Source organism: Hemitrygon akajei, chromosome 13 (assembly GCF_048418815.1).
Source record: "Hemitrygon akajei chromosome 13, sHemAka1.3, whole genome shotgun sequence".
Lineage (NCBI taxonomy): Eukaryota > Metazoa > Chordata > Chondrichthyes > Myliobatiformes > Dasyatidae > Hemitrygon > Hemitrygon akajei.
In genome coordinates this window covers 58,358,518-59,418,730 of record NC_133136.1, presented here as the reverse complement: position 1 = coordinate 59,418,730, position 1,060,213 = coordinate 58,358,518, and the positions used below count along the sequence as shown (strand labels likewise).

Genomic DNA, 1,060,213 nt, shown 5'->3' with positions numbered 1-1,060,213 from the left:
CTTTTTTATGCAAGATCTCACTTCAACCGACTGCCGTGTTTTATTTTAATTGAAATGCAATGTGTGTGTTTAGCATGAAGCATGTTGATGTGCTTCCCCTAACTGATCCCTACTTGCGCCGCTCCTCATCCGCAAACTCACAACGGGTACCCGTATCTTAGTTCAATTCCGAATTGATAGTCTAGGGGACCTAAAATTGTCGTTACTGCAACAGCTGCTGCTTAGAATTACATTTTTATCCTCGCGTTTAAATAAACTGATAGGCAATTGTGTATCTTTTAATTCGGATGTTGTTCACTAATCGAATAAACACGACTGTGACCAATATATTGCTGCACACGTGTTTGTGTACCTTTTGGCGGCTTATAATTCGAATTTAATACGTATTTTTGGTTACTGTCGTGACCGTACATTCCGTATTTATTCTCCGTTTGCTTTTATCTGGTGTGGAAAGCAGAAGTGACAATAAAGTAACTCAACAATTAAGAGCAGAAAATGAGTAACCTGAGACAAAATGTATTAACGGTTTCTTTTTAAGCTTCCCTTTGCATCTGATTTACAACATTTATCGCTGGTATAAAGCACTTCAAGTTATAGAGATCAGTCATTTATATTCTGCCTATGTACACTATCCATGAATAATTAAATGCTTGTATTTTCACAGCCTCCCTTGACAAGACAGATAAAGAAACTGCGGGAGGAAAAGAGCACGGAAATGTTGAATGCGTTGACTGTTGTTACAGCATTTATAAACTCCGCGTCTATTTCTTGCTCTTTATTCCTAGGATTGATTCCAGTGCTGGATAGATACTAGATAAACATAAGTATTTTCAATTCATTGAATACTGATTAACTTTTGTACTGGCAGTTCGATATTTGTTGTTGCAATAAGTCTAAACTGTAGAGAAGCACAGATTTTATGAAATGGAATTATAGTTGATGTGACTTTTAAAACTAAATTTTGACATTTTGATACAGTCCTATATTCCTTTTAACTAATTTATTCCAGTCAACAAAAATAAAATTATACAGCCATAGAGTCATACAACATTACAGCACAGAGCCGGCCCTTCAGTCCATCTACTTTGCACCAAACCATTAATCCGCCTAGTTCCATCGATCTGCACCCAGACCATAGCCTTCCATGCCCCTTTTAACTATGTACTATCCAAATTTCTCTTATTGTTGAAATCAACCCCACATTCACCACTTGTTCTAGCAGCCTGTTCCACATTTTCACCACGCTCTGAGTGAAGAAGTTCCGCTTCATATTCTCCTTAAAGAATTCACCTTTCACACTTAACCCATGACCTCTAGTTATCATCTCACCCAACCTCAGTGGAAAAAGCCCCATCGATACCTATCTATCAAATCTCCCCTCAATTTTCTACATTCTAGGGAATCAAGTCCTAACCTATTTAACCTTTCTGTATATCTCAGATCCTCAAGTCCCAGCAACATCCTTGTAAGTTTTCTTTGCACTCTTTCAGTTTTATTTACATCTCTCCTGTAGGTAGGTGACCAAATATGACACCATCAGCCTGTGGCACCACTTTCAAGCCCATTCTTCCAGCTGGTCCAGATCCCAATTCAAGCTTTGCTAGCTTCCTCGCTATCCACTGCACCCACTATCTTGCTGATATCCACAAACTTGCTGATCCAGTTTACCATATTATCATCCAGATATTGATATAGATGACAAATAACAATGGACGCAGCACCAATCCCTGCAGCACACCACTAGTCACAGGCCTCCAGTCAGAGTGACAACCATCTATAACCACTTTCTTGGTTCTTCTGCAAAGCCAATATCTAATCCAGTTTACGACCTCATCTTGAATGCCAAGTGAATAAACCTTTTTGACCAGCCTCCCATGTAGGACCTTGTCAAAGGCCTTGGTAAAGTTCATATAGACAACATTCACTACCTTGCCTTCAACATTTTTCCGAGTAACTTCCTCGAAAAACTCTATAAGATTGGTTAGATATGATTTACCATGCACAACGCCATGCTGACTATCCTTAATTAGTACATGTCTCTCCTATTCTGTCCCTTAAAATACCTTCCAATAGTTCTCCCACTACTGATGTCAGGCTCACTGGCCTATAATTGCCTGGCTTATTCTTAAAGGCTTTCTTAAACAAAGGAACAACGTTAGCTATCATTCTCCAACTTCTGGTAATTCTCTCCCTCTCCCTTCACCCATCCCAGTTTCACTCTGCCTCCTCCTCCAGCTGCCTATCACCTCTCTCATGATTCTGCCTTCTTCTACTACACAGTGCTTTCACCTTACATTCCTCCTTCACCTCTCCTGTCTATCCCCTCCCTGCTTCCCCTCCCTCACCCCTTGATCTTTCTTCTGATTGGTTTTTAACCTGACACCTACCAGCCTTCTCCTTCCCACCCCCCCCCCACCTTCTTTATAGGGCCCCTGCCCCCTCCCTCTTCAGTCCTGATGAAGGGTCTCAGCCTGAAACGTTGACTGCTCATTTCCATGGATGCTGCCCGACCTGCTGAGTTCCTCCAGCGTGTTGCTTTGACCAACGCATTTGCAATGTACTTTGTGTTAGCTATCATTCATCCTCTGGAGCCTCACCCTTGACTAAGGATGTTTTAAATATCTCTGCTAGGGTCTCTGCATTTTCTGCACTAGCCTCCCATAGGATCCGTGGAAACACCTTGTCAGGCCTTGGGGATTTATCCACTCTAATTTGCCTCAAGACATCAAACACCTCCTCCTCCTCTGTAATCTGTATGGAGTCCATGACCTCACTGCTGCATTTCCTCACATCTATAGTGTCTGCGTCCATTTTCCAAATAAATACAGCTGGAAAAAAACACATTTAAGATCTCCCCCGTCTCTTCTGGTTACTGTGAATTATCCCATTAAACAATTTCCTGAAACTTTTCATTTTAAATTTAAAGGTGGTGAAAATAAACTTTATGCAGTGTTCAGATCTGTTTGCTTTGCTACGTTTTGGAGACATGACAAACATCTTGCAGCAGCCTTACAGAGCATGGGTGTCCATGGCAACTATGAAAAATCTGAGCTTTAAACATGACAAACGTCACAATAAATAGGCAAATATCAATTCACTGACGTACGGTGAATATGTTTTTATATTTTGATAACTACAGTACAATGAATATGCAAAATATTTTTCTTTTGTTATTTAGAAAGCTTTATGAGAATTTTAATACTCCATTGTGATACATCACAGTGCTCACAGATTCAGGTTCCAATATAAATAATCACAGGGTCTCTAATTTCTGATTTCTTTTAGGAATAAGATTTCTCTTTTTGAATCAGTTTTCAGACTTTCAAGATTTCTGGTAGCTTACTATAATTTAATATTACTTTCTATACATTAACAGTTTGAGACATAATCTTAAAATTAATTAAATATCATGATAATTTCATAATTACTGTTTGGAACTATATTTCTAACTTGTATATCTAAAAGTGTTTTTTTCCTAACTGAAGTGTTAATTTCTTATGAAGTTTTTTTTTGTGTGTTGTCTTTATCACTGGATATTTATTTTCTGCAGCCAAGAGAAAACCCAGAGAATTTGTTCACAACAATGACCTGTGATCTGTATTGAGATTAATGATAATGATACCATTAAACCTGATATGTATCCCTGGAGTACACCTGTGTTCACTGGCAAATAAGGAAGTTCTGAAATGAATATTGCAAACCCTTCTGCAACTTTTGAGTTTTTTTGACAGACTTCCACTCCAATACCAGAAATGTGGGTTTATTTATTACATTACATAATATTGTACAATTTAAAAACATAAATCAGTTATTTTAAAGTTAAAAGTAAATTTGTAATCAGAGTACATATATGTCACCATATCCAACCCTGAGATTCATTTTCTTGTGGGCATACTAGCGATAATGGAATCAGTGAAAGACCACACAAGCAGAGCAACCAGTGTGCAAAAGACAACAAATTGTGCAATTACAAAACGAAAGTAAGTAAATAAATAAATAAATATGCAGAAATGATCAAGAATGTGAGATAACGTGTCATTGAAAATGAGCCTGTAGATTAGGAGAACGGTTCAGTGATGGGTCCAGTGAAGTTGAGTGAAATTATCCCCTCTGGTTCAGGAGCCTGATGGTTGAAGGGTAATAACTCTTCCTAAACCTGTTGGTGTGAGTCCTGAGACTCCTGTACCTTCTTCCTGATGGCAGCAGTGAGAAGAGAGCATGACCTAGGTGGTGGGAGTCCCTGGTGATGAATGTTGCTTTCCTGCAACATTTCATGTAGATGTGCTCAACGGTGGGCGAGGCTGTATCCATTACAGATTGTAGGATATTCTGTTCAATGGCATTAGGTTTCCATATCAGGTAGTGATGCAGCCAGTCAACATACTCTCCACCACACATCAATGGAAGTTTGTCATGTTTAATCTTTGCAAACTTCTAAGGAAGTGGAGGTGCTGCCATGCTTTCTTCATAATTGTACTTACATGCTGGGCTCAGGACAGGTTCTCTGAAATGGTAACACTGATGAAGTTAAGTTGTTGGCCCTCTCCATCTCTGATCCCCTGATGAGGACTGGTTCATGGACCTTCAGTTTCCTCCTCCTGAAGTCAATAATCAGCTCCTCGGTCTTGCACCATTGAGTGAGAGGTTGTTGTTGTGGCATCACTCAGCCAGAGTTTCAATCTCCATCTGGTGATTTGTCATCACCTTTAAATCGGCCTACAGTAGTGCCGTCATCAGTCAACTTAAATATGCCACTGGAGCTGTGCTTAGTCACACAGTAATAAGAAGAAAGCAAGTAGAGCAGAGGGCTAAGTTCACAGCCTTGTGGTTCTCCTGTGCTGTTGAGATTGTGCAAGAGAAGTTTTTGCCAATCTGAACAGACTGGGGTCTGCCAATGAGGAAATCAAGGACCCAATTGCACAAGGAGGTATTGAGGCCAAGGTCTTGAAGCTTGTTGATTAGTTTTGAGGGGACGATGGTATTGAATGCCAAGCTGTAGTTGATAAAGAGCATCTTGATATATGCACCTTTGCTGTCCAGATGTTCCATGTTTCAGTGAAGAGCCAATGAAATGGCATGTGCTGTGGACTTGCTGTGCCAGTAGGCAAATTGCTTCTTGGATTCAATTTGCTTCTCAGGCAGGAACTGATATGTTTCATCATCAACCTCTCAAAACAGTTCATCACTCTGGATGTAAGTGCTACTGTACGATAGTCAATGAGGCAGGTTACCATGTGCTTCTTAGGCACTCCCAGTATAATTGAAACCTGCTTGAAGCAGGCAGCTACCTGAGACTGCCAAAGCAAGAGTATAAAGATATCAGTAAACACTGCAACCAATTGATCAGCCCAGGTCTTTAGTACTCAGCCAGGTACCCCATCTGGGCTGGATGCTTTCCGTGGGTTCACCCTCCTGAAGGATATTTTCACATCAACCTCAGAAACTGAAATCGCATGGTCATTAGGGGCTGTGGATGTTCGTGATGGCTCCTCCATGTTTTGAAGGTCAAAGCGAGCATAGAAGGCATTGAGCTCGTCCGGAAGTGAAGCCCTGTTGTCACCTAGGTCGCTTGAGTTCACCTTGTAAGAGGTGATAGCATCCAAGCCCTGCTATAGCTGTCAAGCATTCTTCGATGATTCAAGTTTAGTCCGCAATTGCCACTTTGCCCATGAGGTGGCTTTCTGGAGATTTCGTTGCTGGCACTCTTGCAACTTTCTGGGTCGCCAGACTTGAATACATTGGTACCTAATTGTGATCTATCATATAATCACTTTCAGATATTAATCTGGTTACTTTTTAAGTCCCTGGTTTCTATCATCAAAGATTCTACATTGTAGTAATTTGACTCATTTGATAAGACAAAAAGCATCAAATGTTGTTGGTGGTTACTTTCCCTGTGTAAGATTTGAAGAGTTAGGTTCAATTTTATTCATAGGTATTATTGGTATGTTGCCAGTGAAGAACAAAACTCTTCCAACATTAAGGCCCTAAGGCATGGGAGCAAAAATAGACCAATTAGCCCATGAAGTCTACTCCAGCATTCATTCAAGGCTAAATCATTCTTCCCTCTCAACCCATTCTCCTGAATTCTTCTCATAACATTTGATACTCTTAGTAACTAAGAACCTATTAACTTCCACTTTAAATATACTTGGCCTCCACCACCATCCAGGTCAATGAATTCCACAGAATCACTATCCTCTGCCTAAAGAAATTTTTCCTCATCTCTGTGATTATTCTGAGGCTATGCCCTCTGGTCCTATACACTCCCTCTATTGGCAAAGTCTGCATGTCCACTGGATTCAGGCTTTTCAATACTTGGTAGGTTTCAATGAGATCCCCACCCCACCCCCCACTCATCCTTCTAAACTCCAATGAGTACAGGCCCAGAGCTGTGAAACATTCCTCAACCGTTAACCCTTTCATCCCTAGGATCATTTGTGTACCTCCTCTGGACCCTCTCCAATCACAGCACATCCTTACTCAGCATGGGGCTCAAAGCTGCTCACAACTCCAAATGTGGTCTCACCAATACTTCATAAAACCTTTGCATTACATCTTTGTTTTTATATCCTAGTCCTCTCAAAATAAATTCCAGCATTTTCCTTCTTACTATTGACACAGCCTGCAGGTTAACCTTTAGAGAATCCTACACTAGGTCTTTCAAGTCCCTTTGCATCTCTGATTTCTGAATACTCTCACCATTTATAAAATAGGCTATGCCTTTATTCCTTCTACCAAAGTACATGACCATACATTTTCCTATGCAGTATAGCATCTACCACTTATTTGTCCATTCTCCTAATCTGTTCTTGTTCTTCTGCAAATCTGCTTCCTCAACAGTACCTTTTCCTCCACCTATCTTTGTATAATCCACAAGCTTGGCCAGAAAGCCATCAATTCTGTCACCCAGATCATTAACATGAAAAGTTGGGGACCCAAAACCAACACTTTAAGAACATCACTAGTCACCAGCAGCCAACCGGAAAAAGGACCCCTTGTTGCCAGTCTTTGCTTTCTGCCAGTCAGTCAATTTTCTATCCATACCAGTATCTTTCCTGTAATACTGGGTATTTTATCTTGTTCATTAGGCTCATATGCTGCACCTTATCAAAGGCCTTCTGAAAATCAAAGTTAGCGCTGATTCTCCTTTGTCTTTCTTGCTTGTTACTTCCTCAAAGAATTCTAACATTTTTTAAAGACAAGATCTCTCTTAAGAAAACCATGCTGAATTCTATCAGGGTATTATGTGCCTCCAAATACCCTGAAACCTTCTCCTTAAGAATGGACTCTAATGTCTAACCAACCAGTGAAATCAGGCTAATTTACATTTAATTTCCTGTCTGTGGCCTCCCTCCCTTCCTAAAGAATAGAGTAACATTTGCAATTTACCAGTCCTCTCGAATCAGCCTTGATTCTAGTGGTTCTTGGAAGATTACTAGGTCACTTCTAATGACTCTACAATCTTTTCAGCTACCTCTTTCAGAAATCTGGACTAATTTATCTAGTCCAAGTATCTTCTTCACCTCCAGACATTTCAGCCTCCCAAGCACATTTTCTGTAGTAATAGCAACTACACTCACTACTGCCTCTGAGTCTCTTTGAATTTCTGGTATCTTGCTGGTGTCTTCCACAGTGAAGAGTGATGCTAAATACTTACTCAGTTCATTCACCATTTCTTTGTATCCCATTACTACTTTCCATCCTCATTTTCTTGTGGTCCAATGCCCAATTTTTTTATACAGTATGTCTGAAAAAGCTTTTGGCATTGTCTTCTATATTTCTGGCCAGTTACTTTCATATTCTGTCTTTTCTCCCTTTATTGCTTTTTCAGTCACATTCTCTTTTTTTTTATAGATTCCCAATCCTCTATCTTTCCATTAATTTTTGCAATATTGTATGGAGCGGTGGAAGATGGTGCCAGAGAACAACACGATCAGTAGCAACATCCCTCAGTTGGTCCACAAACTATTTCTTTTACCTCTTCCATGTATGATTCTACTAGCAAACTTTGTATGATTGGAACCTGTGATTTACAATGTGATGGTGTTTTTCAGGCCAATGGAGCGATCTGGCAGTTTGCTGTCTCCAAGGGAGTTTGGTGAGGTTTGAAATGGAGTGCGCGGCCTGGAGGCCAAGAAGCCTGAACGTGGAACATGAGCCCATGATCAATTCCATTTCTTGCTGATCTCATCAATTAAAGCATCAAGCAAGATCAGAATCAGAATCAGGTTTATTATCACTGGCATGTGACGTGAAATTTGTTAACAGCAGCAGCAGTTCAATGCAATATATAATCTAGCAGACAGAGAGAAAAAATAAATAAAATAAAACATAATAATAAATAAACAAGCAAATCAATTACGTATATTGAATAGATTTTTTTTTAATGTGCAAAAACAGAAATACTGTATATTAAAAAAAGTGAGGTAGTGTACAAAGCTTCAATGTCCATTTAGGAATCAGATAGCAGAGGGGAAGAAGCTATTCCTGAATTGCTAAGTGTGTGCCTTCAGGCTTCTGTATCTCCTACCTAGTGGTAACAGTGAGAAGAGGGTATGCACTGGGTGCTGGAGATCCTTAATAATGGATGCTGCCTTTATGAGATACCACTGCCAAAAGATGTCCTGGATACTTTGTAGGCTGGTGCCCAAGATGGATCTGACTAGATTTACAACCTTCTGCAGCTTCTTTCGGTCCTGTGTAGTAGCCCCTCCATACCAGACAGCGATGCAGCCTGTCAGAATGCTCTCCACAGTACAACTATAGAAGTTTTTGAGTGTATTTGTTGACATGCCAAATCTCTTCAAACTCCTAATAAAGTATAGCCGCTGTCTTGCCTTCTTCATGGTTACATTAATATGTTGGGACCAGTTTAGATCCTCAGAGATCTTGACACCGAGGAACTTGAAGCTGCTCACTCTCTCCACTTCTGATCCTTCTATGAGGATTGGTATGTGCTCCTTCGTCTTATCCTTCCTGAAGTCCACAATCAGCTCTTTCGTCTTACCGACATTGGGTGCCAGGTTGAGTGTGGCACCACTGCACTAGTTGGCATATCTCACTCTTGTATGCCCCTTCATCACCACCTGGGATTCTACCAATAATGGTTGTACCGTCAGCAAATTTGTAGATGGTATTTGAGCTATGCCTAGCCACACAGTCATGTGTATTCAGAGAGTAGAGCAGTGGACACACCCCTGAGGTGCGCCAGTGTTGATCGTCAGCGAGGAGGAGGTGTTATCACCAGTCCACACAGACTGTGGTCTTCCGGTTAGGAAGTTGAGGATCCGATTGTAGAGGGAGGTACAGAGGCCCAGGCTCTGCAACTTCTCAATCAGGATTGTTGGAATGATGGTATTAAATGCTGAGCTATGGTCGATGAAGAGCATCCTGACATTGGTGTTTGTGTTGTCTAGGTGGTCTAAGGCCATGTGAAGAGCCATTGAGATTGCATCTGCTGTTGACCTATTGTAGCGATAGGCAAAGTGTAATGGGTCCAAGTCCCTGCTGAGGCAAGAGTTCAGTCTAGTCATGACTAACCTCTCAAAGCATTTCATCACTGTCAATATGAGTGCTACCGGGCGATAATCATGAAGGCAAACATATTAATCTTTTTAAGGACTGATATAAAATTGTTGCCTTTTTGAAGCAAGTGGGAACTTCTGCCCATAGCAGTGAGAGGTTGAAAATGTCCTTGAATATTTCCGCTAGTTGGTCGACACAGGTATTCAGAGCCTTACCAGGTACTCCATTGGGACCTTCCGCCTTGCGAGGGTTCACTCTCTTTAAAGACAGCTTAACATCAGCCTCTGAGACAGAGATCACAGAGTCATCAGGTGCAGCAGGGATCTTCACAGTTGTAGTTGTAGTCTCCCTTTCAAAGCGTGCATAGAAGGCGTTGAGTTCATCTGGTAGTGAAGCATTGCCTCCATTCATACTATTGGGTTTCGCTTGGTAGGAAGTAATGTCTAATGTAGGAAGCGCTGCCAGAGTTGCCGTGCATCTGATATTGCCTACGACCTCGTTCAAAATTGTTTCTTCGCCTTTGAAATAGCCCTCCACAAATCATACCTGGTTTTCTGGTACAGGCCTGGGTTGCCGGACTTGAAAGCCACACTTCTAGCCTTCAGCAGACAACTTACCTCCTGGTTCATCTTCGACTTTTGGTTTGAGAATGTACAGTAAGTCTTTGTGGGCACATAGGTTTTAATGAAGTCGGTAACAACTGCTGCATACTCATCCAGATTCAAAGATGAGTCCCTGAATACAGTCCAGTCCACCGATTCAAGGCAGTCCTGTCGGCGCTCCTGTTCTTCCCTTGTCCAAACCTTCTTGGTCCTCACTGCTGGTGCTGCAGTCTTCAGTCTCTGCCTATACTCAGGGAGTAGAAGTACAGCCAGGTGATCAAACTTCCCAAAGTGAGGGTGTGGAATAGCACAATAGGCATTCTGGATGGTGGTGTGTCCAGTGTGTTATTTCCTTTGGTGTTGCAAGTGATCTGTTGATGGTAATTGCTCAGTGATATTTTCAGACTGACCTTGTTAAAATCTCCCAAAACAATGGCAAAGGCATTAGAGTGAACTGTTTTGTGCATGTTGATCCCATTGCTCAGATCATCTAAAGCCTGCTTGACATTGGCCTGAGCTGGAATGTAAACTGCTACCAGAATGACCCCAGCGAACTCCCGTGGTAGGTAAAAAGGATGACACTATACTGCTAGATACTCTCGATCTGGTGAGCAGAATTGGGACAGCACTGATATAGTTGTGCACCAAGAGGAGTTGATCATGAGGCATACTCCTCCACCTTTGCTTTTGAGAGACTCTATAGATCTATCCTGATGGGGTATAGTAAACCTGCTGATCTGCATCCGGTATGGAAGTAGTTAACCAGGGTTCCGTGAAACAGAGGACACATGTGGTCCTAATGAAGACAATAACGGAAAATTGAAATTAACAAAGACGAGAACAAAAGGCGAGTGGGTGTTCAGTGGCATCGGCTGTGTTTGACCAGTCTCTCTCACCCTCTCGTTTACTGCTGCCAGAGTCTTGGGTCTTGGGCAAGCTTTGCAGACTGGACTCTGGAGTTCATATTATGTGTTTCTGATTACAGGTTACTCCTTTTTTACTGCTTTCTTGTGCAATTTTGAACAAGATGGACAGGCTTTATGGTGTGCAATCAACAAACGATACAACGCTAAACTGAGATAAACTAGGCTGAACATTCCTGGACTGTTTCAAAGACTCTGTGGTTTGATGTTTTATATTCTGTGTGTGTGCATTTTATTTTACTAATTTTTTGCCTTTTGCGTAAGTTTTTCTATTTTTTTGCACGTTCAGCTTTGATGTTTTCCTGGGAAATAATTTTTTTGGAACCCAAATCATAACTAAAGTTCTTGAAAGTCTAATATATGATGAACCTAAGATAATATTTGAACTAATAGTTGTATATTAGTTCCTCCTATGCTAAGCCAATCATGGTGGGTTCTATCTCAAAATACATGAAATTCTTCCAACATGAGTTTTCAAAGTGGGGACTTTTATATGTGGGAATCAAAACCCACAGATAATAGTCATCTTTTGTATTATTTATTGTGTCTTTGAATTGCTGCAGATATTTCAATTGCAGTTTGAAATAAATAGCATGGTAGTTCTAAGTAACAAAAATTTATGTGTTAAGGTATGACTTACAGGGTCAACATTTTTTATGACTTATGAAACATAGTTGGTTCTGTGTGCTGTCATGTGGCATTCCATAAATTTAGAATTTCCATTCTCTGCACTCATCCAACCCTAGCTTTCTCCAAAATTACTGTGCTCTTCAACTTCTAGTGTCATGGTGATCCTCGATTTCTTTCCTTAAACGTTGTTGGTTGTCATGACACAACTTCTGAAAATAGCTCCCAAGCACTATCAGCTCTTTACATCCCTTTCCTCCAAAATAGCACCTTTTAATGCTCCATTGATACTCGTTTTGTTTAGGTGTCAAATTTTGTTCAGTAATTGGTTACATGATGGATTTTTGGACATTGGTCATGTTGACTGTTCTATTATTATATATAATACATATATTATAATATGCAAATTGTTGTACAAACGTGGTAATGCCATTTCTAATGGGCTTCTGATTACAGACTCAAGCATTGTTGAACAAATAAATGAATTATAATAAAATTAACAGTCCCAGTCTGAGGTTAATTTTAGTTAGATCAATTTAAGTCAATGAGATTCACAGGAAGATGTTGTTTCCCAATGGCATCACTGCCTGCCACACCTCCAACAATGCCCTTAGGTCAGGTGCAGGGTCATCAGCCAGGGACCACTGCTCATTGATTTTTCACTCCCTTAGCCCTGGTCCATCTCCCGGTGACAGAGACAACTCCCTGCCACCCCCTGCAGCTTCCATTGAGGCTAGTTAGTTCCCCAATTTCTGTCCTTCCTCCTCAGTCACAGCGAAAAGCTGTCCCTTTCTGTTTCTTATATAGTTAGTAATAAACTCTGCAGCACAGCATTTATCCCCATGTGACTGGGTTAAATTCCATCACAGTATTATACAGACAACATAGAAAATGTTAAATGTAAGTACATATCTCAAAGAATAAGATGGAATAAAGTTGACTTTAATATCAGTGAAGATTTACAACTTAACATTGACTTACTATAGTTTACAATTTACAACCTGAATATCGTTCCTTTGTGGTTGAAGAACTTCAAGTTCTATAACAGCATTTTTTTTTAAATTATTCTATTAGTTTAGATGAAATTTAGGAATTGGATTAGTTTTATATATTTTTACAATTTATGGCCCTGGCAGCTGCCAATGATTGAGGAAATAAAATCAAGAAAACTACAAGGTAAGAACTGGAAGAACACAGAGGTCTAGAGAAGGATATTGCTGGGGGGAGTAACAGAGCTTAGAAAGTTCAAAGCTATGGAATGAGTTGGAAACATGGACAAGAATTTTAACTGCAGCAACAAACAATCTGTTGGAGGAACTCAGTGGGAGTAAAAGCTGAAATGGAGTTGTTGCAAATTAAAATGTGGTGGCATTCAAATACTGTAGAATAAATATTTACAATTTATTTTTGTTCTACAGTATTTGTTTAACAAGAATTTAGGAATGAGATCAATGTGAGATTAGTGAGCGCTTGATGCATCAGACGAGCAGCCTCAACATTCGCCAGGCTGACAAAAAGAGTCTGGAAGAACAGAAAGCTGACGATGCACACCAAGGTTGCAGTCTACAGAGTGGTGAGCCCTTAGCACACCGCTTTACGACAGCGAGACCTGGAGCCTCTACTCCAGACAAGAGCAGCGTCTCAGTGCCTTCCACCTTCACAGCCTGAGACGCATCCTGAACATCAAGTGATCGAGTCACCAACAATGAGGTCCTGGCCCGTGCCCAGATCCCCAGCCTCTTCACCCTGCTCCAACAACGCTGTGTCTGCTGGCTGGGCCACGTACACTGCATGTCAGGCAGGAGGATCCCGAAAGACCTGTTGTACAGGAAACTGGCCTCCAGCAAGAGAGCACAAGGGCAGCCTCACCTTCATTTCAAAGATGTCTGCAAGAGAGACATGAAGTCACTGAACATGAACGTCAAGAGGTGGGAGGACATTGCAAGCGATTGCCCTTGCTGGAGGCTGGAGCTATGCAGAGGGCTAAAAAGAGGAGCAGAGAAGCTGAGGCTGCTGCTGAATAAAAGCGCACTCACCGATAAAACAGCACCAAGACAACACCGGAGGACAACGCCTTCAAGTGCAGTTGCTGCAGCCAAGACTGTCACTCCCATGTGGGCCTGTACAGCCACAACAGACGCTGCTCCACCAACACAGACTGAAGAAAGACTTTCCAGGCGCAGATCCATGGTCTCGTGAGACTAATGGATGTTACCAAGGATGGCCATGTACAGTGGCTGAAGACCCTGTTTCCTTGCTTTATGACTTCGTCATTCTAAGATGCAAAGGCCACCACAACATAACCTCTTGTATAACAAAGAACATTGTCTTTTGGATTTTGATTGACTAATAATATATGGATCTGTGTATAAACACTATTGTTGCAAACAGAAACTTTGAATATTTTAACCTGAGACAGGAAAGCATCAGAATGGGGAAGAAACTGCAGTTAGTTTTCTCAAATATTTCAAAAAATGTAACATTCAGTTTGTTAGGGTGCTAAAGCAGAATACAAGTGATTGATAGGTTGTTTGAACATCAGCTTGTAGCTGCACTGTGGAAGGGAGGACGAGTACGGTTTCTTATGAATAAACTTTGTTCTAAGGTAATGATAGATATGTTAAAGCAAGTCAATTAACCATGGTCTGATAATCTGCTATCTGAGCCTAGTATATTAAACAACTACACAACTAATGGTGCTTAGCCATCTGCCAAGCTTCATTTATAATGTTGTAAGGGATAAAATGGAGATTGGATTTTCTCCAAATTGTCTCTTAGTAACCATGGAATGCATGCCTTAATGAAAATTATTCCTAAACAAACAGTGGGAAGTTTCTCTATTTTTTTACTCATATGATCCATAGTTTCAGCTGGTTAAATTCCAGGAGAATCTCCACACATATTTCAGAAGCCCAAGATTTTGCCCATACTAGATCTCTTGTATCTGATGAAATGAGGTCCAAGGAAAATGAGATCTTAAGAAGAAGTGCACTTATAACTTAATTTGACACAATTAAACATTTTAATGGTTTCTATAGATGCCAACTATTCTGTTACTATAATGTGCAGAACCCCTCCATACTGACTGCAAAAAACTGCTTAACTCCACATTTTAAATATTGTATTACATACATACTTTTGGTATGTTGGTATTGTCATAAAGGAGCTCCATACCAAGATTGAATTTAGAGAATGATCCTTGCAAAAGATAGTTCAGTGCTCAATAATTAGCAAGATGAAAGAAGGAGTGAATATACAGAGAGCAGAGGAGATTTAAAAAATTAACAAATGAAGATCTTTTGATAAGCATTTTGTTCTAGAAAGGTAACAAATTTTGGTGTAAATTCACAGAAAGATCTGTCTCCAAATCAGTTTAACATTCTGGTGTCAGGAGAGCGGAGGATGTATAAAAAACATACAGATTGAGACTACTACTCAATCACAACACACCAAATCCATAAGACCCTAATTATTATCATTATTATTACTTTATTGTCACCAAACAATTGATACTGAAGTGTACAATCATCACAGTGATATTTGATTCTGCGCTTCACGTTCCCTGGAGTACAAATCGATGGTAAATATAATAAAAATTTAAATTATAAATCATAAATAGAAACTAGAAAAGAGAAAGTAAGGCAGTGTAAGAAAAACCGAGAGACAGGTCCAGATATTTGGAAGGTACAGCCCAGATCCAGGTCAGGATCCGTTCAGCAGTCTTATCACAGTTGGAAAGAAGCTGTTCCCAAATCTGGCTGTATGAGTCTTCAAGCTCCTGAACCTTCTCCCGGAGGGAAGAGGGACAAAAAGTGTGTTGGCTGGGTGGGTTGTGTCCTTGATTATCCTGGCAGCACTGCTCCGACAGCGTGAGGTGTGAAGTGAGTCCAAGGATGGAAGATTGGTTTGTGTGATGTGCTGGGCTATGTTCACGATCTTCTGCAGCTTCTTCCGGTCTTGGACACAACAACTTCCATACCAGGTTGTGATGCACCCTAGAAGAATGCTTTCTACGGTGCATCTATAAAAATTAGTAAGGGTTTTAGGGGATAGGCCAAATTTCTTCAGCTTTCTCAGGAAATAAAGGCGCTGGTGGGCCTTCTTGGCAGTGGACTCTGCTTGGTTAGACCAAGTCAGATCATTTGTGATATTCACCCTGAGAAACTTAAAGCTTTTGACCTGTCCCACCTGTGCACCACCGATGTAGATGGGGTTGTGTGGTCCGCTACTCCTTCTGAAGTCAACAACCAATTCCTTCATCTTACTGACGTTGAGGGATGGGTTATTGTCTTTGCACCATGCCACCAGTTCTTAATTTCCTCTCTGTACTCAGACTCATCATTACCCGAGTTATAGGTTAGTTATAGGAGCAGTCTTAAACGATTTGGCCCATCGAATCTGCTCTGCCATTTCATCACGATGGATCCAGTTTCCCTCTCAGCCCTAATTTCCTGCCTTCTCCCCATATCCCTTCATGCCCTGACCAACCTATCAACCTCTGCCTGAGATATTCATAAAGACTTGGCCTCCACAGCTGCCTATGACAAAGAATTCCACAGATTCACCACTCTCTGTGAGAGAAACTGCTCCTCATCACCATTCTAAAAGAATGCCCCTCTATTCTGAAGTGTTGTGAAAGGAATGAAAAATAAAGAGAAAAGACTTCACTTAGGGAGAAAATTCTCAAGATACTTAGCAGGTCAGGCATCATCTCCAGAGAAAGAAACTTAAGAGTTAATGTTGCAGCTTGATAAATTTTCATCAGAAATTATCACTTCTGTTGAATGTCCGTCCAGTTCTGATGTTTAACTTCCTTGTTCTAATGAAAGGATGTTGATCTGAAATGTTGACTCTGTTCCTTTTCTCCACAGATGAAGCCCAACCTGCTGGCAACTTCTGACGTTCTGTAAGTTTTCCATTCCAAAATTGAACCTATTTGGAATTCTAATCATTCAGGTGAAGCAAACTCGAAAGAGGTTTCAGTTGCCAAGAAGTAGGAGTATAAGCATCCAATGCTTCAGAACTGAAAGGAGGCAGTCTTGACAAAGTCATGGAAGTTAAATTCAGACTCAGCTTGGAAATGAACAGAATGCAGAACTTGCTTACTTCTATTTAATTCTGTCAAAGTTGGCAAGGAGGCTGATGGATAAAGAACTAGCAGGTAACAGCCCTCTCCCCCACCGCCCCCCCACCGCCCCAGATGCCTGACCTGACAAGCTCCTCCAGAATTTTGTGTGTACATGGGTAGTTTTAAGTTTTGTCAATATTAATAAAAAGAACCTTTGAAATACCCAGAGCCCAAAATCAGAGATGGAAATAGGAATATAATATTTCACTTACCATAGAATAGTGAAGACACACAGACACAGCTGTAGGGGTTGAACCTATGCTTACAGATGAAAATATAAAGTAAGACTACACTAATGGAGTTAATGCATCTTGTCTGATAATGTAAGAAGCAACATTGTGAGTAACCTTCTAGGCTTGGAAACACAAGCAACTCTAGATACTGTTGTCTGGAGCTACTGTTGGAGGAACACAGCAGTTTAGGTAGTATCTATGGGAGGGAAAGGAACTGTCAACTTTCAGGTCAAAATATTTGACTCGAAACATCAATCATCATCAGCATGAGCAACTTTCTCACCAGCAATGGTAGTCTCACTGGATGGGAGCAGCCAATGATAGCCATCAGCTTCTTTTGTTGTTCATCTCTTCAATGGTCCAGATGTGTCTGCCTCTACCCCATCAATGCGATTCATGCACTTACTACTCTCTATGTAAAAAACATTCCTATGACATTCTGCCTTTACTTTCCCCCAATCACCTTAACACTATGTTGTTTCATATTAACTATTGTCACCCTGGGAAAAAGTTTCTGGCTGCCCACTCTACCAATGCCTCTTATATTGCCTCTCTTTCTCCTTTGCTCCAAAGAGAAAAGCCCTAGCTTGCTCAACCTTTCCTCATAAGACCTGCTCTCCAATACATGCAGCATCCTAGTAAATTTCCTTTATGAAGCTTCCACATACTTCCTATAAAGAGGTAACCAGCACTGAACACAATACACCTAGTAGGACTTAACCAATTTTTTATAGATGTACTTTGCAGCTTTTGAACTAAATGCACTGAGTAATGAAGGACATCACACCAAACATCTTATTAACCACACTATCAGCTTGCACAGAACCTTTGAGGGATCTATTGAAATGGACCACAAGATCCCTCTGTTCCTCCATACTGCTAAGAATCCTGCCATTAATGCTGCACTCCACTCTGCGGAGAAGATCATTGGCTGTGAGCTACCGACATAGAAAAATCTGTTCATTGCCAGAGCAGAAAAGAGCTGAAAAAAAATTACTGCTGCTCCATCTACCCTAGCAGTCACCTATTCACCAAATTGCCATCAGGGTGGTGCTACAAGTCCATCGCTTCTCCCTATAGCTGCTGCCTGGCCTGCTGTGTTCCACCAGCATTTTGTGTGTGTTGCTTGAATTTCCAGCATCTGCAGATTTCCTCGTGTTTGACGTTATCTCTGAAGCTTCTTTCCTATAGCTATTCACCTTCTCAACAAAACTCACTCAGGTATAATAACCTAACTGCCCCTTTAACATCCATTAAATGCTCTTGCCTGCTCTCCTTGTTCTGTTGAAGATTATTGAGTCTGTTCATACATTCACATTTATTTAAGTTAGATTACTGTATTGACATTTGTGCATGTGACCGTTCTGCTAATTGTTGATTGCTCATTTGTTGCACTATTGTCTTGTAAGTTATTGGCTGCTATTGAGTCATCTGTTACGGTATTGTCCGGTGTTTTATGATTGGCATTACTGGCAATAAAGTGAATTTGATGCTGATACAAGTTCATCCCTCCAAATGGTATCATTTCTTTTTTTTTCCAGATTGAGCTTCATCTGCCACGCCTTATCCCAGCTCTGCCTCCTGTCACTGTCTAGTTGTAACCTATGACAAGTCTCTACACCATCTACAACACCAACAACCTTTGTATCCTTTGCAAATGTACTAGTGCACCCTTACACTTCCTCACCAAAATCATTTACTGTATAAAAATTACAAAAAGCCTGATTCACAGAACAGAATCCCACTGAACACCAATAGTCACAGACCTGCAGTCAAAATATGCTATGTCTTCTACCACCTCTCTCTACCTTCTGTGGACAAGTCAATTCTTAATCCACATACCCAGGTTTCTCTGGATCCCATGTCTCCTGACTCTACCATGGAGAACTTTGTCAAATGCTGTTCTAAAATTCAGTCAGTCTCATGAGGTCTGACCAGTCCTATCAAAGCCATGCCGACTATTCCTAATCAGACTACCTTTCTCCAAATGATTGTAAATTCTGTCTCTAAGAATCCTTTCCAATAGTTTACATACCACTGATATAAGACTCGCTAGTCTATAATTCCCAGAGTTATCCCTATTATCTTTGGTGAACAAGAGAATAACATTTGCATCCTTCAGTTTGAAATTACTCCTGTGGCCAGTGAGGATGCAAAGATCATGGCAAAGGACAGAGCAATCTCTTCCCTCACTTCCTATGGCATATCCTGGAATATATCCCACGGGGTCCAGGGGACTTACCTACTAGAGCTCTGTCTGAATTTTGCTTCCAAAATTGTAAGTATGCTTCCTTCTTCCTCTTTGACTAAATGATTTTTCTCTCTTGGTAACTAGGGTTTCTTTGCCTTAACATCCTTTCCCTGCCTTAATAGCATAAACTTATCCAGAACCCTGTGCAAGGATTTCCTCATGCAAAATGTCAAAAAAAGATTAACCTCAACAGCAATCCAACTTTAATGTCAAAAGTCAGAATACATTCAGAATGTATTTAGCAGATAAATCGTGGGCTATTTGATACAATAGCTCTAATTATTATTTTTCCTTGTCGATAAACTGGTGCATGCAGGTTAAATGGGAACAACAAAGGGATAAAATATGTTCTGTCAATGAATGTGCTATTTGCATACTGCATCCACTTTCAGCACCATTGTACAGTGAAACAGGCACAGCCTTAATTAAAAAACAAAAATTAAGTGGACCACAACATTTCCTGCTGGTTGCTACTTTTTTCAGTAGCTAAGTGTAAGTATGCCAGATGCGAAAACACTTATAAATAATGACCATCCGTGGTCACTGGGGAAATCAGCCAAAAACATGAATTAATTGAAAAGGCATATTTTAAAACCATTTTTATAGGGAAAAAATCTTCTGCCCACGTAGACCTTGGTGATAATTCTGATGCATTATTGCTACACAATGTTTTATGAGGAATCACTGAATGTCTCAGATAAAATCTCTATTTTCCTGAGCACTTTGGAAAAGGAAAATAGAGTCAATAGAAGGATTCAAGCCAAGTCGAGTGAGTTTGGACTCTTAAACGTTCTGATGTTGTCCCTCCAATGCACGTACACAGATTAAAGTGCAGAGATATCAGTTTGATAGTGAATTAGTGAATATTTCAAATAACAAGTGCAGAGGCAAACATAACACTGAAAAAATAAAAGGGTAATTTCATTTGACAGTGAAAATGTGCAAATTGGTCATCCATTTGTTTGCCTACAAGTTTGGAAGCACTTTATTATAATATGGCATGTCTACATTAGAGGTGTATAACAGAAAGTGGAGAAAATTTGAAGCCCAGAGACCAAGTAGATTTGGGAGCAAATGGTGGGCTGACATTAAACTGGGAGTGTCTCAGAAACTTAAGACTGATTTTCACACTTAACCAGAGTGGATTAATGTGTAAGTCACTTTGGAGAAACAGGCTGAGAATTCAACATGATCACCACTCAATAAGAGTAACATTCACAGGAGTTTAGAGTTACAGCTCAGTACCCACTTGCATCCTAGAACCTGTGCATGAAATAAAGGTAAGAACACAGCAGAAATGGATGAAGACTAAAGGGTTGACATATCAACTATTAATAAGTAATACAACAACATAGCTGCTTCTTGTTCTAACTCATTTGAAGTCAACACTTATAACAACTCAACTTGAAGGTTGTTCAATAAAACTAGAGAGCATTTTCTTTCATCTTGAGCTAGGCTTGTAAGCTTCATTGTTCTTTTTTTAATTTGAGAAGTGCCAAGCTTTTAAATTGTTCTTTACAGCTCTCCATCACCATTTCCTCAGGTACAGTTTGAACTGCAGGAAGATATTTCCATATCTGTAGGCTATATTGATAAGGCCTATCATGTGAGGTTAGGAAAGGCAGTGAGATAGGCTTCTATGAAAGTCCTTAATGATAGTTTTGAAGTAAAATGTCAGGGAAATAATGAGCTGACTACAACCATGTCCCTACAAATAGAAATAGTTTAGTCAAATTAGAGAATGGAGAAGAATGTTATGTCAATAGTTCATGACATGATGAGAGTAAATAATACATCCATGGCCACAGGGTTTGGATAGGAAATTTTGGGATACAGAACATGAAACTTGGTTGGAAGTTTTTAAATAGGAAATGCAGGAGCAAAGAATAGGGTAAAGAGTTTGGGAGATGGCTCCCTTAAATATCCTGTAGCCAGAGCAGGTCTGGGAAATATGACACAGAGGCTTGAAAACCTTTTAATATATACAAAGTATGTTAGAGGAGAGGAGAGGGTATTTTATATGCAATGGGTTAGATGATTTAAGAGAAATGAAGAAATGGCTGGTAGTGATTAGCAGAAAAAGCTGTTAACAAATTGTCTTTATTTCTGATAAAGCAGTGACTTAGTCTGAGTTAGCTCCCCAATATAAAATGCCAGGAACACTTTTTAAAGCGAATAAGAATAGAATAGTCTTACTGCTAACATAAATAGCTATACGATGAGAAGTTTAAAGCTGTTAATTAGTGAATAGGGAATATATTTTGGATTGTGCTGATGGAATTTGACAGGTGAATTCTGATAAATAAGCAATCTGTGATACAATATATCATGCATTAGCGATGAAAATTTGGGGGTCAGCTATTATATATATAGATATAGATACACACACCTATATTTATCCCCAATGTCAACATGATAACAGAATGAATTACTTGCAAGCTGCATCTGTCACTACTTGCATGATTAATATTAATTTATTAGATTTAAACCCTGCTAAACTACATAAGGCATGCAAAGATGGTTGGTTTATCTGGTTGGTGTTGTGACTCCAAGAGGAAAGATTGAAAACTTTCATTATGCATCTTTTGCTCACTGGAAACTGCCTAGCAATCTGTCCAAGGCTGGTAGCTAAAATGGAGCATTGGACTTGGAGCCTGCCACTCAGCTAGTCACCAAGGATCACTAAAGATCACTGGGAACCGGAGTCACCCCAACCACAAACTGTTCCAGCTGCTACCATCTGGGAAACGGTACCACAGCATAAAAGCCAGGACCAAAAGGCCATCAGACTGATTAATTTATTCTGATACAATTGTATTTCTATGCTATATTGACTGTCCTGTTGTACATACTAGTTATTACCAATTGCTATAAATTGTACATTGCACATTCAGATGGGGATGTAACATAAATATTTTTACTCCTCATGTATGTGAAGGATGTAAGTAATAAAGTCAATTCAATTGAATTCAATGATATGAAAAGAACCCCTTGATTTCAGCTTTAAAGCTGCCCTTAATCATGACAACTATTAACTGAATGTTGTTGAAAGCCATAATCAGATCATCTTTTTGAAAACCATTTATTTTTACTTTTAGCATTAAGTTTATTTGTTGCTGTAGCCAGCTATAAGATTGGAAAAGATAATAGAGAATGTTGATGGACTTGGCCCTAGGCAAATATTGCAGGTTACAGCAATGAAACTGTGCAATGGGAGAGAAAAATGTTTAAGGTAGATGTTTACCTGGGAATTCCCTACATAGTGGAGAAGCATGTGAGCTCATTCAACATAGTGAGTTCTTTGTCCTTATAAAGCCTGTAGTGTTTCATTTATAAAGGTAGCTTGATGACTGGATTCTGATTCAACTTTGGCAAAATTTCAATTATTATGAAGTAAACATTATCTGCCTTTGAGTAAACAATTGTGGATGCAGTGATAAATAATTATTTTACCTTTAGCTTGCATCATCTGTTAATAGCTTCTGTTCTTGCCTGATGATGTTGTATATAGAAGATGGGATTAAAATTAGATCCACTTCAATTAGAAGCAGTAAACAGGGTGCAATAACATAGTGGTTAAGTTATTGAACTAATATTCAACGCCTAGATTACTGATCCAGAGCGTGAGTTTGAATACTGCCATGACAACTTGGGAATTTAAACTGTGGTGATCAAACTGGAATAAAAAGCTGGTGTTGATAATGGAGGTCCAGAAACTACTAGGAAGTTATGAAGAACCATTTATTTCATAAACAGCCCTCAGGAAAGGTTAGCTGCCTAATCTGGACTCTGTCTCCAGATCCACCAATAGATTTGATTCAAAACTACTGTTTAAAATTACCTATTAAAGCAATCAAGGATTGACACTAAATGCAATCACAAACAAGAGAAAATCTGCAGAGGTTGGAAATCCAAGCAACACGCACACAAAATGCTGGTGGAAAAGAGTACAGTCTACATTTCGGGCCGAGATCCTTCACCAGTCTCATTGCTGAACCATTGATCACTATAGCAGTGTATTCATAGAGGATATGAAGCAATGGTTGAATCAAAAATGCTTCATTGAAGGTCAAGTGAATATGTGTCTCACATTCCATCAGACAATGTTTCACAAATTCCAAAGCGTGTTTTAACTGCACACAAAGCAGGTGACCCACAGGATGACATGAATCCAAGCAACTGTATGCCTAATTTCAGTGCTCCAAGTCCCAATGCAGGAAGAAAATCTTCTGTATCTGCTACCTCTTCTGCACTTATTAAAACAGAGGCTAACTTAGCTATGTTAATCAAATGTCATTGATTACTGAAGGACAAATACACACTAGAAGAGCAAGAGGATTAGATAGAGAGCAAAAGGAGCATCAACAGGAAAGGAAGAAGCAGCTATGGAAAAGGAAAGAACAGTTTAAGTTGGAGGAAGAAATTGCCGCACATATGGTTAAAGTTAATATGCTAAGGGCTTCAAGTATGGTGAGTAATATAAGTGCTCCAGCAGGACAGGCCTATGGTGTGAGTACCTGTATTGAAAAGGCACAAAGAAAAACAAAACAAACCAATGTCAATCCTGATTTATTTGTTCCTCAAGTGTCTGTGAAACATGAATAACATCCCCAAAAGGTAATTCAGGTAACTTACTCACAGCCTCCCTGAATGAGGCACTCCGAAACTCTGAACCCGTGTCATACTCCACGGCTTAAAGTGCTCATGGGAAAATTAATTTACAGCATGGAAGCACTTGTTTTAGATAATAGAGGTCAAAATAGCACTATCAATATTATGAAGAAGCAAAATGAAATAGCAATCTTATTGTTACAACAGCAACACATTTCATCTTTGCCTGAAAGAAAGTTTCAAATCTTCTTCAATGGTGATCCATTTCTGTATGCAGCACTCATGAGGGCTTTTAAAAACAGTGTTGAAGGCAAGACTGACAGCTATATTTACCACCTTTATTTCCTTGAACAGTGCACTAAAGGACATTCTAGAGAATTTGTCTGAAGCTGCTGGCATGTTAACCCTCAGAAAAGATATCTAAAAGCTATGCCTTTACCACTGGAACATTTTGGTATTGAACTGAAAATTACATCTGCCTACGTATAAAAGGCTCTTTCTTGGGTAGCTATCAAATCTCCAGATGTGAAAGCTCTTCAGGACCACAGTTTATTTCTTAGTGGCTGTGGCAATGCCATGGAATAAGTCCAGTAGATGCATGTCGATTTTCATAAAGAAATTACCTTATATGCTTAGGGATAAATGGACAATGATGGCCCGTAAACTGCAAAAAAAGGCACAGCCAGAGGACTGCTTTCATTGACATTGCTAATTTTGTTGAGAGGCAAGTAAAGATTGCAACACACTCAGTGTTTGGGAATATACAGGATGCCACATTGCCTGCAATAAGCAAAGGTGTGAACAAAGCTAAGTCACAATTTCATTCGAAGGCTAAAGGAAGCCGCTTTGCCACGACTGTAACAACTGTGAGAAGTAAAACTAAAACTGAGTGTGAACCTGGAACGAATGGAGGGGAAAGAGTATCGTCAGCCAGAAAGGTTTGTGTGATCTGCGAGGGTGAATGTATTTTATGTCTGTCCTCTCATCTGGAGAAAAAGGCTCATAGTGAGAAAATTGCCTTCCTGAAAGAAAATGGTATCAGAATCAGAATCAGGTTTATTATCAATGACACGTGACATGAAATTTGTTAACTTAGCAGCAGCAATTCAATGCAATACATAATCTTGAAGACAAAAAAAAAGTTGAATTACTAATAAATGAAGAAGTAAATCAATTACAGGAGATATATATATATATATATTGCATAGATTAAAACAACTTGCAAAAAAAACTGTATATTAAAAAAAGGGAGGTAGTTTCCAAGGGTTCAATGTCCATTTAGGAATCGGATGACAGAGGGGAAGAAGCTGTTCCTGAATTGCTGGGTGTGTGCCTTCAGGCTTCTGTACCTGCTACCTGATGGCAACAGTGAGAAAAGAGCATGCTCTGGGTGCTGGAGGTCCTCAGTAATGGACACTGCCTTTCTGAGACACCACTCTCTGAAGATGTCCTGGTTACTTTGTAGGCTGGTACCCAAGATGGAACTGACTAGATTTACAACCTTCTGCAGCTCCTTTCAGTCCTGAGCAGTAGCCCCTCCATACCAGACAGTGATGCAGCCTGTCAGAATGCTCTCCATGGTATAACTATAGAAGTTTTTGAGTGTATTTGTTGACATGCTAAATCTCTTCAAACTCCTAATGAAGTACAGCCGCTGTCTTGCCTTCTTTATGACTACATCGATATGTTAGGACCAGGTTAGATCCTCAAAGATCTTGACACCCAGGGAGCTTGAAACTGCTCACTCCTTCCACTTCTGATCCCTCTATGAGGATTGGTATGTGTTCTTTCGTCTTACCCTTCCTGAAGTCCACCATCAGCTCTTTCGACTTACTGACATTGAGTGCCAGGTTGTTGCTGTAGCACCATAGCACCACTCCACCAGTTGGTATATCTCACACCTGTATGGCCACTTGTCACCACCTGGGATTCTACCAACAATGGTTGTATCATCAGCAAATTTATAGAATGTACTTGAGTTATGTCTAGCCACACAGTCATGTGTATATAGAGAGTAGAGCAGTGGGCTAAGTACACACCACTAAGGTGCTCAAGTGTTGATAATCAGTGAGGAGGATATGTTTTCACCAATCCGCGCGGATTATGGTCTCCTGGATAGGAAGTCGAGGATCTAATTGTAAAGGGAGGTACAGAGGCCCAGGTTCTGCAACTGCTCAGTCAGGATTGTGGGAATGATGGTATTAAATGCTGAGCTATAGTCGATGAACAACATCCTGACATAGGTGTTTGTGTTGTCCAGGTGGTCTAAATCCGCGTAGAGAGCCATTGAGATTGTATCTGCCATTGACCTATTGTGGCTATAGGCAAATAGCAATGGGTACAGGTCCTTGCTGAGGCAGGAGTTCAGTCTAGTCATGACCAATGTTATGCCGTTGGCCCCCTCCTTTGTGAAAATCGCAAGAACTCTAGATAAGGGGGGTCAACTGACCCAAGAGAGAGAGACGTGCGGAAGACCACGTTCTCCCAAGAAGCAGAATAAAGGTGACTTTGACTATTGTCTCATGGAGACCACGTGAAAAGCCCTCGGGCAAAGTGGGCTGGTTGAGAGAAAGATCGCATTACCTGCAACTTGATTGATACCTGCGATCCCGTGAAGAAGTATAAAGGCGGGTCTGAGGGAAGGACCCTCAGACGCACCCAGCAGACGCACCCAGTAGACGTGAGATCGATTCCCGTGGGAGCGGGACGCCATTTTGAAGGAAGCCACGTGCGCTAGATTCCGAATTTGAATCTGTGGCTAAAACCAACGAAAGACTGCTTTTAAATAACAACGGGGAAGTCTGCTCCCCTGATTCCAAGGATTTGCTCTGCCAAGACGACGGGCAAGTGTGCATCTTTTCTAAATTATAAAGGAAAAAGCCTGCAAACTTCTGAGTGACTCTTTAGACTTCCGTTGGACTCAGTATTACCCCCTAGACAACTGTAGAGCTTATTTCTGATTGATTATGGTTACACCGGTGTTTTAGATTGAGTTTTGACGATCTGAATGTTTTGTATTAACCATACGTTTGTGCCCTTGTTGAATAAAACGTTTGAAAATAGTAGCATCCGACTCAGCTGATCCATCTATCTTTGCTGGTAAGTTACCTGGTTACGGGACGACATTCTTGACTTAGCCCATAAGGGACCTTTAGGCGGGCATTTAGGAATAAAGAAGACCGTGGAGCGGGTTCAGAGAGAATTCTATTGGCCCAATCTGAGAAAAGATGTTACTGAGTATTGTAAAAGATGTCATACCTGCCAGGTGGTGGGTAAGCCGAATCAAGTTATCCCTAAGGCCCCCCTCCGACCTATTCCCGCATGTGAGGAGCCTTTCTCCCGAGTCATTGTGGATTTTGTGGGACCCTTACCTAAAACTGCGAGTGGGCGGCAGTATATCATGACCCTGATGTGTGCCGCTACACGATTTCCCGAGGCCGTGCCTCTGGGTAGTATTAGGACCTCTGCGGTGGTGAAGGCCCTTATCAAATTCTTTACCACCGTGGGGCTACCCAAGGAGATACAATCAGACCAGGGAAGTACATTCACGTCGAGCGCATTTCGGCAGATGATGACCCAGCTCGGGGTGAAGCAGATTATGGCCTCTGCGTACCACCCGGAGTCACAGGGAGCGTTGGAAAGGTTCCACGCTACCCTAAAGACCATGCTTAAAGCTTATTGCCAGGAGAACGTTCGAGACTGGGATGAGGCTTTACCCCTTTTGTTATTTGCCGTACGAGATACAGTGCAGTGCTCCCTGGGGTTCAGTCCGTTCGAGCTGGTTTTCGGTCACAGGCCCAGGGGACCCCTAACCCTACTGAAAGAAAAATGGTCTAACCCGACCGCCCAAGTCAGTGTGGTCGACTATGTGCTGAAATTCCGGGAAAGGCTGCGTCAAGTATGCGCCTTGGCAAACGAAAACCTTAAAGCCTCTCAGGAAAAAATGGGTCAGTGGTATAACAAGAGAGCGAGAGAACGAGAGTTTCACGTGGGCGACCGGGTCCTGGTCCTATTCCTGGTAGCTACTCACCCCCTGGGGGCGAGGTTTCAAGGACCATATACAGTGCGTAAGAAAATAGACTCGCTGAATTACGTGATCGAAACCCCCGACCGACGAAAGCCGACCCAGTTAGTTCACGTGAACATGATAAAAGGGTATCACGAACCCACCCCCACGGTTGTTGGCGCAGCCATGAAAGCCGATGAGGTAGAGGGGGATGGTAAGGAGGAACCAGAACGGTTCGACAAGATAGGTATAGTCCCTACCAGATTAGAGAACTCTGTCGTATTGGCGAATCTTGCGGGTAAAGTTGGCCACTTAAAGCCTGAACAGCGGGAGCAGGTAATACAGCTCGTTAACCGGCATGCAGACTTATGCCCAGATGTTCCCCGAAGGTGTAATGGGACGCAACATGATGTGATAGCTACCTCAACCCAACCTATTAAACAAGCCCCTTATCGGATGAATCCTGAAAAGAGCCAGCTAGTAGAGAAGGAGATTGAACATATGCTAGCTGCTGGGATAATCCGCGAATCCTCTTCCGCATGGGCTTCTCCTTGCGTGGTTGTCCCAAAGCCGGACGGGACCATAAGATTCTGTACCGATTATCGGAAGGTCAACGCGGTTACCCAGACCGATGCTTACCCTCTTCCCCGGGTGGATGATTGCATTGATCAACTGGGGAAGGCAAGGTACATCACAAAAATTGACTTGCTAAAGGGGTACTGGTGCGTTCCTTTAACGGACAGGGCTCGAGAGATTTCAGCCTTTGTCACCCCGTCCGGGTTGTACGAGTACAACGTTATGCCGTTTGGGATGAAAAATGCCCCAGGGACATTTCAGCGGATGATAGACGCTGTGATAAAGGGGTTAACCCACACCAAGGCTTATCTTGACGATGTGGTAGTTTGGAATGACACCTGGGAGGAGCATCTGGGGGCTGTAGAAGGTTTGTTTACCCGAATGTCGGCAGCCCACCTTACAGTAAACCTCGCCAAGAGTGAGTTTGGTCATGCCACGATCACCTATCTGGGGTGTGGTGGGAGACGGGCAGTTGGCCCCTGTGCAGGCGAAGGTCCGGGCTATTTCCGAGGTCCCGGTACCCTCCAATAAAAGGGCCCTGAGGAGGTTTCTGGGCATGGTGGGATACTATCGGAAATTCTGTAAAAATTTTGCGGACATTGCGCTCCCCCTTACAAAATTACTGCAGAAGGAGGAAAAATTTGAGTGGGGTCATTCTTGTCAGAATGCCTTTGAAAAGTTAAAAGCCGTATTGTGCCATGACCCGGTGTTAAAAGCGCCCGATCTGTTAACCCCCTTCTCCTTGGCCATGGACGCCAGCGATGAGGCGGCAGGAGCAGTCCTATTGCAGCAAGCGGGGGATGGAGTGGAGCACCCGGTAGCATATTTCTCTCGGAAGTTCAATAGACACCAGAGGAATTACTCTACCGTGGAAAAGGAATTGTTAGCGCTTGTGTTAGCGATACAACATTTCGAAGTGTACATTTGTCCGGCGCAAAGACCCCTAGTGGTCTATACCGATCACAACCCGCTGGTATTCTTGGACAATATGAAAAATAAAAACAGAAGGTTATTAAGCTGGAGTCTGATGCTACAAGAATTTGATATTAAGATCCAGCACATAAAGGGGAGTGATAATGTGCTAGCGGATTGTTTATCCAGGTGCTGAATTAAGTATACGATGTATGGCACGGTAGGGTAAGGTATTAAAGAAAAGGGGCACTGTACTTGTTACCTGTTTAGATACTGACTTGAATGTATAACAGTAGTACTCTGTGAAGAGAAAAGCTTGTGTAGTATGTAGATTCAAAAAAAAAGAGAAAAAAAAAAAATCCTGTGTCAACCTGTTTTTAACCGCTGGTTAAAAACCCATTATGGGGGGAGGTGTTATGCCGTTGGCCCCCTCCTTTGTGAAAATCGCAAGAACTCTAGTTAAGGGGGGTCAACTGACCCAAGAGAGAGAGACGTGCGGAAGACCACGTTCTCCCAAGAAGCAGAATAAAGGTGACTTTGACTATTGTCTCATGGAGACCACGTGAAAAGCCCTCGGGCAAAGTGGGCTGGTTGAGAGAAAGATCGCATTACCTGCAACTTGATTGATACCTGCGATCCCGTGAAGAAGTATAAAGGCGGGTCTGAGGGAAGGACCCTCAGACGCACCCAGCAGACGCACCCAGTAGACGCGAGATCGATTCCCGTGGGAGCGGGACGCCATTTTGAAGGAAGCCACGTGCGCTAGATTCCGAATTTGAATCTGTGGCTAAAACCAACGAAAGACTGCTTTTAAATAACAACGGGGAAGTCTGCTCCCCTGATTCCAAGGATTTGCTCTGCCAAGACAACGGGCAAGTGTGCATCTTTTCTAAATTATAAAGGAAAAAGCCTGCAAACTTCTGAGTGACTCTTTAGACTTCCGTTGGACTCAGTATTACCCCCTAGACAACTGTAGAGCTTATTTCTGATTGATTATGGTTACACCGGTGTTTTAGATTGAGTTTTGACGATCTGAATGTTTTGTATTAACCATACGTTTGTGCCCTTGTTGAATAAAACGTTTGAAAATAGTAGCATCCGACTCAGCTGATCCATCTATCTTTGCTGGTAAGTTACCTGGTTACGGGGTTTTCGTAACACCAACCTCTCAAAGCATTTCATCACTGTTGATGTGAGTGCTACCAGGAGATGGTTATTAAGGCAGCTCACATTATTCTTCTTAGGCACTGGTATAATTGTTACCTTTTTGAAACAAGTGGGAACTTCCGCCCATAGCAGTGAAAGGTTGAAAATGTCCTTGAATACTTCCGCTAGTTGGTCGACACAGGTATTTGGAGCCTTACCAGTTACTCCATCGGGACCTTCCGCCTTGCGATAATTCGCTGTCTTTAAAGACAGCTTAACATCGGCCTCTGAGATGGAGGTCACAAGGTCATCAGGTGCAGCAGGGATCTTCACAACTGTAGTTGTGTTCTCCCTTTCAAAGTGGGCATAGAAGGCATTGAGTTCATCTGCTTTGGCTGTTAGCACACAGGACACTTCAGTAAGGATTGCGGGAAGTGTTTTTTATGGAAGGCATGCAGTGGCAAGCATCCCTCCATACTCCATATTCACTCTGATGAAAAGCGTGCAGAATCTAAACAAGCCGTGAAAGAATCAGACACGGCAGTGAGTAGTGCCCTGGTGTCTAATGGCTTTACTGGGGCTGGTGATCATGATCGAAAACTTCTCAGAATTCCAGTACAAGTGAAGTCTAAGAAAGGTAACAAGTCAGTGGTTACTGTACTTTACTAAATCAAGAGAGTACAGCAGTGTTTTGCACAGTGGGCCTAATGAACAAGCTCAACTTCACAGGAAAAAGGACACACATTCTCCTATGTACCACAGGTCGAGAAGATCGTGAGTAGCCTCATTGTTTCAGGACTGGAAGTAACTGGCTTAGATGGTGAAAACTGTTGTGAACTACCTACTATCTATAGGTAGTATGCGTGTGCATAAAGAGAACATTCCACAACAGAGGGATCTCCAGGGGAGTTCTCACCTGAAACATGTCCATTTGCCAGAGATTGATCCAGAAATTGAACTGCTGATCCGGACAAATGTGCCTAAAGTACTGGAGTTATTTCCAGTGTTAATTATGGACCTTATCCAATCAGAACAATATTGGTTTGGATTGTGAAGGAACCACTCAAAGGAGACAATGGTGATGGAAGAGACTATGCACAGCCTGAGCTGGCAATTAACAGGATTTCAGTTTTGAACTTGGATGAGCTTTGACAGTGGCAGTTCAAGGCACAGTTCCCTGAATGCAGTTAAGAAAAACAACCTGGTTTGTCAAGGGATGTTTACAAATTCATGGAGCTGGTTACAAATTCTGTAAAACTGGTGGATGCTCACCAGCAGATTAGTCTACCTTTGAGAAAGGAAGAGGTTAAAATGCTAAATAATAGGAAGATTGCTAAACAGTGTGTTCTAAATCTAAGGAAGTGATTTAAGAAGGATTTGTCATTTCACACTGACTTCACAGCTTTCATGCAGGATGTCATCTCCAAAAGTTATGCTGAAAGATTGTCAGCAGAGCATCTGGAACACAGTGATGGGAAAATCTGGTATATTCCACGTCATGGTGTTTATCCCACCATCCTAGAAAAGGAAAGCTTTGTGTTGTATTTGACTGTAGAGTGACTTTTCAGGAATATACTTCATGCTCAGTTTTTACAGGGACCAGATTTCACTAGCTCACTGCTTAAGTCATAACCAGATTTAGGGAAGAATCAGTGGTGATCATGGCCAGTATTGAATGAATGTTTCATCAGGCTGAAGTACCAGTGGAAGATGTAGATCTCCTGAGGTTTCGCTGGTAGACTGATGGTGACCTCAACCAAGATATGGTGGACTTCAGAATAGTGGTACATCTCTTTGGAGTAATTTCATCACTGAGCTGTGCCAACTTTGCTCTTAGGAAATGCACAGAAGACAATGTAAAACAGTTCATCTGCAAGACGGTGGATAAGGATTTGCATTGTTTCTATGTTGATAACTGCCTGGTGTCAATGTCCCAATGAAGAAACTATGTTACTCTATAATGACCCCATATCCATTTGTGCTAGAGGCGACTTTTGACTCACAAAGTGGATAAGCAACAGACTGTGATACCAGAGAAGCAAAGAGCAAAAAACATGAAGGATTAGGATTTGGATTAAGATATACCTTTAGTGGAGAGAGTACAATGGTGTATTCAGTCTGATACTTTCAACTTTAAAATCAGGATCCATGATAGACCACTCACTAGAAGGGGAATCCTCTCAACAGTTACTTCCATCTATGATCCTTAATGAATCTTGAGTCCGGTGGTGCTAACTGCTAAGAAGATCCTACAAAATCTACATAGGTGAGGGCTTGGCTGGGATGACACAATACCAACATCAGTTGCTCATGAGTGGACAAGATGGATGGAAGAACTCTGCCAGTTGGAAGACTTCAAGGTTGTTAAATGTTTGAAATTCCTAGATTTTGGAGAAGTTACTGCTGCATAGTTACATCACTTTACAGATATAAGCAAAGTTGGCTCTGGAGCAGTGATCTACCTATCACACAACACCTGCTCTCAGGTGCACAGTGATGGGAAAATCTAGTCGGTTTCCATCCCTCATATGGGCTGCTCAACGCTGCTATGATGGCAAGCTGTATGGACACACTGTGGAGGAAGGAGTTGCACATGCAGCTTCAGGACTCTATTTTAGTCTGATAACATTTCTGTGCTGAAGTATATCAAGAATGAACCTTCGTTGCAAGCAAAGTTTCAGAAAATCTTAAGGCCTCACAAGAATCGCAATAGAGGTATGGAAACACTTCAAGCAATATAGCATATGTGGCGTCTAGACGGGTGAAAATGAAAACATTTCTGTAGAATGAGACATAAGTGTAAGAGCTGTGTATCTTCTTCAGACTGTAAGTGAATGGCCTGTGAATCCCAATTGTTCTGGAGACCTTCTGCTAGATGATTTAAATGTCAAGAGGAGTAATGCAGATTGAAAAGGAGCTGGATGCGGTAACATGTATAATCCATCACTTCTCGACTTGGACTTAATTGAGGAAAACAGTGGCCTGGATTCTTAGATTTAAGAACCTGCACTTGTTTCATAGCTGGAAGAGAAAACAAGTGGCCATCTCTCTTGCTAAGTCTGAATTGGATGATTAACAACAAATATATTCTTTGGAGAGAGAGATAGAGAGAGAGAAGGCCAAAGGTCAGATCAGCTGAGACTGTGTCTCTGTGGATGAGCTGCAAAAGGCTGAAATGGAGATCACTGGGTTATGCCAGAGGAATTCTCAAGTTGACAAAGAGGTGAACATGTGAAAAGGAACAGACATATTTTCATGCTCAATCCAGTACTTGAAGATGGTGTCCTGGGAGTTAGTGGAAGGCTTAGTAGGGCAGCCAGTTGCATTGGTGCTGCTTCCTGCACCCATGCTGAGTTCGTCAATTTCATCAACTTTGCTTCTAACTTTCACCCAGTCCTCAAATTAATTTGGTCCATCTCGGACACTTCTCTCCCCTTTCTCGATCTCTCAGTCTCCACCTCTGGAGACAGACTGTCCACTGACATATTCTATAAACCCACTGACCCTCATAATTACCTCGACTATACCTCTTCCCATCCTGCCAAATGTAAAAATGCTATTCCCTATTCCCAGTTCCTCCGTCTCCACCGCATCTGCTCCCAGGATGAAGCTTTCCATTCCAGGACATCTCAAATGTCCTCTTTCTTTAAGAATTGTGGTTTCCCTTCTGCTGTCATCAATGATGCACTCACCCGCATCTCCTCCATTTCCCGCACTTCAGCCCTCTCCCCATCCTCCCGTCACCACAACAGGGACTGTGTTCCTCTTGTCCTCACCTACCACACCACCAGCCTCCAGATCCAGCATATCATCCTCCGCAAATTCCGCCACCTTCAACAGGACCCCATCACTAAGCACGTCTTTCCCTCTCTACCCCCTCTACTTTTCGCAGGGATCGTTCCCTCCGCGACCGCCTGGTCCACACGTCCCTCCCCACAGATCTCTCACCTGGTACTTATCGCTGCAAGCGTAAGTGCTACACCTGTCCCTACACCTCCTCTCTTACCACCAAACAGACTTTCCAGGTGAGGCAACACTTCACTTGTGAGTCTGTTGGTGTAATCTATTGCATCCGGTGCTCCCGGTGTGACCTCCTCTACATCAGTGAGACCCGACACAGATTGGGGGACCGCTTCGTCAAGCACCTCCGCTCCATCTGCCACAACAGACAGGATCTCCCGGTTGCCACCCACTTCAACTCTGCTTCACATTCCCATTTGGATATGTCCATACATGGCCTCCTCTGCTGCCATGATGAGGCCAAACTCAGGTTGGAGGAGCAACACCTCATATACTGTCTGGGTAGTCTCCAGCCCCTTGGTATGAACATCAAATTCTCCAACTTCCAGTAATTCCCTCCCTCTCCCTTCCACCATCCCACTTTCACTCTGCCTCCTCTTCTAGCTGCCTATCACCTCTCTCATGATTCGGCCTTCTTCTACTACCCATAGTGCTTTCCCCTTACATTCCTTCTTCACCTTTCCTGCCTATCCCCTCCCTACTTCCCCTCCCCCACCCTTTGATCTTTCCTCTGATTGGTTTTTCACCTGGCACCTTCTCCCCTCCCCCCACCTTCTTTATAGGGCCCCTGCCCCCTCCTTCTTCAGTCCTGACGAAGGGTCTCGGCCCGAAACGTTGACTGCTCATTTCAACGGATGCTGTCCGATCTGCTGAGTTCCTCCAGCGTGTTTGTACATGCTGATTTGACCACAGTATCTGCAGTGGCAGCCATGCCTGACGAGTCTAAATATCCTGTATTACTACAAAAGGATCTTAACAGCCAACACACTTTTTGCCCCTCTTCCCTCCGGGAGAAGGTTCAGGAGCTTGAAGATTCGTACGGCCAGATTTGGGAACAGCTTCTTTCCAACTGTGATAAGACTGCTGAACGGATCCTGACCTGGATCTGGGCCGTACCTTCCAAATATCAGGACCTGACTTGCACTACCTTACTTTCCCTTTTCTATTTTTCTAATTATGATTTATAATTTAAATTATTTTTTAAAAAATATTATTTATTTATTAAATTTTAGAAATTACAAAGAATAAATGTGGTGATAAAATAGTAAGAAAAATAATATTAACCCTCCCCCCTCCCCTAAACCTTCCCCCCCCCTTAACCCTTATCTAAAGAAAGAAAAAAAAAGAAAGAAAAGAAAGATTGCCTGGATATCGGAGGATCCCCACATGCTCCATGGAGTTCAAAATAATTTTGATATTTATTTTTACTTTCCCCAATTACTATAATTTTATCTTCTAAGGACCTATGTATTTAATCCTATCTTTTGTAAGTATGGGAACCAAATTTTCAAAACTATATCATATTCATTTCTTAGATTATACGTAATTTTTTCAAGTGGAATACAACTATGTATTTCATTATTCCAACGATCCATAGTTAAATTTAAATCAGATTTCCAAGTAACTGCAATAACTTTTTTGGCTACTGCCAATGTAATTTTTATAAATTTTTTCTGATACTTGTTCAATTTAAGTTTCGTTATTGTCCCTTCAATGTCTCCTAATAAAAATAATAGTGGACTATGTGGGAGTTGTACTCCAATAATTTGTTCCAAAAAAAGTCTTAAATTAATCCAAAATGGTTGAATTTTAAAACAAGACCAAGTAGAATGTAAAAAAGTACCAATTTCTTGATTACATCGAAAACATTGGTCAGACATATTTGAATTTAATCTATTTATTTTCTGTGGTGTTATATATAATTGATGTAAAAATTATATTGTATTAATCTAAGTTGAACATTTATTGTATTTCTCATACTATCAGAACATAATCTTGACCAGTTTTTTCCATCAATTTTAACATTCAGATCAGATTCCCATTTTTGTCTTGATTTATGAATTCCTAATTTAATTGTCTGCTTTTGAATCAAATTATACATACAAGATGTAAATTTTTTAATTTTTCCTTTCTGAATTAATATTTCTATTTCACTAGGATTGTGAAATTCACTAGAATTGTATGCAAAATTCATACAAGAAGTTTTTTTGAAATTGGCTGATGCACATGATAAAATATTAATAGGTGGAGATTTTAATTTTTGTTTGGATCCAGTTTTGGATAGGTCAACTAAAGTTGCTACAAAATCAAAAGTAACAAAACTAACTTTATCATTAATGAAAGATTTAAACCTGATTGATATATGGAGAAAAATTAATCCAAGAGAAAGAGATTATTCATTTTATTCAAATAGACATAAAACTTACTCAAGGATTGATTTTTTTTTATTATCAAAAAATATTCAAGATAGAGTGAAAAGTGTGGAATATAAAGCAAGAATATTGTCAGATCATTCCCCCTTGATAATGACAATGATAATGATGGATAAGGAGGAATCGATCTATAGATGGAGATTTAATTTAAATTTTTATTATACTTACTTTGATTTGTACTTCAGGGAGCGCGAAGTGCAGAATCAAATATCGCTGTGATTATTGTATCAATTGTTTGGTGACAATAAAGTAAAGTAAAGTAAAAGTAATATCTCAGACATCATTCTGAGCCATCTACATCAAAAGGTGGGACATGGTTGCCATAACCACATGCAATCCAGGTTGCTCCAAAGATATGGATTCCCAGTGCTAGTACCGCTATAGGAAGAATCGTAAGTGTGTTGTATGTCAGTGGTTGCACATTGCAGATCGATCTCTGGTCAAGGTCTGTTCAGATAAACCTCCTTTTACACATGTAGGAGTGGACTACTTTGGACCTTTAGATGTGAAGAGCAAAAGGAGTTGTCACGTACTCCGTGACCGGGTTACCAAACCAGCAGAAATGGAGTAATACGTTGGAGTCTGGTATTACTGTAACTAAAAGTGTTTATTAGTAAACTAAGTAATACAGGACTATAAACATGCAAATATATAAAACAGGTTAGCAATGGTATATACAGTGTAGAAATAGGAATCAAAACCAAGCTCTATCAAAGTCTAGGGGTAAATGAATAGTCTTATGATGGTGCAGAGTTCAGATCAGTTTAGTTTAGGTCGAGGTAGTTGCTGTTGTACCGTTGGTGGGGGAAGGAGGGGGGGAGAGAGAGAGAGAGAGATGATGCAGTTGCAGGCAAACCTTCCATTGTCTTCTTGTCCTGTTGTGGTCACCGACTGTGACCCCTCCGTACCAGGCCAAACCGTTCTTCAGTGGTGAGCCTGTTACCCAGGCGAGGGTGGACACACACACAAGCCCCCACCGCTCTGCCTTCACACACTGTGAGCCTCTGATTGATTCCCCTGAATCGATCCTCCAAACCCCACCTTCCTGTGGGTGCACAACTCTCTTTCAGTGTCCCGTGGTGAGTCTGCTTGTGTCTCAGCAGACTTGCTTTTCATCTCCCCTGCTGGGGTACCAGCCATCCATCAACTGTCCATGTCCATCACCTGGTACTGCCTTGCTGTCTCAGCAGGAATGCACGCAAGCAGGCAAAGTGTCCTTGGAGCAAAAGTAAATAATCAGCCATGGAGCCATAACTTTAAGTCTTTGTCTCTCTCTCTCTCTCTCACATCTGCAGCAGGATGCCTCCCCCCTCTTCTTCTCTCTCTCTCTCTCTCTCTCTCTCTCTCTCTCTCTCTCTCTCTCTTTAGCAGCATAGTTCACGGGGGGTCAACTCTGGACCCCATCTCATCACAGATCACAGAGTACACTGAAGAGGTATAAGGTCATACTTACCTGTCTAGCTAATTGAACTGTTGACATTAAAGAGGCACCTTCTTTAGACTCAGATTCCTTTGTTAAAGCCCTTTGACTCTTTACAGCAAGACAAGGACAGGTTTGTAAACTGCACTCTGATAATGTGACAAACTTTTGTGGAGCTGAGCGTAAGTTGCGAGAAGCTATTGAGAAGTGGAGTCAATCACAGATCAGCGATGACCTTCTTCAAAAAAAGAATTAAGTAGGAATTAACCCCACAGCTGGTTCTCATCATGAACAAACATGGGAGAGATTGAACAGGGCTGTGCAAAAGGTCCTCAATTCCATCATGAAGGTACAGAATCTTGATTAAGAGAGCTTCCACACTGTCCTATGTGAAGTAGAGGCTAATATCAATGGTTGTCCAATTACTAAACCATCATCTGATCTTAATGATTTGGAAGCACTAACACCCAACCATCTGCTGCTTCTGAAGACCTCACCATCCTTACCATCAGGAGAACTCCAAAAGGAGGACATTTATGTTCATCATAGATGGAAGCAGGTACAGTACAGGCCAGACTTCTTTGGAAGCGGTGGATCAAGGAGACTTACCACAGTCACAGGAACACCACAAACGAGCAGGTATAAGATGCAATTTCATCCCAGGGAACATTGTGCTTACAGTTGTCAACATACTACCTTAAAGCTCATGGATTGTGGGAAGAGGCATTCAAATCTTTCCAGACAGAAGAGGATTTGCCCAGCAAATGCGTACCAAGACCAAGACCAGCTGTCTGGACAAGCCTATAACCAAGATCTGTCTTTTGCGGGAGACAGAGGTTTGTGGAGCTACAGTCCAGAAGTTTCACGACTTTGAATTGACTTATGGACTTGACAGAGAGTGGTGGTAAAGATAACTCTGTACTGGGCTAAGTGCTGGTAACCTCTGGCCTAGGTGACTGTTACATGACTTGACTGGAAGAAGAAAGAAGAAAGAGGACATTGCATAAATGTTACGATGTTTGTCCTTGAAAATTTCATGTCTCCTATTTTAGTAGTATGTAGTTGTAATTATTATAGTGTAATAATTAAGGGCTGGGATGTAGGAGCCATGTGGGGGGTTATATGGGAGGCAGGGTTTAAGGGTCAGCACAACTTTGTGGGCTGAAGGCTCTGTACTGTGCTGTATTATTATGTTCTATGTTCTATTTTTTGGCTGTATTGTATTTTGTGGCACATTTATTACAGTAATTTGTCACGTTGGTTGGGGTATGGTAAATGCAAATAAGTATAGTTACGTATTCACACTTTGTCTTAGTTAACTAAGTTAGCTAACCTCTAGTAGACAGGGTTTGAGCCACGGTGAATGATATATTTTTGTTGTAAACACAAAGTATACTGCAGATGCTGTGGTCAAATCAGGACGTACAAACAAGCTGGATGAACTCAGCAGGTCAGATGCTGCCCAACCTGCTGAGTTCATCCAGCTTGTTAGTACGTCTTGATATTTTTGTTGACCACTTAAATATGCTAATTAGTTACACTAATTAGATCGCTATAACAATGCTTAGTTACACTATTTGAATGTGAATATTGCTTTAACACCACAAGTTAGACTGTTATATCACTAATTTAGTTTTGTTATTTTTTTATTGCTACAATTATTCATCTTTGCTGGTTCATAATAAATGATTGATTTTTGGAAATTCATTATTCGGAAGCACATCATGCAGTGTAAAGTACCCTGGCTCAGCAGTTTTAGTTTGTTTTCAAGTAACCACTACAATGATGTTTCCTATCATTTTTTAGTCTCCCCTCCATAGACTCTGTCTACACTTACTGTGCCTTGGGAAAGCAACTGGCATAATCAAAGATCCCTTGCACCCTTCTCCATTGGGCAGAAGATACAAAAGCTTGAAAATATGCACATGAGGCTTAAGGATAGCTTCTATTTTGCTGTTGTAAGATTCATGAATGGACCTCTTATATGATAAATCTTGATCTCTCAATGATCTTGTCATGGCCCTCATACTTCATTTGTCTATCTGCGCTGCACTTCCCTATGCCTGTAATACTTACGTGCTGTATTCTGTTACTACATTTCCCTTTGTTCTACTGGCATGTACTTATGTTTGGAATGACCTGAATGAATGGCATGCAAAACAATTTTTATTTTGGTACATGTGTCAATATCAAACCGATTACCAATTATCCAGTTGATGGCTGAGCCATGTAAATTAGCTTCTCCACTTCATGAACTGTACTGGGTCTTCAATTTTATCCGATTCTATATATTTACTCAATTAGATGTGGATAAAATGTAACAACCTAAAATTTCTGAAAACACCACTAGCAATTTTAGAGGTAATACCATTGGTTTCAATGCTTCTTGGTTATCTTGTCCTACAAAGCATTTACATCACTTAATCAAACCATTCCTTTATTCAAGTGTTACTGAGGTTTCTGTTTCTTGAGGACCACATCTTCCCCACAAACTTTTTCTTCAAACCTCATTAACATACTCAATTGCAACTTCTTTCATTTACAGGTCTTTGTCCAAAATCCATCTCTGCTAGTCAGAACAATTATTCCTCATTGGACAGTATTCTAGCCACTCTCTTGATAAAGAGATCTCTCACAGCTTTCCTATTGTAGCTACTTTCTAATAATTGCCCTTAATTCTGGACACCTCCAATGTGAATACTAAGGGCCCCAATCAAATTAACCCTAGAAATTCTCATTTCTGGAGGATTAAACTACAGCGTGCTCATTCTTTTCAGACGTACAATGATTTCGATCTGGCATCTCCACAGTGAATATTTTCTGTATCTGATCGGTGTGTCTGCTTCCTTAAATGATATGGAAACCAAATCTGTCGCATATTCAGTTTAGGAGAATAAAGCTAACCAGGTACCCGAACTCCTGGAAGTGCTTATTTAGCGTTAATAACTCAGGTCAGGATTGGTTCAACTGATCAATATTCTACAGTAGAGCAAGCTACCAGTATTAAGCCTCATGTGAAATATAGCATATTACCAGATGGCACCAGGTTTATATCATGATATCAATGTCAAGTGTGAACAGGGAAGATAAAATATTAAAAGAATGTGAAGGGGAAGTAATAATATAAAATGTATATGATAGATGTTCTTATTGTTTTCATTATTATGGGCTTGACACATCTTTACTTGACTTTTATTCTCAGTCTTCAGCTATATAAAGCAATGCTTAAAATGACAAGAGAATATTAAAGTACCTAAAAGCCCAAGACAACTTCCATTTAAGAAAACAAGCCAATACATTTCAATGACTTCTACATTTCCAACTATAGTCTTGATCTCAATAAATTGCAGGCACCAAAACATCTCCAGACAACAGCGGTATTTAATGGCCATTTATTTCATTCATTATGTCCTTGAACATGCAGCATGCAATCAATCACTGTAGCTGAATTAGCAAACATTCAGTTTCTTAACATTTATTTTGGTTTTCTTTAGTGAAGTTATTTTTCTCTGAAATAGTATATTTGGAAAGAGCTACGATCTTATAACATAATATAAGGAGAGGGAAACATAGAGGTGTTCAAGTAAATTGCAGTTTTGAATCAATTTGAGAGAGCATCAAGTACACAGACAATGGGGTACATTTTGTACTTCCGGTAAGAATAGAACTATTTTAACAAAGGGATATTTTCCAGTTTTCATTACCTTTGTTAAATTTTAAAAAATTATGGTATAATACAGCAATTTTAAAAAGGCAATAAATGATTATTATTCCACATATAGTTTCTTTATTTCAACCAAATGAAAATTATCATTTCATAACTTAGAAACAATGTCACATTCATTTTCAGAAAGATGTTTCTACACATACATACAGAATAGTTTTCAACACCATTCTTTAAAGAATATAAATAATAACATTAGGCTAACTGTATAATAGAGTACAGGTAGACATTATAAATCACCTGTGAAAATTATCTTCCATAGAAATACAGAGAGCCATCTTGGTCAACCAAGTTGGAAAATTTAAAATAATTTAAATTAAAATGGCCTCAGCATTTCTGCAAGTTGTAATTGAAGTCTAAACAAGTAAACTGAAGTAACTTGAAATGAAAAAGTGAAAAAGTGAAAAAAGCAAATGGTATGTTGGCATTCATAGCAAAAGGATTTGAGTACAGGAGCAGGGAGGTTCTACTGCAGTTGTACAAGGCCTTGGTGAGACCGCACCTAGAATACTGTGTGCAGTTTTGGTCCCCTAATCTGAGGAAAGACATTCTTGCCTTAGAGGGAGTACAGAGAAGGTTCACCAGATTGATTCCTGGGATGGCAGGACTTTCATATGAAGAAAGACTGGATCGACTAGGCTTATACTCACTGGAATTTAGAAGATTGAGAGGGGATCTTATTGAAACGTATAAAATTCTAAAGGGATTGGACAGGCTAGATGCAGGAAGATTGTTTCCGATGTTGGGGAAGTCCAGAACGAGGGGTCACAGTTTAAGGATAAAGGGGAAGCCTTTTAGGACTGAGATGAGGAAAAACTTCTTCACACAGAGAGTGGTGAATCTGTGGAATGCTCTGCCACAGGAGACAGTTGAGGCTGGTTCATTGGCTATATTTAAGAGGAAGTTATTTATGGCCCTTTTGGCTAAAGGGATCAGGGGGTATGGAGAGAAAGCAGGTACAGGGTTCTGAGTTGGATGATCAGCCATGATCATACTGAATGGCGGTGCAGGCTCAAAGGGCCGAATGGCCTACTCCTGCACCTATTTCCTATGTTTCTATGTTTCTAACTTCTGCTGAAGTAAGAGGATCAAGATGAGTAGCACAGGTCTTCAGTACTCAGCCAGCTACACTGTCTGGGCCAGGTGCTTTCCATGGGTTAACCCGCCTGCAGGGTGCCCTCATGTCATCCTCAGAGACTGAAATCACAAGTCATCAGGAGAAATTAAAATTAATCATGGGATCCTGGATTATTGGATGATTCAATTTATGATCATACTTCATTGATGTCTTCTACTGAGACCCATCCAATTCCAAGGTTGGACTTTGTATTACAAGTTATTGCTATCACCAATAATAGAAACAATAATTATTCATACGGTGCCAAAAAATTTGGTAAAATTGTTCTTATTCATTATAAATAAGAATAGTCATACAAAAGTAATATATGCTGACCCAATTCTACATATTAGGATACATATCACACAATTTAGCCAAACCAGTAGGTTTTCATAGTTGCTTTAAAGGTACCGTAGATTCCGGACTACAGAGCGCACCTGATTAAAAGCCGCTGGCTCTAATTTTAGAAATAAAATCAATTTTTTACTTGTAAAGGCAGCACCGGATTTTAGGCCGCACCGGATTTTCGGCCGCAGGTGTCCCACGTTGTAATATGAGATATTTACACAGAAAGATATTACACGTGAGGATTTTTTAACTTTTAATTAAATCCATATGGTAACAAAAACAAATACATATTGCAAATGCTTTTTTTCGAACCGTGCCCGTAACGCGGCTACTTTTAAATATACGTTGCGTATACTTCTTTACTGAACAACATTCCAATATCTCCTAACGACTGGTAAAAAATATATATACTGCAGCCTACCAGGAAAAGTTATTGATCGCCTTTAACTTAAAAGCAGCGTTTTCGCTCCGCCGCTCGACCCCCTCCTTTCCGTTTATCGCAAACGGCATTTTTCCCACAAGACGCGGCAAAACCGGGTGTGACGTCATAGCATCCCGCGATGTAGTACAGAAAACAAATATAGTTAAAACTCTTCTAACTTTAACTAGAAAATGAATTACTAAGCGAAAATATTATAAACTAAATAACTGCCATAAAGGCAGCACAATGCTTTTCTTCGAGTGTTTTCCATGTTGATGAGGGTGAGTACAAATGACTGATTTACAATAATTTAATTGTGAAAGTGCGCTTGATTTATCGTACAATTTCATTGGACCTCTGTGAACTACTCATCAATTTTATTGGTCTACTGTTACGAGGCAAAATGTTTACGGCGGCATGAAAAAAAATAATGCATTAGCCGCTCCGTATTAAAGGCCGCAAAGTTCAAAGCTGTTCAAAATGTGGGAAAAAAGTAGCGGCTTAAAATCCGGAATCTACGGTAAATCATGTTGGGAAGAAATTATCTGAGACAAGGCTGATGTGAAAAGTGAAAATAAGCAGCACTGGATTTAGCATTGGTATAAGGTTTGAAACTCTGCCTAGAGTCAAAGATAACACGAATATTAACAAAAAGAACATAAGAAATAGGAGATCAGAATCAGAATCAGGTTCATTTTATCACTGGCCTGTGACATGAAATTTGTTAACTTAGCAGCAGCAGTTCAATGCAGTACATAATCTAGCAGAGAGAGAAATAATAATAATAATAAATACAATAAAACAATAATAAATAAACAAGTAAAACAATTATGTGTATGGAATAGATTTCTAAAAATATGAAAAAACAGAAATGCCGTATATTAAAAAAAAGTGAGGTAGTGTCCAAAGCTTCAATGTCCATTTAGGAATCGAATGACAGGGGGGAAAAGCTGTTCCTGAATCACTGAATAGGAGCAGGAGTCAGCCATCTGGCCCATTGAGCCTGCTTCGCCATTCAATCAGGTCATGGCTGATCTGGCCATGGACTCATCTCCACCTATCTGCATTTTCCCAATAACCTTTAATTCCCCTACTATGCAAAAATCTATCCAACCTTGTCTTAAATATATTTATTGAGGTAACCTCAACTGCTTCATTAAGCAGAGAATTCCACTGATGCACCACTCTTTGGGAAAAGCAGTTTCTCCTCATCTCCGTCCTAAATGTATTCCCCCGAATCTTGAGGCTATGTCTAGTTCTAGCCCCCTCGTTCTAGTCTGACCTACAGTGGAAACAACTTTCCTGTTTCTATCTTACCTATCCCTTTCATAATTTTAATTGTTTCTGTAAAATCTCCTCTCATTCTTCTGAATTCCAGCGAGTACAGACGCAGGTGACTCAATCTCTCCTCAAAGTCTAACCTCCTCATCGCTGAAATCAACCCGGTGAACCTCCTCTGCACCACCTCCAAAGCCAGTACATCCTTCCTCAAGTAAGGAAACCATGCAGTACTCCAGGTGTGGCCTCATCAGTACCCTGTACAGTTGCAGCATAACCTCCCTGGTCTTAAATTCACTCCCTCTAGCAATGAAGGCCAACGTTCCATTTGCTTTCTTGACAGCCTGCTGCACCTGCAAACCAACCTTTTGTGATTCGTGAACAAGCACCCTCAAGTCCCTCTGCACAGCAAGATGCTGCAATTTTTACCATTTAAGTAATAATCTGCTCTTTCATTTTTCCTTCCCAAGTGGATGACCTCACATTTACCAACATTGCCAGACCCTTACCCATTCACTTAACCTATCTATATTTCTCTGCGGGCTCTCTGTGTCTTCTGCACAATTTCCTTTTCCACTCAATTTAATATCATCAGCAATCTTAGATACACTACACTCGGCCCCCTTTTCTAGATTGTTAATGTATATGGTGAACAGTTGCAGGCCCAGCACCGACCCCCGCGGCACACCACTCACCACTGATTGCCAACCAGAGTAACAACTATGTATCATAACTCTCTGCTTTCTATTGGTTACCCAATACTCTATCCATGATAATACATCACCTTATGCATCCTTATATTATGGATAAGTCTTTTATGTGGCACCTTATCAAACACCTTCTGGAAATACAAGTAAATAACGTCCATCTGTTCCCATCTATTCAATGCACTTGGTATATCCTCAAAGAACTCTAGTAAGTTTGTCAACCAGGACCTGCTTTTGCTGAATCCATGCTGCATCTTGCCTGATGTATTCATTTCTTTCTAGATGCCTCACTATTTCTTCTTTAATGATAGTTTGAAGCTTTTTCCCAACTACAGATGTTAAACTAACTGGTCTATAGTTACCTCCCTGTTGCCTACATCTTTTTTTGAACAGTAGCGTGACATTCACTATCTTCCAAACCGTTGGGACCTGTCCAGAGTCCAGAGAATTTTGGTAAATTATCACCAAAGCCTCTACTATAACTTCTGCCATTTCTTTCAGTATCTTGGGATGCATTCCATTAAGACCAGGGGACTTATCTATTTTCAGGCCCACAAGTTTGCTCAGCACTACCTCTTTAGTGATAACTATTGTATCAAGGTCCTCACCTCTCAATACATCCATAAAATCTCCCTTTGCCATGTTAGGTGTGTCCTCCACCATGAAGACCTACACAAAATAGTCATTCAAAGCCTCAGCCATTTCCTCATTATGCAATATTAATTTCCCCTTCTTGTTCTCCAAGGAACCTACATTCACTTTAGCCACTTTTTCCGCTTTATATAATTATAAAAACTTTTACTATCTGTTTTTATATTTTGCGCTAGTTTATTTTCATAATCCAGCTTCCCTTTCTTTACTGCTTGCTCAGTGATACTTTGTTGCTTTTTAAAGTTTTCCTAATCTTCCACTTTCTCACTACTCTTGGCATCTTTGTGTGCACGAGCTTTTAGTTTAATGCCTTCTTTTATCTCCTTAATTATCCAAGGCTGGCTTTACCTACCCTTACTGTCCTTGCTTTTAACTGGAATATACTTTTATCGAGCACCTTGAAAAATCTCTTTGAAAGTCTTCCGCTGTTCCTCAACTGTCCCACCATATAGCCCGTGTTCCCAGTCTACACTAGCCAAATCCTCACTCATCCCATTGTAGCTTCCATTGTTTAGGCATAATACACTGGTTTTAGATTCAGCTATTGCACCCTCCATTTGTATGAGAAATTCAATCAATTCAATTTCTCTGTTTATTGCCTGTGCCACTGTAATGTTAATATTCGGTGGCCAATAGACAACTCCCATCAGTAACATGAGTGAATCTGCAGATGCTGGAAATAAATAAAAACACAAAATACTGGCAGAACTCAGCAGGCCAGACAGCATCAATGGGAGGAGGTAATGACGATGTTTCGGCCCAAAATGTCGTCACTACCTCCTCCCATGGATGCTGTCTGGCCTGCTGAGTTCTGCCAGCATTTTGTGTTTTTATTTAACTCCCATCGGTGATTTTTTTTCCCTTCACTATTCCTAATCTCTACCCAGATGGATTCAACACCAACATTGAAAGCACTCTGACTGACTCAGATTCAAAAAGATGTCAGGGCGAAGGATGAAGTTATTGATTTGGGATCACAGTTTGAGATGGTGATTAAAGAATACTGTATTCACAATGTTTAATTACAGGATATTCCTACTCAACTAACCCTGAATGTCCTGGAAATGATGTAGAGCAATAGAGAAGGTAATGGTAAGGAAAGACTGGGTGTCTTCAGTATGCATTAAAAAAAACAGAAGCCATGTTTTTTGTTGCTACAACTAAGGTGCAATATGGATATGAGAGGAAGCAAGCATCCAAGGGACACTAGAAATAAGATTAAGAGCACAGCATGAGAAGGCACTTCTAGTGATTTATTGGTGATAACTAGATAGATTAGGGCAGAAGCTGGTTTGAGAATTACCATTCTAAATAGAAAATGGTGGAGAACATTTGATAGAGGGTTGTATGATCAGCCTATATCAAAGTCTGCACATAGTTTGGAAGGACTAAGTGGGGTAGATTTTTTTGTTTAGTTATGTAAAATGTTTCGTGACTTTATGACAGCTCCAGGAACCTGATTGGAGGAATTTGAGCAAAAACTTACAAATAAGATGTACTTAAGAGGGCTTTGAGACTTGTGCAGGAAAAGAGTCATAGGAGTAGAGATGTTAGCAGATGATTTGAATTTGTTAATAATATGAAATTTTAAAAATGAAGATGCTATTAATCTGAAGTCAGAAAAATGCTGGAAATACCCAGCAGGTCAGGAAATATCAGTGAAGAATGAAACGAATTTACATTTTTATGTTACGACCTTTTATTAGAAATGGCTGTAAGTTTTGAATTAATTGAGCTGCAGCATTTGAGCAGGCCGTGTAAATCTCTACAAGAAATTATTGACACCCTCTTCATTAACCTTTAACATTAAGTCTCATCGCTCCATCTTTTTTCATATAATTGAATTTGGCATGTTTCACCGTGCTTTAATATTAACTAATTCCTAAACAGATTCAATGTAAAGGTTTGAATAAGCTTCTGTGAAAGTAGTAATGTTGCTTAAAGAAAACCCATTATGATGTTGTTGCACTCTTTCTTATGATGCTTACCAAGCACAAGAACCTAACGTCATAACAGTCATAAATTGTTAACAAGAGGTTACATATTACTGACATTTAAATATCAAGATCCCAGAAGTGTTTGCAATGTTTTCAATGTTTTACTTGCCAGTTTCCAAAATTTATGAGCTCATTCCTAAGTGACTCTAAAAAAGTTAATTTCAGTTATTTCTGCATAATTCGTACATAAATTTTGATTTGCTCTCCTTAACAGAGTCATGTTTCTTTAAGGTACCTTTAATTTAATAATACCTAAATGGCCATACCCAAAGTAACAAGTTCACATGTAAAATTTTGAAGTGGTGATGTTCAGAAGTGTTCCAGAAACTTTCCCACGTTTCAAAAGCACTTGTTAAATTTGTGGTTTTCAATCGTGTAAACATGTGCATAGTTTATCATCTAATTAGTAGCCTGCTAGTCTTCTTACTTTGCCCATGATAGTGGAATTCCAAAAAAGAACTTAAATTTATTCTGTTATATAATTGACAATAGACAATTTAATACAGTGGATTCTGTTAAATTGAGCTATTGGTTAATCAGGGCAGCCGCTTAATTGGAACAAGGAAGAAATCAAGAAAATAACCAGGATTCCCTTCATTTTTAGGGACACTATGTCGCTTAACTGGGACAGGAGACCGTTGCTGGACAGTTTCTAACTAGTGTTAGACATGTGTGGCCTTTTAGACACTGCTCTACACCATGATTAGAGGGAACGGTTTTTAAATAGTATCAGATGCATGTGTTTGTGTTCAAAAAGCAGTGATTTGTGTCACTGAAAGTTGGCAAGAAATCTGCAGTAAAAGAGTTTCAGTAAGCAGTTTCATGCATTCAGGCTTAGAGATGCCAGAAACAGCTGGGAGTAAAAATGAAATAACTTCACTACTTCAACAAGTTAGGAACTGTGAAGAACTTCAAGATATCAATAATCATTTTGAATGTTACAATGAAAATGAAGATTTGGAGGATGCAATTGTTGATGGCATTGTATAAAGAAAGTCTACTATCTGCACTAGGGTGGTCTGTGTTAATTTTTTTTTCATTTACAATCAATCAAAAGAACAAGACAGAAGAATTCCTCCATTGATAACCATTCGGAACTAATAAACAGTTTTATAGTTTTGTAATAATATTGATTATGTTCTAATTCGTTCTGCATTTTATTTAAATGCATAAATTTTTACTCAATTAAATGGTAGTTTGTCTTTTTATACCTTTCTAACCATTTCCGTGAAATTTCAGTTAATTAATACAACTGCTTAATTGCATCAAAATGTACTGGTCCCAATGTATCCCAATTAACCAGAATCTACTGTACTTGATAAAGTCAAAAATCATCTTCATCAAAATCTAATGGCTTCATTCTCTCCATGGTACTATAATCAATATAAACAGATATTCACTCCTATCAGCCCCCACCTCACCCCAACATGGTTTTATCCTAACAGAACTATTTTCATTCTTCAGAAAAATTGCATAGAAAGAGGTTAAATTTGTAAATTCATTTCCCACTGTATTAAAAGCAATATAGAAGTTATATGTAGCACTGAATATTTTAAATGTATTTCCAAAGGGTGACTGGTCATTCTAATGTGAATCTGGGATAATTGGTTCTGTTCATTATTTTAACAGAGGCATTGAGTTTATTAAAGTGTAGATCAGAGCAGGGGGTCCAAACCTTTTCAATACCATGGACCCCTATCATTAATCAAGGAATCCATGTACCCCAGTTTGAAACCCCTGGATTAGAGGAATGTTCCTGCAAAGTATAAAACATTGTTCTGATCGTAACATTTATGATAATTGTTATTGGAAATTGTTGATTTAATTAGAAAGCATGATTATCTATTTAAATAAGTAGTTTAATACACTCAGTGGCCATTTTATTAGGTATGGCTGCACACCAGCTCATTATTACAAATATCTTATCAGCCAATCATTTGGGAGCAATTCAATGGATAAAACCATGCAGAAATGGTCAAGAGGTTCAGTTGTTGTTCAGATGAAACATTAGAATGGGGGATAACTTTGATCTAAGTGACTTTAATGACAGAATGATAGCTGGTGCCAGACAGGGTGGTTTGTGTATCTCAGAAACTGCTGATCTCCTGGGATTTTCATATACAACAGTCTTGAGAGTTTACAGAGAGTGCCAAAAGCCAAAAACAATATCCAGTGAGTGACACTTCTGTTGGTGAAAATGCCTCATTAATGAGAAAGATCAAAGGAGAATGGCCAGACTGGTTCAAGCTGACAGGAAGGTGACAATAACTCAAATAACCATGCATTACAACAGTTGGTGTGCAGAGGAGCATCTCTAAATGCACAACACATTGAACCTTGAAGTGGATGGGTTACAACAGCAGAAGACCACACACGTTCAGTCAATGACCACTTTATTAGGTACAGGAAGTACTTAATAAAGTGGCATCTGATTGCATTTAATTGAGTGGAAAGATTGACCATTTAATCACCGCTCTGAAGTGTTTGCATTCATCTCACCTTCTGTTCCAATAACTCATTTATTTATAAAGAATTAAATCTTGCAACAAGGTATGAATAAGGAGTACCAGATGGTGGTTCTGACAGTTTGGAATATTTTCTAGATCAAGTTCCAACAACAGATGCTCCAGTGTTCTTATGCAAACTAAAATCCAAATGTAAAGGGAATTAGAAAATAAAGAGCCAGATATTGTTGCAAGGTAAATATCCAAATGGTAAAATTCATGTGACATGGAAGTGTCATTTAATAATGAAGTTTATGTTTGATTTGTTGTTCAATATTTGTTTCATAACAAAGTGACACTTTTATGATTTGCTACTCATGGCTTCAATAAAATCATTGTGTGCCCCAAGTATAGTACCAGTAATATCTTTTCCTAACTAGAGTAACAGTATTGTGATGACTTATAACATTGAAAGTCATCTTCTTTATCAGAACATATTTCCAATTATTGTCAATTGGCAATTGACTTTTCCTGTTGATATATTACTGCCCAGACCTTAAACACTGGCTGCATTAATTTGCTGGAATTCTTAAAGAACCAATAGGGAGTTTTTAATCTTTATCACCAAGTGAAGAAGACACAAATAGTTCTTTAAATCATTACCTCCCCCACCTCTGGAACTGGCAGGGTAATGATGGGCATGGTTTTAATTTGCTCTACTGAATAGGCAGCACAGTTACCCAGCAAAGCCATTGTTCGTTTTTTATTCCAATGATCTCAATATGACTCAGATACAGTTTTGTGCTGAACCCCACAGTCTTTCTCTCTATACCAGCCAAAAATTTTGGCAGTGATATCTAAATATTATCCATAAAAATAGCTAAATCTTACTCTACAGTTAAATATCTTATCCGTCAGGCAGTTAATTTCTGAGCTTACAATTGTAGGAACCCAGAATTCTTACAGAACCAATAAAATAAGCATAAACCATATAGTGTGCTGACCTTACCAATTTATTATTTGGAGTTACAGATTGATATTGCTGTAATTTCATCAGACCTGTGCTAGGGAATTATATATACATTATTTATTAGACTTTTGATTCAGACTGTGGAGATTAGTGAAAGATAAAATGAAATTCAAAACAAAGAAACCAAGAATTAACAGTTGACAATTCGGGCCGAGAACCTTCTTCAGGAAGAATAAACAACTGTTTATTATGTCAATGCATTTATTTATTTATTTATTTGTTTGTTTGTTTGTTTGTTTGTTTGTTTGTTTGTTTATTTATTTTATTGAGATACAGCATGGAATAGGCCCTTCAATTTGTTGAAGCCACCAAACCCATCCCCTTCAGATTTAATCCTAGCCTAATTACAGGACAATTTACAATGACCAATAAACCCACGGACCGGTACATCTTTGGTCCGTGGGAGGAAATCTGAGTACCCAGAGGAAACCCATGCATTCACGGGGAGAATGTGCAAACTCATTCCGGGCAGTGGTGGGTAACTAACCTGGGTCACTGATACAGTAAAGCACTTTGCTAAACACTATGCTACCATGCCACCCTAGTATGCTTTCCTATATGGTTCTGAAATTATAAGAATTTAAAGCAGACGATAATCAGTTTATTTGCCATTTGTCAAGATCATGTCTGGCCTATTTTAGTCACCCTGTCCTACCCTTTTCAATATCTCAATTCACTCAATATCCAGGCATCTAACAATCTCTGGTTAAAATAACTGAGCCTTCACAGTCCCCAAGATGGGGAATTCCAAGAATTCACCAATTTCTGAGTCAAGACATTTCCCTTCCTTTCAGTCCCAATGTGCTTATCCCCTATTCTGAGACTGTGAGCCCTTGCTCTTGGCTATTGAGTTGAGGAAGCATCTTCTCCGAATCAACTTTGATGAGCCCCCTGTAAGTATGTTGTAGATTTTAATTTTGAACTCTTCTCAGGTGATGTTCAAACATCAAGAAAATAAGCCACTGGAGAAGTGGGAGGAAAATGATGAAATTAATAAAGTAATACAAATGTAGAAGGCTTTGATTGAAGAGCTTTTTTTCTTTGGGTCATTACAATGAGAATCAGTAGATATTGAAGTTAGAAGCAGCCGTGTTTTACAAGGCATTAAAATAATGTTGGCTTCTGCGACAACAAGAACATACACTTTGTGCTTTTATTTCTCATACAAAAACAGATGTTGAAGAATATTAATAGGGATGTAACTGAAGGCACCCATTAACAAAGCTTTTGAGTATGAGAAAAGGGCAGTAAGGTTTTGACATTAACAGTAACATTTTGAGAGAGATCCAAGTTGACTCCATCTGCTCTGCTGATGGAATCCAAAGCTATCTAGGGAGCTCTGAACTGATTGCTCTTTGGACCATTGCTGATTTTCACCTTAATTAATGGTCTGGGTAAACCTGAAAAAAATTACCAACAACCTTTTTGATAAAATAATATTGGGTTTAAGGACTAGAAGAAACAGACATATACAACTACACACTCAGTTGCCACTTTATTATGTATCTCTTATATCTAATAAAGTGGCCACTGAGTGTATGCTCAGGATCTTCTGCTGCTGAAGCCCATCCTCTTCAAGGTGCGACATATTGTGCATTCAGTGATGCTCTTCTGCACGCCACTGTTTTAATGCATGGTATTTGATCTACTGTCACCTACTTGTCAGCTTGAACCAGTATGCCATTCTCCTCTGACCTCTCTGATTTAAAAGGTGTTTTCTTTTCCCCACAGAACTCCACTCAAAAGATATTTTCCCATTTTTTGTACTGTTCTCTGTCAAACCCTAGAGACTGTTGTGCATGAAAATCCCAGGAGATCAGCAGTTCCTGAGATACACAAACCACCCTGTCTGGCATCAACAATCATTCTATGGTTAAAGTCACGTAGATCACATTTCTTCCCCATTCTGATGTTTGGTCTGAACAAAAACTGAACCTCTTGACCATGTCTGCATGCTTTTATGCTTTGAGCTGTTGCTACATGATTAGCCAATTAAATATTTGCATTAACGAGCAGGTATACAGGTGTACCTAATAAAGTGGCCACTGAGTGTATGGTGCAGGAAGAGCCAACGCAATTAGAGATAAAGGTAGTGTTACATACTTGTGAATAGTTAGTGTCAAGGATGTATGCTAGGTAGGATATATGCCAACGGCTGTTGATTGGAGAAAGGACATTACTGTATGTGAAACTTGATGATTTGAGACTGGTAAGTGCAACTTCAAAAAGCAAATAAAGTTTTTGCTGGTCCAGTTAAATGCTAAACAAAATAAAACAACTATATTAAAACTACTAATATAAAGCTATAAAATATCATACTGCATGTAGGCATGGATTCTTCATTTAGCTGAGTAGCCGGAATTGAGCACAATGTAAATGTCAGTGAAAATTCCCTTCACTGACATCATTATGGAACAAAAGTAATTGATGAAGCAGATGAAGATTATTGGGCCTGGGATACCATCCTGAGGGTCTCCAGTAGTAATGTTCTGGGTCTTGGATCACTGAATTTTACAACTATCTTTCCTTGTGTGAGATAATAACCTGAGATATTGGAGTGTGTTGCCTTTATGTCCATCGACATCAGTTTTACCAGAGTTATTTTATACCCCTTGGTCAACTGATATCTTGATGTCAAACCCATTACTCTCAAGTTAAGTCAAGTTGAGTTTATAGCCATGTGCAGAAGTATGGTGCGGTGCAGGTACAATGAAAAACTTGCTTGCTGCATCATCAGAGGCTCACAGGTACAGACAACACACAAAAGATAAATTATATATGTTATACATAAATTATACAAGATAGTAAAGAGAGAGAGTGAGTAAAAGATTGCAAAAAGAAAATCTCAATGCAGAGCAAACACCAATCAGAGACAAGTCCATAGTGGTGCAAGCAGTGGCCCATATTCAGTTATGAATTGTGCATGGCGATTCAAGAAACTGATGTTTATAGATAAGCAGATGTGCCTGAACCTGGTGCTGTGAAGCTTCACCTCTAGTAGAGAGTGCTTTAGACCTTGCTCAGACTATAGCAGTGATGAAGTCAGTATCTGGAGGGTCCCAGCAAAATCCATACTGAACAATGTTGAGAAGGTTGTTGGTGAGTAAACACTACATTAACTATGATACCTTCCATCACTTTGCTGGTGATTTAGAGTCTATTGCTTAAGTGTCAATTTGCCAGAACAGATGTGTCCTGCTTTGTAATCAGGGCAAACTTGGGCACTTTTCCACATTGTTGTGAAGGTGTCTTTGTTATGACTGTACTGAAGAAGCTTAGCTAGAGGTGTGCTAGTTCTGATAAATGGTTTAGAGCTGATATATTGCCTGCCTCCATAGTGTTTGCTGCATCTAGTGTTACCAGCCATTTTTTGATATCTTGTGGAATGTATTAAATTGTCTGAAGATTGGCCTTTGTGATGGTGGAGATCTCAGGAGAAAGCCAGGATGTAAGCCAAGAATGAAACTGGGAACACTCAATAATAAAGAATAGAGTACATTTAGACAGCAAGGTAATTCAATTTCAACTAAATAAATATATACTTTAGCAATAGAACAATAAAAAATAATGGAATTATTTGATGGGGATATATTAAAATAATTATCTTCTTACAACCAATTGCTAAGCAAAAATCTTCCATAACTGATATAGAATGGTAACTTTAATTATTAATTTTTAAACAGACTTTTTACGTTACCCACATGAGTAGATTCTTATTAAACCTCTCTCATTAAAAAAGGATATTTTCAGTATATTTTGAGAGGAAGTTGAATTCAACTTGTTTCCTCTCTCCTCCACAAAAGGCTTTGCATTGCCATTGCAGATCAAAGAACTGATAATTGATGGTGAAATCAAGCATGCCCAACTGCCTGTCCTATGACAAGCTGCAGACTAAATTTTCCACTACTTATTTCCAAAAATATGTATCAGATTGACCTTAAAAGGAACAATCCCTACAGTACAACATTTCTGCTTTGCAGGGATACAACAGTAGATCCTCACTAAGATACACAGTCATGTCATCCATATACTTAAGGCACTACTTAACAGAAAAGAAAATGAGACCCTCTGCTTTAAATATTTTGTCGGCAACAAACTAAGTGCTAAAGTAGTGATGCCTGAGGATCTATGTCAGCTTGCACTGTTGCACTGACATCTACATGAAATATTCATCTGTGTACCTTGCGTAGTGATTTGTGCATTTAGAAGGCACCAACCATAGGATTGTTAACGTTATTATAAGCTATTGGAATGATTTCAGGCATCTCGTGCTCCGAGAACTACACAAGCTGGTTTTATCCATATGCCAGCATCTCTGCTGCACTCCACATAAGGAGGAGATGTATTTCCCTTTCCTTGATCAGAGAGCCTGCGGCAGCAGTGGGCTACGTACATAGGGGCAGAGGATGAGGGGGTCAAGAGCACCTTGACTTTGCCCTCATCTGGCAGAGGTGTCTACATGGTTCTGTCACTGGATATCTGTCAGCAGAAGGTGTTACTTAACCATTTGTTTTAAGAATCTGAGATTATTAGGGAAGTTCCTCCTAACCAAAAGCCTTCTCACTCTCACCTTTTGGTCTCCCAGAAAGCTGGTTTTTCTGTTGATGGCCATGCTAGAGGGCCACTATGAATGCAATTACTTTCAACCAAGTGCTCAGAAGACCACCCTATTAATGAGACAAGAAGAATCTGTAATCCTTTAGCTTAGCACCATCTGGAGAGTGAGTACTGCCCAAAAACAGAAGTCACCATATAATTAGGAATTTCTTTAAATAACCACTGTGTTTAATTTTCCTGCTGTTCAAACTTGGTTTGGTCCATGTGGTCTAGTATGCTCAGTAAGCAATACACATCACCTCCAGTCTTCCATATACCTTGAGCCTGTCAGATACATAATACATAGGTATCAAACAATTCAATCTTGGTAGCCAAACACTACCATCATAACTCATAATCAAAATTGTGAACATCCAGACAACATGTATTGTAAAATTGCTCACTGTCTATGCCCGTCATGTAAACCTTAGCAAATGTTCTGTATTCCTTACACTTTAAATTTTCAGACTTGTTGCTATAAATATAAGACCATAAGATATAGGAGAAGAATAAGGCCATTTGGCCCATCAAGTCTGCTCCACCACTCAATCATGGGTGATCCATTTTCCCTCTTAGTGCCAATCTCCCTTCATGCTCTGACTAATCAAGAATCTATCAACCACTGCCATAAATATACCCAATGACCAGGCCTCTAGAGCTACCTCCGGCAATGAATTCCACAGATTCACCATGCTCTAGCTGAAGAAATTTCTCCTCATCTCCATTCCAAAATGACACCCCTCTATTCTGAGACTGTGTCCTCTGGTCCTAGGCTCTCCCACCATAGGAAGCGTCCTCTCCACATCCACTCTGCTGAGGCCTTTCAACATTCGATAGCTTTCAATTTGGTCACCCTTCATTCTTTTGAATTCCAGTGTATAGAGGCCCAGAACCATCAAATGCTCTTCATATGACAAGCTGTTCAATCCTAGAATAATTTTCGTGAACCTTCTTTGAACACTTTCCATCTTTTCTAAGATGAGGGGCCCAAAACTGTTCACACTACTCCAAATGAAGCCTCGCCAAGACTTTATAAAGTCTCAATATTACATCCTTGATTTTGTATTCTAGTTCTCTTGAACTGACTGCCAACATCACATTTGCCTTCCTGCAAATTAACCTTTAGGAAATCCTGCACAAGGATTCCCTTTGAATTTTCTCTCCACTTAGAAAATAGTCTATCCTTTTATTTATTCTACCAAATTGCATAACCATACACTTTCCGATGCTGTATTCCATCTGCCACTTCTTTGCTCTTTCTCCTAATCTGTCTGTCTTTCTGTACCCTCTCTACTTCCTGAAAACTACCTTCCCCTCTACTTATCTCCATATCATATGCAGACTTTGCAACAAAGCAATCAATTCCATCATCCAAGTCAATGAAATATAACGTAAAAAGAGGCAGTCCCAACACAGACCCCTATGGAACACCACTGGCAGAAAGGGCTTCCTTTATTCCCACTCTTTACCTCCTTCCAATCAGCTACTACTTTATCCATGCTAGAATATTTCCTGTAATACCATGGGCTCTCAATTTGTTTAGCAGCCTCAAGTGTGGCCTTTTCAAGGGCCTTCTGAAAATCCAAGTACACACCATCAACCAATTCTCCTTTGTCTATACAGCTTATTAGCTCTTCAAGTAACTCCAACAGATTTCTCAAGCAAAGTTTTCCCTTGAGGAAACTATGCTGATTATGATCCATTTTATCATGTGCCTCCAAGTACCCCAAAACCGACTACAACATCTTCCCAACCACTGAAGTCAGATTAACTGGCCTATAATTTTCTTTCTTCTGCCTCCCTCCCTTCGTGAAGAGTGAAGTGACATTTGCTATTTTTCAGTCTTCAAGAAGTATTCCAGAATCTCCTGAGTCTTGAAAGATCATTACTAAGGCCCCACGATATCTTCATCCACCTCTTTCAGAACCCTGGGGTGTACACCATCTGGTCCAGGTGACTTATCTACCTTCAAACCTTTAGTTTCCCAAGAACCTTCACCCTAGTAATGGCAACTTCAGGCATGTCTGACCCCTGACACTCTCAAAATTCCACCATACTGACCGTATCTACCTCAGTGAAGACTGATGCAACATACTTATTCTGCCATTTCCTTGTCCCCTATAACTACACCTCTAGAATCATTTTCCAGAAGTCCGATATCCACTCTCACTTCTCTTTTACACTTCGTGTATCTGACAAAATGTTAGGTATCCCCTTTAGTATAATTGGATAGCTTAATTTCATATTTCATATTTCAGTGACTTTTTTAGTTACCTTCTGTTGGTTTTTAAAAGCTTCCTAGTCCTCTAACCTCCCATGATTTATTTCCTCTATTATATGCCCTCTCTTTGGCTTTTATGTTGGCTTGGACTTCTCTTGTTGACCATGGTTTTGTCATCTAGCCTTTAGAATATCTTTTCCTCTTTGGGATGTATATATCCTGTGCCTTCCAAATTGCTTCCAGAAATTCCAGCCATTGCTGCTCTGCCGTCATCCCTGCCAGTGTTTTTTTCCCCCAATCAATTTTGCCAACTCCTCTCTCATGCCCCTGTAATTCCTGTTACTCCACTGTAATACTGATACATCTGACTTTAGCTTCTCCTTCTCAAATTTCAGGGTGAATTCAATCATATTACGATCACTTTCCCTGCATGATTCTTTTACCTTTACCTCTCTATTCAATTCTGGTTCATTGTACAACACCCGGTCCAGAATAGCTCATCCCCTAGTGGGCTCAACCACAAGCTGCACTAAAAAGCCATCTCATAGGCATGCTAGAAATTTCCCCTCTTGGAATCTAGCACCAACCTGATTTTCCTAATCTACCTGCATATTGAAATACCCTTGACTGTTGTAACATTACCCTTTTGGCAAGCATTTTCTATCTCCCATTGTAATTTGTAGACCACATCCTTACTACTGTTTGGGGTCTGTATATAACTCCTATCAGGGTATTTTTACTCTTGCAGTTCCTTAGTTCTACTCATAATGATTATACACCTTCTGGCTCTATGTCACCACTTTCTAATGATTTGATTTCATTTTTCACCAACAGAGCAAATCCAATCCCTCAGGCTGCCTCCCTGTCCTTTCAAAAAAAATGTGTATCCTTGGACATTAAGTCCCAGCTATAATCTTCTTTCAGCCCACAACATCAAACATACCAATCTTTACCTGTACTACAAGTTAATTTACCTTCTTATATACTGCACACCTTCAAACGTAACACCTTTTAGTTCTGTATTCACCCTTTTCAATTTTGTCTGCCTTTTACGTTGCAACTCATCCTGGTGTCTGCAATTTTGACCTATCATCAGCCTCTCTTTGCTAGGAGTCTCACTACACACTCCATCTGTTTGTCGACCAACTACCTCCTCCCCATCCCCCTGCCAAATTAGCTTAAACCCTCCTGAACAACTCTAGTAAAACTCCCCACAAGGGTATTGGTCCCCCTCAGGTTCAGGTGTAATTCATCTCTTTTTTACAGGTTGTAGCTTCCACAAAAGAGATTCCAATGATCCATAAATCTGAAGCCCTGCCCCTTGCACCAGTTCCTCAGCCACGCATACATCTGCCAAGTCATCCTATAGTCACCCTCACTGGCATGTGGCACAGGCAGCAATCCAGAGATTACTAATCTGGAAGTCCTGCTTTTCATCTTGCTATACAGCTCCCTAAAATCTCTCTTCAGGACCGACTTACCTTGTCTACCTAGTCATTGCTGCCAACAGATACCAAGACTTCTGGCTGCTTATTCTCCTCTTGAGCATGCAGTGCATCTGATCTGAGACATCTCTGACCCTGGCACCTGGGAGGCAACATACCATCTCTAGCACACCTACAGAAACTCATCTCTGTTCCTCTGACTATGGAATCCCCTATCAACTCTGCAGTCCTCTTCACTTCTCTGGTCTTCTGAGCCACAACACTACACAGTGCCAGAGACCTGGTCACCATGGCTCCTCACACAACCCCCACCCCGCCGTAGGGGTGTCCATGGGTGTCCACTTAGGCAGTCCATGGTAGAACATTCCACAGATTCACTACTCTCTGGCTTAAAAAAACTCCTACTTACCACTGTTCTAAAATAGCAACACATTTAGATAGCAGCAACAGGATCGGTCCAAGTCAGCATGGGTTTATGAAGGGGAAATCATGCTTGACTAATCTTCTGGAATTTTTTGAGGATGTAACTGTGAAAATGGACAAGGGAGAGCCAGTGGATGTAGTGTACCTGGACTTTCAGAAAGCCTTTGATAAGGTCCCACATAGGAGATTAGTGGGCAAAATTAGAGCACATGGTATTGGGGTTCAGGTACTAACATGGATAGAAAATTGGTTGGCAGTCAGGAAACAAAAAGTAGGGATTAACAGGTCCTTTTCAGAATGGCAGGCAGTGACTAGTGGGGTACCGCAAGGCTCGGTGCTGGGACCGCAGCTATTTACAATATACATTAATGATTTAGATGAAGGAATTAAGAGTAACATTAGCAAATTTGCAGATGACACAAAGCTGGGTGGCAGTGTGAAATATGAGGAGGATGTTAGGAGAATGCAGGGTGACTTGGACAGGTTGGGTGAGTGGGCAGATGCATGGCAGATGCAGTTTAATATGGATAAATGTGAGGTTATCCACCTTGGTGGCAAGAACAGGAAGGCAGATTACGATCTGAATGGTGTCAAGTTAGGAAAAGGGGAAGTACAATGAGATCTAGGTGTCCTTGTTCATCAGTCACTGAACGTAAGCATGCAGGTACAGCAGGCAGTGAAGAAAGCTAACAGCATGTTGGCCTTCATAACAAGGGAAGTTGAGTATAGGAGCAAAAAGGTCCTTCTGCAGTTGTACAGGGCCCTGGTGAGACCACACCTGGAGTATTGTGTTCAGTTTTGGTCTCCAAATTTGAGGAAGGACATTCTTGCTATTGAGGGAGTGCAGCATAGGTTCACGAGGTTGATTCCCGGGATGGCAAGACTGTCGTGTGTTGAAAGATTGCAGCAATAGGGCTTGTATACACCAGCATTTAGAAGGATGGAAGGGGATCTGATTGAAACATATAAGATTATTAAGAGATTGGACACGCTAGAGGCAGGAAACATGTTCCCGATGTTGGGGGAGTCCAGAACCAGAGGCCACAGTTTAAGAATAAAGGGTAGGCCATTTAGAACGGAGTTGAGGAAAAACTTTTTCACCCAGAGAGTTGTGGATCGATGGAATGCTCTGCCTCAGAAGGCAGTGGAGGCCAATTCTCTGGATGCTTTCAAGAAAGAGTTAGATAGAGCTCTTAAAGACAGCGGAGTCAAGGGATGTGGGGAGAAGGCAGGAACGGGGTACTGATTGTGGATGATCAGCCATGATCACAGTGAATGGCGGTGCGGGGTCGAAGGGCCGAATGGCCTACTCCTGCGCCTATTGTCTATTGTCTAAAAGGTCACCCCTCAATTTTGAGGCTGTGCCCTGTAGTTCTGGATACCCCTACCATAGGAAACATCCTCTCCACATCCACTCTATCTAGTCCTTTCAACATTCGGTAGGCTTCAGTGAGATCCCCCCACATTCTTCTAAATTCCAGTGAGTACAGACCCAAAGCTGTCAAACCCTCCTCATATGTTAACCCTTTCATTCCCAGAATCATCCTTGTAAACCTCCTCTGGACTCACCAATGCCAACACGTCCTTTCTGAGATATGGGGGCCAAAAGTGTTGACAATACTTCAAGTGCAGCCTGACTAGTGTCTTATAAAGGCTCAGCAGTATCTCCTTGCTTTTATCTTCTATTCCCCTTGAAATAAATGCCAGCATTGCATTTGCCCTCTTTACCACAGATTCAGCCTGTAAATTAACCTTCTGGGAGTCTTGCACGAGGACTCCTAAGTCCCTCTCCACTTCTGATGTTTCAACCTTCTCCCCATTTAGATAATATTCCGCATTATTGTTTCGTTTTACCAAAATGCATTATCGTATATTTCCCAACACTGTATTCCATCTGTCACTTTTTTGCTCATTCTTCCAATTTGTCTAAGTCCTTCTGCAATTGCATTGCTTGCTCAGCACTTCCTACCCCTCCACCTATCTTCATATCATCTGCAAACTTTGCTACAATGCCATCAATTCCATTATCTAAATCTCTGCCACACAATATGAAAAGTAGCGGTCCCAATACTGACCTCTAAGGAACACCACTAGTCAATGGCAGCTAACCACAAACAGCCCCCTTTATTCCCACTCACTGCCTCCTGCCTGTCAGCCATTCCTCTATTCATGCCAGTATCCTTCCTGTAATGCCATGTCCAATGGCTTCTGAAAGTCCAATGGCTTCCAGTCCTCTGGGACCCTGCCAGAATCAAGTGTTCCTGAAAGATCATGATCAATACATTTGCTATGTCTTCAGCAGCCTCTCAGGATTCTGGGATGTAGTCTTTCTGGTCCAGGTAACTTATCCATCTTAAGACTCTCCAGTTTGCCTAGCACTTCTTCCTTTGTAATAGCAATGGCACTCACTCCTGCTCCTGGACATTCACAGACCTCTGGCACACTGCTAGTGTCTTCCACAGTGAAGACTGATGCAAAGTACATCTGATCCGATGTCACGTCATTCTAAAGATCTGATTTCATTTTTTACTAACACAGCCTCACCAGCCTCTCTGCCTACCTGCCTGTCCTTTTGATACAATGTGTATCCTTGGAAGTTATCTCCCTACTATAATCATCTTTCAGTGATGACTCAGTGATTCCCACAACATCATATTTGCTAATCTCTAACTACACTGCACAATCATCTACCTTATTCCATATACTGCGTGCATTGAAATATAACACCTTCAGTCCTGTATTCATCACCCTTTTTGATCTTGTCACCATGTTACACTGCAACTCATCCCAATGGTTAAAATGTTGCCTTATCTTCTGCTTGTCCTTCCTGACAGTCTCACTACACATTGCATCTTCGTGTATCCTAACTGTCGTACCCTCAGCCCTTACACTCTGGATCCCACCCCCCCTCCCAAATTAGTTTAAACCCTCTCCAACAGCTCTAAAAAACCTGCCCACCAGGATTTTGGTCCCACGAGTTCAGGTGTAACCCACCCATTTTGTACAGGCCATACCTTCCTCAGAAGAGATCACAACAGTCGGGAAGTATGAAGCCCTGCCCCCCACACCAGTTCCTCAACTTTACATTCATCTGCCAAATCATTCTATCTGTACCCTCACTGGCAGGTGGCATAAGCAGAAATTCAAGATTACTACCTCGGAGACCCTGCTTTGCAGCTTTCTACCTAACTCCTTATATTCTGAAAAGGGACCTCCTCCCTTTCCCTTTGTCATTGGTGCCAAAGCATTCCAAGACTTCTAGCTGCTCTCCCTCCCCCTTTAGAATGCCATGGTGCCTAGGATGCAACATAACATCTGGGTGCCCCTTTCATATCCGTAGAATCTCCTCCGACTATGGAACTGCCTGTCACTGCTGTAGTCCTTTTGTCTTCACTTCCTTTCTGAGTCATAGCACCAGACTCAATGCCAGAGACTCAGTCACTTCAGCTCGCCCCAATAGGTCATCCTCCTCAACCATGTCCAAAGCAGTATACTTATTATGGAGTGTAACAGCCACAGGGGTACTCTGTATTGTCTACCTATGTCCTTTCCCCCTTGTACAGTCCCCCAGGTACCTGCCTCCTACAACTTAGGGATGGTGACCTCCCTGAAGCTCCTCTCTATCACTCCTCACTTTCCCGTATGTGCTAAAGGTCATCGAGCTGCAGATCCATTTCCTTAACATGTTCTCTGAGGAGCTGCAGCTCAGTGCACCTGGTGCAGATGTGTTTGTCCCTGGAGCCATCCACACTGAATTAACTGTGCACCAACAGACAAAGAATGAAGAAGAAACCTACTAGAAACTTACCTCACCAAGCCTGTTCAGTCAAAGCCTCCCCACTCTAACACTGGTACATTCCAACAATGGCCACTCTGCTTGTCCCTAACTTATTTTTATTTGTTCTTGCTAATGAATTGAGGTTCAATTGGACCACCAGAAAGAAAGGAAGGTGGACAGAGGAACCAGATAAGTGTGTGTGTGTGTGTGTGTGTGGGAGTAATACTGGGCACCTTGGAACAGTGGAGGGTGGTATAAGAGTCAGAGCTGGTTAAGTATTTGGGTGATAAGCAGATGAAGCATGGTGTGGAAAGTGAGAGAAACTATGTAACGGGGGTGGATTTTATCTGGTATTCGCTCCATTTCCCACATCAGCAGTCTCTTATGACTCCAAACGGCAGTAAGAGGTCAGCATTTAAGAAATTGTGAGTCCCTTTGACCTCACATCTCCAAACGTCTTGTTATACTAATGATAACAATGCCAACATAAAACAGGAAATTGCTTTTCTTTGTGTGAGTCTGAAATTGGAACAAATACCATAGCCTTCAGTGTAATAAAAATGAAATCCTAATGGTATGTCATTTGCAACCATTACCATCAATCCCGGGTATCATGTCACGCTCAACTAGAAGGGTAGGGATGTCTTCTAGGAGCAGCAGAAGACAGTCATAAAAATGAACCTGAAACAATGTACCTAAAAACAAATGAAAAACTGTGTGCTAAAGTCCTGATTGGGTGTTCAATCCTTACTTCCTCCCGTGCTCCACAACATCACAGTAAGACATTTTCAGGCAATTCAGGTCACCACATGTGGCGTCAAGATATGGCTGAGAACACTGGTTCTAGCAAAGGCTGTGGACTTATCTCCGATGTAATTCTGATGATTTAAGCTACAGAACAAACTGCATTCTGGTCAAGCAATTGGTGTGCTGCAGCAACACTGACTTTCAGCTGTTGATGTTGAAAACTGCCTGGTGAGTAGGCACTGAACTCAGAAAGAAAATCTATCAAGTCCCGTCAAATGCCACTCACAAGCACTCTCTCAACCTCAGCTTTAGGAGGCAATAAATAAAAGGAAGAATGGTCTTTCTCTGCTTATCCAATAAAATTAAGGGCTAATACTCCATATCCCTCAAATCCCTTAATATTTAAAATGTTATTGATTTCGTGTTTTGAATATATCCATCCAGGGACTGAGCCCCTTCAACCTTCTTGGTTAGAGATTTCCAAAGAATCACAACCCCTCAGGTGAAGACATTTCTTTTCATTTCAGCTCTGAATGGCTGACTCCTTACATTGAGAGTAATTTCAAATGATAGACACCCTAACCAGGGAAATCATTATCCTGCATCTACTAGAACAGGTGCTGTAAGAATGTTGTTTGTTTCAGTGCGATCATCTCTTGTTGAACTATCAAGTATATAGGCTAGGTTTGCTTCATGCCTCTTCATAGGAATATCTGCACCTCCCTCCCCTTGTCAACACCCTTCCCTCTATCAAATCTGGTGAATCTTCATTGGACTCCACCAGTTGCATGTAGACGTCTCTTTAGACAGAGAAAACAGATCAGCAATCTATTTACCAAATAGAGCATTCCCAGTTTCCTCTCTGTTCAAATCGATGCAATAAAGGCCAACTTACTATTGTCTGTTGTACCTACGTGTTACTTTAGTTATCACTGTAGATTAATCCACAGGTCCCTCTTATCTCACTTACACCAACCATAAGACCATAAGATATAGGAGAAGAATTAGGCTTTTTGGCCGATCGAGTCTGCTCTGCCATTTCATCATGGTTGATTCAATCTTCCCCTCAGCCCCAATCTCCTGCCTTCTCCCCGTATCCCTTCATGCCCTGACCAATCAAGAATCTATCAACCTCTACCTTAAATAAACATAATGACGGTCTCCACATCTGCCTGTAGCAAAGAATTTCATAAATTCACCACTCTCTGGCTAAAGAAATTCCTCCTCATCTCCATTCTAAAAGGATAGCCCTTGTTCTGAGTCTATGTTCTCTGACCTTAGACACCCCACATCCACTCTATCAAGGCCTTTCACCATTCGATAGGTCTCAGTGAGGTCACTCCTCATTCTTCTGAATTTCAGAGAATACAGGCCCAGAGCCATCAAACACTCTACATATGCCAAGCCGTTCAATCCTAGAATCATTTCTGTGAACTTCCTTTGATCCTTCTCCAGTTTCAACACATCCTTTCTAAGTTAAAAGGCAGAAGAATTCCCTCAATACTCCAAGTGAGACCTCACCAGTGCTTTATAAAGTTTCAACATTACATCCCTACTTTTATCTTCTCATTGTCTTGAAATGAATGCTAACATTGCATTTGCCTTCCTCACTACAGACTCTACCTGCAAATTAACCTTTAAAGAATCCTGCACAAGCACTCCCAAGACCCGTTGTGCCTCTGTTTTTGTACTTTATCTCCATTTAGAAAATAGTCAACCCTTTATTTCTTCTACCAAAGTGCATGACCATACACTTCTTGACACTGTATTCCATCTTTTGTTTCTTTGCCCATTCCCCTAATCTGTCTACGTCCTCCTGTAGCCTCTCTATGGTTACAGTTACGGTACAGATCCTGCAACTTTCCTGTACAGATGAGCGCTGCACCAGTTCCCTCCATCTCTCACGGTTGTGGTGAGTGCCTGGGTGGCGGCAAAGCCCTCTCCGCTCCACTCTGCAACGTTGTCTGTCCATTTCATCCTCTCTCTTTACCCTTTTTCTTTTCCCCTGCAATATTCCCTGAAGTAGTTCTCTACTTCCTCAAAACTACCTGCACTTCCACCTATCTTCATATTGTCTGCAAACTTGGCAGCAAGCCTCCAATTCCATCAACCAAATTATTCAAGACAAATGCTTTAGTCTTTATTTCTACCAAAACAGATTACCTCAAAACTTTCCATCTGGTGAATCCTGTTTATCATTTGTGATCCTGGGACTGGAGTGAACTGCTACCAGGATTATGATAAGATCTGGAAAGGACTGTGCTAGTTAAATCAAAAATAGCCATCTGATTCACTGAACTGGCTTTTGTTGAGTAATCAACACTTAGAAGTTTAGCCAATGACAGCTTCCTTTCTTTTGCTGATGATTGAAAGTATGGAAATTGGGTAGTAATCAGACAAATTGAATTTGTCCTGATTTTATGAACAGAATGTGGCTGGGCAATCTTGCACATTGCCAGATAGATGCCAATGTTGGAGCAGTACAAGAGCAATTTGGCTGGAGGCATGGCTGAAGTAGAGCATTGATGTTCAGTGCTGCAGCTGTTGTCTAATCCCACAGACTCTACTTTAACCAGAGCTCACAGACATTTTTACATATTGCTTGGTGTGAGCTGAAGTGACTGGAAACTAGCTTCTGTAATGCTAAGCATCTCTGAAGACTGTCAAGGTGGATTATCCACTTGGAATGTGGTAATCACATTGTGGGCCTTGCCATGTAGAGGATGGACTTGTTTCTCATATCTCCTCCTTTTGTTAACTGTTTAATTGTCCACCACCATTCACAGCTACTTGCAGCAGGACTACAGAACTTAGATTTGACCTGCCGATTGCAGGATCATTTAGAACTAATTTGTGCAGGCTGCTTGCCACACATGTAATCGATTGATAGCCTATTTTTAGGCTAGTCAGATGTTGTTCCCGGTATACTATCCTTCATGCCTCATTCAACTTGCGATGGATATTCACTTTCCAGGATGCAAGAGGCTTATTGCTCACCTCAGCTTTCTAGCACAGCAGCATGACCTTTCCAAAGAGTTAGAGTTGTTTTTAACAAAGTTAAACCTAATACAAATATTAACCAATATTCCTCCCTTGGCTTCATATCGTAAACAATTAAACAGTGAAGTCTTGTAGGGCTATGTTTAATCAATGTAAAACAATGGAGTTATGCTAAGTGGCCTGCATCAAACCAGACGACATTGCCTATGTTGTTTGCACCATTGTGGCTGAGTTCAAGGAGGTGTACAGACCACACTAACTTTGTCACTTAGCATGTCAAACATGGTCACAGCTTTAGCTGATCAATCAATGATTGGGATATTAGGCCAGCATTAATGTTGGGTGTCTGGAATCTCTGTCCCCAAGAGCTTTTAGACCATCTCTGTAAATCAATTACTTGTCCCAGCAATTGTGTTTGAAAAATATCACATGCAGATAATGTCAACTAGTAGCACAGGAGTATAAATATTATACTGTTCATGAGCCTAATGGTTATAGGGTAATAAAAGTTCCTGAACTTGAAGGGCAAGACCTAATATTCCAGTACCTCCTACACCATGGTAGTAGTGAGACGAGAGCTTGGCCTGGATGGTGGGGCTTCTTGATGATGGCTGCTGCCTTTCTGTGACAGCAGTCCTTTTAAATGTGCTTAATTGTGGGAAGGGTTTTGTTTGTGATAGATTAGGCTGTATCCACCGCAGAATTTTCTATCCCTGTGTATTGGTGTTTCCATACCAGGCCATGATGCAACCAGTTTGGGTTCTCCCCACCGTGCAACTATAGAAGTTTGTCAAGGCTTTAGGTAACGTCCAACTTACGCAAACTTCTAGTAAAGTAGAAACACCGTTGTGCCTTCTTTGTGACACCACTTACATGCTGGTCCCAAGACAGATATTCTGATATAATAGAGCTAAGTAATTTAAAGTTACTGAACCTCTCCATCTCCAATCCCTTAATGAGGACTGGCTTCTCCCTGTAATCGATAATCAGCTCTGTGGTTTTGCTAACACTGAGTGAGGGGTTTTTTTCTCAGAGATACACACAGTAACAGGCATTTCTGTCCCAATGAGCCTGTACAGCCCATTCACACCCATGTTACCAATGAACCTATTAACTCTTACATCTTTAGACTGTGGGAGAAAACTGGAGCTCCCAGAGGAAACCCACGCGGTCATAAGGAGAACGTACAAACTCCTTACAGACCACAGCAGGAATCGAACCCAGGTCATTGGTGCTTTAAAAGAATTGCACTAATCTCTACACTACCTCTGCCCCATTGCTATGTCACCATTCAATCAGATTATCAAACTCCTTCCCATATGCCAATTCATCACCAACTTTGAATTGACTGACGAGCAAATTTATTTATGACATTGGAGTTGTAGTTAAGCACAAACATAGGTATAATACAAGTAACCAGGGGGCTAAACACACAGCCTTATGGTGTATCTGTGCCAATGGTGATTCTGGAGAAGATTTTGTTGCCTATTACTACCAGCTGGGGTCTTTAAGGGACAAAATTAAGAATCTAATTACACAGGGATGAATCAAGGCCTAGGTCCTGGAGCTTTATGATGAGGATTGAGGGGATGTTAGCATTGAATGCAGAACTTTAGTCCATGAAGAGCATCCTAATTAAGCATTCTTTGGTGTTCACATAATTCATTACGGCCTATATGTAAAAGTACGTGAATAGCATACGGCATTATGCTACTGTGTCACATTTGAGCACCTCTCTAAAGTAAAACAAAGTAGACACATTTTCCCAGGCTTCTGTGGTTTGCTCTCAACTAACTTTTGGAGAAATAAAGTATAACAATCCTCATCAACAATTTGCTGTCGCATGAAACTTGATTTCTGTCTACCTTCTAAGAAGCAATTCATGCCATCTTCAGGCAGGAAACTCGTTTGAACTACTGCATTTCTCTGGGCTGCACAGAATAGAATGCCCATCCACAGAAATTAGAACAGGGGAGTTTGATTTGATTTAAGCAATATCCACAAAATGCTGCAGGAACAGCAGGCTTGGCAGCATCTATGGAAAAGAGTAAACAGTTGACATTTCAGGCTGAAAACCTTCATTGGGACTGGAGAAAAAAGATGAGGTCAGAGTAAGAAGTTGGAGGGAGGGGAGGAAGAAAGAGCTGAGAAGGTGATAGGTGGAACTAAGAAAGGGGGAGGGGAGAAGTAAAGAGCTAGGGAAGCTGATTGGTGAAAGAGATAAAGGGCTGGAGAAGGGGGTATCTGATGGGAGAGGACAGAAGACCATGGAAGAAAAGGAAAGGGGGAGGAGCACCAGAGGGAGGTGATGGGCAGGTAAGAAGAGAAGATGTGAGAGGGAAACGAGAAATGGAGAATGGTGAAAGAGAGTGGGGTGGGCAATTACCAGAAGTTCGAGAAATTGATGTTCATGCCATCAGGTTGGGAGGCTAGCCAGACGGAATATAAGGTATTACTTCTTCAACCTGATTGTGGACTCATCGTGGCAATAGGAGAGGCCACGGACTGACAATTTGGAATGGGAATGGGAAGAGGAATTGAAATGGGTGGCCTCCATTATTATTTCAGACAGAGTGAAGGTGCTTGACAAAGAGTCTCCTAATGTACATCGGATTTCATCGATATACAGGAGGCCACACCAGGAGCACCGGATATAATAGATGACCCCAACAGAATCACAGGTGAAGTGTTGCCTCATCTGGAAGGACTGTTTGGGGCCCTGAATGGTAGTGAGGGAGGAGGTGTAGGGACAGGTGTGGCACTTGTTCTGCTTGCAAGGATAAGTGCCAGGGGGGAGATCAATGGAGAAAGTCAAGTTTTCAAGGGAGTCGCATAGGGAAGGAACCCTGCGGAAAGAGGAAAGTGGAAGCAGCGACAGATGAGCTTGGTGGTGGGATCCCATTGGAGATGGTGGAAGTAACAGAGAATTATGTACTGGATGTGGAGGCTTGTGGGCTGGTAGTCGAGGACAAAAGGTGATGAAATTGATGAGCTAAGCATGGGTGCAGGAAGCAGCACCAATGCAGTTGTCAATGTAGCATAGGAAGATCTGGGAAGCAATGTTGGTCTAGGCTTGGAACATGGAATGTTCCACATAGCCAACGAAAAGACGGGCATAGCTGGGACCCATGCGACTTCCCATGGCTGCACCTTGGGTTTGAAGGAAGTGGGAGGAGTCAAAGGAGAAATTGTTGAGGGTGGGGACCAGTTCTGCCAGACTCAGGTTGGAGGAGCAACACCTCATATTCCTTCTGGGTAGTCTTCAACCTGATGGCATGAGCAGTGATTTCTCGAGCTTCTGGTAATATTCCCCCCCCCCCAACCTCTCCTTCACCATTCCCTATTCTTGTTTCCCTCTCACACCTTCTCTTCATACCTGACCATCACCTCCCTTTGGGCTCCTCCCCCTTCCTTTCTTCCATGGTCTTCCGCCCTCTCCTATCAGATTTCCCCTTCTCCTGCCCTTTATCTCTTTCACCAATCAGCTTCTCAGCTTTCTACTTCACCCCTCCCCTTCTCCCAGTCTCACCCACCACCAGCCACCTTGTACTCTTCCTCCCCTTCTCCCTCCTTCTTATTCTGACTCGTTCCCCCTTCATTTCGAGTCCTGTTGAAGGGTCTTGGCTTGAAACATCTACTGTTAACTTTTTTCCATAGTTGCTGCCTGGCCTGTTGTGTGTGTTTTTTGTGTGTGTTGCTTTGGATTTCCAGCATCTGCAGATTTTTTCTTGTTTGTGATCCAGTATAACATCCATGTATGAAAGTATAGGCCCCTGAAGTAGGCAGGTTTCTCAGTTGTTAAGTTAGAGATAATTATGAGAATTTAATAAAAATAAATGTTTTTCAGCTACGGACGTCCATTGTATTAACCTCAAGATGAAAAGCAAATGCTCCTTCACTGCCTTGAATTCAAAGCTTCGCAGCTCAACCTGCATATTAATATCATTGATTTACAAATGGACAATACAAAAATGTTTGGACAAAGAAAGATTAATGTTGGCAGTATCTATGTTTTTGATTTTTGTCCAGCTAATATTGTCAATATATATTTCGACTTGGTGTTTCAGTTTATCAAAGACCAACCACGTCCCAGACATTCAGTGTTCCCAATTCTGAACCCCATTTTATTTCCAACTACATACAAACTATTGATATTTTAGTACTGCCTGCATAAGATAACAAATGCAACCTGTCCTTTGGCAAACAAGATTTACTGGATATCAAAGCGGAGGGCTGGGGGAACATGCAGCATTTGCACTAACTTTGCTGGCCTCGGAAATATGTGGATCTGAGGTCTTGGTGTACACCCCTTGATGTTCCTAGTTAATCATGTTAGGAGAGAAAGCCAGACTGGTGAAGAATGTCAAGCTCTTCTCCCTGAAGAGCATCAGTGGATCGGAAATCTTTACAACAATCCAGCAGTTTTGTGTTTACAAATAATGAGACTAGCCTTCTGTTTCAGATTTATGCGATTCCTTGATTTTCAATTCCTGAGCTGTTGTGGTGGAATTCAAACCTACTTTTTAAAACAGATCCAGTTGAAGATTAAATGTGAGGTCGACACCCTACATAGCAGTGGGGTGATTCCAAGCATTATACTGCTTGTGTCGGTTCAACATTTGCAGGTTGTCTGTTCCTCGTGAGTTGTACTGGTGGTGCATGTAAATGTGACATGAAGGATCTGTTCGATCTTCTTTACAAATCCTTGCACTATTTTAAAGACGGCTAGGCCTAGTCTGTTCAGTCTTTACACTACAATTAGGTTTTAGTATTTACGGGTACATCTGAAAGGAGTGTCAGTATCAGAAGACCTGGAAGTACTGTAAGGTTCAGAGGCAATGCTCAATATAACAGCAGGACTCCTTTTCTCATTTGCGCTCACTTTCCCAGCTTGTCAAATTGCAGAGCTGGGAGGTTGCCACGAGGCAAACACACTTGGTCACAAAAGGGACTGCAGAGGAGGGAGAAAGGATGGCATCAATCTTGGGAGCCTGAGATGTGTGATACTGAAGGTTCACTTGGAGGGGCCCAGGGTGATATGGATATGGAATGGGGAGGTCGAATGAACAATGAGAAGATATATCATGGGAATCCAAAGATCAAAGGGGCTGATGATTGGATTGAAAGGATGAGGAGAAAGGACCCCGGGGTAGGGGAGTAATTGGAACATCATGCTACAAGAGGTTGAAAGTTAACTGCAAAGTCTTGGAAATCTGATAGCAGGGGCCTGGTGACAGGATCATGATGTTAAATCTCATTTATTGGGGCCCTGAAGGTTGAATGGAGCAGAAGATGTGATGAAAAATGCTGATAATCAGATGGTTAGGAATGGAATTTGGAACACTAGGTTGATGGAGCTGGTTGTGCGGGAAGAGGGTAGGTGACCTGAAAAGTCAGAGCAAAGAGGCTGAAAGTCAGATCATTGGGGCCAAAATCTGGATTATGAGGCTGAAGGTCTGATCTGAGGGATATGATTCCTGGGTATGAAAATCTCATTTCAGAGGCTTAAGATCAAATTTCATGGGAATTTTGGATTAATTTTTAGAAGCTGATGGTAAAATTACAGAAGGGACTACATTATGTGAGGACAATAGATCACAGAGAAGGAGCCAGATGATCATAAACCCATGTAATCTTATAGCCACGGGGAGGTATTACAGCACCTTAACTTGGACAAAAGTAGGGAATTATGTGGAGACAATCTGGCTCAGAAATAATACTGGAAAATCAACTATGTACTAGATCCATAAACTCTAACCTTGCCTCAAGATGTTGCATTTCATAAAATGCAACCCATAGCATTTATATCCAAATGATTGCTAAAATATGACACATGACAAAATAACATGAAACAGTTGTCCTATCTCCTGTATGTTTGACCCTCAAATTCCATGAGTTAAACCATGATGCCCAAAATGACAGTGAACTGGTTTTCAATTTTTTATCAAGTTCTCCAGCCCACATTAGTAGTCCTGGAGTTCAACTCATCTTTCCATCAGACCTTGTCAATTTAAGCATCTCTGCTTTAGGGTCTGAACCCATTGCCTAGACACTGGCTAAATGAGGAAGCAATGCATACTCTTTTATTCCATTTAAGATGAAGAGTTATATCCATTCTCTGAAAATTATCTCTCTATTTCCCTGTTGGAATTTGCCAACTGACCTGGTGACCGTTCTTTCTTTCAGCTAACCAGTCATTTATCTCATTGTTATTCTTGAGAGTTCCTACATGCAGATTGGCTACATGCCAAATAAACAACAACGTCTACACTTCATAACTAATGAATTGGTTGTGAAGAGCTCTGAGATAGCCAGAGGGCAATGAGAATCACTACATAATTCCAAGTCTACCTTCCTTGATGTCAAAGATGAAAGGGCTACAATTGAGAAGAGACCAACTGCACTTCCATTATTTGAGTGTTAAGGATTTTGATTCTCAGGATTGATTCAAACTAAATTAAACAAAGAAGAAGTTTTTATGTGTGTGTTCAGGGCAGAAAATCACGAACCACACATTAAGCTTAATAAGGTCATTTATATAAATTAATCAAATACACAGAAGATATCACCACCCATTCCACTTCCAATCATGCACCCACCCTATCGCAACCTCCAGCTTTGGTCTTCTTAGTTGTCTTGTCTTCATAAATGAGGAAGAATTTCCTTTCTAATAACAGCTAAGTTAGAAAAGTATAAGCACAACCAGCATGGCAACAGAGAGAAGAAATAACCATTTACTTCTAATAAAAGGGAAGAGTTGGATATGATTTGAAAAAAAAATGAGGAAAACAAAATGAAAGGAGAATGTTGTTTGACTAATACTTAGAGCAGGAGTTCCCAATCTGGGGTCCGTGGACCACTCGGTTAATGGTAAGGGTCCACGGCATATAAAAGGTTGGAAACCCCTGACTTAGAGGGTACAAAATACAAGGGGTATTAAGTAGAAAGAAGTATATGTCTGAGATCATCTCCACTAGATGGTGCTTGATCAAGATTGCATTGTGAAATCTCGTTTGGGTGTGGTGCTCTTTGATTAATATTTATTCATTCTTCATGGCTCAACTGACAGCAAAAGTGAACAACATTCTATTACCAGCTGCCTGTATTTATTAAAAGTAAGCATTCATTAGATACTGAAAGTAAAGCATGTAAATTATGAAAGCAATTCAATTCTATCAAACTACAAGAGGTGGATCATAAACTATTTCCTCCTGTTGTTGGCAGCTGACAAAGCTCTTTTACTCACGTTCTAATTCTATTACTTAAAACACAGGACCATTTGGCCATTTGTATTTATGACCATTGCATATAAGTGAATAATTAGTGACTTAGAAAAACAAATCAGTCTGCTATTGAATTGCAACTAATGGGCTAGAAATTTACTCATACAGGTAGTGATTAGAGGCACCAGTGTCAGTTTGTCCAAGCGGCATGTGCATATCTCATGCAAAAAAATTAAGAACTTAACTGTTGGTGAATGCATAGCTTTTTTTCTTTAGCTGGAAATAAACATTAATAATATTAGGAATCCTAAATGCCCGCTGAAACTAGCATATACTGTATTGGTAAATGTTATGTTTGCACTTATCAAATGCACTTGAGTTTTCCACTTTGCAACTGCTCTGTTATTTCTACTTTCCAGCATTTTCTGGGGTCTCGAGAGCCATCTGTTCTCCATTTAAAATGTGGCATGTATTGAAGGCTGTAGAGAGGGAAAGTCATGTAATTATCCTAGTGATAATGTGTTGGCCAGAGGGATCTTTTCTCACTGTGGTCACCTATCATTTGCATGTGCAAAGAATTTTATCCTCTGTGGAAATGTATTTCCAGATTAACCTGTGATACCTTTGGGGCACAGTCTATCACTCCCAGAATCTGTGATCTCGACAAATATACATGTATCTGTTACCTGGTGTCCTCTACTCAAGGAAAATAACATCTATGCTTTTCAGAATAGAGATTTCTACCTCACTTCAGATTCAATGGTGTGCTGCAAACTGCAAGATTTGGCAGAATACTAACTGTTGGCTCCTGAAGATGATCAAAAGCATAAGAAATTTCTTCTCTACTATTATGAGTCTTGCCAAAGGATCTCGGCCCAAAACGTCGACTGTACTCTGCTCCATAGATGCTCCCTGGCCTGCTGAGATCCTTCAGCATTTTGTATGTGATGCTTGGATTTCCAGCATCTACAGATTTTCTCTTATTTGTGACTTTTCTATTATTGTTAGCTTAGAATATCATCACCATTTGATCTTTTCTTCCTTGGTTAATTGATCCCTGAAGTCTCTTGGATTATACGTTTTAGAATTGTGTGCATCAGGTGCAGTTGTTAGTTGAGTGTTATTAACACTTGATAAGTTGAGTTTGTTTTGAGTCTTGTCACTTGTCTTAATGGAGGGCAATACAGAGAACTGTATAGACCCTACAAACATGTTGAACTCTTTTCCCAAACAACATTCAATAAACAGGCAAGCAAGTATCTTTCTCTTTAAATACTGGGTTTCTTCTTTCTTCTCATCCCTAGTTTACTATTGATGGCTTACATTACTTGTTTATCTGTGATGTAATTTACAGGACAGGTTTCAAATGCGTATAATGACTGACATCACCACTATGTTTTAGCTGCATGCTGAACACAGGGTTATAATGTTAGTGGAAACATGAAAGTGAGCTTTCAGTATATGCTATGTGCACTATTATCCAGTAAATGTGAGTCATGATAGATTTTGCGCACATTTTGACAACTCCAGCACATGAAAATCAACCAGGACAATGTTCAAAATTATGCATACCATGATTCACAACATCTTTTTAAAAACTATTCTTTAAATAAAGTTGTGGAATGCTTGTGTTTGAAATTGAATTTCTTCTCTACTTCATGCACCCAATGCTGGGTTTATTTATTTTATTGATTTGGTGATACAGAGCAGAGTAGGCCTTTCGAGCCACACTGCCTCAGAAACCCCTGATAAACCTAATTAATACTGACCTAAACATGGGACAACTTACAATCACTAATTAACCTACCCAGTACACTTTTGAACTGTGGTAGGAAACTGGAATATGCAAGGAAAACCCATGCATTCTACAGGGAGGACGTATAGATTCCTGACAAGAATGCTGTTCATGGAAGGATACTGCAGAGGAAACCACTGCTCTCCAAAAAAAAAATTACTGCACATCTCAAGTTTGCAAAAGTCCACATGCTATGGATGTTCTACTATGCTTCTGGGATAATGTTCTGAGGACAGATGAGATAAACATTGAACTTCTTGTAAGGAATGCACATTGCTATATTTGGTGGAAAAAGGGCACCACACACTGACATCAAAACCTCATCCCAACTGTGAAGCATGCTGGAAGGAGTATTAGGGCCTGGACAGCTGAAATCGTTGAGGGAACAATGAATTCAAAATTGTATCACAATATTTTACAGGAGAATGTCATAGTAGTGGTCTGTCTCATGAAGCTTAATAGAAGTTGGATAATGCAACAAGACAATGATCCAATAGACAAACGTAAATCAACAACAGAATGGTGTAAAAAGAAGAAAATTTGTATTTTGGAATGGCTGAGTCAAAGTCCTGACCTTTATCCTATAGAAATATTGTGGATGGATCTGAAACAAGCAGTTCATGCAAGGAAGCCCACCAGCATCCCAGAGTTGAAGCAGTTTTGTAATGAAGAATGGCCTAGAATTCCTCCAAGCCAATGTGCAAGACTGATCAACAGTTACTAGAAATGTTTGATTGAAGTTATTACTGTACAAGGGGGTCATACCAGTTACTAAAAGCAAAGATTCACATTCTTTTTCTAACAAATACATATAATATTGGATTACTTTTCTCAATAAGTAAATGAACAAGTATAATGCTTTTGTGTTATTTATTTAATTGGGTTCCCTTTATCTAGTTTTAGGATAGGTGAACATCTGTTTATACTTTAGGTCATACTTATCCAGAAATAGAGAATTTCTGTAGTGTTCACCAACTTTCTAGGACCACTGTAATAGCTTATGGGTGAATACATCTAGAACTTCTTTTCAGTTTTGTTATTCCATGCTAGTAACATCCACAAAACTATTACTTTTTATGATGTACAGTAAAGAAGAAATGGAAACCAGCCAACTAGCAAAATTGCTTTTTTCCTGAATATTTCTATGAAATCCTTGAATCAGTATAAAAAGCTTTAAAATTTCTCTCTGGAAGAAGTACAATTCCTTCCATTCCTCCCTTTAAGTTCAGCATGCTTATTGAATTACTAAGAAACAGGGTTATCTAACTATTGGGTGATGGGGGTTGATGTTCTAACAATATAACTTTATGTTAATAATTAATCCAGTAAGTAGAACAAAGTAGTCCTGGTACAGCCCGACCTGCCAAGCTATTCCAGCTCTCTGGTTTGTTTATTTCAGATTTCTACAGTTGTTTTTGATTTTACCAATAACTATTTGCTGATAGATCAAAACCAAAACAAAGCTAATTTGTCTCTCCGTTGCTTGTATTAATATCCAAAGTTAATATAATGCACAGAATCATCATGTCTATTCTTTTGCTCGAGTGTACTCTTCTATTATGCTGCAGCTTCTCTGGCTGAGAAAGTGCAGCAATATATATTAAATGAAAATGACTATCAGAAGGCTTAGGCTCTATCTTGGCAGCCATATCTTTATAACAAACCCCTACTCACTAATTAAGGAGGATGGTGGTTTTCAGTGTAGATTCAATTTAATGTAGGGTCCCAACCTGTAAACTTGCCATTTTTGGTCATAAATCCTGTTCGCCTATATAACAACGGAGTCAACTTCAAGGAATAGGATATATGACACAAGGTGGCAGGTTGGGACCCAATACTGAATTAAAGGTACCCTAAACCACCAGCCCACTTAATTAGCAGAGGGTAAGGTGGTGAAGCTTAAGTCAGTGTCATTGCTTCAACTCTCTCCCAATCTCAGTTTCCCACAGGTTCTTAAGGTATTCATATCTTTGCCTATTTTCCTTCATCCTCAAGCTAACCCTCTTATCGGTTGAGAGGAGGGACTTATTGCAACAGAAGGAAGCATAGAAGGTGCTAAACTAGAAGAGCCTGTAGCATACACAGGCAGCTCAATCCATTAATTGAAATATTTATTTTTTCAAGCACTATTTTTTCTGGCCATTGAGCCATGTGATAAAGTCATCACCTAGCTAACAAGTTAACTCCATATGGCTAGGTCTGTCCTCAACAGACATATGGAAGTGTATATAACTGAAGAAAGTTTCAGATCAACTCAAACTCCCTCCATCAAAGCATATATTTCTTATTGTAATTAACAGTACTTTTATGTATTGCACTGTGCTGCTGCAAAACAACAAATTTCATGATATACAGTATGTCAGCGGTAATAAAACCTAATTCTGATTCTAAATAGACATGGGACTAGATAAATAAGCTGTCAGTTTAATTTAGCATCCTATTCAACGGGACATGTATCGAAATGACAACAAAATAGGAGCAGCTTTTTTTTCAAACCAGGTATCTATTATGCATCTAGTATCTGTTTTAGTTTAGTCAGGTTTGATGAGAGGCTCATGAATGGGCCCTAATGTGTCTATGTTTGCCGCGGTACCACTGTGACTGCTGAGTAAGGTTGGCCCTTGTGTTCTCGTTTTCCCATCAGTTGGAGTAATTCTACATTAAAGCTTTTATATTTTCAACTGGCACTTAGCCCACTAATGAATGGAATATTTTAACTTGGTGAAAAAAGAAAAGCTGGCAAATAATCTACACCTGTAACCTGGAATAAAAGCCATTTACTGTAATTGGAAAACCTATCTCCTTTACTTATGTTTCAGTGGTCAGAATCTATTATTCTCTGGAGCTGCTGTCAGATGATGCACTCTATTGCCAGGGCTCTATCTCTGACTGTTAGTCTGTCCACGCATTGTTACTTAGTTTTCTCTCTTATCATTTAGTGCTGTAAGTGTTATGAGGTCTCGCTAAAACCTTTTTTTGATTTGCTTTTGGTATACAGGTGACCTTACAAGGCAGCCGGGATAATTTCAGAGGGCACTAAGAGTTAGTCACATATGTGATACTAGTTCACAATTGACATATCTATTTTTCTCGATGATGTTAGTGATAAAGCAGCATTCACAGAATTTCCAGCGTTAGTTCACCAATTTCCTGTTTATCAGGTTCAATAAAAATAATATTCATTTATGAAGTTGGAACATCCCAGAACATTTTACAGGCATGCTCCACAAACATGAGAAAATCTGCAAGTGCTGGAAATCCGAAGCAACACACACAAAATGCTGGAGGAACTCAGCAGACCAGGCAGCATCTCTGGAAAAGAGTGAACAGTCGACATTTCAGGCCGACACCCTTCTTCAGGACTCAGGGTCTTGATCCAAAACATCGACTGTTTCCTCTTTTCTATAGATGCTGCCTGGCCTGTTGTGTTCTTCCAGCATTTTGTGTGTGTTGCTTCTGAAGTTTAGTGAACTACCACATTAAGGAATTGCATCATGCGAAATGCAGTTGTAAACTGTGTCAAACCATTTGGTTACAGCTCCAGATTTTTGGTGTAAGGATTATTTATTTCTGTAGTTACGCAAATTAGAGGCTGAGAAATATAAATGAAAGACTAAAACAACAAAAAAGTATCTTTTGTTCAGTGAAAAGATTATTTTCCTTCTTTGTCAACTAACACGTCCCCTCCACCATAGTTGACAAGGTTGTCTACTGCCCAGAACCAGAATTATCCATGTCCTCTACACTCAGACTTCCTTATTTAAGAGATCATTCTCCACATTATCCCACATCTATACTGCACTACCATCATCAACTCTCTTTCATTTTCAACAGCGACAGGTTCCTTTGCAACACTTCACTGGGCCCCCAGATCCTAAGAACTTTCTACAGCGGCACAACTGAGAGCATCCTGACTGGCTGCATCACTGCCTGGTATGGGAACTGTACTTCCCTCAATCGCAGGATCCTAGAGACAGTGGTGCAGACAGCCCAGTGCATCTGCAGTTGTGAACTTCCCATGATTCAGGACATTTACATCCCAATCACAGTCTATTCCAGCTGCTACCATCCAGGAAGCAATACCGCAGCATAAAAGCCAGGACCAAGAGGCTCCGGGATGGCTTCTTCCACCAGGCCATCAGACTGATGAACTCACACTGATTTGAGTGATTTCTATGTTACATTGATTGTTGTCTTTATGATAAATTATTAAAAATTACTATGATTGCATGTTGCACATTCAGTATAGATATAACATAAAGATTTTTACTCCTCAGGTATGTGAAGGATGCTAGAAATAAAGTCAATCCATTTCAATTCAATGCATTTCACGTTTCTATCACCAATAATGCACGTTTCCCTTCCCAAAGCTCCTAGCAGTGCAATCTCAGGGGATGCAATATCTTCCCTTTTCGCCTTCTCCTTTGTCATTGTCAAGAGGCTCACATGCTGCTTCCAGGAGCAACAGGGATTTACATGGACTTCTTTAATTTAATCTACTGTGTTTCCTGCATCTTCTCTGCACTGGAGAAACTCTTTTTCTAGCCTACAAGTGTAACTCCAAGCTTTTAGTCACCCATTACCCTTTCATTCTGATCAACATTTTTGCAGAGCACCTCAGTCGCTCAAAGGGGTGGGTGGCCTTGATAAGTTGTGCCTTTTCAGGTCGGCAGAAGTGCGGTTTGCACTCTGCGCAGACTTGGCAGTCCCTGGTCATCGCCCAGATCTCCTCAAGGGAGTAAGGCAGGTTCCGGGCTTTCACGAAGTGGAAAAGCCAGGTGACCCCCGGGTGGCAAAGATCTGCATGTAGGGCGTATAGCCAGTCGATCTGTGTGCTGGCACACATGTTCCCCGGGATAGGGCATCAGAGGGCTCATGTAGGGCGTATAGCCGGTCGATCTGCGCGCTGGCACACGTTCCCCGGGATAGGGCATCAGAGGGCTCATGGAGGGCGTATAGCCGGTCAATCTGCGCGCTGGCACACGTTCCCCGGGATAGGGCATCAGAGGGCTCATGGAGGGCGTATAGCCGGTCGATCTGCGCGCTGGCACACGTTCCCTGGGATAGCACATCGGAGGGCTCATGGAGGGCGTATAGCCGGTCAATCTGCGCGCTGGCACACATGTTCCCCGGGATAGGGCATCGGAGGGCTCATGGAGGGCGTATAGCCGGTCGATCTGCGCGCTGGCACACGTTCCCTGGGATAGGGCATCAGAGGGCTCATGGAGGGCGTATAGCCGGTCAATCTGCGCGCTGGCACACGTTCCCCGGGATAGGGCATCAGAGGGCTCATGGAGGGCATATAGCCGGTCAATCTGCGCGCTGGCACACGTTCCCCGGGATAGGGCATCAGAGGGCTCATGGAGGGCGTATAGCCGGTCAATCTGCGCGCTGGCACACACGTTCCCCGGGATAGGGCATCAGAGGGCTCATGGAGGGCATATAGCCGGTCGATCTGCGCGCTGGCACACGTTCCCCGGGATAGCACATCAGAGGGCTCATGTAGGGCGTATAGCCGGTCGATCTGTGCGCTGGCACACATGTTCCCCGGGATAGGGCATCAGAGGGCTCATGTAGGGCGTATAGCCGGTCAATCTGCGTGCTGGCACACATGTTCCCCGGGATAGGGCATCAGAGGGCTCATGGAGGGCGTATAGCCGGTCAATCTGCGCGCTGGCACACGTTCCCTGGGATAGGGCATCAGAGGGCTCATGGAGGGCATATAGCCGGTCAATCTGCGCGCTGGCACACATGTTCCCCGGGATAGGGCATCAGAGGGCTCATGGAGGGCGTATAGCCGGTCGATCTGCGCGCTGGCACACATGTTCCCCGGGATAGCACATCAGAGGGCTCATGGAGGGCGTATAGCCGGTCGATCTGCGCGCTGGCACACATGTTCCCCGGGATAGGGCATCAGAGGGCTCATGGAGGGCGTATAGCCGGTCGATCTGCGCGCTGGCACACGTTCCCTGGGATAGGGCATCAGGGGGCTCATGTAGGGCGTATAGCCGGTTGATCTGCGTGCTGGCACACATGTTCCCCGGGATAGGGCATCAGAGGGCTCATGTAGGGCGTATAGCCGGTCGATCTGTGCGCTGGCACACATTCCCCGGGATAGGGCATCAGGGGGCTCATTGAGCCTTCCAGGCTGGTACAGGATATCATAGTTGTAGGTGGAGAGTTCGATTCTCCACCGCAAAATTCTATCATTTTTGATTTTGCCCCGCTGTTGGTTGCTGAACATGAACGCAACTGAGCGCTGGTCGGTCAGCAAGGTGAACCTTTTGCCGGCGAGATAGTGCCTCCAGTGCCTAATAGCTTCCACTATGGCCTGGGCTTCTTTCTCCACCATGGAGTGCCGAATTTCAGGGCCTTGAAGGGTACGGGAGAAGAACGTCACCGGTCTTCCCACCTGATTGAGGGTAGCAGCCAGCGCGAAGTCGGAGGCGTCACTCTCTACTTGGAAGGGAATGGTCTCATCCACCGCATGCATCGTTGCTTTGGCAATGTCCCCTTTAATGCGGCTGAAGGCCGCGCAGGCCTCAGCAGAGAGGGGAAATGTGGTGGACCAGGGGGCAGGACTTGTCTGCGTGGTTAGGGACCCATTGGGCGTAATAGGAAAAGAAGACCAGGCACTGTCTGAGGGCTCTGAGGGTGGTGGGACGAGGGAGTTCTAACAGGGGGCGCAAACGGTCTTGGTCAGGGCCAATGACTCTGTTCTCCACGACATACCCAAGGATAGCAAGTCGGGTGGTTCCGAACACACACTAGCCCCTGTTATAGGTAAGGTTAAAAGCTTTGGCTGCTTGGAAACATTTTTGGAGGTTGTTGTCATGATCCTGCCGGTCGTGACTGCAGATGGTGATGTTATCCAGATATGGGAACGTGGCCTTCAGTTGGCACTGGTCCACCATCCGGTCCATTTCCCTTTGGAAGACAGAGACACCATTTGTGACACCAAAGGGGACACGCAGGAAGTGATAAAGCCTGCCGCCTGCCTCGAAGACGGTGTAGGGGCGGTCCTCCAGGTGGATGGGGAGCTGATGGTAAGTGGATTTTAGGTCTATGGTCGAGTACACCTTATACTGAGCTTTCTGAGTGACTATATCCGCGATGCGGGGTAGGGGGTACGCGTCAAGCTGCGTGAACCTATTGATGGTCTGGGTATAGTCCACGATCATCCTATTTTTCTCCCCATTCCGAAGAACGACCACCTGGGCCCTCCAAGGACTTGTGTTTGCCTCAATGATCCCCTCCCTGAGCAGCCGCTGCACCTCCGACTTAATGAAGGCTCTGTCCCCCACGCTGTACCTCCTGCTTTTAGTTGTCACAGGTTTACAGTCGGGGGTCAGGTTGGCGAACAGCGGTGGGGGAGGGATCTTGAGGGTGGAGAAGCTGCAAGTGGTGTTCGTAATGCGGCTGTTGGCATGGTGCTGGGTGGGATTTGTGGGTGTGTGTGTGTGTATGGTCAGTAGCGGGTATGTGACGAATTCCCGCAGAACTGGGGATTTCTGACAGTGATTGGTGGGAGGGGCCCATCATACTTCATTGTCCCACTTTTCAGGTGGCTCTGGAAGTCCAGCCCCAATAGCACAGGGGCACACAGTTGAGGCATGACCAGTGATATAAAGTCGATATTCTGTGCACTGCACCACTAGTATCGCTACACAACCCCCCGGATGTCTGTGGAATGCGATCCAGAAGCCATGGTGACCCTTTGGCTTACCGGCCATGTCACGAGTCCGCAGCGTTGCACTGTGTCCGCGTGGATAAAACTCTCCATGCTGCCCGTGTCAAACAGGCAGCTTGTCCTGCGCCCCTCACCAGGATGTCCATCATTGACCTTGCGAGCTGGTGGGGAGCACTTTGGTCGAGGGTCACGGAGGCCAGAGTTGAATCGCTGTCTTGGTCTCATTCAACTAATAGCACATCCCCATTCCAACCCCAACCCCAGCGTTAAAACAATACACACAAATGCTGGAGTAACTCAGCAGGCCAGGCAGCATCTACGGAAAGGAGTAAACAGTTGATGTTTCGGGCTGAGACCCTTTGTCAGGACTGGTTAAACTTCACCCCCATCACCATCTCTGTCTAATTTTACAATGCTGCATACTGGCTGAGAGGACTGATAGCTTCGAGTTGCTAGGAGCGAACATCTGTCACGGTCCAAACACATTGATGTTACAGCCAGGAAAGCTCACCAAACACATCTAGTTCTCCAGAACTTTGGCATGTCCCTGTCAAACCTTTCCAGTCTGTAAACACAATGGACTGATATGGCAACTTCTCTGCTCATGACTGCGGGAGTTGTGGACAGACTTCAGCACATCGCAGAAACCAGCCTCCCCTCCATGGTCTCTGTCGATAGAGCTGGCCTCAGTAAAGCAACCAGCATATAATCACAGACCCCATCCACCTTGGATATTCTCTCTTCACTCATCTCCCATCGGGAAGAGGACACAAAATCCTGAAAGCAAAGACCACCAGGCTCAAGGACAGTTTCTGTCTGCTGTTATCAGACATTTGAATCGACCTCTTGTACAACGAGATGGATTCTTTCTGACCTCATAATCTACTTCACTCCGATCTTGCACTTTGTGTTTACCTGCTCTGTAGCTGTTATACTTCATTCTGCATTGTTATGCTTTTGCCTTGCTCTACTTCAATGCACTGTGTAATTAATTGATAGGTATGAACAATATGCAAGACAAGTTTTTCACTGTATTTCAGTACATGTGACAATAATAAACCTATATCAATACCAAAGTGGCCCCACCTTCTGTAAATAACAGAGATATGCTAGAGGAATCAGTGCTGAAGGCTCAACTTCCTACGGTTTGTGTAAATGGATGAAGGTTGCTAAATCTGTTGATGCAAGGTTAGGTAGGAATACAATTTCTGAAGAAGACATAAGGAGGTTGCGAAGGGATGTAGGTAGATTAAATCAGTGAACAAAGATCTGGCAAATGGCGCACAGTGCAGGAAAACAGGAAACTGTCCATTCTGGCAAAGAAATATAAAATAAAAGCACTGTTTTCCAATGCTGACAAATCGCTGAGCTCTGAGACACAGAGGAATCTTTATGTCCCAGTCCTTGAGTCATAAAAGGCTAGTATGCTGTTAATGCAAATAATTAGGAGAGTCACAGAATGCTGTTGTTAATTGCCATGGGAACTGAATACAAAAATCAGGGGACATGCTACATGTATGTATATACACTCAGGGGCTACTTTATTAGGTACCCCTTTCTACGACTGGATAGTTCTATTCTGCTGTAGCCCATCCACTTCAAGATTCGACATGTTGTGCATTCAGAGATGCTCTTCTGCACACCACTGATGTAATATGTGGTTACTTGAGTTGTTGTCGTCTTCCTGTCAGATTGAACCAGTCTATCTATTCTCCTCTGATCCACTAATTAAAAAAGACATTTTCACCCACAGAACTGCCACTCACTGGATGCTTTTCTTTTGTTATTCACACTAGTCTCTGTAAACTCTAGAGACTGTTGTGTGTGAAAATCCCAGGAGATCAGCAGCTCTGAGATACTTAAACCACCCCATCTGGCACCAGCAATCATTCCACAGCCAATGACACATGTCTTCCACATTCTGATGTTTGGTCTTAACAGCAGCTGAACCTCTTGCCCATTTCTACATGCTTTTATGCATTAAATTGGCTACTTAGATACTTGCATTAATAAGCAGGTGTACAGGTGTACCTAATAAAGAGGCTATTGAGTGTATATAGGTCATTGCTGAGATTACATTTGGAATACAGTGTAGATAGATAGATAGATAGATACTTTATTCATCCCCATGGGGAAATTCAACTTTTTTTCCAATGTCCCATACACTTGTTGTAGCAAAACTAATTACATACAATACTTAACTCAGTAAAAAATATGATATGCATCTAAATCACTATCTCAAAAAAGCATTAATAATAGCTTTTAAAAAGTTCTTAAGTCCTGGCGGTTGAATTGTAAAGCCTAATGGCATTGGGGAGTATTAACCTCTTCATCCTGTCTGAGGAGCATTGCATCGATAGTAACCTGCCGCTGAAACTGCTTCTCTGTCTCTGGATGGTGCTATGTAGAGGATGTTCAGAGTTTTCCATAATTGACCGTAGCCTACTCAGCGCCCTTCACTCAGCTACCGATGTTAAACTCTCCAGTACTTTGCCCACGACAGAGCCCGCCTTCCTTACCAGCTTATTAAGACGTGAGGCGTCCCTCTTCTTAATGCTTCCTCCCCAACACGCCACCACAAAGAAGAGGGCGCTCTCCACAACTGACCTATAGAACATCTTCAGCATCTCACTACAGACATTGAATGACGCCAACCTTCTAAGGAAGTACAGTCGACTCTGTGCCTTCCTGCACAAGGCATCTGTGTTGGCAGTCCAGTCTAGCTTCTCGTCTAACTGTACTCCCAGATACTTGTAGGTCTTAACCTGCTCCACACATTCTCCATTAATGATCACTGGCTCCATATGAGGCCTAGATCTCCTAAAGTCCACCACCATCTCCTTGGTCTTGGTGATATTGAGACGCATTTAATGTTTAATTGTAAACATTAAGTGTCAGGAAGGAGGTTATAACTTTGAAAGTAGCTTACAGAAGGTTTGTTAGATTGAATGGGCTGCTTGTCCTATGCAAAAATGTGCAGAAGGCAAAGAGCTTAGAAGATGGAGAGGAGACTTGATTGAAAGAGTTAAGATCCTGAGGGATCTTAACTGGGTGGATATGAAGAGGAGGTTTACACTTGTGGGGGAATCTAGATCTAGAGACCACTGTTTAAAAACATGGTGTTACTACTGAAGACAGAGATAAGGTGATTCTTTATTTCTCTTAGAGGATTGTGAATTTTTAGAACTCTTCCTCAGAGGGCATGGAAAATGAATTTTTGAATATTTTAATATACAGATTGAAGCATACTTAATAAATAAGGGTGAAAGGTTATTGGACTTTAACAGGAATATAGAACTGGGGTTACGATCAAATTGGCCTTAATCTCATTGAAGATTGAGTGGTTTTCAGGTGCCTATAGTATTCTTCCACTCCTAAACAGCATGTTCCCACATCACTGTAATTTAGAATAATCCCTCTAGTTACTGCAAAACTGATCAGGTGTCCAAGAAACGTTTTGTGCCCACAGGACAGCTCTTACAGACTTTATTCTTATTACTTAGACCATAAGATATATAAGAGCTGAATTAGGCCATTTGGCCCATTGTACCTGTTCCGCCATTCATGACTGATCCAATTTTCCTCGCAGTCTTAATTCTCCCCGTATCCCTTCATGTCCTGACTAATCAATCTCTGCCTTAAATATACATAAAGACTTGCCTCCATAGCTGTCTGTGGCAAATAATTCCACAGATTCACCACTCTCTGGCTAAAGAAATTCCTTCTCACCTCCTCATTTAGAGCAATTGTTACTAACAATATGCCTATGTCATTTTTTTGTGATCTTTCATTTGCAATTAATTATGAGTCTTGCATGTACTGCATTATATTCATCTTCATTAGAGTCTTCATCACTATCCTTCAGCAAGCCACCTTAAACACTCATTTAAACTAACAGTTTCCATCCATACCTCCCTCAGTCAACAGCTAATGGAAAATTCAAGATTTGAATGTCAATGCTATACTCATGATATTTTGAATTACATTTCTTCTCCATGTCATTAGCTTTTTTCATCACAGTTGCCATCAACTGATGAGGATATCTGATATTGTTACCTAAGTTTTATCCCCAGTTATTATCAGGAAATAAGAATTACAAGATTTTAATTTGTCTAACAGCCATCAGTGAGTGATGGTATGTGTGTTACTTTCTGAATTCTCTCATTATAAGTTTGTAATTGAATGTGCATACTTCCAAGACAAATTCTTACACTATGTTCTTAGCACATCCTAATGTGTTTCATTTCAATTAATCACTTTTGAAGAGTAGTTTTTGCTGATATGTAGTTGAATGTTCAGTTAATACGTATATATCAAAATCTGTCACAACATGTAAAAGCCTATTTAATCTATTTTGGTATCATTCAATAAGAGAAGAATTTTATGAGGATGTAAGGGATCTGAAATCTTTGAAGTCAACTTCAACAGGCAGACAGACCTCCACATGTAGGTGACCCCTATCATGTAACTCAGAAGGATCAAAGTGGAGAGACTGAGCAATTTCATATTCCTGGGTGCCAATATCTCTGACATCTAATCTGGTACCAACATATATAGCTATAAAGAAGGCAAGACAGCAGCTATATTTCAATAGGAGCTTGAGATGTTTGTCACCTGAAACACTCGAAAACTTCTGCAGATTAATCACGGAGAGCATTCTGACAGGCTGCATCACTGTCTGGTATGGGGTGGGGGACAAATGCACAGAATCGAAAGAAGCTACAGAAAGTTGTAAAATTATGGGTACCACACCACCAACGCAGGCACTAACTTCCACAGTATCCAAAACATCTTCAAGGAGAATGCTTTGAAAGGCATTATTAAGGACCCTATCACCCAGGACATTCCCTCATCTCATTGTTACTGACAGGAAGGAGGTACAGAAGCCTAAAGGAACACACTCAGCGATTCAGGAACAGCTTTTTCCCCTCTGCCATCTGATTTCTAAATAAACATTCAACCCATGAACATTACTTCATTTTTTTATTATTTCTGTTTTTGCACTACTATTTTTAGTTTAACTATTTAATATACATATATACTCACTGTAATTTACTTAATTTTTTATTTATCCTATATTTATCGTGTACTGCTACTGCTAAGGTAACAACTTTCATAACATATGCCGGTGATATTAAATCTGATTCTGATTTTGTCTCAGATCCAATAACTCAGGTTCAATTCTGATCTTTTGTGCTGTCTGTGTGTATTTTGCATGTTCTCCCCATGACTGTGTTCCCCCCTTGGGTGTCTGGGTTCCCTCCCATATCACAAAGATATGCTGGTGAGGCTGTTAAGGTAATCGGTGACTGTAGCACTATAAATTACCCTTGGAATAGATGGATCATGAATACTTGAATGGAGGGTGCTGTGGTGGTGCTTATAGACACTGAAATGAGAATGGATTACAGAGAAAATAATTAGGGGATGGGAATGATGAGATTTTTCTGAAAAATGATTTGTATCAGTGGGCAATATGGCCTCTTGCTGTGTTGTAGCATATTATAAATTTTATAACACTTCTTCAGAACTGCATTAAGCTGTCAGCCCAGATGATATGCACTTGTTTTATATGGAGCATGAACTTACAGTTGTCACATTGGAAGTCAGTAACAGAAGTAACCCAAGAGGCCAAGTAGATGGATTAGCATGACGGGGATGAAGAATAAGAAACATTTGTGAATTTGCTTCAGAGTTATAAATGTCAGGTTAGACATAATCTGACACAGCAGTGAAGATGACCCAGGAGTACAAATTGCCAGACAGCCTTGGAAGGATCTATAGACAGTCAAACCAGCATATGATGGGAGTTGAAATGGCATTTAGAGTCATTATTTTTGAGTTAGGGAAATGCCTGTGTATTCAAGAGCTTGTCACACAATGAGTCAGGAAGTATCAATGAAGTTTCCATTGAAATAGAGGTGGAGTTGGAGTCATACCTATTAATATAGAGGATAATGTTCTGCCCCTAAGGGGCCACAGCATTATGAATTCACTAAATAACAGGCAGAAAGTTATATTTAGGGGGACAGGAAAAAATATGGTGAATAAATGTGGAAAATGTAAAAACTTCAACTTAAGAGCCTGCCAAATACTGTAAGTATTTCAGCAGAAATACAAGTGTGAGAATCAAATGATCGAATGATGAAAACTTGTGAACTCTCTGATGAAGTCAAATGTGCTCAATGAGGTGAGGTTGTGAAAAGTTGCTTTCCTGTCAATCGAACAAATCTTCCCATGTTCAGCCTTTTGGGGGAATAAAATCCAACAGCTAATGAGAAATATTGGTGTACCAGTGAATTATCTTTAATTTCATGGTGACAGAAAAAAGCGATTCAGATTTATAGCTTTGGTTTACTGCAGATAAAACTGCAACCAGTTTCACAGCTTTGCTGAATTCCAACCCCGTGTATCATGTACTGCAATGGCATTACAGGTGTATCGTGTACTGCAATGGCATTACAGGTGTATCGTGTACTGCAATGGCATTACAGGTGAACATTTTATGAGTGGGAGATTACATATTCTGTCATGCACAAACAGATTATGACTAATCACCTACTTCAGCAGCAAGTCAGATGGCTGTTTGCTCTTGATGGAAGTGAACAATCAGGAAACAAGGAAAATGAACGGTATGGTGGAGAAAAGATTGTATATAGAAGGAATTGCATGATATTTCATAGTTTTATCTGGCTTTGAATAATATATTTCCAGTGGAATTTCCAAAGAAAGCACAAGCTGTCTGGATTTTGTATGCCAGCAGGGAGTTTTCTGTCACTGCACCCCACAGTGATTTTGGCTGACCTTTCTGTGATTGTTCATTTCAATGTTGGCAACAATGAGGAAATATTATTGGAAATGGAATCGATTTATTATTTATATAATCGATTTATATATCACATATACCAAGATACAGTGAAAAGTTTGTCTTGCATGCTGTTCATACCTAGAGCATTGCCTTAGCATAAAGTAAAACATTAACAATGTGGAATAAAATGCAACAGTATTAGAGAAAGCATAATGCAGGTAGACATTAAGTTCCAAGATCGTGCAAGTTAGATTGTGAGGGCAAAAGTCCATCTCATTGCACTGGGAAACCAATCAATAGTCTTATAACAGCAGGGTAAAAGTTGTCCTTGAGCCTGATGGCACATGCTTTCAGATTTTTGTAGCTTCTGCCCTATGGAAGAAGGAAGCAGTGAGAATATTCAGGATTGGTGAATTTTTGATTATGTAGGCTGTGTTACTGAGGCACCAAGAAGCATAGACAGAGTCTATAGAGAGAGGCTCAAAGTTCAAAGTAGATATATTATCAAAGTATATACCTGTCACCACATACTACCTTGGGAATAATATTCTTGCAGCATTACACAAAGAAACACAATAGAATCAGTGACACACTGCACACAACAAAGATGGGAAAACAACCAACATGCAAAATTCAACAAATTGTGGAAATACAAAAAAAAGAAAAGAAAAACAATATAATAATTAATAAATGAGCATTAAATATCGAGAACATGAGCTGTAGAGTCCTTGAAAGTGAGTCCATATATTGTGGAATCAGTTCAATGTTGGGATGAAAGAAGTTGTCCTCTCTGGTTCAAGACCCTGATGGTTGAGGGGTAATAACTGGTTTCTGTATTGCACTGAGCTGTGTCTAGAACTTTCTACAGTTTCTTCCTGTCACATACAGAGCAGGAAGCACAAGAGTGACATTCTGTAATAATCAATCTAAGGAATCGTTTGGAATCAAATGACCTTGCCTGGTGTCTGCATCCACGCCACTCCCCCTCCCACCGTCCCTGGCACTCCTTCTCTGCCACTTTTCCCACACCCATCCCAAGCTGTTCCACCTTTGCCACTCCCAGCATCCTCTGCTCCAACCAGATTTACAAACACACTGACAAATGCAGTACTGTGCAAAGTCTTAGGCACCCTAGCTATATATTTGTGCCTAAGATTTACACAGTACTGTAAATTACAAAAGGAAATATATATAAAAATTAAATAATTAGTGTAAAAAGAGAGCAAAAAAAAAGAAAAAAGTGACATAGTGTACATGAGTTAATTGTCCATTCAGAAATCAGATGGCGGAAAGAATGAAGCTGTTCCTGAAACATTGAGTGTGTCTCTTCAGGCTCCTGTACCTTCTCCCTGAGGGTAACAATGGGGAGAGAGCATGTCCTAGGTAATAGACATCCTTAAAAAAATGGTGCCACTTTTTTGAGGCATTGCTTTTTGAAGACGTCTTAGATGCTGGGGAGGCTAGTGCCCATGACAGCTGCCTGACTTTGCAACTTCCTACAGCTTTTTCTGATCCTGTGCAGTGGCCCCTCCATACCAGATGGTGACGCAACCAGTTAGAATGCTCTCCACCATACATAAGTAGAAACTTGCTAGAGTCTTTGGTGACATACTAAATCTCTTCAAACTCCTAATGAAATATTGCTGATGTTGTACTTTCTTTGTAATTACATCAATATGTGTATGTTGGGCCCAGGAAAGATCTTCAGAGATGTTATCACCCAGGAACTTGAAACTGCTCACCCTTTCCACTGCTGATTCCTCAATGAGGACTAGTGTGTGTTTCCTCAACTTCCCTTTCTTGAAGTCCACAATAATTCCTTAACTTTACTGACTTTGAGTGCAAGGTTGGTGTTATAACACCACTCAACCAGCTGAACTATGTCACTCTTTTACGCCTCCTTGTTGCCATCTGAAATTCTGCTAGCAATAGTTCTGTCATCGGCAAAGTTATAAATGGCGCTTGAGCTGTGCCTAGCCGCACAGATATGGGTGTAGAGAGAGCAGAGCAGTGGGCTAAGCACACACCCCTGAGGTGTGCCTGCGTCGATTGTCAGCAAGGAGGAGATATTATTTCTGATCCGTACTGACTGTGGTCTCCCAGTGACAAAGTCAAGGATCCAGTTGCAGAGGAAGGTTCAGAGACCCACACTCTGGAGCTTGTTGATTAGAACTGAGGGTATGATTGTGTTGAATGCTAAGGCTGTAGTTAATAAACAGCAGCCTGACGGAGGTATTGCTATGGTCCAGGTGATCCAAGGCCGAGAGGAGATCCAGTGAGTTTGCATCTGCTGTAGACCTATTGTGGCTCTAGGCAAATTGCAGCAGGTCCAGGTCCTTGATTAGACAGGAGCTGATTCTCGCCATGACCAACATCTCAATACTCATAGCAGAACTGGGTTATAGTCAGTCAGTCAGCTCACCCTGCTTTTCAGAGTTCAAAAGTTCAAAGTACATTTATTATCAATGTATGTATACATTATACAACTTTCAGATTTGTCTCCTTACAGACTGCCACAGAACAAGAAACCTCAAAAAAATCCTTTTAAAAAAGTCAAGTCAAACATCCAATATGCAGAGAGAGAGAAAGAAAAACAGATTGTGCTAACAATAGAAGTAAGCAAATAGTATTGAGAACCGAAGTTTTACAAAAGACGTGAAGCCAGACATCACTGCAGCTGGAGAAAGCAACAACTACTGTTCATTGCAAAACCGAGTAAATATTGTGAGGCCACAGACACGAGTTGAGGCATCACTACAGTCCAGTGTAGATCTGAACAAATGTCAGCGAGCGAAACCAGCCTTCGCCTCTGGTCCCGACACCCTGACCTTTTCAATCTGGCCTGGTGCTTAAACCGTTCAAACATCGGATTTTTTCTCACTCTCGGACCACTCTGGAGTTTAGGCCCTGCCACTACAATTCAGCACATACCTGACCTTTCCAATTTAGCCCAGCTTAAATCAATCAGACATTGGGACTTTTCTTGCTCATGAGGATGCCAGGACTCTGCCTTGACTCTGTTTCGACCCTGACTCTACTTGCCATGACCATGTCTCATCTACATCTCCACCATTGCTCATCTCCAATTACCGTGACCAGCATCATCTACATCTCCACCATTGCTCATCCCCACTTACCATGACCAGCATCATCTGCATCTCCACCACTGCTCATCTCCACCTGCCAAGACCACGTCTCATCTTCATCTTCACCACTGCTCGTCTTCACTGACCATGACCATGTCTCATCTTCATCTCCACCACTGCTCGTCTCCACTTACCATGACCAGCATCATCTGCATCTCCACCACTGCTCGTTTTGGCTTGCCATGACCATGCCACATCTGCACCTATGCATCTGCCTCCACTTTCCTCAACCACCCTCTGCTCATTTTTCCATTGTTAGCAATGTTAGTGTTGATCATTTTTAAATAAAGTGTTATTAATAAGGTATATAGCAGTTTCCTTTGTTTGTTTTTTTTTGGCTGCCAGTAAGAAGTCACTGGGCATCACCAGCACCATATTAAACCTGGCACTGGTACGATGGTCACCCTTTTGAAGCAGGTGAGAACCTTTCATTGCAGCAAAGAGGGATTGAAGATATCCGTGAACACTCCCACCAGTTGTGTGGCACAAATATTCAGTGCCTGACTAGGTATACCACTCCAAGAGGCTTACATGCCTCAATGACTCAGAGAGCAATGTTGGCTGGAGTCAGGGCCTTGTGCTTTGCCTCTTGGTAGGGTCACCCATACTAAATAGGTCAAAGGGTAGAGGTTGTTCAGTTGGGGTTGTTAGACTAAGGGTTTTTTACCAGACCTCCAGGTTCAGGGATTCAGCTCAGGGCTAACAACCCCAACTGGTCAAAAAGTGATTGTTACAGAAACAGCAATGAAGAAAACCTTCATTGCTGCCCTAACTAAGTACTAGGTGCACCAGCAGGCCTCAGCAGACTACAAATATCCTGGTTCATCCATGGTTTTTGGTGTGGGTATGTCTGGTATGTTCTCGTAAGGAGATAATTATCCACACAGGTGTTAAAGAAGTTGATGAAAACTGTGACATATTAATTCAGATGTAAAGATGAATTCCTGAATACAGACTCAAATTAATCCTGTTCAGGCTTCTCCACCTCCCTTAACCATACCTTCTTGGTCCTCACCATTGGTGCTGTAGTCCTTAGTCTTTGCCTGCATGCCCAGAGTAGAAGTACGGCCAGGTGATTGGACTTTGCAAAGTGAGGGCATATGATGGCATGGTAACTGTTCTTGCTGGTGGTATAACAGCAGTCAAGTGCATTACCACCTCTAGTTCCACAGGTGATATGTTGGTGGTAGTTGGTCAGAGTTTCATCAAACTGGCCTGGTTGAAATTCCCTGCAATGATAGGGAAAGCATCAGGGTACACTGTTTCATGACTGCTGATCAGGGTGCTCAATTTCTGTAGTGCATGCATGGCATTGGCCAAGGGTGGAATGTACACCACTACCAGAGTGACAGTGGAAAACTCCCTCCACAAATAAATGGATGACATTTGACCTCGAGGTGTTTTAGGCTGGGTGATCAGGACTGAGCAAGAGCCGCTTTGTCTGTGCATCGCAGTGAGTTAATCATGAAACATACGCTGCTTCCTCTATCTTTAAGGAATTCAGCTGTCCTGTCTTTGCAGTGGATGGTGAACCCCCGGGGCTGCAGCACTATATCCAAAATAGTGAGGGTGAGCCATGTTTCCATGAAGCAGAGTACACAGCAGTCCCTGATCTCCCTCTTGTACTGCAATCTTGCTCAGAGGTCTTCAGTTTTATTTTCCAGAGACTGTACATTTGCCAGCAGGATAGTAGGGAATGGGGGACTAAAACTCTTCATTTCAATCTTAATAGCAGGCTTACATGCTTTCCTTGTTTCTTCTTAAAGGGGACTGCACTTGAGACATGATTTTTTTAAGGTTCTGAAAAAGATGTTGCTTACTGAAGTGCCCATGACTATGACTGTGGATTTCAACCGTGTAGTACTAATGGGAATATTTGATGATTCCCTTCACAGCTGCACACAAAGTGTCGCCACTTGTCGACACCATATTTAATCTGTTACAATAAAAATAAATATATAAATAGTGCAAATCTACTGACTCTGGATCTTCAGGTGCTTGTAACTCCTCCCTGAAGATACCACTGAGAAGAAAGCATGTCCTGGATGGAGAGTGTCCTTAATGATGGATGAGGCCTATTAGAGGCAACACATTTGGAACATGTCCCTGATGGTGGGGAGGCTTGTGCACATAATGAAACTGGCTGAGTCAACAACCTTCTGACACCTCCTTCGACCCTGTGCGTTGCCACCTCCATACCAGACGGTCATGGAACCAATCAGAATGCTCTCTATGGTACATCTGTCGAAATTTACGGGAGTCTTTGGTAACATAACAAATCTCCTCAAACTCCTAATAAAGAATAGCTATTGGCATTCTTTCATCATGATTACATTTATATGATGGGCAAAGGATAGATCTGAGATGTTGAAGCCCAGGAACCTGAAACTGCTCACCTTTTCCAAAGCTCACACCTCAATGAAGATTCACACGTTCTCTTGACTTCTCCTTTGTGAAGTCTGCAATCAATTCCTTCATCTTGTTGACGTTGATTACAGGATTGTTGTTTCAACAACACTCAACAAATCAAATTATTTTGCTCATGTACAGTGCGCCTCCTTGTTGCCATCTGAGATTCTGCTAACAGCAGCGATGTCATCAGCACATTAATAGATGGAGTTTGAGCTGTGCCTAGCTATGCAGTCACGAATGCAGAGAGAGTAAAGCAGTGGCCAGTGCTATCATGTTTGCTGTTGTGTGCTGGGGCAGCAGGCTGAGGGTAGCAGACACCAACAGAAGCAACAAACTCATTCGTAAGGTCAGTGATGTTGTGGGGGTGGAACTGGACTCTCTGACCGTGGAGTCTGAAAAGAGGATGCTGTCCAAGTTGCATGCCATCTTGGACAATGACTCCCATCCACTCCATAATGTACTGGTTAGGCACAGGAGTACATTCAGCCAGAGACTCATTCCACTGAGATGTAACACTGAGTGTCATAGGAAGTCATTCCTGCCTGTGGCCATCAAACTTTACAACTCCTCTCTCGGAGTGCCAGACACCCTGAGCCAATAGGCTGGTCCTGGACTTAATTCCACTTAGCATGATTAACTTAATATTATTTAATTATTTATGGTTTTATATTGCTATATTTCTACACTATTCTTGGTTGGTGTGACTGTAACGAAACCCAATTTCCCTCAGGATCATAAAGTATGCTTATCTGTCTGTCTGTAAGCAGAAATCTTTAACCTGCACTTGTGTTGATTCTTAACAAGGAAGAGATGTTATCACCAACTCTGCTGTCTGTGGTCTTCTGATCCAAGGTGGTTCAAGGCCCAGTGGAGAGCCAGTAAAATGCATGCACTGTAGATTTGTTGTGGTAGGCAAATTACTGCGAGTTCAGTTCCTTACTCAGGCAGGAGTTAATTCTAGCAATCAACAAAGCACTTCATCACTATAGAAGTGAATGCTACCTGGTGATAGTTATTGAGGCACTTCACCATGATCTTCTTGTGCATTGGTATGAGTGATAACCTTGTGAAGCAGGTGTGAACCTCTGATTGCATCAGCGAGAGGTTGAAAATGTTTGTGAACACTTTAGTAGTTGCCACACCAGGCCATAATGCATCCAGATAGGGTGCTTTCTATGGTGCATCATTAAAAATTGGCAGGAACCGATGGGGACTTTCCATATTTCTTTAGTCTCCTGAGGAAGTAGAGCTGTTGTTCGTGCCTTTGATGTGGTTAGATTGGGAATGGCTATTAGTGATGTTCGCTTCTAAGAACTTGACGCTCTCAATCACAACATTGTCAACAAACTCAGGAGCCAATGACCAGCTCTTTTCTTTCGGTGACATGGAGGGAAATGTCGTTGTCATGACACCATGTTACTAAGCATTCTAACTCTTTACTGTTCTCTGACTCATTGTTATTTGAGATGCAGCTCACATTGGTGGTATCATCTGCAAACTCGCAGATGGAGTTAGAGCAGATCTAGCCACGTTGTCATGCGTATACAGGGATTAAAGTAGGAGGCTGAGGATGCAACCCTGTGGAGCATCAGTATTTAGAATAATCAAAACTGAGGTGTTGCTGCCTCTCTTTACTGATTGCAGTCTGTTGGCCAGAAAGTTGGGGATCCAGTTGCCAAGGGGGGCATTTTGTGATGAGTTTGCCTGGAATTATAGCACTGAAGGTAAAGCTGTAGCCAATAAATAATCTGACCAGGTATGGTAAATGTCAGAGCCACTGGGTTGAGATTGTTAAGACTCATTATCTTACTTTTCTTTGGGACCGGAAAGATAGTGGGCTTCTTAAAGCAGGTGGTAACCGTAGACTGTATCAGGGAAAGATTAAAAATGTCAGCAGATACCCCACCAGCTAATCTGTACGGGATCTAAGGACACATCCAGGAACGCTATCTGGACCAGATAGTTTCTGCAGGTTCACTCTTTAGAAGACTGATAACTGTAGATTAAGGTGTACTGGAGGTTATTAAGGTAGATAAGACCATAAGACAGAGGAGCAGTATTAGGCCATTTGGCCCATTGATGTCTGCTCTGCCATTCCATCATTTATTATACCTCTGCACCCCGTTTTTCTGCCTTCTCCTGTAACCTTTGATGCCCTGATTAATTAAGATCTTTATCAACTTCCTCCTTAAACATATCTAATAACTTGATCTGCACAGCTGTCTGTGGCAATGAGTTCCACAGATTCACTACCTTCTGGCCTAACAAGTTCCTCCTCTTCTGTGTTCCTCTATTTTGAGGCTGTACCCTCTGGTTCTTGACTCCCCCACTATAGGAAACTCCTCTCCACATCCATTATATCTAGGCCTTTCAATATTTGATAGGTTTCAATAAGATCCCCACCCATTATTCTAAACACCACTGAGTACAGGCCCTGGGCCATTGAACACTCCTCATGTGTTAACCTTTTCATTTTTGGGATCATTCTTGTGAACGTCCTCTGGACCCTCCTCGATTTCATAGATAAGGTGCCCAAAACTGATCACATACTTCAAATGTGGTCTGATCAATGCCTTATAAAACCTCAGCATTACATCCTTGCTTTTATATTCTAGTCATCCAAGTCATTGACATATAATGTGAAAAGAAGCAAGCCCAATACCGACCCCTGTGGAACACCACTAGTCACCAGAAGCCACCAGAAAAGGCCCCCTTTATTCTCACTCTTTGCCTCCTCCATATTTTATATTCATACTGGTATCTTTTTCTGTAATACCATGGGCTCTTATCTTGTTAAGTAGCCTCATGTGTGGCACCTTGTCAAAGGCCTTCTGAAATCCTAATAAACAAAAACCACCGACTCCTTTGTCAAATCCATTGTCAAGCAACATTTCCTCTTAAGGAAACCATGCTGACTTTAGCCAATTTTGTCACGTGCCTCCAAATACCCCAAATTGTCATTCTTAATAATGGAGTCCAACATCTTTCCAACCATTGAAATCAGGCTAATTAGAATATAATATTTTTTTGCCTCCCTCTCTTCTTGGAAAGTGGAGTGACATTTGCAATTTTCCCATTCTCCAGAACCATTCCAAAATCTAATGATTATTGAAAGATCATTGCTAATACTTCCACCTCTCTTTAGCTACTGCCTTCAGAACCCTGTGGTGTAATCCATCTGGTGCAGGTGACTTGTCTACCCTCAGACTTCTCAGCTTCCCAAGCACCTTCTCCATAGTAACAGAAATGTCACTCCCATCTGCCCCTGACACTCTCACATTTCCAGCATTCTGCTCACGTCCTCCACAGTGAAGACGGATGGGAAATGCAACATGCTCATTTCCTTCCGTACAAAATATTCATAGGATGCTCTAGGCTCACCAGGAAGGAAATTGCGTTCAACTCCTGGTGAAAGAGAGTAGGTGGCATCGATCGTACCAGAGGGAAGAGAGAAAGTCAGAGCTATACAGCATGGAAAAAGGCCCTTAGGCCTGCTGAGTCCAAGCTGATCGTCAACCACCTCCCTTCACTCCCTTTACCCTTCACACTATTCCAACATTAATTTTATCTCTATTCACATTGGTTTTGCTCAGATTCTACCATTCACCAACATCAGGAGCAATTTGCCATGGCCAATTAACCTACAAACATGCACTTTTATGAGATGCAGGAAGAAATGAGAGCAGTCAGAGTAAACCCACAGAGTAATAGGGAGAATGTACAAACACTACTCAGCCAGCATGTGAGGTCAGGGTTGAACTGTTCTGTGAAGCAGCAGCACTGTTAGATGTACCATTGTGTTGCCCATTGAGAGACAGAAAAGATCCGTACATTGTTATCTCAACTGAATTTACATCTGCTGCACTTTGAGTACAATATAACTGAAAATGCTGGCAATACTCAACAGGTCTGGCAGCATCTATGAACAATCAAGCACAGTTAGTGTATCAGGTCAATGGACTTTCATTTCAGCACATTATGAAAAGTCATCAACCTGAAATGGAAAATCAATTTATCTGCTCTGGAATCTAATATTAGGATTATATGGAGAATATGCAAGTTAAACTTTGCTCATATCTTTAGGGATTACTGTTTCAAATGGTAAAGGTTACAAGCTTCATACATATATTAAAACTTAAACATGATATCATACAACTAAATGACTTAACAATTCAGTCAATTCATTGCTTTTGTGAAAACTGGCCTCCTGTTTGGTCTAAATTCTTCACAGAAAGTGCTTAAGCACATTCCACAACTCTTTATAACCATTATCATTAGTTATAATAGCTCAATACATTGCTTAATTAGAGCTGCTGGGGAACATTTAAAATACTAAGAATATTGGGAATCATTAAGCTTTTACCTTTTTTCTCAGATGCAGCAGGTTTTTTGCTAAAGTGACTCATGTGCTGATCTTGCAAGGACAAACCCTGACTTTCTCTTTCTGATCTATGTGGCTTCCGGACTTCCATAGGATGTTCTGAAAGACTGTTATTGCTCCATCAGTTCTTTGCTGTTGCTGGCTTCTTCAGTCATTCTTGCACCTTCAGCTCCGGCCACAAAGATGGTTGGGGAACTGACGCACCATCAATAACTCTCGGAGACAGGAGGTGAACGATAGGCTTTTATTAGCAGCAGAAGGGAGCACGGCATCTCGGAGACTGAGGGAGGAGCAGTGCCTCCAATCGCCTTTATACAGGGGTCTGTGGGAGGAGCCACAGGAGCAGTCAGCAGAGGGGCGTGTCCAGACAGGTATACATAGTTTACCACAGGAACACCTAGAAATAAGAACACACTACAGTAGGATTTGTGCATTCACATTTATTCAGGTCCTAGCCCAGAATGAGAGTTGGTAGTCTTTTAGCTTAATGCTCCAAAAAACTTTGTCACTTACCAAACTTGATGGAGGCTGAAGGTGCCTATAATGAATGGCTTATTAGAGTCATAGAGTCATAGAGAAGTACAGAACCAAAACAGATCCTTCAACCCACCTAGTCCATGCAGAAACCATTTAAACTGTCTACTCCCATTGACCTGCACCAGGACAATAGACCTTCATACCACAACCATCGATGTATCTATCCAAACTTCTTTCAAAATTGAAATTGAGCTCACATGCACCACTTGTACTGGCAACTCATTCTCCACTCTTACAACCCTCTAAGTGAAGAAGTTTTCCCTCATGTTCCCCTTAAACTTTTTATCTTTCACCCTTAACCCATGGCCTCTGGTTGAAGTCCCACAAAACCTCAGTGAAAAAAGCCTACTTGCATTAACCATATCTAAATCCCTCTGTCACGTCTAAATTAACTGAACTCCAGAACATTGAGCTGCTAGTCCTGCCTCTCTTGCAAACCAGTCTCACTAATGGCTACAATATCATAATGCCATATGTTGATCCATGTCCCGAGTTCATCCTCCTTTTCTACAATACCTCTTGCATTAAAATATACGCATCTCAAGGCATGAGTCGTATCATGTTCAAACTTTTGATTCCTGACTTTTTCTGATGTCTTACCAACATCTGCCTCTACAACCTCGCCACTATCTGTTCTAGTACTCTGCTTCCCATTCCTCTGCAACTGTAGTTTAAACCCCACCGTGCAGCATTAGCAAACCTTCCCACTTTTCCAAGCATCTACATTCCATCTGCCAGAACAAGCAGGATCTCCCAGTGGCCGCCCTTTTTAATTCCACCTACCATTCCCATTCCGATATGTTCATCAACAGCCCCCTCCACTGTTAGGATAAGGCTCCATTTAGGTTGGAGGAACAACACCTTATATTCCGTTTGGGTAGCCTCCAACCTGATGGCATAAACATTGATTTCTTAAACTTTCAGTAATGCCTCTCCCCCTTCACCATTTCCCATCCCTTTGTCCCTCTCTCATGTTATCTCTTTGTCCCCCCCACTTTCTTCCATGGTCTTCTGTCTCTTTCACCAATCAATTTCTTAGCTCTTAGCTTCATCCTTCCTCCTCCAAGTTTCACCTATCACCTGTCGTTTCTCTCTCCCCTCCCCTCATCTTTCAAATCTACTCCTCAGCTCTTTTGCTCCAGTCCTGCCGAAGGGTTTCGGCCTGAAACGTCGACTATGCTTTTTTCCATAGATGCTGCCTGGCCTGCTGAGTTCCTCCAGCATTTTGTGTGTATTGCACTGGAATAATAGTCCCCCTCCTGCTCAGGTTCAAACTGTCCCTTCTGTATAGGTACCACCTTTCTTGGAAGAGAGTCCAATGATCCAAAAATCTTATGCTGTCCCTCCTACACCAAATCCTTAGCCACGTATTAAACTTTATAATCTTCCTAGTTCTGGCCTCATTAGCACATGGCACGGGTAGCAGTCCTGAGATCAGAACGCTGGAGACCCTGCCCTTTAATTCAGCACCTAACTCCCCGAACTCTCTACACAGAGATTGTCACTCGCCCTACCCTTGTCATTGGTATCTACATGGACTACGACATCTGACTGTTTGCCTCCCACTTGAGCATGCTGAGGACTTGATCGGAGGTGTCATGGACGCTGGCATCCAGGAATTTCGTTCTCACCTATAGAACCTTCTTTCTGTTTCCCTAACTAACAAGTACCCTATCACCACAGCGCGCCTCTTCTCCCCTGTTCCTTTCCGAATCGCAGAGCCAGACTCAGTGCCAGAGATTCAACCGCTGTGACTTTCCTCTGCTAGGTCATTCCCACACCCACAGTATCCAGAGCGTTGTTGAGGAAGATGTCCACAGGGGTACTCTGCATTGGTTCCTTAACCCTTTCCCCCTTCCTGACTTTACCTACCTATCTATATGTCCTATCCATTATGCTTTCGGCCACCCGAATGACCTAGAGTTCATCCAGTTACAGCTCCATCTCCTTAATGTGAATTGTTAGAAGCTGCAGCTGGAGGCACTTCTCACAGTTGTAGTCGACAGTGACACTGGAGGTCCCCCTGCCTTTCCACATTCTGCAAGAGGAGCATTCAGCTAACCTCCGTGACATCCCTACTGTCCTGTCTGGGATCCCTACTGTCCTGTCTGGGATCCCTACTGTCCTGTCTGGGATTGCTACTGTCTTGTCTGGGATCCTTACTGTCCTGTCTGGCATCGCTACTGTCTTGTCTGGGATCCCTACTGTCCTGCCTGGGATCCCTACTGTCCTGTCTGGGATTGCTACTGTCTTGTCTGGGATCCTTACTGTCCTGTCTGGCATCGCTACTGTCTTGTCTGGGATCCCTACTGTCCTGTCTGGGATCCTTACTGTCCTGTCTGGCATCGCTACTGTCTTGTCTGGGATCCCTACTGTCCTGTCTGGCATCGCTACTGTCTTGTCTGGGATCCCTACTGTCCCATCTGGTATCGCTACTGTCCTGTCTGGGATTGCTACTGTCCTGTCTGGGATCCCTACTGTCCTGCCTGGGATCCCTACTGTCCTGTCTGGGATTGCTACTGTCTTGTCTGGGATCCTTACTGTCCTGTCTGGCATCGCTACTGTCTTGTCTGGGATCCCTACTGTCCTGTCTGGGATCCTTACTGTCCTGTCTGGCATCGCTACTGTCTTGTCTGGGATCCCTACTGTCCCATCTGGTATCGCTACTGTCCTGTCTGGCATCGCTACTGTCCTGTCTGGCATCGCTACTGTCCTGTCTGGGATCCCCACTGTCCTGCCTGGGATCTCTACTGTCTTGCCTAGCATCCCTGCTGACCTAGGATGACCTAGAAAGGAGGGGGGGAAAACTCCAACTGGAACTTCTCTTTTTTGACTTCTCTGACGGAAGCCTCTTTTTGGTGAACCCTCGAGGAGCTAAAGCCCCAGAATCACCACTCTGACTCTGCCCACTACAACTATGGCCGCTGAGCTTGGCCCCATCTCCCTTCAATTTGTTCCTGTACTTCAATCCCAAATGCCAGTTGGTCGCTGGCCAGAGCTCCAAAAAAATCTGCCACAACCAGCTGCTGCCTTTTTCTACTCCGTCAGTGAGCCCTCCCGTCAAGCTTCTGATCTCCCAAATGGTTTCTGGTCAGAACTCCAAGAAGAGGAAACTGCTTTGAGTCGATGCTTTTTCTACTGAGTCAGCAGTCCTGAGTGGAATTCCTCCTTTCAAGCTTCTGATCTCGTGATCGGTCACTGGTCAAAGCTCAAAGAGAGAAAAAAGTATATTGTCAATCTTTCTCAGCTCAGCGAGGCTGGACTGGGGAGCTGCAAATTGAATCCCCTGTTGTGAGACCACTTAGTCACTGGTCAATTGCCCTTGGTGTTTGATCTTTAAGCACTCGTGTAACGTTTGCATTTCATTTTAGTATACAGTAAGTGATGCTCACTTGTTGGCTTTGGTGGCAGGGTGAGGATCTGCCAGACCATAAGGTTACAGACTCTGGTGCCTTGCAGTTACACTGCTGTGTTAACTCACTGCTCACCTTGGCTACTCATTCTGCGTCTCCTACGTCTGGTCCTTAATCGGTTGCGCTGATCTCAGTTATGGCCCAAATGCGTGGCAACTATAACTTTTACCATTGCATATGATTTCTAACTTTTTGGACTATGATGGAAAAATGTCGAATACCAGCCTGCATGACAATTTAATTGATCTGGACATCTGCTACCAAATATTAGCGAGGAACACTGGAATCAGATTACTTGAATCTTATTCTGATTGATTGCAACAAGACGTTAGTATTTTTGTAAGGAGTCATTTTAGAAGGCATTAGAAGTTAATTGTGTAGTATGAAATTAAAAATTAAATCATACGTTAGACAGTTTATACTATTAATTGAATAGAATTTATGGAAAATGGATTGATATGATATGTAACTTCTAACATAAAACTAATTGGAAGGAAAACAAGGGAGTCTGGGATATGAGTCTTAATTCATTTTTACTTTAAGCGAGACATCCACAGCATAGCAAGTTTTAAATTGTCCCATTCAGGTATACAGATTTAATCACTGTGGAGGCTTTCTCACCCTTGTGGGATAATGTTTTTCCTGACTAGGTGGATCACTCTGCTTGACAGGTGAGACTTATGGCTGTGAAACAACCTTGAGTTGGTTGTAGGAGTTGATTCTGGAACTGCAGGAAGTTGCTCTGCCAGCTCTGGCTATCTTTCTGCTCTAACAATTGACTCTGCTCTCCTCAACTGATTGATGTGTCATCTCCAGATGATATTACATGCAATCTCCTCTGTGTAGGAGAGTGATCCAGTTCTGTCCTTAATTATTCCAAGAACCCAATTTAATCATCTGTGTAGTCCCTTACCAGGACTGCTTGTCCAGGAAGGAAACACTGAACCTTCATGTCTGAGAAGCCCTTAATTTGTCTCAGCTGTTGGTCCTGCGAACTCCTGAGATTGGGTTTGAGCAGATCCAAGCGTGATTGCAAGGGACGACCCAGGAACAGCATTGCTGCTGAATTATTGATTCTGGAGTATGCTGCACTGCGATATGCAAAGAGGAGATTGGTGAGCTTCTGATTTTGCTGGCGTTGCTCCCGGTGAGAGGCAGGGTGCTAGGGTAATATGTCTTATTTCAATGTGGAATGACTGAAACTGTACCCCAACAAACTGTGATCCATTATCATTGAGTAAGTGTTCTGGGACATCAGTCCTTGAGAAGAGGATCCTCAGCACTTTAACAGTGTGCAAGGCTGTAGTAGAGACATTTGGGAGCACTTCTGGTCACTTTGTAGCTACATTCACATCCAGCAAGAAATGTGTGCCCATGAATGGTCTGGCAAAATCCACAAGAATCCACTGCAAGCCAGGGATGGACAGGCACTGCTCTTGACATCTTCTGGATGTGTTAACATCCTGAACCGTGTATGACCAGGTTCTAGACCTGCTGACCATCAGACAAAGCTTCAAGGCAAAATTTTCATTTTGACTACACCGAGATGACCAGAATATAGCCCCTCCAACACTTTAGCTCTCACCTTGGATAGTACAACAATTGTCAGTCCTCACCTAAGACAACCCTCATAAAGGGTAAGTTCAACTCAATGCTGTGAAAAATGGTGGAACACAGATCCTGCTGTATATTCCAGCCACTTACTGTAGCCATGTAGACCTGAAATAGTGTAAGGTCATTTCTGGTTTCCCTGTGGATCATTTAGAAACATAGAAATGTAGAAAACCTACAACACAATACAGGCCCTTTGGCCCACAAAGCTGTGCCAAGCATGTCCTTACCTGAAAAATTACCTAGGGTTACCCATAGCCCTCTATTTTTCTGAGCTCCATATACCTGTCCAGTAGACTCTTAAAGGACCCTATTGTATCCGCCTCCACCACCATCACCGGCAGCCCATTCCACACACTCACCACTCTCTGCATGAAAATCTTACCCCTGATATCTCCTCCGTACCTACTTCCAAGCACCTTAAAGCTGTGCCATCTTGTACTAGCCATTTCATCCCTGGGGAAAAAAGTCTCTGACTATCCACACAATCAATGCTTCTCATCATCTTATACATCTCTCATCTCTATCAGGTCACTTCTCATCCTCCAAGGAAAAAAGGCCGAATTCACTCAACCTACCGGTATTCTCATATAGATAGGAGTAGACTCTCACATGGTGGATTGGATAGTGGACTACTTGACAGATAGACCTCAGTATGTGCGGTTGGGAGACTGTAGGTCTGACACGGTGGTCAGCAGCACAGGAGCGCCGCAGGGAACCGTACTCTATCCGGTCCTGTTCACCCTGTACACATCAGACTTCCAATATAACTCGGAGTCCTGCCATGTGCAGAAGTTCGCTGATGACACGGCCATAGTGGGGTGTGTCAGGAATGGACAGGAGGAGGAGTATAAGAAACTGATACAGGACTTTGTGATATGGTGCAACTCAAACTACCTGCGTCTCAATATCACCAAGACCAAGGAGATGGTGGTGGACTTTAGGAGATCTAGGCCTCATATGGAGCCAGTGATCATTAATGGAGAATGTGTGGAGCAGGTTAAGACCTACAAATATCTGGGAGTACAGTTAGATGAGAAGCTAGACTGGACTGCCAACACAGATGCCTTGTGCAGGAAGGCACAGAGTCGACTGTACTTCCTTAGAAGGTTGGTGTCATTCAATGTCTGTAGTGAGATGCTGAAGATGTTCTATAGGTCAGTTGTGGAGAGCGCCCTCTTCTTTGTGGTGGTGTGTTGGGGAGGAAGCATTAAGAAGAGGGACGCCTCACATCTTAATAAGCTGGTAAGGAAGGCGGGCTCTGTCGTGGGCAAAGTACTGGAGAGTTTAACATCGGTAGCTGAGCGAAGGGCGCTGAGTAGGCTACGGTCAATTATGGAAAACTCTGAACATCCTCTACATAGCACCATCCAGAGACAGAGAAGTAGTTTCAGCGACAGGTTACTATCGATGCAATGCTCCTCAGACAGGATGAAGAGGTCAATTCTCCCCAATGCCATTAGGCTTTACAATTCAACCGCCAGGACTTAAGAACTTTTTAAAAGCTATTATTAATGCTTTTTGAGATAGTGATTTAGATGCATATCATATTTTTTTACTGAGTTAAGTATTGTATGTAATTAGTTTTGCTACAACAAGTGTATGGGACATTGGAAAAAAAGTTGAATTTCCCCATGGGGATGAATAAAGTATCTATCTATCTATCTATCTATCTATCTATCATAAGGCCTGCTCCCCAATCCAGGCAACCTCCTTGTAAATCCTTTGCACCGTTTCTATGGTTTCCACATCCTTCCTATTGTGAGGCAACCAGAACTGAGCACAATACTCCAAGTGGGGTCTGACCAGTTTCCTATATACCTGCAATACTACCTCTCAGCTCCTAAACTCAATCCCACGATTGATGAAGGCCAATGCACCGTACACCTTCTTAACCACACAGTCAACCTGCACAGCAGCTTTGAGTGTCCTATGGATTCGGACCCCAAGGTCCCTCTGATCCTCCACACTGCCAAGAGTCTTACCATTAATACTATATTCTGCCATCATATTAGATCTACCAAAATGAACCACATCATACTTATCTGGGGCGAGCTCCATCTGCCATTTCTCAGTCCGGTTGTGCATCCTATCAATGTCCCACTGTAACCTCTGACAGCCCTCCACACTATCCACAACATCCTCAACCTTTGTGTCATCAGCAAATTTACTAACCCATCCCTCCACTTCCTCATCCAGGTCATTTATAAAAATCACAAAGAGTAGGGGTCCCAGAACAGATCCCTGAGGCACTCCACTGGTCACCGACCTTCATGCAGAATATGACCCATCTACAAACACTCTTTGCCTTCTGTGGCAAGCCAGTTCTGGATCCACAAAGCAATGTCCCCTTGGATCCCATGCCTCCTTACTTTCTCAATAAGCCTTGCATGGGGTACCTTATCAAATGCCTTGCTGAAATCCATACACACTACATCTACTGCTCTACCTTCATCAATGTGTTTAGTCACATCCTCAAAAAATTCAATCAGGCTCGTAAAGCACGACCTGCCTTTCACAAAGCCGTGCTGGCTATTCCTAATCATATTATGCCTCTCCAAATGTCCATAAATCCTGCCTCTCAGGATCTTCTCCATCAACTTACCAACCACTGAAGTAAGACTCACTGGCCTATAATTTCCTAGGCTAGCTCTGCTCCCTTTCTTGAATAATGGAACAACATCCGCAACCTTCCAAACCTCCAGAACCATTGATGATGCAAGGGTCATTGCCAGAGGTTTAGAAATCTCCTCCCTCGCCTCCCACAGTAGCCTGGGGTATATCTCGTCCGGTCCCAGTGACTTATCCAACTTGATGCTTTCCAAAAGCTCCTGCACATCCTCCTTCTTAATATCTACATGCTCAAGCATTTCAGTCCACTGTAAGTCATCCCTACAGTCACCAAGATCAATTCCGTAGTGAATACTGAAGCAAAGTGTTGCAGAGAACGGATCGAATCCAAACACAGGACACTGACACAGAGATTGAGTTAAGATGCGGACAAGGGTGTGGGCAGCAGGAGCTGAACGGCAAACAGAAAAGCAGCAGGCAGGCAGAACTTATCTTGACACAGAGCTTAGAAAGGCAAGTGGTAGACAAAACTTTTCTTGACACAGAGAGACGGAATTAACATGTAAACCTCAGTACTGAAGTAAAACTTAGAATACTTACCTTGGCATGGAGAGACAGAGTTTCACAGGTAAACCTCGGTACTGAAGTAAAACGTAGAATACACAATCCTAAGCGGCCAGGAACATTAATGACCAAACTGGCTAAAACAATGATCTGGCCATGAGTGGATGCAAAGCTGAGGTTTTTATGCTGCAGGTCTTGATGAGAACCAGGTGTGCTGCCATCAAAGGGAATTTGGAGAAAATGGGGAATTAACGGTCGGGACCGTGACAAAAAGTACTCATTAAGTACCTCTGCTACCTCCTCTGGTTCCATACACACATTTCCACTGTCACACTTGATTGGCCCTATTCCCTCACGTCTTATCCTCTGGCTGTTCACATACTTGTAGAATGCTTTGGGGTTTTCCTTAATCCTGTCCACCAAGGCCTTCTCATGGCCTCTTCTGGCTCTCCTAATTTTGTTCTTAAAGCTCTTTCCTGCCAGCCTTATAATCTTCTAGATTTCTATCATTACCTAGATTTTTGCACCTTTCGTAAGCTCTTCTTTTCTTCTTGACTAGATTTACAATGGCCTTTGTACACTACGGTTCCTGTACCCTACCATCCTTTTCCTGTCTCATTGGAACGTACCTTTGCAGAACTCCATGCAAATATCCCTTGACCATTTGCCACATTTCCCTTAGAACATCTGTTCCCAATTAATGCTTCCAAGTTCCTGCCTGATAGCCTCATATTTCCCCTTACTTCAGTTAAGCACTTTCCTAATTTGCCTGTTCTTATCCCTCTCCAAAGCTATGGTAAAGGGGATAGAATTATCATCACTATCTCTAAAGTGCTCTCCCACTGAGAGATCTGACACCTGACCAGGTTCATTTCCCAATACCAGATCAAGTACAGCCTCTTCTCTTGTAGGCTTATCTACATGTTGTGTCAAGACACATTCCTGAACACATCTAACAAACTCCACCCCATCTAAACCCCTCACCCTAGGGACATGCCAATCGATATTTGGGAAATTAAAATCTCCCACCACAACAACCCTGTTATCATTACACCTTTCCAGAACTTGCCTCCCTATCTGCTCCTCAATGTCCCTGTTACTATTGGGTGATGTATAAAAAACACTCAGTAGGGTTATTGACCCCTTCCTCTTTCTAACTTCCTCCCTCAGAAACTCCGTAGACAATCCCTCAGTATCTTCCTCCTTTTCTGCAGATGTGACACTATCTCTGATCAACAGTGCCACGCCCCCACCTCTTTTGCATCCCTCCCTGTCCTTTCTGAAACATCTAAAGCCTGGCACTCGAAGTAACTATTCCTGACTGACCCTGAGCCATCCAAGTCTCTGTAATGGCCACAACATCATAGCTCCAATTACTGAGACATGATCTAAGCTCATCCGCTTTGTTCATGATACTCCTTGCATTAAAATAGACACATCTCAAACCATTGGTCTGAGTACATCCCTTCTCTATCACCTGTCTATCCTTCCTTTTGCACTGTCTCCAAGCTTTCTCTATTTGTGAGTCAACTGCCTCTTCCTCTGTCTCTTCAGTTTGGTTCCCATCCCCCAGCAATCCTAGTTTAAACTCTCCCCAATAGCCTTAGCAAACCTCCCCACCAGGATATTTGTCCCCCTGGGATTCAAGTGCAACCCATCCTTTTTGTACAGGTCACTCCTGCCCCAAAAGAGATCCCAATGATCCAGAAATCTGAATCACTCTCTTGCTCCAATCCCTCAACCATGCATTTATCCTCCACCTCCCTCTATTCCTATACTCACTGTCATGTGGCACAGGCAGTAATCCCGAGATGACTACCTTTGTGGTCCTGCTTCTCAACTTCCTTCCTAACTCCCTGTACTCTTTTTTTAAAGGACCTCCTCCCTTTTCCTGCCTATGTTGTTGGTACCAATATGTACCATGTCCTCTGGCTGTTCTCCTTCCCACTTCAGGATCTCTTAGACACAATGAGAAACATCCCAGACCCTGGCACCTGGGAGGCAAACGACCATCAATGCTTCTTTCCTGTGTCCACAGAATCACCTGTCTGATCCCCTAACTATAGACTCCACTATAACTGCTGTCACCCTCTTCCTTTCCCTACCCTTCTGAGCCACAGGGCCAGATTCTGTGCCAGAAGTGCGGCCACTGTTGCTTCCCCCAGGTAGGTTGCTCCCCCCCTCCCAACAGTACTCAAACAGGAGAACTTATTGTCAAGGGGTACAACCACAGGGGTGCTCTCTAGCCTCTGACTCCTGCCCTTCTATCTCCTGACTGTTGCCCACTTACCTGTCTCCCCGGGTGCCGGTGTGACTACTTGCCTTTAGCTCCTCTCTATCACCTCCTCACTTTCCCTGATCCGACGAGGGTCATCGAGCTGCATCTCCAGTTCCTAACACAGTCCCTAAGGAGCTGCAGCTGGACACACCTGGTGCAGGTGTAACTATCTGAGAGGCGGGGAATCTTCCGGACTTCCCACATCTGACTCCTAGCACAGAACACCGGCCTCACACACGTTCTTCCTGTCTGTATTCTATACAGTTAACCGACCTCACCTTGACCTGTTATCGCCAAAGCACCGTTGAGCCAAAGCCTTCCTACTCTGTCTCCCTCTACTCTAATGCCCGCTCTATAAGGTGTCTTCTTTTAAACTCTTTTCACTGTTCTCACTGGCTGACGTCCACACGGTTGCGCAGTCCTGCCATGTTCAAACCGCTGAAGAAATAACCATCTCCTTTTAAACTCTTCTCGCTTTTAAACTGCTGTAAGCTGAAGACTTTCAATTTTCATTAGGGAGAATACGTCAAGAGGAATATCCTCTTTTGCAAATGTTTCAGGTATTTCCTTTTCCAAGAGTAAATGGGACAATCAATCAGCATTTCCATGATTTAATGTCCTCTTGAATTCAATCTTGTAATTGTGTCCTCCAAGAAACAGAGCCCATCTCCACATTCGTGCTGTTGCTGTTAGTGGATTTTGTAAAACTTGGGTGTGGCATTTTCATTTAAAACTATTTTACTCTTCATATGTTTGAGTTTTCCAATGCCATCCATGGACACCACTATGGCAACATCCAGTGCCTTCATTAATTCACATTCAGTTGTCTCTGTTGCAGGGCATGTAGCATTCAAATGGTGGATGGATTTCATCTGCTTCCTGCCATTTATTAAACCCAAAGGTCTCCTTTTGTGAAGATAGGATGCTCTGCACTAAGTCAAATGTCTCACTGTGCTGTTTTTAACACGAATATCTCACTGCACTTAAATAGACTACTCATCTTCATTTTAAAACTTTATCATCACCACTGTTATGTTTTGTAACTCCAAAACATAAAATTAATTCGAAGTCAGGAATCCTTCATTGTTACTTTAAGCGAGGCATGTACGTATGATGTGGCAGAGTAAGGATATACAGTATGTTATTTATGTACTTTTACATATGACCCACAATGCATTATGTAAACAACCAGGAATGCTTAATCAAACAAAGTATTTACAATATTAATTAAATATTACTGAAATATTAAATACAAAACCTGTTCCTCTGGATTTCCACTAAACTACGCAATGTATCTAGAGACTGGGTTAGTGTGCTGGATCCTCAAAACTTATGAGGATTTTGGTATCTAACCAAAGGAAACAAAGAAAATCAACTAATGTTGTTAGCACTGATTACAGAAATATTGACTGCAGGTACAAAACACTTTTGTTGTGCTCATGGATTATTTTTAATGAGTTTACTTCTCTTTTTTTATTAAAATAATTTTTAATAATTTTAACATAATAACATAGATGCATCAGTCAAAAATTCAATCATTTTAAATAAATAGAAACAAAATGAAAAATGTACATCATTAGGATACAAAACACATCATTAATGCTCTTTCGAAAGAAGTTCTTAGTAAATTACCATGAATATTTACCAACTATGGCACGTATTTGAGGACTCCATAACTCAATTTAAGTCCAATCAACATAGTTTATTAAAATATTCTTGTAAGGAACTGAACATCTGTGAAACATACAGCTTTTCTGTCTTGATATTGTTAGTATTTCATCAAGGGCACGAAACTTAATAAACTTTCAGCAGGGCTTGATGAAGTTCTGTCTTGGTGCTTGTTATCTTGTCCAGGAATTCCGGAGATTCTCCAGAAATGCCGACCAGTCCTGGCCCTGGGTGAGAGCCACCTTGAAATCGAAATTGAAGGAAGGTTTCTCACCTCAGCCTCATAGATTGATGGAATCATGGAGTTACACAGCACAGAGGAGGGTACTTTAGCTCACCATATCCATACTAACCAGCGTACCCATCTATAACTTTGTCACGAACCAGCATTTGCCTAAGACAAACACACTAGAGTGGTTGTTCAGATGTTTCATTAATGCTGTCAAAATCTCCCACACAGTGTTTTCCAAATTTCAGCCTCTCCCTTTGTGAAATAAACTCTTCAAAATTACCTCCTAAAATTAGCTCCTAATACTCATCTTGTGTCCATCCCTTCTTGTTCTAGATCTCCCCACAAAGAGAAAAAAGTTGGTAAATAGGTGAAATTATTTATTATTGTCACATGCATCAGGGTACAGTGAAAAACATGTCTTGCATAATATCCATACAGATAATTTCCTTTCAATTACATTGAGGTGGTACAAGGTAAAACAATAATAGAGTACAGAATAAAGTGTGACAGTACAGACGAAGTACAATGTAGTTAGACAGTAAGGTGCGATGTCACATTGTGAGTTTAAGAGTGTCATGTGCTATGTCTACAGCTCTGCAATTTTTTTGTGGACTTGGCAGAGCAGTTGCTACATCAAGTGGCGATGCAACTGGATAGGACGGTACATCAATAAAAATTGGTGAGGGTCAGAAGTGACATGCCTACTTCCTTTGGTCTCCTGAAGAAGCAAACGTGCTGTTGAGCTTTCTGGGCCATAGCATCAACATGGCTGGACAAGGATATGCTATTAATGATTCTTACAGTCTTACAATCTTACACTCCTAAGATTCTTACAATCTGCCCTATGTATCACCTTCATAATTTTGCATGTTTCTAACAGGTCACTTCTCAGCAGCTAAGGGGTTTGCTCCACAGAAAACAAACACAACCTATCCCATTTCTTCTTAAAACTGAACTACTGCAATCCAGGTAACATCCTGATAAATCTCCTCTGCACTCTCTCCAGAGTAATCACATTGTCCCTACAATGTGGCAAACAGAACCACACACAATACTCCTACTGTGGCCTAACCCATGTTTTATAAAATATACTCGGAGAAATACCATTCCTTGATTTTGCAATAGGGGTGCTATCAATGTGAAATTTCTACAGACACCAGGATAGTTTCAGAAGTTGAGTTTATCTGCTTTGACAATGCTTCCACAAGCATCTTTGCTGGAGAGTCTCCAAGGTGCTACTGCTGTTCACCAGGATCTAGGAGATGAGATGGTGTGAATCTACCTGACAGCTCCTTTTCACGTTCTACTCGTTGGTTGATTTGAGACTTGGGAAGGAAGGAAAACTATGGAAGTCTATTCCTAACCTGTGATTAGCCAAATGGACTTTATTTAGTTCATCTTTGTTTCTATTTATGTTCTTATAAACAGAAAAGGAAAATACATAAAATACAAAGCGGCTTATTGGGTTTATTTCCAGCCTGGTGACCTATGGAAACAAAACATGGTAAAACCTCGATTAACAGCCATACTTGAAGTACCATAACTGTGACTCAACCCTTCAAATATTGAGCATGAATGATGTTTATGGTATCTCTTTGATGGCGCAAGACGTTCATTGCTCCCTTATGAGAAGTATACAGAGTTTCAGGGTCAACGTATCTGAGAACAGTGAAAAATATTGAGCAGTCTTATAAAGATTTCAGTAGAAAAAAAGTCGTAATTTAGTGGTTTAATATTTATAGATGCATTATTGTTGGCTTATTGTCATGAAGCAATGTCAAAAGTTCAGCAGCATCAAATGTATTTTCAACTGAATATGCAACAACCAAAAACCATAGGAGAATCAGATCTACAAAATCACAACACTGTCTGGCTGCTACTTACTGTGTACAGGCAATGCCATAGCATAAAACTAACAGGAGCAGGGTTGAGACGGCACTTACAACACTTTGAAGCACATTACTAATTATCACTTACGCTTCTTGGTATCATCTGGTGCTGCAGCATTCAGAAAGGGCAGTGGTGATGTCTTTACTAATTACTCCCTTAATGAGATACATTCATAGGCAGCTAATTGGGCTAGTCCTATGGGAAGCAATCATTATGTGAAAGGAACAAAATAGTGACAGACTTTTATCACAGCATGACACAATCTCTGGTATTATGGGGAAAGTCAACTTTTAGTTCCACAGATGAACCCATTGAACAGGAGGGGGAAAAAATGACAAACAATAAACATGAAGGAAAAAAACAGAGATAATAATAAAAATTTGATTTGGCTTTTTACTTGCTTAGCTTAACCTCCTTGCAATTATAAAATCGGTGTGCATGTTGCATGACTTTAAAATGCAGTTACAAAGTAAATAATATGCATTTGCTGTTTAATTATTAAGAATGACAAGAAAACTATTTCACTTTTCTAATGGATAAATTACAGATATTTGACAATTTGAAACAGTTTTCACTGATATAATTTGAACAAATCCATTCACAAAAAACAATACAGAACAAGACAATACAATCATGGAGTCATACAGTGCGGAACTAAAGCCTTCAATTCAAGCAGTCTGTGTAGACCATTCAATAATCATATACACTAATCCTATTTTTCTTCTCTCAAGATTTCTTCACCTTCCTCTAGACCCTGCCACTCCCCCTCACGCTAGGAGAAATAGCACTGCCAGGCTGCAAATCTTTGGAATGTGGGGAGCCAGGAAGCAGAGCAGCTGGAGAAAATCCCTGCGATCACAGGGTGAAAGTTCAAACTCCACGCAGACAGCGCCCACAATCAAGGTTGAAACTAAATGTTTCAAACTGCAAGGTAGCAGCTTTTCTAGTAGTGCAACTGCACTATGGAATCAACCCGATTAATTATTTGGCCACAACAAATGTAGGAGGAAGATGCACTTAAAGAATAAGAAGGGAAACAAATTGTTCTGAACTGTACTTGATCTTTACAAGGTGGAAAGGTGAAATTTACAAGGTGGAAACAGATTAAAATGTAACTTCATGGTGTAAGCAACCTGATAGCTTTATTCAAAGAAATAAATCAGATAGGAGAATTATACAGCATGGCAATCTTGCTTTGGTATTTTTTTCCTGATTTAAGAGGCAAGGAGAGACTACTTGTGAACAGAATTCTTTCATTTCAAGGCCAGGCAGGTCTTTGATGGTGCAGCGGTCTGAAATTAATTCTCCGGAAAATTAGTCCACTTTTGATGGTCTTACTTTTGATGGAATTTATAATTCCTTCTTTTAATTTGTGGACTTAGGCTGCACTCTATCCAAGGCCAGACATATTTTATAGCTTCTGGCATTCTTTAAGTTATTGACTTCTTTTAGAAATTGATAAAACTCATTTTTGCATTTCCTGTCCATCTAATATTATAATTAACTATTATGTGCATAGCTAGATTATATTTGTTGAATAGTTTGTTGTGATCTGGATTGCTTAGTGATGGATTGAGTATCAAGAGGGTTCACTTTAGCTGTGTTGTCAGTAGTGTATAAGCAGGCAAGCTATATTGCCCCTAGCAAAAATAAATGCCCAAGGGCTAAATTTAATAAACATTTTAATAATCATCATTGAAAGGAATACAGAATAAATTGTTGTAAAACACTGCAGTAAGTCAATTTAGAATCAATTTTAAATTGACTACTACTCAACTTGCTTGTTATCTTTTTCATTCTCCCAGTTGTGTCCTCTTCACACCAGTCTAAAGTGTCAGTTAGGACTGCATGGTACAGTTCCCAAGAAAACATCATGGGTTTTACAGAGAGTATTTTTAAATAAATAGGTGGAAAGTTGGGAGCAATCCACTGCCAGTTATCTGAAATGGTACTTGTCATGAACAAAATTGTACCAGAGCTGAGTATTTTTAGTTTTAATATTGCACTTCCTGTTGTGCATTCACGTGCAAGTGTATGTATGTGTTTTATGCCATTTCTTTTCCTAATTGCATTGTATGAGAAGTCTCAACTACTTAAGGCTACTACTAATTTAATAAATCCTAGGTAAACTGCAACAGGTTGCACTGTGACTAGTGGTGTGCCACAGGGATCAGTGCTGGGTCCATTGTTATTTGTCATCTATATCAACAATCTGGGTGATAATGTGGTAAATTGGATCAGTAAATTTGCTGATGATACAAAGACTGGAGGTGTAGTGGACAGTGAGGAAGGTTTTCAAAGCTTGCAGAGAGAACTGGACCAGCTGGAAAAATGGGTTAAAAATGGCAGATGCAGTTTAATACAGACAAGTGTGAGGTATTGCACTTTGGAAGGAAAAACAAAGGTAGAACATACAAGGAAAATGGTAAGACACTGAGGAGTGCAGTAGAACTGAGGGATCTAGGAATATAGATACAAAATTCCCTAAGAGTGGTGTCACAGGTAGATAGGGTAGTAAAGAGAACTTTTGGAACATTGGCCTTTCTAAATCTAAGTATTGAGTATAAGAGTTAGAATGTTATGGTGAGGTTGTATAAGGCATTGGTGAGGCCGAATTTGGAGTATTGTGTTCAGTTTTGGTCACCGAATTACAGGAAGAATATTAATAAGGTTGAAAGAGTGCAGAGAAGGTTCACAAGGCTGTTGCCGGGACTTGAGAAACTGAGTTACCGAGAAAGGTTGAATAGGTTAGGACCTTATTCCTTGGAGCGTAGAAGAATGAGGGGAGACTTGATAGAGGTATATAAAATTATGATGGGTATAGATAGAGTGAATGCAAGCTGGCTTCTTCCACTGAGCCTAGGGGAGAAAAAAACCAGAGGACATGGGTTAAGGGTGAAGGGGAAAAAGTTTAAAGGGAACATGGGGGGGGGGGTTTCTTCACACAGAGAGTGGTGGGAGTGTGGAATGAGCTGCCAGATGAAGTGGTAAATGCGTGCTCACTTTTAACATTTAAGAAAAACTTGGACAGGATGAGAGGTGTATGGAGGGATATGGGCCAGGTGCAGGTCAGTGGGACTAGGCAGAAGAACGGTTCGGCATAGCCAAGAAAGGCCAGACGGCCTGTTTCTGTGCTGTAATGTTCTATGGTTCCATGGTTCATCCAGTCATCATGTGCCCTTGACTCCAATGTTTTAATCAGAGTTTTGCAATGGTTCAACCGAAGTCTTCACAGGTAGAGAACCAGAGGAAGTGTAGGCCAGCTCTCCCTGCGTGTATTTTGGAGAATCTTGTTGAGGATGAAATGATGGAAAACCAATCCTCATGTCAGCAACAATTATTCAAGATTTGAGATTCACTTCAAGATTAACTAATGTCATTTCCTGTACACAAGTGTAAAGGAGAATGAAATAATTGTTACTCCAGATCCAATGCAGCACAAAAAAACCACACTAAGATAAAGAACACAATAATTATAAAAAAACACAATAAATTGACAATATATACATAAGATAGCTTATGTTGATTAACTACATGTACATAAAATGACGCTGGTTACGTAAGTATCTGTACATATGGAGACTCTGACAGGAAGTGATAAGGTAGTGGTGGTGGGATGGGTTGGTGGCTGGATGTGTTGATCAGTCTTACTACTTAAGGAAAGTAATGTTTTTGACCCTAGATGTTGCTGGCCTTGTTCTGGCACCTTTCTGTATATATGACCTTGATGGCACATAGGCCGGTGCCGATGATGCATTGGGCAGAGTTGCCTACCAGTTGCAGAGCCTTCCTGACCGCCAGAGTGCTCTTTCCATGCCATACAGTGATACAACTTGTTAGGATGCTGTCTACTATACATGTGTAGAAGGTCATGGGTACTAATGCATAGCCTAGGTCACTTCACCCTCCTCAGAAAGTAGAAGCATTGGTGAGCTTTCTTGACCGTGCAGAATGTGCCCTGGGACAATCAGAGATTGTGCGGGATGTGCACTTGCAGGAGTCTGAAGCTGCTTGCAGTTTCCGCTACTCTGCTGCAGATTGAGAGGGGACTGTAAGCGGTGCGAGATCATCAGAAGTCGATAACCATTTCCTTTGTCCTGTTGACATTGATGAAGCAGTTTTTGTCCGGTACTAGGCCTCAGGCTCCTCCACCTCATCTCTGTAGGCCGTCTCATCGTATTTAGTGATGAACCCCCCACCACTGTCATGTCATCAGCCAACTTGACAATGTGATTACTCGGGCGTTTGGTTGTGCAGTCACGTGTGCGCAGAGTGTACAGAAGCGGGCTCAGCACCCCCACCCCCATGTTGAGGATGATGGGCAGGGAGGAGTGGTTGGGCAACCTTACTATCTGGGGTCTGTTGGTTAGGAAGTCAACACCCAGTTGCACAGTGGTGTACTTAGACCAAGGATTAGGAGTTTCTTCACCACGGTCTGTGGGACAATAGTGTTGAGTGCCGAACTGAGGTCCAGAAACAGCATTCTGACATAAGTATTCTTGTTTTCTAGGTGTGGTAGGGCCAGGTGCATGGCAGACGCTGAGACATCTGATGTAGAGCAGTTCTGTCGGAGAGCGTCTAGTGTGGAAGGAGTGGAGTTTTGGATGTGTGCCATCACCAACCGTTCAAAGCACTTCATGATGATTGCCATCAGTGCCACAGGGCTGTAGTCACTTAGTTCTGAAGCTGTAGAGTTCTTTGGTACAGGGATGATGGTGGCATTGGGAGCCAGAGAAGCCACTGGGTCTCTGCATATCATCATGTTTTGAAATTGTGAAATCACTGCAATGATACTGCCTCATGAACTGAGGTCAAAAGCACAGTGGAACAATAAAATATTAAGACCTTGTCTGCCAGAGGCAATTGACATTATGTTGTGCGTAAGTATTCGTAACTAAGCTTGCCTTGTTATTTGTCCATGTGCTGTGTTAAGAGGAACTAATAGCACAATGGTTGTCTTTGGCAAAACATTTAAATACACATTGATATAATTTGGCTTTTCTGATCCTGTCAGTTTCATGGCAGCCAGGCTAGCTGAGAATTACCCAGCTTGAACTGATACTGAAAATGGCATGTAATTACTACTTTGCCAATCTTTCATCCTTTGAAACACTAGCCTGTTTGTGATATCAGTGGAAAACATACTTAGTACTTGAAAGATTGAGGTCCTGCAAATCAGTCTAATCAGGCAGCAGTTTATTGCAATAGCCACATTTGACATAATCTGTGCGTGGTCATCCATTTTCCTTATTTGTTATATTAGGCTGCACGTCGGAAACGTTTTTTTATGTAAAGCAGGGGCTCTCAATCTGGTGTCCACAGACCCTTTGCTTAGTGGTGTTGGTCCATGGCATAAGAAAGGTTGGGAACCCCTGGTTTAGAGGTACTGTATAGCCTAAGCAAGTCATTCTGGTCCATGAGCTGCACTGCTCAGCAACCCTCACAGGACAATTTCCAGTCACCAATTAACCTACTAAGCAGTACGCCTTCGGACTGTGGGAGGAAACTGGAGCACCTGGAGGAACCCATGCAGTCATGGGGAGAACATGCAAACTCCTGACAGACAGCACCAGAATCGAACTCTGAAATTGGATGCCTCAAGCATTGCACTAACCTCAGCGCTGGAGTCGAACCCCCAAATGAATGACATGATGATGACTGCTTGCTGTTTGTTCCTCTGGCTCTTGTCCAAAGACAACAAATGGAAATCCTCTAACTTATTGATGTTGTTGGCTCATGAGGTACCACTTAACTCCTGTGTCAGCCTCCTCTCCAAGTGTCCAGTTTGAAGATATTGAAAGAAAAGCGTAAGTATGCACTGCAATGACTGAATACCCAACAAGGCAATAATATAGAAGACACTCGGATGCTTTTTTAAAAGCTTTGCTCTCTGTAGAGTGGAACTAATTGGGTATTGATTTCAAAAAGCCTGTATATGTACAGTGGAGTGAACTGCCTCTCTCAGTGCCGTAAGATTCTATGTTACTACTCATGAGTGATTTATAGTTGATCAAAAAGGCCTGTGTATTTCAAGTTAGGCCACTGGTCCCACGAAGGGAGTGATGAGCAGAGAGCAAGCTTAATTGGGCCTACAGTCTATTTGCTTCTACTTTGGACAGCGAGAGAAGTGCCATCTTAGGGCAATCCAATGCAATTTTGCACCTTTGTGTTTCCATTTTTTTATAGAATGACATTCCAATTTGCTAGGGATAGCTTTTCAAGTGAAAACTCCGACATCGCAAGCCATTTCTGCAGAAGGTAACAAAGAGGCGAGGTGTGCTGTTATGTACAGTAATTTTCAATTTTTGATGCTGAAATTGGCAAAAGAACTGGGGACGACGAGAGCTGACGTTTGACCTGCCGGATCCTTTCTATGATTCTGCAGTGACTCGGTTTATAACAGTTGGATGAACTTTCTCTATTTCATAGCTGAAGATGACCACACTTGGATTTGAGGGTCAAGTTTCAGGCACTTATATCTATCTGCGCTCATTCAAAGGCATAAAAGTCCTCAAGAAGGAGGTGACAACCATAAAATCGATTTCTAGTCCTTTAGCAAATCACCTGCAAGCATTTGGACCAGACACAAAATTGTCCTGCCTAATACAATCCGACATTTGCATCAAAATAATATAATGATACAGATTTTTATGGTAGTTTCTGCAATTTTCCCAGTTAGTTCTGCTGATGCAATACTGTATCAAATATTATTCAGAAATTTAAATTTAGTAGTTGGAAACCTGCTGCTTTAAGCAACAGCTGTCCTAGTGCTAATTAGTTTGATGTGAAAATTCAAGGTAGATATGTGCAACTGCAGTGGGTTGAAATTCCTTACCTAATGTTGCTGTGGGAACACATTCAGTACAATGGTTTCAACTGGTCTTGTTTTTAAAATTTAAAGTTCGGAGATCAAAGTTAATTTATTAACAAAGTACATATATGTCACCATATACAATCCTGAGATTCAGTTTCTTGCAGGAATTCATAGTAAACACAAGAAACACAATAGAATCAACAAAAAGCCACTCCCAACAGGACAGACAAACAACCAATGTGCAAAAGACAATTTAATAGCTTTGCAAGTTGCCCACTGCACGATGTCATGGTTTACCAGCACCATCTTAATCCTATTTTTTAGCTTCACCCAAGCTGAGACCAGCTGTTAAAGGATATTAGTAGGACCTCAGCACAGAAGGCACTGTCTGAGAACTAATTATAAAAGAAGAATATGAAGCTATTCAGTCCAGGTTCATCTCCGATCCACCACTGAGAAAATAGTGTTTCAACTTGGATGAAATTGACTATACACAGTCTTCTAAGTAAGCGTAATATAAAAATATTATAGTCTGATACAGTGCTCCTTCTGCATTGTTGAAATCATAATTTATTTTGCCAGAGGTCAAGAACCATCATTCCAACACTTCCCGAAAAGGAGTTTGGAATGGCACCCTGAATAAAACCAGAATTAATCACCACCCTAAATAACACTGCAGCTAAAAGAAACTAATCATCTCTCTACACAGTTTACAACCACTAGAACAGCACAAGTGGTGGGTGTAAAGCATCAGAGACTGTTACCACTAATGAGTATTTCACTAAAATGGGAACCGAGATTTAATCTAAGTTTCTTATTAGGTTGAAAATCTCATTGTATGGTTCAAATATCATAGAAATCAAAACCTGAAAATACGTTTTTATTTAAGTTATGATTAACCCAGGATATATATCCTTCTAAATCTCCCTCTACATTTACCCTTATATGTAATTTTCTTCACTTGGTTTACTTCTCCCTATACACCTATCACTTGCTATGCTTCTCACAAAATATTATTCCTCCCTGCAACTCAGCTGGGACACTTAACACTCTCTCCGCCTACTCTGATCTATTCTCCTCCTCCTATCTATTCTACCCATTTCTTCAGTTCTGTTTATGTGTATAACCTTGATCCAATTCTCCTCATCCAATTGGAATTCCTCCTTTACATTGATCAGTAATTCCAGTTCACTCTGTTTCTCCAGCTTTGTTTATCATGGATTGCAATTCTCCCTGTGCTTTACTACTTTTGGTCCATTAATCCCTTTCTCAGTTCTCCTGGTATATTGTCCCTCAACTACAGCTCACGCCCTTTCTCCCAGTTCCAGCCCCCAGAGGGAAACAGATTATAAGGGTGGATTTCCTGCTGTAGCAGAATGCAATCCACTGGATGTTAAACATGGAGCAGAAGCGGATGTGGAAAAAGTGGCCCAGATAATTTATGCTCAGCATCTGCCTGGTATGGAGAAGTGCTAAGGGTGGGGAGGTGGGGTGTTGAGTTGTTCAATTCACTGTCCATTTCTTCCACTATCTAAGCAACTCCCAGTAGGAGACAGCAGGACAATAAAGAGTCACAGGGGTACTCTCTGATTCTACGAATCTATGTTGTTTCTTGGAGATATTAATAATTTGGATGGGAATGTTGGTGGCATGATTAGAAATGCTTGGAGATGAAATCAAAATTGAGCGCAATATTAAATATGCTGATAATTCTCCATCATTGTACATAAGATGAATTTCATGCACGTTTGCTCCACAGAGGTGCAAAAACAATCGAAGGTGAGTTACCGTCCCCCTACCATCTATACAAAAAGCCTACTTGCCTAACCTATTCAATCTTTCATTGTAACTCAGGTCAAGGATATTGCCAGGACTGAGTTATAATGAAAAATGTAATAGTTTAGGCCTTTATTCCTTGGAATGTAGAATAATAAGGGGAGTTTTGTATGCAAAATTATGAAGGGTATAGATAGGGTAAGTGCAAGCAGGCTTTTTCCATTGAAGTTGGGTCGACCTACAACTAGAGGTCATGGGTTATGGGTGAATGGAGAAAAGTTTAACGGGAACATGAGGGGAAACCTCTTTACACAGAGGGCCATGATAGTGTGGAATGAGCTACCAGCGCAAGTGGTGTATCAAGCTTGATTTCAAAGTTTATGAAAAGTTTGGACAAATACATGGATGGTAAGGGTATGAAGGGCTATGGTACTGGTACAGGTGGATGGGAGTAGGCAGATTAAATGGTTTAGTATGGACTAGATGGGCTGAAAGGGCTGTTTCTCTGCTGTACTTTTTTATGACTCTATGATTCTATGACTCCATGTTCTTTGTTGGAAATATTAATAACTTGGAATGGGAATGTTGGCAGCATGATTAGAAATGCTGGGAGATGAAACCAAAATTGAGTGCAATATTAAATATGCTGATAATTCTCCATCGCTGTACCCAAGATAAATTTCATGCATGTTTGCTCCAATCAGCATGATTATTGTCAGGCAGAGTGAATCCACTCCCCAGAAAGAAAATTAGTGTGCTTTATCATGAAAATCACTTTTGTCCAAGTTGGTAATATAACCAGTTACCTGTACGTTGCGCTTTTATATTTATATTTATTGTCAGTTTTGTTTATTTTTTCATTGTGCCCTTTATGCTTATTATGTTTTTATGCTGTATCAGATCTGGAGTAACAAACATTTCATTCGCTTTTACAGAAAAGGTAATCTGAGTCTGTTTCCCATGGCTGGGGTGTCTAAAATTAGAGAGTATAGGTTGAGGGCGAGAGGGAGGAAGTTTAAAGAGAAACAGTGGGGTAAATCTTACAAATAAATAGCAGTTGGTATCTGGAATGAGCTGCTAGAGGATGTGGTGGAGGCAAGAACAGTGACAATATTTAAGAGGCACCTGAATGAGCAAGGAAGGCAAGAGGGATATGGAATCAGTGCAGACATATGCGATTTGGATAGATAGATATGATAGATTGCATAGAGTCTGTCTCTGTGCTATACCACTTGCTGACTTTCTGACTGCTTTGGGCTCCAGTGACTTGTGCACAAGCACATTCAATCCTTTTGGAATGTTAACACTACTCAATCTTTCACTACCGAAAATAATTCTCTCCTCTTCTGTTTAGTACCCCAACTTACTGATTACAAACTTTTCCACTTTCTGTTCTATCTGCTGTATTCTCATTTATTCCCTCAGCTTGCTGTTCCGCCTGGAAGCCTTCTCACATCCTCCTCTACCTTCACAATCTCATCTCATTTAGTTTCATCAGCGAATGAGGAAGTATGATATTTTATCCCTTTAGCTAAATCATTAATATAGGCTGTGAATAACTGAGCACCAAACACTTTTCTTCTGTTATGTCTCACTTGTGACAGCTCAAGATCCTGGGAGGGATCTATTTATTCTCATTCTATGTTTTCTGTTTCACAAAAGATGGTTTTTCAGACACGGTTGTGACAAGGAACTGACTGAATAATATGATGGGCCTTCTGCTTTTGGAAATTGGGTTTAAAATGGGCCCACTTCATCTGTGCTCATTTTTAAGAATGAAAGCTTGTCCCAGGATTTACTCAAAGCTCAGCATCTAAATGCATTGGATAATGCAATACTGAAGGTCAGGCAGATTAAGATAGTTCTAGATGTTAATCTTTTGTTAGTGAAGGTGTACCAGAGGAAGAGGGAGGGGGAGCAGGGGTGACTGGTATGCTGACAACAAAGTGCATTAGGCATTTAGCAATAACCATCAATCTTGCTTGGGATGCATTAGGTTTAAAGAACATGCTGACTTCATGAGCTGAATTAGTATTTAAAGAATGACCAGCTGATTGAGATATCTAAAGATGAGAGTATTTATGATATTTTCAGGAGAGGAACAAAGGGATAAATTGGAAAAATTACAGTAAAATCTACATGACACATTCCCCATTTCAATGGAAAGAACAAAGGTGCCATCAATCATTAACTTATGAGTGCCAAAATAGCAGATCTGCTTGTTTATTGCATTCACTTCTGAGTAATTGGCAAAATTGCTATTAGTACATCTTCAAAATCTATAATGGGAAAAACACTGGAGATGCATTTTGTGGTAATTTGACAGTACAATGTAAGAGAGATGCACAATGCCTAGCTGACGTTCTAACCCCTGTTCAATGCCAGCTAACAAAAGCAAATTTCTACACTCCCACGCAATCTCTTCCCTTCATCAGCAGGTCAGACAGAGTATGTTACTTATAGTTGTGCAAGACAAACTTGGAAATAACAAGTTTTCAAATTTCCCAAAATCTTTATATATTACACACTCCTATTGCATTTTCTCAATTGTTAAAGTCTAGATAGAGTGAACAATGGAAACCTGGCCATGTATAAAAACAAATCAATAAATAGACTTTGAACAAATAAAGGAAACAATCAAACAGACAAATCAAATGGCGGCCTTTATACTCAATAGAATGGAATACTAGAGGATGATGTTATTTCATAGTAATTTAAGTCTCTGGTTATACCACGCATGGAGAACTGTGAGCAATTCTGGGTACGTCATCTTAGGGAAAATATTTGCCAATGTAGAAATAAAGGATAGCGCCTAAAATGAAAGAGTGACTTTCCAGTAATAGATGCTAGGAAAAATCGATGTGTGCAGAAGTCTGAAGATTTTTTTCACAAACTGCAAACTATTCTGGGTCACTTGTTAGCTATGAATCTGGGGTTGATAAATGTTTGTTTAACAATGGTGTAACCAAAGAGAAAATGGAAGTGTATCAAACTAAGTCACAATTCACTTACAAACTTCATAGAGATTCATAAAGCACAGCATGGAAATAGGCTTTTTAACCCAACTCATGCATGCAAAAAATGCAGATCCATACTAATCCCATTTGCCTGCATTTGAACCAAATCCCTATAAAAAAGTTCCATCCACGTATCTGTCCAAAGGTTTTTACATTATAATTGTACCTGTTTCTACCACACCCTCTAACAACATGTTCCATATACCCACTACCCTCTATATAAAAAACTTATAGAGCGGCTAGACGGGCTCAAGGAACCGTTAAGGTCTCATTTCTTACTTTCATAGATTAGTTAATACTGTGGCGACCCACTTCCCAGCGCACTCGAACCGGCTCACAAAGTGGTGCGCGCCGGCATTGAGGCCGGTCCCAAAGAGGGCACCAAGTCTGCTTCACCAGCAAGGGGAAAAGCCCGCACGCGGGACGGGACTGTGAATACGCGCCCCCTACAGCATTCCCGCCCGGGGAGGGCGGGATCAGGAAGGCTTTAAAGCGAGGCCGCGAAGTTCGAATAAATCTCTTTTGCAACTGCAGCTCATCGACTACGTGTCGTTATTTCAGCGCTGCAATTGGTGACCCCAACGGCCCAAATGATATTTGGGCCAAAGATGAACGACGCCGCATCTGTTCATGCAGTTTCGTTAAAACTGCCAAGCTTCTGGACACTGCAACCTCACCTGTGGTTCCAGCAAGCAAAAGCCCAATTCCACATTCGGCAGATAATCTCAGAGGACACACGTTACTACTACGTGGTGAGCTCCCTCGACTAGGAAACAGCGGCCCAGGTTGAGGAGTTCATACAGTCTCCCCCAGCGGACGGCAAATACACGGAATTCAAAGCCTTGCTCATAAGGACTTTCGGACTCTCACGGCGCAAGCGAGCTGCCCGTTTACTGCACCTGGATGGTTTGGGAGACAGGCCGCCATCGGCTTTAATGAATGAGATGTTGTCTCTGGCCAGAGGACACAAGCCCTGCCTCATGTTTGAGCAGGCATTCCTGGAGCAGCTGCCTGAGGACATAGGCCTGCTGCTGTCCAATGTGGATTTCAGCGACCCCCCGGAAGGTGGCAGCCTGGGCGGACTTGCTGTGGAAAGCCAAGAAGGAGAGTGGGGCATCCGTCCCACAGATCACCAGGCCACGTTCCCGGCAGCAGACCAGACTAGGCCTGGCTGCAGAGCCTACTAACCCCAGAGGCAGGGGTGAGGAAACCAATGAACAATGGTGCTTCTACCACCAGCGGTGGGGCGCAGAAGCCCACTGCTGTAGCCCGCCCTGCCAGTTCCCGGGAAATGCCAGCGCCAGCCGCCGCTGATGGCTACGGCAGCTGGCCATCGGGATAGCCTTCTGTATGTCTGGGACAAGCAGTCGGGACGCCGCTTTTTGGTCGACACTGGAGCCGAGATCAGCGTCTTACCTCCGACGAGTTACGACACCCGCAACAGAGCACCGGGTCCCACCCTGAGGGCCGCAAACGGTAGCACAGTAAGGACCTACGGCACCCGTACGGTACAGCTACAGTTCGGCTCCAGCCAGTTCATGTGGGACTTCGCACTGGCCGCCGTAGCCCAACCGCTCCTGGGCGCAGATTTTTTGCGGGCTCACAGCCTACTGGTCGACCTGCCAAGGAAGAGACTGGTCCACGCCGAGACCTTTCAAACGTTCTCCCTGGGTGAAGCCCAGTTGCTGGCTCCACACCTAGACTCCATCACCTTGTCCGACAACGACTTCACCAGAGTCCTGGCAGATTTCCCATCAGTTCTGTCACCGCAGTTCACGGCAGCCATGCCCAGACACGGCGTACAGCACCACATCCCGACACAAGGACCACCCCTCCATGCCCGTGCTCGAAGGCTTCCCCCGGACAAGCTCCGACTGGCGAAGGAGGAGTTCAAGAGGATGGAGGAATTGGGGATCATACGGCGGTCCGACAGCCCATGGGCCTCCCCCCTGCACATGGTGCCCAAAGCATCAGGGGGCTGGAGACCATGCGGCGACTACCGCAGGCTGAATGAGGCTACAACACCGGACCGCTACCCTGTGCCACACATTCAGGACTTTGCAGCAAACCTTCACGGCGCACGGATCTTCTCCAAGGTGGACCTCGTCTGGGGATACCATCAAATCCCGATGCATCCGGACAACGTCCCCAAAACGGCACTCATCACCCCTTTCGGCCTTTTCGAGTTCCTCCGCATGCCGTTCGGCCTAAAGAATGCCGCACAGATGTTTCAGCGGTTAATGGATGCGGTGGGACGCGACCTGGACTTCGCTTTCATCTATTTGGACAACATCCTCATAGCCAGCAGCAGTCGTCAGGAGCATCTGTCCCACCTCCGTCAACTCTACGCCCGACTGAGTGAATACGGCCTGACAATCAACCCGGCCAAATGCCAGTTCGGGCTCAACACCATCGACTTCCTGGGCCACAGGATTACTAAAGACGGGGCAACCCCTCTGCCCGCTAAGATAGACGCAGTCCGCCATTTCCCCCGACCCAACATAATCAAAGGCCTTCAGGAATTCGTGGGTATGGTAAATTTCTACCACCGCTTCCTCCCTTCAGCTGCCCGAATCATGCACCCCCTGTTCGCCCTGATGTCGGGTCCGGGCAAGGACATTACCTGGGATGAGAAGTCCACCGCCGCTTTCATTAAAACGAAAGAAGCCTTGGCCAACTTGGGATGCTAGTGCACCCCAGAACGGACGTCCCTACCGCCCTCACAGTGGACACATCTAACACGGCAGTCGGTGGGGTGCTGGAACAACTCATTGAGGGTTGCTGGCAACCCCTGGCGTTTTTCAGCAAACACCTGCGACCACCCGAGCTCAAATACAGTGCTTTCGACTGGGAGCTGTTGGCGCTATACCTGGCAATCCGGCATTTCAGGTACTTCTTGGAAGGTAGGCCCTTCACCGCGTTCACGGACCACAAACCGCTTACCTTTGCGTTCATGAAGGTGTCCGATCCCTGGTCGTCCCACCAGCAGCAACATCTGTCCTATATCTCTGAAAACATGACGGATGTCCGGTATGTCTCGGGAAAGGACAATGTCATGGCGGACGCTCTCTCTCGCCCTAACATCCAAGCCCTGTCCCAAGGGGTAGACTAGAAAGCACTGGCGGAGGCGCAGCAGGCAGACGAGGAGATCCCTAGCTACAGGACTGCAGTCTCCGGTTTGCAGCTCCAGGACCTCCCCGTAGGCCCTGGTGAGAGGACCCTACTCTGTGACGTCACCACCGGCCAATCCCGTCCCATCGTCCCGGCAGCCTGGCGGCAGCGAGTTTTCAACTCCATTCACAACTTAGCGCACCCCTCCATCAGGACAACCGTCCGGATGGTCTCCAACAGGTTCGTTTGGCACGGACTCCGCAAGCAGGTCAGTGAATGGGCCAAAACGTGCATGCACTGCCAAACTGCCAAGGTGCAGCGGCACACCAAAGCTCTGCCGCAGCAGTTCCACGCCACCCACCGGCGTTTCGACCACATTCATGTGGATATCGTGGGCCCCCTGCCAGTGCCGCGTGGAGCGCGGCACCTCCTGACTATCGTGGACAGGTTCACAAGATGGCCAGAGGCGGTCCCGCTCACCGACACCACCTCCGAATCTTGCGCCGAGGCACTGATCGCCACCTGGGTGTCCCGCTTTGGTGTACCGGCCCACATTACCTCCGACAGAGGCGCCCAGTTCACCTCCAGCCTCTGGTCAGCGATGGCCAGCCTGTTGGGGATGAATACACTCATGAGATTACAATGTGAGCTGAAATGTCTAAAAAACTTTTAAGAAGGTTGTAATGTGAAGGTTCTTAATGTAATTAAGAAGGTGGGTGTTCCTACCACCCACAGTCGAACGGACTGGTGGAGCTTTTCCACCGTCACCTGAAGTCGGCTCTCATGGCCCGCCTGAGAGGACCTAACTGGGTGGACAAGCTTCCCTGGGTCCTGCTCGGAATCCGCATGGCGCCCAAAGAAGTTCTGCACACCTCGTCGGCCGAGTTGGTGTACGGCGCACCCCTGGTCGTTCCCGGGGAGTTCATACCAGCCCCAAGGGGGCACGAGGAAGAACCCGCAGCAGTCCTGGGCAGACTATGCGAGAGGCTCGGTAACCTGGCCCCATACCCACTTTGCAGCATGGGCAGCACCCGACCTGCGTACCCAAAGACCTGCAGAACTGTAAGTTTGTGTTTGTACGACGGGGCGGGCATCGGCCACCTCTGCAACGGCCCTACGAGGGGCTGTTTACGGTGATCAGGAGCAACAGGTCCACGTTCGTGCTGGACGTTGGGGGGAGAGAGGAGGTTTTCATGGTGGACCGACTCAAACTGGCCCATGTGGACTTGGCGCAGCCGTTCGAGATTCCGGCACCGCGGCACAGAGGCAGACCTCCCAAACAGGGTCCGACCCAGGCTGAGGACATTGGGGGGTGTATCGTCGGTTCTGGGGGCGTTTATGTAGTGATCCACTTCCCAGTGCACTTGAACCGGCTCACAAAGCGGCGCGCGCCGGCATGAGGCCGGACCCAAAAAGGGCACCAAGTCTGCTTCACCAGCAAGGGGAAAAGCCCGCGCGCGGGACGTGACTGTGAATGCACGCCCCCTACAGCATTCCCGCCCGGGGAGGGCGGGATCAGGAAGGCTTTAAAGCGAGGCCGTGAAGTTCGAATAAATCTCTTTTGCAACTGCAGCTCATCGACTACGTGTCGTTATTTCAGCGCTGCGTGTAGCACACCGCTACAATACATTGTGATATTAATGATAACAAAACATTAATATTTGTATTCATTACACAAGGATCTCATCCTGAAACATTGAATGTCCATTTTCTCTATAGATGCTGCCTGACTTGCTGAATTCTGCCATTATCTCTCATGTGTTGTTTTACTACTACTGTCTTTTTCCTGTCATTTAGCCAATTTTCTATTTAGAAAATTTATTCCATGCCCTTCATGAATAAAAGGGGGCAGAACCTGCATCAATATGTGGTTCTTAATCATGCCATTTAGAAGTCCATAAATAATAACAATTGCAATTTCACTTTTGATGCTTTCTGCAACTTCATCAACATAGTCTACCTGGTTGGTTAGACACAATTTGCTTTTAATTGATGCATGCTAATAATAATAATAATCATCATCATCATCATCATCATCATCATCATCTCTAATAATAATGTACATATCCAAGTTGCTAACCCCATCCCTAAGAAAGGATATCCTGAAGAAGGGCCTCGGCCCAAAATGTCGACTGTGGTTCATTTCCATGGATGCTGCCTGACCTATTGAGTTCCTCCAGCGTTTGTATGTGTGGCCCTAATTAATAGTTCTTAATTTGTCCCCACCACTGAAGTTAAACTGACTAGTATTGTATAGTACTGACTATTGGTTTATCCAGGCAATCTGTTTTGAACAATAACATAACGCTTACACTTTCCTCACCGTTAGGCGTTATCCTCTTAAGTTTATAGCCAGTTGCGCAGAAGTTTCCTCCATTAGTTTTCTCTGGAACCTAAGATGCATCCTATTCTGAACAGATAATGTATTCATTTTAAAATACAGATAGCTTTTCTAATGTCTCCTTTTAAACATCAGAATCTCAATACATCTTTCTTGGCTGGAACTCCAGCACGGTCTTCTTTCTTGGTGAAGGTTGATGTCAATTACTCATTTATCATCTGATACACATCTTCTGCTTCTAGCAGTAAATTTCCTCTTTATCCCTGATTCAGTTACTACTATTTTCTTTTTCACATATTTTTACAATATTTTCACTGTATTTTTAAAGTTTGTAATTGTCTTTTCTTTGTCTTTCTTTTTCTCACTAATATTTATTTTCCTTCTTCCATCCTGTTTTCCTTCCACAATGAGCTACTCACTTGTGTTGACACAGTAGGTGGCACAGTGGTGCAGCTAGTAGAGTCACTGCCTCACAGTGCCGGATAGCCAAGTTCAATTCTGACCATAAGTGCTGTCTCTATGCAACTTGCACATTTCCCTAAGACCACGTGGATTTCATCTTGGTGAACTGATCTACTCCCACATTGCTCCAGATGTGAAGGTGAGATGTAGAATCTCAGAGGAGCTGATGAGAACGTAGGAGAAGGAAAACTGAACTAATGCAGGATTAGTGTAAATAGGTGGTTGATGTTTGGGTGATTCTCCGAGGAACATCACCTTGTCACTGCAGTGTAGGCAGAGGAAGGCTCCCAGTCATCTTCTACTCCGTGCCACTGGACACTGAATCCGATCTGTCAGGGGCCATGTGGTGGCTGTCAGAGTGTCAGCCTCCCCACATAAAGCAAAGTCACACACAGGCATTCTCTATTAAATCGTATGTGGATCCCCATTCAGCCACCAATAGACAATCCCTTAGGAAGACATCATACTCGACTTGTGTGATAACAATGCTTCTACTAGATAGGGTGGGCCAAATGTCTTATTTTTAGGCTGTATTTCTATGACTGTATGTCTCTATAACCTAATTTGCCTTCTTTTCTGCTCTGCTTTCCTCTCTAGCTTTTTGGTTATTCATGGAGCTTTGGCTTTAACTTCTCTACCCTTCTCCCCATGGGGACTTACCTACACTGTAACTAAAACATCTCTATTTTAAAGACCTCCCAATGTTCAGTTACATTTTAGCCTCCAGAGAAAAGTGAACTGAAGCTTCCTGTATTTAGAATTGCCATTAATACTCACTGTGAAAAAAATCGCATGAAAATTACGATTCCCTTTGTGAAGTGCCATCGGGATTTTATATGTGCATGAAACCAATGTTAATGGGAAACAATGACTCTAGCCCTAAAATTACTAATTATGAATGTGTGGATTGTCGTTTATTGAGATAAATGTCAAAATGTATTATACTTTAAATAAAACATTACAACCTTCTTAAAAGTTTTTTAGACATTTCAGCTCACATTGTAATCTCATGAGTGTATTCAGATCTTTATTTTGTTTCTGTAGATGCTTAAAACGTTATTTAAAACTGTGGTTTTTTTTTAATTTCCTGTGCCCTGTCTACAGAAATTCTTCAAAAGAGTTAACTGCACAGCTAGTTGGATGATTTTACTGTTAGTGGGCATCAGGGATCCATTGAATTGATAACATTTGATATTGAGAAAGATCAAATCCATACCAGAGAGATTGCCACTTTATTTTCTCTCTGAGCAGTTTTGTTTTAGTTCAGTCGTAGAAGACATTGCTTATCCACTGACCCCAAAGTAGAGGGTTACTATGTTTAAAACACTTTGCTTAACACACTCAGCATACAAAAAAAGGGGTGAAAATTCACAATAAGTCAACTTGAATCTGTAGAGAGATTAAAAAAGGGCTAATAGATCAGGCCTTTGAAATTATATATCCTTTTCCTTTGTGAAATATTATCAACAGAGATCTTTATCATCCAAAGAATCCAAAACCACCAAACTGTATCTCAGTCCTTTTAGTTGAACACTAAATATAAAAACTTTATATGTGAGGAGAAACTTTTTCACATGTGTTTCCACGGATATAAATTTTGGCATTTCAGTAAGTGACTCCACACTTCACAGAAGTGCACATAGATTAATTTCAGCAGCATTCAGAAAAGAGTATCAACATATTTCTGCCCAAAACTACGGATACAGAACATGACAGAATTTCATCTTCTTATAAGAAGTGCCCAGTGTTCCACAGTCACAATCTGGCATTGCTTCAGTCTGAACAGAACAAGTGTGTTGATGATCGATTGATTTTTCTGCTAATAGTTTGGGTCTAAATAAGATGTACGGTCACCCTGTGGCACAGAGAATAGAAGGGGTTTGTGTAATTGGTGTTGAGTGGCATGCAGAAGCTGAAAGCCTAACTCTGAAGTAGAAGTCTAAGTGATTAGTGTGAAGCAAGCAGAGTGGGAGGAAATACATATCAGTTCAGAGCAGTTACTGTCATTACTGTGTAGCTGACAGAGGAGGAATTGAACTGTAAAGGTGGATTTGTTGGAGCAATGTCACAGAGTGCTGATCAAACTGAACTGTAAATCTTAGAATTAAAGAAGAAATGGATTTTACCATGCAGTGTTCAGAGGAATAAGAAATGAATAAGTTTAATAATTGGGACCAACATAGCAAAAGGTAATAAAATTTGGTTAGAGCTCAGTGCACATCATTTTCTTTATTGTTGAAATTGTAATTTAAATCTATAATCAAATTGATTCATAATGATGGCTTCAAACTAGGATAGTTGCATTTTAATGTGCACCTTTAGTAGAGTCCCTCGTCTTTTGTGGAAAGATGTTATATACTCAAGATTCCCTCCTGAAAATTTGCTCATGAGGTACAGATAAAGTCAAGGACCCAACAGAACGTATTAGATAAAAGAGTCAAGCTAATCTTGACTGCCTTTCTCATCCCTGTTGCTTCACTCACTGCAGACTCTATGAACTTTGCCCGGTGACCAGTTATCTTCATCCTGTTCCACATCATCCTCTATTTCACTTGCAAAACAGACTCCAGTCATCCATGCTTAATGTAGATAATCTGAGTGACTTTGTGCTCTAATGGAAACCTATCAGAGGAGTGATGACACTCCCTTTAAATAAAGCCTCCTACCTGACCCCGTCTTCCTTTTAATAAGTAGGTTCACTTTTAACTACTATGTTTGCATTAACGCCATTTTGCTGTTAATTTCCGGCACCTACCTATCTGCTTAGCTACAGCTTCAACTCAATACTTGATGTCTTGGCCTCTATTAAACCACAGATATTGTCTCACCCTAACCAATTCCCTGGCACTTCTCTCATCTACTTTCCCTGACCAAGGGCTTGACTATATATTATGTTAGCCTTTCAGCACTCCATCTGTGTGGAGCAAGGGTCACCAAACACTGTCGTCAGCTGCTAAAACTTCTGTAACATGCTGTAAGATTTCACTGATAATGTAACGGTTTCTCTGTAGTAGCAATGTTTGGGTTACAACTAGAGATAATGGGGTTTGGAATGCTGTTGTTCTTTCTTGTGAGTCTGGGAGAGAGATTTTAGCAGTTTTTTGCTGGGGAGAGATGAGGATCGAAGACGCGAATGGATGAAGACCGCCGGATGGCGTGAACTCGGAGTGAGGGTCTGAAGGGCAACGACGATCGGAGGAGGTCGATGGTGGATAATCGGCTTATCAGTGAGCTCCAACATTGAGCAATAGACTGCTTCATAATAATGGGCCCTTTATCTTTCTTTTCATTTTCTTTACTAAACATATAGTCAAAGTAAGAATTATAAAGCTTAATCGTTTAATCCCATTTTGTGCACTATTTGTTATTTCGTGGTACTGATTTTTAACAGGGGACACATCATGCAGCATCCACCCAAACAAGATTCCTTAAGTTTGGCTGGGCCGGGGGCTATCACTCCCTATATTAAGCCGCTAGTCAAAGGGAGAGTTACACTTCCAAGAATCATCCTGAAAAATAAAGATAACTCGGAGTGAGCTTCTTGATTTTACAACAATCTGTCTTTCTTAAGCCTCCTGTATATGCTCCACCATTACCTGAGGAGAAAGAACCATTAAATTAACCATCTGAGGCCCAGGAAGTTAGCAGAGTAGTGGAAATGAAGAGTAGTGCGTCTTATGGACAAGATGAATTTGGAGAAGGCACCAGTTAAAATAGAAAATAAATATAATGAGGCCATGGACTTTATCTTTCTTCTTTGAAGAGCTTTATTAAAAACCATCAGGCACCGAACAGCAGGTCTTCAGTCTTTGGGTACTGTACATGCGTACCCGACATTGTTACAGAAATCCACCATTACAGCAGTCGACTTGCAAGCTGAAGAATATGTTCTCCCTGTTATTAACTACTTTCCAGAGAGCCTGTGTTAGCTTCTGCAGTAGTTTAGGGTACACTATTAACGCTGATGACGGGTGTCAGCCCGAAACGTCAGCCGATTATCTCCCTCCATAGATGCTGCATGACCTGCTGAGTTCCTTCAGAATTCTGTACGTGTTGCTCAAATTTCCCAGCATCTGCATAATCTCTTGTGTGTTTGTTTTTGATGCTTAAAACTCTAGCCTGGAAGGTCCCTTCCAAATATGACTATCACAGGGACAATTGCAGACAAATACATTGTGCGCTGAACTAGATACTTCTGGAGTGCTAGTAGGTTCTACATAGAGAAACCACAACAAATGGGACCTCACATAAGCCTGACACTTGGTATAGCATGAATTTCGGAATCAACTGCAGTGCGAGACAACAGAGCCAAAGACCTCAAATGCTGTAATCTGAAACAGAAAACAAACTGCTGGATGAAGCCTCTGAGGAGACAAAGGAGTGATTGTATTTTCGAGCTTGGAATGTCAACTATCCCTTTCCCTTCACAGATGCTGCTGACCTGCTGAGTTTCTCTTTAATTTTGTTTATTTTCTGCTTCAGCTAAGGGTGCTTACGTTTTTACCTCTACGCTAACGATTGCATCTCCAAGTCCTCTGATGCATAATATTTGCTTAACTATATGCAAGCACACAATATTATTTTCTCATTTTAGATAGATAGATAGATAGATAGATAGATAGATAGATAGATAGATAGATAGATAGATACTTTATTCATCCCCATGGGGAAATTCAACTTTTTTTCCAATGTCCCATACACTTGTTGTAGCAAAACTAATTACATACAATACTTAACTCAGTAAAAAATATGATATGCATCTAAATCACTATCTCAAAAAGCATTAATAATAGCTTTTAAAAAGTTCTTAAGTCCTGGCGGTTGAATTGTAAAGCCTAATGGCATTGGGGAGTATTGACCTCTTCATCCTGTCTGAGGAGCATTGCATCGATAGTAACCTGTCGCTGAAACTGCTTCTCTGTCTCTGGATGGTGCTATGTAGAGGATGTTCAGAGTTTTCCATAAATGACCGTAGCCTACTCAGCGCCCTTCGCTCAGCTACCGATGTTATACTCTCCAGTACTTTGCCCACGACAGAGCCCGCCTTCCTTACCAGCTTATTAAGACGTGAGGCGTCCCTCTTCTTAATGCTTCCTCCCCAACACGCTACCACGAAGAAGAGGGCGCTCTCCACAACTGACCTATAGAACATCTTCAGCATCTCACTACAGACATTGAATGACGCCAACCTTCTAAGGAAGTACAGTCGACTCTGCCTTCCTGCACAAGGCATCTGTGTTGGCAGTCCAGTCTAGCTTCTCGTCTAACTGTACTCCCAGATACTTGTACGTCTTAACCTGCTCCACACATTCTCCATTAATGATCACTGGCTCCATATGAGGCCTAGATCTCCTAAAGTCCACCACCATCTCCTTGGTCTTGGTGATATTGAGACGCAGGTAGTTTGAGTTGCACCATATCACAAAGTCCTGTATCAGTTTCCTATACTCCTCCTCCTGTCCATTCCTGACACACCCCACTATGGCCGTGTCATCAGCGAACTTCTGCACATGGCAGGACTCCGAGTTATATTGGAAGTCCGATGTGTACAGGGTGAACAGGACCGGAGAGAGCACGGTCCCCTGTGGCGCTCCTGTGCTGCTGACCATGTGTCAGACCTACAGTCTCCCAACCGCACATACTGAGGTCTATCTGTCAAGTAGTCCACTATCCAATCCACCATGTGAGAGTCTACTCCCATCTCCGTTAGTTTGTGCCTTAAGATCTTGGGCTGGATGGTGTTAAAGGCACTAGAGAAGTCCAGGAATGTAATCCTCACAGCACCACTGACCCCATCTAGGTGAGAGAGGGATTTGTGCAGCAAATACGTGATAGCATCCTCCACTCCCACCTTCTCCTTATACGCAAACTGAAGAGGATCCCGGGCGTGCCTGGTTTGTGGCCTCAGATTCTGTATTATCAGCCGCTCCATGGTCTTCATCACGTGCGACGTCAAGGCAACAGGTCTGAAGTCATTCAACTCCTTTGGTTGTGGTTTTGTGGGCAATTATGCATAACCAATAGATTTGGTCTGTTGATCAGCTTTTTTAGTTGGTTCAACCTTCTCAATTGTGTGTTGGCATTTCACTCATCCCTAGCACTGAAGAACTTGCACCCTCTTGACTCTACTCTATTCTGCAACTCTTAAACAACGGTTTAATCTAAATCAAATCAGGAATAGATTCATCATTGTACGCAACTTCAGAATCTTCCAATAAATTTGTTTCTGTGATTGTTTGATCTACATTGATGTTTCTGCCAGGAACTTAATAAATGGTCAGACTACGCTGTTACTGCACCAACAACCTGGGATCAACTCTGCCAATGTCTGTAAGGAATCTGTGTGCTCTCCCCATGACTACATGGGTTTCCTCTGGGTGCTCTGCTTTCTTCCCACATTCCAAAGACATATAGGTCAGTATGTTAATTGGTCATATGCATGGACATGTTGGTTCTGAAGGGCCTGTTACTGAGCCCTATCTCTAAATAAAATAAAAATTTGGACTGCTGCACAATAGCCTCATGGCTGAATCTCATGCCCACTCATGAACTTAAACATTTCCTTCATTGTAATGCCGCCTTAGGTGGTACTCGTCTGCATTGTTGGCACCCTAGACATGAGGACTCAGCTGGCTTCATCACTGTCAGTGTTTAGTCACTACACAAAATTCATGCCAACAGCCTTCATATTGATGACTCCAGCCTCCTTGGCAAGTAGTTCATCTCTAATCCTTTTCTATAGAAAACTTGGAATGATCATTAATGTCTCTATTTCAAACATTCATAGTTGCTAATTTAAAGTTTCATTTGGATATCGTCAGGGTAGTTAATGTTCTTAAAGCATATTCAGAGACGTGGCTTTAGTACCATATCTTGTCAAGTCACCTAACCAGGTTCATTGGTAGTTATTGGAAAATCTTCATCTATGTCTCCATGTGAAACTGAACTTTTCCTATCAATATCTGACAATTTATGTGATAAGCTGGACAATGCACAGCTTCAGCCAGAAATGCCCTCATCCTGACCTTTTCTCAATGTCAGTTCAAGTTTTCCAGATAAGTTTAAGACTGATTCACCCCTTAAAATGGTAGATAATTGAATTGATGAATTGATTGAGGATTGAATTTTTTGTTTCTTTCCCCACAATGGACCAATCTGTGGCCTTCTGGTTCTATTGTTTCATACTATAGTTGCCTGCAGTATTCATACTGCAATAAGCAAGTTCTCCAGCATTTTCTGCAGTTATCAAATTGTATAGGCTCTTTTTTTACTTTCTGTGATAAATTCACTTTCTCTGTGCTCATTTAAGACAAAGTGCACTCTGCTGTGTTCAATTTTAGGAGCTCCTGCTGGATATTCTTTCCTCTGAAATAAGTAGCACAATGCCTCTTTGAAACAGCATTTACTAGGGTTCTGACTACCCTGTTTCTGGATCAAAGCTTTGGCAGGTGTCCTTTGACTGTAGTCACCATTACACATGGACTTACCTGATGTTCTAGTTCCCTCCACCCCAGAGTGTGCAATCCTAAACATCAAATCAAATGTAAAGCATATCTGAGAACAGTTTAAAAAATTAGAAAATAAATAAAACAGAAATGAGGCCTGAAGATTTACTCGTCTAATTTCAGGTTCAGCATGGGTGGGTGCTGTAGGGAGGCTGAAAGGAAGTAAAGAAGAGCTCCAGGCACCATATAGGAAGTGGTCTCTGAGTGTATAATCTCCAGGTCCAATATGTCATGATGTAATTTCTCCCAACTTCTGATTTATAACTCATTGCCACCTCAAATGATTGTGGGCTGAAGTGTTTTACTCAATCTCTGGATGACCCAAAACAAGATACACATGACTTCCTGCCAAGCTGCTAAGTTGGGATGTTTATGCAACGCACTCTATAGTCAATCTCAGTTATGCTGGCTCCCCAGGTTCCCTCACTGCAACACTCAATGCCTCTGGTTTTCTTTTTAGCACACCTTCTAACCAAAGAATATTATTGGCTTTGATAAACATCTCCGTTTTGCTGTAGATTGTGAACAGTTTCACATGATTGTGAACAGTTTTACTTGTGCTTGTGTCATCATTTTCTCTGCCAGAACTGAGCACAGTGCTCAAGCTTCCTGTACAGTGGTATTCTCACTCTCAGCTTGTTCATTGTGATACGGATATTGATTATCACATCTTAAGCAATGAGAAGACTTAAAACATCTTCCTTGCTTTCATTTTTACTTCAAACTTGGTTGTCACAAATGTAAGAACAACTACTGCAGTCCTACACTGAAATGTAGCTGCCTGGAATTTTCTCTTATTCCATTTGATTTGACCCACAGGACCCATGCAAGATGTAGTGACTGAAGCTGGGAGTTAGGAGACGGCACACTCAGGTCCAATTTTGCTTGTGTGTGTCATTGTGAAAAACTGGCTGGTATAAACATATGAAATTCTGGATTTCACAAACAGAAGCATAAAACACTCATTTGAATACAAACTGGTGTATTGAACCCTATCATGAGTTCCACACTTCAGGTGATAAGAAGACCCTAAAGTGAAATCCAAAAAGATTTATTTGGGTCGTTCCAGGACCTATGAGTTTCAATCATAATGTTGGACTGGAAAAGCTGAGGGTTGTCCTCACTGGAGCAGAGAAGGTTGCGGAAAAATTTGATGGAGTTCACAAGATCTTGTTGGGTTTTGCTGGAATCAAAAGAGGAAATCTGTACCCATCAGCAGAGGGATTACCTCTACAATTAAGTGAATGACAAAAGATCCAGGAGATTCATGAGGGAAAGCTTTCTAATGCAGCAAGTAGTTACAACCTGAAATATATTGTATGGAATATAGAGAATACCGACTCCGATGAGCATTCAAAAAAGAAATTGGATAAGGTTTTCCAGGCACCATGAAGCAGTGGTCTGTGGAAAGCTTGGGGATTTAGGAATGACTGGATGAGACAGCACAGAGTCAATAGTCTGAGTGGTCTTAATCTGTGTAGTAATGAATCATCTTTTCTACAAGGTAAGATCATGTAGAATGATACTTAACAGCTTTTAATTACACTGCATAGTTGAGGAAAGAAGGAACATTAAGAATGAGTGAGCAATTCCACATTTTTTTGAAAACCTGATAATTAATGAGGAGCAGACAAGAATAAGCCACAATTTGAAATGGGCTGGTTACACACTAGTGTGTTTTATATACTCTGTCAGCAGAATGCCAGTAATTTAGCAAGCTCACTTGAGCAGATCCTGTGACCTGACCAAACACGTTTCTAACCTTCCAGGAAATAGACATGGTGCAGGTGCACATACCAAGGAGAAAAGTGATGATATTGACTGAAGAAGTACAGGATTAGTGATGCTAAGAGAGAAAAGAACACTGGATTGTACACCAGCCTTTCACCTTTATTGAAATAAAAACAGAGCATTATGTTAATATACTGGAAAATGAAAAATGAAAGGTCAAGATAATTTATCAAATGGAGACCTTGTCATAGTTGTGGATCACATTCAATAACAATGCAGCAGATGGCCCCCAAACAGTTAAATAGACGCAGTTATTCAATGCTAGTCCTTTTAATGTAAAATATAAAAACAAATCATCAAATAGCAATGACTTCATAATTATTATAATTAAACTCAGATGAAATTGGCAGGCCGTAGTGGTACTTATAAGGTTTTTTTTTGTGAAAACTTCGTGCAAATTGTGAATCCCTTGATTAAAATTCAGCACAACATGCTCAGTTCAGAGTCTGCAAAGAATCATCATGAAAACAACTTTACAAACCACCCACTAAATGCCAAAATTAGCAGGTGCAATTAGCAGATAGACAGAGCTGCCTCTAAACTCTCTACAGAAGCCACATTCTGGCATTTTCAAACGAGTCGTGTAAGAAAATGTGCTATTATTCACAGTTTTATTTTTTACAGTGATGCACAAAATATTAACCCTTTCATGCATGAGTTTATCCATGAATTAATTCTTCAGAAAATCCACCCACATCAATGAACAAAATTAGCACACTGGTAAGAATAATGAAACCTATCTGCTTAGGCATTGATTTAGTAATCTTTGTTGTAATCTTTGTTTTTTATTGTGTTATTGTCCTTTTCTATTTTTCAGAAGCAAAGTAGATTTAGGTAGTAGAAAAAACCTTTATCTTTCAGTAAGACTTTGAATAATTTATTTTCCTTCATTCATAGAATATGGGCTTCAGTAAGAAAATATTACTCATACTTAATTGCTCCTGATTCCTATCTCCTACATAGCATAGCTTTGGGATTCAAGAATTGAACTACCCGCTTTCAAATAGCTGACATCCAATGGAGAATAATGACCACTGTAAGGTACATTTATATGCAGGTAACTTCCAAAGGCAAAATAGAGGGGAGGTCACTGCATGTGGGGAAAAATAAGCTGCAGAGTTACAGGAGAAAAGAGAAGAGCAATAGGACCAATGCGATTCTTTAAAGCTGGCCTTCTTGTAAACAATGTGCAGTTAACTGGTCCAGTTAATTTTCTGTCTAATAGTGAGCCCCAGATTATTAATGGTTGGACATTCAATAATGTTTTATGCCCCTTACTAAGATGCTTGTTGCTGGGCATATAAGTTATGTACAATAAATGTTTCTCGAGATTTGACAAAATAAAGGTGGTATCTGAATGAGGCATAATCTCCAAAGCGTGAATCTGATTTCACCAGCTAGCGAAATGTACACTGAGATCTAATCATTTTTTTCACTTACCGAGTGAGGTGGGGACATCTGACAACCACTGGCCAGCGGGGGATCCTTTCAGTAGCCAATTTGGAGAGAATACATCAGACCACAAACACAGGGCACTGCACTTAGTGGGAGAGGGGCTTATAGGAAGGGAAATCACCAATCAGGCTGCCAAACTGAAGAGGGAAAATGGCCAGATCTGGGAGCCAGCATCACAAGTGAAGAACACTAGTGGCCAGTAACTGGTAATAGAGTTAGAAAGGAGGAAGAGGATAGAAGAAGAGTGGGTATAAGAGAGGAAAAGGAAAGGGGAATGTGGCGAGGGTTGAAAGGTTGGTGGTGACTGAAGGAAGAAAAGGATTGAGAGGGAAGGAGCATTGAGGCAGGGAGGGAGTGATGTATGTGTCAAGGGGAAGGGCACTGAAGAGGATGGGGTCAGGGGAAGGGGAATCTGAAAGTGGGGATAAGGGTAGGACAATGAAGCAGGGGCTGTGTGGGCAAGAGCATGTGTGTTTGTATCCATATGGGAATGAATAGTCAGTGCAGACACATAGAATGTGCCTAGGCATCTGTTTATGTACTTCCATATATGTTTGCACACTAAATACATGCAATATGATAACCCTTTCATTCCTGGAATCATCCTTGTGTATCTCCTCTGAACCCTCTCCAGCACGTTTTCCTAGATGAGGAACCTTAAACTGTTCATAATACTCAAGGTGAGGCCTCACCAGTGCCTTATAAAGCCTCAGCATCACATCCCTGCTCTTGCATTTTAGACTTCTTGAAATTAATTCTAATCTTGCCATTGCCTTCCTCACCACTGACTATACCTTCAAGATTACCTTTAGGGTGTTCTGCACAAGGACTCCCAAGTCCCTTTGCATCTCAGAGTTTTGGATTTTCTCCCCATTTAGAAAATAGTCTGCCCATTTATTTCTACTACGAAAGTGCATGACCATGCACTTTCCAACATTGTATTTCATTTGCCACTCTCTTGCCCATTCTCCTAATCTGTCTTAGTCCTTCTGCATCCTACCTGTTTCCTCAAAACTACCTGTCCCTCTACCAATCTTCGTATCATCTGCAAACTTGGCAACAAAGCCATCTAAATCCATCAGCTAGATCACTGAAATACAGCATAAAAATAAGTAATCCCAACAACGATCCCTGCGGAACACCACTAGTCACTGGCAGCCAACCAGAAAAGGATCCTTTTATTCTCACTCACTACCTCCTACCAGTCATCCATGGCTTTTAACTTGGTAAGCAGCCTCATGTGTGACACCTTGTCAAAGGCCTTTCGATACTCCAGATATACAACACCCACTACATCACCTTTATCTATCCTACTTGTAATCTCCTCAAGGAATTCTGAGTGGTTTGTCAGGCAAGATTTTCCCTTAAGAAAACCATGCTGACTTTGTCCTGTCATGTCCATAACCAAGTGCTCCATAACCTCATCCTTAATAAATGAATTCAACATCTTCCCAGCCACCGAGGTCAGGCTAACTGCTCTATAATTTCCTTTCTGCTGCTTTCCTCCTTTCTTAAAGAGTGGTGTGACATTTGCAATTTTTCATTGCTCTTCCACCATGCCAGAGTCCAATGATTTTTGAAAGATCATTACTAGTGCCTTCAAAAGCTCTAATGCTACCTCTTTCAGCACTCTAGGGTGCAGTTCATCTGGTCTGGGACACTTATGTACCCTTAGGTCTTTAAGCTCTTTGAACACCTTCTCCCTTGTAATAGTAACTGCACTCACTTCTCTTCCCTCACACACTTCAACACCTGGCACACTGCTAGTGTCTTCCACAGTGAAGACCGATGCAAAATACTCATTTAGTTCATCTGCATTCTCCCTGTCCCCCATCGTGATTTCTCCGGCCTCATTTTCTAGCAGTCCTACATGCACTCTCATTTCTCTTTTTTTTTACATATTTGAAGAAACTTTTACTATCCACTTTGATATTGTTTGCTAGCTTGCTTTCATATTTCATCTCTTCCCTCCGAATGATTCTTTTAGTTATATCAAGTAGTTGTAATTTGGAGGGTTATCTCCAGATTGGCAGTTTGTGACCAGTGGTCTGCCACAACATTCAGTGCTGAATCCATTATTGTTTGTCATATATATTGATGCTTTGGATGAGAATGTAGGTGGCATGGTTAGTACTATAAGCATGCATACAGCACCAGATTTGGTGCTATAGACAACGGTGAAGATGATTGCCGAAGGTTGCAGATAAAAGAAACTGCAGATGCTTAAAATCTGGAGCATAAGGCCCTTCTCTCTGAGATCTCTGCTGCTCTTGGTCTCTTCAATCACGTGCTTTCCCAGACTGACTATGCCCACTTCCTGGGCAATTGTCTCCGCTATGGTCTACTGTCCTGTCTTATCAAATTCCTTCTTCTTCTGCTTTTTGTCTCTTTCTCCTATCACTTCCCTCTTTCCACATTATTCCCTTGTTTTTCCCCCTCCCCATCTTCTTACCTGCAAGATTATGGCCCTCCTCCTCTCTCCTACCACCCCTCCACCAACCCCTTTATTCTGGATTCTGCCTCTTTTCTTTCCAGGCCTGGAAAGGATGGCCTGAATTTTAAAGAGTGATTGGATAGGTTTGGTCTATTTTCCCTGGAGCGAAGGATGCTGAGAAGTGACATGATGGAGGCAATATAAAATTATAAGAAGCATAGACAGGGAGGACAGTCACAGTCCATTTCTCATGATGGGTTCAGCGCTTCTCTTGAATTTAAAACGATGCACCATTTACTTTTGAGCTTTCTTGTTGTGTTGTGTTCTATGACCCTGTGACTCTACAAATCTAAGCCTGAATTCAGCCCCAATCTAAAGAATGCTTATAATTTACATTTACCCAAATCCCAAATTAAATAACTTCCCCCAACTGCTAAAAAAGAACAAGGTCACAAAATAGAAACTAGATAAAATCTGCAGATGCTGAAAATCCAAGCAACAAACACAAAACACTGGAGAAACTCCAGCATCTGTGAAAACAAGTAAACAGTTGGTGTTTTGGGCTGAGATCCTTCACCAGGACTTGAAAAAAATGTTGAGAAGTTAGAGCAAGAAGGTGGAGGGAGGGGAGGAAGAAGTACAAGGTGGTAGGTGATAGGTGAAACTGAATGGGGGAGGGGTGAAGTAAAGAGCTGGAATTTGATAGGTGAAAAAGATAAAGGGCTGGAGAAGAGGGAATCTGATAGCAGAGGGTAGAAGACCATGGTTGAAAGGGAAGAGGGAGGAGCACCAGAGGGAGGTGATGGGTAAATAAAGAGTTAAGGTGAAAGGAGGAAACGGAAATGGGAATGATAAAGGTGGAGAGGCAATTACCAGAAGTTTGAGAAATCAATGTTCATGCCATCATATTGGCGGCTACAAAGACGAAATATAAGGTGTTTCACTTGAAGTAATATGTGCAACGATAAGAAGTCAAAGGTGTGCTGCAGCCCACTGATTCTCAAAGCTACCTGGACTATACCTCTTCCCATCCCGTCACTTGTAAAAATGCCATAGACTTCTCTCAGTTTCTCCGTCTCTGCCGCATCTGCTCTCAGGAAGAGACTTTCCATTCCTCCTTCTTCAAAGAAAGAGGTTTTCCTTACTCCACCATCAATGCTGCCCACACCCACATCTCTTCCATTTCACACACATCTACCACACCCCAGCCTCTCACCATCCCACCAGGGATAGGGTTCCTCTTGTCCTCACCTACCACCCTTCTAGCCTCCGCATCCAGCAAATAATTCTCCATAACTTCTGCCATCTCCAATGGGATCCTACCACCAAACACATCTCTCCCTCCACCCCACTTTCCACTTACCACAGGGACCGCTCCCTATGCGACTCCCTTGTCTATTCATCGCTCCCCACTGATCTCCCTCCTGGTAGTTATCCTTGCAAGCAAAACAAATACCACACCTGTCATTACACCTCCTTCCTCACTACCATTCAGGGCCACAAACAGTCCTTCCAGGTGAGCCGACACTTCACCTGTGGGTCTGTTGGGGTCATCTACTGTACTGCCAGTGTAGCCTCCTGTATATTGGTGAGACCTGGCGTAGATTGGGAGATTGATTCACTGAGCACCCGTGCTTCATCTACCAGAAAAAGAAGGATCTTGTGATGGCCACCCATTTCAAATCTACTTCCAATTCCCATGTTAGTCCATGGCCACCACTACTGCCATGAAGAGAACACACTCAGGTTGGAGGAGCAACACCTTATATTCCGTCGGGGTAGCCTCCAAACAGATGGCATGAACATCAATTTCTCAAATTTCTGGTAATTGGCCCTACCTTCATCACTCACATTCCTGTTTCTTTCTCTCACCGTAACTCCTTTTTTTTATTAACATTTTTTTATTGAATTTTCAAATAGGTTACAGAAAGAAAAAAAAATTGTCAACCCTTCCCCCCTCCCCTTAACCCCTCCTCCCAAACATATCCTTATAGAAAAAAAAAGAAGAAAAAAGAAAGAAAGAAAGAAAGCCTGGATATCGGAAGATCCCCACATGCTCCATGGAGTTCATAATAGCTTTAATATGTATATTTAATTCTTTCCCCAGATAACCAATAATTTTATCTTCAGAGCACCTATATATTTAATCCTATCTTTTGTAAATAAGGGCACCAAATTTTCAGAAATATTTCATATTTATCTCTTAAATTATAAGTAATTTTTTCAAGTGGAATGCAGCTAAAAATTTCATTCTTCCAACGATCTATACTTAAGTATGAATCCGATTTCCAAGTAACTGCAATAGCCTTTTTGGCTACTGCCAATGCAATTTTTATGAATTCTTTCTGATATTTATTCAATTTGGATTTCGAATTTATCCCTTCAATATCGCCTAGTATAAATAATGTTGGATTATGTGGAAGTTGTATTCCAATAATTTGTTCCAGTAAAACTCTTAAATTTGTCCAAAAAGGTTGAATTTTAAAACAAGACCAAGTAGAGTGTAAAAAAGTACCAATTTCTTGATTACATCGAAAACATTGATCAGATAAATTTGAGTTTAATCTATTTATTTTTTGTGGTGTAATATATATTTGATGTAAAAAGTTATATTGTACTAATCTTAGTCGAACATTTATTGTATTTGTCATACTGTCAAGACATAATCTTGACCAACTTGTTTCATCAATTTTAATATTCAAATCAGTTTCCCATTTTTGTCTTGATTTATGAATTCTTTGTTTAATTGCCTGTTTTTGAATCAAGCTATACATACAAGAAATAAATTTTTTAATCTTTCCTTTTTGAATTAAAGTTTCTATTTCATTAGGTTTCGGCAATAACATTGTTTGACCCAGTTTATCTCTTAAATAAGCCCTTAATTGGAAATAACAGAAAAGAGTGTTATTTGATATTTTATATTTATTCTTTAATTGGTCAAATGACATTAATATACCTCCTTCAAAACAGTCTCCTATATATCTATAAATATATATATCTATATATATCTCCTATAAAACCCGGCCCCGGTAGTCGATCTCAGCTGCCTCAGCGACCCAGGGCATATTGAAAACCCGGACTCCAGTGCCAACACTGCATGTTCCAACGGCCATGGATTGGCCTCGGCCGTCGATCTCGGCTGCCCCAGCGACCCAGGGGATTTTGAAACCTTTCGCCAATCACCTTTCCAGCTCTTAGCTTCATCCCACCCCTTCCGGTCTACTCCTGTCATTTCGCATTTCCCCCTCCCCCCTCTACTTTCAAATCTCTTACTATCTTTCCTTTTGGTTAGGCCTGACGAAGGGTCTCGGCCCGAAACGTCAACATCGTTTCTCCCTATAGATGCTGCCTAGCCTGCTGTGTTCTACCAGCATTTTGTGTGTGTTGTTGTTTGAATTTCCAGCATCTGCAGATTTCCTCGTGTTTGCTCCTATATATCTAATCCCTTTGTGAAACCAGTTATATATAAGTTGATTATCCATTGTAAATGGGATAAGTTTATTTTGAATTAAAGGTTACTTTGCTAATAAAGATTTCTTCATCTCATCATCAACATTTATCTTATTCCATAAATCAAATGTTTTAGTATAGGAGTTTCTTTCTTTTCCCGTATCCACTTAGATTCCCATTTATATATAAAATCTTCTGGTATATTTTCTCCTATTTTATCTAATTCTATTCTAATCCATGTCGGTTTATCTTCATCAAAAAAAGATGCAATAAATCTAAGTTGATTTGCTTTGTAATAATTCTTAAAATTTGGTAATTGTAACCCTCCTAGGTCAAATTTCCATGTCAATTTTTCCAACGATATTCTTGACATCTTACCTTTCCAAAGGAACTTTCTCACATACTTATTTAACTCTTGAAAAAACTTCTGCGGTAATTGTATTGGTAGTGTTTGGAATAAATATTGTAATCTAGGGAATATATTCATTTTTACAGCATTGACTCTACCTATCAATGTTATTGGTAACATTATCCATTTATCAAGATCCTGTTGAATTTTTTTCAATAATGGCAAATAATTTAGTTTATATAAATTCTTTATATCATTATCAACTCTTATACCTAAATACTTTATACCATTTATCGGCCATCTAAATTGAGTTATTAATCAACATTGACTATAATCTCCTTTAGTAAGGGGTAAAATTTCACTTTTATCCCAATTTATTTTGTACCCTGATATTTTTCCATATTCTTCCAGTCTAGGAGATAATTTACGCAATGAATGCAATGGGTTAGTTAGATAAATCAGAATATCATCAGCAAATAAGTTAATCTTATATTCCTCCTGATTAACTCTGAAACCCATAATATCTGAATCAGTTCTAATTAATTCAGCACAAACTAACGGAGATGGGAGTAGACTCTCACATGGTGGATTGGATAGTGGACTACTTGACAGATAGACCTCAGTATGTGCGGTTGGGAGACTGTAGGTCTGACACAGTGGTCAGCAGCACAGGAGCGCCACAGGGAACCGTACTCTCTCCGGTCCTGTTCACCCTGTACACATCTGACTTCCAATATAACTCGGAGTCCTGCCATGTGCAGAAGTTCGCTGATGACACGGCCATAGTGGGGTGTGTCAGGAATGGACAGGAGGAGGAGTATAGGAAACTGATACAGGACTTTGTGATATGGTGCAACTCAAACTACCTGCGTCTCAATGTCACCAAGACCAAGGAGATGGTGGTGGACTTTAGGAGATCTAGGCCTCATATGGAGCCAGTGATCATTAATGGAGAATGTGTGGAGCAGGTTAAGACCTACAAGTATCTGGGAGTACAGTTGGACGAGAAGCTAGACTGGACTGCCAACACAGATGCCTTGTGCAGGAAGGCACAGAGTCGACTGTACTTCCTTAGAAGGTTGGCGTCATTCAATGTCTGCAGTGAGATGCTGAAGATGTTCTATAGGTCAGTTGTTGAGAGCGCCCTCTTCTTTGTGGTGGCGTGTTGGGGAGGAAGCATTAAGAAGAAGGACGCCTCACGTCTTAATAAGCTGATAAGGAAGGCGGGCTCTGTCGTGGGCAAAGTACTGGAGAGTTTAACATCGGTAGCTGAGCGAAGGGCGCTGAGTAGGCTACGGTCAATTATGGAAAACCCTGAACATCCTCTACATAGCACCATCCAGAGACAGAGAAGCAGTTTCAGCGACAGGTTACTGTCGATGCAATGCTCCTCAGACAGGATGAAGAGGTCAATACTCCCCAATGCCATTAGGCTTTACAATTCAACTGCCAGGACTTAAGAACTTTTTTTAAAGCTATTATTAATGCTTTTTGAGTTAGTGATTTAGATGCATATCATATTATTACTGAGTTAAGTATTGTATGTAATGAGTTTTTGCTACAACAAGTGTATGGGACATTGGAAAAAATGTTGAATTTCCCCATGGGGATGAATAAAGTATCTATCTATCTATCTATCTATCTATCTAATGGTTCTATCGCCAATACAAATAAAGCAGGTGATGATGGACAACCTTGTCTAGTTGACCTTGTTAACTGAAATGATGTTGAAATCTGGCCATTTGTCACCACTTTAGCTTTGGGGTTAGTATTTAAGGTTTTAATCCATTTTATAAAAGATACTCCTAATCAATATTTCTCCAATACCTTAAATAAAAAATCCCATTCTAATCTATCAAATGCTTTTTCTGCATCCAAAGCAACTGCCACACTCATTTCTTCCCACTTTTGTGCCAAATGAATTATGCTAAGTAACCGAGTTACATTATCTGCCAATTGTCTATTTTTAATAAATCCTGTTTGGTCCATGTGTATTAATTTTGGTATTTAGATAATCTATTAGATAAAATCTTTGTTATTATTTTATAGTCTGTGTTCAACAAAGAAATAGGTCTATATGATGTTGGCTTTAAAAGATCTCTGTCTTTTTTTTGGCAATACTATTAAAATAGTTGTCGAAAAAGATTCTGGAAGTTTATGCATTCTTTCTGCTTGGTGTATTAGCTCCATAAAAGGAAGAATTAATAAATCTTTAAACTTTTTGTAAAATTCAGGTGGAAAACCATCTTCTCCTGGAGATTTATTACTCTGAAGTGATCCTAGAGCTTCTTCGACCTCTTTTAATGTAAAAGGCACATCTAATCCCTTCTGTTCTTCCGAATTCAATTTTGGGAGAGTTGTTTGTGATAAAAAAAACTTTCTATCTCAACAATATCATTTTGTGATTCTGATTGATACAGTTCAGAATAAAAATTTTTTAAAGTTTCATTGATTTCTAAAGGTTTATAAGTAATTTTATTTACACGTGTTCTAATTGCATTTATCATTTTGGAAGCCTGGTCTGTTTTCAACTGCCAAGCAAGAATCTTGTGTGATCTTTCACCTAGTTCATAATATCTCTGTTTAGTTCTCATAATTGCTTTTTCTGTTCGGTATGTCTGAAGTGTATTATATTGTAGCTTCTTATTAACAAGTTGTCTTTGTTTTTCTTCTGTCATATATCTTTGAGATTCTTTTCCTAATTTTGTAATCTCTTTTTCCAATTGATCTATTTCTACCATATATTCCTTCTTAATTTTAGTATAACTTATTATCTGGCCTCTCAAATATGTCTTCATCGCTTCCCATAATATAAATTTATCATCAATTGAATGTGAGTTTGTATCTAAAAAAAACTGAATCTGTTTTTTCATAAAATCACAAAAATCTTGATGTTTTATTAATATTGAATTGAATCTCCATCTGTAAATCGATTCCTCCTTATCCATCATTATCATTGTCATTATCAAGGGGGAATGATCTGACAAAATTCTTGCTTTATATTCCATATTTTTCACTCTGTCTTGAATATTCGCTGATAGTAGGAAAAAAATCTATCCTTGAATAAGTTTTATGTCTATTTGAATAAAATGAATAATCTCTTTCTCTTGGGTTAATTTTTCTCCATATATCAATCAAATTTAAATCTTTCATCAATGATAAAGTTAATTTTGCTACTTTTGGTTTTGTAACAACCTTTGTTGACCTATCTAAAACTGGGTCTAGTTTAAGTTAAAGTCTCCACCTATTAATATTTTATCGTGTGCGTCAGCCAAATTCAAAAAAAGCCTCTTGTATAAATTTTATGTCGTTTTCATTTGGTGCATAAATATTCATAAGTCCATAGGTCTGAAAAGATTTGACAATGTATAATTACATTTCTTCCCACAGAATCAATTAATACATTTTGTATTTTAATTGGTAAAGTTTTGTTGACCAAAATTACAACTCCCCTCGCTTTTGAATTAAATGAAGCTGCTATAACATTTCTGACCCAGTTTCTCTTTAATTTCTGATGTTCTATCTCTGTTAAATGTGTTTCCTGTATAAAAGCTATATCTATTTTCATTTTCTTAATGTATGTTAAAATTCTTTTTCTTTTCACCAGTCCATTAAGCCCATTAACTTTAAAAATTCAATAAATTAGTCATTATTTTTAATGGGGTTACTCCAGTCTATAATGATACATAATATTTCAACTCTCATAGTACCTTGGGGAATTATTTTAAAATTCTCCATGTTGCTATATGTCTCCCCTCTGATCATCCAGGCAAAGAAAGAAAGATAAAAGAAAAATAGATTATAAAGAAAAAAAAAACAAACCCCCTCCCCCCGCTAATGTTGTGAATGAAAAAAAACTCAACATTACCCCTCTCTGTTGTGCGGGTCATGGCAAATGCCATGATTACACACGTGAATCCCGTAGTGATCGATCGGAAGTTCCCCCAGCTACCCCGTAACATGAAAAAAGTATATATAAGAGAAGAAAAGATAATATCACTACACTAAAATTTTTACCTTTCTCCCCCTGTATCATATAATTAAAAGTATATTTAAATATTCTTCTGTCCTTAATGTCCATCAATTCACTTCAATGTCCCCGTCTTCATCTTTAATCTGTTTCACTTTTAAATCTTTACTGTGTCTAGCGAATATTTGGGAGTTCTTGTGCAAACTCCTCTGCATCCCGATGATCAGTAAAAAATCATCTTTTTCCATCATCCAAAAAAATTATCAGTGTTGCTGGGTGGCGCAATATAAATTTATAACCCTTTTCCCATAAAACTTTTTTCACTGGATTAAATTCCTTCTTTCTCTTCAAAAGGTCATAACTTATATCAGGATAGAAAAGAACTGCTTTCCCTTCTATCATCAATGGCTCATTTCTCTTTCTGGCATATTGGGCAGCCGCCTTCAGGATCTTTTCTTTATCTTGATATCTTAAGCATTTTATCAAGATTGGTCGTGGGTTTTGATCAGGTTGAGGTTTTGGTCTTAAGGCTCTGTGGACCCTTTCGATTTCAATCAACTGGGTTCCCTCTTCCATTTCCAAATTTTCCGGGATCCATTTTTGAAGAAGTTTTATTGAATCCTCTCCCTCTATCCCTTCTTTAAGACCAACAATTTTAATATTATTTCATCTACTAAAATTTTCAAGCACGTCTATTTTTTCCAACAATCGTTTTCTTTCTGATGTCCAGGCAAGAATATTATCTTCCATTTTATTCACTCTATCAATAGTGTCTCCCATTATTTCTTCCAGCTTTTTAACTTTCTTGTCCATTTTCTCCTGTTTTTTCACCATTTTATCAAACATAGTCTTCATATTTTTAATATCTTCTTTTATTATTTTTAATGTTTTTAATTCTTTTAATTCATGCATTATTTGCACCAAAGCTTCTCTTATGTCTCCAGAATATCTTCCACCTCCAACCTCTTCCTGTTGTTCTTCTTTTACCTCCTCATCTTCATCTGTATGTTCCAGAGAATCCGAATCCACCTCGGGTTCATTTTCACTTCCACTTCCAATCGTAGCTGTGATTTGTAGTTCAAATTGCTCGTGTTTGCGCATGCCCTTTCCTTCGCGCACGCGCAATTCCTGTTGTTTCTTCTTGGAGACTGTTGATGTTGCCGCCGATTCCTGTTCTGTATCGCCGGAGGTGAGATGCACTTGAGTCCGAGGCTTCTTCATGGCGGCCGGCCCAGCTTGTACTGTCTTCAAAGTAGTAGTTTTCTTCTTTGTCTGTTTAGGAGGCATATCTAAGGAAAATTCTGAGTAGTTTAGATGTAGTTTTTAGAAAATACTTACTAACTTTTCTTCACTTAAACATTAATTTATTAGTTTTTTGCGGGAGAGCTGGATTTCCATGTCTCGATCCTACGTCATCACGTGACATCCCCCTCACCGTAACTCCTTATTTGCCCATCACCTCCTTCTGGTGCTCATCCCCCATCCCTTTCTTCCATGGTCTTCTACCCTCTCCTATCAGATTCCCCCTTCTCCAGCTCTTTATCTTTTTCACTTATCAACTTCCCAACTCTTTACATCACCCCTCCCTTTCTCCCAACTTAATCTATTACCTACCGCCTTGTATTTCATCTTACCTTCCCCCCACCTTCTTGCTCTAGCTTCTCATCTCTCTTTTCCAGTGCTGATGAAGGGTCTCAGTCCGAAACATCAACTGTTTACTCTTTTCCACAGATGCTGCCAGGCCTGCTGAGTTGATCCAGCATTTTATGTGCATTTCAGGAACACCTTCTAGTTTTATGTTGCTTGAATGAGAAATAATAATATTGCTGAATTATTTAATTATAATCAGCTTACTACTTGGAACACAAAACTCAGGCTTGAGGAAGAACTCCAATGCTAAGCTGGAGAAATTGACAATGTACATTTACAAACATTGGTATCTTCTTCTTCTTCTTCTTCTTCTGGCTATCCATCCCATAGGATGATGATGGTTCCTTTCAGTCAGTTAATGGGGTATACTCAGAAAGGAACAGCGTGTGCGTGAATGGATTTTAGGTGAGTAGGGGGTTGCACAGGTCCAGACCCACCCTATCGACATCCCCTCCCGGATCCAGCAGCATGATGGGGTCCGAGACGGCCGGGGGAAGTTCTGTTGCAGTGAATGGCCAGACCAAGCTTCGATGCAATGGATGCCCTTTCCGCGCTTCACAGCACGTGTCTGCTAGCTGGCCATTGACCCTATGAGAGGGTTCATCTGCCCTTTGAAAGGTCTTGTTTTTCATCCTGCAGGGTGTCTAGCCAACCTCCTCACCAGGCAATCCTGGGGGCGGAGACGTATTTGTTGCTGACCACCCAACCTTGCGACAAGTAGTACTGGGTTACATGGTGCCAGTAGCACTCAGACGAGTGGCCTGACCATTGGTACACTGGTATAGTCTAATTTGGACTGAGCTGAATTTTTCCCTAATGTGCATTTAATATTTTCTCTTTATTAGCTCTCCTCTTTGAGGGGCAAGCAGGCCTGTGGCAATGGTGAAGAACAGTTTCCCTGGAGTTCTGATCATTTGGAGCTTTGTCCTGTTTTCTGTGCAGACACGGGGCCAGCATCAAAAGTCTTAACAGCCCTAATGATGATGTGTGTTGTGGTTAGTGCAATGCTATTACACCTTGGGGTGTTCCAGAGTTCAGAGTTCATTTCTGGTGTCATCTGTAAGGGGTTTGTACTTTCTCCCTGTGAGTGCATGGATGTCCACCAGGAGCTTCAGTTTCCTCCCACAATCCAAAGAAGAATTGGTTAATAGATTATTGGTTATTGTAAATTCTACTGTGATTAAGCTACTGTTAAATCGGTGGGTTGCTAAGTGTTAGAGCTTTCTGGGCCAGAGGCCTGTTCAACGTTGTATCTCTAAATTAAATTGAATAAATAAGGCAGTTACCCTACTTACTGGGTGAGAGGAGCTGAACACAGTTCTCATCTTCTCAGGATCATGTAGAAATTATTTAAAAGAATTTAAGACTTCAAAACAAAATGGCACAGTGTGCAGTTAATGAAGCCACTGCGCCACAGCTCTAACAAGCTGGGTTTATTCTTGAATTCAGGTCAGGTCCGTGTGGAGTTTACTCATTCTCCATGTGACCATGCGATTTTCCTTCAGGCTCACGAATTTCCTCCTGTATCCCAAAGCTGTGTGGGTCAATATGGTGACTGACCTCTATAAGCTGTCCTTCGGGTGTAGGGGAGTGGTAGAACCTTGGGGGGAAGTTGATGGGAAATTGGGGAAATTATCATGGATTGGTGTAGGGTTTGGTACTCAGTAGTAAACATGGATTTGATGGTTTTTTCACATTAGGGGGAGAAAGCTAGTGACAGCTACTAAGAAACAACACAGTCAATTAGCCTTGCCTTTGTTACCAATAGAAAGACACTTTGAGTAGAATATACAATAGGTGGTTTGTCAGCTGCAATCTACAAATGCCCCTGACAGGACTGAAAATTGCCCTCTCTGATTAGTGGTGAGGAATCCTGGAGTGCATTGTTTGGAGTGAGGTGGAGCGATTGAAGGAGGCAAGGAATTGTGCCACAGGACTGGAGGGACAAGAGATTGCAGATGCTGGAACTTGGAGCAACAATAATTTGCCAGAGAAACTCGGAGAGGGCTGAGCAGCATCTGTGGTGGGGGTGGGTGGGGGAGAAACAAACGCAAGCTTTCAAACCAAAATTATCAATGAGTTCTGCTCGACCTGCTGAGTTCCTCCAGCAGCTTTATGGTTAAACCAGAAGAAATTTCTGAAGTTCCCCAAATCAGCTGCACGTAGCTATTTTGATGGTATTACTTGGAGAAAGGCCTCGTATGATATTCAAAAGCCAATGCTGTCAACTTGACAGTGTCATCTTAAGTGCTACCAACAATTTCTTCAGGCCTTAGTACAACTACCTGTGAATGAGATGCTGCTCTGTTTTCCCATGTTCAGAAGGCGAGTCAGCAGAAAGTTAAACCTATGTACATCTGCTGCTGCAAAGGACTTGCACTGGGGAGGTGAGGGCCTCTGTCGGTCAGAGCTAACCTTGTACGCTGCATCCAAGCTGTCTAGCTACACAAGCCTGGGCAGCAGGACATGGAAAGGGTTTCTCCCGAAGCCTTCCCCATGAGGTGGTTACACCCGCAAGGCAGCGGAGGTTTCGAATCAGAGTTTTCCTTCTCCTAGATGAGCTGCTAACCACGGCTGATGAGCCACATCTGTCCAAAGCGACTGGTTTTAAGGCGCCAGTAACTTGCCCTTGCCCCTCCTCCTGTTTGGAGAAACGGTTCCGCCGGGCTTAGTAGCTAAGCTGCACATTAAGCCAGGAGCTAGACTTGGTTGTCAGAGGCTATTTGAGGTGCACACCATTGGGAGCATTTAATAGGTAGTGGGAGCTTATTCCCATTACCATCCCTGGCTATAACAACCTTAAGTGTTAAATATTGTCAGTCATGACCTGAAATTTATTTGCAAATAACACTGTAACTTGGTTTCAGATCAGCTTCAAAATATGAATAAATCTTCCAGTGTTGCCTCATACCTGAGCATGAAAACTGGTCCCATCACATTAAGAGTTCAGGGGCAGTTGAGCAACTATGTGCTCACTTAACCTGACATCAGAAAATGTGACAACAAATTAATATGTTTCATAATGGTGTACTTCCTGGAGTACCGAAAGAAAATATCTCATCATCTGTGATGATGCTCTTTATTTAATTGGGCAGTTTTAATATTATCTGCCTGCAGAGACAGAGGAGGTGATTGTATTATGTCTGAGGAGGCTACAAACAATTAACAAATGCTTCCAGTGAAACTGCATGACAGGAGATAGCAGAGGCTCAGTTCAAGAATGTGATTGAGGTACACTGAAAATATTCTGCAGATGTGCTCTGTTGGCAAACTCTATCCCAACCATGATCAATGCTTTAAATATAAAAATCAATTCAGCTGGCTCATTCGAAAGAACATGAAAAATAAAATGGAAGCATCAGCCATCATTTTGCAATTCTACTCACAACTGCAATAGCCCATTTGGAAAGATATGGTTATTCATAAAATCACATCTTGAACATCTCTTCACAGAAGTAAAATACTAACTTGAAAGTTGCTACATTCAATGGACTCCATGAGGAATCTTTCCCCATGTTTCAGAATGAAGAATTGTATTTTTGCTCTTGCAAAATGGGGTGTGTTTGTGAGCAGGAGATTAGGGAAAGTGTACTGTTAAACTTTGTTTTCTGCGGGCATAGGCGCTTCACAATTTACGAAGTCTGTGTGACACTTTCCTGCCATACATGGCAGAATATTCCATTTCTTTATTAATAGGGATATAGAAATGTGTATATGCTGCTTATATTCTGTATTTAATATGATGGTAACTACATTGTGCAGTGCATCATATTGGACTTCAGGTGTAGTCAAAAGTTAATTTTTTTGGTTATTAAATCTCATTGCCCTCAGTATGAGAGAGAAATAGGGGCTGCCAAGAGTTCATACTGGACAAGAATCAGTGCGAAGCTATTATTGTGTTTTCTTGTAGATAACTTTCTGGAACCATTGGCATTTTTCTTTTTACTATTTTCACTAAATTTTGTAAGTTTGATTTTTTGACGCACCTAAGAAACACCCTTGCACTAAAGTGCTAAGCAACTCCAGCTATTTTTTCTTTGGTCATAACCCACGTTTCTAACAACCTGTTTTATGTACCTACAGCCAGACGGGTACAATCTGGGAGATTGAAAGGAGAAATTTACTGGCTGCTGTGGGGCTGCATGCACCTTTTGCCAAGTGGAATCTCAGTTAACAGCCTTATTCCTGACTAGCAAACTGTTTGTGTTATAAATAGTTCAGGGGAACAGAATTATGTCACAACCTGGGGAGGACCTGTGCTAAAGTTCTCAGGATATTTTGCACCAATTGTTCCATCTTATGTGCCAGTAAATCTCTCAATATGAATCTGGAGGAGGAAGATCAGGAGAAAAATAGCTCAGATTGCACAAGATGTCATCAGTAGCTGCAGATGAACATTTTGGTGTGAAATGTTAAGTCAAATTCCTTCTTCAGAAATATTGCTTGGTTTTATGGATAATTCTACCATTTAGTATTTTTATATTTCCTATAGAGCCACAGAGACATAGAGCACTATAGCACAGGAACAGGCTCTTTAGCCCATCTAGTCTGTGCCGAACTATTAATCAGCCTAGTCCAATTGACCTGCCCCCAGACCATAACTCTCCATTCTCTTTCCATCCACGGACCTATCCAAACTATTCTTAAATGTTGAAATCAAACCTTCATTCACCACTCCCATTGGTAGGTTGTTCCATATTCTTACCACTCTCTGAGTGAAGTCGTTCCCCCTCATGCTCCCCTATATCCACAGAACTTTTCTTGTCTACATGCTTTCTCTGTATTGGACAATTTCTGGTGTAAGAGATTTCTATTCCTATTACAAAGCTAACCAGTAAACTAAACAGTGGGAAAGACTCCAAAGGAAACTAGAAAGTCTAAGCAAATGGGTGAGAAGATGGGATAGGAGGTAAATGTGGAAAAATGTGCAGTTATACTTTAGTAGAAAAAGTAAGAAAATCAAAAATATTTTTTAAACAGCAAGAAACCAGTAAATATTGGCACTTGGATATTATGGTGCTTGGTCATAAGACTTTGAAAGTAAATATACAGGCACAGCAAACAACTAGGAACAAATGAGATCAAATGAGACCAATAGAGGGTTTGGTGTCTACTGCACAGGACTTGTAAAATGAAAGTATAATTGAGGCTGCAAAACTAAAAAAACTGATTGTTAATGTTAGGAAAGGGAAGGAGATCAAAAATGTCTACATTGGGGGATTGGCAATGGAGAGATTTAGCAGTATGAAATTCCTAGACCTTTACATTTTGAGTGACCTGCCTTGGGCCTAGCTCAGAGAAGCAATCACAAGAAAAGCATGGCGACATTTAATTTCTTACGAGGTTAAGGAGGTTCTGCTTGTCACTGTAAAATTTAATAAACTTCTACAGATGTACTGATGAAAGTATACTGACTGATTGCATCACAGTCTGGAACTGGAACTTAAATGCACAGGAATGTAAAAAGTTGCAGAGAGTAGTGGATCTCATCGGCATATCCCTCCCCACCATTGGTAGTATCCATGTAAGGTGCCGCTTCAAAGAAGGCATCACCCATCGTCAAAGATCCCCAACAGCTGGCTTATATCATCAAGCAGGAGGTACAGAAGTCTCACACCACAAGGGTCAAGACCAGTTACTTCCCTTCAACTATTCAGTTCTTGAACCAACTGACACAACCCTAATCACTACCATTTAGAAACACCGTGTCCACTTTGATCGCTTCAATATAAAATGGACTATGTTTTTATTTTGCTGTAATTGTGTTGCTTCTTCTAAAAACTGTGTAAATTTATGTTGAATTAAGCTTTTTTTTGTGAAGGCTCCTTATCTGATGCTATGTGCCTGTGATGCTGCTGCAGTAAGTTTTTCATTGCACTTGTGCAGGTGACAATAATATCAACTTTGATAGTTAGGGCTCTGGTGAAGGCTTTTTTTGGAGAACTGTGCACACTTTTGGTTTTCTTCCCTAATAAGCGTGTACTTGTACAGTTGTTATGTAGATTCACAAGTTTGATTGTTGGGATGGAAAGATGTGGAGTGGTCCTATGAGGAGAGATTGAATAAAATTGGCCTTTATTCTATATTGGTCTAAATTGGAGCTTAGAAGTAGGATAGGTAACCTCATTAAGACATAAATGATTCTGAGAGGATAACATGTCAGAATCCAAGAGGTTGAAGTGTCTAGAGTTAAAGGGCATGCATAGTTTTAAGATAAAAATAAGCCACTTAAGGCTGAGTTGAGGAGAAATTTCTTCAAACAGATAGCTTTATTAGTTAAGTGCAGTTTAAAAGAGCACACAGCCCAAGACTTAGGAGCAATTAAGTTAAGGATAGTGGGAAACACTAATTTTCTGATTTAGACTACCAGACTATTACATCATAGTGAATCAGATAGGAGATCGGTAATTATTTTTCTTTTATTTTCAGTGTCCTCTGAAAGGTCGGGAGATTTAAATCAAGGCACATTAGTGAGGGTAAGAAGTGCACCTTTAAAATGGTGAAATCTTCTCCAAACTAACAAAACTATATAATCAAACTAATTATTTAGGACGGAGATGCTGGGCTTGTACTGTGTTGTAATTGCAATGAATATCCCATAGTGGTTAACAGTAACCGGGTGAAGTTGAAGCAGGGATTTAGATCTGATCTTACTAAATAGAACAACAGACTTGAGGGCCAAATGCCTGTCCCTGCTCCTATTTCTAATGTGCTTGTGCTGTTATGATTGGATTTTAATACTTGACTTAGATGCTAATGTATTAGAGATTCTGCTCATCCCTGATATTGGTGTTTAGTAGTTGTCCTCAGTCAGATTTGGCTATCCTTTGTTGGGTTTATATTTGAAAATGGCTTGAGAAGAAGAAAGGCAAGAACTATGCTGAAAATATTGAATGGATGCTTTTTTGTGTTTCTTCATGAACTTATTCTGACAATTGTAAACAATGTTGAGGGGCCAGGTCTGACCACCAAGAAGGAGAAGATCAGGGAGAAAGGCAAGACAAAGGTTTGAATATACATACAGTGGCACTTTATTCGGTACAACTGCAGACCTGCTCATTATTGCAAATATCTAATCAGCCAATCATGTGACAGCAATTCAATGCATTAAAGCATAAAGACATGGTCAAGATGTTCAGATGTTGTTCAAACCAAATATTACAATGGAGAAGAAATATGACCTATGTGATTTTGACTGTAGAATGATTATTGGTGCCAGATGGAGTGACTTGAGAATCTCAGAAACTGCTGATCTCCTGGGGTTTTCATGCACAACAGTCTCTATAATTTACAGAGAATAGTTTAGAAAACAAAAAAAAAATCCAGTGAGCAGCAATTCTGTGGGCAAAAATGCCTTGTTAATGGCAGAGTTTAGAAGTGAATGGCCAGACGGGTTCAACCTGACAGGAAGGCAATGGTAACTCAAATAACCAGCTGGTACAATAGTGGTGTGCAAAAGTGCATGTCTAAATGCACAACACATTAAACCTTGAGATGGATGGACTACAAAAGCAGAAGACCACAAACATACATTCAGTGGCTATGTTATTAGGCCCAGGAGCTATCTATTAAAGTGGCCACTGAGATCTCTAGATGGAAAGTAAACCTGGAGAAGAAATTAGAACTACCATTTTTCCAATCCTGGAAATATACAGAGAAGAAATTTGAGTTTAGTTGTCAGTGCATGAGGTAGTCCCAGATATGCTTACCATTATTCATTGGGTTCTATTGTGGAACTGAAATCTGAAGTATGTTGTGCAGGGATTATACCAGTTAATAATACTCTCATATGTGATCAAAGACAAATTTCGCCCCTGGAGTGCATGGATTAGAAAGTGATACTTTTGTCTGTTTTTATGTATTATTTCTGTTCTAGTTTGGAGGATAGTTACAATTTTCTGAAAGTGATGTATAAAACATAAAGGGAAGTAACATGCAATAGAATATAAAATAAATTCAAAAAAAGTGACTTGCATCAGAAAATAGTGATCTGAGTATTTAGGGAGTAAGTCCAAATTGTTATGGAAAAATTTGAAAGATATCCAGAGGTCTGAATACATCGGATGCTGAGGACACCACTGCCTGGAGAGAAACAACAAACAATACAAATATAAATCATTGTTTATGAGTTAGAAGACATGATGTTTAAACTATTGAATGACACATATCAAGTATTGTTTTGGCCAATGTCACTTGTGCTGGGGATATCTATATCGGCTCGTCATATTAGGAAGCTTACGTATATGATGGTTACACAGTTTGCTGGGCACTGGAAGGTAAGTGGCTGCTGCATCTCACAGACAATAGGTGAGAGAGCAGGAAATACCAAAATTGTTTCAAAGTTGGGAGTTTTCTGACAGGATGGAGTTAGTTTCAAGTCGAACTACACACTAGGTTAGGATATTAATAGGGAAAAGAAAAGGACAGAAGAACTCACAGGGCTCAGAGGATTGGAGAGATTATATATAAGAAAATAGCCTGATTATGAGGAGTGGATAGGAAAGGGTGAGAATGGAGGGTCAGGGGCCCTGGGGGATGTCTTGTGGAAAGCAGTTCATGAAAAGAGATCAAAGAAATTACAAGGGTTTAAAAATCTGTTATAATGGAATGTATGCTAGAAGATCTAATTGAACTAAAGAGAGAAAAACAGACACTGGCAGAGGAATTGTGTAAGGAAGAGATAGACAGAGAAAGAAATGAGCTGGAGGGAGAGGGGAAGGAAATGAAATTCTGAGGGAGCAGGATCAGGCAAATTTGATACACAAGTAGGCCAGTTAGAAGAGTGGGCTGAACAATGGCAGATGGAGTTTAATGCTGATAAGTGTGAGGTGCTACATTTTGGTAGGAATAATCCAAATAGGACATACGTGGTAAATGGTAGGGCATTGAAGAATGCAGTAGAACAGAGTGATCTAGGAATAATGGTGCATAGTTCCCTGAAGGTGGAACCTCATGTGGATTGGGTGGTGAAGAAAGCTTTTGGTATGCTGGCCTTTATAAATCAGAGCACTAAGTATAGGAGTTGGGATGTAATGTTAAAATTGTACAAGGCATTGGTAAGGCCAAATTTGGAGTATTGTGTACTGTTCTGGTCACCGAATTATAGGAAAGATATCAACAAAATAGAGAGAGTACAGAGAAGATTTACTAGAATGTTACCTGGGTTTCAGCACCTAAGTTACAGGGAAAGGTTGAACAAGTTAGGTCTTTATTCTTTGGAGCATAGAAGGTTGAAGGGGGACTTGATAAAGGTACTTAAAATTATGAGGGGGATAGATAGAGTTGACGTGGATATGCTTTTTCCATTGAGAGTGTGGGAGATTCAAACAAGTGGACATGAATTGAGAGTTAGGGGGCAAAAGTTTAAGGGTAACACGAGGGGGAATTTCTTTACTCAGAGAGTGGTAGCTGTGTGGAACGAGCTTCCAGTAGAAGTGGTAGAGGAAGGTTCAGCATTGTCATTTAAAGTAAAATTGGATAGGTATATGGACAGGAAAGGAATGGAGGGTTATGGGCTGAGTGCGGGCCAGTGAGACTAGGTGAGAGTAAGCGTTCGGCACAGACTAGAAGGGCCGAGATGGCCTGTTTCAGTGCTGTAATTGTTATATGGTTATAAGTCACTTTCAGACCCAGTGCTAACATGTGACAGGAGAAAAGGAGAAAAGTGAAGAGGAGTGTAAAAAGGTGAATACAGAAGTAGTGAAATGGAAAAGTCAGTGTCAGGATTTACGGACTGCTATGAATGTCATTGCAGAAATTGGCAGCTGAGAAGAAAGGCAGCGCTGATCACTCCAAGTGTTTAAAACAGATCGAAAAGCTGCAAAGTCAACTCACAGCTTGGGTAGGAGTGATATAAATGCATTTGGTGGGAGGACTGATGATGACGGTGATGTAGATTGGGTGATCCAGCATCTGAGGTGACACACTACAATAGTGAGGATGATTGGGGAAGAGGCCACCTTCCTATGGACTTTTCCCAGAGGGGATGGACCTTCAAAGCCCACTGGCCTAATGGTGTCCATGGTACCGGATAGAGTTCAGGAGACACCAGAGCCTGGGAAACAGGTTGGTGTTCTAGCCCCTTTTGATGTAGCTCAGTTGAGTGCTATAGCTGTGAATATACCGTGTGGGCTGGGAGAAGCTCCTCGAGAACTTCTCCCACACATTCAGCAGCACAGGATAACACATGGTTTAGATGAAGCAGAGGAGCAGAAGCTAACCATTCCGTGTCTAACTTCAGTGTTACACAGCCACCCTACCGGAGGAACAGACACAAGGCCAGGGGACACTGGATGATTTACAGAAGGCTATATCAGAAGCTGTAGAGACTAATCAAGATGATTCGGTAAAGGCTTTACACAAGAGCAGAAAGCGGAAAGGGGAGCACCCCTCTGCATTTGTGACATGGTTGTGGCCGGTTTTCTCAAGTGTTTATGTTCCTACATTGGATAGACAAAATTTAACTCACAACAGAGTAGTAACTGTCTGAGGACACTGCCCTGAGGAGAGAAAAAGAGTGCGTAATGTTTGATCCTACAGGCCCAACACATACTGAAGCATGGTTTCTCAGAAGGATGATACGAGTATGGGAAAAGTAAGGCAGGAAGGTACTAAGGCAGATAAGGGAAAATAGAGTTCTAAAATGGCCCCTATAAGAGAACACAGTGTGCAGTGGCAGAGTGAAGGGAGACAGGGTGCCCATCAGGGTTTGCCACCATCATGCTAGGCAGTGCCACCTAGGAAGTAGTCAATGACACGGTTGGAATGCCTACATTCCAACTTTTATGAATACCGGATCCCGAGGGAAATGTCTCAATTGCCAACACGAAAGTCATTTTGCCAGGGATTACCCATGACACAGGTGGGTTGGGAACGGTCAGGGTGTAACAAGGGCTCCATTGCCCCTGGAAGGTTAAACACATTATCCACAATGTAGTGTCCAGGGTGCCGATGAAAAGCCACAACTGTACCCAGAGCTACCTATGGGGACTCCAGCTGTCAGGCCTCAGTTACAGGGGTGTGCCCCACATCCTGGCATGGTGCGGGTAGGCCCATTGGGTAGGGTAGGAGAGCTCAGTATAAAACTTATTTGACATACAGGAGGCACCATGCTAAACACAGCCACATTCAATGCACCAAGCTGAGAAATACAAGATACTATCATTTTAACTGGATTTACTGGACATTTACAAGTAGGGGAGTTGATTACTTCTCTGAACTAACAGTTGGGACAACTTAATGTGCTCCATTCAGTTGTGCTCATCGACTTGCCAACTGCTCAACAACATATCCTGGTAAGTGATCTTATTAAGAAAGCAGGTTTAATGTTTGATCTGATTAATTGTATAATTTGGCATTCTAACGGTGGTAGAGAGCAAGTCCTGACTGACATTCCAGTAGGACAATGTGAGAACAGGATATATCCTGTTGAGGAGATGTGGGTGAAAGCAGAAGATACGAAAAAGAACTTACAGGCCAGACAAATTGTTTTAGATTGCCAGGCAGTATGTGCTAAATATAAACATGACTGTGGCAGGATGCAAGGAGAGGTGTGTAGACAAGGCCCTGATCCAAAACCCCACTAGCAATGCAGATTTCCAAAGTAAGCAGAGGCTGATGTCGAGAAAATTATTCAGTGTTGGTTAACACAGTGAGTTTAGCAAGAAATAGCATCTAAAAAATTAATGGATTGATATGGCCAGTTCAAAAATCTGATGGGAGTTGGAGACTCACCGTAGATTACTGGGAATTGAATAAAGTTACCCCTTTAACTGTCTCTGCTGTAGCCACAGGTCCTGAGACAGTGATTAAGCAGTATACTATAGCAAAATAGTTCACAGTACTGGATATAAGTAATGGATTTTGATCTGTTCCATTGAACAGAGAGTGTCAATATAAATTTGCTTTCAGTTGGAAAGGACAATGTTCACTTGGACAGTTTTGCCACAAAGATTTCATAATTCACCAGTCATTTTCCATCAATGGTTGGCGAATGTGTTGTAAGTTTTTAGCTCCCCAATGTTTAATTCAATAATTAGATGATCTACTCTTACTGACAAAGACCGAAGAGGAGCATTATGTGTTACTTAAAGAACTACTGCAACTATTACAGGAGATGGGTTTGAAGGTCAACCCTAAAAAGACTCTAATCATGAGACAGCAGGTTAGTGGCTTGGGAGTGGTCATAACCCCTGGGAGACAAGAAACTGATAAACAGCGAGTACATATAGTGGCAAAACTACCACTACCCACTGATATGAGGGGATTGGTGGGGTATTATGGAGACCACATAGATGGCTTTGCCACAAAAGCTTTTATGGAGGTCGTGAAGAAATGTGTTTCATGGGAATGGAAACCAGAACACACTAAGGCCGTTTCAGATCTTAAAACTAGCCTTGCAGAAACACCTGGCTCTTAAGACCCCAAACCCTTCCATACCATTCTATTTGGTCATCACTGCCACCAGTAACATGATGTCAGCTGCTTTACTCCAGGACACATGTGGTCAACACATGTTGACCTGTGGTATAGGCAACTTGAATGCTTATTGCAGTAGAACAAGGATGTACAAGCAGAGTGTCATCTGTTAGCAGTGATTTGGGCAGTTAAGCATTTTGCTTGTATTGTGGTTCTCAATCCACTAACACAGCTTTTCAGCTTTTGCTGGATGGACCTATCAAGGATGGAACAGTCAATCAAACTGATGGGCATTGCTATTACAGGGTTAAAATGTTGCTGTTACAAGAGTTTACAGTACAAACATACTAACTGACAAATTAACTTATCGGGGTGAACCTCATGAGGGTCAGGTGACAGTAGTAAAAGTACAGAATGGACCTTTCATTCCCATGTTAAAATCAGGAGAGGAAAATAAAGCCATGCAATCGGAAAGTTTCTCTTTAAGGATCTTTGTTGATGGATCGTCATCAGTTCAGGATGGAGAGAGACCTACAAGATGTGGTTTGTATGTAGAGGACAAGGAAGGAGTAGAGATCAAAAATGTTGCAATCAAGTTACCTAAAACAATGAGTACACAAATGACTGAGCTTGCTGCTTTAGCTTTTGTTGTCAGCGATCCAGACAGATATCCTTCAGAAGCAATCATATACTCTGAGAGTGTGTATAAAAATAATAGCATGTATAAATATAACAGTTTATTCAAGATAGTATGTAACAGTTTTTGACCGAATATTTACTATTTTGGGATGCAGGATGAAAATGGAATTCAGAATTAGAAGAGGTGATGATACAGAAACCAGCAAACAGTATACCTATAGACTTAGTCAAGGTACAACAACTGGATTGGGACTTAGTAAAGGTACAGAGAGGAGAGAATTCAGATGAGTATGGGAAATATCCAAGAATAAATACAGGTATGGAATTGGATTGAACTTAATAATGGTAGGTTTGTGATGCCGGAAGGTGAAAGAAACCATTTGATGTATTGGCACCATGACATTTTAGAGCATCAAGGAGCAGCTAGAACAGTGGAACAGTTAAAGAATCTGTGTTGGTGGCCAAAAATGCAGTGAGATGTAGAAAATTATTGTAAGAATTGTTTGATTTGTGTCCAGTCTAACCCAGATAAATCGGCTAGAAAAGCAGTTTTAAGACACACACACCCTGTAGAAGGATCATAGGTGAACTTGCAGATTGATTTTGTAGGACCTTTACCTCCATGCCCTGGAAGACTGAAATATATGCCAGTGACAGTGGGTACTTTCACCAAATGGGTAGATGCTTTCTCAGCTACAAATTACACCACTAAGATTACAACCAGGATTTTGTTCAATAGAGTTTTTACTCAGTGGAAATAGCCAAGGAGTCTACAATCAGATCATGGTCCCCACTCCATCATACAAGTGATACAAAATCTGATGAAACTGTTTGGGGTAAAACAGAGATTGCATATCCCTTATCGACCCCAATCCAGTGGAATTGTTGAAAGGATGAACAGGACTTTAAAGACAACGTTAGATAAAATGGCTAAACAGCATAGGACCACATGGGTCAAGTAACACAGTCAAAATGCTGGAAGAAGTCAGCAGGCCAGTCGATGTTTGGGGCTGAGACCCTTCATCAAAATTAGAGAAAAAAGATGAGTAGTCAGAGTAAAAGGTGAGGGGAGGGGAGGGGAGGAAGAAATACGAGGTTGTAGATGATGGGTGAAAACAGAATAGTGGTACAGGTAAAGTAGAGAGCTGGGAAGTTGATTGGTAAAAGAGATAAAGGACTGGAGAAGCAGGAATCTGATAGGAGAGGACAGAAGGCCTCCTATCCTAGTGGGGTAGGAAGTGCTGAGGAAATAATGCAATTGTAGAAGGAATTGGACAAATTGGAAGTATGGGCAAAAAAAGTGGCAGATGGAATACAGTGTTGGGAAATGTATTATAATACATTTTAGTAAAAGGAACAATAGTTAGAATTAGAATCAGGTTTATTATCACTGGCATGTGACGTGACATTTGTTAACTTAGCAGCAGCAGTTCAATGCAATACGTAATCTAGCAGAGAGAGAAAAATAACAATAATAATAAATAAAATAAAACATAATAATAAATAAACAAGTAAATCAATTGTGTATATTGAATAGATTATTAAAAACTTGCAAAAACGGACTTCCGGTAAGATGGCAATTGCTTAGCTGCTCCGAACTTTTGTTCCGTTATGGTCGCTATCTTTGCACTAAATGTCTCCATTTTTTAAACCTTAATTAGGAACTTTTTCGGTATCTCTTACTTGCCTGTGAACACATCTAACTTACAATGTCTAGCAAGAGTTCTAAATCGGGGAGAAAGGAAGCTACGGCTCCCTCAGACAAGACCCGGGCTGTGTTCGGTCAGCTCCGAGACGAAATCTTAAAGGAATTCAAAACCGTTTTCAAACCGTTGGAAGACAAACTGGATCGGATCAACGATAAAGTGGACAAACATGCTGAACACTTATCTCACATCGATTCAACTTCTGAAGATTTAGAAAGCCGTGTTCGATACTTGGAGACTCTCTGTTCCAGCTTAGAGGGAAAATGTAACAAACTCCTTTCCAAAATGGTGGATCTCGAAAATCGCAGCAGACGCTGCAATCTTAGAATTCTTGGATTACCAGAGACCACCGAACAGGGATCAAAAGTGAAGTTTTTTGCCAAGTTTCTCTGTGAGATGTTCGAGAAAGATTTGCTTCCGAACCCGCCCGAGCTCGAACGGGCACACAGAGTTTATGTTCCCCCCGGAATTCTGGGCTCCCGCCTGCGACCAGTAATCTTGTGCTTCCATCAATAACAGGTAAAACACAGTCTGATTGTGGAGGCACGTCGCAGAGGTTCTTTCTTTCCAGGATACAACCATTCACTTTGTGGAAGATTTTGCACCCCAGACCTTAAAGATGCGCGCTGAGTTTAAAGGCGCAATGAAAGTGCTTTTTGATCGTGGTTTTAAACCCTCTCTTCGTACTCCTGCTGATCTACGAATCAAGCTTAATACTGGAAAATACAAGTGGTTTAAATCAGCAAAGGAGGCTGAAGCATTTGTGGCAAGTCTTCCGGCTATCCAGTCATCTTTGGAACCCGATCGGACCTCCTAAAACGGTGGATAAGTACTTCTCGTAGTAAAATTACTTTTTCTGGACTCAGACTTTATGTGAATCATTCAGACATTATTCATTGAAACTCTAAGGGCTGTCGACAATCTCTCCCTGGATTTGGTGTGTGTGTAATCTATTTTATTCTTGTATAACTTTATCTACAGAGTTCTACAACTGACTCTAACTTGTTTTGTAGGTTTGAAGTCTTTAGTGAAGGCCTCCCTGTTTGTTGGTTCACAGTTTAATTGCTGATTTATTTTTCCTTTTTTTATATTTATATTTTTTCTTTCTTTTCTTCACCCTTTTTTCTAATCTCTGAATTTTTTTTCTCTCCTCTCTGTAAATGGTTGATAAATACTGGTCTTGAATTTATAATTTTCCCTTTCTTTTTTTTAACCTTTTTTTTGTTTCCCTTTCTCTTACTTTATTCTTCTATAATTTTTCACGGGTAGGTTAGTTTTGGTCTCCCGATTTTCTCTGTATTAAGTTTTATATTTCTGCAGAAGGTGTTCTAATCTGTAGTTATGTTTTCTAGTGCATAAACTAGTTACTATTTGTTATAGTATTTATACGGAACTGCTGTTAATGACACAGATCTGGAAGTTGTATTTGGGTTAATTTTTTTGGTAGAGCTAGCTACTTGTTTTGGTAGCCGTCTAGTTTTGGGTTGTGTGGATGGGGTGGATTTTCCAGTTCCAACATCACTCACTGTATTTATTGTTTCTCTTTATTGCTCAGGACACGTATATGTTTTGATTTTACGAATCTATGTTTACATCTCTGCTCCCAGACTGCTATTGTACTGCTTGATTTTTTATATGCCTGCTGCCTTTTATGCATTAGTAATTGATAATGGCTAGTGCACTTAAATTCGTGAGCTGGAATGTAAAGGGATTGAATCACCCTGTTAAAAGGAGGAAGGTATTCTCACATATCAAACAACTCAAAGCTGACATTGCTTTCCTTCAAGAAACCCATATTCGGTGTGTTGATAACTCCCGGCTTCTGTCAAAGTGGGCGGGCCGGCATTTTCATTCATCCTTTGCCGCTAAAGCTAGGGGAATCTCCATTCTTATTAACTCAAATATTCCTTTTGAACTCCATAATAAAACTTCTGATACAAATGGCCGTTTTATTATTGTTTCTGGTAAACTATATAACACTAAAGTTGCACTAGCAAACCTGTATGCCCCCAACTTTGATGATGTTAACTTTTTTGAACGGTTTTTTTCCTCACTACCAGACTTAAACTCATACTCTCTTATACTGGGTGGTGACTTCAACTGTTGGTTGGATCCTAATCTGGATCGATCGTCCTCTGTTACCAGATCACCTACTAAATCTGCCTTAGCTATCCAATCGTTTCTCTCTAATTTTGGTATCTCTGATATATGGCGTTTCCTTCATCCTACCGAGAGAGATTATTCTTTTTTCTCACATGTTCACCATACCTTCACTAGAATTGACTATTTCTTACTCGATAACCAACTTATTCCATTTGCCCACTCTTGTGACTATCAGAGTATACTGATTTCTGACCATGCCCCAATTACTCTCTCTCTGAACTTTCCTGGTCTCCCTCAGAGGAATAAACACTAGCGGTTTGATTCAACTTTATTATCAGATGATGATTTATTAAAATTCATTAAGGATCAGATAACCTTTTATTTTAACACTAATACATCACCTGAAATGCCATCCCAGATTGTCTGGGATGCCATGAAAGCATATCTGAGGGGTCAAATAATCTCTTACACAGAAAATCTCAACAGAAGATCCTATGCAGATCGACTAGACCTCATTAACCAGATTAAAGAATTGGATCAAATATATGCCCAAACTAAGAACCCTGAATTATACAAGAAGTGCGTTGAACTCCAAACTAAATTTAACCTTCTGTCCACTCAACCTATCGAACGCCAACTTCTCGAAAGCAAGAGCCGCTTTTACATTCATGGGGATAAGTCTGGTAAACTCCTAGCCAATCAGCTGAGGCGTTCCAAACAACATATTACAAAGATCCGGAAGGAGAATGGAGACTTTACATCGGATCATTTAGAAATTAATGACGCATTTAAAAATTTCTATTCTCGGCTTTATTCCTCTGAATCTCTGAATGACAATATCTCTGTTGATCAATTTTTACAGAATCTGAATATCTCCTCACTTTCATCTGATTTCAAAGCCAAACTCAATGCGCCTATATCATCAGAAGAAATATCTTTTGCAATTTCTGCACTGTCCTCAGGGAAATCTCCTGGACCTGATGGGTTCCCTGTAGAATTTTATAAATCATTCTCTTCACTTCTTTCTCCTCAGTTTCAGTATCATCTGACTCGTTTAATTACGGCAAATTGTCACCCTCTTTCAATGAGGCATCTATTATTCCTCTTTTAAAAAAGGGCAAAGACCCAACAGAGTGTTCCTCGTATAGGCCGATCTCTCTGCTCAATGTTGATGTAAAGATCTTAGCTAAAGTTTTGGCTCATAGACTAGAAACCATTATTTCCTCCATTATCTCTGATGACCAAACAGGCTTTATTAAAAACCGTCTCCCTTTTTTTAACATCCGGCATTTATTCAATATCTTATACTCACCTCCAACTGGGATTCCTGAATGTGTTATTTCCCTCAATGTGGAGAAAGCATTTGACCGTATAGAGTGGAACTACCTTTTTGCAGTCTTTGAAAAATTTGACCTCGGACAAAGTTTCATCTCCTGGATCCAATTACTGTACCTGTGTCCTACTGCTTCTGTTTTAACTAATTTTCAGAAATCCCAAGTATTTAATCTCAAACATGGCACCCGTCAGGGATGCCCCTTAAGTCCCTTTCTCTTTGATTTGGCTATAGAACCTCTGGCGATAGCATTTCGAAACTGTCCTGAATTGACCGGGATTTGGAGAGGGGGTGTTGAGCATAAAGTTTCTCTCTATGCTGATGACTTATTACTCTTTCTCTCAAATCCATCTACGTCCTTACCTCTAATGTTTTCACTTCTTGACCAGTTTAGCCAGATCTCTGGCTATAAACTTAATTTACATAAGAGTGAACTTTTCCCAATTAATAAAGAAGCACAAGAACTAACATTTCGTGATCTCCCTTTTAAAGTAGTCCATAATCAATTTACTTATCTTGGAATTACAGTCACAAGGAAGTTTAAAAATCTCTTTCGTGAAAACTTTGCCAATCTTTCATATGCTATAAAACAGAATCTGGTACAATGGTCACCCCTATCTATGTCTTTGGTAGGTCGTATTAATGTTGTTAAAATGTATGTTCTCCCCAAATTTTTATACTTATTTCAATCTATCCCAATTTTTATTCTTAAACCCTTTTTTGATTCCTTAGACTCTATTATTTTGTCATATTTGTGGCAGAATAAGCGTTCTAGAATTAATAAAATACATCTCCAAAAATCTAAAAAAGAGGGTGGCATGGCTTTACCTAACTTTCGTTTATATTATTGGGCAGCTAATATACGTTGTGCTGCTTTCTGGTCTTTCTTCCACGGTCAACCCGAGTGCCCTAACTGGGTGGCAATGGAGTTGAGCTCCACTAAAGAATTATCTATCTCTGCACTTCTTGGCTCTGCACTCTCTAGTAGTCTGCTCAGATCAATAGCTAATCCTCTTGTTAGACACACTTTGCGTATATGGGCTCAGTTCAGGAAATGCTATGGTTTCCAGGGGTTCTCCGTTTCCAGCCCTGTCGCACATAATCACCTTTTTTTACCTACTACATACGATTCAGCATTCCATGTTTGGTATAGGAAGGGCATTAGACATTTTGAAGATCTTTTCATTGATAATCGCTTCGCCTCTTTTCAGCAGCTCTCTGTTAAGTTCAATCTGCCTAACGCTCATTTTTTCAGATATCTCCAAATCCAACACTTTATTGCTCCTTTAATTCCTAACTTTCCTGAAATGCCTGCGAAAAATGCTATGGACCTATTTCTTTCCATCAATCCACTAGGTAAATGTTTAATATCAATTATCTGAGATAAACTAGCAGCCTTACGACGGGCCCCTGTGGATAAAATTAAAATGGCCTGGGAGCAGGATTTAAATATCTCCTTATCCGAGGACAGCTGGGACTCAGTTCTCAAATCGGTTAACTCAACCTCTCTTTGTGCTCGCCATTACCTTTTACAGTTTAAGATTGTTCATAGAGCCCATATGTCTAAATCTAAACTATCTCAATTCTACCCTAGCATTAGTCCGCTCTGTGATAAATGCAAGAGGGGCGTGGCTTCTCTCATCCATATGTACTGGTTCTGTCCTAGTTTGGAGAAATTCTGGAAAGATGTCTTCACTACGTTATCGTGTATTCTGAATCAGTGCCTAGAACCAAACCCCTTAATTGCTCTGTTCGGTTTTTGGGGCGAGACAGATTTATGTCTGGGTCCGACCAAATGCCAAATATTATCCTTTGCCTCTCTCCTGGCTAGACGCTTGATCCTCCTTAGATGGAGAGATGTTGCCCCGCCCACTCATGCGCAATGGCTTAACAACATTATGGCCTGCTTGGACCTCGAAAAAATTCATTATTCAGTTCTGAATTTGGATCTAAAGTTCCATAAGGTCTGGGGACCTTTTATCGAGTACTTTCATAACGTTCCTCTTGACTAGGGGTTTTGTTTTTTTTCTTCTTCTTTTCAGTCCCTTGCTTTCAGCTCCCTTTTTTTTCTGGTAGTAGGCATTATTATCCTCTGTTGCTAAGTGTATTCACAGTCTGGGAGTTTGACTGTTCTGACTTATACTCTCTATATTGAGTTGCAGTTGGTCTGGAGTTGTTTTTTCTTGTGTTGTGGGGCTTGGGGAGGATACTAAGCTTACGTCTTTAATTTAGGTGCTTTTTTGTTAATTCTCTTCCTTTGTAGCATATTGTTATTGTATGCTTAATTTTGCACTGTATTAATGTTCCTCATTGGGATTTGGGGTTTTTAATTTGTAAAATGTTTTGAAAAACTAATAAAAAAACTAATTAAAAAAAAACTTGCAAAAACAGAAATACTGTATATTAAAAAAAAGTGAGGTAGTGTCCAAAGCTTCAAAGTCCATTTAGGAATTGAATGGCTGAGGGGAAGAAGCTGTTCCTGAATCGCTGAGTGTGTGCTTTCAGGCTTCTGTATCTCCTACCTGATGGTAACAGTGAGAAAAGGGCATGTCCTGGGTGCTGGATGTCTTTAATAATGGACGCTGCCTTTCTGAGACACTGCTCCCTAAGGATATCCTGGGTACTTTGTAGGCTAGTGGCCATGATGGAGCTGACTAGATTTACAACCTTCTGCAGCTTCTTTCGGTCCTGTGCAGTAGCCCCTCCATACCAGACTGTGATGCAGCCTGTCAGAATGCTCTCCATGGTACAACTATAAATGGGGAGGAAATTCAAGCATCAAAGGGACTTAGGAGTCCACCTGCAGAACTCCCAGAAGGTTAATTTACAAGTTGAGTCTATGGTAAAGAAGGCAAATACAATGTTGACATTCATTTTAAGGAGACCAGAATCTAAATGCAAAGCGATAATGTTGAAGCTTTTTAAGACACTAGTCAGGCCACACTTGAAGTATTGTCAACCGTTTTGGGCCCCATATCTCAGAAAAGATGAGTTGTTATTGGAGAAAGTCCAGATAAGATTCATGAGGATGATTCCAGGAATGAAGGGGTTAACATATGAGGAGCATTTGGCAGCTTTGGACCTGTACTCACTGAATTTAGAAGAATGTGGAGGGATCTCACTGAAACCTACCGAATGTTGAAAGGAGTAGATAAGGTGGATGTGGAGAGGATGTTTCCTATGGTGGGGATGTCCGGAACCAGAGGATACAGCCTCAAAATTGATGGGCGACCCTCCAAAATAGAGGTAAGGAGGAATTTTTTTTATAGCCAGAGAGAAGTGGCGCTGCGGAATGCACTGCCACAGACAGCTGTGGGGGCTGACTGTGGGTACATTTAAAGGACAAATTGATATTTTCCTGACTGGTCACAGCATCAAAAGTTATAGAAAGAAGGCAGGTGTATGGGGTTGAGTGGGATCTGGAATCAGCCTCGATGGGCTGAATGGCCTAATTCTGCTCCTATGGCTTATAATCTTATGGTCTTATAAGGCCATGGAATAAATGGAAAGGGGAGGAGCACCAGTTGAAGGTGATGGGCATTTAAGGAGATAAGCTGGGAGAGGGAAATGGGAATGGGGAATTGTGAAGGGGGGGCATTACAGGAAGTTTGAGAAATCAATGTTCATGCCATCAAGTTGGAGCTACCCAGACGGAATATAAGGTGTTGCTTCTTCAACCTGAGTGTGGCCTCATCTCGGCAGTAAAGGAGGCCATGGACTGACATGTCAAAATGGGAATGGGAAGTAGAATTAAAATGGTGGCCACTGGGAGATCCCACTTTTCTGGTGGATGGAGCGTAGATGCTCAGCATCGCGGTCTCTCAATCATCGTCGGGTCTCACTGACATACAGGAAGCCACATCGGGTGCACCAGATAGAGTAGATGTCCCCAACAGACTCACCTGGAAGGACTATTTCGGGCCCTAAATAGTAGTGAGTGAGGAGGTGTAGCACTTGTTCCGCTTGCAAGGATAAGTGCCACGAGGGACAAATGGACAAGGGAGTCACGTAGGGAGTGATCCCTGCAGTAAGTGGAAAGTGGGAGGTGGTGGTGGTGGGATCCTGTTGGAGATGGTGGAGGCTATGGAGAATTATGTGCTGGATGTGGGGGCTGGTGGGGTGGTAGATGAGGGTCAAGAGGAACCCTATCCCTGGTGGAGTGACAGGAGGATGGGGTAAGGGTAAATGTGCGTGAAATGGAAGAGATGAGGGTGAGGGCAACATTGATGGTGGAGGAAGGGAAGCCTTTGAAGAAGGAGGACATTTTGTGATAGGATATCCGAACAAATACTAGGGAGTTGGAAGTAGGACAGAAGGTTATAATCTGAGTATATCAGCCCTCTTACATCTGCAAAATTTGTACAGCCATATAATGTCATTGGCAGAGCCAGACCATGAGTCTATCAATAGACAATAGACAATAGGCAGTAGGTGCAGGAGTAGGCCATTCGGCCCTTCTAGCCAGCACTGCCATTCACTGTGACCATGGCTGATCATACACAATCAGGACCCCGTTCCTGCCCTCTCCCCATATCCCTTGACCCCGCTATCTATAAGAGCTCTATCTAACTCTCCCTTGAATGCATCCAGAGACTTAGCCTCCACTGCCTTCTGGGGCAGAGCATTCCACATATCCACCACTCTCTGGGTGAAAAAGTTTTTCCGCATCTCTGTTCTAAATGGCCTACCCCTTATTCTTAAACTGTGGCCTCTAGTTCTGGACTCACCCATCAGCGGGAACATGCTTCCTGTCTCCAGTGTGTCCAATCCCTTAATAATCTTATATGTTTCAATCAGATCCCCTCTCATCCTTCTAAATTCCAGTGTATACAAGCCCAGTCGCTCCAATCTTTCAACATATGACAGTCCCGCCATTCCGGGAATTAACCTTGTGAACCTATGCTGCACTCCCTCAATAGCAAGAATGTCCTTCCTCAAATTTGGAGACCAAAACTGCACACAATACTCCAGATGGGGTCTCACCAGGGCCCTGTACAGCTGCAGAAGGACATCTTTACTCCTATACTCAATTCCTCTTGTTATAAAAGCCAGCATGCCATTAGCTTTCTTCACTGCCTGCTGTACCTACATGCTTGCTTTCATTGACTAATGTACAAGAACACCTAGATCTTGTTGTACTTCCCCTTTTCCTAACTTGACTCCATTTAGATAGTAATCTGCCTTCCTGTTCTTGCCACCAAAGTGGATAACCTCACATTTATCCACATTAAACTGCATCTGCCATACATTTGCCCACTCACCCAACCTGTCCAAGTCACCCTGCATTCTCATAACATCCTCCTGACATTTCACACTGCCACCCAGCTTTGTGTCATCAACAAATTTGCTAATGTTACTTTTAATCCCTTCATCTGAATCATTAATGTATATCGTAAACAGCTGCGGTCCCAGCACTGAACCTTGCAGTACCCCACTGGTCACAGCCTGCCATTCCGAAATCTAGACTGAATCTAGACTAAATCGAATCTAGACTGCTACAACCAAGTTCTGCTGGTATCATATTAACCTGCTTAAACTCTTTAGAGAAAGTCAATGTCCTCTAGTAGCTGAGGTACATAAGGCACATTGTCAATGGAATGCGCTGGACAGAGATGATAATACACTTCAATTTATGTTTCAGGCAGTCAACGATGATGAGGATGAAGGAGCAGTTGCCCCACCTCACCAGTGAATTGGGCAACAACTTCCAGTTTGTACCCAAAGGTTAAGAAAAGTTCACTTCATAATCATCATCAAGATGGAAGGATTAAGGCAAGGCAATATTTGCAATTGCCTTCGCCAAAGCAGAAACAGTGGAAGAGAGAACCAGTTGGGAGCTTGTGTTCATCACCAGATGTTCTGGAAATAAAGCGCGGGATAGAAGAGTTGAATTTAGAGGAGGTATCAGATAATTAAATAAGTATAGAAACTGCTCTTGTTGTTTTTCAGAAATGATTGGTTTTGGAATACTAATACAGATGAGTCACCTCATAATGGTCGAAGGCTCTTCTGAAGGTTACATGTTCTGCAATAAAGTGTATTATTGGCCAATTGTATATTCACTTGGACAGGTGCAAGATATGAAAATTAGGCTGGCAGCAGATGGACTATTCACAACATTCATGGTGCAGTATATATGGATTCTATCAAACACCATGGTAATAGTAGACTGTATGTATGAGGGAGGTGAAATAGTAATATGCACTTATGAAGAACTGAAACAAGATTTTCTTAGGGAAATGAGGCCGATGTATGTTTATAATCATGGTAGAGTAATGGTAATATGGGGAAAAGATGGGAGTACTAGGATGCTTTTTTTAGGCCCTGCTTCAGGGAAGAAAGGGTTTATAACTCAATTGCAACTTTATTGTGAATGTAATGGTACTGTTGACGTGGACACAAATCAGAAACAAGAACATCAGTTAGCATGTCCACCAATTGCCGCTGCTCTGGTGCTGTAAGATCTTCTGTATATATTTTATCACATGGTGGAGTCAGCAACAATTGATTCCACAGCTAATATCACAGTGCTGACTGTTACTAGTCTTTGTAGTGTGATGAGGTTCAGACAGAAACAAAGGGAGGAAAACTTGTACTAGAAGAACAGAAGAACAAATTATTCTGGTACCAGGTATAGACATGTGTAAGTGTGGTTCAATTTACTGTCACTCCAAATTCCCAGCTGGTGTGGAATAAACCTCCAGGAGCTTTTCTAATATTTATTATTTGAACAGGTTGTTTCATAAGATTGAAAAGGTCAGCATGTTGAGGCCTGAGGCGAGGTAGGGGCCGGTTCAGATCACTGCTCAAAATAGCAGAAGCCAATGTTTGGATGGAGAGTTAAGCACTAGCCCAGATGGAAAAGGTCAGGGTGTTGGGGCTCAAGGCGAGGTAGGGGTTGGTTCAGATCGCTGCTCCACACTGCATACTCGGCTCTGTGCTGAACTATGGGACTCTCTTGCTGACTTCAGTTCAGAAACGCTATTTGCTTGCGGTTACTGTTTGCATGAAACTGTTTTCATTGTGCATTGGGTGTTCGACAGTCTTTTTTATGGGTTTTTTATTCTTTTATTTTTTATGGGTTCTTTTTCATGAGAATGATGTGGTGTAATGTAAACATACTTTGATAATAAATGTACTTTGAACTTTGAAATATTGAATGAGTTTGGAATTCACTTACTAATCCACCTACTTGTGCCATTAAAAGGCAAGGATCTACAGAGGGAGTAAATTTAGCTTCCTGTAATCAAAAAGAAAAATATTGGGTTTGTCCAGAGGATTTAGTTAAGAATGGGTTAACAGATTGTGAGTTTGTTTCCTATGATAATTGTTCTCTATCTATTTTGCCTGTCAATAGCAGGATATTCCTTAAATATTCTTTGGATGATACTAATTACTGTACTTTGCTACTTCAAGCACATACTACAAGAAGGGATCTTCAATTTGCAGTGGATTGACTCTCGTGCTACGGTTTCCAATGTTTCAAGGGACTGGGCAAACATTACCCAAACTTGCTGTAAAACCATCTATTCACCTGAATACGTACTGCTTTTCCACCAATCCCTCATTTTACTGCACTGTGGGATAGAGTTATTTACCACAATTAAGTTATTATTATACAAAGGGTTGAATTATCCATGACTATTAAAGATTATGCAGATTTAGCTAATAATGTTTTGCAGAATCCACCCTTCTGGAATAATGTTTGGAACTAGGGTATGAGTATTAATGTACATCCTTGGATTCATATTATTTCACATGTTATTATTGTTCTGCTCTTTGTTCTCATGATTATCTAATGTTTTTTCCTCAGTGACTTTGATGGCAATTTAAATGCTTGCATGCGTAATACCATTCCAAAACTCATTTTGGTGATTTTATTTGACTTTATACCATGATGTTGTCTTTGAGTAGCATGTACCTCTCCCTTGTTACATTTTGTTAAATGCCCCAATATATGGTATGAAATCAGGTGTATTTTCTTCTGGTTTTATATTTATTGTTTATAGTTTTTGTACTTACTGCTCATTGCACCACTGGCATTTAGGTCAGCAAGGAAGGTTGCCCATCTCTAGCAGTGTTCATCATGTCAGTAGCTTCCTCTCAGTTTTCACCACTGTCAGTCATGAAGCTCCCAGGAATACCATCACACACAGATGAAGAAGAATTCTTCATTGCTGTTTCATAAGAACATAAGAGATAGGAGCAGGAGTAGGCCAATCGGCCCCTCAAGCCTGCTCCGCCATTCAACAAGATCATGGCTGATCCAATCTTAACTCTAGTTTTCACCGAATCCCACAAGGCAACAGTGCCAACCAACAGGGCACCATGCCACCCATTTTATTTTATTATTCATCCCGCCCAAACCCATGTGATCACCCGGGGAAAAAAACCGAGTTGCCAATTGAGGAGAAAAAATCTGGAAAATTCCTCTCCAACCCATCCAGGCTATCGAAAACTGGTCCAGGAGATCACATGGTTGATCTAAACCTAGCCTCATGTCCACTTACCTGCTCGCTCACCGTATCCCCTAATGCCATTTTTATCCAGGAAAATGTCTATCTCTGTTTTGAATTTATTGAGTGTAGTAGCTTCCACAGCTCTCTGGGGCAGTAAATTCCACAGCCCCACTACCCTCTGAGTGAAGAAATTTCTCCGCATCTCAGTCCTGGAACGGCACCCCCTTATTTTAAGATTATGCCCCCTAGTCCTAGTTTCACCCATCATTGGGAACATTCTCCCCGCATCCACCCAATCAAGTCCCTTCACAATCTTATATGTTTCAATAAGATCGCCTCTCATTCTTCGGAACTCCAATGAGTAGAGTCCCAATCTACTCAACCTCTCATCATACATCAACCCACCCATCCCCGGAATTAACCTAGTGAACCTTCTCTGCACTGCCTCGAGAGCCAGTATGTCCTTTCTTAAATATGGACACCAGAACTGCACGCAGTACTCCAGGTGTGGTCTCACCAATACCCGGTACAACTGCAGTAAGACCTCCCTGTTCTTATACTCCATCCCCCTAGCAATAAAAGCCAGCATTCCATTGGCCTTCTTGACCACCTGCTGCACTTGCATACTAACTTTTTGTGTTTCCTGCACCAGGACCCCCAGATCCCTTTGCACAGAAGCACTTCCCAGTTTCTCTCCATTTAGATAATAACTTGCTCTATTATTTTTCCTGCCAAAGTGCAAGACCTCACACTTGTCAGTATTATATTTCATCTGCCAAATGTCTGCCCAATCACTCAGTCTATCTATGTCCCCCTGCAGGGTTTCAATGTCCTCCGCACTCATTACACTCCCTCCCATCTTTGTGTCATCAGCAAACTTCGATACGTTGCACTTAGTCCCTTTCTCCAAATCATTAATATAGATTGTAAAGAGTTGGGGTCCCAACACCGACCCCTGCGGAACACCACTAGTCACCAACTGCCAGTCTGAGAATAAACCATTTATCCCAATTCTCTGTTTTCTGTTAGAAAGCCTATCCTCCACCCATGCCAGAATATTATCCCCAATCCCATGATTTTTTACTTTAAGTAATAATCTTTGGTGTGGCACCTTGTCAAATGCCTTTTGGAAGTCCAAATACACCACATCCACTGGTTCCCCTTTATCTACCCTATACGTTATGTCCTCAAAGAACTCCAACAAACTTGTCAAACATGACTTCCCTTTTGTAAAGCCATGCTGACTTTGTCCTATTAAGCTATGTTTATCCAAATGCCCTGTTACTGTTTCCTTAATTATCGATTCCAACATTTTGCCAACCACAGATGTTAGGCTAACTGGCCTATAATTCCCAGCCTTCTGTCTATTGCCCTTTTTAAATAAAGGAGTTACATTAGCATTTTTCCAATCTGCCGGGACCATTGCCGAGTCCAGCGAGTTTTGAAAAATTATCACTAATGCATCCACAATCCCGACCGCCACTTCCCATAAGACCCTAGGATGTAAGCCATCCGGTCCAGGGGATTTATCCACCTTCAGTCCCATTAATTTATCAAGTACCATTTCCTTGGTGATTTGAATCATAGTTAGCTTCTCTCCCCCTAGAGCCCCCTGTTTATCCAGTGTTGGGATATTTTGAGTGTCCTCTACTGTAAAAACTGATACAAAATATTTGTTCAGCGTTTCTGCCATCTCCATGTCCCCTACCATTAATTTCCCGGTCTCATCTTCTAGGGGACCAACATTTACTTTAGCCACCCTTTTTCTTTTTATGTAACTATAAAAACTCTTACTATCTGCTTTTATGTTTTTCGCCAATTTACTTTCATAATCTATCTTCCCCTTCTTAATCAATCTTTTTGTTATTTGCTGCTGATCTTTAAAAGCTTCTCGATCTTCAATCTTCCCACTAGATTTAGCTACCTTTTATAACTTTCTTTTTAGTCGTATACTTTGCTTTATTTCTTTACTTAGCCACGGATAACTATTTTTTCTTTTACACCCTTTTTTCTTCAGTGGAATATATTTTTCTTGATAGTTGTAAAATAACTCCTTAAATATACACCACTGATCAAGTACCGATCTACCCTTTAATCTATTTTCCCAATCCATCTTAAGCAATTCCGCTCTCATACCATCATAGTCTCCTTTATTTAAGCTCAGTACGCTTGTTTGAGATCCAACCCTCTCATCCTCTAATTGAATATGGAATTCGACCATGTTATGATCACTCATTCCAAGGGGATCCTTTACTAGGACATTTTTTATTAGTCCTCCATTAGTCCTTTTACTGTTTCAATAACAATTTTGTTTTACAATTTAGGTTTGTTAGCCCTGAGCTGAACCCCCAAACCTGGAGGACCAGTGGGCCACACTTAGTCTGGCCTCTACCGTTTGGCATGGGTGATCCTACCAAGAGTCAAAGCACAAAGCCCTGACTCCAACTGACGTAGCTCTCTGGGTCTTTGAAACATGCAAGCCTCCAAACCACAACAAGGTCGTGATCATCTTAATGGTATATGCTGGTAATATTTGTAAATATGACAGTATTTCAATATAACTTTTATGTAACTGTTACCCTGTCAATGATATTTTGTTAGAATCTTTATCAGTATTTTATCAGTGGGTGTTCTTTTTCTACTGTATTCACTCAGGACATATAAACAGTAGCGTGATCTCCAGAATTTTCTGTGGGTCAAAAGAGTAGGAGATGTTGGCCATAAAGGAATTAAAATATGGTAGGAAACACTGAACTCAGATAGGTCAAGGACAATGAAAGCAGACAAACTAGATGTTTTTGTTCTTGCTATGTTCTTGAAGGAATGGAGGTTGACATTTTTGAAGCTGCTCTGTAACCTCCATTTTGTGAATTTTTTGATGAACTGAGTCCTGATCTGGGATAACTTAATCAGAGCAATTGAATAAGCTTCTGCTTTTGATCTGCTAATCCTGAGATCATTTTCAGATATGCTGTTTATTGTGTGCAAGAGCAGGTTTGCAGAAGTAATCTCATCACCTCAGACCAGTCTCTGGGTTATCCAGCTTGACTGGCTTGAACCACAGTTAAATGGAACAAAAGAAGTCACCTAAGGCACGAAGTTGTGTCACCCTTGGCTACATCTAATAGAAACCTGACACGGGTCAGTCAGGTGACCTGCAGCCAACAAGATTGAAATGCAATACTTGAACTGATAAGGAAAGTGTATAAGAATGAGAGGCTTCAAATGCTAAGTGGTGAGAACTCTGGAGACTCACTACCTCTATAGAAGAAACTCATGCCAGGAGCTGGGGGATCAATCATTTGGCCAATGGGAGATCCTCTACTTTAGTGTTATAAATTGGACATGGTTTGAGTGAGTATTGATACAGAAGGATCAGTAGAATTCATGTTTTAAGTTGCCGGCCTGCAGTCAAGATGGTTACATGTTTGTGCAGATAATGAAGTGCATGCTTTGATTAGTTAAGAGATGTGTACTCAATTGGCTAACCTAGGTAGTTGATCATTGGTCAACATCTCATCAGGACTGCTTGTCCAGGAATGAACTTCCTTGTTTGAGGAGCCCTTAGTTTGTCCCAGCTGTGTCTCTTGCATTCTCCTTCTGAGATTGGGTTTGAGGAAATCTAGTGTAACCCACGAATAGCTGGGTGAGTTGTTAGCTGTGGGTTGTGCTGCATTGTAATATGCAAGAAGGAAATTAGCAAGCTTCTGGTTCAGTATTAGTATAGTGTGTTCTGCTGATGGTGGATAGATCTTAAATCAAGTTGTAGTTGACTCAGCCAATCATGTCCTCACAATGTTGGCCTTCCTGTTTTTATCACATACAAGCCTAATGTGGCTTGTCGGTTGTTATATTTCACTGTTACAAAAGTTATTCCCACAGGAGTTATTTTTTCTCCAGTATAATTCCTTAGATGGATATCTGTAGGATTCAGGTCAGTATATTTGAAATGCCTTTCAAACTCCTTTTGAGAGATGACTGAAACAACTGAGACAGTGTCCAATTCCATTTTAATTAGCAAACATGAGGAAATCTGCAGATGCTGGAAATTCAAACAACAACACACACAAAATGCTGGTGGAACACAGCAGGCCAGGCAGCATCTATAAGGAGAAGCACTGTGGACGTTTCAGGCCGAGACCCTTCGTTTCTAGTCCTGACGAAGGGTCTTGGCCCGAAACATCAACAGTGCTTCTCCCTATAGATGCTGCCTGGCCTGCTGTGTTCCATTAGCATTTTGTGTGTGTTGCTTCCATTTTAATTAATTTGCTGTTCATTTCTGGTATAAGCAATATTGCTTGTCTATTGTTAGTTTTCTCATTTTTAATCTGAAGGCTACTCAGTCCTATGTCACTTCTCAATTTTATCAGATTTTTCATTAAAAACTTGCAGATTAGTGCTCTTTTTGGAACTGGAACTTGACTTTTATCTTTACCTCTTCCTTCCCTGTGTTGTCCATTATTTTTGTCTGCCTGAAATGCTCTTTGTATGAGTCCTACTTTGTTGCGTTTTGTGCAAGTATCGTTTTTAAAACTACATTGGTCTGGTGTATATGAGGCCCTGCCACAATAGTAACACAATTGGTTTGGCCAGCCAGATTTCTGTTTAGATGTTGCAATTGCATGCATGCTCACTTTCATTCCTAACTGCAACTGAATGGTGTCCCTGTCTGCTGTTTCCATTGATACAGCAATTTCAACTGCTCTTTTAAATGTGAGTTGTGCTTTAGGTAGGAGCTGTTTTTGAATGCTTTCGTGTAAGATTCCACAAACTAATCGATCTCTCAGTGCATCATTAAATCCATATAGAACTGCTCAGACAATTTCATCAATTCAGCCATGCAAGCTGAAATGGACTTCCCTTCCATTTGATTCCATTTATGAAACCTAAGTGTTCCGCAGTCAACAATACATTTGGTTCTATATGTTCTTGCATTACATTCATGATATCAACAAAGCTCATTTTAGCTGGTTTGATTGGAGCAGTCAAACTGCTAAGAAATTATGTGCTCTTCCATCAATAACACTCAGCAAAACTGGCACTCATTTTTCATTGGCTATTTCATATGCTTCAAAATACTGCTCAATTTGCTCAGTATACAACACCTGTATATTTTGTGCAATCAATGTAGCCAGCCAGTCCTGCTTTTATTTCTATTGTTATTATCACCCGGAACTCACTGTTTATGAAGCCGTGGATTTCATCAGTTTTCTGCCTTTCTTTTTCACTTTGCTGCCTTTCTCCCCCTGCAAAGAAAAAAACAGCATGCTGCACTTTTAAAAAAAAACTCGACTGCTTCCCTTCTCTTGCAAAAAAAAGCTTGCTGTGCTTTTTTTAAAAAAAAAACTCAGTCATCTCACTGTGCTCAACAGTCTCGTTGGGTTCAGTTTAAAGCTTCCTCATCACCATTATTATGGCATCTTCAGAATTTCATAGAAAGAAAGGCACAGAGCCAGAATGATGCATATGTACTTCCCTCTGTACTTCAGTGAGACGTGCGCATAAGATGTGGTTGTGCAATAACGTATGCCATTCGCATACTTCTACATATAGCCCATAATGGATTATATAAACAACAAAGAATGGTTAATCAAACAATCTATTTACAATATTCCTCAAATTTTATTTAAATATTAAATACACAATAGCCACAACAGGTCTACAGTGGATGTAATCTCATTGGATCTCTGCTGAATATTAGCAATACCTCTGTCAGGCTGCTGTTTCTTGATTACAGCTCAGCATTCAACACAACCATAACCCCAGTTCTAATCAACATGCTCCAAAACCTGAGCCTCCGTACCTTCCTCTGCAACTGGACTCACTGGGAGACCACGGTCAGTGCAGATCATAAGTAACATCTTCTCAACAACAACCATGCACTCAACGTCTTTATCTCGGAAGATCTATCTTGGCCCAACATATTGATGCAATTACAAAGAAGGCATGACAGTGGATATATTTCATTAGGAGTTTGAGGAGACTTGCCATGTCACCAAAGACTCCTGCAAATTTCTACAGATGTGCCATGGAGAGCATTCTAACTGGTTGCTTCACTGTCTGGTATGAAGGGGCCACTGCACAGGATCAGAAAAAGCTGCAGAAAGTTTAATCTTAGCCAGTTCCACCATGGGCACTAGCCTCACCAGCATCAAGGACACTTTCAAAAGGTGATGCATCAAAAAGACGACATTCATCATTCAAAACCCCATCACCCAGAATATGCCTTTCATATCAGAAAAATGGTGGCAGAGAGGAAGACACACACCAAATGTTTTGGAAACAGCTTCTTCCCCTCTGCCATCAGATTTCTGAATGGACAATGTACGCTTTTTTTTTGCTTTCTTTTTGCACCATTTATTTAATTTAATTATCCAAATTATGTTTTATTTTATTGTTATGTATTGTAATGTACTGCTGCCACAAAACAACAAATTTCATAACATATGCCAGTGACATTAAAGCTGATTCTGATTCAATACAGTCGATCACCTACCACCCATACAGAAGCTGAAAATCCTCCACAATCCTATCTTCTCCATTAAGTGTTGTATTCCTCAGGGAACAAAAGATCCAGTGGTATTGTTAGTACTGTCCTTCAATTCTCTGCATCCCTAGTAAGATTGGCCCACACATGTCCATGTTCAGATACCACGAAGAGTAGATTCATGGTGATGGTGGAACCCTGAACAACGGAGAATACTGTACATTCATGCTGGCCTGCTGAGCTCCTTGTGTGTAATACATTCATGCTTAAGCCTTAGAAGGAAAGACTGCTTCCAACATTATGGAGAGAACTATCAATGGCAAAGGTCCTAGAAATCTCTCTACTTAGTCACTGAAAGATCGTGTTTGAAACCTGTTGGAGAAGGGTGGAGTAGTAAAATAATCAGAGAGATGAGAACAATGGAAGCAAGGTGCCTTTAGGAAACCTAAAATATTAGCATTGTTAAAGATCCCCATTTGTCTGGCTGCTGGTCATACAGAGCCCAGACCAACATCACCACGGGAAGAACAGAGTTACAAAGGCAGGAGAATCGTATTAATAGAGTGAGACATTCACTTGGATTTTATCTTTGCATCATTGACCTCAGTGGCATCCAGAAGTTATTTATGCATGAGCACAGAGGTGCCTATTGAGGGCTTAGTACTAGATCTGGTGTGAGAGTGAAAATGCAGCATTTTCCCAGAATTAGAAATACTTCCCACAAACAAGTTTATTATTGTCATGCCATCCTTAGCTGAAGACCCAGGCTGGAGAGGTCCTGGTCTGAAAAGGCTTAGGCTAACCAGGAAAACAGGCAGCTGAAATGCGATTGAAAAAGCGACTTGACTTGAAATGTGTGCAGCAGATGGTGGCTCTGACATGCTCTTTTGAGGGAGATTATTAGCCATATCTGTAGCAGCATGATTGACATTTTAAAAACAATGTAGTCTGGCAAATATATAAGATGTCCCATTAAAGTATGTATAATCAATCATGTTTTCTAGAGTTGAAGCTAAGACAGTTGCTTGAGGATCCATAGAGGAGAATTGGACACAATTATATCAAGATAGACAACACAAGAAAGGACCACTTGATCCAGAAGACCTATCGTCATGGTGCTTTATATAAATTCTTCAAATCCTTCTTTAACTCAACATATCAACAAATTCTTTATCTGTCCACATGCTTGTCTAGCTTTCCCTTGAATTTATCTGCTAATCCTTCAACAATACCGTAGCAAGTTCTACAGTCTCATCAATCTCTGACTAAACGTTTCTCTTGAATTCCTATCAGAATTATTGGCCTATTGAAATCCTTATCAATTTTAGTATTTCAGTCAGGTTATCAATCATCTCTTTCCTGAAATGCCTGGTAGAAAACTTCTTTTTGAACTTTTAATCAATACTTCAATATTTACATTTATCGGAGAAATGTATGCAATATACGTACATACAAGTTCTTTTTCTTTGTAGACATCTACAGAAACAGAAGAGTACCCCAAAGAATGAGTGACGGTAAAAACGTTAGAAATCTAAAGCACTCCCCCCCCCCCAACCATCCATATTACCTCTCCCTACTCCCCTCCTCTCTCTCCCCCCCTTTCACAGCAAGAGGGGAGACATAACAAAACAGCTCACTGATTTACAGGGTTAAAAGTCTGTTGCACTATTTTTTATGAATTCTCTGGCCCAGGAATTGGGGGGGGGCGGGGAGGAGAGGAGAGGAGAGAGAGGAATTTGCCACATACAGAGCCTCCGACAGTTGATCCACTGTTCCAAATGTTCCATTTTCTCCCACGATGCTTCAGTCAGTGGCATCAGCTTAGAATCAACCTGTCCACTGGGCCGTGAAATTGCGTAACCCCAAAGGCACGCTCGTCTCCTAGGTCGCGTCATCAAGATATCGAAATGCAGTCGGCCGTGAACCCCTGGGAGTGGGTCCTATCACCTCAAAGAACTGAAGTTTGAATGTAATTCCAGGTCAAGGTCTTCAACAAACTCCATCCACCCTGAAAAGGAAGAGGAGTGACATCAAAGGTAGAAATAAAGCTGTTTTCGTAGATGAACATGAAAGAGTTGCAATTTAGCACAATCATAACTCCACCTCCAGTAAAATACTTTACTGATGTTTCTGAATTCTTGTTATTGTAAAGCAGAGCCCAGAAGAGTGACCAATTATCTAACCAATATTCTATATAGCTGACATAGTTTTATCTGGCTGGAAAGGTTTTTCATTCTTTCAAGGCTTTGTTTGCAGGTCAGTGCCGCAACATAGATTGGTGGACTGCTTCGTCAAACACTTTTGCTCTGTCCACTATAAAAGGTGAGTTTTCATGGTGGCCACCAATTTCATGTCCACTTTCCATTTCCATGGCGCATGTCAATCTATGGCCTCCTCTGCTGCCACAGTGAGGCTACTCTCAGGTTGAAGGAGCAACACCTCATACTCCATCTGTGTAGTCTCCAATCTGATGACTTGACCATCAATTTCTCTAACTTCAGATAATTTCTCCTCCTTCCCCTTCTCCCTATTTCCATTCCTCATTCTGGTTCCACTCTTAACCCTTCTCTTCTCCTCACCTGCCCATCAACTCACTCTGGTGCGCCTCTGCCTTCACTTTCACCATGCTGCACCCTGCACTCCTGTCAGATCCCTTCTTCTGCAGCCTTTACTTCCATCTACTGTCTCCCAACTTTTCACTTCATCTCTTCTTCCTCTTCACCTAGTTTCACCTATCTCTTGCCAGATTATACTCTGTCCCCTCTCCCCACCTTCTTATTTTGGTTTCACCCCCTTTCTTATGCAATCATGATGACGGGTCATGACCTGAAACATTGGTTGACCACTCCTCTCCAGAGCTTCTGCCTTACATGCTGAGTTAATCCACCATGCTGTGTTTGTTTCTATTAATGACTGTGAAACAAACATCCCTGCTCCTCTGCACCACTCAGATGCAGTGCATCTTGCTTGTACAGTGTTAATGCTCTGTCATGTACTCCACAAAAATTTGTAAAACTGGGCAAAAAACAGTCTTTAAAATCAATACTATGAGAGTTTACCTGCAGCGTTCACAGAATGATAATAAAGGATTGAGCATTTAAGAATGACAGAGAAAGTCCATCAATTAAATGGTGGTGGAAATTCTGAATGCCTTACCATGGAGTGCAATGGGCACTCAGTCACAGAGACCATGCAAAAGAGAGATCTGATTTTTCAGCGAAAGAAGGGAAATGGTATCTAGGTAGAAGATGAGCTTTGAGTTGATGATGGCAGATCAGGCCAAATTCCCTGCTCCTGCTTCTATACCTAACGTGTGTGTTTATAAAGGGACCTCTGCCCTATGGCATTCTCATTAGAAACTGCACTGAAGAATCAAAACCAATCCTTCATTATCTTCAATGGTAACCACATGAGTAGCCAATAAACCCACACATTTTTGAAATGTGGGAGGAAACTATGCAGTCACAGGGAGAATGTATTTCCCTCTGTATGAGATGTTTTGAACTATTTTACCTTCCTCCACAGGTAATGAAGATCTGGATCAAAGAGAAAAAAAGGTTCGAAGGGTTGACTTATATTCTGCAAAGAAAGATGGCTGGGCATGAACCAAAGCTCAAAGCAAACCATCTGATCATTTTCAAACTGAGGTTCCATTCCGTCATTTTTCCTGGTAATCCAGACTCCAAAGGAATAATTGATGGCTACTGATTTTAGCTATTGATTTCTCTACAATTGTTTCTTTCCATCAATGCCACAGAAGAAGACGGCTGTGGCCATGTTGACTCTGTTGAAATGATCAATATAATAGATGATCAGGTATTTACATACTGAAGTGATGCTTTTTTTCAGGTTTGCTGGTGTCTTGCAGCATTGTCCATACCGTTTTGTATCTACCTGTGAATATAGACCTACTGGAAGGTGGACATAGAGCTTTTGCCAGCCATCTCTAAGTTCTCCAAGGCAAACATATTGATTGCAGTCATGAAAGATAACAAAAGTTAATTCACAGCAATTGATAGAAAACTTAATAAAACAAGTTCTGAGACTAAAACAAGTTCTGTTCAAGTAAATATTCACTTGCCTTCTCAATATAGCAGAACAGACTTGAAGGGCTGAATGGCCTAATTCTGCTCCTATGTCATTGCTCTAATATTGTGTTGCTTCCTTTAAAAAGTTCCTTGTTTCCAAACAACCGAACACAATCAAACCAGATAAAGAAATCCAGGACAACACGAGTGAATCTGCAGATGCTGCAAATAAATAAAAACACAAAATGCTGGAAACCCTCCTGATGAAGGGTTTCAGCCCAAAACGTCGTCACTACCTCCTCCCATAGATGCTGTCTGGCCTGCTGAGTTCTGCCAGCGTTTTGTGTTTTTAAAGAAATCCAGGATTACGGCAGATCATCTAATTGAATGATAGGGCAAGCTTGAGGGACCAAGTAGCCTCCTCCTTCAATATTTTCTTATTTTAAGACAGGGGATGAGCATCATTCAGGTTACACAGGCCACAAATTGGGTGAAGTCCTGGCAGTTTAATAAACCCAGTGCGTAATTTCTGTCACCCATATTTTGAATAAACCGCATCTGTTGGTACTGTAGTATAATCCAGCATACAAACAAATGGTGGTAACCAATTGTAACAGAGATTTAAATGAGCAGCTGTGATAATGCATTCAAATGAGGCACTTCTTAATCCAAAAAAGTCTCCTGTAACAACATAATATTGGCTTGCAATGCAAACAAGCAGCTGTGATACTGAAGCAAAGGTTATTTGAACACACAGAGAAAAAAACTGCAACTTGGCAAAAGGGTTAATGGCTTCAGTCTTTGTCTGAGTCTGTAGTGCTTATGCACCAATTAGATTTTTTAACAATTCCAGAAGAAGAATATTCTGGAAGAAATACTGAGAAATATATAGCGTAGGAGTCGGGCTTCTCTGCTTCCTTTCCATCCTCAGAGTGTGTCTAAATGCTGATACTGCACTTTTTGAATAAAAAGTCCTGACGAAGGGTCTCGGCCCGAAATGTTGACTGCTCGTTTCCACGGATGCTGCCCCACCTGCTGAGTTCTTCCAGCTTGTTGTACCTGTTGCTTTGACCCCAGCACCTGCAGTGTTTTTGTGTTTTGAAAATGTAGTTACGTAGTACAGTCTGGAACTGCAATAATTATTTTAAACAAAGCATGATCCTGCAAGTAGCAATAACTCCCATCATCAGGTTGAATGGTGGATAATAATGGGAAGGAACTCAGAGAATTCAAGATATTCCACAGGACCTTGCCTGTCTGTAAGATTATATCTGCCTCTCTGTCTGTCTATTCTAACTACTCATTTGTTTGTTTGTGAGGTCCTGGTTTAGTATCCCATGTGAAAGATGGCAGCTCCAAAAAATTTGCAATGGAAAGTCAACATAAATTAGACATCCCCATTTTCTGAGTGAAATTTGAACCCATAATCATCTGACTCAAAGCCAAGAGCGTGTCCAAAGCTAACTCCAATGACCTTGTGGCAATTATTGAAGCAGTGCTGGCATTTCAACTAATTGTTTTATCTTAAGGAGCTAGCACTTAAAACTCCAGTTTTAATTAAGTCTTAACATTATAGTGATCTATGGATTCAGCAAGCTGTGTAACTACTTTTTTTGTGTTAATGATAGGACTTTCTGGCCAACTTTCCTTGCACATTTGATGTTGAATTCGTGAGTCATTTTCTAACTTTAAAAACAGCTTCACACATTGATCAAGTTATCATTTAACTAATGCTGAGAAAAGATTTAGAAACCTGAGGGAGCTCATCAACCCAAAAATCAGTAAAAGCTCTGTAAAAAGATATGAGCTCAAGGGCCAACACAACAACAATGAAGTCCCATTTGTACCAAAACCATTTGTGGACCAGGAAAAGTGTATAATACAATAATCAAGTTAGTATACCACCTGTAGCTTGAATTTTGAGTTACAGTATACTCTCACTTTCCATGGATGTGGTTAAACAAGAATGCAATAAATTTGTTCACGTAACCGCTTTACAAATCGTTCATCAGTAGAGTTTAACAACACTATGACCACCATGAACACTAAAATGGCCTCTTGTCTTTAAAGGAGGTAAGGTTATAATGAAGTAACTCAAAATATTAATGAATAAGACTATATGGGACAATTTCATTCCTTAAGTGTTTAATACTTTTCCAATGAAGTGTAGTTCTGCTTTTATTTATTCACCCAATTTCTGAAATGCTACATAATTTAGCTACCTTATTTTTGGATAAAGTTCATTGTTTCTGTTAGCAGTACTCTTGCAATTGGAGAGTAACAATGATTTATAGATGAGAAAGAGCATTAACCTAGCATTCAAGACCTTTAATCAAACCAGATCTTTGTTTTTTTTTATTATTTATGATCTGGAATGTTTCTTTTTAATATTTGTTACTTAAAAAATACTTTTGAAAGTCTGTTTCTATTGTTACAATGCACCATTCATTGTGTCTATCATACAATGAAACCTGAAATTAACTTTTTAAATGGTAAACTGTTAATTACAGTAACAGCTATCTATTAGGCAATTCAGTAATGTATATGATGATGAAGTCCAAAAGTTGAATGACTCAGAACAAATCAATAATGGTATAAAAAGTATGCATTATTTGTGAACTGGGGTCACTTTGAAAGTTTTTACACCCTCACAATGCCACTTCTCTGCCCCCTCTCCTGCAGTAGTGGAGCTATTCCAATGAATTGTTTAGTGGTTATGATACTTGACCAGTAAGCTAAAGAGCTATTTTTTAAAAATACATTCATCAGATATGTGTCAGCCATTTCCCCTTGAAGTCCATAAATTGAATGACTCAGAAGGCATTTAAGAATCAAACATTTGAAGAATCAACCTTTTGAGAACAGAGATGAGGAGGAATTTCTTTAGCCAGGGGGTAATGAATCTGTGAAATCCATTGACACAGATGGTTCTGGAGGCCAAGTCATTGGGTATATTTAAAGTGCAGGTGGATAGGTTCTTGATTATTAAGGGTGTCAAAGATTTCGGGGAGAAGGTTAGGTGGATATTAAATCAGCTATGATAGGATGACAGAGCAGACTCCCTGGTCCAAATGGCCTAATTGAAAGTAAATTTATTATCAAAATACATACCTGCCACTATATACTACCCTGAAATTCATTTTTGTGTAGGGATTCAGAGTAAACACAAAGAAACAAAATAGAATCAATGAAAAATACCACACAACAAATAACCAATGTGCAAAAGATGACAAAATGTGCAAATTCAAAAAAGAAAACAAAAGCAAATAATAATAAATGAATTAGCAATAACTATCAAGAACATGATTTGAAAAATCCATGAAATTTAATCCATAGGTTGTGGAATCAGTTCAGTGTTGGAGTGAGTGAAGTTTTCCCATCTGGTTCAAGAGACTGATGGCAGAGGGGTTATATCTCCTCCTGAAGAAGGTGGTGTGAGACCTGAGGCTTCTGTACTTCCTTCCTGATGGTAGCAGTAAGGAGAGAACATGGCCTCAATGGTAAATGCTTCCTTCTTGCTCCTTATAAATGTGCTCAGTGGTGGGGAGAGTTTTGGACTGGGCTTTTCCATTCCTGGGCATTAGTGTTTCCATAATAGGCTGTGATGCAGAGTCAGTATGCTCACCACTCATTTATAAAAGTTTGTCAAAGGTTTAGATGATGAGCTGAATCTTCACAAATTTCTAAGAAAGTAGAGACACTGTTGTGCCTTCTTTATAATGGCAGTTATGTGCTGGACTTGGGACAGTTCCTCTAAAATGATAAGACCGAGGAATTTAAAGTTGCTGAACCTCTCCTCTCCTGATCCGCTGTTGAGAACTAGCTCATGAACCTTCAGTTTCCTCCTCCTATAGTCAATAATCAGCTCTTTGGTTTTTCTGACATAGAGTGAGAGGTTGTTGATGTGGCACCATTCTGCCAGATTTTCAGTCCAGCTCCTATATGCTGATTTGTCATCACCTGTGATTCGGCCAACAACAGTGGTTTTGTCAGTAAACAATATGATATTGCAGCTCTACTTGGACTCAGACATAATTATAAAGTGAGTAGAGCAGGGACTAAGCACACAGCCTTGTGGTGCACCTGTGTGAAGGAGATTGTGGAGGAGGTATTGTTACCAATCCAAACAAACTGAGATTTGCAATTCTGCTCCTATGTCTTATAGCCTTAAGGACTTATAATGTTGTTGGCCAGTATTCTCAGGAAACCAAACCCATACACTGATGACTGATTTCATACCCTATATGAACCAGATGGGTTTTCACATTGATCCAATGTCTCATTATCATCATTACTGATACGAGTTGTTTGGTGAAAAGGATTGAAGAATTAATTGCTTGGGATCCAGATCTATTACAAATGTCAAAATTTTCTTACTAATCACCAGTGGAAAATGTGTGTGTGTGTGTGTGTGTGTGTGTGTGTGTGTGTGTGTGTGTGTGTGTGTGTGTGTGTGTGTGTGTGTGTGTGTGTGTGTGTGTGTGTGTGTGTGTGTGTGTGTGTGTGTGTGTGTGTAATAACCTCTCCAGAGAACATTTATCATTATTATATTTTTTGTAGTTCATACATAGCTGACTATACACCAGTAATCTTACAATTGATAGCATGCATTACATATACACCCAAATGGGTGTCTATTGAAGTATCAGGGGACAGTGTAGCCATCTTCTGGACAGATGATAGACTCACTCTCAAATGAATATGGTTGATTCTTAGGGTATTGAAATAAATGATGGTTTTGCCCAGTGTGATTTATACTACTCCTTCACACAGGTGCACCACAAGGCTGTGTGCTTAGCCTCCTGCTCTACTCACTTTATAATTATGTCTGAGTCCAAGTAGAGCTGCAATATCATATTGTTTACTGACAAAACTGATGCACCATCAATAACTCACGCTGAGACTTAGGAAACGAGATATCGGCTTTTATTGACTGGAAGAATAAACAACACTACATCCTGGGGAAAATGAGGGAGAGCAGCAGCCCACAGTCGCCTTTATACAGGGGTCTGTGGGAGGAGCCACAGGAGCAGTCAGACAGGTATATCTAGTTCACCACAAAAACCACTGTTGTTGGCTGAATCACAGGTGATGACGAATCAGCATATAGGAGCTGGACTGAAAATCTGGCAGAATGGTGCCACATCAGCAACCTCTCACTTTATGTCAGAAAAACCAAAGAGCTGATTATTGACTATTATCCAAGTGCCTTCTGCACCCTTTTAGGCCATGAGGTCCAGGTCCCTAATACCCTCTAGGTGAGTTTCCTTTCCTTGTCCCTTCCAAACCCTCTACAAAGTACCTCAAATCTATGCTTTTCAGTTTTTGCCCCTCTTCTGAAATATAAATTCAGATATAAATTCTTTCTATTTGCTCTGCATAAGCCACTCAATGTTTTGCACTTCAACCTTTCCTGTTCCAAAATAAATAACCACACCTTAGAGGATCACTTCGGCTAACTATAATTTGCCAGCCCTAATAACAAGCTCCTGAATCTCTTCTTTATCCTTTTTATTGCAGATAACATTTGCTCTGTCATATGATAACCTGTTGTCAAAAAAATGATCTAACTTCTTGATTTCTATGCATCAGCAGAATTATAAAGGATGTATATGCCATGCTCAAATAGCCACTTTACTGATCTGTCCTCCTGCACTTAAAGATCCATGATCATACACTCCATTACATTTTGCAAACGTCTCCCATTTATTGTGTACTCCCTTGCCTTCTTGCACTCCCTCAGATACTTTACATCACACTTCTCAGAATTTCATTTGATATTTTTCTGCCTAATGTTCTCATTTCTCACTATGCTGTCATTTTGCAAGCAGTCAATTCCACTGGAAATAGAAGTCTTCTATTGTGACATCTGCAGTCCCAAATTTCCATCGTCGTCATTAATCGCATGGCAACTTTTATATACCATTTGCAAACTTCTTAATTATACTTCGTACATTTAAATCCAAATTATTCATATTTAATTCAAACCAAAAATGACCATGTATCCCTTTGGGGCACTATTTCAAACATTCCCTGCTATCACTTATCAGCCATAACCCTTTGTTTTCTGACACTGAAGTAATCTTAGATTAAATTTTTGGGTCATGTGGATTTTACTTCCTTAATTAGCACTGCTAAATCATAGGCTACATCAAACATAGTGTCCTATAACTAACTTCCTACTGGAACCTTCAGAGATTCTCAAGGAGCCCTTGAATAAACTATACACACTTTGTCTGAGTCCCTAATGTCTCCAGTATATATCCTACAAGTTTGATGTTAGGATTCTGCTGACCACACATGTACTACATCCACAGTAATATCATTGAAATGAAGTCCTGTCTCACAAATCACTACAACCTAGAAACTTTTCTGGGCAATGTTCAAACAAAACAGCATTACACTGTTGAATTTCACACAGATACATAAATTATGCTCTTATTCTGCAAGCAGTCAGTTCCACTGGTTAATAGAGGTATTCTGTTATGTCACAAATTTCATGCACTCTAACACCATTTTTCTTCCATTCCTGGTGCTCAAATGGCATCACTGACAATGCAATACCCAGTCCTTATTCCTCCTGAGACTTTCCACCTCAATTACATAAACAAGGTTGGCACTGTTCACTCAGAGAAAGAATACAGTAGCTTTCACTAATATATTTCAGAACATATTGTCGGGGCAGAATGCTGCATAGCGCTCCATCAAACAAGTCTGAAGTAAACTGATCCAAACTGTGATCCCAATCTTCACAAGCCTGGGTGGGTTTGAAATGTTGCTCCTCATATGACAGTAGCTAGATTTTCCAAATGTTCTACTTTTTTTCAGGTCAGAACACAGGTTTAGGATACGAAGTATGAGGTTTAGAGGGGGCCTGAAGAAGATATATTTTTTTTCGGCTAGAGGTGCACTGCATTAACAGGTTGCAGGGGCAGGTACCCTCAGATCATTTTATATAAATATTTGAATGAGAACTTGAATCACCAACAGATAGAAACCAAAGTTACAAGTGCTGGTAAATAGGCTTACTGTAGATCAGATGTTCCCAAAGTGGGAAATATCAGCCCCTGGGGGAGGTGGAGTTTCTAAGGAAGTGATAGAGATAATGGGGGCAGTAGGGGCCAACTGGAGGCAAGAGGGGAAGCTGAGGGATTACAGGCTTAATTTAAGAAATTAATTACTTATTATAAGCAATTGATGATCCTCAGTGGCTCGTTATTGATTACAATGATCACGTAATCACCTCATGCCTTGCTAACTTACCGTTCTCTCAAACTTGGCTTAAAGCACAATGTAGATGGGGAAAAGCAATGTAACACTTATGTATTTGACATATTATGAGAAATCCGGGCTGCAGAAATCTTGTTATTTCCGAGCCCAGCCCACACATTATTTCCATTCACTACAGTGTTAGCTGGTACAATTCCCATAAAATTCCTAATCATGCAGTGACATAATTCCTGTGAATTAGGTTCAGGTGTTCAATGAGGCAAAGCTCAGAATCTGCCCTTTCGAATGGTCTTGATCACATTTCTCTAGCTCACGGCCCAACCAAGATTTTGCTGCCCCACTTTATGTACCTTTGGGTCAAGTTTTGGCTTGAGCAATGATGACATCATAATTTTCCCCTTTATTGATCAGAATAATTTCCCCTTTATAGCACCTGAGGTTGACTTAAACAATAGGTGATTGACCGAGGTTGTTAATCCATAATGAAAATGACAGGCACAGAGCAAATAAGAAGCGTGGACAGTATAGTGTGGAATATCTGAAAAATGGATTTATACCAGCACTAAGAAAACAGCGGCAGTCAACTTGTCTGTTGTGTAAAAAGTTTTTCTTTCAAATGAGACAATGAAACCGCTGAGGTTCCTTGAACATTTGATGAGAATACACTCTGATAAGGCAAACAAGAACTAATTTTCAGTCACTTAGTAAAAAAATCTTTAAGAAACTGAAAGCACTTCAAAACGTTTGCCAGCACTTCACAACAAAACAGTGATGGTCTCTGTGTGTCATACCGCATTTTGTTTTCATTGCTAAATCTGGACAGCTTCATACAATTGGAGAACTGATTCTGCCAGCAGTAAGGGATGTTCTGAGTATGGGTTTGCATAAGTCACCAGACCAAATAATTAAAGCTGTTCAAAGACAAATAGATGAAATGTCTGTGAATGTGGAAGATACGTTGTGCAACATACTGGGGACATCAGAATTTGCTTTGTAGTTGGGTGAGTCAGCTTTGCCAGGCAAGGAATGTTTGCTTCATAAAAGATGAAAGCATGGTTCAAGAATTGCTATTTGTAAGGGGACTAGAAACAGATATAAAGAGAGAGTCAAAATTTTGAGTTGTTGAGCGAGTTTTCAAAGAAAAGGACATCCTGCTCACCAAAATGTTTGCTTATGCGACCAATGGGGCACCATTAATGACAGAACACTATGAAGGGTTATTACTTGCTTTAAAAAAGCTGTACTTAATGGAGAGAAAATACAGGAATCTGAGTGCAGAGGGACTTGGGAGTCCCTGTGCAGAGCACCCTGAAGGTTAACTTTCAGGTTAAGTCAGTGGTGAGGAAAACAAATACCATATTAGCATTCATTTCAAGACGTCTAGAATACGAGAGCAAGGGTGTGATGCTGAGGCTTTATAAGGCAGTAGTGAGGCCTCACCTTGAGTATTATCAACAGCTTTGGGCCCCTCATCTTAGAAAAGATGTGCTGGCATTGGAAAGGGTCTAGAGGAGGTTCACAAGGATGGTTCCAGGAATGAAAGGATTATCATACAGGGAACGTTTGATGGCTCTGGGTCTGTACTCACTGGAATTCAGAAGGATGAGGGGCGGATCTTATTGAAACCTTTCGAATGTTAAGAGGCCTAGAGAGAGTAGATGTGGAAAGGATGTTTCCCATGGTGGGAGAGTCTAGGACAAGAAGGCAAAGCCTCAGGATAGAGGGGCACCCTTTCAAGACAGAGATGCAGAGAAATTTCTTTAGCCTAAGTGTTGTGTATTTGTGGAATTTGTTGCCACTTGCAGCTGCGGAGGCCAGGTTGTTGGGTGTATTTAAGGCAGAGATTGATAGGTTCTTGACTGGACATGGCATCAAAGGTTACGGAGAGAAGGCTGGGAACTGGGATTGAGGAAGAGATAGAGAGAAAGGATCAGCCATGATTGAATGGCCGAGCAGACTCAGTAGATCAGATGGCCTCATTCTGCTCCTGTGTGTTATGGTCTTAACTTATTTACCACTAACTGACAACATCTTGTTGCAACAAAACTAAGTGATTTATTGTCGCAACAAATTATTAATGACTGTTATCATAGCAGTAAATAAAATCCAGTCCCATGCTCTCAATTCTCAACTATCTTAAGTGCTTTGTTTTGAAAATGATAAACAATTTTTAATGCTTGCTCTTACACATAGAAGTCAGATGGCTCTCAGAAGGAAACTGCATAAGATGATTTTATGTGCTTCCTGAAACTGGGATAAAATTCTTTGAAGACTCAAATGCTTCGTTCAGTAATCAACTCGAGAATATTAGGCGTGGCATTGCTTATTTGTCAGAATTATTTGCAAAGCTTAATGAAATAAATCTTTAATTGCAAGGGAATGTTGTGAATCTTATCAAATTTAAATCAGTTGTCTCCACAATTCTGTCAAAGTTAACTCTATTTAAGTGCAACATTGGTCGCCATGACCTTTTCCAATTTCCAAGCCTCTCTAAACCTGGAAGAGAAAGAAAAATTACCATGCGATGATCTTCTCATCCTCTGTCACTTCTGCATTGTTTGACTTTATACTTAATGATCTTATGATAATAAAACTGAATACAAAATCAGAGGAGAAAGACAACTGACAAGAAGTAGCATCAAGAATCTTCTCTGCCATGTTTAACAGGGAGTTATCCCTGCATCAACTCTTCCTGCAGGAGCAATGTTATTGTATATTTACCCTTCCATGAGAAGATTGACCTTTCTCACATTTATGGTGCTAAGACCAAGGGAGATGGGAGCAGAAATAGGCCAATAAATTGATCATGGCCGAAAAATTTTTCAACCTATTCTCTTGCCTTCTTCCCATAACCATTAACCTACTTACCAATCAAGAACCTATCAATCTTTGCTTTAAATACACCAAATTTCTTGGTCTCTGCCACCCTCTGTGGCAATGAATTCCACAGATTTACTCCTTTGGCTGAAGGAGTTCCTCCTCATCCCTGTTTTATCCTGAGTCTCTATCCCTCAATTCTTAGACTGTCATGATAATGGAAAAATTTTTTCCATGTCTATTCAGTCCAGGCCTCTTAGTACTCAGTAGGTTTCAGTGACAATCCCATTAAGTATAGCCCAAGAGCCATCATGGGCTTCTCATGTGTTAAGCCTTTCATTCCTGGGATTATTCCTGTCAACCTCTTCTGGACCCTCTCCACAGCCAGTGCATTCCTCCTCAGTTATGGGACTCAAAAATTGCTCACAATATTCCAAATGCAGTCTGACCAATGCTTTATAAAGTCTCAGTGTGGCTTTTGTCCAGCCAGAAGAACATCTGACATGATATTTACAGCACGTCAGTTACAGGAGAAAGCCCAGGAACAAAACTTCCCACTTTATATCATCTTCATAGACCTTTACAAAAGCATTTGAGTCTGTAAATCGTCCTGTCCTTTGGCAGGTACTGTGCAAAATCAGGTACCCAGAGAAATACCTCAAGATCCTGCAGCTCTTACACAATGATATGAGTTCAGCAGTCATCTAAAAAAGCACCTTTTAAGGCTATGACTGGGGTCAAAATGGGGTGCATCATTGCCACAACTCTGTTTGCCATTTTCATTGCAACCATTCTTCACCTAACAGGCCAAGACCTTCCACAAGGAGTCCAGATGCTCTATAGGACAGATTGGAAGGCACGTTAACCTTAACAGGTTCAGGGCAAAAAGCAAGTCGTCAACTACTCCCATCATGGAACTACAGTATGCAGATGACAGCACCATCATAGTTCACTCAGAGGAGGATCTGCAATGCATTATGGATGCTTTTGCAAGAGCACACCAGCTCCTAGGACTTGATCTAAACATCAGGAAACCCAAGCCCTGCACCACCTGCTCCAGATCAAGCTCCTAAACCTCCAACCATTCGTTGGCAAGAAGCCTCTGCAGAATACTGATCATATCCCATATATGGCAGCCTTCTTTCTTCAAGAGCCAACGTTGACCTTGAAATAAATCACAGACTAGGCTGTACGAGTGAAGTTTTTGCCAGGCTGAGAAAGAGGGTTTTTGGAGATCAGGATATCCACACCAACCCTAGGCTTCTGTTCTGTAAAGCTATTGTCCTCCCCTTCTTGCTATATGGAGTGGAGTCATAGACAACATACAGCAGACACATAAAATCTCCAGAAGCTTACCCTCAAAGATAACACCAAAAGATTCTGAGTGTTAGCTGGAAGAACGAGCATACTAACTCCAGCATCCTGGAGGAAACTGACATTAACTCCATAGCCACAATCGTGACTCAACACCAATTGTGATTGGTCGGCCGCATGCCTGACTCTCGCCTCTTTAAACAGCTCCTGTTCGGACAACTCAAGGATGCAAAGCACACTCCTGGAGGGCAGAAAAAGCTTTTCTAGGACAATATCAAGACCCACCTGAGGAAGTGCCACATCAATTTGAATGGATGGGAGAAATTAGCACAGGATAGGGAAATCTTTAGAAGGACAGTCTATGTGGGGACAGCACAGCTCAAAGGATACCTCCACTGTGCCACTGAGACTAAGTGGCTTCAACGTAAGGAGAGACTGGGAAAGGTCCAACCAGCAACATCCACCACCACCTCAATGACCTACACCTGCCAACACTGCCATAGGACTTGTGGATCACAAATCGATCTCTTCAGTCATCTCAAGACCCACAAGTGATCAGATCAGCCACCAGGAGAAGAATCCTCCTCAACTACGAGCGATCACTGATGAAGACTCAGCAGTTAAATCTCACTTTTAAATGGCCTCTGAATACCATATGCATAGGTTCACATATCTGCCTGCATCATTTTCTCTGAGGAATTAGGACAGGCCTCATTCTCAAAAATCTTGCCCCAGAATCCTGGCAGATTGTCTCCCCTGTCAATGCTTTTGTCGTTCATTGGTGCAAGAGTCGATAAAGAGCTCAGCCATAGAAGTGGATTGCATTTTTTTTGCATTCACTTCTGATTGAATTGCTTCTAAAATATATAACACATTAGAACAGTACAGCACAATAACATGCTCTTCAGCCCAAAATGTGCAGAATTCATTAAATTAGTAATCAAATTCCCAACTAAATTAGTCCCTTCTGCCTACACATCCTTCCCTTTCCTGCACATTCATTGCACACCAGGCACCTGCCACCTTCTGGGTAAAAAACCTGTCCCACACATCTCCCTGGAATTGCCCTCTCTCGCCTTAAATGTATGCCCCTTTGGTATTAAACACACACACACACACACACACACACACACACACACACACACACACACACACACACACACACACACACACACACACACACACACACACACACACACACACACACACACACACACACACACACACACACACACACACACACCCTACTGTATCCATGTTTCTTATAATCTTATACACCTGTATCAGAAATCACCTAATCCTCTGCCATTCCAGAGAAAACAACTTAGGCTTGTCCAACTTCTCCTTGTAGCACTCTCCTGACTCTCCTATATCCTCCAATTCATATAGTATTCTGATAAACCTCTTCCACATCCTCTCAAAAGTCTCAACATCTTCCCTATAATGGGGTGACCAGAACTCCAGATGCAGCTTAAAGTTCAGTCATTCACAAAGACCATTATTGCCCAACTTACTTCTGCAAGGCCGTTTGCACCATTCTGAAGAGGAGTGCCTGCTCAGCACTTGTTTAGAGGTTTGCACGTATCCCTCTGGCATCCTGCTGCAATCACTGGAGTTTACAACCATTCTCTGGCAACACTACTGGGAGTTAGAACAGTACTGCTTGTTTATGCTCTGACTGCTTTCTGAGCTCAAATCTATGCAGAGGCAGGTTAATGATATCAGAAGACAAATGTCATGGAATGCACTGACAGACAACTGAACCCTGGTGCAGAGGCATGGCAGACTCCCATGTAGAGAAGAAAACAAGAGGTTATTCAAAGGAATTCCAACTGAACATCGGTGGCTTCATCGAGCAACACTGCGAGATGAATCATTCTCAAAAGACAAAGACCTCATGATACGTGCTAAATGGGAGTCCACTTTAAATAATCACAGTACATGAAAACCTGTGCTAGTCAAAATAAACTTGACAAGATTAAACAAAAAGCACAGGGGCTTAACGACTCTAGATAAGACACCAATTAACAAACACAGGCGCACAGGGCTCATGACAATAATGCTTATTCTAAACACAAAGTCAGCTTCTGAATGGGTTTAAACAAATTTCACCATTTGTTTTGAGCTTTTCAAACTGGATTACTGAAGTGTTGTTGGGGTTGCTTTGGCAAGCATCTGCAGTGCATTTTGAAGAAGGTACACGCTGCAAAACACTATGTGTCCTGATTTTGGGATTTTGATGGGGTTAATAATCAGGCAAGCTTTTATTCGTCCTGAATGATGTCAGACTTTTGCGAGCTGTTGATGCTGCACTCATCCAGGGTATCACACACAAAGTGCTAGAGGAACTCAGCAGGAGTATTCCATCCTGCTTTTTGAATTGTGTCTGAGAGACGGCAGATGGGGCGTCAGGAGATGAGTCACTCACACAGCACTCACATTTTCTGAGTTGTTTTTACAAGCATAGTATTAATGTGGCCAGTCCAGATGGACTTCTGGTCAATGGTGACTTCCAGGACATTGATGGCATCTTATATATCAAGTGTATCAAGCTTAGATTCACAATTCGAGATTGTTTGTTATCATTCTTCGGTACATTAGTATAATAGAGAATGAAATGATTGTTACTCCATTGCTGATGCAGAATAAAATAAAACACAATAAGCATAAAAACACAATAAATATAAATATAATAGCAACCCTAAAAACACACTGTCTGTAGAATAACTGTTTATTATGGCCGTAAGATTAGCTTATATACTACATGCGTAGACTGATTGTATGTACATAAAGTGATACTAAGTGAGGAGTATCTGAACATAAGGAGTCTGCCAGGAAATGATTAAGAGACAAAGTGACGTGAAGCAAGCGGAACTCTTCTCAGTGCAGCAGGGCATATGAAAACACCGTAGGACATTGACTGTGTCAGTATAGGTAAGAGGTGTGGATTGTAAGCGCAAAATGGCAGTGCATGAGGGTGAAGGATACTGAAAGGCTGTTGTTGTTGTTGAAGCTCTGTTGTTGGAGATGGCTATTGCCTGACATTTTTTTGTGGTGTGAATTTTGCTTACCACTCATCGGCCAATTCCCTGAATGCTGTCTAGGGCTTTCCCAGTTGCAAAGATAGGTTGCTTCATTTGCTGAAGATTATGAATAGAACTGAACATCCTTCAACATCTGCAAACAGCTCCACTTCTGATGCTATAGTGGAAGGAAGGTAATTGATGAAGCAGCTGATGATGGTTGGAGCGAGATATCGCCTTGAGGAGCTCCTGCATTGATGTCCTCTGACTGAGATGATGGACCTCTGACAACTGCAATGATTTTCCTTAATGTTATGTCTGCATCTAAACATTGGAGTGTTTTTATCTTGATGTCTATTGATTTCAGTTTTCCCGGAGCTCTGTAATGCCATTCTCAGTCATCTGATGCTGTGGTGATTTTATAGTTTTCTTAGTGGGAAATTTGAAATATCCATGATCTGGGAGAAAATATCTCTACATCCCAGACTTAAGTGCCTATCCACTTTTCTGAAAGACCATGTCCCCAAGGTTTAGATTCCCCCATCAGGAAGAATATCAATGCTGTGAAATACAATGTCTCAATAAGATTACCTCTCATTCTTCTAAACTGCAGTGGATTTGATCTAATCTGCAAAAAACCCATCCTTATATGATAAAGGCCTTGTGCAAGGAATCAGTCAGAGAACCTTTGCCGCACTATCCCCCTTGAATATCATTAATATGTATTATTAAGTAAGACCAAAATTGCTTATGGTACACCAGGTGTAATTTCATCGAAGCCCAGCACACCTGTAGCAAAATTTCCATATTCACCTTGCTGTAAGCTTCTGCATCCAAAAGACCTTTATAACTACTCGCTGTCCATGTAAGCTAACTTTCTGTGGTTCATGTACAAGGACACCCAGAGCTTTATGAATGCTAATATTTAATTATATTTTGCTTATCTGATTTTCTAACCTCATCATGCTCCACCTTCTAATCTTTGCCCACTCATTTAACCTATTTACAGTATATTGCTTTGCAGATTCCTTGCAGCCTCATGAGTAACTTTCCCATTTATTTTTTTTGTATTGTAACAAACTTGCATGCATTGTAACATGAATCTATCATTTAAAGCCAGTTTTAAGTACCTGGCACCATAACAATGACTCTCCCTGAGACATCCCGATTGTCAGTGTACCAACCTGAAAATTATTCCAAATCTTTACTTTCTGTCAGTTAGTTAGTTCTCTATCAACTCTAATATATCAATGCAAACAGCCTTGTTTTGCACAGTTACAGCTTATGTAGCACCTTATCAAATGCTTTAAGCAAATCCAAATGTGCTACATTCGCTAGAACTCCACTATCCATACAGCTTGTGTATATTCAAAGAACTGCTATATTTGCCAAACACAATTTCCCATTCATCATACTGTACTGAACATGTGTGATTAGATTATGATTTTCTGAGCAGTCACAGCTTCTTTATTGAAGCTTTCAAGCACTTTTCTAATGGCGGCAGTTGGGCTAACTGGCCAATAGTTTTCTCCTTTCTGAATAGTGTTGTTACATTTGCTGCCTTCCAATCCAGTGGGAGCCTTGTAGAAATGGAGAGAACTACATATGAAATAAAACTAGTTGTTGGAAACTTGGTCCTCATGCCTGCTTCAAATATGAATTCAACTGATATTTAAACCTAGCACCAACTTTCATCAATCCCAAATCTTCTGATCCCCCTAATATCCAAAAAAATTCCGCTTTCTACCTTGAATATCCTCAGTGACTAAGCAATGTGTAGCAGGCTGGTTGGAAGATGTTTTCCTCACTTCCCTTTCAATTCTTCTACTTATATAACCTTGTGCCCCTTCAATATTTTCCTCTGTGCTTAGGGAATTATTTCACTCTATCTACTCTGGCTCAGCTTTGCATGCTGGTAGGCAATGTCATCCAGCAATCACAGGTACTTGCAATGTTCAGTCAGCACACAGATTCAGGGTGGTTGCTTAGAGACCTGAGCAGCAGACATTACTGTCTACACCACTGAGTTATTCAGTGTCCAAGGACTACAACATGCTCAAAAAAGCCTTTAACACTGCATTTATCACTATTCCCTGATTTTTCGACTTTGAAATCGAGTTTGATTGCTTAAAGGCATTGAATACCACCCTGCAGCATTATCCAGGATCTCAAGAGTCTGGAAATGCTGCAGAAATATTCTAGTTCAGAAAGGATTAAATCTTTCATCAATTGAGATGAAGAGAAGGAGCCAATGTCATTAACCATCGTATCACAAAGGAAAAAGAGGATTGGGATAGGATAAACCATATGATGTATAAGATGTATGATAGACATTTGCTGATTAAAAACTGTGTTTAACATTATTTCCCATTGAAGGTACTACAAAGGATGTTTCCCAATTTGATGACAATAATGTTATTATATTAGTAATGCTAACAATGATTAACATTTACAGTCCTTAAATTTCACCCCTTTTCAGAAAACTGACACAATTGTTCATGCAAGTTTAAGAAAATAATTCAACACTCCATAAAATATACATTTACATGCATAACAAACTACAACTTTGATAAATTGAAAGATCCACTCCTTCAAATGCAAGAACTCTGTATTCACAGATACAAAAATATCCATGGATATAGCCATGACCCTACAAATCAAAGTTATGAATCATCTCTGAGTAGTGTTAGAAAATGCTTCATTACCCATACAATACTGAACATAAATTTGCTGAAAATTCACTGTCTATGTATGTAGAATGCATGTACAATAGCAAATGGAATAACTTAAGGTCTGAAAAGTCTTTCATTCTAAATATTTTTTTTCCATTTCCTCTCTGGCATTCACTTGTAATGTACAAGGACTATATAATGATGCTGCCTAATAAACTAAACAGCATTAATTTCAATGTTGACTCAGATTTCAACTGCCTGAAGACCATTGGTTTTTATTTTAGCCAAAGGGTTTAATGCAGGTGAGGTGGTCTCATCTACTTTTAACATAAATGAGGACAGTCAGAAAGGAAAACTGGGATGATTAAGTCACAAGGTATAAAAAAGTTTGAATGAATATCAAATATATTTAACTATTGATACAGTTCTTCATAGCTTGATTCCAACAGAAAAACAAAACTGGTATATTTTGACCTTCAAGTGCTGGAGGAACTCATTGACATGGACCACGACCCCTGGCTGCTCACCCTCCTACTTCAGAGTGTTGTGGACTCGATCCAACGTGTTCCTGACACTGGCAGCTGGAAGCAACAGACCATCTGGGAATCTTGTTCATGTCCACAGAAACTTCTATCAAATTCCCTACCACCACAGATCACCTCTTCTCCCCCTTTCTTTCTGAATCACAGAGCCAGACTCAGTTCCAGAGACCTTCTTGCTGTGGCTTCTCCTTGGTAAGTTGCCCCACCCTCTCACAACAGTATCAAAAGTGGTATACTTATTATTGAGGGCAATGGCTACAGGAATACTCTGCACTGGCTGCCCATTCCATTTCCCTTTCCTGACAGTCACTCAAGAACTTGCCTCCTGCAACTTAGGGGTGACTATCTTCTTGTAGCTTCTATCTATCACCTCTTCATTCCCCCATGTGATCCAAAGATCGTCAAGCAGCAGCTCCAGTTGCTTAACACGGTCTCTAGGGACTTGCAGCTCAGAGCAATTTGTGCGAATGTAGTTATCAGAGAAACTGGAGGTCTCACAAATTTCCCACATCTCATGCAAGAAGCATACCACTAACTCTGGACCCATTCTCAGTGCACTTACTATATATTTTTAGAAAAAAAAAGGTTACTAGAGGTTTTCTTGGAGCCTGCAGCTGTGCTTGCCCAAGCCTACTGAGCCAAAGCTGGACCATTCCAACACTGCCCCACTTACACAATGGCCACTCTGCTCACTCCTCCTTTCTTTGTGTTGGCTCGTGATTTCAAGCAGCAACCCACTCCCGATGAGACTTACAGTTTACAAATGGTTGCCTCCTTGCAAGATGTCACTCTCTCATTCATTCACTACTTCTAACAATGACTCACTCCCGACAAAACTTACAGTTTTCAAATGCCTCCCGTCCTGCAAGATGCCACATTCTCACTCACTACTTCAAACATTGTGATTATCAAAACATTTATTCAAACATTGTGATTCATCAAAATCTGCATCTATATATCTGATAAATTGACAGGCAAATTAGTTTCTTATTTGTTCAATGGTGATATTGTTTTTGCATACCCCATCATTCCTGTATTGAATACCTACTTTTTAAGATCTTTGCTTTATAGTTTAGTGTTTAAAATTCACATTGTTCACAGTACTGACTATTCTGTAATTTTCACAGAATCTGCATTAAAACAGGACAATAACAGGGTGATACAGTGCCATTTTACTCTTTAGATCCAACCAAAGTGCAAAGTTCAAAATAGATTTATAATTGTAATATTTAAATGTTAGTCATATGCTATCTCGACGTTTATTTTCTTGCAGGAATTTACAGGAAAAATAAAGAAATACAATAGAATCTATGAAAAGCCATACATAAAGACTGACAAACAACCAATGTGCAGAAGAAGGCAAGCTGTGCAGATAAAAAACTAATACTGAGAACATGACTTGTCAGATCATTGAAAGTGAGTCCTTAGGTCATAAAATCAGCTCAGAGTAGTGCACACAGTGATGTTACCCACCCTAGTTCAGGAGCCTGTTGGTTATAGGGTATAACTATTCATGAACCAGGTGGTCTGGGCCTTAAGCCTTCTTTACCTCCTGCCTAAAGGCAGTAGAGAGAAGAGAGCGTGACCTGGATGGTGGGGGTTTTGATGATGGATGCTGCTTTCCTATGGTAGTGCTCTATGTAAATGTACTCAGTTGTGGGATGGCTTTGCCTGTGATGGGCCGGATCGTATCCACTATTTTTCATCCAAGGGCCTCATGTTCCTGCACTGGGCCATGATGTTCCAGTTAGGAAACTGCAGCCCGTGTCACAGAGGAAGAACAGTCATCATTCAATCATCACATGTTCAAGATTAGAAGAACAAGTGTGAACTAAGACTCCTACTCTGAGCACCACAATGAGTTTATGATGCAGCAGATGCCGTCACTTCAGCCCTATCTTGATGCTGCTGCCCATTCCATTTGGTGAACTGAAAACCCCTCAGGCTAGAACATGGTGTCCGAAATGTGGGGGAGTAAGCTATGTCCTTGTGAAACAGAGAATACAACAATCTCCCTTTTCCCTCTGATACAGCAATTTTGCCCTTAAATCATCTATCTTGCTTTGCAATGATTGTACTTTGGCCTGGAGAATGCTAGTAAACATTTCTGACATCCTATAGTTCTGCTACAAACAGGCAAGAATGTTCTGTGTCAATTGGAAAACTGTTTCTATCTGTGCTGCCTGATTGACAACAGTTCCTGCTGTTGGTATGGTCAAAAATGGGCAGCAACCAACTTGAAGGAGGTGGTCACTTTGCTCCAAGAAGATGCAAAAGTCTGTTACTGGCTGCCGCAACATTCTTGAAATACAAGTGTACTAATACTGTACATCATTATTTGACCATGTTTGCCCATGCTGCATGGCAGGTGGGCTCTATTCTACTCGTGCTTTCCCTCCTGAGCAGCCTCATCTTAACAAGGAACACCATACTGTTCCTGAAATGCTTGTTTGCCTCTTCTCCACCCCATGGTATTGCACCTCCCCTTGAGCAAATGGTAGCTACAAGTGCTTATCTCTAAATTTTATATCCAGATCCCAGTTTTTAGAAACTTGTTTTCTGAGCAACCACCCACCATAAATACTGCTAAGAAAATCTTGCAAACTAGCTCAACAAAGCAGCCAGAAATTGTTGCACTTACTGATGGAATCCCTGCCATTTCAGCATGCCTTGCTTTTACAGGTATGTCCCAGGAAGCTTAGGGAAACCTATGCTGTATTCCTGAATCTACTGAATTGAACTAAATTGATAATGTTAATCTTAATGAGAAATTGGCAAACTGAGATTGAGATTCTGCCTCTCCTGGATGATTTATAGCGTAAAACCATTAGGGTATAAGAAAGGGAGGCAGGAAAGAGATTTAGACAGGATCATTTGAATTACATGGAGAAATTGGGTAGGGCGGGGTTGCCTTCCCTGGTGCAAAGGAGGCTGAAGGGTGACCTGATAGAAGTGTATAAAACTTCGAAGAGGGTAGACTGAGTAGGCGGCAAGAATATTTTTTTTTCTTCTGGTGGGATGTATAAAACAAGAGGGCAAAGATGCAAATGGTAAGTAGAGGATTTAAAGGGGATCTGAGAGTGTATTATTTCACACAAGGAGTGCTTGGAATGTGGAATTTGCCGTCTAAGGCAGTGCTGGATGAAAGTACTCTGACAAAGTTTAAGAAGCACCTGGACAAGCACATTAATTGCCAAAGTATGAAAAGCTAAGGAACAATGATGATAAGTGGGACAATATAAACAGACACAATGGTTGGCCTGGCATGATGGGTTGGAAGGTGTTTTCCTGTACTGCATGATTCTATGACTCTCTTTGACCTGCTCTTTCATAAATAGCTGAGCTATTACCTTATTACCACTTTTTGCAACATGAACTCCATACCCTTTAGTTCTCTGAATATTCAAAAATTTTACCCATTTCTCTTGAAACATACATAGTGACTGAACTTCCAAAACCACCTTGAGAGAGAATTCCAAAGACTTCCAAAACCCCAGTTCTGACAGACTCATTTTCTGTTTTTCTTCCAAGGATTTGCTACCATTTGGGGAAAAGAAATTTCTTCTGATTTCTATTCTAAATGACTGACCAGTTATTTTGAGGGTGCAATCCTTGATTCTAGACCACCTAACTAAGGGAAACATCAACTCCACATCTACACTGCAATGACCTCCTAAGAATTTTTCACATTTCATAAACACAAGAGATTCTGCAGATGCTGGAAATCCAGAGCAAAACACAAAATGCTTGAGGTAGTCTGCAGGTCAGGCAACAGAATAAACAGTTGATGCTTCGGGCAAAAATGTCGACTGTTTATTTCCCTCCATTGGTGTGGCCTGACCTGAGTTCCTCCAGCATTTCATGTGTTGCTCAAGATCATCTCCTATTCTTCTAAATTTGATAAAAGTATAATCCTGTCCTGCTTAATAGCTCTTATAGAACTAACTCACCAGTGTGGGAACCAACTTGATAAACTTTCTCTGCACTCTCTTTAACACAAGTGGGTAAAGAAAAGTAGAAAATCTAGATCTGTACACAATATTCTAAACCTGATTCCAGACTGGAACCAGACATCTGTGTGGAATTTCTGCTTTATCTTTGTGACTTCATGAGTTTCCTCCTACTCACTGTTGGCTGCTGATTGGTGTCTTATTTGTAAGTTCCTCTCATGTAGGTGGCTGGACAGAGAAATAGAGGGGAAGTGAATTGGTGTAAATAAGTATGTCAACAGAATAGTGTGTAGCTAATAAGTGAGGGAATGGGACTGCTCTGAAAAATAGCTTAGACCCAATAGGATGAAGAATTTGCTCATTCAATTATGAAATAAGAAAATATATATGACACATGGATACACCTGAACACAAACACTTTTCAAACTCTATTTGCTTAAAAATACTGTTTCTATTTTCTTTCAACTGAATTGGATGACCTCAGATTTTTTCCACATCGTATTCTGTCTGCTGTGTCCTTGTCTATTCATTTAACCAACATTGTTGGGAAGTTGCCCAGCTGGAGACAGCTCATGAAGCAGTGTCACTTTCAACATTTTTAAGCTTTGTCTCAAATCCACCCACTCACAAATATTACAATCCAAGTCAATATTAGCAATTCTATTGCTGAGCAACTTGTAAAATTTGTTTAAGTTAGAATAAAGCAATTTCTTTCGCTCAGCAGAATGTTTTGTTCTCAATTATTTGTATCAAGATCTAATTACCTTTTCCTCTTCCAACAGGGAATTAATGCTGGGAATGCGCATCAGATCAGACAATGTCTGTAAATAATATAGAGACTAATTAGCATTTCAGGTGTAACTCTTTACCACAACTGCAAAGTAAAAGGTTGATTAAGTGAGAGGAGAGCAATATTTCACTTACGCATAACTTTTCACAGTCCCAACACATCCCATAGCACCTTACAGATAATCAGATATACTTGAATGGAAAGTAGAGCTTGAAATAAGCCATGGATGGGAGTAAGAGTTTACTGTAATTTATCATACTGTCATCATCAGCATTTTGTCCATAAATACCATGGGGTATCACCAGTATCCTTTGCTGTCTATCAGATCCTATGCCTGACTGTTGTTATTATTCCTTGATCCAGATCATTTTCTAAATCATTGCAGTATCTCAGCTTTTCATTCTATCAACATCTATTCAAAATTCATCCTTAGACCATGTTGTATTCGTTATTGAGAGACAATGAAGAGCACACCAGGATGCCAACATGCAGGATACTTAACTGAACTTTATTGACAACCCTGCTTGTACATTATGTGAACTCCTCCCATGTGGAAGTGGCTAACTGAATGGCAGATGAATAATATTTTTAACTACCACTATATCTCCCCTTCTTGCAAAAAAAATGCTGGGTATGTACTTATTGTCCATAGAACTGCACTAAAATTATAGTCACTGAAATTGAGCTATTCAGTTCACTTTACCCATGACACATATCTTAAGCTCCTTACATAAACATAAATAAAGAATTGCCAATATCATTACTGTCTTTCTCCTTGTTTTTAAGTCTCTCACTCTCTTTGTATAAAAAGAATTGCCAACATTATAACTGTCTTCCTCTTTATTTTAACACTCTCTCTCTCTCCTTATTTTCATCAATTCCTTTTTTTAAAAAAACAGTCACATTTTGTGAAATGTTTTCAACATTAGAACTTATTTTAAAAGACACTAAATCTAATGGAGGTCAGGGTAGAACACTCCAGGAAAGTGAAAGGATTATTCTGCCTCTTCAGTCACTTGCCGTAAGCTATTAGGCTACAGAATATCTCTGTAGTGGGACAAGTAAATGACCAGATTTGGTAGAGGTTCTTGGAAGTATTGGAGCATATGAAGATTCTTAAACAGGTGTGTTCAACTTAGGTGTTTGTCATATGGATCAAACCATTCTATTAATTTATCTGTTTTTCGTGGACTTTGAAAGCACACAAGTGCACGCCTGTTCTGTTCTGCCTGATTTCACCTTGTGATGTTCTGATCACATTCAATCATGGTGCACACTGCTGGACTTTCGTTCCTTTGGTGAATTGGTCTGAAAGCCAAACAGTTTCCCCACTCCAGAGCGGTGACAAAGATTTTGCTCTGTGTCTGAGATCATGCACGTTTTTTATTTCCTCACTTCGTGTTATCTCAAAGTTTCTCACTTTGTCTAAGTCCAGTAAGTGAAGTTGGAGAAGGGAAGGAAGAACAGGCAGGCTTGTTCTCAATCCCAGGCCCACTGACAGCTCTGATGGGCTATAGTCATTCACAAGGGGTGTGGAGAAATAAGCTAGCAATGCTTTGTAGGAGTATTTTGCCTTCAGCAGGAGACTTCTAACAGATTGCACTGTTCTTTCTGCTTCTCCATTTGTCTCTGGGTAATGTGAACTACTTGTCTGGTGTTTGCACTCATAGTCCCTAGCAAAAGCTTTGAATTCTGAGTAGCAGACTCGTGGACCGTTGTCTGGAATAAGTGTTTCTGGTCTTCCATGGTGAGTGAACACAGCTTTCAGGTGCTGTCTAACTGCTGCTGGCGATGTAGAGAACAGTTTGGACACCTCAACGTTCCATGAATAGTAATCCACAGTGAGAAGATTTTTGTCTTTCTTCAGCTGGAAAATGTTTGTGCCTACAATTTGCCATGGGAAGTCTGGGAACTCGGTGGGACAGAGGATCAGCGTGAATTTTGGGCAGTTTTCAGCATGCTTCACGTTGATTTACATAATCTCCCACATATGTGCTCAGACAGGGCTGGGAGATTGAATTGTCTCACTTTTAGGCAACATATTTCGATGCTTTGATGTCCTTGGTGGATTTGACTGATGATTTTGGCATGCATAGAAGCAGCAGTGATGAATCTTGAGCCCTTTAGCAGCAAACCATCAAGAAAGGTGAGTGTGTCTCTTTCAAGTGAATAGGGTCTGAGTTTTATGAGCTCCTTTTGGAATAGCTGTCCATCGACGGTATGACCATGCTGCAGATTTGGTCCTTCTTCAACTCAGCATGAATTTCTTCCTGTTTACTCTGTGATGCAGGAAAACTTACATGTACCTGAGTTATATGGATGCTGGCCTCTTCCACGAGGGTGGAGTCAGCTTCCGTCCATTCACTTTTGCGAGGTATCCTTGACAAAGTGCCTGATGTGAAAGATTTGCCGAGGACACGTTCAATGCCATAACAGAATCTTTGCAGACATGGAGGTAAGTCATCCGAGCTGAGGAAGCTGACAAGTGGCTGATGCACCATCAATAACTCACTCTGAGACGTAAGAAGCGAGATATCGGCTTTTATTGACTGGAAGAATGAACAACACTACAGCCTGGAGAATGAGGCCGGGCTCAGGCCTCAATCGCCTTTATACAGGGGTCTGTGGGAGGAGCCACAGGAGCAGTCCAGACAGGTATATGTAGTTCACCACAGTGGCTTGTAATTTGTTTCAAGTAAGAACGTAGTGCCTATGAAGCATGATTCAGGGATGAAGGGGTTATCATATGAGGAATGTTTGATGGCTCTGGGTCTGTACACGCTGGAATTCAGAATGATGAGCGGAGATCTTATTGAAACCTTTCAAATGTTGAAAGGCCTAGACAGAGTAGATGTGGAAAGGATGTTTCCCATGGTGGGGGAGTCGAGGTCAAGAGGGCACAGCCTCAGGATAGAGGGGTGCCCTTTCACATCAGAGATGTGGAGAAACTTCTTGAGCAAAAGGGTGGTGAATTTGTCGAATTTTTTTGCCACATGCAGCTGTGGAGGCTAGGTTGTTGGGTGTATTAAGGGCAAAGATTGATAGGTTCTTAATTGGACATGGCATTAAAGGTTATGGGGAGAAGCCCAGAAACTGGGGTTGAAGAAGAGAAAAAAAAAGGATCAGCCATGATTGAATGGTGGAGCAAACTCAATGGCCAAATGGCCTATTTCTGCTCCTATGTCTTATGGTCTAAGTAGCAGCTGATGCGCTCACAAGCCCACATGAGATCCAATGTCTCCTTTTCAATTTGGATGTAATGCTGTATGGTACGAGTCAGTTCTCTTGATACATATGTCACCAGTTTCCATATACCACCAGTTTCCATACACCACTTGAGTTTTGCATGAGCACTACCCTGGGCTAAAGGAAAAGCTGCTTCTGAGTCCACAGTTGTTTCTTTTTGGATCAAAGAATGCCGATGTGGGTGAAGAGATAAGCTCGGATTTAAGTGATGAGAATGACTGTGCATCCCAGGTCCAAACGTTTCTCTGAAAGAGGAGGTCATGTAGCGACTTTGCTTTCACTGCCAAATCTGGAATGAACTGTCCCAACTGCTTTACCAAACCAAGGAATCTTCAGATCTCTAATACATTCGTAGTTTGTTTCATGTTTCACATGCCTGCCAGTTTGTCTGAATCTGGTTGCACTCCCTCTGAGGACAGTTGGTGGCCTAAGAACTTCATCTCTAATTTTGGAAACTTACACTACTTTTTGTTCAGGGTGATTGCAGCCTGCTTCAGTTTCTTCAAGGCAGCTTCCAATCTTCTGTCATATTCCTCACTTGAGCCTCTGAAAATGAGTATATCATCCATGTAGCAAACTATTCCTTCCAGTCCTCCAAAATTTGGTTTATCCTCACCTGAAAGAATTCAGGAGCTGATGAGATGCCAATGGGAGTCTGTGGAAGACGTAGCACCCATAATGGTGTGATAAAAATTATGAACTTCTGTGATTCAGGAGCTAAACAGAACTGCCAGTACCCTGATTTTACATTTAGTTTGGTGAAGAACTTTGCTCCACCCAGCATACCCAATGTGTGCTCAACAGAGGGACGAATAAACGTCTCCAATCTCACTGCATTATTCAATTTTGTTAGATCAATACAGATCCTCAATGTGCCTTCTGGCTTGGGAGAAGGAACAACGTCCGCACTCCAGCCAATAGGTCTATTCACTTTAGTTATGATGTCAAGCGCCCCATTCTCTCAAGTTCAGCTTTGACTTTGTTCATCAATGCGACTGGTATACCCCTCACTGTGGTCAAAGAGTAGGGCATCACATCTGGCCTCAGCTGGATGAGGTACTCTTCTTTCAATATCCCCAAGCCTGTGAACAACACTTCTCCTGCCACTGAACATTGTTTAGTGAATCCAACCTTGCAAAGAGGTTCAGCTTCTCGATGGCATGTCATCCCAGTAGTGGTGAGGAAAGATTCTGAACAACATAGATGTCTTCTTTTAACTGTTGCTCACTTTTACAGATGAAAATAGTGACAATTCTTTTCACACTGAGCTTATGTTTCTTGGCTCCGTGAGCATCTTTTTTTGTTGGTTTATCATAATGCCTTTTTTCTTTGCCAGTTTTGTGAACAGACATTCGGTGATGGCTGTGACATCATCCAGCTGTCTACTTTGCAAATCACTGCCTCATTTTGCAACTGAACTTAGTACTCCAGCCTTGTCTATTTGAATCTAGACCCCCTAAGGAAAGCTGTCTCTTCATCTGAATCATGGTTTTATTTGACCACCTGAAGAACTGTTTTTGAATGATACTGGCTTTTATAATGGCTAACTCTATTTCCTTGCTGACATTTTGACACGGAATGGAGATTTGCTGCATCTCCTGCATTTAGACAATTTACCTGCTCTTTGTTTCATTTGTCTGTTTTGTTTGAGCTGATCTCTACTGTTACCTGTTTCTGTAGTCCTACTGACTGCACCTTTTTTAGACCCTTTTTTGTACAGTTTCTAGCTTTACCTCAGCATCAGTTTCCTGCCCGAGTTCCTCCTGTTGCTGAGGAACATTCTCACTCTGCCTGACCACAGTAATAGCTTTCACTGGTGAGATATTTGTCTGCAACGGAAGTATCTCTGACAAATTGGTGTCTAGTAGCCCACACTAATCCTGCCTCTAATGAGCTCATCTCTCAGATTTGCATATGCACTGTTGTCTGATAGGACATACAATGCTGTGATGAAGACACCTACATTTTCATCTGGCTCGGTTTTCTGGAGAACATAGAACATAGAAAATTACAGCACATTACAGGCCCTTTGTCCCACAATGTTGTGCCAACCATGTAACCTACTCTGGAGACTGCTTAGAATTTCCCTAGTGCATAGCCTTCTATTTTTCTAAGCTCCGTGTACATATCTAAGAGGCTCTATTATATCAGATTTACCACCGCCACCAGCAGTGCATTCCACGCACCCACCACTCTCTGTGTGAAAAACTTACCCCTGACATCCCCTTGGTACCTATTTCCAAGCACCTGAAAACTATGCCTTACATGTTAGCCATTTCAGCCCTGGATAAAGCCTCTAGCTATCCACATGACCAATGCCACTCATCATCTTGTACACCTCTGTCAGGTCACCTCTCATCCTCCACTTCTCCAAGGAGAAAAGGGCAAGTACACTTAACCTATTTTCATAAGGTACACCCTCCAATGCAGACAACGTCCTTGTAAATCTCCTCTGTGCCTTCTCTATAGTATCCACATCCTTCCTGAAGTGAGGTGACCAGAACTGAACACGGTACTCCAAGTGGGGTCTGACCAGAGTCCTATATAGCTGCAACATTACCTCATGGATCTTGAAATCAGTCCCATGGTTGATGAATACCAACACCCCATACGCCTTCTTAACAACACTGTCAACCTGCGCAGACGCTTTGAGTGTCCTATTGACACCGACTCCTAGATCTCTGAGATCTTTCACACTGCCAAGAGTCTTACCATTTATATTATATTCTGTCTTCAAATTGGATCTACCAAAATGAACTACTTCACACTTATATGGGTTGAAGTCCATCTGCCACTTCTCAGCCCAGTTCTGCATCCTGTCAATGTCCTGCTGTAACCTTTGACGACCCTCCAGGCTATCCATAACACCCCCAACCTTTGTGTCATCAGCAAACGTACTAACCCACCCTTCTACTTCTTCATCCAGGTCATTTATAAAAATCACGAAGAGGAGGGGTCCCAGAACAGATCCCTGTGGAACACCACTGGTCACCAGCCTCCATGCAGAATACAAACCATCTACAACCACTCTTTGCCTTCTGTGGGCAAGCCAAGTCTGGATCCACAAAGCAAGGTCTCTATGGATCCCATGCCTCCTTACTTTCTGAAGGAGACTCACCTGGGGAACCTTATCAAATGCCTTACTGAAATCCACATACACTACATCCACAAACACGAGGAAATCTGCAGATGCTGAAAGTTCAAGCAATGCACACAAAATGCTGGTGGAACGCAGCAGGCCAGGCAGCATCTATAAGAACGAGAATTGTCGACATTTCTGACCGAGACCCTTTGTCCTGATCCAAAGGGTCTCGGCCAAAAACGTTGACAGTGCTTCTTCCTATAGATGCTGCCTGGTCTGCTGCGTTCCACCAGTATTTTGTGTGTGACACTAAATCCACTGCTTACCTTCATCAATGTGTTTTGTTACATGAAGGTTGAACTTTGCTCCCTGTGAAAATTTATTTGAATTTGTCCTGCACTGTTTTGTACTCTTTTTTTCTGGGCATCTGTCAGTCCTAATCCACCCATGATGTCATCTGCTTTGTCACCAAATGCAGTATATCAGTGTGCTTACTTGATGCTCTTCTGAAGCCTGAGTGAGATTGCTAGCAACCCTAAATCTCTCAAAGCAGCTGAGCCATCTCTCAAAATCCCCTGGTTTAGATAAATGAAATGTCTCAGGGTCTTTATTAGGTATGGAGATGTAAATATGGCAGGTATTTGCTCCATTTTCCTGTTGATTATTTATTTGGTCTACAAAAGTCTTCTTTTCTCTCTCTGAGAGTTTGAGTGACTTCTCTGCTGTGTTTGCATTTCTGTGCACTTTCCCAGGCTAATGGCCCACAGTTTATTACAATATATCCACTTTCTGGTGTAGCCTGAAGGTGTTGCCTAGAAATCCTGGCTCTTTCTCAGCTTATTGCTCATGGAGCAATCTACAATAGGCAGTTTAGCTTAATAAGTCACTGGATATTTTTCATAAATTTATGCGAACAAGGACAGTCTTACTGTAAATTCTTTCTTTTTGGGGATCTCACTTGGTCTGTAATACTTAGTCATCAATGATCAACCTCTTCTGACTCCATGTTGTGTTCTTTATTGAGGGATAGTGCAGAGCCCAGCAGGGCACCAGCATGCAAGATACTCAACTGAACTTTATTGACAACTCTGCTTGTACAGTATGTGAACTCCTCCCATGTAGGAGTAGATGAGTGGCACAGGAATAACACCATTAACTACTGCTACTGGGTACATGCACCCTGTTCATCAAAGCTTGTCAATGAAAAATGCCTATTCAGCATATTAATAATATATTCCCACTAATCCATTGCTAAGCTAACTCTCAGCCGGTACTCAAGTCAAATTGCTAAATATGCGAGTACATTGGGGCACAGGTACAATGAAACGTGTTTGCAACAGCATCACAGGCCGTAGATTCAGACAATAAACAACGATACAAAAAACATACACAGTAAGTGCAAGTGGTGTTGCTGTAGTTTATTTTCTAATATTCTCTGAATGAGCAACAGCAGGACCAGAAGAAGAAGGAAATAGCAAGTGCAAATTTTATTGTAGGTAGTCTCTGTCAAATCCAGCTCCCAGCTAACTCATCTTTCATCTGTACATAAGCTCCAGCAGGCCTTACTTATTAGCAGTCAAAAGATGCATCTTCATTTGACCTTCCCAAGCCTGGGATGCTGAGGCAAATTGAAGCACTTCCAAACGATCTACCTGATATTAATGAATGCAATGTGAATCAGAATTTGAGAATGTACATGAAACACTATGTATGTGCAGTTCTAGTCAGCTTCTGAGGGAAAGCACAATAGTGCAGCTGGTAGTTCTGATGCCTCACATACTAGTGAATCAAGATCCATCCTGACCTGCGGTGTCGATCGTGTAGAGTTTGCACTTTCTCCCTGGGACTCCGATTGCTTCCCACATACGAATGTGTTGCAGGTCAGAATGTTGGCCACCATAATGCAGGTGGGTGGTTGATTTTATTATGGAAAATTAGTGAGGGAATGAGATTGCTCTTTGAATTTGCATAGACTCTGAGAGACCTTTGGCCTTCTATTTATCGAAAATATGGACATATTTATGATAGATGAAAAGTTATGAGGTTTATTCAGATCAATTCCTGATATAGCAGGTTAGTTATATGAAGAGAGATTAAACTGACTAGGTTTATATTGCTTTAAGCTTAGAAGAATGAAATCATCTCACTGAAACTTACTAAATTCTGACTGGCTTGATTGGGTAGATGTAGGGAGGATATTTCTCTTGCCTGGGGCAGCTGGAACCAAAGGCCACAGTCTAAACAGAAGAAGTCAGTCAATCAGGATAGAGTTGAGAACAACTTTCTTCAAGCAGTGAAGAGTCAGTATTTGGAATTTTCGCCCTAAGTCTGATCTGCAGAAGTAGGTGAGTGAGATAAAGTCAGAAGTCAGTAAATTTTGTATCAGGAGATGTGCGGGTAGTATTGGAAAGTGGTGCTGATGCAGGAGGTGAGGTGTGATCTCATTGGATGTCAGGCTACTATTGCTTCTTTTATATTTATAGATAACATAGCAAAATGCCAAAGAAATTGAGTACAAAGAGTCATTGAACTCACCATTTGTAACATTACTAAATGAAAAAATGTAAATTAAATCTGAACTATCTTAAAATGAAAATTAAAGCTAAAAATATGCATAGAAATAATAGGCATAGAACTTGATAAATAAGTGACAGGGTTAAGGATCACATGCAACATTATCAACAGAGTCAAATAAAATTAGTAAATTTAGAATTCATCTCTTGGAATTGGCATGGCAGTCTGGTGCATTTCTTTCAGCAACAGCACCTTGAAAATAAGACTGTGGCAAAACAACAATATGGCAACAATATATAATAGTTATTGATCTACCTACATTTAGAATTGACCTTGAGTTGATTTTAGCAACTAATTCATAGTCATCTATAAAATTTTAATAGCACTTTGCAAACACAGTGGATTCTACTTAATTGGGACACAACAGAAACTGTGCATTTTGGCCCAAACTGCTCCAATTAGCAAAAATTTGGATATTATTAAAAAGTTAAAATTAAATCAGTAGAGCAGAAAGAGAGCAAAAATAGTAATATGGTATACATGGGTTCATTGTCTATTTGGAAATCTGATGGCAGTGGGGTTGAAGCTGTTTCTAAAATGTTATGTGTGTGATTTTAGGCTCCTGCACCTCTGTTACGTTAGCAATGAGAAGAGGACCTATCCTAGGTGATGGGAATCCTTCATAATGAATGCCACCTTTTTGAGGCATCTCCTTATGAAGATATCCATGATGCTCGATAGGCAAGTGCCAATGATGCAGTTGGCTGAGATTTTGACTTTCTCCAGCTTATTCGGATTCAGTGCATTACTCCTCGATTCCAGACGGCGTTGCACCCAGTTGGAACGAGCTCCACAGTATATCTATTGAAATTTGCGAGAGTCTTTGGGGATGCACCAACACCCTGCAAACCCCTAATGAAATATAGCTGCTGTGGCGCCTTCTTTGTAACTGCATCAATATGTTGCTACCGGGATAGATCTTCAGAGATGTTGACACCCAAGAACTTGAAATTGCTCGTCCTTCCCTCTGCTGATCCCTCTATGAGGACTGGTGCATGTTCCCTCAACTTCCCCTGCGATAATATAGCAATTGCTATTTTGGACCACCTCCATAAGGTATAAAATGGTTCCTTTACACTGCCCATTAGGATGACTAAAATGCTTAATTACAACTGTAATTTTTTTGTATAAAGCCATTAGATTTAGTGTCCTAGATAACTGTAATTCCAATACAAGAGTATGGTTTAACATTCTACTGTATATTTATGGTCAATTTAAATTATTTTATGGCCAAATGTAAATTAATTATCAGTTTTTACAGCATTATTAAACAGAATTACTAACTATCACTGTGAATTTTGTGTGTCTGTGAATTTAACTTTTAATTCTCTTCATAATTGTGGCAATTCTATTTAAGTAGATTTCCAAATTGTTTTGTACTGCACGTGTGCTGCAAGATTTCCTTTGCAAAATGTATTTGCATTCTGTTTTCCATCACCTGCCTGGGGAATTGGAAAGCAGAGTGTGCCAGGCCCCACAGCTGCTTTAGCTGTTGCCAGTGAAGCTTGAGCAATTGGTCCAGGATCACACACTCTTCAATTCGCCTTCCCGCTGTGCAACTGCATTCTTCCACTCTTCAAGGGAAATGGACTGAAGCTGACACTCACACACAAACATCACTTATTTTCTAGCTGTAAGTCACAGCCCATTGCGGCATTAATTTCAGAGATACCAATTGTTCCTCTGTGCAGATAAATTACTGCCCAGTCTCCAAGCTGGCTTATGTACATGCACCCTGTCAGCTCACACATATTGAGATGCCTAATACCATACTTGCAATGCCATAACCTTAATTATCCTCGTTTAGCAGAAGGAAGACATATAATCTCTTTATGATACAACAGATGCATGATAAAATTTCATTGTTCAGAGATTTATTTGAATATCAGTATTTGAATTCCTGTCTGTCTTCATGAACTGCTGCAGACCATGAACCCATGATACACTTCGAGAGGGAGTTTCAGGATTTTGACCAGTTGACAGTGAAAGAATGGTGATAGATTTCCAAGTCAGAATGGTGCCTAGCCTGGCAGGAAACTTCCACAGCGGGGATGCTTTTTCTGCCTTTGTTCTTCTAGCTGGTAGTGGTCATGGGTTTGAAATGTGTTGCCTGGGCAGTTTGGTAAGTTGCTGCATTGCAGCCCGTAGATGGTACAAGTAGCTATTACTACGTGCCAGGGATGGAGGGAGTGAATGGCTGTGAATGGGGTACTGATCAAGCCAGCTGGTTTGTCCTGGTAAATGGGGGGTATTCTATCACCACTCCTGACTTAGGCATACATTATAGACAGGTTTTTGAGAGCTAGGATGTGAGTTACTCACTGGCCTCTAACCTGCTCTTTTAGCCACATTGTGGATATGGCTAATCCAGCTCAGTCTCTGATCACCAAGATATTGATTGTGGAGATTCAGTGATGATAATGCTACTGAATATCAGGGGGTGTGACAGTTGGATTTTCTCATGTTGAATAACTTCAATGCCAAGCAACTGTGTGGTACAAATTTTATTTTCCATCTATCAGCCCAGGCCTGGACTTTAGAGCTGTAATGATCCCAATGACTCTGACATTTAGGCAGCCTTCCATATGATTCCTTGCAAAAGGCCATACTGAAGTTTATGTAAACTATATCAGCCACACAGCCTTCATCAATGTATTTTATTAACTCCTCAAAAATTTCAAATTAGTCAGACTAACCCCAGACAAGACCTTCCACAACAAATCCACGCTGACAGTCCCTGATCAATCCCTGCCCTTCCAAGTGCATGTTAATCCTGCCCGTCCAAGAACTGACATTAGACTAACTGACCTATCATTCCCTTACCCTTCAGGCCATAAAACCAGAAGACACAGGAAAAGAATTGGACCATTTGGCCCATTGAGTCTGTTCCACATTTGATTTATTTTCCCTCTCAACCCTAGTCTTCTGCTTCCTCCCCATAACCCTTGATGTCCTGACTAATTAAAAACCTATCCGTTATGTTTTCCAACTCCAAAACGTAAAACTAACCAGAAGGAAAACAAGGGGGCTAGGAGATAATGTGACTAGTTTAATTTTTACCTCTATCAGGGCGTGCACGTATGATGTGATGGCGTGATAATGAATGTAATTCATGTACTTTTACATTTAATCTATAATGAATTATCTAATCAAGCACAAATGCTTAATCAAATAACATATTTACAAAGCACTCAAATATTTCAGAAATATTAAATACACAAAACCATCAACATCCACTTTAAACATAAATTGGCCTCCACTATGGAACACCGCTAGTTACCAGAAGCCAACCAGAAAAAGCCCCCTCTATTCCCAGGCTTTGCCTTCTGCTAGTTAGCCAATCTTACATCTGTACTAGTATCTTTCCTGTAATGCCATGCGTTCTTATCTTGTTTAGCAGCCTCAATATCATTCCCCCTGCCTTTCCTGAACAAATGCACTACCTTTGCAATCTTCACGTTATCTGGCACATCATCTGTGACCAGAAAAATTTAAAAATATCCATCATATCCCCTTGCTTGCTTCCTGTAGCAGTCGGGTTACACTTCATCGAGTCCTAAGGATTTAACCACCTTTATACCTACGAAGACTTCTAATATTTCTATTTTAATCTTAACTTGCTCTGTAATTATACCATTTTAATTGAAATACGTATTCAACAAAGGTTTCCGAACAACCTCAACGCTGGTGTTCATCCCAACAATATGAAACTTCGCCCCGATTATGCCCTGCACACAAAAATTCAAACCAGCTAAATACTGTCCTGTCAATCTGCTCTCAGTCATCAGCAAGGTGATGGAAAGTGCTTTCAATTGTGCTATAGAGTGGCACATTTAATAGTAACCTGATTACCAATGCCCAGTTTGGGTTTCACCTGAACCACTCGGCTCCAGACATCATTGCAGGAGTGGGTCAAACATGGATGGAAAACCAAATTCCAGTGTCAAAATAAGATTGACTGCACTTGACATCAATGAAGCTTTTGACAAAGTGTGGAGTCAAAACACCCTGGTAAAATTGAAGTTAATGTTATCAAAGTGAAAACACTACAGTGGTTGGAGACATGCATTGTGCAAAGGAAAACGGAGGCTAATTATCTCAGGAACAGGACATCACTGTAGGAGTTGCTCATGACATTATCCTGGGCTTAAACACCTTCAGATGACTCATCCATTACCTTTCCTCCATCATAGGACAGGTACAAGGTTGGTAGAGGAATATTAGCCAGATGAGATTAGCTTAGATGGGTATCTTGTTTGGCATGGACAGTTGCAACAAAAGACACGTTTCTGTGCGGTATTAATCTATGACACTCTAACTCTATTAAGTTAGAAATCGGGGTGTTTACTGATAACTGCACAACTTTCAATCCCATTTCAGACTCCTCAGCAAATAAAGCAAGCCATATGTGCATGCAGTAAAACTTCAGACATGTGCTGATAAATGACAACAGCGAAGACAAAATTACCCTGGGCAAAAAAACTACAGCCAACACAAAAGATTACAATCACCCTGCCTTGGCATTCCATGTACAAGTATGACTCCACACACTGGAATACTTTTCCTTTGATGACATTGACTTTACTTTTACCAGGGTATCTTGGTGCCGTACCATTGACCAGCAGCACAACTGGACCAGTGTAGTCACAAGGTTGGAGCTAGGTTTCTTGTGGGTGAGTGAAACCTGTCATCCCAAACCTCTACAAGGCAACCCAGGAGCCTAATGGAGTATCTTCAACTTGCCTGAATGAGTCGAGCTCCAAGAAGCTTGGTACCATTCCAGACTAAGAAGCCCACTTAACTGGAAGTACATTCCCTGGAGTAAACATTCATACCCTACCCCACCAGTGTACCATCTGCAGAAAGTACTGTGGTTAATCATCTCAGCTACACAGATCGTATCTTCCGCAAATCTGTGATCTCTCCCCTTTCAAGAAGAACAAAGGCAGGAGGTGCATGAGCACACCACCAACTGCAAGTTCCCCTCTAAATTAGACGGCATTCTGACTTAAAACCAACTTACTATTGCTTCAGTATTGCCAAACCCTGGAAATCCCTTCCCAATAGTACTGTGGGAGTACTGTCCACAGAAGGAATGTTCGATTCAGGAAAGCAAACCTATCACCATCTTTCCAAGAGTAATAAACATTTACTTTGTCTGTGACACCTACAGCTAGAAAAAAGAATTAAAACTGCTAGTTGGCACATTTAATGTTCATAGGCCTTACGTTGCCCAATATCTCAACAATGTGAAACACGTAACAATTATTAATTACAGCATATGTTAATCAGCAAAAATTTGACTTCAGTTACACCTTGGAGAATGAAGCCAAATGGTGCAATTTCTTGGCCAATGCCTTTTCAAACATGCTGCAGTTAATATTTCAATGATTTCTTTGAAAGGTTAATGATTTGAGTTAATTTCCTTATATAGTGTACCTCTAACTTCTTAACTTTTTAATTTCAGTGTAACTAGTTGTCAGGACTGAATTCACAAATAAAGATTAGGTGAGGTGAAATGTTATCTGATATTTCCTTATATTATGCTGCAATAAATAAAATTCTGTGTTGAATTATGAGTGTACGATCCTCTCTATCAAATTTCCCTCCTCACTTGGTACTAAGGTAAATTTTTTATGCTCAGGTTCAAAAGAAGAATGACTGTTGCTGTGTTAATGCTGATAATTTCAGTTCTGAGAACTACCTTGTTTAATCTTTATTTTGGAATTTGGGATTCATCAGTCTAGTCTATGTATTAAGATTTTTTTTGTGGGATTCTCAGATGTTCATTTTTCATGTTGAACCTGACAAATATGAGCTATACCGAAGTGACCAGAAAGATAAGCACCATATTCTGTAAGTGCCAGTAACTGATTTAGTCAGATTACAAGACTGGTCAACCCTCCAAACTGTGACAACATTCACACGTACATAGAGAAGTACACTAAATTCAGAATATTGCTTTAATAAACCATCAGCATTTTAAGTCAGAACCCAAAATTTAAATAACATGGATGTTGAATGATTTTTTTTTGCTTCTTAATTAACATTGGACTAGGGCCTGCAGTTATTGACCATCTAAAAAGTTACTAAATCAAAGATATATCCAGTATCATTTTTAAAAACACAATTAAGTCATGAAAATATGTATGTTCACATTACATTCTCTCCCATTGTAACTATCCAAACAGTAATTACTGTTATACAAAATCTACAAAATGTCATTTTACAGTCAATCAAATAAAAAATAAGGGGGCTGACATTGTTAGCTATATGAACATAAGCATTTTAAATACTTTATTCACACATTAATCTTTTATTTTTTGCAGGGGCTCCATTAGAAGGTAGATAACAGTGAGGCACGCATTTATTTAACATATATGAAACTTCAGATTGTAAACAGAAGAAATGCAAAAGAGATCACAGAAAATACTTTTTTAATGACTGAAATTAAATAAATAAACTTGCAGAGAATGACCAGGAAAACATCCATATGTGGTCAGTAATGTTACATATATATTTATGTTATAATGTTTTTATTTAAAATATCTATATATTGTATGTACAATCAAATATCACATTTACACAAAACATCAATCAATAGCACAACCTAATTTAGTACTGAACTTTACTTTGCAACATAGTATGCATTCGTCAAGGGACATACAATACATAAGCTAGAATTGGATGTTTCATTGAAATACAGACATGGCTTTAGACTTCTTTATCTTTTCACAGGTTCTCAACCTAATGTTTGTAATCTTGAATTCTGTCAAAGTGTAGATTCAAGATTATGTTCCATTATTCTTTCAGTCACTTTCCCTTTTTTTGCAGTACCTAATAATTCGAGCAGAAACCAAACATATGCCAGTATTGAGATAATAGGCTGTTAACAAAATATCAATGCATATCCACTGTACAAAGTGACCTAATAAAATATCTTTGCCCCTCCTTTAGCTCTCTCAAAGTTGAATGATTAGTGCTTTTTAATAATTTAAGCTATTCCACAATTGTTTAACAATGTTCATCTACTCAGAGTATTAGAACATATTGCATCTCTTTGTCCTAAAGTACCAACACTATGACTGCATTTACCTATTTATATATAGACAATGCAGAAGTATGTGTAAGTGAAATTGGAACTTACTCTTAAATTTTATCTTTAAGTTTAGCATTTATTTCAGTAGCTGCACTCTTTGGTTTGACACAAATCATGTTTATTGAAAATATACTGAGATTTTAAAAACTATGTCAGACATCTTAAATAATGTTAAATATCCTGATAGATTTTTTTATGTTCAAATGAGAGATGATGCTGAGAGGAACCGTCTTTAAAAAATCATTGATGAGCAAAAAAATGACAAATCAACAATATTCAAGAAAAAGAAATGCAACAATAAAATAGAAATAATCAACAAAATAATATACAAAGTATGAAACTAGTTCAATTTATTGTAATAAGCTAAAGTCATGAGTAGGCTTCAAAATACAATTATTTGGAGATGAAACTAAAAGGTCTGAAACATCTGTTAAAATAGATATTAGCAGAGGAAATGTCATCATTGACAAGTCTTAATACAATGGTTAACAAAAGAATACATAATGTAGGAGGTGGAAGCAGGATTAATCCAAATACTAAGAAGCACAGGATAAATAAATCAATTCCAAGTGCTTTAGTACTGCAGCAGAGTTGAAGTTATCACATCAAAGGGGACAAGGCAAGGGACAAAACACCAACAATCCAGAAAAAGATAGTAAGGCACAGACTTACACTTTTGTAGCTTGGAACATATTTTCAAGCATGTCACATAAATGGATGCTCAAATATGGTCAATTATCTGGCCTCAAGTTGATGAACACTTGATGGTTGGGATCTGCAAAGTGTACCACACCAAGTAAGGTGGTAACTCAAGGTATCAAAGTGTTAAATAATGGATTTATTTTAAAAAGGCATTTTAAGGTGATTCTCTAGATTGTTTTAAGATTAAGAATGGAACTGACAATAATAGACCTATCAATTATTGCAGTGAAAGGACTCAGTGCCAAAAAATGAATATTCCTTTGCCACAAATTCAAAGCAGAAAAACTCTTGCATTGACACCATCTTTCTTGGAATTCTGTAACTCTTCCATGATACAGCAATGGATAAAAGAATGTGAAAATTCAAACACTCTTTGTTCCAGCTCTCACTTCAGATACCTACCAAATGACATCTGATGCACGTGCAGCTGTGAACCAGCTAAATGTCAACATATCATGAGAAGGAGAAAAGGAAGGAGAAAATCAGTAGATAAGGAAGGAAGAGCAAGCAAACTATTTTCACACCAAGATTAACAATGTGGTGTAAGATTATAATGGAAGGTTGTTGCAGCAAGCAACATCAGTAAGGAGAGAAAAGAAACAATAAGAAATTGGGTTTTATAATTAACTTAGAAAAACTGCTCAGTCAAGTAGAAATGAGCTTCAAACCAGAAGACAGTGTTGGTGCTACAATGAATAAATATTACTGCACGCAAAAAACTGGAACTCAGCAGGTCAGGCAGCATCTAAGAAAATGAATAAGCAGTCAATGTTTCAGGACTGAAAAGGAAGGGGGAAGATGCCAGAATAAAAAGGTGGGGAGGAGGCAAAGAGGCTTGCTAGAAGGTGGTAGGTGAAGCCACTTTGGTGGGAAATATCTGTGGTGGTGGGTCTGAGTGAGTACATGGTTGAAGAGTTGGAGGGCAGCAGAAATCACAGAGGGGGAGCAGCGAGAGTAGGATTCACTGAACTCCACTGAACGGGAGATTTAAACTTCTTCAGCATATTTATCCCCCAAAGAGACTTCACAGTGTTTCATTGGCAATCATTGCTCACTCCACCACAGCCACTAAAAAATTCTGGAGTGGGATATGCCTAATCACTTCCTAAAATTTATTCCAACAGAAGACCTAAAGCAAGGCCAATTAATTAGATATGCAATGAGTCAAGCACCTATTTTAGCTGACTGATTGCAAAAGGCAAAACAAAGAGCCAAAAATATTGGAGGAATTTTTTTTCAGGTTTCTACAGGCTTCAGACATTTGTTCCTCTGAAGTGAGCTTCATAACACCTATTTTATTTATATTTAATGAGTGCAACAACAATCAATTTCCACCTCATTGTGTTTAAAGAGATCTCTAAACACATTGCGGCTTGAATAAAAGTTTGTTAAAAATAGCTCTGCAAATAGCCTACTTGAAGTGAGGAGGTGGATCTCCTGTCAGAAAAATTTGCATGGCCTGCCCTCCAAGCTGTTGGTGTAAGCAGGCATATGCCATTGATTAGCTCAAGCACACTTTCATCATTATTAGAAATGTGCGTCCAATTCACATTGGCAATAGAAATTTACATTATGGATGTGATTATCAATCAAAAATACCTGGATGACATCAACAGGATTTATTTAATATACATCACTGTACTACTTGTCAATTTTTTTTTGGTAACTCTACTTTTAGAAATGGATGAAGTTTCAGATATTTGTGCATTGTATGGATAGACTTAGTAAGTCGTAAAGAAAGTGAACCTGTTTTCTATGTAGACAGCCATCATAAAAGGGACAAAATGACTCAGATCCTTAAAGGATTGTAAGGCACAAGGAAAAAGATAAGGTTCATTTATTTCATTTGCTTTTATAGCTTTAAAGGAAATATGAAAATAAATATTAAAATAAATGTAGATTACTAACACCCTTTATTTTAAAATAAATGGTTATTTTTAAAATTTAATTACTGCAGGAAAATTTAACCTTGGGAAAGTAAACTTGATGCAGAACCAGAGAAAACAAATAACATGAAAAAATAACCAGAAAAACTGGGTTTTTCTTTCTCTTTAAGGTTTTGCAAAATATCATCAGAGTTATCTTCAGAGACATATCACTTTCATATTCAGCTTTCCAAATTAAAATCCATGGGTTATGCATTGCTATTTTAACTCATCCTATCATATATATTCACCCCCCCCCACATTCGCCTTCTCTTCCCCAAAAGTTACCTTGCATTTCTTCCTCCCAGCTCTAATGAAGGAGTGCTAATCCTTACCATTGACTGCTTCTGCAGAGATGCTGATTGATCTGCTGAATCTATCTAACACTTCTTGATTTTTATTTCAGATTTCTAGCATCAGCTTTTTTATTGTCATGCTCTTTCCTTCTTTTTTATTTTACAAAATCCAGAAAGAGAAAAATGAATTCAGTTGTGCAAAAATATATGTTGTGCAAAGTAATTATTTGAATATATGTCATTCACAAGGCATTTTGGGTAACCTAAAATCAAAGGGGTTCAGATCATATACATAAGCCATAAATTTTTTTTACTTATTATTTTTGTCTATCTATTTCCAAATTGGTTAATTGTTACTTGCTTGAAACTTGTGTCTTTTACCTGGTGCTTATAGTGAACATTGGTTCACTATCACTGGCCATATCTTACTTTAACTCTATTACATTTCCATTGAGAATTCATAGGCACTTTTCTGACCATTAGAAACATACCCATTCTTAAAAATTTTCTTCAAAAAAATCTTAAAACAAAATATAATTTGAAAATGGTGATTGTTACAAAAATACCATAAAAGGTAAATTATTTCTCTTCTTTATATTGTAGACAATATAGAAAAGAGGCCAGCAGTTGTGTTTCACAGACACAAGGAGTATAATATATACTGAACAGAAGCTGCAGAAACTATTAACTCTCTTTTATAGACCAGACAGGATAGCAGAAATCAGTAACACATTTCTGATGAAGGGGTCCAGTCCCTGCTAATAATATTAATTTGTCATTTCTACTTCAGAAATAGCTGTGTATTTCTGGAATTTCTTAAATACAGATTTGTCTCTGCTTTTATCCTTCACACTTCTTCTATCACTGTTATTGCTGATCATCTTCAAGTATACAACTTCTATTTCTTTATACCAGGGAGGAGGATACTAGCAGCAACACAAACAGCAGTTAAGCAAGTTATGGCGAGAAAGAGAGAGAGAGTTTGTTTGTGTGCGTGTGTGTATGTGTGTTAGAGAGAGAGTAAGAGAGCACTGTTTATTTAAACAGTGCTGAGAACCTTGCTATTCATACATTAGAGTAATAAACCTTAAATGAAACCCCTGCATTATTTTATGGATTACGAACTTTTCTAACAGTTAACAACATTTTTCTGCTGCAATGACATTACAAATCACTTTCTGCTTTCTCCATGGTGTCTTTTGAGAGGTAGACCACCCAGTAGACCATGTTAAATGCACCAAATGTTACTGGAAAAAGTATTCGAGCATACTTATCAATTTTGCTGGTTCCAACACCAGTGGGTGCTGCTGGGGGCGGGGCTGGGGCAGCCATGGTAGAGGCGGATGAAGAATTCTTGGGGGCTGATCCAAATAATCTTGATGCAGGCAAGCTCTGTTCAAGTGTTGCTCCACATTGACGGTGAATAGGCGTTGGCCTCAATGAAGCAATGGTCGGGGTGCAAGGTGGAGGTGGTGGAGTGCTTCTCATCGGAGGTATAGTAGGGGATGTATGGATGGGCCTAAGTGTACTGGGACTTGGCGCAGGCGAAGAAGGTGCCATAGTCGAGGGGGGTACCTGTCCAATTATAGTCGGTTTCGGTTTCACGTTCTTGTTATCATTCCCCAGGTAATCTCTTTTACTGATCAGAGCATCTGATTGTGCCAAGAAGTTCATTCTCTTCCTTAAATTGCCATTTGAATCGGGGTGCTGTGAATGAAGACCAAAAAAAAAACAATTCAGTAGCTGAAAGTAAGAAGTCGCATTGGAATTATGGCAAAAAAAATAAACATGTGCAATTGATTTTGTGAACAAAGCAGCAATAACGTTCAGAGGCTGAATTTCCTCCTTTGCTGGTTGTTCATTCAGGATATCCAAACAAATCAATCATAAAAATTCTGATGGTTCTGGATTCTCAGTCACAATCTCTGAAGAACCACATGCATTATTACCTGATTTTTTTTTAGAAAATAACTAAAATTCCATAGATGTGAGAATATAGACTTTTTATGGCATTGTTCCTTTAAGCAAATCTCACTTGCAATTATTGCAACAGATCTGTGTCATTTCACAACACAGAACACCAACTCAGCACTGACTATTTCATCCAGGAACCATGCAGAACAGGGACATTTATCCACAGGAAAACTTGGGAGTATCTCATTTTGCACTGGTTTTGAATACATGATGTCCAGATCCAAATTAATAATATAAGAGGATTGACTATATAATGCTGAATCTAAAATTGGCTAGGATTCATCACATTTGGAGAAAGAAAATTACTTATAAGTATAAAAAAATGCCTATTTATTTAGTAAGTACCTGGAGGTTACACATCATGACTCTCCAAAGTCAAACCCACAGTGATTTACTGATCTAATTCATCTCAGCCAGAGGGAGGTGCAAATATTGGCCAAATATTCTGCATCTGATTATTATCAAAAATACAAAAATGTTTCATGCTTGAAATTACAAGTAAGTGACATTTCTTTAGGAAGGATTTTGTAAAACCATTGCAAACATTTTTCTCACCATTATCTTTTTCGGACAAGTAGTACCTAATGTTTGGGGATGTGCAAACAGAAGCCAACATTTTCACACTTGTTTAGTGCTAACTTACAAATGGGAATTTCCCTCTTCATGAATTGATCTATTCTACCACAGTTTGTGTGTAGTGCTACTAATAACATTTGTTGAGATACCATGAAAATAACATTACAGTACTTTAAAAATGGATTCCCGAGACCCAAGGGGGACCGAAGGCAAATAAAAGCACAGGAGATGCTGGAAATCCTGAACAGCACACACTAAATGCTGGAGGGACTCATCCTGACTTGCTGGGTTCCTCTAGAATTTTGTGTCTGTTGATCAGGAGAAAAATATTTTGTTTTAAAGACATTCAGAAGAGCAGAAAGGTGACAAGTAAAGACAGCCGATCTCCATGAAGATGACTGTCGTAGTTCTTCCCTTAGTTTATAAGGGTGCAGTGTTTCTATTCATTAAATCACACCTTTGGAATTGTTCCTAGAAATACTGGTAGTTTATGATCCTTTGTTAAAACCATAAAACCATAGAACATTACAGCACAGAAACAGGCCTTTTGGCCCTTCTTGGCTGTGCCGAACCATTTTTCTGCCTAGTCCCACTGACCTGCACCTGAACCATATCCCTCCATACACCTCTCATCCAGGTACCTGTCCAAGCTTTTCTTAAATGTTAAAAGTGAGCCCGCATTTACCACTTCATCTGGCAGCTCATTCCACACTCCCACCACTCTCTGTGTGAAGAAGCCCCCCCTCCCAATGTTCCCTTTAAACTTTTCCCCTTTCACCCTTAACCCATGTCCTCTGGTTTCTTTCTCCCCTAGCCTCAGTGGAAAAAGCCTGCTTGCATTCACTCTATCTATACCCATCATAATTTTATTTACAATACAGGCCCTTCGGCCCAAAAGGTTGTACCAAAAAATGTCCCTACCTTACAAATTACTAGGCTTACCAAGAGCCCTCTATTTTACTAAGCTCCATGTACCTATCTAAAAGCCTCTTAAAAGACCCTATCGTATCTGCCTCCGTTCTTCAAAATTATTTGATGGAATCTAGAAAGAAAACTTCAAAAGCTTTTTATCAATCAACATTAATAGTGATTGCTTTAAACCTGATACCCGATGTCCACGCAGAGTGTAATTTTTGATTTTGTCAATCATGAAGAGATTGGAATGGGCAGAAATTGCAGATTCAACTGAATTTACACTCCATTGAAAACAACGGTACATTTCCGAGTGAGTGTTACAGCACTCTCATTCACATTTCCAGCTAAAGTAAAAAACTCTGCACAGGAGTGACTGGAGTTTGCTGAAATTGGACTTAATATGGTTAACAGAGAAGTTCCGTGAGGCTGTTGGAAATCCAGAGCAACACACACAAAATGCTGGAGGAACTCAGCAGGTCAGGTGGCATCGATGGAAATCAATAAACAATTGATGCCACACGCAGGTCGATGGAGCAATACCTTATCTCCCGCCTAAGTAGCCTCCTTCCTGCCGGCATGAACATCCAACTCACTGACCTCCATTGATACCCCTGCCCCCCCCACCCTCACCCCCATCCCTATCTATTATTTTAGTCTGGTTCTCTTTCTCTCTCTTTTCCCTCCCTCACTATAATCTCTCCCCCCAGCCCTACCTTTCTTTCTCTTTTATTTCCCATAATTCTCCACCTTCCCCTAGCCCATTTCCCTTCAGCCTATCACGTCCCAGCTCTCTACTTCATCCCTCCCCCCACTTCTTATCCCCCCTCGACCATCCCATGTTACTTCACTCCTGATGAAGGGTTTCGGCCCGAAACGTCGTTATTACCTCCTCCCATAGATGCTGTCTGGCCTGCTGAGTTCTGCCAGCATTTCATGTTTTTTATTTATTTCCAGCATCTGCAGATTCACTCGTGTTGCCAAACAATTGATGTTTTTGGCTGAGACCCTTCTTCAGGACTGGAAAGGAAGGTGAAAGATACCAGAATAAGAAGGTGGAGGGAGGGACAGGAGTACAAATTAGAAAGTGATAGGTGAAGTGATTTGGGTGAGGGAGGGATGATGAAGTAAGAAGCTGAGAGCTGATAGGTGGGAAAGGCAAAGGGCTAGAGAAAAAGGAATCTGATAGAACAGGATAGTGGACCGTGGGAGAAAGGAAAGGAGGAGGGTCACCGGGGGAAGTGATAGGCAGATGAGGAGAAGAGGTAAGAAGGGGGCTAGAATGGGGAATTGAAGAAGAGGGAAGGGATTGCAGGAAAAATTGCTGGAAGTTGAAGAAATCAATGTACATGCCATCAGGTTTGAGGATACCCAATAGGAACATGAGTTGGTGCACAAGAATGTTGCCTGAATTGGAGAGACTGGATAACCTGGGTCTGATTTCCCTCAAGCGAAGGAGGCTGAGAGGTGAGATGACAGAGGTATATAAGATTATGAGAGGTATGTAAGATTACAAGAGGCACTGACTGTGTAGATAGGCATTGTTTTGCTTCCCATGGTAGAGGTGTTTAAAGCTAGACAGCACAGGTTGAAGATGAAAGGGAGAAGGCCTAAAGAACATCTGAGGGGTAAAATTTTCACACCAGCAATAGTTTGTATCTGGAACGAGGTGGTGGAGGCAGGACCACAACAACATTTCAGAAGCATCTAAAGTGGGACATAAATGAGCAGTGTAAAAAGGAGTATGGACTTAACAGAAGCAAGTGGGATTAATATAGTTATTCATGATGGTTAGCAAGATGCAGTGGGTAAAGGGTCTGCTTCTGTGCTACACAACTCTATGATTCTACAAGTCAAAAGATGTTAAGATAATGTTACTGGCTTAATTTTACCAACAGCTGCCTTCTATCACCTACGTGTGACCTACTATTGGGTGGTAAAAGCCTCAGCTTATCTCGAGCCTTTTTAACATATAAGTTGTCTTTCCATGAACACGGAACACTTTCTGTCACTTGTTGTGAAGGAGGTCTTTCTAACAAGATGTAAAATATCAGCCCAGAGATCTTCCTCAGTAACGATCAGAACCTTTTGTTGGATTGATCCTACTGCCCACCTCCATGGCTTCCAGAATGTACAGTGTTTGGCCTGGAATTGGTAAATTCCACCAGGATCTGCTTAGTGAAAGCTGTGTCTCAAAATGGTTTTGGCTTCATTGCTGTTGCAGTGACAGGCTGTTATGTCTTCAAAAGCCATTCATAAGTACAAGTGTGTGTGTGTGTGTGTGTGTGTGTGTGTGTGTGTGTGTGTGTGTGTGTGTGTGTGTGTGTGTGTGTGTGTGTGTGTGTGTGTGTGTGTGTGTGTGTGTGTGTGTGTGTGTGTGTGTGTGTGTGTGTGTGTGTGTGTGTGTGTCTGGAGACACAACAGACTCCAGATGCTGGAGGAACTCAACAGCATCAGAAAAGGTAGGTTCACAACATGAAATGTCAACTGTCCTGCTACCTCCACAGATGCTGAAGTTTTCAAGCAATTTGTTTTTATTTTTGTAATATAATTATGCCCTAAATGATCTTGTATTTCATTCAATGAACTTCAAAAATGTATTAAGGTAAGAGAGTCTGCAGAAAAATATTGGCCCCTTCCCAGACTGCACTTATCAACTACACACTGGGAGGATTTCTGGCAAGATTAAACAGCAATAACATTCACCAATTAAGCATGAGTTGGTTTGGAAATTATTGTTATTATTATTGTATGAGAAAATAGTCGTCACCATTCTGCATTATTATAATAGCAAATGATTACCTGAAGTACATTCTCTGACACTGACACTGTCTTTATTGGAGAAGGCGGAGATGTAGCAGGAGGCTTGGCTGCCCTTTTTTTGGCTTTTTCAGCTTGTACATTAGTGAAGTAGTTAACGGCAGCAAATTCAATCAGAGCAGAGAACACAAACGCAAAGCAAACGGCAATAAACCAGTCCATGGCTGTGGCATAGGAAACCTTTGGCAAAGAGTGTCGGGCGCTGATGCTCAGCGTTGTCATGGTTAGAACTGTTGTTATACCTTTAATTGAGAACATAAGTTATTTCCTTCAAAGAGAAATATCAGTAAGTATAATATATTCAGACACAGCAAAATTATTCAGGTACATTTTTCAATAATGAGCATATAATCTATTCTTTTGAATCAAGTATTTGGAACCCCAGATTACATAAAGGTTCATTCCAGAGAACTGTCTTTAAGCCAGTTTTTCCAAATATCAGAAATGAACAATTTCAAAGAAGGTCATTTTCAACCATGTATAGTTCCAATGGTACAGTATCAGAACGTCTCACTTCCGATAGCTGTTTTTGATGGCCTTAAGATATCAATGGATGTCACATCAGTTGATAAAGTATTTTACAAAGGATTTGTTTCCAAAACAAACCTCTTAAGTGATTTCTGACTGTGAATTGGCAATGCATTTGCTTGATTACTGTGGAAAGGTAGAATTTTTTTAATGCTTAATTTTGAATTAATAGCTGCCAGCCCCTACTCCTTATCTTCAGAAGATGTTGCTTTTCTGCAACTCACTTTCCTGTTTTGAAATTTTATTAAGTTTGGGAAAATTTGCTTGAATCCAGATTTCTTTAACTCAGGTCTTCCATAACATGAGGAGCCGTGTATGGAAAACTTTCACATGATAAACATACTTTTGGTGTAGAACATTACAAGTTGAAGAATATTCAGAGGATGTGGAGAGTCTGCAGCGGGATATAGATAGGTTAAGTGAGTGGGCCAAGGTCTGGCAGATGGAATACAACGTTGGTAAATGCGAGATTATTCACTTTGGAAGGAATAATAGAAGAGCAGATTATTATGCAAATGGTGAAAGATTGCAGCATGCTGTTGTGCAGAGGGACTTGGGAGTGCTTGTTCATGAATCGCAAAAAAGTTGCCTTGCAGCTACAACAGGTTATTAAGAAGGCAATTGGAATGTTGGCCTTCATTGCTAGAGGGATTGAATTCAAGAGCAGGGAGGTCATGCTGCGACTATACAGGGTACTGGTGACACCGCATCTGGAATACTGAGTGCAGTTCTGGTCTCCACACTTGAGGAGGGATATACTGGCCTTGGAGGCGGTGCAGAGGAGGTTCACCAGGTTGATTCCAGGGATGAAGGGGTTAACCTATGAGGAGAGATTGAGTCGCCGGGGACTATACTCTCTGGGAGTCAGAAGAATGAGAGGGGATCTTAAAGAATCATACAAAATTTTCAAAGGGATTGATAAGATAGAAGTAGGAAAGTTGTTTCCATTGGTAGGTGAGACTAGGACTAGGCGACATTGCCTCAAGATTCGGGGGGAAGATTTAGGATGGAGATGAGGAGAACCTGTTTTTCCCAGACAGTGATGATTCTGTGGAATTCTTTGCCCAGGGAAGCAGTTGAGGCTTCTTCACTAAATATATTTAAGATACAGTTAGATAGATTTTTACATAGTAGGGGAATTAAGGGTTATGGGGAAAAGGCAGGTAGATGGAGCTGAGTTTACGGACAGATCAGCCATGATCTTATTGAATGGCGGGACAAGCTCAATGGGCCGGATGGCCTACTCCTGCTCCTATTTCTTATGTTCTTGTTATGTTCTTAGTTTACTTATTCAAAGTTGCTGTAGTTGGATTACATGAAGGTTTGGTGATTTTTAAAATTCATTTTATATAATTACACCTTTAAAATGAAACTGCTCTTTGAAGCCACACTTTCATGTCACATTCGATTTATTGCTTCCTTGATTTCAACAACAATTCCTCTCACCTCACCTCTGGATTTCATCTTAGTACTATGTTTGGACCAAGTGGTCTGAGCAAATCCTGAAAGGGATTGTGAACAGCAGTTCAACCATCCCACCTGACGCTAATCATCTTCCCAAGGTGAAGCAAAGACCATGGAATTAAAATGAATAACTTTTGTAAGAGCTATAACTAAGTAAAATGTGAACTTAAGAGTATCTCAAAAGATCTTAATTGGGTCTCAGTGAAGGGAAGACCACTCTTTATAGTGGTTTGGGAGGATCTATTAGCATACTCGCAGGCCCACACATGATGCTGGGGAAGGTAGCCACACCTCAATGCCTAGCACATGACAAGCACTTTCTGTGATAGTGAGAGAAAAAGGTAATTCAGATTCAGATTCGGGTTCAATGAATCTGAATATAATAAGCAACGAGTATAAGGAAGGAGACATAATTGATAAATGGAGAATTGGTTTGCAGTTATTGGAGTTTCAAATTAGATCCTCAGGTAGTAGGAGAGAAAAGGACTTCCTTGCCGAAAATCAGAAAAAAACTCAGATGCTAGAAATCTGAAATAAACAAGCATGACTTTGCGGATGTTCTTCAAAGCAGACTCCCAATCTCCTTCTGGTTTCTCCAGTATAGAGAAGACTACATCATGAGCATCAACTGCAATATTCTAGAAAAATTCTGGAAATTCCAATATTCTGGAAAAGTACATCTGAATAGACTGCTGTTCCTTCCTCATTTTTATCATCATCATGCTCCAACAACTTATCTTCCTGCTTGAAAGATGCTGCCAAAGATTCTGTATGCATGAGGATGAGGTTTTGCGGCATCACAAATCTTTACACCTACTGAGGCCACAGTAGAGCAGGGAGCAAAAAGAGATCACTGGGCACGCCAGGAGCTAAGAATAGCAGAACAAAAAGAAATTGAATTTGAACCCTTTTAATGGAGACTTTCTAGGTCCTCAAGAAAACATATTCTTTAAACTGAAATCCACACCCTATGACAATCATGTGTAACTTGAAAAACATAATAGGAAAAGTAATGATAGAAGTTTGCAGTTTACACACAGCTCAAGCTGCCTTTGGGAACTATATTGTACCATGTGGCATGACTTAAAACCGTTACTGTATCAGCGCTTGCTCTTTAGTTAAAAGTTACAGCCGCTAATAACAAATATTCTCTTAACAGCATTAATTAGTTGTTTACGCAAACAATGACAGAAAGACTCCTACAGAAATTACATATGCACTTTTGCAAATGTCGCTGCTAAAGGTGATAACAATATAGTGACCGAGTCTGAGGGAAAACGAGAATAATATTTTCTCAGTAGGACAGTGATGATTGTCTGGCATAACATGCTACATTTATCAGGGAGCCCTAGAAGAATGAAAACTCTCAGCCTTTCACCATATAGAAATTACCGTATTCAGATATTCATCAAGTTAGGGACAGAGAACAGGAAGCTCAGACTTGAGAAAAGGGAGACAACATTGTTGCTGGTGGTAGGGCTGTGGACATTGATGTGTCTTCTTTTGACGGCAGCTACTAACCAGGTCTCGAATTGGAATAGAGACAACATCACACAGCAAAAGGCTATGAAAGCTTGCTGCAGGACCTGGTCCAGCTTGAAAAATGGGCTGAAAAATAGCAGATAGAATTTAATGCAGGCGAGTGTGAGGTGTGTTTGATGGGAGATCAAACACAGTGAATGGTAGGGCACTGACGAGTATGGCAGAACAGAAGATCCGGGAATCCAGATCCATAATTCCTTGAAGATGGCGTCACAGGTTGGTAGCGACATAAAAAGAGCTTTTGATACATTGGCCTTTATAAATCGGGGAACTGAGAAGAGTTGGGATGTTATGTTTGAGTTGGATTTGGTCAGATTTGGAGTATTATATGCAGTTATGGTCACCTACCTACAGGAAAGATACCAACGAAATTGAAAGAGTACAGAGAAAATTTACGAGTACTTAAGGATCTAAGTTATAAGGAAAAGTTGAATAGGTTAGGGTTTTTGTTTCCTGGAGTATAAGGGAATGAGAGGAGACTGGACAGAGGTATACAAAATTATGAGTGATATAGACGGAAAATGCAAGTAGGATTTTCACTCTGAGGTAGGGTGAGACTAGAACTGGAGATCAGGGGTTAAGGATATAAGGTGAAATATTTAAGGGGATCTTCTTTGCAAGAAGGTGGTGTGAGTGTAGAATGGTGGATGCAGGTTCAATTGCAACACTTGAGAAAAGTTTGCAGAAGTACAGTAATGGGAGGGGTATAGAGGATTGTGGTCCATTTGCAGGCTGATGGGTTTTGGCAGGATAACAGCTTAGCACAGACTAGATGAGCTGAAGAACTGGTTTCTGTGCAGTAGTGCTTCTTGACTCTATGACTCTCTCAAAGGCCATCCTAATCAAACACCAGAAGAGATTTTCAAAAGACATGGGTCACATACATGAACAAATAATTCCAGTACAGTCTGTTGACCCAGTGGTCAGCGTAACAGTAACATGTCAGCCACAGAAAGTGAATTCCACATGTTCGTCTCCCATAGTTTCCTCATAGCTCTCACTTCCACAGCTTTGCTGTCAACAAATATGTACTCTGTTACTTCATCTGGGTCATTAACATAGACAATTGAAATTTTGAACTCTCTCTGTGGAGTTACCAGCTGTGGTCCTATGATTTACAAAACACAGAATCCCTGCATTCACTACAATGAACATTTATACAACTTATGCTCAGAATCCTCCGAGCAATTCAAGCAAATGAAGCCCATCCTGTGGAAGGGAACCTCCAATACACATGAAGTTTCTGAAAATTGCCACCATGAGGTACAGATTGGAGAATGTGGCTACAGGTATATGTAATTTGTTGACATACAGTGAATTTTAATCATTCTAAGCTTCACAGCTGCAATTTTTCACGAGTGATGGGCAACTTACGTTTAATTTAAGCTATTATTATGAGGTAAGCTCTTCTTATTTAATCTATTATAAGTGCAACAGATTACTACCTTTAAATATATAAATGCTTTTCTATCTAACAGAAAAATATTACATTCTAAAATGGCAACAAATAGTTCTAAGTCTTACATTTGTATTAACAAATGAGTTTCACAGAAATTTGAACCATAACAATAACAGAAACTTGAACCATAAAATAAATCTGGTGTGTGTGTGTGTGTGTGTGTGTGTGTGTGTGTGTGTGTGTGTGTGTGTGTGTGTGTGTGTGTGTGTGTGTGTGTGTGTGTGTGTGTGTGTGTGTGTGTGTGTGTGTGTGTGTGTGTGTGTGTGTGTGTGTGTTCATAAGTGTAATGCAGAGTGAGGAAACTCTACCAAAGTCATTGTTTTGCAGTAATTGACATAGAAAAATTAAATTCTCATTCAAATATTCTCTACCTGTTTTCTTTAAATAGGTTCAAGAGCATTGACGGTAATGGATTTCAATCCAAACAGTGTAGAGTTTAGAACATATATTCTAACCTCGATATATATTTAATAGATTTGCCTCAACTTAGTTCTTAACATTTTGGTGTATGAGGAAATTCAAGGTTATATGTGTAAGGGGAAGGGGGTGGCACAATAGTGTAGCACCATTACACTGCTAGCTGTGAGATCTGGGTTCAGTTCCTCTACTGTCAGCACAGAGTTTGTACATTCTCCACATGTCCTCTGGGTGCTCCAGCTTTCCCTACGTTCCAGTTCCCGGTAGGGTTAGTGAGCTGTGGTCATGCTACGATGGTGCCAAAAGTGTGGCGACACTTACACAAATGTGTATGTTTCAATGTACACGTGACAAATAACACTAATATCTAAATCCTTATAAGTTATTAAATTTCAGAATTAGGTAATAATTTGCAATAAACTGACGCAAGCTGATCCTGCATATATCCTATTTTGTCATTCAAAGCATTTACATTCAAAACAATAAATAGTGAAAGAGCTTCCATTTAAATTTGCCTTCTCGCCATGAGCAGTATTTAAATGTCGCTCTCTGGAACTATCAGCTACATTGGAGACAGGTGTGATACCTATAATACAAATCCGGAATTTAATGGTGTATCTGTGAATTCAGAGTTGAAAGGTAAAGCACAGTAAAGTAAGTGCATTGGAAGTATGGTGTGAAGAACTCATCAAGTACGCATTCTTTGGAGGAATTTAATGCTGGATCTTTAGAGCATGTAGGGTATGTAGCAAAGGGGAAATGCTGATGAATCTGTTGTTGGCTTCTTTTTATCACATCAACAAAAAAGCACCTGTCCTCACCCAAGAATATCACTTTGTTTGCTTCAGAAAACAGCAGTCCCAAAATATGCGTGTTAGTTCTGCTTCAAATACCTAAAAAAAAATCCTTGCCAATATTTTCAATAGAAGAATCTTGTAAGCTTTTGCACGGCTGCTTTTAAAACTTCTCGGAGTTTAGAGGGTACATAAATAAATCTCATTCATGTAAATGTAAAATACTTTTCAGCCCGACTTACTCAAATTATATATTCTGATTGAAGCCATCAGAGATGGATAAGGCAGAACTAATGGCTCTACTCCAGTTTTTATTGAGGTTTACCACAGGAGACTGGTTGTTTGGTATGTTAGATCTGGAGTATTGTCCAGAAGGTGCTCTGGAAGTCAGGAATAAGGTACAAATCATATGGTTACAGCCATTTTATTAGATGTACATCTTAGTACGTACATGGTCAGACAGGGTCAGCCTGCACCAGCGAGCAAGACAGGGAAGTAACAATGGAGCTGCAAATGCTGAGGACTTTCTACAGGAGCACAATTGAGAGCATCCTGCTGGCTGCATTACTGCCTGGTTTGGAACTGTACTTTCCTCAACTGCAGGACTCTGCAGAGAGTGGTGCGGATCTGTAGATGTGAGCTTCCCACTATACAAGACGTTTACAGAGACAGGTCTGTAAAAAGGGCCTGAAGGATCATTGGGGACCCGAGTCACCCCAATCACAAACCGTTCCAGCAGCTACCATCCAGGAAACGGTACCACAGCATAAAAGCCAGGACCAACAGGCTCTGGGACAGCTTCCTCCATCAGGCCATCAGACCAATTAATTCACGCTGATACAATTGTATTTCTACGCTATATTAACTGTCCTGTTGTACATACTAGTTATTACAAATTACTATAAATTGCACATTGCATATTCAGACAGAGACGTAACAAAGATTTTTACTCCTCATTTATGTGAAGGATGTAAGAAATAAAGTCAATTCAAATTCAAATTCAAAATATAACAAACTGCAGCAAGCTGTAACTGTGCTGGATGTAAAAAGCTGAAACTAACTGGCTTTAACAAAGGAATGTGAGCACTAGGCTTCCTTTTATACTCCAGACTGGTTTGGTCCAGCTTTGATAAGAAACCTGTTTAGCAGGTGCAGTATTTCAGTTCTGAAGACAAAGGAACTACTGAAATATAGAACCAATGTACTACAGGTTATAAAGGTTTACAGACTAACAGTTGATTATACAAACTTATAAAGATGCTAAAACTACGTTAAAAAAAAACACAATAAAAATAAACAATCTGAACCCTAGTCCAACATTTCCTCTGAAGGTAGGTTAGACAGGTGTGTGCATGGGGGAACACATTTTGCTTGCTAGGAATTTCAGTCGTGCGTAAAGCTCACATCTTCACATATCACTGAGCAGGCTACATGCAATGAAGTCTTTCCTTCTCGTGCTCTGCCATTGACAGAAGACAAACAAACTGTGTAGATAAAGAATATTTGTTGCTCAAGAGGATTTCTTGTCTGGGAACTTGCACTACAGAGCTGTACTCATTTATCTTTTATCACATGAGTCAACGCGACTGATCATTCTCTGCTTTGTCACTTGATTCTCTGAACAGGAGGAACGCTCAGGCAGGGGAGCAGAATGCTCTCCACTTCCACGCATTCACTGTCAGTATTAGGCATTTTCAGGTCAAACGCAGCCCTGTTAACTTGCAAGAAGAAGCTTTCTAATTGCCTTTCTGATGAAAGCATCCAGAGCTGCGCTGGACTGGAAAAGCTTTCTCCAAAATAATGACAGTCCAAACTTATTTTGCACATGTGCCTAAGGCCAACATCCATTATCCTCCATTAGCCTGGATTAGAGTTGAGCCTGGGGTACCGAGGTGAACAACCACTCTCTAAACCATTGAACCTTTCTTCAAATTCCAAGCTTGAAGTACCACAGTATCAAGAAGAAGGAATCAATTTGCTCCCTACTTATGCAAATGTACCCAGACAACCTAAAGATCAATTAAAAAAACACCTTGAAGAACACAGAACGTAGAATTGCACGTCACATGAATACACTAATTAAACTAGTAATTAAATGCCACTTAAGGTACTGTAAAAATAAAATCTCAGCTAAATGTTGTGTTTTTTTATTTATAGATGGTACAAAGATAGTGGGTAGAAAATCTAGGTTTCAAGAAATGTATCATCATGATTAGATTAGGCCACAGTGAGAAACCAACATAAAATTTGCCAAGGAAACCAAAATAAAATGCAAGGCTGAATACTGCTGCTCTGGTCAATGGTTCTGTTCAAGCCTCTGGCATTCAGCCATTCCAACTAAAATAAGTCTGAGAGTTATACAAAGGGATACAGCATGGAACAGGCCCTTCAGCCCACTGAATCCATGCTGTTCTTCAGGCACGCAATTTTACGCAATTTGTTTATTGATTCTAGTGTACTTGTTTGCTCTACTGTGAATGTCTACAAGAAAATAAATTGCAAGCTAGTATGTGGTGACATATACACACTTTGCTAATGAATTTAATGTGAACTTTGAACCTCCCAGTGTTGTCCAATGCTGGACGGCTGCGGCAGTACCCAATTTTGCTGGGATTCCACAGCATTTTTCAAGGGAAGATGTAACACCATGACAGGAATCCAAAACTCTAATGATTCCAATTGGAATTGTAAATGTGAAAATAAGGAGGCAAAGTTGAAGTCAGAAACATGAGAGATACTGGAAATTCTGAAATCCCATTCTGACATGTCAGTCCATTGTCTCCTCTACTGCCATGATGAGGCCAAACTCAGTTTGGAGGAGCAACACCTCATATTCTGTGTGGGAAGCTTTCAACCTGATGGCTTGAACATTGATTACTCTTGCTTCCAGTAATTTATTTCCCCTCCTTCCTTCTCTCCTTTTTCATTTGCATTCTAGTTGCTCTCTCATCTCTTCTCTTCTCCTCACCTGCTCATCACCTCCTTATTTTCCTCTCCCCTTTCTTTTTCTTTCATGGTCCACTGTCCTCGCCTATTAGATTCCTTCTTCTTCAGCTACTTACCTCTTCCACCTATCACTGCCCAGCTTCTTACTTCATATCAACTCTCTCATGCACATGTCTCCCCCCCCCCACTTGCCAGCTTGCACTTGCCCCCTCCCCTCTTCTTTTCCAGTGCTGATAAACGATCGTGGCCTGAAGTGCTCACTGTCTGTTCCCCTCCATAAATGAGTGCTTAACCTGCTGAGTTCCTCCAGCATTTTGTGTGTATTGCAAAGGTGAAGTCATTCTTTGTTTTATTTTAATATTTTAATTATTTCTAATTGTTCAATATGGTTTGAATTAATTTAATTTCTTAGTTTTAAATAGATGCATTTTTCTTGGTAATTATTTGCTTCACTTGAAATATTTTTTTAAATCTCTGCATATCAAAGACATTAAACTTCTGTTGATTTCAATGACAGCTTTGACAGAAGACATATCTAGGACTGGACCCCGCCCCCCACCCCAGCTTTCTGTCAAAGTCTTTCATGTATGTTTCAGAGTGAGATCTCAGTTTTACCTCACTGTAGCCTAGTACAAGAATGTGGAGGGGCAGTGGGATCACCTCTCGGCACTTGACTTTAGTAAATGTGTGCAAACAGGGTTGGAAAACCCAAGAGGTGGGTCGTATTTACTAAGATCTGCACCAAGATGGATGTGGTTTTCTCCTCTGCTTCAATTATGTGAATTTCTGATGCATAACATCAACAATTAGAGATGCTTTGCTTGGGAAGGGGTGGCAATGGTGCACAGCATGATGGAGCTAGAGATGTTGCTGCCAACACCAACTGACTATGGTCTTTCTACTAAGAAGTCCAAGATCTAGTTACAAAGAGAGGTCTCAATATTGAGACCCAACGAGGACAGCTTACTCACCAGCTTCAGAGGGATAATTGTATTAAATGCTAAACTGGTCGATAAACAGCACCTTGGCATACGTGGCACCGTTCTCCAGGTGAACAAGGTGGATTAGATGCAGAGGCTATGACATTGCTGTAACCTTATACAAATCCTATTTATCACCCTGCATTTATGCATACTGAAATCCATTTCCCACTTCTTGACCTGCTTCCTAAACTAACTTCCTGTAATCTACAGTAACCTTCTTCCCAATAAACACACATGAGCTCAACACCTTCTATGACTGCTTTGAAAGGGATAATAGAACTACAGCTGTGAGGATCCCTGCTGCATCTGATGACCCTGTGGTCTCTGTCTCACAGGCCAATGTCAGGCTGCCCGTAAGGAAGGTGAACCCTCGCAAGGTGGAAGGCCCTGATGGAGTATCTGGTAAGAATCTTAAAACTTGTGCCAACCAACTGGCAGGATTATTCAAGGTCACTTTTAACCTCTCACTGCAACAGTCAGAAATTCACACCTGTTTCAAAAGGCAACAATTATACCAGTGTCCAAGAAGAGTAGAGCGAGCTGCCTTAATGACTATCGCCCAGTAGCACTCATATCTAAGGTAATGAAATGCTTTGAGAGGTTGGTCAAGGATAGAATGAACTCCTGCCTCAGCAAGGACCTGGACCCACTGCAATTTGCCAATTGCCACAATAGGCCTATGGCAGACACAATCTCAATGGCTCTTCACATGGCCTTAGATCACCTGGAAAATACAAATACCTATGTCAGGAAACTGTTCATTAACTATAGCTCAGCATTTAGCACCATTATTCCCACAGTCCTGATCGATAATCCACAGAACCTGGGCTTCTGTATCTCCCTCTGCAATTGAAAACTTGACTTCCTAACCAGAAGACCACAATCTGTGTGAATTGGTAATAATACCTCTTCCTCGCTGACAATCAACACTGCTGCACCTCAGAGGTGCGTGTTTAGTCCACTCTTCCACTTTCTCTATACCCATGACTGTGTGGCTAGGAATAGCTCAAACACCATCTATAAATTTGCTAATGATACAACCATTGTTGGTAGATTCTCGAACGGAGATAAGTGGGGGTGTACAGGAGCGGGATATACCAGCTGGTTGAGTGGTGTTGCAGTAACACCTTGCACTCAGTATTAGTAAGATGAAAGAGTTGATTGTGGACTTTAAGAAGGATAAGATGAGGGAGCATGAACTAATGCTCATAGAGGAATCAGAAGTGGCAAAAGTGAGCAATTTCAAGTACCTGGGTGTCAAGATCTCTGAGAGTCTAACCCGGTCCTAACATATCAATGCAGCTATAAAGAAAACAAGACAGCGGCTATATTTCATTCGGAGTTTGAAGAGATTTGGTTTGTCACCTAAAACACTCGAAAACTTCTTCAGATGTACCGTGGAGGGCATTCTGACAGGCCACATCACTGTCTGGTTTGGGGAAGGGGGATTGGAGGGGATATGGCACAGGACCAAAAGGAGCTACAAGAAGATATAAAATTAGTCAGCTCCATCTTGTGTACTAGCCTCCGAAGTATCTAAAATACCTTCAAAAAGCAGTGCCTCAGAAAGGCAATGACCATTATTAAGGACCCCCATCGCCCAGGGCATGCCCTCTTCTCACTGTTACCATCAGAAAGGTACAGAAGCCTGAAGGCACACACTCAGTGATTCAAGAACAACTTCTTCCCTTCTGTAAGACAATTCCTAAATGGACATTGAACCTGTGAACACTAACTCACTTTTTTAATATATATTGTTTCTGTTTTTGCACTACTTTTAATCTATTTAACATACATGTATATCTTACTGCAATTGATTTACTTTTTTTTCTTTCTATATTATCCTGTATTGCATTGTACTGCTGCTGCTAAGTTAACAAATTTCACAACACTTACCAGTGATAATAAACCTAATTCTGTTTCTGATTCTGAACTTTTTATCATTATCAAGGACTTCACTCATCCACGACCCCCTACACCCAATGTTTGCTTCCTTCTTTTTCTTGACCAATGCTTCAATATCTCAGTAGCCAGGATTTCCCAAACTTGCAAGGTTGACCCTAACCAGGTGTACCTAACAGGGGCATGCTGCCCTTGGGATTCCGATATCACACTTGTAACAGCCTCCCCTTTGCCATTCATTTCATTCTCTTCGAACAGGCTCACCCATTCAACCTCTGCTAGTTCCTCCCTAATTCCTCCAAAATCAGCACTGGTCCAGTGTAGGACCCTAACCTGTGGATCTGACCCATCTTTTTCATTCACTGTCTTCAAACATTATGGTCACCAGAGCAAAAGTATTCCCTAACTGCCACTTCAGTAACTTGTCCTGTCTTGTCCTTAAGAAGAGGTCCAGTATTGCACCCTCCTGTGCAAGACCTCCATATACTGATTCATCGTTTAAGATCCGATATAAATTGACTCATTCCAGTAATGCCAATCACTGCACCCACACTAGATTACTTATTATCAAAAATTCAATTCTCCAGCTGCCGTGGTGAGATTTGACCTTGCTTTTTTTCAGATTATCAGTCTAAGCCTCGACATTTCTTGCCCAGTAGACAAGAGCTTCATTAGTGAGTCAGTTTTTAGCAGCTTCATTGTTAATGTTTCTTGCTGTATATATTCATTTGTTCAGTATAACATTCCAATCTTTTTAACTTTTCATTTTGTCCAGGACTTCATCAGGGAATATAGAATCTGACTGCCTGCTTATGCTTGTTTAAAGCCAAAATCATAGCTTTGATTTAGAACATAAAACATAGAACATTGAGAACCTACAGCATAATACAGGCCCTTCGGCCCACAAAGTTTTACCAAAGTTGTCCCTACCTTAGAAATTACTAGGCTTACCTATAGCCTACTATCTTACTAACCTCCATGTACCTATCCAAAAGTCTCTTAAAAGACCCTATCGTATCTGCAGAATATTTTAGCCTACAGCTCCTGGTATTCCCAGATGGTCTCCCATCCAAGTACTGACCAGGCCTGAGCCTGCTTACCTTCCAAGATCAGACGAGATCGGGCATTTTCAGGCTAGTATAGCTAGTATCCATCTCCACGCTCTATTTTACTAAGCACCATGTACCTATCCAAAGGTCTCTTAAAAGACCCTATTGTATCCACCTCCACCACCATTGCCGGCAGCCCATTCCATGCACTCACCACTCTCTGAGTAAAAAACTTAGCCCTGACATCTCCTCTGTACCTACTCCCCAGCACCTTAAACCTGTGTCCTCTTGTGGCAGCCATTTCAGCACTGGGAAAAAGCCTCTGACTATCCACACGATCAATGCCTCTCATAATTTATACACCTCTATCAGGTCACCGCTCATCCTCCATTGCCCAAGGAGAAAAGGCCGAGTTCACTCAACCTGTTCTCATAAGGCATACTCCCCAATCCAAGCAACACCTTTGTAAATCTCCTCTGCACCCTTTCAATGGCTTCCACATCCTTCCTGTAGTGAGGCGACCAGAACTGAGCACAGTACTCCAAGTGAGTCTAACCAGGGTCCTATATAGCTGCAACATTACCTCTCGGCTCCTAAATTCAATTCCACGATTGATGAAGGCCAATACACCATACGCCTTCTTAACCACTGAGTCAACCTGCGCAGCTGCTTTGAGCATCCTATGGACTCGGACCCCAAGATCCCTCTGATCCTCCACATTGCCAAGAATCTTACCATTTATACTATATTCTGCCATCATATTTAACCTACCAAAATGAACCATTTCACACTTATCTGGGTTGAACTCCATCTGCCACTTCTCAGCCCAGTTTTGCATCCTATCAATGTCGGGCTGTAACCTCTGACAGCCCTCCACACTATCCACAACACCGCCAACCTTTGTGTCATCAGAAAACTTACTAAACCATCCCTGCAGTTCATCATCCAGGCCATTTATAAAAATCACGAAGAGTAAGGGTCCCAGAACAGATCCCTGAGGCACACCACTGGTCACCGGCCTCCATGCAGAATATGACCCGTCTACAACCACTCTTTGCCTTCTGTGGGCAAGCCAATTCTGGATCCACAAAGCAATGTCCCCCTGGATCCCATGCCTCCTTTCTCAATAAGTCTTGCATGGGGTACCTTATCAAATGTCTTGTTGAAATCCATATACACTATATCTACTGCTCTTCCTTCATCAATCCTCAAAAAATTCAATCAGGATTGTAAGGCACGACCTGCCCTTGACAAAGCCATGCTGAATATTCCTAATCATATTATACCTTTCCAAATGTTCATAAATCCTGCCTCTCAGGATCTTCTCCATCAACTTACTAACCACTGAGGTAAGACTTATTGGACTATAATTTCCTGGGCTATCTCTACTCCCTTTCTTGAATAAAGGAACAACATCTGCAACCCTCCAATCCTCTGGAACCTCTCCCCTCCCCATTGATAATGCAAAGATCATCGCCAGAGACTCAGCAATCTCCTCCCTTGCTTCGCACAGTAGCCTGAGATATATCTCATCTGGTCCCGGTGACTTATCCAACTTGTTGCTTTCCAAAAGCTCCAGCACCTCCCCTTTCTTAATATCTACATGCTCAAGCTTTCCAGTCTGCTGCAAGTCATCACTACAATCACCAAGATCCTTTTCCATAGTGAATACTGAAGTAAAGTATTCATTAAATACCTCTGCTATTTCCTCCAGTTCCATACACACTTTTCCACTGTCACACTTGATAGGTCCTATTCTTTCATGTCTTATCCTCCTGCTCTTCACATACTTGTAGAATGCCTTGGGGTTTTCCTTAATCCTGCCCACCAAGGCCTTCTCATGGCCCCTTCTGGCTCTCCTAATTTCTTTCATAAGCTCCTTCCTATTAGCATAACCTTCTAGATCTCTAATATTACCTAGCTCTCTGAACCTTTTGTAAGCTTTTCTTTTCTTCTTGACTAGATTTATTACAGCCTTTGTACACCACGGTTTCTGTACCCTACCATAACTTCCCTGTCTCATTGTAACGTACCTATGCAGAACTCCACAGAAATATCCCCGAACAATTGCCACATTTCTTCCGTACTTTTCCCTGAGAACATCTGTTTTCAATTTAAGTTTCCAATTTCCTGCCTGATAGCCTCAAAATTCCCCTTACTCCAATTAAACACTTTTCTAACTTGTCTGATCCTATCTCTTTCCCATGCTATTGTAAAGGAGATAGAATTATGATCACTATCTCCAAAATGCTCTCCCACTGAGAGATCTGACACCTGACCAGGTTCATTTCCCAATACCAAATCAAGTACAGCCTCTCCTCTTGTAGGCTTATGTACATATTGTGTCAAGAAAACTTCCTGAACACACCTAACAAACTCCACCCCATCTAAACTCCTTGCTCTAGGGAGATGGCAATAGATATTTGGGAAATTAAGATGTCCCATCATGACAACTCTGTTATTATTACACCTTTCCAGAATCTGTTTCCCTATCTGCTTCTCGATATCCCTGTTACTATTGGGCGGCCTATGAAAAACACCCAGTAAAGTTATTGACCCCTTCCTGTTCCTAACCTCCACCCACAGAGACTCCGTAGACAATCCCTCCATGGCGTCCACCTGTTCTGCAGCCATGACACTATCTCTGATCAACAGTGCCACGCCCCCACCTCTTTTGCCTCCTCCCTGTCCTTTCTGAAACGTCTAAAACCCGGCACTTGAAGTAACCATTCCTGTCCCTGAGCCATCCAAGTCTCTGTAATGTCCACCACATCATATCTACAACTACTGATCCACGCTCTAAGCTCATCCGCTTTGTTCACAACACTCCTTTCATTAAAATAGACACATCTCAAACGTTCGGTCTGAGCACGTCCCTTCTCTATCACCTACCTATCCTCCCTCTCGCACTGTCTACAAGCTTTCTCTATTTGTGAGCCAACCTCCTCTTCCCCAATCCCCTGGGATTCAAGTGCAACCTGTCCTTTTTGTACAGGTCACACCTGCCCCAAAAGAGGTCCCAGTGATCCAGAAATCTGAATCCCTCAGCCACACATTTTTCCTCCACCTCATTCTATTCCTATTCTCATTATCGCGTGGCACAGGCAGTAATCCCGAAATTACTACCTTTGTGGTCCTGCTTCTCAACTTCTTTCCCAACTCCCTGTAGTCTTTTTTCAGGACCTCTTCCCTTTTCCTACCTATGTCATTGGTACCAATATGTACCACGACCTCTGGCTGTTCTCCCTCCCACCACAGGATATCTTGGACACGATCTGAAACATCCTGGACCCTGGCACCTGGGAGGCAAACTACCATCCGACTTTCTTTCCTGCGTCCACAGAATCACCTGTCTGACCCCCTAACTATAGAGTTCCCTATCACTACTGCCTTCCTCTTCCTTTCCCTACCCTTCTGAGCCACAGGGTCAGACTCTGTGCCAGAGGCATGGCCACTGTTGCTTCCCCCAGGTAGGCTGATCCTCCCCCCCCCCCCCCAACAGTACTCAAATAGGAGGAATTATTGTCAAGGGGTACAGCCACAGGCGTACTCTCTAGTACCTGACTCTTCCCCTTCCCTCTCCTGACTGTGACCCACTTGTCTGTCTCCCATGGCCTCGGTGTGACCAGCTGCCTGTAACTCCTCTCTATCACCTGCTCGCTCTCCCTGACCAGGCGAAGGTCACTGAGCTGCATCACCAGTTCCCTAACTCAGTTAAGGCTTTTAAATGCAGGGGAACAAGAACCACCTTAAGAAGTGAGCCAAAATTTTTTTTTTGTTCTAATTACATTCTTTTTTGTATAATTTATGTTAAATTTATATGGTTTTGTTATATATCTGATGTTATGCACCTCTGAAGCTACTTCAAGATTTTTATTGCACCTGTGTGTATGCGTACCTGTGTATATGAAAATAGATGTACCTTTGATGTTCAACTTCTTGACATTCCCAAATCTGAGAATTTCCTTGGTATTTCATGAGAAAAACAGGTATATTCACCGGGCAATTACGTTGTGAGTGCTAAACAGATGGATTGGTTGGAAGACGGGACTGTAAGCATTCAACAGCAAATGTGGAAGCATGGTAAAACAGAGCAGATCATCCGGAAACAGAAACTGTGTCAGAACCAGCTGATCAATTGTTCCTTTCTCTAACTGTTGAATGTACAGATATGTGAGGCGGAAACGCTTCAAAATGACATGTGAAAGCTATCATTACAAGCACTTATTTAGCTATTCCTCAAGCTGGTTAGGATAGTAAGGGAACTAATAAATTATCTCTATAAAATTTTTCACTTTCACCAAAAGAAATCTTGGGACCATGTTTAAATGTCGAGTAAAGTGAAGATCTATTTACTGCTATTTCCAGGCTTTTGCATTTCCATCCTTAGTGTCACAGAGAGATTTCCAAAATTTGGAAACCAGAAGAAGATGCTTAACTTTGGAAGCATATTAAGATCTCCACTGCAAAAATTAAACTGGAGTGCATGGTGATGAATGTTATGAGGGTAATCATGCAAGTGCACTTGAAAATATGTCGTAACATGGACAGCTATTTTCAGTCTGCTTGTGCTCAGTAAAATTCCTGTGGCTGTTGGTAAGGTTGTTCAGATGCAGCATTGAAACAAATCTCAAGCTATTTTAGTCAATATTGGGTCTAAGATTTAATTTTGAACATATTGACACTCCTGATCAAAATTGCAAAAAGCAGTGCACCAAGTTAGCATGCTGCTAATTACTATATCCCGATTAGATAGATCAACATTCCCACAATCTCAGTTAACTTCAGTTGCTGAGGTATCACGATCATGGTCAAAATTAGATAGAATCATGGATCACAAAAACAAAAACATGTCTGGTGGTAAATACTTCAAGTCGCAAAATAATTTAATCTATCTGGTAATCAAATACTCTGTATAATACATACTCAAAACTGTTGAAATGTAATTCCAATAACCGCCATTTTTATTTTCATTACCTGTAATTTCCAGGGTGAGAATCTAAAACTTTTATTTTTGTGGAAGCATGAAATGAGTTATTGAACATCCACAAAATGTCCCAGTCTTTAAAACTTTTGTGCATGTTTGCTGACTGGTGTCACATATAAAAAAATTGTAAATTAGGTTAAAATGCTTATTTATTGTAATAAACCTCTAGCAATCAAACAGTTAGCAATCTTAAGAATACCAGTGAATATTTTTAAAAGAATTGTTTAAATTACTTTTTTAAAACCTTGACTAATTGCACTGGTCGGTAGCTGATTTTACATTTAGCAATTTGGGAATTAATTTAAATGAATCTCAAAGGAAAGGCATTTCTCAGAACAGGGGGAACTTCAGTTAAATAGAAACTCTACCTATTGTAATTAACAAACACATACTCCTTCAGCAACTTCTAAATATTTCAATCTTCATATCTATGCTTCGTGAACACCTTTTGAATATAGCGGTTAAGCATTTCATACACTTGCTTCTTGAATTGAGTGAAACTTGTTCCTGCTACATTTTCAACATAGCTTTTGTTTCTATAATTAAAGAACAATACATAGGGCTTCCTGCATCAATGAAGCTGTTGATTACCTTTCACCTTTTTGCTGAATTGTTGTGTTTCCATCCCATTAGCAATGCATTGTTAGATTAGATTAGATTAGTTTCAACTTTATTGTCATTGTGCCGAGTACAGATACAAAGCCAATGAAATGCAGTTAGCATCTAACCAGAAATGCAAAGAATAGTGTTATTTACAAAATAACTGTGAATAAAAAGTAAGTGCTATAGCACACAAATATAAAAGTACTGAGACAGTACAATATGGGTGTAATACTGCTTAGCGCTGTGATGTGAGGTTCAGCAGGGTCACAACCTCAGGGAAGAAGCTCTTCCTGTGCCTGCTGGTGCGGGAGCGGAGGCTTCTGACGTGCCTACCAGATGGGAGTGTGGCAACCCAGTTTCTGCACAGGTGAACTGGCTCACAAATAGCCAGCGCGCAGGGGGAGACTTTGATAATGCACCTCTGATGTCATTTCCGCCCGGAGAGGGCGGGCGCTAGGGATTAAATGCCAGCGCCGCGAAGTTTGAATAAACTAGTCTTGAAACGACTTACCGACTGCGTGTCGTTATTTCAGCGCTGTGTGTAGCACATCACTAAATTGGTGACCCCGACGGTCCAAACGGGATTTGGACCAAAGATGACCGACTCTTCATCTGTTCACGCAGTTTCGCTAAAACTGCCGACTTTCTGGACGCTGCGACCACGCGTGTGGTTTAGCCAAGCAGAAGCCCAGTTCCTGATTCGGCAGATATCCTCTGATTCCACGCGTTACTACCACGTGGTGAGCGCCCTTGACCAGGAGACGGCCGCCCAGGTTGCGGATTTCATACAGTCGCCCCCGGAAGAAGGCAAATATGAAGCATTCAAAGCGCTGCTCATTGGGACCTTTGGCCTCTCACGGCATGAGCGGGGTGCCCGCCTGCTTCACCTGGATGGTTTGGAGACAGACTGCCGTCAGCATTGATGAACGAGATGCTGGCCCTGGCTGACGGACACAAGCCCTGCCTCATGTTTGAGCAAGCGTTCCTAGAGCAACTGCCCGAGGACATACATCTGCTGCTGGCCGACGCAGATTTCAGCGACCCCCGGAAGGTGGCGGCCAGGGCAGACGTGCTGTGGAAAGCCAAGAGGGAGAGCGTGGCGTCCGTTGGTCAGATTACCAGGCAATGCGCCCAACAGTGGACCAGACCAGGCCCGGCAGGGGGGCGCACAAAACACAGAGGCAGGAGTGAGGAGGCCAGTAAACAGTGGTGTTTCTACCACCAGCGGTGGAGCACAGAAGCCCGCCGTTGTCGCCCGCCCTGCAAGGGCCAGGGCCAGGGCCAGCTGCCGCTAATGACTGTGGCGGCAGGCCACCAGGACAGCCTCTTGTACAAATGGGACAAACAGTCGGGACGCCGCTTCTTGGTCAACACCGGAGCAGAAATCAGCGTTTTGCCCCCGACGGGGTACGACACCCGCAACAGGAAGCCAGGACCCACCCTGAGGGCCGCAAATGGCAGCACGATATGGACCTACGGCACCCGCACAGTGCAGCTGCAGTTCGGCACCAGCCAGTTCACGTGGGACTTCACACTGGCCACCGTGGCCCAACCACTCCTGGGAGCGGACTTCTTGCGAGCTCACAGCCTGCTGGTCGACTTGCAAGGGAAAAGACTGGTACATGCCGAGACTTTCCAGATGTTTCTCCCTGGGTGAAGCCAAGTTGCCGGCCCCACACCTGTACTCCATCATGCTGTCGGACAACGAATTCACCAGAATCCTGGCAGACTTTCCATCGATTCTGGCACCGCAGTTCATGGCAGCCATGCCCAGACACGGGGTACAGCACCACATCCTGACCCACGGACCACCCCTCCACGCCCGCGCATGAAGGCTCCCCCCGGAAAAGCTCCGCATGGTGAAGGAGGAGTTCAAGAGGATGGAGGAATTGGGGATCGTACGGAGGTCCGACAGTCCATGGGCCTCCCCCCTGCACATGGTGCCCAAAGCAGCGGGGGGTTGGAGACCATGCGGCGACTACCGCAGACTGAACGAGGCTACCACTCCAGACTGCTACCCCATGCCACACATACAGGACTTTGCAGCAAACCTGCACGGGGCAAGAATCTTTTCCAAAGTAGACCCTGTCCGGGGATACCATTAAATCCCGGTGCACCCTGAAGACATCCCCAAAACAGCACTCATCACCCTGTTCGGCCTGCTCGAGTTCCTCAGAATGCCGTTCAGCCTGAAGAATGCCGCACAGACGTTCCAGCGGCTAATGGATGCAGTGGGACGCGACCTGGACTTTGCGTTCATCTATTTGGACGACATCCTTATAGCCAGCAGTAGTCGCCAGGAGCATCTGTCCCATCTCCGCCAGCTCTACTCCCACCTGAGTGATTTCAGCCTCACGATCAACCCGGCCAAATGCCAGTTCAGTCTCGATACCATCGACTTCCTGGGCCACAGGATTACCAAAGACGGGGCAACACCTCTGCCCGCCAAGGTAGACGCGATCCGCCACTTTGCCCGGCCCAACACGGTCAAAGGCCTGCAGGAGTTTGTTGGTATGGTGAACTTCTACCACCATTTCCTCCCCTCAACAGCCCGTATCATGTGCCCTTTGTACACCTTGATGTCGGGTAAAGGCAAGGACATTACTTGGGACGAGGAGGCCGCGGCCGCTTTCGTTAAAGCCAAGGAAGCCTTGGCAGATGCCGCGATGCTGGTGCACCCCAGAACGGACGTTCCGACCGCCCTCACGGTGGACGCATCCGACACAGCAGTCGGTGGGGTGCTGGAGCAGCTCATCGAGGGGCGCTGGCAACCCCTGGCGTTCTTCAGCAAGCACCTACAACCACCCAAACTCAAGTACAGTGCTTTCAACCGGGAGCAGTTGGCACTGTATCTGGCAATCCGGCATTTCAGGTACTTCTTAGAAGGCAGGCCGTTCGCCGCGTTCAGGGACCACAAGCCATTGACCTTCGCGTTCACGAAGGTGTCTGATCCCTGGTTGGCTCGCCAGCAGTGACATCTGTCCTACATCACAGAGTACACGACGCACATCCAGCATGTCTCGGGAAAGAACAACGTCGTGGCGGAAGCACTCTCCAGACCAGCTGTCCAGGCCCTGACCCTGGGGGTGGACTCAGCACTGGCGGAGGTGCAGCAGGCAGACGACGAGATGCCCAGCTACAGGACCGCAGTCTCGGGTTTGCAGCTGCAGGATTTTCTCGTAGGCCCAGGTGAGAGGACCCTCCTGTGCGACGTGGCTACTGGCCAACCTTGCCCCATCGTCCCGGCAGCCTGGAGGCGGTGAGTTTTCGACTCCATACACGGTTTGGCGCACCCATCTATCAGGACAACCGTCCGGCTGGTCTCCAGCAAGTTCGTGTGGCACAGACTTTGCAAGCAGGTCAGTGAATGGGCCAGAACGTGCACGCAATGCCAAACAGCCAAGGTGCAGCGGCACACTAAAGCCCCACCGCAGCAGTTCGAACCCACCCACTGGAGGGTCGACCACATTCATGTGGATATCGTGGGCCCCCTACCAGTGTCCCGAGGAGCGCGGTACCTCCTAACTATGGTAGACCGGTTCACGAGGTGGCCAGAGGTGGTTCCGCTCACCGACACATCTGCCGATTCCTGCGCCCGAGCACTGATCGCAACCTGGGTAGCACGCTGCGGGGTACCGGCCCACATTACCTCCAACAGAGGCGCCCAGTTCACCTCCAGCCTGTTGGGATCGCAGCTACACCACACAACTGTCTACCACCCACAGTCGAACGGACTGGTGGAATGCTTCCACCGTCACTTGAAGTCGGTTCTCATGGCCCGCCTGAGAGGACCTAACTGGGTGGACGAGCTTCCCTGGGTCCTGCTTGGAATTCGCACAGCGCCCAAAGAGGATCGTCGGCCGAGTTGGTGTACGGCGCACCCCTGGCCGTCCCGGGAGAGTTCGTACCAGCCCCAAGGGGGCAAGAGGAAGAACCCGCAGCAGTCCTGGACAGACTACGCGAAAGGCTCGGCAACCTGGCCCCCATACCAACTTCACAGCACGGACGGACCCCGACCCATGTACCCAAAGACCTGCAGGACTGTAAGTTTGTGTTTGTACGAAGAGGCAGACACGGGGCACCGCTACAGCGGCCGTACGAGGGGCCGTTCAAGGTGATCAACAACAATGGGTCCACGTACATTCTGGACATTGGGGGGAAAGAGGAGGTTTTCACGGTGGACCAACTCAAACCGGCCCATGTGGACTTGGTGCAGCCGGTCAAGGTTCAGGCACTGCGGCGCAGAGGCAGACCTCCCAAACAGAGGCTGATCCAGACTGTGGACATTGGGGAGTGTATCACCAGTTCTGTGGGGGGGGGGGGGGTTATGTGGCGACCCACTTTCTGCGCAGGCGAACCGGCTCACAAATAGCCAGCGTGCGGGGGGAGACTTTGGTAATGTACCTCTGATGTAATTTCCGCCCGGAGAGGGCAGGCGCTAGGGATTAAATGCCAGCGCCGCGAAGTTTGAATAAACTAGTCTCGAAACGACTTACCGACTGCGTGTCGTTATTTCAGCGCTGTGTGTAGCACATCGCTACAGGAGGAGAGTAAAAAGTCCATGGTTAGGGTGAGATGCATCCTTGATAATGCTTTTCGCCCTGCCCAGGATTTGCAAAATATTGTCACATACCTACAGGGCTATAAATTCTAAAATTGCGGTAAGATCAAGAGGGAAATTTCTTTCCATTAGAAAATCCCTTCAATTTAATCTTTATATTCCTTTTGAAAAAAATATGGACCAAATACAGGCACATAGGACTAGCTTGGCGCCACTGTGGTTGGCATAGATGAGTTGGACCTTAGGACCTGTTTCCATGCTGTAATGCACTAATTGTTTATATGTTTTAATATTGGTAACATTTTATTATGTTTAGTTTGTTTTGGTAAGTGAAGTCTAAATTGCTCTAGATATATGCAATTAATAATCTCATTGATAGAGTATACCTGATTATTAAGGTCATCTTTTTACACTCCTTACGATGATCATGAAATTAGTATAATCTTTTCTGGATTTCTACCTCTGCCACCCAATCCTGTCATTTTTCAACATACATTATTTACAAATTCTCAAGCAATAGTTAAATCTAGTGTCCATTTTCAACATTGCGACAGGCAGCAAGCCACAGAGTCATCCCAAAATGCTGTCCTGTGTGGCATGGTAGTGCTGTGGTTAGCACAACGCTCACAGTACAGGCGACCGGGTTCAGTCCCTGCTACTGCCCCTAAGAAGTCTGTACATTCTCACCGTGACCACATGGGTTTCCTCTGGGTGCTCCAGTTTCTTCCTACAATCCAAATACATACTGGTCGGTAGGTTAATTGGTCATTGTAAATTGTCCCATGATCAAGTTGGATGTAAACGCGGGGATTGCTGAGTGTATGTGGCTCAAAGGGCTGAAAGGTCCTGTTCCACGATGTACCTCAATAAGTAACAACTGTGGAGCTGCCTCAATACTTATTACCAATCCACTGCCATAATATATTCATTCTGATCTGCTACTGCTATATGCTGCTAGATGTAAATTCTTTTTTTCGTAATTTTTTTTTATTGAAGTTCATCATCAGACAAACATTTCCATAAGATGGGAGTTTCTTTTTAAATTGAGTCTGCAATTCCTAAGAAGCAAGATGTTTCAAATTGTTTATACTCTGATTCATTTTAAAAAGTACAAATCTTTTCTGTCTCTTCCATAGTTCAAAAAAATAAATCAAAATTGATCAGATCTCAAATACTTAGAAAGTATATTTTATAAAAATGCATGTAAAGATTTACAGAAAGGTATAAGACTGTAGCATTCTTCAAATAATCAAATATAACCTGGACATTCTTGTTCATTAATTGGGTGCCCAAATTCTACACAATGATCGCAACAAATTATTTTTGCTCTGTTCAGCTACAGAGTAAAATAAACTTGAAACCAACCAACCTCCATTTTCAGTAATCACGTTGAGCAGTGCACCCAGATGGATTACTGTCACTGCCATTTTAATGCCAATGCTTTAAGTGTATTTCTGACATATCACATTAAAAGAAAGATGGTAAAAATCAAAAATCCCATTTTAGAGGAAATTAAAAAGTGAACAAGTTTTATTGGCTGGATGAATAAATATGAATAACCAACACTGAAATTAAGTCAGCCTTCTGAAATCAAAATCAAAATCATCTGCAGAAACATATGATCATTTTTGTGAAAGAACATAACTTAGACCTCCAACATGACTTAGTGCAAGAACAGTCCATATTTAACAAGTCATTTTGATTCGCCAAAATGAAGTAACCAGGACATATCTTAAATGTGACTATCTATTATTTCATAATAAGCCCTAGAGCTTATACAATTTACACCAAAATGGTTGGAGGAATGTGAAATGTGAGTAGACAATGTGCCAGTTTGTATGGGTGTCAAATGAGACATACATCAGAGACAGGGTGGACTGAAGCATGTTTATACTATCCCCTCACACCCTCATCTTAGACCGACAAAGTTCTCCCTCACTAGGAAAGGCTGGAGCAATGGAATTATATTTCAATATTGTAATGAGAAAAATATTCTTCTGACAGTGCTTTGTGGATTATTGGAGTTCTCTACCCCTCAGAGCTAGGAAAGCTGAGTCAGTAAGCACAGTTGATGGAGGCAGACTGTTTCTGGTAAACAAGTGGAACAGTGGAATTGAGGCCAGGGTCTTACTGATTGGCTCAAGAGACGGTGTGGTCTTCTCTCCGCTTCTTATTGCTTATATACTTATGTTTGCAAAGTAAGTTGGTCCTGAAGGCAGCTAGTTGTCGGCAGGCTACAAATGAACAGCCTACATCCAAGTGCAGTCTATTGGTCCTCCATGAGTCAGCTGCGGGTTGCTACCAATAAGAAGTTTCTTCAAACAAAAAAAATGCTAACAGAGATAGAATCCAGTAGAAAAGAATGTATTTCTACCAGCCCTACCTTAAAATCATTATTGCTGAGAGCCACCACATGCCCCACCCCTTTTGGTGAGATCTGCCACTAATCCAACATATTCCACTTTCTTGCCACTTCCTTCCCGATCACCACTTCCCTCACTCCTCATTCCCCATTACAATTATTTCCTCCACTCCTCTTCCTGTCAACCTCCGACTGTATTTACAACTCCACTCCCAATAGTCCTCAGTGCAAACCCATCGACCTGCATGTCCCATTCATAAAAAGGGTAATGTTGTTGCTGTTGATGGTGAAAATCAAATGGTCCTTGTTGCATGGGAAATCCAGAAAATACTAATTTAAGAGTATAGGCTTGTGGTGGGATTGGGAAGTGGGGATAGTCAAAGGTTATCGATTCCTCAGGATGCACACTGCACTGAAGAGCTCATTTTATTAATATTGAGAATAAGACCCTTACTAAATTCCTGTTCAGAATCAGGCTGCCATGCTCTTTGAAAGGGACAGAGGATTATATAGCCAAACAATTGACCTCTATCAAGCAATAAACCTTTCTATGCATTGTTCAACCTTTATGAAGCTACAGTAGCTGAGCTAGAATATGCATATGTGATGACAGATGGCAAAAGTTGTGTACACTGTTCACTTCTAGGCATGTTTTACATTATTCATGTGGCTCTTGGAAGCTTGGGATCCTGTCCAAGTCCTATATCCAAACTGAAAAAAGCATAAGAAAAGCCGATTTATGTGAATTATAATGTGGAAATTATTTGTACCTGTTTTGTGACATTGTTGTGCTATTACATGTTACTTTCAAATGCTCTGATGTCCTGGAAGGTTTTCAGCTGCATATGTAAGTAGTTTGACTAAATCACAGGCCCAGAGTCAAAAATGTATGGTCTACATCCAGTTACATGGCCACAATTGGGAATATAAATTGGTCAGATATCCCAGGTCTTTGAAAAGAAAGCAAGATTCTCTTGGTTCATGACAGCATGAACAGAAACCAGAATGATAGGGCTCTGAAGGAAACCACCAGCTACCAAGCGTTTGTACCTCTGAGTATCTCAGATTTCTACACAGCTGTGGCCAGAAGTGGAAGTTCATGATTTGCTGGAGGTCAGATGCTGGTACGTACATTGGAATCCAGTAAAAAGGCAGGCTTTGCTGAATAGGAATGTCCATCTACATCACATCCAACTGTCAGCTCTACAGAAGGAAAGGATGGGACATAAAGGCTATTTGAATCAAACAAAGGTATTTCAAATGGGGTCATTGGCCATGGTAGAAAAAGGGAAGGCAGACATATGCACTCCCTATTTTTCTTTCATTTACAGTACCTCTTGTTAATTATTTGTGCCTTTAATTAAGTGTCACCGATATGAAAATTGTTAAAAGCTTTAGACACCTAGCAAGTAGTAAAAACAAACATCAAGAATTCAGATTGCAATACTTCAGGATGCACGGCCTGAGGCCCGCTTACCACTCAGAGCCTGCTCCACCTCTCCTGAATCTGCCAGATGCAGACTGGCCCAATCTAGAAAACGTTCAAGCAGACGAGGACCAAGTCCAAAATGATCTAGCTCAAGATGTTTCATCTGACTGATGTGACTGCACCTTCTAGCAGACTCCAGGAGTGGGACTGGTAAAAGGAGAATCCATTTGCCAGGAAGCCGCTACCCCATTTTATCCATTCTTAACACTTAGTCACCACAAAATTTTGAACAAGTAAATTTGTTGCAAGAACTTACTTTCCTCCACTGTTAAGATTCTGCTCAAAACTTCAATGAAAAATTGATTCATTGATTTTAATAAATAAAAGTGCTTTTATGTTTCATCAAAAACTATTTCAGACAGTCATATCTTCAGTAATCAGAATTAATGTCAAAAATCAAATACATAGACTTAGCTTCCAGAAAAGTCAATATTTAATTTTTAATTCATCCATTCTACTCCACAGTATTAACAAACAGCCAATCAGTAAAGTACTACCTTGTAAGAGCTAAAAAGGCCTTTGAAAAATGAGACAGCTCCAATATAGATTAAAAGTTTAAAGTGGCAGAAAGACATTTAATAGCATAACTGGAAAATTTATAGAAGTGGAATGTGTAGCAGTATTAGCATATGGGAGGATAAAAACCAGAGCAAACTGGTTAGATCAATTGTACACTTCCTACACTTATACTGCAGTTGTTTCAAACATAGAGGAGAAATCCAAACATGAGAAAATCCTCTCCTTTACATTTCTCCATTCCATTTTCCTCCCTCACCTTTTCTCCTTACATGCCTATCACCTCCTTCTGGTGCCCCTCCCCTCTCTTCCATGGTCTTCTGTCCTCTCCTGTCAGATTTCTCCCTTTCCAATCCTTTATCTCTTCCACCAATCTACTTCCCAGTTCTTTACTTCATCCCTCCACCTCTCCCAGTTTCACCTACCACCTTCCAACTTGTATTTCTTCTTCCCCTCCCTCCACCTTCTTGCTCTACCTTCTCTTTTTTTTTCCAGTCCTGATGAAGGGTCTTAGCGCAAAACATCAACTGTTTACTCTTTTCCATAGATGCTGCCTGACTTGCTGAGTTCCTGCTACATTTTGTGTGTGTTGATAGCAAGGAAATATTGGGAGTACTGTTTGGAGTTCTGATCTACATGCTACAAGAATAATAATAAAATTTCAGGAGACCTACCATAACTGAGAGGAACTGGCATAACAATAAGAAAAGATTGGAGGACTAGATTACTCTTCCCAAAAGAGGAAACTGATACTCTTGCTCCCAAGTGTGGTAATCTGATAGTTGTTTAGATTCATAACCAGAATTAAAAGGATAGATATAGAAGAAATATTTTCTTTGTTGAGAAGAGAATTAGGAGCTATTAGAACATAAGACCATATGATATAAAAGCAGAATTAGGATATTTGGCCCTTCAACTCTGCTCTGCCATTTCATCATGGCTGATCCATTTCCCTCTCAGCCCCAACCTGCTGCCTTCTCCCCATACCCCTTCATGATCTGACTAATCCAGAATCTATCAACCTCTGTCTTAAATATACCCAATGACTTGGCCTCCACAGCTGCCTGTGGCAATGAAATCCATACATCTACCACTCTCTGGCTAAAGAAATTCCTCTGCTTCTCCATTTTAAATGGATATCCGTCTATTTTGAGGCTGTGCCCTCTGGTCTTAGACTCCCATCATAGGAAACTTCCTCTCCACATCCACTTTATCAAGGCATTTCAACTTTCAGTAGGTTTCAATGAGACTTCCCTCCCCCATTCTTCTGAATTCCAGTGAGTACAAGCCCAAAGCCATCAAACACTCTTCATGTGATCATCCTTTCAATCCCAGAATCATTTCTGTGAACCTCCTTTGAACCCTCTCCAATGTCAGTACACCCTTCCTTATACAAGAGGCTCAAAACATCTCACAATTCTCCAAGTGAGGCCTCACTAGTGCCTTTTAAAAGCCTCAACATTGCGTCCTTGGTTTTACATTCTAGTTCTCTCGAAATGAATCTGTCTTCCTCACCACTGCCTCAACCTGCAAATTAACCTTTTGGGAAACCTACACAAGGACTCCCAAGTCCCTTTTCATCTCAGATTTTTGAATTTTCTGACCATTTAGAAAATAGTCTACCCTTTTATTTCTTCTACCAAAGTACAAGACTATACAATTCCCTACACTATATTCCTTCTGCCATTTCTTTGCCCACTCTTCTAATCTGTCTAAGTCCTTCGGTAGCCTCTCTGCTTCTTCAACACTACCTGCCCCTCTTTGTACCTATCTTTGTATCTTCCATAAGCTTGGCTACAAAGCCATCAATTCCATCATCCAAATCATTGACAATATAACATAAAAAGAAGTGTTCCCAACACAGACCCCTGTGAAACACACCAAGTCACTGGAACCAACCAGAAAAGCTTCCATTTATTCCCACACTTTGCATCTTGCCAATCAGCCAATTCTCTATCCATGCTAGAATCTTTCCTGTAATACTATGGGCTCTTAACTTATTAAGCAACCTCATGTGTGGCACCTTGTCAAAGGTCCTCTGAAATCCAATTACACAACATCCACCAATTCTCTTTTGTCTAACCTGCTTGTTATATCTTCAAAGATTTTTAAAAGATTTGTCAGGCTAAATTTCTCTTGAAGAAACCATGCTGACTGTGGCCTATTTTACATTGTGCCTCCAAGAACATTGAAATCACATCCTTAAAAATCGACTCCAAGATTTTCCCAGTCACTGAGGTTAGACTAACTACTGCATATTTTTTTCTTCTTCTGCCTCTCTCCCTTCTTGAAGAGTGGAGTGACTTTTGCAATTTCCAGTCCTCTGGAACCATGCCAGCATTCATTGATTTTTGAAAGATGGTTATTAATGTCTCCACAATCTCTTCAGCCACCTCTTTCAGAACACTTGGGTGTACACCATCTGGTCCAGGTGACTTATCTACCTTCAGACCTTTCTCCCTAGAAATGGCTTCACTTACTTCTGCCCCCTGACAATCTCACACTTCCAGCAGCATGCTAGTTAAGAATGGTGCAGAATACTTATTCAGTTCATCCACCATTTACTTGTCCCTCATTACTACCTCTCCAGCATCATTTTCCAGTGCTCTGATATCCACTCTTGCTTCTCTTTGACACTTTATATATCTGAAGAAACTTTTGGTACCCTCTTTAATATAATTGGCCAGTTTACTTTCATATTCCATCTTCACCTTCTTTATGGCTTTTTTTAGTTGCCATCTTTTGGTTTTTAAAAGCTTCACATTCCTCTAACATTCAACTAATTTTTGTTCTATTACATGCCCTCTCTTTGACTTTTATGTTGGCTTTGATTTCTCTCAGCTACAGTTGCACAACCTGTCTTTAGAATACTTTTTCTTCCTTAGGATATATTTATTTGGCACCTTCCAAATTGCTCCTAGAAACCCCAGCCATGCTACTCAACTATCATCCCTGCTAGTATTCACTTCCAACATATTTTGGCCAGCTCCTCTCTCATGCCTCTGTAATTCACTTCACTTCACTATGAGGATGATGCATCTGACTTTACTTCTCCTTCTTGTAGGCATTCCACAAACATTCCCTCTTGGGATCCAGCACCAGCCCAATTTTCCCAATCTATCTGCATGTTGAAATTCTCCAAGACTATTGTAACATTGCAGTTTTGACATGCATTTTTTATCTTCCGTTGTAATTTGAAGACCAAATCTTTGCTACAGTTTAGGGGCCTGTATATAACTTCCATCAGGGTCTTTTTATCCTTGCAGTTTCTTAGCTCTACCCACAATGATTCTACACCTTCTGATCCTATGTCACCTCTTTCGAATGATTTGGTTTAATTTTTTACCAGCAGGGCTACACCACCCCTCTGCTGACCTGCCTGTCCTTTATATGCAATATGTATCCTTGGACGTTAAGTTCCCAGCTATAATCTTTTTTTGGCCACAATTCAGTGATGCCCACAACATCATATGTGCCAAACAGTAATTGTACTACAAGTTCATCTTCCTTATTCCGTATACTATGTGCATTTAAATATAACTCCTTCAGTCCTGTTTTCATCACACTTTTTTATTTGGACCCCCTTTTACACTGTAATTCATCCTGTTGACTGCAATTTTGCCCTATCATCAGCCTGTCTTTCCTCAGAGTCGCAGTGCACACTGCCTCTGTTTGTAAATCAACTACCCCATCCTCATCCCTATCACTTCAGTTCCCATCCCCCTGACAAATTAGTTTAAACTCTCCTGAATAGCTCTAGCGAACTTGCACCAAGGATATTGGCTCCCCCTTGAGTGTGAGTGGAACCTGTCTCTTTTGTACAGATCTTACAAAATGTATATTAATTTCAGGTGCAACTCATAATCCAACAAGCAACTCAAAAGTAACTTAATTTCCCAGAAAGTAATTAGAATGTGGAATGCATAGATTCATGGAGTAATACAGCACAGATAAAGCTCCTTTGGGCCACTGAGTCAATGCTGTCAGGCACCCATTTTACACAAATTCTAGACTACTCCCATTTTATTTTCCCCATATTTCCATTAAGTGTCTCCCCCTCCCAAACCTCTATCAGTCACCTGGGATGAGAATTTTGCAACAATTTACAGTGGCCAATTAAACTGCCAAGCCCCGCATTTTCGGAACGTGGCAGAAAACTGAAGCACCCGGGGGAGACCCACACAGTCACAGGGAAAACATGCAAACACATCACAGCATGACAGGTCAGGGTTAAATCTGGGTCTCTGGCACTGTAAAACAGCAGATGGACTGGTTGCACTGCTGTAAGAGTTTCCTAATTATATAAGGAAATGTAAAGAGGCTTATATGCATCAAAATCAATGCATTACATGTCAAATGAACGTAGTGTGAAAATTATTTAATTCTTTATTATTGTAGAAAAGTATCTAAAGCGTGAGAAACTGACATCAAATTGCTGCTGGTTGGAATTCACTTTTTGATCAGTTTATTAATTTGCTTGTAGTTCTCCTTCTGACAGTTGCTGTCTCTGCCACTGAGGACAATGTTATAGAGCAAAGGAAGAGAAGCAACAGAATAGTTTTATCTAAGAAATCCATGAATTCATTCAGTAAAAGAGTAGCCCAACATAGTCTGTATGGGTTTAAGATAACAGTCCTTTCTTTTGTCATCTGCGGTCTAACGGATTGATTTTCTGTAGAACTCAATAACTTACAGTAATACATGCACACAGCAAATTTATATATTATTTGCGGTTAAAATTTTTCAATTTCCAAAGCAAAATTAATGCAATGCTTGCAGGAAAATGAATATTTATTTCTGATAGTTCAGTATTGAAAGCATTGCAAGATCAAATGCTGTTCTATTTTGAATTTACAGATTTGAACTGTGATCCATTCTGTGTCTACAAATGACATCATAGGCTGTAGCTAAAATGAGAAGATTCAGCTACATTTCTCTCCATTGACTGCTTTTAAATAATTACTCAAACATGTTATTATGAGTGTGTGTGTGTGTGTGTATGTGTGTGTGTGCCTTTAGATGTTAAGTCGGAGGAAATGAAAGCAGAGGTGTCACGTTAAAAGTCGATTACATTCAAAGTAAGTCTTTTTCCACAATCAAACAGCCCAGTGTAAATGAAGAACTTTTGTTACTTAAGAGTATTTAAGTAGCTGCTGGAATAACAGAGCAAAATATGAACTAAAGTATACTTTGACATATTAAGGTTGTTGCTGACTATATATGTAGATAATTTGTCCATTTTTGCTAAAGCTGTAGTAGAATGCTGTTTATCTTATGAAATGTCTGCACTTTTTTTGTCCATTTGTCAATTTTATAGCTGATGGATTTTCTAAAACCCTCTTTGAACCCAGAGCTAATATGATCCACATAACTAAATGGAGAGAAGTAGTAACAAGGAGAAGTTTCGAGAAATATTAAAATATTAAAGTTACACTACTGAAAATAAAAGAGAGAAACAAAATCAAATGCAACTGCTTGGTTTTATGTATTAGAAGTACATACCAAAAACTGTCCGTGCTGGAACAGATTCCTTATTAATCCAAAAAGACACTTGCGAGAGTATGACCGTCATAATGCATGGTATGTAAGTCTGGATCATAAAATAACCCATTTTTCTTCTCAAATGAAAGTAGACTGTCATCACCACATATTCTCCTATAACAGAGAAACATATAGAATTATTTTTCATAACTTTTAGCTTGTATTAATGATTTTTTAAAATTAACAGGTAGTAATAAAGGATTCTTAATAATTTTGCAATTTTATGCACAAAGACATTGCAAATGGTAATCAGAAATTGGAAACTGTGTTATATATAAGGAAGTTCAGAAACTGTGGTGTAAATAAGAAAGCCTATGTGCCTTTACCTGTAATGGATTTAATAGTGCCACTACTAACTGTTTGTCCTACAAGGTCATACTGAACCAAGCTAGAAGACTCCTCGGGCACCTCCACCGATTGGTCAGGTCCCTTTGTCCATGTGTATATCATCTCACTTTTAGGATATGCATCTGAAATGAATGCAAACACCAACTTTTAACAATTAATATCACCAAAATGATCTTTAATTTTATTACAGATTGTCTGAACAATTTATTATCTTAGTTCTTCATTAATTGGTTGGAAAAGTAATTTGTTACTCATTTGACTGCTGTGAATTTTACAATACAATAAAATTTGGTATTTTTCTTAACATTTTATAACTAGCTGCTAAAATATGTGAAATATATAATTAGATGCATGTGATATACTATTTTGATATTGCACTCATTTTAATAAGTTAGAGCGGCAACTCAACAATAATATAATTACAATAAGTGATCCTGCTTTCAAAACTATGGGCATTCATTAACCAACTCATTAATTTACAATATGTATAACAATCATTTTATATGCATTATACACTTTTAAAACATTCAGGTCATGCAATAATATTTCAAAATGATTTATTTTGTGTTTTAAATAAATTAATCTCTCATTACACATATATCAAGCACATATTTATTTTCCATAAAGGTCAAAGTAACGACTGGCTTTACATTATTAAAATGCACACAATATTTCCACAATAGTTTCAAGTAAGAACAAAATTAAACACTACTAGTTAAAGTTTCCTACCTATATGCAAAGAAAAGCAAGATCAAGTTACTCACAACTTCCAAATTTAAGCGGACAAGCATGGCCATCCATTGGGAAATCAACCAGCTTCATGGGACACTCTGCATTAATGGTAAGTCTGAAATGAAATATGAAAAACATTTAGGAAATTTAGTAAATGATTCTTATAAAATTAATTTTAAAGTAAGATATGTATTTCTCATTGAATCAGCAATGGCCTCAGATTCCTGGCATTATGAGACTGGCAAACATACCTCATGGTATATAGAATTGTGCCATTTTGCATGATTCGGAACAGCTTGTTTGGAGCGGTCATATTGTGTGAAATTGATTTCTTCCCGTTCCTAAAGAACGTGTCAGGCGTCCAGACTTTGGTGACCATCAAGTTGTTAAGACGAAGTATTTTAGTGGGGCCGTCATACTTGAGCCTGTTGTCGACCCAAGTTTGGCGGAAAAACACGTCCATTGTATACTCCTTGGAAGGAAATTGGGAAGAAGCGCCAATCATTATCCGAACTATTAAAACAGCGTACGTGGTGCAGTGCATTGTGCAACGTGTGATGTTAGCTTCTTGATTTCCCATTCAGAGTGCCGCGTTGTCAAACCGATACCGGTTCATTTTCTGAGAGGAAGCACTACATGGTTTGCAGTTAATGTTGATGTGGAACCAAGAATCGTACTGCTGAACGCATAAATAATTGCTAAAATTCGTATGATCAACCAATCGATAGTTCTCATTGGACCATAATGAATGGTAATGCAATGAATGTATTTTAAAGATAAATATACATTGTTACAACTAGAATTTCAACTTAATTGGAGCGTACATCTCTCCAAAATGTAAAACGTGTGGTTCTTCCGTCCTCAGATTTACTTTAGGTAGTTTTAAATAATATCCAGGCAGTGAAAATTAATAGATTACTGCAAATGAAAAGCCAGCGGAACGTCCGCCTTTAATAGCAAGCAGAAATCCTACCATTTCAACATCAGACACTGGTCCAAAGCTTGTAACGTAGATATCTGTTTTGACTTCAGTAACAGCTCCTATAGGACAGGAAATACATTGCTTAATAACAATCGGAAGGAGCTAACCTATTAGTACGGTGACATATTTGCTCACACTTAATCCTTATGGACCAAGACCAACACTAGGAAGAAAAGGGCAACTGTTTTTGATGCATTCCCGTTATTTTTTTTCACTGATTTCCCAAGTCCCAAGGATAGCCTTCAGCAAGTTACTGTACCTGCTTTTGGATTTCAAAGACTCAAAGGGCGAGCACACCTTGATCTGTGCAGCAAATGTGCACGACTTCCACTTGTGGCACGCTTTCACGGATTTAATTAAAAAATGTTCTAGGTCTTCAGACGTTAAATCAAGGATGCAAGCTATCGGACTGCAGCTCAAACACTGGTATCAATCAATCTGCTTAGAAAAATACACCACACTATATTACAATTACTCGTATCTTGATTCTCGTCAACAGATCCCTCACAGAATAGTGTCTATTAAATCTGCCTTTCTATTTTATCTACCTGAGCAGCTTTGCGCGACTCCACTCCCCTCCAGTACAGATTAAACCCCTTATGTGTAACAATTGACTAGACGAAAAGCCACACTATTGGCATCAATGATCCCATGACATACAGAACCAACTCTTGTAAACATAACTACCGAAGACAATAAATGTGCCCGTACCGCCGAATCCGGGTCGCAGTCTGTTGTCATACCCGTCCAAGAGTCTATCAAGGATCCGCGTAAAATTTTCTGGAAACAATTTCTCCTGCTTTTTGATCTCTCCAGAGATTTCTCGTATACTGCACAGAGAATAAGTAAAACCGACATGAGCACACAATGGCAAGCTCTGGAGGTGGTTTCCGTACACCTGATAATGATTTTTCGGACCGTAGCGCCGTACAAAGACAGTCAAAGCAAGTACATCTGATAAACAATGCGAAATAAGAAGGAAGCACTTTCCTTCCATTACTTACCACGTTGTCACGCAGATAAAGTACAAGAGCGTGGAAATGTAACTGGAGTACATTCTGATCACCGTCTGCCTGGCAGAACCCATCTTTGCATGCCATACTTTATGTCTCTTCCCGGTCCCGTTGCCAATTGCCTTATCCTGGCGAGAGATCGCAGCCGTGAACACACACGCGCGCACACACGCACACACACACACACACACACACTTGTAACTGTGGAATGTTTCTCTTCCCTCCTGCCAGAAAAGGTACTTGCTCTCGTATCAGACCGATCCACTTCCCTAGATCTTTGCCAGCCAGCCAGGAGTCAAATGCATTTTAAATATGACATCGCTATCATCACAAACTATTCCGCTCACCCTCTTCTATCATCTGCTGCATGTCAGGGGGTGGAGTTGGGGCTTGTGTGCAAGGAAGTTAGGAGGGGGAAGAACGCCGATTAGATCTACTGGTAATTATAGAGGAAACATCTTTGGTTTGAGGTGCATACGTAAAAAATGGAGCCGTTGCCGTGTTATTGCACAGGCGTTGTGCAATGGCTTTGCCGACGAATGCGTGGAAAGACTGGACGGATTATGCCCGGTATCCTCACGATCTATTCAACTGCTGGTACAGATCTGATCAGTGCCGACATTGACGCTTGCCTCTTGCCCCGAGTCTATTCCATTCCCAGCTGCCGACGAGCGATACTCCTAGGGAACAGAAATTAACAGCTCCACTTGTTTCAGAATCAGAACAGAAAGAAGAACAACAGAACAAGAGGAAAGGAAACTAAACTCTTTATCCCTGGTCAATTACTACGACCCGGGGCTTTGTGTTCCCGTTGAATCGATTCACAGAGACTCGGACCACCAGAAGTCCGTTTTTCTAAATAAAATCCCCACTTACTTCACAATCAACTCGTTCCTCTAAGTGATCGGCTCTAGAAACTAACGGATAGTAATTTATATAACAAGGAACACCCTAACGCTGATAAACAATTGCCTTCCGTTTCATTAATTCAGATATCGCGCGGTGGCAGTTATTTTCTAGCCCTCCTTGTGTAATGTCGATTCAAAGCAATGTGGGATACATTCTCTCCAATGAGACACGATGAAGCAGAAAATATCGCAATTGTAATTAATTATAGCATGGTTTCACTCAAGATGCGCTTCACAGTCTGGCTTCCTTGCCTTCATCTTTGGGTTTTAAATAAAGCCTCAATGACTTGCTAAAAATTACCCTGCACTTTCAAAGAGGAAATTAACCCCCTGAACTCTCCACATGTGTTCTCTCGCCTCGTCGTCATTTTACTGGGAGCTCCATAAAATCTCGGCTCTTTGATTTGAATTGTGCTGCACTTCTCCAGAATGAAGTGGCATTGAAACATCCTGTAATGTTTATCCTTTTAGGGGATTGAACAAAAGCTGAGCGGTGCGGCTCGGAGTTTGAAGCGGTCTTTGCAAGCAACGGCTAAATCTGCTGCACGATGTCTTCGAGTAGCAGGCTGACTTCGGAAAAGGTTCACTACGTTTAGCCAAGGCACTGTTTTGAGTGACACTACACCTTCCGATCCAAGCACATCACCTTAATGCAAATCCGAGCTACGCTGTCGATCCCGCTCAGGGAAATCGGCTAAAAGCGATTTGAGTCCTTGTGATCAATTAGCATAATAGCAACCCTGTAATCATTTGAGAGGGGGAGAGAAAAAAAATACCTTTAAGGATCTGATCATTTGACTATTTTGCAAGGGAAGTTGTTTCCACAGCAAACAGTCTATTTGATGTTGTGGAAGCTGCGCGCATGCGTTGCGCCTCGGAATTATTGCACTGCCTTGGACTAAGTTGCATTCCTTGAATCTTCGCTCAAAGCCTTTTCTATATTCAAAGTTAGGAATGTGGAGAGTTCAAGACAGAGGATGCTTCGGGATTTTGTCGTTCCCTATGTTGGTGGCCATGGTTTGCTATGCCCAGAGGTGAGCTCCGATCTCTTACCATTCTTTGCCGTTGTTTTATTTTTTTCTCTCTCTCTGATTCACAATTGGTATGATCCTGAATGAAATGCACATTTTTCCTTCAGAGTTAATGAGTCCAGCAACATGTCATATGTGAAAGAAACCGTGGATAACTTGCTGAGAGGATATGACATTCGGCTGAGACCGGATTTCGGAGGTAAATGATCTCCTTTTGCTATAGTTGCATGGATCTATGTGCAGCCTTTATTTTCCACCAGTCAGTAGCTAACTAAACAAGGCTTACTGTATATACATAATAAAGAATAACTACAGCGGTACAACATCTCCTGCCTGTGGCGATATGCAACAATGTTGTTTTTAAAAGTGGGTTGCAAATATCCCAAACAGATAATGTGTTGTTTCCCTCAAGGTCTGCCCGTGGACGTCGGTATGAGCATAGACATTGCCAGCATAGACATGGTCTCTGAAGTCAACATGGTGAGTGCACTCTTTAAATACCGGTCTGTGCAAATGATCACTACACCCGTACGTTTGCTTAAAGCTACTTGTCTATTCTAAATGCGTGATACTGTACCGCATAAAGAATAACTCGATATTGGCAGTACAAGTGATTTGTATCGCAGTTTCCCGGTGACTTCGTCTGTTTATTTTTGGAACGGAGGGGGCTGTCACATGAGTTTGTTACTACAACGCGAACAATAGCCGTATCGATAAATGTTCCTCCAGTGTAGGTGTTCCTTCCCCGCCTGAAGTCTACTTAAATTGCGAATAATTGTGATAAGCGTTTAATTTCCAATAATGTATAATACCGCCATCTGCTGATTGTAATAACTTACTACGTATCAATGCCGTTGACAGATCTTCTCATAATACGATTATTATACAAGAGATTTCAATGTTAAGCTTAGATCGTGATTCTGATTCTAATTACCAATTGCCTTGAAGCGACAACAGCGCTGTTTGAGATATCCCTGAGATATCGTACACACCAGTTACAAAGTGGATCTGATGCACGCTGATAATTTTTCTGTTTCCAAAATGAAAGTCTGCGTTGACAATTTAGTTGCCAGTAAATTGAATCCATTTCCGCACGCGTTAAGTGTTCCAACTGTGTCTTAAAGCGCTTTTTTTTTTACCGAAGACAGGTCACCATAGGAGCACTTTGCGATTACATCATAACTATTGTCAAGTTGGGTCAGAGACTTCTGAGCATGATTCCCTTTAGCAAGGCTGACGTTTGCCCGGTATTAGTCGCGCACAAAATGATGTGGAAGGTTGTGAAGGGCCTTTCCCCTCCTCTGCCAGTAGAATTGGATGCAACCCGGGTCCAGTGAGCATGATGGGAAATGGTGCACTGGTGCTTCTTTGCTCAAATCACTACTGCCCTCTGAACAGTCCTTGCATGATGGTGGCGAGACATTACTCATGGCAGTAAATCTGATCTGGTCAAGTTAGAGGGGTGTAGGGGAGCGGATGGCAGAGATGCTCGGAGACACAGGAGAGTGCTGTAATGCCACCCCGCCATCCTCAGTTCATTACAGCCTGTCCAGCAGCAGGAACTGTGGCCACCTTGGAGAGGTTTCCTTATTTCCAACTTGGCTCCCAGTGGTCAGCAGAAAAGGAGTGATCTGCCCCATTTCAGGGCATGGTGTACTTTCCAATCGGAATTTTGCCTAGTCCACCTGGCTGCAAGATCCTACAAAAGATTGTGAGGACTGCTGAGAGGGTCATTGAGGTCTCTCTTCCACCCATCAGAGATACTTGCCAAGAGCACTGTGTATGCATTATCAACCGTCCCTCCCATCCACCCAGCAATTTCATTGACCACCCAACATCAGGACATAGCATTAGGACAAGGGCTGTTAGTATGGGAAGCAGTTTCTTCCCCCAGGCCATAAGACTACGGTACTGAACTTACTTGCCATCACACGGGTCCCACCACGTATGAAGCAACAGTAGCATTATACTGTTTACGTTTTCACTTGTGACATAAATGCACCTTATTAGTTGTTAATTTATTTGTGGTAATATCACTCTATGGGCTGTGTGTGCATTATGCGTACTGCGTTATGCACCTTGGTCTGGAGGAATGTCGTTTCGTTTGGCGATATACGTGTATACGTTTGAAATAATAATAAATTTGAACTTGAAATTTGCCTGGAATATCCAAGTGTGAGTCAGTGCTAAACACAGTATGTGTTTACTGTACTGGGTGAACTCCAATTTCCAGCCATGCATTCCTTTTTAAACAATCAAATATTTCTTCAGAAAGCAGGGAAAGACACACAATCCAGAGTTCTGCTTGAACATGAAGTGGTAATTAAAAGAAAATGGAAGCAACAAAGGAATTGCACAATACTCAACGTGAATATTAAATCCTGGAGATTTCATAAAAAGAAGAGGAAGAAGCTGAGTTGGCAAGGCAAAGCATTGGTGAGAAGTTTGTGCATAGAGTGGGGGGCAGTACTTCTAGGAACTTTGGGATGAATTGAAGTAGGTGACTAAGTTTTGATTCTTCATCACAAGGCGATGAGGATACATTGTGGCTGGAACTTGTGTAATGTTGTTGTTCCTTCCTGCGCCTTGTGGCGCATCAGGCAGCAGCCTTGCCATTTCTTCAGCATTTGTATGTTTTTTAGCAAGGCCGAGTTGCTAGCTCAATGCTCAACGTAGCACGGATGGAAAGCGTACAAGTTGCCAGCTGGATTCAAACCCAGGACCATTCTCTTCAAAGTCCGGTGCTGATGCCACTACACCACCAGCCAGTGAACTTGAGTAATGTAAGCTTAAAATAAGGAAAAAGGAGAAGTTCTGGGAGACTGACATAGAGTTTCAAAAAGTATAAGGCATTTGGGCAGATATTTGGTAGGGAAAGTCACAGATGGATGTGCCTAATGTGGACAAATGGGATTAGTGTGGTGAACATGGATGAACTGGGCTGAAAAAAACATATTTCTATGCTGTATGATTCCATGTTTCTCTGATCCATAGATCACAGTATGACGGGGTTTCTGATACAAATGGAGGATCTAAAACCGGGGTATTATGCCTAAACAAGGGAGACTACAACAGGATGAGGGAGGAGTCAAATAAGGTAGACTTGGAACACAGGCTATATGGTGGGACGGTGTAGGAACAGTGGAAGATTTTCAAAGTGATTTTTCACAGTGCTCAACAAAAACATACTCCAGTTAAAAGCAAGGACAGTAAGGCTGGGGAGAAGCAGCCATGGATAACTAAGGAAATAAAGCAAAGCATCAAACTGAAAGCTCATGTATAGAAAGTCACCAAGAGTAGTGGGAAACTGGATGATTGGGAAAACTTTAAAAGCAACAAAGAACCACTAATTGAGCAATAAAGAAAGGAAAGATAGATTATGAAAATAAACTAGCACATAATATAAAAATGGATAGTAAAAGTTTTTATAATCATATTAAGTGGAATAGGGTGTCCAAAGTGAACGTAGATCCCTTGGAGGATGAGAAGGGGGAATTGATTTTGGACAATGAGGAAATGGCCGAGGCTTTGAATTTTGTGTCGGTCTTCATGATGGAGGACACATCTAGCATGCCAAGGAGAGATGATATGGATGTGAATAGGAAGTGAGGACCTTGACACAATAGCTATCTCTAAAGATGTTATGCTGAGCAAATTTATGAGCCTAAAGATAAATAAGTTCCCTGGTCTTGATGGAATGCATCTCAGGGTACTGAAAGAAAAGGCAGAGGTTATAGTGGAGGCTTTGGAGATAATTTTCCAAAATTCTCTGGGCTCTGGCAGGTCCCAGTGGATTGGAAGAAGGCGAATGTCACGCCACTGTTCAAAAAGGGATGTAGGCAAAAAGCAGGTAATTATAGGCCAAACACGAGGAAATCTGCAGATGCTGGAAATTCAAACAACACACACAAAATGCTGGTGGAACACAGCAGGCCAGGCAGCATCTATAGGGAGAAGCGCTGTGGATGTTTCAGGCCGAGACCCTTCATCAGGACTAACTGAAAGGAAAGATAGTAAGAGATTTGAAAGTAGTGGGGGGAGGGGGAAATGCGAAATGATAGGAGAAGACCGGAGGGGGTGGGATGAAACTAAGAGCTGGAAAGGTGATTGGCGAAAGTGATACAGAGCTGGAGAAGGGAAAGGATCATGGGACGGGAGGCCTCGGGAGAAAGAAAGGGGGGGGGGGGAAGCACCAGAGGGAGATTAATTATAGGCCAGTTAGTTTAACATCTGTACTTGGGAAAATGCTCAGAGCTATCATTAAAGAAGAAATAGTGAGGCATCTGGAAAAAAATTGATCCATCATGCAGACACAGCATGGATTCAGCAAAGGCAGGTCCGGTTTGATAAACTTATTGGAGTTCTTTGAGGATATAACAAGATAAAGGGGAACAGATGGATGTTATTTACCTGGATTTCCAGAAGGTGCTGCATAAAAGACTTATCCATAACACAAGGATGCAAGAGGTGGGGTGATGTATTAGCATAGATAGAGGACTGGTTTCTGACAGGAAGCAGAGAGTTGGGATACATGTGTGTTTCTCTGGTTGGCAATCAGTGGTGAGCGGTATGTCACAGGGGTTGGTGCTGGGCCTGAATCTGTTCATGATATACATTAACGATCTGGAAGAGGAGATTATGTGTCGTGTATCAATGTTTGCTGAAGACACTAAATTGAGTGGAAAAGCAAATTGTGCAGAGGATACGGAGAGTCTGCAGGGATATATAGATAGGTTAAGTGAGTGGGCAAGGGTCTGACAGATAGAGTACAATGTTGGTAAAAGCGAAGTCCTCCATTTTGGAAGGAAAAATGGAAGATCAGATTATTATTTAAATGGTAAAAGATTGCAGCATGCTGCTGTGCAGACAGACTTGGGAGTGCTTGTACATGAATCGCAAAAGGTTAGTTTGCAGTTAAAGCAGGCTATCAAGAAGGCAAATGGAATGTTGGCCTTCATCGCTAGAGGGATTGAATTTAAGAGCAGGGTGAGGCCGCACCTGGAGTACTGTGTGCAGTTCTGGTCTCCATACTTGAGGAGGGATAGACTGGCTTTGGAGGTGATGCAGAGGAGGCTCACCAGGTTTTTTCCAGAGATGAGAGGATTAGATTATGAGGAGAGATTGAGTCATCTGGGATTTTACTCACTGATATTCAGAAGGATAAGAGGAGATCTTATAGAAACATATGAAGTTATGAAAGGAATAGATAAGGTAGAGGCAGGTAAGTTGTTTTCACTGGCAGCTGAGACTAGAACTAGGGGGCATAGCCTCAAGATTAGGGGGAGTAAATTTAGGACCAGAGATAAAGAGGGACTGATTGCTTTTCCCAAAGAGTGGTAAATCTGTGGAATTCTCTGCCCAATGAAGCAGTTTAGGCTACCTCAGTAAATATATTTCAAACAAAGTTGGATAGATTTTTGCATAGTAGGGGAATTAAGGGTTATGGGGAAAAGGCAGGTAGGTGGAGATACGTCCGTGGTCAGATCAGCCATGATCTTATTGAATGGCAGAGCAGGCTTAACAGGCCAGATGGCCAACTCCTGCGCCTATTTCTTATGTTCTTATGTAAAGAAAAGAATGACTAAACTTGAGGTAAAGACTAGATGTAAATGAGGTAAGGGATATCTCCTATCAAGGTAGTTGATTTTTCTTGTACTTTGTCTAGTCCTATGAACGGGTTCTGAAAGAACACTGGGGCCCAAGGTAAACCTCTGACATACAGGTTTATTTTTTGTAAAATGTAAAGATACCGAAAATAGAAATAAAAACAGAAAATGCTGGAAACCAAGTTAACATATGAGCTGAAGAGATTTTCATAAATCTTATGTTACCTGCTGAATGTTTCCAGCATTTTCAGTTTTCATTTCAGATTTCAGTAAACACGGTCTTGTGATTTACTATTGCTATTGAAAATTACACGTTAACTGCTTTAGTGTGAATAAAGTTACATAAAGGAATAATTTTTAATACAAGGAAAGCATTGCTTCATCCATAAGAAATACGTACTTGAAGAGGTTGTTAGGTAAATTCACCATTGGGATGATTTCTGTGCCTTAAATCAGTTAACTATAGGCAAGATGTGAATATTTACTAATTCCTTCCCATTCCTTACATCTTTGATTTGTAAACACTTATGTATAATATGGTTTTGTTATGAGATCCATATTATTATTATATGTACTGAAATTTTATTTTTTATCATCTAAACGATCATAATTCAAGAGATATTGAGGCCCTGGTTAACAGAATAAAGGAGCTGCATAGCAGGTATAGGGTGCTTATAGAGCATAAGAAATGCAAGAGAACACTTAAGAAAGAAATCAGGGGAGGTAAAAGAAGGCACAAAATCGTTCTAGCAGGAATTGTGATGGACAATCCTAAGGGATTCTACAAATAGGATTAAAAGGGACTAAACTGGTTCTCTGGAAGACCAGAATGATATTCCGTGTGTGGACCCAAAACGGATGAGGGACATCTAAAACATTTTTTTGCATCTGTATTTACTCAGCAGATGGACACAGAGTCTATAAAAGTGAGGCAGAGCAACAACAAACTCATGGACCCTGTACAGATGACAGAAAAGGAGCTGTTTTGCTATCCTGAGGCAAATCAGGATGAATAAATCCCCAGAGCTTGACAAGGTGTTCCCTTGAACCCTGCAGGATGCAAGTGCAGAAATTGCTGGGGGCCTAATAGAGATATTTATATCATCCTTAGCAACTGGAGAGGTACCAGAGGACTGGAGGATAGCCAATGTTCTCCCATTGTTTAAAAAAGCCTTCAAACATAAACCAGGAAATTATAAGCTGGTGAATCTAACATCAGTTGTTAAAAGTCGGCCCTCCTTATCCATGGGGGATTGCTTCCCGGACCCCCCACAGATACCAAAAAATGCAGATGCTCAAGTCCCTTATTTAACCTGTCTCAGTGCAGTGGACTTTAGGACCCAGCAGAGCTCCAGACCTTACTTAACCTGTCTCAATGCAGTGGACTTTAGGACCCGGCGGAGCTCAGACCTGCGCGCCCACAGCTGTTTTCTGTTCCGTTGATGGAAAACGATCATGAATGAAAATAAAATGGAAATAATAAAGCGATCAGAAAGAGGTGACATGCCATCAATCATTGGAAAAGCATTAGGCTACAGTTGGTCAATGATTGAAACAACTTTAAAGGATAAAGTGAGAATAATGGAGCATGTGGAGGCCCTGCCCCAATGAAAGCTACAATTATTACTAAGCAACGCAGTGGTTTAATTATTGAAATACATATGTTTCTTAAGTGTTTTCTATGGATAGAAAGGTCAAATATATACTATATACTAAGACAAACGTTTGATTAACTGACACTAAATAATACCGGATGTACCTGTTACGACTTAGAGGACTAACGTTTATTTTTCGATTCCCGATTAAGGATAGTCAGCATGGCTTTGTGTGTGATAGGTCTTGTAGAGATTTTAATGAAGGCAGGACAGTGGATGTTGTCTACATAGACTATTCCTCCTCCCACCCTGTCTCCTGCAAAAATGCTATCCCTTTCTCTCAATTCCTCCGCCTCCGCCGCATCTGCTCTCAGGATGAGGCCTTTCATTCTAGGACAAAGGAGATGTCTTCCTTTTTTAAAGAAAAGGGCTTCCCTTCATCCACTATCAACTCTGCCCTCCATCGCGTCTCCCGTATTTCACACACCTCTGCCCTCACCCCATCCCTCTGCCAGCCCACCAGGGATAGAGTCCCCCTGGTCCTCACCTATCACCCTACCAGCCTACAGATCCAACGTATAATCCTCCGTAACTTCCGCCACCTCCTACAGGATCCCATCACCAGCCACATCTTCCCCTCCCCCCCATCTCTCGGCTTTCCACAGGGATCGCTCCCTATGCAACTCCCTTGTCCATTCATCCCCCCCATCCCTCCCCACTGACCTCCCTCCAGGCACTTATCCCTGCAAATGGAAGAAGTGCTACACCTGCCCCCACACTTCTTCCCTCACCACCATCCTAGGCCCCAGACAGTCCTTCCAGGTGAGGCACCACTTCACCTGCGAGTTAACTGGGGTGATATACTGTATCCAGTGCTCCCGATGTGGCCATTTATACATTGGGGAGACCCGGCGCAGACTGGGAGACCGTTTCACCGGTGCTCAGTCCTCCAGCAGTGGCGGGATCTCCCTGTGGCCACACACTTCAATTCCACAGACCACTCCTACTCCGATATGTCTGTCCATGGCCTCCCCTACCGTCAAAATGAGGCCACACGCAGGTTGATGGAGCAATACCTTATCTCCCGCCTAGGTAGCCTCCTACCTGCCGGCATGAACATTCAACTCACAGACCTCTGTTGATACCCCTGCCCCCCCCTTTACCCCATGCCTATCTATAATTTTAGTCTGGTTCTCTTTCTCTCTCTTTTCCCCCCTCACTATAATCTCCCCCCAGCTCTACCTTTCTTTCTCTTTTATTTCCCATAATTCTCCACCTTCCCCCAGCCCATTCCCCTCCAGCCTATCACTTCCCAGCTCTCTACTTCATCCTTCCCCCCACTTCTTATCCCCCATCGACCATCCCATGTTACTTCACTCCTGATGAAGGGTTTCGGCCCGAAATGTCGTCACTACCTCCTCTCATAGATGCTGTCTGGCCTGCTGAGTTCTGCCAGCATTTTGTGTTTTTATTTATTTCCAGCATCTGCAGATTCACTCGTGTTCCCACATGAAAGGTTGGTCAAAAAGATTCAGTCACTTGGCATTCAAGATGAGGTAGTAAATTGGATTAGACATTAGCTTTGTGGAAGAAGCCGTAGAGTGGTAGTAGATGGTAGCATCTCTGACTGGAGGCCTGTGACTGGTAGTGTGTTGCAGGGTTCGGTGCTGGGGCCCTAGTTGTTTGTCATCTATATCAATGATCTGGATGATAATGTGGTCAACTGGATCAGCAAATTTGTGGATGACACTAAGATTGAGGTTGTGCTGGATAGTGAGGAAGGCTATGATGGCTTGCAGAGGGATCTGTATCAGCTGGAAAAGTGGGCTGAAAAATGGCAGATGGAATTTAATGTAGGCAAGTGTGAGGTTTTGCACTTCAGTAGGACCAACCAGGGTAGGTCATACACTGTGAACAGCAGGGCACTGAAGAGTGTGGTAGAACGAAGGGATCTGGGAATACGTCTATATAATTCATTGACAGTATTGTCGCAGGTAGATAGGGTCATAAAGAAAGCTTTTGCACATTAGCCTTCAAAATTCAATGTTTTGAGTACCGGAGATGGGATATAATGTTGAAGTCATATGAAGCGTTGCCGAGGCCTAATTTGGAGTATTGTCTGCAGTTTTGGTTGCCTTCCAACAGGAAAGATGTATAAGAAGTTGAAAGAGTACAGGGAAAATTTACAAGAATGTTGCTGAGTCTGGAGGATCTGGTTTATAAGGAAAGATGAAATAGGTTAAGACTGTATTCCTTAGAACATAGAAGATAGAGAAATTTCATAGTGGTATACAAAATTATGAGGGGTATGCATAGAGTTAATACAAGCAGGATTTTCTCACTGAGGTTGGATGGGACTACAACCAGAGGCTATTGGTTAAGGGTGAAAGGTGAAAAGTTTAGGGGACCATGAGGGGAAACTTCTTCACTCAGAGGATCATGAGAGTGTGGAATGAGCTGCCAGCACAAGTGGTGCATGCAAGCTCGATTTCAATGTTTAAGAGAAGTTTGGATAGGTAGATGGATGGTAGGGGTATGGAGGGCTGTGGTCCCAGAGAGGGTCGGTGGGAGTAGGCAGTTTAAATAGTTCAGTATAGACTAGATGGGCTGAAGGGTCTGTGTCTGTACTGTACTTCTCTATGGCTCTATGAACCTATGTTAATCTTATAAATTCATAAAGCCATATGTAATAAAAGTATTCCAACTTGAGGATAAAAAAATTATTTTTAAATTTCAAAATGTAGATTGAATGACATTTGGACTCGAGGCACATAACAACAAATAGATATAATCACATTGTGCCACTCATGCTCACAAGCAACTTATGTTAAGACTATGATAGCTTTCAGTTATCACATTTTAGAAATGTACATTTTATCCTTAATCATTGCGTGGACAACTTTGTTCAATGCAACAGTAAGGCTGCTATGCTACTTAAAAAATGTTCAATTATGCAGATAAATACAAGAGATTTCGAAGGTGCTGTAAATCCAGAGCAAATCCAGACCTGATGAAGAGACTCGGTCTGAAATGGTGACTGTTAATTCCTGACCTGCTAAGTTCCTCCAGTATTTTGTGTGTGTTATTCAATTATGCTGATAGAATGATAGGGCATTGTAGAATTATTTACAGAATATGACATTCCATCAGTAATCTGTTTGCTGTAAGATTGGATAAAATTGACATTTTTTATTAACAAAATTAGCAATTAAACATTTGACTTTTAATAATTCAACCAGTTTAGGAAACAAATGTGTTGGGGAAATTATTCTGAATTCAAATGATTATGAATTCAGCACATCATCATAAATTAATGGTAGAAAACACAGAAATCCAGAAATGTAGTTTCAATCATGCTTCTAACAAGAACAATTTTGTAGAGGAGCCAAAAAAGAAATATGGTTAAAGTTTTCCATTTCTTTATTATGAGATAGTAATCTTATTTGCATATGTTATCATATTAAATAGTGCTGAATTTAATACTACATGCTAGAAAAGGCAAATTTAAACAATATTTTAAATTCTTAAATAACACTAAAGATTCATTCATGTGGGTGAACCTTAAAAGAATTCAAGGAATTTGTTTGTTGTATGCACCAATTTATCTTAAATATGAAGTATTCCGGTACTTAAAATATGTTTGACAATTTTGATATTCCTTGAGTTACAATTTTTTTGCAATAAGTTAATTGACACTTTGAGGTATGAGTCTTTAGTTTAAAGATTTTGCCATGTAAAGTACGTATCATTCAAGAATTCTTCCCTTTTGTAAAATGATGAATGACTCTAAGCAAATACCATTATATGGCCACTGTACATCCAACAATCAAATCTAATAGTTATTTACATTTGCACATCTTACATTGTGCAAATTTTGTAATTGAAATATTTCTGCTGTTTTCAAGGTGCTTTTCAGACGTTAAGTCTATACTTGCATAGCAGAACATGTTCACAATCTGATTCTGATCATTGACTTCATATTTCCTCGAGTTTATTCAAAAATATTGAAACAAGGGTAATCCATAGGAGTTAGGTTCTTGGTCTTACTGTGATCACTAGTTGTTGATGTAAATAGGCAGCAATTCAGGTTTAACATATTCCAGTTAGGAAATGAAATACAGTATGTTAGTTCTAAGAACAATACCAATTTTGGTGAATATCCCTGTGGCAGAGGTTATATTGCTTGAGTGTAATTTTGAATCAAACTTGCTGATTTATACCACTATTGTCATACGGAGTGTGCATTGAACACATAAGCTGTTTGCTTGTTTTCATGATTTATAACTATTTGATATTGTGATTTTTTTTAATTTCCTCTGTTTGAAAAGCATATTGTCACTTTTCTGAACTTAGCTTGTGGTGCCTTCACTCCTGTGTAAAAATGTCTTATTTTTGATGGGAATCCTTTGGATTTGTTTTTAACATAGATGCAAAAGAAAGAAAGATTTCTATTCATATTTTATGTTATCACACACAAAATAAAAATATTCAAATTGTTATGAATACACTTAGTAAAGTTCTTTTGAGAGTTGGTTATGGAAGGAAATGAGAGAGCTAACATACAAGCAAAGCTCTATAAGCAACTAGAGTGAAAGACCAGTTGGTGGTTTTGGTTACGAGATTAAAGTTGACAAAGAAAATGTCAAATAGCATCAAGAGTTTTTAGCATTCTCCTTAACGTCTTAGCAACTGGATTCTCAGTTCTACAACTCAGTGTCAGTTCAAATCATGGTCTCTACTCTTGGGCTTGATGGCATAACTATTTATGTCAGACTAAGGATGCTATGAACTGAACCATGAACCACACTGATAAATATTAGCGTTGGTTGATACATGTATAAACTGTAGTTACAATTCAAACCAATCTGTTAATGGAGTTGGGTTATTGGCCAAGCTGAAATAAATGGACCTGTAGTAAATATTGTGTTATTTTCTGATATTTACTATATTTTTCACTCATTCCATTAGAACTGTATTTTCCTAACAAGACTAAGAGTACTTCCTTTAAAGTTTCTTTTATGTAGAGTTTAGAGGGCAAGTATTAAATACACGTTAAACGTTTACTCATAGCTAGTTTTCAAGAGGCCTCCATTTGTTATGCACTACTTTTATCAGCAATCATGTTTGTGCTTGCTATACAACTAATGGGAGACTGCTAGAGCTCAAAGTTTGCATTTATGCATCCAGACTTTATACTGATGCCCAAGGGTGTGAGGTGATCAAATTAGAGCCATTCAAGTTAGCATGTGGATTTATCCCAACTTCAGAGTCTCATGATGCTCTTTTTTTTTTCAAATTGAAGTGTGCCTTATGTTTTTCTCATGTGTAATAACCTAAGGGTTGAATGAAAACCATCAAGACTATTGCCATCTGCTCAGGCGGTCCAGAACCATAGACAATCTACTCTATGATTATTGTGTAACATATTTGTTGTAACACCTGAAAGTAAATGGGAAGCAAACAGTCTCAACTACACTGGTAAATTATACCAATATACATAATACGTAATATTTCCTCTTAACAAATGGATATTAACAATGAGTTAAAATTCCTGGACCAAATGTTGAAATAAACATGACACGACATATTGAATTTAATGTGTCAGTCTTAGTCCCAATCTATTTTCCACTGCAAACCTACTCCAAGTTATACCAATATGAATCCCGTGATTGATAACATTGAGCAGGCCATTTTATTTACTATAAATTATGTTTGATTTTACTTGACCTGCATAAAAAAATATTTGTTGCTTTGGAGGTCCTGCAACCTTTGCTTGTTTTTCATCTGATTTTAAAAATAACAGCTTGTCCACTAGGGCTAATGTATGAAGAGATCCTTGCAGCCTCATTGGTTATACTTTAAATAGCTTTCTCCTGTAACAAGGTTGAGAAAATTAATTAATTAATTAACAGTTTGAGAATGTTTCTTCAAAGGTATTTAACAAGTTAAAGTGCACAATATGTCTGTTAGTATTAACATGAAAATATTTGTTATTAAGGAAAATAGTAACATAAGTTGTATAAGCATAAGTTATTGGTTTCTTTAGAGTCATAGTCATAGAAATATACAGTACAGAAACAGGCCCTTCAGCCCATCTAGTCTGTGCCAAACCATTTAAACTGCCTACTCCTGTCAACTTGCTTTAGTATCATGTAAAAGGTAACATATTGAATTATATGGAATTATATAGGTATCAGGAAAAGGTTGTTAATCCTTACAAATCTTGGTCTTTGCTTTACCTGTGCTCCTCCCAACCATTTCACCATACCAATATACACCTCTCTATATTTCTTCCTTATGTAGTTATCCAAGTACTCATTAGGTACATTATAGATAAGCTAGGCAATGCCCAGGCTGGCTAGAGAACCAAAGAGAGAGTACCTGATCCATTACATTTATTTGTTCATTGGTTTATTAAACCCATCCTTGAACTGCTCTACAGCTGTGTCAATAACAGAAACTGCTATCAATGACATTGTAAATTTCCATCAATGTTTATGTTTCCTATAGCATATGTTGTTTGTCTTTCATATAAATATTCTTTATTGAAAATGTTCCTTCTTTCTTCCTGTATATATGTTGCATTATCTTTTCAGACTTCTACCAGGTCTTCTAATTGAAGTCAATCTCATGGGTTATCTTTGTACATGGCCCTGACATCTCAGATTTGTGAAATAATTGTACTTTGGCTGCTGTTGCTTTGAAGTCTACAACCATTGCAAGACTTTTAAAGAAACAAACATAGAATTTTCATTTCTTTTCCCGTCATCTATTTGCTCCACCATATCCTAACCAAAGCACAGTTGTAGCATTACATGGGAGTTACTATTATAGAGAGTCAAATGAATTTGCTAATTGGAAAGAAGTCTACCAGGGGTTCACATGGATTTTCAAATATTTGTTCTCTATTATCTGACACTTCACTTAACCAATATTTAAGATTTTATTTACAAAATCTTTTGTTAATCCACACATTTTATTGTCATCTCACATTGAAGGAGAAATTAAATAATCAGTACAACATGAATTATCTGCTATGACGGATGTTCAGATATTTAAAATAATTGAAAAGCACGAAAGCTGACAAATGGTGCAAAATTTATCTGTGCAACTGGCCAGCAATCAGCAGAAAATCACATCATTTCAGAGATGAAGTTAATGAAATGGTTCCAGAATTCTCATCATTTTTGAAGGTATTCTTAGTATCTAGTTGCTTAATTATTTATAATAATCAAATAATATTCCTTTCTCTTGTCTTTGGTCACTGCAAAATTTAAAAGACATAAACGTAGAGCTACATTACAAATATTAGGGTTTCTTATCCTCTACTGCACTCTTCACTGTAAACAGCAAACAGTGTTATTTCAAAACAGATAAGCTTTTCTAATTAATAGTAATTCATCCAACTTCATAGAGCGTATAATCAAAACCAACCCTAGGTAATGCAACAGCTGTTGTCATTCTATATTGTATTTGTTAAAATAATTAAGTTGAATAACATCTTTAAAGAGATGTAATTAGTTAGGATTCTTCACTGCATGTTTCAGAAGGTTGGTTTAATTAGTTGCTCTAAAAATGCTCACCGCACAACATAGTAAATATTTTGTCTTATCATTTTCCCAACTCATTCCTCGTACCAATGCTGCTGTTTAATTTGTTCTGATCAACATGAAAAAGCAACTGGAGCAACTGAAGTTTTGAGACCTGGCATAAAGCATAATGGTCTGGTTTATCATCCACTTTAGTAAGAATAATGGGAAATATTCAAAAGACCCAAGGAATTTTCTTTCTTTTGATAAAATGCATGCACTTGTCCTCATTCTGATGTCTTGCATTCTAGTTGACCTCAAATGCTTTGTGCAGTAACTGTCCAGCCAAATTTTATAAAAAAGCTGTATTATTTTCTACTGTCCTAAATGCCACAGATAAACTTTAAGCTTTCAGCAAGTAGGGAAGCTTGTTGCTTTTTGAGCTTGACTAAGAGGGATAGCACACATGGTAATTTAGTGCTAGAGATCTCGCTTGCTAAACTGACGACTCGGGTTAAATATGCAAAATCACAAGTAGAATTTTGATGGATATAGGATCAAGATGGGGAAGTGTGATTGGTTAAAGGGTTGTTTCCAAATTGTTACATGGCATCATGTGGCTGGCATCACAAGGTGATAGATTTGCAGCTTTCAATCTTTAAAGCATTGATACCTAAGTAATGTGTTTCTGAAAAGACAGACCCTGTTTTTATATACTCTGTACTTTATACTATATGAAGTATAAATTTAGTGCGGCATGACAATTTAGGATTCAAGATGATAAGAATCTGACTTCAGGTGTTTGAAGCTTGCAAATGATATTGAGGCATAAGCAAATAGAATGGTAAGCACAACTAAGCTGTGGGGTTTTGTTTTTAGTGACCCCCCCCCCCACACCCTCCCAGGCTGAGTAGGTTCCAGTGATCCAGAAACGTTGTGGATATTGACAGAGGGTAATATTATGTTTCTCAAGGTAAAATAGTCTCCAGTCATGATTGAAATGCATGCCTAAAATCAATGCAAGTAAAAATCATGAGAGATGAAATATGTCCAGCAACCCTAAAGTAAAATTAGCCAATTATTGTAAATGTAGAATAGCTTAGTAAAATATTGAAAAAATAGTATTTTTATAGTTTGTAGTATATTTTTGGTATATCATAAGTGCAGAGGAGATTTGTGAAATTGCTGCCAGGACTGAAAAACTGTAGCTATGAAGAAAGATTCAATGGGCTAAGATTTTTTTTTTTTGGAACAGAGAAGGTTGAAGAGAAGTTTCATTGAGATATATAACATTATGATATCCATCAGAAAAAGTGTGGATGCTGCTGAGAACAAGCTCATAGAGGCAACAGGGGAAAGGCACAGCAAGCCCAACAGTGCTTCTACCCCTGTTGTCCCTCCAGGCCTCACCTGCCAAGTATGTGGCAAGCAGTGCCTGTCAGGGATCGGCCTGTACAGCCACTCCAGGACACACATATCAAACCCCACTGACTGACTGAAAGGAACCATCATCATCCTATGGGATGGATAGCCAGAGAGGGAGACCTAGAAAGAGGAAATAGAAATGATCGGTTTCTTTTAGATCAGGAGTCAGTAAACAAGGACCATAGATTTAATCTAGTTGGTAGAAGGATTAGAGAAGTACAAATATATTTCCACTTGAGAATGGTACAGGTCAGGAGGTCGCTATGTGAAAGGGCGGTAGAGACAGAAGCCCTCGATGCATTTGAAGAGCAAGATGGAAAGTTGACATGAGGCAGACTGAGGAGCTGTGTGGCTTCCTCCTGTTTCTTTTACCTATAATCTTATGTATTAAGCCCATAGACAAATAGTCCAGATAAAGAGTCCAGCTTCTAAAACTTAGTACATAAATTTTGTGTTCAGGGTTCAGCAGAAGCTAAGTCTGAAAGTAACAAGCTTCTTATTCATTTCGTGCATTGTACCACTATGCACATATATTAGACCATGAGCGATACATTCGAAGCCACAAGAAGAGCCAGGGGTGAGTTGTCTGCACTTGCAGTTTTCATACCCAGGCACAGCAGCCTGATGATGACTGACAATGAAAAGCTTTGGTTCAGTTGGAGGGTGTGTGTCAACTGGAGTCACTGATCAACATCCACTCCCTTCGAGCTGTGCTGTGCAATTTACAGCCCGTGACCCGCACCTGCTAGACCATATTTTAATTTCCAGTCACCCTGGAGCTTTCGACAGAAGTGAACAGCAGGTATTACTGGTCAGCTTGGCTTCCTTCCATGTGGATGTCAAACTTTTAACAGGAGAAAATAACTACCTAAGATATAACAGCTCTTTTATGGAATTTGACAGCCCTCTATAACATAGATATATAGCACATCTTACAATTAATTAGACCCATCAATCGCCAGCTTGCATCCAGCACATTGATGGTGTTGATTTGGAAGCAGTAAATATCCTGAAGAACTTTGAGCTTTTCCTTCCTGAGTGATGTTTGTTGCACGTCTCTAGTTGTCTGAAATTGGCACTGATAGGTTAGTTGCAAGTAACCTGCCACTACAACAGACCAGCACGTTGTAGATGGGCTGGCCAACTCTCTATTTCTGGTGTTCCCACAGCCGCTGGTCTCACTTTAAGGATTCTTTATCTTGTTATTTGAAGATGTGGGAATCCAGATGAGACAGCAGCAGAATAATTCACGATTGGTATCTATCAGTTGGAAGGGGTGAAAGTTGCCCCTCCGAGTATAGCAGATCCTTTTTTTCACACTTCAAATATCAATCATCATCCATTTTAATTGTGCATTATTCATGAGAACACATTACAATGGGGCTCTTCCTACTGACAAATCCCTGACCCACTGAAGATTTACACACCAGACTGCTCCTCGTAATCTTGAGGAAATTTTGTTCTTCAATACAAAATGTTTTACCAACTAGGACTTTACTTCTTGGCATTTTGACTTTGAGTTCACCTGATAGCATTGTTTCAAATCCTAAGGAGACATAAAAGGGTTAAAGCACATTTTCCCAGTGATAGGGTACCAGTAACTAGAGAGCATAGATTTAAGGAGCTAGGGAATAGGGTATCTGATGGGTAACATCTTCATGCAGAGGATGGTGCATAGATGGAACAAGCTGTCAAAACAAGTTTAAAATAATAATTTTTAAAAGCCCCTTGGACGTGTACACGGACAGGAAAGCTCTAGAGGGGTATGGGCCAGTATGAGCAAATATAGACAAGCCTGTTTTAATACTGTAGGACTATATGACTTTCTGACAATATGACATTAGAGTGCAACTTTATTTAAATGCAGCTTTACCGTCAATTAACCATTTGCTATTTCCCATACTCCCATTTTTTAAAATCCCACCATGAATAACCTGGCAAGTAAGATATTGTTATCAATTCTCTAAGCAATAAGTAAGTGAGCTATGGCAGGTCTAGCATTGGAAATGTGGGGGCTGGGGGTGGATTGGGAAACTGTTCCCTGCACATTGCAGATGGCCCACTATTTCACTGTGTTCACTGGCAGAGGCAGTCAGCTTATTGTTCGCTTTGCTTCTCTATTCCACTGCCTGAAATAAAGGCAGTAACAGCAGGATTAGGAGACTAACTTCCTCACTGTCTTGAAATAATTCTAAAATGTTTACTTTTCCTGTGAATTACCAGCTAAATTAATAATCTCTACTTTGAGAACACTTATCTGCCTTGTCAATTTATCTAGTGGGGTAGATGCCATGGAAATCAGTGCTCCTCTTTTAAGGTGTGGTTGATGTTTTCTCACAATGAATTGGTGCTAAGTACAAAGCTTTTCAAAACTTATCCTTATATCTGAAATGTCATTTGAATCCTGAACAGATTGTTTCAGAGTTGCTGTCAAATGCAATCACATCTTGGAAATGCATTAGAACAATGGATACCATCTAACAGAAAACATTGTATAATTTGTCACTCTTTTAGGCAGTTGGTGGGAAACTCTTTACTTTTTGGAATAGAAACCAAGACCTAGACGTTTGATTTGCTGAGGTTCATTCTGACACCAGATCACTCAGCAGAAGAGAAATGAGGTCGACAATTTGAACCTTGTGTGAAAAGAGGGGAGTTTCATTCACGCCAAGTCCTGTAAATAATTATATCCTTCAAGAAACTTAGACCAGTGCCCTAGCTTTATCATGACAGCCCACAACCTACCCACTCCAACTCCCCATCCCACACCCCTAACATTGGGCATGTAGTGAAGCTAAGTGTTGGATAAATGGAAAATTTTAAAGTACTGTATTAATGTATCCTAAACATAACCTACCCAGAACCAAAGTCCAGAAACTTGAAAGCGAAGAGAGACCTAGAAAGGCAGGCTTGTTTTCACAAGAGGTTATCGACAAAAGATCTAATTTAAAATATTAAGTAGTTTTAATTGTATAGATTTGAGCGCTGTCTATGAGGATGGGGAATCTGATACAAACCATGTCAAAACTTACTGAGGCATGGATTTATAGGAGTCAAATTTTAATAACATTATAACAAGATAAAAAGACTAATATCTCTATGGATGTGGCAGAAATAGAAGTTTTAGGCAAAGACTTCAATTGTGGAGTCAATAAAGCCTTCCTGCTTATTTTCAGTATCATATAAGTGTAAAAATTTCACAGGATTTGTCCTAGTTCATTTGATAACTACAGCAACTAAGCCATGGAATAGTTTAGGAAAATGTCTTGTGGACTGAAGAAGTCCCTTTCAGGAGTTAGCTAGTCTGCTGTTTGAGTCAGTGGGAAATTGACAGAATCCATGATAATTTTACCTGAGTAAGGACCTGGACTCACTGCCATTTAGCCACTGCCACAATAGATCTAAAGCTGACACAATCTCACTGATTCTCCACTCTGCTTTGGAGCACCTGGACAACAACAAAACATAGATCAGGCTGCTATTTATCGATTACAGCTTGGCATTCAGCACCATCATCTCCTAACTACTAATCAATAAGCTTCAAAACCTGGACTTCCATTCCTCCCTTGGCAACTGGATCCTCAACTTCTTTATCAGGAGTGCACAGTCAGGCAACAATTATCAGGAATAACAACTCTTCTCTGATAAGCAACACAGATACACCACAAGGATGTGCACTTAGCCCACTGATCTACTCTGTCCACACTTACGTCTAAAGGTTATACACAGCTCAAATGCCTCTATAAATTTAGTGATGATACTGCTGCTGTGGTAGAATTTCAGGTGGTGATGAAGAGGCAGGGTGAGTGGTGTCACAACAACAACCTCATACTCAATTTCAGCAAGACGAGGGAATTGATTGTGGACTTTAATAAGGGGAACCTGGAAGAACACGCACCCGTCCACATTGAAGGGTCAGCGATGGAAAGCTTCAAGTTCCTGGGCATGAGCATCTCGGAGGATCAGCGTATCCTGGACCTAACACAATTATGCAATCATAAAGCGCCTCTACTTCATTTGGAATTTGAGGAGATTTGGCAGGTCACCAAAGATTTGTGTGAATCTCTACAGATGTACTGTGAAGAGCATTCTGACTGCATCGCAGCCTGTTATGGAGGCTCCAATTCACAGGATCGCAAGAAGCTTCAAAGGACTGAAACTCAGCCAGTTCCATCACATTCACCACTGCGGACATCTTAAAAAGATACCATCACAAAAAGGCGACGTCCATCACCAACCAGGACATGTTCTTTTCACATTACTACCATTGCGGAGGAGATCCAGGAGCCTAAAGACCCACACTCAATGTTTTAAAACAGATTCTACCCCTTCGCCATCAGATTTCTGACCCGTCCATCAACCATGAATGTTACCTTATTATTTGTCTTTTTCATTAATAATAATAATAATAATAAAATCAATAAGTGAAAGACACCAGAAATTGGCTAAATTAAAAGAGAAAATTAAAAGACATTGGAACATGAACAAGGTATATTGTCCCGATAATAATATCTACAACTGGTGTCATCCCAAAGGCATTGAATGATTAGGGTTACACAGTAACATCTACTGTATGTAAATCTTCAGAAAGATACAATACTAAACACCACTGGAATAGTCCGTAAGGTCCTAGCAATTGAGAAATGAGTGTGCTTGACTATGTCCGTACCTCAGGTTTTACCAGCTCGAGGTGAGAAAAAAATATTGAAAATATAAATAACAATAACTTCATTTATATAGTACATTTCATACATTAAGATGCAGGCTTAAAGTGCTTTACATAGATTGAAAAGATAAATCAATATAGTCTTAAAAATACAAGACCAAATGAAAATTCATAAATAAAGACAGACATTATATAGAATAAAACCTAAAACCAAATATACCAAATTAGATAAATATAATCAACGTCAAAAGGCATTAAGTAATCTGATAAGTAGGTCAAATTTAAAAGGTAGGTTTTTAGAAGTGTTATGAAATGTTCCACAGCATTAGCCTGGTATATCTCAGTCAGTAGAGTATTCCAGAATTCTGGTGCATAAAAGCAAAAGGCCACATCACCAGTTCCTGGATGCTTGGCTCTAGGAACACTAAACAAACCAGTATTCGTAGATTTAGGATTCCAATTAGGGATGTAAGGGGAATAGACACTCTAAATATGCAAAGGAGCTAGATTACTAGAACCTTATATACAATTAAGAGTATTTTGAAATTGATCCTGAAGGACACAGGCAGCCAGTGTATTGATGCCAAAACCAGTGAAATGTGTTCTATTTATTTTTGTAACTTATAGTAACTTCATGTCCTTGCTCTGTACTGCTGCTGTAGAACAGCAAATTTCCTGACATACGTCAGTGATAATAAACCTGATTCCGATTCTGAAATGTCAGAACCTGGAGCAGAAATTATAAACAGTTTACAGGGATGATGCGCAGTGTTGGCCTGAGTTCTTAAAACAGCCATCACAACTAGAACTGCTGCTGGGAGCAACAGGGCAGCTTTTGGGATGAACTACCATGAGGAGTGTCCAGATAACACAAGACTGGGTAGTTTGTCCTTCAGCTCTGGAGTGGAATACCAACCCTAGAGGTGGAAACATGGAATAAGGATGGAAGCAGACAGAAGCATCAGCGCATTCCCACTCCAACCACGAGTCCCAGAAATGCAACAGACACACAGAGAGATGTGCATGCAAACACAAATATACACACACAAACATACAAGTCATCCTCCCCACTCTTTCCACATATCTCAAGGGTGTAGAAACTTTTACCTCCTAAAAAATCAGAAATCTGATCCTCCTTTACATCTGAGGTGAATAATCTTTGATTTCTGTGGCCGGCTCCTCGAACACGATGGTAGTTTGGCATTGTATGATTTTACACGATGTGGCTTCCTGTTTAGGAATGTTTTCTGTTCCATGGCAAGCACTGTTCATTTGTCAAGTGTTTGTGGAAAATGTAATTGCAACAACAACTATAGAAAGAGAAACAGTTAACATTTCAGGTCCAGAGCACTTCATCTGGAAAATGGGCTGGTCCTGATGAAGGGTCCCAAATCTAAAACTTGATCTGAGTCGTTTAGTGTTTCCTGCATTTTCCTTTTTACTTCACAATTACAGCATCTGCACTTCTTGATTTCCAATGTCAATTATGTCCCATTTTGTACTAATATGACTGCAGTGTCCTAGCAAACTTCACTGGCAGATACATAACCAACAAGGAGGTGCAGAGACCAAATGTTTAATGTTTAACATGAAGTCCTAATTGCATTCATAAATTATTTTATTCTAGCATTAAATAGCATGGCTCCATGAAGATATGGCATTTGAGTTCTCTGTACATGCAGAAGAAATTGGATTTCTAAAGTTCTTTTCTCAATATCCTGCTCAATAGCATTTGAACTATGTCAGCACCCCATATTAGTAACGCACAGAGCCGTCACTTCAGTTCCATATGACGTGCATTGATGCTATCAACATAGTATGAAACCAGATCTTAAATGCGGCATATCTGAGTAAAGGCTTGCTCCATGTTTATAATACCTAAAAAGTGCCCCAAGTGCACAGAGAACCAATGCAAGCCTAAGCTGAAATCTCTACTGCAACTTCTTCAACATGGCTTAGAAATAATTTTCTGTTGTTTCCTTTAATTTGTTCCCTTGTTAGTAATTCAGCACAAGGCAGTTGTTGTAGAACCCGTTATTCTGAACTGAGCTAGAAGGGAACTCACACCTGTGCGTAACTCTTTCTTAAAGCTGCACTCTCTTAGCCCAAGTAGGTTGGTTACTGTGTGGTATATACAGACATTCTCTTTGCATCTGCTCCAGCTTTGTAACTTTTGGTAAAGGATCAGAGAAGACATGCCAGATAAGCTGTGTTGACATATTCAGAGCTTAATAGAAGTCATCTTCGCAGGTCCAAACCGTAAAGCTTTTGTGAGAATTACATGCAGAGATATTGATCTTGTACAGAAGCTGTCAAAATAAAAGACACAAGCCTTCAACCAGCCCAGTAAACCACTTCCATGAAGGTACAACTCTTTAGGTAACTGCTACCTTTCGAGTTGGCACCTCAGAAGTAATTTCTTTGTACAGGCTACCTCATTACTCTCTTTTTTCCGAGAGAAAAAGTTATGCAAATTCAATGTGCATAGTCAGCAAGAAAAATACAGAGGAAAGATCCAGATCGAGAGGCTGAAAGCATTCTTGCCACTATTACATAATTCTAGCAATAGTGCAAAGGCAGTTTTTAATGGATGAAACTGACATAAAGGTGCACAAAAATACAATGCAAGCTAGCCTTCTGTTGCCTGTCCCCAACCCTTGCAGCCACAGTCTTCAGGAAGCCACAAATAGAAAGCTTTTGTCCCTTAAAGCACTACGTCAAAGCTTCAAACTTTGTTTCATTTCTAATCCAGAGATCTTTTTTCAGTTGTGTGGCAGAGATAAGCAGTTTTTGTTTCATGTTTTCTTCCTTTGTAGATGCATCTTCTATTTTGTAATCATTGCTTCTACAGATATTTCCAGAGGGTTCAGAAGCTGGGTTGGGTAGTTGCTGTCCATTAGTTGCTCTTCTTAACTGAGAGCCCAATATCACAGCATTAAAATAAGCTTGCACCTCTAATGGTACCTTTAAAGGGGAGGTGCAAAGAGGCAGATTTTCTACAAGCATAATACAAGCAACAGGCTCCTGGATTTTAGATGCTACCGTGAAGGTTTTGATGAAGCAATGAACAGCAGGAGCAAAGTGGCCCTTCAGATGGCTCTCAGAAGGCAGGAGGCAGCAGGTAGCGATTAAAGAAGTCACGCCCTCAGGATACAAATAAAGTGCTATGAATGGTCAATGGATCCTAATGTCAGTGCATGTGACTTCAAATGTTATTTGATGCTAAATGCACCACTAATATAACTCACTGCTCAATACACCTCATCCCCAATGCCCACCTTACAACAATCTCACTCAGAATACGCCCTCATTCAGCAACAGGTCAAAAATCATATTAGCATTTAACAACTGCGCAGACTTTGTTATTAGACTGTGACATACTTATCAGCCAAATACATTGGGTGACTGTCACTGATACACCATCCTCTTTCTTCAAAGACAGAATAGTACATAATTGGAGGAAAGTAACTGGTATGTAGGATCATACACTCATAGAGAAGAGATTGGCTGTCATAACCAGAGATGCCATCCTGACTTAGTTGTGGGATTGAAATGTAGAAGCTAAATGTCTCCCCGTGCCTTTTCCTTTTTCTCACATTCCACCCACTCCCTAATCCAAAATGTTGTCTGATTTGCAACCAGAAGATGGTGTAAACAGTTATTTTCCCTTTGCAACATCCCCAACACTTGTTCCTTTTTCTTTTCAGATAGCCAATAACTGCAGCTGGCAAGGCAGCGATAGACTATAGAGAATAGAGTGAAGATGAAGATCTTCAACTAATTCAATACTTCCACCCAATATTTAAATTCCTGGCACTGCATACAATTTAGAGATTAGTTTTCCGATAAGATTGGCATACACTTATTTAATCACTGACCAAGAGTGGTTGCAACTAGGGCAGAAGAGAATAGCGTTGCATCCTGACTTTGTTGCAGAGGGTTTACACAGGACATCAGTGGGGGGAGCCTACAATGGGAGGATAAGGGGTATGCAGTTTAAAAATCCTGGTCCATTGGCAAGCGTGGCAGGAAGCCTGGGAACTTTGATAAGAGACCTGATTGGCTCTTGCACAACCTCACACAGCCTTTACAAAAAGCTTATTGCCCTAATTTCTTGCTTGGTTCCATATTTCCTTAGCGCCCAAATATTTGTCAATCCCAGTACTAAATATACTCATTAAGCTCTTTCCAGTACAGGAGAGGAAGCTTGCTTTGGAAAATTTGGAGATCTCCCATGTTTAGTAGAAATATTTGCAGCTCCAGGAAACAGAACATTTTGGTGCTGGAGGGGTCACATTCCAACATTGCTCTTCAGCTAGCTCACCACCCTCTGCATTTCAAAACATTGGTTGGGTGATGCATATGAATTTCCATGAAATATGATCAAATGGTTGGTGAATTACAATTCTATTCTGTGCTAGTAGTGAGGTAAGATACCTAACAAGAAATTGTATTCCTACATTGGCAACAGTTAATCCCAGATCAATGACAGCTGGAGACTCCATTACACATGGTACAACTTGGGCAAAGAGTTAGAGTCATAGAGAAGTACAGTGCAGAAGTAGGCCCTTTGGCCCATTTAGTCCATTCTGAAACCATTTAAACTGCCTACTCCCACCGATCTGCACTGGGACTAGAGCCCTCCATGTCCCTACCATCCATATATCTATATAAACTTCTCTTAAATGTTGAAATCAAGCTCAAATGCACCACTTGTGTTGGCAGCTCATTTCACACTGTCACGACTTCCTGAGAGAAGACATTTCCCTCCATGCTCCCCTCAAACTTTTCAGCTTTCACCCTTAATCTATGATCTCTGGTTATAGTCCCATCCAACTTCAGTGGAAAAAGCCCAATTGCATTTACCCTATCTATACCCCTCATAATTTTGTATACCTCCATCAAATCTCCTCTGAATCTCAAACAAGAGAAAATCTACAGATGCTGGAAATCCAAGCAGCACACACAAAATACTGGAGGAACTCAGCAGGCCAGGCAGTTTCTAGGAAAAGAGTACAGTCGACATTTTGGGCCGAGAACACTCAGCAGGGCTGACGTCCTGCTGAAGGGTCTTGGCCAAAACATCAACTGTTCTCTTCTCCATAGATGCTGCCTGACCTGCTGAGTTCCTCCAGCATTTTGTGTGTGTTACTCCTCTCAGTCTTCTGCATTCTAAGGAATATAGTCCTAACCTTTTCAATCTTTCCTTCTAACTCAGGTCTTCTATACCTGGCAACATCCTTGTAAAATTTCTCTGTACTCTTTCAACCTTATTTACATGGATTATCATACTAACAACAAAATATCTCTTGTGTGCTAAATCATGTTAGATTCCTGAAGCTAGCTCTCCTTGACCCTCTGTAATAATGAATACTGAGACATTTGCTCAATTGAAGAGTTGAAACATATCTATTGGGAAGCATAATGAGCCTGGCCAAATTCATTTCAGTTGAGGTCATGATAATTAGCAGCAAGAAGGTTACCTCACCCCATTAGTCAGATTCAGTTCTAAAAAGAGCTGAACCCAACTCATTTTCTCCTTGATTCTACTTTCATTCATGTAGAAATTAGGCAACGGCAGCCTGCAGGAGAAAGATAGAATTTGCTGCAGTTTCTGCAGTCACTGCCCAAAGGCTCACAAATGTAGCTGAGAAGATGTGCAATTTATGCATTTATTTGCATTTTCAAGAATGGCATTCTGCTCATTATCTCAGTCTGACTGCACAAAGCAGAAGTGCTTACGGCAAAAACAACATAACCTCAAATAGAAATGGGTAGAATAAAAGAAAGGAAAAGGAACAAAAGAGAGAAAATAATTGAAATAAGTATTACCATATAACGCAAATGCAAGTTTTGTAAACTGATTCATTGTTTTCTTTTGACTTCAATTAGTGCTTCTGCAATTTGTATTTACAGAAGTATATAAAAATTGAACGTTTGACTAGATATCATTAAGTCAGAAAAGTAAATTACTTAGCAATATTAATTAACTAGTTAGGTAAGGTACTTCTAAGCAATATACTGTATAATGATACTAGTCTCTATAACAACCTATAAACATTCCATCAATGTCAAAAATTCCAGCAACAAAGCATTTTCTTTAGACATTCTGAGAAAATGTTTGTCATCATCTAGTGAAAACCTACATTTGCCCAAACTTAGAGAATATAGAGAGGAGGGAAAAAGAGGAGGAGTTGCACTACTAATCAGGACTAACATCATAGCTGCACTCAGAGGGGACATAATGGAAGGCTTGTTCACTGAGTCTTTATGGGTAGAGTAGGAAGGGTACAATCACTTTGCTGGGATTTTACTTCAGACCCTAAAATAGCCACCGGGACATAGAGGAACAAATATGCAGGCAGATTAGGGAATTAAAAACAATAGGCTGGTTGTAATGGGGGACTTCAACTTCTCTAATATAAAATGGCACTTTCTGAGTGCAAGTAGTTCAGGTTATGCAGAATTTGTTAGGTGCATCCAGTCGTGGGACAGTGACCACGACTCCTTTAGTTTAAAGATAGCTATAGATAAGGATAAGCATGGACCTTGCGGGTGAGTATTAAATTGGAGCAGGGCAAATTACATGAGCATTATGCAGGAACTGTGGACAATTAATGGGGCAAGATTTGTTTTTGGACACTTCCACATCCAACATGTGGAGGGTGTTTAAAGAACAACTGCTCAAAGAACAGGACAGAGAACAGAAAGAAGAGCAAGGTAAAAGAACCTTGGACATTGATGGAGGTGATGAATTTTGTCAAGAAGAAAATGTAAAAGAATGTAATACTTAGGAAGCTAGACTTAAACAGAGCCTTGGAGGATGAAAAAGAAGCCAGTAAGGAACTAAACAAGAGAATTAGGAAAGGCAGGTGGGACTATGAAAAGTCCTTGGCAAGTAGGTTTAAAGAAAATCCCAAGGCATTCTATACATCTGTCAGGAGGAAAAGGTCAACTAGAGAGAGGTGGGACCATTCAAGGATAAAGAGGGAATATTTGCCTGCATGCGAAGAATGTGGGTGATGTCTTTATTGAGTACATCCATATTTACCAAGGAAAGGGCCATGGAGGATATAGAGATCAGTGCCAACAGTATTAATATGCTAGGCATTTCAAAGTAAGGAAGAGGAGGTGGTGTTGGGTCTTTTAAAGAGCTTTACAATGGCTGAGCCTCCCTGATGGGATATACCGCAGGTTATTGAGAGAGGCAAGAGAAGAGATTGGTGCGGTCTTTGTGTCCTCTCCAGCCACAGGCAAGGTCCAGGAAGACCTGCAAGAAGCTTACATTGTTCCATTATTCAAGAAGGGAACCAGTGATCATCTTGGAAACTACAGTTCAGTGCATCTCACATCAGTGGTAGGGAGGTTACTGAAGAGAATTCTTAGTGTTAGAATTTATGAGGATTTGGAAAACTGTCACCTAATTAAGGGGAGCCAGCATGGTTTTGTGTGCTGCAAATTGTGTCTTAGTTGATTGAGTTTTTTGATGAGGTGACGAGGGTGATTCATGAAGGTAGAGCTATGGATGTTGTCTACTTAGATTTAATAAGGTTTTTGATAAGCTCGCTCACAGGAGGCTCATCCAGAAGATTTAGATGCTTGGGATCCATGGTGAATTGGCTTTTTGGATTCAGAACTGACGCCAACAGAAGACAGAGGGTGGTGGTTGAAGAGATTTATTCTAGCAGGAGGTCTGCGATTAGTGGTGTCCCACAGGGATCTGTATTAGACCTCCGCTGTCTGTGACGTACGTATATAGAAGAGCTGAATGAAAATGCTGATGGGTGAATTAGTAAGTTTGCAGATGATATGACGATTAGTGGTGTTGTGCATAGCATAAATGACTGGCAAAGAATACAGCAGGATCAATTGCAGATATGGGCAAACAAACGACAGACGGCCAAATGTGAAGTGTTGCCCCTTGGTAGATAAAGAGACAATGCACTGGCAAGGGCAAGACCCTTAACAGTTTTGATGAGCAGAGGGATGTTGGGGTCCAAGCTTGTAGCTCCTCAAAAATGGCTACATAGGTTGATAGAGTGGTTAAGAAGAGAGATGGCATGCTTGCCTTTAATTAGTCGAGACATTGAGTTCAAAAGTCAGGAAGTTATGTTGCAGCTTTATAAAACCCTGGTTAGACCACATCTGGAATATTGCATAAGTTGTGGTCACCCCTTTATAGAAAGGAAATCGAGAGTTTGGAGAAGGTGCAGAAGAGGTTTTCCAGGATGCTGCCTGGATTAGAGAGGTTAGACAAACCTGGGTTACTTCACTGATATCTGCCTCCTATTGCTGAGGATGATCTGATAGGGGTTTATAAGATTATGAGAGGCATTGATGGAGTGGACAGATGGTAGCTTTTTCCAAGGGTTGAAATGTCTGATACCAGAGGGCATGCATTTAAGGTGTGAGAGAGTAATTTCAAAGGAGATATGATGGGCATGCCTTTTACACAGAGAGTTGTGGGTGCCTAGAATGCACTGCCAGGGGTGGTGGTACAGGCAGGTATATCTGGGATTTTTAAGGGATGTTTAGATAGGCACATGAATGCGAGGAGAATGGAGAGATAGGGGCATTGTATAGGCATAAGAGGTTAGTTGGCCATCCGATTACTCAGTTCACTCCACACTGGATTTTGATGCTTCCTTGCACATTTGTGGTGAATGTCATGCTGGATAACACCTCAGCTTGCAACTGATATGTAAACAATCACAGCTTGCCTAAAACGTGCCATGTAGGCAGATCCTGACATTGTTTCCACTTTGCTAAATCCAGATGAACATGCTGAGCTTACTTGGGAGACAATTACACAACTTGAAGTGACTAGAGAAAGCCAATTGGAAGAAATTAGCTGACTTCTGTGCTCTAATCTCTCTCTGTAGTACAAAGATCACCCATCAGTACTACTTAAAAGGATCATTAACTGTTTGCAGGTGAGTTGCGGATTGATTGCTAATCGCTGGAGCTTCCATTGTATAATTGTGTTAGGGTTTATTAAACTCTATAGGGTGTGGCTGACTCTGAGGACATTTTGATTTGCTTCTCGATTTCTGCCTTAACTTTTTTTGCTTTTAGGCATGAGCGCAAAGAACATATTAGCGTATTCCCTTGCAAATACAGCATGAGAAAAGACACACATTTTTTCATGTTTTCTTAAAACAAAGAAGGAGATAATTTGGCCACTGGGGGCATGCAGCCAATGCCACTTAAAGTAATTCATCAAGTCCGTACCGTATTTTATTTCCCCTGTAACCTTTTCTCTCTTCATGCCCATTAACAACCTTTCTGCTTCTCCTACTATCTGATGACACTAAGGGCAATTCGCAGTCGCCCATGGAGCACATACAGACATTGCAAGAACATGCAAATTCCACAAAAAAAGCACAGGAGGTCAGAATTGCATCTGGACTTCACTACCTGCAGCAGAACAAAATCCTACTAGAGGGAGGAATTAACAACCTGAATGGTCACTCCAGTGAGTAACAGTATGTGAGTTCCTCATTGACATGATGTCTTCACTGATATTTGCCACTTATTACTGTCAGCTTCAGAGTAATGCAAGGACAAACTCCAAAAATAGAGATGATCATTTCTTTTGTTTACAACCTTGCGGGCTAGACACAGAAGATATTTGCAACATTTTACATAATACCACCCACTGTTGCTCTCTGTTAACCAATGATATAACTGGTTATGATTTTCTCTTATACATACTATCAGAGGAGAAAAAGGGCTCTGTGCAGCAGGAACCCTGCAAGAAATTTCTTCCTAAAAGGACTACATTTTAAAAAAATTAATTTCATTATATTAGTAATAAAATTGTAGAAAACACAGCAGGTTAGACAACTGGGACAGAATTGTCACTTTGGTAGGATAACGGCTTCATTATCCTCTCTCTTATCAATCCTTCCCTCCAAATAAAATCTGGTCTATTTACATTAGTGGTGCATTTACGAGATAGATAGGCACGTTACCTCTTTCTCATCCTGTGGAACAACCATGTGGTTTTGCACAGGCTGTGGGTGTAGTGTGCCTTCAACTGAATGCAGGTCTCTTGACAGCTACCGGTGTCACCTCTGCACTCTATGGGAATCAAAACAACCAGATAGTAAACAATATTAGGTCGGCATGGTCGCATTGTGGTTAGCTCAGTGCTGTTACTGCTCAGGGCGCAAGAATTCAGAGTTCAATTACAGCAGCATCGGTAAGGAGTCTGTGCATTCTCCCCATGACTGCATGAGTTAAGAAACAGAAACAGAAAGCCTACAGCACCATACAGGCCTTTCGGCCCACAATACTGTGTTGAACATGTACTTCCTTTAGAAATTACCTAGGGTTACCCATAGCCCTCTATGGTTTCCTCCGGGTGCTCCAGTTTCCTCCCACAGGCCAAAGACACTCCAGTTATTAGGTTACTTGGTCATTGTAAATAGTCCTGTGATTAGGCTAGGGTTAACTAGGTGAATTGCTTGGATGTTTATTTGGGCCAGAAGGGCCTGTTCGGCACTGTATCTCTAAATAAATAAATAGATAAAGAAAGAGGGCCCATGCACAGTATTCCAGCAGCAGTTGTGAACCCTTCATTCAGTGATTGCCCACTGTGCTATTTGCATTTCAGCCACCACCGTGTATCATGGGCTGGCTACAGTGTGATATCCATCCATTCTCAGCATTTATGTTGAAAGCCATACTGTTAACAGAAGTACACAGGGTGGGTCATCGGCACGCTGAAACAATGACTTTGCTGCCTTCCCTGGAGTATTCAGCAGAGTGATTAGTGACATTTGTGCTGATCTACATATGAAATGATTTTTCCTTTAAGGGGTGTAGTAGCCAAGCAGGCTTGCAGCGCAGGACGTGACATGTCGTTTATCCTTCTGTCTCTCATAACCTTTGTCACCAGGGTCACAAAGAACACCTGAGGAGGAAGGGAAAAAGCAGTAGATATCCAATATCAGTCTGGGCTGTAGAAGATGAACTCATCTAAGTACTATGCCGTAAAACCTCCCAATTCCCCTTTCACTATCAGCCATAACTTGTTTTTCCCTTCATCATTCTTGCTTAACAATCTGTTCGGCAAATTGTTGCAACAATAAAAATTTCTTGCCAAATACATTTTATTTCATCGAGATGTGAAAAATCCCCTTTATCATTTGATGCCCTTCTATTGAGTGCCTTTGCCTGCTCTGGCTATGCACAGAGCCATCCTAATGGTTTTAGCAAAGCTGCAGGAAGCCTGCTGGCTCTTTGCAGGAGACTGAAGATGGCCTGAAACAACATCTAGTCTGAATGGCCCTACTCCGAAATACTATGTCCTGGCATGGTCTGAGCTGTTGGGAAACAGCTCGGACACAGAAGGATGAATGATGCCATTCTGAGGTGGGGGGGAGGGGCAGGTTCACACACCATGGAGCTGCACAGCTCTGAAGCAGAACCCTAGTGTGCTGAAGATGTGATTCAGCTCATTCCTGCTCTCAAGCTTTGAAGCAAAACATATGAATTGTAAGCTCATAAATGACATTTATAACCAGATATTAATTGCCCTCATCTTTTTAGTCACTAGTGGTAATCATGGAAACACTACCTCGAGGATGAAAGTCTGCAATCCACCTTACAACTCCAGGCCTTTCAACATTGAAATCAAATTCTCCAATAAGTGTTGACAGGGCTCCCATTGGGGTTCTTGTGCTGGTAGTTTGGAAGACATACCATATAGGACTCATGGTTCAGTTACAATCCATTCATCTCAATGAGAGCTAGTGTATTTTACTTAATTGTTCTTCCCTACTTTTCTTCCTCTTTCCACAGTATCTTCATCTCCTCATGACGTCGTAAATTGCTTCTATATTACACATAGTAACTGATTATTCTTTTTGCATTATAGCTATCCAACAATAGACAATCTGCAGACATTAGACTATCACATCCCCAGCTACAACATGAAGAGTATCTTCCATCAAGCTCTGTCAATAAATGGATGGTCACTTACATTGTTTATACTGAAACCACTTGTATTTCCAATAGTTAAAGTGCATTCAAATACTTCTCAAGTTCATTGAGTTTATGTACAAGCAATACAAGCATGGTCCTCCGAGAAACATTTCTTCGATGTGTGACAAAGAGGAATAGATTTTCTACAAGAGTAACTCAATGAAGACAGAAAAGACAGAACTGTTCCAAGCCTTCACTGAGTCTCTCTCTCTCTCTCTCTCTTCCCCTCCCTCTCTCCATTACTCTCTGTTTTTTTTGTGAATTTATCTCAGTTTTGCTGATACATTTCTCTCTTTTTTCATTCTCTCTCTTGGGAGTGATACATGTCAAATGCTGTAGGTTTTGAAGAATCTGAGGATTGACTAAGATCCAATGCAATTTGAGGGCATGTTTCATGTCAACCATAAACTGGACTAACTTAAGTTTAAATAACTGAAGCTCAAGCTATGAGATGATTACTCATTGGTTGAACAACACTTAAGAACCCGTGTGTGCATCAACTCATTCCCCCACTTAACAATATATACAGGATTGCTGAAAACCTCAAAAGTCTTTTAAAGGGATGCTCACCATAGCAAAATAGAATTTCATCACTTTGTGATGCAAAGAGGATCCACTTAACACATGGACTGATTTTTAGAAAGCTTTATCAAGACTTTATTAACTTTTGAATAACATTAGTTATAGAAAGCCTCCAACAATTCTATCTAAAAGAATAATTAAAGTGTTTCTCTGTCTTATCAGACACGTTTAAAGAGTCTCTACAAAAATGATGCTTGTCAGAAGGCATTTTGTGATTTGTCACCCTAAGACTGAGAAGGACTGGAAGGAAGACCAGAGAATGGGTAGAAGCACTGGAGATGAAGCAGAAACTTGGTCTTATGCAAAATCAAGAAATTGTTCAGTTTGGGAGCTCTTCTACCAGGACCTCTAATGCTACATCCATGAAAAAACATGACATTGCCTTTGATCTCAATGCCCTACAACTGCTCCAACCAATGTACCCCATACGTTTTGTAGAGGTGTATATGAGGTCCCCACATACACAGCTCCATAAGACTAGTGTCATATCAGCATTTCCACATTAAACCCACGGGTTTCTGGTTTGTTGTTCAGATTTCCAAGTTTAAGTCCCAGCAAACTGATATAATGAGCAAAAATGTGTGCTAAATATAGTTTCTATACAAGTTGCATAATAATATCATTTATCATAAAATAGCTCCCTTTCTTTTGTTATTAGGATTTCATTGGATTTGCAATAGTAGATCAGAAGAATTTATGGGCAAATTCCAAATATATAGATTTTCGGAACCTCCCACACATAGCAGATTCTGCACAAGTTCCGTACATTGGTTTCATTTGTTGCAATTGGCTAAAGTTCAAATAATCAAGATGGTTATGATTCAGAATGTGGTAGGGATAGCTAAAGCAAAAACAAAAATCGCATAGCTAATTCCCTTTCTCTTGTAATGCAGTTATCTTTTACATATAAAATATACTTAAATAATTTCAAACAAGCTCAAACAACCAATGTAAACACAAGCACAACAGGCACAATCCATGCATTTATAGGCCAGTGAGTCTTGCGTTAGTGCTAGGAAAAATCTTGGAGAAGAGATTAAGGGATAGGATTTATGAACACTTGGAATAGCCTGGCCTGCTTGGGCTTTGTGCAAGGTAAGTAATTCTTTGCAAACTTGATTGAGCTGTTTGAGGAGGTGTCAAAGGTGCTTGATGAAGGTAAGGCAGTGGACATTAAAGCATTTGATAAGGTCCTTTGTGGTAGGTTGATTCAGAAGATAAAGATGTATGGGATCCAGGATAAACTGCAAGTTTTGATTCAGAACTGGCTTGCCCATAGAACACAGAGAGTAGAGGCAGAAGGTAGTTGTTCTGGCTGGAGGGCCATGACCCTCTGATCCACAAAGATCAGCATTGGGACCTCTTTTGTTTGTGATGTACATTTCAATAATTTGCATGAAAATGTAGATAGATGGATTAGCAAGTTTATAGATGATACCAAGATTGAGAAGAGTGTAAAGAACTATCAAAGGATACAATGGGATATAGATCAATTTCATTCGTAGGCAGAGAAGTGGCAGATCAAGTTTAATCTGGGCAAATAGATAAGGTGGAAAAGAAGGCATATAGAATGCATGCCTTCAATGGTAGGAGTATAAAAGTTGGGAAATCATGCTGGAAACATTTGTCAGGCTTGGAGTATTGTGTGTAATTCTGGTCAGCCCATTAAAAAAAGGATGTGGAGTTTGTGGAAAATGTGCAGTAGAGATTTAGCCGGCTGGATTGAAGAGTATACACAATAAGGACAGGTCAGACAGACTCGGATTGTTCTCCTTAGAGCATTAAATGTTGAGGGGATCAAGGTCTTTACAGTTATGAAAGGCAAAACTAGGGTAGGCAATCAAATCTGCTTCCCAGGATAGATATGCCAAACACTTGTGGATATGCTTTTAAGGCTAGAGAGGGGGAAGTTTCATTGCAACGTGAGGGGCAAATTTCTTTTGGAGCGAGCAGTAGGTAGCTGAAATGGTTAGTAGGGGTAGTAGTTGAGTCAGGAAATTTGGTGGAATCAGTAGGTTTATCGATAGACATATCAATATTAAGGGACTCGAAGGATATGGATGATACACAGGAGGAGGACATTTAGTACAAATTGGCATCAAGACCAGACAGTTATCATGGGCTAAGTGGCCTGTCTAATGCTGGATTGTTGTATGTTCTAAGTTCTTCCAGAATGACACAGAATGGAAAATCACACTCGGCTAAGAGTACTTTCACATTTAATTAACAGATTGATTGGCAATCAAACAGCCCAGTTATCAGTAAAGCAAAGTAAATACATGATCATACTGAAGTCATCTCATTAGGTCTAGCTCAGGTCAGGTCGCTGTGGCACTTTTCTAGTGCCACCTTTGTTCTCTGTACAACAGCATTAATACAAATAGTGTTTGATTAACACACACAAAATGTTGCAGGAACTCAGCAAATCAGACAGCATTTATGAAGGGGAATAAACAGTTGACATTTCAGGCAGAGACCTTTCTTTGGCACTGGGAAGGAAGAGAACAGAAGCCAGAATGTGGGGGCTGGGGAAGTTGGATGCGTGAGGGAGAAAGGGCAAAGTGAGAAACTGGGAGCTGATAGGTGGAAAAGGAGAAGGCTGAAAAGGAGGAATCTGATAGGAGAGGTTGTGGTAGAAAGGGAAGGAAGAGCACCAGAGGGAGGTGATGAGCAGATGAGGAGAAGAGAAGGGGTGGGAGAGGAACTAGAATTGGGAATAGAAAAAGTGAGAAGGAAAAGGGGTAGAAATGACCAGAAGTTAAAGAATGTTTTTTGGTCACCTGGTCACCAATTCTGGTCACCGAATTATAGGAAAGATATCAACAAAATAGAGAGAGTACAGAGAAGATTTACGAGAATGTTGTCTGGGTTTCAGCACCTAAGTTACAGGGAAAGGTTGAACAAGTTAGGTCTTTATTCTTTGGAGCGTAGAAGGTTGAGGGGGGACTTGATAGAGGTATTTAAAATAATGAGGGGGATAGATAGAGTTGATGTGGATAGGCTTTTTCCATTGAGAGTAGGGGAGATTCAAACAAGAGGACATGATTTGAGAGTTAGGGGGCAAAAGTTTAAGGGTAACACAAGGGGGAATTTCTTTACTCAGAGAGTGGTAGCTGTGTGGAATGAGCTTCCAGTAGAAGTGGTAGAGGCAGGTTCGGTATTGTCATTTAAAGTAAAATTGGATAGGTATATGGATAGGAAAGGAATGGAGGGTTATGGGCTGAGTGCGGGCCAGTGGGACTAGGTTAGTGTAAGCGTTGGCACGGACTAGAAGGGCTGAGATGGCCTGTTTCCGTGTTGTAATTGTTATATGGTTATATGGTTTGTGCCATCTGGTTGGAAGCTATTCAAATGACATATGAGGTGTTTGATTATTAGTATCATCAACAGTAGTTTCCAGTTGACAGAGTTATAGTTAGGGAGGTCGATCAGTGTACCGTATGTCAATAATGTGCAATTCAAAGTATTCAAAGTACATTTATTATCGACATATGTATACAATATACAACCCTGAGGTTCATCTTCCCCACAGACAGCCACAAAACAAAGAAGAATCACAGAACTCGTTCAAAGAAAAAATCATCAAATGTTCCCTCCCCCCCACATGCAAAAACAAAAATGAGTGAAAAACACAGAATATAAAACACAATGTCAAAAGGCATATTTCCATCCAGCACAGTGTTTGCTATCTGCAGGCCACCCTGAGTCAAAATTGCCCAAAGTAGCAACAAAAAGAGGAACGATTAGAAAACTAGAAGCACTTTATAACTGAATTAGTCCAATCCACAAACCGTGTCGATTAAACCTTGCTCAGGTAGCATCCTCCATCAGCATCAAAGCAGAGAGAGAGAGACCGACCACACTCAGCCACCTCCTTCCAGTAGCAGTGAGCGAAAGGCTGGTAGATGCCACTGAACACATGCCTCGATGATTTCAATCTTCCTTAGCACTTTAATTGGTGAGGTCAGTGAGAGCTGGAGTCGATCATAGGCTCACGCCCCATCTCCAGGCTTCCTGGTTTTCCATGCCACACCCTTCTTTCACAGCTTCGTGGAACACTCTTAGAGACACCAAAGTGCCAGATTACTCGATCGGCCCAAAAACGCACCTGCTGAACAGGAGATTACAGGCTCCAACAGTAGCAGAACCATACCTAAGATTAAAAAAGAAATTGTAAAAGAAGTGAAAAGAGTAGCTTTGTAAACTGTCTTAAGGACACCACCCTTGGGGTAGCGTTGTTTGCTGTCACCATCTTCTTCTGGAAGATGGTAATATGCAATGTATAAACAGCTTAATTTCTTTTCTTTTGATAAAACAATCAAATAGATGAGGATAAAATTGTTTGGTAGCCTTTTTTTCCCCAGCGATCAGACTCAGTGGTTTTGTATTTCACTCTAATAATTAAAGAACAAACCACTGACATGCAGAGCATGATGTTAAAATTAGCCTCAGCGAGGGTGTTGACAGGGAACAGCAAAACTCATTAATAAATTCTTTCTACTGGAAATATGAACACAAATTAACACAATCCCTACTACCAGCAAGTTACTTATGAAATAAATAAATTCAAATGGTTAAGCATTACCCTGTCATGCTAGAATTCAAAGAATAATCAAGTTAAATTAAACTCTGCTAAAGTAGAAAATTACAAGTTTAGATCCGTAGATTTTGGTAAACTCCTGACCAGAACATGAACATGCAGAGTGGAAAAGAACACATTGGGACTTGGAAACCCATTTTATCCATAGACTAAGTGACATCTGCTTTCACCACTTAATCGCCAGAGAACAATATATACCTGTGAAATTATTCCATAATCCACCTACACCACCCCATTCCCACCAACAGACGCTGCGTAACCCACCAAATTCTGCCAGAAGATTGTTTGTTTTTTAAGTTTGGAAAATGTCATAATTTACATGCATAAGAAAAACTTAATTATAAGGAAAAGTATGTATATTTGTCCATAAAGAATAGTTCCACATAACAACTGCAACTCCTGTTAAAACTAGAAGATGATGAGCACACCATCATGCTCAGAATCCATTATCCGGCATCTGATTAATTAGAGCCATGGATGAGTCACACAATGACTGGATTGTGCTCTATAAAGCATTTGATCAGAAGTTGTTCTTCTTTGTACTGCAACAAAGTAATTACCTCGTTCAACCTAGTTCAGAAATAATTGACATAGTGATCAGTACTCTCCAGGTCCTGATGATCAGTATGTACTTCAGGTTTTTTTATATGTTGAGTAAATCCTTTATTTTCGGTTATTATTTCAGTTTTCCAGTATTTATATCTTTACACAGGAGAAACATGAGGTTGCAAATATTGGAACCTGGAGCAAGGCACAAAACACATGAGGATCTGAGCTGAACAGGCAGGGTCTATAAAAAGAAATGGACAGTTATCAATTTATGCCAGATGAAAGGTCTCAACTCAAAACCTAGTCTGCCCATTTCCCTCCACAGGTGCTGCCAGACCTGCTCAGTTCTTCTGGCTTTGTGTGTTAGATCACCTCATTAATGTTAGATCATTAAATCTTACTTTTAGTTAGTTATTTGTTCCAAGGTCTGAAAATTCTGACACCTAATATGGAATTTAATAATCAAGAAATGGGTCATTCAATGCAAATGATCCATGCTGGGGCTTATAAGCTTCCTCTCAATTTATTTCATTTCCCTTTATTAATTTATCCTTCTTATCTGTTCCCTCCCATGTACTTATCAAATTCGCCTGAAGGAACATGTCAGTTGACATTTTGTTACACCCAGCCAAAAAAAAGGAGTTTTCTACAGCCTAATTTAACCAAGTATACTTGTTATAAGTCAAGTCAAATCAAGTCAAGTTGATTGTCAGTTAGCTAGATACATGTATATAACATATATACTGTATTTAGAAATGAGATAATGTTTCTTCGAACCAGAGTATAAAGCACAAAACACATGATAACTTATGAAGCAAAGGATAAAATCTACAGATAAATCGCACTTAAATAACGAGCTAAAATGCATTAATATCAAATATTGAAAGGTACGGAACAGATTAACTAACCAGTGACATTTTACATATATGTGGCCGGGAGTTCAGAAGCCTAACGGCCTAGGGGAAGAAACTGTTTTTCATCCTGACTGTTCTTGTTTGTGTGCATTGTAGTCTCCTGCTGATGGTAGAACATCAAAGAGGATGCTGGATGGACGGACGGGATTCTCAGTAATACTAAGGGCCCTGCGTATGCAGTGCTCCTGATGAACATCCCCGAAGGATAGTAGGGAGACCCCTATGATCCTCTCAGCTGTTCTCACAGTCCTTCGTAGGAACTTCTAGTCCAATGTTCTGCTACTCTTATACCAGACGGAGGTGCAACTTGTCAGGACGTTCTCAATGGTGCACCTGTAAAATGCAGTTAAGGGGGAGGGATGATGGTAGGAGCCTTGCTTGCATCAATTTTCTTAGGAAGTGGAGGTGCTGCTGTGCCTTCTTGTTCAGGGAGGTGATATAAAGGGACCAGGTGAGGTCATCCATGATGTGAACTCCCAGGAACTTAGAACATAGAAAACCTACAGCACAATACAGGCCCTTTGGCCCACAAAGCTGTGCCAAACATGTCCTTACCTTAGAAATTACCCATAGCAATCTATTTTTTTGAGCTCCATGTACCTGTCCAGGAGACTCTTAAAAGACCCTATCATATCTGCCTCCACCACCATTGCTGGCAGCCCATTCCACACACTCACCACTCAGTGTAAAAAAACTTACCCCTGACATCTCCTCTGTACCTATTTCCAAGCACCTTAAAATGGTCCCCTCTCCTGCTAGCCATTTCAGCCTTGGGGAAAAAAGTCTCTCATCATCGTATACACCTCTATCAGGTCACCTCTCATCCTCCTTCACTCCAAGGAAAAAAGGCTAAGTTCACTCAGTCTATTCTCATAAGGTATGCTCCCCGATCCAGCCAACATCCTTGTAAATCTCCTCTGCACTCTTTCTATGGTTTCCACATCCTTCCTGTAGTGAGTTGACCAGAACTGAGCACAGTACTCCATGTGGGGTCTGACCAGGGCTCTATATAGCTGTGACGTTACCTCTCTGTGGAGGAGGCGTGTATTCGCAGAGGGGGGGTGGTTGTTTGCACCTTCCTGAAGTCTACAATGATTTCCTTTGTCTTCTCCACGTTTCGGCTTTGATAGTTCTTTTCACACCAATCCACCAACTGCTCTACCTCCTCTCTATATTCCGTCTCATCATTGTTCTTGATGTGTCATCCGCAAACTTGATGACACAGTTTGAGCTGGATCCTGCGACACGATACGTCAGCAGTGTGAACAGCAGCTGCCTTGGGATGTGCCAGTGCTCGGCGTAACGGGACGAGAGACATTGCTCCCCACACGGACCGTCTGTGGCCTAACTGTTAAGAGGTGCACTATCCAATTGCAGAGGGAGGTGTTGAGACCTAGTGAGGACAGTTTCTGCAGTATGATGGAATGGAACACCGAGCTGAAGTCTATAAACAGCAGTGTGGCATATGAGATCCCATTTTTCAGGCGGGAGTGTAGGGCAGAAGATATTGCATCATCAGTAGATTGAATTGAGTGAAAAGGGTTCAGTGTTGCTGGGAGAAAGGCTTTAATGTGCTCCATGCCCAGCCACTCAAAGCATTTCACAACGGCTGATGTTAATGCCACCAGACGATTGTCATTTAGGCAGGTTACTGTCACCATCCGTGGCTCTAGAATGATGGTTGGTTGCCATCTTGAAAACTGAAGGGACAATGGATTGTTCCAGAGAGATGGTGAATATATCTATCAGCTAGGGTTGTGCAGTCTTTCAGAACCCAGCTCGGTATATTTTTGGGCTCCACAGCTTTGCGTGGGTTGACTCTGGCCAGGGTCTTCCTCACCTCAGCTTCAGCCAGACGGTGTGTCTGCTCCCCTGGGTGGAGGAGTGCCTTCCTTGCCAGCACTTTGTTCTGCTCATCAAACCATGCATAGAAGACATTCAGCCTCTCAGGGAGTGAAGTATCCTGACGCAAGGTAGACTTGTAATCTGTAATCCTCTCAATTCCCTGCCACATGTGCCTTGTGTCTCTGGTATTGCAGAAGTGACTGTAAGTTCCCTCGGAATGCTCCCATTTTGCCTTCCTGATGGGTGGGAAAGCACGGTTTCTTGCTTCCCTGAGAGCTGTCACATCTCCTGATCTAAAAGCAGCATAATGATCTCTCAGCCTGGCACAGGCCCCTGCAGTAGGTCATGGCTTCTGACTTGCCCTCATCTGGATGCGTTTCGTGATGGTAGCATCCTCAGTACACTTGTCTATGTAGCTGGTCACAGATTCCACATATTCTGCGATGTTAATATGTTTGGCATAGATCACAGCCTCCCTGAACAAAAATATCTTAGTTATCTTGTAACCTTCAATCAAATCAATCTGCAATCTTTCAAATTCCAGAGAATAAAAGCACTAATTCCTGTAATCTCTTAGAACCATAGAACATTACAGTACAGAAACAGGCCTTTTGGCCCTTCTTGGCTGTGCTGAACCATTTATTTGCCTAGTCCCACTGACCTGCACCTGGACCATATCCCTCCATACACCTCTCATCCATGTACCTGTCCAAGTTTTTCATAAATTTTAAAAGTCGGCTCTTACAGTTTTACCCTGGAGTGCCAGTACAATTCTGCTAAATCCTTAATAAATACGTAATTTGTACCGATATCAATGTCCTTTCTTAACCATACTTCCCACAACTTCTTGTTTGCTCTAAACAGGGATGTATATAGACGTGGCATAATTTCTTTTCCTCCTGTATTTCAATCCTCTATTTAAAGACAAAATATCCACTGATCTTGTGTGTTTTATCTTCTTCAGAGCATGAACAGTTGTGTAGGGGTTCAGGTGGTAGCACTCATTTTAATTCAGAGATAGTAGTTACAAGTACTACTCCAGATACCAAGCATTCAAAAATCTTCATATGCTCAATTTTGCCTTTGAAACACTAAGTCATGCTGTTGGGTGAGATGTTAAGAAGTATTTGCTCTGTCAGATGGACTTATGCGATCCCAATAGAATTTTCAAAGAAGGGCGGGGGACCTGTCCATGAGGTCCTTTACAATATTTCTTCATCAAGCAAAGATACTCAAAAATATATCACGTTGTTGATATCACACTGTTGTTTGATAACACATTGTTGGAGCATTGTGTGTGTGATTCGACCACTGTGTTTCCTACAATCAAACCATTTTGACAGTTTAAGAAGTATTATATGACAGGAGGGCACATAATAGCACCCTGTGGGTGTAAAAGGTGATATATAAGTAACACTTTGATTTCTAACTATTGCACAGAGATTTCCAGAATGAGGGAGAGAAACAGAATCATTTATTGGCAGGAACTTAGGGTTCAAAAGCTTCCAGCATTCTATAAAATACTGTGATCAATGGAAATGCAACTGAACATTATGAGTTGTGGCACAGTTTTGTGGTTTGTGGGGCTGATGAAAGTGGAATTGACAAATGTGATTGCAGCTGATTAATGCCAGTAAAAATCTAATTGGATTTTTGCAAACAGGAATTCGTGGACTAACATTTTGATGAATATACACATGTCTCCAAATATATAATGGTCCACTTGGAAGCCTTACAAATATGCAAATAGTTTTTTTAAATTGCTATTAGTTTTTTCATCATCTTACTTTACATTAATGTACCAATAGCTTGATAACATTGCCAATGTAATTGGACCCTAATCTGCTGACAATGAATATTCCTGTGTTGTAGATTCAGGGATTCTCAAATTGATCGTTCTATTTGTGTGACTTAGAGCACTGATTTCTGATCATTAGGAAGGGCAATCATGTATAATTACTCCTTGCCTTCTTTCAAAGCTTTGCAGTAAATGCATCTTCCTGTAATTGGCATTTGCAATGGAATGCTTGCAAAATAGCCTTAGTGATTACATAAATATCTTTTCTTTAATGCACATTAATTGGTATCAGCTTAGTGAGATAATTGATAGAAATAATGTGATGTAATTTATAATGGTGAAAAATAACATTAATATCAAAATTGAAATAAGTTTGGTTCATGGACACTAATTTTTTACACTGTAAACTGTTTTATAGCACATTTCTACAAATGAAGTGAATACAGAGGGAAACTTCTCAGTGATGACAGTATAAGTTCATTAGCTTCTTCACATTCCGTGTTCAATTCACATTAGGAAGGTGATGCTTCCTACAAGTTCCTTAACTTGCTTCCAACATTGAATACATAATTTAGAAAAAGACTCAGGAGATGATGGTTAGGGAAAATCAAAAATGAAGAATATTGGGGCCAGTTTTTTTTCTGATTTCGGACAATTCCATTCAGATCTATTCAGCTGTAGTTGATAATTTGATTAAAAATAAGGAAATAAAACTTCTGCACTTTCAGTACAACTATGGCAATATAGGTTTGCAAAATCAGATACCATTTGGGCAAATGAGAGTGGTTTTCGCAAACTTTCTCTCTTTATTTAATTAAGAACAATTACAATATACTAACCAACTGCATGAACTTGCTCATCACTAACTGTCCATTTGGGTTCGGCTATAAAAGAATAACTGAAGTATTTTCAGTTATGTCGTTGTTAATGGTGAACCATTAATGTTCTCAACACTGATCACCCGGATCACAGTATCTACAGTAACTTTGCAGGAGCTACCCAAAACTAATTGCAGAGTTACTTTTTTGTTTTGTTTCATTTCATAGGTTCTGTATACTCCTTTACTTTCACATATTGGGTTATGGTATTATGCCTCTTGTCTTTGTATCTTCCTCTCCCTAGAGCATGGCATGATCACTGAGGGGTTCAGACTTCATTGTGCACTTCTACTCAAAAATGGCACAATTTAGGAAAGGCTAATCAAAAAACAGGTGTGGAGTAATGGCTTTCGGAGACATACACATGAAGAATGAACCACTATGAACACAAAGTCTCATGTTAATTATCAGCAAGGCCTTTGTGACTAATGTACCATATCCACTAATAATATTTGGCAGTGCTGGATTGTGAGATTAACATTCCAATTTGGATAGCATTAAAGTCTTGGAAATAATTATAGAATTGTTTAGAGATAATATGCAAACAATATTTCCATGGTTATTTTTATTGCAATTAAAACACCAGGCAGCAAAAACTAGATGTGGCTTCAGCCTGGCTTTAAAGGATGTCTAAACATTGAAATGATTAATTGTGAATGGAATAATGGAATCATTAAAGAGATCTAGTGATTATAGCATTGGCTCAGCAGTATGTATAAAGCGGTCTAGCAGTTATTTATGTATTAATTTGCCTGTGTCAATGTGCACACTGTCATCTTTTTCTAGTGCTATCATCTTAGCTGTTTTACCCAAAGGAGGAAATGATGATATTTCTGAAGTAGCAGTGGTTCCAGTTATGATTAACTCGGCGCCAAAAGAAGGCAGTTATCTTTTTGTTTATTTCTAAACAGGCACTTCACTATGTCTGTTATGCTGAAGCAATGGCCATCTCTTCTCATAGGGTTTGTACTCATTTATTCAGTAAAAGATACTGAATGCACTAAATACAGGGGTTTGTGAACCAGGCAGATGGAGAGCGTATATGGACTGATTAGTAGCTTAGGCCCCTTCTAGCTCTTCTGAGAGTTCAGTTTGAGTAAGGGTGCTTTTCCATGGTCTTCCTGCATCTTCTCTGGTGAGCTGATTCATAATCTCTCCCTTCTTTCCATAAGAGATGCAGTAGATGTGGTGTACTTGGATTTTCAGAAGGCTTTTTATAAGTGCCGCACATGAGGCTGCTTAGCAAGATAAGAGCCCGTGGAATTACAAGCAAGTTACTAACATGGGTGGAGCATTGGCTGATCAGCAGAAAACAGAGAGTGGAAATAAAGGGATCCTATTCTGGCTGGCTGCCGGTAACCAGTAGAGTTCCACAGGGGTCGGTGTTGGGATCTCTTCTTTTTAAGATGTATGTCAATGATTTCGACTATGGGATTAATAGATTTGTGGCTAAGTTTGCCGATGATACAAAGGTAAGTGGAGGAGTGGGTAGTGTTGAGGAAACAGAGAGCCTGCAAAAAGACTGAGATAGTTTAGAGGAATGGGCAAAGATGTGGCAAATGAAATACAATGTTGGAAAGTGTATGGTCATGCACTTCGGTGGAAGAAATAAACGGGCAGACTATTATTTAGATGGGGAGAGAATTCAAAATGCAGAGATGCAAAGGGACTTGGGAGTCCTTGTGCAGGATACCCTAAAGATTAACCCCCAGGTTGAGTCAGTGGTGAAGAAGGCAAGTGCAATGATGGCATTCATTTCTAGAGCTATAGAATATATGAGCAGGGATGTGATGTTGAGGCTCTATAAGGCACACACAAGACCACTTTTGGAGTATTGCATGCAGTTTTGGGCTCCTTATTTTAGAAAATATATACTGACATTGGAGAAGGTTCAGAGAAGATTCATGAAAATGATTCCAGGAATGAAAGGGTTACTATATGAGGAAAGTCTGGCATCTCTTGGGCTGTATTCCCTGGAGTTCAGGAGAATGAGAGGGGATCTCATAGAAACATTCCAAATTTTAAAAGGCCTGAACAGATTAGATATGGCAATGTTATTTCCCATGGTAGGGGATTCTAGGACAGGAGGGCACGACTTCAAGATTGAAGGACGTCCATTTAGAATAGAGATGTGGAGAAATTACTTTAGTCAGAGGGTGGTAAATCTGTGGAATTTGTTGCCAATAGCAGCTGTGGAAGCCAAGTCATTGGGTGTATTTAAGGCAGAGATAGATAGGTTCTTGATTAGCCAGGACATCAAAGGGTATGGGGAGAAGGCAGGGGAGTAGGGATGACTGTGAGAATTGGATCAGCCCATGATTGAATGGCAGAACAGACGCAATGGGCTGAATGGCCTACTTCTGCTCCTTTATCTTATGGTTTTATGGCTTTCTGATCTCTCACAGACCTTCCTGATTTCCCCTCAGAGACAACTATGTTGGTGGTCTCTGTTAGTTTTACATAGTATTACATATCTCAGATCATCACCTCCTGTTGATTATGAATCAGAGAAAGAAAACATTAGACCTGGTTTACACCAACAGTTGTGGTGTTTACAAAGCTGCTCCCCATCCCCACCTTAGATAGTCTGACCACTTATCTATTATCCTAATTCCTGCTTATAGACCATTGATGAAACTAGTCAAACCAGTTCAAAGGAAGATCAGGCCAGAAGGAGCAACCTCAGCGTTACAGGACCATTTCGAAAACACAGACTGGAGCATGTTCAGGGAAGCCACTACCTTTGATGATCACATAAACATCAGTGAATATGGGGGATCTGTGACTGGCTACATGGAGAAGTGCATTGAGGACATCACCATTATTAAACATGCCTCTGTGAGGGCAAAACAGAAGCTTTGGTTGACAGCAGAGTTAGAAACATAGAAAACTTGCAGCACAATACAGGACCTTTGGACCAAAATGCTGTGCTGAAAATGTGCCTACTTTCAAAATTACCCAGGGTTACACATAGCTCGCTATTTTTTTAAGCTCCATGTACCTATCCAAGAGTCTCTTAAAATACCCTATCGTATCTGCCTCCACCACCGTTGTCAGCAACCCATTCCATGCACTCACCACTCTCTGTGTAAAAAACTTACCCCTGACATCTCCTCTGTACCTACTTCCAAGTACCTTAAAATAGTGCCCTCTTGTGTTAGCCATTTCAGACCTGGGAAAAAGCCTCTGAGTATCCACACAATCAATGCCTCTCATCATCTTATACACATCTGTCAGGTCACCTCTCATCTGCCATTGCTCCAAGGAGAAAAGGCCAAGTTCACTCAACCTATTCTCATAAGGCATGCTCCCCAATCCAGGAAACATCCTTGTAAATCTCCTCTGCACTCTTTCTATGGTTTCCACATCCTTCCTGTAGTGAGGTGACCAGAACTGAGCACAGTACTCCAAGTGAGGTCTGACCAGGGTCCTGTATAGCTGTAACATAACCTTTCGGTTCTTGAATTCAATCCCACAGTAGATGAAGGTCAATACACCATATGCCTTCTTAACCACAGAGTCTACCTGCGCAGCAGATTTGTGTGTCCTATGGACTCAGACCCCAAGATCCCTCTGATCCTCCACACTGCCAAGAGTCTTACCATTAGTACTATATTCTGCCATCATATTTGACCTACCAAAATGAACCACCAAACACTTATCTGGTTGACCTCCATCTGCCACTTCTCAGCCCAGTTTTGCATCCTATCAATGTCCTGCTGTAACGTCTGACAGTCCTCCACACTATCCACAATATCCGCAACATTTGTGTCATCATCAAATTTACTATTCCATCCATCCACTTCCTCATTCAGGTCATTTATAAAAATCACAAAGAGTAAGGGTCCCAGAACAGATCCCTGAGGCACACCACTGGTCACCAACCTCCATGCAGAATATGACCCGTCTACAACCACTCTTTGCCTTCTGTGGGCAAGCCAGTTCTGGATCCATGAAGCAAGGTCCCTTGGATCCCATGCCTCCTTTCTTTCTCAATAAGCCTTGCATGGGGTACCTTATCAAATGCCTTGCTGAAATCCATATACACTACATCTTCTGCTCTACCTTCATCAATGTGTTTAGTCACATCCTCAAAAAATTCAATCAGTCTCGTAAGGCACGACCTACCCTTGACAAAGCCATGCTGACTATTCCTAATCATATTATACCTCCCCAAATGTTCATAAATCCTGCCTCTCAGGATCTCCTCCATCAACTTACCGAACAGTAAAGTAAGACTCACTGGTCTATAATTTCCTGGGCTATCTCTACTCCCTTTCTTGAATAAGGGAACAACATCTGCAACCCTCCAATTCTCCGGAACCTCTCCCGTCCCCATTGTTGATGCAAAGATCATCGCCAGAGGCTAGGCAATCTCCTCCCTCGCCTCCCACAGTAGCCTGGGGTACATCCCGTCTGGTCCCGGTGATGTATCTAACTTGATGCTTTCCAAAAGTTCCAGCACATCTTCTTTCTTAAAGTCTATATGCTCAAACTTTTCAGTCTGCTGTATGTCACTCCTACAATCACCAAGATCCTTTTCCATAGTGAATACTGAAAAAAGTATTCATTAAGTACCTCCGCTACTTCCTCTGGTTCCATACACTGTCCACTGTCACACTTGATTGGTCCTATTCTCTCACATCTTATCCTTTTGCTCTTCATATATTTGTAGAATGCCTTGGGGTTTTCCTTAATCCTGCCTGCCAAGGCCTTCTCATGGCACCTTCTGGCTCTCCTAATTTCATTCTTAAGCTCCTTCCTGCTAGCCTTATAATTTTCTAGATCTCTATCATTACCTAGTTTCTTGAATCTTTTATAAGCTTTTCTATTTTCAACAGCCTTTGTACACCATGGTCCCTGTATCCTACCACCCTTTCCCTGTCTCACTGCAATGTACCTATGCAAAACGCCACGCAAATATCCCCTGAACATTTGCCACATTCCTGCCATACAATTCCCTGAGAACATCTGCTCCCAATTTATACTTCCAATTTCCTGCCTGATAGCTTCATATTTCCCCTTACTCCAATTAAATGTTTTCCCAACATCTGCTCCTATCCCTCTCCAATGCTATGGTAAAGATGATAGAATCGTGATCACTATCTCTAAAATGCTCTCCCATTGAGAGATCTGACACCTCTCCTCTTGTAGGCTTATCTACATATTGTGTCAGGAAACCTTCATGAACACACCTAATAAACTCCACCCCATCTAAACCCCTTGCTCTAGGGACATGCCAATCAATATTGGGGATATTAAAATCTCGCATCATGACAACCCTATTGTTATTGCACCTTTCCAGAATCTGTCTCCCTATCTGCTCCTTGATGTCCCTGTTACTATAGGGTGGTCTATAAAAAACACCCAGTAGAGTTATTGACCCCTTCCTGTTCTAACTTCCACCCACAGAGACTCTGTAGACAATCCCTCCATGACTTTCTCCTTTTCTGCAGCCGTGACACTATCTCTGATCAACAGTGCCACATCCCCACCTCTTTTGCCTCCCCCACTGTCCTTTCTGAAACATCTAAAATCTGGCACTTGAAGTAACCAATCCTGTCCCTGAGCCATCCAAGTCTCTGTAATGGCCACCACATCATATCTCTAAGTACTGATCCACGCTTTAAGCTCATCTGCTTTGTTCACAACACTCCTTGCATTAAAATAGACACATCTCAAACCATCGGTTTGAGTGCATCCCTTCTCTATCACCTGCCTATCCTCCCTCTCACACTGCCTGCAAGCTTTCTCTATTTGTGAGCCAACCTCCTCTTCCCCAGTTTCTTCAGTTTGGTTCCCAGCCCCCGGCAATTCTAGTTTAAATTTTCCCCAGTAGCCTTTGCAAACCTCCCTGCCAGGATATTGGTCCCCCTGGGATTCAAGTGCAAACCATCCTTTTTGTACAGGTCACACCCGCCCCAAAAGAGGTCTCAATGATCCAGAAATCTGAATCCCTGCCCCCTGCTCCAATCCCTCAGCCACGCATTTATCCCCCACCTCATTCTATTCCTATACTCACTGTCACGTGGCACAGGCAGTAATCCCAAGGTTACTGCCCTTGTGGTCCTGCTTCTCAGGTCTTTCCTAATTCCCTGTAGTCTGTTTTCAGAACCTCCTTCCTTTTCCTAACTTTGTCATTGGTACCATGACCTCTGGCTGTTCACCTTCCCACTTCAGGATATCTTAGGTGCAATCAGAAACATCCCGGACCCTAGCACCTGGGAGGCAAACAACCATTAATGCTTCTTTCCTGAATCCACAGAATCGCCTGTCTGACCCCCTAACTATAGAGTCCCCTATCACTTCTGCCATCCTCTTCCTTTCCCTACCCTTCTGAGCCACAGGGCCAGACTCTGTGCCAGAGGCTCAGCCACTGTTGCTTCCCCCAGGTAGGTCATCTCCCCCCAATAGTACTCAAACAGGAGTACCTATTCTTAAGGGGGACAGCCACAGGGGTACTCTCTAGTATCTGACTCTTGCCCTTCCCTCTCCTGACTGTTACCCACTTATCTGTCTTCCGAGACTTGCCTATAGCTCCTATCTATCACCCCCTCACTTTCCCTGACCAGATGAAGGTCATTGAGCTGCATCTCCAGTTCCCTAACCCGGTCCCTAATGAGCTGCAACTCGTAACGGAGGCTGGGAGTCTCCCGGACATCCCGCATCCGACACCCAGTACAGAACACCAGCCTCACAGACATACTTCCTGTTTCTAATCCTCACAGGTAACTTACCTCGCCTTGACCCGTTATCACCGAAACCCCGTTGAGCCAAAGCCCTCCTACTTTGACTCCCTCTACTCTGAGTCCCACTCTATAAAGCTGTCTTCTTTTTAAATTCTTCCCGCCAGTCTAACTCACTGACAGTCATGCGTCAGTCAAACCTCTGCTGTTCCGAGCATGGCTGAGAGACTGGGATGCTGCCTTCAGATCAGGGGATAAGAAGACTCTCAGGTCAGCAAGAGCTGCACTTTCCCAGGCTATCAGGAAGGTAAAATGGGATTATCTGCAAGGAATATACAGCCATTTCTGTGACACCAGAAACATGAGGTGCATGAAGCACGGCATTCAAAATGGGATGGACTACAAGCCCACTGCACACCAATGACAGTGCGTCTCTCTTCCAGATAAACTGAATGTCTATTATGCCCAGTTTGATGCACGGAATGAATTGCCAGCAAGGATGGCCCCACAATCCCCCCAGGGAGCAGACACTCTGTCTGGCTCCAGCCGATGTGAAGAAGAGCCCAGTCGTGGTCAACCCACATAAAGCTGCAGGGCCTGATCACATACCTGGTCAGCCCAGTTATTGGGTTCTAACAGACATCTTCAACATCTCCCTGGAGCAGTCCACTGTCCCCTTGTGCTTCAAAGTGGCCATTTTTATCCTAGTGCCCAGGACAATGACAGTAACCTGCCTCAAGGGCTACCATACAACGATACGGACCTTGACAACAATGAAGTGCTTTGAGCAGCTGGTTATGGATTCCATTAAATCCCATCTTCCCGCTACATTGGTCCCTTTCCAGTTCACCTACTGCTTACATTGGTCCACTGGCGATGCCATACCCTCTGCACTCCATTCCACCCTGTCCCACCTGGAAAATGGTGCCTCGTGCTTTTTATTGACTTCAGCTCGGTGCTTAATACGATCATCCCTCAGAAGCTGGTGGGTAAGTTATCCTCGTTGGATCTCAACACCTCTCTCTGTAACTGGATCCTGGACTTCTTGACAGAAAGACCTTAGTCAGTTCATATTGACAGAAACATCATGAACATCACTGGCAATCCCCAGGGCTACATGGTCAGCTCACTGCTGTTCGTGGTGCTAATACTAGATCCAGTTCAAACAGAATCGCCAGGTTTGCAGATGACACAGCAGTGGCTGTCCTCATCTACAGTGACAACAAGACAGCGTAGTGAGGAGGCAGAGCAGCTGGTAGAGTGGTACAAGTACAACAAATTGAGTCTTAACGTGGACAAGACCAAAGAGTTTATTGTGGACTTTAGGAAGGTGCAGGCTACCCAGTTCCTCCATGGAGAGAATTAGGAGCACCAGGTTTCTGGGAGTGCACATAACAGACACTCTCACCTGGTCTCCTGGCAGCATCTCCACTTCCTGAGGAGGTTGAGATGATTGTGCCTTCCCCCCACCTCCTGCCCCTCCCTATTTTAACCAATTTTTTTACTGGATCTCCATTGAGAGTACCCTGACCAGCTGCATCACCATCTGGTATGGGAATTTTAAGGCATCTGACCACGTCCTTACAAAGAATTGCAAGGACTACTGAGAAGATCATTGAGTCTTTCTTCCACCCTTTCAAGATATTATCAGGAGCACTGCATATGCAGGGCCCTAAGCAGTGCTAGTGATCCCTCCCAACTGACCAGCAACCTCTTTTACCCCCAGCCATCAGGCAGGCAATACCATAGCATTAGGACACAAACTGTTTGGATGGTAAACAGCTTCTTCCCCCAGACCGTGAGAATACGTAACTCCCTGCCACCATCCAGGTCTCATCATGGAAGAAGTGCCATTAGCATTATACTGTTTACTTTTTAACTTGTATTGTATAGGCACTTTATTATTTGTGGCAATATTAGTTCATGTGTTGCGTGAGTTTTATATACTGTGTTGTGCACCTTGGTCTAGAGCAACGTTGATTCATTTGGCAGTATACATGCGTATGAATGAATAACAGTAGACTGAATTCGAACCTAAACTTGAGATCTCAGCTACATGCTGATATCACTGCTCAGATAAGCTTCCCACTCCAGCAATTCTGATTCAGCAGCCATAGACCATTGCCATTTCCCACAAGACATGCAGATTAAGATTCTCTTTTATGTGAGCCACAATATTTTTGACTCAGGACCTCCATTATCTTTCTACCCAATGCTGCTCTCTGCTTTCTCATTTTAATGCAGAGTCCCTCAATTTTGTTGGCTCCTGGATAGAAAATGGAGAATAAGAACATTAAAACAAAATCCTCCCGCTAAATTTGGCTTGACACCAAGCTACACTTTTTTCTACATTTCTTAAATGTAAAAAGATCTTCCCATCCCCTCCCCCCACACGGCCCCCTTAAGCGATCAGCACAATCATTTTATGCCTGAAGACCTAATATCCAAGTGCACCACAGATTTTCCTGCTGTATGTCATCTGTCCAGCTACAAACAATTGTCCGACGAAAGATTCAATTATTTTACATCAGTTCTTTGTCCTTAATTAATGGTTTATTGTTGAATGTATGTGCCAAATGGTGAATAAATGATAAGAAATTAAAATAGATTATTGTTATCTCCTCATTTTAAAAGGTTATCTGCAATGAGGTTTCTCAGGTTTGAAAATGACTGTATAACTAAAGCAGTGCAGCAAAGTGACAAGATGTTGTCATGGAGAGAGTTGCACATGTGATTCCATCAGACCGCAGAAGTGATCAAAAATAGTAGAACAGAACCTCTGCAGTAAACATGCAGTTTTAGTTGCCATGGAGTTTAGACCTCTGTCAGTCCGTTAATGTTACTGCTACCATAAATGGATATTTTGAAAGCAGTAGCTGCCATGTAGACAATGTTTTGTGCACTAACTGTATTGCATGTTTGTCCACTATTCATTATAAAAACCAAGGTTTAGTGTGTTGAACATTTGTCACTGAGATAATGATTTATAGTCAACACAAGTGTTACATTATTAAAGTCTGATATTATGTAATAGAAAAACAAGTCTTCATCATGTCTGACTGTGTAGGGTGATGTACCGTGTCTGTTGCAGAATATTTGCTTTTATGTTAAATTATGGAAGTTGGACACATTGACTCTTGAAGCACTGATCATATTCGCTTTGTTTTGAGTGATATTTTGAACATCCAGCAAAGAGGGCAACCTATGTACTCCTGTTAAATGGTAACTGCCTACAAAGCTCACTCAGCAACAAACACAAAATGCTGGAGGAACTCAGCAGGTCAGGAAACATCTATGAAGAGGAATAAATAGTCAATATTTTGGGCCGAGGCCCTTCATTAGGACATCATGAAACTCCGATGAAGGGTCTTGGCCCAAAATGTCAACTCTTCATTCCCCTCCATATCACTGCCGAACCTGCTGGGTTCCTCCAGCATTTTGTGTTTGTTGCATTGTATTTCCAGCTTCTACAGACTCTCTTGTGTATTTGAAAAGCTCACTTACACCAAAGATAGGCTTGACACTCAAAGATCATACATCACACCTGTAATTACACTACTGCAAACTCTAATATTTAAAAAGAAGACTTACATGCCTCCTGATTTATAATATTGAATTCCACTGCCATGATTAGTAGAACAGTTCTCCAAGTGTTCTTGGGCCAAAATGTTTTAACTATTTTAACCAACATTGTTATAAACCCCTGAGTAGTGGGGTGGAAATTTGCCTTACCAAAGGAGGTGTAAGGTGCTTCTTCCCTCCATTAGCTTGCAGGTCACCCTTGGGCACCTGCTCATACAACCCTCCCCACCCTGATCAGCGTCATGTCAAGCCATGGGAGCAGGTGGATGGTCATATGAGCAGCTGGTGAATATCACAAGTCCTGGTTATGCAACCACTGACACCAGGCAGATAATTTCAGAAGAGTGTTGATAATGGCTGGGGTCAGCCATCTTGTAGAGACACTGCCCAGAAGAAGGCAATGGCAAACCACTTCTGTAGAAAAATTTGCCAAGAACAATCATGGTCATTGATAGAGTAAAAACTAAGAACAACAAATGGAAAGACAGGTTAAAAACAAATGGAAGGCCATGATCACCCATGTCATTGAACATACCACATTATGATGAATGATGATGATTATAAATAAAACATTCTGATTATTAACTTATTGTTGTTTTTGTGACATGACTATGTGAAAATTGGCTCTATTGTGTCTACATTTAATGTGAAATACTACCTGTCTGCCTACATTCTTTCATTCCCTCTCCCGTATTGTTCCTTGCTTCTTCCATCTTCCTTATTCTGGGATTCTTTCTATTGCCCTTGTTTTATTTATTATATTGCCCATAATAAATGTTGAACGTTCCTATTCATTGTTCAAAAGATGAGGTGTATCAATAGGATTGGGAATTCAAGGGCTTCTCATAATTGGCGATTATCACATTATTTGGTTACCAGTAGAAGGGAAGGCCCCACTCTGGACAGTTAGTTGATTCTACTAGAAAGCAGATAGATTCTCTTTAAAATCATTGTTGATAGGTTAATCAAACAGAATTTCTTATCTCAAATCCAGGACAAATGAAGTTCAACTGTACAGATGTGACAAAAGGTCGACAAGAGGAAGTCTGCAGAACAATTATAGCTCAGGGTCAGTTGAGCTTTTCAGGGCTATGATTAATACTCTTTGTGATCTAACCATGACATAAGGGTGTAAAGTAAGTGAGATGGAAGGAGAAATGTTGGAACTGCTGAGCATGTCAGCTTGATCGGTGGGAAGAGAATTCAAGTAAAAGATTCAGGATGAAGATTCTCTGGGAAGGAGAGAAACTAAGCTTGATAAACCACAGGGACGATGGCAGAGCGAGCTGAATGATGTTGGGATGCGAATTAGTCATCATCTGACTGGAAAATTAAAACAGATTCAAGGGGCTGAATAGCCTTCTCCTGTTCCTGTCATCAATGGGTGTCACAGGGAAGAAGGCCAGTATGAACATTTTAACACTGGAATGTACATAGGGAGTGTTTAGATACAGTATTGAAATGGATGTAATACGCTTAACATATCCTAGATAATTAAATGTACAAATAAAATTCCGTTTTGGCATTGTCTTGTCTCCTCCACATTATCCTCAAACCCAGGTGGCATTCACATTGACAATAATCTTTTGCAATCTGCTGCCCATGAGAGCACACCACAGTGAGTTATTACCAAGGCTAAACAGAACCATCTGTAATAACCAATTTATAGAAAACCCAATTGATTTTTCTCTCATGAAAAGGCATTTTGTGGTGCACTGGTGGCAGTATTTATCTGCATTTTTGTAATTTTGACTTGTCATGAAAAGTAATATGTCTTTGGTTGATGAAGCAATGTCAGACATGATACATTACTCTCTCTTGCATTATTATTTTAGTGCACTCAAATGCAGTTAGGAGCTGCCTGACTTATGACACATCAAGGCACTCAAACATAGTATTGCTTTTTCCAATTGTAAACTTATTGAATATGATGGGGACTGTGAAGTCTCCACATGCAACATAACATTTAATACAAGATTGAGTTATATGAAGAAGTTTGCCCACAGAGAAAATACACTTACCCCTTTGTAATATTTCCCTTATTAATAAGAAAAAGGTGTTAAGTTTGCCTTGATGCAGCATCACCAACATTATTTGTGTTGGTTTGCTGTACTATTCAATCCCTTGGTGCCTAGACTGTTTGTGCAGTACAGACCACGTTATCACATTTCAGTTCCCTGCCTCTTATTTTACACTGACTATCCCTAATGGAATACATTAATTAAGCTGTGAAAAGTATTGACATGGCTGTAGTTTCTGACAGTGCATTGCAAACAATTTACAGATCTACAGCAGCTGTATACCCCTGAAGACAGTAAAACTGAAATTATTTTGGTGTTAATAGTTGCCAATATAATCATTTAAAGATTTCTTGTTATTTTATGTTAGATGGGTTAATGTGTGCAGCCAGCAAATATTAAAGATTGAAGATGAAAGGTTAGCTTTATTTGCACATGTCCATAGAAACATTAAAAAAAAATAGAGTGACATGCATCATTTTCATCAACTCAAATCAGCAAGGATTTTGCTGGGCAACCTGTAAATGTCACCGTGCGTCGGGCACCAACACAGCATACCTACAGCTCACTAAATTTGGAATGTGGGAGGAAACCCGAGCACCCGGAGGATATGCAGGTAATGGCTAGTATTGAACCCCGATCAGTGATCGCTGGTGATGCATGAACCGTAATCCTTGAGGAGTTTAACATAAGATGACCATATTTTCTACACTGCATCCAGTGTGTACAAGCTGGGAATTCAGGGCAAGTGGTCAGGACAAGAAGCTTTGATTGCATTGTATTGTGAAGGGGGGCAGCTTATATTCTAACAGTTGCACATTAATTGCAAAACCAATGTTCAGAAATACGCCATGGATTTTGTTTAATTAAGTGCATTGATATACTATTTATCAATAATGCAGTAACATTCTGCATTCTGCTTGCAGCTTTGAGTTCATGCCCCACCCCGCAAAATTCCTATACTCTCCTACCTCCAATCTCCCATTCTCTCCTATCCTCTGCTTCAGTCTAAATAAATGGAAGACAGGAATATTAGTCAGTGAAAGATCTGGATTGCAAAATGGTCGTGCTGTAGTGTGGTGCATGAAGAGCCACTGTGCTCCCAGGGAAACCATCGATACAGGCACATGAAACCTGTTGACCTCACATGAGTGATCAAAGTAAGTGGTGCTTAGAGTTTCAAATGGTTTATTTCACCATCTGCACTCAGGCCCTGAAAGCGACTGGATCACTGCACACGGCAGCTCATTTCCTAACCATCACTGTCAATGAAGACAAAATGTATCTACATAGAACTAGCACATTTGCAAGCCATGTGCCCACATTTCATGTGTTACATACAATGGCAAGAACATTATCAGAGTATATTGAATGGCACTCGCTGATAAACTTGCCTCCTGTGGAAGGAGCCGGTGCTGCACATTTAGCAAGCATGACCAAGAGGAAGTGCTACATTTGGAAGTTAAAAATACATGCTGAAAAATATACGGAATCATAGTATATACTAATCAAATGACAATCATAATGATAATAAAAATATTTATACAGTATCTTTCATATGTTAAGATACAGACTCAAAGTGCTTTACATAGATTATAAAGATAAATCAATATAGTCATAAAATACAAGAGAAAATTAGAAATCATTAGGAGAAGCAGATGTTATATAGAATAAAATGTAATTGAATATACCAAATTATATAAATGTAATCAGCATCAACAGGCATTAAGTAATCCTATAATTAGACTGAAGTAAAAACTAGGTTTTCAGAAGTGTTTTGGAATGTTCTATGGTACTAGCCTGGCCTACCTCAGTCGGTAGAGTATCCACATTTTTGGTGCCTAACAGCAAAAGGCCATGTCACCAGTTCTTGTACACTTGTCTCTAGTAAACCAGTATTCACAGATTTAAGATTACAATTAGAAGTAACAACTTTGGTTGAGACCTTATTAAAACTATTAGATGGTATTGCTTCTGCATAAAGACCTCATTTGCCTAGAAAACATTAGATCCAGTCTTGGTTCATGTGAAATTAGATGTATCATTAGCAAAACATTGCAATTTCATAGAGAAAAAAAAACAGAAGGCTGTCAGGGCTGCACAGGCACCTCTCAGTCTCCATGTAGCTAACAGTAGTCACATGCCACTCAATTCCAACATATTATCCTATTGAAATCGAGCTCTCATCCACAATCTTTGTTCACCCATTGAACCATCCAGCATTAGCCAGTTGCTTCTAGCCTTCAGTTACCTTATTGCCTGCGGTGTTTAGTATCTGTTCTCTCTCGTGCTGTGGCTTGTTATTCTTGCAGTCTATTATTAAAGTTACCATTCATTGCTGAATCTTCTCCATTGATCTGCTTTTGAGTCAAGCCTCCTCAACATTTCATGACAGGATTGGTGAACCTATGACTGACCCAGCAGAAAATGCTCACTTAAGGAAGTCATTCATCAACATGACGATTCGGAAGCAGCCGGAGACCATTGACCATCAGCTGGCCACTCTCTTCCAACTCTCTGCCTCAATACAGGAACCCTGTTCCAGTCAACCTCCTCCCCTGGAGCCCGGATGCATCGTCAGATCCCCGACCTGATGCTGGAACTTCTTGTCCCAGTGCATCTTCTACTCGGACCTCCAGCCATCTCTGCATTCTATGGACCATGCCAAGATCGCCTTTCTCACCTCTCTTGACTGGACAAGCTCTAATCTGAGCCACCGCTAACTGGGACAATAAGACCACCATTTGCAACCAATATGAGGATTTCACCACTTAGAGGTGCTGGGTTTTCGGCCATCCAGGAAGTGAACGTGAGGCAGCGGATCAGATACTTCACCTGCATCGAGGCTCATGCTTGGTGCTGAATTACACCATGGAATTCAGGACCCTTATGGTGGAGTGCAGCGAGGGTACTGAAGCACTCCTGGCCCAATACCACCATGGCCTCTCGAAGCACTTGAAAGATGAGCTGTCTACCCGGGACATACCTACCCACCTCAAAAGCCTCATCACTCTAGCCCTCCGTATTGACAAGCCAGGGCTCCAGTTCCATTCCTAGAACCATTTCAGGCTGCAGGAACCTCATCGGTAGCACCTTCAGAACCCATATGCGACTTAAGCTTCCTTAACCCCCCAAGAGCATGAGCATTGGTGGAGGAGCAACTTGTGCAGCAGCTAATCACGCAAGCATCAGATGCCCACTGCATCTGGCACCACCAGGTAGAAACGAAGAGCCTTGTATCTGGTAAGTTCTGCCCAGCCGCTTGTTTCGGCACCATAGCCCGACCCACTCTCTCTGTTGTCCTCCACACGCTAATGGTGTTAAATGCACAGGAGGCTCTGGTGGATTCCAGCACAGCAGGCAACGTTCTGGACTGTGTGTGCACTGAACTCCCTGCTGGGCCTACCCCTCGCCCTCTGCATCATAGCCATTGACTAACAGCCCTCGGAGTCTGAGATGGTCAGAGCACAGGAGCTTTGGAGAACATCCCAAGTCCATCCAATTGCTCATTATCAACTCATCCAACACTGCTGTCAACATAGTCTACCCCTGGCTCTCTACTCACGACCTCCACCTTGCCTCATCACCTGGTTTTCTGCTGAGTTGGGGACCCACCTGCTGGATCACCTGTCTGCAACCTCAGTTGACTGCATCCTGTAAATCTGTGGAGACAGAGGAAACCCTTGACCTCTCTGAATTCCCACAGCAATACCATCACATTCAGTAAAAAGAGGGCCAGCACCTGCTGCCTCATAGACCACATGACTGCACAGTCGACTTCCTCATGAGCACCACCCCTCCCTGAGGTTGAATGTTCTCCCTCTCCCCTCCTGAGACCAAAGGCATTAATGACTGCATTGCTGAAGTGCTACAGCACAGCTTCATTCAACCATCCCAGTCTCCAGCCGGTGCAGGATTCTTCTTTGTCAATAAGAAAGATGGGGGTCTTCATCCTTGCATAGACTATTGTGGACTCAACAGTATCACTATTAAGAAGCACTACCCTTTTCCCTTGATGGATAGCACATTCTAAAGCAAATTCTTCAGCAATTGTATGTGTTCATTTTCCTCAATGACATCCCCCTCTTCTCCAAGGACACCAAAGACCACATCTGTCACATTCATTCAGTACTTCAGCATCTCCTTGAAAACCAGCTGTACCTCAAGTTAGGAAAATGCCAGTTCCATGCCCCAGTCATTTCCTTCCAGGATTGTGTCTTTTCACCCCAAGGCATAGCCATGACCCAGTGAAAGTGTTCAGCATTGTTGAATGGCCTAATTGTGCTTCCTCAAATGGCTACAGCATTTCTTGGTAGAAGTCTACAACCTCTGCTGCTGTTTTGTCAGAAAATGCAGCCAATTTGCTGCTCCTCTCATCACACCAAGACAGCTTCATCCTGGATAACTTGGTGTGCTGCCATGGACAATGCTTTAAGAGGCCTCAAGAGACTCTTCACCACCACTCCCATTCTCTGCCAGCCCAACCCCTCCAGACTTTTTGTGGTAGAGGTGATGCATCTGACACGTGTGTCAAGGCCTTCCTCTCCCATCGAGGACCAGGTGGGAAGACAACCCTTGTGGCTTCTTCATGCATAAGTTCAACTTAACATACTGTTTGGGAGTAGGAGACAGGGATCTACTCATCATTAAATGGGCCTTGGAGGAATAGAGACATTGGCCGATGGGAAGAAACGAGCCCTTCCTGATCTGGACTGACCACCAGAATGTCATATTCATACAACATATCCAGTTGTGTCCATTCACGTTTTGTGCTTTTTCTTGAAGGTTATCAGTTAGACTGCCAAAAGTCACTGCCATTGTGACAAATAGACACCAAGTGGAATTGTCATTTTAACTTAATTTTGAAATAGTTTGTAAAATTCTTCATTTAGTGTGAAGTAATATCATGAAAACATCCCTTTTTGGATTCAATCTGATACACCAAAAATGATTGATGCATTTGCTCATTGAAACATTAAATGATATTCCAGTGCTCGCTCATCTTAAAGGCCTGCGTGCCTGTGTGACATTATTCCCAATACCTCAATCAGTGATCAAAATACACAGCAGGTTTGAGAGGAAAAAAGTCAGTTGTAGTTGATCACCCCAGTAGCACAAATGTTTTTTAGATGGAAAAAGTGGTTTCTACTAATGATCATTTGACAATCATTTCCTTTCATGGTTCGGACAGACTGTACTGCCTGGAGTAGGTCTGATGGTGTTAATGCATTTTGACTGCTCTGCATGTTGCATGGTTAAGGAGACTGACAAATACTATTGAACAAGACTGTATGCTTGAACCATAGTTACTTAAACAGTGCCTGCTAAAAGCAATAACATATACTTACATTGAAAATTTAAGCATAGTGAATATTGCACTCTTCAATGTTCAGGAGGCCGGTGCCATAAATTGGGTTATTGTCCATTTTTTATTGTGGTATATACAATGACATGCAGCATCCTCCTATTGTACTTTGACCCCAGTGATAGCACTAGGCTATATTTGTATACTGACTGTAAGATAAGTGAGTGGATTTCTATGGTCATCATTATCATCAGAAGCATTATATTTCAGGTTATTTAATTAACTATATTTAAATTTCTCCAGCTACCATAGGATTAATACTCCAAGCTCCTGGATTATTAGATCAGTGAAACATCCATGTTGTTACCATGGCCTAGAGGCAGTAGAATAGAAGTACTTAAAGGGATAGGGTATCAATTGTTAACTGCTTTAAGGTTATTTAAGTTATGGCTAATATATCAGACCTGACATCATTGAATCAACAATTATTCCATTGTATGCTTGGCAAAATCTGGCTACCTTTCTGGACTTTTCCATGTTTGGGTCTACATTAAGGCACGGACTAGAAAGCGAGTTTCAGTTGGATTACCTGACTCTCCTTGTTATCCCAATGTAAAACCATAAGGTATAGGAGCAGAATTAGGCCATTTGGCTCATTGACTCTGTTCTGCCATTTCATCATGGCTGATCCAATTTTCCTCTCAGCCCCACTCTCCTGCCTTTTCCTTGTATCCCTTCATGCCCTGACCAATCAAAAATCTTTCAACCTCTGCCTTAAATATACATAAAGACAACCTCCACAGCTGCCTGTGGCAAAGAATTCCACAGATTCACCACTTTCTGGCTAAAGTAATTCCTCCTCACCTCCGTTCTTAAAGGACGTCCCTATATTTTGAGGCTGTGTCCTCTAGTCTTAGACTTTCCCACCACAGGAAACATCCTTTCCACATCCACTCTATCAAGACCTTTCACCATTTGATAGGTTTCAATGAGGTCATGCCTCAGTCTTCTGAATTCTGGTGGATACAGGCCCAGAGCCATCAAATGTTCTTCCTGTTGATTCCTATTCATGGCTCCCTCCCATGCTTTTTGAATTTACTTTGCACTTACACCCGTTCTCTACCAGATAGAGTGTTTGATGACATAATTGAGAAAAATCCTCCTCCTCTGAACCATCTGGTGCAATAACAGTCTCCATTTCATCCACAAATCTTCATCAGCATTTTGACTGCCACAATTATGTGTTTTCCTGAGACAACAGTGGAGTAGTTATTATATTAACAAATACCCCAAAAAATTAATTGTAATTGTTTCTTTATTTTACATTTGTTGGTAGTCCTTCAATTTTGAAGGTGTGGTTGCAATAGGCAATGTAGAAAAATACTGGTTTATTTCTCCTGGGGGCAAGCTGGAAATATTCACAAAAGAGGGGTCAACTAAGATGGAGATAAAGAGTATTTTCTTTTCTTGGAAGCGTGTGAATTGTATTGGTATGGAGAAATGTTTAGAAGTTCTAAATGACTGCCAGTTTGTGTTAGTGATTTAAATATGTGGTGGACACTACATATCATTATGTGGCAACAGCACAGTGCAGTTTTGGGAACTCATTGTCCTTACAGTGAAATGCAAGTTCCAGGCCTGGTGTTATGCCTGCAATAACTTGACTACTTCAGTTCAAACTAAAATGTGACCATCACGAAAACATCAAATGGATGTTAATGTTATTCATGGAGCTATTTGTCGACTGATGATAGATGAAGGATTAGTATGGAAAGGTTTTATGTGGAGAATATAAATTCATGTGTGTATTTTCAGAGTCAGATGGAATACAATTTGAACATAAATCTAAGTTATGTGTTGGAGACCACACAATTGCAGGTGACGTACTAACCCAGAATAATGTAATCACACCAATAGTATTGATTGTTTCTGTGCCTGACTTTCTTAAAAAAAAATTTCCTGTGATTCATCTTTTGTATTTTTTTTCCTTTTCACTTCAATTTTGGAATCCTTTAAAATAATACTTTCAGAATTGTAAAAAAACAGGGGAAAACACGAACATATTAACTTTACCAGTATCAGAGATGTATTTGTATTATCCTGTCCTTTTTTATATTCCTCTCAGTACATCTCCATTTGCACTTGCTTTATACACAAAATAAATAAGATGTTGTGAAAGTAGACAGTGAAATTGGTATGTTGGATCAGAGCAAGGGCGGGTAAAGAGAGAGGCTAAACAGAACATAGATCCCACGTCCCCTCCCCCCCATCCCTTCCCCACCACTAATCATTAAGCATATGAATTACATTGGTATGTCTCTGGCCGCTCTTTAATGTACTGTGTGCATCAAACAAGCAACTCAATTGCTGCTGACCAGTTATCGGGTGGGCAGATTGAAAATTGGGTTGAGACCTTTCATCTGCACTGAAAAGCCGAGGGAGGAATGCAGTTTAAAAAGATGTGAGGAAGGGGTGGAGCAAGAACTGGTAGGTAATAGGTGGATCCCCGTGAAGAGGGTTGGGGAGGGGAGGGAGTGGGAATTGCAGAAGAAGTTCTGAGGTGAATGGTGGAGGTGATAAAGGGGCAACAGCAATAGAATCTGATTGGCCAGGAAGGTGGATCATGGAATATAGGGAGGGAGGGGGAGAGGGGAACCAGTGAGGGGATGGTGTGAATGATGGGCAGATGGAGGGGGATGAGAAAGAGATACCATATTGGATGCAGTACAGCATGTGTGCAGTGTTCTGAGAACCAGCCTTTAACCTGGATCTAAAATTAATAAAACAGACAAAGGAGTGATTAATGCACAGAAATGTACCCAAGGGTCTAGTGAGCTGTTTTATAAACCATATAGGCACCTCTAGCTTATTTGGAATAAATTAGCTTAATCATGTCATGGCAGTTCTATTAAGTCTATTAGTAGATTTGGATGAAGGAGTTCATTCCAACTTAGAATTTCCCATTGTGCCGAAGGCTGATCTTATGTAAACAACTGATATTTTTAGTCTTAAAGAGACGGAAAAAAATAGTTAACAAGGTCCTGCAGCTTGCCAACATTAGAAGCTTAACCACTGTGGGTGGTGTTCAACCTTTCTGTTCCGGTGCATGGTCACAGTCATAAAACCCCCAGTCAGCATGGGACTGACTGAGCATTCATGTAATTGGCCATAGGGTCTGCTTACATTAATTCTGATTGTTGTGCATGTTTCAGTGAGAAGCTTATTCTTATAAATGGGTGGGAGAATTAAATAGCTGGTGGATAAAGGATCATCCTTAGAATAGGCTGGTGGAGGTAGTGGGGGACGGTTCATTCTTTGAAAGCTGGAGCAGAGAATTTCAACTACTGTTAGTCACCAATACACACAAAATGTTGGAAGAACTCAACAGGTCAGGCAAGCATTTATGGAGGGAAATAAAAAATCGACATTTCAGGCCAGGACCCTTCATTAAATTATCAGTCACCAATATGACTACACAATATGCTTAGATAACTTGATGCAGCATAAACGTGTGAGTTTTCATCTGATGTCATACCAGATCAGATTTGGCACCAGTGGCATCTACTGTATAATATTCCCATGGAGTAGGATTCTGCAGGCTGTGAATTGGATAAGGTAGATGTAGAGAGGGAAAAAAACATGAACAGGACATATTAACAAAATGCAACTCAACTCTAATGTAAAATTGCACAATAATCAAAAGCTAACTTGAAAATTTTGTTACAAGGCTGAATACTAGTACAGTTCAAATAATTCCAGTTAAAAAGAATGTGCTTATATGAAATCAAATGAAAACTGTTTCTCTAGATTATAATTGGCTTTGATTCAGAATGGCAAATAAATATCATCTTTAACATAAATACCTTCTAGCTGTGAGAAGGTACCTGCATTTTCCTCTCTTGCATTGGCCTAAATTTTTAATTGAAGCCTTGCTCTCAATGTCAGTAAGACCAAGGAGTTGATTATGGACTTCAGGAAGGGGAAGTTGAGGGAACACACACCAGTCCTCATTGAGGGATCAACAGAGCAGGTTCAAGTTCCTGGGTGTCAACATCTCTGAAGATCTGTCCTGGGCCCAACATATTGATGCAGTTACTAAGAAGGTGTGACAGCAGCAATATTTCATTCAGAGTTTGAAGAGACTTGGTATGTCACCAAAGACTTGCAAATTTCTACAGATATTCCATGCAGAGCATCCTCAAAGAGGTTGCATCTCCATCTGGTATGGAGGTCACAGGATTGGAAAAAGATGCAGCAAGTTGCAAACTCAGTCACCTCCATTGTGGGTATTCCCTAGCATCAAGGATATCTTCAAAAGGTGATGCCTCGAAAAGGCGACATCCTTCAATACGGACCCTTTACCCAGGACAAGCACTCTTCTCATTGCTGCCATTAAGGAGGAGGTAGGGGAGCCAATGGTTTGAGGACAGCTTCTTCCCCTCTGCCATCAGATTTCTGAATGGACAATAAGCCCAAGAGCACCACCTCACTTTGTTTTGCTTCACTTTTGGCACTATTTATTTAATCATTTTTTAATATATACTTCTTATGTATTTCATAGCTTTTTAATAAGTTATCATGCATTGCAATGTACTGCTGCTACAAAGTAACATGTACCAAATTCATGACATATGGCAGAAATATTAAACCTGATTCTGATTCGGAAGTATTCACATCCATCAATACAGTGAAATATTCTCCTGTGCTCATCTGGCTCCATGTTTCCGTTATTGGTATATTTCCATTACCTGTCAATGATCACAGGTTTTATGAAAACTATGTTGGTTAACTTGTGCTTGCAAGCAAACAGGTCATAAAGACAGCTCAGAGTTAACAAACAAATTTCAACATGCCAATTAAATTCAAAATATATTATCTACTGGAACAAATGTACTGTATGTCCTGGAATAGAAACAACTTCGAAAGGGAACTGATGCTTCATTTCAATAAAATGAATAGATGAAATAGAACATCATGTTACAAAGTACAGAATACTTATTAGTTTCTGTCAGCACAAAGGCAGCAACAATGCAGGCTTCTATACATGTTTGTGGTGCGATCATATAAATGTCACTGTCACTTCTTTTTTTTATTGACTCCATTGTCATTTATATCAATTACATTAAACTACTTGGTCTATAGCAACCAGCTTGAAATATGAAATAAAAGCAGAAACTGCTGGGAACAATCCCCAGGGCCAGCAAACATCTGTGGAAAAAGAAACAGGTTAAACATTGTTAAATGATGAAAAAGGATCTAGTGTTTTTCTGGCGTATATAACAAATAAACTCTTCTCGGGCTTCAAGATGGGTAGAGGTATTGATTATAACCGATGTCTCGATGACAAACTCTGCCAACTTCTTTGGGGATAATGTCCTGCTGATTCCAGGTTCATCCCTGAAGAAGACGACAAAGTTTGTCATCAAAATGTCGGTTATAATTGAAACCTGTACCTGGCTTGAAGCCCAAGAAGAGTTAAATAATCTTTGTGCAATTTCCTTAGAAACAGTTTTAATCAGGAAAAGATGCCATTGGCAATATTCCCGTCGAAATCACTGGCGTCAATATTAAATTGTATTACTGTTAATGTGAGGGACTGCAAAGGTGTTCTCATCTCTGATGCCTTTACAGGTAGTAATGACTTCCAGACTGATCACAACCTAATCCACTCCTTTTATTCTATCCACCTAGTTCCAAAACATCAGTGCTGATAGAAGCACTGTCACAAAAAGTTTTCAAAGACCCCACTGCTTTAAATGTGATTTACAGTCAACCTGCCAACTCCCACTTTACAGGAGCCACGAAGTCTCTACACCTTATGGGTTGCCATGAAGTCCACTATAATTTACCCATAGGCAACATCTCTCCCAAGAAGAACCGGGACCAGTTTACAAAAATTATTTAGAGACCAAGGATTATAAATACAAGAAAATCTGCAGATGCTGGAAATCCAAAGCAGTGAACAGAAAATGCTGGAGAGCTAAGCAGTTCAGGCAGTATCTATGGAAATGAATCGATAGTTGATGATTTGGGTCAAGACCCTTCTTCAGGACTGAAGGAAGGGGGAAGGGGGGAAGGGGAGGGAGGCCAGCTGAAAGGTGATGGAGAAGCCAGGAGGATGGGAAAGGTACAGGGCTGGAGAGAAGAGATCTGATAGCAGAGGAGAAGGGCAAGGAGGAGAGGATGGAGGAGGGATCCAGGAGGAAGTAACAAGCTGGTAAGACAAGGTAAAAGTTAGAATGGGGAACAATGGAAGAGGGGAAAAGAAATTTGTTTAGTGGAAGGAAAAATTGATGTTCATGCAATCAGGTTGGAGGCTACCCAGACAGAATATAAGGTGCTGCTTCTCCAAGCTGAGATTGCAACAGAAGAGAAGGCCCTGGACTGACATGTCCGAATGGGAATGGGAATGGGAATTAAAACGTTTGGCCACTGGGAAGTCCCACGTATAGCAGATAGTCCTGAGGCGCAGGACCAAGCAGTCCCCCAATTTGCACAGGTCTCACCAGTGTAGAGGAGGCCGCATCAGGAGCACTGGACACAATAGAGACGACCCCAGTCGATTCGTAGGTGAAGTGTTGCCTCGCCTGGAAGGAATGCCTGGGGCCCTGAGTGGAGGTGAGGGAAGAGCAGGTGTAGCACTTAGATGCTTGCAGGGTTAAATGCCTGGAGGGAGCTTTGTCGGGAGGGATAAGTGGACAAGGGAATTGCAGAGGGAGTGATTGCTGCAGAAAGCGGAGATGGGAGAGAGGTGAAGATGTATTTAGTGGCAGGATCCCTTGGAGATGGCAGAAGTTGTGGAGGATAATGTGTTGGATGCTGAGGCTGGTGGGGTGGTAGGTAAGGACAAGAGGAATTCTATCACTATTAAGGAGGTGGGAAGATGTGAGTGTGGATGTTCAGGAATGGAGGAGGGGCGGGTGATGGCAGCTTCAATAATGGAGCAAAGGAAACCACGTTCTTTAAAGAAGGAGGACGTCTCTGATGTCCTGGAAAGGAAAGCTGTGTCTTGGGAATTAATTAATGGGTTGGGAAACAGAAAATATATGAAAATATTAATTTTTTTTAACTTGAAGGTTTGTCCCCCCTTCGCCGGACCTCAGTGAGTTTCACGCCTGGATTACATCGAGCTCTTCTTCCTTCAGCTCCATCTCCAGGCCCACTGCTTTGAGAAGGATTCCAAAACCTATGCTGAAGAACCCTCCTCCTCTTCTTGAACACCCCACCCTGTTCCTCGGTCTGCTCTAGATCTTTTCATCTCAAATTGCTGATGGGACATCAACCGTCTTGACTTCAGCACTCCTCTCTCCTCCTCCAAATTTACCCCCTCCGAACGCACTGCCCTCTACTTTCCCTGCATCAATCCCAACCTTACCATCAAGCCCACAGATAAAAGGTGTGCTGTTGTAGTGTGGCAGACTGACCACAACCTTGCAGAGGCCAGGCGACATCTCACTAATCTCCTCAGCTCTGGAGAACTTACAGCCACTGCCACCAAACTCATAGTTCCCTTACCTTGAACTACACACTTCTACCTCCTACACAAAATCCACAAACCGGACTGTTTGGGCAGGCCTATTGTATCTGCCTGCTTCTTCCCTATTAAACCCATGCCTTCATATCTCGATTCCATTCTATCCTCCGCTTGGTTTAGTCCCTTTCCACCTACATCTGTGACATTTCTCATGCCCTCAATAACTTTTAATTCCCTGACCCTGATTGCCTCACCTTCACCATCAATATTCAACCCTATACACTTCCATCCCCCATCAGCAAGGCCTCAAAGCCCTCCACTTCTTTCTTGACCAACGAGCCAACAAATCTCTATCACTACCCACCTCTGTCTGACTGGTCCTCACCCTGAACAATTTCCTTCCTTCGGCTCCTTCCACTTTCTCCAAACTCAATGTGTAGCCACAGACACTCATGTGGGCCCCAACTATGCCTGGCTCTTTGTCGGACATGTAGAACAGTCCATGTTCGAGGCCTTCCTCGGTTGTACTCCCCATCTTTTCCTCTGCTACATTATTGACTGTATTGGTGCTGCTTCATGCACCCATGCTGAGCTTGTCAATTTTATCAAATTTTGCTCTCATTTCCACCCTTCCCTTAATTACTCTTGTTCCATCTCAGACACCTCCGTCCCCGTTCTCAAGTTCTCTGTCTCCATCTCTGGGGACAAACTGTCAAACGAACATTTTTTATAAACCTACTGATTCCCACCGTTATCTCGACTCTACCTCTTTCCGCCTGATCTCCTGTAAAAATGCTGTTTCCTTTTCTCAGTTTCTTCGCCTCTGCCACATCTATTTCCAGGACATGGCTTTCCATTCCAGGACATCAGAGATGTCTTCCTTCTTTAAAGAATGAGGTTTCCCTCCCTCTACTATTGACGCTGCCCTCACCTGCATCTCTTCCACTTCCCGTACATCTGTGCCCACCATCTTAATAGGGAGAGAGTCCTTCCTGTCCTTACCTACCACCCTATTATGATTCGCATCCAACACATTATTCTTTGCAACTTTCACCATCTCCAAAGGATCCTCCCACTAAACACAAATTAGCAATCCCACCCACACCCCGCTGCTTTCTGTGCAATTCCCTTGTTCATTCGTCCCTCCCGACTAAGCTCCTTCCTGGCACTTAACCCTGCAAACAGCCTAAGAGCTACATTTGTCCATTCACCTCCTCCCTCACCTCCATTCAGGGCCCCAGACAGTCCTTCCAGGTGAAGCAACGTTTCACCCATGAATCTGCTGGGGTTGTCTCTATTGTATCCAGTGCTCCTGATGCGGTCTCCCCTACATTGGTGAGGCCCGTCGTAAATTGCCTCTTGTGCCAAGATGGGTAGCCCCCAACCTGATGGCCAGGATACCAATTTGTTCTGGTAAACAAATCTCCGCACTCCCTCTTTCTTTTTTTCTCATTCTGACCTTTTACTTCCTCTCACCTGCCTATTACATCCCCTCTGGATCCCTTCCTCCTTCCCTTTCTCCTCAGATCCACTCTCCTCCTATCAGATTCTTTCTTCTCTAGACTTTGAACTTCCCAACCCACCTGCTTTCACCTATCACCTTCCAGCTAGCCTCTTTCCCCTCACCCCACCCTTTAATTCCAGCACCTTCTCCCTTTCTTCTCAGTCCTGGTGAAGGGTCTCGGCCAGAAACATCAACTGTTTATTCTTTTCCATAGATGCTGTCTGACCTGCTGAGTTCCTTCAGCACTCTGCGTGTGTTGCTTGGCATTTCCAGCATCTGCAGACTTTCTTGTGTGCGTGAGAATCCTGATATTTCTTCATTCAAGTTGAAAGGCTTTTGTACAGCTGAAAACTACAGGTGTTGTTCTCATCCCAGCTGTGCAGTGTCTTTGATTTCCAGTCACACACTGAAGTAATTTGACATACTCAGGACAGCTTAATATGGCAAAACAGGTGGCAAGTTTGAGATTTTGCTGCAGGCAACAGCGGGTCAGCTTGTGGGTTCAAACACAATATATTGATGTTTTTATTATGACAAATGTCCTTCTGTTCCTCTGCATTGTATTCGGGGTATACAATGCCCAGTGGAAAATACAAAATGGGAGAGTAGCTTTCGTGAAGAGGCCTCTGTGAACCTTGGCTTCGACATTCACATATGTTGCTATGGTTGCTTGTTGCTTTATTGATCATTGAACTAATACATGCTCACTCTTTAGATTATTGAAATCACAAAGGGAGCACATTTGTGACTTTATTGACAGTTCCTCCACCATCTTTGTTCTGAGCGTGAAGATCTGAAGCTGCAGATGCCCTAACACTTGCACTGTCTATGATTGGTATCTTGGCAACTTATTTATAGTCATAGAGCATTACAGCACAGAACAGGCCCTTCAGCACACCAGGTCTAAGTACCTATCTACTATAGGTATGATATTTACCAACCCCTGTCCATAGACTTCTATGCCAAAACAATTCATTTACTAATCTAGGTGCTTTTAAAATGTTGTGCAATGACCTGTCTCCATTAATGCTTTGATAACCATGTCGCTGCTAATTTTTTCTTGGTGTTTGGAAAATGTAGCTTCTAACAAAAACAGTTTGAATGAGACAAGATCTCTGGACTGAATGAGTTTCGTTGGAGAATTTTAAGGAAATCTTGTATCTTTAAAGAATTAATTATAAATGCCTGCAGAATTCCATTTACTGAAATCAGGATATGGGGTAGTTGAGAATTGAAGGCATGTGGGGACATAGGCATTGATGACTGAAAAGCTTTAGCAAGCGAAAAGAATAGTGACAATGAATTGTACAAAACAAGTTCAGTGCTTTCACAGATCACATAAATTAGCTTCTCTATAAAGAATTATCTTTGAGCATTTTTATTAGTTTCACATCCTTACTGCTACTTCCAATGTCAAATTTGAATTGAAATTCACTTTGTTTTGCAATGTAGAACTGAAATCTTCCAATTGCTAAATGCAGGCAGAAGTTTGAAATAACTTCCGACATCATAAAATGATAAATCTAAGATTGTAATTGATAATGTTTTATGAACATACATTGCATTTAAAGAGAAAGGGAAAATTGGAGGGAAGCCGTTCCCTTAAATAGTTTCTACTAGGGTGAGCTCTTTATGTATATAGATTGAATAGTTTGTCCTTAAGACTACACCTGTACTGTAAAAAATACAATGAAAACATATAGTGTTTGTTGATGTTTCCTCACTCTGTCTGAAAACAGGTCCAATGAGACCAGATGCAAATCAGTGAAGTGATTATAACCACGGAATTGTTCCTTTAAAGGTGCTTGGTTTTTCAGCTGGATATTTTTTGCTGGTATATTTGTCTCAATTGATCCCATATTTCTTGGAATGTATGCCATTCAAATGTGTACCTTGCATCTGGTCTTTTTTATACCAGAATCACATATCTCATTATAGCATAGAAATTGGATCACCTAACCCCCATCAGAATCAGAATCAGGCATTTACAGTACAGTATATATCACTAACATATGTCATGAAATTTGTTGTTTTGTAGCAGTAGTGCAGTGCAATACCTAAAAAATACAATAAATTACAATTATATAAAATAATTAAATAGTGCAAAAAGAGAACAAAATACTGAGGTAGGGGTGAAGAAGCTTTCCTTCATATATCTGTAGAAATTTGAAATTTGCCACAGTCTTCAGTGACATATCAATTCTCCTAAATCTCTAAATGAAATAATAGCTGTGGGCGTGACTTCTTCATAATTGCATCAGTATGCTGGGTCCGGGATAGATCTTCAGAGATACTGACACCCAGAAACTTGAAGCTGTTCACCCTTGTCACTGCTGATCTCTCGACGAAGGTTGTAAACTCAGTTTCTCCCAGTTTCCCCTACCAGCAGTCCACAAACAATGCTTTGGTCTTAATGATGCTGAGTGCAAGGTTGTTGTTTCAACACAATTCATTTTAACTCACATTTTGATTTTACCCAAAGCAGGTCATACCCAAGCACTTTGGCTGAAATGGTTCCAACTGCAAAGTTAGACAGAGTGTTTCTGTGTCTGAATCCATGTTAGTGCACCTACTGATGTCAGTTTGTGCACAACGTACCATCAAACATTTCCACTCCCTCAATTTTCAGCTGGTTGTGGACTGCTAGGGTATCATCCTTTTGACTTCCATATTCTTTCTTATTGAAATACTCCACAGTAGTGGACATTTGCAGTGGCCAGCACTGAGGGGTGGTTTCTGTACTTCCCTAGAAAATGTGTTCTCAAACTGCAGCAACTGAGCACAATTATAGTGGGAACCATGCAGACAAATAGCATGCAGACACTATTACTCTCCTGAAGCTGGAGTTCTGTTGCCTGCATCACCCTGTAAGTATCTGGCACTACACGACAAGCAAAAATATTGACGTTGTCTGCGTGCTACAAAACCTCACCAATTACAAACATCAGCTGTTGCACGAGCAGGAAGGGCAAGGGGAGCCTAAGCCTGACATCCATGAGATGGAACTTAAAAAGCAGCAGGAAAAAGAAGCCACTGACCAGGTGGGTGTCTCTTACCCAGAGTCCAGATTTCATCTCCCAGGTGAGCAGTGGAAGATGGTATAAGCTGTTGTGGATATAAAGGGTTTCCCTATAGAAAATATGATTTAATAAGGACCCTGCAAAGGAAATTCCCCAGTAGAAAATAAGTCTTCACCTCCACAAAACAATTTTTAATATCAATTTGCAAGCAATGAGAGACTAGTTGATACATGAAACCCCCTCACATCCAAGTTTGCTTTGAAAGTTTCCAGGAAGATTCTGGGAAGTGAACACATACTCGGACAGCTTCGAAGTGAAGAAACTCTGAGACGGGGGCGCAAGCTGATGTTCAACTCCACTTTGCCGATTAAAGCACTCATCAATTAGTGGTTAAAGCATCAAGGAAGATTGAGACATCAAGGTGAATGCAGAAGGCAAGTGAGAGTTCAACACAGACCGCCTCCCTTTTGATTTCTGCCGAAGAAGGAATCTGGGAGAGGCCTCTCACTGTGGCAAGCAGGTAGGCCTCTGTGCTTGTGTGGTGTCTCTCTCTTTCGACGATGAAGCAGGATGTTACCATGGCTCTGCATTATGGATTGCACTATTGCACTTATGGATTGTGGACTTTCTGTAGGCTTACGGTTTTTATATTCTGTCTCTTTCACCTGTACCTTTCTGTTTTGTTGTGCTGGGTGGGGCAGTGGTTTGCATTCAGTTAGATTTTTTGTGCAGGGGAGTGATTTTCTTGTTGTATTTTGTGCGGGGGGAGGGTTTTGGGGTCAATGTTCCTGTTTGGGGGCTGATGATCAGGATACCATTCTGTTTGTGTGGGGAGTCGGTATGATGTTTCTCTCCAAACAACATTCATGTTCTTTCTTTGTTTCGTTGCTGTCTGGAGAAGACAAATCTCCGAGTTGTATATGGATACATTCTTTGATAATAAATAAACCTTTGAACCTTTGAATGTAGCACAACAGTGAGTGATACCCTGATCCTACAATATCGATGCTTTGGAATTGGTTTATTATTGCCAAAAGTACCAAGATACAGTGAAAAGCTTGTCTTGTATGCAAATCCTACACTACATAGTGCATTGAGGTAGTACAAGCTAAAACAATAACAGATACAGAATAAAGTGGAACAGCTTCAGAGAAAGTGCAGTGCAGGCAAACAATAGGTACAGAGATCATAACGAGGTCGAATTTGAGGTCACTTGTCTATTTTATTATGTAGGGACCCATTCAGTAGTCATGGAGCAGGGTGGTAGAAGCTGTCCTTAAGCCAGGTGGAACATGATTTCAGGCTTTCGTATCTTCTTCCTGATGGAAAGGGGAAATGAGAAATGTCAAGGTGGGTGGAGTCTTGAATTATGCTGGCTGTTTTGCTGAGGCAACAAGAAGTGCAGACAGAGTCCGCGGAGGGAAGGCTGGTTTCCGTCATGTGCTGAGCTGTGTCCACAACCCTGCAGCCACAGGCAGAGCAGTTGCCGTACCTCCTCGCGATGCATCCAAATAGGATGTGTTCTACGGTGCATCAGCGAAAGTCAGTAACGATCCAAGTTTGCTACAATTTCCTGATGAGTGGCACAGAATATCCTTCCCTCAGATCATCTCTGCCATACATGCTTACATATCAGTCAAGATCTTGAACTCAAGGCATTATATTTACCTTAATCATTAATTTGAGTACTTAGCAAAAACTATCACTACATCGACCCATTTTTGCCATTGAATAATTCATCTTTTATGTAAAAACAAGAAATGAAGTAAGAGTAACTTAACTCTTGGTTAACTGTTCTATTTGGTAAAAATGAAGCTGAACAATATTGTAAGTGGCTCACTTATCACAATCAATTTCAGAAAGAAAGAAAAGCAATGTTTTGAAATATCTTGTAAATTCAGCTCCCTAACATTAATAGGGAGGAATTAAGCCTCTGCTGTGGAAGTGGTAGTCCCCACTTCTTAATGCCAGGGCTGTGAGGGCAGCTGGACAAGCAAAACTGAAGGAACTCAGTGTTCAGAACAGCACCCACTTATTTATTTAATGAGCTAGGCCTCTGCCCTACCCGGCAAATCCGATTTAACGTTAGCCTAGTCACAGGATGCATTAAGCGAGGAAAGAGGAACTGTCAATGTTCGGGTGGAAACCCTGCATAAGGACTGGTGCAACCTCACCAGAGCCACTGCTGGGGCTTTTAACTGTGAAAGCTGAGTCCTAATGGAGTATAAACAAAATGTAATTGCACTAACATCAGTCACTGCACAGCTGATAATAAAAACTGTCTGTCTTATTTAAATACAGTCAAAAATGAAATACAAGCTGCACCTTATCTCTGATGGTTTGAGAACTTGCGTAGACTCAGGAAAGCCGCCGATGTAAAATAACTGCTGATAAGCATTAGACTTGACAGATAGAATCGCACATGCATTAATCATAAATAGCAGGGAAAGATGTCTTGGAAAATAAAATGTGCATTAGTCTAGAATTCAGTTCACGTAGCTAATACAGTAATGATATTTGGTTTCTTTGTGTCCCTTCTTCTCCATCAACATAAATCAATATAAAGCAACCTTTTTATAGGCTGTCAGCCATTGAAATGGTGTGATTGAAGTCTTGATGTTTGCTCAGCTGTTTTGCTTCCATTCTCTAAAGCAGCAGCAATAAAACTAGGAGACAAATCCTGAAAGTATTCTCCTAATCTAAAATTTACTTACCAGCACTATATCTCAAGAAGCTTTTTTGCTCCCCACTAGATTTTTTAGTGCTACATTAAGTGCAGCGTTTTCCACAAACAATGCACAGCTCTCTTCTTTAAGTATCCAGCAAAGAAAATATTAATTAAGAGCAAGAAACGAAGTGCTGGTCAGGCAGCAGCTTAAGAGTTTCGGGTCAAGACTCTCCACCTGTCCATATTCCTCTCAGATGCTGGCTGGCACATTCACTTTGTGGAACTCTTAGCATGACACTTTGTTGTGTCGGTCACCTTGGAGAGTCATGGCCGTGGTGCCCTGAGTGAGTATTTTGCTTACTCTGGTCTTCCAAACTTCAAAATCAGAAAAGAATCAGAGAAGGTCTGAGAGGAGGGATGTCAGGCATCTGTCAAGGCTTTAAAATCTGGAATGTGAATCCCTGCACAACGTGGCTTGGCAAGCTCTACCATTCCAGTTGCCAAGGCAACATGCTGCTAGATTGCTGGTAATTGGTAACGTCTTCTCTTCAGAATAAAGATACAGTGAAAAATCAATACAGAAAGGCCACTCTGCCTAGCACTTCAGGTAGCTATGTCAAAAGCAAGGTGGGACATGAGAGGACCTAAATTAGGGCCGGCTGGTGGTGTAGTGGCATCTGCACTGGACTTCGACGCAGATGGTCTTGAGTTCAAATCAAGAGCTCTCAACCTGGGCAATGCAAGATAAGAATGAGAATTTCTCAAAGCATGTCTCTACAGAAGGATCCATCAACATACGTTTCAGCATAGAACCCTTACGGAGAAAAGAGGAACAACGAGATCTGGTCAGTGAAACACTTACAATGGACGTTCCAATTAACTGCGTTGCCTTCGAATTGGGATCTTAGGATCCCATTGTTCCTGAGAAAGTTCAGGACTGGTGTGGCTGGCTGGTGTACACCTCTTAGGTTCTCTGTAATTACACAGTTACTGGGGTACACGAGATCCCTTCTCTCCCTGTGGGGGCAACAAGAAGGTGAGTCGTATGGTTTAACCTGAGTTTCCACTGGCTGTCTCTCCGGGTCTACAGACAGACACAAGTCTATCCATCTGGGGGCAAAACCTGCTCTTTCAGGCAGCACCCGTACCTGTATGAGGACTATCTCCTTTCCCTCCAGCTCTCTCTCAGCAATGTCCTGTTGTTCTTGTATTACTTTTAGAAGCATAGAAAAACCTACAGCACAATACAGGCTCTTCGGCCCACAATGCCGTGCCGAACATGTACTTACTTTAGAAATTACCTCGGGTTACCCTTAGCTCTCTATTTTTCTAAGCTCCACGTACCTACCCAGGAGTCTCTTAAAACTGTCACTGACAACTCGTTCCACACACTCACCACTCTCTGCATAAAAAGCCTACCCCTGACATCTCCTCAACATTTTAAGTTGGTGACAAAGGATTTTCACGTACTGTGTAATCTTAATAAACTGGCAATTGTTGTTTCTTTCTGTACATTTATAACCTCTGTTGCTTCTTGTTCTTCCTTCCTCACACTGATCTCTGCCCACTTGTTCCCTTTCTGCTCCTTACTATCCCCTGTCTGGGGAGTCTTTACAGTAATCACCTCAGGCAGCTGAACTACTTGGAACAGCTTCTGACCCCTCCCCTTGAGACCTCCTGACATGATTCCCACACATCATCCAGTCTCTCCTCCCTGCTTGGGGCTGCTGTCTCTCTGTGGGCCACGTAAGCTGCTTTGCAGGTCACACATGTTCACTGTCACTGTCTTGTCCACGTTATTTCTCCCTTTCCTGAATCTGTCATGGCTCCTGCTTCCCTTTGGATGTCTGTTCCAAAGGTGGTACTCTCACTGTTTGGACAGAGCCAGAAATATACTGGAAGCTGCACTCCGACAACTTTGAATAACTGGGGCTGACTTCTCTACACTCACTGTTTCACCTCCTGCACTGGTAATGTAAATTGCCTCTCCAGTCGTGGGCAAGGGTAATTTAGTTATTGATACTGATGACTCTGTGTCCACTAAGATTTTGCATTTCTGGCCCCCTATTAAACTTTCTGTGTACATCCGTGGTTGACCAATACTAGCAACAGGGGCGGCTGGCGGCCATTTCTTTGACCTCACTGGCTCTATAATCCGGTCAGCAGCCAAATCAGAAAGAGTAGGTGCTGTTACAGACTCTGCCTGCTTTAGTCAGTGAGTTTTACACTTCCCTCATTTTCCAGAGCACTGCCTCCAACCATGACCTGAGGAGCCACAGCTGTAACAAATTATCTCCTTTACCCTCCCAGTCACTGCCTCACTTCTCCTTTAAAAGACCTTTGTCTTTCTTCATTGCTGATATTCCTGGTAGTTGCCCATTTACCATCCCGCACCCCTGGGCCATACTGTCCCGCATATTCCTTGAGCACTTTGCTTTTACCAGCACATGTATATCCTTAGGGTGCATCTGGTGAATTTCAACCATTTCCCCGAGCTTGCACCAGAATTCCAAATTCCCACAAGTCACTTTAAGTGAGGGCAACTCTGACAAAATGCTCTGTTTCTCCCCAGGGGTGAAGGGCTTTTGAATGTTTGTAATCAGGGTCAAGGGCTGGCTCAGCTGATCAGGGTTCTCGACCTGACATTCCCTGACCTCAATAAGTGCCATCCTGACAGATATATCAGGGTAAAAGCTCTTCCTGAAACATCTCTACACTAATTCACACTCTTTGCAAAATATTAATGACAGGTACCAGTTAAACAGTGGATACTTAAAGCCATAGCGTATGTACTCTGCAATCTGCCGTTTTTTTGCATCTGAGTTCATGATGCCAGCTACATTCCTTTACATCTAACTGTTACACCACACACACACACGCACGCACGCACGCACGCACGCACGCACGCACACACACACACACACACACACACACACACACACACACATCTAATATCCACATAGCTTGTTTGCAAAGCTATTCTATAGATAGAACTTGTTTTAACCATGTTGATTAATGCTTTCTATTTACATTTTAAGAATTAAGACTGTCTTCCATTTTCAACCGGAAGTCAAACAACTGTAGGTGGAAGTTAACAATTATTGGTGATCTTATAGGTGACAGATACTGTATTGAGAAAGCAAGATTAACAAACAACCAAGAGATCTACTAGCCAGGAGCGAATATCCATCACACATAGGAAATCAAAGTGCTGTTACAGACTTTGTGGTGTAACTGTAATTTTTTTTCTTGAATTCCTTTTGCTTTCTGTCATCCAATACAAAAACATAAAATGGTGCATGGTAAATTTAATATCCAGATCTTCATTATCAAGTTTAGCTTGTGGTATTCATCCAGAGAGGGTCTAAAAAAATGGCACACATTTACATGGAGAAGCTCCGAAAAGCAGGATTGATTGCCAAAGGGATCCCAGGTTTATCAATGTACCAATTGGTATGCTCGAGGAATACCTCAAATTTCAAAACAGGCCATTTCTCCATTTTCCCTCCAGATGTTATATTTTCTCTGATACAACAATGATAACTGGCCTATGAGCTTGTTGTCTTAGAGACGTCCCTTGGCTGGAGGGAAGAGTGCTCATTGCCAAATTCAGGCATGATCCAATTTCAGGACTTATATCTAATGCTGTGAACTGTACATTGAATATTAATCTGCTTATAATATTTACTAAAATCTCTGCATTCTACTTCTGAGGATTTACAAATTGTATGGTCTCTGAAAACAGAGGAAATGGAAGGACAAGGAAATATGCTAACATTCATATATTAACTTCCACAGCTCATCTTCAGGACATAATGTAGTCGCTGTTGTGATAAGCATTCAGAGACCACTTTATTAGGTACACTTGTACACCTGCTTGCTAATACAAATATCTAATCAGCTAATCATGTGGCAGCAACTCAATGCATATAATAATGCTGACATGGTCAGGAGGTTCAGTTGTTGTTCAGACCAAACATCAGAATGGGGAAGAAATGTGATCTGTGGAATGATTGTTGGTGCCAGAAGGGTTGGTTGAATATCTCAGAAACTGCTGATCTCCTGGAATTTTCATACACTGCAGTCCCTAGCGTTTACAGACAATGTTGTGAAAAACAAAACAAAATCCGGTGAGCAGCAGTTCTGTCATAAAAATGCCTTGATAATGAGAGAGGTCAGAAGAGAATGGCCAGACTGGTTCAAACTGACAGGAAGGTGACAGCCACTGTTACAACAGTGGTGTGCACAAGACCTTCTCTAAATGTACACGCATCAAACCTTGAAAAGGATAGACTACAACTGCAGAAGACCACGATCGTACACCTAGTAGCCACTTTTTTAAGTACAGGAGGTACCAGATAAGTGGCTACTGTGTCTAGAATACCTAGAAGTTTCTACATGGGTCTCTCTGTCCAAAGTAAAGTGGTAATGAGAGAGACACAAAAAAAACATTCTATACAAGCCAAGTAATTTTGCTTCTATGCTTTATTTTTTCAAATAAATCACCCTAATTCAGTGCAGCCTGTATTCTCTCTGTGGGTTCTGAAATAAACTGCCAACTGCCAGAGCATAGAGCAGCATCAACAAACATAAACAACATTTCCTATAGCCCATGGAAATGTAGGCTTAAAGAAAATACATACCATATATTTGGGCTACTAGTTGTTAACCTCTATTGTCCAGGAACCAGATCAATCAAAAAGAAAGTTAGAATCTGAATAACCTATTGCTGAAACAGAACATTCAGCCCAGGATTTATGCCACATCCTTAGCAGGGCCATCCAGTTAATCTCATTGCTGTTTACCAAGACCTGCAGCATCTTTATTGCAAGTATTTGCCCGATACCCTTCTGAGATTGAAAAAACAAAATCTGTGGATGCCAGAAGTTTGAGAAAAAATAGTGCAACTGCCGGAGCTACTCAGCAGGTCTGGCAGCATTTATCAACATCCTGAAGTATTGATCCTATTTCTCTATCCATATATGTTGCCCGATCCACTGAACATTTCCGACGTTTTCTGGTTATATTTCCTTTTTGAAACTTACTATAAAGCGACCTTCCATTTTCATCTCAAATACATTATTTCACAACACAACTGTGTAAAATAAAAGCTGAAACTGAACTGTCTAATACTCTTTATCATCTGTAAATCATGCAGAAAAGTCTTTGAACTCAGGTTGGAATATTATTTCCAAGTGGAAGTATAGCCATTGGGAATTTGGACCTTGCACGACTTGTATTAGTACTCCTGATGTTCTCCCTGTGTCAAGTATACACCAAGTAATGTCATAATTCATATAGGGACTATTCCTATCACTACCCCAATATAGAGTTCAACAATTCAAACAATGAATTGTTGAACTGTCAGAAAAAAAGCAAAGGCCTTATCAGGCCAAAATTCACAATGAAATGTAAATTACAAGTCCTCCACTCTGATGATTATACTTTGGTCAAAGTACCGGCTAAGCTGATATTCCATTTGCCAAAATGATTTCCCAATCATATTTTTTTGCTGCCTCACTATGAGCAGCCTTTTGCCTTCATGCACTTCAATGCATTATGTTTTGATCTGTGTTGCACTGGTCATAGTGTAGCGGTGTGCTACGCACAGCACTGGAATAACGACACGCAGTCGGTGAGATGCAGTTGCGTTAAAGCTTTATTCAAACTTCGCGGCCTCGCTTTTAAGCCTTCCCGTTTCCGCCCTCCCCGGGCAGGAATGCTGTAGGGGGCACATATTCACAGTCCCGTCCCGTGCGCGGGCTTTTCCCCTTGCTGGTGAAGAAGGCCTGCCGCCCTTTTTGGGACCGGCCTCCCTGCTGGCGCGCACCGTTTTGTGAGCCGGTTCGAGTGCGCTGGGAAGTGAGTCGCAACGTAACCTCCCCCCCCCCCCCCGAACCGGCGACACACCCCCCAATGTCCTCAGTCTGGGTCGGTCTCTGTTTGGGAGGTCTGCCTCTGCGCCGCGGTGCCGGAGCCCCGACCGGCTGCGCCAAGTCCACATGGGCTGGTTTGAGTCGGTCCACCGTGAAAACCTCCTCTCTCCCCCCAATATCCAGTACGAACGTGGACCCGTTGTTCCTGATCATCTTAAACGGCCCCTCGTAGGGACGCTGTAGCAGTGCCCGATGTCTGCCCCAGCGTACAAAAACAAACTTATAGTTCTGCAGGTCTTTGGGTATGCAGGTCGGGATCTGTCTGTGCTGTGAAGTGGGTACGGGGGCCAGGTTACCGAGCCTCTCACGTAGTCTGTCCAGGACCGCTGCGGGTTCTTCCTCCTGCCCCCTTGGGGCCGGTATGAACTCTCCCGGGACAACAAGGGGTGCGCCGTACACCAACTTGGCCGACGAGGTGTGCAGATCCTCTTTGGGCGCCGTGCAGATTCCGAGCAGGACTCATCCTTAATAATGGACTCCAACACTTTCCCAGTTAGATTAAGCTAAATGGCCTAAAATTTCCAATCTTTTGCCTTCATCCCTTCGTAAAGAGTGGAGTCAAATTTGTAATCTTCCACTCCTCCGAGACATGCCAGAATCAAGAGATTCTTGAACGAAGATGACCAATAAACCCATTATCTCTGCAGCAGCTTCTTTCACATCTCTTGGATGTTATCAATCTGTCCTAGGAGATTGATAACGGTGTGGAGGGAGCTTCACTCTGTGTCTGACCCCGGGAGTGTGTGATGGGACGGTGTGGAGGGAGCTTCACTCTGTGTCTGATCCCGGGAGTGTGTGATGGGACGGTGTGGAGGGAGCTTCACTCTGTGTCTGATCCTGGGAGTGTGTGATGGGACGGTGTGGAGGGATCTTCACTCTGTGTCTGATCCCGGGAGTGTGTGATGGGACGGTGTGGAGGGAGCTTCACTCTGTGTCTGATCCCGGGAGTGTGTGATGGGACGGTGTGGAGGGAGCTTCACTCTGTGTCTGATCCCGGGAGTGTGTGATGGGACGGTGTGGAGGGATCTTCACTCTGTGTCTGATCCCGGGAGTGTGTGATGGGACAGTGTGGAGGGAGCGCCACTCTGTGTCTGACCCCGGGAGTGTGTGATGGGACGGTGTGGAGGGAGTGCCACTCTGTATCTGATCCCGGGAGTGTGTGATGGGACGGTGTGGAGGGAGCTTCACTCTGTGTCTGACCCCGAGAGTGTGTGATGGGACGGTGTGGAGGGAGCTTCACTCTGTGTCTGACCCTGGGAGTGTGTGATGTGACAGTGTGGAGGGAGCTTCACTCTGTGTCTGACCCCGAGAGTGTGTGATGGGACGGTGTGGAGGGAGCTTCACTCTGTGTCTGACCCCGGGAGTGTGTGATGGGACGGTGTACAGCCAAGTTCGTCCGCCCAGTTAGGCCCTTTGAGGCGGGCCATTAGAGCCGACTTTAGGTGACGGTGGAAACGCTCCACCAGGCCGTTCGACTGTGGGTGGTAGGCAGTGGTGTGGTGCAGCTGTGTCCCCAAAAGGCTGGCCATAGCTGACCACAGGCTGGAGGTGAACTGGGTGCCTCTGTCGGAGGTAATGTGGGCCGGTACACCAAAGCGAGATACCCAGGTGGCAATCAATGCCCGGGCGCAAGATTCGGAGGTGGTGTAGGTGAGCGGGACCGTCTCTGGCCATCTTGTGAACTGGTCCACGATAGTCAGGAGGTGCCGCGCTCCTCGTGACACTGGCAGGGGGCCCACGATATCCACATGAATGTGGTCGAAACGCCAGTGGGTGGCGTGGAACTGCTGCGGCAGAGCTTTGGTGTGCCGCTGCACCTTGGCCGTCTGGCAGTGCATGCACGTTTTGGCCCATTCACTGACCTGCTTGCAGAGTCCGTGCCAAACGAACCTGTTGGAGACCATCCGGACGGTTGTCCTGATGGAGGGGTGCGCTAAGTTGTGAATAGAGTCGAAAACTCACCACCGCCAGGCTGCCGGGATGATGGGGCGAAGTTGGCCGGTGGCTACGTCACACAGTAGGGTCCTCTCACCTGGGCCTACGGGGAAGTCTTGGAGCTGCAAACCGGAGACTGAAGTCCTGTAACTAGGGATCTCATCGTCTGCCTGCTGCGCCTCCGCCAGCGCTGCATAGTCCACCCCCTGAGACAGGGCCTGGATGGTAGGTCTGGATAGTGCGCCCGCCACGATGTTTTCCTTTCCCAAGACATGCCGGATGTCTGTCGTGTATTCGGAGATGTAGGACAGATGTCGCTGCTGGCAGGACGACCAGGGATCGGACACCTTCATGAATGCAAAGGTAAGCGGTTTGTGGTCCGTGAACTCGGTGAAGGGCCTACCTTCTAAGAAGTACCTGAAATGCCGGATTGCCAAGTATAGCGCCAACAGTTCCCGGTCGAAAGCACTGTATTTGAGTTCAGGTGGTCGTAGGTGTTTGCTGAAGAACGCCAGGGGTTGCCAGCGACCCTCAATAAGTTGTTCCAGCACCCCACTGACTGCTGTGTTGGATGTGTTCACTGTGAGGGCTGTAGGGACGTCCATTCTGGGGTGCACTAGCATCGCGGTGTTTGCCAAGGATTCTTTGGTTTTAACGAAAGCGGCTGCAGCCTCCTCGTCCCAGGTAATGTCCTTGCCCTTACTCAACATCAGGGTGAACAGGGGGCGCATGATTCGGGCTGCTGAGGGGAGGAAGTGGTGGTAGAAATTTACCATACCCACGAATTCCTGAAGGCCTTTGATAGTGTTGGGTCGGGGAAAATGGCGGACCGCGTCTACCTTGGTGGGCAGAGGGGTTGCCCCGCCTTTAGTAATCCTGTGGCCCAGGAAGTCGATGGCGTCGAGTCCGAACTGGCATTTTACCAGGTTGATTGTTAGGCCGTATTCACTCAGTCGGGCGTAGAGTTGACGGAGATGGGACAGATGCTCCTGACGACTGCTGCTGGCTATGAGGATGTTGTCCAAATAGATGAATGCGAAGTCCAGGTCGCATCCCACCGCATCCATGAGCCATTGGAACATCTGTCCGGCATTCTTTAGGCCGATTGGCATTTGGAGGAATTCGAAAAGGCCTGCTGCTGGGATCGTGGTTTGGTGATCTGCGCGACGGACGCCCCACTCTCCTTCTTGGCTTTCCACAGCACATCTGCCCGGGCCGCCACCTTCCGGGGGTCGCTGAAATCCACATCGGACAGCAGCAGGCATATGTCCTCAGGCAGCTGCTCTAGGAACGCCTGCTCAAACATGAGGCAGGGCTTGTGTCCTTCAGCCAGGGCCAGCATCTCGTTCATCAAATCCAATGGCGGCCTGTCCCCTAAACCATCCAGGTGCAGTAAGTGGGCAGCTCGCTCGCGCCGTGAGAGTCCAAACGTCCTTATGAGCAGGGCTTTGAATTCTGTGTATTTGCCGTCCTCCGGGGGCAACTGTATGAACTCCTCAACCTGGGCGGCTGTCTCCTGGTCGAGGGAGCTCACCACGTAGTAGTAACATGTGGAATCCATGGTTATCTGCCGAATGTGGAATTGGGCTTCTGCTTGCTGGAACCATAGGTGAGGTCGCAGCATCCAGAAGCTTGGCAGTTTTAACGAAACTGCATGAACAGATACGGCGTCGTTCATCTTTGGTCCAAATATCGTTTGGGCCGTCAGGGTCACCAATTGTAGCGGTGTGCTACACACAGCACTGGAATAACGACACGCAGTCGGTGAGTTGCAATTGCTTTAAAGCTTTATTCAAACTTCGCGGCCTCGCTTTTAAGCCTTCCTGTTTCTGCCCTCCCCGGGCGGGAATGCTGTAGGGGGCGCATATTCACAGTCCCGTCCCGCGCGCGGGCTTTTCCCCTTGCTGGTGAAGAAGGCCTGCCGCCCTTTTTGGGGCCGGCCTCCCTGCTGGCGCGCACCGTTTTGTGAGCCGGTTCGAGTGCGCTGGAAAGTGGGTCGTCACAATAGCATGTTTTGCGACCATTTCAGTGGATCACAGCAAACACCATGATCCTGTCAACTGCATTTCCCCACAATCCTACGCCAGCCTTCTCATCAGCTGAGCCCTGGCTGCTGTAGGGTTGGTATTGGTATTGACATAAGTGAAGTATTGTCACATGTGGCAAGATACAGTTAAAAGCTTGTCTTGTATACTGTTCATACAGATCAAATCACTAAGGTGCATTGAGGTAGAATAACATAAAACAATAACAATGCAGAAAAATGTGTAAAAGCTACCAAAAAAGTGCAGTGCAGGTAAACAATAAAGTGCAGGGTCAGATTAATGGAAGTTGCAACATCAAGATTCCATCTTGTTATACAAGAGGACTGCTCAAGTGCCTGATAACAATGGGATAAAGACTCTCCTTGAGCCGACTGGTATGTGCTTTCAAGCTTTTGTATCTTCTTCCCAATAGGAGAGGGAACAAGAGAGAATATCCAGTATGAGTTGGGTGTATTGGATCCTCTAAAGTGTGCCAAACTTTCCTGGACACAGCTCAACAAGAATATATCAATAGCAAAGGATCTCTGCAGCTTCTGTCTTAGATTCGGATTTATTTAACATGTGTATATCGAAACATACATTGTTTCATCATACAACGTCATCTGCGTTAACAGCCAACGCGCAGAACGTTATGCTGGGGGCAGCCCACAAGAGTCACCACACACTTTGGCACCAACATAGCATGCCCACAATGCTTGGCAGAACAATACAGAATTTCAAGTCCTATTTCAATTTGTAAACTACAGTATCACAGTGCTATTTTACCCTTTTATCCAATTTCTCCATCTACTGTCGGGAAGAATGAGGAAAAAGAAGTTTTCTCATGCTGTCTTTGTTGATTTAATCAACTTAGTCCTCTGGTTATGAAAGCTCTTACTAATGAAAACAATTTCTCCTCATTTCATCAAAACCAATAGTAGACGTGAATAACACTAACAAACATTCATCAAATCTCTTTCTGTTGCTCTCCATTTTCCTTCTGTATCTATCCCACTTACTCTCTCTCTAGGCTTTGGCATTCTATCAAACGGGGTGGGAAGAAGTGAACACAATGCTCTGGTTGTAGCCTAATGTTGTTCTAAGTATCGCCCTTCCTTTGTGCTCTAGACCTACATTAACAATGCCAGCAACACATGGGATTATTAGAAGCAGCATTCTCAATTTCTCCTATTACTTTCAAATATTCATGTTTTCCAAGGACTTTTCTTGTATCTCCTCAAAAGCTGTATTATTCAGGTCATTTTTTCTTTTCCCACAAGTATGACTTCACCAAAGTGACAAGGATTTCACACCTATGCGGGGCGCAGAATACCTAAGATTAATGATTGTCCTCACTTCAATATTATTTGGGTGATTTTAATTCTGAAGCTCTATATTTTAGTTTTAGAATCCCCTTCCAACTGAAAATTCATCACAGTACCTTCCTGTCTGTCACGGTCCCGACCATTAATTCCTCATTTCCCCCATGTTCTCCCAGGCTGCTTGATTGCAGCATCTGATTCTCATCTCAACCTGCAGCACAAATACCCTGGCTTTGCATCCGCTCATCGCCAGATCGTTGTTTCAGCCAGTGTGGTCATTCACAGTCCTGGCCACTTGGGATTCTGTATTCTAAGTTTTACTTCAGTACCGAGGTTTGCCTGTGTAACTCTGTCTCTCTGTGTCAAGTTAAGTATTGCTGGCCACTTGCCTTTCTGTTTGCCGTTCAGCTCCATCAACGCTCCGTGTCAGGATAAAGGGTTGCCAGCCGCCTGCATTTCTGCTCATTCTCCTGTTTGCCGTTCAGCTCCATCAATGCTCCGTGTCAGGATAAAGGGTTGCCAGCCGCCTGCATTTCTGCTCATCCTCCTGTTTTCCGTTCAACTCCAGCCACGCTCATGCCCTCACCCGCATCCCAACTCTGTCTCCATGCCAGTGTCCTGCGTTTGGGTTCACCCGTTCTCTGCAACACATTCAGTCCCTCAGAATGTTCTTTCAAAGACATCATCTCTCATTCTGTTAAACTCCAGAGAGCATTGACCCATCCTACTCAAAAGTAAATTCTAGTGAACCTTTACCACACCATCTTGGAGGCAAGTATTCCATTTTAAACAATCCATAACTACACAATATTTCAAGCCTCAACTTGGAATCAGCATAGTTTGGAGGGGCTGCTTACCTTAACATCACTCTGATTTTGTAAGTTAAAAAAGCTCCTTAATATCTAGCTCCTTGACAATACTTTTGGACCTTAGTTTATATAACTTTCTACATGACTTTATTTGCCAGCGCTCTCATGAACTGCTTTACCACGTAATTGGGTTTCGCAAGAACATAGAACACTACAGCACAGTACAGACTCTTTGCCACATGATGTTGTGTTGACCTTTTAACCTACACTAAGATCAATCCAACCCTTCCTTCCTACGTAGCCCTCCATTTTTCTATCATCCATGTGCCTATCTAAGAGTTTATTAAATGCCCCTAATGTATCTGCATCTCCTACCAAGGTTGGCAGGTCATTCCATGCACTCACCACATTCTATGTAAAAAAAACCCTATGTCTGACATCCCCTCTCTACTTCAATCACCTTAAGATTATGCCCCGTCTTATTATCCGTTTCCTGGGAAGAAGTATCTGGCTATCCCTCGATCTGTGCCCATTATCATAATGAACACCTCTATCAAGTCGCTTCTCACTCTAAAGAGAAAAGCCCTAGCTTGTTGAACCTATCGTTATAAGACATGCTCTCTAATCCAGGTAGCATCCTGGCAAATCTCATCAGCGCCTTCTCTAAAGCCTCTACATCCTTTTCACATCTTCCACATGGAAGACAATTGGAGTGGAGTAGGTCACCTGGCCCCTTAAGCCTGTCCTATCATTAAGTATGACCATAACTGATCTGCCTCAGGGTTCCTTCCCTATGTCGATACCACTCCATTACGAATATTCTTAATTATGGTTCAGCCACTATTCATTGTTATGGAACTATTATGCAAGATATCAATACTTTGGAACAACTTGAGGTCATATTATTTCCCCAAGAAAATGCCCATTTCAAAAGACTTGGTTTATTGAACTTTGCTGCTCAAAGTAGCAGCCTGACCTTGATGACCCCACCCATGTGACTGAGTAAACTCTGTTGTGTAATATTTCCTCTTTTATTTCTTCCAGTGCTCAGCTTCACTCAGCAGAAGTATACTTGGGGAATTTGGGGATTGCTGAAATGTGTCTGAAAGTTCTTGAAGCTCTCCACCAGCAAAAATAAAGGCATTGTTCTGCTGTTTTAGCCATATTCCAATGCCCCGGAGTGATATGTCTCTGCAGCAAGAAACTGAAAGTATTAAATTGGTGTAGAATCGCTGCATAGCTCAGTGAAAGCATAGCTTCCCTGAGGGATATTGACATTGGTTTAAAATGCCACAACAATAACTCATAATTCAGAAATGTTCTAATGTCCACCCTAGCACAGTGTCCACATATATATATATATATATAAACCACAACTCCATTCAGATCTCCATCTCACACATATTTTATTGTTTTTATTCCAGTTTCACTTATGATGACCTAGCTGCCATATTTATTAAGTTTCTAATCCTAGGTCTGTAATTATTCTGTAGTTTCTACACTATCACCTGGAAACTCCCTGGTATAAGATCAGAATCAGTTTTATTATCTCTGACATATAATTTGGTGACTCGATGACAGAGACCAGCTCATGAAAATGAACATTAGTATCTTCAGTTTCCCCTCTAAGTCACATGGAGAAATGATGCTAGGAGTCAGGGTTCCTAGTATCATCTTGAATGCTCCCTCTCTACTTTGAGTGATTTGAGTCAATGATTCTCAAAGGTCGGTGAGACTGTTACATCCCCTCATCTGGACACACCTTTGATGTACTATGTTTGCCAACTTCAGAAAGGTAGACACCACCCAGGACAAAGCAGCCTAATTAATAGGCATCCATTCTCTCCACCACCAGCACATAGTGATGCAGAGTGTGCCACCCGGAAAATGCCCCAAGGCTGCACCTCCAAACATAAAATCCCACATGATGAGACAGGATGATGTGAACATTGGTAGTGTTGTAGATAGCAAGGGTGGTTGATTTAGGGCACAGCATAATATAGAGCCAATAGAAAGTAGGAAGGAGCAACACCAAATGGAATTTAGTCCTGACAATGCAAGGTGATACATGTTGGGAAGCTAAACAAGGCTAGGCTGTACACTGTAAATGGTAGGGCTCTACTAACAGTTCGTGAGCAGATAGCTCCAGTCCAGTTATCTGTGAAAGTAGAAGCACAGGTGGGTAATGGGGTGAAAAGGACCATCATTGCCTGTGAAATAAAATAGAAGAATTAGGATGCCATATTCCAACTTTATAAACATTATCCTAAGATTGGTGTATGCAGTTCTGGTTGCCACACTATAGGAAGGATGTGACTACACTGGAGAGGTTTACCAGGATGTTACCTGGTTGGGGCATTTCCATTATTAGGACAGACTAGATAGGTGGAGGCTGTTTTCCATGGGGAATGTAGGAGACATAGTGACCTGTTAGGAACATAAAATAATAAAACCGATAGACAATAAATAGTAAAATAATCTTTTCTCCCCATGGTTGGGTGGGCGTGGAAATCAAAAAACACAAATGGCATAGATATAAGATTTGGAAGGTATCCGAGAAATAGTTGTTCACAGTGTTTAGAGTTTAGATTGCACTACTTGAGAAAATGATGGAGACTGATGCCTTCATAATGCTAAGAAATGTTCAAACAAGTACTAAATCAGAATCAGGTGTTGTTTTGTGGCAGCAGTACATTAAATTGACAAGGAACAGAAACGTATAGACTTAATGTGGGTAAATGAGATACGCACAATGGACAACGTGGACATGGTGGTCCGAAGATCTCCTTCTGTATGATACTACAACTCTATGACAAAGACAGATGCTCCTGCAGTTTCCTCTTTGGATCACCTGTCACTCCTAACTTGGAAATATATTGTGCTTTCTTGCTTGTCATTGGGTCTGAATCCTATGGAATGCATTCATCCAAGGAGATGAAGCATTTGTAGAAGTATCTGATGACCACCTTCTCGAGGCAATTAAAATGAGCAATAAATGTAGATTTTCTCAATCCCAGTAACACAAACAAATGAACAGAAATACTTGGACTGTGATGAGATATGGATGCCATATACGCAGGATTGAACATCCTGGTGCTGATCTTTCCACAATATGACTCCAGCAGAACTGTGCAGAAATATGGCAAACTTATCCCCTCAGATTTACTGCCTGTCAAAGTTTTGGAATGCTTCTGAAATCCTGATATCCTGGTCCGATTGCAGCAACCCATGGGACACCATTGTACATGTTCAGGTCCCTCTGTACATTGGTATCTCTCATAGTCACTGTGCACTGGAAGCAAACTTTGTTGAAGTTTCTATCACATTTGGAAAATGATATTCCTGCTGTGTTCCATCATATACTGTAGTACTGGTAATTCGTATCACAGTAACAATCTAGGTGGTGCATTTTGTGTTCTGTGTAGTTTAAATATTTAACCTGGCTAATAAAGGCTCTTCAGTCTGTGAGGTGTTACTTGGGTTTGCAGTGAAGTTTTCAATTACTAAAATTGTATTTAAGAATTTTTAGGCAATTTCCACAATGGTTTATATTAAATCGCAATTTTATTTGTAGTGGATTTTAGATAGACTCATATGTACCATGGGGAGCATTCTAACTGGTTGCATCAGTGTCTGGTATGGAAGGACCAATGCATAGGATTGAAAGAAGCTGCAGAAGTTGTAAACACAGCCAGTTCCATCCATCACCCAGCATGAGGACACCTTACAAAAGACAAAGCCTGAAAAAGGTAGTATCCATCCTAAAGGACCCCCATCGCCCAGGACGTGCCCTCTTCTCATTGCTATCATCAAGGAGGAGGGAGAGATAGATAGATAATTTATTGATCCCAAAGGAAATTACAGTGTCACAGTAGCTTTACAAGTGCACAGATATACAAATATTAGAAGAGAAGTAAGAAAGAATAAAAAATAAGCTACATCAAACAGTCTATCAGGAGGGGGTCATCATTTTCCCGGTTATAGGTTGACTCATTATAGAGCCTAATGGATGAGGGCAAGAACGACCTCATATTGCACTCTTTGGAGCAGCACAGTTGTCTTAGTCTATTACTAAAAGTGCTCCTCTGTTCAGCCAAGGTGGCATGCAGAGAGTGAGAAATATTGTCCAGAATTGCTAGGATTCTCCACAGCCTCCAGTGTGTCCAGTTTGACTCCTATAAAAGAGCCAGCCTTTCTAATCAGTTTATTGAGCCTGTTGGCATCACCGTGTTGCTATTGCCCCAGCAAACCACTTCATAGAAGATTGTACTGGCAATAACAGACTGGTAGAACATGTGAAGGAGAGGCCTGCATACTCCAAAGGACCTCAGTCTTCTCAGGAACTAGAGGCGACTCTGGCCCTTCTTGTACACAGCCTCTGTGTTGGTGCCCCACTCAAGTCTGTCATCCGGGTGCACCCCCAGGTACTTGTAGGTCCTCAACACACCCACGACTTCACTATCAATAGTAGCAGGGGGCAGGGCAGGCTTAGTCTTCATAAAGTCCATCACCATCTCCCTTGCCTTACTGATGCTGAGCTGCAGACGATTCAGCTTGTAACATTTGACAAAGTCCTCCACCAGGGCCCTGTATTCATCCTCCCATCCTCCCTTCATACACCCAACTGTTGCTGAGTCATTGCAGATGACATGACTTAGTGTTGTATTTAAAGTCTGAGGTATACAGGGGTAACAGGAAGAGAGCCTGTGGAGTCTGAAGACACACACTTAGTGTTCCAGGAACAGTTCCTTCCCCTCTGCCATCGGATCTCTGAACCCACGTACACTACCTCACTATTTTATTTTTACCCTCTTTTAGCACTACTTATTTAATTTCATTTTGTATATATTTCTTAATCTAATTGATAAATTTTTATTATTATGTGTTGCAATGTACTACTGCCACAAAACAACATATTTCATGACATTTGCCAGTGATATTAAACCTGATTCTGATTATAATTCTGATTCCAATTCTCTTAGAGAAGTCAAAAGCAGTCCGAAGGCTTTGACATGTTTGATGGACGCCTAAGATAGGGGCATAGCTTTGCCATCAGTCAGTTTTTCCTCAGCAGTTCTGTCAGCAGGGATTATTCAAGGTGAGTCACATGACCAATTATGTCAAAAGGCTGTGGTTCCACACATCACCAATAACTACTATAAACACTGCTTTCATCTCCATACTCCAACCAAGCCAATGGAAAACTCTTGTACAAAGATATTATCACTATTGAAAGTGACTTACTTTCATTAAAATGTGATTTTTTAAAAAGTATCCTTTCAGGCTACTGTGCGTCTTTGATTGTGGGCCAAGTCTCTCAGGACATCAAATAATAAATGAGGATGACAGCCATTTCTAATCTTCAAGTGATTAAAGGGAGAAACATAAAGTAAGATACTTTAAATGCTGAAAATCTGAAATTAAAAACAGAAAATGCTGGAGAACTCCAAGGTCACACAGCATCAATGGGAGATGGAGGAACGTTTCACCTTTTGTGTTGTTGATCTTCCGCCTGCAGCTTCCAGGACAATTCACGTTCCAGGATGGGTCCAACAGCAGGTGTCAGACACATTATTAAAATATTGTAAGAGTTAAAAAAAACCCTTTCAGGTAATGTTCAGGGATTTTTTTTTACAATACCTGCTCAAAGAAGTTATCAAAGTTATTGATGACACAGTAATACTCAAGCTGGGGAGGCTGCATTATCTATAGCAGACACTCTTATATCCATTTAGCATGTTAAATTTCAATTTCACTTCAAATGTGTACAAAGAAAAAACTGGCTGCTAGGATTAACTGAACCTACCAGTAAGATACTGGTGCACATCTAAGTTAAATGTATAAAATCTTTAAATAACTTTAAAGACTTTAAATGACTTTAAAATCTTAAAAGACTTAAAGTTAAATGAGCAATAATGAGATCAAAATATGGCGCTTTGTTGTAATTACTGTAACTTCCTGGACTTCTAGCTAAAAGTAAAGTCAAATGTGCCCTATAAAAATGCATGCACAGCTTATTTGTTACTACAAGATCAAGTCTCGTAGATTATAGATTGCAGTCAGCACAGCTATTTCCAATGGCTTGATAACTGTCCTATTATTACTGTTCAGTAGCTGTTCTTCCTCTGAAGAAGGGGAGCTATTTGGTTATTCTTTTCAGATGTTTGACATTCTCTTCACCCATTCTGCACCTGGGAAAATATGCCTCTCTACTGTGGCAAGTCAAACTTGAGTTTTTCCTGAAATTGAATCATGTTTCTTTTAAAAGAAATCAACCAAAGCACAATGCTGAAAATGCTAGGGAGTGACTTACAGAAATCTGATTTTATGCAAATTCTCCCACACGTTTTTAAGAATTTTTCAAACAAGCAGCAATAATAATAATAATAATAATAATAAAATGTTTTATGGTATTCAGCAATGATTGGACTCAGTATCTATTCAGTATCTATTAGTTCATATTAGGGTAGTGTTAGGGTGATCGTTCAATGCAATTAAAGAATTATAGCAAGTGTATCTAGAACAGCTACTGTAGAAAATGAATGTTTCTGACTTACGGAGAATTTGACAGAGGCAGTTCTCAAGAACAGAATCCTAATGTAACCTGAGAACTGCCTGTATAGTTGTTAGACCATTAACATTTTTAGATTTGCTCCAAATCACAAAATTCTTCAGGAGGATGATATTGACACATATCTCACTCTACTTGGACTGAAATATTAAAGCCAAATGTATTTACATTTACCTTACAACATAATTCTATCTGCCTTTAAGAGAGCATCAAGGTAGAGGAGAGATAAATGAAATCAAGGTAGAAACAGTGGTACAACAGGAGGTAGCATCTAAAGATACCCAGCTACAGCTGCCCTCACAGGGATAAACCAGGTTAAGTTCCCCAAATAATTTAGAAAATGTAGTGCAGCAACAGAAGTCCAGAACGCTCATTATCAGAATCAGGTTTAATCTCGCCAGTATAAGTTGTGAAATTATTTAACTTAACAGCAGCAGTACAATGCAATACATGACAATATAGAAAAAACAACCACATTGCATGTATCTCAAACAGTTAAACTAAATAAGTAGTGCACAAACAGAAGTTAAAATGTAGTGAGGTAGTGTTCATGGGTTCAATGTCCATTCAGAAATTGAATGGCAGAGGGAAAGAAGCCGTTCCTGAATCATTGAGCGTGTGCCTTCAGACTCCTGTGCCTCGTTCCTGATGATAACAGTGAGAAGAGGGAACATCTTGAGTGGCGGGAGTCCTTAATGACAGACACCACCTTTCTGAGGTACCGATCCTTGAAAATGTCTTAGTTCTGGAGTTCCAGTGATGTCATCGTCAAGAATGGCAGCTTAAGCACTAGCTCCTCCGGAAAAACGCGTATTAGGCCCCATTAACCCGTCAAATATAATATTTTTCAAAAAATATTTGAACTGAAAGGGGCAAGAATGGGGAAAAAGAATGGAAATAAAAAAAGCGACACTGCGGAGCTCTTGCGAGCGAGGCGGACGCTGGGCCTCGTTCAGACAAAGCGGCGAATATGTTCGAAATCCTGAAAGAAATAATGGAGGTCCAGAAAGATATAAAGCAGCAGCTCCATGATATTAAGGCAGAGCTCGCCAGCGTTAATCAAAAAATAGCGGTGGCAGAGACTCGCATTGAGAAGAAGAAGAAGATTAAAACGTGGAACGTGGAACAGATACTGAGCAAGACAATAAAAATCATACATCACCAAGAAGGTAATTGGATGCTAGATTTAAGGACTGGACAGCTAAAGGAATAACAGTTCTTTGCAACATAATGAAAGAAGGAACACTATTCAGTTTTGAAATGCTTAAAGAGAAACACTTATTAGAAAAACAAGATTTTTATCGGTATTTACAGATGCAACAGTATGTTAATAAGACGCTTAAAAATGTAACCAAGGCAAATACATGCTTGATAGAGCTCTTTAGAAAAGCATATAATTCAGATAATGGTAGTAGAATCATTTCAAGCATGTATGAGGGGTTGTCAAATCTTAAAACACATTTGACTTCATACATTAAAACAAAATAAGAGAAGGAAGGAGGGATAATTATATCTGAGGAAGAATGGACAACAATATGGAGATATCAATGGAAGTGCACCAATTCACAGAAATGGAGGGAGTTTGGATGGAAAAACTTGATAAGATATTTTATTACACCCTCTCAGAAATCCCATTATGATAGTAACCTCCCTGTTTGCTGGAGAAATTGTGGAAATCAAAATGTGAATCATTATCATATTTTTTGGGACTGCCCTGTTATCAAAAACTATTGGAGGGGGATACACAATGCCCTACAAGACATCTTTAAATGTGAAATTAAGAGAGTACTAAAATTAAGAGAGAAATTAAGTGAAATTACTTGGAGAGTAAGACCATATATTTTGGATATATACCTCAAGAATGGTTGAAAAGAGATAAATATTTAATGAATATACTGCTGGTGGCTGGTAAAAAGACTCTTACTAGGAAATGGTTATCACAGGAGAGCCCAACTTTAAATACATGGATGGAAATTACAATAGACATTTACAAAATGGAGAAGATAACAGCTTCTGTTAATTTTGAGCTGGAACAATTTGATTCATACTGGGAAAAATTGTTTAACTACATAATGCCTTATAGGCCTGATTTTATTCTCACAAATCAATGAATCTGTTGTAAAAAAAAAGATCACTCCCTACTTGTACATAGTTCTTTCCTTTTGCTTGTTTTTTCTTTCCACTCTTTTCTATAAGTGTATACCTCAGATAAATACTTTGTGGAGATTTGTGATATATATGATTATATGATGTATATGTACAATGTCTGAAATACATCTTATGGAAATGTTTGTTTGATGAACTTCAATAAAAAAATAAATTACAAAAAGATGTCTTAGTTCTACAGAGGGTAGCACTCAAGATGGAGCTGAGTAAAGCTGAAGAAATTTGGCCTGTCCCCTAAAACCCTCACTCATTTTTATAGATGCACCGTAGAAAGCATTCTTCTAGGGTGCATCACAACCTGGTATGGAAGTTGTCCTGTCCAAGACCGGAAGAAGCTGCAGAAGATCGTGAACACAGCCCAGCACATCACACAAACCAATCTTCCATCCTTGGACTCACTTTACACCGCACACTGTCGGAGCAGTGCTGCCAGGATAATCAAGGATACGACCCACCCAGCCAACACACTTTTTGACCCTCATCCCTCCGGGAGAAGGTTCAGGAGCTTGAAGATTCGTACGGCCAGATTTGAGAACAGCTTCTTTCCAACTGTGATAAGACTGCTGAACAGATCCTGATCCGGATCTGGGTTGTACCTTCCAAATATCCGGACCTGACTTGCACTACCTTACTTTCCTTTTTCTATTTTCTAATTATGATTTATAATTTAAATTTTTATTATATTTACTTCGATTTGTACTCCAGGGAGCACAAAGTGCAGAATCAAATATCGCTGTGATGATTGTACACTCTAGTTTGGTGACAATAAAGTAAAGTAATTTTACATTTCTTTGCAGCTAACCTTGCTCCTGTGCAATAGCCACCCCATGCCCCCCCACCATACCAAGTGGCGATGCAGCCAGTCAGAATCCTCTGCACAGCACACCTGTAGAATTCTGAGTATTTTAGGTGATGTTCCAAATCTCCTCAAACTCCTAGTGAAACATAACCACTGTCTTGCCGCCTTTATAGTTGCATCAATATGCTGGGACCAGGTTAAGTCCTCAGAGATATTAACACCAAGGAACTTGAAAATGCTCACTCTCTCCACTTCTGTTTCCTCTATAAGGATTGGTGTGTGTTCCCTCATCTTACCCTTTATGAAATCCACAATCAGCTCTTTGCTCTTACTGACGTGGAGTGCAAGCTTGCTGTGGCACCGCTCAACTAGCTGATATATCTCGCTCCTGAATGCTCTCTCATCACCATCTGAGATCCTGCCAATAATGGTTGTATCATCAAGGAATTTATAGATGGCATTTGAGCTGTGCCTAGACTCACAGTCGTGGGTGTAGAGAGAGTACAGCAGTTGGCTAAACACACATCCCTGAGGTGCACTAGTGTTAACTGTCAGTGAGGTGGAGATGTTTTTACCAATCTGCACAGATTGTGGTCCTCTAGTTAGGAAGTTGAGGATCCAATTACAGATGGAGTTACAGAGGCCCAGGATCTGTAACTTTTTGGTCAGACTTTAGGAATGATGGTGTTAAACGCTGAACTATAATCGATAAACAGCAACCTGACATAGGTATTTGTATTGTCCAGGTGATCCAAGGCCACATGGAGAGCCAATGACATTGTGTTCACTGTAGACCTATTGTGACAAAAGGTGAACGGCAAAGGGTCCAGGTCCTTGTTGAGACAGTTGGTTCCAGCCATAACCAATCTCGCAAAGTCCTTTATCACCATAGATGTGAGTGCTACTGGCCGATAGTTATTGAGGCAGCTCACACTGTTCTTCTTGGGCACTGGTATGATTGTTGCCCTTTTGAAGCAGGTGGGAACCTCTGACTACAGCAATGTGAGACCGAAAATGTCTTTGAACACACTTGCCAGTTGGTTGGCTCAGGTTTAGCCATTAGCCATAGAATTAGCTTCCACTGAAGGCAGTATGTCTGCTGTAGAAAGCAGATTTCCTTTTACCTAAAATACGCAAAGAAAACATCTGTGCTGGTAGTATCTCATCCATAGATCTGATTTCAGAGAATGGAAAAATTATCCCTTCTTCTGGAACCAGGCAAGCTGTGAAGCATTGGGTTAATAGCAGCAGTGACAATACAATGGTGCAAATTCCTTCCAGGTGACTATAGTCCTGGGATCAAGTAGTTGTGAATACAATTATGCAACCAAGGTAATAGATCCTACATGTTTTCCAGAACACTGATTTCAGCACAGCATACTGAATTTAATGTCGCCTGGAATCTGCAGGTTCATGAAAGATGCAGCTTTTCTGGTATTTGCTTTGCTTTCCCTGCACACATTTGATCACTCAAACTTTTGTCTAATATTCCTTCTTGGTAAAGTGCAGGGAATGATAACACTCCAAGAAAACTAATTGTCTGTGACAGAAGTCAAAGAATTTTGCAAATCGATATATGGTTTCAAGTAGAGCAGTTAAGTTCTCCATTTTCATACAATGTTTTCCACCTTTTCTGTAAAAGACCAAATGCTTTAGTCCCTGAGAATTCTCAGTTCTGATTCATTCTTTCTTGTGCCCTCAGAGTACCTACTCCCCCTGCACATTCTGGTCCTAATTGCCACTGCCTTCTGACATTTCTGCTTTGCAGAGCAAGTCTTAGCCAAAGATTGAATAAATTAGGTCTTTATTCTTTGGAGCGTAGAAGGTTGAGGGGGGACTTGATAGAGGTATTTAAAATTATGAGGGTGATAGATAGAGTTGACGTGGATAGACTTTTTCCATTGAGAGTAGGGGAGATTCAAACAATAGGACATGAGTTGAGACTAAGGGGCAAAAGTTTAAGGGTAACATGAGGGGGAATTTCTTTACTCAGAGAGTGGTAGCTGGGTGGAATGAGCTTCCAGTAGAAGTGGTCGAGGCAGGTTCAGTATTGTCATTTAAAGCAAAATTGGATAGGTATATGGACAGGAAAGGAATGGAGGGTTATGGGCTGAGTGCAGGTAGATGGGACAAGGTGAGAGTAAGCGTTCAGCATGGACTAGAAGGGCTGAGATGGCTTGTTTCCGTGCTGTAATTGTTATATGGTTATAAAGTGGGAAAGGATAATGTTTGGTTAATTAAAATACCAGTCCAGTGATTTGTTACCGTTCTTTCACAGTGAGCACAGAGCATCTCCAAATGGCTCTTGGTGCAGGAGGAAAGGAAGAGACAAATTAGTCTTGTGTCTTTCTCAGACTAAACTGCGAAACCCTGATATCTACATGAAACTACAGTACTCTTTTAGAACAATGCAGCACAGATATGGGTGTTTTGGCCTAACGAATTCATGCCGATCACAGTGTTCTGTTCCAGTTTCCTGTTTTCAGCCCTTATCTCACTAAGCCCCAGCCCTGCATGTTCCTATCCAGGTGCTTCTTAAAACTAAGTACTTGCCTCAACCACTTCCTCTAGCAGCTTGTTCCATATATTCACCACCCTCTGCACGGAAAAGATGCCCCACGAGTCTCTTTTAAAGTTTTTCCCCTCCAATTCTAAAACTATGCCCTGAGCTTTGGACTCCCCTATACTAGGGAAATGACGGTTACTATCCACTTTATTTATCCTTCTTCAAATTTCCATAAGGTCACCCCTAATTCTCTTACATTCCAAGGAATAAAGAACTAGCCTGGCCAACCTCTTCCTATAACTCAAGCCTTCTAGTCCTGGCAGTATCTTCATGAATGACCAAACGTTTACTTGCCTTAGGTAGCACCAAAGTTTCTTACAAACTGCACTGAAGAGAAAAAGCATAATGGTTTTGGTTAACAGCTTGCACACAATGTAGCAGTGGAGTATGGCTGTCTGTGGGGATGCAGCCTGTTTGTGGGCAATTAGCAAGCGCGGTACACTAGAGGAAGGAAGAGGAAGAGATAAAGAAACATTAATGCAAGTGAAGCTGCTCCTTCAAGAAACAGCGTGGGGTTGGCTTTCTAAGTTGCATGAAGGAATTACTTCAAGATCTGTTTGAATGTTTTATTAGATGCTCTTAACAAGTCTTCACTAGTTCTGAGCCTAATTAGGTAAATACTGAATATTAAATTTAAGGCTGTGATCTGCATCTTCAATATTAATATTAATATACTGAAAGCTTTCTTTACCATGATGTGCCACTGAGCTCCTTGTACTACACATAACAGCAGCATACTTTTTCTGCTGGACATTTCTAAATAACAGGACTCAAAGTAGTGGGCACTTCCAAAGATTTTCCTCTGATTTAAATTTATCCCCATTTTCTGCATATTTCAGATCCTATTATCTGTCTACAGGTTCATTCTTGCTTTCAGAGGCAGCTTCAATGGTCAACATTAAAGTTACTTGCCCACTCGTGTATATTTACTCCAATGTAGGAAACACCTCTACGTGCGCTGTCACGATGCCTCTATAACATCAGAGGAATCTCACATCTGTACATCCCATCTTTATGCTTGAGATCCTTCTTGTACAGCTAAATAATGTGTTCAGCTTAATGAAAGTTTGCAGCAGATGAACATTGCTGGCCAAGATTGGATACAACAAACTGGAGAGAGGTAAGAAATGAGCCCGACATTTGTGCTCATGATGCATAATGGCAGTGCCAGGCTTATCCTCAATGGTGCATAGTTTTGTTGTTTCACATAGCATGGCCCAGGAGGGGCAGATGCGAGTCTGTCTGTTCGGGAGCCAGAATTGGATCAATCTTCATCTGGCATCTTGTCCACTGAGCTGGCATTGCCTGATGGAGTCCTTGAAGCACGCAAGCCTCCACACAACGTCAACGTGTTGATCCAGGTGGTGAAGGATGGTGCATAGTAACTCAGAGACAATTCCCTTCACTCATCCCTCCCAGCCGTGCTAACCAGTAAACACCTTTATTTACAATTCTCATTTCTTCATTGAAATCCATGGTAGCCCTTGACCCTTCCTATACTATTTCCAGTACTATCCCTTTTCAGGAACCCTCTGTACCGTTGAACAGTACCACTAACATCTTAAATAACAAAGAGTAATCTATGCAAATAAAGTTCTATCTCAAACATAGGCAAGGAAATCTTGTACTATCTCTGTGAGCTGGTGAATCAGTGCTCCTTCATTTGTTCACACATGGAAGGAGTGCTTCTTCCAACTCCACTAACCTCCCGTCCCCTCTTTGTGACACCTGCCCATGCAGTTACAGATGTATAACTTCTCTTTTACCCTCGTCCCGTTCTGTCGAATCCTCATACCTGTGATTCACTCGTACATTTTTTTCTAATTGGTGTTCGGTATTTGGTGCCACATTGAGGACTTCACTACATTAGAGAAATAAAACACAAATTTGATGACTGCTTTGCAGGACATTGCTTTTCAATCTGCAAGGTTGAATCTAGGATTTCAGCTGTCTGTCACTCTAACTTTCCTTCCCACTGCCTCTCCAACCTCCCTTATACTGTTTCATTGAAGATCATTATAAGCTCAAGGAAAAGCAGTTTATCTTCCATCTTTGCACGCTATGGGCCCAAGAGCTCAACATTTATTTCAATTATTTCAAATAGACATCGTAGCTGAGCAGATCTGGGTGTTGGAGCAGTGAATGCTGAGGGTGCTGGAGTGTCAGATGGCATCTGCAGACTGGGTGTGCTTGAAGATTCAGATCAACTACCTCACTTGGTAGAGAATCATCAACCGGTGTAACTGAAACTTTCTGTGGATGCTGACTGGCCCCCAAAGGGTTTCCTGTAATTTCAGGTTTTTCATTTATGTTTCCAGCACCTGCCAGTTCTTCGGTTTTCAACTCCTAACCAGCTCAGATATAATAGAGATTCCCTTTACACAGTTGCTGATGGCTTTGCTCAGTGCTCTTGGCATTCTCCTTCATTTCAAATCTCCAACAACTCTATGTTGTGAATCTCACAGCTCCGGCACATACTGCTGTTTCATTCTCCTGTTCTCCCACTACTTACACCTCCAGACGAATTAGCTCTCATTAACTGGCTCCACAGGCATCTCTGAGTCTACAGCAATCTATGATTTTGTGTTAGAATATAGAACAATACAGAACAGTACAAACTCTTTGACCCATGATGCTATGTCGACCTTCTAACCTACTCCAAGATCAATTTAACCTTCTGTCTCACAGCCCACCAGTTTTCTTTCATCCATGTGCGTAAGTGTCTCTTAAATGTCACTAATGTATCTGCCTGTACCTCCAGCAATGCATTCATGCGCTTACCACTCTCTGTAAAAAAAAATCTATCTCTGACACCCCCCCCCCCTAAATTTCACTCCAATCACTTTAAACTTATGCCTTTCTGTATTAGCCATTGCTGCTCTGAGAGAAAAGGTGCTGGCTGTCCACATTTGACAGATTGACAGGAGTTCAGTGATGGCCCAAGTGCAGAGGGAGAGACACAGATTCTGAGGTTGGAAGAAACATAGCAGCACAGGGTTTTCTCCAGCTCCTGATTCACTTCTCGGTCCGATTGTTAGATTGGGGGTGGAAACCTGATAAGAGGCTGGCTGTGGCTCTGACAAGTGAACAGAAAGCTTTCCAGAAATGTGGCTTGAATGGTGGAACTCGATCAGACACCATGTCCTAAGGGAAGTTGTGCAGCCTGAACTCATGGTGAACCATGTGGGTGGCAATCTCACAAGCTGAGGGAAGAGCAATGAAGTGGGCTGCTTTAGAGAACCGGTCTATGACGATTAGACAGAGGCAGACCGGTGATGAAATCCACCAAGACATGGACCAGGGGCAGTGAGGCACGAGCAGCAGACTATCAGGGAACTGACATGATATCTTGTCCTGGACACAAGTGGGACAGGCAGAGGTGAAGTTAGTTCAAGAAGATCTTGGGACATCTACCAAAATAGACTCCTTATAAATTCCAGGGTCCATTGAATACCTTGACATCCAGCTGGTCGGGAAGAGTGACCCCACTCCGACACTCTGACGTGCACAGTGGCAGGGACAAACAGCCGGTTGGGAGATGCCCCCACCCGGGCAGCTTCCACCTCTGTTTCTTTTCCCCAAATCGTCGGAGCATGTGAGGGGAAAGATGGGCTCTGGATTGGTGGTGTTCTCAGAGGTGACGAACTGGCAGGAGGAGAGCATTGGCCTTGGTATTCTTGCTGCCAGAATGGTAAGTGAGGGTGAAATTAAAATGGGTGAAAAAAGGGCTTGATGAGAGGTGAGTCTCTCGGAATCACAAATGTAGGAGAGGTTTTTGTGAGCTGTCCATACCAGAAAAGAGTGCCCTGCTCCCTCCAGCCAGGGTCACCATGCCTCCAGGGCCTCCTTGACAGCTAAAAGTTCTCTGTTCCCAACATCAGAGTTACGCTCTGCTGAAGTCAAATGACAGGAAAGAAAAGAACAGGGATGCAGCTAATTATCAGCTGAAGAGTGTTGAGAGAGTACAGCTCCGATTATGACATCAGATGCATCAACCTCAACAATGAATGGACCAGACGTGTCTAGATTTTGCAGCACTGGGGCAGTGGTGAAGCATTGCTTTGGCTATGCGAAAGCTTGGTCTGCGTCATCTGTCCTGTGGAATCCTACAGAGATCTTCTTGGTGAGTGCATTTATGGGAGCCATGGTGGAACTGAAGTTTCTGATGAAGCAGTGATGAAAATTTGCAAGCCCCATAAAGCAGCTCACCTGTTTGACTGTAGATGGTTGAGGCCGCTGCCTGGTCCATTTGAACACTGTAAGAAGTGAGGATAGAGCTCAGGAGTGGTACTTCTCTGCTTTGGCATAAATGTTGCTCCCGAGGAACCATCTGAGAACCTTCTGGATATGCTGGATATGTTCCTGGTGAGAGCAGAAATTGATAAGAATGTCATCCAAATACAAAAACAAACTGATCCATCATTTCCTGAAGCACACATTGACCAGGGCCTGAGAAACAGCAGGGGTGTGGCCAGACTAAATAGCTTCTCAAGGTACTCTTAGTGGGCAGTGGTGCTGTTGAATGTTGTCTTCCGCTCATCCCCTTCCCGGATGTGAACCAAGAGGTTGTAAGCACTGTGCAGATCTGCCTTAGAGGATATGCTTGCTCCCTAGAGATGTTCAAATGTAGAGACAAGCAGGGGAAGAGGGCAACGGGTCTTCACCACGATGTTCCTGAGGTGCCAATAATCAATGCAGAGAAAGAGCATGCCATCCTTCTTGCTCACAGAAAAGCAGCCCATCCCTCCTGGTGAGGTATCAATATTCCCTCTGAATTGTTGACTGGGAATTCCCCATCTCTGAACCTGAGAGATATCCATGACGTTCCTGGCTGCCCCAGAGTCAATAAATGCTAGAAGCTCATGGCTTTAGATCCTCACAACAGGGAAGCTGGGAGCATTACTCACTTAGGAGAGCTGACCTGTCAGAATTCCCCTTCTTACTGATGGATCTTCCTTTTTTACTGAACACTTGGGACATACTGCCTGAACAGACAACCTAGAGGCAGCAATCTATTCTTCTGCCTTTCTCCTGAGACAGCTGCATGTCCCGCATCTGGATGGGCTCCTCCACAGACTGAAGACAACCCTTGATGTGATGAGTAGGAGACTTGGAGCATTCTCTCTCTGTGCCACTCACCAGTGCAGCTGTCTGTTCGAATGGCCAGGTTTATCCGGCCATCTGGGCTGTCCTGTTCAACACGCACTGCAATCTCAGGCTGAAACTCTGTGCTCAGCCTATACTGGAGGCCAGTGACGTCAGATCTCTCATTCCACCGCATCTCAACCACAAGAGTGTGGAGCTTTCGTGTGAAGTCTCTCACTGACCCTCTTCCTTGGCGCAGGTCCAGGAGCCGATGGGCAGCCTCCTGACCCCGTACTGGAAGGTCAAACACTCTCTTGTACTCAACTTCAAATTGCTGAAAAGACTGGGCTGCAGGACAACTTTGTTCTCATAGGGTGCCAAGCAAGCCGAGTGGGGGACCGCCTTAAGAGATTCACCAGTTTACATGCGTCGTCATTGAACTCACCTGGCAGGGCTTGAAAGGTCAGATCGCGCTGGGTAGTAACATCTCTGCATCTGGCACGATCACTGGAGTATCGGCCTGGTGGAGGAATGCTCAGTTCTGGTCAAACTGCCAACGGAATTGGGGCATTAGTGGCTGAGGAGGATGAGGGTGGTGCCAGTGCTGGAACTGGGGCTGTCCTGTCCGAGAGCTGCTGAGTAGCAGTATCAGCTGCCACCTGATTCTGGCTGTCTGTGGAGAGTTGCTGAACTGTTGTTGCGAGCTCTGACATCTGGTCTTCCAGCTTGGACTGGCTTGCTGCTTCAAGAGTAGTTTTGCACTGCAGCAGCCAACTTCTGCCAACCCAGCCTCCACTGACTTAATCCACGAAATTCAGGACTGATTTCACAAGTTCTCTCTCTCCCCTGGGTCAATTTTGATTGTCAAGTCTTGTTGACAGTAGTTCAGTGATAGTCCTAGTGCAGAGAGAGAGACTTAGACATGGGTTGAACAGCTCATTGGGGTTTAATAAGAGCAGTACTGAACTAAGGAAAATAATAAATGCTAAGCTAACAGAGCTGCTAACAAAAACCACCACCGTCACTGCAGCTCAAAAGCGGCAACCTAGAAATAGATTAAAATCGCTCCCTTAAATGCATCCATCAAAATCACCAGTTTTCCTTCCTGCATTGAGGACTGAGGTAGACAGGGAGCATTGTTGTCACTGTGCTTTGATCAAGACTTGACAAGACTGAACTGAAAGGAAGAGAGTTAACTAGAGTTACAAAGATTGGCTGGGATGTGTGCATTCTCGCATGCATGATTGCCATTCTCTTTCAGCTGTCTACCTGCGACTCCCCCGGACTCCGCAGCAGTAACCGCAGTTGTGACACCTCTTATCATGTTATGCACCTCTATCAAGTCACCTCTCATCTTCCTTCAGTCAAAGAAGTAAGCCCTTTCTTGCTCATCCTTTCCTCATAAGACGTGTTCTCTTGGCAGTGTCCTGGTAATTTTTTTCTGCACCCTCTCTGAAGCTTTCTCATCCTTCCTATCCTTCCATTATCCTTCCTATAATGAATGCATTACTCTAAGTACCAGAGTTTTATTGAGCCTCAACACTACCTCGTGGCTCTTGAACTCAATCCCCTGACTAATCAAGGCCAAAACACCATATGCCTTCTTAACTTGATCCTATCAACTTGCAGTTTCATGTTTCCACCAATGTCTTGCCAAAATTGGCAATACATATTGAACCAACCATTCTAGTTGGGCATAGAACCATGTTCAGCCGATTCTGGCCATCTTGATCAAACATACAGCTAAATAGCTTATTCCCAATTCCCAATTCTTGTAGGTTTTGACTAACAATAAAATTATTCCCTTACCTGAACCCTTAATCATACCAGAAGAATTTCCAAAAAATAACTCAACTCTCTATTCTTTTCCTAACTCAGCTCATTGTGAAAGGCTATTTTCTGATATCTCTATCACTGTATTTACCTCTATCATTGTACTACAAAAATCTGAATGTTTTGACAAATTGGGTAAGAGGAAAATGTTAGCATCGCATCCAAAATGCTGGAGGAACTCAGCAAGCCAGGCAGCAGCTATAGAAAAGAATAAACAGCTAACATTTTGGGCTGAGACGTTGACAGGACTTTTTCCCACAGATGCTGTCTGACCTGTTGAGTTCCTTCAGCATTTTGTGTATGTTGCTTGGATATCCAGCATCTGCAGATTTTCTCTTGTTTGTAAGAAGAGAATGAGTATCACATCACCAAAGATCATCGTTATAAGACAGTCACCAAGAAATCCATTCGGAAATTCAATGGACACTTCTTCACTCAAAGAGTGAAAGTGTGTGGACCTCACTAATATTGGGAGTAGTTGAAACACAGAGAGTAGATACACTTAAGAGGAGACTAGGCATTATAAGATAGGAAAGGCAATATAGAGTTATGCAGACAGAGTTAGATGGGAAAAGATGAGAGTCATAAGTGGAGACTGACTACAAGCTGTTTTCTATACTAAATATCCAACAAAAATCATTATTGCTGACATGAACTTCATGAAGATAGAGAGGAAGAATTAAAAAGACTTGTAAACTGAAGGCTAGCTTATCAAAATATGTAGTTACAATATGCAAGCATTTTGCTAATTACTACAGATTTATGGAACTGTAATGTGCCTGGGCACAGAAATCGCACAGTACAGGGAAAGGCCATTGGGCCCACCATGTTCATGTCAGCCATCAAGTACTCACCTATATTAATGCTACTTTCCAGTACGTAGTCCATAGCCTGCTAAGTCTTTGCAATTCCAGTACTCATCTTGATATTCCTCGAATGAATTGCAATGTCATGGTCCGGATCGGTTCCGCTTTAAATTTAGTTAGCTTGCGTTATGATCCGGACCATTGACTCCTTGTTCCCTTCTAATTCCGTTTCACATGTCCCTTGAGCTTAGCCATTAAGGTGATCTACTCTCGATCCGAACCGGCAGCTTATAAGCCCCTGGCTTTAGCCGTTCGGGGCGAGAGTGTTAGGAAGCATTAGCAAGTCGCCGTCACTACCACAAGCCAGAGTTATCTAGCTCGCATCGGAGTGCCGGCAATTCGCCTTCCTTCGCCAGAGTGGGTCCGGGCAAGGTCAAACTGCCGGCGGTGAGCTGAAGGCGGAGTCCTGGCTCGACCTTCATGTCCAGTGTCCGTGTCTGTCCCTCGAAGAAGAGTCCCGGCTCGGTGCCTGAGTTGAAGGCGGAATCCTGGCTCAACATTCCTGTCCTGTGTTTGAGTGTCCGAGTTCTGGCTGCGGCGATCCATAGTGTCCACGTTCTGGCTGGGGTGAACCATGGTGTCCACGTTCTGGCTGCGGTGATCCATGGTGTCCACGTTCTGACTGCGGCGATCCTTGGTGTCCACGTTTCTGGCTGCGGTGATCCATGGTGTCCACGTTCTGACTGTGGTGATCCATGGTGTCCACGTTTCTGGCTGCGGTGATCCATGGTGTCCACGTTCTGGCTGCGGTGATCCATGGTGTCCACGTTCTGACTGCGGCGATCCTTGGTGTCCACGTTTCTGGCTGCGGTGATCCATGGTGTCCACGTTCTGGCTGCGATGATCCATGGTGTCCACGTTCTGGCTGCGGTGATCCTTGGTGTCCACGTTTCTGGCTGCTGTGATCCATGGTGTCCACGTTCTGGTCGCGGTGATCCAAGTTCCCAGTCTCCAAGTTCAAGGTCCATGGTGGTCCATGATCCAAGTGTCTAAGTCATGGCCACAACGATCCAAGTTCCCAATGTCCAAGTCCAAGGTCCACGGCGATCCAAGTTCCCAATGTCCAAGTCCAAGGTCCGTGGTGGTCCATGATCCAAGTGTCTAAGTCATGGCCGCAACGATCCACGTTCCCAATGTCCAAGTCCAAGGTCCGCGGCGATCCAAGTTCCCAATGTCCAAGTCCAAGGTCCGCGGTGGTCCATGATCCCAGTGTCTAAGTCATGGCCGCGGCGATCCAAGTTCCCAGTCTCCAGGTCCAAGGTCTGCGGCGATCCAAGTCCCTAGTCTCCTAGTCCGAGGTTCGTGTTCCTCTTTGTCCTCCTTGATTCCCCAGTTCTCTGTGTAGCGAGTAATAAACGCTATTTTATTGAACCTAAGAAAGACGTGTTTGTGTCCTGCTTGTGGGTCCTCTCCCAGCACCCTTGCCCCCACCTTGTAACATGTGAGTCTCTAGCTCCACCACTCACTCAGACAGTTTATTCCAGATTCGAACCACACTCTGGGTTAAATCATTCTTTATAATATCCCTTTACACATCATTCTCATTGGCTTAGGCCTATCCCCTCTTGTTTTAATTATGTTTGATGTAGAGAAATGTTTCTTACCATAATTTTGTAAGCCTCAATCAGAGTCTTTTCTTACTACCTCCCATGCTGTGAATCTTTATTATACTTTCTTGCGTTTATGATGTGCTGTGCACTGCAAAGTCTCTTCGAGGATGCCAACCCTGAAGACGTTTAAATCTTCTCTTCGATAAGACATCTTCCTCCTTCCTTTCCAGTCTTGAGGAAGTGTCTCGGAATGAAATGTCAACTGTTTATTCATTTCCATAGATGCTGCCTGACCTGCTAAATTGCCTGACCTCCACCATTTTGTCTGTGTTACTAACATTTATTATATACTTTAGTCAGGTGCCCCTTATTGTGATAGTCTCCATCATGGCCAAGTAAGCTTCAACACAATCAATTCTATTCTGAACTGGATAAAGAAAGTCCAAAAAGGTGGAGTGGGGGTGCTGGAGTGTGTTATAACTGGTAGGTTAGCATTAGTCATTCATTAAATATTCTGTACTTTCTAAAGGATTCACATTGACTGACAACATGCTTTCACCCTGTAGATAACTTGAAATAGACAAAGCCTATTGTTATCCAATAATGGTTTTATTTCTCTGTGAATTTTGTTTCAAACGATTGCCCACATGCAACAATCCTCTTAAAGCCCACACAGAGCTCTGTTTGCCTACTGCCTGAGTGGATCGAGTAGCATTGGAAATGCATTACATATCAAACTTGGTCATTCTGGTTCCATTTGTTATGCTTTTTTTCACACAAATAAACCTCCCTTTGCTAAGCCATTATTGAAATTCAACTGCAATTTTTCACACTTTGCGAATGACAAAATTCTCAGTTTGTCTACAAGAACCAATTTGCTGCCTTAGCATTTGAAGATTTATGAGTCAAGCACATGTATTTTGAGTCAGCGATCCACTGAGGCCAGGAATGGGAAAACCGTGTTCACATTTTGAGTGTGTGAGTCAACAAAGTAAATTGATTTTTGTATACTTTAAGGAGTTCTGACTGGTTTCCATTTTAGGATTGGTAATCTGATGATACACTGGTAACACAGAAATGAACTCTGAAAAGTGGATAGAGTGTGCCTGAGCTTCTTCTTTCAAAATTTCATCAAGTCTTGCATTTCCTGAGCAGATTTTTTTTTGTAGCTTTGCAAAAGCAATAACTGTCAACAACATAGAAACAGCCCATTAGACTTACCGTGTCATCCTGAGCAATCTCTTTGTTGGAACAATCCAAAACTAAGCTTAGTCCCTTCTGTCTCTCTAGCTTGCAACTTTGCCTCTGAATGTATACCTCTATTTCGCTTTTTCTCCTCCCTTTAAAAACTCTTGCACTGTGTGACTCAATCCGCTTTAGAAAATCATTCATCATGGTAAAATCTCTCCAGTTCTCTCTTTCCACTCTGCAAATCTTTGGATGCTTCACCTCTCTGATGTGGGCTACCTCAGTTACCTATAACAGACACAAGGTAAAACCAACTGCAGGGACAAGTGCCGTACCCAGATTTATTTTGGGTCAATCCAATGGCTAGGCAAAGCTACAGGAAAACAATTTGTCTCACAGTTGTTGGATCTTAATGCTTTTGCAATACAAATGTTCTTTGGTGTTCAATAATGTGGCAAAAAACTTGTTGCTCATGATCATTTTAATAAGTGCTACAAGAGCAAAGAAGATGGAAAGCAAAGCATAGAAAGAGTCAAAGGAAATAGTCTGGTCTCATACCAGATTACTGATAACAAACAATCCATTGATACCAATTAGCCAATAAAATAAACAGATTCAAGTATGTGATACCTGCACTGAAACCAAGAAATTTCCAGAAAAATACAGAGGCAACTGTAATCACTGGAGAATTCACTGAACATACGTAGGTGATTTTATAAAATACCGAACAAGCTTAAGAAAGTTAAACTAAAAGAAAAATATCAATTCCACGCTCCAATCTAACATCACTTAGCCTTTTAATATAGCTGCTGAAAATGGCTGCCAGTTCTCCTGGAAGAGTGTGGAACATTTGTTGCCAAAGCTTCATGCAATCAAAGCCAAGTAAAATACAGTCGACCTTCACGAATCCATCTACCTGTAGTCTGGTTCCTTCGATAATCCGGCACTGATTTCAAATTTTCCGTGCAACTCTAATTTCAAATTTCCAGGGCCACCGTACTAATCCGCCGCACATTGTTTTGGTTGCACTAGATCTTTCTACATGTTGGTGCGCTCTTGTAAGCACAGACAGGTGATTCCTGCTTGTTTTCCTGCATTTATTAATATCATTTGCGTGAGGCATGGCCGCCCAGCAGCTGCCAGCAGCGGGGGTCAGTCTGCCTTCTCACCCACCTGCCGGCAGTTGCGCCCTGCCCTCTGGCGTCGCCCGACCAGTGCTCCGTTCTCTTCTACCTACAATCTCAGATCAGACGTGGCGACCCGCTGAATTTAAGCATATTACTAAGCGGAGGAAAAGAAACTAACGAGGATTCCCTCAGTAACTGTGAGTGAAGAGGGAAGAGCCCAGCACCGAATCCCCAGCCGCCTGGTGGTCAGGTGAAATGTGGCGTATAGAAGACCTCCTTTTTCCGACTTCTGCTTCTGCTCACCCAGATGTGCTGCCATCAACAGTTTGTGAAGAAACTGTTGTGCCAGTTTCAGCACCGGTTCCTGATGCTTCACTCATTTTTCAAGATGAAGATGTTGATGATCCTGACAACCCCACACTTGCAGACATGTAACTTTGCCTGAGGGTTTATTAAACGTCTCACTTTAGAAGCGGAAGTGCTCAACTGTTCTGTATAAGTTAATTCCTGTACATTTACCTGTACCCTTTATTTTATCTGTGCCTGTACCGTGTATTACTTTATTAAAATTTCACTTGCTACTCATTTAATATTTGTTTCATTATTTTCTAACTTTTACTGATTGACATCATATTTTAAAGGTATGTTGAGGTGGTTAACTATTGCTTAATGTGATCCTTCTGTAATTCGGAATTTTCACTAACCTGGCACTCCGCAGGTCCCAATGATGCCGGATTAGTGAAGGTCAACCTGTATTGTTTGCTTAGCAAGAGTCTCAGGTTGGTGAAATGTAATGCAAGCAGACTGGGTGCTGTCATACTGGACAGAAAGTGATGCTATTAAGAGGATGTCATGCCTAAGGACAGATTTCTGGGTGAACATCAGACATTATGTGAGATATTTCCTCTGACTCACTACCGTCTTTTTCCTGACATCCGCTAACTATAAAATATAGCTTTGGAAATGCATTCATTTGACAAATGGACTACATATCCAACTGTGCCCACATAAGCATGATATTGATGCAATTTTGGCAGTAGGCAGCATGTCAGTGTTCTTTTCTCTGCCTTACCACTTAATTATAATGACCGATTGCATTTGCTTTTGATGGAATCTTTCCAGCTGTTTCATGTGCTGATTGAATAGTCTCCAGGAATTGCACTACATGAATGTAAATGAAGATTACTGCTAAACAATTTAACATCTGTATCTTTTAAGTTCACATCATGTCAGTTGGAAACATGTTGATGCTGATTTTGTGCATCTTGCCTTAGACATTAGTTGTGGCTATTAAAGTCAAAGAGTCATACTGCATAGAAGTGTGTCCTTTGGTCTTTCAAGCTCTTCTGGGGCTAGGCAGTTTAAATGGTTCAGCACATATCAGATGGGCTGAGAGGTCTGTTTGTGTGCTGTAATTTTCTATGAATTTATGATGCTAAATTCACACCAAAGTTGTTTCCCATTCAAAAGTAGCATATGAGTGGATGGGGCTTTCATGTGCAGCATGCCCAGCACTGACACTCTAGTTCGTCAGAATGGGCACACAATGTCATTGGCATGTCTGATTCCAGGCTCCCAAAATAAATGCTCATGCCAAGTTTGGTCGTGGAATGGGGTTACTTGGTGGACAAAGGAAAATGGTGAAGATACTTGAAGATGTGCCACAGCCCTCCTGTCTCCTGGCTGCTCCAAATGGAGAAAGATCATGTGGAATGGTATTGAGAACCCTAAAACCATACACTGGGGTGACTCGGAGGCCCTGTTCAAACAGCAGAAGAAATGCACCCCCCTTGAAAATTGCTCTTTTGCACACCGTATCTCATCAATGTCCAAGAGGATCTATCCTAGGCCCAACATATTGATGCAAATGACACGCCAGTTTCAAATTCAAGTTCAAGTTTAAGCTTCATTTTCATTCATTCATATGTGAATACCCATGAATACAGCCAAACGAAATAGCATTCCTTTGAGAGCAAGGTGCAAAACACAGTACCAACAGTCGTGCACAGCACAAGGCATGTATAGCATATACAAGAAAGCAGTGAAAATATAATCACACAAAAAGTATAATATAGCCCAACTCCTTAAGTAACACATCCCATAGATTGATGGAGCATGAATGTTCTCTGCAGGAACAAGCCCTGAGCAACCTGCTGATGGACGCCACATGCATGCAATCCAGCTTGTCTTCCATTGAGCAAACACTGGAGAGCAGCACCAAGGGGAGGCACCTGCTCCCAATCCAGCATGGGCACATCCCACACCACCCTGTCGTCTCCCATCCGACCGGCTGCAACAGTTGACTCCGCACATGAGGCCGTCGGTCACACCAATAAAGCAGTAAAGTGGACTTGCAGTATTGTACATTACCAATGTTCCACAGGCTCTTGCAGTCACAAGAAAAACATCTAAGACACTCACTCACAGTTAGACTGCACACCACCTTTGCACATCAACTCCGATGCCTTTCTGAAGCAGGCACCAAGACCAGCTCTTCCACTAATCAGCAACTCACTGGTAGGGTAGCTCCGAACTTGAAGATCTTAATGTCCAGCACAGCTTTGCAGTCATGAAAATGATTTTTAAAAAATACAGGAACACCCTTGTTTGACCCCGGAGAGGCCGCTGCATCTGAGTGTGCAGCAATCTTAACAGAAGCTTGAGGAGATTTGGAATGTCACCACAGAGTAACAAGTTTCTACAGATGTACCAGCCTTCTGACTAATTTCATTGCCACCTGGTATGGAAGCTTCAGTGTATCAAAAAAAGATACAGAAGACTGTAGCTCCACCAGATCCATCATGGACACCTGCCTCCATGCCAGCAGGGGCATTTTGCAAAGGCAGTGCATGAAAAAGGCTTCATCAATCATTAAGGACTCATAGCATCTGGGGCATGCCCTCTTCTCTTTACTACCATCAGGGAGGAGATACAGAAGCTTTAAGGTGCACTCTCAACATTTTAGGAACAGCTTCTTCCCATCCGCCATCAGATTTCTGAATGGTCCATGACCAATGAACACTATTTTCCTTTTTTTCTCTCTTCTTTCACTATTTACTTAAAGAGTAAGTGATTGCCTGGCTTCTACTAGGTAAGTTAGAAGAGAAGCAAGTACATTCTTAACCAACAGGACAAGAGCAAAAAGACAATAATGGTATGAAGAATCATGTTAAAAGATGCTGTCCAAGTCAAAAAAAAATGAGGAGAAACAATGCTCTACCATCACAGTCACGTAGGATGCCATCAATGTTGAATTGATGTCATATGTTGAAAGATTGGAGCGACTGGGCTTGTATACACTGGAATTTAGAAGGATGAGAGGGGATCTGATTGAAACATATAAGATTATTAAGGAATTGGACACACTGGAGGCAGGAAGCATGTTCCCGCTGATGGGTGAATCCAGAACTAGAGGCCACAGTTTAAGAATAAGGGGTAGGCCATTTAGAACAGAGATGCGGAAAAACTTTTTCACCCAGAGAGTGGTGGATATGTGGAATGCTCTGCCCCAGAAGGCAGTGGAGGCCAAGCCTCTGGATGCATTCAAGAGAGAGTTCGATAGAGCTCTTATAGATAGTGGGGTCAAAGGATATGGGGAGAGGGCAGGAACGGGGTACTGATTGTGTATGATCAGCCATGATCACAGTGAATGGTGGTGCTGGCTAGAAGGGCCAAATGGCCTACTCCTGCACCTACTGTCTATTGTCTATTGTCTATAATGCCTTTGATAATACCCATTTCCCTGCTGTTGTGTAGGGGAGGCAGGGTGATGAAAATCTGGTTATAGGGATTTGCGTGGAACTACGCAGTTCCTCTGTGCTGCTTGATCATTTTAATTAGTTTTAATAGTCTGAACTCAGCAGATCATGATGCTGTGCTGACTACATCAGCATTATCAACATTAATTATTGTGCCCAATGTACTAAATTTTGCTGTTCCCATGAAAATCACAAATGTATTTGACTGCATTTAAATTCTATGTAAATGTGGGTTGTTATTGTATCATTTGAAACACTTTCACACCTGTCTGATTCTAGATATCATATTGACTGTATGAATTTTATATGATGCTCTTAAACTGTATGTCATGTAAAGTGTTTATGACAAGCATTTTGCATATCAATAGAAGTGTATCTATTAGGCAACTCACATTTTCCATTCAGGCCAGCATGGATAGAATCCTGTGGGTTATACTGGTGTAAAGCAGAGGGGCTAGACACAAAGGGAATCCATCACTCAACTCGGCACAAATGAGTTCCACTCCACGACTTAATGATAGACTGGGATGTTTTAAGTGTGATCATGTCCATTATATACACTCTAACTGCAAGACAGACAAAGTCAGTTTGTACCTTTTCCCTTTTTCTGTAAATTTTCTCAATGCAACTGGTTTGTCACAGCTCAACACAACAAACTCAGCAATAAGTTAATTGCTGTGCTAAAGTGACTGCAATCATTTTACCAGCGGAATTAAATGGATGTAAAATAAACAAAATGATTTCTTATTGCTGACAAGCACAAAGTTTATCTAATAAGGTTTCAAGACTCTTGACAATGAGGTGGAAGACTGCAGATCCATTTGGTATCAGTCATTTAGGCTCTTTAAAAACTCTATTAAACAACCAGTAATTGCTGCTTTCTTTCAGTTAAGTACAAATACTAGAATATTGAGTATAAAGTGCAGTGAGAAAGAGAAAGAAAGAACATAGGATGCTAAGTAATTACTTGCTTCCATATCAAGGAGTAAGTTTGCTTACCTTTCACTCCCTCCAAATTACCACAATATGTACAAATACCTGGATGCAGATCTACCTTTCTTGGCTTTCATAAGTGTGGCCTATCTTTTGTTCCCTTTCAACATTTTTATTCCAAAAGACCACAAGACATAAGAAAGAGTTAGGCCATTTGGCCCATTGAGACTGCTCCGCATTCCATCATGGCTGATTTATTATCCCTTTCAACCTCATTCTCCAGCCTTCTCCCAGTAACTTTTGGCACTCTTACTAAACAAGAATCTATCAGCCTCCACTTTAAATATGCCCAATGGCTTGACCTCCACAGCCATCTGTGGCAATGAATTCCACAGATTCACCACCCTCTGTATAAGGATCAGGAAGGTGATATAAATACATCGGTTAAACAACAGACAAGTGGTCAAGTGAAGTTTATTGTCATTTAACTGCATGTACATATATAGTGTATATAATATGTATAGAAATGAGACGTTTCTTTGAACTAGGGTGTAATGCATATAATACACATTAAACACGGCGACTTATGAAGGTAAAGGTAAAATCTACAGATGAATCACACATAAATAACAAACAAAAGTGCATTAATATTAAATATTGTATGATATGAAACTGATTAACCTGGAGTTGAAAAGCCTATTGGCCTGGGGGGTGAAGCTGTTTCTCATCCTGACCGATACTTTAATACTAAAGGCTGCTGATAAACGTCCCCGATGGATGGTAAGAAGACCCCTATGATCCTCTCAGCTGTGTAGGGCTTCTGATCCGATGCTCGACTGCTCCCATACCAGGTGGAGATGCAACTTGTCAGGATGCTCTCAATGGTGCTGCTGTAAAACACAGTTAAGATGGAGGTTGGGAGCCTTGTTTGCCTCAATCTTCTTGGGAAGTGGAGGCGCTGCTCTGCCTTCTTGTTCAGGGAGGCGATATTAAGGGCCAGATGAGGCTATCCTGTGATGTGAACTCCCAGGAATTTGGTACACCTAACACTATCTACGGAGGAGGCGTGTATTCACAGAGGGGGATGGTTTGTTTGCACCTTCCTGAAATCTCCAGTGATTTCCTTTGTCTTCTCCAAGTTCAGGCTTAGGTTGTTCTTCTCACCCGAATCCATCAACTGCTCCACCTCCTCTCTATACTCCGTCTTGACATCGTTCTTGATAAGGCCAATCACTGCTGTGTCATCCACAAACTTGATGACACAGTTTGAGCTGAATCCTGTGACACAATGATATGTCAGCAGTGTGAGCAGCAGCGAGCTGAGCACACAGCCTTGGGGAGTGCCGGTGCTCAGCGTAATGGGACTAGAGATGTTGCTGCCCACATGGACTGACTGTGGCCTTCCTGTTAGGAGGTCCACTATGCAATTGCAGAGTGTTAAGACCCAGTGAGGATAGTTTCACCACCAGTTTCATGGGTATGATGGGAATTATGGTACTATTTCACCTTCTTGATGGAGTGGGAACGTATGTTTCTTGCTTCACTGAGAGCTGTCTCAACTCCCGATGTAAAAGCAGCATCACGATCCCTCAGCCTGCCGCAGGCCACTGCAGTAAGCCATGGCTTCTGATATTAGTACCACAAGGTCTGGGCATTAGTACATATGGGAAAATAATGTTGCTGAATAATGGTGAGGGTTTGCAAGGAGAGGCGTCAGCAATAATCCCTATGGATTAAGATAAAGGAACCTGGGGTTTTGAGCTATAGAGGATGGCTGAAAGGACGCCTGCAATCAGCACTTTAGAGATATCAAAAAGAACATTTGGGTTGGAAGAGATACAGAAAGTGCCAAAATCTCCAAATGTAAGTCCAATTCATCTTGACCTAATTTTAACATAGGAGGGACAGAGAGCAGCAAATCACCATTCAGGATACAGATAGGACATTTAAGTATTTTTAATCGGTTGTGTATGAAAGAGGTTACCTACCTTCCTGGTTTAACCCCAACCAGCAAAAATCCTTATGCCTCAGCTGGGTGGAAATATAGGTGCCCTTTAGTGGTCAGGATGAAGAAGACTGTATTTTATCAATACTTCTCCATTTGACATTGAACACTGTTTAACAGCAAAGGAGTCAATCCATTGTGATCACCAACTACTCTCCAAGGAATTCAACTATTATAACAAAAATATTAATTAAATAGATATAAAAAATCAAACCTCATACCCTTTTAGCAAAGATTTCAGCCCTATTTGAATGGATGTGACTACTCCCATACTGGATGCTCTAGGTGGAACGCAGTGTATCTGACCTCCAAGTTCAGGACTGAGGAGAACACCCCTGGAATCAGCAGAACAGGATATCAGACATGGCCACGGACCCACACATTGCAGTTAGCCAATGGATCTCCACAGACTGCTTGCTAGCCATCATTGTGATCTGTCCTACACTGAATTCCTGACTGACTATAAATGGAAACAGAATAAAGATGCTGAGTGTTTTATTTGAAATGTGGCCACATCATCTCCGAATCACTCTTTGAATACCAGATCCATTTAGTATCAGTCAATTACCCTATTCAAAATCTACATTTCAACAATCAATAATTGCTGCTTTCATTCAAGTAGGTACAAATATAGATTATAAAGTTCTGAGAGAGGAAAAAGAGAAAGAACATAAGATGCTGATTAATTCCTCGTCTTCATAAAATGGAGTAGGTGAAAAAAAAACACATTACCTAACCTTTCTCTCAAGAAAAATGTAATGACTTGTTTAGCAGAAGTTGTCAATGCTGGCCTAGAGTCATAGACTAATATATTGTAGGGTGTCAGTCTTTGACACAGCCCTCCAGTTGGTTTCATCTGCCTTTTCCAGTGCTGCAAATTCTTTTTCTTCAAATATTTATCCATCTCCCTTTCAAAAGTTAATTCAATTCAAGGTTTTATCATTCAACCAAACATGAGTACTCATAAATGCAGCCAAATGAGATGTCGTTACTCTGGGGTCAAGGTGCAAAACGTAGTACCAACTGTCACACACAGCAAGTATAAGATAGAAAGCTACTTACAAGCATAAAGCATTAACATTATGTAAACTAAACAAAACCAGAATTGTTTATTATTACTGTCATATATGACATGGAATCTGTTGTTCTGCTGCTGTAGTACAGTGCAAAGATGTAATTTTACTATAAGTTACAAAATAAATAAACAGCACAGCAAGAACAGTACAATGATCTCAGACGACCTATCCTGGACCCATCATATAATTGCAAAGAAAGCACGATGGAACCTCTACTTCCTCAGGAGTCTGCCGAGATTCGGCACATCGTCAAAAGCCTTGGCAAACTTCTATCAATATTGATGGAAAGTGTATTGACATTATGGCCTGGTATAGGAATACCAATGCCTTTGAGTGGAAAATCCTACTAAAGGTAGTGGATTCGGCCCAGTACATCATGGGTAAAGCCCTCCCAACCATTGAGCAAATCTACATGAAACATTGCCATAGAAATGCAGCATCCATTCAACAAAGGTGCTCACCACCCAGGCCATGCTCTTTTCTCACTGCTGCCATCAGGTAGAAGGTACAAGTGCCTCAGGATGCACACCACCAGATAGGAACTACAAGATAGTTACTATCCCTCAATCACCAGGCTCTTGAACAAAAGGGATAACTACACTCTTTCTATTTCTGGTGTTCCTACAACCAATAATCTCACTTTAAGGACTCTTTGTCTTGTTATTTCATACTTGTTATTTATTGCCCTTTATTTATATTTGCATTTGCACAGTTTATTGTTCATTGATCCTGTTCACAGTTACTGTTCTATAGATTTGCTAAGTTTGCCCGCAGAAAAAAGAATCTCAGGGTTGTATGTGGTGACATGTATATACTCTGATATAAATTTTACCTTGAACTTTTGAACTTTGAAGAAGGTAGTGTTCACAGACCATTCAGAAATCTGGTGGCAGAGAGGAACAAGCTGTTTCCGAATCGTTGAATGTATGCCTTCAGGCCTCCTTCCTGAAGGCAGTAATGAGGAGATGGCACATCCTGGATGGTGAGGGTCCTTAATGATGGATTGAGGCACCGCCTCTTAAAGCTGTCCTTGATAGCAGGGAGGATTGTGCCCATGATGGAGATGGAGATGGCTAAGTCTACAAACCTCTGCAAATTCTTGCAACCCAATACATTAGAGCTTCCAGTCTGAATGCTCTCCATTATACACCTACAGGAGTTTGCAAGAGTCCTTGGTGACAGACCAAATCTCCTCAAACTCCTAATGAAGTAGAGCTGCTGGCATGCCATCTTTGTGATTGCATCAATGTGTTGGGCCCAGGATAGATCCTCTGAGATGTTGATGCCACTTGTGTCACCACTTAAAATATTCAGTCAGATTTATCAGGCATGACCAATTCTTTACAAATGCAAGTTGACTGTCTGAACAGCTTAAATTTTCAGGGCAGTCAGTCACTTTATTTTTAACGAATGACCTCAGATTTTAAGCTAACTAGTCTACAATTATATGCTTTCCTCTTATCTTTCTGAAATATTTCAATAACACTCAATGTTTTAATCCAGTGGAGGAGAACCAGAGAAAATTGTAAAACCGTAGTTAGAACATAATGTGTGCATAGTTCTCTCCTGCATTAAAAAAATAAAGGATGGAATCAATCTGGCAGCAGAGATATGTTGCTATCTAGTACAATTGTTTTTGTTCATTACTGTGATTTAGTTTACATTCATTCTGTGCACTGTGGAAGATAACAAGAAGAAGAATATAAAATTATGAGGGTATAGAAATACAGAAAAGATTAGGTTTATTTGTTACATGTACATAGATATATTGAAATATACAGTGAAATGTGCCATTTACATCAAATCACATCAGTGACGATTGTGTGACAAATGTCGCCACATTTTTAACACAACATGCCCACAACTTACTAATCCTAACCATGCATCCTTAGGATGTGCGAGGAAATCCAAGCACCCAGAGAAAACACACACAGTCATGAGGAAATATACGGACTCCTTACAGGCAGTGCTGGAAATTGAATCCTGACTGGTGATTGCTGCACTGTAAGACTATAAACAATAGGAGCTGAATTGAGCCATTCGTCCCTTTGAGTCTGCTCTGCCATTCCATCTTGGCAGATTTATTATCCCTCTAAACTTGGTCTCCTGCCTTCTTCCCATATTAATCAAGAACCGATCAACCTCTGCTTTAAATATACCCAATATCTCAGCTTCCGCTGCTGTCTGCGGCAATGAATTCCACATATGGACCACCCTCTGGCTGAAGAATTTCCTCCTTATCTCTATTCTAAAAGGAGGCCTTGCATTTGAGACTGTGTCCCCTGGTCCTCCCTATAGGAAGCATCCTCTCCACATCCATTCTATTCAGGCCTTCCAATATTCAACAGACTTCAAAGAAATCCCCTTCATTCTTCTAAACTCCAGCAAGTACAGACCAAGAGCTATCAAATGCTTCTCATGTAAAGGAGTGATTTAGCTGTAAAGCGATATGCTAGCCACCACGTTACCATGCTGCAGTTATAGATAACGTAGAGTGCAGAGAACATTTCCACATATCAGATAGGTAATACTAAAGAACATAAATTTAGGATAAAGCAGAAGAGATTTAGAGGAGATATGAGAGACAGTTTCTTCAAGCAAGTTAAGTACCTAGAATGCATTGCCTAAAGGAAAGGTTGAAACTAGGTGTCTGAAAGCACTTAAGAAATGTCATGATGAACACCTAAATCATTTATGCACAGAAGGCTCAGGAGCAAATGCTGGGAGATGGCGCATCACATTAGTACATTAGTGTGCATCACAAATTCATTTCTCTTGCCACAGAATATATCTCTTCCTGTTAACCATTCAAAACTAAATCAGATTGTTTGCAAGCTTTGGTGTCATAACTTCCACCTTGGTGTTCTTTTAAATATCTGCACTGTTAGTTATAAAGCGCCTTAAAATATAGTGCTGAGTTTGTTCTTACCTCAGAAGAGTACACTTGCCAAAGATGGAATGAGTCCGCCCATGTTATTTCTTCAATGGTGGGCCTGCTGTATACAGAGAGATCCATTGACCTGGTTTGTGTCCACAAGCGTTTACAAGAGAGAGGGGAGAGGGATCTACTTGAAATTTACAAAATTCTGCAGGATTAGTAGATTGGATGTGAATATGTTTAAGGAGATAGATAAACTTGTAAACGGTGAGGCATTGGGGGATTCGGAGAGAGATTAGGTAAATGGGATTGAGATTGATGATTAGCCACTGAATGTCGAAAAAAGGTTCAATGGACTAAATGGCCTACTGCATTTAATTTGTATGCTTCAGTAAGAATGTCTGTTTCCTTTTTCTTAACATGGCCCTGATTCTGCCCCACTTCAGCTTTATAACCTCATTCTTGCCCTTTGTTACCTTAAGACTATATTTCATTGAACTCATGATTTTACTTTCTATAAACTCAGGATCATCTAATACTGTGCAGTCTATACCCCAATTCTCACTGAGATCAATTTACCAATCAGCAAATGCTTTGTAATAGATTGCTCCTGGATAAGTAAACTTGACACTAAGGTGAGTCCTGCCGAAGGGTCTCGACCTGAAATGTCGACTGTACTTTTTTCTATAGATGCTGCCTGGCCTGTTAAGTTCCTCCAGCTTTTCATGTGTGTTGATCAGATTTCCAGCATCTGCAGATTTTCTCTTGTTTGACCCTAAAATGGTCATCTTCAAATCCCTCCATCACCTTGCCATCCCTGTCTCTATAAAGTCCTCCAGCCTGCTACACCTCCAGCTGTTGTCAGTGCTCTTCAGTATGGCCTCTTCCTTTTTCCAGAATTTATTTCCCCTGCTCATGGCAACTATACTTTTAGCTACCAAAACACTCAACTTTGGAATTTATTTTCCCAATCTTTCTACTTAAGTACCTCGTTCATCTTTTAAGACTTCCTGAAATGGATTTCTTTGCTTTTAATCAGCTCTCCTAATATCTTTTTCTATGGCTTGATGCCCAATTAACACTACCATGAAATACTGAGGGACATGTAAATACAATTATGTAAACATGATTTATTACTGTTGTTATTATTCAGGAATTAAGAATAAGAAGGAAACTCTTGGGGTTTATTATAAATAGCTAAAAATGATAAGGTCAAAGAAAGATAAATGTAGAAAATGTAGACAAAAATAGTCAGAGAACAGAGCCAGATAGTGAATGACTTCAATTCCTTTTGGTATTCCTTTTCTTGACTTCTGAAGGAAATGTAAACTTTCTTGACAACTTGTACTTTCTGGTGCTGTTTCACCACACAAGCTGCTTCCCCTAGCTTAGTGAGCCACTGAATCCATCGAATTAGCGCTGCTTCCATGCAACATGGATTCACTAACTAGCAACTTAGAAGTCAAGCAAAGACCAAGGTATGATTTTTGCCCTTATTAGCCTTGGAATATTGAGACTTGATGAGGAGCTTCATTAATATTTATATAATACCTGAAATGAAAACAATGATAATATCTCCTCGAGGTCCAAATGAATAAAACGTATGTCGTAATGACTACTGTGGTAAGTTACTATGGATCCCAAGATACAAGTGTTCTGCCATGCATTAGGAATTAAGAGAGTATTCTGCTACATTGTATGTTTTAATTTCAAATGTGAAAATGCATCTTAGAACAACTGTGATCGGCATGTTACAATCTAATTATACAGCAGCAGTGAATATTCAGGAGTGACACTAGATTGCTCATGATTCTGATCGAGGTAATATCAAATTGACCTTTATAGGTAGTTTTTTATTTTACACCTGCATGCTATAAGGGTCTTGTGATGATGAGAAAGGTGAAAGAAAAAAAGAAGTTCCTGTGTAAGAGTTGAAAATTGTCTTTGTTTGATTGACAGGATTACACTCTGACAATGTACTTCCAGCAGTCCTGGAGAGACAAAAGGCTATCGTACTCTGGAATACCTCTGAACCTCACATTGGACAACAGGGTGGCTGATCAGCTTTGGGTTCCTGACACCTATTTCATTAATGACAAGAAGTCATTTGTACACGGCGTTACAGTGAAGAATCGTATGATTCGCCTACATCCAGATGGCACAGTCCTCTATAGCTTGAGGTTTGTATTAACCATACTTTACACCAATGTATATCACAGACAGAAACTGAGCGGAGGCCTCATACTTATACACTTCAACAGCAAGACGGTTAAATAACTGATGCTTCAGCTTCTATTCTTCCTTTTCTTGCATTTGCTGAATCTGATTTTCCAGGTCATACTTTCAATGATTCTTTGAAAGTGAATATAAATGGCCATTCTTGAGCCCGTGCTAATCCATTCTTTAGCTGGTATTGGAATTAAATCAACTAGTAAAGCAGTCTCCGATCTTGGGAAAGCATCTGATCTTCATAAATGTCACAACCATTTGAGTATCTGAGTCATGGAGGCAGATCTTTTGCTTCATTTTATTCAGTTTCTATTAACCGTTATAGACTTTATAAATTAGGTCAATTTATGTATATAAGTCAGTATTGTAAATATGTATGAATTGCATATACAGTTATACAAGAAATTAAAGTTGATGTGTACATTAGTGATTTACGGATCACTTTGATAATTTTATGTATATGAGACTGAGTGTAAAGATTTAGCTGGGAGGGTTATATAGGCATTTGTGCAAAGAGAGTGCCAAAATCTCGCTCGTTTGCAGAATTGAGTCACTCCTGTGGTAACACTGATACCACCTAGTCTCTTGGCCTCAGACTAAATATTCAATTTTTTCAACTGCTTTTCCAGGATCTATCAGGGAGTCCAGAAATTCTGCTAGATTGTTTACTAAGCCATGTCAACAATATTTCCCTCCTTTGATCCCTGTTATAATGTATTTTTGTACTATTGAATAGAACAGTTGGATTGCAAGATTCAAAATAATTGAGAAGATATGGCTTACAAAATTAAGCCAAGGTTATTTGGATCCTTTATCTTTGAAGAAGCTTCTTTTTTATGATTTATGGTCGATCATTCCTATTATAGCCTAGTTTAAGTAGATTGATTTTCTTAGCAATTTCATCTGTACCTAACTACACAAAAAGATGTAGGTTTCAAGAAGATAATTCATAGTGACTTTATAAAATCTTTGAAAACCCAAGGGCTTCAGTTTGCAATGGTTAATCTTAATAAATGAAATTGCAAAGCAACAATGATGAAGTCTAGAGAGATCCTCATAACTGAACTCTGCTCTGTGATTTCTTGGCAGTTGGTAGTGAATATGTTACATTAACATCTGCGTTCATCTCAAGTTTTATTCATATAATGTGGGGGGAGGTATGGAAAGAAATTAAAGACTAATGTGATCTAGTGATTTCAATTTCAGAATGTGGCTATAATAATTTGAATCACCGTTTGACCTCATGGAACGGTGCAAGGTGAATGATGAAGTATGATTTTGGGAAAACCTTTAATCACCACTTTGCCCTGAATGAAGAGTCTGTGGTTCAGGCAATTTGATAATAGGAAGTGGGAAGGAAGATCTAACCCTTGCCTCTAGGACTGGTTTATTTTAATAGGCTGCTTCTGATCACCATGTTGTCAGATATTCTGGTTAAAAATATTATTTGAGGAACTGATTTCAGTCATTACAAACAGAACTAAGACTAATTCAGATGCTGCAGTTTGCACAGATATTCCCTCCTAATTATCTATACTAATTTTTATGACAACCCATCACAAGATCATAGGTCTTTTGAGGTTTTAAGAATCAATTAACTAGTACTAAAGCCTATTTTAACAATTTCAATCAATTAGTTGTTGAACTGTAATGTTGATTTTCATGAAAAGAAACAATGATTATTATATCATTTGCAATAAGTCTACTCCTTTAAATGAACAATGTGCATTTAGTAGAAATGACCAAATTTATTAAGATGTTAATCTGGAGCATTCATTCTTTTCAAAGCTATAAAAATGCACAATTTCTAAACCTGTGAACGTGTAAAATGTCAAAGACCAACAGTAATAATTCTCCTTGTCAGAATGATAAGTTGCACCTTCAAAGCAGCTATATTCTTCAAGTAGATAGGCCATAATAATTTCATTTATTAAAGCCTAGAATAACCATTAACCTACTGTAAGAACTTATTGGTAGAGAAGTACTCAGCCACCAATCTGACAGCATGCCCAAACTGTAACACCACTTAATGAGGCCTTTCACTTCTGTTGATAGCTGGCTCTTCCCCTTCCTTCATACGATGTCCCAACTGGCAGGGCTTATGTTTCATTTCCTGCTGGGTGCTCTTGTTGATGGGTTTGATTCATTTCTACACAGTTGATTGAATTAAGTACTAAGATTACTCAGAATTATTTTGGAGTACAGCATCAAAATCCCCAGAAGGTAACTTAGCAGTTTGAAGACTTTGCATAAAAATAGTGGAAGTGTAATTACCAGTGGATAGTTTTAAATTATAGAATTTAAAACTGTTTCATTTCCTGCTGTTCCGTTCAATCCACAGTTCTTCAATAAATACAATGTGCATGTAGAAACATTGGATGATAATTAATCTCCCAATTAATTAGGAGATTAAGTTAGTCCAAGAACTAATTCATAGTACAGTCCACAAAAAAAAAATCTGATAGATTGAGTAGTTGATTTATTTGGCAAAAAGTTGCTGTGTCCAGCAGTTTATCATGTCAAGGTTACTAGAAACTGGAATGATCCAATAAATGGGAGCAATGTTTGTAAAATATTTAACACCTCCTAATAATGGTTTAATTTGTCCCACACAAGTGCTACTTACTTTAAAGCTGGAAGTGATCAGGCAGCTCAAAGATACAGCTGATCAAACTGCTATTTCATAATTCCAGAAGCTAGACTCGATCCTGCCCTCTCGTGTTGTCTCTCTGGAGTTTGCATATTCTCCCCATGACCATGTTTTCTCTAGGTCTTCTGGTTTCCTCACACATTTCAAAAATGTGCATGTTTGTAGGTTAATTAGCCGCTGTAAGTTGACCATTGGTGTGTAGGTGAATGGTAGAGCTTGAGGCAAGTTGATGGGAATCTGGGGAGGTTAACAAGGCTTAGGATAGAACTATTGCAAATATGGCTGTTTGGTGGTCAATGCAGACTCGGTAGGCTGAAGAACTCATTTCTCCGATATAATTTTTGGTAATTCTACATATGACTCTTTTGAGTTTGAGATTTTTTATGTTTTAGAAACCCATATGAGCGTAACCATGTGCATCTTGAAGCCATAATTCCTCCTATCTGAAGAGCCTTAATATGTAACATCACCAGTCAACTTGTAGACTGGTCAATAAACAAATATATTCAAGGTCGTTGAGCATGCAAATATTGACATTTCAATTTACATTTGCAATGTCAATGGAAATGCATCCAAAAATGCTAAGGAATTCATCCACCAAACACAACTGGAACACATAACTCACTGTCAGAAAGCTGTAGCAAAATCCAAGGCTAAAACAGCATTTGATGAAAGCATGAAAAGTTATCAAATGAAGTTCCAATAGAACAAATACATCTCCTTGCAATGGATACATTTTGGCTTGAAGGTTGATATCATTATGATGAGAAAATAGAAGCCTTTACCATTATGGTACAGCTTGAAAATGTTGCAAAGCTAAGGTGGTTCCCTGGGATGATATAGCAATACAATGGGCAAATTGAAGTTGGCATTTGACGTATTATATATCGCGGTGTGGGTGTAGTGACAAGCCATGTGATAGAAGATGGGCAAGAAAAAACACCATATTCCTCACAATCTTATTCAGTTCAGAAAACCCAAACATTTCAATCATTAAAAGAAAGGTTGCATTTTTGATGGCCTGCCAATCCAAGACGAAGACAAGCAATAAAATCAATTTTACCAACAATTTGAAATGTAATTGGAAGCGAAGAGATCATCAATTGGAACTTCATTCAGATGGAGAGGAAATTGAGCTTTACCAATCTCTGCCACATACAGTATAGTAGCAAATGAACAGATATTTAAGGTATTGAATAATAACCAATGCATTGGCATGTGAATTGATGCTGCGTAAACTTGTCATGAGCTTTAGTGACAAAGGATTGGCTGAGGCAACTCAAGCTAATTGGAAGACTGTTTTCAGCACTGACTCTTCAATGTCACAGCTTGGCATATTGTTGAATGGTCATGATGACATATTTAAACACTTTTGCATGGTACATTCTCACAAAAATGCAAACAGAACATACTGGAGACACTCTACAGGTCAGGAAGCATATGAAGAAAGAAAATCAGAATAAACGTTTGGGATCAAGGACACCATCCATGTGCTTCCTGGCATCTGTAGTGTGTTAAGTTTCTTTTTATTTATTTATTAAATTTTAGAAAATTACAAGAATAAATGAGATGATAAAATAGTAAGAAAAATAATATTAACCCTCCCCCCTCCCCTTAACCCTCCCCCCCTTAACCCTTATCTAAAGGAAAAAAAATGAAAGAAGAGAAAGATTGCCTGGATATCGGAGGATCCCCACATGCTCCATGAAGTTCAAAATAATTTTAATATTTATTTTTTTCTTTCCCCGATTACTTTATAATTTTATCTTTAAAGGACCTATGTATTTAATCCTATCTTTTGTAAGTATGGGAACCAAATTTTCAAAAATATATCATATTCATTTCTTAGATTGAATGTAATTTTTTCAAGTGGAATACAACTATGTATTTCATTATTCCAACGATCCATAGTTAAATATAAATCAGATTTCCAAGTAACTGCGATAACTTTTTTGGCTACTGCCAATGCAATTTTTATAAATTTTTTCTGATACTTATTCAATTTAAGTTTCGGTATTATCCTTTCAATGTTTCCTAATAAAAATAGTACTGGACTATGTGGAAGTTGTACTCCTTGTGTGTTAAGTTTTTAATGCAAATTGGGTCTGTTGTAAGCCCAGACCAGAACTAAATACTTAAGGAGTGAAGTTGAGAAAGAACTAGATTGACTGGGGCAAAACTGCATGTTTGTGAGTGTGCCACATCAATAGAGAAAATCATGATGAAGCTGCTGTTGTCAAGGTAAAAAAGTCACACTAAACCAAGCTACAGCAGTGGACTAGGTAACTGGAATGCTTTCCCTACAAGCCTTGTAGGGAGAGATAGCAATCTGCAGGGAATGGGTCATGGTTTGTGTGATCAAGATGACCTATTGATTGTGAGGCGTACAGGTATGTTTTGAAATTGGGGGTTATATGAGCGTAATGTGAAATTGAAATGAAATAATGCAATGAGAAGTAGTGTACCTTAGTTTGAAGTTTGAAGCCAATGGCCTACAAACATTGAAAGACATCAACACTAAAACACAAAAGCCTGAAAATATAGCAGGCCTTTGGTTGTTCCCAGATCTGTAGCATGATTCCTTCCAGATCTCGCCATGATATGACAATGCTTCAGTTGTTGAAAAACTATTAGGAATGGATGAGGGACAAGCACAGCATGAACATATGGTTGATGCTTGAAAATCTTATCTCGCAGATATATAGCAAAGCAAGTGTGCATGTTTGAAATGGGAAGTAGTGTGCCTGGGTTTGTAATTTGAAAGCAATAGCCTACAAGCAGTAAGGAAAAAAATAGAGGCTACCTCCAGAGTGGAAAAGCCTGAAAATGTGGTAGAGCTGAGGTTAAGGGTGAGTGAAGCACACCCTTTTAATTACCTACAATACCATGGATAAGTTGAATTGGGCATTGGATACATCAAATAATACTGTGGGTGCAGTGATAGGTCATGTAATTGACAATAGATCAGAGGGAAAAACACTTTTCCTACTTTCATTTTCATAAGGATCAAAATGATATACAAATCAAGAAGGAATATTTTGGAATTAAGAAATTTCATCTATTTACCCTCTACATGAGAAGGTCTGGAAGTGTTATTACATTCCAAATCAGTAATACCCATTATGGATATAAAGAATTCAAAGGCAGACAATCTTTCTTTTGCGATGCAATTATACAAATGAGCAGAGGAGTCCCTCTGTTCTGTTGTGGATGCTCGGCCATGTTACTGCAGGAGAATGCTTATGCTGCAAGTAAATATTATTAATTAGGATGCAATAAACACTGTCAATGAGGACGTCCCAAAGACTGTATCTGAAAAAGCAGCCAAGACGGGGTCAAGATGCAAAGACACACTCCCAACAGTCACACACAGTAAGCACAGACAAGATCACAATCAGGTAATAAGAGTCCCAAGGCCACAGCTTGATGCAGACAAGTCAACAAACACATGTAGAAAATCAGTAAAAACACGACACAACAGTGAAAAATATGCATATGTGGCGACCCACTTTCTGCGCAGGCGAACCAGCTCACAAATAGCCAGCGCGCGGGGGAAGACTTTGGTAATGCACCTCTGATGTCATTTCAAGGGATTAAATGCCAGCGCCGTGAAGTTTGAATAAACTAGTCTCCAAACGACTTACCGACTGCGTGTCGTTATTTCAGCGCTGTGTGTAGCACATCACTACATTGGTGACCCCAACGGTCCAAACGGGATTTGGACCAAAGATGACCGACTCTTCATCTGTTCACGCAGTTTCGCTAAAACTGCCGACTTTCTGGACGCTGCGACCACGCGTGTGGTTTAGCCAAGCAGAAGCCCAGTTCCAGATTCGGCAGATATCCTCTGATTCCACGCGTTACTACCACGTGGTGAGCGCCCTTGACCAGGAGATGGCCGCTCAGGTTGTGGATTTCATACAGTCACCCCCAGAAGAAGGCAAATATGAAGCATTCAAAGCACTGCTCATTGGGACCTTTGGCCTCTCACGGTGTGAGTGGGGTGCCCGCCTGCTTCACCAGGATGGTTTGGGAGACAGACTGCCATCAGCATTGATGAACGAGATGCTGGCCCTGGCTGACGGACACAAGCCCTGCCTCATGTTCGAGCAAGCGTTCCTAGAGCAACTGCCCGAGGACATACATCTGCTGCTGGCCGACGCAGATTTCAGCGAACCCCAGAAGGTGGTGGCCCAGGCAGACACGCTGTGGAAAGCCAAGAGGGAGAGCGTGGCGTCTGTCGGTCAGATTACCAGACCAGGCCCGGCAGGGGGGCGCACACAATGCAGAGGCAGGAGTAAGGAGGCCAGTCAACAGTGGTGTTTCTACCAACAGCGGTGGGGCACAAAAGCCCGCCGTTGTCGCCCGCCCTGCATGGGCCAGCTGCCGCTAATGACTATGGCGGCTGGCCACCAGGACAGCCTCTTGTACATCTGGGACAAACAGTCAGGACGCCGCTTCTTGGTTGACACCGGAGTGGAAATCAGCGTTTTGCCTCTGACGGGGTACGACACCCGCAACAGGAAGCCAGGACCCACCCTGAGGGCCGCAAACGGCAGCATGATACGGACCTGCGGCACCCGCACAGTGCAGCTGCAGTTCGGCACCAGCCGGTTCACGTGGGACTTCACACTGGCCGCCGTGGCCCAACCACTCCTGGGGGTGGACTTCTTGCGAGCTCACAGCCTGCTGGTCGACTTGCAAGGGAAAAGACTGGTACATGCCGAGACTTTCCAGACGTTCTCCATGGGTGAAGCCAAGTTGCCGGCCCCACACCTGGACTCCATCACGCTGTCGGACAACAAATTCACCAGAATCCTGGCGGACTTTCCATCGATTCTGGCACCGCAGTTCACAGCAGCCATGCCCAGACACGGGGTACAGCACCACATTCCAACCCAGGGACCACCCCTCCACGCCCGCGCATGAAGGCTTCCCCCGGAAAAGCTCTGCCTGGCGAAGGAGGAGTTCAAGAGGATGGAGGAATTGGGTTAGGGGTTGGAGACCATGCGGCGACTACCGCAGACTGAACGAGGCTACCACTCCGGACCGCTACCCCATGCCACACATACAGGACTTTGCAGCAAACCTGCACAGGGCAAGAATATTTTCCAAAGTAGACCTCGTCCGGGGATACCATCAAATCCCGGTGCACCCTGAAGACATCCCCAAAACAGCACTCATCTCCCCGTTCGGCCTGTTCGAGTTCCTCCGAATGCCGTTCGGCCTGAAGAATGCCGCACCGATGTTCCAGCGGCTAATGGATGTGGTGGGACGCGACCTGGACTTTGCGTTCATCTATTTGGATGACATCCTTATATCCAGCAGTAGTCGTCAGGAGCATCTGTCCCACCTCCGCCAGCTCTACTCCCATCTGAGTGATTTCGGCCTCACGATCAACCTGGCCAAATGCCAGTTCGGTCTCAATACCATCGACTTCCTGGGCCACAGGATTACCAAAGACAGGGAAACACCTCTGCCCGCCAAGGTAGACGTGATCTGCCACTTTGCCCGGCCCAACACGGTCAAAGGCCTGCAGGAGTTCATTGGTATGGTGAACTTCTACCACCGTTTCCTCCCCTCAGCAGCCCGTATCATGCGCCCTTTGTACACTCTGATGTCGGGTAAAGGCAAGGACATTACTTGGGATGAGAAGGCCGTGGCCTCTTTCGTTAAAGCCAAGGAAGCCTTGGCAGATGTCGCGATGCTGGTGCACCCCAGAACGGACGTTCCAACTGCCCTCACAGTGGACGCATCCGACACGGCAGTCGGTGGGGTGCTGGAGCAGCTCATCGAGGGGCGCTGGCAACCCCTGGCGTTCATCAGCAAGCACCTACGACCACCTGATCTCAAGTACAGTGCCTTTGACCGGGAGCTGTTGGCACTGTATCTGGTAATCCGGCATTTCAGGTACTTCTTAGAAGGCAGGCCGTTCACCGCGTTCACGGACCACAAACACATCTGCCAATTCCTGCGCCCGAGTACTGATCACAACCTGGGTAGCACGCTTCAGGGTACCGGCCCACATTACCTCCGACAGAGGTGCCCAGTTCACCTCCAGCCTGTGGTCAGCTGTGTCCAGCCTGTTGGGAACGCAGCTACACCACACAACTGCCTACCACCCACAGTCGAACGGACTGGTGGAACGCTTCCACCGTCACTTGAAGTCGGCTCTCATGGCCCACCTGAGAGGACCTAACTGGGTGGACGAGCTTCCCTGGGTCCTGCTTGGAATTCGCACAGCGCCCAAAGAGGATCTGCACGCCTCGTCAGCCAAGTTGGTGTACGGCGCACCCCTGGCCATCCCGGGAGAGTTCATACCAGGCAGAACCCGCATCAGTCCTGGACAGACTACACGAGAGGCTCGGCAACCTGGCCCTCGTACCGACTTCACAGCACGGACGGACCCTGACCCATGTACCCAAAGACCTGCAGAACTGTAAGTTTGTGTTTGTACGAAGGGGCGGACACCAGGCACCGCTACAGCGGACGTACGAGGGGCCGTTCAGGGTGATCAACAAAAACGGGTCCACGTACGTTCTGGACACGGTGGACCGGCTCAAACCAGCCCATGTGGACTTGGCGCAGCCGGTCGAGGTTCAGGCACCGCGGCGCAGAGGCAGACCTCCCAAACAGAGGCTGATCCAGACTGTGGACATTGGGGGGTGTATCGCCGGTTCTGGGGGGGGGGGGGGGTTATGTGGCGACCCACTTTCTGCGCAGGCGAATCGGCTCACAAATAGGGCACTAGGGATTAAATGCCAGCGCTGCGAAGTTTGAATAAACTAGTCTCGAAACGACTTACTGGCTGCATGTCGTTATTTCAGCGCTGTGTGAAGCACATCACTACACATAGTCCAGACCCCCTCCCCGCCACAGCCAACCAATATCATCTGCCAACTGGCCCCCCAATAGCCGCTAGGCAACAATGTGGCCTAGAGACTCAATTCTCGCATATACACAGTGTTGAAAAGGATCTACCAATAGATATTGAAAGGATGGACAGACTTGTCTAGGGTTCTGTGGGGAAAGTAAAAAAAAATCAGCAGATATGGGTTATGCAAATAACTGTGAAGTTAGGGAATGTCACGGTGGGAAGTATATCTAGGCTCGTGTCCTGACAGAGCAGGCCAAGGAACTGGAACTGAATTGACTTTATTACTTACATCTCATATGCATGAGGGGTAGAAATCTTTATGTTACATCTCCGTCTAAATGTGCAATGTGCAATTATAGTAATTTATAGTAAATATTATGTACAGCAGTGTAGTCAATATAACATAGAAATATAGTTGTGTCAGCATGAATTAAGTAGTCTGATGGCCTGATGGAAGAGGCTGTCCTGGAGCCTGTTGGTCCTGGCTTTTATGCCAGGTATCATACCAGCTTTTATGCTGGTATCATTTCACAACGGTAGCAGCTGGAACAGATTATGGTTGGGGTGACTCGGCTCTCCAATGATCCTTCGGGCCCTTTTTTCATACCTCTCTTTGTAAATGCCTTGAATAGTGGGAAGTTCACATTTATAGATGTGCTGGGCTGTCCGCCCCACTCTCTGCAGCGTCCTGCAATTGAGGGAAGTACAGTTCCCATACCACACAGTGATGTAGCCAGTCAGGATGCTCTCAGTTGTGCCCCTGTAGAAAGTTCTTTGAATTTGGGGGGCTATACCAAACTTTTTCAATCACCTGTGAAAGAGGTGTTGTTGTGCCTTTTTCACCACACAGCCAGTATGTACAGACTACGTGAGATCCTCAGTGATGTTTATTCCAAGGAGCTTAAAGCTGTTCACTCTCTCAACCCCCAATCCATTGATGTCAATAGGGGTCAGCCTGTCTCCATTCCTCCTGTAGTCCACAACCAGCTTCTTTGTTTTTGCGACATTGAGGGAGAGGTTGTTTTCTTCACAGCACTGTGTCAGAGTAATAACTTCTTCACTGTAGGCTACCTCATTATTATTTGAGATAAGGCCAATCAATGTAGTGTCATCAGCAAATTTAATTAGCAGATGGGACAGTGGGTGGTGACACAGTCGTGGGTAGGAAGGAGGGTGCTTAGTACACAGCCTTGAGGGACACCTGTGTTGAGGGTCAGGGGGGTAGAGGTGAGGGAGCCCGCTCTTACCCCGGCCAGCGATCTGACAGGAAGTTCAGAATCCAGCTACACAAGGCAGGGTGAAGGTCATGGTCTCTGAGCTTCTTGTCGAGCCTGGAGTTGAATGCTGAACTGTAGTCTAAGAACAGCATTGTCACATAAGCATCCCTCTTCTCCAGATGTGTAAGGACGGTGTGTAGAGCTGTGGCTATTGCGTCGTCTGTGGATCAGTTGATTTAAGACAACATTTAAGAGAAGTTTGATCAAGTACATGGGATGAGAAAAGTATGGAGGACTATGGAGCAGATATGAGTCAATGGGACCAAGCAGAATAACAGTTTGGCATGTACTAGATAAGCCAAATGGTGCTGTAACGCTCTTTGAATCTATAATTCAACAGAGGAAATTGTGGAGGCCCATGCAGAAATAATTGCTTCATCATTAGCCACTGGTGAAAGTCCTAAAGACTGGATGGTGACTAATGTTTAAGAGGGTAACAAGGACAAGGACAGAAGGGACGACAGGAAAGTCAGCCTGATATCAGTCATGCGGGAGTTACTGGAGGGAATTCTGAGAAACAGGATATACAACGTTTGAATGGATAGAATCTATTTAAGATGAGTCAGCATGGCTTTCTGCATGGAGGTTGTGCTTCATGTGCTTTTTAAAGTTTTTTGAGGGGTAATCAAAAAGGTAGATGAGGGTGGGGAGATGGATGGTGTCTATTTGGACAAACAAAGCTGTCAACAAGATCCCACATGGTACACTGGTCTGGAAGGTTAGCTCCCATGGAATCCAGGCGGATTTAGTTAGATGGAGCCAAAACTGTCACAGAGGAAGGAAGCAGAGGGTGATTGGAGGTTGTTTCTCAGAATGGAGGCCAGTAACTAGTGGCATGCTGCATGGTCAAAGTTGAGGCCCTTGCTGTTTGCTATGTATATAAATGATTTGGATGCAAATGCACAAGACTTGAGCAGTAAGTTTGATAATGACACAAAATTAGGAGGTATTGTTGATAATGAGGAAGGTCTTTTCAAGATTACAGTGGGATCTTTATCGGTTAGGAAAGTGGGCCGGGAAGTAGCAAATGAATTTCAATACAACTAAGTGTGAGTTGATGTATTTTGGAAAGTCAAATCAGTGTGGAGGTATGGTAGGACACTAGAGAATGTAATGGAACCAAAGGGACTTAGGAGTACATGAAGTTCATTGAAAACAATACCAATGGTGGTAAAAAAGACACTTAACACATTGGCCTTCATTAGTCATGGCTAATATTATTGAATATCATTAGATAGTAATATTATTGAATATCATGCGTAAATAAATTGTGAAATGCAATAGCAGTAAACATATGCTTGTTTCTTCTTATTATCTGGATTCACATGGAGCAGCCAAGAGATCAGAATTGTTAAGGAGGCTCAAAAGAAACAAGTGTAACAGAAATATTTAAACCTCAGCAGGAACCATTGCTTGGCCAATTACTTGCTAAGGAGCAGAACACTCCCAGGGGTGTCACCAGCACAATTTTCAATAAAAAGAAACTTTTTAGCCTTTAACAACTAAATTTGGAGAACAGATTTGATCAGAAGCTGTTGGGTCAAAAACATCACTGTACATGAATTAGAAGGAATATATCTTCAGTATTTTTGGTCCTCTTGAAAGTCAGGATCATGCGAATGGAAGTAGCACATGTTTGCAGAGGCAAGAGATACGTTGTTAACACTGGCAGAAAAAATGCAGAGTTCATGTAGATAAAATTACCTCTGATAGTCTGAAAGGTGAACCACTCCATCAGAAAATTGTGTCCAAGTTAGATCCAATGTAGAGCTCAGTAAGGGAACTATGAAATCCAAGAACATTTTCACATAAAATCCAGAATAAAACAGCACTAAAATCAATTCAACATCAAAACCCATAAGAGATAAAAAGGGACAAAAAAGATACACAAACACCTCATCCAACACATTATGCTCCGCAACTTCCGAAATTTCCAAAGGGATCCTACCAAGAGAAATATCTTTACCTCCCCCCCGCCCCCCAGCCTGCTTTCTACAGGAATGGCTTCCTCCACAGTTCCCTTGCCTATTTGTCCGTCCCCACTAATCTCCCTCCTGGTACTTGTACCATAAGACCATAAGACAAAGGAGCAGAATTAGGCCATCAGGCTCATCGAATCTGCTCCGCCATTCAATCATGGCTGATCCTTTTTTTTCATCTCCTCCTCAACCCCATTTCCCAGCCTTCTCCCCATAACCTTTGATGCCATGTCCAATCAAGAACCTATCAATCTCTGTCTTAAGTACACCTAATGACCTGGCCTTCACAGCTGCATGTGGCAACAAATTCCATAAATTCACCACTCTTTGGCTAATGGAATTTCTCGGCATCTCTGTTTACAAAGGGTGCTCTTCTATCCTGAGGCTCTGCCCTTTTGTCCTAGATTCCTCCACCATGGAAACATCCTTTCCACATCTATTCTGTCTAGGCCTTTCAACATTAAAAAGGTTTCAATGAGATCCCCCCTCATCCTTCTGAATTCCTGCGAGTACAGACCCAGAGCCATCAAACATTCCTCGTATGATTCCTGGAATCATCCATGTGAACCTCCTCTGTACCCTCTCCAATGCCAGCACATCTTTTCTAAGATGAGGGGCCCAAAACTGTTCACAATACTCAAGACTTGCCCCTGGATCCCCTCCTCCTTCCCTTTCTCTTGTGGTTCACTTTCCTCTCATATCAGATTCCTCCTTCTCCAGGCCCTGACCTTTCTTGCCCACCTGGCTTTACCTATCACCCTCCAGCTAGCCTCCTTTCCCTCCCTCCACCTTTTTATTCTGGCATCTTCCCCCTTCCTTCTCAGTCCTAAAGAAGGGTCTCAGCCTAAAATTTCTGTTTACTCTTTTCTATAGGTGCTGCCTGGCCATCTGAGTTTCTCCAGCATTTTGTGTGGATTTCCAGCATCTGCAGACTTGCTTGTGTTTATTCAGGAGATTTAGTTGGTGTTGGTTTAAAAGAGAACAATGAAATTGCTTTGATGAATTACATGTACCTCACTTCTGAAACTGTAAAATAGAGGCAGACTAAAGTACCTTTCTTTTAAATAAAGGCAAGTTGTATCTAAATAGTGGACATGACCCACCATCCAAGCCATCTCCTCTTCTTGATATGCAGGAGTTTCAGGAGCTTGAAGACCAACACGTAAAGGTTCAATAGCAGCTTCTTCCCCACAGCTATCTGGTTTTTTAACTGACCTGAGAAAGTCTAACACTATCTCAGACTAATTTTCCTTCCCTCTAGCCTTTCTTCTAGTGATGTTATATTTATTTTGTTGTTTGTTTTATGCACATGTAATTTCAATATAATTAATTTATGTTTATTATAACTTATGCTTGTCACATTCATAATGTACTCTGCCGCTATTGCAAAAAGCTAATTTTCATGCCATTTACACCCTGTGTATGTATGCCTATGAGAACCATAAACTTGAACTTGAACATGAGTGATAAAGTGTTTCTACGTGCAACAGGACATAAAGTGTAACTATTGGGCAGGAGAGTTTTGGTACCAGTAACATCGACACTGGGTCCGATGGGAACAGTGTAATGAGTTATTGATGGTTGCTGTCAGCTCAGTGGACCAAAGGACTGTTTTTGTGCTGTGTCTCAATAGCACTGATTGGAATAATTTATAAGTAGCAGAACTTAACATATAAGTAGCAATATATTGCATTGGCGAAAATATTTGCAAACATTTTAATTAGATGACCTCTGACAGTCTGACAGGTGAACCACTTCATCAGGAAGTTGGTCCAACTCGTATCCAGTGCAAATTTCAGTCCAAGAAGTCCAAGGTTTGATAAAGAAAGGCAGCCTTCTTTAACGTCAAATCCAGTATAGAACAGTTCAAAAGTCGAATCAATCACAAAGCCCATAAGAGATTGAGAAGACTCCAAAAACAGTAGATACGCAAGTAGATTTTGTTGGTGTTGATTTAAAAGAGAACTACAAAATTGTTTTGATCAGTTACTTGTATCTCATTCTAAAACTGTAAAATAATTCTGAAACTGTTTATTACAAGCACCTACTGAGATTCTTCCATCATAAGGAGATAGGAAGTTTGAATAAGGAACAACCAAACAGAGCTGGATGTTCCTTTCTACAGGACCAGCTCATGTTTTTCCTCAGCTGTATTGAGGTGTCAGGCTGTCTAAGTTTAGGGAAAGGATAGTATGTGGGATTCAGTTATTTGAAAATTTACAGAACACTCTGTGAACTAATGTGAAATATTTTCCTCATTAAGCACAGTTGCAAGGTGGTGTTTTGTCAGGTCATGGCAAATTGCATTGTCATAGAATCACAGAGCCCAGACACAGGCCCTTCGGCCCAAACTCTCCATTGCACACTGGTATTCTTCCTTGTCTTACAAACCTGCACACGGAATCTAGCCGTGGAATCTAGCCATCTAGCCATCAACCCTTCCCATCCATATACTTCTCCAAACTTCTCCTAAAATTTAAAATCATTTCCAGTGACAGCATGTTCCAGGCTTCCACCAGCCTCTGAGTGAAGAAGTTCCCCACAGGTTCCCGGTAAACATTTCACCTTTCACCCTTAACCTATGACCCCTTGTTCTACTTTCATCCAACCTCAGTGAAAGCTTAGCTAAAAAAAAGCTCAAAGATTCATAGTGATGGAGTATCAACAAATAATCAGATCCTCATACATAGTTTTGTCATGGCAATATATTTCAAGTTGATTGATGATTAACTAGTGCAACATGTGGGATGACAAATGATTTACAGTTCAGTGCCGTAGTTCAGCTCAGTAACAAACCAGGTGAGCTAAGACTGATCAGTTTATAACTGTCAGAAGAACCAAAATTGATTTGTGACTGTAGTTCAACTGGATTGCAATTACTAACAGTTATTTCCTTATTTAGAACAAAATGGAAATCTTTTTTAAGGGGCAAGGTTGATATATTAAAGAGCTTGCAGGCATTTCGTGAATATATCTTTTGTTTGTGTTTACCTATTCCCTGCATTCTGGGAGATATTTTAGTGAGAGCATAGAGATGATCACAAAATCATCAATAACAGCACATAAGGGGGTATTGGCCTACCATATCTACACTAGATCCTTGAAAAAAGCTATCTAATTAGTCCCACTGTGTCCCTGCTCACAGCACAATGCTCTTACAAGTATTTCTCCAATTCTCTTTTGAATGTTATTTATGAATCAGATTCTACCATCCCTCGTGCATTCTAGATCATGAACAACTACTTCTTAAAACAAGCTTGTCTCCCCTTTCGTTCTTTTGTTTTTGAGGCTCTGTTCCTCTTGGCTGGGTTGTTCTGCTTGCACTTTCCATTCAAATTGCTCATTGCCCTGCATCTCCCTATCCCGATCTATCAAAATCAACGTTAAAGTTGAGTTTATTGACATATGCACAAGTATATGTATGCACAGGGTCCAGGAAACACTTGCTCTTGTAGCAGCAACATCGCAGACCCACAAATTAAAAAAAAAATATTCACCAGAAAAAAAATCAACAAAAATTATGCACAATTTTTATAAAAACAGACAGACATACTTTATTGATCCCGAGAGAAATTGGGTTTCGTTACAGTCACACCAACCAAGAATAGTGTATAAGTATAGCAATATAAAACCATAAATAATTAAATAATAATAAGTAAATTATGCCAAGTGGAAATAAGTCCAGGACCAGCCTATTGGCTCAGGGTGTCTGACACTCTGAGGAAGGAGTTGTAAAGTTTGATGGCCACAGGCAGGAATGACTTCCTATGATGCTCAGTGTTACATCTCGGTGGAATGAGTCTCTGGCTGAATATACTCCTGTGCCTAACCAGTACATTATGGAGTAAAACACTATTAGAACAAAGTAATACAAAGAAATTAAAGTGAGCAGAGTGTTGCCATACTGAGGTAGTGATTAGGGTTGTCCAGGTTGGTTCAGGAGTCCAATGGTTAAAGGGTAGCTCCTGTTCTTGAACATGGTGAGGCAGAACATCAGGATTCTGTACTTCCTGCCTGATGGTAGTTCTGAGAAAATGGTATGATCTGGATGGTGGGGATTCTTGATAATAGAATGTGCCTTCTTGAGGCAGTGCCATATTGCCATGGGTAGCTGGATACATTTGTGAAGATGCACAATGATAAGGATGGTTAGGAAATGGTGAAGGCGTCAGCTGAGGAAGAGTGGGAGGAGAGTAACTTGGAACATAAACAAAAGCAGAAAGACTCTCAGCACTGTGAGCACTGGGGAATGATAAACTAGCTAGATTCATTCATTAACAAAGCTACAAGGGCTCAGTTATCAATCATCCCAAAGCCCCAAGTGCACATTTTTTTCAGAATTGCCAGAAAGGAATATACAAAAAGCAACAAGCAGATCATGAATTATTTCTCCAAATTGTTCCTTACACTGGTCACATACTTTGATTCAGATACTTACATTTCAGCTGGTTTTTACATGAAGAACAGCCCCTGTGGCCAAGGAACTTCCACGCTACAACATCGACATGGCAGCAGTAAGTGAAACCAGGCTTGCGGAGGAAGGATCCCTGACTGAAACCACCGGCGGCTACACTTTCTTTTGGAAAGGAAACGTGCAAGATGAAGAGAGGATTCATGGAGTTGGATTTGCAGTCAAGTCCAGCTTCCTGAAACAACTCTCCGAACTGCCCGTGGGAATCAATGAAAGGCTTACGTGACTACGTCTGCCCCTCAGCCACAAATGTCACGCAACAATCACCAGCACTTATTCCCCTACCATGACCAGCAAATACAAGGCCATTGAACAGTTCTACGCCAACCTTAGCTCTGTTCTGTGCTCAGTCCCTGCCAACGACAGACTAATCCTGCTCGGTGACTTCAATGCCCGAGTAGGCTGCGATCGCATTCGCTGGGAAGGGGTTCTAGGCAAACATGGTATCGGCAATATGAACGGCAACAGCCTCTTGCTCCTCAGCAAATGTGAAGAATATGACCCCCTCATCACAAACACAGTGTTCAGGATGGCGAACAAGTACAAGACAACATGGATACACCCAAGATCCAAACATTGGCACGTGATCGACTATGTTACAGGCGGTCCCCAGGTTACATACGAGTTACGTTCCTGAGTCCGTCTTTAAGTCAGATTTGTATGGAAGTCGGAACGAGTACATCGGTATTATTTAACGTTAGTTCATCAAACGTTTGTCTTAGTATATAGTATATATTTTACCTTTCTATGCATGTAAAGCACTTAAGAAACGTATGTATTCCAATAATTAAACCACCCACTGCGTTGCTTAGTAATAATTGTAGCTTTCATCGGGGCAGGGCCTTTCACAAGCTCTATTATTTTCACTTTATCCGTTATCCTTTAAAATTGTTCCGATCATTTACTGCCTGTAGCCTAACGCTTTTCCAATGACCGATGACGTTTCACCTCTTTCCAAACACTTTATTATTTCCACTTTATTTTCAATCACGATCGCTTCCCATCAATGGAACAGGAACACTGCGGGCGGCGGGTCCCGAGCTCCGCCGGCTCCCGAGGTCCGTTGGGTCTTAAGGACCACCGCACTGAGACGGGTTAAATGGGACAAGTGGGGGCTGTGCTTGGTTTGGGTATTTGATCCTCCACAATATTCCGCGTGGGAATTTAAACTGGAGGTGGCAGTGTTTTTTTTTACGAGGTCGAGTTGTGAGCTCGATATCAACCTGGCACAGATGGTACAGGAGTCACTGGATCGACATCAACCCGGCACGGGAGCAGTCTGTCACTGGATCGAACTCGGAAACCCCGGCACTGATCTCACTGCGCCACCAGCCGACCGGAACGGGGGGTGGGGAGGGTGGGGTCAGGGTGAATTTTACTAAAAAAAAGTTTAAGCCAAATACAAAGTTAAACACTCAACACAGTGTCAACGGCAACAATTATAATGGCGGACAGCGTCGCAATCTGACTTAAAATGGCGGACGGCGTCGCGATCTGACTTAAAATGCAGGATGGCGTTCTCCTTCCTCGGTTCGTAAGTATGAGTTTTCTGTAAATCAGACATTCATAACTCGTGGACTACCTGTATAGTACACCGCCAAGACATCTGGGATGTCCTCATCACCAGAGCCCTGCGAGGAGCCGAGTGCTGGACTGACCACAGGCTTGTCCGCACCACATTGAAGCTACATATTGCTCCCCACCATCCCAAGTGCCCTAAGTTCATCAGAACAGCTTTTAACACCGCCAGACTCCAGGAACCGCTGTATCTTCGCAAGTTCCAGACCGCCCTTGATGAGTAGCTTTCTGGCAACGGACCACTAACTGGTGGGCCAACCCAGAAGTGGAATCATAGAAAGATGGTGATGGAGACAGCAAAATCAGTCATCGGCCCCAAGGACCAGAACCACCAAGACTGGTGCGACGAGAATGACAGTGCTATCAAAGATCTCCTGGCCAAGAAGAACAAAGCATTCAAGGAGTGGCAAAATGACCCAAGCTCCATTCCCAAAAGAGAGCAGTTCAAATCCCTTCAGGCCCATGCCCAACGGGAAATTCGCAAGATGCACGACCTGTGGTGGGATAGGAAAGCTGAAGAGGTACAACGCTTCGCCAACCCAAAGCTGCTCCAACTCCATCAAAATGATCTTCGGCCCCTCAAGATCTGGCTCATCTCCACTATTGTCCACTGATGGAACCACACTGCTAAAGGACAAAGAGAGCATCCAACACAGATGGGAAGAGCATTTCAGCCAGCTCCTGAACCACCCTTCATCGGTCGACCAGTCTGGTCTGGATCAAGACCCCAACAGCCTATTCACGAGGAACTAGACGATCCTCCCTCGATAGATGAAGTCAAGGAGGCTATCACGCAGATGAGCAGTGGCAAGGCGCCCAGCAAGGATGGAATACCTGCTGAACTGTACAAGGCACTCAGCAAGGAATCACTTGAGGCTTTCCACAGCATCCTGACTAGCATTTGAGAAGAAGAAGAGATGCCCCCTGACCGCAGAGATGCAACGATAATCACCCTCTACAAAAATAAAGGTTCAAGGACCAACTGCAGGAACTGCAGAGGCATCTCACCACTTTCCATTGCCGGAAAAATCCTCACTCACATCATCCTCAACAGACTGTAATTCCAACAGTGTCAGAAGAGAACCTTCCAGAGTCGCAATGCGGCTTCCGTCCCGAACGCAGCACAGTCGACATGATCTTCGCAGTGAGACAGATACAAGAGAAGTATTCCCAGTGTCTATTGGCTACGTTCTCCACTGAGTCTTTGGACACCCACAAGCAAAACTGGGTGGATTACTGGACAAGTCACTCTTTAGAAAGGCCTTTAAATTAGCTGATGACACTCCGCATAATATAGCTTTACGATCCTGACTGCATTTCTCATGGAAACAAAGAGCTTGCACATTTCCTCCAAGTTTTGCAAGTGCTGAAGTAGAATGTACATTAAGAATATTTTCCATCCCAATTAAAACTGGCAAAGATCCCAAATGACTGATTATACCCACGTCAGCTAATTTATGGAGCCTGGTTTGCAGCAGAGAAGGCACTGACGTAGTTTGGAGATTGCAGTTTTCATTATGTTTGTCTTGGATTATTTAATAAGACATTCCTGATGAATTTGCAAACCATTAAGCACCAGGTAGTGTTTTCAGTTGAACAATCATGTTGCTTTGGTTTTAGAAAAGTTCCAGTTTGCTCCATTATCTGTTCATAAGGAAATATTTATTTTTCAAAGGAAGGGTGCAGACGTTGAGACAGAAAGGCATGCAATATTATTAAAACCAGTTTCTGATTTTTCCATTGTCTGCATTGATTGAGATACTAAGGGACCACACTTATTTCACTGGGCTAGATTATTATGACTTTAGTTGCAGTACAATAGTGATGTTGCTTCAGTCAAGAATGGTGGTTGTCTCTCGGGGTCTGAGGAAGACTAAACACTGTGCAGTCATCTGTGGATACACATGTGGTTTTGGAGGCCTAAGGTCGAAGCACATGTGCGGTTGCAGGTTGGACATGGAATGGCGGTTGTTGGAACAGGTGCATACACAGCTTTGCGGCGTTGGTCTCGTGCTGCTGCAAGGCGCTGATTTCGGTCATCCTCAAAGTCAGACGCAGCGTTTCTGGTCAGAGCGCGCCACGCAGTCCTGTCGGCTGCGGAATCCTCAAGTTGTCGAGATTGGAGGTCTGCCCATTTGATGTACAATTTCTTTGAATTTCTTTTTGGGACGGCCCTGATTGCAACTGCCATGCACAAGCTCACTGTAGAGCAACTGCCTGGGGATTTGTGTTTCACCTGTGCAGATTACATGGCCAGTCCAGTGTAGCTGGGCCTGGAGGATCCTTGCCTCAATGCTTGTGCTGTTGGCTCTGTCAAGGACTTGCTGGTAGGTGATTCGGTCCTGCCATCCAATCCTCATGATTGACCGCAGACAGCACATGTGAAACTGCTCCAACTGTTTGATGTGCCTGCGGTACAGAGTCCAGGTTTCGCAGCCATACAGGAAGGAGGTGAGGACCACGGCCTTGTACACCTTGAGCTTGGTTGAAAGCTGAATGCCCTTCTGCTCTAGAACTTTGACACTGAGTTTCCCGAGTGCCTGGCTGGCTCTCTGGATCCTTGCTATGACCTCTTTGTCAAGGGATCCATCACTGGAGATGGTGCTTCCTAGATACTTGAAGCTCTCCACGTTCTTCAGCACAGTGCTGTCCATGGTGATGCATGGCTGAGGAGGGGTGACTGTTTGGTGCAGGTTGTAGGAGAACTTCTGTCTTACCGAGGCTGATTGTCAGGCCGAACAGCTTTGAGGCTGCAGAGAACTTGTCGACAATCGTCTGCAGGTGGTTCTCCTGGTGGGCCATGAGGGCACAGTCATCAGCTTCAGTGATGAGCCTCCTCAACGTTTCGGTCTTTGCAGCAAGGAGTCTCAGGTCAAATATCGATTTGTCTAGGCGATATCTTATGTAAATACCCAGGATGGTAAATACCCAGGATATCTTATGTAAATACCCAGGATGAATCCATGGTAAATACCCATGGATTCAAACCGAGACAAGCGTTAACTGGTACCGAAAGATCATGACCTCCGCAGTAGACACTGTTATATCTGCCTCAGACTAGCTGGTCTTCTAGTGTCCACAAGCAAGTTCTGCATGCTACATACAGCATTACGTGCTGAAAGATGCATTAAAGGCTGATGCAGCCACTGCGAACACTCTATGGGGTAAGGTCACAATTTAGTTTCCTCCCATGATTGGACACCAAAGGCCTGAGCTATGTGTGTTAACCTCTCAAACATAGTTATGATCCGTTGCTTGAAACTGAAAAACTGATTCTGTGTGGAAACAATGTAAATATTTTAAGGAGATGCTCTTTGCATGGCCATTCAAGAACATTATCTACTGTAATAATTGCAAACAGAGTATATATTGGGAAAAAGAAAATTAGGCAACTGACAAACAGAACTTCCCAAAAGAGGTTCACACCAGATGCACACTTTTAGTGCACCACTAAATGCTCACAATTTATTAATGAGTTTAGAAATGGAGGCACAAAAACAGACTCTTTGTCTTAGCAAATCTTTGACAACCATCAAGCACACATTTATCTTAATCTTATCCTAACCCATTTTACTCGCCCCCGTATTCCCTTTAACCCCCCTCTCCCCCACCAGATTCTATCACTCACCTACATACCAGGGGTAATTTACAGTGACCAACTGGAAGGCAACTGAAACCCAAGAGAGCACGCAAACTCCACATCGACAGCATCTGAGACAGGACTGAACCAAAGACTGAACCATGTAACTATGAGACAGCGTCTGCATTAGCTGTGCACTCATCCGCTGTTTGGAGGATGCTTGGGGGTGGGATGGCAAGAGAAGAAAACATCATAGGTAAGCCCAGTTGTAACCTGTCTGTATCTGCCTACAATACGCACTCATTGCTTTGCAGAACAGCATTTCTGAATGAATAGCATTGGTGATTTTTCCTTCGCTCATACAGGGATGCTGCATTCAGTTGTGAATCCATTGAGAACATGACTTGGGATCAGTTAACACCTGTATAACACCACAATCACAATCCACTGTGTCTAACTCAGTTCCACAAGATATCATTTGAAGAAGAGAAGACCTTGCTTATTTTCTGAACATTTGCACAATTGTGTGGTCATTTTTACACTTAAGTATCCCATATGCAGTTAAATATAAGAATGTACTTGGTAATATGGAAAACTTTCTATGAAAATTATTCAGTTGTGCTTTATACTATGTAACCTTCTCACTGGAATCATATACAAATTTGGCTCGCTAGCTAGTTCTGCTAACGGCTTCATGACTCTACAGTGAGAAAGCCACCTTTCACAAACAATATATGTCCAGGGCCTGTACGATTAAGGGTTCAACCAAACAGGAATATAGTGGTTCCAATTTAAAAAAACCTCGATTTGAGGGAAGGGCCCCACTGCAGTTAAACTGGTCTAATGTGCACAAGGCCATTGGAGCTCATACAGGAGTCGTCTTTTATTCACGTGCTGGACTCCCAGTCTGTGTGAAAGCATACACGGTAGTCCAACTCGAACAGATTGGCTCTCTCTCAGGAGTATCAGTCCTTCCTCCTTGAAGCCATTCATCTGCACAAAGCACTTAGTGCAATGGGGCTCTCCTCCCAACAGCGTTCTGCGGTATCTTCCCATCTATCCCACACCGCAGCTCCCACCAAAAGCCCCCGAACTAGACTACTGTCCTTCGGAAAAATCTGACTCACATTCCTAAGTTGGACAAGTGTCCTTATCTTAGCCGAAGCCAAAAACACACTTTCCAGAAAACTGCTAATATAAACTACCTCACAGCATAGCTTAAATCGTAAATCTTAACCAGGGCATTACAATTATTTCCAGGGAATCCTTTTCTGGGGATCAATTGTTCATATTCTGATTTCAGTATTTGCCCTTGGAGTGGTATTTATTTGATTCCATTGTTCTCTAAATCAATTACAGTAATTTAGTTTCCTTTATATTACATTGAATTACATTGAGGTTTTAAATCCAAAATGTCTTCTTCATGCGTGAAAACTTAATTTTGTGTATATATTAGAACTAGCCAATCCATCTGTGATATTAGCTTGGTTAGAATTGCCAAGTCCTACAGCTCTGTATTCCATGACCTCTGCTATCCTTTGCTGTGTTTTCACTAATGGCCCTAATTTCACATTTTTTAACCTGTTGGTCAAATTAACTTTATCTCCTTGACACTCCTGAGCACATCCTGTCAGGGATTCCTATCTCTCCCCTACTGTCACTATAACATAAAACCAACATGTTTTTTCTCTTTCTGAGAGTGAAATGTTGTCTCTGCTTCTGTTATGCCTGATCTGCCAACTGTTTCCAGCATTCTCTGCTTTTATTTACATATATGTCAGTGATGCTGGTGACATGCTGATGACAAAGTACGCAGCAAAGATTTCATCTCTGAGGCAGCATAAATACTGTATAATGTAGTGCTGTCAATCAAACCAGAAGAGAGAAGTCAAACGGACGTAATCTAGCCAAGTTATTTGTTTTGCCTTATTCTGTTTATTGTTAACACTGATTCAGAATGTAAGTTTCTTTCATTGTGACTGAATCCCAGGTAAATTCAAGTTCATTTCTGAAGCAGAAGATTTAATGTGGGACAATATTAAGTCGTATAATTGGAAAATTAGAGGGCATGACTGGAAGTGGAAGTCGATTACAAAATAATTTAAGTACTTCATTGGTCATTCAATTGAAAAAAATATGCATTTGGGGTGGGTTCCTGAGAAAGGAGACTGATGCCTCCATTCCCATTGTATTCCCTGATCACCCATTTCCTAACTGATTGTGCTGTCAACCATTTTACAGGCACAGTGATTCATTGATTACATATTCTTAAAATTCTCAACTATTTCCTTAATATTTATACAAATCTTTACATTTGGATTGATAATTCCTGGTACATGGTCTCCCAAATCTGGTTGTGAATATCACCTTGATAAAATATAGTTATTCAATTTGAGAAGCTTCTGCTTTTAAAAATATTTACACTTAGAAATATGGAATATTGATTGATCTTAGATTAATTACATTTTACTTGATTTGTCTTGCTTAAACTGGCAGTGAACCAATTAGTGACAACATGCATCTTCATCATTCATTGTGACAGTTTATTACTATGTACTTACTAAATAACATGGAAGAAAATTATTATATTCAGACAGGATGTGCAATGAGTTAGAATATCCTCCCATATGCATCCTGGCAGCTGTAGCAGCATAATATTGATTTCTATGAATGCTGTACTTTTCTCCCCTCGTGATGTGCTCTTTGGCAAAATTGTTACCCAAAGTAGTCAAAGGGAGATATTGTGGAACCATGGTAGAAAATGCAGAGCATTTCCATTTCTGAGTGTGTAAAGTGCTGAGTGCAGGAGGCTGTAATATGCCTGGTACAGATGATCTGTTGTACCTTGTCCTTATATTGAACTTAAATGCAACAATAAATGGGGGTCAAAAACAAGACAAATTCCATATTTTGTCTATCTAATCTACAACTGGTTTCCAAGATGTAGAAGAGACCTCATCATGTGTAGAGACGTAACTGAATCATGTAAATTGCTTCTTCACCTGGAAAATCATGTTGTGACCTTGGATCATTGTAGGAAGGAGGCAAAAGGGTCATGTTTGCATTTCCTGCAGTTGCATGGGAAGGTTCTATTGGAAGGGGAGGAAGTATTTGTGGAAAAGGGAGATTGTATCGAGGTGTCCTACAGGTGGAAATAGAGGAATTAATCTGTCGGTCAGTAATAGTCACATCAAAATCTTGAAAGGAATGAAGAGTCCAAGGTGATGAATTTACTAAGTTGAAGATGCTGGAAATTGCAGAGGAAAATCCACATTGAATGTGGAGGCAGGGATTGCTGGCATTGTGGAAATGGCAATGAAGGGAAAGAATGAAAGCAAAAATATATAAAAGGTAAAACCCAGAGCCACAGGTTACGTCCCCAATAGTGGAACGAAAGAAAAAAGGGAAGATATATCAGGAGACCAATTGCATCCAAAATGGGAACATAGGAGTCTTGAATAGAACACTTTCAAGCAGCTCAGTAGGAAGAAGTATAGTCAATGTCACAGTGAGAGTTTAAAGGCACCTGAGTGGTGTTCTCCTACAAAAAGCATGTGAACAGGTAGTGTTGGGTGGAAAAGGTGCAGAGAAGGCTAGCATTTCAGTGGTTGCCTTGCCATGTGTGGATTTTTCAATGAGGTCAATACCATCTACCATCCAAAGAGCCAATGCCCCATATAACTGAGAACCAAAAACTGGAGGTGAAATGATCAAGGACAGTAAGGCTGTCATTGCCTGCTGGAAAAAGATACTTATGGGACCTCCTCAACCATGACTCTATACTGGAGGTGAGTATTCATGCCTCCATTCCACAACAGACTATTTGGTCCAGCTTCACAGAAAAGGGAAAATCTGCAGATGATGGAAATCTGAGCAACAGACACAAAATTCTGGAGGAACTCAGAGTGCTGGCAGCATCTATGGAAAAAAGTACAGTCGACGATTCGGGCCAAGACCCTTCGGCAGCATTGCTTTGGTCTAGCGTTGCTGTTGGTCATTATCGATAAGGAGCAGGAAGGCTAAATACCAAATAAAACACAACAAGGCCTCAGGAGCAGGTGGTAACCCTGGTGACGTTCTTTAAAATGGCAGTTAGAAGCATTTAGTCACAAGTCCCTAATTGTCCACATATTGTAAGAGAACGATATGTCAAGGAATTTCAAAGATTCCGCAACAGTAACCAAGAAAGGAGCTGTCAAAGGAGAGTAACTCTCTCTCTCAGCTACAAGAAGGCTCATCTTCAGAGTCTGCCTCACACCACTATGTAATGGCTAAGAGAATCTTCCTGACTCACCATACGGGTTCTCTATATTTAAAGGCAAAATCAACACGTTCTTCGGTATATTATCATTAGAAAAGGATGCAGGAAATAGCACCAACTACTTCATATGCACTTTCTCAGCCTCACTAAAGCCCGTAACTCTCTCAGCTGTGAGAGACTCTGGAGGACTCTCCCCAAATTTTAGTGCCTACTACTGAAATTCATCTCCATTTTATGCCTTCTGCAAGTCACAATACCAGCCAATAGGCCTTCAACACAGCGACAAATCAGAGCAGGCCAGTGTCAAGCAAGGCTACTTCATTGCACTGACACATTACTCAAACATTTTTGCTGCAATGCTGCACTTCACCTTCATCAGACTTACCCACTGGACATAATCATTGAAGTGTACAAGAGGATAGGTCTCCACGAAGATCCTCAGCCAACCCAACCATGCTCCACCACCCTGCCTTCCAGCAATCATGATTCCCAACCAGACAATGGAAAACATGGACTACCTTCCTTTCGGCAAGAGTGAAGTTCACCATCAAAACTTCAAATTTGACACAAAGCTAGTCATCTACAAAGTAGCAGGCATCACTGCCTACCACTAAGGCCTGGTAGCAGATGCCACCCAGAGATGTTCCCACAAAACTCTCCAAATACATGGAAAGAAAAGCAAACTAATGCTTGTTTCCTCTCCAAGACCAACATCTTTAGCCTTATGGCACTAATTACACACATTCATCTGCACTCAGCAGTCTTCATTGATGCCCTACAACAATTTCCTGAAACAGACACTCTCTTTCAACTGCTGAATTAGAAAGGGATGCTCAGGTCAATATGGATAATTCAAAGATTTTCCAAAAGCTTCCTTGAAAAATGCATCATCCCACTGTCTTCAGGGAATCCTTGATGACGACTACTTAAATGGAAAAGGAGCAATGGTAGCAAATAAAAGCCTGGGATGATTGGGAGGAGTGTGGCACCTCACAACTATGCATCTACCTGCCTAGTCAAACACCTCTGATGCACCTGTAGAAGAGACTGCAGTTCCCATATTGGTGTCATTAGTCACCTCAAAACCCACAAATTGGAAAGAAAGCAAATAAATATCATTCTCTAGAAGGTGCCTATGAAAAAGAGGGAAAGATGATGAGTTTGCAGTAGATCACTTATCTGTGATGAGGAATGTGGGGAAAGCAATTGGCAGCAAGTTGATGGTGAGGACCAGAGGCAGCACTTAATGCAATCATCAATGCACCAGGAAAACTGATGGAGGAAAATTCCTGTGTAGGGCTGAAATAAAGAATGGCCCTCATGTCCCATAAGAGATAGGCATAGATTGTCTCCCTTTGGAGAGGGGAATCAGACAAGAAATTGTCGAGGAACTCAGCGGGCTATGGAAAAAGTACAGTTGATGTTTCGGGCTGAAACCCTTCAGCAGGACTGTCGAATGTAAGAACAGGTTCAGTTAATTAAATAAAGGTGTGGATGGAAAGAAGCTAATGTTAAAGGAAAAATCAAAGGTCCAGCAAGGAATCCCAATGAGGGTTAGACATAGACAAGGAATTACACATCCAGGGTGAAAATGAGATGATTGGAGCCAAAAAAAGTAGTAATGGACTTTAGAAATAATGCAAACAGACTGAGGAAGAAAAGGTAATCAAGACAAGAAGAAATAGGTTTTACGGGGTAAGGATAGGCTAAAGTGAAAGGTCCAGCTTATGGATTTACAAAGAAAGCAAAAGCTAGTTGTACTTATTGGGAGACAATGAATTGGAGGCTGTGAAATAAGTGGAAATATAAGTTGTGTAATAATGATTCCAATAAATGATGCCACAGCAAAATATATTTATTTTGTCTGTTCTGATCTTTAAAAGTCAACATTTTTATGCTTGCATTTAAAATATCATCTTTATTCCAAAATGAGTCAACACTGCATTTGTTCTATCTCGCAAGTGCTGGTTGCTTGGCAGTAAAGCAAGTGTCAAACTATGTTAATGTATCAAGGTGACAAAACTGTCTCCATGACAACAGTTAGGAATTGTGCAACTTGATCTTCAATCTTGGAAAATAACCTTTAATTGGAATCCAGAACTGCTTGCAGACAAAGTGAGACTGATCATCCAACAGCTCTTAGTCAGTGCCGATGTAATCGTGACTCAAAATCCTTCAGACTGAAAAACATCACCTGGAAAAGTTCATGCAGATTTTTAATGTTAAGACAGCAGCTTTACTTGTCGAATATGTTGATCCACTAGAAGCAACATTCAACAACTTCACTTTCTCTCTGGTTGCAGGCATCTTTAAATGTAACACCTCAGGTGACTTTAACCAGTATTAACAATAATCGGGAAGATTTTTTTGTCATTTTAAGCAGATTTACATGAAAATCTTTCATAAAGAAAATCAATTCAGAATATCAAAGATAAATTTTCATTTTCAATCCCTGAAAAATGTTATGACTACTCCTCCCAAAAAAAGTTATTTCTTATCTCTCAAAAATAAAGAAGTTTAACTACTACTTAAGAAGCCTGAGTAATTATGCATGGATTATAAAGATATCTATCCTTCTCATAGAGGTTAATGGCATTAAAGAACACCTGAATGTAGGGTATTTTGACTGGGGACAAAGAACCACCTGGAGTAGATAGCCAAGAGCTAATGCACAACTGTCAGCTCTTCACCTGGATCCAATATTAGCGCCATCACCAGCCACTGTGACTTAATATGTTTCTCTGTGCTAGGTGAACGTCTCAATCCAAGTTCTCATATTTATCGATTAAGCAAAGAGACAACCAGCTGGCCTCCTTCCTCTCCCCCCCCCCCACCTTTTTTATTCTGACATTCCCCCCCCCACTTCCTTTCCAGTCCTAAAGAAAGGTCTTGACCTGAAATGTTGACCATTCATTTATTTCCATAGACGCTGACTGACTTGCAGAGATTCCCCAGCATTTTGTGTGTTGCTTAAGACACATAATATCTGGAACCTTAAATAATCCAGAAATGAAGCTCACAAATAAAAAATGAAAGTGTGTCCTCCATTTCAGTCTCATTTAGGAAACATCCCAGCCACATGTATTTGAATTAGGGCAGCCAGGGGAAATGTGAATATCTTCTTCTATAAAACAGTCTTAGAGAAACAACTACCCGTTAGAACGTTTGTTGCTACTCGATTTGTCTATGGAGAAGTCACTTGCATTCTTAACATCTCTGAATCTTATGTTTCAGAGGGCAGGGTATTTCTGCTTGCTTTAAAGCAAGGATCACAGTCAGACACTGAAATGATGGACCTCCTGGATTTAAATCACAAACAATATAAAAACATGTCAGACAAGATTCTTTGAAGAGATGCATTGTCGCAATCTACTGTATATTCAGTTGTGAGGCTCAAGAATAGTAGCCCAGAAATCACATGGCTATGTGCTAAAATACAGGATCCTGATTATATAATGAAACCTGAATATTGATATGTCTCAACATCACAGGTTCTTATCTCTGTTTGGGGTGTTTCTGGAAAAAACCTGAAGTTAACTTTGATCACCTATCTCAGAAATATAAATACTTACACAAATAAGAAATCCCTGAAACTCTCAACACAAGGAAGTAAGCCATTTTGGGAAAGGAGCCTTTTTGGTGTTGTGTCTGAAATATTCACACGCACACCTGGTCCTTTTAATCCTACAGATCTGCAGACTCAGTTGAGTTCTTGCACCAATGTTTCTCTCTTTTTCACTTTTCTTGTGCCTGCAGTATTTGTCTCTTGTTCTTAAAAAATGCTTCTTTGGTGTACACAAGGGCCCTTCATAGCAGGTTATATATGTTAAGTGTAGTAATTGGCTAAATGGAAACAGATAGTTATCAACAGAAGTGGGTAGCAGATGAGCAGAGGATGCCTTTTTTGTGGTGCTGGGAAGATCAAGTCAATAGATCTGTCACACTAATTTGCTATCCAGTTTGTTGCTGAAAAGGTACTATATATTCTTTAGTTACAGATCCCTGCTTCTGCAATGCAGTAATTGCATCAGAGGTACACCAGGGAAAACACAGAGGTGGACGGATTAATAGAAGTGTGTGGATTTGTGAACAAGTCCAATTCTTTGTGTTACAATCAGCAGCATCAACTGCTCATGAAAGACAGTTAGATCACTGCACTGGATTCGTTTCATCTACAGACAGGTAACTAAGCTGCCTAATCTCCACAAGATCATGGCCACTTCCACAAGAAAGATTATTGGCACTTACACTAGGTCTCTGCATTAATGCTAGAAATGGAAAAGCTGCTAAAGTAGATTAGTGGACTAGCCCACCAGGTCTCTGCAGAAAGTCAATGTCAATTCCTCAAGCTATGATGGTTCATTGTGAAAACACAATATTTATGGTTTCCTGTTTATACTAAGTCTCAAAGATGAACAGCTGTGAATATTGTGCATTATTTCCATTATCTTCATAATATATGCTTCATAACCTACAAAAATGATAGATACTGTCCAGTCCTTTGCAGTTAAAGCCCTCCCTACCATGAGCACATCTACAAGGATTGCTGCCACAAGAAAGCAGCCCCCATCATCAGGTACCTCCACCATCCAGGCCAAGCTGTCTTCTCACTGCTGCATTCGGGAAGGAGATACAGGAGCTGTACACAGCCAGGTTGAGGAACAGTTATTCCCTCCAACCATCAGGCTCCTGAACCAGCCTGAATACCATTAACCCTGAACTGATTCCACAAACTATGGACTCATTTTCAAGGACTCTACAACTCATGTTCTTAGTATTATTTATTGACTTATGTATTTATAGTTCTGTGTATTTGTCTATTTTTGCACTTTAGTTGTTTGTCAGTGTTTGTGTGCATTGATTATATTGTGTTTCTTTGTTCTACTGTGAATGTCTGCAAGAAAATGAATCACATATGGATCCATATGTGAATTTTCATAATAAATTTAATTTGTGCTTTGTATAAACACACTGATGTTGTGAGTTCTTTTATGTCATTAGTTCTGTAAATATATTATGATCTTGCTTTTCTCCCACGGTGATGATAAGCTTTCTCTTCACAGAGGCACTAGCTGAATGTTATTAGCAATATAGCGATCATTTGTATTATTTCCATTAAACTTCAAATTGGTAAATGCTTATTATCAATATTTAGTGAGTAAGTAATCTAACAGTTCTATACAATTACTCTTTCTTCTTACAAATCTCATAAAATGGAACATGTTGTTCAGATAGTGACAAAACATTCATAATAATATTATAGGAAAATAAAGAATTGTCTTAGCATGAATGGGAAGTCAGGGAGGAAGTGAAGATCCTGTTGTTTTAACTTGGACCCTAGCTGCCACTCAGATGGTGGAGATTAAAACAATTATTAAATCTGTGTGAGCAATAAACATGAGTGCATATTTAGTGTATCATCCACTACTAGTAAAGGAACTACATTGCGTTATTGCCAGGATAATCAAGGATAAGTCCCACCCAGCCAACACATTTTTTGTCCCGCTTCCCTCCAGGAGAAGGTTCAGGAGCTTCATACGGCCAGATCTGGGAACAGCTTCTTTCCAACTGTGATAAGACTGCTGAACGGATCGTGACCCGGATCTGGGCCGTACCTTCCAAATATCTGGACCTGACTTGTTCTACCGTACTTTCCCTTTTCTATTTTCTAATTATGATTTATAATTTAAATTTTTATTATATTCACTTCAATTTGTACTCCAGGGAGCACGAAGCGCAGAAACAAATATCACTGTGATGATTATACGCTCTAGTATCAATTGTTTGGTGACAATAAAGTATTTGTATTTGTATTTGTATTCTTCAAGTACGATAGAATCTTTTGACCTCAGCTGGTTTACCAATAATACATGTGGAAGAAAGCATTTATCAGAGAGTAAATGAAGTTAAGGTGCAGTTGTTTTATATTCAGCCAGACTGTCTTTTCCTATTATTCCACTCATGTAGAACAACCTCTGAACTAGAATGCATTTGGGTTACCTCACATAAATCTTTCATAACATGATCAAACAAGACAACAAAAAAATGAAAAGGGTCAGATTACAAATGAGATTATTGGAAGGGTTTTCAGATATAGTTAGAAACATCTTCCATTCTTCTATTACAGAATCACAACCACCGCAGCATGTATGATGGACCTGAGGAGATATCCCTTAGATGAGCAGAACTGCACACTTGAAATAGAGAGCTGTAAGTTCTACTCTGTTTACTGTCCTATTATAAAGTAGTCATAATTGAGGTAATTGATGTTCTGAGCAATCAGTGAGTGGAAAATGACATAGTAATCAGCATTTTTGCCTTAGTCTGATTCTAACTTGTCTGAGAATTTAGTCATTAATGGGATGACTTTCACTCAGGATTACTGCAGACCATTCTTACCAGCCTCATTACTGAGCGTTTGTGAAGTTCTCTGCTGATGCAACGGGCACTAACTGACTGGAGCATGATTGTACCCCATCACACCACAGCAGCTTTTGCCAGCCAAGGAGACCCACAAAAAAATGAAATAGTTCGGTTTCATTAGCAGCATTTTTTAACCTTGCTTTTCTGTAGCCGAGTATTTGCCATTGAACACAACACTTCAGAATATAGTGTGGACTGTCTGCTTTATGAACAGGCACATCATTACTGGAAATACTTAGCAGGTCAGGAAGTTGGTGAAGAGAGAAGTTCAAAACATTTCCAATTGTTGACCTTTTATAAGAATCAGAAAAAGTTCAGAAAGAAACAAATTTTTAATTGCAGTGAAAGATGATGAAAGAAAAATATGAAAGGTCTGCAATTGGTTAGAGAACAGGAGAGATTGAATGTTACAAGTTGTGGCGATGCCAGCTGAGGACAGCTGGTAAGGGGGAGTGAATACTAAAAGTATCTCAGAGGAAACTATTAATAGAAAGAGATGAATGAAATCTGAAATTGCTATGAGTGTGCATAAGAATTGAATACTGCAGATGTGCGATACAAAGCTAGCATATTGAATTTATAATTAAGCCCATGTAATGTTTCTAATTGGAAGGTGATGCTCTGTTTCTTGAGATTACATTGAATTATGTCAGAGGAGGGATGAAGCTGGTTACCTAGTCTAATAGGATATATCCTAGGTTGCTGATGGAAATAAGGGAGGAAATTGCAGAATCATGGTCTATAATTTTCCAAACATCTGTGGATTCAGGAGTTTTGCCAAGGACTAGGAAAATGCAAAAGTTAAACCCTTGCTCAAAACATGGCGCAGGGATAAATCCAATAGCTGTGGACATGTCAATTTAACAATTTAGGAAGATATTTAAGAATTGGGGACAGAATTAGTTATCACTCCAACTGATTAGAAAAAGCCAGTGTGGATTTGTAAGGCAAAATGTAACTAATTAATGATAGACCAAAGGACCATGAGACTCTGCCCTGACATTCATCACAGCTGATCCATTTACCTTTCAGCCCCAATCTTCTGCCGACCTCCTGTATCCCTTCATGGCCTGATTGATCAAGAATCTATCCATCCCAAAGTGGCCTCCTGCGTATCAGTGAGATCCGACGTAGATTGGGAGACCGCTTCACCAAGCTCCTTCACTCTGTCCACTGCAAAAATTAATGGGATCTCCCGGTGGCCACCCATTTCCATTCCACTTCCCCTTCACATTACAACACGTTAGTCTGTGCCCTGCTATACTGCCACAATGAGGGTAGAAGGAGATGAGTTATTAACTTCAAACTTTCTGCATAGTCACCCAAAGAGTTGAACTGCACGTGCATGTAACGAGAGCTGGATAATTCATCTCCTTCTACCCCAGGCCACGAATTTATCAATCACCCCTGCTGTGGACACTTTCTGGAGGTCCAAGATCCGTATGCTCCATGACCGCTGGCCTAAGTGTGTAAATGTAGGAGGGGACTATGTTGAAAAATAAATGTGCTAGGTTTTCTAAAATTGATTCCTTCTACCTTAGGCCACCAACTTATCAATCACCCCTCGTACCTGCATATTGAAATCCCCAATGACGATCATAACATTGACCTTGCGACTTGCATCTCCTATTGTAATTGTAGACCTCATCTTTGCTAATGTTCGGAGGTCTGTATATAACTCCCATCGGGGTCTTTTTTACCCTTCAGTTTCTTAGCCTTACTCACAATGATTCTACACCTTCCAATCCTATATCATCTCTTTCTAATGACTTAATTTCATTTTTTGTATCTCTCCTCTCTGCTTTCCTGCCTGTCCTTTTGATACAACGTGTATCCTTGGATGTTAAACTCATAGCAATAATCTACTTTGAGACATCACAATTCAGTGATGTCCATAATGTCATTCATGCCAATCTGTAACTGTGCTACAAGCTTATCTATCTAATTCTGTATGCTGTGCTTATTCAAATATAATATCTTCAGTCCTGTGTTCATCACCCTTTTCAATTTTGTCCCCCTTTTACACTGCAACTCATCCCATTGACTGTGGCCACACATTTTAATTCCACGTCCCATTCCCATTCTGATATGTCTATCCATGGCCTCCTCTACTGTCAAGATGAAGCCACACTCAGGTTGGAGGAACAACACCTTATATACCGGCTGGGTAGCCTCCAACCTGATGGCATGAACATTGATTTCTCTAACTTCCGTTAATATCCCCTCCCCTTCTTACCCCATCCCTTATTTATTTATTTATTGATTTTTTTTCCCCACCCCCATCTTTTTTTCTTTTCTCTCTTTTTTCTCTCTCTGTCCCTCTCACAATCACTCCTTGCCTGCTGTCCATCTCCGTCTGGTGCTCCCCTCCCCCTTTCTTTCTCCCTAGGCCTCCTGTCCCATGATGCTTTCCCTTTTCCAGCTGTGTATCACTTTTTCCAATCAACTTTCCAGCTTTTAGCTTCATCCCTCCCCCTCCTGTCTTCTCCTATCATTTCAGATCTCCCCTCCCCCTCCTACTTTTAAATCTGTTACTATCTCTTCTTTCAGTTAGTCCCAATGAAGGGTCTCAGCCTAAAATGTCGACTGTACTTCTTCCTATAAATACTGCCTGGCCTGCTGCGTTCCACCAGTGTTTTGTGTGTGTTGCTTGAATCTCCAGCATCTGCAGATTTCCTTGTATTTGCATAATTTAAAGTTGTTGAACTTCTTCACCTCTGAACCCCCCGATGAGGATTAGGTCATGGACCTTTGATTTCCTTCTCCTGAAGTCAATAATCAGCTCTCTGGTTTTGCTGATGTTGAGTGAGAGGTTGTTGTTGTGGCACCACTCAGCCAGCTTCTCAGTCTCCCTCCTTGTCACCGCTTTTCATTCAGACTATGACAGTGATGTTGTCAACAAAGTTAAATATGGCTTTGAGGTTCTGCTTTGCCTCATAGTCGTAAGTATAAAGTGATTAGAGCACTACAAAGAGTTTATCATGAAACACAGACCTTCCCACCTTTTACCTTCTACAAATCAGCAGTCCTGTCCATCAAAAAGTCCTCAGGTCTTACCGATATATCTCGTGTATCCAAGATCAACCATGTCTCCATGGAACTCAGAATGCAGCAATCCCTCATTTCCCACCAATACATCAATACTTGTCAACAGTTTTGGGCCTCTTATCTCAGAAAGGATGTGTTGTCATTGGAGAGAGTACAGAGGAGGTTCACGAGGATGATTCCAGGAATGGAAGAGGTTAACATATGAGGAGAGTTTGGCATCTTTAGGTCTGTACTCACCTTAATTTAGAAGAATGCGAGGGAATTTCATGAAAAGCTACCAAATTTTGAAATGTCTAGATAGGGTGGATATGGAAAGGATGTTTCCTGTGGTGGGGGTATCCAGAACTGGAGGGGTGAACAAGGAAGATTTTGTTAACAGAGAGTAGTCAATCTGTGGAATGCTCTGCCACAGGCTGCAATGGAGGCCAAGTCTGTGTATACCTTTAAGACAAAGTTGATCATTTCCTGATCGGTTAGGGCATCAAAGGATATGGCAACAAGGCAGGTGAATGGGGTTGAGTAGAATCTGGGATCAGCTATGATGGAATGCCAGAGCAGTCTGATGGGCTGAATGGCCTAATTCTACTCCTATATCTTATTGTCTTTTGGTCTTATGGTCTTGACCTTAGATTCTCATCCTTGTTCTCCAATGACTGTACATTTACTACAAGATAATAGGTAGAGGAATTTTCATACCCAGGCATTTTAGTCTGCATTGTCTGCCTCCCTCTCTTATGGTCATGGCGATGTAGATTCACTGTTAAAATGTGCCGCACCTGCATTCTTACGAGTCCCCTAAGTCTTTCAGAAGATGGTGATTGCTAGTTCGTTAATGCAGCTCAAAAGTATGTTACTTAAAAGGAAATTACAGGCTGCAGATTACAGTGACAGTGGTTCACAAGAAGTTTATTTAGAAGTTTCGTGCATCTGGAATCTGAAGTAAAAACAGAAATGCTGGATGAACTCAACTCAGCTAGCAGCATCAAAGGAAAGAGAAATTGGTTAACTGTTTCATGTCAAAGACGCTTCATCAGAACTAATAAAGAGAGATGGCCAGTTATTCTAAGTGGCAGAGAAGATGGGGGTGAAACAAAGCAAACACCTGCAATAGGATGAAAGGACTGTTAGGCTCACTGATCTAAGTATCGTGTGCCTATGGTGTGAAGCGTAGCCTACCGGGACTTGCTGAATAGGCTAAAATATACAAATTACACCAAAAAAAGGAGAGGTGAATGGCAAGAACAAATGGCAAGTCCTGATCCAAACAGAAGTACAGAGCAAGCTAGCAAACTGTCTGAAGTGGGAGAATTCACAAACTAAGTTGTGCATGCTGCAACATGCCCAGACAAAAAGCAAGCAGTGTTCTTCCTCAAACTTACATTGAGCCTTATTATATCAGTGCAAGAACCCAGAAAGTGAGAGAACAGAGTGAGAATGGGAGAATTAAAATGACAGGGAACTAGAAGCTCAAGATCCTTCCTGCGGACTGAACACAGCTGCTACACAAAGTGATCACTTTTCATTAATCTCAATGACGCAATATAAACTCGGGCTTGCAATTACATATAGTACAACATAGAGCAAAGTCTTACCTGATGCTGCCATCCCTAATCCTTGTTTGCACATTCTACCAAGACCATGGTTCTCCATCATTCATTTAGGTTCACTTTGCTGCAATCAGTTCCAGTTCTTTTAATAATGCTACATACGGTGTTATTATTAAAATATAAATGAGGTGCACAATCTTGGCTGTTCTGTCTCAGTCATGCTCACCTGACCTGGAACATCAGGTGGTCAAATGTCACCCATTTTATCTGCCAAGAGAGTTTTCCACTGTCATTGTAGTAGCAGTGTATATTCCACCTCAAGCCAACATCAGTCAGGCACTGGAGGAGCTGAGCAACATAATCAGCAAGCACGAAACAGCGCTCCCTGAAACCTTCCCTATTATTGCAAGGGATTTCAACCCAGGCCAGCTTGAAGAAGTCTCTGAACGTCTCCCACCAACATATCACCTGTCAAACCAGAGGAACCAACACCTCTGATCACTTTTATACCACCATCAAGAACACTTACCATGCCATTTCACACCCCGACTCTGGGAAGTCCGATCAGAAACTAAAGAGGCAGTGCCAGTGGTGAGGAGCGAAAAGGTATGGTCAAAGGGGCAGAGGAGCATTTATAGGACTGCTTAGAGTTAGTAGACTGGACAATGTTCAGGGAATCATCTTTGAGTCTGAATGAACATGCCACAGTTGTCACTAATTTCATCAAAACCTATGTGGATGAGTATGTGCCTTTGAGAACATACTGGACATATCCAAACCAAAAGTTGTGGATGAGCCAGGAGATTCATAATCTCCTGTGGCATTCAAGACTGGAGATCCAGAACTATAGAAGAAGTCCAGGTACAACCTACATAAGGCCATTTTAAGGCCAAAAAACAATTCTGATTAAAGTTAGAGACGGAATCTGATGCACGTCAGCTCTGGTAGGGTTTGCAGGCCATTACTTCCTACAAAGCAAAACCTAACATCATAAATGGCTGTGATACCTCACTCCCAGTTGAGCTCAATGCTTTTTATGTATGCTTTGAAAGAAGAAAACTACAGCTGTGCAAATTCCTGCGGCATCTGTCGACCCTGTGATCTTTGTCTCGAAGGCCGACATCAGAACATCTTTTAACAGGGTCATCTCTCACAGGGCATTAGGTGATGTAGCTGGTAGGGCTTTGAAAAACTGTGCCAATCAACAGGCAATAGTGTTTCAATCTGTCACTGCTACGTTCAGAGGTTCCCACCTGCTTCAAATGGGTAACAGTTATACCAGTGCCCAAGAGGAGTAGGATGAGCTGCCTCAATGACTATCGTCCAGTGGCACTCACATCTATTGTGATAAAGTGTGTGAGATGTTGGTCATGACTAGAATCAACTGCTACCTAAGCAGGAACCTGGACTCACTACAATTTGCCTTTTGCCACATCTTGTCTACAGCGGACTCAATCTCACTGGCTCTCCACTCAGCCTTGGATCACCGGGACAGTAGCAATATCTACATCAGGCTGCTGTTTAATGACTACAGTTGAGTGTTCAACATAATTGTACCCTCCATTCTAATCAACGAGCTCCAAAAGCTGAGCCTCTGTATCTCCCTCTGCAAATGGATACCATAGTCTGTGCAGTCCAGAAATAACATCTCCTCCTTGCTGACAGTCAACACTGGCACACCTCAAGGATACAAATTTAGCCTACTGCTCTACTCTCACTATACCCACAATTGTGTGGATAGGCACAGCTCAAAGACTTTGTATGAACTTGCTAATGACCCAACTATTGTTGGCAGAATTTTGGATGTGCCAAGGAGGTGTACAGGAGTGAAATAGGTCAGCTGGTGGAGTTGTGTCACAGTAACAACCTTGCACTCTAGGTCAGTAAGATCAAGGAATTGATTGTGGATTTCAGGAAGGGGAAGTCGAGGGAACATGCACCAATCCTCATCGAGGGATCAGAAGTGGAAAGGGTGAACAGTTTCAAGTCCCTGCGTATCTACATCTCTGACAACCTATCGTGGGCTCAACATATTGATTTAATTACAAAGAAGGCACAACAGCAGCTACATATCATTTGGAGTTTAAGAAGAATTGGTATGTCATCAAAGTCACTCACAAATGTCTACAGATGTACTATGAAGAGTATTGTAATTGTCTGGTATGGAGGGGCCACTGCACAGGATCAGAAAAAGCTGCAGGAAGTTGTAAACTCTGGCAGCTCCATCATGGGCACTAGTCTCTCCAGCATCCAGGACACCTTCAAACGGCAATGTTGCCAAAAGGTCCCATCACCCAGGATATGCAGTCTTATTGCTATCATCAGGGAGGAGGTACAGGAGCCTGAAGGTACACACTCAACATTTCAGAAACAGCTTCAAATCTCTGAATGGATAATGAACCCATGAACACTAACTTAATATATTTTCCCCCTCACTTTTTGCAATACTTATTTAATTTATATATATATAATTTTATATAGATATATTAAAGTGTTTCTATTATGTACTGCTGCTGCAAAGCAACAAATTTCACCACATATGCCAGTGATATTAAACCTGATTCTGAACGGTATGAATTAAACTCAAATAAAAAACAAGGATTCTCTCTCTCACATCCTCCTTTCCATCATTCCCAGATGGTAACAGCTAGGATCACTTTCTCACAGTTATAAATAATTATCATTTGTCTTTTCTGTCAACAAATCGAAGTGGAGATAATTAGGTCACAGTTGGCTTCACTGGTTATATTTGTACCTCATCACCACCCTCTGCTACTTGAACAAACTTGTTAACCCCCTTTCAAGTAAATGGTCAATGTCAATATTAAATAAATGGAGTAAAAATCTTCAAACTTATTAATCATGCCACATGCATTCTCATCCAAATCATTAATATATGCAACAAAGGCTTCCAATTTGGAAAACAACCTTCCATTTCCACCCTCTCCTTTCTACCTTGGATCCTATCTGTTTTAACCTTCTGGATGAGCCTACCATGTGGGATTTAGTCACAGGTTTTGTTAAAGTCCATATAAACAAAGTCCGTATAAAGCCCTGTCTTCCTCCTTCACAAAACTCAAACAAGTTCATGAGGCACGATTTCCCATGTTGACCATCCCTAATCCATGGCTCTACACATGGATTACCAAATTGATCCACACATAGATTAGCACATTGATCCTTAAGGGAAGCATCTACCTCTCTGACTACCCTTTTAATATAGATAGGATTTTATCTTATCTGCCAAGGATATCTCATGGCCCCCTTTTGTCCTCCTAATTTCCTTCTTGTAGGTACTCCTATCTCATTCATACTCTTCAATGGACTCATTTAATCTTTGTTGTTTATGCCTGATATATGCCTCCTCCTTTTTCCTGATCAGACTCTCAATGTCCCATGCCAAAAAAGGTGTCCTAATTTTTCCAGCTTTGGCATTGCCCTTCACTCTAACGGTTACGTGCTGATACTCAACACCTCCAGTTAATTCTAACAAATCAATTGCCACTGCCAGCAACCCCCATGGATTGTTATAATTGTACGATATCACTCCAATAATAATGGTCCATAGAGTTGAAACAATCTATTTGATCCTTTATTAGCAACTAGCAAAACACACAATCTTGAAGTGATGTAACTTAAATGATCAAATTAGGCATAACTAAGTGCAATTAAGCATAACCAAGCAGTCAACAAAAGATATGACATCCGTCGGTCCACAGCTCCTACCTACCCAGAACAATAACTTATTCCTTAACTGCCCAGTAGCGTATTCCTTTTGCTTTTACCACGCTCCCATCTCACGTGACTAGTTACCATGATACACAGAAAAAATGCACTTAACAAGTGTCCCCGATATTTCCATGCATCGGGTGTGTGGAAATCCTCACTTGTTTTACAATAAACTCAACAAGGCTGGTGAAAGCAGCTTCAATGTTGTGATTATCTAGGAGCTCACAGGCAAAACAGCCCCATTTATGATCCTTACAAGAGAGTTCTAAATTGGAGTAGGACAAATTACAAGGGCATTAGGCAGGAATTAAGAAGAATTAATTGGGAACGCCTTTTTTTTCTGGCAATTCTACATCAGACATTTGGAGGGTGTTTGAAGATCAATTGCACATAGTACAGGAAAGGTACATTCCTGTTAGAAGGAAAGATAAGAGAACCTTGGATGTCCAGAGAGGTGATGAATTTAGTCAAAAAGGAAAAGAAGAAGTATTTAAAGCTTTGGAAGTTAGAATCAAACGGAGCACATGAGGAGTATAAAGAAGCCAGAAAGGAACTAAAGAAGGGAATTAAGAAAGCCAGTAGGGGTCATGAAAAGTCCCTGGCAGACATCAGGAGCAAGAAGATAACTAGGGAGAGGGTGGAACTTGGGAATTCTTGCGAATAGGAAATATGAGCATTTGGAAGCCCATGGCCCAATTAGGGAGAGTCAGCATGGCTTTGTGTGGGGTAGGTCATGTCTTACCAACTTGATTGAGTTTTTTTATGAGGTGACGAAAGAGATTGATGAGGTTAGGGCAGTGGATGTTGTCCACCTGGATTTTATTAAGGCATTTGATGAAGTCCCTCATGGAAGGCTAATCCAGAAGTTTAAGATGCATTGGGTCCACGGCAAATTGACTACTTGGATCAGAACTGTCTTGCACATAGAAGTCAGGGTAGTGGTTGAAGGGACTTGTTCGAGCTGGAGGTCTGAATTTAGTAGAGTTTCACAGGGATCTGTGTGAGGATCTCTGTTGTCTGTGATGTATATAAACAACCTGGATGAAAATGTGGATGGGTAGGTTAGTAAGCTTGCAGTTGATACCAAGATTGGTGGAGTTGTGGATAGTGTATAAGACTGGCAAAGAATACAGTGCGTTGTAGCTCAGTTGCAGGTATGTGCAATGAAATGGCAGATGGAGTTTAACTCAGATAAATGTGAGGTATTGCACCTTGGTAGGGCAAATGCAAGGAGACAGTACAAAATTAAGGGCAACATTCTGAACAATATTGCTGAGCAGAGATATCTTGGGATCTAAGTTCATAGCTCCTTGAAAATGACTACACATGTTGATAAGGTGGTTAAGCGGATTATAGAATGCTTGTTTTTATTAGTTGAGGCATTAAGTTCAAATGTCAGGAAGTTATGATGTAACTTTATAAAATACTGGGTAGGTCACATCTGGAGTATTGCATACAGTTCTGGTCACACACTATTGGAAGGATGTTGAGGATGTAGAGGGTGCAGAAGGGGTTTACCAGGAATCTGCCTGGTTTAAAGGGCATGTGTTATCATAAGAGGCTGGATAAAATTGGGTTGATTGCTCTGGAGCAGCAGAGGCCGCAGGGAGATCTGATAGAGGTTTATAAGATTATGAGAGGCATAGAGAGAGTAGACAGGGAGTATCTGTTTCCCAAGGTTAAAATATATAATAACAAAGGGTATGCATTGAAGGTGAATGGGGGGATGTTCAAAGGAGATGTGAGGGGTAAGTTATTTACTTGGAGAGCTGTGGATGCCTGGAAGGTGCTGTCTAGTATGACGGTAGAGGCAAATATTCTAGCGAGTTCTAGGACATGTTCAGATAGGCACATGCATGTAAGGAAGATGGAGGGATATGGACGTTGTGCAGGTAGGAGGGATTAGTGTTTGGATGCTTTTTGTTTGCTTTTTAGCTGGTTCAGCACAACACTGTGGGTCAAATGGCCTGTTCCTATATCGTACATTCTATGTTCTATTTATCCCTAAACATGTAAAGGCAACTTCTCTACATGGGCCTGTCCAACTCTTGGATATACCAACATCTCCATTATATTACAACAGCCTCTAAGAAAAAGACAGGCAACACACACAAAATGCTGGAGGAACTCAGCAGGCCAGGCAGCATCTATGGAAAAGAATAAGCAGTCGTCCTTTTGGGCTGAGATCCTTCATCAGCACTGGGAAAGACAGGGGAGAATTCAGAGCAAGAAGGTGGGCGGGAGGGTAGAAAGAAGTACCAGGTGGTAAATGATAGATGAAACCGGGAGGACAGAAGGGATGAAGTAAAGAGTTGGAAAGTTGACTGGTAAAAGAGCTATAGGGCTGGAGAAGAGGGAATCTGATAGGAGAGGCTAGAAGACCATATAAGAAAGGAAAAGAGGAGGAGCACCAGAGGGAGGTGATGGGCAGGTAAATGTGAGAGAGGGGAAAGGGAATGAGTAACGGAGAAGGTGGGGGGGGGGTGGAATTACTGGAAGTTCAAGAAACCAATGTTCATGCCATCAGGTTGGAGGTTACCCAGATGGAATATAAAGTGTTGCTCCTCCAACCTGAGTGTGGGCTGTTTGGGGTCCTGAATGGTAGTGAGGGAGGAGGTGTAAGGGCAGGAATGGCACTTGATTCACTTGCAAGGATAAGTACCAGGAGGGAGATCAGAGAGGAGGGATGAATGGATAAGGGAGTCACATAGGGAACTATCCCTGTGGAAAGCAGAAATTGGGGGGGGGGGGGTTGCTGGGTTACAGAATCCTTTTGTAAATGATGGAAGTTATGGAGAATTATGTGCTGGATGCAGAGGCTGTTGGGGTGTAGGTAAGGACAAGATGAACCCTATCCCTGGTGGGAGGATGGAGTGAGGGCAGAAATGTGCAAAATGGAAGAGATGCAGGTCAGGGCAGCATTGATGGTGGAGGAAGAAAAGCCCCTTTCTTTGATGAAGGAGGACATCTCATTAGTTCTGAAATGAAAAGCATCATCTTGAGAGCAGGTGCAGCAGGGATGAAGGAACTGAGAGAAGGGATGGAATTTTTATAAGTGGCAGGGTGGGAGGAGGTATAGTCCAGGTAGCTGTGGGAATCAGTGCATTTATAAAAGATATCAGTAGATAAACTATCTCCAGAGATAGAGACAGAGAGATCGAGAAAGGAGAGGGAGGTGTCAGAAATGCACCAGCTAAATTTGAGAGCAGGGTGAAAGTTGGAGACAAAGTTGATGAAGTCAGTCTCAGAGTGGGTGCAGGAAGCAGCACCAGTGCAGTCATCGATGGAGTGTAGGAAAAGGTGGGGAGTGGTACTGGTGTAGGCTTGGAACTTAGACTGTTCCACATAGCCGACAAAAAGACAGGGATAGCTGGGACCATTGTGAGTACCCATGGCTACACCTTTAGTTTGAAGGAAGTGGGAGGAGCCAAAGGAGAAATTATTGAGAGTGATGATCAGTTCTGCCAGATGGAGGAGAGGAGTGGTGGAGGGGGCAGGTTGGGCCTGTTGTCTAGAAAGAAATGAAGAGCTTTAAGGCCCTCCTGATTGGAGATGGAGGTATATGGGGACTGGACATCCATGGTGAAAAAGTGATGATCGTATCCAAAGAACCTGAAGTCATTGAAAAGATCCAGAGCGGGTGTAGACTATAGTCCTAAAGAGCTTTCATCTCTTCTGATTTGATAGATAGCTAAGAAAGAGTCTTTTACATGTAAGCTGATGCAATTTTGCGCTCATTACCAAAATGTTCCTGTAGTAAAGCTTTTAACTTTGGCCATCTGTGCTGCAATTTCTTCCTGCAACTTCAGCTGCTCCTTCCTTTTCCAAAGCTGTTCTTCGTGCTCTTCCAATACATGGTTATCTTTCAATAATTGTTGCCATGTGAATAATGTAAGTAAATTAGCTTCCACTTTAATGCGTACAGAGGAGGTATCCGATGCACAGGATGCTCGGCTAGCAATAGAACCTGCTGCATGCACATTAGATGCACTGTTATGTTGCTTAGCAATGTCTTCACGAAGATTTTTCAAATCACCCAAATGAGACTGCTCTCGCAAAACATCATGTTCCTCTTCAAGGAAAGTTTTAATTGATAGTATTAAATCATTAATCTTCTTAACTATTATATTATAGTCCTTCCAAACATTGTCAATTCTAGTCACTTTCCCAGTAAGTTTAATTTCTCATTTCATCTTGGCTTCAAAGTCACTGCTCCGAGCTTGACTAATGTTGTTTTTGAAATGTGTGAACCAGACTAAATAATGGCATTCACTTCAGATGTCAATAATCAAAATATTTCAGTTTTTCAACAGAACCAAGTGCCAAACTCTTGAGCAAACACCACACCATAGAGCTTACGGTCAGCGAAGACCATTCCAAACTTTGCTCCAAACCCAAACGCATAGCATGAATCAACAAAAGGTCACTACTGCCACAAGCTTCTCCTGGCTATGCCGGTTCTCATTTCACAGACAGGTCTGAATGCTGATGTTCGTTCGGTATATTTTTGACAGAATGTAGCAGCCAATTCTAGCAACCCATTGATTGCCACTGTTGGCGACCCCTGCTGATTGTTATCCTTGTAAGATGCATCTTCCAGTCACCCTAATAATAAGGTTACTAATAATTGAAGCAATGTATTCAATCCTTTATTAGCCCCAGCAAAACATACAATCTTGAAGCGATGTACCTTAAGTGATGTAATTAAGTGTAACTAAGTGTACTTGAGTGTAACTAAGAGGTCAACAAAAGATTTGACATCTATCTGTTCCTAGCTCCAAACTGACCAGAACAAAGCACGAATTTGTAACTTATTCCCTTTGCTTTTATCATGCCCCCACTCACGTGACTAGTTACCATAATACACATAATAAATACGCAACACAGAGTACCATGCAGATAGAAAACAGATGCATGGCTCTTACACTCACTTTTAATTTTTCGGCTTGCCAGGTGACCCTTTGCTGCAAACAGCCTCGTCCAATCAAATTTTGAGAATACCTGTTTGATGCCAACCAAATTTGGGTTCCCTCAACTTAAGCTCTATCTCTTTCAATTACTATTTTGAAACTAATAAATACATGTCCACTGGTCAAAAATGCTCCCCCAGTAACACATCAATCACTTGTACAGCTTCATTTCCTAAGAGGAGGTTGAGTTTATCCCCGTCCTAGTACAGCCATCTACATATTTCTTTGGAAAGCATTCCTGGACACACTTAACCATTTCTGACCCCTCTAATTCTAATCTTTAGCACAAAGGCAGTCCAGATCAATATTAAGGAAGTTAAATAATCTGTTATTATACCCCTATTATTGCTGTGATCCAGGTCAATATTAAGGCAGTTAAATAATCTATTATTATACCCCTATTATTGCTGCGTTCGGCTTCTTGCAGTTTGGTCTTTCATCCCTCCACACTCCCTGTCCTGTCCCTACCTTGTCTCCTATGGGGCTTGTTAGCTTTAACTTTCATATTTGCCTCGGCTTTCTCACATAATACACTTTGGGTCCAACCACCCCTTTCAAGCTAATTGAAACCCTCCCAAGTGGAACCAGCAAGCTTTCCGGTAGGGGTATTGGTCCTCCTCACTTCAGATACACCCATTCTTCTCATACAGGTCATTTCGTTCCCCAAAGGAAATCCCAGTACTTGTGAAATTAAAGCACTCTCACCTACACCAACTTTTCACGTACACATTCATTCCCCTATTCTTATCCTCCCCGGTGTGGGCTGCAGACAGTAATCCTGGCATTACAACCCTAGACCTCTTGCTCTTTCATCCTTTGCCTAACTCATTACATTCACTCTGCAGAACCTCATTCCTCTTACTGCCTGTGTTGTGGGTATCAATTTGGACCATAACATCTGGCAGCTCACCCTCCCTTTTCAGAATGTCCTGCGACCACTCTGATACACCTTTGATGCTGCATCAGGGAGTCAATACTCCATCCTGAGCCTTGCTGCCATTGACAGAAATGCCTCTCTGTACCCTTGAGTATAGAATCCACTTACACTACCATTGGCCAAAACTTTGACCCACCCTCTGTAAGTAGGAGTCAGTCTTGATCTGACTGCTGCTGCTTTCCTCTAAGAGGCCAGCCTTTTCCAGAGCATCGAATATGATTGACTTATTAGAGAGGGAACAGCCACAGGGTCCTCCAGCACTCCCTGCCTTCCTGTCCTAGGAGAGATTCTGCTAGAATGATGCATTGTAGGGACATATGTGCAAGGCTAATTCATTACATTTTCCTTTACCTGTCTAATTTGTTCCTCAATTTCCCCCTTCTTGAAAGCATTGCTCCATGGATGACAACTGTCTAATGCATTGTAGCGTATGGACGCATCTAAACTGCTGGCAGAAGAGGCAGCTGAATCCTGAGCTCAGGTCATAGCACACACAGGATGGATATCTAGAAATAATGTACGTGAACCTTAGCCATTTATTCCCCCTTACTGCAGCCATTGAGGCCGATATCCAGCATCCAATAGGATCTGGTTACACATGTATAAGCAACCAGAATGTATCTTTCTGTAACAAAATAGACGTGCTTCTGAGACCTGGACTACCTTCAGTTTCCTCCCATATCCCTGCTTTGAGAAGCTACGTTCAACGGATTCAAAGTACATTTATTATCAAAGTATGTATTCAATCCTGAGATTCGTCTTCCCCACAGACAGCCACGAAACAAAGAAACTCATGGAACCCGTTCAAAGAAAAACATCAATCCTCCCTCCCCCATGTCCAAAAAACAAATTGCACAAATGGCACTAAGAACATCAACTACCCCACACGGGCAGAAAAAACAAAGACAAGACAGCAACAGGAAAGAATGAGCAATAACACAGAATGTAAAACACATTTTTAGTTCAGCTCAGTGTTCATTAAATACCACCAATGCTGTCTCTGCAAAATCCTTCACATCCACTGGATGGATAAGCAAACATCAGTGTCTTCCCCCTAGCAAACATCCCCACAATTGAGGTGAAGTTCCTCACTGTTAGCCATGTTCACATGCCCAACACTTCAGTACAGAAGTCACCAGTCACCTCACTGAAACTGACCAGAGAAGTTGATTGGATAAATTGAGTAAATAATTTTCTTTGGTGGAGGTGTCCATTCATCTAAAATTAGTCAAGTCCTGAAGAATTGATTGCTCAGTATTTTATCGTGCAAGGCTGATTGGGATGTAGAATGTTCTAAACAAAAAGCCTTTGGGAAAAACTTCAATTTCTTCTAAAATGATAATAATAGATCCTTGTTTAGCATGGGTATTAAAGATTATGGAACCAGAGTACGTGGGGATGACAGGGATTGGAAAAGGGCTTGTTTTGCTGGTGTCGTGCTGCGACACTTACAGCTGCCCCCAACACAGCCTTGGGTGTGCTGGTGTGTTGGTTGTTCAAAGTGCTTTTACTACTATCAAAATATGTATACATTATGCAACCTTGAGATTCCTCTCCTAACAAGCAACCATGAAACCCAAAACATCTAAAAAGAAGACCGTCGAACACGCAGTGTGCAGTGAAAGATAAACGCCAGCAAATAGCATTCTGAACTGAAGTCCACAAGACAATCCCATAGTTGAGCGCAGAGCCAAGTAGACCTCGTGGAGTGGTGATCCAAACCAGCCCGCCCCTTGCCTTGGGGCCCAATACCCTGACCTTTATCATCTGAGACAGCGCCTAAATCGACGACCACACATAGGGCTCAATCACCTCAATATGCTCAAGGGCTTGAACCTCACCTCCTCAATTTGGCCAGTAACCAATCTTTTAAATTTGGCAGCGCGCTTAACTCTCCATGCAAACATCGAGTTCAGTGAAATTGGTACACTCTGTTGCCTGAACCTCGCCACCTCAATTTGGCCTTCAGCATGGCGCTTAAGTTGATCAAACCTTGTGTCCTCCTCGCTCTCGCTGCCTTACCTCACCTCAGTACTGCCTTCAAGTCCAAAGGGAAGTTACAAACTATTACTTGCGATAATCATTTGCCAGAAATAGTGTGAATAATGAAGTAGTTAGTTGTTGACACGAAAGACAGATTTCACTGTATGTTTTAATGGACAGTACATGTGGCAAATGAATCTGAGTTTGATTCTGAAGGTGGACAGATGCAGTTTATTTCATACAGATCAGCCAGTGTGCAGTTTGCATATTCTACCTGCGCTATATGGATTTCTGCTGGGTGCACTGATTTACTTCCATTATCTCTGGTTAGTATGCTAATTGACAATTGTAATTTATTCCGGATGTGTGGGTGGTTGGAGAATCATGGTGAAGTGTGTATCCTAGAAAATAAGTTGCAAAGAAATAAATGTGGGAATAGTTAAATGAGGTTTCCTGAGAGCTGGCATAGATTTAATGTGATGAATGGCCTACTCTGTCATATGAGTAATGGTTGAATAACAGAACATCTTGGAGAGAATGAATAGCCATCTGCTATATTACATTCCAGTGCTTGATCTGTGTTTATCCATTCAAATCAAACATACTTGTTAAAATTACAGAACAGCTCAGCCAGCACCTTTGGGGAAAGAACCAATGTTTACTGTTCAGGTCAGTGACCTTTCACTGCATCTGGGAAAAGTTGGAGATTTTTAAAAAAGTTTTGTTGCAGAGGAAATGGGGACGGGTGAAGAGTGAAGAGGCTAGTCTAATGACAGAAATGCTGGTGGAGGTGGCTAAAAGACAATAGAAGTAGAAAAACACGCTGTGTATTTTTATCATATACCATTTTATTTCACACTTCCAACAACTGCAGTATTTTACTTCTGTATCTGTCAGTGCATTTATTCATTAAATCTTTGGGGCGAAACTGACAGCTTTTAATACTGTAAGAAGTTCTTTCACTCTTATGCTGTCATGGAAGCTACCTGCTGCCAGACAGTTGAGTAAACACTATGTTCTTGAAAATAACCAGCGTCACTGCCACACGACAGCTATCTATCAAGACATTATTTACAACTGCATCAGCTGGCATTATGTTTCCTTTGCCTTGCCAAAAATAAGGCCGATATATTTCTATCTGCATTGAGTGCAGCAAAAATAGGTTCACTTATTTTCAGTAGTGGCGTAAGTGAATTTCAGCTGTGAGATGAACCATAAATCTCAGCACCAGAAACAGTCACCAGTGCCTTAAGTAATTTTCAACAAGATAGAAACTCAACTATTCTTGCACTCTTCCCCTAAATTGTTTCAACAACATAATCCAACTATAAGTAATTGATTAAGCAATAAAATATCTGTATTAGGACTAAAATTCAATACTCATTGATAACACATGAATGAAGATTTGTGCGTATACAGATTTTTATTTCCTAGCACAATTACATACAGTATTGGCCTTGCCACTAGAATTCAGTCACTAAACACTTGTCTCCCTCTTTTTCTCTCAAGTCTTCCTTCAAGGTCCAATTTCTGACTCACTCATAGGGATTGCATTTTTATCTTATATTTCTCCCATGAAAAGTCTTGCAAGCATTATTTGATAACAATGCAAGCCCTATGAGTGATCAGAATTTTTTTAACTAGATCAGAGGTGTTGCTATAATTTGAGTTGTTATTGTTGCAGCTTTCAGTTTGATAGTCAATAAAAGTCAGCAAATATTGGACCTCGAGTGGAAAAGGATAAAAGGCAGAATGGAAAAGATCAGTGAAGCATGAAGAGATGAGAATAACAGATGCAAAATAAGGGTGAAAGTAAGGAGTGAAAATAATAAGGAAGAGGGAAAAGGGGTGAAAGATGCTATTGTCTTTGATATTTTTGTTTTATGCTTTGGTATTTCAGTCTATTTATCAGTGGTGAATGTGCCAATGAATTTGGTATTCTGTTCTGATTATGATGTTAATTTAATCAATAATGCAAAGGAGAAAAAAGTAAATGTATATGATACAATGCAATTTATCAACATAACGACAGTGAAGAATGTGCCGCAATTAACATGGATTGATTTTTACTTCCTTACAGACTGTGAATGATAGGATCTATTCTTCTAATTAACAGTAAAAATTAAAGTGTCATAGAGCCATACAGCACAGAAATCGATCCTTCTGCCCATCATTTTCATGCCTGACTTTTTGTCCATTTAAACTAATGCTATTTGCCTACATTAGGACCATACTCTACCATCCATGCTTAAATATGGTAATTGCATCTGACTACACTACCTCTTCAGTTTGTTCCAGATATCAACCACACTTTGTGTAAAAGAAGGGGAGATGTTTGCATGAAAAATGAAACCAGCCCCTCAATGTCCCAATATCTTGTCGAATGTCAGGGAGAGATTGGCTGGATCCCTGGATCCCAGGATCCCAGCAGTTCAAAGTTTAGACCTGACCCTGTCTGCTGTGAAAATTATAGATAGAATAAATAACTGTAGATTTGAACACTATTCTAATCTCCTCACCCAGAATCACAACAAACACTCACAGCTGAAAACTAATAAGATGCAAAGTTCCCTCTACTCTGTAATCCAACCTTTGGCAATCATTAACTTTGAAAACAGATTCATTGTTTTGCTCACACACTCTTAACTATTACAGAACCCACAGAACCCATTTACAGAATCCCCCTCAGTAGTTTAAGCCCTCAGACACATCAACAGGATAATATCTCCTACATTGATTTCCATTTGGATTCAACCCTTCTAGACACACACATGCCCCAGAAGACTTCCACAAAATACAGTGTATCAGCTGTCTAAATTTCTATAAAGACCAATGCACTGAGTGCACTGGGGAGTGGGAAGGGATGTGTAGATCGGGGACAAGGTAGGTAGGGAAGGATTGTTCAAGGAGAAAGGATTAAAGGGATGAGCATATATCATTTTGAACATGTTGTGATCTCATCAAAGCATATATAATTATTGGTCAGATGTAAGGATGATGTTTAGCATGGATAGATATCTATAATCAGAGAATGAATTCTCAAAAGATACTTCTTCAACCTGGTGAATTCTTCAAACTGTTTACTCCCATGAGACATAGATGCTGAATATTTGAGTATTTTCAAGATAGAGATCTTTTTTATATATTAAAGGAATTTAGGAATATTGTGTTAATGCAAGAAACTGGTACTGAAGTAAATAATTGACCATGGTCTTTCTTACTGAAAGCTGGAGTGGGCACTGGATAAATGACCACTTCCTGTTTCTATAGTTTACATCTTTATGAAGCACGTTGCAGATGTAGTGTGAATAAAGCCTGGTAAATATTACTTAGGCATACACATCTGGGAAAAGAAGAAGTTAATGGAAATAACTAGATTGCTCTTTGAAAGAGCTGGTGGAGGCTTGATGGCCCAAAAACCCTTAATGTTTTTCCTACACTTTTCTTTCATTCCAGAATTATATAAAATTTCAATCTAGCAAGGGGTAATATACATTTAATACATTTTTCAGAAATTTCCATGTCTTTTACACCACATAACCTGCAATTAAACAAAAACCCATCAACAATATATAAAAAATATTGTAGAATATATTTCCTTGCAGAATATATATTGCAAAAGACATTTCCTTGCTGCCCCTCACTGACACTCAAAAACATATATAAAATTAATAATACCTAACCCACTTCCTAAATAATTCCTAAATTGCAACCTTCAAAATTCTATAAAAATCACCCAATTACCCAAAAACACAATCTTGGTCTATACCATCATCTCTCTTCAATGTGAATTTCTTTTCTGAATACTGACATTTTTGATTACATTCAGGACAGATGGTTAAATGCACAATTATTAATAAAGTAAATGTCTCCTTGCATTTGGAAAACAGATTTGGGACTTGTTTGATTTTACCTTGGTGAAGCCAAATATTACCTCATTTGGAATTAAAAAATAATAGGCTGAGCTGACTCTAGAGCACTGGACTATTCAATCAAAATGGGACTTAAGTTACAAATATATTCTTGGTTTTCCTGGAGGAAAATTTATTCATTTGGACTAGGTTGTTGAGTGTGAAAAGAGAAAAATTAACATGGGATGTGTCTGTACCTTCACTTTCCTTTCCTGACTGAAATGCATCCCCAGGCAAATCACTGTGAACTGTTCTTAACTGTTCCTGCATAATCTTTCTGTCACGTTCAAACTAAGGGCAACAGCCTTGGGAGAGAAAGAACTACAAGGAAAGTACTAAGGATGTGTGATTTAAAACATCACAATTATTGTTGTTTTTTGTCTTTATTAAACCACCTGTATACATTCAATCAAAAGAAAAGCAAATTGCACATAAAATTAATAACAATTTCCTCAAGGCTTGTTTGCATCAAGTTCACTTGTAATGCTAGCAGTGTTAGATTTACCATGGTAACAGATCTATAAGAGCCAGCAAGTCACTCACTGAGAAACCAAATAATTTATTTTGCTATTTTAAAGCAATATTGAACCAAACATGATAGTACTTGTCCATTACAGAAATTAATGGAATTACTACTAAAACAACTATTTTAGAGCTTTGTCAATAAAACTATATTTGCAAATAATATAGAAATTCAGCCCAAACTAAATACACCAATAAAAATGTTACAATTGACTCTAAATAACAGGATATGAATTCTCAACCTTGAACTAAAAATCATAATGGTAAAAAGTATCATTAAAGATTAGAAATCATACCAGGTATCATTTGTTGATGGGTGGGCTATGCCCCCCTTCAATATTCAGTACATCTTCCACTTCCTGCGTACCTCAATACAAAAGTCGCTTCAATGTCCTGACGCCTGACCTCCTGCTCAGCCACTGGGATCAGGATCCAGTGGCATCTCCAAAATGTGCTGAGCAAAGACTTTACAAATGTCCCCTCAGCTTTACCCCAGCCATGGTACTGATCCCATTCATTCATTGACCTTCAGTAAGAAGTTAAATTAAGGTTAGTTATTTTGTTTAATTTTTCTTTATTTTACTCAATATTTATGTTTTAATTGGTTTATCTGTGAATATTGTATTTCAACTGTGCTTTATGTCAGACTTTTAAAAATTTCCACTTTTTGTTTAATTTTAAATAAACTTTATCTTTTAAATGTCTGGATATCGAAGTAATTAAAAGTGAAACATGCCATTGACAGTAGCATCAAAGACTGGGCAATCCTGGAGTTGAGAACTCAGGTTCTGGTACCCAAGTTCTTCTCCAATTTTGACCCTGAAGATTTTTGAATCTTTTATTCACCAATTGCTGCACTGCAGGCTCAGTTGCCTAGGCCCCAATCTCTGGAAACTGCTTCTGAATTATCTTAATACCTCTATATTTATAAGCGCTGAATGGTGCAGACCATAGTGATCTGTCAAGGCCGTGGAAAATGAGTTTAGCCACAGGGATCAGATGGAGGGTCTATGCAAGGGCCCAGGCAGGACTAAACAGAACCAGCCCCAGATAAGAAGCAGGCTATTACATTTTTCTTTTATTAAAGTACTGGTGCCTGTTTTTCAGGGAGCTTAGCTGTACAACCCACAGCTCTCCATCTATTTGTTTTTAATAGATAAAAGATCACACGCTGTATGCTCAATATCTGCCAAAATGTATTCCCTTTGAGAATTTTCCACACAAAATCCGCAGCAAATGTTTCATTTGTGAAAGCCTATTATCTCTGCCAGCCATGACAAAATTTACAATAGGAAAAATTCCCAACATGTGGATTGAGGAGGCAGAGGATCCTTTACAGAGAGGTCAATATATCGATCTCCATTTCTGAGTGTCTGCATTGTCAATACTGACTTATTATCAACTGCAAAATGCTACCCTCAAAAATAATAAGTAATTCTACCATCTTGTTTAGCAACTGAAGATATTCTCTTTAAGAATGTGCAGGTCATCAATGAGATAACAGTCTCTCAGGCCAAACTCTCAAAATCTAGCTTCCAACTGAGTGTACAGATTTGATGGATTAAAGCTTAATTTTGTGTGGTGTCTATTCAATATTGCAAGTTTGTCTTTTAATTTTGACCAGAGAATAAACACTTGATAATTCTTTAACTAAAACCATCATTCGAAAAAGTACAAAATGCACATTGACTGTGTTTTGGTTTTGACTATATCAGAACTTTAAGTCATATTTTTCATAAGCACCACTGTTCTGTTTTAAAATTTGAAGCTGAAAATAGACAAGAGAAACATTATTTTGTTTAAATTCATTGTGGCAGAGAAAGACAAATTAAAGTAACAAAGAATCAATGAAGTGATTATAACTGCAGGAATAAATGCATATGATCACCATTAAACTTTGTAGATTTCATAGAGGAAAAGTCAAAGAATGTTTAATTATGGATGGCATAAGTGAAGGTGTTGCGTTAGTTGTTGGATTTGATTTGGATTGCAATTGCCTGTGGATGTTTACTGCAAAATATGTACCTGAGAATGGGGAGATGGTGAAGATTATTCCAGTCTTCAAAAAAGAGCGGAAGCATAAACTCAAAACTTTATGAACATTAGTGGTGAGGACAGGGAATTTGATGCATGATCCCTTTGACATCCTTCTGAAGTGTCATCTGGTGCAATCAATAATTTATTCAGAACAACCACAAGAACATTGTTATTTGACAGACAATTAATTTCAGTTGGTAAGAACAATCAATTGACTAAATAATTTTCCAAAATTCCTTGGAAGGCTTCACATCTACCCACGCAGCCACTGTTGATTTTTTGATCCTTCACTACTTGTCATTAATAGCTGTACCTCTGAAGTGAAATTCCTTGTTGGTTCGGGCATCTTTCTTTGTGGTTTATTCCTATTGCTTCCCGATTGGGAAACATGGTTAGCAATCGCAGAGTATTGGCAGATCAGCTGGTGTTCGACCTGTGCATTAGAAGGTGAAAATCAGGGACAATCATGTCTGAGCTCTCACCACTGTTAGTAGCACAACCCATTCACTGAATGGGGTCTCCACCGCTGATTAAAATGGTACATTGTACAGATTAAATTGGGTCGATTTGTGTTCAATACAGCATACCAGAGCCTTTGTTCTCTATACGTATCTGCACTTATCTCTCACTACTCCATGGGGTAGATTGACATGGAGCTCAGGAGTCTCATGAAACAGAGCAATCTACAAACAGTGGCCAGGACTCAGGAAGAGGCCCTGAAGCATCTTCCCCATTCTAACTCACCACCCTACATCCCTAGAGAATCCAGATGACTTTTTGATTGGTTGCTACTGTAAAGCCTTTGATCTATTTTTAAATGCTTTAAATTCTCAGCGGCCTTTAAAGCAATTCAATTAGTTCTATTAATGTTGAATTAAATCACTAAAACAGAATTTAAGAGCAATAATTTTACTTATGGCTATCTAGGAACAGTAGAAATTAATTATAAATGTTAAAATAAAGTAAATTACAGACTAATAACCACAACACTCAATTCAATGAAGGCTGGGTGTCTATACAAATTAATAAGGCCATGCTACCATCCATGTTAGTATGCAGGTTCTGTTCTGTCTCTGATCTCAGTGGTGAGTTCAGAGGTGAATGGGAGCTCAGATGTGCCAGGATTTTATCTTCTCAACGTTTCGAACTTTGGCATTTTCACGCCTAGGCACTGAAGGGAGGGGCAAACTGTCCTGCTGACTGCATCGACAGTCAGTCGTGTTTTCAACATAAGAACAGGAAGAAAACGCAAAGGATGAGTGAGCAAGAACATAACAAATTGGTCCAGGAATGGGAAACATAAAGTAAATTTAATACTGCATGGGGCTGCCATAAGCGGGCAAATGAAGGGTAAAAATTACAGAGGAAGGCTAAACCAAAAAGATATGAAATGAATTGGAATTGGCATATTAATTTCACATCACCAAGAAACAGTAAAAAGCATGTCTTGCAGATCAAATCATTACACATTGCAGTGAGGTAGAACAATAACAATGCAGAATGAAATGTAAAGCTGCAGAGAAAGTGCAGCACAGGTAAACAATAAGGTGCAATATCTTAATGAGGCAGATTGTAAGGTCAAGAGTCCATCTTATCGTATGAAGGAATCTTTTAATAGTTGGGGTAGAAGCTGTCCTTGAACTTGGCAGTACCTGTTTTCAGTCTTCTGCCTGATAGGGGAGGGGAGAACAGAGGACGTCCAGGGTGGGTGGGGTTTTTGATTATGCTGGCTGCTTTTCTGAGGCAGTGAGATGTGTAGACAGAGTCCACGGAGGGATGGCTATATTTTGTGATGTTAGCTTTACTCAAACAATCTATTGGTTTTGTACTGAGCAACCTTATGTACAAATTATGCTGGAGGGAATGCATTGCAGATTTTCAAAATAACAAAACCACATAGAAATGAAAACGACAGAGGAATGGGGCCCCATCACAATGAGTAGAGAATAGACTGGACTGGTCCAGTCTGATAGTTCTAAGCAGGGAATAATATTCTTCCTGTTTTCATGGCACAAGGCAAATGGTAAAGAGGAGGGGGTAGAGAACTGTATTGTGCATTTATTTTCTTTCCCAATTGCTGATTAAGTGGTCAGTGAGCCTGTAAACCTAATCTCAAACCAGAAATATGGCAGAGTATTTGAAGACAGAAGACAGCCTCCCTTCAAGCGTTTAGGCAGTGTGGGTGGGTTGAGGAAGATGAATCACCTACTGAGTTGGCCTAACAAAATATGAAGTGAGGTAAAAGTGGGGTTTGTAGTTTTTGATAGATTATTTTAATTAATATAACTAAACTTCTGTTCCACAATGATCCCTCAAAGGTCTTTATTCTCTCTTAAAGCAAGCTAAATAGCTCTTGACTTAGTATTGACAGTGTGGCAAATGATATCTGGAGATGTTAACAGGCTAATACTCTGTAGTATGCAGGCTCACCTAATGGTGACCAACTAATGTCGCTTTTGCTGTGAGAAGAGAACCCAACAGCATTACAGTTGATGACACTACCGCAGGACTTCTGTGAATGGAAAGAAGAACTGAACTGAAATACAGCAGCACAGCCACACCTCTGTGAATTCCAACAAGGATGATACCCATACAAGAGCCAAGGCTGATGAGTTAGCAAGTGCCTTTAGCCTATGCACAATGGGCAAACTTCCTTGGCCGTCTCTCAAGACACCTATCATCATGGATGCCCCCAGCCATCCATTCATTTCTGTCTCCATTTGACATTAAGAAGTGGCTGAATAAAAGATGCCACAGGGACGTTGTGTCTTTATCACCTAGCTAAAAGTACTGTACTAGGTCAGGACAGCTGTCAATGTGTTGTTAATAATCTGAATAAGAAGGAAGCTGCTTTCAATGATGTCATATAAATAAAATTAAAATCAATCACAATCCTCTCAAACCTAAATCAGATAACCCTCAACTTACTTCTATTTCTGTGGCTGGAACATCAGGACTGTACGTGCTGGTTGGGCCTTCTAGAACCGGGAATAATGCTGCACCTACCGTCTGGTAGTTTCTGTTAAGATGCAGTGATTTGATTTTTCGACTTCTTGGTGAGGAAGGGTGAGTCAGTTTGGAAGTGAAGGAAGGGCATGTCCAGACTGGTCGATAATGACAGGGTTGATTTCACGTGGACTTGGGAAGACAAGGCAGCATATTACGATGGGCAGATGATACCAAACTCATTTAAAATTATGCTAATTCATCAGATTTTGAATTCAATCTGTACTCCCAGATTTTAAGTTTATAATTTAAATTATGAACACAATTAAGAGAATGTTTTATCTGAAAGATAAAACATTCAATGAAAGTTTGCCAAAACAGACATACGTTTCTTCTTAACCCTCTTCAGAAAGTTCTGATTAACTGGTGGTTCATTTATATCCTGTTTATGCCTCGTGCTATGACAGCTTGATTGCATCGCGTGCCCATGTAAACACTGACTGCCATTCAGAATTAATTAACTGATTGTATAATACATTGAATTATTCAGATGTAATGGCAGTTGATAAGTGCTATTGTTAAGGGAATATAGAGGCTGATCTTTGAATTCTGTGCAGGGCTCAACTAATTTGTAGAAATCAGCACCTTTGTATCTAAATGTGATGCATTAGGTGCATTGAGCAATCATGGTTGAGGTTACCCACCATGAGCATTAAAATTTTAGAATTTATCTGCACCCGAGCAGGAGAGAAATGTTGGGAAAAATGTCTGAAAGTACTTTCAAGAAGCAGTTTTGGAAACTGAAGACAGTCCTGCAAATAAAAACTAACCATTCTGAAAATTACAAGCCACCCTTCAATGAAGAGTATTGCTCGTGTACAGTCTGGATGAAGGAACAGAAATAATTGATAACATTCCACTGCCTCAATTTTAGAAGCAGAATACTTGCTTTTCTCAGAAACAAGATGCAGTTCTGAACAAATTCGAAAATGTTTCTTCCTTGCCCATGAGGGCAACACAGTAGCATAGCAGTTAGAGCACTGCTGTTACAGTGGCAGCCACCTGGGTTTAATTCTACAGCTGTCTGTAAGGAAGTAGTACATTCTCCCCATGACCGCATGTGTTTTGTCCGGGTGTTCCTGTTGCCTCCCACATTTCGAAGATGTACGGTTAGGGTTGGTGAGTTGTAGCACGCTACGTTGGACCAGGAAGCATGGCAACACTTGCAGGCTGTCTAGCTCAGTCCTTGCCGACTTGATTTGACACAAACAATGCATGGTGGCGCGCTTGGTCACAGCAGCTTCTCCGGGTCCAATCAGTGGTGGAATTGCTTGTCCTTTGCGTCTTTCTTACAATCGCAAGACTAAGTGCTTCAGGTCAACCCCACTAAAGAGAGTAGCTGGATAGCAGTGGAACTTAACATGGGCTTGATGCAAACCACACCACTGCCTCCAGGATAACATCCCATGCACAGTCAACCTTCAGGCCATTGCCACTCAGGCACCTGGACAAGATTACTTGTTTTTGTTTTTCTACTCTCAGAAATCAATGTGAGCAGTGTACTGTGTGTGACTGGTGTTGGTACTGTGTTTTACACCTTGGCCCTGAAGCAGCCCTGCTTTGTCCTGCTGTATGTATGTGTATGGTTGAACGGCAATGCAGCTTGAACTTGAATTTGAGCTTGAACTGACAAATAACAGTAATTGTTATCTTTAGTCATTTTTAATCTGGATTCATTGTGGAATACTCAATGGACTTGTAGTTCTTCATAAAGTTACCAAATGCCCTAGACTGACCATGTTTGAGCTGGATTCTGTTTTGCTGTTGTGACAATGCATTTGCTCTGTGCAAGTGACATAATACTTTAAATATGCGCGCCTTCAATTCAAGATACTGGCACATTGCTAATTCGCAGACTGACATTGCATGGCTGCTGGCTTGGGTGCTTGGATATTTTTCCATTTTTTTCCTGCTGATATTTGTTTTGTTATGAGCCATAATCAAACACACTGGAGAAAGAAAAACATCAAATTCATTTCTGTTTGACAACCTGCTGCAGGGTTTGCTTTAGCCTGAATGCGAATTAAAAGATAAGCCACAACCTTTAGATTTAATTTATATTGGAATTACATCAGCCTGGAACTCTCTGCTGGAGGAGTGTGGTGTAATCAGATACAATTACTATATTTAAGAGTCACTTAGATGGGCACTTAAATAAGCAAGACTTAGAAGGATATGCCTAGCCTTTTGAAGGTCCCATCTAAATGCCTCTTATAAGTGTCTGTCCAAAGCAGGCAAGTAAAATTAATACAGTTGGACCAAAGGATCAGCATAAATCTGGTGGGCTGAAAGGTCTGTTTCTGTGTCTCTCCTGTCACTTTCCATTTCTGCCATAGCGTTTACCAAAGTCATGTCTTCCAATTATGAACCTTTTCCAACTGTAAAGTGAGCATTATTTAATAAACATCTTCCAGATGCCTTTCATTTGATGCAGAATATGGTCAACTAGACATTGGCTTGTACTTTCTGCTGTTCCATACACAGCTTTCAGATCCAGGATATCATAGGTGCAACATACATCACCTGGGCAGGAGATGAAAGTAGTTTTATTTTTCCTCAGGCTTGATAGGGTTGGTTTGTAGTGGGATAGATCCCTAGATATCCATTGTACTCCAGAACAATTTGTCTGTTCTTCTACTCATTTTCATTATGTTGCCTGCCATCAGGAAATTCCCAGGCTAGCTCAGGTAAGGACATGTTCAGCACAGCTTTGTGGGCCGAAGGGCCTGTATTGTGCTGTAGGTTTTCTATGTTTCTATGTTTCTAATTCCACATAAAGCACTGTGCCTGAAAGTAAGTTTCCTTCTGTGCAAAGTGAGGATTTTAACTCAGAAATGGAACCAATTGTTTTATAGCCTAAGTGTTACCTAAGGAAGTTTCAAAAATGTTGTTACCTCTGAATTCATCGCAGAGCAGGCGGCAAGTTTTCACTCTCCTATTCACAGCCACTCCAAATCGAACAGAAAATTCTATCGACAGTTCCTCTACTTTCTTAGAAGTTTGTGTAGATTTGATATGTCATCTAAAACTTTGACAGGCTTCTATAGATGTACAGTGGAGAGTTTAATCACAGCCTGATATGGTAATTCCAATGCCCAAGAATGGAAAAGCCTACAAAAATTGGTGGACACAGCCCAATCCATCACAGGTAAAGCCTTCCCATTACTGAGCACATTTACATGGATAGCTGCCACAAGAAAGCATCCAGGCCACAATGTCTACCCACTACTACCATTATGGCAAGAGGTAGAGGAGCGGTTACAGGAACACCATCAGTTTCAGGAACAGTTGTTACCCTTCAGCCATCAGATTTCTGAACTAGCTTGGATAACTTCACTCATCTAAACGCTGAACTGATTCCACAACCTGCATACTCTTTTTCAAGGACTCTACTGTTGACTCAGTATTCTTTATTTATTATTTACATAAGTTGCCCTCTTGCACATCGGTTGTTTGTCAGTCTTTTTTTTGTATGGCTTTTCATAAATTCTGGTGTATTTCTTTATTTCCCTGCAAAAACCTGCAAGAGAAGTAATCCCAAGGGAGCATGGTGACATATATTGTACGTAATTTGATAATAAATTTACTTTGACTTTGATCCTCCAATATCTAAATAACATTGGGGACAAAACCTCTGCAAGGTAAAAGTGGGAGACAGAAATTCACTCTGTCATATTTCCACCGGAACACTGCCCTGTTCCCTGATTCTGTATTTTCATACCTCATTTGATATGAAATGCACATTTGCTTTTCTGTCAATGCCATTATGAAATTTCCGATTCCCATCTTCACAATGCATCATTTGTTTTGATGGATAGTATTTGCTTCTCCAAGGACCATTTATATTATGGGTAACAGCGTGGCACGTTTTCTTTTAAAAGTCTCTGGGACATGGGTAGCTGCATACATTCCTATTCCTAACTAATGATGGAAAATTTCTCTCAAACTTTCACTGCCTTTGTGCTGACGCTGCTGGTTTTGATGGTAGTGGTCTGAAAGCTCAGGGGATGTCATTCAATGGCAGTGAAAGAGTCAGCAATTTATTCCCAGATCAGGATGGTATGTGACTCGGTATCGAACATGGGAGTAATTGGCAACCCACTTCATTGCTGCTATTGTCCTTCTTGAAAGGAGGGTTCTCAGCAGTGACGGATGGCATTGGAACAAACATGCTGCAGTGCAACTCATAGGAAGTAAGCGCCACAGTACCAAGCAGGCTACATATTCAGCTAGTGCCCAGCAGCCAAAATGTTCTCCTGAAAGGCATGAAAATCCTTTAAGTGTTACTGTGGCTGCATGCAGGCAGGAATGTCATTAATATCACCCGCATTTCCTCCATTTCCTGCACTTCGGCCCTCAACCCATCCTCCCGTCACCACAACAGGGACCTTGTTCCTCTTGTCCTCACCTACCACCCCACCAGCCTCCAGATCCAGCATATTATCCTCCACAGCTTCCGTCACCTTCAACAGGACCCCACCACTAAGCACATCTTTCCCTCTCTACCTCTCTCTGCTTTTCGCAAGGATCATTCCCTCCGCGACGGCCTGGTCCACACGTCCCTCCCCATAGATCTCCCACCTGGTACTTATCCCTGCAAGCGTAAGTGCTACACCTGTCCCCACACCTCCTCTCTTACCACCATTCAGGGCCCCAAACAGTCCTTCCAGGTGAGGCAACACTTCACTTGTGAGTCTGTTGGTGTAATCTATTGCATCCGGTGCTCCCGGTGCGGCCTCCTCTACATCGGCGAGACCCGACGCAGATTGGGGGACCGCTTCGTTGAGCACCTCACAACAGCCACAACAGACAGGTTCTCCCGGTTGCCACCCACTTCAACTCTGCTTCACGTTCCCATTCGGATACGTCCATACATGGCCTCCTCTACTGCCATGATGACACTAAACTCAGGTTGGAGGAGCAACACCTCATATACCGTCTGGGTAGTCTCCAGCCCCTTGGCATGAACATCGAATTCTCCAACTTCCAGTAATTCCCTCCCTCTCCCTTCCCTCATCCCACCTTCACTCTGCCTCCTCTTCCAGCTGCCTATCACCTCTCTCATGATCCAGCCTTCCCTTTTCCCCTTTAGTGCTTTCCCCTTTCATTCCTTCTTCACCTTTCCTGCCTATCCCCTCTCTGCTTCCCCTCCCCCACCCCTTGATCTTTCCTCTGATTGGTTTTTCACCTGGCACCTTCCACCCTCCCCCCACCTTCTTTATAGGGCCCCTGCCCCCTCCTTCTTCAGTCCTGACGAAGGGTCTCGGCCCAAAACGTTGACTGCTCGTTTCCATGGATGCTGCCCGACCTGCTGAGTTCCTCCAGCTTGCTTGTACGTGTTGATTTGACCCCAGCACCTGCAGTGTACTTTGTGTTTACTTTTGTTAATATCCCTGCAGGTGCCTGACATGTGCTTTATAAATGGTGTTGAGGCTTTTAAGTGTCAGGGGATGTGTTGCATTTGGTGCCCTGTTTGCAGCCTAAGTTTTGTAAAAATTGGGCCAGTTTAGTTTTAATTAAGGTTGATCTCCATAAGGTTGACAGTGAAACATTAATTGATTGGGGTGCCATTCCAGGGGTGATGTTTGGGTTCCTTCTGTTGAAAATGGTTATTTTCTACCAGTTACTCATTGTAAATATTTCCTCCCATTTGCTCATCAAGGCATGCCTGGCATTTAAGACCTTGTGTAAGCTGCAATGACCTGTTCTATTATTATTATGTCTCTGAATAAAATTGCATATTGAGGAATATACAATAAATCATCCCAATTCTGACCTTCTGATAAAAGATTGTTGATGAAGCAAATAAATTCTGTCCAGCTAAACCTGTACAAGTTGTGCTTTCTCTCTTAAGACAGGCTCATTGAAGGATCAAACTAATGAGTTGGCTTTTATTGCTGACAGCAAAGCTTATTTAATTTTGCCTTATTGGCTAACTCAGTTTCCATTTTGAATATTAAATTATTTCTTGTAGTTGTAACAACCAGATTTTCCATTGCACAACAACACCTTCATTGACCTGTGGTATTTACATTACGTATCAGAACTGAACAATCAAAGATTAGAATATCCAGCTTTTTGGAGAACCAGTACAAATGTTCTGCACTTGACAGCCATTGTAAAACTTCTACCAGGATTGATGACTAATGATACCATATTATTGAACTGAAAAAAAAACAAAAAAAAATTTCAGTGTACATAGATTTAAATATTTTAAAAGATTCAACAAGGAGGATTGAGAATCTTGGGAGCCAAAGGAAGGAATATATTAGCTGGTGAAAACATCTGACTGGAGAATTTAATACATGGATATTGGAAATGGTGGTTAGAGGCTGCAACAAATTTCTAATTTGAATGACAGAATCTTTTAAAAGAGGCTGGAGGGAAAGCTATAAGAGAAGGGGTAACCAACCCTCCAAATATAAATTGGGAATCCCAAGTGCCCCAGTCAGAATTAGTGAAATAATTATTTCACTGCCTAATATCCTGCAAATACTCAATAGTTCTCTTGCTTTGCTAGAGTCATTGTGACCACTTGACCCCTCAGAGAAATGGTGCATGGCACACTATTTCACTGAGATTCCAACCAAATTCCTCTTGGAAACCCTCAGAATTAATAGACCCATTTCCCAAGAAGCCACGAGAAAATTATTATCAATTGGCAACAGTAAGTAATCCTGTTAGCAGTGGACAGTATCAGTGGTGGGTCTGAATAGTGGTGACCAATGTTCCATAATGTTCCGCAGAGTAAGGTTAGCTCTGCTGAAGACCAACGTGCAAGTATATCACTCTTGTTTCTGATTCGCAATGCTGTGGCATAAGGTTAAAGGGATTTCAGCATATGATAGTGGGCATATTTGTAGGTAAGTAGAAGAATGAAGCCAAATAACTGATGGAAGTATTACTTTCTAGTGCCAGCCCGCACGTATCATTCTTGCTACTGCGTTCTAGTGCTGTGCTATAAAGTCAAACTTCAGGGATTCCAGCACATAATATAGTGGACAAATTGATGCAGAATGGCTCTAGATGGGTGGAAGTTTAACATTGGAAATACACAGCAAACAAAGCCCTTATCTGGGAATTTAATAGAGGAATGCCACAGAGAGCAGGTCACAGGCACTGATCATGGGTCCATGGTGCAGAAGGGAAAGAGGGAGAAGAGGGGAGCAGTAGTGATAGGGAACTCAATAGTCAAGGGAACAGACAGGAGATTCTGTGACATGATCAGGACACCCGCATTGTATGTTGCCTCCCAGGTGCCAGGGTCAGGGATGTCTCAGGTCATATCCACATTTTGGAGAGGGAGAGAGTCTTGGTGCATATTGGTACTAATGAGGCCCAGAAGAGAGAGTTGAGAGATCTAGGCAGAAAGCTGAGAAGCAGGCCCGCCAAGGTAGTAATTTCTGGATTGCTCCCTGTGCTATGTGCCATTGGGGGTAGAAACCAGATGATTTGGCAGATAAATTTGTGGCTGAGAAGCTGGTACAGGAGACAGAGCTTCTTAGATTATTGGGATCTTTTCTGGGGGATATCTGACCTGTACAAAAGGGATGGGTTACACCTGAACCCAAGGGAGCCAATATTCTCGCAGGCAGGTTTGTTAGAGCTGTTGGGGAGGGTTTAAACTAATTTGGCAGGGGGATGGGAAACAGAGTGAAGTGACTCAGGAAAGGACAGATGGTAGCGTGCAGTCAGACTGTAAAGAAGAGCAGGCAGATGATAGGATAAAATTGTAGCCAGCAAAGTGAGTTTCAGTGCATTAGGGATACAGAATCAAAAAAGGTAGCAAATACCATATTCAAAGGATTATATCTCAATGCACAGAGTGTAAGAAATAAGGTGGATGATCTTGTTGCACTTTTGCAGATTGCCGGGTATGATGTTGTGGCCATCGCTGAATTGTGGCTGAAAGATGGTTGTAGTTGGGAGCTGAATGTCCAAGGTTACATGTTGTATCGGAGAAATAGGGAGGTAGGGGGTAGTGTGGTACTGCTGGTAAAGAATGACATCAGATCATTAGAAAGATTGGTTCAGAAGATGTTGAATCCTTCTGGGTTGAGTCAAAAAACTGCAAAGGTAAATGGACCCTGATGGCAATTATATACAGGTCTCCAAACAGTAGGTGGGATGTGGACTACAGATTACAATGGGAAATAGAAAACGTGTGTCAAAAGGGCAATGTTATGATAGTCACGGGAGATTTTAACCTGCAGGTAGAATGGGAAAATTAGGTTGGTAATGGATCCCAAGAGAGTGAAGTTGTTGAATGCTTACGAGATGGCTTTTCAGAGCAGGTTGTTGCTGAGCCTTCTAGGGGATCAGTTATACCGGATTGGGTATTATGTAATGAACCTTAAGCTCCCTAATCTCCCAGAGGCGACTAAGGAGCTTAATGTAAAAGAACCCTGAGGAGGCAGTGATCTCAATATGATTGAGTTCAACTTGAAATATGATAGGGAGAGAGTAAAGTCTGATGTTGCAGTATTTCAGTGCAGTAAAGGAAATTACAGTGGTATGAGAGAGGAGCTGGCCAAAGTAGGATGCTGGCAGGGATGACAGCAGAATAGAAAAGACGGGAGTTTCTGGGGGAAATGGGGAAGGTGCAGGATAGATATATCCCAAAAACAAAGAAGTACTCAAATGGCTAAATAGTACAACTGTGGCTGAAAGAGAAATCAAAACTACTGGAAAAGCAAAAGAGAGGGCATACAACAAAACAAAAATTAGCCAGACGATAGAGTGTTGGGAAGCTTTTAAAAATCTACAGAGAGCAACTGAGAGAATCTGTCTATGAAGGTTCTCAGACATCCTGGTCATTGCATATCAAGCAGTAGTTGTGGGGTGTTTAAAGGTATAGCAATGAATGGAGGTGTGAACTGTTATGGAGATGCCGGGGTAAAGATGTTAGGACTACATTGTCAATAGCTGATAGGTGGTTTTGTACCCCACTCCCTCTGCTCAGGGATGAAGGATTATCAACAAACACCAAATCCTTGTATTTTTCAAAACTACAAACACACTTAGACAGAAGCTCATCTACCCCAAGGATCCTACACCCAAACATAAATAGAGTAATATTCTTTAAGCTATCTAGTGCAACAAGAACTGCACAGGAAAAAGTAAAGTCTAGCATTGCAGCATTTCAGTGGAGTAAGGGAAATTACAGTGGTATGAGAGAGGAGCTGGCCAAAGTAAATTGGAAGGAGATGCTGGCAGGGATGACAGCAGAACAGCAATGGCTTGAGTTTCTGGGAAAAATAAGCAAGGTGCAGGATAGATATATTCCAAAAACAAAGAAATACTCAAAATAGTATAACTGTGCCTGACAAGGGAAGCCAACGCTAATGTAAAAGCAAAAGAGAGGGCATACGACAAAGTAAAAATTAGCGGGAAGATAGAAGATTGGGAAGCTTTTAAAAACCTACATAAAGCAACTAAGAGAATCAATAGAAGGAAAATATGAAATATGAAAGCAAGCTAGCAAACAATATCAAGGTGGATAGAAAACGTTTTTTCAAGTATATAAGAATAAAAGAGAGATGAGAGTAGATACAGGACCGGTAGAAAATGAGGACGGAGAAATACTAACGGGAGAAAAGAGATGGCAGATGAACTAAATGAGTATTTTGCATCAGTCTTCACTGTGGAAGACACTAGCAGTGTGCCAGGTGTTGAGGGTTTGAGGAAAGAGTAGTGAGTGCAGTTACTTACAAGGGAGTGTTCAAAAAGCTGAAAGGCCTAAGGATACATAAGTCACCCGGACCAGATGAACTACACCATAGGATTCTGAAAGAGGTAGTGGTAGAGATCGTGGAAGCATTATTAATGATCTTTCAAAACTCATTGGACCCTGGAATGGTTCTGGAGGACTGGAAAATTGCAATTTCACTCCACTCTTTAAGAAAAGAGGGAGGAGCCAGAAGGGAAATTATAGATCAGTTAGCCTGACCTCAGAGGTTGGGACAATGTTGGAATCAATAATTAAGTATGAGGTTATGGAGTACTTGGTGACACAAGACAAGATAGGACAAAGTCAGCATGCTTTCCTCAAGGGAAAATCTTGCCTGACGAACCTGTTGGAATTCTTTAAGGAGACTACAAGTAGGACAGATAAAAGGGATGCAGTGGATATTGTATACTTGGATTTTCAAAAGGCCTTTGACAAGGTGCCACACATGATGCTGCTTAGACAGTTAAGAGTTCACGGTATTGCAGGAAAGTTACTATCATGGTTTAAACATTTGCTTATTGGTAGGAGACAGTGACTGGGACTAAAACGATCCTTTTATGATTGGTTGCCAGTGACTAGTGGTGTTCCGCAGGGGTCGGTGTTGGGACCAGTTCTTTTTATGCTGTATATCAATGATTTAGGTGATAGATGGATTTAGAAGGCTTTGTTGCCAAGTTTGCAGATGGTATGAAGACTGGTGGAGGGGCAGGAAGTGTTGAGGAAACAGGAAGGCTGCAGAAGGACCTAGACAGATTAGGAGAATGGGTAAGAAAGTGGCAAATGAAATACAATGTTGGAAAATGCATGTTCATGCACTTTGATAGAAGAAATGAATGTGAAGACTAATTTCTAAACAGGGAGAAAATCTGAGATGCAAAGTGACTTGGGAGTCCATGTGCAGGACACCCTAAAAGTTAACTTGCTGTTTGAGTCAATAGTGAGGAAGGCAAATGCAATGTTAGCATTCATTTCAAGGGGTCTAGAATATAAGAGCAGGGATGTGATGCTAAGGATTTATAAGGCACTGGTGAGGCCTCACCTTGAGTACTGTGAACAGTTTTGGGCTCCTTATCTAAGAAAAGATGTGCTGGCATTGGAGAAGGTTCAGAGGAGGTTCACAGGGATGATTCCAGGAATGAAAAGGTTATCATATGAGGAACATTTAATAGCTCTGGGCCTGTACTCATTGGAACTTAGAAGAATGTGGGGGGATCTCATTGAAACCTTTTGAATATTTAAAGGCCTAGACAGAGTAGATGTGGAAAGGATGTTTCCCATGGTGGGAGAGTCTAGGACAAAAGGGCACAACCTCTGGATAGATGGGTGTCCATTTAAGACAGATGTGCAGAGAAATTTAGCCAAAGGGTGGTGAATATGCGGAATTTGTTACCACAGGCAGCTGTGGAGGCCAGGTCGTTGTGTGTATTTAAGAGTTTGATAGGTTCTTTATTGGCCATGGCATCAAAGGTATGGGAAGAAGGCCAGGGAGTGAGGCTGAGGAGGGGAGAAAAAAGGATCAGCCGTGATTGAGTGGTGGAGCAGACTCAATGGGCCAAATGGCCTAATTCTGATCCTATGTCTTATGGTCTTAAAATTTGTCAAGATACAATTTGAAGAAGAGCAGGGACACTCCTAAATATAAACTGGCTGCTGCATTTGCTTACACGGACACCATACTTCATTGGCTGAGAAGCTCTTAGAGAAGGCCTGATAAGGTGTGAGGTGCTCAGTTAATGTAAAAGTTTTATTTAATACTTCAGTCAAGAATCAATTTAATAGCTTCAGGGAGGAAATGTATAATGGGAAACAAAAACCAGGAACATAAATTGTTTAATAAGATCTGTCCTTGATCGTACAATAAATGTACTATATGTACTGTATATGGCTGCAGCTGTGCTTTGTAAACAGCTTCCAATTTCTTGTTCGATTCACTGCAAAGAGCTGATTCTTGTAAGCAAAACCGACACATAACCACAGAGTGTTGCGTTTATGATCAAGAGTGAATTTCTACCTAAATGTAATAAAGAAGGAAACTAATCCTTAAAAATCTTTGCAAGAAGACCAGGAGTACATTGAAAAAGATTACTGGAAACCTTCGATGTGGGTTATCAGATGAGGATTAAACTAAGAAATGGAAGCACATATGGTAGTAGCTGAAAGTAATAGCAGAAAACTAACACCCAATCATTGTATATCTAGCATGTAGACTTTATTTACCATTTAGTTATACTGAGACGAAGCATGGGTAAACTTACCAAGTGACTTCAATCACTTGTCCCGAAAATCCAATTTGAATTGTACATTGAAATGAAATCTTATCATTGGATGGCAGATGGATGCCTGGAAGCTACTGTGCACCTCAGGTGCCTAAACTGGTCAGAGGGCAACTAGCTACAATGTCCACACAAAGTACCTGTAGTTCAAGCCTAGTTGTATTGTGTGTGAATAGGATTTAACAAATGCTTGTCATGGCTGCAGCTATACAATGAGCTGCTAGGACTGAGATCTCCCTGTCCTAGTTAGGAGAAGTAGTGGATACAGCCCGGTCCATCATGGGTGAAGCCCTCCCAACCAATGAGCACATCTACAAGAAAGCAGCACCCATCATTAAGGACCTTTACCTTCCAGGCTATGCTCTCTTCTCACTGCTGCCATCAGGAAGGAAGTACCGGAGCCCCATGTCCCACACCACCAGGTTCAGGAACAGCTATTACCTCTCAACCACAAGGTTCTTGATAACTTCACTCACCCAACACTGAACTGATTCCACAACCCATGAACTCACTTTCAAGCACTCTACAACTCATGTTCTCAATATTGATTACTTATATATTATTTTTCTTTTTTTTTGTATTTGAACAATTAGCTGTCTTTTGCACATTGGTTGTTTATTTTTGTTGTGTGCAGTCTTTTATTGATACTATTTTGTTTCTTCGTATTTACTGTAAATGATCACAAGACAATGAATCTCAGGGAAGTACAGTACATGGTTACGTATATGTACTTAGATAATAAAATTACTTTGAACTTAGAACTTTGAGAAGTTATCCTTTGAGAGAAAGTACAAAAAGAAAATTAAAGAGAGCTCTCTGAATTTACACTCTGTCAGGTGCCAGGCATATAACCTATTCACAAATGTTAACAAAGTGTAATGAGCTCTTTGGGTTAGTGCAGGGAGCCAAAGTGGGTTGGGCTCCAAGGGTTTTAGAGCACCTGAATTGGGTAATTGTTGTTTAACTAAAGTCATTAATCACTTAGAGATCCTTGTGCTTTTTTTTCTGAGCAACTCATACTTTGTAATGCAGTTTCCTGGAGCCCTCTGTTTAATCTTGTCAAGTTTATTTTGATAGGCTCGAAGATTCAGTGTAACATATTATTTAAGTGGATACCAAATTAGTGCTAATCGCGGGGTCCTAGATATGAGTATGTTACGTCTTGTGGTGTCATTCAGCTGCGCGACCGAATTCTTATGAATGAACTCAGTTCTCTGTCTCTACATTGAACTCTGTCCTTCCTCTGCACTTGGGTTCCAACATTGCCAGCACACATTGCAACAGTAATGGACCCAGCAAGAGTTGAACCGCAACATTTTGATATCAGTCCTCTTTAGGTGAGAATGTCATCTATTCTCAAGTCCGCATTCCAAGTTTCTCAAGTCCACATTCTGAGCTTGTCAACATTCCAAAGTTCTGAAAGTCGGCAAAATCATCAAGGTTCTTAAAGTTTGCAGGTCTCTCCTAAGTTTTCAGGTCTCCCTGAGCCATTGAGTATTGGCTATAGGGAGGGGGCTGCTGTAATGAGCTTTTTGGGCTTGTGTAGGAAGCCAGAGAGCTTTGGGCTCTAAGGTTTGTAGAGCACTTGAAGTAGTCAATTGTCTAATGAGAATCATTAATCGTTTAGAGTTCCTTGTGTTTCTTCTTGAGTGACTCTCTCTTTATAATGTGGTCTCCTGGTGCTTTTTGTTTAAACTTCTGAAGTTTATTTTCATAGGCTTGGAGATTCCATGTTACTTGTATTATTTAAGTTGATGCCCAATTAGTGCAAATCAGGGGGTCCTAGTTTTTGATAATGTTACATCTTGCTCTGGTCACCGTCTCTACATTGAAGTCTATCTTTCCTCTACACTTGGTTTTTGACACTGCCAGCACACGTCGTGACACAATGTCAGACAAAGGAGATGATTATCAACTTCAAAAGAATTGGCCCTCACACCCCTCTTTACATTGGCAACGCAGCAGTGGAAGTTACGAGCAGTTTCAAACGCCTGGGAGTGCACATCTCATACAACCCCTCATGGTCCCAGAACACATCCTACACAATCAGGAAAGCTCACACAGTCCACGATCTGCAGCTGCACTCACACTGCGGTTTTTCACAGCCAATGAGTTCCCACTCCTGGAGTTCACCAACCAGCCATTTGCTGACATTCTTCAGGAGCGGTTTGGAAGACCTGTACCTCCGGAATGCAACCCTGCGCGGCCATGTAGACAGACAATTCCATGCCGGTGTCACTCACTGAAGCGTTACGGGAGAAGGAACATCAGAATTTCTCAGCAGTGAATGCAGCTGACAGAGGTCTCTGTACTTGAGCAATTTGTCTCTCTGTTTGTACTCGAGCTATCTCTCTCTCTCTCTCTCTCTCTCTTTCTTTTGATGATGGGAAGAATTGGCTAACGATTCTCAAGTTGGAGAATCTCAGAATAAAAAGCAACATGGCAGATTGTAACATCCTAATAGCAACTGTTTGTTTGGCTTGCCACTCACCTCTCTGGTAACCCTTCTTTGTCCCTTGTTAGAGAGAGGGAGAAAGCGTGTGGCATGTCGAACTGTCGGGTATACAATAGTTTCTGCCGGGGGTTTTGCTGTTGCTTGGTGGGTGGGTGGTGGGCAGTAAGGCTTTCTGCTGAGATGGGTAGGGCAGTGGGGGAGGTTGATGCCTTGCTGCTGCTTGTGCGTGGTAGGAGGGAGAAGGGGCTTTGGGGCACTAATGTTTTTCTGTCATTTATTCTTTGGGGCTCTGTTCTGTTTTCATGGATGTCTGTAAAGAGTAAGAATTTCAGGCTGTATACTGTACACACTCCCTGATATTACAATGGAACCATTTGGACCATTGGAACTTTCTGAAGAGAGCTGGACTCGTCATTGTCAATGCACACAAACTTCTACTGAGGTGCAGTAGAGAGCATCCTAACAAGCTGTGTCACTGCATGGTACAGAAACTGCAGTACAACAGAGAGGAAGGCTCTATGACAGGTAGTCAAAACTGCTCAACACATCACTGGCACCAGCCTACCTGCCATCAATGACATACATACAGAACAGTGCTGGGAAAAGGCCAGCAATATCATGAAGGATATCACACAACCTGTTCTGAACTGTTTGCTTCCACTTCCATCAGGGAAGAGGCTATGTGGCATCCATGCCAGGATCACCAGACTCGCGATAGCATGGTGATTAACACAATGCTATTACAGCTTGGGACACCAGAGTTCAGAGTTCAATTCTGACACCGTTTGTTAGAAGCTTGTACGCCGTTCCTGTGAGCGCATGGGTTTCCTCTGGGTGCTCTGGTTTCCTCCCACATTCCAAAGATGTACTGGTTTATAGGGTAATTGGTCACTTTAAATTATCCTGTGATTAGGCAAGGGTTAAATAGGTGGGTTGCTGGGCAATGGGGCTCATTGAGCCAGAAGTGCCCATTTCGCATTGTATCTTTAAATAAAATAAAAAATAAAAAACAGTTACTTTCCCCAAGCAGTAAGGCTGATCAACACCACCAACCACTAACCCACCCTACAACTCCCCCCCTTTTCTTCTTCTTCTTCTTCTTCTTCTTCTTCTTCTTCTTCTTCTTCTTCTTCTTCTTCTTGCGCCCTTACCTCCTGGTGGAGTCGTCGGGGCACCATCATGACAAGCTTTGCACCAGTCTGTGCCAACTCCCCCCTCCACACCTTTAATTTATCATTATCATTCAGTCACCTTATGTATAGACTTGTCTGAACCCTGCATCACTTTATGTACATACAAGCGATCTATGTGTATAAGCTATCTTATGTATTTATATTTATTTTGTTTTTTTATTATTGTGTTCTTTGTCTTATTGTGTTCTTTTGTACTGCATTGGATCCGGGGTAACAATTCTTTCCTTCTGACACTTGTGTATTGGAAATGACATTAAGCAACCTTGACTCTTGAATCTTGAATCAGATTGTGGACTGGGATCCCTCCATCCGGAGTACATAGTAATTGGAGTTGTGTAAAAGATTAGGCAGGATTCAGTATTGTATTTTGTGGAAGTCACGGGAAATCCCAGATTGGTCCCCATAACATCGATCTGATGTAATGGTTTTCCCCTCTTTGTGTTCTGTCCTAAACTCACAATGCTAACTTATACCATATTGCTGCTAGTAACCTGAGTTATCTCAAGAAGGGACAAAAAAGAATAGTTTGACATCATTGAAGCCAAGTTTCATTCGAAGAACTGACCAGTAGCCATCAATCATACTGTAATGGTTTCTGCTGTGATGCTTCAAGAAATCTAAGCAATTGAAAAAATACTCAAATCTGTTATGATGTTCTGAAGGAAGTTTACCTACCAGGAGCCTGCAATGAATATTGTGGAATTGAAACCAAACAGATTTGCACTACAACAAATGTTAAGGCACAATTTTGGTGCTGGTGTGTGAGTCATCATGACATTCAAACAAAATCAATTCTGAAGGTGCAAGAAGTTGGAGTCTTTTTAAAGTGTAGTCACTGTTCTCAGCCATACAGCTGCCAATTTGGACATAGGAAGTTCCTACAAATCTCAGTGCATTAGTGACTAGATAATCTGTTTGGGAAATGGGCACGAAAAGATTAAAATTTAGGGAGGGTCACCAGGAAGCCATAACTTTAAGACAGAGATGAGGCAAACATTTGTCTTTCGAAGTTGGGTTTGGTAAGACTGGAAAAGCAGAGATTTGGTTATTTTTAAGGAAGAGGTGGATAGGTTCTTGATAAGCAAAGGGGTGAAAGATTATCAGGAGTTGATCAATGTGGAATTAAGATTAGTTAGATAAATGCTGACCTTGAATAGCAGAGCAAACTCAAGGGATCAATTAGTTTATTGTTCATTTTCAATCTTTTTTTATTGATTTAAAATATAAGAATAAATACAAATCAGAGAAGTTATATCAAATATATATTTCAATAATACAAAGAAAGGAATATACACTGTCAAAATCGTGTATAATATAGTATTGCTAATATATAAAAGGAACCACAACTCCTCTTAACAGTTCATAAAAAAAAGACTCAAAATTTTTATTGTTGAAGAAAAAAACCCACTAAACTAACCCAAAACAAAAAAAGAAGACTGGGCAGTCCATTTGAGGATATAATTTACAAAAGAAAAGTGAAAAAAATACCTGCTGGTCAAATCTGAAACATCACGGAGAAGAAGAAAAAAGATTACCTAAAAAAATAAAAAAATAAAAATTTAAATCTTATGAAAATATTGAATGAAAGGTTGCTGGGTTTGCTCAAATTTAAAAGATGTATCAAAGTTTATTGTTGCTTCCAAATTGTGTGTTCATTTGAAATGTCCAAAGCTCCTTTCCAAAATATTGTGAGAATGATTTATTATATTGTTGAAATTGTGAAAATGTCTCTCAGATTAACATTTCATCCAAAAGGTGACTCCTCTTTCCCTTAGTGCTTTATACTTATGACAGTCTCCCTTTTTATGTTCAGCTTTTTGAATTGAGACATGACCCACAGTTCCCTCTTTCAGAAGAAGGTCATCAAATCACAGTTGCCATGGTAGCCTCAGCACTACTCATTGCTTTCATTTCTTTACTACTTTTAACCATTACAAGTGAAGTTTTTATCTTTCAAAATACTGACAAAGCATTTGAAGGATTGTTCTGTCTTTCATAATGAGTTCCAATTCTTTCCCAATACCTTTTTTCCCCTTCTCTTTTGTTTTCTAGATGGATATACAACAGATGATATTGAATTTCAGTGGACAGGTGGTAACTATGCAGTCACAGGAGTGGAGAAGATTGAATTGCCACAGTTTTCCATTGTTGAGCACAAACTTGTTTCAAAGAGAGCAGTTTTTGCCACAGGTAATCAGTTTGATAGTAAATATTTACTATAATTAAGGTGCTGAATTCCATGTGATTGTAAGGTCACAGACAGAAGTTGGTAGTTAGTGCGTCTATTTTTCAGGGTTGAATTAGATACAAGACACATCAATTTAACAGTGACAATGCCTGCCCTAGATCACTGCAGGGGTTATGTTAGTACCACTGCCAAATGTGGAGCGATTTTGTCGGCAGTGCCAGTAGACAGCTGAAGTAGACATTAGATTCTGTGAACATGAAAATTAGAAATCCAATTCTTGTTAATAAGAAATTAATCCACAATAAACAGATGCTGCCTGCCTTTTGATGATTATTCAATTACTATTGATGTCAATTCAGTGGTGTATGATTTTATAAAATGATTGGGCAAGAGAACAGCATATAAACACCACCCTTCCCCACTGCCACCTCTCGTAAGTCCTTCCTCATCATGAAATAGGGGACTGAAAGAATACCTAATTTACTTCCAACTCTGCTGTAAGGCCATTGGCCTGAGCCATTAACCCTGTTTCTCTCTCTTCCCTGATGTTGGCAGAGTTATATCCAGTAATTTCACTTTTTTCATCAGCAATTACTTAATTTTGAATTTGTGCACATTCTATCCAAGAGCTGTCAAAAGACATTAGTCTCAGTTGTAAATGTTGGTTAATAGTTGTAGTCGGTCCACTTTAGTAAGAAAAGTCCATTTAAATTTTTCAGATTTCATTTAGAAAAATCTATTAAAAGGTGACATTAGATCTCATTAGATTCCAAAATCAACTTAAAGCTACAGTGATTACAACAAAAGGATAGATGTATGGTTGCTGATTGAGTTTCTCCATAGCTTGAAGTTGATAATTGGAATCTAATGAAATTATTTTTTTGTGTCTGAATTGCTTTGAATTAAATTGGTCACCCATATAATTTGTTGGTGTTCATTAGAATGCAGTGTCAACAAATGAACCCAGTTTGCATGACCATTCTCCAGTTGATTGAATTCTGGCCTAATAAAGAGAATAAAACTGCATAATCTCAGTCCTTCTCATTGCTTTTAAATGATCTGCCAAACTAGGTGAGACTTAAAACTTGGTAAAACCATATGGATGTAAGGCAAAATAAGGACAATAAAGTTTGTCTCCTCTTTGCACTTGAGGAGGACAGACCATTTGTATGCAACACTATAAGATAAATTAGTAAGGCTTTGCACAATCTTTACTGTCAATCTTCCTCTGATCTCTAGAGCCAGGCAATCTCTTAACTTAATGCACGATAACAGTAATATTTGCTCCAATGATTCAGTATATAGAACATATCAGTAGATACTGGCCCTTCAGCCCATCATGGGATGCTGACTCTTCAAACCTACTCCCAGATTAATCTGACCCTTTCCTTCCAACATAGCCCTCTATTTTTCTTTCATCTATGTGCATATTTAAGAGCCTGTTAAATGTCCCTAATGTATCTGTGCACCATCCTACCACCACCCCAGGCAACACATTCCATACACCTCCCACTCTTGGTGTAAAAAACCTGCCTCTTACAACCCCCTATATTTTCTTCCCTGTGCTTTAAATTTATACCCTTTGCTATTAGCCCTTTTCTACCCTGGGATAAAGTTCCTGGCTGTCTACTCAATCTATGCTACTTATCATCTTTTACTCTTCTATCCTATCAGCTCTCAGCTTCTTCCTCTCCAAAGAGAAAAGCCCTAGTTCAGTCAACCTATTCTCATAAATCAAGCTTTCTAATCCAGATATCAACCTGATAAATCTCCTCTGCACTATCTCTAAAGCGTTCACGCTCTTTCTATAATCATGCAACCAGAACTAAACATAATGTTCCTCATGTGATATCAAGACTGCACATATTTTTTTTAATTATGCAATCATTGGGATATAATTAAGTTTTCACAAGATTTTTACATTCTTGAAAGAAAATCTCAACTCTGGCAACTTAATTTGAACTCAAAAAGGCCATCAATCCTTCCAATTCCTAAAGAGAAAGTGGAATGAACAAGGGGAGAGACGTTTCTTCGATGACCTACTGTTCTAATCCTTTCCATATTAAGATACTTGCTTTGACACAAGGAAAGAACATCAATCTGCATGCATGTTCCAACAACTCAACTTTCACCAGATTGGCAGAGGTCAAGTGGAGACAGGGCACCTGTCGTGCAAATAACACAGAACAGAAATTACTTATGGAACACTGATTGAAGCATTGTTGTCTATCATGGGTCCCTACTATCCCAGCATAGTAAAATTATACTAAAACTGTAAACTAGACTTTTCACATGAGTGATGTAGTAATAACCTAGGTCCAGCTAGCCTACTATCTTGCTTCCCACTGCTGTCCTGGTGAAATATTAGTTAAATTATTATCAGGTCAGATTTTGTGCTTGCAAGCAGAGAGGACTTGCGAGCTGGAAACATTATTTAATATAATTAGCTGCTTTTCCAGTTTCATGCTGAATGCCCACAATCCTTTTGAACTACCATCTGAGAGCAACTGACAATCCCATTTCTTATTTTAGACCATAAGACATAGGAGCAGACTTAGGCCATCTGGCCCATCGAGTCTGCTCCACTATTCAATCATGGCTGATCCTTTTTTTTATCTCCTCCTCAGCCTTCTCCCCATAACCTTTGATGCCATGTCCAGTCAAGAACCTATCAATACACCAAGCCTTAAATACACCAATGACCTGGCCTCCACAGCTGCATGTGGCAACAAACTCCACAAAATCACCACCCTTCAGCTAAAGAAATTTCTCCGCATCTCTGTTTTGAAAGGGCACCCCTCTATCCTGAGGCTGTGCCCTCTTGTCCTAGACTCTCCCACCATGGGGAACATCCTTACCACATCTACTCAGTCTAGACCTTTCAGCATTTGGAAGATTTCAGTGAGATCCCCCCTCCATCCTTCTGAATTCCAGTGAGTACAGACCCAGAGCCATCAAATATTCCTAGTATGATAACCCTTTAATTCCTGGAATAATCCTTGAAAACCTTCTCTGGACCCTCTCCAATGCTAGCATATCTTCTTACCCATTCTCCTAAACTGTCTAAGTCCTTCTGCAGCCTACCTGTTTCCTCAACACTACCTGCTCCTCCATAAATCTTTGTATCATCTGCAAACTTGGCAACAAAGCCATCTATTCTATCATCTATATCATTCATATACAACATAAAAAGAAGTGGTCCCAACACCGGCTCCTGTGGAACAGCACAAATCACTGGCAGCCAACCAGGAAAGGATCCTTTTATTCCCACTCACTGCCTCCTACCAATCAGCAAATTTTCTAACCATGATAGTATCTTCCTTGTAATACCATGGGCCCTCAACTTGGTAAACAGCATCATGTGCGGCACCTTGTCAAAGGCCTTCTGAAAGTCCAAATATACAACATCCACTGCATCCCTTTTATCTATCCTACTTGTAATCTCCTCAAAGAATTCCAACAGGTTCATCAGGCAGGATTTTCCTTGAAGGAAACCATGCTGACTTTGTACTCTTGTCCTGTGTCACTAAGTACTCCATCACCTCATCCTTAACAATTGACTCTAACATCATCCCAACCACTGAGGTCAGGCTAACTGGTCTGTAATTTCCTTTCTGCTGCCTTCCTCCTTTCTTAAAGAGTGGAGTGACATTTGCAATTTTCCAGTCCCCTGTACCATGCCAGAGTCAAATGATTTCCAAATGTCATTTCTAATGCCACCACAATCTCTGACGCTACTTCTTTCAGAACCTTAGGATGCAGTTCATCTGGTCCAGGTGACTTATGTATCTTTAGGTCTTTCAACCTTTTGAGCACTTTCTCTCTTGTAATAGTAACTGCACCCACTTCTCTTCCTTCATACACTACATCAGGCACACTGCTGGTGTCCTCCACAGTGAAGACTGATGCAACAAACTCAGTTAGTTCATCAGCCATCTCCTTGTCCCACATTATTATATCTCCTGCCTTATTTTCTAGTGATCCTATACTCTACTTTCATTTCTCTTTTATTTTTAACATATTTGAAAAAGCTTTTACTATCCACTTTGATATTATTTGCTCTTGCTTTCATATTTCATCTTTTCCCTTCTAATGAATTTTTTATTTTCTCTCTGTAGGTTTTTAAAAACTTCCCAATCCTCTATATTCCCACTAATTTTTGTTTTTTCGTTTGATTTCCCTTGTCCCTTCCTAAATGGTACTATCTTTCCATTTGAGTATTTCTTCATTTTGGAATACGTGTCCTGCATCTCCCTCATTTTTCCCAGAAATGCACACCAATGCTGCCAGCAGCTCCTTCCAATTTACTTTGGTCAACTCCTCTCTCATACCACTGAAATACTGCTGCATCAGACTTTACTTTCCCCCTATCAAATTTCAAGTTGAACTCAATCATATTGTGATCATTGTTCCTAAGGGTTCTTTTACCTTAAGTTCCCTAATCACCTCCGGTTCATTACATAACACCCAATCCAGTAGAGCTGATCCCCTAGTAGGCCCCATGACAAACTGCTCTACAAAGCTCTTTCTTAGGCATTCAACAGACTCACTTCCTTGAGATCCATCACCAACCTGATTTTCCCACTCAACCTGCGTGTTAAAATCTCCCATGACTACCATAACATTGCTCTTTTGAGTCACCGTTTCTATTTCCTTTTGTAACCTGTGGTCCACATCCCAGCCACTGTTGGGAGGCCTGTGTATAATTTACTTGTAGCATAGCAAATTATTCTCTCTCGCATGCCCATCAAAGTCCATTTGAACCCAACAGTGCTCATCTGGGATGAGGGTGGACACAGAAAGATCTGGAGGAAATCGATGTGGGCACAAGGGCAACAGGCAATTTTCATATAAACAGCACCCAGGTCAAGTTAGATCCCAGGACCCTGACACTGAGGCAGAAGTGCTATCTGTTGTGGCACTGCACCACTTGCTTTGATGCCATTTCCAAAATTCTGCAGATGTTTTATGTGGTTATCGATCTTGTTTCCTTCTCTACATCTGCTGCTGACCTGCTTAATATTTCCAGAATTTTCTGACCTTATTCCTGCAAAACATTTTGTAGATGAGTATTTGAGCAGACTGTGACACCACAGAGGTTTAGTGATGCCTTTTGAAATCAGCAGATACATAATGCATTGTTTTATTTACAGTAAATTATACAGATTGTAGAATTAGTGAAAATAACTGTTGGAACCAGCACAGCCAATCTTTATGCATTTAAAAAGACCCATCCTATGAAAAATGATGAAAGAATGAAAGAGAAAATAGAACAAACTTGCATGTCCCTTTTGATTGGACAATGCACATCACAGTTAGGACATTTAGAACAAACTCTGAAATGAGTTGACACTTGATTGAAGCACTTTGAGAAACCTGCTGGGGCTTGCAGACACAAGAGACGACAGATTCTGGAATCTGTAGCAACAAACAGCCTGCTGGAAGAACTCAGCAGGTCAAGTATTATCAATGGAAGGAAAAGAATAGTTGACATTTGAGGTCAAAAACCTTACATCAGGACTTGAGCGCTTCAAAATAAGTTCTTCCATTGCTAGGCTTTTCACCTTCAGCTGCCTTGTGCATTAGCAGTCACTCTTAGATTAAGGTTTAGAAAGGGATTAAGGATTGTTCTTAATGAGGATGTTATATATTATTCCCACTGGACTGGGAATCCTAAACAAGATGTCATAGCTACTTAGAGCTACTTCATTCAGAACACTGACTTGGTAGTAAGTCACATTTTTCCCTTCAAACTGAAAATTTAAATCAGGATAATTTGAAATAGTATGTGGTATTCATAAGATTTTGTGAGGCAGAGACAATATGGATAGATGGGAAAGGTAGTACAGTATATCAGTTATGATCTAATTGAATGGTAGAACAGATTCTAAAGCTATCACGTAACACACAAAAATTGACATTCACATTTAATTGAATGTTTTTATCTTTTAGGTTCTTATCCAAGACTATCACTGAGTTTTCGACTTAAAAGAAATATCGGCTACTTCATCCTGCAAACATACATGCCATCGACCTTAATCACAATTTTGTCATGGGTCTCCTTCTGGATCAATTATGATGCTTCTGCTGCAAGAGTTGCACTAGGTATTCATCTACTAGTCAGTAATCTAGATCTGTGCTTGGGATATAAAACATGGGTCTCAGTAATGGAGATGAGAGAATAGAGCATAATTCCTGATAGAATATGAGATGCAAGCCCTGCCGATAAATCTGGATAGTTGGGAACAGCAGAATAGGATAATAGAGGTGTTTATTAATTGCTTGAAAACTTTCATTCACAATAACACATCCTCTGTCCCTCGCCCATGCACACCAGCACCTTTTCCTGGGGTCTGCTCTAACAGTAATGGGTGTGACAAAGTTTATTAGCACTCATCACCTAAATACAGTTAACACTAATTGATATAAATCACTTGGGTAAAATTAACACATGTAACCCTATGGGGTACTTAGAACAATTAAAGCAGAGCAAATGTGGCTGCTGTGGTTTAAGCAGAACGTGATGAGAAGTGATGAGAATCTCATAAAATAAGCACTAGATTATCATATATCACAGCACAGCTGTAATGGGGACTCCCTGCCAGGAATTCTCACTTCCGCAGTTCTTTCAGGTCCTGACTGAAAATTCATTCAGATGAAATGTCATTCCCCCCCCCCCCCCACCAGTTTGATTATAATTGGATCTTACTGTTGTTGTGGGTGGGGGAGGCTCTGGGCAAGAAGTGTGCTATAAGATGATGAGGACTTCATTTAAAAAGGATCTTGTCTTGTGATGCAGATTAGAATTTTGTCCATTTCCTGCAAAGTTTGTCAATGAAGGACATCATCTTCACCTATCCCCCTCCTATTTTTTTCCAAGTTTATTATCACTGACGTATGTGGTGAAATTTGCTGTTTTGTGACAGAGTACAGTCAAAGACATAAAAGTTAGAAGTTACTAAATATAAATAAGTCAATAGTGTGAAGGAGGTATAATAAGGTAGTGTTCATGGCTTCATGAACTGTTGAGGAATCTGATACTGGAGAGAAAAAGCTGTTCCTAAAACATTGACTTTGTCTCAGGTTCCAATACCTCCTCTGAGTCTTTTCCCTTTGCATCTCTCAGTTTGGTCCATTTCTTCATGCCATATAGAAATTCTCATTATCTAAAAAAATCTCCAACCAAGAATCCAGCTTGCCCTCCCTTCCTGCTTCTGCCTATCGCCGTTGGAAACAATCTACAGATAGGAAGCTGGCTTCCATGTGTTTACTGATGACTTCCGTTTCCAACTCTTTGAAATCTCTTGTCTATTCACTGCTGTCTCAGTGGTATCAAACGTATTGCTCATCATCCAGCCTTGGGTTCATCACATCATCCAACAATGGGAAGAAATGAGGCTTTGTGTCCTTATCACTGATCCCATCCATCACCGACTTTTTTTTCCCAGATTGAATCAGGTTGCTCATAACCTGAGCATCCTTTTGGAATCCATCTTGAGTTTCTAATCATATAACTTCTCCATCACAAAGACTGCCTACTTCTGCTATATCTCAGGTCTTTCTGAAACCCTCACTCATACCTTTGTATGCTCCAGATTTGACTGCTCCAAAGCTCTTCCAACTCACCCCAAGAATTTGACCTCATCCAAATCTCTGCTTCAATCCAGCATGTTCTCCTCAGGCGTGATCCCTGAAGTACATCATCCCTTAATTCCCCCATGTCCTCCAATCTGTCCACATATTCAGACCATGGTCTCACAAATCTTATTTTCTCTTCATCTCTTTATTGTCTGGTTTGCCTAGCACTACCAAAAATCCTGTCTCTTCACTTCCTCTTCTTTCTTCAGATCCTATTTAAGACATTATTGACTAAATTTTTATGATGGTTATGAGGCTTTGATTGTGCCTCTGTAAAGCACTTAAGATTTTTTGAGTTAAAGGCACCACATCAACACAAATTCTAATGATTGCATGCAATGCAAGTTCCTTTTTATATGTTATAGATATTTTAATGTCATCTGTTGATTGTTATTATTTTACAGGAATCACAACTGTACTTACCATGACAACTATCAGCACCCACCTCAGGGAAACCCTTCCCAAGATCCCCTACGTTAAGGCCATTGATATTTACTTGATGGGTTGTTTTGTCTTTGTATTCCTGGCTTTATTGGAGTACGCATTTGTTAACTATATATTCTTTGGAAGAGGGCCACAGCTTCAGAAGAAAGCAGCTGAGAAAGACACTCAGACCCAAATGAAAGGAAGGCTGGGAAACAACAAAGCTCAGGTAAAAAAAAATGGAACATTTTGGAACTTACTGTGCGAGTGTGTAAAATGAACAAAAATTATCTCAGCTTTACCAATATTTCTGGCTTCTTTTCTATCTTAGAGGTTGAGGAATTGTTCATTCCTTCTGATTTCATCTAGAAATGGAGATGAAGGATAACTAAGTTGATAAAAATGTGCAATGTGACTTAATCCTACAGAAAATGTTTCTTTTTAGAAAGCAGAAATATGCTTTTGTACATTAGGCATAATTAATGTGAACCTATCTGTCTGTTTGGGTGAAAGATGGTCCAAGTTGATTACTTCTCTTGGAAATTATGCTTACATTTAACAAAAAATAAAAGGCGATTAGCACATTGGAGATTTTCATTGGGCATTTATATTACCTCTGTGTAAATCTCAAATTCACTGCCCAAGGCAACTCTAATATTCGGAGATGGGAATTTATCTTCTGAACACAAACTGCAGAAAGACATTTATCATCACAAACTGTTTCTGAATTAATAACACTGAAATTCCTAATATTGTGTTCTATGTTGTGGCATTATTAATGAGTAGCATAATGATAACAATTGTAGGAGACTGTTGCAAATCTCTCTACATGTAGTACAAGCAGATTATCCAAGGGTAGAGAATGTGTTAGGTGACATATTGTGTGATCAGAATGCAATTTTCTTTTCATACTGGTGATAACCAGGCTTAAACTGTAGTGTATATTATGCTTATTTCCTCTTACCAGAACTGTGAAATAAATTGGCAGTTCCTTATTTTGCTATGTACATTTTTGGCATGTGGGTATCACTGCCAAAGCTGGCATTAATTAATCACTTCCAATCAATGTTAAACTGAGACGATAATTCAGAAGGAAGTGTTGAGTCAATGCCGTTGCTGTGGACTTGGAAGTCATACTAATAGGAAAGATGGCAGATTTCTTCCTGATTGGATACTAGTGAACTAAAATATAAAACAAGCTTGTTTTGTGATCAGTACCAGTACTGGCACTGACTATCTTTCATTGAAACATTATACAGCACAGCAGGGAGCATTCAGCTCAAAATGTGTCCAAGCTGCTCAAATAAAACTATCCAACACTGTTAACGAATTTGTAAAGGTTGTCGCTCAGACTTAGCAGTTTTTTCAGGTTTGTAGGGATAGTTTTGGGTCAGTGAGGGTATTTAGGGGACAGGTTAGGGTTTAGAGACAGGGATGATGTGAGTTTGAGGTCAGGAGCAGTAGATGAAGAGTCAGTGGTAGGGTCGGACTCCAGGTCAAAGTGTTCTGTGGTAGAAGACTATTGATCCCCATGGATGGTGTCAGGTCAGCAGGTGCTGGTGCAGAGACCAGTGATCCCTGTGGTCAATGGCCGAGGTTGGCAGGTCCCATGGACGAGGTATGGTGACCCCCAGGATGGCGAGTCCCAGAATCAGAGGTCTGTGTGGGCAGCAGGCTGAGGGAGCAGTCACCCACCTCCCCCCAGATCAACGAGGTCTGTGTGGGCAGCAGGCACAGGGGTCAGTGACCCCCCTCCCCTCCGTTCAACAAGTCCCAGGGTCAGAAGTCTGTGTAAGTCCGGATTTCGAGGCCCAGAGTTCAAAGTGGCATGATTGGTGAGTCCTGGGGTCGATACCAAATGTTAAAGACCAAAGTCAGCAAGTCTAGAAGTTGAGACCCAATGGTCAAAGCCCCTGGGTCGGCACATCCAGAAATCGGGGACCCAATATCTGTGAGTCTGTGTCCAAGCCCAGGACAAAACCCTAGGCTGGTGAGTCCTGGGGTCAGAAGACCATGTGATTCCATAGTTCAAGGCTCAGAGTTCAAACTTCCATGACTGGCGTGTCCTGGGGTTAATACCAAAGGTCAAAGACCAAACCCCTGCACATGTTGTGATAGTTGTTAACACAAACATCACCTTTCACTGTATGTTTCAATGTGCATGTGATAAACAAATGAATCTGAAGATCTAAAGATCCTTAGCCCTTCAAGTCACAGCTCTTGAAATATAATTGCAAGTACATTTCAAATATGCTGAGGGTTTCTACTTCTACTCCACTTTCATACAGTTCCGAACTCCTAAGATGTGATACATGAAAATTCCCGTCTCCCCTTTAATCCACTGTTAATTGCTACAAGTCTGTGCCCCTGCCTTTTGATTTCTCTTTCAAAGGAAGTAGATCCTTCCTATCTATTCTATGTTTCTCAATTCTAATCTTAAATTTATACACTTCAATTAAACCTTTTTTTGGCTTCTGTTGCACCAAAGAAGATATTTGTCTAATCTTTCTTCATTGCTGAACTTTTCCAATACTGGAGACATCTTTGTAAATCTCGCTTCACCCTCTCCAGCGCAATCAAATATGCTCTATACTGAGTGAAGTACTCAAGTTTATGGCCTGGATATTATTGTATGCAGAATGGGCTGAAAAATGGCAGAATGAATGAGTTTTAGTGTGAGGTGAGGCACTTTCGGAGGACAAACCAAAGTGTGACTTACACAGTGAACTGTGTGGCACTGAGGAGTGTGGTAGATCAGAGGGATCTGAAATATAGATCTGTAATTCCTTGAAAGTGGTGTCACAGGTAGATGGGGTTATAAAGAGAACTTCTGGCCACTGGACTTCACAAATCAAAGAATTGAGTACAGGAGCTGGTATGCCATGTTGAAGTTGTACAAGACTTTGGCGAGGCCCAACTTGGAGTACTGTGTGCAGATCTAGTCACCTAGCTACAGGAAAGATCCTGACCTGTTGAATTCCTCCGGTGTTTTGTGCATGTTGCTTTGGATTTCCAGCATTTGCAGCCTTTCTCATGTTTAAGATATCAATAAGATAGAAAGAGTGCAGAGAAGATTTACGAGGATATTGCTAGGAATTGAGAACCTAGGTTAAAGGTTGAATAGATTAGAACTTCATTCCCTAGAGCATAATGAAAAATTTAATAGAGGTATACAAAATTATGAGGGCTATAGACAGGAAAACCCGCTGTTCCCCTTCTTACATCAGTAGAAATGGTTCCACCAGGCTTGGTAGCCCAGCCACACATGAAGTCCAGAAGCTGGACTCGGTCATCAAAGGCTATTTGAGATGCACGCCATTGCGAGCATTTAATAGGCAGTGGGGAAAATCTTGAGCTGGAATCCCTAAGGCAGTCCTACGTTGAGTTCAATGCTGACTGGAAAATTCTTCAATGCCACTGGTGTCAAACTGTATCGGCATCTGCTATTCCTTTAGATTCATCAGCTGCATGGAGAAGGGAAGCCTACTGCATGCTCTCCATATTGTACTGCACTGGCTTGTGTATTTACCTGCAGTGCTCTACCAACAACGTAGACAGCTAGGACGCGATATCCATGGTCAACCCCAACCCACGGAGGGCCTTGATAGATAGGGTAAATGCAAGCAGGCTTTTTCCACTGAGATTGGGCGAGACTAGAACTAAAAGTAATAGATTAAGGGTGAAAGGTGAAATATTTAAAGGGAACATGAAGGGGAACTTCTTTATTCAGAAGGTGGTAAAAGTGCGAATGAGTTTTCCAAAAACAGGTCGACTAAAACTGAAGACAGATTGAGCAATTGGAAGCCAAAGACAGCAGATCAGTGATGTATTAGGGACAAGTAAGCTATAGGGGAAAAATGGAGGGAAAGCACATGAGAAAGAAATGGAGAAAATTATGGGGTTAAAGATTGCCGAAGAAGCAAGGTAGAAACATTCAGCAAAATGAGACAGGGGCATTTTGCTGTTAAATTTTATAGAGAAAGGTTTGAAATGAGCATCACAAGTATAAAATTCCAGCAGTCAATTTTTTTTTCTTTCTCAGATCAAGCAGCAACATTAATGAGGAAGGTGTTTTTAGAGTGTGTGCCAACCAGTGTATATTTCATTTCTATTTAACCCTGACTACTATTTGTCATTTTTAAGAACATCGTTCCTGAAGTGACTAAATAGACATTTAAATTTGAATTATCAGGAAGAAAATAACAGCACACCAGCCATATCAATGTTCACAGCATTCTCAAAATAATTAAGTGTACTTTGTTTTCGTGTGCAAATATTTTTAGCACAGTTATATAATATCTTGAGGAGACTGCACCTGGGCTGTTGTGTTCAACCTCGGTACTCACTGTACCTGGTAAAGGATATTTAGTGCGTGTCATTGTGGGGGTGCAATGGAAATTCTTCAGACTAGTTCTTTGGATGGAGGTTTTGCCTTTTAAAGAGAATTTGAATAGTTTGGACTGTATTCACTAGAGTTTATGAGAATGAGAGATCTTGCTGAAACTTACAAAATGTTTGGAAGTGTGACTACTAAGATCTCATTTTTCACGCCTTGAACCAAGGGTCCCTAAGGAGAGGGCCATTTAGGACTGAGGTGAAATTTCTTCATTAAGTGGAATTTGCATCTTTGGATTCCCAATGTTGAGATGATCTCGCTGAATGACAAGGCAGCCTTAGGGGCTAGTACCCATGACCTAACCACCAGTGCTGTAAAAACTAGAAACTGTCCAGTGTGAACTTGAGGTGGACTTTTTCAGATCAGAAGAGTATAGCTACTATACTACTGTGGTTGCAAGATCCGATCAGAGGCTCACCTCCTTACACTGTTTATAAGGCACCAAATCAGGAAAGTTTTGGAGGATTCAGTACTTGCCTGAATGAGCACAGTTCCAGTGACACTCAAGGCTGTCATTACCAACCAGGACTAACCAACCTGATTGATTCTCATGCCTAAACATTTCCTCCACCTCCTGTGCACAGTAACTGTAGTGTGTTATTCGCAAGATGCCCTGTCATCAGCGACTGAGGAAAGTCCAGCAGCACTTCCCAAATGGGCAAGCTCTTTCACCATCAGGGCAGCAGGTGCATGGGGACACCACCGCCTTCAGGCTCCCCTGCCTTGAGAATGTGGTATTGTCAATGCTTTATCCTTGCTGGGCCCTAAGGTTGGAATATCTTGTCCAACATCACTGTGAGAGTAGCTTCGCCCAAAAGTTCTGCAGAGGTTCCGGGAGCAGCTCATCACTAGTTTATCAAAGCACCACACACAAAATGCTGGAGGAACTCAGCAGGCCAGGCAGCATCTATGAAAAAGAGTAATCAGTCAACATTTTGGGCCAAGACTCTTCAGTAGGACTGGAGTTGACTGTTAACTCTTTTCCATAGATGCTGCCTGGCCTGCTGATTTCTTCCAGCATTTTGTATGTGTGGTTTGGATTTCCAGCATCTGCAAATGTTCTTGTCTTTGTGCTACTAGTTTATCAAAGGCTGTTATGAATTTTCACTGTATCCTGATCTCAGCGACAATGTCCCCTGACCCTGAAAATTGATATTTTAAACAACTATCTTAACAACGAGCTAGTGCAACAGATCAGTAACCACTGTAGAAATGACAGAGGAAAACACTCAGTATATGAGAGTGCGCCGACGGGTTAATATTTCTTGCTGGGCCTTCATGCAGGGAATCTGAAAAGAAATCCCACTGTTCCAATTCAAGGTTGTGAGCAGCAGCCTCTTGTCACAACTGTGGGCTCTGCCGAGGGGCCTGAGCATCTCACAGATGGGCTCGGAACAGGGTCGGCAATCACGCTTGTGAGTATGTGCGTTCCAGCCAATTAATGTTTCATTGTGATTGCATTGAACTTGCTTCCTCTCACTTGAGTCTTGTTGAATCTTGAGCATAAGCACAGCTACATCAACACTCCCTGCTTACTTTTGTACTTGTTCCATGAAGGAAGTCTTTCGTTTAGATTGCCGCTGTAAAGGAGTGGTATTCCTTTTACATAGAAACATAGAAAACCCTCAGCACAATACAGGCCCTTCAGCCCACAAAGTTGTGCCAAACATGTCCTTACCTTAGAAGTTACTAGGCTTACCCATAGCCCTCTATTTTTCTAAGCTCCATGTACCTATCCAAAAGTCTCTTAAAAGACCCTATCATATCCGCCTCCACCACCATTGCTGGCAGCCCATTCCACGCACTCACCACTCTCTGAGTAAAAAACTTACCCCTGACATCGCCCCTGTACCTACTCCCCAGCACCTTAAATCTATGTCCTCTTGTGGCACCCATTTCAGCCCTGGGAAAAAGCCTCTGACTATCCACACGATCAATGCCTCTCATCATCTTGTACACCTCTATCAGGTCACCTCTCATCCTCCGTCGCTCCAAGGAGAAAAGGCCGAGTTCACTCAACCTATTCTCATAAGGCATGCTCCCCAATCCAAGCAACATCCTTGTAAATCTCCTCTGCACCCTTTCAATGGCTTCCACATCCTTCCTGTAGTGAGGCGACCAGAACTGAGTACTGTACTCCAAGTGGGGTCTGACGAGGGTCCTATATGGCTGCAACATTACCTCTTGGCTCCTAATTTCAATTCCATGATTGATGAAGGCCAATACACCATATGCCTTCTTAACCACAGAGTCAACCTGCACAGCAGCTTTGAGCGTCCTATGGACTCAGACCCCAAGATCCCTCTGATCCTCCACACTGCCAAGAGTCTTACCATTAATGCTATATTCTGCTATATACTAGGTACTTTTTAATAGATTCTTTTATATTAAGTTACTCTGTGTGTGTCACAGTGTCGACATTAGCTTTCAGTTTAAGAGTGTTAGTTAACGGCCCTGATGACCTGGCACTTATAATTTATTTTCCCTATAATTCTGCACAGTTCTTATTAAAAGTCAGTGAACCTGCTTCACCTTCTGCACTTAGGCCATAACCCCACATTCCTATTGGCTCTGGCCCCTATCCTGCATGCAGTCTTTTGTGAACCTGGACAAAAGAACATTTCATCTAATAATCCTGAACCACCTAGAAGAAAAACTGAGAAATAATACCGATCTTGAACAGGACAGGCACATTCTGACTTTTCCCTGAATCCCCAAAGTAGGGAGGAAGCCCACCACATCCATATGAATCTTCACAGCCTTCACAGTGATGCCCCTTCAGGATTACAACAGAAGTGTACCAAACAGCTGAGGATTTTGTACCTGTGTCCTTTCACTTCTTGAGGGCTATATTGAACAAAAGTTGCCAGTACAAGGTCAAGGAGCACATTGAATATAATTAGATTGCTGTTTCATTTACAGCTATTAACTTCATATGAGAAAACCTGCTACCCATTGTAAATTTAGTTTGACCCCAAATGGTTTCTAACCCAATGGGTTAATAAACCACCACAATGGATTTTGTCTCAATCTTCTTTAGACTCCCTACAAGGTGAAGTTAATTGCTCAGTCATAAATCAACACCAATTATGTTGTTATGTAGTGAAGAAAGCAATTAATATACAACACGTTTAGATAAAATACGTTGAGTGACATTACCTTGGGAAGTTTTAAATAATATTTGCGGAAAGTTTTGCTGGCATTCTGCACTGGGACTTTGAGCACGAGGGAACTTTTTTAACAATTGTAATGGAACTTGAAGAATTTCTGTTCTAACCTCCTCAGAAATCAGATGACAGAGAAGACTACGCTCAGACAGAGCAGACATATACTTTGTCAGCAGGTATTCCTTTTGTAGGAAAGAGTAAATCTGCAACCTAGAAAACTAGAAAGTGGTGTCCACACGACTTGTCATTGAGCAGAAGTTTGGCCATTTTCTTACAAGCTTTTGTAATTTAAACTGAAAAGACAAGCTGGCACAAATGCCTGAAAGCTTAAAGGTGAAATTCCAGGCATAAAAATAGAGAAATTGTGGGTAATTCGAATGAAGTCCAGAGGGAATCCCTTCTGAAAAATTTTTGGAGACATATTAGGAATTAATCACTTCATTAACCATAAGTGGTTTTATAATTAAAAGATGTTAATGATAAAAGAAGAGTGACATTTAGATTTTCAGCACATTTACTGGGCCATTAGTTATTCAAAAGCTATAGCTGCAGTTCCTATACCAAATCCAGCTCATCTCTTTTCCAACGCCTGTCAATTCAAAGGAACTAGTTTCTTTTCTTCTAAGGCAATGAGCCATTGTGGCCTAGCCATCCTTTTTCAGTCAGTTGCAGTTTCCCGCACCTCCTAAATCACCCTGGTACTCCTGTACCTTTCAAATCTCTAAATGTGAGACATTTCTCTAATCTGCCTAATTCCACTCCCTCCTGTTGATTCTAGCATGTTCCCTATCTCATCTCCCCTCAGTGATCAGTAGGACTGCGCTTACATTTGTCCACCGGAGATGCTCCATTTCTATCCTCCATGCAACAGTTTACTGTCTTAGGCACACAGCCACAAGGTGCAACTGCTATGAAAATTAGCTTTTTGTGGTTTACAACCTCAGCATGGTGTGTGACAAATATAAATTAACATCAAAGTTACATGATTTACATGACAAAATAAGCACAACATTAGTAAATGTTGAAGAGAGAGACAGAAATGTAGTCTGAGGTAGTATGATGGCATTGTGGAAGAAGATATTGTTGAACCTTGAAGTGTGGGTCTCATGTACCTCCTGCCTGATGGCGACGTCAGGAAGAGGGCAGTGGTACACATGGTGGGTGCTTCTTAATGATGAACGTCACTTTACTGGGATATTGCCTCTAGTAAATATCCTCAGTGGCAGGGTCCATGATGGAATTGACTGAGTCCACTTCCCTCCAAAGCAAATGCATTCCTGTGCATTGGGGTTTCCATGCCAGTCCATGTTGCAAACCAGTCAGAATGCTTTCTACTGTACATCTGCAGAAGTTATTCAGATGCATGTTGCTTCTCCAGGAAACTATTCCTGGATTATGTAGTATTCTTCTTCATCCTTGTACTGTTGTCTCTTCTGTGCTGTTTCGCTCTTCTTTTTCTTCACAGTGCTTCCAGTAATAACAGAGGAAATTACCGTAAACTCTGGGTCAGAACTCATTTTGCAGAAGTTCATTTGGACTGTGCAATTGCAGCCCAAAATGTTTTGAAAGACCTCTTAGGTTAATTAGCTCTCAAAAAAAAAGGGGAAATGATTGAGAGTGGGGGTGTGGAGAAGATGGCCCAGTTGTATTAGTTTATATAATCTCCTCCATTTGAGATTATTTTAACTTGGCCTTTGCAGACCTATGCCATTCCTTGGGTGAGTTGAAGAGATATCAAATGTAAAGATAAATGGCAGACTGAAATTATTTAAACAAGTAGGTTAAATAGGTTAACAACTTGTCTTAAAATTAAGAGATCAATGATGAATGAACATATTAAGCCTTTGCTATGATAATCACCAACAGTCTATTCTGTATAAGATTTATTTCCTTCCACTGGGAACTAAGATTATATATGATGGTCACCGAGGTCTCACACAATGTTAGTCGCTCAGGAGAAGAGAAGCTGAGCTTTCAGCCTATCCCCTAGCCCGCCACCAGTCAAATGGTGGTCTCTACTGATAATTGTTAGCATTTATATTTATCAGCTCCAACAACCCGAGTTTAGTCCTGACCTCAGATGCTGTTTGTCTAGAGGTTATGTGCTCTTGCTAAAGCTGCGGCATGCAGGTTGATGAGTTAATTATCCCTGATATGTAAATGAGGGGTAGAATCTGAAGAGAGTTTAGAAGAACGTGGGGAGAATAAACTGGGATAGATGCTTGATGTTTGGTGCAAACTCAGTGTTGCTGAGCTGTGCTATGACTACACTCAGAGGTCACTTTATTAGGGTACACATGTACACCTGCTTCTTAATGCAAATATCTAATCAGCAATCAGCCAGTCATGTAGCAGCAACTCAATGCATAAAAGCAAGCAGGCATGGTCAAAAGGTTCAGTTGTTGCTCAGATCAAACATCAGAATGTGGAAGAAATATGAGCTACGTGTTTTTGACCGTGGAATGATTGTTGGTGCCAGATGGTGTGGTTTGAGTACAGGCTGTCCCTGTGTTACAAACGAGTTCCGTTCCTGAGTCCGTCTTTAAGTCAGATTTGTATGTAAGTCAGAACAGGTACATCCGGTATTATTTAGTGTCAGTTAGTCAAACGTTTGTTTTAGAATATAGTATATATTTTACCTTTTTATGCATATAAAACACTCAAAAAACATATGTATTTCAATAATTAAACCACTGCGTTGCTTAGTAAAAATTGTAGCTTTCATCGGGGCAGGGCCTTTCACATGCTCCATTATTCTCACTTTATCCTTTAAAATTGTTCTGATCGTTGACCGACTGTAGCCTAACACTTTTCCAATGACTGATGGCATTTCACCTCTTTCTGATCGCTTTATTATTTCCATTTTATTTTCAATCGCAATTGTTTTCCATCAAGGGAACAGAAAACTGCAGATTCAGCAGCAGCCATGGGCGGTGTGTCCTCTGCTCCCCCGGGTCCTAAATTCCACCTGCACTGAGCCAGGTTAAATGGGACAAGTAGGGGTGGTGCTGACTGGAAAAGGGAGGGTCAGGGTGAATCTTGCTAAAAAAATATTTAAGCCAAATACAAAGTTACACACTCAACACAATGTTAACAGCAACAACTTAAAATGGCAGATGGTGTCATGATCCGACTTAAAATGGAGGACAGCGTTCTCCTTCCTCGGTTCGTAAGTACGAGTTGTTTGTAAGTCCGACGTTCGTAGCCCAGGTACTGCCTGTATCTCAGAAACTACTGATCTCCTGGGACTGTCCCACACAACAGTCTCTAGAGTTCACAGAGAATGGTGACAAAAACAGTTCGTGAGAAAAACGCTTTGTTAATAAGGTCATTCAGAGGAGAATGGCCAGACTTCTTCAAGCTGACAGGGAGGCAACAGTAACTTAAGTAACCATGTGTTACACCAGTGGTTTACAGAAGAGCATCTCTGAATACACAACATTTCAAACTTTGAAGTGGATTGGCTACTGCTGCAGAAGATAATAAACAAACATTCAGTGGCCCCTGTACAAGATGCAGAAGGTACCTAATAAAGTGGCTACTGACTGCAGTGCCAAGAGATCTTTCATGCCTTCTTGAGAGAGCAGAAGGAAGCCCAGTTTAGTATAGCATCTAAAAAAAAGTCACTTACAGCAGTTTTAGTCTCCTCCTCAATATGCTACAACAAGTAGTGGATCAGGACCTGGGTTCTTTGAGAGGGATCATGGTTGGATATTGGGGTCAAAGAATCAGAATCTGTATCATGTCTATTATCACTGACTTCTTTAACACAAAATTTGTTATTTTGCTGCAGGAGTACAGTGCAAGTACATACTACTATAAATTATGAAATAAATAGTACAAAAAAAGGAATAATGAGGTTCATGGACCGTTGAGAAATCTGGTGGCAGAGGAAAATCAGCTGTCCCTATATATTTAAATGTATGTCTTCAGACAGTTGTATCACTCTCTTGGTGGTAGTAATGCGAAGAGGTCATGTCCTGGCTCGTGAGGGTCTATATGATCAATACCACCTTCCTAAGGCCTCACCTTTAGAAAATGTCCTTGTTGATGCAGAGGTTGTGCTCTTGCGACCCTATGCATCAGAACCTCCACATCAGGCTATGTATGCAATCAGTTAGAATGAATGCATTCTTCTTGGGCCTCCTGCCAGATACAGGTATCAATTTGAACCAACGTTTTGATGATAAATTCTACCATCTTCGTCAGGGATGATGCCTGGGTATATCAAGACCGGGGGTATTTATAACCCCATCATCTGTCTCTCCTGATTGATTAGTCCTCATCCAATCAGGTTTCAGCTGTCCCACCTTGTTCACAATCGAATTCCAGCTCTTACTTAGAGCAAGACCTTCGTCTTTGTTAAAATTCTTTTCCTCTAGTTTTATTTCAATGGCTTCCTTCACCCAGACAGTCCCAAAAGCCAATGGCACAGCAGGAGTTTTGTGCCATCAAAGTCAGTCCTATGGCCATTGCAACTGCAATACTCTGCTACCCTAGATTTCTCCAGGTAACTCAAACAGATCTCCTTGATGCAGGGTTCCACCGTGCGTCCTGTCTGGCTGATATACACTGCTCCACGTTCACAGGGAGTCCCAAGTCATCTTTGACCCACATAGCTTCCTTAGGGGTTTGTGGATGGTATTAATCCAGTATTTCTTGAGGATCATGACAATCCATCCAGAAACAATGGAAATAAAGGGAAGGCAGGTGGTAGCAACGGGTTCCTCCTTGTTAGACTTCCTGGTTTTTCCATCGGCCCATTTAAAGCCCCGATTGATTTCCCTTCATCTTGTAGCCATTCTGTAGAAACCCACTCAAACAGACTTGTACCTCAACAATAACAGCCACCGTCACAGCTCCCAATGTAGAGCGGTTCTTTCTACTTTGATTAACAGAGCAAAATAAGATGATTACGCATGATGATCCTACAGAATGGTTACAAGGTGAAGGAAGTCAACTCAAAGACCAATAGACTCTCACTTATCATCGGGGGGGGGGAGAGAGAGAGATTGCTTGAGTGCAGGGGCCTTCTATAGACAGCGACATAAACTGCCTGCTCTCTCAATGTTTCAGTCTCCCGTGATGCTTTAGTCAGTGACATCAGTGAGAAATCAGGTCATCTACAAGGCCACACCCAAAGGCTTACATCTTCCAGGCCACACCTGGAAGTATCGAAACGCCAGGCTGCTCAATTGTCTGTGAAAAACCATAGTTTGAGCTGTAGCTGTAGATCACAGACTCCGACAGGACCCCAGCCCTTTTGAAAAAAAAAAGACATGAGAAGAGAAGAATAAACTGTTTCAAGGATGAACTGGAAGAAGTCACCCAGGTTTGGAAAAACCATCTTTAGCTCCTTCCACTCCAAATATATCGAAGAGAAAAGTAAGGACTATTCTCTCACTCTCAGTGCATGGGATTGGACAGAGTCAATACTGACAGGCCTCAGAGGTGAACTGCTGTAATAGGGAGAGAGTTAGCTTGATATAATATCAATATCACAGCCCAAAGTGAGACCCAGCATTCAGGAGAGGCAAATTTTGTGAAAGAGGTGCAAGATAAGTATTCTTTTTGAGTGGAAAAGGAATTCAGGACTACCGAGGGGGACTGGGTGGATTTGCAGTAAAGATGGAGATCTCTGGCAAACTTGCTGGGTGTCCAAAGGGCTCATGACCATGAAATCCCACCTGGTGCATGGCAGGAAGCATGTCTCCCCATTCACGTTACACCCCAACCATGATCAACCCAGATGATATCAAGAATAAGTTCTATGAAGAACTGCACTCAGTTATTACCACTGTTCGAAAAGAAGACAACCTTATCATTCTTGGTGACTTCATGGCACGAGTGGGCTCTGACAGAGTGGGATGGGATCATCAGGAAATACAACACTGGCCGGTGCATCAGCAATGGTCTTCTACAACTCCAGACTTATGCTGGAAGTAAGTTGTCGATCACTGACACTGCTTCCACCTTCCCACCGATAACAGAACTTTGTGGATGCATCTCTGCTCTAAGCGCTGGCCTTTAATTGACTGCATCATCGCCAGGAAGAGAGACAGGAAGGATGCAAGGGTGAGAAAGTCTATGTGCAGTGCTGAATGCTGGACAGACCACCATCTTATCGTTTCTAAAATGAGCATCCATATCCATACCCCAACAGAGTCCCACAGGGAAAGAAAGTCCTGAGTTGGCTGAACATCTGCAAGCTGGAAAGAAGCAGTTTTTTTTGTTGACACTCTGGAAAACTACGTAAACTCACCTCTCTGCATACTCAGAATTTGGAAGGTGCTTGGTCAACCCTTTGGGAGCTGATCAATGACACTGCTGCAGTGGTTCTGGGGCTTGCTACCAGAAAGCACAAGGACAAGCCCACTGAACACTGTGCCAACATCAAACAATTGCTAGTTGAGAAACATCATCTTCACAAAGCTCTCCTCAGAGACTCTAAGTCCACCTCGAAGAAGGATGCCTTCAATAACATCGGAAGGACTGTACAACACAGATGCAGGAGTATGAGCAAAAAAAGCTGATGAGATCCAGGCGTATGCAGAGAGTTACGATTTAAAGAACTTTGACGCTGCAGTGAAAGAAGTATATGCCCACACCATCAGGATCAGCGCCTCCCCTTTGCACTGATGGGAACACGTTGATCATGGACAAAGAGGAAACCCTTCATAGGTCGGCTGAGCACTTTAACAGAGTTGTGAATCATCCTTCGACTATAAATGATGAAGCCATTTATCACCTACCCCAAGCACCTATCAGTGAAGCAATGTTGAGCTTAGTCAAGACCCAGAAAGCAAATCATCAGATGCAATGCCAGCTGAGGCCTAAAAGGAAGGTGGTAAAGCTCTTTCGACTCATGTGGCAACAAGAGACGATTCCACAGGAATTTAAAGATGCATCCATTATCCACCTGCGTAAGTGAAAGAGAAACTGACATTCTTGCAACGACTATCAGGGAATATCCTTATTGTCTATCACAGGCAAGATCTTCACCAGGCTTCTTCCCAACTGTCTCATATTACACCTTGACTGGGGTCTCCTAGCAGAGCCACTGTGGATTCCAGAAAGACCGTGGGACTAACGACATGGTGCTTGCTGCAGGGCAGCTGCTAGAAAAATGTCAGGAACAAAATGGATGACCTGCTGCCCTGCTATGTCGATCTGACTAAAGCCATCAACACTGTTAGTAGAGAGGGTCAGTCTGAGGAAGATCACAGCAAAGAACAGTTGCCCAAGTAAATTCATCACCATGGTGCATCAATTCCATGATGGTATGCAAGCCAGAGTTCAGCACAATGTTGAGACATCTGAGCCCTTCCCTGTCTCAAGCAGGGCTATGTCTTGGCACCAACACAATTCAGTCTGGTGTTTTCTGCCATGCCCTCAGAGATGTCGATCAGTGTCAGATTCCGTACTGATGGGAAACTTTTCAACTTCAGGACACTCCTAGCAAAAACTAAGGTTATGACAAACATCATCAGAGACTTCCTTTTCCCTGATGACAAGTTTTATGATGCGTGTCCCAACTGTGGGCTTACCATCAACAACAAGAAGACTGAAGTAATGCATATCTCCAGTTCCAGGGAAATCGTACATTGAGCTAAACATCACAATCAACAGTCAAAAACTCAACCCAGTGAAGAGGTTCACATATCTTGGCAGCAAATTGTCCAAGAGCACCGCCATTAATGATGAAATAAATGCCAGGATCACCAATACAAGTGCAGCCTCTGGCAGACTTTATACCAGTTCTGGACCAGAAGAGGCATAAGTCTACAGATGAAGAAGCTGAAGATGTACAGGGTTATAATACTTCCCACTCTGTGTTATGCCTGCGAAACATGGACAGTATACCAACAGCATGCCAAGGAACTGAACTACTTCCACACAGTCTGCCTCTGAAAACTCCTCAACATTAGGTGCCAAGACAGAATCCCTGACACTGAGGTACTTACCAAGGTGGGACTCCCCAGTACCTACACCATCCCGATGCAGTCCCAGTTACGCTGGGCAGGCCATGTAGCTTATATGCCAGACCTTTGGCTGCCTAAGAGACTGCTTTAAAATGAATACAGAAAGGAAAGCATTCCTGTGGAAGCCAAATAAAATGTTACAAAGACAAACACAAGAAAATGTGCAGATGCTGGAAATCCAAAACAACACATGCAAAATGCAGGAGGAACTCAGCAGGTTAGGCAGTATCTATGGAAAGGACTAAAGAGGTGACATTTCAGGCCAAGACCCTTATTCAGGACACAAGGGTATCCAATTAGTATTGAAATAAGAGTGAATCACTCTTGAAAAGTGTCTCTTACCACCTGGATTTCAAAAATTTTACGCAGACTTCAAAAGATTGACGTCATATTTACATAGTGACAGTAGTCTTTTGAAATCAAATCATGAAGTAACCAAAAAGTACCAAGTTTTCAAAATGTATAAAGAAACCTACCCAAAGGGAACATAGTAGAATTATGTGAATGGCATAGAAAGCAGGTGAAAAATGAGCTGCAGTAAAACGCTTAAACCTTGATCTTTCTGAGTGAATCCCGAATCAGGCATGGTCCTGAATGTTTATATCTTTACAGAAGCCTTTGATTGTTACTTCAGAGTTGGACATCATTTTTCTTGTAAACATTCAAGGGCTTGTCCTTTTCTAACATTTCAAAATTGAAACAACTACATTTCTTGTTTTAATTCTGTCCATTAAGAGCTCATTTGCTGCTGTACTAATAAGATATTTGTAAACTGCAAGTTTTTGTCTTCGTTTCCTTCTGAGTGGTACATTGGAAAGATAAAACTGTGGAAAAATCTGTCACCTTGGCATATGGAATCTTAAAAATAACGTGTCAAGTAGTATGAAGATATATCTGTACAATCTATGCATATATGGAACATCCTTCCAGTCGAGGCAACACTTAATCTGCGAATCTGTTGGGATCATCTACAGTACTCCATGCTCCTAATGCAGCTTTCTCTGCACCAGTAAGATCTAACAGAAATTGGAGGACTGCTTTGTTGAGCACCTTCACTCCACTTGCAGAAAACCCAAATTCCCGGTGGCCTAGCATTTTAATTCCGATCCCTGTCCCCACTCCGACATGTCAGTTCATGGCCTCCTCTACTGCCGCAATGAGGCCACTCTCAAGTTGAAGGCTACTCAGATAGAATATGAGGTAATATTCTTCCAACCTGATGGCAAAACATCAATTTCTATAACTTTTGATATTTTTTTCTCCCTCCCCCTTCCTTATTCTTCCATTCCACATTCTGACTCTGCTCTTATCTCTTCTCTTCTCCTCAACTGCCATTAGTGCCCTCTTCCTTCCCTTCCTTCCATGGATCATTCTCCTCTTCTGGCAGAATCTTCTCCAGCCCCTTACATTTTCCACCTATCACTTTCTGGTTTCTTTCTTCCTCCCCCACCCACCTGGCTTCACCTATCACCGTCTAGTTCGAAGTCCTTCAGCTCCTTTATTATTCTTACTTCTTCCGCCTTCCTTCCCAGTCCTGATAAAGTGTCTTGGCCTGAAACATCGAATAATTTGATGCTGCCTCACCTGCTGAGTTTCTCCAGCATTTTGTGTCTCTTTGCACATACTCAGTGTCTCTTGTTAAACATATTTACTATCTTTAATAAAGTAGTGAATCTATTTTCACTGTAAATAGCTGGAAGTGTATGAAAGGTTGGTTGAACCATAGATTGTGAACCATGTGCAGTGCCGGTGATAACACCAGAGAGGGTACAGAACAAATATAGAAGCGAGTAGCCAAAGCTAAAGAACTAGTTTGATGAGAGGAGACTGGAAGGACAGGTGTTGTTTTCTTTGGAACAATGAGGTAAAGGGGAAATATATTAGAGGCATATAAAACTGTACAAGGCCTGGATATAGTGAACAGGAAGGCCCTATTTCCTTCATTAATAGTTCAATAATTCAGAACATAGATATAATTAACTGTAAATTCAGAATCTGGGTATCTTGCAGTGAGTGTCTCACCTCCCAATACCTCAAAGACATTCCATCATCTACAAGGCACATGTCAGAGGTGTGATGGACTAACTCTCCACTTGCTCTACTAACTCTCAAAAAACTTGACATTATTCTACTTGGTTGTTACAGCAAAGTTTCAAGTAAAGTTTAAAGTTCAAATTAAAAATTATTATTATCAGAGTACATATATGTCACCACATACAACCATGAGATTCCTTTTCCTGTGGGCATTCTCAACAAATCTATAGAATAGTAACTGTAAACAGAATCAATGAGAGAGCAAGAGCGTAGAAGACAACAAAATATTGAAATTGAACTATAAATAAATAGCAATAAATAACAACTGCATGAAATAACAAGATAAAGAGTCCTTAAATTGGTTGTGTGAACATCTCAATAGATGAGTGTAATTATCCTCTTTTATTCACGAGCCTGATGGTTGAGGGGTAGTAACTGTTCTTGAACCTGATGGTGCGAGTCCTGAGGAACTTGTACCTTCTACCTGATGGCAGCAGTGAGAAAAGAGCATGGCCTGGGTGGCAAGGATCTTTGATGATAGATGCTGCTTTTCTATGACAACATTTCACGTAATGTAGATATGTTCAATGGTTGGGAGGGCTTTACCCATTATGCACAGGGTCGAATCCACTTCTTTCTGTAGGATTTTACCTTCAAAGGCATTAGTGTTCCAAAATCAGGCAGTAATGCAGCCAGCCGCCATCCTGAACATCCATTCCCTCTGTTGTGGCTGTGGTATACTCTATGTTGTCTGCAAAATGCACTGATCTTATTGGTTAAGGCCATTCTGACCTCTTCCAAGAAAGTCAAATACAGCTGGACCCTGCACTTCCCCCTCCAAGTTGCTCAGCTACCTGACATGAAAACATATCACTGTTCCCTCATTGTAAGTGGATTAAAATACAAGAACTCCCTCCCACAACAGTGCTGTGACAGTTCCTCACCAGAAACATTGCCACATTTGAAGAAGCTGGCTAATCAACATCCTCTCGAAGGCCTCACTAATCATGTCCAGATTCTGAATAATAAATAAAAACAGTTATGAAGCTTCACTGAGATTATAGAGCAAGAGCTGGGATATTGAAGTAACCTAAAATATACTTCTGGATGTGATGGGCAATTGCCTACCTTCTATGCCATATATTATTGTGATTCCACAAGTATGGAATTCAGAACCACTGCTTAAAGGCTCAACTGTGTGAAGAAAGAACTCTACCATTGAACTGCCCACTGGAGAGTATAGGAAAATGGGCCCTTTCACACAGTAAATGAAAAGTGAAAAGTTCAGTAATAAACCATGTTTTAAAATGATGAACTGGCACTGAAATGTCAGGATTAAGCTGGTCCGCACATTTTAGAATATAAAACACCTGCTGTTTATATTCTTCAAAGATCTCCAGAAACCTATACTAACCTAATGATAGGGTTGTAAAGAGAGCTTTTGACACATTGTATTGAGTACTGGAGTTGAGATGTGTTGAAGTTATATAAGACATTAGTGAGGCCTCATTTGGAGTGTTGTGTGTAGTTCTGGTCACCTACCTACAGGAAAGATATTGAAAGTATACAAAGAAAAGTTACAAGGAGGGTTACGGGACTTGAGGTCCGAAGTTATAGGGAAAGGTTGAAAAGGTTGAAGCATTAGAGAATGATGAGGGAGTATGACAGGCATACAAAATTTTGAGGGTTACACAGTACATAGGGTAAACACAAACAAACAATTTCCTCTGAGATTGGGTGAAACTAGAACTAGAGGTGATAGATTAAGTGTGAAAGGTGAGATAATTAAGAGGAACATAAGGGGGAACTTCTGCACTCAGAGGGTAGTGAGAGCATGGAACGAGCTGCCAAAGGAAGTGGTGGATGTGGGATTGATTTTGAAGTTTGAATAATTACGTGGATGGGAGCAATACGGAGGGCAAATATTCAGGTGCAGATCAATGAGAATAGGCAGAATAATAGTTTAGCACCATCTAGTTGAGCCAAAGGGTCTGTTTCTGCCTGGTAGTACCCTATGACTCTGAGCTATTTAGAAGTCACTATATCAAATCCACTCCATCCAAAACTTTTCCCTTCCAAATGAATAAAATTACAGTTTGTTCTTCTGTGACTCATCTTGCTCGCCTGTCCTTGAATTAAAATTTCTAATTTCAAATGGCCAAGTCTTGAATCCCTATAAATATCACAAGCACAATCTCTGAGCCAGATCCTCACATTGCCTCAGAATAATTCTGAAAAATCTGATTTACCTGGATATATCTGTTTGCCATTCATCTTTAATGCAGATAAAGTTAATTCAGGTTTAAATAATTTTCACAGAATGGCTGTCAACTGCAAGGAGCAATGCACTAAATAGTTTATTTTGTTGCGTCATCAACAGCAGAGAGATGATTAACTGTGTACCTTTATCTCCTTTCTAAACAATTGCTGCTTCTAGAATGTTAGCTTTTCCCAAAGCTATTAGATTCTGTGAAGCAAGAAGTGATGTTTATTCTGATGTAGATACCTTGTCTGTGGCCATGTTTGTGATCAATAAATAATAATTTGAAGTTATATTACAAGTCAGAATCAGAATAAGAATCAGGTATTTTTTGCCACTAACATAAATCATGAAATGTGTTGTTTTATGGCAGTACAGTACAGGTAAAACAAATTACTATCATAACAAAGTAAATAAATGGTGCAAAAGACAAATAGTGAGGTAGTGCTCATGAGATCATGGACCATTAAGAAATCTGATGGCAGAGGGGTAGAAGCTATTCCTAAGGCATTGAGTGTGGGTCTTCAGGCTCATGTACCTCCTCCCTAATAGTAGTAATGAGAAGAGGGCATGTTCCAAATGGTGGGGGTCCTTAATGGTCGATGCTGCCTTCTTGAAGCTCCTCATTTTGATGAAGTCCTCGATGATGGGGAGGCTTGTGCCTGAGGTGGAACTGACTGAGTCAGCAACCCTCTGCAGCCTCTCAGTCCTATGCATTGGTGCTTCCATACCAGACAAATGCACCATTTTATGGTTCATTTATAGATACTTCCTAGTCTTTGGAGGGATACAAATAGTAGACTACTAAATGCATACTCCACGTCAGGAGACTGAATTACAGCATACAACATTTTGAACAATCGTCCCACTTGTTCACTCTCAGTAAAACAGCCCACCCCAATCCCACACCCTCTATATGCAACTGAGGGAGACATTACAGACTCCTCGCACCTTTTTAGGAGTTAGCGCTATCCCAGGGATTCCCAAGTACTACTAGTAACCCTATAGCCTAGGCAGACTAATGTACCCAACATATATTTAATTATTTTTATTTTTCTTATGAACTTTCCAATTAAATAACCTCAACTTTATTAACAGTCAATTGATCATCAGGGGTTTGCACACTTCAGGGTGAAAACTACTCTAATAGACCCACGTGAGGCAGTTGTTTGGAAAATCCAAAATTCATTACACTTAATAAAGATTTTACATTAAATGAAGCTGTTGTTTTGTTACCTGCAAAGGAAGCAAACAAAGATTTTATTAAATGAAACTGTGAAGCTGACAATAAGTAGGTACCTTAAGGAAAGCATTTTTCCTTGTTTGTTTTGTTTCATGCTAATGTATGTTAGCTAGAACACCATTCACTTTAGAGTTATCACTCAGATTATGCTGTAGACATTTTTAAAATTAAAGACCCTCAGGGAGCCTGCATTTAAAAACAAGGCTGATCTTTGCAGAAATTACAAATACTGACTCTATCCAACTCAAAGCTTTGAAGGTATAATTGATTATAAATTCTGATCGGGACTGTTTTCCATAGTGATGCCAATTAAGAAGATTTTTTCCTTTTCTTTGGTAGAGATAAAACAGCTTGAGCTCAAATTTGGAAAAAAAATACATAGATTATTTATGCATCATTTTTTTCTTTTTTTATTTCTTATGTATTTTGTAACTTTGTTGCTTGAGTTCTTGCTGATAAAATAATCAGTGTGATGCGTGCTCTCATTACTTGATGGAATCTCACTCTAATGAGGAATATTTCACTGGAGCAAATACTGCTAGAATTATGTTCAGAATAAAATCTAACACTCCAGTGCATTCACATTCTCCATCACCACGGCTACTAAGCAACAAGAGCACTCAGTCATCGAAGGCATCGAAGGCATCGAAGACCATGAAAATCTATTTTTGATCTTTCCAAATAAATATAAATGAAGCCTGCAGTCCATCAATTGTCAAACAAAGGCTGAAGAAACTTTCCAACATTTAGAAGCTAAAATGATGTGCTCACTGTTTTGAAAATCCTTTAAAAATCATTATTACAAAGGTGCTACTACCACCAAAAGGTAAAGGAGAAAGTAGTAGATAGATAGATAGATACTTTATTCATCCCCATGGGGAAATTCAACTTTTTTTCCAATGTCCCATACACTTGTTGTAGTGAAGATGTTTCTCCTGGTACTGTCAGGTTTGCACATGTAGGCTCCTGCCAGTCTCCACATAGTTAACAGGAGTCACCTGCCACTCATTTCCAGTGCATCACCTGCATCCTATTTAAACCCTGTACACATCAACAATCCTTGTTCATTCATTCAAACTGGCCAACCTCAACCAATTACTCCTAGCCTTCAGTTACCATGTTTTCTCTTGTTTTGTGGCTCTTCATGGCTTGTTGTTTTGCAGTTTACTTCTAAAGTTATTGCTCATTGCTGAATCATCTCTGCTGCTCCACATTTGGGTCAAGCCCCTCCACATGACCTGACAGGATGTATAACCCAGCGGAGTGTGCTCACCTAAAGGAAGTCATCCATTGACATGAGCGCACAATCCAGAAGCAGCAGGACACCAGTGACCATCTGCTCACCATCATCTTCAAACTCTCCACCTCGATACAGAAACCCCACGACTTTCAACCTCCTCCTTCTGAGCCCCAAGCTCTGATGCCTGAACGTTTCGATGGATTCCTCCACCCAGCGCTGCAGCTTCCTCCCCCAGTGCATCTTACACTTCAAGTTCCAGCCATCTCTGTACATTACAGACTGAGCTAAGATTACCTTTGTCATCTCGCTCATGACTGGGAGAGCACCAGCCTGGGCCACCACTGACTAGAACAATAAAACGGCTACTTACAAAAAACAAGAGGAATTCACCGCTGAGATATGCTGGGTTTTTGATCATCCAGGAAGTGGGAGGGAGACAGCAGAGTGGATAATTTGCCTATTTATACTCGATGCTGGATTATACTGTGGATTTCAGGACCCTCACAGTGGAATGTGGCTGAAATGCAGAAGCACTCCTGGCCTATCACCATCATGGTCTCTTGGAACACTTGAAAAATGAGCTGTCTACCCAAGCGATGTCCACCGACCTCAAAAGCCTTATCACTCTGCCCCTCCAAATTGAACAGCATCTTATCAAAGAACCCTCCAGCTCATCAGCCAGAATCACAATTCCATTCTTTCTCAGGCTGCAGGACCCATGCAGTTACCATAACTCCCCAAGAGCATGAGCGCTGGTGAAGCACCAACTTGTGTGCTTACTGAGGAGCAGCCAATCATTCACGCATCAAATGCACACTGCTTCTGGGAAAATGGCACCACCAAATGGAGACAAGCGGCCTTCAATCTGCTGAATTCCTCCATCCCCTCATTTCAGCACAATAGGCTGATTCAGTCTCTCTGCTGTCCTCCACCACCATTCCACCTCACTCCCCCCCCCGGCTCTATGCACACAGGAAACTCTGGTGAATTCTGGCACAACAGGCAACTTTCTGGACTCTGTGTGTACAGCTTGGACTCCATACTGAGCCTGCCTCCCAGCCCGTCTGCATCACACCCATTGACAGCTGTCCCTTGGGATCAGGGATGGTCAGAATGCGCACACAGTCTGTACACATGAGAATCAGGGAGCACCACGGGTCTATCCAATTACTCTTTATCAACTCACTCAACACTACTCTCGTCTTGGGTTACCTCTGACTGTCCATTCACGACGCTCACTTTGCCTGGTCATCTGGTGCACTGCTGAGTTGGGTCCCAGAATACTTGGCAGACACTTTGTCACAATAGTTCAACCCAGCAGAAACAGAGATTGACCATCAGCCCATCGTTCCATCCTCGCCCTGGTCGTCTCAGACCTTGAGAACCAGATCTGCCAGGCCCTACAGCATGAGCCTGTTCTGACCAACACACCTGACAAACGCATGTACCTGCCAGCAGCCATGCGCTCTGAGGCACTCCACTGGGCCCAGTTCTCACCCCTCTCCCGCCATCCAGGTCATGAAAGACCCTGAACTTTCTACTCAGTCAGTTCTGGTGGCCCACCATGATCATAGATGTATGTCAGTTCATCACTGCCTGCACTCAATGTGTTCAGTCCAATTCCTCCGAACAGTGGCCATATGGGCCTCAATGCCCATTGTCCCACATAGCCATGGATTTCATCACGGGTTTGATACCTTCTGGTAGGGCCACAGTGATCACAATAGTAATGGACCAACTCTCCAAAGCAACCCAATTTATTGCTCTCCTCCATGACTTCCCCCAACACTGACAGGTGCCTCTACACTCCATATTGATTGGTAGGCTATGCCTGGCCTGTCAGTATTTGCAATGAGTGTCATGGAGGTTGACCCCATCATACTTCTGTAGCTGTACTAATTGTAAGGCTACAGATACCTTCATTGTAGAGTGAATCCAATTATCTCCATTGCTTTGGCAGTCAGTCAGCCTAGATTTAATGGGCCAGATGGCCTTGTTTTGTGCTGCAACATTTCTGTGATAATGCAAATTCCTTCTTTGCCTGCCTGGTGTAGGTGAGACAAGATTTAAACAGAACAAGGAACTATGGAGTATAAGAACAATCCCTTCAGTCCATTGAGTTTGCTCCAGTCATGATGACAAACCAAACAAATCTTGTGTGCCCACATATCATCAATATTCTTTTGTTTCCTGCTCTCTGAATGCCTCTTAAATGTTTCTACTGAATCCACTTCTTCTACCTCCCCTGAAGGTGCTTCCAGGAAACTACCCTCTCTATAAAATAAAACATGTTGTGTACATCTCATTTAATGTTTTCCTTTCAGTTTAATATCATGCCCTTTAGTATTTGACACTTTCACCCAGGGGATAAAGATGCTAAGTATCTACCCATTCTACACCTCTTCTCGTTGTATATATTTCTATCAGGTCACCCTCAGCTGCTGTCACTCCAGTGAACAATCCGTTTGTCCAGTCCCTCCTTATAGCGAATACACTCCAGTCCAGGCAACATCTTGGTGAACTTCTTTTTATCCCCTGCTTCCAGACTTCCACATCCCATCTAGAGCTTGGCAACCAGAACTGCACACAATACTTCACATGAGGCCAAAACAAAGTTTTATATAACTGCTACATCCCAACTTTTATCTTCAGGGTGCCAACCAATAAAGGGAAGCATACTATATCCCTTCTTCACCAACCTGTCCACTTATGTTGCCATTTTAGGGAGATCTGGACTTGCACCTTAAAACCCCTCTGTACGTCAATGCTCCTAAAGGTCCTTCCATTTACTATACACTTTCCTCCTGCAATTGGTCTTCCAATGTGCGATATCTCACACTCAGAAATGCATTGCTCCTGCCCCACTGAATTTGTGTCCAGATAGGCTCATCGTCTCTGCCTTCTCCTGACCCACTGTACTCGTGTCCAGATAGGCTCATCGTCTCTGCCTTCTCCTGACCCACTGTACTCGTGTCCAGATAGGCTCATCGTCTCTGCCTTCTCCTGACCCACCTTTTTTTATACCTCAACTCCATTCTATCCCCTTGGGTCAGTCCCTTCTCTACTACATCTGCAACACTTCTCATGCTTTTGATCTCCTCAGTAACATTCAACTCCGGCCCTGACCATCTCATTTTCACCATGAATGTATAACCCCTAGACACTTCTATCCTCAACTAAGGAGGCCTTAAAGCTCTCCTCTTCTTTCTCACTAAAAGAACCAACCAGTTCACCTCCACTGCCATCCTCCACCATCTGGCAGAACTGGTCTTCATCCTCAACAATTGCTTCTTTGTTTCCTCCCACTTTCTCCAGACTCGAAGAGCAGCCATGGGCAAAGCTACGCCTACCTTTTCATTGGCTACATAGAACGGTCCACGTTCTAAGCCTGCCTCGGTAATGCTCTCCAACTTTTCCTCCGTTACATTAACAACTGCATTTGTGCTGCTTCATGCACCCATGCTGATCTCATCAATTTCATCAACTTTGCCTCCAATCTTCACCCTGCCCTTAAATTCACTTGGTCCACTTCTGACACCTCCATCCCCTTTCTTGATCATTCTGTCTCCACCTCTAGAGCCAAATTATCAAGAGACATCTTTTATAAACCTACTGCTTCTCATGGCTAGCTTGACTATGTCTCTTCCCACCCAGTTTCCTGTAAAAATGCTGTTCTCTTTTCCCAGTTCCTTTGTATCCACTGCATCTCTTCCTAGGATGAGGTTTTCCTTGCCAGGACATCACAGATAACCTCCTTCTTCAAAGAACAGGGGTTCCTTTCCCGTAACTTTTTCATTTCCCAGACATCTGAGCTTATCCCATCTTCCCACCACCTTAACAGGGACAGACCATAAGATCATAAGATATAGGAGCAGAGTTGGGCCATTTGTCCTATCGAGTCTGCTCTGCTCTTTCATCATGGCTGATCCAATTTCTTCTCAGCCCCAGTCTCCTGCCTTCTCCCCATATCCTTCCATGTCCTGACCAACCAAGAATCTATCAACATCTGACTTAAATATACATGAAGACTTGGCCTGCACAGCTACCTGTGGCAAACAAATCCACAGATTCACTATTCTTTGGCTAAAAAAATTCCTCCTCATCTCCATTCTAAAAGGGCGCCCCTCAATTCTGAGGCTGTGTCCTCTGGTGTTAGACTCTCCCTTCATAGGAAAAATCTTCTCCACATCCACTCTATGAAGGCCTTTCACCATTTAATAAGTTTCAAAGAGGTCACCACTCATTCTTCTGAATTCTAGTGAGTACAGGCCCAAAGCCATCAAACACTCTTCATATGACAAGCCATTCAATCCTGGAATCATTTTCATGAATATCTATAGAACCCTCTCCGGTTTCAGCATGTCCCTACTAAGATAAGGGGCCCAGAACTGTTCACAATACTCCAAGTGAGGCCGCACCAGTGCTTCATAAAGTCTCAAAATTACATCCTTGATTTTATATTCTAGAAATGAATGTTAACATTGCATTAGCCTTCTTCACCACAGACACCTACAAATTAACCTTTAGGGAATCCTACAGAAAGACTCCTAAATCCTTTGTACCTCAGGTTTTTATTGTATTTTCTCTCCGTTAGAAAATGGTCAACCTTTCATTCCTTCTATCAAAGCACATGATCATATACTTCCTGGCACTGTATTCTATCTGCCATTTCTTTGCCCATTTTCCTAATCTGTCCAAGTCAATCTGGAGCCTCTCTACTTCCTCAGAACTACCTGCTCCTCACCTACCTTCATATCAACTGTAAACTTTGCAACAAAGCCACTAATTCCATCATCCAGGTCAATTGACATATAATGTAAAATGAATTGTTCCCAGAACACCACGGGCAGTCAACCAGAAAAGGCTCCCTTTATTCTCACTCTGCCTCCTGCCAATCAGCCACTGTTTTATCCATGCTAGAATCTTTTCTGTATTACCATGGGCTTGTAGCTTGTTAAGCAGCCTCATGTGTGACACTTTGTAAAAGGCCTTCTGAAAGCCCAAGTACACAATATCAACCGATTCTCCTTTGTCTATGCTACTTGTTATTTCTACAAAAAATTCCACCAGATTTGTCAGGCAACATCTTCCCTTGAGGAAACCATGCTGACTACATCCTATTTTATTACCAGCTTCCTAGTACCCTGAGACTTCATTCTTAATAATCAACTCCAACAACTTCCCAGCCGCTGAGGTCAGACTACCTGGTTTATAGTTCCCTTTCTTCTGCCTCTCTCCTTTCTCGAAGAGTGGAGTGACATTTGCAATTTCTCAGTCTTCCAGAACCATTCCAGTATCTAGTGATTCTTGAAAGATCATTACTAATGCCTCCGCAATCTCTTCAGCCACCTCTTTCAGAACCCTGGGGTGTACACCATTTGGTCCAGGTGACACATTTACCTTCAGACCTTTCAGTTTCCCAGGAACCTTCTTTCTGGTTATGATAACTCCACACATTTCCTGACCCCTGACACTTGGAACTTCCAGCATACTGCTAGTGTCTTCCACAGTGAAGACTGATGCAATGTACTTATTCAGTTCATCCGCCATTTTGTTGTCCCACATTACTACCTCTCCAGTATCATTTTCCAATGGTCTGATATTCACTCCCGCCTCTCATTTACACTGGCTATTGTAATATTGCCCATTTGGAATGCATTTTCTATCTCCCGTTGTAATTTGTAGACCACATCCTTAATACTGTTTGGGGATCTGTATACAACTCTCATCAGAGTCTTTTTAACCTTTGTTGTTCCTTAGCTCTGTCCAGATTGATTCAACACCTTCAAGCCCTACGTCACCTCTTTCTAATGATCTGATTTCAGTTTTTACCAAAAGAGCAACCCTGCACCCTCTGCCTTCCTGACTGTCCTTTCGACAGAATGTGTATCCTTGGACATAAAGCTCCCAGATATAATCTTTTTTCAGCTGTGATTCAGTGATGCCTACAAGAATATACCTGTCAGTCTGCAACTGTGCGACAAGTTCATCTGCCTTATTCTGTATATTGTGCACGTTCAAATATAACACCTTCAGTCCTGTATTCACCCTTTCCAATTTTGTCCGCTTTTTACATTGCAACTCATCCTGCTAACTGCAATTTTGCCCTCTCAACAGCCTCTCCTCACTAGACATTGCTTCTGTTAGTGAACCAGCTACCTCATCTTCAGCACTATCATATGCCTTTTCTACGATACCTCTTACATTGAATTATGAGCAGCTCATGACCATAGTTGCACTAAGCTCAACCTTTCGATCCTAACTTTGTCTGAGGTCTTACCAACATCTGTCTCTGCAACCTCTCCACTAACTGTTCTGACACACTGGTTCCCATCCCTCTGTAATTCTAGTTTAAACCTTACCATGTAGCATTAACAAACCTTCCCACTTGGATATTAGTCCCCCTCCAGTTCAGATGCAAACTCTTCCTTCTGTAGAGGTCCCACGTTCCCTGGAAGAGAGCCTAATAATCCAAAAACCTTATGCCCTCCCTCCTACTCCAACTCCTAGACATGTATTAAACTGTATAATCTCCCTAGTTCTGGCCTCATTAGCACATGGCACGTTTAACCATCCTGAGGTCACATCCCTGGAGGTCCTGCCCTTTAACTTAGCACCTAACTCCTGAACTCCCTATGCAGAACCACATCACTTGTTCTAACCATGTCATTGGTGCCTACATGTACCACAACTTCTGGCTGTTCATCCTTCCACTTAAGAATGCTAAGGACTTGATGCGAGATATCCTGGACACTGCCACCTGGGAGGCAACATACCATCTGGGAATCTTGTTCTTACCCATAGGACCTCCTGTCCATTCCCCTAACTAATGAATCACCTCTCACCACCGCGTGCCTCTCCTCCACTCCTATCCCTTCACTTTTCAGTCACAGAGGCAGACTAAGTGCCAAAGATCCAACCACTGTGACCACTCTTAGGTCATCCCCACTGACAGTATCCAAAGTGATGAGAGGGATGGCAACAGGGGTATTCTGCACTGATTCCTTACCCTCTTTCCCCTTTCTGACTGTCACCTAGTTCCCTGTGTCTTGCAACTTGGGTGTAACTACCTCTCTATGTGTCCTATCTATCACCCCCTCTGCCTCCTGAATGACCTAAAGTTTATCCAGTTCCTGCTCCAACTCCTTAACGCAGGTTGTTAGATGCTGCAGTTTAATGCACTTCTCGCAGATGTAAATAGAGCTCCTGTTGTGCTTAACTGCCGCCTGATGAGCCTCCGCTTCCAACACATCATTCTCCGCAACTTCAGCCATATCTAAAGGGATCCTATAACCAAACATATCTTTACCTCCCTGACACCTCCCCTGCTTTCAGCTGGGATCACTCCCTCTGTGATTCCCTTGTCCATTCATCCCTCCCCACTAATCTCCCTCCCGGCACTTACCCCTGCAAGTGGCCAAAGTGCTACACCTGCCCATTCAACTCCTCCATCACCTCCACTCAGTGCCTTAAACAGTCCTTCATGTGAGGCAACATTTCACCTGCAAATCTGCTGGAGATGCCTATTGCGTCTAGTGATCCTGATATGGCCTCCTCTGCATTGGTGAAATGGTGTTGTAGATTGGGGGACTGCCTTGCCAAGCCCCTCCATTCCATCTGCCAAAAGCCGACTTCCCAGTGGCCAAACCTTTTAATTCCGATTCCTATTCTGACATTTTGGTCCATGGCTTCCTCTCGTGTCATGATGCGGCCACGCTCAGGATGGGAGCAACACATTTTATTACATCTCTGTAGCCTCTAATCTGACGGCATGAATATTGATTTCTCCTTCCATTACAAAAAATAATTTCACCCCTCTTCCCTCTTTTCCTATTCCTCACTATGGCCTCTTACTTCTTTTAACCTGCCTATCACCTCCCCCAGGTAACAGATCCTTCCCTTCATCCTATAATCGACTCTCCTCTCCTATCAGATTCCTTTCTCTCCAGACCTTTACTTTTCCAATTCACCCATCACCTTCCAGCTATTCCCCTTCCACTCCCCCCACCTTTTTATTTTGGCATCTTCCCCCTTTCTTTCCAGTCCTGAAGAATGGCCTTGGCTTGAAAAGTGAACTGTTTGTTCACTTTCACGGATGTTGCCTGCCCTGTTCAGTTCCTCCAGCAGTTTGTGTGTGTAGCTTTGGATTTCAGGCATCTGCAGAATGTCCAGATTAAATTCTACCTGCCATTTCTCCACCCTTATTTCCAACTGGTCTTTATCCTCTTTGACAGCTTTCTCCACCACTTTTCATTTCATTTGCATTTTTATTAATCAGATCATTTGTATTTTCATCAAAATCATTTATATATAATAGATCTTTGCAGGTGCAAAGACCCACATTGATGCTTTCTGGATCAGGCCAGTCCTGATATAGAGATAAGGAGCTGGCAAGCAATATACCTTACCTCCCCTTTATCCTTACTTACAATGAAAAATTGCCTATTATGATGCTGATTCAAATAATCCTTTTTTTTCAAACTTCTCTAAAAGCCTTACATCAAATGTTGCATGGACCATTTCCCATATCTTCAGAGCCACCCCTCAGCAAAGGTAGTCATTCACTCTGATTTTCATTCTGACAACTCAACCTTTGATTGATTGAGCAAAAGGGATTTTGAAGATCAAGCCTTGACACTAAATTGATGCTCTGCTGGGTAGTAGCGATCCTCGACCACCTATCATCTTCTGACAACCAGATTACTGGCAGCAGGAATCAAACCATTAATACCATCTTAACAAAATCTCCAACTTACTGGAAATGATAAGCAAGTCAATGTCAATGTTCTCCTCCAAACTATTTTCTCAGCTAACGACTGGTGATTTTATTTGACATATTTTAAAAAGATGCATTATATGGCAATTCAAGCAAACCCCATGCATAGAATAGTTAAAGAGTGAAAAGGAGGCCATGTGTAATTTGTATTAATTGGAGCAGAGACAAGATCTTCGTGAGGCTTATGCTGGTGAACTAAATATTGCTTTGCTACTGTTTTAATTAGTGTCTTACACTTTCTGCCCTCAAGTGATGATGTTTGCTGCAATGAGACTGGTGAATTTACTCATGCAGTCCTGTGGGCCATTTTTCTCTTCCATCTCAACTCAATCCTGTTAGCAAGCGATACAATCTTTAATATGCATGTACTATTTGAACTGCCAACAGTTAGCACAGTGGTGATAGATTTGATAACAAGCTCATAAATTATTTCTGACAGTTAACAAATGCAAATTATATATATTCTGTTAACTGTATTCTTTAAGTTGATTTCATCAGAATTGATTGAGCAGCTATTCAATAATTCCTGAGCAACAAAATGATAAAAGCAAACATGGAAACAATTTAAAATAATTAGGGATGATAATAATCTTCATTTCCTCACAACTGGATTATTATGTAGTTCTGTGCAACAGGTTTTAGTTCTCTTATTTCTCTTTGCTGTCTATGACTGTAGCTGCTAAACACTGACCTGGGTTCAGTGCTCCCCCATGAAATCCTACTCCTGCCCACTCACGAGTTAGCACTTTGTCCAGGAGGAGTTGGTGCTGTCTGCACAGCAGCCACAAAACACCTTTCCACCTGGTGCTATACATGCAAGCTTATGTCATGGGAAATCAAACAAAGAATCATTCAAGACCCAGTTTGTTACAAGCATCAGAGACATTGCCCATCAGTAGCGAAGCAAAAGAGTGTGTGTGTGTGTGTGTGTGTGTGTGTGTGTGTGTGTGTGTGTGTGTGTGTGTGTGTGTGTGTGTGTGTGTGTGTGTGTGTGTGTGTGTGTGTGTGTGTGTGTGTTTCTTACAACTTTATTATATTGCTTTCCATTTCATCCCCAGCTGTCTATGGATTAATAATGTCAGTAAATGGTTGCATACATTACTCCATTATACACCTAGTTTTGTATGCATGAATGGTTTAACCATTTTATGGATGGATAATAGACAGCTCTGGGTCATCCCAAGATGTTTTAGACCATAAGATGTAGGAGCCATTCAGCCCATTAAGTCTGCTCCATCGTGGTTGATCCCAGATCCCACTCAACCCCATACACCTGCCTTCTTGTCATAACCTTTCATGCCCTGACCGATAGGAAACTATCAATTTTTGCTTTCAATATACCCACTATCTTGACCTTCACAGCTGTCTGTGATAGAACATTCCTCAGATTCACTACTCTCTGGCTAAAAAAAATCCTCTTTACCTCTGTTTTAAAGGATCACCCCTCAACTTTGAGGCTGTGCCCTCTAGTTCTGGATACCCCCACCATAGCAAACATCCTCTCCACATCCACATTATACAATCCTTTCAAAATTTGGTGGGTTTTAATGAGATCCCCCCGCATCCTTCTAAATTCCAGTGAGTACAATAACCCCTTCATTCCCAGAATCATTTATGAACCTCCTCTGGACACTCTCCAATGACAACACACCTTTCCTGAGATATGGGGCCCAAATCTTTTGACAATACTCCAACTGCAGCCTGACCAGTGTCTTATAAAGCCTCAGCATTATCCCCCTGTTTTTATATTCTATTCCCCTTCAAATAAATGCCAACTTTGCATTTGCCTTCTTTACCACAGACACAACCTGTGAATTAACCTTTTCGGAGTCTTGCACAAGGACTCCTAAATCCCTTTGGATCTCTGATGTTTGAATTTTCTCCCCAATTAGATAATAGTCTGCACTTTTGTTCCTTTCACCAAAATGCATTATCATACATTTCCCAACACTGTATTCCATCTGCCACGTTTTTGCCCATTCTTCCAGTTTGTCTAAGTCCTACTGCAATCCCAATCAGGAAACCTCATCCTTAGAAATTGACTCCAAAACTTTCCAACCACTGAGGTTAGGATAACTGGCCTATCTTTTTCTTTCTTTTGCTTTCCTTCCTTCTTAAAGAGTGGGCTAACATTTGCAATTTTCCATTCCTCCAGAATCAAGTGATTCTTGAAAGATCATAACCAATGCATCTGCTATCTCTTCAGCAAACTCTTTCAGAACTCTGGGATGTAGCTCATCTGGTCCAGGTGACTTATCCACCTTAGAGTTTTCCTAGCACTTTTTCCTTTGTAATATCAGTCCTGGTCCCTGACACTCACATATCTTTGCCACAGAGTCAACCTACGCAGCAGCTTTGAGTGTCCTATGGACTCAGACCCCAAGATCCCTCTGATCTTCCACACTGCCAAGAGTCTTACCATTAATACTAGATTCTGCCATCATATTTGACCTACCAAAAAGAACCACTTCGCACTTATCTGGGTTGAACTCCAACTGCCACTTCTCAGCCCAGTTTTACATCCTATCAATGTCTCACTGTAACCTCTGACAGCCCTCCACACTATTCACAACACTTCCAACCTTTGTGTCATCAGCAAATTTAATTAACCCATCCCTCCACTTCCTCCTCCAGGTCATTTATAAAAATCACGAAGAGTAAGGGTCCCAGAACAGATCCCTGAGGCACACCACTGGTCACCAACCTCAAAGCAGAATAAGACCCATCAACAACCACTCTTTACCTTCTGTGGGCAAGCCAGTTCTGGATCCAGAAAGCATGGATACCTTAAGCTCTTTAATAAAATCTATACTATTACACAACAACCAATCTAAGATAGCCTGTCCCCAAGTAGGCTCAAGCCAAGCTGTTCTGAAAACCCATCTCATAAACATTCAACAAATTCCCTCTCTTGTAATCCGACGCCAACCTGATTTTCTTAATCCCCTTGCATATTGAAGACCCCATTACAATTGTGAAATTACCCCTATTATATGCCTTTTTCAGCTCCCTTTGCAATCTCAACCCCACATCTTGGCTACTATTTGGAGGCCTATATATGATTCTCATTACTTTTTTTAATCCTCACAGTTTCTTAATTCTACCCACAAAGATTCAACATTCTCTGACCCTATGTCACCTGACCCTACTTTTTCACTGTTTCTGAGCCAGAACAATGCCCCAGTACTTAGTGACCTGGTGAATTCTGCTCAAGCTGCCTCCGTACTGATAAGCAGATGATCTGCTAGTCAGTTCTGTCTGTAGAATGAGGTCAAGTCCCATAATGCCTAGTCAGTTCTCTATTTTGTAACATAGACCAGTGGCCAATTGAGACATTGGAAGTTTTGAGAGGAGTGGAATTCAATCAGGTCCACTGCCCGAGTCCAAAAGGCAGCAGCAGGTCACTACAGAAAAAAAGAGCTTTGCTCAGAGGCCAGTCGGTGTTTGGGATTGTTCAGCAAGAGCAAATTAAAGGAAGACAGGGGCAAGCACAGCAGCTGTTGTCTGAGGGGACAGAGTCAGAGTGGTGATCTTCAAGCTTCAGCTCTTCGAGACTTCAGCAAAGAGGAGCTTCAGTTAAAGAAGACAAAAAAAGGAAAGCTCTAGGTTAAGTTATTTTTCTTGCCCTTCTTTATATCTGCACAGCTAGGACAGTAGAGATGCCAGGCGGGATAGTGGAATGCTCCTCCTGCAGGATGTGGGAAGACAGGGAGACCTCCAGTGTCCCTGAGGATTACAACTGCAAGAAATGCATCCAGCTTCAGCTTCTAACAATCCACATTAAGGAGTTGGAGCTGGAACTGGATGAACTCCGGATCATTCGGAAGGCTGAAGGGGTGATAGATAGGACATATAGAGAAATAGTTACACCCAAGATGCAGGATACAGGAAACTGGGTGACAGGAAGGGGAAAGGAGATAAGGAGCCAATGCTGAGTACCCCTGTAGCCATCCCCCTTAAAAACAGTGTATCTGGCACTGTCTGCCTCTGTGACTCAGAAGAGAAGCGGGGAAGAGGCACACTATGGTGACAGGGGATTCATTAGTTCAGGGAAAGGAAAGGGTCAGAGATACCTCAGACTGAGTCCTCAGTATTCTTAAGTGGGAGGATGAACAGCCAGAAGACATGATCCATGTAGGTACCAATGACATGGATACGGCAAGTGATGCGGTTCTGCATAGGGAGTTCAGGGAGTTAGGTGCTAAGTTAAAGTACAGGACCTCCAGGATTGTGATCTCAGCTTTGCTGCCTCTGCCCTGTATGCAAGAAGCCAGAACTAAGGACTAAGCCAGAACTAAATACAGTTTAATATGTGGCTAAGGAGGTGGTGTAGGAGGGGAGGCATAAGCTATTTGGGTCATTAGGCTCTCTTCCAAGGAAGGCAGGACCTGTACAGAGGGATGGTTTGCACCTGAACTGGAGGGGGAACTAATATCCTAGCAGAAAAGTTTGTTAATGCTGCATGGTGGGGTTTAAACTGGAGTTGCAGGGAGTGGGAACCAGAGTACCAGAACAGTTAGTGGAGAGATTGTTGAGGCAGATATTAGTAAGACCTCAGATGAAGTTAGGAATCAACAGGTTGAGCATGGTATGACTAGTGTCCTGAGTTGTGTATATTTCAATGCAAGAAGTATCTTAGGAAAGGCGGATGAAAGCTGGTTTACGAACAAAGGCAATGTGTAGGAGAAAAGACTGCTGATAGGGAAAAATTGCACTGAACAGGATGAATTGCAACTTAAAAGGCTGACCAAAGCAAAAATGGTGAATCCAGGACTGAAGGTGTTATATTTGAATGCACGCAGTATACAGAATAAAGCAGGTGAACTTGCAGCACAGTTGCAGATTGGAAGGTATGATGCTGTAGGCATTACTGAATCATGGCTGAAAGAAGATTATAGCTGGGAGCTTAATGTCCAAGGATACACATTGTATTGAAAGGACAGGCAGGAGGGCAGAGGGTGCAGCGTTGCTCTTTTGGTACAAACTGAAATCAGATCATTTGAAAGAGGTGACATAGGGTCAGACTCTCTGAATTTTAGCAGCATGAGGGGGGCGGGTCTCATTGAAAACTAGTGAATGGTGATAGGACTGCATAAGGTGGATGTGGAGAGGATGTTTCCTATGGTGGAAGTGTCTAAGACCAGAGGACACAGCCTCAAAATAAAGGGGAGTCCTTTTAGAATGGAGATGAGGAGGAATTTCTTTAGCCAGAGAGTAGTGAATCTGAGGAATTCTTTGCCACAGGCAGCTGTCGGGGCCAAGTCTTTATGTATATTTAAGGCAGAGGTTGATAGATTCTTGATTGGCCAGGGCACAAAGGGATATGGGGAGAAGGCAGGAGATCGGGGCTGATGAAAGGGTGGAGCAGACTTGATGGGCCAAATGGCCTCACTCTGGTCCTATATCTTATGGTATGTCACCATACTCCCTCTTGCAATGTGAATACTTGTGTGTTTCTACATGCCCACTTTTGCAATGCTACTTTCATCCCAGCCACTTCTGAAATTTACCCCTCCCAGTTGACTGATTCCATCCCTCCATCTGGACACAATCCAAGATTGAATCAGACAGTTCGAAACTTTGGCAGAATTTTACCTGCAAGATTAGGTTCAGAACCTAAAATAACTGTCCTGTCACCAAGGCTTTTGATTTTCACCAGCATGACTTTGCCTTGGTCATTGTCTCAGTGCAGCTGCTGAAACTCCAGTCACATCTGTGTTGCCAACACACGTGTCTATCCAATGTAGTCTCAGCCCGTGTCCCAGATTCCACTCTCAATAAACATGAGCTTTCCTGCCCATGTGATAGCTGTGATGTCAGTTCAGTAGAAGTTGGTCCTTGCACTGATCTGCGTGGCACTGTACACAGATATTTGTTATATTTCCTAATGCTATTTGCCTGTGGTGTTACTGAAGTTTCCCATTACACCAGGACGTATATGTACTTGTGCATATGACAATAAACTTGACTTGACTTTGGAATTTCAACCTCAACCTCCTCACCTGCTGATGCGATGAGATATTTTGTATCGCCTTCCCCTATGCTCATTTGTCTTAATATTTTATACGTTAATCATTTTCGACGGATGATGTCAGTATCATATTCAGCGTTTGAATCCTAAGCATATTGCCTGGTTACTTCATCCATTGAAAATGGCCTTAAGTGTTTCAAGAAGGCTGCACTGCCTGATTAGTGATACATCTGTTTGTTTTTGGAGACAGCTGGCTGTTCTGGTAGTAACTATAGATTAGCAATGTCTGTTACCCTATATATAATCAATTTGTAGGCAACTGATAGCAAAGGGTGATACACATTCCAATCTGGTTTGGCTGGAGTAGTCATACGAATGGGTCACCAGCACTTGTGAATGCTGTTTCTTCATGCATATGACTACAGGGACCTCACCATCCAGTCTCTAAATCAGTGCTTTTCATTTTCCATGACCCTAGAGGACAGATTATTGAGTCCAGCAGCTTTATGGAGTTTAGTTATGATTCAAGATTCAAGTTTATTTATCACGTAAACATCAAAATATACAATGGGATGTGGTGTTTGCGTTAACAACCAACATACTTTGGACAAGCTATTGAGAAGCAGTTCCACAGTGTTTCATTGCAGTTGTTTGCTGCATCATCTCTTTGTGATCCCACTGTACCAGAGGAACTGTGCTGCTGAGGTAGTAATTGTAGATGCTTGTTGCAGTCTCTATACTTAATCACAGCTTGCCCCATCTCTATTACTATCCAGTTTCAGAAGTACACAATTTCCTGACCTGTGCATTGAATCTATTTGTTCATGATGCAGTGTTTAATCAGCTGTAATTTCTTTCAGTTATGTTTTGAGAGTAAAAGTCATATCCTCCATCAGAATCTCTTACACTGCAGTAATCTCAGTTCCAGGTTAATCAGAGAGTTAAAATCTCCAACAACGTGCTTAATTCTAAGTTAAGTTTCTGGCTTCCTAACCCCAGCATCATGAAGTCTGTTTACGTCAACTGCTAACTTCTACTTCTAAAGCAGTCTCCACACCTACCTCAGCCAGCTGCTGCCAACATCTTCATCCAAGCCTTTGTCACCTCGAAATATGACTCTGGTCTCTTGCTGAGTTTCCCATCCTCCATGTTCTGTGAATATCAGTTTATCCAAATCCGTTGACAAGTCCGGATATTGGCAGAAATGCACGGTGTGTCACATGTTACACTCTTATTCCAGTATAGAAGCAGGTCAACTGGCCCATGCTGAGTCCTAACAGAACAATCTTATCAGACCAATTCCTCCCCGCTCCATCCCACTATCCCCCTCATTTCCTTGAAGCTCTGCAACCTAATATCTCTCTCTCTCTCTCTCTCTCTCTCTCTCCTCCCCCTCTCTCTCTCTCCCCCTCCTTCTCTCTCTCTCCCCCTCCCTCTCTCTCTCTCCTCCCCCTCCCTCCCCTCTCTCCCCCCCCCCCCTCATTTGCCTACACCAAGGGATAATTTACAGTAACCAATTAAACTACCAATACACTTTCAGAATCTGGGGGAAAAGTGGAGCACTCAGAGAATACGGAATCTCCGCAGAACAGGATTGAAGCCTAGTTACTGGCTCATTGAGGGAACAATGCTAACCACCATTCATGTTCATTATTAAGACAACTTCAGAAAATATATATGGATTCTAAACAGCCAAAAGTGACAATAGAGGAATCCAACTTCCATTCAATGTAGTATATCACTTGATTTTAAACCTACAGGAGGAAACCTTTCTATCTGCTTGCTACCTTTATTGTTCTCAACAGCAAAATTCATAGCCTACGACGTACTGTCAAAGAAGCCTTGCTACAGTGCAGCCAAACTCATGGAGCAGTGGAGATAGAAATAGTGACCATTTAATGTAGTGGTTGATGTGCCATTCAGATGAACCACTTTGTCAGGGACAGAGCCGTGTTTCTTGAAAATTGTTGGAGCTCCACCACTCCAAGCTGCCAGGCAGCTGTGTTGACAAAGGTGTTGCAATCTTGTAAATTGATGGAAGGCTTCAGATGCACTGAGACTTCGAAGTCTTTGGATGGAATTGGAATTGGTTTATTTTTGTCACATCTACCAAGATATAGTGAAAAGCTTGCCTTGCATATTGTTCATAGAGGTCAGATCATTACATTGTGCATTGAGGTAGTATAAGGTAAAACAATAACATTACCACAACTGATGGCTGGCCTGGGACTTAATTTTGGACTGATACAGTCTCTAAGGATAGCTTTGTGGAGCTTTTATCTAATTTTTTGTAAAGGTCAGCGTCACCAGCTTTTAATGCTACAAACCTAATCTTCATTAGGAAGTGGCTCTCCCAGTGCATCCATGCTTTGGACAGTTTGTAGCTGAGGATATGTTACAACTATCTGGAGTGCCAGTCCCCTGTTGTTCATGAAGGCCATCTTGCTTGGTCAGCCAGACTCTCTGAATTTTATTGTAATTTGATGCTTGAGTAGTTGCCACATATTTATGCTAATGTTACTCATTATTTTGCCCCTGGTAGTCATTCCGTTCAAATAAATGGCTTGGTAATTTGCTATTGCTTTTCCATGGGCATCAAGATCATTGTTACTTCCTGAGGGGAAATCATAGATGACATTATTTGTGCTATTTACTTTCATTGTTGTCCATGGTAGAATCTGAAGTCACGGCTCCAGGGCTGACAATGCAAAACTATTAGCATTCTGTCACTGTATCTTTGCTGGCTCGTGCAGATGTAAAGTGGGAAAGAAATAGGAGGCAAGTGAGGAGGAGATAGAGAGGAGCTATAGGCAGGTAGTCACACCCGGGCCTCAGGAGGCAGATAAGTGGTTAACAGTCAGGAGAGGGAAGAGCAAGAGTCAGAGGCTAGAGAGCACCCCTGTGGCTATCCACCTTGACAATAAGTACTCCTGTTTGAGTACTGTTGGGGGGGGGGGGTGGGAAACAACCTACCTGGGGGAAGCAACAGTGGCTGCGCCTCTGGCACAGAGTCTGGCCCTGTGGCTCAGAAGGGTAGGGAAAGGAAGAGGATGGCAGCAGTGATAGAAGACTCTATAGTCCTATTTCTCTCCATCAATCCACTAGGTAAAGGTTTAGTTTCAATTATCCAAGATAAACTAGCAGCCTTACGACGGGCCCCTGTGGATAAAATTAAAATGGCCTGGGAACAGGATTTAAATATCACCTTATCCGAGGAGAGCTGGGACTCAGTTCTCAAGTCGGTTAACTCAACCTCTCTTTGTGCTCGCCATTGTCTCTTACAGTTTAAGATTGTTCATAGAGCCCATATGTCTAAATCTAAACTATCTCGATTCTACCCTGGCATTAGTCTGCTCTGTGATAAATGCAAGAGGGGCGTGGCCTCTCTCATCCATATGTACTGGTTCTGTCCTAGCTTGGAGAAATTCTGGAAAGATGTCTTCACTACATTATCGGGTATTCTGAATCAGCACCTAGAACCTAACCCCTTAATTGCTCTGTTCGGTTTTTGGGGCGAGACAGATTTATGTCTGGGTCCGACCAAATGCCGAATACTATCCTTTGCCTCTCTCCTGGCGAGACGCTTGATCCTCCTTAGCTGGAGAGATGTTGCCCCGCCCACTCATGCGCAATGGCTTAACGACATTATGGCCTGCTTGGACCTCGAAAAAATTCATTATTCAGTTCTCAATTCGGATTTAAAGTTCCATAAGGTCTGGGGACCTTTTATCGAGTACTTTCATAACCTTCCTCTTGACTAGGGTTTTTTTTTCTTTTCAGTCCCTTGCTTTCAGCTCCCTTTTTTTTTTCTGGTAGTAGGCATTATTATCCTCTGTTGCTAAGTGTATTCACAGTCTGGGAGTTTGACTGTCCGGACTTATACTCTCTATATTGTGTGGTGGTTGGTCTGGAATTGTTGTTTTTTTTTCTTGTGTTGTGGGGTTTGGGGAGGACACTAAGCTCACTTGTCTTTAATTTAGGTGCTTTTTTGTTAAATTCTCTTCCTTTGTAGCATATTGTTATTGTATGCTTAACCTTGCTCTGTATTAATGCTCCTCACTGGGATTTGGGGTTTTTAATTTTGTAAAATGTTTTGAAAAACTAATAAAAAAATAAAAAAAGAAGACTCTATAGTTAGGGGATCAGACAGGTGATCTTTTGGACTCAGGAAAGAAACACGGATGGTAGTTTACCTCCCAGGTGCCAGGGTCCGGGATGTTTCTGATTGCATCCACAATATCCTGAAATGGGAGGGTGAACAGCCAGAAGTCACGGTACATATTTGGTACCAATGACATAGGCAAGAAAAGGGAGGAGGTCCTGAAAGCAGACTACAGGGAATTAGAAAGGAAGTTGAGAAGCAGGACCACAAAGGTAGTAATATTGGGATTACTGCCTGTGCCTTGTGACAGTGAGAATAGGAATGGAATGAGGTGGAGGATAAATGTGTGGCTGAGGGATTTGAGCAGGAAGCAGGGATTCAGATTTCTGAATCATTGGGACCTCTTTTGGGGCAGGTGTGACCTGTACAAAAAGGACAGGTTGCCCTTGAATCCCAGGGGGACCAATATCCTGGCAGGAAGGTTTGCTAAGGCTATTGAGGAGAGTTTAAACTAGAATTGCTGGGGGGTGGGAACTGAACTGAAGAGACGGAGGAAAAGGCAGTTGGCTCACAAATAGAGAAAGCTTGGAGACACTGCGAAAGGTAGGATAGGCAGGTGATAGAGAAGGGACCTGCTGAGACTGATGGTTTGAGATGTGCCTATTTTAATGCAAGGAGTATTATGAACAAAGAGGATGAGCTTAGAGAGTAGATCAATACTTGGAGCTATGATGTTCAGCCATTCCAGACACTTGGATGGCTCAGGGGCAGGAATGGTTACTTCAAGTGCCAGGCTTTAGATGTTTCAGAAAGGACAGGGAGGGAGGCAAAAGAAGTGGGGGTGTGGCACTGTTGATCAGAGATAGTGTCACGGCTGCAAAAATGGAGGAAATCATGGAGGGTTGTCTATGGAGTCTCTGTGGGTGGAAGTTAGGAACAGGAAGGGGTCAATAACTCTACTGGGTGTTTTTATAGACCACCCAATAGTAACAGGGACATCGAGGAGCAGATAGGGAGACAGATTCTGGAAAGGTGCAATAATAACAGGGTTGTTGTGGTGGGAGATTGTAATTTCCCAAATAATTGATTGGCATGTCCCTAGAGCAAGGGGTTTAGATGGGGTGGAGTTTGTTAGGTGTGTTCAATAAGATTTCTTGATACAATATGTAGATAAGCCTACAAGAGGAGAGGCTGTACTTGATCTGGTATTGGAAAATGAACCTGGTCAGGTGTCAGATCTCTCAGAGGCAGAGCATTTTGGAGATAGTGATTGCAACTCTATCTCCTTTACCATAGCATTGGAGAGGGGTAGGAACAGACAAGTTAGGAAAGCATTTAATTGGAGTGAGGGGAAATATGAGGCTATCAGGCAGGAAACTGGAAGTATAAATTGGGAACAGATGTTCTCAGGGAAATGTACGGAAGAAATGTGGCAAATGTTCAGGGGATATTTGCGTGGAGTTCTGCTAAGGTACGTTCCAATGAGACAGAAAGGATGGTAGGGTACAGGAACCATGGTGTACAAAGGCTGTTGTAAATCTAGTCAAGAAGAAAAGAAGCGCTTATGAGAGGTTCAAAAATCTAGGTAATGAAGAGATCTAGAAAATTATAAGGCCAGCAGGAAGGAGCTTAAGAAAGAAATTGGAAGAGCCAGAAGGGGTCATGAGAAGGCCTTGGCGAGCAGGATTAAGGAAAACCCCAAGGCATTCTACAAGTATGTGAAGAGCAAGATGATAAGACATGAGAGAAGAGAAGAGCACCAATCAAGTGTGACTGTGGAAAAGTGTGCATGAAACCGGAGGAGATAGCTGAGGTACTTAATGAATACTCTGCTTCAGTATTCACTATGGAAAAGGATCTTGGCGATTGTTGGGATGACTTACAGTGAACTGAAAAGCTTGAGCATGTAGATATTAAGAAAGAGGATGTGCTGGAGCTTTTGGAAAGCATTAAGTTGGATAAGTCACTGGGACTGGACGAGATGTACCGCAGGCTACTGTGGGAGGTGAGGGAGGAGATTGCTGAGCCTCTGGTGATGATCTTTGCATCAATGAGGATAGGAGAGGTTCTGGAGGATTGGAGGGTTGCAGATGTTGTTCCCTTATTCCAGAAAGAGAGTAGAGATAACCCAGGAAATTATAGACCAGTGAGTCTTACTTGGCGAGGCATACTATGATTAGGAATAATCAGCATGGCTTTGTCAAAGGCAGGTCGTGCCTTACGAGCCTGATTGAATTTTTTGAGGATGTGACTAAACACATTGATGGAGGTAGAGCAGTAGATGTAGTGTATATGGATTTCAGCAAGGCATTTGACAAGGTACCCCATGAAAAGCTTATTGAGAAAGTAAGGAGGTATGGGATCCAAGGGGACATTACTTTGTGGATCCAGAACTGGCTTGCCCACATAAGGCAAAGAGTTGTTGTAGACGGGTCATATTCTGCATGGAGGTGGGCCACCAGTGGTGTGCCTCAGGGATCTGTCCTGGAACCCCCTACTCTGTGTGATTTTTATAAATGACCTGGATGAGGAAGTGGAGGGATGGGTTAGTAAACTTGTTGATGACACAAAGGTTGGGGTGTTGTGGATAGTGTGGAGGACTGACAGAGGTTACAGCGGGACATTGATAGGATGCAAAACTGGGCTGAGAAGTGGTGGATGGAGTTCAACTCAGTTAAGTGTGAGGTGGTTCATTTTTGTAAGTCAAGTCTGATGGCAGAATATAGTATAAATGATAAGACTCTTGGCAGTGTGGAGGATCAGAGGGATCTTGGGGTCCAAGTCCATCAGACACTCAAAGCTGCTGTGCAGGTTGACTCTGTGGTTAAGAAAGCATACAGTGCATTGGCCTTCATCAATCATGGGATTGAGTTTTGGAGCCAAGAGTTACATAGGACCCTTGTCAGACCCTACTTGGAGTAATGTGCTCAGTTCTGGTCACCTCACTTTCGGAAGGATGTGGAAACCGTAGAAAGGGTACAGAAGAGATTTACGAGGATGTTGCCTGGATTGGGGAGCATCCTTATGAGAAAAGGTTGAGTGAACTAGGACTTTTCTCCTTGGAGTGACGGTGGATGAGCAGTGACCTGATAGAGGTGTACAAGATAATGAGAGGCATTGATCGTGTGGATACTCAGAGGCTTTTTCCCAGGGCTGAAATAGCTAGCATGAGAGGGCACAGTTTTAAGATGCTTGGAAGCTGGTACAGAGGAGATGTCAGGGGTAAATTTTTTACACAGGGAGTGGTGAGTGTGTGGAATGGGCTGCTGGCGATGGTGTTGGAGGCAGATACAATAGGGTCTTTTAAGAGACTCCTGAATAGGTACATGGAGCTTAGAAAAATAGGTTATGGGTAACCCTAGGTAATTTCTAAGGTAAGGACATGTTCTGCACAGCTTTGTGAGCCGAAGGGCCTGTATTGTCCTGTAGGTTTTCTATGTTTCTAAGTAATGCCTGTATCCCACTGATACCACTGCAAAGGACATCCTAATGTACACCCAACTGATGGAATGCTATGGTGCAGGTTTTGTTATTGAACACTGTCATAGAGCACTATAGCATAGAAACAGGCCCTTCAAATCTGTGCCAGCCTGGTCTTCCGCCTAGTCCCATCTACCTGCATCCAGACCATAGCATTCCAACCCTCTCTCAGCGCTCTCATGTACTGAATCTATCCAAACTTAACTGAAATGTTATAATTAAACTTGCTTTTACCACCTCTGCTGGCAGTTCACTCCACATGCACACCATCCTCTGAGTAAAGAAGTACTCCCTCAGTTTCCCCTTAAATGTTTCTCCTTCCACCCTAAACTGATAGCCCTAGCTCTCATCTCACACAAGCAGAAGAGAAAATGTTTGCAAGCCTTCACCCTACCTACACCTCTCATAATTTGTGTATCTCTGTGAGATTCCTCTTCATTCTCCTGCTCTTCAATAAATAAAACCCTAATCTTTTTAATCTTTCCCTATTAATCCAGTCCTCAAGTCACAATGATATACTTGTAAATTTTTTTCTGCACTCTTATTAATATTAATTAAGCTTATTAATATTTTTCCTGTAGTTTGGTGACTAGAACTGAACACAACACTCTAAATTTGGCTTCACCAACATCTTATACCACTGCAACATAACATTCCAACTCTCGTACTCAGTGTTGTGATTTATAAATGTGCCAAAATGCCAACAGCTCGCTTCTATGACCCTATCTACCTGAGATGTGACGTTCAAGGAATTGTAGACCTGTTTTCAATTCTAACGCACAGCCTATTGCCCTATGATTCACTTTGTAAGTCTTAGCCTGGTTTGTCCTCCCATAGTTCAACATTTCATATTTATCTGTATTAAATTCCATCCTCTACTTTTCAGCCCACTTTTCCAGCGGATCCAGATCCTGCTGTAAGCTTTGATAGCCTTCCTCGCTGTCACTATGCCCCCAGCCTTGGTGTCATCTGGAAATTTTCTGATCCAGTTAACCATATTATCAACCAAATCATTAATATAGATGTTAAGCAACAATGGGCCTAGCACCAGTTCTTGAGGTACACCACTAGTCACAGGCCTCCAGTCAGAGAGACAACCATCTACAACCACTCTCTGGCTTTTCCCACAATGCCAATTTCAAAGCCAGTTGACAATTTCATTCTGAATGCCAAGCAACCTAACCTTCTGGAAAAGCTTCCCATGCGTGACTTTGTCAAAAGCTTTACTAAAGTCCATGCAGACAACATCCACTGCCTTTCTTTCATCAGCTTTCCTGGTAACCTCCTCAAAAAACTCTAAAAGATTGGTTAGTCATGACTTTTCATATGATATATAAGTATTTGGGTCGACTGGGCTGTCTATCCACAATCAGGCCCTGGCTATCCAAATACTTATATATCATGTCCCTTATAATACCTTCCAATAACTTACCCATGTTTAGCACCAGGCTCAATGGCCTATAATTTCCTGGCTTATTCTTAAAGGCTTTCTTAAACAACAGAGAAATACTACCTGTCATCCAGCCCTCCATCACCTCGCTCACAGCTAAGGACACGTTAAATATCTCTGCCAGAGCCCCTGTAATTTATACACTAGCCTCCCACAAGGTCTGAAGGGACACCTCATCAGGCCCTGGGGATTTATTCATTCTAATTCACCTCAGGACAGCAAGAACCTCCTCTTCCATAATCTGGATATGGTCCATGATTTCATAATTTCAAAATCAGCTATAATCTCAAAGCAATTAATTGTATTAGGGCAATGTTGCTTATACGCAAAAGATGGATGAGGCTGTTTCACTCACGAGCAAGCAATTTATTGGAAAATGTCATCGCCCTCCCACCATACAGCTACATGTGATGCATCTATCATCATTCAATATTTAAGGGAACAATTATAAACCTATACTTGGAATGTTTGCACTTTAACCACATCCAAGAAAAGGTCTAAAATAAGCAAGCATACTCCGTGCAAATGACAATTGAAATTACATCATAGTAAAGAAAGTTTATTATTGAAGTATGGATATATTACCATATACCACTTGAGAGGCATTTCTTGCAGGCATTTACAGGAAAATAAAGAAATACAATAGAATTTATGAAAGACTATACCTAAGCAAAGACCGACAAACAACAAATGTGCAAAAGAAGAAAAATTGTGCAAATTAAAAATTAATTCTGAGAACATGAGTTGTAGAGTCCTTAAATGTTGAGTCTGTAAGATGTGGGATCGGTTCAGTTTTGAGATGAGTGCCGACTCAAGGGTCTGATGGTTGTAGGGCGATAACTGTTCCTGAACCTGGTGGTGTGGGACCTAAGGCTGCTGTACTTCCTGCCTGATGGTAGTAACAAGAAGAGAACGTGACCTGGATGGTGGGAGTCCTTGATGATGATGGTATTTTCTTGTGGCAGTGCTCCACATAAATGTGCTTAATGGTGGGGAGGCTTTTGTCTGTGATGGACTGAGCTGTATCCACCCCTTTCTGTAGAGTACTTTGTTCGTGGGCATTCGTGTTTCCATACCAGGCCATGATGCAGCCAGTGAGAATACTCTCCGCTGTGCATCTACACATGATCAGAATCTTCCTATTTACAAGTCAAAATTGTAAGTTCTTACTTAATCTGATCCAAGAATAAACATGTTCTCCTTTGACAGTTCCAAAATTAAGAAGACCAGATACAAGCAGAGATGGCTAGAGCTCTCAAATGGCAGTACTGCTCGAAGAAAGTTACAAGAGCACTTGGATTTCAGTATGAAAGATTTTAATTTACGTAAATTGAGTAGATAGCCAGAGACATTGATCCAGGGCAGAAATGGCTAATACTAGGGACCATAATTTTTGGAGAATGTTGCGAGTAAATTTTATACAGAGAGTGGTGAGTTTGTGGAACAGCCTGCTAGCGGTGGTGATAGAGGTAGATACATTATGAGTATTTAAGAAACTCTTACATAGGCACATTAATGATAGAAAAATGGGGGGCTATGTAGGAGGGAGGGGTTAGATTACAGCAGGTCAAGAAGTCTGCACAACATTGTGGGCTGAAGGGTCTTGTAAGAAGTTTGTACGTTCTCCCCATGACCGTGTGGATTTCCTCTCACATTTCAAAGATGTACAGGTGAGTAGGTCACATGGATGTAATTGTGTGGTGTGGATTCATTGGGCTGAAAGGGCCTGTTACCTTTCTGTATCTCTAAATTTAAAAAAATAAAATCAATTAATTTAACTGCTATTTTATCCCTTCCCCAGTATTTTGGACAGAGTCAGCACTAAAACAGAACTTCCTCATCGATACTTCTGTCAGCACTGCAACAAGAGTTGGTCTTTTCATGTGCTTGCAATCTGTAAGTTATGTATAGGACAAAGAATTGCATCAAGGTGGCTCTGGATCTCAAATGTGAAAGTCACACAATTGCATACAAAGTGGACCAAACTTCTGCATATGTTTAAACATTAACTGCAAATGTTGTACAAATATATGTGTGTTTTATATACATATATGTGTGTGTGTGTGTGTGTGTGTGTGTGTGTATATATAGATTTCTACTCCTCAAAATATTTCTCTTCTCAACACAGGTGGATGCACATGGAAATATTCTTCTAACCACTCTTGAAATTAGAAATGAAATCACAGGTTCTGAGGTGTTGACGAATATCAATGATCCAAGAACCACCATGTTTTCTTATGACAGTGGCAGCATTCAGCACAGAAGACCAATTGCAAGCAGGGATGGCTATGGTAGAAGTGCTTTGGAAAGGCACGTGGTTCAGAAGAAGGGACGTTTACGACGACGGACGTCACAACTGAAAATAAAAATCCCAGATCTGGCTGATGTTAATGCCATAGACAGGTGGTCACGGGTGGTCTTCCCTGTCACGTTTGGGTTTTTTAACTTGGTTTACTGGCTTTACTATGTGCATTAGCTCAATTATTATCTACTGTAATATTAGATTTCATTTTTTTGTTTCCTCTTATTAACCCTTAAAGGACTGTAATAGCAACAACATCAAGGTAAGATATTCAGCCCTATTATAGTTTGGAGGATTAACTATATACATTGAGTTTGTCAATGAATTTGTGTCTGATGACTACGAATGCTTTGGCTTTAAAATAAATTACCACAGTTAAATGTTTAAATCCTAGCCACAGCCATCCAGCATCTTCTATTTTAAATAGGAAACAGAGTCTGTTTCTTTATAAAATACATGAGCATACCTTCAATATTCCCTGCGCCTCTCCCACTGGGAATCAAGAGAACAAACTGTGCTGAAACACATTCACTGTATATAAATGTGTTTGTTACTATTGATGATCTTAGTAGTTGAAAGCTGGTTGACTTTAAATGCCATTCCTCCAAACACTATTTTTGATTATGTTGCCCATTCTATTTTGACAGAATTGATATAAAGTAATGGGTAAAACAATATTCTTTGATGGCAGCAGACACTCAGCGGCTATTAACAGCAACACTCATTTCTGGACAAAGTTGTTAAGCAAGCAGGAAAAAGCAATAGGGGAGGAGTAGGAGAGTGAGCTTGTGGTGATTACATTAATGGTGCCAAGCAATCTAACCATTATTCATGCCCAATTCATTCCCAATAGATCAAAGTTAATACACTGTATATATTCCACAAAAGGGCAGACCTAATTAGCATTCAAATGTTGGAGTTTTAATAACACCTCCCTTCTAAATCACAGCCCTGTGACCCCAGAAACCTCATAAATGGCTCTAATTCCACGCCCACCCCCCTCAACATACCATCACTAGTCAGAGCTTAAAATTCTTAAATACCAATCAATCTTCAAACCAAGGTCCTGATTTTCTGGTCCTTTTCCAATGAACCAGAACCCCCATAGGAGGTGTATTTGGAACAACGCTATTAAGGTTAGCAAATTCTCCACAAATTTGGCTTTGCCAGATTTTCCCCATGCTGCTGGTCTTCCCCACACCATCCCCCGTTCTCCTTTAAAAGCAGGGCAAAAACTCCCAGGAAGTTATAGAAGTATCACATGTAGAATTACCTGCCTTTGTTTGGCCGCACTGTTACACCCTAATCTCAATTTCTGCCTTGTTTATTACCTGTGCATGATCCTTTGTTTCCCCCAGAACACGTCTTTGTCACTTGTTCTCCTGGTATCATAAACATGTGGCTATTATTTAAAAATGTCTAAGCAACAGTACATTAATTAAAAATAACCTGAAACCACTCAAGTTTAATTTGCATGAAGTCACCACAAGCACATGGTAAAGAGATGCAGACCATCATTCCATCACAATCTTTGCTTGCAATCCATTGTGTTTTGTTTTTTCTCATTTCCCTTTTCATATTGCACATTTCTGTTGCCTTCCCATCTCCGAATTCTGAACAGAGTCAACTCCAATTGTCTTAACACATTTTACTTTATTGGCAATGAGGTGATCTTTGTTTGTGTTCTGTTTAGTATTTTTTGGTGTAATTAGAATTGCTTCATATAAGGAAATTTTACCCAGATTTGACATGCAGTTGGATGGGACTGTTTTGTTATTAAACATACAGAAAGTTGTATCCGTGACTTTACAATCGACTTTACTATCTTAATGCAACCACAGAATGCACTCATCCATTTTTACTATGATCAGTTATTTTGAATTGTCGACGTCCCCAAGTTTACTTAGAGAATCTTATCACTTGTAAGAGTGAAATTCACAAGGATTTCTTCCATAAATATTTGGATTAAAATAAATGTATCCTTTATTCAGGCATTTCTAATTTTGCTGCAATTATCAAATGATAATTCCTCCCAACTTATTGTTCTCATTATATTTTACATTGTATCAGGAGAGGGGAAAGAGAAAATATCTAATTCACATTCTTCTCCACGTGCCAAAGTTTTATACTCAACTGTACTATTAATGACAAGTCATAAGGTTTTAAAGTCAGAAACAAACGGATTTTACAACTGTATTTACCCTGTACATGGCTGAATATAGTGCCTTAGATACTTAACAAGTCACATATATAAGAATTACTGAAGTATACAGTTCTACAGTTTTCTAGTTACAAAGTTTTTATAATCATTTAATAAGTACAACACATACATTGTAAACTAATGTGCCAAGTAATCGGAGACATTCTGGTAGAAAATATATTTCACGTGTTTAATACTGAGACAACATCATGACCTGCACTAAAGAGTGAGGCAATATTGGTCAAAAATGCTGGTAGATTAACTTACACTGCCAGCCATACTTTTTAGCATGCAGTTTTTGCCATTACGTTCTATTGTACAAATTGCAGTCAAAATCCAGTCCTTTTACTACGGGTTTAATATCACTTAGTACAATGAGACAAAACAGCTTAATGCCTTGTATGCTGTAAGACATAAATTGACTGTGATACTGGGTTTTAGAACCATTAAAATATTCACATGTAAACTGCTAGTGCTAGTGAAGTACTTTCAAGAGCAAATTTTTATACTGCTGCCAACAGACATGTAAATTTGTAAATATATCTGAAACATTGAAATTGCTCTATTGGCTTATACTTTATACATCCAGAGGTACATTTTGGCCACAAAGATCATTTTTGGCATGTGTACTTGATATGATATGTGTGTTGTTATCTGAAGGTTGTAGATTTAATTAGTTTCAAACATTTGTGTAGCTTGTACAGTATTTAAAATAATATCCTAAATCTCATCTACTGAGTTTGAGAATGGTTTCTTTAGGCCTGATAAAAAAAAAATCCTACAATCAAATCTTATTAATTTCAATTCATTTAATCCTCAGATTACTTCTGAAGATCAGGATAAGGTACAGTAATACATTACAGTAGACACTAAGTCAACTGGATATTTTGAATTGTGTAATAGCAAATAAGGAATACTTTAGTCTAGAGATATAATAATAAATTTGAATTCTGAATAGATAGAATCAAAATTGTTCCCTTGCCTGCAAAGTAATTGTTGATACATAGGTCAGCTAATCACAAATTATAAACAGGCCAGCAAATACCTGGACTACATTTCATTGTTATACTCCCTTAATGGTGTGAAATATCATTCTACTATGTGAGAATGGCACTTACTTTGTTTATAACCATCATTGGATCCTTGAAATAAAACTACTTTTTTAGCTGTCTTTATGCTGTCAGTGTCTGTAACGGTGAACTCTGACAGGACTGGGGGGTGGGGACAACTTTCTATGTCGCTTCCTGAGTGAGAACCTGGTGAAGTGGATTATCCCACTGCTATAGAAGAGCCCCCCCCCCCATTTTTATATCATTCATATCAAATGAACAGAAAACAGATGAACTTTTTAACAACCAGTGACACATCTATGTCACTGTACTAAAGAAATTGATCATAAACCCATTCTGTTCTTCCATTGATGTGTGACGAAATGTGTTTTATTAATTGTGACATAATCAAAATAATTTAACCAAAAGTTAATAAAGAATTCAGTATTAGAGCATGACATACCGTGTAAGTGGTATTTAACTCTTAAGATACCAATAAAAATGGCATGAAGAATTGCCATTAAGTACTGAAAATACAGCCATACTTAATCATAACTGCATATATGTTATGATGAGACAGAATTGCATCTTTGCTCACTGGCACTATGCAGCCAATATAGGATCAAACATTAATTTTTACTGAAGTCAATGAAGCCAAACATAGGGAAAAGGCGACAGAAGGCCGCTGATATGATAGCATAATTTAAAGCCAGTGACCAAATCTGAATTTCTAATCATACCCCGCAAAAGAAATTAAAGAGATTGATTAGAGGTGGCTGTCTCCTGCTGGGGTTACTAGTTTCTCTGACTTTCAAAGACTGATATATTGAGACACAACATTTTGTGACTTACAGTCAGATAAAATTAAATGGTGTGAAGCCATGGACTCAGAAATAACAAAAAGATAATAACCTGTTTGGCAAGTTAACTACTTCGTGGTAGTCTTTCTTTCATTTTTAGTTATGCATGAGTTTAGCATTTAGCAAGAAAGCAGGCCTATAATAACTTTTTGAAAATAAATTCACCAATTCATTTTAGATTATACACTGGTGCTCTTAGACTATGGACAAATTTCCAGCTATTTGATTTTCCAGCTCTTCCTAGAAAAAAAGTGATATGCATTAACTCCCAGACTGTTCATTAATATACATCCAAAAATACTTTTTATAGAATAGTACAGCATATTACAGGCCCTTTGGCCCACAATGTTGTCCCGACCCTCAAACCCTGCCTCCATTATAACCTCCTGGACACTGCTAATAGTTACAATAGGTTTCCCTTATTTGGTAGGTAAGTAATCTAAAATTTCTAGACTTAATAAAGTCTGGGTGGAATTCACAGTGGCAAGGAAGCCTAGCTGATTTTCATTCCATTCCAATCAGCACACTACAAACTGAAGTGAGTTTCCCGATAGGCATTCATTCCTCCCGCAGCTGATCCTAGACAATTTAATTCACACAGGAATTGGGCATGGAAAATCAGCCATTTAGTAAAGTTCAAACATAAACCTTCAGAAAACTGGACATCTATTCCAAGATTCTTTAACCGTCCTTTATAGTAAGCCAGTCACAAACACATTTTGATCCTTCCTTACCCTTTGAAAAGGTCAGTTCAAAATTACACTGAGGCAAGATGCAGCCGGGTTTTGCAGATTTAGATTGTTTCCTGTGTTCAGTGAAAAGAAGCCTAACCATTAATGCTGAAAAAATATAACACCTGATTTTAGTTTTCAAAATATTTTATCAATTCAGTTCTATTTGCCTGAATTATTTACAAGAACCATTATAAATAGGTTTCCAGACAATGAGAAATTTGATGGTGCTTGTTAGAGCCAATTAAACGTTGTTTTTAAAAATTAGTAATATTATCTCCCAAACAAAAATATATGAGAAAAATTAAAATGCCATAACATGTGTCACCTGTCCTTACATAACTACATTATACTTAAATATTTGTGATAACCTTAACAGCAGTTGTGTCCAGAAATAATTCCAGAAATGCCAACTCAAGAAAATGTCAAACAGAAAAATATAATATTACATGCAACTGGTTCTAAAGGCGAATGACTCCTACAAACAGAAAATGATACAATATTTTATAGCTCAGGCAGAGTCTCTCACCCTAGATACTGCCTAATCTGATAAGTATTTCCAGCATTTTTTGTGATATTTCAGATTTAGAGCATCATCATATATTTTGCTTTAAAACATATTCCAATTAAGCACACACCTTTCAAGTATCCTCCTAAATTCTTTCTGAAATTGTCCACAAAATTATATAGCTGTTCTCCTGTCCCTATTGCAGCTAATGAAGTTGATTTTTAGGAGGAGTCACCATTTTGGACATCATGGACCTCATGCATTGATCACTCCAGCCAGCCAGGGACCGATTTTGTCACAATTTCCAGAACCACATTGCCATGCTGGTCACCATAGTAAATTTATGCTGCAATACTGATAAACTTCAAGAATGAATTTGTTCTTAATGATCGGTTTACAGTCATGTCAACACATCACTGATTATGTTATTAATCCATTTTTTAATCAGACAACATCTCCCAGAAATATTACACTTATTTCCCTATTTTAATTTTGCAGACAATTGTAGTAGTTGCAATAAATTGTGAGAATGGAATAGACATTACACGATAAAGCAGTATCGTGGCTTAGATAATAGAACACATAGCTATCTCCAGATGGCAGTGGGTTTACATTTGCTGCAGGCAGAAATTATGCCAATATTTTGAAGTGTTCAGAGCCTGTTAATTTACAAAATGCATGCTTTATGTCGCAAACTAGTGCATGTGAGCGGCATAGCTTACGCACAATATGTGTCCAACATTATGATGTTCCTTGCATTGTGTTTGTAATATGTATTGTTTGCCACATTTATAATGGTTGCATTTGGCAGTAATGGAATTTAATCTGTTAGAATGTCCGTGTGAAATAATTTTGTCCTACGTTTCAATAATTATGTTAAATTATGTATTTTAAGGAGGTTAATAATTTGGTAAAATAGTGGGCAAAGTAATTTCATATGAGATCATTATACTCATTACAAATGATTCATCATAAATTCAGTTCCCATATGTCCTTGTAAACCATTTTTCTGCCAATTTTATATAGAATTTTCACATGCAAGTTGTAGCTACAATATTTTTTATTTCTAAAGATGTATTTATACAAAGTTCTGGGTTTTTTCAATGGATTTTATTAAGGTAAAAATTGAGAAAATGCACTCATAATCTTGATATCTCCTTAATCCATAATCTCTATGCAGCAGTCGCCCTAGTTCACACCATTCTACAACAAGGTAGATGCTTCTCATCTCTCACTATAAAAAAGAGAAACAATTCTACATAATTAGTTGCAAGCTTGCAAAATCCCAACATGGCTCTCAAGCGCAAACCGGGCCTTTAGTGCTTGGCTGTTCACAGTAAATAATTGGCATCAATCAGCAAATTGCTGCATACCCGTCTTCAACAGTGTCTCATCGATTTAATCAGTAAGATTGTTTATTAGACAACAGAGGGCATATGCTGTTCAGTACTTTAAGGGTTAAACAGTTTTCTTATTATTTGCTTGTATTTGTGCAACTATTGAACACAAGTAATTTGCAAATAAGCACTTGATGCTGATCACTTTTATGTTCTTTGTGAAGCTTCATAAATAAGGGGTTGAGATCTGTGGTGTTTTGATTAAATTGAATTAAATCTCTTCAATTTTCTTTCAATGATAGCTATCCATGTACAATATTCTATTAGAGCAGACATCCACAGGGTTGGTAACATTTTCAACCTACAGGAGTGAAAACAACCATCAGCGTTTCTTGGAGACTGATAGTTATCATTCACTGTTCGATAGTGCATCTCCTGGTCAGAAGCTTGACTGTCTAATCTGTGTAAGGGTATGGATGGAACCTACCTGATTTAGTTACAGGGTTTATTTATTCTTCTCTATGCTATACATGCCAGAGTGTTGCATCAAAGCAGGCTGTCCCTACTCAAATGGGAAAGCAACTCAACCCTGCCAACTCACTCTGGCTCAGAGTATTATTACAGCTGCTTTTCACTCTTTTATTTCCACAAAGAGCCAAAAATGTAAAAACTGTTGCTAAATATTGATAAATAATCAGAATTTTAAAACATCCTTGCAATTTTTTAATCTTGGTTGATCATTTAAGAATGGAAATGTCCTAGAAAATAAATGCACTTTTGTTTTTCCTATCTCAGTTCTAAGCAAAACACAGTGATTTCAAAATTAAGCAGATGTTTAATTGGCTAATATCTTGAACATACCTGTTTTTATTTCTCTAGAATCTAGTGACAGAAATTGTATTCTTTTCACTAGATTCTGTTTTGTCAGTGTTCAAAGTTTCTATTGAAAGGTTCTGGACTAAGTATTTGAATGTGTTACTAGTGTATTTGTAGTTCAGGCAGCTCATCATTTTAGTTCAAGAACTAAAATAGTTTGCACTAAATTCAATTTCCATTTGATGTTTTTATGAGATCAAGTTCCATCTCATATTTACCCATCATTCAGTTACCAAAACTAGTTGGATAAAAAGGATATATATAAGGTAGCAGCCATTCAAATAATTCCCTTTCAGAATCTAGAGATATGAGAAAGTATTCTTTTTAACATTAGTTCTCATATTTTATAACTTTGCATAAGAATCTAAGTCTAAATGAATGTCTCTAATGTTGAAATGTCAAAGGTACAGAAGTAAATTAGTTTAAATTTCTTACCATAATGCTTCTTAAGGTATAAAATACTTAAATCTGTTTTCTATAAAAATGTTTCATCAAAATATTTTGCAACCTTCTTTACACTTAAAGTAACTTCAAAAGTTCTTCTCTTTTAAAATGTTGTTTCTATTTACTATCGACACTATGAAATTGCTACAAATGCTGGATCAGCCTAACAAACATGAGTGATCAGATAATCTATAGACTTAGCCTCTGATAACAACACCTACCCATCAAAACCAAGTCAGTAACACACCCTTATTGAATCATGTGATGTTAGACAGTAGGTATCCAAATATAGAAGTCAAGAAGGTGTCGGTTCATTTCCTGAACTCTATTGAGGGGCTAGATGTGATGAAGGATCTCTGAACATTTGAGACAGAGGATTCTCATCTTAACCCTTACATATTCGTGCCAAAAGCTCTCCTTGTGGATGTTCACCAAGAATAGTATTGAAAAGTACTTAAATTAATTTTTTCTGAAGCATTATAAAAGCAACCAAATAACAATTTCTAGACTCAGATGAATAACGTGCAGCTGAAATGCCAGAGCTCAGTTCAATCCATGTGGGATCAGTAAATGATGACAAGTCGGTGACAGAAGGGTGGGAGATACTCTTGTGAGGGAATTGGCCATTAACCACAGAAGATTCATGGCTGATAAAATTCCCAGTGTCAGTAATTAACATGAAACTTCTGAATTATGGGTTTCCTCAAAGCAGGAAGAAACCCAAAATGGAAATGAAGCTGAAAATACAAACATCTCAAGATCAAACAGTGATGTGCAAAAAAAAACTTGTGACTAAAGGAAACTCTAACAAGGTGACAATTTTCTAATTCTAAATTGTAATGGCTATGCATCATTTGTCATGTTTGGTTTCAAAATCAGGTTTGTTATCAGGACTGACAAGCATATCCTCCGAAAAGAACACCTACAGTTTTGTGGTAATTTTATTATTGGTGTTTAATAATTTGATTGTTCTTGATCATTTGTGACATTAATTTTCAATGCATTTTGTATAGATATGCAGTAAAAGAATTATCTATTAAGTTTTATTTTTGTTATTATTAGAAAATCAATTATATGTTTCATCAGAAAGAAAATAATTACAAGAAATTGAAGTGCAACAAATAGAAACCAATGAATAAAATAACAAAGTTTAATTAGTCAAAATTTAAGGGGAAATATACTTTCAAAAGTATTAAATCCTTTGTCACCTTCTGCAGTAAATTTGGATTATTTCATTTTAATGAAGCTTCATTATGTTAATAATTTTTGTTGTAGCAGTGTTTACTTATTTCATGCTGAATGTGGGAATTACTTAAGAGTTTCTGCAAAAGTATCAATGTGTTGCAGCAAATCCACTAAAATATAGCAATGCTCAATTCATTACTCTAATAAATAACTCTCATCAATGTTGGTTCAAGATAGCAAATTCTACCTGGAAAAATATAAATTATTCTAGTACAAGTGGAGCAAAGTATTGCTGTATGTAGACAATTCCAATGGCAGGATGCATACAAAATGACAATGCTTTCAAGTCAGGGGACTGATTGAAAAATATGATAGAAACACTTAGTGATGTTTCAGGACTGAAAATGAATACTCTGACTCTAGATGTTCAAACAGAAAATGTCTTCAGAACAGACGCAAAGTCAGTAATAATCAAAATACTGAGAGTAACAAAGTTAATAATGTGACTTTGTTGAAAAAAATCATTTGTCTAGAAAATAATATCTGAAATAGGTATGAGTTTATGCAGCAGTTTTTACTTTCACTTGCATATTCCTGAAACGGGCCCATTATGGAAGCCACCCTACCTTGAAAATAATGCTGTTCCTAATACAGACAGGTGAATTACAATATTAAATTTGCACTGTGGCAACAAATTGAAAATCGGTCCCATTTTACATTTCATGTAGGTTTTGCTTTATATTTATACATCATCCCAATTCACTATCATTTACAGATTGCTTTTTTTTCTTTATTTAGATGTCCATGATACCATTTTACCAGTATACCCTGGGCATACAAGGTATTGCTATTTCCAAACATGTACTTTTGTCGTGCTCCTTATCTGCATTTTCTTCTGACCCCATTTCCTCAAATGGTCTTCTGGTTATCCCACATCATAAAATTCTAAAAATAAATGTAAGATACAATGACTTCTCTGTTGAAAATATATTGATTTAGTAGGCCTTTTTTTTTTACAAATTCAGTTTTGGGACCTGGGCATGAATGGGAAAACCACATTTATTTCATACAGTGTCCCTTAATGGCCTTGAGAATAGGAAGGCAAGTTAGAAGCTGCATTTTCCCTCATGAAAGAGCTCCACAACGCTGTAAGTAAGGGAGTTTCAGCTTTATGATAAAGAAGGAACAGCACTATTTCTCTAAATCTGATGATGTATCATTGACCAGAAACCTTAACTCTTTTTCTCTGCCTACTGATCTGTCCTGGCCTGCTGTTTATTCAAACATTCTATGCTTTTATTTATCTCTAAGCTAAGAGGATCCAGGATATGAAGAAGTCTCTGCAGTGTTAGTGTGTCCCTGTACTACTGCACCAGTCCAATTTGATGATAAACGTCTTGAGCTTAGGAAGTAATTGAAAATTGAGGATATCAAGGGATATGAAATTAGTGTAGGAAAGTGTTGTGAGGTAACAGATCACCCATGATCTTATTTAATGGTGGAGCAGGAGCAATGAGCTGAATGGTCTCCTCCTGTTCCTATTTGCTATCATTTTTTATGTCATCAGAGTAGTTTCAGAAGTGCCTTTATTGCATTTTGTAAGTGGTATATACTGCAGCCTCTGGTAATCTTTAATAGGGTATGAATGCTTAGACAGTAGTGTACAGCTCAGGTAGGATGACTTCTCTGTGGCCCTTGTGGCATTGTTGGAGCTATGTTCATTCAGGCAATTATTTTTCTGATTGTGACTGAGAAATGATGGAAGTAAATCACATTTTACAGAATACCCTGACAGAGGTCTGTCTTTGCAGCCACAATATTAATACGACTAGTCCCAGTTTTTAATTATGAGGAATTAATGATGACAAAGTTGTTGATTTTGTGGTTGAACGAAGATCATAGTGGGAAAATTAACGTCCAAGATTACACATTGTATCGAAAGGAAAGGTGGGTAGGCAGAGGGGATGAGGTGGCTCTGTTGGTAAAAAAATTAAATCAAATCCTTAGGAAGATGTGACATGGGATCAGAAGGTGTAGAATCCTTGTGGGCAGAGATAAGAAACTGCAAGGGTAAAATGAACCTGATAGGAGTTATTTACAAGCCCCTTGATTGGAAGAGGACACTAGCAGGGGTAACGGCACAACAGCAATGGCTGGAATTTTTCTGGAATAATTTAGAAGGTGCAGGATAGATATGTCCTAAAGAAGACGGATTCTAAAGGGAAGATGAGACAAATGTGACTGAGAAGGGTAGTAAAAGAGTAAAGCAAAAGAGAGGGCATATAATACAGCAAAAATTAATGGAAAGTTAGTGAATTTTGAATCTTTCAAAAACCATCAAAAGGCAACAAAAAAGTAATGAGAGGAAAGATGAAATATGAAGGTCAGATAGCAAATTAGATAAAAAAAGGATAGCAGCAATTGGTTTTCAGATATATAAAGAGTAAAAGAAAGTTAGAAGTTGATATTGTCCACTGGAAAATGAAGTTGAAGAGCTCGTAATGGGGGACAAAGGAATGGCGAATGAACGTAAGTATTTTGCTTCAGTTTTCATTATGGAAGACACCAGCAGTATGCCGGAAATTTGAGAGTATCAGGGGGCAGAAGTGAGTGCAGTTGCTATTACTGAAGAGAAGTTACTTGGGAACGTGAAAGGTCTGAACAGTGATCAGAGATAAGCCAACCTGGACCAGATGGACTACACTCCAGGGTTTTGAAAGAGGTGGCTGAAGAGATTGTGGAGGCATTAGTAATGATCTTCCAAGAATCACTAGATTCTGGAATGGTTCAGGAGGACTGAAAAACTGCAAATCTCACTCCACAATTTAAGAAATGGGGGGGGGGGGGAGGGGATAAGGGAATTATAGGCCTCAGCCTGACTTCAGTGGTTGGGAAGATATGGGAGTCCATTACTAAGGATGAAATTTCTGGGTACTTGGAGGCACATGACATAATATGCCAAAGTCAGCATGGTTTCCTTAAGGGGAAATCTTGCCTGACAAATCTGTTGAAATTCTTTGAGGAAGTAACAGGCAAGATAGACAAAGGAGAGTTAGTGGATGTTGTTTACTTGGATTTTCAGAAGGCTTTTGGCAAAGTGCCACACATGAGGCCACTAAACAAGATAAGTCTCCATGGTATTACAGGAAAGATACTAATATGGACAGAAGATTAGCTGAAAGGAAGAAGGCTAAGAGTAGGAACAAGGGGGGATTTTTCTGTTTGGCTGCTGGTGACTAGAGTTGTTCTGGAGGGGTCAGCGTTGAGGCCCTTTTTTCATGTGAAATGTTAATACAAAATTGATGGCTTTGTGGGTCAAGCTTGCAGATGATTCAAAGATAGGTGGATGGGCAGGTGGTGTTGAGGAAGAAGGGAGTCTGCAGAAGAACCTAGACAGACTGGAAGAATGGGCAAAGAAGTGGCAGATGGAATATATTGTAGGGAAGTGTATGGTCATGCTCTATAGCAGAAGAAATACAGGCATAAAGTATTTTCTAAACAGGGAGAAAATTCTAAAGTCAGTGGTGCAATGGGACTTGGGATTTCTCATGCAGGATTTCCTAAAGATTAACTTACAGGCTGAGTTAGTGGTGAGAAAGGCAAATGCAATGTTAGCATTCATTTCAAGAGGACTAGAATATAAAAACAAGGATGTAATGATGAAGCTTTATAAGGCATTAGTCAGGCCACACTTGGCGTATTGTGAGCAGCTTTGGGATCCTTTTCTAAGAAAAGATGTGCTCGCTTTGGAGAGGGTCCAGAAGATGTTCAAGATGCAAGATTGTTTAATGTCATTTCCAGTACACAAGTGTAAAAGGAAAATGAAATTATTGTTACCTCAACTCCGTCGCAACATGAAAAGAACACTATAAAATAAGGAACACATTAAATATAATAAGATGGCTTTTATTCATAGATTTATTATATCCCATAAAGTGAAGCTAGGTACAGAAGTGTTTGTACATAAGGTGACTGACAGGAAGTGATAAATGGTGGTAGTTGGGAGTGAGGAGGGGTGGACTGAGGGAAAGGTTTTTTGCCTGGCACCAGGCCACAAGTACTTCCACCTCCTCTCTCTAGGCCATGTCATTGTTGTTAGTAATGTTCTGTCACTGGCGAATGTGATAATGTGATTACTCATGTGCATGGTCATGTAGACATGTGTGAGCAGAGTGTACAGCACTGGGCTTAGCACATGGCCCTGGGGGGCACCCGTGTTGTGCATAGTGGGGAGGGAGGGAGCAGTTGTACAGCCTGACTATCTAAGGACTGTTGGTGAGGAAGTCCAACACTCAGTTATACAGTGGTGTATTTAGACCAAGGAATAGGAGATTGGTCACCAAGGTCTCTGGGACAGTAGTGTTGAATGTCGAACTGAAATACAGAAACAGCATTTGATCCTTGTTTTCAAGGTATTTCAGGACTAGATGCATTACAGATACCATGGCATCTGATATAGAGCAACTCTATCAGTAAGCATATTGGTAAGTCGCGACAATTATTCCAGAAATGAAAGGATTAACATATGGGGTGCTTTTGATGGCTCTGGGCCTGTGCTCACCACAGTTCAGAAGAATGAGGTGGGACTTCATCAAAAACTTTTGAATATTCAAAGAACTAGGTAGAGTGCATGTGGAGAGGATGTTTCCTATAGTGGGGAAATCAAGGACCAGAGGGCACATACTCAAAATAGAAGGACATCCATTTAGCACAGAGATTAGGAGGAATTTCTTTAGCCAGAGCCAATGAATCTGAGGAATTCATTGCCACAGACGGCTGTGGAGGCAAGTCACTGGGTATATTTAAAACAGAGATTGATACGCTCTTGCTTAGTCAGGGCAACAAAAGTTATGGAAAGAAGGTAGGAGATTGAGTTTGAGAGAGCTAAAAAATCAGCCATGATGGAATGGCAGAGCTGACTCAATGCGCAGAATGGCTTCATTCTGCTCCTATGTCTTATGGTCTTATGATTTCCTTGACTTGCATTTCCTGGAGGTGATCGTTATCTTGATCTTATGTGGTATGAAATTTACTTACCGCGTCTCAGTCCATGGCTGTGTGTTGTTTCAGCCTTGTTGCATGTGTTTCTTCATTAGCTGAACATTATGCAATTATTCTGGCATAGTGGAAAAGCAATGACATTTGGGAAAGTGAGGTTAGGGAGTTAGAGGAGGCGTTAATGAACAGTCGTAATTTTGGGCTTTACCCCCTGTTGCACATACTAGTGGCAATAGAAATATGAGGATAGGACAGATAAATGTATGATTGAAGAGTACTGCAGGAGCAACACTTTAAGTATTTGGATCTTTAAGATTACTGCTGGGGTAGGTGGGACCTGTACAATGGTGAGCTGCACCTAAATGTAATGCAGGGAGGTTTGTTCATATCATCCCAGAAGGTTTAAACTAATTTGGCAAGGGGTGGGTAGAATGGTAGTTGTGCAGAAGATGGAAAGAAAACAGAGAATAAACCAAACATTCCAGTCAGTGTTTTATGTCAAGACTCTTCATCTTGACTGAAAGACAGAGGGAAGATAGTATAAAAAGATGGAGAGAAGAGGTGACACAAGAGAATATATTTTACATTATTTAATGTCATTTCCACTACTCAAGTGTACAGGAGAACAAAATATTTGTTACTCCAGATCCGAAGCAGCACAAAAATAAATGGAGTAAATAGAAGTACATAATATAGCTTATATACATGGATTGATTGCATGTCCATAAGGTGACATTAGGCACAGGAGAAGCTGTACATAAGGTGACTGACAGAAAGCGATGAAGTAGTGGTTGCTGGGGTATGGAGGAATGGTTCAGTGGGTGGAGTGTTGATTAGCCTTTCTGCTAAGGGTAAGTAACTGTTTTTGGGTCTGGCCATCCTGCCTTGAATGCTACGTAGCCTCCTCCCTGATGGGAGTGGGACAAACTGCCCATGAACAGGGTGGGTGGGATCCTTATGATGTTACTGGCCCTTTTTCAGCACTTTTGTGTATGTATGTCCTCAGTGGCGGGTAGGCTGGTGTTGGTGATGTATTGGACAGTTTTGACTACCCATTGTAAAGCCTTCCTGTCCACCGCAGTGTAGTTTCCATACCATGCTGAGATGCAGCTTGTTAGGGTGCTCTCTGCAGGGCATCTGTGGATTTAATTGAATATGGATGTGCATAATCCAGTTCTCTTCAGCCACCTCAGAGATTAGAGGTGTTGGTGAGCTTTCGTGATTGTGTATAAAATTGATCAGAGTTACACGGAAGAAGTCACCCTTATGGAGCAGGAGGCAAGTAGCCGGGTGACTGTCAGGAGAAATGGAAATGTGAATAGGCAGTTAGCACAGAGCACGCCTGTGGCCATTCCCCTCAATAATAAGTGTACCGTTTTGGATACTGTTGTGGGGGATGACCTCCCAGGGGAATGCCACAGAGACCAGGATACAGGCACTGAACATGGGTCCGTGGAGCAGAAGGGAAAGAGGGAGAAGAGGGGACCGGTAGTGATAGGGGACTCAATAGTCAGGGGAACAGACAGGAGATTCTGCGGATGTGAACGGGACACCCGGATGGTACGTTGCCTCCCAGATGCCAAAGTCAGGGACATATCAGATCGTGTCCACAACATGTTGGAGGGGGAGGGAGAGCAGCCTGATGTCTTGGTCCCAATGACATAGGAAGGAAAAGCAAAGAGGTCCTGAGGAGAGAATTTAGACAGCTATGCAGAAAGCCAAGAAGCAGGACCTCCAGGGTAGCAATTTCTGGATTGTGAACTGTGCTGTGTGAGAGTGAGGTTAGAAACAGGGTGGTCTGGCAGGTAAATGCATGGCTGAGAAGCTGGTACCAGGGCCAGGGCTTCAGATTCTTGGATCATTGAGATCTCTTCTGGGGGAGGTATGACCTGTTCTAAAGTAATGAGTTGCACCTGAATTTAAGGGAGACCAATATTCTCGTGGGCAGGTTTCTTACAGCTGTTGGGGAGGGTTTAGAATAATTTGACAGGGGGAGGAAACAAGAGTGAAGAGACTCAGAATAGGACAGATGGTAAAAAAGCAAAGTTAGCATCAAGTCAGACTGTCAGGAAGAGCAGGACAAAATTGCAGTCAGTGGGGTGATTATCAATGCCTTAGGGATGCAGAACTAAAAAGTGTGGCAAATACAGTACTTAAAGAGTTATATCTCAATGCACAGAGTGTAAGAAATAAGGTGGATGATCTTGTTGCAATATTACAGATTGCCAGGTATGATGTTGTGGCCATCACTGAATCATGGCTGAAGGATGGTTGTAGTCAGGAGCTGAATGTCCAAGGTTACATGTTGTATCGGAGGGATAGGAAGGTAGGCAGAGGGGGTGGCATGGTTCTGCTGGCAAAGAATAGTATCAAATCAGTAGAAAGATGTGACATAGGATTGGAAGCTGTTGAATCCTTGTGGGTTGAGTTAAGAAACTGCAAGGGTAAAAGGATCCTGTTGGCAGTTACATAGAGGCCTCCTAACAGTAGCTGGGATGTGGACCACAGATTACAACAGGAAATAGAAAAAGCATGTCAAAAGGGCAATGTTATGATAGTCAGGGGAGATTTCAACATGTACGTTGATTGGGAAAATTAGGCTGGAAATGGATCTCAAGAGAGTGAGCTTGCCTACAAGATGGCTTTTTAGAGCAGCTGTCGTTGAGCCTCCTGGGTGATCAGCTATACTGGATTGGGTGTTATGTAATGATCTGGAGGCGATTAAGAAGCTTAAGGTAAAAGAACCCTTAGGAGGCCATGATCACAATATGATTGAGTTCAATTTGATAGGGAGAAAGTGAAGTCTAATATAGCAATATTTCAGTGAAGTAAAGGAAATTACAGTGGTATGAGAGAGGAGCTGGCCAAAGTAAATTGGAAGGAGATGCTGGCAAGGATGACAGCAGAGTAGAAAAGGTGGGAGTTTTGGGGGGAAATGGGGAAGGTGCAGGATAGATTTATTCCAAAAACAAAGAAATACTTAAATAGCAAAATTGTACAACTGTGACTGAAAGGGAAGTCAAAACTAATGGAAAAGTAAAAGAGAGGGCATACAACAAAGCAAAAATTAGCAACAAGATTGAGGATTGGGGAACTTTTAAAAAGCTACAGAGAGCAACTGAGAGAATCTGTCTATGAAGGTTCTCAGACATCCTGGTCATTGTATATCAAGCAGTAGTTGTGAGTTGTTTAAAGGTATAGCAATGAATGGAGGTGTGAGGGACTGTTATGGAGATGTCAAGATAAAAATGTTAGGACTACATTGTCAATAGCTGATAGGTGATTTTGTTCCCCACTCCCTCCGCTCAGGGATGAAAGATTTTCAACAAACACCAAATGCTTGTATTTTTCAAAACTACAAACACTCAGACAGAAACTTGTCCACCCCAAGGATCTTACACCCAATTATAAACAGAGCAATATCATACATGCTATCCAGTGAAATGGGAGCTGCACAGATCTGTATAATCAGCAAGACAGAACAACCACCTCACAAACGGATGGCCCAACTTAGAGGAGGGGTGACACTTCACGTCAAGACTCAGCTGTATGTCTACATCTAAAGGACGCGGGACACCCCTTTGATGATAACAATATGCACATTTTGGACTGGAAGGACAGGTTGTTTGAAAGAGGGGTTAAGGAAGCCATCTTCATCAAACTGGAATCCCCATCGCTGAACAGAGGGAATGGGGTACGGCACCACCTATCAGCTACTTACAATGCAGTCCTAACATCTCTACCCCGGGATCTCCACAACAGTCCATACCTTACCTTTATACAAAAGTAAGACTAATGACGCTCATGTGATTGTAATAACCTTTAAATAACTCATAGAGTTTATAAGCTAGAAAACTACCCACCATAGGTTAGAACTGAGGAAGCCTCTTGGATGAGTAATGAAACATCTTCTGGGTAGCACAACAAGTCCAGTTGCTTTGATTTACTACTGCTTGATATAACTAAAAGAATCATTAGGTGGAAAAGGATGAAATATGAAAGCAAGCTTGCAAACAATATCAAAGTGTATAGTAAAAGCTTCTTCAAATATGTAAAAAATAAAAGCGGTAAGAGTGGGACTGCTACAAAAATGCGGCCTGAGAAATAATAACGGGGCACAAGGAGATGGCAGATGAACTAAATAAGTATTTTGCATCAGTCTCGCTGTGGAAGACATCAGCACTCTGCCAGATGTTGATGGGCATGAGGGAAGAGAAGTGAGTGCAGTTACTATTACAAGGAAGAAGGTGCTCAAAAATCTGAAAGACCTCAGGGTACACAAGTCACCTGGACCAGATGAACTGCACCCTAGTGTTCTGAAAGAGATAGCAGTACAGATGGTGGAGGTATTAGTAATAATCTTTCAAAAAAATCATTGGACTCATGGTGCCAGAGGACAGGAAAATTGCACGTTTCCACTCCACTCTTTAAGAAAGGAGGAATGCAGCAGGAAGGAAATTATAGACCAGTTAGCCTGAGCTCAGTGGTTGGGAAGATGTTGGATTCAATTGCTAAGGATGAGGTTTGAAGTATTTGGTGACACGGGACAAGATTGGACAAAGTCACCATGGTTTCCTTAAGGGGCAATCTTGCCTGACAAACCTTTTGGATTTCTTTGAGGAGATTACAAACAGGAAAGATAAAGGGGATGCAGTGGATGTTGTATATTTGGACTTTCAGAAAGTGTCACTCATAAGGTTGCTTACCAAGTTAAGAGCCCATGGTATTACAAGAAAGTTACTAACATGGTTAGACCATTGGCTAATTGGTATGAGGCAGCGAGTGGAAATGAAATGATCCTTTTCTGATTGGCTGCCAGTGACTAGTGGTGTTCTGCAGGAGTCAGTTTTGGAACCGCTTCTTTTTATGCTGTACATCAATGAACTAGATGATGGAATAGATGGCTTTGCCGCCAAGTTTGCAGATGATACAAAGATTGGTGGAGAGGCAGGTAGTGTTGCAGAAGGACTTAGACAAATTAGGAGAATGGGCAAGAGAGTGACAAATGAAACACAATGTTGGAAAGCGCATGGTCATGCACTTTGGTAGTAGAAATAAATGTGCAGACTATTTTCTAAATGGGGAGAAAATCCAAAAATCTGAGAGGCAAAAGGACGTGGGAGCTCTTGTGCCAAACATCATAAAGGTTAACTTGCAGGTTGAGTCAGTGGCAAATGCAATGTTAGCATTCATTTCAAGAGATCTTGAATACACCCCATCTCCCACCCCCCATCCTCATCACATTCTACAGGGGTTGTATTGAGAGCGTCCTGAGCAACTGCATCACTGCCTGGTTCGGAAATTGCACCATCTCGGATCGCAAGACCCTCCAGCAGATAACGAGGTCAGCTGAGAAGATCATCGGGGTCTCTTTTCCCGCCATCACGGACATTTACACTACACGCTGCATCCGCAAAGGTAACAACATTATGAAGGACCCCATGCACCCCTCATACAATCTCTTCTCCCTCCTGCCGTCTGGGAAAAGGCTCCGAAGCATTTGGGCTCTTACGACCAGACTATATAACAGCTTCTTACCCCAAGCTATCAGACTCCTCAATACCCGAAGCCTGGACTGACACCTTGCCCTTACTGTCCTGTTTATTATTTATTGTAATGTCTGCATTGTTTTTGTGCACTTTATGCAGTCCAGTGTAGGTCTGTAGTATATAGCTTTCTCTGTGTTTTTTTTCATTACGTAGTTCAGTCTAGTTTTTTGTACTGTGTCATGTAAACCATGGTCCTGAAAAACATTGTCTCATTTTTACTATGCACTGTATCAGCAGTTATGGTCGAAATGACAATAAAAGTTGACTTGACTTGAAAAGCAGGGATGTGATGCTGAGGCTTTATAAGGCATTGGTGAGGCCTCAACTTGAGTATTGTGAACAGTTTTGGCTCCTCATCTAAGAAAAGATGTGCTGGCATTGGAGAGGATTCAGAGGAGGTTCACAAGCATGATTCAAGGAATGAAGGAGTTATCATATGAGGAACATTTTATGGCTTCAGGACTGTACTCACTGGAATTTAGAAGGATAAGGGTGGATCTTATTGAAACATTTTGACTTTTGAAGTGCCTGGACAGTACAGATGAGGGAAGGATGTTTCCCATGGTGGGTGAGTCTATGACAAGAGGGCACAGCCTCAGGATAGAGGGGCATCCATTTAAAACAGAGATGTGGAGAAAATTCTTTAACCAAGGGGTGCTAAATTTGTGGAATTTGTTACCACAGGTAGCTGTGCAGGTCGGGTCACTAGTGAATTTAAGGCAGAGATTGATATGTTCTTGTTTGAACACAGCATCAAAGGTTACGAGGAGAATGCCAAGGAGTGGGCTGAGGAGGGGAAAAATGGATTCAGCCATGACTGAATGGCGGAGCAGACTCAATGGGCCAAATAGCCGAATTCTGCTCCTACGTCTTATGGTCTTATGTCTACTTTGTCGTGGGAACATGAGAGTTTATGCTTGACGTACATTCCCAGCAAAAGCTGCTCAGAGTTTCCACTGCTGTGCTGCCAAAGTAAAGAGGGGTGTGAGTGAACTCCTGCCGTTCTCACTCACAATTTGTTCAGGTTAGCCATTTCTGGTGAAGATAGTCCGCAGAGTGGGAACAGTCTTTTCTGATGTGATAGACTTCATTGGTATAGCCTCCGGCCACTTTGAATGACCATCCACAGTAATCAGAAACATGAATGGCCCATCGAGGTCAATGTGCACTCTTTGCCATGGTGAAGACGGCTACTGCCAAGGATGTAATGATTCCTGCAGGGATGCATTTTGAACTTTGCGGCATCCCGAACAGCTTTGGGCCAGGTCTTCAATCTGTTTATCTATTCCTGGCCACCACACACTGCTCCGGGCGAGACTCTTCATCTTGACTGTATCCTGGTGTCCTTCATGCAGATTCTCTAACACTCTGGAGTGCAGATTGGAGGAATCACAACACAAGATCTGCACATCAGCGTTCTTTGACATACAGACAGTTAGTCGTATCTCACTGAGAACTCTGGAAACATAGAATTACCCTGAGCTGGCCATCCTTGCATGGTGATATCATAAACTTTTGACAACAATGACTCATTCCTTGTTTCTCTTTGTATTTCAGAATTTGTTACCAGCAACCGGTCTACCAATTCTGTGTGAAACACTTCTGCTGGGTCACAGTATGAAGACTTTTATTCTTCAGTTTTCAACAATGGAAGATGTGACAAGTTGTCAGCATTGCTATGTTGTTTTTTACCCTTAAACTCTATGCCACAAGTGGGCTAGAGTGGGCTCCTAGGAACACTGCCCAACTTTACAACCAGGTAACAGTCATCACTGGGATTCCCTTGCTGGGATTGAAAATAGACGCAAGAGGCTGGTGATCTGATAACAGCTTAAACTTTTGTCCATAGAAGTAGTGGTGGAACTTCTTTTTCCCCATACTAAACTAAGGGCCTCTTGGTCAATCTGAGCATAGTTGAGTTCTGCACTCCACAGTGATCTTGACAGAAATGTAATCAGATGTTCAGATCCATCTTTCATAGTGTGAGACAAAATGGCTCGAAAGCCATTGGGGGTGCGTCGCACTCCAGTCTGATGGGCAGAGATAGGTCATAATGGGTCATAATAGACAATAGACAATAGGTGCAGAAGTAGACCATTCGGCCCTTCGAGCCTGCACCGCCATTTTGAGATCATGGCTGATCAACTACTATCAATACCCGGTTCCTGCCTTGTCCCCATATCCCTTGATTCCCCTATCCATAAGATACCTATCTAGCTCCTTCTTGAAAGCATCCAGAGAATTGGCCTCCACTACCTTCCGAGGCAGTGCATTCCAGACCCCCACAACTCTCTGGGAGACGAAGTTTTTCCTTAACTCTGTCCTAAATGACTTACCCCTTATTCTCAAACCATGCCCTCTGGTACTGGACTCTCCCAGCATCTGGAACATATTTCCTGCCTCTATCTTGTCCAATCCCTTAATAATCTTATATGTTTCAATCAGATCCCCTCTCAATCTCCTTAATTCCAGCATATACAAGCCCAGTCTCTCTAACCTCTCTGCGTAAGACAGTCCAGACATCCCAGGAATTAACTTCGTGAATCTACGCTGCACTTCCTCTACAGCCAGGATGTCCTTCCTTAACCCTGGAGACCAAAACTGTACACAATACTCCAGGTGTGGTCTCACCAGGGCTCTGTACAAATGCAAGAGGATTTCCTTGCTCTTGTACTCAATTCCCTTTGTAATAAAGGCCAACATTCCACTAGCCTTCTTCACTGCCTGCTGCACTTGCTCATTCACCTTCAGGGACTGATGAACAAGGACTCCTAGATCTCTTTGTATTTCTCCCTTACCTAAGTCTAAACCATTCAGATAATAATCTGCCTTCCTGTTCTTACTCCAAAAGTGGATAACCTCACACTTATTCACATTAAACGTCATCTGCCAAGTATCTGCCCACTCACCCAGCCTATCCAAGTCACCCTGAATTCTCCTAACATCCTCATCACATGTCACACTGCCACCCAGCTTAGTATCATCAGCAAATTTGCTGATGTTATTCTCAATGCCTTCATCCAAATCGTTGACGTAAATTGTAAACAGCTGTGGTCCCAATACCGAGCCCTGTGGCACCCCACTAGTCACCACCTGCCATTCCGAGAAACACCCATTCACCGCTACCCTTTGCTTTCTATCTGCCAACCAGTTTTCTATCCATGTCAATGTCTTCCCCCCAATGCCCTGAGCTTTGATTTTACCCACCAATCTCCTATGTGGGACCTTATCAAATGCCTTCTGAAAATCGAGGTACACTACATCCACTGGATCTCCCCCGTCTAACCTCCTGGTTACATCCTCGAAAAACTCCAACAGATTAGTCAAGCATGATTTACCCTTGGTAAATCCATGCTGGCTCGGCCCAATCCTATCACTGCTATCTAGATATGCCACTATTTCATCCTTAATAATGGACTCTAGCATCTTCCCCACTACCGATGTCAGGCTGACAGGACGATAGTTCTCTGTTTTCTCCCTCCCTCCTTTCTTAAAAGGTGGGATAAAATTAGCCATTCTCCAATCCTCAGGAACTGATCCTGAATCTAAGGAACATTGGAAAATGATTACCAATGCATCCGCAATTTTCAGGGCTACCTCCTTTAGTACCCTAGGATGCAGACCATCTGGACCTGGGGATTTGTCAGCCTTTAGTCCCATCAGTCTACTCATCACCGTTTCCTTCCTAATGTCAATCTGTTTCATTTCCTCTGTTACACTATGTCCTTGGCCCATCCATACATCTGGGAGATTGCTTGTGTCTTCCTTAGTGAAAACAGATCTAAAGTACTCATTAAATTCTTCTGCCATTTCTCTGTTTCCCATAACAATTTCACCCAATTCATTCTTCAAGGGCCCAACATTGTTCTTAACTATCTTCTTTCTCTTCACATCCCTGAAAAAGCTTTTGCTATCTTCCTTTATATTCCTGGCTAGCTTGCGTTCATAACTCATTTTTTCTCCCCGTATTGCCTTTTTAGTTAAGTTCTGTTGTTCCTTAAAAACTTCCCAATCATCTGTCCTCCCACTCACCTTAGCTCTGTCATACTTTCTTTTTTTTAATGCTATGCAATCTCTGACTTCCTTTGTCAGCCACTGTGGCCCCTTCCCCCCTTTGAATCCTTCCTTCTCTGGGGGATGAACTGATTTTGCACCTTGTGCATTATTCCCAAGAATACCTGCCATTGCTGTTCCACTGTCTTTTCTGCTAGGCTATCCGTCCAGTCAACTTTGGCCAGCTCCTCCCTCATGGCTCCATAGTTTCCCCTGTTCAACTGCAATACTGACACCTCCGAGCTGCCCTTAATCTTTCTCAAATTGCAGATAAAAACTTATCATATTATGATCACTACCTCCTAATGGCTCCTTTACTGCAAGATCGCTTATCAAATCCTGTTCATTACATAACACTAAATCCAGAATAGTCTTGTCCCTGGTCGGCTCTCGTACAAGCTGTTCCAAGAATGCATCCCGTAGGCACTCTACAAACTCCCTATCCTGTGGTCCAGCACCAACCTGATTCTCCCAGTTCACCTGCATGTTGAAATCCCCCATAACTACTGTGACATTACCTTTGCCACATGCCAATGTTAACTCTCTATTCAACTTGCACCCAATATCCATGCTATTGTTTGGTGGCCTGTAGACAACACCCATTTGGGTCCTTTTGCCCTTACTGTTCCTCAGTTCTATCCACACAGACTCTACTCCTGACCCTATGCCCCCCCTTGCAAAGGACTGAATCTCATTCCTCACCAACAGGGCCACCCCACCCCCTCTGCCCACATTTCTGTCCCTACGATAGCACGTATACCCTTATACATTCATTTCCCAGGTCTGATCTCCCTGCAGCCATGTCTCCGTTATCCCAACAACATCGTAGTTACCCATTCGCACCTGAGCTTCAAGCTCATCCACTTTATTTCTGACACCGTGCATTCAGATATAGAATTTTTAGCCCATTTCTCCTCTCTCTCTTTGAATCGCTGCCTATTGTGCTTAACCCAGCTCCCCAAACTCCCATCGGGCTATACGCCCCTAGAATTTTGTTGTCCTTCCTACATTTACTTATTCTTTCAACACATTTAACTTCATGTTCCGTCAGACCATCCCTCTGTACATGTGTCCTCCTTATCACTTGTTCCGCCTCACCTTTCTCTACTACACACTTAATATTCCGGAACAGTGTAGTCCCCACCTGTCCTTTATTCTTCTTCTCGCTATCCTCTCTCACATTTTGGATCCCTGCCCCCTGCAAATTTAGTTTAAACTCCCCCCCAAGAAGCACTAGCAAACTTATGCAATTCTACTGACGTTATTAGTTAATTTGTTTCCTTGAATGCTCCTTCACATCTTTCTGACCATTCCCACTTTGCTCCTGTCTGCAGCAGTCCATTCACTGTAGCAATGTTTGGGAGAAACCGGTGGTAGTAGCTTACCAGGCCCAAGTATGACCTGAGTGGTGACACATTTTCCAGTTTGGTTACCTGCAGCACTGCTTCAGTCTTCTCTTATGAACTGTGTGAGCTCTTCTTTTCAATGACATGTCCACAATATGAGATTACATTCTTGAAAGACTCCCATTTCTCTGACTTTGCACGCAGACCACATTCACTCACCCTGGTAAGAACTTTACCAAGGTGCTGGAAATTGTCCATCACTCTTGCCAGTCACGATGATATCATCAGGATAACATTGTGTTCCTGGGATATCTTGGAGCACTTGGTCCATTGCTCTTTGCCAAATTGCTGGGGCTGATGTGATGGCAAAGACGAAATGATTATACTGGAACAGTCCCTTGTAAGTGTTGTTTGTGAGGACTCCTCAATCTCCATTAGCAGACAGACTTGTGTCAAGTTGATCTTTGAAAACCTCTCCCCACCTGCCAAAGATGCAAAAATGTCTTCTATTCATGGCAGGGGATACGGCACAGTACACAGCACAGGGTTGATGCTCACTTTGAAGTCCTCGCATATTTGAATAGCTCCAGCCTTCCCTTTCTTGATCACCAGGACAATGGACATAGCCCAGTCACTCCACTCAACCTTGGAAAGAATGTCAGATGCCTCCAAGCTCTGCAGTTCAGCATCCACTTTAGGACACTGTGCTTAAGGCACTGGATGCACTTTATGAAAGCTTGGTGTTGCTACTTCATCCAGTGCAATCCTGACCTTCATGCCTTTGAGTTTACCAATACTCTTCTCAAGCACCTTCTCATTATCATTAAGCAGCTGTGCCAGTCTCTGGTCAACGCTACCATTTGGGGAGCCATTGCCTGTTTCTGCCACACTGAGAGCTTTGATTGTGTGCCAGTCTGGTTGGATTTTCTCAACCCTTCACATCCGAAAAGGCCATCCATTTTGCAACACAAAGCTCTAACTGCTCCATGTGTCACATTCACTTTCATTTTGCTTTAGGGAGACACTTTCTTGGCAGTGTAGTCTTTAGCATCACCAAGGGCTTTTCTAATGGTAGCTTTGAAAACAGACTGTTGTAGTCAGCCTCTGAAACTATAGACAAAGCTGACCCTGTATCCAGCTCTATTTTCAGTTTTACACCACACACAAATTACCCTCAGGTTCTGTCAGCTGCATAAAGTCAAGGGAACACAATCTCTGGCACTCAGTTCGGTGAAGAGTTGACGGAGGTGGGACAGATGCTCCTGACGACTACTGCTGGCTATGAGGATGTCGTCCAAATAGATGAAAGCCAAGTCCAGGTCGCCTCCCACCACGTCCATTAACCACTGGAATGTCTGTGCGGCATTCTTTAGGCCGAACGGCATGCGGAGGAATTCGAAAAAGCCGAACGGGGTGATGAGTGCCATTTTGGGGACGTCGTCCGGATGCATCGGGATTTGATGGTATCCCCGGATGAGGTCTACCTTGGAGAAGATCCGTGCACTGTGCAGGTTTGCTGCAAAGTCCTGAGTGTGCAGCACAGGGTAGCGGTCCAGTGTTGTAGCCTCGTTCAGCCTGCGGTAGTCACCGCATGGTCTCCAGCCCCCTGTCGCCTTGGGCACCATGTGCAGGGGGGAGGCCTATGGGCTGTCGGACCGCCGTATGATCCCCAATTCCTCCATCCGCTTGAACTCCTCCTTCGCCAGTCAGAGCTTGTCCGGGGGAAGCCTTTGAGCACGGGCGTGGAGGGTGATGCACCACCAATAAACTCTCTCTGAGATGTGAAGGCGAGTTAACGGCTTTTATTGACTGGAAGAAAGAACAAACAGTAGTTGACCACCATACTACATCCTGGAGACTGAGGGCCGGGCTCAGGCCTCAATCGCCTTTATACCGGGGTCTGTGGGAGGAGCCACAGGAGCAGTCAGCAGGGGGCGTGTCCAGACAGGTATACATAATTCACCACAGAAGGGTAGTGTCCGGGTCAGGATGTGGTGCCATACTCCGTGTCTGGGCATGGCTGCCGTGAACTGTGGTGCCAGAACTGATAGGAAATCTGCCAGGACTCTGGTGAATTCGTTGTCGGACAGTGTGAAGGAGTCTAGGTGTGAGGCCGGCAACTGGGCTTCACCCAGGGAGAACGTTTGAAAGGTCTCGGCGTGGACCAGTCTCTTCCCTTGCAGGTCGACCAGTAGGCTGTGAGCTCGCAAAAAATCCACGCCCAGAAGCGGTTGGGCTACGGCGGCCAGTGTGAAGTCCCACGTGAACCGGCTGGAGCCGAACTGTAGCTACAACGTACCGGTGCCATAGGTCCTTACTGTGCTGCCGTTCGTGGTCCTCAGGGTGGGACCCGGTTCTCTGTTGCGGGTGGCGTAACTCGTCGGAGGCAAAACGCTGATCTCGGCTCCAGTGTCGACCAAAAAGCGGCGTCCCGACTGCTTGTCCCAGACATACAGGAGGATATCCCGATGGCCAGCCACTGTAGCCATCAGCGGCGGCTGGCCCTGCCGTTTCCCGGGAACTTGCAGGGCGGGCTACAGCAGTGGGCTTCTGCGCCCCACCGCTGGTGGTAGAAGCACCATTGTTCGTTGGGCTCCTCACCCCTGCCTCTGGGGTTAGCGGGCTTTGCGGCCGGGCCTGGTCTGGTGCTGCCGGGAGCGTGGTTTGGTGATCTGTGCGACGGATGCCCCACTCTCCTTCTTGAATTTCCACAGCACGTCTGCCCAGGCCGCCACCTTCCGGGGGTCACTGAAATCCGTGTCAGACAGCAGCAGGCGTATGTCCTCGGGCAGCTGCTCCAGGAATGCCTGCTCAAACATGAGATAGGGCTTGTGTCCTTCAGCCAGGGCCAGCATCTCGTTCATCAAAGCCAATGGCGGCCTGTCTCCCAAACCATCCAGGTGCAGTAAGCGGGCAGCTCGCTCGCGCCGTGAGAGTCCGAAAGTCCTTATGAGCAAGGCTTTGAATTCTGTGTATTTCCCGTCCTCCGGGGGCAACTGTATGAACTCCTCAACCTGGGCGGCTGTCTCCTGGTCGAGGGAGCTCACCACATAGTAGTAACGTGTGGAATCCATGGTTATCTGCCGAATGTGGAATTGGGCTTCTGCTTGCTGGAACCATAGGTGAGGTCGCAGCATCCAGAAGCTTGGCAGTTTTAACGAAACTGCATGAACAGATGCGGGATCATTCATCTCCGGTCCAAATATCATTTGGGCCGTCGGGGTCACCAATTGTAGCGGTGTGCTACACGCAGCGCTGAAATAATGACACGCAGTCGGTGAGTTGCAGTTGCAAAAGAGATTTATTCAAACTTCGCGGCCTCGCTTTAAAGCCTTCCTGTTCCCGCCCTCCCCGGGTGGGAATGCTGTAGGGGGCGCATATTCACAGTCCCGTCCCGCGCGCGGGCTTTTCCCCTTGCTGGTGAAGAAGGCCTGGCGCCCTCTTTGGGACCGGCCTCAATGCTGGCGCGCGCCACTTTGTGAGCCAGTTCGAATGCGCTGGGAAGTGGGTTGCCACAGCACCACCAAATGTATGAGACTGAGGTGTAGAACATCCTGTTTGTGTGGATGCTACGTGATGCATCATCGTTACAAATCAGTACATCGAAGTAACAGAGAGTACACCATTAATTTCCCAAATATTGATTGGCATCTCCCTAGAGTGAGGGGTTTAGATGGGGTGGAGTTTGTTAAGTGTGTTCAGGAAGGTTTCTTGACACAATATGTAGATAAGCCTACAAGAAGAAAGACAGTACTTGATCTGGTATTGGGAAATGAACCTGGTCAGGTGTCAGGTCTCTCAGTGGGAGAGATTTTGGAGATAGTGATTGCAACTCTATATCCTTTACCATAGCATTGGAGAGCGATAGGAACAGACAAGTGAGGGAAATGTTTAAATGGAGTAAGGGGAAATATGAGGCTATCAGGTAGGAACTTTGATGCATAAATTGCAAACAGATGCTCTCAGGTAAACATATGGAAGAAATGTGGCAAATATTCGGGGATACTTGCATAGGGTTCTGCGTAGATACATTCCAATGAGACAGGGAAAGGATGGTAGGGTACAGGAACCATGGTGTACAAAGGCTGTTGTAAATCTAGTCAAGAAGAAAAGAGCTTATGACAGGTTTAAAAAACTAGGTAATGATAGAGATCTAGAAGATTATAAGGCTAGCAGGAAGGACCTTAAGAATAAAATTAGGAGAACCAGAAGGGGCCATGAGAAGGCCTTGGTGGACAGGATTAAGAAAAACCCCAAGCCATTCTACAAGTATGTGAAGAGCAAGAGGATAAGACATGAGAGAATAGGACCAAACAAGTGTGACAGTCGAAAAGTGTGTATGGAACCAGAGGAGATGGCAGAGGTACTTAATGACTACTTTGCTTCAGTATTCACTACGATAAGGATCTTGGTGATTATAGGGATGACTAGCAGCAGACTGAAAAGCTTGAGCATGTAGATATTAAGGAACAGGATGTTCTGGAGCTTCTGGAAAGCATCAAGATGGCATCAAGTCACCGGGACCAGACGAGATGTACCCCAGGCTACTGTGCGAAGCAAGGGAGGGGATTGCTGAGCCTCTGGTGACGATCTTTGCATCATCAACGAGGACAGGAGAGGTTCCGGAGGATTGGAGGGTTGCGGATGTTGTTCCCTTATTCAAGAAAAGGAGTAGGGATAGCCCAGGAAATTATAGGCCAGTGAGTCTTACCTCAGTGGTTGGTAAGTTGATGGAGAAGATCCTGAGAGGCAGGATTTATGAACATTTGGAGAGGTATGATATGATCAGGAATAGTTGCATGGCTTTGTCAAAGGCAGGTCATGCCTTATGAGCCTGATTGAATTTTTTGAGGATGTGACTAAACACATTGATGAAGTTACAGCCCTAGATGTGGTGTATATGGATTTCAGCAAGGTATTTGATAAGGTACCCCATACAAGGTTTATTGAGAAAGTAAGGAGGCATGGGATCCAAGGGGACATTGCTTTGTGAATCCAGAACTGGCTTGCCCAGAGAAGGCAAAGAGTGGCTGTAGACGGGTCATATTCTGCATGGAGGTCTGTCACCAGTGGAGTGCCTCAGGGATCTTACTCTGCATGATTTTTATAAATGACCTGGATGAGGACGTGGAGGGAGGGGTTAGTAAATTTACTGATGACACAAAGGCTGTGGGTGTTCTGGATAGTGTGGAGGGCTGTCAGAGGTTACAGTGGGACACTGAAAGGACGCAAAACTGGGCTGAGAAGTGGCAAATAGAGTTCAACCCAGATAAGTGTGAAGTGGTGCATTTTGGTAGGTCAAATATGAGGGCAGAATATAGCATTAATGGTAAGACTCTTGGCAGTGTGGAGGATCAGAGGGATCTTGGGGTCTGTCCATAGGACGCTCAAAGCTGCTACGCAGGTTGACTCTGTGGTTAAGAAGGCATATGGTGCATTGGCCTTCATCGATCATGGGATTGAGTTTAAGAGCCAAGAGGTAATGTTGCAGCTATATAGGACCCTGGTCAGACCCCACTTGGAGTACTATGCTCAGTTCTGGTTGCCTCACTCTAGGAAGGATGTGGAAACCATAGAAATAGTGCAAAGGGGATTTACAAGGATGTTGCTTGGATTGGGGAGCATGCCTTATGAGAATAGGTTGAGTGAACTCAGCCTTTTCTCCTTGGAGCAATGGTGGATGAGAGGTGACCTGATAGAGATGTACAAGATAATGGGAGGTGTAGATCATGTGGATAGTCAGAGGCATTTTCCCAGGGCTGACGTGGCTAACACGAGTGGGCATAGTTTTAAGGTGCTTGGAAGGAGGTACAGAAGAGATGTCAGAGGAAAGTTGTGTTTTTTTTTTGTTTTGTTTTTTTTTTACGCAGAGTGTGGTGAGTGCCTGGAATGGGCTGCCGACAGCGGAAAAAATAGGGTCTTTTAAGAGACTCCTGGATGGATACATGGAGCTTAGAAAAATAGAGGGCTACAGGTAAACCTAGGTAGTTCTAATGTAAGGACATGTTCAGCACAGCTTTGTGGTCTGAAGGGCCTGTATTGTGCTGAAGGCTTTCTATGTTTCAATGTTTCTATATGCAATTAAACAATTTAGCTTTATAATTCTTAATTTGACTAAAGGGTTAGTAAAGTAAAACAGAAAGAAAAGGGCCCATTTTAATGAAACAGTCCAATATGCACAATTTGGAGCTCATGGTTTCCCTTCCGTTGGTCCGCCATCAATTTTCCCAGTTTCATCAACTCCCACCCCACTCCAAGCCCACTCCTTTCTGGTGCCTCCAACCTCTCCTTTCAGGCATCTTCTCTCTCCATCTTCCACTGAACAAAAGACCCAGATCACCTCGGTCTCAGGCACACAACAAGAAGAAACACTCCCTTTCATTGGATGGCGCACATTCCAAAGCCCCCGTTATCTCTAGCCATAACACAAACACTGCTGCTACAAAGAAACCATTACAGTAGCAGTGAAACCTTTCCCTGGGCATTACACTCTCCCCCCACCAAATTTAGTCATGTCCTCATAACATTGAGATAATTTTCCAATCCTTCCTGCAAAGCACGAAGTCCAACCCAGGTGTAAAAGGCAGTGACATAGCTCCCTAAAGTGGTAGGGGCCACACTGTTCCCCCAGTGCTACACAGGCCAGCCTATCCGGTGGTCTGCTAATTCTCTGAGACCTCTGTACCCCCTCATCTACTTCTTCATGTTCCGACACTACTGGGGATACTTCTGGTCTACCTGGTGAGGCTTCCCCTGGCCTATCACTCATGCCCTCCTGCAACTCGGACCCCTCTGTCCCTCGGCTGAGCCTGGCTTCAGCCCTTGCAGGGTCCAACTGCAACCCAGGCTGTCCACAGATAGCCCCTTCCCCCCACCACCGATTTCACCTGACTCATCGGGAGAATGGTTGGGAATCTCTTCCTCAATCAGTGGGGAGCTAGCAAAAGGCAGCATCTACCACACCCCCATTTCCTCATCCTCCGGGGGCCGGTCTAATCTCTCCTTCTGTTGGTCCTTCAGTCACCCTGCGTTGTCGCAGAGTCCTCTTACTAGGTGTAGGCTCTGGGTCAACCCGCACCTCTTGTCCCAGAGGCAGAAGGTGGTTCCGATGGAGAATCTTGACTAGCCCATTCCCATCCTCTGGTTTCACCCGGAAAAATGGTACATTTGGCATAGCTGCCCAGCGATCTGCCAACTTATACTTTCCAGGTAGCCCCAAATTCCTTATGAGGACTCGATCTCCTGGCATGAGTTGGGAGAACCGAAGCTTTTGATCATACCTCCTCTTATTTCCTTGATTCTGCTTGGCAGCCGCAACCTCCACTAATTCATAAGCCTTTTTCAGCTCCCTTCTCATATCAGACACATATTTCAGATAAGTCTTCAGCGGTAGGTCTTCCTTGCCAGTCCCAAAACAAAGGTCAGTGGGCAACCTCACCTCGTGCCCAAACATCAGATAATAGGGCGAGTACCTGGTAGTTTCATTTTGTGTACAGTTGTAGCAGTGGACCAGATGTCCAATATGTTAACTCCACTTGTTCTTCTTGCTGATTTCCAAGGTTCCGAGCATGTCTAGCAAAGTTCGATTAAACCCCTTTGTCTGGGAATCACCCTGCAGTTGATAAGGAGTAGTCCTCGACTTCTCAACTCCGAGCATATTCAGTAAGTCATGTATGAACCTACTCTCGAAATCCCATCCCTGATCACTATGTATCCAACGGGGAAGCCATAATAAATGAAATACTTCTTCTATAACACTTTGGCCACTGTGGACACCCTCTGGTCCTTGGTAGGGAAAGCCTGCGCATATCTGGTGTAGTGATCCATGATGACTAAGACATTCTCCATGTTGCTGGCATCTGGCTCTATTAACAGGAAATCCATATACACCAGGTCCAGGGGCCCTGCAGTCTGCAATTGGGACAAGGGAGCTGCCCACGTAGGCAATGGCTTCCTCCCTATGCATCAAATGCACGACTTGCAGTATTCTTCAACCTCCGACTTCATTCGGGGCCAGTAGAACCGGTCTCTGAGCAATCCATAGGTCTTTTCAACCCCAATGTTCAGAATCATCATGAAGTGACTTCAACACCATCCTCTGATGCTTCTCAGGCAGAACCAGCTGGGAATACCGAGGTCAGTCCGGGGATGACGTGACCTGGTATAGGATCTGGTTCCTCAGCTCCACCACAGTGCATTTTGTCTTCTCCGGCTGGGTCATGTCTCCCTTTTCGACCGCTGACCAGATGGTACCAATGCCCAGGTCATCTCGCTGAGCAGCTTTCAATTCCGGTAACTGGTTTCTCTTCAGACCAGTCAGGTTACAGTGAACTTGTGGAATGGCTTCATCAGAAGCTCCCTGGGGGCACTCGATCCTGCCCTTGCTTTCTGTCTGCATTCACTGTGATGGCAAACGGACACACGGCTTTCACCCCTTGGGGCAGGAACACTCTCCCACTCTTCGTTCTTGTCCAGTCCTTAATGCGTGCGTCGGGCCAAAGCATCAGCATTAACGTTCCTACTTCCCGGCCGGTACTTCAGACTGAAATCATAGGCAGACAACACCACCAACCACCGATGGCCTGTGGCATCCAATTTCGCCGAGGTCACGATAGCAGTTAAAGGATTGTTGTCCATCATCACCTCAAACTTGGCACCATAGAGGTAGGCACTCAACTTATCCACCCCAGCCCATTTCAAGGCCAGAAACTTTAAGTCAAGTCAAGTCAATTTTATTGTCATTTCGACCATAACTGCTGCTACAGTACATAGTAAAAATGAGACAACGTTTTTCAGGACCATGGTGTTACATGACACAGTACAAAAACTAGACTGAACTACGTAAAAAAACAACACAGAGAAAGCTACACTAGACTACAGACCTACACAGGACTGTGTAAAGTGCAGAAAAACAGTGCAGGTATTACAATAAATAATAAACAAGACAATAGGGCAAGGTGTCAGTCCAGGCTCTGGGTATTGAAGAGTCTTGGGATAGTTTTTCTCAGAGAGTGACAGACTCTGGCTGACAAATGCAACGGGTCTCAAACCCGGGCCCTGATCCTGATACAAGACAAACCCTAAGCCCTCTCTGCTGGCATCCATATGCAGTACATACAGCAATCTGGGGTCTGCAAAAGCCAGCACAGGTACCTGGGTCAGCATCTCCTGCAGCAAATGAAGGCTTCTTCACATTTTGCACCCCACCTCAGTCCAAAAGGCTCCGAAGTCCCCGTTACCTCCAGCCATAACCCAAACACTGCTGCTACAGAAAACCATTACATTAGCAGTGCTTCTACAGATAGACTATTACATTAGCAGTGAAACCTTTTCCAGGGTGTTACACACATCTATTGTGATCATCGGACAAAGTCAGCATGGATTTGTGAAAGGAAAGTCATGTCTGATAAATCTAATAGAATTTTTTGAAGTTTAACTAGTAGAGTGGATAGGGGAGAGCCAGTGGATGTGGTATATTTAGATTTTCGAAAGGCTTTTGACAAGGTCCCACACAGGAGATTAGTGTGCAAACTTAAAGCACACAGTATTGGTTGGCCGACAGGAAGCAAGGGGTGGGAGTAAACGGGACCTTTTCAGACTGGCAGGCAGTGACAAGTGGGGTACCGCAAGGCTCAGTGCTGGGACCCCAGTTGTTTACAATATATATTAATGATTTAGACGAGGGAATTAAATGCAGCATCTCCAAGTTTGCGGATGACACGAAGCTGGGCGGCGGTGTTAGCTGTGAGGAGGATGCTAAGAGGATGAAGGGTGACTTGGATAGGTTAGGTGAGTGGGCAAATTCATGGCAGATGCAATTTAATGTGGATAAATGTGAGGTTATCCACTTTGGTTGCAAGAACAGGAAAACAGATTATTATCTGAACGGTGGCCGATTAGGAAAAGGGGAGATGCAACGAGACGTGGTTGTCATTGTACACCAGTCATTGAAGGTGGGCATGCAGGTACGGCAGTACCTTTTTTCAGAAAAACTTCTTCACACAGAGAGTGGTAAATCTGTGGAATTCTCTGCCACAGGAAACAGTTGAGGCCGGTTCATTGGCTATATTTAAGAGGAAGTTAGATATGGCCCTTGTGGCTAAAGGGATTGGGGGTATGGAGAGAAAGCAGGTACAGGGTACAGTTTTGCAATGTATTCAGAAATGCTTTCATCCTTTGACTGGTTCATTTCCTAAAATCTAAATCTCTCAGCTATTACCAACAATTTAGAGCTCAAGTAATTGTGTAAAATTGTAACAATTTTGTCACACAGCTTGCTTTCTGGCTTTTCAGGAGTTACTAAGTTGCCTAAAAGCCAATATGCCTACCACTCATACTTTTGCTTCCTCATCCACACCATTTGTGTTACAATACAGTTCAACCCTCTCCAAGTACCATTCCCAGCGCTCATTAGTGCTGTCAGATTCATTAATTCTCCCAACTAAGGCCATCATCACATTATTTTCATTTTAACTCTGCTAGTTGTGCGTCTTTCACTGTGTACTATGCAGTTACTCACATGTTCCTTTGTTAGGATCCATGTCCACCTTCCTCATACTGTTTAACTCTTTCTTCTCATTGTCTCCTCCTCTGAATTCTGTTGTCACGTAACTATCGGTGCAGTTGATGATATTTGCTGGCATTCGGGTTCGTATTCGTCACCAATTTGTTGTGTCTGTACCACTACATATCAATTAAAATCAAAGCACACACGCCGGAGATGGCTTTAACTGGTGTATTCACATTGCAGGGTGAGAGAAAAAGCAATGCACGTGCACAGACAACAGATCAATGCACATAGGTAAATTATCAGTCTATTATCAGTGCTAGGGGAGTCATTGCTCTAAAAGAAATAGATCCAAGCATTATACTTACCATCTGCACCAGCCTGGTTCGCAAGCATCCAGTCCTTGATATTCTTCCATGGAGCAAAGTCGAACCTATATTAATATAAATTTACTTAGTCATTCCAGCAAACTATAAGGCCCAAGAATTAGCTAGGACCTAGAAAATCAAACTTAAAAGACATTGAAGTGAAATACAATTAATTTATTGAGGAAGGTGGTAATAGGGGATTGTACTGATCAGGTTAAATGAAATTGGATGGAGAGAGGCCCACATTTTAAAAAATTCAGCATCAGACAGTGCACGGAGTACAGTGGCAGGAATATTACATTACAATTGTATAAGTCATTGGTGAGACTGCACTTGCAGTACTGTGTACAGTTTCAGTCACCCTATTATAGGAAAGCTGTGGTTAAACTTGAAGAATGCAGGAAAGATTTACAAGGATGTTGCCGGGCCAAGAAATCATAAGTTATAGGGAGAAGATGGCCAGGTGAGATCTTTATTTCTTGGAATGTAAGAGTGAGGGATGATCTTATGGCAGTGCTTAATATTATGAGAGGCAGAGATAAGGTGGAAGGTAACAGGTAGTTAGGGAAGTCCAAACCTGGGGGTGGGGGTGGCAGGGGTTTAAGGTGAGAATGGAAAAGGGCCATTAGGAACAACTTTTTCTCACAGAGGGCAATGAGTAATGGAACAAGCTGCCAGAAGCAGGTACAATGGTATCATTAAAGAAGCACTTACATAGAGTACGTAGAGGAGCGGAACTGGGAAGGAAATGAGACAAATATCTCATGCAGAAAGATAAGCTTGGTAGACAACATGGTCAGCATGGACTGTTTGGGCCAAAGGGCCTGTACCTGTGCTGTACTGTTCCATGACTCTATGACTCCACCAAACTGGAACAGCTATGGTGTATGGGCTATCTCATTAAGGAGGAGATACAGAAGCCTGAAATACCACACCACCATGTTCAAGAACAGCTACTTCCCTTCACCCATTCAATTCTTAAAACAACCGGCAAAACCCTAATCACTACAGTATAACAACACTATAACCATTTTGACAACTTTGTGCTAAAATTAACTTTTTTTTGGACATTATTTTCTTGTAAAAATTGCATGCAATTTATGTTATTTTGTGAATGCTGCTTGTTTGAAGCTATGTGCCTGTGATGCTACAAATTTGACTTTGACTTTTATAGCATTGGTTCCACCCCACGTCATATGAAATACTCTTTCGATCAGTTTTACAACTTTTCATCAGGAAATCAAATGTCTATAAGAGGTTTACACATCAATAAGGAATATCCAACATTTAGGCATTGCTGTTCTCTGTTAGGATGATAGCAGGTCAGGTGGCCCCCACCCAGACACTGCAGCAAGGCATTCCTCTGTAGCATGCACCCTAATAGCCTATAGTGCTATGGCCCACACTCAGGTGCCACACGGCTGTCTAAGATTCCTTGCCAATAGAAATTAATCAGACTTCTGTAGGCTCTGAGAAACACTTTGGGGAAACAGCAGAAATGGAAAGCAAGCAGGCAACATTTGTTGAGAGCCGAAATGTCTGTTTATTGTTAAGAGGATGACAAAACACTCGTTGCCTCTCAGTCTCTACTTCTGAAAGTGATGTTACTCATTACTAAACAAAATACATTCAGGTTTAGAAGTAAAAAGCACAAAATTACCAACACTAATTTTACTATGTACCTTAAAATAAGTGGGTTTAATATCTCCATTTAACTGCAATGGAAAGCATTTGACATCAGCATATTAAGCCCTTGCAGACCAAGTCATCAACATTTGGAAATTCACTGAGCTTGGAGATATGGATGATTTGTTAGTGACACAGCCTGAAACTTCTCACCCTATATTAAATCTGCTTCATGGTTGCCAAAGTCAATGGCATCACCAGATGCATTGGAAGACCATTTCCATACATAAATCTCATCCAACTGAAGGAGGACAACATGAGGTCAGGAAGGAAATAGAAGAGAAAATAATTAGGGTGCAAATTGTCACAGTGAAATAAAAGTATATTGCTAAAAGGGACCATCTTAAATCAGCATGGTGCTTCTGTCAGAAAGATATAATCAGGCTTGCATGCAAATAAACCTCCATCTGCCTCTTGCACTATCTTCATACTCCATAATTATGTAAATGTTTAATTAGATTGAGATTTACTTCCTTTGAATAATATTCAGAGACAAAATTTATTTTCATTGGATAACAGCTCATTGAATTTGCAAAACATTATTATTTTACAACTATTGCAGCTTAAATGAAGACAAAATTCATTTTGATTTATTTTTCATTTTTATATATCTTTTAATCATGTACCATACTCATTTGGTGCCCCACACAACACGAAATGAAGTATACCAAATATTGACATAGCCAAGATACAGATTGTTCGTGGCATTGGAATATGTTTTGCGTTGCTACCAGCCAAGGCAATTGAATTGGAGTTGGCAAGTTCATCCACAGCCAGCTGCTTGTGTCTAAAGAATTTTCATCATGCACTAAATCAGATAAAGAAATGTCAGATATAAAAATAAATGAGAGCATTCTTAAATGCTCTAATTTTAACACACACAGCACACACTGAGAAGGTAAAAATGTGACATTCAACCATAATAAAACATGTTTGTTTTGAGTTTATTTGAACCAGCAAATTTTGTAGGTACAAGATAAATTTGTTTGGCATCTCTCAAAATAAAAATAAAAATGTGCACTTGACTTGTTACACGTTTGACTCTAGAAATGAGATTATGTGGGATGGCTCAGTGGCAGTGGCACAGCAAAATAAGTTGCTACATCAATGCCAAAGAGTTGAGTTCAATCCTGACCTTAGCTAATATCTGGGTGAAGTTTGCAAGTTCTCCCTTTGACTGTATGAGTTTCATCCCTCAACCTAATGCATGTGGGAGGTTAGATTAATTGGCCAGTCTAAATTGCCTGTCATGTGTAGGTGAATGGTAGAAACTTGGGAGGGGAGGGGGGAGGGGATATAAAGGTAATGTAGGTGGATTTTAAAAAATGAGACTAATGAAAATGAGTAGCTGATGGTCTATGCAGACATGTTAGACAGAATGTCCTCTTTCCATACTGCAACTCTTTATGACTTGGTGTAGCATTAGTTTTGTTAGGTGTTAGTTACTTGGAGGACTTTACTGAGACAAATTATGCTAGGTAAAATTGTTTCAATTGTGAAATCATTCTGGGTACTTCCACCTGTGACCTTCATTTGTGTTCCTGGAGATAGCTATACAACTAGGGATGTCACTGGTCATACAGCATGGACTTCCATTCACAGCAACATAACTTGGAGCTTGAAGCTCCACATCGTAACTATCACCAGATGTAGGAGCACATCATCATCAAGTTAAGACCAAAGGCATTACAGGAAAGATCTAATATAGGTAGAACATTGCTGATAGGCAGAAAGCAAAGAATGGGAATAAATGAAGCATTTTCTGGTTGACTGCCTTTGACTGGTGGTGTTTCACAGTGTTCTGCATTGGGACTGCTTCTTTTTACGTTATTTGTCAATGATTTGGATGATGGAATTGATGGCTTTGTGGCCAAGTTTGCGGATGATACAAAGATAGGTGGAGGGGCAGGTAGTGTTGAGAAAACAGGGAGGCTGCAGAAGGACTTAAATTAGAAGAACGGACAAAGAAATTGTAGATGAAATACAGTGTTGGGAAGTGTGTGCTCATGCACTTCGGTAGCAGAAATAAAAGCGTGCATTATTTTCTAAATGGAAAGAAAATTCAAAAATCTGAAGTGCAAAAGGACTGGGGAGTCCTTGTGCAGGAATCCTTAAAGATTGATGTGCATGTTGAGTCAGTGGTGAGGGAGGCAAACGCAATGTTAGTATTCAGTTTGAGAGGACTAGAATACAAAAGGATGTAATATGCAGGCTTTATAAGGTATTGGTAAGGGTTCACTTGCAGTATTTTGAGCAGTTTTAGGTCTCTTATCAAAGAAAGGTTGTGCTGACATTGGAGATGATTCAGAGGAGGTTCACAAGAATGAACCCAGGAATGATAGGTTTACCATATGAGGATTGATTCATGACTCTGGGCCTATACTCCCTGGAATTCAGAAGAATGATGGGGGAATCTCACTGAAACCTGCAGAGTATTGGAAAGGTTCAAAGGAATAGATGTGGTGGGTATGTTTCCTGTGGTGGGGGAGTCTAGAACCAGAGGGCACAGCCTCAAAATTGAGGGATGTATATTTACAATGGAAATGAGGAGAAATTTCTTTAACCACAGAGTGGTGTGACCGTGGGATTCTTTGCAGCAAACACTTGTGGAGGTCAAGTCAATGGTTATATTTAAGGCTGAAGTTGATAGACTCTTGATTAGTCAGGGCATGAAGGGTTTACAGGGAGAAGACAGGAGATTGGGGTTGAGAGGGAAATGGGTTAGCTATGATGAAATGGTGGAGCTGACTCGATGGGCCAAATGGCCTAATTCTGCTCCTATATCTTATGGTCTAATCTCAACCTAGACATCAACCTGCTCAAAAACTCCTAAAAGTGCACAAAGTGTGCTTAAATGGCCAGAGAAAGCTGGTTAGAATGCAAGTTAGCTGGTGAGCCACTCATTAAATATTTGCTTTAGTGGTAGAGCCGTTAACAACTTTTCATTAGTTGAATCTATGTGATAGGCATGGCAGACCACTCAGGAAGTGTTGTGGCCATGGAACAGGCAAGATCAAAATGCATTGATGAAGTTAGCAACCATTCAGGCTTCAAAGTTCAAAGTAAATTTATATCAAAGTACATATGTATCACCATATACAACCCTAAAATTCATTTTCTTGTGGGTTTACTCAATAAATCTATGGAATAAGAACCAAAACAGAATCAATGAAAGATCCAACTTCAGAACACAGAAATCTTTACACCAATTCACACAAAGTCTTCAGAGGCACCTTCTCCCACTTGGATCTGTCTGAAAAGCAACATATATGTGCAATCTGAGGTTTTTAAAATAAATGGACTAGATATTTGCAAAGATGGATTATAAAGAAAATATATGACAAGAAATGCCATTGATCTCTTCAGTATACACAAGAGACAACTATCTTCCTCAGGTGCTATATTTTTATAACAGTTTTGATAACATTGCCTCAGTCACTGAGTTAGAGAAGATATTAAATGTATAAACTGCAACAATGTTAGCACAGCAAAACATAAGAACTTACTTAGAAAACAGTATTTTTGGAATATTTTGGTAATCAGAAACTCCAACAGCTTACATTTGAGTAGATGCAAAGCATCTTTTTCCAGAAAGATGCCTCTAGTTGATTAAAGTTACATAAACTATATTTGTAAAATTAATTCCTGTCAACCATAGCAGAGTGCAGACCAAGTGTAACTGACTGGGTAATTGTCTGCCATCTGCGTTCTGACTGGAAGCAGTACCATAAAAATACGGAATCTTTCATAATTCTCGAAAGCTTCCCTATATCCAGTCTGAGTTTTTGTGGTTTAGAAATATTGCTGTTGGGCTGGGTTTTATATCATGTGCCTATGAGAGCTACCTACAGCCATGAGCCCCCACCCTACGAGCACACCCTATCAGACAGTACACACTGTTCACCAAGAAAGAGTCTTCATGTCAGCCTGACATATACTGCAGGGCACCATCCCATTGACGCAGGCATTGAAATCTCATCATGACTAGGCCATCGGTATTTTCCACTTTACATCCATACACATTCGGAGCAGGAACATGGAAACCAGGCCCCTGAAGGCTTTTCCACCATTTAGTAAGATCATGGTTCATCTTATAGTATCACAAAATCCAGTCCCTGCCTGTTTAGTTTAATATTTACCCCTGACTTATTAAGTATTTATCTACTACCGCTTTAAAACAACCAAAGACTCTGCCTTTGAAACGAAAGTTTCAAAAATGGCATAAAGGTTCAGTAGCGAATTTTCTTCTCTCACAGCTCCAGAGGCCCCAGTCTGATCCTGACAATACGACCAACCCCTCAGAACTAATCAATAAGCTTCCACACCTAGGTCTCAATACCTCTTTGTGCACCTGGATCCTCCATTTCCTCACTTGCTGAGCACAGTCATTTCAGATTGGCAACAACATCTCCTCCATAATCTCATTCAGCACAGGTGTACCACAAGAGTGTGTGCTTAGCCCCCTGTTTAACTAGCTTTAACTTGTGACTGCGAGACTAAGCACAGCTCCAATGCTATATTTAAGTTTGCTAATGACAAATTTGAAAATCTGGTTGAGCAGTAGCAACAACCTGTTACTCAATGTCAGCAAGACCATGGAGTTGATTATTGACTTCCAGAGGGGGAAACCGAAGTCCATGAGCCAGTCCTTTTTGGGGGATCAGAAGAGAAAAAGGCAGCAACTTTAAATTCCTCGGTGTTATCACTTCGGGGGACCTGTCCTGGGTCCAGCACGTAAGCTCCATTACGAGGAAAGCACGACAGCACCGCTACCTTCTTAGAAATTTGTGAATTTTCAGCAGGCCATATAAACCTTTGACAAACTTCTAATAATGTGTGATGGAGAGTATATTGACTGGTTGCATCATGGCCTGGTACGGAAATACCAATGCCCTTGAACAGAAATGCCTACAGAGTGCAGTGGATACAGGCCAGTCAATCACAGTAAAACCCTCTTCACCGTCGAGCACACCTACACAGAGCACTGTCACAGAAAAGCAGTATCCATTATCAGGGATCCTCATCACACAGGCCATTCTCTCTTCTCACTGTGGCCATCAAGAAGGTGGTACAGAAGCCTCAAGATTCACACCACCAAGTTTAGGAACAATTATCAGGCTCTTGAACCAGAGGAGATAACTTCACTGTGTGCAATGTGTGCAGCAGGATGTTGGAGATATTTTTCCAGACTGTTGTAGCATGTGCAGCCTTCTTTGCGGCTTTATGTTGGCTGAGTAGCATCGGTGCTGGTGATGGGAAAAGACTAAATAAACTCATCAAAAAGGGTGGATCTGTCCTTGGCTACAACCCGGACTCCTTTGAGTTAGAGATGGAGAGGGGGTCACTAAACAAACTGTTATCCATTATGGACAATCTGGCACATCGTCTCCATGACCAACTGAATAAACAGCAGAGCACCCTTTCGAACAGACTCACTCAGCTCCGCTGTCACAAAGATCATTACAGAAAATCCTTCCTACCAAATGTAATGGTATGTACAACAGTTCATCTCTGTGCAACAGGAGAACACACATCATACTAAAATAGTCTCTGCATTATTATTTAATATATTATTGTAGCACATTGGTACATTATTATTGTGTACACTATTATTCTGTACTTTATTAAGTCTGTGCACTGCTAAGGGTGATTTTAAATGTTGCTGTTGTAATGAAAGAATTTCCTACTCGGGATCAATAAAGTATTCATTATTATTATTATTATTATTTACTGAACTTCACTTGCCACCTTCACTAAACTGTTCCCACAGCCTGTGGATTCACTTTCAAGGACTCTTCATTTCATGTTCTCAATATTTACTGATATTTTTTCTTTCTTTTTGTGTTTGCAGAGTTTTTTTTCACAGATTGGTTGTTTGTCCATTCTGTTGGGTGCAGTCTTTCATTGATTCTATTAGGTTTTTTGTATTTATTAATGTGATTATCCACAAGAAGATGAATCTCAGGGTTGTGTATGGTGATATATAATAAAATATAATAATTTTATAATTTAATGCTGTCCTTCTGGAGTTAGTCCATTCTCTCAGTGACTGCCTGGCTTTCCTCCATATTCAAAATGTATGCTGGTAGGTTAATTGGATTTAATCAATATCCCCTTATATTTATTACAAAACAAGGAAAGAGGAATCAATGGGCAAGTCTATGTGATATATAGGGTATATTGGAGTAGTATAGAAAAGTATGGAGAGGGAAAATGGGACTAATGTGACTGGAGTGGATTGGGACTTGTTGAACTGAATGCCCTCCTTCTCAGTGATGGTGTTTATAAGACTCAATGCCCTCTGAGAGGAAGACACCTCATCTCTGTCTTAAATTGTCAACCCATGAACTTTAAATAAGAGACCTTGGTCCTAGATTTTCCCATAAAAAGACACATTCTCTCCCCTTACACTCCTCAGGATTGCCAATATTTCAATCCATTCATTTTGTACTTTTCTAAAGTCCAACAGATAAAAGCTTCTTGTCCAAACCTTTATTATAACACAACCATATATTAATCTTCAAACAGCTTCCAACATCCTAACAACTTTCCTTGAAAATGGAGATGGATACTTAACACTGTATTTAGATGTGATCTCACTATTGCTCAGTGCAAATGAAGGATAACCTAGTTATTTTTGCATTCAGTTCCCCTAGCAATAAATATTCTGTTTGTTTTCCTAATTACTTGTTATACCTGGGTTTTTTTGTGACACATGCATTTGGACATCCCGATCTCCCTGCATTTCAGAGCTCCACAATCTCTCACCAATTGAATAATATGATTTTTTTTTGTTACTTTTCCTGCCAAAATTTCTCATTTTTTCATATTGTAGTCCATTTGCCTGATATTTTGCAAGTAACTTAACCTATTAACTTCCTTTTGCAGCCTTGTGTCCTTACTACAATTTACTTTGTGACTCATTTTGTGTCATCAGCAAACTTTCACCGTGCCTTTGGAGCCTTCTTCCAATTCATTTTCTCTTTCCATCATCCTGACACGTAGCTTGGATTCCTAACTTTTAGTGCATGGGCAAATACATCACTAATCATAGAAAGCAGACCCCAGCGATAGGCACGATTTTATACCATCATTGGCACACTACACCAACTTGTGCAGCAATATCACAGAGCGTTTTGATCTCATAGTTGTGTCTAGAAAGATAAAAAAACAAGTTGTTTTGAATTGCTGGTGACAGTGTTGAAGAATTTATAACCTATTTTGGGAAGCACTCCAAGGCAATCCAGTAAGTGTAGTTACCCTGCACACAGTCCACTTTTATTATAGCCATGGCCATGGTCACTTTTCATTGCATTCAACAGAGATCAACAAATGGTTTGGACTACACCCAAATTTAGATAGATCACTCAACAACTGTACACAAGAGAAAATGAGAATGTATTTGTTGTCTTTCAGCATAAATCTTGGAAATCACTGTCAAACAGTATTGTATGGGCATATGCTGCACACCACAAAGAGACAGTCAATCAGGTAAGACCTTAAGAGCAAGACACAGGAGCAGAATAAGGCCATGCTCCTCATATGATAACCCTTTCATAGACTCTTTCCAACGAGGGAATGTCTTTTGTTAAATAAAGGGCACAAATCTGCTCCCAATACTTCAAACACCTTATAAAGACTCAGCATAACATCTTTGCTCATATATTCTAGTCATCTTGAAATGAATGCTGACATTGCATTTGCCTTCCTTACTGACTCAATCTGCAAGTCAACCTTTAGGGAATCCTGCATAAGGACACTTTGCACCTCTGAGTTTTCAGTTTTCTCCCCTTTTACAAAAATGGTCTGTGCCTTTATTTCTTCTACCAAAGTATATGACCATACTCTTCCCTATGCTATATTCCATCTGCCTTTTCTTAGCCCATTCTCCCAATCTGTCAAAGTCCTTCTGCAGACTCCCTGCTTTCTCAACATTACTTGCCCTTCTACCTATCTTCATATCATCTGTAAACTTGGTCACAAAGCCATCAATTCTGTCATTCATATTATTGACATATAACGTGAAAAGAAGCTTTCATTGTGAAAGACCCTGTATTCCGATTTACTCCTTTATTCCTAATCTTTGTCCCCTGCCAGTCAGCCAATCCTCTTTCCATGCAAGTACCTTTCCTGTAACACCATGGGCTCTTATATTGTTAAGCAGCCTCATGTGCGGTAGCTTGTCAGAGACCTTCTGAAAATCCAAGTAAAAAACTCCTACTGACTCCCCCTTGTCTATCCTGCATGTTATTTCCTCAAAGAATTCAAAAAGGTCTGTCAGGCAAGATTTCCCCTGAAGAAAACCATGCTGACATTTCATCTTTTCTCTCCTTAGGACTTTGAAGTTGCCTTCTGTTAGTTTATAAACGCTTCCCAATCCCCTAACTTCCCACTAATTTTTGCTATCTTATATACCCTCTCTTTTGTATTTATGCTGTCTTTGATGTCCCTTATCAGCTATAGTTGCATCATCCTCCCTTTAGAAAACTTTTCCTTTGGTATGAATCTGTCCTGTGACTTCTGAATTGCTTCCAGAAACTTCAGCCATTGCTGTTTTGCCGTCAGCCCTGCTACTGTCCCTTTCTAATCAACTTTGGCCAGATCTTCTGTCATGCTTTGTAATTCCCTTTACTTCACTGTAGTACCAATACATCTGATTTTAGCTTTTTCCTCTCAAGCTGCAGGGTGAATCCTATCATATTATGATCACGACATCCTAATTGTTCCTTTACCTTAAGCTTCCTAATCAAATCTGGTTCATCACACAACACCCAGTCCAGAATTGCCTTTCCCCCAATGGGTTCAATCATAAAAAGGCATCTCATAGGCATTCTACAAATTCCCTCTCTTGGGAGCCAGCACCAACCCAATTTTCCCAATCTACCTGAATATTGAAATCTTCCACGACTACCAGAACATTGCCATTTTTACATGCCTTTTCTATCTCCCATAATAATTTGCATTCTACATCCCGGCTACTGTTTGGAAGCCTGTATACAACTCCCATTAGGGTCTTTTGACCCTTACAGTTTCTTAACTCTACCTACAAAATTACTGCATTTTGCAATCCTATGTCACCTCTTTCTAAGGATTTGATTTCATTTTTTACCAACAGAGGCACCCCACTCCTTCTGCCTACCTGCCTGTCCTATCGATACAATGTGTATACTTGGATATTAAGCTCTCAACTATGATCTTTTCTCAGCCATGACTCAGAGATGCCCACTTCATACCTGCCAATCTATCACTGCTCTATAAGATCATCTACCTTATCCCTTCTGCTGTGTGCATTCAAATATAACATCTTCATTTATGGTTTTATTACCATACTCGATATTGCCCCATGCTACACTTCAGTTCCACAGACTGCAATTTTGCTCTATCACCTGCCTGTCCTTCCTTACAGTCTCACTACATTCCGCATCTACTTGTATACTAACTGCCCCAACCTCAGCCATATCATTCCATTTCCATATCCCTACCAACTTAGTTTAAGAACTTCCCAACAGCTCTAGTAAACCTTTGTGTACAGACCATACCTTCCCCAGAACAGATCCTAATGCTCCAGAAATATGAAACTCTGCCCCCTGAACCAATTCCTCAGCCAAACATTCATCTGCTAAATCATTCTATTTTTACCCTAACTGTTGGGTGGCATAGGCAGCAATCCAGAGGTTACTACCCTGGAGGTTCTGCTTTTCAGCTTTCTATCTAACTCCCTATATGTTCTCTTCAGGATCTCCTCTCTTTTCTTCCATTTTCCAATACGTACCATGACTTCCGAATGCTCACCCTCCCCCTTTAGAACCCTGTGGATCTGATCTGAGACATCCCTGATCCTGGTACTTGGGAGGCAACATACCACCCGGGTTTCTCTTTCACTTCCACAGAATCTCCTGTCTGCTCCTCTATGGAATTCCCTATCACTACTGCACTCCTCTTCTCCTCCCTTCCCTTCTGAGCCACAGAGCCAGATTCCGTGCCAAAGACCTGACCATTGCAGTTTCATCCACCCCCAACAGTATCTGAAGCAGTATATTTATCATTTATTAGAGGAGTATTCTACACTGGCTGTCTATTCCCATTCCGTCTCCTAACAGTCACCCAGGTACCTCCTTCCTGCAACTTAGGGGTAACTACCTCCCTGTAGCTCCTATCTATCACCTCATTTTCCCGCATAAGCTGAAGGTCATCAAGCTGCAGCTCCAGTTCCTTAATACAGTCTCTAAGGAGCTGTAACTCGAAGCATTTCATGCAGATATAGTTATCAAGTGGATTGCAGGTCTTCCAGCGTTCCCAGATCTCACACACAAAAAAACAAACCAACCCTAGACCCATTCTCACCGCATTATCTATGTGATAAAGAAAGAGAAAAACAAAACTCACTAGAAACTTGCTTAGCGCCTCTGCATCTGGTAAATACCAGAGTAACACATGCAAATGCTGGAGGAACTCAGCAGCTCAGGCAGCATTTAAGGAAATAAACGAACAGTCAACGTTTCAGGCCAAGATCCTTCTTCAGGACTGGAAAGGAAGGGAATAAGGTGAATGCCGCCCTGGCCAGTGACACTCACATCCCAAGTGTGAATTAAAAGCAGCATGGCCCTGATGCTCTTTAAAAAGTACAAATAGTTACTTGTGTAAAATTTCCTGTAAATCTGTTAAAAAAAAGAGACTCCTCTAGAAGTTTAGTGACTCTGACCAAATCTACCCACTCATAATTGGATCAAATACTAGGTAGGCAGAAGGCATAAAAAAATGTTAGCAAACTCTAAAATTAAAAAAAACAGAAATCAAACTGTAAATTGAAAAAAAACAGAAATCAAGTAAAATCCAATGAAATAGCTTCCTTAAATACTGTAAATTTTTGTATGTTAGATATGTGTTAATGTGCTCTGAGATTATTAAAAAGCACCAGTTCTCTACAGTAAACCCCATCTTCTAAGGCTTGGAGCATCCATGCCATTATTAAAGCTGATAGCAACTTCAAGGAACAGAATATGCATGTTTGCCATAAGTCATATAAACATGAGACATTTTGCAAGTCTGTAATACATTCTGAAGCCAAGTCTTTAATTATTAGACTAACCTTTCAAAAAATTGAAAATGATGTAAAAATTGCCATCAGACAATGATGAATATCACTCTGAGGTCTTGATATTTGTTTAACATTTTAACACTGTTACAACTGCATTCTGAACATCGCTGGCCTCTGTTGTGTAAGACTATTGCTAGAGGCAATGCAGCTGTGTACACTTCAGATTAACATTGTTAATCACATAAGTATTTTTGCTAAATTTGATGACTGGATAAATTCCTTCCCCTTCTTCAAAGAAGGGTAAACTGCAATTAAAGGGGCAGGATTTCCAACTCTTTATCTGATGGAAGGTCAATGACTCTGTTTCTCTACCCAGAGTGGCTGCCTAACTACCACTTTGGTGTTTTCTGGTTCTATTCCCGATTTCCCTCATCCACCATAGTTCTCTCTCAAATAAGTTTTAATCTGCTCGTCATCAGGTATAAATCCATGAAGAAAGTGCTGACAGAGAGTATCCATCTATTGCCAAATGACACAAGATTACTGCAGAAGGAAAATAGTTATGCTTAGGTTATTCTTCCTTCATAATTTATTTGTTGAGGTTAGCCAGTGGAAAAAAATTGGGAACTGGTGTAATTCCCACTATCAATGCAGGTAGGAAACTTTCTTAGCTTTCTTTTACAAATTAGCAGGAGATGTAATGAGAAACCGATCCACGATTTTAATCACAAATGACTTAGTTTCAAATGAAAATTACAATATGCTTACACCAAGATTTCAACTCATAATAAGAACTGAATGAACATTTTTCTGCATCATTGTAAACCATCTTGGTTTTCTATGTTGAGCATAATCTTAATATTTAAATACTACAACAAAACCAATTTTCAGATGCAAAGTGGAATAGCAAGGAAATCTTTCAGTACCATAGCAGTGAGCCAAAGTTCACAATGGAAGTTTAAATGCTGCCAATGTTACCATTGAATATGGCTGGTGGTGATAATTATTATTCTGAAGTATTCACCACAGAAAAAAATGATAATTCAAGCTGATGTATGACTTTGTTACAAATAAGTTAGTTTCTAAATAAGGCAAAATTAAGAGCAACACATAGAACAATAAATTAAAGATAATTTTCAATTTCCATTTCTGATTGTAACTAATGTTTACAGAAGACTGACAGTCATCAAAAAAAGTTGATGAATGCAAGGGAGATCACTTTACATGGAAAATATTCCTTTGTATACTGAAATGGGGTTGACAGACCCTTCAGATTTAAAGTGAACAAATGAATCTGATAGTCATGAGTCATGATGATGTGCCTGCATGATTACATATTAAATACAGTAAATGGGGCACAGATTAGATAGAAAGCACACTGATGAAAATGAAAAGAGGTGACTAACTCTGTATGCAGGATTCCATGCCATTTAGGGAGCACTAGCTCACAATGTACAAAGACAAGAAAAATAAGGAGACACAGGCAAAATTCAATGAAAATGGTCAAATATCATCCTGAATTTTGTGTTACATGTTAAGTGGCCTACAACACATTTTGTAAATGTGACCTTCAGATGAGTAAAGCTTCTCACGATGCTTCACAAAACATGTTTCAAAATGTACTTCTGGGCTTCCGGTGACGTCATTGTCGAGAATGGCAGCTTAAGTCACTAGCTCCTCTGGAAAAATACGTATTAAGCCCCATTAATCTGTCAAACATAATATTTTTCGAAAAATATTTGAACTGAAAAGAGGGGGCAAGAATGGGGAAAAGGAATGGAAATTAAAAAAGCGACTCTGCGGAGCCTGTGTCTGAGAGGAGTGCAGCGAGCGGCTCTCCTACCCGACCGCATGCGAGCGAGGCGGCCGCCGGGCCTCGTTCAGACGAAGCAATGAATATGTTCAAAATCCTGAAAGAAATAATGGAGGTCCAGAAAGATATAAAGCAGCAGCTCCGTGATATTAAGGCAGAGCTCGCCAGCATTAATCAAAAAATAGCGGTGGCAGAGACTCACATTGAGAAGGTGGAAGATCGCGTTCAAAACGTGGAACGGATACTGAGCAAGGTAATAAAAATCATACATCACCAAGAAGGTAAACTGCTTGATCTGGAGGGAAGATCATGGCAGATAAATATCAGAATCTACAACGTTCCCGAAGGATCGGAGGGCCCATCCATGACGGAGTTTGTCGGAAAGTTACTGTGGGACGCGCTGGATCTTCCCCCAGCTATGAAGCTGGAAATCGAGAGAACGCACCGCACGCTAGTCCCAAAACCTACCCAGGATAGAAAGCCACGATCAATTATAATTAAATTCCTTCGGTACAGCACCAAGGCAGAGATTCTACGAAGGGCCTGGGGTAAGAAGAGAGTATTTTTAGAGGATAAATTAATATATTTTGACCAAGATTAACCCCCCCCCCCCCCCGCGGTCCTCCAGAAACGCAAAGAATACTCCAAAGTAAAGCGAGTACTAAAGCAAAATAAGATTAGATTTCAAACTCCGTACCCTGCTAAACTTAGAGTGTTTTATGACAACGGATCGCAGTTGTATCAGACAGTGGAAGAGGCGACTACAGACATGAAGGCCAGAGGGTTGTCCGTCAGCATGACCAAAACGAAAGAAAGCCTGGCTGAGGAATTGTCTCGCTCAGCTTGGGAAATAGTGCGAGAATCAAGAAGGCAGGAGACAGGAGGAAGCTGAGAGAAACATATCAGGAAGAGACCGGGAGTTTCCCAAAGACAGTCCTCACCCCTTTCAGAAGAGCCATAAGGTTTGGTTAACTTTAAAAATGCTGAGAAGCTAAACAGAAGCATAACTACACGGTGATATACCTATCTCGAGAAATACTTATTATAATGTGGATTTTATATTACTTAGTTGTTATTCTTTATTCGCTCACTTACTCCTTTTTCCCAACCAAAATGAGAATATATATATATATGTATATGTGTGCATATATGTGTAATGTGTGTGTGTATGTGTGCATATGTATGTGTGTGTATATGTGTGTGTGTATGTATATATATATATATATAGTTGTGTGTGTGTGTGTGTGTGTGTGTGTGCCTATATATCTCTATCTCTATATAGGAGTACACAGGGAAATCTTTTCTGTGTAATGGAGTTGTTCACTGACTTTTATGAATACTACAATGGGGGCCCTCAACTCACAAATAGGAGGGGTTATCCCCCACAGCTAGGCATTTCCTCCAGCTCAACGCAGGGTCATCTACTAGAGACCTCAGCCTTGGAATCACACGTTTGTTGCCATTTTTGTTATTATTTGAGTTTCTTGGTTCTTATTTGTTCAGGGAGTAGATCGATTAAGTTTTATTCTAATTTCAATGATACATTGACAGATAAATACAGATGGCTAAGGACAAGGTAAAATTCATTTCTTTTAATGTAAATGGGCTATTAAATCCAATCAAACATAAGAGAATTTTATCCAAAATGAAAAAAAGAACAAGCCCATGTAGTATATTTACAGGAAACTCATTTAAGTGATAATGAGCATACAAAACTAAACAGCACTAATCTGTTTTTCTCCTCATATAAATCAGGATATAGGAGAGAAGTTGCTATTCTTATCTCAAGTAAGCTAAATTTTGAAAAAAATATTCGAAATGGGAGATAAAGAAGGCAGATATATTCTGGTAAGGGGGAATATAGACGGCAATTCAGTTACTCTATTGAATATATATGCACCCCCGGGAAGTGATATTGGTTTCTTTCAGAAAATTACTGATATTATGGTAACAGAAACAGAAGGTCTCCTGATATGTGGGGGAGACTTAAATTTACAATTACAACCAAACTTAAACTCTTCCAATAGAAAAATCTATGAAACAAAATCTTTACATAAGAAAGTTAATACACTTTTTGAGGATGTTGGTTTAATTGATATATGGAGGGACCTTTACCCTGACAGAAGGGATTACACTCATTATTCTGCTCCACATTCTGTATATACAAGAATAGACTATTTCATAACATTTGGAAAAGACAAAGACAAAATAAACACCTGTGGAATTGGGACAATAGATGTAAGTGACCATGCACCTATATATTTATCTGTTGATTTTGACCTACAACCAGAGAATACTATTTGGAAACTAAATTCAAGTCTACTCAATGATCTGTACTTTAAGGAACAAATTTAAAAAGAAATTGGTCTCTACTTAGAATTTAATGATAATGGAGAGGTTTCACCTCCCATTTTATGGGGTACTCTGAAGGCGGTCTTAAGAGGGAAAATTATAGCGCTATCTTCATATAAGAAAAAAATAAGGAATAAAACATTAGAGGAATTACAAAATAGACTGAAGGAACTAGAGAAAAAACACAAATTGAATTTGGCACAGGATATAAAAGAACTAGGAATGAAATAAATAATTTGGCTACGCAAGAAATCAGGAAAAACTTAATGTTTCTGAAACAGAGACATTATGAAAGTGGATCGAAATCTATGAAAATACTGGCGTGGAAACTGAAAAAAAAAAGATAGCAGAAAATACGATTCATAGAATTAGGGACCCAAGAACAAAAATGATAAAAAATAAGCTAAGTGAAATTCAAGAAGCTTTTAAAGTGTTTTACAAAACACTATATTCCAAAGTTCCAGGGGGAAGCATAACCCAAATTGACACCTTCTTGAATTCTCTAGAGTTACCCACTTTAAGCGAAGAACAAAATAGAAGGATGACTGCTGACATAACTGAAGTTGAATTAAAAGCTGCAATTAGTAGGCTTAAATTAAGCACGTCACCAGGATCAGATGGGTATATGGCAGAGTGGTACAAAGAATTTTAAAATGAGTTAATTCCTGTTTTACTCCCCACCCTGAACTGGGCTCTAAAAAAGGGACAAATGCCACCCAGTTGGAAGAAAGCGATAATCTCAGCTATACCGAAAGAAGGCAAGGATAAAATGGAATGCGGGTCATTTAGACCAATATCCATTCTTAACGTAGATTATAGGTTATTTACCTCCATCATGGCCAAACGGTTAGAGGAGTTTCTACCCATACTGATACATAATGATCAGACAGGTTTTATACGACAACACCAGACTCAAGACAATATATGAAGGACACTTCACATTATGGATCATATACAAAAAAATAAAATCGAAGCAATAGTGACAAGCGTGGATGCTGAAAAAGCATTGGATTCGGTTAATTGGAATTTTCTTTACAGAGTTTTACACAGATTTGGTTTCCAAGACACAATTATTAAAACTATACAGACACTATATGACAATCATACTGCTAGGATTAAAATCAATGGATATTTATCAAATAGTCTTACCCTAGAAAGGGGCACGAGACAGGGTTGTGCATGGTCACCAGTACTCTTCGCGCTATATCTTGAACCATTAGCTCAATACATCAGACAAAATGAAGATATCAGGGGAATTACTTTTAAAGGGACAGAGCATAAATTGGCTTGTTATGCAGATGACATTTTGATCTATCTAGGGCAACTAACATACTCTTTACCTAATTTGATGCAATCCTTTGAACAATATGGTCAATTATCAGGATACAAGATCAACATAGATAAAACCCAATTACTTTCATATTACAATAGCCCACCAAGAGAAATTGAAAGTCGATACCCCTGGGCATGGCACACAGAGTCTTTCAAATACTTGGGCATCATTATGCCAAAAGATTTGGCAAAATTATCAGAATGCAATTATCAGCCTCTATATAAAAAAATTAAGGAAGATGTGGCAAGATGGAGCCTGATTCCTTTTTTCAGTCTCAGTTCAAGGATTGAGTCTATTAAAATGAATATACTGCCCAGACTGTTATATCTCTTTCAGACCCTACCAATAGAGATTAATCAAAATCAATTCAATGAATGGAACAAGATGCTATCAAGGTATATTTGGCAGGGTAAAAGGCCTAGAGTTCGTCTCAAAACTTTGCAATTAGCAAAGGAAAAGGGGGGAGATGCCTTCTCTTAGAGATTATTATTTTGCAGCACAGTTGAGAGCTGTGATATGTTGGTGCAACCCATCATATGATGCTCAATGGAAAAACATTGAGGAGCGGGTACTTCCCATCCCCATACAAGCAATTTTGGCTGATAACAACCTGCAAAGGTACATAAATACTATTGATAACCCATGGGTGAAATTGACCCTTAAAATATGGAAAACCACTATAAAAGAATATAATCTAGAGGGAGATATTGCAATTCTTAAATGGTGTGCATATGACTCTGATTTTACACCAAATAAATTGGATGCTAGATTTAAGGACTGGACAGCTAAAGGAATAACAGTTCTTTGCAACATAATGAAAGAAGGAACACTGTTCAGTTTTGAAATGCTTAAAGAGAAACACTTATTAGAAAAGCAAGATTTTTATCAGTATTTACAGATGCGACAATATGTTAATAAGACGCTTAAAAATGTAACCAAGGCAAATACATGCTTGATAGAGCTCTTTAGAAAAGCATATAATTCAGATAATGGTAGTAGAATCATTTCGAGCATGTATGAGGGGTTGTCAAATCTTAAAACACATTTGACTTCATACATTAAAACAAAATGAGAGAAGGAGGGATAATTATATCTGAGGAAGCATGGACAATAATATGGAGATATCAATGGAAGTATACCAATTCACAGAAATGGAGGGAGTTTGGATGGAAAAACTTGATAAGATATTTTATTACACCCTCTTAGAAATCCCATTATGATAGTAACCTCCCTGTTTGCTGGAGAAATTGTGGAAATCAAACTGTGAATCATTATCATATTTTTTGAGACTGCCCTGTTATCAAAAACTATTGGAGGGGGATACACAATGCCCTACAAGACATCTTTAAATGTGAAATACCCTTGGAGAGTAAGACCATATATTTTGGATATATACCTCAAGAATGGTTGAAAAGAGAAATATTTAATGAATATACTGTTGGTGGGTGGTAAAAAGACTCTTACTAGGAAATGGTTATCACAGGCGAGCCCAACTTTAAATACATGGATGGAAATTACAATGGACATTTACAAAATGGAGAAGATAACAGCATCTGTTAATCATAAGCTGGAACAATTTGATTCGTACTGGGAAAAATGGTTTAACTACATAATGCCTCATAGGCCTGATTTTATTCTCACAAATCAATGAATCTGTTGTAAAAAAAAAAGATCACTCCCTACTTGTACATAGTTCTTTCCTTTTGCTTGTTTTTTCTTTCCACTCTTTTCTATAAGTGTATACTTCAGATAAATACTTTGTGGAGATTTGTGATAAATATGATTATATGATGTATATGTACAATGTCTGAAATACATCTTATGGAAATGTTTGTTTGATGAACTTCAATAAAAAAATAAATTACAAAACGTACTTCTGTTTGTGAACAGAAATAATGAGAGCAGCTTCAGCCTGGTGTCAAAAGTGGGCAATGAACTGCCTTTGGTAAACTCACCATACAGATGCTGTCACCTGCTGATGCCCAACATCCTCAGTTGCCTCTTGATCTAGCAATGACCTGATTTGAAAATTCCCACCCTTTGTTTCAAAGTTATAAGTAAAATTTATTATCAGAGTACTTACATGTCATCACATGTAAGCTGAGATTCTTTTTCTACTGGGCATACTTAGCAAATCTATAGAACAGCAACTGTAAACAGGATCAATGGACAACAAACTGAGCAAATGCTGATATAAATAAATAGCAATAAATAACGAGCATGGAATAATAAGATTTCACAGTTGAGTGAAGTCACCCCCTTTTGTCCAAGAGCCTGATGATTGCTGGGTAGTAACTGTTCCTGAACCTGGTAGTGTGAGTCCTAAGACACTTGTACCTTCTACCTGACGGCAGTAGCGAGAAAAGTTCATGGTCTGGGTGGTGAGGATCTTTGACAATGGATGTTGGTTTCCAACAGCAACGTTTCAAGTAGATGTGCTCAATGGTTGGGTTTTATCTGTGATGTACTGGGCCAAATCCACTACCTTTTGTAGGATTTTCCACTCAAAGCCATTGGCGTTCCCATACCAGGCCATAATGCAGCCAGTCAGCACACTTTACACCACACATCTGTAGAAGTTTGCCAAGGTTTTTGATGACATGCCGAATCTCCGCAGGCTTCTGAGGAAGTCGAGGCACTGCCATGCTTTTTTTGCAATTATGATAGGTCCAGGACATGTCCTCTGAGATAGTGAAACCCAGGAATTTAGTTACTGACCTCTACATCTCTGATCCTCCGATGGATACTGGCTTATGGACCTCTGGTTTCCCTTTCCTGAAGTCTACAATCAGTTCTTTGGTCTTATTGACATTGAGTGAGACGTTGCTGTTATTACATGCTCAGCCAAATTTAAAATCTCACTCCTGCATACTAATTCATCACCACCTTTGATACACCCACACATTGTGTAATATGCAAACTTGTATATGGTGTTGCAGCTGTACTTAGCCACACTGTCATAGGTATAAAGCAAGTAGTGCAGGGGGCTAGGTATATTTACATTATTGCAAATTATTCCACATTGGTAAATTATTATTGTATTATTATTCTGTACTTTATTATTAGTTAAGTCTGCACACTGCTAAGCGTGTTTTTAAATGTTGCTACTGTAACAAAAGAATTTTCCACTTGGGATCAATAAAGTATTTATTATTATTATTAAGTACATATCCCTGTGGTGCTCCTATGCTGATGGAAAATGTGGAGGAGATGCTTTTGCCAATCCAGATGGATTGGGGACTACATGTGAGGAAATCCAGGATCCAATTGCACAAGGTGGCATTGAGGCCCAGGTCTTGGAGTTTACTGATTAGTTTTGAGGGGATGATGGTGTTAAATGCTGAGCTTTGATGAAGCGAATGGTCTTACCACTCCCTGGCCTACTTCAAATATCCAATATTCTGACTTTCTGCACGTTCCCCTATACATTCTCTCTCCACTAAAGCCATACCTTTAGCGGCAAAATCAAGCTGAAGAGCAAATAGAGCATGGGCAAGGAAAGGGCAGGAAGTTGTCCATGAAGTTCAGGAGTGGCACAGCTGTCTTCATCGCTAGTTTTCTCAGCAGTAGGTATGAATCCATTAAATAGTACTGTATCTTTACAACTAATCCTCTTTCTCACAATAACCTGATGACACAGCCTAACCTGCTGATTTCCTCCGGCATGCTTTACCGGCTTTCCAGCATTTCCAGAATCTCTTGCATCTCACAATAACCTGCCTCTTAAATTCCATTTTGACTGAGAAGATGCAGGAGGTTTAACAAAATGCTCCTCTTCACTAATCAGTCATACCCTTGCCATTTTTCTTTCTGATAATCAAGAATTGCAATCTAAACCAGCCAGGGTGAAAAACTAGGAAGGCAGTGATGATCAAGACATGATGTGTCGCTTCAGTAACTTTTGATTCGCACCTAGGAAAGAGATGGCATGAAACATATACAAAGCAATACATGTCAATGGTACCTCGCACCATGGAGAAACTGCAATAGAAACAGAAGATACCGAAAATGCCAGGCAGATCAGGCAGCATTTATGGAGAGAGAAAGTGAGTTAACATCTCAGATTGCCTTCAGAAGAGCTACAATCCTTGCAAAGCCACATGTTCTCTTAATCTGCTGCTTTTTGACAAGATAGATTGAATTGCAGTCAGCTTTCTTTGCACAAGATTATGGAGGACCTTCCCTGGGCAATAGCAAATGATGGACTGTGAAATACAGGGAATAAAATCCATATCCAGTCTGAAAGGAGCCTGGTCATAGTCATATTTACAGCCTATGTTGTTGTGTGCATTGTGCTTGTTAATATTTCTGTGCCTTTATTTTGTTACCTTAACTCTATACTGCACTATGCTTTCTGTAATACTGAGCGATCAGGTCTTCCTTTAACACTTTTGATATAAGCTTCATTTTCATTCCATTCCTATCCAGTCTACTCCTGGACATTCAGATTTCATTTTGGCAATGTATTCTCTCTAACCCTTGCCTTCTCCTCCTCCCACTAACCCTGATTCTCATGTAGATGCAGTTAATTTTGCCAAATTATATTACAATCTAGTAAAATTAGTGTTTCTCCAACTGAGAGATTCTAATAGTGTAGAATTGCTCATTTTCTACAATTTTGCAGTATTGTGTTGATTTATGATTGACATCAAGTAAACGTTGTCTCACTGACACCCCTCTTCCTTGCCAATCTTCTTTCAGAAATCTATGTCCAGAAATGCCCCAGTACTGTCTAATTTGCATCCACTGGCCAAAAATAAAATTCCTTAATTCTATTTTAAGGATTCGGCACCCTCAGTATTTCCACAATGATTTTATCCCTATTCATGTTAAGGTAATTAAAACTTCCTGCATGAACATTTAAATTTGTTGCAATTTGTATTCCTAGAGCAGAAGGACATACCTGCTCTACTATCCAATAAGATGATGACTGATCTGAACCTAACCTCTGCTCCCTTTTTCTGCCTGTTGCCTCTAACCCTTGGCCCACAACTTTAGAAAACTCTGGTTAGGCCCCATCCGGAGTACTGCATTCATTTTTGCTCACCCAGTCAAGGGAGGAACGTGGAAGTTTTGCAGAGGGTGTAGAAACAGTTTACCAATTCAAAGTAAATGTGTGGGGCAAGTTTTTTTATATACAGAATGGTATGTATCTGGAAGTAAATAAGTTATCAAATGAACATACGACATTTTGAGATGAGACTTTGTCTCAAGATGGGAAAGGAAGAGGGCTGAAGCCGAATAAAAAGGTGGAGGGGGTGGGGGAATGGAGTACAAACTGGCAGGAGATTGGTGAAGCTTGGTGAGGGGAAGATGGGTGGGTGGGGGAATGAGAAGCTAGGAGGTAATAGGTGGAAAAGGTGAAGGGCTGAAGAAGGGATCTGATAGGAGAGGAGTGGAACATGGAAGATAGGGAAGGAGGAGCGGAACCAGAGGGAAGTGATGGCAGTCAAGGAGAAAGGAAGGGATAAGAGGGGAGCCAGAAAGGGGAATAGAAAGAGAGAGAATGGGGCAAGGAGAGAAATTACTGGAAGTTAAAAAACTCAATGTTCATGCAGTCAAGCTGGAGGCTATCTAAATGGAATATGAGATGTTGTTCCTTTAAACTGAAAGTGACCGCATTATGGCAGTGGAGGAGGCCATGAATGTCATGTCAGAATGGAAATGAGTGGCCATTGGGAGATCTTCAGGTTTCCCAATGCCTGGAAAACCGAGATGGTGGAGACAAATCATAGGAAAAAGATAAACTGGAAGCTTGTAACCTCATGTATTTAAACCTCTAAGCCACATTGCATAGCAGTTTGACAGCTTATCTCCTGCCCCACCAGTGTTAAACCTAAAATAAAGTGTAATGATCAATATTTTTAAGAATACTTACACATCAACTAACTATGACTGTCTATTTTTAAGGGATGAAATCATACGCATAATACTCTGCACAAAAAGGGACATAAATTCATAAATATCACAAATCACAGAAGCTGGTAAATATGTAACAGGATAGAATAGAGGAGGAGATGCCAGAATCTAGAGCAAAAAAGAATAAATGGTTAGAGGAACTCAGCTAGGGAGCATCTGTGGAGGCAATAGGATGAGTAACACTTGAGACTGAGTGTATGAAGTCAATAATTCAAGATCCTCTCAATTTGCTTTTCTCACTTATCTTCGTATTATCGGCAAGTTTGGTTGCAGCATTCTTGGTCCTTTCATCTAGGTCATTACTGTAGATCATAAATAATTAATGTGAAGTTTTAAACTTCAGTTAGGAGATGGGAAATCATACACTGGGGAAAACAGAATCTAAAACATGTAGAAATAGAAATGAATGTACAAATATGTAAAAGAAATAATTAAGACCAGGTCAAGTAATTAAAATACCATAGGACTGATATTTATTTTCAACATTATTTGGTTTAGACATAATGCAATATCTAGGGTCCAGTTCCATAAAAATAACCTAGAGAAGTAGTATGAGATGTGAAAGTGAAAGTGGTAGCTTAAACATGTAGTGTAATGTTTTAAATAAAAATTCTTATGAAAAGGTTTCTGATATATCAGATTTTTAATAGTTTTTAATATAATTGATGTTTCAAAAGGTTTGACAATATGTCTTAACTCTGCAATATGTATTAACTCTGTATTCATGCAGTACAAGAACAACAAGTAGGCAAGATAGACAATTAAGACAAAACTCTTGCCAACTTCAAAGAATGTACTAAAGCAGGGATGCGATGTAAAGCAGAAATGTCTGGATACCAGATGCAGGACGAGTATTTGAAAGGGACAGATATTCAATGACACAACATTAATTGCATCTATAAGGAATGCACCAGCAAGGAATGGTTCTCAAAACAACAGAATCAGTCCTTGGCAAATAATATGTGAATTACAGGCCTTTCAACTAGTGTAAGGATTTTTGTAAAAGGTATAACCTTGGTTATGCGAAAGAACCAGCTCATCAGTAGCATAGTCTGAGACAGAATAAAACATAAAGATGTACTATTGAATTGATCATTAAGAACGCTTAAGAAAACTGTTAGCATGTAAGATCAGTTCAATATCAAAATCTCATAACTTTGCCAATTATGCTCCATAAGTAGCTAAATAACTGAAGGTAATTCACTAGAGCTGGAAGGGAGCTGTAAATCACTTAAGGATCTAACTAAACTTAAGGGCATATTGCCAATTGGAACAGAAGAAATTTAATGGATTTCTCACAGTAATGTCCACTGTAAATCCAAGTAGTTAAATTATATCCATCTGAGTCAGACAAGAGCTATCCAGTGGTCAACAGGAAGGACTGAAGTAGAGACCAAAGGATTTTAATACTAGAAAGCATTAATCATTGTAAAATAAGCTTTGTAAGTACAAGAGTTTCTTTTCCAGCATGATTGGATGCTTAACCGAAACTGATACATCAGATTACAAAAAACAGCCTGAACTGTCTGCGTAGATATGCTATTCGTTGGCCAGTTGAGTCACTGTGGCAACTAGAAGATCCAAGGCTGAAGGTTGTGAAATTAAAGCTTTTGGACAAAATTGCTTGTAACTTCTCAGCTGAAGTTTTCAGCTTGGCACTTAATAAATGATATTTTAAATTATAAATGTGTTAAGTAGCATGCAGTGTGTATATGACCTGGTTTTATGAGCAATATCATAGCTACACAGGCAGGAGAACAGTGTTTTTTTATGGGAAATCAGAATCCCTGGTTTACACACACACAAAGATGAAATTCTGTAACCTGCAATACCTGTCATTGACAAATTTCCCATCCAGATATATGGTTGGGCAGTTTGGTTTCTAGTCAGACAGGAAGAATTCTGAAGTAGAGTTCCTAACAGAGAGGTACAATCCACAATCCCAATGGTAAGGAGACACCGGAGACTACACAAGAGCAAATGATAAAGTTGCTGAAAGAACACAACATGTTAAGCAGCACTTATGGAGGCAAAGGCACAGTTAATGTTTTAAGTAAAGACCCTGCATCATGTCTGATAGGACTGACTTTGGATCTTGACCCAAAATGTCAACTATCCCTTTGCCTCCAAAAGGCTGTTTTACCCGCTGAGTTCCTTCAGCAGTTTGCTCTTTACTCCCAATGTCACGGATCCTGTCTTGCTCATCAAGTTGGAAGGATTTATCCCTGATCACGAGGTCTAATTATGTGATCATTTTATGTTCTGATAAATAGAGCTAATGAGGTGAGTATAGATCCTTATTCTGCTTCCAAATTCATTTGCTGATTTTCATTCAGCCTGGGAGATGTTGCTGTCTTCTGCAAAACCTAGCAATAAAGTATTTTTATATCTCATTATCTTAATTGACTCCAATCCACCTATTTTGGCTATAACTATTCAGCGCAATATTTTGAATCCAGAAGTGAGGTCAAACATACCAGACAGTTACAAGTTAATGTAAACCTGATTCTCTGCCATGTATTACATTATCTTATATACTACATTCTATTTAATGCTAGGTAATCCTGTTTCTGTAGAAGTAACTTGAATAATTCTGCAACCGCAGGATTGAAATCTACTGCATTTAAAATGAAATGGATTCTGCCATTAATGAGAAAGAAAGAAATGTATGAGAGCTTTTGTAATCTCATCTCTCCCAGATTTTAAAAGCCTTCTCCTTTGGTCTACGATAAGACTTTTAGATTATATGGCCCCTTGGACACATTCAAGTTAACTCATAAAGCCTCTCATTTTCCTTTTTAAGATATGGCCGTTCACCCCCACCTCCCCTACAATGTCAGAATTAAGTGCATGTTAAAAATTGGATAAACCAAGCAGGAGGGAATGGCCCAACTGCTAGAACATGCATTTAAGTAACAATGTGTAATTCTGACTACTGACAGCATCTAATAAAGCAGCAAAATGATGTAGGCTCTCTGATAGCTGATGGAGCTGAGTGAGTCATCATCACTGCAGTCATATCAGAAAATTATGAAAGTGCTGCCGCTGGCAAACATGGCATTAATCATTAGCTTTATACAAGAAAAAATAATCTGGCACATGCCTCATAGGAATTTCTGTTGTACGAGTTTAAATTTATTGAAGCATAACAGTTAGCCACAGGATTAAGGAGTCAGGCAGATTAATGGTTCAAAAAGTAATGAAAGTTACAATTATTACAAATGGTAAGGTCATACAAAACACACCCAAAATATACATGACAAATCTTTTGCATTTGGTTCATCAGTGGACAGCAAAGTGCTTTGGTATTGTTCGTGACCAGAATCTTATCCTCCTTGGGTTTCAGCTTCTGTGAGTGAAGGAGATGTTAAGCCAAGGTTAGCAGTAGTGATACCTCAAGGAACTCTCAATTAGCTGCCTTTTTTCATCCTTTATACACAGGCATGAACACTGTATTTATGAGTTGATATATGATTTTGAGGGGCTATTAAATGATTTCTGTCTGACAACATCCTAATTGTCTCAGATCATTAATGAAGCAATCACAAACAGACCCCCTATCCTAAATGACTTCTCTCTGATTAATGTGGCAATGGAATTTTCTCATTTCTGGCCTTACTCAGTGAACTATTAAGGCAATTCTGCTAAGACCATTCTAATGGCCTAATTCAATGGACTCAGCTTTCTCATCCAGCCAATGTAATGACATCAGGATTTCTTGATACCTTATTGGCATCCCAATTAGCACAGTGGAATAATTTTATTTGCCTAGAGGAAGTACTACCTGTCATTGCTTTGAATATCAGGGGTAGGATATTTTACTATCTGAGTTGCTAAGAACATCATTTGAACCTGCTGACTTAAATCTTTCTATGTGTGATTTCCTTCTTGACAATACTTTGACCACTACTACCACATTTAGTCAAACCTCAGGTTATGTAATGGTTCTTTGAATCATCCAAAGAAATCAGAAAGTAACAATTTTAATGAAGATTGATTAACATGAATATTTTAATTGTTTTCATTATGTAATTGCAATGGTACAGAATCAGAATGTCCACCATCCAGTGGTTCATAATGAAGATCTTGAAATATCTGTGGATGTTACATTGTTTGATAAAGTATTTTACAAGACTTAATAGAAATGATTGCCTTTTCTGTTTCCAAAGCAAATCTTTTAAGTGGCTTCCTGCTGTGAACCAACTGCTTGTGATTTTAAAAACAAGCTGTCTGTTTAATTATTGTGGGGAGATTACATGCAAATACTTTTTAATTTTTTTTGAAAATAGGTTCCCTTTGAATTAACTAGCAACTACCCCTACTTTATAACTCCTGAAGATGAATGCATTTCTGTAACTCGTTTTCCCATCTTGAATTTTTTTAAGTGATGAAAAATTTGCATAAAGTCATATTTGCATGAGACAGATCTCTCATAACCTGAGGAGCAAATATCTTTGAGTTTATGATCATACTTCAATTAGTCAAGAAATAACTAATGTAAAAAGGATTAAGTAGCATTTCTGTTGTACAATGCTTATAAATACAGTCTATCTTGAAAATCAGCCTCCCCTCCATTGATTCTGTCTACACTTCCCACCATAGACATTCTCTCTCCTCCTGTCAAGTAGAAGATACAACAGCTTAAAAATACACACCAGACTCAATGACGGCTTCTAACCTGCTGTTACACAACCCTTGAATTGGCCTTTGTTCAGTAAAGATGAACTTTTGATCTCAGTCTTGTCATAACCCTTGTACTGTATTTGTCCACCATCACTGCACTTTCTCTGTAACATGATATTCCACATTCTTTTCCCTTTGTGTTATCTTGATATTACTAGACTTAGAACCATGGGTCTGATGACATGCAAAGCAAGTTTTTCTCTGTACCTACCTCTGACCAGTTACCAATCACCCTTTCTGGCATGGCACAACAATAAGATAAGTGGAGAAATATAAAATGCCAGAAAAAACAAATTTATTCATTTGGATGATGCTTCATGCAAAAGCCCTTGAAGATCCTTGTTTAAGGTTGTGGGATCATAGAGTCTGACTGGTGGCTGCGATATCAACAGATTAGTAAGCAGCAGTTTTCCAACATCTACATTGATGGTGATTGAGGAGCACACTATGCTGCCTCTTTTCCAGATCTGAACAATTGAAATAGGAGTCTGTGTTTTGCTGTAGAGTATGGACTTGGATCAGCAAAGTAGCCTAAATGGAAGGGCACAAGAGATTACAGTCCAAGTGAAAGATTGAATTAATGTTTGTGAAGATGTAAGAAAGAAAATTGACCTGCAACGGCTGTATTTGTGACATGACATCCTCAGTAAACCTAGTGTGGATTTATTCCTAATAGGTCCATGGGCCGCCAATATTTTTGATCACTGATTGCCAGTGGCGTATAAAAGGTCAATGCCAGGATAATCTTTGCACTGGTGAAAGAGCAATATCAATCCTCGAGTCTCTCTTGAATGGGATTACAACAAAAGATATATCTTTGTCAATGCTTCCTTGGCAACAAGATGGTGCCAAAGGCCAAGGTCTTTGATATCGATTGCAGAAACCAGAAGCGCTAAGAAACAATGAGCCTTGAAAAGTTAGCATCAGCTCCTAGTCTGGACGTGTGAACAGTGGAAGCAGGTGGTGAAGCATTAGTCACAGTGTACAGGCTGACTGTCACCAACTTTATTACTGCTGGAACATAGTTGATGTAACTTTCCTCACCAGTCCATATAAAATTAGACAAAATATCAAAATGAATGAAAATGCAGCTTAGGCATTTCATCACCTCACTTGGTAGGGCTCCGAGGAGTGTTGGAGAACAGATTCTAATTCCCTGAAAGTGGCATTGCAGGTAGACAGTGGTAAAGAAGGCATTTGGTACACTGGCCTTCACCAGTCAAGACAATGAGTAGAAGTTGGAATGTTATGCTGCAGTTGTACAAATATTGGAGAGTCACATTTGGAATATTATGTTCGGTTTTAGTCACCCTCCTGTAAGAAAGAACATAGAAATCCACAGCACATTACAGGCTCTTTGGCCCACAATGTTGTGCTGACAATATAACCTACTTCAGAAACTACCTAGAATTACCCTACCCATAGCCCTCTATTTTTCTGAGCTCCATGCACCTATCTAAGAGAGTCTTAAAAGACCCTATTGTACCTGCCTCTACCACCATCGCTGCCAGTGCATTCCATGCACCTACCAATCTCTGTATGAAAAACTTACCTCTGACATTCCTCTTGTACCTACTTCCAAGCACCTTAAAACTAAGCCCCATCATGTTAGTCACTTCAGCCCTGGGAAAAAGCCTCTGGCTATCTACATGATCAATGCCTCTCATCATCTTATATACTTCTATCAGGTCACCTCTCATCCTACATCGCTCCAAGGAGAAAAGGTCAAGTTCACTCAACCTATTCTCATAAGGAATGCTCTCCAATCCAGGCAACATCCTTGTAAATATTCTCTGCTGTCTCTCTACAATATCCATATACTTCCTGTAGTGAGGTGACCAGAACTGAACACAGTACTCCAAGTGGGGTCTAACTAAGGTCTTATATAGCTGTAACATTACCTCACAGCTATTGAACTGAATCCCACGGTCGATGAAGGCCAACACACCATATGCCTTCTTAACAACATGGTTGACCTGCACAGCATCTTTTAGTGTCCTATGGACCCGGACTCCAAGATCTCGCTGATCCTCCACACTGCCAAGAGTCTTCACACTTATTTGGGTTGAACTCCATCTGCCACTTCTCAGCCCAGTTCTGCATCCTATCGATGTCCCAATGTAACCTCTGACAATCCAGACTATTCACAACACCCCCAACCTTTGTGTCATCAGCAAACTTACTAACCCACCCTTCTACTTCCTCTTCCAGGTCACTTATAAAAATCACAAAGAGTAGGGGTCCCAGAACAGATCCCTGAGGCACACCACTGGTCACCGGCCTCCATGCAGAATATGGCCCATCTACAACCACTCTTTGCCTTCTGTGGGCAAGACAGTTATGAATCCACAAAGCAAGGTCTCCTTGGATCCCATGCCTCCTTACTTTCTGAATAAGCTTCACATGGTGAACCTTATCAAATGCCTTACTGAGATCCATATACATTACATCCACTGTTCTACCTTCAACGTGTTTTGTTACATCCCCAAAGTATTCAATCAGAATGATGGCAGAGGAGATGTATGAAGATGTTGCCAGGACTGGGGGTAGTGAGTAATGGGCAGAAATTGAAGAGTTTTGACCTTTCAATGAAGTGTAGGAGATTGAGGGGTGGTCTTTTAGAGGTGTATAAGATCAAATGGGGCCGATAAAGAATCATTGAGCAGAGTATTTCTCCAACATTGGGGATACAAGAACTAGAGGACAAAGGTTTAAAGTGAGAAGGGAGAGACTTAATAGGAATCTGAAGGGTGTTTTGTCATTTTTTTCCCCCACACATAGGATTGTCCATATATGGAATGAGCTGCCGGAAGAAGTGGCCTAGGGAGGCACATTAACATTTAAAAGATACTTGGACAGGTACATGGATAAGAAAGGCTTAGAGGGATATGGGCCAAATGCAAGCAAATGGGACTAGCTTAGATGGGAGTCTTTCTCAGCATGAACTCATTGGACAAAGAGCTCATTTTGTGTGTATGACTCTGATCTGTATTTCTTCCTCCCTGCCTTTAACTGGAAGAACTCTGTTCTACCCTTGCCCCCAATAGCTTTGTTCACAATGAACAGTTTTTCTTATCATCTGTTTGGTTTATTGGTTCCTATGGTTACTGGCTGGAAGGTGTTGAACATAGAAGAGTACAGCTCTGTTAAAGTTACAAAGTTCTCCTAATGGAGCTAGTCTTATAATGTCCTTTACATCATCCAATTTTCCAGAAATTTACCTCCAAGGGGCTTTGGTTTCATTTGTGTCATTGAATGGGAGATGCCTTTCTGACCCTTGAGATGATTTTGTCATTTTAAATTCATTCATTCCTTCTGTAATCCCTGCTACAGTGCTGCTATTAGTTCTTTTCAGTATTAGTGGGTTCTGTTCCACTGGCTGAAAATCCACCCAGGAAAATAGGTCACAGGCCAGGTGGCTACATAATGCTGGAATGTCCTCTCCTACCAGAATTCCATCTCAGTTCCCACACCCGGACACCAGCCTAACTCACAATATTCCAGCACCCAGCCCTGATTCTAAAGATTGTGTTCTACCAATATGGAAAGTCTGAAAGAGACTGGAGCAGGGAAGGTCATAAAAGGAAAATAGGCAATACAAATAATTTTAATGGAAACGAGTGAAAACTGGAAAAATAAACCTTGCCTTTTTAAGCTATATTCAGAAATTTAAAATTATAGTAACTTATTTGCCCCTGTGTTGCATATGCCAGATTTTGCCATTAACATCTCTAACTGGATCAGTGCCAACCAATTATGAATGCTTATGGAAAATGGGTGATGAGGAAATTTAATGAAAACATATGCTATTACACATTGATTCACAATAAGATTGAAACAATATATCCTGCCACTGATTTTATAATTCATTTTTTCAGGATGATAGGATCAACAGCATGGCTAGTGTTACTGCCCACCTCCATTCTGCTCGAGAAGATGGTGGTGAGTCACCTTTGCAACCAACAGCTGTCTATCTGGTGAAGATATTCCCATTGTGCTTTTGGTGCAAGGTTACTGATTATAGAGACAGTGACAGTGAAGGTCTAGTGTGTAAAGCAATGTTCCCTCCTTTTTTAAAAAAAAAACAGCTGCGCAGACCCACTATTGCTCTGAGCAGGAAATATTACCATGGCCTGAAAACTGCTCGGCACTTTAAATGGTTAAATGTTAAGAAAATTCCGGCAATGTGGCAACAAAGGCTACGTGCACGGGACCATTTCAGCTATTGCATGACCATGCATCCATGCAGCTTAGAGGGAACAGGTAGTGCAAAGTCAAGTGATGCACAATTTGCAGAAGATCCTGCAGGTGGTGGTGTTTTCTTCAAACCTTGGTCCAAATGAGCATTTATAAAACATTCTGAAATGATGTTATATATATATATATATATATATATATATATCTGTGGTTTGGGTTTCCATCACAAATTTCTACATTTTCCCAAGTACTGTTACGATGTTGGAAGGGTGGGATGGGTCTGTGCTCCACGAAAATAGGCCATAGTGCACTTTTGTGTAACTTATCATAACCCTAGCTTTTTTAACATATCCAAAATACTGCTAATAGCCAGAACAGTTGTAGGACTTTAAAAACTTTATACAGCCTAAAAGATGATATTCTCAAAACTTGATTGCACAATAGATGAACCTGAAGCCCTAAAATCCAAGATTTGTTTGCATCAACAAGAAACGTTGATGCACAAAGCAACGAGGCATATCTGTACCACTTGTTGAATGCAGACATGCAGCTTCAATAAAGTAGATTATGTGTTTGCCATTCTAAGTTTTGGCATGCAGTGTTTGTCCCCTTAGTGAAGAAAGGATGGACTTTCTATAGAATGAGTGCTAAAAGATTCACCAAATTGATTCCTAGGATGGAGGGTCTTTTATGTGGAGGAATTGAATTAACCACATGAGTATTCATTAGAGTTAGAAAAGTAAGAAACCTACAAAATAGGAAAATAGTAAACATATAAAACCTCTAAAGGCTGCATGCAGAGGAGATTTTTGTCCTAAACAGTAGTGATTATGTTGGGCATGTCATAAATGAGGTGCTTAGAGCTGCATTTAACAAGGGTAATGCAATGATCAGGGACGCAAGCCTTCATTTAGAATAGACAAACCAAACTATCAGTAATAATATGGGGGATAAATTCACTGAATTTACAAAAGATAACTTTCTAGATCAAAATGATGAGTAATCAGAAAATAGAAACAATAGGAATCTTAGATAATTCTCATCAACTTTTTCTGCCCTTTGCTCTTTCTTTACTCCACACAAACAAACATGACCACTTCTCACTACTTCCATTATTTCAATATTTGTTATCAGGGATACCACTCCTTCACTTGCATTGAACCTCTGTTGTAAGAGTTGAGCATCTTGGAATATTTAATTCCTAATTACGTTCACTTTGCACCTAATAAATAATTATCAGATCTTAATCATTTATTTCTATTTGTGTTATTAGAAGAAATCTGTGCAGCTGCAACTTTTTCAAATTACAGGATGAAACTCAATATTGGTATTAAGTTCCACTTCCTGTAGTCCCTGAGTCAATCCCTACAAATACCACGGAGGATATCCCTGAACCGGAGATTATTTCACAGCCACAATTCTCACCTGCCAAGCAGAGTGACATGTCGTGTCAGGAAAGATGTCATCCTACAAGAGTAAGAAATCCTCAAAACATTACATATTGGAGATAAGATACATTCCATATTAAGTTGATAGCTAAGCAGAAAGGGGTGCAGTGTATTAAATCTTTTTGTAATACTTGATTAATATCATAAATATATTGTTTGATTAAGCATTCTTTATTTGTTTACATAATTCATTATGGACTATATGCAAAAAGTATGTGAATTGCATTCATCATTATGACACCAAGTCACTAAAATAAGAGAAAAAGAAAAAGTAGGCAAGTATCCTGGCCCCAGTGTTTTTCTTTCAAATCATATCTGGAGTTACAAAACATAATGCTACAAATAGCAAAACATACAAAGTGCTGGGGGAGCTCAGCACGTCAGGCAGCATCTGTGGAAATGAATAAACAGTCGACATTTTGGGCAGAGACGCTTCATCAGGACTCAACACTATAAATACCTGGGTTATCCATATTTCCCTTCTTGAACTGGGCATTTCTGGAAATGCAGCTCATTCGTCCTTCACTAACAGCCACCGGACTCTGCAGTGAAAAACCCACCTTTCTTCAGGCTTTGTACATTTAGGATGATTTCGACTTTGGTCACACCAAATCCGTGAGGCTAGAATGTCTCGCCCACCCAAACCCCAGATGTGTGAATGCTGCATGTTTACTACACCCAGCAAGAAATAACAAATTGCACACTGTATGCAATTAAAAAGATATATTTATAAACGTTAACTTGACCAAAGAGTTAGTAAAGAAAAAGAAAAAAAAACAAAAAGGGCCCATAATTAAGCAGTCAAATATGCACAGATTGGAGCTCAAATCTTCCAAAACACCATATTCACCGACCTTCAGTAAACCTCTGTGCTTTGGACTCCATTGACTCGTGCATTCCCACCAGTCTGAATCCTACAGCTGGTCGTCTCCAGCTTTTCTCCTCATCTCCTGCCTGAAAAAAGACAAAGCCCGATGTTAGTGCTCCTCACAATACCCCTCTCCCCAGTGTTCTCCAGAGCCTTCTTTCAGTTTCACCATCCTAATTGGGTGACACACATTTTCTAAGCATCCCTCATCTTTAATGCTAACCCAAACAAGCTGAAAACAAAACAGACTGATCGTACAGAACTGGTAGACTGAAATACCTACAGCATGGCAGTAAAGATGTGAACAAGGGCCTTACATTTGTTACTCTTACAGTTTTCTGGGACCTTACCTTCTACTAATGAGGACACAAAGATCTTTGTCAAGGCCTCAGTAATCTCATTTGATTTCAGTATTCTGGGTCAAATGTCATCTCAGCTTATTCATCTTAATGCTTTTCAGAAAACCCAGAACTCCATCCACCCAAATTTCAAAATGTTCCAGCATATTAGTAGGCTCCACTCTGCCTTCACCATCTTCCAAATCCTTCTCCTCAGTAGAGTCATAGAGAAGTACAGCACAGAACCAGGCCTTTCAGCCCATCAAGTCCATGCCAAAGCCATTTTAAACTGCATTCTTCCATTGACCTGCACCAGGACCATAGGCCTCTATACCCCTACCACCCCCGTATCTATCCAGACTTCTCCTAAATGTTGAAATCCAGCTCGCATCCACCACTGGTGCTGACGACTAACTCCACACTCCCACAACTCTTTGGCTGAAAAGGTTTCACCTCATGTTCTCGTTAAACTTCTCATCATTCACCCTTAACCCATGACCTCTAGTTGTAGTCCTACTCAGCCTCAATGGGAAAAGCCTGCTTGCATTTGCCCTATCTATGCCCCTCATAATTTTGTATACCTCTATCTAATCTCCTCTCAATCTTCTATGTTCTAAAGAATATATCCTAACATATTCAATCTTTCCTTATAACTCAGGTCCTCCAGACCCAGCAACAACCTTGTAAATTTTCTCTGCACTTTCTCAACTTTGTTTACATCTTTCCTGTAAGTAAGTGAACAAAACCGCATACAACACTCCAAATTAGGCCTCACCAACATCTTATACAACTTCAACATAACATCCCATCTCATGTACTCAGTACTTTGATTTATGAAGGCCAATGTGGCAAAAGCTTTCTTTATGACCATATCTACCTGCAAAGCCACTTTCAATGAATTATGGACCTGTATTCCCAGATCCTTTTGTTCTACCACACCCCTCAATGCCCTACCATTCACTGTGTATGATCTATCCTGGATGGTCCTACTGAAGTGCAAAACCTCACATATGCCTGCATTAAATTCCATCTGCTATTTTTCATCCCATTTTTTCCAGCTGATGCAGATCCCTCTGCAAGCCATGACAGTCTTCCTCAATATCCACTACATCCCCAATCTTGATGTCATCCACAACTATGATGATCCAGTTAACCACATCATAAAGATCATTGATATAGATGACAAACGATAAAGGACCCAGCACCGATCCCTGCAGCACACCACTAGTCACAGGCCTCCATTTGAAGAGGCAACCCTCTACTACCACTCTCCAACTTCTCCCACAAAGCCAATGACTAATCCAATTTACTACCTCATCTTGAATGCCAAGCAACTGAACCTTCTTGACCAACCTCTCATGCAGGACCTTGTCAAATGCTTCACTAAAGTCCATGTAGAGAATATCCACTGCCTTGCCTTCATCCACTTTCCTCGTAACTTCCTCGAAAAACTCCATAAGATAGGTTAGACATGACCTACCATAATCAGTCCATGTCTATCCAATTACTTGTTATATCTAATCCTTTCCAATAACTTTCTCCCAACAGACATCAGACTCATCAGCCTGTAATTTCCTGATTTATGTTAAGAGTGGAACAACATTGGCCATCTTCTAATCCTCTAGTACCTCCCATTGCTAAAGAAGATTTAAATAACTCTACAACTGCCCTAGCAGTTTCTGCACTTGCCTCATGTAGGATTCAACAGCACTCTATGTCAGGCCCTGGGGATTTATCAATCCTGATATGCCTCAGGATAGCAAACACCTCCTCCTCTGTTTCAGGAACCTCTTTTGGATGCAGTGAAGAAATCCCATCTCAGTTATTCTTCTTGTATTAAGTTCCAATCAATACTGGGAAAGTCCCCACTAGGGCAACCCTGTTGTTTCTGTACCCTTCCATAATCTGTTTCTCCACCTCTTGGTAAACCTATAGTACAATCTCAACAGTGTAATCTCTTATTTTGAAATTCCACCCAAATTACCTCTGTAAATGAACCCTCCAGTATGTCCAGAGTACTGCTGTGACATTCTCCTTCATGGGTAGTGCAATCCTTCCAGCTCTTTTAGTCTCATCTCTATCGTATGTAAAAACAACAAAACTCAGGAAAATTGAGCTGCCAGCCTTGTCTCTTGTGTAAACAGGTCTCTGTCATGGCAACAACATTGTAAGGCAAATTTCAGACAGCAATAACAGGAAGGCATGTTTTAAGATGGATTCTGCCTGAATAGGACCTCACTAGAAAGTACAAGAACAACATAACAGAGAAAATCCAGAAGTGTCTTCCAAGCACATAAATAGTAAATGGCAGAAAGAAAAGAGGTAGGTTGATTGGAGATAATAAAATGATGATCTAAGAAGAGACAGAAGGGATATCTGGAACACCTTATAACAGAATTGATAGTGGTGGAGCATACTGCTAAATCATCAATAAAGTACTGGAAAACTCTGAGAACTAAATGGTTTCTGCAGTTAATTTTATTGTAAGCTTTGCCCTCGTCTTCAAGAGATTACTGGATAAAATTATGCTAGACTTCAACCAGAGTCTTAACTGTAAGACGAGACAGAATAGGGGAAAATTATTATAACTTATCCAACTTATCTTAAAGGGAACAAAAACTAATTATTTATACTGTGACAATTTGATACTTAGAAACTGCTTCCATTTTTCTTTTTTGCTCTGCTTACAAATCCAAGTACCATTCAGATTCCTGAAAAAAGGCAGACTGAGAAAGAGCCTCAGATGAATAGTTTCAAATGAAGAAAAAGGAAACATATTTTAAACAGATGGTCAGGCATTTCTTTAGCACTGTTAAAGTCCCTTTAATTGTACAGATGATGTCCCATTCCGTAAGCAGCCTCATTCCACTGTGAGGTGCTAGTTGATCAAAGGTTGATCAGAGGCTGCAGCATAGAGCTCAGAGGTAAATTGTAACACAAGTGCACAGAGCAAAAAGGCAAACACGAGGAATCTGGAAACCTAAACACTGAAAATTGAGACTGCCAGGTACTTTGCTTAAGATATCAAAGTCACAGCTCAAATCCTTTTGTTACTGAAAACAAATATCATGGACAGCACCCAAAAGCTCTGATCTTTGCTGGCTGTGGAGAAACATGCTGTGGGCAACCTGTCACATCATTAGGTTCTCAACAATACACACAAAGCATCAACTGTACTAGTATGAATCACCTATGAAAAAAAATGCCTGGGTAGATTTCAAAATTTAACCTAAGAATAAAAAAAATCACTTTTATGCATAATTTCCACATGAGAAAAACAGAAGAAAATGAATTCAGTTTCTGAGCTCTTGTTGCTCAACAGAAACAAAAAATATGGATTTGGGATACTTTTAAATATTAAGTTAAAATATAAGCTCTATGACTAAATATGGCTTTCAGCTTTTTGGTTAAGTCTGAGTTTAACATAAAATCTCTCTTTTACATACATACAGTAATAAATATGTGAAATTGTTAACCAGCAGCACTAGTCTAAGCCAACAGAAATAACCAACTGGAAAACCATCTGCTTGAGAATGGAAGCAAAGGCAACAGAAGGAACAAAAGATACTTTAAAAATTGTGTAAGGAAATTATTTTCATCTGGAAATAACCACAGGAATGCAATGATCAGAATAGATAATACAGACTGTAATTTGAAATGAAGTATAACAAAACTGAAACCTAAATAACTTTAGACATGAGAAAGACAAAGCCATGGATGTTCTGCACTTTTTATTACTTCCTACAGGGAAGTCCACAACATTATGCAGTAACATTGTCTGTCCATGATGTAAGCTCACATATCCGTGCATTGTATTCTATTTTCTCTTTCTTATACATAACTTTGGTGAGGATTAAACATGAAGTTTCCATTGGTACAGTTAAATCACCAGATCCATTCCAATTTGATTTTAAAATTAAATTCTGATGGAACATTTGTTTCTTTTTATTACTTTCATAGAAGATAATTTAGAGTTGATGAAGTTACAAGATTAGATTCATAGAAGTAGTAGCTGTTCCTTTCATTTGTAATCTTTTGCAATTATGCCATATTCAATATTTAAATAGCAATGAACATGAAATCATGTAATACTCCTGAATAATGCAAAATGATACGGCAGAGAACACAAGACAAATTACTTTGGTATGTCATCAATATACTTACAATGTCCCTAACTGAAGAAAGTAAAATGAAATGCTGTTGTCAGCAGCTCCATAATAAACATGGAAATTTTTTTTCAATGGTGTGGAAAAATAATATATATGAATATAGTTACTTCAACATTATAATTTAATTTCAACTGTTGCTCAATGCATATTACATTGGGTCAGATTCTGCTGTTGTAAGACACCAAGTACATTTGTCATTATTTAGACTTAGCCCACATAATTCAACTTAAAAATATCTGTCCAGCAAGATGATGACAGCAGAAAGGAAAACTGAGTGTCTCTGTATGAAAGGGCAAATAACAAGATACTTCCTCAACATTAGATTTATGGATTAGTGGTAAACATTTACCTTCCAGCATTTTAAACTTAGACAAATCACATCTAAAAAATTAAAAGGTTATTTTAAAAATGTAAGCCTGCAAGTTTAAAAAAAACTTCTGTTGTCATTTGTGCTCTTCCTCAAACTTTTTTTCCTGCCTCATGTTTTCTGGTCAAGGGTACCACCAAGACAAGGAGAGGCCCCACTTCATCCCACAGCATAGGTAAACTTCTTGGAGTTGTTCACTACATGACACTGAAAGCTTTAGTAGTGTCCTTCAACATAACCATTACACTGGAAGGCTTATTCATCTGGATGGTTCTTCATGGCTGGCTTTAGATTAATCTTTTTAATATCATCTGCCATTCCTTTATGAATCGTCACAACACAGCACCCTTCCACTTCAGAAATCAGGAGGTGAAATCACAACACATTAACAACAACTCTTGAAAATTCTATAAGCATTGATTAAGAAAAATACAAGTTTGAAACAATGAGATATTTGAGCAATTTCCTCTAAAGTCACCTTCTCCCCAAAGAAACTGTGACATCTTTCACAGAAGGAATACAAAATTAGAAACAACATTGATGCACAAAAAAGGAACCCACGGTCATAACTGGCTAAAACCAAAATTTTAAATGTTTGCTGTGCAACTCTTTTGATACATCCAACTATGAAAGTGGCATTTGATAAACTCACAGCAACTTGTCATGCTAACGAGCACATAGTGCATTTCACCAGCATTATTTAATAAACATCATTACAGGTTTATAATTTAATACTGCTGATTAATCTATTTGTTGGTCTGCTTTCGCTTGAAAAAAATACTGAATTTTAAGAAAATGTTGCTGCTGGAATGCTTTTGACTATCTTCCAAACAACCGTACTTAAAGGTGAAAGAGGAAGGAAAAAGATCAAGATCTCAAATATAGGAATGTGACAATGGAGTAGAACCTACACAAAAGCCCATAAAAAGGTTCTTCATGCACAACAAAGTCAAAGGCACTGAGTTTATTGTTGTATCTGCAAGTATCAATACATGGGTGTAATGAAAAATAAACTTACTTGCAGCAGCAGCACAACCGCATAGCATTAACTTCGCCGAGGTACAATACCTAAAAAGCCTTCAATTCATAAGCACCATTATCTTCTGCAGCAATAACTCAGCATATACCAATCACTGGCAATACTTCCTGGGATTGTAAACTTCCCTTGAATATATCAGTATACATTTGAGGGCTACATGAACATTCACATTGAAACATGTAATATTCTAAGAGGACTTCTTATTAAAGACGTTGGAGGATCTCAAACTTGGGTATGATGGTATCACAAGGGATTAGCTATTCAGGACTAAACCAACAAGAAAATTTCTTCACTCACAAATGGGAAGATTTCAATTTCTTTTCCAGCAGAGTGTAAATGTAAATGCTAATGCTCAATGAGTGTATAGAAGGATCAATAACATTACATTTTTGAGCACGTTAAATCAAATATGGGTACAGGTGAGGAGTAAAGTTGATGTAGACCAGCCACATTCTTCCCACATGTTAGGTCAGGGGGTTTTGTAAATCACTCCCAGTTCTTGCTTTTTCAAGTGTAAAGTTGTTGCACCAATTTTTCAGCTCTTCAGTCGTATTCCTCTATGGTGCCTGAGCCTAGTTTCAGAGTCACCTGAGAGGAATACACTTTCACAATGAAAATCACACACTTGAACTGATGTTTCCTATATCATCTATACACTTAAAATAAACAGCTAAAAGGTTAACTTTGTTATTAAGTAAATTTACTTGATAGACTACTTATTGTGGTTTCCAGGATTTGTACTCAATAGTACATAACCAGTTTTGCTCTTCCTAATGACAGAACTATAAACACATTTTATGGAAATAGGGATAAAATTCTGAACTGAAAATGTAAAGACAAATGTGTAATTCTTTCAAATGCTAGCTATCTTGACAAGTTTTAAGGTGAAGATGAATAACTTTCATGTAAAAGCTCAAGAAAGATCTACTTAAATTGAGTGTCCAGATTGAAGACATTTTTCAAAAAGCTTGATTCATATTTTCATTAAGACAATTGCCCTCACAGTAATAATCAGCATTGTTTGTTGGGAACCTTTGATATTTAAGTCCATCATGTGTTAGAAAGAAAATTTTCCAAAAAAAAAGCAGTTATCAGCAGAGCACGTTGAATAATAATCAAATAATTGTAATTATTCAATTATCTTAATCCAGTAATTAGCAGGCCATTAGTAACTACAATAGACTTCAAAAAAAAATCTGGTATCAAAGTACTCCAGAACCTTCACGTGTGGGGACAAAGATTCTTGAAAAGCACTGGAAAATTTACAGATGTTTCAACTGATAAGTTAAGCAGTTGAAGCTGTTTAACTCCAAGAAGCAAGGCAACCTAAATTTAAATTTAAATTTAGGTTGCCGTATTGCTGACAGCAGCTTTCCAATAGATGTGGTATGTGGTCAAGTGTAACAGAACAATTGGACAAGATTGGGAATCATCAGAAGTAATAAGGTGGGAGAAGGCAGGGACCAATGAAAGTCACAGGCATTATAGAAATCTCTAATGAAATGAGAATATCTTTCAACACAGCAATAAATATGGACTACTGTATTTCTCTTCAGGAGTGTTTTCACTTTGGAGCAGCAGAAGACTTATTTTCATATGCAAAAAAAACCTGAAGACTCACTTTACACATTTACCAACAGTACTCTTTAATTTGAAAGTTCCAATTTTGGTTTAACATGTTGATTAGCACAAATCCCTAGTCCTTTTACTAAAACATACCAAAGAGCAGCTGTTGTAGTCTGACCAGCCATTGACCAACTATATTTGCTGCCTGCACTATAGAAAAAGTTAAAATTATAAATGCAATGCTGACAAAATCAGATAACCCAAGCAATTCCCTGTACCTTTTCATCCAGCTTCTGCCATGTTCAATTCTGCAACAGCTAACTGGACGAAATTTATTACAAGAAATAGAATTTTTCAGTAATCTAGCTCTTGTCCAAATCAATCATCTTTCCTTATGTATTTTTTAAAATTTAGATAAGTTACCACAAATCATTTCAGTGTTAGAAGTCTGATTTAAAGCTTCTGTTGGAAAAAAATGAAGATACTTTTTGCTATTCTATCATACCAATGCAAATGAATACAAGTGGTATTAAAATTCAAAGGTTACTATCACCAAAGCATATTCTGGTTTAATTCCCAACCTCCTGTGCTAGCAGGTACTTAGTTTGATAAGCAAAATTTCCAAGGCTTCTACCATACAGAAAACCCACCAGACAGGCTTGGCATTGATAGTATGAACACTGTATTAAACATGGAGATAAAAATTTTAATGGTATAAAATTTCAGCGATATTTTAACAGGTCAAGCTTTCAATTTATTTTAAAACATTTATTGAACAGGATAACATATACTACAATTGTGAACATGGGATTTGCCACGCAATGCTCAATTCTCAAAACATATACACCAGTCAAATTATTTTCAGACTGGGACAAAGAGAAAAGGCAACATTTAGACTGTGGTATACACTGTATGAATAGAACCACATCAAGTTAAAAACGTCCACATTTGTCTTCTCTGCACAGGTGGTGAATGTCTCTTACACAAGAGACTCGCAAGCTGACATTCACTCGCCCTTCTCTTTCCATACATGTTTTATCTCATCTCTTATACAAGCACTAAGTTCTGCCTTATAGAATATTCACCCCATACAAATTCTTTCCTTTTGAATTTAAGAACTGTTATTGCTTTATTTGCATTATTTAATCTGAAGGGCCCAACTGCGACAAAAGGCAGTCAAAAGCAATGCTGCCTACATGTAAAATTCCCCATTTGACCTTAGAAAGAGAAAGTACTAACACGCGAGAAACAGCTTTGTTATTAAATCTACTAAACCAAGCCTTTATTTTATTAATACATCCAGTCATTAATGTATGTTCACCAAAAGATTCAAATTTACTGTAAAGTTAGAATACTCTCAAATCATGATTTTAGTGTAAAGATTCCAACACATCCTCTTCCTTCAAGATTTACACTGACTTCATCTCTACATTTTATTTTCAATATCCTCACTATATATATATATATATATACACACACACACACACACACAAAAGGCTTGAATGAAAATACAGATTTGCATACCCATTAAATTTAGCATTCGCATATTTAAAAGTGCACTGGGGTTGTAAAATAGCAGTTAGGATTAGGCTTCAATTCTTTGAAGAACTGAACAGACATCAAGAGTAGCAACAGACATTAGAAATGTAATTCATCAATTAAAAACATCTTCAGAGCACAAAACAAAATTATATATTTAATGTTTACCATCTCAAATAAGTTTGAGTATCAATGTATGATGCAAAATCCAAACCAGATTTTTAAAGTACCCATAGCCACAATTTCCTAGATTCCTATAGTCACAGAAACAGGCCCAACACATCTAGTCTGTGACAAACCATTAATCTGCCTCATTCCATCAACCTGCACCTGGATCATACTGCTCTGTACCCCTCTTATCCATATAACTACACATTTTCTCTTAAATGTTGAAATCAACCCTGTATCCACCACTTGTGCTGGCAGCTTGTACCACATTCTCATCCCTGAGTGAAGTACCCCTCATGTTCCCCTTAAACACAACACCTTTCACCTATAACTCATGACTTCTAGTTGTAGTCTCACCCAACCTCAACGGAAAAAGCCTGCTTGCATTTACCCAATTTATAATTCTATAAGCCTCTTAAAAAAAACTCCCCTCAATCTTCTGCCTTCTAGGGAATAAGGTCCTGCCCTAATCAACCTTTCCCTATAACTTAGGTCCTCAAGTCCCAGCAACATCCTTGTAAATTTTCTCTGCACTATTTCAATCTTATTTACATCCTTCCTGTAAGTGAGGGACCAAAACTGGACATAATGCCCCAAATTAGGCCTCAACAATGTCTTATCCAATTTCAACATAAATCAATGTTTTGAGTACAGGAGCAGAAATATTATGCAGACCGATGTGCCAGAAGATTTCTTTACAACTACATCTACCTATGATGCACTTTCATGAAATTATGAACCTGTATTCCTAGATGTTTCTGTTCGACTAGACTCTTCAGTGTCCTAACACTCACCATGCAAGATTTACCCTGGGTGGTCCTCCCCAAGAACAACACCTCATACTTGTCTGCATTAAATTGCTTATTTTTCCAGCTGGTCCAGATACCACTGCAAGCTTTGATAGTACACAGCAAGGAAAACTATATCCAGAATCTTGGTGTTATTTGCAAGTTTGCTTATCTAGTCTACTAGTCAGATCATTGATACAGATGACAAACAAAATTAGACCCAGCACTGATACCTGCAGCACACCACTAGTGACAGGGCTCCCATCAGAGGGAGAAATCATCTACTACCACACTTTGGCTGTACTTGCTAATTGTCTGCACAAAGATCAGGATTACCATGGTTTTTCAGACTGAGCACAAAACATTTCCTTCAACAATTTGTGGGTGACAGTTGGGTTGAAGTCAACAATTGCAATGGGCTAACACTAATTGGCACAGGTCACTGACAGAAATCATCTTCCAGTCATCCCACACCTGCACTTACCTTCTAGAAGTCCAACATTTTTTAAGTACCCTGGAGTCCTGTGGTAGTACCCAAAGAGCAACAAGGCCTTATACAATATACTGAAACCCACCCCTCAAAGTTTTGACACTTGCAAAGTAATTTGAATACAGTAGCATTGAAGCAGGTGGCTACATTAATAAAATAATGCTACTAAAACTCCTTAAAACAATTTAAAATATTTAACTTATTGCTTTTGGCTTTCCTCGCTGCAACTGGCAGGACCATGGCCCTTACATCATACCCAAAACAGGACCAGAGACAATCCCAAAAAGACTAAATTCTGCCAATAATTACCAGCAGAATATGAGCCATTATTTCAAAATGGGCCAAAATAGTTAAAAGATTTACAGGCACACAAAACAGCACAATTGAATCAAATTGATTGAGCCATCAGTTAATAGAAGCAGCTGCTTATTTGGGACGATTCTTAAAAAAAAAATCAAGGTATCTGGTATTTCCTTGTTTTATGCCACATAATTGCAGCAGAAGATGCTCAGCTGGGTGCACTTGGGTGACTATTAGATACTACACCGTATTATCTAAGAGTGAACAGTTGCACAGTTGCTTGTGCTATGTTATCCATTTGAGCTGGTGGCCACCGATTCAGAAAGCAGTGATGTTTGATAAAATAAACAAAATTGACTTTAAAAAATACTTGAGACGTTTGCTATGAAAAGATTTGATACTAGCCACACTACACCAAAGTAAAAGTCATTACCTAACTCCATTCACCATCAACACACACAAAATGCTGGAAGGAATCAGCTGCCAGGCCTGCTGAGTTTCTCCATTTTGCTTAGATTTCCAGCATCTGCAGAGTTTCTCTAGTTTGAGAGTACATTCAACATCATCTGGCAGGGATAACTGGAGTGCCAAACTCTAGTTACATGCTTGCTACATCAGCAAAATAAACTGCAAGAAGAACGGACATTATGCGAGGGACAACAGGGAAGATTCAGACAAAAGCATGAAAGTACATGTTGAGGCCCTCAGTCAATGGTTTTCTATTGTAACTGGACAAGGTGTGCATGTCAGTGGACCATTGATTAAAAATAAGTCAAAGGAACAAGCTAAGAAGCTAGGTCATGATCAACAGATGGTTGGTTGTCTTAATGGAAATGTAGGCACCATAATAAGTTTAAGAAAGCACACGGTGAGAAAGGCAGTGCTGAAACTGAAAGTGCAGAAACATGGAAATCAACAAAACTCCCCAACTTAACACAAATATTTTGTGCAGATGATTATCTAAAAAAATGCTCATGAAACAAGCCTTTTTCTTAAAAAAAACTTTGTGCCATGTTGGACAGTTCCCTTTGCTACAAACACACACTATCAGGTTCAAAGAAAGCAATGAATCGCATTACTGTGCTGTGTTGCTCAAATGTCAGGAACTGATAAAAATAAAATGTTGGTTATTGGAACAAGTGTTAAACCTCAATGATTTAAGGGGCTAAGAATGGATAGTTAACCATTCGAGTACAATGCCAGCATACACTTGAATTCTTCTGTCAGTAACCATTATGGATTAATGGAGATTTACAGTACTGTAGCAATATCGATAGTGATCTAATTTGTTCTGTATTTCCTTTAAATACATAATTTGTTATTCAGATAAAAGGTAGTTTGACTTTAACACCTTTTTAACTATTTCCATAAAACTTCAGCTAATTTTGGCATCCGTTAACTTGGGCCAAAAAAAAATAATGGTCTTGATGTGCACATTTAACCAGTATCCACTGTAGTTGTAAGTACATAGGTGAGAAATAGGTTAAATATCTTATAAAACTGAATACTGGGGTGTATATACAATGTAGATATTTCTGAATGTTTTACCCTATTTGCATTCATTTTGTTTCCCATCTCGAAAGCTAATCTGACAATATTGAGACCCATGTCAAATGAAATGGTTACTAGATAACACACTCAAGTGCTGCAAAAGATCCAGCATTTTCAGTCAGATCAGATGTCAAATCCTTCTTCTGGGCAATGTGTGAAATCCAAGACAACAAACTTAGATGTATTTTTCTTCTTAGTTATATCTTCCACTAGGAGCCTTCATTAGTTGGGAAAAGAATACATCAAACAGCTACAGCTCAATCAGGAAACAAAGCACAAAATATAGTTGCAAATATAGCTTTACTGCACATTGCTATTTCTGTGGCCAGTTATTGAACCAAATATTAAACATGACCAAACTTCAATGAGTTTCAGAAAGTTAACAAGTGCTTTAAAAATAAAGCAGATTTTTCATCAAGATATTTGAAGTTCTCCAGGCTTGATAACTTCTTGTTTATGAATCCAATGTTTTTCACTTCAGTATCAGTGCAAAGTTCAAAGTAGTTCTTCCATTGGAAAAGACGTTAATGATCATGTCCAATCATTTTATTTGTAGAACAACCTGTTGAGAAAGAAATCAGTAAATTTAAAACCTAAATATTATAGTATGTGTCAGGCAATTTCTAAAAGTTACAGTAAACATTAAGAAACCATTTTAAAAATTATTTTTATTTTTTTTAATTCAAGAAGCTCGCTGATACAGCGGTTGTACATATTGAGAAGGGTTTGCAGTTCATATTTTGTGTTCTTTTACACCACGAAAGCTGGAAAAAAATGCAATTTGAATCAATTGCTGAAAGCCTTTAGTGAAGGTAGCTGGTGATACAGCTGGTGATACCATACCATTGGAGGGGGATAAGAACACACAAATTAGAGAAACGTTTAATTGGAGTAAGGGGAAATATGGGGCTATCAGGCAGGAACTTGGATGCATAAATTGCAAACAGATGTTCTCAGGGAAACATACTGAAGAAATGTAGCAAATATTTGGGGATATTTGCATAAGGTTCTGTGTAGGTACTTTCCAATGAGATAGGGAAAGGATGGTAGGGTACAGGAACCATGGTGTACAAAGGCTGCTGTAAATCTAGTCAAGAGCAGCAGCTTACAAAAGGTTCAAAAGAAAACTCGGTAATGATAGAAATCTAGAAGATTATAAAGCTAGCAGGAAGGAGTTTAAGAATGAAATTAGGAGAGACAGAAGGGGCCATGAGAAGGCCTTGGCAGACAGGATTAGGGAAAACCCCAAGGCATTTTACAAGTATGTGTGAAGAGCAAGAGGATAAGATGTGAAAGAATAGGACCAAACAAGTGTAACAGTGGAAATGTGTGTATGGAACCAGAGGAGATAGTGGAGGTACTTAATGTTTACTTTGCTTCAGTATTCACCACGGAAATGGATCTTGGCAATTGTAGGGATGACTTGCAGTGGACTGAAAAGCTTGAGCATGTAGATATTAAGGAACAGGACGTGCTGGAACTTTTGGGAAGCATCAAGTTGGATAAGTCATGGGACCGGACAGGATGTACCCCAGGCTACTGTGGGAAGCGAGGGAGGAGATTGCTGAGCCTCTGGCGATGATCTTTGCATCATCAAGGAGGGCAAGAGAGGTTCCAGAGGATTGGAGGGTTGTGGATGTTGTTTCTTACTTCAGTGGTTGGCAAGTTGATGGAGAAGATCTTGAGAGACAGGATTTATGAACACGTGGAGAAACACAACATGATTAGGAATAGTCAACATGGCTTTGTCAAAGACAGGTTGTGCCTTACGAGCCTGACTGAATATTTTGAGGATGTGACTAGACACAATGATGAAGGTATAGCCATAGATGTAGTGTGTAAGCAAGGCATTTGATAAGGTTCTGGGATCCCTACTCTTTGTGATTTTTATAAATGACCTGGATGAGGAAGTGGTGGGATGGGTTAGCAAATTTGCTGATGACCCCAAGGTTGGGGGTGTTGTGGATAGTGTGTAGGGCTGTCAGAGGTTACAGCAGACATTGACAGGATGCAAAACTGGGCTAAGAAGTGGCAGATGGAGTTCAACTCAGCTAAGTGTGAGGTGGTTCATTTTGGTAGGTCAAATATGATGATGGAATATAGCATTAATGGCATGCCTCTTGGCAGTATGGAGGTTCAGAAGGATCTTGGGGTCCGAGTCCATAGGACACTCAAAGCTGCTATGCTGGTTGACTCTGTGGTTAAGAAGGCATACGGCACATTAGCGTTCATCAATCATGGGATTGAGTTTAAGAGCCAAGAAGTAATGTTGCAGCTATATAGGACCCTGGTCAGACTCCACTTGGGAGTACTGTGCTCAATTTTGGTCGCCTCACTGAAGAAAGGATGTGGAAACCATAGAAAGCGTGCAGAGGAGATTTACAAAGATGTTGCCTGGATTGGGGAGCATGCCTTATAAGAATAGGTTGAGTGAACTCGGCCTTTTCTTCTTAAAGCGATGGTGGATGAGAGGTGACCTGATAAGAGGCGTACAAGGTAATGAAAGGCATTGATCATGTGAATAGTCCAAGGCTTTTGCCCAGGGCTGAAATGGCTAGCACGTGAGGGCATAGCTTTAACGTACTTGGAAGTAGGTACAGAGGAGATGCCAGGGGTATGTTTTTTTTAAAAAAATGCAGAGTGGCGAGTGCTTGGAATGGGCTGCCAGCGGCGATGGTGGAAGCGGAAACGATAAGGTCTTTTAAGAGACTCCTGGATAGATACATGGAGCTTAGAAAAACAGAGGGCTATTGGTAAGACTAGGTAGTTTTAAGGTAAGGACATGTTCGGCACAGCTTTGTGGGCTGAAGGGCCTGTATTGTGCTGTAGGTTTTCTATGTTTCTAAAAGGCTTGTGCCTAGCTACATACAATCTTACCATCAGCTGTCTGTATTTTGTTTGGTACCTATTGAACGAAGGTCATCAATTTCTAGTATAAAATTAAATCCCATAATGGTTTGTGACAGGATTGAGTTTGCATGGACCACAGGTAGAGTAATTCAACCTAGGTCAATGTCACACATTTGTTAACAGCATATCAGAAATATTATCAGAACCAGAGAAACTGAGTTACAGAGAAAGGTTGAATAGGCTAGGACTTTATTCCCTGGAACGTAGAAGAATGAGGGGAGACTTGATTGAGGTATATAAAATTATGATGGGTATAGATAGAGTGAATGCAAGCAAGCTTTTTCCACTGAGGCTAGGGGAGAAAAAAAAAGAAGAGGACATGGGTAAAGGGTGAAGGGGGGGAAAATTTAAAGGGAACATTGGGTGGGGCTTCTTCACACTGAGAGTGGTGGGAGTGTGGAATGAGCTGCCAGATGAAGTTGTAAATGCCGGCTCACTTTTAACCTTTAAGAAAAACTTGGACAGGTACATGGATGAGAGGTGTATGGAGTGATATGGGCCCAGTTGCAGGTCAGTGGGACTAGGCAGAAAAATGGTTCGGCACAGCCAAGAAGGGCCAAAAGGCCTGTTTCTGTGCTGTAATGTTCTATGGTAATCAATATAGCTAACATTTTCTGTTCTGGCAAATATTAAGTGTTAATTCTATTCAATTTTTGCAGCACAAATATTTGCATTCTTGTATCAAATTCATTTTAGACGGGAAATGTAACATCTTTACATTGTTTTCCCAATTTTTTCTTCTAAGAAGGTACAGCAAAAAGGCTTCCTATGTTAGATATTATTCCAATGTGCATTAATACCACTACAGAAAAGTTTAAAACAGCTTCTGCAAAAATTGCAAAGAAAACATTAATTTTGCTTGACATGGTTTTCATGCGACAAGCCAAGCAAATTGAGTCTCAGAGCTCAAGCATTCGAAGGAAAATATGTCACCATTGTGAAACATAATAAAACAAAATGTTATCTGCATAATAACAAAAGCCTGACTAAAAAAGGATCTAGTGCTTTCCCGACACATATGATGAATAAATTCTTCTCAGGCTTCCAGCCAGGTACAGGTATGGATTATAACCCACGCTTCAAAGTCAAACTTTGCCATCTTCTTCAGGGATGATGCTTGGACACATCTAGTCCGTTGGTATTTAGAGCACTGTAGTCCATCCCTCTTGATTGGTTAGTCCTCATTCCAATCAGGTTTCCACTCTCCCACCTTAGAGTTGGACCTCCGTATCCGCGGGTTCTGCATCCATGGATCAAAAATATTTTTTTAAAATTCCAGGAGGTTCCAAAAAGCAAAACTTGAATTTGCTGAGCACCAAGCACTACACTTAATCCAGGCGAATGAAGTGATGTGCAGGCATACCCTTGCTGTAGCCTCCCGCCATTTCACAGATGATTTCAGAGATGATTTAAAGTATACATAGGATGTGCATAGGTTATATACAAATACAATGCCATTTTATACAAGGGACATGAGCATCTGCGGATTTTATTATCCGTGGGGTGTCCTGGAACCCATCCCCCAAAGACAGTGAGGGGCGACTGTATTTACAATGAAGTTCCAGTCATCACTTAGAGCAAGACCTTCATCGTTGTTAAACTTTTATTTCTTCTGGTTTTATTTCAATGGCTTCCTTTACAAGGTGTTCCCAAAAGCCATTGGCACAGCACAGTAGTTTTGTGCCAAAATCACTCCTATCACCATTGCAAATGCAGTATTCTGCTACTGCCAATTTCTCCTGGTAACTCAAACAGATACACCTCCCATGGTCCTTGATGCAGGTTTGCACCATGCATCCCATCTGGCTGATATACCATAAAAGCTTATTTTTTCTCCCCCCATATCAGAAGAGCAGATTATCACTAATTGATACAGCTATATTAGTTTCTGGAAATGCACCTCAAGAAAAATCCTTTAAGTGATGTACAATATGGGTCTGACCCTGTAGCAACCTGCTCAAGGCTTAGATCATAAATTATTCTAACTTTCCTCTGCAGGCATATCTGAAATTTCTATTGCTGAAAACTGAAGAAAAGTCAATAACGCCTTTCAGCATTTTAGCCTAGACAATATCTTTCTGGTTACAACAAATACTTTAAATCCTACCCACTAAAACTTAAAGCAAGCAATCTACAATGCACAGCAATAGCAATTTGTTGAGGAAAGCAGTAGGTTGAGCAAAGTGTTTGTGGGAGGGTATGGAAGAAACTCAACATTTTGGGTGGAAGCGCTCATCAAAAGATCAGAACAAATACACTATACTTCTAACGAACATGGTTACTAAAACAGTGCATCACCATTAAATCATCCAGTCTTCCCCAATCAGAAGCCCTGGATGAACCATGAGATCCAAAATTTACTGAGGGTCAGAACAGAAGCACTCAAAAGACCAAGAAAGCTACAAGGGGTACAGGTATGATCTCCAGAAAGCCAACGAAGGATGCTCAACAGCTGTGGCAGGGCTTGTATGCCATCACCTCCCAATAAAGTTAAACCAAGTGACATGAGAGACAGCAGGGTTTTGCTTCCAAATGAGCTCAATGTCTTCTATGCTCACTTTGACTATCAGACCATCGCAAACACACACACCTCCTGATGATCCTTTGACCTCATTATCTGAAGCTGACGTGTGGCCTGCCTTCAGGATGGCGAATCCAAGGAAAGCATCCAGACTGAAAGGGGTACCTAGCCACATACTAAAGACTTGTGCTGACCAACTGGTTGTATGTTCACTCTCTTCAGCACTGCATGGTACCCACCTGCTTTAAGCAGACTCCAATAGTACCAGTGCCCAAGAAGAGCATGGTGACCATCACCTAGTTGCACTTACATCCACAGTAAAGTATTTTGAGAGGCTGGTGATGAAACGTATCAGCTCCTGTCCGAGAGGCGAATTGGATCTGCTCCCACTTACCTACCGGAGCAGCCGGATCCTGGATTTCCTCACTTGTAAACCCCAGTTAGTTCTGATTGGCAATAACATCTCCTCCCCAATCTCCACCAGCATGGGTACACCACAGGGCTATTCATTTAGCCCCCCTGCTCTACTCACTGTAAACCAATGACTGTGTGGCTAAGCACAGCTCCAATGCCATATTCAAGCTTGTTGATGACACCACTGTTGTGGGCTGAATCAAAAGCTGGTGATGAATTTGCATACAGAAGGAGATTTGAAAATTTGGCTGAGTAGTGCCATAACAACCTCTCACTCAATGTCACCAAGATCAAGGAATTGATTATAGACTTCTGGAGAGAGGTCCATAAGCCAGTCCTCATTGAAGGATCAGAGGCGGTGAGGGTTAGCAACTTTAAATTGATGGGTGTTACTATTTCAGAGGATCCGGTGTGGACATAGCATGCAAGTGCAATTGGGAAGAAAGTACGGCACCGCCTCTATTACCTTAGGAGTCTGCAGAAATTCAGTATGACATCCAAAACTTTAACAAACTGCAACAGAAGTGTAGTGGAGAGGATATAGACTGGCTGCATCATGACCTATTTGGAAACACTAATGCCTTTAAACAGAAAATCCTACAAATCAAAATTAATTATCATTCAATAATGCATGGATGCCAAACAAACCAGCATTCCTCTGGGATCAGTGTGCAACATAACATATTCCAAATAGCAAGCAAAAAAAGAAAAAGTCATGCAAAAAAATATATACATATGTGCGAACACCCTGACATGACCTACAATTTGATGGTACAGTCCCCAGCAATCCAGTCTATCATTCCACCAAATCGAATACTGGAAGGCAGCATCAACTGAAAAGGCCAACCCTCAACAACGCATGGACACCATGCTACACCGCTTGCGGCATCTCCTTGCCTGGATTGCAGCAGCAGGCAAGCACATAGCACCTGTCTCACCACCAAGGGAAACCAGCTTGCAACATCTTACATTATCAATGTCCAACAGGATCTAGCAATCGCAAGAGTAATGTCCCAGTTACACTGCACACTGTCTTTGCGCACCAACTCCGATGCCTTTGAGCAGTAGGCAGCACCACGTTCTGCATCCAGCTCAGCTCCTCCAACACACTGGCCAACTACTCCGATCAACGAACAGCTTATTGATGTGCTAGTCCTGCTGTACCCAGAGTTCTTGGTGTCCAGTATAGACTTGTGATTAAAAAAAAAATTTGCTTGGGCCCCCAAGAGGCTGCTGCGTCTTACCAGTAGATTGTGTTAAAGGTAGTGGATTTGGTCTGGTATATCATGGATAAAATCCTCACAACCACTGAGCACATCTACATTAAACATTGTTGTAGGAAAGCAGCATCCATCATCAGAAATCTCCACCACCCAGGCCATGCTCATTTTGCATTCATGCCATCAGTAGAAGGTACAAGAGCCACAGAACTTGCACCACCAGGTTCAAGAACAGTTACTATCCCACAACTATCAGGCTCTTGAACAAAAGGGGATAACTATACTCACTTGCTTATCCATTGAGATGTTTCCACAACCAATTATCTCATTTTAAGGACTGTTTATCTTCTTATCTCATGTTCTCATTACTTATTTATATTTGCATTTGCAGTCTTCTGCACGCTGGTTGATTTTTCATTGATACTGTTGTAGTTACTATTCTATAGATTTGCCGAGTATGCCTGCAGGAAACTGAATTTCAAGTTGTTTGTGACATTTGTATTTTGATAATAAAATTTACTTTGAACTCCGTAGCAGGACAGAATAGAATGTGCAAAAAAGCTTGCAAAAAGAGCAAAGGTGGGTGGGGGGGCAGAGATGCTGAGACATAGGCCAGTGGTGACTTGTAGACTGAGGGGGTTAATGAAGAATGACAGACATATGGAGCCACTTGAGTAAGGGTGAAGAATGGAGCTGAGAGGCAGAGAATGACAGGTGTTAGCAGATTTTTAAAAAAAAGGCAGATGGAGCCAGGTGGAGGAAGAATGAAAGCGTGTTGATGGAAACAGCTGCTGAAATGAGTGAGATCAAGGTTTGCTAATATTCTAGAACATATTGATATTAAGGAGGTTAGTGTTGGATTTCTTGAAGAACATTAAAGTAATGTGATCTATTCCAGGTTATTAGGAGAGGAAAATGGGAGATTGTTGAGGTCTTGACAGAGAACTTTATATCCCTTTATATCCCTACAGGCAAGGTCCTACGGAACTGGAGAAAAGCCAAAGTTGTTCCTTCATTTAAGAAGTGCAATAGGGCCAAACTTGGAAAACTTAGGCCAGTGAACCATCAGCGGTAGTGAAATTACTGAAGATTAAATCACATCTGGAAAAGGAGGGTCTTATTACGGATAGTCAGCATGACTTTGTGTAAGGGAGGTCATGTCTTACAAACTGAAGTGATTTTTTTTTGGAACAGGGTAGGGCAGTGGATATTGTCCACAGACAATAAGGCATTTGAGAATGTCCAAACACATCAGACAACAATAATCCATTTGTTATTTAAATCAAAATCTTGGAACTTATCTAACAGCATATTGAAATTGCATGACACTCAATTCACTGCCATCCCAAGTGCAGTTAAGACAAAAGCAATATACAGGTTTCCCCCGCAATCCGAAGGTAGAGCATTCCTGTTAAACCGTTTGTAAACCGAAATGTCGTAAAATGAAGAAGCAATTACCATTAATTTATATGGGAAAATTTTTGAGCATTCCCAGACCCAAAAAAATAACCTACCAAATCATACCAAATAACACACAAAACCTAAAATAACACAAACATATAGTAAAAGCAGGAATGATATGATAAATACACACCCTATATAAAGTAGAAATATTGTAGGTACGGTGTAGTTTCACTTATCAAAAAAAAATCGGGAAGACAGCGAGCCAAAATCGATTTGGAGAAAAAAAAAATCGGCATGTACATGCATGTGCACGTACACGCCTACGTACGCACACGCATGCGCAAACAACTGCCCGCACAAGGCTTCACGGTCATTGTAGTCTTTCTTGGGGTAAACACACGTATAAAGCTGGCATCTTTTTTTCGTAAAAGTGAAAATCCTCTTTGGTTAGCGAAAACAGGTACTAATGTAGGTCTTTTGTAACAGCAAGTTGTCGTAAAGCCAACGTTCGAAAAACAGGGGACACCTGTAGTTGAAATGGCATTGAATTGACTCAGATGGAAATTTAGGACTAGCCCCCTTAGACACTTTTTTTCATCACCAGTGACAGGATTGACAGACGTTCCAAAACTTCAGATAATATTCTGATCAGAAATATTCAAAGATTCTTAATGCAGATATTTTGAAAAGAATATATCCTACAACGTTTACCTGAAGCTATCGTTCAGTGAATAAAAAGAGACTATAGGAAAAGTGGGCTGTTCAGACCTGCTCTGCCATTCAATTCAATCATTACTGATCTACTACCTCATTACCATATTCTCAGTCTCTCCCCATGCAATTGATGTGTCTTGTATGTAGAAACCTATCTAGATACATATATGTTTTATGATTTATACAGGCTTCTGCACTACAGCATTCTAGAGCAACACCACCGTCCGAGAAGTATCTCCTCATCTTAGTCCTAAATGTCTGTGAACAGCCACTCCTCCCCCAAATCTGGCTTCCTCAACTAGTAAATTATCCTACCCCTTTCCAATCCTTCTCAGCCCTTCAGAATTCTGAACATTTTAAAGAGAATTCTCTTTTGTTCTTTTAAACTCAAATAAATACAGGACTAGTTAACCCATTCTCTTCTCTTCTAAGTGTTGTTACCCTAGTAATCAGTCTGCTGAAACCTCACTGAACCACCAGCATAGTAAGTATGCATCTTTGAGTAAACAGACAACTTCACAGTAGTACAGGTGTTGTTTTACCAAAGTCCTGGATAACTTTAGTAAATATTCCTTGCCACCGTTCTCAAAATCTTTCTTCCCAATGCCAACATACAAAGGAAACCGCTTGCTTTACCTGCAGGTTTGCTTTCAGTTGACACCCAGAACCTTTTCCCAATCAACTATTTAAGTTACACTCCCTTTTTATTTTTCCAAAAGTTGATAACTTCAGTTATTATTACAATATATCCATTCTAAATTACCTCTCTGCATCCTCCTCACAATGCTAATCAAATTGCCACTGTTGACAAACTTCAAATAAGCAGAGAATAATAAAATGGTCAGTTTCAAGGTTTGTTGTTGTTCAGTGGTAAACTCCGACTCATCTATTGAGATGTTTCCACAACCAATGATCTTTCTTTAAGAACTCTATCCTGTTATTTCACGTTCTTTCTATTTATTACTATTTATTTATATTTGCATTTGCACAGTTTATTTTCTATGTTCTACTGGATCTTTCATCGTCTTGTAGCTACTATTCTATACAGTTGCTCAGTATGCCACAGGAAAAAGAATCTCAGGGTTGTATGTGGTGACATACATTTACTCTGATAACAAAATTTACTTTGAATTTTAATGAGTACAGCCAGTAGGTTCAATTCTGCTTGGTGAATATAAGGTCTGGCAATGAAAAGGTTCATTCTGGCAGAGATTCAGGAAAATAATGGATGCTGATAAACAATAGCCAGATTTGTTATAATACATGGATGACTTCATTATGTTGCTCACACATCAAGATATGATGGATTAACACCCTTGAAATTTTTGTCTACTATGCATTACAATAGAATCACAAAATTGATCACCACAGTGAAGTACTATCTCCAAGTACCATAAAAAAAACATCCCGAGTTCTACATTCAGAATAATACACACAAAATGGTGAAGGAACTCAGCAGGCCAGGAATCTGTGTCTACATTTAGAAGATCAGCACATTGGAGACAATTAACTGAAGAAAAATTGCAGGCAACATAAAGGAGCAGACAAATACATTAAAGTACCTTATTTGCTGCCTCCAGAGAGTGAATTAGTGTCTGGAGCTCTTCTTTGTCCATTTCAATGGTGACAGGTTTTAGTACTCCATTTTCCTTGACACTGAGATCAAGGTTCAGCAGTGGAATTTGAAGAAAAGCAATCTTGTCACTTGAAAGAGGTAACTGTAATTCAAATAAAAACTAAATGAACTATACATTTAGCTTTTCTTTTAGTTGAATTTAATGGATTGAATACACAGTTTGTACATAGTCAAAGTCCTTAGTGTCTAGGCGAGTGAGTCTCACATCAATCATAAGGAAGCTATTGGAGGGGTTCTTACAGAGAGCATTTGAAAACCATGGCTCATTCGGGACAGTCAGAATGGCTTTATGTGAAGCAAACCATATCTTACTAACTTCAGTTTTTCGAAGAGATGACAAAGGTGTTTGATAAAGATGCATCTATGGATGCTACTTACATGAAACTTAGCTGCTTGACAAAGGCCTCGTGGTAGGCCGTTCAAGATTAAGATGCAAGGAATCCAAGGTGACTTAGCTGTTTGGATTCTGTACTGAATGGTCACAGAAGAGAGACAATTGGGTTTGATGGGACTTAATCAGCTGGAAGTCTGTGGTTAGTAGTATTCTCAAGGAACTGAACTAGAACTTCTGCTGATTGCAATGTATATAAATGACTTGGATGAAAATGTGGATGGGTGAGTTAGTAAATTTGCAGGCAACTCAAAGACTGGTGGCACTGTGGGCAGTGTAGAAGATTGGCAAGGTTACAACGGGATAAGATCAGCTGCAGATATGCATGAAGAAATGGCTGATGGAATTTAATCCAGCCAAGTGTGAGATGATGCACTTTGTGGATCAAATGTATAGGAAAAGTAAATGGAACAACCCTTAAATGTTGATGTACATAAAGATCTTGGGGTCCACATTACAGCTCCCCCAAAAAAAAGGCTTCACAAGTTGACAGGGTGCTAAAGGAGGTACATGTCATGCTTGCTTGTATTAATGGAGGTAATGAATTCAAATGTCAGCAAGTTATGCTTTAGCTTCAAAAAACCTTGGTTAGGCTGTATCCAGAGCATTGCATTCAATTCTGTTGTCCCAATAGAATATATGACAGTATGGCACAGGAACAGGCTCTTCAAATCACTAAACTAGTAATCAAATGTCCATCTAAACCAACCTCTTCTGTCTACACAATGTCCATAGCCTTCCATTTGCTGCACATTTGTGTGCCTTTCCAAGAGCCTCTTGTTGTATTTGCTTCTACTACCATCCAGGTACATAACTTTCCAACTCTTGAACTTAGTTCCTCCACTAATGAAGGCAAGTACGTCATATGCCTTCTCTACGACTTGATCAACCTATGTAGCCACTCTCAGGGAGCTAGGAACTTGAACCCCAAGATCCCTCTGCATCTCAATTCTATTAAGCATGTTAGAATTAACAGAGTATGTCTCTTTACATTTGATTTCCTAACGTGCAACATAGCAGATTTGACTGGGATAAATGCCATCTGTCATTTCTCTGCTCATATCTGCAAATGACATATTCTGCTGTATCCTTTGCCAGTCTTTATGCTAGCCACAGCACCACTGATCTTCTGCAAACATGTTAACCCAATCTACATTTTCATCCAAGTCACTTATGTATAACCCAGAGGTCCTGGTATGGAGGGTGCAGAAAAGGATACTGCCTGGAATAGAGGGCATGTGCTATAAAGGTGAATAAACATAGATTATTTTCTCTGGGACAATGGAGGCTGAGGGGAGACCCAATTAAAAGTATTAAATATGAGAAACAGATAAATTCCTCTCCCTTTTTTCTTTGGTTAAAGTGTCTAATAATAGACGGCATGCATTTAAGGTGAGAGGGTGTAGTTCAAAGGAGATGTGCAGGGCAAGCTTTTTTCTTTACAGTGGTGGATCCCTGGAATCTGTCAGGGTTAGTAGTGGAGGCAAATAAGACATTTAAGAGGCTCTTAGATAGGGTCATGAATGTGCAGACATCAGATTCAGTTAGACAATGGATTCAGTTAGATATTTAATTACTAGTTTAATGAGCTTGGTACAATACATGTGCTGTACTGTTCTTTGTTTAAAAGTAAAGTTCACTTTCTGTCCTGCATTCAACACATTTAAACCTTGCACAGAAGTTCAAAGCATGGCTCATACCATGTATGGCTCAGAACTTGACCTCTCAAGTAAAATTAATTGATTGCAGATACTCCCCAAGCTACAGCAGGGTTCCTATCATAAGAACTATTCATAACCCAGTTTGCAATTTGGAAATGTGACTGAAAATCTAGCTCCCACATGGCAGAGGAAACCTGCAGCCCTACAGCAAATTGTAAATTCATCCTACCAATCTCCCAAATGCTCATTTGAGCTGCAAGGTTGGTTGGTAAACTTGGGAGACCCAACTGTCTAAAGACCAAACAAAATACATTTTCATGTGAAAATAGAAGAGGGCCATACAGAATAACTGACTTCTATAATGGAAGTTCCTAACACAAGTTTTGCTGCTAAATAAACAAGAAACTTCACTGCTCTTAATAAGGAGAAAAACTGCTTTTGATTTAATTCCAATCCATTCACATCACTTAAAATTAAATAACCATTTGAACAGGTTATTTTCAGATATATGCTCAACTGATTACAAACTTTATTTTTCCAAAACTATATACTCCAGCCACCATGCTGTTTCATCTGCCTTGCAAACACAATATTAACTTCCATGCCTTGAACAGTCAATTGTGATTGCAACTATCAACCGCCTGCTGCACAATTCTCAACTACAGTTGCTGCAAATTAATCTTTTTTTTAAAAATTCTCTAGAATGTAAAAAAGTACCAATTTCTTGATTACATCGAAAACATTGGTCAGACATATTTGAATTTAATCTATTTATTTTCTGTGGTGTTATATATAATTGATGTAAAAAATTATATTGTATTAATCTAAGTCGAACATTTATTGTATTTCTCATACTATCAGAACATAATCTTGACCAGTTTTTTCCATCAATTTTAACATTCAAATCAGATTCCCATTTTTGTCTTGATTTATGAATTCCTGATTTAATTGTCTGTTTTTGAATCAAATTATACATACAAGATGTAATTTTTTTAACTTTTCCTTTTTGAATTAATATTTCTATTTCACTAGGTTTTGGCGTCAACATTGTTTGTCCCAGCTTTTCTCATAAATAAGCCTTTAATTGAAAATAACAGAAAACATTCTACATGGTCTTGTTTTAAAATTCAACCATTTTGGATAAATCTAAGACTTTTATTGGAACAAATTACTGGAGTACAACTCCCACATAGTCCAGTATTATTTTTATTAGGAGACATTGAAGGGACAATACCGAAACTTAAATTGAATAAGTATCAGAAAAAAATTTATAAAAATTGCATTGGCAGTAGCCAAAAACATTATCGCAGTTACTTGGAAATCTGATTTATATTTAACTATGGATTGTTGGAATAATGAAATACATAGTTGTATTCCACTTGAAAAAATTACATACAATCTAAGAAATGAATATGATATATTTTTGAAAATTTGGCTCCCATACTTACAAAAGATAGGATTAAATACATAGGTCCTTTGAAGATAAAATTATAAAGTAATTGGGGAAAGTAAAAATAAATATTAAAATTATTTTGAACTCCATGGAGCATGTGGGGATCCTCCGATATCCAGGCAATCTTTCTCTTTTTTTTTCTATCTTTAGATAAGGGTTAAGGGGGGGGGAGAGGGTTAAGGGGAGGGGGGAGGGTTAATATTATTTTTCTCACTATTTTATCATCACATTTATTCTTTGTAATTTTCTAAAATTTAATAAATAAAAATAAAACATTTTTTAAAAATTCTCTGCAACAAATATCCTGTTGGTTCATTTAAATACAAAGTGAAGCAATGCAGCTGGCACCTTTCCATCTTTGATATGAATGTTTTAAAAGTTCCCATTCTCTTAAGACAACTTAAACATAGCCTCACCTTCAAATTTACTGTCATATCCAACAAATTGCTCCCGTCATAATCCATTTTGCCATTGTCATACTATTGAGCTTATACAGATTTATTAAAATATTCTCAGCCTTGTAAAATTCCCAGTTCCTTTCTTTGCTATCCAAACTGACTGATAACCTAACATAATTAGCTTACTTTCAGTTCCTTTAAAAGGTTCAAAACAAAAGAGATGCAAGGTGATCAGCTCAATCAAAGATCTGTTAGCAGCAACTCCTAACTAGTAGGTTTACCAATAAAGTTATCAATTTACGTTTGATATATTTGTCCTTGTTATATTATGTGATTGAAAGCCTTGACTAGTGGTGTATCACAGGGGTCAGTGTTGGAACAATATACATTAACAATCTGGATACAGATGCAAGATTTAAGTCTGCAGATGACACAAAGATTGGTTGTGTCATTGATTATGAGAAGGTATCTTCAGCAATAGAAAAGTATCTATCTGTTAATAAAATGGCTAAAAGGCAGTTGAAATTTAATTATGAATACCTTTTTGGAGGACCAACAAGGCACAGATACAAAAAATGAATAGTAGGGCTTCACGAGTATTGAGGAACAGTGCACAAATTCAAGGATTCTTAAAGGCAATAGCACAGGTGACTAAGATGACCTACACAGGGGTGTCAAACTCATTTTAGGTCACGGGCCGGATTGAGCAAAATGCAGCTTCATGCGGGCCGGATCAGTCGGACACGTGCGAACGCAGCTTTCGTTGCCTCCGTTTTTTCAGCCTGCTCTCATGTGTCTCAGTCTCTGCTATAACTACAAAGTGTTTCACTTTACAAATTCCGTTTCTTATGAAGAAGACTGCCGAGCAAGACTGCCGAATAAACACTAAAAACCCTGAAAACCTGGTACCTGAATAAACTCAGCATTAGCCATATCATACGCCATAGGCGCTTCGATTACTGGGGCCAGCTTTAATAGTAATTAGATATTATCTCGCGGGCCAAAGATAATTCCACCGCGGGCCGGATTTGGCCCGCGGGCCTTGAGTTTGACATATATGACCTACAGGATAATTGTCTGCATTATACAGAGCACAAGGATAGCAAGGTAAAAGTACAGCAATGCAAAGCATTACAGGCAACCTTCACATTGTGAGGGTTGCATTTCTAGAAAACAATCCACATTTGGTTTACTGTAATGTAAAACCATGTCATCTGTGTATGAAATAAGAAACTTTTTAAAATGTTCATTTATTTACTTTTATCCCAATACAAACTCTATGAGCACAAATTTTATTCCTTATCTCAAATTTTTGACTCATGATTGGTGAACTCTGCAAAGACTAATTTCTGCTACCCAAACAACTGCAACACAAAGTGTCACCTGTCATTAGGTTACAGCTGGAGTGTTGTGTGTAGTTCTGGTCATCAGTACAAAAAGAATGTGACTGCACTCGCTGAGGTTCAGAAGAGATTTCCCAGAGCATTACCTGGGATGGAGTGTTGAATTACTTGGTTTTATCTACCTCAGCAGACAAAGCTGAGGCAAGACATGACTTGAGTTTTCCAAAATTATGAGTAGCATATAGATAATGAAAATCTTCCCGCTAACAAAAGCATCTACAACCAGAGGGCTTGATTTTAAAGGCAAGGAAAAAAGACTTGGAGGGCATTTAAGGATTATTTTTTCTGTTAAGGGTAGTCAATATCTGGAGTACACTACCTGAGCACGTGGTGGGAGCATGTACTCTCAAAGCATTGAAACATTACAGCATTGAAGGCCAGGTGCCAAGTGCTCAAAAATAGTATCAAAATACTTCACGCTCAGCAAACATGATGAGACAAAGAACACAATTCCATACTATGTAATCCTACAGCATTAATTCAGGAATGAAGAACTTTTTTCTTTAAAATATTGATCATACAGTATCCCAGACTGCTATACCTTTAGCTGCCAATCAAAATCCTGTAGCTGAGCAGAAGACATGTTGTTGGTTTTCTCGATTAATGCCCGTCTGAGCTCATCCTTTCTTGCTTTTAAACAACTAAGTACTGCTTCTTGATGAGATGCACTCAGTCCATTCATTAGTTGTTGAACCTTATATAAAGATAAGATTTCAATCAATATTACTAAATCTTACTATTACTTTGATCAACACCATATTTCAAAATGCATATAGCTCATGATTGCTTAAATTTACTCATAAACTGGCAGCTTGGATTTAAAAAAAATCACTAGTTTTAAAAAATTATTTAATGACTTAACACAATACAAATTATTTTCACTTCCTGTATGTCAGAACTGAAGTTAATTACTTTGCAGTTAAATCAAAGTTTTCATTCCCCTGACAATGGATAGAATTTGGGTTTCTTGACCTGGCAGGAACACAGAGGGTGTTAAAAACTTTCATTCTAGTCTGGACACATATGGTTTTTCATCTTTCTAGATAATGAATTGCTCAGAAAATCATTAACATGGACCTTTAACATAAAAAATATTGTTAAATTTCCATGTCTGTAATAATAGTGTCAACAACATGCTCTCATTCAACAAGAAAGCCTTTTTTTAAAAAATATTCTTTACTCAGACAACTTGGTCAAATATTTAGTCCTTGTAGACATTAGTCTTGCAGTGGTATTTTAACTATTCTCTTCTATGGAATGTGAATGCTGCTGGCAAATTCAGAACTCAGAACAAGAGATTCTGCAGATGGTGGAAATCTTGAACAACAACAAAATATTGGAGGAGAACTGCTTGACCTTTGAGTTACTCCAGCATTTTATGTAAGCTGCCCAGAATTCATGTACTGTAAACACAGAGGGTGAAACAAGTGTGGAACGAACTGTCAGAAGTGTAGATGACGCTTCAACTGTAACTTTCAAGAGAAGTTTAGATAGGATGGGAGGGGTTTGAAGAGATATCGTCCTTGTGCATGGTAGATAAGACCAGGTAGAAGATCAGGTAGGCACGAACTAGGTGGCCAAAGGGCTTGTTGCTTTGCTGTAGTATGTTATGATTCTGTGAGCAAGCCACTTGGCTCCTCAAGTCTGTCTCACCACTAAATATAATCATGGTTGATTCACCCCAAGCTCAACATTTCTTTTTTCTGAACTACATAACCCTTGCTCTTTGCTTTGATATTACTTTTGAAAATGCTTTGATATTACTTGCCAACTTACTCTTACAATTTCTCTCTCATCACTATCTTTAAAGCACGCTGCTGCTGGTTCCTTAAAAGTACCCAGCTTTTTGGTCTACCTCAAGATTTTGCTGCTTCATGCGTTCCAGTTGGTTCTGACTTGGATGATCAGCGATGATCATACTGAATGGAGGTGCAGGCTCGAAGGGCCGAATGGCCTACTCCTGCACCTATTTTCTATGTTTCTATGTTTCTAGTTATTTTCATTGGCTTCCTTCATTAACGAATGATAAGCTTTATCTTATTCTTTGGGTCCCACTTTTTGATTGAAATAAAATTCTGTTGAGCATTATGAAACGGCTGTATAAGTATCTGCCATTGCTTTCCTTTGGCCCATTTTCCCGGTCTGTTCCAAACATCTCACCCTTTATGTCTTTGTAGTTACCCAGAATTTAAAAGTTGCAAGCAAAGCTACATCTGCAGTCTGTTATTGCTTTTCCTTTGTACTACTTCAGTGTACTGATGAGAAGTAATCTGTATGGATAGCGTGCAAAAAATGGTTTCTCAATGCATCTCTGTGCATGCGACCATAATAAACAAATTTACAATCAATTATACATGTTCAAATCTAAAATACACTGCAACATATTGCTTTCAGAGACAATCCATGCTGCAGTCCACAAATCCTTCTTCCATTGTATCCTTGACAGTAAAATGAATCCAATACACAGATTGAAATGACTCATGGATTATTACAATTACCTTCATACATGCCTTGGATATTTTCCAATAAATGCTTTTCTGTCCCATGAGGGTACATTTTGTGGGCCCTAGACAATATATTTGTGGCTTTTTTCATCTGCTTTCCTTATTTCCACACAATCCAGTACTACATCAGACCAACTGGACCTATAACTACTACTCTTTGGAACCTTAATTAACAATGCTATCCACCTTTTTTCCATTTTTTGTCTATTCCTTTGGATCTTTGAATAATCTGGAATTTTGCATTGCCAGTCAAGGTCACTACACCTTATAATTTAAGTTATTACAGAGACAAGTGACAAATTCCAAGTCAGCTTACTGCTCAAGAGTAAAATTTTACAGATGATGCTCTCATATGGTCATTGTCCTTATCGTTCTCAATAGAGAAATCTCAAGTTTGAAAGACAAAGTTGAAGACACCTTAGAAGAGAGCAGCAGCGTCAGCTATCCCATTGGTGATATCAAGCTTTAAAGGTTGCTAAAGTCAGGCAAGAAAAAGTACTTCCTCACCCTCCCAACTTCTGCTTATAGATGAAGGGAAGATTTTGGGTTGTCAGGTGTTGAGTTAGCTGCACAACACACATCTTGTGACCAGATCTTCTCCACCACCACCCCCCACACACTATTTAGAATGAACAATTTCCTAAGAGACTAACATTGAGTTATTTAAGATTAGTAGTTTGAAAAGTTGAGTTTCTTGTAAAAGACAGTCAAAAGCATTATTCATCATTTAAAGACCTGAAAAGCAAGGAATACATCATAACCCAAGGAATTATGTATTGATTCTGTAGACCACTGATGAGCATTCTCAACTCTGACTTCTTGACTGATGATCAAACAATCTTTAATTAAACTGTGAAACTTGGATCCTGCCTTGAAAAGCTACCACAGTGATAATCTGTGAATAACAGATACTGGCCTCTCAAATGATACACCTTGTGTTGTTTAATCTCCAGTGAGTAGGACAAAAACATTTTCTTTAAAAAGACATTTCTGCATTTCTGCATATTCACAAATGTTTAAAAAGTCACAAAATCTTTTTTCTGATATATTTGAAATAAAGAGCTTAAACAAGCCTCCAAAATCAAGTTTGCCAGAAAACTCAAATGTGCTTTCGTTAAAGACATCTATCTAAAAAAACTGAAATCTTCCAGAACACAAGTAGAATACATGAAGCCTTATATTGGCTTATATTGGCAAAATATTGACTCAATTTGAGGTGAAATATGATTACCAACTATCTTTCAAACATGATGATGTACATACTGTGTAAAAGTCTTAAGACCCCATAGGTTTTTTTAAATATATGGTTTCAGATGGTGTGGCCTCCACGGAGACCTGATCTCAACATCATCTAGGCTGTCTGGGATCACCTGGAGAATTAGAAGCAAGCAAGACAGCCAAAGTCTGCAGAAGAACTGTGTGCACCTTCTCCAAGATGCTTGGGCATCCTACCAGCTAGATTTCTTATAAAACTGCACAAAAGTGTAACTAAGAGAATTGTTGCAGTTTTAAAAGGCAAAGGTTGGTCACATCAAATATTGATTTAATTATAATTTTTTTTAACTGTTTACTGCTTTTTATAGTTTTTTGATATTTAAAACTTTCATTTCATTATTTTTGGGAACTCATCGTTTTACCTGTGCCCAAGACTTTTGCACAGTATTTCATGCCATTTTATAGTTTTCTGAGAAATATTAAGCAGACGTTATTCCAGAGATTTACCAAAAAGACTTTATTCATATTCAAAATATATTACCACCAACCTCTTCATCAGACAGATGTTTACTGCAGGCATGTTTTACAAACGTAGTGGCCTCACCTAGGACCTCCATCCATTCTACAAGACTCCAAACATTTCCATAATCCCGAAACCGCGGAAATGCACGTCCACAAATACCATCAATTACCCTGTGAATGAACTTCACAAAAATAAATAGGTAATTTTAAATGCACAAAATATTTATTTCCATATCAATGTAATTCTAGCTGAAACTGTAACGTCGCATTTGCTAGAAGAGGTAGGTGAGGCAAGAGATTTCCAGATTCTTTTACAAGCTTCTTATGTAGGACCTCAAATACTTATTGAAAGTCTAGATAATCAGAACGCACAATGACTTCCTCAACAAACTACCCATATTAGCCAAGAGCTAACTTATTACCAAGAATCTGGAAAGTTACACACTTCCAAGCTCGAATCCATAGCTAGGTTACCCATTCCAAGTAAAGTTGAAATGTAAACCCGCACTTTCATAACTGAGGTAAAAAAAAAACAGCATGTTTGTTCCACTTCTTCAGAAATTGCTCTTACTTAGCATCTCACTGCCACCACCACCCTCCCACCTTCACGCACATGCACAAATAGAACTTAACATCCCTCAAGCAATTTTACAACAATCAGGCAAGCAGTGAAGTGACTTCCTTTGTTATGGTTTACAATAATATCAATGGATTTGTACAAAACGACAAATGACATTGAACAATCTTGAACTGGACAGCAACCCCCGGTATCACCCTATCAAGAATATTCCTTATTTTCTATCTTTCCTCCCACCAATTCTCTGCAATTTGGATAGGTGGAGGGGCAAGTAGTGTTGGGGAAGCAGGGAGTCTGCAAAAGGACTCATACGAATAAGCAAAGAAGTGGGCAGTTTTGGGCTCGTCTAAAACCTGTGCTGTCATTGAAGAGGGGCCAAAGGAGATTCACAAGAATTATTCCAGGAATGAAAGGGTTAATGTTTGAGGAGCACTTCATGGCACTGGGCCTGTACTCATTGGAGTTTAGGAAAATGAGGGAGAATCTCATTGAAGACTATCAAATATTGAAAGGCCTAAATTGAATGGATGTGGAGAGGAAGTTTCCTATAACGAGGGAGTCTAGGCACAGCCTTAAAATAGACGGGCATCCATTTTGAAAAGAGAAGGGTGAATCTGTGAAATTCATTACAACAGACGGCTTTGAAGGCCAAGTCATTTGGTATATTTAAAGCAGAAACTGGTAGGTTCTTGATTAGTCAGGTGTCAGAGAGAAACAGGAAAATGGGGTAGAGAGGGAAAATAAATCCGCTGTGATGGAATAGTGGAGCCTAATTCTGTTCGTTATGTATTGTGTTTTGCTTTCCCAATACTGATGTTCTTTGGCCTGCAATATTAACTTCCTCCTTCCACAGCTGATGTTTAAACTTTTGAGTACTTTCAGCATTTTCCCTTTCCAGAGTTGCATCTCCTACAATTTTCCTTTGCCTTTTCAAGAAACAGAAACAAAACATTGCAAAGGTTACAACACAAAGGCAGGACAGGCAGCATCTAGGGAGGAAAATGTAACAGGCGACGTTTCGGGTCGAGACTTCATCGTGCAACAGTACTACTCTGCTGTAAGGAATAGTTTCACAATAACAGGTCTCGATGCCTCTTGCAAACCATTCATCATGCCCAAAACTCAAGTTTCCCCCATCCCCACGGTCTCGATTAGAAATGTCTTATAAACATAAGTAATCGATAACAGTTTTCGTTTCCACTGCATGGTTTTACTTTCACTTTAGCACCCAACATTAGATTGGATGGAGCGTACGGATGAAGTGACCGTTTCTGACTGTCCGCTTGCAGCAAACTTCACCAAACTGAGACCAGAAACAGCTGAAGAGAACCCGACAAGGGAGCGGAGGGCCGCAGCGCCGGCCGTGTCTCCCCGCGGACCCGGTGCCACTATCAGCCCTTTCGCCGCGGCCAACACACTCAAGCTGATGTAGCCTGAGCTCCGGGTGGTGGGCGGGGGCGACCACTTACCCTGGGGCAATCCTCAGGTGCCAGCTTCCCCAGCAGCCGCGCCATCTTCGCTGGGAGCCGAGCCGAGCCCAGCCCAGGCCAGCAGGCGCGGCCGCGCGCCCGCGCGCCCAGATAACCGGCTCGCGCATGGCTGCATTGGCGCGTGCGCGTGCGGCGGATTCCGAGCTTCGATTTCCCCAGATCTCTCCTCGCTCCTGCAACGGCGACTTGTCGACAGGCAACGGCGTGCCTTGCTATACATGCTGAGGTACAGTTCCAAGTCTGCTACAGCCTGTTAAATGGACTGGAATGTGTATACGTAATTTAATGCGAGAGGTATCACGAACAAGAGTGATGGTTTAGAGCAGAACTCATAAATTCTCGACTAATAGCATTATAATTCGCCCTCCCCCACTTAAGTAACTTTCCATACCATTTGCCCCTAGCCCCGTCCAAGATTATGGTAAAGGTCAGAAAGCTGAGGTCACTGTCTCTCAAATGCTCACTCACCAAGAGATCTGTCACCTGACCAAGTTCATTGCCTAGTATTGGATCCAATATAGCCTCTCCACTGGGTCTGTCTACATATTGTGTCAGGAATCCTTCATAGACACATCTAACAAATTTTGTCCCTTTTGCACTGAGGCAATGCCAATTACTTGCAGGAAAGGTGAAGTCACCAATGAAAACAACCCTGTTATTTTGCATCTTCCCAAACTCTGCCTCCTGATTTGCTCTTCTGTGTCTCTATTGCTATTAGGTGTGTATGTGTGTGTGGTGTGTGTGTGTGGGGGGGGGGGGGGGGTGTACAATACACCCAAAAGAGTGATTACTGCCTTCCTGTTTCTGACTTCCACTCACACTGAATCAGTAGACGATCACACCCAATATCCTTCTTTACTGCAGCTATCCCTAATTAGCCATGTCACTCTCCCACCTCATTTACCACCCTGTGTGTCGCTTTAGAAGCATATACACTCGGGAACATCCAGCAGCCATTGCTGTCCTTGTGACACCCAAGTCTCGGTAATGGTCACAACATCGTAATTCCATGTACTAATCTATGTTGTAAGTTCATCGACCTTGTTCATGATACTCTTCACATTAAAATAAACATGCCTTAACTCATTCAACTGACTAAAATTATGTCCTATCCACTGTTATTTCTTCCTCAAATCTCTCCACAAGTTATATCTACGTTTATACCAACTGTTCCATCTTCTGACCTATCAATCAGATTCCCATTCCCTTGCTAATTTAATTTAGGCCATCTCCAGCAGGTGAGGTGCATCTGTGTTGATAATTCAAAGTTCAAAGTGCAATTACTTTGTACTATCAAATTATGTATACTATATACAACCTTGAGATTTGATTCCTTACAGGCAGATATAAATCAATGAAACCCAATAGAACCCATTAAAAAGACCATCAATATGCAGAAAGAAACAAATTGTGCAAACAATAAAAGTAAGAAATAGCATTCAGTCATCATTGCAGCCAATTCAGGAACCCATTAGTAGCATACCACAGCCTCAGTTCAATGCAGAGAAGAGTAAACCTCGCGGAGCAGCAAGCTAAACTGGCCCATCCCTCACCTTTGGCTCCAACACCCTAATGTTTACAATCTGGCATGGCACTTAAGTCAGCCAAACCTTGGGTTGTTCCTTTCGCCTGGACCCAGTCCCTACTGTAGCGATACGTTCTTGGGCCTGGGCCCCGCCACCTCAATTTGGCCCAGTATTTAAATTGATCAAACGTCAGGTCTTTCATAGCTCTCAGGTTCCACCGCCTTGACTCTGTAACACCTCTGTTCGCCTCACCTGGGTTCTGCTATTTCACATCACCTTCAAGTCTGCTCCAGCAATGGGCACACATTGGTTCTATCCCTGCTCTCATGCCTGGGCCAGGCTGCCTCAATTCGGCCTTTACTTTGCCTGTCGCAACCGTCCTGCACCTTTGCGACTTCAGTTCACACTGTAGAAATGTCAGGTTGTACAGGCCGTTCTACAGCTCTACTCCGAATGGGAAGTTACAGGCTATTGATTGCAGTGATCACATCTGAGAAAAGTGTGATTAATACAGTAATTTTTTGTTTAGTTTGCAATCTGCAAGTCGTTGCAATGCTTCACCAGCACCATCTTAAATGAGAAGTGAGGAGGAAGTTGGTTATTATTCATATTCATCATCCTCACATCCTACTTCCTCCTATAAGTAATCATCACCTCATTGTTCATGAGAACATACTGTGCACAATTTGCTCTTATATTTCCTACATTACAAATCTTGCCCCAAAATTTCTTTAAGTTATCCTGAAAGGTATATCAAAGATTCCAGAATGTGTTTTAGCTTGTTTTCTTTCAATATGTAGCTCTCACTTTCTATCTCTCCTCCCTACTTCACAGCACAACCCTACAATGATACAGTACCTGCCTTGTTATCAATTAATCAGGAATATATATATATATTTACTGTAATTCATATTTTTCTGTATTATGTATTGCATTGGACTGCTGCCACAAGGACAACAAATTTCTGTTATATCAAACAGATTAAATAAATAATGTAAAAATAAAAATTTAAGAAATAATGAGGTAAGTGTTATTGGGTTCAATGTCTATTCAGAAATCAGATGGCAGAGGGGAAGAAGCTGTTCCTGAATCATTGAGTCTGTGTCTCCTCCCTGATGGTAGCAATGAGAACAGGGCATGTCCTGGGTAATAGGGGTCCTTAATGATGGATGCCACCTTTTTGAGCCATTATTCCTTGAAAATGACCTAGATGCTACGGAGTTGATGCTTCAGGCCAAGAGCCTTTATCAGGACTGGAAAGGAAGGGAGAAGAAGCCAAAATGAGTGTTGTGTTGCTAATTGGGTCAATTTTTCTGATATCCACCTCTCCACATACAGACTTGGCTTCTTTTCAATATTAATTATTAATGCCACATCAACTTCCTTTGGTAAGTATTCTATAATGATGTTCTACCATTACTCATAAAGCATTTGGTCCAACTGCTTTGTTTTTGTCATTCACCCTCTATGTGAACCAGAAGTCCTCACTAAAGTACTATAAAGACTGCTCATCATCTCTTAGCTTTAATATTCTGCATATCTTTATAAAGCCAGGAAATCTAATAACTTAATGTATAGCCTTATCAACATGAGGTTTTTCTTTCTCATCCTGTATCCCTAAATCTCAGCTCTTCCAAAGTTTAGCTACAATTTTCTTAAAATTAAAATATTAGACTTTTACTTAAAATTTAAGACTTACGGACACTGAATTTCATATGTAGCTTTGGAGCTCATTCCTCCATCTTATCTGCCTTCAATATGTAAGTAGCAGCAGGATTTAGGAGAACACATTCATAAACCACTGATGGATGCAGGGTAGGTATTTTACAATAATAATAGTAATAATAAAAGAGTGCACACATATGATTGAAGAACCTGAAGTTACAATGGATATGCTGAAAGAGTTTTTTTTAAAATACCCACAACTGGAAAAGTATTGGCAGTGGTAATATTCATAATTATTGTAAAAATGTACTTCCCTTCATCTGTATTTATTAATGCATATCAAAAATTTTCTTAAAAATCCTGAAAAAGTGCCTGAATTTTTGACAGAAGGTAAAACATAGCTCTTACCTAAAGGGGAAATCACAAATGATCCATCAAAATATCACCCTGTTACGTATTTACAAACTATATATAAAATCATAACATCATGTCTCTCCCAAATTATCGCCACTCACTTGGATAACCACAATATACTGACAGAAGAGCAGAAAAGATGCTGTAAGAGTATGAAAGGATGTAAAGAACAACTAATAATAGATTCGGTAATTCTAAATCAAGCCCAGCTGAAAAGCAGAAATCTTTCATGTGGCTATATTGATATTTGAAGATGTTTGACTCTGTCCCACACTCTTGGTTAACAGAATTTCTTATTATATATAGACTACACCAAATATTTGTGAAGTTCATTCAATATTTGAAGAAGCCCTGGCATACTATAATCACACTATCTATTAACAACCAAAAACGAACAACCACCGTTACCAAAATAAATCAAGGCATTTTCCAAGGTGGTCCTTTAAGTCCACTATGGTTCTGTCTAGCTTTAAACTCGCTCTCCAATTTAGTGAATCAGATGAAAATTGGGTATCAAATCAGAAACAGCAAAGTGAGCTATACTTTAACACACCCTCTGTACATGGATGATTTGAAATTATATGCTCCTTTATTGGTAAAGCTAAAGCAGTTATTTAAAGCAAAATTCATGTTTATATCTTGTGAACTATTTTCACAAGATATAAGCCTGAACTTTGGACTGATTAAATGCAGAACATTAAACATAAAGAAAGGTGCAATAGAGCTAATAGAATACAAAACAGAGCAGCAGGATACAATAGAATGGATGGATGAATATGAAACATATTTGAGTAGTAATTTCTGGATGCTGCCTGTGACATGCACCAATGAGGGTAGAAGCAGGATGATTTGTGCAGGGGGCAGGGCTTCAGGTTCTTTGATAATTGGGATCTCTTCTGGGGTAGGTACGACCTTTTCAAAAGTGATGGATTGCACCTGAACCCGAGGGAGACCAATATTCTCGCAGGCAGGTTTGTTAAAGCTGTTGGGAAGGGTTTAAACTAACTTGGCAGGAAGGTGGGAACTGGAGTGAAGGGACTTAGGATAGAACGGATGGTAAAAAAGTAAAGATAGCATACAATCAGATTGTCAGGAAGAGCTGGCAGGTGATGGGATTTAGTTGCAGCCAACAGGCTGAGTATCAAATGATTAGGGATGCATGCAGAATCAGAAAGGATAGCAAATACGGTACTCAGGGTGTTATATCTAAATGCACATAGTATAAGAAATAAGGTGGATGATCTTGTTGCAGTATTACAGATTGCCAGGTATGATGTTCTAGCTATCACAGAATTGTGGCCGAAGAATGGATGGGACCTGAATGTCCGAGGTTACATGTTATATCGGAGAGTTAGGAAGGTAGGCAGAAGGGGTGGTGTGGCTCTACTGGTAAAGAATGGTATCAAATCAGTAGAAAGATGTGACGTAGGATTGAAAGATGCTGAATCCTTGTGGGTTAAATTAAGAAACAGCAAGGTAAAAGGGTGTTGATGGCTTCCCAACAGTGGCTGGGAGGTGGACTACAGGTTACAACAGGAAATGGAGAAGGCGTGTCAAAAGGGCAATGTTATTGTAGTCATGGGAGATTTTAACATGCAGACTGATTGGGAAAATCAGGTTGGTAATGGATCTCAAGAGTCAGTTTGTTGAATGCCTAAGAGATAGCTTTTTAGAGTAGTTTGTCATTGAGCCTTCTAGGGGATCAGCTCTACTGGATTGGGTGTTATGTAATGAACTGGAGGTGATTAGAGAGCTTAAGGTAAAAGAACCCTTAGGAACCAGTGATCACAATATGATTATGTTCGACTTGAAATTTAATAGGGAGAAAGTAAAATCTGGTATAGTAGTATTTTAGTGGAGTAAGGGAAATTACAGTGGTATGAGAAAGGAGTTGACCAAAGTAAATTGGAAGGAGCTGCTGGCAGGGATGTCAGCAGAGCAGCAATGGCATGTGTTTCTGGGAAAAATGAGGATGATGCAGGACATGTGTATTCCAAAAATGAAGAAATACTCAAATGGCAAAACGCACAACCATGGCTGTCAAGGGAAGTCAAAGCAATTGTAAAAGCAGAAGAAAGGGCATACAACAAAGCAAAAATTAGTGGGAAGATAGAGGATTGGGATGTTTTTAAAACCTACAGAGAGCAACTAAAAAAATCATTAGAAGGGAAAAGATGAAATATGAAAGCAAGCTAGCAAACAATATCAAAGTGGAGAGTAAAAGTTTTTTTCAAATATGTTACAAATAAAAGAGAAATGAGAGTGGATATAGGACCACTAGAAAATGAGGCAGGAGAAATAATAACGGGGGACAAAGAGATAGCTGATGAACTAACTGAGTATTTTGTATCAATCTTCACTATGGAAGACATTAACAATATGCCTGATGTAGTGTGTGAAGAAAGAAAAATGGGTGCAGTTACTGTTACAAGAGGGAAGGTGCTCAAAAAGCTGAAAGACCTAAAAGCATATAAGTCACACGGACCAGAAGAACAACATTAGGGTTCTGAAAGTGGTAGCGTTAGAGATTGTGGTGGCATTAGAAATAATCTTTCAAAATCATTGGACTCTGACATGGTTCCAGAGGACTGGAAAATTGCAAATGTCACTCCAATCTTTAAGAAAGGAGGAAGGCAGCAGAAAGGGAAGAATAAGCCATTTAGCCTGACCTCAGTGGTTGGGAAGATGTTAGAATCAATTGTTAAGGATGAGGTGATGGAGTACTTAGTGACACAGGACAAGATAGCACAAAGTCAGCATGGTTTTCTTCAGGAAAAATGCTGCCTGACGAACCTCTTGGAATTCTTTGAGGAGATTACAAGCAGGATAGATAAAAGGGATGTAGTGGATGTTGTATATTTGGACTTTCAAAAGGCCTTTGACAAGGTCCCACGCATGAGGCTGCTTACCAAATTAAGAGTCCATGGTATACTTCTTTTTATGCTGTATATAAATGATTTAGATGATGGGATAGATGGCTTTGTTGCTAAGTTTGCAGATGATATGAAGATTGGTGGAGGGGCAGGTAGTGTTGAAGAAACAGGTAGGCCACAGGAGGACTTAGACAGATTAGGAGAATGGGCAAGAAAGTGGCAATTAAAATACAATGTTGGAAAATGCATGGTCATGCACTTTTGTAGTAGAAATAAATGTGAAGACTATTTTTCTAAATGGGGAGAAAATCCAGGAATCTGAGATGCAGAGGGACTTGGGAATCCTTAAACAAAACACCCTGGAGGCTAACTTGCAGGTTGAGTCAGTGGTGAGGAAGGCAAATGCCATATTAGCATTCATTTCAAGAGGTCTAGAACACGAGAGCAAGGATGTGATGCTGAGACTTTATAAGGCACTGGTGAGGCCTCACCTTGAGTATTATGAACAGTTTTAGGCTCTTCATCTTAGAAAAGATGTGCTAACATTGGAGAGGGTCTAGAGGAGGTTCACAAGGATGATTCCAGGGATGAAAGGGTTATCATATGAAGAATGTTTGATGGCTTTTGGTCTGTAATCGATGGCATTTAGAAGGATGAGTGGGATCTCAGTGAAACCTTTCGAATGTTGAAAGGCCTAGACAGGGTAGATGTGGAAAGGATGTGTCCCATGGTGGGTGAATCTAGGACAAGAGGGCACAGCCTCAGGATAGAGGGGCACCCTTTCAAAACAGAGATGCAGAGAAATTTCTTTAGCCAAAGGGTGGTGAATTTGTGGAATTTGTTGCCACATGCAGCTGTGGAGGCCAGATCATTGGATATATTTCAGGGAGAGATTGATAGGTTCTCGATTGGACATGGCATCAAAGGTTACGGGGAGAAGGCTGGGAACTGGAGCTGAGAAGGAGATAAAAAAAAGGATTAGCCATGATTGAATAGTGGAGCAGACTCGATGGGCCAGATGGCCTAATTCTGCTCCTATGTCTTATATCAACAAGCAAAGAAAAAAATCATAATGCAATAAAGGGAAAACTTATGACAGAAGTTACTCCAAGGCTTAAGTAAATCTGCCTAACAAAGTTCAATAGTAAACATATAACAAAGGCAGAATCAGAATCAGGATAAGGTTTATTATCACTGGCATGTGTCATGAAATTTGTTAACTTAGTAGCAGCAGTTGAATGCATACATAATATAGAAGAAGAAGAAGTAGAAGCAGCAGAAATAAATAAATATATATATACATATTCAACTACAGTATACTTATATTGACCTTGGAAGCAGTTGTGCATTTTAGCTGTATCAGGCTGATTCAAGAATAATTAATCGTAACCATTGAGAGTTCTGCTGCTACACAAGTCACCCCAAGGGAAGTCTTTACTGATAATAAACACTTCAGCTATTCCTTTGGCATAATAGCTTGGTCCGAAAATCTTGAAAATTTACAAAGAACAATAAGAACTGAAATGACAAGACAGAGAAAACACTATGTACACTTGAATGCACTGAGATTAGCACTACCTAGGACAGGAGGGGGAAGAGGAAACACAGAAATAAGAAATTTGCATGACAGTCAGGTAAAACTTCTAAGGATATATTTTCATCAACAAGAACAGGATTCAGCAATCCATATGGGCACATGCAATTTTGATAAGAAGTGCACACCACTAAGAGTAAATGAAAGCACAATCCAGAAAAATGGAAAACTTTTAACTATAGAAGAAATAGTTAACCAATGGACGAGCATAACACTCCATAGAAGACATCCACATATCTGAGCAGACTAGCTGCCAACAAGGTACTCCAGGGTCAGAGTTGGAGACCTCTTTCCTAGCAATAGAAAACCAGGTGGTTGACACAATAAATAGCAAGAATACAGAATAAAAGACCAACAAATTCAAGATGCTAAATTCAGAAAATAGCAAGAGAAACCAGAAACAATCCAACACAGTACAGGATTCTGCAGCAGTTTAATCAGGCACAATCAAGTAACAGACATTATTCACCAAAATCTTGTTTTAAAATATAAACTCATAAAAGAAATGAAATTGTATTAAAAATACAAGCTTGATCCAGTTTTAGAGTCCCACGAATTATATTATGATTGATCTATTATTACAGATAGGACAATCCATAATATCCGTCTGGATATAATTTAACAGGATAAACAAGCAAGAACAACTTACCTTATAGATACAGCCATTCCAAACACACATAACATACAGAAATCAACAAGTAAAAAACATCAGAAATATGCTGAATTAAAAGAGGAAATTGAATGACTATGGAACATGAACAGGGTATATTGTAATATATACAACTGGTATATTCCCAAAGTCACTACATAATAGCATTTAGCAATTAGGCCTACACAGCAATACTTATGTTAATTTCCAGAAAGATGGAATACTAAACACCACTAGAATAGTCTAAAATCTCCTAGCAATTGAGAAATGAGTGCACTTGGCTATGCCCATACATCAGGTTTTACCATTTTGAGCTGAGGAAAATTAATAAATAATAATAATATTTATAGAGTACTTCTCATACAGATAATGTATTTCAAAATGCATTACAATGGGATGAATTGCAAACATGAAGATAAAAGACAAAAAGATGTTAGTTAAAAGCAAGGGTAAATAAGTAGGTTTTGAGTTGGTGTTTAAAAATGTCAATGGAATCTGTATCCGCAGTTTAGGAGTGTAATTTAAAAAATCTGTCCTGCCAATAATCTTTTGAGGGATATTGTTTAAGTTTAAGAAACCAGTGGAAGAAGACCTGACAGCTCGAGCAGGATTATAAAATGAAAGAGATTCTGCGATGTACCCCAGACTCAGATCATTAAAAGCTTTAAAAGCAAGTAAGAGAGATTTATACTCATTTCTAAAAGATACAGGAAGCCAAGTTGGGTGGGAGTAATATGCTCCTTGATTCTGGTTTTAGTTAGAAGTCTAGCAGTGGTGTTCTGAATGAGTTGACGTTTGTCAATAGATTGTTTAGGAAGGCCAGTGAAAAGTTCAATGCAGTAATCTAGTCTATTTGATATAAATGCATGAATTAGTTTTTTAGCATCATTATGTGACAGAAACAAATGTACCTTTGCAATATTTCTTAAGTGTAGAAATGTTGTCCTGGTCACTTTCTTTATGTGGGATTTAAAATTTTAATTCGAATCAAGGATGGCATCCGGGCTTGTTATTTCTGATTTTACAAGGGAGCCAAGTTCCCAAGTTTCTCAAGAAATTTATATCTTTTGGCTTTGTGAACAACCAAAATATTTCAGTTTTATCTTCATTTAGGTTTAGGAAATTATTGCTCATCCATTTGTTTATTGCAGCCTTACCAGAAGTCAGAGAAGACAGGGTGTTATCATCATCAGGCGCAACTGAGATACACAATCATGTGTCATCTGCATAACTGGGAAAGTCATGTTTATGCTCGCTAATGCCATCTCCTAAAGGGAGCATAAATGAGGAGAAGAGTAGGGGACCAAGACAGCTTCCCTGAGTAACACCAAAAGGTACATCATATCTCTTAAAATATTGATGTAGAAACTACAGCACAATACAGACTCTTAAGCCCACAATGCTGTGCTGAAAATGTACTTACTTTAGAAATTACCCAGGGTTAACCATAGCCTTCTATTTTTCTAAACTCCATGTACCTATTCAGGAGTCTCTTAAAAGACCCTATCGTATTCGCCTCCACCACTGTCACCGGCAGCCCATTCCACACACTTACCACTCTCTACATAAAAAAAATGTATCCCTGACATCTCCTCTGTACCTACTTCCAAGCACCTTAAAACTGTGCCCTCTCGTGATAGCCATTTCAGCCCTAGGAAAAAGCTTCTGACTATCCACACGATCAATGCCTCTCATCATCTTATACACTTCTATCAAGTCACCTCTCATCCTCCGTCACTCCAAGGAGAAAAGGCCAAGTTCACTCAACCTAGTCTCATAAGGCATGCTCCCCAATCCAGGCAAAATCCTTGTAAATCTCCTCTACACTTTTTCTATAGTTTCCACATCCTTCTTGTAGTGAAGTGACCAGAACCGAGCACAGTACTCCAAGTGGGGTCGGAACAGGGTCATATATAGTTGTAACATTACCTCTCAGCTCTTGAACTCAATCCCATGGTTGATGAAGGCTAATGTACCATATGCCTTCTTAACCACAGAGCCAACCTGTGCAGCAGCTTTGAGTGTCCTATCGACTCGGACCCCAAGATCCCTCTGATCCTCCACACTGCCAAGAGTCTTACCATTAATACTATATTCTGCCATCATATTTGACTACCAAAATGAACCACCTCACACTTATCTGGATTGAATTCTATCTGCCACTTCTCAGCCCAGTTTTGTATCCTATCAATGTCCCACTGAAACCTCTGACATATCTCCACTTCCTTATCCAGGTTATTTATAAAAATAATGAAGAGAAGGGGTCCCAGAACAGATCCCTGAGGAACACCACTGGTCATCAACCTCCATACAGAATGTGACCCATCTACAACCGCTCTTTGCCTTCTGGGAGCAAGCCAGTTCTGGATCCACAAAGCAATGTCCCCTTGGATCCCATGCTCCTTACTTTCTCAATAAGCCTTGCATGGGGTACCTTGTCAAATGCCTTGCTGAAATCCATATATACTACATCTACTGCTCTACCTTCATCAACGTGTTTAGTCACATCCACAAAAAATTCCATCAGGCTCATAAGGCATGACCTGCCTTTGACAAAGCCATGCTGACTATTCCTAATCATATTATGCCTCTCCAGATGTTCACCAATCTTGCCCGTCAGGATCTTCTCCATCAACTTACCAACCACTGAAGTGAGACTCACTGGTCTATAATTTCCTAGGCTATCTCTACTCCCTTTCTTGAATAAGGGAACAACATCTGCAACCGTCCAATTCTCTGGAACCTCCCCTGTCCCATTGATGATGCAAAGATCATTGCCAGAGACTCAGCAATCTCCTCCCTTGCCTCCCTCAGTAGCCTGGGGTACATCTCGTCCAATCCCGGTGACTTATCCAACTTGATGCTTTCCAAAAGCTCCAGCACATCCTTTTTCTTAATGTTTATATATGCCAAACTTTTCAATCCACTGTAAGTCATCCCTATAATCGCCAAGATCCTTTTCCGTAGTGAATACTGAAGCAAAGTATTCATTAAGTACCTCAGCTATCTCCTCCAGTTTCATGCACACTTTCCACTGTCACACATGATTGGTGCTCAAATACTCAGAGGATGTAATCACATCTGTATGTATGTATAAGGAGTTCCTTGCTGGGCCTACAAAGTTCCCAAGACATCTTCAAGGAGTGGTGTCTCAGAAAGGCAGCAACCATTATTAAGGACCCCCCAGCACCAAGGTCATGCCCTTTTCTCACTGTTACCATCAGGTAAGAGGTACAGAAGGCTGAAGGCACACACTCAGTGATTCAAGAACAGCTTCTTCCCCTCTGCCATCCGATTCCAAAATGGACATTGGACTCAGGAACATTGCCTCACTTTTTAATATATATGATTTCTGATAATGCACAATTTTAATATATTCAATATGCATATACTGTAAGTGATTTCATTTTTCTTTCTATATTATGTATTGCATTGAACTGCTGCTGCTAAGTTAACAAATTTCATGACACATGCCGGTGATAATAAACCTGATTCTGTTTCTGATTTAAAATTAGACACAGACACAATTGTTTAAGACTCCTTTGTCTTCTAGATATTATTGTAAGCAAAATTTATCTGCAGTCCAGTAGTTTTCAAGATCCACCCCATGATACGTTACAATTGGCAATGAAAATTGGATAAAGAGAAACAGAAATAATATTGTGCCTTTGGGCCTCATAGGCCTCAAATATTCAGAGCTCTGATTCCATGCTCAGTCAATGCATATTGTACTGCCTTTATGGGTTAGATCAAAGGGACACAGGCAGCTTCTTTTGCTTGCTGGAGAACAGGACTTGGTCATAAAGGACAGTAATAAATTTTAGTATAAAGCTAATGCAAAGAAGACAGCAAATATCTACAAATTGCGAAACAAGCTGAAAGTAATAACATTGACAGATGAATCTCAAGGTTGTATAATGTATACATACTTTGATAATAAATGTACTTTGAACTTTGAACACAGGAATTTAGATTTACAGAGTCATATCATCTCATTGGCTCTTCACTCAGCTCTGGAACATCTTGACAACAAAGATGCATACATCAGGATGCTCTTTATCAACTACAGCTCAGCATTCAATAGAATCATTCCACAAAACTAATGAATAAGCTCCAAGACTTTGGCCTCAATATCTCCTTGTGCAATTGGAACCTCGATTTCCTCACTTGCAGATGCCAGCAACATCTCCTCCATGATCTCCATCAACAAAGGTGCACGATAGGGCTGTGTACTTAGACCCCTGCCTTACTCATTTTCCACTAATGACTGTAAGGCTAAGCACAGCTCAAAAAGCCTTATTCAAATTTGCTGATGACACCGCTATCATAGGCTGAGTAAAAGAGATGATGAATTAGCATGAAGGGGGGAAATTGAAAATCTGGCTGAGTGGTGCCATAATCAACAATCTTACTCAATGTCAGCAGACTAAGGAGCTGATTATTGACTTCTGATCCTCAAATGTATCCACCTTGTTATTGGCTATGCTGGATTTCCTCGGCTCCATGTCACCTGAAGACTTTAGCACTTTAACTCTGGCCATCTTAGTTGCAATTTCTTCTTGCAACTTAAGCTCCTCCATCTTCCTCCGAATCTATTCTGCTTGTAGTTCCTGGCTTATTCGAAGCCATTCCTTGTCTCTTTAAAGCAGTTCCGCTGTTTCTTCCTGGCTTCTTCAAAGTTGGTTCACCTGTTCCCTTAAGGCGTGTTTACTCCTCAGTATTTATTGTTTGGCATATAATTCAGGTAAATAGGAAGAAGAAACGAGAGGTCTATGAGCCAGTCCCCGGTGTTATTATTTCGGTGGACCTGTCCTGATCTCAGCATGTAAAGGCAATTACGAAGGATGCACAACAGTGCCTCTACTTTTTTAGGAGCTTGTGAAGATTTGGCATGACATCTAAAACTTTGTAAAAACTCCGTAAATGTGTAGTGGAGAGTATATTGACTGGCTGCATCACAGCCTAGTATGGAAACACTAATGCCCTTGGATGGAGAATCCTAAAAAAGAAGTAGATATGGCCCAGTTCATCATGGGCATAGGAGCCATGTATTCTGTGTTGCATGTTTAATATATTTGTTATATGTGTGGGCATGTCGTGTAAATATAATAACTCAGTGAAGTCGCAGGTTGTCAGCAATTGCTTGGTTTTGATTCTGGATCAATTTTTGCAGCAAAGATTTCAACAGTTACACCAAACAAACATCAGCATTTGCATGTGTCTGAGAAATCAGAAGCACCAGTCTGGAGCAGCTTGTGGCAAGTACGACGTGTTTTGCTGTCCACACTGTGTGTTTAGATTTGAAACAGTGTTGATGTGGTTTGGACTAAAAAGCTGTGGTGGTGGTTGCCTGAAGTGTTAGACCTTTGATTATGTTGAAATGCTGAAGAATTGAAATAATTGTATTGTTTCTATTGTTGAAAAGCTGAATTAAGACTGCCATTGTTTTGTCTCATTTACACACTTGGAAGACAAAATGATTTCAGCTAGAAACAGCAACCTTGAAGCTGAGGGGGCGATTAAACAAACCCATGAAGGTCAGTTCCCTGAAGGAGATGAAAATAACTATGAAGACAAAGAACAAGCTGTGACAACTGATCAGTTACAGCATGGTGTACGCACTGACGACAGCGTATCTAATGTACATTGAGTACGTTCTGTTGCTAGTAAGACGTCTTGTGTGTCTAATATAACATTGGTACACATTAGAATGGAGGCTGATTTAGCTAAGTTATAAGCAAGACAACGGATATCAAGGAATAAACACACCTTAAAGGAACAGGTGAACTAACATTGAAGAGTCCAGGAAGAAAAGGCGGAACAGCTTTGAAGAGACCAGGAACAGCTTTGACGAAGCCAGGATCTACAGGCAGAACAGAGTCAGAGGAGGATGGAGGAGCTTAAATTGCAAGAAGAAATCCCAGCTAAGATGGCCAGAGTTAAAGTGCTAAAGGCTTCAAGGGCTGAGGCAGAGCATGGTTACCACCCTCAGCACTTGAAATGGAACAGAGAAAATCCAGTGTACTCGATGTCAAGGTGGATACATTTGAGGATCAAAAGTCTATGAGTCACGAATTTGAACCCCAAGGGGTAGTTCATTCTCAGCCTACACCAAGGAGGTACTCTGAACCTATGCCAAATCCAATACCATGAGGTGCTTCTGAGAACATTGACTTATGGTATGATGCCACTTGTGTTTCAGATGATAAAAATCTAAATACTATGATAGAGACCACAACGACACAAAAGGAAATAATAAGCATAGTGATGCAACAACAACACGTTGCACCTCTGCCTAAAAGAGAGATTCAAATCTTCCATTGCAGTATTGTAAGTTTTCGTAAATAAAACAAAGTGAGGTGTTTTATGTTTAATGAAACCCATAGCACCTTTATGGAATTCCAAAACCTAGACACAAGAGCATGCTAAAAATTCTTACGTAACAGGTCATCACATCCAACCAGCCACTTAAAGTGAATGTTGGTGGTTGTGAATTATGTACATTTCTCCCAGTTCTTTCACCCTACAGTATCATTCATTAATGACAGCTTTCAAGAAAAGCATTGAAGACAAGACTGATAATTATGATGACCATCTCCACTTTCTCAAACAATATACTAGAGGTTATCCTAAAGAGCTTGTCAAAAGTTGCAATTGAGCCAGCCAGAGGAAGGATATCAGACTGTCATAAATAAATTGCCCAATGAACTTCGGAAAGAATGGAGATCGGTGATGTATCAACTACAAGAAAGGCACAGCCGTAAAGTTACTTTCACTAAAATTGTTGATTTTATTGAAAGGCAAGTAAAGATTGCTGCACACCCAGAGTTCAGAAAGAAATACAATGCTACATTGCCAGCTGTAAGGGTGTGAATGAAACTGAATCGCAAATTAATTCTCAAGCTAAAGGAAGCAGTGGCTACTGTGGGAAGTGAAACAGTCCAGAGCTAATGAAGACAGTGCAGATTTGAAACAAGCCGTGGAAGAAACAAACATAGCAGCAAATAACACCCTAGTATCTAAACCCTTTACGAGGGCTGGATATCATAATTGTAAGCTTCCTATAATTCCACTTCAGGTGATGTCTAAGAAGAGTAACAAGACCATGGTTACTTATGCCTTCCTAGTTCAAGGAAGTGCAGCAGTGTTCTGTACAAGCTCAACCTGACAGGAAAAGGAACACGCATTCTCTTACACATGATGGGTCAAGTGAAGGTCATGTGTAGCTACATCATTTCAGGATTGGAAGTGGCTGGCTTAGATAGTGAAAACTATTCTGAGTTGTCTAACATCTATACCCAGGAATGTATGCCTGTCCACAAAGGCAAAATTCCTCGTCAGAGAGATCTTCAGGAAGGGTCTCGCCTGAAGCATAGATGCTGCTGTGCGTTTATTATTTGTGTTGTGGTAACTAGTCAGATTGGTGACAGCCTGGTAAAAGCATCCTGGGTAAGTTACATATTCATGCTTATTTCATGGCCATTTGTAGCTTGGGACATTGCTTGTTGTATCTTTGCTGACTGCTGAGATAACGCTCAATAATGTTTAATTGTATGTCTGCTAATTGCTAATTAAGGATTGAAATAGGGAATTCAACCCTTTGGAGCAATCATTGGCGCTGTGGGCGTGTCATGCAAGTATGACAACTCAGTGGAGTTGCAGGCTAGTGGCAATAGTTTTGTTTTGATTTTGAATCAATTTTTGCCTGTACAATGGGAAACCCCTCCCATCCATTAGAAACATAGAAAACCTACAGCACAATACAGGCCCTTCGGCCCACAAAGTTGTGCCGAACATGTCCTTACCTTAGAAATTACTAGGCTTACCTATAGCCCTCTATTTTTCTAAACTCCATGTACCTATCTAAAAGTTTCTTCAATGATCCTATCGTATCCGCCTCCACCACCGTTGCCGGCAGCCCATTCCACACACTCACCACTCTCTGCGTAAAAAACTTATCCCGGACATCTCCTCTGTACCTACTTCCAAGCACCTTTAAACTGTGCCCTCTTGTGTTAGCCACTTCAGCCCTGGGAAAAAGCCTCTGACTATCCACATGATCAATGCCTCTTATCATCTTATACACCTCTATCAGGTCACCTCTCATCCTTCAATTCAGCACATCCACACAAACCCTGTTGCAGGAAAGCAGCATCCATCATCAGGGTCCCCCGATGGATGCTCTCTTTGCTCTACTGCCATCAGGAAAAAGGTACAGGAGCCTCAGGACTCACACCACCGGGCTCAGGAACAGTTATTACCCCTCAACCGTCAGGCTCTTGAACCAAGGGGATAACTTCAGTCAATTTCACTTGCTCCATCATTGAAATGTTCCCACAACCTATGGACTCACTCACTTATTATTTCTTTTATTTTGTATTTGCACAGTTTGTTGTCTTTTGCACACTGGTTAAATGCCCAAGTTGATGCAGTCTTTCATTGATTCTGTTATCGTTACTATTCTATGTATTTATTGTATACCCACAGGAAAATGAATCTCAGAGTAATATAGTGACATATATGTGCTTTAATAATAAATTTACTTTGTACTTTGAACATAAGATTGCAACTTCTATACTCAGTGCCCAGACTGGTAAAAATGTCAAAAGGTTGTCCATGTAGCACACACAAATCCAATATTGTACAGAAATATGAGTGATATCATTATCAACTCAAAGCTATTGTAAATTTTGATTGTTTCATATCTATGAAGCAACATATTCATTAGCATTCTGAGACCTAAAGGAGCCAGTCAAAACTAATTAGGCAAAAAAGAACATCTTATGTGTAGAGTTGTAAATTCTTTGGAGAATGCATCAGGGAATTGCCAGGGAATTCTATACAATATGAGTCTCAAGTGTAATGGTGGCCCACATCAAAGGACAACTTATAAAGCTTTGCTGCAGAAACAGTTATTCTAGATGCTCACAAATGAAGCTAGATGCTCACAAATGGAACCTTTATTCGTATGCATCTGAAAAGAGGTAGCGTTCTACTCACATCATCAGAAAGGACAAAAACAGAAGCTTATAAAATGAAATACAGGGCAAGTGTCAGCATTGTATCTGTGAAGAGAAATGGTCAGACAACATTTTGGGTCAAGTCACTTCATTTGCAGTGGAAGACAGAGGGAAGGCAGCCAGTATAAAGAGGGAGGGGACGGGGTGGACCAAGAGCTAGGAAGTGATTCTCCTCTACCCTTTAGCTCATATGACGGGTCTTACCCAAAATTTGATGTTCCTCCAGCGGTTTGCTTTTTAGCTTCAAATTTCAATACCTGCAATCTCTTGAGTCTCTAAATTGGATCCAAGATGGACTTAGTGAAAGAAGGCAAAGGATTATGACAGACAGATGTTCTTGTAACTGGAAGCTGATGGCCAATGGTTTACTCCAGAGATCAGTGTATGATGTTCACTTTTTGTCTTACGCAGTAAAAATTTGGATACAAATGTAAAAGGCAAGACTAATAAATGATGGTTGAATTGATACTGAGGAGAATAGTCTTAAGTCAGGTGACAGGAAGATATTGATCAATCCGTAAAGCAAGTAGAACAATGGCAGATGAAATTAATCCTGATACATGCACTTTTGGGAAACAATTAAGGATAGGATCTACAAAACCAACGTCAAGGGCTTTGGAGGTATTGAGCAACAGAGTGACCTCATTGTTCAAGTGCAAGGATCCCTGAAGGTCTATGGGATACTAACATTCATTAACCAGGGCACAGAATGTAAGGACAGAGGGATAATGGAGACATTATAAATCATCGGTTGAGCTACACTGTACATTGTTCTTATCACCGCTTTATTAAAAGAATATGATTGCTCTGGCTGATCATTGATAAAGTTATAGAAAGTGTACATATGTACAGTCTATCTTCAATGTACAGCAATACCACCTAAAATATTTCATCCATTTTCAATACCCTATTACCTTTTCTCCCCATCCCTTGATCTCTTTTAGCCATAAGAGCCATTTTTAATTCTTTTTAAGTACATTTAATGATTTTGGTTTTAACTGCCTTCTGTGGTCAAGAATTCCATAAATTCATCAGTCTTTGAGTGAAGCAATTTATCCTCCTTTCAGTCCAAGATTTTTTTCTGGGATTTCCTGTGATTGGGATCATGCTCTCAGGTTCTGATCTGCTCAGTCCATCAAAATGTTATAAAAAAGTAACATTTCAACTCTTCTAAAAGCCCAACGGTCCCAACCCCTCTTTATGCATCAGTCCTGCTATCTAAGTAATCAGTCTTGTGAACTATTGCTACACTCGCTCCAGAATAAGAACATCCTTCCTTGGATAAGGAGACCAAAACTGGACACAGATTTGAAGGTATAATTTTACCATGACTCTTTACTATGGAGTATAACATCCCTGTTCCAGAATTCACATCTTCTTGCTGTGAAGCTCAACATGTCATTTGTACTCTTAACCACCTGCTGCACCTCTTTGCTTATTTTCATTGACCACCAATTTTGCTGTACCTCCCCCTTTGTTAATCTGTTGTAAGTAAGATTATAATCTACCACCCTGTTTCAACATTTTTCCAAACTATACTGCATCTGCTGAGGACGGGGAGGTGGGCTGGCCTCTGTACACGTAGCACACAGGCCCATCAGTGTGTGGACACACCCTGGTGCTTGTGAACCTGATGCACCATCAATAACTCTCTCTGAGATGTGAAGTCGAGATGTCGGCTTTTATTGACTGGAAGAAAGAACAAGCAGTAGTTGACCACCATACTACATCCTGGAGAATGAGGGCTGGGCTCAGGCCTCAATCGCCTTTATACCGGGGTCTGTGGGAGGAGCCACAGGAGCAGTCAGTAGGGGGCGTGTCCAGACAGGTATATGTAGTTCACCACAGAACCAGATCCCCAGCTATGGGTAAATAGTCTCACTGTGTTGTGGGCAGCCTCAGGAGAGACGAAGGCAACGAGAGTAAACCTGGAGTGGAACCCCTAAGGTGGTTGGATGTCATTGACAATCCTCCTAGCAGCTCCTGCAGCCAAACTGGTGCCAAACATATTGCTTCATAAACTTTCCTTTGGACTAGACTGGTGAGGCCGAGAGGGAGATTTGATAAATGGGCATCTCAGGATCTCAATACCTTCTGCCCAAACTTGTGATGATTATGATCATCGCCCATTGTCCTTCGAGACAGACGGATGCCAACCAACCAACTGCATCTGCCATTCATTTGCCACCCAGTCAACTATACAAATCACATTGGAGCCTTTCTGCATCTCATACCTCACCCTCCCACAAATAAAGAAATAGAAAATTTAACTTCCTCATCTAAGTTATTAATACACATCATGACTATCTGTAGTCTGGGTCTATAGTATCCAATACCTGACTCTTGGAAAAGGACTTATTTCTTCCTTTCCATCCACCTTTTTACTCTCTATCTATGTCATACCCTATGACGCTGTAGATATTGTAATGAGAGACGCAGAAATAGCAGAGGAACTGAATACGTATTTTGTATCAGTCTTCACAGTGGAAGACATCTGCAGTATACCAAACATTCAAAAGTGTCAGGGAAGCGAAGTATGTGCAGTGAAAATTACGACTAAAAAGGTGCTCAGGAAGCTTAATGGTCTGAAGGTGAATAAATCTCCTGGACCTGATGGAATGCACCCTAATGTTCTGAAGGAAGTAGCTGGAGAGATTGCGGAGGCATTAACAATGGTCTTTTGAGATTCGGATAACACTGGATGATTGAAAAATTGAAAATGTTACTCCGCTATTTAAGAAGGGTGGGAGGCAGTAGAAAGGAAATTATAGACCTGTTAGCCTGACATCAGTGGTTGGGAAGTTGTTGGAATCGATTGTTAGGGGTGAGATTATAGAGTACCTGGAGGCACGTGACAAGATAGGGCAAAGCCAGCATGGTTTTCTGAAAGGAAATTTTTTGAGGAAATTAACAAGCAGGATAGAAAAAGAAGATGCAGTAGATGTGGTGTACTTGGATTTTCAGAGGACCTTCGACAAGGTGCCGTACATGAGGCTGCTTAGCAAGATAAGAGCCCATGGAATTACAGGAAAGTTACTAGCATGGGTGGAGCATTGGCTGATAGGCAGAAAACAGAGAGTGGGAATAAAGGGGTCCTATTCGGACTGGCTGCCAGTTACCAGTGGAGTTCCATTGGGGCTGGTGTTGGGACCACTGCTTTTTACGATGTATGTCAATGATTTGGAGTATGGGATTAATGGATTTGTGGCTAAATTTGCCAATGATACAAAGATAGGTGGAGGAGCAGGTAGTATTGAGGAAACAGAGAGCCTGCAGAGAGACTTAGATAGTTTAAGGAAATGGGCAAAGAAATGGCAAATGAAATACAATGTTGGAAAGTGTATGGTCATGCACTTTGGTAGAAGATATAAATGGACAGACTATTATTTAGGTGGGGAGAGAATTCAAAATGCAGAGAAGCAAAGGGACTTGGGAGTCCTTGTGCAGGATACCCTACATGTTAAGCTCCAGGTTGAGTTGGTGGTGAAGAAGGCAAATGCAATGTTGGTATTCATTTCTAGAGGTATAGAATATAAGAGCAGGGATGTGATGTTGAGGCTCTGTAAGGCACTCATGAGACCACACTTGGAGTATTGTGTGCAGTTTTGGGCTCCTTATTTTAGAAAGGATATACTGATATTGGAGAAGGTTCACGAGAATGATTCCAGGAATGAAAGGGTTACCATATGAGGAACGTCTGGCAGCTCTTGGGCTGTATTCCCTGGAGTTCAGGAGAATGAGGGCGGATCTCATAGAAACATTCCGAATGTAAAAGGCCTGAACAGATTAGATATGACGATGTTATTTCCCATGGTAGGGGAGTCTAGGACAAGAAGCCACGACTTCAGGATCAAAGGATGTCCATTTCGAACAGAGATGCAGAGAAATTACTTTAGTCAGAGGGTGGTAAATCTGTGGAAATTGTTGCCATGAGTGGCTGTGGAGGCCAAGTCATTGGGTGCAATTAAGGCAGAGATAGATAGGTTCCTGATTAGCCAGGGCATCAAGGGGTGTGGGGAGAAGGCAGGAAAGTGGGGATGACTGGAAGAATTGGATCAGCCCATGATTGAATGGCAGAGCAGACTCGATGAGCCGAATGGCCTACTTCTGCTCCTATGTCTTATGGTCTTATGCTCTTAAGTGTTTGGGAATCTATGTGCAACATCTACTAAAGTATCCTGCCCTTGAATTTTCATGGTTCTGCTCATACAACTTCTACATTATCTAATTTAATATCCTTCCTTAATATTGTGTTGACCCAGAAACATCATCTCACTTCTTTTTCATTTTTTGCCTGTATATCCTAAGAATTGAATGCTGTTTGTTCATTTCTCATCCTATAGCCATGTCACCATAATCCCAATTACATTGCACAAATTGCGCATACTTATTCAATTTACTGTTATATGTCTACCCATGAAACCATAAAGACTTTAGGTTTACCTATTGACCATTTTTAGTTCAGAAATAAATATTTTCCACTGTGGTCATGTTTCTTTTCAACTTTGATTCATTTGCTTTTCACTTTTCTCTTTCCCATTCCATTCTTTTGTTTCTATCCTATTTTCTCTTACATAGTCTGTCTACATGTAGTTTAAATTCTCCCCACCTGCATGAGCAAATAATCTCGATAGAGCATCTGAGCCAGTTCTCTGCAAATGCCTTTGATCCAGCTTGTAACAGCGAATAAGGGGTGAGTGGCAGCTGTATAACTTTCTAAGTGTCCTTTTGGAATGGATAGGAGAAGCTATCTCATTTGAAAGGAGGATCTATCTCCTTTGACAGAGTTCAATAAAATAGGGGAATAATTTTGAAACTAACAGTCTACAAGGTTTAGACACCAATTGAGTGGAAGTTGGTCCCATGGCTGGTGGGAAATCTGAAACTTACTGGATGAAAGGATGGATGTGCAGTAAACCGAAACCCATTTAATAAGTAAACACGAGTGAATCTGCAGATGCTGGAAATAAATAAAAACACAAAATGCTGGCAGAACTCAGCAGGCCAGACAGCATCTATGGGAGGAGGTAATAACGACGTTTCGGGCCGAAACCCTTCATCAGGAGTGAAGTAACATGGGATGGTCGAGGGGGGGATAAGAAGTGGGGGGAGGGATAAAGTAGAGAGCTGGGAAGTGATAGGCTGGAGGGAAATGAGCTAGGGGGAAGGTGGAGAATTATGGGAAATAAAGGAGAAAGAAAAGTAGGGCTGGGGGGAGAGATTATAGTGAGGGGGGGGGAAAGAGAGAGAAAGAGAACCAGACTAAAATAATAGGGATGGAGGTAAGGGTGGGGGGCAGGGGTATCAACGGAGGTCAGTGAGTTGGATGTTCATGCTGGCATTTAATTCATATCTGCCATCCACAATTTCATAAGTCCAGTATAAACCCTACAGTAATGGAATACAGGTTATTTAAGAATGAATGAAATATCATGCTTTAAAATTTCTTATTATGAATGCAGATTGTAAATGGCAAATTAAGAAATGCATTTGTTGAACATGTTTTCATCTAGGAGAACTTGGCAGTAGATTTCCAAATATAAAAGCAACTCCTTTTGGTAAGCGGAGGTGATGGTGTTTGGAATTATTATCCAGTGTTATTATTGTATGACAGGTCCACAATGAGTGCTAGATTACCATTATAAACCTGCTTCATTTTCACAAAATCTAGATCTACTTGTCCTCAAGTACCAGTGTCTTAAGTCCTGATATCCGCCCATTGACTATGGCAAGGAATTCTTTGCAGAATACTGTATTAGTTTGATTTTACAATGGGATAAGGAGGGCAAACATTTCAATATCAGTGAATAAGAGAGGAGATGTATGGTCAAAACATCAGTTAAAGTTTTATAATTAGGAAAAGATTGAAGAATTTGAGAGGAAAATTTTAATGTCATTAAGTTTAATTCCAGAGGGAAAAGAAATAAACAACAGATACTGAAATTTGAAATAAAAACAGAAAGAGCTGGGAATACTCAGGAGGTCAAATAACAATGGTGGAGAAAGAAACTGAAAAAATGTTTCAGGGTGATGAACTTCTGTCAGTACAATTTTGGCAGATAAACCCAATAATGACTTTCCACATTGGGTACATAAGAACAACTTTTAGTAGTGTCACCAAATAACATTCAGTGCCTGAATTGAAGCAAATCATCGAACATCAAAGTCTGAACTTTGACATAGATGCTTGATAAACAAAGATGTGACAGGTTATTAGTCGTAAAAGAATACGCAGAGCTGAGATTACAAACAGATCAGCCATGGTTTTCTTGATGGTAAGATGACAACAAAAGACAGAACTGGAAATGAGAAAAATGGAAGACAGAGAAATCAAGAATGAAAAACAAGCAGGGCCACAGTTAAAAGGACTAAGAATGTTAAAAGACAAGCCTAAAGGCTTTCTGTCCTAATACATAGACCACTCAAAGTTCAAGTTCAAAGTAAATATATTATCAAAGTACATATATGATACCATATACTACCTGGAGATTCATTTGCTTGCAGGTATTTACAGGCAAAAAAAAGAAATACAATAGAATTTTATGAAACATTATGCCTAAACAGACAAAGAAGCCCTTGAAAACTCAGCCATTTGGTTGACGCAGGTTTAAGTATCCAGCCAGCCAAGCCACTGGGGCAGTGGCGTTAACAACTTTAACAACATCTTTAACAACTTGTCAACTTGTTAACCTGTACAGCTACAGATTTCTTTTATTATCTGTTACTATTACTGTTAATATTATTTTATGTGTTATATGTGATATATTTACTGTGTTTTGCACTTGGTCCCAGCAGAATGTGTTTTTATTTAGCTGTATGCATGTGTACGGTTGAATGACAATAAAATTGAACTTGGTTTCAAAGCATGTCTAAAAGATATTGAACTCATCAGTAAGTGAAACATCACTGCCATTTTATCATCTTCACAGAGCAAGCTTGGGGAATATGTGACTCTTCCTTCTAATTCATTTATTTTTAATCCCTGATCAAATTAATTTTCTCCTAAACAGAGGTGAATGGAGTTAATTGCAGAAGACATGAAACATAGTCATTTGGTTCTACCTCTGTAACATCTCTGCTTCCACATCCTATCAACCCTCTTTCTGGTTAGGATGGTTTTGATTGCTGGCATTGTTTCTGCCTTAACCGCTGTTCCTGAAAGAATTCCATAATTTCACAGCATTCAGTGTGAAGCTGTTTCTCTCACACTCATTTTTTTCAGTAAATCATATTTGTTATTACAACAGTGGCAACACTTCAAAGTGCTTTATCGTTGTTGTTCCTTTTCATGCTTTGTGTCACATCAGGTGGCATTTTTTGCCATTTCCATAGCATTTGTCGATTTTGTATGAGGCCGAGTTGGTAGCTTGATGCTCAACCCAGCATGAATGGAAAGTGTGCAAGGAGTCAGCCGGATTCAAACCCAGGGCCATTGGCCTCAAAGTTCAGTGCTGGTGCCACTACACCACTGGCTGGCCAAAAGTACTTTATTAGTTATATATTATTTTGGGACATTCTGAGGTCTGCGATGGTGATGTTTAACCTGTCTTTCTTTTTTTCATTTATAATTTTTCATTCTTTGCATTACAACTTGTAAATACTACTTTTACCTAAGTATCTTTTAATTTCATGGTTTTAAATACCCATGGCCTAACCTCTGGAATTGCTAATGAAAAAATTTTCTAATGAAAAAAGAGATACAGTTTTCTTTTTTCTAATCTTTCTATCTTTGTATCTTGGAAGTTAACCCTAATGAATAAGTTATTTCACATCTGTATAGTATAATATCAGTTTTTAATTATATTAGTTGTAAAAAATGTATACAGTATCTAACAGGACAGGCAATATGTTTAGAAAAATGGATTTAGAAATAGAAGTCACTTCATTTGGGAATGGAAACTGACAAAGCAACCTTGATTGCCAGTCTGTTTTATCCTCATGACACATTTAGTTTATGTAATGATTAACATTTCAGATGAAAAAAATTACTGTATTCCAACAATCATAGAACACAATATCTCATATTCAAGACAGGATGGGATAAGATGTTTGGGGAAATCAAACACATTGAGTATTTTAGCTAGATTACAAATTTTCTGAGAATATTGAGTCAAGAAGAAAATAATGCATTCTTGTAAAAATGGATGGAATCGGAAGAGTCCACAGTCACTTTATATTATCCTGATTTCTTTTTTTGTTTTTTTGTCATTGTGGTGATGTACAAGCAAATAAATTATCTTATGATAAAATGCAATATGTAATTAACTAAAATTTATTAAACATTAATGTTGAAAATTATGCTCCAAAAGGGATCAACAGATGAATATATAAAATGGTATTCAGATTGTACCACGAGCAGTAATCAAAAGGAATATATAGAAGAAGCATCCACTTGAACTGTGTGTGATGAAAAGAATGACTGTTTCAGCCAAATTGCACACGTGCACGGGTGCAATTTGGCTTATTTTTCTCAAAATGAAATCATGAGGCAGGGACCTGGGGGCAAAGTAGATCAACATTTACCATAAATAGAGAATAAAAACACTCTATTTCCTATTTCCTGCATCTGCAGTTCCTTTTATTTTCATTTACTACTAATAAGAATTGAATTGAGACGCTAGAAAGACTTGAAGTGAAATTGCATTTAACTTTGATACTTTTCAAGCTATTTCCATTGAAATTGAAATGTACTGCTGTTTGTTTATCAGCCAGGAGCTATTCTAGTCTGTAACCTTTTTATCCCCTGAGAAATCTTAGAGAATTTCTGTCGCTGACGTTCGCGTCATCAAATATTCTGCGCACGATTAAGGTGGCTGGCTCTTCCTCGCAATCGGGGGTTAGAATAGATTGAGTTGGCCTAGGTGGAACTTCATCCATCCAGCAGAGTGAATGAGTGAAGTGCCTGCAATGAAAGTGAATGTGGTGTGAATTTCGGGGCTTTCTGCTCAATTACCAAACGGGATATACTCCAATGTTTAACAACGAATAAACAAGAAATTTCAGAAGGATTACTGCTGTAATCAGCTCACCCTGTGCTGCATGATTCTGTTGTAATGGACACACACAGCTGGTGAGTGTGGGTCTCTTTGTTAATTCTGTCTTGGAAATAGCAACGAAAAGTATGAAAGTACACTCCTTTTCGACCTAGAGGAAATAAGTGATAAATCCCTTTGATTTTTTTCGCTCTCTCAATTGGTCGCGGTTTTAAAATATACTTTTCTACCGTACACATCATTTAAGGACTTTGAGGTTAATCTAAATCAAAATCCGTTTTTTTTAACTAAAGTGTACAGGCAATCAAACAGATTGTACTAGAATGGCCCTAAGTCCTGTGTACCTTACTTGCATAGTTTTAACTAAAATATCATTTAACTTAGATATTCGTCTCTCTCTTGTCTGCCTTACCCCTAGTGATCCAAAAATAAAATTATTATGAAATTCTGTGGGACTTTTTTTTGACGATGACGGTTCTGCATTTCTCTATGTGGAGCATATGATTTTTTTAGTGTGAGATCTTCCTCCGTCATTTCCCAAAAAATCACTGAGTAGATTTTTAAATTGTTAATGTGGACCTCAATAACTTATGGCTCCACCAATTCTTTAAAAGGACACTTGAGTAAATCCTGCTACTAGCCACGGAATTTTATGGAATTTGTCGAGGAAGTTACCAGGAAAATAGATGAAAGAAAGGCAGTGGATGCTGTCTACATGGACTTTAGTAAGGTCTTTGACAAGGCCCTGCATGGGAGGTTGGTCAAGAAAGTTATATTTCAGGATGCGGTAGTAGATACCGACTTCGCAGGACAAGCCAGAGAGTGGCTGGAGATGGTTGCCTCTCTGGCTGGAGGCCTGTGCTACAGGGATCGGTGCTGCGACTGTTCTTCTTGTCATCTGTATCAGCGTTCTGAATGATAATATTGTAAACCGGATCAGCTAATTTGCAGATAACACCGAGTGGGCAGCGAGGAAGGCTATTAAAGCTTACAGCTGGATATGGATCAGCTGGAAAAATGCGCTGAAAAATGCCAGATTGAATTTATTGCAGACAAGTATGAGTTATTGCACTGGGGGGGGGGGTACAAAGCAGGATAGGACTTGCACAGTAGGGTACTGAGGAGTGCTGTAAGACAGGTGGATCTGGGAATACTGATCCATAATTTCTTGGATGTGGCAACACGGGTAGATGGATAGGGTCATAAAGAGAGCCTTTGGCACATGGGCCTTCATAAATCAAAATATTGACTACAGGAGTTGGGATGTTGTATTAAAGTTGTATAAGGCATTGGTGAGGCCTAATTTGGAGTACTGTGTGCAGTTCTGGTCACTTACCAATATCAATAAGATTGAAAGAGTTGAGGATGTTTCATGACTGGAAGACCTGGGTAATATGAACTTGTATAACTACCTATATGACTAACCTATGGACCCACTTTCAAGGACTGTACAACTCGTGCTCTTGATATTATTTATCACTTATTAAATATTTTTTGGATTTGCACATTTTGTCTTCTTTTGTACGTTGGTTGTTTGTCTTTATGTGTAATTTTTCATTGTTCCTCCCGCATTTTGTGTGTATTACTCAAGAGTTTTTGCACCTTAAATCTCCAGTAGCACAGTTTACATTGACTTGGGACAAATGTCAGGACATGTGAATGACTTATCCATTGTGCATAATAAAATGGGTTGCTGGTACCATCGCCATTAGACGTGATGGTTCCCAAGTACTCTAATTCCAAAATCAAGTAGGCTGAGAGTGCTGGATGAAGGTATTTTACATGGTCTTAGTTACGCCTAACTTTCCCTCTACAATTTAGTGAATGTTCCTTGTGGTGTATCACTGATGTTGTTCTGTACTGGTGGCCACTGATCTAGCTGACCTTGCTTGGGGTTTTGGTGTATCACTACAATATTTTGTGCCCCTAGGTTAGGTAGAAGAAGATAAAGCTATTGATCCTGTATTTCTTATTAAAATGATTGGCATTGTTGGGAAATGTCTAGAGGTATTCTTGGTTGCAAAGGTCAGGTGGGCTGTCATTGTTGTCTACTTGGGTCTGATTTGACAATTATCACTTAGAAGGTGCCGAGGACTGTTTACTTCGTAGAATATATCCCGTGACCAGAGGGATGGTTCAGATCAGATTATAATGGCTGGTCTTTTGCCTCAATGTCACTTTTGTGCACCAGTCCTACGTTACCTCAAGAAGGAGAAGTTGAGAGAACAGACCATTGAGGGGTCAGCATTGGAAAGGATGAGCAGCTTCCAAGTTCTGGGGTGTCAACATCTTGTAGAACCTGTCCTGGGCCCAACATATTGATGTAATCACAAAGAAAGCATGAAAGCTCCGTCACAGGTACAATCCTCCTCACCACTAACTACATCATCAAGACACAATGCCTCAAGAAGGCAGTATCCATCACTAAGGACCCTTACTGTTAGGGACATGCCTTCTTTTAATAACTAGCATCTCGGAAGAGGTACATGAACCTCAAGACCCATGCTTAATAATTTAGAAACAGCATCTTCCCTCCATCATTTGATTTCCTTACAGTCCATAAACACATTCATTATTCCTTTCTTTGCCCCATTTTTTTTTTTTTTTGATTTATAGTAATTTTGTTTCTCTACCATATTGCTATTGCAAACAAATTTCACGACATATGTCAGTGGTAATAAACTTGATTCTGCTTCCCTTAATATCCAAAAATCTATTGATTTCTGCCACAAGTATAATTGGCTTCCATTATCCATTTGGACAGAGCACTCCACGATTGGGTAAAGAAGTTTGTTTGCTTCAGTACTGAATGCTTGATTCGTGGCTTCTGGTTCTAGACATTGTTTGTAATTGTATTGTCCCAGCCTCTACTCTGTCAAGCATAGTAAGAAGTTTTAATCAGTTCAATTAGATCACTTATTGTTTTAAACTGGAGAGTATAAGTGATGACCCCTCTCCTGTTAGACTGTTGAGGTAACTTATTTTCTTATTCCTTCTTACTTCTCATCTAATATTTGTGTCATCTGTTCACATATATTACTGCACCAATCCCTGAGGAGTAATTCTAGTCACAGCATTCAATCACTAAGACAAATTTCTACCGTCATCCTCTGCCTTGCAGTTTTGGACCTAGTTTGCCAAATTGCCTTGGACCCCAAGGGCCTTAACCTTTTGGATCAGTCACACATGTGGGATCTTGCCAAAGACCTCACTGAAGTCTATGTGAAACTCGTCTAATACACTGCCCTCATTAGTATACCTGGTCCCTGTTCGAAAGTTCAATGAGATTGTTCTAACAGGATCTGTGTGATAATGTATACAGACAGAGTATTTGGCTTTCTCCATTTATGACAAGCTGTTTTCCTTGGCTGACACTTAAAAACACTGCAGATGCTGTAACTCTGAAATAAAACCAGAAATTGTTGAAATACTTAACAGTTCAGACTTGTATGAAGAGAGAAACATTTTGGATTGACGGCCCTCCTCAAATGTCCGGTGAAGGGTCAGTGATCTAGAATATTAACAGTTTCGTTGTCTGACCCTCCAGCACATCTGCAGTTTCTTTTTTTTGTTGTCTTCTTGCTGTGCAGTTGGTTAGTTTTGCAGTTTTCTGAGGGAATGAAAGGCATGTCTGAACAGTTCCTCACTTGTTGGATCAGATTGGCTGTATTTTGTTCTGCATTTTTACAACACATTTTAGAGTGGTTTTGCAAGGCATTTAGGTTGGTTTTAAAAGTCAAGAATCTCCCTCAGAGCAACAAGCTACCCATGTTTGCCAGTCACCTGACCTTGAAACATATGTTTTCTTGTGTGGTGGCAGGCCGAGGCGATTTTCTGAGCATTAACGTCGGTTCCACTCCATGAAAAGCCTTGACAGCTCATGAAGCCCTGTCCTCTGACTCAATGTTGTCCTAATTGACTGTGAACACTCAATGAATACTATATAAAAATTTAAAAAATCAAAATTTAAACCATGGGAATGCTCATGATTATATGTCTTTCTATTCTGCAGTTTTCCTTCTCTTCACTGTCTTGTACAATTTATATTCTGTGTGTCATCTGTACTTGTGTGCCTGTGATGCTGCTGGAAGCAAGTTTTTCATTGCACCTGTACTACATTGTGCTTGTGCACAGGAGAATAAACTCGATTTGACTTGTCTGTGAAAGTCAGTGTTGCCCTGTTAAATGCTGTGGGGAGTAGACAATCACAGCATCTGGTTGAGCAGAAGACTGGACTTTAGCCTGTGCCTGTAAGTCCCGAGGTTCCATCCACTTTATTTGGTATAAATGGGCAGATCTATTTGGAGCCGTTGTTTCATTGGTATAGTTTTCGAAATTCCCCTGATAACCCAAGGGCATCATTTCCCTGTATTGTAAGATTGCAGAATCAGCTGAGTTTACACAAAGTTCAGAGGCCTAATCAAAGCTGTATGGGGGTGGTGTTAAAGTATGTTCCTATAACAAATACTCACAATGGTATTGTTAAATGATCCTCCTCTGATAAGAATTAGAAGAACCCAAATGCAGTATATGCCAGTCTAATGCTGTTCAGTGTAGGTTGAGTCAAAAAGTGCTACTTTTAACCAATTTTAAATTGTTTATTGCAAGCCAGAAACCAGTTCAGACTAGATGAATTTTTAGAGAAGCTTACATCGTGATACAGGAAGTAAGTTTGTGGTTTGAGCATGTAATTTCATTTAAGTCAGATAGTGTTAATAATGATTTTCATTGCTTAGGAAAACTTTGCTGTGGCACATACTTGAAACTGGTTTTTAGATGGAGTCAGTCATTTGTAGCACAAGTGTAACTTGAGCAGTTTTTCTAATGTAAACTGAGTCGTTTTTCTCAACTGCCTCTGCTACAATCCATATGTGCTGTTCTCTAAATCTTAATATGATGGATATTATGGATTTGTTTTTGCAATTAAAGGATGTATATTTACAAGTACAAATTTTCAGCAAGGTGCTGATCATGGGTGCCACTGTTGTGCTGCAGTTAATGCAGTGCTGTTACAGCTCAGGACGTGGGACTTCGGAGTTCAATCCCAGCATTCTCTGTAAGGGATTTGTACAACCGTGAGTTGTACACCCATGAAATGTGTGGGTTTTCTCCAGGTTCCCTGGTTTCCTCCCAGAGTCCAAAGATCTACCAGTTGTAGGTTAATTGGTCATTGTAAATTGTCCTTGATTAGGTTAGGGTTAAATCAGGGGTTGCTGATCAGCGTGGCTCAAGGGGCTGGAAGGACCTATTCAGAGTTGTATCTCTAATAAATAAATGTATAAAATGACTATTGAAATGGTGAGTGTGACATATGTATTTTAATATTTTTGATAGCATGCAGTGTTGGTCCAGTTGTTTGGAAGATTTGACGTGCCTGAACTTAGTGGCAGAATTCAAGTGTGAAGGAAGCACCAGTTTTGGATTGTGAAAAGTACTTTTATTTCTAAATTTTACACTTTACTCAGTAGTACACTTTGGCCCATCAGATTAAATTTTGATTTCAGTTCAGTTCAGTACTCAAATTGTGTCTAAACTATGTTGTGACCAATAGGCATTGTCACTAAGAATTCAAATAAATTTATCGACAATGACTCATCATTTGCATTACCAAGAGAACAAAAGGCTACGTGCAAATTCCATACTATTGCATATTTTGGCTGTATTTCATACACATTTTGCAATAGCAACAAACTTGCTGGTTTTATCTGTAAGTGGGAACAATTTGCCACTTGCGTAATAAAGCCTGTCTGTAATTAATCAGATTGGATAGCACAAACCGCTACATGACTGTGGCTCCCATGATCAGCACCTTGCTGAAAATTCTTTCTTAGTTAAAGATCTGAAATGCCCGTTTGGCAGAACTGATCTGTGCTGAAGTAGCAGTACAACAAAACTGTGCACACTGTTTCAAACATCACACAATTCGTTACAGCAGATTAATCTTATCACAATCTCGTTGTTGTAAATAAATTGGCTGCCACATTTCCTATATAGTGGCTGAGACTTATTGCTGTAAGAGTGTTTTATTGAGGGGAAAGGTACTCTGGGGTGTTTTGAAAGGTACATGAAGGGCATTGTATTTTCTTCTCAAGAACTATCAGGATTATCTTTACAAAAAGCTCTGTAGCTGATTTTACTTGATGAATTACAGCAACCCATTTCAAGAGGCGTATTATACTATTGTGTTGAATACTCCTACCTGATAGATGCAGTGGACAGTATGAAGTTAAAAAGCCTGAGACCCGTTTAGGGGCATTGGTACCAAGGCCTTTATGTTACATTTAGATACTTTCATAAACAAGCTATTTCTGTGCATATATGGTGCTGGCATGTGACTGACAAAATAGTCAAGTATGTATTTTTAAGAAGGGAACTCACATTATGTTATTTTGAACTTTTTCCCTATTTTAATCCATGGTGATGTGGGTGCCATATATTGGTGATTGGCACCATTTTTGCTTCTGTCATACTTTTTAAAGGCTTAAAATTTTTAGACTTGCATGTATCTTTTGGATGAAGTATCAGTGCCTTGTTTGGCTTTTCATTTGAACAAATATGTTCAAGTGTCATTATTTTGAAGAAGACCAAGGAATCATTTCTCTTCCCCCCCCCCCCACCAAATCCCAAGCACTTCATCTCTAGTGAAATATTTTCTCTGAAATAATATACATCATCTAGATATGAACAGATTTGAAGCTTAATACCCAAAATTAAAACCCAGCAGATGCTGGAAATCTGAAATAGAAACAAAAGGTGCTGGAAGGATTCAGCAGATTAGACCACATCTAATGATTTAGCAGTTTGGAAATTACAGTGTAATATTGTTTGGCTTGATTCCTACATTATATCTGTGATAACACCTTAAGAAAAAATTCTTGGGTGTAAAGTGCTTTGGAACAATGCGAGATTGTGCAGTGTACAATATGGAAAAGTCAGAATCAGGTTTACTATCCCTGGTATTTGTTGTTGTACAGCAGCAGTACATTGTAATACACAATAAAAACTGTAATAAGTATATATTTCAAACAAAGTTAAGTTAAATAAGTTGTGCAAAATGAGAAGAAAACTAATGAGGTAGAAAACTAATGAACCATGGGTTCAATGTCCATTCAGAAATCTGATGGCAGAGAGGAAGAAGCTGTTCCTGAATCATTTAGTGTGCGCCTTCAGGCTCCCGCACCTCCTCCCTGATGCTAACAATGAGAAGAGAGCATATCTTGTGTGATGGGGGTTCTTAATGATGGATGCCACCTTTTTGGGGCATCGCTCCTAGAAAATTTCCTAGACACTGGAGAGATTAGTGCCCATGATGGAACTGACTGAGTTTACAACTTGCTGCAGCTTACACAAACCAGATAAATATATATACCCCATAGATGTTTTTATTATATAAAGGTCCATCACATTTCCTCATGAAATAAAGAATATATAATGATGAAAAGAAACTTCATCATTCTGGTTACAACTTAGCATGAAAATGTGACATAGGGTCAAAAGGCCAACTGTCGTCTTGTATGGTTGATGAAGGTAATTTGCATTCCTAGAAAACAGCTCGTATCACAAATTTTCTGTGACTCAAAGCTAAGTCATCTGCACACTTGTCAAAGAAAGCGAGCTAAAGTATTTATCTATTTAATAATTTTTCTATAGAAATTCTGCAAGAGTAAGTTTTATTCAATATTTCAAATTTTTGAGCAGTAATCTGTGAATTCTGTGAGGGCAAATTTCTGTTAGCTAAAGAGCTGTAATGTAAGGGTCCTCTCCAAACATTGTTTTTCTTTACTAATTAGAAACCCACTGAGCTAGTTCTAATTGTATACTGCTTATATTTAACAGCACTTATCTACGTCATACACTACACCAAGTGGAAGATGATGTTACCTTTACTCCATCACTAATCCAAATCCAGGAATTTATCTCTTTTCTGAAATATCTGGGGTACCTTCATAATAAGGTTGCAGAAGATGGTGATATACCTCTGACTATTGAGAGTAAATTTGACTCTTGTCAACATTGACCAGAAGTTTAACCCTTATTTTTAATACACTGCCATGCAGAAAGTGATGTGAAATTGTCAACCATTGTGTGGCTGTAGAAGGTTTCAAGTTTCATTTATTTTGTTTTGGATCTTGTTGAGGTTCAAATGCTCAAAACATTTTCTTTAGTTTCTCTTTGCCTTTCTCTCTCAGGTGAAAGTTGAATCTGAGTGGTTTATATCTGATCATGGATAATGTGTCTATGTAGTGGTATGTGGATAAACCATAACAAACCAAGTTCCAACCATGGAAAACAGCAGGGATCAGTAATGATTAGCTATTTAATGTTTGGACTTGGAGGGGGGGAAAGAAGAAGAGTAATTTTGTTCTTGCCAAGAAGTGTGGAAGACTGGTCTTTTACCATATAGAAAGTTATTTGGAGTGTGTTACCTGTATAAGCACATTACTGGAGCAATCTGCAACTCAAGTTCACTGGCTTACCTGGCACCTCATTATTTCGTACATTTTCTTAACTGAGTTATCATTCTATATCTAATTAAATAATCACATGTAAGATTATTTGATGCACATAATTACCCTCCCCACTTAATCACGACCATTCTAACTACAGTTTCAATAACTGTTACATATAGAACTGTTTTACCAAAGCGAATTGTTTCCATGAGCTCCAAAGATAGCGAAACAAAAATTGACATGAGCAAGAAACATGAGCAAAAATTTGGCCAAGTGCATATTTTATGAAATGTCTTAAAGGATTTTCAGTTTATTTCAAGTCTAATTGTCATTCAACCATACACGTGAGTACAGACAAATGAAACAGCATTCCTCAGAGGCCAGGGTGCAAAACAGAGTACTGACAGTCATATATAGAACAAAGCACATATTGCACTTGTAATTAAAATAGTAAAAAAAAAGTCACAAAAAATATATATAGCCCAAGTTCCTGAGTGTCATGAACTGTAGATTGATGGTGCATGGGATGTTGTCTGAAACCATGTTTCTGCAAGAGCAAGTGCTCACCAGTTCCTCATCTCGCACTAATGCAGCTACAGATGAACACAGTCCAGCTTGTCTTCCACTGATTGAACAATAGAGAGCAGAACCAACAGCAGGGGCCAGCCCCAACCCAGCTAGAACTCTTGCACGTCTGCCATGCCTCTGCTCTCTTCCACACATCTTTTCCCCTGTGAGGCTACAGCAGGTGACCCCACCACATGAGAACGTGCACCGCGCAACAGCTGAAGCTTCCCTGCTGTCGGTCTTACCAATGAACTGTAGTGGTCTACATTACCAATATCCAACAGGGTCTTGTGGTCACAAGAAAGTCAATCATTTTTATTGTTTCTTGGACTGCGCACCACCTCTGAACAATTTGCTAGTGAGGTAGACCTGCAGTACTAGATGCTCTTAATATCCAGCAGTCTTGTGTGATCATAAAAAAGAGATAAATCACAAACAGTTACACTTTTATTTGGACTCGGAGAGGCTACTGCTACCAAGTGTGCCCCCATTTTACCGGTGTGTGTTAATGTCTTAAAGGATTCAAGTAATTTTGAATTGCCAATATTTGGTCTGATTTCTTAATATAATGCCCACCTTGTCATTTTCTTGAAAGACCCGATTAGGTTAAATATTTAAGGGGAACCCAAGGGGGAACAAACTGCCAGTGGAAGTGTTGGGTGTGGGTTTGAATTCAACATTTAAGAGAAGTTTGGATAAGTACAGAGGGATACAGAGGGCTATGATCCTTGTGCAGATCAATGGGACTAGGCAGAATAACAGTTCAGCATAGATTAGATGGACTGAAGGACTTGCTCTGTGCTCAATAACTGACTCAGTGACACTATAAAAGGGATTTTCATTATAATAAATCTGAGAAGGGAGTGTTACAAAATATAATTATATCAGTTTCTCGTTTTGAAAGTTTTTGTGGAGTTTTGAGTCCATGAGCTTTGCAGACTTATCACGTTACTTATTGGTGCTAGGTACCTTATTCTTTGACTTTATATTTTTATTTTTAAGCTGTTCATAGCTTTGCTAAGGGCAAGTTCCTGAGATAAAATGGTAGTTTGATTCAATGGTGTTAAACTCGATAGCCCTTTTTATGTGTCAGTGCTAGAATGTACGTGTCACCAAAGGCTGGAATCTACCCCTTGTGAAGTACAATTCAATGTCAAGCTCTCATCTTTAATCAATTGCTGTTACATTGTGTTAAGTTCTTGCCAGTTAAAAAGACTTGAGGCATGAATGAAAAAAGATGAACTTTAATTTATTTCACTTCTTCTCACCTGTTGAGGATGTTGACTTCTTGCTCTGTTATAGTTGTATCATTGCAGGCTCCTTTCTGGTACTGAATCCATGTAACCTCCAAATCATATCTGAACCTTGATGAGGTGTCTCAATAGGCTGTTCTCCCACAGAAGCTTTACAGACAAAGCTAGTTTAATATAAAATAATTATCCCACATCAATAAGGAATCTCCTCCTCCCCCCAAATTGGGGTAAGGAGGATAGTTATTTTGCTTCTAGCTCTTCTCTGTTAATTAGTTAGCTCTACACAGGTTAAGCATTGCATCTGGAAATATGACAATTGTGTGGCGCTTTCCAAATTGCTAAAGAACTTGACATTAAGCTCAAGTGTTCTCAAATTTACATTTTGCACTATATTGGACTGAATTGGCCATAAGAATCGATATGGAAAATATTTAAAGATTATTTGTCACATGTACTGCAAAACATACAGTGAAATGCATCATATTGGCATCCACATAATCTGTGGATAAGCTGGGAGTAGCCCACAAGTGTCGCTATGCTTCCAGCACCAACAAGGCATGCCTACAACTTACTAACCTTGACAAACCCATACATTATTGAAATGTGGGGAGAAACCAGAGCAACCAGAGGAAAGCCATGTGGTCACAGGTGTCACAGTAGCATTACAAGTGCACAGATATACAAATATTAGAAGAGAAGTAAGAAAGAATAAAAAATAAGTTCCTCAAACTGTCTAACAGGAGAAGTCATCACTTCCCCAGTTGTAGGTTGTCTCATTATAAAGCCTAATGGCCAAGGATAAAAATGACTCCATATAGCGCTCTTTGGAACAACACATTTGTCATAGTCTGTTACTAAAAGAGCTCCTCTGTTCAGCCAAGGTGGCATGGAGAGGGTGAGAAACATTGTCCAGAATTGCCAGGATTTTCTGTAGAGGCCTTTGTTCTACCACAGCCTCCATTGTGTCCAGTTTGACTCCTATAACAGAGCCAGCCTTTCTAATCAGTTTTATTGAGCCTGTTGGCATCACCCATGTTGGTGCCATTGCCCCAGCACACCACCACATAGAAGATTGTACTGGTGACAACAGGCTGGTCGAACATATGAAGGAGAGGCCTGCATACTCCAAAGGACCCCAGTCTCCTCAGGAAGTAGAGGCAACTCTGGCCCTTCTTGTATGCAGTCTCAGTGTTGGTGCTCCACTCAAGCCTGTCATCCAGGTGCACGCCCAGGACTTGTAGGTCCTCACCACATCCACATCTTCACCATCAATAGTAGCAGGGAACAGTGAAGGTTTATTCTTCCTAAAGTCCATCACCATCTCTTTTGCCTTACTGATGTTGAGCTGCAGATGATTCAGTTTGCAACATTTGTCAAAGTCCTTCATCAAGGCCCTGTATGCATCCTCCCGTCCTCCCTTTATACACCCAACTATTGCTGAATATTCAGAGAATTTCTGCAGATGACATGACTCAGTGTTGTATCTAAAGTCTGAGGTATGCAGGGTAAACAGGAATGGGGAACAAAGAATTGATGGATGACCTGATTTAAGTATTTTGCATCAGTCTTCACTGTGGAAGATACAGTATGCCGGACATTCAAGTGTGTTTCAGGGCAGAAGTATGTGAGGTTGCCAATACTAGAGAGAAAGTTCCTGAGAAACTGCAAGGTCTGAAGGGAGATAAGTCACCTGGACTTCGTGGTATACACCTCAGGATTCTGAAAGAGGTGGCTGAACAGATTGTGGAAGCATTAGTAATGATCTTTCAATTATCAATTGATTCTGGCAAGGCTCTGGAGGAATAGAAATTTGCAAATACCACTTAACTCTTCAAGATGAGTGGGAGGCAGAAGAAAGAAAATTATAGGCCAGTTAGTCTAACCTTAGTGGTAGGGAAGATGTTGGAGATGATTGTTAAAGATGTGGATTCTGGGTACTTGGAGGCACAAGGTAAACTAGGCTGTAGTCAGAATGGTTTCCTTAAGGAAAAATCCTGTCTGACAAATCTGTTAGAATTCTTTGAAGAAACAACAAGCAGGATAAACAAAGGAAAATGGGTGGATGTTGTGTACTTGGAGGTATTTGATAATGTGCTGCACATGAGGCTGCTTAACATGTTAAGAGCCTGTTGTATTACAGGAAGGATACTAGTATAGATAGTGCATTGGCTGCCAGTGAATAGTGGTGTTTCACAGGGGCTGTGTTAGGACTGCTTTTTATGTTATATGTGAATGACTTAGATGATGGGATTGATGGCTTTGTGGCCAAGTTTGCAGACAATATGAAGATAGGTGGAGAGGTGAGTACTTTTGAGGAAGCAGAGAGGCTACAGAAGGATTTAGACAGATTTGGAGAATGGGCAAATAAGTAGCAGATGACTACAGTGTCAGAAAGTGTATGGCCATATACTTTGGTAGAAGAAATAAAAGGGTAGGCTACTTTCCAAATTAAGGGAAAATGTAAACATCTGAGGTGCAGTGGGACTTGGGAGCCATCATGCAGGATTCCCTGGCCTAAAGGTTAACTTGCAGGTTGAGTCTCCGGTGAGGAAGGCAAATGCCATGTTAACATTCAGTTTGAAAGAACTAGAACATTAAAGCATGGATGTAATGTTGAGGCTTCATAAAGCACTGATGAGGCCTCACTTGGAGTGTTGACAGCAGTTTTGGGCCCCTTATCTAAGAAAGGATGTGCTAATATTGGAGAAGGTTCAAAGGAGGTTCATGAAAATGATTCTAGGATTGAAAGGCCCATCATATGAGGAGTGTTTGATGGCTCTGGGCCTCCACTCACTAGAATTTAGAAGAATGAGGTTTTAATGAGGTCACCCCTATCAATTGTTGGAAGACCTCAACATTGGATGTGGAGAGGATGTTTCCTATGGTGGGGGAGTCTAAGACAGCCACAAAATAGAGGGTGTCCTTTTAGAATGGAGATGAGGAGGAATTTCCTTAGTCAGAGAGTAATGAGTCTGTGGAACTTGTTGCTACATGCAGCTGTGGAGGCCAAGTCATTAGGTATATTTAAGGCAGAAGTTAACAAATTCTTGATTAGTCAGGAATGAAAGGGTGCAGGGAAGGAAAATGGATCTGCCATGATGAAATGGCGGAATAGACTGTATGGGCCAAATGGCCTAATTCTGCTCCAATATCTTATGATCTTATAATGGTAGGTGAAATTCCCATCAGTAATGTGGCTGCCTGAGATTTTGTTGTCAGATGGCTGAAGATGTAATACTGCTTCAATACACCAGTACGACCTGGTTTGATGATAAAATTGCCAGAAACTCATGGTTTTCCATGGCTGCACATTTGAGTACAAGTGTTTTTGGTGTTTTGAAGCAGTATTACATCTTCAGCCATCTAACAAGAAAATCTCAGGCAGCAGCATTAATGACGGAAACATGGTTTTGAATTAAAACTGCTAAAACTCCATTTCACCAAGAGCAACTCCTGTAAACCAATAGGAATATTTCATTATGTAATACAGTGGATTCTGGTTAATTGAGACACATCAGGACCAGTCCCTCCATGCAGGGGTTCCCAACCTGGGGTCCACAGACCCCTTGCTTAATGGTATTGGTCACGGCATAAAAAAGGTTGGAAAACCCTGCTCTATTTGGCCCAATTAAGCAGCTGCCTAAGTCAGCTGGTTTCATGGAAAAACGGTATAAAAAAATTTAACTGAATAAAACGTATGTATTTATATGAAATACAGAACTTATTAGAGTATGTGCTGGAGCTTTTGGAAAGCAACAAGTTGGATAAGTCGCCAGGACTGGATGAAATGTACCCCAGGCTACTGTGGGAGGTGAGGGAGGAGATTGCTGAGCCTCTGGCGATGATCTTTGCATCATCAATGAGGATGGGAGAGGTTCCCAAAGATTAGAGGGTTGCGGATGTTATTCCTTTATTCAAGAAAGGGAGTAGAGATAGCCCAGGAAATTATAGACCAGTGAGTCTTACTTTAGTGGTTGGTAAGTTGATGGAGAAGATCCTGAGAGAGCAGGATTTATGAACATTTGGAGAGGTATAATGTGATTAGGATTAGTCAGCATGGCTTTGTCAAAGGCAGGTCATGCCTTACGAGCCCTACTGAATTTTTTGAGGATGTGACTAAACACGTTGATGAAGGAAAAGCAGTAAATGTAGTGTATATAGATTTCAGCAAGGCATTTGATAAAGTACCCCATGTAAGGTTTATTGAGAAAGTAAGGAGGCATGGGATCCAAGGGGACATTGCCTTGTGGATCCAGAACTGGCTTGCCCACAGAAGGCAAAGAGTGGTTGCAGATGGGTTATATTCTGCATGGAGGTCGGTCACCAGTGGAGTGCCTCAGGGATTTGTTCTGGGACCCTCACTCTTTGTGGTTTTTATAAATGACCTGGATGAGGAAGTGGAGGATTGGGTTAGTAAGTTTGCTGATGACACAAAGGTTGGAGGTGTTGTGGATAGTGTGGAGGGCTGTCAGAGGTTCCAGCGGGACATTGATAGGATACAAAACTGGGCTGAGAAGTGGCAGATGGAGTTCAACACAAATAAGTGTGAAGTGGTGCATTTTGTAGGTCAAATATGATGGCAGAATATAGCATTAATGGTAAGACTCTTGGCAGTGTGGAGGATCAGAGGGGTCTTCAGGTCCAAGTCCATAGGACACTCAAAGCAGTTGCACAGGTTGACTCTGTGGTTAAGAAGGGGTATGGTGTATTGGCCTTTGTCAATTGTGGAATTGAATTTAGGAGCCAAGAGGTAATGTTGCAGCTGTATAGGACCCTGGTCAGACCCCACTTGGAATACTGTGCTTAGTTTCTGGTCGCCTCACTACAGGAAGGATGTGGAAACCATAGAAAGGGTGCAGAGGAGATGTCAGGGGTAAGTTTTTTACTCAGAGTGGTGAATGCGTGGAATGGGCTGCCAGTAACAGTAGTGGAGGGGGATATGATAGGGTCTTTTAAGAGGCTTTTAGGTAGGTACATGGAGCTTAGTAAAATAGAGGGCTATAGGTAAGCCTAGTAATTTCTAAGGTAGGGATGTGTTCGGCACAACTTTGTCAGCCAAAGGGTCTGTATTGTGCTGTAGGTTTTCTATGTTTCTATCAGATTAGATAGATAGATAGATACTTTATTCATCCCCATGGGGAAATTCAACTTTTTTCCAATGTCCCATATACTTGTTGTAGCAAAACTAATTACATACAATACTTAACTCAGTAAAAAAATATGATATGCATCTAAATCACCATCTCAAAAAGCATTAATAATAGCTTTTAAAAAGTTCTTAAGTCCTGGCGGTAGAATTGTAAAGCCTAATGGCATTGGGGAGTATTGACCTCTTCATCCTGTCTGAGGAGCATTGCATCGATAGTAACCTGTCACTGAAACTGCTTCTCTGTCTCTGGATGGTGCTATGTAGAGGATGTTCAGAGTTATCCATAATTGACCGTAGCCTACTCAGCGCCCTTCGCTCAGCTACCGATGTTAAACTCTCCAGTACTTTGCCCACGACAGAGCCCGCCTTCCTTACCAGCTTATTAAGACGTGAGGCGTCCCTCTTCTTAATGCTTCCTCCCCAACACGCCACCACAAAGAAGAGGGCGCTCTCCACAACTGACCTATAGAACATCTTCAGCATCTCACTACAGACATTGAATGACGCCAACCTTCTTAGGAAGTACATTCGACTCTGTGCCTTCCTGCACAAGGCATCTGTGTTGGCAGTCCAGTCAAGCTTCTCGTCTAACTGTACTCCCAGATACTTGTAGGTCTTAACCTGCTCCACACATTCTCCATTAATGATCACTGGCTCCATATGAGGCCTAGATCTCCTAAAGTCCACCACCATCTCCTTGGTCTTGGTGATATTGAGACGCAGGTAGTTTGAGTTGCACCATATCACAAAGTCCTGTATCAGTTTCCTATACTCCTCCTCCTGTCCATTCCTGACACACCCCACTATGATAGTCAATTTTTGTCTTGCTGCATTTGCACAAAATCAGTGATTTAACTTTGATTAAGTAATAGCCCCAAACTAAGTTAGAGATATTATCTAATTACATAAGGGCTTTTATTTTAATGAGATTGTGTTCTTTCAAAGTCAATGGAGGATTCAAGTTCAACTTTATCCTCATGGACATGCACATACAGGTTATAAACCTGAATAACATTAACTTAATTAAAATAAATTGTATAGTGGAACAGTGGAACCTGGTTCCTGCAGTTGGTAGATGGTTCTTAAAAATGTTAAAAGTAAAATGTTATGATTATTTTGGATCTTCCTTTTTTCACAGTTTGCCACTTCCTCAATTTGCCTTTTTTCCCACAATATTTCCCTTTCTGCTTTCAATTCTAAGTGAGCCCAGTTTTCCCCTGTCATTCCTCTGTTACTTCTCCATTCTGGTCAGTCGTTGGTCAAGGGGATAGACTAGGTCTCATCTTGTGTCAAGATGACGGATCTTCTTTGTTCTCATGCAGCATCCCACTTTTCAGCAGCTTGTGAGGGGAAAAAGATAGAGCTGAAAGCTGAAGAAAAAGTGCAGCCACAAGGGTGTGTCCTGACAATTGTGACAATGCTGACAAATTGTGAGCCATTGTTTCGAATCTAATAGAGTCTGTGTGTATCTAACTGCACAGTAGAGAAAATATTCCTCAATCAGTAGACTGAACACTGATTTTTCTTAGTCCTGTATGTATCATTTTGGCTGTTCTAACCTTTGTTATCTGCTCTGTGACTTGGCAAATTGTAATTTGCCCTGAATAGAGGTAGAGCAAAGGGAAAGATTGATAACGTGATTTGTTATGATTGCTGGTGGTAATGAAAGTCTTGTTTCAGCTATATAATTACTTCCTCAATTATCCATGATCTTCATAGTCAGCAGCAGTGTGAAGTATAAAATTGATTGGATCACTTCGATTGTATTTTACGTTCTCTCAATTTTCTCTTAAGTGAGGGTAGAGACTACAACAACAGGAAGTTTAGTGATGACAGCAGATCTGTGCTACTAAATAGTCCTGCACCAATTTGCAACTGTTCTTTTGCAGCCACTTCTGTCTTGTTTCAGAAGGGAACACTTTGTCACAGAGAGAACATACAGATCCTGATCTGTGTAACTAAGCAGCTGTATGAGCTAAATAGTTGCTGTTAACTCTAAGGAGTGCGACCTCATTTATTGTGATGTTCAGTCTTTCAGTGGGTTTTCTTGCCATACTCTTTTACATAGGGAATGCATGCCAGTTAGAAAGTGTTCAATTTAAAAATGTCAGGTCAAACCTCACTGATAACAATTTAAAATATTAGAGATATACGTAGTTGATCATCAGTTTTCCATTGATATATTCTGAATGTTTGAACACATATGACATTTAAAAGATATTTGAATGGGAAAGGTTTAAAAGGATATGGGCCAACTGTGGGCAGATGAGGCCTACAACATAGCTGAGCTTCTTGGACGGTATGGACGCATTGGCCTGAAACAGTCTTTTTCTGTGCTACGCTATGCCATGATAGACATTGAAATCCAATGTCTAAGGTCCAGAGGTTATTGGAGTGAAATGCCTGCTGTGTTGTCAGAATAGACTTGCCCTAAATCATCAGCATAAACTAAAATTACACCACAAATTGATTGAAGTTGAATAATTGCCACCTAATATTTTAGTTTTTAAATTTAGAGATACAGTGCAGAACAGGCCCTTCTGGCCCATCAAGCTGGCACTGCCCAGCAACCCACCTATTCAACACTAGCCTAATCACAGGACAACTTACAATGACCAACTAACCTGCTAACTGATATGTCTTTGGACTATGGGAGGAAAGATTATGCATGCAAGATTGTTGCTGTAGTTGTCTGGTGACTGATTTTTACCTTGCTGAGGCCCAGCGACAACTTTCAAACACCTCCTCTTATTTTTGCCTCAACAGGATCCCACTTAAGGAGCACCAGGCCATTGTCTCCCACACCATCACTGACCTTATTAGCTCTGGGGATCTCCCATCCACTGTCACGAACCTCGCACCCCGCACCTCCCTTTTAAGCCTCCTACCCAAGATCCACAGGCCCACTTGTCCAGGAAGATCCATTGGTCCAGCTTGTTCCTGCCCCACTGAACTTGTATTTGTATACCTCTGTTTTATTACCCTGAGTTTATTCCCTTCCAGCTACATCCATGACACTTCATATGCTTTGGATCTTTTCAATGATTTCAACTTCCCTAGCCTCATCATCTTATTTTCCCTAGGTCCCTATGCACCTCCATCCCCCACCAGGAAGGCATCAAAGCTCTCAGTTTCTTTCTGGACACCAGACCAAACCAGTTCCCCTCCACCACCACTCTCCTCCATCTAGTGGAATTTGTCCTCATTTTCAATCATTTCTCCTTTGGCTCCTCCCACTTCCTTCAAACCAAAGGTGTAGCCATGGGCACTCAACTGGGTCCCAGCTATGCTTGCCTTTTAGTTGGTTACATGGAACAGTCCATGTTTCAAGCCTATACTGGTGCCCATCTACCACTTTTCCTACACTACATCGATGAACGCAATGGTGCTGCTTCCTGCACCCATGCAGAACTTGTCGACTTTATTAACTTTGCCTTCACGGTCCAACTTGCCCTCCTGGTCCATTTCTGACACTTCCCTCCCCTTTCTCAATCTCATTGTCTCTATCTCTGGAGACAGCTTATCTACTGATGTTTATTATAAACCCACGGACGCTCACAGCTACCTGGACTATACCTCTGCCCACCCTGTTGTAAAAACGCCATACCCTTCTCTCATTTCCTCCATCCCTGTTGCATCTCAGGATGAGGCTTTTCATTTCAGAATGAAGGAGATGTCGTCCTTTTTCAAAAAAAGGGTCTTCCCTTCCTGCACCATCAAAGCTGCCCTCAACCGCATCTCTTCGATTTCACGCACATCTGCCCTTACCCCATCCACCCACCACCCTACCAGGGATAGCATTCCTCTTGTCCTCAACTACCACTGTACCAGCCTTTGCATCCAGCATATACTTCACTGGAACTTCAGCCATCTCCAATGGGATCCCACCACCAAGTACTTTTTTCCCTGCCCCCCACCCCCCCCCACTACCTGCCTTCTGCAAGGATTGCTCCCTGTGAGACTCCCTTGTCCATTCATCCCTCCCCACTAATCTCCCTCCGAGCACTTATCTTTGCAAGTGGAACAAGTGCTACACTTGCCCCTACACCACCTCTGTCACTACCATTTAGGGCCCCAAACAGTCCTAAATGAGGCGACACTTCACTGTGTCTAGTGCTTCCAGTGTGGCCTTCTGTATATCAGTGAGACCCGACGTAGATTGGAAGACTGCTTCACCAAGCACCTACGCTCCACCCGCCAGAAGAAGCGGGATCTCCCAGTGGCCACCCATTTTAATTCCTCTTCCCATTCCCACTCAGATAATGTCAATCCATGGCCTCGTCTACTGTTGCAATGAGGCCACACTCAGGTTGGAGGAACAACACCTTATATTTTGTCTGGGTAGCCTCCAATCTGATGGCATGAACATAGATTTCTTGAACTTCTGGTAACATCCAACCCCTGCCCCTCACCATTCCCCATCTCCTTTTCCTTCTCTCACCTTGCCTGCCCATTGTCTCTCTCTGGAACTCCTCCCCCTCTTTTTTTCTTCCATGGCCTTCTGCCCTCTCCAATCAGACTCCCCCTTCTCCAGCCCTGTATCTCTTTCACCAATCAGCTTCCCAGCTCTTTACTTCATCCCTCTCACCTCCCCCCCCCCCCCCGGTTTCACCTATCACCTTGTGTTTCTCTCTCCCCCCCCCCCAACCTTTTAAATCTACTCCTCATCTTTTTTCTCCAGTTCTGCTGAAGGGTCTTGGCCCAAAGTGTTGACTGCACTATTTTTCATAGATGCTGCCTGGTTTGCCGAGTTCCTCCAGCACTTTGTGTGTGTTCCTTATCTATAGCCCAGATTTTAGAATCAGCAATGATTGAGGTTTGCTTCCTGTGCTATCTGTAAGAAATTTGTACGTTCTTTCCAAGACCACTTGGGTTTCCTCTGGGCGCTCTAGTTTCCTCCCACATTTCAAAGAGGTACAGTTACTGTAAGTGAGTTGTGGCAGCAGAAGCACGCCGACTCTTGCACAATCCTTGAACTGGGCTGGTCGTTGACACAAAATTACGTATTTCATTGTATGTTTCAACGTACATGTGACAAATAAAACTAATCTTTAAGAACAGAATATAACATTGAAATTCACATCAAATCACAGATACAATACACCCTGTGGAGGATCAGCGCATCAAAGACTAATTTCTGTGTTTAATTGTGTTTTTATGAACGATTGCACTAGCCAGGACACTGCCATGCTACTCTGGAAAAACTATTGAAAATTTTATTAAAGGAATTTCTTTATAAAATCTGAACATTTCTTTATTTTAAAGTAATAAAAATATATTTGTATGATGTTGATATGGATTAATTGCAGCAAATGTTGACAATTATGCCATCATAAAAACTAGTCAGAGATTTTTTATCACTAATTTTTGTTGCAACACCAACAAATTACATTCAATACAACCAACTGCCAATTACATTTTGACTGTTTAACTCAGCCGCCCCAACCCTCATCCCCACCCCCCTCTCTACCCCCTCTCTCCCCCCCACCCCTCTCCCCTCCACCAACCATCTGAATAGTAGTGCGTACACAGAGCATTCCTGTTTTAACAGAAAATCTTTTAAGTTAGATACCAAATTTGTCCACATTAAGATTGTGTTTGGTCGTGCATCATTTACTCTTGCTGATGATAATTCCAGGTAAGAGATGTCCAAAAAGCTCTGAAGCCAGTGAGTACTTGAAATATCATGAGGAGGTTTCCAATGCTGGACTGCAATCTTCTTAGCTGCAGTCAGGCCTGCCAGCCAGAATTTGCGTGTTTTTTTCCTTAAGGGAAAGGTGGGAGTCATCATTCAGAAGATGTACAGCGGGGTCCATTGGTAATTGTACCCCCGTTAGCTCTGTAAGAGCACTGATAACCTTCCCCCACAAACCAAAAGCCCCTGGACATTCCTATACAACATGTATAAAAGAGCCAACAGTTCCATGGGGGCAAAATGAGCAATATGGGGCAGAAACCAGTCCCATTTGGTGTCCAATTCTCGGTGTTAGATACGCCCTGTGACAAAATTTCAAGTGTATATACCGATGATTTGTGTTTTTCGAAGCACCGGCAGTGTTATCCCAAATCGCATTCCAGTCTAAGTCTTGACCCAATTCAGGTATATCCCCATCCCAGGCTTTCATTCCTGATGTGGGCATAGATTTCTGTGAGTTTAATTTATCATAGATATGTGACACTATCTGTCTTGGAGCACTCTGTATCCAACTTAAAATGGGATGGTCCTTTAAATCTGACCCCCCCAGGGAACCCCGTAGGCTTTACAAGCTGATCTTACTCTAAAGTAGAAGAAAAGAGAATGTTTATCAATATTATATTGAGATACCATTTCTTGAAAGCTAAGGATAGTACTTGCCCCATTAATATCTTGAAGAGTAGTAATACCTTTATCCTCCCAAGTTCTGTTAGTGAATGGTTCCCCCCCTAGATAGAATATGATTATTGTTCCATAATGGAGATAATTTGCACCATACACTTTTAAATTTTAGGAATTTTTCTGCTGCTCTAAACACTTGTAGCATATGGGTTAAAATTGGACTGTAACAAATCACATTTTTTGGTAGACATACCTATAAGGAGAAAGTCCTTCAACCTTATTGGTGCTATTAGCTCTTGTTCTATATTTTTCCATGACAAAACTTTATCCTCCTCCATCCAATAGCTAAGACTTTTTAATACAATTGCCCAGTAATACAGTTTAAAATTTGGACAGTCAAAGAGATTTTAAGGACTAAAAATGAAACAGCATGAATTAAAAACTAAATCAGATCTGAAAAAAGAAAATAAAGAGACTGAAAGAAAGATTGGATTATCTAATAAATAGAGAATTGAAATCAAAATCAAATAAATTTAATTGTAGTAATTGGAGCCCGTGGTTTCAACTTGTTTGTTTTCCAATGTAGAATGGTGGAGCTGCATCATGGGAACTTAAATTTTGTCACTAAAAGAACTTCTTGCACAGCTACTTTCTGCAGTGAATTCAGTTGGTGATGAATGCATTAAACTGTAATGTTTTGAAATGAGATTGATGACAAGCTGCTATTTTCATGGATTTTTTTGGTAATTTGTAACTCACGAAACATCTCTTCCTTACCACAAATAGCCGAATGATTTACACGCTAATAACAGCATGAAGATTAAACCTGCTGTTATTTTGCCAGCAAATTCTTGCCCATTGTTCTTCCCATAATTTTTGGAGTGGAGTTCATGAGTGAAATTTCTCTTTGAACAGTTAAATGGGAAGATAGAGTGCACTTTGCTCATTAACTACTTCCTAGCAATCCATGCTTGAAACTGCGCATTGTAATCCCTTGACAACACGAGTGAATCTGCAGATGCTGGAAATAAATAAAAACACAAAATGCTGGCAGAACTTAGCAGGCCAGACAGCATCTATGGGAGGAAGGGTTTCGGCCCGAAACGTCATCACTACCTCCTCGCATAGATGCTGCCTAGCCTGCTGAGTTCTGCCAGCATTTTATGTTTTTATTGTAATTCCTTGAGATGTTTTAAAGCTTTATTGATTATTTTTCCAAAAGTTTTTTTTTTCAAAGTGAAAATCTTAAAGCCATTTTAAATCCTGTGAATACTGGATTTAAAAAGTACTCTTTTCAAAGCAATAATTTACACAGGTGTAGTTAGAAATAGACAGAAAATGACAATCTATTAATGGTTGAGCTGATCTGTTTATTGCTGCAATGTTAAAACAAGTTAATTATTAGGCACACACTCAAGATGGATGATGACTTTTGCCCTTCCCAGTTCTGAGTGGAAGATGAACTTGCATGTATTCCTTTAACTAGTGTGGGTGTTGCACACCAGTTGCCATGCAGTTCTAATAGAACTTGGTCAAACCATAGGGAAGTAGGTACAAATCAATTAACAACTAGACTCTGCTATAAACAAGTACCTGCACAGGTACACTGATCATCACACATCCTTGCTGCACTCTCACCTACTCCTTACCCATAATGTTTTTAACTGTTTCTCACAAACTGATCACCCCTTTAATCGCTCTCTACAGCAACATTCCTACCTTTCACCCTTCCACTATCTGCCTTTGAATCGACTTCTCTTTTTCCCCCGATCTGCCCTCCACATTCCACCATTCTGCTTGTTCTTTCCAACAGTGAGGCTTCACCATTAATTAACTGCTTTAGCTAACTGCCTCCTGCCACTTGATGCCTACAATTTAGCCCAGAACTGTCAGACCCTTCACAGCAAATCTTTGGAAGATCTTACATCACGAGCCGCTACCGCTTGGTGTTGGCAGATCACAATTTCGTGGTGCAAGCTGGATGAAAGGCGTGATGCTCCAGCAGATCAAAGTTGATGTATCATGAGTGTGTGGGTTTCTCACTCAGCTGCTATCACTTGTGTTACTATAATACCTTTTGATCTAACTCCAGTACGGGAAACATTCACCAATCTAAATCTAATCCCACTTTTCTTGCTCTATTGGACGTCCAGTATTGGGGTTAACAGAGCATAAGATGCATCTGGTTTTGGAGAGGGATTTGAAAGGGAGAAAAATGCATGAAGGTTCTGGGCAGCACACATTTTAGGAAAAATATCAAAAACTTCAAGAGGGTGCAGAGATTAAATGCTACTTCAGTTCAGTGGAAAAGTTTTAAGAAATTCTGATCAGAGTAGGGAAGGTTTATGAAAGTTTGATAGTGTTCACAGGTTTGATAGTGTAGCTTTGTACTGTTTCCATAGATGGATGGTCCAGTAACCATATGGCATAGATTTAAGGGGTAATTTGACCAAATAACCAGATGTGATATGGAAAAAAAAATCCTTTGTGTAGTTGTCATTTTTCTGTAAAGCACTGCCTGGTAGAAGCAAGTTCAGTATATAAAGTGTATAGCTTTCAAAAATGAATTGGATTAATAACTTGGAGGAAAAATAATGTGAGGAAATGAGGAACAGTGGATTTATTCCTGATGAGGGTCTTTGCCCAAAATGTCGACCCTTTATTTATTTCCCTAAATGTTGCCCGACCTGCTGAGTTCTTCCAGCATTTTGTGTGTTACTTTGGATTTCCAGCATCTACAGAATCTGAATGATTTTTTTGAATATGTTACCACACTAGTGCCTCTACTTTCCCAGAAGGCTCTGACTCTGACTCGGTGTGTGTGACAAAAATAAACCATTTACCAAGAGCTTGCAGGGCACAGAAATGAATGGCCTTCATCACTGCTGTATAATTCCACAATTCTGTGTTTTTTGAGCATCTGATTGTCCTCACCTTGAGTCTTTATCTGAAGAAATATCGACTAGTGGCTAGCAACTTAATTTCATTGCATTTTCTTTCCAGTAATGTTGATTACACAAAATAAGATCACCTCTTGATGCCAGAAGTAGTTTAATTTACTCCTGGTACACATAACATTTAAAGCATTTACTTCCCCAATAGTGTTAGAAAGGTATGGTATTCATGGATATGTGGCTGGCATCTTCTGTTTATATACAACAGAATCAGCTGTACAGGTGTCATACATGGCTGTAGCAGCAAGCATTTACTTTATTAAAGTTATTCCAGCAAATTATAGGTGAAAAATACAGAACTGATGTATAAATATTAGAGTCCCGAGGCAGTTGAAGGTACAGAAAATGATTTATTCTAATGCAATATGCAATGATTAAAAACATTTGCAATGTGGCCTACAGAGTTTGATTCAGATAAATGATACATATCAGATGATCAGCTACATAAAAGAGCATTGACTTTTAAATTTACTTTTAACTCTGTAAAAATGCCCAAGGCTTCTCAGCATAGTTATCAAACTAAATAAGATACCAAGCACTGGGAGTCATTAGGATGGCTGATCAAAAGTTGATGAAAGACCTGGTACTTAAGGAACTGCTTAAAGCAGAGGAGAGCTTCAGAGAAAGAATCAGGTTTAATGTGACTGTCATATGTTGTGTATTATGTATTGCAATGTACTGCTGCTCCATAACAACGAATTTCACAACATATGCTGGAGATACTAAACCTGATTCTAATTTTTTCTCTAAAGCTCTCCTCTGCTTTAATCAGCTCCTTAAATACCAGCTCTTTCACCAACTTTTGATCACCTGTAAAAAAAAAAATAGATAACTAAGTTGTGCAAAATAAAAATTTGTGGGTTCAATGTCCATTCAGAAATCTGATGGGAGAGGGGAAGAAGCTGTTCCTGAATCTTGAGTGTGTGCCTTTAGGCTCCTCCCTGGTTGTAGTAATGAGAAGAGGGCATGTCCTGGGTGATGAGGGTCCTTAATGATGGATGCTACCTTTCTGAGGCATCATTCCTCGAAGATGTCCTGGATGCTACGCGGACTAGTGCCCATGATGGAACTGATTGAGTTGACAACTTTCTGCAGCTTCTTTCAGTAGTCACCCCTCCCCACTCACCCATATCAGTTCCACAGTACATCTGTGGAAATTAGTAAGTGTCTTTGGTAACATACCAAATCTCCTTGAAGTCCAAGTGAAATATAGCTGTTGCCATGTCTTCTTTGTAACTGCAGCAATAGATTGGGCCCAGAGATGATGACGCTCAGGAATTTGAAATTGCTCACTCTTTCCATTTTTGATGCCTCTGTGAGGACAGGTGTGTGCTCCTTCGTCTTACCCTTTCTGAACTTCACAGTCAGTTCTTTGATCTTACTGATGTTGCATGCAAGATTGTTGCTGCGACACACTCAACTAGCAGATATATAGATATATCTTGCTTCTATATGCCTTCTTGTCACCATCTGAAATTCTGCCAACAAGAGCTGCAGTACTTAAAGGCTAGGCAACCAAAGGCGGAACAATATTGATTACAGAGACACAAGAGAGTTCAGTTACTTGGATCTGGAGCAACAAGCAATCAGCTGCTTCTCAACCCAATGAGTTCCTCTGATATCAAATCTCTGACAAATGACCTGATCATTCATAGGCAGTGGAGAAAGCAGGAGAGATAGGACTGCATGTCGCCTGCAGAAGTGGGACTTGTTTGTCAGATGGCAAGTGCTAGAGGAATTGATGTGGTCAATCAAATAAAAGACCGCAGGTAGATCAAAAAGGATGAGGGAAAATAATTTACCTCAGCCACAGTCGTTCAGGATTGAATTTATGACTTTGACAAAGAGCTTGCAGTATTGCAGCAGGACAGAACTCCAATGAAGCCTAAAAGTAGTGGAAATTAATAAAATACTTGCAGGTACAAGGAAGATACTCAAACACTGCACTGCACCCCATCATTGTATAAGCGGTTAGGAGAGACTCTCTTGAATTCAGCACAGTAAATTTGGACCAGATCAAAATGTCCTGTGGATGAGCATTAGAATCAACTGCATTAATATCCAAATCCAGAGGTACAAATAAAATTCATTGATTTGATTAGTCATGAACAATTTAGAAATTTCAGTCAATCCCTATAGTTATCAGCATTCTTAATTCCACCAGGCAGAAGAGGGCAGCATGACCCAGGTGGCTAGAAAAACCTACACGGGAAAAGAGAACAATAAAACAATGCTTCTATAAAATCTTTACAGCAAGCTAGACATATTTAAAAGTGCAAACATTAAAAATATCTTTCAGACATAATTTCTAAAAGTGGCTTGGAATGTAGTAAAGCATTTACTTTGCTGCTTTATTGGACTCATGGATTATGCTACCCTCTCTTGCCTGCTGGGATTGAGTATGATAATGATCTACAGGATATGCAAGGGAGGGAAAACTAGTGCATACCACAGCTGGCAATTCTTGTGTCTTAAAGTTGAATTTTGTAGTTGAGGTATAATGAAATTAGTGAATCTTTTTTAGATTTAGATGATGAAAATAATTACAGTCCTTGATTTTAGTGCTTGCTGATGGCATCTCTAGGTGGCACATTCCTCTTGAGCAAAATACAAATCACTTATCATATATTTCTCTGTTTTGCTTTTTTTGAAAGACATGAGTATCTTGAGTAAATTGACTCAGAAATTGCAGTAACACCACCAAAGAGCTACAGCTATCAGGATATCAACTTGGTTACCAAGTGACCCACTTCACTGCTTCCTCAAGCTCACTGTTAAAATAAAACAAACTTGTACTGTGCAGTATATCCCACACAACTTGGTCAATCTCATTGGTTCACCTAAACTTCTTTGTAAAGGACTTGAATGATTTCAGATTTTGCTGCATATAAATACAATACTTGCAATGTATTCAGAAAACCAGAATTGAAAGACTGTTGAACTTCCATTTTGAGTGGAATTATAGAATTAGAAAGGCTTGATGGTTGACTACATTGGATAAGCCTGATAGATCATATTATTGATCAGAAATAAACTGGAGTTAGACATTTAATTGAACTGGAATCTATGGATAAATGATTAATCAGGTATTCCTATAATGTCAAGAAGAGTTGCAGATCCATAGTTATTTGGTTTTGCCAATCACAATATAAAATACAAATAAGCTATGGCTGGTTTGATACCCTTGATTTGAATAATAGATAAACTTTGAATGAAACTATGCCTTGTTTACTTAAGATAAATTAGATTTTATGGAGACAGGTCAGCCTGCCAAAAGAATATACATAGGATGTTGTTTTCTGTAATTTTCCTGCCCTTATATAAAATAATTATGTTTATAATTTAATGAATGTTATGGATTTTCAATTCTTACTTTTTGATCATATAGTTCAGTGCTTGGTATCATAGAGTTAAGAATAGCACAATCTAAGCCAATCTGAACAATAAGAGGTTAGTGTAAAAATTTGTATTGTTGTAAACTATGTTTTTGATGGTTTAGTGTTATAAATATTAGGTTTTTAATGCAAAATGAATAGATAAACATTTGGGGAAATAAGCTTTGAATCTTGGATATTAACAATCTTTTGCTGCCAGCTTTTTGTACCAAGCCTTTGACGCCTATATTCCACCAATTTAAAAATTCTCATACTTTACTCAAAACCCTTTGTACTATCATCCCTCTTTATCACTGTAACCACTGACTTGGCTATCCCTTCCTGCTCACCTATGGGAAAATAAGCTTTTCTTTTGATTTGTTTCTGGCTGTATGTATACCTTTCCCTTTGAATTTGAGTCTACACTGTAAGCTAGCTGGATGTTATTTTAAGAAAAGTCCTCATATAAGCTGTTCTGCAGGATTCACCTTAATTTTTGACAATCTATCTCAATAAATCAGTGTCTGCTTGAGCTTTGGTGTAACCACCTGGGAGTGCTTTACTATCTTGAAGATGTTATATATAAGCAAATCGTTTACTTTGCTTAAAGAATTTTTTTTGTTGAAAATTGTTTTCGGCTCAGTAGTTGGTAATATTTGCACACCTGTCGTGTTACATGAATCTCAGCATTTGTGAGATTGCATGACCTTGAGAGTTAGTGTAATAGTGAAGAATTTGAGCCATTCAGCTCAATTTCAAATAGCTTTTCCACAACCTTAATCAGATCAGACTGCTTTCCTTTCTACTTGCTGCCTCTCAAAATGGTTTTTCATTTTCAATAACTTATCAACTTAACCAAGCTGAAGTGCAGTGGCATGTAGGAACAATGAATTTTTTTTAAAATTCACAATCTCTGAGGTGGTAAGCAGAATACTTCCAATCCATTTGGGGAGGAGTAAAGAATTAAATATCAAGAATCAGATTACAGATGCTGTTTAAATGTTTGAGATAAAATTAATTATTTTGGTACGTAAAGTATAAACCACGTATTAGCAGTCTGACCTGCTGTCAAATTGAAAATGACTTTTCTTGTCCGTCCTCACACAAGTCTTCCACCCTTGGGTAGTCGGAAAATATGCATAACATTCGACATGGCACTTGGTTTCACACACACACTTGTGTGAACTCCAGAAATCAGTTTCTTAGAGCTCTGAATTATGTGGGAGCAAGTTGACTGAGAGAGATATTGTTGGAATGCTGCCAAATGACCTTCAGATTGCATTGCACTTTTTGTCACAATGACTTGGTGTTCATTAACAAAGATCAGGGTTTTATAATTTTCCAGTCTGAGTTCAATCATTGTCACAGAAACATGCCACACACAGGACTATTCAGTCCATCATTTCCAAGGCAGGATGCTGATGCAATGTAGATCAAGGCACAACAGCACACCATAGAGTTTGTCTTCCACATGTTTACCAGTGCCATTTTTTTAAAATTTACTATTGACAGTAAGTAATATTTCTCTTTGCATAATGCTACTAACCTATAATGTCCTCGAGTTATTGAGCATGGAAACAGCCCAATGGCCCACTGGGCCTATCCTGACCATCTAGCAACTTCAAAGTATAATCTCAAATGAAGTGTGTGGTGCAAAATGGGAGAAATTGATCATTTGTTCAAACATCTGCATTTGTGGCATCCAGGTTGATTATTAGCTGTTGAATTTCTGAGTGAAGACTCTAACTCTTAACAGCTAGATTAAAACAAACTTGCAGTTTTGTGGTGATAGAACTGTGTTTGAAATGTGTACACTGACCAAAAAAATGTCACTAACAACGCAAGGTGCTTGTCATGGCCTAATGGTATTACTGTTAGCTTATGTAAATTTGGACGACACTGCAAATAAGGTGAGTTGACCCTTCACTGTAATGTCTGTGCACGAAGACAACAATCAGAAGTAGGCATCATTACTGATTGTGAGCAGGATCCTTACGTAGGTGCAGGTAAGCACTAGGATTCATTCATTTTGCATGCCACGGAATGCATTGCAGTTGAATGTCACTACACTTCCAACTATCAGTATTTGAGAAGGAAGTTTGATATTTTAGTAAATTGAGAGAATTGTGAAGATGTAATAAGTTTAGACTTACAGAAAATTTTGGGAATTTTCCAATTCCCAAATATTGAGAGGATGGGTGAAATAAGAAACAAAACAGATAAAATTGCAACATTGCCACAACCAATTGTTAGTCTTAAAGAAGTGATAGAAATTAGTTCCTTTTTTCACCAATCCTGTTGAAGGGTCTCAGCCCGAAATGTCAACCGTACTCTTTTCCATTGATGCTGCCTGGCCTGCTGAGTTCCTCCAGCATTTTGTGTGTGTTGCTTGGATGTCCAGCATCTGCAGATTTTCTCTTGTTTGTGACAGAAAGTAATTTGCAACTAGATTAAACTTTGAGAATGTTTGATTTCTAAAAAATATTGTTAAAGTGATTTTTGTTAGCATGCAGTTGTTGGCAAGGATTTTGCATGGATAAGAAAGCTATTAGGTCAATTTAATTGTTCTTCCAAAAATACTACTAGCTGCCTTTTATAATATGATTATTGCTTGAGTGTTTAGCCTTCCCCCTCCAAATAAGATATACAAAATATTTCTTGGCGTCAATTCTGAAGTAGCTTTGTCTTCATTCGCTCTTTATTCCTGTGTGCCTCATTAATGATTACCTTTATAGCATGCTATCCTACAAGTTCCATCTCATTTATTGCATTTACAATCAGTCCTTTACGCAATCAGCCATTTAAGCATGTCTGATACAACTAAATCCTGTGACTAAGTTACAGAAAAACCTTGTGTTTCTGAATTCCTTTGTTGCAGTTTAATTTTAGCAGTCTACTAAGGGAATAAATATGATTCTGTTGCACTTTTTTATTTTGCTTTAGTTAAATAACCTGAAGCAGGAATCATTACATGGTGTGAAGCACCTTCATCCCTGTGTTGGTCTGAATTAATTCTGTTGTGTTTTTAATATATCAGTAATACTTGAGTAATATCAAAATACATTGTTTGATTAAGCATTCTTTCATTGTTTACATAATTCATTACTGGTTATGTGTAAGAAGAACATGAACGGCATAAGTCATTATGCCACCATGCCATATGTGAGCACCTCACTAAAGTAATGAAACTAGCTCCATGTGTATTCCCGGGCTCCGGTGTTTTACTTTTGAATGACTTCTTGAGTTACAAAATATAACAGTAGCAACAAGGTATTTTTAAAATGAACCCGAGATGACTACCTACTTGATCCAGAGCAGCACGTTTTTTTCTTCGAAGACGGGGGGGGGGGGGGGGGGGGAGGAGGAGAGGGAGAGAGAGACGCTCAAGTTTTTTAAAAGAAGTGCAACATGTGTTTCTTCAGAAGGCAACTGAGATGCTTGAGTTTAAAAAAAACAGCCAGAAAACGAACAAAATTCCCAGGTTTATAAACAGTGAGTACTGGATGCTAATGGTCATGATTTTTCTTTAAAAAAAAACCAGAAATTACTGGCTATATTGGAAAGATAGATCCATTCGATTGGATTATAGATAAATAGATGATGTATACTGAATGAATTGTGCAGTATTTTGAAGCAGATGAAATTACCAAAGAAAAATGAGTGCCTGTGTTAGTGCATAGAGGAAAAAGCACAGTTTGCTTAGAAATTGGACTGTTCCAACCAAATCAGCTAAAATGAGCTTTGCTGATATCATGAAAGTAATGCAGAAACATTTAGAACCAAAACCATTGTTAATTGCAGAACACTTTGGATTTTGTAAGTGGAATCAAAAGCAATTTCATCATATGTGGTTGAATTGAAGTTCTCTGAGTATTGTCAATTCAAAGAAGGGCTTAATGATGCACTGAGAAGTTGTTGAGTTTGTGGAATTTTACAAGAACACATTCAGAAATGGCTCCTAACTGAAGCACAACTCACATTTAAAACAGCAGTTGAAATCACTGCAACAGTGGAAGCAGCAGACAGATGCAACTGAGTCACACTCAGGAATAAAAGTGAGAGTAAACAAAATTATAACATCTGAACAGAAACTGACCTGACCAAATAAATTGTATTAGCATTGTGGCATACACCAGACAAATTTGGGTTTAAAGGCAAAACTTGTAGAAAATGCAACATAGTAGGACACATACAAAGAGTAGTGTGGGCAGACAAAAATAAATTCACAGCAAAAGGAAGAGAAAAAGATTTTTAAAAAGTTGAACTTTCAAAAAGAGCATCAGTCTGCATGCTGTTGATTTTAAAAAATCAGCTAATGATGAGAGTGACACAGGAGTGGGTAGTCTTGAGATTTATAATGTGAAGACTAACAATAGACAAGCAAAATGGCTTGCACTAGAAGAGAATGGCAAATTAATTAAAATGGATCTGGACACTGGCTCAGCTGTTTCAGTCATTACAGAAAATGAGTTAAAATGGCATTTTCAAAGACACAGCTGAAGTCTGCAGATACCCAACTAAGAACTTACACTGGATAAAAGATAACTCCTGTGGGAATGACATTTGTAACGGTGAAATACAACAACCAGCAAGCCACATTTGGCTTGCATGTGGTAAAAACAGGAGGCCGAGCAGTGAGGGACTATGATTGCCTGAGACAACTACAACTTGATTGGAGATCCATTCACCATTTGCACACCACATCCCCTGCAACAGAATCAACTGAAAGTGAATTAATAAAGGTAATGCCATGGCATTGGAAAACCCAAACATATCAAGGCTAAAATAACGTTAAATGGAAATGCCACACCCAAGTTTACAAAGCCCATCTGATTATTTATACCATACGTGATAAAGAAGTTAGTGAGCTACCTCGCATGGATGCTGAAGGATTTCTTTTCAAGGTTGAGTGGAGCCCATGTGCAAACACTATTGGTCCCAGTAGCCAGGAAGAATGGGTCTGTCAAGAATCTGGTGATTCATCAACCCAGAACTGAAAGTGGATCATACCTTCCGCCCAGGATAGAGGATATCTTTGTAAACCTTTCTAGTGGGGCGGGGGGAACACATCAGCAAAGTTGTTTTAGCTGAGTCCAACATGTTTCTCAACACTCACAAAGGGCTTTATCACTATAATAGGCTTACTTTTGGAGTAGCATCTGCACTTGCACTCTGTCAGAAAGCCTTAGAACAGGTGCCTGCAAGGCTGCCCAGCACTCAGTTACCTGGATGACATCATTGTTACCAGAAAGGATGACAAAGAACTTCTCGAAAATATCAAGACTGTGTTTAAGAAGATTGTGGGCAAAGAGCATGATATAACAACTGTGAATTCTTTAAGCATCATTATGGGTTATATGTGAGAAGTACGTGAATAGCATATATCATTATGCCACCACATTACTTGTGAGTGCCTCACCAAAGTAAAGAAACTAAGTACACGGGTATGCCTGGACTTGTATGTTTTTAATTTCTCAAGTTACAAAACTCAACAAATTCTGTCTGTGACTTTTGAGCTTTTCATTATGTTTGTGACTATGAGGTGCAGCTATTGCATTAGATGTTAGTGCTGGGTTGTGTATTAACAGTAAAAAGAGGTTGTTTAATCTATATAGGAAAGTGGTTTCTGCAGTTTGTGTGGGTGTTAACTTTTGTTGATGGGGATTTACATAAGTTTGTAGATTGTGGTGGTTGGCCAAGATCCAGTGTTAATGCTGATGTATGAAAATTACTGAAAGAGGAAGGCATTTGTCAGCAAGGGTTATCGTCTTTAAGTGACAAAGCTAGCTGCACCATCACTTCATTTTGTTTTCATTTCTTGCCTGAATGCGGTGTATACACAAACTGTCTCCAGCCGGTTTGATCATAGAGAACCCAATATTTGAAAATTATTAGTTTAAAAACATAAACTGTAAGTGTGCAAAACATATAAACTATGCAGAGTTTTGCTATATACGTTGTTACCTTGGATGAGTGATAGCAGCCATTTGCTTGCATGTTAAGTTTTGTTTCAGTAATGCATGACAACACACACACAAGAACAGTCAACAGTTGCTTTTCCAAGTGAAACTTGTCCGATTTGGGTTATCTCACGTTTGGTACTGTTATATTTCTGAAAGCAGATAAATGCCATGTTATTCTTCCATTTTGAAGTCAAAAACTGTTGCTATAGATGTGGTTTAAAATAAGCCCCAGAGCAGTTCAGTTCATTAGATTTATCTTATGGTTGGTTGTTTATTACTAGTGGTCTGACATTCTCAGCCCAGTAAATGGTAAGGTGTGGCCAAAGATTTGAATATCTCCCTTCATAAATGCAGATTTATTAAAATTTTATTTCTCTTTGTTCAGTATAACATAACTTTCAAAGGAAACACCATTCTCAAGCAAAGTACTTAGCCAATCCTACAGTCTTCTGTAAATAGGTGTATTATCTGAACAGGTTTCCTTCCAGTGGAAATAATGCAAACAATTTAACGCAGTGTGAATTTGATAAATAATTCCTCACACAAGCGATTCAATTTATTGACACAGTGTACTGTCATTCAATTATTGCCTTCAGTACATACAGTGGATTTTTTTTCTTGATTAAAATTCCATCTGTCTGAAGTTTTAGACACTTCAGAATCTGAGGGGTTTAGAATATAACTATATTGCTAAAGGATTTCAGAAAGATCTAATCAGACTTTACCAATTAATTGGCAAAACTGCATGGCAATGATTACAATTACAATGCATTTCATTATAACATAAATAACCCCGCCGATAAATTGAGCAGGATTCTAGTGATCCCCTACATGTTCAGCATATCTTTTAGGACCAGGTTATCAGCTGCTCTCTGGTTTATCACCAGAAAGCCGAGAGGAAAAAGGAATGTCTCCTCACAAGTTCAGTAATGCTTCGCTGCCTTTTATTTCTCCCTGGCTCTATTGAAATACATTGCCTTTGGATAAGTAAAGCCTCACCACCTTCATGTTGCTGACTCAAAGATTTTCGTTGCCTTGCACAAGACATGTGCTCTTCATGGATGAACCTGGAGATTTAGTGTTAAGACTGTTTAACTAAATTGAGCCAGAAAATTAGATGCTTCCCAGCAGGGTTATGATCAGGTGTGAAACCTTAGTCACTATCAGAGACTGTCTTGTATGGAAATTTGGAAAGTTCTGCGTGGCTTGGTGTAAGACAGTGGTTCCCAACCTTTTCTATGCCCCACACCCCTAGGAAATGTTTGATTAATGTTCGCACCCCCTACAAAAGTAATATCACATTTGAAGATGAAGAAGTCTAATTTCTAATTTTTGAACCACAAATTGAACCACATACAATACTGCGGGTGAACAAATTGAACTTAAAAAAATAAACTTTTTACTCAGTGCATAAAATGCAAATATAAATTGAGCAATTAGATTCTAATTTATTCAGAAAAAATTGTAAACAGTAAAATCAATCCCAATTGTGAACATAGAATTCAATGACTTCTTTGCTCCTGCTTCTCATTCATGATTTTGTCAAAGCGTGGAACTTTCTTGCTGACTGCGATCCGCAGGTCTGCCTGTGGATTCAGGCGATTCCTAGATTTTGTCTTGACTGACAAAAGAGAACGGAATCCAGATTCACACAACTATGTTGTTGCAAATGGAATGAGGACACGAAGTGCTTTTCCAACAAGTCTTGGGAACATATCCAGTGCTGCACACCAAAACTCCTCCAAAGTCTTGCTTTCAAATTGCATTTCAAGAACTCGATTTGTCTGCAAATCAATAAGATCTTCCTTCAGCTCTTCATCATCTGACATTTTCTCCAAATCATAGGAATATGGATTCATGATCCATTGTTCTGAAATCTTCAGGTCTCCAGCAGCAAAATATCCATCAAACGATTCTGACAGCATTTCCAAATGAGCCACAATTTCTTCACGCACTAAGAGTTATGGATCCAGCATCATCAACCGTCTCTTCTAGTGAAGGAAAATTTGAGAGACTGCCTCTTTCCATCCTTCGATGCCAAAGATGTAACTTTTCTTTGAAGGGTTTCAACTTTTCACAAGCCTTCAATATGTTTATCCCTTTTCCTTGAAGAGAAACACTCAGGTCATTCATACGAGTGAAAATGTCAGCTAAGTAAGCCAGCATTTGGGCAAATTCTTGTGATTCCGTTGCCCCAGCCAGATCACATTCACGCTTCTTCAGAAAAACTTTGATTTCTTCCCGCAGTTCAAAGAAGCGGGTTAAAGCTTGTCCTCGTGACAACCAACGGACTTCTGTGTGAAAAAGCAAAACTGAATGCTCACTTCCCAGATCCTCACAAAATGATTTGAAGATGCGATGGTTCAAAGCATGCCCCCGATCCAGTTGATGATCTTCACACAAGTATCAAGGGCTTTCTTCAAATTTGGAGGCAATCTTTTTGATGCCAAAGCATGCTGATGAAGATAAAAAATGGGTAACTTGCAAGTCTGGAATCTCCTTTTTCATCAATACAGAAAAGCCAGATTTATTTCCAAGCATTGCAGGTGCCCCATCAGTGCACACAGAACCAATGACTTTGATATCTAAATCATGTTTGGCAAAGAAGTCTTTCACTAGCTGCATCATATCCTTTGCAGTTGTGTTTGTTTCCAGATCTTTACAAAACAGGAAATCTTCCTTCACAGCACCATCATTGACATATCTCACTAATGTGATGAGTTGACTACAACTGGAGAAATCAGTTGACTTATCCAACTAAATAGAGATTTTAAGAGGACTAGCTCTGACATCTGAGATGACTTGGTCCAAAATATCTTCACTCAAATCACTGATTTGGTTGTGAATGACATTATTTGATAGGAGCACCTGTTCAACTTTTTTTTCATGCTTCTTTGCCTAAGATAGTTGTTGCCATTTCCAGTGTACATGGCTTGATGAGATCTTCCGCAATTGTATGGGACTTCTTGGATTTGGCCACTTTATATGCCACTTGGTATAAAGCAAGAAGTAGTGGTTTTTCAACAGAAACAAAATCTAATTTTGGAAGAGTTCCTTGTGAATCAAAACGAGCTCTTTTGATTTTCAATGACCCAACATCATGTCCTTCAACATCAGCTCCGTCATGCTTGTTCTTGAAGTGCTCTTGAAGCTCAGATGGCTTCAGATTTGAGTTGGAAAACACAACGCTACAAAGAATGCACTGGGGTTTTTGCAAGCCATCATTTCCTGTTGTGCAAGTGAAACCAAAGCACACATAGTCATCATTCCATTTCCTTCTTTTTGACATGATGAAGGGTTAAGGGTAAAGAGAAAAATATAAACTAATATGAGAAAAACTATCTAAGTCAGGGATGAACGCTTTACTCAACCAGACACACCTATAGCAAAGTATCACGAGAAATACGCTTTTGAATATTATATTACGATATTATCTGCGGTTACGCCAAGATAAATCATCAGGTGGAAATGCTACGGGGACGCGACGTGACTTATTAGGCTACTCTCTACTGAATTTACACACCTATTTCCAATGATTACCGGAGATATGAACTCCCATCACACGATTCAAAGTCCTCGGTGTTAACCATGATACCTCCTCAACTAACACAATTCAAAATTATCAATGATTCAAGAAAAAAACCTTTTAAAAGAAAAAAAACTTTGAAATTCAAAAACTTCTTTAATGCATTTAGACAAATACGAATGAATGACTTCAGCTGCTTTTTATCAAAATGCGGCTTTTTTAAATTTTATAATTGAATAATTTACCTACTGTCTGCGGGTTTGGTTTTAACGCAAAGTTATTACTCGATGGTTGATTCGGGATGTATAAAGATTTTGGCATTATGAGATGATTTTTAACTCTGAGGTGTAACCTAGCTAACATTGATGAGACTCCTCAACTCTGAGGTGTAACTCCCAGGCAACACAGATGAGACTCCTCAACTCTGAGGTGTAACTTCCCAGGTAACACTGATGAGAATCCTCAGCGCTGACTCGGGCAGCGGGAGACTGGAGTGAGTTTACGTCTCTCTTGACTCGGCCAGCGGGGGACTGGAGTGTGCTTGGGACAAATGTTACTACCGCTTCTCAAGGCACACCGGCAGCTGGTTGAGTGTTGACTCGTGACTCGTCACTCAAGGTCACAAGCCACACTTTGTCGCACCCCAGGTTGGGAACCCATGGTGTAAGAGCATACTTTCTGTGTGCTGCAGCATAGGGGTCAGGCAGCTGAGCTAATATTTTCATAGGGATTTATTTAATAGGTCAGGGAATGGAAAATTAAATTCATGGTCCTTTGAAAATTTTGAATTCACATTAAGAAAGTTGTTATCTTTCAAAAATGACATGAGACTCAGTGTATCAAAAAATAAACTAGCTCTGTAATATCATTTAAGAAAGGAAGTATGCTTGCTTGCCCTCTTTGGCCTCTGTAACTCCAGTTTCACATTGATTTATTCATAAATGCCCACTGAAACAGACTATTAAGCTGTTCAGGTAATAATTAATAGTTTTCCAAGTTCTTCATAGATCTTTCTTGACATCTAGGCATTCTCAATAAATACCTACCTTCTAGGTGATATCCACATCTTGAGATTGTACTAAAAATGCAATGAATTTAACCACAGAAACGATAAAATCTGCAGATGCTGGAAATCCAAGCAAAATGCTGAAGGAACTCAGCAGGTCAGGCAGCATCTGTGGAGAAAAGTACAGATGATGTTTTGAATATTTAGCCATATTTATTTGAAAGGGAGTTGCAATATTTCTAATTGCATCCAGTCTGTTAGATTTCAAAAGGCACTGATTTTTAATCTTTTGCTTTCCTTATGGCATAATTGATCAGCCCTTGAATAAACAAGCTCTTGCTAATAATGCTTCAACAAAATGTATTGCATTAATCGAAAAAAATCTATCCTTGTGCCTTCATTTATTTCAAACAATTTTCATTATTTGCATATCAAGTGAACATTAATCAGACTTGGGTTTATTGTGACCATGATAAATTGTGAAATTTGTTGTTTTGTGGCAGCAATACAGTGCAGGCATAGCAAGTTACAATAAACTTAATTAAATAGTGCAAAAGACGAATAGCGATGTTGCGTTCATATATTATTCAGAAATCTGACTTCAGTGAGGAAGAAGCTGTTCCTAAAATCTTCAGCCTCTTGTAGCTCCTCTCTCCTGGTAGTAATGCGAAGAAGGCATGTCCTCAGTAGTAAAGGTGCTCAACGATGGATGCCACATTCTTGAAGAATCACTTTTGGAAGGCATCCTTGATAGTGGAGAGGATTGTACCTTTGAAACTAGCTGAGTCTATAACCCTCTCAGCCTCTTTCATTCCTATTTTGTGGAGCTTCCATTCCAGGCAGTGATACAACCAGTCAGAATGCTCTACGAAAAAAATAGAAACTTGCTACTATCTTTGGTGACATACAAATCTCAAACTAATGATGAAGTTTAACCTCTGGCATGTCTTCTTTATGATTGCATCAATATGATGGATCCTGGATAGATCCTCTGAGATGTGCAGGAACTTGAAATTGCTCACCCTTTCCATTGTTGACCCCTCAATGAGGACTGCTGTTTATTCTCCCCACTCCTCCACCCTGAAGTTTACAGTCAATTCCTTGGTCTTGTTGATGTTGAGTGCTAGGTTATTGTTATACGTTACTGCTCAACCAGCTGATCTACTTTGCTTCTTCACAAACAAGAGAAAATCTGCAAATGCTGGAAATCCAAGCAACACACACAAAATGCTGGAGGAACTCAGCAGGCCAGGCAGCATCTATGGAAAAGAGTACAGTTGATGTCTCGGCCCGAAACGTTGACTGTACTCTTTCCAGTAGACGCTGTCTGGTCTGCTGAGTTCCTCCAGCATTTTGCGTGTGCTACTTTGCTTCTTGATGCCGCCATGTCACCATTTGCAATTCTGCCAACAATAGTTATGTCATCAGAGAATTTATAGATGGTGTTTGAGTCTAACAACACAGTTATGAGTGTAGAAAGAGTAGAGCAGTGGGCTAAGTGTGCATTCTAGAGGTGCGCCTCTGTTGATTGACAGCGAGGAGGAGTGTTCTTGCCAACTATACAGAGTGTGGCTCCTGATGAGGAAGTCAAGAATCCAATTGCAGAAGGAGGTACAGAGGCCCAGGGTTTGAAGCTTGTTGATTAGTACTGAAGGAATAACGGTGTGGAACGCTGAACTGTTATCGATAAACAGCAATCCAACAGAAGTATTGTTGTTGTACAAGTGGTCCAAAGCCTGGTGAAGAGCCAATGAAATTGCATCTGCTGTAGACCTGCTATGATGATAGACAAACTGCAATGGGTCCAAGCCCTAGCTCAGGCAGGAGCTAATTCCAGCCATGACCAGCCTCTCAAAGTACTTCATCACAGTAGATGTGAGTGCAACTGTGTGATAGTCATTGAGGCAGCTCACTCTGCTCTTGTTGGGCACTGGTGTGATTGACACCCTTTTTAGTAGGTGGGAGCCTCTGACTGCAAAGACAAGAAGTTAAAGATATGCTTAAGCATTCCATCTGACTGGCCTACAGGTTTTCAATACCATGCCTTACAAGGGTTCACCCTCTTGAAGGATGTTCTGCCATCAGCCTCCGAGACAGATCACAGGGTTACCAGATGCTGTGAGGATTTGTGTTGGTGTCGTTTTTTTTCTGGCTTTCAAAGTATGCAGAAAAGACATTGAGCTATTCATGGAGTAAAGTATTGCTGCCATTTCATCTTGCAGGCAATAATAACATGCATTCGATTGTGTCTCTAACTTCACACGGAATTGCCTTTTTCTTCTCAGGATGGTCTTCCTTGGGTCTTACCTGGACTACTTGTAGGGTTCTGGATTACTGATCTTAAATTGTACATATTAGCCCTCAGCAGACTGCAAATCTTCCAATTTTTCTACAGCTTTGGATTTGATATGTTTGGTATGTTCTTTAAGACGCACACTCTTCCTTGCAGGTCTTGATGAATGAGTAAGGCATTCTTCCACTTCCCTTGACCATAGTTTGAAAGTCTTCACCACTGGTGTTGCCCTCTTAAGTCTTTGCCTATAAGCCAGGAGTAGAGGTACAGCCAGGAGATTAAACTTGCCAAGGTGCAGGTGTGTGGTGACACTGTAATCATTCTTGATGGTGGCGTTGGCTCCCTTGGTACCATAGGAGAAATGTGGGTAGTAGTTTTCAGAGACAACTTCAAGTTGGGTTTGCTCAAGAGCTAAAGATAAATCTGCAACTCATATAACATTATAATGCTTCGTAATTTTGTAAGTTTACTAATAAATCATATAACATTGCATTGTGTTTGGTTGCCTAAAACTACTGATGTGACATTTAAGATGTTGATTGGAACTACAATGAAATAGTGTAAGTCAGTTTGGGATAGGTTGTCAGCTGACCAATAGGCATTGGTTGTTTTGGCTCTCCATAACACCTTCTTGCACATGATTGCCTGTAGGATTTGAGCTGAGGGATGATTTGCGTTGGAACAACCGGCTTATGCTGGTGAACAGTCTTTCTTGGTGGTTGCAGGTTGTCACTTTCTTGTCTTCATGTTGCTTGTGGCTGGGCTGATGCTGGTGATTGGGTCAGTCAGGGTAAATTAAACCCTTCCAGGAGGAGATGAAGGTCCAGTTTGTGTTCCATCTGCCCGATGAACTTGTTGTGTCTTTTGGAAAATGTGATCACAACTAGTTGATGTGGCAATGCCTGCAATGTTAGTCTGTGATAATCTTGTAGAGCACTTTCCCCATTCGTTTGCCAATCTGACCTGCAGCAGGAGGGTCAGGCACAGGGGTCTTGCCCATTGCAATACTGACTAACCCACACTGCAGTTCCAGGCTTTAATGACTTCACCCATCAACCAAGGTCTGTGTGGCTGCCTTTATGTACCTGACTATCTGCTGTCTTGGATATTGGACGTTGTAGCAGCATTGCATCCAACACAATGTGCAATTTTCTTTCTAAAAGTGCTTCAGCTGACGACTTCCCCTTGAAGCCGGGATTCGGTGTAATTCAATAAGTCAGCAGAAATGTGTTGAGAACCTTGGCTGATGCCTTTCTTAGACCCAAAGATGGACAACAGTGGCTTGTGATCAGTAAGGAGAGTGAAGCATATGCCATAAAGTATCTTGTGGAATTTCTTCACAGCAAAGATAATTTCAAAGGCTTCCTTCTTGACTTGTCCATAGTTCCTTTTTGATGCAGTCAGTGATTTTTCTACATGCACAATAGCTTTTTCAGACCCACTACGAAAAGTATGGAATATGACTCCCACCCCGTATCTGGACGCATCTAACGTGACGACAATTGGCAACTCAGGTTTGAAATGCTTCAAGAGAAGATCAGATGACGGCATATTCTTCACCTGACCTTGTTGCAGGCGATTTATCTCTTGCTCCAAGATGAGTAAGGTAGCATACAGTACTGGTGTTTCGCGACAGAAGATTGGCTTTGTGTCTGGACTTAAATGGAGTTTTGCTTGCAGTTTGGTGCAGTAACCTAAGCCTTCTTTAAACCCTGCTGTATAACCCCTTTGCAGTTGTTGTGTGGTCTCACATACTGATGGTGGTATGGTGTTGACCAATGTGATTTTAATGACCTATGTCTTTGTAAAGACCTCATCCAGAGGGATGCTCCAGAGATCAGTCTTGGCCATCCAGTCAATTCCAACGACATTCAGATCTGGCTGGTCTATAGGTAACACACAGCGTTGATTTGGCTACCGTTCAGCTTCACCATGCAGTACAGTTTGTCAATCAGCTAGAGTGGTGCACCTAATGCACAGCAGGCAGAGTGATGAGTTGATTTGACGGGTGTGAATCCAAGTGCTCAACACGTGCACTTGGAGCTAATGCTATGCTTCATGTTGTATTGTTGTAGCTTGACCAACTGATTGCTACTAAGTACATTGACATTCCTTCTCCTAACGGTGATGTCAACTTTGAATGTGATCATTAACTCCTTGTAGATTTTAATGGCTTTTGAAACTTTTTGTCTTTGTGGTTCACTGTCCTGGAAGGCCATGAAGGATGGCAGAAGCCGCCTTTGTGACCATGATGTTGGTATTTGCTGCAAATGTGTTTCTTGTGTTGGCAGTTTTGTGTGTAATGCCACGCACCACAGTTGCAAGAAACTGTGTTTGGCTACTTGGGGACCTGCTGAGTGATGTCTGGACCACTGGAAACTGCATTTACGCAGTCTGTTTGACCAGGTTGGAATTGCGTTTCAGGTTGACCAAACACTGCCATTCTTGTGTGACAGATTATAAAGTCCTATCAGGGTCTTGCTGCAGTCTGGCCAGGAGTGTTTGCGAATATCTGCATTGCCACGTGTGCCTGAAGTCTGCAAATAAAAATCAGACATTTGAACTGTGATTCAGTCATGTTACCCAGCATGAACTTTTCACATTCATGACTGACGATACTGGAATATGTGATGAAGTCATTGGCATTGTGTATTTTAGCACTGGTGGTGAAATCTGAAGCACGTAACCGCTCTCCGAAAATGCTCGTTAGCTGTCAAACAGCTTAATCAAACGATAGGTCACGCGGCTTCTTTAGGGAGAATGAAGTTGAAATAACGCACGTGTTCAGCAGTACCCAGTTTTTGGAGCAAAGTGCGTGTCTTCCACAAGTCATCTTTACCATGATTCAAATATTAGTAATGCATGCAACAGCTGACTCACATGAGTTCTGTTCAGTGTTTGACACTGACATTGCTGGACTCGTGCTTTACAATTTATGCTTTACAATTTTCCCTGCTTTTGGAGCTCTTACTGTGAAAAAAAGGAACGTGATTGACAAATAAAATTCTCAGTTAAATTGATAAAAATTCCTGGTTGTAATACTCATTTATGTGAACAAAGGGCTGGTGGCTGAATACTTTTACAAGGCACCGTATGTTTGGAATGATCTGGCTAAATGGCATGTAAACAAAGCTTTTCATTGTATCTGTACATGTGACAATAATCCAAGTAATTTTTGCTGTATTAATGTTATACAGGCAGTGTGGGAGGTGGTCATCAAATACACAGGTGAGTAGTTTGTGAGGCAGTGTGTCACTTCTACCATTTATACAGTTCTGTGTGCTCTTGATGCATGGACTCAAGGTTTTCAGTACCATCTTGACTTCTTCTTCACAGGCCAGAGATTCCCAGGAGATGTTTGGAAATGTTGCATCCCCACCCCGAGGATCTGAGAACTTCTCTGACTCATTATTTCCTCACTCCTCAACCTGTTTGAGGTAATTGGGTTCAGGGCATTTTGAAGAAAGGGATTGCTGCTATTTGGCTTGACTTTTCTGCCTGGTCTGAGATCTTGATTTTTAAACACCTTTTTTCTCAAGTGATGCTGGAAATTTGAGCATTTCTCACATCTTGGAAGTAAGCCCTCGGGGGAAAAAAACAGACATAGACAATGAAATTCACCATTGTGTTCAATGCACAAGCACACCTTTGAAGACAGTAATGTTTTTCAGCCAACAGACTGTCTGTCATTTATTCTTTCTCGCAGACAGTCTAGTTTAGTGGATAAGTACTGTCCACTAAGAAACCTGATAAGTTAAAAGAAATTTGACATGACTTGTAAAGAAACTATAGATATACAGAATAACAAATCAATCAGCTGCTTTAAGACACATTTGCAATGGTGATTAATTGATCAATGAAATTCCTTCAGAGGCAGTAACTTAGAGTTTCATAAATATACAAGAGGAAAGTTCAACAATAGCAATCAATTTAGTAATTTGACCATGTGAGAACATAGTGGGATAAGACATCATTCAAAGGGAATCAGAAAAATTAAGCAAATGGGCTAAAGAATCTTAATGAGATTAAATAGAAGGAGACGAGGAAAAACTGCTGACCATTCAGCTCCTCAGACATCCTTCTGAAAGGAATTCCAGCCAAACTCAATTGTAACAGCATTCATTCTCCTCGATTTCATTTCTGCTACATTTTTCAGAAGAGAATATTATAGATGTGGTCTTTCTCTAACCTCACTTCTGAATGGCTTGGTTCTACCCTTGCCTATTGCTCGTGCATAGATCTCCTCTAACGTTACGACTTTTGTTTTAGACTTATTGCAATAGAATGCAGCAGTCAGAACAACACCTATGTCATATTCCTCAAAGGGATCCCTTATTAAATAATTACACATTAATCTTGTCTCATTTCATCAGACTGGATGTAAAATAGTTTCCTCCTCATGTAGATCACAATGTGTTGCTCTTGAAAACTGAAGAAGAGTACCTTGGACAAATTAATTTACCTCATCTATGTGAAGATTACAAATTATGATGATAATTGTGTTAACCCATCAAATTTCTGTCCAACAGTGCTGCCTCTGTTCAGGGAACCCATGGAATACTCCCGCCAGTCTCTATGTCCTTCCTAATTTCTTTACGAAAATCTAGTTTTGTATCCACAAAGAAGTTTAACACAAAGGGATTAAACAAATTATAGCAATTACTCTCCATTGTACTCTTTTGTTAATCTTTGATGGAATATTCTGAAAATTATGAAAGCAAATGCAGCCAGTGATTACCACAATTAACAATAGTTAATTCACTGGTCAGCAAAGGGATGAAAATGGCGGAGTTTGTCATTGAAACGTCAGTTATAATCGATGCTGTCCATGTCCGGAAGCCCTAGCAGAGTTTCTTCGTCCTTCAATAATGTTGGTTGCTTTCCCAAGTGAAGTGTAGACTGAATCAATGGAATGGAGGCACATTTTGGCCTATCAGTCACCTCACAACTCTCAGATCCAATGGAAGGAAGGTGTTCTTCAATCCCAAGGAACTACTTAAGAAGGTGATTATTGCTTTGTGTTCTTTAAATGGCAGTGATAACATTCTTTAAATTAATTATAAGCATGTTCCTTTGAGCTTAGCTTGTCTATGCCTACCTCATACATTTTCAAATAGAACATTGCTATTCCTTGTACTGCAGTCCAAATGTAGAACTTTTGATTGAATGTCACTTCCAGTGTTGTTAACAATCTTTGTGTGAGTTTAGGGTCTAATCCAGTTCGATTAGATCTGGAAATTGTTCACAGATTTTATTTGTGTAATGTCACTGAGAAGAGACAGCACAGAAACAGGCCCATTGATTCACCAAATCAGTGCTGACAATTAACCACATATTTTGTATTAATCCTACAGTAATCCTTTCTTTATTCTACCTAATTTGTGTTGATTAATGTGACCACATTAAAACTGTATTTTCCTAGCCATGTGTGATACTTTCAGGAAGAAAGCAGTTCACATCAGTGTGGCACTATTTTTGTCCTTCAGACTTTACAAAGTCCTTTAAAGTCATTGATGTACTTTTGAAATTTGGTATGCATAGTTTCAAAGTATAGTCTCAAATATTGATAAATATGATAACTAGATTGCCCAATACAGCCTTAATAAGACAAGAGATTATTTGAAAACTATTTGTGGAATCAAGCCTTCAGAACAACAACGGTAATTCACTTTTGTAATCATTCCTGATCTTCTCAATCCTGCATGTAACACCATCCCATATTATGATCAAGAGTGCTCTCAAATGGCCACTTGCCCAGTCTTTAACAATGAGCAAGAATCATTTTACTGGTTCATATTTCAAAATGGGTTAAATGCAAGGAAACAGGTCAGCGTATCTGACAATAAAAACACTAATGAAATGAAAATAATATTCATTAAAGAAGACCTGGTGGTGCTTTTGATAAGAGAAGAAAAGTAGGATAAGAGAAATTTTACAAATTATTGAGATCAACATTCGTAATTATAAAATTATAATTTTATTCTTTGTTTCTCATTCGGTTTTCTCTCAGACATTGTGATTACACGCTTGCTTTATAAAGCTTCATTGTTGGGTCTGTCTGTGTACTCCTAGTGCTACAAAGATATTTGAGACCAACAAGTGGGTACTCTTCTTGTACTATATGGTCAGCAATGAACCTTTATTCCTTCAATGTTTATGAAGTTTAGTTCTTATGTGTGCATGTTTATGTTTGGACATAACTAGATGAAATTAGTAATTCCAGAGTACTGTGTTCCTTTGCAGTGCTCTTTATGAGGGTTAGAAATTATATCTGGAATGGAACTGTTAATATAGGAGCAAAATGCTGTGAAATTCCTCAAAGTGTTCAAGAGATCAGGCAGTTTCCTTGATTTGTACTTTAATCAAGTTCAAGTTTAATTGTCATTCAGTCATACGTGAATACCCATGAATTCAGCTAAATGAAACAATGTTTCCCCAGGGCCAAGGTGCAAAACAGAATACTAATAGTCATACACAGCACAAGGCATATATATGATAGCAAACACACATAATATTGCAGTAAAATACAATCACACAAAAAATATAGTCCAAGTCCATGATGTTGCAGCAGTCTGCAGTCAAACACTATACAGCTTGTCTTTTGCTGAGTCAACACTGGGGGATGCACGGACACCAAGCAACACCACCTCTGGCACTCCAGTGCCTTGGTTGCAAACAGGAGACACTACAGCTTGAGATCTAGTCCTTGCTACGACGGAGGCCATACAATTCCCCTACTGTATGTCCCTACCATTTGCCAACAAACCAATGAATTGGGCTTGCAGAATTGCACACCACTAATGTCCAACAGGGTCTTGAGATCACAAGAAAAACAACTAAGGCGCTCACTCGCTGATAGGCTGCATACCTCCATTGTGCACCAATGCCCCTCTATTGAAGGCAGCATCACGGACTGCAACAGCCTTCAGTTTCTCCACCAACAAGATGGGATAGATCTGCAGTACTTTAAGTTCCTAATGTCCAGCAGGTTCTTACGATTGTAAACACAAAATAGTTGGATACTTTATTGATCCCAAAGGAAACTAGTGTCACAGTAGCTTTACAAGTCCACCGATATTACAAGTCCAAATATACAAATATTAGAAGAGAAGTAAGAAAGAATAAAAAATAAGTTACCTCCGACAGTCTAACAGGAGGGGGTCATCACTTTCCCGGTTATAGGTTGACTCATTATAGAGCCTAATGGCTGAGGGCAAGAATGACCTCATATAGCACTCTTTGGAGCAACACTTGTCTTTGTCTATTACAAAATGTTTAAAAGAGATATAACGCCTTTGGTTGACCCTGTGGAAGCCACTGCATCCGAGTGTACCACCAACTTACTTGAACTCATTAGTAATCAGTGTTTAGTAGAGTTTAATTTGTGTACTTGTAAGCAGAATGTGAGCAAAAAGCTTGTGATGAGAATGGCTGTTGAAGTTGTGCTTTTAAACTTTAAATCGACTCTTGTATCATTGACTATCAGCGGGGACCTCTGTTGCAGGTGTAAATGTCACAGGTTGCAATGATAGCTGTCAGAAAGCTTTCTTGGATGTGCTGTTGAATCACCTGCTGGTGGCTTTGATTCTGTGTAAAACCTATGATCTCAACAGCAATGTGCAGGAAACTGATTTATTCAGAGGTATTTTTTGTCCAGACCCATGAAAAAGCAAGACATTTCTATTAATTTTAAAATGTTGGAGATGCATGTTCGGTTATCATTGAGAATTTACCGATCCAATTCAAGCTACATATGACAGATAATGCATTTCTAATATAAAGAGTTTGCATTTCACCATTACTAAATTGTTTGCTCCAGTGAACTGAGCTAGAATAAATAGCTTCACAACATAGATATTCTGAAGATTGAGTGCTTTATTTTTGCCTCTTCTCACTTGTTAAATATTAATACAAAGTGACTGCAGTGGTAATCTGTGGGGTGGTAACAACACAAGCTCCAACTGCTTGTCTCTTTCTGGTCTGCTGATTACATTCAGATGAAATTAACTAGTTGGCTCTGCATTCAGCCTGATTGCAGCATTAATAAGAATCACATGTTAGCACCATGCAGCAGCACTTGCACAGAAAAAAAACATCAATTTGATTTTGAATGTGGATTTCAACAAGTCCAAGAGAGTCTCAAAGCAGAAAATAAATTATTGCAGCACTTTCTGCTACTTGAATGAAGCATCAGATAACATTCGCAGTACGTGGGTAGATATTGTTTGTAGTAATCTGATAACAAATTATCTGTGATAATGGTCTTGCTGATACACTTAAGAATTCAAGGTGAGGGATCAAGGTCCATTGGTCAAGAACCCATTAAAGCAGAACTAACTAAAATTTGACAGACTCATAGAGATACAAAATCGAAACAGGCCCTTTGGCCCAATTCATCCACGTTGTCTGTGCTGCCCAGCAAGCTAGTCCCATCTGCCCACATTTGGCTCATAGTCCTGTCCATGTGCTTATCTAGATGCCTTCGTTATGATTATGATGGTTAGTAAAAGGGTGAGGAGGGTTAGACGTTTTGAGTTGCAAGGAGTATAGGAGCTGAAGTTCGATGAAAGTTTCCCTTAATAAAATATTGGAAATGCAGTACTCATTATCAGTCCTGAATTTCAACTGATCAAATTCCCTTCTGTGAATTTTCATTTGTTAAATTGGGTATAGAAAACTCAAGCATCCAGAGTTTTGGCTTCACACCTCATGTTCTGTTCATCACAGAGACTCAATGCAAAATTATCGGATTTTTTCCAAAAGCTCCTGAAATCCCCTTTCCACTCTTTTGTCACCTCCAGGTTAGATTCCTTCATAAACCACAGTATGAACAAAATGCATCTCCCAATGTGTTGGCCTACTCTGAATCCATTAGGTGCAGGTGGATTGATGAAAATGAAATCAAGTAGATTTATCTTTCATGTTGGTTTGGTGTTCACCTATGGGAGACACATTCGAGTGTCTGTATCCTTTAGGGCAGTCAACTCAGGAAAAGGGAATTATTGTGCTTCCTGGTGATGAATATCATCCCTCTCTGCCTGTGTTTGGGGGAGTTTAGTAGGAGTTGTTAGATTTTCTTGTCAACATATAAGCTGATTCCAGAGACTGAGAGTTGTTCTGTACTACTTGTATGTCATATACCATCACATCAGCTCTTCAAATTTGGACAGCGGACCTCAATGTTTCCAAAGAGGAATTTTCAAAATAATTGGAATGGAAGCAATTTTGTCATATCTGACTACAGTATCTAGGCTGATAACCAGCTTTTTTCCCCATATTCTTTATGTGTATGCTTTATACACTGTAGAAATGATGCAGTAACTGAGACTGGCATTGATGATACATTAACTTTCCCTATTATACAGAATGAACTCTAGTGAGTGTCCAATGTGGCAGGAATGGAGTTTTTGATATGTGCCATTTAGAGTACTTCATGATGATTGGCATCGATGCCACTGGACAATGGTTGTTTAGTTCTGAAGGTGTAGAGTTCCTTGGTACAGAAATGATGGTGTCTGATTTGAACCCTGTGGGGACAGCAGCTTGGATGAGTGAACTGTTAATGTACATGAAGATGTCAATGAGCTGGTGTGCACACTCCCTGACTACTTGACCTGGAATAGTGTCTAGCCTTTTGTTATTCTCTCTGCAGAGTCCTTCTCACATTTGTTGCTGTTTCAGATAGTGGCTGGTCACCTGGGAGGGGACTAGCTTTTGTGGCTGGCATTGTGTTACATGCCTCGAACTGTGCATTAAAAGTTGTTTAGATTGTCAGGGAGGGAGTTGTTGCTGGCACAGTCGATGCTGTTTTCTCCTTGGGCTGTTTGAAATGCCCTTGATGCCCAGTCACACATGCCAGGGATTGGCATCAGACAGGTATTCCCTGAATTTTTTTGTGTGTAGGCAGCCTTTGTCCTGTTGATGTCTAAAATTAGGTTTCCCTGGCTGTTTTGAGAGCTGTTATGTCACCAGAATTGAAGGCAGCATTCTGGACTTTTAGTAGGGAGGCACGTCTGTGTTCAGCCAGGGCTTCTGGTTGGGCTGTGAGATGATTGTTCTTGAGGTGCCAACGTTGTCCACACACATAGCTGATGACAAATGAGGTCTGTTCCTCAAGGTCTGTGTCCTCTCCATTAGTGACGGCCTCCTTCAACATATGTCAGTCTGTTCAAAACAGTCCTGGAACATAGAGGTTGCCTCATTAGGGCATTTAGTGATGGTCCGTCTGACTGGTTTCTCCATTTTCAGCAATGGTGAGTATGCTTGGATTAACATTATGGTCAGAGAAGCCAGGATGAAGATGTAGGATAGCTTTACAAGTACCACGTTTGTTTGTATAAATATGGTCCAGTCTCTTTGTTCCTCTCGTGGCCATGGTAATGTGTTGGTGGAATTTGGGTAAAATGTCCTGCAGGTTAACATGATTGAAGTCTCCTTCATTTATGATGAGAACATCTGGATGCTTGGTTTGTAGAAAGCTGATTCTGTAAAGCTCTAACAGTGCAACTTTGGCGTTCACGCTTGGAGGGATGTAGACAGTGATGAACAGAGCAGTAAACCCCCTGAGCAGGTAGTGTGGCCAGTTTTAATTTTAAGATTCTCTGTTTCCCCAGTACAATGACTGCTAACTACAGATGAGATTGTGCACCGCTGTATACACCAATTTTTCCCCCTTCCTCTTGGAATTCCCCGAGAGGGAGTTCCTGTCTGTGCAGATGAGCTATCTGCTCATCTTTGATCCAAAATATTTTTCCCAAAGGAGCACCTTTCAACCACAGATTTAAAACAAGTAATTGGCCAAGTTCTTTTTCAATTGCAGTTCTGTTGAAGACACTGTATATGCAGCTATTGTTTTACTGCAGCAAGCTTTATAATGCTTCTGGCTGCATATAGGACATTTCCCTGAAATGCTAGGTCATTTAATGATCTCACTGTCAGTCATCCCGTGCCTGGATATTTAAACCATGTGATCTTTGTCTGAAATCCCCTAATCCTCTGGTGAAGGTGTTGTCTTACAAAGGTCCATTTTCTCAAAGCACTCATTATGAGAGAGGAAATCAGTCCCATGTAACATCAAAAAATATTTCTTACTGACACTTTCCTGCCATGGAAAAATGTAAAATTGAAATTAATACACTTACTACTTTGAGTTTATTTTAATATAATTTTTCTTAGTGTATGCAAAATATTGGCCAGCCAAAATTGCAGTAAGAATAAATGATTATATCTCTATATATAATGTAAGAACATGAGGGGTATAGATAGGGTAATAGCAAGCAGGCTTTTTCCGCTGTGGGACTATAACCAGAGGTCGCGGATGAAGGCTGAAAAGTTTAAAGGGAACATGAGGGGAAATTTCTTCACTCAGAGGGTCATGAGAGTGTGGAATGAGCTGCCGGCACAAGTGGTGCATGCGAATGTGATTTCAGTGTTTAGGAGAAGTTTGGATAGGTACATGGATAGTAGGGTATGAATGGCTATGGTCCTGGTGTAGGTCAATGGGAGTAGGTACCGGTAGTTTAAATGGTTGCAGCATGCACTAGAGGGGCCAAAGGGTCTGTTTCTGTGCTGTACTTCTCTGACTCTATAATTGAGCCCTATTTTGAACAACTGCTCTCCTTGTGTGAAATTTCAAGGTATTACCCCAGCAGCAGTGGAAAATAATCAAGATATCCATCCAAGCCAGGGAGAAACTTGGAAATGATGGCATTCCCATAATGATTCTGCAGTTGTCATCTGTGACAGATCACAGGCTAATGAGACAATGTGCTGCTGCAGTAATTTCCATCAGTTCAAACCGTAGCTTGGACAAGCTCCACAAAGAATGCTGTCTAGTAGTGAAACAATTGTGTGCTAATCCCAGTTAGCGAGGCTGTCAGTCACACTCGGGGCTTTACATATACAGGTTGAAGGCTTTTCTTCACAATGCTAATATGAACCCTTTTGCTCAAAAGGTACAGGATGTAGATTGCTAATCTGGCCGGATGTGATGAGTATTGTTAGCAAGATTTCAGCCTTTCATTGATTTTGGCTTCTTAATTATGCCCAGTTTTATTGCTTCATCATTAGAAGCCCTCTCTTCAGAAGCCAAGAGTTTAAAGTTCTGTAATTCTACCTCTTGAGGTTTTCTTTAAAACCTCACTCTAATCTGATGTCTCTTTACATGCTTGATAGTTTGATGGAATTCCTGTGAAGCACTGTGCAATGTGTTACTGTATAAGTACAAATAATTGTTGATTTTCTGCAGTTGTAAAGAATGCTGCGCTCTGAAAGTTAACTGTGTTGGAAGGAATAAAACTAAATCAAGGGTGAAAAGTACACTATTTGCCTTTTGATAGTTCAAAATTACTTTCACTTTAAATTGCCCCTAGCAATCTGGTGTGTTGCTACCCAATTACAGATAACAATGGAAGGAAATATGAGTTCATTAAATGAACTTAACAGACTAGCTTATTCCTGAATTACCTCATTAATATTTTGCAAGACTGATTGCAATCTGAACTGAAAACCTAAAAGGGGTGAAAATTTGATGGTTTTAGCTTCACCACATTTCAGATGAGAAATATTTTAAAGCCTAAAAATTAGAAGTTTCAAAACTTATGATTCGTATATATAAATACAAGAGATATTATTCTGCCTTATGTTGAGTTAAAGCTATAAAAATACCAAAAGAGAGCTCAGAGCTTAACTGGCTCTTGAAATGACTGGCTTAATGATCTTTTTAAAAGATACTTTAAAGTTGATCACTTTGCTGAGAGTCTTCAGTCACATGGAGGCCAGACTGGGTCAGATGGCAGATTATTTTTCTTTAGTGAATCAGACTTGATTTATATCAGTCTGATACAAAACATCACTGTTGCATTTTGTGAATGTCTTTTAGGGTTGTTAGTCCAGGATTCTAAATACTGATCAAATAATTAAACTACTATTTTATCATTACCTTTAATGGTGGTTGCCCAAATTATTTGACGATGACAAGAAGCCTGTGCAGAAGAGTTTTGAAAGTGGAAAAGCCATTGGACTGGGGCAGTTCCACTCTCTGGACCTCAGAGATCCAGGTCCAGTGGTACAAACAAACATCACAAACTGGGATCTTCCTTGGTTGCACTGGATGACCGTGGCATCTTCTGAGCCTTATCGTGCCCTTTGTTTTCCACGGAGCGTTGGGCTCCACCTTCTTGGCCGTTGGATCTCACTAAATCTCATTTACTCAGCTCGCCAGAGCTGACTTTGCATGCTAGGACAGTCATGTCACTAACCCACCGAGATAAAGAGGCCACCAACTGCCCGTTTCTGGTTTATCCCACCTGTCGAAGCAGTGTACCAGGGTGTGGCTGCTGTCGCATGTAAGTAGATACTTAGAGCCACAGGTGAGAGCAGAGTGTCCGGTGGGGATCAAATGTGAATGAGCTGCCCCTTCAGCAGAAGTGCTTCCCCTCCCTGGATACCCCATACACCCCATTACTTTTAATAATTAGTGGTTAAATATGCATTAGCTGTAAAAAAATATATATATATACTTTGGAGTTAACATCTTTTAGACTAGGGGTTCCAAACCTGGGGTCCATGGATCCCTTGGTCAATGGTAGCTGTCCATGGCATAGAAAAGGTTGGGAACCCTTGATCTAGACCAAACCCACGGTGTAGATGTTTATCAATTTGAAAGAAAAGGAAGCAGCAACTCAATAAATGAATAATCATGTTTAGGCCTGGCTTGGCTTTTTAAAAACTGTGGAAAGAAGAATTAAAACTGTTAAAGCTTTGGAAAGAGGACATGATCATAGAGAGCAAGCATCGTAGTATCCAGTGTTCAGGATTGCATCTTGACTGCCTTTTAAAATGGCACTAACCTTGCTGTTCTGTTTTGCATTCAGTCATTTTTCCGGATTACAATTCCTTTTTGAAAAAGGAGCAGAACCTACTGAAGTTTATTACCTTTTTTATGCATCATCTAACAATCCAGGAGACACCAAATGTCTTAGTGAATGGCAGCAGTAATTTTAACGGTTGGAAATCTTCACTCTACGGTTATTTGCTGCTTTCTTGGTTGACTACCAGCTTTCAATTCTGAATCAAATCAAGCTGTTTGACTGTTGTTAATTAATATACGTCCTGAAAGCGTGCTTTATGATTTTGGAAATTTGTTTTTATGATGTCAGGATTATGGTATAATTTTAAGATAAATATTTTCCCAAAATAGAATTCACTCCATAAACAGTGTACGCATCCACTGAACAATGCCAACACTGAATTTAACACCAGGTTTGATAAATGTTAATGGTTCCCTTGATCCAAAGGCCTATGGTCTACAATTGTAATTAATCATAATTGTGTGATTAAAAAATAATATAGGGTTTAAAATGCCACTCTTTTGTATTGCAAATGGATTCTTCAACCATAAAGCCTCTGTACATGTATCAGAGTCAGAATCAGAATCGGGTGTAATATCACTGGTATGTGTTGTGAAATTTGTTCACTTTGCAGCAGCAGTACAATGCAGTACATAATACAGAAAAACTCTGCATTACAGTAAGCATATCTCTGTTAAATGGTTAAATGAGTAGTGCAAAATTAGAAATTAAAAAAAGTAGTGAAGTAGTGTTCATGGGTTCAATGTCCATTCAGAAATTGGATGGCAGATGGAAAGAAGCTGTTCCTGAATCGTTGACAGTGTACCTTCAAGCTTCTGTGCCTCCTTCCTAATGGTAACAATGAGAACAAGACATGACTTGGGTGATGGGGGGCATTAATGATGGACGCTGCCTTTTTGAGGCATTGCTCCTTGAAGATGTCCTGGATACTGCAGAGGCTGGTGCGTATGATAGAGCTGACTAAGTTTAGAACTCTCTGCAGCTGATTGTGATCATTTGCAGCAGCCCCTGCCCCCTCCCCTATCCACCTCTCCCCTATCCATGGTACATCTGTAGACATTTTCAAGTGTTTATTGTGACATACCAAATCTTCTCAAACTCCTACTGAAATATGGCCACTGGCGTGCCTTCTTTGTAGCTGCATCAATATGTTGGATCCAGATTAGCTCCTCAGAGATATTGACACCTAGGAACTTGAAATTTCTCATTCTTTCCACTTCTGATCCCTCTCTGAGGACTGGTGCATATTCCCTCATCTTACTCTTTCTGTGGGTGGTACTGATGTTATTGCTGCAGCACCACTTGACTAGCTGATATACTTCATTTCTATACACCTTCTCGTCACCATATGAAATTGTGCTAACAATGGTTGTATCATCAGCAAATTCATAGAATGCATTTGAGCTGTGCCTAGCCACACACTCAAGTGTGTCGAGAGAGCAGAGCAGTGGGCAAGCACACATCACTGAAGTGAGCCAGTGTTGATTGTCAGCAAGGTAGAGATGTTGTTTCTGATCCTCACAGATCTCCCTGTTAGGAAGTAGAGCATCCAATTACAAAGGGAGGTAGAGAGACCCAGGTTCTAGAGCTTTTCAATCAAAACTGTAGGAATGATTGATTTAAATGTTGAGCTGTAGAAAATAAACAGCTTCCTGACATAGGTATTTGTATTGTCCACGTGATCCAAGACTGTGTGAAAAACCAGTGAGATTGTTTTATGACGATAGGCAAATTGGAGTCAGTCCAGGTCCTTGCTGAGACTGGAGTTAATTCTAGTGATTTAAACAGAGAGAGGAGAAATGGGCTAAAAATTCTATATCTGAATGCACGAAGTGTCAGAAATAAGGCGAATGAGCTTGAAGCTCAGGTGCGAATGGGTAACTATGATGTTGTTGGGATAATGGAGACATGGCTGCAGGGAGATAAGACCTGGGAAATGAATGTACAAGGGTATATGTGCTATCGTAGGGACAGAAATGTGGGCAGAGGGGGTGGGGTGGCCCTGTTGGTGAGGAATGAGATTCAGTCCTTTGCAAGGGGGTACATAGGATCAGGAGAAGTAGAGTCTGTGTGGATAGAACTGAGGAACAGTAAGGGCAAAAAAACCCTAATGGGTGTTGTCTACAGGCCACCAAACAGTAGCATGGATATTGGGTGCAAGTTGAATAGGGAGTTAACTTTGGCATGTGGCAAAGGTAATGTCACAGTAGTTATGGGGGATTTCAACATGCAGGTGAACTGGGAGAATCAGGTTGGTGCTGGACCCCAGGATAGGGAGTTTGTAGAGTGCCTACGGGATGCATTCTTGGAACAGCTTGTATGAGAGCCGACCAGGGACAAGGCTATTCTGGATTTAGTGTTGTGTAATGAACAGGATTTGAGAAGCGATCTTGAAGTAAAGGAGCCATTAGGAGGTAGTGACCATAATATGATAAGTTTTTATCTGCAATTTGAGAAGGATAAGGGCAGCTCGGAGGTGTCAGTGTTGCAGTTGAACAGGGGAAACTATGGAGCCATGAGGGAGGAGCTGGCCAAAGTTGACTGGACGGATAGCCTAGCAGAAAAGACAGTGGAACAGCAATGGCAGGTATTCTTGGGAATAATGCACAAGGTGCAAAATCAGTTCATCCCCCAGAGAAGGAAGGATTCAAAGGGGGGAAAGGGGCCACAGTGGTTGACAAAGGAAGTCAGAGATTGCATAGCATTAAAAAAAAGGAAATATAACAGAGCTAAGGTGAGTGGGAGGACAGATGATTGGGAAATTTTTAAGGAACAACAGAACTTAACTAAAAAGGTAATAGGGGAGAAAAAATGAGGTACGAACGCAAGCTAGCCAGGAATATAAAGGAGGATAGCAAAAGCTTTTTTAGGTATGTGAAGAGAAAGAAGGTAGTTAAGAACAATGTTGGGCCCTTGAAGAATGAATTGGGTGAAATTGTTATGGGAAACAGAGAAATGGCAGAAGAATTTAATAAGAACTTTAGATCTGTCTTCACTAGGGAAGACACAAGCAATCTCCCAGATGTATGGATGGGCCAAGGACATAGGGTAACAGAGGAAATGAAACAGATTGACATTAGGAAGGAAACGGTGATGAGTAGACTGATGGGACTGAAGGCTGACAAATCCCCAGGTCCAGATGGTCTGCATCCTAGGGTACTAAAGGAGGTGGCTCTGGAAATTGCGGATGCATTGGTAATCATTTTTCAATGTTCCTTAGATTCAGGATCAGTTCCTGAGGATTGGAGAATGGCTAATGTTATCCCACTTTTTAAAGAAAGGAGGGAGGGAGAAAACAGAACTATCGTCCTGTCAGCCTAACATCAGTAGTGGGGAAGATGCTAGAGTCCATTATTAAAGATGAAATAGTGGCATATCTAGATAGCAGTGATAGGATTGGGCCGAGCCAGCATGGATTTACCAAGGGCAAATCATGCTTGACTAATCTATTGGAGTTTTTCGAGGATGTAACCAGGAAGTTAGAGAAGGGAGATCCAGTGGATGTAGTGTACCTTGATTTTCAGAAGGCATTTGATGAGGTCCCACATAGGAGATTGGTGGGTAAAATCAGAGCTCATGGCATTGGGGGGAAGATATTGACATGGATAGAAAACTGGTTGGCAGATAGAAAGCAAAGGGTAACGGTGAATGGGTGTTTCTCGGAATGGCAGGTGGTGACTAGTGGGGTGCCACAGGGCTCGGTATTGGGACCACAACTGTTTACGATTTACATCAATGATTTGGATGAAGGCATTGAGAATAACATCAGCAGGTTTGCTGATGATACTAAGCTGGGTGGCAGTGTGACATGTGATGAGGATGTTAGGAGAATTCAGGGTGACTTGGATAGGCTGGGTGAGTGGGCAGATACTTGGCAGATGAAGTTTAATGTGAATAAGTGTGAGGTTATCCACTTTGGGAGTAAGAACAGGAAGGCAGATTATTATCTGGGAGAAATACAAAGAGATCTAGGAGTCCTTGTTCATCAGTCACTGAACGTGAATGAGCAAGTGCAGCAGGCAGTGAAGAAGGCTAATGGAATGTTGGCCTTTATTACAAAGGGAATTGAGTACAAGAGCAAGGAAATCCTTTTGCATTTGTACAGGGCCCTGGTGAGACCACACCTGGAGTATTGTGTACAGTTTTGGTCTCCGGGGTTAAGGAAGGACATCCCGGCTATAGAGGAAGTGCAGCGTAGATTCACAAGGTTAATTCCTGGGATGTCCGGACTGTCTTACGCAGAGAGGTTAGAGAGACTGGGCTTGTACACGCTGGAATTAAGGAGATGAGAGGCGATCTGATTGCAACATATAAGATTATTAAGGGATTGGACAAGATAGAGGCAGGAAATATGTTCCAGATGCAGGGAGAGTCCGATACCAGAGGGCATGGTTTGAGAATAAGGGGTAGGTCATTTAGAACAGAGTTAAGGAAAAACTTCTTCTCCCAGAGAGTTGTGGGGGTCTGGAATGCACTGCCTCGGAAGGCAGTGGAGGCCAGTTCTCTGGATGCTTTCAAGAAGGAGCTAGATAGGTATCTTATGGATAAGGGAATCAAGGGATATGGGGACAAGGCAGGAACCGGTTATTGATAGTAGATGATCAGCCATGATCTCAGAATGGCGGTGCAGGCTTGAAGGGCCGAATGGTCTACTTCTGCATAGCAATAACCAATCTCTCAAAGCATTTCATCACTATAAACGTGAGTGCTGCTGGGCAATAGTAAAGCAGCTCATCATGCTCTTCTTGGGTACTGGTATAATTGTCCTTTTGACGCAGGTGGGACCTTCTGACTGTAGCAATGCAAGATTGAAAATGTCTTTGAACACCCTCACTATTTGGTTGGCACGGGTTTTCAGAGCCCTACCACGTACACTATTGGAGCCTGTCATCTTGCAAGGTTTCACCCTCTTGAAAGGCAGCCTGAGACAGAGAGAGATCAAGGGTTACCGAGTGCTGCAGGGATCCGCGTGGCTGTAGTTTTATTCTCCCTTTCAAAGCGTGAGCTCGTCTGGGAGTGAAGCATCACTGCTATTCATGGTGTTAAGTTTTGCTGTATAAGAAGTAATGGCCTGCAAATCCTGCCAGAGTTGACATCCATCCGATTTTGCCTCCAACCTCGTTCAGAATTGTTCTTTAGCTTTTGAACAGTTTCTTCCCCCAAGCTATCAGACTCCTCAATACCCGAAGCCTGGACTGACACCTTGCCCTATTGTCCTGTTTATTATTTATTGTAATGCCTGCACTGTTTTTGTGCACTTTATGTAGTCCTGTGTAGCTCTGTAGTCTAGTGTAGCTTTCTCTGTGTTGTTTTTTTTATGTAGTTCAGTGTAGTTTTTGTACTGTCATGTAACACCATGGCCCTGAAAAATGTTGTCTTATTTTTACTGTGTACTGTACCAGCAGTTATTCAGATTCAGATTCAGTTTATTGTCATTTAGAAACCACAAATGCAATGCAGTTTAAAAATGAGACAACGTTCCCCCAGAATGATATCACAAAAGCACATGACAAAACAGACTACACCAGAAAATCCACATAACTTTTGGCAATCCCCAATCCAGAGTCCGGAGAGGCTGCTGCGTATTTATATCGTGCTACCGTCTTAGTGCGTTCCCCGGAAAGGAGCTCCAATCCCACCAGACAAACAAGACCAAAAACTAAAGCTACAAGACCTGCACAAAACCACATAGTTACAACATATAGTTACAAGAGTGCAAACAATAGCATAATTGATTAAAAAAAACAGACTATGGGCACAGTAAAAATAGTCCAAAGATGTTAAAGGACTATAAGTTCAAAAGAAATCACCACACAGTTTCCACAAGTCCCCAGGGTCCCGATAGACTTGCCATCCTACGCCGGTGGCAGAAGGGAATACCCCCGCTCTGGACTTCCACGGCGCCACCCGACTCAGCCTCGCAGACGCAGCACATACCAAAAGCGACCTGACCGCAGCGGTCTCCGAGTCAGTCGAACCTCCGAGCAGACGACCATCCCCTCCGGCACAGTTTCTCCGAGCACCATCCTCTGCCGAGCATATTAAGACGGCCCCGCCAACGGCCATCGGCAATGCGACCCTGAGGACTGGGGGCCTGTTCTTCTCAGCAGAGTCCCGAGTTATGGTCGAAATGACAATAAAAGTGACTTGACTTGTCTTGAAATAGCCCTCCTCAAGTCTTAAGTGGTCTTCTTGTACTCACAACCTATCAATTCATAAGATGCGTTTTTTGAGTAAGGGAAGTTGAAATTAAAGCACATTTTCATTTGACTGTGGGAACAAATATAATGGAGATTTTTATTGAATGAGGTTACCATGAGATATAGATCAATGATAAATGAACTGAGATTTAAATAGATAGGCTTAACTTGAGTGGTGGAAGCATTGATTCCCTATTATTTCTAAGCTTATACTGTAAGTTAGTTTTTTGCTCCACGGGGTTTTTTTCTTGTGTTGAATTTTAAAGTGTTAAGCTGCATTAAGACAATATGTGGTGACTTCTTACCTCATGATTGTATCCCAGATCAGTTCAAAGTAAAATTTATTATCAAAGTACATACATGTCCCACACACAAGCCTGAGATTCTTTTTTCTGCGGGCATACTTAGCAAATTTTTAGAACAGTCACTGTAAACGGAATCAATGAACAACAAACTGCAAATGCAAATATAAATAAATAGCAGTAAATTACGAGAGCATGAAATAACAAGATAAAGAGTCCCTAAAGTGAGACCATCGGTTGTGGGAACACCAGAAATAGAATGAGTGTAGTTAGCCTCTTTTGTTGAAGAGCCTGATGGTTGAGGGGTAGTAACTATTCTTGAACCTAGCACTGCGAATCCTGCGTTACTTGTACCTTCAACCTGATGGCAACAGTGGAAAAAGAGCATGGCCTGGGTGGTGAGGATCTTTGGTGGATGCTGCTTCTTTACAGCAACGTTTCATGTAGACGTGCTGAACGGTTGGGAGGGCTTTACCCATGATGTACAGGGCCGCATCCATTATCTTTTGTAGGATTTTCCGCTCAAAAGCGTTCGTGTTCCCATACCAGGATGTAATGTAGCCAGTCAATACACTTTCCATCACACATCTGTGCAAGTTTGCCAAGGTTTTTAATGACGTGCCAAATTTCTGCAGACTCCCGAGGAAGTAGAGGCACTGTCGTGGTTTCTTCACATTTATATTTATTTGATGGGTCCAATACAAGTCCTCTGAGATAGTGTCACCCAGGAGTTTAAGGTTACAGACCCTCTCCACCTCTGATTCTCCGATGAGTACTGTCTCATGGACGTTCGTTTGGTTTCCCTCTCCAGAAGTCTACAATCAGTTCCTTGGTCTTATTGACATTGTGTGATTACACCACTCAGCCAAATTTTCAGTCTCCTCTTGTATGCTGACTCATCACCACTTTTGATACGGCCCACAACAGTGGCATCATGAGCAAAATTGTATATGGTGTTGGAACTTGATCTTCCTAGACTGCTGAATTCAATATCTAAAACTACAAGGGATGTACATTGAATTCTCCAGCTTCTGGTAATTCCCTCTCTGTCCCTTCCCTCATCCCAGTTTCACTCTGCCTCCTCCTCCAGCTGCCTATCACCTCTCTCATGATTCTGCCTTCTTCTACTACACGTAGTGCTTTCCCCTTACATTCCTTCTTCACCTTTCCTGCCTATCCCCTCCCTGCTTCCCCTCCCCCCCACCCCTTGATCTTTCCTCTGATTGGTTTTTCACCTGGCACCTACCAGCCTTCTCCTTCCCACCCTCCCCCACTTTCTTTATATGGCCCCTGCCCCCTCCCTCTTCAGTCCTGACGAAGGGTGTTGACCCGAAACGTTGACTGCTCGTTTCCATGGATGCTGCCCGACCTGCTGAGTTCCTCCAGCTTGTTATACGTGTTGCTTTGACCACAGCATCTGCAGTGTGCTTTGTGTTTAAGGGATGTATACACAGTTGACACTTTTAAATGCCAGCTTAAAATGTATTTATTTAACCTTGCTTTTAACCAACATCTCTTTGTCTTTTATTTTCTTGTTTGTAATTTTGTCCCATTGTAAAGCACTTTGAACTACATCATCTGTATGAAAAGCTGTCTATTATTAAAGTTCGCAAACATGAGGAAATCTGCAGATGCTGGAAATTCAAGCAACACACACAAAATGCTGGTGGAACGCAGCAGGCCAGGCAGCATCTATAGGAAGAAGTACAGTAGACGTTTCGTCAAGACCCTTCGGCAGGACTAACTGAAAGAAGAGATAGTAAGAGATTTGGGAGGGGGAGGGGAAGGTCGGAAATGATGGGAGAAGACAGGAGGGGGAGGGATGAAGCTAAGAGCTGGAAAGTTGATTGGCAAAAGGGATACAGAGCTGGAGAAGTAAAAGAATCATGGGGTGGTAGGCCTAGGGGGAAAGAAGGGGGAGGGGAGCACCAGAGATAGATGGAGAGCAGGCAAGGAGTGATTGTGAGAAGGACAGAAAAGAAGAAAAAAAGGGAAAAATAATAGATAGATAAGGCATGGGGTAAGAAGGGGAGGGGAGCATTAACGGAAGTTAGAGAAGTCAATGTTCATGCCATCAGGTTGGAGGCTACCCAGACGGTTGGAGGTGTTGTTCCTTCAACCTGAGTGTGGCTTCATCTTGACAGTAGAGGAGGCCATGGATAGGCATACCAGAATGGGAATTAAAATGTGTGGCCACTGGGAGATCCTGTATTTTCTGGCGGACAGAGCGTAGATGTTCAGCGAAACGGTCTCCCAGTCTGCGTCAGGTCTAACCAATATATAGAAGGCTGCACCAGGAGCACTGGACGCAATATATCACAGCTGCCCACACCCCGCACTTCCCGTTTCTACCTCCTATCCGACCCACACCCTGCACTTCCCGTTTCTACCTCCTACCCAACCCACACCCCGCACTTCCCATTTCTACCTCCTACCCAAGATCCACAAACCTACCTGTCCAGGTAGACCCATTGTCTCAGCTTGCTCCTGCCCCACCAAACTCATTTCTGCACACCTCAGCGCTGTTTTATCCCCCCTTGTTCAATCCCTTCCCACCTCTGTTTGTGACACTTCTCACGCTGTGAATTTTTTCAATGATTTTAAGTTCCCTGGCCCCCACCGCCTTATTTTCACCATGGATGTCCAGTCCCTGTATACCTCCAGCCCCCACCAGGAAGGTCTCAAAGCTCTCCACTTCTTTTTGGATTCCAGACCTAACCAATTCCCCTCTACCACCACTCTCCTCCATCTAGCGGAATTAGTCCTTATTCTTAATAATTTCTCCTTTGGCTCCTCCCACTTCCTGCAAACCAAAGGCGTAGCCATGGGCACCCGCATGGGTTCCAGCTATGCCTGCTTTTTTGTTGGCTTTGTGGAACAGTCCATGTTCCAAGCCTATACTGGTATCCATCCCCCTCTTTTCCTTCGCTACATCGACAATAAACAATAGGTGCAGGAGTAGGCCATTTGGCCCTTCTAGCCAGCACCGTCATTCACTGTGATCATGGCTGATCATACATAATCAGTACCCCGTTCCTGCCCTCTCCCCATATCCCTTGACCTCGCTATCTGCAAGAGCTCTATCTAACTCTCTCTTGAATGCATTGAGAGATTTGGCCTCCACTGCCCTCTAGGGCAGAGCATTCCACATATCCACCTCTCTCTGGGTAAAAAAGTTTTTCCGCATCTCAGTTCTAAATGGCCTACTCCTTATTCTTAAACTGGCCTCTAGTTCTGGACTCACCCGTCAGCGGGAACATGCTTCCTGCCTCCAGCGTGTCCAATCCCTTAATAATCTTATATGTCTCAATCAGATCCCCTCTCATCCTTCTAAATTCCAGTGTATACAAGTCCAGTCGCTCATCTGGGTATACCAGATGTATACAACTGCTTTGGCACTGCTTCCTGTACGTATGTTGAGCTCGTCGACTTCATTAACTTTTCCTCCAACTTTCACCCTGCCCTCAAATTTACCTGGTCTATTTCTGACACCTCCCTCCCCTTTCTTGATCTTTCTGTCTCTATCTCTGGAGGCGGCTTATCTACTAATATCTACTATAAGGCTACGGACTCTCACAGCTACTTGGACTATTTCTCTTCCCACCCTGTCTCTTGCAAAAATGCCATCCCCTTCTCACAATTCCTCCGTCTCCGCCGCATCTGCTCTCAGGATGAGGCTTTTCATTCCAGGACGAAGAAGATGCCTTCCTTTTTTAAAGAAAGGGGTTTTCCTTCTTCCACCATCAACTCTGCTCTCAAACGCATCTCTCCAATTTCACGCACATCTGCTCTCACTCCACTTGTCTTCACCTACCACCCCACCAGTCTCCGGGTCCAACATATGATTCTCCGTAACTTCTGCCACCTCCAACGGGATCCAACCACCAAGCACATCTTTCCCTCCCCCCACCTTTCTGCTTTCCACAGGGATCGCTCCCTATGCGACTCCCTTGTCCATTTGTCCCCCCCCCATCCTTTCCCACTGATCTCCCTCCCAGCGCTTACCCTTGTAAGTGGAACAAGTGCTACACCTGCTTGTATACTTCCTCCCTCACCACCATTCAGGGCCCCAGACAGTCCTTCCAGGTGAGGCGGCACTTCACCTGTGAGTCGGCTTGTGTGGTATACTGCCGGTGCTCCCAGTGCGGACTTATATATATTGGTGAGACCTGACGCAGACTGGGAGACCGTTTCGCTGAACACGTACGCTCTGTCCGCCAGAGAAAGCAGGATCTCCCAGAGGCCATACATTTTAATTCCACATCCCATTCCCATTCTGATATGTCTATCCATGGCCTCCTCTACTGTCGAGATGAAGCTACACTCAGGTTGGAGGAACAACACCTTATATTCCGTCTGGGTAGACTCCAACCTGATGACATGAACATTGACTTCTTTAACTTCCGTTAATGCTCCCTCCCCTTCTTACCCAATGCCTTATCTATATATCTATTTATTATTTTTTCCCCTCTTTCCTTCTTTTCTCTCTTTTTCCTCTCTCTGTCCCTCTCACAATCACTCTTTGCCTGTTCTCCATCTCCCTCTGATGCTCCCCTCCCCCTTTCTTTCTCCCTAGGCCTCCTGTCCCATGATGCTTTCCCTTCTCCAGCTGTGTATCCCTTTGCCTATCAACTTTCTAGCTCTTAGCTTCATCCCTCCCCCTCCTGTCTTCTCCTATCATTTTGGAACTTCTCCTCCCCCACCCACTTTCATATCTCTTGCTATCTCTTCTTTTAATGAGTCCTGAGGAAGGGCTTTGGCCTGAAACGTCGACTGTACTTCTTCCTATAGATGCTGCCTGACCTGCTGCGTTTCACCAGCATTTTGTGTGTGTTGCTATTATTAAAGTTATTGTTATTATAAGTTGTTTGTGGGCTTGTAAAACAATTTAGGATGCCCTGAAGTGACTTAAAAAGTGTTGTGTAAATGCAGGGTGTTTTTCCCCCACCCCCATATTTGTCTTGTTCAGTGGTTAGCAAATTTAACAGTTTGGGGTGCAGAGATGTACGTTGTAAATGCAGGAGCTGGTAGTATATTGAACTCCACTAACCAAGTTCAGTTTGATGTAGTCAGTGAAACACATATATATGCAGCTATGTTGTGCAGATACCATTACGCAAAGGAGATATTTATGTCTCATATTTTGAACTTCTTTCCTGGGAACTGGATCAGGATCCTAATTGGAAGTATGTGCTAAATGTTTGTACTCTGTTGTCATATTTTACTATCAGGTCATAGTGAACTTTGGAATAAATGTGGAATAATTTGAGATGTCTCTTGTGTCCATAATCTGGATCTCACTATTTATTTGTCGATTTGCCAATGAAGTCTGGCTAAAGGGTTAATAAGTTGAAGCCTGTCAGATTTTCTGCAGATTGCAAAAAGAAGCTTTGTCTCATCTGTTCTTGAAGGATTTTAACCAAATCCTTAGAGGTAAAAGAATATTACTAACCAGTAAAATATTTAGCTTCCCTTTTGCTTGTCCCTTTTCACACCTCTTTCCCCACCAGACGTAATAATTTGCAAAATTATTCATCTAGTGAAGTTACAATTTTAGGATGTAATTTGTGATTGCACATTTAGGAGGTCATAGGTTGACAGTTCTCCGAGGGAGAAGGAATTTCCTTTGTTGCTGTTAATTAATGAAGCAGATGGTGGAAGAAGTACAGCTGCAGCTGTGAATTGGTATGAACTCACTGGTGTTCAGAGATGTTTCACACTCTGCCCGTCCATTTATGTACCAAGGTTAAGGCAGATGCTTTCATCAGAGCATTTCCTTGCTTTAAGTTTCAAGACCATATATTTTATGTTCTAAAAAGCATTTTCAAAATTTGAATATGATTAATTTGGCAGTGAATTATATTGATATTTGAATTGACATCAGATACAGGTACTTTAACATATTTTGGTTAGTCTCAATAGTGCAAAGGTTTGATTTTGTGGGTATTTAGGCTGTTCAGAGTGTGTAGTATTTTCACTCAGTTTAACAGTAGAGAAAATAGCTTTGTCAAAAATATTGTCAAATGTTACAGATTAGTACAAAAACATCACTCACATGCCCAGGAGGTGATTTCATATGTGAGAGCATTTCAGTTTCAAAAAATGGATGGCAGACTGCGATCTTTGAGATGTTGGCACATCTGCTGGCTGCTCACTGATCTGCGTTTAGCTACTGGCGGTTGTGAAATCTGTTGTAAGCATTCTCTTCAATATAAGAGGGTACAAAGCTTTTGCAGGCATACAATTCATTAGCACTGATTTTCATTATATCGCACTACTTAACTACTGATGTACAATTGATGTAAAGGGGATCTCTTCTCCCTTAATACTGCAGTCAAGTGTCATACTGAATTATGGAGTGGTGATTTTAGCATTCAACTGGATTGCTAAAGGCAATACAAAAAGGGTCACGCTGAAAATAGCAATTTATAAGTAACTTCTATTGGAAAGAATATTTAATGTGTTGGACTAGCTTATCAGGCATCTGATTCTTAAAATTAGGGTTTTAACAACACTTTTTAAAACGCAAGTATCTTTTTTTAAAAAGGCACATTTTCAGAGAGGATTTTTATATTAATTAACTGTAGCTAAGTCATTTCAAAATGTGGTGGTGCAATATTTACCTGCACTCTGCCATACATGAGGTTTCCGTACAGAAATCTATATATCCATAGAGTTCTTTTTTAAATTGGAGACAGGTTTACAGCTTTGTATAATTGCTGCTTTCTACTTAGATAGCTCTTGGTGATAAATAGACGACATAAATAGACACCATTTATATACCTTGTGATCCTCTCAGATTAAAAATCAAACCTGCAATTCTTTTGACATTTTACATTTGAATGTACTGATTTGATTGATTTTTGGAAATTGTGCTTATTTGATGCTAAGATTGAAGGTATGAAAAACGATTTTCTTGTTTTATTGCGCCATCTACTGGAATACATAGGTTATATCGTCTCATTCAATTACAAAATGGTTCCATTGATATATGTAGCATTTTTTTCTGCTTTACCTCTTAATTCAGTTTGTGACATCATTTCAATGAAGTGTTTATACTTTATGTGAATTTATCACCACAAATTGAATGGAAGAGTTTGGGGAGCTGCCACACTGGTATTGCAATAACTGTGAGTCATAAGTCGATAAGTAGATCTTCATTAAGCAGCTCGAGTGATGCAGTAGTTTCATTCTCGCATTAGTGGGGTATAGGTGCAGAGTTAGCTATTGTAACATTTTATCTTACCTTGTCTGTTTACCCTCCTTTACAATTCACCAGAGTATTAAATGGATTGTGAGAAACATAAACCGATGCAGAAACTGAGAAAATACTATGTTATCAATATTCCACAAGCAGCTGCTTTCAGTCTATATAACAGGCAAACAGTGGGTCAATGAATGTACCTCTGTGACAAGAGGGACACATGAATGGTCAAATAATTCACTTACTATTGATTAGAATATACCATTATCACCAGCCCTATTATCTCTGAGACATTTTTCCTCCTTTTGTCTCAATAGTCCTTTCAATCTGAGTATCCGTGTCTACAGATAATAAGGTATTTAATGCCTTTATTCCTAAAAGAGATATGTTATCATCTGTATTTAGAAAAAATCCTGGACAGAGGATTCTCACTTAATTTACCTTAACATCAGATTTTGCAAATGATAGTTTACTTGAGGCTTTCTTCTCTCTACCATTTATTCAGTTCAAAGTTTGGACATCATTAGCGTCTTTATTTTGAATGTTAAAAGACTTGCAAGCCCTTTCAGTACCCTTGCCAATCATCATGAAGTTACTGATGTGTATTTTATAGGTCATGACATTCTTTGACCTTAGACTTTATCTTCTGATCACTCTTTGGCAGCAAAGTTGCAGAACTTCATAGGACGATCTGGATATCTATAGAATATGAGGGGTATGGATAGGATAAGTAGTCAGAATCTCTTTTTCTGGGGCAGGGGTGTCCACTGATATCTGTGAGGTAAGTGGCGAATATCTAGAATTAGTTGCCAAGGGGAGGTGATGGAGGCAGATATAACTACAATGTTTAAAAGGTGTTTGGACAGGCACTTGGATAAGAAGGGCATGGAGCAACATGGGCCTAATGCGGACTAATGTGATGGGAATAGATAGGCATGATGATCGGCATTGATTAGGTGAGCCAAAAGAGCTAATTAATCTGTGCTATGATTTCTAAGGCTACAGCCAATGCTCCTGAGGAAGTCAAAAGAACTTTGTTTAACAAAGATAAAAGAGACCTCATTCATGTGCCAATGTCATTTTAACTCTACTTCTCATTCCCACATTGACTTGTCTGTCCTCTGCCTACTCTATTTATGGAGCAATAAAATGCAAAATGGAAGAGCAACATCTATATTCCACTGTGTTAACTTAAAACACAATGGTATAGATATTTTCCAGTTTCAGGTTACTCATGCCCCCTGTGCTCTCCACCCATATACACTTGTGCTCCTGGTTTTCCTCCCCCTTTGTTAATAGCTCCCCTTCCCCTCCTGTCATCCAGTTCCATCAGCCCCTTCACTATCTGACTACAGCTATTGCGTACCAGCCTCTATCCCACTCCCCTACTTATGGCTATGTATTGGCAACTTTTCCTGTTCCCTCTCAGTCTCAATGCAGGGTTTCTGCCCAAACCATTGACCTACACATTTTGCCTCCACAGAAGCTCTTTCACTGTTCTGTTTTGTTAACTTTATGCAACCACTGGTGCCAGCTCTTTGTATCTGATATGGAACTAAACATCCTTGATCCTCTTCTTTCTTCCACAAAGTCATCTCTCAATGGATTTGCAATAAAAAAAAGATATGAATTTTTGAATTCTCCTCCATCAATATTTCTATTAATACCTTATGAATTGCTGGTTTGCAGCAATTGCTCTAAATAGAAGAATCCATTTTCTTCACTCATTTTGATGTAGTTCAAGAGCTGGATAAAAATTGTATACATTAAGACAGTTGTAAGCCGTAAATTAATTCATTATGTACATACTATGAAGTAATTAAATGCCATTCTAAGAGGCTCCTTGTTTTGAATAGTTTACAATGTGCACTTTTTTGAATTTATTAAATAATTGTCCCAACCTTCAACATAACTTAATTTTTATTGCAAAAATCATTTCATAATTTTATTTGTACTTTATTATTGTATACTGTTGTTTCATTCACACGTCATGAACCTTGGTAAGCTTAAAACCATGGCTGCATCATCAGCACCCTGTGTACACCCAGCTGTGGCAATCAATTGACCTGGTCTCCTCTGGATTACTTTTTACATTTTGTTGGATTTTCCCTTTTTCTGTTCCATCACCTTGGGAGGATTCAGTGCAATCAGAATGTACCAGCTTCTGAAATGAAATATCTAGCTGCTGCAATGGTATTTGATTCCCTTCCCAAGGCTTTGTCGGGAATTTGTGAAAATCAATGGTACCTTCAGACATTAAGTGAAACATAAGCTTGGATCTTGTGGCATTCTCTTGAAGTATTTCAAATGTGATGGATCTTAATGGAGTCTTCACTGCAGGACCTTCCAATCTTCAAATGGCTTTTGTAAACTGATATTTTTATCGGGGCGGGGAGGGGGAGTTCTGTAATGTTTGTATTATCTTCTGTTGTTCTTCCCCACTGTAGCTATAGCATCGACACTCTTGGTATCTCTACCACAAGCATACTTTAATTTTTTTTTAAATGGTACATTTCAGCTCTGCCATGTCTTTCAAAGCCCTTTCCAAGGAATCCTACATTCAATACTAATGTGCAGATATTCCTCTAAGTTCTTCCAGAATCTTCCTCCTTATGTTACATTGTGATTCAATAAAGGTTAGAAGCAGACTGGAAGATGGAAATCATGTTGAGTTTGTTACAATTGATATCCATGGTAGCATTTGAAAGGGGCAAGCAGGTTGATCACTGCAGTTAATAGTCCATCTTTTTTGAAACTGAATGTTTAATTTTCAGAATTTGTTTTTGTTTACATTAAAATTTTGCATATTACCACATTTATTTACATTAGTATTGCTGTTTAAAATATACATTCTGTATATTTTCTGTATGCATTCTTTGATATTAAATGAGCCTTTCCTTTCTGCTCCTGTCCTTTAATTGGTCATTATTCATCATGAGAACTTAGTGTTTGTAGGTAATTTTATTACAGGGGAAATCACTGTCGGGTTCACGTTATACCACAGGCATGAGCTTTAAACCAAAGTTAGCAGATAGCACCCAGCAGCTTGCACCTGACTCTATTTACCTCCCTCAATAAATGAAGGAGGGAATACGCCCATTGTAGCTTACCAGTGTTCAAAGAACGCGCAACGTGCAGTGTAGAACAAGAATCGTAATGTGAAGCTTCTGAACTGATTAAGGAAGTTCTTAGTTAAGCAAGTGGTAAACATGGTACAGTAAAGATATTTCAATTTAGATTTCCACTTCAATGTTAGAGTTAAAATTGAAATCAAATTTATATGATACAAAATTTGTTGTTTGTGCAACAGTACAGTACAAAGACAAACTTTTGTATAAATTACAAAAGTAAATAGTTCAGAAAGAAAGGAATAATGAGGTAGTCTTCGTAGACCATTCAGAAATCTTATGTTGGAGGAGAAGAACTTGTTTCTGAATCATTGAGTGTGGGTCTTCAAGCTTTTGTACCTCCTCCCGATGGTTGTAATTAGTGTCCCTGATAGATACCATGCTTTTGATGTACCCCTTCTTGAAACTGTCCTCAGTTGTGGGGAGGATTGTGCCCATGAAGTAGCTGGCTGATTCTGTAACCCTCTGCAGCCTCTTATAATCATGTGCTTGGAGCCTCCACACCAGGTTGTGATGCAGTCACAATGCTATCCATGGTACATCTGTAGAAATTTGTAAAAATGGAATTCATAATAGATGCAAGATGTGTACTAAATTCAGCAGGAAATTTTGGGGAAACCTCGTTACCCAGAGAATGTTGAGAACATTCAACTTGCTGCTCCATTGCAGTGAGGTGAGGTGAAGACCATCAATGCATTTGAGGGGAGCCTTTGAGCAGTGGTGACAGAAATAGAACAATATATTAAATAAAAACAAACTAGTGGAAGCACTTGGGTCAAGCAACATTTGAGCAGCTAATATTTCAGCACTTAGACCCTTTGTCAGAAGTGGGGAAGAGAAAATAAATCAGTTTTCAGTAGCAGAGGAGGTGAGGCGGGTAGTGGGGTTCCTTTTTCTAGCAACATATCACACACTAAAGCATAATCTAATTCTAAACTTTAACTGCTACTCTACCTGCTACATCAGCCTATTTGGTCTTGCATAATCTTCATCACTATCCCTGTTTTTGAGAAGTAAACTTTCTTAGTTCTGAAAAAGATTTTCCTAGATCTCTTTCCAGAGATACTGCCTGACCGATTTTATCATATTCTGTTTTAATTTCAGTTTTACAGCATCTAATTTTAATTTTCATGGAATTTTATGTTGATGGGCTGAGGCATTTTGGTGAGAGAAAACTTACTTTAACCATAAGCACTGGTATTAACTGTGTGGCCTACTTCTATTATAAAATTCTGTATATTTTCTTTTGTATTGCCTCTTTCAATGTAGATAAATGAATCACAAATTCCCACATTATCAGCAGGGGGCACCAAGCACTTAATAAATGGTTTAATTATTCCAAACATGAACATTGGACATAACAATGTTTTTGTTATAATGCAGTTGACTCTATATTCTATAGAGTCTATAGAGTCAATGACATTATAACAGAAACTTATTAGTATTCACCCAGCTTCTTAAAATCGGTTAATACATCTGTCTTTCAAGGACTCCAGAAAATAGTGGGTCACAGAATCACAGGTTAGATGCTGCATTGTGCCAATTCATCGTGTACTTTTGGAAATATTATATCCCTATTTGGTCACTACTAGAGTGTTATTGTAGTTGTCACATTCCTTATTGCTTCCAAAAAAACTTGCATGAATGTTGAAGGTCAGCGAGTTCATAGTTAATAGAAATATTAATAATAATAAACAAGCACCAGTCTTCAAACTATTTCTACTGTCTTCTATACTTGCATTGTAAGAGCTTCCATTCCACTTTTAGCTGTACAATAAGTATTGAACAGCCTTTATACAGCTGATTCAGCAAGGTCACTACCCATTATGACGTGGACAGAGAAATGACATGAATTTTAGTTCATGGAAATGTGAGGTGTTGCATGTTGTGTGGTTAAATGCATGCAGTAAATGGCAAGACCCTTAAAAGCATTGATGTACACAAGATCCTACTCATAGCACTCTGAATGTGGCAAATAGGATGCTAAAGAAGGTGTTGGGAATTCTTGCTTTTATCGGTTAGGACATTGAGTACAAGACTCAGGAAGCCACACTGCTGATGTATAAAACTATAGTTGGGCCACACCCAGAGTATTATGTACAGATCTGGTTGCCCTGTTTCAGGAGGGATATGGAGGCTTTGGAGAGGATGCATAAGAGATTTACCAGGGTGCTGTGTGGATGAGAGTGCAATTGCTTTTAGGGGAGGCTGGACAAACTTGGGTTACTTTCTCTGGATGTTCAGAGGTTAAGGGGAGAGCTGGAAGAAGTTTATAAAATTATGAAGAGCAAAGATAGGGTAGACAGTCAGAGTTTTCCCAAGGGCAGAAATGCCAGATATTAAAGGCATAAGTTTAAGGCGAGAGAGATAAAAGTTTAAAGTAGAGGATGATTGTTTTTTAACACAGAGATTGTCAGATGCCTGGAATACACTGCCAGGGGTAGAGGTGGAAGAAGAAATTATAGTGGCATTTAAGAGACTTTTAGGCAAACACATGCAGGGACTGGAGGGCTACAGATCATGAGCAGGCAGAAGGGATTACTTTAATTTAACATCATGTTCTGTAGTCAGAGGCCGACGTGCCTACTCTTCTGTATTCATTAGGTTAACATTGTTAATTCCAAACATTGCCCTGTTCTCTCTGGGACACAAATTTAAACTTTTCTTAATTGACCAGTCAGAGAACACAAGGGCTATGTATAATGTCCTGCTTAGTCCAGCAAACCTGTTTTACTTGGAACAAAGGAGAGGTGCCATCATATCCTCTCTGCTCTGGCAAAGGGACCCTGAACATATTCTCTGCAGCTGCCCAAAAACCTTGGAAGAAGACCATTACCGCTGGTGCCACAACCAGGTGCTGAAGGCTGTGGCTGAAAATATCCCCTTGGCCATTAAAAACATCGAGCATCTCCGCCAACCCAGAAAACCCTTAGCCTTTGCCAAAGTTGGAGACCAATCACAATCTCAGCCCAGATCACCGGCAAGATAGCTTGCCACACTGTCTGACTGGCAACTGAAAGTCGATCGTAGAAAGCAATTGAAGTTATCCACGGAATCTTCTGGAGGAGCTCAGCAGGTCAGGCAGCATCTATGAATGGGAATAATCAGTCAACCTTTTAGGCCGAGACCCTTCATTGGGACTGATGAAAGGTCACTGCCTGAAATGTCGACTGTTTTTTCCCATCCATCGATGCCACCTGATAGGCTGAGCTCCAGCACGTTCTAGCTATTGCTGTAGATTTCCAGCATCTGCAGCAACTCTTGCGTACTGGGTGGGCTGCTCAGGACTGCACACTGATCTGGACTGACTGTCAATGTGGAGTAGTCACTGGTTGTACACAACAATCACGTATTCTCGCAATGCCCATGGTGGTACAGACCTGAGCACCTTATTGCAGGGATGAGTGGCTGCACAACTTGCCTTGACCTGCCGGACAGAGAAGTTCACACACACACACCTCTCTGCACCAAACTGTGGGCAATACATTGCTGCAGGAGTGCCAGTAGAGGGTAAGAGGTTAAGTTCCTATCACAGCCAGGTGGATGTCTGCTTCAAGTTTGGGGATGGGTACCTACCTATGGATCGGATAAATAATTGCTCTGCATAGCACCAAGCAGAGCACTTCGCATTAAATTAGTTTAGGATTTATATCTAAATATAGTGATATTTCATTTTTTTTAAAAAACAGGTGTTGATGTATTTATAAGAGTTAATGGTCTATAATTAAGATGCTTGAGCTCTGGAGACCAGTAGAGTTTTTAGTTAAGTTAATGGGAAATGTCCTTTTCAATTTATGAATTTTCACTTAACCCATAATTTCCTTGTGTTGCCAGGTATTCCTGGCTTTTTGTAAAGCCAAGGATACCCAAAACAAATATTTTTTGGTTAACAGGCTAAATTTACAGTATATTGAGAATATTTATTTACAAACAAAGGCAGTGATGGCACTTTTGTTCTGACCATCAAGATTAGCACCATTAATTCCTTCTAAAACAGTGATACAAATTGATTGCATCAGTACAGATAGAAGTGATGTTTTTATGTTCTTAGAAAAAAGTACTCTTTTTCTTTTTCATTGGATGTTTGTCTCTTCAAGGGTTGCCTACCCTGAAGAAGTTTAAATATTTTCTTTGGATTCAGTGAAACCCTCTCTCACTGCTCCCCCTCTGTGATCTCTGCTGCTCTCCGACACCGACCATGTACTCACCCAGACCCACTACCACAGCCACGTATCCTTCCTGGGAGCTTGTCTTTGCTGCCATCTTGTGTCTCATGGCTCCACTCTGCTCTCCCACTGAATTCCTTCTTTTCCAGCTCTTGACCTTTCCCTCCCACCTGGCTTCACCTATCACATTCCAGCTAGCCTCTTTCCCCTCCCCCCACCTTTTTATTGAGGTACCTTCCCCTGTCCTTCTCAGTCCTGAAGAAGGGTCCCTCCTGAAATGTCAACTATCTATTCATTTCCATAGATGCTGACTGATCTGCTGAGAGTTCCTCCAGCATTTTGTGTGTGTGGCTTTTAAAAATCTGTTTAATACAAAAATGTTTGAAATTATCAGTAAATAAAATATTTCATCTTCTGCTGTGTGGGAGCTTTGTGGAGAATCTATACTTGTGAAACTTTTTTTTTAAATTTTTGTATAATAGTCCTTCTTCATTTTATGCAATTGATCTGCAATTTACACTTCCTCTTCAGTCTGGAACTTCTGCTGGACATTTCTGTTTTTCTCTCAGTCTCAGTCATTTTGTGTTTTTTCAGAATCAAATGAGCTTAAGTTGTTATTTTAGTTAGAATTTAATAGCGGAATTGAAACATGTATTTATAGGTTATGTAAGATTCATTCAAAGTTTCAATATTTAACTCAGCAAGAACCATTTGATTTGATTTTTTTTCTTTGTGATTTTTTTTCGCAGTTGAGTACTGGTTGGTCCAGGCTGTCTGGATTTACCAGCCTGTTACAATTTATAAAGATGGCAAACCCTATCCAGTGGGCTCGTTACAGATGGCAGAGGCTGCTCTCTACAGATAGGAGGAATAATACGTACACTTCATCATCATTCTCTGGATGGTTTAAAACATCTCAATCGCAGAAAACTGGTCACAAGCATCGAATTGTAATTCCTTGCCTTGGTATATTCACTGAAGAATATGAAAAGGTCATCAAAAATTACATGACCAATAGGATTCAAACAACAAAGTATACTTTGCTGAACTTTATTCCAATGAATTTATTTGAGCAGTTTCGAAGGTAATGTTTAAAATTCAATTAACTTAGTCTACTCTATTTGACATTTTCTAGTGTTAATCCTAAAAGTAACTGTATTATGTCAGAAGTAGCGTGTAAGAGATTTGTCAACATGACTGTGCAAAGGTTCAAAGCTTGATTTTATTGTCAAAGAAAGGCATGTACAACTCTGCTAGCTATTAAGTACAGAAAGACCATAGGTGTCGATGGATGAAAGAAAGGACATCAACTCTCCCTCGCACCCCCACCACCCCGGCACGAAAAAGAAACAAAACTCGCAGACCCCAGAAGTCGTCCCACCCACCCCCAGTCATTTGCAGAAAAAAATCAGTAACAATAACAGTTGCTGACCCTGCCACTCGCATAATATGTGTTTATAGACTGAGGTGGATTGCTTTTCTTTTGGCATTCAAGAATTAATAATACCTAAGAGCAATAAGAAGGTCCTGCCAACTTTCGATGATCTTGTCTACCTTTCTGAGTATCAGGATGGTGCAGATTTTGGAATACAGTAATCTATGTTTCCTCATTTTTATGTTGAGGCCTGTCACCACTCTGAAATGCAAGTCCTTTCTCTTGAATTACGGCCAGCTCGTGCTTCTGAAACCCTCTGCTTTTTGATGGCAATAGAACGACATCAATTCAAAGTATAATTGCTTTTGATTTTTTTTTTCTAGCCTGTTTCACCTACTTTGGTTTTGACCTGCTTCTACACATTTTAGATTATTACCACATCAATACCAGTATACATTTTGCTTTGATTTTTATGTTAACTGTATCTCCTAATTCGATATAATTTGCAAAACCAGATATATTCTCTTAATAGCTATTTCAGTATCATTGATGCATACAAAGAACAAAATTATCTCAAATAATTAATTGCTGTTTCATTTTAAAATTCCAGGCATCAATATTTGCTGACCAGGGATATTGTTATTATGGTTTAGAGACATAGAGAAACAAACCCTTTGGCCCATCTAGCCCATGCTGAAACTATTTAAACTGCCAGCACCAGCACCCTAGCCCTCCATATCCCTACCATCCCTGTACCTATCCAAAATTCCCTTAAACATTGAAATTGAGCTCACATAGATCAATTGTGCTGGCAGCTCATTCCACACTCATGACCCTCTGAATGAAGAAGTTTACCCTCATGTCTCTCTTAAACTTTTCACCTTTCATCCTTAATCTATAACCCACCCAACTTCAAAGGAAAAAGCCTGCTTGCATTTACCCTCTCATGCCTCTCATAATTTTGTATATTTGTATAACCTCCTCTCAATCTTCTATGTTCTAAAGAATGCAGTCCTAATTTATTCAATCTTTCCTTATAACTCAGTTCCTCCAGACCCAGCAATATCTTTGTAAATTTTCTCTGCACTCTTTCAAACTTGTAGGTGACCAAAACCCCACACAATGCTCCAAATTAGGCTGCACCAACATCTTAAAGAACTTGAATAAAACATCCCATCTTCTGTACTCAATACAAACAAAATGCTGGAGGAACTCAACAGGCCAGGCAGCATCTATGGGGGAAAAAAATACAGTCGACATCTCAGGCCGAAACCCTTCAGCAGGACTGGCCTGCTGAGTTCCTCCAGTATTTTGTTTGTGTAGCTTGAATTTCCAGCATCTGTGGATTTTCTCTTGTTTCTGTACTCAGTACATTGTTTTATGAAGGCCAATGTGCCAAAACTTTCTTTACAATCTTATCTACCTGTAATGTCACTTTCAACGAATGATATACCTGTATTTCCAGAACCCTTTGTTCTACAACACTCCTCAGTGCCCTACCGTTCACAGTGTAAGACCTACCCAGGCTGGTCCTCCCAAAGAGCAAAATGTCACACTTGATTGCATTTAATTTTATCTGCCATTTTCCAGCCCATTTTTCCAGCTGATGCAGATCCACCTGCAAGCCATTATAGGCTTTCTCACTGTCCAGTACACCCCCAATCTTGGTGTCATCTGCAAATTTGCTGATGAAGTTAACCACATTATCAACCAGATCATTGATATAGATGACAAACAAACAATGCACCCAGCACTGATCCCTGCGGCACACCACTAGTCACAGGCCTCCAATCAGAGAGGCAAACCTCAACTACCACTCTCTACCTTCTCCTATAAAGCCAATGCGTAATCCAATTTACAACCTCATCCTGACTGCCAAGTGACTCCCATGCGGGGCCTTGTCAAATGCCTTGCTAAAGTCCATGTAGACAACATCCACTGCCTTGTTTTCATCAACTTTCCTCATAACTTCCTTGAAAAACTGTATAAATTTGCTAGACATGACCTACCACACACGAAGCCATGCCGACTATCCTTAATTAGTCCATGTCTATTCAAATACGTACATATCCAGCTTCTTATAATACCTTCCAAAAACTTTCCCACAACTGATGTCAGACTCATAGGCCTATAATTTCTTTGTTTCTGTTTAAAGCCTTTTTTAAACAGTGGAACAACAGCCTTCAATCCTCTGGTACCTCTCCCATCAGTAAGAATGTTTTTAGATATCTCGGCTAGGCCCCTAGCAATTTCTGCACTTGCCTCCCCTAGGGTCCGAGGGAACTCCTTGTCAAACCCTTGGGATTTATCCACCCTGATTTTCCTCAGGGTAACAAACACCACTTCCTCTGTAATCTGTTCAGAGTCCATTATGTTGATGCCACTTTGCCTCACTTCTACAGACTCTATCTGTCACCCGATTCGTCTGTATCTCCCCCATCTGTTTTGGCTCCACACATGGATTACCATTCTGGTCTTCCAAAGGGTCAGTTTTGTCCCTAGCAATCCTGTTGCTCATACCATACCTGTAAAATCCCTTAGGATTCTCCTTCACCTTGTCTGCTTGAGCAACTACATGCCGCCTTTAGCCTTTCCGATGTCTTTCTTAAGTGTTCTTTTGCATTTCTTTTACTATATAAGCACTTAATTTGTTCCTACTTGTCTAAACCTGTTGTGCACCTCATTTTTTCCCTTAAGCAGGCCCTCAATATCACTTGAAAACCATGGTTCCTTATACTTGTTACCTTTACCTTTTATTCTGACAGGCACGTACAAGCTTTGTATTCTCAAACTTTTGTTTTGGAAGGCCCCCCACTTTCCAAGTATATCTTTGCCAGAAAACAGCTTGTACCAATCAGCACTTGCCAGATCATTTCTGATACCATCAAAATTGGCCCTTCTCCAATTTGGGATCTCAACCTGTGGACCAGACCTATCTCTGTGCATACTTACTTTGAAACTGATGGCATTGTGGTCACCGAATGCAAAGTGTTCCTCTGCACAATCTTCCGTCACCTGCCCTGTCTCACTCTCTAATAGCAGATCCAGCTTTGCATGCTCTCTTGTTGTGACTTCCACGTACTGAAGAAAGAAACTTTCTTGAACACATTTGACAAACTCTATCCCATCTACTCCTTTTATAGTATGGGATTCCTAGTCAATATATGGAAAGTTTAAATTATCTGCTAAGACAACTTTATGTTTCTTGCAAAAGTCTGTGATCTCTTTACAAATTTGTTCCACTAAATCCCTAGTACTGATGAATGGTCTCTAATATAGCCCAATTAATGTGGTCATACCTTTCTTATTTCTCAGTTCCACTCATAACACATCACTAATCAAGTTCGCCAGTCTGTCCTGATGGAGCACTGCTGTAACATTTTCCCTGAATAGTAATGCCACCCTGCCTCCTTTAATTCCTCCCACTCTGTCACATCTAAAACAATGGAACCCTGGAATATTGAGCTGCCAGTCCTACCCCTCCTGCAACCAAGTCTCACTAATGGCTACAATGTCATAGTTCTAGGGTTTGATCCAAGCCCTGAGTTCATCCATCTTTCCTACGATACTTCTTGCATTGAAGTATACACAGCTTAGAACACTAGTTGCACCATGCTCAACCTTTTGATTCCTGACTTTGTCTGTGTTCTTACCAACATCTGCCTCCACAACCTCTCCATTTACTGCTCTGGCACTCTGTTTCCCATCCCCCTGCAACTCTAGTTTAAACTCCAAGTTTCCTTGGCTCTAGGTTAAGTCAATTACATGTTAATGATTTTAGTAATGTTATTCAAGGGCAAACTCCATGTTTGATATTACTGGCACAGCTTAGCTTTCTTAAGCACATGTTTGGCAGCGGAACAGAAAAGTAAGCTTTGTTTTTCATTCTGTAAATTAACTGCGGTGTTTCAGCCCAAACATCAACAGTTCCTTTCTTCTCACAGATGCTGCTGGACCCACTGAGTTCCTCCAGTAGGTTATTTGTTGTTCTAATTTCCAGCATCTGCATTCTGTGGTTTCCTCAATGATTTGCCTTTTCCTGTTGTCTTTAACCAATGCTTCAGGCAACATCAGTGGGTCATGACATACAAGTGAATTAGAAAACACTTTCATCACTGTAGCATCATTTAGAAATAAGATTTGAATAGGAAACACTAGGGAAAAACTAATCCAGAACTCAGCAGTCACCTGCATTCATTCCACTGATCCACTTGTTCCTCCCCAATCGCAGCTGGATATCTGTGATTTGTGACTAGTCTCACTTATATTGAGTCTCTACTATCTGTCTGGTTTGTCATTACCTTTTAACTTCATTGTCTGATGTTGCCACTAGGAATCTCATCGTTTCTCCCTGACCATTCAGCATGTCACTAAATTTTTATGTCATCTCTTCTGTCCATTCATGACAGCTTGAACTATCTGTATGGTATTTTTATCACAAATAAAACAAAATAACTGGAAATCAAATGTTAACACTGTTTCTCTGCCTGATCTGCATGAGTATTTCCAGCATTCTGACCGGGAAAAAATTAAAAAATCAGAGGTACAAAAAGACTTTGAAGTCTTTGTGCAGGTTCACTTGAAAGTTGAGTCAGTGATTAGTAAGGCAAATGCAATGTTTGCATTCATTTTGAGAGGACTAGATTATGTGCAAGGATGTGATCCGGAGGCAATAGTCAGACCGCACTTAGAGTATTATGAACACTCTTGGGCCCCTTATTGAAGAAAAGATGTGCTGGCATTGGAGAGAGTCCAAAGGAGGTTCACAAGAATGATTCCAAGAATGAAAAGATTACCATATGAGGAGCATTTTCTGGCACTTGTGGGAGGATCTCATTGAAACCTATGAAAGGCTTAGGTAGAGTGGATGTGGAGAGAATGTTTCCTATAGCGGATGAGTCCAGGAATAGAGCCTCAGGATAGAGGAACATCCATTTAGAACAGAGATGAGGAAGAATTTCTTTAGCCAGAGATCAGAATCAGGTTTATTATCACCGGCATGTGTCAAGAAATCTGTGAAATTTATTGCCTCGGATAGCTGTGGAATTAATTCATTGAGTAAATTTAAAGCAGACGTTGATATGTTTTTGATTAGTCAGGGTGTCAAAGGTTACAAGGAGGAAGCAGGAGAATGGGGGTTGAGAAGGGTAATAAATCAGCATGATGTAATGGCAGAGCAAACTCAATGGACTGAGTGCCTAATTCTGCTTCCATTTCTTATGGTATTATGGTCTTAATTTATTTCACATGTCCTGAATATGCTTGCTATTGTAGTATCTTTTGACATTTTTCTCATCAATCATGTTAATTTTTAAAAATTTTCTTTGTAGACATTTAATATGTTCTTTTCTCAGCAACTATATTCTCTTGCTGAATCTTAACGGTAAATGAGGTTGTCTTGATTGCCTTTTTGTACTCCAAAACTGATTGTTAATTTGTGTTCATTGACACTTTTGTATTACGGGGTATCACAGCTGCATTGAAACTTTTTTTCCAGCTAATATGCACATATTCACAAGATGGAAGCTACTGACGTTTAAATTATATGTACTTCTATGTGCAAGGATCCACCTCATGGTCATTAGCAGCAGCATTTTCATTGAGAGCAGGCTTTAGAGTGTTCATCTTTAAGGATCTCTTAAAGAATGTAGAGAGGCTGGCAGTGAATGTGAAAATCTTTAGAAAATTGGACTAAAGCAAGCCCAAAGATTAATATTTTGATTAAGATGTATAATGTATGTGTGCTTGAAATTAACCATTAATCATCATTTTTGATAAAATCACTGCATTTTTGTAGTGCAGGTGACTATTCAAGCTGTGATGCTTCCTTTTTTTGAGCAGTGTAATCAGTCCCATTCAGGCATGATTTCTCTATAGTTTATGAAGTATTCTTAAATCCCTATCCAATTCCCTTTTGAAAATTAGGTCATATGTTTCAACCACTGTGACAAAGAACAAATTCCAGATTGTAAATCTATATGCCTTTTTCTTTGAAACACAAGCTGAGGGGAACTACTTGCCTCTATTTAACCTCTCTGATCTTATACACCTTAATACAATCTCCCCTTAAACAACTTCTACCAAGAATACCTCAGCTTCTCAAGGAATAACATTGAAGTTTTAAAATCATTAAAGTAAAGTTCTTATGTTTTAATGCATTTTAGTGGCATTAATTTTAATGGTTTCTATATTTCTCTGAATATCAATAATATTCTCCTTATTTCTCTAAATATCAAAAATCCATATCCAGGTATGAAAACAAACCATGGTTCCAGCAGTGAGCTTCAGAGAACAGCAGAATCTATCTTCTATCTGTATGGACAAACCACCATTTGCCATGTCAGTTTTGCCAGCTTCTCTTTTACATAAAACTTGCAAAACAGCTTTTGAACAGCACCTACTTAATTTCTTTAATATGCCTTCTCTGCTATTTGTCAAATAATTCAGGTAGGTTAGTCATTTTTTTTGTAGGCTGGTCCAGATTTCTCAGAATGCCCTTTTTTTTTTCTCCAGTGATAATTATTTCTAAAATATTCCTTGCAACCAAAACTGAATGGACCAGCCTGTAACTGTTTAGTACATTCTTGTACTTTGTATTCAACAAGAGTATTACATTCCCATTTCATTTCTTTAAATTTCTATAATCTTTACATTCTTTCAGAGCTGCAAATCTTTACTTCCTGTTTCTGGTGATTCTGAATTGGGTGCCATCGGTAGAAGCATTTCAAAAGGAGATAACGATGTTGCCATTGGTGGTGGTTCTTGCAATTATTGCAGTTAAAGACGGGATTGAAGACTACCAGCGCTACAAATTTGATAAACAAATAAACAACCGAACAACTAAAGTTTATGACAAGTAAGTCAGCAGTATTTCTTTTTATCAATTTGGTAGAAGTATTATGGGCCTTGAAGCTTTTGAAAGGTGGTGTTATTAGCTTGAAGAATGTTTCAATGAGACTTTATAGCTGAGCACATTACTTATAAAGTGCCTTAGGAATGGATAGTGAAAGCATTATAGTAAAACTGCATAAGCATGACTGGTTTGTGAAGTTAATGTGTTATTTTATTATTTCCATGAATATCAAGATTCAAATGTCTAATCTAATAGCACTAGATTTCAAAAGCAATGATTCAATCTGATAAAGATGATATACACAATTAATATAATCTTATCTTCAATCATTGTTGCATTTAAAACCTTTAAAGCAGAACAAAAGTGAGTCAACTTCTATGCCATGTCTTATTTGTTGAGAAAATAAATTATTTATAATTTTCAATATTTAAAAAGAAATTGCTTAGTGAGGTCCCTCACTACTCTCCCACCTCCACTATCACCGATGGTCTACACCACACTTAATGTCGACTACCAGCTACATGCCTGTTGCTGTTTAATCTAAAAATACAAACATATTTTGCATTAATCTAAAACAGCCAAGTATTTTCCCAATTCCCCAGTCTTTTGGTCAGCCAGCCTACAGCAGCGAATGAATAAAATTTTCTCTATGCAAACATTGGAAAACTAAAGACATTTCCCTGGTTCCCATCACAGTGACTATTTCTCAACCACCAGCTCCATCTCTATTCCTAATAATGTCTAAATCCGAACCAGACTGGAATGAGGTTTTTTTGGGAGTATTAGTAGATATTTTATTACAAACAAAATGTATTTGCACAATTGTGTTCAGTGAATCTCGCAGAAACTTCATGGTTGCTGGAAATATCTGTGTTATAGCCTTCTCTATATTTCATCGTCCTTCAGAGAAAATGAGAATACTGTATTGCAATTAGTTATCAATGTCCCCTCTAAGATGCATGCATGCTCACATCGCTTGCTACTAGTGGACAAAGGAATTTAAACTGCACACAAAAGGTTTTCACCCTCTACTATGTTGGCATGTTAAGTATATTTCACAATTGTACATAGTCACATTACTTTTTCCTTGTTCTGATGCAGTTGGTGTTGATAATTTGGAGTTTGCGATGATTTATCTGCAGATTTTAGAACTGGCTAATTTCTACTGTCGTTATTGAAGAAATTATTCAGTGCGCACATGTTGTCACTGGGCAAAAAAAATTGCACAGCGCATGATTTTTGCGCACAGTGGTCACTACAAATTAGAGGGAACATTGTTAGTTACATGATTGCATTCCCAGTTATTATACATTTAATACATTTTTGTTTGCCAAAACAAATTTTAGAAAGTAATTTTATAAGTTGCCTACTTTATTTTTTTGCTATTTCAGAATATTTTAAACTATTTTTGAGATACTGAGATTCTTCCGCATGACAGGAATTGCCATTCATTGTACCCTTGCACTTACCTAACCCAAACGTGGAAGGCCAGTCTTCTTTAACATTGGCAACTCGGACTGCAGCAGCTTACCTGAGGAACAGCAGAGTCTCTGCACAATTCTGGGTGCAATAGAGATGGTCTGTCCCCAAGGACTTCTTGCTGTTTAAAAATCCCTATTTCCAGCTTTAGAACATAAAATAGAACAGCACAGGAAGTGGCCCTTTGACCCATGCTGTTGTACTGGACCAAATAAGCTAATGAAGCCTAATAACGCTAAACCCATGCATCTGCATGTAATGCATATTCTTCTATTCTCTGCATATTCATGCCTATCAGAGAGCCTCTTAAATGCCTCTATCTTAGCTCCTCATTCACCACACATGGCAGTGTAAATGAGGCACCACTCTTTGTGTTTAAAAGAAAACTTGATCCTCATGTCTTCTTCGGACTTCTCTCCCCCCCCCCCCCCCCACCTTAAATGCTTGCCATCTGATATTGGACACTTGAAACCTGGAGGTAAAAATACTGACTGTTTTATCTTCAGCTCCCATAATTTTATATATTTCTATCGGGTCTTCCCTCAGCTATTACCACTTTAGAGGAACAACCCTGCTTTGTCCAACCTGCCCTTAGTGTACCCGTTCTTTAGTGTAGACAGTGTCCTGGTAAATCTCGCCATAGCCTCCACATCTTGAGAGGTTAGTGCAAAGATTGCAAGGACCCTAGCAGAGCTCTTTAAGATGTCCTTAGCCACAGGTGAAGTGCCAGAGTATTGGAGGATAGCTAATGTTGTTATTCTGTTTAAGAAAAGCTCAAAGAATAAGCCATGAAATTATAAGCCTGACATCAGTGGAGGGTAAGTTATAGGAAGATATTATAGACGAGCACTTTTCTCAATGAACATTCTGGAATGCTGCTTCCTGTTTCCATTCGGGTTTCCATTCCATTTTCCCCAGTTTCTCCTGCCTTTGCTCAGTCTTTCCCCAAGGGCATTGTGAGATTGCAACAACTCCTCCCATCCTGTCCGATACCAGGTTGCCCAAACTTATTCTGTCTGCTGGGTTTTTTTTTGTTTTTCACAACGTTCTCTGTAAATTCCAGAGATTGTTAGCGTAAAAATCCCAGGATATCAGCAGTTTCTGAGCTACTCAAACCATCCTGTCTGGCACTAACAATCATCCCATAGTCAAAGTCTCTGAGGTCACATTTCTTCCCCATTCTGATATTTGGTATATACAACAACTGAACCCCTTGACCATGCCTGCATGCTTTTATGCATTGAGTTGTTGTTGCATGTTTGGCTAATTAGATATTTGTATTAACTTGCAGATGTACAGGTGTACCTAATAAAGCGGTTGCTGAGTGTATATTAATGACTTAGCTTGGGCCAAATGTCACATTTGCAAATTTGCTGATGATGTTAAATTCATTTGCAATGTGAGTAAAGGTAAAGATGGATATGGAGGAGCTTCACAGGGATATAGACAAGCTGAGTGAGTGGGCAAGAACGTGACAACAGGAATACATTGTGGAAAAAAGAGATTATCTATTCTGGTGCACATAACAGAAAATCAGTGCATTTGTTAGTTGATATGAAATTGCATATTGTTGATGTCCAAAGCGACTTGGGTCTGCTTGTACACAAGCCACTGAAAATCATCATGTACATACAGCAACGAATTAAGAGGGTAACTAATATGTTAGCCTTTATTATTTGAGGACTTGAATATAGGAGTAAGGACATCTTCAAAGCTCAAAATAAGTTTATTATCAAAGTACATATATGTCACCATATACAACTTTGAGATTCATTTTCCTGCGGGCATACTCAATAAGTCAACAATAGAATAATAACTATAATAGAATCAATGAAAGACCGCACCAACTTGGATGTTCAACAAGTGTGCAAAAGACAACAAACTGTGCAAATACAAATGGAAAGAAATAATAGTAAACTAATGAGCAATAATATCAAGAACATGAGATAGAGTCCATAGGTTATGGTCATGATGGAGCAAGTGAAGTTATCCACTTTGGTTTAAGAGCCTGATGTTCGAGTGGTAATAACTTTTCCTGAGCCTGGTGGTGTGCGTCCTGAAGCTCCTGTGCCGCCTTCCTGATGGCAGCAGCAAGAAAAGAGCATGTCCTGGGTGGTGGGGTTCCCTGATGAAGTATGCTGCTTTCCAGCAGCAATGCTTCATGTAGAATGTACTCAGTGGTGGGGAGGGTTTTACCCGAGATGGAATGGCCATATCCACTTTTGTAGGATTTTCCATTCAAGGGCATTAGTGTTTCCCTATCAGGCTGTGATGCAGCCAGTCAATATACTTTCCTCTATATGTCTAAAGTTTTAGATGTCATGCTGAATATACGCAAACTCCTAAGGAACCAGGGGTACTATCTTGCTTTCTTCATAATTGCACTTGCATGCCAGGCCCAGGACAGGTACTCCAAAGTCATAACACCAAGGGGTTTAAAGTTGCTGACCCTCTCCACCTCTGATCCTCCAATGAGGACTGGATCACAGACCTCTGGTTTCCTACATCTAAAGTCAATCTCCTCCTTGGTCTTGCTGACATTGAGTAAGAGGTTGTTATTATGGCACTACTCAGTCAGATTTTAATCTCAGTCCTATGTGCTGATTCATCACCTCCTTTCATTTGGCCTACGATAGTGGTGTCATCAACAACCATGAATATGTCATTGGAGCCGTGGTTAGCCACACAGTTATAAGTGTAAAGTGAACAGAGCAGGGGTTAAGCACACAGCCTTGTGGTGCACCTGTGCTGATGGAGATTGTGGAGAAGACGTTGTTGCCAATCCAAAGTAACTGGGGTTTGCAAATGATGAAATCAAGGATCCCATTGCACAAGGAAGTATTGAGGCCAAGGTCTTCATGCTCATTAATTAGTTTTGAGGGGATGCTGGGTATTTGAAAGCTGAGTTGTAGTGGATAAGGAGCATCTTGATGTATGCATCTTTCCTGTCCAGGTGTTCCAGTGTTGAGTGAAGAGTCAATGAGATGATATTCTGGTCATATTCTGCATGGAGGTCGGTCACCAGTGGAGTGCCTCAGTGACCTGTTCTGGGACCCTTACTCTTCGTGATTTTTATAAATGACCTGGATGAGGAAGTGGAGGGATGGGTTAGTAAGTTTGCTGATGACACAAAGGTTGGAGGTGTTGTGGATAGTGTGGAGGGCTGTCAGAGGGTACAGCAGGACATTGATAGGATGCAAAACTGTGTTGAGAAGTGGCAGATGGAGTTCAACCCAGATAAGTGTGAAGTGGTTCATTTTGGTAGGTCAAATGTAATGGCAGAATCTAGTATTAATGATAAGACTCTTGGCAGTGTGGGGATCAGAGGGATCTTGGGGTCCGAGTCCATAGGACGCTCAAAGCAGCTGCGCAGGTTAACTCTGTGGTTAAGAAGGCGTACGGTGTATTGGCATTCATCAATCATGGAATTGAATTTATGAGCCGAGAGGTAATGTTGCAGCTATTTAGGACCCTGGCCAGACCCCACTTGGAGTACTGTGCTCAGTTCTGGTCGCCTCACTACAGGAAGGATGTGGAAGCCATGGAAAGGGTGCAGAGGAGATTTACAAGGATGTTGACTGGATTGGGGAGCATGTCTTATGAGAATAGGTTGAGTGAATTCGGCCTTTTCTCCTTGGAGCAACGGGGAGTGAGAGGTGACCTGATAAGAGGTGTATAAGATGATGAGAGGCATTGATTGTGTGGATAGTCACAGGCTTTTTCCCAGGGCTGAAATAGTTGCTACAAGTGGACACAGGTTTAAGGTGCTGGGGAGTAGATACAGAGGAGATGTCCGGGGTAAGTTTTTTACTCAGAGAGTGGTGAGTGCGTGGAATGGACTGCCAGCAACGGTGGTGGAGGCAGAAATAATAGGGTCTTTTAAGAGACTTTTGGATAGGTACATGGAGCTTAGAAAAATAGAGGGCTTATAGGTAAGCCTAGTAATTTCTAAGTTAGGGACATGTTTGGCACAACTTTGTGGGCCGAAGGGCCTGTATTGTGCTGTGGGGTTTCTACGTTTCTATATCTACTCTGGACCTGTTGCTCTCGTTTGCAAATTGCAGCATATCCAAATCGCTTCTCAGGCAGGAGTTGATTCATTTTAACGTCAATCTCTCAAAACACTTCTTGGCAGCGTGACAAGGTCCTAAAGAAGCTGGCGGAGATCCTAGAGACTTGTAGGTGGGATGTGAGAAGCAGCCTTTTCCCAGTGAGATGACTAACCCCACTGGAAGTTGCAGGGGGTGGCAGCTGACCTAAGGAGGTGCAGAGCAGGAAACCTCTTTCTGTAAATTTCATTCAAACCCTGCCACAACTCTGGACTTCGTTGATTCAAGTTTAGTTGAGGTTGGGGATCACGAGTTTGACAAAACCACCACGTTAGAGCCCACCAAGAGTCTTTCATGAAACACACACCTCCACCTTTTCCCTTTTCCAAATCGACAGTTCAGTTCATCCTGTGAATCGAGAACGCTATGGGTTTGATCAATGAGTCTGGTGTACTGGGAGTGAGCCACATCCCGTTCAACATTGAACACAACAATCTCTCATTTCCCTTCGATACAGCAATCTTGCCCTCATCCGCAATTTTGTTCTCCAGCGACTGCACATTTGCTAACAAAATGCTGGGTAGAGGGTGGTCTCATCCCTTTGCATTTCAGCCTGGCTGGGAGACCCCACTCCTTCTGCTTTGCTTCTGACCATGGCAATGAACCTTCCTCCACTTAAAGGTGCTGTACCTGCTTGGTTCACCAAGTGCTTCAGAAGATCATGAAATCTGCAGATCATAAAACTGATTTAAAAGTACATTCTTCAAAGAGAATTTGCATGCAGCAGATTACAGTGAGAGTAATCCAAAACAGGTGTATTTAGAAGTATTGTACGTATCCTGTAGAACATCGCCATGGTTCACTAGTGCCATCTTGTATTAACTATTCTAACATCTTGTTATAATTGTACAGGAAAAAAAAAGATTGCTGCTGGAGTATTGTGTGTAGTTATACCTCCTAACCAAAAAAAGAATGTATTTGTCATTGAGGAAATACAGACCAAATACAGTCAAAGATTTCAGACTGGTTCCCCTTGAGGCTGATTTGGAGAGGGATTGAGTAGATTGTATTTAGTAAAGTTTAGAGAAATGAAAGTTCTCATCAAAATATGCTGAATTCTAATAGTGCTTGACAGATGAGATTCAGGGTGAATGCAATCCCAGCTGATGAGATTAGGACCGAGAGGCACATTTTCAGCATAAGGAAAGGGCCATTTAGAATTGAAATGAGAAATTTCTTCTCTCAGAGGGTACTGAATTTCTGGCTGGGGAGTCATTGTGTTCATACATATCAGAGATTGATAGCTTGCCAGACATAAAGGGCAACAGGGGATATGTGAGTAAATTTGGAAATGCCACTGAAGTAGAAAGTTGGTCATGATCTTCATGAATGATGATCTTCTCCTGCTCCTATGTTCTTGTATAAAGAAACACACATACTTAAGCACTTTAAAATTTACATCATCAGGGGCCAGACTCTTGTGTGTCTAATAAAAATGTGAGTTGGCTTGCAAACGTTGCTAGTATTTCTCAATCAAATAGATCTATAGAGCCATGTAGCACAGGAACAAACCCACCATGTCCATGCCAACCATAGTGTACTTTTCTGTACTAATCGTATATAGTTATACAGTCATAGAGCACTATAGCACAGAAACAGGTTCTTCGGATAATGTAGCCCAAAACCAACTGTTAATTTGCCTAGTTCCATCAACCGGCAGCTGGACCATAGTCCTCCATATCCCTTCCAACTATGTACTGATCCAAGCTTCTCTGAAGTATTGCAGTTGAATCTGCAATCACCACCTCCACGTGGCAGTTCGTTTCACACAGCAACACCCTTTGAATGAAGAAATACCCCCTCCATTTCCCCTTAAAGATTTCATCTTTCACCCTTCACCCATGACCTCTAATTGTTGTCCTCAGGGTAAATGCAAGCAGGCTCTATCAAATCTCCCTTCATTCATCTACCATTTAGGGAAAAGTGTCCTAACCTATGAAACCTTTCCCTATAACTTAGGTCCTCAAGTCCCAGCAACATCCTTATAAATTTTCAATGTACTCTTTCAGTCTTATTGGTATCTTTCTTATAGGTAGCTGACCAGAACTACACATGATACTCCAAATTTGGCATCTCCGGTCTTATACAACTTCTACATAACAACCCATCTCCTATATTCAGTGCTCTGATTTCTGAAAACTAATGTGCCAAGAGCTCCCTTTTCAACCCTATATACTGTGACACCATTTTCAAGGAATTGTGAATCTGTATACATAGATTTTACGGCAGTCCTCAATGCACTACCGTTTATTGTGTCTTACCCTAGTTTATTCTCGCAAAGTACAACACCTCATATTTGTTTACATTAAATTCCATCAGCCATCTTCTAGCCCATTTTTCTAGCTGGCCCAAAGCTGGCAAGCTTTGACTGCCTTCCTTATCTACCATGGCCCCCAATCTTGGTATCATCCACATTTTTTTATCCAATTTAATGTATTATTATCAGCAATATTACAAACAACAGACTCCACATTAATCCCTGTGGCCTCCAATCAGAGGCACAACCATCTACCTCCGCTCTCTGGATTCTCCTGCGAAGCCAATTTTAAATCCAGTTTACTATCTTATCCTGAATGCCAGGTGACTGAACATTTTTGAATAGCCTTCCATGTGGGACTTTGTCAAAGGCTTTGCTCAAGTCCATGTAGATAATGCCCACTGCCTTTTTTTCATCAACTTTCTTGGTAACTTACACAAAAAAATTTATAAGTTTCTATAAAGTTTTATGGTTAAACTTTATGGTTAGATGTGACCAACTGTAGCACACATAAAGCTGTGTTTTTATCCTTAATCAGGCCCTTCCTGTCCAAATACATATATATACTATCACTTAGAATACCTTCCAATAATTTACCCACTACAAATATTAGGCTCTCAGGCGTATAATTCTGACAGCTTTTTTTGAACAATGGAACAACATTAGCTATTCTTCAGTCCTCCAGAAGTTCATTTAAAAGAGTGTTTTAAATATCTCTGCCAGGCCCCCTGTAATTTCTTCACAAGCCTCCCACAAGGTCTAAGGGGACACTTTGTCAGACCCTGGGAACATATCCACCTTAATTTGCCTCAAGGCAGCAAGCATCTCATCGTTTGGAATCTGGATATGGTCCATGACTTCACTATGGTTTTGCCTCAGTTCTATAGAATCTATGTGCATCTCCCAAGTAAATACAGATACAAAAAGTCCATTTAATTTCTCCCCCATTTCTTTTGACTCCATGCATAGATGACCACACTAATCTTCAAGTGGACTAGTTTTGGCCCTTACTATCCTTTTGCTCTTAATATATCTTTAGAAACCCTTGGGATTCTCCTTCACCTTGTTGGCTTGAGCAATCTCATGCCTTGTTTTAACCCATAGATTGTACCTAGCCTGCTGAATTCCTCTGGCGATGTGTGTGTGTTGCTTTATTTTCCAGCATCTGCAGATTTTCCCTTCTTTTAACCCTCCTGATTTCCCTGTTAAGTGTTCTCTTGGATTTTGTATACTCCTCAAGCACCTCATTTCTTCCTTGGTATATCTGCTATGCACCTCCTCTTTTTTAACTAGGATTTCAATATCCTTTGAAAACCCAAGGTTCCCTATACCTGTTAGCCTTGCCTTTTGTTCTGACAGAAACGTACAAACTCTGTACTCTCAAAATTTCAGTTTTGAAGCCCTCCTACTTACCAAGCATTCCTTTATTAGAAGCCAACCTATCCCAATCCACTCTTGTCAGATCCTTTCTGATAAAAATCAAAACTGGTTTTCTCCAATTTAGAATCTCAACCTGAGAACCAATTTTATCCTTTTCCATAATTACCTTGAAATTAATGGATCAGCAATCTGGATCATAATGTGGTAATATGGATTTGCAAATTCACAGATGACACCAGGATTGGGGTTGTAGTGGACAGTGAGGAAGGCTATCAAAGCTTGCAGTGCAAATATTGTAACTCTGGGATAAAACAAAAACATCAGCTGTCTGCTCTATCCATGCCTCTCATAATCTTATAAGCTTCTATCAGATGTTCCCATGGTCTCTGTCACTCCAGAGAAGCAATCCAAGTTTGTCCAGCCTCTCCTTATAGCACATACCCACTAATCCAGGTAGTATCTTGATAAAGCTCTTTTGTTCTGGACTATCTGGAATGTAATGCAGACAAATGTAAGGTGTTGCACTTTGGGAGGAACAACCAGGATAGGTCTTACTCGGTAAGTGGCAGGGCACTGGGGAGTGTGATAGACCACAGGAATCAGGGAATACATCCATAAAAATGGGATCGCAGGTTGATAAGGATGTAAATAAAGTTTTTGGCAAGTTGTCTTTCATAAGTCAATGTACATATATTATACACATATTATAGTTAAAAGAGTAGTGCAAAAATGGAAATAAACAAGTGGTGAAGTAGTGTTCATAGATTCTGTGTCCATTCAGGAACCAGTTGGTAGTGGAGAAGAAGATGTTCCTGAATCATTGAGTGTGTGTCTTCATGCCTCTGTACCTCTTTCCTGATGGTAGCAATGAGAAGACATGTCCTGGGTGATGGGGATCCTTAATGATGAACATCGCTTTTATTTGGAGGCATAACTCCTTGAAAATATCCTGGATACTATGGAGGCCCATGATGGACCTGACTAAGTTTACAACTCTATGGAATTTACTAAGATCCTGTGCTGTAGCCGCACCCACCCCCACCCACCCCCCCCCCCCCCCATGCATACCAGATGGCGATGAAGCCAGTCAAAATGCTGTCTGTAGTACATCTGTGAAATTTGTGTTTTAGGTGACATACCAAATGTCCTCAAACTCCTAATGAGATATAGCTGCTGTTGTGCCTTCTTTATAGATACACTGATATGTTGGGCCCAGTTAAGATCCTCAGAGCTCGTGACACACAGGAACTTGAAATTGCTCACTCTTTCCACTTCTGTTCCCCCTATGAAAACTGGTGTTATTCCCTTGTCTTACCCTTCCGGAAGTCCACAAACAGTTCATTGGTCTTATTGACACTGAGTGTAAGGTTGTTGCTGTGACACCACTCAACTAGCTGATACAACTTCCTTCTGTATGCTCTCCGTCACCATTTGAAATTCTGTGAGCAATCTTCAGAAAATTTATAGATGTCATTTGAGCTGTGCCTTTCCACACAGTCATGGGTGTAGAGAGAATAGAGCAGTGGGTAAGCACACATTCCAGAGGTGCGCCAGTGTTGATTGTCAGCGAGGTGGAGATGTTATTTCCAATCAGCACACGTTGTGGTTTTCCAGTTAGGAAGCTGAGAATCCAGTTGCAGAGGGAGGTAAAGAGGCCCAAGTTTTGGAAATTTTCAATCATAACTGTAGGAATAATTATGTTAAGTGCTGAACTGTAGATAATACACAGCATCCTGACATAGATATTAGTATTGTCCAGGTGATTAAAGGTCATGTAAAGAGCCAATGAGATCACATCCACCATAGATTTATTATGGTGAGAGGGGTTAAGTTCAAAGTAGGTGTGTGGGGCGAGTTTTGTTTACAAAGGGAATTATGGGATCCTGGACTGCTTTACCAGAGTAGTTGTGGAGGCAAATACAACATACTGTAAGTGATTAAGCAGCTTTCAGGCATTTGAATATGCAGATTGTGCAGTCATATAGACATTATGAATGGCAGAAGGGGTTCAGTTGGACATTTGATTATTAACTTAATTAGTTCGCCACAACATTGTGTCCATCTCCCACCCCACATCCTTATCACATTGTACAGGGGTTGCATTGAGAGCATCCTGAGCAACTGCATCACTGCCTGGTTTGGAAATTGTACCATCTCGGATCGCAAGACCCTGCAGCGGATAGTGAGGTCAGCTGAGAAGATCATTGGGGTCTCTCTTCCCACCATCACGGACATTTACACTACACGCTGCATCCACGAAGGAAACAGCATTATGAAGAACCCCATGCACCCGTCATACAATCTCTTCTCCCTCCTGCCATCTGGGAAAAGGCTCCGAAGCATTCGGGTTCTTACGACCAGACTATATAACAGTTTCTTCCCCCAAGCTATCAGACTCCTCAATACCCAAAGCCTGGACAGACACCTTGCCCTACTGTCCTGTTTATTACTTATTGTAATGCCGGTACTATTTTTGTGCACTTTATGCAGTCCAGTGTAGGTCTGTAGTCTAGTATAGCTTTCTCTGTGTTTTTTTAATTACTTGGTTCAGTCTAGTTTTTGTACTGTGTCATGTGAACCATGGTCCTGAAAAATGTCTCATTTTTACTACGTACTGTACCAGCAGTTATGGTCGAAATGACAATAAAAGTTGACTTGACTTGAAGGGCCTGTTCCCAGGTTGTACTGTTCTATGTTCTTTTCCAAAACTACTCACCCATTCATACTCCATTCACTTGCTTGGCTTCATTCCTTAAGATTAGCCTAGTATTGCCCTGTCCCTAGTATGACTGTATATGTACTGGTAAAAATGGTCTCTAGATGCACTTTAAAAATTTCACTCTGTCTAATTCTTTCAGTTAATATTGGGGAAGTTGAAATCATCTACTTCTACAGCTCAATTCCACTTCTACCTCACTTGTAACATAACATCATTACAGCCCTGCTGATCATGACAACACATGTAAAAACACAGTGTGCTTTAAATGCCACTTCTAAATTGAACTTGACTGGTATCGAGAAAATAGTAACATTTGTCATTTAGGATTTGAACAGCCACTTTGCATTTCCATAAATCTGTCTGCTTCTGATCAGAGCTTAAGATTTAGTTTCATTTTATGTGCCAACAATTGACAATTAGCTTCATTTTTACAAGTATGATATCTCACTTTCTGGCACTGTCAAAATACAACAGCGCTAATGGTAATTATGAGTTTCAGGTAAACCCTTCTTGTTTAACTTGGACACTAATATATTTGTCATTCCAGGCAAGCAAAAAAGTATCGTTGGAAATGCTGGAAGGATGTTCGTGTAGGAGACTTTATTCGATTAACTTGCAATGAGATCATCCCAGCAGATATGGTGTTGCTGTACTCCACTGATGCTGCTAGGATCTGCCACATTGAAACCTCCAATCTGGATGGAGAGGCAAACTTGAAGCAGAGACAGGTGGTGAAGGGACTCATGGAGCTGGTAAGGCATTTCGCTGAGATGAAAAAAACACAAGTACAGTAAACCTATTCAATCACTCCTACATTTGCTTGTAACTCTGTAATGGTTTCGGCTAGGTTATGTGAGCTGACTCTGTGGCCACATTATCCTTTTGCTTTCACTTGGGTCCTAATGTCAGAGAGACCTTGCTACTGTGCATGCCCTGTGAAGCAGAGCAGTCTGAATGCATTGACTAATCCTTAGGAAGAGTATCTGAAATCCCAGCCTGAAGGCCAGTCCAGTGGACTTCCAATGGACTGAATTGTCAAAATCCTTTTTTTCTATTTATAGTATCTATTGATTGGAGGTTTGTAGAAACCATTGGTGCCATTATACCAGCATCCCCTGGGTTTCTGGGAGATTGTATTACCAGAAAATAGTGCACATCACAACTTACCATAATGTGGATTCATATCATCTGCAAATGCATCAGGAGACATAAGCTGAAAAAAAATGTTTATATACTTTTTTCACATAAATTCTGTCAGTGAATTTTGTTCAATATCTCAGATTTTTGGATAGTAATTTGTGATATCTGTAAGGATGAACTGTTACTCAAATGGCTGTAACACATGGATTGTCTGTACTTTAAAATTAAGAACACTAATAAATTAATTCTAAAACACATTTACCTCTTGATTAATATGTACATTATACCTTTAACTGCCTTTTTTGAAGGTTGGCAATCCCATTGAAATGAATGGAAGCAGTGAAGCTAGGGGACCAGACAGGAAGTGATCCAAGCCCTCAGTGTGATCATTAACCTTCATTGGACCTGTTTCCTGAGCCAATGGTTGCAGGGGGATGACAGATGCACCACCATCTGACTTTCAGCATGTTCCATATTTCCAAACCAGTGCATTGGTGGCCTTGGAATGGCAGCTAAAAAATCAGAGTGATTCAGACCAAGGATTCTTGCTTGTGTAAAATATTTAAGATCAGTAATTTATGTCTGAGTTTCAATGCTATGGATTCTGATTGAAGTCAGTAAGGGAATGATGGCAAATCATCACCAATCAACTTGTCAAGACTTTACAACCTTTTTCTCATTAATTCTTTGTCTATTACTTCTGCAATCATGTATTAGCAGCGAGAGATTGCTTGCACAAGGAATAGGGCCTTCAATGTAGCTCTAATTCCAGCATGTTTCCTTTGAGCATATGTAGGGAATAGAATTACCTACCATATTGTCGAAGTTAATGGATTTTTAAACCCTTTTCTCAAATTCCAAGGCTATCGAAAGAAGTAGACCTTATTGACGAATGATTCTTTATTTATTTGATGATTTATTTTTAACAATCAATATTTGTCATTTTTAAATTTTTAAAATTAGTCTTGAATGTTTCCGAATGCCCAGTGTGGCCTCCATCAGTCGTGGTCGACCATTGGTATTGCACCTTTGGTAGTCACTGGTTTGTCGGGCACCGTCGACTGTGGCTATTGAGGCCAATCCTGGAACGGCAGGCTCTGCCACAGTTGCTACATGTGTAGGGCTTCATGGTGTCCACTGTCTGCTGTGCTCTCCATTTAGCCCTCCGCTCTTCAAACTGACTCAGGATCATTCTTTTGCCTTGCTCTAGGTGTTGCTGAAGAGTACCTCGCCATTTGTTGCTGTCATCTGCTGTATCCTCCCAGCACTCTGTGTTGATTTTTAAGGCTTTCATGTCGAGCTTGCAGAGGTCCTTGAAGTGAAGCTGGGGTCTACCAATGTTCCTCTTGCCTGTTGCTAGTTCTCCATAGAGGATGTCCTTTGGCAGTTTACCATCCTTCATACGACAGACGTGGCCCAGTCTGTGTTGTCTTAAAAGCGTGAACATTGTGGGAAGTACAGCGCGGGAGAGGACCTAAGAGTTTGGAACTTTCTCTCTCCAGGTGATGCCGAGGATGTGGCAAAGGCTACGCAGATGAGAACTATTGAGTTTCCTCTCCTGTTTGGAGTTGATGGTCCAAGTCTTGTTACCATACAGGAGGGTGCTAATAACGCATGCATTGTACACAGCAGTCTTGGTTTTTGTAGCGAGTTTCGGATTCTCCCAGACCCAAGAGGAGAGTCGAGCAAGGATCGATGCTGCTCTGCTGATATACCTATTGATTTCAGCATCGAGGGAGAGAGTGTCGCTAATAGTCGACCCCAAGTATGTGAACTCATGGATCACTTCTAGGTTGTAATTGTTGATGCTAATGACTGGTGTATCCACTACATTCTGGGCAAGGACATTGGTTTTCTTTAGGCTGATGGTAAGCCCGAAATCTTTGCATGCCTTAGAGAAGTGGTCCATGAGAGTTTGTAGTTGCTGTTTGGTGTGCGAGGTTATAGCAGCATCATCAGCAAAGAGCATGTCACGTATTAAGATCTTTCACACCTGATGTGCACGTAGATGCCTTCTGTCGACATCCCAAACACGAGCTTCAGTAGCAGAGAGAAGAAGATGCCAAATAATTTTGGGGCCAACACGCATCCTTGCTTGATTCCACTACAAGTAGCGAAGGGTTCTGATGAGCTGCCATTGTACTGAACAGTAGCCCTCATGTCGTCATGGAATGACTTGATGATACTTTGGAGTTTCGGGGGACAGCTGATCTTGAGGAGAATTTGAAAGAGCCCATCCCTGCTGACAAGGTTAAATGCCTTGGTCAAGTCGATGAAAGCGACATAGAGGGATTTCTGTTCTTCCCTGCACTTCTCCTGGAGTTGACGGAGTGAGAAAATCATGTCGACAGTTGACCTCCTTGTGCGAAAACCACATTGGGACTCGGTAGACCCGTTCTGCCAGAGTTTATAGACTTGCCAGAGTTACACAAGCAAAGACTTTGCCGACAATGCTGAGGAGGAAGATACCCCTGTAGTTCTTGCAGTCGCTCCTATCACCCTTGTTCTTGTACAAAGTGATGATTTTGGAGTCGTGCATATCCTGTGGTACGGCTCCTTCCTTCCAGCATTGACAGAGGACCTAGTCTAAACATTGGAGGAGTGAGCTCTTGCAGTGTTTGTTCAGGTCTGGAGGAATCCCATCATTGCTAGGAGCTTTCCCTGGGGCCAGACTGTCAATTGCCTTGCTGAGGTCCTCAATGATTGTTTCGGAGTCGAGTTCATCCATGACTGGTAGACAATCGATGACATCAATGGCTGAGCTAACAACAACATTTTCCCTTGAGTAGAGCTCAGAGTAGTGTTCTACCCAGTGTTCCATCTGCTTGCTTTTATCGGTGATTATTTCACCGCTGGATGACTTCAGGGGTGCTGTCTTGCTCTGCGATGGGCCGAGGGCCTTCTTGATGCCATCATACATCGATCTGATGTTGCCTGTCAAAGCTGCTTTCTGAATGTCCTTACTGAGCTGGAGCCAGTACTCATTTGCGCACTGCCTTGCAGCTCGAAGAGCCTGGAGTGTTTGGTCAGATGGTGAGTGCTTGTACTCTGTGAGAGCTGCATGCTTGGCTTCGATGACGGGAGTCACGATGTTGGACTTTGCCTCAAACCAGTCACTGCTCTTTGTGGTCTTTCTTCCAAAGATAGAGACTGCTGATTCATGGATGGTGTCACGAAGGTATGACCATTGTTTCTGAATGCCCAGTACACATCAGGAATCACTCTTTAATGGGTTTGGTAGACAGGTAAGACAGAGAGTGTTGCTTAGCTGTCATATTTTCATCTCTTTCATGGCTGAATTTGTCTGTCTCGCATCAAAATGCACCTTCCCATCTCCTAACCGCTTCCTGTAACTACAGTGAGAATTGGACTGGCTAGGAACGCAAGTCGAGAGCTGTGAACTTATTATCATCAGTTTGTACTTGTCTCTTAGGTCAACAGCAGTTGTGAGCAGCTTACTGCCAGCCTGAAACTCTGGATCAATCTGTTCCATTGTAACCTTTATACATTTGCTTGATGATTAAGCAAAAAATCTATAAAACTGAAGGATTTTCAATGTTTGAAATATAGCATGTAGGAAAGATGTTCAAGCAATAATTTGTTTTGCTTCTTACACATTGATATTCTGTTCAGAACTCTGAAGCTGATCCTGAGAGATTCACCAGCAGAATTGAATGTGAAGGTCCGAATAATGATCTAAGCAAATTCAAAGGCTATATGTAAGTTTTTTCAATTCTTTGAGGTACAGGTTTTAAGTGTTGGAAAACATTACTGAAATCATTGCACAAATTTTAGGCCACCTACTGCCATCAATAAATTATCGACAATCGTCCCCACTCAACCTTCAATGGATTCAGATCTACCTTTGTGTCTTTGTCACAATAAACCTTCACATTTCAGTTTCATTTCTATGACCTTCAACTTGTACAACCCACAATTTATTTCCATTCACATATGAGAATATCCTTCAAGACCTTTACTGCTTTCCTATTCCTTAGTGGGGTGATGTTAAAATTATTTTCCTTGTCATGGATGCTTATATTGGCATGCTGTAGTCTAAATTGTTTCCACAAATCTTGTGTTTTTCTAACACAGATTCTCATTCGGTATTAAGAATCTTTGCTGTATGAAATTATTTCCTTTGCTCTATGTCTACCACCTTTCAAAAATCAAATAAAACCAGCTTTCAGCACTTCAGAAACACTTCCCAATTTTTTTTTAAATCCTATTCTCTGTTGGCACGACCTCAGCTATAAATGTTACTATGTTTGTTTTGGTTTGAGAATAACTTCATTAAAAAATCAAGTAGCATATTTTGACTTCATAATGATTCTATTTCTTCGCCAATGTAATGATAAGATTTGACCATTAATAAATTGTAAAAAGAAAATGGACGTATCATTTGGCAAACATGAGGAAATCTGCAGATACTGGAAATTCCAGCTACACACACAAAATGCTGGTGGAACATCTGTCTTAATGAAGGGTCTTGACCCGAAACGTCGACAGTGCTTCACCCTATAGATGCTGCCTGGCCTGCTGTGTTCCACCAGCATTTTGTGTGTGTTGCTGTACGTATCATTTAAAGGCTTGGAAGTTCCAAAAGTTAGATACAGATTTATTTTTCACATGTGAAACAAAACAGCCTGAAGACACACACTGAACATTTTTTGGAACAGCTTCTTCCCCTCCGCCATCAAATTTCTGAATTGTGTACATGATTTTCTAATGAAGTCATGTATACTACCTCATTTTTTTGCTCTCTTTTTGCATGACATATGCCAGCGATATTAAACCTGATACTGATTCAAAAACAGTGAAATGTGCCATTTGCAGTAACAACCAATATCTCTAAGGATGTGCTGGGGGCAGCCTGCAAAAGTTGACGCACATTCTGGTGCCGACATACCATGCCCACAATACTCAGAATAAAACAAAGTGCAATAAGCAGCAAAACAAGCCCCTTTCCTCCCTCCCATCCACCCACACACATGGACAGTCTCCAGGCTTCAGGCATTGGGCTTCAACTTCTGATTGGCCCCTTTGGTATTGACCCCCAGACGATCTGATGTCTGGACCCTGAATGCCAGTCTTGGACTGGTCACTCCGACTCACTGGCTTTTTTTTTACCTCCTGGGACCCACCGAACTGGGATAGACCATCATCCATAGAGGTCACAACTCCATATTGCTATTCTTCGGGTATGGAGCAGAGGACTAATCTCCAGATGCCCTTTGTAACCCATCCACATTGCTGGCCTTTGAGTGCGGAATGGAAGCTAAGACCCCATATGTCCTTTGTCACCCATCCATGTTGCTGGCCTTTGAATGCAGATTACAGAGTGGAACCCTGACCTCCAAGTCCTCCACATCCCTGTCCCTAAACCCTATTCTGTTTTCTAACATCCCCACACTATTGTCCCTAAACCTTAATCTGACCACTTATTCCTCTCTCTGTTTCCAAACCATTTCTACAAGCTCATAAAAAGGCCAACTCTGAACCACAATCTTGATTGAGACTGCAGCTCAACACCATCTTGACTGGAAGGTCAACCAGAAAGGACAATTAAATTTTATGTTAGCTGTTAAATATATATGTTAGTTTTATCTGATACATCCATTTGTTTTAGAGTATTATTGGTGAAAGAAGACAATTAGTAATTTAATCAGTCCTATCATAATATATAACAAAACTCTTTAAATAGCTGTAAGTTTCTCTGAAATGTGTCTTAATTAATATTTACAGGAGTGAGTCCTTTTCTTTCCTTCTCTAATAATTGTCTTTTCTGAAAATTATTGTTTTGTTTGCAGGGAGCACTGGAATAAAGAGCGGGTTGCACTTAGTAAAGAAAATCTCTTGCTTCGGGGTTGTACCATTAGGAACACTGAGGCCGTTGCAGGGATTGTAGTTTATGCAGGTTAGTGTTAGTGTCAAACTGTCTGCTTGATATGAAATTGGGATGGTAAATCTACAATTTTGAGATAAATTTTCCTGACCACAAGTACTGTAACTGCAGTAAAGTGAAAAGAGCAATTTTTTTTTTATTTGGCATTGGTAATGGTAATAATTTAATGTGATTACCATAGAAAGCAAAATGTGAGTCTGAACTGCAGAGTTTAGGATCTGTGTTACATGTTGCTTTCCAGTTACACCAGTCTAATCTCTAAGTATTGATATTTTATTTGGAAAGAGTAGCATTATATGTATTTTTTCATGAAGTCCTTCATATCATTCCTTATTGAAATCAACTTAATTAATCCTTAATTTGAACACTTGCCTATCTAGAATATAAGCATTTGGAACAGCTGTAGGACATTAAGCCTATTTGGCCTGCTGCATCGTTTAACAAGATCATGCTTGAGCTTTTAGTGCAGTGATATCACTGTCTCTTTTATTTCAGCAGCATCCCTCTTGACATCATGGGTACACTTCCTAAGAAGAGCTGGAATTAGAGAGTCAGTATATAAAATTCCTGTATTAATGAGGGCAACTGGTATCATTTGAGTTTCCACTTCTATTCCTCTCAATAACCCCAAGCAATCCCTTCCTATTCCTATATCTGGATCATGCTTGTTGAGATAGAATTAAAAATTAGAAACTAATTCCAAATCATCTGAGAATTTAACCATGGTGTAAAATACTATAAACAAGTAACAGTGTAAGCACAGTGCTCTGGAATTAAAAGGATCCACTGGGGAGTCTTCTAGCTATTAATCTTTGGTTCTCATTTTGATGCCTGTTTTATGCTGTGTCATTACTTGATTAAATTTTATATTTTTACAGTTACATTTAGCAATATCATTGGATCATCAGTATATATTCATATTGATTTGTTTACCAAACCAGGGCATGAAACAAAAGCAATGATGAATAATAGTGGTCCACGCTATAAACGCAGCAAACTAGAAAGGCAACTTAATAAAGATGTTCTTTGGTGTGTGGTACTGCTGTTGGTTATGTGCGTCATTGGAGTATTTGGTAAGTGGACAAAATGTAAATGAGGAAGCAAATTACATTGTGGCATTGTAAGTTCCAAACTGCTCACTGTTAATACAGTAAAAAATGTATTAATGTTAATATGATGTGCTTATTAACCTTAATTTTAATACCCCGTGGTGTAATTTAAAGGGCCGATTTCAGGATGCTGCTTCAAATCATAGAAACTTAAAGTAGATATTTGAATCAAGTCAGTTGTCTAAACCCGAAATGGTCACTGTTCGTGTTGTCACTACTTTAGTTTCAGTGGTCAATTAAGAATATACATTGTCCAAAATGTATAAGGAATGCATAATCCTATTAGAAAATAGAGTTTATTTTTTCATTTTTATCCAAGATCTAGGCATTCTCTTTATTGCTCAATTCTAGCTGCCTTAGAGAAAGAAGTGAAGAGCAGCCAACGTAAACTACTTCAGATTCAGATTAATTTTTATTTATCACACGTACATTGAAACATACAGTAAAATGTGTTCTTTGCGTTAACCAACACAACCTAAATGTCACCAGTTATTCTGGTGCCAGCATGGTGTACCCTTCAGTCCTTCTGATGAGTTGTTTGGTAGGGAGATCCAAGATTTAGAATCAGCATTGATGAGAATGGCTGATATACTTACAGGTGAGGAAATAGTACAACTTGGAGGTGAGTCTGTGGGTAGTAGTGTTCCTGCTACTAGTGTTCCTGCACCTGCTGCTTTTCTTCTTCTTGGTGATAAATGTTGCTGGCCTGGAGGTGCTGCTGGAATAACTGGGCAAGGGGCTGTAATCACTGTCCACTAGGGACAGAGGGAACGATGATTTAGGGAGGTTATTGGGGTGCCAGTCAAAACAGCTGCTTTTTCCCTGAATTGTATGAGGCTCTTGAGAATTGATAGCATTGCTGTCATCCAATGAAGAGGAGAGTATTCTACCATACTCCTGACTTTTTCCTACTAGATGGTGAGAAAGCATTGGGCTTTCAGGAGATGAATCACTCACCTTACAATACCTAGTCTCTCTTACAATAAAGGTATTTATGTAGCTGGTTCAGCTGAATTTTGTCATAAATGTTCAGATATTTAAGCTAAAGAATTCACTGGAGCTTAAGTCAGCTTCTACCCCTCTGAGGGTTGTGACTGGGTATCCATTCTCTTCAATGCTATTGGGTCTGTTTCATGAATTTATATAAAATCACTATTGTACTTGGGACAATTGGGATACAAATGATGCAATGGATGGATGGAAAATGCTGGGTTAGAATTTCAAGTTAATACATAGTGAAATGGAGATTCATTGATTGTTATGAGGTAATGACCCAGGTAATGATTGTGTGAGATGTACTGTGTCATAGGCAAAGATCTGGATAGGTGGAGGTTAGTAAAGGTAGCATTTGAGTATCCAGTTAGAAAACTCCTCACAAGTCAAGCTTTGAGGTATCAGATGGCATTACAGAGAGCTCTATAGGTGTTATGAGTGAATACAGATATGGATTTTACCTTTATTGTTTTGTTCTCCTTTTGCTTCTTGTTTTGATTTCATAGCTCAATTTTTCATTTAAAACGCTACAAATCTATTTTAAATCTTCTAACACTTACACCTATTGTTTCACCACTAGATCCTGTTACGATAACAACTGCTACCACACACTATGGCACAATTTATTGAACAGCTCATTTGTTCAAATATTTTTCAGTATTTCAATTTAATGCCAGAGAATGTATACAGTATACAACCTAAAATCCTTGCTCTTCGCAGACATCCACGAAACAGAGAGGGAAAAAAAAAACAATGAACCCCAAAGCTCCCCTCCCCCTCCCATGCACAAGCAGTTGCATAGCATCAACCACCTCCTTCCCCCTCCCCCACATTTTCCAACAAGAAGTATCATCCTGCCCACCACCCACCATGCAAGCAATAGCAAGCCCCCCAGAGACCATGATCTATAGTCCATCAAAAACTACTCGTCATCCCAACCCTTTGACATTTCAACAGCCCTCTCATTCACTAGTGAGGGAGAGAGAAATGTCACTCCTGCCACAACGAGAGGGGTGGCAAGCAGCTCACTTTTTCAACCTTGCAGTCTGCAGCAGGAGACTCCCACTCAGGAATTAGAAGACTCTCTTTCACTGTTGAGAGATAAGAGACAAAGATTGCTCAAGTGCAGAGACCTCCAATTTTTCTCTCTTTCTGATGTCATTTAGACCATGAGTATATGTACTCTGCATTCTTCAGCATTAAATCATTGTAAATTTGCCAAATTAGTGACTATTTTTTATTGTATCCTTCAGAAGTACTTTCTCAATGAGTTGTCTCCTATGTTGGATTTATAACTTTACATACTGTTATTGTTAATATTGTGCTTAATATTTGAAAAGCAAAAGCCTTCTGGATTAATCACTGAGAGAGTACTACTGCAAGGTGAAACTGCTACAAGTGGATACTAGTCTCCAATCTTTTTGATTGCTATAAATATTTAAAATAATGCAATTAATATTTTTGCTGTCTGCATTAATTCTCTTTATTTTTAAGGTCATTGGATTTGGCTAAACAGCTACTCGCAAATTCCTATTTTTAGCGTTCCACAGCCAAATGGGGAATACACTCCTCCAGCACTGGCAGCGTTCTACATGTTCTGGACCATGATCATTTTGTTGCAGGTAAGAAGGTTGCACAAATGAATGATTTTTTACTGATTACTGTTATTTCGAAAACTCGGGTGTCAAATTCAGAATCTGTCCCCATTGGAAGCTTGATACCCATTGAAATCAGCACATAAAAGGAACCAGACTCTCTTCTATGGACTCTGTCTATACTTCTCACTGCCCCAGTAAAGCAGCCAGCATAATCAAAAGTCCCACCTACCCCAGAGGGCTGACATGCACTCTTCTCCCCTCTCACATTGAGCAGAAAACATGAAGGCACATTTCACCAGGCTAACAGACAGCTTCTATCCCGCTGTCATCAGACTCATGAACAGACCTCTTGTATAATAAGATGGACTGTTGGTCTCACAATCTACTCGTTACGATTGTGCACTTGTTTACCTGTGCTATACTTTTTCGGTAGCTTTTATATTTTATTCTGCATTGTTATTGTTTTACGTTTTCTAGCTCAATGTAACATGTAATGATTTTTTAGGCAAACTTTTCACGGTATATTGGTATGTGTGACAATAATAAACCAATGCCAATATGAAAAAAGAAGTTACAAATGAGATAGGCAACACGAGTGAATCTGCAGATGCTGGAAATAAATAAAAAACACAAAATGCTGGCAGAACTCATGAAGGGTTCTGATGAAGGGTTTTGGCCTGAAACGTCGTTATTACCTCCTCCCATAGATGCTGTCTGGCCTGCTGAGTTCTGCCAGCATTTTGTGTTTTTTGACAAATGAGATAGTTTTTTTGAGTAGAAATTCAGAGTTAAAATCAAAATAGTGATGAACCATGTCCAATATTCCTCTTAAGTAATAGAGACTTGATTACTACGTTGACTGAGATCAATTAACTTGTAGGTCAGCAATTTAAATCTAAGGCCTTACAGATTCTGTTTGAGACAACTAGGAAAATGTGTTAAGCAACTGAGTCACCAAGAGATGTGACATATGTGCTCTTTGCTTTAGCAAATATTTGCACTAAAATATTAGTCCAGTGCAGCTCCCACATGCTAAAAAGCAGTGCTGAATGCCACTGGTGCTTCTTAAAAACAAACTGCATCAAGAAAGGTCACTTAGAAATGCTACTGTTAAACAAAGATTTCATTGGCTAAATCACAACTAATAAAATAGCTTTCAGTTGCAGTTTGATCCAAATAGAGGAATTTTTTTAAAATTTAGAGCACTTTTAAGTAACTGTTCACATTTATTATTGGAGCTTCACAAACGTTTTGGAGGTATTTGGAACTGTGTAACCATACTTTACATTTAGCGAAAGCAAGGTGATGATACCAGAAATGAGTCAAACTGAATTTAAATTAAATAACCTGGTTCAGTTCAAGTCCCCTTTTTTGTTTACACCAATTTGGTCCTTCTTTTCTCAGGTGCTGATACCAATTTCCTTGTATGTGTCGATTGAAATTGTCAAGCTGGGCCAAATACTTCTCCTCCAGAGTGATATTGACTTGTACAATGAAAGCTCAGATTCAACCATCCAATGCAGAGCCTTAAATATCACTGAAGATCTGGGACAGATTGAATATGTTTTCTCAGATAAGACTGGAACACTAACAGAAAATAAAATGATCTTCTGCAGGTGCACCATTGCTGGAGTTGAGTATTCCCATGAGGAAAATGGTATGTTCTTCTCTTTAGTATGGCCTCAAGCTTTTCATGTGCATCTGTTGACACTAAAATCCTTGCTAGATTTTAAGGGCACTTACATTTTCGACAGGATTATCCCACAGTCTGAAGTTATCCATTGAGAAATGAATGTGCTAACTAAGAAGGACTGGATGTAATCCAATTTGTGAATACTTAACAATTGTGAAAGACTATAAGACTTGAATTAGATGAGGTAACCCCCAGTGAGTCTGCTCTGCCATTCCATCATTGCTGATTTATTATCCCTCTCAAACCAATTCTCTTGACTTCTCCCCATAACCTTTGATACTCTTACCAATCTAGAAGCTATCAACCTCTGCTTTAAGTATACCCAATGACTTGGTCTCCACAGCCATCTGTGGTAATTAATTCCATGCGTTCATCACACTCTGACTAAAGAACTTCCTACTCATGTCTGTTCTAAAGGGATTGACGCACCATCAATAACTCTCGGAGACGTGAGTTAACATAGGCTTTTATTGGCTGGAAGAAAGCACAAGCAGCAAGCGACCACCACACAACATCCTGGAGACTGAGGAAGGGGCAGTGCCTCCAATCGCCTTTATACCGGGGTCTGTGGGAGGAGCCACAGGAGCAGTCAGCGGGGGGGGGGGGGGGGGGGGTGTCCAGACAGGTATATGTAGTTCACCACAGGGATGTCCTTCTGTTCTGAGGCTGTCCTCTTGTCTTAGACTCTCCCACTGTTGGAAACATCAAGAGTGATGTTGCTCCAAATGGTTTCAAAAGCCTTGAGTTGAAGAAGTGAAGTAACTTTCAGGCTTTCTCATATACTGTTCACAGACTTTAGCAATTTGAATGATGCTGCAGTGCTCCCAACCAAGGCTCGCACAATGGTAGATTGACAGGGTGCCAGAAATCAACTGGTTACTGTAGAATTGGATCAGATCTGAAAGAAAGACAGTAGTTAGCTATACATAGCGCCTTTCAAAACCTCAGGATGTGGTTATATTGTGCAAGTTATTTCCTGGAGGTGAAATGAACAACCTTTTAAACATGGAAAAGAAACTCAAAAACCAATTTGTTCAAGTGATGTGAGACAGATGATTTTCATTGGACTACAATGAAGGGGCACATCTCCCATTGGAACTACCACCATGTATTTAATCTTCTTGCACACAGATTAAAAGTCATAATTCACTTTTTGAGGAAGTACTGCCAAGTTCCTTTGAGAATGCAGTATGTGATGGAACTTTAAAGAGATGGATAGGTCCATCAATAATCTACCCACTCTGACGTCCTCTGTGACAATCAACAGGCAAGCCATGTGTCCAAATCAATGTACCTATTCTATATTAATGTCCTCCATTTATATTAGTCATGAGCTGCATGTGGATAATTGGGAATTCAAATGTGGTTAATGACCTTTAAGATTAGTAAATAACACTCAGTAATTGATATTGTAATCAGGAATTTATTTTGCTTTCTGCAATATGCTCTTGAGCATATCTATGTATTTGCTGGTAAAGTAAGAAAATGAAAAGCATGTGGGTGTTTTTTTTATTACTGTGACTGCTTTATTTCTTTGCTTACCATGGTTAATGTTTCTTAAGAAAACTGAGGTCCTGGAAGTATCTGTACAACATAAATCTATGCAAGACATGTTCTACCAAAATGATGTATGTGATAAAAATGTAAATGTCCTACATACTCATGACAAACTGTCAATATCTTTGTTATGGCACTCTTAAATTTCTACATACAAGTTCTGAAAAGAACTTTCGACCTAGTTTGGTGTACAGACACTCCTTTAAGATCTTCAAACTAGATTCAATAGCCGTGGAAACCTAATGAAAGATGCTTTGCAAACAATTTGATTCAATTTTAAAGGAGAATTAAAATGTAATTAAATTACTGCTGCTCTACTCATCATATGCTAACTTGCAGAGGACCTGCACACGTGCAATGACCAGTGCTGTGCAGAATATGCCCAGGTGTCACTTATGCAACCTGCAGGCATTCTTCTGTGGCTACAGTCCATTTATTCAGAAGCAGTTTTTCTTTACAGCTTCTGTGAAACCTGTTTCTATATTTTATTGGTTCTGGGGGTATGATTGGGTACCTGAACAGGTCCCAGTCTGACATAGATACATAATCTGCATTTCTTTAGCCCTCCTCCCCATCCCTTATTTTACAAACTAACTCTTTAATCAGCTACTCATCATCAACCATACTTCCATCTCAGTTTGCATGCAATGGAATTTCATACTGGACAAAACCTTTGTAGGCAAGGGATAAATTATTTTACAAATGTGCTAATAGAAAAACTGATCACTTTCAAGGAATGATTGTTCAAAAAAGCATAATGTTTGATATTGGAGAGTAGAATTATTAAATTCATGGAATAAATATGATTTGTGGCATTTGTGTGAAAACAAAATGTTGGAATACTTGAACCATTCCAGTGCACAAATTTACTTTCATTTTATATGATGTGCTTTCAATATCTTATCAGCAAAAAGACTGGAGTTATATCAGAACGTTAACACGGAAGATTTATCCAATCATTCTCTGGCATCTGGATGTAAGTGTCAACATTTGGACAGCAGCCAATCTGTTGCTGTGCTACGGAGCCACAATTCATTGAATTGCTTAGCTACTAATCGCTCGACACCAAAGGACAAGGATACTTCTGAAGATGAAAGTGAAATGACTACAAGTGCTTCTCAAGTGGCATTCAGCAGCTCAATTGTGAGTACATGCATGCACTGTCATATATCCAACGTACTTTGGAATATGTAACAATACCACATTAAACAGTAGGCCATTCTCTCATTTGTCCTTTAAATTGCTATTCTTGCTTTTTCTTCCTTAGTTTTCTAAACTTCATTGTATACAAGCAAACCTTCAATAGATATGTGATCACAATATATGTAGAATTGCTTCTGTATTTAAAAAAAAATACTAATTTAGTTGCTTTAAACTTTTCCAGTTTCATCCCCATTACTGTCTCTTCCCTGCAGATTTTAGCAGCTCTTTCAGTCTAATGATTTGCATTAATTTGCAGGAAAGGGATGTTACACCAGATTCTCAGCTTCAACAAAAATTGGAACAAATCATGTCTCGCCCACTTGACCTGTTGGAAGAGACAGGAAAAGGGCTGTCCCTGGAATTCACCTACATTTTTGACTTCTTTCTTGCTTTGACGATCTGTAATACAGTTGTTGTGTCGTGTCTTAATCAGCCAGGGCAGCGGGTAAGGCTAACACTTGCGTGTGATTTGTTTACATGTTCTAAAAGAACAGTAAAATCTATAGTTAAATAAAGATTTGACAATTTTAAAGCTCCCCTATTTCATGATTATAAGGGTTATATGTGGAAATTGAGGTTGTTGAAATAATTTATTGCAGTACAAAAAGGCTAATTTATTTACCAAATTAGATTTTTATCGAGGATCACTATATGGAGGAAGCAGAATGTTTTACATTGGTGCTTTGGGGTTGGAGGCACTGGCGATAATGAGAAGAAATATTTTGCCAGAAACAAGGGCCAAAAGTAAAATTAATGAAGCTTCCTGTTGACGTTGGGTGCTGAAATAGAAAAACACCCACTTCTCCAACAGTGGTTTGATATCACCTTGATGAACTGGGAATTCATACAAATTCTATACATTTTCACCTGCCTGTGATGCTGCTGCAGTAAGTTTTTTTTGTACCTGTTCTTCACCATGCTTGTTCATATGATAATGTACTCAATGACTAGAGGGGGAAAGGTTTAGAGGACAACTCTTACAGGTAGGTGGGTATGCAGAGTGAGGTGAATCAAATGGTGTTTAAAAGACATTTGGAAAGGTGCAAGGATAGGAAAGGTTTAGAGGGACATGGACCAAACATTGGCAAATGGGATTAGCTCAGGCAGGCAACTTGGCCATTTCAGCAAGTTGGACTGAAGGGTCTGTTTTTGTGTTGTATATCTCAATGACCGTATACACTGTTGGGACTGCACTTGGAATAGTCTGTGTACTTGTCTTCTTCATACTAAACAAGGGTTATAATTAAGCTCGAGAGGGTACAGAAAAGATTTACAAGGATATTGCTGGGATTGGAAGGCTTGAGATTTAAGGAGAGACTGGATAGGCTGGGACCATTTTCCCTGGAGTGCCAGAGGCTGAATAGTGACGTTTATAGAAGTTTATAAAATTATTACAATAAACATGGACAAGACATTGTCACAGCTTTTTTTCTGGTGTAAGGGAGTCTAAAACTAGTGAGCAAAGACTTAAGATAAGGGAAAGAGTTAAGGAAGCCTCAGAGGCAAAACTTTCACACAGGCTGGTGAGTATATGGAACAATGTGCCTGAGGAAGCAGGTACAATTACAACATTTTGTTTGGCTGGTACATGGATTGAGAAGATTTCGAGGGACATTGACTCAAACACAGGTAAGTGGGACTAGTACAGGAGGGTGCTTAGGTTGGCATGGACAAGTTGAGGCTATTCAATGACACTCTTTTAATTAATATATTTTTAACCTTTAATTAAATAAGTTAAAAAGCTTTTAAAGATATCTGATGGCTATGGCAGTTCAAAATTATTATAAACTAACAGACAACTCTGCAACCCTTCCCCACCACAGTCCAACCCCACTCCCATTGTGAGCATTTTGTTCTCAAGGCCTTTGTGTATCTCCTCCCATGTCCTAGACTTTGGTTTGCATTTGGCCCAACTGATACATGGCAACATTTAAGCTAGCCCCATTTGCCCACATTTGTCCCATAACCCTATAAGCTTTCCATATCCATGTACCTGTCCAGCTATCTTCCACATGGTGCTAATGAACCTGCCTCAACTACTTCATCTGGCAGCTCATTCCACATACTGACCACTCTCTGGGTGGAAAAGCTGCCCCTCAGGTTCCTACTAAATTTCCCCTTTCTCACCTTAAACTTATGCCCTCTAGTTCTCGATTCCCCAACCCCAGGAAAAAGACTGTGTTTTAACCTTATTTAAGCCCCTCAATTTTGAATACCTCTATAAGATCATTCCTCAATCTCCTATGCTCCATTTAAAAAAAAATCCCAAACTGCTCAACTCCATTATCTCAGATCTTCAAGCTCTGGCAACATTGTTGTAAATCTCCTTTGTGCTCTTTCCAGCTGATTGGTTTCTTTACTGCAGCAGCGTGACCAAAACTGAACATGGCCTTACCAGTTTTGTATGACTGTAACGTGACACTAGGAACCATGTCCTTCTGCTCTTCAGTACTCTCCAAGGCCCTACCATTCACTGTGAAACACCTTATCATCATGTCTTACCAAAATGCAATTCTTCATGCTTATTCCAATTAAGCTCTCTTTGCCATTTCTTGGTTTATTTACCTATCTGATCACTATCATTCTGTAAATCCTGATAACCACCTTCACAGTCTACAACATCATCTATTTTTGTTTCATTCTCATCCAAATAATACTTGTTATTGATGACAAATAATATCAACCACAAGTCAAGGGCCTCCGGTAAGAAAAAGAGCCTTCCACCATACCCATTGGCTTCCTTCCATCAAGCCAATTCTGTATTTAATACAGGCTAGCACTCTCTGAAGAAAGGTTTCGGCCCAAAGTGTCGAGTGTTTACTCTTTTCCATTGATGCTGCCTGACCAGATGAGATCCTCCAGAATTTTGTGTGTCTCCCTAGATCCTATGTGACCTAACTTTCCATAGCAGCCTACCATGCGGAGCCTTGTCAAAGGCATTACTGAAGTCTACATAGACCATGTCTATGGCCCTGTTCTCATTGACTTTCTTGGTTACTACCTCAAAAAGCTCAATCAAATTTGTGAGACATGATCTACCACACACAAAGTCTTGCTGACTGTCCCTCATCAACATCTGTCTTCCCCAATACTTGTATATCTTATTCCTCGGATTCCCTCCAGTAACTTAGCTGCCACATATATTAGGCTAACTGGTATATAGTTCCCATGTTTTTCTTTGCAGCCCTACTGAACAAAGGCACAGCATTGGCTACCCTCCAGTCTCCTGACACTGTACTCATCACTAATGAATTTGCTCCTGCAAATTCTTCTCTAGCTTCCACGATTTCCTTGGATATACCAAATCAGGTTTTGGAGAGTAATGTGTCTTCATAAATGTAAAGACATCCAATGCCTCCGCTGCTGTAATGTCTAGACATCCACACAAATATATCACCTTTGGTATTTAAGGGACCTTTTTCTTTCCCGAGTTACTCTTCTTCCCATAATAAAATAGTTTAATTTTAATTATCATTTTTTTCCTTTGGAAGGTTTAAAGATGCATAAATTGCATAGATAGCATAAATGCATAAAGGACTATCCTTTAACTTCTCAAGAGACTTGCATGCCCCTAACAGAATGACAAGGAGCATTATAGGGGCAAGCTGCTATGTTTATGTTTAGAGCAAAGGTGGTGTCTGATTTTTCCCCAATTTTGCAAGCAGAAATTGTGCTATTTCAGAGGAAATAGAACAAGAGTTTGAAGTTTAAAATAATGATAATTTCAACATGTATGGATTTTATAATGTTCAGACCTCAATCCAGTACTTAAAGTTTATCATAGAATTATACGGCATTTTGTCCAATAGGTCCACACTGACCAGTTGGGACTGTTTTGATTAGAACAATACCAAATGTTAATAGCCATTGATTTAAGTTGAGTAAGCAATCCAGAGATTGAATGGTGTTTACATTAATCTGCTAAAATGGTCTGCTTTTCAAGCTAAAGTAATGATTGTGTTAGTTTTGAAATCTCCTCCTTATCTCTCCCAGGAACAGTCTACTTGGAGCAAAATTGTTTTACCTACCTGAAGGTTTACTCATTCCATATAGGACCTGTTGAGAGGAGGTGCCAAGCAGTTTGATGCCATTCAGCATTGTTACTGCTGAGGAGGAGAATTTCCATTGACAGGTCTTAAGACAAATTGAGTGCAAGCAGATCTTCTCTATTGTTAAACAGAATGATTCCGTAAAGTGTGATGAATTAATAAAACCTCAGAAAATGTTAGGAGATTAGAAATGAAAATAAGAATTAACATATGTCAGTGATGAACTCCTGATATGTGACAAATAATTTTGCATTTTACATGATATTATTTGGTACAAACAGGCTATTCAGTGCAAATAATCAGTGCCAGTGATTATGCTTCACTTGAACCTTTTCTAATCTAGTCTCCCCTTAAGTGATTACATGTTGTTTGTTTCTAGTGCCCTCCTCCAAAATCACAAACCCGCCCCTCTCTACCAATCCACCCATACCCCATGGTAATGTCCACAATGTTTTCTCTGATTGGGTAAAGAGGTTTCTTCTGAATTCTCACTGGAATTTCAAGATGACTAGTTTGTTATGAGGATCTCTAATTTTGCTCTTCTTCATGTTGAAGCATTTTCTGTGTCTACTTCATCAAAGCCTTTCATGACTTTAAAGGTCTCCATTTAGCCTTCTCATAGCCACTTTTCCACAAGGATGGACACCTTTGCAGTTATTTTATTATACTTACAATTTGTTTCAGCATCCTCTTCAGTGCCTATGCATCTTTTTTAGTTGCTTACAGGATTTGTACAGAGTACCCAAATGTAGGCTTTAATACAGGATTAGCATTGCTAACCAGACTTTTAATCCTATCCTTCTAGAATATAGCCTCACTAATGTTCGGCATAACTTCTAGTGACTTGACTATTTACACCTTGACATCTCTTTGATCCTCCACCACACCTAAATTTGCATTTACCAAGTGCTAAGTGACTTTTCTATCTCTTTTAACAATATGTTTTACTAACATCTGCCTTCCAAAAGCAATTGACACAGCAAGATTTCAGTGGTTAACTGTTTCTAGTGAAGCTTATTGTCTCTGATTCATCCATCTTTGCCCCTCTTGATTATAAGAACATAAGAAACAGGAGCAGGAGTCGGTCATCTGGCCCGTTGAGCCTGCTCCACCATTCAATAAGATCATGGCTGATCTGGCTATGGACTCATCCCCAACTACCTGCTTTTTCCCCATAATCCTCAATTCCCCTACTATGCAAAAATTTATCCAACCTTGCCTGAAATATATTTACTCATGTAGTCTCCACTGCTTCACTGGGCAGAGAATTCCGCAGATTCACCACTCTTTGGGAAAAGCAGTTCCTCCTCATCTCCATCCTAAATCTACTCCCGAATCTTGTGAATCTTCAAAATATGTCCCCTAGTTCCTAGTCTCACCTACCAATGGAAACAACTTTACTGCCTCTATCATATCTATCCCTTTTCTATAAGATCTCCTGTTATTCTTCTGAATTCCTGTGAATTCAGTCCAGGCAACTCAATCTCTACTCATAGTCTAACCCCCTCATCTCTGCAATTAACCTGGTGAACCTTCTCTTCACCGCCTCCAAAGCCAATATATCCATCCCCAAGTAAGGAGTCCAGAACTGCACATAGTACTCCAGGTGCAGCCTCACCAGTAGCCTATATAGTTGCAGTATAACCTCCCTGCTCTTAAATTCACTCCCTCTAGCAATGAAGGCCAACGTTCCATTTGCCTTCTTGATAGCCTGCTGCACCTGCGAACCAACCTTTTGTGATTCATGAACAAGTACTCCCAAGTCCCTCTGCACAGCAGCATGCTGCAATTTTTTACCATTTGAATAATAATCTTCCATTTTCCCCTCCAAAGTGGATGACCTCGCATTTACCAACATTGTACTCCATCTGCCAGACCCTTGCCCACTCACTTAATCTATCTATATCTCTTTGTATCTTCTGCACAATTTGCGTTTCCACTCATTATTTGTAACTTTTTCTACTGCACTTAAGGCCTTTGCATTAAAAAAAAAATTGCTTGCCTTCCAAGGTTAAATATTCCAGAATTCACTAATTTTGCATGTCTTCAAGAAAAGCATTGCTAAATGAGGGGTGAAGTATAAAACATGGAGATTAGTTTGAGATTTCCACTCTTCTGTGTTTTTCAGATATGTGGAGTTTTTTAAATAATTTATTTTCATTATTAGTTGTAATTGTCACTTAAAAATGATGACTGTTATCTAACTGATTTGAACTTTTGTTCATCAAAATAAAGGTAAGAGTACCTTCAGTCACCAATACAATAAAGTCCTTGGAGGAGATAAGGCAAATGTTCCAAAGATTGTCAGTACCTCGCATGAGCTCACCTTCCCTTGCAAGCAGAAAAGATGGTTCTTCTGAAAATCCAAGTACTTTTGCTAGTAGATTACTGAATAGAGTGAAGCCGACTTCACCCAGTGCAGTCAAGGAACAAAACAAAGCTGCTGCTGGATCAGCCAAGGATTTCAATGCCATTAGTGATCAATCTCAAGCCGAGAAATGTGCCCTCAATGTGCCAGAAGAGTTTGATAAAACTGCGGGCAGTTTATCTATGGATCCAGGCACCTCTGCAGAGCAATGCAATAATTCTAAATTGCGCTATGAGGCTGAGAGCCCAGATGAAGCTGCACTGGTACATGCAGCGCAGGCCTACAACTGCACTTTAGTGTCCAGGACTTCTGATCAAGTCACGGTGGAACTTAAGAACATAGGACGACTACAGTTTAAACTCTTGCACACCTTACCATTTGACTCAATTAGAAAGAGGATGTCTGTAGTCGTACGACATCCATTGACTAATAAAATAGTTGTTTATACGAAGGGTGCTGATTCAAGCATAATGGACCTTTTGGACAATTCAGGTAATGATATATGAATAGTTGCAGTTTTTCTACTTGCTTGTTTATTAATTGGTTGATCTTTTAACTCATTGAGATAGAAAGTTTATCTGACAAGTCTGAGCTGTTTGACTTGATTCACAGTTCACAGGATAGACTGCTAAAGCTACTAAACCAATCTCAAATCAAGAATTCAAATTTAAGAGTTTCACAGAAATGCAATATGAATTTTATCAGCTACTTACCCTCAGCAGTTAATGGATTCATCTAGACTGTGAAAGGTTCTCAATCCAAATTATCATCCCATAGATGTTGCCTAACTTGCTGAGTTCCTCAAAGTTCAACAAAGTAGCAGTTCTTTTTTGCTACAGATTCCAGCATCTGCAGTCTTTTTTTGTCTCCTGTGATGTCATTTTTAGACATGCCAGTTTAACATTGCTTAAGAGTTTTGAAATGCTATAATGCCTTTATAAAACATGATGGGTCAAATATGATTGAACTAGGTGAACCCACTGAACAGATCAGTTACCTGATGAGAAAAGTATTTTATGTGAATGTGTCTCCCAGAAAATATTAAGTCAGATTCTGAATTGCAGCACTTTACAACAAAAACAAAAAAATAAAAGCAAAATTAAATAGAAATGATTGAACATTATCATCCAACATGGGTTGATAATTGGTTGTGAAGAAGGATTAGGGGTAAAGGGCTTGCTTTGGACTGGTGCTCAGATCTGTGGAGAATCTTACCAAGTCTTCTCAATTAATCATTACATCTGTTACCTTTTAAAGTATCCATGTTTGGTGGTGATGGTTGTTAGGCACATTAATTGGCATAAATGAGAGTGGGATGTTACAAAAGGACAGATAGGCCAAGTAACAAATTAAGCAAGGCTGCAATTGGAGTTGGACATGTAAGTTTCTTAGTTCATCCACAAGGAAGGCAAACATAATAGTTTCTTAATGAGTAGAAACAGAACCTTTAGAAGATCAGAGGTTTTAGGTGTATATTTCCAAAGCTATCTGGTAGAATTTGAGAGGTATATTGTGGATACACTGGCAGTTTTTCATCAACAAATCTATGAAATCTAGTTATTCTGCAATACTTCATTTACTCTGAATATACTTCATTTTCCTTTCCCTTGGGAAATTTATTTTCAAGGTTCAAAGTAAATTTATTATCAAAGTACATATATGTCACTATATACAACCCTGAGATTCATCTTCTTGTGGGCATACACAGTAAATCCAACCAAATGTGCAAACAACCAATGTACAAAAGACAACAAACTATGCAAATACAAAAGAGAAAAATAATAATAAATAAATAAGCAATAAATATCTAGAACCTGAGAGATGAAGAACCTTGAAAGTGAGTCCATAGGTTGTTGGGAACAATTCAGTGATAGGGCAAGTGAAGTTGAGTTGAGTGTCAATGGTAACATTGAACACATTTGGTTGTCTTTGAAAAGGAATTAATTAAAAACACAGAGCAAACACGAGGAAATCTGCAGATGCTGGAAATTCAAACAACAACATACACAAAATGCTGGTAGAACACAGCAGGCCAGGCAGCATCTATAGGGAGAAGCGCTGTCGACGTTTCGGGCCGAGACCCTTAAAAACACAGGTTTGTTTCTCGTGTTTGGAGCTGGTTCTTCACTGTTATTCTGTTTCCCACTTATCTTGCAGGACACAGACATCAGAAAGGCATTCAGGAAAAGACACAGAATTACTTAGATAAATATGCCAAGGAGGGTCTCCGTACTCTTTGCATTGCTAAGAAGGTATGGAAGAAAGAACAGACAAAATTAATATTGGTGATAAAATTATCTATGATTTGTTATTCTTTTGCAAGGGGATGACAAATTATAGAGGGAATTGAAATCAGCGAGCAAGAACAATGCTTTAAGTCAATATTATCATGGCGTATTACTAAACTGAAAACATCTGTTTATTCATTTGTATTTTAGAAATTATAGTATGATACATTACTTATTCCTGTGTATTAACCAAATGTTTCTTGTTTTATAATACAATGGAGTAACATTACAGCCAGTAGGAGAGAGTAAACTCCAGCCTATATATTCCCTTGATTACTATGGACAGTGTTAAATTCTGGGTTACATGCACATCATATTGATTGGGATTTCTGGTTATAGTAACCACCAGGCAATAGAGGAAAAGAAGAAACTTCCCTTTTAAAATTAGAGGAATGGCTCAAAGGTACTTTGGAATGGTTAAGTATCCACTTGCCCTGAATTCTTTATAGTGCAGTGGGAATATACAAATAATCAAGCAGCTAAAATATGAGTCTTAAGGGAGATGGTGTAGGAATCTGTGTTCTGTTTCAGCTTGGCTCTTAGTACTTATCATCTTCACATTCAATTGATTTTCTTCAAATTGCTCAGTTTTATATAAATCTTGTCACACGACATCAGCTTCAATAAAAAAAAGGTTATGCTCCAGGTTGTCAATTGGGCTAATGCTCAGATTTTGCAAAAGTGCAAAATGTCATTTCTTGTGTTTCATAGATGCTGTGATCAATCACTGTGTGGACTGCCTATTCAGCATGAATTCTTTTCCCCTAAGTGCTGGTGTACATCAATATCAAATTCAGTTTGTTTGTGAGATCTATTTATTATGAACAAATTTTAAACACGAGGGCATCAAACATTTAAATTACCACCAGTAGTTTATGAGTCAAATTTAGCCAAATTAGATATTTTTAAGCAAATGCTTAAGTTTTGGTAGCTGAGTTTTTAAGCTGCCACAGTTATCTGTTGTACTGGATAAAGAGGAAGGGGGGGAAATGGGTAGTACTAAAGTAAACGTTCTGTAGCTCTCACTAAAGCACTACTTGAAGAAAGTAATTAAAGTTAAAGGATAAGTTATTGGATATGAAAGCAAGGTCAGGCAAACAGAAGAGATTAGTAGAAGAAAAAGACTGATTCAGCTTCTATACTAGAAGGAAGCAGGCCCGCATGACGGTCAATGGAGGTATAGAGAGAAAAGCCATCAATCATGAAAGTGGAAAGGTTCAGCCCAAGAAACTGAGAAAATGCTGGAGGAAATCAGGAGAGAATGGACAGATGGAGACCACATAAAGGGTTCAAGATGAGAAGGAAGAAGTTAAGTGGAATGCAAAGTTTATGAAGACAATCCTTCATGAGGACCATATGAAGATGTAGCAGTTCTTATATGTATTTCAGGCAGTTCAGGGTTGGATTTGTGGAGAGCATGTCTTCAAAGGAGATACAGTTTATGAAAGGGAAATAAGGACCATGCAATCAGTGATGTTGCCATCGAGAGGACAGGTATAAGGAGACAACATAGCTTTGATTCGTACTCTCAAAGAAGTCAGAATAAGTTCAGGTGCGAAGAAAAAGCATTTCAGGATGTATATCGTATACATTTCTCTGACATTAAATTTGACCTTTGAACCTTTGAAGTTTTAGTTTATTATTCAGTCATAGATGAATGCCCATGAATACAGCCAAATGAAACAGCATTACTCTGGGGTCAAGATACCAAACACAGTAACAACAGTCACACACAGCACAAAGCACTCATCGCACATATAAGATACCAGTAAAATACAGTCACACAAAAAATGTATAATCCAAGACTCTTGAGTGCATGAATGTTGCAGAAATCTGCAGTCAACTACAATACAGCTTATCTTCTGCTGAGTGAACACTGGGGAGCAGCACCAACTCCAGCGTGCCACACAGCCTACGGTGGAGCACACCAACTCTGACACCACTGTCCTGGGCAGCTGTAAACAGGTGACAACACAGCTTGAGAGCTAGTCTCAATAGAATAAGAGAGCAGATTAGGATTTCACCACTCTCTGCTTTGCTTTACCTGAATTTGTTCTGTTTACATTTTAATTTTTGCTATTGCTTCAATCCATCCTTTACTCTCTTCCATCTTTTGTTATTTCTACATATCAATCATGAGCCTTCCTAAGCTGCCTTCCACCCACTTCCCCCAGGCATCACCCTATCCACAGCCACACTCTTCCTACCCTAGCTAATCATTATTTCTAATGCCTCGTTGTTCTTCTGTTTGTGTTCTAGTTGATTGTTCTCCTCGTAAACCAACAATGTATCATTCTTGGCCTTCCTTTGAGTTTAATGAAAACACTTGTTACTATCTTCCTATGACAGTAACCAAAAAGTTCGAAGTAAATTTATAATCAAACTACAGTCGGCCCTCCTTATCCGCGAATTCCACATGCGCAAATTCAACCAACCGCAAATCGCGAAAACCCGAAAGTGCTCTTCCAGCACTTGTTGTTCGAGCATGTACAGACTTTTTTTTCTTGTCATTATTCCCTAAGCAATGCAGTATAACAAATATTTTACATAGCATTTACATTGTATTAGGTATTACAAGCAATTTAGAGATGATTTAAAGTATACGGGCGGATGTGCGTGGATTATTGTGGATCGGGATCGAAAAAAATCGGAAATTTTCTTACTAAGAAAGTCAGAACAGGTACATCCGGTATTATTTAGCGTCAGTCAGTCAAACATTTGTCTTAGTTTATAGTATATATTTTACCTTTCTATGCATATAAAACATTTAAGAACATATGTTTCAGCACCAGGCTTGGGAACGGAATTTCCTGAGTTCGATCCAGTGACAGACCACTCCCGAGTGCGCTCTCCACCGTGCCGGGTTGATGTGGAGGATCAAAAACCCAAAACCCAATAATTAAACCACTGTGTTGCTTAGTAATAATTGTAGCTTTCATCGGGGCAGAGCCTTTCTCACTTTATCCTTTAAAATTGTTCCAATTGTTGACCAACATAGCCTAATGACCAATGGCGTTTCATCTCTTTCTGATCACTTAATTATTTCCACTTTATTTTCAGTTGTAATCGTGATTATTTTCGTGAACAGAAACACTGCGGATTCAGATCTCTACTGCTGGGGCCTAATGTCCACCGCACTGAGACAGGTTGAATAAGGGACTTGAGCATCCGCGAATTTTGGTATCAGTGAGGGGTCCGGGAACCAATCCCGTGCGGATAAGGAGGGCCAACTGTACATATAGTCACCATATACAACCTTAAGATTCATTTTCTGAAGGGTATACTCAATAAATCCATAATAAAATAATAACCATAATAGAAACAATGAAAGACTGCACCAACTTGTGCATTCAAAGCTGCTTGCAAAAGATGACAAAACTGCAAATACAAAGACAGGAATAATAATAAAAAATAAATTGTCAATAAATATCAGGAACATGAAATAAAGAGTCCTTAAAAGTGAGTCCATAAGTTCTGGGAACACTTCATTGATGGGGCAAGTGAGGCTGGGTGATGTTATCCCCTTTGGTTCAAGAGCCTGATGGGTGCGGGATAATAACTGTCCCCAAAGCTGGTGGTGTGAGTCCTGAGGCTCCTTTCCCTTCTTCCTGAAGGCACAGCGATAAGAGAGCCTGATGCTGGGGGTCACAGCCTGAATGCTGGGGGTCCCTGATGATGGATGCTGCTTTCCTGCAACAATGCTCCATGTAGATGTGCTCAATGGTGGAAAGGACTTAACCCATAGCTGGGCTATATCCACTACTTTTTGTATGATTTTCCGTTCAAGAGCATTGTTGTTGAATTGAATTGAATTGACTTTATTACTTACATCCTTCATATACATGAGGAGTAAAAAATCTTTACATTATGTCTCCATCTAAATGTGCAATGTGCAATTTATAGTAATTTATCTATATAACATAGAAATACAGTTGTTTCAGCATGAATTAATCAGTCTGATGGCCTGGTGGAAGAAGCTGTCCCAGAGCCTATTGGTCCTGGCTTTTATGCTGCGGTACCATTTCCCGGATGACAGCAGCTGAAGCAGTTGGTGGTTGTGGACCAGGCTGTGATACAAGAAGTGATTGATAAGTTTGTGGCCTAAGGTAGAAGGAGATGAGTTATACAGCTGTCGTTACACGCACATGCAGTTCAACTCTTTGAGTGATTTTGCAGAAAGTTTGAAGTCAATAACTCATCTCCTTCTACCTTGGGCCACAAACTTATTACCCCTGCTGTGGACACTTTCTGGAGGTTCAAGATCCGTATGCTCCACGACTGCTAGACTAAGTCTGTAAATGTAGGAGGGGACTATGTTGAAAAATAAATGTGCTAGGTTTTCTAAAATTGACTCCTTCTACCTTAGGCCACAAACTTATCAATCACCCCTCGTACAGCCAGTCAAAATACTCTCCATCATACATTTATAGCAGTTTGTTAAAGTTCTTCACAAACTCCTAAGGAAGTAGAGGTGCCTGCATGCTTTTTTCATAATTGCACTTACATGCTGGACCCAAGACAGGTCCTCCAAAATGATAACACTGAGGAATTTAAAGTTGCTGACTCTCTCCACCTCTGATGAGGACTGGCTCATGGACCTCCAATTTCCTCTTCCCTGAAGTCAATAATCATCTTCTTGGTCTTGCTGACATTGGGTAACAGCTTGTTGTTATGGCACTGCTCAGCTAGATTTTCTGTCTCCCTCCTATATGCTGATTCGTTACTATCTTTGATTCAGCTTTTGACGGTGGTCTCGTCGGCATTGGAGCTGTGCTTAACCACACAGTCATAAGTGTAAAGTGAGTAGAGAAGGGGCCAAAGCACACAGCTGTGTGGTGCACCTTTGCTAATGGAGATTGTGGAGGGAAGGTTGTTGCTAATCTAAACGGACTGGGGTCTGCAAGTTAGGAAATCGAGGATCCAATTGCCCAAGGAGGTATTGAGATCAAGGTCTTGAAGATTAGTTTTATGGGGATATTGTATTGAATGCAGAGCTTTAGTTGATAAAGAGCATCCTGATTTATACACCTTTGTTGCCCAGATGCATAACCTCAAATCCCCAATTTCTCCCACCCCTCCAAAATCTATCTGCTTAGTATTCCTACCAGGAACTAACCTCACAAAATTCTTTCTTTCTCTAATCATTACCCATTGCTTCCTCTTTGGATCCCATTCCTTTCCATATTACTCTCTAAAATGTCCATTCACTCAGTGACAATTGGCATTGATGATCTATTTAGTTGACAAGGGACGTCCTGTTACTGTGACGGCAATATTAAGTTTGTTTGTCCTCACTTGCTCAGCAGGCTTTGACACAATCATCCACTCTGTGATATTGTAACACTACTCTGGCTTCAACTTTTGCAAGACTTGCACTACAATATATCTCTTTATACCAGAGGATATCCAGCATTTTCTTTTTAAACCATCACAGTTTTACCATGGACTCTATTAGAATATGCATTAAGTCTGCTCTCTTCCTCATCACCTTGGCATATGGCATCATCAGCTGAAGACACTAGCTAATGTGCTTTTGGATTTGGAGAAAGGCACTGATTTGTTTAAGTTGTAGATCCTCTTTTAAGTTTCATTATTTCTTTCCAAAAATATGCACCATCCTGAACAAAACTGATCATATTGTGTATTTCTAAAGGTCAGAATCTGGTTTACTATCACTGGCATATGTCATGAAATTTGTTAACTTAGTGGCAGCAGTACTATGCAATAATAATAATACAATAATAGAAAATAAATGTGAATACAGTAAGTGTGTTTGTGCGTGTATTAGTTGAATTACATAAGACGTTTCAAAAGTAGAAATAAAAAAAGTAGTTAATTAGTGTTCATGGGTTCAAGGTCCATTCATAAATCAGATGGCAGAGGGGATGAAGCTGTTCCTGAATCATTGAGTGTGTGCCTTCAGGCTCCTGTACCTCCTTTCAGATGGTAGCAATGAGAACATTCTATGACTTAGGTGATGGGGGTTCTCACTGATGGACGCTGCCTTTTTGAGGCATGGCTCCTTGAAGATGACCATAAGAAAATTGGAAAAAGGTGAAAGGAAACCAGGTATTCTTCTAACTGTGCATAACTTGTAAATATCTTATGGTGTTGGTTTGTTTCCATGTTCAGTGGTTGTTGGATTCTTGATCACTCATACAAAACACCACTATCTTTTTTCTCTTCAGGTAATGAATGATGCTGAATATGCAGAATGGCAAAAATTTCAGTTTTCAGCGGAGACAAGTATTGACAACCAAGAGGAGCTCCTACTTGAATCAGCTCTGAAACTTGAAACTAATCTTACTCTGCTAGGTAAAGTTCAAGATTGTGTTGAGAATTTGGAAATACTTCTCTGATTTGGCAGGTGCTGTTTAACTCCAAGAATCACTTAACACAGCTCCAATAGTGTTCTGTGTGTGTTGTCTTGACTATTTACATTCTTATCTAAGCATGGAGGATTTGTTAAAAAAAAATGGTGGCATCTGGATGACATTTAGGACTTAATTATGCACAATTATAGCTATTCCAACATTGTAGGTTTTGGGACTAATCAATTTTAGGGAAATAATTTCCAGACAATGGGCAGGACCTTGCAGATGATGGCATCTCCAAAAGTGCAGAGCGTTGATTGAGATTTCACACCTTATCCTTCCACCCCTGCCCAAGTATTTACCAGCCAGTAATCTTTAACATGTTAGCTTTTAATTATTAGAAAATTGTGGGCTGACAAACAGCAGTTGGACATTTCACCAAGCGACACCCATTTATATGTAGTCTTGGGTGAGGCGGAGTTAAGGAATGGAGCATAATTTAATCAGCATGCACGGTGTGATCAGGTAGTTGAATGAATGCCAGTTGGGGAACTGGGTGATAAAAACAATGTACTACTGCACCTTAACTAATCATAATTGGATCTTGAATAGTATATGTGAATACAATGAAAAGTTTAACTATACACTCAGTGGCCCCTTCATTAGACACATGTGTACACCTGCTAGCTAATGCAAATATCTAATCAGCCAAGTGGCAGCAACTCAATGCATAAAACATGCAGACATGGTCATGTGGTTCAGTTGTTGTTCAGACCAAACATCAGAATGGAAAAGAAGTGTCTCTGACCGTGGAATGACTATTGGTGCCAGACGGGGTGCTTTAAGCATCTCAGAAAGTGCTGATTTCTTGGGATTTTCATGCACAACAGCCTCTAGAATTTACACAGGATGGTGCAAAAAACAAAATAACATCTTGTGAACGACAGTGCTGTAGGCAAAAATGCCTTGTTAATGAGAGAGATCAGAGGAGAATGGCCAGACTGGTTTCAGCTGCCAGGAAGACAACAATAACTGACATAACCATGCGTTACAACACGAGCGAGCAGAAGAGAATCTCTGAATACACAACTTGTCGAACCTTAAAGTGGATGGACTATAGCAGCAGAAGACCATAGAGTCCCACTCATGTACCTAATAAAGTGACCACTGAGTGAGAGAGAGAGAGAGAGAGAGAGAGTATCCTGTAAATTCAAGACCTAATGTATTTTGTGTTGCAAAACACCTGAGCCTAACCACAATTGATTCACTTTGCACCTGGTTTACACACTTCCCTTAAAAAAGCATGTAGAGTTTTCTTGTTCCCTCAGGCCTGCATTCCTGTTAGTTTAGAGGTGATAACTGAAAGCTGATTTGGGATTAAACTTTCTTTCCATTTTCATGATTATTTAAGGAACTGTAAATTTAAACCCAGTTCCACGATGTTAGGTAGATCAGAAAACATAATATTGCTTTCCTACTTTATATTATTAACCACGTATTTTGTTGTCCGTTGACCTGAGATCGTCAAAGGTGTCTTAAGAATTCATAGCTGCTTTTTAAAACACAATTCTTTCATTCTCAGTGTGAGGAACAAATGATTAGTTTGTAATTCCACACCTAGGTGCTACGGGTATTGTAGATCGCTTGCAAGAAGGTGTCGCTGATACAATTATGGCACTTCGAAAGGCAAGCATCAAGACATGGGTCCTTACTGGAGACAAACAGGAAACTGCTGTTAACATTGCTTATGCTTGTAAACTCCTGGATCAAAAAGACAACATTTTCACGCTTAATGCACAAAACAAGGTAAATAGAAGCTAATATGTGAATTTGGCGATCTCTAATTACGGTTATTTGGTATTTATTGGGGTGGGGTGGGAGGGTTGGATGGCTGGGATATATCAATGCAAGACCATTTGCAATCAGGGAATACTGTTGTTCTTCCTGATCTAAGTGGTGTTGAGCAGTTCACATTCTTTTAGAACTATTAGCGGCTGGCCTTCCTACTTTACTGGATTTCCTGTACCCCAATGAACTCACACAGTGACTGCAATCTGAAATTAGTTTCCCATTTCTAATGTGTGATTTTAGTGAACACAAGTGTCTCCATGTGTCTTCACAAGAAGATAGGTGCGAGCATGCACACACACAGACACACACACCTTAAGCCCAAAAATAGCAATAGCTATACACGTGACAAGTTGCAGGTTATATTCCCAGTTTCATAAAATTTGTATTCCCAGTTTTATAGTTATAACCCATTTAGACTAGTGGGGTAGAATTTATATTGAGAACAGGTTTTGGACTTGCCTTTTTCAACTCTCAACAGTATATGTTGCAAATAGATAATTAGTTGCAAAGTTTGCATTTATAAAATTAATGTAAAATGAAGAAAAACTGTTCATTCTCTTCATATTTGAATCTAGAACCTCTCCCACACTCTTGCCCTCCCTCACTGAATCTCAGTCCATTTTGAACTCATACAAACAACTTCCATTGTGTTGCATTTTAATAATTAAATTACTAATCAAAAACATGGAAGTTAAAGTAAAAATGAGTTAGAAAGCATTTTTAATAATGGCAGTCAGTATAAAATGAGTATTGAGGCATTACTCAATTTAATTGTGGAAAGATAAATTATACAGCAATATACCAAATATCATATTAAATAGAAATATACAGAAAATATAAACATGGAATGTGTGATTTATGTGTAGTAACAATGTGCCAGGGTGGGCTAGTTGAACTCTCATTGCATCCAATTCAAACAGCCTAAACAAATTAATGCAACACACACAAAATACTGGAGGATCTTAACAGACCAGGCAGCATGTATGGAAAAAGTAAGCAGGCAATGTTTTGGGCTGAGACCCTTCTTCAGGACTGGAAAGAAAGAGGAGAAGTCAGAGTAAGGAGATTGGGGGATGGGAGGAAGAAGTACAAGATTATAGGTGATGGGTGCAACCAGGAGAGATGGAGAGGGTGAAGTAAGGAGCTGGGAAGCTGATTGGTGAAAGAGATAAAGGGCTGGAGAAGGGGGATCTGATGGGAGAGGATAGAAGACAATGGAAGAAAGAGAAGGAACAGCACCAGAGAGAGTGAATGCGCAAGTAAGGCGATAAGGTGAGAGAGGGAAACAGGAATGGTGAACGGAGGGCAATTATCAGGAGTTTGAGAAATCGACATTCATGCCATAAGGTTGGAGGCTACCCCGATGGAATATAAGGTGTTGCATTTCCAACCTGAGTGTGGTCTCATCGTGGCAATGAAAGAGGCGATTGACTGAATGGGAAGTGGAATTAAAATGGGTGGCTGCCGGGAGATCCCACTATTTCTGGTGGACAGAGTGTAGGTACTCGGCGAAGTGGTCTCCCAAACTACGTCAGGTCTCAGTGATATACAGGAGGCCACACCAGGAGCACAGGATACAGTAGGTGACCCCCAACAGACTCACAGGTGAAGTGTCACCTCACCTGGAAGGACTGTTTGGGGCCCTGAATAGTATTCAAGGAGGAGGTGTAGGGGCAGGTGTAGCACATTTTCCACTTGCCAGAGTAAGTACCAAGAGGAAGCTCTGTGGGGAGGGACAAGTGGACAAGAGAGTCACTTAGGGAGCAATCCCTGCGGAAAGTGGGGTGGAGGCAAAGATGTACTTGGTGTTGGGCTCCCTTTCAAGATGGCGCAAATTATGGAGAATTATGTGCTGTACGCAGAGGAGAGTGGGGTGGTAGGTGAGAGCAAGAGGAACCTTAACCCTAGTGTGGCGGTGGGATCTGTGCACAGATCATAACGTATATAAATGAGCTGGTTGAAAATGTAGATGGATGGGTTAGTAAATTTGCAAATGACACCAAGAGTGGTGAAGTTGTGGATAGTGTAGAAGAAAAGCAAAGAATAAAGCATAATATAGATCAGTTGCAGATATGGGCTGATAAATGGCAGATGGAGTTTAACCCAGATAAATGTGAGTTGTTGCACTTCAGTAGGGCAAATGCAAGGAGACAGTACACTGTTAGGGGCAAGATCCGTAACAGTGTTGCTGAGCAGAGAGATCTTGGGATACAAGTTCATAGCTCCTTGAAAGTGGCTGCACAGGTTGATAAGGTGGTTAAGAAGGCTTCTGGAATGTTTGCTTTTGTCAGTCGAGGCATTGTTCAAAAGTCAAAAGGGTATGTTGAAACTTTATAGAACTCTGGTTAGGCTGCATATGGACTATTGCATAAAATTCTGGTCGCCCCACTATAAGAAGGATGGTGAGGCTTTGGAGAGGGTGCAGAAGAGGTTTACTAGGATGCTGCCTAGTTTAGAGGGCATGTGCTATCATGAAAGGCTGGATAAACTTGGGTTGTTTACTCTGGAACACCGGACTCTGAGGGGAGATCTATTCATGGTTTATAAGATTATAAGAGGCATTGATAGAGTAAACAAGGAATATCTGTTTCTCTGGGTCGAAATACCAGAGGGCATCCAGTGAAGGTGATAGGGGATATGGTCAAAGGGGATGTGAGGGCTGTTTTTTTACTCAGAGAGGGGTGGGTGCCTGGAATATGCTGCCTGGTATGGCATTTCAGCACAACATTGTGGGCCGAATGGACTGTTCCTGTACTGTACTGTTCTGTTCAATGCATTCAGTCCTCCAGGTGTCACCTACATTATGAGACCAAGCATAGACTGAGCGACTATTTTGCCAAACTCTGTCTGCAATGACTTCCAACCGTCAGGTCCTCCCATTTGTGTCGCCTCTCTCTCCTCCTCCCACTCCTGGTTCCATCCACCCACTACACACAAAGTTCACCCTCAGGCTTTCCAGCACTTTCTATTGGAGTCCAGCACTAGTAGCCCTTTTTGTTCCTGACCTCCAGCACATTTATGGTCACATCAACTCACCACCTCTGTTTCAGTTTGCCTGCCTTTATCTATCTTCCAAAATCCACCCAACCTCCTCATAACCCCTACCTGGTTTGCTTTCCCCATCATCTTTACAGTCCACTAGTCAACCTCAGGTTCCTGTCTAGACACTTTTCCTCTCCTCTTTATATTGGCCATCTTCCCCCCTCCATTCCACTCTTGACTGAACTGCTGACAATTCCTTTCACCCATTGATGCCACTCCATCTGCTTCATTCCTCCAGCAGATTGTGTGCTGATTTGGGACAAGTTCTGAATTTTATCCTACTTTGTTCAGAATATACTTTATGCTTTGGCACAGTTAAGCACTGATATTGCTCAGATGGGACTCTAAGCAGGAGAAAGTTATGGGATAAAGCAGTAGCCAGCTTGAGCAAGAGTCGAGGACCTGCATGTTCCTGTTAGGGTGAAGAGTAAACCTAGCAAGTTTAAGGAACCTTAACTGGTGAGAGATATTGAGACAGTCAAGGATAAGAAAGGAGCATATATTGAAATTAGGAGATTGGGATCAAGTGAATCCCTCTAGCTATAAAAAGACTAAGAATTCTCTTAAGAGGGAAGTCAGATGTGCAACATAAGAATATGAGATCTATCTGGCAGGTAAGGCTAAGGAAAACCCTAAAAGGTTCTATATTGAAAGGAAAAGGGTGGCTAGGGAAAGAGTAGGTCCCCTCACAGACGAGCAGAGCTACCTGTGTCTCAAGCCACAAGAGATATGGTAGGTAGTACTTCCAATGAATATTTCTCAGCTGTGTTTACTGGGGAGAAAATGATGGCTGTTCAATAGATAAGGAGGGAACAAGTAGAGATGCTTTGGAGGACCATATTAAGAGGTATTTGCAGTCTTCCTATGCATTAAGGTGGATCAATCCTCAGGTTGACCAAATGCATCCACTGACTTTGTGTAAGGCTAGACAAGAAATTGTGGAGGTCCTTGTGGAGATATTTGCGTCATTGTTTGCCACGGTCGAAGTGGTTCCCGAACACTGGAAGTTGGCTAATCTTGTTCCATTATATAAGAAGGGTAGTAAGAGCGAGCTAGGGAACTACAAGCTGGTCATCCTGACATCAGTAGTAGGGAAATAACTGGAGGGAACTCTGAAGGATAGCATCTACTAGTACTTGGTTATACAGAAACTGATTAGGGGGAATCAGCCTTGTTTTATACATTGGAAGCCATGCTTGACAAATCTTTCCAAGCTCATTGAAGAGATAAGCAGAGTAAGGCAGTGGATGTTGCTGTTTGGACCATTGCAAAACCTTTGACAATGTTCCGCATGGTCTAGAAAGTTATGTTGCATGGAATCCAGGGAGAATTTTTAGGTAGATTCAGAATTTGCTCACAGGTGTGAAGCAGAGGATGCTGGTTGAGAGTTGTTTCTTCAAATGGAGGCTTGTGTTTAGTAGTGTGCTACAGGAGTTGGTGTTGGGATCTTTGTTATTTATTATTAATATAAATGATTTGGATGTATATGCAAAAGGCTTGATCTGTAAGTTTGCGGATGACACAAAATTAGGATGTGTTGTTGATAGTGAAGACCATTATCATAGATTTCAGGAAGATCTTGGTCAGTTAGGAAAATGGGATGAGGAGATCCAGATGGATTCAATACAGATTAGTGTGAGGTGATGTACTTTGGAAAGTTAAACAAGCATAGGACTAATACTATGAAGGGTAGGCACTTGGGAGTGTAAAAGAACAGAAGGACATAGCTTGTTGAGAGCAGCATCACAGGTAGGCAGGGAGGTGAAAAAGCACACTGATCTTTATCAGTCAGAACACTGAGTACAGGAGTTGGGATATTACATAGTAGTTGTATAAGTCGTCGTATAGAGTAATGGGGATGGTGGAAGTGGCAGAAGTTGCCTTCCTAGAAAATGGTCCATATTGTGATTTTCCATAAATGCCAGTGGTATATGCATCAAGAAATAGAAGATGAAAAAAACATTTATTTAGTTTTTCTCCACATCCATTGCTTGCATAAGGATATCTCAGATTTTTGGATAGTGAAATGTGAATTCTGTAAGGGTGAATTTACATCTGTTACGTACCCTGTAACTGGGTCACTTACCAGCAAAGATAGAGAGGTCCGTTGAAGTCTGATGGTACTATTTTTAACAGTATTTATTGATTAAAAAAATACACAAAATAATATCAATGCAAACATGCAGATAATATACATCGTCAATACTAAATCTAAAAGCGCGGGTATAATAATAATCAATAAGAAATACTCTATCGTTGTCTAGGGGATAATGTATTGTCCGATGGAAATATAAAAGTCACTCAGTTCATTCAAGCTGCAGCTTTTGGGTTGGAGAGAAAGACGGGTTTAAAACTTACCCATTCCTTTTATGATGTCAATCCTTCGAGCGTCGTTGGGAGTAGGTTTCCCCGTTGTTAGCTAAAAACCTTCCGGCCGTGGAAAAGGGCCCACCGATTCCAGGGCAAATGGAACCGGACGCACGTGGCCTTTCCCCTGGTTTCTTGCTATTACGGGATCGCTGGCGTTTCTTCTGGTGCATCTGAAGGGCTGTTCCCACAGACCCTCTTTTTATCCTGACTCACAGGGTCTCAGATGTCAATCAGGTTGGGATGATGCAATCCCTCCACCAACCTCCTCCTCGTTTCATTGCCTGGGGCATCGATGCATCGTACAGGATGCAATACACAAGTCCGTCTCCAAGAGACAATAGCCGGCATCAATGGGTCCGTCTCTCGGAGGCCAAGACACATTCCAACGACTTGTGGATTCTGCATGTCTTTCTCTCATTTCCTGGGTCTCCTGAATGGACTCAATAGTGATCTTGCGATTCTCACAAAGGAGGGGGCTACCCCGCACCCTTCGGCCCCTCCGAGCTGTGGTACATTTATAACACATGAATAACCATAATCAGTTGTCTGTGTTCCCAGATGTATGAAAGTAACATCAGAAGATAAGATTAAGAGGCAATAAATCATGAGTAGGAAGGTTTTACTGGAACACTAATTGGACCACCAGCAGAGTATTAAGAAAAGCTCTAGTCAATTTATTACAAGACAAATAGAAAAGTGTCTTTGCAGGAATCCGTTTAAAGAAAATTCATGGGGAAGTTGCTGGGATTGGACAATGTTAGTGGCAAGAGATTGGGTTAACTAAGATTATTTTGTTTGGAACAAAATTGGCCAAACAGAAATCAACTGAGCTTTGTAAACAATGAACATGAATAACTTAGAAATCAATTACTAGGAGGCATAGAAACATAGAAAACCTACAGCACAATACAGGCCCTTCGGCCCACAAAGTTGTGCCGAACATGTCCCTACCCTAGAAATTACTAGGCTTACTTATAGCCTCTATTTTTCTAAGTTAAATGGACCTATCCAAAAGTCTCTTAAAAGACCCTATCGTATCTGCCTCCACCACCTTTGCCAGCAGCCCATTCCACGCACTCACCACTCTCTGAGTTAAAAAAACTTACCCCTGACATCTCCTCTGTTCCTACTCCCCAGCACCTTAAACCTGTGTCCTTCTGTGGCACCCATTTCAGCCCTGGGAAAAAGCCTCTGACTGTCCGCACAATCAATGCTTCTCAACATCTTATACACCTCTATCAGGTCACTTCTCATCCTCTGTAGCTCCAAGGAGAAAAAGCCAAGTTCACTCAACCTATCCCCATAAGACATGCTCCCCAATCCAGTCAACATCCTTGTAAATCTACTCTGTCCCCTTTCTATGGCTTCCACATCCTTCCTGTAGTGAGGCGACCAGAACTGAGCACAGTACTCCAAGTGGGGTCTGACCAGGGTCTTGTATAGCTACAACATTACCTCTCGGCTCCTAAATTCAATTCCACAATTGATGAAGGCCAATATACCGTACACCTTCTTAACCACTGAGTCAATCTGCGCAGCTGCTTTGAGTGTCCAAGATCCCGCTGATCCTCCACACTGCCAAGAGTCTTACCATTAATACTATATTCTACCATCATATTTGACCTACCAGAATGAACTACTACACATTTATCTGGGTTGAACTCCATCTGCCACTTCTCAGCCCAGTTTTGCATCTTATCAATGTTCCACTGTAACCTCTGACAGCCCTGCACACTATCCACAACATCTCCAACCTTTGTGTCATCAGCAAACTTACTAACCCATCCCTCCACTTCCTCATCCAGGTCATTTATAAAAATCACAAAGAGTAAGGGTCCCAGAACAGATCCCTGAGGCACTCCACTGGAGACTGACCTCCAAGCAGAATATGACCACTCTTTGCCTTCTGTGGGCAAGCCAGTTCTGGATCCAAAAAGTAATGTCCTCTTGGATCCCATACCTCCTTACTTTCTTAATAAGCCTTGCATGGGGTACCTTATCAAATGCCTTCAAAAGTCGTAAAGTTAAAGATGAAACATTCTTTTCAACATTTTAAGCAAGATTAATGTATTATTTTTGTTTTGTACAATTTTAGAATGGAAAAAAAGGAAAGGAGCACCATGCAGAAGTTTGGGCACCCCAAGAGATTTGAGCTCTCAGATAACTTTTACCAAGGTCTCAGACCTTAATTAACTTGTTAGGGCTATGGCTTGTTCACAATCATCATTAGGAATGGCCAGGTGATGCAAATTCCAAAGCTTTATAAATACCCTGACGACTCAAACATTGTCCCAATAAACAGCAGCCATGGGCTCCTTTAAGCAGCTGCCTAGCACTCTGAAAATTAAAATAAATGATGCCCACAAAGCAGGAGAAGGCTATAAGAAGATAGCAAAGCGTTTTCAGGTAGCCGTTTCCTCAGTTCGTTATGTAATTATAAAATGGCAGTTAACAGGAACAGTAGAGGTCAAGTTGAGGTTTGGAAGACAAAGAAAACTTTCCAAGAGAACTGCTCATAGGATTGCTAGAAAGGCAAGTCAAAACCCCTGTTTGACTGCAAAAGACCTTCAGGAAGATTTAGTAGACTCTGGAGTGGTGATGTACTGTTCTACTGTGCAGCGACACCTGCACAAATATGACTTTCATGGAAGAGTCATCAGAAGAAAACCTTTCCTGCGTCCTCATCGCAAAGTTCAGCGTCAGAAGTTTGCAAAGGAACATCTAAACAAGCCTGATGCGTTTTTGGAAACATGTACTGTGGACTAATGAAAGTTAAAATAGAACTATTTGGCCGCAATGAGCAAAGGTATATTTGGAGAAAAAAGGGTGCAGAATTTCATGAAAAGAACACCTCTCCAACTGTTAAGCACGGGGGTGGATCGATCATGCTTTGGGCTTGTGTTGCAGCCAGTGACACAGGGAACATTTCACTGTTAGACGGAAGAATGAATTCAATTAAATACCGGCAAATTCTGGAATCAAACCACACTGTCTGTAAAAAAAAAAAGCTGAAGATGAAAAGTGGATGGCTTCTACAACAGGATAATGATCCTAAACAGACCTCAAAATCCACAATGGACTACCTCGAGGCTCAAGCTGAAGGTTTTGCCTGGGCCCTCACAGTCCCCCGACTAAACATCATCAAAAATCTGTGGATAGACCTCAAAAGAGCAGTGCATGCAAGACAGCCTAAGAATCTCACAGAACTAGAAGCATTTTGCAAGGAAGAATGGGCGAAAATTCCCCAAACAAAAATTGAAAGACTCTTAGCTGGCTACAGACAGCATTTACAAGCTGTGATACTTGCCAAAGGGGGTGTCCAAACTTCTGCTTCGGGCCCTTTTCCTTTTTTGTTATTTTGAAACTGTAAAAGATGGAAATAAAAAAGTAATCTTGCTTAAAATATTAAAGAAATGTGTCATCTTTAACTTTATGCCCTTTGGAAATCAGCTCATCTTTTACTGGCTTAGCTATTCACAGTAACAGAAATTTTGACCGGGGTGCCCAAACTTATGCCACTGTACATGTCACCATATACAACCCTGAGATTAATTTTCTTAATCTTCTACTCAATAAATCACAACTCCCAACAACACATTCCAGTCATTCACTCTTTTTACAAAAACTTGCCCCATATATCTTCGTTAAACTTACCCCTAACTATCTCTAGTAACAGACATTTCAACCCCAGGGGGATGGATGCCAGTTACAAAATTCACTCAGATCACCCCCTACCCCACTGCTCCAGAGAAAACAGCCTTAGCTTCTCCAACCTCTCATAGCACCCAATCTCTAATCTAGGCAGCATACTGGAGCATCTAGTTTTAGAATTTTTTAGCACATTCAGTTTCAAAATTGAATGCAAGCTACTTTTGCTCTTATTGGATATTATACAACTCAGAAAATATTGAAAAGAGACTTTCCCAGGATTGTAAATATCATTGAGAGACATTTATCTGCATTTTTGGCCGTTACTCTGTGGTATCTACATGGAACCATAGAAGCACAGAACACTACAGCACAGAAGACAGTTCATTTGGCCCTTCTAGCCTGTGCCAAAACGTTATTCCACTAGTCCCATTGACATGCACCCAGTCCATAACCCTCCAGACTTCTCCCATCCATGTATCTACCCAATTTATTCTTAAAAGTTAAGAGTGAGCCTGCATTTACCATGTCAGATGGCAGCTCGTTCCACACTCCCATCACTCTCTGAATGAAGTTCCCCTTAAACCTTTCCCCTTTCACCCTAAAGCCATGTCCTCTCGTATTTATCTCTTCTAATCTAAGTGGAAAGAGCCTACTTGCATTTACTCTGTCTATACCCCTCATAATTTTGTGAACCTTTATCAAATATCCACTCATTCTTCTACGCTCCAAGGAATAAAGTCATAGCCTGTTCAATCCTTCCCTGTAACTCAACTCCTGAAGACCCAGCAACATCCTAGTAAATCTTCTCTGCACTCTTTCAATCTTACTAATATCCTTCCTATAGTTAGGTGACCAGAACTGCACACAGTACTCCAAATTTGGCTTCCCCAATGTCTTATACAACGTCATCATAACATCCCAACTCCTATACTCAATACTTTGATTTATGAATACCAGGATGCCAAAAGCCTTCTTTACAACCCTGTCTACCTGTGACGACACTTTCAGGGAATTATGTATCTGAACTCCCAGATCCCTTTGTTCTTCCGCACACCTCAGTGCCCTACCATTTACTGTGTATATCCTACCTTGATTTGTCCTTCCAAACTGCAGCACCTCACACTTGTCTGCATTAAATTCCATCTGCCATTTTCTGGCCCATTTTTTCCAGTTGGTCCAGATCCCTCTGCAAGCTTTGAAAGCCTTCCTCGCTGTCCACAACACCTCCAATCTTAGTGTCATCAGCAAACTCGCTGATCCAATTTACCACATTATCATCGAGATCATTGATATAGACAAGTAATAACAATGGTCCCAGCACAGATCCCTGAGGCACACCACTAGTCACAGGCCTCCAGTCTGAGAAGCAATCATCCACTACCACTCTCTGTCTTCTCCCGCACAGCCTATTTCAAATCCAGTTTACAACCTCTCTATGGATACTAGTGTCTGAACCTTCTGAACTAACCTCCCATGTGAGACCTTGTCAAAGGCCTCATAATGTCCATGTAGACAACATCCACAGCCTTTCCTTAATCTACTTTCTTGGTAACCTCTTCAAGTACCTCATTTGTTCCTTGTTGCCTATACCTGCTATACTCCTCTCTCTTTTTCTTAACTAGATAGCCAATATCCCTTGAAAACCAAGGTCCCCTATGCCTGTTAACTTTGCCTTTAATCCTGGCAGGAACATGCAACCTCTGCGCTCTCAAAATTTTGCCTTTGAAGGACTTCCACTTACTGAACACATCTTGCCGGAAAACAACTTATCCCAATCTACTCTTCCTAGATCCTTTCTCATTTCCACAAAATTTGCCCTTCCCCAAACTAGAACCTCAACTCAAGGACCAGCAGACCTATCCTTATCCATAATTAACTAGAAACTAATGACATTATGGTCACTGGACCCAAAATGTTCACCTACACATACTTCTGTCACCTGACCTGGTTCCCTAATAGGAGATCAAGTATTGCATCCTCTCTCGTAGGTACCTCTATATATTGATTTAGAAGACTTTCCTGAACATACCTGACAAACTTGAAGCCATCTAGCCCTTTCACAGTGTGGGAGTTCCAGTCAATATGTGGAAAGTTAAAATCCCCCTACTGTTACAACTTTATGTTTCTTACATCGGTCTGCTATCTCTCTACAGATTTGCTCCTCCTATTCTGTCTGACTATTGGGTGATCTATAATACAACCCTATTAGTGTGAGCACACCTTTCCCATTCCTCAGCTCCACCAATATGGCCTCTGTAGACAAGCCCTCCAGGCTGTCCTGTCTACTACACACATCTGTGATATTTTCCGTGACTAGTAATGCCACTCCTCCCACTTCCAACCCTACCCCTCTATCACATCTGAAACAACGGAACCCCGGAACTTTGAGTTGCCAGTCCTGCCCCTCCTGCAATCATGTCTCACTAATAGCAATAATGTCGTAATCCCACGTGCCAGTCCATGCCCTAAGCTCATCTGCCTTACCTACAAATACTCCTTGCATTGAAATAGATGCACCTGACAACATCTCTATCACATACAAACCTTTGATTTCTGTCTATACCTGCAGTCCTTGCATAACCTTTATCCTCCTCCACCTCACTATCTGCTCTAATACTCTAGTTCCCCTCCTCCTGCATATCTAGTTTAAACCCTCCCCGAAGCAACACTAGCAAATCTACCCGCAAGGCTGTTAGTCCCCCTCCAGTTCAGGTGCAAACCGGAACAGGTCCCACTTTCCCTGGAACAAAGCCCAATTGTCCAGAAACATGAAGCCCTCCCTCCTGCACCATCTCCTTAGCCACGTATTTAGCTGCATTATCTTCCTATTTCTAGCTTCACTAGCACGTGGCATGGGTAGCAATCCTGAGATTGCAACCCTGGAGGTCCTGTCCTTTAACTTTGCACCTAATTCCCTAAACTCTTTGCAGGACCTCCTCCTCCTTCCTATCCACATCATTGGTCCATACATGGACCATGACATCTGGCTGCTCACCCTCCCTCCTGAGAATACCAAGAACTCGATCCGAGATATTGCAGACCCTGGCACCAGGGAGGCAACAGACCATCCGAGTTTCTCGATCTGTCCCACAGAACCTCTTATCTGTCTCCCTAGTATTGAATCCCCTATCACTACTGCTCTCCTCTTTTCCCTCCTTCCTTTCTGAGCTGAGGGTCCAGTCTCGGTGCCAGAGACACGACCACTACAACTTGTCCCTGGTAGGTCGTCTCCACCAGCAGTATCCAAAACGGTATACTTATTGTTGATGGGAACGGCCACAGGGGTGCTCTGCTCATTCTGTCTAATCCCCTTCCCTCTCCTGACAGTCACCCAACTACCTGCCTCCTGACTTTTAGGGGTGACTGTCTCCCTGAAACTCCCTGAAAATAGCAACTTGATACATTTAGCATGCTGACCGTCACACACACTAGTTTGGAATACCACTGTGGGATAAATTACTGTACAGAAGTATTAAATTTCTTTGTGTGGGCTTTAGCCAATGCTTGAACACATAGTTGCCTGTATCTTCTAAGTGTATGACTCAAGTAATTTCCATAGTTTTCTTAAGAGTTTGACTTTCATTTGAACCCTTGAATCTTGATCATTGCAGTTCATTATAATCAACGTCAATTTTGCTGATTTCTTCTATGCCAAGATTCATTTTCCTACTTCTGTCAACCCCAAGACGGAATGCCTTGATTTAACTTGACATTCCTTCCTAATGACCCGATAAGATCCTTTGTTGAAAAATCTCACAGGGCTCTCTCCATCTATTCTTCTCATTACAGGAGGCATGCGCACACTTGATAAATAAAATTATGGCAAAAATCACAGAGCAAGCAGCTGATGAAAAAGACACACCTGATACTAGCTTCCTTCCATCCTCTTCATCTGACGGGACTGAACCTCTTGTCGCTCTGGTAATTGATGGAAAGACTTTAGAATTTATATTGCATGAGAGTCTGCAAGATGCATTTCTGGAACTTACTAAAAGATGCCGTGCTGTTATATGCTGCAGATCGACACCATTGCAGAAGAGCAAGGTGGTCCATCTGGTGCGAGATAAGCTGAAAGTCATGACTCTAGCAATAGGTAAATAAAAGTCTTTGTGATCCTTTGAGTTCCCTGCATTGAATACAGTCTTTTTTTTAATATAGTAACCATTTGAAAGAGTATTTAAAAGAAAGCAATGTGAAAGATTTGTGTGTGTGTGTATATGTGTATATATATTTGAGCCTTTATTCTATCTCATCTAATCCAGTGTACATTCTCTCTGTCTTTTATACATCTTGTTGCTCAGTAAATGCACTTTTACCAGTCACCTCAGTGACTGTATTCTACTGCATTTACTCTTGAAGTGCTGGTGGGTTTATTTTCCATCAGGAAGCAGGTGGTTGTAGTCTAGAAATGGTGGGGCAGGTATCTTATTACCTGGTGTCCTGATACTCTCAGTCTCTGGAGGCAGCTTGTCAACCTGGTGCTCATGATAGCTGGTCCTCAACATGATCCCAGACTGTCAGTCACCCTGAGGAGTGAGAAATCCATCCTGTTGTACTTTATGTGCTATTTGATATAAAATCAAATTGTGGTTGTTCTATCTCCTGATGGTCAAGTTTACTCCGTAATATTTTGTGCTTTGTTTTCATTGGAAATATGTTAGGTAAAATTGACATTCTTAGTTAAAAGATGTTGCATAGTAATATGCAATATCTTTGTATGTTAACTTTTCAAAAGCATATTTTAGAGAAAGCCATGGCTAAGTACAATGAATATTAACTATCTTTGGAATGTTTGTGTGTTTCATGTTTTTCCTCTGAAGTATGTCTTGACATAAGAGTTAGAATACTATCATTATCTCTTTCTCTTAAAAGAAAGAAATGCCAATGAAAGAGGTTTACCTTGGTCTGATTTCCTTGCATTTGGCCACTGAATTGTTTTTTAGGTCTCTCGTCATTAATTTATTAATTAAACATAATTGTTGCTAGAATAATTTCATGTGTGTATGTGTACAGTTCAACCTTTCTCAAATTAAGTGTTCAGAGGAAATTACTAACCTTTATGCAGCTTTCTTTATGCATCTAATTTCCATATTGCCATAGAATGAATGTGTTTATCTTTTTAAAATAATGAACCCACTTTCTGAAGTTATTCTCCCACATATCGCTGGATACTTTCCCATGTTAGATATGAATGAAGAGTCAACTTAATTCCAAGTTATAGTTGTACTCACTCTCATCGGGGTTTTGTGCAAGTCCAGTTTAGCAAGTGTCTTTTTGAGCCTTCAATTTGTTACTTTTTCATCACTTTGTACGCAGAGAAGGCTTTAACCAACCTCTAGGAGATATGAATTTACCACCTTGGTAAAATGGATTTTGTGCTGTAAATGCTCTACATTTGTCTACAGACCTTTTTTTTATACTTTTACATAAAAATTCCACATGGAGACCTCCTGAGCCTAAATTGTCCCATTTCCTGTTGTTGCTCTCAGTGGAGGAGATGTTGCAGCTACTTTTGAAATACTGCACAGTTACTATTGTAGTAAATGGATCCATCTCAAAGTTATAAACTACCACAATGACCAATAATTTTTTTCAATCGAATAATAGAGAAGTTGTTGTTTCATTTTTTTTATGTTGCTGAGCTGAGGGGCTTGGTTACACATTGTATCTGATTGTTCAGCTCTCTGCGTACACGGTTGCAACCCCATTTATTTGAATGGATTTGCAGCCTTCATTTAACAGGTATTTGTTCTTTATTTTATTTCAATTTATTTTGTGTTAGCAGTCCTTACTCTGCTGTATTTCAAAGCTCGTTATTGAATTTATCCATCCTTTATTCCACAGGGCAAATACATGTTGAAATCTGATTTCAGACATCTTTTAAATCCCCCAGTGCCTTATCTTGGCTGACTTTTCCTTTGCCTAGTATATATAGTTCACAATATCCATCCCTATCCCTACACAATCAGTCCAAGGTTTGAATGTCTAGCCAAGGTAGTAATGTACCCTGCTGCCTCACACTTATGTCCTAAACTTTAATGCTCCAAAATAGTTTTTATTTCAACAGCAGTATCTTTAAAGAGAACCATCTAAATGAGAAAAGCTGAGACATAACCCGATGTCTAGTAAATGAAATTGTTTGAGATATGTATTTTTTTCATGTGAATAGGTCATGATAAATACTCTTCCTTTCCTTTCCCCTTTCAGCAAATATATCTGTTTAATGGAGTATTGCCGTTTTAAACTCACTGACTTTTCTTTTCATCCTTTGTTTTAAATGGGCACTGTTCTGTATTTTTGGTGCAGGTGATGGTGCCAATGATGTTAGTATGATTCAGGTAGCTGATGTTGGAATAGGAATCTCTGGTCAGGAAGGATTGCAGGTAAAGTACTTAAATACATGTTCTTGTGTGGCGTAATATAAATATATAGCATAGATCAATGTGAGAAAAAGTACTACAGACTTTGTTATGGTGTTTATCTTAAAGAATAAGTTAATGTGTAATCCTGTACTCTAATAGATTGCATGGTGTTATGTCACAGTTAGTTTTCAAAGATTTATTTTTTGCCATCAATAATTAAATAGCTTTCATTTCACTTAAGGATACAAAAATGTTAAAAATATTCAGCATGTCAAGAAGCACATCTAGAGAAATGAACAGTATTAATAATGCAGTACAATGACCTGTAATCACTGAGGCATTGTGCTGACCTTCAGTCAGACCTACTACTCGAGTTGACACTGGGCCAGTGCCATGTTTTCATTGTGTTGCTGAGCTGAGAGTCGCATTCACTTTGTGTCTCTTATGTCAATTGTATGTCTCCCAAGTGCAACCCCATTTGGTTAAATGGATTTGATGACCTTCATGTTAATTTCAATGTAAATTTACATTTACATTAACTAAAGCCAATTCATATTTTTAAATATAATTATCCATCATGATTGTTTTTCACCACCTTTCAAATACCTCTAATCACTGTAAGATAATTGGAAGCAATGAAAATGCCTTCAGAGCGGTGTGTGATTGTACCTCAGCTCTCATTGTCTGAGGCCCAGCTGTGACACATGGCTATGAAACCAGCAGTGCCTTAGGAGGCGCAGAGCAAGCACAAGCAGGGTCACCAGGACTTGAACCGATGACTCTGTCCACCTGATGCTGCCTGACCTGTGATGAATTTATTTATTTAATGAGATACAGCTTGGAACAGGCCCTCTGGCCCCTCGAGCCACAGTGCCTAGCAATCCCCCGATTTAATCCTAGCCCAATCACGGGACAATTTACAATGATCAATTAACCTATCAACGAGTACATCTTTGGATTGTGGGAGGAAACCAGAGCACCTGGAAGACACCCACGCGATCACGGAGAAAACATACAAACTCCTTACAAGCAGCGGCAGGAATTGTACCTAGGTCTCTCGTACTGTAAAGCGCTGTGCTAACCACTATGCTACTGTGCAGCAATCATTATGTATTAGCTTGGATTAACATCATCTGTAACATCATCTGTAGTGTTATGTATTTTCTCCACATTTCCTTGCCAGGTTAATAAACTGGTTCGTCCACTTTTCATCACCTTATCTGGAAAGCTTCAAAATGAGTTAAAGCCAAAAAATGTTAGCACATAGATATATATATTTATATATATATAAAAGTCACTCAAAGAGTCCCTAATAGTATAAAAAGGAACTTCTGCCAGTTTATTGTTCCTTTCCTACTAAAAATATAAGTGGTCATGGTTGAAAAATAATGCTTGCATCTGACCTCAAAGGAAGCTGTCTGCAAAGACTGGGCAACGCCTGTAGCATGTGTTTCCCTTTTCTGCTATTATTTACTGTCAGATTTCAGTAACAAGAATCCTTGCCAACCTGCAACAAGGCGTCATGCTGAGTTCCCATTTCCATTGGAGTACAGTCACACAGCAAATTAAGGTTTAAAATGCATCACCTTTAGCAAATATTTTGAACATTTAAAATAAAGTAAAAGTAATGTAAATTTACATTTGTATTAACCAAAGTTGATTGATATGTTTTTAAATATAATTATCCATTACAATCTTTCTCCCTTCTTTCAGATGTCTCTTAATGACCTTAAGATATTTTGAAGCAGTGAAAACAGACTCTGTTGCTTCATTACACAAAAAAATTAACATACTCATTATATTAGTGTAGAAGCTGAAATATCAACAGGACTTTTTAATTTAAACATTTTTTCATTTTAAAACCCATTTACAAATATATATTTAACTGGAGAACTGTAGTTCACAGTTTCCTGGTCATAACTTGCAGCTTAATACACTAGTCACAGCTCACTGACACATGCAGCTAACTGTGATATTTTCAAGGGTTTTTACAATAGGAGTTGGTGGAAAGGGCAACAATTACTGTTTCAGATCTGAGTTCTGACCAAAGGTTATGGACCCAAATATTAACTGGTTTCTCATTTTGCAGTTTCTACCTAACCTGCTAAGATGTTTTTCCTAGTATTTTCTGGTTTTGTTTTAGATTTCCAGCATTTGCAGTGTATTTGGTTTTAATTTGCTACATGAATAGTTGTTTCCTACCTGATTCCCTAAATTAAATGAAGCACAATTAGAAACATAGAAAACCTACAGCACAATACAGGCCCTTTGGCCCACAAAGTTGTGTGGAACATGTCCCAACCTTAGAAATTACGAGGCTTACCCATGGCCCTCTATTTTACTAAGCTTCATGTACCTATTCACAAGTCTCTTAAAAGACCCTATCATATCCGCCTCCACCACCATTGCCAGCAGCCCCTTCCTCGCACTCACCACTCTCTGAGTAAAAGACTTACCCCTGTCATCTCCTCTGTACCTACTCCCCAACACCTTAAACCTGTGTCCTCTTATGGCAACTATTTCAGCCCTGGGGAAAAAGCCTCTGACTATCCATACAATCAATGCCTCTCATCATCTTGTACACCTCTATCAAGAAGAAATCTATTAGTGGAAGAACAGGGAATTGCAGCACTTTCAAATTCTGTGTTTGAATCCATATTGTAAAAATTGCCTCATGCTTGGTAGTATCTTCATAATTAATGTAAAATATATACCTGAGAGACCTCCTAATCCATCTGGATGTGAACATATGTTTAAGTTTCAAGTAACGCTTTGTCCCTAGAAGTGTGGCATTCTGGTGTTCTGGTTCATATTCAAACAAATACCCTGTTGTTTGAATTTTGTACTGTTTATCAATTTATTTTGTATTTATTGACTGAATTGATAAATATTTATGACTTTCATTGTGTTGCAGGCAGTAATGTCCAGTGACTTTGCAATTTCTCGATTTAAGCATTTAAAGAAATTGCTGCTTGTTCATGGTCACTGGTGCTATGTCCGTCTTGCAAACATGATCATTTACTTCTTCTATAAGAACGTGGTAAGTGTAATGACAGGTACTGGTGTTAGAATAGCAGCTTTTCATTTATTAAATAAAACCAAAAAAAAATTATCACTAAGCAAGGCCTCAGGTTGTTGGAGGGGAAATTGATTAACTGGTGTTATTAATAAACCAGCAGTTATTGAAAAATAATGGAGCTGAAAGTAGAAAAGTGAATCTGTGTGAAGCTCTCTGTCTCAGATACATTTATTTTGCTTTGATTTTCTCCCTCCTTCAGGCTTACGTCAATCTCCTGTTTTGGTACCAATTCTTCTGTGGATTCTCTGGTACCTCTATGATTGATTATTGGATTCTCATCTTCTTCAACCTCCTCTTCACCTCTGTTCCACCAATTATCTATGGTATCCTGGATAAGGATGTTTCTGCAGAAACGTTGCTCCAACTCCCAGAACTTTACACAAGTGGCCAACGCTCTGAGGTATTAAAGTTTAATGGACAAACTATTGAGAGCTTTGGTTTCCATGTCTTCAGTCGTGGCAGTGTGCTCCATTCATTCCTCGCTTAACTGGTTGTAAACCTCGTGTCCATTCATAGTTGAAGGTTGGAAAACGGAGGATTTCTGACAATGCATGCAGTTATAAAGTGCTGACTAATCCCATTCAAATTGTTTGGTAAAATATAAGTCAGTGGGTGCAAACTGGAGATAGAATCTTAGAGAACTACAGCACAGAATCAGGATGTATGGCCCATCTAGTCCATACCAAACGATTGTTCTGCCTCATCCCATTGAGACCTGCACCTGGCAAAGCTCTCCATCCCCCTCCCATCCACGTGCTTATCTAAACTCCAAGTTCAACTTCATTGTCATTCAACCATATACATGTATTCCGTCAAACGAGACGACGTTCTTCCAGACAAGGTGCACAACACATTGCATATAACTCAACTACAACTACATAACATATAATGTAATATTATCATAAATAAATTATTAAATAATAAGCTGCAAGTTAAAAAGTAAACAGTATAATGTGACTGGTGCTTCATATGCGATGGGACCTGGGTGGTGGCAGGGAGTTCAGTAGTCTTATGGCCCGGGGGAAGAAGCTGTTTCCCATCCTAACAGTTCTTCTCCTAATTGGATAGTAAATCCTGCCTGATGGTAAGGGGTCAAAGAGATTGTTGGATGGGTGAGTGGGATCATTGACGATGCCGAGAGCCCTGAGTATTCATCACTTGATAACTGTCACTAACGGGTGGAAGAGAGACTCCACTGATCCTCAGCGGTCCTCGCAATCCTTTGTAAGGACTTGCAGTTCCTGTACCAGACACTGATGCAGCTGGTCAAGATACTCTCGACGGTGCTCTTGTAAAAATTAGTTAAAATGGGTGGTGGAGGGGACCCTCACTCACCTCAGTCTCCTCAGGAAGTGGAGATGCTGCTGTGCTTTCCTGACCAAAGAGGTATTATGAATTTCTCTTAAATGTTGAAATCAAACCCGCATTCACCACTTCTGCTGGCAGCTTGTTCAACACTCACTACTCTCTGAGTAAAGAAGTTCTCCCTCATGTTTCCCTTGAACATTTCACCTTTCACCCTTAACCTATGAGCTCTAGTTCTAATCTCACCCAACCTCAGTGAAAAAGGGCTCCTTGCATTTATCCTATCCTCCACTAAACATGTCTTTACCTCCCTCCCCTCCACTTTCCGCAAGGACTGCTCCTTACACAATTCCCTCATCCATTCGTCCCTCCTCACTAATCTCCATCCTGGCACTTATCCCTGCAAATGACTTAAGTGCTACACCACTAACTTCACCTCCGTTCATAGCCCCAAACAGTCCTAGGTGAGGCAACACTTTACCTGTGAATCTGCTGGGGCTGTCTATTGTGTTAGGTGCTCCTGATGCAGCCACCCATACATTGGTGACACCCATAGTGGATTAGAGAGCCATCTTCCATAACTGAAACTTCCCCATGGCCAAACATTTTAATTCCCATTCCCATTTCTATTCTGACAGTGTTGATCCCTGGCTTCCTTTTGTGCCAGCATAAGTCTGTCCTCAGTGAGAAGGATCAACACCATTTATTCTGTTTGGGTACCCTCTAACCTGATAGTATGAATATCAATTTCTCCTTCCGACGAGCAATATTCCCCACCCTCCCCCCATTCCCCACTCTGGCCTTTTCCTACTTCTCATCTGCCTCTTACTTCCCCCGATCTCCTCCTCACCTATCAGGTTCTGTCTTTTCCCACCCTCGATCTTTCCAACCCACCTGGCTTCACCTTCGAGCTAGCCTCTTGCCTCTCCCCCCACCTTTTAATTCAGGTATCTCCTCCCACCCCTTCTCTCTCAGTCCATAAGAAGGGTCTCAGCCCGAAATGTCAACTGTTTACTCTTTACCATAGGTGCTGCCTAACCTGCAGAGTTCCTCCAGCATTTTATGAGTGTTGCTTTACTCTATCTACACCCTCATAATTTTGTATACCTCTATTAAATCTCCCCTCCTTTCCAGGGAATAAATCCAAACTTATTCAACCTTTCCATATAACTCTGGTTCTCAAAGTCTGGGCATCTTCTTTGTAACTGCTTTCTGTACTCTTTCAATCTTACTGATACCTTCCTGTAGTTCTCCACATAATACTCGAAATAAGGCCTCACCGATATTGTGTACAATTTCAGCAAAACATCCCAACTCCTGTACTCAATACTCTGATTTATGAAGATCAATGTGCCAGAAGCTCTCTCTCTATGAACCTATCTACCTGTGATGCCACTTGCAAGGAATTATAGATCTGTATTCCCAGATTCCTCTGTTCTACCGGACTTCTCAGTAACCTACCATTCATTGTGTAAGTCCTATCCTGGTTTGTCCTCCCAAATTGCAATTTGTCATACTTGTCGACATTAAATTCCATCTGCCATTATTCAGCCCAATCTGGTCCAGATTCCACTGGAAGCTTTGAATGCCTTCTTTGCTGTCTACTGTGCCCGTGATCATGGTGTCATCCGCAAATTTGCTGATTTGTTTTACCATCATCCAAATCATTGGTATAGATGACAAACAACAACGGACCCAGTGCCAATCCCTGTGTACTTTACATGACCCTTGCTTCGTATACCTGCCATGCATCTCCTTCTTCTTAACCATGGCCTCAATACCTCTCAAAAACCAATGTTTCCTAAACCTGTTAGCCTTGTCTTTTATTCCGACAGGAACATACAAATTCCGTATTCTCAAAATTTCATTTTTGAAGCCCTCACACTTACAAAGCATGTCTTTGCTAGAAAGCAGCCTGCCCCAATCCACACTTACCAGATCCTTTCTGATACCATCAAAATTGGACTTTCTCCAATTTAGAATCTTGATACAAGGACCAGATCTATTCTTCTCCATAATTTTCTTGAAACTAATGGAATTGTGTTCACTAGGTCCAAAGTGTTCTCCTACTTGCACTTCTGTTCAGCTGTCCTGCCTCATTTTCTAATATGAGGTTAGTATCGTGCTGCCTTTAGTTGGGACTTCTATATATTGATTAAGGGAACTTTATTGAACACATTTAGCAGACCATCCTATTAGCTCTTTTGCAGTATGGAAGTCCCAGTCAATATGTGGAAAGTTAAAATCACTTCCTATTGCAAGGTCTGTGACCTCTCTACACATTTGCTCTTCTAAATCCTGCTGACGACTTTGTAGTCTATAAAATAACCCCATTAATCTTCAGTTCCATGTTAGTAGACAAACATTCCAGTCTGTCCTGTCTGAGCATGGCCATGACAACTTCCCTGACTAGTAAAGCCACTCTTCCACCTTGAATCCCTCCAGCTCTATCATGTTGAAAACAACAGAACTCCAGAACATTGAGCTACCAGTCCTGACCCACCTGCAACCAAGTCTCAGTAATGGCTACAATGTCATAATTCCACTTCTGAGCCATGCTCTAAGCTCATCTGCATTACTTAGAACACTCCTTGCATCGAAATAGATGCAACTCCAAACATTCTTCCCACCATGCTCAAAATTGCAATTCCAGTCTTTGCATATAGGTTTAACATCTTTCCCCATAACCATCTTGCTATCTGCCCTGCCACTTTGGTTCCCAATCACTTTTAACTCTAGTTTAAGCCCACCAGGGCAGTACAAGCAAACATTCCTGCGAGGATATTAATGCCCCTCTGGTCCAGGTGCAAACTGCCTCAATTGTACAGGTCTACCTTCCCTGGAAGTGAACCCAATGACCCAAAAATTTGAAGCCCTCTTTCCTGCACCATATCCTTGGCCATGTGTTAAACTGTATTTTCTTCCTATCTCTGGCCTTGCTAGCATGTGGCAAGGTTAGCAATCCTGAGATCACAAACATTGAGGCGCTGTCCTTCCCTGAAAAGACACACACAAAACCCTGGAGGAACTCAGCAGGCCAGGCAGCATCTATAGAAAAGAGTATAGTCAATCCGAAACGTCGACTGTACTCTTTTCCGTAGATGCTGCCTGGCTTGCTGAGTTCCACCAGCATTTTGTGTGTGTTGCCTGGATTTCCACCATATACAGATTTCCTCAGGTTGTTACTTAATTCCCTGAACTTGCTTTGTAATACTTTGTCACCTTTCCTACATATGACATTAGTACCAACATATAGCAAGACTTCTGGCTCCTTGCCTTCCCATTTTAATAACACTATGACCCAATCTGAGATGCCCCTTACACTGGCACCTGAAAGGCAACATATCATATGGAAATCTTGTTCTCATTCACAGAAACTCCTTTCCTGTCCATTCCCCTAACCAATAAACGCTCTATCACTACAGCTTTCCTCTTCTCCCTCCTTCTCTTGTGAGCCTGAGGCATAGACACAGATTCAGTGCCAGACACCTGTGACTTTCCTCTGCTAGCTCATACTCCCAACAGTATCTAAAGTGGTATATTTGTTATTGGGGAATGGCCACAGAAATACCCTGCACTGGCTGCCTATCCCCTTCCCTTCCCTCCTGAAGGTCACCCAATTACCTGCATCCTGCACCTATGTCCCTGTATCACCTATCAATCAACCCGTCAGCTAGAGTTAATCCAGCTCCATTTCTAGTTCCTGGACATATCTATAAGGAGCTGCAACTGGATGCACTTCCTGCAGGTGTAGTCGTCTGCAACACTGGAGGTCTCCTTGTCTTCCCACATCCCACAAGAACATACCACTACCTTGCCTGGTATTCCTACTGCTCTAACTGTGCAAGAAAGAAGGAGGAAAGACAGAAAGAAAGTTACCTGAAAAAGTCTACCTACACCTTCCACCTCTTCATGTGGACGCTTCACTGAGCTGAAGACTCACATTCCCCACTCACACTATGATTGCTTTACTTAAACTTAACAACTTCTTATTGGCCCTTGCCAAGTGCATAGTTACCCCCGATCTCTGGCATACAGAATGCCCCAGCCGGCCCTGATGGCTTTTTCAAAAAATCATTCCCACAATGCGCAATTCAGCAGCTAGATATAAGCAATAGATGGTGTAGTTTTTGTAAAAAGGAAGCTAGAATCTTGACTCTGATCCAGAAATCATCACAGAGCAACAATTAACAGTGCAAACACTGATGAACAATACCAGCTAATGGTAGTCAGCCATGAGGCAGAGGCTGCATGCAGTTTTGGTCGGTCTGGACTGTGGAGGTATTTATCCTCTAGGGAAATGGCCAAGTTTTCGAAGCAGAGCTGAAAATCACTCTAGTCAAAGATGGATTACAAAAGAAGGTTGAAAAGCATGGTCATAAGGTTTGGAAGAGGAGGAGAATACTTTTGACCCCTAAAAACACGGGGTCACTTTTGGGAATGTGTAAGTTGACCTGGTTTCAAACCATTCACTTAAAAAAAATTAACACACAATAATTGATCTGCTCTCTAAGGGAATGACAGTTAATTATTATAATGAGGTCAGAAGCCCTCTTCCTTTCCACTTCCTGCCAGCCCTTTTCCACTTCCTCCTTGGCCTCTTTCCACTTCCTACCTCTCCCCCTGCTCTTTTATCTTTTCTCCCTCTGGGGTTCAATGGTATAGCTGAATCTTTTCAGTTATTACATTGAATATTTCATAATTTCACTTGTTATGAAAGTCCTGAGAGAAAAATAATAATTTTACAAAGATATTTCATAATCAGTATATTATCCTGAGGTATTTTGACAGTTGGACATTATGAAGTTTTTATAAAAGAATAAAGTTGTAAAATGCTCATAAGATCATTTTAAAACAGTTGTGATTGAGAACTCTGGTTATTCCACTTTGTTTACATCCTGTGCTCTCTTATTTTCCTAAACCATATTATTACCAATTTGAGTATTCTAAATAATGTGGATCTTAAGTCTGTGGAAGGCAATTAAAAAGTTAATGCAAGTATGAAAATTTTAAATATGAAGAGGTTTAAAACAAAACAGTTGCTCTTTTCACCAGAACAGAATTGATTAAGGGGAGATTTGATTAAAGTAAGTTGTGGAAAACTTTCTACTATGCAAAAGTTGGTAAATGGTAAGCAGAAATAGAAGATAAAAAGTATAAAGGGAGAACTATGAGATCTCTTTAGTAATTTTTTTTCACTGAGCTTTCTTTCTGAACAGACAAACTTAAAGAGCTACAATTAATTTGAAATGTGAAGCATGTGGCAGTTTTCAGAATCTTGAATGTATTATAAAAGACAAGAGGCACGGTAGCATAGCAGTTAGTGCAATTGCTTTACAGCCACTGCAACTATTGATCGGGGTTTGATTTCTGCAGTTGTCTGTAAGAATGTGTACATTTTGCCCTTTACTGCATGAGATTTTGCCCAGTGCTTCAATTTCCTTCCACATTCCAAATCCTTGTGGTTAGGGTTAGTAGGTTGTGAGTATACTATACTGGTGCTGGAGGATTTGCAGGCTGCCCGCAGCACAATCCTTGACAATTTGCTTTGACACAAACGATGCATTTCACTGTATGCTTTGATATATATGTGACAAATAAAGCTAATCTCAATCTTACCGTACTTGTGCACTGACAGACTGTGTCCCTTTATTGTAGGCCTACTTACCGTCAATATTTTGGATCTCTATTCTGGATGCTTTTTATCAAAGTTTCGTTTGCTTCTTTGTTCCATATTTTGTAAGTATATAAGCATGTAGAAGCTATTGTGTTTTGTTTTTCTTTTTACATTTTTCATTGAAGAGAACAATTTTCAGGAAATGCAGATAGAATTTAACTTTTGGAACAAAAAGATAATGTGATATAAACAAATATCCACTGAATATTCAAATCTAAGTCGTAAGTTTTTCTCAGAGATAGGGTTAGTATTGAGTGTAATCCCACACTAGGGAGTTCACAGGCAACATTCTGTGCACAAGCAAAGTAATTATTAAAAGAACACATTTATTCCTACTTAATTTGATTTTTCTTCCATGTATTTCCTGCGATGCACAAAGATGTCAGTCTTCGTGCTGATTGTAGATCTGTGGCTGTACTTTAAAGTCACCAATGTGTCCTTAGCCAGCTATGCTGTTGTTATCCTTTCCGTGTCAGGTGGGTGGGATCTGCTTCCTGATATTGACAATTGATGAGGGTTAATACAGTGCATGGGCTTCATATTGAGCGCACAGTATGGCTGTGCTGCAGAAGGAAAGAGTTTAAGCGTGCTTGGTGGCATTGTGTAATGAAAGTGATGTATCAAATGTCGAGATTGTTGATGAGATTTGGTGCATGTATTGAATCAACCTGACAGATGGTAATTTATAGAGAAATTTCACATGGTTCTGTTTTCTATTCTGTTGGGTTTTTTTTCATGTGTTTATTATAAGACAAGGAACTTGGAAAATGTCAGTAGAGTGAGGAACAGAAGAAGGAAAATTGCATGTAGCTGCATGTGTTTGAAAAGGGTAGGTGATTGTGTGGAACACAGAAACTAGAATATAAAGTGGGGATGTAATGGTGAGACTTTATAAAGCACTGGCGAAGCTTCACTTGGAGTATTGTGAACAGTTTTGCGCCCCTATCTGAGAAAGGATGTGCTGAGATTGGAGAGGGTTCAAAGAAGGTTAATGAAAGTGATTCCAGGGTTGAAAGGCTTGTCAGATGAGGAGCTTTTGATGGCTCTGGGCCTCTACTCACTGGAATTTAGAAGCATGAGGGAAGACCTCATTGAAATCTATCAAATGTTAAAAGGGCTTGATGGAGTGAATGTGGAGAGGATGTTTCCTATGGTGGGGAAGTCTAAGACCAGACACAGGCTCAGAATAGAGGAGCATCCATTTAGAACAGAGATTAGGAGAAATTTCCTTAGCCCAAGAGAGGTGAATCTATGGAATGTTTTGCCATAGGTGGCTGGGGAGGCCAAGCCATTGGGTATATTTAAGGCAGAGGCTGATAGGTTCTTGATTAGTCTGGACATGAAAGGATACAGGGAGAAGGCAGGAGATTGGGACCAAGAGGGAAAATGGATCAGCCATGATGAAATGTTAGAGCAGACTTGATGGGCCAAATGGTCTAATTCTGCTCTTGTATCTTATGGTCTTATGGTGTAATATAGAAATAGTGTTTAATACATCCTGGGAAAGAGCAGATGGTATCAAGAAAAATATCAGTGTAAGTTAAAAGTAAATATTAACAGCCAGCATTAAACCAGTATGTAAAATCTGGAAAATGGAACTGAAGTGTTTTTTTTAAAGTCCAGTTTGATGTTGGACAAAGCAGAAGAACTTGCCTCCATAAGATCATTAGGTAGTGGAAGTGCAGTGCTGCAGCTATCTGACCGATTCATACCTAACGTTGGAGAGTCCATTGCCTTACTTTCCTAAAGGCAGCATAGTGTTGTAGGGACCATAAATTGTCAAAAGGCTAATTGTTTAGGTAAGGCAAGAATTTTCAATGGCGTGTTACAGGACTAATGACATTTAATAGGTTTAACGATTTTATATCATTTGTGAAGCATCACAGATATTTTCCTCATTAGTTTTGTGACATAACTGTAGGCACAAACAGTTGGAATTATTGAACGCCCATAAGGAACAATGAGTGTTGATGGGGATTTCAGTTACTGGCTGGTGATTAGAGTAAGACAATGGAGTTGGACGATTTTATACACATTCTTACATTATAGTTGCTTTAGAGTTACTGAGCATTGGGTATCCTTCTAAGCTAAAAGACAGCTTAAGTTTTTAACTGTTTCACTGGCACCGACTAAAAATAGAAACTGGAATCTAATGAAATCTATTATGGTTATGGTAAGTTAAATGACTAGTATAAAGTACTCTTTAGCATGGGTCAATTGAAAGGAGTTTGAAAAAATACGTTGCAGGGATATGAGGAAATACAAATTGAAGGTGGGTGGATTTGTATTGGAAATTGAAATGGACCCAAATGGACTAAGCTACAGGGAGGACGTGGAAACCATAGAAAGGGTGCAGAGGAGATTTACAAGGATGTTGCCTGGATTAGGGAGCATGCCTTATGAGAATAGGTTGAGTGAACTCAGCCTTTTCTCCTTGGAGCAACAGAGAATGAGAGGTGACCTGATAGAGGTGTTCAAGATAGTGAGAGACATTGATTGTGTGGATAGTCAGAGGCTTTTCCCCATGGCTGAAATGGCTAGCACGAGAGGGCATAGTTTTAAGGTGCTTGGAAGTAGGTACAGAGGAGATGTCAGGGGTAAGTTTTTTTAACACACAGAGTGGTGATTGCGTGGAATGGGCTGCCAGCAGCGGTGGTGGAGGCGGAAACAATAGGGTCTTTTAAGAGATTCCTGGATGGCTATGTGGAGCTTAGAAAAATATAGGGCTATAGGTAAAGCCTAGGTAGTTCTAAGGCAGGGACATGTTCGGCACAGCTTTGTGGGCCGAAAGGCCTATATTGCGCTGTAGGTTTTCTGTGTTTCTAAATGACCTCATTTTGTTTTGCAATTTCCATCAAAAAATGATTTTTTAATTTTAGGCTTACTCTGGATCAGATGTGGATATCTATACATTTGGAACACCTATCAACACTACGATGCTGTTCATAATATTTTTGCACTTAATAATAGAAGGCAAGACTTGGGTAAGTAAAACGAAACATCCTATATTCCACAGTTGGGTGTAATCCTGCTCTTTCCATTTGTAGCAAAATGCAGAATCAGTTGCAATCCAGCAACTACTGAGAAGTTTAGATAATCAGCATTCTTCTAATACCTACACAAGATGTTAAAATGAGATTAAGCAGTGTGAATAACAACAAAACCACAGAGAAATCACATTCCCCAGGACAATTCAAAATGATACAGCTACATTTTAATATATTGTACAAACGTATTATCTCAAGTGCAAAGCTACTTACCATGAATCCTCTAATCCATATCTTTGTCACCTTAAGACCTGTTGCACACCTTGTGATCTCCGAGTACCATTGCACAATACTCAGACTCATTGAGAATATTCCCATTCCCATGGAATGTCTGTTCAAATCCAGAATAGTCATTCTTCCCCTACCACCACTCTCCAATCCCAAGTCTCTCAGGCTCCCCCGTCACATCTTGGGTCCTCAGAGCCTCCTTCCACCCTACCTTCCCTAAATAGCCCAACCCTCCCCTCTCCTCTGGCACAACCAACTATTGTCCCCTCCTCTGATCCCAGCTCTAATCCCTGCCATGTCTTCACCATTCATCCAATCTTCCCCCCTCTGAGGTGAAATGTCCTATCTTCAGCAAGGACCTTACCTTTGTCCCCCTTCTCCTGCCACAATGCCGAGCTTGTCTTCCATTGGCTCTGTCTCCGAGCCCACTACTTTGGCAAGAATTTTCCACCCCAAATCGATGACCCCCTTCTCCTGTCTCCAACCCTCCTCCTCTTCTTGGACACCCTCTCTGGTGCTCTGCCTGCTCTGGATCTTTTCACCTCTAATTGCTGACAAGATATCAACTAGCTCAACATCAGCACTTCTCTCTCCTCCTTGAACCCTCCTCCCTCTGAATGCACCACCCTGCACTCTTTCCACACCAATTCCAACTTTACCATCAGACCCGCAAAGGGGTGGAGTTGTACTGACCGCTACCTTGCTAAGGCCAGGCGGCAGTTCTTGGACATCTCACTAACTTCATCAACTCTGAGAGCTCCTAGCTACTGCCACCAAACTCATAGTTCACTTACCCCTACCTCCTTGTTCCTACATCCTACCCGAGACCCACGAACCTGACTGGGTAGGCTCATTGTCTCTGTCTACTCCTGTGCCACTGAACTCGTGCCCACGTACCGTGACTTCATTCTAGTCCCCTTTGTTCAGTCCCTTCCCACCTACATCTGCGACACTTCACATGCTTTCAATATCCTCCTGTGGCAAATGAATTTCAATTGAAGTAAGTGTGAGGTGTTGGAAAATCAGTTTGTGATAAGAGTTTCACAGTGAACAGCAGGGCCTTGGGTATTACCACAGTACTGGTTCCTTGAAGCTGGAGTCATAGTGAAGAAGGCTTTTGGCACACTGGCCTCCATTAGTCAAGGCATTGAGTAGGAAAGTTGGGAGGTCATTATGTGATTATACACTTTGCTGGTAAGGCTGCACTGTAATGTGTTTTGTTTGGTTACCCTGCGGTAGGAAGTCAAGTCAAGTCAAGTCACTTTTTATTGTCATTTCGACCATAACTGCTGGTACAGTACACAGTTTTTCAGGACCATGGTGCTACATGAAACAGTATAAAAACTACACTGAACTATGTGAAAGCAACACAGAAAAAAACTACACTAGACTATAAACCTACCCAAGACTGCATAAAGTGCACAAAGCGGTCAAGCCATTACAATAAATAATAAATAAGACAATAGGCACAGTAGAGGGCAGTAAGTTGGTGTCAGTCCAGGCTCTGGGTATTGAGGAGTTCGATAGCTTGGGGGAAGATACTGTCACATAGTCTGGTCGTGAGAGCCTGAATGCTCCGGTACCTTTTCCCAGATAGCAGGAGGGAGAAGAGTTTGTATGAGGGGTGCGTGGGGTCCTTCATAATGCTGTTTGCCTTGTGGATACAGCGTGTAGTGTAAATGTCCGTAATGGCGGGAAGAGAGACCCTGATGATCTTCTCAGCTGACCTCACTATCCGCTGCAGGGTCTTGCGAATATGTAATTAAACTGAAAAGCACGCAGAAAAGGTTTTCAAGTGTGCATTCCCAGGTGTTGAGGGACTGAGTTATAGAGAGAGATGGGGCAAGGTAGGATTTAATTCCTTGGAGCATGGGAGAAGAGAGGAAATCTTACAAAAATGTATATAAAATCATTTGGGTTGTACTGTCGTAGCAAAGTACAGCACAGAAACAGGTCCTTTGGCCTATCCAGTTTGTGCCAAACTATTTAAACTGCCTACTGCCATCAACCTGCACCCATATCGTGGCCCTCCATACAGATCCTAACCATGTACCTTTCCAAATTTCTCTTAAATGTTGAAATCGAAATAGCATCCAGCACTTGCACTGGCATCTCGTTCCACACTCTCACCTCCTTCTGAGTGAAGAAATTTCCCCTCATGTTTCCTTAAACATTTCACCTTTCACTTTTAACCCATAACTTTTAGTTGTAGTCACACCTAATATCAGCGAAAAAAGCCTGCTTGCATTTGCCATGTATATACCCCTCACTATTTTGTATAACTCTATCAAATCTCCCCTCAATCTTCTCTGTTATAGGGAATAAAGTTCTAACTTGTTCAACCTTTCCCTATAACTCAGCTCCTCCATTCCCAGCAAATTTCTTGTAAATTTTTCTGTACCATTTCAATCTTATTTACATCTTTCCTGAAGGTAGGTGACCAAAATTTCACACAATACTCCAAATTGGGCCCCACCAACATCATCTTAAACAGCTTCAACATAACACCCAAACATCCTATACTCAGGAACTTTGATCTATGAAGGCCAATGTGCCTAAAGCTTTCTTTATGACCCTATCTACCTGTGACGCCACTTTCAATAAATTATGAGCCTGTATTCCCAGATCCCTTTGTTCTTCTGCACACTTCAGTGCCCTACCATTCACTGTGTAAGACCTACCCTGGTCCAGATCCCACTGCAAGTCTTCCTCGCTATCCGCTACAACCCCAATCTTGATATGATCTGCAAGTTTAGTGGTCCAGTTAACCACATTATCGTTCAGATTGTTGATATGGATGACAAACAACAAAGTACCCAGCATCTCACACCTGCGGCACTCCTCTAGTCACAGGCCTGCAGTCAGAGATGCAACCATCTACTACCACTCTCTGGCTTCTTCCATAACGCCAATGTCTAATCTAATTTCCTACCTCATCTTGCATGCTGAGCAACTGAACATTTTTGACCAGCCTCTCATGTGGAACCTTGTCAAATGCCTTGCTAAGTTCCTTGTAGACAACATCCACTGCCTTCCTTCTTCATCTTTCCTGATAAAATCCTCATAAATCTATTTAAGATTGATTAGACACAAGCTAACATACACACAGCCATGCTGCCTAATCCTAATCAATGATGTCTATCCAATTCCTTAGAAAATATTCCAGCAACTTTCCTACTACTGATGTCAGCCGCTCCGGCTTATAATTTCCTGGTTTATTCTTAGAGCCTTTGTTAAACAGTGGAATAACATTAGCTATCTTCCAGTCTTTTGGAACCTCACCTGTCACTAAGGATGATTTAAATATCTCTGCTAGAGCCCCTGCAATTTCAGCACTTGCCTCCCAAAGGGTCCAAGGGAACACCTTGTCAGGTCCCGAGAATTTGTCCGCCCTGATTTGCCTCAATGAAATGCCTCCTCCTCTAAAATCTATATAGGATCGATGACCTTGCTGCTGCTTTGCCGCTCTTCTATAGACACTGCGTCCATCTCCCAAGTAAATGCAAATGCACAAAATCCTATCTTTTTTGGCTCCACACATAGATTACTATTCTGATATTCCAGTGGACCAATTTTTTACTTTACGTATCTGTAGAAGCCCTTAGGATTCTCCTTCACTTTGTCTGCTAGAGCAACCTCATGTTTTCTTTTTGCTCTCCTGATCTCTTTCCTAAGTGAATCCACAAATTCTTTTTCTCAAAGTTGGGGAATCATAAAACTTATGTAGTTTTAAGGTGACAGGGCAAAGATTTCATGGATACCTGAGGGGCAACTTTTTATGCAAAGGATGATGTGTTTGTAGAGTGAGCTATCAGAGGAAGTAGTTGAGGCAGTACAATAACAACTTCTAAAAGATATGGATAAGAAAGCTATGGGCTGGACATTGGCAAATAGGACTAGCTTAGATGGATATCTAGGTTGGCATTGACACTTGGGCCCAAGGACTTGTTTCTGTACTATATGACTAAAATTTAAAAAGAACTATCATCAGGTAAGTTACTGAATAGGAATTAGGTTCTCTAATATCAGCAAGTATTTAATTTGTTTCAAACTAATTCTTTACTAGGTTCTAGATCTTTAATGTTTTTAAACAGAAGAATCAGTTAACAATTTATTTCTATTTCAGACTTGGATTCATTGGACTGTAATGTTTGGCAGTCTTCTCTTTTATTTCATGTTTGCGTTAATCTATAGTGGAACTTGTGTTAACTGCAACCCTCCGTCAAATCCATACTGGATCATGGAACATCAACTGGCAGAACCACTCTTCTACCTGGTCTGCACCCTTGCAACATTGATAGCTTTGTTGCCCAGGTAATACTAACATTTCTAATTTTCATAAAACAGAGAATGTGAAATTTCAGTAAAAGTGTACCACTGAAATTTTGTTGTCAGATTTCTCAGGCATATTAGCAAGAGAATGCTTTCAACTAATTTGGCAAATCTGGGCTAACCCAATGGACAAGTCCTCATCCATGAGGAAAACAATGACTAACAGTTATAAAGTGCTTTTGGGGTAGAGAGAAGTGTCTCAAGGCATTTCACAAACAAATTACTAAGCAACATAAAATTGAAGGTGAGTCTTGTAAAAAAAAAAAATATGAAGGAAGGAGAAAAACCAAAACCTTGGTTATAGCACTATTTTTCAAGGTCTATATCGAAGGAAGAAGGATAGAGATTTAAGAGGACATTTTCAAAGCAAGGACACCAGGATGTGTGGTGGAATGATTCATTTCAGGAATGGACTAGGATTGAAGGAGTCAAAGGGATTTAAAAGATTACAGACACAAGGAGCAAAATTTCTTGAAGGTTGAATAGAAGTGTAAATATTTTAAAATTAAGGCATTTTTCCTTTGGGAGCCATTGTCAACCAGCAATTACAGGGATAATAGACAAACTGGACTTGTGCATAGACAGCAAAATTATGGAAGACTCTGGATACAAGGAGAGCAGAATAAGAGTGGCTAGCAAGGTATCGTAATTGGTGAGTCTGCATGTAACAAAGAAGGCACAGCATCACATGAACTAAGGTCAGAGTGAGGCTAAGTGAAGTTCAGCTGAAAGTGAACACTTAAGTTTCAGATTGTCAATAAAAAGGGATGAAGTCAATGACTAAGGGGCTATTTGATCTGGAGATAAAATCAAAGACGTTAGTCTTTAACTAAATACTGATTACAGAATCAGTATTGGAAATTTAGAAATGGAGGGATTAAAGATAATGGTGAGATGAAATTGAATATTAGTGAGTATGTTGAAACTGAATGCTATGCTTTCCAATGATGTCTGAATTGCCAAAGATGCATAATTGGGTTGGGGGTAGCAGGTGAGGAGATCACCGTGTGCTGGCACAGGTAAGGTATGTTACGGTTAAATTACTAGACAAATATCCAGAGGAATTAGTTTCAATTTCACTATGACAGCCAGGGCAATTAAATTCAAGTAACCAAGTCCACAATTTATTTTACAAAAGGTCTCATAGTGTTATTCGTGAAACAACCAGATTGTTGTAAATGCAGGGATTGTTGTTCTTGGTAAGGTTCTCGACCTTACATCGACCAACTTCCCCCAGCAGATTGGAGATGAGTTGGGCTCCTGGTTTACATCATTAATATTTTAGCAGCTTACTTTGACCCAAAATCTACTTGTTCTTGAGGGTTCAAACTTCACAATTTAGCAAAGTAATTCCTGGCTTTTCTTTTCAGGTGGTACTTCCGGGTTTTCCAAGGAACGGTATTCCCGTCGCCACTGCTCAAGGCTCGTCAGCTGGACAGGTTGAGAAATAAAGCACAAAAAGACTTAACTCAGGTGTGCAGGACACCTAGCCAGTCTGTGCAGCATGCATTGTAGAGGTCCTGAGCACCACCAGCTCCCTTGGCAACATAATCTTTTCAAGAAAAAAAGCTGCTCAGCGGTGATAACTTTCTGATATTTCAGGAGCCATAACAGTAATAGCCCTGATTTCATTGAATGAAATAACAAAAGAACATAGCAACGTATTTAGCCAGAGGCTGAATATTTTACTTAAAGAAGGAAAGACACTGCTTTTCTTCAAAAGTTGCATATGGCATATGCTATCCTTAATGGGTTGGATGCACCCATGACTTGAGGTGAGAACAACCAAGGAACTGCTTTACAATCTAAAAATGCAAAACCTTCCACTCCAGTCTGAGGTAAGACTGATGAGTTATCAGAATTCTCTCTAGCTATATGGTTCCATTATCCACTTGGAACATATAGAGGTTTAAAAAAGACTTTTGTTTATCTCCTTCTATAGATGAAGGAGTAAATACTTTTGCCAGTATTTGCGCTACCATTTACTTTTGAAACTAACCTGAGTTGCCTTGCTGAAGGGTACTCTCTGAAATAATACTCCTTATAGAGAGAAATAGGGTGCCCCATTGAATCCACACCAATGCCCACAGTTCCTTAAGGAGTAAGCTCCTGAGGTCAATCATGTCACTAAGGGTGGTTGCAATGTGGATTATAGGACTTGCCCACAGGACAAACGGCAATTCCTTGATCCTTTTAGACTAACAAGGAATGTAGCTCTGAACTCCAACTTCCTGCCTTCCAGTCAGCAACAACTCAAAAGGACAAATAGTGAGACAGCCTTGGGTCAAACCTTTGGTGTTCATCTAAACTCAGTGTGCAATTCATTATCATCTGTTACTGCTAATAACATAACTTCTCAATGCCAAATTGGTCTATTTAATGGCTCCAAACCAAATCAAATGATGGTCCCTTTATGATGGCATGTGCCAAAAATTTTGTATATTTTTTCAATTTAAGTCTGTCAAGTACTGAATTAAATGGACCACTGTTGTTTGAAATTTTATCAAAATTTATGCAATGATCTCCATAACTCAAATTGGACACATTTAATGAAATTCAAGCAAAAGTGACTCATCTCTCTATCTTTTATATCTTTTCTGCAGAATGTTTATTGTCTACTTAAATTGGTTCAACCTACATGCAAATATTTATGCCAATTCAACACAAAATAGACTCAAAGTGATTCAATAATACATTTTAGGTGTTTCCGTTTAATAATGTTTCAAGAGGTTTTTTTAAATCTATGACTATTCTCCACATCGTTTAATACATCAAATTGATTTATATTAAAACTGAAATATTTCATGACTATTTCTTTTCAAAACATTAAAATGTAATAATAACTTGATAGCTTCTTACTTCAAATCTCATGTAATAAGGGCTTTAAAGAAGGAATTATTTATTCCACCTCTGTTTTAATATAAAATTTTGCATTCTGGCATTTGCTAATTGAATGCCTAGGAAATGTAAAAGTGACATGTACCTGGAAAGGTCAGTGTTAATTTTGCTGCCACAACCTTTCAGGAAATTCTGGTCCAACTTTCATTTCCATCATTTAAAAAAAAGTTTAATTCCACAAGCTGCCATTGTTTTAAAAAATTTTGGCAAGGCTAAATTATCTTCCAACATTGCGTCTCCAACTTTCTGTGGTTGGCCCCCAATAATCTGTAAAGGTTACTGATTGTGTTTCTAGCTTCCAAACCTTGTGAAATGGATTGTAGTGTTGTGGGAATGCCAGGAAATGAATTTGCCTCTCTTGAGATACTCCATGATTAGTAGCATAAGTTTCCCATGAGAAAATTGCACCTGCCAAATATTCCACATTCGGTTCAATATATTCCGTACTTCCCAGATATAATTGGAATGAAATGCTATCTTCATGCCGGATGTAATTTTTTATTAGGTTCTTTCCAGTAGCTTTATGGCCTAATTTCTTCCATTCTTTTTCCCTGAGACAAGTTATGACCGATCCTGGTTGTCTGGTCAGTGGTATAATGGAGGACACAAGGCCTATTTAAGTAAGAGGCTGATGTCTATAAACTGGGCAAGGATCTCCAGATTCTTGTACTTGCTGGCGATAGTCACCAACTAATTTCTTCTGATGTTTTAGGTATGTTAATACAGGGAACAGATGAGGCCTCAAATAGCCAATCACAATTCTCCATGTGCCATTTGGGGTGGTGTCAACCATCCCCAGTTGGAAGTGACACATTAGCCACAAAGAAATACATTGTAAAAACAGTAGTGCATGAATGTTTTAGCTTGGAATATGCTCGTTTTCTTAGAATGGTGTTTCATTTGGTATTTAGAATGTATTTTTTTGTAACTGAATATACTGTCCAATGCTATCCCTGAGAACACTGAACTTTTTTTTGAAGTTTGAACTTGAGGTCTTCCCAACTGTTATTCCCCACACAGGGATTTTAGCACTGTTGTAGTTTGTCTATGTTGTCCGAAGCTTGCCATTTCCAATATTGATCAGGTGATGATTCCATATTTATGTTGTTCTTAACATGGACATAATTTTCATAACCCATTTATTCTCATGTGTATTGTTGACCTTAGAGAATGGTTGCTTTTTTCTTAAAATAGTATTTTTTAAATAAATATGAAGATTTCTGAATGATGCCATACAAATAATTGTAATGGTTTGTATCAGTCAAGTATACATGTGGTTCTATCTTGCTTAAATAGCTTAATGTTAATAGCATTAGGGAGAGTATATGCAGTGTGTCATGCTTTGCAATTGAATGTGACATTGTTTATGCGGCTTTCATGAAAACAGTGTTCACTTAAAGAAGAAAACTACTGAAAGTCATAGCGACAGTGATTGCTCCCCTCATACCACTGACATTTCTTCTTGCTTAGTTAACTTCTTAAAACAGAACATAGAAAAGTATAGCACAGCAACAGGCCACCTGGCCCACAGTGTTGTGCTGAAGTAGCTAAAAAGCAATCAAAAACATCCAAACCCTAATCCCTCCTACCTACACAATGTCCATATCTTTTCATCTTCCTTACATCCGTGTGCCTATCCAAATGTCTCTTGAAATCATCTAATGTATTTGACTCTACCACCATACCAGGCAGCGCATTCCAGGTATTCCTCATCTTCTCACCTACTACCCCCTCTCAACTTCAATGCATGCCCTCTGGTATTAGACATTTTAAACCTGGGAAACAGATATTCTCTTTCCACTCTATCTATGCTTCACATAATCTTATAAACCTCTATCAGATCTCCCCCGTAACCTCCACTGCTCCAGACAAAGCAACTCAACTTCATCCAGGTTCCCATGATATCACATGCCCTCTAAACCAAGCAGCTTCATTCTTGCTATATTCTTTGGTGATATATTCAGATATCTATTTGCAGTACTTTAGATCTATTATGTTTGCAACTGAATGGTCATATTTTCTAAATATGTTAGAATCAATGAATTGCCCAATAAAGCCATCAATACTCATTTAAAGGATCTATTGCTAACAAATTAAGGAAGATTTCTCTTATTACAAATGTGGATAGACCTGTTGTGTTCTTCTGTAAAGGGGCATAACTTGAATTTTCAATTTTGATTCAAATTACAACAAAATGTTAAGCTAAAAGTGATATTGTATAAGAACATAAGAAATAGGAGCAGGAGTAGGCCTTCCAGCCCATCGAGCCTGCCCCGCCATTCATTAAGATCATGGCTGATCTGTCCGTAATCTCAGCTCCATCGACCTGCCTTTTCCCCATAACCCTTAATTCCCATACTATGTAAAAACCTATCTAACTGTATCTTAAATATATTTAGTGATAAATATTATATTACTAATTAAGATTACAAGAAGTTGTAAAGGATTTAACAATTTCATTATTCTGAACAGCCAAGAAAAATGCATAAGATGAATGAGAAATACTTATATATTTCAAAAGATAGCTTGTATCAGTGTTCAATTTTCTAAATAGTTATCAGTGGCAGAGAACTGGACATTAATGCAGTGTATTTGTCCTAATCTTCATACAACATTGCTTTTCCTAGAAAATGGTTCTTTCAAAGATAGAACAGTACAGTATAGGCCCTTCAGCCCATGATGTTGAGCCAGCTTTTAACCTACTTCATGATCAGCCTAACTCTTCATTCCCACATAGCTCTCCATTTCCTCTTTCATTCATGTGCTTATCTACGAGTTACTGAAATGTCCCTAATTAATCTACTGTGCTTCTAACATCAGCCCTGGCAGCACCTTCCACACACCCACCACTCTGTGTAAAACCTTACCTCTGACACCCCTCTAATCACCTTAAAATTATGCCCCCTCATATTAGCTATTCGACCTTGGGGAAAAGCCTCTAGGTGTCCACTCTATCTATATCTCTTTATCATTGTATACAGCTCTATCAAATCACCTCTCATTCTCCTTCACTCCAAAGAGAAAAGCACTAGCTCGCTGAACAATCCTCATAAGACTGCTCTCCAATCCAGGGAACATCTTGTTAAATCTCTGCACCCACGCTTCCTATAATGCGGGACCAGAACTAATCACAATACTGCAAGTGTGGTCTAACTGGAGTTTTATGGAGCTGCAACATTATGTTGTGGCTCTTGAACTCAACTCCACCAACCTAATGGAGGCCAGCACACTACATGCTTTCTTAACCATGCTATCAACTTTGAGGGATCTATATACACGTACCCCAAGATCCTTCTTTTCTTTACGCTGCTAAGAATCCTAACATTAATCCTCTACTCTGCCTTCAAGTTCGACATTACAAAGTGTATTACTTCACTTTTTTCCGATTGAACTCCCTCTGCCTATTCTTGGCCCAGTTTTGTATCATATCAATGTCACCTACAATATATGCAATATACAATATCATATCGTTGTAACCTACAACAACCTTTTACACCATTCACAACTCCACCAACCTTCGTGTCATCTGCAAACTTACTAACCCACCCTTTAACTTCCTTATCTAGGTTATTTATAAAAATCACAAAGAGCAGTGGTCCCAGAATAGATCACTGTGGAACACCAGTATTCACCAACCTCTAGGCAGAAGACGCTCCATCTGCGACCACACTCTGCCTTCTGTAGACAACCACTTCTGAATCCATGCAGCCAAGTTTCGATGGAACTCCTGACTTTCTGAATGAGCTTACCATTGGGAACTTGTCAAATGCCTGACTAAAATCCATACATATCACGTTCACTGCTCTGCCTTCATCAATTTGTTTTGTCACTTCCTCAAGGAATTCAATCAGACTAATGAACCTCAACCTACCCCTCACAAAGTTATGCTGGCTATCCCTAATCAGACTATGCTTCTCCAAATGTTCATAATTATTGTCTTTAAGAATCTTGTCCAATAGCTTACGCACTGACATAAGACTCATTGATCTATAATTCCCAGGGTTATCCCTATTTCCTTTCTTGACAAAGGCATAACATTTGCCACCCTCTAATCCTCTCATGCTTCCCTCGCTTTCTGTAGTAACTTGGGGTATATCCTATCAAAACACAAGGAACTTACCTATGCTGAAGTTTTTCAAAGGTTCTAGTACACATGTTTTCTTAACATTGGCATGCTCCAGTAAATCATCCTGTTTTACTCTGTCCTTACATTCATCAACATCACTCTCACTGGTGAATATTGAAGTAAAGTATTCATTAAGCATTTCCCATACTTCCTCCAACTCCAGGCACATTTTCTCTACTATCCCTGATTGGTCCTACCTTCAACCTAGTCATCCACCTGTAGGTGCCTTGGGTTTTCCTTAATCCTATACCTCAAGGCCTTCTCGTGTCCCCTTCTAGGTCTGCGAAGTCTATTCTTAAACTTAGTGGTAAATTGGTGGTACATTAGAGTTTCCGGAACCTCGAAACTACGAGGACCAGCACAACGGCTACAGTAGAAGAGGACCCCCCCCCCCCCCCCAAATCATTTCAGTCTCCATGCCATTGGATTCTGGCCCTTTCTCTGTCAAGGACCATGTGGTGGCTGCTTCTGCACCGGTCTCCTCATGTTGAAAGTTATTTCTCCTGGTTTGGTAATCTGATTTGATCAACTTGGACAAAGCCCTGTGGCAACCAGGAAGTGGTGACAGAAGCAGAACAGTGAAGTCTGGGAGCTCCCAGCCAAAACCTGGCACACAGGCAGTGGGTGGTAGATACAGTTGCCATGCTCTTGGTCTGAGGCAGATAGAGCTTTTTGGTAGCTGCACCCATGACTGAACAGCCTTGTTCAGGACCTGCTCTGCTCACCCACATGGGGAAAGGGATAGAAAAGGTGCTCTAAAAATAGCCTGCCTTCTCACTCCTGACTGAATTACCACATCCAATGGGATCACCAAACTGCGGCCTGGAACAGAAGCATATGGATTGTGGAGCCTGGGATGTGCAGATACTTATGGACAGCAAAACCAGCGATCATACTGAAAGACATGCTGCCATCATCTCAAGGGAGCTAAGAAGATTCCATATCGACCTTGCTGCCCTCTCTGAATGTGAATGGATGAGAAAGGGCATTTGAAGGAGGAGAAGGGTGGATACACCTTTTTTCGGGAAGGGGAAATCATCAGATGAACCCAGAATTCATTGAGTTAGATTCGCCATAAAGAACAGTGTCATCAATCACTTCTCCAAATTGCCAGTTGGCATCAATGAGCACCTTACAACCATTTGCCTTAAGCTCACTAACAACCGAATAGCTACAGCTGTGAGTGCCTACGCTCCAGCCTTAGACTGACCAGAACATGTTAAGGAGACCTTCTATGCTGATTTAGACCGCATACTATCAAATATTTCCAAGGAAAATGAGATTATTCTTCTTGGAGACTTCAGTGCTAGAGTTGGCAGGGAAAGTGACTCCTGGAAAGGCAATGGAGAAGGAAGGTATTGGCAACATCAACTCCAGTGGAGTGCTCTTACTGTCCAAGTGTGCTGAACATGACCTGACTAGCACCAACACCATGTTCTGTCAAAGAAATAAGGTGGAAACTTTGTGGATGCACCCCCATTCAAAGACTTGCATCTTATAGACAATTGTTCATAGGAGGGATCACAGAGACGTAAAGAATACAAGAGCCATGATCAGTGCTGATGATGGCTGGACCATTGGCTTATTCACTCACAAATGACCATCAAAATCATGTGGAAGAGCAGAGTGCAAAAGAAGCTAAGCCATCCCAGGTTCAATATCCAGACCTTAATAGACACAGCGAAGGTATAACATTTCCAGGCTGCCCTTTCTGAAAGACTCTCAAAGCAGTTTCTGGAGGACATTGAAGCACACTGGACCACACTAAAGACCACCAGCCTTAATATTTGTAGAAACATCACTGGATACAAGACCAGGGAAAAACAAAGATTGATTTTATGAAAATGACAATGAAATAGAAGAGTTAATCAACAACAAAAGGAAAGCTTTTTGTGCCTGGCAGAAGGGCATCAACTGCAAGGCAAAAAGAGTAGCCAACTCAAAGCTAAAGCCATATTCCAGCATAGAGCATGGGAAATAAAGAATCAGTGATGGACTGAGGGCCTTAGAAATACAGCAGCATGCTGAGTCTGGTGATATCAGGGGTTTATTTATGCCATCAAAACAGTGTATGGCCCAAACCATTGTGACCGAAACCCCTTTCACTCCAAAGATGGACAAAGTCTACTAAAGGGCGATGATACTATCAATTCTTGATGCAATGAACACTTTCAGGAACTACTTAATCATTACACCACTGTTGACATTGAACTCATCAACCAGCTCCCACAATGACCCATGAAGAAGGACGTGTGTAAGTCTCCTAGTATCAAAGAGGTGCAGACGGCATACAAGAAATTGAAGAACAACAGGTTCACTAGGCCTGATGGAATTCCAGTAGAAATCCTCTAGGAAGGTAGCACAGACTTTTAAGTCATATTTATGACCTGCTTGTTAAGATCTGGGACCAGAAGAAGATTCTAGCTGAACTCAGGGACACCGTGATTGTGACACTCTTCAAAAAGGGTGACAAAGCTGACTGCGGAAACTATAAAGGTATCCCTCTCTCTCCTCTCTACAACAAGAAAGGTATTCACCTGAATTTTTATCTAGCTGAAGATCTCCTTCCTGAGTTTCAGTGTAGCTTCCATCCAGCCGGAGGAACATCTGAGATTATTTTTACAGCACATCAATTACAGGAGAAAGCTCAGGAACAAAATCTCCCACTTTATATGGCATTTGATTCTGTAAATCATCCTGCCCATTGGCAGGCACTGTCCAAAATTGGGTGCCCAGAAAAATACGTCAAGATCCTGCAGCTTTTACACAATGATGTAAGTATAAAAGTCATCAGCGACAGCAGCTATGAAACAGCACAGTTCAAGTTTGAGACTAGGGTCAAACAGAGATGCATCATTGCCCCAACTCTGTTTGCCATTTTTATTGTGATCATTCTTCACCTCACTGGCCAAGACCTCCCACAAGGAGTCCAGATTCTCTATAGGACAGATGTGGGGGAGGGGGTGCTCTTTAACCTTAACAGGTTCAAGGCAAAGAGCAAGGTGACAACTACTTCCATCATGGAGCTCCAATATACAGACGACAACGCCATCATAGCTCACTCTTGAGGAAGATCTGCAGTGCATAACGGAAGCTTTTGCCAGAGCACACCAGCTCCTGGGACTTGATCTAAACATCACGAAAGCACAAGTCCTGCACCAACCTGCTCCAGATTAAGCTCCTAAACTTCCAACCATCCCAGTTGACAACATCACTCTGGAGAAGCCTGATTATTTCACGTATCTTGGCAGCCTTCTTTCTTCAAGAACCAACATAGACCTTGATATAAATTGCAGAATAGGCTGTGCAAGTGAAACTTTTGCCAGGCTGAGAAAGAGGGTTTTTGAAGATATCCACACCAACACTAAGCTTCTGTTCTATAAAGCTGTTGTCCACTTCTTGCTATATGGAGCGGAGTCATGGACAACATATATAAGACACATAAAATCCCTGGAAATTTACCTTCAAAAAGAATCTGAGTGTTAGCGGGAAGAACAGGCAAGCTAACTCCAGCATCCTGGAGGAAGCTAACATTAACTCCATAGCCACAATCGTGACTCAACATCAATTGTGATGGGTCAGCAACATCATCCGCGTGCCTGACTCCCGCCTCCCTAAACAACTCCTACTTGATCAACTCAAGAATGCAAAGTGCACTCCTGGAAGGCAGAAAAAGTGATTCAAAGACAAGATCAAAACCCACCTGAGGAAGTGCCACATCAATCTGAATGGATGGGAGAAATTAACACAGGGTAAGAAAAGCTGGAGAAGGACTGTCTATGAGGGATCTGTACAGCTTGAAGAATACCTCCACTGTGCTACTGAGATTAAGAGTCTTCAACATAAGGAGAGACTGGGAAAGGCCCGACTAGCGACATTCACCAGCACTTCAATGACCTACACCTGCCAACACTGCCATAGGGCTTGTGGATCATGGATTGACCACTTCAGTCATCTCAAGACCCACAAGTGACCAGATCACCACCAGAAGAATCATACTTGACTGCAAGTCATCACTGATATTTCTTAAACTCTCTCCTAGCTACTTGTAACTTCCTAGATCTTTGCTTCCTAAACCTTAAGTGCTCTTCTTTCCTTCTCTTGATTAGTGCCCCACATCTCTTGTCAATCATGATTTTTCTCTTCCTCAATGAGAGAATCCTATCCAGAACCCCATGCAAGTGCTCCCTAAACAGCCTCCACATTTCTGTTGTGCATTTCCCTGAATACTCCTGTACCCTATCTGTGCTTTCAACTTTCTGCTTAATAATATCATCATTTGCCCTCCCCCCAATTGAATACTTTCCCATACCATCTGTTCTTATCCCTGTCCAAGGAAATGCTAAAGGTCAGGGAATTGTGGTCATTGTCTCTGAAATGCTCACCTACAGAGAGATCTGTCACCTGACTAGGTTCATTGCCTAGTACCAGATCCATTAGGGCTTCTCCTCTAGTCAGCCTGTCTACATACTGTGTCAGAAATCCTTCTGAAGAAATTCCACACCATCTACAGCTTTTGCTCTAAGGAGGTGCCAGTCAATTTTAGGGAGGTTGAAATCATCCATGTCAACAACCCTGTTATTTTTGCACCTTTCCAAAGTCTGCCTCCCAATCTTTTCCTCAGTGTCTCTGTTGCTGTTGGGGGGTCTATACAATACTCCCCAATGCAGTAATTGCCCCATTCTTGCTTTTGACTTCCACCCACACTGACTCAGTAGACAATCTCTACATGACGTACTCCCTTTTTGCAGTTATGATACCCTCACTGATTAGCAATTCCACTTCCCCACCTCTTTTAGCATGTTAATTGTAAAACTGATGGAAGTAAGGTTTAGGCCAATTTTGGACTAAATGTAACAGGAGAATCAGAGCAGCCCAATAATGTTGAACACCCCTCTCCAAGGGCACTTTTTCCACAATTTGCTAGATTGATTTGATAGTAACACTGTATGTCATCTCAACTATTCATTAAATCGAACCTTACCGCTGCTACTATTTCACACAATTGAAGTCAAAGAAATACGGAACATTATGTGATGTTGAGATCATTAATACAAGCACACATTGTTCAGGCAAGAGATTAGGTGGCTCAAAGAATGTTTATGTTTTAAGACCTACACAGTCATTCCTGGAAATAGTTAATTCAGTAGAGGCTGCAGTCTTTGATGCAAAGACGAGGAATTAATTATTTACAAAATTACAAGTTAATATCTCATTTCACCAGGTTGTAAAATCCAGGGTATTTCCATTGAGTACAGAAACAAATCCTTCAAGCCCAAGTTATCCGTGCTGACCAAGGTGCCTCCCTGAGCTACTTCAAGTACCTGTCCAAATGTATTATATCTGCCTCTCCCCACCTCCTCTGGTAGCTCATTTAACAAACTCATCATGCACTTTGTTTTGAAACAAAACTTACTTCTCAGTTCTCCTTTAAACCTTTCTCCTCTCACCTTATACTTACAGTACACTGTCTAGTTTTAGACTCCCTTACACTAATAAGACTGTAGCTGTCTATCTTATTAGCACTCCTCGCAATTTTGTAAACCTCTGACACAGCACAGGAAAACTGCAATGCATCAATGTAATGAATAACCAGTTAAATCACAGAAGCTCAAGTCGAAAACCTTATTTGAGGTGCACTTATTATTGAAGACAACAAAACAGCAACCTGAATTTTAAGATTCCGAACTACTAAAGGCAAGAACTAGAGTTATTAGTTTATGTCTTAACATGTGATTGACTCTATCATTTCATCTGGTACCAGTCTGCATCACCGCTTATCAACTAATGCAGGAGTTCCCAATCTTTTTTTATGGAATGGACCCCTACCATTAATCAGAGGATCCATGGACTCCAGGGTGGGAACCCCTGAACCAAGGCATTTGTAAACATCAACTAAAACATCAAGAAAATAATATGTAAACACACAATTTTTAAGAGCACACTTAGTAAAAGGAATATAAGAATATTTTCTGAATTGCAGTCATTTCTTTACATGGAATGTTGCATTGTTCATTACAGATATTTTTCAGAAACCCTTTTCTCATTTCTAAACTAAGCTTTTAGGATTACATCATTGAAACTTCTATATCAAAGTGTAATATTTATTCAGACATACAGTGCAATGTGAACGCACAGAATGAGCCAAAACCAAACATTGGGATCAAAGAGTAACTTACGGTAAGAACATCATTACCACTTAACAACAGTACTATTAAAAGTACACAATGCTTTGGAACAGAGTTAAGTTTGCATATTTCACATATAATGAATATTTGACAATGTAAAGAGTAATAACACCAGTGATGGGGCAAGAAAGATTTTATTTCATTCATGTTTATACAAAAAAGTATCAAACTGTGAAGGAAAATAAGCTTAATTCAGAATGAAAGATGAGACCATCAGAAAATATTATTTTTTGAACTACTGTTATGAAGCTCCGTGCCACTGATTGTGTCCCTGTCTTATTTATATCTTGATTATAAACTTAATTAAGGTAATGAAATTATACTATAGATTCTAGAGAAGTGCATTTTATTCATTCTTTGCATGGTTGCTTTCTGCTTTAAAGCTGAAAGGTGCTACATAGACGAAGTTTATTCTGATATGATTAATACTACAAAATCAATTATTTATGTAATTTTTAAATACATTTTCAGTTCATAATCACCCATCTAAACCCTGTTTTTCCACATGACACCTACTTGACAGGTAACCATTCAGGAAAGAATTTTACTGCATAAAATACATATTGTTGAACACATAGTCCAGTTAACAAATCACTGTTGAAGCACTTTTGATATCAACATGCTGGAAATATTCTACAGTGATGATTACATTTACGATTTAAAAAATTGTAGAAATATCATTACGTAGAATTCAACTTTGGATTTGGAAGTTTTGCATTGAAGCAAAATAGACCAGCCAACAAATGCTTCTGAAAATATGAAAGCATTTACCCCCTCACCAGCATTCTCAATGTGAGGCAGTCTGGTGAAGAATGTGCAAAATAATTTTTTAAACAGTCAATTTAAAGGTGATGATATTTTCCCAAGACTATTTAAGCAACACAGAATGACCTAGGGCATATAGGGTTGTACAGTTTTGAAATGGAAATACTGTAATGTAAAACTCAAGACAAACCAACAGATGATTAATGTGTTACTGACTGCGCAAATATTTTTTAATGTCCTTCAGGTCAATATTTATAAGCACTGATGGATCTAATAGCCTAGTAGAGCAGATTGATGTAGCTATTTCATATGAATTAGAAGATAACCAAATCTTTTTAATAAACAGGAAGGTCAAGAGTGGTGATGGGAATGATTATTATCAGATATTTTCAGTGTACACAAAAGTGCAATCACGAAGGAAGTGATTTTGTTGGCCGTGTCAATGTGCACAATTCTGCCTCCTTCTGCTTGACATCTCATCTGGGATGCTGTAGTACTGGCCTTTAAATAATTCATTCATAAAAATGTGTTAATGTAGATCTGCCTCTCAATCCATTCAACAAAATGAGTTACATTGGAGTATATACCAGGATGATGGATTATTTCAGAGCAATGACGTCCCAAAGAGGTTAAACCAAATAATGTCCATCTCTTTCCAGGCTGCTCACAAACCAGGGATCCTCCACTGTCACCCTGCTCAACAGAAATACAGAATGGGGTTCAGCAATGGAGGCCAATACTCCTTTAAAAAAATCACACTCTTTAGCCAAGGTTTGCACTAGATAAATTGAGTTTAAGATAACCTAACTAATTACACAAGAAATTTAAAATTAGCATTCTTTATGTGCAGCTCCTATTATATCTAAATTATATCCAATTATACTAGGAAAAAGCAGCTGCTTGATTGGCAAGTCCAACACCAGTATATATGGTGGCTACAGTGTGTACCTGTCCACTATAGTTACTACAATACCCCTCTCAAACCCACCAAGGACAATGAGGGCTGATCACGGGTGCATGGGAACACCACCATCAGCAGGTTCCTCTCCAAGTTGCACTCCTTCCTGATTTGGAAATATATCCTGACTCCTGTTGTTGCCAGGTCTAAATCCTAGAATACTCTACCCAGTAGCATTGTGGGAGGATCTTTATCAGAAAGTGTGAGATAGTTCAGGAAAGTGGCCCACTACCATCTTCCCAACAGCAGTTAAAAGTGTTGGTCTTGCTAGTGAAGCTCAGATACTAATAAATTAAAAAATAAAATATTGCTTCCCAATTAAACTACAATAATGTGATAATATAAAATTCTTTAAGATTTGATTTTGCATCGTACCCTATTAACAATTATCTGTAGATTGCACCTTGATTATTGTAAATAAATTGTTTTCCTGTTTCAGGATGGGCATGGGAAAAATGGAGTGGGTTGTTCTGGTCTATAAGTTGAGAAAACACTTGCCAATAAGTCAAGGGAATATACCCAACAATGAGTTTAGGGAAGTAATTCCTTTTACATACTGCAAAAGGCTTTAAGTATATGGAGAATGTTGATTTACGGTTTGGTAAAACAAGAAATCGTGCTTCTGTAGCCAAATTCAACCGTTACAAGAGTATAGTGCTCCTTGTAGGTCACTGTATAATCAATGGGGTAAGTCAACCCCTTTGAAATGTGCATGTTTGGTATTAAACATTCATGGAGCTAGAATATTTTGATATTGCTTTTTATTTCCCTCCACAGGTGCTACTGACCTGCTGTCCCTCTAGCAGCTCATTTTTTGCTCCAGATTACAACACAGTCTCTTGTGTATCTGTCTTGATTTTTCTATTTTGTTTCGTGAATCAAATTTATTCCACTGATTTGATTAACCAAGTATACCTAAAATCTAGCTTCTAGGTAAGAGCATTTACGCTTGTGTATATCTGAAAAAGTACATCAAGACTGTCCTTTATTTAAATCCTAGATTTATGATAATGCGGAACTCTAGAACTCCAGGAACTCTGAAGCATATGAAGGTTCAGATCAGGCATAAACAAAGATTAAGCTAATAATTAAATATAGAAAGACAAGAGGTGGTTGGGAGTGGTATTATGACATGAAAGAAGAGAGGCAAATGATGCAGTTCTATGCTGTAATCTCAGGATGAAATAGAAATGGGATCCAGCAAACCATATTAAGCAGTTAGATTGATCAAACCCTTTAATAACCTTTGATAACCCCACAATAGGATCACAGAAATTTGCAAAATGAAGGTGCCATTGCAACCATTATGCACAGGCTGGCCAACAAAAGAACTTTTGTGGCTAATCCCTCTTCCCAACTCTCCTCTCCTACTTCACATATCATATGACATCAGTAGGAGCCGCCTTACCTATGAAATTGCAGCAACAGGTAGTAAGCACTACTTCATTTCTTAAATTGGGTGGGGGTGGCGGGTGGGGCAGGCAGAGTGTGGAGGGAAGGAGGGCTGGAAGAACCAACTTCAACCACATGCTAGCTGAGTTCTAGTATCTTGCAAAGCCACCCAATTAGCCAGACAAAACATCACAAATGCAAGATGTGCTGGGCTTGTATTAACAAAATATTCATAATCCCTTACTTTGCAGGCATCCACAGTTCCATGTTGATAACCTGCACATAAAATTTGAGAAGTGGCTTTTTCAGAGCCGAAGGCGTTCTGACAATAGGCATAGGGAAGAATGCGGACTTCTCCTTCCTGAAGCTTCATGGGTTCTGAGATGAAAATTCCAAGAAATTATAGCTTTGTTATCACACCTCATAATTACAGTGATGCTAGTTACACTTATTCATCAAAATATTAAATATTTGATTTTTTGCTACAGCAAATAGTTACCACTGTCACACATTGGACCACATTGTACCCAGTCATAATACATTACACTTAGCTTTTATTATTTGTAGTATTTTGCTTAAATATTTTCAGGAATGCTTTCCTTTCATAAATTGAGAAACTGTTGTTTGTATCCTTTTGTGATAATTAATTTTATTTGATGTATAAAACTTTAAATGTCCATGTTTGGATTACAACAAAATTTGCTCATTATTGTAATATACAGTAATTTTTTAATCTTCAAATGTACCAACACCGGAACAGAATTTTCATGGATGTTCCCCTGAATGATTAGAAAAAAATGATTGCCTGTCTAGTTGTGTGATTTCTCTAGGATATCAGCCAATCAGGAGCATCCCTATGGAATTTCCCATTTGAAGATGTAGTAGTGCTAGACAGTTTGTGAACCCTGCAGAATTTTCTCTATTTCTGTATAAATATGACCTAAAATGTGATCAGATCTTTTTGCAAGTCTTAAAACTAAATACGGAGATCTCATTTCTTCAGCAGTTTGAACGGGGCACGACAGCACAAGCGCGTGAAGGTCGGCCTCTGAGGCAGCAGGAGGGTTTAAAAAGCGAACAGATTGAGAGGGGGTAGGTCATTTCTTAGGCAGTTTGAATGGGGCACAACAGTGCAAGCGTGTGAAGGTCGGCCTCTGAGGCAGCAGGAGAGTTTAAAATGCGAGCAGATTAACGGAGCGGGAGACAGAGTAGGAAGCCTTTGGCTTGAGAGGCTTCGGTGAGCAGAGGCTGAGGATGAACTTGCTCCCAGTCAGGTAAGGCTGGGTAAGCTCCTTTAATTAATCTAATTAGCTTAGAAGTAGGTCTTTTTTTTCCCCTTGGCGAATCGGCCCGGACAGACGGAGGAACAGCAGGGCCCACACAGCTAACGGTATGAGCTAATGGTTTAAAAAGTTTGTGTGTTTGGTGAGGTAAGTGGGTGAGTAGACTTATTTTTCCTTGTTTCATTCCAGTAGAATTAGGTAGCAGGTTAGTGCTTTGTTCAGGGTGTCAGATGTGGGAATCCTGGGAGACCTCCAGCCTCCCTGATGGCCACAACTGTGCCAGGTGCACCGAGATGCAGATCCTCAGGGACTGTGTTAGGGATCTGGAGCTGCAGCTTGATGACCTACAGCTTGTTAGGAAAAGTGAAGAGGTGATAGTCAGGAGTTACAGGGGAGGTAGTCATCCCTAGGCTACAGGGTCAGAAAACTAGGTGACTGTCAGGAGAGGAAAGGGAAATGTCCAGATAGTGGAGAGCGCCCCTGTGGCTGCTCCCCTCAGCAATAAGTATATCGTTTTGGATGCTGTTGAGGGGGATGACTTGACGGGACAGCCATGGTGACCGGGTCTCTGGCACTGAGCCTGGCGCTGTTGTGCAGGAGGGAAGGAGGGAGAAGAGGAATGTGGTAGTCATAGGGGATTCCATAGTCAGGGGAACAGACAGGAGATTCTGTGAGCCTGATAGAGATACCTGCACGGTGTGTTGCCTCCCAGGTGCCAGGGTACGGGATGTCTCAGATTGGGTCCAGAATATTCTGAAGGGAGAGGGTGAGCAGCCAGCTGTCTTGGTACATGTTGGTACCAATGACATAGATAGGAAAAGGGAGGAGGTCCTGAAGAGAGATTTCCGGGAGTTAGGAAGGAAGCTAAGAAGCAGGACCTCCAGGGTAGTAATCTCAGGATTGCTACCTGTGCCATGTGCTAGCGAGGGCAAAAATAGAAGGATCAGGCAGATAAATGTGTGGCTGAGAGACGGGGGCAGGGCTTCAGATTCTTGGATCATTGGGATCTCTTCTGGGGGAAGTATGACCTGTTCAAAAAGGACAGTTACACCTGAACCCGAAGGGGACCAATATCCTGGTGGGAAGGTTTAATAGAGCTGTTAGGGAGGGTTTAAACTAATTTGGCAGGGGGATGGGAACTGGAAAGATAGAGCGGAGGAGGGGGAAAACAAATCTAAAATAGTGAGCAGTAAAGATGTCAGGAAGGACAGGCAGATGATGGGGTAAATTTGCAGCCATTGGGATGAGTTGCAGTGCAATCAAAGCAAAAAGTACCAAATACTGGACTTAAGGTGTTATACTTAAATGCACGCAGCATAAGGAATAAGGTGGATGATCTTGTCGTACAGCAACAGATTGGCAGGTATGATATTGTGGCTATCACTGAGATGTGGTTAAAGGATGCATGTCTCTGGGAGCTGAACGTCCAAGGATACACAGTGTATCGGAAGGATAGGCAGGTAGACAGAGGAGGTGGTGTGGCTTTATTGGTAAGAAATGATATTAAATCGTTAGAAAGAGGTGACATAGGATCGAAAGGTGCAGAATCTTTATGGGTTGAGCTCAGAAATCACAGGGGTAAAAGGACCCTGATGGCAGTTATCTACAGGCCTCCTAACAGCTGCAGTGATGTGGACTACAAATTACAAGAGGAAATAGAAAAGGCTTGCCAGAAGGGCAGTGTAATGATAATTGTGGGGGATTTTAACAAGCGAGTGGATTGGGAAAATCAGGTCAGCACTAGATCTCGAGAGAGAATTTGTAGAATGTCTACGTGATGGCTTTTTAGAACAGCTTGTTGTTGAGCCCACTAGGGGATCGGCTGTACTGGATTGGGTATTGTGTAATGAACCAGAAGTGATTGGAAAGATTGAGGTGAAGGAACCCTTAGGAGGCAGTGATCATAACATGATTGAGCTCACTGTGAAATTTGAGAAAGAGAAGCCGAAATCTGATTTTTTGGTATTTCAGTGGAGTAAAGGAAATTACAGTGGCATGAGAGTGGCCAAAGTCATCTGGAAAGGGACACTAGCGGGAAGGACGGCAGAGCAGCAGTGGTTGGAGTTTATGCGAGAAGTGAGGAAGGTGCAAGACAGATATATTCCAAAAAAAGAAATTTTCAAATGTAAAAAGGATGCAACTGGGCTGACAAGAGAAGTCAAAGTTAAAGCAAAGGAGAGGGCATACAAGGAAGCAAAAATTAGTGGGAAGACAGAGGACTGGGAAATTTTTAAAAGCTTACAAAAGGAAACTAAGAAGGTCATTAAGAGGGAAAAGATGAACTATGAAAGAAAGCTAGCAAATAATATCAAAGAGGATACTAGAAGCTTTTCCAAGTATATAAAGAGTAAAAGACAGGTGAGAGTAGATATAGGAACAATAGAAAATGATGCTGGAGAAATTGTAATGGGAGATAAGGAGATGGAGGAGGAACTGAATGAGTATTTTGCATCAGTCTTCACTGAGGAAGACATCAGCAGTATACTGGACACTCAAGGGCGTCAAGTGTGCACAGTCACAATTATGACAGAGAAAGTGCTCAGGAAGCTGAATAGTCTAAGGGTAGATAAATCTCCAGGACCAGATGGAATGCACCCTTGTGTTCTGAAGGAAGTAGCTGTGAAGATTGCAGAGGCATTAGCAATGATCTTTCAAAAGTCAATAGATTCTGGCATGGTTCCGGAGAACTGGAAGATTGCAAATGTCACTCCGCTGTTTAAGAAGGGGGCAAGGAAGCAAAATGGAAATTATAGACCTGTTAGCTTGACATCGGTGGTTGGGAAGTTGTTGGAATCAATTGTCTAGGATGAGGTTACGGAGGCTTATAACAAGATAGGCAGAACTCAGCATGGTTTCCTTAAAGGAAAATCCTGCCTGACAAACCTATTGTAATTTTTTGAGGAAATTACAAGTGAGATACAGTGGATGTTGTGTATTTGGATTTTCAGAAGGCCTTTGACAAGGTGCCACACATGATGCTGCTAAACAAGATAAGAGCCCATGGAATTACGGGAAAATTACATACGTGGTTAGAGCATTGGCTGATTGGCAGAACACCGAGTTGGAATAAAGGGATCCCATTCTGGTTGGTTGCTGGTTACCAATGGTGTTCCACGGGTCCGTGTTGGGGATGCTTCTTTTTACGTTGTATATCAACGATTTGGATTATGGAATAGATAGCTTTGTGGCTAAGTTTGCTGATGATACAAAGATAGGTGGAGGGGCTGGTAGTGCTGAGGAAACAGAGAGATTGGGAGAATGGGCAAAGAAGTGGCAAATGAAATACAATGTTGGAAAGTGTATGGTCATGCACTTTGGTAGAAGAAATAAACGGACAGACTATTACTTAAATGGGGAGAGAATTCAAAGTTCTGAGATGCAACGGGACTTGGGAGTCCTCGTGCAGGATACCCTTAAGGTTAACCTCCAGGTTGAGTCGGTGGTGAAGAATGCGAATGCAATGCTGGCATTTATTTCTAGAGGAATAGAGTATAGCAGCAGGAATGTAATGTTGAGGCTCTATAAGACACTGGTAAGACCTCACTTGGAGTACTGTGTGCAGTTTTGGGCTCCTTATTTAAGAAAGGATGTGCTGACATTGGAAAGGGTTCAGAGAAGATTCACTAGAATGATTCTGGGAATGAGAGGGTTAACATATGAGGAACATTTGACCGCTCTTGGACTGTACTCCTTAGAGTTTAGAAGAATGAGGGGAGACCTCATAGAAACATTTTGAATGTTGAAAGGCATGGACAGAGTGGATGTGGCAAAGTTGTTTCCCATGGTGGGGGAGTCTAGTAAGAGAAGACATGACTTGAGGATTGCAGGGTGCCCATTCAAAACAGAGATGCGAAGAAATTTTTTTAGCCAGAGGGTGGTGAATCTATGGAATTTGTTGCCACGGGCGGCAGTGGAGGCCAAGCCATTAAGGCAGAGATTGATAGGTATCTGAGTAGCCAGGGTATCAAAGGTTATGGTGAGAAGGCAGGGGAGTGGGACTAAATGGGAGAATGGATCAGCTCATGATAAAATGGCGGAGCAGACTCGATGGGCCGAATGTCCAACTTCTGCTCCTTTGTCTTATGGTCTAAGACAACAGATTGAATTAAATAAATAACACAAAAACAATTATACTTGTTCATTTATTTATTGAGAAAAATGATACAATATTACATGTATTTGTTGGAAAAAGTATGTGAACCTTTGCTTTCAGTAACTGTTGTGACCCCCTTTGTACAGTAATAACTTCAACCAAACGTTTATGGTAACTGTTGATCAGTTCTGCACATTGGCTTGGAGGAATTTTAAGCCATTCTTTCTTACAAAACTGCTTCAGCCCTGGGATGTTGGTGGGCTTCCTTGCATAAACTGCTTGCTTCAGGTCCTTTCGCAACATTTCTAAAGGATTAGATTCAGGACTTCGACACAGCCATTCCAAAACACAAGTTTTCTTCTTTTTAAACCATTCTGTTGTTGATTTGCTCTTGTCTATTGGATCATTGTCTTGTTGCTAAGCTTCAGGTAATGAACTGCTACCCTGACATTCTCCTGTAAAATATTGTGATACAATTTTGAATTTATTGTTCCCTCAACGATTGCAGCTGTCCAGGCCCTAAGGCAGCAAAGCAGCCCCAAACCATAATACTCCTTCTAGTATGCTTCACAGTTGAGATGCTTCACAGAAGATTGGTGTTAGATGTGTGCTGCCCTTTTTCCACCAAATTCTGCCACATAGTTCAACTTTTGTCTCATCTGTCCACAAAACATAGTACGAGAAGCGTTGTGGAACATCTAGGTGGTCTTTTGCAAATTGGAAATGTGCAGCAATGTTTTTTTTGGAGAGAAGTGGTTTCCTCCATGATGTCCTACCATGAACACCATTCTTGTTCAGTGTTTCTCTTATAGTGGACACATGAACAGAGACTTTAGCAAGTTCTAGAGATTTCTGCAGGTCTTTTGCTGTTACCCTTGGGTTCTTTTTCACCAACTTCAGCATTGCACGTCGTGTTCTTGGTGCGATCTGTGCAGGATGCCCACTCCTAGGGAGAGTAGCAATAGTACTGAGTTTCCTCCATTTGTAGCCCTTTGCTCTTACCGGGACAGATGAACACTCAGGTCTTTAGAAATGCTTTTGTAGCCTTTTCCAGCTTCATGTACCTCTACAGTTCTTCTTCTAAGGTCCTCTGAAAGTTATTTTGATTGAGGCATAGTGCACAAACAGATTTTTCTTTTGAAGAGCAGGCTCTGTCAGGAACCTGATATTGTGTGTGTGCTTTTTTTTTTAAATAGGGCAGGGCACCTCTACAACCCACACGTCCAATCTCATCTCATTGATTGGAACACCTGATTCCAAATAGACTTTGTAGAAAGCATTACCCCAGAGGTTCACATACTTTTTCTAACAAATACATGTAATATTGGATTATTTTTCTCAATAAATAAATGAACAAGTATAATTTTTTTGGTTATTTATTTAATTGGGTTCTCTTTAGTTTTAGGACTTACGTGTATATCTGATCATTTTTGGGACATACTTATGCATAAATAGAGAAAATTCTTTCACCCTCTTTCTAGCACCACTGTATACACTTACTAAAAAAAGTTACAAATAGAAGAGTCTTAAATCAAAGTAAGGAAAAAAATCTGCAGCCTTAAGGTAAATCTGCGGGTCCTATAAAATAATTAGTTTTGTAAAACACCAAACTTAGTTTCTTAAGTAATACAGATCTTGGCACTTTTTCCACTTGATTCAAAATATTCCTGTTTCTTCCCATTAAAGAAATTTACTAATTAACAGGAGATTTGGAATTCTCTCACATATTTGCTTATTGAACATAAATTGCAAGATTAAAACATGATTGTTAAAGCCTAAATAAAATATTGTTTCAACACCAGCTCCTGTTCTGGGTTTTGTGTTTTAGGAAAGAAGTGAAGGCTTTGGTGTAGGTACAGAAGAGAATATTTAGAATTGTTCTGAGGAATTATAATTAGCAGACCAGAAGAACACCATGGACACAAGAGATACTGCAGATGCTGAAAATCCAGTGTAACACACACAAAATGCTATGTATTCTGATGAAGGGCCTCAGCCTGAAACGTAGTCTTGATTCCTCTCCATAAGTGCTGCTTGACCTGTTGAGTTCCTCCAGCTTTTTGTGTGTGTTGCTTAGGAAGACCAAAGTGAGGATTTGCTTAGTGCAAAGAAAATCAACTTGTAGATGGTTTTAAAATATTGGGCTATATATTGGAATGTTGATTGAGAGGGTGAAATTGGATACATATTTACAGCTTATAGAAAAAAAAGTGAAGGAATAAATTGATTGAATTGGCTCTTATAAAAACTGAAAAGATCAAAATGGCACCCTGGAAAGCTGCATGTTAATGTTGTATGAAAATATTAAATTCACTGAGCTTAATCAGTTGTGAAAAAAACCATACTAAATAGTTTAGAAGTTATTTTAAGATTACTTTAAATGGAGGACTTGGCATTAAAAAATGAATATTGTAATTAACATTTTATATTGCTCTAATATAAATGACATTGGTAGGAAAAGGGAGGAGGTCCTGAAAGCTGACTACAGGGAGTTAGGAAGGAAGTTGAGAAGCAGGACCTCAAAGGTAGTAATCTCGGGATTACTGCCTGTGCCACGTGACATTGAGTATAGGAGTAGAATGAGGTGGAGGATAAATGCATGGCTAACGGATTTGTGCAGCGGGCAGGGATTCAGATTTCTGGATCATTGGGACCTCTTCTGGGGCAGCTGTGACCTGTACTAAAAGGATGGGTTGCAATTGAATCTGAGGGGGACCAATAACCTGGCGGGGAGGTTTTCACTAAGGCAGAGACAAGCAATCTCCCAGATGTATGGATGGGCCAAGGACATAGGGTAACAGAGGAAATGAAACAGATTGACATTAGGAAGGAAACGGTGATGAGTAGACTGATGGGACTGAAGGCTGACAAATCCCCAGGTCCAGATGGTCTGCACCCTAGGGTACTAAAGGAGGTAGCCCTGGAAATTTCGGATGCATTGGTAATCATTTTCCAATGTTCCTTAGATTCAGGATCAGTTCCTGAGGATTGGAGAATGGCTAATGTTATCCCACTTTTTAAGAAAGGAGGGAGGGAGAAAACAGAGAACTATCGACCTGTCAGCCTGACATTGGTGGTGGGGAAGATGCTAGAGTCCATTATTAAGGATGAAATAGTGGCATATCTAGATAGCAGTGATAGGATTGGGCCGAGCCAGCATGGATTTACCAAGGGTAAATCATGCTTGACTAATCTGTTGGAGTTTTTTGAGGATGTAACCAGGAAGTTAGATGGGGGAGATCCAGTGGATGTAGTGTACCTCGATTTTCAGAAGGCATTTGATAAGGTCCCACATAGGAGATTGGTGGGTAAAATCAAAGCTCAGGGCATCGGGGGGAAGACATTGACATGGATAGAAAACTGGTTGGCAGATAGAAAGCAAAGGGTAACGGTGAATGGGTGTTTCTCGGAATGGCAGGTGGTGACTAGTGGGATGCCACAGGGCTCGGTATTGGGACCACAGCTGTTTACAATTTACATCAACGATTTGGATGAAGGCATTGAAAATAACATCAGCAAATTTGCTGATGATACTAAGCTGGGTGGCAGTGTGACATGTGATGAGGATGTTAGGAGAATTCAGGGTGACTTGGATAGGCTGGGTGAGTGGGCAGATACTTGGCAGATGACGTTTAATGTGAATAAGTGTGAGGTTATCCACTTTGGGAGTAAGAACAGGAAGGCAGATTATTATCTGAATGGTGTAGACTTAGGTAAGGGAGAAATACAAAGAGATCTAGGAGTCCTTGTTCATCAGTCACTGAAGGTGAATGAGCAAGTGCAGCAGGCAGTGAAGAAGGCTAATGGAATGTTGGCCTTTATTACAAAGGGAATTGAGTACAAGAGCAAGGAAATCCTCTTGCATTTGTACAGAGCCCTGGTGAGACCACACCTGGAGTATTGTGTACAGTTTTGGTCTCCAGGGTTAAGGAAGGACATCCTGGCTGTAGAGGAAGTGCAGCGTAGATTCACGAGGCTAATTCCTGGGATGTCCGGACTGTCTTACGCAGAGAGGTTAGAGAGACTGGGCTTGTACACGCTGGAATTAAGGAGATTGAGAGGGGATCTGATTGAAACATATAAGATTATTAAGGGATTGGACAAGATAGAGGCAGGAAATATGTTCCAGATGCTGGGAGAGTCCAGTACCAGAGGGCATGGTTTGAGAATAAGGGGTAGGTCATTTAGGACAGAGTTAAGGAAGAACTTCTTCTCCCAGAGAGTTGTGGGGGTCTGGAATGCACTGCCTCGGAAGGTAGTGGAGGCCAATTCTCTGGATGCTTTCAAGAAGGAGCTAGATCCAGCATAGGATCTTATGGATAGGGGAATCAAGGGATATGGGGACAAGGCAGGAACCGGGTATTGATAGTAGTTGATCAGCCATGATCTCAAAATGGCGGTGCAGGCTCGAGGGGCCGAATGGTCTACTTCTGCACCTATTGTCTATTGTCTAAGGCTACTGGGGAGAGTTTAAACTAGAATTGCTGGGGGGAGGGAACTGAATTGAAGTGACTGAGGAAAGGGTGGTTGGCTCACAAATAGAGAAAGCTTAGAGACAGTGCGAAAGGGAGGATAGGCAGGTGATAGAGAAAGGACGTGCTCAGACCGATAGTTTGCAATGTGTCTATTTTAATGCAAGGAGTATTATGAACAAAGCGAATGAGCTTAGAGTGTGGATCAGTACTTGGAGATACGATGTGGTGGCCATTACAGAGACTTGGATGGTGCACGGGCAGGAATGGCTACTTCAAGTGCCAGGCTTTAGATGTTACAGAAAGGACAGGGAGGGAAGCAAAAGAGGTGGGGGTGTGGCACTGTTGATCAGAGATAGTGTCACGGCTGCAGAAAAGGAGGAAGTCATGGAGGGATTGTCTAGTCTCTATGGGTAGAAGTTAGGGATAGGAAGGGATCAATAACTCTACTAGTTGTTTTTTATAGACCATCCAATAGTAACAAGGATGTCAAGGAGCAGATAGGAAGACAGATTCTGGAAAGGAGTAATAATAATAGGTTTGTTGTGGTGGGAGATATTAATTTTCCAAATATTGATTGGCATCTCCCTAAAGTGAGGGGTTTAGATAGGGTGGAGTTTGTTAGGTGTGTTCAGGAAGGTTTCTTGACACAATATGTAGATAAGCCTACAAGAGGAGAGGCTATGATTGATCTGGTATTGGGAAATGAATCTGGTCAGGTGTAAGGTCTCTCTGGGAGACAGTAGTCACAATTCTATCTTCTTTACCATAGCATTGGAGAGGGATAGGAACAGACAAGTTAGGAAAATGTTTAATTGGAGTAAGGGGAAATATGAGGCTATCAGGCAGGAACTTGGAAGCATAAATTGGAAACATGTTCTCAGGGATACGTATGGAAGAAATGTGGCAGATGTTCAGGGGATATTTGCGTGGGGTTCTGAATAGATACGTCCCAATGAGACAGGGAAAGGATGGTAGGGTACAAGAACTGTGGTGTACAAAGGCTATTGTAAAACTAGTCAAGAGGAAAAGAAAAGCTTACGAAAGGTTCAAAAATCTAGGAAATTAAGAGATCTATAAGATTAGAAGGAGTTTAAGAATGAAATTAGGAGAGCCAGAAGAGGCCATGAGAAGGCCTTGGCAGACAGAATTAAGGAAAACCCCAAGGTATTCTACAAATATGTGAAGAGCAAGAGGATAAGACATGACAGAATAGGAACAATCAAGTATGATAGTGGAAAAGTGTATATGGAACCGGAGGAGATGGCAAAGGTACTTAATGAATACTTTGCTTCAGTATTCACTACAGAAAAGGATCTTGGTGATTGTAGGGATGACGTGCAGAGGACTGAAAAGCTTGAGCATGTAGATATTAAGGAAGAGGAATGTGCTGGAGCTTTTGGAAAGCATCAAGTTGGATAAGTGACCGAGACCATACGGGATGTACCCCAGGCTACTGTGGGAAGCAAGGGAGGAGATTACTAAGCCCTGTGTGGAATGAACTGCCAGCACAAGAGGCGTATGCAAGCTCGACTTCAATGTTTAAGCGAAGTTTGGATAGCTACATGAATGGAAGGTATGAGTATGGAGGACTATGGTCCCAGAACAGCTCGACGGGAGTAGGTAATTTAAATGGTTTCAGCATGGACTAGATGAGCCAAAGGGGCCGTTTCTATGCTGTACTTTTCTATGACTCGGACAGTGAGCATTTAATATGCTGTAGCGGGACCCACACCCACTGAACTAGTACAATAGACTTCAATGTCTAACTGGAAATACAGCAAATCTAACAATGTAGCTCTTAGAAATATATTCCTCACCTGGAACACCAGCCACGTTATTCAGTTCTGCCATGACAATTGCTTGTCCAACATTCTGATGACTCAGTCAAGAGTAAGTGTTAGTCTCACATTCTCATTAGATAGTATGTAATTACATTTCTTACCATTGCTGCCAGTGGAACCCCACCCTGTGATGGAACAGTATGTATCCAGTTCCACCACTTGGTCCATTCTAGGTAGACAAACAGGTCGAACGTAACTTGTTACATTGATTTCTTCATGGAGCTCCAGCAGACTGATGTCATTAGCATAAGGTGGACTTTCATAGCGTGGATGTATGATAATCTGTTTCACCGTCCGGGTCTGTGTAGATTCAGTTGGGTGTTTCAGATGGTTGATACCAAACACAACTCTCCAGGCAGATGCATCTTTTTGCCTGTGGTGGGTTTACAACAGAGCCAGTTATAAAGAAATGCTAGCTGGCGATTTTAAAGTTAAAACGGTAAATGCTGGGAATATCAGCGGACAAGCAGCATCAGTGGAAAGTGAAATAAAGTTAATTAGCGGCATTAAAGGGTTTCCAAGGTCTGGGGCCCTGCTGCGCCACCTGAACATCATGGACTGTCCCTAACCCTAACACAGGAGAGACAAGGTTACAGAAATAAGAGCTGAAAACCTGGCTATGCAGATTACAGTCCCAGTGCCCTCATACAATGACCACAGAAGAGTGTGTGGAGTCAGTAAGCTTCCATATAATGTGTATGGTTCAAAGAATGCATCAACTACCAATGAATAATGCTAACCAGAAATAGTAATGGAGACACCTAATGGAAAAGATAAATTTGAGAGCTACAATTGTCTAAGCACTTGCTTTGATTTCACTTAGCTCCTTGCTGCCCTGTATGGATGGGGAAGAAAGAATACAAAGCTGCCTAATCTTGGGCATCCACTTTGTTTCCCAGAGAATCAAAGTACTGCCCATCACTAAAAGAGCAGAGATCTGAATGGTACCTCTAGGAACAGGGATTCCTGCTAGTTAGGCCAAGCCGTAATTCAGTGCTAGATCTCAAATGAGCTAAGCAACAGAATTCTGAGAGCAGGGAGTCCTGTTCCTGAAGAATGACTCCTGACATCTTTATTCTGTGATACACTATAATGAAAATCCTATCACTGGGTAGAGTGCAGCACCATACCAGAATTACCATGGAATGCTAACCAAACCTGAGGAAATTCAGGCAAATGATCTTGTCTACCTACCTTTAAGGCCTGAGGTCTTCACTGTCTCTCTGTGTGATGGTTTTGTAATGAATAAAGATCAAATTAAGCATGTTCTGTAGTTGCCCAGTCATTTGTTTGAGGACCACAGTGCATTCCTATTCATTTTAAAGGGAAAACTGTGAACTGACTAGCTTAGCTTTGCGAAAATATTTCCTCTCAGTTATATAAATCAGGCCCTCAAGTTGCAAGGATTTGTTTGCAATCATAGCCAATATTAATGGACGCATTTTGTTGAGCTGCATGGCCTTGGTTGTAGCGAGGACAAGACCTGAAGCTGGGGTGGGGGTCGCCTGCTGGTGCAGTCCAGGAAAGGAGGTGGTGTAACATGGTATCCATTCTCAGTTGGGTGCTGGCCTCTCCCATCAGTTCTGCCCCCCAGTGTTCGATCTATGGAATGACTGGCTGGATTGCGTGCAAGTTTGTCTACGGACTGCCAGGAGCTGCACCATCAATTTGTGGGACGTGTTACTCAGAGACTTGGACTATTTTTTTTTTGTGTGACTGTATATGTGCTCACTATCTTGAATGTGCTGTGCATATTTTGCACCTTGGCCCCAGATTTCATTTGGCTGCATTCATGTTTGGTTGAATGTTAGTTAAACAAATTTGATTTTGATTTGTATTTGAAATAGAAAAGTTGAAATCTGATTGCTTGCTATTTTAAAACTCTTTCATCAATGTGATCAGAATATTTAAAAAGCTATAGGCAGTAAAAATACAGTTCCTGAAGTATGGGAAGGGTTTATATTAAAAATAAGTTAGGAAAAATTTGCAATACACCTGGCTTCATAAAGGCTTTGACTCATTATATTAATTTGTAATGAATCAATTGGTTAGAATTTCAGTTTGATGTTGTCAGACTTACGCTTTAAAGCAATGTGCCACTGTCAAAACCCATTTTCGTCTGATCAGGACACAGCCACAGATATTTTCACCAGCCTCAATCTGCAGGGAGCCCTGCCAGGGCCAGCGGCCTGGGCGACTTGTCCTGCCTCCTAGAACTCTTCTGAGTCGAATTTTTGGCTGCTGACCACAGTCTAGGAAATATAAAATTATTTTATAGTTGGATACATACTTTCAAAATGTACAACTCCACTCAGAATACATTTTTCAATGTCTTGGATCCATTATTTTCTTTGCTTTTCACACTTTCCTTACAACTTTTTTACTCTTCCAATTCATAAAACACTAGTCCTACTGTATAAACAACTTAAATATTATCTACTTTAATCAGCAGTAACTGAATTTGTAAACAGTTTATTAGATCATAAATAATGCTAAACAACCTCTCTGGTCGTAAGAAAACTGATTTTAATTTATGGAATCTTAATTCAGTAACAGAGTTATAATATTCAAATATGAACATACAAATTAAGAAAAGGAGGCAGTACCTAAACTTACTTCACTTTTTAACAAGAAAATAATTAATTTGATAAATACCTCGACTCTACATTCTTGTCTACCAATGGTAACTTTCACCCTCTTGTTTAACAAGTATCTATCTACGTCGGTGTTCATAAAACTCAGTGACTCTGTTTTCAGGAAAATAATTCCATGGGCTCACAACCCTCCGGGGAACAAAATCTCCTTATGTCTTAAAACGGGCAAACCCATAGTTTTGAAGAGCAATCCCTAGATCTCAGTACTTCCATAAGGAAACAACTTCTCTGTAACCACCCATTGAAGCATAACCTGTCTACATTGTAATTAATTTCCCTAGCAATAAATGGCCACAATCTCTCTTAATTATTTGTTATACCTGTATGCTTGCCTTTTGCTATTCATGCACTGGGATGTCCAAATCTATCCATCTAAACACACTTGCAGTCTTTGACCATTTAAACGAGATACTTTATTTTGCCTGCCAAAATGAACAATTATATTGACCACAAAATCCAGACTATAAACTTTGTTATGGTGTAAACCTCACCTGCAGCTGCATCAGTTTAAATAACACTGTTTAACAGAATGAATCAGCCATAGTTCATTTAAACATGTCATAACCTTAGACCAGCAAAACTAATCTGTCATAATGCAGCTGAAAAGTGCTATGTTAGCCGATTGTACAGAGAAATCCAACCACACCTCCTGCAAGAAGACTCCGAATCCTTTAAAGCATATTGGAAGTGACTTGTTGGCTTCCACTTAAGCACATATCCAATGTTCCCTATTCATCTCTTTTTCCTGATCAGTAATTTTGTGGAGTTAATTACCTGGTCTCTTCACAACTTACCCATTATAAATGAAATCAAGCAAGACCTATTATACTATTCTTCAGATAAATGAAAACCATAAATGGTAAATGACAATGTCACATAAAACAAAGGAGCTGGTTGTGGACTACAGGAGGAGTGGAGACAGGCTAGCCCTTATTAACATCAATGGGGAGGGTGAACAACTTTAAGTTCCTCGGCATAAACATCACCTAGGATCTCACGTGGTCTGTACATACAGGCTGTGTGGTGAAAAAGGCACAACGGCACCTCTTTCACCTCAGATGGTTGAAGAAGTTTGGTGTGGGCCCCCAAATCCTAAGAACTTTCTACAGGGGCACAGTTGAGAGCATCCTGACTGGCTACATCACTGCCTGGTATGGGAACTGTACTTCCCTCGATCGCAAGACTCTGCAGAGAGTGGTGCAGACAGCCCAACGCATCTGTAGTTGTGAACTTCCCATGATTCAGGACATTTGCAAAGACAGGTGTGTAAAAAGGGCTTGCAGGATCATTGGGAACCCAAGTCACCCCAACCGCAAACTGTTCCAACTGCTACCATCCGAGAAACACAACCGCAGCATAAAAGCCGGGACCAACAGGCTCCGGGACAGCTTCTTCCACCAGGCCATCAGACTGCTTTACTCATGCAGACACAACTATATTTCTATGTTATATTGACTATCCTGTTGTACATTCTATTTATTATAAATTACTATAAATTGCACATTGCCCATTTAGATGGAGATGTAACGTAAAGATTTTTACTCCTCATGTATATAAAGGATGTAAGTAATAAAGTCAATTCAATCAATACCATCATTTTAAAGCTATACTGTATGCTTACAAATTTCAGAGTTTATATATCATTGAACAGGCAGTATTTTAACTGATGATTTTAAACATGGCATATCCCAAACAGGTGTGAACAAGGTTACAGACACACCAATACAGTAATTGTTAATCACCTTAAGGCATGGTATAATATGTACACATAATGTTCCTCCTCAAAAGCAATTAAATTGCATCTACTCTGATCAGGATCGTAGATTAAACCCTTTTTGATTGTTTTCTTTATCTAGTAGATGACTTAATCATGAACATCTCAATACATTGACCAAAGTAGCAAAAGGTAGATCTAAAATCAACAATTTAAAAACTTTAAGCAAAGTTAAGACACCAACATTAGACTACAACGCCACCTTCAAAACTATAATTCCAAGTAAGTTCATCTCCAAACTCTAGACTTCCTGTTCAACATCTCCTTTTGCAACTGGATCCTGATCAGACTGCAATCAGTAAGGATAGGCAGCATGACTACAGGGAAAATTTACAAGGATTTTGCCAGTAATTGAGCACTTGAATTATAGGGAATTACACCATGCATCCTTCCTCCTCTGTCTCAAGCCCTGCATCAATTTAAAGATATTACTGACAATTGAATTAAGTGGACATATTTACTTTGAAGGTGCTTTGTTTATTTTTACCATGCAGTCAGTAATCGTTTAAATAACGTCTCCACCTCAGCACTTAACGATGTGGAGTCTGGATTTATGTAGAGATTTAACACTAGTTGTTCTGAAAAGTTTGTGTAATATAGTCATATCTTACTTTCAAACCTAAAGCTCCCTAGTTCACTGAAGGTGTAAAGGGATAAGAAAGAGGAGTTTTGGGAAATTTACTATTTAGGTCAGATGTTCCCTTGAGCTTTTGTGACAGTATTATACAGGTTACAAGCACTGATTGGTTCTTCCTTCAATAATTTTCATTAGTTAAGAGAAACCTTCATATATTAACTTTTAATTAGATACCATTACAAAAGATCTAGATTCATCATAAATTAACCTTAATTCTGTACACTTAATTTAATAAACCAGGTGGACAACCAGTATTCAAAAACCTGCATTTTATTTACCTTCTTTGGTGCAATGTAGAGAGATCTTGCTTTTACTTCGACACTCTTCCCTGTTGATATGGGAGAGAAAAAAAACATTTATTGATCAACTTATAGCTTGGTAACAGTGACATTCTTAATTATAAGAGGGAAAAAAATCTAAATTTTTCCCAACTCTGTAGGTTCCACATTTAGGATCCTAGATCCAGAATGGCAATCCAACTCAGTATGAATTGAGTTTCAGAGGTGACATCAATCAAATGAAATGTTAGAGCAGAGAACCATCAACCTTGTTGTGTGTTAAGAAAGCTGATGCTCTTCTGAGGATATTTGCAAATATTTATTTCTTTACCAACACTGGGAAATAGATCATCTCTTTGACATTGCATGTCTTACAACAAGCTTTACTCAATTGACCTTCATATTTCATAACTTTCAGCAATAACTGAACTTCAACAGTAATTCATTGACTGTGCTGAACTTTGGAACACCCTGAAATAATGAGAGGCACTGTGGAAGTGCAAACTTTTAGCATAAACCATCACTTGAATGATGTTCTATTACTGAAATTACAGTCATGATACCATCTCTGGTGAATGCCAATTGGGGTATTGGACAAAAGCTGTATTGGCTGCAAGCAATGCCTTTTACAGAACACATGCTCCAACAGCATGTGTTGGAGCTTTGAGTTCTCAGGAATATTCATCAAACTGCTGAAAAATGACACTAGAGGGGTAGTAATGGGAAATAAAGAAATAAGGATTAGCTGAATATGTACCTTGAGCCAGTCTTACTGTGGAAGACACCAGCAACATGGGAATAAAAGGGCTAATGTATCAGGAGCATTTGTTGGCTCGCTGGAGATTAGAAGAATGAGGAGGGATCTCATTGAAACCTACTGAATATTGGAAGGCCTGGATAGAGTGGACATGGAGAAGATGTTTTCAATCATGGGGAAGTCTAGAACCAGAGGGAACAGGCTTGAATAGAGGGACATCCCATTAGAACAGAGATGAGGAGAAATTTCTTTAGCCAGAGGGTGGTGAATCTGTGAAATTTATTCCCACATTCAGCTGTGGAGACTAAATCATTGGGTATATGCAAAGCAGAGGTTAAGAGGTTCTGATTAGTAAGGGCAACAATAGTTTCAGGGAAGAGGCAAGAGAATATGTTCAAGGGGAAAGTAAATCAGCTTTGATTAAATGACACATGATGTGAATGGTCTAATTCTGCTCCTGTCTTATGGTCCTATAGGAAATTTTACATGTGATATTAACCTGCCCAGCAAACCACTTTCAAAAGTGGGTTAAGCCAGTTGAGAGTAGTTGTGTAGGGGTAACATAATTCATAACCACTGACACCAAGTTGGATTTTTGCCTTAGAGACTGGTTTGATGTGATGATGTTCTAATGCAAAGCTTTTTAGTGCATTTTGTGTGTAGATTTTGGAGTTCAATAAAATGTGTTATGGGTTTCATTAAACATAAAATGCCTCACTTCACTTTATTTGCAAAAACCTACATTGGTGACCACGATGCTCTAGGATGATTCCAGAGTTATAGAACATGTCGGCCAATGAAGTCGCTTTGAACCTGCCGGAGATTTGGGAGCAAAATGCTGTCATTTGGTTCGTACAAGCTGAGGTTCAATCCGCTCTGCGAGAAATCTCCACTGATGACACCAAATTCTACTATGTGGTAGCATCCCTCAGCAACTCCAAGACTGCAAGAGTGGTGAGTCTGCTTGAATGCCTGCCTGAACACGATAAATACCAATCACCGAAAACTCACCTTTCACAGACTTCTGGTCTATTGGAGTTTGAACGCGCCAAACAGTTGCCCTCCTTGCCCGGCAAGGGCAATGGTAAACCTTCAGAGCTAGTGGATCACATGCTGCTTCTCCTGGGAAATCACCATCCTTGTTTTATTTTTAAAGAACTCTTCATGCAGCGAATGCTTGGTCAAGTTCGCATAGCCCTCACTAACGCACCCATGATGGGCACTAAGAAGCTTAGGCTCAACCAGGCAGTGATGCATCATTCCTCATCCTTTCTCTACCTCAATCAGCCCGGCCAGCAAAGCCCTCAACATAAAATGCCCACAGCTGTGAAACAGATGATGCTGCACCTGTGCTCTTACCACGCAAGCTTAGGTGTGAATGCTATAAAACTGCCAACTGCCTTGTAGCTTCGATGGTGATAGTGTATCAGGACATCAGAGGTCTATGAGCACCATGGGTTCCAGCTGCTAGGAGTGTCTACTGTTCATTACAGACTCCCTTTCAGAGCAATGCTTCCTCCGTGACATCAGTGCTCAAGTGAGTGTGCTGCCGACATCTCTGATTGATAAAAAGGCAAAAAACCTCACTGGAGGCCAATAACAGCAGCAAGATCCAGACTTACGGGACATGACTGATGACATTCTGCTTCAGTGGGTGATGTTACACATGGGATTTCGTCCTGGTTGAAGTAGCTAGACCTCTGCTCAGTGCAGATTTCCTGTGTGCCCAAGGACTGGTAGTTGTGGATGTCAAGGACTTTGGGTCATTACCCTGCTCCCCCAGTAAGTTCACTACAACAACTCTGTCAAGCGCATGCACCCAAGCATGTAGGGTAACGCAATTGAGAGAAATGCATATAATTCATAACCACCAACATTGAGTTGGGGTTTTGCTTTAAGAAGCTGGTCTGACATGATGACGTGGTTATGGAAGGATTTTTAGTGCGTTTTCGTGTTTAGGATTTAAAGCTCAATAAATTGTGTTACAGGATTCATCAAACATAAAATGCCTCACTTTGTTGTATTTATGAGAACCTACAATAATAAATAGAGAAAACCCTCTGGCTCGTGAAGATGGTTCTGGCAGACTTGACAAATGAAGTGAATGGAACTCAATAGCCATGAATACAGATCAGTGGCGCACACAGAGGGGTGCTGAGAACATATCAAGGCACTGAAGGTGTCACATTCGACTGAGAGCTTTGACTGCCCTCTGTGCAGTTTTTCATCTCTGAAAATATTCCCAGAACGCTTTCTTCTGCAGCTCTTTTTTAAAAAAAGTAGAATCGATGATGACCAAACAAAAAGGTAAGAGAGAAAAGAAACAGAACAGAAACTCTGGTCAAAGATAGTGCATGCATTCAATGTTGGTATATCAAATAATGAGTGGCAACAAAAACAAAAAGCAAATTAGTAGAGCTGCTGGAAATTTACAGGTAGGTCACCATCCACAGAGGACAGAGTCAAAGTTAACATTATTCCAGCAAGTAAGATAGAGGGATATGGTTGGTATAAGTAGGAGGGATTCATGTTTGGGTGTTTTTGATTTGCTTTTTAGCAGTTCAGCACAACATTGTGGGCTGAATGGCCTGTTCCTGTGCTGTAATGTTCTATGTTCTAGTTCCAGTTTTTATTCAAATTTTCAAATTCAGCAGTAGCATTTTGCTTTTGAATTTTGTCTGCGAATCATCTCTATCAGGAATCCTGGTTCCTTGTCAATGATTAGATATGACCAGTAGGTGGCACTAATGCATCTGAAAGGAACAATTACACATTCAGAAATGTTTTGAGGAACTGACCCTTCAAGCATGAAAATGTGCCTGATATTTTCAGTATACAAGAATTTAGGACTTTCAATCCATTGTGCTAATGCAGCTACTGATTTTTTAGTGAAATGGGTCTTTTCTGAAACTACAGACACGTCGCCAATCAGACCAAAGCAACAGGCATTTGTGAGCTAACATCTCCAACTCTGAATTTTGCCTCAACATCCAGTTGCATGTCTAAGGACAGTATATGTGGGCATTGGGTCATATCGGACCCCAGTGATAACACCACAGACTGATCTGATCTCCTTGCAAACTTTCTCACTGACTGGGATATAAATTAGCAGTCAGTCAGCGTGATGGGGGAATAGAGTAAATCTGGCTTGATTTATGACTTTCCTATTCCCAGTGGCTGTGGGTGGGGCTAACATTGTCAGTAACGATTCCTTCCTGGGCAACAAACAGAATTTTCTGGGAAATTAAAATTAAAGAAGGAACGTGAGCTTCATTCTACTCAAGAATATCTATTCTGTGTATTGAAACAAATTGTTGAACAACTGCATTTTGCTTAAAGATACAGTATTTGCCACTTTGTGCTGTTACCCACCAAAATCCCATAACTTATTTCATAGCTCTTACCCGGTTACTAACAGGGCTTGTAACATGGACATATTTTTACTCCTCCAGTCAGGACTTAAACGTAACCACTTTCTCCATTGCCCATGGTCGTGCTCTGCCATTCTGCGAGTGTCTGCAGGGCCTCTGTCAACAGATCACATGACAGCTGTTACACTAAGAGACACAAATACAATCAAACGAGCAATGATAAGACGCTCAGATAGAGTGGGTAGCCAGCGCCTTTTCCCAGGGCAGTTACGGCTAATACGAGAGGGCAAAATTTTAAATTATGCAGGAAAGTATAGGGGCGATGTCTGTTTTTTTTAACACAGAGTGTGGTAAGTGCATGGGTGAGAGCCAGATACATCAGTGGCATTTAAGAGACTCTTAGATAGGCACATGAATGAAAGAAAAATGAAGCACCATGTGAGAGGGAAAGATTAGACTGATCTTGGAGTAGGTTAAACGACCAGCACAAAATTTTGGGCCTGTGTTGTGCTTAAACTAGGGTTGCAAAGGGTTGGGATCAGGAGTGCCAGAACAGCTAGTGGAGAGGCTGTGGAGACAGATGTTGTTAAGACCTCAGACAAAGTCAGGAATCAAAAGGTTGAGCACGGTGTGACTGAAGTCCTCAGCTGCATACTATTTCAATGCAAGAAGTATTGAAGGAAAGGCATGGAGATGAGCTCAGGGCATGGATCATCACCTGTAATTATTATATCTTACCCATTAGTGAGACTTTGTTGCAGGAGGGGCAGGACTGGCAGCTCAATATTCTGGGGTTCCACTGTACTAGACTTGACAGAGCGAAAGGGATCAAAGGAAGAGGGATAACTTTACCAGTCAGGGAAAATGTTATCCTGTACTCAGTACTTTGATTTGCGAAGGCCAATGTGCCAAAAGCGGTCTTTATGACCCTATCTACCTTTGACGCCACTTTCAATGAATTATGCACATGTATTCCCGATCTCTTTGTCATACTGCATTCCTCAGTGCCCTACTGCTCATTGTGTAAGACCTACCCTGGTTGATCTTCCCTAAGGCTAACACCACAGTGGCAGCCCTATTTCTGCTTCCTTGGTTCTCTCTAGGGCTCTAAAAATGTTTTTCTATGTGAAATAGAGATTTGTTTTCTTCTAACCAGTGCTGTCACCCAAAACTTAACATTACGTGGAGTGAATTTACCGCACTGCTTCATCAGGACAGACTGGACAACTTGACTAATGATGGTGGAACTGAGGAATAAGAAAGGTATGACCACGTTAATGGGGCTATACTACAGATGGCCTAAAAGTCAGAGGGATTTTGAGGAACAAATTTGTAGAGCGATCGGAGACTGTTGCAAGAAACATAAGGTTGTTATAGTAAGTGATTTTAACTTTCCACATATTAATTGGGAGTACCATACTGGGTTGATACATTTCCCATACATGGACTGACTACAGATTGTCAGCATGGCTTCGTGTGTGGTAGATCATCTCTAACCAATCCTATAGAGATTTTTTTTTTGAGTAAGTTACCAGCAAAGTGGATAAAGGCAAGGCAGTGGACTTCAGTGTATGGACGTTGGCAAGACATTTGACAAGGTCCCGCATGGGAGGTTGGTCAAGAAGATTCAGTCACTTGGCATTCAAGATGAGGTAGGAAATTGGATAAGATATTGGCTTTGTGGGAGAAGCCAGAGAGTGGTAGTAGAGGGTTGCCTCTCTGACTGGAGGCCTGTGACAAGTGCTGTGCCACAGGGATTGTTGCTGGGTCTTTTGTTGTTTGTCATCTGTATCAATGATCTGGACGATAATGTGATTATTTGGATCAGCAAATTTGTAGATGACATCAAGAGTGGGGTTGTATTGGACAACAAGGAAGACTTACAGCAGGATCTGAACCAACTAGAAAAATGGGCTGAAAAATGGCTGCTGGAATTTAATACAGTCAAGTGAGAGGTGTTGCCCTTAGGGAAGATCAACCAGGGTAGGTCTTACACAATGAGCAGTAGGGCACTGAGGAATGCAGTATGACAAAGAGATCGGGAATACATGTGCATAATTCATTGAAAGTGGCGTCAAAGGTAGATAGGGTCATAAAGACAGCTTTTGGCACATTGGCCTTCGCAAATCAAAGTATTGAGCACAGGAGATGGGATGTTATGTTGAAGTTGTATAAGACCTTGTTGAGGCCTGATCTGGAGTATTGTCTGCAGTTTTGGTCACCTACCTACAGGAAAGATGTAAATAAGGTCGAAAGACTACAGAGAAAGTATACAAGGATGTTGCTGGGTCTGGAGGCTCTCAGTTATAAGGAATGACTGAATAGATTAGGACTTTATTCCTTACAATATAGAATATTAAGAGTTGATTTGATAAATGTATACAAAATTAAGATTGATATAAATAGGATAAATGAAAGCAGGATTTTTCCATTGAGGTTTGGTGGGACTACAACCACAGGTCATGGGTTAAGGGTGAATGGGGAAAAGTTTAATGGGAACATGAGGGGAAATTTTCTCACTCAGAGAGTCACGGAAGTGTGAAAGCAGCTGCGAGCTCAATTTCAGAGTTTAAGTGGAGTTTGGATAGATCATAAGAACATAAGACAAAGGAGCAGAGGTCGGCTATTTGGCCCATCGAGTCTGCTCCGCCATTTTATCATGAGCTGATCCATTCTCCCATTTAGTCCCACTCCCCTGCCTTCTCACCATAACCTTTGGTACCCTGGCTACTCAGATACCTATCAATCTCTGCCTTAAATATACCTAATGATTTGGCCTCCACTGCCGCCCGTGGCAACAAATTCCACAGATTCACCACCCTCCACCTTCTTCACCATTGACTCAACCTGGAGGTTAACCTTAAGGGTATCCTGTACGGGGACTTCCAAGTCCTGTTGCATCTCAGAACTAGTCCCAGAACTGATAGGTACATGAATGGTAAGGGTGTGGAGGGCTATGATCCCAGTGAGAGTCAGTGATAGCTCGATTGGTTTTAGCATGGACTAGATGGGCTGATGGGCCTGTTTCAGTACTGTACTTTTCTATGACTCTATGTTCTATGTTCGAACAGAGCAGCAAACCATAACTCATTTTAATAAACTACTTTATGACTCATTGCAAAGTGAAGGAAGGATTAAAGAGGTTCTAGAGACCTGACTTCCTTCTATTTTTTAAATCAAGCATGCCATTTTTAACCAAGCAAACAGACACTCAACACACTGTAATAAATTTCAAAAGAGGATGTTCTTTTTAATGGGTACTTGGTAATCAGTGGCATTTAGAAATAAGTGGCAGGAAAGTAATAATGCATATAACAAACACTTCAAATGGCTAGTTAATGCCTTTTTTTAATGATTACCCTTCTATTGTTTGTGGTTACACTGGAAGAACATTCCTTGTAACCTCAGCAGACAGAAATACATCCCTGTGCATAATCATTACCATTTCTATAGCTGTTGCTTGCTTTGTCTCCATGAATTCTGACTATTGTGATTGCAAGACATTACCAGGTACATCTTAATTATTGAAAGAGCTGATTTTTGTCTTGTACTGTTAGGGAAACGTTGGTCCATTTCGATGAAGGCAGATCTAAGGAAAATGCCCTCTTCATTACTTCCCAGTCAAATTGTTTTATTTGCTGCAAGTGGAGGACGCCAATTTCTCAAAGCTGGCAAATGGCAGATTTTTAGAGGTTTGTTCAGTAGTGTAAAGGAGCAAGAGTGACTACGTATTCGGGTAAGATCTCAACTTCATATGATGAATTATATGTTAATGCATGTCATGTGTATCCCAACCACAGTCTTGCAATAATTGATACAGCTGGCATGGTAACAGAAAGATTCCTATTTTAAGAGTAGCACACACAAAATGCTGGAGAAACTCAGCAGGTCAAGCAGTATCTTTGGAGAGGAATAGAGTCCTGATGAAGTGTCTCCACCTGAAATATTGGCTCTTTATTCCTCTCCATTGATGCTGTCTCACCTGCTCATTTCCTCTAGCATTTTTGTGTGTATTCCTCTGGATTTCCATTTCAGCAGAATCTCTTGTGTTTAAGATTACTGCAGGTACTTTCCCCAGTTTTAGGTAATGAAGTCTTTGAGCATTGTCTGACAGCTGGAGCAAACTACAGTGCAAGGGTACAATGGGCTGCAAATACCATGGAAATGCCAAGAAGCATCCTCTGGACCATGGGGAGGGATAGTGATTTATGAGCAAAAGATTACTTTCAAACCACCATGCTTATCCAGAATTCACAGAAATTCCTTCCTAGTTTTTCAAGTATGAGAAAAGTTCACCAAAGACTCTCGCAAATTTCTAAGGCTGTGCGATTGCATCATGATCTGGTGTGGAAGTCCAGTACACAGGTTCACAAGTGGCGTGGAGGGGTATAGACACATCGGGTTCCATCACAGGCACAGCCCTCCCCATCAACAAGGACATCTTCAAGAAGCAGTACCTCAAGAAGGCAGCATCCATCATTAAAGCCCCCCCCCCCCATCAAGCAGAATATACCCTCTCTGTGTTCCCACTATTGGGCAGGAGGTACAGGAGCATAAAACAACCAACAGCTTCTTCCCCTCCATCAAACGATTTCTGTGCAGTCCACGAACCCATGAACTCTACCCCTTTATTTGTCTTTTGCATTCTTTATATATTTTCTAACTTACAGTATTGTTTTAAATTTCTTGCACTGTACTGCTGCTGCAAAACAACAAAATTTCATCACATATCTCAGTGATAATAAACATGATTCTGACTTAAAACTCTAATGGCACTGTTGTAATGAAATGACCTACCATAATGGCATGCATAGAACCTCAGTACATGTGATAATAATACACTAATTCTAATTTCCAATGATGAAGGCCTCTGAGAACAAAGTACCTGAATACATTACTAAGTATTAATTGGATTACAAAAGTTGAGATGACATTTATAAAACTTTTAGCAATTGCATGTTTGGGGTTATTTCAGGTGGAATAGTGGTGAAGCACTTGGTGGTTAGATTTTTTGGTTGCCCATACTAACATTACACAAGCAGCACAGTGGCATTTAACTAGTTTCATCCTTGTTGCTGGTAGAGAATGCTTTGAAACAATGTTTGTTGGTGGTGCAGCTCCTCCATCACCCCCTGCCAAATGTTGGTTTGGCCAAACTACAACCAAAATAGTTTGTGACAATGACTCACTGGCTAAGACAACTGTGGATGAGAGATAATATGTATGAAGTGGCTCCTGACAAGAGATCACAAAACTTCCACTAATGGTTTTAGCTATGTTTAGTAAATCTTATTGCAGTCGGGTGAGCCTTTGGTGCCTCTCACAGTATCTCAGTTTGTCGAAGGGAAGAGAGTGACACTGGCACGGTGAATACGGTACTGTTGTCAGGTTTCTTATTATCCCTGAACTCAGTCACAGTTCAAAGAACAGATTAGACTCACAGGAGATTGCAGACGCTGTAATATGAACTCCTCATCTCCCCCTAACCCACTCCTTCCCCTGGCTCCATCTACCCATCATCCTCCTCTTCACCTGGTTCCACAAATCACCTACCAGGCCCTACCTCGCCCTCCCTCTCACCACTGACCCGCCCGTCTTCTCTCCATAACCTCAGTCCTGATGTAGGGTCTTTTGGCCCAAAATATCGGCCATCCCTCTGTATCCACAGTTCCTCCAACAGTTTAGATCCAGTCACACCGAGTGCTGAGTCTTTCCTGAATCAACTGTTGTTTAGGGCAGAGTTTGTCCAAATTGCTACTTATGAATGTGGTATTTTTTTAAATTCACATCACTATGGCAGTATAATTGGGTGAACATGGTCCTGTCCTTTCCAGTTACTCATGGCTCACTTTTACCATCAGGAAACTGGAGGACCATCAACTTGTCAGGATGAAAACCCATCCAACCTCCTCAAGAACCTCCAAACCATCCCTCGCAGTTCAGGCCTATGTTTGGCATCCCATCTATTACCCCCAACATTCAGAGTTCAAAGTAACAAAGTTTGTGTATGCCACCTTATACTACTCTGAGATTCTTTGTCTTGCAGGTGTTCCCAGTAGAACGAATAAATACAATAAAATCAATGAAAAACTATACACAAACACTGACAACCAATTAGAATTAACTTATTATTAGTGCAGAAGAAGACAAACTGCAAATACAAAAATAAAGAGCGATAGACAGATAAGGAGTACATGAGTTGTAGAGTCCTTGAAAGTGAGTCCACTTACTCTAATTTGTACCACCTTCAAAAAGTTACTTCCCAAATTTTTTTATAACTTTCATGGAAGTACATGTATTCTACTGCCCAGAGGACAAGGAGAATAAGCATATTTATTTATGTATTGAGATACAGCACAGAAAAAAGTCCTTCTGGCCCTTTTGTCCAACATTCCCCGAGTTAACCCCAGCCTAATCACGGGACAATTTACAACTACCAATTTACCTACTAACTGGTGCATCTTTGGTCTGTGAGTGGAAACTGGAACACCCAGGGGAAACCCATACATTCCATGAGGAGGACGTACAGATGACATCATTATTGAACTCCAACGCCCCAAGCTGTAATAACATTGCTTTAACACTTACATTACCATGGCACCCAATGGGAACACTGTTACCTGCAAATTCCCATCCAAAGAACACACCATCACAAAATTGGAAATATATCACTGCTCCTTTAAATTTGCTGGTCAAAATTCCACAACTCTAAAGTGGGAGTACCTTTGCAACACAGAAACTTCAAATGATCAAGAATGCATTTACCACCACCTTCTGCTGGACAATTAGTAATGGCCAATAAGTTCACGCCCAACCAAATTCAACTGACTCCCAGGTAAAGTTAAAGGACACTCTTCTCAGTAATACATCTGATTAGTTAGTCCACTGCAATCCTAGGGTAGTACAACAGTTAAGTACACAATAACACAGTTGCTTAGAAAACTTTATTAAACCACAACACAGCAAACTTCAGCTGCTTTCAAGGTGGAGATGAGGTATCAGATGCACACACTTCCAAAAGTAATAGAAAAGAAATAATGTCCAGTACATTCAGTTTGACTTCTAGAAACAATCTAAGAAGTTGCATTGCCCATATGAATCTTTTTGTTAAAATCATTTACAGGTTGCATATAAAACTTAGGTGGCTGCCCATAACTCCTTTCAAAATATTTTCACTGTTTGCAAATCCATCATAAATTGCACGGCAATCTTTTTACAGCTAAATAATGCCCTTGGGAAGCTGCTGTGACAGAACACGGTGTTGAAAGTCAAATTTAAAGCCAGAGCTGAGTTTACGCTTACATTCCAAGGTATTCTCTCTCTCCTGCTTCACTTTCAACACAACTAATCAGCACTTTATACTTGCAGGAAGACTGCAGAAATTTTAAACTCACATAAAGAAAGAGGAACAACAAACCAAACCCTCAATGAGATGTGGAGAGAAGTACAATTGCAGTATGCCTTCAGCTTTTTAGTACTTCCCTTGGCCTCACCAACAACAATGATGAGACGGAATACAGAGAGGAAATGCAGTGGCTGGTGGATTGATGTGAGAACAACTTGAGTCTGAATGCGGAAAAGACCAAAGAAATCATTGTGGTCTTCAGGAAGATGCAGCTAAACCATCCCCCTCTGCGAATATATTGCTCCTCTGTAGGGAGAGTTAAGTGTACTAAGGTTCCTGGTCCCTCAATATCACCTTTCCTGAACAAGGAGGCAAATTGGGGCAACTGAGGCTCCACACCACCTCACCACGACCACTACCACCATCTTAACCTCACTTTATAGGAGCACCATTGAGAGTATCCTGACAAGTTGCATATGCAGCACTCCATATAAATGTCCCTGAATGATGTCAGGGAGACCCCTATGATAATCTCAGCCATTCTCACAGTCCTTTGCAGGGACTTCCAATCCGATGCTCAGCTGTTCTGGTATGGGAGCAACCGAGCATTGGACCGGAAGACTCCGCAAAGGAGTGTGAGAATGGCTGAGGTGATCACAGGGATCTCCCTACCATCCACTGGGGACATTTATAAGGAATGCGGCACACACAGGGCACTTAGTTTTATGAAGCATCCAGCATTCTCTTTGACCTTCTACCGTCAGGCAGATGTACTCTGATGCATAAAGACAAGAGTGGTAAGGATGGGAAACAGTTTCCTCCCTCAGGTTTCTGAACTCCCTGTCGCATCGCAATCAAAGTGTTAATGGTTAATCTGTTCTGTATATTATAATATTTAATTTATGCACTTTAGTTTGTTTATTTCTGTGTAATCAATCTGTAGATTTTATCTTCCTTTCATAAGTTATTGTGTGTTATGTGTATTTGAGTGTTTTACACCCTGGCTCAGAGAAAGATTGTCTCGTTTGATGGTATACACGCATATAGTTAAATGACAATAAACTTGACTTTATATGTCATTTTTCTCCCACAGTGAGGTTAAACATTGATACAATGAAAAGAGTACGCACTACATGCGTCAACAGGTCTTGGCTAAGTAGGCCAACTCACTGCAGATGTACTACAAACTTAGTTGAGTGTTGGAAAGTGCTCCTTAGACGAGAATGTACAGTACTACACACTACTGATCTTACCCAAAGCCAATCTGCTTGCAAGCCAGCTGGCTGAGTTCCTCGTGCCAATCATCAGCACAAATATAATAGTCAGATGTCGACCTGTGTACAATAAGCTGAGCAAAGGAATCCGCACCACTTGACAGCGACACTGTAAACAAACAACAGAGAGTAATTTTGTTGTGGAATGGATCAGTAGAGAAGGAAGGCCAGTCGGCCCAACACATCTTTGCTGACACTTTGAAACATAAGCTAAGAGGCTATTTCTGGACTGAAAGCTATTAGTAAATTGGATTCCATCACCCTTCCAGCAAGTCCAAATCTCAACTTCATTCTAAATTATGAAATTAATTTTCAACTTTTTTTTTGCCAAGTTTATAAAATATCTCTTTAGGATTTTGACCAATATTATCTCACAACTCAAAATCAGCAGGTCTGTTTTCCTCAGCATACGATCCTGGAGTTAGACATTAACAAAAACTCTGACTGAATTTTCCCCACACCACCACAGTTACTGGCACTAACAATGTCAGTGTGGCTAAACTCAAGTAACTAAATCTGTTGTATATGGGTAAGTTTCACCTAAAGAATAAAATTTTGCAGATGAAACATCAAGATGGAGGCTTCCCATTCATGTTACAAAAAGCTTATCCAGACACAAATACTTCACTGCAACCAAGTTCAGTTTAACATTTCAATTTGAGCCTTGAAGCATTAAAGCATTAAAGCTCAGTTTGACATCTGCATTTTCAGCCTCATTTGCTTGTAAAATAGTCCAGAGCTCACTGTGAGTGTAAAGAATTACCAAATGTGATTAAATTTCACATAACTAATTATTTACTGTCTGCTACTTAATATAACTTTGCATTATTACTTTTTGAAGTACATTTTGTGTTTTTTTCATACCTCTATGCATACAGTTTGTATTTTTAAGCTAAATACTTCTGACTGAGCAACCTTGCAACAATGATTTCCTTTGGGATACATAAAGGAAAATTTCTTATCTTAACCAAAAATTAAAACTATATATTTTATATAATATATAGATACTATTGGGTAGCAGGGTGGAGTTTATCAAAGGAGTTGTAAGGCGCTCCTTCCCTCCACTAGCCTGCAGGTCACCCTTGGGCAAGGTGGAGCACCTGCTTCGCCTCCTGATCAGAGTCACGTGAAGCTATAGGAGAAGGTGGTGGAAGGTCATATGAGCATATAGCAAGTCCAGGTTATGTGACCACTGATGCCAGGCAGACAATGTCTGAAGAGTATTGATAATGGCTGGGGTCACCTGTCATGTAAAGACACTGCCCAGAAGAAGGCAATGGCAAACCACTTCTGTAGAAAAATTTGCCAAGAACGATCATGGTCTTGAGACCATGATCACCTACATCAAATGACACAGCACATAATGATGATGACGATAAATATTATATACAAACATATTTATATATTATAAAATTATAGGGCCAATAGGCTGTCCTGGTCCAACCACTTAGATGTCATGGCCTAGAAAGCTCACAATACCTCTACTTTGGAATATCCCCACTAACCCTTACCAATTTATATCAATACCCTATAGAAAGCATCCTTTTAGGATGTATAATGGTTTGGTATGGCAACTGCACTACATATGACCACAAGAAATTAAAGAGAGTCATGCACATTGCTCAGCAATTCATGAAAACCAGCCTCCCCTCTACGGACTCGGTCTGTATTTCTCACTGCCTCGGTAAAGCAACCAGCAAAATCAAATCCCACCACAGACATTCTCTCTTCTCCTCTCTTCCATCAGGCAGAAGATACAAAAGTCTGAAAGCACGTACCACCAGGCTCAAGGACAGCTTCTACCCACTATTATAAGACTATTAAACAGTCCTCTAGTATGTTATGATGCACTCTTGGACCTCACAATCTACCTCATTATGATCTCCCCTTCCATCACCACCACTCAGCAATCCTATCTCACAGACCCCACCATCAGCTCGAGTCCTCAGAGCATCCACCTTCCTCCCACCCCACCTTCCTCTCTCCTCAGACATTACCACCCTCTTCCTCCGCCACCACCACCCCCAATCGATCCCAACTCTCTTCCATGCCGGATCTTCACAATTCTTTCCAAACTTCCCCTCGCTGAGGCAGAATGTTCTGTTCTCAGTAAGGTCCTCACCTTTGTCCCATTTCAGTGAGATCTGCACCCAGCCTGATGCCGAGCTCTTTTTCCGTCACCTCCGTCTCTGTGTCTACTTCTTTGGCTAGGACTCACCTGCCTGTAATGATGACACATTCTCCCACCTTTAACCTCCTCCTCTTCTTGGACACCCTGCTCTGGATCTTTTTATTACTAATTGCCAATGAGACATCAAAAGTCTTGACTTTAACACTCCTCTGTCCAATTCTAACCTCACTCCCTCTGAACGTGGTGTTCTCCACTCTCTCCGCACTTATCACAACCTCATCATCAAACCCGCAGATAAGGGAGGTGCTATATTAGTTTGGTTGCCTGGCCTCTACCTTGCTGAGGCCAGACAGCAATTCTCAGACATCCCCTCTTATTTACCCCGTGAACAGGACCCCACTAAGGAGCATCAGACCATTGTCTCCACCACCATCACCAACCTCATCAACTCTGGAGATCTCCTATCCACTACCAACAAATTCATAGCTCCTTTACCCCACACCTCTCAGTTCCATCTCCTACCCAAGATCCACAAATCCAACTGTCCAGGTAGACTGTTCCTGCCCCACAGAACTTGTGTCTGCATACCGTGACTCAGTTTTATCTCCCTTGGTTCAATCCCTTCTTACCAACATCTGTGACACTTCACACACGCTCTCAATCTCTTAATGACTTCAGGTTTCCTGGCCCTGATCCCATCATTTTCACTGTGGATATCCAGTCCCTATACACTTCTATCTCCCATCAGGAGGGCCTTAAAGCTCTCCACTTCTTTCTGGAGAACAGACCCAACCAGTTCCCCTTCACCACCACTCTCTTTTGTCTGTTGGAACTGATCCTTATCATCAACCCTTTCTCCTTTGGCTCCTCCCACTTCCTTCAAACTCAAGGTGTAGCTATGGGTCCCAGCTATGCCTGCCTTTCTGTCAGCTATGTGCAACAATTCATGTTCCAAGCCTAAACCAGCATCGCTCCCAACTCTTCCCACACTACGATAACGACTGCATTGGTGCGATTTCCTGCAGCCATGCTGAGCTCATCATTCCATCCTGCCCTCAACTTTACTTGGTCCATTTCTGACACGTTTCCCCTCTTTCTTGACCTCTCTGTTTCTACTCTGGAAATCTATCTACTGATATATTTTATAAACCCACTAACTCTCACAGCTATCTGGACCATACCTCTTCCTACCCTGTCACTTGTAAAAATGCAATTCCCTTTTCTCAGTTCCTCTGTCTCCACTGCATCTGATCTCAGGATGAGGCTATTCAATCCAGGGCAAATGAGATGTCCTTTCTTCAAAGAAAGTTGCCTCCCTCCCTCCACCATCGATGTTACCCTCACCCACATCTTTTCCATTTCTGCCCTCGACCCATCCGCCCGTCGCCACACCAGGGATAGGGTTCCTCTTGTTCTCACCTGTCACTCCACCAGCCTCCACATGATTTTTTTGCAAGTTCCGCCATTTCCAGCGGGATCCCACTACCAAGCACATCTTTCCTTACTCCCTAACTTTCCACTTTCCATGGGGATCGCTCCTTACACAACTCCCTTACCCACTCGTCCTTCCCCACTGATATCCCTCCAGGCACTTATTCTTGTAAACAGAACAAGTTTCACATCTTCCCCTATACCTCCTCTCTCACAACTATTCAGGGACCCAAACAGTCCTTCCAGTTGAGGCAACAGTTTCCTGTGAGTATGTTGTGATCACCTACGGTATCTGGTGCTCCTGCTGTGACCTCCTGAATATTGGTGAGACCCACTGTAGATTGGGAGACCGCTTCATCAAACACCTTCGCTCCAGCTGCCACGAAAAGCTGCATTTCCCAGTGGCCACCCATTTTAATTCTACTTCCCATTCCCATCCAACATGTCTGTCCATGGCCTCCTCTGCCAGGATGAGGCCACACTCAGGTTGAAGGAGCAACACCTTATATTCCATCTGGGTAGCCTCCAACCTGATGGCATGAACATTGATTTCTCGAACTTCTGGTAACTGCCCCCACCCCCCACCTTCACCATTCCCCATTCCTGTTTCCCTCTCACACCTTCTCTTCTTACCTGCCAGGATAAGGCCTCACTCTGAATGGAGAAACAATACCTTATATTCTGCCTGGGTAGCCTCAGGCCAAATGGCATGAACATCAATTCCTCAAACTTCTGGTAATTGCCCCCCCCCCTTCACCAAACCCCATTCCTGTTTCCCTCTCTCACCTTATCTACTTACCTGCTCATCACCTCCCTCTGGTGCTCTCCCCCTTCCCTTTCTTCCCTAGCCTTCTGTCTTCTCCAATCTGATTCCCCCTTCTCCAGCCCTTTATCTCCTTCATCAATGAACTTCCAAGCATTTTACTTCACCCCTCCCCCTCTCCAGGTTTCAGCTATAACCCGTCCTGATGAAGGGTCTTGGCCCGAAACTTTGACTGCTCATTTCAACGGATGCTGCCCGACCTGCTGAGTTCATCCAGCTTGTTTGTACATGTGGATTTGACCATAGCATCTGCAGTGTACTTTGTGTTCGGCTATAACCTGCTATATTGTACTTCCTCCTCTCCTCCCCCCTCTTTCTTATCCTCACTTCTCCCCTTTCACTCCAGTCCTGATGAAGGGTCTATAGATGCTTACTGGCCTGCTGAGTTCCTCCAGCATTCTGTGTGTGTTGCTTTGGAATTCCAGCATCCACAAATTTTCTCCTGTTTGTGATCTTGCACCTTGTTGTTTATCTGCACTTTATGCTGTATTGTTATTAGCTTATCTTGTTTTACCAATGAATTGTGCAAAGATCTGCTCCATTTGAAAAGCAGTCAGCACAAAGGTTAATGATGTTGTGGATAGTGTAAAAGGTCGTTGTAGACAATGGGACAATTATAGGACACAGAGCTGGGCTGAGAAGTGGCAGATGGAGTTCAATCCAGGTAAGTGTGAACTGACATACTTCAGAAGGTCATACATTAAGACAGAGTACAGAGTCAATGGTAGGATTCTTCGCAGTGTGGAGTTATAGAGTGACCTTGGGTTCCATGTCAATAGATCAATCAAAGTTGTAGCGCAAGTTGATAGAGTGGCTAAGAACACATCTGGTATATTGGCCTCCATTAGCCAGGTGCTCGAGTCCTGGAGCCACGAGGTAATGTCACTGCTCTATAAAACAGAGATCAAGATGGTGCTGGCGACACATGCCGACGTTTTGCGGCCTACTCACAAAACTTCTAGATATACCTCTAGAACTTCCATTGCTGCAATCTGCAACCTGTATTTTCCCTTCAAGTAACGTACTTTTAAGCCAACTTAGCGAACTAGTGATAAGTCCTGAAGGACTCAGCAGAGTCAGCTCTCAGGAATGGTAGCTTTAAGTGGATTAAGGTACATCGCCCCGGCTGGAAGAGAGGAAGGAGGACAAAAATGGCAGGCTATAAAGCTTCCTCTACCAAGTATCACATTAGCAAATGGTCAGTCTCTGAGGACAAGATTGAGGAGCTCAAGGCAAGATTGCTGAGGTAAATGAAGACTAGCGACATGCTCTGCTTTACAAAGACGTGGGTCACCTCAGACTCAGAGATCAGACTCAATGGCTTCTCAATCCGTTGGATGAAGTGGGCTGCTGATTCAAAGAAGGAAAAGGGTGGGGGTCTGTGTTTATACGATAAATTATTTGTGATGTTCAGGCACAGCTTCTTGTTGCACTCACGTTCCCCCATTCCGGAACATCTAATGATTAAATGCCTTCTGTTCTGCTTACAGAGAGTTCTCCTCCATAAACCTGACCACAGTTTACGTACTGCCAAAGGTCGATATTAAACAAACACTTGAGGTATTGCGTGCCAAGAATAGCTAACAAGAAATCCTGAGGCCTTTCAAATCATTGCTGGGGACTTCAGTCAAGCTTGCTTGAAGAGCTCTCTGCCCGATAATCATCAATGCATCCCCTGCAGTACCAGGAGACACAACACATTCAACCACTGCTATGCGCCACAGGGAATGCCTAACATTCCATCTGTATTTTGAGAAATCTGATCATTTGGTTGTCCCCATCCTATCTGCATAAAGGCAGAGGCTAAAGAGCAAGGTTCCAGAAGTAACGATAATGAAGAGGTGGTCACAGAGGCAATGGAGTGGCTACTGGACTCCTTCAAGTCAGTGAACTGGGCCATGTTCAAGGACTCATCAGAGGATCTGAACAAATACACCACAGTTGTCATGGACTTAATAAAGCCAGTCATATTTAAGTGTGTTTCCATAAAATCATTTAGATTCTTTCCAAACCAGAAGCCTTGGATGAACCAAGAGATCTGCAATCTGCTGAGGACCAGATCGATGAAGTTCACGTCTGTCATCCAAGTAAAGTACGAGAGAGCCAGGCATAAATGGCAGAAAGCCATCTGACATGTGTAGTGACAATTACAATCAAACTGGAATTACAGAAAGATCTAGCCAGCTCTGGGAGGGCTTGAATGCTATCACCCCGTATAAAGTGAAAGTAAATGATGATATCTCAACAAGGTTTAGCTCCCAGATGATGCCACCTGCTTGCTTTGACCAACAGAAAATGAAGGCACCCTCACAAATTCTCACAGCCGCCAAAGACCCTGTGATTTCAGTCTCTGAAGCTGATGTGAGAGCTTCCTTCAGAAGAGTGAACCCATGGAAAGTTAGCCGGGTACCTGGTTGAGTACTGAAGATCTGAGCTGATCACCTGGCTGGAGTGTTCAGTGAGAACATTAACCTCTGGCTTTGACAGTCTGAGGTACCCACCTGCTTCAGTTATACTGGCGCCCAAGGAGAATGTGGTAACCTGCCTCAATGACTAATGCCCAGAAGCACTTATTTCCACTGTGATGAAGCGCTTTGAGAGACTGCTGATGAAACATATCAGCTCCTGCCTGAGAAGCAACTTGGATCCACTCCAATTTGCCTACCAGAGCAACAGGTCCACAGCAGATGCCATTTCATTGGCTCTTCACTCAACCCTGGAACATTTGGACAGTGAAGATGCATACATCAGGATGCTCTTCATTGACTACAGCTCAGCATTTAGTACTATCATCCCCTCAAAACTAATCAAAAATCTCCAAGACCTTGGCCTCACCTTGTACAACTGGATCCTTGATTTTTTTCTCTTGCAGATTCCAGTCTGTTTGGATTGGCAACAACATCTCCTCCACAATCTCCATCAGCACAGGCGGACCACAAATCTGTATGTTTAGCCCTGCTCTGCTCACTTTATACTTATGACTGTGAGGCCATAGACAGCTCAAATACCCTATTTAAATTTGCTGATGTTGCCATTGTCGTTGGCCGAATCAAAGGTGATGAGGAATCAGTGTAGAAGAGGGAGACTGAAAATCTGACTGAATGGTGCTACAGGAAATCCAAGGAGCTGATTATTGACTACAGAGGAGGAAACTGAAAGTCCATGAGCCAGTCCTCATCAGGGCATCAGAGGCAGAGAAGGTTAGCAACTTTAAATTCCTTGGAGTTGTCTTTTCAGAGGATCAGCCCTGGGTCCAGCATGTTTGTCATTACGAAAAAAGAGCATGTCAATGCCTCTACTTTATTAGAAGTTTACGAAGATACGGCATGTTATCTAAAACTTTGACAAATGTCCATAGATGTACAGTGCAGAGTATACCGACTGGCTGCATCATAGCCTGGTATGGAAACACCAATGTCCTGCAGTGGACAAGCCTACAAAAAGTAGTGGCTACGGCCCAGTCCGTCATGGGCAAAGCCCTCCCCACCACTGAGCACATCGACAAGGAGTGCTGTCCCAGGAAAGCAGCATCCATCAGAGGAGCCCCATCAGGTCGGCCATGCTCTCTTCTCACTACTGCCATCAGGAAAGAGGTTCTGGAGCCTCAGGGCCCACATCCACCAAGTTCAGGAACAGTTATTGCCCCTCAACCATTAGGCTCTTGAACCAGAGGGGATAACTTCACTCACTGCACTGTTCCCACAACCTATGGATTCAGTTTCAAATAATTTCATCTCATGTTCTTGATATTTATTGTTGATTTAAAATTATTATTGTATTTGCACAGTTTATTGTCTTTTGCATGTTGGTTATTTACCTGTCTTGTTGTGTGTGGTGTTTCATTGATTCTATTGTATTTCTTTGTATTTACAACAAAATGAATCTCAGGGAGGTATATGGTACCTAAGTACGTTTATGTACTTAGCTAATAAATTTACTTTGAAATTTGAACTCTGGTTAGACCATACTTGAAATATGTTCAGTTTTGGACAGCTGGTTATAAGAAAGATGTGGCAGTTAAAGCGAGGATGCAGAGGAGATTTACCAGGATGCTGCCTGACTATCGTGTAAGGAAAGGTTGAGCAAGTTACAGCTTTTCTCTTTGCAGCAACGGAGTATGAGAGGCGATTTGATAGAGGTTCATCAGATAATACGAAGCACTGACAGATTGGACAGCCAACACCTTTTTCCCAGGGTGGAAAAAGCTAAAACACAAGGGCTTAAATTTAAGATGACTGGAAGCAAATGTAGGGAGGATGTCAAAGGTCTTTTTTTTTTAAAACGCAGAGTGTGGCGCGTGTACGGAACAGTGTCAGGAGTGGTGGTAGAGCCAGATACATTAGGGACTCTAACATTAGCACATGGATGAAAGAAAAATGGAAGGTTATGCAGGAGGGAAGCATTCTTGGAGTATGTTAAAAGGTTGGCATGACATCATGGACCAAGTGAGCTGCACTGTGATGTACTGTTCAATATTCAACTGCATGTTCTATATTAACAAAATGCAGGATAAGCTTTTCAATGTACAAGTGACAGTAATAAACCAATACCAATATATTGAGAATAATTGAAACCTATTAATTTGATAAATTCTTAGCTGTAAGATTGCTCTTCTGCTCTTCAGTAATTGTTAACACTAGGTTAACAAATATTAGCACAAATGAATCAAGGAACTGAACCCTTAGCAATTTAACCCAAAGTTCAATAATTATTTGGAATTTAGATCATTTAGAATGGATCAGAAACCTGAGAAAACCTGCAGATGCTGGAAATCCAAAGAGTATTAATTCCTTTGAAAAATGGATCAGACTCCTTTTGAGTTAAAGTTGCAGTCTCAATCAGCCAGAGGTTACAGTGCAAAACTCACCACAGTTCCATTCATCGGAGCCATCAGGACAATCCATTCTCCCATCACACCAAAGGTGACGGGACACACAGGCATAATTATTGCAGACCATCTCATGATCTGCACAGGAAGCTGGAAAAAGAATTGGCAATAACTATGGAAACAGTGTTATGAACATTGTACAATGTCCAGTCTAATGTTATAGTCCCACATAACCTTCAAAAGCACATTACAAGAAAATCATTTTAGACTAAGAGAAAAGATATGAATTGGACAAATGAAAAGGGTAACAGGCTATTATGATCACAGAACTGAATGGCAGTTATACGCTGGTTGTAATCTTTCAAAAACCTTGGACTCTTAAGAGGTACTGTGGAATTGGAAAGCTACCAATGTGATACTTTTATTCAAAATGAGAAAGAGTCAAAAAGCAGGTAACTATAGGCTGATTAATCTAACTTCCACTACAGGCAGCCACTTGATTTATGGAAGAGGCGCAGGGTATCAAACTGCATCATCTGTATCGGGAAATGCGATCTGAAAAAAAATGACTCAGCTTCTGTGAGGGCAGATTTTTATTACATATCTCAGATCTTTTGGCAGTGATTTGTGAATTCCACACAGGCAAATTCTTTGATGAAGATAAGTCAGATCAAATAGAGTAGATGGAATACATCTGAATTTTCAAAAGGCATTTGACAAGGTCCCACAAAAAAATAAGATGTGTAAAAGGATTTCAACAGAGAAGTCCTCAAGGCATGGAAATGAACAAGTCACAAACCAATAGGGCACCACAGGAATCAATGCTACAAATGCAGCTATTTACTATACAAACAACTTAAGAGGAAGAGGAGGTTTGTAGTGTAGCCAAATTTTCATGTGACGTTAATATAGGTGGGAAGGTAAATGAGGGAGGTAATTGGGACTATTGATAGGTTTAGATAACAATATTTGAAACCGTTCAATCTAAAAGATAGAATGAACAAGCTGATTATTATTTAAAAGCAGCAAGACTGCAGAAAGCCACAACACCTAAGTTTGTGGGGCAGGTGGTAGTCCATGTGCATGCAACACATACCTCCAGTTATCAAGTGTAGATGCTAATTGGGAAGGCAAATCAAGTAATTTTTTTATTTCAAAGCAATTGAACTACACTAACTGTACAAGACACTTCTGAGGTCAAATCTAGAATGCTATGAATAATTTTGATCCCTTTATTTAAGGAATGATATATTATTATTGGATGTAGTTCAAAGATTAGCTTGGATTAAAAATTAAAAGCTGCTAGAGGAACTCAGCAGATCGAGCAGCATTTATTGAAAAAAAGGAACTGCTGACATTTTGGTCAAGACTTTGTACCAATCTTGATGCAAGGTCTCAAACCGAAATGTTTACAATTCCTTTCATCTCCCAGGTCTTGCTCAACTCAGTGAATTTCTTCAGAAATTTATTTTCTGTGCCAGATTTCAGCTTGCTACTGCACATCTCCTTTACGTCAGGGTGATTCTGGGCATGGAATCGTTCTCTTACGAAGAAAGGTTGAAGAGGCTGGGTCCATTAAAAAGTTGGACAAGGTAACTGCTGGAAGGATGGGAAGTTCCCCTAATGGGACAATCTATGCTCAGTGGGTTAATTTCAGACGAATATGAGAAAAAAAAATCTTCTCACAAAGGACTGTGAATCTTTGAATGTCCTAGTCCCAAAATCAATAAAGGGTTCAAGGGCTATGGGGAGTGAGTAGTAAAGAGAATTTGAGGAAATGTGCATCAGCCATCAAGAAAACAAAGAGTCTAATCCCACTCTTCTTTCTTTAAGACTTAAAGTTTATGTTGACTATATTATAGGCAAATTTGAAATAACGAGGCACATACTGGAGAAGAGCTGATGCTGCACACTGTGTAATGAATTATGAAAATCTGTTTGCTCCTGGAAGGGGGTTTAGTCACATTTCTACATGTCTGAAAACTGTTTTCAAACTCAGCAGTGATTGAGTCCAAAAAGATTGCACCCACAGTTATAAAATGGAGCTCTTTGACTTTATTTCCCCAGAATGTGACATGGATTTCCCAGATTCCACGTATGTTTGTGAAGAACCCAGAGTAATATGCCATGACATTGAGAGAAAGGAGGCAAAATGTGAGACACTAGTATGCAGCACTGTAGTAATGATTTAAGTCAATAACTTGGAGTGAATTACCTCCAGACTTTTTAAAGAAGACATGCTGTAGAGCAAAAATAATCAATTTATCAATAGAAGAAAAAGTACGTAAAGACATTCATGAATTACAGCAATTCTTTTCATCTGCTCTGTCAGCACAGTCCTGGAAACCATCACATCTCATTGCAGGCTTGATACAGATCTTCTCAGTGGGACATTCCCACAGGTTTCTCTCACTACAACCTGAGAACAAAGGAAAAGTCAAGCAGTCCCAAGAAGTGGATTAATTTTCTGTGAAGTCTGATATTCAATAGACAGAAGTAGCAAACAAACCTGTTAATTTATAATGACTTCCAGGTTAACATCAGAGAGTAATCATTAACATCATTTTAAAATGTATTTTAAGGTTTGTTGTCTGTGGCCATATAATTCTGAGATCATTCTTTGAGCCCTGACCTGAGAGTTTACCTAAGCCCATCAGTCAAAAAAAAATGTGAGTCCGAAATGCAGGTAGGTGTATCTTCAACTTTTACGTTAAGTGAGGCATGCCCGTATCACATGGTGCCGTGATGACATGCATCGTTAACATATCTTTACATATAACCCATCGTGAATTATTTAAAAAACAGGAAAGTTTAAACAACCAATATTATTATAAGATTACTCATATAATTGAAATATTAAATACAGAGGGTGGTCCATATATGGAACAAGCTGCCAGAGTTGGTGTTTGAGGTAGGTATAAAAATAACATTTGAAAGACATTTAAACACGTACATGGATAGAAAAGTTTCAGACGGTTAGGGGCCAAATGCAGGCAAGTGGGATTGACATAGCTGGGCAACTTGCCAAAGACAAAGAAGAGAAAATCTGCAGATGCTGGAAATTCAAGCAACACACACAAAATGCTGGAGGAACTCATCTATGGACAAGAGTAAACAGGGTCTCAGCCCAAAATGTCGACTGTTCACTCTTGGGTCCAAAGGGCCTGTTTCTGTGCCTGATTATGTTTCTATGATTCTATACTACTGTGTCCAGCTTCAGTCTTCTCATGTTCAGGTTTCAGACAGGCCACAGGTCTAGAGTGAGGTCTTTAGACTAATATATTAGATATTAGGGCTTCAGTCAAGTCCAAAGTAAGGGCTCTACTTCTGGCTCTCGATCATTTTAATTATCAATGCACTAAAATATTAGGACTAAACACCTTAGAGAGGCACAAGGTGCTTTGATCACCATCTCTACTATAATATAGAGAATATACCTGAGCCTGCACAAGGGCAAATCTGGAAGAGGAGCTGGGAGATGTTTTCACCACAAAGACCACTTGTGTAATGGTTACCAATTTGCTGAATTCCTACAAGCCACTGCTGGACATGTTTCCAGCTTGCCTGGAATGCATTTTACAAAAACGTTACTAACTGAATAGAACAATCAATGCCTGAGTAACTTACTGAATCAGTTTCAACCAGTTATATAGCTGAGGGACCACCAATCTTACCCTCCTTCATCACCCCTCAAACTCTCACTCAAAGTGGATTTCGTTCTCCTGTCCTCCACTACAGAAGTGTCATGTGATTTCAAATAGATTGCACAATGTATATACATCGAATGCAAGCTGTTCCAGCTCTGTGAGATAGGCCAAGACACCAGAGGGTTACCTATCTGCCATTGTTTGTATCTGCTTGTTATAAATGGAATTGTGATTGGTGCTGGAATATGCTGGATGACAGTGTAAAACTGTGGCGTCTAATCAATTCAACTTGTTTCTAAAACTGACTGCTTTGTGCGTCACAACCCCAATATACTGCCTGAGGTAGAAAGCAGACAACTTTGTATACTGATTGTTACCAGGAGCTACTTGTTTGTTGACTGTTCTGGTGCTTATGTCTCAACAACAGCCCAACGAGTTATCAGCTCTGTGTTATACAACACAAATCAACTGTTTGAAATGTTCTTCTGCAGAAACATTTCCATTTATTATAAATTTGACAAAGTCATTCAAACAATTATAGAGAATAGATATATATTTTCGGTTTAAGCCCACCTGGGCAATGCAGTTGTCTGGTTCTCCTGTTAGAAATACAGGGAGAAGGCAGGAGATTGGGGCTGAGACAGAAAACGAATCAGCCATGATGAAATGGTGGAGCAGACTCAATGGGCCACGTGGCCTAATTCTGTTCCTATCTCGCATGGCCTTATGGGTATTTCATGCATTCTTTGACATAATCAAGCACTCCTAGATTAGTTATGACACAAAATGAAGACTATTCTAGTCTACCGCAAGGGCAAACATTAGGAGCAGCTGTAGCACTTTCCTTTATTCCATGTCAGTCATCCTGACACTGTTCCAAATTAGTGGCACATTCTTGACCAGAAGCAAAACTTTCACGGGGGGGGGGGGGGGGTCATGGTAGTGTAGCAGTTAGCACAATGCTACTACAACTCGGGGCATCAGAGTTCGAAGTTCAATTCAGAAACCATCTGTAAGGAGACTGTACGTCCTCCCCATGGAATGTGTGGTTTACTCCAGGGGCTCTGGATTCCTCCCACTGTCCAAAGACATTATGGTTGGTAGGTTAGATGAACTCCACCTTGGCTAAAAACCGGCTTGAACAGGACTTAGTTCTCTAAAGAGGACAGTGTGATCGCGGGACCGTTGCTGCAGGAGGAGGGGCTCGGGAGAGTGCTGAGTGCTGGGAAGCAGCTGAGTAGCTGAGGTGAGTGTGCTTTAAAAAGAGCGTGGAGGGCAACTGAAGAGTTAAACAGAGTGTTGATTAGTTGATTAGAGGGAGTGAGTACGAGATAATTAGCAGGGACAAACAAAAGGAGGGGTAACTGAAGAGGAGTGGCCAGTGTGTGAGTGGCTCAGGGTAGGAGTGGAGTTTTGAGGCTTTGGCTTGAGAGGCTGAGGACAAGCTTGCTTCCACTGAGGTAAGGCCGGGTAAGTTCCTTTAACTAATTTAATTAACTTAGGAGTAGGTAATGGAGGCAGTAGTTAGGGCAGTGGAGTGCTCCGTATGTAGTATGTGGGAAGTCAGGGACAGTCCCTGGTGACTACACCTGTAAAAGGTACATCCAGCTGCAGCTCCTGACAAACCGAGTTAGGGAACTGGAGCTGGAGCTGGATGAACTTCGGATCATTCGGGAGGCAGAGGCAGAAATAGACAGGAGTTTCAGGGAGATAGTCACCCCTAGGAGTCAGGAGACAGGTAGTTGGGTGACTGTCAGGAGAGGGAAGGGGATTAGACAGAAAGTGCAGAGCACCCATGGCCGTTCCCATCAACAATAAGTATACCGTTTTGGATACTGCTGGTGGGGACGACCTACCAGGGACAAGTTGTAGTGGTCGTGTCTCTGGCACCAAGACTGGACCATCAGCTCAGAAAAGGAGGAGGGAAAAGAGGAGAGAAGTAGTGATAGGGGATTCGATAGTTAGGGGAACAGATAAGAGGTTCTGTGGGAGAGATCAAGAATCCCGAATGCCAGGGTCCACGATATCTCGGATCGAGTCCTTGGTGTTCTCAGGAGGGAGAATGAGCAGCCAGATGTGGTCCATGTAGGGACCAATGACGTAGATAGGAAGGAGGAGGAGGTCCTGCAAAGAGTGTTTAGGGAGTTAGGTTTAATACAGAACATTTTGGAAGGACAAATCAAGGTAGGACATACACAGAAAATGGTAGGGCGCTGAGGAGTGTGGAGGAACAAAGGGATCTGGGAGTTCAGATACATAATTCCCTGAAAGTGTCGTCACAGGTAGACAGGGTTGTAAAGAAGGCTTTTGGCATCCTGGCATTCATAAATTAAAATAATGAGTATAGCAGTTGGGATGTTATGGTGAGGTTGTATAAGACATTGGCGAGGTCAAATTTGGAGTATTGTGTACAGTTCTGGTCACCTAACTATAGAAAGGATATCAGTAAGATTGAAAGAGTGCAGAGAAGATTTACTAGGATGTTGCTGGGTCTTCAGGAGTTGAGTTACAAGGAAAGATTGAACAGGTTAGGACTTTATTCCTTGGACCGTAGAATAATGAGGGGGGATTTGATAGAGGTTCACAAAATTATGAGGGGTATAGACAGAGTAAATGCGAGTAGGCTCTTTCCACTTAGATTAGGAGAGATAAATACGAGAGGACGTGGCTTTAGGGTGAAAGGGGAAACGTTTAGGGGGAACATTAGGGGAAACTTCTTCACTCAGAGTGGTGGGAGTGTGGAATGAGCTGCTATCTGACGTGGTAAATGCGGGCTCACTCTTAAGTTTTAAGAATAACTTGGATAGATACATAGATGGGAGAGGTCTGGAGGGTTATGGACTGGGTGCAGGTCAATAGAACTAGCAGAATAAAGTTTCAGCACAGTCTACAACAGCCGAATGGCCTGTTTTCTGTGCTGTAGTGTTCTATGGTTCTAAGTGGAATCTTTAGGCTAAATACATTACATACAAAATATACTGTATCCAGTTTTTCAATAACCATGTTTGTAGTTTGCTAAAAAGTGTAGCAAAAGCCCTTCATAGAGAGGATTTAAATAACACCTACCACATTGTTTTTCATCACTGGAATCATCACAGTCTGGATTCCCATCACACTTCATTGATGCCGAGATACATTTCCCTGATTTGCACTTGAAATCACTTGGGGAACACTCTGTCAACAGAATATTAAACTGTCAGGTGACAATACTTAAACTTGAAACACCTGAATCTCTTCAACCCCAGGCTGGCAGATTACCCATCACAGTAGCACTAATTAATCACTGAAAGTTAAGAGCACAATAAGCTTATAATGGAATGGACAAATATGTATATTACATTTTTTAACATGGCAGGTAACATTATTGACTCAGTTCATTCCTGGATTCCCTGATTTGTTTGAAGCTGCAAGGCGTGAGCTCACTTAATAATTACATTTACAGAATTTCAGAATCAATTCATAGTATGATACACCTCCCGATGGCTAAATTGCATCAAAGTTACAACAGCATATAAACCACTGGCACAGAGCCTCTTCAAACATGAATGTGACAACGTGCTCTTTACAGATCTTCACAGTTGGACATTCCCACGGGGTTCTCTCTCTGCAACTTGAGATCAAAGGAAAAGACAAGTAGTCCCAAGAAGTGGATTAATTTTCTGTGAAGTCTGATATTCAATGGATAGAAGTAGCAAATAAACCTGTTAATTTATAATGATTGCCAGTGAGTAATCATTAACTATTTTTTGAATGCACATTAAGGTTTGTTGTCTGTGACTGCAGTTTTGTGAGATCAGTCTCTGTGCCCTGACATAAGAGCTATCAGATGGCTTGAAGCCCATCAAGCTATAGGTGTTCTACAAAACAGACGTCTGTGAAAACTCAAAGTCAGCACAAATGGTAAAGCCAGTGCCCATTCTACCCTGGATTTAAAATAGTCTCCAAGTATTTTTTGTTTGCATTGCTTCAGTTGTGAAAGCAGCCAGAAATTTTAGAAATTCAGCATTACATTAATGACTTCGAAAGCAAAATCTAATAAAAATGATATTTCAAGATGCATGAACCCTAACTGAACCGTATCATCCAGCTAAAAGGCTGGAACCAGTCAGATATTAGTAAAACCATGGGGATTTGAAGTCACGGGCACGTGCGTCACCAAAAGGTATAATGTGGACTTAATGAGCCTGTAGTCAGACTACACAATAAAAACACTGAGAAAAATAATAGCCTGTTATATCTCTGTACATATGAAGTATCACAATATGTAGTATATAGTGGAGTATATTTCACTTCCACCAAACAACCTGATGCTTGCAGTGTTGGCTGCCTGGTATCAGGATCCCCAAGCTTTAAATGGAATCCCCAAACCAATATGCCGATAGTGGCTGGATGAGATAGCAGCTTCTTCTGATACTAACAATGGGTAAATTGTTTGACCGTTTGTGCCATAACCTACCATTTTAACTGTCACCTGTTCACTCTGGAATGCAAAAGCTCCACATGGCTATTACAAGATTACTCAAATATTGAGATATTAAATACACAACAGAGAGGGTGGTCCACAAGCTGCCAAAGACAGTGTTTGAGGCAAGTATAAAAATAACATTTGACAGACATTTAAACACTTACATGGATAGGAAAGTTTCAGAGGGTTAGGGGCCAAATGCAGGCAAGTGGGATTGACGTGGATGGGCAATTTGAACAGCATAGGCAAGTTGGTAAAAAGGGCCTGTTTCTGTGCCTGATTATGTTTCTATGATTCTTTAACATTGTGCCCTGCTTCAGTCTCATGTTCAGGCTTCAGACAGGTTACAGGTCCAGAGAAATTCAATTCACTTGAAGTTTAATTGGTATTCAAGCATACAAGAATACTTATGAGTGCAGCCAATTGAAACAGCATTACTCTGGGATTAAGGTGCAAAATATAGCACCAAAGGTCACACACAGTGTGTACAAGATAGCATGCACAAATAGTATCACAATCACGCCATAAAAGAGTTCAAACCAGTCCCAACAATCTGGAGTTGACCACAATAGAGTTTGTCTTCTGCCAAGCGAACACTAGGGAGCATCACTGACCCCAGCGCCCCAGTCACCCTGCGGCTGTAAACAGGGAACCCCTAGGCTTGAGGCCCTGAAACAATTGAGTGACACTGAAATCTGCAGTCGAACACAACAGAGCATGTCTTCTGACGAGCCAACACTGGGAGGGCAGAACCAACTACAGCCTGGACTATAAATCAATATATTCGATCTGGAAAGATCTTTAGATGAATATATTAGATATCTGGGCTTTACTTCTGGCTCTTGATCATTTTAATTATCAAGACACTAAAATATTAGGACTAAACAGGTTAGAGAGAGACAGAGTGCTTTAACCAAGATTTCTAAGGTAATGCAGAGAATACAAGAACCTGCACAAGGGGAAATCTGTAAGAGGAGCTGGGAGATGTTTTCACCACAAAGAACCACTTGTGTAATGGTTACCAATTTGCTGAATTCCCGCAAGTCACTGCTGGACATGTTTCCAGCTTGCCTGGAATGCATTTTGCAAAATTTTACTAACTGAATAGAACAATCAATGCCTGAGTAACTGACTGAATCCGTTTCAAACAGTTATACAGCTGAGGGACTACCAACCCTACCCCTTAATTACCCCTCCAACTCTCACTCAAAGTGGATTTCATTCTCCTGTCCTCCACTACAGAAGTGTCATGTGATTTCAAATAGATTGCACAATGTATATACATCGAATGCAAGCTGTTCCAGCTCTGTGAGACAGGCCAAGACACCAGAGGGTTACCTATCTGCCATTGTTTGTATCTGCTTGTTATAAATGGAATTGTGATTGGTGCTGGAATATGCTGGATGACAGTGCAAAACTGTGGCGTCTAATCAATTCAACTTGTTTCTAAAACTGACTGCTTTGTGCGTCACAACCCCAATATACTGCCTGAGGTAGAAAGCAGACAACTTTGTATACTGATTGTTACCAGGAGCTACTTGTTTGTTGATTGTTCTGGTGCTTATGTCTCAACAACAGCCCAACGAGTTATCAGCTCTGTGTTATACAACACAAGTCAACTGTTTGAAATGTTCTTCTGCAGAAACATTTCCATTTATTATAAATTTGACAAAGTCTTTCAAACAATTATAAGGAATAGATTTATACTTTAGGTTTAAGCCCATCTGGGCAGTGCAGTTGTCTGGTGCTCCTGTTAGGGATAACCATATAACAACTACAGCAGGGAAACAGGCCATCTCGGCCCTTCTAGTCCATGCCGAACGCTTATTCTCACCTAGTCCCACTGGCCCGCACTCAGCCCATAACCCTCCATTCCTTTCCTGTCCATATACCTATCCAATTTTACTTTAAATGACAATACCGAACCTGCCTCTACCACTTCTACTGGAAGCTCATTCCACACAGCTACCACTCTCTGAGTAAAGAAATCCCCCTCGTGTTACCCTTAAACTTTTGCCCCCTAACTCTCAACTCATGTCCTCTTGTTTGAATCTCCCCTACTCTCAATGGAAAAAGCCTATCCACGTCAACTCTATCTATCCCCCTCATAATTTTAAATACCTCTATCAAGTCCCCCCTCAACTTTCTACGCTCCAAAGAATAAAGACCTAACTTGTTCAACCTTTCCCTGTAACTTAGGTGCTAAAACCCAGGTAACATTCTAGTAAATCTTCTCTGTACTCTCTCTATTTTGTTGACATCTTTCCTATAATTCGGTGACCAGAACTATACACAATACTCCAAATTCGGCCTTACCAATGCCTTGTACAATTTTAACATTACATCCCAACTCCTATATTCAATGCTCTGATTTATAAAGGCCAGCATACCAAAAGCTTTCTTCACCACCCTATCCACATGAGATTCCACCTTCAGGGAACTATGCACCATTATTCCTAGATCACTCTGCATTCTTCAATGCCCTACCATTTACCATGTATGTCCTATTTGGATTATTCCTACCAAAATGTAGCACCTCACACTTATCAGCATTAAACTCCATCTGCCATCGTTCAGCCCACTCTTCTAACTAGCCTAAATCTCTCTGCAAACTTTGGAAACCTACTGCATTATCCACAACGCCACCTACCTTAGTATCACCTGCATACTTACTAATCCAATTTACCACCCCATCATCCAGATCATTGATGTATATGACAAACAACATTGGACCCAGTACAGATCCCTCAGGCACACCACTAGTCACCAGCCTCCAACCTGACAAACAGTTATCCACCACTACTCTCTGGCATCTCCCATCCAGCCACTGTTGAATCCATTTTACTACTTCAATATTAATAGCTAACGATTGAACCTTCCTAACTAACCTTCCGTGAGGAACCTTGTCAAAGGCCTTACTGAAGTCCATATAGAAAACATCTACTGCTTTACCCTTGTCAACTTTCCTCATAACCTCTTCAAAAAATTCAATAAGATTTGTCAAACATGACCTTCCACGCACAAATCCATGCCGACTGTTCCTAATCAGACGCTGTCTGTCCAGATAATTATATATACCATCTCTAAGAATACTTTCCATTAATTTACCCCCACTGACAGGCCTATAATTGCTAGGTTTACTCTTAGAACCCTTTTTAAACAATGGAACCACATCAGCAATATGCCAATCCTCCGGCACCATCCCCATTTCTAATGACATTTGAAATATTTCTGTCAGAGCCGCTGCTATTTCTTCATTAACTTCCCTCAAGGTCCTAGGGAATATGCTGTCAGGACCCGGAGATTTATCCACTTTTATATTCCTTAAAAGCGCCAGTACTTCCTCCTCTTTAATCGTCATAGTTTCTATAACATCCCTACTTGTTTCTCTTACCTTACACAATCTTTCTCCTTAGTGAATACCAAAGAAAAGAAATTGTTCAAAATCTCCCCCATCTCTTTCGGCTCCACACATAGCTGTCCACTCTGATTCTCTAAGGGACCAATTTTATCCCTCACTATCCTTTTGCTATTAACATAACTGTAGAAACCCTTCGGATTTATTTTCACCTTACTTGCCAAAGCAACCTCCTATCTTCTTTTATCTTTTCTAATTTCTTTCTTAAGGTCCTTCTTACATTCTTTATATTCCTCGAGCACCTCCTTTACTCCATGCTGCCTATATTTATTGTAGATATCTCTCTTTTTCCTAACCAAGTTTCCAATATCCCTTGAAAACCATGGCTCTCTCAAACTTTTAACCTTTCCTTTCAACCTAACAGGAACATAAAGATTCTGTACCATCAAAATTTCACCTTTAAATGACCTCCATTTCTTTATTACATCCTTCCCATAAAACAAATTGTCCCAATCCACTCCTTCTAAATCCTTTTGCATCTCCTCAAAGTTAGCCTTTCTCCAATCAAAAATCTCAACCCTGGATCCAGTCCTATCCTTCTCCATAATTATATTGAAACTAATGGCATTGTGATCACTGGACCCGAAGTGCTCCCCAACACATACCTCCATCACCTGACCTGTTTCATTCCCTAACAGAAGATCCAACACTGCCCCTTCTCTAGTCGGTACCTCTATGTATTGCTGCAAAAAACTATCCTGCACACATTTTACAAACTCCAAACCATCAATCTCTTTTACAGTATGGGCTTCCCAGTCTATGTGTGGAAAATTTAAATCTCCCACAATCACAACCCTGTGCTTACTACAAATATCTGCTATCTCCTTGCAAATTTACTCCTCCAATTCTCGCTCCCCATTAGGTGGTCTATAATACACCCCTATAAAGTGTTACTACACCTTTCCCATTCCTCAATTCCACCCAAATAGTCTCCCTAGATGAGCCCTCTAATCTATCCTGCCAGAGCACGGCTGTAATATTTTCTCTGACAAGTAACGCAACACCTCCCCCTCTTGTCCCTCCAATTCTATCACACCTGAAGCAAAAAAATCCAGGAATATTTAGTTGCCAATCATACCCCTCCTGCATTTATGTTTCACTAATAGCTACATCATCATATTTCCAGGTATCAGTCCATGCTGTAAGCTCATACACCTTCCTTACAATGCTCCTAGCATTAAAATAAATGCATTTAAGAAACTCTCCACCTCTTCCTCTCTGTTTATCTCTAACAGTACAAAGAACTTTACTGTCTTCTTTTTCTTCCTTCTCCCATACATCTGTTCCTACACTCTGGTTCCCCTCCCCCCTCGTATGTAGTTTAAATCCACTGGAACCTCTCTAGCAAACCTACCCACAAGAATATTTGTCCCCCTCCAGTTCAGATGTAAACCGTCCCGCCGGAACAGGTCCCACCTTCCCTGGAAAACTGCCCAATTATCTATAAATCTGAAGCCCTCCCTCCTGCACCATGTCTTCAGCCACGTGTTGATCTGCACTATCTTACTATTTCTAAACCCACCTGCATGTGGCACTGGTAGCAATCCGGAGATTGCTATCCTGGAGGTCCTGTCCTTTACCTTGGTACCTAGCTCCCTAAACTCACCATTCAGGACCTCCTCACTCTTTCTACCCACATCATTGGTCCCTACATGGACCACAACATCTGGCTGCTCACCCTCCCTCTTGAGAATACTGAGAACTCGATCCGAGATATCGCAGACCCTGGCAGCAGGGAGGCAACAGACCATCCGGGATTCTCAATCTCTTCCACAGAACCTCCTATCTGTCCCCCTAACTATCGAATCCCCTATCACTACTGCTCTCCTCTTTTCCCTCCTTCCCTTCTGAGCTGAGGGTCCAGTCTCGGTGCCAGAGACGCAACCACTGCAACTTGTCCCTGGTAGGTCGACCCCACCAACAGTATCCAAAACGGTATACTTATTGTTGATGGGAACAGCCACAGGGGTGCTCTGCTCATTCTGTCTATTCCCCTTCCCTCTCCTGACAGTCACCCAACTACCTGTCTCCTGACTCCTAGGGGTGACTATCTCCCTGAAACTGCTGTCGATTTCTGCCTCTGCCTCACGAATGATCCGAAGTTCATCCAGCTCCAGCTCCAGTTCCCTAACACGGTTTGTCAGGAGCTGCAGCTGGATGCACCTTTTACAGGTGTAGTCATCAGGGACAGCTGTGCTCGCCCTGACTTCCCACATACTGCAAACGGAGCACTGGACTGCCCTAACTGCTGCCTCCATTACCTACTCCTAATCTAATTAGATTAATAAAAGGAGCTTATCCGGCCTTACCTCACCTGAAGTGAAGCTCGTACTCAGCCTCTGCTTGCTTTTTAAAATTCCCCTGCTGATCTCAGAGGCCAACTTTCATGTGCTTGCGCAGTCGCGCCCCGTTCAACCTCACCTCTGCCTGTTCTCGCCGAAGCCTGATTGAGCCAAAGCTGTCCCACTCTGCCTCAGTCCACTCCGACAATGGCCGTTGAATATGGCGGTCTTTCTTTTAAACCTTTGGTGCGCTACGTCACGCGCCTGCGCAGTCTAGCCTCTTTGCCCCAATCAGTTTAAAAAAACAGCTTCTCTCCGAGCTTCTTTTACCTCTTCCCTCTCTGCCTCTTGCTTCGATTTTTTAAAAAAATGGATATGGGTGTTAGAGTGATTTTTGGGTTTAGGTCACTTACATTGAGCAAACGGCTTTGGCTGCCAGTCTTCTGCTCCTCGAAATGTATTGTGGATTTAATTTGGAACAATGCATTTCCTAAAAGCTGTGAATCCCAGTCCACAGGCGATGCTGGCATCTGTGGGATGGACTTGAACCAGAAGGTGTGAAGTTTGCGTGTAGTTTCGAAGAAAGCATTATCTATACAGTACTTTGTAAACATGGAATTGCCCTTTATGTTTAGCAGGTGAAATACCAAGTAAATATATTGTGGATTCAGTTTGGAACAATGGATTCCTAAAAGCCCGGTCCAGACACTGCAGGCGTCTGTGAGATGGATGCGAATCAGAAGATGTCAAGTTTGTAGCTTCCAAAGAAAGCATTGTCTATACTTGTAAATATGGAATTGTCCTTTGCATTTAGCAAATAAATATCGAGCCCCACATTGGACCAGCAGACCTTTCCACCAAAAGCATCTCCACAAGATGCCTGCTGTACCTTGTTTTGTTGAATAAAGAAGCTGCTTTGTATCTACCAGTAACTCTCTCTCCAGTGATTTCATTCACGCAACAACAACAGGGAGAAGGCAGGAGATTGGGGCTGCGACGGAAAATGAATCAGCCATGATGAAAAGGTGGAGCAGCTCAAAGGGCCACGTGGCCTAATTCTGCTCCTATCTCGCATGGCCATATGGGTATTCTGTGCATTCTTTGACATAATTAAGCACTCCTAGATTACCTATGACACAAAATGAAGACTATTCTAGTCTACCTCAAGGGCAAACATTAGGAGCAGCTGCAGCATTTTCCTTTATTCCATGTCAGACATCCTGACACTGTTCCAAATTAAGGAACACGTTCCTGGCTGCAGGCAAAACTTCCGCTGCTTAAACTTTCCCAAAGGTGTCACAGTACCGTAGCCATTCTCGCAACACTATTACAGCTCGGTGTGTCAGAGTTCGAAGTTCAATTCAGAAACCATCTGTAACGAGACTGTACGTCCTCCCCATGGAATGTGTGGTTTACTCCAAGGGCTCTGGATTCCTCCCACTGTCCAGAGACATTATGGTTGGTAGGTTAGATGAACTCCACCTTGGCTAAAAACTGGTTTGAACAGGACTTAGTTCTCTAAAGAGGACAAGTGGAATCCGTAGGCTAAATACATTACATACAAAATATACTGTATCCAGTTTTTCAATAACCATGTTTGTAGTTTGCTAAAAAGTGCAGCAAAACCCCTTCATAGAGAGGATTTAAATAACACCTACCACATTGTTTTTCATCACTGGAATCATCACAGTCTGGATTCCCATCACACTTCATTGATGCCGAGATACATTTCCCTGATTTGCACTTGAAATCACTTGGGGAACACTCTGTCAACAGAATATTAAACAGTCAGGTGACAATACTTAAACTTGAAATGCCTGTATGTCTTGAGGCCCGCGCTGGCAGATTACCCATCACAGTAGCAGAATCAGAACCAGATTCAAGTTTATTATCTCCGGCATGTGTCGTGAAATTTGTTAACGTAGCAGCAGCAGTTCAATGCAATACATAATATAGAAGAATAAATAAATAAATAAATCATTTACAATATGCATATATTGAGTAGATTTATTATCATGCTAAAAACAGAAATAATATATTTTAGAAAAGTGAGGTAGTGTTCAAGGATTCAATGTCCATTTAGGAATTAGATGGCAGAGGGGAAAAAGCTGTCCCTGAATCGCTGAGTGTGTGCCTTCAGACTTCTGTACCTCCTACCTGATGGTAACAGTGAGAAAAGGGCATGGCCTGGGTGCTGGAAGTCCTTAATAATGGATGCTTCCTTTCTGAGACACTGCTCCTTGAAGACATTCTGGGTACTTTGTAGGCTAGTACCCAAGATGGAGCTGACTAAATTTGCAACCCTCTGCAGCTTCTTTCGGTCCTGTGAAGTACCCACCCCATTCCAGACAGTGATGCAGCCTGTCAGAATGCTCTCCATGGTACATCTATAGAAGTTTTTGAGTGCATTTGTTGACATACCAAATCTCTTCAAACTCCTAATGAAGTGTAATCGTTGTCTTGCCTGCTTTATAATTGCATCGATATGTTGGGACCAGGTTAGATCCTCAGAGATCTTGACATCCAAGAACTTGAAGCTGCTCACTCTCTCCACTTCTGATCCCTCTATGAGGATTGGTATGTGTTCCTTCATCTTACCCTTCCTGAAGTCCACAATCAGCTCTTTCGTCTTACTGATGTGCCAGGTTGTTGTTGCAACACCACTCCACTAGTTGGCATATCTCACTCCTGTACACCCTCTCAATACCACCTGAGATTCTACCAACAATGGTTGTATCATCAGCAAATTTATAGATGGTATTTGAGCTCTGCCTAGCCACACAGTACAGACAGAGTAGAGCAGTGGGCTAAGCACACACCCCTGAGGTGCACCAGTGTTGATCATCAGCGAGGAGGAGATGTTATCACCGATCTACACAGAATGTGGTCTTCCGGTTCGGAAATCGAGGATCCAATTGCAGAGGAAGTACAGAGGCCCAGGTTCTGCAACTTCTCAATCAGGACTGTAGGAATGATGGTATTAAATGCTGAGCTGTAGTCGATGAACAGCATCCTGACGTAGGTGTTTGTATTGTCCAGGTGGTCTAAAGCCGTGTGAAGAGCCATTGAGATTGTATCTGCCATTGACCTTTTGTGGTGATAGGCAAATTGCAATGTCCTTGCTGAGGCAAGAGTTCAGTCTAGTGGCCAACCTCTCAAAGCATTTCGTCACTGTAGATGTGAGTGCTACTGGGCAATAGTCAATAAGTCAACTCACAGTATTCTTGGGCACTGGAATAATTGTTGCCTTTTTGAAGCAAATGGGAACTTCCACGGGTAGCAGTGAAAGGTAGAAAATCAGTTAATCTCTGAAAGTTAAGAGCACAATAAGCTTATAATGGAAAAGACAAACATATATATTTCATTTTTTATATGGTAGGTAACATTATTGACTCAATTCATTCCCGGATTTGTTTGAAGCTGCAAGGCACCAGCTCACAGAATCTCAGAATCAATTCATTGTATGATGCATCTCCGAATGGCTAAATTGCACCAAAATTACAACAGCATAAAAACCACTGGCATAGTTTTTAATTCAAAGCCCTTCAAACATAAATATGACAACTTGTTGCAGAAAGGAACCAGGCAGATTTCTGGAAGTTATTTCAAGCATTTCTGACAACTAACCCATCAGAAGGAATTTATTTTTAAGAGGCTGCTGAATAGCCACCTTCTTCCATCTCTAATAACAACCCTCGCCTGCACCTCTGCATCAGGCCATTTGTTGTGAAAAGCATAATCCATGCTTTCATCACCTCCAGGTTTAAGTGCTTCAAAACCCTCCTGCGTCAGATCTTCCCCTCTCTGAGGCCTGCGTATCATTTCAAAGTACAAAAAGTTCTTTGAGCTTGTGTGATTCGTTTTCTGACAGGCACACACAGAGTATCCAAGAAATACAATAGAGTCAATTCAAGACCGCACCCATCAGGACAGAAAAATAACTACTGTGTAAAAGACAACAAACAGTGCAAATACAATATTTAAAAAGAGTAACAATAAATAACTATGCAATAAATATCGAGAATATGAGATGAAGAGCTCTTGAAAGTGAGTCGATAGGTGGCAAGAACGTTTCAGTGCTGGGGCAGGTGAAGTTCAGTGAAGTTGTTCCTTTTGGTTCAAGAGCCTGATGGTTGAGAGGTAATAACTGTTCCTGAATGTGGTGCTGAGAGTCCTGAGGCTCCCGTACCTTTTTCTTGATACCAGCAGTGAGAAGAGAGCATGACCTGGGTGGTGGTGGTGGTCCCTGATAATAGATGCTGCTTTACTGTGACGACACACCGTGTAGATGTGCTCCATGAGAAGAGAGTTTTACCCGTGATGAACTAGAGACCGTATTTACTACTTTTTGTAGGATTTTCTGTTCAAGGACATTGGTGTTTCCATATCAGGCTGTGACACAGGCAATCAATATTCTCTCCACCACACATCTATAGAAGTTTGTCAAGCTTCTAGATGGTATGCTAAATCTTTGTAAACTCTTAAGGAAGTAGAGGTGCTGCTGTGCTTTCTTCATAATTATTCTTACTTGCTGGGTCCTCCAAAAGGATAACGCCAAGGATTTTAAAGTTACTGACCCTCTCCTAGGTCCTTTTCTTTGATAGCATTCTCCAGAGCACTACAATTTGCCATATACCAGAACTCCTACCATCGTTTGTCCACCCAAAATGCAACACTTCATACTTATCAGCACTGAAAGTCATTTGTCATCACTAGTGGAAATTTTGACTTCAACTTTAAAAAAAGATCCAAATTTTATTTTAATTAGTTGGGAGCACTTCACTTCACTGAGCCGGTCAAAGATTCCGAATAATTTTCATTCAGTATGAAATAAAATTGGTTCCACAAAAAGTAGAGACAGACACAGAAAAGATGAAAATTTACCTGTCATTATTGAAACAGAAAAAAAATTCCCAACCGGGAGAGGTTCTGAGGTGTGCTGTTACCCAAGGAAGTTCACCTCAGGAAGGATCAACTTTAGGAGGGTACACATGCCATTTGAGACTGGCATCAAAGGAACTATAGTTAAACTTCACCTTTGTGTGCATCTAGAAAGATTACAAGATCAAAACTAACCTTCCATACTCTTATCAGGCAGCAGGCAGGAATGGTTATCGGAATGGTTGTCCTTAGGGAATTGGCTGCAGTCCAGGATGTTTGGCCAATAATATCCAAGAGCTCTCATAAATAATTCACAGTGACCTTTGGATTCTTCACACAAGGATCTCAATAGCAAAATAAAATAAAAATAGCATATTTTAATCTGAATGCTTCAAAAGAGGATAGCTGAGTGAGTAAACATTAAATAAGAGTGAGTCCCCTAAGAATCCTCAAGAAAGTACAAAGTTAACCCTAACACCATCCCTGTTATTTTTCAGATATGGTGGCTCCTAAAAATTCGAATGGATACAGTTTTGAAGAAAAATGTTAAGAGGATATCTGGTTCGTCAAGCAACTGCTTTGACAGACACTTAAAAATTATTATAAATTATTTAGCTAATATAAAAACTAACACTGAAAACAATGAAAAGAAGTTGAATGGACTCAATTAATTTTTAAAAATTGCAGCTGCAGCACTCCATAGAAATGATTGCATTCACCGAACTTTCAGTGTACAGATTGTTGTCACTGTAAATTCAAGACATTTCAGAAGCTTGAGACTGCCATGATCTTGAAATTAGCTTATCAGCATCTAGAATGTATTTCCTCTGGGAAGGTCTGAGAAGAAATGCAGACATCGTGGAGCACTACAGCACAGATATAAGACCTTCAGCCCACCTAGTCCATGCCAAACAGTTAGTCTGCCTTGTCCAATCAAAGCACACTTTGGAACATTGCCCTCCATACCCCTTCTATCTATGTACTTATCCAAACTTTTCTTAATTTTTGAAATTGAACCCAAATCCATCACTTCCGCTGATAGCTCCTTCCACAATTCCATCACCCTATGAGTGAAGAAGTTTCTCTTTAGGTTCCCCTTTAATATTTTACCTTTCAACCTTAACCTATGACCTTGAGTATTTGTTAAGTTTCATCCAGAATAGTACATAACATCTCTGAGGTAGATATATCTCTGCTGTACGGTACTGTTCCCAGGACACTCACTATCAACTGCTGTGAGAAAACTGTCAATGCAATGTAAGAAGCTGTCTGATTTGTCTGAAGTCTATTTGTATTCTAGAGTGAGGTACTGATCATAGCCAAGCCACACCTTTAAGATCCAAGACAACACGTCAAAGGTTGTACTGAGTTTGGATGCAGTCACTGCAAAAGCTCTGTGGTGTAGAAGGGTCACAAGTTAGTGCTTTCCCACCTACTAGACCTAATTAACTATAATCCATGTTAATTACACGTGAATCATTTGTTCACAGGTTGTATATAAATAACAATTAATGATGTGCTCACTTTGAACTGAGATTTGATGAAAATGTTGAAAACATTCTGTGCTATACACATGAATCTTTATGTATGAATAACAATTTGAATTACAAAAAAAAATTATAATAGTGTCCTACATAAATATGTATGCCCCATATTGCACAGACTACTAATGACAGTGTGAGCAGTTTTGGATGGTGATGTAAGGAAATAAAATAAGGCGAAATCTATTAGAGCAAGAAAGGTGCAATTTTCACACTGCAGCTAACCAGTTTGATGCTGGATATTTTATTCCATTAAAAACCATAGCTTCCAATTAATATAAATAATCACAGTTATCACAGTTGAAGTACCTGCAGGGTAGCACGGGTTGATTTGTCTCAGGGTCACATTTTGGAAAAAAGATGGTACATAAAAAGAATATGCTGTACTTGTAACAGATAGTCCAAAAGAAGGCAGAAAACCTGAAAGACATCCAGGAACTGGATGCTCCCTTCTGTTCCATGTGGCCTAGAATGTTCGGATAGATGGTGGTATTGTATGACAGATTCATACAAGACTTAAAAGTTATAGGTTCGCATTTACCTGAAAGAGGAAAGAACATTCAACTGGGTTTTCAATTAGGATACTTATGTTTTAAAATGCTTACCCATATAATGTGAATCAATATAAATGGCAGATATAGCAGAGCACTTATTGATGAGGGGTTAGAAAGAATAGAATTATGCAATATCTTCGCTAAACTGAAATCAGTTTTGGAGGCTCGTTAGAAAATTTCCACTTGAAAATAAAACTTGAAACATAAACACTGCAATCATACCCGAAATCCCAATAACCATGTTAGTAAGGGATGAGTTAGGAGGATAGCAAAAGCTTTTTTAGGTATGTGAAGAGAAAGAAGATAGTTAAGAACAATGTTGGGCCCTTGAAGAATGAATTGGGTGAAATTGTTATGGGAAACAGAGAAATGGCAGAAGAATTTAATGAGTACTTTAGATCTGTTTTCACTAAGGAAGACACAAGCAATCTCCCAGATGTATGGATGGGCCAAGGACATAGGGTAACAGAGGAAATGAAACAGATTGACATTCGGAAGGAAACGGTGATGGGACTGAAGGCTGACAAATCCCCAGGTCCAGATGGTCTGCACCCTAGGGTACTAAAGGAGGTGGCCCTGGAAATTGCGGATGCATTGGTAATCATTTTCCAATGTTCCTTAGATTCAGGATCAGTTCCTGAGGATTGGAGAATGGCTAATGTTATCCCACTTTTTAAGAAAGGAGGGAGGGAGAAAACAGAGAACTATCGACCTGTCAGCCTGACATCGGTGGTGGGAAAGATGCTAGAGTCCATTATTAAGGATGAAATAGTGGCATATCTAGATAGCAGTGATGGGATTGGGCCGAGCCAGCATGGATTTACCAAGGGTAAATCATGCTTGACTAATCTGTTGGAGTTTTTCAAGGATGTAACCCAGAAGTTGGACGGGGGAGATCCAGTGGATGTGGTGTACCTCGATTTTCAGAAGGCATTTGATAAGGTCCCACGTAGAAGATTGGTGGGTAAAATCAAAGCTCAGGGCATCGGGGGGAAGGCATTGACATGGATAGAAAACTGGTTGGCAGATAGAAAGCAAAGGGTAGCAGTGAATGGGTGTTTCTCGGAATGGCAGGTGGTGACTAGTGGGGTGCCACAGGGCTCGGTATTGGGACCACAGCTGTTTATCATTTACGTTAATGATTTGGATGAAGGCATAGAAATAACATCAGCAAATTTGCTGATGATACTAAGCTGGGTGGCAGTGTGACATGTGATGAGGATGTTAGGAGAATTCAGGGTGACTTGGATAGGCTGGGTGAGTGGGCAGATACTTGGCAGATGGCGTTTAATGTGAATAAGTGTGAGGTTATCCACTTTGGGAGTAAGAACAGGAAGGCAGATTATTATCTGAATGGTGTAGAGTTGGGTAAGGGAGTAATACAAAGAGATCTCGGAGTCCTTGTTCATCAGTTATTGAAGGTGATTGAGCAAGTACAGCAGGCAGTGAAGAAGGCTAATGGAATGTTGGCCTTTATTACAAAGGGAATTGAGTACAAGAGCAAGGAAATCCTCTTGCATTTGTACAGAGCCCTGGTGAGACCACACCTGGAGTATTGTGTACAGTTTTGGTCTCCAGGGTTAAGGAAGGACATCCTGGCTGTAGAGGAAGTGCAGCGTAGATTCACGAGGTTAATTCCTGGGATGTCTGGACTGTCTTACGCAGAGAGGTTAGAGAGACTGGGCTTGTACACGCTGGAATTAAGGAGATTGAGAGGGGATCCAATTGAAACATATAAGATTATTAAGGGATTGGACAAGATAGAGGCAGGAAATATGTTCCAGATGCTGGGAGAGTCCAGTACCAGAGGGCATGGTTTGAGAATAAGGGGTAGGTCATTTAGGACAGAGTTAAGGAAAAACTTCTTCTCCCAGAGAGCTGTGGGGGTCTGGAATGCACTGCCTCAGAAGGTAGTGGAGGCCAATTCTCTGGATGCTTTCAAGAAGGAGCTAGATAGGTATCTTATGGATAGGGGAATCAAGGGATATGGGGACAAGGCAGGAACCGGGTATTGATAAGGAATTGATCAGCCATGATCTCAAAATGGCGGTGCAGGCTCGAAGGGCCGAATGGTCTACTTCTGCACCTATTGTCTATTGTCTGTTGACTCTCAGGCACAAGATAAGGAACAATATACTTCCTGGTGGACCTTGGATAACTATGCAAGATCTACAACCATGAGAAATTGTGGTTCAATGCAGAATTCAAGATTTAAAATGAATTTATTATCAAAGCACGTATGCAGTATGCAACCCTGAGATTCGTCTTTCCACAGGCAGCCATGAGATGAAGCAAGTCATGGAACCCCTTCAAAAAACAACATCAAGCCTCCAACTCACACAAAAAAACAAATCGTGCAAATGACAAAAATGACTAATTAGGTGACTGGAGAATATTGCACAAGATAACATGAAGAAGTAACTGCCTGCACAAGGAATGTTTTTATCAAATGTCAGGTCAACATTCAGAATATTCAACTCTGACAGCAGGTGCAAAAAGAATTAAAATTGCCCATCTCTAACTCACTAATGCAAATGTTCACACCAAATTCTTACACTACAACCAAACATTTACACTATATAAAAAAAGGAGATAATTAGCAGGTTAATAACATAGTATACTAAATCAACCAAATACACAGTGCTTACAAACTGTAAGGTAAAAGATAAAGTCCAAGAAAAGATGAGCATGTCAAACAGCATCTATAGGCAGAGAGACATGTGGCAGGTCTCAGCACCAAACAGAGAATTTAACCATTTCAGTAATCATGCATCTTTTCTCACCAGAATTGTGGCTGTACCTTTCTGTTTCAATTTGCTTCTTTATTCTCTGTTCTGCCTCTAACTTTTTCACGCAATTGTTACACTAGAATCATGAAATAGTAATCAGCCGTTTGTCCTGGGACTCATCCTGAAGTCCCCTTGCAACATCACTTCTCACATTTCGAGTTAGTTTTCTGTCACCAATAAACTTGGAAATATTTGGTTCTTCAGTCAAATTGTTGATATTGGTTGTGAAAAGCTTTGGTCCAAACATCAATCCCTATGGTACATCAGTGTCACAACCAGCTTGAGAGAATGTTCCCACTCTTGGTTTTGGCTAACATCCAATTTTCGATTTATGTCATTACACGACACTCAACACTGGGTGTTCTAACCTTGTGTAAAATCTTATCCAAAACTTACTCAAAATTATAATACAGCTTATCCACTGGTTAAGGTCACATCTTCAGAAGAATGTCAGCACCACAATTTTCCTTTTGTAAATCCATGCAGATTCAGCTTCAGATTTATTTATCACATGTACCCAGTAGCATATGGTAAAATGCGTCATTATGTTAACAACCAACACATCTAAGTATGTGCTTGGAGTAGCCCACAATTATCACCACACATTCAAAACTGCCCACAGCACATTTGTAAGTGTGTTGGTTTTTGGATCCTACCTAATCCTATATCCTTGAAAACTCTAATGTATATCTTCTCACAGATATCTCTTCCATACCTCCCCTCCCTATTGGTTAACATTCCTATTTTCTTGTTTTTCTAGTTCTGATGAAATGGTCCTTGTCCCAAAACATCACTTGGTTTCTTTATTCTGCTGCTTGACCTGCTGGTTGCCCCCAGCATTAACTGCCTTTCCTTTAGATGTTCAATATCAACTTCTTTTGATGACAATCCTTAAAAATATTAATTTCCTCCAATATTTTGCTCTGATTTGCTTAACTAGCAGGAATGTTTAAAAGGATAAGCATTACTTGTTTCATTTAACCGTGGAATAATCTACTTTTCAAACAAGCAGAACATTACACAAATCCAATAATCAGAATCCCAATGGAGCAAATTAAATCTTTGAAAGTCAGGTAAAATGTTTTGCCTATAATCGCTTTAGTCTCTGCACAGATCATGTTCTTATAATTAGCCTTAGTATCAAATATACACTATAGCAGAATCATTTAAATTATTGGGATTAAGTTCCAGTTTATTGAATAATCATACTGTGGAAATTTCTGCATTATCGGTTAACTGTACCAGGTTATTACAAACCATGAAAGTAGGAACACTGTAGTTCATCACTCATGTCTTCACAATCACTGTAACCATCACATTGGTAAATCCTTGGAATACACTTGGTATTATTACATTCCATCATACCCAGACTCGAGCAAGCTGCAAAACAATTTTAGCTGTCTTAGAAGATTAAGATATCATACTGAATTGATGTTACTTTTAAAAATACTAATGACCCTTTGTTCCAAAGTGCCACAAAGTCAGAAGTGTATTTCTGAACAATCTGAAAGAGTTTCCTCAACCGTGAGCAAGTGATGCATGAAACAGATGTGGTAATGAATAAACTCGCAGTACATGAAGACTTTGCCAATAGCTCTACTAGAAGAGAGATGCATGGGGGCTGAAAAGATGGATAGGACTGTGGGGAGCTATCACAGATCATTGATGTGGGTGTAGCTGAAAAGTGTTGCTTGTCTGGTTAGATCATTTCAAAGTGAAGCCAGGATGCTTTTTTTAAAGGAACAAAGAATCTTACAATAGAGGACCATGAGGAAAGGGAAGTGGTGCTAAGAACTCTGGACGTAATCCATACATTGCAAGGTATGTAAATCACCAGGCACAAATTTCTTAAAACCAAGATACGCCTGTAAAAATTAATTCAGCTTTTAGAAGCAACTAATTGAAGGTCAAAAACAAATCCAATAAATGGTTTAGTTTAGTATTCAAAGACTTTTGACAAGATGCCTGAAAAGGGTTGCCAGAGAAAAAAACAGTATCAGTCAATTAGTACAAGATGAAGTGAAGTAGTTTGGATATTTGATTGATTGATGGACAGGAAACAAACAGTTTGAGTGCTGAAAAGAAGTTAAAATTGAAGTACCCTCCAACTCAAAGCTCGTTTTTTTTTGACCACATATATATAACTTGGGCAGAAATAATACAATATCAATATCTGTTGCACTTAGGATCAGAATCAGAATCAGGTTTATTATCACCGGCATGTGACATGAAATTTGTTAACTTAGCAGCAGCAGTTCAACGCAATACCTAATCTAGGAGAAAAAAACTAAAATAAAAAAATAATAAATAAATAAATTATAGTATACGTACATTGAATAGATTAAAAAGTGTGCAAAATACTGTATGTTAAAAAAAGTGAGGTAGTGTTCAAGGGTTCAATGTCCATTTAGGAATCGGATGGCAGAGGGGAAGAAGCTGTTCCTGAATTGCTGAGTGTGTGCCTTCAGGCTTCTGTACCTCCTACCTAATGGTAACAGTGAGAAAAGGGCATGCTCTGGGTGCTGGAGGTTCTTAATAATGGACGCTGCCTTTCTGAGACATCGCTCCCTGAAGATGTCCTGGGTACTTAGTAGGCTAGTACCCAATATGGAGCTGACTAGATTTACAACACTCTGCAGCTTCTTTCAGTCCTGTTCAGTAGCCCCTCCATACCAGACAGTGATGCAGCCTGTCAGAATGCTCTCCACAGTATATCTATAGAAGTTTTTGAGTGTATTTGTTCACATAACAAATATCTTCAAACTCCTAATAAAGTACAAGGAGTGATTGATAAGTTTGTGGCCTAAGGTAAAAGGAGTCAATTTTAGAAAATCTAGCACATTTATTTTTCAACATAGTCCCCTCCTACATTTACACACTTAGTCCAGTGGTTGTGGAGCATAATGATCTTGGACCTCCAGAAAGTGTCCACAGATGGGTGATTGATAAGTTCGTGGCCTAAAGTAGAAGGCCATGAGTTATACAGCTCTCGTTACATGTACATGCAGGTCAACTCTTTGAGTGGTTGTACAGAACGTTTGAAGTTAATAACTCATCTCCTTCTATCTTAGGCCACAAACTTATCAATCACCTGATGAGTTATTAACTTCAAACTTTCTGCATAACTATAACAAAATCAATAAAAATCAGCAAAAGACAATAAACTGTGCTAATGGAAGAGAAGAAACAACAGTATAAATAAATAGGCAATAAATATTGAGAACATGAGATGAGAAGTCCCTGAAAGAGAGTCCATTGGTCAGAGGAACATTTCAATGCTAGTGCGAATGAAGTTGAGTGAAGTTACCTCCTTTTAGTCTGTTCACAAACTTTCACTACAGATCATACAAAAGGCTTTTGAAAATCCAGATGCATCACATGCACTGGTTCCCTCCCAATTACTCTGCCTGTGACCACATGGTCACCTCATGTCCCAAAGACATGTAGGACAGTGTGCCAACTATAAATTGCCAGTAACATGCAAGTAAGTGGTAGAATTTGATGGGATTTAATGGGAATGTGGGAAGAATAAAATGGCATTAGTATTTGATCAGTGCAAATGGATTCTTGATAGCTTGTACTTGGTAACCCAAATGTCCTGTTTCCATCCCATGCAACCATAGCTCTTCCTAGACTGATTGTCTGGTCCAATGAAACAGATAAACATCTAATTTAATAAAGTGATATAATACATAATCAAGTTCTTTATACAATAAATTCATTTCAAATTGACTTTTGTATACTTGTTCCTCCTAGCAAGAGCTGGAGGTAATGGTCAGCTGCGGATTTTGCATCCAATCTAGCAATTAATTTAACTGTCAGCACACACACACATTTATCACAGGTCAACATGAACCGTGCATCTTGCCTAGTGAATGACGTATATTTTTCCACATTTTTGTACACATTCAGAACATGATTACATGTTAACTTTGGATTAATGTTGAGCAGAATGTAACTGTAGGAAGCCAAAGCAGTGCCAAATATTGCAGACGCAACTTATTTTTCCTTTTAAAGATTTTAAAGCAAAACATTCTTGCACACAAATCCTTCTTAAAGAGATGTTGTGAGGTTCAGATGCACTCTCCAATCTCATTCTCGGTTATAAACTTCCCTTTGAGCTGTAAAGTTGAAGGTGAAGTGGTAACTCACAGCAGTTTGCCTCATCAGACATGTCAGTGCAGTCATTGTCTCCATCACAAACCCAGGCCTTCGTGATACATCTTCCGTCTCCACATCTGAAATGTAGCTCTGCATTGCATTCTGCAGAGCAGAAAATGGTTCAAGTCAGTCAAAAATGTAACATGGGTAAGTGCAAATTAACCTGGCAGTGGAACAGAACCCCATTTCTTCACGTTACATAATCTAATTGTGAGCTTGATCTTGTTTAAGATCAAATCTTTCCAGTGTTGAAATTGTATATACATTTCATCAAATTTGATGCCCTGTCCCTCTCACTATAATATACATTCAGTGATTTATTTATTAGGTCCCTCCTGTACCTAATAAAGTGGCCACTGAGTATATGCTCTGTATTAAGTTTGGCTGATCAGGTATTTGCATTAGTGAGCAGGTATACAAGTTTATCTAATAAAGTGGTCACTGAGTATATTTCACCAAGGCCAGCAGTTTTCCAAATATCAACCCAGTGGCTATTCTTCACCAATGCCTAGGCAGCAAGAGTCAGCAGGTTGCTTGGCCACAGGAACGAATGACCCTGTTGCCATCTAACTAACTTGCAATTCCCAACGTGTCATCGGCTCACAATGGCAGAGAGCTGTAACAAATCTGTAACCTCTGTAAATCAGGTTGATTGCTGAGGAAAATGTGGGGATGTTCACAAACTAGAGAAAGGGAAGCCAAACTTCCATTATTGACTTGTTTTCCTCCAAGAAAAATGCCACACTTTAAAATCAAGCCAACAAAGACAAATCATCCGATGTGTGGAGAAGGATTTGACCTGCACTGCTTATGATTATGTTCAATGCAATCTGTCTGCAGTAACCGATTATATTCTTTTGATGGCTGAATATTGTCAAGAGAGCCGTGCTGGATTAGAGCAAATACAAGAGGGAGGGCTGGGTTAGTAGTAGGGACGAGTGGGTTGGGACTTCCAAACATTGCAGCCTGTCAGAAAGCCAACAGATTCAAATTGCAAGGATTCCTCACAGAAGAGGCAAAGAACCAGTTTGTTTTACCTCATTCTGTCCACTTTAATATTCCAACAAGACTTTTTCCATTTGCCCACTTGGTCAGTGGGCTTCTCCCACAACAAAATAAGGAGTAGGGTGAAGACTAGAGACAGGTACTGCTATTAACACCTCAGACTTTGAGATTATTTCTGCAAATTTTAAAGTCATTTTGGTAAGACTGGTAGTTAGTAAACCTAACCTGAACTTTGAAACTCCGATCATCAGATCAGCAAGGTGTTCCTTTATGCATTGTTACTTTGGAATGACAAGCATCAGCACGAGAAGAAGAATGTCATGAACCAGCTGCCCCATAGTTGTGGGAGGGGTGGGGGGGGGGGGGGAGGAAGCTAAAAGGAGCTGCACGTTAAAGCCTCGCCTAGCCTGAGCTGCTGTTGAATTTTCATGACATGCTGGAGTACTAATCTCCTCAGAAACTCAGGTCCACTAGGCACCAGGTGCTGTTCCAAGAGGTTGAATATATTTGCCATCAACTCACATGGTACTAGGAGCTGAGGCATAGAGCGGTAGACCTACTTCTTCGAAAATCTCAAAATCTATCTATGTTTGCCTTTCCTTTACCATGAGAGACTAACAGAGCAACTGCTAAATCTAAGTTCTTTGCTTCTGGATTTCTCCAGAGCTCTGCGGGAGGAATTTGCAGCAGACTGATTAAGGTCCATAAGATATAAGACATAACAGTAGAATTAGGCCATTCGGCCGATCAAATCAGCTCTGCTATTTCATCATGGCTGATTCATTTCCCTCTCAACCCCATTCTCCTGCCTTTGCCCGTAACCTTTCATGGCCTGATAATCAAGAATATACCAACGTCTGCCTTAAAATACACCCAATGACATGGCCTCCACAGCTACTTGGGGCAACAAATATACCCCCCTCTGGCTAAAGAAATTCTACCCCTCCATTTGAAATGGACATCCTTCTATTCTGAGACAGTGCCCTCACTAGGAGACATCCTCTCCACATCCACTCCATCAAGATCTTTCAACATTCAAATAGTTTCAATGAAATCCAACCCCCCCAGCCTTCATGCCTTCACATCCCAGCAAGTAACGACCCAGAGCCATTAATCACCCCTCATACGATAAGCCCCCTTAAAAATCACTAATAAATGTGTTGTACTCACCTTCAGCTTTTACATGAGCTTCCATTTGGCTATTTCAAATAAAACTGAAATCTAGTTCATAATCTCAAAGCTAACAGCCTTTTCTGGTGAAACATTCTTATAAACAAATTTCAAACTTTTCATTTAAAGGAATTGTGTAATATTGTAACTACATCAGGAAAAAAACATCAAATGGGAGAAGGCTAATACTTTTCAGAAAATCTTTCAACTCAACATTCATTAATTTGATATGGACCTTTAACCTTGCATTGAAAATAAAAAAGCGACCAATTGTTTTGCTCCTCAGTAAGGGTGAGTGAATCAATGAAACACTTAACATTTGTCTTTTTTAGAAAAGCATAACAAAATTTTATTTTGACAGCTGAACAGGGTCAGTTACTTTTCAATGTGTGGTGAACTAGATATACCTGTCTGACTGCTCCTGTGGCTCCTCCCACAGACCCTGCTGACTGCCCCTGTGGCTCCTCCCACAGACCCCTGTATAAAGGCGACTGTGGCCTGCTGCTCTCCCTCATTTTCCCAGGATGTAGTGTTGTTCTTCAGTCAATAAAAGCCGATATCTCACTTCCTAAGTCTCAGCGTGAGTTATTGATGGTGCATCAATTTTATTGACTGAAAGTTACAACATGGAAACCGCTTTACGCCCAGAACGCCTGGACTTGGACCCCCAAGACCCTGGAGCAGCACTTGCCTTTGAACACTGGCTGGTGTGCTTCCAATCGTACTTAGAGGAGGTTCGGGCCACCGACTCGGCTGTTCGGCTCAAACTTCTCCTCTCGAGGGTCGCCCCAAAAGTTTATTCGTTCATCAGGGACATATCCACCTATGAGGAGGCGCTTGCCGCCCTCAAAAGACAGTACCTGCGGCCAGTAAATCCAGTTTATGCACGGCACCGCTTGGCAACACGAAAACAGCGGCCTACAGAGTCGACTGCTGAATTTCTCCGAGAACTACAGGCACTTGCGCGGACTTGTGACTGCCAAGCTCTCACAGCGGAACAGCATACGGAACTCTTGGTCCGACACGCTTTTGTGACTGGGGTCCGGTCAGTGTGTATACGCCAGCGGCTGCTGGAAAAAGCTGATCTTACCTTACGCTCCGCGATAGAGACGGCCGATACGATAGAGGCTGCGCAGCTGTACGCCGAAGAGGTCCAGCCGCGCGATTCCCCGGTTCCGAGCGAATTCGCCAACGCCGCTGCCAGTCGCGGTATCTCAAACCCCACGAATTCGCCAGGTATAAAACTCTGTTACTTTTGTGGGCTTCCGAAACATCCCAGAAACAGCTGCCCGGCGCGCGAAGCGACTTGTTCCAGCTGTGGGAAGAAGGGCCATTTCGCCAAAGTATGTAAGTCTAAACCGCGCCCGGGGTCGAGCAGCGCTGCGTCTGAGACCTGGGGGCCGCCATTTTGCATGACCGGATGTGGACAACCATCTTTGCCGGCGTCACCAGGCCCCGCCCCCGACATGCCCCGTTCAACGCTGGCTTCCGTGACCCTCGACCAAAGCGCTCCGCACCAGCTCGCAAGGTCGATGATGGACATCCTGGTGGAGGGGCACAGGACTAGCTGCCTGTTTGACACGGGCAGCACTGAGAGTTTTATTGACCCAGCCACAGTGCAACGCTGTGGACTCGTGACACGGCCGGTACGTCACAGGATCACCTTGGCTTCTGGGTCGCATTCCACAGACATCCGGGTGGGTTGTGTAGCGACATTGGTGGTGCAGGGCACAGAGTATCGGAACTTTGCGCTCCTGGTCATGCCTCGACTGTGCGCACCTGTGCTGTTGGGGCTCGACTTCCAGAGCCATCTCGAAAGTGTGACTATGGCATATGACGGGCCCCTCCCACCACTCACTGTCAGGAACCCTCAGTTTGGTGGGACTTCGCCATATACTCCGTTACCACACGCACATACACCCCGAACCCCACATCCCGCCCAGCACCATGCCGATAGCTGTGCTGCTGACACTATTTGCAACCTCTCCACCCTCAAGATCCCTCCCCCATCGCTGTTCACCAACCTGACCCCCAACTGTAAACCTGTGGCAACTAAAAGTAGGAGGTACAGTGCGGGGGACAGGGCCTTTATTCATTCAGAGGTGCAGCGGCTGCTCAGGGAGGGGATCATTGAGCCAAGCACAAGCCCATGGCGGTCCCAGGTGGTCGTTGTTCGGACTGGGCAGAAAAATAGGATGGTTGTGGACTACAGCCAGACCATCAATAGATTCACGCAGCTTGACGCGTACCCCCTACCCCGCATCGCGGATATGGTCAACCAGATAGCTCAGTACAAGGTGTACTCGACAATTGATCTGAAATCCGCTTATCACCAGCTCCCCATCCGCCCAGAGGACCGCCCCTACACCGCCTTCGAGGCGGGTGGCAGGCTCTATCACTTTCTGCGCGTCCCATTTGGTGTCACAAATGGGGTCTCAGTCTTCCAGAGGGAGATGGACCGGATGGTGGACCAGTACAAACTGAAGGCCACATTTCCCTATCTAGATAACATCACCATCTGTGGTCGCGACTGGTCGGATCACGACGCCAACCTCCAACGCTTTTTCCAAGTGGCCGATGCTTTGAACCTCACTTATAACAAGGACAAGTGTATGTTCAGAACCACACGACTCGCTATCCTTGGGTATGTCGTGGAGAACGGGGTCATTGGCCCTGACCCCGACCGTATGCGCCCCCTGTTAGAACTCCCTCTTCCCACTACTCTCAAGGCCCTCCGGCGGTGCCTGGGTTTTTTTTCCTATTACGCCCAATGGGTTCCCCATTACGCAGACAAGGCCCGCCCCCTGGTCAAGTCTACCACCTTTCCCCTCTCTGCCGAGGCCCGCGCGGCCTTCAGCTGCATTAAAGGGGACATTGCCAAAGCAACGATGCATGCGGTAGACGAGACCATTCCCTTCCAAGTAGAGAGTGACGCCTCTGACGTCGCGCTGGCTGCTACCCTCAATCAGGAAGGCAGGCCAGTGGCGTTTTTTTCTCGTACCCTTCAAGGCTCTGAACTTCGGCACTCCACGGTGGAGAAAGAAGCCCAAGCCATAGTGGAAGCTATTCGGCACTGGAGGCACTATCTCGCCGGCAGAAGGTTCACCTTGCTGACCGACCAGCGCTCGGTTGCGTTCATGTTCAGCAACCAACAGCGGGGCAAAATCAAAAATGATAAAATTTTGCGATGGAGAATAGAACACTCCACCTACACTTACGATATCCTGTACCGGCCTGGCAGGCTCAATGAACCGTCTGATGCCCTATCCCGGGGACCGTGTGCTAGTGCCCAGCTCGACCAGCTGTATGCCCTTCATGCCCAACTTTGCCACCCGGGGGTCACCCGGTTTTATCATTTCATTAAAGCCCGGAACCTGCCGTACTTCCTGGAGGACATCAGGACGATGACCAGGGACTGCCAGATCTGCGCTGAGTGCAAACCGCACTTCTACCGTCCTGACACTGCGCAGCTTGTCAAGGCCACCCGCCCTTTTGAGCGACTGAGTATTGACTTTAAGGGCCCCCTTCCCTCCACCGACCGCAATGTCTACTTTCTCAGTATTATTGACGAGTACTCGCGATTCCCCTTTGCCGTTCCCTGCCCCGACACTACTACCACGTCGGTCATAAAAGTCCTGCGCCAGCTCTTCACTCTGTTCGGATATCCCTGCTATGTCCACAGTGATAGAGGGTCCTCCTTTATGAGTGACGAGTTGCGCCGGTTCCTGCTTGCTAGGGGCATAGCTACTAGTCGCACCACGAGTTATAATCCCCGGGGGAATGGCCAGGTGGAGAGGGAGAATGCCACAGTGTGGAAGGCCATACTTTTAGCCCTTAAGTCACAGGGGTTGCCGGTCTCCCGATGGCAGGAGGTCCTCCCTGAGGCACTCCACTCTATCCGCTCCCTGTTGTGTACGTCCACTAATGCCACCCCTCACGAACGCTTATTCTCTTTTCCCAGGAAGTCTGTCACTGGGACCACCCTGCCAGTTTGGCTGACGTCCCCGGGGCCAGTGCTGCTACGTAAACATGCGAGGAGTAATAAGTACTCACCACTGGTCGAGAAGGTTCACCTCCTGCATGCTAATCCCCAGTATGCCTACGTGGTCTTGCCTGATGGGCGGGAGGACACGGTCTCTGTCCGCGACCTGGCGCCCGCCGGAGCAGCAGACCACTACCCCGAGCACTCCACGGTAACTATGCACCCTGTACCCGAGGTGACTCCGCACGCACCGTACCCCACACAGACTCCGTACGCGTCTGTTCCAGGGACCTCGCTCACACGCGAGGGATCCCTGTCACCTCCTGTTGGGACAGAATCAACCCACTCTCCGCCTCCGGAGCAAACACCACCTCCGGCACCTGTGCCGTCATCACCTCCGGCTCCTGTGCAATTGCAGCCGGAGCTACGTAGATCGCAGCGAACGATTCGACCACCTGATAGACTTAACCTGTAAATATGCTTGGGAATTTTTTTAAACAAAGGGGGGGTGAATGTGGTGAACTAGATATACCTGTCTGACTGCTCCTGTGGCTCCTCCCACAGACCCTGCTGACTGCCCCTGTGGCTCCTCCCACAGACCCCTGTATAAAGGCGACTGTGGCCTGCTGCTCTCCCTCATTTTCCCAGGATGTAGTGTTGTTCTTCAGTCAATAAAAGCCGATATCTCACTTCCTAAGTCTCAGCGTGAGTTATTGATGGTGCATCACAATGTCAACTTCCTAATGGGGTCACAGTGAAGCATTAGATGGTAACTTTAAGACTTTAGCTGAACTAATTCACTAATTATCCAGTTCTTGTTAATAAATTTCTAGCAATGTTATGATGTGTGCAAATATTTATCAAGCCCTTTCAACTATACCTTGCACCAAATTGTAATTAGCTGGCTACAACAGTTAAATGAGAAAAAGCTTTGAACAGTTGCCAGTTCAATGGATGATAAATACCCTCTTAGATTCCTCTACAATAGTCAGTGAGTTCATAAAGTGGGATGGAGGGAGAACAGCAAAGCTTCATCAGTTTCTAGGATAGCAGATTTTTTGTATGGAAAGAAATTAAGGAGAGCGGGCCTATACACTCTGGAGTTTATAGGAATGAGAAGTGATCTCAATGAAATCTAACAAGCTCTCATTGGCTGTGGTTGGATGGATGATTTTCCCCATCAACAGAGGGTGTAAAACTAGGGAGTCACAGGCTCATTATAACACGAGGAGAATCTTTCTGACCTGTGGGTAGTGACATTTTAGAATTCTCTACTTGAGTACATTCGAGACAAAGACTAACAGGTTTTTAAAGCATCAAGGGAGGTAATTTATAAGTGGACAGTGCAGGGTAGTGGCTCTGAAGTAATAGATCTTATTGAAAGGTTCAAGAAACCAATTAGAATGCTGCCATTTCCATTTTCATGTATTTTAGTTAAGAATGCTTTCCCGGTATTGGTGTTAGAATGCCAAAATGCAACTGCAAATGACGTAGTACCTCTAGAAGTAGTCTGTCCTGGGACAGCTGGTCCTACATTCAGTCAGGAAAATTAGGTCTCACACGGAAAAATTCAAGCTTCCATTAACCTGATGCCGTAAATTCATATATTTATTTACGGGGATGCATCATAAACTACTACAAAAGTTAGCAACAAGTGGATGGAAGCTATTGTCTATGCATTAAAGAAAGTTTAGACACATTTATGAATAAAGGGTTTCTGTTTCCATATCTAAAACTTAGATAACAAGTTATACTCACCACAGTTCATTTCATCACTCAGATCCCCACAGTCATCGTAACCATCACATGTGTTGTTGTAATGGATGCATTTGCCAGTGCCGCAATGAAACTCCCCCTCATCACAGGCTGCCACAGAAAATACAAAAGTCAGAGCCAGGGATAACATTCAAATCATGACTAAAGACAAACTCATTATGGCATTTTAGTATAATCAGAACCAGAATTAGTCATCAATCAGATTCAGATTATCTCAGGGTCAGAGGCCAAAACAGGTATCAGTTCATTTGCAAGTGCAAATTAAAGTTCTAATGTAAAACTGACAAGATCCAGGATTAGTACTGGAAGATATGGCTTGCGAACTACCTAACCAGCAGTCCTGATTTTAGCCACAGCAGGAAGCCACCAAACCTTCAGTTCAATAAATTACTGGAATATTAAGCAAGAGACACAGGAACAACATCACAACAAACTGCCTAGCAACCTATCCCAATGATCTGTCTCCTTCCCCTAACCATTCATACAGTCTTTCTCTGTTATTTCAACCCTTCTGCTTGACACACCCAGCAAATACTTCGCAGCTCATTGTCTTAATTTTATTGAATCCAGCAAACCAATATCAGGGGTCTTGGACCTATGTGTTCTAGTGCAGGATCAGTCTCTGCTGAGACAAATCTGCACAAAGCAAATTCTAGGTTTTAAGTCAATTCTGAAGTTGTAGGAAGACTCAAAGCAGAAATATTCATAATTATTCAAAGCATTCATGTGCCTAGATATGCCCACTGATACAGAGACTTTATCATTATAAAACATCCCATAGTGCTACAGTAATCAATCTCCTATTTGATGGTATATACATTTTTAATTATGCAAAAATATTTGTATGTTTGTTGGTGATAAATTGAAAAGATAAACACTTTTAACAGCTTAACAATTTTCAAGTGTTTCTGAATGCCAGGGATATTCATAGCGGTTCAAAAAGATGACGACTGGCAGATAACAAAGCTGAGGACATGGATTTTCTGATCATCAATGTTCTCAGAGTGTAATAGGCAGAGTTTGATCATGATTGTTCACCTGAAATTATCACATCATTCAGATCAAAGAGGGTTTCAGATCAGCCTTGCAGAACTAAACCATCCAAGCTTAATCCAAGACATTATATGTGTGGATTCTTGTGAATCAGAAGACTATAGCTGGACTCCACAAGGAGATCATTGCCTGTCCTTGCCTTGGGCTTCCCCTTCCCCTTTCAGTACAGATTCCCTCACAGTTCACTTTGCACGGGAGACTTTCCTCAAACTCCTAACTTTAAAGACTAGGAAGCACATCCAGTTAACTATCCAATTACTTTTATTAAGATATTGTCACTTAATATTATAGAAGCCCTTCTTCCCTGATGTGACTTGCAGATCTGCTTCCCACAACTTTTGCAGTGTTTCTGTGAAGTGGTTAAAATCATCATGCTTATTTATGGGTCTCACAATCTGGCTAACTGGCATCCTCACCCATTTCATGAAATTCACAAACAATAAGTTTTTTGCTTTTCCTTTCTAATTTGATGCATCACCAGAAATGTATTAATCATTTAACCACATAATTACAGCACGGAAACAGGCCATCTCGGTCCTTCTAGTCCAAGCTGAACACTTACTCTCACCTAGTCCCACCTACCTGCACTCAGCCCATAACACTCCATTCCTTTCCTGTCCATATACATATCCAATTTTACTTTAAATGACAATACCGAACCTGCCTCTACCACTTCTACTGGAAGCTCATTCCACACAGCTACCACTCTCTGAGTAAAGAAGTTCCCCCTCCTGTTACCCCCTAAACTTCTGCCCCTTAACTCTCAACTCGTGTCCTCTTGTTTGAATCTCCCCTACTCTCAATGGAAAAAGCCTATCCACATCAACTCTATCTATCCCCCTCATAATTTTAAATACCTCTATCAAGTCCCCCCTCAACCTTCTACACTCCAAAGAATAAAGACCTAACTTGTTCAACCTTTCCCTGTAACTTAGGTGCTGAAACCCAGGTAACACTCTACTAAATCTTCTCTGTACTCTCTCTATTTTGTTGACATCTTTCCTATAATTCAGTGACCAGAACAGTACACAATACTCCAAATTCGGCCTCACCAATGCCTTGTACAATTTTAACATTACATCCCAACTCCTATACTCAATGCTCTGATTTATAAAAGCCAGCATACCAAAAGCTTTCTTCACCACCCTACCCACATGATAATTGTCATGGTAATGTAAGCAGCTCAGGACCACATCATAACCGAGAGTTTCCCTTTGTCACTCCTCCATTCAATCAGCTGTTAGCATTGGGAGCTGGTCGAGAAAATCTGCATCAACCCAGTGAACAACTGCAGTCCATGTGCAAGTATCTCGAGGACAGGTAGTGAGGCCCGTAGTAAATAACCGCTTGCTCACAGTCCACAACAGCTCAGGTCATGACCCTATCTGCCCAGCAGAGTTGACTCCATTTGTCTAAAGATGTACTCACTACACTCAATTTGCCTTCCGCTGTCCTCAGTCAGGGAAAGAGAGCGGCCGCTACCTTTACATTTTGACTTGCAGCTGTTTATTTCACACTCCTCTGGAGAAATGCTAACTTCCAGAATTGAGTGGGCACATAAAAAATGGGATGAAAGCCACCTGCTTTGAGTTTTAATGGAGGCGGGCCAGGCAGAGGGCAACCAACTAATCTACTCAGAGGAAACTAACTCTAATATAGGTAGTTTACCTGTGGAAAGAGACCTAGGCAAGGATGGTTAGGGCCCAAATGTTGGAGTATCTGAGACTACAATCGAGACAAGATACGAGACTGAAATGAAGACAAGGTTCTGAACTAGACGCTAGTGGAGAATCCAAGGTAGAGCTGACGATTGAGCCCCAAACCTCCGTCCAGGTACTCTTTAAATATTAAAATCCTGGTGCCAAAACATGGCCTCCAATTAGCAAGATGAGTGTGAATCTTCAAAGGAGCCGTGCCAGATATCCACATTCCGGAGAGTTGGAATGCATAAACCCCAGAATATGGTGCGGTTGGGTGCATATCATACCAGAATCCCCTGCCCTACAGCCGACTCCTGACGGCCCTGGCTGCTCAGAGAGACGACCACGGTAGTCATGTATGAGAACCAGATCAAGGATGTCCTTTTCAAGAACCCAGCACCAGTCCTCAGGTCCAACTCCTTCCCTGTCCGCAAGGAACTAATGAACACGCTAAACAGTTCGTGAATCAAGAATTCTTTTTATGGTGAAGACCTGTTCTGCATCATCAAACCTGGCTGGCAGCGGGACTGATGGGGGTGGGCTGAAGGACTGGTGCTTACAAGTTTTAATTTGGAAGTGTGGAAGGTGGTCTTGATCTTGAGGGCCTTGGGGAGCTGCAATGTGTAAGCCACCGGGTTTATTTACTAGAGAACGCTGAAGGGCCCAATGAACTTAGGCACCAATAGACAGACAGACTTGTTGCCCAGGCTGCAAAGCTGGTCCCTCTCTTCTCTTGCGGTTAGCCTTTATTTGCCTTCAGGATAGAGGCCAACAAAATCTCCCTTGCTCTAGTCCATTTTTCCTTGTTTCCATTTTTCCATCTTTGACTGCAGGAACCACATCCTTGGCCTACTGCTCAGGGAAGAGTGGTGGAGAATATCCAAACTGACATTCAAATGGGGATATCCCGAGCACTGAATGCTGGGAAGTGTTGTGGGCAACCTCTGTACACATCAAATGGTCACACCATGCGTCTGTTTTTTCTGAGGCCAGATATCTCAGGGTTTATTCCACATCCTGGTTCACCTGCTCAATCTGGCCATTGGACTGTAGGTGAAACCCAGAGGAAAGACTCGCTGAAGCCTTGATCAGCGTACAGAATGCCCTCCAAAACATGACATGAATTGAGGACCACAATCCGACACAATGTCAACCAGAAATCCATCGATCCTGAAGACCTGGTGCAGGACAATTTCGACCCTCTCCGCCCCAGATGGTAGTTTGTCAAAGGCAATGAATTTGCAGACCTTCAAAAAAAATCTACAATTACCATGATGAAGGTTTGCCCTTAGAAGGTGGAAGACCCATAACAAAATCCATGGAGATGGGCACCCATGATCTGTCCAGAACAGGTAGGGGTGAAGGAGCCCTGAGGATGAGTATGGGTCTCCTTGTTCTGAGCTCACACCTTGCATGCCTGCACATACGTCAGGCCTCTTTCACTGTTCCAGGCCACCACTATCTTCTCTTGATGAACTCAATTCATTTGAAGGTTAATGTCATTCAACCGTACACAAGTACAGCCAAATGAGACAGCGTTACTACAGGGTCAAGGTGCAAAATACTGTACCACAGTCACACACTGAACAGCACACATGAGATATCAAGCAGAAATGGTATTACATTCACAAAAAAAAGCCCCAAAACTTGTGTTATCAAGCCACAATAGAGCCCATCTCCCATTGAGCGAACACCGGGAGTGGGGGCAGCAGTGTCTCCAGCAGAGCTCACTAGTCCCAACACTCCCTCACCCCCTGCCTCCACTGGCAACTGCAGCTTGAGGTCCAGTCCTCACACATACAGGACAACTAACCCATATGCATGTACATGCTCCAGGTCACCTGCTGACCACAATATAGCACCTCGGCCGCGATACCCACCAGGCAACACCATGGCTTGAGGCCTATTCCTTGAATATATAGCACATATAAGATATTAGTAAAAACAGAAATAAACAGGTATATAGTCCAGACCACAATTGATCACAACTGCGCTGTGCCGCCCCCCCCCCCCCCGCCTAAGTGGAGTGCACCATCTTGGACGTCTCTCCCCTGTCAGCTATACAGCAGGTGATCCCGTGACCTGAAGCCCCAAGTCCATTGAGTGCAGCCAAAAAAATCTGCACTTGGCCACAACCGAGCTTGCCTTCTGCTGAGCGAGAGCTTGGGAGAACAGCACTGACTCTGTTCTGGACGCTGTGCCACACCGTCCCTGGTGAAGGGCCATGACTTCGTCCCCTCACTCCAGGTGGCTGCAAGCAGGCGACACTGAGGATCCTGGCAATCCCTGGGTGAGCGGTCATTTTTGATGTGTGTTCCCTTTTGAAGTACCTGAGACCTGACAGAACTTGGGACGAACCGATGAATTCTTCTGAATTTTCTCTTGCACTGGGCCTTGCGAGCAAGTGTGTCAATTCCCTAAAGAATCAGCGCTCTTACCTTAGCTTGAGGCAAAATTCTGGTAGGCCACTCCTTTCCCTCAGGTCCGTTAAACTGACAAGACCAGACATCCTGTTTCTGATTCTTTAACCCCGGTCGATAGTTCAGAACAAAATTGAAGCATTTAAAGAAAAGAGACCATCTGGCTTGCCTGGAATTCAGTCTTTTGGCCTCCTGAATATAACCAGGTTCTTGTGGTCTGTCCATAGAATAAAAGGGTTCTTGGCTCCCTCAAGCCAATGATGCCATTCCTCCAAAGCCAACTTGGCTGTGAGCAGCGCTCTATTTCCACTGTCGCAGTCCACCGCTGCCGGAGTGAAAGCACTTTCCATTTTGCTAGTCCAAGCAAAGGGCTCTATGAATCTCTTGTTTAGTGCTGTTAGCAGAACTGCCACTGAGGTGAAGTTCCTTGATTAAGTTCATTTTACTGATGAACTTTCAGTAAAAGTTGGCAAATCCCTGAAATCGTTGGACTTGTTACATATGGGATGCTTGTGGCCGATCTCCGAGATTGAGATTGGCATCACAGATGATAAAGCCCAATAAAGAAATGGTGGGGTTATGTGAAATTTGAATTTCTCCAGCTTGACATAAAGTCCGTGATCTAGAAGCCTTTTTAAGACATCTCTGACATGAGCCACATGCTCCTCCATGGATATCGAGAAGATCAGGATATCATCCAAGTAGATCAAAGTAGACAAAAACATACTTATGGAAAACATCCCAGAGCACATCTTTTATAAAGGCCTAGAAAACTGTTGGTGCATTGTGCAGCCGAAGGACATGACCAGATACTCATAGTGCCCTGTCAGTTTGTTGAATGCTGTCTTCCACTCGTCACCCTCCTTTATGCAGACCAAATTGTACGCACTCCGCAAGTCTAGCTTCAAGAATATTCTTGTCCGTTGGAGAATTTCAAAGGCAGTGTTCATGAGCGGAAGGGGGTAACAATTTTTGGCCGTTATGTGATTCAGTCCTCTATAGTCAACGGCCACAGGCTCCCATCCTTTTACCATACAAAGAAGAAATCTGCGCAGGATAGTGAGGTGAAGGTCCAAATGAATCCCATGACAAGAGCCTATGTGTACTCCTCCATAGCACTTCTCTCTAGAGAATACCAGTACCAGGGAGTGGATCTATAGCACAATCATAGGGTCAGTGCGGTGGAAGAGACAAGGCCTTTCCCTTGTTTAAGGCCTCTTCCAAATTCTTGCAGACAAAAGGGATTTTGACTGGCTTGGGTGTTGCAATTACCCTTGAACCTTCCTCTGAGGATGACTCCTGAAGGTCTTTAGGTGATTCACAGACCTCAGAATCTCCTCCATAGGCTCTCTAGAGTTGTTAGTTGAAACAGTGGTTAAATCGGACTCCAAGTCTTCATCCGTATCCTCAGACATCAGCAGTGAGGCACTACAAATATTCCTTGTGCTCCTGGGACTAGGCTCCAAGAGTTGAAGAGTCCAAGGGTGACTGAATTCCTTAGGCTTGGCTGGAGTTGGCTTGTCTGCCCTTGGAAGTAGGACTGGGTCTCCAGGTTACCTTGAACAAAAGTCAGCTTCCTTGTTGGCTGCTGGTCTCGTTAGAGTCTGGAGGTTGGTACACCAAGCCAAAAACATTCCCTGTTGCAACAACACAACCAAGCAATGATCTTTCCTTCCTTCCAGTTCACGGACGGGTTATGCTGAGACAGCCAAGGGTGCCCGAACATCAGGGGTATGTGAGGTGATTCTATGATATGGAAACAAATGCCCCCTGTATGTTCTTCTATTCTCATTCACAAAACCTGCGTCTGCTGCAGGATCTGCCCAGACCCAAGAGGACGACCATCCAGGGCAGTTGCAGGCATGGTCTGGCTCAACCCCTGCATGGCTACACTGAGTCAACGGGCGGACCCCAAGTCCAGGAAATTACTGGCTGTCCAGAGTCTACAAAGGCATTTATCTCTCACCCCCAGGAGATCTCCACCTTCAGCGAGACACCCGAATCAGTAGGGTTGGAGTAGTGGCTGCTACCACTACGGTCCTCCCAATACCGGACAGTCTCAGCGGTTCTCCCGCCAGCTGCCGCTTCGAACATTCAGCCCGCAGGTCACCTGCCTACCCGCAGTAGTAGCAGCGGCCTTGACTGACGCTGGGACCTCTCATCGGCAGACAGTCTTCTCCAGCCTATCTGCGTAGGCTCTAACAGATCTGGAGCAGGTGATAGGCTGGTCATCGTCAGAGGTCGGGAAGTAGAACAGTAATGTATGGAGGCCGGGCTTGGGCTGTCCCTCTTTGACCCCTTGAGATAGTCCCACTTCCGCTCCACCAGGTGATTATCAAGGACGATGGACTGATCAATCAGTCTCTCACTCCTCAACCAGCTCTCCCAAGTGTGAAATGGTTCACTTTGGTAGGTCAAATATGGTGGCAGAATATAGTATTAATGGTAAGACTTGGCAGTGTGGAGGATCAGAGGGATCTTGGGGTCTGAGTCCATAGGACACTCAAAGCTGCTGTGCAGGTTGACTCAGTGGTTAAGAAGGCGTATGGTGCATTGACCCTCATCAACTGTGGGATTGAGTTTAAGAGCTGAGAGGTAATGTTACAGCTATATAGGACCCTGATCAGACTCCACGGAGTACTGTGCTCAGTTCTGGTCACCTCACTACAGGAAGGATGTGGAAACTATAGAAAGGGTGCAGAGGAGATTTACAAGGAGGTTGCCTGGATTGGAGAGCATGCCTTATGAAAACAGGTTGAGTGAACTCGGCCTTTTTTCCTTTGAGCAACAGAGGATGAGAGGTGACCTGACAGAGGTGTATAAGATTATGAGAGGTATTGATCATGTGGATAGTCAGAGGCTTTTACCCAGGGCTGGAATGGCTAGCATGAGAGGGCACAGTTTTAAGGTTCTTGTAAGTAGGTACAGAGGAGATGTCAGGGGTATGTTTTTTTACACTGAGAGCAGCGAGTATGTGGAATGGGCTGCCGGCAACAGTGGTGGAGGCAGATACGATAGGGTCTTTTAAGAGACTCTTGGACAGGTACATAGAGCTTAGAAAAATAGAGGGCTATGGGTAATCCTAGGTAATTTCTAAAGAAAGTGCATGTTCAGCACAGCATTGTGGGCCGAAGGGCCTGTATTGTGCTGTAGGTTTTCTATGTTTCTCTGTTTCTATAAAGGCATTCTTTAATTGGCTTCAGAGTCCAAGGCCTCCCCGTTTCATCCACTCTCCTTGGCTAAAGTCTGAAATTCAATAATGTAGTGGGGGGTTGACAGACTACCTTGACACACCTTCATCAGATGGACTGAGGCTTTGTTTGCTCTAGCAGGATGAGGGAACACCCTCCCAACGGCATCTATGAATTCCTCCGAATCTGAGCAAATCGTTGACCTTTGCTCTCAATGCATGGTAGCCCAGGCTGGGCTCTCCTGCTTGGGAGAGAGATCTTGAAGGCCACCTTTCCACACTGCATAGGGAACTGGGATGGCTGTAGCTCAACCACCGATGAATACTGAGTGAGGAAGCCATGGCAAGAACCTGGGGCCCCACTGAATCTCTTTGTGGTTGGAAGATGGATTGACTCTGCAGAGCGACTGACAGCCTCAGCCAAACGCTCTGGCTTCCTTCTTCCAATAGCTGTCCACGGCAACCTGGGGTCGTACATCTCCCGGTTCTGTCTAGAAAGTTTCTCACTGTGGCTGACCACTGCTGACGAGAGACTCTGATACCCCACTTGGTCCATGTCAGGCTCACTCATTCTGTGAGAGACCCAAGGTGAGGATTGTAAGGACCCAAGTGCTGGAGTATCTGAGATTACAATCGAGACTCGATACGAAACTGAAATGAAGACAGGTTTCTAAACTGGACACTAGACAAGAATCTGAAGTAGATCTGATGAATGAACACCAAACCTCAGATCAGGTGCTCTTTAAATATTAAAATCCTGGTGCCAAAACATGGCGGTCAATTAGCGGGACGGGCCTGAATGTTTAAAGAGGCCGAGCCAACTGTCCATATTCCGGAGAGTCGGAACATCTAAACCCCAGAAGCTGGCACGGTTGGGTATGTATTGTAATATTCCCAAGCCTCTTTTTTATGCTTTACCTCGCTTCAATCACTGTCGTTCGCTTGATTTTCCAAATCTTAGAAAAAATGACAATTGACAAGGACAGTTGTCAGGAAGAGGAAAATGTTTTCAAAGTATTACTTGTGGGATATACAAGTGGGAGACCCTGCCACCTCTCAGCCTTCCAAGGTAAATCACTTCCCTATCTAGCTAGGTTCCCTACCATCAGTTCCCTAACTTCTCACTGACCTCCTGAGCTCTTATCTCTACCTCTCACCTCTTTACACTCTTGTGGTTATCCTAACTCTCTTAAACCATACTCAGTACATCTAATCCCTCCCGTACATCCCTGGCAATCCTGGGCAGTATGCTGTGACAGACAAGTAGCCAGGTCCATCAAGCTGACTCTACTAGGGGTGGGGGGGAGGAGAGACACACACTAGAGAAACAGAACCCCACAGCCTGTGAAAAAATGCAGCCTTTGTATCACCTACTCCCCCAGTAAACTGCTCCCTCCTTTCACCTCAACACCTCCACCCAGATTGATAAACTGGGCATCAGTGATCCACCTTCCCGCTCTTGTGCCGTTAAAGTCAGCCTGATGACCACAGGATCAGTGGCAACTCTTTGCGGATCAACTTGTGCATATTGTGAAGCTGCGTCCAAACGTGTAAATGCTTGAAACTCGCCAACTGATACTGCTGCTCTGATAAATAGCATCAACATATAAACTGGTATTCTGATCACACCTCTCGCAAAACTGTGGAGTATGAATCAGTGTAGCTGCTAAATTCCCCACTAAGCAGATTCAGGCCAAGTTAGCAGTAGGATAGGAAATGGTCTGGGAATAGCAAATGCAGTGGGCATGTAGCCTGGGAAAGCAAATTATCCCACCAGTCAACTGAATTCCATGAGGATCTCAGCTACATTCTCTAGAGTAAGAAATTGCTTTTCAAAAAAGGCAAAGTTTAAGACAGATTCTCTGACGATAATGTCAGCATAAATTGGCACTGCTAATCTAGTAATTGATCTGAAATGAATGCAATAAATGTGTTACCAAAAGATGTAGAAGGCAGCACTTACTTAGTTATATACTTAGATTTCATAGAGTAACGCACAAGAACTCATTATAATACTTGACTTTTTGAGAGGAGTTCAGTCAATTAATGGGGGGAGGGAGAGAGGGAGAGATAACAGTGACATACTGCAGTTTGCTTCATCGCTCCAGTCTTCACAATCCTTGTAACCATTGCACACCAGTTTCCTTGGGATACAGAAGTCAGTACCGCACAAGAAGAGGTCCGGATCTTTGCAGGTTTCTAGAAGGTCAAGAAAAGAACATTTGACAAGCATCAGGGTCCTTTATGTCAAATGAATTTCACAAGCACAGATTATATCAGCAGACATAATAAAATAGCTATCAATTCTGCCTTTAAAAAATCTGCATACCCAGTAACCAACATCGTGATGATTAATGTATCGCAAAAAAAATCTTAATACCTTTAACACTGATTACCTAGTGTCTAGTTGACATAGGGACAGAAACTTAGTAACTCAGAACAATGGAAGATTAGTATAAGTGAGTGCTTGATGTTCAGAAGTGACAGGTCAGTCGAAGGGACTGTTTCTGTGCCATGTGGTTTGATCATCGATATTATACACTCCAAGGCCACTTTAGTAGGTACCTCCTGTACCTAATAAAGTGGCCACTGAGTGCATGTTCGTGATCTTCTGCTACTGTAGCCCATCCACCTCAGGCTTCAATGCTTTGTGCATTCAGGGATGCTCTTCTGCACACCAGTGTTGTAATGTGTGGTTATTTAAGTTTGTGTTGCCTTCCTGTCAGCTTGAACCTCTCTGGCCATTCTTCTCTGATCTCTCTCAACAAAAAGATGTTTTCGATCACCGAACCACCACTCACCGGATATGTTTTATTGTTTTTCACACCATTCTCTGTAAACACTAGAGTCTGTTGTGCATAAAAATCCCTAGAGATCACAGTTTCAGAGGTACTCAAATTACCCATCTGGCACCACAAATCATTCCACAGTCAGAATCACTTAGATCACATTTCTTCTTCATTCTGCTGTTGGATCCAAACAGCAACTGAACCTTTTGACATATCGGCACGTACTTATGTATTGATTGGCTGCCACATGATCCTATTAGATGTTTGCATTAATAAGAAGGCACACAATTGTACCTAATAAAGTCACCACTGAGTGCATGTGCCGTTTAATTTATTTTTGAGACACATAGGTATGTGCATTTATAGAATTTAACTAAAGCAACTTTTAATTAAATTTTCTGACATTCCTAGAACTAAATAGAATAGATTTTATTCTAAGAGAAAATACTTTATTGATGTAAAACATGAATTTATTATTAAGGATGGTTTATCTGCTGCATTTGTTTCAGCAAGTGGAAACACACCCTGCTCAGTTTTTTTTTAAATTAAACAAAATATACTTTATTCAAACATAAAAATTATATACAACAACCATTCAATGACTTTCAATTCTTTACAGTTGTTACCATTACTGTTTTTACATTTTCAAAATTTTTGCCACCCACGTGGCACTTTGTTCTTTCATATTTACATTCAGGGGGTATACACCCAACCCCCTACCCCTCAACTCCAGTGGGAGAAGAACCCTAGACTGTGGTCCTTCCCCACCGGGCCCTTGCGGTGGCTGCACCGAGTTTGAGTGCGTCCCTCAGCACGTACTCCTGCGGCTGAGAATATGCCAGTCGGCAGCATTCCCCCACGGACATGTCTGTGTGCTGGTAGACCATCAAGTTTTGGGCCGACCAAAGAGCGTCTTTGACCGAGTTGATGATCTGCCAGCAGCACCGGATGTTGGTCTCGGTGTGCGTCCCCGGGAACAGCCCGTAGATCAGAGAGTCCTCTGTCACGCAGCTGCTGGGGATGAATCTCAAGACTGCCTCTTTCATCCTCCTCCACACCTTCTCCGCGAACCCACAGTGTGCAAAGAGGTGGGTCACCGACTCCTCCTCACCACAGTCCTCCCGTGGGCAGAGGGGTGTGGAGACGACGTTCCGGGCGTACAGGAGGGATCAGACTGGGAGGGCCCCTCTCACCGCCAGCCAGGTGAGGTCTTGGTGCCTGTTGGTGAGGTCTGGTGATGAGGCATTTTGCCAGATGAACTGGACGGTCTGCTCAGGGAACTACTCCACTGTATCCATCACATCCTTCTCCTGCAGTGCCTGCAGGACCTTACGTGCTGACCACTGCCTGATGGCCCTGTGGTCAAAGGCGTTGACCTGAAAGAACTTCTCTACGAAGGATAGTTTTTTATTTTATTCCTACATGTCACTCCCAGCCCTTATAGCTCTCCAGTGTGTAACTTACCTCTACCCATACAGGTTCCTTAGTTCCTCACACGGGGGTGGAATCTTTAGACTCCAGCACTCCCAGCAGGTAAATATAAAAATGCTCAGAAACTGCAAGCAGACAATTCATGATTTTACACCCAAATAAATAGATGTTTATGTTTGGATTCAGATTCACATGCAATTCAGCCATCTGCTCTTACCCAACAGCCTTTGAAAGAATCACGATGTGAATAGTTGTATTCCCTAGCCATTATCCTATTGGACAACAGTTAATGTTCCACAGTTTTAATAAATGTTTCATGTTCACATTCAATCTACCAGTGGAGTGCACAATGCAAACATCGTTCTGACTGTCTACCATGTAGCGTGCACTGATCAATTTGTGAGAACAAAGAAAATTACATTTTACATTTATATGAAACAACATACACATAATGCTGGAGGAATTCAGCAAGTCAGGCAGCATCCATGAAAATGAACAAGCAGTTGAAGTTTTGGGCCAACACCCTTCAGCAGTCCTGACCTGCTACGATCCTCTAGCATTTTGTGTATGTTGCTTTTGGATTTTCAGCCTTTGCAGAGTTCCCTGTGTTTATATATAGTTTTAACCTCAAGAACTTGGTACATTTTTCAACTTCATAATTGATAGGGATGAGGTGCACCATCTGACAACTCATTTGTTTATCTCAGAAGAACCAACAATTGCGTCACCTCTGCAACTAAATTTGAGATGAATGATTACAAGGCCTTTGCTCCTCGGTTTAGATTAAACAGTTGTACAAGAATGCAATAGAATCTCCCAACAGTGACCCAGATAAAAAAACAATTGTAATTAATTCAAGTTGACCTCCATCTTTATCTCGGATAAGAAATGTACAGTGACGGCCCGAGAATGAACTGGTTCATGTGAGTATTTTAAAAAAGACCTCTTCCTTCTGGACCTGCCATCAATCCTCGTTTTCCAAGCCTGATAGCTCAGAAATCCAGATAAAATGTTTGGTGTCAGCCACTATTTAACTGGATTGCATCTGTGGCCGCTTACGTTCTCAGTCTCTTTTACTGAACTCACTGCTTTTTGAACAAAAAAAATTACAGGAATATGCCATGAAATTACTTTCATTCTTTCAATTCAAAGTCAATGCCTTCAGTAGTGTTCTATTACATCTCATGTGGCCCCGGGCTACGATAACTGGAGAGCTTCCCTCCCTCCCAACCAGGCCCTTCCTTTTCCAATAGCAGAAGAATCCTACACTGTTGTACCTCCCCCACCAAACCCTTATGGTGGCTGCATCAAAATCCAGTGCGTCCGTAAGCATTCTGTGCATCCACATACACTCCTGGCTCCAGCATATAACTCCAATTACGAAGAAAGCACAGCGGCATCTCTATAGGAGTTTGCATGGATTTGGCATGACAACTAAAACTTTGATAAACTTCTATAGATGTATGGTGGAGAGTGTTTGACTGGTTGCTTCCCAGCCTGGTATGGAAACACCAATGCCCTGGAATGGAAAATCCTACAATAAGTAGTGGATACGTCCCAATCAATCACCAGTAAAGCCTTCCCCTCGATTGAGCAATCTACACGAAGCATTGTTGCAGGAAAGCAGCATCCATCATCAGAGACCCCACCACCCAGGACATGCTCTCTTCTTACTGGTGCCATCAGGAAGAAGGTACAGGAACCTCAGAACTCACATCACCAGGTTCAGAAGCAGTTACTACCCCTCAACCATCAGGCTCTTGAACCAAAGTGGATAACCTTACTCAATTTTACTCACCCCCATCATTGAGATGTTCCCATAACCTATGAACTCACTTTCAGGGACTCTTTATCTCCACTTCTTAATATTTATAATTAATATTTGTTAATTATTATTTCTTTCTTTTTGTATTTGCACAGTTTGTTGTCATTTGCACACTGGTTGATTGCCCAAGCTGGTGTGGTATTTTATTGATTCTATTATGGTTATTTTTCTATTATGGATTTATTGAGTATGCCTGCAAAAACTGAATCTTGGGGTTATATATATATAGATATATATACATATACATACACACACACACACAACCCTGAGAGAGAGAGAGATGTGTGTGTGTGTGTGTGTGTGTGTGTGTGTGTGTGTGTGTGTGTGTGTGTGTGTGTGTGTATCCAAAGCAAAGCAATGGCTGTTCTCCACTCAGCACTGATCACTTATTTTATTGTGAATTGACTCATTTTACCATGCCCCTCGCCCACACACACACACACACACACACACACACACACACACACACACACACACACACACATCTAAAGTTTCTGTATTCAAGGTTTCTTTTTCTTGACTGAGGTTTAATCCTGAATTTTTTAAAACTATTATCTTTTTACCCCAGTGCTAACGTGGCTGATGCTTTCATATATTACTCTTGCTTATCTGCTTCCTTTGAATTTTTTTTAAGGTTTTAGGTAACCAAAATAGCCAGTATCCAAAATAATTGCCACCAACTGAATAATCTTAGAATCAGTGGCAGCAATCACTGATGTGATTGGTTTGAGCAGATCTCTTCTGTTTACTCTCATTATTTGCTCTTCCTGGGACATAACCATTTCATTCCCTCGTGATGTGGACTACTTGACCATGCTTCTGGCAAGTAGCTTCTCCAAGAGCTCAAAACGGAATAGAGCAATCAATCACCTGATGAGGTGAGGCTAAAATTGATTTATTGTTTAATTTCACAGCATGGTGAAGAGGCAGCTCTAATTAAATGCATACAATTCAATCAGCGCAGCATCTAACTTAGCAAAATAGGAATACATTACTTTTCCCCACATCAGGAGATTAACAGACAAAGTTTTGTTCTGTTCCTCCAGCAGCTTCATTAGAAGACTATGCTTAGTTTTTCTTGTCAACTTTTTTGCCGGCTAAAATGTTGGTCACAGTTTTGTTTTGCTCTTTTCACAGACTGGTGGAGATCAAAGATTTCCAAAATAATGGCTGCATAAAGCAGCTAAAGTAATATAAATGTATTCTTTGTGGAAATCAACAAATAATAAGCTCCTCTTTCTGTGTTCTTATTGAATGTAAAATCTAATAAGATTACTTGCTTTAAAGCCAGTATTGAAAATAATTGAGTACAGTAACAACGAGGTTAGGTTGCTCGACCCATGGACTAGTGATACAGGGACATGAATCCAAATCCTATCACAGCAACTCAGCAATTTCAAGTAATTTAATTTAAAAAAAAATAAAAGATCTTGAATCAGACACATGCAAAACAGCTGTCCTCAATGTTAGAGTACACAGAGTACACTCGCATGGGTCCCAGCTATGCCTACTTTTAGTCGTCTACTTGGAGCAGCCTATGATCCAAACCTCCCCTGGTGTCCATCCACCACTTTTCCTATGCTACATCGGTGACTGCATTGGAGCTGCTTCCTGCACCCATGCGGAGCTCGTCAACTTCATCAACTTTGCCTTCAACTGCCACCCTGCCCTCAAATTTACCTGGTCTATTTCCGACACTTCCCTCTCCTTTCTCAGGTTCACTGTCTCTATCTCTGGAGATAGCTTATTCACCCATGTCTATTATAAACCCACAGACTCTTCAGAGCTACCTGGAATATAAGTCTTCCCACCCTGTTGCTTGTAAAAATGCCATCTCCTTCTCTCAATTCCTCTGTCTCTGTTGCATCTGCTTTTTCATTGCAGAACAAGGGAGATGTCCTCTTTCTTCAAAGAAAGGGGTTTCCCTTCCTCCACCATCAAAGCTGCCCTCAACCACATCTCTTCCATTTCACGCATGTCTGCTCTCACCCCATTCTCCCACCACCCTACCAGGCATCTAGCGCATAATTCTATGGAACTTCCACCGTCTCCAATGAGATCCCATCACCAAGCACACCTTTTGCTCTTCCCCACTTTCTGCTTTCCACAGAGATTGCTCCCTATGCAACTCCCTTGCCTACTCTTCCCCCCCAGCACTTACCCTTGCAAGCGGAACGAGTGATACACCTGCCCCTACACATCCTCCCTCACCACCATTCAGGGTTTCAAACAGTCCTTCCAGGTGAGGCGATACTTCACCTGTCAGTCTGTTGGGGTCATATTCTGTATATGGTGCTCCTGGTATGGCCTCCTATACATTGGTAAGACCCAAGGAGATTGGGAGACCACTTCACCGTGCACCTATGCTCTGTCTGCCAGAAAAAAGTGGGATCTCCCAGTGGCCACCCATTTTAATTCCACTTCCAATCCCATTCAAATATGCCCATCTATGGCCTCCTCTACTGTTGTGATGAGGCCACAGTCAGGTTGGAGGAACAACACCTTACATTCTGTCAGTGTAGACTCCAACCTGATGGCATGAACATCAATTTATCAAACTTCCAGTAATGCCCCCACTCCAACCATTCCCCATCCCTTTTTTCCTCTGTCAACTTATCGCCTCCCTCTGGTGCTCCTCCCCCTTTTTCATTCTCCCATGGCCTTCTGGCCTCTCCTATCAGACTCCCTCTTCTCCAGCCCTGTATCTCTTTCACCAATCAGCTTCTCAGCTGTTTACTTTGTCCCTCCCCTTCCCAGCTTCACCTATCACCTTGCGCTTCTCCCACCCCTCCCCCCACCTTTTCAATCTACTCTCTGTGACTGTCGACTATACCTTTTCCCATAGATACTACCTGGCCTGCTGAGTTCCTCCAACATTTTGTGTGTGTGTTGCTTCGATTGACAGCATCTACAGAGTTTCTCTTGTTTGAGTACATCTGACAAATTACAAAGTCCAAAGTACATATATTATTGAAGTATGTATATTAAATACAACCTTGAGATTTGTCTTCTTGCGGGCAGCCATGAAACAAAGAATTGCAATAGAACCAATTAAAAAACCCACACAACAAAGACAGTCAAACACCCAACATGCGAAAAAAGAACAAATTATACAAACAATAAAATAAACAAATAACACACAGAACATGAACTCTGGAGTCTCCGAAAGTGTGTCCACAGCCATGGAGCTAGTTCAGCAGCATGAGATGTGAAGCCAGTCCAGCAGCCTGATGACTGCAGGCCAAAGCCACATAGCCAGTTCAGTACTGAGCATAGCTGCAGGGTCAGTTCAACACTGAAGTGAGTAAGCCTAGGTTATGCACCCAAGAAGCCTTACCCAGACTCAGTTGAGGTAAAATGAACACATCTAGTAGTTGAAATTCCAAGTAAAACTGGCCAAAATCACTCAATAGTCTGTTACTAGAGCCACTGGAGACCTTAGAACATCTTCATTAGCACCTGTCTGTGGCGTGGTTATCTTCAGCTACATCAGCAATGATCTTCCCTCCATCGCAGAATCTGAAGTAGAACCCTTCCTTGACAGTTCCAGTTTTCACTTCCACGTACTGTGCAATGAATTCTGCTAGGGAATGTTTTTTTGGCTGGAGTTAACAACTGCTAAGTAACATTCATCCCAAAAATGTGTCACACAATAAACACCTTCAACAGCAATATAATAACTAATTTTCAACAGCATCACATTGCCAAATACACATTGTTAAGATCCACTTAAGCCAATCGGATCAACCATGGCCTCAGTGAGGACATGAAATTAGGATAACAACTGTTTACTTAAACAAAGTGTAGGTCATCTCATAACCCATATGTTTTCAAAGACTTAAGCCTGAAGACTAATGGAACTTCACATCCTAGAAGTTCTCCTGCAGTTCAGGTGCAAACCATCCCTTCTATACATGTCCCAATGACCCAAAACTCTGTTGCCCTCCCTCCTGCACCATCTCCTTAGCTACATGATCTTCCTTTCTGGCCTCACCAGCATGTGGCATTGCGGCAATCCTGAGATCTCAAACCCGGAGGTCCTGTCCTTTAACTTAGCACCTAACTCTTTGAACTCAATTTGCAGAACCTCATCATTGGTACCGACATGGGCCACATCCTCTGGCTGCTCACCCTTGCAGACTCAATGCAATACTGCAGACTCAATCCAAGATGTCCCTGACCTTGGCACCTGGGAGGCAAAATACCATCTGGGAATTGTGTTCACATCCACAGGAACTCCTGTCTGTTCCCATAACCAATGAATCCTCTTCCACTACACCATCCAACATCTCATTGGGAACTGTGGTGCACAGAATGCCCCAACTCTCACCCTCTATACATTCCAACATCTCCTCGGGAACTATGGCGTGCAGAAAGTACTTCTTGAGTGACACGTACAAAATGCTGGCGGAACTCAGCAGGTCAGGAAGGATCTTTGGAAATGAGTAAAGGGTGCATGCTTCAGGCTGACACCCCTTATCATTTCCATAGTTCATGTGTGACCTGCTGGATTTCTCCTGCATTTTATATGTGCTGCTCTGGATTTCCAGCATCTACAGAATCGTTAGTGTTTAAACTAGTGTGTCTTTCCAAGTTTCTTGGATTAATTTCTTCAATCTAACTGAAGTCCTTTTACTTCAGTCAAATACTTTAATCTTTGATCATTTATTTTCGGATTTGTTTTTTATATGAAACAAAATTGCACTGAAATGAAGATCCATGTAATTCCATTTATTTCCCAGAACAAGAGCCTGCCCCAATGTCCATACTGAGTAATTCCAAGAGCTGACTACTAACTAATGGCAGAGATAGACTATATGACTAAGGATCTGTATGAAAAGTATTGTTCCATCCTGCCATTTACTTTATTGGATATTTCCTATATTTTTTAAATCAGAAGATAGTTGCTTCTAGTCTTATTGTGAAGGTTATAAAAGTCATTTCTAAACTTTTAGAAACCTCTTTTTCAGTCAATACTTATGGCTAACTCAAACATGATTTGATAAGAGAAATAAACTGGGCATTGGACTCCTAATGAACATACCTTAGACAGTCAGAACACATAACCAGTTCACCCTCCCCATCATCAACAACAGCGATGGCCTCTAGCACCGTCCGGTCACCCAGTCACTGCACGCCCTGCTCACATATGTATGGTGTCGCGAGACCATGGATCTGTGCCTGGCAAGTCTTCTCCAGGGTGCAGGCCTGGGCAAGGTTGTAAGGAAGACCGGCTGTTGCCCACGTAGCAAGTCTCCCCTCTCCACGCCACCGATATTGTCCAAAGGAAGGGCAAGGGCCAATACAGCTTGGCACAGTGTTGTCACAGGAGTTGCCAGAGCGAGGTTGAAGGCAACGTCGGTCTGCCTTAGGGACTCCAGCTCTGGATTTGTCCTCAGGGTTTACTCCCGAAGCCTTTCCCATGAGTGGGAATGGCCGCAAGGCAGCAGAGGTTTGAAATCAGAGTTTTCCCTCTCTTAGATAGACTGCCTTCCCAGGCTGCACGGCCAAATACCTAAGCAATTGCAAGATCAAGTTTGTCCATAACACAACAATGGTGGGGCTCGTCACCAACAACAATAAGATAGCTTACAGAAAGGTGTTGGAAGAGCTCAAGGACTGGTGTCAGGGAAATAACCTCTTCCTTAATGTGAAAGAGACAAACAAAGGAGATGGTTATCGACTTCAGAAGAACTCGCGCCACTTACAACCCAGCTTTACGTTGGTGGCAGAGCAGTGAAAACTGCAAGTAGTTTTAAGCTCCTGAGAATGCACATCACACACAACCTCTCATGGACCCAGAACACATCCTACAAGAAAGCTCATCAGTGCCTCTGCTTTCTGAGGAGGCTGGATTTTGTACGTCCTTACTCACTTTATTCTACAGATGTGCAGTAGGAAGCATCCTGGCAATCAGCATCATAGCTTGGTACAAAAACGGCACTGTGGCAGACAGGTAAACTCTACAACAGGTACTCAAATCTACCCAGCACATCACCATCACCAGCCTACTCACCATCAAGGACTTAGATACAGAAAGGGCTCAGAAAAGGGCCTGTAACATCATGAAGGATCCCACCCACCTGGCTCATGGACTGTTTGTCCCATACCCATCAGGGAGCACGTTACATACCATTCACGCCAGGACCTCCAGACTTAAAAACAGTTACCTTCTGCAAGTAGTAAGGCTAATCAACAGCTCCACCCACTATCTCCACCACTATTTTATTATTTCCCGTCAGTCACCGAGTGTCACTTTATAGATTGCATGTACTGTATATAAATTAACTTATATTTTTACATTTGTTGTGTTTTTAATATTATTGTGTTTTGTATCTTTTGAGTCTTTTTGCACTGCATCAGATCTGGAGTCAATCAGTTATGCTGTTCTCTTAAAACCTGTGTACAGGAACTGACATGAAGCAATCCTATAATCTCATTGCAAGTAATGTGAGCACTCTCCAAATGTAATTCAATAATTACATGTCGTGATGAAGGGTGTTAGCCCAAAAGGTTGACTGTTTATTCCTCTCCATAGATGCTGCCTGACCTGCTGAGTTCCTCCAGCACTTTGTATATTCCACTCTGGATTTCCAGCTTCAACGGATTCTCTTGTGTTTATAATTAAATAATTAGATCCTCTGCAAAAACTTTTGGCAATTCTAGACTTTTAATTTTAATTCAAAAGTGCAAACTAACCTTAATAAATCTCAATAAATCCTTAATAAATGGCTAATGAAAATAAAGAAATATATTACCTTGCCTTCCTCTTCACAATACCTTCCATTAAAAAAAATTATTCTAAATCATTGCTAAGATCAAAGGTCAGGTTTTGTTAGAAATAGTTCGATCACCAACCAGCACAGCAGAAGTCTCCAGGTTCAATACCTGGATTGCCCAGAGTTGACTGATTTCACCCAGATTCAGCGCAGATGGGGATCTCCAAAAAAGAGGAAAATGTACAGGATAGGTCTCAGCTCCTGATTGCCCTCTAGTGTTACTGCTAATTACTGTACATATTTGATTAAATTATCTGTACTCTGTCAAGAAGAATCTGTGACAAGTAGTAAATGAAACAGTTCAAATTGCTGACTCAGTTAAATAAGTTAAAACATGTTCACCAGAACAAACTAAATATTATAATTAGCTTGTTCAAAAAATGAGTTTTGTGCTCAAGCCAGCACCCTTGTACTATAAATTCACCACTCTTCATATGATTTTGTTAAAACTGTGGGATAAACATCAAATTGTTCCTTCCCTGCGTTGACTTCATCACTGATGAAGTTAGATACACTGGGGATGTAAATTTGTTTACCTTCCTATCCATGCTGTAACATGGAAAATTATCTGAAGCTTCTCAAACAAGATTAAACCAATTGCCAAGGAAGCATCTGTCAAAATGCATAATGCAAAATAAACAAGGAATTTGATCACGGAAAGAGATAAGACCAAATTCAAGTTAACAAACTTAATATTTTATAGCAGTAAAGCAATTTCTCCTTCAAATTAACTTAGCAAATCTTCTCACAATAACAGCCTGTTCTTTTTGTTTTTTGTTCAAATAATCATCTGCCACTTGATTGCACAAGCGCCATAACAGCCCTGTAACTGAATTAAAGGATTATTTTTATGACCAGCTTCATCTTCCGATCAATTTTGAACCTTATCTGGTACCTTCATATCTGCCAGCAGTATATCTTCACTACACTGTATGATTCAGTCAAACACTACAGTAGTTCTCTTGTGTCAGGCTCAGCAAATATTTAAAGCAAATCACATGAAAAACATCAATGTGGGTATTAGACATTTACCCAATCTTCCATGCAAAAGAAAAATTAAATGGGTGTAATCGCTGTTGATGTCATAAGTTACCATGCTCAAGTTCCACTTACCGGTATTCCTTTTTCCTCAACTGATTAAGCTTTACCCCTTGACTTTCTCTGGTCAGGCAAATCCCCTGCTTCATTTCAACTCATCACACCATCTTGCTTCCACAGACAGGCAATGCTATAACTAAGGCTCATAAAGGGAATACCACCAACTATCTGGATTGAACCAAAAAAATGACTCCTTATTGGAATTACTCTGTAAGATGGTGCAAACCATACTCTGATTCTTGAGATTTTAATAAACATCACCATGGAGATTGTGATATTTGCAATCTTTATTAACATAATACTTTCAACAATAAACACACCAAAGATCTTTTGTGGCCAACCAACCAATATTCTCAAACAAGATCCTCTCCTATTGTAAAATACAATGTTTTACAGACTGTTTATGAAATGAATGAAAATAATTCCTGTGGACTCAATAACATTCAAATTCACATCTGTGATTTCTGGAGGGTAAAGATCCATGTTGAGCGCAAAAGCAAACGTTACCTCCACACTTGTGGCAGTTGAGTAACTGAGCAGCAAACAGGAAAATCTTTACTGTTAATGAGCAGTTGAAGGAGAAACTTATTTGCAGAGGGGGAAAAAAAACAGGTTCTTCTATTTCAAACAAGAGAAAATCTGCAGATGCAAGTGCCAGGAGGGAGATCAGTGGGGAGGGACAAATGGACAAGGGAGTCACATAGTGAGCGATCCCTGCGGAAAGCAGAAAGTGGGGAGGAGGGAAAGATGTGCATGGTGGTGGGATCCCATTGGAGGTGGCGGAAGCTTTGGAGAATTGTGTGCTGGACATGGAGGCTGGTGGGGTGGTAGGTGAGGACAAGAGGAACCCTATCCCTGGTAGGATGGCGGAAGGATGGGGTAAGAGCAGACGTGTGCAAAATGGAAGAGATGTGGTTGAGGGCAGCGTTGATGGTGAAGGAAGGGAAGCCCCTTTCTTTGAAGGAGGAGGACATCTCCTTCATTCTGGAATGAAAAGCCTCATCCCGAGAGCAGGTGCGGCGGAAACAGAAGAATTGAGAGAAGGGATGGCATTTTTTCAACAGAGTGGAAAGAGGTATAGTTCAGGTAGCTGGGGGGAGGGGAGAGGAAGAGGTGTGTGCGTGCGTGTGTGTGTGTACACACGCATATATACACTTATCTTTCCCTCGATTGAAAATTCATGCTTTCATGATTCATTTTGCCTATTCAGATCTAGAAGTTCTCTGGAAAATAACTGCTATGAATCACAAGGTAGCCAGACAGTGCAATTTGTATGAACTAGGTTATAAACAATGAAATTGCAAAAGATCTCTTCTAAATTTTGCTTATTGGGCTAACAAAGTGCTTTTTTAATGCTTTGAAATTTTCCATTTGGAAAATAAAATGTTCAGACCAACTTTATTGGTGATTGGTAACCAGGATTTCAGATTTATGTGTTAACAGTTGTCATGGAGAACTGCACATGTTATTGCTGTGTTAAGTTAATTACTCACTCAGCCATCTGCCATTCTGCGTGTCAAAGGTTATAAGACATTTTACGTGTTCTACCTGGACTTTGTTTTCCCACCCTACATTTACTAAAGTTTATGGCTGTAAATTAGGGAATTGTTAATTACAAGAAATCACATAAGGTGATTCAGGAAAGCAGAGAATTTTTGTGGTTAGGTTTTTGGGTTAATAGTCAGAGCCACAAGCTTGAATCCCACCATGACAGCTAGGTGATACAATTCTTAAAAATGGAAATAAAAGAACAAAAACTCTTAATAACACTAACTATGCAGCTTCCAAATTGTCATCAAAATTCATTTGTTCCCTTGCCCACCTTATGTAGCCTGGACCACATGTGACTTCATACTCATACTCAAATACCTGATGAAAGGTTAACTAACTTTGCATGGTTACATAATTTCCTACAAAGCAAAACCCAATAGCATGAATGACAGTAATGCTTCATTACCAGACATGCTCAATGCCTTCTACGCCCAATTTGAAAGGGAAAATATAACTACAGCTGTGAAGATCCCTGCTGCACCCAGTGACTCTGTGATCTCTGTCTCCGAGGTCGATGTTAGGCTGTCTTTCAGGAGGATGAACCCTCGCAAGGTGGCTGGCCCTGATGGGGTACCTGGAAAGACTCTGAAAACTTGTGCCAACCAACTGGCGGGAGTATTCAGGGACATTTTCAATCTTTCACCGCTATAGTTGGAAGTTCCCACCTGCTTCAAAAGGGCAACAATGATACTAGTGCTCAAGAAGAGTAGTGTGAGCAACTGTAATGACTGTTGTCCAGTAGCACTCACATCGACAGTGATGAAATGCTTTGAGAGGTTGGTCATGGCTAGAATGAACTCCTGCCTCAGCAAGGACTGGGACCTGCTACAATAGGTCTACGGCAGACACAATCTCAATGTCTCTCCACACGGTCCTAGAACTCTTGGGCAATACAAACATCTAGATGCTGTCCATTGACTATATCTCAGCGTTTAACACGATCATTGCCACAGTCCTGATAGATGTTCCTAGAACCTAGGCCTCTGTACTTTCCTGTGCAATTTGACCAGTGATTTCCTAACCGGAAGACCACAATCTGGATGGATTGGTAATCACATCTCCTCCTCACTGATGATCAACACAGATACACCTCTAGGATATGTGCTTAGCTCACTGCTCTATGCTCTCTACACCCATGACTGTGTTGCTAGGTATAGCTTAAATGCCATTTATAAATTTGCTGAAGATGCATTGCTTGTAGAATTTCAGATGGTGTACGAGAAGGTATACAGGAGCAAGATATGCTAGTGTCACAGCAACAATCTTGCACTCAACTACTTTAAGACCAAACAGCTGATTGTGGACTTCCGGGAAGAATAAGATGAGGGAACACAAACTGATCCTCGTAGAGGGATCAGAAGTGGAGAGAGTGAACAACTTCAAGTTCCTGCATGTCAAGATCTGCGAGGATCTAATTTGGTCAGAACATTAAAGAAAGCAAGGCAGCAGCGATCTTTCATTAGGAGTTTGAGGAGATCTGGTTTGTCACCTAAATCACTTGAAAACTTCTATAGATATTCTGTGGATAGCATTCTGACAGGCTGCATCATTGTCTGGTATGATGGGGGCTACTGCACAAGATCAAAAGAAGTTACAGAAAGTTAAACTAGCCAGCTCCATCTTGGATGCCAGCCTACATAGTATTCAAGACATCTTTAAGGAGCAGTGCCTCCGAAAGGTGGCACCCATTATTAAGGACCCACTTCACCCAGGACACAACCCCTTCTCACTGTTACCATCAGGAAGGAGGTACAGAAGCCTGAAGGCACACACTCAGCGATTCAGGAACAGCTTCTTCCCCTCTGCCATCCAATTCCTAAATAGACATTGAACCCATAAACACTACTTCACTTCTTATATTATTTCTATTTTTGCAATATTTTAATTTAATTATTTAATTTACATATATATATATACCGTAGATTCCGGACTACAGAGCGCACCTGATTAAAAGCCGCTGGCTCTAATTTTAGAAATAAAATCAATTTTTTACTTGTAAAGGCCGCACCGGATTTTAGGCCGCACCGGATTTTCGGCCGCACCGGATTTTCGGCCGCAGGTGTCCCACGTTGTAATATGAGATATTTACACAGAAAGATATTACACGTGAGGATTTTTTAACTTTTAATTAAATCCATATGGTAACAAAAACAAATACATATTGCAAATGCTTTTTTTCGAACCGTGCCCGTAACGCGGCTACTTTTAAATATACGTTGCGTATACTTCTTTACTGAACAACATTCCAATATCTCCTAACGACTGGTAAAAAATATATATACTGCAGCCTACCAGGAAAAGTTATTGATTGCCTTTAACTTAAAAGCAGCGTTTTGGCTCCGCCGCTCCCCCCCTCCTTCCCGTTTATCGCAAACCGGTATCCCACAAGACGCGGCGAAACCGGGTGTGACGTCATAGCATCCCGCGATGTAGTACAGAAAACAAATTTAGTTAAAACTCTTCTAACTTTAACTAGAAAATGAATTACTAAGCGAAAATATTATAAACTAAATAACTGCCATAAAGGCAGCACAATGCTTTTCTTCGAGTGTTTTCCATGTTGATGAGGGTGAGTACAAATGACTGATTTACAATAATTTAATTGTGAAAGTGCGCTTGATTTATCGTACAATTTCATTGGACCTCTGTGAACTACTCATCAATTTTATTGGTCTACTGTTACGAGGCAAAATGTTTACGAGGCGGCATGAAAAAAAATAATGCATTAGCCGCTCCGTATTAAAGGCCGCAAAGTTCAAAGCAGTTCAAAATGTGGGAAAAAAGTAGCGGCTTAAAATCCGGAATCTACGGTACTTACTGTAATTGACTTTTTTATCTACATTATTATAGCTGCTAAGTTAACAAATTTCATGATATATGCCAGTGATATTAAACCAGATTCTGATTGATGGTTAGGTGTAAGAAAGGCAGTAGGCATTTTTTAATATCAGATTTTGAAACATGAAACTGCAAAGTTCATTGAAGGAAAAGGTTTCTGAGGTGCCTTGCTGATGATTTTGCCAAGAAACATCTTAAGTACAGATGGGACCAATCAAACAGGAACAGACTTGTTGGTAGAACTATTTTTCTTATTTCCATTTTTGAATAGATTTTCATTTGTTTTTGTTCCAAATAGTAGCAAAATTATGGGGACAAAGGAGACCTAAACCAGGCACAAATCTTCTTTCCCTATTAGGTGCTCGAGTCTGATGACAGTGTAATAATTCAATTTACATGGAAACAGATTATCAAACATCTGATGTATCTAGACTTCCCCCAATAATGAAGGGCAGACTGCTGTAATAACACCTGGCATTCCAAACTGTAATTCAGGCTCATCAGCTGTAAGCAGTCTTACTTACTTTGTGACAGACTTTATCCTTAGCATGTTATTAAGGATTACTTTGTTCCTGAATGCTGCAGTTATTTACATTTAATGAAAGAGGCTCTGTGCATTTTGCATTAGGAGCAACATCCTCTGAAAGCATCCTAAATTTCTCTGAAGTAGTTGGCAAACCTACCCAGTTTACCCAATACATCCATAATCTCAGCGACGTCACACAACCTGCACTCCATCCCACTGATAGAGTCCTGAACAGCACTAAAATCAAAAGAAATTTCTTGCAGGTTCTCCAGATTTCTTCAAGTGTTGTCACTTCCTTTATGATTTGGAAAGATCCTAACATCCTCTCACTTTCTACATCGTGACTTTGGCTGAATATATATATCTATTCTATGGAGAATGAACTGGGTGGAAGGTGGAAGCTAACAGCAAGATCCCACCCGTCTGGTCATTTTGCCAAGATTATGCTCAGCATTTGAATTTTGACTTTCTGTTGAGTGATCGGACAAAACTGCAATATGATTCCCTGCTTTTAACTACTCAGTTACCCCAATCCAAAATAGACCTAGCTAATTAATGTTTGCACAAGTGCAAGGAAACAGTAAATGATCAGAGTGAGGGCATTAGGGTCTCAGTTAGGAGATACTCTTGAAAATGTTGAGCATTTTATAAACACAAGAGATACTGCAGAAGCTGGAAATCCATAGTAAAACAACAAAATGCTAGAAGAACTGGGCATTTTGGAGAACTGGGAAGAATCTGAGCATTTTATGGTGACCGACGGGAAAATCCTAATTCTCTTTGACCCACAAAATTAATTCACTGCCATGACTCTCTAACCAGATCAACCTTTTTATTGACAATTTATTCATCTGAGCACACATTCCTAACAGCCCTCAAGAAGAGCTTGAACATGGTTGTGAATCTTTCAGCCTCGTGTTCAGCACTCACATAGCTTTAAAAAAAAGATTCAAATAAGATTCCCTACCATTGTTGACAATGGGGATGTTATGAACAGTGGTTGGTTGGCATCCATCTGTCTTGAAGGACAATGGGTGATGATGATCATCATCACAAGCTTGGGTGAAATGTATGGAGATTCTGAGACGCCCAGTTGTCAAAATCCCCCTCTCAGCCTCACGAGTGTAGTCCAAAGGAAGGCTTATAAAGCTATACGTTTGGCACCAGCTTTGGCTGGAAGAGCTGCCAGAAGGATGTTCAATGATTTCCAGCTGTCCTAGGGGCTCCACTCCGGATTTCATGTCTGGGTTTACTCCCGTAACCTTCATCTCTCCCGAGGCTGCCCACAAGGCAGTGGGGCTATTTACCCATAGCTGGGGATCTGGTTCAGAATTAACATTACTCACAACTTATCTACTTTAGCCTGACTGTTGTACAGGTCTTGCTGCATGTAGATATGGATTACACTATTTGCTAAGGAACACAGAACAGTACAGCCCAGAAGCAAGCTATTCAGACTAATTAATCAAGCTAATGATGCCTAGTTAATCCACTCTGCCGGCAGGTGGTCCACATCTCACCAATCTCTGCATACTTGTGTGCTATCTCAGCCTCTTAAACACCTCTATCCACCACTACCCCTGGCAGTGTAAAAAAATTTCCCTCACACGTCTCCTTTGAGCTTTTCCTTTCTCACCTTAAAATACATTCCCTCTGGTATTAGAAATTTCAGCTGGGAATAAAGTCCCCTCCATCAGCATTCATGGCCAGAGATGGTGAGATTGCAGTTTCAGTCTGGTCCATTAGCTGAGAGATTGTTTGACTCTGCTTACTGAATGGTGTTTCTGATATGAATCCCTTTCACTGCCTCACTTGGCTGAATTCTCCTTTTTAGGTCATCGAGGTGCTGCTGTTGGCGTGCTCTTCTGCGGTCCAGAATTAACCTTGGAACTGATGACACAAGCAGGATGCACTTTTTGACCAATCCCATATTAAAAATTCCAGATATTAAATTATTTTAAAGACTATTTAAGGGGATTAGATTAGTTCTCTGTCACATGTATACTGAAACATTTAGTGAAATGCATCGTGTGTATCATCATTTGAGATGCACTGGAGGCAACCCACAAGTGGCAGGAGGCTTTCAGCACCTACAACTCACAAACCTAACCCTTCGCCTTTAGAACATGGGAGGAAACCCACGTGGTCTTGGGTGAACATACAAACCCCTTAGGGACACAGTGAGAATTGAATGCCAATCAGTGATCACCTGCGCTGTGAAGCAATTTGGCTAACCACTACCCTACTGTGCTGCCCTACCTGAAACAAGTGGACAAAACAAAGTCATTATTTTGAGATCTAAATAAATTACCTCTTAAGAAGCATTAACAGATTAATGGTGTTATTGGATGATGAAGCTACATACTCAAATTTGCTATTTTTCCTTTAGAGTAAGACAAATAAATATTAAGACCATAAGACATAGGAGCAGAATTAGGCCATCTGGCCCATAGAGTCTGCTCCGCTATTCAATCATGGCTGATACTTATTTTTCTATCTCCTCCTGAACCCCAGTTTCTGGCCTTCTGACGTAACCTTTGATGCCATGTCCAATCAAGAACCTATCAATCTCTGCCTTAAATACACCCAACAACCTGGCCTCCACAGCTGCATGTGGCAACAAATTCACCACCCTTTGGCTGAAGAAATTTCTCTGCATCTCTGTTTTGAAAGGGTGGCCTTCTATTCTGAGGCTGTGCTCTCTTGTCCTAGACTCTCCTACCATGGGAAACATCCTTTCCACATCTACTCTGTCTAGGCCTTTGAACATTCAAAAGGTTACTATGCGATCCCCCTCTTCCTTCTGAATTCCAGCGAGTTCAAACCCAGAGCCATCAAACGTTCCTTGTATGATAACACCTTCATTCCTGGAATCATCCTTGTGAACCTCCTCTGGACCCTCTCCAATGCCAGCGCATCTTTTCTAAGATGAGGGGCCCAAAACTGTTCACAATAATCAAGGTGAGGCCTCACCAGTGCCTTATAAAGCCTCAGCATCACATCCAGCATCACATTAACTCAGCCACATTATATTTTAGTGTTTTTGAGATTCTATTGGGTTTTACAGATATTAGCACAATCAATTCATACACCAAGAATTGTTCTTGACTTGAATTCATTATCCTTTGATCGATAACCATGACAGTATGAGAAGTTGCATGAAGCATTTCCAGCTGTCAATTTCTAAGAAGCAAAAAGCAACCCAGTGCTGATTAAGAGTCCCAACCTTTGCCACTGATGTTCAATCAAAGCAGAAGGGACACTTCTCGTCTAGCAGACTACAGACAAATGAAAGTTACCATTGTTAGAGTAACTTGTCCAAAGACAAAGTACATCGGGACAACTTGAACAGAAAATGTATACTCTCTCTACCCTTTGTGGCACAATGCTTATCATTTGGGCTGAAAATGTTGCTTTGAAAAACTACAAAGAGTCCTGGAGGAAGTCACGTGCTTCCTAAGACTGAACGAAGGTGCTCTGAATGTCCATAACAGCACTCTTGGAGCTGAGCCACAACACTGAGGGTTCAAGCCCTCTTTCCAAATCTGAATACATAATGCTCTGTTAACAATTAAGTGCATTAGCAGAGATGCTACCTTTTGAATGAAATATTAGATAGAGGCTCTGCTTGCCTCTGCTACAGTATATTAATGACCTCAGGCATCAATTTCTATCTGGTTGACAACAGGACCAGGGGCCAATAAATTAGTGTTCTACCTTGATGCCATGTATCTACTCAAGGCCACAGTTTTAGATGAAGATTGATGGGCAAGTTACCCTTTAGTCTCATGAATAATGTTAAAATGAATATAGGCATCCATTAGTCTTGTGAGACCATGGATTTGCACCTTGGAAGGTTTCCAGGGCGCAGGCCTGGGCAGGGTTGTATGGGAGACTGGCAGTTGCCCAAGCTGCAAGCCTTCCCCTCTCCACGCCACCGATGTTGTCCAAGGGAAGGGCCCGAACAGCTTGGCACCGGTGTCGTCACAGAGCAATGTGTTGTTAAGTGCCTTGCTCAAGGACACAAACACGCTGCCTCAGCTGAGGCTCAAACCAGTGACCTACAGATCACTAGACCGATGCCTTATCCACTAGGCCACGCACGAGTGTGCCTTGAGCAAGGCACAGTGCCTTGGGTCTCACGAGACTAACAGATGCCTAAAAAAAATGACAAATGTTAAAATAACCCACATGAATTAGACATTGTATAATTTTTCTAAGAATGGGCCAGGAATCTACAAACTCCTTTCTGTCTGAAGACAGTTTTGCAGTCAATGGGAAGGGCAAAAGAATATATCCAAGGTAAAGTAACAATCTCTCCCAGAGACCAAAATGCTCTCTGGAACCGTAAGTAAGACTACAACTTCTGCTTTCCCAAGCAGCTTCTTTTTTCCCCTGGGGTGGCAATCCCTAAATGCCCTTTCCTAGAAGATCTTCTTGCCAGGTGATCCTACCTTTGCTGGTGTCCTCTGCTACACTTACATTGTCCACATGCATTAACCCTCAACCTGGCCTGCCCAACAAGCTGCTCCAATTGGAAACAGATCGCCCAATATCATTTTGTCAAAGAGCCAGTGTTCTGCAGTTATCCCTCACGTAACCATTATGAAAATAAATGCTAGTTCTTCACCTCATTGCTTTTTGTACGACTTGCCAAGCACAAAGTGATTGCTGGCTAGGGAACTGCATTGAAGGTAATTCATTGTCTGAAGAGCTATGGATGTTCCAAGGAGATGAATGGAGTGGCATTAAAACAATTTTGTTCTCCTTTACAAATATCAGTCACTGTTCTATAATTTGCAAAGTGGGTTTTGATTTGTTTCCACACCCTTAGTACAAACCATGAGTTCATGCTGAAAGTCTGCAGAAGAACATACTGCTATATTTTGATATGGACATAGCAATTCAAACGTAGGTACATATGTAGGTAACATTCCATATCCTTCTTTCTACCTGGAGGTCACAACAATTGGAGATATTTCCTTCATTAATCATGTCCTCTTTTTCTGCATTGAAAATGTTTTTGTCTGATTGAATGAAAATGATTGCAAGTAATTCATCAACATAAAATTTTTATCAGGTGCTGAGTCAAAATAGTGCAAAATCAACAGGAAACTATTAAGATTTGCCATAATTATACTTTTCATTCATTTGATTCTATTGTTGAATGTATCCAACAAAGTACCCTGACAAATTAAGACATTTGTATTATTCATCTCACCCCAGGCAAGCTATGAGCATCACCTGTTTTGAAGTAGTAAAGGAAGTATTAGCCAGATTGTGATTGTTGATTGGGGGGTCAGAAGTGCCTTTTGGAACTCAGCTCACCTCAGGGAAGGAATTGTCAATGTTTCAGATCAAAACCTGAATACAGGGTTTTAACCCGAAACATCATCAATTCCATTCCTTCTACTGATACCACTCGAAATTCAGAGTTCCTCCAGTAGATTGTTATTGGTTGAGTGTGCCAACGATAGCCAAAACTTTACTGGAAAGTATAATTAGCGGGCCACACCAAATAGGAGGGATTGTCAGTTTGCCTTAATTTGCTGGGTGAAATTAAAGGAATCAGTAAGAGACTGCAGGAAACCCCTCAATAATGGTCCAACATCACATTCTTGCATGATCTACCAGAACGTTATTGAACATATTTGTACATCCTACTCTTTAGTGCACCTGAATGATATTGTAAAACAAACTAACAAATGATTAGCACTACGCTGCATTAATAATTCTGACATATCTGAATACATTCCTGAATTGTTATGTCCATATCAATCGATAGCAGTATGTTCATGCACTTTCGGTGAGCAATATAATTTATACTTGGATCAGGTAATGGCTTTTTAAACTAGGAGTACATTGTACATGAAGATCAGCCACAAGAAAGTATCAATAGGGCCCCAAAGAAGAGTGACAGAATGAATTAGACATTAGTTCACCTTTGAAGCTCTGCCACCACTCACCAGCCAGGTCTCGAGACTTCATTTGCAAATTTTAGATGAAAACTTTTGATCCAACAGATTCAGATTCAGTTTATTGTCATTTAGAAACTACAAATGCAATGCAGTTAGAAAATGATACAATGTTCCTCCAGAATGATATCACAAAAGCACACGACAAAACAGACTACTGCGTATTAATATCGCGCTACTATCTTAGCGCGTTCCCCAGAAAGGAGCTCCAAATCCACCAGACAAACAAGACCAAAAACTAAAGCTACAAGACCTGCACAAAACCACATAGTTACAACATATAGTTACAACAGTGCAAACAATAGCATAATTGATTTAAAAAAAACAGACCATGGGCACAGTAAAAATAGTCCAAAGATGTTAAAGGACTACAAGTTCAAAAGAAATCACCACACAGTTTCCACAAGTCCCCAGGGTCCCGACAGACTCGCCATCCCACGCTGGTGGCAGAAGGGAATACCCCCGCTATGGACTCCCATGGTGCCGCTGAACTCAGCCTCGCAGACGCAGCACACAATGAAAGCAACCTGACCGCAGTGGACTCCGAGTCTGTTGAACCTCCGAGCCGACGACCATCCCCTCCGGCACAGCTTCTCCGAGCACCATCCTCTGCTGAGCGCATTAAGATGGCAATCGCCAACGGCCAACGGCAACGCAACCCCGAGGACTGGGGGCCTGTTCTTCCCAGCAGAGTCCCGGACCTCACAGCAGCAGCAGCAACGAAGAAGGTCTTCCTGGAGATTTCCCGATGTTCCTCCGTGCTCCCACGTCCGTTTCAATCGATTATGATTGTGCACGGCACCCCACCTCACGAATAACAGATAATCAGCTCCAGAGTGGCCGCTGCGAGTTGCATTGCACCGCCATCTTGGAAGGTTCCCAACAGGGGGACTTTCCTAGGTTTGCCTGGCGTATATGTGTGGAATTTCTAGGTGGAACAGCAGCCTGAATTGCCCGGTAGAAGCTAGGTGCAGAAATACCAAGCAACGAGGAGACTGGCCATTTAAAAGATCAATATATGCAGAATTATTTTTGTGGTTATTGATAAACATGTTATGATAGAAACATAGAAAACCTACAGCACAATACAGGCCCTTCGACCCACAACCCTGTGCCAAACTTCAGAAATTACCTCGGGTTACTCATAGCCTTCTGTTTTTCTAAGCTCTATGTGCCTATCCAGGAGTCTCTTAAAAGACCCTATCGTATCCGCCTCCACCACCGTCGCCAGCAGCCCATTCCACACACTCACCACTCTCTGCGTAAAAAACTTATCCCGGACATCTCCTCTGTACCTACTTCCAAGCACCTTTAAACTGTCTCCTCTTGTGTTAGCCACTTCAGCCCTGGGAAAAAGCCTCTGACTATCCACATGATCAATGCCTCTCATCATCTTATACACCTCTATCAGGTGACCTCTCATCCTCCGTCACTCCAAGGAGAAAAGGCCAAGTTCACTCAACTTATTCTCATAAGGAATGCCTCCCAAACCAGGCAACATCCTTGTAAATCTCCTCTGCACCCTTTCTATGGTTTCCACATCCTTCCTGTAGTGAAGAGACCAGAAATGAGCACAGTACTCCAAGTGGGGTCTGACCAGAGTCCAATATAGCTGTAACATTACCTCTCAGCTCTTAAACTCAATCCCACGGTTAAGGAAGGCCAATACTCCGTATGCCTTCCTAATCACAGTCAACCTGCTCTGAGTGTCCTATGGACTCGGACCCCAAGATCCCTCTGATCCTTCACACTGCCAAGCATCTTATCATTAATGCTATATCTGCCATCATATTTGACCTACCAAAATGAACCACCTCACACTAATCTGGGTTGAACTCTATCTGCCACTTCTCAGCCCAGTTTTGCATCCTATCAATGTCCCACTGTAACCTCTGACAGCCCTTCACACTATCCACAACACCTCCAACCTTTGTGTCATCAGCAAACTTACTAACCCATCCCTCCACCTCCTCATCCAGGTCATTTATAAAAATCACAAAGAGAAGGGGTCCCAGAACAGATCCCTGAGGCACTCCACTGGTCACCGACCTCCATGCAGAATATGACCCATCTACAACACCCTTTGCCTTCTGTGTGCAAGCCAGTTCTGAATCAATGTTTGGAAGCATGGAGGATCAGACCAGCTGTCCATCTTTAGCTCATTTCATGTCCCATAGCTTTCAAAAGTAGATATTTATTGCATACAATGCCATTGTACATCATCAGTGAAAAGTGCAGAAGCCCCAGGCTCTCCCATTTCTTCTTCCACATAGCCTCACACTTAAACATTAATATTCACTAAAGCAATGACACACCTGCCTTCATTGCCCCTACCTGCCAATCACCACCACCCAAGTAAAGAAATCAGTACCACCTAACATCCTTTTTCTATTATCTTGATTTTTTTCCCCAAAATGGGGACATTGCTGGCAAAAAGCAAATACAATTTTCCTTCAAATTGGCAATGTTGGGCTGCTCTTGTCCTTTTGGTAAAGTTATTTCTGCAATTGGGTAGGGAGCTCCAGGATTTTGAACCTTGACAATGAAGGGCCAATAATCTGAAAAGTTTCCATATCAAGATTTTGTACAACTTGGAGGAAAAGCTGCAGAAGGCAGTATTCTCTTGTTCTAACCCTCATCAATGAATCAGAATCAGGTTTATTATCACTGGCATTCATCAAGAAATTTGTTGGCTTGCAACAGCAATACAATGCAATAGATAAAATATACAATACTGTGCAAATGTCTTAGACACATAGATATAGTTAGGGTGCTCAAGACGTCTGCACGATGCTGTAGTAATTTTATGTACTGCACTGTACTGCTGAAAAAAAATCAAATTTCATGATATATGTGATTGGTAGTAAACCTGATCCTGATATGGGTCTCTATTGTGGACTGAGAGTGGGAAGGGAGCAGGGAGGGAATAATCATGGTTGGGAAAATTGGAAGGGGTGGGTAGTGGGAAGCACTGGAGAGATGTTCTATAATAATCAATAAACCAATTGTCTGGAATCCAATGACCTCGCCTGGTGTCTCAGGGCTGGGTGTGTCTGTACCCATGCTACTCCCACCCCTGCCACTCCTTCTCTGCCACCTTTCACACAGCACTCCACTCTCGCCATTCCCAACATCTTTTGCTCCCACCGGATTTACAAGCTCGCTCTCCGCTCCACATTGACAAATATAGTAATGTGCAAATGTCTTAAACACCTTAGTTTCAAATATATACACCCAGGACCATTAAATAGAGTAAGAAATATACACCAAAACAAGTAGCACGAAAAGAGAGCAAAAATAGTGAGCAGTGTTGATGGGGTCATTGTCCATTCAGAAACCTGATAGCGGAGGAAAGTGTGCATTCTTCCTTGAAGCAGCAGATTGCTAAGTGCACCAAGTCAGTCTGTGATTTTTCTTATTGATCTACATCTTCTGGTTGCCTACGTTGAGGCTCTTTACTACCATTTCCCGCCACTGCCTGTAAGGAGTCTGTATGCTCTTCCTGTGACTGCATGGGTTTCCTCCGGGTGTTCCAGCTTCCTTCAACAGTCCAAAGATGTACAAGTTAGTAGATCAATTGGTCATGATAAATTGTCCTGTGATTAGGCTACAGCATTAAATTGGGGGGGGGGGGGGGTTACTGGATGGCGTGGCTCAGAGGGCTGGAAGGACCTACTCCACCCTATATTTCAATAAAACAACAAATAAATAAATAAACTTCCTATGCAACACAAGTGAACCTGTAGATGCTGGAAATAAATAAAAATACAAAATGCTGGCAGAACTCAGCAGGCCAGACGGCATCTATGGGAGGAGGTAGTGACGACATTTCAGGCCAAAACCCTTCATCAGGAGTGAAGTAACATGGGATGGTCGAGGGGGGATAAGAAGTGGAGGGAGGGATGAAGTAGAGAGCTGGGAAGTGATAGGCTGAAGGGAAATGAGCTAGGGGGAAGGTGGAGAATTATGGGAAATAAAAGAGAAAGAAAGGTAGGGCTGGGGGGAGAGATTATAGTGAGGGGGGAAAAAAGAGAAAGAGAACCAGACTAAAATTATAGATAGGGATGGGGTAAGGGGGGGGGGGCAGGGGTATCAACGGAGGTCTGTGAGTAGAATTTTAGTCTGGTTCTCTTTCTCTCTCTTTCCCCCCCCCCCCCCCACTATGATCTCCCCCCAGCCCTACCTTTCTTTCTCTTTTATTTCCCATAATTCTCCTCCTTCCCCCTAGCCCATTTCCCTCCAGCCTATCACTTCCCAGCTCTCTACTTCATCTCTCCCTCCACTTCTTATCCCCCCTCGACCATCCCATGTTACTTCACTCCTGATGAAGGGTTTTGGCTCGAAACGTCGTCACTACCTCCTCCCATAGATGCTGTCTGGCCTGCTGAGTTCTGCCAGCATTTTGTGTTTTTAAATAAATTTCCCATGTTTCTCCTCTAGTGTGACTGACCAGCAGGGTCATGGATGACTAGCTATTGTACCAGTGAATGTCTTGCCTGGCTAAGCCTCCCTTCATGCCAAAGGTCAAGAAAGCACTGCTTATTATATGCCTGGACCTTGCTCCTGGGTGTCTGGTCTCAGCTCCCACATCCCTCTCGCACAGTGGTTTGGGTATCAAAGACACAGACAGCACTTATTAGGAAGGTGATCTTGAGCCATTGCCCACGGACCAGTAGTTCAACAAAAGATGAGTGCCAGAAGATATGGTAGTCATCAGTCTACAAGCAGTGCTTGTTGGTCAATTCTGTTTCCCTGTGCTCTCAGAGCAATGATCTGTGCTTCCATGGACCCAAAGGCATTAACTTTCCCCATCGGCTTTCTCAGCAGAGATCGACTGCAAGTGACAAGTTTAATCATCATAATATTCCAATAGGAACAATTTTTTTTAACATATTGCTTGTAACACAGCAAAATGCCAAGGCAATCTCAAACAAATTTCGATGTGAAGCCACACAAGGAGATTAGAATTTGTGGCTAAAAACATGGCCAAACGGGTAGGTTTTAAGAAGCATTTTCATGAGAAGTGGGAACATTGGGGACATGAATTCCAGAATTTAGGGCCTTGGGAATTGAAACCATGTTTGCAAAAGATGGAACAGTTAAAACAGAATGCTAGATATGGGGAAGTTCAGATATCTGGGTGGATTCCAATGTTGGAGATAGGGAGGGTTTAAAATTAAAGATAGGAATTTTTTATTGTATTATTGCATGACAGGAGAAAGTGTAGATCAATAGGAACAGGGCTGACAAGTGGGTAGCATTTTATACAAGAGACAGAAAGCAGTGCTTTGGATTACAAGTTCAAAGAAGGATAAACCAAGTCCAGAGATAAGATTTTTGGCCGCAGCACTGCTGATTACAACTGTAGCAATGTTTGGAGAAGTTGGAAATAAGTGCTGTTAATAATAGTAAAAATATGCAGTCTAAACTTCATTGCAGGAACATATAGAGTGATGATAAGACCAACTGGACACAAGTGTCTGTCAAACAGGTAATGCTGTTTGCCATAGACACCAAAGGCATTTGCTCAATTTCTCTCAATATTTAGAGAACCCTTATTGGATTTGGATGGACAATTTATGGATGGTGGAATAATGAGATGAAGCTGGGTTTCATCAGTGTACATGCCAAAACTGACATTCGGCTTAGAAACATAGAAAATAGGTGCAGGATTAGGCCATTCGGCCCTTCAAGCCTGCACCGCCATTCAGTATGATCATGGCTGATCATCCAACTCAGAACCCTGTACCTGCTTTCTCTCCATACCCCCTGATCCCTTTAGCCACAAGGGCCATATCTAATTTCCTCTTAAATATAGCCAATGAACCGGCCTCAACTGTTTCCTGTGGCAGAGAATTCCACAGATTCACCACTCTCTGTGTGAAGAAGTTTTTCCTCATCTCTGTCCTAAAAGGCTTCCCCTTTATCCTTAAACTGTGACCCCTCATTCTGGACTTCCCCAACATTGGAAACAATCTTCCTGCATCTAGCCTGTCCAATCCCTTTAGAATTTTATACGTTTCAATAAGATCCCCCCTCAATCTTCTAAATTCTAGTGAGTATAAGCCTAGTCGATCCGATCTTTCTTCATATGAAAGTCCTGCCATCCCAGGAATCAATCTGGTGAACCTTCTCTGTACTCCTTCTATGGCAAGAATGTCTTTCCTCAGATTAGGGGACCAAAACTGCACACAATACTCTAGGTGCGGTCTCGCCAAGGCCTTGTACAACTGCAGTAGAACCTCCATGCTCCTGTACTCAAATCCTTTTGCTATGAATGCCAACATACCATTTGCCTTTTTCACCGCCTGCTGTACCTGCATGCCCACCTTCAATGACTGGTGTACAATGACACCCAGGTCTCGTTGCACCTCCCCTTTTCCTAATCGGCCACCATTCAGATAATAATCTGTTTTCCTGTTCTTGCAACCAAAGTGGATAACCTCACATTTATCCACATTAAATTGCATCTGTCATGAATTTGCCCACTCACCTAACCTATCCAAGTCACCCTGCATCCTCTTAGCATCCTCCTCACAGCTAACACCGCCGCCCAGCTTCGTGTCATCCGCAAACTTGGAGATGCTGCATTTAATTCCCTTGTCTAAATCATTAATATATATTGTAAACAACTGGGGTCCCAGCACTGAGCCTTGCGGTACCCTATAGTCACTGCCTGCCATTCTGAAAAGGTCCCATTTACTCCCACTCTTTGCTTCCTGTCTGCCAACCAATTCTCTGTCCTCATCAATACCATACCCCCAATACCATGTGCTTTAAGTTTGCACACTAATCTCCTGTGTGGGACCTTATCAAAAGCCTTTTGAAAATCTAAATATGCCACATCCACTGGCTCTCCCCTATCCACTCTACTAGTTACATCTTCAAAAAATTCTATAAGATTCGTCAGACATGATTTTCATTTCACAAATCCATGCTGACTTTGTCCGATGATTTCACCTCTTTTCAAATGTGCTGTTATCATATCTTTGATAACTGACTCTAGCATTTTCCCCACCACTGATGTCAGACTCACCGGTCTACAATTCCCCGGTTTCGCTCTCCCTCCTTTTTTAAAAAGTGGGGTTACATTAGCAACCCTCCAATCCTGAGGAACTAATCCAGAATCTAAGGAGTTTTGAAAAATTATCACTAATGCATCCACTATTTCTTGGGCTACTTCCTTAAGCACTCTGGGATGCAGACCATCTGGCCCTGGGGATTTATCTGCCTTTAATCCCTTCAATTTATCTAACACCACTTCCCTACTAACATGTATTTCCCTCAGTTCCTCCATCTCACTAGACCCCCGGTCCCTTACTATTTCCGGAAGATTATTTATGTCCTCCTTAGTGAAGACAGAACCAAAGTCTACCATGTCTTTGTTCCCTATGATCAATTCAGCTGTTTCTGACTGTAAGGGACCTACATTTGTCTTGACCAATCTTTTTCTTTTCACATATCTAAAAAAGCTTTTACAGTCAGTTTTTATGTTCCCTGCCAGCTTTCTCTCATAATCTTTTTTCCCTTTCCTAATTAAGCCCTTTGTCCTCCTCTGCTGGTCTCTGAATTTCTCCCAGTCTTCAGGTGTGCCGCTTTTTTTTTTGCTAATTTATGTTTCTTCTTTGGACTTGATACTATCCCTAATTTCCCTTGTCAGCCACAGGTGCACTACCTTCCCTGGTTTATTCTTTTGCCAAACTGGGATGAACAATTGTTGTAGTTCATCCATGCGATCTTTAAATGCTTGCCATTGCATATCCACCGTCAACCCTTTAAGTATCATTTGCCAGTCTATCTTAGTTAATTCATGTCTCATACCTTCAAAGTTACCCTTCTTTAAGTTCAGAACCTTTGTTTCTGAATTAACTATGTCACTCTCCATCTTAATGAAGAATTCCACCATATTATGGTCACTCTTACCCAAGGGGCCTCGCACGACAAGATTGCTAACTAACCCTTCCTCATTGCTCAATACCCAATCTAGAATGGCCTGCTCTCTAGTTGGTTCCTTGACATGTTGGTTCAGAAACCCATCCCGCATACATTCCAAGAAATCCTCTTCCTCAATACCCTTACCAATTTGGTTCTCCCAATCTATATGTAGATTGAAGTCACCCATTATAACTACTGTTCCTTTATTGCACGCATTTCTAATTTCTTGTTTAATGCCATCCCCAACCTCACTACTGCTGTTAGGTGGCCCGTACACAACTCCCACCAGCATTTTCTGCCCCTTAGTGTTATGCAGCTCTACCCATATCGATTCCACATCCTCCAGGCTAATGTCCTTACTTTCTATTGCGTTAATCTCCTCTCTAACCAGCAATGCTACCCCACCTCCTTTTCTTTCCTGTTTATCCCTCCTGAATATTGAATATCCCTGGATGTTGAGCTCCCATCCTTGGTCACCCTGGAGCCATGTCTCTGTGATCCCACAGCTTTGTTAATAAAGAGAAAGAGAAGGATAAATATTTGGTGAATACTAGAGGTAACAGGTGCACAGAGATATTGTTGATCATTCTTTCACAATGACTGAATAGACATAACTGAAGCCGCTGACCTTAGTCCCACTATTTGGCTAATAATGTGGTAAAGGAATGGAAGACAATTGTGTAGTCAATCTTGTCTCAGGCTCATGCAGGCTGAGCAGAACTCAATACATGGTGTGTCATTTGTGACTTATAAGAAACATTTTGGTACTTCGGCAGGTTAGAAACCTGAATGGAGGGAATTACCAAGGAGTTCTAGAGAACTTGGGCATTAATTCATGGATGCTAACCTTCAATAATTTTGGATAGAAGTTAAAGTTGTGTGGCATTTTGTGAAGTCAAGTATCCTTCTTCTCATATACTCTTGTCACTATAGTGAAGTGGAAGAGTAGTGAATGGTGAGAATTGACTATTATCCCTAATGCTTGGTGTTTGAGGATGGACATTTCTGACAGAATACTTCTTTAGTATGATGACAGGAAGACATGAACCTAAATTAGTCCCAGCTCAGACCCCAGAGTCTTCAACAACAAATGCCAGGTGACTTCCTACTAATTGTGTGGTCTCTAAATGAGACACAATCTTCAGATGTTGAGAATTTCTAGCATTCTCCATTTTAAATGTCAGATTTCCAGCATCCACAGCATTCCCCTTTTCCATTTTCAGACTATGATTTTGCTCCCATTTGCAGCTTCTAAGGGATGTTTTTTTTAAAGTTAGTCCTGTTTCCCTTACCATTCCTTTTGTCACTAAATGTCACTTGTCGCCAAATCTCACTTGTCATCTACCCAATTGCAGATGTTCTTTCCTCCATTATTCCTTCTTTTCTTCACCTTAAAACTTATCTTTAACTTTTCCCAATTCTGACAATTCTTTCCATAACTCATTCCATTGATGCTGCTTGACTTTCTGATTATTCCAGAAATTTAGGTTTTAATTTCATTCCTATTGATTTTGTATATCAATGAGTACTCAAAAAAATTAGACTGAGATGCCTTCCACAGAGGTATTGTGTGTAATCTACCTTGCTACAAGATAAAGAAAATTAAGGTAAAACTAACAGTGAGCAGTGTATGAAAGGTAAAGCATGGGTTGTGCAGGCAGTGATTTTAGGGTTCAGCATGAACAATTGCAAAAATGAAAAATGTGCTAACATTGTATGAAATACTATCTAGAGACTGTTAAGGTTGTCGTCAGTGGATGAAGTATATGCTGCTGTCCAGTATGGGGAGAAAGAGGCTGAGAATCTGCCCAGGGTTTTGACATGTTACCTTGTTGAGAGTTAACTTCAAACTATTTGCAAAGGGATTCTCCACTTTGGAGGAATTTTAGAGTTGACATTCAGTACCAATGACCATTTCTAATCTCAGCAGTAAATATCTTGGCATGGTTTTGATAATAAATACATTCAGACAGCCCGTCAATGATTGAGCACAAATATGAAATTGAGTTATTAAAACATGCAAATGACTTGAAACTCAACAAGTGACATGAAAGCCATCGACTCCTACCACCTACCAACAGTTTGGACAAACTACCGTTGCCAATTAGTCAATTTGTAAATGCAAACTTCATGACAGATAGCAATGGAGATCAGGATTGAAATTTTTCTAGAAGGAGCCTTGCTTGTCTTCATCTCCTACGATAGTGAGAGCATCGACAAATGGGGCAACAAGAACAACTTTAGTGACAAAATCTGACACAAGGTTAACTAGTAAACTTGGACTAACTGAAATTGTGCAATTCAGCAGCACCTTACAGTTCCCGAGTTCTGTGTTCAACCCTGACCTCTGGTGTTCTGAGAAATTTGTACTTTCTTTCAAATGCTCAAGCTTCTTCCCGTATCTCAAAGGTATGCTAAGTTAACTGGCTACTGTAAATTTCCTCTAGTATAAATCTATGGCAGTGGAATCAAAGCTGGGAAGATTGATAGGAACGTGAGCAGAAATAGGAGATTACTGGATGCTAAATAATTGATTGGACACAATGAGCTGATGTACCTGTCTCTGTACAATATGGCCCATGGACTTTAATTTGTTATAACATTCCTAATACTTCTGAGACATTCAAAGAAATTAGCAATCAAAAATTTCACAAAGACATAAAACTTCAAAAGAAAAATTAAACATTACTTACAGTAGATCAATTAATTAACAAGTTTTAGAGTGTTTTAAAACCATGGAAAGATATTTTTAAATTTTTTATGCTAAATTAAATTTTTTATTTATAAATATATAAATTATGACACTAGTCCCTTTCAGCCAATACATTTCATAAGGAAATCAATAAGGAAATCCTTGCTCCTTATCAGATGTGACAAGTGGATATTCAAACAAATTCCCTCAATAAATCAAAAGCAGTTAATCTAAATTTTTACTTGCATGTTGAACTGTGTCAGGATCAATGCCAGGATATGATGATTGTGGCAATTTTCAAATTTTCACATTAAATGCTTAGAAATCTCAAAGTTGATGCTAGGTTCACTGTCCTGCAAAATCTACATCAATGTGTTTACAAAAGGGTCATCTCTGAAAGTAAAACAAAGCTGAATGTGTTATTTGGCAATCTTACAAGGGAAGCTTTGGAAGTCCCTTTAAAGGTCTGAATATGTGGCCTTCTCAGAATGCAACATGGCACAATTATAGCAACTTTTGAGGAATACAATGTATGACAATTTGATATCCATTAGAATGTTTACCTGAGATTGCCTGCAACACAATCCAAGCATTAAATAGTGCATTACTAAAGGTTTTCCAGTGTTTTTTTTTCTGACTTGATTTGTTTTTGGACTTACAATATAATGATATGCTTGACAGAGTTTATAAAAACTCACAGCAAACTGTGAACCTCGTTATCTTTCCAAACAGATTTCACTTTCCATGCACACTGTTGACATGTAATAACTAACCTCATATTTTCAAGGAACGCAGTGGGATTACATTCATTAACTTGCTGTTATATGAAGAACACAGAACATGTTTAACAGGTGGTTCCAATTAAAAGTTTCTTAATGAGATTACCCTTTGCAGAAGATTCTTCCAATAATATTCTCTAAAATGACCTCCATTAGTCAAGAAAAAATGCCTCAGCAAAGCTCTGCTGAAGTGAGATGCTTTTCTAAACTGCTTTCGTCGCTATTCTACTAGAACTTAAGTAGGAGTCGTGCGTCATGGTGCCGATTCCTTCCATGGCACTTATTATAATATGTCAATCATACTTAGAGTAAGGAATTATTTATTTCTAAATATGTAGGTGAGTCAAGCATCATGTAACAACTAAATTGCCCCCATTTCTACACTTCTAACCTTGCTATGACCATTTCAATTCTGAAAGGCACAAAATGGTAAACCATAGCTGGATGATCCCCAACAGATCAGTGGTGACTCAACATTACAATTTTTCTTTCCCTCATTCTTTTGACTTTATGATTATAATATTCTCTTCAACATAATGTAGCTTCATTGGTTGGCTGTTCATCTCTGCACCCAATCCTAGGCTTCTGCTTCACGGAAAATGTTGAAAAAACTTCAGCAAAGCTGGGTAGTATCTGCCCAAAGAGTAACAGTCAACAATTCAGCCATAACTCTTCGTCAGAACTGGGAAAGCGAAAATTTATGTTAAATTTCAGAAGGAGAGCAGGTAGGAGAGGTATGTGCAAAACCAAGGGAATGACTGTGGTAAAATGAATTAAAATGGTTAATGGCAGCAATTACCAGCACATAAAGTCTCTTACCTGTGTAATGAGTTGACCATGACAAGGTTATGGGATCTGCCTTGCAGACCAACAGGATAAGCAAAACTGAGCCAACATGACAGGAAAGGAAATGGAAAGTGCAGGAAAAATTGTGCAGATCAAGCAGCCTCAGTGGAAAGAAAAATGTCTTAAATGAGGAACTTATCATCAGACCCAAGAAAGAAAGAATTAAAGTTAGTCTAGGTAACAACAAAGATGGAGGTCACAGTGGTTGGAACAAAAGGTGAAGTCATATGGCAGGTGAGATCAGATGAAGCTACTCTGGATGTGTCACTTGTTGCAGAAGTGGTTCAGGCACAATGGGTCACACCTAGCATGCCAAATGATACTTCAGAGTAAAAAAAAGTGCAAAGCTGAATGTGTCAGTAACAGCCACCATTAAACTATTTTTACTTTACCCTGAAACAGACATTCTCTTTGCATCCCTGCCCCATCTCCTCCTACTGAAAACAAACTTGTATTTGCTCTTTTCCCAGCTTTGACAAGGGATCACAGACCTTGAACGTTGACTGATTCTTTCCACAGATGCTGCCTGAGTACCATTTTCTGTTGCAATTTTATATTTTGAGCATCTTATGTTTTTATGATTTTCACCTTCTGCTTCTGTTCTTTTATTGTAAAAAGCTAAACCTTCTCTGCACTGAGGCCTGAAATTAAATTTATGATAAATGGAAGTTTAAATGCATTGAAAGTGGCTTGTGACCCAACAGAAACAAAACCTCCCTGATATCATCCTGTGCATACCTACTCAGAAATCTGTAAAAAGTTAATTTATCAAGCCAGGCATGAGTGAGCCAAGTGTGGCATATGCAATGAATATTGCATTGATATCTAAAACCTCAAAGGTAGTCAGCTGCATTCTTCTGAATAACTCTTTCAGGAAATAAGCTTTGCTTAAATTCCAGGAATCACATAGCTTCGCGGCTTACACTCAGTTATAACTACCAAAATATTTTCTCTAGAAACAAAACATGTTCATTGGCACTGAATTCCATGAGGGAGTTCATGTGAGACCAGCAGAGAGCCCAGGGAGATGCAACATGAGCACATTCAAGGTGACACTTCACTGAGCCAAAGTTATTGAAAAGATCAGCAGAGCCTGCTTCTGCTCCACTTGAAAACCAATCCAACCCCTTTATCGGAAAAGGCCAATGTTTTGCCAGGTCAGTGTAGTGCCTTCCTAACCATTGGAAGAAAATGTTCATGAGAAACCCTGAATCTTATCATAACAGAGTTCATAGTACAGTGTAAAAGTAAGCCACGGGTGAATAAATTATCTAATTTAATTTTGCCAAAGATAATACACCTGCCTTGTGGGCACAACTGTCTCTCACAACTTTTTAATATATTGTTTTACATTCATAAAAATATTATAAGTAAAAATACTTCTCAATTTTTTATTCTTTTTACCATTTATGTTAAATCCAATGATACTACTCATTCTTCATATCACAGGCCATATTCAGCATTCTTAGGATTGGTTGGTAATTTATCTTTACACAAATGATTTGAATCAAAATGCATAAAATGAAATAGTGAAGCTTACGTTCAATCTATTGAATGCTTCTTGTAACAATTGAATAATTATAACAATAAAACCTTTCTAAGCAAAATTAGAACTTCCTGTTATATCTAAGCCCTCATATTTTTGCCCACCCCTATTAAATAATTGTTGGCAAAGACGTAAGAGGAAATTTGGCTCAAATTAGGTGCTTCATAAATCTATATTTATATTCTAGACCAACCTATGATGAATAATTAACTTGAAGAGAGAAGCCTTCACAAAATAGAGTCAAAATGGGAATCAAAAAATAACTACCCAAGCTCTAAATTTGCCTGCTGTATACACAGTACCCTCAGAGGCCACTTCATTAGGTACCTCCTTCAGTTAATAAAGTGACCACTGAGTGTATGTTCATGATCTTCTGGTGCTATAGACCACCCACTTCCAGTTCAACATTTTGTGAATTCTGTACATCTGTGTTGTTACATGTGGTTATTTGAGTTACAGTCACCTTCTTGTCAACTTGAACTAGTCTGGCAATTCTCCTCTGACCTCTCCCATTACCAAGATGTTTCACCCATGGAAGTTAAGCTCTGGATTTTTTGTTGTTGTTTATTGCACCATTCTCTGTAAACTCTAGAGACTATTGGGTATGAAAATCCCAGGTGATCAGCAGTTTCTCTGAGATACTCAAATCACCCCGTCTGAAACCAACAATCATTCCACCGTCAGAGTAGTTCACATAACTTACCCATTCTGATGTTTGCTCTGAACAATAACAGAACCTCTTGACCATGTCTGCATACTTTAATGCATTAAACTGCTGATTAGGTACTTGGTGTATAGGCGTACTTAATAAAACTGGCCACTGACTGTTTGTATACTGGACTAATGACATACTTATAAACACATAGAGTACTACCTTTTCAGATTAAACATAATTCTGATTCAAATATCAGGACAACAACCCAAGAAAGAAATTGGTAACAGCAAAAAAAATGGTAAATTTAAAGGTAGATACAATATGCCTACTCAGGTTTTTGACATCTAATGGATAGACTGTTCAATGAGTCAGGCATAATGTACTTTAAAAGTCTTTCAAAACCTAAGATTTTAAATATCACAATAAAACAGTATAGAATGATGGAAATCAGCCTCTACAAACAGAAGGCTGGTCTTGTGATGCAGGGCAATAAGTTCAATTAAGAAACTGCAGGAAAAATAAAATTTTAACAGTCAGCTTACTTTTTCCTTCCAATTGTTGTGGTGAGAAACATATCCCGTTGGTGTTTTCTGTTCCTGTATCGTTGACAAACCAAGAACAATTGACAACTGACCAACCTGAAGTAAAAACATTTAACAGCTTTTCGCAGCCTTCCATTGCCTCTTCACAGAATGACGCACATGGTAGTACTATAGAACTAGACAAATAAGATAAAATGAATAAAGTTTATAAAGTATAATATTGTCACCTACTTACTGGATTTTATAACTTGAAAATATAAAAATATTTAAGAACATGTACAATAGCCCAAAAATATCTGAACTGCTTAAAATAAAAGCCAATGTGCATTATTGGCTGATAGCCCAAATTTCCATTGGCACTATGTACTTGCAGAGAAGGGTAGGATCTCTGCACACCCTTGCATGACTCATCAGAGAGAGGACTGTAGCCTCAAGAGTGGATGACTGCTGAGTAATACATAGAGCTCAATTAGAGACTGAAATAGAAAATCAGTGGCAGAAAACATTCATATCTTGTGGAGGAGATAAATCATGCCAAGCTCCACCTCCATAAATCCAGAGGTCTTTTATGGTACAGGGCGATACTTAATGGCTTCATTAGAAAGGCTAAGATATCCATTTTTCCACAGCTTCAGTTTGGTGCCTTTGACCTGTCTTCATTATCTATTTCTGTTGTCCTCTGGATTTATATTGTGAACTATTATTTCCTTTTTCTACCCCATGTTATCCATAAGAATACCTCACCTCAAAGCATAGCATGCACAAGCAAACTTCATCAAGCCAACATCTTTATTGCTGTTTGCTCCCTGAATCACTTGTAACATTACATTTAATTATTGCAAGAACTTTTGATCAGTCTTGCAATGTTCACATTTTCCTCTCTCACAGGACATGGGATATACTTGTCACTAACAATGTCTCTTAAAGTTTAATCTCCTTCATGAACAAGTACTTTTGGATATTATGGGGAGTTATGCAATAGACTTTTTTGTAGCGAGGTATATGAGTGCCAATCACAAAAGCACAAGTGTGTTTCATCCTTGTGTGACATATATGTATATGAATATAACAGCAAGAAACATTTCTGCCCATATTCAAAATACTAATTGTTCCCATCACTTCTATCCCTTCTCTTTTCAGTAAAGCCACACAATATGCCACTGATAAGATGGAAGCAGACAACATCCTTTCCTGCTTGTCGTAATTGTACTCATCAACAATGATTGTTTCTTTCTCAGTCACAAGACAAATCAAACTGAGGGGAATAGACAAAGGGCCTTTTGCAGCTCAAGAAAGTGGCAGAGGTAACACTAGGAATTCTCTGTGCAATTTAATTGGCCACAGAATTAACAGATTTGGATCTCCCACGTGCTGACATAAGAGGAGACAGAATCAACAACACAGAAATGACTAGGTTTGCAGCAAAGGTTATTGCTGTGCTGATTGTTAATGCTTGACAAACATTAAAACAAAATTTGGTGCTAGAATCCGCCCCTCCAAATAAGTCAAACCTTCTCATGATAGCATGAAGTATTTCATGTAATTTTGATGAAGACAGTGTACATTAGCTCTTTTGTGAATAAATAACCAAAACTACTTGTGCAAGATGATACCCTTGACTTTGTTCAAAATGTTTGATAGAGACATTTGTTGAAGAGAAAAAGAAAATTAGGCTAAGAAGAAATATATTCCCTGAAGTTGTTTTTTACGAGATGACAAAATAAACACTAGATATTCCCATCAGCCAGTGATCACTCATTGTGACAGAGGAAGGCACTAGTACTGTCATGTTTTATAAAGTATTTGAAAGGAGGCATTAATGCCAACATGAAATACTATTGAATGTATGCAACAGCATAAATGATATACTACATGATATTAGTATGTTTATTAAAACTTCCATACTTATTAGCCATATGTGTGATGATATTAAACAGATCCTATTCTTCCTCTATAAACATTGTGGTTTTGGAATGTTATTTTCCAAAAGCAACAGTGCACAGTACCCCTGTAGCTGTTCCCTCCATTAATAAGTATACCGCTTTGGATATTATTGAGGGGTTGAGGGGGAGGAAGACCTACTGGGGGAAACTGCAGCAACCAGGTCTCTGGCAAGTTTCTAGTAAGTTTTGTTTTTGTTCTTTCTTTGTCTATTTGTACATAGGTCGCGCAGTGAGAATGGGTCCAGGGTTAGTGGTATGTTCTTTGTGTCAGATGTGGGAAACCTGGAAGACCTCCAATCCTCCTGAGAAGTTAATCTGCACAAAGTGCATCAATCTGCAGCTTCTTACAGACTATATTAAGGAACTGGACCTTCAGCTATAGGGAGGTAGTGGCCCTTAAGTTGTAAAACAGTACTTGGGTGACTGTCAGGAGAGGGAAAGGAAATGGGCTGCCAGTGCAAAGAACCCCTGTGGCTGTTCCCCTCAATAATAAGTATACTGCTTTGGATACCGTTGGGGGGCCAATCTACCAGGGAAAAGCCACAGCAACCAGATTTCTGCCCCAGAGTCTGGCACTGTGGCTTAGAAGGGAAGGGAGGAGAAGAGGAGTGCTGTAGTGATAGGGGACTCCATAGTTAGAGGAGCAGACAGGAGATTCTGTGGACGTGAAGGAGACACCTGGATAGTATAATACCATAAGATATAGGAGCAGAATTAAGCCATTTGGCCCATTGAGTCAGCTGCACCACTTCATCATGACTGATCCAATTTCCTGTTCAGCCCCAATCTCCTGCCTTCTCCACGTATCCCTTCATGCCCTGACCAATCAAGAATCTATTAACCTCTACCTTAAACATACATATAGACTTGGCCTCCACAGCTACCTGTGGCAAAATATTCCAAAGATTCACTGCCCTCTGGCTAAATAAATTCCTGTTCATCTCTGTTCTAAAAGGAAGCCCCTCTATTCTGAGGCTGCATCCTCTGGTCTTAGACTCTCTGTCCATAGGAAACATCCTCTCCACATCACCATTTGATCGTTTTCAATGAGGTCACCGCTCATTCTTCTGAATTCAATCCTGGAATAATTTCTGTGAACTTCCTCAGCCCTATCACTCTGGTTCCCATACACCTGCCAAATTAGTTAAACTCTTCCCAAGAGTTCTAGAAAACTTGCCCCCAAGCATATGGGTCTTGTAGCAAATACATCGCCTCCCAGGTGCCAGGGATGTCTCATATCAAGTCCACAACATTCTAAAAGGGGAGGGTAAGCAGCCAGAAGTTGTGGTACATATTGGTACCAAACATAGGTAGGAAAAGGGAAAGGGTCCTGATGAGCAAATAAAGGGAGTTAGGCAGTAAACTGAAAAGCAGAAGTTTCCAGGGTAGTAATCTCTGGATTACCACCAGTATCATGTGCCAGTGAGGGTAACAATAGCATGATCTTGCAGATGAATGTATGGCTCATGAATTGGTTCAGGGGCAGTGTTTCAGATTTCTGGATCATTGGGATATCCTCTGGGGAAGCTATGACCCATACAAAAAAGGCAGGCTACATCTGAAACCAAGGGGGAGGGGGTCAATATCCTTGCGTGCAAGTTTTCTAGAGCTCTTGGTAAGGATTTAAACTAATTTGGCAGGGGGATGGGAGCCAGAGTGATAATAAGGTTGAGGATAGGGCAGTTGGTTTACAAGTAGATGCAGTGTGTGCTGAGATTCTGAGGATGAACCGGTAGACAACAAGGCCAAGATGCTTTCAGTAGGATGAGTAGAAGTGTAACATGCGGTAAAATCAAAAAGAGCAATGAAAACATGACTGAAGGTGCACACAGTTTATAGAATAAGGTATAATAGATGTTTTTGTAGCATAGGTAGAAGTTTGCAGATATAACGTTATGGGCATGGCTGAAAGATCACAACTGAGATCTGAATATCCAAGGATACACGTTGTATCAAAAGGACAGGCAGGTAGGCAGAAGAGGTGAGATGGTTATGTTGGCAAAACATAAAATCAAATCCTTGGAAATTCTGAATTAGATGTTGTCTCATGAACCATGGTTCTTTAAGGTTGTTATAGCTGGGGGTAGTAAAGGGGACAAGCTCCCACTACCTATTCAATGGCATGCACCTCAAATAGACTTTGACAAGTCCTGGCCTTCACATGTGGCTTAGCTACTAAACCCAGCAGAACGGTTTCTGGTGACAGGAGAAGAAGCAAAGGTGGGTTACTGTTGCCTTAAAACCAGTCACTTCGGGCAGATGGGGCTCGTCAGCCATGGTTGGCTTCTCAGCTAGGAGAAGGAAAACTCTGATCTCAAACCTCTGCTTCCTTGAAGCTATACATATCATGGGGAAAGCTTCAGGAGTAAACCCCGAGGGAAAAACCCAGAGATGGAGTCCCTAAGGCAGTCCTACATTGAGTCCAATGCTGACTGGCAACTCCTGCTATGTTGCTGGTACCAAACTGTATCGGTCTCTTACGTTCCTTTGGATTCATCAGATGCACGGAGAGGAGGAGCTTGCTACATGGGCAACAGCTTGCTGTCCACATCGTACTACCCAGGCTTGCGTATCTAGAAAGCCAGGACACAAAATCCATGCATGACCCTGACTGATGGAGGTCTCGTTCACTCAATGAACCATATTTGATTAAGGAGCTTAAGGCAAAGAACCCTTGGGAGAAGTAATTATGATAAGATAGAATTCACCCTGCAGTTTGATAGGAAGAAGATAAAGTCAGATGCATCAGCATTACAGTGGAGTGAAAGAAATTGCAGAAGCTTGAGAGAACTATCCTAAGATGTTTGGAAGGGTACGCTAGCAGGGATGACAACAGAACAACAATGGATGGAGCTTCTGGGAGCAATTCAGAAGACACAAGGTAGATACATCCCAAAGAAGAAAAAGTATTCTAAAGGGAGGATGAAATAGTTTGGTTGACAAGAGAAGTCAAAGACTGCATAAAAGGAAAAGGGCAAAAATTAGAGGGAATTTTGAAAATCGGAAAGCTTTTAAAAACCAACAGAAGGCAACTAAAAAGGAAAAAGAGAGAAAAGATGAAATATAAAGTCAAGGCAGACAATAATATAAAAGAGGATACCAGAAGTTGGGTTTTTTTTTCAGATATATACAAAGTAAAACAGAGGTGAGAGTGGATATTGGACCACTGGAAAATGATGCTGGAGAGCTAGTCGTTGGGGGTAAAGAAATAGTGAATAAACTTAGTAGGTATTTTGTGTCAGTCTTCACTGTGGAAGAAACTAGCAGTATGCCATAAATTCAAGAGAGTCAAAGGCCAAAGAGAGTGTAGCTGCTATTACTAAGGAGAAGGTGCTTGGGAAGCTGAAAGGTCTAAAGGTAAATAAGTCACCTGGACCAGATGGACTACACTTCAGGGTTCTGAAAGAGGTAGCTGAAGAGATGGGGAGTCATTAGCAATGATCTTTCAAGAATCACCAGGTTCTGGAATGGTTTTTGGAGGACTGTAAAATTATAAATGGCACTCCACTTGTTAAGAAGGAAGAGAGGCAGAAGAAAGGGAATTATAGGCATTAAGGATGAAGTTTCAGGGGTACTTGGAAGCACATGATAAAAATAAGTCAAAGTCAGCATGGCTTTTTCTTGCCTGACAAATTTGTTAGAATTCTTTGAGGAAATAACAGACAGAATAGAAAAAGGAGAGTCAGTGGCTATTGTTTACTTCAATTTTCAGAAAACCTTTGACCAGGTGCTGCTCATGAGGCTGTTTAATAAGATTCCATGGTATTACAGGAAAGATACTAGCATGGATAGAACATTGGCTAATTGGCAGGAGACAAATAGTGAGAATAAAGGGAGTCATTTCTGGTTGGCCGCTGGTAACTAGCTGTGATCCACAGGGACAGCTTCTTTTCACGTAATATGTGAATGACTTGGATGCCAGAATTAATATCTTTATGGCCAAATTTGAGGAAAAGATAGGCTGAGGGGCAGGGAATCTGCAGAAGTAGTTAGTCAGATTGGGAGAACAGGTAAAAAAGTGGCAGGTGGAATATAGTGGAGGGAAGTGTGTGGTCATGCACTTTGGTAGAAGGGATAAAGGTGTAGACTATTTTTTGTATGGAGAGAAAATTCAAAATTCAGAGATGCAAATGGAATTGGGAATCCCTGTGCAGAATTCCCTAAAGGTTAACTTGCAGGACGAGTCAGAGGTAAGGAAGGTAAATGTAATGTCAGCATTCATTTTGAGAGGAATAGAATATAAGATCAAGTATGTAATGCTGGGGCTTTATAAGACATTCGCTGCCTTTAGAGTATTGTGACCAGTTTTGGGCTACTCATTTAAGAAAAGATGTGCTCACATTCGGAGGGTCTAAAGGAGGTTCATGATAATGATTCCAGGAATGAAAGTGTTAACATATGAGGCCTTGGGCCTGTACTCACTGGAATTTGGAAGAATGAGGAGGGGATCTTACTGAAACCTATCGAATATTGAAAGACCTAGATAAGGAGATGTGGTGAGGATGTTTCCTATAGTAGGTGAGTCTGGGACCAGAAGGCACAGCCTCATAATAGAGGAATGGTCCATTTACAAGAGCAGAAATTTTTTTAGTCAGAGGGTAGTGAATATGTGGAATTCATTGCCACATACCTGGAGGCCAAGTCACTGAGTATACTTAAAGCAGAGGTTGGTGGATTCGTGATTAGTCAGGGTCTCAAAGGTTATGGGGAGAAGACAGGAGAAAGCAGTTAAGAGGGATAATAGATCAGCCATGATGGCATGGCGGAACAGATTCAATGGACTGAATGGCCTAATTGTGCTTCTACAGTATGTTGTATGATCTGAAAATATATACCGGTAGGTTATAGATACTCTACAGAAACAGTGGTGTAGGAAAGTGCATGCTTGGGTTTAGTATCCATCATTAGACAAATTGCCATGAACCATCTGAAAAGGTTTGTCTTGCTGCATATTATTCAAACAGGAGCACTAAACCTACCATAACTTCTTCAACTTTGCACAGTTCTTGTCATCAGTGTACAGAATAACTAAACCATCTGTCTGTCTGAAAGCAGAGCATTGAAGCCATTCTCGTAAAGTGTGCATGCTCCCTAGCATCATTATTGATGCCAGAATTACTTTAATCATATTTCAGCTTCTACGTGTACAAATATTCTTCAGTTTCGTTCAGCACAGAGGTATCAGTATTATTTTATTTCTCAAGCTCTCAGTGATGCACTTCATGTATGGAGGGGTCCGACAAATCAATTCAAATGACTTAAGATTCAATTGTCTAAACATATTATTTCTTTTCCTCTCATGAAATATTGCAAAGAAATGACACAGGCAATTACAACAGTAAAATAAAAGATGAACTTCACAAGCAACTTACTTAGTTTGACACCGTAATACCTAACACCAAACTCTTGGGCCTTAAGTTTCAGACCTCCGATGGTAAGTAGCTCCTGAACTTACTGACTGGCAGATCTTAATCAGTTAGAAATGGCCGCAACATTTTATCCACCCTTATCCTTAACACTTGGAGTAGCATGATAGTGTAATGTTATTACAGTGCCTGTGACCTGGGTTCAGTTCTGTTGTTTGCATGGAATTTCTATGTTAACATTGTGACCACATGTGTTTGCTCTATGTGCTCTGGTTTCCTCCCACATACCAAAGACATATGGGTTAGTAGTTTAATTGGTCACATGAGTGTCAATAGGTAATACAGGCTCATTGGGGTGGAAGGGCTTGTTACTCTGCTGTACACTCAGTGGCCACTTTATTAGGTACAACTGTACACCTGTTCAATAAAGCGAATATCGAACCAGCCAATCTTGTGGCAGAAACTCAGTGCATAAAAGCATGCAGGCATGGTGAAATTGTTGTTTAAACGAGACATCAACATGGAGGAAGAAATGTGATCTGAATGAATTTGACCGTGTAATGATTGTTAATGCCAGAAATTGTGGTTTTAGCATCTCAGAAACTGCTGATAACCTGAGATTTTCATGCACAATAGTCTCTAGAGTTTAGAGAGAATGGTGTGATAAACAAAAAAAAAAATCCAGTCAGCGGAAGTTCTGGGGTGAAGACACCTTGTAAATGACAGAGGTCAGAGGAGAATTGCCAGACTAGTTCAAGCTGAAAGGAAGGTGACCATAACTCAAATAACCATGACAGTGTGGTTTAACTATCTCAGAAACTGCAGTTCCCCTGGGATTTTCAAGTTCAACAGTTTATAGAGAATGGTACAAAAAAAAATCAATGAGCAGCAGTTCTATGGGAGAATGGCCAGGTGGGTTCTAGCTGATAGAAAGGTGACAGTAACTCAAACAACCATGCATTACAACAGTAGTGTGCAGAAGAGCACCTCTAAATGCACACATTTTGAACCTTAAAGTGGATGGGCTACAGCAGCAGAAGACCATGAACATCGGTAAATAAAATTGAGTAACTAAATAAATAAATAGATAGATATGTGCTCCCCAGCATTGTGTGCTCAGTCCCCTTCTCTACATCCTGTATACCAAAAACTGTGTGGCCGGATACAGTGCCAACTCAAACTTTAAATTCGCTGTTAACATCACCAGATCAATAATGACATTGAAATGGACGCAAGAAAGAAATTGCTAACTTTATGCCATGATGTGAGAACAACAACTTAGCCCTAAATGTCTGACCTAGTTGTTTACTCAAGCATTGGTGGGGTGGGGAGATGAAGTGAACTCACCCATGGCCACAGCAATTCTGGCAGCATCGATATAATCAGCTAGCTCACCATGTTCCTCCATGCTGATGCAACGATCAAGAAAGCACAGCAGTTCACCTACTTCCTTAGGTACCTGAGAAGATTTGGCATGTCCATGAAGACATTGCTGAACTTCTACAAAATCTGGTGAGGTCTCAACAGTCACCCGCTCATTTCCTCTTTCCCGTTAGTGGTCCTGTAGCACCTACATCCACAGTAATGCAGAGTTTTGAGAGGTTGATAATGAAACATATCAACTCCTGCCTGAGAAGCAACTTGGATCCACTCAGTTTTCCTAGCAGTACACAGATCCACAGCAAATGCCATTTCATTGGCTCTTCATTTCATTCAATATCATCCTCAAAACTCATCAATAAGCTCCATGACTTTGGCCTCAATACTCCTCGTGCAATTGGATCCGCTTTTTCCTCACTTGCAGACCTCAATCTGTTTGGATTGGCAAAAACATCTCCTCCACACTCTCCATCAGCCGAGGTGCACCACAAGGCTGTGTACTTAGCCCCCTACTCTACTCACTTTATAGTTATAACTGTGTGGATAAGCACAGCTCCAATGCCATACTTAAGTTTGCTGACGGCACCACTGTTGTGAAAATCTGGCTGAGTGGTGCCACAACAACAAGTTCTTACTCAATATCAGCAAGAGCATGGAGCTGACTATTGACTTCAAGAGGAGGAAACCAGAGATCCATGAGCCAGTCCTCATCAAGGGATCAGAGGGTGAGCAACTTTAAATTTCTCGGTATTATCTTTTCAGAGGACCTGCTCTGAGCCCAGCACATAAGTGCAATTATGAAGAAAGCACAGCAGCACCTCTACTTCCTTAGAAGATGCAGCATGACATCTAAAACTTTAACAACTTCTATAGATGTGTGGTGGAGAATATATTGACTGGCTGCATCGCAACCTGCTATGGAAATACTAATGCCGTAAAACGGAAAATCCTGAAAAATGTAGTGGATACAGCTGAGTCCATCATGGGTAAAAACCCTTCCCACTATTGAGCATATCTACTACATGGAGCAATGTCACAGGAAAGCAGCATCCATCATCAGGGATCTCCACCACCCGGGTCATGCTCTCTTATTGTTAATGCCATCAGGAGGAAGGTGCAGAAGCCTCAGGACTTACACCATCAGGTTCAGGAACAGTTATTACCTCTCAACCATCAGGCTCTTGAACCAGATGGGATAATTTCACTCAACCTAACTTGCTCCATCACTGAACTTTTCTCACAGCCTATGGACTCACTTTCAAGGACTCTTCATCTCATGTTCTTAATATATTTTGCTTAATTATTTTTTTCTCTTTCCTTTTGTCTTTGCACAGTTTGTTATCTTTTGGACACTGTTTATTCACCCTTTTGGTCCAGTATTTCATTGATTCTATTATGGTTATTGGACTTATTGAGTATGTCTGCAAGAAAATGAATATCAGGGTTGTATATGTTAACACACATGTACTTCGAACTTTTAAACTTTGCTGCTACGTACTTCATCTTTTAGATCTACTTCTGTTGACCATTCTACTATTGTCACTTTAGCTTTACTTCAGATTGACATTATTTCTACGGTCCTGATTGAGAAGCTACAGAACCTGGGCCTCTGTAACTCGCTCTGCAACTGGATCCTCAGCTTCCATACTGAAGGACCACAATCTGTGCAGACTGGAAATAACATATCCTCCTTGCTGACAATCAACACTGGCACACCTTAGGGATATGTGCTTAGCCCACTGCTCTACTCTCTCGACACCCATGACCATGTGGCTAGGCACAGCTCAAATGCCATCTATAAACTTGCTGATGACATAACTATTGCTGGCAGAATCTCAGATGGAGATGAGAGGGCATACAAGAGCGAGATATACTAGCTAGCTGAGTTGTGTCACAGCAACAACCTTGCACTCAACATCAGTAAGACCAAAAAGGTGATTGTGGACTTCAGGAAGCGTAAGACCAGGGAGCACACACCAGTCCTCACAGAAGGATCAGAAGTGGAGAAAGTGAGCATTTTCAAGTTCCTGTAAGAAAGTTTTTATGTTCTTCTGGTGTGTGTTTCCTCTGGGTGCTCCAGTTTCCTCCCACAGTCCAAAGACTTGCTGGTTAGTAGGTCAATTGGCCATTGTAAATTGCAATGTGATTAGGCTAGGGTTAAATAGGTGGAATGCTATGGTGTGACTCACTGGGTTGGAAAGGATTGACTCACGCTATATGTCTAAATGAATAATTAAATGATGTTACAGTGGCAAGAACCTCTCCACTCATGAAAATAATGTGAGACTATTTTATGCCTGTTTGAGATTGCTGAGCCAAATTGGATTGTTCTGACTTGCTTACATTCATTCACCAGCTTCCAAATAATTCAAAGCACATAGCAGAGAAAGGACACCTAAGATGTCAGATGAAATAAATATACACTCTAGCTGCTGCACCAGGAGAGGTTGGTATCACATGACAAAAAGCTCTGTCAAAGAAAGCTTTACGAGGGAAAGTGTCACGGTCCCGATCACTAATTCCCTATCTTTTTCCTAATTTCCTTTGATTATGCCACGTTTCCAACCATTAATTTCTGAATTGCTTCTAATTCTCTTTGATGACTGCACACCTGGTTTCCATCAAGACTGGCAGCATAAGAACCCCGACGTTACAACCACTAGTTGCCAGATCGTTGGTTTTGCCTGCATGGTGATTAACATTTCCCAGCTGCTTAGGACCGTGTATTCTAAGTTTTGCTCCAGTTTCAAGGTTTACCTATGAAGCTCCATGTCAAGATCCCTCCTGTTTGCTGTTCAACGTTCATGTCTGCGTAAGCATCCTAACTCAATCTCTGTGCCTGTGTCCTGAAACTGGGTCTGCTTCAGTCACTCATTGCAACAGAAAGAGTGTGGAGCCTACATATGCAGGTATCAGTGGTGGGGTTATTAAATTTAGGAATGTACAAGAGTCAGAATTTTGAAAAGAAGAGGATTTACAGAACTGGGGGGAGAGACAATGTTAGAATGGGAAGAAGCTTTGGGGAGATATTAAAACAGGAAACCCTGCATGGATCAGCAAGCACTGGTCATTCTGACAACCAGCAACCTGCTTGCAGTGGGTGCACTACCATGTTAGGGTTTAATCTAATGAAAAAAGTGTGCCAATGGCATGTAAATAAATAATTCAACACAGAATCCTTTCATACACTGGGGAGGCTTATGAAGTGAATTACAGAGTTCAAGTCTAGGCAGCTGAAAAGATGTCAAGATAGAGATAAGCTTTATTTGTCGCATATCATCATAGCTTGCCCACACATTGCAGAGGTGATCACCTTTAGGTACGAATGAGAGGTAGAATTAGAGGAGTACAGAAACCTTGTCATTGGAGTAAGTTACAAAGGCAAAGAATGTGGATGAGGGCACAGGGCGATTTCAAAGCAAGGAGAGGGGTTTTAAAATCAAGGCTTTACTTAACCAGGAGCAATTGTAAGTGAGTGACTAGATGGAAGGGTGAATAAGACAGGTGAGTTGTGACATAGACAAGGTAACAGTAATTGGGATGGACTGATGGTTACAGAGGCTAGCCAAGTACTGGGAGTCAAGAGTAGACTGAGGTGGGTTTCAGCAGTAGAGCTGGGAAAAAGGCAGAGACAACATTGTGCCAGAAGTCAAACAGGAGGCCTTGGAGATAGCTTGGCTGTCAACAGTATGGCTCAGTTTCAACAGTTGTCAATGATAGGAATGGAGCCAATGGCCAGATAATGGAGTTTGTGACACTAATTATTTAAAATGGTTTCTGTCTTGCCAATATTTACTTGCAGGAAGTTTATAGTATTGGTTATTGCAAAAATAGTCTGATGATTTAGAGACATTGAAGCAATAAACAGGAGTGATGATGAGGTAGACCCTCAGGTCAAGAGTGGTGAAAAGTGATGCCACAGGTGCTTTCATTTATTTTGTTTCAGGTAACTTTATGCTATAAAAATTAGTAGAGCAAAAACAAATAACTTTCATATTCTTTACCATAAAGTACAAACCAAAGGATGATAGTTTAACATTTTGTTTCTAAATGCAGTGGTTTATGTCTAATGTTAAAAGTGGCTGAATTCATTTGTTTTAAACATTAGGTGATGTTACAAATCCTCAGTAAGACAAAGTCCATATTGTCTTCAGGTGTCCTCACACAACCTTCTCACAATTCCATTTCCTTCCCTCCTAATACCCCTGATAAAAGCAATCATCCTAACAGAAGCTACAATATGTTTATACATTAAAGTGCAAAGGTAAATTGTGATGATTAATTTCACAGTCACACCATAAAAATATCCATAAAAATGTGGGTGTATTAAATGGATCAATCACACATTTTTCAAGTACTTACTCTTGCCGAGCAGCAGTCTTAGAATTGAGAGCAAAGTCCCTAATATGAGTACAGTACACTGAAGTAGAGAGCAGAATGCATTCAAAATTCCTTGGGTAAAGTAGATACTAATTATCTGCTGTATGTCATTTGCATAATTACAAATGTTTCATGAAAGATTTTACATCAAAGTCAGAGTGCAATGGAGTGCAATTCTTTTCTAAAAGGAAGCTGTTGTGCATTTTTAATAATAGTACTTGGTATAATTTTATTAATATATTTGCAAATAAGTTAATCATCAAAATTGAGCTGTGCTTATTTTAGATAAGAGTGAACAGTTCTCCACATTTGCATAGTCTGACTTCCCCAAAATGTCTTAATTGTGACATTAGTTTGTGATCAGTTCAGCATCTGGGCACGCTAAACCTTGAACCAGCTTACAGAACATAGTAAAATACAACACAGGTATACCCTTCTGCTCTAAAGACTGTACCAACCATGATGCCAATCAAAACTTATCCCACCCACCCCCACTCGGTCAAATTGCTCTCTATTCCCTTTTCATGTACCTATCTGAATGCCTCTTAATAATTACTGCAACATGTTTATATTTTTTTTAATTCATTTTCAATCCTTTTTTACTGATTTAAAAGAATAAGGATAAATATAAGTCAGAAGTTATCATTATGTATTTCAATAATAGTACATATATAGTTTTAAGCTAATATAAGGAGAAAAAAAAGAACCACATCTCCTCTTAACAATTCATAGAAAAAAAAGACTCAAAAATTTCTGTTATTGAGAGGCACAAAACCCACTAAACTAACCAAAAACAAAAAAAAAAATGGGGATTGGGCAGTCCATTTTGAGGATACAATTTTTTTTTTAAAAAAAGAAAAAATCCTTCTGGTCAAATCTAAAACTTTGCGGAGAAGTAAAAAAAGATTAACTGACAAAGTAAAAATAATTAGATCATATGAAAATATTGAATAAAAGGTCACCAAGTTTGCTCAAATTTAAAAGATGTATCAAACATCCGATTCCTAATTTTCTCCCAGCTTAAACACGACATGATGGAGGAGAGCCAGAAAAAAACAGTAAGTGGATTGGGATCCTTCCAGTACAACAGAATAGCTCTCCTAGCCAATAAAGTTGAGAAAGCTATCATGCGTTGAGCGGAAGCAGGAACATTTCCTGCTTCCTTTAGAGTAATCCCAAAGATTGCCGTAAATGAATTAGGTTGCAGGTCCAAACCTATGACTTTTGATAACGTTCTAAAAACATCTCTCCAAAAATTATTTAACTTTATGCAGGACCAAAACTTATGAGTTAAGGTAGCCACCTCAGTGTTGCATCTGTCACAAGTGGGATTTATATTAGAAAAAATATGCGCTAGTTTATCTTTTGACATATGCTCCCTGTGCACTACCTTGAACTGAATCATTTAAAAAATTTGGTATTGGTGGCATCCGTCGGTCTCGAGAGACCATGGATCTGCGCCTGGAGTTTCCAGGGTGCAGGCCTGGGCAGGGTTGTATGGGAGACTGGCAGTTGCCCAAGCTGCAAGCCTTCCCCTCTCCATGCCACCGATGTTGTCCAAGGGAAGGGCACTAGGACCCGTGCAGCTTGGCACCGGTGACGTCGCAGAGCAATGTGTTGTTAAGTGCCTTGCTCAAGGACACAAACACATTGCCTCAGAAATTACAGATGACAAAATGTAAGATTGATAGATAAGTAGATACTTTATTGATTCCAGAGGAAATTAAAGTGTCGCAGTAGCATTACAAGTGCAGTCTAACAGGAGGGGGTCATCACTTCCCTGGCTGCAGGTTGACTCATTATAGAGCCTAATGACTGAGAGTAAGAATGACCTCATATGGCACTCTTTGGAACAGCTCAGTTGTCTTAGTCTGTTACTAAAATTGCTCCTCTGTTCAGCCAAGCTGGCATGCAGAGGGTGAGAAACATTGCCCAGCATTGCCAGGATATTTTGTAGGGTCTTTTGTTCTACCATAGCTTCCAGTGTGTCCAGTTTGACTCAGATAACAGAGACAGCCATTCTAATCAGTTTATACAGACTGCTGGCATCACCTGTGTTGATGCCATTGCCCCAGCACACCACCGCGTAGAAGATTGTACTGTCGACAATGGACTGGTAGAACATATGAAGGAGAGACGGGCATACTCCAAAGGACCTCAGTCTCCTTAGCAAGTAGAGGTGTCTCTGACCCTTCCTGTACGCAGCCTCTGTGTTGGTGTTCCACTCAAGTCTGTCATCCAGGTGCACCCCCAGGTACTTGGAGGTCCTCATCACATCCACGTCCTCACCATCAATAGTAACAGGGAGCAGTGCAGGCTTAGTCTTCCTAAAGTCCATCATCATCTTCTTTGTCTTACTGATGTTCAGCTGCAGATGATGTGATGATTCAGCTTGCACCATTTGACAAAGTTCTCCACCAGGATCCTGTATTCTATTCTGAGTCATCAGAGAATCTCTGCAGATGACATAACTCAGTGTTATATCTAAAGCTGAGGGAATACAGAGTAAACAGGAAGGGAGCCAAGGTAAATGGCTTCTGGTGTATCTCACCTATGTTTAAAACACCCACACACTCAACAACGTGAAAGCCTTGAAAAAGTATGCTTGACTGCTTAGCCTCACGCATTTTTCTATCATACAGTTCTTTGTAAGCACTCAAACCATCCTGCAAAGATGCCCTAAACCTACGTACCCTTTCAAAATTAATGTTGTATATTTCTGCAATCATTGCAGCAATGTCAATCGCAGCGAAAATCTCACGCAGTTGCTTCATGTTCGGTTCCTGGACAACTTCACTTTCAGTCTGTTCACTACTGCATTCGGTTTCAATTGTTATCCTTTCCTCTTCCAATTGCATCAGCTCTTCATCTATCAGTTCTTGGTCACGGGATGCCAGAACCTCTTCAACATCATCTTCGTCATCTTCCACAAGCCAAACTCACTTTGTCCTTACTTTGCAAACACGAGGAAATCTGCAGATGCTGTAAATTCAAACAACACACACAAAATGCTAGTGGAACACAGCAGGCCAGGCAGCATCTATAAGGAGAAGCACTGTCGACGTTTTGGGCCAAGACCCTTCGGCAGGACTGTCCTGACAAAGGGTCTCAGCCCTAAACATCGACAGTGCTTCTCCTTTTAGATGCTGCCTGGCCTGTTGTGTTCCACCAGCATTTTGTGTGTTGTTTGTCCTTACTTCGTTCACCATGATCGAAACACTTAATTATGTCTAGTTTCACGCTAAGTGTGTTATGTGTGAAGCCAAGCAGAGCTGCAGAACGGATGCTGCTAATAAGAGAGAGAGATAAAGGAGAGCCATCCAAAATGCTAATAAGAGAGAGATACCGAGAGAGAGAGACACATAATTCAGTATCTTGGCGTCTGCACTGATACTGCCACGGACAGTTGCTTTGAACCTGAACTGCTCGTCAACACTCCTGCTGAGACAACAGGAAGTGGTTAAGTTTGATGGACAGGTGATACCCCATCAGGGGGGGGATAAAATAGCAGGTTTGCTAAGATGCAGGGGACATGCCACGAGACCCATTGTGCCCCCACAAGTTGGTGGGAGTTTGGAGGACCGATTTGCAGGAATTGGCCAGAGGCTCACAGGGTGTAAAGGTATGACCGGTGGGGACCTGTTGTGTGTCCACCCTTGGCTGGGTGACGGGTTCACCACGGAAGAACGGTCGCATCTGGAATGGAGGCATCATAGTCAGTGACCACAATGGGACAAGAAGACAACGGAAGGTTTGCCCAAAATTTCAGCTGTATCTCTCACTCTCTCTCTCTCTCTCTCCCCCCAACGGTACCACAACAACTACCTCGAACTACACTAAAATGAACTTAACTCTGCTTCACTGGAAGACTGATCATTTACCGCTAGACTTCGATAGAGCTTGGCTGATTCCTATTCCCATATTTCTGTGTATATGTGTATATTATCATTGCTAACCTGTTACATTTATATCCTTGCATTTAGTGTACTGTATTACTTAATTTACTAATAAACTTTATTAGTTTCTAGTAATTACCGACTCCAACTAGTGTTCCATTTCTGCTGGTTTGGCAACCCAGTTATGGGGTACGTAACATAAGTGGGGGCTCATCCGGGATTTTGAACGCCAAAATTGGGACTGGTTGAATTGATTGGGTTAAATTCCCGTATCTGATTTGGTAGTGGAAAAAAAAGCAAACAGCAGAAATGCAAATTGAGGAATTTCTAAAGGCGCCAACCTTGGAGGCATTAGAGGATGCCAAGAAATTAGACTTGGTGAATGTTGCAAAACAGTTGAATCTTTTGAAGGGGAAGCAGGCAAATGAGGAGATCGGAGATACAAAGAACCGTCGTTGAGTATTATGTATCTAAGGATGTGTTTCCCGAAGGGGATCTGGAGGTGGTGTCTGACAGCAAACCTGGTGGAGCTGTGATTCAGGTGCAGATGGAAAACTTAAGGCTCGAGCATGAGTTACGAGTAAAACAGCTAGAAAAGGAGGAGAGAGAGAAGCAGCTAGAAAGGGAGGAGAGAGAGAAGGAGTGCAAAAGGGAGGAGAGAGAGAAGGAGTGCAAAAGGGAGGACAGAGAGAGAGAGAGAGAGGGAGCGAGAAAGGGAGTTTGAGCTGGAGAAGTTAAAGATAATGCAAGGGGGGGCCGAATGCCGGACCTAGGTGGAGGGTTCAAGGCGACCCAGGAGGTTAAGTTGGTTCCCCCATTTGAGGAGACCGATGTTGATCAGTACTTTCTACATTTCGAAAAGGTCGCTGTAAGTCAGGACTGGCCGAGGGATAAGCGGGCTGTTTTACTCCAGAGTGTGCTTAAGGGGAAGGCTCAGCAAGCTTACTCAGCGTTGTCAGCAGAAGATGCAAAGAAGTATGATGTGGTAAAAGAGGCTATACTCAGGATCTATGAGTTGGTCCCAGAGGCATACCGGCAAAGGTTCCAGAATGTGACAAAGCAGTGGGACCGCACGTATTTAGAGTTTGCCCATAAGATGCAAATGTATTGTGAGCATTGGTGCACGTCAAAAGGGGTCACTAGGGATTATAACAAACTGCTACAGCTACTACTGATTGAGCAGTTTAAAGATTGTGTCCCTGAAGGTATGCAGACCTATCTAGATGAGAAAGAGGCAGAAACCTTAGCCATGACTGCTAAGTTAGCAGATGAGTACGCGTTAACACACAAAGCAAAGTTTACCCCAAGTAAGAGCGACCAGAAGGATAGTAGAGAGGGCGGAGAAAGTCCGCCGGCTAAGCCAGAAAGTAAGCCGGGGACTAGTGAGAAGGGTAAGGAAGACGGGAAACAGTCTGGCAGGAGGTCTCCTAGTTTTAATTGCAGGAAAGCCAGTCATATTGCGTCTAGGTGCCTTGCTCCGAAGAAGGAGACAGGGAATGGAAAGGCGTCCGCGCCGATGGGCTGTGTTAAGCCGGTTGAAATGCCGTTAAAAGAGGAGGAGCTAAACAGAGTTCAGGAGGGATGTGAGAAATTCCTTTCAACCGGGTTGGTACCTGTGAGGGAGGGGTCACCCCCAGTGCCAGTAAGAATCTGGAGAAACATTGGGGCTTTTCAGTCCTTAATCCTAAGCAGAGTGTTGGAATTCAATAGTGAGACAGATACTGGTGACGCGAGCGTGATAGAAGGGGTTGGAAAAGGGACCGAGGCCGTACCATTACATAAAGTATTTTTGACGTGTGATTTGGTTTCCGGACCAGTCACGATAGGGGTAGGGTCTGTACTCCCAATACCCGATGTAGATGTCTTGCTCGGAAACGACCAGGCAGGTGAGGATGTGTACCCAGCAGTGGAGCTGACTAGCAAGCCTGCCAGGACTGAGGACCCGCACATAGTTTCTGAAGTTAATCCTGCCTGCGCAGTAACTCAAAGCATGGCCAGAAAAGCGGCAGAGACAGGCACCAGTTTAAATGAGTCCAGCGTTGATTTAGCTGAGACGTTTTTACCAGCCCTGTACCAAGAGGGGTGAGAGGGTGGTAAAACGGAGAATAGTGGAGCTAAGGAAAGTAAGAGAGACGAGGCAAATTTAGGGTTGTCAAGGAACGAGATTTTGAGCCTTGCCCATAAGCTACCCCTAGGTGGACATTTTGGAGTGAGGAAGGAATTTATAGAGGCACAGAGCCAAGATGAGAAACAGATGTGGCAGCTAGAAGGTCCGGAGTTGGACACGGATGATCTATCTAGCTTGACAGAGCTGTTTGCAGTTGAAGAATTGAAGTGTGTTCCCAATGATGTGAGGGCAGTCCTAGATGAAAAGGATGCCGCTACTTTGAGGGAGTCTGCTGGGTTAGCAGACGAGGTTGTCTTAACCCGCAAGGTTGAGTTTACTCCAGATGGGAGTTGCCCAGAGAGTACCTGGGAGGATCAGGGGAACTTGGAATTTGAAAGGGGGACTGGGATTGAGAGCCTAGGAGAGGCAGAAGTCCCATTGGCCTGTGTGCAGGTTGTGAAGGTACCTGTGGATGCACAGGGTACTGAACCTAGTGTTGAAGCTCAGGAAAGGTCTGAGGTGTCTGATTTAGTTGAAAAGGAATGCAATCCTTTTGGGTCAGATGGACTTGGTTCAGTGAAGAAAGGGTTAACCCTGGCACCTGTAGAAAGTGAGGATTCTCAGTCACTTGTGTTAAAAGTTAGTGATGAGATGAAAGCTGGTGAGATGGATATTATTGAAGATATTGAGGGAAAAAGTGTTACTGGACTTTTGAATAAAGTTAAAGTTGGGTTTGGTTCCAGGACTGTTGATCAAAGTGAAGGGACCGTAAACTAAACAATGGTTTGTTAACAAGATGCCTGCTAGTCAATTACAGTTTATTTTGAAAAATAAAGATAAACGACGTGATGATATTGTTCAAGTATGTGATTTGGAGAGGAAAAACTTGAAGTGTTGTTTTTACCCAGAGAGACCATCTGCTAGTGTCACTAAGGAAACTAATCAAATTAAAGATCCTGAAGATAAAATTATTGACTTGCTTGAAATTAATGAGTTGTTTGGAAGTTCAGCAAATGGGCTTAGTCTGGACAACATTGGTGACAAGCTAACACCTGTGAAGGGGGTCTCTGAAAGCCGTATCCAAGCTGATAAGACAGCTGACCACACAAGGGTTAAGTGTTCTGTTTCAAAGTGGAAAAGAGGCCAAGGGTGAGCAAACACCATTTTGAATAACAGGATCTGATTTTGCAGGAATTTGACTTTTTTTGTTTGTAACAAAGCATGTGAAAGATAAAAACATCATGGAAGATTGACTGTTTGAATTAGGTTTAAAAGTAAACTGGAGATTAGAGTTTGCATACACTTCTGTAATGTACCACATTATAATCACACATGTATTGGTTCACACTTTGTAATATACACCTAAGCTAAGAATTAACTCCACTGTAGGGAAAGATTTACTGTGAATCATTCTGGCGTTACAACATTTTGAGATTTATATTTGTCCGACACGAAAGCCACTGATAGTTTACACAGATCACAATCCATTAGTGTTCTTGACCACCATGAAGGATAAAAACAAATGCTTGTTAAGTTGGAGTCTGATATTATAGGAATTTGATATAAGATAAAACATGTAAAAGGAACCGAAAATGTGATGGCTGATTGTCTATCCAGGTGTTAAATTTAAAGTTCTCTGTATTAGCCAAATCGCTGATGACTACCTATATATTAGAGTGTGCATTCATGTGTGATATGCATTCATGTCCCTAATTTTTACCCCTGGTAAAATTCTTTTAAGGGTGGGGGTGTTATGTGTGAAGCCAAGCTGAGCTGCAGAACGGATGCTGCTAATAAGAGAGAGAGATAAAGGAGAGCCATCCAAAATGCTAATAAGAGAGAGATACCGAGAGAGAGAGAGACATATAATTCAGTATTTTGACGTCTGCACCGATACCGCCACGGACAGTTGCTTTGAACCTGAACTGCTCGTTAACACTCCTGCTGAGACAACAGGAAGTGGTTAAGTTTGATGGACAGGTAATACCCCATCAGGGGGGGATAAAATAGCAGGTTTGCTAAGACACTGGGGACACGCCACAAGACCCTGGAGAGAGCATTGTGCCCCCACAAGTTGGTGGGAGTTTGGAGGACTGATTCAAACTGGACAACCCAGTTATGGGGTACGTAACAAATGTAACACCCTTACGCACTCTTTTAGGTCTTTCCGATACCTTAGAACTCATCTTGCCAACAGATGCACAAAATAAGTTGACATAAAGCACAGATGCTCACAGGTACGTGTTTAAGCAATGGCGGCTAGAATGTAGTTCCGGGGGAGGAGCTCGGCTGCTCGGGGCACGCACTGCCTTTTTTCATAACAGTGAAAACACCTTCTGTTAGCAAAAAACAGGTCTTTTGTAACAGCGAGGTGTCGTAAGGCAAACGTTCGAAAAATGGGGAACACCTGGTATGTTGAAAAATAAATCTGCCAGGTTTTCTAAAATTGCCTCCTTCTGCCTTAGGCCATGAACTTATCAATCACCCCTCATAGAATTCTGAATTAAGGACATTTTCAGATCAGGATATGTAATTAAATTATCTGAATATTTTGCTCCAAAATTCATTTTCTTTAATGAATTATAACTGAGTTATAATTGACTCAACACTGTTTCCTTCTGAATGTTTTCTTTAATAAAGCTCTCAGTCACCTGATCCAATATCTTCAAATGTGACTGAGCTAATATGTGAGCTTATGCCATCCAGTGTCTTGTACTCTTTTCTATGCTACATACTTATCACTCACAAGTGATAATTATATAGCATTATAGAACAAAGGACTCTGCAAGCCAAGTAAGACTATATGTAGGTGGAGTTTGATTTGCTTATTTTGATAAAATGCAAAACTAAATTAATTTAAAATCTAAATAAATCTAAGTTAACCGAGTTCAAATTTTTAATTTGAAACTTATCTTCATTATGAAGAAAACACATGGCAAGGAGAAAGAATTCTATTTGGTATTACTCAGAATCTTATCTGCATACATAAGAAACAAGATATAATTTGAATATCCAATACACATTTCAAATTAATGGACATTTATTTCCTTCCATGTCTGGTTCAAATTGCACCCTCAAATCTGACTATCCAGTAATGTTATTAAACAAAATTTGACATCCAAAATGACAACAATTATGGCCCACCTTACGATACATGATCATTTTCTCACCTGATTCAGGTGCATGGAAAAAGGAATAAAGTTGACCGCCTGTAGTAACTAAAATGAATATCCTTCTGTAACTGGATAGAATAAGTGAAGAGAGAGTGAGGAAGGATAATAGACAATAGACAGTAGGTGCAGGAGTAGGCCATTCAGCCCTTCTAGCCAGCACCGCCATTCACTGTGATCATGGCTGATCATACACAATCAGTACCCCGTTCCTGCCCTCTCCCCATATCCCTTGACCCCGCTATCTACAAGAGCTCTATCTAACTCTCCCTTGAATGCATCCAGAGACTTGGCCTCCACTGCCTTCTGGGGCAGAGCATTCCACATATACACCACTCTCTGGGTGAAAAAGTTTTTCCGCATCGCTGTTCTAAATGGCCTACCCCTTATTCTTAAACTGTGGCCTCTAGTTCTGGACTCACCCATCAGTGGGAACATGCTTCCTGCCTCCAGTGTGTCCAATCCCTTAATAATCTTATATGTTTCAATCAGATCCCCTCTCATCCTTCTAAATTCCAGTGTATATTCATCCGTTGGATGAAGCCAACGGCCATACTAGCCTGAAAAGAAACACACTAATCAAAGCACACTCACATCAAGTAACAGTTTTTGCCAAGTCATGCATACTATTTAGAAGTACTCCACCAAACATTATTACAGCAAAATCCAGAAATGTATACCAACTATGATAATTCTAATTTCTTTTCCTACAAGAGCTTCATTTAAACCTGATCAAAGCTCACCAACTAGAGGAAGTGAAAAATTGCTCAAACACAAAACAGGGAACAGAATTACAATTTACAACTATAGATTACATTGATTTCTAATTTAGAAAACAGACATAACACTATGTTACTGACTGGAGAGAGTACTGAATTACAATTCTTTATTTGGAGAATAATATACAGTTGCTTTAAAACAGGGCACTGATGCTGCATTTAAAAACAAAAACTCTGTATGATTATTGTATATTTTATTTATTGAGGTCTAATGTTTTTCACAAGATAACTGCAGTTAAAGTCCATTCACGTTATTGAAAACTGATTGTAAAGTAGTTCTTAGAAATCTTCATCTTATCCAAATTAAGATCTTTGACAATAACAAAAGTATCACTGAAAACAATTTCACTAAATTTATAAATATGTGCACTACCTCATCACTGGAGTACCATTTATCAAGCCTGGAAAAAAGCATGCCAAGTACTTATCTCATTGTCTGTCAACAAGTAACGGTGAACAAACAGATTAATTCCCTGACATTCTATCTGTAAAAACTCTAAAAGCATGAGAAGGAAAAATGAGCAACATCGTAATCTGATTTATTACCTGCCCATTGCTATCTTTGCTTTACAAGGTTTTACGAGAGATCCACTGATCAGAAGCAACTCCAAACTCAATTGTGATCAGTGAAATTATCCAGATGTGCTTGCAGTTTCCAGGCTTCCCTTTCATAAATACAAATATCTGTCAGATCCAGAACCACTATGCCATGAAGCTTCACCTATTGCTTGTAGGTATTATTCCACCATGGATGGGCGCATGACTGATTGCTACACTTAAGCATGCTTGAATCAATCAACTGAATAGTATAACACAAGGAAATCTGCAGATGCTGGAAATTCAAGCAACACACACAACATGCTGTTGGAAGGGGAGGAGGGACATTAACGGAAGTTAGAGAGTCAATGTTCATCAGGTTGGAGGCTACCCAGCCAGTATATAAGGTGTTGTTCCTCCAACCTGAGTGTGGCTTCATCTTGACAGTAGAGGACTTTTCTAACTTCCATTAATGCCCCTCCCCTTCTTACCCCATCCCTGATATATTTAGCTTTTTCCCCCTCCTTTTTTTTCTCTCTTTCTGCCCATCACTCTGCATGTTCTCCATCTCCCCCCGGTGCTCCCCTCCCCCTTTCTTTCTCCCTAGGCCTCCCATCCCATGATCCTTTCCCTTCTCCAGCTCTGTATCCCTTTTGCCAATCACCTTTCTGGCTCTCAGCTTCACCCCACCCCCTCAAAGGAGTATCTACTTACAGACATCTTTCAGCAAAACTCCAGCAATCTTAGCAGTGGATTGAAGATGTTATGGAAGAATTCTTCCAATGGATTTATGGATTATTACACATTCTATGTAATTATCAAATTCTACACTAATGATACATATAGAATTGAATAGTATTAAACAGATTATAGCTTAAGATCTTAATTGTTTTTCTAACTTTATCATTTTAACAATCTCAATTCTTTAAGGCTTAATGCCAAGCCAAGCATTATTTTCTATTCCCAATTTCTTTCAACAAAGTAGTGATGAACAACTTTTTTCTGGGGTTGGGGTGTTCTTCAAGTGTCCTTTGAGCTATGCTCACTCAGGTAGTGACAAGTATCCAATCACTTTTCCGATATGCCTGGTAGGTGGTAGGAAGTTTTGGGGGGGAAATCAGGATGTGATTATATTTGTGTATCTGATCCAGTCAAGTTCTTGGTCAAAGTTGTTTCCAAGATGTTGACTGTGGGTTTCTTAGATTTGGAACTTTAATAATTATATGGAAGGAAGTCACCTGCTATAATAACGCCTGTTAAAGATTTAATTAATCAATTAAATATCAAAAGGAACTGGGAGGGGCATTACCTGCATGACAAAATTACTTGCCACTTGTCCTAAATGAAGATCAGTTACTTTATTGTCTGCAAGATAAAACTGAGCACCATAAGATTATCAGCAATCAATCGAGAAGCAGCTGAAGATGGTTGGGACTACAAACTGATGAAAGGAGCTCTTACAAAATATCTTGATATCAGTAACCCCAAGCACATACATCATCTTTGTTTTAAGTAATGCTTTAGCTGGTCTGTAAGCATGAAGCTTTATTTTACATTAATAAATTCAGAAACAAAGTAAGGCAGAATAAATTAGTATACTTGGTTTAACACAAACTTTGTATGTTTTACAAAAATAGACACTCTTTCAATAGAGCTCCCAGAGTCACAAACTAGGTATCTGAATTTTACCACCATTCTGTTTAACAACTATAAACATTTCAGGGTTCTACAACACCAGGAGATTCAGAGCAACAGACACAGCTCTCTCATATGTTCTTAATAGATTTGCCCATAATCAGATAATTCTTTCCTATAAACCAACATTTTTATTCAACCAATAAGATTTATTTAAACTACACAACTGTTGATGCTTAATTAAAATTTAGACTTACTGACTTTACTGCAGAAGATAACATCCTTCAATAGACTGAAGGTCCAACATACCACACTATTTAAAATAAATATAATGTACATTTGTGGAATATCTTTGCTTGCATGCTTCATTTATTAAAATATTTGTATAGAAAATTTAACATTTATGATGCAATTATGTTCTCTGACACTTAACTAATATTGTTTTAAGTTCAAGGAATTGCTAAAGGAATGTACGAACACTGAAATGACAATATTTTGTGTTTTCATTTACTCCCCTGTTTCACAACAACTACTACTCCGCCGATCTTGGATGAGGTTACTCATGACCTCTGACCTATGCTATGATGCACTCAACCAGTAAATTTTGCCACTCTAATCTAAAATGGATTCTCAAACGGGATCTGTAAAACCAAAAAGTCAGTCTGATGAGGTAGTATTTTAAATAGTTTAAAACTGGGCATAGAAATGATATTTACACACAAGATAATTTATTAAACTTAATGCCCTAAAAGACTTGATCTTCCTCTGCAGAATAAGTTTGATTATGTGAATAAATGGCTGAGCAAGTCTAGTAGGAGATTATAAATGTTTCCTTTAATATTTACTGGCTTTAACATTCAATGGGCCAGACCACTTTTGTGAATTATATTGTCCTTTAAAATTGCTTTTGACAGGTGAACTATAACGACTGCACAATGAACTGATTTGCAGGATACTGTACTCCACAGTAGAAGAATGGATCTTGGGATTTAAAAGGTTAATTCTGCATACTACATAAAACCTCATGAGGCATTAACTTTGCTGCCACTTTACTCACAGTGACAGGAGGAATTAAACTGATTCCTAAAGAAGTAGACTGCCATTGTATGTTGAAATTTCTCTCATGTTTGGGATAGTTAAAGGGCCAGAGTCTTTTGGCTCATGGGGCCTTGTCCCACTAGAAAGGGTAAAGCTTGTAGTGGCTGGAGTTCCCAAGCCAAGGTGATTGTAAAGCGATGGATAAGTTTATGGTACTCTGGTACTCCGAATATAGAACACAGACGAGTACAGCACAGTACATCCTTTTGACCCACAACGTGACAACCTTGTAAACTCCTCCACTATCAATCAAACCCTTCCCTCCTAAACTGTCCATAAGTGTCTGTTCTTCTTACATCCATACGTCTGTCTCTCAAATGTCCCCATTGTATGTGCCTCTACTACCAGCCCTAGAAAAGCATTTTGGGCACCTATCACTCTCTGTATAAAGAGACCTACTTCTGACATCTCCCCAGAATCACAATCAGGTTTAATATCACTGGCACATATCGTGAAATGTGTTGTCTTTGTAGTGCAATACAAAATAATAGAGAAATAACTGAATTACAGTAAATATATACATATATTAAATAGTTAAATGAAATAAGTAGTGCAAAAATACTAATAAAAACAAGTAGTGAGGTAGTGTACATGGGTTCAATGTCTATTCAGATATTGGATGGCTGAGGGGAACAAGCTGTTCCTGAATCTTTAAGTGTGTGCCTTCAGGCTCCTGTACCTCCTTCCTGATGGCAGCAATGAGAAGAGGGCATGACCTGGGTGGTGGGGGTTTTTTAATGAAAGATTAATGAAACGATTTAATGAAAGTCCCATTCTTGAGACATTGTTTCTTGAAGATGTCCTGGATGCTACGGAGGCTAGTATTCATGATGGAGATGACTAAGTTTACAATACTTTGCAGCTTATTTCAATCCTGTGCAGTAGACCCCCCCCCCCCCCACCATGCCAGATGGTGATGCAGCCAGTTAGAATGCTCTCCATGGTACATGTGTAGAAATTTTCAAGTGTCTTTGGTGACAAACCGAATCTCCTCAAACTCCTAATGAAATATAGCTGCTGTCATGCCTTCTTTGTAGCTGCATTAATATGTTGAGCCCAGGATAGATCCTTAGAGATGTTGACATCCAGGAACTTGAAATTCCTCGCACTCTCCACTTTTGATCCCTCAATGAGGACTGGTGTGTGTTCCCTCATCTTACGCTTTCCGAAGTCCACAATCGGTTCTTTGGTCTTACAGATGTTGAGTTCAAGTTGTTGCTGCAACACCACTTGATATATCTTGCTCCTGTACACCCTCTCATCACCATCCGAAATTCTGGCAACAATAGTTTTGTCACCAGCAAATGTATAGACGGCATTTCAGCTGTGCCTAGCCACACAGTAAAGAGACTAAACAGTGGGATAAGCACACATCCCTGAGGTGCACCAGTGTTGATTGTCAATGAGGTGGAAATGGTGTTTTGAACCTGCACAGATCATGGTCTTCTGGTTAGGAAGATGAGGATCAGGGTGCAGAAGCAGGTAGAGAAGCCCAGGTTCTGGAGCTTTTCAATCAGAACTGTCGGAATGATTGTGTTAAACACTGAGCTGCAGTCAATAGCCAGCATCCTGACATAGGTATTACTATTGTCCTTGTGTCAAGCCGATGAGATTATATTTGCTGTAGACCTGTTGTGGGGATTGTGAAATTGCAGTGGGTCCAGGTCCTGAGACAAGAGTTAATCCTAGCCATAACCTACCTCTCAAAGCACTGCATCATCATAGATGTGAGTGGGACTGGATGACTCCACTCATCTTGAAAGGACCCTCTTGTATTGACTATTGCAAAACAGGGAAAAAAGGCACCAGCACTCCACTCTACCTCTGCCTCTCATAATCTTAAACGCGTCTATCAAGTCAGCTCTCATCTTGCATCACTCCAAAAATAAAAGTCCTCACTTCCTCATCTTTCCCCATATATCCTGTCCTCTAATTCAAACAGCATCCTAGCAAATCTACTTTAGAGAAGGTGCAGAAGCATCCACAGGCTTCCTATAATGAGGTGACCAGAACAGAACATAGTACTCCAAGTGCAGACTGATCAGAGATTTATAGAATTGCAACATTTCCTCATGGCTCAGCCATGACTTGCCTTGCTCACAGAGGGCAGTGGGTGGTAGGAAATGGAATGTATTATGCCTGGAGGTCAAAGTTCAAAGTACACTTATTATCAATAATGTCAACTATGCACAACTTTGAGATTCATCTCCTTATAGGCAGCCCAATTAAGGAACCCAAAGGAGCCCGTTAAAAAAGACTGTCATACACCCAGTATGCAGAAAAAGAAAAACACCTTGCAAACAATAAAAGTAAACAAAAATAATCAGAACTAAAGTTCATGAAAGTGAGTCCACAGTCATGAAGCCAGTCACAGCCGACCCAGGAGCCTGTTATTTGCAGTCCGCAGCCTCAGGTCAACAGAGTGTTCACCACAGTGAGTAAATCACATGAGCAGTGAGCTGAACATCGGCCTGATCTTCTCCTCCAGCCCCAACACCCTGACCTTTTCAAACTGGCCCACTGAGTCTATTGGACGTTTCAATGATGGGGCAAGTGAAGTTGAGTAAAGTTATCCCCTTTGGTTCAAGTGCCTGATGGCTAATAACTGTTCTTGAACCTGGTGGTGAGAGTCTTAGGCTCCTGTACCTTTTTCCTGAAAGCAGTAACAAGAAGAGAGCATGTTCTGGGTGCTAAGGGTCCCTGATGAGGGATGCTGCTTTCCTGCAACAGTGTTTCATGTAGATGTGTCAATGGTGGGGACAGTTTTACCCATGATGGGTTGGACCATATCCATTAGTCTTTGCAGGAGCTTCTGTTCAAGGACTTTGGGGTTTCCATACCAGGCTGTGATCAGCCAGTCAATATACTCTCCACCACATAGCGACTGAAGTTTGTCAAAGTTTTAGATTTAATGCTGAATCTTCATGAACTTCTAAGGAAGTAGAGGCATTGCTATGCTTTCTTCATAATTACCCTGCTCTTTTTCTTGCAATTTGCCTTCGTTTGATCTTTCAAAGTATATCACTTCATATGTTTTCGTACTGACCTCCATCTTCTACTACTCAGCTCAGCTCTCCGCCCCATCAATACCCTGTTGTAACCTTCCACACTACCCAGAACATCACTAACCTGTGCGTCATCTGAAAACGTACTAACCCACCATTTGAATTCCACATCCAAGTCATTTATAGAAATCATGAAGAGCAGGGGTCCCAGAAGACCCATCAGATCCCACTAGTCACCGACATCCAGGCAGAATACTCTCATCTGCTACCATCCTCTGCCTTCTGTGAGCAAGTCAATTCTGAATCCATGCAGCAATGTTTCCATAGATCATAGTCTCACAACTTTCTGAATCAGCCTACCATGGGGAACCTTACTAAAGCCCATGACCAATTTCCTTCGGGATCAATAAAGTATGTCTGTCTGTCTGTCTGTCTATCTGACCACTCCTCTACCTTCATCAGTTTGTTTAGTCACCTCCTGGAAAAACTCAGCCAGGCCCATGAGGCATGATGTACTGGACAATTTGCATCACTTTTGATAAATGTAGGTAGAAAAGCAAGCTTAATTATGAAGGAAACATAACATGGGTTTTTGCTGCATGTACACTGGAACATAATTGGGAAAATGTGAAAATATTCAGTCTGACCGAGCCCTGAGATGCAGAAGGTTCGGAGTGTTTATAGTGTCTGATTCAAAAAAGTTTAAAATGCAAATACAATTAATGAGAGAATCTAACAATATCATTGTTCATTGATGTGAGAACTGAGGACAAACAAAATGCTTTGATTACGTGGGGTATGTTGAATCCATATTTGTGTACAATTCTGTCCTTTTCATTTAATGAAGCTAGTTCATGCATTGAAAACAATTCATTAAAAATTTACTGGAGTGATATCTAGAATGGGCAGTCTGTCCGATTAGGAAAAATTGGATAAACTAGGTTTGTATTCACCAGAGTTTAGAAGAGTGAGAGAAAGAGGGGACTTAACTGGAACACACAAGAATCTGAGAGGTCTTGACAAGGTGGATGTGGAAAAGATTTTTTCTTCTGTGGGGCCCCTATTTTTTTTTAAAAAGGTCACCCTTCAAGACAGAAATGAGGCAACATTTTTCCTCTAAAAATTTCATGTACTTTCAGTACTTCCTTCCTCATGGGCTGTGGAAATATATCCAGTGGCCACTTTATTAAGTACCACTGTAGGTACTCAGCAGTCACCATGTGTACGTTCATTTTGCTCTGCTGCTGAAGCTCATCCACTGCAAAGTTCAACGTGCTATACATTTAGAAATGCTCTTCTACACATCACATGGCTATCAGAGTCTCTGTTGCCTTCCTGGCAGCTTGAACCAGTCTGGCCATTCTCCTCTCACCTGTCTCATTAATGACGCATCTTCACCCACAGAACTGCTGCTCACTGCATGCTTTTTTTTTTGTTTTTCACACTATTCTTGATCAACTCTAGGGGTGGTTGTGCATGAAAATCCCAAGAAATCAGCAGCTTCTAAGATACTCAAACCACACTCTCTGGCATCAGCAATGATTCCATGGTTGAAGTGACTTAGATGACATTTCCTTCCCATTCTGGACAACAGAATGGTTTGAACAACAGCTGAACCTGTTGATCCAGTGTGCATGCTTTTATTATTGAGTTACTGGCACTAAATTGGTTGATGAGCTATTTGCTTTAATGAGCAAATTTTTTTTTGGAGTATTTTCAAGTCAGTGATAGCAAGGTAATGAAAGCTTGTCAAAATAGACAGGAAATCACAGATGGAGTTTACAGCAAAATCAGCAATGAAATAATTAAATGGTGAAATAGGTTCAATAGTTCCTACTGCATATGTTTATATGCAGGGAAATCTGTCCAAACCAAGGCAGGCCCTCTAAGCTGACACTTATCACATCACATGTCAATATGTTCATCCTAGTCACCTCCTAACAGAAGCAAACGTAAGCACCAAGTATCACTCTGCAGTTTCGCAAAGCACAATGCATGTGTACTGAGGTGCCAATTGCCTGCTGACATTTCAAACCCTCTTAAAATAACTCAAGATATGTCAAAAAGATAAAAAACATTATTAAAATATAATACAAATACAAATATAATAAGCAGCAGTACAAATACAAAATTAAAACATTAAAATTGATTTAGATAAATTAAATACACTGCTTATATTTTCCCCCAATGCGATTGCTGGGGTTTGCTTCAGCTTAACAGACTGCAAGATTATGACAGATATCTCAGCCCAGCGGTGGAGCCCAGACATGCTGAGGTTGTACTGGATTACCCGCTAAAATCTGTCTCTAATTTCACGTCACCAGGACCAGACACAGGATAAAAATCCCCATTCCCAGTGAATTCCTGAATGAAAAGTTTGGAGCAGGAAATTAATTCATTTTAAAAAATTATTTTAGTTTACCTTCATCAGAGACATTTTGAAACCGTGACAAACCCTTGACGATTTTGACAGAAAGCCAAACTCTGCCAGCTGGCCTGCCTTTCATCAAAGGCATTTCAGCAGATCACCATTTGAGACCTTACAGTGTTTCACCAGGCGCTTCGATTGAGTGGAAGCAACTCAGGGTGATGGGCTGTCAGAAGAGTTCAACTGGATTCAGCCTAATATCATCCATTTAGGATCTCAGGGAAGTATTGAAACCTATCTCCCACAAAAGACGATTTGAAAGGTGCAAGGGTGTCTGAAAGGACTGGCAGACAGATTGTTGGAGATGAGTGTGTAGCTGAAAATCTGACTGACTTCTGGGGAAGTGCCACAAATATATGTTCAATTGTTTTTTAAATAACTTTAGTTTGAAAAATGTGCTAATTTTTGCATATTCTAAAATTCAGCAGAGAAGGAATAATATTGACATGTGCAATCTAGATCAAGGTGCTGAGAAAAGGTAATTGCAAATTAATACAGGAAAAACCAATAAAAAGTTGTAGAATTTGCAGTTTGCTATCCATTTATCCTGTTTACAGTTACTGTTCTATAGATTTGCTAAATATGCCCGCAGAAAAAGAATCTCAGGGCTTTATGTAGTGACATGTATGTACTCTGATAATAAATTTCATTTTGAACTTTAGGATTAGTGTAGATATGAATTATGCAATGGATGGAAATGCATTTAAGGTATCGGATTGTGAAAGAGTCTGAGATTTTACTGATCACTCAAACTTTCAGCAAAATATTCTTGGCTGTTAAATACTCTAAGGCTAGTAGCAAGGCTTAGAAAGGTAACAGTCCAAAGATGTTATTTAAAAATTACTTTACGCTCTGATGAATCCCTAATTGGAGTGCAGTTCTGCTTTCCTTACATGAAGATAAACCTTTGATAAAAGGAGAACATGTTAAGAGGTGGAGTTTTACGTTCAGTGAGCTGAGGCATCTGCTTCCATGCAGCTCAACTCTGTAAGTACATAGCCAATCTCAGAACTCAAGGAAATAACATTCCAAATTATACTTCCCTATACATTTTGAAGAGAGTGGATAAAGATTTTTCAAGCTTGAATAAAGCTTTTTATCATGTATCACACTTAAAGCGTACAGGAGCCATATTTATAAAAAGTAAAAAATAAACCAAAATTTCCATTTTAGTTACTTATTTTGTTAAAAATGATACTAAAATGGGGAACAGATTTTCAACCACAAGTGATAGAAGTCTTGAGGTTTTAAGAGGATTTCAGATTATTAAAGGATCACAAGATAGGCAAACTAAATAGGTTGATTATTTGCTTTGCTCAAAATGCTATTTGGGCTAGGACTTCTACTGGGAGGGGCAGGTTCAGATGTAAAATTGGACCATTTTTAACTCCTGAGCTCCCATTTAGAAGTTTCAGCATAAAGTTTCTGCCTAAAATCAATATCTGGAATTACTTCAGAAGCTCTGGAACACTAGCAACCCAATGGAATTACCCTCAACAAAGAGGCATCATCAGACGTGGCTATAAGTAACACCAGACAGCAAGCTTTGTGGAGAAGATCTATCAATATTGGGTGAATTACTTTTCTGATAGTGTTATCAATCTGTAACTAAGCTCTTTTTATATTTTCACGATGCTGCTTGACCTATTAAGTACTTACACCATTCTGTTTCCATTTCAAATGCCCAGTATCCATTGTGCCATGCTTCTATAACTCAGTTACAAAATCTCCACTTTTGTCCCCTTCAATATCCTTGAATCTAATCATGTTACTAATGGTGGGAATGCATTCCATTGTCAATGACATAAGCTCCTAAATTTCTGTCTGAAACCTGAAAGATGATGTCAGTAAACAACACTACCAAAGGCGAGATCACCAAGACGGGTCACGAAACAATTCCTTTTACTTTTTCACATCTTTTTATTTCAGGTATGATTCTGCTACTGTTAGTTTTCTGGCGGGGTGATTTCGGGCCGACTGGGTGACCTTACACTTCACTGTCGTTGAGTTTTTGACGAGGTTGTGACCAAAGTGTGCAGCACGTAGGCCAGGAAGCCAGGTGGTACAAGCCCGATATACTCCACCTCTTGCCGATTAAAGTGCTGAGAAGTATTTAAGTCACCAAGGCAGTTGTGAAAGGCAAACACTGTCTACCAGCCTCTCGCTGGCTGCTGCCAGAGAATGTGTCTGCATGTGCTGGTCTCTCACAGTGATCTCCCTCTCGCTCCCTCGATGCTGTCAGTGGCTGGTGCTAGAGCTAGGTTTAATTGGTGCAAATTGTAGATTTCAGGTTTATGTTGTGTTCTAGTTTCTAGTACTAGATCAGGTTGCTATTTTTTGTTACAACTTCCAGACAATTTTTGACTTGGGGCAGCCTACAGCTAATGAACACTGAGCTGTACTGGTCTTTTGATTTTGTGTTTTATATTCTGCATTTTCACTCTTTTTTTGGTAGTCTTTTATGTGCTTGTTTTGTGCGTGTTGCAGGGGGTTTGATGTTTCATGTTTTTCTTTAGTTTCATGGTTCTTCTTTGTTTCATGTCTATGGGGAAGACAAATTTCAGGGTTTAATGCTGTGTAGATGCTTTGATAATAAATGTACTTTGAAAATGTTCCACCTCTTCCCCAATCTCTTCCTTTCAGCCATTGTTTTAAAACTGAATTCTTTGACCAGGTCTTTGGTCTCATATCCTAATACTTTTTATCTTAGTGGTATTAATAATTTGTTTGTAAAGATTCCTGGGAACAATTTTATTATGTTAACAGGTATTTTATTTGATCCTTGCTTGGTGTTAAATTAATACAATTCACTAATCTATTGAGACATGTTAATGATAAACTAAATTGATGAAAATAAGATAGCCAAGATTAATCATTTGCCTGAACTTAAAGCAAAGTTGTATAGAGCTCCATATCTTAAACACTAAAAGTGAAGTTGGTAGACGCATTTCATGAAAAAATACTATCCCTAAATAATTTGGAGAAGATACTACTAATTAGGTTTGCCAGTGGCTTTTCACTGTATGAGTTCACTGCTAGCTGGGTACTCAGATCAATTGATTTCAAAAATAATCAATCTGAAATAATCAAAATCATTTGATTGGCAGACAAAGATCAATGTCTAAAAGTAGAGATCACTGGGAGCAAGGGTAGAAAATTAAATAATCCAGAAGGCAAATTCACTAAATTGGTGGTCAATAATATTACACAAAAGGAGGACCTAATCTCAGTTATATACACGTTATAGTAAGTCAAAATCAGCCACAAATTCCATGTAACACTGGAAAAAATAGACAATAGCGAAAATCATTAAATAATGTAAGTGTAAGTGATCATTGAAGTACCAAAAGACAGGAAAGTGAAATTACCAAGCTCAAGCTGGTCTTAGATTTAAAGGAAATACTTCTAATTAATTAATTAACATCAACACCAAGGGAATAACAAAGTACACATAAAAAAACATTACCACTATGCCTTTGGTCTAAATAACAGCTTACAGCATGTCACAGAGGAAGTGCTGAGTGAGAAAATAGGAGCTTGGCCTTCTGTCAACCGGTAGAAGAAAAGTCCCCAACATGGCCCCCCATACACATTATATCATCCAAGGTTCAGTTCTAAGCCCCCCCCCATCAATGTTGAGCATCTGTACTACTCACCAGCCCATACCTCCCTGCACGGAGCCTTGCACAAATAAAAAGCAGAAAGCTTTCCTATTCACGTACCTCTCAGTGTCATTGATGCACCCTGGAAAGGCAATGCTGCACCAAAACAGCAAGATATGTTTATAGCATTTTAATTTTTGGAGCCATTGGAAGATCCAGAAATAAATGTCCATCTCTTCGGCGTCGAGATATGAAATAGTCTGATGAAAGGGCAGCATTTCACATTGGCTGCGGCTCACATTGTTACACTGATCTGTTATAAAATAAGCAAACAAAAATAATATTTGTTAAAGAGGAGTAGGTATAATGTTCACATTTCAGCATAAGGACTCAATTTTGGAAGGTGAACAGCAAAGACAAATTCACATATCAGGTATTTTAAAAAAAGGTTAATTAAGGAAAACGTAAATAAGGCAAGCACGAAAACTGGGGAGCATGTGATTCACAAAGTGTCCTTTCAAAGTTATTATCATTAAAATATAAAAATTATATTTTAAACAAACATGTCCCGAGTGCTGCCACTTAAAAAATCACTAGAGAAATTAAAAATGTAAATAAAGTAACAAGACTCAGAGTTCCATGAGTATGTAATGGGAAGACATTAGTGAAAATAAATGTACATCTCATGGGGACAGAAGTATTAAAAACTTTAATGGGGAAATTTGAAAATAATTTAGAAGTCAAAGTACACCAAGGGGAAATCCAATGTCCATGAACGTTTGCATCTGAGATCAGCTGGATATGAAACATGGGGAAGTGACTCCATTACAGGAAGAATGCTCCAAATCAGCAATTTGGTGTCACTGGAGTGGGGCAAAATGGGCAGGTGGCCAAATGGCTCACAAAGAACAGGGTACCACTTTAATTTGTTAGTGATTACACCTCTCTGATTTAACCAGCCATACTGCTCTTGCAAAGCCTAGGCATTTTCCCAGAGCATGGTGGGAGCCAGAAGCTACAGCAGAAGGGAAGGGGACTGAGGAACAGGAGCTTTATTCAGTACCTGTAATAAAGGAAACACAATAATCAATCTAGGCATTACAAATTCCAAACACCAATGTAGATCAGGACATCTGCCTTCTTGTAGTAATGACTGGAGAATAAATACAGCCTAGGTTGGAATGATAATTCCTCTGCATTTTCATATAGTTCTGTGGGATTACGTAGGGTAGACTGCTTAGTTTAATAACTCTTTGAAAAAATGATTGGTGCAAGTGAAAACGCTGCATCAGGACTAAGGGTGGAAGGGAAAGAATTCCATTTTTAAAAACAGTGGTGTTTCGGACAGTGGGTAATGGGCAGACCAAAGGAAGAGTGAAGGATGATCTACAGATAAAGTTAGGTAGGGGAGGGGAAGGGATGAAACTGAAGGACAGAAGCTGGTGGATGAGAGATGGAAGCAAACAAAGTAAAATGGCTGATGGTGCCAGGGGGGGAGAGGGTAATGACAGAGGCTGCTGGGGGGTTGACAAACTGTACTCAGAAGCTACTGGTGCTGGAACCTGAAATACAATGATAGTGATCGTGGAAACCAGTTGAGGAACATATGGATCCAGAACCAGAAATAATGACATGCAAGAGTTGTCTATATAGATGCAATGGACTCTATACTTCTTTGTGAATATGTAATCTGAGTTACTCTAAGGTCAGGCCAGAGGCAAAAGTAAGTGTGAATCTTATTGATGGATAAAAGGGAAAGGGCAGTTATGGCAGTTAAATTTTACCCGAAAAGTAAGAACCAAGTACATATTGGTACCAATGACGTAGGAAGGAAAAGCAAAGAGGTCCTGAATAGAAAATTTAGAGAGCTAGGTAGAAAGCTGAGAAGCAGGACCTCCTAGGAAGTAATTTCTGGCCTGTCACCTATGGCATGTGCTAGTGAGGGTAGAAACAGAATGATTTGGCAGATTAATGTGTGGCTGAGGAGCTGGTGCAGGGGGCACGGCTTCAGATAGTTGGGGGAGATATGACCTGTTCAAAAGTGATGGGTTGCACCGGAATCTGAGGGTGACCAATATTTTCGTGGGCAGGTTTGTTAGAGCTGTTGGGGAGGGTTTAAACTGATATGGCGGGGAGGGGGGTGAGAACCAGAGTGAAGGGACTCAGGAAAGGACAGATAGTAAGAAAGCAAAGATAGTGTGTCAGGAAAGGCAGGCAGATGATAGGACAAAATTGCAGCCAGCAGGGTTAGTATCAGTGCAGTAAGGAGGCCTAATCAAAAAGGATAGCAATTACAATGTTCAAAGCACAGAGTAAAAGAGATAAGGTTGTACTATTAACAGATTATCAGGTATGATGTTGTGGTCATCACTGAATCATGGCTGAAGGATGGTTATAGTCGGGAGCTAAATGTCCATGTTGTATCAGAGGGATAGGAAGGTGGGCAGAGTGGGTGGTGTGGCTCTGTTGGTAAAGAATAGCATCAAATCAGTAAAAGATGCAACATAGGATCAGAAGATGTTGAAGCCTTGTGGGTTGAGTTAAGAAACTGCAAGGGTAAATGCACCCTGATGGCAGTTCAATACAGGCCACCCAACAGTAGCTGGGATGTGGACCTTAGATTACAACAGGAAATAGAAAAGGTGTGTCAAAAGGGAAATGTTATGATAGTCATGAAAGATTTCAACATGCAGGTCAATTGGGAAAATCAGGTTGGAAACGGATCTCAATAGATTGAGTTTGATGAATACCTACAAGATGGTTTTTAGAGCAGTTTGTTGTTGAGCCTACTAGGTGATCAGCTCTACTAGATTGGGTGTTACGTAATGAACCAGAGGTGATTAGGGAGCTTAAGGTAAACAAACACAGGCACAGTAATCACAATATGATTGAATTCAACTTGATAGGGAGAAAGTAAAGTCTGACACAGCAGTATTTCAATGGAGTAAAGCAAATTACAGTGGTATGAAAGAGGAGTTGGCTAAAGTAAATTGGAAGGAGATGCTGGCAGGGATGATAGCAGAGCAGCGATGGTGTGAATTTCTGGGGAAAATGAAGGTGCAGGATAGATGTATTCCAAAAATGAAGAAATACTCAAAATAGTACAACCATGGCTGACAAGGGAAGTCAAAGCTAGTGTAAAAGCAAAAGAAAGGGCATAGAACAACCAAAAATTAACAGGAATATAGGGGATTGGGAAGCTTTTAGAAACCTACAAAAAGCAACTAAAAGAATCATTAGGAGGGAAAGGATGAAATATGAATCAAGCTAACAAACAATATCAAAGTGGAGAGTAACAAAGTATGTAAAAATTTGTTTAAATGGAAAGATGTTTTTCCTCCTACTCATGCTCAATGGTTATGTGATGTTATGTCATGTTATGTCATGTTTAAATTTAGAGAAGACTTGTTGTTCAATTTCTGAATCTCATCAAGACTTTCAAACATTGTGGGGACCTTTTCTGAATTATTTTCAAAACCTTCAATTCATTGTTTAAACTCAGATGTTGGCTATTATTAATTTTTATTATATGAGAAGGTATTTTACCTTCTTTGCTCCTAGCTTCAGTCTTGGTAAGGGTTAGATTCTTTTTTTTGTAATAAAGTATAGTTCAATATAACTATTGATTAACTTATATGAATACGGGTAATGAGATTGTTATTATGAACAGATATAATGTAATTGGTAGTTTTTTTTTTACACATTCTTGTATTCCGTATTCTATGTAGAAACTAATAAAAATATTGGAAAGAAGTATGTAAAAAAACTGAAAGATGAGAGTGGATATAGGACCACTAGAAAATGAGGCCAGAGAAATAATACGAGGGGCCAAGGAGATGGCAGATGAACTAAATGAGTATTTTGCATCAGTCTTCATTGTGAAAGACACTAGCAGTGTGCCAGGTGTTGAAGGGTGTGAGGGAAGAGAAGTGAGTGCAGTTATTATTACAAGGGAGAAGATGCTCAAAAAGCTGAAAGACCCAAGGTTATAAGTCACCCGGACCACATGAACTGCACCCTAGGTTGCTGAAAGGGATAGTGATAGGGATTGTGGAGGCATTAATAATGATTTTTCAAAAAACCATTGGACTCTGGCATGATGCCAGAGGACTGGAAAATTGCAAATGTCACTCCACTCTTTAAGAAAAGAGGAAGACAGCAGAAAGGAAATTATAGACCAGTTAGCCTGACATCAATGGTTGGGAAGATGTTGGATTAAATTGATAAGGATGAGGTTATGAAGTACTTGAGGACATAGGACAGGGTAGGATAAAGTCAACATGGCTTCCTTAAGGGAAAATCTTGCCTGACAAACCTGTTGTAACTCTTTGAGGAGATTACACATATGATAGATAAAGGGGATGCAGTGGATGTTTTATATTTGGACTTTCAGAAGGCCTTTGACAAGGTGCCACACATGAGAATGCTTACCAAGTTAAGAGCCCATAGCATTACAGGAAAGTTCCTGGTATGATTAGAGTATTTATTGATTGGGAGGAGGCAGCGAGTGGGAATAAAAGGATCCTTGTCTGGTTGGCTGCCAATGACTAGTGGTGTTCCGCAAGGATTGGTGTTGGGACCGCTTCTTTTTATGCTGTATATCAATGATTTAGATGACCAAATAGATGGCTTTGTTACCAAGTTTGTAGATGATACAAAGATTTATGGAGGAGTGGGTAGTGTTGAGGAAACAGGTCGGCTGCAGAAGGACTTAGACAGATTAGGAAAATGAGCAAGAGAGTGGCAAATGAAATACAATGTTGGAAAGTGCATGGTCATGCTCTTTGGCAGTAGAAATAAATGTGCAGACTGTTTTCTAAATGGGGAGGAAGTCCAAAAATCTGAAATGCAAAGGGACTTGAGAGTCCTTGTGCAGAACACCCTAAAAGTTAACTTGCAGGTTGAGTCGGTGGTGAGGAAGGCAAATGCCATGTTACCATTCATTTAAAAAGGTCTAGAATGCAAGAGCAGGGATGTGTTGCTGAGACTTTATAAGATACTGGTGAGGCCTCATTTTGAGTATTGTGAGCAGTTTTGGGCTCCTCATCTAAGAAAAGATGTGCTGACATTGGAGAGGGTTCAGAGGTTGTTCACAAGGATGATTCTGGGAATGAATGGGTTATCACATGAGGAACATTTGATAGCTCAGGGGCAGTATTTGCTAGAATTTTGAAGGATGATGGGGAATCTCATTGAAACCTTTTGAATGTTGAAAGGCCTGGACAGAGTAGATGTGGAAAGGATGTTTCCCATGGTGGGAGTGCCTAAGACAAGAGGGCACAGCCTCAGGATAGAGGGGCATCCATTTAAAACAGATGCAGGGAGATTTCTTCAAGCAGAGGGTGGTGAATTTGTGGAATTTATTACCACAAGCAGCTGTGGAGGTCAGGTCACTGGTTGTATTTAAGGCAGAGATTGATACGTTCTTGATTCGACACAACATCAAAGGTTACAGGGTGAAGGCCAGAGAGTGAGGCTGAGGAGGGAGAAGAAAGGATTGGCCATGATTGAATGGTGGAGCAGACTCAATGGGCCAAATGGCCTAATTCTGCTCCTACGTCTTATGGTCTTAAAACTCTTAGTCTCAGAGTTACTGCAGTCAAGAACTGTTCATCTACTGAAAAATCATAGTCATTAACATGGATTGACACAGGGAACAGTCATGAGTTTACAAAGTGTTCAGCTGGGAGTGATGCAGAGGAGGGTCCTCCATAAATCTTCATATCATCTGCAAGTTTGGCGACAAAGCCATCTATTTCATCATCTAAATCATTGATAAACAGTATAATCCGTTTCCCAATGTCCATTCTCCAATTCCATTTTAATTAATTTGCCATTCACTTCTGGTGTAAGCCATATTTCTTGTCTCCTGTTAGTTTCCCAATGGTAAATCTCAAGGATTTCCAATCCTGTTTCACTCTCATCATTATTAGGTTTTTCATCAATAATATGCAGATTCATGCTCTTTTTGAAACTGCAATTTGACCTTTTAGCTTTTTCTCATCCCTGAGCAGTCCATTTATTTTTATTTGCCCAATGTGCTCTTGTATGTGTCCTACTTTGTTGCATTTCCTACATGTTTCACCTTTAAATCTGCATTTGTTTGGTGTATGTCAGCTACTGCCACAACGTAACCCAAATATTCATCCCTCACTGAAACACAATTGCATCTCTGTTTGCAGTTTCCATTGAAACAGCAAATTCAATTGTTCATTTGAATGTATGTTGTGTTTCATTTCAATTCTTTTTGAATACTTTCTTGTGTAAGATTCCACAAATTAGACACTCTGTTAGGGTATCATTAAGCCCATTACACAACTGACAATGTGCAGACAAACATTTCAATTCAGCCACATATACTGAAATGGACTCCCCTTCCTTTTGATTCTGCTTATGAAACCTAGAGCATTCTGCTATCAACAATGGTTTTGGTTCTAAATGCTGCTACACTACTTTTAATAATAGCATCAAAGCTCATTTCTGATGGTTTGGATGGAGCAGTCAAACTTCAAAACAAACTGTATGTCTTTTAACCCAATAAACTTAAAATTGGCACTTGCTTCTCATTGGTTATTTAATTTTCTTCAAAATACTGTTCCATTAGTTCATTATACTGTGGTGAACTACATATACCTGTCTGGACACGCCCCCCTTGCTGACTGCTCCTGTGGCTCCTCCCACGAACCCCGGTATAAAAGCGATTGGAGACACAGCCTCGGCCTCAGTCTCCAGGATGTAGTGTTGTGGTCAATTGCTGCTTGTTCTTTCTTCCAGCCAATAAAAGCCTATATCTCGCCTCACATCTCCGAGAGTTATTGATGGTGCATCATATACATAAGCCAATTACCTGTTGTATAATCAAACTTGCCAATCTTTCTGATGTAGCCTGCCATTTCTGATTTTTTTAAATGATTATTATCACTGGTACTCACTCTTTATGAATCCTGAATTATTGCTTTTTCTGAGTTTTCTTTTTCAAAATATACAATCTTGTGTTTCCTTCTGCAGGTGTTGGCAGCTTTTGTTTTAAACTGGACCGTATTTTCATGTGCGGAGCTGTTTCTTTTAAATTCAGTTGATCACAGTGTTATTTTTAGTTCAAATGTTTCGCTCTGCTTTAACAGAGCGGGTTAAATGAACCCATGTCAGGTTCATTTAAAAAAAACTTCATCGCCAATGTTATGTTTTGTAACTTCAGAGCATTTATCTAATTAAAGGAAACATGAGAGTCCAAGAAATGCAGGTGCAGTTCAAGTTTACTTTCAGCGAGATGCGCACGTATCAAGTGGTAGTGTGATGACATATGCAATTTAAGTATTTTACATATAACCTGTGATTAATTATTGAAACTAACAAGAAAGCTTAATGAATATATATACACACATGCACAATATTACTCAACATTACTGAAATATTAAGTACACAGCACCCTGCATTAGGACTAAGAGGGTAGAGGGGAGATAACCAGTGTAAAAAGGTGAGAGGGAAATGTAAGATGGGGGCTGTTTATCCACTTCACTAACTAGTTCCATCCCCCTCCTCACTTAGCTGCCTCTCACTTGGCCACCTCTCCTCTACACTCTCAGTCCAGATGCATGGCCTCATTTTGAAACATCGACTACCCCTTTGCCTCCACAAATGTTTCTTGACCCACTGAGTTCCAGATTCCTTTAATGCCTGGTTTAGCTAACACTACAGGACACAATCCAATTGTGAGATATGTCAGATAAGATCCTATATAATGATTTTTTTAAAATTGTGTACCCACTGAATATCCTTATAAATTATACTTGTCTACAATAATCTTAAACAGTCATCTTCTGAGAAGATCTAAGCAAGGACAAAGCAATACTCTCTTGACTTTCATTAAGTAGTGTAGACATTATTATTTCTGCTGGTTATTGCAAGTTGGAAGGTATTAAGAAGTGTGCAACAAATGATATTTCAACTATTCCTTTCTTGAGGTTCCCTAACACAAATTCTTCTCACTTGCCACCCAAGGTAAAGATCTACTACAAATCCTTGCAAAAAGAAACCAAAACCAATTTATTACAAATAATCTACTACCGGTAATTAAATGGACTAATTAATTTTAACCAAGGAATTATTTTGAATTTTATAATTACACTTTACTGAGGGTTAGGTACAGAAAGATATATTCCTTCAAATACTGCTGTAAGTGCCTTCACCATCACCTTGGAATGAGTCCAAATGATGAAAACCTCTGGCAGTGCATCATCCATCACTTACTAGCTTCACAGCCTGGATTTGTATGCTCAAATCTCCAGAGCAGAATCTGAGTACAAATTTCTAGCCAACAGATGAATGTGTTGCAATGGGCTACAACTGACACCACCTCCCCTCCCCTCAGCAGCTATAGCCTTTTTTCCATTCTATCCCAAACAGCACTTTAAAGATTTAAATCATATCTCCGCCATGCAAAAAGGGGCCAATTCTTTCTGGGGTGGACATCTCATAGTAATTAGACAATTGTCATAATAGAGTCATGGACAAGTCATATACAATGGAAACAGACCCTTTGGCATACCATTAACAGTGCCAGCCATCAATTACCAATCTAAACATGCAATTTCCCAGGATTTGATCAAGTAGCCACAACTTTTCAAGTACTTATTAAAAAATCTAATTAAGAAATGTTTAGATTAATTAAAATTAATTTGTTAATTATTTTTTTAATTATCTGACCACAGTCTCCACCACAGAGCTTGCGCAGGTCAGGGCTTGTGGTAGCCATCCTTCTAGATCTAAGGAAATTTAAGTCAGGGGATTGAGAGTAGGGATAGTGAATGAAAGTGGCAGTTTCAGCAGATGGCATTATTGGCCCAGTCCAAATCATTTCAGATTCTCCGCTACTACGTCGACTGAGGCCTAGGGGGCCAGCGTCAGGCACGATGACGGACTCTCCACTCCTCCCTCCCCCTCATCAGTGTGTTCAGTTCATCTACATTAGCCTCGCCACTAACTTTTAGGAGCGTGGTAACCATAGTCCTGGGAGGGTGCCCATGGTTCATCCTCCCAAGCTTGAGCTCCCATGTGATGACTAGGCTGGCAGGTAGCTCAGGGTGGCGTAGACATTGCCCCGCTAGTTGTAGTCTTCTCACCTCGATTTTAGTGGTGAGCATCGGTAGGTTGTCATAGAGCTCGATGTTCGTCATGTGCTGTTGCCAACTCACGTCAAGAGCCATCCGGAGCATTCGTGTATAGCAACCATCTAGTGACTTTCTCATGGTCTTGGTGAGTGTCCACGTCTCGCATCTTTATGTCTATGACCGCTATGAAAATCCTCTTTTTGAGCCCTCTGGTCAGGTTCGACCTCCAGATTTCCTTCATGTCGTTCACAGCCCTCCACGCCAGAGCCTTCCGTATCTTTACATCCTTCTCCGAACTCATCATTCTTGACCTGAGGTACTTGAAGTCTAAGACTTTCTTAATGGTATCATTCTTTACGGTTTTGAGAGTACATTTGTCGCAGTTAAACGCCATGTACTCTGTCTTTTTAGTGTTTAGGTGAAGTCCAACTTTATTGCACTCAATTTCCACTTTTGTTAGTAGCTGCTGTGCTTCCTCCATCTGGTCAGAGAGCAGGACTATCTCATCTGCAAAATTAGGATCTGTGAGCGTAACTGGTCTGACCTTTTTGGTTCGTCCTGGTTTTATGGTAAAACCAAGCTTGTCATGATCTTTGGTAACTTGACGTAGAGTGTAATCAAGGATGATTATAAAGATGTAGGATACCAGAGTGTCTCTGTGCAGCACATTATTTAGTGACCTAGATTCATCCTAGCTAAATTCCTTTGTAATGATCTGAAGGCAACAATATAGTCTTCAAGGCAATATTCCTAGAGGGGAGATCTGATAGAGGTTTATGAAGATTAGATAGAATGGGAAGAGAGTATCTGTAACCCAGGGTTGAAATGTCTAATACCAGAGGGCATGCACAGAAGTGAGACGGGATAGGTTCAAGGGAGATGTGAGGGATAGATTTTTAACCCACAGTGTCAGATTTTTAACCCAGAGTGTCATGGACGCTTGGAATGTGCCGCCTGGTATGGTTGCTGAGGCAAATGTATTAGAGGCTGTTAAGAGATGTTAAGGATAAGGTGTTAAGAGAGGCTGTTAAGGATAAGCACATGGATATAAGGAAGATGGAAGGATATGGACATTTTGTAGGTAGGAGGGATTAGTGTTTGGGTGATTTTAATTTGATTTTTAGCTGATTCAGCACAACATTGTGGGCCAAGTGGCCTGTTCCTGTGCTGTAATCTTCCATGTTCTATGTCCTGTAAACATATTTGCAATTTCTATTTCTGAAATTGGATATGAATGATTCCTCATGCAAATAAATGGGTTAAGAAAAGCCAATGAAAAGCCGATGGTGTATGGCATATGAATAGAAGGAACTTTCATATTCCTTACATCTCCTACCAATTATAGCTTTACCTCCACTTCTGGTTCTCTGATACACATTTGTTTTTAATCTTCTCTCATTTTTTTCTTCTGATGAAAATGTTATTGTTATGAAACACAAACTATATTGCTCTCTTCATAGAAGAATCCTTATCTGCTGAGTATCTCCAGCATTTTCAATTTCTTTTTCAGATTTTCAGCATTTATTGCTTTTTGCTTTATGCTCACTGAAGCATTCCAGATTATGAAAAAGAACTTATTTACATGCTGTCATATCACAAAATATGCAACTTTATATGCAAAATATACCAGAACCTTAGAAAACCAAAGAGCAAGTTTAAGTAATATAAAGGAGTTACAAGTTTGCCCCTAGCTACATGAAAATAAACTAAAAACATCTCTTTAAATACAACCTAAACAAGCTCTTACCATAGATGGTATCAAAATATTCATCATCATATGTTGTGTTAACATTTGTCAAAAAGCGGGCAATTTTGAGGATATGGAAAGACATGTTGCGAACTGGGTCATTGATAGTTGGCTCAAGGGTATAAGTTTCGTCTGTTGTCTGATCAAGTGATCGTGTGCTCGCCACATGCCGAAATGAGTCCTTGCTGTCTTCATCCAATGAAGGTCTATTACCGATTACACCTGGCGAAAACAATAAAGTTACAGGTTAGCACCCTATTCTGAGTAAATTCTTTTGAGTAATTTTCAAATATGGACTCCAATAGAATTTGTCCCTTTCTGTCTTGTTAAATTTAGTGGAACAGAAAGTACTGGTTCTGCATAGGGAAATGTTCTTCTACAACAGGTTATTTCCTAAAAGTGAATATTGCATCCATTATATCAGTGATTCCCAACAGAGATGGTTACGTGTCCTAAGGGGGCGTTACGGAAAATAGAAGTCATCTGGGGCATTCAAGATTCTTGGGGGGGTGCGGGTGTAAGCAACACCCTAACTTGAGGGACAAGAGCTGATCGACCATTAGTACAGCAGGCACTCCAAAAAAAGATAATGAGGCACTGGAACTCAGGAAGAACCATAGTTTTGCAGGCAGTCAGCACTCGTCATCACAACTTGGAAATCTCATCTGACCTTACCAACCAAATAGACATTTTTGGTGAGGCATAAATTAACAGCCAGGGTGCCCAACAGTTCCCCTTGATTCACAGTACAGAATGAGTTCATGCAATTTTAACAGTTGGTAAGTCAAGTACGCCCTCTCAACTTTCTCCACGGATCTACGAAAAACAAGTCACACAACGATACAGCACTTGCCAGAACCAAATGGTTAAATAGAGCCTGTTGTGTTCTTTCTACATACCGTGGGTTACTCATAAAGAAGCATATTCTGGAAGAACATAACTAGAACTTCTATCTAACAGCAAACAGCAACCACGTTTTTAACCATACAAACTTCTTGATCATTCTGTCATTTCTGCGCATGCTCCAAACTCTGTTCAATCACGTTCTGACATGTGATATCACCACATCTTCCTTTCCTTAAAAAGAAAACAATTAGCAACATTAATCAAAACAAATGCATAATTTAACATGTCTCTATCAGTCTCTCTGGGGGTTTACGAACACGAGTAGACCTTCTAAGTGGTTCACACAGTTCTTGTGTTTCGTTGTTATATTCATGTTTTGTCTGGTCTGCACCAGTTAACGGAAACTCTGAAGTTGGCTCTTTCTTGAGGTCTTTGCAATTTCTTCTTAACACTGCTCCTTCTTCTGTTTTGACCCTGTATGATCTGGGTTGTACTTCAAGTACTGTAGCTTTCTGTGTCCACGTGTTCATTTTGTCTTGTATCCTTACTTCATCTCCTTGGTGCAGTTCAGGTAATGGACGAGAACATCTGTCAAGGTATATTTTCTGCTTTGCTTTGTGTTCATCTTTCCAACTTCTCACTTGTTCACCTCCCTCTGTTCTCAGAAGGCTCTCATCTATTGGCAGATTGGATCTCAAACGGCGTCCCATCAAGAGCTGAGCCATTGAAATCCACATTCAAGTGGAGTACTGTGATAGGCTAACAAAGCTTTATAAAAATCACCTCCATTATCTTTTGCTTTGTGCATCAGTTTCTTGATAATTCCTACCGAATTCTCAACTAATCCATTGGACTAAGGGAAAAATGGACTAGATGTTGTTTGAACAAAGCCCCATTCCTGAGCAAAATGTCTCATGCATTCACCATTGAATTGTGGACCATTGTCTGTGTAAACTTCATCAGGTACACCATGTCTGGAAAAAACTGATTTCATGCATGTAATTACATTCTCTGCTGTTGTTCTGCTCAGACCACACACTTCAGGATACAAGGAGTAGTAATCTGTTATTAATAGATAATCTTTGTTGTCAATGATAAAAAGATCAATGCCTACCTTCTGATAGGTCTCTGCGGACTATGATGTGGATGCAGTTGCTCCTTAGGTTTGCTAGGTTGGTATTTAAGGCATATTTGACAAGAAGATACCAATTCAGCAATTTCTTGATTCATCCTGCGCCAAAACATCATTCCTGTGCCCTACTCTTACACTTTTCAATACCTAGGTGGCCTTCATGAATTTTCCCAAGCATTTCTTTTCAGAGACTTTTAGGAACCAGAATTCTGCTACTTTTGTACAATATGCCATCCACAACAGAAAGTTCTGATCTGTGGTTCCAATATTCTTGTACTTCTGAGGTACAGTCATGCCTATTATCTGGCCATCCATCCATCACCACTTGTATTACCTGACTGAGAATTTTGTCCTTCTCTGTCTCAAGACGCAGCAGTTCCAACTTTTAAACAGCAACAGGTACAGTCTCTATGATCATATCAATAAATACCTGAACATCAACAGTGTCCCTGTGACTGTCTTTTGTTGTTGGATCCACAGCTCTGGAAAGTGTGTCAGCTGTGTACATGAATTTTCCAGGTGTGCATGACACATTCAATACATATCTTTGCAATTTGATCATCATTCGCTGAATTCGCAAAGGACAGTCGCTTAAAGGTTTGTTAAATAATATAATCAGAGGCTTATGATATGTTTCAACATCAATAGATTGCTCTGACACAAACTGATGAAATCTCTCGCAAGCAAACCAGATACTGAGCAATTCTTTTTTCAATTTGGGCATACCTTGTTTCTGGATCAGATAATGAACGAGATGCATATGCCACTGGTAGCCAGTCCTGATCACGTTTCTGGAGTAATACTGCCCCTAAGCCTGCCTGAGATGCATCACATGAGATTTTGATGGGTCTCTCAGCATCATAGAATTTCAACACAGGTTGTTTGGTGAGCAATTTCTTGAGATTTTTCCATGCCTTCTCCTGTTCATGGTTCCAGCTCCATTCATTTTTCTTTCTGTTAGCTGCCTCAATGGAGCAAGCTGTTCTGAAAGATTGGGTATGAATTTTCCCATGTAGTTGACCATTCACATAAACCTTTGAACATCCTTTTTACATTGCGGTCTTGGCATGTTCTCAATATCAGAAACCTTCAGTGGATCAGGATGCACACCCTCATTGCTGATGATATCACCCACAAAGGTAAGTTCAGTCACTCCTAGCTGACATTTTTCTTTATTCAACTTCAGGTTTGCCTTGCGTGTTGACTCTAAGACTTGTCTGAGTTTAGCATCGTGCTCTTGATTAGTTGATCCCCAAACAATAATATCATCCATGGATGTATCTACACCCTCAATGTGCTCATATAGCATATGAGTGGTTTTATGGTACATTTCAGGCGCTGATGCAATTCCAAACGGAAGCCTAAAGAAATGGTATCTGGCAAAAGGAGTGTTAAAGGTACACAACTTTGAACTCAGTTCATCTAGTTTAAGCTGCCAGAATCCAGAAGATGCATCTATTTTACTAAAGTACTTTGCATTAGCAAACTGTGACATGATTTCTTCACCAGCAGGCAATTTGAAATGCTGTCTTTTAATGGCTTGATTCAAGTCTTGGATCTAAGCAAATCCTCAGTTTTCCATTTTTTTAAAAATCAACATTTGACCCATTCAGTCGGTTCATCAATTTTTTTTTGGACTCCTAACTGTTTCATTCTGTCTAGCTCTGTTTTCAGTTGATGATACAATGCAAAAGGCACTTTTCTACATGGATGGTACTGTGTTGCCAGTTTTAATCGTGTGCTCTTCTGGAAGACAACTAAGACCTTGAACAAGTCTTCATACACTTTCATCAAATCACTGTATTCTGACTGTGTCACTGTCCAGGACTAATACACTTTTCACCAAATTCAGTCTCTCACAGGCAGACAAACCCAGTATTGACTGTACATTCTTTGGCACCACCACAAATGAAAGTGTGTGCTCAATATTTTTGTGTGATACTTTTGCCACACGTTTCTTTAACTGGAATGGCTGCACCTGAATACCCGGTCACTTTTATATTTGTCTGATGTAACTTTGGTCTTGGCTTTAATGCATTAAACTCAGATTCTGCAAGAACATTTACTTGTGCTCCAGTATCCAATTTAAACAGAATAATGTTTTGGTTCATTTGCAATAGTCCAGTCATTCTTACTTTGTTTATTTTCACAAAGCACATATATATAAAACTCCTCACGTTCATTTTCAAGCACTGCATTTACATGTTTTATTCCCTTTCTACTTCTGCAACAGCATGAAAAATGATTACTCTTACCGTAGTGATTGCACATTTTTCCATACGCTGGACAATTTTTAAGGTTTGTGTTGCCACCCACAGCGATCACAAAGTTTTTTTCTTTCAGATGACGTCTTGCTCTCTGTCGGTTTCGTTGTCGCTTCATTATTTTTTCTAATATGTTCGCAGTTATTCACAGCGTGTACGCTGCAGCTCTCAATAAAAAGCTCTTTAGCCTGTGATGTTACAGGTTCTGAAGCTTTGCAGAGAATCAAAGCTTTTTCCAAATCTACGTCTGATTCTCTCAAGAGTCTTTCTCTCAAACAATTCTGTCTTTAATGAGAGAGTCCGTCAGCTCTGCAAACTCACATGTTTTACTGCGGTTTCTCAATTCCGTAACAAATTGATCAATCATTTGACCAGCTCTCTGCCAACAGGTAAAGAATTTCTATCATTCATACATCACATTGCACATCAGTATATAAAATGCATCAAATTTGTCCATTATCACCTTAGATTCAAATTATCTCCATTCTCAAAAGTAAGATGGTTATATACTTCAATTGTGTCGTCCCCTATTATGTGGAGTAGGATCACTGCCTTCGTTTTCTCCAATCTTTTATCTGCCCGATCACTGATAAATAAATTTTAAATCGCTGTTTAAATCTTCTCAATTTTTCAGCTACGTTCCCAGTCAGCTGAAGTGTTTTCGGAGGTTGCAGCCCTTCCATTTGTAAAGCTGTTAGCAAACACTAAAAAAGTTTGCGCTCTTTTTTATCGATTATCTTCGCTTTTCCCATGTTTAGCGAATGTATTATTCTTCCAGACCGACTTCTGACACAATGTTGTGTTCTTTATACATACCGTGGGTTACCCCTAAAGAAACGTATTCTGGAAGAACATAACTAGAACTTCTATCTAACAGCAACCACGTTTTTAACCATACAAACTTCTCAATCATTCTGTCATTTCTGCACATGCTCTGAACTCTTTCCTATCACATTCTGACACGTGATATCACCACTGAGCCAGTCAGTGAACCTGCCAACACTGAGGATTCCTCGAGGTGTTTAAAGTGACCTCGACCTCATAAGTGTGGTTAAGAACCGTTGTTGGGGATTATAAGATTGGTCAATTGCACTAAATATATGTATGGTTGTCTCTCGTGGTCCAAGGAAGACTACATTGTGCAGGGTGGCAGTGTTTTTTTTTACGATGCGGAGTTGCAAGCTCGACATCAACCCGGCGCGGATGGAGAGTGCGCTTGGGGGTGGCCTGTCACTGGATTGAACTCACGAACCTCCGTTCTCGAGCCCCGTGCTGATCTCATTACGCCACCAGCCGACCTTTGCACAACGTAACCAGTGCGTGAAAGATATTAAAGTGGAAAAGCCTTGCACAGAGACGATCCCACTCTCTCGGCCTCAGAAGTCAGGATCCAGTGGCACGAAGAATCGTTACGTCTGGCAACTTCCTTGGCTGCAGTGGATGGCCGTGTCTTCTTAAGTGCTCTGCCGCGGCCTGCGCACTCCACGATGCGCTGCTGCAATGAGTTCTCAGCCATTGAACCCTCGGGGTTTCCTCCACCTGATCCACCGAAGCAGTCTTCGCATGCTGGGATGAGCCAATTCCCATCTCACCAAGGGTTTCTGACCCGTTGGCTACCCTCATCTGGTTTAGCCGGCCTGTTGAAGCCGTTGCCCGGGGTGTGGCCGCTGTCGCATGCAAACAGCTACGAGGAGCCACAGGTGAGAGCTGGGCGTTGGTGGGGACCAATAGATGATGAGCCACTCCAGGGAGTGTGACAAGCCCCCCATCTAGATGTGCCACCCCTCCCATGCAATTGCACTAAATGGAATAATATAGCTTGCCGAACACCAGCTCTATCCCAACTAGCATTCAGATCTCAATGTGAATCCTTATCAATGTAATTTTCCCTGGTGTGATCATCTGAAGCTTTGCCTCACCGCTCCTCATCATGCCACTACCATGTCAACTCAATGCTGTCATCAACATCCAATAGGCATTCCCAGTTTGTGTACACTTTTAATTTTAATTTAGCCCTGTTAATGATGGATAAATATATAGTCTGTAGGTGGGGAATCCTTGAATTCTAATCCTGCTGAGAAACAGAAACTACAGAAAGTGCGTCAATACAATGTTACATACCTGGAGTTTGGTTTTATTCCATTCACGTCAGATCAGTGATGCCCCATGTGTCTTATTTGTAATACTGTACTGTCTAATGAAGCCACATAACCATCAAGATTGCAGGAACACATCCATAAAAGTCACCCTAAAATAGCTACTTATTGTATTACTCAGTTCCAGAAGATGAAAGAAGCATTTGAAAAGCATTGCACACTTGAGTCATTTGCTAAAAATGACCTTGATAGTGGTCTAATTGCTTCTTATAGCTTTTCCAAAATGACAGCAAAGCTGGAAAATTTCATACAATTGGTGAAAGATTAATAATGCCTGCTGTATCAGAAGTGGTCACCGCTGTTCTCAAAATGGATATCGGTATTTTGAAATCAATTCCACTGAGCAGTAACTCTGTAGCTCATTGTATTGACAAAATGAGTGAAGACATTGCAGAAAGCTACAAAAAACAGAATTTGGGACACAACTAGATGAGTCAATTGTGCAAGGCAATGGGGCATTGCTCGTGACATATGTACAGTTCATCAAAAATGAAAAGTTTATGAAGAGATTCTCTTTTGTAAAAAGTTTAAAATCAAATATCAACAAAAAAATCAATCTATGACAAGCTCAAAATGTATGTTGATGATAAAAATATTCTGATTAGGAACATTAGTTCTTGTGCAACAGATGGAGCATCATATATGACAGGTCACCATGCTGATTTAGTTGTATTTATGAAAAAAGAAATTCCAAGTTTGTTTGCAATCCATTGTGTAATTCATTGTCAACATCTCCTAGTCAAAAAACCTCAGCCAGCAACTTTTTTCAAACATGACTCTCGTAATATCTGCTATCTCTCCAGTTGTGCCAAGATAACGATGAAAATGTTTGAGCACTTGCTTCTTCACACTGAAGTGCTTTGGCTGTCAAATGTTTCTTTGATCTTTTTGACACTGTGGTTGAATTTTTGCTCAAAGTTGACGAGAGCTTGGGAAACAAGACTGAACTTCTACATGGAGATGTGGTATACCCAGCCAATCTGTATGACAAAATGAACATTCTAAATATGAAACTGCAGGGTGATAATTTCAATTTAATCCAGGCAAAAAGTGTAGTGTCCAATTCTATCGGAAATCTGTAAATACATAAGCAAAACACTGGGAGAAGGTGGTTCTCACAGTTTCTCTGCATGGAAAATATGGCAATCTCTTTCACAGACAGTGATTTGCGAAAGTACTGTTTACACTTGCATTTACTGATGGAGGATTTTCAGAATTGATTCAAGGATTTGGAAATCAATCTGGAAATTCCGGACTGGGTAATTAACCCATTCTTTGCAAGATGGAAGAACAGGAAGAGAGCTTGCAAAAAGAAATTATCGAAATCAGAATGATGAAGAAGCAAAAATGTTTTCAAAAATGTTGGCTTTTATAGTATGTGGCTGCACTGTCATACAAAGTTTCCCGGTCTTTGGAGGAGAGCCAAACTGCTCCTCATTGCATTTCCATTCTCCTACCTTGTTGAAAGAGGCTTCAGTGCAGTGAACCATACACTCACAAAAAATAGAAACCGCTTGGACATTGTTTACGCATGGGGACTTGAGGCTTTTACTATCACAACTTGTCCAGATATTTCAACTCTTGCTCAAAACCATCAAGCTCAAGGATCACATTGATATCAAAGCTGTTGTACAGTCCACAGGAACTGTGTAAGCTAGGTTTAAAGATAAATAAAAAGATAATGCAGAATCATTTTTCTCATATTAGCGTATGGAAGAACATGTTTTTACACTAAATAAAATATACTGTGCCTCAGAGGGGTGCTGGCAAGTATGAGGGTGCTATGGGAGAGCATTGGCAAGTATGAAAGTGATTTGGGGGGTGTTGGGCTCAAAAAAAAGCTGGTAAATACTGCATTATATGAACTGTTTAAAAGGCTGAAATCTTGCTGAAAGGATTGTGCCCAGGAATTAAATTTACTGCCATTTAGCAGGCACATATGAGTCCTTAAAATTACATGCCAACCAGTATGTAATCAGATAGTTTAGATGACAAGACTAAGGACCTCTGCATCATTAAATAGAAGCAGTATACGATTTAGATTAGCCTTTTGATCAGCATGGAAATACACAGATAATTCTTAAATTATAATGGGATATATAGTATTGTGGCAGGACATTCCACACCATCAATTAGGCTTCTCCTCGCAGTTAACCTTTTAGTTTTTTTTTCATAACATGTCAGAGTGAGGTAAAGTGAGTACCTTATTTGTGAGAACAGGACAAGCAACAGCATATCTCCTCCACCAACTACATCGTAAGCCTACGAGGGTGAACAAGCACCAGTCTACAATGGGGAAATTGGTGGTTCAGAGAGCCAGCAGCTTTAAATTCCTGGGCATTATCTGAAGACTGTCCTGGGCCCAGCACGTAGATGTAATCACAAAAAAGGCACACCTGCATCTTTACATACTTAGGAGGTGAAGGAGGTTTGCCTTACCTCAGGTTGTCATTGAACACTAACAAACTTCTACACATGCACTGGTGAAAGTACCTATCTAGTACCTATGCTCTGGTACGGCAATTTGACTGCACATAGCGAAGCTGCAGGGAACTCAGTCCAATACATTGCACTTTACTCCCCACAATTGATAGTATCAACAACAGATGCTATCTCAAAAAGGCAACATCTATCAAAGAACTCCACACTTGCAGGCCATGCCATCTTCTCAGGGCTACCAATGGGCAGAAGATACAGAAGCTTGAACTGCAATGTTCTCAGCTTCAAATACTATGGCACAGCCATTACCACTGCTGTCTCGAGTGGAGATAACATGTTCTCCAACACATCTTGAAGATGTACTGATAATTTAAATGGTCACTATAAACTATCCCTCATTAGAGTTTGGGTGGAAAAAAAACATCAAAAGGGGCTTTTAGGGATGTGAGAGAGAAGTTGCAGGTGTACAAAGGAGAGGAAAATGGGACTAATAACGAGTGCATAGTGCAACAAAAATCACAAACTTTGCTGAGATCTTTACATAATGTCCTAATGGCCCAGATTTTATATCGTTCCCACATCTGTTTAGCATAAGGAATATAAGGACATCCACTTAGAATAAGAAAATATTCCATTTTGCCTTTATACCAAGAAACTTGAAGTTGAAAAGAAGCAGTTAAGTGTTCGCACAGAGAGTGGTGGGAGTGTGGAATGAGCTGCCAGATGAAGTGGTAAATGCAGGCTCACTTTTAACATTTAAGAAAAACTTGGACAGGTACATGGATGAGAGGTGTATGGAGGGATATGGTCCAGGTGCAGGTCAGTGGGACTAGGCAGAAAAATGTTTTTTTCTAGGCAGAAGAAGGGACAAAAGGCCGGTTTCTGTGCTGTAATGCTCTATGGTTCTATGTTCGTCTAAGGGAATCACTAAAAACCAGGGCAAAAGAACAAATAACAATCAAATTACTACAAACACAAAATGCTGGCAGAACTCAGCAGACCAGACAGCATCTATGGGAGGAGGTAGTGATGACGATTCGGGCCGAAACCCTTCATCAGGAAGATGAAGCCTGTCTGGCCTGCTGAGTTCTGTCAGCACTTTGTGTTTTTATTTATTTCCAGCATCCGCAGTTTCACTCATGTTGCCATCAAATTACTATGGAGTGTTTGCCAGTGGATTCTACAATTATCAAATAAAGTTATACAATTCTTAGAATAGGACCTTTGTCAAACTAGATCTGATATGTGGTCGCTCGCTCTCCACGATGTTCTCTCCTCGCTCAAGGGTGCTGCAGTCGCTCGCTATTCCATTACTTGGTCAATTTAAATGCTGGCTCAAATAGACTGAAAAGACAGGGTGTCAGGATCTGGGTCGAGAACTGATTTTGTCCGTTCTTGGTGGTGGTCACTCCTCTCTGTCTATAGTGCTGAGGCCATGAAGACTACCCTGACTGCGTGCCCCATGCCCACTAATAAGATGGATTGATAAGCAAGGCTTTGGGCCTACTCTGGGGTTCAGATCTGAGGACTCAGTTTCTGGTTCAGATTGTTTATAGCTCGTTTCAATTGTCTGCGTGATTTTGTGGGTTTTTTTCTTTCTCTTGTATATCAGGTACTGGTATTTTATTTTTATTGTTATTTGTATTTAATTCCTTTAATTGGATTCTTTCAGGTTTCTTGCTTAGTGGCTACATGTGAGCAAGCAAATATCAAGGTTGTATAATTTATACATCCTTTGATAATAAATGTACTTTGAATCTTGAATCTTTGAATATGTTGTTCTATATTACCTTTAACTCAATAGAAATACTGGCCATTCTTAACTTCATAACTTCTTGGAAGATTAAGCACTCATGTCAGTGGCTGATTATCCAACTCAAATTATATTCATCTTCAGAACTTCCCCCTGTTCTACAATTGTCTCTAAAAGTACTTGTAGAAAATGTAGCCAGCCTGGAGATAGAAATCCAATGAATTGTGCTTTAGAATCTTCTGCAGGTCAGACACAAAAGCCATAGTTAAAATTGTGGTGGTTAATGCTAGTTGCCTAAACAACAGAAACAACAATATCTGCCAAACCCTCTTCTTTAGGAAATGATTATCTTCCGTTCTTACCTCTCTTTCTAGGCACTTTCTCTTTTGTTCACCATTACCTTTTCATCTGTGTATATTCATTCCATCTCCAAAATACGGCTCATAGTTTCATGCACTTTGTTAATAATGTTACTATATTCAGTGACTAGGGATAAAATTGGATACCACGTCACTAACTGTAATTTTGCCTCAATATTCTACCGTATGTGTGGGCATAAATCAGCTCACTTATATATATATATATATATATATAAATAAAGTTCTGTGTGTTCTAGTGGTTCCTTAAATGTATACAGCTACATAAGAAGTTTTTACAAATGAATGCCTTTGATATTTATTTAAACCTTCTGCTTGGCAGCCTTTCTTTCTACTCTGTAAATGGTTGAGAATGCACCTAAACAACTTCATAAATGATTTTTGTTAAAATAAATATTTTCAAGGTGGGCACTTAAAAGATCCCACCTTTGGAATCTAGCATAGCAGAGTAGGTCAAAAGTTCCTTCTTTTTGTTAGTAATAATGGATTCCACTTGGAGCTTGTTTTATTTAAAATTAATATCAATCCATCAGCAAACAGTTTGCCACTAATTGACCAGTAGAACTTTTTGCACAATGGGGGTAAGGCATATTAGGAACAAAAAAATTGAATGATTTTATACCCAGTATGATCCAATAGATTTACACTGATTCTAAAAAGGGTATCATTCTGTTAATAATACCAACATCATTTGTTTTCACAAGCATTTCACATTGGTTTTATTGTTTTCTCTTGTGCCTAAATGCCACAGAGTATGGGGATCAATATAAAACTGTCCAAGGTGGGAAATACGATGACATCATCCAACCACTATCACTTTTAGAACCTAGCCAGTGATTTGTGAGCGTTGTTCAAGCAAATCAGTTAGCATAAGGTCAAGCAGTTGCTGACTCTGGCAGTCATAATGTGGAGCTAAGCTGGAAGTAAGCAATTAGACATGTTTTGATACAGGAGGCTCAATATTGTGCTGACAGGGTTTAGAAGCAGTGACCCCATACATACATACACACACAAAAAAACGGATTTTTTTCTTTTCTTTTTGTTCAACTACCTAATACTTGTACTAAATATTCAGTGGATTTAGTATAGGATCTAAGATGCCCCATGATACACTGTTAATTAAGGTCTTACTAGAAACTGCTGGGAACCAAATCACTGAGACACAATCAGAAAAGAAATCGTGTCTAGGAATACAAAGGAAATAAGACTAGAATTACAAAACCATATCTTTCAGCTATAAGAGACCATAAGATATAGGAGCAGAATTAGGCCATTCAACCCATCGAGTCTGCCCCGCCATTCCATCATGGCTGATCCCGGATCCCATTCAACCCCATACATCTGCCCTCTCACCATATCTCTTGATGCCCCAACCAATCAGGAATCTATCAACTTTCACTTTAAATATACCCATGCACTTGGCCTACACCACAGTCTGTGGCAGAGCATTCCACAGATTCACTTCTCTTTGCCTAAAAAAAATTCCTCCTCACTTCTGTTCCAAAAGGCTGCCCCTCGGTTTTGAGGGTGTGTCCTCTAGTTCTGGATAGCCCATCAGAGGAAATATCCACTCCGCATTCACCTAGTTCTTTCAACATTTGGTAGGTTTCAATGAAATCCCCAAACACTTTTTGAAATTCCAGTGAGTACAGGCTCAAAGCTGCCAGATGCTCCTCATATGTTAACCCCTTCATTCCTGGAATCATCTTTGTGAACCTTCTCTGGACTCTCTCCAATGACAATTCATTCTTTCAGCGATAAGGGACCCAAAACTATTGACAATATTCCAAGTGCAGCCTGACTAGCATCTTATAAAGGCTCAGCATTATCTCCTTGTTTTTATATTCTATTCACCATGAAATAAATGGCAACATTGCATTTGCCTTCTTTACCACAGACTGAACCTGTGATTTAACCTTCTGGGAATCTTGCACGAGGACTCCAAAGTGCCTTTGTACCTCTGATGTTTGAATTTTCTCCCCATAATAGTCTGCCCATTTAGATAATAATCAGTACACAGAATGTGCGGGATTCCCTGTGGCCATTTCCTTTCAAGATCAAATATACTGTTCTGGATGCTGTTGGGTGGGATGACCTGGCACTAGAACTACTCTGAGGCTCAGTGGGGAAGGGTGAAAGCAAACAGGACTCTCTCCAATGACAATTCATTCTTTCTGAGATAAGGGACTCGATAGCTAAGGGATAGACAAAAAATTCTGTGGCCACAGAAGGGACTCCACAATGGTATGGTGCCTCTCTGGTGTCAGACTCATAAGAGCGCATAACAAACAAATGATTGTCTCCTGGCATCCCTGAGTGTTTTATGGAAATCATACCTCAATTTCATGTAAGGGTAGGGTCACTGATTTGAACTTCACACTCCTGGATGGTGGTGGTGTGACTGCTACCCTTCTCCTTCATGATGGTAGAGATTATGGATTTGCAAGATGCTATCGGTAATTAAGGTGAGCAAATACAGTGCAGCAGATATCGGTCATGGTATACGAGGTGATATCTGAACATAAATGGATGTTCTTATTCAATGTACTGAAAACTTTGTTCAAGAGCGACATTGAATAAATGTTTTACTTCCCCAAAGGTACTTGGGGCCAAAAGTTTATATGACATTGTTTAGACAAAGCAACACAGTGAATAATAGAAACATGATGAGATAATATCAGTGAAAATGGAATAAAGATGTTTAGTTTGTATTACCTGGTTTAACAACTTCAAGCAATAGCAGAAAGAAAATAGCAGTATCTTTAAATTCAGTGGACCAGAAGGTATTAGACCTGCAAAGAGCTGAGGGTGGATTTGGAGTGGTATCCAGCAGAGGCTTAGGGGAGCCAGGTTACTGTGAAAGACAAACTCTTCATTTAACGACATGAATAAGCAGAAGAGCATTTGGCCCCTCACACTTGTGCTACCATTAAATAAGATCAGAAATCATCTTTTACCTTAGCTTCACATTCGACACTAACCTCCTGTCCATCAATACCATTAACTTAGGTTTACACTTTCTGAACTCAGATCTGCACCTGCATTTGTGTTTACACCCCTTTAAAATGAAATTAGCATTGAACCAACTAAAACATCAAAATGAATAAAATTTGAATGATGCCACTGAAATTATTAAACAGGTTATGACCCAGTGGCATCTCCTGAATATATGGACATCTCAATGTCCATTGAGTTATGACCCAGTGGCATCTCCTGAATATATGGACATCTCATGATATATAGTGGCATCTCAACAAGGGCATCTCCTGAATATATGGACAATCCTGGCTGCCAATAGAAAAGAAAAAAATACACATTTATAAAGAAAATTCAGAAGTGTTCTCCTGAGATACAGGAAAAGAAAGCTGCAAATATGTGCAGAATGAGATTGTAACATTCCAATAAAAGTAATCAGATAAATGATGAGATGACATCCTAGAAATTCTTTGGTATACATTGACTAGCATCATGGTAATTCTGATCAAGGTCATTGAGGGGTAATGTTATAATATGCATCAAAGACAACTTTGTGTGTTGCAATTGCCAATCCTGAGCCCATCTATAAAATCCACAGCATCAGAGAACGAGTCATATAGCATAGAAGCAAACCATTCATTCCATCACATCCATGCTGACCAGTGTGCATCCATCCGAACCAATATCACCTCTTGCCTCATACCAAGGTGATCTAACTGCTTGTCTAGGCTCTTAAATGCTGTCAGTGACTCTGCTTTCATCACCCTGCTTGCAAAATAGTGTGGTAGTCAACCAGCCAAAGTTCTGTTGCGAGCTTGAAGAACAGTGATTGCTACAGCCATTTTTCTGTGAACAGGACGACCCGGACAATTTTCTACATTGTTAGGTAGCTGTCAGTTTTGCAACTGCACAGGGACCATCTTGGCCAGAGGCACAGCTAAGCCTGGCTGCAGTTCCACAGAACCAGATATAGAATGTAGCTGGTCTCATAAGCTTTAATCTAAATATGGACTCAAAGCTGAATTCCCAAGACAACGTAGAAGTGACTTCCCTTGACAACTGGACAGTATTTGACTGAGCTTGGAATCAAGGAGAAAACACTGATTGTTAATGTCACACCTCACAGAGTGGATGATGATTATGATTATTGGAAGTCCATCACTCCAGCCCCAATATGCTGTTGTAGGAGATACTCACAGCAGAGTCCAAGCTGCAACTGTCTTCACTAATTTCATTTATTTCAGTGTCTTGAAACTAGAGCTAGACAATAGCCAGGAATGTGATGACAGGTGGTATGTATTATTTAAACCTTGAATGTGCCAGATAATGACCATTTCCAAAAAGACAGACACCAGCATACTATTAATTGGTATTGCCATAACCGGACATCACACACTAACAGCTATGGGTAGTGACTAGCGACCAGAAACTTAACTGGCAACTGCATAGCTACCATGGACACAAGAGCAGATCAGGAACTGTCCTCTCCAAGTGATTTACCTCCTAACACTCCAAAATCTTTCCATAATCTGCATGGCAAATTTCAGAGTATGACGGAGTACTCTTCACTTGCATAAAAGAGGACAACTTCAATAATTCTCAAAGTGTTAAACAAACCCAGAGCAAAGCTAGCTACTTACCTGACACCTCACTCACCACCATAAACATCCATTCCCTCCACCAACAGCATATACTGGCTCTAGGAGTATCACCTATCACACATGCTGCAACTATTCACCCAGACTATCCCAATAGAACCTTCCAAGCCCATGAGAAGGGCAATAGCAGCAGGGACATGGAAGCACCAGTACCTCCAAGTTGCACTGTTTGAATCTAAAATAGATCACTGCCACTGGGTCAAAATCCCAAAGCTCCTGGCTGGTTCATCACCACCTGCTCAAAGACTGTTAGTGATGAGCAATAAATGCTGGCCTTCTCAGCAAAACCTCAATACAAAACAAATTAATAAATGACAAAAAAAATTAATCTTCACTTCATTTACATTTTCAGATTAAATGTAAAGATTCTAAATAGTTTTAAGCTTTTAGACAGAATTTTAGAAAATTGCTGGATCTCGAAATAAAACGTAACAAGTAATCTGCTTTGTCAAAACAGAAGATGTAATAAGAAATCACAACATTGTCATCAATTAAATCATATGAGAAACTACAGCAAATAAGCTATATTTATAGGAAAAACAACATATTCAGAAATAGAAATTATTTTTATAGCAAACTCCAAAACAGCTTGCACCAAGAAAAAACTATGGTAGAAAACAAATTGGAAACACATTGAAGCAATCATAAGAAGATAAGAAATAGGAGCAGGAGTAGGCTATCTGGCCCATCGAGCCTGGCCCGCCATTCAATAAGATCATGGCTGATCTGTCCGTAAACGTAGCTCCATCTACCTTCCTTTTCCCTATAACCCTTAATTCCCTTACTATGTAAAAACCTATCTAACCGTATCTTATGGTAAATATATTTAGTGAAGCAGCCTCAACTGCTTCCCTGGGCAGGGAATTCCACAGAATCACCACTCTCTGGGAAAAACAGTTTATCCTCATCTCTGTCCTAAATCTTTCCCCCTGAATCTTGAGGCAATGTCCCCTAGTCCTAGTCTCACCTACCAATGGAAACAACTTTCCTACTTCTATCCTATCTATCCCTTTCAAAATTTTGTAGGTTTCTATAAGATCCCCTCTCGTTCTTCTGAATTCCAGAGAGTATAGTCCCAGGCGACTCAACTTTTCCTCATTGGTTAACTCCTTCATCTCTGGAATCAACCTGGTGAACAGGGCCCTGGTGAGACCACACCTGGAGTATAGTGTTCAGTTTCGGTCTCCAAATTTGAGGAAGGACATTCTTGCTATTGAGGGAGTGCAGCATAGGTTCACAAGGTTGATTCCCGGGATGGCGGGACTGTCATATGTTGTAAGATTGGAGCGAATGGGCTTGTATACACTGGAATTTAGAAGGATGAGAGGGGATCTAATTGAAACATATAAGATTATTAAGGGATTGGACATGCTAGAGGCAGGAAACATGCTCCCGATGTTGGGGGAGTCCAGAACCAGAGGCCACAGTTTAAGAATTAAGGGGTAGGCCATTTAGAACGGAGTTGAGGAAAAACTTTTTCACCCAGAGAGTTGTGGATCGATGGAATGCTCTGCCTCAGAAGGCAGTGGAGGCCAATTCTCTGGATGCTTTCAAGAAAGAGTTAGATAGAGCTCTTACAGATAGCAGAGTCAAGGGGTATAGGGAGAAGGCAGGAATGGGGTACTGATTGTGGATGATCAGCCATGATCACATTGAATGGCGGTGCTGGCTCGAAGGGCCGAATGGCCTACTCCTGCACCTATTGTCTATTGAACCTCCTCTGCACTGCCTCCAAAGCCAGTATATCCTTCCTCAAGTATGGAGACCAGAACTGCACACAGTACTCCAGATGCAGCCTCACCAGTACCCTGTATAGTTGCAGCATGATCTCCCTGGGCTTGAATTCAATCCCTCTAGCAATGAAGGCCAACATTCCATTTGCCTTCTTAATAACCTGTTGTACCTGCAAGCCAACATTTTGCCATTCATGAACAAGGACTCCAAAGTCCCTCTGCGCAACAGCATGCTGCAATCTTTCACCATTTAAATAATAATCTGCTCTTTTATTACTCCTTCCAAAGTGGATGATATTGTATTTACCAATGTTGTATTCCATCTGCCAGACCTTGGCCCACTCACTTAATCTATCTATATCCTTCTGCAGACTCTCCACATCCTCTGTACAATTTGCTTTTCCACTCAGTTCAGTGTCATCAGCAAATTTTGCTACACTACACTCAGTCCCCTCTCCCAAATCATCAATGTAAATGGTAAACAGCTGCAGGCCCAGCACCAACCCCTGCGGCACCCCACTCACCACTGACTGCCAACCGGAGAAACACACATTTATACCAACTCTCTGCCTTCTATTGGTTAACCAATCCACTATCCATGCCAATACACTTCCTCCAATTCCATGCATCCGTATCTTAGTTAAAAAGTATCTTGTGCAGCACCTTATCGAACGCCTTCTGGAAATCCAAGTATACGACATCCACCTGTTCCTCTCTATGCACTGCACTCATTATGTCCTCAAAGAATTGCAGTAAGTTTGTCAAACAGGACCTGCCCTTTATGAATCCATGCTGTGTCTGTCTAATGGATCCACTCCTTTCTAAATATTTCGCTATTTCTTCCTTAATGACAGCTTCAAGCATTTTCCCGACTACAGATGTTAAGCTAACTGGCCTATAGTTGCCCATCTTTTGCCTACATTCTTTTTTAAAAAGTGGTGTGACATTTGCTGTCTTCCAATCTGCCGGGACCTGCCAGAGTCTAGAGTTTTGATAAGTGATTACCAACGCGTCTACTATAACCTCCGCCAATTCCCTCAGCACCCTGGGATGCATCCCATCAGGACCAGGGGACTTATCTACCTTCAGGCCCTCTAGTTTGCTCATCACTATCTCTTTAGTGACAATGATTTTACCGAGGTCCTCACCTCCCATTTCCTCCATAACATCCTTCTTTGGTATATTAAACGTGTCCTTCACTGTGAAGACCGACACAAAATAGTCGTTCAATGCCTCAACCATTTCCTTATCCCCCAGTATCAATTTCCCCTACTCATCTTCCAAGGCACCTACACTGACTTTAGCCACCCTCTTCGGCTTTATAAAACTTTTGGTATTTGTTTTTATATTTTGTGCTAATTTACTATCATACTCTATCTTCCTTTTCCTTATTTCTTGTTTGCTTGTTCTCTGTTCCTTTTTAAAGTTTTCCCAATCCTTCAGTCTCCCACTACTCTTTGTGACTTTGTACACATGAGCTTTTAATTTGATACTATCTTTTATTTCCTTATTATCCAAGGCTGGCTCTTCCCACACTTATCATGAGAGAAAGACTACTATATTAATTAAAACCCATCTACTGTCCTGAGAGGCAGGAGTTATGAAAATTTGGTGAGGCATAATATGATTAGTCAGTATGGTTTTGTCAAAGGTGTGTCGTGCCTTACGAGCCTGACTAAATTTTTTGAAGATGTGACATTGATAAAGGTAGAGCAGATGATGTAGTGTATATGGATTTCAGCAAGGCATTTGATAAGGTACCCCATGTAAGACTTATTGAGAAAGTAAGGAGGCATGGGATCCAAGGGGACATTGCTTTGTGGATCCAGAATTGGCTTGCACACAGAAGGCAAAGAGTGGTTGTAGATGGGTCATATTCTGCATGGAGATCAGTCACCAGTTGGGTGCCTCAGGGATCTGTTCTGGGACCCTTACTCCGTGATTTTTATAAATGACCTGGATGAGGAAGTGGAGGGATGAGTTAGTAAATTTGCTGATGACACAAAGGTTGAGGGCATTGTGGATAGTGTGGAGGACTGTCTGAGGTTACAGCAGGACAGCAATAGGATGCAAAACTGAGCTGAAAATGACAGATGGAGTTCAACCCAGATATGTGTGAGGTGGTTCATTTTGGTAGGTCAAATATGATGACAGAATGTAGTATTAATGATAAGACTCTTGGCAGTGTGGAGGATCAGAATGATCTTGGGGTCTGAGTCCATAGGACACTCAAAGCTGCTGCGCAGTTTGACCGTGTGGTTAAGAATGCATACAGTGTATTGGCCTTCATCAACCATGAGATTGAGTTTAAGAGCCAAGAGTTAATGTTACAGCTGTATAGGACCCTAGTCAGACCCCACTTGGAGTACTGTGCTCAATTCTGGTCACCTCACTACAGAAAGGATGTGGAAACTAAAGGGTGCAGAGGAGATTTACAAGGATGTTGCCTGGATTGGGGAGCATGCCTTATGAGAATAGGTTGAGTAAACTTGGCCTTTTCTTCTTGGAACGACAGAGGATGAGAGGTGACCTGATAGAGGTGTACAAGGCGATGAGAGGCTTTGATCGTGTGGATAGTCAGAGGCTTTTTCCCCTGGGCTGAAATGGCTAACACGAGAGGGCACAGGTTTAAGGTGTTTGGAAGTAGCTAAAGAGGAGATGTCTGGGGTAAGTTTTTTACATAGAGAGTGGTGAGTGCGTGGAATGGGTTGCTGACAACGGTGGTGGAGGCGGATACGATAGGGTCTTTTAAGAGACTCTTGGATAGGTACATAGAGCTTAGAAAAATATGGGTATTTGTAGGGCTATGGGTAACCCCAGGTAATTTCTAAAGTAAGTACCGTAGATTTCGCACTACAGAGCGCACCTGATTAAAAGCCGCTGGCTCTAATTTTAGAAAGAAAATCAATTTTGTACTTGTACAAGCTGCACCGGATTTTTGGCCGCAGGTGTCCCACGTTGTAATATGAGATATTTACACAGAAAGATATTACACGTGAGGATTTTTTAACTTTTAATTAAATCCATATGGTAACATAAACAAATACATATTGCAAATGCTTTTTTTTGAACCGTGCCTGTAACGCGGTTACTTTTAAATATACATACGTATCGGTAACACACAAATTACGTTGCGTATACTTTTTTACTGAACAACATTCCAATATCTCCTAACGACTGGTAAAAAATATATATACTGCAGCCTACCAGGAAAAGTTATTGATCGCCTTTAACTTAAAAGCAGCGTTTCGATCGGGTCTAATGCCGCTCGCCCCCCACCTTCCCGTTTATCGCAAACCGGTATTTCCCACAAGACGCGGCGAAACCGGATGTGACGTCATAGCATCCCGGGATGTAGTACAGAAAACAAATATAGTTCTAACTTTAACTTTAACTAGAAAACTAGAAAATACTAACAAATGAATTACTAAGTGAAAATATTATAAACTAAATAACTGCCATAAAGGTAGCACAATGCTTTTCTTCGAGTGTTTTCCATGTTGATGAGGGTGAGTACAAATGACTGATTTACAATAATTTAATTGTGAAAGTGCGCTTGATTTATCATACAATTTCATTGGACCTCTGTGAACTACTCATCAATTTTATTGGTCTACTGTTACGAGGCAAAATGTTTCTGGCGGCATGAAAAAAAATCATGCATTAGCCACACCGTAGTAAAGGCCGCAGTGTTCAAAGCTGTTCAAAAAGTGGGAAAAAAGTAGCGACTTATAATCCGACATCTACGGTACATGTTCAGCACAGCATTGTGGGCCAAAAGGCATGTATTGTGTTGTAGGTTTTCTATGTCCTATGTTTCTAAATCCCCAGAGCCTGACAAGGTGTTCCCTCAAACCCTATGGAAGGCAAGTACAGAAATTGCCTGGGCCCTAGCAGAGATATTTAAATTATCCTAAACAATAGGTGAGGTACCAGAGGACTGGAAACTAGCCAATGTTCCTCCACAAAGGCTCTAAACATAAATCAGCACATTATAGATCAGTGAGTCAACATCTGTTGTGGGAAAGTTACTAGAAAGTATTCTAAGGGACCAGATATAGAAGTATTTGGATAGACCTGGACTGAATAAGGATAGTCAGCATGGCTTTGTGCATGACAGGACATGTCTAACCAATCTTACAGTGTTTTCTGAGGAAGTTACCAGGAAAGTGGATGAAAGCAAGGAAGTGAATGTTGACTATATGGACTTTAGTAAGGCATTTGACAAGGTTGGTCAGGAAGTTTCAATCGCTCGGCATTCAGGATGAGGTAGTAAATTGGATTAGACATTGGCTTTGGGGAAAAAGCCAGAGTGTGGTAGTAGAGGTTTGCCTCTCTGAGTGGAGGCCTGTGACTAGTGGAGTGCTGCAGGGATCATTGCTAGGTCCTACGTTTGTCATCTACATATATGATCTGGAGGAAAATGCAGCTAAGTGGATCAGCAAATTTGTGGATGACACCAAAATTGGGGGTGTAGTGGAGAGTGAGGAAGGCTATCATGGCTTGCAGAGGGATCTGCATCAGCTGGAAAAATGGGCCAAAAAATGGCAGATGGAATCTAATGCAGACAAGTGCAACTTTGTCACATTTCGGTAGGACCAACCAGGGTAAGACTTACACAGTGAATGATCAGGCGCTGAGCAGTGTGGTAGATCAAAGGGATCTGGGAATCCAGGTACATAATTTGCTGAAAGTGGTGTCACAGGTAAATAAGGTCGTAAAGAAAGCTTTTGGCACATTGGCCTTCACAAATCAAAGTACTGAGTACAGCACATGGGATGTTACATGGAAGTTGTTTAGGACATTGGTGAGACCTAATTTGGAGTATTGTGTGCAGTTTTGGTCACCAACCCATGGAAAAGATGTAAATAAGGGTGAAAGAGTACAGAGAAAATTTACAAGAATGTTGCGGGGTCTGGAGAACCTGCGTAATCGGGAAAGATTGAACAGGTTAGGTTTGTGTTCTTCAGAATGCAGAATATTGAGTGAAGAGTTGATAGAGGTATACAAAATTATGAGGGCATTGGTAGGGTAAATACAAGCAGGCTTTTTACACTGAGGTTGGATGAGACTACAACAAGAGATCATGGGTAAAAGTGACAAGTTGAAGGGGAACATAAGGGGAAAATTCACTCGGAGGGTCATGAGAGTGTGGAAAGAGTTACCAGCGCAAGTGGTGCATGTTAGCTCGATTTCAATGTACTGTAGGGGTATGGAGGACTACGGTCTCAGCAGGTCAGTGGGAGTTATCAGTTTAAATGGTTTTTGGCATGGACTAGATGGGCCAAGGGGCCTTTTTCTGTGCTGTACTTCTCTCTGACTATTAAATATCTGATCAAACATGTTTCTGGCAACAGAGTGGCACACAGTGAAAACTGTGCTGTGTTGACTATTTTGAAGTTGCTAGCCAAGCTATTAACTCTTATCTGTTCAGAAATTAATTGGTTTCAGCATTTTTTTTCTTGGCTTCCCAAGATTCTTTATTGCAGTTAGGTATTGAACAGAAACATCATGGCAGTAGTAGGATTTTGCAAGCAGATAATTTTAAAGAAAGGTTATTTGGCTTGATGGAGCACTTCACTGAATCTACACTGTTGACTGCCAACATGGCCCTCTGGCAAAGCCAGTCAGAAATTTAGATGCAAACTGTCCACTCTTTCCAATATTTCATTTTTCAAAGTTGCAATTGAACATGTGTAGATTCAAGTAGTCCAAGATTTCAAAGACCTCTTCCTTAATTTGGTGTAAATTCATGCTGCCTATTTGACCATAGACCAGTTGGAGCAAGCTGATTTATGGAATTATAATAGGGAGTTTAATAGAATAGAGGGAACTAGAAGTACAAGCACGTAGCTTGTTGAAAACAAAGTCCTAGACAGACAGAGCACTATGAAAGATACAAGGCATGCTGGCCTTCATCAGTCAGAGCATTGAGTATAGGAGTTAGCACCATACCTGGTAGTTGTAAAAGCCAGTTGGAGTAATATGCATACTTTTAGTCAACGTGTTAAAGGAAAGATGTGGTTAAATTGCAAAGAATGCAAAAAAGATCTACAAGGATTTTGCCAGGACTAGAAGGCCTGCGTTATAGGAAGAAATTGGCCAGGCTGGGTCTTTATTCCTTGGAACATAGGAGAATGACGGGCAACTTTATGGAAGTAGTTAAGATTATGACATGCATAGATAAAGTAGATGATAATGGTCCTTCCCCAGTGGTAGGAAAGTTCAGAAGTGACTCTATGTTGAAATCACAAGCTAGCCACTTAATTTCCATTTCAAAGGCATGAGAGGTGACTAGATATGGAGGAGGGGGAGTTTAGAAGCTGCCTAGATAGAGAGGAGAGTCAGCCATTTTTTCTCCGGGCAGCAATAGCTGATACCAGAGATCACCCTTTTAAACTGAGGGGAGGAACAGTTAGGGAAGGTTTCAGAGGTAGTTTTTTTAAAACAGAGTGGCAAGGGTCTAGGACACTGCAGGGTTGGTGGCAGATGCTGATACATTAGCTACATTTAATAGACTCTTAGATGGGTACATGGCTGAAAGAAAAAAGTAAGTTATGGTCTATGTAGAAGGGAAGGATTGGGTTGATCACAGTGTACATTTAAAGGCTGGCACAACATCATCGGCCAAAGTTCTAGGATCTATATATATTTCTGTATTCTGTTCGAAAATTGCTCCATCACAGCTTTTCTTTTTAACATCTTAGGAAGTAACTTTAACAATGTCTAAAACAATAAATCATGTTTCAAAGCAGAGTTCAATAAGGAGCTGGTAACATTCCAAAAACAACTGTGTGGCATCCAATGACAACTTCTGTCTCCTTCTGCTGATTGGAAATGGGATTATTGCATCTATTAAGATGATGCCCCATTTTTCCTATTCAAAGGAAACATTTTTGAAAAGAATATTTCTACATGTCAGAATGTTACATTAAATAGTGTAAGTAATTTTTTGCGTTCATTGTGTTGCAAGATTATACTGCATATTGGAGTCACCTACTACATCTACAGGCCAATGCTACCGATGCTCCGACATACATTAGCAGTTCGGAAACAATGAAAATAGAAATACCTTGTACGTAATGAAATACATTACAGCAGAAGGCGGAGATGCAATATAGGATGCAATACGGGATTCCTAGGGACTTATTTTGTCGGTTTGGGTCTATGTTGATGGACTCATTTCGTGCAAACACCAGTCCGGTGTCAATACAGGAATTAACTTTATTTATCCCGATTATCCAACTCCTATTTTTACTGCCTGGCTACATCCTCATTGTGGGACATCAGTAACTAAACTCATTTAGACTCTCCCAGTATGAGCCACAGTATCGACTTTCAGAGAATGTTCACTCCCTCAATTCCCTGGAATTACTTAATTAATTTTTGAACCACCACTTCATAGTGTGCGGACCTTCGGACATTCCAGCGCATCATAGCCAAAAGTCGTAACTGACATTTTATTAACTAACGTGCTACTTAATTTAGAAAGCGGTTAGCGCCAGTGACATTTCGGTAAAGTGGCTCAGAAAGATCAAAATATCACAAGCACGAACAAACACTTCGACACAGTCACCGACAAACATCTCACCTAGAAATGCCAAAACGATGACCAGCACACAGATGAAAGCGCAGACGCACGGGATCAGTATCATTAGTAAGTGGCGGAGGTGCTTGACTGATCCGAGTTTGTGTGGACAAGCAATTCCCGTGTTGCTTTCATCTGTCCCCGGCACCTGCTTCTGATGGGAAGAAGAAAGGCATCGTTAGCCCCCAGCATTGGTGACCACAACTCAAAAAACTACATTCAAAAACGCTGCAATGTACAAGACATTCCGTTTAGAATTAATTTGCACGGAATCACGCCCAATTAGGGACAGTAGATGACCGGGGTGCAGGTTTGTTTTTTTTACAATACTAGATTAGTAAACGTTAGTTTCTAATACTCTACCGCGCCGTGGGAACTGTGCCTCTTCCACCCACTCCAAGAACTTCTCCCAGTATTTAAACCGGACGCAAACTGTAAATGACCTGCGTGATGATAGGATCGGATGAAACAATACATGGCCATGGCTTGTGCTTCATCACCAAGGGAAATAATCTGCCTTTCTCAATCCATAAGACTCACTCATTCAGTGCTAGCCGTCTATGCACCATCAAGTTGGAGTTGCCGCGAGGTCCTAATGCCACGGGTATTCTCCCCACTCCGACTCAATAACCTTCACCCGTTTTGGGAACATCAGAAATAGCTGATCGGTCATCGGTCGCTCAAACCCAGCTTTAACTTTCAACTCAATATTCCTGCCTCATCCTTTGCTTCCCTTAATATATAAAACTATCAAGTAGCGAGGGCACTGAGAAAAGTAAACAATTTGGCGATTAAAAATCACGCTGGTTAAGTTCAGCTTCTGTGCATCAAACTGTTAACACAATGTATTGGTATCTTTCGATGATTTTTCCACATAGATTGGAAGACTATATATATTTATGACTTGCCCATGTGCATTTCAAAGACAAAGACCATGATTCATGATCAAATATGCTTCGTTCAGGAACAAATCTGAATACAACAGCAGGACGCCGAGGAGAACCTGTGATTAACTCCCTCGGTCCCATTGCAGGCTATTTTTAATCCTTTTTTTTGTCTTCGGATCTTCCAATCTAGTAGTAAATTGACTAGAATTTGAAACATAGTGTAAATTACGTTGTGTTTAGCCTAGGGTCTGTTTGGATAACGAGAATTTGAATCATAGGTCACATCTTTTACAGGAGAAGCCAAGCTAGACCACAACGCCAAAAGGCTGTTTTCAGGGGCAATCATAGTTCGAGTTTGCGCTCCATACCACAAAAACTTCTGCAGAATGGGCGCACGGGCAGAGACATTAAAACAGAGAAAATGATTAAAAGTTTCAGGGTTTACATCAAATGAACTGATGAAACATTTCCTGACTGAAACGATTTTTCTCTAATAATGACGACAGTGCGTGTGTAAGTCCCCCAGATCAAAGCTTCAGAGAAGCTGTTGTCTCCTGCATTTAATCGTCAGTGTTCAGTGAAGAAGTATAACTAAAAATGCTTCACAGAAACAATAGAAATAAAGAATCCCGGACTCGACTCCGATTTCCGAGAGGAAAAAAAATCATCAAACCGGTTGTCCTTATAAACCTGAAACTTCTCATGGTGCAAATTCCATGTTGACGCTGGCTTTATAATTCACAAAACGCGGCCCAATACCACAGAACTCAAAGTGAAAATGAATGTCTATCCGCTCCGATTATTAAGTTTCATTCTGGCGCAACTTTACGTACCGAAGCCGAACAATATTGACAAGCTACGGGAACATAACACCATTTGAAGCTGTCGTGAGAGAGAGAGTAACTCAAACCCGCAGCACTGCCGGCAACAAGACTTAATTCTTAACAGTGCAATACAATCAGCTAGAACTAAACCAAACTGGATACCATGGATCTTATTGCCCGAGCATTTACTCCAAACTATTTTTAAAAGTTCACGTTATTTCCATCTAACCCTTTAGATTGAAATAACATACAACTCACAATATTCAATTTATACTTCTAAACAACTTGTATTTGTCTTTAAGATCTTGGCGTTCCTGGAAAAAAATTGTTCTTCCCTTCGGGAAAATTTCAGGTAGTTGTCATAATTCGCTTTAGAAACTACAAACCACTAAAACACAGCAAAAGACTGTTACGCTATCTCTCTCTTTTTCCCAGTTCCAGTTAAATTCTGGTTACTATTGAATTCCAATGGAACAACAGGTATGGGGGAAATAAAGCATAAACAGAAGAAACCTGCTCTCTAGAGGGCAATGCAACCTGCAATTTTCGTGGTGTTAACAATGGTTCTGAACTTACTCTGTTAGTGCTGACTCGCTGGTACTGCTCTTTAGGCTGAGCAGGAGCGCGTTGTCGCTCTGACGACATTGTGAGATTGGCTGTGATCTACGATCCCCGTTTCCCTCTTCCATCAGAGAGCATGAGAAGCCTCATGTGGTGAACTACACATACCTGTCTGGACACGCCCCCCCGCTGACTGCTCCTGTGGCTCCTCCCACTGACCGTGGCTCCTCCCACAGACCCCAGTATAAAGGCGATTGGAGACACAGCCCCCGGGTCTCAGTCTCCAGGATGCAGTGTGGTGGTCAATTGCTGCTTGTTCTTTCTTCCAGCCAATAAAAGCCTATATCTCGCCTCACGTCTCCGAGAGTTATTGATGGTGCATCACCTCACTTCCACTCGTTTTTAATAGGCTCACGCTGAGCTCACAATATTTGCATTTCGATACATAAAACAAAACAAACACCTCCCGCACGCTTACATTTACAACGCCTTAAAGCAACAGTGGTTTAGAAAAGCCTGAAACAGAGTAAATTGTATCCTGGTAGGGTTAAAAGCTAACACGTCCTTGAAGCTAACGTTACTTTGTCAGAGGTTTACACGAGCAAACGACACAGGCAAAGTTTCACAGACATTCAGAATTACAGAAGTTCAAAGATGAATGGTACTTTTATCAGGTGGAGATTGTCGGGTCTTCGTTTTCAGCACACGCACGGTCACCTTTTTATCCGGATATTTAAGAATAAAGAAAGGCTCCTTTCTCCTCAGTTACTCTCAGTACTATCTGACTCGTTTAATTATGGTAAATTGCCACCCTCTTTTAATGAGGCATCTATTATTCTTTTATTAAAAAAGGGTAAAGACCCAACAGAGTGCTCCTCGTACAGGCCGATTTCTTTGCTTAATGTTGATGTTAAAATCTTGGCCAAAGTTTTGGCTCATAGATTAGAAACTGTTATTCCCTCTATTATTTCTGATGATCAAACTGGTTTTATTAAAAACCGTCTTCCTTTTTTTAACATTCGGCGTTTATTTAACATTTTATATTCACCTTCAACTGGGATTTCTGAATGCATTATTTCTCTTGATGCGGAGAAAGCATTTGATCGTATAGAGTGGAACTACCTCTTTGCAGTTTTAGAAAAATTTGACTTTGGTCAAAGTTTTATCTCTTGAATCAAATTGCTGTATCTGTGTCCTACCGCCTCTGTTTTGATTAATTTTCAGCAATCCCAGCTATTTAACCTCAAACGTGGCACCCGTCAAGGATGCCCTTTAAGTCCCTTTCTCTTTGATTTGGCTATAGAACCTCTGGCGATAGCATTCCGAAGCTGTCCTGAACTGACCGGGATCTGGAGGGGGGGGTGTTGAGCATAAAGTTTCTCTTTATGCTGATGATCTATTACTTTTTCTTTCAAATCCATCCACATCCTTACCTCCAATGTTTTCACTTCTTGATCAATTTAGCCAGTTTTCTGGTTATAAACTTAATTTACATAAGAGTGAACTTTTCCCAATTAATAAAGAAGCACAAGTATTAGCATTTCGTGACCTCCCCTTTAAAGTAGTTCATAATCAATTTACTTACCTTGGGATTACAGTTACAAGTAAGTTTAAAGTTCTTTTTCGTGAAAATTTTGCCAATCTTTTATATACTACAAAACAGAGTCTGTCACAATGGTCACCTCTATCTATGTCCTTGGTAGTTGTATTAATGTTGTTAAAATGTATGTTCTCCCTAAATTTTTATATTTATTTCAATCTATCCCAATTTTTATTCCTAAAACCTTTTTTGATCCCTTAGACTCTATTATTTTGTCCTATCTGTGGAAGAATGGGCGTTCTAGAATTAATAAAGTTTATCTTCAAAAATCTAAAAAAGAGGGTGGCATGGCCTTACCTAACTTTCGTTTATATTATTGGGCAGCTAACATACGTTGTACTACCTTTTGGTCTTTTTTTCATAGCCAACCCGAGTGCCCTAATTGGGTGGCAATGGAGTTGAGTTCCACTAAAGATTTATCTATTTCTGCACTTCTTGGCTCTGTACGCCCTAGTAGTTTGTCTAGACTAATTGTTAATCCTCTTGTTAGACACACTTTGCGAATATGGGCTCAGTTTAGGAAATTTTATGGTTTTTATGGTTTTTCCCTTTCTAGTCCTATCTTACATAATCACCTTTTTTTACCTACTATGTATAATTCAACATTCTATGATTGGTATAGGAAGGGCATTAGACATTTTGAAGATCATTTTATCGATAATCGCTTCGCATCTTTTCAACAGCTCTCTGCTAAGTTCAATCTGCCTAATGCCCATTTTTTTAGATATCTCCAAATTAGACACTTTATCAATCCTTTAATTCCTAACTTCCCTGAAATGCCTGAGAAAAATGTTATGGATTTCTTTCTTTCTATTAATCCACTGGGTAAAGGTTTAATATCATTTATTCGTGATAAATTAGCATTCTTACTGCGTGCCTCTGTGGATAAAATTAGAATGGCTTGGGAGCATGATTTAAATATCTCTTTATCTGATGAGATTTGGGACTCGATTCTCAAATCGGTTAATTCAACCTCTCTTTGTGCTCGCCATTGCCTTTTACAGTTTAAGATTGTTCATAGAGCCCATATGTCTAAATCTAAATTATCTCGATTTTACCCTAATATTAGTCCTCTTTGTGATAAATGCAAAAGGGGCAAGGCTTCTCTTATTCATATGTATTGGTCCTATCCTGGCTTAGAGAAATTTAGGAAAGATGTTTTTATAACTTTATCCTGTATTCTGAATCACCACTTAGAACCTAACCCTTTAATTGTTCTGTTTGGTTTTTTGGGTGAGACAGATATACGTTTGAGTTCAACTAAGTGTCGAATATTATCGTTTGCTTCTCTCCTGGCTAGACGTCTAATCCTCCTTAGATGGAGAGATGTTGCCCCGCCCACGCATGCTCAATGGCTTAATGATATTATGTCCTGTTTAGACCTTGAAAAAATTCATTATTCAATTCTTAGTTCGGATATAAAGTTTCATAAAGCCTGGGGACCTTTTATTGAGTACTTTCATAACTTTCCTCTTAATTAAGGTTTTTTTTTCAGTCCCTTACTTTCAGCTCTTTTTTTTTGGTAGTTGGCATTATTATCTTCTGTTTTCAAGTGTATTTACAGTTTTGGGGGTTTGAATGTCCTGATTTAGATTCTCTATATTTTGTTGTGGTTGGTCTAGAGTTTTTTTTGTTGTTGTGGGGCTTGGGGAGGATACTAACTTTACATGACCTCAATTTGGGTGATTTCTCAATTATCTTTTTTGTATTATATTATTATTGTATGTTTATTTTGCACTATATTAATTTTTTATTTTGGTTTGGGTTTTTTTTTATTTGTAGTGTTGTAGAAAATGCATTAAAAAATCAATTAAAAAAATTAAAGAAAGGCAATGATGATTACATTGGAATGACACTTGCACCAGCACTCTTAATCCATTGGAAATAAGATGACCCTCCAAACCAGAGTGTTAGTTTCAGTTTGATTCATAGGTTGCCACACCAAAGCACTACAGAGGGAGCTCCACACTGCTAAAAGCGTTCTTTATCCGAGGAGATTGCTTCCTCTGGGGGGGGGGCGGTGGGTACAATATATACAACAGAGTTCAGAATCTCCGCTTATTATTGTTGACATATGTCGTGAAATTCCGTTGGTTTTTGACAGCAGTACAGTCCAAGACATAAAAAAATTACTACACGTTACAGAAACAAAATCAATATTACTTTGTGGGATTTAAAGGTGCATGCTTTTGTTGCTATTTTTCAGAAATACTTAACTGGCAGGAAAACACTTCAGGATATCCCAACGTTGTCAAAGGATTAAACAAATGCACTTTGCTTTCCTGTGGTTATGTTCTATAGTGTGCATTACTCTTTAAAAATGTGTTCAGAACTAAGTATTCTGGAGAGGTGGTAAATGAATGACATTTTGATCAACTATTAATATTCTAGGCTTCCCATTATATTTGCCTATGCTATTATCTTTTAGTTATTAAAATTGACTTGAGTTTTTTTTATAATCAAGCAGTATGACATAATTATTCATTCTATAATCAATGGGTCAGCCTGGCACATTGATACTATGGTTGCCTCTGTATCAGGAAGTTGTTGCTTTAAGTCCTATTCCAAGACTTCAATCTTATTTAGTATCTACCTCTGTGCTACTTCACAAGAAGTAGTAACATTCAGTGTGCAACTTAGGAACACCGGTCATAATTTAGTACCCAATCCAGCCACCTCTCGTGTTTCTTTACTCCAAATAGAAGAACCCTCATCACTTCCCTTATAAGACATATTCTCTAATTCAGGCAGCATTCTGACAAATCTCTGCACCCTCTCTGAGGCTTCTAAATCCTTCCTTCCTACAATGAGGCATACAGAACTGAACTCAGTCCTCTGACTAATGAAAGCTAGCATATCATATGTGTTCTAAACCACCCCATCAACATATGTAGCAATTTTGAAGGGTCTATAAACTTGGACCCCAAGATCCCTCTGTTCCTCCACTCTACTAAGAATCCTGCCATTAAACATACTCTGTCTTCAAGTTTGATCTTCTAGTGTATCACTTCACCACAGTTTTCCAGACTGAACTCCATCTGCCACTTCCTTGCCCAATTCTACATCATCTTCATTCTGCTGTAACCTACGACAGCCTTCTACACTATCCACAACACCTCCAACCTTTGTGTATTCTGCAAACTTACTAATCCATTCCTCCACTTCGCAAAATCAATTTTTTCTATGATTTTACACAATAAAGGAAGCCATTTAACTTCCTATAACTGTTGAAGGAACAATTCTCCTCTTTCAGCACTTCTGTGGATCATAGCTTTTATTGTCCATCCATATTACATCCTCAAAAATTCAGTCATTAACCTCTTTATTAGTGAACCCATACTAACTGATCTTTAAAGTTGATTACAATGATTTGCCTACCAAATTTAAACCAATTAATTACAGACCAATTAGGATATCTCTTACTCACTTTCTAAAACAGTAGTACATTAGTAATCCTCCAATGGTCTGGTTCCACAGTTCAAGCGAGGGAGGAATGAAAAATGATAGTCAGAATATTTGAAATTCCCTTCTTTGTTTTTATAAATTGTCTGGGAGAGATTTTATCTGGGCACATTGATTATTCTGATTTGATTTATGTGCAAGAATTTCATCTATATTTTCCAGCTCGCAGAATAACTTCTATTTGGCTTGCAATAAGCTTTACTTTAACCACAGTTATTCTCATGCTCATCATATATTTTTATAAAGTACTTTTAGATTTTCTTTGATTTCATCAATATTTCTTTATGACCTCAGTTTTTCTTATTTCTATTTTAACTTCCTATACTTTTTCATACTTTCTGCTATATTAAACTAGGTATTTGACAAAAGTTTCCTTTCTGAAAATCCAGGTAAGCAATATCCACTGAACTCCTTTGTCTATTCTGCCTGCTGTTTCCTCACAGAATTCTTACAGAATAGTCAGGAAAGATTTCCTCAAAGAAATCATGCTGACTTTGACTACTTCATCATGTGTCTTCATGCATCCTGAAACCTGTCCTTAATAATGGACTCTAACATCTTACCAACCAATGAAGTCAGGCTAACTGGCCTAGAATTTCCTGTCTTTTGCCTCTCTTCCTTCTTAAAGAGTGGAGTGATATTTGCAATTTTCCAGTCCTCCAGGAACATTTTAGAATCTAGTCATTCTTGAAAGGTCATTACTAATGCCTGCATAATCTCTTCAGCTTCCTCTTTCAGAACCCTGGGGTGTAGTCCATTTGGTTCAGGTGACTTATTTACCTCCAGACATTTCACCTTGCAAGCATCTTCTCCTTAGTAATATCAACTACATTCACTTATGCCTCCCTGACTCTCTCAAAGTTTTGGCATGTTGCTGGTGTCTTCCACAGTGAAGACTGGTGTATAATGCATATTCAGTTTGCCTGGTATTTAAAATTTCTCATTACTACTTCAGTGGTTCAATGTCCACTCCTACCTCCGTATACCTGAAAAATCTTTTGGTATCCTCTTTTATATTATTGGCTAGCTTACCTTCATATTTCATCTTTTTTCACCTTATTGCCTTCTGTTGGTTTTAAAAGCTTCCCACTCTAGTTTCCCCAATAATTTTTGCTATATTGCATGTCTCTCCGTTGCTTTTAAGCAGTCTTTGACTTCCCTTTTTAGCCATAGTTGCTTCATCTTCCCTTCCAAATTTTTCTCCTTCTTTGGGATGAACTGCTCCTGTGTCTTCCAACTTACTCCCCGAAACTAAAGCCATTACCGCTCTATCTTCATCCCTGCTAGTGACCACTTCATATCAAATTTGGCACACTCATCTCTTATATCTTTACTCAATTGTGTACTGATACATCAGATTTTAGCTTCTTCTCAAGTTGCAGGGTGAATTTTATCATATTATGGATCACTGTCTCCTAAAGGGTTCCTTTACTTCAAGGTCCCTAATCAAATCTGATTCATTGTACAACACCAAATCCAGAATTGACTTTTCCTAGTGGGCTCAACCATACTCTGCTCTAAAAAAAACATCATGTAGGCATTCCACAAATTCCTATGTTTGGGATCAGTACCAACCTGATTTTCCCAAACTAACTTGATATTGATATCCTCTGTGACCATCATAACACTGCCCTCCTTACATGCCTTTGCTGCCTTCCATACCAGGCACCCACCACTTTTTGGAGAAAAAAAATCGAACTTTAATATTAAATGCATGCCTTCCAATATTAGATTTTCAGCCCTGGGAAAAGGATACTAGCCATCTACTCTGTCTATGCCCATCATAATTTTATAAAGCGGTTCAAATCCTGCTGACAATGCCAAAATGTTACATTACAAAAGGTTCACAGATTCAGCTCGGTAAGGCAAAAAGAAAGACACAATCTCCAAATATCTAGATAGATAGATAGATACTTTATTCATCCCCATGGGGAAATTCAACTTTTTTTCCAATGTCCCATACACTTGTTGTAGCAAAACTAATTACATACAATACTTAACTCAGTAAAAAAAAATGATATGCATCTAAATCACCATCTCAAAAAGCATTAATAATAGCTTTTAAAAAGTTCTTAAGTCCTGGCGGTAGAATTGTAAAGCCTAATGGCATTGGGGAGTATTGACCTCTTCATCCTGTCTGAGGAGCATTGCATCGATAGTAACCTGTCACTGAAACTGCTTCTCTGTCTCTGGATGGTGCTATGTAGAGGATGTTCAGAGTTATCCATAATTGACCGTAGCCTACTCAGCGCCCTTTGCTCAGCTACCGATGTTAAACTCTCCAGTACTTTGCCCACGACAGAGCCCGCCTTCCTTACCAGCTTATTAAGACGTGAGGCGTCCCTCTTCTTAATGCTTCCTCCCCAACACGCCACCACAAAGAAGAGGGCGCTCTCCACAACTGACCTATAGAACATCTTCAGCATCTCACTACAGACATTGAATGACGCCAACCTTCTTAGGAAGTACATTCGACTCTGTGCCTTCCTGCACAAGGCATCTGTGTTGGCAGTCCAGTCAAGCTTCTCGTCTAACTGTACTCCCAGATACTTGTAGGTCTTAACCTGCTCCACACGTTCTCCATTAATGATCACTGGCTCCATATGGGGCCTAGATCTCCTAAAGTCCACCACCATCTCCTTGGTCTTGGTGATATTGAGACGCAGGTAGTTTGAGTTGCACCATATCACAAAGTCCTGTATCAGTTTCCTATACTCCTCCTCCTGTCCATTCCTGACACACCCCACTATGGCCGTGTCATCAGCGAACTTCTGCACATGGCAGGACTCTGAGACTACTTAGAACAACAAAACTTAATTTATTAGGACAGAATTGCAAGCATTAAAACACTTATCTAGGAGTGTGTGGGCTCCTTTCACTGCAGCACACCTCCCATTTCTATTCAATCCATGATATCATTTGCATTCCAGCCTAATTTGTTTGCAAGATCAATACCTGCCATTGTTAACCAAACCTCCATGTTTCTAGCAATAGCTAATAAAGCTAATTTACCTTCATCAATCAAAGGGATGTAATTTTCAGCAGCAAGTCCATGTGAGACTTAAGCATATTAGTCTTGAAAAATGTACATGTGGAGTGCCTCAGACTAAATAAAGAAAAAGATTAGCCTTATTTGTCATAATGAAACAAATAGTGAAGTGAGTCATTTTGTGTCAACAACCAACATAGTTCGAGTATGAGATGGGGGCAGACTGCAAGAGCCCCATGCCTCTGGCGCTAATATGGCATGCCCACAATTTAGTACCCCTAACCCGTGACACTTTGAAATGTGGGAGGTTTTTGGAACACCTGGGGGAGACCCACACAGTTAAGGGGAGAAGGTACAAACTCTTTACCGACAGCGGAGGGAACTGAACCCTAATCGCTGGCGCTATAAAGCGTTACACGAATGGCATCGCTGTCGTAATTGAAACAAGGATTGTAAATCGTGTTCTTAACTTCCTGGATTTTCTAATTGACGGAGAGGGAAGCAGTACTATTCCTCGACTACTCACCTCAGAATTTGGCTACTTTTGACATTTTAGTTACCTTACAACCAGAATACTGACTCGCTCTTTCCCCAACGTGAGCGCCGACATGTTGAAAAGCCCAAATCCTCTTAACGAATCTCGCGTATTAAAACGTCAGCAGGTTTGCTAACAAGCAATATACAGATGTAATTGAACGGTAAAGAGCAAAATAAGATAAAACTATGATTCTGAATTTATTATTTTTTTTAAAAAAACCGGCTAGTGGAATTCCCCGCACTATTTTCCAAACATCGATTGTATTCGAAACTCCGGCAGATTTTGCACCAAAGTTTCGTCTGCAATTACCAGACGAGTGGAGACTCCGTTGAGATCAATACACCGACGGCTGCGCCTCTCTCTATCTCGGTTACTGTCAGTTTGCTCGACCTCAATCGTCGGATGAGCGCAGTGTGGCAAGTACCCCGCCAGCAAGCCGAATTCACATTTCTGATCTGTTTGCCAGTGACGAAGAGTTATTAAGGCGAATCAGACCAAAGTAGCGACAATGCGGTGACTTGCTGGAAGAAGTATTGACGTTTACTTTAGCGCCAGCTAAACTTTAAACAATTAATTTATAAGGGGTGAATTATCAAAACATGAGAAAGTCCGATTTGAGAAGAGATTTCAAGTAGTAGTGAGTAACCTGAGATTTAGAAATACAATTCCTGGTTGTGCCTTAATTATCCTCACGTTAATTATTCACAATTCCTTTTCAATCCGATGGAACTAGTTTTCCTGCCCGCTTCTGATCAATAGGTGCAATTGTTCAGAATCAGAATCAGGTTTAACATCATCGGCATATGTCGTGAAATATGTTAACTTTGCGGCAGCAGTACAGTCCGATACATAATATAGATTTTAAAAATTAAATTACAGCAAGCATATTAGATAATTAAATAAAATAAGCAGTGCAAGAACCAAAGTAAAAAGTATTGAAGTGGTGTTCATGGGTTCAATGTCCATTCAGAAATTTGACGGCAGGGGCAGAGTTGTTATCAATATAGATATTAAATCGTTAAATATATAGAAAATAGTGTATTTAAATTTTCAGTATTGCACGATGCTTTGATATTTGTTCTGTTGTAAAAGTTTTTCATATCTAAATTTGACCAATGAGTAAAGTTATCTTACTTATCAAACCAGGACATGCAAGAAACAACAAGCTGCCTTACAACGAGCCATCCCCGCTGACCTGTCTTCAAAGCTCCCTCTGAATGCGTGTTTCCCAGATCTGCCCTGCCGACCACACCTCCGTCTACACCCTTTCTGGGCACTGCCTTAGGTCATAGTGCTCCCAGCCTTTGACTAACCTCTCAGCAGGAGAACAGTGTGTGCAGAGGAGATTCACCAAGATGTTTCCAATCAGAATAAGGTTTAAATATCACAGGCATATGCCATGAAATTTGTGGTTTGCCACAGTGATATATCGCAATGCAAATTTTTAAACTATAAATTACTCTAAGAAGTATGTATAAAATTAAACTAAATGTGTAGGACAAAAAAGAGACAAAGTAGTGAGATATCAATAGGTATTTTTAAACATCATAAAATGACGCTGCTTACTGAAGCACCCATGGCTGTGACTGGATTTTAGCTGTAGTAGTCCTAAGTGGACAGATTTGAAGATTCCCATTGGAGCTTCAAATAGCATCAACAGAATTTATTGGTGCTATCTTAAGTGGATTGAAAAACTTCAATAATGGAGAATGGATAGGCTGGTCTTGTTTTCCTTCAGATGAAGGAGGCTGAGGGGGTGACATGACGGAGATATACACAATTATAAGAGGCATAGGTGGTGATTGTTAGATCTTTTCCCATGGTAGGGGTATCAAAATCAAGGGACCACAGGTTTAAGTTGAATATTTAAAAGGGATTTGAGCAGAAAGATTTTTTTTGCATGTTAACAGAAAGTGATTGATATCTGTATCTTGCTGACGGAGATGATGGAGTTCAGATATATTTAAGAAACATTCTGATGGCATTTGTACAGGCAAGGCATAGCCAGGGAACCAATGTGGGAAATGAGATCATATAATAGGACCTAACAGCAGACAGGGGATTTGGATATGATGGGCCAAAGGGCCTGTTTCTGTGCTGTAGAACTCTATGATTCCAGATTAGCCACTATGGAGCCATGTTCGCTTTGGAAAGGCTATTCTACTCTCAGGGTAGAGGTTGGGCAGTTGCAAAGATTCTACCGATCTTAGTTTTAGGGCAGTGGTCGTTGCCTCATTACTGACTCTACATGTTGGCCAATAGTCAAAGATGCCTTTCATCATTCACTCTCCATGAAGTTTGGATGAACCCACCCAAATCTGTGCTGGTTATTCCTTAACTCACACCCCATATATTCATTCTTTATTCCCTTCACTCCTTAACCTGCATTGGTTGTTTATTACATTTATTTGAATTAGGAAGCTGCTATTAAATTGTAAAGAAAGGGATCTTTCTCTCACTAGTTTTCAGCTACAAAAAACATCACAGGTGCTATTAAATTCAATTACAGTACTGTGTATTAGGCACCCAAGATTGTTTATCTAAATTTTAGTTGGTTATTTGTTTTGTCTTCTGCATTAGTATGCCAGTAGAAATGAGCAAATTTTAGATTTCTAAACATTCATTTTCCAAACGTGAAATATTACAGAGAGATTCTTGTATTTCATTAAAGAATGTAACATTAAGTAATGGACCACTTTTCAAATAAAAACTTGATTATTTTGTAGATATATAGCCAGTGAATGATTAAACAAAGACAACAAACAGGTGCTAATAATCAATGATATAATGAGTTGAATGAACTAAACTGATTAACTGCTTTCAGTAGCAAAAATACAAGTTAAATGCTTTACAAGGAGAATCAATAGACTTGCACTTAATTTGAAATTATATAGTCAAACTCTTAAAGAAATGTCAGCGGTAAGATTTCTTGGCATGTGGCTAGATAATAAGCTGACATGGAAGCACCATATCAGTAAGATAATTGACAAATGTAAAGGGGCATTAAATATAGAGGACAGGAAAATTTTTAATTGGGGAAGGGCAAATTATGAGGCTATAAGGCTAGAACTTGCGGGTGTGAATTGGGATGATGTTTTTGCAGGGAAATGTACTATGGATATGTGGTCGATGTTTAAGGATCTCTTGCAGGATGTTAGGGATAAATTTGTCCCGGTGAAGAAGATAACGAATGGTAGGCTGAAGGAACCATGGGTGACAAGTGAAGTGGAAAATCTAGTCAGGTGGAAGAAGGCAGCATACACGAGGTTTAGGAAGCAAGGATCAGATGGGTCTATTGAGGAATATAGGGTAGCAAGAAAGGAGCTTAAGAAGGGGCTGAGAAGAGCAAGAAGGGGGCATGAGAAGGCCTTGGCGAGTAGGGTAAAGGAAAACCTCAAGGCATTCTTCAATTATGTGAAGAACAAAAGGATGACAGGAGTGAAGGTAGGACCAAATAGAGATAAAAGTGGGAAGATGTGTCTGGAGGCTGTGGAAGTGAGCGAGGTCCTCAATGAATACTTCTCTTCGGTATTCACCACTGAGAGGGAACTTGATGACGGTGAGGAGAATATGAGTGAGGTTGATGTTCTGGAGCATGTTGATATTAAGGGTGAGGAGGTGTTGGAGTTGTTAAAATACATTAGGACGGATAAGTCCCCGGGGCCTGACGGAATATTCCCCAGGCTGCTTCATGAGACAAGGGAAGAGATTGCTGAACCTCTGGTTAGGATCTTTATGTCCTCATTGTCCACGGGAATGGTACCAGAGGACTGGAGGGAGGCGAATGTTGTCCCCTGGTTCAAAAAAAGTAGTAGGGATAGTCCAGGTAATTATAGACCAGTGAGTCTCACGTCTGTGGTGAGAAAGCTGTTGGAAAAGATTCTTAGAGATAGGATCTGTGGGCATTTAGAGAATCATGGTCTGATCAGGGACAGTCAGCATGGCTTTGTGAAGGGCAGATCGTGCCTAACAAGCCTGATTGAGAAGGTAACCAGGCATATAGATGAGGGTAGTGCAGTGGATGTGATCTACATGGATTTTAGTAAGGCATTTGACAAGGTTCCACACAGTAGGCTTATTCAGAAAGTCAGAAGGCATGGGATCCAGGAAAGTTTGGCCAGGTGGATTCAGAAATGGCTTGCCTGCAGAAGGCAGAGGGTCATGGTGGAGGGAGTACATTCAGATTGGAGGGTTGTGACTAGTGGTGTCCCACAAGGATCTGTTCTGGGACCTCTACTTTTTGTGATTTTTATTAATGACCTGGATGAGGGGGTAGAAGGGTGGGTTGGCAAGTTTGCAGATGACACAAAGGTTGGTGGTGTTGTAGATAGTGTAGAGGATTGTCGAAGATTGCAGAGAGACATTGATAGGATGCAGAAGTGGTCTGAGAAGTGGCAGATGGAGTTCGACCCGGAGAAGTGTGAGGTGGTACACTTTGGAAGGACAAACTCCAAGGCAGAGTACAAAGTAAATGGCAGGATACTTGGTAGTGTGGAGGAGCAGAAGGATCTGGGGGTGCATGTCCACAGATCCCTGAAAGTTGCCTCACAGGTAGATAGGGTGGTTAAGAAAGCTTATGGGGTGTTAGCTTTCATAAGTCGAGGGATAGAGTTTAAGAGTCGCGATGTAATGATGCAGCTCTATAAAACTCTAGTTAGGCCACACTTGGAGTACTGTGTCAAGTTCTGGTCACCTCACTATAAGAAGGATGTGGAAGCATTGGAAAGGGTACAAAGGAGATTTACCAAGATGCTGCCTGGTTTAGAGAGTATGGATTATGATCAGAGATTAAGGGAGCTAGGACTTTACTCTTTGAAGAGAAGGAGGATGAGAGGAGACATGATAAAAGTGTACAAGATATTAAGAGGAATAGACAGAGTAGACAGCCAGCGCCTCTTCCCCAGGGCACCACTGCTCAATACAAGAGGACATGGCTTTAAGGTAAGGGGAGGGAAGTTCAAGGGGGATATTAGAGGAAGGTTTTTCACTCAGAGAGTGGTTGGTGCGGGGAATGCACTGCCTGAGTCAGTGGTGGAGGCAGATACACTAGTGAAATTTAAGAGACTACTAGACAGGTATATGGAGGAATTTAAGGTGGGGGGTTATATGGGAGGCAGGGTTTGAGGGTTGGCACAACATTGTGGGCCGAAGGGCCTGTAATGTGCTGTACTATTCTATGTTCTATGTTCTATATTCTTAGGAGTCTATGTAGGTATTCTTGGGGTGCTACACAAAAATTTTGTTGACCATTTATATTTGTTTAATTAGCTCTGTACTTGATTATGGCTGTGTGGCTTATGGATCAGCTTTATCTTCAAATTTTACAAGCACAGGCTTTAAGACTGTGTTGTGGTGCAGTAAGGTCATCTCCTGTTTCAGCTTTACTGTTTGAAATGGGACAATATCCTTATAGTTGCGGGGGTTGAAATTGTTGTTAACATATTGGATTAATTTGAGGGGACAGAGGAATGATCACAGAACCCACTGGAAATCAAGTACAAACATGAGAAAATGTGTAGATGCTGGAATTCCAGAGTAACACACACAAAATGCTGGAAGAACTCAGCAGGTCAGGCAGCATCTATTGTAATGAGTCAACAGTTGATGCTTCAGGTTGAGACCCTTCTTCAGAACTGAGACGGAAGGAGAAAAATACCTGAATTAAATGGTTGGGGGGGGGGGGGGGGCGAGGAAAGAGACTTGCTAGAAAGTGATAGGTGAAGCCACTTGGGTGGGAAAGGTCAAGGGCTGGAGAAAAAAAAATCTGATAGGAGGGGAGAGTGGACAATAGGAGAAAGGGAAGGAGGAGGGGACCTGGGGGAAGTAATCGGCATGTGAGAAAAAGTAAAAGGTCAGAGTGGGGAACAGTGGGGTGGAATTTCCTTCACTGGAAGGAGAAATCAATATTCATACCATCAGGTTGGAGGGCACCCAGATGGTGTGAATATAAGGTGTTGATCATTCACCTTGAGCGTGGCCTCATCTTGGCACAAAGGGAGGCCATGATTAGACACCGTCAGAATGCGAATGGGAATTGGAACATAAGAACATAGGAAATAGGAGCAAGAGTAGGCCATCTAGCCTGTTGAGCCTGCTCCACCATTCAATAAAATCATGGCTGATCTGGCCATGGACTCATCTCCACCTACCTACCTTTTCCCCATAACCCTTCATTCCCTTAAAGAATTAAAATGTTTGGCCACCAGGAAGTCCCACTTGTCAAGTACACCTCTTTACCATTCAGAAAAGTCTTATCAGAAGTGGTCCTCATGGAGTTGCTACCAAAAAGCCATTCTTCCAAAGTGGAAACAAAGCCAAGAAACTTACCTTCACACAAAAACAGAAGGAATGGGGTGCTGAACAATGGCAGAAAGTGCTCTGGACTGAGTCTAAATTTGAAAATTCTGGTTCAAACAGGAGGCAGTTTGTCAGAAGAAGAGCTGGAGACCACTACGTGGATAAATTTCTACAGACGACAGTGAAGAATGGTGGAGGTTCCCTGCAGGTTTAGGGATGTATTTCTGCAAATGGAGTTGGTGATCTGATCAAAATTAATGGAATCCTCAATGCTGAGAAGAACAAGCAGATTCTCAGCCACCACACAATACCATCAGTGAGGCATCTGATCTGATCCCAAATTCATCCTGTAACAGGACAATGACCTTAAACACATGGCCAATATCATAAACTTCAGCAAAAAGAAGCAGCTTTGCGACAGATGGTATGGTCTCCGCAGAGCCCTGATCTCAACATCATTGAGGTTGTCCAGGATTGCTTGGAGAAGCAGGAGCAGGTGAGGCAGCCAAAGTCTGCAAGAGAACTGATCTCCAAGATGCTTGGAACAACTAATCAATCATTTATTTTATAAAACTGCTTGATAGTGAAGTTCGTTGACTAGAATATAAAAGCAAGGATGTAATGGTTAGGCTTTATAAAACACTGATGAGGCCTCACTTTGAGCATTGTGAGCAGCTTTTGGCCCCTTTTCTAAGAAAAGATGTGCTACCATTGGAGAGAGTTCAAAGGAGGTTCAGAAAAATGCTTCCGAGATAGAAAGGCTTATAATATGAGAAGCGTGTAGTGTCTCTGGGCCTATACTCACTGGAATTCAGAAGAATGAGGGGGGATCTCACTGAATCCTACTGAATGTCAAAAGGCCTCTAGTTGTGGAGAGGATGTTTCCTATGGTGGGGAGACTAAGACCAGAGGACACAGCCTCAGAATAGAGGGACTCCAATTTAGAATAGAGATAAGGAGGAGTTTCTTTATGCAGGGAGTGGTGAATCTGCCACAAGCAGCTGTGGAGGTCAGATCATTGAGTATATTTAAGGCAGAGGTTGCTAGGTTCTTGATTAGACAAGGCGTGAAAGGATATGGGGAGAGGGCAGGAGATTGGGGCTGAGAGGGAAATGGATTAACCATGATGAAATGGCAGAGCAGACTCGATGGGCCAAATGGCCTAATTCTTCTCCTTTATTTTATGGTCTTATGGATTACCTGGAGAGACAGAAGCAAACAAGACGGGTAAAGTCTGCAGAACTATGATAAGTTCTCCAAAATGGTAGAACAACCTACAAACTAATTTTCTTATAAAACTGCACAACAGTGTACCTAACAGAATTGATGCAGTTTTAAAGGCAAAGGGTGGTCGCACCAAATATTGATTTGATTTAGGATTTTAACCGCTTCCTGCTCTTTATAGTTTTTTAAATATTTTGAAAACTTTAATTTCATTATTTTTGAAAACATCTTCGCTTTACAGATTTTTTTTACATGTGCTTATGACTTTTGCACAGTATCATACATGAAGTGCCAGTCACACACTTGGAGATAAGCATATGCAATACTCCATTAAACAAAAACTAAGCTTTGAGAATGT

The 1,060,213-nt window shown here is 40.9% G+C and overlaps 5 protein-coding genes and 1 pseudogene across 10 annotated transcripts; 2 read left to right on the top strand and 4 right to left on the bottom strand.

Annotated features, from left to right (window-relative positions):
* Window positions 1–230,828: 230,828 nt before the first annotated feature.
* Window positions 230,829–278,223, bottom strand: gabra4 (gamma-aminobutyric acid type A receptor subunit alpha4). The gene is made up of 10 exons (XM_073064714.1): window positions 277,749–278,223; window positions 277,393–277,529; window positions 277,100–277,218; window positions 276,380–276,447; window positions 275,658–275,878; window positions 275,439–275,521; window positions 274,653–274,796; window positions 274,288–274,440; window positions 241,166–241,425; window positions 230,829–236,608 (listed from the first exon to the last, which is right to left on the bottom strand). Exons 2-10 carry the CDS (start codon window positions 277,473–277,475, stop codon window positions 236,066–236,068), a joined length of 1,674 nt encoding a protein of 557 aa, XP_072920815.1. The 5' UTR covers window positions 277,476–277,529; window positions 277,749–278,223; the 3' UTR covers window positions 230,829–236,065.
* Window positions 254,251–254,370, bottom strand: LOC140738150 (5S ribosomal RNA; annotated as a pseudogene).
* Window positions 278,224–278,689: 466 nt separating the features above from the next.
* On the top strand, window positions 278,690–541,755 carry gabrb1 (gamma-aminobutyric acid type A receptor subunit beta1). Its single transcript, XM_073064715.1, has 9 exons — window positions 278,690–279,343; window positions 279,448–279,539; window positions 279,753–279,820; window positions 403,962–404,182; window positions 437,032–437,114; window positions 480,721–480,858; window positions 486,809–486,961; window positions 488,899–489,146; window positions 537,147–541,755. The coding sequence occupies exons 1-9, from the start codon at window positions 279,264–279,266 to the stop codon at window positions 537,492–537,494; spliced, it is 1,431 nt and encodes a 476-aa protein (XP_072920816.1). The 5' UTR covers window positions 278,690–279,263; the 3' UTR covers window positions 537,495–541,755.
* Window positions 541,756–541,874: 119 nt separating this feature from the next.
* On the bottom strand, window positions 541,875–643,548 carry commd8 (COMM domain containing 8). 3 transcript variants are annotated; one of them, XM_073064716.1, is made up of 8 exons: window positions 643,396–643,548; window positions 641,376–641,531; window positions 637,650–637,802; window positions 631,729–631,884; window positions 608,655–608,754; window positions 573,332–573,396; window positions 572,976–573,139; window positions 541,875–547,455 (listed from the first exon to the last, which is right to left on the bottom strand). In XM_073064716.1, exons 1-7 carry the CDS (start codon window positions 643,438–643,440, stop codon window positions 573,068–573,070), a joined length of 747 nt encoding a protein of 248 aa, XP_072920817.1. In that variant the 5' UTR covers window positions 643,441–643,548; the 3' UTR covers window positions 541,875–547,455; window positions 572,976–573,067. The 3 variants fall into 3 exon arrangements, with proteins under 3 accessions (XP_072920817.1, XP_072920819.1, XP_072920820.1); XM_073064718.1 differs by lacking the exons at window positions 541,875–547,455; window positions 572,976–573,139; window positions 573,332–573,396 and adding an exon at window positions 600,586–600,821 and having other exon boundaries at window positions 643,396–643,547; XM_073064719.1 differs by lacking the exons at window positions 541,875–547,455; window positions 572,976–573,139; window positions 573,332–573,396; window positions 608,655–608,754 and adding an exon at window positions 616,901–621,545 and having other exon boundaries at window positions 643,396–643,547.
* Window positions 643,549–643,561: 13 nt separating this feature from the next.
* On the top strand, window positions 643,562–837,078 carry LOC140737914 (phospholipid-transporting ATPase VD-like). 2 transcript variants are annotated; one of them, XM_073064713.1, is made up of 23 exons: window positions 643,562–643,642; window positions 746,622–746,956; window positions 753,909–754,103; window positions 766,592–766,796; window positions 770,818–770,903; window positions 772,995–773,101; window positions 774,031–774,162; window positions 776,686–776,813; window positions 778,194–778,446; window positions 780,947–781,182; window positions 781,499–781,687; window positions 787,527–788,151; window positions 789,817–789,911; window positions 796,136–796,262; window positions 797,883–798,067; window positions 810,965–811,268; window positions 813,482–813,558; window positions 816,452–816,577; window positions 816,816–817,016; window positions 823,580–823,660; window positions 826,478–826,582; window positions 831,000–831,187; window positions 832,576–837,078. In XM_073064713.1, exons 2-23 carry the CDS (start codon window positions 746,679–746,681, stop codon window positions 832,718–832,720), a joined length of 4,068 nt encoding a protein of 1,355 aa, XP_072920814.1. In that variant the 5' UTR covers window positions 643,562–643,642; window positions 746,622–746,678; the 3' UTR covers window positions 832,721–837,078. The 2 variants fall into 2 exon arrangements, with proteins under 2 accessions (XP_072920814.1, XP_072920813.1); XM_073064712.1 differs by lacking the exon at window positions 643,562–643,642 and adding an exon at window positions 670,027–670,227.
* Window positions 837,079–844,532: 7,454 nt separating this feature from the next.
* corin (corin, serine peptidase) lies at window positions 844,533–1,043,877 on the bottom strand. Of its 3 annotated transcripts, none has more exons than XM_073064708.1 (22): window positions 1,043,761–1,043,877; window positions 1,041,477–1,041,627; window positions 1,016,552–1,016,773; window positions 1,005,815–1,006,007; window positions 970,369–970,544; window positions 932,647–932,760; window positions 922,181–922,288; window positions 914,257–914,367; window positions 911,362–911,484; window positions 907,071–907,302; window positions 905,416–905,564; window positions 901,998–902,105; window positions 893,241–893,348; window positions 888,833–888,946; window positions 886,567–886,677; window positions 877,294–877,423; window positions 868,729–868,851; window positions 864,568–864,617; window positions 861,305–861,476; window positions 859,326–859,597; window positions 847,777–847,910; window positions 844,533–845,875 (listed from the first exon to the last, which is right to left on the bottom strand). In XM_073064708.1, the coding sequence occupies exons 1-22, from the start codon at window positions 1,043,827–1,043,829 to the stop codon at window positions 845,699–845,701; spliced, it is 3,147 nt and encodes a 1,048-aa protein (XP_072920809.1). In that variant the 5' UTR covers window positions 1,043,830–1,043,877; the 3' UTR covers window positions 844,533–845,698. The 3 variants fall into 3 exon arrangements, with proteins under 3 accessions (XP_072920809.1, XP_072920810.1, XP_072920811.1); XM_073064709.1 differs by having other exon boundaries at window positions 907,182–907,302; XM_073064710.1 differs by lacking the exon at window positions 1,043,761–1,043,877 and adding an exon at window positions 1,042,014–1,042,032 and having other exon boundaries at window positions 1,041,477–1,041,624.
* Between the last annotated feature and the right edge of the window lie 16,336 nt (window positions 1,043,878–1,060,213).

Excerpts from the sequence above, each read along its gene's own strand:
- gabra4 (XM_073064714.1), bottom strand. The coding sequence starts at position 277,475 with ATGGGTTCTGCCAGGCAGACGGTGATCAGAATGTACTCCAGTTACATT. Across the intron at positions 275,879-276,379 it reads CAGTGTCTGATGTTGAAATG|GAGTATACAATGGACGTGTT; the intron begins GTAGGATTTCTG and ends TTTCCTTCCAAG. Across the intron at positions 236,609-241,165 it reads TGTCAGAGAATGTACTTCAG|CACCCCGATTCAAATGGCAA; the intron begins GTAATCATTTGC and ends CTTCATTCACAG.
- gabrb1 (XM_073064715.1), top strand. The coding sequence starts at position 279,264 with ATGTGGAGAGTTCAAGACAGAGGATGCTTCGGGATTTTGTCGTTCCCT. Across the intron at positions 279,540-279,752 it reads GCTGAGACCGGATTTCGGAG|GTCTGCCCGTGGACGTCGGT; the intron begins GTAAATGATCTC and ends GTTTCCCTCAAG. Across the intron at positions 437,115-480,720 it reads CACACTTGAAATAGAGAGCT|ATGGATATACAACAGATGAT; the intron begins GTAAGTTCTACT and ends TTTGTTTTCTAG.
- commd8 (XM_073064716.1), bottom strand. The coding sequence starts at position 643,440 with ATGGCGCGGCTGCTGGGGAAGCTGGCACCTGAGGATTGCCCCAGG. Across the intron at positions 631,885-637,649 it reads ATTTTGATTGGCAGCTAAAG|TTACCTCTTTCAAGTGACAA; the intron begins GTATAGCAGTCT and ends TTTGAATTACAG. Across the intron at positions 573,397-608,654 it reads AGCACAGAGGTTTACTGAAG|GTTCGACTTTGCTCCATGGA; the intron begins GTCGGTGAATAT and ends ATATTAATATAG.
- LOC140737914 (XM_073064713.1), top strand. The coding sequence starts at position 746,679 with ATGGCAAACCCTATCCAGTGGGCTCGTTACAGATGGCAGAGGCTGCTC. Across the intron at positions 776,814-778,193 it reads CCATGATCATTTTGTTGCAG|GTGCTGATACCAATTTCCTT; the intron begins GTAAGAAGGTTG and ends TTCTTTTCTCAG. Across the intron at positions 781,183-781,498 it reads TGGCATTCAGCAGCTCAATT|GAAAGGGATGTTACACCAGA; the intron begins GTGAGTACATGC and ends ATTAATTTGCAG.
- corin (XM_073064708.1), bottom strand. The coding sequence starts at position 1,043,829 with ATGTCGTCAGAGCGACAACGCGCTCCTGCTCAGCCTAAAGAGCAGTAC. Across the intron at positions 1,016,774-1,041,476 it reads CATCGTTTTGGCATTTCTAG|GTGTAATCGGTAATAGACCT; the intron begins GTGAGATGTTTG and ends TGTTTTCGCCAG. Across the intron at positions 886,678-888,832 it reads AGCAGATGAAAAGAATTGCT|CTTCCTGTGCAGATCATGAG; the intron begins GTAATTCATGAA and ends TTCTTTTTCCAG.